Source organism: Odocoileus virginianus, chromosome 1 (genome assembly GCF_023699985.2).
Source record: "Odocoileus virginianus isolate 20LAN1187 ecotype Illinois chromosome 1, Ovbor_1.2, whole genome shotgun sequence".
Lineage (NCBI taxonomy): Eukaryota > Metazoa > Chordata > Mammalia > Artiodactyla > Cervidae > Odocoileus > Odocoileus virginianus.
The window spans coordinates 36,049,314-37,202,746 of NC_069674.1; the positions used below are offsets into that span (position 1 = coordinate 36,049,314).

Here is a 1,153,433-nt window from a genome sequence, read left to right on the forward strand (position 1 = left end):
CCCGCCTCCTTTGCCCCTGACACCACTCACCTTCGGCTTTCTCGGAGCGCGACGTGCGTGCGCGCCCCCGGCCTTGCGTCAGGGCCGAGGGGAAAGGCCGAAAGAGCGAGGGTAGAAGGAGGGGTTGCGGAGGTTAGGGCCCAACCAGCGAGTCCCGTCGTCCTCCCTCCTCCTGACGAAGAGCGGAGAGGGAAGGGGAGGAGCGAGCCGGTCCGGCCGCGCACTCCAGGAGCCTCCTCGTGGAGGGGGGGGAGCGGAGGAAAAGGGCAGCACTGCCACCGCTGCTCGCGGCGGCGGAGGAAGAAGAAAGTCAGGGCCCCTACCCACCGCATCAGACTCAGAAACGCTCCCCCCCGCCCCCATCTCCCCGGAAACAGCCCCCCGCCCAGCCCCGCACACTCGCTGCCCCAACCGTGAGCCGCAGCCGGGTCGCCCCCGCCTCGCCCCGCCCCGCCGCCCGTCCCTGCGGGCCGCAGAGTGCGCGAGGCCTTAGGCCGGGAGTTGTTGTCAGGCCCAGGCCACTTCCGAGGCGGCCGCCGTGTGTCGCCGCCACTACAGGAGGACGACGTCGACGCTGAGAAGGAGGAGGAGGCGGCGGAGGCGTGTTGTTGTCTCGCCCACTCCCCTCCCCTGAACTCGCACCCAACGTCAGGGCGCGATGAAGTGAAGCGGCGACGAAGGTGGTACTTCCGCGTTGCGCTACCGGAGCCGAGAGCGCAGCCGAGGCCGCTCCCCCCACCCCTGGGGGGCACTTGGAGGACTCCGGACTCCCCCGCAGGTCAGCGCCCGGCGCATCTGGTGTTTTTGCGGCTGAAGCTAGGACGACGAGAGCGATCTGGAGCTCCTCCGCCCGGATTCCTGCTGCCCTCGGGCCCGGAGGCCGCTACGTACCCCACTGTGATCTGGAACCCAGGGACCCAAGTCCCGATCCGGATTATCGTGGCGCTTCTCCCGGACGGCCCTGGTGCTCGGTGTCCCTCCGCCGTCGCTGCCGCCGTTCCCGTTTCCGGCGGGGGAGATGGCCAGGATCTGACCCGGGAGGAGGCCGCACCCGCGCCGCGCTCTGCGGCGGGCTCTAGGCGATGCCGAGCAGCTCGGACACGGCGCTGGGGGGAGGCGGGGGCTTGAGCTGGGCGGAGAAGAAGTTGGAGGAACGCCGCAAACGGAGGCGATTCCTGTCCCCTCAGCAGCCGCCGCTGCTGTTGCCGCTCCTGCAGCCGCAGCTCCTGCAACCGCCGCCGCCCCCGCCGCCTCTGCTCTTCCTGGCTGCTCCCGGCACGGCCGCCGCCGCAGCCGCCGCCGCCGCGGCCTCCTCCTCTTGCTTCAGCCCGGGCCCCCCTCTGGAGGTCAAGCGGCTGGCGAGAGGCAAGAGGCGCGCAGGAGGGCGGCAGAAGCGGCGCCGCGGGCCCCGCGCCGGGCAGGAGGCGGAGAAGCGTCGGGTCTTCTCGCTGCCCCAGCCGCAGCAGGACGGCGGTGGCGGTGCTAGTAGCGGCGGGGGTGTGACCCCGCTGGTGGAGTACGAGGATGTAAGCTCCCAGTCCGAGCAGGGGCTGCTGCTGGGGGGGGCCAGCGCGGCAACGGCGGCGACGGCTGCCGGGGGAACGGGGGGCAGCGGCGGGAGTCCGGCCTCCTCCTCCGGCACCCAGCGTCGCGGGGAGGGGTCGGAGCGCAGGCCCCGCCGGGACCGCCGCAGCAGCAGCGGCCGCAGCAAGGATCGCCACCGCGAGCACCGACGGCGGGACGGGCAGCGCAGCGGCGGCGAGGCCTCCAAGTCCCGCAGCCGCCACGGCCACGGCGGCGAGGAGCGGGCCGGGGCCGCCAAGAGCGGCAGCAGCAGCAGTAGCGGCGGCCGGCGGAAAAGCGCCTCGGCCACGTCCAGCAGCAGCAGCAGCCGTAAGGACCGAGACCCGAAGGCCCATCGGAGCCGGACTAAATCGTCCAAAGAACCGCCTTCGGCCTATAAGGAGCCGCCCAAGGCCTATCGGGAGGACAAGACCGAGCCCAAAGCCTACAGGCGGCGGCAGCGGTCCCTGAGCCCGCTGGGAGGCCGGGACGACAGCCCGGTGTCCCACCGGGCCTCGCAGAGCCTGCGGAGCCGCAAGTCTCCCAGTCCGGCGGGAGGTGGCAGCAGCCCCTACTCGCGGCGGCTGGCCCGCTCCCCGAGCCCCTACAGCCGCCGCCGCTCCCCCAGCTACAGCCGCCACAGCTCCTACGAGCGCGGCGGCGACGTGTCCCCCAGCCCCTACAGCAGCAGCAGCTGGCGCCGCTCCCGGAGCCCCTACAGCCCGGTGATCAGGTGAGTTTGGCGTCCCGAGCGTCCGTCAGGGGCTGGGCCGGCCAGAGCCCGGAGGCTGGGCTGGAGGTGATGAGACTCCGCAAAATTCGGATCCGCGGGCGGGGCGAAAAACCCCACCTCGATCGGGGCTTCCGGTGGGGAGGGGCGCTTTCGCGCGCCCGGGACCCCTGTTGGGGCGTTTGGAGGGGACAAAGCGACAGGTCCAGCAGACTCTCCTCGCCCTGGAAAGGAAGGGTTCTGGGGAAGAGTTCAAAGTTTTAAACTTGTTGCATTGATATATTAACAGGTTTCTCTAAACTGCTCTTAGCTTTCCCCATACCAGTTGGTTTGGGTAAACCGAGAGGTGGTTGGATTTGTCACAATTAGAAAGCTCTCAGAAGAGGTTTCATTGCTGGAGACGTAGGACTGGGTTGCGGCTTAGGGAGTAAATATTGGAGAGTGGGCACCAGGTGCTGATGTCAAAGTTAGGTGTGGGTTGCGTATGTTGCATATGAGGAGTACAGCGATGGAAAAAGCAGCCTTTCTGTCAAGTTCGTTGTTTCAGTATGTGAAACAGCTGAAGTGAAGTCTCGTGGTTATAAATTTTGAAGATGCTTATTTTATATTCTTGTGTGAAATATTTTTTTTTCACCCGACCTTCCAGTTCTGGTTTTAGAAAGAAAAAAATGGCGAGATTGTGGTTTCATTGTTTGTTTGTGTGACACTCAGTTGCTGATAACGTCATTTAAATACAGTCTAGTTGCTGTGATCCTGTATAGTGACCCAGTGAATGACTTAGTACTGAACGTTTCTTACACTATTACACTATCTGCTATTTAAATTATTTACATTAAGGTTAACTAGACCTTTGAGTATCAGGATTTTTGTTCAAGTATCAGTGAAAAGTATAATTTGATCTAGTGAAATTGGAGTAATTCTTTTATGCATCTGTTATGCCTTACCTGTTACATAATACTATTTTCCAAAAAAAGTGTGTGCCTTGATATAAATTTATATCTTTTAAGCAAAATAAATTGTAAGTAACTTGAGGATATTTCATGTTCTTAGATTCCCTTAAATGTGTAGGAATTCTGGACTCTATAGTTTAGGGTATTAGAAAATGTTTGTCGGTTTTTTTTTTTTCTATTGGTCTTTTCAATAATGCCAAGCAGCTGCTGAGCGTGGTTATGTTGAATACAATATGTGTACCTGTAAAATTAGATCTTCTTGAAGCGTCAGCCTAGTGTTTGTAAAGATGTGATTCCAGCAGAGATTTGTGTTTGCCTTTAAACCAAAACAGCTGTATAAATCTCTTCATTCTTGAAGGGTTGCAGCACACTTAATAGTGCTAGTTGATGTGTTAAGCAGAGAATATCAAGATTGAACACTCAATTTCGCCATATCTAGCTTCTACATCTTGTATGAGTTTATATTTTTCTTTAAATGAAATATGTTAGGTTTGCCAAAATGTTTGTATTTTTTGCAGGTAAATTTGTTTTTGACTGATTAGGTCTAAGTTTCAGTGCTTTATATAGATACTAAGTGTATGATGCAGTTTTAAGAATGAATTTTGTGTTCATCAGACTTTTTAGTTGCTAGGTACTTCAGTGAGGTCCTTTATTATCTAATAGTGCTGTGTATTTTCTGTTTATTACAGAGCAGCGTTATGTGTGGTTAGGGGTGTTATTTTATATTTAGCAAATATTTATTGAGCATGTATTATATGCCAGATAACTGTTTTAGGGACTGAAATATAGCAGTGAAGAAAGACAAGGTCCTTCCCTTTATAAGCCTGGCATTCTAGAGGATCATTCATACAGAATCTTTTCATGGTGTCTGTACTGATCACCCATGTTTATAAATGGTTGGATTTTGAAGAAGCTTTAGAGTAGATTGGCCGACATTCCTGACAGCTAGCCTTTTGACTGTGTGCATGTATACATCTAATAGAGGTGGGAAGATGTTATATTACTTTGCGACAGCCTATTCTGTTAGATTTGGAACTTCTACTGCTGGTTTGCCCAGTTTCTTAGCAAGTCCTTGGGAGATTCCATTTCCTAAACTTTAACAGGGAAATACTTGTTTTTTTTGGATTATTTCAAGGATTAAATGAAAAATTTGTGTTTTGTGTGTATTTAAAATTGGTAAATTTTGCTGTTACAGCTCAATAAAACTGATATTTTTAAAGGGAAAAAGTTTGTGTTTTGTGAGGTATAGAAATATTATAGACTATTACAGAAACATAACATTGTAGAATATTTATTGAATAGCTTGAATTGCTGGAATTTTTCATATTGAAACCAGAAATCTGCCTCCACATAACTTTTGCTCAGTGCTTTGAGTTTAGCTTTTTGGAATACTTCAGAGCAAACATGTATGCTGCCTCTTCAAAATGTAGACAGCTGTGTCTTCTGAGTCGTTTTTTTGTCTGGGTCAAAAACCTAATTTTTCATAAAGTTTTTAGATTTCACATTGTATTATGCCTAGTTTGTCAAATGTCCTACTTGAAAATAGGACTCAGAATATATAGTTAAAATATTGATTGAAAAACTTGATTTTTAAATATAGCAAATGTGTTGTTACTGTTTTGGAACAACTAATTGATCTCTCTTGTTCACATTAATGCAGAAAGTTTTAAGTAATTATGGTAGATGGCCCACATTGTTTAATGAATAGACTGTTGGATTGTGAGCTCCATGAAGGCAATTAGCCTGTCTTGCCTACCATTGTATTCCTAGTGCTCAGCGTAATATCTGGCACCAGTAGACTTATTAATTGTTGAATGGGGACAGAAAGGGATGATGGAGTTTACTGAGCATATGAAATGCTGTGGGCCTGGATACTTAAGAGTTTAATAGCAACTGTGTGTTTTGCTATAGGAAATAGCAGAGTGATATTTTGTAGCACTCAGGGAGCTTATATAATAATGAATTGTCAGTGTAGATATTTTAAGGAAATGCATGCATGTTTAAAATGGTATTGAAACATGAAATGAAAGTTTTTCTCTGTATTCCTAGAATAAATCCTCTATTCCATTGACTTCTACTTCATCGCTTCTACTTCCATTGACAACCTGCTCTTTGCCTCCATCTGAATCTTTAGCCCCCTGCTGCTCATGCTTTTCATGAAGTCCTTTTTTACTTTTTCTCTTTTAAAACCAGGTTACCATATTTTCTTTGCTAGTTGACAGTTGGGGTGGTAGAAGTCACATAATTCTGCTGATTGGCCTTACAATAAATGTGCAAGTGAACTTAAGAGGGGCTGTGTAGAATGAGAGAGAGTGGTACTGACATTTAGATTTTACTGAGTGCCAGGCATTGACTGATACTTAACATACATTCACCTCCAAAGCCATGTTGTGGTTGGAACGTTCTTGTTGATAGACTGGGAAATGGATCCTCTAAAAAGTTCAGTGATTTGTTCCAAGGTCAGCTTGAATTCAAATGCTGAGCTGATCCTGAAGTATAAACTCTTGATAGCTATTGTGCTGTAGGGGTTCAGGGGAGCTGACCACCTCACTTGGCGATCTGTTTTGCTAAAATTTACCCCGTTTGGTTACTTGTGTGTTAATTTCTGTTTTCTGACCATCTCCACAGCATTTTGAAGATTTAAAAAAATTTTCAAAAAAACCCAAATTCTTCTAAAGGTCCTTTTAGATCACTTTGTCTTTTAATTTGTAGGTTTTATGAATAGGAGGCTAAAAACATTTCTTGGAGGCACTAGTAATACTTAGTTATTGCAATGGCATGTCTTGCTCTGAAGTCACTCAAGTCAGACCAGTTGCGATCAGTATAATAAATTGCTATATGTAACTGATTCCTTTTCTGAACGTGTGGAAGTTCTTTTCCACCAAGAAGCAGCAGAATCCTCAATTATGGAATAATGAGACCCTGAGGATCTAAAGACAGGCATAAATTTAAATGAATTGACTAGTATTCACTTGCATATGTTGTAGGGTACCTCTGTTGTAGATTATTTAGTGTTTTGTCCTAAAAACCAGTGCTCAAAAATAAATGAAGACATTCCAGAATTTTTAAAACAGTATTACTCATAAAATACTGATTTGATATGTACTTACTAGAAATATCATGAATACCCATAGATGAATTGAGTTCTTAAAATGCTTTTCAAAAGTGTTAGAAAGATAGATTAGTTGAATAAATGCAGAAACACTCAGAAGCGATGGAAATTCAGGTGAACTGTCTTAAATCTCTAAACCAGTAATCACCCCTTTCATTCCCAAGATGGCCTTGTGTTTTGCTACTTCTCTGACCAAACCTTACCTGTCATTTACGTCTGCTCATTCTGTATCACATTTTTATTTTAACACTGATACTGCCTTAGTTCAGGCCCTCATTTGTGATCAGACTTCCTGTTATTCTTTTCTTTCCTGTTCATCCATTCTTTTCTTCCCAGTTCATTCTTTATCCAGGAGAGTTTTCTGAAAATTTTGGTTAGGTTGTGTCACTTCCGTTAATTAACTCCACATTTTCTAGTGCATTGTCAGGTAAGGCCTTTTATTATCTGGCCCTGTTCTATCAGAGTTCTACTTTTAGAGTCACTTCTATTTCTCTACATTTTTACTTTTGCTGTTCCTTTAGCTTGAAATCTCTTTCTCTTCTTTGCCTCCACCTTTGCAGCTCAAAATCCAGCTCAAATTCCATCATCCTGAGACCTTTCTCCATTCATCCAGAAAAAGTTAATTCCTTTTTTTATATCCTTATAGCACTTTGCTGTAGCTTTAATGTAGAGCTTTTAAAACTTTGTTTGTCTGACTACATTTCCCTACTAGATTGCAAGCTCTTAGAAGACAAATTCCAAAGTGTATTTATTAGTGGTTGAATTAATTTAAATATTTTTCTCCACAGATTAATGCAAACCAACTTTTGCACAGATGCCAGTTGTATCTCTAAACTTACCTACTGTTTTGGTTCACGTATACTCCAGGATGGGGGAAGTAATTGTTTTGGTTTTTAAGTGAAGAATTTAAGAACCTCCCTCTTTTAGATTCTACTTAATTGGAGTGAGTCAAGAATACTGAGAGTCACTTTTAATGTGAGTAGAATGAATTCAGGGACTTCCCTGACAGTTCAGTGGTTAGGACTCTGTGCTTGGGGCCAGTGTTCAGATCCCTGGTTGGGGAACTAAGATTTCACATGCTCGGATGTGTGGGAGCCCTCCCCTATCTCCCCACAAAAGAATAAGTTCAGACTTAGTGTTTATATTTGCACTCTGTTGTGTGATCAAGATAATGATCTGTTTTTCTTGGTGAAAATTTTGAGTAAACTTTATGTCAAACTTTCATTTCCTAACTCTGAAAAATTAATAGCTATTTCTGAAAAACCAGTTGAAAGTTAATGTTGTGTAATATTAATGTTTAAGGTCATTTAAATTTTTTATTCTGTATGCTTTCTATGAATGTCATTTAAGTTTTTGCTGTTATTTTTGTTTTTGGTTGACTTTGTTTCATATGTAGATATTTGTAAACTTTAAACTGGATGTTGGAAGCAAAAGTGTTTGCTAGAAAAATCAGTTCTTGTTTAGTTGCTCAGTCATGTCCGTCTCTTTGCTACCTGCCATGGACTGCTGCACGCCACGCTTCCCTGTCCTTCACCATGTACTGGAGCTTGCTCAAACTCATGTCCATTGAGTCTGTGATGCCACCCAACCATCTCATCCTCTGTTGTCCCCTTCTCTGCCTGCCTTCAATCTTTCCTAGCAACAGGGTCTTTTCCAGTGCGTCAGCTCTTTGCATCAGGTGGTCAAAGTATTGGAGCTTCAGCCTCAGTCCTTCCAATGAATATTTAGGACTGATTTCCTTTAGGATTGACTGGTTTGATCTTGCAGTCCAAAGGACTCTCAAGAGTCTTCTCCAGCATCACAGTTCAAAGGCATCAATTCTTCGGCATTCGGCCTTTTTTATTGTCCATCTCTCACATCTGTACATGACCACTGGAAAAACCATAGGTTTGACTAGACGGACCTTTGTTGGCAAAGTAATGTCTCTGCTTTTTAATATGCTGTCTAGATTTGTCACTGTTTTTCTTTCAAGGAGCAAGTGTCTTTTAATTTCATGGCTGCAGTCACTGTCCATAGTGATTTTGGAGCCAAGAAAATAAAATCTGTCACTGTTTCCATTGTTTCCCCATCTATTTGCCACAAAGTGATGGGACCAGGTGCCGTGATCTTCATTTTTTGAGTGCTGAGTTTTAAGCCAGCTTTATCACTCTCCTCTTTCACCTTCATCAAGAAGCTCTTTAATTGCTCTACTGGAAGAGGTCAGTTCTCATTCCAGTCCGAAAGAAGGCAGGTCCAGAGAGTGTTCAGACTACTGCACAGTTGCCCTCATGTCACATGCTAGCAAAGTATTGTTGAAACTCCTTCAAGGTAGGCTTCAACAGTATATGAACCGAGAACTTCCAGATGTAGAAGCTGAATTTAGAAAAGGCGGAGGGACCAGAAATCAAATTGCCAACATCTGTTGGATCATAGAAAAAGCTAGAAAAATCAGAGGTATTATTCACAGTGATTTTGGTTTCTTGAATTTCTACACATGCAAATTATGTTAGAATCTAGTGTTAATGTGTTTAAAAAATAAATGTAGGTTAGAGGATCAAAATCTAGGCTAAAAATTGGAATTTACATAAATGGAAATGAAAAAGGTAGTCAGAGGAACTGGAAACTGAAAGTAGTTAATGGGCTGCATGCCTCCCCTTTTCTGTTTCTGCATTTTCAGTTGCATAGGGATACTTTCACTGACACTTCAAACTTAATTTGTCCACCTTTTAATTGATTATTTCACTTCTGGAGTCATTTCTTTTTCTGATATTGCTCTTCATTATTTTTTATATATTCTCAAAGAATAATAGAGGCTTACATAGACATTTTGGTAGTACAGAGAAGTATAAGAGATTAAAAGTCCCTTTGAATCCACCTACCTGAGATGATCACCCTGTGTCATTTTGATGAACATTCTACTAGACTTCTGTGCATATATTTGCAAGGACATAGGCTTTTACATAACATGCTATAATTCTATTTTGTACCCTGTACTCCATAGTGTATTTTTTATATTGACCCCTAGTATTGTGTTATGTGAATAGATTGTAACTTGTTTGGCCAAGTCTGTTTTGCTAGATTCTTAGTTTTTTGTTTTTTTCCCTATGATCATGTATGCATCACAAAATTTTTGTGTGCATTTGTTCATAATCTCTCCTAGATTGGATTTCCTAGGGATAAAATTGCTGGGGTCAATTTATAGGCTTATAAGCTTGATACACTATCATATTGCCCTTTAGAAGACTTTTATCAATTTGTATTTCCCTCTGATGTGAGAGTGCCTGTTTCTTTGGTCTCACCATCACTTGGAATTGTCAGATGTCCCACTGATTTTTTTTTTTTTTTTTAATTTGTGTTTCTAGTAAAGATGCCTTTATTTTCATTCATATATTGAATGTTCTAATTTCTTGACTCATTATTTTATTTGTTTTTCTAATTTATAAGAGCTCTTTGTATTAGATACTAAGTGTTTTTTGTGGTACTAATATTTTTGTGAGTCTTTTAACCTTCTTTATATAGCTTTTAGTTTTAATAAGTTTTTGATTTGTGTGTGCATACATGTTTTAAGTGGCATTAGTTTCTCTCAGACATCCAGTGGGAAAACCTTAGTAGTATTTAACTCTTCTCCTTCCTGAGTTCTGATGAATTGCTGGTTCTGATTGGTTTTTCTGTAATGCTCTTTGTGTGGTGTGCTCAGTCACCTCAGCTGTGTCTACCTCTGTGACCTTGTGGGCTGTCGCCTGCCAGTCTCCTCTGTCCATGGGATTCTCTAGGCAGCAATACTGGAGTGGGTTGCTATGTCCTTCTCCAGGGGATCTTACGGACCTGGGGATTGAACCTGTATCTGCCTGCATCTCCTGCATTGCAGGTGGATTCTTTACCCACTGAGCCACCTGGGAAGCCACCTGGGAAGTAATGGTCTTTAGTGGGCTCTTGCTTGGTTTGGAACTCTCTAGCTGATGTCTCTCGGAGAAGGCAGTGGCTCCCCACTCCAGTCCTCTTGGCTGGAAAATCCCGTGGACGGAGGAGCCTGGTAGGCTGCAGTCCATGGAGTCGTGAAGAGTCAGACATGACTGAGCGACTTCACTTTCACTTTTCACTTTTATGTATTGGAGAAGGAAATCGCAACCCACTCCAGTGTTCTTGCCTGGAGAATCCCAGGGACGGGGTTGCACAGAGTTGGACACGACTGAAGTGACTTAGCAGCAGCAGTAGCAGCTCATGTCTCTATTGTTGATTCTGCTTGCTTTTGGGCTTCACAGTTTTGAGTCCCTCCTGTTCTCTGCATTCAAATTAATCTTAAAATACCACTTTGAACCTGTCATTTATCAAACATGTTTACAGAGTCAAAGTCGTGAGTTGGGTATTTAAGATTCTCCATTGTAGACAGATCTAAAATAACCTTATTTCTTACTGTATATGCTGATGACAATAAAACTGGACTCCTTACTATTCTAAAAATATGGAGTTGTAAGCTCCTGTACCTTGATTTATGTTGTACCTTTCTTTGGCCAGTTCTGCTTGTCCATTCTTTCAACCATAGTTTGGGTGTCATCTTATCTATGAAGCCGTCATTAATCTCATTCCAAAGTGCTTTGTCTTAATGCTTTTTTCTCTGAGATCACTTTTATCTATACTTACTACGTCCAGGCTTACATTAAATAGAATTCTCCTGCCTAACCCCAGGTATGTTGGACATGCTTTATTTATTCATTTTTTAAAATTCAGTTTTATTGAAATAACTTTATATATAGTGTAATTCACCAGTTTTAAGTGTATAGTTAAATGGGTTTTGGCAAATACACACACACACACACACACACACACACACACACACACACACACACACACAGAGCTGTGTAACAGTCATCACAATCATGATAGCTGGAACAGTTTTGTTGCCTCCGAAAGTTCCCTATGCCTCTTTGTGGTCCATTCTCTGCTTCTACCTGTGGTCCTTGACAACCATGAATTTACTTTCTGTCACATTAGTTTTACTTTTCTTGATGTCATATAAATGGAATTATATGGTATGTAATTTTTGATGTCTACCTTTTACTTAGCACGCCTTTGAGATTCACTGATGTTATTGTATGTTCTAGTGGTTTGTTCCTTTTTATTGCTGAGTAATATTCCACTTATGAATATACCACAGTTTGCTTATCCTGCTACGCAGTTGATAAACAATTGAATTGTTTCCAGTTTGGGGCTGTTGTGAACAAAGCTTCTGTGAACATTTGAATATACTTTTTTTTTTTTTTGATGAGCAAATTAGGGGTGGAATTGCTGTGTTGTATGGTTAAGTGAATGTTTGACTTTATAAGAAAATGCCAGCCTGTTTTCCAAAATGGCTGTGCCATTTTGCATTCTAGTTGGCCATGTTTGAGCATTCCAGTTACTTTGCATTCTTACTGAGATTTCAGCTTTTGTCTTTGATTTTAGCTGTTCTAGTTGATACATAGTGGTATATCATTGCGGTTTTATTTACAGTTTCCTAATGTGGGCCTTAGAAAGCATCACTATGAAAAAAGCTAGTGGAGGTGATGGAATTCCAGTTGAGCTATTTCAAATCCAGAAAGATGATGCTCTGAAAGACCTGCACTCAATATGCCAGCAAATTTGGAAAACTCAGCAGTGGCCACAGGACTGGAAAAGGTCAGTTTTCATTCCAATCCCTAAGAAAGGCAGTGCCAAAGAATGCTCAAACTACCGCGCAATTGCACTCATCTCACATGCTAGTAAAGTAATGCTCAAAATTCTCCAAGCAAGACTTCAGCAATACGTGAATCGTGAACTTCCAGATGTTCAGCTGGTTTTAGAAAGGGCAGAGGAACCAGAGATCAAATTGCCAACATCCGCTGGATCATCGAAAAAGCAAGAGAATTCCAGAAAAACATCTATTTCTGCTTTATTGACTGTGCCAAAGCCTTTGACTGTGTGGATCACAATAAACTATGGGAACTTCTGAAAGAGATGGGAATACCAGATCACCTGACCCACCTCTTGAGAAACCTATATGCAGGTCAGGAAGCAACAGTTAGAACTGGACATGGAACAACAGACTGGCTCCAAATAGGACAAGGAGTACGTCAAGGCTGTATATTGTCACCCTGTTTATTTAATTTATGTGCAGAGTACATTATGAGAAATGCTGGGCTGGATGAAGCACAAGCTGGAATCAAGCCAGGAGAAATATCAATAACCTCAGATATGCAGATGACACCACCCTTACGGCAGAAAGTGAAGAGGAACTAAAGAGCCACTTGATGAAAGTGAAAGAGGAGAGTGAAAAAGTTGGCTTAAAGCTCAACATTCAGAAAACTAAGATCATGGCATCTGGTCCCATCACTTCATGGCAGATAGATGGGGAAACAGTGGAAGCAGTGTCAGACTTTTTTTGGGCTCCAAAATCACTGCAGATGGGGACTGCAGCCATGAAATGAAAAGACGCTTATTCCTTGGAAGGACATTTATGACCAACCTAGATAGCATATTAAAAAGCAGAGACATGACTTTGCCAACAAAGGTCCGTCTGGTCAAGGCTATGGTTTTTCCAGTGGTCATGTATGGATGTGAGAGCTGGACTGTGAAGAAAGCTGAGCACTGAAAAATTGATGCTTTTGAACTGTGGTGTTGGACAAGACCCTTGAGAGTCCCTTGGACTGCAAGGAGATCCAACCAGTCCATCCTAAAGGAGATCAGTCCTGGGTGTTCATTGAAGGACTGATGCTGAAGCTGAAACTCCAGTACTTTGGCCACCTCATGCAAAGAGTTGGCTCATTGGAAAAGACCCTGATGCTGGGAGGGATTGGGGGCAGGAGGAGAAGGGAATGACAGAGGATGAGATGGCTGGATAGCATCACCAACTCGATGGACCTGAGTTTGAGTAAACTCCAGGAGTTGGTGATGGACAGGGAGGCCTAGCGTGCTGCGATTCATGGGGTCACAAAGAGTCGGACACGACTGAGCAACTGAGCTGAAAGACTAGTACTGTTGAGCTTCTTTCTAGTTGCTCTTCGTGTCTTCAATGAAGTATCTTAAAATGTTTTGTCCATATTCTTTGTGAATTGAATTGCTTGTCTTATTGAGTTGTATGAGTTCTGTACATATCCTGGGTACAAACTCTTTATCAAATAACATATTTTGTAAAGATGAGCCAGTCTGTGGCTTACCTTTTCTTAACAGTAATTTCAGAGAGCAGAAATTTTAAATTTTCATGGAATCCCACTTGGCAGTCATTTTATTTTATGATTTCTGTTCTTTGTCCTACCATCCTGCCCTCAAACTGCCCAATTCATGTTCAGAGGTTTTCTCCTTGAGTGTTTTGTTTTTTTTTAATTGAAATATAGTTGATTTATGGTGTTGTGTTAGTTTCTGGTGTATAGCAAAGTGATTCAGTTATTTTTATGTATATATATATCCTTCATTATTGATTATTATGAGATGTTGAATATATATATCCTTGGCTTTGTAATATATATTTTTAATTTGTCACAGTCTACCTTCATGTATCATATAACATTACAGGAGCATATCTCCATTTTCTTCTTGTCTTTTACACTGTTCTTGTCATGTTTTATTTCTACGTGTGTATAACCTATGTTATACGTAGACATGAAATGTAAAATGAGAAAAGTTACTTACCTACCTTATGTATCTTTTCTTCTTAAAAAATGTCTCTTTACTTTTGGCTGTGCTGTATCTTCATTGCTGTGTAGGTTTTTCTCTAGTTGAGATGAGCAGGGGCTTCTCTCTGGTTGTGGTGTGTGGGCTTCTCTCTGCAGTGGCCTCTCTTACTGTGGCTCCCAGGCGCTAGAGCACAGGCTCAGTCGTTGTAGCACATGGGCTTAGTAGTTGCTCTGTGGCGTGTGTGATCCTCCCAGATTAGAGGTTGGACCTGTGTTCATTGCATTCTCATGCCTTGGCAGGCAGATTCTTTACCACTGAGCCACCAGAGAAGCCCTTATATATACTTTTTCAAACAGTTCTCTTTCCTTTGTATAGACCCAAATTTAATATGATATTTTTTTCTGTAGCCAGAGGGATGGTTTTGAACGTTTCTTTTAATGTAGGTCTGCTGCTTTATCTGTTTGAAAAAGTCTCCATTGTGAAAGATATTTTTGCTATGTATAAAATTCTGTATATACTTTTTCCCCCCCCCAGGTACTTATTTCATTTCTAGCTTGTGCAGTTTGATGAGAATTTTCGTAATTGTTTTTACTTCAGCCACTGGATTTTAAGTTCCATGAAGTTCTTTTTTAATCTTAGTGTCTCTTAAGCATTTGTCACCTGTGTGTATCTATAGGTGATAGATACTTGACAAATAATTTTAGATTGATTTGAATTACAAAATATCCCACATTTCAAAATTGAATAACACTTCATAGGGATTGCATTGAGTCCAGAGATTAATTTGAGAGTATTCCTGTCTTTATCCATTGCTTGTATTGTTGGTGTTCTGTTGCTCAGTTGTGTCTGACTTTGTGACCCCATGGGCTGCAGCATGCCAGACCTTCCTGTCCTTCACCTTCTCACGGAGTTTGCTGAAACTCATTACCAAACTTGAGTTGATGATGCCATCCAACCCTCTCATCCTGATTGAGACCTGATGCTGGGAAAGACTGAGGGCAGGAGAAGAAGGGGGTGACAGAAGTTGAAATTGCTTGTATATAAAGCTATTAATACATTTTGCTATTAACGGGGTCTCATATTGGCCTTGAAATAAATTCATGATGACCAGAGCTAGACTAATCAAAACTGTGTGCCTCTGTGCAAGTCAGGTATCAAGCCCTTTCTGTGTTCTCCTGTCTTCTTTCTCTCTTTAGAAATACATTTGAAGACGTGATTCAGTGAAACATGAAGACAGGGTTATGCTCAGTGGATTAGAACTTGTTTGCCTGAGCAAATCAGCAAAAGTCAGCCGTGTATTTTCTATTTTTTTTTTTTTAACTTTTAGTGTTGTGTTAGGAACATAAGGAAAGAAGATATACTTTTAAAATAAACATGAAGCAATTCGGTATTATTTATTTTTTCTAGTTTTAAAGTATTGTACAGTTTACTCTGACTTTAAATGGTGCAGTCAGTGGTTTTTAGTATATTCACAAAATGAATAATTCCTGCATAATAAAAAAAACTGAAACAACTTAAGTACTCTGAATAGGGGAGCAGTTAAATAATTTATGGCACAGATATGTGATTTGCAAATATTTTTCTCCCTTTGTATCGCTTTGCTGATGTCTGTTAAACACAAAAAGTTTTAAATTTTGATGAAGTCTAGTTAATTTTTCCTTTTGTTGCTTGTGCTTTGGTGTCATATCTAAGAAGGCATTTCCTAATTGAAAGTCACAAAAATTTTCTCCTATATTTTCTTCAAAGGGTTTTTATACTTTCAGGTTTTTTTTTTTTTTATACTTTCAGTTCTTACATGTTGGTCTTTTATCTAGTTTGAGTTACTTTCCTGAAATCTCAGGTCCATTCTGTTGATTTACTTGTCCATCCTTGTACTAGTATGACACTCTGGATTATCCTAACTTTGTAGTAATTTTTGAAATCAGAAAGTATGATTGTGTTTTTATGGGATTGGGGAGGATGGTGGAGAGATCCTTTGCATTTCCACATGAATTTTAGGATCAGCTTGTCAATTTGTACAGAAAAGAAAGTTAAGGATTTTCATAGGAATTGCACTGAACCTGAAGATTAGTTTGGGAATATTACCAATATTCTTAATAATGTTAAGTCAACTAATACCTGAACATGGAATGTCTTTCCATTTATATTTTCCTTAATATTTTCAATGGTGTTTTAAGTTTTTAGGTACAATCCTGGCACCTTTTTGCCAAATTTATTCCTAGATTTTTCTTTTAAGGCTATTGTAATGGGAATTGATTTTGTAAGTTAATTTTTTTTTGTAAATTTAAAAAACATATTGAAGTATAATTGATCTGCAATGCCATGTTAATTTTTGCTGTACAGCAGAGTGACTTGGGTTTATATGTAATATGCTTTTTCATATTTTCATTATGATTTATTGTAGAGTATTGAGTATAGTTCCCTTTGCTATACATTAGGATCTTATTTCTTAAGTAGATTTTGATTGTCCATTGCTGCCGAGTAAAACTAATGTAGATTTTGGGGGGGGGGGCTACTCCATGAATTGAGGGATCTTGGTTCCTCAACCAGGGATTGAATTTTGGGTCTTGGCAGTGAAAGTGCTGAATCCTAACCACTGGACTTCTAGGGAATTCCTTACAGTAGATTTTTCTGTATTGACCATGTATCGTACATCTTGCCGACTTGTCTGTCTGTTCTAATAATTTTTTAGTGGTTTCCTTAGGGTATTTTATATACAAGGTGTGTTATCCTATCTGCAAATAGAGAATGCTTTACTTCTTTTTTACCTCTACTCTAGTTTTTTTTCTTGTCTAGTTGTAGTGGCTAGAAGTTCAGGTCCAGTGTTTATTAGAAGTGGTGAAATTGGACTTTCTTACTTTGTTCCTGATCATTTAGGGAAAGCATGCAGTCTTTCTCCACAAAATGATTTTAGCACTGAATTTTTCATAAATGCCTTGTTTTATTTTTTGATTGCAGTTGTTTCTCTCAGAGTCTCATTTTTGGTGTCAAAAACATTCCAAAGGCTTTGATTGTCCCATATACCCAAGCCTGTATAACTATCACTATTGTCCCATGGGCTGGAAGAAGAGGAAACTCTCCTACTTTGTGTGTAATGATTGGTCACATCGGTTTCTTCATATACAGTGCCCAAAAAACATTTGAAAAATGTTTGTTATGGAAGATACATGCATTGATAATAGTATTTCCTTTAGTTAGTGTTACTTGAAACTGGAAGTGGAAGTTGCTCAGTCATGTCCAACTCGTTGCGACCCTGTGGACTATACAGTCCATGGAATTCTGTAGGCAAGATACTAGAGTGGGTAGACATTCCCTTCTCCAGGGAGTCTTCCCAACCCAGGGATTGGACCCAGGTCTCCACCATTGCAGGTGGATTCTTTACCAGCTGAGCCACCACGGAAGCCCTAGTGTTACTTAAGCACACATAATTTTATGAATTTCAGTCTGTAAAGTTAAGCAGTTGGTGTACTGGAATAAATGGCACAACTTCTTTCGTTTTTATTGAGGAAAGTGACAATGTAAAAAACAATGTAAAATACCATACATTTTGGTTTGTAGTAATTTCTAGTAGTGTTCATCTTTAAACTTTTCTGTTGGTGTTTATCCTTAAATTTTTCTGTAATTTTCAGTTTTCTACGGTGAAGTGGTGTGACTTTTTTTTAACCTACACTTTTTTTTTGTATTTGCAATGTAATACTTGAAAACAATACGGAGGTATAGCAAGATGTGAAAGCTGCCCTTTATGCCCTTTTCATTTCCATTTCCTTCCAAATATATAACAATGTAAATAGATTGGTGTACATCCTTTTTTTGCATACATGCTTACATATAAACATGTGTTCATAAACATTAAAGATGTTTTATGCCATAAATGTTCTTTACTGTTTTTTAAACAGTATTATGTGAAGATGTTTCTAAAACTACATAGAATTCCATAATGAAATTTATCAAGCTTTATTTAACCATCAACTGTTGGGCACTAAGCTATTTTTTTTTTCATTATTTTTGATTTACAAATGGTCCTTTTAAGTATATGCTAGGGATAACTTTCAACAGCATATGATTTTGTAGCATATGTTCTTGTAGCATATGTTCTTAACAGTGGAATTACAACTCCAAAGCGTTTGATAGATACTACCAAATTGCTTTTAAAAAAGACAGAAATTTTATATTTTCTCTGATAATTTATGTGAGTGACTTTCTTTTTATTCTCGTGACTACTTGATATTTTCAGAATTTCTCTTTTTGCCATCCTGTTGGATGTAAATTTATTATCAACGTTTTATTTTGCTTTTTTCTGGTTACCAGAGAAGAGGGAGCATTTAAATTTCTTAAATGACCATTTGTATTTCTTCTGTGACTGAATTATTTTTCTAATTAAGAAGACCCTCTAGTTATTAAAAAGAAGGAGCAAACACAGTTTTACATTAGGAAAAGTAGTTTTGTTCACTAAATCCCCATGGGGTAATTAATGTAAAATGTTTGGTTAATAAAGAATAAATTCATTTCAGTGTTTACCTGAATAAGCTAATTAACTAAATGTGATTCTGTTTTGACTAGCTGGATATCTGTTACTCAAAGCATTCTTTAGTATTAATATTTGCAGACAGTCAGAGAAGTAGATAACTTGTTCTTAACTTTTATTCATCAATTCAGTAAGTATCTTTTGATCTCTTACTATATGCCAGACATAGATTTAGGCATTGGGGCTATAGTGGTAAACGAGACATTGGTTGAGGAGAGGGGTGTATATATACTAATTTATCTTTCTGATGAGGGGAAGCCTTACTATAAAGTTGACAGTTAAATGGAGACATAGGCAATGGCAACCCACTCCAGTACTCTTGCCTGGAACATCCCGTGGACGGAGGAGCCTGGTAGGCTGCAGACCATGGGGTCACGAAGAGTCAGACACGACTTGAGTGACTTCACTTTTCCCTTTCATGCGCTGGAGAAGGAAATGGCAACCCACTCCAGTGTTCTTGCCTGGAGGATCCCAGGGACGGGGGAGCCTGGTGGGCTGCCGTCTATGGGGTCGCACAGAGTCGGACACGACTGAAGTGACTTAGCAGCAGCAGCAGATGACAAGAGTCAGCTATGTGATGATCTAAGCATCCCAGGAAGATAAAAAATAATATTTTAAGATATGACGTCAAGAAGAAGCATGGCCTTTTTTTTCTTTCTTCATGTTAAAAAAAATTACAGTTTATTTACCATGTGTTAATTTCAGGTGTGCGGTAAAATGACTCATACATCTATATCCTGTATAACTCTTCTTTTTCAGATTCTTTTTCATTGTAGCTTATATAAGATATTGAAGACAGTTCCCTGTGAAACGTCTTACTATTGTAGGTCCTTCCTGTCCATCTGTTGTAAATACAGTCGTGTGCGTCTGTTAATCCTGAACTCTGGTTTATCCCCCCCCTCCTTTTTCCCTTTGGTAGCCATAAGTTTGTTTTTAGTGTCTGTGAATCTGTTTTGTAAATAAGTTAGTTTGTATTGTTTCTTTTTAGATTCCTCATGTAAGTGATATCATATGGTATTTGTCTTTCTCTGACTTATTAGTATGATCATCTCTAGGTCCATCCATGTCGCTGCAGATGGCATTATTTCATTCTTTTTTATGGCTGAGTAATCTGTTGTAGATACCTTATCTTCTTTATCAGTTCATCTTTTGATGGACATTAGGTTGCACAGTGTGACCTTTTGAAGACTTGGGAAAGAGGCTTGTGTGGCTGGACCCATAAAGACATGTAAGAAATAAATGGAGGAGAAGGATGTAGTATGGTGTGGTAGCAATAAATGATGCCTGCCTTTGAACTGGAAGACTTGCTCTTGAGTATTGACTCTACCTTTTTATAGATCCTGGCCTCTGAATTTATAAACCCTCTTCATCTTAGTTCTTCCATCTGTTTTCTCTATGCCTTGGTTGATATAAAGAGCATGTCAAATGAAAAATGCCCATAAAGGTGTTTTGTAAACTGGTTCAGTGTGGTGTGCTTGTTTATTTAATAAAAGGCCCTATCTGTGTGTTTTGCTAAGGGCTCTGGAGCGACACGGAAATGAATTACATTTCGTGTTTGCTCCTTAAAAGAGGATATAGTCTAGTAGTAATATAGTAATATCTGAAATACAATGTTGAGAATGATGGAGATCTTAAGGATGCAGATAAGGTGCTATAGGGACTCAAGGGAGAGCTTTCTTTTTTCTTGGAGTTGGTGGTATGGCTTTATGAAGAACACAGGACTCTTGAACTAGCCATTGAAAGATGGGTATGGTTTCAATAGAAGATGGAGGGGAAGAGGATAATCTCAGTAGGTCAACCTGTGGGAATAAAGGCATGGAGCATTAGGCAAATTCAGAAGGAAAGGTTAGGACTAGACAGATTACACAACATTTTAATACTAGGTTAAGGAAAGTGAATTCCATGCAATAGGAATACTACCAGCGAATATTTGTTGAGCGTCTGCCTTTGTCAGGTCTATGTTGGTTAGGACTGTGAAAATTCAGTGATCTCACTTTAATTGGAGAATACAGATTAATTATTAAAATTTTAATGAAATGTGAATAAAGTGTTGCAGGATCATAGTTCAAGGAACATCTCCAGCTGCCTGGCATAATAAGGGAAGGCTTCATAGAGGTAGATATTAGTGTTTGGACATAAAGTATCCCTTTTCATAGCAGATAAAATTGATAAAGAGAGGCATATGAAGAAACATTCTAGACCTGGCACTTTATGTGTTTTGGGATGGCTGGATGAGGTTTTGTGTGCAGTACAAGGCTGTAAAGAGTTATGTCAGAGAGAAACTGAAAGATTCAGGTGGTGGCGTGAACAGTAAATTAGAAAATGTAGAGATTTGAGGTGGGGAACCTGTTAAGACTATTACTATGCTGGACCAAGTAAAAGATGATGTAGGACCTCTTCATGTGAAATAGTAGCTAAGGAAATAGAGAACCTGGAAAACTGGAGACCTGCTTAAGATGTAGAGTTGGCAGGACTTGAAAATCAGTTGGTTATGGGAGAAGGGAGGAAAGGATCAGGTGGAATATGGAATGACTTCCAGGTTTCTGCTACTTCAGTGGATACCAGTGCATGAGGATAGAGTATATTTAAGGGGAAAGTGGATGGATTTGGAGAGGTAGGCAAATAGTTTCAGCTGTATTGTGTCAGAGGTGCATATAGGATAATTGGGAGGGGCAAAGGATGACTTGGGGGGTGATCAACATTTAGATGATGATTTAAGCCTTACATAGTGAATAAGGAAAATCGCTCAGTCTTGTCTGACTCTTTGCAACCTCATGGACTATATATAGTCCATGGAATTCTCCACGCCAGAATACTGGAGCGGGTAGCTATTACCTTCTCCCAGGGATCTTCCCAACCCGGGGATCGAACCCAGGTCTTCCATGTTGCAGGTGGATTCTTTACCAGCTGAGCCACAAGGGAAGCCATATATAAGTATAAATTAAATAATCATGGGAGAATAGGTAAGTGAAGAGGAACCTTAAGGAGCATTGAGAAACAGCCATAGAAGTAAAAAAACAATCAGGGAAAAAAAGTATTAAAAGTGGTTAGAAGTTTTTTTTTAAGTGTGTAATCAGTGTTGTCATCATAGACGTTGATATTTCTCTTTATTTTTCCCTTTACTTTTCCTCCAGAAGTAGGTCATTGGTCACCTCAATAGTTTCAGTGAGGATATATAAGTGAGATTATAGTGACTTGAGTATAAGGGAGCAGATTAGAATTTGGCTATAATTGGAAGGAGAGATAAACAATATCAAGATACTATTGCTTGCTTATTTTTTCTTGCCTGTTTTTAAAGATCAGAGAGTCGTGAGTTTCTTATTTCCTGAGAGGAAGTAGTGAGTAGACAGTCAAGGGTGAAGTCGCAGGGAACGGAGCAGCCACTGAGGGGCCTCGCACAGCGCGTCTCGGGCTGCAGTGGGATTCTGTTGGGATGCAGGTTCTGAATCCGGAGGTCTGGGTTGGAGTCGGAGCCACAGCGTTTCTGGTGAGCTTCCCGGATCAGGATCTGCTGCTTTTGTTTATGGGCCATACTCTTTGAAGTGATATTTAGAGAGTATGGGATTGGTAGTATTACAGTAAATTAGCCTTAATAGAAAGAGGAACACCTGCTCTGAGATCAGGTGGAATATAAGGTGGATGGGATACCAGTTAGGTTTGTAGGTAGGAAACATGCTCGGTAACCTTAATTTGTTTTTTCTGTGCAATAGAAGGAAAGTGGCTTTAAAAAAAAGACTTTGAGAATGGTGTTGTGAGCTTAAAAAAGTTGTGAAGGTTTGTAATAGTTACTAAAAGGAGAAGGGAAGTGAGTGAGTATGAGACATGTAATAATCACTGAAAAGTGAGAATTATTAATAGTTTGGTTATGGTATCTGTAGAAATAGTTGGGACAAGGAGAGACTAGATTTGAGGAAGTCAGTCCTTTTTAAGATGATAGGGTAATCTAGAGGAGAGTAATGAGGTCTGAGATGAACAGTGACCTTGAGGGTAGAAAAGGAAGATGTGAATAATGGCCCCCTCCAAGATGACCTGGTGGCTCAGACGGTAAAGAATCTACCCGCAATGCAGGAGACCCAGGTTCCCTCCCTGGGTTGGGAAGATCCCCTGGAGAAGGGGATGGCAACCCATTCCAGTATTGCCTGGGGAATTCCATGGACAGAGGAGGCTGGTGAGCTACAGTCCATGGGGACACAAAGAGTCGGACACGATTGAGCAAATAAACACACACACACACACACAAAGACGTCCACGTGAACTTGTGGTACATTACTTTATGTGACAAAAGGGATTTTGTAGATGAAAATAGGAATTTTGAGATAGATTATTCTGGCAGTAGGTCCTGGGTAAACACAAGGATCTTTGTAAAAGGAAGCAGGAAAGTCAGAGTCAGAAAAGACTATGTAATGATAGAAACAGAGAGAGGAAATGTGATGATGAAAGCAGAGGTCAGATGATGTGGGACCATGAGCCAAGGAATGGAGAGCCTTTAGAAGCTGGAAAAGACAAGGAAACAGATATTCTAAAGAGACTATAGAAGGAACAGAGCCCTGGTGACATGTTGATTTTAGCCCAGTGAGACTTTTTGGACTTCCAGAAACTGTAAGATAAATCATTTGTGTTGTTTAAGCCACTAAATGTGTGGATTAATTTGTTACAGCAGCAATAGGCAACATGCAGGGAGTTGTGGATGTGTGGGAATGTTGAGTTAGAATCATAAAATCAGGCAACTGATGGCATGTGAAATGGGCAGCAGAAAACTGGAAAGGTTTTTAAGCTGGGTAAATGGGTGGAGGATTGTGGTGAAATTAAAAATAGAGAATGACAGCAGATTTTATAGAAAGGTGTTCATTTTGCATGTAAGTATGGGTTAGATATGGATTAGTTTTGAAACAAGGAGATCAATTTAAGCGGCTGCTATTTTATAGTTTTATTTAATGGTACTATTAAAGTTAATAGAGCTGTTGCAATAAAATGCATGGCAAATTTTATAGGAATATTTAGAGTTTAGAGTTTTGACTGAGTGACCAAAGGGGTGAGTGAGAGAGACTGGCTTTCTAAAAAATAATGCCACATTATGTTTATATAGTGCTTTTCTTCATTTTGGGAAGTGTTTTCCCCCAGGCCCCCACCCCCTGGTTTATTGAGGTATAATTGACAAATAAACATAAAATTATAATATATTCAGGGTATCAACAGTGATGGTTTTGATATATGTACACATTGTGAGAGGCTTTCCACAATTGAGTTAACACATTCATGACTTTGCATATTTACCTTTTTTTTTACCTTTTTTTTTATTTTTTTTTTTATTTTTTGTTGTTTAGTCGCTAAGTCATGTCCGACTCTTTGTGATAAGTGATATCATGCAGTTATTTGTGTTTCTCTGGCTGGCTTCATGTAGCATAACACCCTCCAGATTCATCAGTGTTGTCACAAATGGGAGAATTTCTGTCTTTTTTTTTAAGGCTACATAATATTAAACACATGCCCCCATTTTCTTTATCTGTAGAACTGTTCATAAACACTTAGGTTGTTTTCATATCTTGGCTAGTATGAATAGTACTGCAGTGAACATGGGAGTATAGGAGTATTTTGTTTTATTGCGCTTTGTAGGCTCTTTGTGTTTTTTGTATACAAACTGAACTGAAAGTTTGTAGCACCTCTGTATTGAGTTAAGTCTATTGGTGCTGTTTTCCCAGCAGCATTCTTTTTTAAAATATTGTTTGTTTTTAATTGGAGGATAATTGCTTTGCAGTGTTGTGCTGGTGTCTGCGGTATAACAGCATGAATCAGCCATGAGTATACATATACCTCTTCCCTCTTGAACCTTCCCCTCTGCCCCCATCCTACCTGTCTCGGTCCTCACAGAGCACCGGGCTGGGCTCCCTGTGTTACACAGCAGCTTCCCACTAGCTGTCTGTTTTACACGTGGTAGTGTATATATGTCAGTGCTTTAGTGCTTTTCTCTCAGTTCATCTCACCTTCTCCTTCCCCTGTTGTGTCTACAAGTCTGTTCTCTATGTCTGTGTCTCTATTTACCTTGCGAATAGGTTCATCAGTACCATTTTTCTAGATTCCATATATATGTTAATATACAATATTTGTTTTTCCCTTTCTGCCTTAACTTCACTCTGTATAACAGGCTTTAGGTTCATCCACCTCAGTTCAGCTGACTCACAGTTGTTCCTTTTCCTGGCCCAGTAATACTACACTGTATTTATGTACCACAGCTGCTTTGTCCATTCATCCGTCAGTGGACATCTAGGTGCTTCCGTATCCTGTCTCTTATAAGTAGTGCTGCAGTAAACACTGGGGGTACATGTGTCCTTTTGAATTGTGTTTTTTTCAGGGTACATGACCAGTAGTGGGATTTCTGGGTCACATAGTAGTTTCATTCTTAGTTTTTTAAGGAATCTCCATGCTCTTCTCCATAGTGGCTGTATCATTTTACTTTTCCCAGCAGTGCAGGAGGGTTCCCTTTTCTCCACATCCTCTCCAGCGTATATTGTTTGTAGATTTTTTGATGATGGCCATTCTGACGCATGTGAGGTGGCTCCTCATTGTAGTTTTGATTTACATATCTAATAATTAGCAATGTTGAGGATTTTTTCATGTGTTTATTGGCCGCCTGTATGTTGTCTTTGGAGAAATGTCTGTTGAGGTCTTTTCTTTCATTGGGTGGGTTGTTTTTCTGATTTTGAATTGCAAGAGTGAGTGAGTGAGTGAAGTTGCTCAGTTGTGTCTGACTCTTTGCGACCCCATGGACCGTAGCCCACCAGGCTCCTCAGTCCATGGAATTTTCCAGGCAAGAGTACTGGAGTGGGTTGCCATTTCCTTCTCCAGGGGATCTTCCCAACCCAGGGATTGAACCTGGGTCTTCTGCACTGCAGGCAGACACTTTACCGTCTGAGCCACCAGGGAAGCCAGTCACGTGCATAATTTGGAGATTAATCCTTTGTTAATTGTTTCATTTGAAGTTTTTTTCTCCCATTCTGAGAGTTGTCATTTCATCTTGTTTATAGTTTCCTTTGCTGTGCAAAAAGCTCTTAAGTTTACTGGTAAGTCACTTCAGTCGTGTCTGACTCTGTGCAACCCTAGACCGCAGCCCATCAGGCTCCTCTGCTGCTGGGATTCTCCAGGCAAGAACACTGGAGTGGGTTGCCATTTCCTTCTCCAGCTCTTAAGTTTAGTTAGGCCTTCTTTGTTTGTTTTTGTTTCTGTTTCCATTACTATAGAAGGTGGGTCAGAGGATCTTGCTGTGATTTATGTCAGAGTGTTCTGCCTGTGTTTTCCTCTACACATTTTATAGTTTCTGGCCTTACATTTAGGTCTTTAATCCATTTTGAATTAATTTTTGTGTATGGTGTTAGGAAGTGTTCTAATTTCATGTTTTTACACATAGCTGTCCAGTTTTCCCAGCACCACTTACTGAAGAGCTGTTTTTTTTTCTCCACCACTTACTGAAGAGCCTCTTTTGTCAAGGATAAGTTGCCCATAGATGTGTTGGTTCATCTCTGGGCTTGCTTTCTTGTTACATTGATCTGTATTTCTGTTTTTGTGCCAGTACCATACTGTCTTGATGTCTGTAGCTTTGTAGTATAGTGGGAAGTGAGGACGGTTGGTTCTTCCAGCTCTGTTTTTCTTTGTCAAAATTGCTTTGGCTATTCAGGGTCTTTGTGTTTCCATACAGATTATAAAAGTTTTTTGTTCTAGTTCTATGGAAATGCCATTGGTAATTTTATAGGGATTGCATTGAATCTGTAGATTGCTTTGGGTAGTATAGTCATTTTCACAATGTTGATTCTTCCAATTCAAGAACATGGTATATCCCTCCATTTGTTTTTGTCATCTTTGATTTCTTTTATCATCAGTGTCTTACAGTTTTTTGCATACAGGTCTTTTGTCTGCTTACATAGGTTTATTCCTAGGTATTTTATCCTTTTTGTTTGCAGTAGTGAATGGGATTGTTTCCTTAATTTCTCTTTTTGCTTTTTCATTGTTAGTATATAGGAATGCAAGGGATTTCTGTGTATTAGTTTTGTGTCCTGTACCTTTACTAAATTCATTGATTCAGTTCAGTTCAGTCGCTTAGTCGTGTCCGACTTTTTGTGACCCCATGAATCGCAGCACGCTAGGCCTCCCTATCCATCACCAACTCCTGGAGTTTACTCAAACTCATGCCCATCGAGTCGGTGATGCCATCCAGCCATCTCATCCTCTGTCTTCCCCTTCTCCTCCTGCCCCCAATCCCTCCCAGCATCAGGGTCTTTTCAGATGAGTCAACTCTTCTCATCAGGTGGTCAAAGTAGTGGAGTTTCAGCTTCAGCATCAGTCCTTCAATGAACACCCAGGACTGATCTCCTTTAGGATGGACTGGTTGGATCTCCTTGCAGTCCAAGGGACTCTCAAGAGTGTTCTCCAACACCACAGTTCAAAAGCCTCAATTTTTCAGCGCTCAGCTTTCTTCTCAGTCCAGCTCTCACATCCATACATGACCACTGGAAAAACCATAGCCTTGAGCTCTTAGTAATTTTCTGGTGGTATCTTTAGGGCTTTCTATGTATAGTATCATGTTATCTGCAGACAGTGAGAGTTTTACTTCTTCTTTTCCAATCTGGGTGCCTTTTATTCCTTTTTCTTCTCTAATTGCTTGGGTAGGACTTCCAAAACTGTTGAATAATATTGGAGAGAGTGGCCACCCTTGTGTTGTTCCTCATCTTAGAGGGAATGCTTTCAGTTTTTCACCATTGAGAAGAATGTTTGCTTGGGTTTGTTGTATATGGCCTTTATTATGTTGAGGTACCAACAACAGTACTTTTTAAAATTGAGGTATATATTTCTTTTAGAAATAATGCTATTGCACACTTAATAGCCAACAGTATAGTGTAATGTAGGTTTTATATGTGCTGGGAAACCAAAGCATTTGTGTGACTTGGTTTATTGTAGATTGGCTTTTTGTGGTGCTTTGGGTATGTCTGTACAGATACCTCTTTTGATGTAGTGATTTCATTTCCTTTGAATACATACAGAAGTGGATTGCTGGTAGTTGTATTTTTGACTTCTAGATGTGCTTCTGTATGATTTCCGTGGTGGTTGTATCAGTTTGCATTCCTACCATCAGTGTACTGAGGTTCCCTTTTCTCTGCATTCTCACCCGCATTCAGTGTTTTTCATCTTTCTGATTATAGACATTCAAGCAGATGTGTATGCCTTCTCACTGTGGTTTTGAATTGTGTTTCCCTGATGATTAGTGATACTCAGCACCTTTTTGGGTACCTGTTAGCCATTTGGATGTGTTGCAAAATCTCTTCAAGTCCTTTGCCCACATTTTTTTAAACAAATACTTTTTAAAATTAATCATTTGGCTGCGCGGAGGGAGTGGTGTGTGGGATCTTAGTTCCCTGACCAGGGATCAAGTCTGTACTCCCTATTATGGAAGCATGGAGACTTAACCACTGGACTGACTGGACTGCCAGGAAGTCCATTTTGCCCACTTTTTAATTGGATTATTTGATTTTTTTGCTTTCTGAGTTGTATGAGTTCCTTATGTATTTTGTAGATAAACCCCTTATCAAGAACACTTTTTCCCGTGCTGTATAGGTTGACTTTTTGTTTTGTTGGTGGTCTCCTTTGCTTTGCATATGTTTTGTTATGCGTAACAAACATGTCTGTTACACCTAAGTTGTGCTATGCATAATTTTGATGTAGTCCCACGTGTTTGTTTTTGCTTTTGATAAACCATTGCCAAGACCAATATCAAGCAGTTTATCCCCTATTTTTTCTTCTAGGAATTTTATGGTTTCAGATCTTCTCTTCAAGTCTCTATCCATTTTGAGTTGATTTTTGTATGTGGTATAAAATAAAGGTCCAGTTTTATTTTTTTGCGTATGGTCATCTAGTTTTCCCACACCATTTATTGAAGAGATCATTCTTTCTTTGTTGTGTATTCTCGACTCCTTTGTAGAAAGTTAATTTGCCGCATATACGCAAGGGTTTGTTTTTGGACTCTGCATTTTGTGCTGTTAGTCTGACTCTGTTTTTATGTCAGCACAATTACCAATACAGTAATCAATCATTTTGATTACTGTAACTCTGTAATATAGTTTGAAATCAGAAAGTTGATGCCTCCAGCCCTGTTCTTTTTCAAGAATGTTTGTGCTATTCAGGGTCTTTTGTGGTTCCATATTAATTTTAGTATTTTTTTCCCAATTTTTGTGGAAAATGCCATTGGAATTTTAATGGGGATTGCATTGAATTTGTAGACTACTTTGAGGAGTATGGATGATTTAATAATTCTTCCAGTCCATGAGCACAGATGTTTCCATTTATTTCTTTTTCAATTTCTTCATCTCCTTGGTTAAATTAATTCCTGATTGGTTTATTCTTTTTGGTGCTATTATAAAAGGGATTGTTTTCTTACTTTGTCTTTCTAATAGTTCATTGTTAGTGTATAGAAGGAGAAGGCAATGGCAGCCCACTCCAGTACTCTTGCCTGGAAAATCCCATGGATGGAGTAGCCTGGTAGGCTGCAGACCACGGGGTCGCTAGGAGTTGGACACGACTGAGCGACTTTACTTTCACTTTTCACTTTCATGCATTGGAGAAGGAAATGGCAGCCCACTCCAGTATTCTTGCCTGGAGAATCCCAGGGACTGGGGAGCCTGGTGGGCTGCCGTCTATGGGGTCGCACAGAGTCGGACACGACTGAAGCGACTAGCAGCAGCAGCAGTGTATAGAAGGACAACTGATTTTTTTTAATACTGACTTTGTATCCTGCAACTTTGTTGTTGTTGTTCAGTCACTAAGTTGTGTCCAACTCCTTGCAACCCCATGGACTGCAGCACATTAGGGCTCCCTGTCCCTCACTATTTCCTGGAGTTTGCCCAAGTTCATCTCCATTGAATTGGTGATGGTATGTTGATGTTTATTCTTATCATTTCCTGCTTGACCACGTCCAATTTATCTTGATTCATGGACCTAACCTTTAAGGTTCCGATGCAGTATTGTTCTTTACAGCATCAGATTTTACTTTCACCACCAGACACATTCACAGCTGAGGGTCATTTCTGCTTTCCTCCAGCCACTTCATTCTTTCTGGAGCAATTAGTAATTGCCCTCCACTCTTCCCCAGTAGCATATTGGACACCTTCCAACATGGGGGGGAGGGCATGGTTCATCTTTTGGTGTCATATCTTTTTGCCTTTTTGTACTGTTCATGGAGTTCTCACGGCAAGAATACTGGAGTGGTTTGCCATTCCCTTGTACAGTGGATCATGTTTTGTCAGATTTCTCGCTGTGACCCATCTACCCTGCATTGCATGGCTCATAGCTTCATTGAGTTATGCAAGCCCCTTTGCCACAACAAGGCAGTGATCCATGATGGGATCCTGCAACTTCCCTGAACTTAATATTCTGACAGGTTTTTGGTGGGGTCTTTAAAGATTTTTCTGTCTATAAGATAATGTCATCTGCAAACATGACAGTTTTACTTTTTCCTTTCTTATTTTGATGCCTTTTATTTCTTTGTCTTGCCCAGTTGCTCAGACTAGGACTTCCAATTACTATGTTGGTTGAAAGTGGTAAGGATGGGTATCTTTATTTTGTTCCTGATTTTAGAGGAAAAGTTCCAGCTTTTCACTGTTGAGTATAATGTAATCTGTGGGTTTGTCATATATGGCCTTTATTGTGTTGAGGTATGTCCTTCTGTGTCCAGTCTCTTTAGTTTCTATTTGGTTTTTAAAAGTTTTTATTGGAGTATAGTTGATTTACACTGCTGTGTTACTCTCTGCTGTACAACAAAATCAGTTAGTTATATATATATGTATATCTACTCTTTTTAGATTCTTTTCCCATATAGGTCATTGTAGAATATTAAGTTTTCTGTGCTATATAGTCCTTATTTGTTATATATTTTATATGTAGTAGCATGTATGTGTGAATCCCAGGCTCCCAATTTAATCTATCCCTCCTCCCTTTCACCCAGCAATCATAATGTTTAATTTTTATAATAAAGGGATATTGAATTTTATCAAACACATAACTTTTATCCTTTATTTTATTAATGTGATGTATCACATTTATTAATTCACATATATGTTGAACCATTCTTGCATGGGAAGCATTTCAGAAATATCTTTTTAGGGGCTTAGCAACAAGTTTTCAAATGGACATAGCTACTAGAATGTAAAATAAGCTACTGGCATGTAAAATTAGGCCAAAATAATATTGTGAATGGGTTCTTCCCTGGTAGCTCAGCTGGTAAAGAATCCGCCTGCAATTCAGGAGATGCCGGTTCAATTCCTGGGTCAGGAAGATCCGCTGGAGAAGGTGTGGGCTACCCACTCCAGTATTCTTGGACTTTCCTGGTGGCTTAGCCAGCTGGTAAAGAATCCCCTGCAATGCGGGAGACCTGGGTTTGATCCCTGGGTTGGGAAGATCCCCTGGAGAACGGAACAGCTACCCACTCCAGTATTCTGGCTTGGAGAATTCCATTAACTATTCCATGGGGTTGCAAAGAATTGGACATGACTGAATGGCTTTCACTTTCAATATTGTGAATAGTTACTACTCTAATAGACATCAAATGTATAGACCATTTACACCATCCCAGAAAGTTCTTTTGGATACTGCTGTTTTGTATTATTTTATGTAATGAGAGATTGAATATCATTACAGTAAAAGTTTTAAGAATCACTCTTTGCTAATTACATACAATTTCAGAAGGCCTAGAGTCTTGGAAAGATTGGGTGAACAGTGAAGTGAACAGTACACCATGCTCTTTAAGAAACACTAATCTAATTAACAGTGAGCACTAACCAGTTTTTTTTTTTTTTTTTAAATCCTAGTTCTGCTTTGTGTTGTATGAATTTGGGAAACCTAAAGAGATTCTGTAAGCTCTTACAAAACATTAAAAGCAAACAAGAAACAGCTAATGTGTGTTCACTGTAAATTTTACAGTGTAAAAAATTAGAAAAACCATTTTTTAAAAAGAAAAATCATATTTGTAAAACATGGACTCGCTATCATCCATTTAAGTTCTTTTCGTAACATGATATAATTCATTATATCATCTTACTTCTCTAATTTGATCCACTTTATATTGAGCCACTTCTCTCTTAGCCTCATAACTTTGTTTGACTGAAGTATTAGATCATCAGTAAAAAAAAAAAGACCTAAACTTGAGTTTTGTGTTTTTATTTAATTTTAGATTCCCCAAATGTGTTTGTTATAAACAGTAAGGATTTCCCTCGGTGGTTCAACGATAAAGAATCTGCCTGCAGTGCAGGAGACGCAGGTTCCATTCCTGGGTCGGGAAAATCCCCTGGAGGAGGGCATGGCAACCCACTCCAGTATTCTTGTCTGGAGAATCCCATGGCCAGAGGTGCCCGGTGGGCTACAGTCCACGGGATCGCAAAAGGTCAGACACAACCGAAGAGACTTAGCATGTATGCACATAAACAGTAAATACATACTTGAAATTTATCACCAAATATGAAACATCTTAGAGGATACAAGTTTACTAGGATAGAAAATTTGAAAAGTTAAGAAAACTTTGAAGTGAAATAGAATTGGATACGAAGGGAGAGTGTGTCAAGAATAATTTCATTTGGTACAGAGATCAAATACCATAAAAACGTCTTTTCTGAAATAGGATTTTTATAAATCAAACATTTTTTTGTCTTTCTGATAATTTCATTATACAGATTCTTGGCAGAAGAGAATAATCAATACGCTAGAGGAGTTACTTGTGTTGGGATTTTATCTTTGTTTTCTTAAGTAAAGTTTACTGATTATAAATTTCTTACATATAATTTCTATCTTGTATGGAACTGGCAACAAGTATAGGAAAGTTGATTTAAGAAGAGTTTTGTGCTATTACCTCTGGTGAGATGACAGTTTCTTTGCTGTCTCCTGCTGTGTGCCTTTCTTCTGCTGCTTGGTATCTGATCAGGGCATAGAAACACGGCAGAGCAGACTTACTTTGAGGTCCAAGATTCTGAAGGCAGAGGAAATTAAAAGTGTGGCTGTATGTTTCATAATATGACTTTTGGCTCCTATATTAAAGTTATCCAAGATAGTTTATAACCAGCTTATTACTTTATATTTAACCAAACATTTCCCTCATTTCCATAAATAGTTAATAAACTTGTTGATGATTTTAATGATCGATGTGTATGAGTATTTAACCATAACCAAGTGTTAAAGTGTTTTCTAAACCAATATCCCCTTTTACCTGAAATAATGTTACATAAAAACTTTATGCATAGAGTTTGAAACACTAGCTCAGCACTGAACAGTAATTGGCCCTCTGTACATTTTGAAATGTTTCTGAGAGAATGAGGAAGAGGTTGAATTTGTATTTGAGTTTATCCTAAATCTAACCATTATTTGTCTTCATACTAGAATTGTAAAATGTATTGCATAATATATATTATATATTATGTAATACATGAATGCCAGATATAAACAAAACTTTCCAGTTCTTCTCTTTCTCTTCCCATTTTGATACAGGTTCTTAGGAGTTTCTTTGCTTATTTACCGAATCCCAATATTTTGATTTCAGTAAGAACTGTTTCCATCAGTTCAGTTCAGTTGCTCAGTCATGTCTGACTCTTTGCGACTACATGAACGGCAGGCAGCATGCCAGGCCTCCCTGTCCATCACCAACTCCTGGAGTCCACCCAAACCCATGTCCATTGAGTCGGTGATGTCATCCAACCATCTCATCCTCTGTCATCCCCTTCTCCTCCTGCCCTCAATCTTTCCCAGCATCAGGGTCTTTTCAGATGAGTCAGTTCTTCACATCAGGAGGCCAAAGTATTGGAGTTTCAGTTTCAGCATCAGTCCTTCCAATGAATATTCAGGACTGATTTCCTTTAGGATGGACTGGTTGGATCTCCTTGCAGTCCAAGGGACTCTCAAGAGTCTTCTCCAACACCACAGTTCAAAAGCATCAGTTTTTCTGCACTCAGCTTTCTTTTAGTCCAGCTCTCACATCCATACATGACCACTGGAAAAACCATAGCCTTGACTAGACAGATCTTTGCTGACAAAGTAATGTCTCTGCTTTTTAATATGCTGTGTAGGTTGGCCATAACTGTCCTTCCAAGGAGTAAGCGTCTTTTAATCTCATGGCTGCAATCACCATCTGCAGTGATTTTGGAGCCCCCAAAAATAAAGTCAGCCACTGTTTCTACTGTTCCCCATCTAGTTGCCATGAAGTGATGGGACCAGATGCCATGATCTTAGTTTTCTGAATGTTGAGCTTTAATAGTAGTGTATTAATGTGTTGAATGTGACTTGACCTACTTCAGAATCAAAAGGTCTGGTTTTAAGACCTGGCATGCAGTTAGGTTCTAGAAGATGACAGAATCCAACTCAGATGATTCAGGAGGAGTACAGGGATAGGGATGGAGTAAGAAAACTGACAAAGGATGTGTTTTCGCTGGTTACAGAGGGAAGCTTGAAAGGACAAGGAAAGCTTAGTGTCATTAGAGCCTAGTGAGAGCTGTGGAGAAGTGGGTACCTGACGGGAGCCATGGGTGATAAAGGGACACAGCGTCTGTCACAAAATATGACCAGGAGGAAGGAGGGAATTGGAAGGAAATAGTCCAGCTTTTCTCTGTCAGGGATGGACAGTACTGGAACCGGGAGATGCTGTTCAGGTCTGCTTCCTTTTGGGCACAGAGTAGGGCAGAAGAATATTGGAGGGACGGGGTAATGGCAGTAAGGTAATAACCAGAACAGCTACTAATAAGAGTGGGACTGACTTAAGGTAATATTTTAGATTCAATTTCTTATCTCTAAACTGCAGATACTTTACTGGGGTTGATGTGGTCATTAAGTGAGCCATATCAAAGTACTCCAATAGTGCCTTGGTCGTGTATTTCTTAGAAGTTTTGATAAGGTGTGGATTTGAAAAGCTCAGCTTTATTTCTCTTGGTGCTGTGCTGCATTTGTTTCATAAGAATTTTGATTGCCACCATACTTTTGAATGTATGTTAGTATATGTGTTTCCCAGTGATTTGGGGGGCTTCCCTGTTAGCTCAGTTGTAAAGAATCCACCTGCAATGCAGGAGACCCCCTGGTACTATTCCTGGGTTGGGAAGATCTGCTGGAGAAGGGATAGGCTACCCACTCCAGTATTCTTGGGCTTCCCTGTGATTCAGTTGGTAAAGAATCCGCCTGCAATGTGGAAGACCTGGGTTTGATCCGTGGGTTGGGAAGAACCCCTGGAGAAGGGAAAGGCTACCTACTCCAGTAATCTGGCTTGGAGAATTCCATGGACTGTGTAGTCCATGGTATAGCAAAGAGTTGGACACGACTGAGCGACTTTCTCTTTACTTCAGTGATTTTTGAGAAGTGAACAGTCAATTGTTCAGTAGTTCCCAGAATTTAGACTTTTTTGATTTACTGCCAAATGAGAGGTTTCACTCTTTTCATTCTTGGTGTAGACAGAGCACTGCTTGCTTCTGAACTTATGGATGAAGTGCTTTTAAGATGCAGAAATTATCTGCCTGGTAAAAGATTGGTCAGACTTCGCTCTCCCACGTCTAACCATTGATGTATCCTTAGTGACTGCTTCTATTTTCTTGAGACAGCAGTGATTTTATTTTCATATTTTTTTCCTCCTAATTCTTACTGTATTTCTTCTCACAGAGATGTGCTTTCTTCTAGCTTTACCTTTGAGCGTTCGTAGGCCAGACCAGAATCAAGCATTCACTGTGTTTTCAGGAAATGTATAGCTACTAGATGATATTTTACTTAAAAGCACTTTTTGTTTTTTAAAAAATTCTCTCACAAAAACTATATTGTGATTTTGAAATTAAATACTTTCTATTTAATTTACAGGCTCAAGTTAGCAGTTTTGTACATTGCAAATTGAACTTTTCTGAATTACTGACTAAATCTTAATTATTTTCCACCAGACGGTCTGCCAAATCACGAAGCAGAAGCCCATATTCATCTAGGCATTCAAGATCTCGTAGCAGGCATAGATTGTCTAGATCCAGAAGTCGTCATTCTAGCATTTCTCCTAGCACACTAACTCTGAAGAGCAGCCTGGCAGCTGAATTGAACAAGAATAAAAAAGCGCGAGCTGCAGAGGCCGCGCGAGCTGCGGAGGCCGCTAAGGCCGCAGAGGCAGCGAAGGCTGCTGAGGCTGCTGCCAAGGCCGCCAAAGCTGCCAGCACCGCTACACCTACCAAGGGGAACCCAGAAGCTGGTGCCAGCGCGTCACAAACCAACCATGTGAAGGACGTGAAGAAACTGAAAATCGAGCATGCACCTTCTCCCTCAAGCGGCGGGACTTTAAAAAATGACAAGGCAAAGACAAAGCCACCTCTTCAGGTAACAAAAGTGGAGAATAATTTGATTGTAGATAAAGCCGCCAAGAAAGCAGCTGTCGTTGGAAAAGAGAGTAAATCTGCTGCTACAAAGGAGGAACCAGTATCTCTTAAAGAGAAAACGAAACCACTTACACCAAGCATAGGAGCCAAGGAGAAGGAGCAACATGTGGCTTTAGTGACCTCTACCTTACCACCTTTACCTTTGCCTCCCATGCTGCCTGAAGATAAGGATGCCGATAGGTAAGTGCAAAAGATTTTGTTGTGGCTGGTTAAAGAGAAGGAAATCTCAGTTTGAAATGAGAGATTATTTGACCCTCTCCCCCAAAAAACTTTATGAAAGACTGTTTAGTAAGTGAATTTTTTTTATGGTATACAACTTAAAATGAAGCACACTGCTTGTAGGATGAAAAAATGATAGCTTATGCTAAGAATTCCAGGTAAAAATTGCCATTGTTATGTGATATAATGTATGTTTCAGTTTGGAATTTAGAAATGTCAGTATTTTCTTTGGCTGAATATTCTTTGATGTTATCAGAGACAGGACATTTTATAATAGAATCTGTCCTGGGCGATAATATCATATTATCTTGCTTTTTTCTAAGTGTTTTCACTGACCTTATAAATTTATCACTTTAGGTCTCTTTATGAATACATCTTTTTTTAGTTTTTTATTGACTTAATTTTTTGCAACTAGAGATTAATTACATGTTACAGAAACTTCATAATGTGTTAGTGCTTTCCTTTAAATTATTTATCAATTTCTGCTGTTGGGATTATAGCTAGTACTTTATTTTGAAACATTTTAAAGAGGATAAAGGTAAGAATGACTAAGTATAAAGGCAGTTCTAAGAATGTTTCTCAAATTGTTCTTGGATGGAAACTTTATGCTCTGTGTGATTTGCCTATTGACTTGACCTTTTTCATTTTTATTTTTATGAAGAAATTATAACTCCCTCTCCCCTTTTTGTTAAAAAACAACTATATGGGCAATTTTTCTAGCTGGCATCTTTAGGGAATTTGAAAACAAGTTGATAAAAATGCCATGTGGGCAGGTCTTCCAAGCCCTCACTTTGGCTAGCTTTATGAAAATTTTGTAATTTAAACAAAAATAAATTATAATTTCATGCCCTCTGAAGCATCTTTTCTCTTGTGTATTTTCAGTACAATCAGAAATGTTGCTGAAGGGACCCCATCCAATTTAATCAGGTGTTATCTAGTTATATTATTCTAATTGTGATTGATATTTGCAGGTTTGACTGTTTTTGTTAGGAACACTGAAGGGACATAACAGTAGTGATTTATGTTTTGATGAGTCCTGGAATAGGTTGTTCAGCACAGAGAGGCATGAGTGCAGAACTGAGTCACTTTATCAGTAAGAGAATAAGCCTGTTGCTTGTTGCTGAGAATCTAGTGATTCTGGACCAGTGAGACTAGTTATTCTCCACTTTACTCTTCATATGTGCTGTAGGGGTAAATTTTACTGGTAAGGCTTCAGGATGTGTGCCCAGATGGTGACTGCTTATTAAGAAGGGTATTCTTTTTTTTTTTTTTTTTTTTTAATTTTTATTAGTTGGAGGCTAATTACTTTACATCATTACAGTAGTTTTTGTTATACATTGATATGAATTAGCCATGGATTTACATGTATTCCCCATCCCAGTCCCCCCCCCCCCACCTCCCTCTCCACCCGATCCCTCTGGGTCTTCCCAGTGCACCAGGCCCGAGCACTTGTCTCATGTACCCAACCTGAGCTGGTTATCCGTTTCACCCTAGATAATACACATGTTTCAATGCTGTTCTCCTGAAACATCCCACCCTCGCCTTCTCCCAGAGTCCACAAGTCTGTTCCATACATCTGAGTCTCTTTTTCTGTTTTGCATATAGGGAAGAAGGGTATTCTTTGTGCATCTGTTTTTAATAAGATGGTGGCACATTCCATACTTGGTCATTGAAATTTTTTTTGACTCACCTTCTTTGCTATCGTCTTTTTTTATTGTGTCTCTGCTCGTTTTTGCTGTGAATGTTTTTGTATGTTTCAGGGATATAGAAATTTTTTAAGACTCTTGAGTACTACTGTTGACATACATGGCCTAAGATTGATTTAACACTAGTTAACAGCCACTCTTCTTTTTGATGTTCCAAATTTGATTGTCTGAAATTTGGCCAGTGGGAGCTCCTTTAAGCCAACTCCTTTGTCCGTTTGATATGACCCCTTTTATTTTGGAGTTCATTCTTGCTTCCCATCCAAACAATCTTTTAGACTCACTTTGAACTTTGCTTCTCTCCCAGCCCTGGAATCTATTTCTCTCTGAAGATCATAAGATAGACTGTTAACTATACTTTTACATCTAATCATCTTTTAAAAAAAATGAAGATCATACCATTTATAGTATTCTTCCTTTCTTCTTTTAAAAGTTAATGTATTGGAGATCTTTCCACGTTGGCAGAGATAGATTCAGTATTCCGACACATGGAAGTGGATGTATCACTTTCTTATTAATTTTTCTGCTGTTGATTAATGGATATTTAGATTCATAATTGTTTGCTGTTAAATGCTCCTTATACATTAATATTTTATGTACATGTGGAACAATTTATATTGGATAGTTATGTGGTCAAACATCCACATTTAAAAATTTGATAGAAACTGCCAAATTGTGTCTTAATAGGATTGTGTGTCAATTTATGTAGCCAAATGTATAAAATTGCTTCAGTATCACTAAATATTGCCAATTTTGAAATATTGAAAATCTTTAAAATATGTGATTAATTTTGTATTTTTCTGATTATTGAGATATAGCATCTTTCTGAACATTTGTTGGCTATATATTTTTTCCAGTGAATTGCTTGTTCAGGTCTTCTGCTGACTTTTCCTTAAGATTATTATTATTTTTTAAATTGATTTATAGGTACCCCTTATGTTAGAATCTTCATCTGTGCCTGTCAGAGTGTGTTGCTTGTCTTTGAAACTTAACTTATTTTGACTGTGTGAATGTTTTCCATTTTGAATGTATTTGGATCTGTCATTTTTCCATTAAAACTTACGGTTTAAAGAGTTTTTAAAGGTTGATTCACATCTCACAGAAATTTGTTTTTCTTTATTATATGTAGAAGAAAGACATGGTCTGATTATCCACTCTCATCCACCACCTTGTGGACTAATAGATCAGTTGCTGCTACCATCATCTATTGAATACTCTATCTCACTGAATTCTGGTGTTATATATAAAAATTAGATGCAGGCAGGTAATGTAAAAGTGAAGGGATGGAGTAAATAACTGCTTAGTGAACAACCCAACCCTTCAGCCTCAACTTCAATGCTGCTGTGAATGAATTTGGGCCCAGTGTTGGCATTTTTTCCTTTATTATTAGATAAATTTTAAATCATTTGGTTTCTCTTGCTTGATTTTTTGTTTGGGACTTGATTAAATGCAGTGATAAATTTGGAGACTGACAGCTGTACAGAATTAGAACTTCCCATATGAAAACATCGTTTCTTTTGTTTCATTCTTGTCTAGTTTTATGTTTATCAATCATGTTTTAATTTTCTTCTCTTGATCTTATGCATTTCTTGTTAAGGCATTTTATTGTTTTTTGTTACTGTAGTATATGGAAACAAAAAATCATTACATATCCTATTTGGTTATTGCAAGTATTCAGTGTGAATATATTTTAAATTATATAGTGTTATTCTTGGGAAGTGATATTTCATTTCTCCTAAGTCTCGGAGCCTTGTTGAATTTAATAGTTCATATAATGATGTATTTGAATATAGGCAGTCTTTTACATGCTAAATTGTAAGTAAAATAAGACTTCTACTCTGCTCCCCCCATGTTGAATTGTTTTTATTCTAGCAAAGTTTTGACTAAAGTCTAATTACGAGTTGGAGACTACAGTTTTCTAAATAAATTATTTTAAATAGATTTATTTTCAGACAGTTCAAGTGGTACCTTTTCTAGAAAAAAGCTTTTGCTGTCTTGCAGTCTTGAGTTGGCTACCCTTTAGTACCATATTACTCTGGAAATTAGTGTGTTTAGTACTGTATCCTGCTGCTTACTGATGTCTTCCAAAGGACTGAAAATTTCTTTCTGAGAAGAACTGAATCTTAATGTTTTTGTGAATTTTTCCTGTTGTTAAACTATAGTGTTTTCTGTAGCATCTACCACATGAACATGGACGGTGAATATTTGTTAAATGGTGGGACATTAAAATTGGAAAGTAGGTTGCACGACACCATTACTATAGAAATAAAACTGCAATCCAATTTCCTTTTGAGCTTGTTTTCCCTATTAGAGGTTACCTTCTAGTAAGTAACCTGGGGTTGTGAAGAAAAGTCATAATTTTATTGATAGTTTTTATCAGATGGTATTTAAAAATCCATATATTTATTGTATAATAATATTAACGTTCAGTGTAAGTAGGAGTGAAAGTTAAGTGAAATGACTTATATTGTTAATGTCAGTAGTAATTTCTGACCACAGCAGTGTAGTTTCATTAAATTTTTTAAATTCTGGGACTTATAACTGTTAGGAAAGTATATGAAGTAAGGCTTCTCTCCTGGCTCAGTGGTAAAGAACCCACCTGCCAGTGCAGGAGACAGGGTTCAGTCCCTGACGGGGAAAGGCCCGCAAGCTCCAGAGCAGCTGAGCCTGTGCGCCGGCACGATGGAGCCTGTGCTCCGGAGCCTGGGAGCTGCAGCTGCCGAGCTGAGCACTGTGGAGTCTGGGCCCTGCAGGAAGGGGAGCCACTGCAGGGAGAAGCCTGTGGGCCACGACAGCAGAGCGGCCCCCGCCTGCCGCAAGGAGAGAAAACCACAAAAGCAGCAAAGACCCAGCACAGCCAGAAATAAATAGATAAAGTCACATATGAAAAAGGAAAGGGTGTGAAGTCCAGATTTTATTATCGTTTTAAGATTCTCTTTCAACATGTTATATTTGTAATGTCTGGAAGGTTTAAAATAATTACCAGGTTAAGATATACTTAAAAAAATCAGAGCCCTTAATATATTCATAAAAAGTATAAAACTGAGCTTAATTTTCAACTGTAATTCTGATAAACTAGAGTCTTAAAAAAACTTTAAAAAAAAGAATCATTGTCCAATTCAAGAAAAATTTATTCGGAAAAGGGTTGAAGCTAAATCAGTTCTTTGTGTGCGTGCTCAGTCCTGTCTGATTCTTTGCCACCCTATGGACTGTAGCCCTCCAGGTTCCTTTGTGTACGGAATTTTCCAGGCAGGAATTCTGGAGTGGGTTGCCATTTATTATTCCAGGGGATCTTCCTGACCCATTGATCAAACCTAGGTCTCTTGCATCTTCAGCATTGGCAGGTGGATTCTTTTCCACTGACCTACCTGGGAAGCCCTAAATTAGTTCCCTGTGGTTATTTAAGTAGGCAAGATAAATAATAGCATGTGATTTATTTCTTATAACAAAATAGCTTTTTGTCTCTCTACCAGAATCAAACCAAGTGCTTTAAAACTAATGAATTTTCCTGTAAAGCATGATTGCTTTAAGTTTTAATTTGTAGTTTTGTAGTAAGTCTGTATCATTAAAAAGAAACATTTTTTAAGAACAGTTTTAGTATTTACAAAAAAATTAGTGATATTACAGAGGGTTACCATATAGGTTGCACTTGGTTTCATTATTAACATCTAAGAGTGTTAGTATGGTACATTTGTTGCAATTAATGAACATAATTATTCATACATTATTAGTAACTGAATTCCATATTTCTCTTAGTTTTCCATTGTTTTTTAATCTAATTCTGTATCATTTTTACTCCCAAATTTTGTATTTTGCAGTTGAATATAGCTGGAAAGTAAACTAGTCTTTTGCCATTGCATATTTCATAGATGTATTTTTATTTCTCAGTGAAATAAATTTTGTGTTTATTCGTAATTCCTTTTTAGCTTGCGAGGAAATATTTCAGTGAAAGCGGTTAAAAAAGAAGTAGAAAAGAAACTGCGATGTCTACTTGCTGATTTACCACTGCCCCCTGAGTTACCGGGAGGAGATGATCTCTCAAAGAGTCCAGAGGAAAAGAAAACAGCAACACAGTTACATAATAAAAGGAGGCCTAAGTATGTGCTTGCTTTCTACCTGCTCTTAAATTGACCAGAGATGATTCTGTATCATCAGAGAAAAAATCATAAAATACAAAATTAAGATTTTTAAAAAGTGTATTTATTTTTTCAGCTTAAGTATATGAATAAATTTTATTGGAGCTTTGGAAATTTTTTTCATACTTGCCTGAGTACTTACTCAAAGTGACTAATAAAACCACAATTGTTTTCTCAGTTTGTAATGTATTGATTTCTTGGGATATTATATGTGTTGAAGAAAACTTCGATAATTAACATATTTAAATGACAGAAATATTGAAATTGGGCACGGTGGAAGTCAGTATTCAGTGAGCCCAGACAAAATTAGAAATGGGCAAGCTGCTATGTTTTCCTTTCCTTTTAGCTCCATTTGCTCCCATAACTAATGCATTCTTCATTTTGCAAGAGGTGGAGTGGAAGAAGGTTTGAAATCTGTATCCTAAATTAGCTTCAAGTAAGTGCCTAGAGATAACTCTTTCCCTTGAAACCTGTTCATCAGTTAAGAAGAGAATGACGATTCCCTTTTTTTTTTTTTTTTTTAAAACTTAACCAAAGAAAAGTGTGAGGAAGCCTTTGAGTTAGATCTGATTTTAGAATTGCTGTTTCAGGTAGTGTCTAGTATAAGAATATGAAGTGATTTTCTAGTATAGAGTAGAAAGCTAGAAAACTTAAAATAGTCTCTCCTTGAGTATTGTAGCTTAATTAACTTAAATTCTATTACCTGCCAGAATATTAAAAAACTATCGAGTTACATATCTTCTTGATGAGTGTCAAATATTTGTTGTATATATAATGCACACTTTTTAAAAAGTGTGGATTCCTAAGGGATGATTATATTAGTATTTCTATATTCTCTTGACTGAAAGTCTTTCTGGTGCTTCTGTTTTTAAGATAGTTTTATTGAGCCATAGTCTAAACTTGTTAATATGCTTTGTAGTTAGATCTTTGGTAATTTTCATATTTTTAAACTTTTGACTTTTGAAAGCAAATACATATAGATTTGTTGTCAGTGAATGAAAAAGAAAACACTCTGGTGGCTGGTTAGAGGGCTTTGACTCTGGACTGGTGTTGCTTTGGTCCACTCACTGAAAAGTTACGCTGTGTTTCTGAAAGTCCTTCATAAACACTTCACTTCTCTTTCATATTCTGTTAGTCTACAGAAGGAAAGTCAGTATTCAGAAATAATAACTTGACTTTCATGATGATTTATAGTACCAACTCACAGTGTTACTTGTTTTAGATGATCACAAATATACAAGGGTGAGGGGAAAGAAAAGATTGAAGATTGGGTGGAGGGTGGATGCTGAGTATTAAATAGTTTATTCAGTTTGCTTGATTGTATATAAAAACTTCAGAACTATATTTGATAGAATATGTGGGCCTCGCTATGGTGAAATCAAAGAGAAAGATATTGACTGGGGAAAACGCTGCGTGGATAAATTTGATATCATCGGAATTATTGGAGAAGGTACCTATGGACAAGTTTACAAGGCCAGGGATAAAGACACTGGTAAGAATGCCAAGTATTTTGAATCTTTGGGTCTATGGAATGTATTTAACTCATGTTTCTCTTCTAATGTATAACTTGAGGAAGTTTCCGGAAAAAGTTAAACTTGAATTTATCATGCTCTTGTTTCATCTTATTTTTGGTCTCATTTTATATATAGACTAATATTAAGATATGAGTTCAGGTAACAAGGTATATACATATATATGTTAAAAAAATTTTTTTTTAAGTATTTCTGTTGTGTAATATGGGGGGATTTAGATTTTTTCGGTCAGTAAAATTTTATGTTGTTGGTAATCAAGGTGGAAAGTACCTTGACCTTAATTAGTAAATTTTGTTCTGTTAAGACTTACGTGACACCTATATTTTGCTGCCCTCCCCCAAGTTTTTTTTCTGTAGAAGTTATCCTTTATTTGGAGGCCAGATTTAGCAGTGTAGTCTTTCAGATTATAATGAGTCACCTGAGAGAAAGTTTTAAAAAGCCTTGGAGTAGAGGAAAAAGTATGTTAGAGGTCATATATTTTACTAATAAATAGTGCTTAGAGCCAGTATTTAATTATTTACAGTTCCTTGTTGATACAAACCAATACATAAAATAGCATAGATGTTTGAGGCCACCTAGTATAAGGGAGACTACCTTATGCATAGAAACTTTGAAGTCAGTTATAGCTTGCAGCAATAAACTAATATTTATAAATATGATTCTGCATTATCAAAAGAGATTGAATTTTAAAGCAGGAATCATACTGTATTTTAGAGTTCTGTTAAGAAGAATCAACTAAGTTTTAATGATTAAAAGTAAAAATGTCCTTCCTTTGGAAAATTTGTAAGTACTGAATTCTTCTTTTTTCCTACAAAGAAGTGGAATGAACAAACTTATTGTAGTGAATTTTCTCTTAAAATAGGATTTCTGTGTGTGTGTTTCAGTACACACACCTGGCTTCTTTGGTAGCTCAGATAGTAAAGAATCCATTTGCTAGCGGGAGACCTGGAATTCAGTCCCTACTGGGAAGATCCCCTGGCGAAAGAAATGGCTGCCCACTCTGGTATTCTTGCCTGGAGAATCCCATGGACAAAGGAGCCTGGCAGACTACAGTCTATGGGGTTGCAAAGAGTCGGACATGACTGAGTGACTAACACTTCAATACTTAGATTATCTGTTACAAAACTCAGTTGTATGAAATCATTTAGTGTTGAGGGAAGAGCACATAGTTTGGAGAGAGCTAAACCAGATTTTAAATCCCAGTTTCACTACTAGATAACTCTGCATCTTTGGACAAGTTAATATGTATGAGCATGTCTTCATATCTGTTTAATGTCCAGAGTTTTCACATCTGTTTAGAGAGATTTTTATACGTGTATCAGCAAATTAGGTGTATATTTAGTGTTCCCTCTTCATTTAAAAAAAAATGCAGTGTAATGTATCAACGCTCATTATCTTGCTTTTTTCATTTAATGCATCTTATCATAAAATAACAATATATTTGGACCTACTGTATCCTTTTTAACAGTTATATAATATTCCATAGTTTGGTAAATACCCCATAATTTATTTAACCAGAGACTTTTTGAACCATAAATTTATAATTTGGCATATTGGAAACCAAAATATATTTTATGGGTTGTAATTTCAAGGGTAGGGGCTGAAATTATGAATTAAAAATTTGGGGAATTCCCTGGTGGTCCAGTGGTTAAGACTGCAAGATTCCTCTTCAGGGGCATGGGTTCGATCCCTGGTTGGGGAACTAAGATTCCCATGAACTGCCTGGTGCAGCCAAAAAGAAAAAATAAAAGTTTAAAATATTATTTGGTTTTGTTAGTTGGTAACCTGATTTTATTTACTTTTCTAATAGGAGAAATGGTAGCCTTAAAAAAAGTACGCCTGGATAATGAAAAGGAAGGGTTTCCTATTACAGCAATTCGAGAAATTAAAATTCTCCGGCAGCTTACCCACCAGAGTATTATCAATATGAAGGAAATAGTGACTGATAAAGAAGATGCTTTGGACTTTAAGAAGGATAAAGGTATGTGTGCATATTTATATAATCAGCTCTGTATATTCATGATGTTGCTAATTTATATATTTTGGTATTGATTAAGTATTTATTAGGTACAGTAAAGCCATTGCCTTAATATCAAACTTATTAAATTTTTTTCTAAAAATTTATTGAATTATAGTTTATTTACAGTGTTGTAATAATTTGTGCTGTATAGCAAAGTGATTCAGTTTTATATTTATATACATTCTTTTCCATATTCTGATATGAATTTCATGTGATGATAAACAGAATATTGACTATAGTTGTTTGTGATATACAGTAGGACCTTGTTGCTTATCCATTATATTTATAATAGTTTGCATCTGATAATCCCAAATTCCCAATCTTTCTGTCCCCCATCTCCCCTCCTCCTCGGCAACCACAAGTCTATTTTCTGTGTCTGTGAGTCTGTTTTGTTTTGTAGGTAAGTTTACTGTGTCACATGTTAGATTCCACATGTAAATGATACCATATGGTGTTTGTCTTTGTATGACTTCACTTAGTATGATCATCTCTGGGTCCGTCTGTGTTGCTATAAATGGTATTATTTCATTCTCTTCTGTGTCTTCATAGTATGTGTATATACCACATCTTCTTTTCTAGTCATCTGTCAGTGGACATTTGTGTTGTTTCCATGTCTTGGCTGTTGTAAATAGTGCTGCTGTAAACACTGGGGTGCACGTATCTTTCTGAATTAATAGTTTTGTCTGGATATATACCCAGGAATCAGATTGCTGGATCATAGGGTAACTCTGTTTTACTTTTCTGAGGAACCTCCATACTATTTTCCATAGTGGCTATACCAGAATTCCCACCAACAGTGCAAGAGGGTTCCGTTTTCTCCATATCCTCTCTAGCAAGTGATTTGTAGACTTTTTAGTGGTGGTCATTTTGAACTGGTATGAGGTAGGTACCTCACGGTAGTTTTGATTTGCTCTTCTCTAGTAATTAGTGATGTTGAGCATCTTTTCAAGTGACTGTTGGCCACTTGTATGTCGTCTTTGGAGAAATGTTTATTTAGGTCTTCTGCCATTTTTCAGTTTGGTTGTCAAACTCTATTTTAAAAATAGCTGTGTTGAATTATTTTACATGTATTACCTTACTGGTTTTTGAGTCACCTAAGTAAATGTCAAAGCATACTTATTAGTATTACACGAAAAGCATTCACTAGTAATGTTTGTTTTGGGGGGCTCAATATATAATTTTTAGTCTTTGTTTTTTAGTGATTGAGAAGCAGTTTATAGTAGTAGTGTTAGAATATATTTATCTTACATTTTTAACGTTATAATGCCTCAACTTACAAGTAAACTTTATGGCAGGATATATTTCTAAAAGTGTGGAGGCAAAAATTTTAACCTGAAATTGCCTTTTGATAAACTATAGTAGTATTTGGTTGACTTTTAGCAAAAAGAGCTGAAAAGACATTAGCGTGCTTTTTGAGGTAGTTAAAAAGTAGTTATTATAGGGTATATGTCGGGTAAAAGAAATGCTCTACCTCCAATAGGTTTTAGATGTTCAGAGTAAGACCAAGGTTGGAGCCCTGATAATTGGTTTTCAAAGAGCAGAATTCGTTTTCAAACTAAATCTGATGTAAAATAGGTTAAAGTAGGTTTGATTGAGCATGATCAAAGGTTTGATTGAGATTGATCATTGAACTCAATCATGATTGAGCATGATTCTTAGCCTTCTCCCATCCACAGCTATACACATCCACCATCTTATTCTTCTAGGGACCAAAGTATAAAAATGATTGATGTTATATATAGTAACCATTTCTTATGACGGAACCTATGTTTGAAAGTATTCTGTATTTCTTATGGAGATCATGAGAATCATCTTTTTAATTGACATCACTTTCATTTGTTTTTTCCCCATAATCAAGCTAATTTCTTTGCCTGACTTTCAACCCCGTTTGCCTTTTTCATGTTTTCATTATTTCTTACAGTGAAGTAGAAAGGAGACCTGTTTGACTTCGGTTGGAATGTCTGAGATTAGAGACTTAGCTTTTAAATAAGGTCTTTAGCCCTTCTGAGCCTGTTATTTCTTCACCCTTTAAAGGGAAATATTTCTCTTACTGTGTAGTGAGAATTAAGATTTTATGAATGAGGGTGTTGACAGATTCTGTTTTTTATTAATCTTGTACTATAGCCAAGTTAATGTAGTACTTTTCCTGTAACATATTCTGGACTTCCTATTTTTTCTGATCTGTGGATCGCATCCTTGTTTATTTTCCCAAACCCAGCCCAAGTCAGTTTTTCTGATTGCTCACCGAAGTCAAGTCACATTGCTTGTTTGGTCAGATAGGCCAGTGCACTTCTTTGCCCTGCAGCCTTTCTTTACACTGGAATATACCTCTCCAACCCCAACACAAACACATTTGCTCACATTTGCGTGTGCATGCGTGTGCACCCACACACACACGGTTTGAAAGCTAGTTTCTCATTCTCTAGGTCTCTACCTGAGTGTTGTTTAGTGAGGCCTTACCTGACCTTATGATAGAAAGCAAAGGGTAGCTGAAGAGCCTCTTGATGAAAATGAAAGGGGAATGTGAACAAGCTGGCTTAAAACTCAACATTCAGAAATATGAAGATTCTGACATCCAGTCCCATCACTTCATGGCAGATACTTGGGGAAACAATGGAAGCAGTGACAGACTGTTTTCTTGGGCTCCGAAATCACTGCAGATGGTGACTGCAGCCATGAAATTAAAAGATGCTGGTTCCTTGGAAGAAAAGCTGTGACCAGCCTAGATAGCGTATTTAAAAGCAGAGATGTTACTTTGCAGATAAAGGTTCATCTAGTCAAAGCTATGGTTTTTCCAGTAGTCATGTATAGATGTTGAGAGTTGGACAATAAAGATAGCTGAGTGCCGAAGAATTGATGCTTTTAAATTGTGATGTTAAAGACTCTTGAGAGTCTTTTGGACTGCAGGGAGATGCAACCAGTCCATCCTAAAGAAAATCAGGCCTGATATTCTTTGGAAGGACTGATGTTGAAACTGAAGCTCCAGTGCTTTGGCCACCTGATGCAAAGAGCTGACTCATTAGGAGAGACCCTGATGCTGGGAAGGATTGAAGGTGGGAGGAGAAGGGGACGACAGAGGATGAGATTGTTGGATGGCATCAACGACTCAGTGGACATGAGTTTGAGCAGTCTCTAGGAGTTGGTGATGGACAGGGAAGCCTGGTGTGCTACAATCCATCGGGTTGCAAAATGTCGGGCACAGCTGAGCGACTGAACTACGTGGCTGGTCTTCCCATTTTCCACCACAATGTCCTTAAGAAAACAACATTAAGTGGTTTCACTGTGGGTATATTTTTGTGCAGGATCACGTAGAGGCTGAAAGAGCTTTTTCTGAATTAACTGAGGGAATGCAGGAGAGACTTAACTAATTCTGAATTTTTTTCCTAATTCTTTTTTCATCTTTAAGCAATTCCATTTCTTTTTAATTATCTTTGAGGGAATCTTTGAACTTTTTGTCTTTTATAGTCTTTTTATTTATAATGTGAGGTATAAGAAAACATTTCCTGTACCTCTAGACCTTTAGTTTCTGTGGTGGGATGCAATTACTTGTTTTTATTTTAGTACTCTTGTGTGCATACTTCCCTGTTCATAAAGTCAACTAAGGTATGAATTATTTTGCAGCAGAAGCTTTGCTTTGTTATTTCCTTCTTTCAGCTGAGGATTATGAATTTACAGAATATTTTCTGAATGAATTTAATAATGTTCAATTAAAATTTTTAATGCAGTTTATAATTCTCTGAGTAGAGGAAACTTTTTGCTTTACAGTTACATGAAGTATAAAATAAAGATGTCAGTTATTCTTCTCCATGTGCTGTGCTTGGTCATTCAGTTGTATCTGACTCTCTGAGACCCCATGGACTGTAGCCCGCCAGGCTACTCTGTCCATGGAGATTCTCTAGGCAAGAATACTGGAGTGGGTTGCTATGCCTTCCTCCCAGGGATCTTCCCAACCCAGGGATCGACCTAGGTCTCCCACAATGTAGGCAGATTCTTTACCATCTGAGCCACCAAAGGGAAACCCAGGATTTGCTCTCCATATCAAAATGTAAACATTTATTATTCAGGTTAAAAACAAAGACTGAAATAATGGTATCAATATCGCAAAATAGTATTTTCGTATTTAAAATTAGCATAATATCCTGGATAACCAAACCAGTATTAAAATTACTTTGTGTAAATTGTTAGCTATATTACTTTTAATACTAGTATTTGTTTAATGAGAGAATTGAATACTTTTTTATTTTGGAATTTTCCTAAAGATCGAGAAAGCAGTTTAGTAATGCTTATGGCAAAATGTCACCTGGAGTATGAAGTCAAGTGGGCCTTAGGAAGCATTACAATGAACAAAGCTAGTGGAGGTGGTGGAATTCCAGCTGAGCTATTTCAAATCCTAAAAGATGATACTGTCGAAGTGCTGCCCTCAGTATGCCAGCAAACTTGGAAGATTCAGCAGCGGCCACAGGACTGGAAAGATGAGTTGTCGTTCCAGCGCCAAAGGAGGGTGATGCCAGAGAACATTCACACTGCCGGCTGTGCGGTTGCGCTCATTTCACGTGTTAGTAAGGTAGTGCTCAGAATCCTTCAAGCTCGGCTTTAATCGTTCGCAAATGGAGAACTTACATATTTACAAGCTAGGTTTAGAAAAGGCAGAGAAATCAGAGGTCAAATGGCCAATATCCTTTGGATCATAGGGAAAGCAAGAGAGTTCAGAAAAACGTCTCCTTCTACGTCATTGACTACACTGAAACCTTTGAATGTGTGGATCATAATCTCTATGGACAGAGGAGCCTGGTGGGCTACAGTCCATAGGATCACAAGGAGTCGGACATGACTGAAGTGACTGAGCACGCACACATACTGATATTTCATCAGGTTTGTGGTGAATTATTGATTATTGATTGATTTGGTCATTTTTTCATTCCACAGACTGTACCAGCTCAAGGCTTGGGCTGACCAGTACAGGATCCATTAGGCAATGTGGTTATTTGAATTTAAACTAATTAAAGTTAAATAAAATTAAAAGTTGACTTCCTTGGTTGCATTAGCGACATTTCAAGTGCTCTATAGTTGTATGTGACTACTGGCTGCAATTTGGATAGTGAAGCTATAGATTGAAAGAAAGTGAAAGTCGCTCAGTTGTGTCTGACTCTTTGTGACCCCATGGACTTACAGGCCAGAATTCTCCAGGCCAGAATATTGGAGTGGGTAGCCTTTCCCTTCTCCAGGGGATCTTCCCAACCCAGGGATCGAACCCAGGTCTCCCACATTGCAGGTGGATTATTTACCAGCTGAGTCACAAGGGAAGCCCAAGAATACTGGAGTGGATAGCCTATCCCTTCCCCAGTGGATCTTCCTGACTATAGAATATTTCCATCAAATCAGCAAGTTCTAATGAACAGTGCTTGAGATATACACGGGAAAGAAAAACATCTGATCTGTGAATCCGCTGAGCTTCTGGGAACCAGACAGATCAATGGTTGCTAGAACTAGATCAAACTAATACATGAATGTCAAGCTTATTTCTGCCCAGAAGTTTTCCTCTGTTAATTTGTAATTGCTGAAATTTCAGTTGTAAGTGGTGAGTTTTCAAGAGAAGTGAAAAAATTTAAATACAGGCTGTGGAATCTTACCTAATAAGCAGGAGAAACTTTGTTAAGGAGTCTGCACCTACCAACTCTATACTATATCGTCTTTTTTCCAAACTTAAAAGAGTAATGAACTTGGTTGTTGTATTAAAAATACAATTTTCCTGTAATGGTGTGGTCTCCAGCAGGTTATTGACACAGGATTGAAAGTCATTTGTAAGTTTAACTTTTTTATATACTGCTGTGTATGTGCTCAGTAGTATTTTGACTCTTTGTGACCCTATAGACTTTAGTGCACCAGGACACTCTGTCCGTGGGATTTTCCAGGGAAGCATACTGGAGTGGGTTGCTATTTCCTGCTCCAGACAATCTTTGCAACCCAGAGATTGAATCCGTATCTCTTGTGTCTCCTACATTGGAGGACTGCCTGTATTATGGTATTAATTTTGTCATATAAAAGATAAAGCTTGTCTCAGACGTTCAATTTATTTGTATCTGATAGTTTATGTGAAATTTCCAATTAAGGTGTCTAGACCAGGGATGCAGTTTTAAGATCTTATACCCTCTTTTTGTGTAGCACTACTACTATTTAGAATCAGTAACTTTTTTTTTTAAATCATGAGAAATGCCGAGCTGGATAACTCAAGCTGGAATCAAGATTGTCAGGAGAAATAACAATCTCAGATATGCAGATGATGCGACTCTAATGATAGAAAGTGAAGAGGAACTAAAGAGCCTCTTGATGAAGGTGAAAGAGGAGAGTGAACAAGCTGGCTTAAAACTCAGCATTCAAAAAACTAAGATCATGGCATCTAGCCCATCACTTCATGGCAAATAGATGGGGAAAAAATGCAAACTGTGACAGACTATTTTTTTGGGCTCCAAAAATCACTATGGACGGTGACTGCAGCCATGAAATTAAAAGATTCTTGCTACTTCGAAGAAAAGCTATGACAAACCTAAATACCATATTAAAAAGTGGAGATAACAGTTTGCTGACCAAAGATCTGTATAGTCAAAGCTATGGTTTTTCCAGTAATTGTGTATGGGTGTGAGTTGGACCATAAAGAAGGCTGGGGGCTGAAGAATTGATGCTTTTGAACTGTGGTGCTGGAGAAGACTTTTGAGAGTCCTTTCAACTGCAAGGAGATCAAACTAGTCAGTCCTAAAGCAAATCAACTTTGAATACTCATTGGAAGGCCTGATGCCACAGCACCAATACTTTGGCCACCTCATGCAAAGGGTTGACTCGTTGGAGGAGACCCTGATGCTGGGAAAGATTGAAGGCACAAGGAAAAGGGGACAACAGAGGATGAGATGGTTGGATGGCATCACCGACTTAATGGACATGAGTTTGAGCAAACTTGAGGAGTAGTGAAGGACAGGGAAGCGTGGTGTGCTGCATGCAATCCATGGTGTTGCAAAGTTGGACACAACTTAGGGACTGAACAACAATAGCAACTTTTTTAAGTGAGGCAGAGGAGGAGAAAGTAAAATATTAGACTTTCTTTACTTGATTAAGAAAGTGATGTTTACTGGTTTAAATTTGGGAGATAACACATAAAGTATAAAATGACCCAGATATTATCACTGTTGAAATTTTCTGTAGTTTTCCTAATGTCTCTCTTTCTATACATGTGATTATTTATTCCCAAACTGAAGTTCTGCTTCTGTCATTAATAACTTGCTTTTTTATTGGCATAGTGTCACTTGGATAGACTATATTTCATTCCTCCATTGTTGCACATTTTATTTCTTTCAGGCATTTCAACTACTGTTTCCTATACTGAAGTGTTATATTGGAAAATTCTAGTAGTTATTGTAGCTTTTCATATACCTTTAACCAAACATAGGAATTTATCTGCTAGAAAAAGTCCTAACAAGTTCTGAATTATAGGTTTGATGAGAAATGAAGTAGTGAGTGATAAAAGATTCTGTATAATCACGTATAATTATAGTAGTCAGTGAGTCCATATATCTTTTTGTATAAAACTTATTTACATCTGATTATTCCCTTAACTTGATTATAGAAATGGGGTTTCTAGGTTAAAGGATTTGAACTTTTGAAATTTCTTGACACATTACCACGTTGTTTTCCAGACAGTTTGTGTCCATTTACACTCTGAAAAGTAGGGCAGCAATAGAAACAGAAAAGGAAAAAAAGGGAACTGCCTCTACTTGTTAAAGGGCATCTGTGAAAAATAAGGATGTCTGCTCTTGCCACTTCTATTCAACATTACCAGGGCAATTAGGTAAAAAAATGAAATAAAAAGTAACCAGTTGGAAAGGAGGAAGTAAAACCAACTCTAATCTGTGTGTGTGTGTGTGTGTTTGCATATATACACAGTACAGAAAATTCTGTGTAATCCACTAAAAATCTGTTAGAACTAATAAATGTGGTCAGCAGGTGGCAGAAGATCAATATACAGAACTCTGTTTTTCTTTACACTAGTAATGAACAGTCTAAAGTGAAATTAAGAAAACTTTAATTTACATTAGCATTAAAAAGAATAAAATATCTAGGAGTAAATTGACCAAAAAATTGTAAGCCTTTGTACCCTGAAAACTGCAAAATATCATTGAAAAAATATTAAGACCTAAATAAATGGCAAGAGGTTGGATCTGTTTCATAGTACTCCCCAATTTGATGTATGTGTTCTGTTCAGTCTCTTTCAGAATCCCAGCTGGCTTCCTTATAGAAACTGACATGTTGATCATAAGATTCATATGAAGATTCAAAAGGTGAACTAGTAAAACAAACAAAAAAAAATTAGAAAAAATTGGAGGGTTTATACAAAGAGATCTCAAATATTACTACAAAACTAGAATGATCAGGACTGTGTGGTACTGACTTTAAGATAACCATAGAGATTAGTGAGATACAATTGAGAGTCTAGAAACAGACCCTCATAGTTACGGTCAGTTGATTTTTTTTATGAGGATAACAGGACAAGTCTGTGGAAAAGAATGAGTGTTTTTAGCAATTAGTGCTGGGTCAAGTGGGTATCTATCTACATGTAAAAGAATGAAATTGGACCCCTTTCTCACATTATACACAGTAATTAACTGAAACTGGATCAAGAACCTAAATATAAGAGCTAAAACCATATAAAACTCTTAGAAGAAAATCTAGGAGTAAACTTCATGGCTTTGGATTGGCCAGAGCCACCTTAGTTATGACACTGAAAGGAGAAACCAAAGGAAAAAAATAATTTATTGGACTTGATGAAAATTTAAAACTTTTTTGGTAGACACCATTGGAAAAGTGAAAAGACAACTCACAATGGGAGAAATTTATAAATCATATATCTGATAAGAGGCTTGTATCTAGCCTATATAAAGAACTCTTAGAACTAAATGCAAAGGATTTCGGTGGACATTTCTCTGAAGAAGATATGCAAATAGCCTATAAGCATATGAAGAGATGTTCAACATCATAGTCATTAGGGAAATACTGATCAAAACTACAATGAGATACCACCTTATTCACACTATCAGTTGACCATAATTAAAAGAATAAGTAATAACAAGTGTAGGGGGAGATGTGGAGAAATTGGAAGACTCATACATTATTGGTCGAAAGTAAAATGGTACAATGTACTACTTTGAGAAGCAGCCTGCAATTTCCTCAAATTATTATATGTGACCCAGACAGCTTCTACTCCTAAGGATATATCCAGTAGAAATAAAAACATACATCTACACAAAAACTTGTATGCCAATGTTCATAGCAGGATAATTCTCAGTAGCTCCAAAGTGTAAAGAACCCAGATGTGAATCAGTTGATGAATAGATAAACAAAGTCTGTTTTATTTATACAGTTGAGTATTACTCTGCCATTAAAAGGATTGAAGTACTTACACCAACATATTGGGTAACTTAGATGAAATACACTCATTCATAAAAGCACAGAACCGACCAATAATCATGAGGAAGTAGAAAATCTAAACAGACATAAAACTATTAAAGAGATGAATCTGTACTGGAAAAAAAAAAAAACCTCCAAACTTCTGGTTCAGTCACAACTAAGGGTTGAACAGCCATCAACAGGAGGACACTGGAACCCACCAAAAAAAGATATCCCATGCCCAAAGACAAAAAAGAAGCTACAGTAAGATGGTAGGAGGGACACAATAACGATAAAATAAAATCCCGTACCTGCTGGATGAGCAAGCATGTTCTCCACAAACTGGAGAACAGTAATACCAAAGAACTTCTCTCGTTGTGAAGGTTCAGAGCTCCATGTCAAGCTTCCCAGCCTGGGGATCCAGCAAAGAGACTGGGAATCCCCAAGGAATCTGAGCTTGAAGACCAGTGGGATTTGATTACAGATAGGTCTTCCATAGGACTGGGGGAACAAACTTCACTCTTGGAAGGCACAGACAAAATCTTGTGTACACCAAGACCCAGGGGAAAGGAGCAGGGACCCTTGAGGAGACTGAACCAGACCTACCTGCTAGTGTTGGAGGGTCTCCTGTATTGGTGTGGTTCAGCAGTGGCTTGCTGTGGGGATGGGGGCACTGGAAGCAGCAGTCCTGGAATGTGCGCTGGGAAGTAATTCCTCTTGGAGTTTGCCATTAACCCTACCTTAGAGCCCAGGGCTCTGTCACCTCAGGCCAAACAGCTAACAGAGAGGAAGGGAAACCCCCCACCCGTATGCAGATAATTGGATTAAAGCTTTATTGATCTAAGCTCTGCCCACCAGAGCAAGACCCAGTTTTTCCCATCCAGTCCCTCCTATCAGGAAGCTTACACAAGCCTGTTAGCCTCATCTCATGTTAAACAGAAGCAAGAAGAACCACATTCCCATAACTGCTAGTATGAAAACCACATTACAGAAAGTTAACCAGGAGGAAAAAGCAGAGAGTTATGTCCCAGATGAAGGGACAAGGTAAAAACTCCAGAAAAACAACTAAATGAAGTGAAGATAGGCAGCATTCTAGAAAAAGAGTTCAGAATAATGATAGTGAAGATGATCAAGAATGGAGAACATGCAAGAAATGTTTTCCAAAGACCTGGAAAAACTAAAGAACAAACAGAGGTGAATGTTACACTGTAAGGGATCAATAGCTGAATGACTGAGGCAGAAGAACAGATAAGTAACCTGGAAGAAGAATGATGGAAATCACTACCACAGAACAGAATTTAGGAAAAAAAAAAAAAAAAATGAAGATAGCTTAAGAGACCTCTGGGACAACATTCGCATTATTGGGGAAGGAGAAGAGAGAGAGAGAGGACCCAAGAAAATATTTTAAGAGATAATAGCTGAAAACTACCCTATCATGGGAAAGGAAATAGACAATCAAGTCCAGGAAGTGCCCAGAGTCCCAGGCAGGATAAATCCAAGGAGGAGCACACTGAGACACATAGTAATCAAACTGAAAAAAAATTAAAGACAAAGATAAAATATTAAAAGCAACAAGGGAAAAGCAAAAAGTAACATACAAGGGACTTTCCATACTGTTATCAACTGATTTCTCTACAAACCAGAAGGGAATGGCATGATGTAATTAAAGTAATGAAAGGGAAGAACCTACAACAAGAATACTCTACCTAGCAAGGCTCTAGTTCAGATTTGATGGAGAAATCTGAAGCTTTTCAGACAAGCAAAAGTTAGGAGAATTCAACACTACCAAACCAGCTATATACAACAAATGCTAAAGGAACTCTTCTAGCCAGGAAACAAGAGAAGGAGAAGACCTACAGAAAATAACCCCACAACAATTAAGAAAATGGTAATAGGATGATAGATATTGATCATTATCTTAAATGTAAATGGATTCAATGTACCGATCAAAAGACATAGATTGGCTGTGTGGATGAAAACGTGCATGTATGCACCTCCACTTACCACATCACTCTACTTAACCCCTTAAATTGTATGTAATTATTTTCTCTTGTTAGGTTAGTCATGTTTTCATTGTGGCTTGCAATTATAGTTATCTTTTGGTTTTTGCCTGGCCATTGATTATGAAAATTGATAAAATCTTTTCTTATTTTGATTATATAACTATTCGCTTAGTACCATTGTGTTATGATTGGTCAATAGAAAATCATTGAATTCTTTATCACTAAAACTAGCATTTAATAGAAAAACCTGTAATTACTTTTTAAAATCCAGATGCATATCAGGATTATCTTGGATAACTTTGAAAAATACAAATGCCCAAGTATTGCTTTTTTCTCCAAGGTTCCAGATGTGTTTCTAATGAGCAGTGATGTTTAAAAAGAATTGGACTGTATGACTTTACTTTTATCTAGTTTGTTTCACTTTTTCTATTTCATATTCGGTGTTCCTGTTTCATTTAGTTTTTGTTTTCCAGGTTCTCCATCTCTTTTTTTTATGTTATTTCTCAACCTTTTATCAAGAAAGTAGAAAAGATTTTGCATAAATATATATGTATATAAATAGTATGTATAATATATCTGTTTCAGAAAACAGGAATTTTTGCCTAGCCAGAATGTTTATGACATTTTGATACCACTTGTTTGAGTTAGTATGAATAGTTTGCTAGATTTCTGTTCACTCAAAACTTCGATATAATTCCATGGATTTAGTCATTTAGTATTACTGCTAAAAATCTAGGAAGTTTATTATGTTAATTATCTTTAAATAAAAAGTTTGAATGAGGCTTGAAACTTCTAATCCAATTCTGAGAATATAAAGAGATACTATGTTGCTGGGGAAAAAAAATAGGAAATTAACGTGATACAGTGTTTAAGTACAGATTTTGTTCATATTTCACAACACATAAAAAAATTTTCAACAAAAAATGCCCAGGTCCAGATGGTCTTGCTGATGATTTCTGTCAAAAACTTAATGAAGAATTAACACCAGTCCTCTCCAGACTCTTCCAAAAAATTTAACAAGAGAAATACTTCAAACTCATTCTCTAAGCCTAGCATTACTCTGTTACCAAACCTCAGCAAAGACTACAAGAAAACTGTAGACTAATACTTCTGATGAATATTCAACAAACTAAATTGAGCAATGTTTTGGATGGATTATACACTATGATCAAGTGAGATTTATTTCTGGATTGCAAAGATGATTCAGTGTATTAAAATCAATGTAATATATTACATTATTACAATGAAGGGGAAAAAAAATCACATGATAATCTCAGTTGAGACTAAACATTTATATTAGTCTCTTAGTCTCTATTTCTCAAAAGAGAAAAAGCATTTGGCCATTTAATGCACTTTTATAATAAAAACAGCCAACAAACTGGAAATAGAAGGCAACTGTCAACATATTAAAGAGCATATCTGAAAATTCCACAGCTCACATGCTTGGTGATGAAAGACTGAAAGCTTTTCTCAAATCACGTAGGAGACAAGACGATAGTTTCCCCATGCTGTCTGAAAACGGAGTGGTCTTGTGAAGCCTTCTGTAAGCCAAATGGTGTAAAGGGAAGAAACAATTACTTTAGGACACATCTTGCTAATAAAATAAAAAAATAAATTGAGATAAAGCCCAGTTATCTGTGCTGATGCTAAGCAGCCTGATGCTAAGACTGTGAGTATAGTTGCCAGGGAAGGAGCTTGGTAATGCCACTCTCATTGCTCAGAGTGTATTCTGCCTCTGTAATGGATCAGTGCAAAATCAATACTGAATGCTGTTTTTGCTCTTTACCTTTTTTGATAACAGCAAAATTCCTCTTTGAGTTAGCGAAAACAGATACTAATGTAGGTCTTCTATAAAAAGCAAAGTGGTGTAAAATGAACTTTCTAAAAATGGGATATACCTGTACCTGCTTTTGATGCAGGTGATAGAAGTCCCAGTCAGAGCAAGAAAAAGAAATAGATGCCCAAATAGGAAAAGAAGAAATAAAATTATGTCTGTTGATAGACAGCTTGGTTTTATGTATAGAAAACTCTAAATGTTTCACACACACACACATACACAAAGTTAGAATTAATGAATGAATGCAGCAAAGTAGCAGGGAACAAAATCAACATCCAAAGATCAATTGCATTTCTATACTCTTAACAGTGAAAATTATGAATTAAAAAATGTAGAAAACAATTCTATTTACAATAGCATCATAAAGAATTAAGAGGAATAAATTAGTCAAGGAGAGGAAAATGTTTTACACTCAAAATTACAAGACAGGAAGTTAAGGGCACCAATAAATTACAGATATTTGTGTTTATGGATTCGAAGACTTAATAGTTTTAAGGTAGTAATACTACCAAGGTAGTCCGCAAATCCAGGGCAACTCTTATGAAAATTCCAACATTGATTTTTGCAGAAAAAGGTTTATTTGTTTTATTTAAAAAGTATAATGTATAATATCAAACCTATGCATAAATTTAAAAATAGTATAATGAAATAACACTCCATGTACCCATGGCCCACCTTTACCAATTATCAACTCATGGCCAATCTTGTTTGTATATGATCCATATCACAGTGATCTAAACTGCAATCTCAGGAATCTAGAAAAAGAACAAATTAAACTCCAAGTAAATAAAAACAAGAAAATCAAGAGTGGAAATCAGTGAAATAGAAAACAAATATAATAATAGATTAAAAAGCAATAAAACCAATATGTGATTCTTCAAAAGTGGGAATATCACTTCCGACCCTATAGGTGTTAAAATGATACAAGAATTAAGACAGCTTTATATTCATAATTTCAACAATTTAGAGGAAATGAACACATTCCTCAAAGGGGAGAAAAAGGCAGAGCAATGGTATATCTGAGTAACCTTTGTGAAAGGGTTGTTGGACCCAGTTTGTGTGTGTGTGTGTGTGTGTGTGTGTGTGTGTGTGTGTGTGTAGGGCTCCCCATTTTAATAGTCAATTCTTAAAGCACGCTGCTGGTGTCTCAGTTCTGATGCTGTCTACTGGAAGGTAGAAGCAGATTCCGAAGGTGTAGGACTCAAGTCCCGCAAAACTGCACTCTACTTCAGATGCTGGTCACAATCCCAGGATGTTACCAGCACTTCTGACCAACCAGCTATAAATCCGAAGTTTCCCCAACCCCCTCCTTGGGCTCATTTAACTTGCTATAATGGCTCAAAGACTTAAGGAAAATTCATTTATTCAGTGGATTACAGATTTATTACAACTTGACATTAAGTGATATGAATCAACAATCATATGAACAGATACACAGGGTCCAAAAGGGGGAGTTTCTGTCTTTGAAGCTTAGGGTCTGGCATGGTACACAGGGAAGCATACTGCTTTCCTAAATGGGAAAACTGTTGAAAACCCTAGGCCTCCGTTTTTTGGGTGGCTGTTGTTTTGTTTTTATGCAGGCTTCGTTACATAGCCAAAATTGATTATTAACTTATTGGCCATTGGTGATTGATACTACCTCCGGCCCCTTCCTCCATAGTGGTTGCATCAGTTTACATTCCTAACAGCAGTGGAGAAGGGTTCGCTTTCCTCCACACCCTCTCCAGCATTTGTAATTTGTAAACTTTTTAATGATGGCCATCTTGACTGTTCATCTTTTTAGTGATTTATATGAAAAGTATCCTGCGATCTGGTTTTCTTGCTCATGGTGTGTTTCTTGTGTTATTGCTTAGTGTTTGTTGAGTTGAATTGAGGAGAAAAATATTTATGAAACAAATACTGTATTGTTTTTTGTTCCAGAATAACTAAACGAACCTTTCATGATTGTGAATTTTGTATGATCAGTAAAAGTTAAAGGAAGATGCTTTTAGTTATTACATCAATAAAACAGAAATAGTGCTTTTAAAGGAAAAAAAGTCAAAATCTTAACTAATAATGACTTCCTTCTTTGAGTTACAGGAAATAAAGAGTTAGCCTCATGTGTTGAAATTTAGAGGTAATGTACATAGATCAGAATGTGTAGGTACCTATTAGGTGATGTATGGCAAGAGGAATGTCAGTTGTTTAAAAGGAATCTGTAGGAAAGTGGGTAAGGGGTAGGTGGACGTGGAAGGGGTGTGGGGATTCCGTTTCCCTGCCATTATTTCCTGAATAGCTGAATAAAAAATAGGTTATTTTGAGGCAGATGTTATAAGGTAATAGTAATGGGAGCTTTGTGTAATGGTTGAGAGCATCGTTGCAATCTGTGCTTCTTGCACTGTTATGTCCTCTCTGTTTTCCTCACCTGGAAAATGATATAATATCTAACTCATGGGTTTGTTGTATCAAATGAGACAAACTGTGTGAAGTGCTAAATCTAGACATTTGCACATAGTAAGCACACAGTAGTTTGCTGTTATCATAGCTTGGTTGATTGTGAGGGCAGAAATAGATCAATATACAATAATTGTTTTTAACCAAGCACAGAGGGTAGATGTTTGGGAGAAATGAATATTTTAGTTTTAGTCTTCAGTGAAACTTGACCCTGTGGAGATCACATATCAGGAATGGTGCTGACCCAGAAGTTGAAGTAAAGAAACTTTCCTGAAAGCTTAAAAATAGTCTCTAATTATTAAAGTTGTTAAGAAGAGTAAAGAACTTGTCACCTCTGACCAGCTGTGATTGACTGGTTAATTCACCAGAAGTTAAAAAGTGAATTTTTTGTGCGCAGTCACTTCAGTCGTGTCTGACTTTTTGCGACCCCATGGACTGTAGCTCACCAGGCTCCTGTGCCCATGAGATTCTCCAGGCAAGATTACTGGAGTGGGTTTCCATTTCCTTTTCCAGGGAATCTTCCTGACCCAGGGATTGAACCCATGTCTCTTAAGTCTCCTGCATTGGCAGATGGGTTCTTTACCACTAGCACCACCTGGGAAGCAAGCCCCAGAGTTCTTCGGTTGTATCACACCCAGGCAGCCGAAAGGAAGTCAAAAGCCTGAAAACTCAGTAGCAGGCAGTAGGACAGATGCCAGTTGCAGAAGCCATAGAATGCTATGGCTGTCAGTAAGCTGAAAGAATTCTGCACTTAAATTCTGTGGTGGGGAAAGGGAGTGAACTAAAAGACAGCTGTTAGATTGCTCTGTGGTTTTTTCCCTCACTGAGAAAGCAAATAACCCATTTTGCTTCATGATGAAAAGGGGATGGATGGGGCACTCAGGCTGAGGGAATGTTTTACTCTTGCCATTTAGTAGGTGTGTGATAATGGGCAAATTATTTAGTGTCCTTGAGCCCCTGTGTTACAAGGAGATAATAGTTTTTGAGTAATTGTGAAGCTTAAATGAGATAATATGTGAAGTATTTTCACCTCTAGTAGTTTACCATTTTTTATGCTTACTGTAGCGTCAGCCTACATACTAGTATGTCACTCTTAAAGTGAATGTTATAGAAGAGACTTAATATAATAGTTGATAATCATGCAATTACTACATAAGACTTTCAGATTTCTTATTTCTTTTCATTTGTGTGGAGAATTTTGTTGAAAGTCATTTGTTAGTATTTGGAAGGTACTATGTCATGTGTCATATTTTTAGAGGTGTATCTCTTGTTTAAAAGAAATATCTGCAGCATCAGTGTTCTTTTTAACATATAGGCACAGTTTTCCTTTATAGCTCAGAAAAGGTTTACTAGAAGACGACATAAACCAGAAACAAAACCCCAATAATTTCTAGTAAATATTAGCAAAAATATTTAGCTTCCAATGCAGGAGACGTGGACTTGATCCCTGGGTTGGGAAGATCCCCTGCAATAGGAAATGGCAACTCTCTCCAGTATTCTTGCCCTATAAAATCCCACGGACACAGAGTCTTGGCAGACAACACTCCATGGGGTCGACGAGTCAGATGTGACTGAGCTACTGAGCACACACATACATAAAGGAAACGTAATTTTAGTACAACATATTTTTTTTTATCTGTCAAAAACTGGTAAATTTAATTATAAAAATTAAATTTTTATAATTCTTCATAGAATTACAAAAAAATAACATATCTGGTGAATTAAAATCCTGGAAATGTAGAAATAAAGAACATAAATGAGTAGAATAGAGACATGGACATAGATGCTCTGACATTTGGCCAATAATAAAGGCTTTCCTGGTGGCTCAGACGGTAAAGAATCCACCAGCAATGTGTGGGAAACCTGGGTTTGATCCCCTGGTTGGGAAGATGCCCTGGAGGAGGGCATGACAACCCACTACAGTGTTCTTGCTTGGAGAATCCCATGGATAGAGGGGTCTGGTGTGTGCTACAGTCCGTGAAGTTACAGGGTTGGACATGATTGAGTGGCTGGCACAGCACAGCAAAGAGATGCCAAGTGGCTCCCTCATTTTAGTTTGCGGGCATTTTTGTGTGTGTGAAAAAGTGTACACCTTATTTAATCATTAAGTTGACATAGTCAATATTCTGTGAAATAGACATTTTTCCTATATCATAGAGCCATTTTTGTTCTGTAGTTTTGTAATTTGGATGTATTTTATTAGACTTTCCTCTGTAAATAGGCATTGAGGCTATTGGTTTTTAGCTTCTATTAGTAATGCTTTATCAAATACCATTAAATGTAAATCTATGTATATTTCTTAAGTCTTTCTATAGATACATTCTTAAAAGTGGAATTGTTAGGTTAAATGATACAGCTTTTTAATGTTACTAATTACAGCCAAATTAACATATAAGAAAGCTTATACCAGTCTACATATTTGTTATAATTTTGTGTGATTGCCTTGTTTAATGAGTCACAGTTCATTATTGATTTTACATTTTTTGTCCAACTCAGAAGAGAAAATAATACTTTTTTGTTACTCGTGAGGTTAAATATGTTTTTCATGTTTTTTGCCATTTCTTCTCTGAATTGCTTGTTCCTTTGACATTTTCGTACCGTCTGGGGAGATTTATTAAAATATAGATGTTAATGCTTCATGTGTTTCACATATCCTAGTTAATTTTTCCCATTCTGTTGCTTGCCTTTAACTTTTTCTATGTTATTTGTTAATTTATATTTTATATATGGTCATTCTGTCAGTTTGGGGCTTTTTGTGGGAGAGTGATTTGTCTTATGCCTACCCTTCTAGAAAATTATGAGAATGTTTTTATGAAGTTTTTTCAACTTCTGTTTTAGTTTCAAATTTTTAGGTATTTAAATCAGTTTTATTTGATTCTCTTCTGCTATCTTTAATCAAGTTCCCTTATGTTCTGGGCTCTCCTGTTTTATTGACCCTTTTGCATGTTCTGCTACCATACCACATTGTTTCAATTATTGCAACCTTATATTACCTTTCAATTTCTGTAAATAAAGGTTTCTTCTCCTTTCTCCCTTACAAGAAGGTCTTATGTATTTTTATGCATTTGGGTGGAGATGAGATGTGAAAACTTACCAGTATGGAGATTTGACTGGAATTACATTGAGCTTCATTTGGGGAAGGGCAGAAATTTTTTAAGAACTTATTGATAGGATCATAGATGAGTATGTTTATGTAATACTTGAGAGTGAAAATTGGTATAAGTTTCAGAGCATAGTTAAGGGTGTGGTAGAGTATGTGACACATACTAAATGATGTGTAAATATTTGATGTTGATATTATAATAATTATTTCTTAAAAGATAATGTGTCCTATAAATCAGCTATTCTATTTTTAGAACCATATAAGGGGACTTGCCTGGTGGAACAGTGGGTAGGAATCTGCCTGCCCCTGCAGGGACCCCAGGTTCAGTCCCTCGTCTGCGAGGATCCCACATGCCTCGGAACAACTAGGCCCCTGTGCCACAACTACTAAGCCAGCCTTCTAGCGCCTGTGAGCCACAACTACTTTAGTCCATGTGCTGCACCTACTGAAGTCCGTGTGCCTAGAGCCTGTGCTCTGCCACAAGAGAAGCCACCACAATGAGAAGCCCATGCACCGCAACGAAGAGTAGACCCCACTCAGTGCAGCTAGAGAAAGCCTGTGCACAGCAAGGAAGACCCAGCGTCACCAATAAATAAATAACTTTTTTCAAAAGAAGCATATAAGGAAGTAATCATGACTTTATATAGATTAAGCTGTGAAACTGTTCTTTGTGGCATTGCTTATAGTAGCAAAATGTTAGAAACAGTTATCTAACAAGGAAGGATTCTTAAACAGAACTAGGGCATATTATTACTGTGGAATACCATATAGCTCTTAAAATTATGGAAAGATTAAATGATAATGAGAAAAATTGTTTACCCTCTATATTATGAACTGGAGAAAGTTCACAAAGGAAGGTATTAAGTTGAATCCAATTTTTGTTTTAAAAATGTATCCTGGGATTACTGGGAAACCTGTGGGGGTGATAGATATATTCATTATCTTAATTGTAGCCGTAGTCTCACAAGTGTATAATACCTATGTGAAAACTACTTAAATTTTACCTTCTGAATATATACAGTTTATTAATGTTAACTAATAATATCAAATCTATTAAAACAACTTTGTTCTTTAAATGTAATAAATGTAAGGAAAACTGTTGAGCTTATTGCTTCAACAAATAAAATCTTTAGTACCTATATATATATATATATATATATATATATAGAGAGAGAGAGAGAGAGAGAGAGAGAGAGAGAGAGAGAGAGATTGATTTTAAGGAACTGGGTCACATGTTTGTAGAAGCCAGCAGGTCTGTCATTTTGTAAGGCCTTCTGGCAAGCTGGAAATTCTGGCAGGAATAGTTGTTGCAGTCTTGAGTTCAGAGGCAGTCTGGAACAGAATTCTTTCTTCTTTAAGGGACCTCAGTCCGTTCTCTTAAGACTTCATATAAGGTCTCTCCTCAAAGTCTACTGATACAAAAGTTAATTAAATCTAAAATACCTGTACACAACAATATCTAGATTGGTTTATGAGCAAGCATCTGGGTACTATAGTGTAGCTGAGTTTACACATAGAATTAGCCATCTCACTTGTGTTAGAGTGATTTCAGCCGAGTAACAGAAAATCCAGTTGGAATGGTTTAAACTGTGTGGAAATCTTTCGTAAGAAGAGGTCCAGAGGTTGAGCAGGGTTTAAGGTAAGTTGATTTAGTGGCTTCAGGATGTCGTCAAGACCCTAGTTACACTATCCATTCTATTTCATTCTCACTGTAGTGTGGCTTGGAGAGGCAGTTGTTCATATCTAGAGAGGCATCCTGGTTTCCCATGGCTCTTTGCAAATGTACTTGTGCCTGCACATCTGTAAACCAGTCACTAGGAGGAGGTTTGCCAAGAACCTACTTAACATAAAATGTGCCCAAATTTAGAATATCATAAAAAGGAAAGAAACTAAGAAAAGTACCACTTTCAGAACTTAGGAGCTTACTTGGAGAGTAGATAGCTAAGTTATACAGAGGTCAGTTCATTGGCTTTATGTGAAATCCAAAGATACACACTAGAGTGTAACATAAGAAGATTGAGAAATAACCTGTTTTGGTAAGCATTGTAAAGGTTATGCACTGGTTTTGTCCTTTTTCTTTTTTTTCCCCATTTAAATTAGTAACCTCTATCTCTAGGACAGGTAGGAACTGGCAGCCAAACATACTGAGTCATAAAGATAATGGAGTTACTGACCATTTTTAATATAAAATGTGGCAAGTTGCATTGATATCTTTTTTTAAAAAAATTTTTTGGTTGTGCTGAGTCTTTGCTGTGTGCAGGCTTTTTCTAGTTGTAGTGAGAGGGCTCTGTTGTGGTGTGTGGGCTTCTCATTGCAGTGTCTTCTCTTATGGCATAGCACAGGCTCTAGGCACGTGGGCCTCAGTGGTTGTGGTGTGCAGGCTTAGTTGCACTGTGCCTTGTGAAATCATCTCAGACCAGGGATTAAACCCATGTCCCCTGTATTAGTAGGCAGGTTCTTATCTACCTGGCAGGAACTTACCACTAGGAAATTCCAGTATCCTCTTTTTTTAATGCTGTGACTTTAATATTTTATTTTAGTGAATGTAGTAATTGTTTACTGACTCATCTTCCATCACTGGGCTTGTTCATAAGGTTTAAGTTTATTTCACTCTGGGGTTTTCAGTTACCAAATTTCTGATTTGGGGATTTTAGGTCATTTTAGTGTATAATGGGATTTTCTAACAACTGTTACATACTCATAAGATTTGTCTATTTTTATAGATACTTGGGGTAACAGGAATTGAATGAATTTTGTACTTCACAAAGTTTTTTTGTTATTTGTCTCTGGCTTTACATGAGTTTCTTGAAAGTTAATTGGATTTGTACATTATTTTCTAGATTTATTATAGTTTGATAAGCTCTCAACTTTCATGAATATAGCTTGACATTGGCCCTTCTTTGGAGTAAGTAGTTATTGTATTGGACATATTTTGGCATCTCCTACCAGTTTACCCTACTTCCTACTTATTTACTTCCTAATAGCCTTGAGTTTTTTTGTTTGTTTTTGAGGTTCCAGCTTTTATCTCTGCCTTGTCCGTGAACCTGTGGAGCTGACTTCACTTCTGGCTCCCTAGATAATGTGTCACTCAGGTTTGGCTAGTTAGAGCCTTACAGTCTTTCTGTCCATGGATTTGAGACTTTTCCTAAGGTTCCATGTTGTAAAGAATCAGCTTGCAATGCAGGAGACCCTGGTTTGATTCCTGGGTTGGGAAGATCCACTGGAGAGGGGATAGGCTACCCACTCCAGTATTCCTGGGCTTCCCTTGTGGCTCAGCTGGTAAAGAATCTACCTGCAATGTGGAAGACCTGGGTTTGATCCCTGGGTTGGGAAGATCTCCTGGAGAAAGGAAAGGCTACCCTCTCCAATCCCCTGCCCTAGAGAATGCTATGGACTGTATAATCCATGGGGTTGCAGAGAGTTGGACATGACTGAGCAGCTTTCACTGCAACAGCTGCACGTGTATTGAGTGAGGTCTCTTACCTGTAAGCTGCGCACCTGAGAGCAGGAAGGGGCTATTACTATAGCAATCACCTGGAGACAGTGTGGGGTCTGAGGATAGAGCCAGCGCAGAGAAGTGCAGAGGGAACCTTGCCATAGGATTTTGAAAGCTGTTTTGCTCCATACTCAAAACAAAATAGAATGTTTAGGAGATTGATAAATTACCTTTTTTGATCAATGTGCTTTGAATTGTAGTAGTAGTCCAAGTTTAACTGAAACTTGGATGAGAGGTTTGGATGAAGGAGGTCCCTCTTAAATATCTTGTGGTCCTAGAATGCCCCAGTAGCACAGGGAGGTTCTGGGGTTGATGGAAGGGCTTCCACTGGTTTTCCAATTGTGATTCCCAGGCCTCAAGTGCTTGAGTTGTCTTCTGTCAAGTGTCGTTCTGGACCTTTTGGAGAAGTAGACATTTAAGGATTCAACCTAATTACAGTGAAAAATGATGACTCTACTTTTTACTCAGTGAAGGTTATCAGAACTGCAAGGAACAATATAATTTATTCCCCCTAGGGTGCTTTCATTGCATTTTATTGCTTTAACTATGATTGTAGAATGTCATCAACTTTTACTGAATTTAGAAATTTTGTATTTTAAGGACTGTTAACTGTAAATTCTTTAGTATTTTCCTTTTGAAAATGAAGTTCTTTTGTAAGAAGTAGAAAGATAAAATGATTTTTTTATAATCATTGAAATAATATATATAAAGAAAAAACTAATTTCCCTTCTCTTGCTACTTTGCCCAGCTCAGGGTTAATAGCCTGTTAATATATCCTTCAAGACCTTTGCCTATGCACAGAAATGGAAATAGAAATAATAAGAAAAACTATATTTAAATAATAATAAACTATATTTAAGTATACGAACAGAGCAAGAGAGCCAGGCAGTTAGTCAAGCAGAGACACAGAATCCAACAAAAGCACAGTTTGATAGAGCCACAGAAAGGGACACAGAGGAAGAGATAAAGATAAAGGGACAGAAAGCCCCACAGAGAATCTAACAAGAGCGCATGTGTGCACACACACACACTCTATAGTTTCACTGTCTTAAAAATCCTGATGTCCACCGTTCATTGCCCATCTCCACCACTATCCCTAACAAACACTTGTTTTATTTTATTTTTTTACTGTCTGCATAGTTTTACCTCTTCCAGACTATCATCAAAGTTGGAAATACACAGTACGTAGCCTTTACAGGTTGGGCTTCCTTCACTTAGTAATATAGATTTAAGTTTGCTGCATGAATTTTCATAGCTTTGTACCTCATTTGTTTTTAGTGCTGATCAGTGTTCTATTGTCTGAATGTATTTACCCGTTCACCTACTAAGAGATATCTTGGTCGCTTCCAAGTTTTTACAGTTAGGAATAAAGCAGCTATAAACATTCATGTGAGAGTTTCTTTGTAAATAAAAGTTTTAAACCTCTTTAGGTAGATATCAAGGGGTGCAGTTACTGGATTGTATGTAAGAGTATGTTTGCTTTTGTAAGAAATTTCCAGATTGTCTTCAAAAGTGGCTGCATTTGCATTTCCACAAGCAGTGAGTGAGTTTGTTGCTCCATGTCCTCACCAGCATTTGGCATTGTTAGCATTATGGATTTTTGTCGTTCTAAGTATGTATGACATTGTTGTTTCAATTTGCCTTTCTCTGTTGAAAAATGATATTCGTGCACTTATTTGCCATCTGTGTTTTTTCTTTGGTGAGGTATCTGTTCAGATCTTTCACTCATTTTTAAATTAAGCTTTTTGTTTTTTTGTTGTTTTTCAGTCCCTAAGTTGTGTCTGACTCTTTGTGATGACATGAACTTCAGCACCCCGGGCTTCCCTGTCTTTCACTGTCTCCTGGAGTTTGCTAAAATTCATATCCATTGAATTGGTGATGCTATCTAACCATCTCATCCTCTGTCATCCTCTTCTCCTGCCCTCAATCTTTCCCAGCCTCAGGGTCTTTTCCAGTGAGTCAGCTCATCACATCAGGTGGCCAAATTATTGGAGCTTCAGCATCAGTCCTTCCAATGAATATCCAGGATTGATTTCCTTTAGGATCAACTGGTTTGATCTCCTTGCAGTCCAAGGGACTCTCAAGGGTCTTCTCCAGCACCACAGTTCTAAAGCATCAGTTCCTCGGTGCTCAGCCTTCTTTATGATCCAACTCTCACATCCATACGTGACTACTGGAAAAACCATAGCTTTCGCTATCCGACCTTTGTCAGCAAGCTGATGTCTTTTTTTAATATACTGTTTAGGTTTGTCATAGCTTTTCTTGCAAGGAGCAAGTGTCTTTTAATTTCCTGGCTGTAGTCCCCATCCGCAGTGATTTTGGAGCCCAAGAAAATAAAGTCTGTCACTGTTCCTACTTTTCTCCATCTATTTGCCATGAAGTGATGGGACCGGATACCATGATCTTTTGATTTTTGGATGTTGAGTTTTAAGCCAGTTTTTTCATTCTTCTCTTTGACCCTCATCAAGAGGCTCTTTAGTTCCTCTTTGCTTTCTGCCATTAGATTCTAACTCTTGCTTCTTGTCTTGCATACAGCTTTCTCAGGAGACAGGTAAGATGGTCTGGTATTCCCCTTTATCTAAAAATTTTCCATAGTTTGTTGTGATACACACAGTCCAAGTCTTTTCCATTGTTGGTGAGGCATAAGTAGATGTTTTTCTGGAGTTCCCTTGCTTTTTCTGTGATCCAGCTGATTTTGGCAGTTTGATCTTTGGTTCCTCTGGCTTTTCTAAATCCAACTTGTACATTTAGAAGTTCTTAATTCAGGTACTTCTGAAGCCTAACTTGATGAAGCCTAACTTGAAGGATTTTGAGCATCACCTTGCTAGCATGTGAAATGAATACAACTGTATAGTAGTTTGTACGTTGTTTGGCATTGCCTTTCTTTGGGAGTGAAATGAAAATTGACCTTTTCCAATCCTGTGGCTACGCTGAGTTTTCCAAATTTCCTGACACATTGAGTGCAGCACTTCAACAGCCTCATCTTTTAGGCTTTGAAATACGCCAGCTGGAATTCCATCACCTCCACGAGCTTTGTTTCGCTTCCTAAGGCCCACTTTACTTCACACTTCAAGATGTCTGGCTCTAGGTGAGTAACCACACCTTCATGGTTATCCGGGTTATTAAGGCCTTTTCTGTATAGTTCTTCTTTGTATTCTTGCCACGTCTTTTTAGCATCTTCGCTTCTGTTAGGCCCTTGCCGTTTCTGTGCTTCATTGTGGTCATCTTTGCATGAAATTTTCTCTTGGTATCTCTGATTTTCTTGAAGAGATCTCTTTCCCATTCTATTTTCCTCTGTTTGCATTGTTCACTTAAGGGCTTCTTGTCTGTCATTGCTACTGTTGTTTTCTTATTACTGAGTTTTTACATTTCTTTGTATGTGTCGTTTGTGCTGTGCTGTGCTTAGTCACTTGGTTGTGTCAGACTCTTTGCGACCCCACGGACTGTATAGCCCACCAGGCTCCTTTGTCCATGAGGATTCTCTGGGCAAGGCTTGCCATGCCCTTCTCTAGGGGATTTTCCCACCCCAGGGGTCAAACCCAGGTCTCCCACATTGCAGGCAGATTCTTTACCATTTGAGCCACCAGGAAAACACATGTGTTGTATACCAGACCTTATCAGATACATTTTAAAAAGATTTTCCCCAGTCTGGCTTGTCTTTTTATTCTCTTGTGTCTTTTGTAGAGCTGAAGTTTTTAGTTTTAATCAAATCCTGCTTCCTTCACAAGAACCCCATTTCTTTTCCCCTGGTTGCAATTTTGGTGTCATTGTCAAGGGTTTTCTGTTATCTTCTAGGAGTTTTTTGGGAGAAGGAAATGGCAACCCACTCCAGTATTCTTGCCTAGAGAATCCTGTGGACAGAGGAGCCGGGTGGGCTGCTGTCCATAGGGTCACACAAGAGTCGTACATGACTGAAGTGACTTAGCATGCATACATGCATTGGAGGAGGAAAGGAAATGGCAACCCACTCCAGTATTCTTGCCTGGAGAATCCCAGGGACAGAGGAGCCTGGTGGGCTGCCGTCTATGGGGTCGCAGAGTCGGACTTGACTGAAGTGATGTAGCAGCAGCAGGAGTTTTTTAGTTTTGCATTTTTCCCTTAGGTCTATGATCCATCTTGAGTTAATTTTTGTGAAATGTTTAAGGTCTATATCCAGATTCTTTTGTTCTTTTTTGTTCTTGGCATGTGTATGTCCACTTGTTAAGCAGCCTTTATTGAAGACTCCATTTTTCCACCAAAACGCCTTTGCTCTGTTGTTGAAGATCAGTTGTCTGGTTTTGGAATTAGAGTAATGCTGGCCTTTTGGAATGAGTTAGGAAGTAGTATTTCGTAGCTCTTCTTGTATTTTCTGGAAGAGATTGTAGAGAACTGATATAATGTCTCCCTTAAATGTTTGGTGGAATTCGCCAGTCAAGCTGTTTGGTCTATGCTTTCTGTTTTGAAAGGCTATTAATTATTGATTCATTTTCTGTAATAGATTTGAACCTGTTAAGATGATCTGTTTCTCACTATGTGAGTTTTGGTAGGTTGTGTCTTTCTAGTTGTTGTTTCATTTCATCTAGTATATAAAATTTGTGGTCATAGAGTTGTTCATATATTCCTTTGCTGTGCTTTTAATGTTTGAGGGAACAATAGTGATGTGTCCCTTCTTTCATTTTTGATATTAGTAATTTGTACTTTTTCTCTTTCTTTCCTTAGTTAACCTGGTTAGAGCCTTATTATTCTTTTCAGAGGATCAGTTTTCAGTTTCACTGATTTTTCTTTTTGTATTGATTTTCCATTTTCAGTATCACTGATTTCTGTTCCAATTTTTATTATTTGTCTTCTGCTTACTTAGCTCTTTTTCTAGTTCCTTGGGTGGATGCAGAGGTAATTGATTTTAGATATTCTTTTCTAATACATATATTCAGTGCTGTAATTTTCCCCTAAGCAACAGCTTTGCTGTATCCCAAGTGTTTTGGTAAAGTGTGTTTTATTTACTTCAAAATATTTAAAAATTAACTTTTAGATTTCTCCTTTAACCCACTTATTTAGAAAAAAAATTTAATGTATTTTGCAGTTTTCCAGCTATCTTTCTGTTACTGATTTCTAGTTTAATTCCATTGTGATCTGATGGCATACTTTGTATGATTTCTATTCTTTTAAGTTTGCTTAAGTGTACTTTATGTGTGTAACTGGGCCTGTCTTGGTGAATGTTTCATGGGGAATTGAGAAGATGTATTTATTCTGCTGTTGTTGAAGTATTATACAGACATAAATTAGATCCAGCTGACTGATAGTGGTGTTCAAATATGTTCTCACTAACTTCTTTGTATTGAATTTGCCAGTTAATCTTAGAGGGGTCTTGACGTGTCCAACTGCAGTGGAGAGTTTTGACACTGTTGCTGGGATTATGCACATTAGGTTGTTATGTTTTGGAAAATTGATTCGTTTAAGTAATGAGCATTCCTTATGTAATGCTCCACTTTATTCTGTTGACTTCTTTTGCTCTTAACTCAGCTCCATCTGAAGTTTAATATGGTTTCTCCTGCTTTTCTTTTGCTTAGTATTACTCTGTCGGTCTTTACATTTAAAGTGGATTTTTTTGTAGACAACATAAAATTGGGTTGGGCCTTTTCAAAAATTCAGTGCAACATTCTGCTCTGAATAACTGGTGTATTTTAGACCATTGGCATTTAAAGTACTTGTTGATGTAGCTGAATTATTATCGACTGTAATTTGTTTTGTTTTCTATTAGTTACCCTTGCTTGTTTTTCTTCTGTTCTTTTGCTGCCTTCTCTTGTCTTTGTCTTTTTATATGACTCTGTTTTTTCTCTTTTCTGAGCATATAAATCCTTTAAAAATTTTTTTTAGCTGAGCTTGTGTTTGCAATATACATTTACAATTGGTCCAAGTTCTCTTTAAAATATCATTATGTGACTTTAGGTTGTATGCATTCGTTCATGCTTCACTTCTATCTGACAGTCTGTGACCCTGTGGACCATAGTCCACCAGGTTCCTCTGTCCATGAGATTTTCCAGGCATGAATACTGGATTGGGTTGCCATGCCCTCCTCCAAAGGATCTTTAGGTACCTCATAATAGAGGATTCCTGTTTCCTCCCTCCTATCCCTTATAACATTATTGTTATTCATTTTACTTATCCATAAGCTGTAATCACTCAACTCATTTTTGCTATTATTTCTTTAAACAGACTCTTAACTGGTCAGTGAATAATAAGGAAAATATTTTATTCTACCTTCATTTAAGTTGGTCAGTTTTTTTCATTAAACACTTTATAAATAGTTCATTTCACTCTCTTCTTGCTTGTATAGCTTCTGAGGAGAAATCCAATATGCATTTTATCTTTCCTACTGTATAGGTAAGTTGTTTTTTTTTTTTCCTGGCTTCTATCAAGATTTTCTTTTTGTCTTTGATTCTCTGCAGGTTGCATGTGATAGACCTAGGTGTCGATGTTTTGTTATTTATCCTCCTTTATATTTAAGCTTCCTGGATTTGTGGTTGGATATTTATCATTTGGGGAAATTTCAATCATTATTAGTTTTAGGTTTTTTTCTGTCCTTCCCCCATCCCCTTCGTCCTTTCTTCCTTCCTTCCTCATTCCCTTATTTGTTTCTGGTATTACTATTTATATCTATGTTGTTATTGTTCCATGTTTTTTTTGGACTTTCTTTTTCACTTTCTTTTTTTCCTTGGCATTTCAGCCTTTGGAAGTTCCTTTTGACATATCTTTAAGCTCACTGATTCTTTGCTTGCTTAAATCTGGTGTGTTGATGAACCCAACAAAGGCATTCTTTGTTTCTCTTAACAGTATTTTTTATTTCCATCATTTCCTTTTGGTTGTTTCTTAGAAATTTCCATTTTTCTGCTTACAGTACCCATGTGTTCTTGCATGTTGTTTATTTTTTCCATAAGAGCCCTTAGAATATTAATCACTGTTACTTTCAAATTCTTGGTGTGATAATTCCATTATGCTTGGTTTTCCATATTCAGACAGTGTTTTAGCATGCCTTGTAATTTTCTGTTGAAAGGGATATATAATGTATTTAGTAAAAGAAAATGAGATAAATTGACTTTCAGTGTAAGGTATTATATTTATCTGGCTAGCAGTTAGGTTGTGTTTGGTGTTTGCTGAAGCTGTATCAGAGGCTAAAATTTCCTTCCCTGTTGTCTTTTGGCTTCCCTGGAGACTACTTCTTAAATAAGGTCAGAGATGCATAGTTATTTTGTAGTACCCTGTTATTATTTATGATGGTAAGTTATAGGGGGAAGGGAAGTGTTCTGTAGTCCTATGATTTGGCCTCAGTTTTTTTAGTCTCTATCCTCAAGACATATTTACCTGTTTTCTTGTTTTTGTTCCCTCTTAAGTGAGACAGGAATGCTAAAAGGCACTGGAGTTTAGTGTTTCTTTACCCTAAGTCAAATATTAGAGTGTTCTGGAATTGGATATTTCCTTTTTGCTAGGTTGATGAGGCTCTTATTGAACCCCAGTTGGTTAGGTTCTGGTAGAATAGTTTCTGTTGAGGACAGACCTTGTTAAAGAACAGAACGCTTTAGGGATATTTCATCATGACTGTTTTTCCCCTCACTTTCCTGGAAGAACAACTTGATTTTCAGTGTGATAGATAACCTGGTGGGGTTCCTGGTGATAAAATTCACAAAAGTGGTGGGGGGGCTTCCCTAAGCCTGGAACCCCTGGAGTTTTAACTGAAATTTGTTCATGCTGAGTCTTCAGTAATTTGTCCATCATAATTTAGGCTTTCCTATGCTGGTAATGGTGGTTTTGTGGCATTTTCTGCTTCTGAGCTTTGCTGAATTGACTATTCTCTGTATCTGCCTGTCTCACCTGCCAGTTTTGGGGCAGTGGTTTGCTCTGTGACCCCAATTCTCTGATAACCTAAGAACTGTTGAATTTTAGTTTGTTTTGTTATTTTAGTTTGTTTTGCTATTTGCTATGAGGATGGGTATGGGAACTTCCAAACTCCTTACTGTTGCATCAGACACCATAAGCCCCCTGTGGTAATGACTTTTATTTATTCTATATTTTACTTTTCTTACTAAAGAATATAACATATCTCAAGATGATAAAGCTTTCTTTTTCTAGTTGCATGGTATGCATAAACTGGGCTGATTCAATCATTCTTCTTGATGGGCACTCAGGTTTCCCCATCTTTTCCCATTATTAACAGTACTGCTAGAAATGTGTTTATACATGTATCCTTGCATGCTGGCTATGTCATTTCCTTAGGTTACTTCCAAAAGTGTGATATCCACGTCAAATGATATTTTCTTTTGTTAGCCTACTTTGTCAAAAAATTGTAGCAGTGTATGAATTTCCTTTCATTTGGACATCACTGGATATTGTCACCCTGATAGGTAAAAATGGTTTCCCATTGTTTTTTTGATTAGTACTTTCCCAATTAGAGTGAGGTCTGAAGCATCTTTGTCTACCATTTTAGCTTCCTGAGTGCATCTTTATTTGTGATATTGCCATTTCTATCATTTGGATTATTTGCTTATTCCTTATAAATTTGTATTCTAGGCCCAGTTGTTAATATATTTTAAACTTATTATTTGTGTTCCTTATAGAAAAGTCAGAAAATGGCAGCATAAGAAGAAAATAAAAATCACCCATCTGCTCACAGAGATAAACTGCTCTTAGAATTTTGATATTGGACATTTTTCTAAGCATATGTATGTATATAAATTCCTACCAAAATGAAATTTTACTTGGCATGCTATATAAAAATATTATTACATGCGATTTTATGTTTAACTACAAAATAAAAAATATCAAGCAAGAGAAAAAAGCTTTTGAAACGTAGATCATGACCTACTAAATTGATTTCATGACACACAGTTTGAAAACATTGCCTGAAACTATGTAAATATGCAACCTTGATAAAAGAAAAATAAAAATATGGGAACAATAAATATATCCCTTAATTCAAGATAACTTGAATGTCTTCTATGCTTTTCATTTATTTAGCTTTTTTCAGACATTTAAAAAATTCAGTATTACTGAAAGGCTCAAACATAATTAAAAGTAGACAAAGTAGTATGATGAATCCCACTGTCCCCATCCCTTACATTTAGCAGTTATCACATTTTGCTAATCTTGTTTTACCAAACAATCCATATTTAAATTTACCTAGTTGGCTCAAAAAATAGTTTTCATAATTGGCTTTCTTTGAATCTGGATGCAAGCAAGAGATCTGCGCACTGTGTGGTTAATAATGTCTTAAGTCGCTTGTGATCTATAGTATCTACTCTTGCCTTTTAAAATTTTTGCTCTACTTATTGCTCCCCTGGTGACTCAGATGGTAAAGAATCTGCCCACAATGCAGGAGATTGGAGTTTGATCCCTGGGTTGGGAAGATCCCCTGGAGGAGGAAATGACAACCCACACCAGTATTCTTGCCTGGAGAATTCCATGGACAGAGGAACCTGTGGGCTGTAGTCCATGGGGTCACAAAGAGTGGGACATGACTGATCACCGAATGTTGATTGATTGAAGGATAGACCATGCTTTGGGTTTGACAGATGCTTTCTTTGGTGGTGGTAAAGGACAGAAATGGTATGCCACCTAACAGAAGCAGAAGATATTAAGAAGAGGTGGCAAGACTACACAGAAGAATTACACGAAAAAGATCTACATGACCCAGATATCAACAATGGTGTGCTCACTCAATTAGAACTAGACGTTCTGTAATGCAAAGTCAAGTGGGCCTTAGGAAGCATCACTATGAACAAAGCTAGTGGAGGTGAAGAAAGTCCAGCTGAGTCATTGAAGATCCTAAAAGATGATGCTGTGAAAGTGTTGCACTCAATATGCCAGCAAATTTGGAAAACTCAGCAATGGCCACAGGACTGGAAAAGGTCAGTTTTCATTCCAGTCCCAAAGAAGGGCAGTGTCAAAGAATGTTCAAACTACCACACAATTGTACACATCTCACATGCCAACAAAGGAATGCTCAAAGTTCTCCAAGCCAGGCTTCAACAATAAATGAACCGAGAACTTTCAGATGTTCAAGCTGGATTTAGAAAAGGCAGAGAAACCAGAGATCAAATTACCAACATCCATTGTATCATAGAAAAAGCAAGAGAGTTCCAGAATAAAAATCTACTTTATTGACTACACCAAAGCCTTTGACTGTGTGGATCACAACAAACTATGGAAAATTCTTAAACAGAAGGGAATACCAGACCACCTTAACTACCGCCTGAGAAATCTGTATGCAGGTCAAGAAGCACCAGTTAGAACCAGACATGCAACAAAAGACTGGTTGTAAATTGGGAAAGGAATAGGTCACTGCTGTATATTTTCACATGTTTATTTAACTTATATGTAGAGTCTATCATGTGAAATGCCTGGCTGGATGAAGCAAAAAGGTAGAATCAAGATTGCCAGGAGAAACATCAATAACCTCAGATATGCAGATGACACCACCCTTATGGCCGAAAGCAAAGAGGAACTAAAGAGCCTCTTGATGACAGTAAAAGAGGAGAGTGAAAAAGCTGCCTTAAAACTCCATATTCAGAAAACTAAGATCATGGCATCCGGTTGCATCACTTCATGGCAAATAGATGGAGAAACAGTGGAAACCGTGAGAGACTTTATTTTCTTGGGCTGCAAAATCACTGCAGATGGGGACTGTAGCCATGAAATTAAAAGACGCTTACTCCTTGGAAGAAAAGTTATGACCAACCTAGACAGCATATTAAAAAGCAGAGACATTACTTTGCCAACAAAAGTCTGTCTAGTCAAGGCTATGGTTTTTCCAGTAATCATGTATGGATGTGAGTTGGACCATAAAGAAAGCTGAGCGCAGAGAATTGATGCTTTTGAACTGTGGTTTTGGAGAAGACTCTTAAGAGTCCTTTGGACTGCAAGGAGATCTAACTGGTTAATCATAAGGAAATTAATTCTGAATATTCATTGGAAGGGCTGATGCTGAGTCTCCAATACTTTGGTCACCTGATGCAAAGAACTGACTCATTGGAGAAGACCCTGAGGCTGGGAAAGATTGAAGGCAGAAGGAGAGGGGACGACAGAGGTTGAGATAGTTGGATGGCATCACCGACTCGATGGACATGAGTTTGAGCAAGCTCCAGGAGTTGGTGAGAGATAGGGAAGCCTGGCATGCTGCAGTTCATGGGATCGCAAAGGGTCAGACATGAGTGAGCGACTGAGCTTGTTCTTCTAATCGTATTATTTCCTGTAAATGGAAGTTGGCTATAGATGATTATTGAGATGTAAGTTCACATTTTTGGCAAGTGTACTTCAAAAGTGATCCTGGAAACTTATTTTTTTGCAGTTTCTGTGGGCAGGAATTTGGGAAGCTTAGCTAGGCAGTTTTAACTTGAATTCTTTCATAAAATTGCAGTGGAATGTTGACTGGGGCATCATCAGTAGAAGGTGTAACCAGGGTTGGAGAATCTATTCCAGGTTGGCTCTCTCACATGGCTGGCAAATTGTAATTCACTGTTGAGGGAAGGTCTCAGTTGTTAGTGTGGACCTTTCAAAAGTGTTAGTTGATTATTTGACAGCCTGGAGGCTGGCTTCTTGGGTCAAATGATCCAAGAAAGTTTTTAATAATTTTTTTTATATTGAATGTGTATGTCTTTTCAGAGAACAAAAGTTCATGTCATCTACAAGTGGGGATAGTTTTAGCACTCATATTTTACTTCTTATTCTTAATTCAGTATGGGCTTCCCTGGTGGCTGAGATGGTACAGAATCTGCCTGCATTGCAGGAGACCTGGGTTCAATCCCTGGGTTGGGAAGATCCCTGGAGGAGGACATGGCAACCTACTCTAGTGTTCTTGCCTGCGGCATCCCCATGGACAGAGGAGTCTGGTGGGCTATAGTCCAGAGGGTCACAAAGAGTTGGACAAGTAGAAATAGAATGCAAGACATTATGTTTTACTTAACACAATCTGTTAGTTTTATTTTTTTAAATTTTATTTATTTTTTAATTTTAATTTTTTAATTTTTATTTTTTAAAACTGTTAGTTTTAATAATATTTTTATTTAACCCAATATGTCAATAAATTATTTGGAAACAATTTAACAAATTATCAAGATATGAATTTTTTTACTTGTGACTTTTTGAAATCAATGTATGTTTTATACTTCAGGAACGTTTAGACCATCCACATTTCAAGTGAGCGGTAGCCACATGTAGCTAGTAATTACTGTATTGGGCTGTTCAACTCTGGATATTCTTTGTATAATTAACTGTGTTATGTATACCATCAAAGATAGTGAGATAGAGGTATCAACTGCATAATCTTTGATAACCTACTTTAACTCATTATCATCAGTATATTTCCATATCAGCAACATACTTCTGCAATATTTTTCAGAGTGCACAATATGGTATAGATGTACCATAATACCTGTTTGTGGGGTGTTTTTTTTTTTTTTTTGGCTTAATGTTTTTAGGTGTTGTTATATTGCTTTTAGTGAACATGCTTATAGAGAAAACTTTTATGTCTTTATTTCCTTGTGATAAATATCTATAAAAGCCCTTGCTATGTTAAAGGGCACAGGATTTTCAAAGCTTTGGGGGTGCCTTTGCCAAATTATATTTTGTAAATATGCCGGTTTACTACTGGCAGCATATAACAGTGTAAGTTTACGTCATACCTACGTTAATACTGTGTAATTTTCCTTTGGAAATATTTTCCTCTTAGTTAAAAGTGGTATATGATTTGTATATTTTGATTAATGGTGAGATTAAATACATAGGCATCTGCATATTGACAGTTCATTAATTTTTCATTTTCTATTGTTGTCCTGGTCTTTTCTTGGTTCAGTTCAGTTGCTCAGTCGTGTCCCCATGGACTCTTTGCGACCCCGTGGACTGAAGCATGCCAGGCCTCCCTGTCCATCACCAACTCCCGGAGTTTACTCAAAGTCATGTCCATCGAGTCGGTGATGCCATCCAACCATCTCATCCTCTGTTTTCCCTTCTCCTCCCGCCTTCAGTCTTTCCCAGCATCAGAGTCTTTTCAAATGAGTCAGCTCTTTGCATGAAGTGGCCAAAGTATTGTAGTTTCAGCTTCAGCATCAGTTCTTCCAATGAATACTCAGGACTGATTTCCTTTAGGATGGACTGGTTTGATCTCCTTGCAGTCCAAGGGACTCTCAAGAGTCTTCTCCAACACCATAGTTCAAAAGCATCAATTCTTCTGTGCTCAGCTTTCTTTATAGTTCGACTCTCACATCCATACATGACTACTGGAAAAACCATGGGTTTGACTAGATGGACCTTTGTTGGCAAAGTAATGTCTCTGCTTTCTAATATGCTGTCTCGGTTGCTCATAACTTTTATTCCAAGGAGCGAACGTCTTTTAATTTCATGGCTACAGTCCCCATCTGCAGTGATTTTGGAGCCTCCCAAAATAAAGCCTGTCACTGTTTCCATTGTTTCCCCATCTATTTGTCATGAAGTGATGGGACCAGATGCCATGATCTTAGTTTTCTGAATGTTGTGTTTTAAGTCAGCTTTTTCACTCTCCTCTTTTACTTTGATCAAGAGGCTGTTTAGTTTTTCTTTGCTTTCTGCCTTAAGGGTGGGGTCATCTGCATATCTGAGGTTATTGATGTTTCTCCTGGCAATCTTGATTCCAGCTTGTGCTTCATCCAGCCCAGCGTTTCCCATGATGTACTTTGCATTTAAGTTAAATAAGCAGGGTGACAATATACAGGCTTCACGTACCCCTTTCCCTATTTGGATCTGGTCCATTCATTATTCCTTGTCCAGTTCTAACTGTTGCTTCCTGACCTGCAACCAGGTTTCTTAAGAGGCAGGTCGCATGGTCTGGTATTCCCATTTCCTTCAGAATTTTCCAGTTTTTTGTGATCCATACAGTCAAAGGCTTTGGCATAATCAATAAAGCAGAAATAGGTGTGTTTCTGGAACTCTTTCTTTTTCAGTGATCGAGCGGACGTTGGCAATTTGATCTCTGGTTTCTTTGCCTTTTCTAAAACCAGCTTGAACATCTGTAAGCTCATGGTTCACGTGCTGTTAAAGCCTGGCTTGGAGAATTTTGGGCATTACTTTACTAGCATGTGAGAGAAGTGCAGTTGTGCGGTAGTTTGAGCATTCTTTGGCATTGCCTTTCTTTGGGATTGGAATGAAAACTGACCTTTTCCAGTCCTGTGGCCACTGCTGTTGTCCAAATTTGGTGAAATAGTGAGCGCAGCACTTTCACAGCATCAGCTTTTAGGATTTGAAATAGCTTCACTGGAATTCCATCTCCTCCACTAGCTTTGTTCGTGTTGATGCTTCCGAAGGCCCACTTGACTTCACATTCCAGGATGTCTGTCTCTAGGTGGGTGATCACACCATCATGATTATCTGGGTCATGAAGATCTTTTCTGTATAGTTCTTCTGTGTATTCTTGCCACCTATTCTTAATATCTTGTGCTTCTGTTAGGTCCATACAATTTCTGTCCTTTATTGTGCCCTTCTTTGCAAGAAATGTTCCCTTGGTATCTCTAATTTTCTTGAAGAGATCTCTAGTGTTTCCCATTCTGTTGTTTTCCTGTCTTTGCATTGATCGATGAGGATGGCTTTCTTATCTCTCCTTGCTATTCTTTGGAACTCTACATTGAAATGGGAATATCTTTCCTTTTCTCCTTTGCTTTTCGCTTCTCTTCTTTTCACAGCTATTTATAAGTCCTCAGATAGCCAGTTTGCTTTTTCGCATTTCTTTTTCTTGGGGATGGTCTTGATTCCTGTCTTCTGTACAATGTCACGAACCTCTGTCCATAGTTCATCAGGCACTCTGTCTATCAGATCTGGTCCCTTAAATCTATTTCTCACTTCCCCTGTATAGTCATAAGGGATTTGATTTGGGTCATACCTGAATGGTCTAGTGGTTTTCCCCACTTTCTTCAATTTTATTCTGAATTTGGCAATAAGGAGTTCATGATCTGAGCCATAGTCAGCTCCTGGTCTTGTTTTTGCTGACACTATAGAGCTTCTTCATCTTTGGCTGCAAAGAATATGATCAGTCTGATTTTGGTGTTGACCATCTGTTGATGTCCATGTGTCATTTTTAGTATTTCTTCTTCTATTGTGGAGTCATTTAAATTGTACTTTCTAATTGTTTCCGATTTTAAGTTCTAATTGTTGCTGGCATGTAAGAAGTCTTTTTTTTGTGTGAAAGTGAGTCGTTCAGTCCTGTCCGACTCTTTGCAACTCCATAGACTATATAGTCCATGGAATTCTCCAGGCCAGAATACTGGAGTGGGTAGCCTTTCCCTTCTCCAGGGGATCTTCTCAACCCATGGAACGAACCCAGGTCTCCCGCATTGCAGGCAGATTCTTTAGCAGCTGAGCCACAAGGGAAGCCCCTGGACTAACCTTTTTTGTATACAAATTTTCTGATGTGTCTTTTTCTTTTTTAAAAATTCTTTTGGATCTGCAGAGGTTGTCATCTCTTCTACCAGTAATCTTGTTTTTGTCACTTTCAATGTTTGTTTCTAGTTTTACTTACCAAGTTCTAGAACAGTTAGTAATAATGAACATTCTTGTCTTGTGTACAACACCTGGCATCTTACTGTTAAATATGACACTAATTGTTTGTTTCAGGGAAATACTGTTGTAAAGAAAATATCCTATTGCAAGGTTACTATGAAATCTTTGCTTTAGTTGTTTTTTTATTTTTGGTTTTTTGCCTTGCCGTGTGACTTGCAGGACCCCCAGAGCACGGCTTAAACCTCGGCCCTGCTGTGAAGTTGCCCAGTGCAGTGCTGACCACTGGGCTGACAGGGGGTTCCCTTTGCTCTGTTTTTCTTCAGGAACTGATTATGAGTATATTTTGATGTCTATTTGGTGTATTGATGGCTTTTTTACTTTGAAAGATAGATGTATGGAATTTTATTAGCTTTTTCAGTCTTGAATTGGTAAATTAAACTGCTTGAGTGAGATATGTATAGATAATAGCTTTGGATTCAGTTTGTGCAAGTTTTGTTTAAGAATTTTGAATTTATCATTTGTATCATGTGTATGTGCTATGTGCTGTTGTATGTTTTAGTAGTAGGATTAATAAGTTGGTTTTACAAAATTAAGCTGTAATTTGTATGCTTTCACATACTCTGGAGCTGTATAAAAGAATTAAATTTTACATTTATTAAAGACTTACTAGAAGCCCATATAAAGCCCAACTGGACCCAGACTATTTTTTTTATTAAAAGTAATTCTTGTAACATCTTTAAATTTTCTTTGATGAACTATACTGATTGTTTTCGGCTTTTGCCAAGAAACAGTTCGTTCAGTAAGTAAAACAGCTAAGAATTGATTTTATATTAATCATACCCAGAAACTATGCAGTGTGGAAATTAGCTGTGTTGATTTTATATCATAGCAATTTTCTTTAGGGGAAGAAAGTTGGTTAGATATCTCCTTGGGATGTTATTGATACTAGATTCAGAGAGAAGAGAGTAAACATTATTAAATGACAAAAATATCAGTTCTTTTAAAGGATTAGTTTTCTTCCCAGCTCTTTATTTTTTAAAAATTTTGAACCTGTGGTAAAGTTATATGAGTAAAATCTTTAATGTATTAATTATTGTTGTTCTTAGGTGCATTTTATCTGGTGTTTGAATATATGGACCATGATCTGATGGGACTGTTGGAATCAGGCTTGGTTCATTTTAATGAAAATCACATAAAGTCATTTATGAGACAGCTCATGGAAGGTCTGGATTATTGTCATAAGAAGAACTTTTTGCATCGAGATATCAAATGTTCAAATATTCTTCTAAACAATAGGTATGATAAAAGTTTGACATATATGTTTAAAATGAATCATATATTGTCTACCTTGATGAGATTTAAAAATTAGTTTTTTATTGCTTAAAATATTTTTAACATAATCAGTATTACAGTTTGGACTACATCTGAAGTTGTGTTAAATATACTTCAGTTAATTAAATTCCAGTAATAGTTTGTAATGTATGTAAGGTAAACTTTGTTGACTTGTTGACATTCCATCTCCTCAATCTAAGCAATTTAATAAAATTAAGTGGATCAGACCTCTAAAGCTCTCTTTAGAGTTTGTTTAACCTTACAGGGATTTAGGAGTCATAAAGGCCTGGGTTTGAATCCACGGAGTAGTTTGAAGCTGTATACTAGTATCTGTAAACTATATACCAGTTTTAGTGAACTTGGGGAAACTATTTAACCCCTCCTTTTGTTGTTGCTGAACAGCAGCTGTCATACCTCAGTGGAGGAGAGAAAGGGACAGGAAGACTACTGAGCGTTATAAGCACCTCCCGGCTCCCAGCACTTAGTTGACCTTCTTGTGTGATAGTCTTCCAAATCATATGAATGATTCTTCTAATAATAATGTGATTTTAGTTTTAGATTAAAAATGAATTTTAGAGTCTTTCTTAATTTGGATTATTTTTAAAAAGTCATCACACTTTTTAAGTGAACTATTTTTGAAGTGTTATACACATGTACGTAGGTACCTACGTATATATTCAGAGTTTCTGTTAAATATTTTACTGGAAGCAGAACCTGAACTCTGATAATTCTGTTGTAATTGCTGCTGTTTGTTAAAGTGAGGCATGCCTGATCCTGATTTTAATTAATAGGAAGTATTCTGTAGAGCCCCTAGTCACTCTTAAGAACTGGAAAACTAAACATACATTTAAAATGATATGGTTTGGTTTTGTGCATTTTTGGCTGGAATTGAGCAGGTAATCTGTATTATTACTGAAGTAATACAAATTACTTCACTTTGTTAATTTTCATTGAAGTATACTTTTCTAAATAGGAACTGGATAATACTGAGAAACTTGTTATATTAGTACTTTTATGTATAATAAGATATATAATAATAGTACTGGTGTAATAGTAGCTGAAATTATCCAAAGAAAAGTACTGATTTTTTTGCCTTATATTGTTGTGAGCTTATCTATTTGTCTTTTCCTATAGAGCCTTGGGTCTGCAATGTAACCAGAGTTACTAGTTAGTTCTAGAAATAGAAGAGAATGTGTACCATCAATTCAGAGTAAACTAATACTTTTTGTTCATTTTATCTTACTACCATCAGAGGACAGATAAAGCTTGCAGATTTTGGACTTGCTCGATTATATAGCTCAGAAGAAAGGTAAGAATATTTTCAAATGAATATTGTAGACATTAGTGACCAGTTTTAGAAGCTATATTAAGAATACCTTATTGATAGTTTATTTTTTTAACAAAAGGGTTAACATGAAATGGTTAAATACATGAAATAATGAAGTTTTATATCATGTTGGATTGACTTTTATTTATAAGAATTTGTACATTAAATCAATGTAAAAATAAAAGATATTTTTAATATCTAGAGGTAAATATAATTTTCTTTTAAAAGTTTCTTAAATGAGCTTAGGAATTTTTTAAAAAGAATTAATACTTAAATTTCTAATGCACATCTAGATGTTAAGATGTTTGTGACTTTGTGTTTAATGAAAAATCTTAGTAAATGCTCTTTATGTTACACATTTAAGCTTATTTTTTTGTTTTAATTATTATTTTGAACTTCCTTAAACATATTTTTAACAATAGTTATATATGTAGTTGTGTCTGTTTCTTTTAAATTCCTTAGAACCTTTAACCTACTTCTTTATGTGGAGTCTCTCTGGCTAAGGTTGGTATTTGTATCCCATTTAGCTCCAAGAGATGATAGTACTGAAATATGACTTGTCTTACTGGGATTATTCTCAGAAGAATAATATGGAATTTCAAAATAAAATATTTTTCTGAAATAGTGCAGCTTATGGAGATAAACAATGAATTTAACTGGGTTCAATATCTCCAGTTTAGCCCATTCTTTTCTTCTCAGTGTTGTTTCTTTATATTATTTTTATTATATGCTGATATGTTATTATATATAATATGCATATATTATACATAATATATAAATTATATGCAACAATTATAATTATATATTATATAATTATTATTTATATTGATATATGTTATATATGTAAATTCTTTATGGCAATTCTGTAATTTACTTGGTGTAATCATAATTGGATATAGTAAAGTGTCAGTTAATTTGGAATTCTTAACAATAGGTGTTTATGTTCACTGAATGTTTGCCAGTTTCTGGTTACTTGAAAAAAATTCTTTTTAAAAATCCTTTTTTTCGAATTAAAAATTGGTTTATATTTTAATCTTGTAGTGCCGGTAACATAATTCTGAAAATTATTTTTAGAATTTAGAGGTTTTTAAATGGTTTGTTTGGGATACGTTAGAGTTCTTTTTAACCTCAGACCATGGTATGGACAGGTTGTAATGGACAGTGTTCCAGTCCCCTATTTGTACTTTAGCCCTAGCTTTTCTGCCTTTATTTGTTTTACCTAATTAATATTTAAAGGAAAGGTTGTATGCTTTTGCTTGTTTGCTTAAGTTGTTTTAGAGCTTAACAGCTTCATTTCCATTTGAGAAAACAGACCCAGAAAGGATTAAGTGACTTGAAATATTCAAAAGTATTTGTTAATATCATCTAGAGTATGAAGCTTGAAGTTCCCAACTTCCAGTTGTTTATTCTTTCCATCATATATAATAATGCATCTTGATAGAATTTGAAGGAAAAAAATATATAGGTTCATAAGTGTATTTAATCAAAAACTTCACTTGCATAGCTGGTTCACTGAGATTTCATTGTAGTTTGGTTTTCCTTTCTTAATACAAGTATATGTCTCTCATACTTTGACTATAAATCCTGTTCCTCTTGTTTTCATGTTAGGTTTCAGTGGAGATGGAGAACAGCTAAATTACCATTTTCCATCTGATGATTCTTTTTATGCAGATATTTGTCCTAATTGGAATAAGTATGTTCTAGAAAACCTATAGAGCCAAATTTTATGTCTGAATCCACTCTCCCATTGAATTTTTTTTTTAATGGAATGTTGGGTTTCAGTGGAGTGTCAGGGTTTGCTGTGTTAACTGAGGTTTGGTCCTCATTGTCTTGCTAAATTGAAAATTTAAAATCCCATAACTTTGCATCTTCAGGTAATGTATACTGAAAATTTCTGCTTATTCAAATGTTAAAAATTTGGTGTATCATTTTGTTTTACAAGCATTTATCCTATACTTCAGGGTTATGTAGTTTTAAAAAAATAGTTTTTTCAGATTCAAATAATTCCAATTTCTTTAAAATCAGTAAAGAAGTAGGCTTAACTTAATGGAATGACTTTAAACGTATTATTCTAGTAAATTTTAATAATACTGAAATTCACTGCCTTTAGCAGATTCACTGTATTTTCCCAAATTCTCTAGCTATTTTTTGAAATATACAGCAAATGATTTTCATCCGTATTTCTTTGTTATTAGAAACAGAAAGAAACCATAATACCCCAATCTAAATGTTAAGATAATTTTGAAAAACTTTCTGCGTGTAATTAGCCACAGATAGAATGAAGTATTCAAGAAATTATCCTAGGGTTTTTTGTTTTAAAATAGAGCAAATTTCAGCTTATCATTGTAATTTGATTTGGTATGTCTTTTTTTGAGTGAGAAAAACCAGACAGAGCTACAGCTAGTGTGTAGGAATTGAACATGAAGTAGAGGGCGACCAATATGAATCTCTTCTGTCCTGTGTGCTGCAGTAGAAAAAAGGTGAACCACTGGGCTAAAACTCTTGGGAAATGAATTCCTTTAAAATTGAAGAATCATTTTCTCATTTTGAACATCAGTATTAATGCTTTGCCTTATTTGGCCTTGGGGAAAAAAACGAACTTGAGAATGGGAGTTTTTGCCCCATTTTTTTGTATCCATTCAGTTTTTTAGTAGCTTATTTAGGTCTAACTTTTCCCAAAACTTTCAGCCACAATGATAAACCCTCTTTCTGAGTGTTTATTTTACTAGGTCTTGACCCCAGTGCTTTCCCAAGTAATGGGGTATCTTTTTCTCTTTGTGTGATTGACTCATATGAATAAAAAAATACAGTTTGTATATAAGTTGAAATTAATTTCACTTTTAGAGAAGAATCTATAGCTTAGAACATTTACTTCTTTAATGCTAAGAACTCAAAATCCTTAGGCCTAAATCAGGAAACTTTGGCTCTAGGCCTGGCATTGCCATTTTACCAGTTATGGAATATTGAACAAGTCAGTTAATCTCTCTGTATTTCTTTATTCTCAACTTTTAAGATAAAGTATTTCAAATATCTAAGATATTTCTAGTTTATTGAAAAACATGTATTATTTCTTGGTTCTGAAAGTTAACATGAAAGATTTTTAAACATTTGAAGACAACATCGCCATCTAGAGGCGTTTCATAAGATTGCCATTAAAGCCAAAACTAAATTTTCCCAAAGCTATGTAGAGTATGGGAGAAGGCAGTGGCACCCCCTCCAGTACTCTTGCCTGGAAAATCCCATGGACGGAGGAGCCTGGTGGGCTGCAGCCACGGGGTCTAAGAGTCGGATGTGACTGAGTGACTTCATTTTCACTTTTCATTTTCATGCACTGGAGAAGGAAATGGCAACCCACTCCAGTCTTCTTGCCTGGAGAATCCCAGGGACAGAGGAGCCTGGTGTGCTGCCGTCTTTGGGGTCGCACAGAGTCAGACACGACTGACATGACTCAGCAGCAGCAGCATGTAGGGTATGAGTGGGAGAGTCACCTGTTGCTGGTTGTCCACGTTCTAGATGAAATTATATTCAGAATTAAAATTGCCTCCTCAGGGCTGGTCTTTTTGTGTTCTTGTCTTTTCACTAGAGCTAGAATTGTAGTTATTTAAAGACAAGTATCATTATTTTAAACTTTTGTGTTTTATATGCCTTAAAACATAAAAAACTTTAATGATAACTGCTTGATTAATTCTGATCATTGAATATGTTGTATTAATTATATTAAGATTAGTTGTTGACCTTTCAAATATTATATTTTACTTTTGCCAAATAAAATATACTCAGTCTTCCAGCAAGTTGTGTGATACTTCCATTTCTGAATCTCCCTTAAAACACCTTATCTATCTAATAATATTTTGATAGCATCAAATATTTAAAATTACCCTTGATTTCACATGAAGATTACTTATAAGTCTGGTGACTTTACAGTTTATTATCTTATTAACCACATTAAAGTATAAGCTTTGAAAAATAAGTGGTGGTGGTGTTACTTCCCTAGTGGACTAAAAAAATAGTGTCTGCTCTTTTTTTTCAAAAACTGTTAATGAGACTTACTTGCAGAAGATATTCAGTAGAAGTTGAAAATCAGAATATTCAACGTTGAGACCATTATTTCTGGATTTTTACAAAGTTAGTTTCTAGCCATCTGAGAGCAACAGCTTGTTAGAGTTACTGTTTTTTGTTTTCTGATTTAATGTCTGAGGGACTTTATGTGTGTCTGTCTGCTAGATTATGGAATTTAATGCTTGGAATTTAATTGTGGGAATAAATTAAAATAAAAAAATTCTTTATTTTTAGGAGTGTTTTAAAGTATTAGTTTATTCTGTAACACTAAGAACCTCCCTGTATGTTTTTCAATCATGTTCTTTTTCAGTAGAGGTGAATTTGTTTTTTTGTGTGTGTGTGTGAAAAGACTGGGTAGACATGTCAATACCACAGGTTTTTTAGTCCATGAAGCAAAAAAAAAATCGTCAGATGTATGGTGTCACTTCAGTTTGTGTTTTCTCTTTGTGATCTCAACAAAACCATCTTTAGGATGTTGACTGTGAGTAGCCAAACCAGTAGACCAAGTTCTAAATGTTTAGTTTTGAGGACTCTGGATTTTCATTTATTTGTCTAACTTTGGATGATCTATTTTCATTTTTACATCAGTACTTTAGCTTTCTTGGAATTTAAATGTCCTAGTTTCAAAACAGTTTCAGTGTCTTACACTTTTGTTTTTACATTTGTAAACACAATATCCTAATCATACCATGACATATTCTCTTGATAACACTATAAATGATTATTAAATTGGGTAATTCAAGATTGGTCTTATTCTCTGCTAATTCCACCTACCTTTGAGTTTTCTTTTATATTAGAGTTCTGTTTGCATACTTTCTTTATGTTTGCTTTTTCCTCATTAAGCACTAAGGTAAAACTGAGGCATGACACAATTTTGTGAAAGTTCTGTGTAAATTATCATGAGTTTTTCTTTGACTTTAATAAAACAATTGTTTTCGTTGTCTCTGGTCAGTATTAACTTTAAAAATATATTAAAAAGCTTACTTACAATGTTTATTAAAACATTTAAAATGTAATTAAAACACCCCTGTCTTTTTTACAGTTCTTTTGCCATTTCTCTTCTCCCAGGCTTTATCTCCTAGCTCCAGAAATGAGCATTTGCTCAGCCTTCTCAGGCAAATGATAGTCGAGTGTAGCCAGAGCAAGAACCAAGTAATTTTATAGGTCTCGTGTGGATATTCTCCTGGAGACAGCAGTGTGTATTGAAGGTGTAAACATTGACATTTTATTTTATATTATCACTTTGGCTGCACTTTGGAAAGTAGATTGACTTTGTAAGCCTGCAAGGAAGGGCAATCAGTTATAAAGCTGTTGAATAAACCTCGGTAGGATAATCATAGCTAAACAAGGCAGTGGTCATAGCTGTTGTAAAGATGGAGATGAATTTCATCATCAGATACAGAATTATTAGAATTTGATGGTTGACATATTGGTAGACATATTCCTGCCTTCACCCCTATGGTAAGATTTCTGCTTAAGGAACTGAATAAATGACTTATTAATTAGGATAAATTAAATTTATAACAAAGAGAACTTCAAAATTCAGTGGCTTAAAGAATAAGAAGTTTGTATTTCTCCCTCAGTAATCTGGAATAGTTGTTACTTTACCTTGATGCAAAATTGAGAGTATTTTACCATATTATTAGATTAAGTGTTTGCTTCACACAGTCATTTAAGGATTCAGATTGGAAGATTTGCTGTCTTTCTTCACATGCCTTCCAAGTCGGTCACCATGTCTGTCAGCTTGAAGCTAGAAAAGAGAAAGGAGTGGTGTTGTGAGCCAAGCTAGAAATGGTACTTGTGTTCACTTTCCTTTGGCAAGAACTTGGGCACATAGCCATACTTAACTGCAGTGAGGATGGGAGATGCAGTGTAGGTGGGCAGCTCCCATCAAAGAAAGGAAGAACAGATTTTAGGAAACAGCTTTGCAGTCTCTGCCATAAGTGATGCTATTTGCTGAGACAGGAAATGGGAAGCAGGTTTGCAAGATAATAAATTTCCTTTTATGTTAAGACATAGGTATTTATAGGACTTCTAAATTTGCATGTGTAATAATGTATAAGTGATCCTAAGATGACAGCAATTGGAAAAAAAATTATATTTTTCTGTAGCAATCTTATAATACAGAAATTTATTTTTCTAAGAAAATATCAAAAGGAGGAAAGTGGGATAAAATTAGAAGGGAATGGTAAAAGGGCATGAAGAAAAGATTGTGTTTATTGTTATATATTGATAGTTATGGCATAAATCAGTTGGTTAAGAATATTAAGTACTTACTATATGCCAAACACTGACCCAGGTAATACCTGTTGGCTGCGTATTAAGTGATATAGAAGATTGACCAAGTCCTTGGTCTCAAACCTATTGGGTAGAAGAAAGAATTTAAAGTACTAAATACTAAAAGGCAAATAAAATAGTTTCTGAAGGGTCAGTGTGAGCGTGGGGTGGGGCTGCTAGGGTAATTTTAGCTAAAACAGTAGGATAGACCTCTTTGTGAAGTAAAAATGAGCTAAGACCTGAGTGATGAGAAGAGAATAACTTAATGAAGATCTAGGCAGATAACATTCCAAATAGAAGGAACTCAGCAACTGCAAGGCCTGGGAACAGACTTGCAAAGTTAAAGGGCCAAGATGTTTTCCCAGTGTAATAGGTACTCCAGGTTACAGTCTTATCACCGGAGGTAAATTTTAAATTTTATTTAATTACTGTGGGAAATCACTGGACAGTTTAAGCAGCTGACTGATATGACCTGGTTTTATGCTTAAAAACCATAAAAATGGGGGAAGAAGGCTAGAAATGGAGGCAGGGAAACTAGTTAAGAGACTGTTGTAGGAGTACTAGAGAAAAGATAATAGTGGCTCATACTCAAAGTGAGCAGTGACTCAGATTTCCTTGAAATTGTGGGAAATGGTTGGATTTAGGATCTATTTGGTTGTAAAGTTGACAGAGTTGTTGATAGATTAGATATGAGATTTGAAGGAAAAGGGAATCAAAGATGACTCCTGGGTTTTTGACTTTAGAAGCTGGGTTGGTATTAGAAATAGATCCCAGATTTCTTTTGTAATTTTGGTAGGTGTTTATGTAGTAGATTCTGAAGGATGCATGACATTTCGTCATACTTAGCTGAACTCTATCCATGTTTTCCTCATATAAGTTATGCTCTAAAAGAATTAAGTGTAGACTTTATGTATTGTTGGAAAAGTCAAGTATTCTAGAGCTTATTTAGTTATTTCCCTTTATGTGATTCATGTTTCATTTCTTAAGAGGATCTTTAACAAAGTTATCAACTATGGTTTGTGAATTTTACTTTGGATTATCCAGAATCTCTTAATACATCAAGGGCCTAAAATCTTGCTCTGATCATCTGCCTTGCCTTTTACCTGTTTAGACCAGACAGGCGACCGAGCTGCCTGCCAGGCTGGGGATGCACCATTGAGGCAGTGCTTGCTTTGTTAGAAGTTCAGTGCTGCTTGTGGGGCAGCAGGGTAAGGAAGACCATAACCACATCACAAGGTCCCTAAGGTCCCCAGTCTTAAGGGCAGTGTTGGAATCTACTACTGATAATCTTTGATCTCTGTTCTGTTGATACTTAATTGAATGTAAAGAGAAATGCTGGAATGGTACTTTGTTTTATAAAATGTGTACATCAGTTTGAATATGGAAGGAATTTTCCATATATAAGGAATTTTCACAATATAGATTATACTAGTGTTTTAAATAGGGCTTCCCTGGTGGCTCAGAGGTTAAAGCCTCTGCCTGCAATGCGGGAGACCCAAGTTCGATCCCTGGGTCGGGAAGATCCCCTGGAGAAGGAAATGGCAACCCACTCCAGTATTCTCGCCTGGAGAACCCATGGACGGAGAGGCCTGGTGGGCTACAATCCATGGGGTCGCAGAGTCGGAAAATTGAACTTTCTCTGTCAGATTTTACAGTTAAATGTTTCCAGTATTTACATAGTTTTAATTTTTCTTCTGACCGAAACTAAGCATTTAGATATATTTGGAAAAGCTGCTAATTGGTATACATTAAATTCTTTTGCTGTATACCTGGAAGTATATTCCACTAGTCTCTATTAATCATTTTTGAAAAGGTATTAAATATTTTCACTTCTGAATTTGATGAGTTAATAAAAAAGTGAACTATTAATTTTAACTGCTAAAGATGACTGTTTCTGAATGTTGCTAGTTTCTAGAACTTGTTATTTAGTATTGTTACTTTCCTGGTGGCTCAGACAGTAAAGCATCTGTCTACAATGCGGGAGACCTGGGTTCCATCCCTGGGTTGGAAAGATTCCCTGGAGAAGGAAATGGCAACCTGCTCCAGTACTCTTGCCTAGAAAATCCCATGGACGGAGGAGCCTGGTGCAGGCTACTGTCCATGGGGTTGCAAAGAGTCGGACACGACTAAGTGACTTCACTTTCTTTCACTTTCTTTCTTATTGTTAAAAAACAAAATTCAACTGAGTAAATTTGAGGATCTGGTTGGCTTATTAAGCACTTTATGAATCAGGCATCTTCCCATCTAGCAAGTAGAAAGGAGCTCCAAAGATCTGTACAAAATGGAAGACTTAAAGGCAGAGGGGGCAGGGACAAGGAAGTTACACTAGCAGAAGGCAGATTGGTTGTAGCAAGATTGTTTTCCTTTAAGGGGTGGTGGAGGTGTCTGTGTGACAGATTACCTCACTAGTGCTGCCCAGGAAATTCCAGACTGATTGATTAAGGTGAAGTTTCTGGGATGGCTTGAATCTGCAATTAGGTTAGATATTAAGTCTTGGTTATTTGGTGTGGGGCTTACACAAATAACAGATCCATTTTGGATCTGTTGTTTCTTTTTAAACTATGTAAAATAATCTTTCATTTAAATACGAACTTTACTAACCTTAATTTGTATAATCTTTCCACATATTTCACCCGTTTATTTTTTTAATACATTTAAAAACATTTCTAAACATAAAAAGATTAAAAGTTAACTATTTACTTGACCATGTAAATTAATTTAAACATTTTTCTTGAGACTAGTTGTACCTTGATAATAAGACCACAGGTTTCATATGCTCACAGACCCTTGAAATGTTTTAGAAAATTACTTGTCATGTTTTTCTAATACTTTGCCTGCCGTCTGCCACCAGCTAATTCTCGTATGTCACCTAAAGTTGGGGCCATATACATTAAAAGTTCTTCCCTATGTCCAGCACTGTTCTGGGCTTAAGTTTGTGGGGTTCATAATAAAGAATGGCCTCTGAGGCCTTTTGACTTTCTTGGAACATAGAGAAAACAAAATAGTTCAATACAATGGTAAGTATGGTGTAAATTTAAGAATATGAAAATAAATCTCTCTTTAAAAACAAATCCGTTGTTAAAAAGAGATTAGACCTTATGTAGATGGATCTTTCACTATGTTTTAAAGGAGGTATAGGTTTTTTTTTTTTTTTAAGGAGGTATAGGTTTGAGTGAGAGTAAAATGGGAAGGAACTTCAAATTTAAAAGGACGTAGGTCATCAAGAGGTGAACTTATTTTTAAATGGTTAAATTCAGCTTAATTAGAATAGCTAGAGTTTAAGAGACTTCCTCATTGTGCAAAGTGATGCTAGTAAAAACAAGCAAAAATCACTAAGGAAAGTAATTTAGTAATGTTAGAAAAATCTAATGCTCCTTAGCTATTGAAAACAGACTATTTTCTCTGTTTTAACAAGGACAAGTATTCTTTTTTCCTGGCTTTGGCACATTGTTACTATAATCCTAACTGTGAGTAATGCTGTGATGTTTAGATCAATGCCGTATAGTATAAATGTTTAAATTATTTGGAGAAATCTGGCTGTGTGGAAGCAGGCTGCTTGGAACTCAGACCTACAGTCAGCAAGAGGGAATTGCTTGTAAAGCATACGCTCCTTTTTTTCCTTGCCCAGACGGGTCCAAGTTTAAGCTGACTCAGGTGGCTTGGCTTGGAATACAGCCGTTCTGGGGAATTTCCTGATACAGCTTTTGTGTCCTTGTGATTTGGAGGATATCTGGAAAGAAGGAGACATTTAGAATTGATCTAAAGACGTATGTCATATATGTGTGTGTGTGTGTGTGAAGGCACATATATATGTCTTCATTGTTAGAAGATGGTAAAGTGTCTTACCTATTGCCAGTGGTTCTTTACAGAATAAACCTGAATGGGAGAGAGAACACAGCCCCGCCTATCAACAGAAAATTGGATTAAATATTTACTGAGTATGGCCCCAGGCATCAGAACAAGACCCAGTTTCCCCTGAAGTCAGTCTCTCCCATCAGGAAGCTTCCATAAGCCTCTTATCCTTATCTATCAGAGGGCAGACAACGAAAATCAAAACCATAGAAAACTAACCAAACTGATCTTATGGAGCCTTGTCTAACTCAGTGAAACTATGTGACATGCTGTGTAGGGCCACCCAAGACGGATGGGTCATAGCGGAGACTTCTGATAAAACATGGTCCACTGGAGAAGGGAATGGCACACCACTTCAGTATTCTTGCCTTGAGAACCCTGTGAACAGTATGAAAAGGCAAAGAGATATGACACTGGAAGATGAAGAGCCCTGGGTCAGTAGGTGCCCAGTAAGTCATTGGAGAAGAGTGGAGAAATGACTCCAGAAAGAATGAAGAAGTAGAGCCAAAGCAGAAACAACATTGTGGATATGACTGGTGATGGGAGTAAAGTCTGATGCTGTAAAGAACAGTATTGCATAGGAACCTGGAATGTTAGGTCCATGAAAATTGGGAAGTGGTCAGACGGAGATGGCAAGAGTGAATATCTACATTTTAGCAATCAGTGAATTAAAATGGACCGGAGTGGGCAAATTTAATTCAGATAACCATTATATCTACTACTGTGGGTAAGAATCCCTTAGAATAAATGGAGTAGCGCTCATAGTCAACAAGAGTCTGAAATGCAGTACTTGGTTGCAGCCTCAAAAATGACAGAATGATTTATTTCCAAGACAAGCCATTCAGTGTCACAGTAATCCAAGTGTATGCCCCAACCACTAATGCTGAAGAAGCTGAACAGTTTATGAAGACCTACAAGACCTTCTAGAACTAACATCCAAAAAAGGTGTTCTTTTCATCATAGGGGACTGGAATGCAAAAGTAGGAAGTCAAGAGATACCTGGAGTAACAGGCAGGTTTAGCCTTGAAGTACAAAATGAAACAAGGCAAAGGCTAACAGAGTTTTGCCAAGAGAACACACTGGTCATAGGAAAACACTCTTTACCAACAATACAAGAGACGACTCTACACATGGACATCACCAGATGTCAATACCGAAATCAGATTGATTATATTCTTTGCAGCTGAAGATGGAGAAGCTTTGTACCATCAGCAAAAACAAGACGAGGAGCTAACTGTGGCTGAGATCATGAGCTCCTTATTGCAAAATTAATACATAAATTGAAGAAAGTAGGGAAAACCACTAGACCATTCAGGTATGACCTAAATCAAATCCCTTACATTTTTACAGTGGAAGTGACAGATAGATTCAAGGGATCAGATTTGATAGACAGAGTGCTTGAAGAACTAAGGATGGAGGTTTGTGACACTATGTAGGAGGCAGTGATCAAGACCATCCCCAAGAAAAAGAAATGCAAAAAGGCAAAACGGTTGTCTGAGGAGGCCTTACAAATAGCTGTGAAGAGAAGAGAAGCTAAAGGCAAAGGAGAAAAGGAAAGACATACCCATCTGAATGCAGAGTTCCAAAGAATAGCATGGAGAGATAAGAAAGCCTTCCTCAGTGATCAGTGCAAATAAATAGAGGAAGATAATCGAATGCGAAAGACTAGAGATCTCTTCAAGAAAATCAGAGATCCCAAGGGAACATTTCTTGCAAAGAAGGCATAGTAAAGGACAGAAATTGTATGGACCTAACAGAAGCAGAAGAGATTTAAGAAGAGGTGGCAGGAATACACAGAAATGACCCAGATAACCACGATGGTGTGATCACTCACCTAGAACCGGATATCCTGGAGTGTGAAGTCAAGTGGGCCTTAGGAAGCATCACTACAAACAAAACTAGTGGAAGTGATGGAATTCCAGTTCAGCTATTTCAAATACTAAAAGTTGATGCTATGAAAGTGCTGCACTCAATATGCCAGCAAATTTGGAAAACTCAGCAGTGGCTGCAGGACTGGAAAAGATCAGTTTTCATTCCAATCCCAAAGAAGGGCAGTGCCAAAGAATGTTCAAACTACTGCACAGACACTCATTTCACACACTAGCAAAGTAATGCTCAAAATTCTCCAAAGCAGGCTTCAACAGTATGTGAACTGTGAACTTCCAGTTGTTCAAGCTGGATTTAGAAAAGGCAGAGGAACCAGAGATCAAATTGCCAACATCCATTGGATCATCGAAAAACCAAGAGAGTTCCAGAAAAACATCGACTTCTGCTTTATTTGACTATGCCAAAGCCTTTCAGTGTGTAAATTACAACAAACTATGGAAAATTCTTAAAGAGTTGGGACTACCAGAACACCTTACCTACCTTGTGAGAAATGTGTATGCAGGTCAAGAAGCATCGGTTAGAACCAGACATGGAACAACGGACTGGTTGCAAATTGGGAAAGAAGTATGTCAAGGCTGTATATTGTCTGTTGTTTATTTAACTTATATGCAGAGTACATCATGTGAAATGCTGGGCTAGATGAAGCAACAATCTGGAATCAAGATTGCCGGGAGAAATAATAACCTCAGATATGTAGATGACACCACCCTTATGGCAGAAAGCGAAGAGGAACTAAAGAGGCTCTTGATGAAAGAGAGGGAGAAAGTTGGCTTAAAACTCCACATTCAAAAAACTAAGAGTGTGGCATCTGGTCCCATCGCTTCATGGCAAATAGATGGAGAAACAATGGATGCAGTGAGAGACTTTGTTTTCTTGGGTCCAAAATCACTGCAGATGGGAACTGCAGCCATGAAATTTTAAAAGATGCTTGTTCCTTGGTAGAAAATCTATGAGAAACTTAGATAGCATGTTATAAAGCAGAGACATTGCTTTGCCAACAATGGTCCATCCAGTCAAAACTGTGGTTTTACTAGTAGTCATGTATAGATGTATGAGTTGGATCATAAATAAAGCTGAGTTCTGAAGAACTGATGCTTTTGAATTGTGGTGTTGGAGAAGGCTCTTGAGAGTCCCTTGGACTGCAAGGAGATCCAACCAGTCCATCCTAAAGGAAATCAGTCCTGGATATTCATTGGAAGGACTGATGCTGAAGCTGAAACTCCAGTACTTTGGCCACTTGATGAGAAGTACTGACTTACTGGAAAAGACCCTGATGCTGGGAAAGATTAAAGGCAGGAGGAGAAGGGGACGACAGAGGATGAGATGGTTGGATGGCATCACTGACTCAGTGGACATGAGTTTGAGCAAGCTCCAGGAGTTGGTGACGGACAGGGAAGCTTGGCGTGCTGTGACTACAGCACGTGGGGTCACAGAGTCGGACACGACTGACCGACTGAACTGAACTGAACTTCTGTTCACATACCAAAATGGGTTAAAATAAAATATTGTCAATGGAAGATAGGCCCAGTTGAAAACTTTCGTTAGGTGGTTACAGTTTGAACTGTATCTTGCCACACATTAGTAATTTGCCAGATTTGGTGAAGATCAATCTGCTAACAGTTATGTTGATATATAGATCTTTCTTTGTCCATATTACAGTTAAAACAAGATGACTTTTAAAAAATACATCGATGGAATTTTTCAGTTAATTACATTGCCTTCAGATCTATTTTATGATCCTGTGTTAGATGTCATAGCATGTATGAAGGCAGATGAAGGTGGTTTTAGTTACGATTGTAGGATGGTTTTGATTGGCCAAATTATATTTCTTAAGAGAATTTCGGGGGCTTCTCTGGTGGTTCAATGGTAAAGAATCCACCTGTTAATGTAGGAGTTGCAGGCTCGATCCCTGGGAAGCAGTTGAGAAGATTCCCTGGAGAAGGAAATGGCAATTCCTGTATTCTTGCCTGGAGAATTCCATGGACAGAGGTGCCTGGCCTCTGTCTACAGTCCATGGGGTTTGCAAGAGCTGGACACAACTTAATGAGTAAACAGCAGCACCAACAAAGAGAATTTCTCTTATTCTAACACATATTAACTCTAAAGAGTGCTTTCTCTGTTTTTTAGTCGGCCATATACAAACAAAGTCATCACTTTGTGGTACCGTCCACCTGAACTGCTGCTGGGAGAAGAAAGGTATACACCAGCTATCGATGTGTGGAGCTGTGGGTAAGATAGGTTTCCTGAATAGTTTATTTGAAACTTTTGATAAATTAAGTGAAATCTTACCTTTTGGTAATCACGGTTGTTTCTTCCTGTTAGATGTATCCTTGGTGAACTCTTCACTAAAAAACCTATATTTCAAGCAAATCAGGAGCTTGCACAACTAGAATTAATAAGGTAAGCTTGTGATTGTAGTATCTGTAGGAAATTAAAAAAATTTCAGGCTTGTGTTTCTAGGTGAACATCACGTTTCTGTTTAAAGATAAATGAGTGCTGAAAGAAAGAGAAACTATGCTATAGGCACTCTGATGATTGTTCTAGTAAAATTAAGGATCTTAAAGTCCATACGTATTTTGTGATTAAATTAACATGTTCGAGGCCCTAAAAATAAGACTGGGAAGGAGGAGTAAATATGAAGGAGGAGAGAATGAATGGTAGATTCTGTTTTTCAGAGTGTGGAGTATGGAAGAATTAATCTTTGGGGATATTAGAAAGAAATACTCTTTTATATACATATATGCATACATGTTTATATGTATCTGTATGTGTATGCACACACAAATACATCCATGTACTCACTAGCATGTGTCTTCATTATTTGAAGCCTATTGTAGGACCTTGGTCATAGGGTAATCATCTTTCTCTTCATCTAGTATTTTAAATAAATTAAAAAAAACAGCTTTGGTTTTCTTATTTATAGTAATATTCGTTCGCAAGTTGTAAGATTTGCATGAGTATTTGAAAATAAGGCTGAAAATTTTTAGGAAAGATTGGTATAAGACACAAAAATACCCATATACTGTCAACTTCCCCTTTAGCAGACTTATTGCACTAATTGGTGCTCTCCGTTCCATCTGTAAATACTACTAGCTTGATAACATAGCACACTGAATATTTGCAGTTAGTAGATTATCACTCTCTACTCTACTTAAGACTATGTATTTATTCCAGCAGTTGAAGAGTACAATGACCAAGAGGGAGTTGTTTCCAATTTTGTATATAAATATTCTATTATTGTACATATGTTCAATTATGGACAGATGTGCTTTGTAAAGACTTAACATTGCTATTAAATTATTTAGGTGTGTGCAGGGTACTATAAGAAAGAAAAGGCATACAAATTTAGAATAATTAATAATCAGATTGCTTGGAATCCTTGATGGTATGTTATGGCTGTGGTTTGTGCAAGAAAGCTAATGTAGAACCCCATTCTGAATCCTCTCTTGAAAGAGAAGGCCATGGCTCTGTGTCAGAACATTGGGAAATATACATTTATATGTTTTTAGTTAAAATAAAATGTTTAAATCATGTATCTGTGTACCTTTCTTTTTCTTTTGGTAATGATTTCTTCTAACCCATTTTTTTCTATTAGCCAAATATTGTTCCTAATTGGATTGGATACTGGGGCTTCTGTCAATGATGTTGTTATTTATTTAGTTTATACATGATGCAAATATTGTTCTAAGAATTCACCTGAGTTACTTCAGTTGTGTCTTGTCTTTATAGTTAATAAAACTGAACTTTATAGAGGTGAAGAATTTGTTCCAAGTCGTACAACTAAATTAGCAAGTGGCAAAATTGAGATTTGAATCTAAGTACTTTTATCTTAGAAACTGTTCATTCTCTATACTATGTGGGAAACAAAACTTCCCGGAGCTTTAGTTACTATGCCACAAACACCAAAAATTAATGAAGAAAGCCTGAGAAATTTCTACAGGACATTAATATAAAAATTCTAAAAGAACTGATTAGCCTGTGGTATCTAATGTTTTATTAAAAATTACAAAGTCAAGTAGGATAATCCTAAAAATACAAGAATGTTTTAGCTTTAGGTATTCCTTTATTATAATTCATCATTTTAATAGACAAAAAACAGTATGTTTATCTTGATAGCTGTTGAATAGGCATTTGCTGAAATTATAAACTCCTAATTAAGTAAGTGTGGAGGCATATTTCCTTACTATGATAAAAATATGTATCACAAACTGACTAAGTCATGTTTATTGGTAAAATACTAGAAACAAAGGTAAGAAAGAGAAAAAGTTAACTTGTGGTATCATCATTTTAAGAGTGTTTTAGAGATACTGATAATTAATAGTATTAGAAAAGTGAACCCAATAGAGGTATATATACTAATACATATATTCTGAAGGAAATAGCTTAAAAAAATAGCTTTTAAAGATTATTTATGAATATTAACCAGTTTCACCTACAATGGTAAAGAAGATTTGAGTTAAGTGTTGGAGAGGCATATCTTTTATTTTGACTAGGAAGCCTTTTTTTTTTTTTTACAATGGCAGTTCATCCTCTAGTAGTTGTTACAGTCCTAATGAGAATTTCAGAGGATATTTTTTGAACACTGATTGATTTTAATGTTTATCTGGAGGGCTAAACAAGTAATATGCTTAGGATTGTAAAAATTAAATAAATGTAAGTTTGCTAATATATACTCTTCCCCTTATCTTACTTGCAGTAATGTTGGAATGTTTCCCCAGTCTGAAGCCTCAGGAATGATGAGTTCTAGGGTCTGCATTGAACAAATACATATAAATGTATTAAGGATGATAATACTAATCAGAATCTGTCTTAAAAAGCTTTACACTGTAGTGGTCACTTTACACTGTAGTGAAGTATTTGTACTTCACCTGATTCCAGAAAATGCTTTAGGCATATTACAGAAATTCTATGATAAGTGGCTTAAATTGAAAAGTAATGGCAAGGAGAGTGAAAAACATAGGTGGGGACAAAAAAGGGATAAATGCGGGCAAAAATGTTTCTACATGAGAGTCACACTTTGAAGTGTTCGGGCAGCCAGTGAAAGAAGCTTCTATCACACAATGTATACTGCTTAGGGAACAAAAAACTAATCATGGAAGAAAGTAGATTTGGAATGAGAAGAATCTACCCTCTCTCCTGCCCTTCACATACACAAAGCCTCAGGTCACACAGGTAAAGTTTTTAAAACTTTAAAGGCATAGGCTTTGGTTGTTCCAGAATATTGGAAATGAAGGAACGTTCGTATATTTTAAAAAGTGAAGCATGTATCCTTTTATAAAATCAGTAGCATAAAAATTGGTAGCATAAAAAATTCTGTAGACTTGTACTTCTTAATCTTTTTGGTCTCAGAACTTCTTTACACTGCTAGACATTGTGAAAAATCCCAGAGGCTTGTTTATGTTGATGATATGTATTGAAATTTAAACTGAGAATTAAAAATATTTATTAATTCATTTTAAAACAATATGTTAGCATAACATTTTAATTGTAAAAAGTTTATATTTTTCCAAACTAAAATAAATGGTGAAATGAATAAGATTGTTTTCACATTTTTAAAAATTTTGCATGTCTGGCTTAATAAACATATGGATAAACATCTGTGATATGATGTTTTCAGTAGTCTTTTCAGATAATTGTGCATATTCTTCATTGAAACTGCAGTGAGTGGCAGGTTTTTTTTTTTTTTTTTTTAAAAACAGGTTATTTGTAATATTCAGTCTGTAACCACTGATTTTGTACTCTAATATATTGAAACCCATTGGTGTATCTTACACTCTGAATGGGTCTTTTATCCCTGATGATTTTGTAACATTATGTGTGGGTCACTTAATCTATATTGGATCACTGAATTGAGCAGATCTTGTAAATGTAACATTTCATTTTATAGTTCTTGTTATGACACTAATCTCATGAGAAAAGCCTTTAGGTATTTATTTTGAAGCTTTTAGGTTTACAGTGCAGACATAAGTCTTTTAGTATTCTAGACTTTGTCCTGACAGCTTGAATTTTATAATTGACAACACTTCAGTTGTCTTCCTTGAAGTAGCAAGCTGAATTCATTCCTATATAAGAAAATGTCTGGCAGATACCCAAGTCATTGACCATAGTTTGATAGTTCTTTTTGTAGGTAAAAATGGTGGCTCATGAGAAAAGCAGCAGCTTGCAACTCAATTATTGTACAAGTGCTTCTGAAGATAACTGTCACTTTTTTTTTTGTGCAGCAGAAGTGCTTTATGTATCTTCTCTTTCATTACTAAGAATATTAAAAAGATACACACTCAAGTGTTAGAATTTAATGACAATAATTTTTACTTTTCAACGAAAAGTGCATTCTTGAGTGAAAACCTTCCCTACCCCATCAAGGGGTGTTGAAGAGTATGTACTGCTAATAGTCTGGCATCTCTGCCTCAAGTCATGCTAAGGTGCCAGTGTTTTCTACCGTTGGCTTAATACTGTCAGTGCAAAGCCAACACATTGAAAAGTGTAAAAGATGTTTTAAAAGTATCTTTGATCTACCAGACCCCTGAAGGGTCTAGGGGACCCCATTTTTTGCAAACTGCTGATGTAGACCAATTAAAAAGTAGAATACAGCATTATGCTAAAAACTTGTACTTTGATTAGGCCCAGGAACTGTTCCTCTTTTGAATGTATGGATGACTAAGTATTAGAAAATCTCTTAATATAATTCATGATATTAGTAACCCAAGTAAAAAAATGCAGATGATGGCTACATTAAAGTTTCTAAAAATCAAACTGATAGAACTAAAGAAGCATTCTTTTGAAATTTGAAAGTCACAACAATTAAACCCAAAGTAAAAAGAAAGAAATTAATGCTTGCTTGGCAGGAGGTATGTGTGAATTTGTATCTGTCTGTTACTATCTTTACCATATGTTGTGTTTCTCAAACCAGAAGTTACCATTCTTCCCACTGGTAAACAATGAAAGTAAAATCAGAAGCCAAAAAACCCATTAATCAGAAACCAAAATATTACCAAATATTGTGTAGCATCGTTAGCATTTTAACATTGTTTGGAAATTACCACATAATGTAGCATACCATAATGATAAAGAAGAATACATGTTTGAAAAAATAACAGATGTATTCTGATTATAGATTATGATAATAGACCTGGAAAGCCTCAAACAAACAACTATTTAAAAAAACTATTAGGAACCATAGGATCTCAGATGGCATTCTAAAAAATTTTTTGCCACATTTTGACCATTTCCATTAACAAAACTCTTCTAATTATTGCTTAGGAAATACAGTAGGGATAGGAACACATTCAAAAAATGACACTAAACCCCATAAAAAGAAACACAAATCTAATTGAAGAACTTGATACAAGTAAACTTTGGAGCTATTGCAGGTTTGGTTATAAACTACCATGATAAAGTGAGTATCAAAGTAAAGTGACTCACAAAATTATTTGGTTTCCCAATGCATATGAAGTTATATTTGCACTATACTGTAGTCTGTTAGATATGCAATAGTATTATGTGTATATGTCCTAATTTAAAAATACTATATTGCTAAAAGTACCTACCATCGTTTGAGCCTTGAGCAAGTTGTAAACTTCTTGTGAAGGAGGATTTGAGATAACTGTGAGAATTAACAGAATGTGATGCAGAGACATGAAGTGAGTAAATGCTGTTGAAAAGATGGTGTCAGTAGACTTGCTGACGCAAGCTTACCACAAACTTGAAATCTGTTTAAATTAAAAAATGAGAAGTGTAGTAAAATGAGAGATGCTTGTATAAAACCAAAGGAAATATAAAAATTGAAACATTAAGCTTTGTAAAGATCACAGTTCTTTAATCCAGAGCAGCTGTGTTGAATCCCAACAAGGATTCTCTTACTTTTGGAATGTGACAGTACTGATTCTACAATTCATCTGTAAGGAAATCCTGAAAAGGATAATTAGAGAAATGAGTACATAGTGGGGTTTGTCTTGTCTTAAGAAAAATGTAAAGCGAATTTCGTATGATATTGACATCAGAATAGATAAATCAGATCAAAATAGATTCCCATAAATGATCTCAGATATTTAGAGATTTAGCGTATGATGCATTTCAGAACGTCTTCAAAAATGATTTAGGGATAGCTAATTGATTATCAGGCACTGATTTTGCTAAAATGCAGTTATCAATTGCTGTCATGTCTGCTTCCCTAATTTCTAAAATTTTTCCCTGTCTTAGAATGTGTGTTCCATCCTGTATGCTGCTCCCAGTTAGATAACTTTCCCAGTCAACTATCTTCCCAGAATACATAAAAGTCTTTGGCTATGAGATAATGAAGCTGATTTCTATTATAAGGCTATTAATGAGCCAGATGCTGGATCATTTACTTTCACAGCTCTGAAATAAAATGAATCTCCATTTTACAAAAGAGCAACAGATTCTAAGCAGCACAATTATACCAATACCACACAGATAGCGTTTAGGTCTAAAGTTTGTTTTCAGAGTCTGTCTTCATTGTAGTTAGGAGTCTGCCTCATAAGACTATTGTGTGACCCCTGTCTGTGTTTCCAAATAAGCCTCTGTAGCCCCAAATTCCACCTGTACCACTTTCCTTGATTTGCCTCCCGAATGTTTATACTTTGCTATTTTCATGACTTTGCCTGTGCACTAATCTTTGCCAGTAACATATTTCTCTTATTCCCTTTCCCACCTGTTTATTGTTTACTTATCCTTTGAGTTGTAGGCAAAATTCTGTATCTCTTCTCTAACTCAGGTACATTTTCTTATATTTTTGTAGTTTAAAGTGTCCTTAATTTTCTTTATTCCAGTGTATTTTATACTTCTGTTATGGTGCACATCAATCTGCGAGGGATTGATTATTTATATTTATGTGGTATATGAAAGTGCAAGAGTGATTCTGTTACCATAATTTAGTAAGATAAAGTCATGTAAACAACTAAAATGTAAAGCAGGATGAAATAGTGTCAAAAGAAATCAGGAGCATGTAGAAAGTGACTATTCTGGACAGTGAGGATACAGAAAACATTGTACGTAGATTATTTTTGATGTGCATCTTCAGGAATGAAAAGGATTCAGCTAGGTAGAATCTAGGAAAAAGGAGTATGAACAAAGACATGCAGGAGTGGTTGGCCTGTGGAGAGATGAATTGGAAGATGAGAATGAGGAAGACAGTTTGGGACCTGATCATAGAGAGCCATGCTCCTTTTTGGCCTTCTCTCCTTTTGAGGAACTTGTGAGAATGAGATTGAAAGGAAGAAGAGAGAGGCATATTGAAGAGTAAGATCTTAAAAGCTTGGATTTACAAAAATCCTAAACTGTATTGAAACAAAATACAATTTCAGTGACACAGCTTTAAAAATGCTCCCATCATCTGGTATAAATGTTTCTAATGTATTAGTGATCTTAAGGTCTGCTGAAGAATGGCAACTTTGGTTGTCACTTGCTTCTGTACCTTAGTACGTGTATTTATGTATGTGTAGAATATTTTTACTTTTGAGTCAGTGATGCATGGACCTTTTCTTTTTATATATGAAGGTCAGCTGGTAATTTTACATAAGATACACATTTATTCCTGAGATTCAATATACTTGAGTTAAGCATATTTAACCAGTTTTTCATCTACATACTACCAAAGCATTTTAAAATGTTTATCAGCTAGAGTTATCTGTTACAGCATTTCTTTAGTTCATGAAGGACTTACTATAAGAATAGTGAGGGATTTCAAGATACAGAGAGTAAAGCAGTTAAACATTCTAAATACCTTGAAATCAGAGGCACTACTGAAATTGAAGAACTGTGTTTCGGGAATGTGACTTTTAGGGTTCTCTAGTTGATCAAATTCAGCAGCAGTCTATACTGTTTAGTTAGTGTCTTCAAGGTAGGAAATGTTTTCTGCTGTTATTGCAGACTTCATTATATTCATGAGAAGTGGTAATGATAGGTGCCTGCAAAACCAGAGAATACATATACTAAACTCTAGTTCCTCAATTGGTATAAAAATTTAAAATTTTGGTTCCAAATATGCTCAACCTTTTGAATATTACCTGTGTCTTTAAGATTTGATTTTGCAAATATGAAGGTTTTCTTGCTAGAAATTGGGATGTTTATAGAGTGCTAGAAGCATTCACTGAAAAGAAATTCTTAAAACAGTTTATTCGGGATGACTAAAATATTTAATGAAACTTTTATACATTATATCAGAACTTCAGCTTTTGTATATTTAAAAAGGAGTTGTTTTGTATAGCAGTTGTATGTATTATTTTTTCCATGTAGTTTATATTGATGTACTTCTTTTTGTGTGTTGTTTAGCCGTATATGTGGGAGTCCATGTCCTGCTGTGTGGCCTGATGTAATCAAACTACCATATTTCAACACCATGAAACCAAAGAAGCAATATCGTCGAAAGTTAAGAGAAGAATTTGTTTTGTAAGAAGGGGATGCTTAAACATCTATATTGCATTGATTTTTACAAAGTTACTTCTTTAGAATTCTAAATGTCACTCTAGCCTCTGTTGACCTAAGGTAGACCTATCACAATTCTACTATATCATTTAATTTTGAATGTCCCTTTGCTACATGCAAATAAGCATTTCACCATCATTATGAAATCAGTTATTTGGGGTTGTGTGTTTGATTTAGTGTTTACCTGAGAGAAGTTTAACAATATCATTTAAAATTTTAATGAAACAGTTTTCAAGATACTTGAATTCAGTTTTTTATTTTGTTGTAGGAAACTATTCTGTTCAGTTTTTAGTTAATGTTAAAACAGCAAATTGCCCACAGAGTAGTAAATATGCTATTGTTTGCCAGTTTTCAAATTATTTAGAATAATTTACAAAATTATGTAAAAAAATACGCATTTCTTCAAAGGAAGATTTGTAACTTATTGGAATAAACTGTTGCAAACATGTTACAAAATGCTAATGTTTAAGCTCCTACAGAAACATTAAACTTGAGTCAAAGAACTCGCGTGACTTGTAATCCTCTCATGCCAGTATTCCTGCAGCCGCACTAGACTTATTTGATTACATGCTCGCCTTGGATCCTAGTAAGCGCTGCACTGCAGAGCAGGCTCTTCAGTGTGAGTTCCTGCGGGATGTGGAACCCTCAAAAATGCCTCCACCAGAGTAAGTAACTTTTTATCATATGCAAAATTTGGACAATGTTAATAATATCTGTATGTTACGATCAAGCTATTCTGTGGTTAGTTAAGTCAAAAGAAAAATAAATAGAATAGCACTAGTACATATAATTTGCACATCAAATGTTCAACTAAACATCAGACCAGTAAAAGCAGCTTTCCTGTAGCTAATTTTATTAATATAGTTCAACGCTTAAAAACAAGTCACTGCTGCTGCTATTGTAGTACTGCTTCTATCAATATTACTTGCTGTAGCTAAAATCTTGAGTGCTGTGCTAAGCATTTCTCAGTGTATAGTGCATTAATCTTTATAATCTTAGGAAGTGCGTATTATTATCGCCATTTTACAGAGATGCAAACAGGTTCAGAGAGGTTAAGAAACTTGCCCAAGAATACAAATCTAGTAAAGGGTGAAGCCAGCTATCAAATTCGAGTTAGTTCTATAACAAAAAGAGGTTCTGAAATACTCCTTAGCAGACTATACAATAGATAATCCTTATCACTGCATGAAAGAATATTAGCATCAAAAACCTGTATAGAATGAGTTTACTGTCTGTTGTTGGGGTTGGGAGGCAGGCAATGCATAGAGTATGGGAGTCAGAATGGCTGAGTTCTTGACTCTTTCACTCCTTTGTGGTTCCTGTAATTTCTCTAGGATTGATTTGGGGAAGGGGATAAAGCAGTCCATTTCATTCTTCTTGATAGAACCTGGAAAGTTTGTAGAGATTTTGTTAGTAATTTTGAAAATGATGAGTGTCATGAAAGCAAACCTGTTCCTATAACAACAAAGTGTGTCTATGTAATAACAGCTAGCATATTGTGAATGAACAAACATGGGCTTTGGTGTTCAAATCCTGACTCTTCTGCTTAATTAATGAAACTGGTCTTACTACAGTTCTGTGAGATCCATCATACTTGGCTTTACTTTTTATTGAACTGTATATGAATAGCCTTTGTGAGATGTTTTGAAAGGCATCATCTGACATGCTGAGGAACCTGAATCACTCACTGTTGAATTGTTTCATGGATTTTTTTTTTTGCTTATAGTATATGTCAGCAGTCTTGAAATTTTGGCTTTAGTACAACCCTTTTAACTTTTGATTTTGAAAATTTTCAACTCTATACAGAAAATAGAATAATACAATGAGCATTCATATATCCTTCATCTAGATTCAACACTTAAGTGATATTTGGACATATTTAGCACTCTGTATCTTTTTCCCCGAACTATTTGATTATTGTGGAAATAACATTTCACTTTCACCATGTTATGTATAAGAACTAGGAGTTTATTCTGTATAACTACAATATCATTATGAAACACAGGAAATTTAACATTTAAATATCTAATAGTTTATATTCAAATTTATCTAGTTGGCCCAATAATTGCCTTTATACTCTGTTTTTTGTTTGTTTTGTTTTGGTGTGGTTTTTTGGGTGAAGAATTTATTCCAAGCTCACACATTTCATTTAGTTGTCATGTCTCTTCGGTCTCCAGGGAAGACTTTTATGACATTGACATTTTTGATGAGCTAGCTATTTTGTAAAGCATTCTACAGTCTGGCTTTAATTACTTCCTCATGATCAGAACTAGTGTAACCAGTAATTGGAGTGTAGTTTTGGTTTTTTTTTAGCAAGAATACTACTTAGGGTGATGATATGTATTTCTTGCTATATAATATCAAGAGGAATGTAATGTAATTTTTCTCCCATTGGTAGTACTGAATTGATTTCTTGGTTTAAGTGGTCCACACAAAAAAAATTCTGGTAAAACTGGATTGAGCACATTTTAAACTGCCATCTAAACTTTTAAAATCAAGGGTTTAAATAGTTGCAAAAGATACAACTTTCAGTATGTAATTGTAGATACTTTTAAATACAGCAGTTATCTTGTAAATGTATCTAGTGGAATCAAAATACCTTAGCATTTGATATTAATCAATATTCACTTAGAAATGTATGAACAGACTTTTCAACAGTTGGACATCATTGGGTTTTTGTGTGTGTATGTATGAACTTACATTGCTTTTGCAGGTTTTTAATGTAGCATATATTTATGCTTGAAAATATTTTATTGATTACCCTGTTGTACTTCTTTAAAATAAGTATATATATATGAGTGGGAATTTAATTTAAAAATTTCCTCTAACTACAAAGCTTTTTCTTCTTAATTAATCAGTAGTGCATATTTTAGTAAAAAAAAAAACTAATAATAGATTTTATCAGAGATACAACCTTAATGAAATAGAGTTGAGTTTTTTTTCAAGTGATTTGCATATCTGTTAATGTTACATATTCTAGAATGAGACGTAGTTCCACATTAATGGTAATTTTAAAAATTTTCTAAGTACCCTTTTAAAATAAGCATTTGAGACTGGATGGAGTTTTGTCATAGTTAAATCACTGAGTTTTTTGAACTTCTTAGATATTATGTCCCGAAGATCACAGTGCTCCGTCATCAAAAATTATTTTAATGACCTTTCAGATGTCAACTTAAGAGTCTTTTTCTAATTTTCTTGACAGCAAAGAATTAGAAACCACATGACTTGGAAAAGATTTCTTAACCAGTCATTAATCATTTATTTTTTTCAAATTTTGAGAGAATAAACCAAAGAACTTTACCAATATTTATTACATGACTTCTTATACTTGTTACTTTTTCTTTTATTTGCACTTAGGAAGTCAGCATGTAATTTCAGTGCTACTTAACCAATTAATGCATTTGTTAAATTGCATTTCTTATTACATATTAAAAATATATGCTTTTGTCAGAATCTGGAAACTGTAGATGCATCCCATTTGATTTATGGAAAATATTTGCCACATAACCTTGTAGGAAACTCTGTTCATACTGTCAAACACATAACCTAAATTGATTTAATTTTTATCAGAACACACTGGACTATATTTTTCCATTAAAAATAAACATGTTAGTACACATTTTGGTGAAAATTCTATTCAACCAGTAATAAATTATGGGATTTATCTTTATCAGTTACATCACTAAAGCAGTCGGGTTGAAATTATGATGATATTGATGTGATATTTAAATAAAAGGCTATATACATAGTATAACATATCTCTTTATTATTTTCTTATGTAATGGTAGTTAAAATTGTAAAATGTGAAGGTGAGAACTATAAAGAAAGGCATTGGTATTGCTTTGGGAAATGGCATATGTATTAAACTCTTGTTAACAGTTTTTTAGGAATAATCAAATGAGTATAGTATTAAAAATAAATTTCATTAATTTTACTAGATATCCTGTCAAACTTTTTTAATGTATGTAATGAAATAGTGCACTTTGCTAAAAAGTGGATTAGGCTAGCAACTAGTCTATAATGTTATTTTTCCTTAAAAGCCAGTAAAAGGCTTTAAACAATTCATAAGATAAATATGATCAACTGTAAATGGAATAAATATGTTGTGATTTGATTAAATACAAAATACTTTCAAACTACCTTTCTGAATGATGAAATATGAATATAATGCTTGCTGTGTGAAAGGCACTGTCCAGGTGCTTACATATGTTAACATACATTTACTTCTACTCCACACGGTAGATTGTCTTGTTAACTCCGTTTTTAAAGATAAGGAAAGTGAGGCACAGAGGTCAAGTTACTTGCCTATGAGACACAATAAGTGCCTGAGCCTGTATTTGAACGTTTAGAAAAAAGCACATTAAAAGTTTGGTTGTCCTGGAAACATTCCCAGTACATCTAATAGCATCACTAACCTATTACTATTTGTTGGGTAATGTTTATCTTTCCTAGTGTTGAGATCATCCATAACAAGTCTCTTACCTTTAAATTGTGGAAGGGAACAAAATCCCTCTTTAGTGGGTTTCTTTGCTGTATTCTCATGGGACTCTCCCACAAGAGCAATGCATTCTCTGAACATCAACATGGAAAAAATAAAATCACTCTAGCCCCCTTACTACAGTACTGCGGTATGTCTGAATTCAGAATAACCCCAACAGTGGCTAAGGTTACATACCTTATAACACATGTATGTAGAGACACACACAGACACACATACACACACAGATACAGAAAGGAAAGTCTTTGGCAGGTTTATGATGCCTTAAAGCTTCCCAATATCAATATTTCAAATTGTCCCTTTGTTTGTTACTCCAGGAGGTTTTTACACGCTGAGGCAATGCATCATAGTAAGATGACTGAGAGGTATGCCTTTGTTTTGTTTTTGGACCTCAGGTGCATAGACTTGGTTTAATCATAATTCTTGTGTCACTCATCATTGGTCCATGCATGGCTCTCTTTTATTCTTTTAGTCACTTAGTTATTTTAAATGATGTTAATAAGCAGCCATGAACTTACCGAATAAAAGCTCGAACCTTGACAATAACTTATGTTACTCATATCCTATCCTCTCCGCCCATGACCTATCCCCCTTGCGTTCCTCCACTGGAGGTAACCATCATCCCTGTTTTCTTTTGTATATACTTTTTGTTGCCATCTAAATGTACTCATAACAAGTTACATTTTACAATTTTAGTTGCTTTTAATTTTATGAAAGTGTCATGCTGTTTGTAATCTTTTGGGAATGACTTTTTTAAAAAATTTAATATTATATTGCTAAGATTCGACAATATTGTTGCATATGCCTTTATTTTATAACATGAGATAAAACTGTGAAAGAGGACGTGTGAAAGAACTTTCTGAACATGCAGGCCCTTCTCAAAGATCAGTTTTAGGAAAGCGGACACATGGATATGGAACTTTTAGAACAATTTCAGGTATACCCCATCAGAAAATCTTCTTGTATCCCTAGAGGTAAACATATCCAGGTTGAAGATTAGGTTGGGGCTGCTTAAGGGAATTTATAGATATTCTGGGCAAGTTTATTAACCTTTCCAAGCCTCAATTTTCTTATCTTTAAAATAGATATCATTGTAACTTCCCATTGGATTTTTTATTAGGGTAAGAAGAAAATATTTATAAATCAAATATTTAAGTCTTTCTTAAGCAAAAGTTATTCTTCAGTGTTGTGAATTCTGTGAAATTACACAAAAAATTGTTTGAGAATTGTGGATAACTTTGATAGTTGCTAGTTATTCAAAACTCTCAATGATAAGTATCAGTGATAAGCCTGGATTACAATCTGTTTTTGAAACTCCTCTTTAGCATCAGTTTAATTCTAGAGCATTTGATTATAGAAGCAAATAAGAGGATATCAAAAAGTAAAAAGCTCATACTAGAAAGTTTTTCACAAACGTTATGTCCTAGCCTCTGCTACTTATTAATTCTGTGTCTATTTTCTGCAAGTGGCATATTTTTCACCTTTTTTTCATGTCCTATTCAGTGTATAATGTACAGTGTGAGAATTGGCTTTAAAAGATTGCACCAAAGATAATAGTAACCTACTTTTATGAACATTTACTCTTCATTCATAGTTTTAATAAGTTTTTATTCATTGATTATACAGAAGCCACAGAAAAACAGTTTGTCTGTATAGGTGAAATCTGTACAGACATGTGGATGATTTGTGTTGGAGGATTTATAAGACCTGTGTGTGAAATCTTCAAGAAAACTTGCAGGGGAGTCGGGGTGGCAGCTTTGGTGCTGTATATTAGCATTTTGCTATATATTTGCTGTATATTAGCATACGCTAAGTATTAGCATTTTGTTGTTGTTGTTAAGAGATGCTGTTGACAAACAATTTAATACTTTTTGCCCCCAGCCTTCCATTATGGCAAGATTGTCATGAATTATGGAGTAAAAAGCGAAGACGACAGAAGCAGATGGGCATGACTGATGATGTTTCCACAATTAAAGCCCCCAGAAAGGACTTGTCTCTGGGCATGGATGACAGCAGAACTAGCACACCTCAGAGTGTGCTGCCGTCTTCACAGCTGAAATCTCAGGGCAACTCGAATGTAGCACCTGGTCAGTAATACTTCATGGGTTGGTTTGCTTCACATTGTTTTGTGGTTGCCATTAACTATATTGCTGTAGTGTTAAAGCTCTTGTGGATAAAAGATGAGGACTGAATTTAACATTTCCTTATTATTTGGTTGTGCTAGTACAGATGTTTCACTGCTATAGCAACATAATATTAAGCACTCTCAAGGTAAGATTAATTTATTAACTATCAAATTACATATGATTAGTGATTGGTCGGAATTCTCTAGTTTTTCCCTTGGTGCAAGAGTCAGTAAATCTTTTACTAACACTGTTTTTTGAGGCTCTGCATTCAGTGTCTGTGGATGCTCTTGAGGAGGAGGACGAAAGATACAAGAAAACAGTCAGAAATCATACTAGAAGCTCTTTCATACCGTTTATAATGTCCTCAGATCACTTTTAAAATATTTCCCACTCTGTTACAGAATTTCAGACTGAAATCTGACATTGTGTCCAAAATGATTTGAAGTATGATAAAGAAGGGTATTTTGAGGAAACTTAAATTTTTCCTCTGATTCAATCTGTTACAAGAGTAAGCTTTTTTATGAGAAACCAATCTCTTCAGTGTTATTAGAAGTGTCTTCAATTAACAAAAAAATAGAGTCCACTCCCTCATTTTGCCTCAAGAATCCAGAAAACTTTCACTTTAATTTTTTTATGAAGACAGATATGATAAAAATAAATACACGTGTGTGTGGTGTTTTATTAAACATGAAAAATAGTCCTAAACTTATTAAGAGATGAGTAAATATTGACTGATGAGTTAGTTGATTAAAACACATCTGTGGATCAGATTGAACTTTTGGTGGTTAAGTATAATATAGAGTAGACTAGCTGAGAAAGCTTGAGGAAGATTACCTTTAATACTTTCTCATATGATCTACAAGCTTAGACTTGACTGACCTTGGTCAGACTACATAAAGTGTTAATGTTACTTTAAAAATGAAAATTAGTGACTTGTTTTTCAGAAGTATTCTTTAGAGTTTCTTGAAATAGTGAATTCCCCTTGTACATGAAAATACTTGATATTCGTAGCTTAGGAATATCACACCTTTGTGTGAATATTACACCTTTGTTGTACAAAGTGAGGGCTATCTATATCGAGTTTAATATCATTTCTCTTCATGTTTAAAATAGTAAAACTTGGAGAAAGACAAAAGAGAAGCAACAGAAGTTTTCTTGGTTTGTGTTTGTGTCACTTGTTTTATACCATCAACTAGTGAAAAAAGCTTTGAGATGATTATAAGTAATTTGGATGGTGGTCACTTGTCCCAGGTAACAGTTGTCATATTCCTTAAGAAAAATACCAGGTCTTTATTTCTACTTCTCTTCATGGAACTGATGTCCTTATTCCACTGGCAAGACTAGTGGAATAGAAGATAGTTATTGTACTCTTATTTTAGCTGATTAAAAATGAAATCTGGGCTCATTTTATATTATTTCTTAGCTCTACATGTTTATAACTCTGTTAATGGTAGAGTTTCATTTTTTTCTTCTTCTCTTTCTTCTCTATTCAAACTGTCGCTGTTATTCTAGTTTTTTGAAATAGGAATGAATCTTCTTAGCTCCATTTTTTTCACATCACCAGTAAGTGTCATGAACTAAAAATATCCTTTCTGTAGATGAGACACCATAATTAAAGTGTACTCTGAGCTCACATGGAGACTGCATCTGCTAATAGAGAAGTGAAAGGGAAAATGAGGAAAACTGGCTCTTAACAGGGTAGCAAATAAGCACAATTCCTTACTAATAACTACAGATCATAAGAACTCTCAAGAATTTGTTTTCAATTAATCTAAAAAAATACTAAGAAACAATGAATATCTAAAATATGTAAATAGAATATATTAAAAATAGAATTAATCATCACTTTTTCATCTTAGAATTCTATTAGTCTGTCATCTGTGGTTATAGAAATTGCTTATCAGTATCTGTATTATCACTTAATGTATATGGTATTACGTACAGGGCCTTTGTGTTACGTATGACTCAGGTAAGTTTGCTGCATAAGAACCTATATAAACCATCACAAGTCTAAATAGAAAATTAGAAAAAGAAAGAAAACCTGTTTTATAGGTGATGAGTTAATGCCATGTTATATGTAAATAGCCTTCCCTGATGTCTTGGGTAAAGAATCTGCCTGCAATGCAGGAGACGCAGGAGATACGGGTTTGATCCCTAGGTAGGGAAGATCCCCTGGAGTCAGAAATGGTAACTTACTCCAGTGTTCTTGCCTGAAAAATTCTATGGACAGAGGAACCCAGTGGGCAACAGTCCAAAGGGTTGCAAAAAGTTGGACCGACCGAGTGACTATAAACACACACACACATATATGTACATGACACTCATGATTCTGTAGAAGTTCCTAATTTACCCAGAGGGCTTAACTTTAAATAAAAGCAATTTGAATAAAAGACATTATATCAGTCAGTCTATAAAATCCAGTTTGAATTTACTGCAAAGATAAGCTTAGGTTCTTAAAAAAGAAGCATTATTTTAGACGAGCAGTATAGAAAATGGTTTAAAGTTCAGACTCTGGAATCAGAATATCTGGGTTCAAGTCTCATTTCTGCCACTTAGAGAGTTTGTGACCTTAAGCAAGTTATTTAGTCTCTCTGGATACCAGTTTCTTCTTCAGTTTTTTTTGTTTTGTTTTTTTTTAAAAGTGGGGCCAGTAATTAAGCATGCCTTATACGGTTGTTGTGAGGAATAAAGGATATGCTCAGAGAGTAACCTGAAATTGTAGCTGTCATCATCACCAGTGCCCATTCACAGGTGCGATTTCCTGGTCATGTCTATAGTATGGGCTTCTAATGCTGGTCTTGATTTTCCGTTTGAAGTATTTACCCGTAAAGATAATTTATTCAAAATGGGCTGCAGTTCTTTTTCATCTTTGTTTTAACTTATGTGCACTTAACATCTTAAATGTACATGAAATTGAACTAGAATAAGATTCCCTTTTCACAATATTTCTTAAACACTGTCCCACACATGTACATTTTAATATGGTAATACAGAGGCATTTTGTGGGGTGGGGGAGCTATGAATTATGGCAATTCTAACCAATACAAATTTTGTCTTTAGTAAAAACAGGCCCTGGACAGCAGTTAAACCACAGTGAATTGGCAATTCTGCTAAACCTACTACAGTCTAAAACAAGTGTTAATATGGCTGATTTTGTCCAAGTGTTGAACATTAAGGTAAACTCTGAGACTCAGCAGCAGCTAAATAAAATAAACCTTCCTGCTGGAATTTTGGCAACAGGTGAAAAACAGACAGATCCATCAACACCACAACAGGAGTCTTCGAAACCATTGGGAGGAAGTCAGCCTTCTTCTCAGAACATGCAGCCTAAAGTGGAGCCTGATGCGGCCCAGGCGGCTGTGCAGAGTGCATTTGCGGTTCTCTTGACTCAGTTAATAAAGGCTCAGCAGTCAAAGCAGAAAGACGTGCTGCTGGAAGAGAGGGAAAATGGGTCGGGACATGAAGCACCATTACAGCTCCGGCCGCCTCCAGAACCCAGCACGCCAGCGTCGGGTGAGTGTGCAGACAGCAGACCACGGACCTGGCTGCTCTCAGTCTCTTTTCTTGCTGTTGATGATTATCTGTAATGTGTATTGTTTAGCTTTGCTAGCTGATGTCCTGAAAATACTCAGGTTACTGGTTATAGGTTGGTTTCTTAGTCTGTATACTCCTAGGAATTGATTCTTTGTCTGTGGGTAGTAGAACTCATATGAATGCTGTAGATGTTTCTCTTGTAATCTATGCTAAAAAAGTAATCTTTTACTCCAGTTATAACTGGATGATTGACCAAAGCAGAAGCTTCACATATGTAGTAGCTTTTGTTCAAGCCATAGATAGGTACATTTGAGATGACTTTTAAAAGTCAAATACAGTACAGTTTTTCTGTCACCATAAACTCAAATGGTAGCAGGCAATGTTAGTACTTACATATACCTTTTAATTTTTCATTTGACTTTTGGGTGGTTTTTGTTTGAGTTTTTGGTTGGTTGGTTGTTTTTTTGCCAGAGATGGAACTTCTTATGCCATTTAGGAAACATTGAGTATTTTGAAAATTTTGTTTTCCATGGTAACTTTCAACTCTCTTTTTCGTTTTGTTTCACTTAGGGCAAGATGACCTGATCCAGCACCAAGATATGAGGCTATTGGAGCTCACACCAGAACCGGACCGGCCTCGTATTCTGCCTCCTGATCAGCGACCTCCTGAACCTCCAGAACCACCGCCAGTCACTGAAGAAGATCTAGATTACCGGACAGAAAACCAGCACGTACCCACCACTAGTTCTTCGTTAACTGACCCTCATGCCGGAGTAAAAGCAGCCCTGTTACAGCTCCTTGCTCAGCATCAGCCCCAGGATGACCCCAAAAGAGAAAGTGGTATTGATTACCAAGCAGGAGATACTTATGTACCTTCTTCAGACTACAAGGACAATTTTGGATCCTCTTCTTTCTCTTCTGCTCCTTATGTTAGCAATGACGGTCTTGGAAGCGCCTCTGCTCCACCACTGGAACGACGTAGTTTCATGGGAAACTCAGATATTCAGTCCTTGGATAACTACAGTACTACTTCATCTCATTCTAGTGGTCCACCTCAGCCTTCTGCCTTTTCCGAGTCATTTCGCAGTTCGGTAGCTGGATACGGAGACATTTACCTCAATACAGGCCCCATGTTGTTTAGTGGAGACAAGGACCATAGATTTGAATATAGCCATGGCCCCATTGCAGTGCTGGCTAACAGCAGTGACCCTTCCACAGGGCCGGAGAGTACTCATCCTCTGCCAGCAAAGATGCACAACTATAACTATGGTGGTAACTTACAGGAAAACCCAGGTGGCCATGGCCTCATGCATGGACAGACCTGGACTTCTCCTGCCCAAGGACCTGGCTATTCACAAGGATACAGGGGACACATTAGCACATCAGCTGGCAGAGGTCGAGGCAGAGGGTTACCATACTGAGTATCTGTTTTTCCTCAGGCACATCATTTTTATCTGGAAAGACTTTTCTAGCTGCAATTTAAAGCAGCAATCCAAGAGACTTGAATAATATTAATTCAACAACAGCTTTATTTTTATGTGGAAAAGGGTCTTGCATACAATAGTTAAAAAAAAAAGACAAAAAAAAAAAACCTTTGCTTAAATTCATGCTGTTCTAAAACCTAGATCTATTGATTGTACATCTTCACAAATTCTAGTTAACGATTTTATTTTGTATTCTTGCAGTTTTAAGTGGATGCTAATCTTAGGGACATAAAAAGTCTTTTATGGCCCTCTTGCAGATCTTCTGAACTATGCACATTTGTGCTTTTTTGTAAGTTTGGACCAACTTTTATGTAACAAGCACCCAGTCCCCCCCCGTCCTCCTCCCCCCCCCAGTTTTACAGCAATCAGAAAGGGCACTGATTTATTTGGTATTTTCTTTTTACAAAGCTCCTTTAGTCAGAGGTCACTGTCAGTCTTCGCACCTGCTTTCAGTGTTATTGTGAAAGGTGTACTTGTGCTCATTTCAGAAAATAAAACACAGCCTTTCTCTTGATGCAACAGTTTTATATAAAGAATGGTCAGCGTTATTTTTGGTTTATTTTGCAGATTATCATAGCCTAGCAAAATGCATTCAAATGAAATAGTGGGTTTTATATGAAAAATATGGGTGGGGTGGGGAGGGTAAGTAAGTGCCTTAACAGGTAAGCTTAAGGTCTGAAAAAGTAGTAAACCTTTACACCCATCTGTCTTCTAAAGGGAATCAGTGTATTGTATTGAAGAGGCAGAGAGCTCTCAAGCATCCAGGGGCTGCCTGTTCAGTTCCTGTCAGGTCCATTCCCTCTGCCTGTCACACTTTCTCCTTTTCTTTGGGCTGTGTTACCTTCCAACACCACCTTCTCTTGACAGGGGAGTGAGAGCAGAGAATAAAAGTCCAGCTCCCATCAGCACCTTCTGTTACTTCTGAGAAAAAGTTCTAAAAAGTTCTGTCATTTAAACGGTGGAAAGTAATAGCTAAGTGAGCATTTTAGAGTATTGTTTTCTTTCAGGCTGCCACATTGTCCCTGTTTCCTTTTGTCATGGGTAATTGGAGGGCAGTAGCAAAGAAACAAGGCTTAATAACAATTTGCATAATTCAGTTAAAGTTCATGGGGGGAGGGGTGGCAAACACCACTGTTCAAATTATATAATTGCCATTTAACACAAAGTTAACTCTGTTCACTTTACTGGTTAACTAGAAACATTGCCTAGATTGAATTTATTGATGTAAAAAGAAAAAGTAGTGCGAAAGCCCCTCATTCTCTCTCTCACTTTCTGTAAGGTTTACCACTCCGTCTGCCACGCCTAGAGTACCTATTTTAGTTCACTTAGAATGATGGGCTAACCCTTGTTTAAACTGTAATGGTGTCAAGTCTCTGTGCACACTCAAACACATGTTCCATTATAGTACCGTTACAGTAATCCTAGAAAGGAACCAAAGGTGAATAACCAGTGTTTTCATTAGCACTAAATGCCAATTAACCATTTTGTTTAAATCGTTCTCCTGGTAACTTATTTTTTGATTGAAATCTTAAATTGGAACAACTGTTATTGAATGAATATTGCTCCAGTTCCAAAGTCAGTCTTTTAATCTTGTGCCCTCTGACTTGTGAACGTTCATTTCAAAACAGTATATGGAAAGCATTATAGTTTGGTGACAATAGGATTATCTTAAGGTGAATAGTTTACCATTTTACTGCTATAAAATGAGTTTATGTCAGTTGACCATTTTATCTTTTGATGGAATTTTTTTGTTGAGAAGCGAATGAAAGAAAATTATTATGCTTTTATTTGAATATTGAATACTAACAACTTATACTAAAACTACATTGCAGGAAGTGAAGAAATATTTTGAAATTTAGCAAAATAGCTACAGTATTCAAGTATCCAGAATTTTAATATGGTGAGTCTTAGAGCTTTAGACTTTCCTATAAGTGACAGTATCTAAGTTATTCTTAATAGTCACACTTGATAATTCTGCTGACCATAGCAGCTAACCTAAAATTGAAGTTATTTATGTGACATGAATAGCCTGTGTTTTAAAAATTAAATATTTTATATAAAATTGAATTGTGTTTGGATAGTTTTTCCTAACATTTCAGTTATATATTTATATTGGGAGAGTGGCTGGGAGGACAAGGAAATTGTTGCTTGAGGTCGAAAATTTGAACTACAGCTCCTGATACTACCCTAAGACAGCATTGATTGTAAGATACACTAGTTAGGAAAAATGTTGCCAGTTAAACACAACTCAAGGCTAAGACAGTTCCCAAGTTCGGAGATGTTATATGGAAGGCAGCTTCTTAAAATTGATGAAATATGGTAAAAATCTTGATGCCTTCTTCTGTATCATCTAATACTAAAGTAAATTTGGATTAATGAAAAGAGCAGGGCTATGAAATCAATAATTCTGTATGTTATAACTGCAGTAATCAGTATTCTTGAGTGAAATTGAAGGAGCATAAAATATTTTTGGGAAGAAACAGGTAAGTCAGATTGCAAATGAGATGAAAATACAAAAAATTGACCTATTAAAAGAAGAAAATATTTATTATTTCCCATGTGAAATTCCCTTATGTATTTCTTGATACAGCAGCTTTTTCTGCATGTATAACTCAGTATGTTTCCCAAGTCTTCAATCCATTATTTTTTGGAGAGTCCCAGTCATCCATGAAATTTTAAAAGACTCATGTTAAGGGTTTATTGATTAATAGTTTGTGGAATGTGAATTAGGATAGGGCTTTAGCTATGATTCAGAGCTTAACTCTATGTAAATATTCAGTGCCTACCAAGTGCCAGGTACTATTCTAGTACTTGGGGTACATCAATCAACATGAAAGGCTTTAAGTAATACTTCCAGTGGACTGATAGTGAGCAGGAATATTTAAAAAGCAAAGTAGTATTTGCAACTCTTCAGCTGTATCTAAATTACTCATACATGAAAGTAAGAAAAATGTGTCTATGTAAAATTTTGAAGTCAAATTTGAATAGAGACAAAGTTCTGGAAAAATAGAACAATTGGAAATTCAGTGATGAAAGCAAACTTTAAATTGGATCTGACTAGTTTGCAACTCAACTGGTAAGAAGTATCAAGATTTCTTAAGAAAAATAGAAGATAAATGGCCTAAATGCTTCCAAACTAATCTTTCTAGTATTTCCGAGTTAAGGTTTTTTTGTATTTGGTATGAACTTAGTCTAATTTTAGATTTTCCCTTACCTGGCCCCTGCCTTTCTTTTTAGGTAAAGCTGACATACGAGATTTGAATAAAGATTCAGTGATTCCCTAGGTTAATGATTTTGATATTTTAAAAGTCTGAGTAGGATGTCCCCAAAGTCTAAAATCTGGTCCATCTCTTTACAGCTAAGAAAAATAAGATTTGGATTACCAGGGTTGTTCTTAGGTATATCTGAATTCTGTAGTAAATGCTTCTAAATGAGAAAATTAACTGTTAAAGTACTTTTGTTAAAATAATTACATTTAAAATACCGAACAACTAGTTTTAACAGATGACTTTTAAAAGTCAACTTAAAAAAAGGCCTCAGAAAAAATAGGCAAATAAAATTTTGGAAAACTTAGGAGCCTATAGAGACAGTTGTTTTCATATATGGATAGCCTTTAGAAGGGAAGTTCCTCATTTTCTTTTTTAAGACAATAGTTAACTAACAATTAGAGAGTAAGACTGAATCTTTAAACTTATTTTCTGTTTGGAGGAGGAAGATCGGTATCAGCAGGCCTGCAAACATTGCTTTTAAATTCTTTCACGTTTGTAATTCTTAAACTTTTTAGTATAATTAAAAATAAGAGCTATTAAGAGAAAAGCTGTCGGGGATCCAGTTGAAGGTGGGGAAAACAAAATTTTGATCATATTGGAAAAAACTTGCTCTTTGAATTATGTAGAAGAACATTTGTGGGTCTTATTCTTTCACCATATCAAATGTCCCATTAAAAAAGAATTTTCTAATTGAAAATGCCACATTGAAAATGAGGCTCTGTAGTGAATCACTTTATATTTTTTTCACAGTTAATTTGTTGTCAAGGTGTGGTTTTTTTTGCAAGAATTTTTAGTAAAGTCTCGTAACTCCTAAATCAGATGTGTTTATTATAAGCCATTTGTCTAACAAAAGAAAAAAGACTGTATTTGATAGTCTGTAAATAAACTGCCCTAAAAATCCAGGCTATTTTTATCCTTGTTTTCTTCTTGCCTCATACACAGAGTAGACTCAGAAATAAGCTCATCTGGTGTGAGGAATATACCACTTGTTACAACTGTTGTGTTTTACAGACAGTACTTTAAACCTGGAACCCTTATTTTTTTTTCTTCTTATATATTTACATATTTAAAAATGTAGGAACACATACAGAAATGACCACTATTAATATTTTACCTTTGATGGATATCTTTTAAAACAATGGGATTATACTTCCCATAGCTTTGTAACTAGTTTTCATTGAATATTTTGTGAAAATTCATCTTTGTCAGTAATTCAAGTCTGCTCTCTTTTTGGTGATTATAAATTACTACTTTATAGAATAACCATAACTTAACAATTCCTCATTGCTAGACACAAAATATTTCTAACTGTTACAAACAACAGTGTGAGGGAAATGTACCTAAGTAGAAGCATACAAATGTACATAATTTCCTTGGAGTTGCTGGTGTGAATTGTACCCATCTAAACTTTTGCTATGTCCACGTTGCCCTCAGGAAAGGTTTGTAAGTTTTACATTCCTATTACTTTCCTTTTTCATTTAGCTATGCTGGGTATTTAAAATTTTTGAGTCATTGACAGTTTGACAGGTGAGAAGTCATTTTCATTTGTATTTCTTTGATTACTAGTGAAATTCAAATTCATGCTACCCAGGTGTCTTTTATTAACTATTCATATGTTTAGTTATTAAGCATTTCTCCCAGTAGCTTGGAAGAACTTTTATATAAAGAGGGTTGCCCTTTGTAAACTGTAACCTTAAAAATACTGTGTGATGTATTTTGATAAAGAAAAATTTATTATATGTTGTCAAGTCTATTCATCTTTTCCTTTTGGTTTCTTCTTAGAAAAGTTTACCCTAGTCCAGGGTTATTTTACTTTTTACACAATTTTATTTTACTCTCTGGCTTTCTGCTTTTACACTTAATTCTAAACTGTTTTTGTTAAATAGTTAAATCTTGTGAGGTAAAGGGTCCAACTTTATACTTTATCTGAATGGCTGTACTAATCATGCCAACAGCATTTGTTAGACAGTTTCATCCTATCCCTAGTTTTAAAATATCATGTCTTATTTGGGCCTGTTTCTGAGCTTTCAGCTATGTTCCACCCCTGATCTTTCTTTTCTGGTAGAAGTACCTTTGTATTTTTTCTTCATAAGCTGTGTGTAGCACATATAGCAGGAAATAGTATTTGTTTTGAGACAGAAGATCATTTAATCGTCCCTTTTCCCAAAGCTTTCTTGTCTATTTCTGCCGATTTTTTCTTGTTACTTTCAGAATCACTTGACTCTCTTTCATAAGGCATCCTTTTAGGATTTTAACTGGAAACATATCAGTTGTTTAAACTAGGGGTTTTGTTTGTTTGTTTGCTTTTCGCATGTTCCTCAAATTTCTGAAAGTTTACTATGGTTCTGACATGTTGGTTTTTTGAGTTTCCAAAATTTGTTATTGCTTCTAGAAATGGGCTCTTCATATTGTTATGAACAATGTATTTTAAGCTAGTGTGCTTGTATGTGCTGTGCTCAGTCATGTCTGACTCTTTGCTGCCCCATGGACTGTTAGCCTGCAAGGCTCCTCCATCCATGAAATTTTCCAGGCAGGGATACTGAAGGAAGTTGCCATTTCCTGCTCCAGGAGATCTTCCCAACCCAGGAATCAAACCTACATCTCTTGCATTGGCAGGCAGATTCTTTACCACTAGCACTAACTGGGAAGTCACCTGCTTATATAGGAAAGCAGTCATTAAAAAAAAAACAACTGGCCACATTAATTTTTTCTAGTTGATTCAATATGTTAATTGGCATTCTTATTTCTGATTTTACTCATGTATAATTTTTAGTATTTTACTCATGTATAATTTAAACTATAGATTAGAAATAAAATATTATGTTAATATTTATGAAACCCATTTATCAGGATCAGATGTTCATTTTTTTTTAATGCTTTTTCATTGTAAAATATTTTCTCCTTTATCTGTTGATGAGAGGCCACTTAGTAGAATCTAATACTGAGCCATTCATTAGAAATACTGCTGTTTTCTGTTGACTAACCCTGTACTTATTATAAGAGGTAGGTCTGGTTTTAATTAATAGGTTTTGATAGTGTTACAGAATAAACTAGAAACTCATGTTTTATTTGATTTAGAAAGGTTTATGTATACTGAAAATGATTTTTTTTTAAGTTGATGCTCTTTTATTTATATCCAGACACACCTGACTTTTTTCTTGAAGCTAATTGTTTCACTGTATCTCTATTTCCTCATGTGTCCTTCATCTTTTCAGGGTTCTGTTTCTTGGGTAGACATTGGTAATTTTCTTTTTTCTGGAATTCATCATACAGTCCATCTTATATTTAAAATTCTTTTAGCATATAGTTGCACTTAATAATCTCAGTGTTTTAAAAACATTGTCTATTATTCCATTTCCTTTGTTTTTTCTCTTTTCTTGTTAGACTAGTTAGGATTTGCCCCATTCCACTTCTGTCCTCTCAGCACCAGGGAATAAAAATCTAATCATTTACCTTTTCATTTATTTTAGCATTGTGACTTTGATTCCTTTCTAATTCCCTTATTTATTACTACCTCTTCAGTTGAATAATTGACCATTTGTTTGTCTTCATTCCAATTCTAAAAAAAAAAGAAAAAATTTTAATTGTACAAATTCCCTGATTATTTCTTTACTTCCATCCCATAGGTTAAGAATGTTGTGTTTTCATTGTTTTCTTAATATTTGATAGCTGCAAATGTGATTGCTTTTTTGATCCAAGGATTATTCTGAATAGTGCATTTCAATTTCCAGGTCATTGGAGATATTTATATATATATATATATATATATATATATATATATATATTTTGTTAATAACATTTTCTAATATTACATATAGTCAGTATATGTAGTCTGCATTGGGGAGGTTATTAAGGATATCTTTTTAGCCTGCAAATTTAGCAAGCAAATATTGTAAATATTTCTTTAGAAAGTATGTCATTTGGTACAGTTTGTCACATAAGAATTAATATCATTAAACACTGGTGAGATTCTCAACATCTTGTTTCTCAAAGAGTGAGAAATGTAAAGTTCTTATACTGCTATAGTGTATTTTCCTTATATGTCTAATGCTTTTTGCTTTATATGTTCAGTGCTATATTCAGCACTGTATATTCAGCACATACATGTTCATAACTACTTAAACTTTATTCCATTTATTCAAGCTTCTAAAACATTTTGAAAGCTACTAGGTCCAGTTAATTGGTCTGCTTGTACTTTTTTTTTAATGCTACCTTGCTGTCATTGTTTTTAATCTTTTGCTAAAACTGTGTTATTTTGTTAGAAATTTGTATTTTGAACCTTCTGTTGATTTGTAGTGTATACAGACTTTTCTTCTCCGCTTTAAGTATTTAAAAGACATAAACATATTCCTTGAATGAAGAATTTCAGGAATTATATAAGAGTTGTTATAGACTGTCTCTTATCAAAAGGTTGCTCAAAAGATGAATTACCATGACTGCCTTAGACCAGGATTGAAACAATGTTGGAGAGTCACCTGTATTTAATTGTTTTTTAAAAAGGTTGACAGAAATAAGAATCAGTGTTCTTGGATGTTAAAAACATGATCGTAAACAAAATGTATGGGCTGTAAAATAGAGTATCCACAATTGAAGATCAAATTAGTGAGCCGGAATATCAACTGAGTGAGTTGAAAATGACCTTCTTTAAAATTCACTACTAAAGTTTAAAAGGAAAATTGAGAAATGGAGACTAAATCTAGATATCCCACTATTCATCTGGTAGCAGTTCCAAAAGTAGAGAATAGGGAAAATGGAGAGAAATAGAAAAAAATGTTCCAGAGTTGAAAAAGACATGAATCTTCTATTAAAAGTCCACAAAATGCAAAGCACAGTATATGATGAGTCATACTTGAAAACATCAAAGTAATAGCTCAGGATTTTAAATTTTATTAGAACTTCACATTTATTTATATTGAGAAAATAACAATTGTTTGTAAAAGAAGCGGAATCAGACTGGGCTCTCACCGCCAGCACTGGATGCTAAGGCAAACACCTTTGATGGAATTCCATCCTCAGTGTAGTGGTGTTCCCTCAGCCTTCTTGCTTGATTGAAATCCAGCTATTCCCTGGGGGACTGATTGCCCTGTAGCCTTCTCAAGTGATGGCTGTTCTTTCTCCCTTGGACTCCTGGGCTTCGAGTTTAATTAACTGTCCTTTTTGATGCTCATTTTCACTTTCAGAATGTTCTTGTTGCTCCTTAGAACTATGGAGCTTTGATGCTTGTGTCATCAGACCGCTCCACTTTTGCCTCCCAGCTGCAGTTACACTGACTTCTGAGTTGTTCTCCTTCCACTCTCCCCACCATACCCGACCCTTGATACCTCACCATTCTTTGAAGATTTTGTTTCATTGTCACTCCTATTTCTACCTTGATTTCAACATCCATGTGGATGATCCTTCAAATCTTAGCTTCTTTCTCTGCCATTCCTGTTGATCTTATCTTCCCCCTCATCTCAGCCACTCCTGTCCTAGTCATCCTCTCGACTTTGTGGCTACCAGTAAAGTTACCCCGACAAGTCTCAATCTCTGATACTCCTCTTCGAACCCCTCCCACAAGTTTGCAGCCCACTTCCTCCACTACTGACTCCAACTGCCTTTCTTATTAAAATCACTCACTCACTAATACACATCTTCAACTGCCTTGTCACCCTCTTGCTTTCCTGTATTCACATGAAAAAGCCAAAACTGTTCAAACTCCGTCTCTACAATGTTTAAATCCATTCTATGTCTGCACCTGTGCAGCTGGACATTGCTAGAAAAAAACTCAACCATGACTACTAGTTTCACTTTACTTCATGATACTAACCTCATGTGGGCCCTTAAGGCTATCCAACAATTACACTGCAATTAAATGGTTCATCAGTTCTAAAAACATGACATTTTCATAGTATCTGTGAAATGAGGATGTCTTATATATGCCACTAGGGTATGTCATACTTTAATTGGTAGGTTTTCCCTTTAAATTTTAGTGTTACTGAAAATAATGGGGTATCTTAAAATCAAGGGTATCTTTGATAAAGTACAGCATAATTCTCTACTTCTTTTCATTCTCTTGTTTCTCCACATGATCAGGTAATACTTTTCCTCTGCTCTACTCAGATTTTCAGTATTTCATTCATTTATTTGCTGGAGCTGCCAAGACAGCATTCCTGCTTTGTTCTCACGTAGTCTTTCCTCTGCGTGCCAAAGTTTGAGAAGAAATCTGTCACTGCTTTAAATTCAAGATTTGTAATACAACCATATCCTTCTACAGGAATTTCATCTCATTCTATAGACTCATGTCATGGTGTTAATTAATAAAAAAAATCACATTCATTCCCAATAAACTGTTGAATTTCAAAATGGCCCTAATATGTAGAATGTTAACCAACAATGAGAATTCCTTTATATCTACATATTATGGGAATATTTACAGTTACTCAATTGATTATAATCCCAATTTAAAAAATAACTCCCCGCCCGCCCAACACACACACAGATCCCTGGTCTAACAAGTATATAAAAAGCATTTACTGAAAATATGTACATTTTCCTGTTAATCACTCAGAACAAAGGTTCAAATGAACTGGTGATCCAGGGTTGGAATTCAGCTTATAGGTGGTTTTGTTTGACTCAGTGCTTAAACATTTAAAAAATTAGTTTAAAACTGGGAGGGTTTGTGTTAAAGTCCAGATTTCTGCCGGTTGCAAATTGTTTAAAAAATGGGAAAATCTGGCAACACTGCACTTCTGTACTGGGCATTAAGTTAGTACATCCTTAAAAAGTGACTGATTTCTGAGCTGCTCTCACATGTAACAAGAGCTAGGAAGGAGATGGCAAGAGTAGTTTCCTCCTCTTGCCCTTTGTCTCTGGTAGCTGAATCTTGAGGGATTAGGGATTATGACTTTCAAAGGATTAATAACAATTTTAAAGACTAAAGGAAAAGGTAAAATGCAATATTTATTTCAGTGTTGCTTTTGCATTATCAAATTATAGATATGCATAAGAGTCACCTGGTAAAACCAAAAGCATGTTGATACTTTATGATGAAAGTTAACCCTAATTATAAAGTAAAAAAGGAAATGAAATTTGAGGGCTGGAGTCATAAAACCCAACCAAATGCATTTATCCTAGACAATATACTCACCTAAAAAAAAAGAAAAAATAGAACTCTTGACAGTTTCCTTGAAGACTTCTATTATTCTAGCCTCATAAGCTAGAGGCTTTGATGTTTAGTTACTTTCTTATTTATTTATATTACTTTATTTCTTAAGTGTCACAAAGTTAGTGACCTAGTAGCATTTGGTTGGTGTATGTGGCCCAGGCATTCACTGATGTTGTACACTAATGTAATGAAGTGTGTGAAAATCGCTGAGTCGTATCTGACTCTGTGACCCCAAGGACTACACAGTCCATGGGATTCTCCAGGCCAGAATACTGGAGTGGGTAGCCTGTCCCTTCTCCAGGGGATCTTCCCAACCCAGGGTTCAAACTGGGGTCCCCTGCATTGTAGGTGGATTCTTTATCAACTGAGCTATCAAACTAAAAGTGAAAGTCGCTCAGTAGTGTCCGACTCTTTGCGACCCCATGGACCATACGGTTAGTGAAATTCTCCAGGCCAGAATACTGGAGTGGATAGCCTTTCCCTTCTCCAGGGGATCTTCCCAACCCAGGGTCGAACCCAGGTCTCCAACCCAGGTCTCCCACATAGCAGGTAGGTTCTTTACCAGCTGAGCCACAAGGGAAGCCCTAACAACCTCACCATCACAGGACATCCTGTGTTTTTTCTTCCCATTTCTCATTCCAAAAACAGAGGGATTTCCAGATAACAGCTAAATTTTACATTTTAAAATCTCTATGGATTATATGGGACCTAAGTTTGATCCCTGATAAAGGAACTAGATCCTACATGCCACAACTAAGATTTGGGCTTCCCCTGTGGCTCAGAGGGTAAAGTGTATGGATTATATATTTAACCAATCAAGAGCAAAGGCATAAAACAAAATTCATTATTAAGTGGGAAGGGTTTAATACAAACATTTAAGTTTTTATAAAACCATCGGAGGACTTCCCTACTGGTTCAGAAGACTGTGCTCCCATTGCAGGGGGTGCAGGCTTAATCCCTGGGAAGTTCTGCATGCCCTGCAATGTGGCCAAAACAAAACAAAACATTGGACAACCTGAAGGAGCAGGATCTAAGTTGGGCCTCCTGGAATGCTCTCTGAAAATACAGGGAAAAAAAAAAAAATATAGAAAGTAGTCCACTAGGAAGGATACTGCATCTAAGGCCAGGTTAGAACTCGTAAGACACCACCACCAGCAACAGCATCTAGACAACAGGAAGACAAGGGAAGCTCCACCTAGGAACCAGGGAGATTAGAACAAGGAGCTGCAAACCCTTAGGAACCTGGCAAATGAACACTGGAATCTCAAAAAACTGCAGCCTTCCTAACCACTGGTGACAACCAGAAGCCAACTGAAGATGGCCTCTGATTCACTTTTGTTTCCTAAAGCTTAAGCAGGTGCCTCTAACTGGCAACCCTTAATTTATATTCAGAACCCTGTGGGTGCAAGAGAGTCGGGGCATTGAAAAAATTTTTTTCTAACCTTTCCAAATGGAAGGTGATATGAAAAGTTGAGGACCAATTTATTTACTATTTTTAAATGACTTGTATTGGAGAATTTTTATAAATGTCAACTTAAAAGTAAACAGGCTTATAGTGACAGTTCAATTTGTGGCACTGGCATACATTGATACAAATATTTAACATAGATTATACATGAGGAACTAGAGAAAAGGAATTAATTTCCCTTTACACAGAGACAAAAGAATCGGCCCGTGAGGCAGGAGGCCAGGGTTGGGAAGTTCCTCTGGAAACGGGAATGACAACCCACTCCAGTATTCTTGCCTGGAGAATTCCATGGACAGAGAAGCCTGGCAGGCTACAGTCCGTGGGGTCACAAAGAGGCGGACATGACTGAGCGACTAACACACATCACACAGCGACAAACTGTGAGATTGATAATCTCAGTTTCTTATGCCCGGAACCGTGCATTTCCATCCAGGTCTGCTATCAGGGCCATCTCTAACCCTGTCTATTTCAGTGGCTTACTAAATGGTTGTTGGGAATCATTTCAGTTTGCTAGTCCTCTAGTCTGTTTTCCACACAGAAGCCGGAGTAAAACAGATCTTTAAAAATCAACAGATTTTATTTTATTTTTTAGTTTGTGTTTACAGAAAAATGAGCAGGAAATACAGAGTTCCCCCACACCCTCTCATCCCCCTCCCATGTGCAGTTTCCTCTATTATTGACATCTTGCATTAGTGGTACATTTATTACAATTGATGAACCATTATTGACACATTATTAACTAAAATCAGAGTAGATTCTTTGTGTTGTCCATTCTATGGGTCTGGGCAAATGTATAACAACATGTATCCACCATTACAGTAACAGGATAGTTTCAAAGGCCTAAAAATCCCATGCTCTACGTGTTCATTCCTCCTTCCACTTAATCCACCTCTCCCAACTCCTGGCAATATGATCTTTTTACTGTCTCCCTAGTTTTGCCTTTTCCAACATGTGACAACATATTGGCATTATATAGTATGTAGCCTTTTCAGATTGGCTTCTTTCACTTAAGTGTTACACTTTCAAGGGCCTTCCATGATTCTTTGTGACTTGATAACTTGTTTCATTTTATTGCCAAATAACAATCCATTGTGTGGATGTACCAGTTTGTTTATCCATTTACCTATTGAAGGACTTTTCTGAATAAAGCTGTTGTAAACATTGGTGTGCTAGTTTTTGTGTGGACGTAAGTTTTTGACTCATTGAATTGCTGGACTGTTTGCTAAGGGTATGTTTAGTTTTCTAAGAAATTGCCACTGTCTTCCAAATTGGCCCTACCATCTTGCATTCCCACTAGCAATGAAAGTTCATGCTGCTCCACATCCAGCCAGCATTTGGTGTCGGCAGTGTTCTGGATTTTTGCCACTGGATTTAATCATTGTAACACTGGTATTTCATTGTTTTGCAAATATTTTCTCCCGATTTGTGGCTTATCTTTTCATTCAACATCTTTTGGATAGCAGAAATTTTTTTTAATGCAGTCCAACTTGTTTTTTCTTTTATGGATCATGTGTTTAGCTATGTATCTAAAAAAGTCATGGCTAAACGGAAGTTCACCTAAATTTTCTATGTATTTTCTTTATAGGTTTGCATTTTACATTTAGGTTATTATTTTGAGTTTAGTTTGTGAAAGATGTAAGTAAGGTCTATGTCCAGATTCACTTTTTTTTTTTTAAAATGTGGATTCCCAGTTGTTCCATTCCAACACCATTTGTTGAAGACTATCCTTTCTCCATTGAATTGCCTTGATCCTTTGTCAAAGATCAATTGACTATATTTGTGGGGTCTATTTCTGGTCTCTGTTTTCTGTTCCATTGACTAGCTGTTTATTCTTTCACCATCACCACATCGTCTTGGTTACTGAAGCTTTCTAGTAGTCGACGGCTGGCTGTGTCAGTCATGCCACTATGTTCTTCTCAGTGCTACATCAGCTATTTTGGGTCTTCTGCCTTTACAATTAAACTTTAGAATAAATTTGTCAATATCCATAAAATAACTTTATGCAGTTTTAATTGAAATTGTGTTGAATCTACAAAGCAAGCAGGGAGGAACTGATACATTGGCAATATTGAGTCTTCCTGTCCATGTACATGGAATATTTCCATTTATTTTTTAAAAAATTGCTTTCACCAGTTTATTTGTTGTCCTTGTATAGATGTTGTGGATGTTTGAGATTTATACCTAAGGTTTTTTTTTTATTGTTTGTTTTTGTTTGGTATTGGGTTTTAAGTTTCAAATTTAAATTGTTCATTACTGGCATATAAGCAGTTGACTTTGTATATATTAACTTTGTATACCGAAACTGCTATAACTGCTTAATCCTGCTTCCAGGGTTTTTGTTTTGTTTTTGGTGATTTTCTATGTAGATACTCATATCATCTGAAAATATTTCTTCCTTCTCAATCTATAATCGTTGTCCCTCCCCCGCTTTATATATGTGAAAGATGTCTTAAAATGTGAAAAGCAGTGTTAAGAGGGGACATCCTTGCCTTATTCCTGATCTTGGTGGAAAAGCATTTCATTTCTCACCATTCAGTATATTAGCTGTAGGTTTTTGTAGATGTTCTTTATCAAGTTAAGGAAGGTCTGTTCCTAGGTTGCTGAGAGTTTTAATCATGAATGGGTGCTAGATTTTGTCAAATTCTTTTCCTACATGTATTGATAATATAATTTTTTTTTCTTTTTTAGTCTGTTGATATGAGAGACTACCTTAATTGAGTTTTGAATGTTGACCTAGCCTTGCACACCTGAAGTCCCACTTGTTCATGGTATATAATTCTTTTTTTGTTGGATTTAAGTATAAAAATGAGGTCATGGCCAGCAGGTTATTATACAAAGTTCATGAGCAAATCCAATCTACTATCACAATGCTAAGTAAATAAACATAAGTTTTATGCACAAATTAGAATTTTCTTTTCTATACTCTGTTGATAGTTAACAATACTTGGAGAACAATATTAAACACAAATCTAAGAATGTTACAGGAATAGTCTTTGTCTTTCTGAGTAAATACTTAAAAGTATATTTAACCTAGATTTTTTGGTAACTGCTATGTATTCTCTGACCTTAAAAAAAAAAACAACTCTGTAAACATATTTGCATTTCTCAAGTACTTCTGATAGTCTTACAAAGAACTTTCTCATTGCATTCTATTCTGACTTAAGTTTCAGTTGCATTAATTGGGGTTTGTAATTTTCATAATTACAAAAAATTGACCTATTACTAATTATCTGTCCTTTCCCCCACTGATTTGTAGTGCTATCTCAACCAAGTATCAAGTTTTTATATGCGTGTGGATTTGTTTCTGAGTTCTCCATTTTTGTTTCTTTAGTCTCTTTACTCTCAGAGTACACCAATCATTTGTTTTACAAGTTTCTTTATCTGGTAGAGCAAGCCTGCTTACATTTTTATTCTTCAACATTTTTATGACTAACCTTGACACTTTCCTCTTCCATTTAAACACTGGAACCATTTTGCAGGGTCCACCAAAATTATTTTGATTCAACTGGAGGTGAATTTGTAGATTAATTTAGGGAGAATGACATGTGTACAACACTGTTATCTTTCCACGCCTGAATATCTGCCCCTGCATTTAGTCATGCTTTTAAAGGTCTTCTGTGGTCTCCTCAAACCCTCTTCCTACCTAGATTCACAGCAGCTTGCTGTATGGAGTGTGGGGCACATTATTGGATTTTCTGACTGATTTGTAGGAATGCTGTAATTGTATATTGTTCTTGGATCCAGAAAAATAGTTCCAAAAAATTTGCCTCCCTTGGAGTTATAGCAACCCACTCCAGTATTCTTGCCTGAAGAATCCCATGGACAGAACAGTCCATGGGTCCCAAGAGTTGGACAAGACTTAATGACTAAACCATGGAGTTGTACACAGACAGTAACATTATCTGCAAATAAGATCAGTTTCATCTCTTTTGTTCTTTCATACTTGATAAAAAAATTTGGGGGGTGGGGGCTGTGCTGGATCGTCATTGCTACGCTCAGGCTTTCTCTAGTTGTGCTGAGTGGGCTTCTCATTTCTATTACTTCTGTTGTTGCAGAGCAGAGCTTCAGTAGTTGCAGCTCATATAAAGTGTGGTCTCAGTAGTTGTGGGTGTACTGGCCTAGTTGCCCCAAAGCATGTGGAAACTTCCTGGACCAAGGATTGAACCTGTGTCCCCTGCATTGGCAGGCAAATTCTTAACCACTGGACTACCAGGGAAAGCCCAAACAATGCATTTTCTTCGTCCACTGAGTTACTAGTATAGATCTTTTCCTTTAAGCAATTAATAAGCTGTATTCTAGAAATAAATTTTTAGATGTTGAGGCATCACTGCAATCCTGAGATACACCCTATTAGTTGTTTTTTGGTTGGTTTGTGAGCAACTGTTGAATTGTCTTGTTTAGGATTTTTAGCAACAATGTCCGTAAGTGAAATGATCTATAATTTCCATTTGTATTTTCCTTGGCCTGGTTTGAGATCAGTTAATACCATATGTGTGCTGGATCCCTTTTTTTAACTAAAGTTTTTATAGTACAGGAGTTAAGTATTTCTTGAAGGCTCAGTATGTCTGATATCATTTGTGGGGAGAATACTCATGATTATCAGCTCAGTATCTCTGATGGTTATTGGTTTATTCTGAGTTTCTATTCGAGTCAATATTAATGATGTATTTTTGTAAAATATACATTTCACCTATGGTTTCAAATACTTTAGTGTAAAGTTAGTCATCTTTGTTTGGGTGACTTTTAAAGCCTTTATTGGTTCTAGAATGATTTCTTCAGTTAATCATCAGTATACCAGAAAAAATTAGTCATCATTTGTTATCTGGGTCCAATGATTCTTTTCATTTTAAAAAACATTTTTAAGTTATTTAGCAAAAATGTAGAGAATAAGGAGTTAGTGACAACTTTATTAGACATCTTAATAAGAATGGAAACATAGGAAACCCAAAATTTTATTCAGTATTTTTGTGGTTTTGAAAGTATTTAATATACAAGATGGGTAGCATCACATGAACATAAGTATGTGTTCATCAACTGTCATGAACCTAGACTATAATCATTTCATGAACCTTGACTCGAGTTTAAATGCATCTCTAACGTATTTCACAGGAGTGTTTATTAACACTTCTTGTTCTTTTCACATTTGCACCTTCATAATGCAGTGCATTTAAGAACTTTGATGTCATATTTTTGTGAAGAAAAGGATTCTTTTTTTTTTTTTGCCTCATAATTGCAAAACACTTTCAGATTTATAAACAGCAATTAGAATGGTAACTCCAACTGATTTTTCACTTTTACATCATTTATTGCCTTTCAATACATTCTGAATATACATCTGCCTTCAGTATTTGTCTACCTACAATTTTGAGTAATAAACATAAAAGATATTCTTGTCACAAAGTACAGTGGTGATGACATCTTTCCTTCTGGATAACTGAGTAAATGAGAGTATTTTATTTCTTTTGTCCTTAGAAATATTGTTCATTCATTGATTCTTGAGTTTGAGAAGTTTTCTAGGATACTGTCATATGAAAATTTATAGTCTGAGTTTGCTTTTAAGAGTCCAGAGTGCTGATTCATTTAATAATCATGAAAAACCTATTTTCTTTTCCTTGCCATTATGGATGAAAAATGAAAAATGCTAAGTTTCTGCTGCTGTGGCTAAGTCGCTTCAGTTGTGTCTGACTCTTTGTGACCCCATGGACTGACCATGGGATCTTCCAGGCAAGATTACTGGAGTGGGTTGCCATTTCCTTCTCCAGAGGATCTCCCCAACCCAGGGGTGAAACCTGCATCTTTTGTGTCTCCTGCACTGGCAGGCAGGTTCGTTACCACTAGCACTACCTGGGAATCCCTTAATTTTCTTTTCCTTACCATTATGGATGAAAAATGAAAAACGCCAAGTTTCTAATTGTGCCCAAGTAAAAGCTTAATAAACGTTTACAGAGATTGTGTCTCTAGACCTCTTTTACCCTCTTAAAAGGTGATGCAGGATTTAGTAAGGCAATGCGAAGAAATCAGAAGGATGGTGCAACTGATGATTCATTTCATTATTCTTCTAGGTGATTCCATCACTCTTGTTTTCCTACTGTAGTCCTTTTTCAAGCATAATTCCTAATGTTACAGCAAAGCTTAATATTTATATCATCACTATTTTTTTTGGTGCACAGTGAAGCTTGAAGGTTCTCAATTCCCCAACCAGGAATTGAGCCCAGGCCATGGCAGTGAAAGCCTAGAATTCTAACCAACAGGCCACCAGGGAAATTCCTTTTCATCAGTTTCTATTGACTTCAGTTAATCCAATGAACAGGTTTGTTTTTGTTGACATTCTCCATAATTTTGTCTTCTGTTTTACTAATTTTTTGAGGGAGGATATTTTTGTTTTTAAATTTACTGAACACTTTTGGTCAGGAAATATGATCTATCAAATCCTTGAAATGTGCAGACTGTGATTTAGAACATTTATAAAAAATTTGTTAAAATACTTGAAAAAATATGTATATATTACATATAATTTCTATTTTATATACCAGTTCTTTTTCTCTCTGCAAATTCTATATCTGCTTGTTATTTCCATGTCTGGTGCATGCTCAGTCGCTTCAGTTGTGTCTGCCTCTGCAACCCTATGGACCATGCAGAGGTGTGCTAAAATGCCCCCTGTGATTTGAATCTTTTTATAGCTTTTTATTTTAGATGTATCTTTTCTTAATCAACAAATAGATTCCATTATCTCTAATCTTATCTGAAAATATGCCTTTTAAAAGATTTTACTTTTTTAAGATTCAGTGTTATTATTGGAATATATGGATTTACTCTTGTCATTTACTTCTTTTCCTCCTTTCCTGACATCTCTTGGATTTACGGTTTACCATATTCCTCTTTCTCCCTCCTCTGATGGTTTGAGAGCTTTAAATTAGTTATATATTTTCTAAAGTAATTTTGAAAAGTGATGTACCCTTTTTATACTTCAACATAAAAACCTTTTTAAGTTTCAAAAACTGTAAAGAAAGTCATTTCAGTAACACTGATGTTTTAAGCTAATTGTCATAGTAATTTTCTATCTAAAAACACTCCTTAACATAGTAGGAAATTTTACACTACCTTATTCCCAATTCATGTTTCTATTTTATTTCCCCACGTAACTTTTATCTCATTGTAATGAAAGTGTAATGTTTAGAAGTCCTTTACTGATATCCTGTCATACATCTGTTTCTCAAAAATGTGTGAAAAATATATTTACTGAAATTAAAAAAATCTATTTCAAATGGCTATAAACCTTCAAGTTTGAAGACTGTTATCTGGATTATCATTACTATTCAAACAATTAATTAAGATGCCATAAATATTACTAATTGCTAGAATGAGACAATTATATTACTATTTTTAAACTATAGATAAAAACTATAAAACTATAGATAAACTATAGAAAAAATGCTGAGAAAACTCATTTATGCCTATAAGTGAAAAGGGACAGAATTTTGTTGTAGTGATGTCACTTTTTAAGTTATATGCCAGAAATAATAAATTGATCATCTAATTATTTTTAATGATCTTTAATTGATAATCTGATTAAGCTTTTTCCAATTTTGTTGAAAACAAAGAATTGAAGAACCACCCTCACTGAAGTCTTTTACTGGTCAGGCCATTTTCTTTCTCAATTCCTTGGAAACGTAACTAAAAATTAAGACATCAAGATGTCTTTACCAAGATGTCACTTACTCACTGAGCATCATCTTGCTTATGGAGCTTAAAATTAAGACAATCCTGAGTATAAATATCCCCATAAAACTGGAAATTGCACATATTTATTGAGGATAACTCTACATAGGTTAGAAGCATTATTTTAATTTGAGAAGTATGCCTTTTACAGAATTAGAACAGAATATAAATATCTGAGAAAAATTAATTGTAAGAAAGTAAAGCTGGATTTCTAATGTTACATGCACTTTCCTAGACTGTTTTGTAAAACATTTATACCTATACCTATACATGAATAGATGTTCTGCTTTTTAAAAGTATTGTTTAAGGTGTTTTATCAAACTAAGATGCACATTTTAACATCTCTGAAATTGAGATGCAACCTATATATATATGTGTGTGTATGTATGTATGTATGTGTATATATATATATATATATAGAGCATATTATAGTTTAGTTGGTAGTATTTTTACTAAGTGGTACATAAGGGATTATATATAATCATGTAATAACAGTTTCTTAGATGTATATTAGAATAAAAATTAAGAGTAAATCAGCAAAGATATTGGGGCAGTACTAAGTTTAGGGTTTATACAACACATACTTATGACTACAATGTTTTATTTATAGTAAAATCCACAATATGTTTCGGTTAATTTAAATGTAAACACAAAGTAGAAATGAAAAAAAGAGAGAAATGTCTCAAAGACAGTAAGTAGGTGACTTGGGACAGGTAAGAAATTAATATGGATTTACAGAATCTAATAATGAACTGGCAAATGATAATAATGTTTTTCATAAGAATCTGAAAAATGCTCTAGAAAATATAAAAACCACAAACTTACCTCTGAAACAAGATGTTTTAACTTGAAGATCTAAGGTTAATATGTCAGAAATAAACATGGAAATTTTAACTTCTCTTTGAAATCATGCAAATTATACTATTAAGACAGGTTTGAGACATATTCATCAGGCTCTCTATCATTATTGAAAGTGGGGAAAAGACAGTTTGCCTGACAGCAGATTCACCAAAACCCATCAAGCTTTTATACCAATATTGAATAGATGAGATAGATAAGGCAAGCAACTTTATCATTTGTTTCCCAAAAATAAGGTGCCTTTCTCTTCATGTTATGTTCATGCTCTCTTTGCTTTACTTTCACATGATTCACACACAGGAAAAATCATTTTTTGAATAGTCAATAGACAAAAAAGGAAAGGCAAGGTCATTAAATAAAAACTGTCATTGCTCTATCTTTGTATCCCCACATTGACCAATTTAACTTATTTCTAAGACCACACTTCACCCATAATGAAAATAAATTAACTTTCACTATACTTCCTTAGGCAGTCAGAACAGTCTGCTCAAGTTGAAAGTCCAGGGACATACCTTTACATCTTGATGAGGTACAGGAAAGGTTCTGGGAGTCTGAGGGACCTGAAATATTGTTGGTATCATTTTTGAAAAACAAAACCTGCCATAGGTATCTTTTGTCAAGTGGTAGAAGGGTAATTATGAAAAGGCAGAAGGGAAAATAGAGAACTAGCATCATCCACTGATGATAAAATGTTCTTTAAACACATCATTTTACCAAAGAGTACATTTGGGATTTGAGGATCTGGATCTGAATCCCTTAAAGCTATCCTTGTCTTTAAGACCCAGCTAGAGATTATACTTCTGTTCTTCAATTACAGGAATATTTAAGAAGCATGCTTAACTATAAATTTCCCTAAAAAGGTTATTTAACATTTCTATGGAGGTAAAAATGTGCCTTCTGGAACAATTAAAAGTTATTTTTCATTTAAAAGAATGATCAATTTCTTCACTCAGCTAAACAAAATAGGCTAGTAACATAAACAAATCAATATCAATGTTTAAAGACCTTTGATAACTATGTACACTAATAACCAGAGCAAAAAAGCAATGTACATTTACTGAGGACAAAAATATTTCTTTTAAAATCAGAAAGGTCAGATATCTGGAAGCAGATGTTGGTAACTTGGCAAAAAAGAAATTCTGCATTTAGTTGTTGAAGATTACACTTATAAACTAGTAAAAATATACATAAGCCATTAGAAAATTATAATTTGAATGTTACAAATATGTTAGTATGTATTAGCATAAAACATCTTTTTTATTTTTGTCAATAATCCAGTGATCTCTAAGCAATGGCTTAATAATTATTTCTAAATGCCATTTCTCAGAGATTTTCTTACCTACAAAGTTCAATAAAAGTATTCTACTTGCTCTAATTTTCATCACATATCATGACCTTAAATCATCTAGAAAGACATTAAGTAGGACATTCCCTTTAGAATATTGGGGGGAAAATTACTATGTTCTTTGTATACAGCAGATAAAAGCAGAGCAATATAGTAGTTATAATCAGAATGTCAGCATCCATTCGCCAAATATTTATTAAGCACCTACTATTTTCCAGGCATCATTCTCAAAAAGCTGAGGATACAGGGGTGAGTGAGAAAGGAACAGCTGCCATCTAGAGTGCTTACTATGTGCCAGGCTCTGGCATAACAGTTTTCACACATGTAAACCCATTTAATCCTCAAACACAACACCTCTATGACATGGGTACTGTTAATCTTTTCATTTTACACATAAGAAAATTGAGGCACAGAGAAGTTAAATAACTCACCTAACTAGTCTGCCTCTGAATTACTCTATTCCACATCTTTCTGTATAGTAATAGTATTAGAATATAGTAACAGTAGTAGTCCTGAGTCTCATGAAGCTTTTATTAATCTAAGTCCTTCCTTATTTCCTGTTCTGCCTCTGTGAAAGACCTAACATACAAATAGAACTGGTCATGGCTCAAATAACTGGTGTGACCATCTCACTTTTAGAAGTTTCTTTCTGGGAATGTTTAAACAAAATTTTAATGAGCTATACTTTCATCATATATTGACCCCAAAATACCTAAAAAGCCTGAATGTTCTAAGACTTGGTTTTGTTTAAATAGTTGGGGAAAATGAAAATCCCTTTATATTTTTCTCATAATCATAGGCATATGTACACAGCATTCTGTGTGTACTAAACCTTGATTTAGTTCAGGTAGGCCTAGTGGTTCTAAGATTATGGGACTCTGCCTCATTCTAGGGATGGGTCCATGTTCAAATTTATTATGCCACACCGTCTTGGTCATAGTTATTGGATCAAGACTACAAAAAAAGACTAAGCATGACTGATCTGTCTTCACTGGGACTGACAAGAATTGAGAAATATTCTCTTCACAATGGAAGTGATTTGAGACTGCTGATAGCCATCTTCCTAAACTCAAGAGAAAATGATTCCACAATACTGGGAGATATGGAGTAGAGAAATTCAGACACAGAATTCTTTAATTTAGCTATGGAAGAAATAGGTCCATCCTTGTCTTTTTCAGTTAAATGAGTATAAAGGCTACAAATAGTGTTAAATTTAAGCTTAAGCGGGTTTCTCTAACTTTCTACCACATTTCAAAGCATTTTTACAAAAGCATTACATAAAATATGGACACAGAACAATGGTTATAATATGGATAGAAATCTTTTTTTATTCTCTTCCTTTATTTCCTTTCCCTGTGAACAAACATATAGACCTGTCTACAGCACAAAGTATGGTCTATCTATTTTCAAAAGCAGTATCCAAAATATATATTGATGAATTCTATCTATGTGATTACAAAGCATTATTTTAATAATTCTTTTTTTAGCATATGACAAAAGCACAATATAGCTAGAAAGACAAACTGCTTTATTTTAAAACATTAGAAAAAAACATTAAAAGGCAAATGTCCATTATATAACCAAGAATGTTAAGCATTTGGAAAATGTCAATCTTCTAAACTGTGGTAGGCACTTCCAGAGAGCTAAATATTGCAAATTATCCTACCATATGTCTTCTCTAATACCAAAAATACTTGATATGATGAAACACACAACTAAAATTACCCAATCAAAGTCACCATGTTAGGTTTCAATTTAATTACAAGTAAAAGTTTTGTCCGAGATGTTCCTGACACATGAAGCGTCCAGTTGAATTTCAGAAATGTTAACAAAAGTATCTTCCTTTTTTGCCTGTGAATGTTTGAGTATTGCTGTATTGTTGGCTTATATCCACTACAGATACTGGTTCTAGGCCAGCCCAAGGGTCTTCAAGCATTGAAGGCTTGAAATAACTCTCCAACTCATTAGACATTCTCTTTTCTCTACCACGCCCTGATCCAAATGGTGTAGATGTCCTTGGAGAACCCTTTAGGAAAAAAATCATTAGTTAAAGACATTTAGCAGAGGTAAGAGTGGAACTTTCTCTAGCGGCTAGTGGGGGTCACACTGCTAGTTAAAAGTTATGTCTTGAACCCAATTATGTTCAATTTCAAAGTCCATGCTTCTTTTAATCTAGTGTTTTAAAGAATTATTTAAACCAATCTGATATACTTATTAATAATTTTATGCCCACTGTCAGTTCAAATCCTTTTGGATTTCTAATGTGATAACTTTGCCAAATGAAAAAATGATGATGAAATAAGAATTGTAGTTTTCTCTCAGTTATTTCCCTATTTTTTCTGGAGGCAAATTAAAACTTTTTTTACCCTACAGCTTCAATATTTCTAAACCTTCCCGTCTCATTAGCTCCACACTCAAAGAGGTGTTTTGGTTTAGCATAAAGTTGGAAAACTACTAAGCACACTGAAGTTATAAACCACAGAATTCTACAAACACTACAAAGACTTGGAGCAGAAGCCAGTGTGTTCGGAAAACCAAGGTAAAAAAAAAAAGAAGAAGAAAAGAAAAAGGTGCCAACAGTAGGAAGATGGCACTAGCCTATAACTCTAGAGAGATTAGCTCTACGCTAGGGATTCATTCGCTATTTTTCCCCCTCGGAGAGCGGGGACTCAGCATAGTCTACTGCAACCAACGGGCCATGCCCCTGACAAAGAAGAGGGAATTAGGGAAATCTGTGTACAAGCGGCACTGTACTGGTGAAAAAGCAGGAGGGCTCCAGAAACAAGTCGGGCTCTGCCACTTTGTAGAGCATTCCAAAGAAAGCTACACTTCTCTGAGCCTCAGTTTATCCATCGGCAACACATGGCTAACGACAGTATCCCACCTCATAGAGGAGTCAAAATAATCCACGTAAAGGGTGTACCATGCCTGCCATACAGTAAGAGCTCGGCAAACGCTGGCTATTATTACCTGGGGGTGGGTCTGCTGCTGCCCTGGGGAGTAGCCGAATTGCTGCTGGGACCCCGCGGGGGACTTGGAGTAGTTGCCAGGGTAGCCGCCTGGGGACGGAGACCCGAACCGGCCCCCAGGGAAGCTGCCGCCGTGTCTCGGAGAGAGGCTGCTCCCGTAGGGCCTAGATCGGGGCCCGTACGGCGGCGTGTGGTGTGGACTCCCGTACCCGTCCCGCGGGGATGGCGGCCGCGGTCCGCCTCCGCTCGGGGTACCCCGGAAGCTGCTCCCGCTACCCCAACCTCCTACACCCGGGCCGGGGTAAGGAGGAGTCGGGGGTCGAAAATTCTGTCGCTGCATCTCAGTGGACGACGACAAGGATCTCACTGGCGCGTTCTCCTGCCGGAACTGTCGCGAGCAGCCCCTCACTTATACTTGGTGGTCCATCACGAAAACACTCCTCCGTCCTCCAGCATTATATAGCACATTGGTTCCGGCCTCACAAAGGTTCCGCTAGGGCGGCGGGATAAGTAGGTTATCGAACTGGGTACAGATTGAGTTAAGTGAAGGAAGAAGGGGGGAAAATGGATAAAGGAAAGGCCAAACACCGGCCTTTGAAGTCTCGCGGGCTTTGGTTGGGACTGACCCACCGACTAGGCGCCTGCCCAGAGCTGGGTGGGTGGTTCGGAGCGCTCTGCTGGGCCGACCCGGCCCCTCCCACCTGGTGCCGGCGGAGGGCTGAGTTGTCCGCGGGCGCCCCCAGTGGCTGCGCGAGCGCGGAGTTCTCCACTCGGGGAGCCAGAATTTGTGAGCGGCGCGCAATGCTGGCATCGCTGGCGAGGGTCTCGGCTCTGCGGAGAACCGGCCTTTTCTCCCTCCGGGGCGGCGGGACGGGGCTGTGGACCGGCCGCCCGCAGTCAGGTACCCTCCGAAACTCGGTGCAGGCGGCGAAAGAGACCCCAGTCCCAGCCTTCCCACTCAGGCGGCAATCTGAGTAGAACGCTGCGCTTTCCTTAGTATCCTTTGACCCCGCCGCCCGCCCTCTGACCTTTCGCGTCTCCCCAGCGCCCTGGCTCCACGGTCGCCGGGTGGTCACCCTGCCCGACGTCCGGGTCCCGATCCGGGCCCCGCGCGGTCCTACGGGGCGGACCCGCCTTTCTCTCTTATTCATCCCTCCTCGTCTCCTATGTTTAAATAACTTGAAAAATGTACCCCCCACCCCCGCAACCAGCTGCATTTCAGAAAGGATTTCAGACTGCGTCTTTAAATAACTCGGGGGTAAGGCTGTGTTCGCAGATGCCGGACTTTATTCCCTTCCTTGTTCTTGTTAAATGCAGTCGGGTAAGGGAGGTGGTTAGGAAGCAGAGATCCTGATTTTCAAAAAGAACATTTGTCCAGAGATCTTAAAGTAATGGCCATTTCACAGACCTTTGGTTATATAGAAAAATGTGATCATTCAAGAAATGACCCCTAAGGTATTCAACACACCTTTGAACCGAGGACCTGGCTCAGAAGTTTATTTAGAAGATGAAATTTGGATTTATTGCAGTTTTCTGAAACTGTCTTGACTCCCTTCGAATTTGGGGATGAAAGTCTACGGTGAGCCTTGAAATCAGCTTGTAGGAAAAAGAATCTTCGAGAATTTTAGGACTCATCTAATCATGGGTAGCGTGGACCTGTGCCTTTCAGCCTGTGAACATTCTTGCAGCTTCCTCTTCTCACCGTCCGTTTGACATATTCTGTGGCATGTGGCAAGCTGAAGAATGTGTTGTTTTCTCAGCTACTATCCTTGATGAATGGAGAAACAGTTTTTCGCCATTGTTTGAGAGAATTTGGTTCTTAAGATTTCTTGTTTAGACACAAGTTGTAGAATCAATCAAGGCAGGGTAATCTCATCGAGGCTTTGTGATGCAATTAAGGCCTGAGGATCCCAGATTACCCTCTTTAAACATATTTCTGTCCTGTCTAGAAATTCAACTTCCTGGACTTTGTCTTTGGCGCTTAGTTTAATGCCTGGTAATTGGGCTCTCAGGTATTTATTGAATGAATGAGTGGGTCACATCATAACCCACATGAGTAGGTTAGTGAGTCTCACTTGTAATACCACCTTTAATGTCATCAACCAGTCTACCTCTTGGTGGGAGGGAGCAGAGAAATGAGGGTGGCAGGGACCAAAATTACCTTTGTTAATATTTAAATAATTAGCAAATGATTTGTTGAATTGAGTGAAGTACTATAAGTTGTCTTTTTACTTGGCTTGCACTTCTGGAATGTTCTTCCCTGTAGTGATATCTTGCTATCTTCCACACATATGAACTTGTATTAGAAACAAGAAGTAAAGTGTGAAATTTTTGACCAGTAGATTATGTGTGACATTGTGTTCTTCATTATGTTTTCAGGTATTTATATATAGGAGGAGTGAGGGAGAGCACATTCTTAATAATTGTATGAAAACTGCAGATTCCACTTGGATCACTTCTGAGTATAGGCAATTTGCCTTTTTACAGATGAGAAATTGTCCAAGAGAAATTAAGTGACTGAAACGGGAATCTAACTTCTTGTTCACAGAGTTGAAGAATGGAATCCATGAACATGCAGACACTCATGGTAGCAAGCAAATAGGATTTATCAGAAAGGAGGAAAATACAAAGCTCTCAGCATAGACACTGGGGGTAGGGGGTAGTAAAGAGTCCCTAAAAAGGTGGGGATTACAGCAGTCTTATGTCTTTACCAGTATTAATCTGTGCATTTTTGGTTGACTCCTGTCCTTAAAGTATCATTTTTGACCAATCAATTTAAAGGTCAAAGTGTTTAATTTAACATCTTTATGGCTTCATAATATGTACTTCATAGCAAATTTTTTTTTAGATATTTATAGATTAGTAGATTTTAATTTTGAACATTTGTAAATGTAGCTAGAGTTTTCACAGGTCCTGGGGATTGCAGTCTGACTGCTTGAGCTGATGGGTCTGAGGTCCCAAGACGCATATTTCAATTTATTTATATGCTGGTGAGTTCAGGGGAAGAGGAGTGTAGGAAGTTTTATGTTGCATTACCTGGAAATAGAAAAGTGAAGTGGGATGGTGTATGTGAGAGTATGGTGACTGCCCCAAGAATGAAGTCGGAGTCCTGTGAGGAGAAAAGGGCACTTTAAAATTTGTGTGAGTAACATGAGTATTGTTCTGACAAAAAAAGAATTGTAGAACTGTTTAGGGAGGACCACCTTTAGAAAACAGGATCCCAAATAGGATAGTGCATTTATTGAAGACACTATTAATGGCTAGGTGATGTCTTCAAGTGACATTGTACTCAGAGGACATCAACAGGCAAAGCGTTAAGGAACTTTCTCAATACCTATGAAGTATATGGGGATCCCCAAAATAATTGGTTAACTTTCTGATGATGCATGTTTTACAAGTTTTACATTAATGCAAGTAAGAGTACCACAAATTTAAGTGTAAGTGAAAATGGGAACTTGTCCATTTTTGTAAGACAGAGAATCTTTATTGGCGTTACCAAAGACTTTTTTTACTGTTTCTTTTTTTCAGTAGATTGAAAACAATTTTTTTTTTGGTAGAGCCTTTTTGAGAGCATATGGCTTCGTGTTTGAAGGAGGAATTGGGATTCCCAGAGCTGCTCACTCTGACCCCTACTTTATCTGCCTCCTTTAAAAGACACTTCTGAGGCACCTCTGAGGAATTTCTAGGGCTCTCCAGAAAGGATTTGAAAGCCAATATGTTTGGTAGGCATCAGGTCTTAACGAGTGCTGAAAACGTAAATACTTGGGGTAGTTTTTACTACTTATTAACAAGGAGTGAATATTTTCGTTTCTGCATGGTCAGGGCTTTCTACGCCAAGAAAACTAGAACTTGGGTTAAAGGGCAAGCCTTGGAAGTTAAAAGATGACTGAAATGATTGTTAGAGAGCTTCCAGGAAATTTATGTTTATATTTCAAAGGGGTATAAAACTCAGAGCCTTGGATACATTCCCAAGATTGAGGTTGTTAACCCAGTGACGTTTATCTTTCCTCCTGGAGACATTTATTTACATTCCAGAGAGTCAGAACCCAGGGAGCATCCCCCTTTCTTCCTGAGCAGAATTTGCTTACTTTTGGGCGATTAGCTGTCTCTGCTTTTTTGGGGGAAGGTGCAGTACCGAGCAGCTGTTCCATACAAACTGATTGGTTTATAATTTGGGGGACCTTTCCTAGGGTTCAGTCCTTGTATGTGCAGGTGAAGTCCACCAGTCTCATTATGACTCCTGTAACTTATTAGTTGGGGAGAAAATGGTGCATTTCTTGATGTAAGAAATAATAACTCTGATCTCTTCTTCAGAAACCACATTTTTGAATGAGTATGGGTATTAAAGACCATGTATTTTTAATGAAAGCACTTCTTAGGACAGGAGAGGGTATTTAATAGCGTTTATGTTGGAAATGTTTGTTCCAATTTTAGTAAATGTGCTCCTGAAACTAGTCCTGGAAATGTTTGTTCAGGTATCTCGGGATCTGCAGAGGATTGATTCCAGGATTCCCGCCCCCTTGGATACCAACATCCAAGGATGCTCAAGTTCCTTACTATATAAAATGGTTTGGTATTTGCATATAACCATGTGTCCTGTGTGTACCTTATAATACCTAATACAATGTAAATAATATGTAAATAGTTGTAAATACAGTGTAACTGCTATATAAATAGTTGTGGGAGGTGTGGCATATTCAAGCTTTGCTCTTTGGAATTTTTTTCTCCCCAATATTTTCATTCCACCATTGGTTGAATCTGTAGTTGAGGAACCCATGGATGGGGTGGTGGGGGTGGAGCTACTGTGATATACTTAAGAGCATAAGCTACCATAGTATTCCCTGAGCCTTTTAGATTATCTCTGTTTTCCTCTTCTCTTGTTAGCTGTTTAGCTGTTCCATGTTAAAGACTGTCAATAGTAGAAAAGTAAATACATCTCTAGGATATGATTAGCTCATTCACTGATAGGGTGAGGTCTGCATTGAACACAGTACATCACTTAACTATCACTTATGTAATGTTCTCATTGATTAAGCAGGTGTTGGAAGCAACTTGTTCTTGTCTCTGAGAGCCAAACTACTGTTAATGATCTTCTTTTCAATTCTAAGCATGTTTCCATTGTCCATAGTAGTCAAGCACAGGTGAAATGTTTTATACATATGTATTTTTTTTTGATTAATAGTCTTCACCCATGTGTAATATGTGTTAATGCATTAAGTCACTTATAAAAATTTTTATTGAATATAATAAAATTATTGACAGAATACTTTGACATGAAGAATAAGAATGTAATTATTCTTTTCCAAATACAATTTTTTGTTTTAAAATGAGTGAATAAAATTTTAATGTCACTAGAATTTGTATCTTTGTGTTTTATACTCATAAAAGGTTAATATTCTTACTACACGAAGAGTCCATACAGACCAATAAGGAAAAGATAAATGTGCATGTAGACATATGGGCCAACAAGAAGAATACATTATTTACAAGAGAAGATATAAAAAAAGAGAAAGTATGAAAAGCAGTGTTAATTTCTGGTCATTAAGTAAATGAAAATTAAAATGATAGTAACATGCATATTTTTAACTGTTGAATTTAAAACAAACAAATAACCAAAATGCTCCCAAAACTAAGCCGTCGTGGGTTATGGGAGATAGTGGAGAACATTGTTTTCCACGGCTGACGCATATATATATTAGTACTGCTTTTCTGGTGGACAGTTTGATAGTATGTATGAAAAGTTTGAATGAATTTGCAACATGAACATGCCTAGGCCAGCTTAAGACCTGCCTCTGTCCTTGGAAACATGCTCCTCACTGTGCCTTAATCCCCCCAAACTCTAAAAGGCTTAGAGAATAATTTTTATCTTTACTACTTAAAGAGACATCCCTGGGAGGGTTCCACAGCACTTCACAGAGAGTATCCTAAGTTCTTCTAGACATCTCCTGCTCTTCAGAATGACCTATTGGAAGCAGTTGAAAACAAATCAAATCATAAAACATTTTTTTCTGACTTATGTATCTGTCTACTCACTTCTCCCAGGCTGTCCCTTCCCTTTCCATCTATTCCTCCTGTTTTATTTGCAGTTGGTCTGTAAAATAGGGTTCTGTTCCCTTTGTGTGTTCAAAATAGGCTCATTGCATTCACCATCTAACACTGCCCCCCCCCCCCCCCCGCCCCGTTCCCACCCTCCTACACTTCTCACACACACATTTTCTTCTTTTCTGTGATAATTATAATGCCCCTCAAGTACCTGTGATGGTGTTTTGCTGGCTGTCCCCTGGAATGGATGACTTTCCCTGATTTGCACAAAGGTCTTCCCTTTGGTCAGTCTTCTTCCAGAAGAAAGCCATGTCACCTACACGGTGAAGTTTCAGGGGTCTCTTGGGTTTGTGGGCATTCATATTCTGTAGTTTACAACTATCATTTGCTCCACGAGTTCCTGGTTCAGCCACTTGTTATCCCTGAGTTATTCTCTTCAGGCCCATTAAAGAGGCCTCGACCCTGAAGCTTTTTTCTCTGACTTCCTGACTTTTGGTTGTGAATCCTACAACTATAAATTGATTATTTATAAAGTCTCTAAGTTGGTGCTGTTTTCCACGCTTCTATGTTCCAGTCTATACTAGTGGTCTTTCTCCTAAATGACTTTTGAAAAGCAGCACATTGCATATTATAAGTTCATATTTGAAATTTTTTTTAATCACAAATAAATTCTATAGTAAGAACTAAGGTGAGGGTGAGATCTGTAATGTGTGAGGAATATGCTTTACCCAGTGTAAGAAGCCGTGTCATGAAAGAAGGCTCATTTGTAGATCTTATTTGATCAGTTTTGGGGAAAAATATGTATGGAAGTTTAAGATCTGGAAATTGATTTCTTTAAAATGATTCATTGATTTCTTACGAAAGTCTTAATGTATCTCAGTTTGATGACTGCTGCTAGCAGTGACGCAACCTACCCCTGAAATGGACTTCCAACTTGTTGGCGTGGATGCTCGACATTCGCTTAGAGGATACTACCATTTTTCTTCCACCCATGCCTGGTTTCTTCATTGGTCAGGAAAGGCTAGATGGGGCTGTGGTACAAATTAGCCCACAGTCAACTGCAGTAGGACTATAGAAGCCTGGAGGACCTAATGGGATGTTTTTAAGGATTAGGGCTGGAATTAACTTATATTGCTTCTCTTTATGTGTTATTGGCTAGACTCCAGGCATTTGGCCCCAATCTAATTGCAAGAGAAGCTGGGAAGTGAGAAGAGCAGAGGAATTAGGGATTAGCACCCGTTGGTACTTTGGTTGTGTAATGCTTTACCTGTCATTTGGTAGCCCTTTATTTCTAGTCTTTTTGCATTTTTGTTCAAGTTTTCATTAAAATAGTAGCATCCAGCAGTTTTAAAACCTCTTTGATTGCAAATCCCACAGTAATAGCCAAGTCCTTGCAAGGGAAGGGCAGTTCTGAAGAAACAGTGTCAATGAAGCATGAATTATAAACTATTATATGTTATTATCCATCTTGCTATTGTTTTCTGTGTGCTCAGTCACCTAGTTGTGTCTGACTCCTTGTGACCCCATGGACTGCCTGCCAGGCTCCTCTATCCATAGGATTTTCCAAGCAAAAATTCTGGAATGGGTTGCCATTTCCTCCTCCAGGGGGTCTTCCCAACCCAGGAATTGAACCCATGTCTCCTGTGGCTCCTGCATTGCAGGTGGAGTCTTTACTGCTCAACTGAGTTGTCTCTAAATGCCTCATAACTTGAGTGTCACTTCCATACTATCTTTTCACAACTCAAAAATGTTAGTTTCCCTGAAATGTTTTCCAGTGGATTCTGATTTTCCAAGTACTCTAAACCCCTAAAATTTCCTGCCAGATTATACTATTAGGAACAGAGAATTCCTTCAAGACTCAACCTGTGCTAGAAAGAAAATATCCTGCTAACTTTTCTAAATAAAGCTTGGAAGAGATATCCATCTACTGGCTCACTCCTAAGTTCTGGTAATTAAGTTCTCTGTAAAAATATCAAATCAAGAAAGCCTTCCGATGTATATCACATGTTGTATTTGATAGTGATATTTGATCAGTTTGTTTTAGGACTTGACTTTTTTGTTTAATGTCTCAGTAGTTGGCTAGTACAGTGGGAGAGGGATGTCATGGTTGCTGCCACACAAATGAGCCACTTGTGTGGGCATCTGTCAATTATATCCGCGCTGGTGTTCAAATTTATTTGTGTCATGGAAACCTAGGGCCAAATACCAGAGGAGTCCTGGAAGCAACTCTGGCAAGCATAAATTTGATGGCAGCTTCATTATAATTACATTTCTTTGCATGGTTACTCAGCTGTATCAACATAATAGCTTTCCATCCTAGAGGCCAAATAAGATAGAGTGATATACAAGCTGCTCACTATAGCTCAACAAATTACATTATAATGGATGCTCTTTTCAACTGTTTTTCACCCTGTAATCAGTCCATTCTGGTCTTTCATAAGGAGGCAAAATATGGCTGTAGATATCTTTTTAAAGTATAGAGTATTGAGAATAATACTTTCTGTTCCTTAAAATAATCATGAGTCATGTGATTGCTTTCAAATCTGGGTTATCTACTTTAATAGGTATTGGGACTGTGTGTTACATGGGCGATGATAACAACAATCGTTGGTATTTAGTGAGCATTTACTATATGCCAGGAAGTGGGCTTTGTGTGTGCCTGTGTGCTAAGTCGGTTCAGTCGTATCTGACTCTTTGCAGCCCCATGGACTGTAGCCTTCCAGGCCCTTCTGTCCATGAGAGATTCTCCAGGCAAGAATATCAGAAGGTTGCCATGCCCTCCTCCAGGAGATCTTCCCGACCCAGATATCAAACCCACGTCTCTTATGTCTCCTGCATTGGCAGGCGGGTTCTTTGCCACTAGCACCACTGGGAAGCCTACATGTAACTTTTCCCTTAATCTTTGCAAACTCTATGATGTAGGTGTTTCAACTGAGGAAATTGAAACAGAGAAATGTTTACCTTGGTCAAGGTCACTAGGATAGTAAATAGTGAAACAGAGAATTAAATTCATTCTCTAAGGTTTATGCTCTTAACTGTTTAAAACTCATTAATTGAGTGTGACTTAAATATGTTTTAGAAGTCCTTTTTGGTTATATTCACAGATCATAAAAGTAAAATGCTATTGGCTGATGGTAAATGAATTCATTTAAAAGTTTTTGCATCATTACATAGAATTTTACTAATTTATTATGGTTGTGAGTTGACATTGGTAGTGAAATATAGACTTCTCTTTATAGATTTATGATGAGATGAGATTTATGAATTGAAGAGATCTCTAAATATATTTCCTGCATCACTTGACATAAAACAGGGGCCCCCAAAGAGATGAGTACAGAAGACTCATATTTCTGGAGTCTTATGGACAATAATTGCTTGTCAGTTCATTCCTAATGATATCAAAATATCTTCTCATATTTAAGATCTTTTTCTATGTTTTACTTTCTCTAAAATATCTTGTTTCTCTCTCAATTTGTTCTTTATGTTTTCACTTTGTCTTTTTTTCCCCCATGATTTAAGAATTAAGGAAAATTACAGAAATAAATAACTTAGCTAGTGAAAGTGTTGCATGAATTCGTACCCCAAGATTTAGCCAAGAGTAGAACTTTATGAATGCTCCAGTTACCAACATTATTATTAATTATTATTATGTATGTTTACAAACATAGGCTCATATTATACATTCTGTTCTACAGCTTGGATTTTTAAAGTTATTTATTTATTTGGTTGTGGCACTGGGAGTCTCTAGTTGTGGCATTGTTGCTTCACATCATATGGGATCTTAGTTCCCTGATCAGGAATTGAACCTGGTTCCCCTGCATTGCAAGGTGAATTCTTAACCAGTGGACCACTAGGGAAGTCCCTGATTTATTTTTTAACTTAGGAATATATCTTGGTCGACTTTATATGTCAGGGTATGTAGATCTATCTCATTTTTTCTTAACATCGGCATGGTGCTTTGTTATATGGATGTGCCAGTGCTTATTTCATGTTTCACATGTTGGTGGATTTTTGCATTGTTTTGAATATTTTGCTTCAGTATTAAAAAAGACAGTGAGACCATTCACAATAGAAGATATATGAATGGCCTATTGTTACATGGAAAGATTTTGAATAGCATTAATCATCAAAGGAATGCAAATTAAAGCCTCAGAGAAACATCATATACCCATTAGAATGGCTACTATTAAAAAGATTAACAAGGGACTTCTGTGGTAGTCCAGTGGTTAAGAATCAGGTCCCAATGCAAGGGACCCAGGTTTGATTCCTGATCAGGGAACTAGATCCTGCATGCTGCAAGGAAGATTGAAGAGCCCACGTGCTGCAACTGAGACCCAGTGCAGCCAAGTAAATAAATGTAAAAAAGATTAACAATACTTAGTGTTTCGAGGATGTGGAGCTTGTAGAACTCACACGTATTATTGTACAGTCACTTTGGAAATCTGTTTGGCAGTTTCTTAGAAAGTTAAGCATAACCTTACCATATCACCCAGCCATTCCACTAGGTATTTACTCAAGAGAAGTGAAAACATGTCCAACAAAGACTTGTACATGAATGTTCATAGCAGCTTGATCCACTGGAACCTAAAACTGGAGCCTGCTCAGTAGGTTAGAAAGGATAAAGAAAAATGTATATGCATAGAACAGGATATTACCTATACAAATTCAACAACATGGATGAGTCTCAGTATCATTATGCTGACTGGAAGAAGCCAGACAGAAAAGGGTACATGCTGTATTATTTTAGTTAGATAAGATTTTAGAAAATGCAGATTAAACTGTAGTGACAGAAAGCAGGTCAGTGGTTGCCTGAGGTTGGGAATGGAGGGAAGGGTAGTCTGCAAAGGGCAGGTGGAAACTGTCAGGTGATGGAAAGTTCTATTTGTGAGTTTGGAAAATGTGTAATGACATGTATCTATCATTATGGTATCATACAGAGTATTTTCAGTGTGCTAAAAGTCCTCTGTGCTCAGTCTCTGCAACCCTCTCTTCTCCAACTTTTCATTTTTCATTAGACAAACTATTTTACATGTAGCTTTGGACTTTATTAAATGGGGAATAATCTGGTGTTAGAGGCTTTAAAATTTTTACTGATTGATAAATTGGATTAGTCACGGGTTCTGTGTTATACACAGTTCCCTTTAGTAAGGAAACTTACTAAAGTTTCTGAAGGAAAATTTATTTATTTATTTGGTAGTAATAGAGAGTACTTTCAGAATATGAAGAATTCTGCATTCAGTTCAGTTCAGTTGCTCAGTTGTGTCTGACTCAACCCCGTGAGCTGCAGCACGCCAGGCCCCCCTGTCCAACACCAACTCCCGGAGTTCACCCAAACTCATGTCCATTGAGTCGGTGATGCCATCCGACCGTCTCATCCTCTGTCGTCCCCTTCTCCTTCTGCCCTCAATCTTTCCCAGCATCAGGGTCTTTTCAAATGAGTCAGCTCTTCGCATCAGGTGGCCAAATTATGCATTATTCCTCCCTAAAATTAGTAATCAATTATTTTCAAGTATTTTCTCTGTTTTGCCAGATACTGACAATGTGAAGCCATTGGAGGGTGTAAAGATTCTGGATCTAACGAGGTGCGTATTTGTTTATCTATGTTTCGGTGATTGAGTTTTCCCCTTCTCTAAAAAAGCATTTGTTTTTTGGATTATAAGAGGGTACTTGTAAGCTTATCATTGAAATTTTGGAAAGACAAATCAAGGAAATTGCCTATAATTTCATTATTCTAAGGACAATTCATATAATATTTATACATTTTTTTCTAATCTGTGTATCTATGTATACTTTAAAAAAATGAAACTGTATTGAAATTATAGGTTTATTCACATTTTAAGCATGTGTTATATTTTGGCTATTTTTCCCATGTCATTCAAAATTCAACAAAGATATACAATAATATTTTATTATATAGTTGTCACATAATTACTTAATCTACTATAAACTAGACTCCCTTGTACATAAATCTTGGCCTTAGAAAATCTTTCAATTTCTTTTTTAGGGTAGAAGTATGGAACTAGAATTACTGCATCAAAGGGAATATACTTTTTAAAGCTCTTGATACATATGGCCAAATCACTTTTATAATAGTTTTAATTCTTACTAACATTATATGAGCTTGTCTGTGTTGATGGACCATTAAGAAACAAATAAATATAAAAATCTTAAAGATGGTAATGAATTTGTTTATCACTGTTAACATTGTAGAGTACTGGCGGGACCTTTTGCTACTATGAATTTAGGAGATCTTGGAGCAGAAGTTATAAAAGTGGAAAGACCAGGTAAAACTACTGTTCTCTTTAAAGCATAGAAACAAGCTAATAAATATTTTTAATGGTTCTTTAAATATCCATGTACCTGTATGTGGGACGAGGAAAGAATTGAAATGAAATGATTACTTTTCTTCTCCATTCTTTATTTTCCTCTGAACCTATACTAAAGTTAGATCTCTTTCTACTCTTTACATGCCAAGGGTTGAGGCCTAAGCCAGTTTCTGGAAGCCTCTGGTAGAAACACTGGGGCTTCCCTGCTGGCTCAGATGGTTAAGAATCCGCTTGTAATGTGGGAGACCTGGGTTCGATCCCTGGGTTGGAAAAATCCCCAGGAGGAGGGCATGGCAACCCACTCCAGTGTTCTTGCCTGGAGAATCCCCATGGACAGAGGAGCCTGGTGGGTTACAGTCCATGGGGTCCCAAAGAGTTGGACACGAATGAGCGACTAAGCACACTGGTAGGAACTGACATGAGTGTGATACCAGCGATGTTAATGACATTTGGTGCTGGGCACAGTTCTAAGCACTTTGCCTATTTTAATTTATTCAATCTTTACAACAACCTGTCACCTGTTATTATTCCTAGATTATAAATAAGAACACAGAGACCTAGAGAGATCAAAGGGCTTGTCCATGGTCACACAGCTAGTAAGGAATATTGGGACATTCATCTCTGATCCTGGTCCTCCTGAGCCCCACACAAGAATTGCTGCTGAAACTGAGGTTAGAGTGGGCCCGGCCACTTTCCCTCACTGTGGGATGAAGGGGAGCCGGGGCCCAGGGGAAGGAAAGAGGGGAGAAATAGGTTGTAGAAGAAGGAGGAAGGAAAGGAATCAAAGTCCTTCCAAAAGGAACCCAAATACCCCAACCTCAGTCATTCTTTTCTATTTCTAATAAAAGAAACATTTTCCCATTTCGTACTTTTAAATATTTTAAGGGAAAAACACTGGAGCTAAGATGAATTCTTTGCTTTTATGATTTTCATCTGACAACTTTCCTTTCTTCTCTTCCCTTTGTCCACCAAATAAATCTATACTGGGTGCATAATTCTCACTCTTATTTGGTGCCTTCTCAACTCTTGGATGTTTAATTCATGTTACTATTGATGAAGCTACTTAGAGAAGTGTCATATTACGTTCCTTTTCTCTCTAATAAGCACTTAAACCAGGAGTCCACGTTCTCTGCATCGTCTCATAAACAGCTTGTTTATGAAGGTTTCAAACCTTGTTTGGAAGGTTTCAAAAGTCAGTGTTCTTATTTATCCTTCAAGATCTGATGCTGGGACTTCCCTGGTGGTCTGATAGTCAGAATTCTGTGCTTCTACTGCAGGAGGCACTGGTTTGATCCCCGGTCCAGGAACTAAGATTCCACATCCCATATGCCATGTACCATGGCAAAAAAAAAAAAAAAAAAATTCTGATGCTTATGGATCTGGAACAGAATTCTCAAATCAATGAAAATGGTCCAGCCTTCTTGAATAGTGTGCATGTTTCTATCAGACCCATAAGAAACTAGATTGCAATTACATCAACATATGAATTCACCATAAGTGATTAAACACTATAAAGTTGAATACCTGATCTGGAAGATTCAACTTTCTGCTAAATCTTCTTAGGAGGCCCAAGCAGTTAGCAAAAGATTCTCTGACCAGCACGAGGGATATTATATATTTTATATTACATTTTTCTGACCCTGTCTTTGTCAGGCTCCAGGTGATAGAAGAGCCTGGTGAATCCTGCTTTCCAGAGATAGTGCTTCACTTATCCAGTCCATGATATTTACTGCTTTTGGTCATTGCTGGATACACGCTGAATAATGTTCACTTTCTAACTGAACATGTTTTTTTCTTTCTTTGTTTAACAGTTGCCACAAAACTTCTAATTACCACCTTGCCATTCAGTTTCAATGCCACACACTTTCTAATTTCAACCATGGGGTCTTTCCGTTTACAGGCAGAATAGTCAATCTAATTCCTCTTGCTATTTCCCTTGGTCTCTAGGTTAAAGATTTGTACAGTTGGCCCTTTGTGTCTGGTTGGTTGAGTCTGTGGACTTGTGAACTTTAATGATCTGTGGTTGGTAGAATTGGGGGTGCTGTACCTGTGGGTATAGAGGGCCAGTTGTAGGACTTGAGCATCCGCCAATTTTGGAGTCCTGGTTGGTGCTGGAACCCTTGAGGATAATGAAGGAATGACAGTATTTTTATTAATTTTAGAAATCACTCTTCCCTATTTGCTTAAACCTGTTTCTCCATTGTTATTTTTTCCCTTTCCACCCTAGGGGACCCTTTCCTTATATAGAACTTTATTAAGTCCCATAGCTATACACTAGGCATCAAACTTTTTTCCTAGCAGGGTTTATTGCTCTTTTCCTAACTGATTTCTCTCTTTCCTTTAACCCTTCTGCTCAGTACATTTTAATGTTCATATATTTTGTTTTTTTCTGAGATAATTATTCAACAGATATGAGGAAAAGTGACTTGGCAGTATTTTCAAATTTTAGTGGAGAGCTAGTCTTTTTTAGTACCCACTTCTCCAGTTCTTAAATTAAATTTAGTTGGTGGCTCAGATAGTAAAGAATCTGCCTGCAGTGCAGGAGATCCGGGTTCGATCCCTGGGTGGGGAAGATCCCCTGGATGAGGGAATGGCTACACATGCCAGTGTTCTTGCTGGAGAATTCCATGGACAGAGGATCCAGGCAGGCTACAGTCCGTGGGGTCGCAAAGAGTCGGACACCACTGAGCAACTAGCACTTTCCCACTTCCACTTTCTCAGTTCTTGAATTAAATTTGGTTGTAGTTTTCTGACTTGGGACTTAGATTATTCTTATTTGAGTAATCAAAGAACATATCAAGCTTAAGTATATTTTTTTCCCCTTTTTTTTGAGTTGGTTGGTGAGTGTAAACTGTATGCTGACAGGGCCAGGGAGGTAACCTAAATGAATGAAGTGGTCTGGGCATCAAATGATGCTGCTGTTACTTCAAAGTTGTCCCCAGGAGGCAGGGATATGAGGACAGGGATGCTGGTCTTTATTTACTGCTGTGTCTGCTCTGCAGAGAGTGGTGCTTATGACCTAGTAGGCACCCAGTAAATCTTTGCTGAATGAATGAATATTTTGAAATATCATTTAAAAAAAGAAGTCTGAATTTTTATCTACTGCTTCTGGATTTTGAAATCATGGCAGATGGTTAAAAACTTTAAATAGTGTGTGGGTCAAATAAAACACGTTTCTCAAATTGCTAGTTTTACAAGCTTGTGACTGTTAACCTTTGATGTGCCATCAGCACTCCCTTTCTGCTTCTCTTAAACCCTGGTTTGTATACTGGGGATTATATACTGGGGATGGGCTTCCCTGGTGTCTCAATGGTAAAGAGTCTACCTGTAATGCAGGAGATGTGGGTTTGATCCCTGGGTTGGGAAGATCCCCTGGAGAAGGAAATGGTAACCCACTTCAATATTCTTGCCTGGGAAATCCCACGGATAGAGGAGCCTGGTGGGCTGCGGTCCATGGGGTTGCAAAAGAGTTGGATAAGACTTAGCAACTAAACAACAACAACAACAACAACAACAACATACACGAGGCACAGGCCTGGTAGGGAAGCCATGTGGATGTGCACGCTTGATTGCTTCAGTTGTGCTTGACTCTGTGCAACCCGGTGGACTATAGACTGCCAGACTCCTCTGTCCATGGGATTGTCCAGACAAAAATACTGGAGTGGCTAGCTGTGCCCTCCTACAGGGGATCTTCCTGACGTAGGTATCAAACCTGCATCTCCTCCCTTGCAGGCAGATTTTTTTTTTACTGATAAGCCACTGGGAGAGCCCCAGGAAAGCCATGTGGGCCTCCAATTTAGATTTCTGACATTATCTCCACCCGAGAGATGAATGTGATCAGGGATGAATGTGATCATTTAAATTAAGCTAATTTTAACCTTATCTTGATGTTGCTTCCTTAAAATTTTTTTTTTTTTTTAATGTATTGAGACCTTCAGAAAAATAGAAGTGGCTGGACTGTCTCCTGACTCTGGGAGGTCTTGGCTGGTTTTGGAGATTCATATTCACACATACATTTTCCTTGAAGACTCTAACTGGTCTATTACTGGGAGGTTGTTTTTGTGGACTCTTGCACTTTTCTTTTTCCCTGATGTTTTGAACATGTGTTCAGTTTGATACTTAGCATTTATTGCTTTGTGTTGTTTACAGTTCATCCCCATTAGAACTAATGCTTCTTTTGTCCTCTTGTTCTCTTCCCTTCTCTTGTGAGGTTTTTTTTCTTTTTGTTTTTCTTTTTAAATCAAGGAGTCTATTGTTTAGCTTCTGTTTTGTTTTCTAAAAGGCTGTGTCTGTTTTTCTTTATCAGTTTCAGTGGGTAAAGTTTAATGGCCTAATAAATTAACTATGTCATTTAAATGAGATTAGAATTTAAACTTTAACCCATACTTACAAATTATCTCTTATTCGAGGGGCTAGTAATACTTAGGTAGTGTTTAGTTTCTAGTATCTATATTTAATTGAACTTATAAAATTTTCAATTTGTTATACTAATTTGTGCCTATTAATTGTTAATTCACCTTCTGTGTTCCATCTACATTGTTTGCTTTTTGTGCAAAGAAAAATTTTTTTTGTAACTCTGTAGTGTTGTCTTTGAATCAAACACAAGTACTTTTCAGGTCATTTGAAGTAGATGTCTCAAAGAAAATACCCTATTTTTGATGGTTTTAAACATTTTACTTTGAAGCAAGACCCTGATGACTAAAATTTTATTCTAAGCTAGTATTTTAAATTATTTACATTTGCTCCGCAGTTGCTTATTTTGCTTTTTCTGGTTTATTACTGCAGGATTAAAAAAATGGATTTATTTATTTATCATTATTTTATACCTAGCCTCAAATACCAGTTTATAAAGACTTACTTGTCATCTTTCTGATTTACATTATATATAACAAATTCTTTCCAGACCTAACACTTTGCACGTTTAGTGCCAAAAACACTGAACGAGCTGACTTGAATTAGGAGATTAAGTTTTTCCCTTCAAACTGGCATTTGGATTTTCTGTTCTGGATTTTTACTTTCAGGTTAGATTTTAGTGAAAGAAGATATGGGAGGATTTAGTGATTTACATGAACAGGCAAAGAATTTGGGTAGTTCTAACAAGCTCCCATGGCTCCTTTAGGTTGCTAATTCCACTGAACTAAGCTGATCTTCCTAGTCATCTGTGAACTTATGAATGAGTAAATTTGTTGGCTTGAAATATCTCTTGATGTTCCAAGGTTAAATAGCTCATACTGTTATTTTCAGGAGCTGGTGATGATACACGAACTTGGGGTCCACCTTTTGTGGGGACAGAAAGTACTTATTTTCTCAGTGTTAACCGAAATAAAAAAGTAAGAATATTACCCTCTTTTTGCTTTCTTTCTATAATCCTCTTGTAGTAACAAAACTTTGATATCATTGTGGCTTGTTTATTTCTACCCTTTTTTTGTAGATATAAGTAATATTTTCAAGAAGTGACATTTTATTCTATTCATTTGCCAGTTACAAAATAGAAACAGTAGACCTTTTTATTTTCCTTTTCTACTAACTTAAAACATATTGTGAGAATTTATAATGATTTTTGAATGGAAATAATTTTATTAAGGAGAGAAATCACTTGATTCTTTTATGTTTGTTATTCTTTTGGAGATTGCTTATTGTCTACATTTGGGATCATTATTTGAAATCATTTTACTGTAATCCTTGCTATCATTTTGACATATCCAAATTGCAAATAAAATCAGTAAAAATGAATTAAATGTTTCTTTCTAAGGACAATGCATTTACTTTAAGAGGAGAATCGATGATATGAATGGCTCTCTTAGTGAACTGTCAGTAATTTTTCTTTATCATAAAGAAAACTCTTTATGATATTATTTTAATATGCTTATTTTTAATTTTTAGAGTATAGCTGTTAATATCAAGGATCCAAAAGGGGTGAAAATCGTCAAAGAGGTACAGTATGCTCTGTAGAATGCATCTTACCCCCTGGGTTGTAATTAGGGATTTGAATATCAGAGTAAAAGTGTTTAAAACATGATTTTGTTGGCAGTCTGAAAGTTCGTGAACTGTGAACTTTGAAACTGCTGAAATTTGAAACCTGGGTCTACATCACTGTAGAGCCCAATGTTTTTCTAACATTTATTCAGATGGTTAATGCATCCAGACCTGATCTTGGCATCTTTCCTTGAGGGGACAGAGCAGCACAGTGGTTAGGGGCATACCTTAGTGTTCTCTTCTGGGATTTAAATCCTGCCTTCTTTAATTGCTAGTCAGGTGACTTCAACAGGTTACTTAACTTCTTTATGTATCAGTTCCCTTATTTGTAAAATGAGGGCAATAATAATAACTACTTTTTAAAGTTTTTATTTTATATTTATATGGCTGAGTGGGATGTGGGATCTTAGTTCCCTCATCAGGGATCAAACCTGTGACCCATGCAGTGGAAGTGTAGAGTCTTAATCACTGGTTCTCCAGAGAAGTCCAATAATACCCACTTCTTAGGGTTGTTAGAATTGAATGAATATGTGTAAAATGTATAGAAGGGTGCCTGCCATAGTTAGCACTCATTAAGCATTAGCTTTTCATTCTAATCCCAAAGAAAGGCAATGCCAAAGAATGCTCAAACTACCAAACAATTGCACTCATCTCACATGCTAGCAAAGTAATGCTCAAAATTCTCCAAGCCAGGCTTCAACAGTACGTGAACTGTGAACTTCAAATGTTCAAGCTAGATTCAGAAAGGCAGAGGAACCAGAGATCAAATTGCCAACATCCATTGGATCATTGAATAAGCAAGAGAGTTCCAAAAAAAAATCTACTTCTGCTTTATTGACTATGCTAAGGCTTTTGACTGTGTGGATCACAGCAAACTGTGGAAAATTCTTAAAGAGATGGGATTATCAGATCACCTTACCTGCCTCCTGAGAAATCTGTATGCAGGTCAGAAAGCAACAGTTAGAACTGGACATGGAACAGCAGACTGGTTTCTAATCGGGAAAGGAGTATGTCGAGGCTGTATATTGTCACCCTGCTTATTTAACTTCTATACAGAGTACATCATGAGAAACGCTGGGCTGGATGATGCACAAACTGGAATCAAGATTGCCGGGAGAAATATCAATAACCTCAGATATGTAGATGACACCACCCTTATGGCAGAAAGCAAAGAACTAAAGAGTCTTCTGATGAAAGTGAAAGAGGAGGGTGAAAAAGTTGACTTAAAACTCAACATTCAGAAAACTAAGATCATGGCATCTTGTCCTATCACTTCATGACAAATAGATGGGGAAATAATGGAAACAGTCACAGTCTTTATTTTTTGGGGTTCCAAAATTACTGCAGATGGTGATTGCAGCCAAGAAATTAAAAAACGCTTACTCCTTGGAAGAAAAGTTATGACCAACCTAGACAAAGCTATGGTGTTTTGTGTAGTCATGTATGGATGTGAGAGTTGGACTATGGACTATAAAGAAAGCTGAGCACCAAAGAATTGATGCTTTTGAACTGTGGTGTTGGAGAAGACTCTTGAGAGTCCCTTGGACTGCAAGGAGATCCAACCAGTCTATCCTAAAGGAAATCAGTACTGAATATTCATTGGAATGACTGATGCTGAACCTGAAACTCCAATACTTTGGCCTCCTTATGCGAAGAGCTGATTCACTGGGAAAGACCCTGTTGCTGGGAAAGAGTGAAGGTGGGAGGAGAAGGGGACGACAGAGGATGAGATGGTTGGATGGCATCACGGACTCAATGGACATGAGTTTGAGTAAACTCTGGGAGTTGGTGATGGATAGGGAGGCCTGGCGGGCTGCAGTCCATGGGGTCTTAAAGAGTCAGACATGACTAAGCAACTGAACTGGACTAAACTGAAGCATTAGCTATTATTATTATTCCCAATGCATGTGAAGTTGAATTCATCATATGAAATAAAACTTGTTTGTCATCTTTGTTAAAGCTTGAAATCTAATGTAATGGTTGTTAATCTACCTGATCAGAGAAACAAATCTACTTATTTTCTACCAAAGTATCAACTTTAGCTTAATTGTTCTGATGTTACTTTCCTCATTTTCCTAATTGAAGGATAATGTCTTCTAATTATTAAGATCAGAATCATTGACCATCCACTTTGGTTCTGTTGGATCAATCCAATAAATTTAGAATTTTACTAGATATGTGTTGAACTGAAGCTTGATAATTTTCCTAATCTTACTGCCCTGTTTCCTATATCTTTTCTAAAGTATACCTTAGGTTTGTTTACTTGTTGTTTTTTCTTTTTCACTTGAAATCATGTATGATTTTTCTAAATTGTTCTATATTATTGTTGCTCTGCCTTGTTATTCTATGACAGCTACCTTCACCTTGGATCCAACTCCCATGTCTTCATTCTCAGGCCCTTCTTTTTGTCTTTTCAGTAGTTGTCATTGTGATGATGATGTTGTGATGATGGTGATGAATCACCAAGGATATTGTTCTTAATTCTTCTCTTTCTGGTTTAGGTTTCTCAGTTCCACCTTCAGTGTTCATAGTTCCTGCTCCTTTGCTTCCATTTTAGAATATTTTGATATTTTATTTCTGACAAAATGTGGTCCATTGGAGAAGAGAATGGCGAGCCACTTCAGTGTTCTTGCCTTGAGCACCCCATGAAAGACGAAAAGGTCTCACACTGAACGATGAACTCCCCAGGTTGGTAGGTGCCCAATATGCTACTGGAGAAGAGTGGAGAAATAACTCCAGAAAGAATGAAGAGATGGAGCCAAAGCAAAAACTGCTCAGTTGTGGATGTGACTGGTGATGGAAGTAAAGTCCGATGCTGTAAAGGACCATATTTCATAGGAACCTGGAATGTTAGGTTCATGAATCAAGGTAAATTGAGAAGTGGTCAAAAGGAAATGGCAAGAGTGAACATCGACGTTTAGGAATCAGTGAACTAAAATGGACTGGAATGCGCGAATTTAGCTCAGAAGACCATTATATCTACTACTGTGGGCAAGAATCCTTTAGAAGAAATGGAGTAGCCCTCATAGTCAACAAAAGAGTCCAAAATACAGTACTTGGGTACAATCTCAAAAATGACAGAATGATCTCTGTTTTTTTCCAAGGCAAACCATTCAACATCACAGTAATCCAAGTCTATGCCCTAATATTTAATGTTGAAGAAGCTGAAGTTGAATGGTTTATGAAGACCGACAAGACCTTCTAAAACTAACACCCAAAGAAGATGTCCTTTTCATTATAGGGGACTGGAATGCAAAAGTAGGAAGTCAAGAGTTACCTGGAGTAGCAGGCAGATTTGGTCTTAGAGTGCAAGATGAAGCAGGGCAACTGCTAATAGAGTTCTGCCAAGAGAACACACTGGTCACAGCAAACACCCTCTTCCAGCAACACAAGAGAAGACCCTACACATGGACACCACCAGATGGTCAACACCGAAATCAGATTGATGATATTCTTTGCAGTCAAAGATGGAGAAGCTCTATACAGTCAGCAAAAACAAGACCAGGAGCTGACTGTGGCTCAGATCATGAACTCCCTATTGCCAAAATCAGACTTAACTTGAAGAAAGTAGGGAAAACCACTCGACCATTCAGGTATGACCTAAATCAAATCCCTTACAGTTATATAGTGAAAGTGGCAAATAGATTCAAGGGATTAGATCTGATAGACAAAGTGCCTAATGAACTAAGGACGGAGGTTTGTGACATTGTACAGGAGGCAGTGATCAAGACCATCCCCAAGAAAAAGAAATGCAAAAAGGCAAAGCAGTTGTCTGAGGAGGCCTTAAAAATCACTGTGAAAAGAAGAGAAGCGAAAGGGAAAGGAGAAAAGGAAAGACATACCCATTTGAATGCAGAGTTCCAAAGAATAGCAAGGAGAGATAAGAAAGCCTTCCTCGGCGATGAATGCAAAGAAATAGAGGAAAACAATCCAATGGAAAGACTAGAGATCTCTTCAAGAAAGTTAGAGATACAAGGGAAGATTTCATGCAAAGATAGGCACAATGAAAGATAGAAATGGTATGGACCTAACAGACACCGAAGACGTTAAGTAGAGGTGGCAGGAATACCCAGAATACACAAAAGACCTTCATGACCCAAATAACCATGATGGTATGATCACTCATCTAGAGCCATATATCCTGGAATGTAAAGTGAAGAGGGCCTTAGGAAGCATCACTATGAACAAAGCTAATGGAGGCAGTGGAATTCCAGTTGAGCTATTTCAAATCTGAAAAGATGATGCTGTGAAAGTGCTGCACTCAATATGTCAGCAAATTTGGAAAATTCAACAATGGCCACAGGACTAGAACAGGTCAGTTTTCATTCCAATCCCAAAGAAAGGCAATGCCAAAGAATGCTCAAAATATCACACAGTTGCACTCATGTCACACGCTGGCAAAGTAATGCTCAAAATTCTCCAAGCCAGGCTTGAACCATACTTGAATTGTGATATTCCAGGTATTCAAGCTGGATTTAGAAAAGGCAGGGAAGCCAGAGATCAAATTGCCAACATCCATTGGATCATCAAAAAAAGCAAGAGAGTTCCAGAAAAACATCTACTTCTGTTTTGTTGACCATGCCAAAGCCTTTGACGGTGTGAATCACAGCAAACTGTGGAAAATTCTTAAAGAGATGGAAGTATCAGATCACCTTACCTGCCTCCCGAGAAATCTGTATGCAGGTCAAGAGGCAACAGTTAGAATTGGACATGCAACAACAAACTGGTTGCAAATTGGGGAAGGAGTCCGTTAAGGCTGTATATCATTACCCTGCTTATTTAAATTGTATTCAGAGTACATGACGCAAAATTGCAGGCTGGATGATGCACAAGCTGGAATCAAGATTGCCGGGAGAGATATCAATAACCTCAGATACACAGATGACACCACCCTATGGCAGAGAGTGAAGAAGAACTAAAGAGCTTCTTGATGAAAGTGAAAGAGGAGAGTGAAAAAGTTGACTTAAAACTCAACATTTAGAAAACTAAGATCATGGCATCTGGTCTCATCGTCTTGGCAAATAAATGGGGAAACAATGGAAACAGTCACAGGCTTTATTTTTTTGGCCTCCAAAATCACTGCAGATGGTGACTGCAGCCGTGAAATAAAAAGATACTTGCTCCTTGGAAGAAAAGCTATGACCAACCTAGACAGCATATTAAAAAGCAGAGACATTATTTTGCCAACAAAGGTCTGTCTAGTCAAAGCTACGGTGTTTCTAGTAGTCATGTATGGATGTGAGAGTTGGACTATAAAGAAAGCACTGAAGAATTGATGCTTTTGAACTGAGGTGTTGGAGAAGTCTCTTGAGAGTCCCTTGGACTGCAGGGAGATCAAACCTGTCAATTTTAAAGGAAATCAGTCCTGAATATTCATTGGAAGGACTGATGCTGAAGCTGAAACTCCAAAACTGTGGGCACCTGATGCAAAGAGCAGAGTCATTGGGAAAGACCCTGATGCTGGGAAAGATTGAAGGCAGGAGGAGAAGGGGACGACAGAGGATGAGATGGTTGGCTGGCATCACCGACTCAATGGGCATGAGTTTGAGCAAGCTCCAGGCGTTGGCGAAGGACATGGTAGCCTCGTGTGCTGCAGTCCATGGGGTTGTAAAGAGTTGGACACGACTGAGCGACTGAAGTGACTTGGTGACAGAATATTCTGGTGTTTTATGCTGAATAGTGAAGGTTTCAGATTTGATTTAACAAATGCTTTACCAGTTCATTAAAGTTTTTCATCTAAAGTGTTAGATGTGCTTTTTCCATCTAAGGTGTTAGATGGAATTCATAGTTCTTGCTCACAAGACATCAGTGTACATTAGAGTATTTTAGGCCTACCTGTATGATTCTGACCAAAATAAATGAATTTGCTGAGGTGTCTTTCTCACTCTCTTTGGGTACTGCCTATGTCTTCCACCATACTGTGATAGGTTTAAATTGTAACTTTATGGGCAGGGTTTCTCTTCAGATCTGATTGATAATAATGAAGTACATTTCAAGTAATTAAACTTAAATAGATTTTCTGGGGTCTTAAATCTATTGCTTTCAGCTAGTTATACTGTTCATAAGTTATATATCCGTGTTGTGAGTATGGATCATGGCCAGCAGAGCAGTGTCATGGGTCTTATTTTCCCCCAAAATCTTATCAGGAAATATTCAAATATACAGAAAAATTGCAGGAATAGCATAATGAATTCTTAAAATTTTTTTTTCAGTCAGTGAATGACAGCTTTTAGTTTTTTTCTCTCCTCTTTAATCCACATTCCTTTTAAAAATTATTTATTTTTAATTGGAGGATAATTGAAGAAGAGATGGTTGGAAAGCATCACCAACTCAATGGACATGAACTTGTGCAAACTCTGGGAGACAGTGAGGGACAGGGAGGCCTGGTGTGGTATAGTCTATGGGGTTGCAAAGAGTCAGATATGTCTTATGGACTGAACAAACACAACAAACGATTGCTTTATAATGTGTTGGTTTCTGCCATATAGCAACATGAATCAGCTGTAAGTATACATATGTCCCCTCCCCCCCCTCTAAGTTGTCACAGAGCACCGAGTGGAGTTCCGTTTATTATGCAGCAGCTTCCCACTAGCTCTCATATGTGAAACATTACCATATGTTTTACATATGGATATATATATGTTTCAGTGCTACTCTTTCAAGTCATCCCATCCTCTCCTTCTTGTGGACTCTGTGTCCACAAATCTATTCTCCATCTCTGTCTCTATTCCTGCCCTGCAAGTAGGTTCATCAGTACCATTTTTCTAGATTCCATATATATTCATTATGGAATTTTTATTCAGTATTTGTTTTTCTCTTTCTGACGTATTTCACTGTGTATAACAGGCTTTAGGTTCATCTACCTCATTAGAACTGACTCAAATTCATTCCTTTTAATGGCTGAGTAATATGCCATTATATGTATGTACCAAACTTGTTTATTCATTCATCTGTTGATGGACATCTAGGTTGCTTCCAAGTCTTATATATGTAAATAATGCTGCAGTGAATATTGGGATACGTGTGTCTTTCTCAATTATAATTTTCTCAGGGTATATGCCCAGTAGTGGGATTGCTGGGCCGTATGGTAGTTTTATTCCTAGTTTTTTAAAGGAATCTCCGTACTGTATCAGGTTACATTTCACCAACAGTGCAAGAGGGTTCTCTTTTCTCCACATCCTTTCCAGCATTTATTGTTTGTAGCTTTTTTTGGTGATGGCCATTCTGACTGGTGTGAGGTGATACCTCATTGTAGTTTGGATTTGCATTTCAAAGTAAGTAGAACACATCATGAAACTTTGCCTTTAAATCCTTCGGAAGATATCTCCTGGGGGTAGAGCTCAGAGATAGAGCATTTGATTGCAGAATACATCTCATATGAGTAAGAACATCCTTGGACGTACATTTAGAATTTATTTTATAATTTTTTTAACAGATAAATGTAGTTAAATTATTATCATTATTCCCCTCTATTCCTTGTCTTGCTCCTCCAATGTGTTCCTAAATTATATCTAATGAAAACAACTCAGAATTAAGTATCTGGTATTTCAATTGATTTTAATTTTTTTGTTTTACTGTGAGTGGAAATATTTTTTTTTTTCCCCCAGAAGAAAAGAAAAAGATGATGGCTTCTCCAACATGTAAAATTGTGCTTTTTTTTATTGTGGGCAAAATTCTAAAATAGGTTATTAGTTGATTTGTGAACACCTCAGTGAGGAAGAGGTGATCACCAGTAAAACTAGGACTAAGTTGTTTTTCCCTCTCACTTTATTTCATAGTAAATTCTTATGTCAGGGAAATGTGATAAATGTTTGGTCTCCACTGAAGCAATTGACTTGTATAAACCTTGTAGATAGTGTAGAGATCCGTAAAACTCAGGGTGATTTCTGATGTGTCTGATTTCAGCACTGCACTGGTTAGAATTTTAACAAACGCTTTAACTAATACTTTAGGGAACATACCTGTTCTTGAAATGAGGTCTCTAAAAACAGAGAGAGGAGAATATGTCATATGGCAGACTCACCAAGAATCAGTATCTAGAAAATAGCTAGTATACATTTATTTAAAAGAAATGTTTATAAAATGGAGAAAAGAATAACTTATGTGCTGTGTACTTTTCCAGGGATATTTTATCATTAAATATCATAATGCACACGTATTGAATTCTTGGGTAATAATAAAAGCTACTGGGGGACTTCCCTGGGGGCCCAGTGGCTAAGATTCTGCACTCCCAGTGCAGGGGGGCCTGACTTAGGGAACGAGATCCCACATGCCGCAACTAAGAGTTTGGATGCCACAACTAAAAAAAGCCCACAGGTTGCAACAAAGATAGAAGTTCCCATGTGCCGCAACTAAGATCTGGCACAACCGAATAAACAAATATTTTTGAAAAGTTACTGGGCATGTTTATCAGTAGAACTCTTTAGCTCCTAAACTCAACTTTTCTGTATTTTTTAAATAACTTTATAGAGTCAGACTATGTGGTACTCTGAGCACAGCTCTTTTTAGCTTAACATTTTTTTTTTCTATTGTTACACAAGTAATGTCTGTTCATGGGCAAAAAGATTACTATTTTAGCATATAATATAAAAATCTATGTCCTTGTATGCTTTCTTTTGATAAACATAATAATATGTATATTGGTTTTTTAAAATGTTTTTTGTTTACTTTATCCATTCTGAATACTTTTCTATTAGCATAGCTTATTCATTACGTTTATTTTCTTGTCTTACTGAAAGTTGGTCAAATCAAATTGAAAGTTGATGAATCATCTGAATGCACCAAATTCAGATGAATTTGTGATTCATCTGACTATTTTATGTGATTTGAAGTATAATTTATGATCCTATAGAAATCTAAAAATACAAATACCCTACAAAAATTTAAATCTAAAAATGCAAATACCCTACAAAAATAATTCTTATTGTGATATAACATATATAATGTAAAAATGTTGTTTAACCATTTGTACCACACAATTCAGTAGCACTAGTTACACTCATAATGTAGTGCAACTGTCACTGCTATGTATTTCCCATGTGTTTCATTACCCCAAGCAAACTCTGTATCCATTAAACAATAATTCTTCACTTCCCTCTCCCTCAGTTTCTGATAACCTCTAATTTACTTTCTGTCTTTATGAACTTGCCTATTTTAGATATTTCATGTAAGTGAAGTCATACAATATGTGTACTTTTGTGTCTGGTTAATTTTACTTAGCATTATGTTTTCAAGTTTCATCCATGTTGCAGCATATATTAGAAGTTTGTTCCTCTGTTTGACTGAAAAATATTCTACTTTATGGATGGGTGCATTTGTCTATTGATGAATCTTAGGTTGTTTCCACCTTTTGGCTATTGTGAATAATGCTGCTATGAACATTTGGATATAAGTACCTGTTCAAGTCCCTGCTTTCAATTATTTGTGGTATTTACTTAGGAATGGCATCTTTAGATCATATGGTAATTCAATGTTTAATTTTTTGAGGAACACACAGTTTTTAAAATTAAATAATTTATCAAATGTCATTTGCATAAGGTACTGTACTATACTGTTAGTATGTACCATTCAAGTTATGCAGCCAGGAGATGACTGGTATAGAAGCCTAGGTGTATTTGATGTCATTTGTTTTCTTTAGTGCCCACAGGAATGCTTTGTAAGCAGTAGACAGAAATTCAGAAAAGTATGTGGAACAAATTGAAGTGTAACTGTAGCCTTGTGTTTTACTTATACTAACACCCACTCTCCTTCCATATTTCCCAAGCAATACTTGGTAGAATTTTTAGAATCACTAATAGTAAATAAACACATCTCAACTTGGGCTCTCCCTGGAGCATTTTGCCCATGTGAGAAGCATCTCGAAAGTTAATTGGCACCGGAAATTTGGAAAGGATGTCTATATGGCTTGAGATTTGGAGTGCATACCTGAAATCTATTCTTCTCTGTCCTGTATCTTAATGTATTTATCATTCCTTTTCTGACAGGTGGTCACCTGTGTCTCCAGTACCTCTGTTTCAGGAGCTCTGGAGGATGACAGCTTATTTCCTTGTGATGCCTCTTAAGATCCTCTCTCCCTAAGTTTTGTTAAGTCAAAGAGTTCCATGTATCCACTCCAGATTTGTTGACAGCATAACAAACAGGCACATAGTTTATTTATATTTCCATCTAAAGTTTATGTAAATTCAATTATTTTCCACCTAGAGCAGAGGTTGGCAGACTATGGACCAAGTCCAGTTTGTTTTTGCATAGCGCATGGACTAAGCATGAATTTTACATTGTTAAAGATCATTAAAGAAAAATAAAAATGTGACACAGAATGTATGTGGTCTGGAAAGGCTAAAGTATTTGTTGTTTGACATTTTGTGGAAAAAAGTTTGTCTATCCCTGGCCCAGACTTATTCTATTTCATTAGCTTGTGTGTGTGAGAATGTATCTATGTTAACATGGCAGTTAAAAAATTATTGAATAGTTATTAGTCACTTGGATATGGTTAAGAATTATGTCATGAATTTTTCTTTGCGATGTCATATAATTTTTGTGATATTTTCAGAAAATACGTAGTCACAATTGAGATTTTGAAAAGAAGTTTAAGATTGAGGTTTCAATGGTTTGTTCTCTATTTCTTATAGTAGTAATCTGGGAATCAAAATTGGGGCCTTGTTTCTGACAGTTACTGATTTACTGAGTTATATCTTAGCATTCTTTTTTTTAGTCGTTCATTAAATGCATTTAAAACTCTTTGGAAAGGAAGCATCTGGAAAGTGTGAAAGCAATTGACAAGAGTTTACAAATATTAAGTGCCAATATGTACATGTTGTAATGAGGAATATTACATGATAAGGATAGGGTTGTAAAGATGTGTTTAGTTTTAAAGGGTTAAAAGATAATTTTCATGTATTTTATGTCTTTATAGTCAAATTTTTTAAATTTCTGAGAATATACTTGGATAGACCACACAGCCTAGATATTTCTTACATTTAATGTAAGCAGAATCCACTTAACACTATGGTATTAACTGAACATTTTAATAGCCATTGTTTAATTGACTGTCTTGGTTGTTCATCCGTCCTGGGTGTTCATTGGAAGGATTGATGCTGAAGCTGAAACTCCAGTACTTTGGCCACCTCATGCCAAGAGTTGACTCATTGGAAAAGACCCTAATTCTGGGAAGGATTGGGGGCAGGAGAAGAAGGGGATGACAGAGGATGAGATGGCTGGATGGCATTACTGACTCGAAGGACATGGGTTTGGGTAGACTCCGGGAGCTGGTGATGGACAGGGAGGCCTGGCGTATTGTGATTCATGGGGTCACAAAGAGTCGGACACAACTGAGCGACTGAACTGAACTGAACTGAATTGGCAGTCATACCTCAAGTAGTTGATTAGAGCCTTCATGTCTATCTAATTACACCTTGTGATTCTACTTTTCCTGTGATTTTTCTGAGCTTTTAGAAAGTGAGGATGATTGTGTTTACTGAAATCAGAATTCATGTGGGGATTCGTTGAAAGTTAGAGAGTCCCTTAAGTCTGACTTGTCTTCATCTCTTCCTTCAGCTTGCGGCCGTTTGTGATGTATTTGTAGAGAACTACGTCCCTGGCAAACTGTCTGCGATGGGGCTGGGCTATGAAGATATCAACAAGATTGCACCTCACGTGGTCTACTGTTCCATCACAGGTATTTCAACCCCACGCCCTTGTCGGTGAGTAGGTTTTCCAGGTTCTGCGTCTCTGTACGTAAGAAACCTCTCACTTGCACTGGTTTTCTCAAAGTGGTTATGCTCACCTTCCCTGCCAAGCCATTTTAGCTTGTTGAAAATTAAACATTAAAGAACATTAATGTAAATGAACATTTTTCATATATTTATTGGCTGTTTGTATTTCTTCTGTGGATTTGTCTGCCTGTGAAAGTGGAAGTGTTAGTTGCTCAGTTGTGTCTGACTCTGCAACCCCATGGACAACCCACCAGGCTTCTCTGCCCATGGGGTTTTCTAAGCAAGAATACTGGAGTGGGTTGGCATTCCCTTCTCCAGGGAATCTTCCAGACCCAGGGATTGAACCCTGGTCTTCTGCATTGCAGACAGATCCTTTACCGGAAATTTTTCTATAGAAATTTGGCAAATACCAACAGAGTACTATTATTAACTCATATGTAGAATTACAGGTGAAATATTCATTGGCTCTAAGATAACACAGGAACTCAACATATCACTTCAATATATTCAAAGGAAGTAAGCCAAGTAAAGGAAAAGAATGCTATAAAGTATTCTAGGTTGTTCAGCCCTTGGTGGTGAACTGTGTGTGTGTGTTTATGTCTTTAGGCTAAAGGGAAAAAAGTTGTATTAGGTATCTTTACATAGTTTATAAGCACTTAACTATTAATTAGGGATACAATATTAAAAATTATTCTTTTTTTTTCCATTTATTTTTATTAGTTGGAGGCTAATTACTTTACATCATTGCAGTGGTTTTTGTCATACATTGAAATGAATTAGCCATGGATTTACATGTATTCCCCATCCCAGTCCCCCCTCCCACCTCCCTCTCCACCCGATCCCTCTGGGTCTTCCCAGTGCACCAGGCCCGAGCACTTGTCTCATGCACCCAACCTGGGCTGGTGATCTGATTCACCCTAGATAATATATTCATGTTTCGATGCTGTTCTCTTGAAACATCCCACCCTTGCAAAAATTATTCTTAAAATAGAAAGTTACAGTAGTAACATTTATGAGAATAATTGATAATGTTTTCAGCTTTTATTAATTTATCCACCAAATATAATATTTACTGCAAGTCTATGATCTGCCAGGTAGTATTCTAAGGTTCTGAGATATAGCAGTGAGTAACACATATTCATGCTCTGCAGCAGATTTACATTCTAGGTTAGGGAGATAGTAAATAATTAAACAGACTCTCTCTTGTGTTTTGTTTTTTGAGTCTAGAGACAAATAGGACAAGGGAAATGAGGGGAGGATAGTCTGTTTTGTACTGGGAGTTGAGACAAGGCTTCATTGATAATGGGAACATTTAAGCAGAGACGTGAATGAAATAAAGGAGTGAATCATATAGATGTTGGCAGTGAAGGTTTCAGGCGAAGGGAACAGCAAGTTCAAAGGACCTTAGGTGAGACTGCATTGGGCATATCTGAGGGCCTGCAAGGATGGCTGAAACAGAGTAAATGAAGGGAAATGTAATAGGAAGAAAATCAGATGATGGCTAGTAAAGCCTTGTGGACTGCTCTTAAAGAATTAGGCTTTTACTTCAAATAAGTTTGTCAGATAATAGAGAGTTTTAAGCAGAGGAATTGGTACAATCTGATGTATTTTTAAAAGGATCACTCTAGCTACTCTGTTGAGAATAGACTGTTGAGTGCAGGGTAGAAGTGGAAGAACAGTTATGAAACTATTGAAATAGTCCAGACTAAAGATAATGGGAATTTGAATTAGGAATTAGGGTGATAGCAAACTAGTTTGAAAGTAATAGAATTCTGAAGGTTTTTGACAAAAGTAGATAAGGTTCTCAGATGTATGGGATGTATCAGAGAAAGACTGGAGTTAAGGATGACTCTAAGGTTTTGGCCTGAGCAATCAGAAAATTGCTGTTTACAGAGTTGAGTGAGACTGTGGAAAGATGTTTTTGGTGGGGAGAATGTCAAGAGTTTGGATTTGGAATGTCAATAGTCTAGCTTGAGATCGCTATAGATATCTAAGAGGAGATGTACAGTAATTGCTTGGATCTAATTGTCAGAAGATGTAAAATTTTATAGTTAAGAACAAATATGTGGTATTTGAAACCTGTGTTTGATCATTTATAGAGTGAGCGTAGACAGAAAAAGGAGAGTGTGGGTGTCTGAGCCTGATGCATTCCAAGTAGTAGATGTTTAGGAGATAATGATGAAACAGTGAAGGAGGCTGTAAAGGAGTGTTCAGTGAGCTAGGAGGAGAACCTCCAGAGGTGAAGGGAGGAAAGCATTTATTTTCATAGATGGTTTAGGCAGAAAAGCATAAAGAATACATGAACCTGAATTACTTGCATCTTCTGAATTCACCATGCTCGCCCTGACGGCAAAGCCTTTACACGTGATGTTCACGTTGCTTGAAACCCTGATCCTCTGCCACCCCCAGTGACTCTTTGCCCTTTAGATCTCACCTTGGATGTAACTGCTTCTGTGCAGACATTTTTTCTTGATCCCTGAAGGTTGGGTTGACTGTTGTTGATCATATTTTGTATTTCCCACTTTACTTGTCTGTCTCATCCACTGTCCTGCAGGCTTTTGTTCTTTTCTTTTATTAAAAAAATTATTTATTTATTGGACTACACCAGGTCTTCGCTGTGGCTTGCAGGATCTTCGATCTCTGTTGCGGCATGCAGGATCATAGCTGCGATATGTGGGATCTAGTTCCATGACCAGAGTCCCCTGGGCCTGGGCCCCCTGCACTGGGAGTGCAGAGTCTTAGCCATTGGACCATCAGAGACGTTCCTGTAGGCTCTTGTTCTATTCCCAGTTCCACACACAGTGCAGAGCACATGGTAGGGAGTTTCTTAAACCAATGAATGAGTAATCAGAACTTGACTGAAGAGTTTTTAATAGTTGCAATTTTATTAGAGTACCACTTTTCAGAGAAAGGGGTAAGTGGTAAATGTTATGTTTACATTTTCCAAAGATGCTTTCAGAGGATAGCCTGGGCTTAGGGTATTGTTGGCCTAGTCTGTTATTTCTTATATAGTTTGTCCTTAGCACTATATAATGATCATTAATTTAAAGTACCTAAAGAGTATAACCCCAGAGGAGGAAACGGCAACCCGCTCCAGTATTCTTGCCTGTAAGATCTCATGGACAGAGGAGCCTGGTGGGCTACAGACTGTAGTGTTGCAAAGAGTCAGACAAGACTGTGCGACTGAGCACACACATACAGTCTATACCATGAAGTAGATATTCAGTTGTTGTTAGGTCACTATGCCTTAGATTTTTTTTCCTAAGACAGAAAAGTGAAAGTGAAAGTCGCTCCGTTATGGTCGACTCTTTGTGACACCATGGACTGTATAGTCCATGGAATTCTCCAGGCCAGAATACTGGAGGGGTAGCCTTTCCCTTCTCCAGGGGATCTTCCCAACCCAGGGATTGAACCCAGATCTCCTGCATTGCAGGCAGATGCTTTACCAGCTGAGCCACAAGAGGAAACCAAGAATACTTAAGTGGGTAGCCTATCCCTTCTCCAGCAGATCTTCCCAACCCAGGAATCGAACTGGCGTCTCCTGCATTGCAGGCAGATTTTTTACCAACTGAGCTATCAAAGAAAACTAGTATATTAAAAACACATTTAAAAAAGGAGCCAAGCAAACATGTCACTTCTTATATTTCAGTAAGTTTATCTTAAAATGAATACCTATCTGAAAATTTTGTTTCACTGCAAAAATGTTATCTTAAAAATATTTATTACTTGTAAAATTATAATAACTGAAATACCCCTATTTCTCTTCATTCAGGTTAATTGAGATATTATAATACTTTGACTAGGACATATTACTTCAGTATGAAGTATGCTTTTCATGGTAAATTATCTTATGTGGTGGTATTTTTATATAAAATAAACATAATTGCAACATTTGGCTGACTGTTATTTTAGATAGGATGAAGAGCCCAGTGCCATTAACTTCTCTTCTGACTCAGCAGTAGGGATAGGTTCTGTTCATAGCAGATCTTTGCCACTACATCTGACTCTTTTTCAGATGTATTATTATAGAGATGTGTAATCACACTTTTGTTTTTTGTATATCAATACTTATATGAGTGACAGAGAGGGTGAGATTTTTCCTTAGACTCTCAATACAATGGAAAGATTGAGGTCTAAAATATTAAATAGGTGAGCTATTATCCTAATTACCCTACTGCTATAAAAATTCTGCATAACCACCAAATGCAAAATCTCACATGACAGTAAGTGTGTATTTCTCCTTCTTGTGAATGTGGGTTGGCTGGAATTCAGTTCATCTAGACTTGTTAGGTTGGGTTCCAAGTTGCAGGTCTGCTCCGCACATGTCTTAGGCTACCAAGTGCAAGTTCTCCTCGCGGGGAAAGTAGGAGCACAAGAGAACAAAATCTTACAAGCACATTTAAGGCCTATGTGTTCATGTCACTCCTGCTAATATTCCTTTGATCAAGGCAAGTCATCTGGCCAAACCTAACACCAACAGGTGGTTCAGTGTACTATTCCAGTGACAGGAACTACAAAGTCACGTTGAAAAGGGCCTGAAATCTGGGAAGGGTGAAGATTGAGAATAATAAAATATTTCATCACATCACCCAGCTTAATAAAATGCTAATCCCTTTGGGAAGCCTCACACCTCCCCAAAGTTTCACAGCTGTATCTTAACTATGGTTAGAATAAAAAGTTCTTCTGGGCTTTGTTTTGTGACTGGGGAATTTCTGAATTTTCTTCCAGTTCTCAGATCCTGTATTAACATTTTAGTATGGCAAAGGGCCTTGGAGATAGATGATATAATCCAGTGCATGCTAAGTCACTTCAGTCATGTCTGACTCTTTGTGACCCCATGGGCTGTAGCCCACCAGGTTCTTCTGTCCATGAGATTTTCCAGGCAAGAGTACTGGAGTGGGTTGCCATTTCCTCCTTCATGGGTCTTCCCAACCCAGGGATTGAACCATGTCTCCTGCGGCTCCTGCATTGCAGACGGGTTCTTTACTACTGAGCCACCAGGGAAACATGATACAGTCTAGTAGTTCTCAGCTAAGGGGAGAATGGGAGTATCATGCTTTTTGCTAACAGGGGTGGGGCGTGAAGGGGTGGTGTGGAGAGGCAGGTGTGGTCTGAGAAAGCAGCTATCCTGATTCTATAATCCTCTCCCCACCTCCTGACAGTCATTAGAAAAGCGTTCACATAGCTCATGCTCTTTTATTTCCTGATAAGGAAGCAGATCCAGAACACCTAAGGGACCTAAGGTCACACAGCTATTTAAAGGAAAATGGGTTTAAAACTCAGGCTCCTTGACTTTGCATTAAGTGCTTCTGTGCTTTTTCTGTTCAGACATACATCATTGTTAAGTGATGACATGGACTTTGTGACTACAAGACACTGAGCAGCTCTACTTGAGAATATATATTTTTGTTATTCTCTTTCATGTGTTGTTGATCATATTTGCAGTCGTGGAAGTCATGAACAAATCTGCTCATCAGGGAGTCAAGATTTCAACAGATTCTCTTGGAAGCAACCTTCCTTTGTGAGTCATGAGTTTGTGTGTATATAAAGCAAGGGCCATTTCTCTCTTTTTTTTAGAAGATTGATATTCTTGGTAATAAATGTTTGTTTTTTATTTTTTAATAAGACTGATTAGATCAGTCTAGAGTTGCACATGTTATTGTTGGGATCCTAGACTTGCCTGATGTTTCCCAGCAGTATTGATGTCTTGTCAGTGCTCTCCAAGCACAAATAGTCTGTTCTCTCTCACATGTTGGCCTTCTTACTGATGAGAGTAATCTTAGAATGGTCGGGAGATTTACTGTAATGCATTCTGACAGTTGTGTGGTTGAGACTGCCTCAGTCTGTGAAATCTGGTCTGCAGGACAAAAATGCTGGACTAATCACAGGGGAGGAAGGACCTGATTATTTTTATTAGCACGATCCTCTTAACATTTCAGAAGAAACTGCATGTGAACATTAGGGGGCAGTGTTTAAAAAGCTATAATTCACTAGAAATCCCTCTTTGAGAACACTGTAGTGTTGCCTGTGTACCACTGGGTAGAGAATCACTGAAAGGACATATCTGTATATTTTCAGAAGTATTTTTTTTCAAGGTGACCATTCTCCATCTCTCTATACATTTATAAGTATAATGATATTTTCCTTAGCAATTTAATCTTGAGTTTACCTTCTTTTCTTTGTGTCTTCTGAGCATGTTATTAGTTACAGAAATTTAGCAATAAGAATGCTCTCTACCACATTTTAAAGTATTTATTTTTCCTTCATGTTAACTTCATTGCTCTTTCTTTCTAAAAGGATAAACATTACTTTATATTATTGACTAGACTAATTTGTAGAAGGAACATTGTGTATACCCTTTAAATAAAATTTTCATTTTTCTTTTAAGAAAAGTAGTTTGCAAGGTACCTTTTTGATTTTTGAAAACAAGTGGCAACACATGATAAACAGAATAATGTTATTCATATAGAGTTAAAATCATATAAAATATATCTTTCTTAGTATTTTACTCATATGTGATTAGAAGTATAAAGATATGCATGGTAATGAAAAATTGTTTCAGAGAATGATTACCCCTGAGGGAGGGAGAGATAGGGCACCAGGAAGGGATGCACTCAGGACTTGACAAACTACATTTGTCAAATAAGCCAACTGGCAGTGCGTGAGTGCTTGTTATGTTATTTTATACCCTTTTATGTTTGAAATAGCAACAGCCAATGATTCAGAAATGCCCAAATAATTTCCTCCCTCCCCCCTCCCTCCCTTCCTTTCTCATTCATTTCCTTTGTCTCCTCCCCACCCCCACCACTTCATATATATTTCTTGAGTTTCTGTAGATTCCTGGCTGTGTTGAGTGTCCAGGGCAAACAATGTAAGCACGGTTCATGCCTTTAAGGAGCTTACAGCCTAGTGTCAGAGACACTTGATAAGCAAGTGAAAAAGGCAGTATATGTACCAGCCAATTATGGTATTATGAAAGACTCAAACAGGGTACTGTGGTGGAAAGTAATAGAGAAGGGGGGCGTAAGTAAATGGTTGGTCAAGGAAAGCCTCTTTGGGGAGGTACCATTTAATAGACTTAAAGTATCAGATGGAGCTAGCCATGCAGAGAGCCAGGGGATGAGCAATACAGGTAGAGAGAACTCCATATGCAGAGATAGAAAAGATCTAGCTATATTTAAAGGCCTGAGAGAAAGCCAATGTGCCTAGAATACCAATAATTGGGAACAGCATGCTTGAGAAGGTACTGCATAGAGGTGTGCAAGTGCCATGCAGACTGGAAGGGGTTTGCACAGTAGAGGGATATGATTCAAATTCCATCAAAAATCATCTTCAAAAGAGGTAGGAATCACATACTGATGGGCTCATGGAAGAACTTTATTATAAACATTGGTCTTGAAATAATGTTCATGTTTGAGAGAGTAGCGATTAAGATAAAATTTTCCTTAGATTACTAAAGGCTCCCATGGTGTTTCAGAATCAATAACAGAGGATGATGAGCCCAAATGGATATGGCAAACCATCTAGCAACTGTATCCAACATTCATATCATGGCAACGATAATGCAAAACAAAACACTGCTGCTCTTGGATTCTTACGGAGTGAATTAGTCTGTGTGTCTATGTATATTTTCCTCTTTTGCTACATAGTCACCACATAGCCATGTCTTTTAAAAAAGAATAATTAGAAGTCTGCCTGCACTCTAAACCCATAAAAGTTTTGTAGGGGAGAAAAACAAGAAGGAAAGGGAGGGAAGCCGGGAGTGAGGACAAAAACAGGGAAGGAGAAAAGATGGGAAGGAAGGAGGAAAGGAAGGAGGTAGGGAGGAAGGAATGGAGGAAGGAGAGAAGAGACAGAATCAGAACTAAGTTTGATGGAGTAACAGTGGGCAAGTTTTTTTAACCTCTAAAAATAATAGTCCAGTTTAGTTCATTAAGCATCTTTCTAGATTGAATAAACAATATAGAGATGCCATAAAAAGGAGTTCTCACAGTCAAAGTAATTGGAAACTACTGGTCTAAATTATGAGTGTCTCTGCTGTTCCCCTTCTAACAGGACATTTTTTTCCCCCCAGAATTTTAGAGTGTCGTGATCATCTGTCCAACTTTATAGTTAGTGATCCCTAGCAAAAGTGTGATTTAACATATTTACCATTTCATACCAAACTCATTGTTTAAACAAACAATGACACCATCTCTGCAGGGGAAGAGAAACTTAGCACATAAATACAAGATTTCAAAACACAGCCTATAAAGTTAGGGACAGAGATTATATTTTGTCTGTAGACATGGACAGATTCCAGAAAGTGACTTTATGCCTTCACTGTATCCTCTAAGGGTGTAACCTTTTTATCTTGAAATACTTCTTTCTAGCTTTACACATATAACAGATGTATCATACAAGTTGGACTCAGTGGCATGTAAGCAGGAACTTTATTCTTTCCCACCCTACCTCTGCAAACCTGCGCTTCTAACTCATTTTCCTTGCTCATGGCTGAAATCCAGGAAAGTCCTACACATTTTTTTCTGGTTATTTTATTTCAAGTATTAAAAGGTCCAGTCCAATCTAAAATCAAAGCTTCAGACTTATGACTTTTCCCTTTCCCCAAGTTGGGCCTGACTTCCTGGAAACCTGAAGTGTGTGTGTGTACGTGCGCGTGCGTGTTTTGTTGGAAGAGCATAGTCAGTTTCTTCATTCATCCATGATTCTTCTTTCCCTGTTTCTAGCTGCTGTTTGTGATTCTTTCTGTGTCACGCCTCCGTAGGGAGAGTGAGTTAATGGGTACGAAAGAGCTAGTGCTTGGTGGGGGTGGTTGAACCCTGCGTTGGGGCCGACTGTGTACCTGAAGCTCCGGTGGTGGCTGTTTGTTCTGTGGGGAGCTTTGCAGGCTTCTCTTCAGTCCCTGACTTCCTGTGGTCTTCTGTATATAGAGTCTACCCGTTCAGGTCACTTTGTCCTATAGGCAGCCCTCATGGGTAGAATTCCTTTTTTAATTTTTAAATTGAAGTATAATTGATTTATGATGTTGTTAGTTTTAGGTGTACAGCAGAGTGATTTGATTAAATATATATGATCGGTATACATATTCAGATTCTTCTCCATTATAGGTTAGTACAAGGTTTTGAGTATGGTTCCCAGTGTTGTGTGGTAGGACTTGGTTGTTTATCCATTCTGTATATGAGTTTGCATCTGCAAACCCCAAATTCCCAACCCCTTTCTCCCTTATTCTCTCTGTCCCTAAGCAGCCACAGGTCTGTTCTCATGTGAGTCCCTCTGTATTTTAGATAGGTGCATTTGTGTCCTGTTTTAGATTCCGCATGTAAGTGGTATCATATGGCATTTGTCTCTCTCTTTCTGGCTTACTTCATTGAGTATGATAATCTCTAGGTCCACCTACACAGTTGCAGATGGCCTTATTTCATTCTTTTTCACGGCTGAGTAGTATTCCAGTATATGTGTGTATCACATCGTCTTTATCCATTCATCTGTCAGTGGACGTAATGTTGTTTCCATGTCTTGACTATTGTAAATAGTGCTGCTGAGAACATAGGGGTGCATGTATCTTTTTGAATTATAGCTTTTTCTGGACATATGCCCAAGAGTGGAATCACTGGATCACATGGCAATTCTATTTTTAGTTTTTTGAGGAACCTCCATACTGTTCTCCTGATTGCGTGAATTTACATTTCCATCAATAGCATAGAAGGGCTCCCTTTTCTCCATGCCCTTTCTAGCATTTGTTATTTGCAGATTTTTTAATGATGGCCATTCTGACTGGTGAGGTGATACCTCATTGTAGTTTTGATTTACATTTTTAAAATAGTGATGTTGAGCATCTTTTCATGTGCCTGTTGGTTATCTGTATGATTGACAACTCTTTCCAAGAAAATTCTTGCTCAAGGTCTTATTTACCTTTTCACCTTTTCCTCACATAGCCTGAAGTGGATGATAAGCTAAGAATGGAAAAACTGGTTTCATAGTTTTTTAGCTTGACCTGTGTTGGTGTTCTGGAACTTATGGCATTCTTTTTGGAATGGAAGCCTTAACTAAACTGAAGCAAGAGAGTTCTGTTTGAACATTCTTTAACTCAAAGTTTGTTGAAGAAATATGTTTTTCAAGTAGTAAAAATAACAGCAAGTAGAAAAAAACCCGAGATATCTGTCTTCAAACTTTTTAAGTATGAAAAGATAATATTCAGTAAGCTAAGAGTGTTTGGACTAATTTTACATATATTTTAAATTATTTAGACCCAAATGAAAATGTTAATCATTTCCATATTCATAATGTCTAAATAAATATCTTTCCCAATAGCAAATCGCAACTTAAAGCTGATACTGAATTGTTACTGGGTATAGGGAACATTATGATAATTTTCCTTGAGAATTCTTTGTGAAACCTTGGGATTAAGAAAATCTACTGAACTGGAACATAGATAAAATGATTCCCCATTATGCTAAAGAGACAAAATCACTTTTCTTAAAAGATTTCTGCTGGGTGTAATTAGGGATGTGCAGTGAACACCATCTCATGACAGTTTTATATATAAATAGGTGTTTGAACTTCTCCAGTTCTCAGACACTTCCATTTTCCTTGAACGGTTGATTGATAAAAGAGAAACCCATGATTTGAAAAGAAACTTGGACTGTTTTCTCAATGGTTTAAAATTCCAAAAGCAAAGAGATAGCCTGGACCTAGAGATATGGTATAAATCTAGGATCAGTGTTTTACCTTTCCTCTGTGATTTCTAATGCGGATCTATTGGTTCCCAATTTAAAGAACTACTTGATGCCAGAGACTGACAGAAGGGAAGATGATGACACTGTTAGTATCAAAGCAGTAGTTATTTAAAAAAAAAAGCTTCATAGATCAAATGCTTCATAGATCGTGCCAGATAAACATGCCAAGACTTAGCCACAGTCTAGAAATCCTGTCATCAAAACTAAATTGTTTCCCCTTATGGTAATAGGTCTGGGATATAAACCCACAAATTAAATGAGCAATGCTAGATAGGAAGAAATGTTATACTTAAAAGGATGAAAAAAATGAATGTTAGATAAAATTTAGATAGCATTTATTTCATGAATGCTAATGATTTTTTTCATTCTTTGCATGGCCTTCCAAGCCAGCATTAGTGCAGTACTACAACTTTCAGTCCTTATTTGAACCAGATTAACTTCACAAAGGTCAAAGTATGTTGAGTAAGTAACAGTCATGCACCCTGAAAGAAAAGGGATGTTGATATTAATAGAATATCAGATTGTGGAATTAGTGAATCTGTTTTACAAAGAATATAAAATTCATAAAAGTTTTATCAAGTGAAAAATACTGAAGTTTAAAAAAAATTGGTAAATATTTGGTTATAAGAAAGACTGTCTGACAGTCTGATTAAAAAATGGGTCAAGGATGTGAACAGACATTTCTACAGAGAGAATATAAACATTGCCAATGAGCACACGAAATGGTACTCAGCACTGCTAATTATTAGGGAAATACAGATCAGAACCACAGTGAGATACCACCTCACACCCACTGGGGTGACTGCTGTCACTACTAACACTGCTGGTCAGGAAGTGGAGAAATTGGAACCCTTGTGCACTGTTAGTGGTAATGTGAAAGGTGTAAACCACATTGGATGTGCCTCAAAAAATCAAACATAGACTTACTGTGTAATCTAGTGATTCCATTTTTGGTTATGTATCCAAAACAGTAGAAAGCAGGTACTTGAACAGATATTTGCATCATGTTCTTAGTTGCGTTATTCAAAAATAGTCAAAAGTGCAAACAACCTGTGTCCCTCAGTGGATGAATGGATAAGTAAAATGTGGTATATGTTCATTGCGATATTACTTAGCCTTAAAAAGGAAAGAAATTTTGACAAATGCTACAACATAGAAGAACCTTGAAGACGTTATGCTAAGTGAAATAAGCCAGTCACAAGAGGACAAATACTGTGTGACTCAACTTACATGAGGTTTCTAGAGTAGTCAAATTCATAGAGAAAGAAAGTAGATGATGATTGTTAGGGGATTGGGGGAAGGGAAAATGGGGAGTTACTATTCAATAGATGCAGAGCATCAGTTTAGGAAGATGGAAGAAATTTTAGAGATGAATAGTAGTGATAGTTACACAACAATGTGAATGCCACTGTACCATACGCTTAAAAATGGTTAAATTGGTAAATTTTATGTTATGTGTACTTTATCATGATTAAAAAATTTAAATGAAATAATGCATAAAAATAATGTGAAGAAATAGAGGGAAAAAATAGAATGGAAAAGACTAGAGATCTTTCAAGAAAATTGGAGACACCAAGGGAACATTTCATGCAAAGATGGGCACGATAAAGGACAGAAACAGTATGGACCTAACATAAGCAGAAGAGATTAAGACGAGGAGGCTAGAATACATCTGTTGGATCATAGAGAAAGCAAGGGAATTCCAGAAAAACATCTGCTGCTGCTTCATTGACTGTGTTAAAGCTTTTGACTGTGTGGACCACAACAAACTGGAAAATTCTTCAAGAGATGGGAGTACCAGACCATCTTACCAGTCTCCTGAGAAACCTGTATGCAGGTCAAGAAGCAACAGTTAGAACTAGACATGGAACAACAGACCGGTTCAAAACTGGGAAAAAGAGTACATCATGACTGTATATTGTCACCCTGCTTACTTACATATTCAGAGTACATGGTAAATGCTGGGCTGGATGAATCCCAAGCTGGAATCAAGATTGCCAGGAGAAATATTAACAACCTCAGATAAGCAGATGATGTCACCCAAATGGCAGAAAGCAAAGAGGAACTAAAGAGCCTCTTGATGGGAATGAAAAAGGAGAGTTGAAAAAACAGACTTAAACTCAGCATTCAAAAAACGAAGATCATAGCATCTGGTCCCATCACTTCATGGCAAATAGATGGGGAAACAATGGAAACAGTGGCAGATTTTATTTTCTTGGGCTCCATAATCACTGTGGATTGTGACTGTAGCTGTGAAATGAAAAGACGCTTACCCCTTGGAAGAAAAGCTATGACAAACCTAGATATCATATTAAAAAGCAGAGATGTCACTTTGCCAATAGAGGTCCATATAGGCAAAGCTATGGTTTTTCTGGTAGTCATGTACAGATGTGAGAGTTGGAACATAAAGAAGGCTGAGCTCTGAAAAGTTGATGCTTTCGAATTGTGGTCCTGGAGAAGACTCTTGAGAGTCTTTTGGACAGCAAGGAGATTAAACTAGTCGATCCTAAAGGAAATCAACTGTGAATATTCATTGGAAGGGCTGATGCTGAAACTGAAGCTCCAATACTTTGGCCATGTGATGTGAATAGCCGGCTCATTGGAAAAGACTCTGATTTTGGGAAAGATTGAGGGCGGGAGGAGACAGGGGCCACAGAGAATGGTTAGATGGCATCACCAACTCAATAAACATGAGTTTGAACAAACTCTGGGAGATCATGAAGGACAGAAAAGCTTGGCGTGCTTCTGTCCATGAGGATGCAATGAGTGGGACATGACTTAGCGACTGAAAAACGGAATATATGGGAAAAAACCAAACCCTTTTCTTTCTTCTGCATTTGAAGTTGGACTGTATGATTCTGGTTTAGAACAGGGACACATATAATTTGTTATTCAGATATGTGCTTCTAAATCCTATGCATCAGTGAGGCTTTTAGTGGAAATTCTCCACTAAACAAGGTATGTGATGTTATCTTCCCTTTAAAGGTACCCCCTCCCCATTTTTTCCTCCAGTTTTGATATTTATTCTATCTCTTCATAGGTATTTTGATGGAATATTGAGAGAAAGCATACTGGCATGGCTGTCTGCTCTCATGTTAACACAGAAGTTAGAAGAACCACTTTTGATATATTCCCTTCTACTTCATCTGGCTCTAATGATATCTCCAGAGTGTTCCAGATATTTATTTACATCTGGTGTGAAGTTAGTGTTAATTAAAAACATATTGCTGGCTTTGGAACTTGACTATATCAGGAGGAAACTTAGTGTTGGTTCATGGCTTTGTGATAAGTCTGTTACCAAGTACTTTCAGGCTATCAGACCATCAGGCCAAGTGATAGTCCCTGAGTGATGATGGAGGAGCATGCTGCTTAATCTAAGTTGCATGTGGAGATGACAAAATCTGAGTCTTTAATCACTTCTGAGTCAAATCACTTTAAGCCCGTTTAATTTAGGGCTGCAACAGTTACTATTTCTGCAATAGCATCTCATGTTATTTTGTTCAGTCGCTCAGTCATGTCCTACTCTTTGCAACCCCATGGACTGCAGCATGCCAGGCTTCCCTGTCCTTCATCATCTCCTGGAGCTTGCTTAAACTCATGTCCATTGAGTCGGTGATGCGATCCAACCATCTCATCCTCTGTCATCCCATTCTCCTCCTGCCTTCAATCTTTCCCCAAATTAGGGTCTTTTCGAATGAGTCTAATCTTTGCATCAGTTGGCCAAAGTATTGCAGCTTCAGCTTCAACATCAGTCCTTCCAATGAATATTCAGAACTGCTTTCCTTTAGTATTGACTGATTGTATCTCCTTGCAGTTCCAGGGACTCTCAAGAGTCTTTTCCAACACCACAGTTCAAAAGCACCAATTCTTCGGCGCTCAGCTTTCTTTGTAGTCCAACTCTCACATCCATACATGACCACTGGAAAAACCAGAGCTTTGACTAGACAGACCTTTTCGGCAAAGTAATCTGGGTTTGTCATAGCTTTTCTTCCAAGGAGTAAGCATCTTTTAATTTCATGGCTACAGTCTCCATCTGCAGTGATTTTAGAGCCCCCCAAAATAAAGTCTGTTACTGTTTCCTTTGTTTCCCCATCTGTTTGCCGTGAAATGATGGGACTGGATGCCATGTTCTTTGTTTTTTACTGTCCTCTTTCACTTTCATTAAGAGGCTCTTTAATTCTTCTTCGCTTTCTGCCATTAGGGTGGTGTCATCTGCATATCTGAGGTTATTGATATTTCTTCTGGCAATTTGATTCCAGCTTGTGCTTCATCCAGCCTGGCATTTCACATGATGTACTCTGCATATAAGTTAAATAAACAGGACAATATAAAGCTTTGATGTACTCCTTTCCCAATTTTGAATCAGTCCATTGTTCCATGTCTGGTTCTAATTGTAGCTTCTTGACCTGCATACAGATTTCTCAGGAGGCAGGTAAGGTGGGTTGGTATTTCCATCTCTTTAAGAATTTTCCACAGTTTGCTGTGATCCACAGTCAAAGGCTTTGGCATAGTCAATAAAGCAGAAGTAGATGTTTTTCTGGAATTCTTTTGCTTTTTCTGTGATCTAACAGATGTTGGCAATTTGATCTCTGGATGCTAGCAATTTGACAACATCAAGAATCAGCCATAAATATATATATATATATATATATATATATATATATATATATATATATACCCTTCCTCTTGAACCTCCCCCCCGACCTCCACTCCCCATTCCATCCCCCACTCTAGGTTGTCACAGAGTTCTGCGTTGAGCCCTTTGTGCTAGATAGCAACCTCCAATTATCTATCCACTTTACATATGGTAATATGTATGTTTCAATTTCTACTCTCTCAATTTGTCCCACCCTCATCTTCCCCTGCTGTGTCCAAAGTCTATTTTGTATATCTGCATCTCTATTTCCAATGTACAAATAGGTTCATCAGTACCATTTTTCTAGATTCCATATATATGTGTTAATTTATATTTATTTTTCTCTTTTTGACTTACTTTGAATTTGTTATAATATCACTTATAATATTGCTTCTGTTTTTATGTTTTGTTTTTTGGTTGTAAGGCATGTGAAATCTTAGCTCCCTGACCAGGGATCAAACCTGCACCCCCCTACATTGGAAGGCAAAGTCCTAACCACTGGACCACTGGGGAATTCCTTCCATAGTCATTTTTAAATTAATAATTTTTATCAGACATTTATAGTTTCCAAAGAAATAGTTCTATAAAATTTATAATCTCAAGTCAGAGGATTTGTTCCCAAGAGCTTGGTAGATAAGTGGATTGATACGTGATTCATGCCTGAGATGTTTAGACAGCCAGTGGATGTCTGGAGCACTGTGGTTTGGAAAGTCACTGCTGTCCTGTGGATCAGGGTGAGAAGGAGGAAAACAGTGTGTGATTGTTTAAGATCCTGTCCAAGAGGCAGAAGGAAGCTGGTGGTGCTGACGACACCTGGGCCAGAGGAAGTACTCACAAATGATCACCTGGAAAAAAGATAGATTCAAATGCAAAATGATCCCCACTGATGGGATAGGGGAGGTCTTTGAAGAACCCAGTAAAGTCCCCCATGTGACAAGAAGACTTTCAACCTCTGCCAAGCCCAGAGAGGGACAAAAAAAGCTCACCATGATGGGACCAATTGAGACCTTTCTTGCTGATCAGACGTCTTCTCCTCACGCCCCTCTAGTTCTGGCCAACTATGGAGGCATTAGAAGCTGTGCTGAGCAAATGGAGGAGCTACAGAGATTTGGATTCTGTCCCTATTGGACATTGATGATTTTTTCCCAAGTGCTACTGATTTTCTTGAAAGTACTGTTGCCACATAGTAGAATTTACCAAATCAATATTAGTGGAATACTGTGTTATCCTTATTTAATTTTAATTACAAAAATTATTAAAAATGAAATGACTCTCCAGGTTCCAACTTTGGACTTGAGCACAGTGGTGAGTGTTCTTTTCATTCCTCGAGTTGAGTGTTAAGGCACTCTTTGAGCAACTTTAATTAGCTTTCCTGACCTCTTTAGAACCTTAGTCTTGTGTGTAAGGGGGGCTGTCAGTGTGGCCAGGAACATGGTGAAGGATCATAGTGTAATCTAGTGTTCAAAGATTATCAAGCTTTTTCTTCAAATAGCTTACCTGAGTGGCCCAACAAAGATAAAGGTGGAACTGCTGAGATTCAGATAGGGCAAAGAGAGGAGGAAGGAGCATTGCCCCCTATAGACTAGTTGAAATACTGGCTCTGCCATTTGTAACTTAGATGACTTTGGATAAGTTACTGAAGCTCCCAGGTGCAGCTGCCTCATCTGCAAATCCTAGTGTTTATTGTAAGGATTAAATGAGATCGTATATATGACTCGATGGGCATTTATGAATTACTGAGGCTGTGTCGGCTGTTCCTCCTCGGCTGCTGCGGTTTCCTCCTGCTCCTCTTCCTTTCTTTTCGCAAGTATGGGGGAGAGTTGGTTTTCAGGTTCCTGTTAAAACTTATTACTATAGTCCATTATTCTATGGTTGTGGATATACAGATAGGTTCACTTCATCCTTCTTTCTGCCTCTGTGTATCTATCTGTGTTTCTATGTATTCGTCTACCTACCTTCCTATCATCTCTCGATAATCTGTATCATCAGTCTAATCTACTTACATTTTTTATGAACCATATAAAAATAAGACAGGCATGTGATGTGTCTTTACCCCTGCATTTTTCAGTTTGTATTTTACAAAAACATGTAATTCTATTATGTAACCAGAGTCTAATTAACCAAAATCAGGAAATTAACATTGAAGCAATATTACTATATAATACACAGACCTTATTGATAATTTGTCAGTTATTTCAATAATGTCCTTTATAGCAAAAGAAAACCCAAACTACTCTGCATTGTATCCGATTGTCATGTCACATAAAAAGAATATGTTGTTGGTGAGGGGTGGGGGGTGGGGGGCGCTATACTTTGAGACTGTGTAAATATTCTCATTTGCCCAGCCTATCATCCACTATTTTTGTCACACGTTGATGATTCTTGCCTGAGCTTACTATTGTTAGGATGTTGTTAAATAGTGATTTTCTAATTCCATCATTTCTTTGTATTTATGAATTTCTTCACATTTATGACTTTCTACTGTGAGGGTAGTTCTCCATTTCCTTTATTGATTTGTATCAATGTGGACTTTTATATTCATATTTTATTCAATAAGTTACAGTCCTTTATTATCATGATTTATTTCTGATGTTCAAATTATCCATATTTGCTGGTGGGAACAGTTTCAAAATATCCCCTGTTTATTTTTTGATATGTCCTCATCACACTTTGAGCACTTTCTTAATTTTTAGCACAAGATAATCAACATTTATTTATGTTCTCCCCCTGCCATCAACCCCCCCCATCTCACCCCTCCCCCACCACTGCACCTGCACCACCCCTGACCACAGGCCTGATTTTAACTATTTTTCCAAGGAGCTCTGGTTCCATTGAGTGGAGAATGATATTTAAGAACCAGGATCTGAGCACTGGATTGTGGTCATAATTGCAGACTTTTAAAACCCATTAGTTTATTCTGCAAGTGATTATTTTAACCAGCGTTGTTACATGTTATACTGTTTTTCCCTGACTTCATGTTATTTATTTCTCTGCTTTTGGCCTTGGTGTTAACTATGTGTATTTGCTCATGACAAGTCTGCATTTTTGGGAAGACTTTAATTGTTCCCAACTTTGGGGAGTTCAAAGATAACTGGGTTTTGTTTGATATCTTTTTTACTTGGATTCCTTTTATTTTTTTTGTTTCATTGATCTCTATTAAATAAAGATGTAGATTGTACTTAACTGAGTATTTTTCTCTTGGCAGTGAAACAAGGCTAAAGGTGATTCTTGTTAATTTGTTACTCACTTGAGTTATCCATTTATCTGGGTTTGATTTGAGTTGATGTTTAGTCTCTGTAAAGAGGTCAGTACTGGACATTTTTGTGTTCTTTGCCTAAAATGTCCCTTCTCAGGCTGACGTAGTGCTGCTATTTGGAGTGTGGGAATCTAGCTATAGGGAATTGGTTTTATGTGAGAGCCTGGCTGGGCTTTTATTTTCTTTTCTCCTCATGTTTTATATACTCATGTTTTATGTTTCAGTCATTTAAAATTTGATTTTTCTCCTGAAAGTGAAAAATATATAAAAATGGTTAATTCTCTTTATTCTTTAGTAATTTTATGGGGCATCTGTCAGAAAGTGAGCTGCCTTCCTCTTGTACAAAGTATTGAGTCTTGGGATATAGATGTAACTTTTGGTAGTTTCTTTCGAATAGATTCCATGAAAATATATTTGAATTCTTAATCTGAGGGCAGATTCTGCAATTTATTTTCATTATATCAGTGATCCTTAATAGTTTTTTCCCCTCCCTATTTGAATAAGTCTTCTGAGATTTAGGATAATCTGTGTGCGTGTGTGTGTGTGTGTATAACTTGCATGATTATGGGTGTAAAGTCACTTTTAACAGGATGTATTTGCATGATCATCAAAGCTTTTGCAATTGTAGACTTTATTTGGATGATGAAAGTTTGAAGACTTTTTACTTCTTTTCCATTAAAAACACACTCTAACCAGATCTGAAAGAGACACATGTACCCCAATGTTCATCACAGCACTGTTTATAATAGCCAGGACATGGAAGCAACCTAAATGCCCATCAGCAGACGAATGGATAAGGAAGCTGTGGTACATATACACCATGGAATATTACTCAGCCATTAAAAAGAATTCATTTGAATCAGTTCTAATGAGATGGATGAAACTGGAGCCCATTATACAGAGTGAAGTAAGCCAGAAAGATAAAGATCATTACAGCATACTAACACATATATATGGAATTTAGAAAGATGGTAATGATAACCCTATATGCAAAACAGTAAAAGAGACACAGATGTACAGAACAGACTTTTGGACTCTGTGGCAGAAGGCGAGGGTGGGATGTTTCGAGATAACAGCATCGAAACGTGTATTATCTATAGTGAAACAGATCACCAGCCCAGGTTGGATGCATGAAACAAGTGCTCAGGCGTGGTGCACTAGGAAGACGCAGAGGGATCGGGTAGAGAGGGAGGTGGGAGGGGAGATCAGGATGGGAAACACATGTAAATCCATGACTGATTTATGTCAATGTATGACAAGACCCACTGCGGTATTGTAAAGTGATTAGCCTCCAACTAATAAAAATAAATGAAAAAAATAAAAATAAAAACACAGTCTATATTGTGTATAATATCTTGACACCCGGTTACCCCTAACTCTGTCTGTCCTATAAAAAACATTTGTTTTGATAGTTTATGTGAAGAATATCATAGACATGCATGAAATAGTATAAAATACAAAAGTATGTATCAGTCAAGTGAGGGTTTATTGTTTCTACTGTCCGCTTAGTGTTATATTAACTAGTTGGGGAAAATGAAATCTATGTATAAGAAGCAATCATCAAAATATATTTATATATATTAGTATCATCAAATTGACTATCATGAAAGTGGTAATTCTATAGTAAAGACAGCCATCACTATCATCAGTGAAAACTTTTTTGCTTAGTGTGCTTTTTTCCTGCATTATAGTAATGCTGCTTAATTTACAAATTTATTTGCCTTTTCTGACTAGGAACATATACTTATTAGTATTTCAGATGTTTTAGTTGCTATAAAATTAATCAACCAATTTTTCTACCTTTTAGTGGTAGATATTAAGGGATCTAAATTTCATAGGTTATTTGAAATTGAGGTAACAAACTGTATTAGTCGAATTTTTTGTCTTTGAAAATGTATGAGCTGTTAATATTCATGGAAATATTTTGTAAAAGTGGTTACATAGTAGTGAGTGTCAAGACTTCAATACCTATAGAATCATAGCAAGGACCTCTGTGCCCTTGGGTAAGGTACTTAATCTCTCAAAACCTCATTTTTCTAGATAGTAATTCAAATAGGATAATACAATTTACCGTATATAATTCTTCGAAGACTTAAATCAGATGACACATACAAAGCACCCACACAACTCCTGGAACATGGAAAGTATTCTGTACATGTTAACTATTATTATTATTGTCACCACCCTAAATTACCACTGTTGCTTTATGGAGTCCTTGGTTAAGTATTAGTTTTGATTGGTTGGCATATTTGCAGGGAAGTCTCTTGCTCTATTGAGATTGACAGGAATCTCAGTGAAATCCTGCTGAGGTTAGTTTTGTAATCTTGCATGTATAAAGGTACATATCTTACAGTCAAAAATGCTGTATCATGACCTGAGGGAAAAGGAAAAAAAAAATCCACCAAAATGGTGTAACTGTGAGAATCTAAATTGTTATGCATGTGACAGAAGGACAAACCCTATTAAGTGGATGGTATAATTGTGGAAAATCTGTCAAATTCATAGGAAGATTTTTAAATTTTATTTTATTTTTCCTTTTCCATTTATTTTTATTCGTTGGAGGCTAATTACTTTACAATATTGTAGTGGTTTTTGCCATACATTGACATGAATCAGCCATGGATTTACATATGTTCCCCATCCTGATCCCCCCTCCCGCCTCCCTCTTCATCCCATCCCTCTGGGTCTTCCCAGTGCACCAGCCCTGAGCACCTGTCTCATGCATCCAGCCTGGGCTGGTGATCTGTTTCACCCTTGATAGTATACTTGTTTCAGGGCTGTTCTCTCTGAACATCCCACCCTCGCCTTCTCCCACAGAGTCTAAAAGTCTGTTCTGTACATCTGTGTCTCTTTTTGTAATATTACTCAGCCATTAAAAAGAATTCATTTGAATCAGTTCTAATGAGATGGATGAAACTGGAGCCCATTATGCAGAGTGAAGTAAGCCAGAAAGATAAAGACCAATACAGTATACTAACACATATATATGGAATTTAAAAAGATGGTAACGATAACCCTATATGCAAAACGGGAAGATTTTTTTAAAATGCTAATAGAAAAGTTGAGTGAAATCCATAAGAATGTAAAACTTTGGCCCATTTACTAAATGTCTCATTTAATTCTCACAGTGGAGGAAAAATGATGATAAGGAAGATGTACAAAAAGCAAAGCACACAAATTATTAAACAAAAACAAAACATTGAGACTGGCTCTGGAGTTTTTTCTGAATTAATCCTATGAAGTTGAATTTAGAAAGTGGCCAAGTAGAGTCTTCAGGCGTCCTGTTTAGATGAAAGACCACCAGATGGGGCAGGTGTGGAGGTGGTGCAGCTGCTTGGGTCATAACTAGATCATGGAAACAAACTAGATGTCCATTGACAGATGAATGGATAAAGAAGTTGTGGACATGTACACAATAGAATATTACTCAGCCATAAAAAGGAATGCATTTGAATCAGATCTAAATGAGGTGGATGAATCTAAGGCTATTATACAGAGTGAAGTAAGTCAGAAAGAAAAGATAAATATCATATCAGTTCCGTTCAGTCGCTCAGTCATGTCTGACTCTCTGTGACCCCATGGAATGCAGCACGCCAGGCCTCCCTATCCGTTGCCAACTCCCAGAGTTTACTTGAACTCGTGTCCATTGAGTTGGTGGTGCCATCAAACTATCTCATCCTCTGTCGTCGCCTTTTCCTCCTGTCTTCAATCTTTCCCAGCCTCACAGTCTTTTCTAATGAGTCAGCTCTTTGCATCAGGTGGCCAAAGTATTGGAGTTTCAGCTTCAGCATCAGTCCTTCCAATGAACACCTAGGACTTATCTCCTTCAGGATGGACTGGTTGGATCTCCTTGCAGTCCAAGGGACTCTCAAGAGTCTTCTCCAACAAACAGTTCAAAAGCATCAATTCTTCGGTGCTCAGCTTTCTTTGTAGTCTGACTGTTACATCCATACATGACTACTGGAAAAACCATAGCCTTGATCTCCAATAGCATATTAGGCACCTACCAACCTGGGGAGTTCATCTTTCAGTGTCCTATCTTTTCACCTTTTCATATTGTTCTTGGGGTTCTCAAGGCAATAATACTGAAGTGGTTTGCCATTCCCTTTCTAGATAGTAAATATCGCATACTAACACATATATATGGAATCTGGAAAAATGGTACTGAAGAATTTATTTACAGAGCAGCAGTGGAGAAGCAGACTTGGAGAATAGACTTATGGACATGGGGGGACGGGAGGAGAGGGTGAGATGTATGGAGAGAGTAACACGGAAACTTGCACTATCATATGTAAAATGGATAGGCCATGGGAATTTGCTGTATGTCTCAGGAAACTCAAACAGGGGCTCTATCAACCTAGAGGGGTGGGATGGGGAAGGAGATGGGAGGGAGATTAATAAGGGAGGGGATATATGTATACCTATGGCTGATTCGTGTTGAGGTTTGACAGAAAGCAACAAAATTCTGTAAAGCATTTATCCTTCAATTTAAAAGTTAATAAATTTAAAAAAAAAACTTGATAGGGAAACTGAAAACCTGAGTGTTAGTTCTTGTGTGCTGTTGGTTGGCTTTATGACTTTAGATAAGTCACTTAACCTTTCAGAGCCTTGGTTTTCTTATTGATAAAGCAAGAGTTTTTGCCCATTTCATTCAACTCTAATATACCTTGGTGTACTTTTATGAAATGAAATTTGCATGTAATTCTTAAACTTATTTCTTTTTGGCATTTTATTGTGGAAAATCTTAAAGTTATGTAAAAGTAGAGAGACTATTATAATAGCTCTTGAAGTGCACATTACCCAGGTTAATAGTGATCAAGGCATAGCCAATCTTATTTTGTCTACAATCCTACCTATTCTCCCTCCCCCGATCACTTAAAAGCAAATCTCAGACATTAAATTATTTTATTTCTAAATATTTCAAAATATGCCTAAAGTAAAAGGACTGTTTTTAAAGCATAAACGCCCAATGTCATCACAGGTAAATTAAACCAACCCTGTAATTACTTAATGGGCTTCTCTGGTGGCTCAGACGGTAAAGAATCTGCCTACAGTGTGGAAAACCTGGGTTCATTTCCCAGTTCTGTCTCTCTGTTCTACTGTTTGCTAATTTGAATTGGGATACAAATAAAGTCTAACCATTGCGGTTTATTGATATGTCCCCTGCTGCTGCTGCTGTCGCTTCAGTCGTGTCCGACTCTGTGCGACCCCATAGACGGCAGCCCACCAGGCTCCCCCAATGTCCCCTGCATCTCCTTTAATTTATAGTTCTTTTGCAGTCTCTTGTTTCTTACAGTTTATTTGTTTTAAAAAACCCAGTTTATTTGTTCTATTGGTAGGTTAAATTTTGCTGATTGCAATCCTATGTTGTTTAATTTTTCTTGTTATTATTTCCAAATTGACACATCTATAGGTTTGCTCAAATTTTGGTTTGATTTGTTTTTTTTTTTTTTTTTGATTGCAATATGTCATAGAAGGTGGTGTGTAGTTCCACTCGGAGGGACGCATGGGTTGGCCCTTGCTTTTTTGTGGTATCAGCCACCACTGATGATGATTGCCTAGGTCTGTTAATCCATTGCGTGCCTTTGTGTGTGTCTGACTCTTTGTGACTCCATGGACTGTAGCCCACCAGGCTTGTCTGTCCATGGAATTTCCCAGACAAGAATACTGGAGTAGGTTGCCAGTTCCTACACCAGGGTATCTTCCCAACCCAAGGATGGAACCTGCGTCTCTTGAATCTGTAGGCAGATTCTTTACCATTTTGCCACATGGAAAGCCCCTTGGGAGTTACAAAATGATGATATCCTAATCCTGCTGTTCCTTCTTTGTATATTGATGGAGTACTTCCATAAAAATAATGTTGCCCTCATCAACTATTTGATTATCCTGAGATAGAGATCACTAAGTAAAGGCAGGATGGCTGTAAATTCTATTTACCAGTTATCATAATAATGAATTTATTCCTTAGTATCTTCCAAGAGTGACTGATGATTAAAAAAATATCATTATGAACTCACAGAATTTAACATATTTGATGTGTTTCAGTCCACTGCAGCTCTTATCCTTATTGATTCTCAAAATGATCTCATCTTTGGTCAGTGGGGGCTTTTTAAGCTGGCTGTGCATACTTTTGACATGACTAATAGTCTGATAGCTTCTTTGATTTCTAGTATAATAAGATATGAGCTTCCCTGGTGGCACAGTGGTAAAGACTCTGACTGCCAGTGCAGAAGATACAGGTTCGATCCCTGGATTGGGGAGATCCCCTGGAGGAGGAAATGGCAGGCTACTCCAATATTCTTGCCTGGGAAATCCCATGGATAGAGGAGCCAGATGGTCTACAGTCCACATGGTCTCAAAAGAGTCAGACACGACTTAGTGACTAAACAACAACATAAGATATTCCAGGTGAACTTTGTACTTTTCCTGCTCTGTCTTGGAATCAACCATTTCCCTGAGAATCTTAATTTCTTCTAGTGGAAAATGACATTTAGAGACCACAGTCTAGATACTAGGGATGCTCTTTGCTGCTGGGTTAGTCTTTGCTTCTAGGCCTTTTCAGTGTTTCAGTGCACAGATAAGAAAATAAATATTTTTTTTTTAAATAAAATGCATTGAGTGTATAATCTTTTAATTCAGAAATAATTTGCACACCGGAAAATGAGCAGAGAAAGGGAGTCTAGACATTTGTACACATTTTGAAGGATTCCCTTATTTGTTGTAGAAGATGTTATTGCTTCTGTTATTTCAAGTAAGCAACCTGAAATGATACTGACTTTAAACATACTCCTATTTTGGTTAAGGAGAAAAGGGAAACAAAAAGTTAAGGCACGATTAAGAAGAAAAATGAGTATTCAGGGCAAATAGTAAAAGATAGGAAGGAAATCTTTTCCCTCTAGTTCCCTTCCCTTGCATTTTTACTTACGTCTGAAAGTGCATTTTGCTTTATAGTCAGTCTTCATAAAAGCCACAAGATGGCAACATTGCTCCATAAAATGAATGTAAGTCAGTAAAGGCTCTGGGGAGTAAAGAGCAGAGGAAAAGATGTTTCTCTCTGATTTTTCGTAACTGCCTTAATTTTCCTTACTTCCTTTACTTGAATATAAAATATAAGTAACATGCTTAAATTTTTCCTCTTTATTTTGGATTTGATCATGATCATTTTTGGAATTGTAAAGCTAAAAATAAAATTTAAAAAGAACTATCTGGATCCCATGCTTACCATTTTTTCAGCTTTGTTAAATTATTAATTAATAACTCAATCTTCACATTGCCCACAGAGTAATCTTTGCAAAATACCATTTTGATAATATCAGTTTCCTGTGGTCAAATTTTTTATTTATTGTCATAAGTATTTGTTGATGTTACTAGTTGTCAGTATTTTAGTAGTTAAGGCAAGTATAAGGTAAAAGGTAGAATAAATTTTGATTCATTACAACAAAAATATATTTTGTTGTTGTCAAGTTTCTTTTCTAAAATGGCCATGTGCTAGTTTCCAAGTACATAAACTTTCAAGTTTAATGGGTTCTTAAACAACATAATTGCAATGCCTAGAATATTTATTCTCATCATTTCAACATGCCTCATGGCAGTTCTTGTTATTCTGAATATCTTGTGGAAAGGGAGAACTACTATATTATTAGTATATTAATCAATGCATATTTATTAACTAAATACATTTAGCTATCAATGTAAAAGGTACTTAGCTTCTGACGTTTTAGCAAATTGAATCCTCATGATTCTATCTATGGGGCTTCCCAGGGGGCGCTAGTGGTAAAGAACCTGCCTGCCAATGCAGGAGATGTAAGAAATGTGGGTTCGATCTCTGGGTTCGGAAGATCCCCCGAGGAGAGCATGGCAACCCACTCTCGTATTCTTGCCTGGAATAATCTCTTGCCTGGAGAATCCCATGGACAGAGGTGCCTGGTGGGCTGCAGTCCATGGGGTCACAGAGAGTCAGATATGACTGAAGTCACTTAGCATGTCCACTACACAATATATCTATGAGATAAATGTGAATACTGTGGAAACTGAAACTCAGGGAGATTACATGAATTGTTGAGGGTTCAGTACTTCGCAGAGCCTTGATTTGAATCCAGACTTTTTTCAGTCTTGGAACATCCTCTTATTCACTATGCCATGCTGCTTCTGTGAGAGTAACTATTTATATTTCTCTTTAATAGAAATGTCTGGAAGTTGTAATTTAAAGTAATTAGGATATTTGTGCCTCCTCCTTGTTGTAAGCTGAACAAGAGAATTTGTATCACAAGGCAAGTATTATGGTACCTTTTACTTAGCAAACTGTTTCTCTGAGCATATTTTCCTACAGGCCTTATTTAGAAGACTTCATTTAGAGTTGTGCTGATGATGAGAGCCTTCTTTTTGTCCCATTTGAGGCACTGGGGTTCCTGGCTCCTGATATTCCCTGCCTAGAGTGGACTGAAACCAATTCCTTCTCTTGACTTCCTGTTGAGATAACAGGTGATTCACCAGCACATCATGTTCCTGCCTTAGGTGAAGCTTCTCTCTGCTCCTGGAGGCCTGCTCTATGCTGAGGATACTGGTGGTTGAAAAACCACTGTGTCCAGGTCTGGTCCAGGATGCCCTTTACAGCTGTCAACCAGCTGCCCTGAAATATCAATTCTTTAAACATTTGGTAGAATTCACCACTGAAACCTCTAGTCTTGGACATTTGTTTGTTGGAGGTTTTGGATTACTGATTTCATCTCCTTGCCACAGTAATTGGTCTATTCAGATTTTCTGTTTCTTCATGATTCAGTCCTGAAATTTCTAGAAATCTAGCCTTTCCCCTAGGTTGTCCAATTTGTTCGTATACCCCTTTCCATAGTAGTCTCTTATGACTCTTTGTATTTCTGTGGTGTCAGCTGTAACATCTCCTCTCTCCTTTCTGATTTTATCTATTTGAATTCTTATTCTCTTTTTTTGGTGAGTCTAAAAGTTTGTCAATTTTGTTTATCTTTTCAAAGAACCAGCTCTTAGTTTCACTGATCTTTTCTATTGTCTTTTTTAGTCCCTCTTAGATTTATTTCTTCACTGTTCATTGATATTTTCTTCCTTCTTCTAACTTTGAGCTTCATTTGGTCCTGTTTTTCTGGTTACTTGATGTTTGAAGTTAGGTTGTTTATTTGAGATCATTCTTATTTCTTTTTGAGATCATTTTTGTTTCTTTATGTAGGAATTTACCAGGTGAACTTTACCCTTAAAACTATATTTGCTGCATCCCATAATTTTGGTTGATTGTATTCCCATTTTTATTTGTCTCAAAGAATTTTTTGATTTATTCTTTGACACATTGCTTGTGTAGTAATAGGTTTAATCTATATCTATTTGTGAATTTTCTATTTTTCTTCTTGTAATTGATTTCTAGTTTCCTGTCACTGTGGTCAGAAAATATGTTTTATATGACTTCAGTCTTAAAGTTTAAGCCTTGTTTTGTGGCCCACATATGATTTATTCTGAGAACGTTCCCTGTGTTGCTTGAGAAGAATGTGTATTTTCCTGCTGATGGATGAATATTATGTAAATGTCTGTTAAACCCATTAGGATTAATATGTAGTTTAAATTCAATATTTTCTGTTTAGATGATCAAGCTGTTGTTGAAAGTGGGATTTTAAAGTATCCTGCTGTTACCGTGGGGCTTCCCAGGTGGCGCTAGTGGTAAAGAATCTGCCTGACAATGCAGGAGACCTAAGAGACCCCAGTTTGCTCCCTGGGTCGGGAAGATCCCCTGGAAGAGACCACAGCAACCCACTCCAGTGTTCGTGGCTGGAGAAGCCCATGGACAGAGGAGCCTGGAGGGCTACAGTCGATGGGGTCGCAAAGAGTCAGACACGACTGAAGCAACTTAGCATGCCTGCACGCACTGTTACTGTTGTTCAGTTGCTCACTCGTGTCCGACTCTGCGATCCCGTGGATTGCAGCACATCAGGCTTCCCTGTCTTCTCTCAGAGTTTGCTCAAACTCACGTCCATTGAGTCGGTGATGCTATCCACCATCTTGTCCTCTGTCGTCCTCTTCTCCTCCTGCCTTCAGTCCCGGCATCCGGGTCTCTTCCAACGAGTCGCTCTTCACATCAGATGGCCAAAGTACTGGAACTTCAGTTTCAGCATGAGTCCTTGCAGTGAATATTTGGGACTGACTTCCTTTCAGATTTACTGGTTGGATCTCCTTGCTGTCCAAGGGACTCTCGAGAGTCTTCTCCAGCACCACAGTTTGAAGGCAGCAGGTTCTTTGGCACTAAGCCTTTTTTGTTGTCCAGCTCTCACCTCCATACATGACTACTGGAAAAACCACAGCTTTGACTAGATGGACTTCTGTGGGCAAAGTGATGTCTCTGCTTTTTAACATGCTGTCTAGGTTTGTCATTGCTTTTTTTCCAAGCAGCAAGTGTCTTTTAATTTCATGGCTGGAGTCACTGTCCACAGTGATTTTGGAGCCCAAGAAAATAAAGTTTGTCACTGTTTCCATTTTTCCCTCATCTATTTGCCATGAAGTGATGGGAACAGATGTCATGATATCCATTTCTTGAATATTGAGTTTAAGCCAGGTTTTCACTCTCCTTTTTCACCCTCATCAAGAGACTCTTTTGTTCCTCCTTGCTTTCTGTCGTAAGGGTAGTGTCATCTGCATATCTGATGTTATAGATATTTCTCCCCACAATCTTGATTCCAGCTTGTAGTTTATCAGCCTGGCATTTTGCATGATGTACTCTGCATATAAGTTAAAAAGGGTGACAGTGTACAGCCTTGATGTACTCCTTTCCCAATTTGGAACTGGTCCATTGTTCCATGTCTGGTTCTAATTGTTGTTTCTTGACCTGCATACAGATTTCTCAAGAGGCAGGTAAGTTGGTCTGGTATTCCCATCTCTTGAAGAATTTTCCAGTTTGTTGTGATCTACATAGTCAAAAGCTCTAGTGTAGTCAATGGAGCAGTAGATGTTTTTTGAAATTCTCTAGTTTGTTCTGTGATCCAACGGATGTTGACAATTTGATTTCTGGTTCCTCTGCCTTTTCTAAATCTAGCTTGTATATCTGGAATTTCTCAGTTTATGTACTGTTGAAGCCTAGCTTGAAGGATTTTGGAGCATCACCTTGCTAGCATGTGCAATGAGTGCAATTGTGCAGTAGTTTGAACATTCTTTGGCATTGCCTTTCTTTGGGATTGGAATGAAAACTGACCTTTCCAGTCCTGTGGCCACTGCTGAGTTTTCCAAATTTGCTGGCATATTGAATGCAGCACTTAACTTTCACAGGATGATCTTTTAGGATTTTCAATAGCTCAACTGGAATTCCAACACCTCCACTAGCTTTGTTTGTAGTGATACTTCCTAAGACCGACTTGACTTCACACTCCAGGATGTCTGGCTCTAGGTGAGTGATCATACCATCATGGTTATCTGGGTCTTTAAGATCTTTTTTGTATAGTTCTGTGTATTCTTGCCACCTCTTCTTAATATCTTCTGCTTCTGTTAGGTCCATACCATTTCTGTCCTTTATTGTGCCTATCTTTGCATGAAAAGTTACCTTGATATCTCTAATTTTCTTGAACAGATCTCTGATCTTTCCCATTCTACTGTTTTCCTCTATTTCTTTGCATGTTCACTTAAAAAAGCTTCCTTATCTCTCCTTACTATTCTCTGGAACTCTGCATTCAGATAGGTAGATCTTTCCTTTTCTTCTTTGCTTTTCGCTTCTCTTCTTTTCTCAGCTATTTGTAAGGCCTCCTCAGACAACCATTTTATCTTTTTGCATTTCTTTGCTGTCTATTTCTCCCTTCAGGTCTGTTAATATTTGCTTTATATGTCTAGGTGCTTGTATGTTGGGTGCATAAATATTTGCATATATTATATCCTCTTGTTGGACTGACCCTCTATCACTATCAAATAACCTTCTTTTTCTCTTGTCTTTGTCCTAAAGCCTACCTTAGCTGATAAGTATAGATAAGTTTACTTTCTTCTAGTTTTTATTTGCATAGAGTGCCTTTTTCCATGCCTTCACTTTCAGTCTGTGTCCTTAAGCTGTATTGTAAGCAGCATATTTGAGTCTTGTTCATTTTATCCATTCAACCACTCTTGTGTTTTTTGACTGGAAAATTTAGCCCATGTACATTTAAAGTAATTTTTGATAGTTATGGCTTCCATTGGGAAGCCCTGGGGACTCAGAGGTAAAGAATCTGCCTTCAGTGCAGGAAATGCAGGTTTGATCTCTGGGTTGTAAAGATTCCCTGGAGAAGGAAATGGCAATCCACTCCAGTGTTCTTGCCTGGGAAGTACCAGAGATAGAGGAGCCAGGCAGGCTACAGTCCATGGGGTTGCAAAAGAGTCAGACACAATTTAGTGACTAAACAACAATGGCCTTACTATTGCCATTTTATTAATTGTTTTCCAGTTGTTTTATAATTTCTTTGTTCCTTTCATTCACTCTTGTTTCCTTCCTTTGTGATTTGATGATTTTCTGTAGTGATATGCTTAGACTACTCTTTTGTGTATCTGCTTCTCTTTTGTGTATCTACAGTGAAATTTTGCATGAGGCTTACAGAAAACATCTGAAAGCTATAATAATTATTTTAAGCTGATAGAAACTTGACTTCAAATGTATAAAAAGGTTTTACATTTTTACTCGTCTCCAGCATTTAATGTTTTGATGTCACGATTTACATCTTTTTATTATTATGTATCATTAACAAATTCTTGTAGCTATAGGTGGGCTTAATACTTTTAATTTTAATCTTTATACCAGTTTTAAGTATTTACTCACCATTATTATAATATTAGAGCACTCTGAATTTAACCATATATTTACTTTTATCAGTGAGTTTTATACTTTCATGTTTTAATGTTGCTAATTAGCATCCTTTTGTTTCAACTTGAAGAAATCCCTTTAACATACCTTGTAAGAACAGTCTAGTGGTGATAAATTCCTTCAGCTTTTATTTGTCTGGAAATTCTTTATCTCTCTCTCATTTCTGAAGGACTTTTTTTTGAGTAGAGTATTCTTGTTTGGCAATCTTTTTTTTTTTTTTTTCCTTTCAGTACTTTGAATATCTCATCCCACTGCCTTCTGACCTGCAAGGTAGAATCCACTGATAGTCATATGAGGGTTCCCTTGTAAGTAACAAGTTGCTTTTCTGTTGTTTTTATGGTTCTTTGTCTTCAACTTTTGACAATTTAATTATACTTGGTACTCCTTGGACTGCTTAGATTTGGATGTTTGGCTTTTCCCCCCAAGGTTAGGGAAGTTTTCAGTCATTATCATTGTTCAGTTGCTAAGTAATGTCCAACTCTTTGTGACCCCTTGAACTGCAGCATGCCAGGCTTCCATGTCCTTCACTGTCTCCCAGAGTTTGCTCAAACTCATGTCCATTGAGTCAATGATACCATCTAAGCATCTCATCCTCTGTCTCTGCCTTCTCATCTTACCCTCAATTCTTTCCTATTATTTCTTTGAATAGAGCCCTCCTCTCCTACACTTTTCTTTGAATAAAGCCCTCCTCTTCTCCTAGGGGACGACAGAGGATGAGATGGTTGGATAGCATCACTGACTTGATGGACAGGAGTTTTAGCAAGCTCTGGGAGTTGGTGATGGACAGGGAGGCCTGGAGTGCTGCAGTTCGTGGGGTTGAAAAGAGTCAGACACGACTGCGTGACTGAACTGACTCCCCTTCTAGGATTCTTATAATGTGTATATTGACCCATTTTCAGTGCCTTATAAGTCTCTTAAGCTATCTTCACTTCTTTTTTAGTCTTTTTTTTTTCTTTTTGCTTCATTGCTTTGTTGTATTCCACTACTCTGTCTCCTAATTCACTGGTATTTTCAGTTGAGCTGGTCTGCTGTTGGACCTTTCTATTGAATTTTTCAGTTTAGTTATTTTATCCTTTATTCTCTACTGTCTTTTGGTACTTTTTAATATTGTCAATCTCTGTTGAAAAATCTTTCTTTGCTTATGCATTGCTTTCCTGACCTCTGTGAACATCCTTCTGAGCATTATTTTGAACTCTTTGCCAGATAAATGACTTTTGTATGTTTCATTAAGATTGGTTTCTGGAGGCTTTACTTGTTCTCTTGTTTGGAACATTTTCCCATATTTCTTCATTTTCCTTGAATGCTTGTATTGGTTTTCATGCATTAGTTAAAACAGCGCCTCTTTCAGTCTTGGCAGATTAGTCTTGTGTAGGAGATGAATCCTGTGTATTAACTCAGCCTGAATTCGTGGTTGCCTTGCAAACCTTTGTGATTGTTCAAGCCACTGTCTTTTTATTTCATGCCTTTTAGTAGTTAAGGTTATGAGAAGACCCGTCAGCATTCCAAAGGGAATGACTGTTGTGAGGCCTCGATACAGGCTGATTAGAAGCCAGACCCTCAGGCAACAACCGGGAACGTATGCTGTCAAGCAGTTTCTGGGGAGAAACTGGGAGATTGGTGTATCTGTCTTCTCCCTTTGTACTGAATCTGGGTAGATAGCTGTGGTTGGGGGGGAGGGTATTCCTGAGCCCATTAGAAAGCTGCTTATTTCTTTGCTATAGTCCAGTTTGATTTATTAACTGCAGGTGCTGTTGGTAGTCAGAACCAGGTGATCTGGGGGCCCATCTCCCAGGCAGTATCTGCAAAAGTTGGGGCACAAGAAATGTGCCCCATCTCTCTAGAAACTCCTTCTAGAGAGATGATGGTGACCTGATTTTATTGTGGGAGTGAGCTGCATGGAGAAGGTGGGTGAGTGCCCACTGATTCCTTCAGCTTCCAGTTAGATGTCAGTTAGGTAGGATCACTTAGACTTTAGTTAGTGTCAGGATCCTTAAGCAGCAGCTTGTAAAGTATGCAGTTAAAGCCTTTCTATGATTTGTTGGTTATTCAGAAGCGTGTTATTTAGCCTCCATATGTTTGAATATTTAATAGTTTTTTTCCTGCAATTGAGAACAGTGTGGAGATTCCTTAAAAAACTGGAAATAGAACTGCCATATGACCCAGCAATCCCACTCCTGGGCATACACACCGAGGAAACCAGATCTGAAAGAGACACGTGTACCCCAATGTTCATCGCAGCACTGTTTATAATAGCCAGGACATGGAAGCAACCTAGATGCCCATCAGCAGACGAATGGATAAGGAAGCTGTGGTACATATACACTATGGAATATTACTCAGCCATTAAAAAGAATGCATTTGAATTAGTTCTAATGAGATGGATGAAACTGGAGCCCATTATACAGAGTGAAGTAAGCCAGAAAGATAAAGACCAATACAGTATACTAACACATATATATGGGATTTAAAAGGATGGTAACGATAACCCTATATGCAGGACAGAAAAAGAGACACAGATATACATAACAGACTTTTAGACTCTGTGGGAGAAGGCGAGGGTGGGATGCTCTGAGAGAACAGCATTGAAACAAGTATACTATCAAGGGTGAAACAGATCACCAGCCCAGGTTGGAATGCATGAGACAAGTGCTCAGGGCTGGTGCACTGGGAAGACCCAGAGGGATCGGGTGGGGAGGGAGGCGGGAGGGGGGATCGGGATGGGGAACACATGTAAATCCATGGCTGATTCATGTCAATGTATGGCAAACCCCCCCCGCCAAAAAAAAAATTCCTTGGAATTTCAAAATGAATAAATAAATAAATAAACAAAAACCAAGGGGAAAAAAAAAAACCTTTCTAGGGGAGGACTGGGAGATGGCCATTTTTGCTGCCTCTCCAGTCTTGAGACCTGTGGGGCGTAGCTGTGCTTAACGTTCACGAGCCTGTAATTAGCTTTGTTTGCGGTAGTCCTGTAGGACTCATGATTTCGCTGTCAGAGACAGGAGTTTTAGGGAACCGTTCCTCAGGAGGAGCCTTACAAGCTGGGACACTTGATGTGCTGCCTGTGTTTGCTCCTTAGGGGGACACTCGGAGTCTGGAGTTTCCGCCTAATTGTATGGTGCTGTGCCTGGAGCGAGGTTAATGGTGAGAGTGTCTCAGCCTTTTATGGATATTTTCTGTGTTACCCCATGTGTAGGAGTCATTCTAGTAGATTGCTCTAGTTTCTCAATTCCCAAATTCCTCTCAGAGAGAAAATGTTCTGTGTGTAACTACATTCACTGTGTACACGGGAGGAGGAAAATGGCCTCCTATGTCATCATTTTGGTCCAAAACCAAACAGAGGAAAAAGCCTCTTTAGTTTCTATAGTAATTAATTTGTTTCTTTCTTAAAAGATAACTTTTTTTATAACCAGTACTCATTCATTTATTCATTTGGTAACCATTATTGAATTCTATTCTAGATGTTGGCAATACTGCAGTGAATTAAATAGGAAAAAAAAAAAATCTCTTGAGCATACCTTTGAGTAGGGAGGATACAGAAAATACAGAAAATAAATAACTAAACTTTATTATGTATCTTGTGGTGATGAAAAGTATAAGGTCAAATACAGTCATGAAAGGGGGATTAAGAGTGAGAAGTGAGAGTGATCTCTCATAAAAGTTCTCCAGAGAAGACCTCTGGTAAGGACACATTTCCGTTTAGAGTTGGAGGATGTGAGTTATGTAGATATATAGAATAAAATAGAGGGAGGGTGTTCCAGGTTGCTGGAGGAGCAAGCAAAATATATGGAATTTGGATACAGATTCATGTAGCTCCTCATATTATCCAACAGTGAGCCCAGGACTGAGGAGAGCAGGATAAAATATGTTTTCTGTTCTTCTAATATTTGCTAATGGCAGAGAAAAGATGATAGCTTTCCCTTCTGTTTGTAATCCTAAAAAGCACTGTCAGGAGATATATTAATTCTCTTATTGTTCAAATTTTGGGCATGGCAACCCACCTCCAGGGGATCTTCCTAAGCCAGGGATTGAACCCAGGTTTCCCACATTACAAGCAGTGGCTCAGACAGTAAAGAATCTGCCTGCAGTGTGAGAGACCTGGATTCGATCCCTGTGTCGGGAAGATCCCCTGGAGAAGGGAATGGCTACTACTCCAGTAGTCTGGCCTGGAGAATTCCATGGACAGAGGAGCCTGGTGGGCTACAGTCTACATGATTGCAAAGAGTTGGACACTACTAAGCAACTAATACTTACTTACTTAAACTTAAAATTTTCATTTATATTTTCTTTGAATACTTGAGAAAACTTGTAAATAAAACCTAAGGAGATACCCTTTTGTTTTATTTTGCATATTGTTTGGTACAGAAAAAGAGTAGCAAATACCTATTGGTTAATGACTGAATCAGACTAAACCATAAAGGATTAAGGAGGGGTGGAAATTGGGGCAAATTGGAGAATTTATGCCCTGTGCAAAGGGAAGAACGTGGCTTATTGGTTATTGCCATGTGAGGATCTGAGCCTAGGTTTGAGCATATTTTCTGTTTTTTTTTTCAGGTAAAGCCAGAAATTTGTATTTTATGTGCTATTTCCTAATGTTTAAACGTTGGAAACTAAGTAAAAACTTTTCAAAACACTCATCAGGCCAGACAAAACATTCATACAAGGAGAATCTGGCCCACAGGTTACAAGTTTGCAACCGTCTGTGGTGTAACACCGTAATTAAATTTTTACTGCCTCCTTCAAAGGATAGTGTATGTTTAATACAACAAAATGCTGCAGAATTTCTGGATACAAATACTTTTAACACCCTATAATACTATTGGACTTCCAGGTGGTGCTAGTGGCAAACAACTTGCTTCCCAATGCAGGAGACGTAAGAGATGCGTGTTTGATCCCTGGGTTGGCAAGATCCCCTGGAGGAGAGCATGAAAACCCACTCCAGTATTCTTGCCTGGAGAATCCCATGGACAGAGGAGCCTGGAGGGCTACAGTCCTTAGGATCGCAGAGTCGGACACGACTGAAGTGACTTAGCACAGAATACATTATAGTATTGCTCTCCCTGGGTGGTGTTGAATATATTTATTCTTGTTGTCTTAGGATATGGTCAGACAGGTCCACTGTCTCAGCGAGCTGGTTATGATGCTATTGCCTCTGCTGTTTCTGGTCTAATGCATATCACAGGACCCGAGGTAAGTATCTTTCTTTAGAATAGTCATAATTTTTCACCTATTTATTCCAAAGGATTTTTCATCTTTACTGACCCCTAGGCTTAAACATGAGTCAGTTTTAGAAAGAAACCATGGGAAGTGAATGCCTTTAAAAATGGAAGTGTTGAATGTACTTGGTGATAAATGTCAATATGGCCCCTTGGAAAATAACAGTCTTATTAGCAAGAAGCAATAGATCAAGTGGTGAACACATTTTCCATATGCATTGTATTACTCAAGCTTAGTAAAGGTACTTTTGTGTGACCTTGGGATATCCTGTGTGAAGCAGAATGGCTGACTGGATTAGTCTGCGGACGTCCAAGGGGACAGAGGACCCTGGTGCTCTACACTCCCTGGGGTCGCAAAGAGTTGGACATGACTGAGTGACTGGAAAACAACTTTCATTTGACCTATATGCATAGCAGAGGGTTTCTTTTTCCCTCTGGAATATTGTAAATGGTTGTTTATTTTCCAATTTGTTGCTTAACGCTTTGGGTGTAGTTGTGTCTGTTATATGCATTGATTCTGATGGGAAAGGATTATTTGACTTTTTTTTTTTTCATTTGTTTGAAGTGTCTTTATTTCAATTTTATTTATTTTTATTTTTATTTTTTTTCCATGTATTTTTATTAGTTGATTATTTGACTTTATAACACTCTTCTCCATGATGATGGGCTGGGAAGTTCCCCTAAAGTATATAGATGACCAAAATGTGGATAGTTTGATCAAAGAAAATGGGACTCCTGGGAGAAACTAAACATGCCATTAAATAAAGTAAAAAAAAAAAAGTGTGAACACACTGAATAAAAATACCAAAGACATAGGTAGTACATGTTCACTGGTGGCTTAGACGTAAAGAATCCGCCTGCAGGAGACCTGGGTTTGACCCCTGGGTTGGAAAGATGCCCTGGAGAAGGGATGGCTACCCACTCCAGTATTCTGGCCTGGAGAATTCCATGGACAGAGAACCCCTGGCAGTCCATGGGGTCACAAAGAGTCGAACATGACTGAGTAACTTTCACACAATACATTTTCTAAGTAATAATTCACCTATATATTATGATACATTTAAACATCAAGAAGTACATCAATCAGTGAAAAAGATGTATTGACCATCTGTGTGTAGTGTTGTTTTAGATACCAGAAATAATTTATTGTTACTCTGTAAGTAACAGTTTGGTTGACTAGATTAGATATATACTCATGGAAAAGTTAAAAAACGATAGAAAATTACATAAAATTAAGCTTGGAGGATCCCCTGCAGAAGGAATGTTTACCCACTCCAGTATTGTTGCCTAGAGAATTCCATGGACAGAGGAGCCTGGCAGGCTGCAGTCCATGGGGTCGCAAGCATTCGGGCATGACTGTGTCACAAATACTTTCACTTTCAAGTGGAACACTATGTAGCATTGTGACTTGTCTTTGTCACTGTATCTGAGTCTACAATGTAAATCTCCTTCCCTCTGTCCTCAATTCACCTGCTTCTCCTCAGAGAGAATCAACGTTATCGCTTTTCTTTTGCATGCTTTCAGAGGTGTTCTATTCAAAAACAAACACAATAGTCTTCTCCCATCTTTTGAAAAACACAGTTGGTAGTATACTTTTTCAAATTTTCTCTCAGGTTTTGGAGATATAATTAACATACAGCAGCGTTTAAGGTGTACGGCATAATGATTTGACTTAAATACATGATGAAATGATGACCACAATGGGTTTAATGAGCTATTGTCTCATACAGATCCAGCATTAAAGAAATAGAAAACTTTTTTTTCTGTGGTATGAGTACTTTTAGAATTTGCTGTCTTAACAACATTCATATATATTGTACAACAGTGTTAATTATCTCTATCATGTTGTATGCTACATCCCTAGTACATATGTACCTTATAACTGAAAGTTTCTACCGTTAGACTGCCTTCATCCAGCTCCCACTCGTCACAGCCACTGCCTGTGGTGTCTACAATCCGATCTCTTTTTCTATGACTTTGTTTTTGAAGTATGATTGACTTACAATGCTGTTAGTTTCTGGGGTGCACCATAATGATTCAGTATTTGTATACATTTCAAAATGATCCCCTTGTTAAATCTAGTTGTTATCTGTTACAAAACAGCAGTATTATATAATTATTAACTTTATTCCCCACACGGTACATTTCATGCCTATGACTCATTTATTTTGTAACTTGAAGTTTGTACCTCTTAATCTCCCTCATCTATTTCTCTCTTCTACCCAGCCTCCTTCTCTCTGGCAATCACTTGTTTGTTCCCTATATCTATAACTGTTTCTATTTAACTGTGTTTGTTCATTTGTTTTGTTTTTTAGTTTCCACAATTAAGTGGTCATACAGTATTTGTCTTTTTCTATCTGACTTATTTCATTTAGCATAATACTGTCTAGGTGTAAAAGCACTGTTGAATCATTTAAAATTTTACCATTTAAAAAATTGAAGTATAGTTAATTTCCAATGTTGTGTTAATTTCAGCTGTATAGTAAAGTGACAAATGAAAGTGTTAGTCACTCAGTTGTGTCCGACTCTTTTTGACCCCATGGACTGTAGCCCGCCAGGGTTCTCTGCCATGAAATTCTTCAGGCAAGACTACAGGTTGCCAGTTCCTTCTCCAGGGGATGTTCCCACCCCAGGGATTGGACCTGGGTCTCCTGCCTTGCAGGCGAATTCTTTACTGTCTAAGCTGTATATATATATATATATATATGTATATATATATATATATATATATTATTTTTTTGGTTCTTTTCCATTGTAGGTTATTACAAGATATTGAATATAGTTCCCTGTACTATAATGATAATAACTTGTTTACCTATTATATATATATATATTAGTGTGTGTATGTTTATTCCAGTCTTCTAATTTATCTTCCCCCAGTTATCTTCTTTCATAACCATAACTTTGTTTTCTATGTCTTTGAGTCTATTTCTGTTTTGTAAATAAGTTCATTTGTATCATTTTTCTTTTTTTAGATTCTATATATAGGTGATATCATATGATATTTGTCTTCCTCTGTCTTACTTAATATGATAATCTCTGGGTCCATCCATATTGCTGCAAATGGCATTTCATTCTTTTTGTGGCCAAGTAGTTGCCCATCTTTAATGGTTTTTAAAGCTCATAAAAAGTAAAGTATACCTTATATATAACAAAATGAAAAATCTTATAGGTGTGGTTCAGTGATGTTTTACAAATACATACACCAGGATAAATACCACCCAGTTCAAGATACAGCATATTTCCATCACTCCAGAGAGTTCCCTCATATCTCTTCCCAAACAATACCACCTCCTCCTAGAGGTAACCATTATTTTGACTTCTACTGCTGTAGACTAGTTTTACCTATTTTGGACTTGTGCAGATAGAATTCTGTAGTATATGCTTTTTAGTGTCTGGCTTATTTTGTCCAACACAAATTTTTTGAGGTTCACTAGATTGTTGTGTGTATCAGTGATGGTATAGTATTCTGTTGTATGATTGTACCACAATGTATCCATTGTTCTGAAAATGAATATTTGAGCTGTTTCCAGTTTTTGTCTATTTTTAATACACACTCATTTCCCTTGGGTATATATGCCTCATAGTGGAACAGATGGGTTACGGGTTAGGTGTATATTTAACTTTAGTAATACTGCCAATTTTCCAAAAATGTACCAGTTTTCTAAAATGGAAAAGAAACTCAATTCCAGTGACTGATATTAATACTGCTGATATTTATTGTTGAAGCTTATTTGAATGTTCAGCTATTATTCCATAGAACTTATATCGCAGTGTAATTCTACTTTGCTTTTCTCACATTTGGCCCCTAAATGGAAGGAAACCCAGAGAAAGAAATTTCTCTGTGAAATTTATATAAGAATGCAAAAATCCTCAAATTTCTCTAAAACTTATTTTCTAAAGCAGTGTCCTAGTAAGAGATTTCACACACATGTCTTCCTGCCCCCATACTAACAATACCAGTTTTTCAAGAAATAACCTACATTTCTTGTGAGAGGAGAAGCCTCCCCTATTTAGTTTAAGTTTTTTTTTTTCTTTCAGAGAAAGCATACATTTTAGAAGTATTATATCTTTTTCTGAATTATCTAATGTTTGCTAAAAATTTATTCTGTAAGGGGTCATGTAATCTCATATCATTTAAGATGTCAGTTTTATTCTCTATCTCTGTCTCTTTTTTTGTAATTCAAATGACCTAGAAAAATTTATCTTCTCTTTTTTCTAGAAAGTTCTTCAGAAATTTAACACATGTTTAGTGATTGATGAGCTTTGATATGATAAAAATCAACTGTTACTTTAAAGTCTGAAAGAGATTAGCAATAGAGATGTCCTTCAGTTTGAATTCGTCTACAAATTGAAAAGAACAATAGAGGGAGGATTAGGTAAGAAGCAATTTATTTTTGCTTGACTCCATGAAACAGTTAAAAAATAGGAGGCTGAATTATCTGTTTACAATCTGTAGGTTTGTGCATTTTTTCTTTTTTGCAATCTCATTTTGCTCTGATGTTTTCTTTTGATCATGACAGTCTGGGAAGGTTTTATCATCTAGAAAATTTCTTGTTGGGATTACAGGGACTAAGGAATGAGGAGGCAGGTGTCTTCCCTTTATCAGGGTAAGGAAGCTCAGCACTTATGTCTGGTTGGGAATGAGGATTCTTAATGGTCAATAGTCCTTGTTATAGAGGCTGTTATTATTCCTATCTTTTTAAACTGCCCAGTAAATGCAATCAAAATAGGAATAAATTATTTTTGCTTAACATTTTATTTAAAATCAACTTGTTTCTTTCTGTTCATTCTCTCGATGTTGTCAGTATCATGTTGAACTGGGTCCCTTCTTGTTTCACATGGAAGAGCAAGAAGTTTATTATAGCTCATCTATATATAGCACTGGTATGCTTGGAACTATAATACTGAGTTGGTTTATAAGCACCAAAGATGCCTTAGAAATGTCAACAAATTGGAAACATTCCAGAGAAATGTGAAAAAAAATCTTTATTTTTAAAAAAATAGAAAGAGAAAAGTAAATATAAACAGTTTATTTAAATGTTGTAGGACAGAAAGGACATTTATGTATACATGAATACCAACATAGAAAGGGAGTATAGATTGGGATCTTTGCTTTGAAATATTGTCCATGGATAATATTTGCTTCTTTCAAATTTTCTCAGCTGGAAGATGCTTACTGTTAGCATCTTTCTTGATGGTCCTATGTAATTTTCATTCTGTTGCTAATTGTATATCTGTCTGTCTGTCTGACTTTAGAATGTAAGTGCCTTAATTCAGGGAGAGAGTCTTTGGGATACTTACTTTTGTATCCCTGGGGCAAACACAGATCCACTACGCAGTTGCTGCTTATTGATTTATTCTTTTGGTTTGGTTTCGTTTGGTTGGTGCTGAGAGATATTTCTTTGTATCCCTAGGGTATAACACAGATCACTACAGAGTTGGTGCTTATTGATTATTTGTTATATATGAATTTGGAATCTTTAAAGATTCAACTTCAGTTTGATAGTAAGAGGTTGATAACGTGTAGCAACAATCATGGCATTCTGGATCCCTTTTGGAGTCCTTTAAGGGATATTGTCACCCTGCTTATTTAACTTATATGCAGAGTACATCATAAGAAACGCCAGGCTGGAAGAAGCACAAGCTGGAATCAAGAATGCTGGGAGAAATATCAATAACCTCAGATATGCAGATGACACCACCCTTATGGCAGAAAGCAAAGAAGAACTAAAGAGCCTCTTGATGAAAGTAAAAGAGGAGAGTGAGAAAGTTGGCTTAAAGCTCAACATTCAGAAAACTAAGATCATGGCATCCGGTCCCATCACTTCATGGCAAATAGATGGGGAAACAGTGGAAACAGTGGCTGACTTTGTTTTTTGGGGCTCCAAAATCATTGTAGGTGGTGACTGCAGCCATGAAATTAAAAGATGCTTACTCCTTGGATGGAAAGTTATGACCAACCTAGACAGCATATTAAAAAGCAGAGACATTACTTTGCCAACAAAGGTCCATCTAGTCAAGGCTATGGTTTTTCCAGTGGTCATGTATGGATGTGAGAGTTGGACTATAAAGAAAACTGAGTGCAGAACAATTGATGCTTTTGAACTGTGGTGTTGGAGAAGACTCTTGAGAGTTCCTTGGACTGCAAGGAGATCCAACCAGTCCATCCTAAAGGAGATCAGTCCTGGGTGTTCGTTGGAAGGACTGATGTTGAACTGAAATTCTAATACTTTGGCCACCTGATGCAAAGAGCTGACTATTTGAAAAGACCCTGATGTTGGGAAAGATTGAAGGCGGGAGAAGGGGACAACAGAGGATGAGATGGTTAGATGGCATCACTGACTCAATGGACATGAGTTTGGGTAAACTCTGGGAGTTGGTGATGGACAGGGAGGCCTGACGTGCTGCGGTTCATGGGGTCGCAAAAAGTCGGACACGGGTGAGTGACTGAACTGAACTGAAGGGACATACTTAAATGAAAAAGGAGTCTTTTCTATCAAGTAGAACACTTCATACAAGCCTCATACTAAAAAAAATATGAATAGAGAACTTTTGGGTTGTGACTGGAAAAATGTGAAAATACTTGGAAAACTCCTCAGCTTGCCATGATTAAAAAGCATTTAAACAAGTTTCTTTCTAATGTTTTTGCTTTCTGAATCTTATGAAAGAAAAAAACATTTTTCTAAAATCTCAGTAAGTGGTTACTTTTGAGAGCATTGTGTTCATTTTGAGTCATCATGCTTTGAAAAAGTGTTACAATCAGAGAAAATCCTAAAAAGAATGGCCCAAATTATCCCAGGAGTACAAAATAATTCTTCGGGGAGAATGTCTGTAGAACTGGATTTGTTTGCTATAGATAAGGCAAAGGAATGATTTGAGTATTGTTTTCTCTATTGATATTTTGGAGGATGTGGAATAATTATTACTTACAGAACAAGGAATAAGAGACAATGAGCTCATATTAGAGAAGACATTTCAGTTAGCTGAAGAAGAGCTTTATGACCATTAGGGTATTGAACATTGTCATGTGTAAGGAAACTGGTTATGCAATTTCTGTTAGCACGGCGGAACAGAAAGATGTTCTCCTGGCTTGAAATCCTAGTTCCATTTAACATTTCTGAGCCTTGTTTTTTTCATTTGTAAAAATGAGACTACTAACACACATCCTGGAAAATGTACTCAGATTAAATGGGATAATGTGTAGGCAAACACCTGGGAAATAATGCTAACTCCTTTTCCCTGTCTGGTGCATGCCTGGCATGTATTAGATACTCAGTAACTGCTCTGTTTTCTCTGGAGATCTTTAAGTGAGAGGGATAAGCATCTTCCTGGATGATTTAGTAATTTACCTGCCTAAAGGCAGGAAGTTGGACCAAATGCTCCGTTGAGAATTTTTCAGCTTTTGGGGTCTTTATGTACTTTTATTTTGGAGACTAATACAGTAGAATTTTTTCCTTCTTTTTCTAAAGTTCTTTTGTAGGAAAGATTGGGTAGTCAAGGATATAGTGTTTGATTAATACTGTAATTTTTACATAGCGAAAAGAAAGATGCAGAGTGTCTTGAATGACTATTTGTATTATAGAGAGTTTTGACGGGAAGTTATTGGGCTTAAATTCTGAGTTAGTATCTTTCCTGGGAGATTGGACTGCATGACAAATCACAGTGTATACTCTGCACTCAAGCAATTTTATCTAAGTAAAATTAGGGTAAAGTGACTATGAGCTGACTGTGACTCAGATCATGAACTCCTTATTGCCAAATTCAGACTTAAAGAAAGTAGGGAAAACCACTAGACCATTCAGGTATGACCTAAATCAAATCTCTTATGATTATACAGTGGAAGTGAGAAATAGATCCAAGGGATTAGATCTGATAGACTGAGTGCCTGAAGATCTATGGACGGAGGTTCATGACATTGTACAGGAGGCAGGGCTCAAGACCATCCCCAAGAAAAAGAAATGCAAAAAGGAAAAATGGTTGTCTGAGTAGGCCTTACAAATAGCTGTGAAAAGAAGAGAAATGAAAGGCAAAGGAGAAAAGGAAAGATATACCCATCTGAATGCTGAGTTCCAAAGAATAGCAAAGAGAGATAAGAAAGCCTTCCTCAGTGATCAATGCAAATAAATAGAGGAAGGCAATAGAATGGGAAAGACTAGAGATCTCTTCAAGAAAATTAGATATACCAAGGGAACATTTCATGCAAAGATGGACACAATAAAGAACAGAAATGGTATGGACCTAACAGAAGCAGAAGATATTAAGAAGAGGTGGCAAGAATACACAGAAGAACTATACCAAAAAGATCTTCATGACCCAGATAATCACGATGATCTGATCACTCACTTAGAGCCAGGCATCATGGAATGCGAAGTCAAGTGGGCCTTAGGAAGCATCACTACGAACAAAGCTAGTGGAGGTGATGGAATTCCAGTTGAGCTATTTCGAATCCTAAAAGATTTGAAAATCTTTTTGTGAAAGTGCTGCATTCAATATGCCAGCGAATTTGGAAAGCTCAGCAGTGGCCACAGGACTGGAAAAGGTCAGTTTTCATTCTAATCCCAAGAAAGGCAATGCCAAAGAATGCTCAAACTACTGCACAGTTGCACTCATCTCACATGCTAGAAAAGTAATGCCCAAAATTCTCCAAGGCAGGCTTCAATAGTATGTGAACCGTGAACTTCCAGATGTACAAGCTGGATTTAGAAAAGGCAGAGGAACCAGAGATTAAGTTGCCAACATCTGCTGGATCATCGAAAAAGCAAGAGAGTTCCAGAAAAACATCTACTTCTGCTTTATTGACTATGCCAAAGCCTTTGACTGTGTGGATCACAACAAACTGTGGAAAATTCTGAAAGAGATGGGAATACCAGACCACCTGACCTGCCTCCTGAGAAATTTGTATGCAGGTCAGGAAGCAACAGTTAGAACTGGACATGGAACAACAGACTGGTTCCAAATCGAAAAAGGAGTACGTCAAGGCTGTATATTGTCACCCTGGTTATTTAATTTATATGCAGAGTACATCATGAGAAATGCTGGGCTGGATGAAGCACCAGCTGGAATCAAGATTGCTGCGAGAAATATCAATAACCTCAGATATGCAGATGATACCACCCTTATGGCAGAAAGCAAAGAAGAACTAAAGAGCCTCTTGATGAAAGTGAAAGAGGAGAGTGAAAAAGTTGGCTTAAAGCTCAATATTCAGAAAACTAAGATTATGGCATCCAGTCCCATCACTTCATGACAAATAGATGGGGAAACAATAGAAACAGTGAGAGACTTTATTTTTGGGGGCTCCAAAATCACTGCAGATAGTGATTGCAGTCATGCAATTAAAAGATGCTTGTTCCTTGGAATAAAAATTATGACCAACTTAGAAAGCATGTTTTTTTTTTTAATGAATCATATGGTTTATTTTTTAATTATTCATTAAAATGGTTTATAAAGTCAGATCAGGATATTGGTCTATTCCTTCACACGATCTCACAAATAAAGAGTGATGGGATTATATCAGATGTTAAAACATTCCTTTTTCAACTTCTTCATGACAGTATACAATGAAAGTGGAAGGCAGATCCTTGCATGTTAGAGAAGTTGTGTTAATGTTCCTATTAACATTCTGGTTTAAGTGGAACACCACGGTAAGTTGTTCTAGGTACCACTCATGGCTTCCACCTATTTCCCCATTCTGTATGCCATTTCCACCAATCAACTCTTAGATATCTCATACCAAATGGCTCCCATTCAACTGTGTACAGAAGACAAGAAACCAAGCCCTGTCACCCTTGGGAAAATTTATAGTCTGGAGAAGGACAGATGAACCATGATCAAAAAACCGAGTGAGGATTTTTAAGGAAGCTTTGACAGAAATATTGAGGAAAACATCTAATTCAACTCCAGAGAAAAGTCATACCGAGGGAAAATAAAGTCTTAACTGATGTTCTGAAACTGGCCATAAGAGAGGGTGGGAGAATGATCCTCTAGGCATGAAATCTTAGGAGCTCTGAACACAACCAGAGCTTCACCTGATCCAGAGCTGGGCTGAACCAGATGACCTGAGTGAGGGCCACCCGGCAAGCACACTTCAGTCTGCCTGGCTCCGTCAACAGTGAGAGGCCTTCAGCTCCATCACCGTACTCTCCAGTGTGTTATAGTTGTCCTTAAAGCTCTTCAATTTGAGGAAGTGCTTGGCACGTTTACTCTTCTGACTGGAGGGGAGCTATGTCACCTGGATGGTTGCTGGGGAGACTTCAGGAGACTGGGTTAGGTCTTTGGCTGCTGACTGGTGCTGTTGCCGAGAGCTCCCACTTCGTGCTTTGACCACTGTGGCCAGCTCACTCAGGGCCTCCTGATAGCGCAGGTACTCAGGCCAAAGACCCCTGTCCCATAGCGGGCTGTCTCATAGCATCAAGCAGGGTATCAGTGAGGGCCTTGCATACACCCTTGAAAGGAGTACTAGTGTTTCAAAGATCTAGCAGGTAGGAGCAGAAATTCTTGCCCATTAAGGAATGGGGATGCTGGCCTTCAGCATAAAATGGGATCTCAGAGGCACGGATAGCATCCAGAGCTTTCATCCTGTATAGGTAGTTGTAGCAATTTTGATTTCCCTGGGTTTCCAGCTGTAGCAGTCTTGCATCATCATCTGCGAGAAGCTGAGGTTCATACTTGATATCCTGAACCTTGGACAGTCGGATATCAGTCTCCTCTTTTAAGTCCTTGGGGGCATTGTGTCCCACAGGGACATGAGGTCCCCTTCGGCATTTCATTGCAAAGTGCATGATTTGCCTCTTCACAAAAATAAATAGCAGTATGAACACCAGGCTCCCGTAGGCCATCACCAGCACGACATTCACGTCAGACAGCCAGTTACTGCTGGACGCCATGGCCTCCCCACCCCAAGCGGAACTGCTCTGGTTTAACCTGCTGCCCTGCCTCGTCAGCCTGGGTTCCAGTGAGGCAACGGCGCCTGGGTTTCCTGAAACTCCCCGGCCATTTCCCTGGCTGATTCCTGTGGAGAAAACAAGAAGCTAGAAAGCATGTTAAATAGTAGAGACATTACTTTGGCAACAAATGTCCACCTAGTCAAAGCTATGGTGTTTCCAGTAGTCATTTATAGATGTGAGAGTTGGACTCTAAAGAAAGCTGAGTGCTGAAGAATTGATGCTTTTGTACTGTGGTTTTGGAGCAGACTCTTCAGAGTCCCTTGGACTGCAAGGAGATCCAAACAGTGCATCCTAAACGAATCAGTCCTGAATATTCATTGGAAGGACTGATGCTGAAGCTGAAACTCCAGTGCTTTGGCCACCTGATGTGAAGAACTGACCAATTTGAGAAGACTCTGATGCTGGGAAAGATTGCGGGAGGGAGGAGAAGGGGACGGCAGAGGATGAGATGGTTGGATGGCATCACTTACTCAATGGACATGAGTTTGAGTAATCTCTTGGAGTTGGTGATGGACAGGGAGGCTTGGGGTGCTGCAGTCCATGGGGTCGCAAAGAGTTGGAAATGACTGAGCAACTGAACTGAACTGAACTGCCTATAAAGGAGGAACATAAAGAGATCCCTAAATGGCAACGTGCAGCTTTGAGGAAATAAAGGGAAATAAGTTTAGCTCAGTCAGTCTTTGTTCTGAAGCACCTTCTTCTCACTCATGTTACCCCTTGGACTGGCAGTCTAGAAACATAACCCTGTTTAGTTGTAACTGAAGAATAGTTTCCACATTGACTTTTGAGAAAAAAATGTTTAATTTCTGTCTTTAACTGCATAGTTAAAGAGAAGACATCTGAACATAAATCATGAAGAGTTCTGAACTATTACAAGGATTAATACTTAAGTCTGTGTAAAAACAATACCTTTAGGTAGAGTCAAATGTACTTTTAGTCCTCTTTAGACATTCCTTTTATATATTGAGGATTTGAAAGTGAAAAGTGTTAGTCACTCAGTCGTGTCCAACTCTTTGCAAACCCATGGACTGTAGCCCTCCAGACTACTCTGTCCATGAAATTTTCCAGGTAAGAATACTAACGTGGGTAGCCTTTCCCTTCTCCAGAGGATCTTCCTGGTTCAGGGACTGAATCCACATCTCCTGTATTGCAGGCAGATTCTTTACCATCTGAGCCACCAGGGGAACGCATTTATTGAGAATAAGCAAGTGCAAAAATAATAAATACTACAGTCTATGGCCTACAGTCATAGTCACTGGAAAAGAACTTTGAACTTGTAATAAAGTTTATACTTATGCTAGTAAATCATAATTCTTGTCCTGAAGGGTAAGAGATGTTGAGAAACTTTTCATGACAGTTCTATGGGATGCAATTCTACAAGACTTACAGAGCCTGATTGAATTAAGGATTTTCAGATTTGGGTCTACTGATACTTATTTTTCTGTACACTTGAAGTCTTTAGAATTGCTTAGAGAACTCTAATACATATATTCCCATGTCTTAGACCTAATGAAACAGAAACCTGGGGTGGTGTTACTTGTATATTTGTATTCTTAAAAAGCCTTCTGAGTGGTTCTGATGATCTACTTGGTTTTGGAATCACTCATTTAAGTAATGAGAGATACTATTTGTTTCTTTCCTCCATCTGTTGAATTCGGGTCTCCTTAGGCACCTCACCAATGAAATTGCACTGGGGAAGGTTACCAGTGACCTCTTTTTAAAAAATTAATTGACTTATTTTAATTGGAGGCTAATTAGTTTATAATATTGTTGTGGCTTTTGCCATACATTGACATGAATCAGCCATAGGTGTACACGTGTCCCCCATCCTGAACCCCCCTCCCACCTCCCTCCACATCCCATCCCTCTGGGTTGTCCCAGCGCACCGGCTTTGAGAGCCCTGCTTCATGCATTGAACTTGCATTGGTCATCTATTTCACATATAGTAATGTACATGTTTCAATGCTATTCTCTCAAATCATCCCACCCTCACCTTCTCCCACAGATTCCAAAAGTCTGTTCTTTATATCTGTGTCTCTTTTGCTGTCTCACATGTAGGGTCATTGGCCCCATCTTTCGAAATTCCATATATATATGTGTTAATATACTGTATTGGTGTTTTCCTTTCTGACTTACTTCACTCGGTATAACAGGCTCCAGTTTCAAGAACTGATTCAAATGCGTTCTTTTTAATAGGTGAATAGTATTCTATTGTGTATATGTACCACAACTTTCTAATCCATTCTTCTGCCGATAGACATCTAGGTTGCTTCCATGTCCTAGCTATTGTGAGCAGTGCTGTGTTGTTTGGGGTACACGGGGTACGCATGTCTTTTTCATGTCTGGTTTCCTTGGTGTGTATGCCCAGCAGTGGGATTGCTGGGTCGTATGGCAGTTCTATTTTCAGTTTTTTAAGGAATCTCCACACTGTTCTCCATAGTGGCTGTCCTAGTATCCATTCCCACCAACAGTGGAAGAGGGTTCCCCTTCTCCAGTGACCTCTTAATTCAAAACTACAGTGGATACTTTTATTTTTTTTGTGTATGTGTATATCTATCTATCTATCTATCTATAGAGAGAGTCTTCCCACATGGCACTAGTGGTAAAGAACCTGCTTGCCAGTGCAGGAGACATAAGAATGTTGGTTCAGTCCCTGGGTCAGGAAGATCCCCTGGAGGAAGGCATGGCAACCCCCTCCAGTATTCTTGCCTGGCCAATCGCATGGACAGAGGAGCCTGGCAGGCTACAGCACATAGGGTCGTAAAAGAGTTGGACACAACTGAAGTGACACAACATGTGTATATATATGAATTTACAGTAAGTTTTTCTTGGTTATCTATTTTTAAAGAATATTTAAAATATTTATTTATTTGGTTGCACTGGGTCTTAGTTGCAGCATGTGAACTCTTAGTTGCAGCATGTGGGATCTAGTTTCTTGCCCAGGGATCAAACCTGGGCTCCCTGCATTGGGAATGTGGAGTCTTAGCCACTTGACCACCAGGGAAGTCCCTGTCTATTATATTTAATTTATTTAATTTATTTTTTTATTTATACTTATTTTTATTTTTTTATATTTAATTTATTTTTTTTAATTTTTTTTTTTTTTTGATGTGGACCATTTTAAAAGTCTCTTTTGAATTTGCTGCAACATTGCCTGTGTTTATGTTTTGTTTATTTAACTATGAGGCTTTTGGGATCCCAGCTTCCCGACCAGGGATTGAACCTGCACCCCCTGAGTTCAGTTCAGTTCAGTAGCTCAGTCGTGTCCAACTCCTTGCGACACCATGGACTACAGCATGCCAGGCCTCCCTGTCCATCACCAACTCCCGGAGTTTACTCAAACTCATGTCCATTGAGTCGGTGATGCTATCCAACCATCTCATCCTCTGTTGTCCCCTTCTCCCGCCTTCAATCTTTCCCAGCATCAGGGTCTTTTCAGATGAGTCAGCTCTTTGCATCAGATGGCCAAAGTATTGGAGTTTCAGCTTCAACATCAGTCCTTCCAATGAACACTCAGGACTGATTTCCTTTAGGATGGACTGGTTGGATCTCCTTGCAGTCCAAGGGACTCTCAAGAGTCTTCTCCAACACCACCATTCAAAAACATCAATTCTTCTGCGTTCAGCTTTCTTTAGAGTCTAACTCTTACATCCATACATGACTATTGGAAAAACCAAAGCTTTGACTAGATGGACCTTTGTTGGCAAAGTAATGTCTGCTTTTTAATATGCTGTCTAGGTTGATCATAGCTTTCTTCCAAGGAGTAAGCGTCTATTAATTTCATGGCTGCAGTCACCATCAGCAGTGATTTTGGAGCCCTAGAAAATAAAATCTGCCACTGTGTTCACTGTCTCCCCATCTATTTCCCATGAAGTGATGGGACGGGATACCATGATCTTAGTTTTTTGAATGTTGAGCTTTGAGCCAGCTTTTTCACTCTCCTCTTTCACTTTCATCAAGAGGCTCTTTAGTTCTTCTTCACTTTCTGCCATAAGGGTGGTGTCATCTGCATATCTGAGGTTATTGATATTTCTCCTGGCAATCTTGATTTCAGCTTGTGCTTCATCCAGCCCGGCGTTTCTCATGATGTACTCTGCATATAAGTTAAGTAAGCGGGGTGACAATGCACCCCCTGAATTGAAAGGCAATGTCCCAACCACTGGACCAAAAGGAAAGCCCCAGTTATCTATTTTAAATATAGTAGTATGTACATGTCAATCCCAAGCTCCCAATCTATTCTCCCTCCCCTCCCTGCCGGTAACCATAAATTCATTCTCTAAATCTGTGAGTCTTTTAGATTCCATACATAAGCAATATCATATATTTGTCTTTCTCTGTCTGACTTATTTCACTTTTCTTATTTCACTTCAGTGGCAGTAGACAGTTGTTGGCTACCTACCCCTCCTTAATGCTCTTTTTCCTCCTTGTCGCCCATGATATCAATCTTTCCTGGTTTTCCTTCCACATGTCTGTTCTCTCCTCAGTTTTCTGCATGGCCTCCTCTTCCTCAGCCTGCTTTTGAAATGATTGCACCCAGAATTCTGTACTTTGGCCTCATCTATTCTTTTCACTCTTTTATACTCTCTAATACTGCAGTCGTCAGCCGCATGGGACTGTTAAGCATTTGAAATGTGGTGAGTTTGAATTGAGATGTGCTGTTAAGTGTAAAAAGTACATTTCAAAGACATAACAACAAAACCATGTAAAATTTCTCATTAGTAATTAAAAAAATGGATTGCATTTGGAAATGATAGTATTTCAGATATATTAAGTTAAATGAAATACATTATTAAAGTTAATTATACTGATTTCCTTTTATTTTTTTCATGTGACTAATACAATTTTGAAAATTACATATGTAATTTTTATTTGCTCATGTTATGTTTCTACTAGGGTTTGATATGTTCTTCTTAGATAATGTCTCATACCTACCATGATTTCACCTACCATATATAATGTTTGGGTCCCAAATTTGTATCTTCCACTCAGTTCTTTTTCCCTTGGGTTTTAGGCATATTCAACTCTTGATTGAATATATTACTTAAACTGAATAAGCAAAAGATTCATCAAACTTCTCTTTCCTTTTATCTTATTTTAATCGAAGTACTAACCCAAACCCAGAAGCTTAAACTTCTGTCCAAACATGTACTAAGTCTGATTGGTTCTGTGTTTTAACTCTTGTGACTATTTGTTCTGTCATTTTATTCCTACTGCTGTTGACTTAGTTTGGTCCCTGATCTTTTTCATGAAGAACTGCAGTAATTTCCAGCTTGGTTCCCTGCCTCAGATCTCAAACTTTATGATTATTACTCCTGTCTAATCTACACAGTGATGCCAGTGTTTATGTTAATTTGTATCAGAACAACTGACTTGGCATTTTTTTAGGGAAACAAATAAATAAACCTAACCTTGTTACATGTGTGATATCAGGCCTCCATAATTTGTCTGGTTGCTGTCCAGCTTCATTTCTTATCATGCCCTCACATTCATTCTTTGCTTCAGTCATCCAAACTACTTGCAAACTCTTCTCCAAAATTATAAATAAATTTTTAATATGTTTCAAAAGAGTCCTGGTCCTAGACTTCTCTGAGAATTTGATGAAGGTTATTGAACCTTTTCTAGAAAATTAACATACAGAATTTTTGCATATGGTTTCAGAGGGATCTTGGAACACCTAAAACTGGGACAAGCACTATTAACCCAAATATGGAAACTCAAACTTCTGTTTATGTCCTTTTGTTTCCCAGGCATTCTTTCTACATTATATGCCAATTTTCTTCTTGATTATTTGGAAGCCTTGATCTCTGTTCTGCTGACAATTATTGTGTAACAAATCACCTTGAAACTTAATGACTTAAAATAAGAGCAATCATTTTTTTAACTTTCATAGCTTCCATGGGTCAGGAGTTTGGGAAGGGCTCAGCTGGGTGGTTCTTGGGGTTTTGCAAGCAGTGGCCCTGGGGCAGCTTGGGGCTTCCAGTCATCTCTCCATGCAGTCTCAGGGCTTTTCCATGTGGTGTCTATGCGTGGGTTACTTTGGGTTTCCTAACAGTAGGTGACCTGAGAGCAGTCAGACTGTTCATATGGGGCTCAAGGCTCTTCTAAGACAAGTGTTCCAGTAAAAAAGGCAAAGTCACTGATATACATGTTCTATGACACATCTGTGAAAGTCATACTGTAACCCTTATGCAAAATTTTATTGGTTACAAGCATGTCACAAGACCACCCAGATTCAAGGAGAAAGGAATTAGCCTCCTTCTGTTGCTGGAGTGGGGAGTTTCAAGGTACTAAAAGGACATGTGGAATGGGAGATATTATAGCCATCTCTGGAAAATGCAATCTGTCACAGTCTCTCAACATGCTACAGAGAGCAGGTAGGATTTAGGAACAATCCTTCCACTTTGTGGAGAAATCAGTGGGCTTTTGTAGCTTTAGTTACCCTTTTCTTGGCTTTGCCTATGGCAAAAATTGGTAATGGATTAAACTTTATGATCTCAGTATAAACATATTATTAGTGTCTGAAACTAATTGTCAAAGATAGAACCAGAGTGAATGAAACAGAACAGCTATCTCTTGATATATTAGATAGCAATTCAGAGCAAATAAAAAAGGATACTTTCACTATTTATTCCCACCTTTTTTTTTAAAGATTTTTCTTTTGATGTGAATCATTTTGAAAATCTTTATATAACTCATTACAATAATGTTTCTGTCTTATGTTTTGGTTTTTTGTCCATAAGTCATGTGGGATCTTAACTTCCAGATCAGAGGTCAAACTTGCACCCCCTGCACTGGAAGCTGAAGTTTTAAACACTGGACCACCAGGGGAGCACCCTATTCCTACCTTTTAAAACGTGTGTCTTAATGACTTGATAATCCATGTAGATTAAATGAATACACTGCCATAGACAGCAGAATGTTAAATGTTCTCCTGCATGCTGATGGTTTGTTATCATGTTCAAAGACTGGTCTTAATAGGCCACTGGTTCCATCTAATATTTGTCATAATTCAATAAGGCTAAAATAATTTTTTGAACCAAATTGTCTGTTGAATTTGTTTGGCTTATTCTGGCAATGCCATGCATGTGGTCACAACTGCATAAAATGTTTGTAACCAGTTTATCTTGGAGGTTTCAGGAAGAATTGCATTGGATAACCTAGAGTCCTTGTGTGGACAGATTTTTCATTCACAAGTAATTGCATTCAAAGTCCATAGTGTAGTTCTTTGAGACATCATTTATTGATGAGAAATGAAAGTTAAATGAAGTAGTTAAACTTATAGGATAGAGAAAGTCCTCACGAGTTCCTGTTTTGTTGTTTCTAGGTATGACTTACCTAAGTCATTCCAGATATAGACAACTCTTGACTGAGTTCTGGAGTTAAGGAACTTAACTTAGTGGATGTGAAAGATGTTTCATCTCAGAAATTAGAGTCACTGATGTTTCATTTAGATTTGTTTCTCTGATCCATTAGCACAGAAGTTATAGAGGAGAAACTATAACTAGGAAACTTTTTCTTGAAGAACAACATGAAGCAAAATAACTTTTCAAATTGTTTCTTAGGCCATTCCTTAAAATATCCCAATTCCCCAACCATCCATTCCATTTTCTCCCAGTCTAACCCTGTTTAAACTCAAGAGGATAGCCAGGCCAGATGATATTTTGGGCATCTCACTGTGGGAGCCAACTCAGAATGATTTAGATGGTATTTAATCACTAGACAAGAAAATAGTATGTTTGGTGTGTTAAGGTATCTTTGAAGACTTGTAGTTTTGTCTACTGTTTAATTTAGCAGGCTCTCAGTGAATGGATTCTTCCAGTTATTTTCTGAAGACGTTTTGGTTTACATTTTTCAGAGTGGTTAAAGTATGTTTCTCTGTAGATACATTCGATTACTTGCCATTCACTTACATTTTGTAGAACAACCTCTCCTACATCAGAACTGATTATTTCTTAGTAACAATGTAGTAGAAATGACAAATCAACTCACACACTTTAAAATTTTGCTTTTGGACTTTCCTGGTGGTCTAGTGGTTGAGACTCTGCATTTCTAATGCAAGGGGTGCAGATTTGATCCCTGGTTAGGGAACTAAGATCCCCCATGCTGTGCAGAATGGACAAGAAATATAAACAAAAAAAAAAAATTTTGCTTTCTAGGGATTGTCTGAAGAGAAGTGATGATGAACATTGGAGTTACGATAATATATGGAGGCAAGATGGTAGTGAAAAGAACAGAAGCTTTGGGGTCAAAATTCCTGAGTTCTAGTTCTAGTTGTACCTTTTGCTCTCTATGACTTTGACAAGTTAATTTATCCACTAAAATGGGGATACTATTGGTACTTGTGAAAGTAAAAGTCACTCAGTCACATCCAGTTCTTTGTGACCCCATGGACTATACTGTCCATGGAATTCTCCAGGTCAGAATACTGGAGTGGGTAGCCTTTCCCTTCTCCAGGGGATCTTCCCAACCAAGGGATTGAACCCAGATCTCCTGCATTGCAGGGAGATTCTTTACCAGCTGAGCCACAAAGAAAGCCCAAGAATACTGGAGTGGGTAGCCTATCCATTCTCCAGCGGATCTTCCTGACCCAAGAATCACACTAGCGTCTCCTGCATTGCAGGCAGATTCTTTACCAACTGAGCTATCAGGGAATCCCTTATAGCACTGATCGGTACTTACAGAATTATTACTGAGAGTTAAATGTAGCCACGTACGTTCAGGCACTTTGAAGAGTGTGAAGTTGTACGTACATGACATTATGCACATCCAGGAGACCTGAAGGTAGTTTCTTACTGGTTTACTAAATACAAAATAGTTAAAAATCCAAACCTGGTCATGAAGGCTTAAGAAAGGCAGTTGAATCCACTAATGTGCTAGAGGCAGTGGATTCAAGGGTCAGTTGATTTGGAGTCTCCTCCCAACCTAGCTTCTAAATGCTTATTACATCTTATACTATTTACTTAACCTAGCTGTTCCTTAGTTTCTCATCTATAACAAGGATTGCGTCCTCCTAAGGGTTGTGCAAAGTTAGTTAGATACTGATTTTAAAGTGTAGTATATAGGATGTTGTGTTCTGTAAGTCTGATATCTCTAAGTTGTTACCTTTAAAGTTTGGAAGGGCAGAAAGCTTTATTATTAGAAAGAAATTCTTAGTGTTAGGTAAGAAAGCATCCATCCATATGGAATCCAGAGAGTGGCACAAGTCAGTTTGTTACATTTTCCCATAAGTTGCCTGATGTGCAGGTGAATTAGGAGAATGGACTCTTTTCTCCCTCATCTTAAATCTTTCTTTACTTCCCTCCTTCTGGCATTCCACTTTATTATGTTTTTGGCTTCTGATTTGTGCTTTGTTGGTGTTGAGAAGGAAGTGTGTGAGTAAGAGATAGGTTAGAACTTTGAGCCTTTTAGGATGTGATTAATAAAAATGTTCCAGGCTCTAGATGAAATATCTAAAAACTTTCTCTTGTTGCTGTAGTGCGTCACAATGCTAACTGTCTTTTCTCTGTCTCGCCAGGGATCTCTTTGCCAATAAGTAGCAGAGGCTGATCTTTTAACACCCGCATGCTTTGCTGCTTCTCTGCCTCCACTGATAAGAGGAATTAACTATAGAATCTTTTCAAATTCTTAAAAGAGGTGATTTTGGTTGGAGGACTCAGTAGAGTCACTAAGTCACACAGGTGATGGATTTTTTGTGTGCCCATTTGTAGGTGAAAAAATGAAGGTGCCTACAGGTAAATCTACAGCTTTGAGTTTCATGTTTCGGCCATTAAACAGAATTTTCTTCGTGTAGAAGAAGTGTTACTCTGTGAAAATTTTTGATTGTCGTTATAAGCATTTTTTTTAGCGTCAGTGAATGGTTCGAGTGGATTACTTATTTGGAACAGGAGGTTCAGACACTGTGTAGTTCCAGACTGTACTCATGAAGTGTGAAGGCAGGGACCGTGGTGACCATGTTCTTCCTATTCATTAAAACCCTTGTGTGATCTGAATATACCATTTTATGTTCTCTGTACTGCTCTGTTTCTACTTAAAGATTCTTTTCCTAACTAGGGCTACAAGACATACTTACAGTTGCTTTCGTAAACAAAATATTACCATCATATTAAGAAATTTAATTTCCTGTTGATTTTTCCCCAAATTGATTTAATTTTAATCCCTCCTTTACCAATCAGTAATCAAAGTCTATGAACTCAAATTTCTAAGGATCTTTTGAATACATACATTCCCTCTTTCCTCTGTCTTGATTGAGGTTCCCATATTGTCTCTCTCCCCTGAGCCATTTCAAATCTTCCTGGAGGGTCTTCTATCACCACCCCAAGTATCTTTAAAAAGTCACATTTATACAGTGTTTTATATTCATAAAGTGCTTTTTTATACAACTTTTCTTCTTTAATCATCATGCCAACTGATGAAGTATAGTTTATTACCAACATTTTACAATTGAGAAAAAATTAACAGAGGCTAAGAACTTTCCAAAGTTTATGCATTTAGTAAATGGTCAAATTCATATTTCAGGAAATAGATCACTGAAAAAACTCATGTGCCCTAGAGTAACAGCAAAATTTTCTGTAGATTACATTTGTATAATGAATGACTCATTGTGAAATAAAAAATATGACATAGAGACATGGATGTATTTAAGAATAACTTTTTATTTTGGAAATGAAACCAATTTCTTTTAAGAAGTTTTAATGTTTTTGTTGTTTTATGAAGTAATTAGGTTGAGTAATATGACTAAGGAGAAAAATGCTTGGTGATCTTTCAAATTTATTGAGTATCTGCCAGCACTGATTTAGAGTTTCTTATGTACTTTTTAACCAGACAAAGTTTTAACAAGTAACTTAGAAAAACAGCATTTTTCCTTTTCCCCTCTCTCCTTTCCTTCTTTTAAAAAATCTATTTCATTTGGCAAACTCTGAAAGTAGTGAGAATAGATATGGGGAAATGAACAAAATGTTCAACACTCTTAAATTGTGTCTGGGAAATAATCTTTTATATTCTTTATTTTTTAATTAAAGAGATTGTGATGTAAAGGAAACAAATGAACACCTTTACAGGTGAATACTTTTTTTTACTGCCTTCTTCTCTAGATTGAATAGTTTTCTAAAAATAGCAGTAAAAATCACAAACATTTCTTCCATTTTGAAACTTTCAAATTTTAGTTTTTAAGGGAATAATTCAGATTTTATGTTTCAAGTTTAAAATTTAAAGACAATTTTATACGTAGAGAAAAGTTGCAAGCATAGCATAGAAAGTTCTATACCCTTCATCTCATTTCCTCTAATGTTAATGCTTTACAAAATCATAGTATTGGGTTGGCCAGAAAAGTTTGTTCAGGTTTTCTGTACTATTTTATGGAAAAATCTGAACATTTTGGTGAACCGAATACAATGATCAAAACTAAAAATTAACAGTGGTATGATACTATTAGGGTTTCCCTGGTGTCTCAGAGGTAAAAAGTATCCACCTGCTAATATAGGAGTTGTTCAGTCACTAAGTTGTATCCAACTCTTTGCAACCCTATGAACTGCAGCACACTAGGCTTCCCTTTCCTTCAGTGTCTTCCTGAGCTTGCTCAAATTCATGTTCATTGAGTCACTGATGCCATCCAACCAACTCATCCTCTGTTGCCCCTCTTCTTCTCTGGCCCTGAATCGTTCCCAGCATCAAAATCTTTTCCAATGAGTTGTCTGTTTGCATCAGGTGGCCAGAGTACTGAAGCTTCAGCTTCAGCATCAGTCCTTCTAATGAATATTCAGGGTTGATTTCATTAAGGATCTACTGGTTTGATCTCCTTGCTGTCCAAGGGACACTCAAGAGTCTTCTCCAGCACCACAGTTTGAAACATCAATTCTTTGGTGCTCAGCTTTCTTTATGGTCCAGCTCTCATATCCATACATGACTACTAGAGCTTTGACTAATGGAAAAACTAGAGCTTTGACTAAAAGAACCTTTATCGGCAAAGTGATATCTCTGGATTTTAATACACTGTGTAGGTTTGTCATCGCTTTTCTTCCAAGGAGCAAGCCTCTTAATTTTCTGTCTGGAGTCACCATCCTCAGTAATTTTGGAGCCCAAGAAAATGAAATCTGTCATTGTTTCTATAGTTTCCCCATCTATTTGCCATGAAGTGATAGGACTGTATGCCATGATCTTTGTTTTTTGAATGTTGATTTTTAAGCCAGCATTTTCACTCTCCTCTTTCACCCTCATCAAGAGACTCTTTAGTTCGTCTTCACTTTCTGCCATTAAAGTTGTATCATCTGCATATCTGAGGTTGTTGGTATTTCTGCTGGCAATCTTGATTCTAGCTGTGAGTCTTCCAGCCCGGCATTTCACATGATGTACTCTGCATATAGGGGCTTCCCAGGTGGCACTAATGGTAAAGAACCCGCCTGCCAATACCGGACACATAGAGATGCAAATTCAATCCCTGGGTCAGAAGGAGCCCCTGGAAGAGGGCATGGCAACCCACTCCAGTATTCTTGCCTGGAAAATCCCATGGGCAGAGGAGACTGGTGGGCTACAGTCCATAGGGTCGCATAAAGTTGAACATGACTGAAGTGATTGAACACACATGCATGCACTCTGCTTGTAAATTAAATAAGCGGGGTGACAATATACAGCCTTGACGGACTCCTCACAGTTCAATTCCTGGGTTGGGAAAATCTCTTTGAGAAGGAAATGGCAACCCACTCCAGTGTTCTTGCTGGGAAATCCCATGGACATAGGAGCCTGGCAGAGTGCAATCTGTGGGGTGGCAAAAGAGTTGGCCACAACTTAGCGATCAAATAACAACAATAACCATGATACTGTTAGCTAAACTGCACATTTCATTCGGATTTACTAGTTTTTCCACTAGTAATTACTAGTAATTCACTAGGATTTACCTAGTTTTTCCACTAATGTTCAGGTTTTACTTGTAATGAGTTTTTAATACATGTGGTAAGAGATAGTATAAGAAAATAACATTGAAACAGTGAGAATGGAGAAATACACAAATGAATATATAAAGTGAGTAACTGGGAGGACTCTTAATATTTTTATATTGTACTTTGTCCTCTAACTATAACTATATGTCTTAACTCTTAAGTAGAATCTTCTTCTTATACCTTTGTTGATGATAGGCATACTTGTTTTAGTTATGTAGGAAGATCATCACAAATCATTCTTAAAAAAGGCTACATTAACTTAATATACTTAAAGCAGTTTCTAAGTGACCATGAAAAAAATCATTCTACCATTGATTGTTAGAATTAAAATTTAGTAAAATAAAAATATTGACTTTCCAAAAGTCTACATATCAGTTTAAACCCACTTCTTCCAATAAATTATAATGAGATTCTAGGACATACTGCTTAACAAGGTCAGTAATGACCCATTTTTTTATGTTGTATTTCTACTTTTTAAATTAAAAAGCACACAAGTTAAATAGACTTGTGTCTATTTATAGATACAAGACAACATATATAGACAAAATATTTTGATGCATATACAACCCTTGTAGTAACAGTGGCTGTGCCTGAATTACCCATTTATCCTCAAATACATTTATTAAGGATTGTGAGTGATGAATTCCTATACCCATTGTCATAAAAAGTTGTTCAATCACTAAATCGTGTCTGACTCTTTGTGACCCCATGGACTGCAGCAATACAGGCTTCCTGTCCTTCATATCTCCCAGAGTTTGCTCAAATTCATAGTTCATTGAGTCAATGAAGCCATACAAGCATCTCATTCTCTGTTGCCCCTTTCTCCTCCTGTCCTCAATCTTTCCCAGCATCAGGGTGTTTTCCAGTGAGTCAGCTCTTTGCATCAGGTGGCCAACGTACCACCCCATTTTTCTTAGATTTGAGAAGAAGAGATGCATTGGCTTGCACTGTCACAGCATTAGGGTTTCAATGGGGCTCTAGATTTGGAGCTCCATTTCAAGCATATACACAGCTCCTTCTCTATTTCTGCCTGATTGCACCTGGGAATACTTAGTCATTTGACAGCCGCAGTGTGGTTCTCTGTGGGGTTTCCTGCCTGCTAAATGGTGATTTATTTTTACTTCCTTATTCCTCTGGCATGCTGACAATTCTTAGATGACAGGAATGTGATTATGAAGCATTTCCAGTGTATGAGCATAGTCATCTCTGAATTACACTGAATATGAATGAGTATGTCTTCTTTAATTATTGTTACCAAACAGCCTTGGATGAAATATAACTTCTAGAGTTCCACTAAGTACATATTCTTTTGTTGTTGTTGTTCAGTTGCCCAGTCATGTCTGACTCCTTGTGACCCCATGGACTGTAGCACACCAGTGCTCCCTGTCCCTCACCATCTCCCGAAGTTTGCCCAAGTTCATGTCCATTGCATCGGTGATGCCATCCAATCTCATCCTCTGATGCCCTCTTTTTCTTCAATGCAAGAGACATGTTCTTCAGCAGGCCTTTAAAAAGATTTTTAAAATTAATTTGATTTTTATTTATGTTTATTTTTCTGCTTTAATTACCAGCATCATGATGGTATTAATATTTAAACAATGAAACAGCTTTATGGAGACATAATTCATGTACCATACAATGTATCTATTTAAAGTGTACAATCCAGTGTTTTGTAGTATATTCACAGAGTTGTGCAATCAATTTTAGGACATTTTTATCATCCCCAGAAGAAACTCTAGGCCCATTAACAGTACTCCCTATTCCTTCTTGCTCACAGCCCCGGGTTCTACTTTTTCTCTCTATGGATTTGCCTATTATGGCTGTTTCATAAAAATGATATATAATGTGTGACATTTTGTGACTGGTTTCTTTCTCTTAGCTTAATGTTTTCAAAATTCTTCCATGTTGTAGTATGTATTAGTTCTTCATTTCTTTTTATTGCCTAAAGTATCCTATCATATAGCTATACCACACTTTATTTACCCATTTTTCAGTTGATGGACATTTGCGTTACTTCCACTCTTAGGTTACTATGAACAATGCTGCTGTGAAAATTTGTGCACATGTTTCTTGGGAGAACATATGTCTTCGTTTGTGTGTGTTAGTTGCTTAGTCGTGTCTGACTCTTTGAGATCCCATGGACTGTAGCCCTCAAAGCTTCTCTGTCCATGGGATTTTCCAGGCAAGAATACTGGAGTGGGTTGCCATTTCCTTCTCCAGGGGGTCTTCCAAAGCGAGGAATCGAACCCAGGTCTCCTGCATTGCAGGCAGATTCTTTACTCTCTGAGCCACTGGGGAAGCCCCATATGTCTTCATTCTGTGGGTTAAATACCTAAAAGTGAAATTGCTGGGTCATGTGTTAACTTGCCAGTCTTTTTTTTCACAGTGACTACACCATTTTGGGCTTCCCAGGTGGTGCTAGTGGTAAAGAACTCACCTGCCAATGCAGGAGATGTAAGAGATGCGGATTTGATCCCTGGGTTGGGAAAATCCACTTGAGAAGGGCATGGCAATCCACTCCAGTATTTTGCCTGGAGAATCCCTATGGACAGAGGAGCCTCGTGGGCTACAGTCTGTGGGGTGGCAAAGAGTTGGACATGACCGAAGCAGCTGAGCACGCATGCAGCATGCGCACCATTTTACAACCCCACCTGCTGACACTTTTATTATTTCTCTTTTTCATGATACCCACTCTTAGTGGGTATGATACGGTATCTCATTATGTTTGTTTGTTTGTTTGTTTGTTTAATGTTTATTTGGCTGCTTTGGGTCTTAGTTGCAGCATGCAGGATCTTTTTAGTTTTGGCATGCAAACTCTTAGTTGTGGCATGTGGGATTTAGTTCCCTGACTTAGGGGTCAAACCTGGCCCCCCTGCACTGGGAGGGCAGAGTCTTAGCCAGTGGACCACCAGGGAAGTCCCTCTCATTGTGGTTCTGATTTGCATTTCTCTGGTGGCTAATGATATTGAGCATCTTTCAATGTGCTTATTAGTCATTGGTATATCTTCTTTGGAGAAATGTGCATTTAAACCCTCCGCTTATTTTTTAATTGGGTTGTCTCTTTATTGTTGAGTTGTAAGCTCATTGTGGTTTTCATTTGCATTTCCCTGATGGCTAATGATGCTGAACATCTTTTCATATGCTTTGTGACCATTTGTATATCTTCTTTGGAGAAATGTCTATTCAATTCTTTTCCCATTTGAAAAATGGTTGTCTTCGTATTGGGGCTTCCCTGGTGGCTCAGATGGTAAAGAATCTGCCTGCAATGCAGGAGACTTGGGTTTGATCCTTGGATCAAGAAGATTCCCTGGAGAAGGGAGTAGCATCCCATTTCAGTATTCTTGCTTGGAGAATTCTACAGACAGAGGAGCCTGACAGGCTACAATCCATGGGGTCACAGAGAGCTGGACATCACTGAGCTACTAACGCTTCCACTTTGTCTTCTTACTGAGTTGTAAATATTCTTTATAAATTCTGTTTATAAGTTTCTTACCAGATATGTGAGTTGCAAAAACCTTCCTCCATTTTTTAATCTATTCATTTCTTTGTTTACTTTGAAACACATGTGACTCTTATTTTCATCTTGTACGGTTTATCTTTTTTTCTTTTGTTGCCATTGAGTGAGTGAAAGTTGCTTAGTCGTGTCAGACTCTTTGTGAACCCGTGGGCTATACAGTCCATGGAATTCTCCAGGCTAGAATAAAGCAGTGGGTACCCTTTCCCTTCTCCAGGGCGTCTTCCCAACCCAGGGATCAAACCCAGGTCTCCCGCATTGCAGGCGGGTTCTTTACCAGCTGAACCAAATAGGTGTCGTATCTAAGAAATCAGTGCCAAATTGAAGATCATGGGGATTTACTCCTATATTCTTTTTTTAAAAAAATAGGTTTTAGCTTATATGTTTAAATCTATTGTCCATTTAGAATTAATTTTGTATATAGTGGGGCTTTCCTAATAGCTCAGTTGGTAAACAATTTGCCTGCACTGCAGGAGACCTGGGTTCGATCCCTGGGTTGGGAAGATCCCCTGGAGAAGGGAAAGGCTACCCACTCTGGTATTCTGGCCTGGAGAATTCCAAGGACTGTCTAGTTCATGGGGTCGCAAAGAGTTGGACAGGACTGAGCAGCTTTCACTTTCACTTTATGCGTCGTGTGAGGAGGGAGTCCGGCTTCATTCTTTTCACCATTTCTTGAGGACAGTTTCTGAATTATACCTGGTATGCTTGTCAGAGTTGAAGGTGAGAGTCTCCATCGTCTGTGTTTCTGCCTGTGCCATCCATGCTGTCTTGCTTACAATAGCTTTGCAGTAAGTTTTAAAATGGGAAGTGTGTGTCCTCCAACTCTGTTCTTCTTTTTCTAGATTGTTTTGGCTATTCTTTGTCCCTGAGATTTCCATATTAATTACTTTCAGCAGAAAAAGACACCTAGGATTTTGATAGGTGAAATTGCACTAAATCTGTAGATCAATTTGGGGAGTATTGCAATATTAACAATTTTGAATCTTTTGAATCATGACAGTGAGGTGTCTTTCCATTTATTTAGATCTTTAATTTCTTTCAACCATATTTTGTAGCTTTCAGAATATGTTTGTATTTTTTTATTAAATGTATTCATATTTTATTTTTCTTGATGCTATTGTAAATGAAATTGCTTCTTAATTTCATTTTTGGTTTATTTATTCTTTACTGTGTAGAAAAAAGATTAATTTCTCTATGGTGCCTTATATCTTGCAAACTTGCTAAACTCACTTATTTGTTCTAAGAATTTTCTTAGTGGCTTCCTTTGGATTTTCTGTGTAAATAAGTATGTCACCTGCAAATAAAGTTAGTTTTATTTCTTTCTTTCCAGTCTTTTCTTTTTTTTTTCTTTTTCTTCCCTAACTGCGCTGGTTAAAACCTACAGCATAATGTTTAATTGAAGTGATGAGAGCAGACATCCTCATCTTGTTACTAATTTGGTCTTTCACCTTTAACTATGACTTAACCTTTTCTTCACATTTACCCTTTAAGGGCTTGAAGAATCTTCTTCTATTCCTAGTGTTTTGGTGTTGCATATTTTATCATGAAGGGTTTTGAGTTTTATCTTATGCTTATGTTGACTGTTGTAGTTCAGTCGCTAAGTTGTGTCCACCTCTTTGTGACCCCATTGACTGCAAACATGCCAGGCTTCCCTGTCCTTCACCATATCCCTGAGTTTGCTCAGATTCATGTCCATTGAGTCAGTGATACTATCTAACCATCTCATCCACTGCTGCCTCCTTCTCCTTTTGCCTTCAGTTTTTCCCAGCATCAAGATCTTTTCCCATGAGTCGGCTCTTCACATCAGGTGGCCAAAGTATTGGGGCTGCAGCTTCACCATCAGTCCTTCCATTGAGTATTCAGGATTGATTTCCTTTTTTCCTATTTATTCTTTAGTCAGTTTCAGTAGTTTATATCTTTTTAGAAGTTTGTCCATTTCATCTAGTCTATCAAAATTGTCAGTGTATAATTTTTCATTTTATTTCCATATAATACTTTTTATTTCTGCAAGTTGTTAGTGATGTCCTTCTTTCATTCCTGATGTTAGTAATTTGAATAGTCTCCTTTTTTCTTGGACGATTCAGCTAAAAGTTCATCAGTTTTACTGATCTTTTTAAAGAGCCAACTGTTTGTTTTGTTGATTTTCTCTATTGGGATTCTATTCTGCATTTCATTATTTTTGTTCTAATGTGTATTATTTCCTTCCTTTTGCTTGCTTTAGTTTAGTTTGCTCTTTTTCTGATGTGTTAAGGTATAAAACTAGGTAACTGATTTGAGATCTTTCTTTTTTTTTATATTGGTATTTACAATTCTAAATTTCCTTCAAATATTGCTTAAGCTGCATCCATAAATACTGGTATGTTGTGCCTTTATTTTCATTCATCTTGAAGTATTTTCTAATTTCTTATATGATTTCGTCTGTTACTGGTATTTTGGGAGTACATTGTTTACTGTCCACATAGTTTTGAGTTTCTCAAATATGCCTGTTATTGACTCTAAATTCATTTCATTGTGATCTGAGAGCATATTTTGTATGAACTCACTCACTTAAAGTTTATTTTAGCTTGTCTTATGGTCTAGGATATGGTCTGTCCTAGAGAATATTCCATGTGCACTTGAGAATGTGCATTTTATATCTATTAGATATACCTGGTTTATAGTATTGTTTAAATTTTTTATTTCTCTTTCTAATCCTCTGTCTAGTTGCATTGTTCACTATTCACATTTCAGTTTTGACATCCCTACTAGTGTTCCTGAAGGGTTTATTTCTCTCTTCCAATCTTTAACTTTTGCTTTTTGTATTTTGGTGGTTCAATTTTTGGGTGCATGTATGCTTTTGTTATACTTCTTCATGCATTGATCCTTTTTTAACTATAAAATCTCTCTGTTTTTCTCTGGTAGCTTTCTTTTTGTTTCTTTTAAAGCCCATTTAGTCTGATATTCATATAGTCACTCCAGCATTCTTATGTGTGTTTGCATGATATATCCATTCCCATGCTTTTATTTTCAGCCTATTCATACCTTTGAATCTAAAAAGTGTCTGCAAGTTTCTTCACTTAAAAACAAAACTCTTTTATTTTATTTTATTTTATTTTTTTGTTTTCTGGTTGCTGAGATGATTCAGCACGTCATTTCCAAGTGGCAAAATTCAGGACAATCTGAGGACTCAAAAGTGGCAGCTACATTCACCAGCAGGTTCATGTGAGACACACATACATACAACCCCATTTTTCAGTGTATATACAGCAAGGGGCCAAGACCCCCAATCAGCACAGTAGCTTATTTTGTACGTTACAGTGCACAGAACAACGGAGGGAAAAGACACTTTCTTGGAGAGGTTCGTCTGGTCTCTGAAGGCGGCTGGAGCCCAGTGCCCCGGCCATCATTAGCTCGATGCGCTGCCTCTTTGGTTGCACTGGCCTCGGAGGCAGCTGCTTCCTGTAAGGGATCTGCTGGCTTCTCCTCCTCCTCCTTCTCCTCCTCTTCCTGGGGGTAGAGGTCTGGGTACTTCTGCATGCACTCCTGCATGGCCCGGAACTGGTCCACACAGTCTGACCCCTTGACATCCTCCTTGCTGTAGTGGAAGCAGGAGAAGGCCGCTTTGAACTGTTCCCTGCACCAGCCACTGGCCATCCCCCCAAGGCATGGGCAGTTCCAGTTGATGTCTCCGTTTGGCAGGATCAGTCCATGCTCCGCGTACGGATCATTGGGGTCGTCGGCCACCAGCTCTGCGTTGCTTGGAGTCTCGTGGTCTTCTTTGGTCACAAATATGATTCGATCCTTCCCTTCCTGCCCGCAGTAGGCCATGATGCAGCCCGGCACTCCGACCTCGCCGCGATCGCGGTGGCGGCCTCACGCCGTGACCTCTCCGCTGGGGGGCAACAAAACTCTTAAAAAAAAATTGGGTTATAATTGCTTTACAATGTTGTGTTAGTTTCCGCTGTACGACAGTGTGAATCAGCTGTGTGCACACACATACCCCTCCCTCTGGAACCTCTCTCCCCTCCATCCACCACCCTAGGTCTTCACAGAGAGCAAGCCTCTTTAAATTAGTATTTCATTAAATTTATTTGGCACAAATTGTCATTTTTCAACAGTGGCAATTTTGTTTCTAATATATGGATGACAATGGTCAAACATCTCACCATTATGCTGGATAATGCAATGATGTTTTTAGAATATGAGGTATAACCTCTGCTTCTCAGGAAATTTAAAATATAATATAAAGGATTTATTATCTTTTTTGTCCCTATTTGTCTGAGAAGTATGGCAGAGAAAATGTGATCGTATGATAGTGAGAAAGCAGGTGATGTCTGTAAACTTAAGTTTGAACTCACCTCTCACTTTTAATATATTAAAGTCTTAAATCCAAATAATGGTATTAATTTTAAATTTATGGATTCATGCCATTACAAGTTTTGCCAGTAATAATAGAAGATTCCCAGAAATTTCCAATTTTTGTAGCACTATCTTCCTTGAAATTGTGTTGGGAAGCAGGGGAAAAAACCTTGTTGTTTCTTCATTAAGTTGTGTCTGACTCTTTTGCAACCTCACAGACTGTAGCCCATCAGGCTACAGTCCATGGGATTTCCCAGGCAAGAATACTGGAGTGGGTTGCCATTTAGTCTCACTTACTTGCTTTTGACCTATTCAGCTGTCTTGTAAGATGATTAGCACAGTTTGTGTATAGACTTCAGAAAAGGAAAAATTAACTTCTGAAAATGACTGAACAACAGCTGTAATTAATGAATAAGAAGGTGAATGAATGAATGTGTCAACCAGGTGAACTGTGAAATGTAGGTTTTACAGGCATTATGTACAATGAAAGACTTAGCATAATTCAAGGTACTAAAAAATAGAAACTGATTCAACAATGATTAATAATAGTGTTGTGAAAACTTTGATAGTTAATTTTTATGGGTGCTTCTTGTTTGCCTTGTTGTTGTTCAGTTACTCAGACATGTCCAACTCTTTGAGACCCTATGGACTGTAGCATGCTAGGCTTCCCTGTGCTTCACCATCTCCCAGCATTTGCTCAAACTTCTGTCCATTGAGTCAGTGATGCCATCCAATCATCTCATCCTCTGTCATCCCCTTCTCCTCCTGCCTTCAATCTTTCCCAGCATCAGGGTCCTTTCTGATGGGTCAGGTCTTTGCATCAGGTGGCCAAAGTGTTGGAGCTTCAGCTTCAGCATCAGTCTTTCCAATGAACACCCAGGACTGATCTCCTTCAGGATGGACTGGTTGGATCTCCTTGCTGTCCAAGGGACTCTCAAGAGTCTTCTCCAACACCACAGCTCAAGAGCATCAATTTTTTGGCGTTCAGCCTTCTTTATTGTCCAGCACTTACATTCATGGACTGAATAGTCCATGGGGTTGCAAAGGGTCGGATACGACTGAGCCAGTTTCACTTTCACTTTTATCACACCCATACAGGACTACTGGAAAAACCATAGCTTTGACTAGATGGACCTTTGTTGGCAAAGTAGTGTCTGCTTTTTAATATGCTGTGTAGGGCTTCCCTGTTTGCTCAGCTGGTAAAGAATCCACCTGCAATTCAGGAGACCTGGGTTTGATCCCTGTGTTGGGAAGATCCCCTGGAGAGGGGAATAGCTACCCATTCCAGTATTCTGGCCTGGAGAATTCCCTGGACTGTATAGTCCATGGGGTGGCAAAGAGTTGGACACAACTGAGTGACTTTCACTTTCATGATTATCATAGCTTTTCTTCCAAGGAGCAAGTGTCTTTTGCCTGGTACTATTCTGATATCTTTACATATGGATCAAGGATTGGATTGTCAACTAAGACGGACATAAATTGAAGATGTTAATTAGTATTAAAACCTTACTTAAATATTTTGTCATTGTGAGGGCTTCTCTCAATGTCTAGAAGCTCCTTCTGCTTCTCCTGTGCCTTTTGATTGCTTGAATCCTTGAAATTATAAGTAATATATTTACAGTATATTTATCATATTTCTCAATCCACCCTCTACCAACCAAACTAAACAAAACCAAATGTAATAAAATATTTTTTAAAACATGTCTGAAGTTCCCTCTTAATATCTTTTACAGTGGGAAGCTTTTATTTCATTTGGTTTTGTTTAGTTTGGTTAGTAGGGGGTGGGTTGAGAAATATGATAAATTTACAGTAAATATAAATACATTCTTGCCACCAACAGATATCCACAATAGCAGTTTGTTGTATTTCTTTTGTGTGTATGTGCACATGATATACAATTCCTTCTTTTATTTGACCTTAGAATATTTGTGAACTTATATGATGGTTTTAATTTTCAATTTGTGTTTTCCTTAACCCAACTCTCAAATCAGGATGGAGATCCAGTTCGTCCAGGAGTGGCCATGACTGATCTTGCCACTGGCCTTTATGCCTATGGAGCCATTATGACTGGATTGATACACAGATATAAAACCGGAAAAGGACTGTTCATTGATTGTAACCTACTGTCATCACAGGTACCAATCCAAATAACATTTCAGATAATGGAGTAAAAACATGTATCTGTGTTATACGTTTTCATATCAAATCCTGTGGTCATGTGCAAAAACAAAAAACAAAACAGGAGAAACTGCTCCTCCCTCCCAAAAAAACCAACAACAGGAAAAGCTGTTCTGTTTTTGTGTCCTTGATGTTGTAATATTAAAATAAGTGGACCACAAAAAGTTTGTTGTAATGTAGATATTGCTGTTGAACTAGAATTCTAGATGGTTTTTATTTTGAGAAATAGGTCTGTTACCTATTTTATTAGGTCTGTTACTATTTTGAACTAGAATTCTAAAGACTGTTTTTGTTAGGTCTGTTACTATTTTTGTACCATAGACCATTTGGGTAGTCTGGTGAAGTCTGTAGACCTTTCCTCAGAATTATGTTTTTGAATGCATAGAATGAGATATTTAGAATTACAAAGGAAGCCAATTATATTGAAATACAGTTATTTCAATGTAAAAGCCAAATTGTGTTATAATAGTACATATGATTTTTCATTAATACATTAAAATAGAATATCTATTAGAGGATTCAATAACCATTGCAATTTTAAAGTAGTGACTGAAGTAACTATAATATGATAAGAAAATGTGCTTAATATTTACTGGTAATCAAGTCATACTTAGGCACTGCTCATACTCCTGTGGTTTGTTGCCTATTTTCATGGTGGAATAAAATGCTAAATTTACCAACAAAGGTTCATGCAGTCAAAGCTGTGGTTTTTCCAGTTGTCATGTATGGATGTGAAAGTTGGACCCTAAAGAAGGCTGAGTGCTGAAGAATTGATGCTTTTGAAATGTGGTGTTAGAGAAGACTCTTGAGAGTCCCTTGCACTGCAAGATCAAACCAGTCCATCCTAAAGGAAATCAGTCCTGAATATTCATTGGAAGGACTGATGCTGAAGCTGAAGCTCCAGCACTTTGGCCACCTGATGTGAAGACCTGACCCATTAGAAAGACCCTGATGCTGGGAAAGCATGAAGGCAGGAGGAGAAGGGGACGACAGAGGATGAGTTGGTTGGATGGCATCACTGACTCAATGGACATGAGTTTGAGCAAGCTCCAGGAGATGGTGAAGGATAGGAAAGCCTGGCGTGCTGCAGTCCATAGGGTTGCAAGGAGTCGGACATGACTGAGCGACTGAACAACAGCAACATACTCCTGTGGTTTGATGCTTAACGTTCATAATGGAATAAAACGCTAAATTTAAGTTAGAGGTTAATGAAAATAAAGGTGCAATTTTTTCCATTCAAGTTAATTACTTCCCAAAATTCTTTCCATAAGCTCCAGATTAAGAGCACTTGGTTTGTATTGCTGTCAGTTATGTTATGCTAAGCGCTAAGCACTAAGCAGGTGGAATAAAAGGGTTATTTAACTCTCTCTCAAATTGACATTTTGCCTACTTTTCACTGGATGAGACCTAGATGTTGTACCGTAAGTGGAGGTTGCTTCTGAATAATTTTTAAGGGAGAGGAAAAAAAGAAAATATCTAATTTGTGCAAGGAGACATTTTAGTGAGGGAAAAAATGCTTCATAGAAACCTCTGTTGGGAATTTCAGATTTAAATGGCATACATGGGAAAATAGTAAACTTGGAACTCTGGTTTGGAGACTTTTTGTTTTCTTTTAGACAAAATTAAGGTGGTATATAGAGGCAAGAAATATTAATATGGTTGAAGATAAATACTATAAATGGGTTTTCATTACTAGCTTTGAGTCACAGTCAGAGTTTTAATGGTTATATAAAAGGATGAAAGAACTCTCTCCAAATGAATGATCTATCTCCTTAACAGAGAGGCAGAGGTTAGGTATGGAATGAAGTTGAAAGTCTTGTCTTCCCTCCCTTAATTTTATAGCTGCAAGGAACCTGACATAGGTTAAGTCCCTGCATAAAAGTTGCACACCCAGTAAATATGGAATCCATGCAGGTTTCATGGGTTTGTGACCTTTGTAGTCACAGAAGGCACTGGGCTTAATTTAAATGCTCTGCTGTGACTGCCTTGAAATTCTTAATAATTTTAAAAATTGGAATATAATTGCTTCATAATGTTGTGTTAATTTCTGGTATACAACAAAGTGAATCAGCTATATGTGTGTGTGTGTATGTGTGTGTATATGTATATATATCCTCTCCCTCTTGGGCCTCCCCTCACCAACCTGCAGCTTAGGCCATCACTGAGCACTGAACTGGGCTCCCTGTGCTTTAGAGCAGCTTCCCACTAGCTATCTGTCATAGTTTTTGAATGAGAGGCCCTGCATTTTTCATTTTGCCTCAGTACTGACAAATTATGCCGCTGGTTCTGTATTTGAGGTTCTACTTAGGTTTCCTGATCTCTACCTGGACTGCTTTTCTTATAGTATGTCAACTCTTAACTTGGGGAAAAAAATTTCTTGTAGAGTGTTATAGAGTTAAATTCTCTTCTGACACCTAACACAGTGATTCTCAGTCTGGAGGTGTGTGCTTCCCTGGGGGTGGGAATGAAGGTGAAGTCACTGGTGGGGCTGTTTCAAAGTGAGAGTACAGTAAGTGTAGACTAACGCATACTTAGAGTGTGTGTCTAAATTTGTTGTTTGCGTTGCTCCTTGAGGCTGTAAGTTCCAAGTGTGCAGGAATAATGTTCGTTTTTATTTATGTTTGTGGCCTCTTCAAAGCCCAAGTATTTGTCAAATAGCAGGTCTACCAATCTTTGGAGATATGTCAGAGAACCAGTTACCAGTGGGCATGCCTCATATACCTTCCATTTTCTAGGGAAAATTAGAAAAAAGTAGTGAATGATTGACTTAGGATAAGTACTTGATAAACAGCTAATGATGAAATGATTTGCTTTTGGCAAACACAGTAGCAGTGATTTAGCCTAATGTGTTACAGGTAACCCAGTCAAAGGTTGCTAAAATCACTAGTGTATTTAAGACTCATTAGCTATCTTTTTATAACTGACATAGAACATATATTAGTTTCAGTGTAAACATAATGATCTGGTATTTGTATATATTGTGAAAAGGTCATCATAATAAGTCTAGTTAGCTTCCATCACTATATAAAGTTACAAATACATTTTTCTTGTGATAACTTTTAAGATATACTCTTTTAGCAACTATCAAATGTGCAATAGAGTCACCATGCTGTACTTTATATCTCCTTAACTTTTAATTTTTATTATTGCGAGTTTATGCCTTTTGACCCCTTTCACCCATTTTGCACACCCCCTGCCCCTCAATTCATCCATCAATCTATATATATAAGCTTGGTATTTTTTTAAATTAAAAAAATAATTTAGATTCCACATATAAGTGAGATTCATTGATGGACACTTATTTTGTTTTCATATCTTGGCCAATGTCATTAACTACCCTTTAACAATAAAAATCTTTTATGCCTTATTTTCAGCTTTGCACTTGCACACCTACTATTTTATTGAACCCTCATAATCATCATTTGAGGGAGATAGGTAGATGAGGAATTTCTGTTTTCATTTCACTTATAAGAAAACTGAGGCTAAGAGAGGTTGACCCGCTTGAACAGCTGAGTCACAGCAAGACCTCTGGTTTCTGACATCCTGGCTGGTTCTCTTTTCCCTGCTTAATGAAGGAAAAGCTTTGGCATTGAGAGACAGGCAAGCTTCAGCTTTCCTTTGCTGAAGCTAAAGAGGAGAAGGCAAATTGAGTAAGAGGCAGGGGAAGCAGAAGAACACTCAGTAATAAGGGAACAGATAGTGAGACTGCCCCTACTTTCCCAAAGCCTGCCAAGAGCTGAAGTAAGACAGTGCAACCAAGTAGGCCCTTCTGGATCAATATCTAATCATGTTTAGATCCCGTGAGTGAAAACTGTCATGGAATTTAACATTATGGATAAGTGCTTTTGTTGAAATATGAGAATTTTGAGAAAAATAGCATTTAGAGTCATGGGGTGATGGGGTTTTTTTTGTTTCAGCTCTAGTTGACTGAGCAGTCACTATGTCCCAGCCTCTGTGCTCCAGAGGTTGGAGCGGAAGGCAGCGCTGCTATTTACCAGAAGAGGCAACCAAGTTGGATGGAAAAGTTGGAGGTGGAGATAGTTCGCTGTGGTGCCCCGACAGGGTTACAGAAGGTGGTTGCACCTCATATGTCATGCTTCAGAATTTGGATTTTAACTATTTAAGACTTCTCTTTCTCCATCTGTAAATTCTGTTAGGTCTTTTCAACCTATGACCATGTTTCCTTGAATCCTTGCTGCTGTAGCCACTTCAGAATAACCTCTGAGCTGTGAGCAGTATCAGAGAGTTTCTGAAGGCGGTGATGTGCAGGTAATAATTTGTGCTGAAGCCCTCCGGAAGTGTAGTGCAGTGGGTGATGACAGCCTGTTCATTCTCTGAACCCACTACAGGCTAAGCTCTGGTGGTATTTGTTTTTTTTGATGCTGTGCCTCTACCCTAGCTCTTTGGCTCTGGACTCTCTCTTTCCTTCTGACAAGGACTTCTTCTCCTGACTTAGGCATCTCTTTTCTCTGTTTTTTTCTTGTCTTTCTTCACTTTCCTGCTTTCATTCTGTGCTCTCAGCCTTTCTCCTTTTCCCTCCCTTTTTCTCTATCCTTCATTGTGTGGCACTAAAGTTGTTAGCAATTGTCAGGACTTCCCTGGTGGTTCAGTGGTTAAGACCTTGCCTTAGAATGTAGGGGGTGCAGGTTGGACGCTGGTCGGGGAGCTAAGATTCCTCGTGTCTCACGACCAAGAAAGCAAAACATAAAACAGAAGCACCATTGTAACAAGTTCAATGAAGGCTTTAAAAATGGTCCAGGTCTTTGAAAAAAAATTGTTAGCTGTTCTGGTTCCAGATCGTACATCCTTCCACTGTACCACTCAGGAAAGTTTCAGAATCTTTCATTAGTTCCCACAGAACAAAAAAAAGTGCCCTTGCCTAGAAGTCCTAGACCACAAGACAGTGACAGTTACGTCACTGAGTTAAGTGACTATTCCTGAACCAATAAATGAGACCTGAAAGATAAAGAATACTAATTGGCTTAAGCCATTTCTGGTACAAGGGATGGGGTTAACTCCACCCAAACCATACTGCTGTGACTGGGGAGAGGTGATTTCCTTAAAGAATAGTGGGGTTATTTTTTGGCCAGAGGAAGAGGAAAGGATGCTGGGCAGCTCATCAAAAACTATTCACCATGCTAACATACTGCATTGTTTTGAGGTTCTAATGCAACAAAGGATATGAAAAATTCTTTGTACATTAGAAAGTATTCTGCTGCTGAGTAATAATAATTTTGTTAGGCTATTTAAAAAGTATTTCCAGTGTTAAAAATATGCTGAGATTAAAAGGATGGCTATTGACATTATTTTATCATAATTATTATATCTTTTCATAATAGAGAAATCTTGACTAACTTCGCTTAGTCTTACAATTTAAGATAACATTTATTTATTTTAGATCCCCAAACCAAACCACAAAATGATTAAAATCTGCTTTGTGTAAATGGGAAGTGCTAGTTCTAGATACTTTTCAAAGTAACATAATAGGAAAGCACATTTAAAAGAAGTATTCATTTTATCTTTTTATATAAATGCTCACTGTCATTAAGCAGATAACATTTGAACTTAATTTCAGCTGCCTGAAAAATGACTGCCATTTCATGCAGTGGTAAAAAACATAGTTTTCTACTCGTTTTGATTGCATTGCATAGGATGACAAATGAATGATTATAACATTCAGTATCAGTTGCTAAAAATGAAATTTTGTACCCCTCTCTTAAAAGTGATCTACAGAGTTACAAAAAGATGAAGAAAGACCAAATCTAAATAAAACACTTCATCATTTTCAAAAAAAAAAAAAAAAAGTGATCTAATGTACAATAGACAAATTACACTTGATTTGAATAGTAGCTAATAATTAACTCAGAGATGATTGCCTCAACCACAACAAAACCATTTCACTGTAAAGACATGACAGTTGCCGGGATGTGGTTTGTAGTGGGCACCAATTTTTTTGTAGTTTCAAGGCTATAAACTTTTAACCCGTGTCATAAAATTCTTTGATTTTTTTTTTTTTAGTTTTAATGTGATTTAAAGTTGTCAACTGAAGATTGTCTAATGCCAGCATCTAGACAGTATTCTTTAGATGATATTGGTAAATAACAAGGAAGTGGGTTTGGATGTGGTTCCAATTATTCTGTTGCTCTTATTCTTCTGTTGTGGCTTAGAGAAATATCTTTTGGAAGTTTTAATATCCTTCCTGTACTTAATTACAACCAGGCTCCCCTAATTACTACTACAATGAGTTTGGTTTTTTAGCACCAAATTTCTGTAATTATTTTCACATATAGAATGTTTTGGCATTTTTGATTCACTTTTTCATCTTTGTTTGCATATTGTACATTCTGTTGTTTATTCGCTAAGTCGTGTCCAACTCTTTGTGACCCCATGGACCACAGCATTCCAGGCTTCCTTGTCCTTCACTATCTCCCAGAGTTTGCTCAGACTCATGTCCATTGAATCAGTGATGTCATCCAACCATCTCATTCTCTGTTGTCCCCTTCTCCTCTTGCCTTCAGTCTTTCCCAGTATCAGGGTCTTTTCCAGTGAGTTGGCTCCTCGATCAGGTGGCCACAGTATTGGAGCTTCAGTTCCAGCATCAGCCCTTCCAATGAATATTCAGGGTTGATTTCCTTTAGGATTGACTAGTTTAATCTTCTTGCTGTCAGAGGGACTCTCAAGACTCTTCTCCAGCACCATAATTTGAATGTATCAGTTCTTCAGCGCTCAGCTTTCTTCAAGGTCCAACTCTCACATCTGTGCATGATGACTGGAAAAACCGTAGCTTTGACTATATGGACCTTTGTTGGAAAAGTGATGTCTCTGCTTTTGAATATGCTGTCTAGGTTTATCGTAGCTTTTCTTCCAAGGAGCAAGAATCTGTTAATCTTGTGGCTGCAGTCACCGTCTGCAATGATTTTGGAGCCCAAGAAAATAAAATCTGCCACTATTTCCACTTTTTCCTGATCTATTTGCCATGAGGAGATGGGACAAGATGCCATGATCTTTGTTATTTGAATGTTTCGTTTTAAGCCAGCTGTTTCACTTTCCTCTTTTACCCTCATTAAGAGGCTCTTTTGTTCCTCTTCATTTCTGCCATTAGAGTGCTATCATCTGCATATATGAGGTTGTTGATATTTTTCCTGGCAGTCTTGATTTCAGCTTGTGATTTATCCAGCCTGGCATTTCACATGATGTACTCTGCATATTAGTTAAATAAGCAGGGTGACAATATACAGCCTGATGCACTCCTTTCCCAATGTGGAACCAGTCCATTTTTCAGTGATTCTAACTGTTGCTTGTTGTCCTGCATACAAGTTTCTCAGGAGGCATTTAAGGTGGTATGGTATTCCCATCTCTGTAAGATTTCCATGGTTTGTTGTGAACCACACAGTCAAAGGCTTTAGCTTAGTCAATGAAGTAAAAGTAGATGTTTTTTGGAATTCCCTTGCTTTTTCTGTGATTCAACAGATGTTGGCAGTTTGATCTCTAGTTCCTCTGCCTTTTCTAAATCTAGCTTGTACATCTGGAAATTCTTGGTTCATGTTCTGTTGAAGCCTGACTTGGAGAATTTTGAGCATTACTTTGCTAGCATGTGAAATGAGTGCAGTCATGTGGTAGTTTGAACATTCTTTGGCATTGCCTTTCTTTGGTATTGGAATAAAAACTGGCCTTTTCCAGTCCTATGGTCACTGCTGAGTTTTCCAAATTTGCTGACATATTGAGTGCAGTACTTTCACAGCATCATCTTTTAAGACGTTCATATTTAAGACAGATAAGATTTTAACTCTCCTTATTGTAGCACATTTTTATGGATAAACTTTTGAATTCAAATAAGCATAATAATCTGAAATTCATCTTTTTGTACCTCTAGATACACTTGTATTTCTACTTTTCCTATTTAATCTATATTTTTAAATTTTTTAATTGAGGTATATTTTACATATCATAAAATTGATCCTATATTAAGGGTGACCATTTAATAGTTTTTAGTAGATTTAGTGAGTTATGCAACTATCACCATAAATCACATTTGGAATAAATAGTCTATAGTCACCTCTGGTCTGGGTGTTACCTATCCAGCTAGAATGGACAAGTTCTGATGGAGGAGGATGTAGTGTTGTGCTGACTCAGAAGAATTCAAGGACTTTTATGACTTCTGTGGGCCCAAGAAAATTTTGCCTTTATGCATCCTTTCTTCCATAAATATATTTGAATTATATATTTATAATTGCATTGGTGTAAAGATGAATGTAATTAGTTATTATGTCCATTTTTTCTTCTGATTTTAAAAGAATTAAAATTAAAGCATTTATGTGTACCCCTAAAACATTGTTGGTCTTAGGCACTATCAGTTCAGTTCATTTGCTCAGTCGTGTCCGACTCTTTGGGACCCCATGGACTGCAGCACGCCAGGCCTCCCTGTCCATCCCCAACTCCTGGAATTTGTTTAAACTCACGTCCATTGAGTCAGTGATGCCATCCAACCATCTCATCCTCTGTCATCCCCTTCTCCTCCTGCCTTCAATCTTTCCCAACATCAGGGTCTTTTCAAATGAGTCAGCTCTTTGCATCAGGTGGCCACAGTATTGAAGTTTGAGCTTCAGCATCAGTCCTTCCAATGAATATTCAGGACTGATTTCCTTTAGGATGGACTGGTTGTATCTTCTTGCATTCCAAGGGACTTTCAAGAGTCTTCTCCAACACCCCAGTTCAAAAGCATCAGTTCTTTAGTACTCAGCTTTCTTTATAGTCCAACTCTCACATTCATGCATGACTACTGGAAAAACCATAGCTTTGACTAGATGGACCTTTGTTGACAAAGTAATATCTCTGCTTTTTAATATGCTGTCTAGGTTGGTCATAGCTTTTCTTCCAAGGAACAAATGTCTTTTAATTTCTTGGCTGCAGTCACCATCTGCAGTGATTTTGGAGCCCCCCAAATAAAGTCTCTCTCTGTTTCCATTGTTTCCCCATCTATTTGCCATGAAGTGATGGGACCAGATGCCATGATCTTAGTTTTCTGAATGTTGACTTTTAAGCCAGCCTTTCCACTCTCCTCTTTCACTTTCATCAAGAGGCCTTTTAGTTCTTCTTCGCTTTCTGCCATAAGGGTGGTGTCATCTATGTATCTGAGATTATTGATATTTCTCCTGGTGATCTTGACTCCATCTTGTACTTCATCCAGTCCAGCATTTCTCATGATGTACTCTGCATATAAGTTAAACAACCAGGGTGATAATATACAGCCTTGACGTCCTCCCTTCCCGATTTGGAATCAGTCTGTTGCATGTCCAGTTCTAACTGTTGCTTCTTGACCTGCATACAAATTTCTCAGGAGGCAGGTAAGGTGATCTGATATTCCTATCTCTTTAAGAATTTTCCAGTTTGTTATGATCCACGCAGTCAAAGGCTTTGGCATAGTCAGTAAAGCAGAAGTAGATGTTTCTCTTGCTTTTTCTATGATCCAACAGATGTTGGCAATTTTTACCTAATTAATAAGTCAGCTCTGGAAGAATTTCCTTGAGAACAGCCTAAAATGTGCCAAATCTGTGAAGAAAGACTATCCTGCATCCAGGAAGGAAGTGGAAGCTGAAAGTTGAGATGATGCTGAAGGGTGAATAGAGGGTGGAAAGATGGAGAAACAGCAGTTTGTGACTAAATAAGTTGAGAGACTGGAGTCAGAAGAGAGAGAGAGAGAGAGAGAGAGAGAGAGAGAGAGAGAGAGAGAGAGAGAAAGTATATTATCACAAAGTTCAAGTATTTGGGAACTATAAGTTTGCATTTGAATCTCCCCAAGAAGCCTAATGCATTCCAGCCTTGAAGGCTTTTGCCAGCCTGCCAGTCCTTGGTTGTTCATATGTGCGCACTCAGTCACTTCAGTCATGTCTGACTCTTTGCGACCCCATGGACCATAGCCTGCCAGGCTCCTCCGTCCATGGGATTCTCCAGGCAAGAATACTGGAGTGGGTTGTCATGCCCTCCTCCACGGGATCTTCCCAACCCAGAGATCGAAACTGCATCTCTTGTGTCTCCTTGATTCTTGTGGCCAATTTTTAATCCCCATCTAATTTTTGTTCTGTAACTTCCTAAGGGCTCACATTTCCCTCTCAGTTTAAATTTAGGGGATAAATGAATATCAACATTTAACTAATATTAGGATGAGTAAGTAATAAGATAAAGACACACCAAAAAATGAGAAATCAGATGATTTCCAAAGGAAACTATGAAGAATTTTATATAATTATTTTGTGTTATTATTTTATACTATTGGTTCAATTAAATGCAAGTTGACTGCATTAAAGAACATCGTTCACTATTTTTTTTAAAAGAAGGTTTGGCAAGATGCAAGTGTATGATGGAGGATGTTCTGGTTTTGTGCAGATGAAATCTTTACTTATATTCATGGACATGTCATATTTTTATATGACGTGGGCCATAGTGAGGGAAACCAGGGCTTTTAACTTGTGGTGATTAGTAATTGGGAGAATGTCTCAAAGGAGAAAAGAGTAAAACAGGAGGACGGATTTCATTGTGATATAATTTAATTCTCTCATTAGATACTTTAAAACAATTTGGTGCTTTCAAAATGTTCTGAAAATTAGCAAGATAGTTAAGATTAAAATATAAAGAAATAGGAGAAAGAGTCATTGGTCTTGACAGATATTCCCTGAATTTAAATTTTGTCTTTGCAGGATCTTGTAGAATAGTGAACCTAATCAATTATTCATAAAGGTCACTTCTATTCTGTTACTAGAGTTAGAAAAACTTGTTTTTTCTTGTGAAGTTAATCAGTTCCACCTTCATCTTTGTGCTTTCTAGGGTCAGAAAACTTTATGCACTGGTAGAATAAAATATAGTGTTACATCCTTATGTATTGTCTCATTGATGGTGGCTCTTTACCTACTCTAAGTTATGGTCCAACTGATTCCTGGTGGAACATAGCTATTTTGTCCCAAGTCTTATGTCATCATTGTAGCTAATAGATAAAACATTTAATTTCTAGGAAAATCACTTTAGTTCTTCACAGAACATATATATGAGGTATAAGGATGAATACTTTTTTCAGTTTTTTTGTAGCTTAGAGTTGTTATATACCAGCAATTACCAGCAGTTGATTAGCTAAAGTGCTTAGAAATTTTGATTATCTGGTTATTTTTATTTTCTAGATAATTGAGAGCAAAAAGGAAACTTTTGTGTTCAGCCATTTTTATAGAAAAATCTTCTAAAATGCTTAGTTTACTTTTCTGTTATATTAAATGCTGTATACTAAATATATTTTCACTTTAAAGGTTATAATTTTGATCTTTATTTTTTAAACCTATTGATACTCATTTTAGGTACTAAGAAATTAAGTTGAATCTGAACTAACAAAATTCATCCATCCATTATTCATCTTTCCATTTATCCACACTTTTTTTCTTATGCCAGATTATACAAGTTATAAATAAACCAGCCATTTTCCTGCCCCCATGGAATTTACATTGTAGTTGGATATATAGACAATAAACAAATGACAAGTCATAAATTTGCATAAGGAAATAAACAGTTTGATAAAGATAACGGTGATAGTTCTATTAGTCAGGGCAAGGTCATTCCAGATGGAGGGAACAATACAAAAGCCTGAAACAGGACAAAACTTGGCATGTCCTAGGAACTGACAAATGGTCCAATGAAAGACATCCCTTAGAAGTTGACATTAACACTAAATCTGGCCAAATAGTCATCTAAATAAATGGGAGGTGACATTTAATCTAAATAATAATCCAATATTCTGTGGTTAGTAGGCCCATTAGAAGTTAGAAGTGAGTAACAGACTGTTCTTTTTTGTGGGGAGAGAATTTATTGGCAGGGTACTAGATCAAGCCTGTAGAGCAAATGTTGCATTCTGGTGCTGTTTTTGTAGAATGACAGTGAAATCACCACAGCATTGCAAACAGTGTTAATTTTTTTCTCCTATTTGGCCTTACTGGAGACTGGTATTGAGAAGGTCAAGACAGGTTCTGGAAAAGGAGTGCTGTGATTCTTAACATAATTATATAAGGTGCAACATTGCAAGAAGTGCTATACACTTGCTGACTTTAGAGTAGACGGTGTATTGTATAGGCTGTTTACATTTTCCAAAGTTGAACTAATAACATAATAAAAGTTATATTTACTTTATGCTAAACATTGTTCTAAGCACATTGTATATATTAACTAATATATTTCCCCAATAATTCTGTTATACTTATTTTACTGAGGGGGTAGCAGAAACATAGAATAGCATTGTAACTTTCCCTGTGTCACATAGACAAGTAAATAGCAGAGTTGGGACCTGACCTCAATCTGCACAGAGACTGTGCTATACTTTACTCTCCTTGAGAGTATAAGGCCCACCCAGTATTCATTCATTCATTCATTTATTTACTTAAATGTTTATTGAGTTCTTAGTGCCAAGCATGTTGTTATTCCTGGCAATGTTACAATGAATAAGTTGACTGGGGAATATATTTTAGCTTTTAAGAGAGGTATACAGATATAAGAAATCTTGACCTATCTTTCGGGAGAGTAATTTTGGTAAGTAATACGGTTAGCACTGAGCTGTAGAACCTAACATAATGATTGTGCATTGATCTTGTATCTTGCAGTGTTGCTGTGTGTTAGTCACTAAGTCATATCTGACTCTTTGTAACCCCATGAACTGTAGCTCGCCAGGCTCCTTAGTCCATGAAATTCCCTAGGCAAGAATACTGGAGTGGGTTGCCATTTCCTCCTCAAGGGGATCTTCCCAACTCAGGGATCAACCCGTATCTCCTGCATTGTAGGTGGATTCTTTACCATCTGAGCCACCAGGGAAGCCTTGCTGGGCTTGTGTTTTTAGTTCTAACAGTTATTTTAGTGGATAGTAAGATTTTCTGTATACAGAGTGATGTCATCTATTAATATAGGTAGTTTTACTTCTGCTATAGATGCTTTTTATTTCCTTTGCTTGCTTATTGCCCTAGGTAGAAAGAACAATGTTGAATGTACAATAGAAAGTACAATGAAAAGTACAATAGAATAGAAAGTACAATGTTGAATAGAAAGTACAATAGAAAGTACAATGTTGAATAGAAGTGCCAAGAATAGACATTCTTCTTTTTTTTCATGATTTCAGGGGCAAAAATCCAGTTTTTCACCAGTATGTGTGTTATTAGCTGTGGCTTTTTTCACTGATGCTCTTTATCAGATTGAGGAAATTTCCTTTATTTTTTGTTTGCTGAATATTTTTATCGTGAAAGAGTGTTGGATTTTGGCAAATGCTATTTCTGTGACTGTTGAGATCATTAACTAGTTTGTATCACTTATCCTGTTAATATGTTATTTGATTATTGATTGATTAACAACTGACATTGATTTTTGTGTATTGAATCAATTTTGCAGTTCTGGGGGAAAATCTCAGTTGATCTTGTTGTGTGAATCTTGGTATAATGGCTATATTTAGTTTGCTAGTATGTTGCTAAGGATTTTAAGGTCTATATTCAAAAAGGAGAATTGCCCTGTAGTTTTCTTCTTACTTTGACTTTTTTTTTTTTTTTTACCAGTTTTAGTATCAGGGTGATATTTCACAGAATGAGTTGTTTTCTCTGCTTCTAGTTTTTGGAAGAATTTGTGAAGAATTGGTACTTTTTATTTGTTAGAACTCATCAGTGAAGCTAAAAAAGCCTGAGCTGCTGCTTTTTTGGGATGAATTTTATGACTGTTAATCTGGTTGTTGTATGTCTATTCAGTTTTTCTATTTATTTAGTCAGTTTCAGTAATTTGATTCTTTGTAAAATTTTTTTTCTATTTCATTTAGCTTATTTAATTTATTGGCAAGTAATTATTAATAGTAGTCTTATATAATGCTTTTTTTCCTATAAATTCAGTACAAATGTTCCCTCTTTTATTCATGATTTTAATAACTTGAGTCTTCTTTCTTTTTTCTTGGTCAGTCTAGTTTAAGGTTTGTTAATTTTGTTGATCTTTTTCAGTAAACCAACTTTGGATTTCATTGATTTTCTCTACTGGTTTCCTATATTCTATATTTCATTAATTTTACTACTTTTGGGTTTAGTTTGCTTTTCCTTTTGAAGTGTCTTAAGGCACAATGTTAGGTTATTGATTTGAAGTCTTTTTCTTTTTTAATATAGGTGTTTTCAGTTATACATTTCCCCCTAAGAACTGTTTTAGCCTCATATCATACATTATGGTGTGTTGTGTTTTGTTTTCAGTCATCTCAAGTTACTTTCTAATCTCCTTTGAGCTTTCTTCTTTGATTCGTTAGTTTTTAAGAATGTTTTGTTTAACTTCCACCTGTTTGTAAATTTCCAAATACCTTTCTGTTACTGATTTCTTGCTTCATTCCATTATAGTTGGAGAACATTCATTATGGAGTTTTAAGCCTTTTAAATTTGCTGGGGCTTGTTTTTTGATGTATCTTGGAAGATGTTCGGTGGCTCAGTGGTAAAGAATCCCCCGGCCAATGCAGGAGACAAGAGACATGAGTTCAATCCCTGGGTCAGGAAGATCTCCTGGAGGAGGAAATGGCAACCCACTCCAGTACTTCTTGCCTGGGAAATCCTAGGGGCAGAGGAAACTGGCAGGCTATAGTCCATTGGGTTGGAAAGTCGGACACAACTGAGCCTACATGCACAAACACATGTTTCAGGTGTGCCTGAGAAGAATGTGTATTCTGCTGTTGTTATGGAGTGTTGTATAGATGTTTGTTAGGTCTAATTGGTATATATGGGAAAGTTTCGTGTAACACTTGAAGGGCTATTAAATTTTTTTTTCTGAAACAGTTGTATTATTTTTGTATTCTCACCAGCAGTTTATGAGGTTTATAGTTTTTCCACATTCCTGTCAACACTTGCCATTCTCCATAATTTTTACTTTAGCTTTTGAAATGGGTGTGAAGTGGTTTTGATTTGCATTTTTGCATTTCAAGTCTTCTATTTCTGTGTTGATTTCTGCGTAGTTGTTATATTAATATCTATTATTGAAAGTGGTATTTTTAAGTCTATATCTATTACTGTCCCATTGTCTTTTGCTTCCTTCAATTTTGTCAGTTTTTGCTTCATGTTTTGGAGGTTCTCTTGTTAATAAATGTATGTTTATAATTGTTACCTCTTATTGGTAAATTGACCATTTTATCATTATAAAATGCAGTTTCTTTTGCCTCTAGTAACAATTTTTGTATCAAAGTCTATTTGTCTGATGTTCTTATGTACTCAGTCTGTTTTTGGTTATCCTTTTCATGATGTATTATTTAATAGGGCTGCCGTAACAAAGTTCCATAAACTGGTGTCTTAAGCAACCAAATATTTGTTTTCTCACAGTTCTGGAGGATTGAACTCTATGGTCAAGATGTTGTCAGGGTTAATTTCTTCTGAGGGCTGTGAGGGAAGGATCTATTCCAGGCCTCTCTCCTTAGCTTGTCAATGGCTATCATTCCCTGTGTTTTCACATCATTTTCCTTCTGCACATGTATGTCTGTGTCCAAATTTTCTCTTCTTATAAAGACATCAGTCATATTGGATTAGGGTACATCCAAGTGACCTCATTTTAACTTAGTTACATCTTAAAAGGCCTTATGTCCGAATATGGCCACTTTCTGAGGTGCTAGGGTTAGGACTTCAGCCCAGAGATGTTGACACATGAAATTAACAGTCTCAAGTGCTACCTCCCTACATATGTAATTTAAGTTTTTCTAATGGCCACATTGTGTGTGTGTGTGCACGTGCTCAGTCACTGTGATGTCTAACTCTCTGTGACTCTTCGTAGCCTGCCAGGCTCCTCTGTCCATGGGATTTCCCAGGCAAGAATACTGGAGTGGGTTGCCATTTCTTACTCCAGGGATCTTCCTGACCCAGAAATCGGACCCAGCTCTTCTGCATCTTCTGCAGTGGCAAGTGGATTCTTTACCACTCACTGTGCCACCTGGGAGGCCAATGACCACATTAGAGAAAGTAAAAGCAAATTGTAATTAATTTTAATTACCTATTTCATTTAATAGGCCCAAAATTTTTTATTTCAAAATGGAAAATTGTTATAAAACTAATGAGAAGATAGTTTACATTTTTCTGTACTGTCTTTCACATTTGAAATGTACGTTATACTTATGGCTCATCTTAATTTGAAATATCCTCATCAAAGGCTTAATAGCCACATATAGTTAGTTAATGGCTATAGCAATGGCCAGAACAATCTCAGAACACAGAAGAATGGGAACATGCATAGAGAGTCCAGTATTTCTTTTATTCCTTTCCCACTTGTTTGAAAGTAAAAAGTGGTATTTAACTATAACCTTTGTCCACTATCTACTCTTTCCTTATTATTACCTGTGGTAGACCAAACAATGGCCAAGAAAGATGTCCATGTCCTTATCCCTGGAATCTGTGATTATGTTACCTTACATGATTAAAAGAACATCATAGATATGATTAAGTGAAGACTTCTGAAGCACTTCCCTGGTGTTCCTGTGGTGAAGACTTTGCCTTCCAATGCGGGGGGTGTGGGTTTGATCCCTGGTTTGGGAACTAAGATCCCAAATGCATTGAGGCCAAAAAACCAAAACCTAAAGCAGAAGCAATATTGTAACAAATTCAATCAAGACTTTAAGAATGGTCCACATCAAAAAAAAAAAAAAATCTTAAAAAAAAATGACTTTTGAGATGGGGAGATTATCTTGGATTCTTTCTCTGGGCCCAATGTAATTACAAGGTTTTTTTATTTTTTTTTTTTTCCTTTTTTTTTTTTTTTTTAAATTTTTATTAGTTGGAGGCTAATTACTTTACATCATTACAGTAGTTTTTGTTATACATTGATATGAATTAGCCATGGATTTACATGTATTCCCCATCCCAGTCCCCCCTCCCACCTCCCTCTCCACCCGATCCCTCTGGGTCTTCCCAGTGCACCAGGCCCGAGCACTTGTCTCATGTACCCAGCCTGAGCTGGTTATCCGTTTCACCCTAGATAATATACATGTTTCAATGCTGTTCTCCTGAAACATCCCACCCTCTCCTTCTCCCAGAGTCCACAAGTCTGTTCCATACATCTGAGTCTCTTTTTCTGTTTTGCATATAGGGTTATCGTTACCATCTTTCTAAAGTCCATATATATGTGTTAGTATACTGTAATGGTCTTTATCTTTCTGGCTTACTTCGCTCTGTATAATGGGCTCCAGTTTCATCCATCTCATTAGAACTGATTCAAATGAATTCTTTTTAATGGCTGAGTAGTATTCCATGGTGTATATGTACCACAGCTTCCTCATCCATTCGTCTGCTGATGGGCATCTGGGTTGCTTCCATGTCCTGGCTATTATAAACAGTGCTGCGATGAACATTGGGGTGCATGTGGCTCTTTCAGATCTGGTTTCCTTGGTGTGTATGCCCAGAAGTGGGATTGCTGGGTCATATGGCAGTTCTATTTCCAGCTTTTTAAGAAATCTCCACACTGTTCTCCATAGCGGCTGTACTAGTTTGCATTCCCACCAACAGTGTAAGAGGGTTCCCTTTTCTCCACACCCTCTCCAGCATTTATTGCTTGTAGACTTTTGGATAGCAGCCATCCTGACTGGCGTGTAATGGTACCTCATTGTGGTTTTGATTTGCATTTCTCTGATAATGAGTGATGTTGAGCATCTTTTCATGTGTTTTTTAGCCATCTGTATGTCTTCCTTGGAGAAATGTCTGTTGAGTTCTTTGGCCCATTTTTTGATTGGGTCATTTATTTTTCTGGAGTTGAGCTGGAGGAGTTGCTTGTATATTTTTGAGATTAATCCTTTGTCTGTTGCTTCATTTGCTATTATTTTCTCCCAATCTGAGGGCTGTCTTTTCACCTTGCTTATAGTTTCCTTTGTTGTGCAAAAGCTTTTAAGTTTCATTAGGTCCCATTTGTTTATTTTTGCTTTTATTTCTAAAATTCTGGGATGTGGGTCATAGAGGATCCTGCTGTGATTTATGTCGGAGAGTGTTTTGCCTATGTTCTCCTCTAGGAGTCTTATAGTTTCTGGTCTTACATTTAGATCTTTAATCCATTTTGAGTTTATTTTTGTGTATGGTGTTAGAAAGTGTTCTAGTTTCATTCTTTTACAGGTGGTTGACCAGTTTTCCCAGCACCACTTGTTAAAGAGGTTATCTTTTTTCCATTGTATATCCTTGCCTCCTTTGTCGAAGATAAGGTGACCATAGGTTCGTGGACTTATCTCTGGGCTTTCTATTCTGTTCCATTGATCTATATTTCTGTCTTTGTGCCAGTACCATACTGTCTTGATGACTGGATTTGTAGTAGAGTCTGAAGTCAGGCAGATTGATTCCTCCAGTTCCATTCTTCTTTCTCAGGATTACTTTGGCTATTCGAGGTTTTTTGTATTTCCATACAAATTGTGAAATTATTTGTTCTAGTTCTGTGAAAAATACTGTTGGTAGTTTGATAGGGATTGCATTGAATCTATAGATTACTTTGGGTAGTATAGCCATTTTGACAATATTGATTCTTCCAATCCAATGTAATTGGGCCCAATGTAATTACAAGGTTTTTTTAATAAGAGAGAGGTAGGAAGATCAGAGTTGGTAGTTTAAGATCTGACAATGGCAGTAAGTGGTGGAATGTTGCGTGGAGTCATTTATAACAGTAGCAGTAGGAAACCCGTTCACCGCTTTAGCAGGTAGATGTGGCTACAGAAAGTTTTTGTTTTTACATATAAATTTTAGTTAATATTAAAAAAATCTTGAGTTATGTATGAGTGAAGGGCCATATTAATTCTGATTCAAGTTTTATATCAGCAATTAATTCAGCAATTTTAGTTTTTTGGTAGATTTTCATAGGGGCAGAGGATTAAAACATTGCTGAGAGACAACTCCCGGAAATTTTGGGGTTGCGCTAGAATCCATATATTTATCTCTAAAATTACAAGAATACTCTTCTTCTTGGTGGGACAGTTTGTTTTCAGTTCAGTCCATTCCTCCTGAAGCTGAACCACACTTACAGGGTGGGTGATAAAACAGATACATTCTGAGGTTTTATCTAAAGGAAGCTGCAGAAACAAAGCAGGGTTTGAAATCATGTAAACCATTGAATCTTTTCTGAAATGATGACTTCCTTTCCACTAAATTGCTCTGTAATTCTTTTATAGTTTTGATTCTATTGACCTCAAGCCAGGCTGCAATAGTAAAATGAGTGCATTTTCCTTTGGCCTTTTGTGCACTCTGTAAGTTTAGTTTGAGTCTGAAGTTTGTAATTCTTTGAGTAAATACATGCTTTTAAAATTCTGTAACTGTAGTTTCAAGTCCACTGTACTAAGATATGTTACTATCTTGTAAGCCACTGAGGGAAAACAAAGTGCATCTTTCAGTCTTTTAACTACAAAAGGCCTTGACTTGAGAAAGCAGCTTGCTGAATCATTTTACTTCTCTGACATTGATACCTTATTGAAAATCTCCTTCTTATCTTCTAAATATCCTTAAATTGTTGCAGATTGATTTGTAATAGTATGAAATAGTTGCACAATATTGGTCACTGCCTCCATCATATTATGTAATAAAACTGATTTGTAATATTTAGAGCATAAATTTTCTGTCAGTGAAGCCTGGACTTAATAAGTATCCTTGTTTGACTCAAACTAATTATTGAAAAACTTCCTCCTCTTTTTAATCTATTTTCATATTGATAATGAGGATTTTCTGTCTTAACATTATTTTTTATGGCAGCTTATGAAGTCTTTTTTGTTGCCACAATAACTAACTGGGTATTAAACATTTTTGCTGTTTTTGTTCTTATTCTTGTTAAAAATTTCAACTTGAGTGGTGTTTGACTGAATTCAGTCAAAAAGTCATTCAGTCATAAAGACTGAATTTGAAAATCCCACAGACAGAGAAGCCTGGCAGGCTACAGTCCATGGGGTCACAAGAGTCAGACACAACTCAGCGACTAAACCACCACCACTACCGAGCTGCATGTTGAGGCTTTAGTTTATAACACTGATGCTTCGACTTGGCTGTACACTGGAATCATCTGGAAAGTTTCAAAAACTACTGTCTTTGTCCACCCTAAGAGATTCTGGTTTAATTAGTATGAGGCATGGCCTGGGCACTGGGATTTTTAAAAGCTCTCCAGATGATGCTAGTGTACAGAAGAGTCTGAGAATCGCTGTTCCATAAAATGATTTCCAAACTTATGGTGTAGGAAAGTCACCAGGCAGCTTTTTTTAAAATGTATTTTTTAGAGCAGTTTTAGGTTTACAACAGCATTGAGAGGAACGTACAGAGATTTGTCATATATCCCCTGCCCCACACATGAGGAGCCTACACTCACAGGAGTGTATCAACATCATTTACCAGAATGGTATTTTTTTTAAACCACGAGTTAACCCACATTGCCACATCATAATCCCCCATAGTTTACCTTAGGGTTCACTCTTTGTGTTGTGCCTTCTATGGGTTCGCATAAAAATGTAATGACATATATCCATCATTATAGAATCATGCAGAATATTTTCAATGCGCTAAAAATTCTCTGTGCATATCAGTTAATTTCCTGTCTCCCCCACCCTGGCAATCAGTGATCTTTTTATTGTCACCAAAGTTTTGCCTTTTCCAGAATGTCACATAATTAGAATCATACACTATGTAGCTTTTTAAAATTGACTTCTTTCACTTATTGACATGCATTTAAATTTCCTCCATGTCTTTTCATGACTTGATAACACATTGCTTTTTAGTGCTGTATAATATTCCATTGCCTGTATGTACCAAGTTTTCGCAACTATGAAAAAAAAGCTACATAAATGTCCATGTGTAGGTTTTTGAATGGCCTAGATTTCAACTCCTTTTGGGTAAATACCAATAGTGCAATTGCCAGATGATATGGTAAGATTATATTTAGTATTGTAATAAACCACTGAACTGTCTTCCAAATGGTTGTACCATTTTGTATTCTAGCCAGCAATGAATTAGAGTTCCTATTGTTCCACATGATCACAAGCACTTGGAATTGTCTGTGTTCTGTTTTTTGGCAATTCTAATAGGTGTGTTAGTGTCCAGGGAGCTTTGGAAAAAAAAAAAAAACAGATTTCTGGGACTCATATTCAGTTGTTAGATCCAGCGGGTCTGGGGCAGGATTCAAGAGCCTGCCAGTTTGAAGCAGCACCCCAAGTGACTCTGATATAGTGGAACCTGTGGGTCACAGTTTGAAAAGAAGGTGTGTTTTACAGTAAACCTGTATCTCTGTCACATGTCATCCTGATACTCTTAAAGTTAAATGTCTAAAGTTCCCCCCAAATTTTTTTTCAAGTCATATTTGAAGCAACTTTCTTGGATGGTTCCTGTGGGTTTAGTTATGGATGTCATTGTACTTGAGGTTTTAGCTCTACGAACTCTCAAGGGGCCTTTAGCTTGTCTGGAAACTAACGGAGCAAAGAATGGTTTAGAAAGAAACTTAGAGCCTTAAATGACTATATGGCCTATTGAACACAGCTTTAGCAGTGATGATATGGACTAACTGCAAATCAGCAGCTGATTTGTCAGTGGGCTTGCAGTCCCTAAGACTGTGTGAACTCACCATCCTGAATCTTGGAAGGGAAACAGCTGCAAAAGAGGGATATTTCAAAGGGCCACAGACATGAACCTCAAGACTCCATTCATTTCTCACATACTGGTGATCAGAGTTAACATAGTTGTCTTTTTAATCATGCTCACTCCCATAGACATGTTGTTAATCATGGCATTTTAAAAATGAAAGAATTTAAAAGTTGGCTTAGCTGCTAATTGGAAAATATACTTTACAAAACAATTAGATTTGTAAGTAGTTCTGTGAAGGTATTTATTAATTTAAGCAAAAGCTGTGTTTTCTTAGTGTGTATAAAAATATCAACCACAAAACGATTGAAATATATATAGAAAGTAGAGACAAATGTCTTATTGTTCATTGTTTCTTCCTGATGATTATAGTGGAGTGGAGCACTGGACTTTTCTATACTTTTAACAAAAGAAATGCATGACTGGGGGAAAAAAATGCCAAAGATACACAAATGTGTAACTTTTAACTAAAACTTTTTTTGTCATTCCACTCCTTAGCAATAACTGCAATTCAATGTTTGGTGAATATTTCAGAAAAGAATAGAAGAACTCACATGATGTGTCAGTGTAGGTTCATCAGTTGTAACAAATGTACTGCTCTGGTAGGGGAAGTTTTTTGTTGGGGAGGCTGTATATAATGTGGGGTAGGAGATATATGGGAAGTCTCTGTACCCTCTGCTCAGTATTCCTGTGAACCTCAGACTGCTCCAAAAAATAAAGTCTAGTAAAAACAAAAAACAACCCCCCTGCATACAAACAGTAGCAGTGACAACAAACAACTCACTGATGAGACTTTTGTCTTAATGGTATGATCAACATAATATGGTTTTGGATGAAAACTAAACTTAAGAAATCAGTTTTCATAGTGTAAACATTGTGCTTACTTGACTTCCCTCCTCTCACCCTCACTTTCCTTCTCCACCATGTGCCTCATTGCTGCATCTTGTTTCTTTTTGGAGGTTCCATAGTGCAGGTACTGCTGGTAAGGGATCTGCCTGCTATTTCCTTTGCTGTTTGGAGTGGATGTTTTCAGACCTCCTCACTGACTACCCCCTGAACAGATTGAGGGTCCAGAAATAAATCCTTATATTTATAGTCAACAAAAGTAGCGAGGCAATTCATTAAGGGAAGAATTGTTCAACAAATAATGGTGGGAAAGTGATGTCCGCGTGCAGAAAGGGTGAACTGAGGTGCTTACCTCCCATCATACACAAAAATTCAGTATAAGTGGATCAAACAAATTTAAAAAGAAACACAGAACTCCTTTGAGACTGTGGGTTAGGCCAAGATTTTGTAAATAATACCAGAAGAATGGTACATAAAATTTTAAAGTTGATTAACTGGACTTCATTAGATTTCAAAGCTTTCGTGCTTCAAAGGACAAAATTAAATGAAAAGAGATAGGCTAGAAGATTGCATCACATATATAATAAGGGACTTGTATCCAGATTTTAAAACTCTTACCATTCAGTTAGAACATGGGCAGAAGATGTAAATGGATATTTCACTAAAGAAGATACACAAATAGCTAATAAGTACGTGAAAAGATCAACATCATTAGTCATTAGGGATAAAAACAATTGAGATATCACTTCACACTCATCAGAAAAAGTACAATGAAGACTTCCTAATTTATTCACAAATAACAAATATTGGTGAGAATATGGAGAAATTTGAGCCCTCATACACTGATATCAATTAATGTATAAAGGTTCAGACACTTTGGAATACTTGACAACTTTGTAAAAATAAATTAACTATGCCCCAGCATTTCCATCCGTTCATCTCTTCCCAAGAGAAAATGCATGTTCACACCAAAACATGCACGCAAATGTTCATTAATTATAGCCCCAAACTGGAAACATTCTAAATGTCTGTTAACTGCTTAGTGGATAGACAAAAATGTTATAGAGTGGTAAACCACCACTGATAAAAAAAAAAGTGAACTGAAACATACAACATGGAGGAACTTCAAAACATGTTAATGAAAGAAGCCAGACATGAGACACTACACATATTTCATTTCTAGGAGATGCCTACAAAAGGCAAGTTTATGATGACAGAAGTAGATTAATAGTTGTCTGGCCAGTGGGAATGCAAATTAACTGTAAATGGTCACAAAGGTACCTGTTAGAATGAAGAAAATGTTCTAAAACTGGTTTATGGTCAGAATTGCTCCTTTTGGTAAATTTACCAAAAATCTTTACCCTTGAAATGGGAAAATTACATATGTAAAATATACCTCAATGATGCTGTTGGCAAAAATAAAACTTGTGCAATGCAAACAAACCAGGCTTTATGGGAAAATTTATAACTAAATTCTTGTAATAGAGGAACAGCTAAAAATTAATTGACCTGCACTTACTATTCCATAAAAGTTAGAAGATTAAGAGCAAATATCAAAAGGCTCAAAATATCAACAGAATGAAAGTCAGTACTTCAAAAGATAAATAAAATGAAGGAAAGCATTAAGGGAGCACACAAAAAAAGCATGAATTTGCAAAAAGAAGTGATTAAAAACGTTTAGACGGTAGTATGAATAATACTTGCCAATAACTTGGTTGGGTGGCATCACTGACTCAGTGGACATGAACTTGAGGAAACTTGGAGATAGTGATGGACAGAGAAGCCTGGCGTGTTGCAATTCATGGGGTCGCAAAGAGTCGGACACAACTGAGCGACTGAACAACGCTGGCTACTTTTGAACTCCGTACTCCACTAACTGAAAGGTTATATTAGGAAGCACTGGAGTACCCTATATGGCGCCAATGTTATGTCCTCACTGGGTGAATTAAATGGCATTCACAAAATATTTTGAATGATTGCTTGGGGAAAATGAAATACTCTACTAAATTTTCAGCAAGCGAGCTTTCTTACCCTCAAGTTAATAGTTTGGGATTATCTTTTCTAAGTCATATGTTTCATTAAGAAATAATGGAGAGGAAATTTAAATGTAAGGGTAATTTGGGAAAAGTTATAGTACAAGTAAAAGATTATTACTAATCTAAGTTTCCTTTTTTATGTGAAAATTCTGTATTTGTTATAGAAAAGATTATGAAAACTTGCAGAAGAGAACATAACACGTGGTTCACCTCTCCTATCACTGGATGGCACTATGGGCTCATGAGATGCACTAAAAGCAGGACGTCTTGGGTGGTTAAAATATTGTGCTCACGTATTTCCGAAGGAGGCTTTTTATATTCATCCTAATGTTTGTAATTGCATTTGTTATCTGTTGCCAAGTACACATTAAAATTTATATTGTGTTTACTAGGTAGGACATTTTAATCTGCATGCAACATATATTTTTTTCTCTATAAGATAGAACCCCAGTTTTTTTTTTTAAACTTAATTTTAACCTTATTGTTGAATTAATTTCTTTCCATTTGGTAACCTTCCTTTTCAGGCCTCTGGAGTGGTGGTTAGGAACATAGGCTTGAGCCAGACTCCTGGGTTTAAGTCCTCAATATGCCACTAAGTAGCTGAGGTCTTTGAGCAAGTCTTGAAACAGGGTCTCGCCTTAGTTCCCTTCTTCATTAAATGGGGACAACAGCAGTGTTTACCTCCGGAATTGCTACGGAGATTAAAATGTGTTTATGTATATTCAGTGTTGACAGCAGTCCTCACTACATAGTCAGCACTAGTAAGTGTTAGCTTTTATTATTATTACCATTGTCTCCATGCATGCTGAGTCACTTCAGTCATGTCCGACTCTGTGTGACCTTATAGGCTGGAGCCTCCAGGCTTCTCTGTCCATGGGATTCTTTAGGCAAGAATACTGGAGTGGATTGCCATGCCCTCCTCCAGGGGATCTTCCTGACCCAGGGATCGAACCCGAGTCTCTTACATCTCCTGCATTGGCAGGTGGGTTCTTTACCACAAGGGCCACCTGGGAAGTCCAGTTTCTTCAGCACACTCTTACTTAATTATCAAAACTACATCCCTTAACCCTTTATATGCTGACAGAAGTATATTGGTTGCCTCAAGACTGATATTTTTTTGCCCAAAGTCTTTACTTTTGATGACCTCTTGCAGTTATTTAGAATGTAAACATTAAGAAATAAAAGTCTTACTTAGCTACTGCTTTTCTTGATGTTTTTAATTTTTATTTTATATTAGAATATAGTTGATTTACAATGTTGTGTTAGTTTCAGGTATATAGCAAAGTGATTCAGTTATACCTATACCCATATTCATTCTTTTTCAGATTCTAAGTTGAAAGAATGTGCATGTTAAAGTGCCTCGACCAAAATTAAGATAAAAGTACTGATGACATTGTGAGTGCATGTTCAGTCACTTCAGTTGTGTTCAACTCTTTGTGATTCCATGGACTGTGTGGCCTGTCGGGCTCCTCTGTCTGTGGGATTCTTCTAGCAAGAATACTGGAGTGGATTGCCATGCCTTCCTCTAGGGAATCTTCCTGACCCAGGGATCGAAACAGCATCTCCTGTGTCTCCTGCATTGTTGGTGGATTCTTTACCCACTGAGCCACCTAGGAAGCCCCACTTATGACATTATATTGTGTGTTCAGTCACTCAATTGTGTCCAGCTCTTTGCGACCCTATGGATTGTGGCCTGCCAGTCTCCTTTGTTCATCAGATTTTCCAGGCAAGAATGCTGGAGTGGGTTGCTATTTCCTCCTTCAGGGGATCTTCCCAGCCCAAGGATCGAACCTGCATCTCCCGCGTCTCCTGCATTGCAGGTGGATTCTTTTACCATTGAGCCTAAACATGGGAGTAAGGCTCTAGGATGCTGGTTGGTGCTTTAGACTAGGAGAAGAACTGACATAGCTTGTTATAAGTATGGGAAATTTACTTCTTTGCTAGTCAACTGTATTACAAACCTGAGAATTTCAGTTCTCCCAAAAGAACTCAGTTTTTTTGTGAGGTAGATGAGGTAGAGGCTTTTAGCTTTAAATCGGTAAAAATTAATACATTGAAACAAAGCTCGACATAAATCAATGAAGCTGGTGCTTTACTAAATGAAGGTAAAACTCTTGTTCTTTTTGCTGTTGCTGTCCTTTGTTTTTTGGTACTACTACAAACTCTTCTTTATTTGGATCTTTGGATCAACTCTTCTTGACTTTATTTGGATCATTGTGTCTCATGTATATCAGAGTGTATGGAGGCAAAGTTTTATCAAGAGGATCAATAGTAATAGTATTTGGATTCTACCCACAAAATGTATATGAAGAGCAATCTAAAAGGACATGGGACAGTTGCTTTCCTTGTTCTCTTTTAAAAACTTCATTCCTTTCTCTGATGTTACCTCAAAACATGCTTTATGTCCTTTTAGTTTTTCTCCTTCCTTTCTCCCTCCCTCCCTTCCTTCTTTCTATTTTTTCTATTTATTTAATTTCCTTGTTTTCTTGCTGCTATAAAAATGATCTTATTGTAATTTCGGGGCTAGCATAGAAGGCCAAACACTTGTTCATTTTGAGCATCTTGAAAAAAAGGCAAGATCAGTAAGCAAGCTAAAGTAGGTCTGGGTCTGAGACTGAAAACAAATTTAGTGGTAGGTAGGAGAGGAAAGAGAATTTTAGAGGCAGTGTGTTGAGATGGAGACTCCTGACAAGTGCTCACATTGCCCCTTTCTCCTGGTGGTGATTACTGTTAGGAGACTGTCCAGAAATACAAAAGCAGTTGATGGGAACTGTTTCAGGAACTTCCATTGGTCTGCGTTCTTTCCCTGATTTTGTCTTTTATTTTTTTTTCTTGAGACCTTGGAAAGTGGTTTTGAGAAAATGCTTTTTTTCGAGCGGATAGGACTGTCATACTTATGCCCCAAGGGAAGGGAGTGATAAATGAAAGCGTAATTGTCTTTGGAAGCACAGACCTACATATTAGGGCAGGCTAAGTAACAGTCATCTGTGTATGAACCCACGTAATGTGACATGAAAGGGAATTTTCGTGACCGCTATTATATCTGGTTTCATGTTCAGACATTCTTATTGATAGAGTCATTTAATCAGTGGTTTGTCTTGTGTAAGAATTTTTCTGCCCAGATTTTCAAGATTTCCATCAAATATCCATATAAGGTCTTCAGACAAATCAAAAAGCCTTCATACTTTTGCGAATGATGATTTTTACCTCTAGAAATAAAAATTCTCAGTTTTTCGTATTTTGTTTCTTGAGAATATGCAATTAAATAATATTCTTATCTTTTAAAAATATTCATTTTGCTAACTGCTCAATTTATGACTTGAAATCTGTTACAGTGTTCTTTTTTACTTAAATAACACAATTGTTAGAAAAGGGAATAAAAGGAACCTAAAGATGGTATTTCAGTTTGTTCAACAGTGTTCAATTTATGCCTGCTCTTTGTTTTTAATTATCAAGCGAGCACAGTGGCTTGGCTTTTTTTTCTTTGTTATCCTAAGAGTTTCTTTTTTTTTATGAGAAGAGTATGACCGTAAACCAAGAGTTGCAAAATCAAATGCTGAAATATGCCAGCCAGATAATTAAAATAAGTGAACTAAGCCAAACAAAAGACAATAGGGAATAGTGGTAGATATGGACTAAAGAGCCCACATCCTATCTGAGGGCATAATCACTGCTCAGTCCAGCCAATTGCTATCATGTGAGATTGTGGTCCCAAGTATAGAGTGTGCTTGTAATGTTTAACTGGATTTCTCAGCTCTGTGATGACCTAGAGGGATGGAATTTTCGGGGAGGGTGGGCACATGGGTGGTGGGCAGCAGGGCCTTAAGAGGGAAGATATATGTATGCCTGATTCACACTGCTGTACAGCAGAAACACAACACTGTAAAGCAACTATACTCCAACTAGAAAAATTTTAAAAAGCTGTGATCTATAGAATTTGCCAATTCTCATAGTGTAAATATTCCTACATAGCTCATTTGAAGTCTCTAATGTGATTATTACTGAACATGTTTGAAAGATAGCTCTCATGAGCCGGGATAAGCCTTCTCTATCACACGGCTAGCCCAGAGTAGCCAAATTTGCATTTTTTTGAAGCAAGAAATCTGAAATTTTATATACAACTTTCAATTTTTGAAATATTGGGTTGGCCTAAAAGTTCCCAAATGAACTTTTAGGCCAACCCAATACTATGTAAGCCAAGCAAAACACATTAATGCAAAGAATCATGCTCATTGAACTGCCAACCTACAACCTCTGGAGGTAAACTGATAATACTTGTCTTAGAAATCTTATTAGAAATTTTGCTACTCTAGAGTCAAACCACAGATGCTTTTTTGGTATTCTAAACCAACAGAGTTTTCATGTGTGTTTAAAATTTGTAGAAAGGTGAAAAATTTGCAGTTTAGAAATTATTCTGTGACTAATAAAAACAATAAATATACTTGGAGTTTCTAAAGCTGACTGACCTGGTTTGCCATCTGTGGGAGCTGCTTTTCCTAGACAGATTATTTATATCAGTAAAAGATGAAAAACATTAATTAATTGAAATTACTAAATTGTGTCATAAAACCCCAAGTTTGCTGTTTAGCCTATATTTTCATGGATATAATATGTTTCTTTAAATGATAATTTTCATTATTCCTACCTTTGAGTATTTTCAGAGCACTTTCACAATATTGTTCTGAAGTCACAAACAGGGCTATGAGGAGGTTAGTGATGTCTCGCAAACTTGACTGAGAGCTTTGCAGTAAGGGGCTAAGCTGAGACTGAGACTCAGGCCTGTTGACTCAAGATCCAAATTTCTTTCTACCAGACTGCTGAGGATGTCAAAAAGATCCAAAGAGTATGCCCTCTTCACAACTGTCTAGCCCTCCAATTGTGGTTAAGGAGTAGGTGGAGGATGTGGCTAGTAGAATGATCACTGTCTGATGAATATGAGAATATGAGAATTGACACAACAAAGCAGAGTGACTCCTTAAAGGCTTGATCATATTACAGTCTTCTAGCATATAAAAACGTATTTGTGGACATGTTAGAATGCAGATCATATGCAAATGTGCTGAATTAGGGACATATGAGAACATGGATACATGATACAGTGTATCATCAAAGGCTGCTTATGTCGGTATACCTTTGAGGTCTTTTAGAGGTGATGTTGAAAAGCCCAAACTCGTCTACAGTTTGCAGCTTAGATCTTAAAAGCCATCCAGCCTATGCCATGTGCCACATTGTTGATAAGTTTTGACTGTGATTTAAACTAGTGAGGTTCTGAAATCGGTTGGCTTGATTTTACTCTCTGGTGAGATGTATTAGAACAGTGGAGAAATTGGCCAAGTGTTTGTGTAAATATAGTGAAATATTCTCATTGTTTCTGTTCCTGTGAAGTGACTACCAAATTAGTAAAGATGACTGTTATGTTTGCCAAAACATTTGTGTGTGTTGGTGGGAGGAGGGGGCGAGAAAGTGTGAAAAGAATGTGCTTGTCATGCAAACTCCACTTTGAGCTAAGTCCCCTAGGCCTGCTTCTAATCACATTGCTGCCCCTAAACTCCTCGCATCACTGGGAAGTGTGTTCACCTTGTGTGGGTCTTCTCACTAGGCCCTGTTCCATGAAGGCAGAGAATCCATCTCTTTTCACCACTATATTCCCAGCACCTTGCACACTGCCTAAACAAAGTAATCACTCAATAAATATTTGCTGGATGAAAAAATAAAATGTAAATACAAACTTTCAAATAAAACAGAATTAGTATATAAAGCCTAGAATGTGTTTTCTTTATTTGGCTATTCTTAGAGTTTTTTTTTCCATCACTGAATTGGTTTTTGTTAATGAACATGGCAGTCTTTGGCACTGTGTACCTGTATTCATTGCCTGAATTTTTTGCTTGAAGTGCAGTGACATAATACATATTTTACCTGCTGAATCATCTGATCACTGACATGATTTCTTGTCCTAATCCACACCTGGCTTTGCGCCTTTCCCCAGAACTCCCATGAGGTCACTTTCAGACGAGTCACCAGTAAAGAACTTAATTATGTACTGCATTCTAGAGAGTCCCCCCTCCCCTGTTATTCTGGGAACCATTCCACAGGAGCTCAGGAAAGCAATGTAATATGACATGGCCAGACAGAAATCATCATCACATTCACCTTTACAGGCTTGGATTTTAGTCACTTAGAATGATCAGATGTAGGCAGTGTGTGTAACTTAGTTAATTTTGTTCTCATGCTGGGGCTTGGTTTATAAGCTGTTGTTATATTCAGGGTTGTTTTATGTAGTTCTGTGACTTAAAGTTTCTAGGAAAATGCCTCCCTTGATTATAAAATCTTTCTCCCATGAACTTTGGAAAATGCCTGAAATTCCACCAAGAGAGGTTCATTCTTTAGCGCCAAGGCTTTTGGTCCTTCATTCATTTTCTATAAAAGTCAATATACCCCAGAAAAGGTAGCATCATAAACAGTCTTCATTTGACACCATTTTTGGTGATTTGGCTATGCATTCCAGCTATTGTTCATCTCTTTCCTTTTTTTCACTGCCAAACAATGTATTATTTGTACTTAAGGTTTCTGCTTCCTACCTAATTTTCTTAACCCTTTGCATTTCATTGTCCTCTCCACTTCCTCTACTGATACTGCCTTTAATGGCTCATTTCCTTTTTTTTTTTACTTTTAAAATTAAGTTCTGTATGACAAAAGCCATTGCAATGATGTAAAGTAATTAGCCTCCAACTAATAAAAATAAATGAAAAAAAAATAAAACATTTGATGGCATGGGCATAAAAAAAAATTAAGTTCTAAGGAATATATAAAAATATGAGAAAATTCTTGTTAAGTGTGAAAATTGGGATATAAAAGTAAGTATAGTCCCAAGGGTATGTAGTCCTTTCCATTTGCTGGATATGAGAAAATCTCTTATTTAGAAGAAAATGCATAAGATTTGTCTTTTAATATTGAGATGAGGAAGGATTTTTAAAAAATTGAGGTGTAGTTTATTTACAATATTAGTTTCAGGTGTATGGCGTAGTGATTCAAAATTTTTATAGATTATATTCCATTTATAGTTATCATAAAATATTGCGGTACAATATATCCTATAGCTTATTTATTTTATACTTAGTAGTTTGTTCTTCCTTATCTCCACACTTATCTTGCCTGTCACCCGTTCCCTCTCCTCACTGGTAACCACTAATTTGTTCTCTATATATCTGTATGTTTCTTTTTTGTTATATGCACTAGTTTGTTTTTTTCTTAGATTCCACATATAAGTAATAACATATAGTATTTTCCTTTCTCTGTCTGACTTATTTCACTAAGCGTCCCATCACTTCATGGGAAATAGATGGGGAAACAGTGGCAACAGTGTTGGACTTTATTTTTGGGGGCTCCAAAATCACTGCAGATGGTGACTGCAGCCATGAAATTAAAAGACGCTTACTCCTTGGAAGGAAAGTTATGACCAACCTAGATAGCATATTAAAAAGCAGAGACATTATTTTGCCAACAAAGGTCTGTCTAGTCAAGGCTGTGGTCTTTCCAGTGGTCATGTATGGATGTGAGAGTTGGACTGTGAAGAAAGCTGAGTGCCGAAGAATTGATGCTTTTGAACCATTTGTTGGAGAAGACTCTTGAGAGTCCCTTGGACTGCAAGAAGATCCAACCAGTCCATCCTGAAGGAGATCAGTCCTGGGTGTTCATTGGAAGGACTGACGCTGAAGCTGAAACTCCAACACTTTGGCTACCTCACTCGAAGAGTTGACTCATTGGAAAAGACCCTGATGCTGGGAGGGATTGGGGGAAGGAGGAGAAAGGGACGACAGAGGATGAGATGGCTGAATGGCATCACTGACTCGATGGACATGAGTTTGAGTAAACTCCGGGAGTTGGTGATGGACAGGGAGGCCTGGCATGCTGCGATTCATGGGGTCGCAGAATTGGACTCAACTGAGCGACTGAACTGAATTGAATACCCTCCAGGTTCCAGGGACAAAAGATCACCAGGACGTAAAAGCAGAGGTTATCAGAACTAGAGGATAAAAGTGACAAAACAAAATTGGAGAAGGGGAGTGTGTGTGCTCAGTCATGTCTGACTCTTTGAGACCCCATGGGTTGTAGCCTGCCTGGCCCCTCTGTCCATGGAAGTTTTCTGGCAAGAATACTGGTGTGGATTGCCATTTCTTCCTTCAGGGGATCTTCCCAACCCAGGAACTGAACCTGGTTCTCTTGCATCTCCTGCCCTGGCAGGCAGATTCTTTACCACTGTGCCACCTGGGAGACCCAGCTGGAGAAGGTACCCTGAACTAACAGAACTAAATAAAGTGTATGGAGCTCTTCCCAAATAAGCCACCACATTCTGGAGAGGAAACCTCCTGGGCTCTAGGGAACAATGAAGGATATCTACAGGGTCAGTAGGAGTCAACCTTTCTTCAACATTTTAACTTCTGAACTGAACTGCCTAGTATCCCTCTTAGAACTTATTGGCTCCACTACACCCCCCGCCCCCCCCATTACAAACTCACCCTATACCCATTCCTAGGTCAATTCTGACTTAAGGGAGAAGTTATTTTGTGTCTCTACCCATCCGTAGATCTTTTGCATAATCATATACTCATTTTTAGCTCAATATGGTCTTGACCCCTGAAGCCTCCATTGTTACTAAGCCACCTTTGTTGCTTTCCTCACCCTGAACATGAGGCCTCAGGCCTTGACATTGCTATCTAACTCAGCCTCTGTGTTTATCCACCTGATGAATGGTAAATAGGGGTGCAAAGAGTCAGACACGACTGAAGCTACTGAGAAGTCATGCATGCATGCATGCACGAATGCATGCACACAAAAGGATGTGTGCTCTGTGTGACTTTAGTATGCAGAAGCAGGATTTAGAGGAAGCAGCAAACATCAGCCTGTCCTCCTCATCCTATGAAGATGCCTTCTATTGTTCTGCTTCTTCGGGGAGGTTGCATCCAGCTTTCCTCTTTTTCACTTAAAGATTTTTTCTTCTTTATTAAGATTCTCCTCCCAAATTAGAGGAAAACTTCCTTTATTTACCAATTTAACTATTAATGACTGAGTGTCTATAGTATGTCTCAGATGATGTTCCTGCTCCGAGAGAGAGCACTGAACAAGTCGGACAAGTTCTTTCCTTCCACAACCTTCCATTCTACTAATGGACAGAGAGATAGAGGGGAAATGACCTCTGAGTGAGTTAGGGAAGACTTCACTGAGAGATGGAATTTTAAACCATAACCCCTTAACTTGTATTTTCTTTCTTGTCCTCTTACGTCTTGCTTAAGACTTCACACTTCCAATTATTTTTTTCTTGCATATTTGAATGAATTTCATTCCTGCTCACCTGCTTGAGCTACTGTTGAGTCTCCTTCACCTTTATGCAAGCTTCGAAAATATTCTTTCACCTTCCACATTCTTTTCATTCATTCCTTAGCCCTTTTAATCCGGCTTTTCCCCCACTGCTTTATTGATACTGCATTTTAATGAGAATGTATGATTTCCTTGTCATCAAATTTAATACCTTGTTTCATTTTTTATTTCCATTAATTAATTAATTAAAAAATCCCAGTACTTTTCTATCTAGGGTGTGACTTTGCAAACAATATTTCTTTCATATGGAATGTCCTTTTCCTTGTGTTTGCATAGCTAAATTGTTGAAGGGTCAGCTCAAACATCACCTTTTATCCCTACTTGATTTTTTAAAAATAAAGTCTCTTGTAGAACAGATTATTTCTCTTGTGAATTATAGATTTTAACCTTCTTGAGAGATAAAACTGTTAATTGACTTCGGGGTCTTCCACTGCACCTGAAAGTGCTTTGCATGTAGTAAGTGCTTGTTAGATATTTGCTACAAGCCTGAAAGAAGCAAAAATCAAAAGTAATTTCATTCATTCTTAGAACTTCTTTTAAAAACTAGTGTTGCAGAATAATGTATTATTTTATTCTAAAGACAGACATATTTTAAAGAACTAAGTCATTTAAAATGTGGACTCATGTTTGAAGAAGATGTTTGAAACTGAAGACGTGCCATCACAGGGATAAATAGGTAAATCATGTCACTAAATGTTACTTTTCTACATTTTCACTTACTCATCACATTTTTTTAGAGGTTCATAACCACTTTTTGAGTCAAATGATTGACTGGGTCAGTGGTTCATGGTAAGAAATATGTTTGATGTATTATCCTAAACATGCTTTTGAAATTCTGCCTCTCTTTGCTGTCTGGTCTTACCTTCTGGCACTCAATATCCAGTTTCCTCATATATCTGATTTTCATTCAGATGGATTGGCAAAATTATTCTGAGTATAATGCAAATATGTTTTTCTTTTGAGTTCAGAATATAAAGTAAACATCAATATGATTTGACTATCGTTAGTGATAATTCAGAGGAATGTGAAATGTGTGTGTTCCTTTCATTAAGTTAGATAGTTGCCATGAAGAGAAGGATATGATAATATGTTTTTCTTTGCTAAGTAAATAAAAGTAGAGATTTAAAATTTATATATCAGCTCCACTGGTTTTTGGTGTTTACAGGTAAAATGTATATAGGTCGAAGTTTATTTCTAATTACATTGGAATAGAAGCCAGGACATAATTTCAGCAGGGCAGTAAACTTTGAATGAGTACTACTTCAAGTATTCTATAATAATGAAGTTTAGACTTAGCTGTAGGTGTTTACTTAATTGAAAAGGATGTTTAATCATTGTTTTTTTCTTTTTTTTAGACAGGTAAGACAGTAAGATAAAAGTTTTTAGGATCAAGGCCTCTCAGAAATCTTAAGGAGCCTGATTCTGTATGTAATTTAGTATAGAAGGCCAGAAACCAGAGCAGTTGAGTTCAGGTCCTGGCTTATGTGTTTATTAAGCACACAACCTAGGGAAGATTATTAACCTACTCCATGCTTCAGTTTTCTCATTTGTAAAATGGGTTCATCAGAACATCTCACACATAAGAGTTCCCTGGTGGCCTAATTGTTAGGATTCCAGGCTTTCACTGCCATGACTTGGGTTCAGTCCTTGGCTGGGGAACTGATCCTGCAAGCCACTTGGTGTGGCCAAAAATAAATAAAAAACCAAACAAAACATCTCACTTATATTGTTGCTGTGAGGATAAAATGAGATATTTCATATAAAATGCTTAGAACAGTGCACAATTAGTGCTCAATAAGTATCAGCTTTTATTATGAATAAATACTAGAAATGTAAAATGATAAATGTAGTATGAATAAGTAGAATTCTTCTTCTTCTTTCAACATGAGATAGTCAAAATACTTTCTCTACTTCCAAATGTTTTTCTCCTTGGTCCTTAGTGGTCCTGAAGAAATTAGTCTTCTTAAAATATGAGGGACAAAGCAAAGTAGGTTAAATTGCATAGGAATTTTGTCATGCAAGGGAATGGCATTAGGATGAAAAAGAGGGATGTCAGGATCTCTTTCTGATGAGGGCTTTTTTTTGAAGAAGTTTTCTTCCTGAATGTAAGCTTCTTAATTTCTCTTTTAACATATTTCTCCCAGATACTCTTTTATAGTTATTTAATGAGTGAGGCTGAGCAGAAGAACATGAAGAAAATTAATCAGTTCAGTTAAGGATGTGCAACCTTAGCAAATGCAGGGGACAGCAGAGTGATTGTGGGGCTTCTAGTCTACTCCAGCGATTTGGGGAGCTTTGCAGGGAATATTCGGAGAAGGCAATGGCAACCCACTCCAGTGTTCTTGCCTGGAGAATCCCAGGGACGGCGGAGCCTGGTGGGCTGCCGTCTATGGGGTCGCACAGAATTGGACATGACTGCAGCTCTTAGCAGCAGCAGCAGCAGGAAATATTACATGGGAAACCAAGGATATATATGCAGGACAGAGACCTAACACTAAGGCCTGCAAGAGTAGGAGGGGTTGGGAGCAGAGAGGTTAAACAGAGAGGAGGCGGTGGTCTAGGGATGGCTTAGAGACTAGGGAATTTGAGTGCGAGTTGTAGTTTTGCTCTTCACCAACTGTGAGATCTAGACAACATACTTAAGTGCCCTAGGCTTAGTTTTTTGATCTGTAAAAATGGACGTTGTAAATAAATTCAAAATGGATTAAAGATCTAAACGTAAGACCAGAAACTATAAAACTCCTAGAGGAGAACATAGGCAAAACACTCTCCTACATAAATCACAGCAGAATCCTCTATGACCCACCTCCCAGAATATTGGAAATGAAAGCAAAAATAAACAAATGGGACCTAATTAACTTAAAAGCTTTTGCACAGTGAAGGAAACTATAAGCAAGGTGAAAAGGCAGCCCTCAGAATGGGAGAAAATAATAACAAATGAAGCAACAGACAAAGGATTAACCTCAAAAATAAACAAGCAACTCCTGCAGTTCAATTCCAGAAAAATAAATGACCCAATCAAAAAATGGGCCAAAGACCTAAACAGACATTTCTCCAAAGAAGACATACAGATGGCTAACAAACACATGAAAAGATGCTCAACCTCACTCATTATCAGAGAAATGCAAATCAAAACCACAATGAGGTACCATTACACGCCAGTCAGAATGGCTGCTATCCAAAAGTCTACAAGCAATAAATGCTGGAGAGGGTGTGGAGAAAAGGGAACCCTCTTACACTGTTGGTGGGAATGCAAACTAGTACAGCCACTATGGAGAACAGTGTGGAGATTTCTTAAAAAACTGGAAATAGAATTGCCATATGACCCAGCAATTCCACTCCTGGGCATACACACCAAGGAAACTAGATCTGAAAGAGACGCGTGCACCACAATGTTCATCGCAGCACTGTTTATAATAGCCAGGACATGGAAGCAACCTAGATGCCCATCAGCAGACTAATGGATAAGGAAGCTGTGGTACATATACACTATGGAATATTACTCAGCCATTAAAAAGAATTCATTTGAATCAGTTCTAATGAGATGGATGAAACTGGAGCTCATTATACAGAGTGAAGTAAGCCAGAAAGATAAAGACCAATACAGTATACTAATGCATATATATGGAATTTAAAAAGATCGTAACGATAGCCCTATATGCAAGACAGAAAAAGAGACACAGATGTACAGAACAGACTTTTAGACTCTGGGAGAAGGCGAGGGTGGGATGTTCTGAGAGAATAGTATTGAAACAAGTATACTATCAAGGGTGAAACAGATCACCAGCCCAGGTTGGATGCATGAGACAAATGCTCAGGGCTGGTGCACTGGGAAGACCCAGAGGGATGGGATGGAGAGGGAGGCAGGAGGGGGGATTGGGATGGGGATCACATGTAAATCCATGGCTGATTCATGTCAATGTAGGGCAAAAATCACTACAATAAATGGATGTTGTAATACCTACCTCATGTGAGATCATTTGGTTTCACTGATTGCCTCTGTATGCTCCACATAAGAACCGGATTATCTAATTCTATAAATCAATAGCTTCCCATACCCTTAGGATACTACCGCAGATCCTTACCAGGCCTGTAAGGACCCTTATGACCTGACCCTGGCATACCTCCCTGACCTCACCTTCCACTATTGCCTCTTTTACTTACCATGTTCCAGCTCCAGAGCCTTTAGCAATAGGGGAGCTGGTTGTGTTGTGTATCAAAATTCTTCTGCTATCTTGGTATTTTTTCTATAAATCTAAAACTGTTCTAGAATAGTTTAAAAAATTTGTGAACATTTTTTTACATGGTGTTATATTCTTCTGTTTCATCATTTTAAGTGCCTACTTGGTGTTCCATCACATATGGATAGCATAGTTTATTAAACCTATCTCTGATTTGGCAGTGTTTCGATTGTAGCTAGTAGTTTGTACCCACATCTTCGACCATACCTGTGATTAGAGGAAGGGTTCTTTTGATTTGGAGGCTTGTCTTCTTTTATTTTATTTATGATTTCTTCTCTAATTTTTTCTCTGTATTTTATACTCTTGGGGAATGACTTTAATTTATTTTTATTAATTTTTATTGAAATATTTGTTGTTTTAATCACTCAATCATGTCCAACTCTATATGACCCCATGGACTGTAGCCTGTCAGGCTCCTCTATCCATGGGATTCCACAGGCAAGAATACTGTGGTGGGTTGCCATTACCATGTTGTATTTTTTTCTACTGTATAGCAAAGTGAATCAGTTTACATATATGGGGAGGGGGTATGACTTTAAATACTATCTATGTGCTGGTGATTCTAGCCCAAGTGATTGTCTCACAGGAATCTCCAATTAAACATATTTAAAGGCAGACTTTTATTTTCTTTGCTTTCAACTTGTTCATCTCTCCAACTTTTATTTCTGTGAATGCCTTCAGAGCCTACCTAGATATTCAGCCAGAAATCTGGGAGTTACAGCTGGCTTCTACCTTACCATTCTATCTGCTATCCCCTCCCCATACAATTTTTCACATGTTCTGTCCCTTCAGATCCTAAAACATGTCTTAAATTCACTGTTTTCCATTTCTGTTGCCACCAACCCTGTCTGAGCTATCAACAACTCATGCTAGACCCCTGCATTAACTGGTCCCCTTTCTTTCCTTTTTTCACGTCATTCTTTGGATTTAATTACAGATGCAGTGGGAAGCCTGATGAGTTTTAAGAAGAAGGATGGCATGATATGATTTGTGATTTTAAAATGATCGTCTGAGAGATCTGGAAATAACAGCTCCTTACCCTGATCTGCAAGGACTGGCTGGCATTGTCTGGCTTCTCTAAACCTCTTCAATTTCATTTATTTTCTCTTTCTTTTCATGCTTTGGTTATAGTGCTCACCTTCAGTTTTTGTTTTCTTCCTGTATGTCAGTCTCTTTCCTACCTTAGGGCTTTCACATGTTATTTTCTTTGTTTTTAAAACTCTCCTCCATCTTCTCTCCCCACAGCAGTTCCTATGACTGTTTGTTTAGTTGTCTTCTTCGTTATTCTCAAGTCCAAAGAGGGCAGGACAATGTCTTTTTCATTTCCTTATGTATAACCAGTACCTAGCATAATGACTCACACAAAGCAACACTCAGTATGTGTTGAATAAATAAACAGTAATTATTGTTTTCATTCATGCTTTAAAAATATTAGTGTGCAAGTTCTATTTTAGGTGCTATGAGTACATACAAAAGGTTTATAATACATAATTCTTACCCTGAAATAGTTTCCAGTTTAAAAGAAGTGATTGAATAATGTTTTAGCATGGAGAAGGGTGCTATCATTGGAGAAAAGTTCTACCACTCACCTACGTGACCTCAGATAAATCATTTACCTTCTCTGTTCCTTTATCTATCTATAATATGCAGAGGTTTGATTAGAGTTTCTTAAGGCTTTGGATCTCAGATATGTGTACAGTTAATGATAGGTTGGTTGAATCTTTTCTTCCTGGCTCCATTTTGGTTCTTTAAGTCTGGCTGGAGTTGTGAAGTTCCCCAGGTGATTGTGATGTACCACCAGGTTTAGGGACTACTGATTTAGGTCTGTCTAGCTTTATCATCTCATAGTTTTAATTGTAATATGTGGCAGACCATGAAAGCACAGCAGGAGTCAGGCAAATTAAGGTGTTGTATTTGTTCAGAGGCTTTCTTTTTTGGCTTGGGTGATGTGGGAACTTAGGGCTTTCCATGTGGCACTAGTGGTAAAGAACTTACCTGCCAATGCAGGAGATGTAAGAGATCTCCTGAATTCCTGAGTCAGGAAGATCTCGTGGAAGAGGGCATGGCAACCCACTCCAGTATTCTTGCCCAGAGAATCCCACGGACTGGGGAGCCTGGCGGGCTATAGTCCATAGGGTCAAAAAGAATCAGACACGACTGAAGTGTCTTAGCATGCACGCAGCACATGGGAACTTAATGAAATGGCATTGTTGAAATGGACTTTGAAGAGTGAATGCAGATTTCAGTAGATGCAGAAGTGATTCATGATTGGTGTGTAGTCTAGCTTAGAGGCCAGAATATATGCAAGGAAGCAGTGTAACAGGGAAGAGTCAATTTTGACTCCATGTTGGACCTGTTTATTTGACTTTAACCATTGCTTTTCATTGCTTTTGTTACTATCATCCCACATGATTGCGTGCCTCAGGGGACCCTGCACCTCTGCCTGAATGTTAAACTGAAATGGCTTTGTTCAGCTCACAGGGAGGCAATATGATTCTTTGTTGTTGTTGTTTAGTTGCTAAGTCATGTCCCACTCTTTTGCGACCCCATGGATGGTAGATTGCAAGGCTCCTTCTGTCCATGGAATTTTCCAGGCAGGAATACTGAAGTGGGTTGCCATTTCCTTCTCCTTACCTACCTATGAATGGCTGAAGAAAAGAAGAAATGAACACATTCCCTCCTATTTTGCAAGATTAATGACCTTTTAACTTTATTTTCTCACCCTCTTCTATAAAAGAAACGGGCATCCAGACCCCAATAAGATGCTTATTTTGAGAAATTAGTCTGCCATTTTCTCAACTCGCCAGCTTTCCAGATAGAGTTCAAATTACTTGTCTCAACACGTCATCTGTAGACTTGTTGGCCTGCCATGCAATTAACAGAGTGAGCTTGGTACCAGCAGAAGGAAAAATATTATCCATTTTGATGCAGTGGAGGTATGCTTCTAATCTTGTTTTTCCTCTTTTACTTGCGATACTTGGTTGTCCTTTTGGAGATGAAAGATTATATTGTTGCATTTTATCTTCATTTTGGTAGAAGTAAAACAAAGTGATGGACATCACAGGGCTGCTTTGGGAAATGGACATATTCTTCCTCAAACCTTCTGGGGTTGTGCCCTTTGAGATTCACATTGACCACCCCATTAGTTTTCTGGTTAAATGCAAAGAATATCAGGACCCATTTTTTTATCTAAAATAATAATTTTGCTGTCAGAATAATTATTATTAAGCCAAAGTTGGCTGTTTTGTTTAGATGAAACCATATAAAGGCAACATTCTGAGTAAATTATATGGCATCCACATGATGAAATAATGAGCCTAAGTTTAGGGGATGAAAATAATGATCTAACGCAATATTTAGAATGGGTATACAGTATGTAGTTATTAACCTAAAAGTCACATCCTGTATTCTTTTGATCTGTGGAAAATTTGTCATTAATTGCCAGGAAGCCTTTGATTTTTTCATACATAATCACGTCATAGCTGTTGACTCTCTCCCCTTTCTCCTGCTTTAAAATACATCTTTGTAAATAGTAGATTACTTTCAGATCTGGAATGCCCCTTTTAAACATTGGGTTGCTAAGTTTAGCCCTGTTGCTCTCTTTTTAAAAATAGAGTTCCACCCCCCCAACCCAGACTTCACCTCTGAGTTGTCACTGACGAATCATACTTTGTTTTTTGATGGTAGCTTGTGTAAAATCTTATTTAACCTTCCTCCCTGGTGGGAACCTGCCAGTTTTGAAATGCTTCTTGTTTTCATGAGCTACTATTGTGTGAAGAAAATGGATATGATCTTCCACTCGGAAACAGTCTGTGAGATGAAGTCTGACCCTTCATTCGAACTCACTCTACTTGATGCGATTCTTATAAAACAGTTGTCAAAGACAGAAACATAGAAGTCAAAATTGAGAAGAAAGAATGAGTTAGTAAGGCAAGAAATGAGGAAGCTAGGCTGACCTCTAGCCTGGCATCCAGCCCATGGTTATCCCTGGTAACTGTCTCAGAACAGTCTAAGAGCTTCACATTAACCTGTGACCAGTGGTACTGATGAACCTATTTTCTGGTCAGGAATAGAGAGGCAGACGTAGAGAATGGACTTGTGGACACAGCAGGGGAAGGAGGGGGTAGGATGAATTGGGAAAGTGGCACTGACAATTATACACTGTCAGGTGTAAAATAGCTAGCTAGTGTGAGCTGCTGTGTAGCACGGGAGCTCAGCTTGCTGCTCTGTGATGACCTAAATGAAGGGGATGGGGGTGGATGGGAGGAAGGCTCCAGAAGGAGGGGATTTGTGTATACTTATAGCTGATTCACGTTGTTGTATAGCAGAAACTAACACAACATTGTAAAGCAATTATCCTCCAATTAAAAAGAATAACAACAGCAGCAATAACAAACAAACAAACAAAACCCTGTGACCATCCAGTCAGCCCGCAGGTTGATGCAGTCCTTTCTGTTGTTGGCCTATTGACTATCCCTTGACTTTGAAATTGGAAAAGTGAAACTAGCAAGTCCCATATGACTTTTTGCTTGCAGGGAATCACCTTTATTAATGTGAATTCTTGACCTACAGTAGCACCAGAGCTCCTTAGAGAGTGACTTTCACTAGACCTTTTGAAAGGAACAACAACTCCACTCCCCAACATAGCTATTATCAAAGAGGCACCTTTCTTACAGTAAAACTTCAAACTTGAGAAAATATCCCCAATTTCAGGAAGAGCCTTCATGGGAAAATGACTTCTGTTGCATCCCAGGTATCTTTTCTTCTGCTACATTGTTAAGAAATATAATATAGTCAGAGGTATAGACCTTGGAAACAAATTTAGACCATTTACTAATTTGCAAATTGTGTTCTATGTTCACATTTCCTAGGGTGGCATTGTAAGGTCGCCTGTACTTCAGCCAGTCTGTGGGGGAGGGGGGTTATTAGCTGCTTATGTTTTATTTATACATTATTTGGTTTGATACAGGAATTATGCCCTTTTTTTTAATAAAAAAAGTTTGAAACTAATTAGTTTAGGTCAAATGCCCAAGATTTTATAGAGAAAGTGTCTAAAGGTCAATGAGGTTAAATTATATACCTATAGTTGACAGAAATTAGGAACCATGAATCTGGACTTCCCATCCAGTACATTTTTTACTACAAAATGTTGATTTGATTTTCCATTTTGAAAGACACAGAAGTGATCTGTGAAATGGTGATTAGCACCAGGCAGCCCCGGGCAGCCCTGGAATGCTCCATGGTTCAAATGCCCAAGACCAGATGGAGGTCCAGAAGTGGATGACTCAAAGTTTATTAGTTTTGCCACCTGGGCAGTACAGCCAAACCAGCTGCCACAAGGCAGTTCCAATTTCAGCAGAGCAGTAAACATAAAAGTGAGTGTAAATCCCAAGAAAAAAGTAAAGTAAAGGAGAATGACTGCTGCTGTTGCAAGGAGAGTCATCCAGGCTGAGCCCCATTTATAACTCTTGTAGGAGACACAGCTCCCAAGCCAGGTAGAGGGCAAGGACAGGTTGCAGAATCAAGCCCTGAAAAAAAACCATCCTTTGAGTTGCTCCACAAGCCACTCTCAATTTGGGATGTTTCTTTTGCTGGCTTGGTAGATTCCTGATCACATCTGATGATAATAGAATAAGAAAAGCCAGCCCATGCAATATCATGATAGTGCTATGAGGCCAGAAGCTTTTCTTCCTGCAAACTATGGAAAGTTGTTATTTGGTCGCCTCCTTTTCATAGTTCTGGGCCCTTGGAGGCATGGATAAAATCATTGGAACATAAGTGCTTTGTGGCAGATCACCAGGAATCAAGTCATTATCTTCATATGGAATTCAATAATTACATGTTTTCAATTTCTGTATATCAAATACTGCAGGAGTCAGAGGTTGGCCCTACAGTTTTAGATGACCCTTTAATAGATCTGTAGTTCTTGAAAGCTGAAACAAGTATAACAATGAGGATATGGGCCTAGGGCCATGTTGAAAGAAGTCCAGTAGTTTTTATTTGAGAATGATTAATTAATTAATTTAAAAAGCTAAATAATCTTGATCCTCGGTGCCAGGAAGAATGCTTTGGGCAAAAGGAACAGAAAACTTGACTGAACTGACTTAACAAAATAGAGGTTTGTGTGTTATTTTTTCATGTTATGAGAAGTTTAGAGGAATGTGGCACCTGGTCATTTCATTTGCTCAATGACGATGCAGGCTCTTTGGGTGTCATCTTGATGGAAAGTAAAAGGGGAAAGTAATATACTAGTTGCTGATGTATTTTGCAATGACTTTGATGCTAAAGGCTGGACCAGGGTTCCATCCACTGGGTCAACTTCTGCCTTCAGATGATCTTTTCAGGAGCGGGTGTTTCTGTGTTTATACTTCTCAATTGGCCATTACTCAGGACTTAGTCTCACGCAGTAATGTAATACTGCTCTGTTTTTCTTTGTGTGATGAAAGTGTGGTTGCCTGCATATTTTCTAACCAAGCAGAACAGTTTTTTTTTTTTTTCCCCAAGCTGTTTTTGTTTTATTTTATTTTTTTTCATTTATTTTTTTTTATTAGTTGGAGGCTAATTACTTTACAATATGCAGAACAGTTTTATCTTTCTCTTTTTTTCCTTTTACAATGACATGAAGTAAAGTCAAATGAGAATGTTTCTATTATGACCTTTTATTTATGGGTAGAGATAAACAAGCTTCTTTTTCTTTCTTTTTTTTTTTTCTTTCTGGTAGGTGGCGTGTTTGACCCAGGTAGCTGCTAATTATCTTATTAGCCAAAAGGAAGCGAAAAGGTGGGGCACAGCTCATGGCAGTATTGTTCCTTACCAGGTAAGAAGACAACAATATAGGATCAGGCTACTAGAATCTGCAGTTTTGTAATTCATGAGTTTGAGAAATGATTCCCTCTTTAAAAAAAAAAAAAACTTTCAGTGTATTCTGTCATATATCTTTGACTCTAACAAGGTTCTGTTGTTCACTTCAAATTCTGTGTTTTGCACATTTCTTCATCAGAAGATTAGTAACAGAACACTTAAATGGATCAAAAGAACTTGCTGAAAGTGAGTGACTTTTGGATTCATATGATGGTTTGCTTTTGTTTTTCACCGAAAAGAGGCACTGATTATAGCCATTTTATAAAGCCTGGTCTGTTCGTCATGTCAATTAAAAACCAAATGTTACCTACCCCAGCTGACAATAATATTCTCACAGGCATGGAGAAAAATGAAAATTTGCGGGTGACAGATCTTCGGTTTTTGAGCAAAGCAGATGGTCCGGGAACTGCTGTTCTTTATTAAGTGTCTAAACTTGTCCTCAGAAATTCTTGACTTTGGCTAGTGTGAATGGATATGTGAAGAAACTATGATCTTTCAAAAATAAAAACAAAAACTTGTCTTCAGCCTCTTCAACAGAGGACAGTGTTGGAAACCAGGGTAATTCATTTCAAATGATGGACATTCAGGCTGCAGTTTTTGATATGTATGGAAAAAGTATCTTTGAGTTGCAAGGTTTTCCAGTAAAATTCAAAATCACAGCATATAAGGAGGTATATTCAAGTTTAAGGTGTAATAGTCTATTTTTTGCTTATTTTAAAAGTTAGAATGTCTTTAAAAAATGCTTTATGTACACCTCAGTATCCCTCCTGGGTGTTTATATTGAGAGCTCTGGTTCTTTGGTATGCTTCTCAATTATTTCACTTTGAGGTGAAAAAAAATTTAGAATCCTCAGCTTTTATTATTATAGGTAAGAGATATGGAAGACTCTGTGTTTGTTTGTGTATTTCTATTTTTGGAAGACAGAACATGTACTTTTCCTTCTTGAATTGTCCCAGTCACATAAAATGGGATACTGTGCTTATTTGATCAGTTGATTGCAGCCTTATAATCTATAAGAAATAAGAGAAGATTGACTAGAGTCTTTCCTCAGAAGCCCAGAATTAATTTGTTTCCTCTTGGTGGAGAGCGAGTTCAGCACTGTGATTAAGGAATAAATGCAAATTTAGCTTGAATGAAACTAGCCTACCAAGATGGATCCTTGATATGCTTGTAGAAACTGGTCTGTTTTCAATTTTTAAAATAGATTTGGGAAATATTTTTATGGGTGAATTACAGGATAATTATAATTCAGTTTTCTATAATAATTACAGCTTTGCATCTCATTTGTGTTTTCTGAGTTTTGAGCTGAAAGTCTATAGTGGAAGATTCTGATGGTCTCAGGAATAGGTTAGGAATCCACTTCATTCCCCTCACTTTTGATTGAACCCTATCTAAGGGATCAGGGACCTCAAATGCATGAAATAGAGATTTTTGAAAAGTAATGCTCTTTGATTTGTGTATTATTTTGTATACATGTAATTCTTAACACCTTAGGTTGATCATCCACTTGAGCTCTTTCCTCCCTGTTTTTTGTCTGCCACCTTGTTGAAAATGGGGCTTCCTTGGTGTCTCAGTTGGTAAAGAATCTGCCTGCACTGTGGGAGACCTGGGTTCTATCCCTAGGCTGGGAAGATCTGCTGGAGAAGGCAAAGGCTACCCACTCCAGTATTCTGGCCTGAAGAATTCCATGGACTGTGTAGTCCACAGGGTCACGAAGAGTAGGACACAGCTGAGTGACTTTCACTTTTTGTTGAATATGAGTAGATTAGACAAGGCTTCCCAGGTGGCTCAGTGGTAAAGAATCTACCTGCCAATGCAGGAGACGCAGGTTCAGTCCCTGGCTGGGGAAGATCCTCTGGAGAAGGAGATGGCAACCTTCTCCAATATTGTTACCTGGAAAATTCCATGGACAGAGGACCCTAGCGGGCTACATAGTCCATGTGGTCACAAAGAATCAGACAACTTAGCAACTAAATAACAATAGCACAGTTATCAATCGGGCCACTCCTTATTTGATATATGACTACCGTGATTGTTGTTGTTGTTCAGTCACTAAGTTGTGTTGGACTCTTTGTGACCCGATGGACTGCAGCATGCCAGACTTCCTTGTCCTTCACCATCTCCCAGAGCTTGCTCAGACTCATGTCCATTGAATCACTATGCATTCCAACCATCTCATCCTCTGTCATCCCCTTCTTCTCCTGCCTTCAGTCTTTCCCAACATCAGGGTCTTTTCTAATGAATTGGCTCTACACATCAGGTGGCTAAAGTTTTGGAGCTTCAACTTCACCATCAGTCCTTCTAATGAACATTCAGGACTGATTTCCTTTAGGACTGACTGGTTTGATCTCCTTTCAGTCCAAGGGACTACCATGATAATCCCTTAATTTAATAGCACATATATATCCCAAACTATCTCCCAGAGCTCTTCAATATCCTGGGATCCTCTGTTTGCATATTCTCCTCTGTTTTCTGGGCTCATGATCCATATTGATCTCCAATATCTATAATTATCCTCTCCAGTATTATAGAAGATCCATTCACAAGTATGCTAAAAGCATAGGAGATCATACTGAATATTTTGAAGAAAAATGGAATTCTTTTATAGGTGAAACTTACACAATCTCCATTAGTACCCTCACCTCTAATGGAAGTATACCGAACCATCTCTGTATTCCTGAGAAGACTCTCTCACCCCCAGTCCATATCACCTGCTGCAGGACTTGAGGGAGCTCACCGAATTACATGTGTTCTTTCAGCTACGCTTGCCTCCACGATCAGTATAAACTGCCCAAGAGACCAATCTGGAGAATGAGACCACAGCCACAATATCCTTCCCTTACAAGACTGCCAGAGTGAATTCTGTTTTCCTTACGCACTTGCCTCTGTCATTACCAGGACTCAGCCTTCCAGGCCATCTGTTATCACCTGGGCAATGTCTCCCAAATGGCTCTGTTCACCTCTTCCCTTGACCCAGTCATTTCTTCTCTCATCGGTCTTGGTGGTCTAGGATCCACGTAGCAAGCCAAAGCAACAGCCTGGCTTCTCATAGCCTCCTGTTGCTCTTAATGATCTTTACCTGTTGATTGGTGTGGATCCCAGCCACTTATTTCTCTTAAAGGTGAACACGAATCATTTGGCAGTCCTTTTAAGATGGTGATTCTGTTTCCAGGCAGTGTTGATGTTGCCCATCACAATGATAAGATTGTAGATCTAGACTTGCCTATTATTGATGACTACACCATCTCATTTATTTTCCACTGGCAAATCCCAATGCTAATTGGATGTAATAGTCCATCTTTTCTGTGCCTGTGTCAAAGTGGTGAATATGGCTAGAAAAAACATAACTACCATGTTACATTCTCACTCTCAATTCATGGCTATCTCTCTGTCTTACTTAGCAATCTAGCTATATTCACCTACATATTTATCATCTCTCCCATGTTACATTCTCACTCTCAATTCATGGCTATCTCTCTGTCTTACTTAGCAATCTAGCTATATTCACCTACATATTTATCATCTCTCTCGGAGGTAACTATTTCACATTTCTCTCTTGACATTTTCCTCTTCTCTCCTCATCCTTAGCCAAAGACTTTGTCTCATATGACACTAAAAATTGATGTGACCGTAAGATAACTGCTTCCTTTTTGTTTTCAAAACATCATTGCCTCCTATCACAGTGGATGAACCCCCTTTTCACGTTTTACCTCCCTAAAGGCATTGCCCATGCACTTGAAATCTTCCATTACCTGTGTTATCCATCAGTAGAGAAATATATGATTACATCCTTTACCTTAAAAAGAACCCAGCCTTGGACACCACCTTCCGCTAAACCCTCACCCCTGAGCTCCAGGGCATGTCTTACTCCATTTGCTGTCACATTTCTTCATTCTCTTACTTCTATTACACAGCTCTTCAAAAGTGTTGGGTGGTGTCCATGGAAGGAGCACTGCACCTTGTGTTCTATAGTGGTTTGTGCCTCACAGGTAAAGAGATCTTACAGCACCCTGAAACCTCAGGAGTCTGGGTGCTGTGGACTAGCTAGGGGAAGCCAACTTTCTGGATAGTTCATTCATAAGAATAGTCTTATGCTTTATCCTGAACTTTTCAAATGTAGGGCCTTCAAAGAGAATTTTTCCTTTAAATGGCCTGTTAATTCACATGATGATTTCTTTTAAATATAGCCCCCCCCCCCAAACTTCCAATTCATGAGAGTGAAGAAAACACTTGATTCAGGTAATTAAATACAATCATGTCTCCCGTTCTTTAGTATGGGTTCATTCAGCCAAGGAGTAGAGCAAGAAGCAGTGCTGTGTTGTTTCTGGTAGGGACATTATACTGTATATTTAATTTGGCATAAGCAGAAACTTAGACAGGCAGTAAATTCCAAGTTTGAAGAGATACAGCACTTTACTATCATTCCTTAGAAAAATGTCAAAATGATGTTAAATCATAGCAGATTAGGTAACCTTGGGAATCTTTTTTTTTAACCCATGTTTAAGAGTTTTTAAAAAGCCAAAATGTGAATGATACACATCTGTTTCTTCTTGTATGATTTTTTTTTTTTGTACCATAGTTGCACTAAAACATTCATTCACTGAAGTTTGAAAGTACAGTTGAAGCAAGCAGATGATTGTAGTGTGTATCTTATTTAACTGATAGATTGATAGTGACGGTAGTAATAATAATCATGCTGGCTTTCACTGAACACATACCATGTAACTGGGATATATATATGTGTGTATTTTTTTCTTTCTCATTTTACAAGGATGAAATGGACATTTAGAGAGATAAAGCTGTAGCTGGGAAAGTGAAAGGGCCTGGGTTGGAACTATGATTTTCAGTTTTCAGAACTTGTTTCCTTTCTCACTGTATCAAAACTGTGGTTCTTTTGATGCTCCTCGAAGTGTGGCTACCTGTCTTAGGTTCTGCAGATAGAATTCTTCTGAGCTGTTTCCATCGTCTCTTTGACAAGGTGCATGTGAGCATGCTCAGTCGTGTCTGACTCTTTGCGACCCCATGAACTATAGCCCACCAGTCTCCTCTGCCCATGGAATTCTCCAGGCAAGAATACTGGAGTGGGTTGCCATTTCCTTCTCTAGGGGATCTTCTCGACTGACCCAGGGGTTGAACCCACATCTCAGGTTCAGCCTCAGTTGCAGGTGGATTCTTTACCACTTCAGCCATCTGTGAAGCCCCTCTTTGACAAACACCCTGTTTGTTATGAGTTTAGAGGGTTTCAAACCTAATTAGTGACCTGGCTCTAGAAGGATATTTGAATTCTGAGCCATATGCCTCTGAGCTATGTGCTAGTTGTAGGCTGGGCCTCTCTGAACTATGTGCCAGTTGTAGGCTCCCATCTATGCTTTCATTCATACTTTCAAATGACTCCTGATAAACAAACCACAGTTTATTGAGCCCCCTATGGAATAGGTGCTGCTTTATTAATAGTTCAGGAAGCCTTCCAAATAAGGAAGGACCAGGACCTTGATTTCAAAGAACTCAGAGACAATATAGCAAGTGTAGCTGAGAGGATTTGAGCTTTGGAGTCAGATAGACATGGGCTCCTAACTTGGCTTTGCCACTTAATGGCTGTGAAATCTTGGACAAGTCTTTTATATCCCTGGTGTTAGCTGCTCCTATGCAAAAAAGGTGATGGTGATAGTTGTTTCCATTTTCATTGATGTATTTAAATGAGATATACTGCATGCTCAGAGTTTTGTGTAGTACTTGACTCTAATAAGTATTTGATGAAAGGTGGCCTGTTACTATTTCTGTTGGTGAAATGATAATTATACCTTTGTAAAACAGTTTCTAGGAAACTATGAAATAGTTCCCTATGAATATGACCCATGACAGCTTAGGGGCAGAGTAAATAAACATACATAGCTTATTTTCTTTCTTAATGGAATTTCCACTTTAATTTCTTCTTCTTCTTTTTTCTTTTGAAAATAAAAAGGATGACGAGGTTCTGTGGTACTTTTCTGTTAAAAGAAAGCTATCCTCAGATCTTTTTTAGAAATTGTGGTATCGAGCCATTGCCCAAATGTACCATTATTGAAAGAATGGCAGTTTGAAGAGAATCATATACAGCACCACCATTCAAATGTTGAAGGGAATAGGGCTTCTAGTTTACTGGAGTGTTTAGTTAATTAAGATTTAGTATAAATTCATACTTAATGATGGAGAAGGCAATGGCAAGCCACTCCAGTACTCTTTTCTTGCCTAGAAAATCCCATGGACAGAGGAGTCTGGTAGGCTGCAGTCCATGGGGTCGCTAAGAGTCAGAAACGACTGAGCAACTTCACTTTCACTTTTCACTTTCATGCATTGGAGAAGGAAATGGCAACTCACTCCAGTGTTCTTGCCTGGAGAATCCCCAGGGACGGCGGAGCCTGGTGGGCTGCCGTCTATGGGGTCGCACAGAGTTGGATACGACTGAAGTGACTTAGCAGCAGCAGCAGCTTACTTGATGAAATGAAACATGACAAAAATGATTTTCAAAAATAATCTCTGAGGAGCCTATTTCTATAAAAGATACATACCTACCTCTTTGAGAACCAAAAATTGTGGAGATTTCTCCTTCTGTTTTAAAAAGCGAGAGGACAGAATATTCTGAACGTTTGTTCTTGTAACTTTAAGATTGCAGTGAATTTTGATCATCTCTACCCAGTAAAAAATGCCAGAAGATTTTCTATTGGGAACAAAGGTGCAAGTGATAGCAAATGGGTTATGTTTCAGAGGTTTCTGCAAACTTTTGGAACTTAGCACTGACAAGTTACAATATTCAGAAGTTTTTTTTTTTTTTTTTTTAAATTTAAGGCACGAATTGTCTGAATTTCCCCTATCCCCTTTGTTCTAAAGGTTTTCTCCAGCTAGCTTTTGATTATTTACTTTAAAGTTTATTTTTGTCTTAATCCTAATGAACTTGGGATTCTTCTTAAAACAAAACAAAATCATTTATTTGAAGATCTTGGTTACTTTGAAACCACTTGGCTAGGATTCTGCCACAGTCTTAAGAACATAATTGACTGGGCAGTCCAACAGGCAGATAAAATTAGGGCAGACGATTCAGCTACCGGCAAGATGGCTGCCACCCTTTCAGCTTCTCCTTAGAAAATCTTCAGCTTTCTCTGATTTAAAGTAAAATCCCTAAATTTAAAACATTAATAAATTAGGCAACATGATGTTTAAGGAGAGCATGTTGCACAAATAATAAACATATATGACTGTTCAAAAACTATTGTCATTTAAAAAAATCAGTATTGCCTTTAACTGATAAATATGGTCTCTTTAATACAACACTAAGAGGTAAAATAGAAAGTTGGACCATAAAGAAGGCTGAACGCTGAAGAGTTAATGCTTTTGAATCGTGGTGCTGGAGAAGACTCTTGAGAGTCCTTTGGACTGCAAGAAGATAAAACCAGTCAATCCTAAAGGAAATCAACCCTGAATATTCATTGGAAGGACTGATGCTCAAACTGAAGCTCTGATACTTTGGCTACCTGATATGAAGAGCTGACTCATTGGAAAAGACCCTGATGTTGGGAAAGATTGAAGACAAAAGAAGAAGGGGCAGCAGAGGATGAGATGGTTAGATAACATTACTGACTCAATGGACATGAATTCGAGCAAACCACAGGAGACAGTGGAGGACAGAGGAACCTGGCATGCTGCAGTCCATAGGGTCACAAAGAGTCAGACACGACTTAATAACTGAACAACAATAAAAGTAGAAAGAGGCACAAGGAAAGGCGTTGTTTCACAAGGAATAAATCTGAAATTCATTTAGGATCTTACCAGTTTCTCTTGCATTCTCAATATTCTTCTCAATATATGTGCAGAATTGATGGGACTGTATGTTGTCTTATGCTTATCAAATTTGGCTAAAATGATTCTAAATAATCAAATGCCTTTTTGAATATTCAGCTAAGTAATAATATTGTTGACTAAATGATATTGTATTATAATAATCAGCATAATCACCATCAGTAACATTTATTAAATGATTGCTGTGTCTGTTATTAAGTATCAATACTTTATATATAGTAATTCTATCATCACAGCAGCACTGTGGATTAGATATAGCTACCATCCTCACTGTCAGATGAGGAAACTGAGGCATGAGAGGTTAGGTAACTTGCCCAAGGTCACACGTAAGTGTGTAGCTGGGATTCAAACCAAGGTAGATGGTTTAGTCGCTAAGTCATGTCCGACTTTTGTGACCCTTTGGACTGTAGCCTGCCAGGCCCCTCTGTCCATGGGATTCTCCAGGCAAGCACACTGGAGTGGGTTGCCATTTCCTTCTCTAGCTGATATACAGGCAGATGATGTGATGCTACTTACTTCAACTGACATGTGTAGTTTGATTTTCTATCTTCATCCCACTTTTGAGGAAGAATTATGTGACATTTTCTTCTACATAATTTCGCCTTTAGGACTGCCAAGAGCAATTGAAGAGGTATCAATAATTCTGTTGTTTACTCCTTACCGGGATCCTTAATTATGCCTTAATAGCAAATTTCATTTGGGAAATCAGGTTGTACATCTTTTGAAGAAATCCTCTGATTGCCTATGCTAAAATTGTAGTAGACTTAAAATCAAGTTATAGTGGAACAGCCATCTCTGCTTTGTCTGTGTCATGGGAATAGTTCTGTCCTTGAGCAGCAGAGGAGCTTGAGATGGCCTTAGCTATTGTGAGGCTTATAGTTTCTGGTTGTCAAGTGGCATTTCTGTGAGTTTTGGAGGCTTTGGCAGGAATTGGGGTGGGAATAAGTGAACATGGGGAGGAGAGAAGGGGCATGGGGTAGGGCAGAAGCCAGGTAGGTAGATCTACAAGTGCTCCAACCCCATTTCAATCAGAGCAGCTCCACTTTTTGTTTATTTAAAAAACAGGGTCCATCACTTAACAATGATTATTTGTCATAGAACAATCGACCTGTACTGAAGGTCCCACAGGACCAAAAAGTGGGTTTTTTACACATCTGTGTGTGTTTCCTCCTTGTTGGTGGCTCCTAGAATCAGTAAAGGGGCTAATCCAGCTGAGATGGAGGTCTTGGCAGGAGTTTGTGTGAGGCCTCGCAGAGCCCCTCTGTGAAGGAGCACACACGTTACCTCCCAGCTGAGAGGCAAGCCCGGTGTCTCTGTGCAGAGGTCAAGGCTCTTTGCTTTCAAGTTGTGGTGCTGGAGAAGACTCTTGAGATTCCCTTGGAATACAAGGAGCTCAAACCACTCAGTCCTAAAGGAAATCAACCCAGAATATTTGTTTGAAGGACTGATGCTGAAGCTCCAATAATTTGGCCACCTGATGCGAACAGCTGACTCATTGGAAAAGGGCCTGGTGCTGGGAAAGATTGAGGGCAAGAGGAGAAGGGGGCAGCAGAGGATGAGATGGTTGGATGGCATCACCGACTCAATGGACATGAGTTTGAGCAAACTCCAGGAGATAATGAAGGTCAGGGAAGCCTGGTGGGCTGCAGTCCATGGGGTCACAAGGAGTCGGACACGACTTAGTGACCGAAAAGCAAGGCTCTTTGACTCAGGTAAATCATGTGAGACTGGATTCTAGAAACATTTGGACCTGGGGATGTCCAGGGCAAATGCTGTTGAAATCCTCATAGGTGTGCTTAGCACTGATACAATACCCTGATGGCTCCCTGCTCAGGTGCAGTTTACCTGGGGGGAAAGAACTGAGTTCTGATGTGGTACAAATTACTCTTATAATATAATTCAGTATTGGGCCCCAAAGCATACAATGAAAGAAAAGCTATATGATGTTAAGTTCTGAAGTGAGTGTATGCTGGAGACTCGAGCACTTCATGTCCACATATATAAATGTGGCTGTGAAGTATGCTATTTCCTCTCCTAGTTCTGTTTCTGGCATTTAGGGGAAGGGGTTCTGCTGCAGGGACTCTGCTCAGACAGAGGAGTTGCTATGTGTGCAAGCTGAGTGGAGCTAGGTTTTTAAAAAATCATGTTAATAATTCATTTGACCTGATTTTATTTTATTATTATTTAAAAAATTTTTTATCGGAGTATAGTTGACTTATGTGGTGTTAGTTTTAGGTATACAGTAAAGTGAATCAGTTATACATACACACTTATGGACTCTTCTTTTAGATTCTTTTCCCATATAAGCCATTCCAGAGCACTGAGTAAGGTCCCCTGTGCTACACAGCAGGTCCTTATTAGTTTTCTGTTTTATACACACGCATGCTCAGTAACTTCAGTTGTGTCCGACTCTGCGACCCTGTGCACTGTAGCATGCCAGGTTCCTCTGCCCATGGGATTCTCCAGGCAAGAATACTGGAGGGGGTTGCCGTGCCCTTCTCCAGGGGATCTTCCCGACCCAGCGATTGAAGCTGCATTTCCTATGTCTCCTGCACCGTAGGTGGATTCTTTATCCGTTGATTCACCTGGGAAGTCCACTTTATACATATTAGCATGTATATGTCAATCCTAGTCTTCATTCTCCTCATTTTAACTGGGAAATTATTCTCAGGTGTGTCTTGCCTCTTCTCTTTCCTGAGTGTGAAAGCAGGTGTGAAATGCCAGGTCTTTGTCACTTCATGGAGGAGTGGCATTGGAATTACCTGGAAGCTTGTTGGAAATGTTAGATTCTTGCTTATTCTACTGAACTAGAATCTGAGCTTTAACAAGATCTCCAGGTGATGTATTTTCATGTTAGATTTTAAGAAGTTAGCTCTCAAGTGTATGAGATATCCTTTTGGTCATTGCACTATGAGTCCACTAGATGTCATTCTTGTAACCTGGTAATGGGAAGGGCGCCCCCCCCCCCCCCAAAGTGGGAACTTGGAAGAATCCATGAATATGAACATGTTATTAGGTGATTTCCTCCCCATCCATAGAGCTACTGATACTCATGTTGATTATGTAAGGTAAAACTACTCTTCTTGCTGGTTCACAGTCCTGGAGAGAGATTCCTAGGAATGATTTTCATTTTGTGGAATTAGCACTCGTGCCTTCCATTTTTCCCTCCTTTAAGCCTCCTGTTGCTTGGGTGAGTGCTGTCATTATATAACCTTAGCATAAACTATGCTGCCAGTTGCTGTGACTGACTGGTTCACTTAGAGAACGGCATCTTGGCCTCCCTAACACAGCGACACAGACTAAATGGACAGGTTTGATCTCTGTAGAAATGATTGAGCGCAGAAAGAAAGCAAGGCTGTATTCTGCTATTATCATCCACTTCTGTGGGATTGTTGGAGGAAGGGCAGACCTTTCTGAATTCTTGGGGGTATCTCAGAGGTGGTTTTACAAAGAAATCTACTTCTGCTTAGAAAGAAGTGTCCCAAGTGTAATCTTGGAGGGTGTTAGTTAGTTTCAGTCATGAAGATGAATATAAAGGACATTTACAGGTATAGTAAGACCCAGAGGGAAATGCTCTACTTTCAGAGACGTATGAGGCCCCTGGGACAGGTCCTGCTAACAGCTGTTTAGGTCTGAATATTAGGAATGAGGGGTGAAGAGGCTAAGGACTATGCTTTAGAGGATCCAATTTTTTGCCGGATGCCCAGTTTGAGAAAAGTTAGTTCTTGAAATAAATCAATCCTTGAAAAATTCTTCTCCCTTTGAGTCTGATGTGTGTGTGTGTGTTGTATCTGTTTCAATTAGCAAGGGTAGCAGACAAGTAGTAGAGTAGCAGTGTGTGTGTGTGTGTGTGTGTGTGTGTGTGTGTGTGTGTGGACTTGTGTTTTTGTGTGTGCTGCCTCTTCTTGGTGTGTGGGAGGGGCATTTATAATCTATAATATCACTAAATGAATAAAAATACACCATGTTTAACTTGATTTCAGCCTAGCAAACATTGATGTGAAAACAGCTTGGTTTTAGCTTAAATGTAACTTCGTTTTGTTCAAAATAATTAAGGTGGCCATAGTATTTACTTTGACTCTTTAGAGTCCTTTTGCAATGTTTTGTTATTATGTGATTCCTGATGACCCGGTGCAGAATTAACTTTTAAGAATATTACCAAGAATCAGTTTCATTTTTAAAAATGGTACCTAAATTATGGAAAACGAGCCTAAGAGGCTCATTCCCCATCCCTAGCCAGGGTCTAAGTTTCTACTTCTGCAGTTGATAGGATTTTACACCACCATCCCCATCACTGTTAAATTTCCTTTTTAATTGTTGCTGCTAAAGTTGCAGATGCTACCAGAGATAGCAGCATGTTTTTGATGTATGATTTAAAAGCATGGGCCTTGGATTCAGACAGACCTCGGGCAAATTGCTTCATTTCACCAAGCCTCAGTTTCTTCATTTATAATCTTAGCTGCCTCATGGGTGGTGCTGATGATTTAAGCAGCCAGTACAGATAAAGTGTGTAGCCTAGAGTCAGACACATGCTGTGTGTTCAGCAGAACATACACCATAGGTGTATATTATCCCAGTTATTATTCCTACACCTCTAGCTCTCGTCCTCATCTTTCAGTTGTTAGAATACAGTCCACCAACTGCGGCAGGAGCCCTTGTTCATACACTCTTTCTCCACCAGATGACAGCTCCACGTCAAGGAGCTCATCTCCCTCCACCTGGCAAGTGTGTGTGTGTGTTTGTCTGTGTGTGCAGATGGGTGGCCGGGGAGCAGATCAGTTCAGTGCCCAGTGGTAGGGAGGCTATTGATCCTAGCATTGCAACAAGGAGAGAAGTTCTCTTTACAACCCATACTGAAATCCTCAAGGAGAATTCCCCTCAGTGTCACACAATGGTGGTCAAGTTCAGCAGGATGGAGACTAGTTAGCACAGTTAATGTGTTTGGTACAGCCATATCACAGGCTGACCCAGGGTCCTATTCACCTATTTCTCAAGAGAAACAGATTTGGAGATGCAAAACTGAAATCTCAAATGAATTTTTGCAGTATAAATTCTGGATCGCCTGCTCTTTACAATCTTTACTGCTTTGGAATGACCTTTTTGATTCGGAGAGGACCTCTAGGCTTTGAATAGTTGTAACTTCTATCTCAGGGTTCCCTGGAACATCACCTAGTTAGCAGTAGCATCAGCAAGCTACTGTGAAGAAGTTCGAAGAGATCTTTTATCCTGAAAGCACCCTTGTAGAAATCTTTGCAGTTCCAATATGAGTTACCTTATGGTTTGACGTGACAATATTCTGTTGATGAAGAACAATGGAGATTTTGGTGTAATAGCAATTGTATTAGTGTGCTGCCTTAAGGGATATAACATATTAAACAATTAATTAAGCTTTTTTTTTTGCTACACTTTTGGAGTCTGCGTTGGAATTATTTTTTGTTTTTGCACAGTTTATGTATATGTATATATACACACACACACACACATATATATGTATGTATGTATATATTTGATAATTGTTTGAAAGGCTCTCCAAAAAAACCTTAAAAGGGGTATGGATTGTTCTTTTTTCCTTACCATGTAATTCTTGTTTCCATTGCAAGGAGTCAAATCAGTAAGGTCAGTCCCAGTTCAAAGAAGCTGGCAGAGGGGAGGGTGGTTAGGGAACAAAACTTATAATGGTGTTACTGTGTAGATTGCCAAATAATCTGAGGTTTGTTCAGCAAATATAATGGTGCATTGAGGTGTTGTGTTAGTGTGGGGGTCCAGAAAATGAGCTCTGTGTGTAGTGAATCTGTTAAGCGGCAGTTTACGGTTTAACCGAAAAATTGGGAGAAAGTTGCTAAGTGCCGAGGAAGCATGAGACCCAATCTGACACAGACTGGGAGGGTGACAGTGGTGGTGAGTGGAAAGAGGGGAGTGAGAAGGGGATTCTGTGGAGTACTGGGTGAAGGTGTGGATGGCAAAATTCTCCATCTGTATACACAGAAAATTAACAGTCTTTATAAAAAAGCAAAGCCCCAAGTATTTAAATGCATGTAAACTCTAGGGCTTTGCAGGTGGCGCTACTGGTAAAGAACCCACCTGCCCCTGGCTTGGGAAGATCCCCTGGAGGAGGGTACGGCAACCCACTTCAGTAATTTGCCTGTAGAATCCCATGGACAGAGGAGCCTGGCAGGTTACAGTCCATAGGGTTGTGAAGAGTCGGACATGATTGAAGCAACTTAGCATGCGTGCATGCAAGGATCCCAATTCCATTTTCTTTTCATAGGCTCAATAGAAAGATAAAATGTAGATGCTAGTGAAAGCTGGTACCACAACATTAGGAAGCTTTCCTGGTAGCTCAGACTGTAAAGAATCTGCCTGCAATGTGGGAGACCTGGATTCGATCCCTGGGTTGGGAAGATCCCCTGGGAGAGGGCATGGCAACTCACTCCAGTATTCTTGCCTGGAGAAATCCCATGGACAGAGGAGCCTGGCGGGCTACAGTCCATAGCGTTGCAAAGAGTCGGACATGACTGAGTGACTGTGCACACACATAGGAATCTTAAGGATGGATGAGCTGTTGAGATTATAACATTTTACATATAAAAATGATGAAAACTGAATGAATATAATAAAAACAGTAAATGAAAAGATTCTGGACAAATAAATTCTCTGTGGATGAGAAATTCATGCTCACTAATAAGATTAAATTTAGGGACACTATGGACAGTGGTTCTGAAGTATTTTTTTTCTTTCTTTCTTTTGGCTCATAATTACTTTGAGAGGCTGACGAAAGCTTGGAATCCTTTCTGAGAAAAGTTCACATACCCAATACATGCATGATTTGCCTATAATTTTGGGAGCTTCTCAGACCTCTTGAGATTCGTCCCTGTATTCCCAATGAAGACCAGCTGAATAGGGTTAGGCTATTGAAATTGTATTGATGACACCGGAAAACTAGACCAAATAGTAATTAGGAGGGAAATCACACCCTGAGACTGGAAGATCTCACACAAATGTCTGCTTCATAGGGTTTGAAGTTTTTAGAATTAAGGATAGAATGGAATTATCCTGAATTTGGGCCTAGGATTAGACAGGGATTGGTTCAGGAAGTTATCTGTGACTATTGTAATAATGCTCACAACTCAGTTACATTCAATCTTCTAAAGGGGCGTGAAAGAAACAAAATTCCATCAAATTGTTACTCAGTTTTAGAAAATGGAACTCTGATCAGATCAACATGTGCATGAAGTTAAAATTGAAAGTAATATTTTAAAAAGTTTGTAACTTGTAGGAAGCCTGGAAATGCTTTAAACAGGTTCATGGAAGGGCAGGAAAATATGTCACATAACAGAGACAAAAAACTTTTGCATCCGTCTCATAAAGTAAAAGAAGCAAATATAAGGGGAAAAAGTAGGCAAAAGATTATTCAAGTGAGAACAGGGAAAGCCTCAAAGTGTGACAGGTCAGGTGTAAATAAGAAGTCAGTCAGACTGTAAAGGAATTCAAGAAACAGCACAAAAGGACTGCAATCCAGAAATAAAAGCTTTTTTATACATGAAAGGCAGAATGTCACTTGGAAACTCAACAGGACTGCTTGATGATCAGGGTGCAAAAGACGTGCTCACAAGGAAGAAAGGAGATCTAGAGGCTCAATGAAATCTTTGCTTTGCTCTTTGTTGAAACATAGAAATTTCCTCTGTCATCATGTCTTTTGAAGCAAAGAGGTGAGAGATGTAGTATTAGATCAAATAGTGGTTGGGGAACATGATGTTCTACTTGATTGACATGCTGGATATAAGTAAATTGCTGAAACATTCTGTCATCCATTAGAAGAGTCTAAAGAAACTCAAGGGAATAAATTGACCAAAATGCAAAACAACTCACTGTACTTACTCTTTAGTGTGAGTGAATTCCATTCTGGCTTTCGTTCTAATGAGGGCACCGAACAATCTATCAGTGAATCTCAATTCATATGGGTGGACTTCAAAAGTTGTAGGATGGTTGATTACTTAGTATAGTGATGGAGGAAAATAGCCTGTTTTCTTTTAGGACAGGGTGGATTGTCTGAAGAGGTAAATAAGCACCAGGAAAAAATCAAAACAAAGCAAATGTAATTTGTTTAGACTTTTAAGGAATCAGTGACAAAGTTTCACAAGAAAGCTATTCTGAATTGTGTTACCATGGTATTAGGAGGAACATTTTTATCACATGTAGGTATTAATAAAGGAAACAAAAAGTAGGGTGTATGAGCCTGCTGTTGATGGAGATGTGTAAACAGTGAGGCCCTTCCAGAAATTTCTGCTGGACCTTTTTATTCAACATAGATAACCTAGAAGAGTAAGTACACTATGACATTTCCCAAGGTGGAGGACTAAGCTTTTTTGGCTAGTGAAATTATGAATCAACAGGAATAAGCTTTTGAAAAATCGTTTAAGTGGACAGGAAAGTAGCAGGAAGGCTTGGTACTGCGAGAAGTGCTACCCATTTAGGGAAAAAGAAATCAGACTAAACGTGTAAAATTGTGGGCTCTGAATTACTTAGAAACCTGCTTTCATTTAGGGACCAGGAAAGGAATTTAGAGGCATTGTAGTTGCATCCTTCTGAATAGGCCATTGAATTTCAAAAGGTTCAGAAACCAAAGGCCCACGTGAAGCAAAACCGTTGTGCCTGTGCATTCTTTCAGGTTGTTGTTGTCGTTTTTTTTTTTTTTTTTCGTATTTCGAAGAGAGGTAGGAGAAAGATCTGGTTTTAAATCCTGACTTAGTCTTCAAAGGATAGTTATGAGGACCAAATTAAATATATGTGAAATTGCCTAGTACGGTGGTTCATGGCAATCTTTGAAAGTAGTATCAGAGGGGACATGATGAAATTAGGCTCTCCTGACTGGAACAAATCATTCAAGCTCTTACCAGGTGTAGGAAGATGCTGATCTAATTTCTTTCTAACTCAGCAACGGGTAGCTTACTTCTTACAAGGGAGACAATTTCATTTTTGCACAGCTCTGATTGGCACTAAGACTTTATTCTTAGCTGAAAGCTACCTTTCTTGTGATTTATAGGCAACAGAGTAACAGAGAAGAAAGGGGACTTGAGAGATCATGCAGACAAAATCTTTTATTTTATGAAGGAATATAAGGTGAAATCATTTCTCAGGAAAGCAAATGGGGGTGAATTGCCAATTTGTGAACTCTGAGCTTTCTGTTAACAGGGTACTCAGCCATAAAGTTCTGTACACGAACGTACACACCTCTGTTTAGTTCATAGTTACTAGATGTTTAACTTAAGGGCAGGCTCTTTGCAGAGTGTGGGGGGTACTTGGCATTCCATTTCTGAGAGTCTTTAAAAAAATTCCTGAGAGACTTGTCACCCATATCGACACTTTCCAATCCCAGCATATTGGAAGTCAATAGAAGGTCCCAAGAATTTAATAGTCAGTCTTCCTAAACCTTGAAAGAATCTAGTCTTAAATATCTTCTGTTTTATTTTTCTCACATTTATATTTTATTGACATGTAATTGACATGTAGGGGCTTCCTGGGTGGCTCAGATGATAAAGAATCTGCTTACAATGCAGGAGACCCGGGTTCTATCCCTGGGTTGGAAAGATCCCCTGGAGAAGGGATTGACAACCCATTCCAGTATCCTTGCCTGGAGAATCCCCATGGACAGAGGAGCCTGTCAGGCTACAGTCCATGGGGTCACAAAGAATCGGACATGAGTGAGTGACTACCACTTTCAGTTTTAATTGACATATAACACTATATTAGTTTTCAGTGTAAAACATAATTTTGATATATGTTTATATTGTGAAATGATCACCACATTAAGTTTAGTTAGTATTGATCACCTCATATTGTTACAAATTTTTTTCCTGTGATGAGAACTTTTAAGATCTACTCTCTTAGCAAATTTCAAATATTGAAATATGTGTGACATATAGGAAACTTTCTATGTGACGTAAGTACTGTTGATAAACATCTTTGCTTTATTGATTATTTATAAATAAGTAAATAATATTTATTTAATTATGTATGTATTTGATAAATCTCAAGGCTAAGTTAAGAAGTAAGATCCATGGTTATACTCCAATGTATTTATCTACATCCATCTGCCACTCTCAGGTTTATCTCAAAATTTGATCCTAGTTCATCTTTTCATTCCCTAAGATGATTATGATTATAGCTGTTAGAAATGAATATTGTCTCATTAACTTAGAGCTACTGTAATTACTTGTGTGATGTACATTACTATTAATTCATGTTATTTTATTCATCTATATACTAATTACCAGCATACCATATCACAGAATGTGCCAGCCACACTCACAGAGTAAATTAGACAGACTTGGGACTTGAATCCAGAACTTTACAAAGTCAGGGAATCAGAAACCAACCCTTTCGTAGCTATGCCAGGTTTTCAGACATGGACTCTGTCTGAAAAAAAGGAAAAGGGAACATAGACACCTATGTAGTTGACATTTCACAAACTCTATCAAAAGAGTGGAATTTGTTGGGCTGATCCTCCAACTTGAAATTTTGTTTTTCCTCCCCACCACCTCTGGCCCCTTCCTTCCCCAAACATTTCTGTTAGCAGAAAGTCTTATCTCCTTTTCCTTCCCACCTTTCATGTAAATCCCAGGGCCAGGTGACCAAGTGGTGAATACCCAGTGTGTTTGTATTAGCCCCATGGTATGGTAGCTCCTCAGGTGAGGCACACTCTGGTTCAATGATGGCTTTTTATTTTCTTTCTTCCTAAAACTTGAGAGATTATAAATTTAAATTGCCAGCTTGGGATGTGTTTCCATGCACATGAATTCATAAAACTTTGCCTCATTGATATTTCTGTTTGCATTACTTATTAGTGTGTTTATTTTACTTGGATATTTAGAAGGCCCTTACTATGCAGACCTATCTTGAGCTCCCCTTGTTTAGCATTCATTACCAGTTTTTAATATGTATCCCCCCCTCAAGCTGATTTATTTCATTTTCTGTATTGTAGCTGTTAGGGCAAATCACGTACCATGGTCCAGATCCCTTTGGTGCCTGATATTTTGGTGGCTCATGAGGTGAGAATAGTTTTTACATTTTGAGAAGTGGTAAGAGAAATCAAATGAAGAATAATATTTTGTAATGCATGAAAATTATATGAAGCTTAAATTTTAGTGTTCATAAGTGAAGTTTTATTGACTCTTAGTCATGTTCATTTGATTATGTATTATTTGCATCTGCTGTTGACAACAGAAGAGCCTGGGCAGAGACTATGGCCTACAAAGCTGAAAATATTTACAACGAGCCCTTTACAGAAAAAGTTGGCTGACCCTTGTTATAAAGTATCTGCAAAGACCCAGTCAGCAGCACTCCATGTTCCCCATGGATCTTTTCCTTTCTTAGAGTTCCAGCTTGGATTCCACTTCCTTCATGACCCAATTAAGCATTTGATTGATTGCATAGTTCTCTCATATCAATAGTTTTATGTATATTGTTTTTTCTTTTTTCTCCTTCTTTTTTTGTAAATGTGATCTTTTTGAAGACAGGAACCATATACGGTGTTTAGCAACATATTACTAAGCCAAGAATTAGGCATGAGGTACTTGGCTCCAATGAAGTGTTTGCTGACTTTAATTGGAATTCTTTAAGTTGGGTCTTCTAGATTTCATTTAAGGAGCCACAGTGGAGAAGGCAAGATTTTGATATACAAATAATTATATGATCACTGTTTTAATTGTGGTTTGTATAGTGAACTGTGGAAGCACAGAAGAGCAAGTAACCAGAGGAGTCAGAAAAGGCTCCCCATAGGAAGTGAAACTTGATGTAAATCTTGTGTACAAGGCATGGATGGAAGAGTGCAGCCAAGTGAACTTTCATTCTCTTGCATTTGCCAGGAGAGGGATGAAAACCATCCTAAGTCTGGTGTTATCAATTTCATGAATACTTTTATCCTTGCATTATATTATATCCTTGTATATATCTTTTGTGATTATATGCTAAGTTGCTCAGTCATGTCTGACTCTATGCAACCCTTTTGACTGTATCCCTCCAGGCTCCTCTGTCCATGAGATTCTCCAGGCAAGAATACTGGAGTGGTTGCCATGCCCTCCTCCAGGGGATTTCTCCAACCCAGGGAGAGAACCCCCATCTCTTAAGTCTTCTGCATTGTCAGGCACATTCTTTACCACTAGCACCACCCGGGAAGCCCCATATATCTTTTAAAAATATTTATTCATTTAGCTGCACCAGGTCTTAGTTGCAGCCCTTGGGGTCTATCTTTGTTGCGGCATGCAGGATTTTTTTAAATTTTTTTTTTCAGTTGTGGCCTGCGGGATCTTTAGTCACATCATGTAAGATCTAGTTCCCTGACCAGGGATGGATCCCCACACCCTGTATTGGGAACACGGAGTCTCAGCCACTGGATGACCAGGGAAGTCCCCTGCACATGATCCATTCTGTTAGTGGTTGGGAATAGGGTAGAGCTGGTACAAAGCTTTGGTCTCAGAGGTCTCATCTTTATTTTGTCTAGTCAATTGTTGCCCAAAGATACCAAAAAGCTGAAAACCTGAATAATAGTTCTTTTTCCAGCTAACTCTTCCTGGAATCACCTTTCTAGTTTGGTGGGTATTTTTTACAGAGCAATGAAGTTTCCTAAAATGGAGTCTTTCTCTGGGCTGTTTGGCTCTCAGTAAGGTAGGCCCATACCTTTTCCCTTCTTCTGTAGAAACGGCAATATGAATTAAGCTAAAATGAGAAAGTGAGAAAGGGATTAGAAATCAGAAGTGAGAAAAAGATTAGACTTCTGCTTCAGAGCTATAGAGTTATCTGGAATGTTTTGCAAATGGTTGCTACATCATCAACAGCAAAAAAGATAATTACAAAATGTATACATCACAACATGCTTTTGTAGACACTTTGCATTGTGCTCTGCTCAGTTCAGTTCAGTTCAGTCGCTCAGTCATGTCCAACTCTTTGCGACCCCATGGACTGCAGCACGCCAGGCTTCCCTGTCCATCACCAACTCCTGGAGCTTGCTCAGCTCATGCCCATCAAGTCGGTGATGCTGTCAAAACATCTCATCCTCTGTTGTCCCCTACTCCTCTTGCCTTCGATCTTTCCAAGCATCAGGGTCTTTTCCAATGAGTCAGTTCTTTGCATCAGGTGGCCAAAGTATTGGGAGCTTCAGCTTCAACATCTGTCCTTCTAATGAATATTCAGGACTGATTTCCTTTGGGATTGCCTGGTTTGATTTCTGAAAGGAAACCACTTCAGCATTCTTGCCTTGAGAACCCCATGAACAGTATGAAAAGGTATCGTGCTCACATTCCTTTAAACGTTGTTCCCAAAGGTGCTCGGCCTCTAGCCCAACTGGACTTCTGGGCCAAGGCAGTTTGGTAAAGATACAGGAGTGGGGTTGGGAGAGGTGAAAGCAGCCTTCCAATTACAGATCAGTCCTCACTTTAAGATCCGCTTCGGGCAGACTGTTTCCAGGTGGAGTCAGAGTCAGAGGCAGGAGCAGCAGCAGGGCGGGACTAGGGTGCTCTGCATCTCATTCAGGTCAGGCAGAGTCTGGTCCAGTGTCCTTCGGTGCATCTCACTGTCTTCCAAAGCATCAATTGTCTTTCGCAGCTTGACTGTCGATCTCTCAGCAAACACAGCATGGATATCCGCCTCTTTAGATTATCACTAAGAATCTTTATCTCTTTCTCATATTTGTCTTCTTTTTCAGAGTACTTCTCAGCAGCACTCAGACATTTCATGTTCTGGTCCATCAGCCTGATTTGCCCATCCATCTCTTGACAACGGGACTCTGCCAGTTCAGCTTGCTCCTCTGCATTCTAAGTCTCCTTGTCATCACCAACCTATGAGCCACCTGTCTCTTCAAACTTCTGATATACCTCTTCTGCAATGTGCTTATCTTCTTCGAGTTGGATTTCCCAGAGTTCCATTTTTATCTTCAACTTTTAAGGTTTGGTTTTCAGTATCCCTCATACCTCTCTTGTTCTCATCAGCAACTTTCTGGGCTTCATCTAGCTTTTGCAGAGCAGTGGCCAGGCGCTCTAAAGCATGGTCCAGCTCCTCTTCATCCAGCTGGAATCTGTGGTTCAAGGGGGGCACCTCAGCCCATTATATTTGTAATTTTGTTTTCCCATGTTTTGAATTTAAAACTCATCTATAGTTTATTTTCATATGTAGTATAAAGTAGGTTTTAACAATTTTCCCCTTCTGCATGCATGCATGGTATGTCGCTTCAGTCGTGTTCGACTCTTGCGACCCTCTGGACTGTAGTCCACCAGGCTCCTCTGTCCATTGGATTCTCCAGGCAAGAATACTGGAGTGGGTTGTCATGCCCTCCTCCAGGGGATCCCAACCCAGGGTTTGAACCTGAGCCTCTTATGTCTCCTGCATCGGCAGGTGGGTTCTTTATTATGAGCACCAGCTGGTTTTCCCTCTAGGGCTTCTGCTAAGTCGTGTCAGTCGTGTCTGACTCTGCACAACCCCATAGATGGCAGCCCACTGGGCTCCCCCGTCCCTGGGATTCTCCAGGCAAGAACACTGGAGTGGGTTGCCGTTTCCTTCTCCAGTGGATGAAAGTGAAAAGGGAAAGCAAAGTCGCTCAGTCGGGTCCGACTCTTCATGACCCCATGGACTGCAGCCTACCAGGCTCCTCCGTCCATAGGATTTTCCAGGCAAGAGTACTGGAGTGGGTTGCCATTTCCTTCTCCTTCTCTCTTAGTATTAACAGATTATTCTAGAATATTGAATTAAAGTTTATTTTTTGTCAATCGTTTAAAATGTTAATATTATCATGTATTAAATTTACAGGTGTTGGACATTTTCTGACCCCTGTCTTCTCTTTACTCATGTGTGCTCAGTTGCTTAGTCATGTCCAACTCTTTGTGACCCATGGACTCTAGCCTGCCAGGCTGCTCTGTCCATGGGATTATCCTGACAAGAACACTGGAGTGAGTTGCCATTTCTTCCTCCAAGCGATCTCCTGACCCAGGGATTGAACCTGTGTCTCCTGCGAATCCTGAATTGGCAGGTCGACTCTTTACCACTGAGCTACTTGGGAAGCCCTCTCTTTACGTATATCTCCTCTCAAATTTGTGTCACTCTCTATAATGTGCTCTGATATTCTGTGGTGAACATTTACTCCTTGTTTTTCCTTTTGACTATTGACTTAGGTATTTTTGTTGGTGATTTCTTTCCAAACAGGTAGAATCATTTTTTTTTTCAAGTGAAAAAAATCCCTTTGAGGTTTTATTAGGAGTTGCATCAAATATATAAATTGTTTGGCAAGAATTTTCCCTTTCACCTACTGATTAATGCATTAGTATAATAGAGTTCTTAATACTGAGTTAATCAAATATTTCTGGAAACTGTTGTCTTCAATCACTTTTTTTTTTTCTTTTTTAATGCTGCTTATCTAATTTGGTAGTGTTGTACTTAAAATTTTTACATCTATTTTTCTAACAGTCATTAGTTTTTCTTTATTGTTTTCTCAGTTGTAGTATGAAGGCAATGCTAGATTTGGGGATCAAATTTGGCACTTTTCCATTCTTATTAGTCTTTGAATTTCTTTTTCATTTTTAAAATGATTGGGATATAATTTACATGTAGTATTGTGTAAGTTCAAAGTGTACAACATGTTGATTTGATGAGTTTATATATTGCAATGTGACTGCCATCTTAGTGTTAGCTAACACTTACTCTATCACAGCACATAATTATCATTCTTTTTTGGTAGTGAGTATATTAAGAGCTAGTCTCTTAGCAGCGTTAAAGTTGCACTTCTTTATGTAATAGAAGAAATATATTTTCTTTAAATATTTGATAAAAAACTTTTCTAAAAACTATCTGGTTCCAGTGCCCCTTCTTAGGGGTAAGTTTTAGTTTGTAATATTTATTAATTTAGCTCTTTGGTTTAAGTAATGATCATTGCTTTAAATACATAATATTTTCTATTTTTTAATTAATCACCTCTGTTTGTCATCAGGCCTCTCTAATTTTGTGTGTTTGATGATTGATCCTCTTTTTTACTTCAATTTAAGTCAGGATAAATTAAATTGAGCTATTTAAAATCCTAAAGGATGATGCTGTTGAAATGCTGCACTCAATATGTCAGCAAATTTGGAAAACTCAACAGTAGCCACAGGACTGGAAAAGAACAGTTTTCATTCTAGTCTCAAAGAAAGACAATGCCAAAGAATATTCAGACTACCATAAAATTGAGCTAATTTCACATCCTAGCAAGGTCGTGCTCGAAATCCTTCAAGCTAGACTTCAGCAGTACGTGAACCAAGAACTTCCAGATGTACAAGCTGGATTTAGAAAAGGCAAAGGAACCAGAGACCAAACTGTCAACATCCGTTAGATCATAGAACAAGCAAGGAAATTCCAAATAGATATCTACTTCTGCTTTGTTGACTCAGCTGAAGCCTTTGACTTTGTGGATCACAACAAACTGGATAGTTCTTACAGAGATGGGAAAACCAGACCACATTACTGACTCTTGAGGAACCTATGTGCAGGTCAAGGAAGCAACAGTAAAACTGGACATGGAACAATGGGCTGTTGTTTATTTCCTCCTTTCAGAATGGGGAAAGGACTACATCAAGGTTGTATATAGTCACTCTGCTTACTTAACTTAAATGACGAGTACATCATGAGAAGTGCTGGGCTGGGTGAATCCCAAGCTAGAATCAAGATTGCCAGCAGAAATATCAACAATGTCAGATATGCAGATATACCACTCATGGCATAAAGCAAAGAGGAACTAAAGAACCTCTTGATGAGAGTGAAAGAGGAGAGTGAAAAAGATGTCTTAAAACTCAACTTTCAAAAAACGAAGATCATGGCATCTGGTCCCATCACTTCATGGCAAATAGATGGGGAAAAAGTGCAAACAGTGACAGATTTTTTTTCCTTGGGCTCCAAAACCACTGTGGATGGTGATTGCTGCCATGAAATTAAAAGATGCTTGCTCCTTGGATGAAAAGCTATGACAAGCCTAGAAAGTGTATTAAAAAGCAGAGACATTACTTGGCCAACAAAGGTCTGTCTAGTCAAACCTATGATTTTTCCAATAATCATACATGGATGTAAGAGTTGAACCATAAAGAAGGTTGAGCATTGAAGAATTGATGCTTTTGAATTGTGGTGCTGGAGGACTCTTGAGGGTCTCTTGGACAGCAGGGGTATCAAACCAGTCAGTTTAAGCTCCAATACTTTGGCCATCTGATGGGAGAGCCGACTCATTGGAAAAGACCCAGATGCTGGGAAAGATTGAAGGCAGAAGGAGGCAACCTAGGATGAGATGATTGGATGCTATCTCTGACTCAATGAACATGAGTTTTAGAAAGCCCTGGGAGATAGTGAAGGACAGGGAACCCTGGTGTGCTATAAGTCCATGGGGTTACAAAGAGTCAGGGTTACAGCTTAGTGACTGAACAACAACAATAACTCAGATTCTTCTTTTTTTAAAGACTCTTGTCTTTATCAAAACAGTGACTTCTTCTTTAAAATTTTTATTTTTCAGTAAATTTTAAAATTCTGATTAAAGTCATATAATATAAAACATACTATTTGACCATATTTAACCATACAGTTCAGTGGCACTGAAAATGGTGTTATCTTTTTCATGAAATTTGCAGCAGGATATTTTTAGGCTGATCTTCATTTAGTAATCTTTCTGGTTTTTTAAATTGACAAATACCTTTTTTTAATCAGGAAGGTGAACTTCCATTATCTTTTTATCTATTTTAAGAAATATCAGATTATGTTTATTTTGTGTCTGTATCTGTCTTCCATATTTATTACGTCTCCTTTATTTTTGCTCCTTTTCTGCTTTCTGTGTGATGGTGTCTGCGCACAAATTCTGGGTCTTCTTCCTCAAGCCCTGCTTTCATACATTGCTTATTTTCAGTTGCAGAATGAAAACTGTGTCCCTTGCTCCCCACCTGTTGTATCGTTATCCCATTTCTCTAAAGAAAAATCTATTGTATTTTGTCAATGTTGCTGTTAAGTTATGAATTATCAGTGGACCTCTGGTGATTTCATTTATCTTGGTTCTCTTAGAATATACTTGGCTGAAAATCTTTAACATTTCTCTTTCAGTGTTTTTGATTTCAGGCGTCCAAGGTGGTGCTAGTGTTAAGTAACCTACCTGCCGATGCAAGTAGACATAAGAGATGCTGTTTCAATCCCCGGGTTGAGATAAGAGTAAGATCTTACTACCAGGGTAAGATCCCCTGGAGGAGGTCATGGCAGCGCACTCCAATATTCTTGCCTGGAGAATCCCATGGACAGAGAAGCCTGGCAAACTACAGTTCCTAGGGTTGTACAGAGCTGGAGACAACTGAAGCGACTTAGCACGCATGCATGCATGTATTGTTTCCAGTACTGTCCTCATTCTTCTTTTGAAGATAATTTCTAATACCTAAACATTAATGGCTAAATACATGAGTGAAAGTGAAAGTCTCTCAGTTGTGTCCAACTCTTTGTGACTCCATGGAATATACAGGCTATGGAATTCTCCAGGCCAGAATACTGGAGTGGGTAGCCTTTTCCTTCTCCAGGGCGTCTTCCCAACCCAGGGATCAAACCCAGGTCTCCCGCATAAATAAATCCATAAACATGGGGATCTAGGAAGAGTAACAGATAATACTTTGCACTTTAACTTCTTACAAGTTACACATTGTTTAAAAAAGTCCTCACCTGTCTGATAAGTGAATCATACTCATTATTGTTTTATTTCTATTTGTGATTTTGAATGTTTTTTTCCTTATTTATTTAGTGTGTAATGAATTTTATATTATTATATATTTATGTTCTTTGTCTTTTGTGGTATGTCTTCTTATGAGTTTTTTGCAGATTGATGCTATTATGCCTGTCTGACAGTTGTTGTATCTACTCTTTTCTAGGCTATTTTCAAGTTTTATTTATGTTTTTAATGTACAAAACATTATATTTAGGTATTAAATTATAATTTCTTTTGTGACCTCTTCTATTGTTTTTATACTTAAAATATTTTATATCTTGAAATATAATGATAATTTATCTCATTTGGTCAGTTTTATGATTTTACAAAAAAAAATCTATGTATGTTTATTTACCTCCTTTTAAGAAATAATCACAAGAAGTAAACAAATTAGGTTCCTATTTCCTTGAATGGATTATTAGATTTATTTTGGGATTCAGCATAATTGTACTAATAATAGTGTGATTGTATTTTTTTTCACTATACTTTCAGGATTCTCCAAACCTTTATGATTATTATCATATTAATTTACATAACACCCTTGTGAATTATGTAATAACTGTGATCAGAGTTCCACATGGTGTTTTTAGAACATCTCTAGGATAAATAAGGTTTAATTTTGTTAACAAAACATTTGTAAGCAGTCTTTATGACTAGTTGACATCACATTTAGAGTTTGGGATAAAAACATAGTTCTATTTAAAGGCAGCTTTGCCAACTCATCTTTTATTTTCTGTCTTCATTTTTAACCTATGGAACATTTGCTACACTTTCACCTCTTCAAACATGGATTATGATTGAAGAGATGGAGATTTGAATTTTTAGCTTAGTGATTCTCAGTCTTAGCTTCACACTGGAATCAACCCAGAAGCCTTTTAAGAAACATTAATACTCAAATTTCATGGCCAGAAAGTACTTTTTCATTGTTCTGTGATGGGACCGAGCATTAAGAGTGTTTAAAAAGCTTCCCAGGTGATTCTAATGTGCAGCCAGAGAAGAAAACGACTATTTCAGCGCTCCCCAATGTTTTTGGCACCAGGGACTGGTTTCTTGGAAGACAGTTTTTCCATAAAGCAGGGTTGTGGGGGTGATTTTGGGATGATTCAAGCACATTACATTTTTTTAAAAAAAATTTAACTTTTTCTTTTTATTTTATATTGCTCACATAGCTAATTAACAATGTTGTGATAGTTTCAGGTGGACAGCAACGTGCCTCAGCCATACATATACATGTGTGTCCATTCTCCCCCAAACTCCCCTCCCGTCCAGGCTGCCATGTAACATTGAGGAGAGTTCCCGTGCTGTACAGTAGGCCCCTGTTGGTTACCCATTTTAGATACAGCAGTGTGTACATCTTGAGCCCACACTCCCTAACTGTCCCTTTCCCCACTCCTCCCCCTACTTGCACATCTATAAAGTTCATTCTCCAAGTGTGTGAGTTTGTTTCTGTTTTGTAAATAAGTTTATTTTGTATTGGCTTTTTTTTAATTGATAGATTCCACATATAAGGGATGTCACAAGATATTTCTCCTTTTCTGACTTATTTCACTCAGTATGACAGTCTCTAGGTCCATCCATGTTGCTGCAAATAGCATTATTTCATTCTTTACAGTGACTGAGTGATATTCCATTGTACATGTATCACAACTTCTTTATCCATTCATTGAGGTTGCTTCCATATCCTGGCCATTGTAAATAGTGCTGCAATGAACATTGAGGTGCATGAGTCTTTTGAGTCATGGTTTTCTCAGGGTATATGCCCAGAAAACTGGTACAGATGAACCTATTTGCAGGGCAGGAATAGAGATGGAGATGTAAAGAACAAATGTGTGAAAATGGGAGGGAGGGAAAGGGGGTAGGTTGAATATGGAGATTGATATTGACGTGTATATACTTATATATTTTTACATGTGTGTAAAATAGATAGCTAGTGGGAAGCTGCTGTGTAGCAAAGGGAACTCAACTTGGTGCTCTGTGCTGATGTAGATGGGTGGGATGGAGGTGTGGGAGGGAGGTTCGAGAGGAAGGGGATATATGTATACATGTGACTGATTCACTCCATTATACTATAGAAACTAACACAATATTGTAAGGCAGTTCTCCTGCCCACACAAGTCAGCTGGCGTGGGAACTGGGACAGTCCATTGGGTCGGTGTCCAGAGGACTGAGCAGGGCAGAGCAGGCTGGAAAAGGATGGAGGTTGAAGGATAAAGTAAAATAACCGGGAGATTAAAAAAGAAGTGGTAATCCCAGGGAGAAGGACCATTCTGTACTATTGCACAGAAATGTGACAGATGCTTGGCGATTCTGGGGCATAACAGGGAGCACATAAGGTAGGAATGTGAAAGGAGAATGTGAAAGATGAGGCTGGAGAAATATTAATAATAGCTAAGACTTTTGGTGATGGGTGCTTGGTTAAATACTTTACATAATTTATTCCATTCAATCATCATGTAGTTATGAAGTTGCCCATATCAGGTGGCAGATATGACTCTTGTCCACAAATATGTATGTAATTTTTTTTAAGTTAACCCAGATTTGACTGTGAACCTTTACTGCATCTTGGTAAATTGTATTTCAGTCACTATTTTGGTGCCTGCCCTCTCCATGGAGTTGCATATAAATCCAGGAGATTAGCATGGTGCCACGTAAATGGGGAGGACCCTAATTTCCAGGCCTCTAGATTCTGCTTACCTTCTCTTTGTTTCTTGGAATCTCTGGATTTTCAGCCATGAGTGGGATCCTGGAGTCTTTGTGGAGGCTGTCAGCCCTGTTGAACTCTCCTAATGGGGGCTTTCTTTATCCTTCCTAGAGTCATAATCTATGTCAGAATGGAAGCTTTTGGTGAGAATCATAGGAGATATTGTCTCTTGTTCCCCTTTTAGACAAGGTTATACTTAGAGTTTTTAATTTTTATTGGAGTATTGTCCGTTTTCAATGTTGTGTTAGTTTCTGTTGTACAGCAAAGTGCATCAGGCACACACACACACACACACACACACACATCCCCTCTCTTTTTGGATTTCTTTCCCATTTCGGTCACCACAGAACACTGAGTAGAGATTCCTGTGCTATACAATCTGTTTTCATTAGTTGTCTGCTTTAGACATAGCAGTGTATATATGTCAATCGCAATCTCCCAATTCATCCCACTCCCCTTTTCTCCTTTGGTGTCCGTATGTTTGTTCTCTGAGTCTTTCTCTATTTTTGCTTTGCAAATAGGTTCATCTGTATCATTTTTATAGATTTTCCCATATGTATGCATTGATATGTGATACTTGTTTTTCTCTTTCTGACTTACTTCACTCTATATGACAATCTCTGGGTCCATCTACTTCTCTGCAAATGGCACAGTGTCTTTCATTTTTATGGCTAAGTAATATTCCATTGTATATATATGCCACATCTTCCTTATTCATTCCTCTGTTGGTGGACATTTAGATTGCTTGCATGTCCTGGCTATTATAATCTGTGACAATTTTTTAATTTACATTTTTGTAATCTATTTTACTTTTGGAAAACATAAACCATTCCTTAGAGATTGTGAGATGCCCCATTTTACCACCAACTCTTTTGAGCAAGGGTTGTTTCCCTTCTTTTGATAAGGGGAAAATTTAGGCTTTGGAGGTCAGAAGGTGAAGTTGAAGATATTACATAAGTACTTATATGATAAGAGAAAAAACACATTTCCATAAATTTTTGATTGATTACAATAATAATAATTGTGAACAATTTTTTGGTAATATAGATTTGCTAATGAGAAGAATGGAAGTATTTTGGGGGAGGATAAAAAATGTCTTTTCATCCAATAGTTCAGTTCAGTTCAGTCACTCAGTCACGTCTGACTCTTTGCAACCCCATGGACTGCAGCACACCGGGCTTCCCTGTCCATCGCCAACTCCCGGAGCTTGCTCAGATTCATGTTCACCGAGTCGGTGGTCGTTCAACCATCTCATCCTCTGTTGTCCCCTTTTCCTGCCTTCAATCTTTCCTGGTATGATACTGCCAAATAGTAGTATCAGTCCACAAGTATCTGATTTTAATTGAGCATATTCATAGCCTAGAAGGCATTTATAGAATTTATTAGATTTTTCTCCTGATTATTTTCCTTTTACATGTCATTATATTTTAGATTAATCACTTATAATAGAAAGTTAGGCGGAAGCTCCCTAATTGCACCCAGTTAAAAGGATTTTGAAATTTTGAAATTTCCTTTTCACTTGCATTGAAGTCTGAAAAACATTGCTGTAGTTTGAGCTCACAAAATATATAGCCTGTCAATCTGTGTGGGAATGAAATCCTACTTTTTATTTTAACCTTTGTGAGCATGGGAAGTATGTAAAACAGCCTGACATCATTTGTGATTCAGATGTTAGTCGTTGAAATGACTTTATCGTTATAAAATTTTGGCATTTATGTGCTGTTTTGTCTTGGAATTTTAGGTAGAATTCATTGAAAAACATTCTTAAATTCATAAGAAAAGCTGATTTCCAAAGCTATTCAGTGTTCAGTGTTAGTGACCGGGGGTGGGTTTTTTAAAATTTTTTTTTCCAGAAAAGACTTGTTTCTGACCCTGAGTTTATTTTTTTATTTTTATTTTTATTTTTTCAGTATAGGGCAGCCATTTTTGTTTTTGTTTTTTCATTTATTTTTATTAGTTGGAGGCTAATTACTTTACAATATTGTAGTGGTTTTTGCCATACATTGACATGAATCAGCCATGGATTTACATGTGTTCCCCATTCTGATCCCCCCTCCTGCCTCCCTCTCCACCCCATCCCTCTGGGTCTTCCCAGTGCACCAGCCCTGAGCACATGTCTCATGCATCCAACCTGGGCTGGTGATCTGTTTCACCCTTGATAGTATACTTGTTTCAATGCTATTCTCTCAGAACATCCCACCCTCGCCTTCTCCCACAGAGTCCAAAAGTCTGTTCTGTACATCTGTGTCTCTTCTTCTGTTTTGCTTATAGGGTTATTGTTACCATCTTTTTAAATTCCATATATATGCATTAGTATACTGTATTGGTGTTTATCTTTCTGGCTTACTTCACTCTGTATAATGGGCTCCAGTTTCATCCATCTCATTAGAACTGATTCAAATGAATTCTTTTTAATGGCTGAGTAATATTTCATGGTGTATCTGTACCACAGCTTCCTTATCCATTCGTCTGCTGATGGGCATCGAGGTTGCTTCCATGTCCTGGCTATTATAAACAGTACTGCGATGAACATTGGGGTGCACGTGTCTCTTTCAGATCTAGCTTCCTCGGTGTGTATGCCCAGGAGTGGGATTGCTGTGACCCTGATTTAAAAAAAAAAAAATCACAGTAAAACTTCACACTGTTAATCCATAAAACCTTTGTGTGGTGGAATGAGTCAGGATATTCAGCCTATACTTTCTGAGAAAGCTTCATGGGATTAACAATGGTTAAGCCACTAGAGCAAAAGAAGATCACTATTAACACTACTAGTTTAACATCCACAATATAAAATTCAAATATTTTCCTCAGTATTCCTCCTGATGAATAATAAAATGAATAATCATACATTTTTACAAGCTCTTTATTTTTGTTCAACCGTCTCTTTTTGCTCCACATATAATTTTTAACCACCCTAAGTTGTTACACATGTTAGCAGATTCCACTTAAGTTGTATTGGATTATTACTTTTTCCTACTCATGTGAATATTTTTGTTTGTAGTGGTTTCAGGCAGCCTCTACAGGCTAATTCTTCAGTCACTTCAAGATCGACATTGACTCTTGGTATGCAGAACAACTGAGTAGTATCCATGACATCTGTCAACTCATTAAAACCAAGGAAAACCACTCAAAATAATTAGCCTCATTTTTGAATTGACCATATTGATACTGCTCCCAATGTCTTTACTGTTCTTACCAAGACTAATACATAGTCCTACACAAGTTTATTTTCTCTGGACACATTGTTTCAGCTGCTGCAATCAAACACAACTTAATTAAGTTAGCATTGGTAAATGACTTCCCTTGCTCGGCTTACAAATGAACCACTTACAAACTCACTTTGGTTGCAGGCTCATTTTCATTTTTTTTTTTTTTTTACATCTGTGAAGAAATTCTTCTATGATGAGATAGTCTGTTTTCATTTTGTAATATTTCCTGACCATTGAATTTTCTGTGAGTTTGGAATACTGTGATGAGTGCTTAATCTGGAATTAAATATATTCTTTTAGCCCAGATACAATGTCATTGACTTATATACAAAGTGCTTTGTCATCTAATTCAGTAACAACATGGTCCATCTTCCAGTGTGTACTGAAAGTTCGGCACACTTCTCTTCTTATTTTAGCATGAAGGGTATCCACTGGTAATAAAAAAGATTATGGTAAGGTAATTCACATGACATTTGAAATGCCATTAAGTTATGACTGAGCCACTGTGATTCATAGTACACCATGCAGGTGTGCAAAGCAATGAGAGTGTGGCTTCTATCACACCAATAAACTTTTTTTATTTTTTATTTTTAATATTTTTATTGAAGTATAGTTGATTTACAATTTTGCATTAGTTTCTGAGGTACAGCAAAGTGATTCAGATACATGTATATATCTGAATATCAGCAATATCAATATAGTCTTTATATATATATAAGATATATATATATGTTATATATATAACATATATATATATATATGTTATATATATATATGTTATTTTCCATAATGGCTTATTACAAGTTATTGAATATATTTCCCTCTGCTATACAGTAGGACCATATTGTTTATTTTTAGACATAGTAATTTCCATCTGCTAATCCGAAACTCCTGATTTATCTTTCTTCATACCCTTTCCTCTTTGGTAACCATAAATTTGTTTCCTATGATTGTGAGTCTATTTATGTTTTGTAAATAAGTAGATTTGTGTCATATTTTAGATTCCACATATAAGTGATATCACATGGTATTTGTCTTTGACTGACTTCACTTAGCATGACAATTTCTAGGTCCATCCATTTGCTGCAAATGGCATTGTTTCATTCTTTTTCATGGGTGAATAATATTCCATTATATATTTTATATATATATATATATATATATATAATATACATACCACATCTTCTTTATCCATTCATCTGTTGATGGACATTTAGACAACCACTAAATTTTTGTAGTGAAAAAGTAGACATAGATGTAATCAGATGAACTTGGCTGTGTTCTAATAAAACTTCATTTATATACACTGAAATCTGAATTTCATATGATTTTCATCTATTAGAAATATTATTTTTCTTTTGATGTTAAGAACCATTTAAATATGTAAAGATAATGCTTCTTTGTGGTCATATGAAAATGGGGAGCAGGTTGGATTTGGCTTTCAGGCTAATGTGTATGATCTATGGTAATTAGTATGATTCTCAGTTGCTTAGTCATGACTGACTGTTTGCAACTCCATGGACTGTAGCCTTCCAGGCTCCTCTGTCCATGGAATTCTCCAGGCAAGAATACAAGAGTGAGTTGCCATTCCCTTCTCCAGGGAATCTTTCTGACCAAGGGATCTAACCTGCATCTCCTGTGTCTCCTGTATTGGGTGGCAGATTCTTTACCACTGGGCGTCCTGGGAAGTCCCTGGTAATTAGTATTGCGTTGGCCAAAAAGTTCCATAACAGCTTATGGAAAAACCCAAATGAACTTTTTGGCCAACCCAGTAGTGTATCAGAGACACTGAAAAATACAGATATTTAGGTCCTGCCTTAAGAATGGGCAAATAAAGTTCAGAAACCCTGGTTATAGAGTTTACCATCAAATCCCCAGCACATAGATGCTCAGTAAGATTTTTTTTTTATTAAGTACGTGATAGACAATTTCTGGCCTATAATAAGCCTATGAAGGTCTATCAGATGAGTGAAATTAATCAATGATTACTGTATATCTTATGTGGATCCTAAAGATAGTGAGATTAAAATGAATTGTTTAATCTTAGAGACGTTAAAATAGAGAGAGGCCAGCCCCAAGGAGCATGAAGTGTTTAGTAGCTGGGGATCATTTTGGTTAGGTTACTAATTTATGTAATAATAACTGAAGAGATTATTATTTTGGTTAATTCAGGCGTGAGGGAGGAATTAAATTCTTTAAAAAAGTTATGTAGAAAAAAATGAAAAAGTTTTTGACAAGGCAAGAATTTGAGCCAAGAAGCTAGTAGCTATTGCATTTTTCAGGAGAGTGAACTCGCTGCATTTTAGTTATTTTAATATGCTAGACTATTTAACTAAAGTTCCGCCTCCCCAATTAATATGTACTTCCAAGAATCTGGTTTGTATCTGTGTGCGTGTGTGCTAAGTTGCTTCAGTTGTGTCTGACTCTTTGTGACCCTGTGGACTGTAGCCCGCCAGGCTCCTCTGTCAATGGGATTTTCCAGGCAAGAATCCTGGAGAGGGTTGCCATTTCCTCCTCCAGGGAATCTTCCTGACCCAGGGATTGAACACCCGTCTCCTGTGTCTTTTACATTGCAGACTGATTCTTTACCAGTGGGCTACCTGAGAAGACCCCTGGTTTGTCTCTAGGGACAGTGGGACATATGATTGTTAAGCAGAGGTACATTTTATACTACATTTTTGAACTCATTTAGTTTGCACTCAGATAAAGAACTCGGTAAGATTTTAAGCATCGTCTTTGGCATGGGCTATGTTCTATGAATATGCACCATTTTATCGACTTGAAGGCATTTCTCACTCCAGCAGCCTTAACCTTGTATTCTGTCACTTACTAGGGCAAGATTGAATGTGACATGGCAATATTAAGTATAAGTTTTGTGTTTGGTTTATTTTTCTGCTATAAAGGTGGAAACCTGTCTTTTTCACATCCTAACTGTACTATCGTAGTCTATGTGCTTACCCTTCCCTAGCCTTGGTTTCTTCCTCTGAGAAGTTGTAATATGATCTGTTTGAGAGCTTGATTGTGGAGATTAAATGAGACAATATGTGTCAACTGCTGAGCACAGTGCTTGGAGGATGGTAATAGTGGCTACTACTTATATTAAATGACAAATTTCATACTTTAATATTTTTTAATTTAAGATGACTAGGTGACTGTTGACACTTCATAATCCAAGTTCATTGTGGACAGAGTGAACAGTAACTACTTACAAATGTTGGCTGAAATGAACTCCAGCCCTTTCATACCCACAGGGTAGCCCATGGGTCTGCTGTGCATGTGTGTGCAAGATTTCTTTTTAATAACTATTTTTCTTGTATCCTAACTTTGCTTAAAGAGGGTTAAAGCAAGTTTCGTTAATGAGATTTGCAAGGACTACAAGGGCTATTTTTCATTCATCATTCATTGTTTATTTCTACAAATACTGAACACTTACATGTGACAAGCATGGGCAATCATGAAGAATTGTCTCTGCTCCTGAGGCACTCAGTTGTAGCGGGGAATAGTCAAGTTAGTGACTGATGCAGTAAGTAGAGTAAGTGTGTGGTGTTATGGCCATGAATGGAAGGGACACCTGGTTGGGAGACTAGAGAATATATTTCCAAAGAAAGAAATTTCTGCTAAAGTGAGATGAAGGAATGATGAGGGGATTGGACCAGCCTCAGGGGAAGCAGTGAAAGCATCTGGAGAGGCTTGTAAGGGCCTTATAAACCAAATGCAAACACTATCCTCAGGGCAGTAAGGAGCCTCTGAAAGATTTTAAGTACACACAGAACATTTGTGTTTAGAAATGTAGTTTTGGTGGTGCAGACCAAGTAAGGATTTGTGGGCAAGGAGACCAGTTAAGAGGCTGCCATGGTACTCCAAGCAAGAGACATGGTGGCCATGGGGACGAAGAGAAAGTAAACAGATTCATGACCTCTTGAAGGGTTAGAATTGATGTTAGTTGGCCAATCATGAGGATGAGGATGTGAAAGATGGAAAATTAAATCATAACCCCCCAGTTTCTTAATTTAGCCACTGGGTGGGTGTTAGGGCCATTTAGTGAGAGGAAGAGCAGATTTTGTCCGGGTACATGGGGAAATGATGAATTCTTTAGCAGGCATATTGATTTTTTTTTTTTTTTTTTTAGTGCTTGTGAGACCTTAAACTGTGCGACCGCCCCCCCCCCCCCCCCCCAGCCAATACCCAGTGTCTACAATTTAGAAAAGACATGCTTACATATGTTCCGTTTCCCAGGAGGCAGTCTTATCAGTTTTTTGGGATATGAACAAGCATAGGTTCTTCACTCCTCAAAAAAGAGAAAGAAAATTAGAAAAATCTAGGAAGAAATGATTTAAACTTTAACATATTTTAAAATTTTGTGTCAATTAAATAAAAGTTTATCTTGTGGTTTAGTGGTTGTTTTATCTCTAGCTCCCAAAGGTGGTGGGAACTAGAGACACAGATTTGTGAGTTGCTGGAATAAGGATGATAATTAAAATGACTGAGTGAATGAGATTATTGAGAGGGTGGTGGGATGAAGAGCATAGTTTTATTTCCCAACTGCACATTGGAATTTGGAGAACATTAAAAAAAATCCTAATGCTTAAGAACTACCACCAGAAATTCTGACTGAATTTCTATAGGTTGACACTGGCTTAGAGTGAGAAGAGATCTCAGTAAATATGGAAGACCACAACATTTAAGGATCAGGCCAGAGAGGAAAGTTAAGACAGCTGGGCTGCCATGGAGTTCAAGGAAACTGCTCTCCAGGCGCGCTGGGTCTACCTGTATCATGTATGCTTGTTTCAGATAACAGAGGTTCAGGAACCAACCAACCAACCAACCAGTCATCGTAGATCTCCAAAGTCTCCATCACTACCAACCAAAGTGCTCCTTCTGGGATGTATAAGGATAAAAATGACTGCTATGGTTAAAGATTCTGGTACTCAATTTGCATGCCAGAGAAGGTAGCTTGGGAAAGATATTCATATATGTATCTGCTCTCTCTCTCTCCATCCATAAATATATTCATCTTTATTATAGTATAGTAGCTGTAGTAGAGTGTATAGTATATATAGCTATTAGTATTAACAATGATCATATTAAACATAGGAGGAATGCTGAAAGTAGAAACTTAAGCCTGGAAGCAACAATGTAGTTTTTAAAAATTCATATAAAATTCATATGCCATAAAATCCATCCTTTTAAAATGTATAATTCAGTGGTTTTTAGTGTATTTACAGGTTATATAATTATCGGTACTAGCTAATTCCAGAAAAAATTGTAATTTTGACTTGTGTGGTAGGATGAGAATTTGCTTTTAGTCATTCTATTTGTAAAATATAATTTAGCCTAATAATATATGAAAACTGTCCCAGTTTTTAAAAATAAGAAGCAAAAATGTAAAAAGAAACCCTAGACTATAAAAAAAAAACCTCTGGCACTGAGATATTTACTAATAGTAAATAAACCCACTAAATAACATAAAAAAACTCACCACTCTTATTTAAAAAATGTTATTTTGTTCTCTAGTGGTCCAGTGGCTAAGACCTTGCTCCTAGTGCAGGGGGCTTGGGGAACAGAGATCCCACACGTGGCAACTAATACCTGGTGCAGCCAAATAAATAAGTTAATTAAATATTTAAAGAATTACATTTAAAAATGTTATTTAACTTCCATACAGTGAGAACCAACGTCATTTGCCATTAATAGTAGGTAAGAATCAAAACAAATATAATGGAAATTAATAATGTAAATTTAAGTAAGGCAAAGATATTTCTCCTTAATACCTCTCAAATCTCCCCTCTTATGTTCACTTGCCTCCAACACTGCTGTTGCCCTCTGGTCCATTACCTGTCAGAAAATTGCAGTTTCTCATCTCCCTTCTTCCTTTCCTGCATCCCAAGCATCAAAGACCTGATCTTGAACTTGGCTTTCCTGTCTTGCATGACCTATCTTTGCTTCCTTGCCCATCCTCATCTCCTATTATTCTTTTCCTTCTTATTGCACTTCAGATAAGTTTCTTTCAGCCTCTAAGTCTTTGTTCCTGCCTTTTCCTCACCTCCCTGGAACACACTCTGCCGCCTCTCTTCATCTAGTAAACTCCTACTTGCCCTTCAGACTATATCTTTAATGTCACCTCCTCAGGAAGTCTTCCCTGACCTCAATTCCCTGCTTCCTGCTCTTCCCTACTGAGTAAAATCTTCCATTATACAACTTCAGTCTATATTTATGTGTTTATTTTTGAGATTATTTGTTTAATGTTCACAATCTGTGTCAATAGATTATAAATTAACAAGAACAAGATCTGGACCTGTTTTGTTTATTCTTGTATCCTCCACATATAGTACAGAGTCTGGTATACAGTGGGTTCTTGGTACGTATTTTCTTGAAAAAAATAAATGAATGGATAAGCAAATGGACCCATTGTCCTTGATTGGTTGCATTCTTAGTTTCATATTCCTTCTTGTCCTATCTGATTGGACTGTTAATCTTATACTGGGACCAATATGATGATTATCTGCAGTTGCCTCAAGTTCAGACCTTCTCCTCACTGGCCACGTATCAATAGCTGAAGCTAGTATCGATTACCACTACTCAAAACTAGGCAACCATAAAATTGAAGTTTATTTTTCTAATTTGGCTGATTTTCAAAATCATCTGGAGACCTTTTTAAAATGAAAATTCCTGGGTTTTAGGCTTACTGAATTAGAATTTTTGGTTAGTGTCTGTATTCTTAATGAGTTCTCCAGGTAGTTTATATTCTGTATTAACACTGCACTGCAGAGTGATATTTGGGAATCAATTCCTTGGAAAACTCAGCAAAATGCTTTTGGTAAGTGTTTTTGCTCTTTGTTTTGGAGATGGGGTGGAGGATGAGGAGCGTGTGTAACAGAGCATGGCTGAGTGCAGACCTTGGGGGGTCTGCTGTTGCTGTGCCCCATTAAAGCCCCCTTCGCACCCCTGTTACTAGGCAGTGGTTACTACAGGACTGTTACTGGTCCTCCTTGGCCATCAGTGAGCCCCTCCCCCAAGCGACCAACTGTCAAGGAACAGCCGTTAATGGTCCTGCTTAGCCATTGGTCAGGGCTGCAGTGGGCCCCGCCCACAAGCAGCCAACTGTCAGTGAGCAACCGTTAGTCGGAGATTCAACCGATGGTTAGTGGAGTGGTGGCTGTCAGGCGGAGCGTAAGGTAAGAGTTGGATCCCGGCCTTCTGCCTGGGGTCCTCCAGCTTGTCTGGCCTTGGACCAGTGGGTGAGCTGAGGGAGGGGCCCAGGGAACAGGCTGGGGGCTGTGTCCTGCAGAGCTCCAGAGCCCTCACCAAGGCTGTCCACTGACTGGGCCCAGGCCTTGAGGCAACGGTAAACCTCTACCCTATCCCTACCTCTGCGACCTAATGGAAGGGACAACCTGGCTGAGTCACAGCCTAAAGGACTTGGCCCAAGCTGTTCGGGCGGCCTGACGAGCCTGAGGGCTAGATGGGTCCTGGGCAACTGGCTCCCTCAGTGATGACAGCTGGGCAGGGTCTGGGGACCTGGCTCTGAAGGAGCTGCCAACTGAGACCTGCCTCCTCTTAGCCAGAACCTGGATCTCAGAGGGTGGAAGTGAGCTTGGGGACCTTGCCCTTTCTTGTCAGAACAGAGAGTAGCATTTGTTTGGTGGAGATTTATAGAAACATCATTACCTGACCGTGACCTGACCTCAAGTACGAAGAAGTGTGCAACAACTCACCATGCCCCGCCCTCACCTTTTCTAGAAAAGGGCTTTGCCTAAAGCTTTCAAGGAGTTTGAGGCTTTTAAGGTGTGAGTCACCTGTCTCCTTGTATGAGCCTGAATAAACCTTTCTCTGCTCCAAACTCTGACACTTTGGTATTGTTTGGCCTCATTCTGTGTCCGGCACATGAACTTGCATTTCGGTAATAGACTATTATATTTCTTTGGCTTTTGTGGAAAGAAAACAGCTTCTCAGTTGAGTTCTTCCTGAAGAAACTAACTCCCATTTACGCCTGTAACAATCTATCACTTCTTCCCTATTTTACACTGTCAGTCTATTCTAGTCCTGACTTCATATATCCATACTGCAACAGTTTGGCCTGAATTGTCTTACTATTTTATATACATTTGCATCTGGCCACTCATGGAATGCTACACTCAGCCACAGAGAGAAGGAAGTTGAGATGAGGTAGGGCTGTTCCAAGAAATGGTTCTGCAGGAGTTCTGGTCTCTCAGAAGGGGGATGGACAGACATCAGCCTCCATCATATTATTTAAGAGAGATAGAAAAGTTAAATCCAATTTAAGTTTAATATCTCTCCAGTTATAGTGGGCAGGAAGTGGCAGTAGATGGAGGAGGAGTATTGGATGGAGGTCAGCAGGGACTCAAGTGGTCCTAAGGATTATGACCCCAAGGATCAGTTGCAATAGACCCTTGTTATTGTTGTTTAGTTACTCTGTTCAGTTGTGTCTGACCCTTTGTGACCTTATGGGCTGCAGCATGCCAGGCTTCCCTGTCCATCACTATCTCCCGGAGTTTGCTCAAACTCATGTCCATTGAGTCGATGCCATCCAACCATCTCATCCTGTCGCCTCCTTCTTCTCCAGCCCTTAGTCTTTCCTAGCATCAGGGCTTTTTCTAATTAGTCAGCTCTTTGCAGTAGACCCCTAGGCTCCTATGAATTGTGAGAGTATTTATGTTGGGAACTGGTGAAGTTTGTTGAAAGGACGAAAGAAACTGGAGATATCTAGTAGTATTTCAGCTTGATGGCTGGTTTAAGATGGTTCATAGCCAGGCTATATGTCACAGTGGGGCACTGGACTGTGATATTTTGGACAGGTGACAGAAATTCAGTTCAGGGACACGTGGTTCCTGCAACATGTGACATTGTTTGTGCAAACACAGGATACTGCAGCTAAACTGGGAGCAGGGAAGGTAACACTGTCTGGGTACCTTGGATCCTGAATTTAGGCAGTCTGTAAATACCGAGCTCTGCCCATTAGTGGGAATGGAGCTTCTGATCTTTTGATCAACTGATCTTCTGACCAACTTCTGGTGTTGATTCTCACAGGCACACCAGAGCTGAATAGTAGAAAGCTGTCCCATCACACTTGCCTCCTTCCCCCTCAGCTTAATTAGAAAAGGGCACCTAGAAGAGGTAGCTAGGAAGGGAAGTCAGGGAAGGATCAGTTTTAAAGATCCAGTTTCCTTTTGGTACTCTCTCTGAATATTTTTACTTTGTTTACTGAGTTGCCCCAGCCAGAAACATTGTGGTCAGTCTAGAATTCTTTTCCTCTACTTCCCCTATCCTTACCAGGTATTGATTGTACCACTGAAATTCTGTGAAATCTCTCTCTTCTCTCCTGCACTTAGCTGTTCTCTGCCTCCTCTGGCTCCTCAAAGTTTTCCTTCTATACCAAAAATATGAGTGTCACCATCCAGCTCAGAAGGCTTCAGCATTTCCTTCTGACAAATAAGATAAATATTTATGGACTATTTCTTAGTGTTTCTATATGCAGCCAACCCTCATTATTCATGGACTCTGTACTGTGAATTTGCCTACTTGCTAAAATGTGTTTGTAATTCTTCAGTCAACACTCTCTTGCTTTCATGGTCACTTGTGCACAGAGCAGAAGTGTCACCTACCAGGCATGTTCCCAGCTGAGGTCAAACCCAGTGACGCTCTGCCTTCTTGTGTTAGCTCTCATCCTGTAACCTAGTGTTCGTCCAGTGGTCTATTTATTACTGTGGTTTTCACATTTGTGTTCTTGTGACTTTGCTGTTTAAAAACAAGGACCCCAAGTATAGTGCTGAAGTGCTGTGTGGTGTTACTGTGTTCCAAAGTACAAGAAGCTTGTGACTTACAGAGAAAATACATGTGTTAGATAAGCTTCATTCATGCATGATTGATAGCACTGTTGACCCTGAGTTCAATACTAATGATTTGGTAATGCATTTTAAATAAGGTGTCTTTACAAAAATAAACTCAAAATGGATTAAAGATCTAAATGTAAGACCAGAAACTATAAAACTCCTGGAGGAGAACATAGGCAAAACACTCTCCGACATAAATCACAGCAGGATCCTCTATGACCCACATCCCAGAATTTTAGAAACAAAAGCAAAAATAAACAAATGGGACCTAATGAAACTTAAAAGCTTTTGTACAACAAAGGAAACTATAAGCAAGGTGAAAAGACAGCCCTCAGATTGGGAGAAAATAATAGCAAACGAAGCAACAGACAAAGAATTAATCTCAAAAATATACAAGCAACTCCTCCAGCTCAACTCCAGAAAAATAAATGACCCAATCAAAAAATGGGCCAAAGAACTAAACAGACATTTCTCCAAGGAAGACATACGGATGGCTAAAAAACACATGAAAAGATGCTCAACATCACTCATTATCAGAGAAATGCAAATCAAAACCACAATGAGGTACCATTACACGCCAGTCAGGATGGCTGCTATCCAAAAGTCTACAAGCAATAAATGCTGGAGAGGGTGTGGAGAAAAGGGAACCCTCTTACACTGTTGGTGGGAATGCAAACTAGTACAGCCGCTATGGAAAACAGTGTGGAGATTTCTTAAAAAACTGGAAATAGATCTGCCATATGACCCAGCAATACCACTTCTAGGCATATACACCAAGGAAACCAGATCTGAAAGAGACACGTGCACCCCAATGTTCATCGCAGCACTGTTTATAATTGCCAGGACATGGAAGCAACCTAGATGCCCATCAGCAGATGAATGGATGAGGAAGCTGTGGTACATATACACCATGGAATATTACTCAGCCGTTAAAAAGAATTCATTTGAATCAGTTCTAATGAGATGGGTGAAACTGGAGCCCATTATACAGAGCGAAGTAAGCCAGAAAGATAAAGACCATTACAGTATACTAACACATATATATGGAATTTAGAAAGATGGTAACGATAACCAAAAGAGACACAGATGTATAGAACAGACTTGTGGACTCTATGGGAGAACCCGGGGGTGGGATGTTTCAAGAGAACAGCATCGAAACATATATATCTAGGGTGAAACAGATCACCAGCCCAGGTTGGATGCATGAGACAAGTGCTCAGGCCTGGTGCACTGGGAGGACCCAGAGGGATCGGGTGGAGAGGGAGGTGGGAGGGGGGACCGGGATGGGGAATACATGTAAATCCATGGCTTATTCAATGTATGACAAAAACCACTGCAATGCTGTAAAGTAATTAGCCTCCAACTAATAAAAATAAATGGGAAGAAAAAAAAATAAATAAATAAGGTGTCTTTAAACAGAAACACACATATAATAAGGCTATGTATCAATGTAGTGATAAAAATATTGTGACCAGAAGCTCTTAGGAACCTAGCCCTGTATTTCACCCAGGAGAACAGTTATTTTGTAATTTAGTGCTTGCTGTAACTTTATAGAATATAACTACTGCAAATAAGAATTGACTGTTTAGTGATGAAATTCTTTTATACATGCTATCATCCCTGTTTAACAAATATGGTAAACTAAAACTTAAGCAGGTTAAGTGATTTTCCCAAGGTCCAGTTAGTGATGTACCTGGAACTAGAACTCAGCTCAATTTGGTGCCAGAGTTCATGCCCCTGACCAACAGATTATGAGGTCTAAAAGCCTCAGCATGGCAGATGAATTCTTCTACTACCTGTCCCTGCCTCCTTTCTAGGCTCCCTTTTCCCCTGACCCATTCTCTGTAGCAGAGGAGCCATATAGGACAAATTTAATGTCCTGAAAATACCATCTTCTCTCCGGCCTCTCTGCTTTCGGCAGTGCTATTTTCTTTGCATATCTTACTTTCTTCTTATTTTATGTAAATTCATTCTTTTTTTTTTGCATTTCAGTGCTAACTTTGAAGAGCACGTCACATTGAAACACATAAAGCAAGTTGCAAAAGTGTGTACAGAATGATGCCCCTGGAATCTGTAGTGCTGATAATTGTGAGAAATCCCTGAGGGTGGAATGAGTCTTCAGGGGAGATTTGTGGGACTCTGAGAAGTGCTCCTCTCTGTACACATATTCTTAGCTTCTTGAGATTTTCTAAATATTTCAACAATTTAAGTATAATAGTTTTTAATAAGAAAAATATTTTTATACAGTACCTCAGCTATAATTTGCACTCGTAAAAAATATGAGCTCTACATGCTTTAAACTAACAATAACAAGCTTAGTGTTAATTTACTGCACATAGTGTGTTAAACAATTTATCTTAATGAACTTTCAGTCACATTGTGCAAGATGTATTATTGTTACTTTACAGGGTGAGAAACTGATGTTCAGAGAAGTTCCATGACTTGCTCAGGGACTAATGGAACAAATGGCTGGAAACTAGACAGTCCCAACTCAAAAGACCATGAACTTTTATTTTATGCTAATTATTTTCATTGTTATGAACATTTAGAAAAAAATTACCAGAAAAGAAGATTCCATTTGACCAGTTCTCAGCTGTGACTTATTCAGTCTGCATTCTCTCTATGTCTTCGTGACTCTGTCACTCTCTTTTTATTACTTGAACAAGGTTTATTGCTGCAAATCATATAACTACTCGGTAAATGTTGATTGGTTACTTTTATTGACTACAGAAGTTAAATACACAGGAAGAGACAGGAACTCTCTCTCTTTTTTATTAATGCATTGCATTCAGTGCTTTGATTTGTTATTTTGATTTCTCCTACAGCTGGTGAGCGCATAGATAGTGGTGATGCCAGGTGAGGGAAGAGTTGGAAAAGTTACTACATAAAAGAAAATCAGTAATGGATTTTAAGGAATGCAGCTGTGAAGTCAGATGAAGGCAAAGCATGATTTCCCGTACACTTTAACTTCCGAAGAGTTATTTAAAATATAGAGAAGACAAATTTGTTACATTTTGTTTTCTCTACTCCAGCTAAATTAATGGCTTTGGGAACTTGCCAAAACATTACACATTGTTTAAAAGTATTACAAAGAAATCTCAGCTATGCACCAGAGATTCATTAAATTTAATATTTTTAGAAGATGTTTTCAGTCGTTAAAGGCTGTTGGTATTGTTTCCTTAGTATTTTACTTGTCACTGCTTAGAGAGCGCATTCAATATTGTGCTGATATTTGAAAAGATTATTTTAAAAAGTCCATTTTATTTCCTGAGGTATAAGAAGAAGAAAATCTGATCTCCTCCCTAATTTAAAAATCATGTTCACAGGAAATTCTTCATAACTCTTTTAAGTAAATAGGAAACAATTATTTGCTTGAGGATGTGTATATATATATATATATATATATATATATATATATATATATGTTAAAATTAGTATAGTTAAGAAGTACAATGTGCTTTTTTTAAAAAAAATCAAGATTATGCAACACATCCTTCAAATAAGACCCGAGGCTGTGTGTATGTTTTTGACGTGGTCTTACTGACTTGAGGTTTTTATGTACGGTTTTATTTTGGGGTTTTATTTTTTTGATGCTCTTCCTGTTTTCTTACAAGTCCCGTAATGAACCAAGAGTTAAAGAGCTGACAGAGTCACATGGAGACAGTCTTTGTAACATCATCTGTCAGGTGTCTGTCTCTTATTAGTCATCTGAAATTTTGAAGACAGTCGAGGCCATTACAAAACATCCTGCACATTTTAGACACTACATCTTTAATTCATTAATGTTCAGAAAGCACTTTGCAATTGATGAGTAAAACTGGCTGTTGAAACATACTGAATAATGAATGCCTTTTGTATTTTTCTCTTATTTCCACACTAAGTACGTTAATCTGATTTTTAAAATTCTGCCATGGCTGGTCTTAAGCACTTTTTTCTTGTGAGCTCTTTTTTTTAAAGCTTTTTTATTGGAGTGTAGTTGCTTTACAATGTTGTCTTAGTGTCTGTTGTACAGTAATATGAATAAGCTCTACATGTACATGTATCTTTGTACATTATTTACCATGTGTATAGAGATATCCTCCATAGTTTTGCTTCTTCTGTTTTCCTGGGACATAAATATTTCTCAGCTGGAAAACACCCTTTTAATGTTATTTTAATTCTTAATAGAATTAATTTTTTAATTCAGTGGAAAAATCTGTAAAATTATTTGGACAAATAAACCATACATCTATATAAGACTTTAAAGAAAAACATAAAGATCACAGAGAATGCTGTCTAAGAGAAGGGACTATTCTATGAAAAAACTCTTATTTACAAGAAAAGTTAATATTTGGCTAAAACACAAGAACAAATGTGTCTGTGAGGAACAGATATGTACTTGATCAAATAACCTTAACAGTTTCAATGCAGGTAATCTAGATATACTGTGCTCTAAGAATTTATAATCTCAAATCCACATCGATTTTTCATAAAAGAAGTCAGAGCATAGTACACACAGAGGATTATTAGTTTGCAAAAGCAAAATCTAGGAATCAAGTTTTATACTGCATGTAAACAACATATCATGTGGCTTAATTGTGTATCATAGTAATAATTATTGCTATTAATAAATAATTTCAGAGAATTCATAAGTAAAAATTAGTACCAGTCAAGACCAAAGGAGTAAAACTGTGATACTATAAATTCCTAGATGGTGTGATTTAAAGTTAGAAAGCTTTTTTTCTTCTTTTACTTTGTGTGGAGAAATTGAAGATTCTAGAAATACAGATATTTAATTCTATAGTTTTCCACTTTGCTATAATAGAATAAGATTTGTATTAAATTTAGATCGGTGAAAAATAATCCTAAAGCTTTATAGCTTTTATCCCTGAAGAGAATTATGAGATTTAAAAATTACTTTTAAGTTAATAATACCCTCATACTTTGAGGATACTCATTTTGATATATGAGAATTTTCAGTGGGAGAGTGTGTATTCCTAAAGAAGGGATATAATACAAGAAAGTCCTTTAATTCAAATTTGGAAGATACTGAGGACTTCCTTTTGTCTATATGTGTGTATTTCTGATTGTCCTTGATTTGGAAGTTGAGTGCCAGTTTATTTTTGTAAATGAGAGCAGAGATAGCAGGTGATTTGTCTTTGACTCATTCTGTTTGTAGCACATTACTTTTGGAAAGTATTATCAGAGGTTTTGTCAAGATAACTCGGTTTTTCATAGAAATGACTCAGTGACAGGAGTAATAGAAATCTGTGAGGATGTGTCACACATTCTGTAGATAAAAAGTGTTTGCAAGTTCAATTAATTATCATAAGGAGTTCATACAAGTAGGTGCAAGATACTTATATAAATCGTTTTATATCTGCAGTTTATTGGCATATAAAACTAGGACCTCTTCTGTACTGGTCAAATACAAAGATTTTCTGGCTAATATATGTATATATTTTTTTTGCTGTGAGGTAAGACTTGAAATTCTTAGTGAAGCAACCAAGTTACACGGCACTATACTTAGGGATATATAAACTCATAAGGCAAAATATTAATAAAGTGTATTAGGCACTTTGCTGGGCAAGTGCTCATATAAAGGACTGAGAAAAGAGGAATATTAATTTAGCTCATGAGCAAGAGCCACTTTCTGGAATGAGGATTAGGAAAATCAACACTCATATAGTCTGAATTAATATTTGTATGATTCTTTTTACTTGTAGTTTCTGAGTCAGCATTCAAAATGACCTTGTGAAGTAGGTGTTTTCTTCATTTTATAGATGATGCTAAGGTCCAGAGATATTAATTTCCTTAAATCATAGATGAACAAATGGATTTATCCCAAAGCTTCTGGTTCCATGTTCTTATCTTTCCATCAAGTGGAGACAGAGGCACAGATCAGCACAATTTTAATGGGAGAAATAGACTTGAAAGCCTTAAAGGAAAGGCAAAATCTAGATGTGCAGAACCAGGGATGTCTCAAACCAAATGAGTGTTCCATGGACTGAATTCAGCCTGCGGATGAGTATGGCGTAAGTACGGTATTTTTTAAAAAGCCTGAATTTGAACAATTTGGTTGAAGAAGCATTTTCTAAACATATGGCTTTTGTTAAATAGGTATTTTCTAGTGTTCCGTTTTAATTCCTTAAAAAAAGTTATATTCTTTTGGGTTATTTTCTAGGTGGTTACCCTGGGGACTGCAATTAGTATTTTAACTTATAAAAATCTAGTTCATATTACTCTGTTTAATGCACTGTAGTGACCTGAATGGGAAGGAAATTCGAAAGGGAGGGGACATGTGTATTAACATACATGTAACATTTATTTTGCTGTACAGTAGAAGCTAACACAATATTGTAAAGCAACTATACTCCAATAAAAAGTTAATTTAAAAATCTACTTCATGTTAGTACTAACTTAATTTCAATATTGAGGCTTTCCAGGTGATGCAGAGGTAAAGAATTCGCCTGGCAATGCAGGAGACACAGGATATGTGGGTTCAGTCCCTGGGTGGAGAAGGGTCCCTGGAGAAGGAAATGGCAACCCACTGCAGTATTCTCGCCTGGAAAAGCTCATGGACAGAGGATTCTGATGGGCAACAGTCCATGGGGTTGCAAAGAGTCAAGCATGACTGAGTGACTGAGCACACAACTTCAATATTATACAAAACTTTGTTTCTGCAACTTCCATTTTCTCCCTCTTTCTTTTTTGACTCTCTCCTTTTTGCATTTATTTTATTGGGTTTGGAGGGGTAGAGTTTTTATGACCTCACTTCTTTCTTTTTACTGTCTTCTCCTAAAATGTCATAGAATTATTTACTTTAAAATAAATAATAAATGTCCATGAAATGAAAATTTTGACTTTGGAGAAATCAGTGTATAGCCTTTCTTTTCTGGCTTACAATTAGTAAGGCCAGTTGCTTACTGTGATCACACTTAGTTTGTGCTACTGAAACAATTCTATCTGCACGAAAGATGTATTAATATCTATTCTCAATAGGTAGAGTATGGTAGAATGCATTGAGAAGAATGAGAGATAGAATCCATTTTCTTTTACCTCTTTCGGTTCATTGACTCCTTTGGTTCTAAAAGAGTCAGTTGACTTTTATGATAGTATTATGCTATAGGTCTCTGTGCACCTGAATGTAGCTGGCTAGAATAGGAGTAACAGTAGTGGTAATAGTAGTAAGAAGAAACTTTTGATACTATGTAATTGTATTTTTAGCTCATGCAGGATAAGAGAGTTGTATTATTTATACTTTTTCCCCCAGGTCTTATAGTATTTTGACCTTTGGTCATATTGGTAAAATATTAAAATATGATTATGAAACCTTTACAGCTTTGTTTTTCAAAGCTCCAATTATTTAAAAAATGGTCCGTAAAACTTTGCCATTTTTGCTTTTGTAAAAAAAGAAAAAAACCCTACATTTGTTGACTGGTTGTTCAGAAAAAATACAAAATTCAGTAATTTCCAAATCAGTGTAGATGAGATTGTTTCTATGTCTCAGGAGACACTCTAGACCCATCCTAGCTAGTATGGATGTAGTAAAATTTAATACCTTGATAAGGAATATATTGAAAAGTCCATGTCATATCACCCACCCCCGTCTCTCCCACTGTACTAAAAATTCTAATCATTAAAAATCAGAAGCAAGTGGACATACAACAATCCCATCAAACCAAATAACTACATCTGTAAAAATGTCAGGCTTAGTTAAGTAACCAAATGACGAGTAGTCTTTTTTCATGTCAATCATTTGTGCTCTATATGTATTTTATATTTGTTTCATTGGACACTTATTTTAGAAGGAGTTTATGAACTTATAACACATCATGCCAAGTGTTGCTGATTACACAGAACTGCTGTAATTACAGTTTCTACCATCAAGGTGGGAGGGATGTCTATATATAACTCTAAAAATTTCTTGTGTGATAATTCTTATTTAATAGTTTATCTATTCTTATGTAATACTGCTGTTTTTACTTTTCAAAAAATTCCTAAGATATTTGAAAAAGTAAGTACTGGTCTTTAGTGTGTTTTTTTTTTTTTCCTTGTATCTCTATGTATCCTGTTTCAGGATGAGGTGGCTTTTTGGATAGAATGAATATGTTTTTTTCAGAATCCTGCATGATCTAGTGGCTTTCAGAATTATGTTGTCAGAAGTTGAATTTTATTGCCTATAGGTTTACTCTTCACATGTTTATACATGTGATTAAAAAAGTGAAAAGCTATTTTAAGGTGAAAGTGAGCTTAGCTTATACTGTGTCATCCCGTGAGAGAACATCACTTTCAAGGATTTGGCACTCTCCTTTATTGGATTGGAAGAGGTCATGGGTCACTAGTTTCAGTCAGTTTCTCCTTTTTATGGAAAGGAATACTCCCCAAGTGTACAGAAAGGAGCACATGAAAGAAGATAGAAAGCTTTGGCTTTGCATCTAAGATCATACCTTTAACTCATAATTATGAGTTACTATAATGGTTTATGTGGACTTAGACAGTTATAAAATGTTTTAGCTTATTAAATCAAACATATTTGTATAAATTTAAGATATTCATAGGATAAAGAAAAAGAAACCAGTAAGTTTGAAAAGTTTACGTCAAGTGAAGCATTTCAGATTTTATTTCCTCTTGCTTGGATTAGTTCTATCATGAAGATAAGTTTTAGGCTTTTTTTTTATTATTCACATTGAATATTTGCAATAATAAAAGATGATGTCATTGATATTTAATTCTTAAACCTTTTAAATTTCTGTTTGTTGATTAAAAAATCAAATACTAAATTATGTCTGTTTACAAAGAAACATTCTTGTTTTTCCTGCTCATACTAAGGTATTTGCGTTCTACATCATAGAAAGAATCTCTAAATAGATCTTTTTACCTAACTAATGATCCAAGAAAACACATGTGTTGAGTTGTTTAGTAGGTAAATTTCTTTAGAATGGAGAAAAAAAGTACAGATAAAAATAAGAAAGAGCTGAAATAAAAGAGATTTCATATTTAGAAATAAGTCTGTCAGAGGGATTTCCCTGGTGGTTCAGTGGTTAAAACTGAACTCCCAATGCAGGAGATGTGAGTTCAATCCCTGGTTAGGAAACTAAGAATTCCACGTGCTGCTTGGCATGACCAAAAAAAAAAAGTCTATCAGAGACCATATTCTTTGAACATATAAACTGATTCAAATGACACCTAGGTTCTTTGAGAACTGTTTTACCTCTTTGAAGTTGTGATCACCCAGCTTTGTCCATCATCTTTAGAAAATATTTAAGTGCTGAAACATATGTGATTACATAACAACAAAGAGAACTGCTGAAAAAAAAATCATTTTGCTTTGTAAAACCATATATTCTAAGATTACACTCATTCATTCATTTTATTGACTATTCATGGAATAAGTAGGAATAGACTTTAATTAAATAATCAAAGAAACAAATAAGTACGGTAAATCCTGCAAAGTGGAGGTTTATGGTGCTGTAAGAGCATTATGTGGAGGGATTTGATGTAGCCCTGGTCATCAGGGAAATTTCTCTGTGAAAGTGATGATGAGTTGAGCTCTGAAGAAAGACTGAAAGTTACTAGACATAGGTAAGGGGAATTGTGTTTCCTCTTTCTGGAATTACCCACATATTTTATACTATGTCATGTTTTTACATTTTTGTAATGACCTGAGAGATCAGCTGTAGTTCATCTTTTTTTCACATGAGGAAACTTGAACCCATGGAGTAACTTGCCTGAATTTCATAGCTAGCTTATGAGAAAAACTGAATTAGGATTTATGATGTATGGATGAGTAATGCAATTTTCATTAAGCCAGATTCAAGAATAAGAATTATCAAATAAAAAATTCTTCTCACTTTTTTATTCATTCATTTATTCACTTAACTTATAAAGCAGACACTATGTAGAAGGCCCTGTGCTATCTGACATAGAAGATAAAGAAATAAATGATGTGTGGGCTTTGCTTTTAGGGAGCTTACCGTCTAATTGGGAATATAAAACAATAACTGAATTTACAGTCAGGTTGTGTCTGTCAAAAAACTATAGATCAAATGAGAGAGTTGAGATAAGGAAAGGGTTATGTCCATTTCCAATGAATTTGTGAAGCCTTCCTGGTAGATAAGATAATTGAACTGAACTCACGTGTGAAAATGAAGGGTATCTGGTGCAAAATGTACTGTGTGAGCAAAGGCAAGAAAGTTGTCAGGGCATCAGCAGGTTGTTCTCTTTAGATGACACCAAAATGGGTGGAGAGAGGGATAGTGGGAAATACATTTGGAATATGAGTTGCAGCTTGATTGTGGATAAATACTATGGATACAGAAAAGCCATTATAAAAAGAAGCATAAACTCACAGTGGCCATAGGTCAATGCTAAGTGCATTGGGTAGAAGATAAAGGTTGAATGTGTAGGTGCTTTATGGTACGCTGGTGACACAAAGATAAATATGTGCATCCTAGAGATGGGAGTAAGTGTGATGTTCAGAACATGGAGAAAGTCAAGTGTGAGAGTTTCATGCCTTGGTTGGGGGATAACCATTGGGGAAGAATTTGCAAAGGCTTTGCAGGGCAGTGGAGCTTTACCTACTATTGCTCTCTGCTCTTGATTTCCTTTGACCATAGGTTCTCTACAAGTAATCATGATCCAGCAGTTGACAATGAAGTGTGACTTAGCCAGGTGCCACCTGTTTGCCATTCTTCCCTTAGCTCATAAGGCTGCCATGGCCCCTTCAATCGTTCCTTCAACCAAGTTTTATTGAGAGCCTACTATGTGCCAGACATTGTGCTTAGGTGTTGAGACTAGTGGTAAATGAAGATAGATCCTTTTTCTGTCCTCAAGAGTCTTATAGTCTGGCAGGAAAGACATGTTTAAAAAGTAATACCTTCAAATAAGGTAAGATTAGTGTTAATATTAATGATAGGGGAAGAGTATGAGTAGCTTGGAAGATAAAGCCAGGATTCTTTTCCATGATCATAACATTTCAAGTGAATTGGAAATAGTCCTATCAGTTCATACTTTGTCACTGCCAGAGTCCTTGATGGCTACCAGGAATGATCCTTATTAATTCTGAAATGCATACCATCTTTTCACTGTGTGTAAGGGGATACGGAGATAAAGAGGACTTATGGCTGGAAGCATGGGCTTTGAGTCCAACAGCACTCCTTGTTAGAAGTCAGTCGGTACTTATTTGCTGGGTGCTCTTGTATAAGCTTCTTGATGCCACTGCTCTTAGTTTTTTCAATTGTACAATGAGGAAAATTACATCTACCTCTTTGGGTTGTGGCAAGATTTAAGTAAGAAGAGTATTTAAAGCATAGTGCTTTGTACACACTTTTCAATGAGTGATATCTTTTAAAATGGCGTAGTGCTTGTAAGAGACTAGGCTTTAACAAGTGTCTTATTCTTTATGTAGGACTTTAACCCCATCTCCACCAATCACTGCCTGAGGCAAGTGATCTGAATTTGTGCTGCTTCTCCCAAAAGGGATCATGTTGCCCCTTCTTTCTTTTTAACAAACAGGTGTCAAGATTAATTACATCCTGTAAAGGTTTTCTTTGCTTTCAGAGTAGGTGCTACATAAGTGATGTTTTATTCCTTTCCTCCAACTAATTTTTCTACAAAAATTGAAAATGCTTCACATCTCTATTTTTTAAAAGATGCATGTGGTTGTTTACTTCACTTTTAAGGTGATGTGTGGACATTTCTCCTGAAGTAATATTATGTGTCACTTTATATAGCATTGCCAAAGTCCTTCCTTTCAAATCTTCTTCTGACATGTAACAATTGTGAGGTGGGAAGGATGTGTATACAGATGCTTAACCATATTTTCTTGATTATAAATAAAATAGTTTAAAAATAAAAATTTAAAAATATAATTACTGCTGCCATTTTCATAAAAAAGTCAGAATGAAGAAATATGGGTGTTCTCTTAGGGACAGAAGGATGGTTTGGACTTTTCTTCATTGCACTAGGACACAGATGCAGCCTGGAGAGTCACCTTCAGAGCCGTTACAGTACAAGATGCAGCGCATCTTCAGGAGTACACATCCCTGAAGGAGACAGGGTGAGTGAGATCCTAGTATGCTTTCAGGAAGCCCTTCCACTGTGTTCTTAAAAGTGAAGCATACATAGGGCATATCCATCTACTGAATAAGCCCCAGTGTGTAAGACAGGCCATGTTACTTCTTTTTTGTTGTTGTTTTTCGATCAACTTAAATCCAACTCTGAGCTTTCATCCCACCTCTTGAAGGGGAGTTCAGCCTCAGTATTAAGGGGAGTCCCTCTCTTATTCACAAAGCTGTAGGGGTGAGATCATGGGGGTGTTACACAGAACAGTGTTTGAGGGCAATCCTTGCTCTTTTATTTTATGTTTTAAATTAATTAATTTATTTTTTGTCTGCACCTTGTGGGATGTGGGATCTTAGTTCCCTGACCAGGAATTGAACCTGCACACCCTACATTGGGAGTATAGAGTCTTAACCACTGAACTGCTAGGGCAATCCCTTTAAAAGAAAAAATAGCCTCTCCTTAGTATTGTGTTCTGTTGTTTAGTTGTTGGTCTTTTAGTCCAATTAATTTCCTCTTTGGTGCCCATCATTTACTGGTTTTTGTTGGCAGAGTGTAGGGCATCTGGTTAGGACAGTTTTTGTGGTGCAGGACTGTCCTTTACATTGCAGTGTTTTTATCATCCCTGATTCTCACTCATTATGACACCGAAGGAAGCTTCTCCTGCCTTTCCAAAGCCCCTTTAGTTAGCCCCATAATGGATCTACTTTTATCTTCCCAGCCAGTTTTCCTTGAAATCTGATGGTGTCGGGCTGATCACGTCACCTAGTATGTGGGGGCCTAGGTTGGCTCAGTGCTTTGAACAGCGCCTTGCTTGTAAGACCACTTGGCTGTTGTTTTCTGTGGAGACAAAAACCTCCTGAAGTCTGCAAGGGGGAAGCTGTGGGTCCCTTTTCTGGAGGTTCCACCGACCTCAATGCTCCCTAAGCTGAGGGCAGTCTTTTCCTTCTCTGGCGACTCTGCACGCCTGTCTGCACCTTCATCCTCGTCTCACATCGAACTCAGCGCCTTCTCTTATGCTTCCTCCAGGGAGCATAAGACTTCTGGAAAACTCTGGCCAGGAAGAGAGGTTCTCTTCTGACCACTTCTGGCTTAGCCTTGCATCCTTCCCTGTGGCGAGGGAGTGAAGAAGCTCTGGCCATCTTCTTAGAAGGTAGGGGTGGAGTGAAAGGAGAAACAGAAAATACAAACCACTCAGTGTTGTTTCCCTCTTGGGTTAGCAGCAAAATAAAAAAGCTAATTACATCTCAACCTTACTTGTCTCCTGAGAAACCTGTATGCAGGTCAAGAAGCAACAGTTAGAACCAGACATGGAACAATGGACTGGTTCCAAATTGGGAAAGGAGTACGTCAAGGCTGTATATTGTCACTCTCCTCATTTAACTGATATGCAGAGTAAATCATGTAAAATGCAAGGCTAGATGAAGCACAGCTGGAATCAAGATTGCTGGGAGAAATATCAATAACATCAGATATACAGATGACACCACCCTTATGGCAGAAGGCATAGAGGAACTAAAGAGCCTCTTGATGAAAGTGAAAGAGGAGAGTGAAAAAGTTGGCTTAAAACTCAACATTCAGAAAACTAAGGTCATGGCATCCGGTCTCATTACTTCATGACAAATAGATGGGGAAACAATGAAAACAGTGACAGATTTAATTTTCTTGGGCTCCAAAATCACTGCAGATGGTGACTGCAGCCATGAAATTAAAAGACGCTTGCTCCTTGGAAGAAAAGCTATGACCAACCTAGACAGCATATTAAAAAGCAGAGACATTACTTTGCTGACAAATGTCCATCTAGTCAAAGCTGTGGTTTTTCCAGTAGTCATATATGGATGTGAAAGCTGGACCATAAGGAAGGCTGAGTGCCAAAGAACTGATGCTTTCAAACTGTGATTTGAAAGCCCCTTGGACATCAAGGAGATCCAACCAGTCAATCCTAAAGGAAATCAGTCCTGAATATTCATTGGAAGGACTGATGCTGAAGCTGAACCTCCAATACTTTGGCCACCTGATGCAGAGAGCTGACTCAGTAGAAAAGACCAGATGCTGGGAAAGAGAGAAGGCAAGAGGAGAAGGGAAGGACAGAGGACAGATGGTTGGATGGCATTACCGACTCAACGGGCACAAGTTTGAGCAGGCTCTGGGAGATCATGAAGGCCAGGAAATCCTGGCATGCTGCAGTCCTCGGGGTTGCAAAGAGTTGGATACAACTGAGTGACTGAACAACAACAACACATCAACAAAATATCTTACCGTGACCCTAAACAGATTTTTCATCACATTTCCTTCAAAATAAATGTTCCCACCCTACTTCTGAGGTTCTGATTTCTTTTTCCACAGGAAATCACAGCTCTTTAATTTGGGCAAATAGGTTAGATGGCTAGTGGTAACATTGAGGCAAAGGCAGGGAATAATTTGACAGGGTCAAGGGTTGTACTGCTTTTTTTTCTATCAAAGTTCCTCAACTAAACAACAGAACACAAAAAACTTTGAGTTACTAGTTTTCTCAATTCTCCTGTGGATAGTACTTTCCAGTTTGATAGAAATGTGAAAATCATTCAGTCATCTCCAACTCTTTGTGACCCCATGGACTATACAGTTCATGGAACTCTCCAGGCCAGAATACTGGACTGGGTAGCCTTTCCCTTCTCCAGGGGATCTTCCCAACCCAGGAATTGAACCCAGGTCGCCCGTATGCAGGCAGATTCTTTACCAGCTGAGCCACAAGGGAAGTTCAGTTTGGTAGAAGGGAAGTTAATTCATTCCATGCAGTGGATGTCGTAGGGCATTAGGTTTTATTTTCCTTACTGAACCCCCTGGAGTGGTTTGTGCTAATCCCTGTTTATTTGGTCCTGTTGTCTTGTGAAATCATCAGAACTATGATTTACAGATGGCTTCTTCTCTTCTCCAGGAGCATGATAATAGGACTATATCACATGGGGCTATTAAAGGATTAGAGGAATTAACGTATGCACAGTGCTTAGAATGCTGCTTGCAAAAGTGCTTTGCAAGGGGATCATGATAATGTGTCCAGGCACTATCAATATATCTTTGTGCATTCTCATTTATGCTTACCTCATGCGAAGAGTTGACTCATTGGAAAAGACCCTAATGCTGGGAAGGATTGGGGGCAGGAGGAGAAGGGGACGACAAAGGATGAGATGGTTGGATGGCATCACTGACTTGATGCACATGGGTTTGGGTAGACTCCGGGAGTTGGTGATGGATAGGGAGGCCTGGCATGCTGTGATTCATGGGGTCGCAAAGAGTCAGACACAACTGAGCAACTGAACTGAACTGAATTGAACTAAACCTTTCTGTGATAGATATTATCATCCCCATTTCACAGAAGAGAAATATGAGACTTAAAGAGTGTTGTTGTTGTTTTTTAATTGCCTAAGGAAACACATCATGTCAGTGGATGAACTGGAATTGGTAGCAGGTACGGAAAGAAGAGGCTTCCCAGGTGGTGATAGTGGTAAAGAACCTGCCTGTCAATGCAGGAGATGTAAGAGATGCAGGTTCAATTCCTGATTCAGGACAATCCTCTTGGGGAGGGTACTCCCTGAGAGGGGAACCCACTCCAGTATTCTTGCCTAGAGAATCCCATGGACAAAGGAACTGGGCGGGCTACAGTCCATGGGGTCACAAAGAATTAGACAGACTGAAGTGATTTCACACATGCACACGTAGAAAGATTCCTCTTCCCAAATGTAGGGCAGAGAGGGGTTTGGGCTCATCTTATTGTAAAAATCTCAGTCAGTATTGTGCTGAGTTTTGTGCCCTCCATGCCTGCACACTGCTTTTGATTGAAAGTAGAAAAATGAAGTAGAAATCTAATAAAAATTACAAAAAGACTGGAATAAAAATGAATCTGGTTGCTTGTTGAATACAGAGACCACACCTGGAATACATTTGTTGGGTTCGCCTTACACAAACTCCTGTAAAATATACGGCAATTATAGGAATTATTTAATGAAGCAGGCAGGTGGGCACTTTGGTAATAGATTGCATTTTATTTTCCTTAGGGTAATGAACAGGCTTATGATATAATGAAAAAAATTTGGTTTTCCAATTGAACTTTGTTTTAATACAAATCACTGGAAAAACCAAATTCAGAGCATTTTAACATTTTTAAATTAACAGATGTTTTTCTAGAACTTCACGTTTTATATTTTCGCATTATCATACTCCGAAATAAATTAAAAGCAGGATCTCCTATTTCATGTGTGGATAACTCATAGTAATTTAGTAAGAGGAATCATTTTTTTCCCAGAAGAAAGGCATCCATAGTTCCTAATATTTGTGTTTTTACTAAGTAAGAACTTTACAATGTTTAGAATTCATTTATTATGAGAAATACTACTCCCCTATCTTTTCACTGGCAAGTCATTGCCAGACTTTTCTTCTTGTTATTGTTTTAATATGTGTCAAGATTATTTCCTTTTATAAGGAAGAGATATTTGTAAGGAATAAGAAGACTAACTTAAATTAACAAAATATCAAAATATTTTGCAAAGATTCTTTTGCAAAAGTAAGACTTTGGTAGAATTACTGAATACATACATCATGGTTTCATATTCTGACTTTAAAATCAACAAAGAACATTGCTAATAACAACTAAAATTCTAATTTATTGGATTCTTCCTTTGTGCCAGTTTATATCCTAAGCATTTTATCTCACTAATTCTTAATGACAAAGCAGTAAGGTGAATATTTTACACATGAAGGAAATGAGGTATTAAAGAAGTTATATGATTTTCTCAGGTACGAATGTTGGCAAATGGTGGAGCAGTGGTTTGAATCCAGATCACCGTCACTACGCCGTTCTTGTAGCTGCTGCATTATGATGTGAATAATATAGAAATGCATAGGCTATTGTGGCCACTTAGTCAAACCTGGAATACTTGAGTGTTTAAGTGTATAAATCAGCTAAAAGTGTTTGTGAAGGGGGTAAGGAGTGTAGGAGAGGAGAAGAAATGAATACATTTCATTTCAGTTCAGTGACTCAGTCATGTCTGACTCTTCGTGACCCCATGAACCGCAGCACGCCAGGCCTGTCTGTCCATCACCAACTCCCAGAGTTCACCCAAACTCATGTCCATTGAGTCGGTGATGTCATCCGACCACCTCATGCTCTGTCGTCCCCTTCTCCTCCTGCCCTCAATCTTTCCCAGCATCAGGGTCTTTTCAAATGAGTCAGCTCTTTGCATAAGGTGGCCTAAGTATTGGAGTTTCAGCTTCAACATCAGTCCTTCCAATGAACACCCAGGACTGATCTCCTTTAGGATGGACTGGTTGGATTTCCTTGCAGTCCAAGGGACTCTCAAGAGTCTTCTCCAACACCGCAGTTCAAAAGCATCAATTCTTCGCCACTCAGCTTTCTTTATAATCCAACTCTCATATCCATACATGACTACTGGAAAAACCATAGCCTTGACTAGATGGACCTTTGTTGACCAAGTAATGTCTCTGCTTTTTAATATGCTGTCTAGGTTGGTCATAACTTTCCTTCCAAGGAGTAAGCGTCTTTTAATTTCATGGCTGCAGTCCCTATCTGCAGTGATTTAGGAGCCCAAAAAAATAAAGTCTGCCACTGTTTCCACTGTTTCCCCATCTAGTTGCAATGAAGTGATGGGACTGGATGCATGATGTTAGTTTTCTGAGTGTTGAGCTTTAAGCCAACTTTTTTCCCCTCCTCTTTCACTTTCATCAAGAGGCTCTTTAGTTACTCTTCATTTTCTGCCATAAGGGTGGTATCATCTGCATATCTGAAGTTATTGATATTTCTCCCAGCAATCTTCATTCCAGCTTGTGCTTCTTGCAGCCCAGTGTTTCTCATGATGTACTCTGCATATCAGTTAAATAAGGAGAGTGACAACATACAGCCTTGATGTACTCCTTTTCCTATTTGGAACCAGTCTCTTGTTCCATGTCCAGTTCTAACTGTTGCTCTTGACCTGCATACAGGTTTCTCAAGAGGCAGATCAGGTGGTCTGGTATTCCCATCTCTTTCAGAATTTTCCACAGTTTGTTGTGATCCACACAGTCAAAAGCTTTGGCATAGTCAGTAAAGCAGAAATAAATGTTTTTCTGGAATTCTCTTGCTTTTTCGATGATCCAGCAGATGTTGGCAATTTGATCTCTGGTTCCTCTGCCTTTTCTAAAACCAGCTTGAACATCTAGAACTTTACAGTTCACGTATTGCTGAAGCCTGGCTTGGAGAATTCTGAGCATTACTTTACTAGAGTGTGAGATGAGTGCAATTGTGCGGTAGTTCGAGCATTCTTTGAGATTGGAATGAAAACTGACCTTTTCCAGTCCCGTGGCCACTGCTGAGTTTTCCAAATTTGCTGACATATTGAGTGCAGCACTTTCATGACATCATCTTTTAGGATTTGTAGTAGCTCAACTGGAATTCCATCACCTCCACTAGCTTTGTTCATAGTGATGCTTCCTAAGGCCCACTTGACTTCACATTTCAGGGTGTCTGGCTCTAGGTGAGAGCCACTGTAATTTTCTGGGCATGAAGATTTTTTTGTATAGTTCTGTGTATTCTTGCCACCTCTTCTTAATATCTTCTTCTCCTGTTAGGTCCATACCATTTCTGTCCTTTATTGAGCCCATCTTTGCATGAAATGTTTCCTTGGTATCTCTAATTTTCTTGAAGAGATCTCTAGTCTTGTTTTCCTCTATTTCTTTGCCTTCATCACTGAGGAAAGCTTTCTATCTCTCCTTGCTATTCTTTGGAACTCTTCATTCAGATGTTTATATCTTTCTGTTTCTCCTTTGCTTTCGCTTCTCTTCTTTTCACAGATATTTGTAAGGCCTCCTCACACAGCCATTTTGCCTTTTTGCATTTCTTTTTGTTGGGGATGGTCTTGATCCATCTCCTGTGCAATGTCGCGAACCTCTGTCCATAGTTCATCAGGCTCTCTATCAGAGCTAGTCCCTTAAATCTGTTTCTCACTTCCACTGTGTAGTCATAAGGGATTTGATTTAGGCCATATCTGGATGGTCTAGTGGTTTTCCCTACTTTCTTCAATTTAAGTCTGAGTTTGGCAATAAGGAGTTCATGATCTGAGCCACAGTCAGCTCCTGGTCTTGTTTTTGCTGACTGTATAGAGCTTCTCTGTCTTTGGCTGCAAAGAATATAATTAATCTGATTTCGGTGTTGACCATCTGGTGATGTCCATGTGTAGAGTCTTCTCTTGTGTTGTTGGAACAGGGTGTTTGCTATGACCAGTGTGTTCTCTTGGCAAAACTCTATTAGCCTTTGCCCTGCTTCATTCCATACTCCAAGACCAAATTTGCCTGTTACTCCAGGTGTTTCTTGACTTCCTACTTTTGCATTCCAGTCCCCTATAATGAAAAGGATATCTTTTTTGGGTGTTAGTTCCAAAAGTTCTTGTAGGTCTTCACAGAACCGTTCAACTTCAGCTTCTTCAGCTTTACTGGTTGGGGCATAGACTTGAATTACCATGATATTGAATGGTTTGCCTTGGAAATGAACAGAGATCATTCTGTTGTTTTTGAGATTACATGCAAGTACTGCATTTCGGACTCTTTTGTTGACCGTAATGGCTACTCCATTTCTTCTAAGGGATTCCTGCCCACAGTAGTAGATATAATGGTCATCTGAGTTAAATTCACCCATTCCAGTCCATTTTAGTTTGCTGATTCCTAGAATGTTGATATTCCCTCTTGCTGTCTCCTGTTTGACCAGTTCCAATTTGCCTTCATTCACGGACCTACATTCCAGGTTCCTATGCAATATTGTTCTTTACAGCATTGGACCTTCTATAACCAGTCACATCCACAACTGGGTGTTGCTTTTGCTTTGGCTCCACCCCTTCATTCTTTCTGGAGTTATTTCTCCACTGATCTCCAGTAGCATATTGGGCACCTACTGACCTGGTGAGTTCATCTTTCAGTGTCCTATCTTTTTACCTTTTCATATTATTCATAGGGTTCTTGGAGAAGGCAATGACAACCCACTCCAGTACTCTTGCCTGGAGAATCCCAGGGACCGAGGAGCCTGGTGGGCTGCCCTGTCTGGGGTCGCACAGAGTGGGACACGACTGACGCGACTTAGCAGCAGCAGCAACAGCAGCGATATGGGTTCTCAAGGCAAGAGTACTGAAGTGGTTTGCTATTCCCTTCTCCTGTGGACCACATTCTGTCAGACTTCACCACCACAACCTGTCCATTTTGGGTGGCCCCACAGGGCATGGCTTAGTTTCATTGAGTTCGACAAGGCTGTGGTCCATGTGGTCCTAGTTGTCTGTGATTGTGATTTCAGTCTGTCTGCCTGCTGATGCTTTCTCTAAGCGCCTACCGTCTTACTTGGGTTTCTCTTACCTTGAATGTGGGGTATCTCTTCACGGCTGCTCCAGCAAAGCTCAACCGATGCTCCTTACCTTGGACGTTGGATATTTCCTCATAGCCGCTGCTTCTGACCTTGGATGTGAGGTAACTCCTCTTGGCCGCTGCCCCTGACCTTGGACAGGGGGTAGCTCTTCTAGGCTGCTCTTGCACTGCACAGCTGCTGCTCCTGCATGGAATAGAGGTTCTGCAAGTAGGGGATTCTATTGCTGTTACTTGCAAGGTACTAAGAGTACTAAGTGTGATGCGCATGATGCCATCGTGGTAAGGTCCAAATCTTGGAGAATCTATGTTGAAGAGCTTAAGCATGATTTTATGTGGTAGAGACACTATAGGTCTCAGCCATATAACTGACATAGTTCTATTTGTGCTGAATATAAATTCCTTTTGAATGAGTAAGGAGATGGTTTTTGGAGATAAGACTGGTGATGGGGGGGCCAGTTTTAGTCTTTTATGTGAAAGATGAAGACTTTAGATTAGGTCCATGACAGTAGGGGACCCATCTAAGTGTAGTTAAGAAATAAATTTGCAGGATCTAATGATGCTTAGCTCTGGGTGATGAGGAGATGGAGGGGTAAGCAGTAAGTATCAGATTTTCAGCCGGTATAACTGGGTAGATTGTAGATTCAGCAACTAAGAGAAATATAGAAAGAGGGGCAGGCAGGGAATAAAATGAGTTTAGTCTGGGGGCACCTTGGGTTTGGTACAGTCAGTGGTGATGCTGTGCTGTGCTGTGCTTAGTCACTCAGTTATATCCAACTCTTTGTGACCCCATGGACTGTAGCCTGCCAGGCTCCCCTGTCCATGGGGATTCTCCAGCAAGAATACTGGAGTGGGTTGCCATGCCCTCCTCCAGGGGATCTTCCTAACCCAGGGTTTGAACCCAGGTCTCTCGCATTGCAGGTGGATTCTTTACCAGTTGAGTCACAGGGAAGCCCAAGAATGCTGGAGTGGGTACTATATCCTTTCTCCAGGGGATCATCCTGACCCAGGAATTGAACTGGAGTCTTCTGCATTGCAGGTGAATTGTTTACCAGCTGAACTACCAGGGAAGCCCCAAGTGGTGATTGTCAGTAGAAACTGATGATATGAATCTGACATTCTTTCTGCAGGGAATTGAGGTGGAGTCAGGCTTAGGAATCATAAGCCTTTTGTGGTAGGTGCAACTTTTAGAGTGACTGAAATCATGTTGCAAGTGAGCATAGTGGGCTATGCATGGGCCACTGGGGTCGCTGGGTTGGGTGAAGAAAGGGGAGCCTACCAAGGAGATAGAACAAAAGTGATCAGAGATAGAGTGAACCAACAGTATGTAGTATCAGAGACACAGAGCATTTCGGGAAAATGATAACCAAGTTGTGGTGCTGTTGTTGTTCAGTCGCTCAGATATGTCCAACTTTTTGTGACCCCATGAGATAAGGGTCAAAAAATGTCCACTAAATTAAGCCACATGGATAACTTGATTTTTGCAAGAAGAGATCTAGTAGAATGCTGTTGACAGAAACCATGATCCATTGGGTTTGAAAGTAAATGTTAGGCTGGGAATTGAGATGGCAGGTAAGGAATTCTCTGTCGAGTATTTTGGCTGATAAAGGGAAAAGATTGAGTAGTAGTTAAAGGTGAGTATTTGTGTGTTTGTGTGTGTGTTGAGGGGGTGGCCTGTCAATGGACATGGGTTTGGGTAGACTCTGGCAGTTGGTGATGGACAGGGAGGCCTGGTGTGCCTGTCCATGGTTCATGGGGTCACAAAGAGTCAGACATGACTGAGTGACTGAACTGACTGAACTGAGGGGGTGACAATAGAATTATCAGGCTTCTAGGATGTGGGAAAAGAGGTCACTGAGAGGGGAGGTTGAAGATATAGGAGAAGTTATGGCCTCTGTGCAGGTCCCGGAGAGGCCTTAGGCCCTAAAGAGACATGGACACACATGAACTTAGAGAGTCATTCCTTTACAGAAAGAAAGGAATCATGATGAGTATGCTTGTAATAGATCACTTGTATTGGACAGTGTAGGTCACATGTATTAAACAGTCCAGTGATAACCCTGCTGGTTTCAGCCATGCAGAGGAGGAAGGAGGCAAATAAATGTGATGAGCGATGAAGAGAATAGTCAAGGTTCTTACTAGCTTTGAAGTGCTGAAGTTAAGAGTAATTAAAAATCCCTGAAGAGTCCATCAACAGAGGAATGGATAAAGAAGATGTGGTCCATATACACAGTGGAGATTACTCAGCCATAAAAAAGAATGAAATTGTGTCATTTACAGAGATGTGGATGGATGGTCATACAGAGTGCAGTCAGTCAGAAAAAGAAGAACAAATATCATATATTAATGCATACATGTGGAATCTAAAAATATGATATAGATGATCTTATTTGCAAAACAGAAATAGGGACACAGACGTAGACAAGAAATCAATGGACTCCTGGGGGCAGGGGGTCTTAGGGATGGGTGGGGTGAATTGGTAGATTGGGATTGACATATATACACTATTGACACTATGTATAAAATAGATAACTAATGAGAACCTACTGTATAATTCAGGGAACTCTACTCAATGCACTATGGTTACCTAAATGGGAAGGAAATCCAAAAAAGAGGGGATATGTGTCTGTATAGGTGACTCACTTTACTGTATAGTAGAAACTAACAACATCGTAAGGCAACTATGCTCGAATAAAAATTAATTAAAAAATCCCCAAAGAATTTGTGCTAGGGATTGGATCTTAGTTCATAGGAATTGGGCAGGAAGAAGCTGGGACTAGTTGAGGATTTGGACTTTAAATTTTGACTTTGGTGACTTTGTCTATAGGTGCTGAGAGGTAGGCAGGTAGACTGGATATTTCCTTTAGACTGGTGGTTTTCAAACATGACTGCTTATAGGAGACACTTGGAGAGCTTTTAAAAAATGATGCCAAGGTCACCCTGTGGGCTTTTAAATTGCTGATTTCATGTGGTAGAAGGTCATAAATATTTTTTAAAGCTCTTGGGTAAGGTTAGACTGTACAGCCAGAGTTAAGAACCATTGCTCTAGACCAATGGTCAGAAAATGTTTTCATAAAGGGTGACATAGGAAATATTTTAGGCTTTGTGGGCTATCTTGTCTCTATTAGAATGACTCATCTCTGCCATAATTCAAAAGCAGGAGCCTAGATAATACATAATTAGAGCATGGGTACGTACCAATAAAACTTTATTTGTGGACACTGAAATGTGAATTCCATGTCTTTTTCACATGTCATAGAAGATTATTTTTCTTTTTCTTTTTTCCCTAACAATTAAAAAAATGTGAAGACCATTAGCTCTTGGGTCATATAGGTGTAGGTTGCAGTTTGCAGATGCCCACGTTAGACATTTGCTGCTCAGGGTGTAGATCCTGAACCAACCAATTCCTCAAAGGGAGTTAGAAATGCAGAATTCTGAGCCTTGAGTGAGTTCTGCTGAGGCAGAATCTGCATTTTAATAACATTCTAGAGTAAATGATTTGCAGCTTCCAGTTTGAGAATCATTAATCTGCTCTAGCCTGTACTGTCTCATTCCCATTCAGCTCAGGAAACAGGGCAGCCTCTTCATCCCTCTAGTTGTTTCAGTGACCTTTTAATGGAGGTTAGAAAGCATTTAAGGAGAACTCTGTGGTAAGAAGCTGTCATCCAGGTGTTCTGAATTGTTTAACAATTCAGATAGAATGGTTTTAGGTCTTATAGACACAAGTGGAAAGTTGACATTCTGTTATTAAAAGGAAGGGTTTAATTTATGTTCTAGTGCATATACAGAGAATCTGTCTTCATACAGAACAGCAAAATTGTGGTTCTTAGAGGCAGGACCAAACTTTTCTAAGAAACATCTTGAATTTATTCAACAGCCTCTAATGAGGACTTTTTTGAGACATTAGAGAATTACAACCAAGACTGTGTGAGAGGTCACCTTAGCTTAGCTTTGTGGGAGAAAAGTCATGGAAACCGTGAAAGAATATTAAACATCTAAAAACTAACTCATACATTCACAGTGAGCCCATTACTAAAAGAAGTGACCCCTACCATTTTTGCATTGCACAGATTAGAAAAGTGAGTTACTTAGCAAATACTTACTTCTAAAACTCAGGTAAGTTGGAAAGAATATTAAAGTGGGACTCAACGCACCATATTACAACTTGGATATGAGGAAGCCAGTTAACTTTTTTGAAACCTTGCTTTTTTAATCAAAATGAGGATCAGGTTTTTTAGACCAATTTTCTTCCCAGAATTATTCTATATGGTAGTGTGCCCTGAGAAGTACTAATTGTTATTGTGATGTACATTAACCCAGGCTATTGTGTGTTCATAAAGAGCTAGACTTAGACGTCTGTTTATGGGTTGACAAAACAACTCTTAGGACTGTTTACAAGAATTCTCAAGCTGAACCAAAGTATTTATTCTGTAAGAAAGAAAGAATTTCCCTTTAGCTTCAGTTACTACACTTAAACAGATTTACTTCCCATTTGACTCTGGTAAGAATAAGATTAATAATGGAACTGTAGCAACTCTGAAACGTTAATTCCCTCAGGATGTGGAGAAAAACCACATGCATATAAATGTGTTTAACATTGATTTCCCATGTTATTTACTTTGGCTAATTTCCTTTTAAACTCACGTATGTGTGTAGATTTAGGCACCTGTTGAAGAGAACATTAAACACTGACTTATTTTATTCATCTTTTTTTTTATTACCTCATTTCACCGCTTTTGTAAAATATAAGCTATATCACTTTGTCCTTTAAACAGTATTTGGACAAAGACAACAAAGATCATAATCTCTTAAACTTTAATGCTATCCTTATATGACCATAAGGGAATGATCCCCTTCTGACTTCCTACATTCCCTTTCAACAAGTTTGACCTTGCAGAAATTTTAAAATATGAACTGTAACCTGGTATTAAAAGATACTATGCAGCTGATAGACCTTACCACCAGAGGTATTAATGTCATGCCACTTTTAGGAGTTGAAAGCTCTGATGATAGCTTCCTGAAAGGGTTAAAAATACATGCAGAGTAGACTTTTCCAGCCATATCTCTCGGTACACTTCTGTGATGTATACATTATGTTTCAGCCAAAACCAGACTGTTTCTCAAAGGAGCATGCATTTTTCTGTGGTTGGAACTTTGCTTATAATGTTCTCTATATTTAGAAAGCCCCATAGCCACCTTTTGCTGACAAAATCCCATCCATCCTTCAGAGCTCAGCTCACAAGCCCTCTCATTCACATATCCTTCCTGATCCTGCCAACTGAATATGATATTTATCTCCGCTGAGCCCTCAAAGCACTTTGTATGTACCTCTCTTATGGCACTTAGCTCATTCTGCCTTATGTTTTAGTTATTTGTGACCTTGACTTCTTTCCTTTGCAAGGCAGCTGGAGAGCAGGGACTATGTCTTCTTTATTCTTGAAACTCTTGAAAGTTAAAGCTCCTATTTCCTCAAGATTTCTTGCAAAGACTAAAGGTAGGTTAAAAAAGGGACAGCTTAGACCAAGTAGTTTCTTTTATTTTTGCAGAATATTGATCAAAGGGGAATATATCCTATTTAATAAGGAAATTGTTTGTGAGTTAACAGTAGAAATATAATATGTTAGGTAGGTGAATGAAGAGGTGTGTAGAGATTATAGAGAAGTCGACAAGATAAAAGGAGGAGGAGACAGAAGAATGTTGGATTTTTGTGGTCACAAGGATGAAGTCTCTTGAAAGCCCACTTGGACTGTTAACTGATGCTGTTGACATCCCATTCTTCCATCTACTCCTGAGTTCTGTGTCATCACTGACAGCTTCCCACATCAAACATCTTTGTGTCTGAATTTTTGCCTTAGGCATTACTTCCATGACATAGACGTTTGGTCAACTTACACAATGCAACTTAAGATGTTTGCTTAACTTACAAGAAATAGCAGGGAGTTCAGGAGCCTGTGGGCAGCCCTCAACAATGAAGGATGACAGTCAGTGGTTAAATATTCCACCTTCTTGGTTCCTCATTAAGGTAATTCTGAGGTATACTGTACGTGATTTGTCAGAAAGTCCCTGGTGGGATTGAGTCTCAGTTGGCCACAGTAGTAACCTGTTCAGTGACACATTATTTATTTGCTTTTCTCCCTCCCCAATCTTACTTTTATTTCTCCCTAATTTGTGCTTTCTCGGGTCATGTATCAAATAGGGTCTTCCTTTGGGCTAGTCCATCCTAAGACAGTCTTATCAAGCAGAGTTAAGGTCTTAGCAAAGAATAACTTACCTCAATTATGAAGTTCAGTCTTCACATTTGTAGTTTTATAATAAGAGTCATTGTTCAGTCGCTAAGTCTTGTCTGACTCTTTGCAACCCCATAGACTATGGCACACTCCTCTGTCCTTCCCTATCTCTTGGAGTTTGCTCAAATTCATGTCCATTGAGTTGGTGATGTTATCTAACCATCTCATCCTCTGCTGCTTCTCTTTTTGCCTTCAATCATAGATAAAACAAGCATAGTGTAATCACAGTGGGAAAAGTGTAATTTAGTTAGTATCATTTTGGAGGAGGATTTTTGGAGGGGTCCAGGAAGAATTTGTGCGATGAACAAGGAATGGACTTATAAAGAGATAATCTTGAGTTGTAGATAAAAGTAATTATCTTGAGCTTGCATGCTTGAAATGTAATATGTACTGTTCTGCATGCTTCTCATATTTCTTGATGAATTTGGCCATAATAAGTATAAATAAAACATATGTCTTATATATCTACATTGCATAAGTTGCCATGTCCAGTTGTCATTCTGCTTCTATTGCAATATGGAAAGTGAATCTAGAAGCAGTATAACTGATGAATCTACATTGTCACTCTTTTACATTGGTGAAGAATTTTACAGAGGACTGATTTTGATTTAAATTTTTTTTTTACCAATTACATTTATTTATCACACAAGTGTCAGAATAATATTTATATATACTATTTTCTTAGATTTACAGTCAACTTTCAGGAAAGAAAAAAAAATAGCAGCAAGAGAATTCAAAAGTCCACCCCCTGAAGGGATTTAAGGTATGAAAGAAGATAGGAGGAAAATTAGGGCTCTTAGGTGATAACTCACATTGGCTTAAGCCAAAAAGAGAATTTATTATTTCACATAACAGAATAGCCCAGTGATAGAACTGCTCTCGGACCAGCTTGATTCATGGCTTCAAAATCCCTCGGATCCTTTTTCGGCCCTGCACTTAATGGGGTAGTTCTAGTCTTATACTGTATCATGGGCTCCAGAAGTTTGAGGGTCTCTTCACCTCAGTAAAAGACAGCACAGCAGAAAGAGATCAGTTGGACCTCATTCACCTGGTTTGGGTCACATATCCATTTCCAAACATAAGTACGCACATTAGCTTATTTTACTTTCTGCTTTCTAGTCTGTATGTGATTAGTTTCTTTTTCTTGACTTGCTGCACTGACAAGGTCCTATAGGACAATGCTGAATATAAATGGTAAGAGCAGGTATCCCAGCATTTTCCTGATGACTGAGAAAAACTCTTTAATGTCTCACCATAAAGTGTGGTGTTAGCTGTAAGTTTTTCATAGATTTCATCTATCAGATTGAGGAAGTCCCCTTCTTTTTTTTTTTTTCCGATTTTTTTTTTATAGGCTAATTACTTTACATCATTACAGTAGTTTTTGTCATACATTGAAATGAATCAGCCATGGATTTACATGTATTCCCCATCCCAGTCCCCCCTCCCACCTCCCTCTCCACCCGATCCTTCTGGGTCTTCCCAGTGCACCAGGCCCGAGCACCTGTCTCATGCACCCAATCTGGGCTGGTGATCTGTTTCACCCTAGATAATATACATGTTTCGATGCTGTTCTCTTGAAACATCCCACCCTTGCCTTCTCCCAGAGTCCACAAGTCTGTTCTATATATCTGAGTCTCTTTTTCTGTTTTGCATATAGGGTTATCATTATCATCTTTCTAAATTCCATATATATGTGTTAGTATACTGTAATGGTCTTTATCTTTCTGGCTTACTTCGCTCTGTATAATGGGCTCCAGTTTCATCCATCTCATTAGAACTGATTCAAATGAATTCTTTTTAATGGCTGAGTAATATTCCATGGTGTATATGTACCACAGCTTCCTCATCCATTTGTCTGCTGATGGGCATCTGGGTTGCTTCCATGTCCTGGCTATTATAAACAGTGCTGCGATGAACATTGGGGTGCACGTGTCTCTTTCAGATCTGGTTTCCTTGGTGTGTATGCCCAGAAGTGGGATTGCTGGGTCATATGGCAGTTCTATTTCCAGCTTTTTAAGAAATCTCCACACTGTTTTCCATAGTGGCTGTACTAATTTGCATTCCCACCAACAGTGTAAGAGGGTTCCCTTTTCTCCACACCCTCTCCAGCATTTATTGCTTGTAGACTTTTGGATAGCAGCCATCCTGACTGGCGTATAATGGTACCTCATTGTGGTTTTGATTTGCATTTCTCTGATAATGAGTGATGTTGAGCATCTTTTCATGTGTTTGTTAGCCATCTGTATGTCTTCCTTGGAGAAATGTCTGTTGAGTTCTTTGGCCCATTTTTGATTGGGTCATTTATTTTTCTGGAGTTGAGCTGGAGGAGTTGCTTGTATATTTTTGAGATTAATCCTTTGTCTGTTGCTTCGTTTGCTATTATTTTCTCCCAATCTGAGGGCTGTCTTTTCACCTTGCTTATAGTTTCCTTTGTTGTGCAAAAGCTTTTAAGTTTAATTAGGTCCCATTTGTTTATTTTTGCTTTTATTTCTAAAATTCTGGGATGTGGGTCATAGAGGATCCTGCTGTGATTTATGTCAGAGAGTGTTTTGCCTATGTTCTCCTCTAGGAGTTTGATAGTTTCTGGTCTTACATTGAGATCTTTAATCCATTTTGAGTTTATTTTTGTGTATGGTGTTAGAAAGTGTTCTAGTTTCATTCTTTTACAGGTGGTTGACCAGTTTTCCCAGCACCACTTGCTAAAGAGGTTATCTTTTTTCCATTGTATATCCTTGCCTCCTTTGTCGAAGATAAGGTGACCATAGGTTCGTGGATTTATCTCTGGGCTTTCTATTCTGTTCCATTGATCTATATTTCTGTCTTTGTGCCAGTACCATACTGTCTTGATGACTGTGGCTTTGTAGTATAGTCTGAAGTCAGGCAGATTGATTCCTCCAGTTCCATTCTTCTTTCTCAGGATTACTTTGGCTATTCGAGGTTTTTTGTATTTCCATACAAATTGTGAAATTATTTGTTCTAGTTCTGTGAAAAATACCGTTGGTAGTTTGATAGGGATTGCATTGAATCTATAGATTGCTTTGGGTAGTATAGCCATTTTGACAATATTGATTCTTCCAATCCATGAACACGGTACATTTCTCCATCTGTTTGTGTCCTCTTTGATTTCTGTCATCAGTGTTTTATAGTTTTCTATGTATAGGTCTTTTGTTTCTTTAGGTAGATATACTCCTAAGTATTTTATTCTTTTTGTTGCAATGGTGAATGGTATTGTTTCCTTAATTTCTCTTTCTGTTTTCTCATTGTTAGTGTATAGGAATGCAAGAGATTTCTGTGTGTTAATTTTATATCCTGCAACTTTACTGTATTCATTGATTAGCTCTAGTAATTTTCTGGTGGAGTTTTTAGGGTTTTCTATGTAGAGGATCATGTCATCTGCAAACAGAGAGAGTTTCACTTCTTCTTTTCCTATCTGGATTCCTTTTACTTCTTTTTCTGCCCTGATTGCTGTGGCCAAAACTTCCAAAACTATGTTGAATAGTAGTGGTGAGAGTGGGCACCCTTGTCTTGTTCCTGATTTCAGGGGAAATGCTTTCAATTTTTCACCATTGAGGGTGATGCTTGCTGTGGGTTTGTCATATATAGCTTTTATTATGTTGAGGTATGTTCCTTCTATTCCTGCTTTCTGGAGAGTTTTAATCATAAATGGATGTTGAATTTTGTCAAAGGCTTTTTCTGCATCTATTGAGATAATCATATGGTTTTTATCTTTCAATTTGTTAATGTGGTGTATTACATTGATTGGGAAGTCCCCTTCTATTCCTGAGAATTTTTTAAAAAATCATGATTTGGTGTTGAATTTTCTTTCTTTCTTTTTTTTCATTTATTTTTATTAGTTGGAGGCTAGTTACTTTACATCATTGCAGTGGTTTTTGTCATACATTGACATGAATTAGCCATGGATTTACATATATTCCCCATCCCGATACCCGCTCCCACCTCCCTCTCCACCCGATCCCTCTGGGTCTTCCCAGTGCACCAGGTCCAAGCACTTGTCTCATGCATCCAACCTGGGCTGGTGATCTGTTTCACCCTAGATAATATACATGTTTCGATGCTGTTCTCTTGAAACATCCCACCCTCGCCTTCTCCCAGAGTCCACAAGTCTGTTCTATACATCTGTGTCTCTTTTTCTGTTTTGCATATAGGGTTATCGTTACCATCTTTCTAAATTCCATATATATGTGTTAGTATACTGTAATGGTCTTTATCTTTCTGGCTTACTTCGCTCTGTATAATGGGCTCCAGTTTCATCCATCTCATTAGAACTGACTCAAATGAATTCTTTTTAATGGCTGAGTAATATTGCATGGTGTATATGTACCACAGCTTCCTCATCCATTCGTCTGCTGATGGGCATCTAGGTTGCTTCCATGTCCTGGCTATTATAAACAGTGCTGCGATGAACATTGGGGTGCACGTGTCTCTTTCAGATCTGGTTTCCTTGGTGTGTATGCCCAGAAGTGGGATTGCTGGGTCATATGACAGTTCTATTTCCAGCTTTTTAAGAAATCTCCACACTGTTTTCCATAGCGGCTGTACTAGTTTGCATTCCCACCAACAGTGTAAGAGGGTTCCCTTTTCTCCACATCCTCTCCAGCATTTATTGCTTGTAGACTTTTGCATAGCAGGCATCCTGACTGGCGTGTAATGGTACCTCATTTTGGTTTTGATTTGCATTTCTCTGATAATGAGTGATGTTGAGCATCTTTTCATGTGTTTGTTAGCCATCTGTATGTCTTCCTTGGAGAAATGTCTGTTTAGGTCTTTGGCTCATTTTTTGATTGGGTCATTTATTTTTCTGGAGTTGAGCTGGAGGAGTTGCTTGTATATTTTTGAGATTAATCCTTTGTTGCTTTGTTTCCTATTATTTTCTCCCAATCTGAGGGCTGTCTTTTCACCTTGCTTAGTTTCCTTTGTTGTGCAAAAGCTTTTAAGTTTCATTAGGTCCCATTTGTTTATTTTATATTAGAAAAATATTATTTTTCTAATATTCTGGGATGTGGGTCATAGAGGATCCTGCTATGATTTATGTCGGAGAGTGTTTTGCCTATGTTCTCCTCTAGGAGTTTTATATTTTCTGGTCTTACGTTTAGATCTTTAATCCATTTTGCGTTTATTTTTGTGTATGGTGTTAGAAAGTGTTCTCGTTTCATTCTTTTACAGGTGGTTTTTTTTTTTTTTTTTACTTTTATTTGCATTTATTTTCTGCAGCATTTATTCCCAGGCCATAAGTTTTTGTTTCTTCAGTTTCTTCTGGGATATCTTTTTCTTCTGTGCAACCTCCTCTTCTGGTTTAGGAACAATCTGTTCTTTTTCAGTAAGGATCATCTCAATGTGGCAGGGAGAGCTCTTGTAGGTGTTGATCTGACCGTGATCTCTGTAAGATCACTTACAGATCTCTGTAAGTCCTGAGCTGCATCTTGGGGGCTTTCACTTGGATGTGCTCAATGACCAAAGAATCTACATCTAAGCCCTTAAGTTCAGCATTACTCTCTGCATTTTTGAGCATGTGTAGTAAAAATTCAGCACTCTTTTTGGGCCACCGACCCAGCGTCCAGCCCCACTGTTTGGCCTGTGCACACCTACCAACTCCACCATTTTAACGACGGAATGGCACACGTTGCTTCTTTAAAGTGACATCCTTCAGATACTTGGTGGCTTTTCGGATATACATACCCTTTATGGCCTGGGCAGTCTCACGAGTGTTCTTAAAGTGAACACGAAGATTTGAACCTCTTGATTTGCATGATTTTGTGGGGTTTTCTGGGTCAAGTGAATAGTACACCATTTTTAAGGTTCAGCTCAGGCCACTTACCGGAAAAGCGGTGTTGAATTTTCATAAATGATTTTTTGTGCATCAGTGAAGATATTATGTGGATTTTGTTCTTTATTCTATTCGTATGGTGAATTATATTAGTGAACTTCACTGGCATAAACACTATAAGGTCATGATGTATTAGATATGTTTTATAAGTTTCTGAATTTAATGTGTGTGATTAATTTTGATGTCCATTTTCTTGAGTGATATTGGTTGTTTCCATATTTCATGTAATAACTTTATCTGGTTTTGGTATCAGGGTAAAGTTGGTCTCATAAAATTAGTTGGGAAATAGTCCCTCTTCCTCTATTTTTTTGAAAAGAGTTTGTATAGGAGATGAACTTATTTTAATTCATGATCTTGCTTTAATTCTCAAAGAATAGAATCACTTTTACCCAAGTGCATGAATTGACAGTGGGAGATTGGTTCCCCTTAAAAAATTGAGGTACTGTTGCTGCAAGAACGAAGCTTGGAAGAATGGAAGCTAGAACAAGATTTCTTATCACTAAGAGTAGATAAGATTCCCTGAGTTGGTGGGAGAAATGGAGACGGGTGGAATGAGGAGATAGAGCTCTAAATGAGGGGTCAAAAACAGGAGCAAAAGAACTGCCATATGACCCAGCAATCCCACTTCTGGGCATACACACCAAGGAAACCAGATCTGAAAGAGACACGTGCACCCCAATGTTCATCGCAGCACTGTTTATAATAGCCAGGACATGGAAGCAACCCAGATGCCCATCAGCAGACAAATGGATGAGGAAGCTGTGGTACATATACACCATGGAATATTACTCAGCCATTAAAAAGAATTCATTTGAATCAGTTCTAATGAGATGGATGAAACTGGAGCCCATTATACAGAGCGAAGTAAGCCAGAAAGATAAAGACCATTACAGTATACTAACACATATATATGGAATTTAGAAAGATGGTAACGATAACCCTATATGCAAAACAGAAAAAGAGACACAGATGTATAGAACAGACTTGTGGACTCTGGGAGAAGGCGAGGGTGGGATGTTTCAAGAGAACAGCATCGAAACATGTATATTATCTAGGGTGAAACAGATCACCAGCCCAGGTTGGATGCATGAGACAAGTGCTTGGACCTGGTGCACTGGGAAGACCCAGAGGGATCGGGTGGAGAGGGAGGTGGGAGGGGGGACCGGGATGGGGAATACATGTAAATCCATGGCTAATTCATGTCAATGTGTGACAAAAACCACTGCAATGATGTAAAGTAATTAGCCTCCAACTAATAAAAATAAATGGAAAAAAAAAAAAAAAAACCAGGAGCAAACTTTATATCTATAGGCTGTCTAGCACCCATCCTCATGGAAATCTGTTGGGAGCCAATTTGAGTCTCTATGTGAACAGAATTTATTAACGTGTTGGCTGTGACAAGAACTTTGCATGAATTGCTCTTCGAATTGGCATTTGGTGAGGACTTAACCTCCTGCCAGCTTGCTGACTTTCAGCTGGTGTCATGTGATGCATTTCTTATTGTTGTTTTTTTAATAGATTTTTGGCCACACTGCATAGCATGAGGGATTGTAGTTCTCTGACCAGAGATGGAATCCATGCTCCTTGTATTGGAAGTTCAGAGTCTTAACCAATGGACCACCAGGGAAGTCCCCATATGATACATTTCTGTGCCTCCATATTTTGTTTACTTCCTACTCTACTTGCCTAAGTGGCAACTCACTTTTCAGTGTCCTTTGCTCTCATACCACATATCAACACAATCCCCAGAGATGAAAGGTATGAACCTGTACCCCCGGGCAGTGGTTGGGTGAAGAGGTAGTTGGATGGATTTGAACAGAGTCAAATGGAACTCTCCAATTCAGATATGCATCAAAAAAGTAGGCTAGGGAATTCCCTGGCAGTCCTAGTGACTCAGGTAAAGAATCCGCCTGCAATGCAGGAGACGTGGGTCTAATCTCTGGGTCAGGAAGATCCCCTGGAGAAGGGAATAGCAACCCACTCCAGTATTTTTGCCTGGAGAATTCCACGAACAGAGGAGTCTGGCAGGCTACAATCCATTATCACAAAGATCAGACACAACTAAGTGACTAACACTCATACACACCAGTAGTTAGGACTTGGTACTTTCACCTCCAGGTCCTGGGTTCAATCCCTCATTGGGGAACTAGATCCCACAAGCTGTGTGGCATGGTTAAAAAAAAGGAAAGAAAACAACAGACTAATTCATCTCTTTGAAGTTGCTAAAGTATTTTTGCTCTACATCCTTCATCTTAATGTTAATCTTTAACCATGATTTACTCTTGTCAATCTTGAATTATTTTTATTAAATTTTGAGATTAAGGGAAGATAACTGGCTGATTTTTTTCCCCTTCTGGACTAGCCAGTATCCTTAGAAATATTTTTTAAAAATTACAATGTCTGATCATACAAAGGAGATCTTTTTGTTTCCTCATTACCAGCTGGTCAAAAAACCTACTTGGACTTTTATTGCTCTTAATCTAAGAAATCATTGTATATCAGTATAGGATACAATAGTATCTTGGTCAGTTTGCTTCAGCATTTTTAGAGTCTGCTATGCACTATGTAGCAAGAAGGCTAGACCATGAGATGCTCTAGATGAGGGCTCTCCCTTCTGGGTGCTCTACAACGCTGTAAAAGAAAGTGGTAGGCAGTGTGGACCAGACAGGAAACATGGAAGTGTAATTGAATGTGAGAAGCTGTTAACTTAAGCAGGACATGGTTAGGGCCGGAGCAAAGAATGAATGGTCAATTGAACATGTGAGAGTTCTGGAAAGGTAGGTTAAGGATTCTTTATTCTCTGGGGTTTTTTCTCCAATCTTGCAGTTTGGGAGTTGGCCATTCAGTTAATCTAAGGAGTGATTAAGCCCTTGGGAAAGTGGACTGATGGTGACTCAATTCTGATTTTAGCTAGAAACTAGTTTAATATCCTAAAATAGCAAATCCTTCTTCCTAGAAGGAAGTTTACTTAAGACAAGAAATAACAAGAGCTATAAATCAAGACCAGAAAGCAACTTGGTTAATATATAGTATTTGAATAGAGTAGTATTCCTAGGGACAAGCCTACCCCAACTGTTAGAGTACTCTAATTTAGTGAGGGTGCCTCGCTCCTTAACCATGAACCTGTTCTTTCTACTGCTTCTTCAAAAATGTTCCAAGTTGCTCCCTTTAACATTTTTAGCTGCAACAGCTTTTTTTTTTTAAATAGAATATTCCAAATTGCTTCATAAAAATACATTTAGTAAGCACTCATAACAATAATAGCTAATTTTAATTGAGCATTTACTATGTGCTAGGTACTATTTTAAATGTTTCATGTGGATTATCCTCTTTGCTCCTTACACTCATGGTATGAAATAAATATTATTATCCCATCCTTTCTTTTCTTCAAATAAAGAAAATGAAGCATGTGGAAGTTAACGTCTTACTCATGGTCACATGGTTAGGAAGGCTGGGTCTAGAGCCTGTGCTGTGAAGCTTTCTGTGATTCTGCCTCAGTCTTTCATTTGAGGTGGTTGAGCCATTAGAGATGATTTGGTGTAATCTGTTTTTTGTTTTTAAGATAAGTTAAGAGAGAGCTCAGTTCAGGACTGACCTAGTAAATCAAGCGGCTAGCTCTTATTGTGCTTTTTGACTCACTATGGCCTGGAAACCAACTGCTTCAATTAAGACCAGCAACTTTTGTTATGAGAAGCAAAATTTTCTTTCTTCTTTTTTTTCTTTATTGGAATATAATTGCTTTACTGTGTTGTGTTAGTCTCTGCAGTACAATGAAGTGAATCAGCCTTATGTATACATATAACCCCTCCCTCTTAGACTCCTCCTCCCATCCTACCCATCTAGGTCGTCACAGAGCGCTGAGCTGATCTCCCTGTGATCTTCAGCAGGTTTCCACTGTTTTACACATGGCAGTGTATATATGTCAATCCCAATCTCCCAATTCATCCCACTCCCCTCTCCCTCCACCTGTGTCTACACATCTGTTCTCTATATCTGCGTCTCTGTTCCTGCCCTGAAAATAGGTCCATCTGTACCGTTTTTCTAGATTCCACATATACAAGTTAACATATATTTGTTTTGCTCTTTCTGACTTACTTTTTTCTTTTTATAAACTTCCCTTCAGTAAAACTGATGATAAGGTAGAAAAATAAAGGCCCGTGAGAATATACTAATACAAAGACAGTGAAATTTTCCTGTTTTCTAGATATTAACATCTACTTTATGTTTTCTCCTAAAAGTCTTCTTTTGCAAATGTATGTAGCTTTTCTATATTTGGCCTAAATTCATTGCGTTGGGAATCCATATACACATTTCATGAAGAGCTACTTTAAATGGTTCTGATGTAAAATGTCTATTTGTCTCTGGCTTCTAAGCTTTTTGGTTTTTTTGCTTATTAATTTTGATTGAAGTAGAGTTGATTTACAATGATGTGTTAGTTTCTGCTGGACAGCAAAGTGAGTCAATTATACATATACATATATCTGCTGTTTTTAAAATTCTGTTCCCATATAGGTCATTACAGAATATTGAGTAGAGTTCCCTATACTGCACACTAGGTTCTTATTCGTTATCCATTTTATATATAGTAGTGTGTTTATGTCAATCCTAATCTCCCAATTTATCCCTTCCACCCTGTTCTCCTGGTATGTCTCTGTTGTTTAAGCTTTTAAAAAGTTTTCTTTCATTGCTTCATCCTAATTGGGTGGGGTCCACCCTCCTTAGGGTGAGAGGGAGTTCAGTCTCCAAACAGCCTGAGCTTCATCCTCTCCAGACTGAATACTGCCAACTTGCTGATTTATGTGTGGTTTAAGTGAAGCCTTCCATGGATTTAGATGGGAACACCGAGACTTTTCACTGGAAAATTCACTTTGCATTTCACTTCAATTCCTAGAGGTTAGAGGTATGACTGTATGTATAGAGAAATTATCTGGTCTCTATATCTGTTTGCTTTTTATATTTTAAACTGTAACCTATTTCCTCATATCCTATGTTCATTCTTACATGTATTTTTCCACTTTCCTTTATTTTTTTCCTTTGGGAAGTAGATGACTGTAAACTATATGTTAAACATAACAGTTTTCTTCTTACTGTTATTGTCCATATTTTATTAGGTTTTACACAAAAATGACAAGTGCATTTGCTGCTGACCTGGCATCAAAAGAAGGAAGTAAATAAGCCAAATAACGTAAAAATCCTTCTGTGAATAAATAGAGTCCTACACAAGTCTCATTCACTAATAAATAAGACAAGACTTGTCATACTGAATGAAAATAGATAGTGTTTTGTCCACCAAATATTTGAATATGGTACAATTTATTTATCTCATTGTATTAAAAACAGTGATAACACTTTCAAGAACATTGACTTTTGCCAGAGGTCCTGCAAACCTAAAGGGACAGAGTAACAACATTTGCAAAGAAGGAACATTAACTGTATTTCAAACTGTTAGTATGTTGGGCAAAAAGGGAAAAGTTACACAGTCATAAAAATGGAGGAGCCATTCTAAAATTCAGGATCAGTGTGTAAACAAAACAAGTAGATCATTATGTCCCGAACACAGCTCAGAGTGGCTAAAGTGTTTAATCTCTATTTGAGTCTTGCTCTCGCCTCTGGTTTTGATGTGCTTAGATGATTCATAAGTTATTTCTACTCAGTTTCTTCATAGGGGAATGGAACTCATTTGACGCAGTTTGACGTGAAGCATGTTTTCATGTTTTCTTTGTCTATATGTCAAACAGGTTGAGTTTGCAGTGTGAGCATGCCCTTTTAATCTGTTTAAAGATTAATTTTGGAAGCAGCATCTGCTCCTGGAGATTATTTTTGACTAGCTTTCTGACTGATGAAGGGTAATCAATCTAGATGGAAATCATGTATACTGGTCTTGGCTACTTATTTCTCTTTCGTGAGTTGTCTTTTTCAGGTTTAGCAACACATGAAAAGGAGATAAGGCAGGGATCAGGAGAGGAACTACACTGGCTTCATTCATGCACAATGCCAAGTGCATGAGTCCAGGTCACTTCGGAGCTGAGACTGACAAAGGATCACTGCTCTGTGCAGTGGGTGCGCCCCTGCCTCAGTCCCAGGAAGCTCTACCTCTGACTCAATGACCTTGGTCAAGTTGCTGAACTTCACCAGCATTGAGTTTTCTCATCCAAGAAATGAAGAATTAGAGTCAATGAATTTATTTACAGAGCTATTATTCTGTGATTCTAAGTAAAAGAGGGAAAGTCACGTTGGTCTGACTTTAGGAGCCAGGCAAGGCTTGGCACGTTGTACAGGAGTGGATATAGTGACCTTTGTTGTTGTTTGTCCTCCTTGCTCTGAAAAAGACATTCCTTTGGGAGAGGCCTCTAGTTGCATTTGCAGCTCTGTCTTTGCATGTAAAGGAGATTCTAATGTGCTGGTGTCTTGATAATATAGCTTCTTGGGGAGAAAAATACTTTCTGCACAAACAGAGGCTCTTCAGCTTATCCCATGCTCTGCCAGATCTGTCCTGCTGACAGATGAATGTTCCTGAGCAGTGTGGGGACTAAGTGGAACCTATTCCTAATTCTGGTATCTTTATAGATTGGCTGGGCTTGAGTCTAAAACACCACAGCAGAGCTCTCTGATATGCTGAACTGGGCTATGTAGTTTAATATCTAAGCTTCTTTATCTCCTAAAACCCCAAACTAAACCTCATCCTCTTCCTATAATCTGTGTAGGAAGTCAGAGAGATTAGAGTTCTCCCCAGCAGATCAGCACCCCTTACTCCCCATCCCCAGCAACAGAAGAGCTGAAATAGAAGCGTCTCCTCCTGGGCTGTTTAGACGAGGCTAGGCATCAGTCTGTGATACCAATCACAGGGTGGTAAGGAGTAAGAGAGTCCCAATTGTGAAGATGCAGTGACTGCATCTCTAGGTACACACAGCACTTTCAGTGTCTTACGCTGGTTTTAAAGTGATATAAGGATGATAGGAGATGTGTTATATGAATTGGGACCACAGTTTCTCCATTTCTATAAAGAGGATAATGTCTTTTCCTTTTTCATTGCCATTAAGATAATATGTTTCCTGCTTTAAAATTACGATTTGGATACGCAATGTTTTAAGTATTACAGAGCACTTTTACGTCTCCTCTTATAGTACTGATGTGTCTTATTCTAGAAAATATTTTATAAAATTAGCATTTTAACAACCAGAAACTATCTTTTATAATTTATGAAATCCTGTTATGCTCTCCTAGCAAATTTTAATTGGGATGGCATTAGTAAAGTGGTTTATTTGGGTTCACTAGAGCACTAATCTTATTAGGGTATGTTCAATTCTGAGTTAATTTATATGAATATCTTTTATATTCATATATGGTCATAAAAATGTAACTCAGGGATAAATATGCCAAAAATATGTCCTAGTCTTTTGAGAACTTTTTAAAACAGTAAATAATATAGCAAAATGTACTGATTTTTAGGTACTCATTCATATTCAATGACAGAGAATTCTGGATTTTTACAATGATCATTTGGCTTGAGAGTAGAAACAAAGGATCCCTCTCTTTTTCATTTGCTATTTTTGCTGAGCTTTAAATTATACATATGGACAGAAAACTTGGAAATGTAGTGATAGTCTAGGTTCTTGGTTTAAAACAAATGTTGAAATAAAGTCTACCTCACAAAAATAAAAACTTACATTTTTTTGAAAAAAGAACAAAAGGAGCTTTAAAATCTTCTTTTAAAAGATGACAACAAAGAAGACAGAAAATATGAATGAAAATGAGGATTCAAATGCAAAAGCTTATAGAAAAGTACTTACAATTTACCTTATTGTCATAAAATGACATTTTGTTGTCAACATCTCTTTGTTGACTCAAGTCAGATTTTTTCCTGACTTACTTGGCTCTGAATAAAAATATAATAAATGTAGCTATTTCAAGAGCTGGATGAAGTGGCTTTTAAAGTTTAAAAAGTATTCCAGTTATTTTGTTTTATTAAAACAATAAAAGTCAGAAACTATTTGTCAGTGTAATATCTGCAATTAAGGTAAACAATTCTTTTAATCGTATATCTTTTAGGTTGATGAAGATATAAAATTTTGTGTGTCCTGAAACCATGGCAAAAATTAAAAAAACAAAATAAATCATTATTTTCTGATATGTATTTTAAAAGTGGTTCAATTTAAGTCATAAAAGGATAGAAACAACTTCAGAACTTAAGAAGATCATGCCCAAAAAAAGGAATTAAAAAGTTATATCGATCTCAGTCTCTAAGTAATGAAGAATGAAAAACATTGACAATATTTTGATCTTTCCTCATTCAATTTTGGCAGTCCTTAGCAAAAGAATTTAGTAGGTCTGAGCTTTCAGAAGGCTTTTAAAGGAATATAGGTAAATAGGAATACTCTTTTTTTCACTCCTCCTCCTCTACCATCCCCAGTTTATTTCTCAGTGCGCACAGAAGAATTGGCAACAGAGAATAGAAGAACATTTTCATTTATATTTCTTCCAAACTAGACTGTATTACCTTGAAGAGGGCACTTTCTCTGAAATAAGAGCCATCTGATTGATTCCCTAGTGAAACTGGGATAGTTTTCTATTACCATTAACTTACTAACCTACCCCTGAGTTCAGATTTTTCTTTAGTCCTGTTTTACCTATTTTCCTTGGAAGGATACTAATGGTTTGTTGATTTCGATGGCAAGAAGCTTTTAAATCATTCACGCCAAATGTACTTTTCTGTTATATTTTGGTAGTCATTATGTAAAAAAAATTTAGGAGGTAAATCAAAGGTGATGTCTTTCTTTTTTAAAACAATATTTCTAGAGCAGTCCTGTGATTTGAAAGTAGCTTTCCCATTACAGTTTCTTTTAAATACAGTTCAGTTCAGTCAATCAGTAATGTACGACTATTTGTAATCCCATGGACTGCACCATGCCAGGCTTCCATGTCCATCACCAACTCCCGGAGCCTGCTCAAATTCATGTCCATTGAGTCGGTGATGCCATCTAACCATTGTCCCCTTCTGTTGTCCCCTTCTCCTCCTGCCTTCAATCTTTCCCAGCATCGGGATTTTTTTTAATGAGTCAGTTCTTCGCATCAGGTAGCCAAAGTACTGAAACGTCAGCATCAGTCCTTCCAATGAATATTCAGGACTGATTTCCTTTAGGATTGTCTAGTTTCATCTCTTTGCAGTCCAAGGGACTCTCAGGAGTCTTCTCCAATACCACAGTTAAAAGCATCAATTCTTTGGTGCTTAGCCTTCCTTATGGTCCAGTTCTCACATCCATACATGACTATGGGAAAAAAACATCGCTTTGATCATACAGGCCTTTGTTGGCAAAGTAATGTCTCTGCTTCTTAATATATTGTCTAGGTTGGTCATAGCTTTTCTTCCAAGGAACAAGCATCTTTTAATTTCATGGCTGCACCATCTGCAGTGATTTTGGAGCCCAAGAAAATAAAGCCTGTCACTGTTTCCATTGTTTCTTCATCTATTTGCCATGAAGTGATGGGACCAGATGCCATGATCTTAGTTTTCTGAACATTGAGCTTTAAGCCAACTTTTTCCCTCTTCTCTTTCACTTTAATCAAGAGGCTCTTCAGTTCCTCTTCACTTTCTGCCATAAGGGTGGTATCATCTGCATATCTGAGGTTATTGATATTTCTCCTGGCAATCTTGATTCCAGCTTATGCTTCATCCAGCCTGGCATTTCACATGATGTATTCTGCATATCAGTTAAATAAGCATGGTAATAATATACAGCCTTGACATACTCCTTTTCCAATTTGCAACCAGTCCATTGTTCCATGTCCAGTTCTAACTGTTGCTTCTTGACCTTCATACAGGTTTCTCAGGAGGAAGGTTAGGTGGTCTCTTATTCCTTTCTCCTTAAGAATATTCCACTGTTTGTTGTGATCCATACAAAGACTTTGGAGTAGTCAATGAGGCAAAAGTAGCTGTTTTTCTGGAATTCTCTTGCTTTTTCTATGATCCAACAGATATTGGCAACTTGATCTCTGGTTCCTCTGTCTTTTCTAAGTCCAGCTTGAACATCTGTAAGTTCATGGTTCACGTACTGTTGAAGCCTCATTTGGAGAATTTTGAGCATTACTTTGCTAGTGTGTGAGATGAGTGCAATTGTGTGGTAGTTTGAACATTTTTTGGCATTGCTTTTCTTTGGACTGGAATGAAAATGGACCTTTTCCAGTCCTGTGGTCACTGCTGAGTTTTCCAAATTTGCTGGCATATTGAGTGCAGCACTTTCACAGCATCATAGGATTTTTAAATAGCTCAACTGGAATTCCATCACATCCACTAGCTTTGTTGGTAGTGATGCTTCCTAAGGCCTGCTTGACTTCCCACTCCAGGATGTCTGGCTCTAGGTGGATGATAACACCATTGTGATTATCTGGGTCATGAAGATCTTTTTTGTGTAGTTCTTCTGTGTTTTCTTGCCTCCTCTTCTTATCTTCTGCTTCTGTTAGGTAGGTCCATACCATTTGTGTCCTTTATTGTGTCCATCTTTGCATGAAATGTTCCCTTTGCATCTCTAATTTTCTTGAAGAGATCTCTAGTCTTTCCAATTCTGTTGTTTTCTTCTGTTTCTTTGTATTGATCACTGAGCAAGGCTTTCTTATCTCTCCTTGCTCTCCTTTATTTTTGTCCTTTGCCTTTAGCACCTCTTCTTTCCTCAGCTATTTGTAAGGCTTCCTCAGACAAACTTTTTGCCTTTTTCAATTTCTTTTAAATACAGTTATTTTAAATAATTTTAATACTCTCTTCTAAGTGACATATGCTCCTGTTTATCAATGTATAATGCATGTACTTGCAAAGTCTGTATATCATAGATGTTGGAGCTATTACTGACAGTATTTTCTCTAGTGATTTTTCTAGAGATGATCATCTAAATTAGTAGTCATTTAGAAAACTATTCACTTTTATTTGAATATTTTTGCTCTAGAAACCATACTAGAAACAGGCTTATATTAACAGAGAAGGTTGAATTTCTTTGATTAGTCCTGTCCCTCTTAGGATGCCTTCCTTTCCTACCTGTGAAAGGTAACTTTGAATAACATCTTTCTGACTGATTTCCCCACTGTATACTTTTACCAAGTTCTCTTCTTGCAAGGCAGAACCCAAGTCTCTAATATGATTTTTTCACCCCTTTTTTTTTTCACCCCTATAGTTTACCTGGGTTATAGTTTGTTACAAAAGCAATTTTTTCTCAGTTTCCTTTTGCTGTGGAAGGAATCTCAAGTTTATAGAATTGAAATGACATATCTTTTTTTTTTTCTAATTACAACTTTAATTGAACCCATGTTATTAAAATAACATTTTTGAGCTTTTTCTAATTATAACAATAAAACTTTCTCAGTGTTGGGCATTTGGAGATCAGGAAAATACCACAAGCCTAAGGAAAGACGAAACAAACTGAAAGAAAATAAAATAAAAATTATTTGCAATTTTACTACATAAGTATCCTATATTGGGGTAGGTCCTTCAAATAATTATACCATTAAATTATAACTACTTATTAATAATCCCTCAATGATATGAACTTATTTTAGAAACATATATACACAGGTCCAGATGGCTCTGGATTTTATATTCTGTTCTGTGGTCTCTTGTCCTCTCAGCTACATCTGTTACCATTATTTTAGCTCTATAACAAGTTTGCTGCTCAGGTGCTTCAGTTGTGTCTGACTCTTGTGACACCGTGAACTGTAGCCTGCCAGGCTCCTCAGTCCGTAGGATTCTCCAGACAAGAATGCTGGAGTGGGTTGCCATGGCCTCCTCTGGGGCACCTACCAGACACAGGGATTGAATCCCTGTCTCCTCTGACTCCTGTGTTGAAGGTGGTTTCCTTACTGCTAAGCCACCTGGGAAGCCTGCATAACAAGTTTTGACTTTGATTTTTATAAGCTCTCTAACATTCTTCTCTTTCAATATTTTCTTGTCTATTATCTGTGTATATGTAAGAGAAATTTTTGATTGAAAAATATCAACTTAAATATGTATGGCTGAGTTCACCCCTTCACCTGAAACTATCACAGTGCTGCTAATCGGCTATATCCCAATACAAAATAAAAAGTTTTAAAAAATGCTACAAAAAGAATCTCAAGTTAAAAATATCCTTTCAGATTTTGATTGGAATTGCTTTAAATGTAAAAATTAATTGGTTAGCATTTACCTGTTAACCATAATTGAGTCTTCTTATCCAGGTAAATGACACCAGTGAACTCTTATATCCCTGAACTAAGTTTTGTAGATTTCTTCATAGATATCATATACTTTATTTCTCATCTATTCCTAGATGTTTTACATGTTTCGGGAGCTGTGGTATATAGGATCATTTCCCATTATGTTTTCCCAATGGTAACTCCTTATGTTTTATATGGCTCATAATTGGCTATGTCACCGAAATGCTTCATTATTTCTAGTTAGTTCTAATTCGTTTCTTGGGCTATATTATGGTATTCTCCAATGTTTTCTTTTTCTTTTTTAAATTATTCTTTTAAATTCAATTTAATAATTTTTTCCTGAATTTTAAAATATTTTTTGTTTCCCTTACATGACTTTGTCTGGTACATCTTTGTCCAAACATGAAGACAACAGATAAATATGATAGATCTTCAGGTGCTAAGAAAATGTATCACCCCTGCCTGAGAAGCAGTCTAATCAAATGTACATGTTTAGACATCATATATGGGCTGGACTTGATCATGATGGTGGCACTTAATACCTGTATAACCTTAGGCAAGTTGGTTAACTGATTTATGCCTCAGTTTTGTAATCTATAAAATGGGGATGTTTTGAGGATTTAAATGAATAACAATATAAAATGCCTTTGATAGTGCCTAGAGCATGCTAAGGGCTTCCCTGATAGCTCAGTTGTTAAAGAATCCACCTGCAATGCAGGACACTTGGGTTCGATTCCTGAGTTGGGAAGATTCGCTGGAGAAGGGATAGACTACCCACTTCAGTATTCTTGGACTTCCCTTGTGGCTCAGCTGGTCAAGAATCTGCCTGCAATTCCAGAGTCCTGGGTTCGATCCCTGGGTTGGGAAGATCCCCTGGAGAAGGGAAAGGCTTCCCACTCCAGTATTCTGGCCTAGAGAATTCCATGGACTGTATAGTCCATGGGGTCGCAAAGAGTCGGACATGACTGAGCTACTTTCACTTTCACTTCAGAGCGTACTAAGCACTAAACAAGTATTTTCTGTTATTGTTGTTATTTTTATTTCAAAATTTGGGGAATAATTTTAATTTCAGTTAGTTCAGTTCAGTCGCTCATTCATGTCTGACTCTTTGTGACCCCGTGGACTGCAGCATGCCAGGCCTCCCTGTCCATCACCAACTCCCAGAGTTTATTCAAACTCATGTCCATTGTGTCGGTGATACCATCCAACCATTTCATCCTCTGTCATCCCCTTCTCCTCCTGCCTTCAATCTTTCCCAGCATCAGGATCTTTTCAAATGAGTCAGTTCTTTGCAATATTATCTAAATTTTAATTTAGATGTGTCTTTTAAAATGTATTTTTTCCCCTTTGAACACTTATTTGCATATTTTTGATACATTTTGTACTAACATACCTGATTGGACTTTATGAAAATCTTTTCTTCTGTTCCTTTTCCTTTTTGTATTTTGAAACCTTGTCTTTTTGTAATATGATATAAATGATTTCTTGTGCAAAAGTGGAAGACAGAGGTCATCAGAAGGGTTTCATGTCTGATCATCCCTTTTATAGTGTTCTCAGCCCACAAAATCTTGTCCATTAGTCCAGAATCCTCATGACTATCAAATCAGAAACCACCCCTCTCTCACTGACATTTTTTCCTCCTAAGTTTGATTAGTAATAGAGTGCTTAATTCTTATTTGTTATCTGTTTTATCTTGGTAAGAAGACAAAGTTTAAGTAGGAACTAAAACCATTTAGCAGCCTAATGTGCTGATCAAGGCAAAATTCTTGTTACTGATCAGAGTATTAGTTTGTAAAATTAGCTGATGCTTGTTCTCCTTTCATCATTCTTCTAAGATAAGATTAAAAAAAATAACTCTTCTTTTATGAGGTACCATTACACACCAGTCAGAATGGCTGCTATCCAAAAATCTACAAGCAATAAATACTGGATAGGGTGTGGAGAAAAGGGAACCCTCTTACACTGTTGGTGGGAATGCAAACTAGTACAACCACTATGGAGAACAGTGTGGAGATTCCTTAAAAAACTGGAAATAGAACTGCCATATGACCCAGCAATCCCACTCCTGGGCGTACACACCGAGGAAACCAGATCTGAAAGAGACACGTGCACCCCAATGTTCATCGAAGCACTGTTTATAATAGCCAGGACATGGAAGCAACCTAGATGCCCATCAGCAGACAGATGGATAAGAAAGCTGTGGTATATACACACAATGGACTGTTACTCAGCCATTAAAAAGAACACATCTGAATCAGTTCTTAATGAGATGGATGAAACTGGAGCCCATTATACAGAGTGAAGTAAGCCAGAAAGATAAAGACATTACAGTATACTAACACATATATATGGAATTTAGAAATATGGTAACGATAACCCTATATGCAAGACAGAAAAAGAGACACAGATGTATAGAACAGACTTTTGGACTCTATGGGAGAAGGCAAGGGTGGGATGTTCTGAGAGAACAGCATCGAAACATGTATATTATCAAGTGTGAAACAGGTCGCCAGTCCAGGTTGGATGCATGAAACAAGTGCTCGGGGCTGGTGCACTGGGAAGACCCAGAGGGGTGGGATAGGGAGGGAGGTGGGAGGGGGGTTCAGGATGGGGAACACATGTAAATCCATGGCTGATTCATGTCAATGTATGGCAAAAACCACTACAATATTGTAAAGTAATTAGCCTCCAACTAATAAAAGGAAAAAAAAACCCTCTTCTTTTAAGGGAAGCTTTTCATACAGTAGTAGATGCTTTCATATAATTTGTTTAGATTTCTTTAATAAAATTTATTATCTGTATATTGTATCTTCCATACTTGTATCATTTTGACCATTTTAATATTTTTATCTCTTTCTTCTTTGGTCTTGGCTAGGTTTATAAGTTTGTCTTTTGCATGACTTACCAGATTTTCTGCAGTTTAGGGTCTGACAGTTATAAATTTTAGTGCAATTTTAAATTCTATTGTCATTCTTTATTTCCTCCCTACATTCTGTTAGTGAGCCCATCAATTATCTTTTTTTTTTAGTGTAATTTTTTTATCTTAGTTCATCTTTACCCATTTTGTTCAGAGAGTGCAAAGTGTTTTATTTAATTTCCTTGAGAACATAGATTAATGTTTTCTAAAATTTACTTATGTTTCTTGCCATAGTAACATTAAAATATTCTCTTTACCTCTTACATGCTGTATTTATTTCCCTGTGTAGGATATAATATCTTCATGGGTATCATTTCATCTTTATTATTGTACATTTTTTTATGCTTATACATTCTTAAATGAAAAAGATTTATTTTGATCTTGTATGTGGCAGTAAATAGCTTTTTGGATTTTTTTAATATTCTTTTAAGATGTTAGGATCCTTTTCTAAAAGCTATAGTTGAATGGTGGGTAGGGTAAATTTATATCAGTGACCCAGCAATTTGGAAGAAGTTGGAGGAATGGGACACCTAAAGCCAGGAAGTTTCCTCTGCATGGTTTATTCTCTGTTCATGGGGAAACTGCTATGCTATGGACCAACTTACTGTAACTAGTTTCTTTACTTCCTGGCTTCCCCTCAAAAATACTGTTGGCTCTGTCAGACCTCCTTCCTGTAGCTCTTGCCTGCTGTTTCAGGCAAAACCCCTACTTCAATGGGAGAGTCAAATTCCTAATTTGTTTCATCTACCAAAATAAACTCCATATGGATTAAAGATTTACATGTAAAAAATTATAAAACTTTATTATTACTTGAAAAAATATGGTAAAATATTTATGTACACTTTGGGTATCAGTGTACATTTTAAGTCCAATGCAAGGGCAAATTAAATTACTGATAGATTTAACTATTTAGCAATGTATAACATCTATATGTGAGGAAACTTGCTCCATATACACTATTTATGGCAAATAAAAATATTTATAACATGATTTGATTGTCAAAGCATGAATCCTTATGTATGAAGAATTTTTTGCAATTTTTTTTCAAAAGAATAATTTGGAAATTAGTAAGAAAAATGTGAAAATTCTAATAGAAAACTGTGCAACATTAAAACAGTTTTGGGCTTCCCTTGTGGCTCAGCTGGTAAAGAATCTGCCTGCAATGCTGGAAACCTGGGTTCTATCCCTGGGTTGGGAAAATCCCCTGGAGAAGTAAAAGGATACCCACTCCAGTATTCTGGCCTAGAGAATCCCATGGACTGTTTAGCCCATGGGATCACAAAGAGTCAGACACGACTGAGTGACTTTCACTTTTACTTCAAAGTTCAGTTCAGTTCAGTCGCTCAGTCTTGTCTGACTCTTTGCGACCGAATGGACTGCTGCACGACAGGCCTCCCTGTCCATCACCAACTCCCGGAGTTTACTCAAACTCATATCCATTGAGTTGGTGATGCCATCCAACTGTCTCATCCTCTTTCCTCCCCTTCTCCTCCTGCCCTCAATCTTTCCCAGCATCAGGGTCTTTTCAAATGAGTCAGCTCTTCGCATCAGATGGCCAAAGTATTGGAGTTTCAGCTTCAACATCAGTCCTTCCAATGAACACCCAGGACTGATCTGCTTTAGGATGGACTGGTTGGATTTCCTTGCAGTCCAAGGGATTCTCAAGAGTCTTCTCCAACACCACAGTTCAAAAACATCAATTCTTCGGCTCTCAGCTTTCTTTATAGTCCAACTCTCACATCCATACATGACTACTGGAAAAACCATAGCCTTGAGTAGACAGAATTTTGTTGGCAAAATAATGTCTCTGCTTTTTAATACACTGTCTTGGTTGGTCATAACTTTTCTTCCAAGGAGTAAGCGTCTTTTAATTTCATGGCTGCAGTCACAATCTGCAGTGATTTTGGAGCCCAAAAAAATAAAGTCTGCCACTGTTTCCACTGTTTCTCCATCTATTTCCCATGAAGTGATGGTACCAGATGCAATGATCTTTGTTTTTTGAATGTTGAGCTTTAAGCCAACATTTTCACTCTTCTCTTTCACTTTCATCAAGAGGCTCTTTAGTTCTTCTTCACTTTCTATCATAAGGGTGGTGTCATCTGCATATCTGAGGTTATTGATATTTCTCCCAGCAATCTTCATTCCAGCTTGTCTTGTGCTTCATCCAGCTCAGCGTTTCTCATGATGTACTCTGCATGTAAGTTAAATAAGCAGAGTGACAATATACAGCCTTGATGTACTCCTTTTCCTATTTGGAACCAGTCTATTGTTCCATGTCCAATTCTAGCTGTTGCTTCCTGACCTGCATACAGATTTCTCAAGAGGCAGGTCGGGGGGTCTGGTATGTCCATCTCTTCCAGAATTTTCCACAGTTTATTGTGATCCACACAGTCAAAGGCTTTGGCATAGTCAGTAAAGCAGAAATAGATGTTTTTCTGGAATTCTCTTGCTTTCTCGAGGATCCAGTGGATGTTGGCAATTTGATCTCTGGTTCCTCTGCCTTTTCTAAAACCAGCTTGAACATCTGAAAGTTCATGGTTCATGTATTGCTAAAGCCTGGCTTGGAGAATTCTGAGCATTACTTTACTAGCGTGTGAGATGAGTGCAATTGTGCGGCAGTTTGAGCATTCTTTGGCATTGCCTTTCTTAGGGATTGGAATGAAAACTGACCATTTCCAGTCCTGTGGCCACTGCTGAGTTTTCCAAATTTGCTGACATATTGAGTGCAGCACTTTTACAGTATCATCTTAGGGTTTGAAATAGCTCAACTGGAATTCCATCACCTCCACTAGCTTTGTTCATAGTGATGCTTCCTAAGGCCCATCTGACTTCACATTCCAGGATGAGTGGCTCTAGGTGAGTGATCACACCATCGTGATTATCTGGGTTGTGAAGATCTTTTTTGTATAGTTCTTCTGTATTTTCTTGCCACCTCTTCTCAATATCTTCAAAAGACAGTTCATAAAGAAGAAAGTACAAATAGCTAAGAACATGAAAGAGACATTCAATGTCATTAATAATCAAATAAATGTAATTCACAGCAACATATTATAATTTTCTTTATTATATTGATAAATGTAAATAAAATATATTTATATTGATTCAGTACATTATGGAAATTTCTCTTTCAAATACATTCTTTTTAATCATTGCATAATACTTCATGGTTTGGATTTAACCTGGTTTATCTCCCTGTTCATGGATAGTATATTGTTTCATTTTTTTGGCACTCTAATAAATGCTGCCACAAACATTCTTTTATATGTGAATAAACTGTGGCTATTATATCTACAGGATGTGAAAATGAAATGTGAAAGGGACAGTTGCTGAGTCATGTATGACCCTTTGCGACCCCGTGGACTATACAGTCCATGGAATTCTCCAGGCCAGAAAACTGGAGTGGGTAGCCTTTCCCTTCTTGGGGGCATCTTCCCAACCCAGGAACTGAACCCAGGTCTCTTTCATTGCATGCAGATTCTTTACCAGCTGAGCCACAAGAGAAGCCCAAGAATACTAGAGTGGGTAGCCTATTCCTCCTCCAGGGGATCTTCCCAACCCAGGAATTGAACTGGGGTCTCCTGCATTGCAGGCGGATTCTTTACCAACTGAGCTACCAGGGAAGCTTCAGTTTTGCTGTAGCTAACAGTGTTGTGACCATTCCAGGTGAAGAGCCACTGGATTGAGTCATATGTATACATGTATCCATTCTCCCCCAAACTCGCCTCCAACTAGGCTGCCACATAACATTGAGCAGAGTTTCTTTGCTATACAGTAGGTCCTTCTTGGTTATCCATTAAAAAATTTTTTTTAACTGGAAATAATTGCTTTACAACTGTGTTGGTTTCTGCCATATATCAACATAAACCAGATATAAGTATACATATGTCCCCTCCCTCTTGAACATCTCAGCCACCCCATCCTATGGCTGATTCTCATCCCACCCCTCTAGGTTGTCACAGAGCACTGTGTTTCAGTTTCCTATGTCATACAGCAAATTCCCGCTGTATCCATTTTAAATTTAGCAGTTTGTACATGTCCATTCCAAATTCCCTAACTATCCCTTCCCCCCATTCTTCCCCCTAGAAACCATAAGTTTGTTCTCTAAGTCTTTGAGTCTCTTTCTGTTTTGTAAGTGAGCTCATTTGTATAATTTCTTTTTAGATTTCACATTTAATGGATGTCATACAATATTTCTCCTTCTCTGTCTGACTTCCTTCACTCAGTATGACAATCTCTGGGTCCATCCATATTGCCTCAAATGTCATTATTTTATTCTTTTTATTTTATTTTATTTTTTTTCATTTATTTTTATTAGTTGGAGGCTAATTACTTTACAATATTGTAGTGGTTTTTGCCATACATTGACACAAATCAGCCATGGATTTACATGTGTTCCCCATCCCCATCCCCCCTCCCACCTCCCTCCCCATCCCACCCCTCTGGGTCTTCCCAGTGCACCAGCCCTGAGCTCTTGTCTCATGCGTCCATCCTGCACTGGCAATCTGTTTCATACTTGATAATATACATGTTTCGATGCTGTTCTCTCAGATCATCCCACCCTTGCCTTCTCCCATAGAGTCCAAAAGTCTGTTCTATACATCTGTGTCTCTTTTTCTGTCTTGCATATAGGGTTATCATTACCATATTTCTAAATTCCATATATATGTGTTAGTATACTGTATTGGTGTTTATCTTTCTGGCTTACTTCACTCTGTATAATGGGCTCCAGTTTCATCCATCTCATTAGAACTGATTCAAATGTATTCTTTTTAATGGCTGAGTAATAGTCCATTGTGTATATGTCCCACAGCTTTCTTATCCATCTGTCTGCTGATGGGCATCTAGGTTGCTTCCATGTCCTGGCTATTATAAACAGTGCTGTGATGAACATTTGGGTACACATCAGAATGGCTGCTATCCAAAAGTCTACAAGCAATAAATGCTGGAGAGGGTGTGGAGAAAAGGGAACCCTCTTACACTGTTGGTGGGAATGCAAACTAGTACAGCCACTATGGAGAACAGTGTGTAGATTTCTTAAAAAAATGGAAATAGAACTGCCATATGACCCAGCAATCCCACTCCTGGGCATGCACACCGAGGAAACCAGAACTGAGAGACATGTGCACCCCTTTGTTCATCGAAGCAGTATTTCATTCTTTTTAAAGGCTGAGTAACATTCCAAGAAATGCTATTTTAAAAGCCCTCTCACACTTAGAGTTTGACTCTTTTTTTATGTGTTTCTTGGATATTTTCTTTTACTATGCATACACTTTTTTATTAGCCCCTATGTTTTCTTTATCAATATATAAAACTTCTGAAGTTTTATATATTCACTTCTTAAGTGAATAATATTTTTACAATCCATTTTTCATCTTTAACTATGTTTTTATTTTTTATACAGTCAAGTGTGTCTGATATTCTTTTAGACTTTTTGAGTTTTCTACCTTTGATTAAAAAGGCCCTGATTAAAAGGTCTCCCTAACATTTATTTTCCTAAATTTTATTCTATTTTTATTTCCACAATTCTACCTTTTGTCTATATGAAATATGTTTCTCTATATGATGGGAACTAATGTCCAACTTAATTTGGTTAGAAATAGATAGTTTTGACAACATTTTGAATAGGTTTTTTTTACTAAATAAAATTCTGTGTTATCAGCTTCTTATATATGTTGGAAACTACCACTGACTCTCTTTCATTACACTAAATTATTTGTGTATTTTTTGTTTAATTAAAATGATGTTTTAGTACATTTGAATAGATGGTTAGGTAAGTCCTGAGCATATAACTGTTTTTGTATTTTTTCTCTTCTTATACATTTATTTTCCATATGAATATCAAAACATTCAATCTAATTTGAAATTATTGTAATTCAAACAGATTGTTTTCAAAGTGTATACTTTTATAGTATTTGGATTTTATAGATTTTATTATAGTATAGTAAAATCTTTCTAAGGATATCATTTGCCTATCTATTTGTTCAAATCTTATTTTGTATTTAAGAGAAAAATTTATAAATACATAGTTTTTTTCCTTTTGTGAATAACATTTTTTTCTGTTTTAATATCTGAATGGTGCTTTTTAGATATAAAATGTTGGTTCTGTATATAGCATATCTAGTCATCTTATTAAATTAACCTATGAGTTGTAGTAGCTTTATTTTTAGAGTCTTTTGAATTTTTTGGGTATAAAATATATGATTAAATATCATTTTGTAGTATCTATTATTTATGATATTTACTTTTTAATCTCATTTTGTCATTTCAATAATTTTATTTTTAAAATTTTTGTTGTTTGGAATATTATTGCTTTATAGTGCTGTGTTAGAAGAATTTCATGTAAATGAATCATATAGTATGTAGCTTCCAGAATTGCCTTTTTCATTATACATAATTTCTTTGTGATTGATTCAAGTTATTGTATATATCTATACTTTATTCCTTTTTATTTATGAGTAGTATTCCATGGTGTGAGTACACCACAATTCTTTTTAAACCATTCACCCATTGAAGGACATTTGTGTTGCTTCTATTTTTTGGCTATTATCAGTAAAGCTGATAAGAAGCATTCATACAGATTTCTTTGTGAACTTGAGTGTTGTTTCTCAGGGATAAATATTCAGAAGTTCAGTTGTTAGGTTGTTTTGCAATGGTATGCCTGGTTTTGTAAGAAATGGCCAAACTATTTTCCAGAGTGACTGTATCATTTTACATTCCTACAAATAATGGCATGAGTGACCTAGAATCCCTGCCTTCTTCCTAGCATTTGGTGTTAGCACCAATTTAAAAATTTTAGCTTTTCTGATAGATATTTAGAGATATCTCATTGTCGTTTTAAGTATCACTTCTGTAGTCACTAATGATGTTGCACATCTTTTCATATGCTTGTTTGCCACATGTAGACCTCCTTTAATGTCCTTTGCTCATTTTCTTGTTGGATTGTGTGAATTAACTTTTTTTTTTCTTTTTTACTTTTTACTTTTGAGAGTTCTTTATATATGCTGGATACTAAGCCTTTGCCAGATATGTAATTTGCAAATGTTTTCTCACACTTTGTAGTTTGCCTTTTTATTCTTTAAGCAGGTCTTCTTAAAGCAAAAGCTTTTAATTTTGAGGTAATTTTATCAATATTTTATAGATTCTAATTTTGGTGTCAAGCCTAAGAACTCTTTGCCAAGTCCTAGATCTGAAAGGTTTATGTTCTGCTATTTTTTATAAGTTTTACTTTTATATTTTAGTCCATGATCCATTTTGAGTTAATTTTTATATAAAGTGTGAGTTTCTTTCTTTCTTTTTTTTTTTGACCTATGGATATCTAATTATACTTTTGTTAAACGAGCTACTATTATTCCACTATTGAATTGCTCTTGTACTTTTTCCCAAAAGTCATTTGAATGTTACCAGCTACTCAATATTGTTTTAGCCCCATTCTTATTTCGGGGTGCATGTACTATTGCCTTGCCATGTCCCTGACTCACTTTCATAGCATGTTTTTACTACTAGCTTCTTAAGTGGTACATTCTCTTCTTTTCTCAGTATCATGTGTTTGGGAGATTAATGAGATTGGAACAGTTGAAAGTTTTGGTCAGGCATAGGCCACTAGCTGGCTTCTGGATGATCTGTTCTGGTCAAGTGTCACTGTCTTACCTCCCACCAACTATGGTTAAGAGGAGGACCGTGTCCTAGATGACTAGAACACTTAAGGGAAGGGGTTATAAGCAAGCAGATTGTAGTAAGTGAGCTGTGATCTAGTTAGGAAGTGACAGTATTACTTAAATATTATCTGTCAATATCCAAGAGGTTCTTTAAATGAAAAGTATCATCTTTTTTCATTTTCCCATTTGTGAAACAGAGGAAGTGACATTTTTACATTTGCTCTCTGAGTGTTGGATAACTTAACCCTGAGATAGTGAAAAGAAATTACAATGCCTTATTATGCATTGGAACCCATAAAGTGTAGTACTTTTCTAACCAGAATGTTAATATTCACCAGGGTCTTGAAATAATGCTTTATTCTTTGTCTTGCTCCCTGCCTACAGTAGAGTGCTAGAAACATATTTGGAAGTTATTATGACAAGAGATGTAATTTTAAGAAGAACATCACTGTAAAGTATGTTAACTAAGTTTTTTGGTGTAATGAGATGCAGCAGAATCATAAAGGAATGTGTTCATTTTTGCAGCAGTGAGTTTCTGTTACATGGAACAGAAGGCAAAGTTCATGTTTACTATTGCAAATGGATATCATAAATGGATAGTTCTTCATGAATTTTGTTGATTGAATTTCTTTGGCTGATGACAAAGGTACTAAAAACTAATGCAAAGAGAGATCTGATAGCAGGAATTTAATTTTTTTTGTTTACTTAATTATCCACTTTTGTATATTGCTAGCCAACTCTAAGCCTGTAGACAGAATCCCCAATATACTTATGAATCCCCTGATTTATTACAGAAAGGGAAAATATAATTTTGGATTGAATTCGAAAGGAAGTGAGGTGAGTTATAATTTTTAGTCAGTAAAGATCTACTTTACCCCTGATTTTTTTCTGGCCTCAAAGATATACTAAGTTCAGTTTGATTTGGGGTAGTTAATAAATGAAGAGGGTAGGGAAAGCGTATTCTGTTGACAAGTAATAGTGTTCTGTGAAGTTATGTGGGTAGGTAACTAGATGGGGTGAATTGCTTTTCCTAACTGTGATGAAGGTTTCTTGAGACTGATGATGGAAAATGAAGGAATAAAAGTCAACAGATTATGTCAACTGCTTTTTCCAAAGATTGCGTCTTATATACATTGCTATGTATAAAACAGATAAATAATGAAAACCTACTGTCGAGTGCAGGGAAAGAAAAGGTGCAGTCTGTAGGACATCCATTACGCTAACCTTAGAAACATAATCCGATGTATACTTTAGGTGCAGAAAAATACTGTTTGATCCCTTTTATGCAAGATAGCTAGAATAGACAAATTCATAGATTTAGAAAGTGCATTGGTGGATGCCCGGGGTCAGGGGGTGGTGGGGGAGGGAGGAATGGGACTTAGTGTTTCATGGGGACAGAGTTTCAGTTTAGGAAGGTGAAAAATTCGGGAGATAGATGATGGTGAGTGTTGTACAGCAATGTGAATGTGTTTAGTGCACAGCTAAATATGGGTAAAATAGTATGTTTTATATTATGTGACTTTTACCACAATAAAAAATTAAAAAAAAAAAAAAGGCAATTAAGACAGACAGATACCCACAGTAACTGATTTTGAAACTAAGGTCAGTGTTTCACTTTCCCGGTTGAGAACGGATAGGTTAGTTGAAATGCATTCTAGGAGAGGGATAGATTAGGATCTTGGGATTAGTATACACACACACACACACACACACACACACACACACACACACACAACCATATATAAAATAGATAACCAAGAAGGACCTACTGTATAGCACAGGGAGCTCTACTCAGTATTCTGTAATAATTTATGGGAAAATAATCTGAAAAATAATGAATTCATGTTATCTATATAACTGAATCACTATGCTGTATACCTGAAACACACAACATTGGAAATCAACTATACTCCAGTTAATTTAAAACGAAAAAAAAGATCATATCTGTATGTTTCATCTGTAGTCTCAACAGTGGGGGAAATTCTTTTACTGGCTGTTTGTGCTGCTGTGATTTGCATCACCACTTCCATGGACACAACCCAACTTTGTTATCTTATTTTCACTTGCCTCGACCATTATACAAGCCACACCCTTTCCTCTTCCCGGTCCCCCCACTCCAGTATATACTCTCTTCAACCTCGAAGAAGAGGTTTGATCAGGTCTCTCTCCTGCTCATGAATTTACACAAGCTCTGTAAAGTTTATTGATTCAAACCCAGCTTCCTTAACCTGGAAGCTGTTAAAGGATTAAAGCCATTTTTTTTTTCCTGACTGTAGTTTGAGTATTTCCTTTATTTAACCTGTGTTCTTATCAATCCATTTATTTTATCTGATCCATTTTTATTCAGTTCCCACTCTGCTCTCTCATGGATCCTTTTTTTTAACCTTCCTACATCTTTGCATCTGCAAAGACTGTCTTATCCAGCCAGCCAGATGCTTATCAACTCATTTGAGACCTCTGATACCCTTCAAAGATCTTGAGGAGCTATTCTTTGTAGGTCTGGGGATTTTCCCAGTGTTTACCTTCTTATTTCCACTTTCATCTAATTATCTGAGTCTCCATTTTATTGTCAAATTCCTGGAGATCTGTTGTCTGCCTTTTTTTTCTCTCCAATACCTCACTTCTAATGTCACCAATATTTGTATTGCATGCCCTAAGGCAAGTGACAGCTTATCTCTGGTCTTGACCAGATCAGGTGCCTGGACACTTTACCAGAATTCAGACTCACCATTCCTCTGCCTCCAGTCTGGAAGGATGATTGACCCTAATGCCTTGTGCCCACTGATCTGCTTTGTCATCTGTTCTCCAACAAATATTTACTGATTACCTACTCTCTGCTGGGCACTGGAGACTTAGTGCTGGGCCAAACAGTAGATATGACTCTGCTTTCTAAGGAGGTCAGAAAATGCTTTCTTGAGAATTCTCCAAGGCATGTCACCATCCCTAAGACTGTGTACTAGCTCTGAATTGCGACTAATTCACAGAATGTGGCAGATCTTTCTGAATAGTTGTTAGAGAAAGGTTTTTCTTCTAGCCTTGGGCCTTTAGTCTTGCCCCAGGTCTTTTCCTTAGATATTAAAATATTGACCAGGTTTTGGTGATCTAGTGTCTAATATTTGAATTCTAATATCTAACACTTGTGCTGGGCTTCCCTGGTGGCTCAGAGGTTAAAGTGTCTGCCTGCAATGCAGGAGACCTGGGTTCAATCCCTGGGTTGGGAATATCCCCTGGAGAAGAAAATGGCAACTCATTGCAGTATTCTTGCCTGGAGAATCCCATGGATGGAGGAGCCTGGCGGGCTACAGTCCACAGGATCGCAAAGAGTCGGACATGACTGAGCAACTTAACTAACTAACTAACTAACCACTTGTGTTATTTGTTCCTTTATCAAGACCAAGTCTAGGTGACCTGAGGAACTCGGAACTCTTTGTATGTTTTGTTTTGATCCCTAGACGTCAGTGAATACAATTAAAATGTATTCAAAAGCATCTAACTTAGTCTTAAATTTATAATGTACACAAAATATGGTAGGGGCAAGTAGGAGTGGTAGAAATATGTTGCATGGTTTATGTGGTAGTGTTTTGTTATTATTAAGAATGGTATGTAATTAAAATTTTAAGAAATAAATTATTTATTTGCTGGTATTTTTTTAGTAGTTAGTATGTGGCAAGCACCATGCTAAAAGTTACCATATGTATTACCTCATTTAATAATTTAAACCTTTGGAAAAACTGTGAACACACCTTTCACTGATCATGTATAACACTTGCTTGGGCTCTTCACAATTTGACCTATGGTTTCTTATTCAGACTTACTTTCCACTCTCTTTGAATCCTTGTGACAAACATATTCCTGGCTATTTTGTGTACTGTATTAGTATATTTTTTTCCCTTTCTCTAGAATTCATTCTTTTCAAAATCCTTCACTTGTGATTGTTATCTCTTCAAGATACTAGAGTCAGTCTACACTGAATATGATTTTTGGCCCTGTTCTTAAATAAAGTAGATGTTCAGCAAATATTAGTTAAACATCAGATGCTTTGGGTGGATTTGCTAACATCTCATTTATGCTAAGACATTCTGTAACAGCCAAATAATCAATGAGATTTAAGATGGTTCATTGCTCTTCATCCTGCCGTCTTAAAGAACTAACCAGAGTGAAACAAGCATCCTCTCTAAATCATATGATCATTAAGAATCACTAGTACTTATTCTGAGAACTTTCCATGATTTAAGAAGATTTTAAATTGTGTTGAATAAAGTAGGTTCCAAGAAGTCTAGTATATAGCTGTTTGCATCACTAGGTACTCAATTTTTTGAATGAATGGATCCTGTAAGATAGACACTACTATTATGATTTTAAAAATGGGATGCCTGAGACACCAAGAAGTTAGATACCTTGCCTGGGTGGCACAAAATAGCAAGCAACAGAGCTGACACCTTAACTGATATGTCCTTGAGGCCTGGCGATGTTTCCAACTCTGTCAGTAGTTAATCCAGATAAAATTGTAAATGGAGTATCATTTCATATTTAATTTCATTACTCTTTTGCATGTTACACATCTAGGAATACCTAGACTCCTAAATATTGTGATTAGTGAGTGTAAAAAAATATTAATGTCATATTTGACATGCTGGTGCACGTATCTGGTAAAAAAGTACATGTTAAATGCCTAAAATCACAGGTTGTTTTGTAGAAAAAATAGGACTAAATTTATTTAGAAGCAAACTTTCAAAATATGTTTATAAATCTAATTGCTAAAAGCTTTGCTTGAACTTTACAGTACCTTCTCCTCAGAATAATTGAAAAAAAAGAAAAAAACACTTCTTCCAAATGGTCAGCAGTGGCTTTTTTTTTTTTTTCACTTTTTAAAATGTTACTAAGAACACACATGCCAGATTTCATTTAACTGCATTTTTATGGTTCAGTCATTAACCTACTGAAAAAAAGTAGCTTAAATGGAAACACTGACATAAACCTTATTACACTGGCTCCAATGTGTTGCTATCATAAAGTATCCATCTTCTATATGTGTATGTTTTCATAGGATACTATTGAAAAGGTAATGGAAAATTAATGTTGCAATGGAGAATTTGATTCTTTGTATATATATTTAAACACTCTAGCACAGTGCATGTTTACAACATCAAGCAGTTTATTTGGAATTAAGGTTTATCATAAATTTTATGAAATTTAATACATATTTTACAACTGGCCATATATTATTTCTGCTCCCTAGTTTGAAGTTTATCTCATTTTTTTGACAAAATATTTGTTATATGTCTCTCCTTGGACTGGTACCGTACTATTTTTAATAGGTCTAAAATAAGAAAAATAAGTCTTAGGTGATCAATGACACTATCCCTCACAGATCATTTTTCTGATTAAATTTGAAAATGTACTCTGCCATGGTGGGATAGTGTGTCAAATGGTAGAAATAACTGAGCATGAAATAATTTAAAAATATCATCATCAAAAGGCAGCCTTCTTACTGCTTATGGAAATGTAAATTGATGCTAAAGCTGAAGCTCCAATACTTTGGCCACCTGATGTGAAGAGCTGACTCAGTGGAAAAGACCCTGATGCTGGGAAAGATTGAAGGCAGGAGGAGAAGGTGACGACAGAGGATGAGATGGTTGGGTGGCATCACCAACTCAATGGACATGAGTTTGAGCAAGCTCTGGCATATGGTGAAGGATGGGGAAGGCTGGCGTGCTGCAGTTCATGGAGTCACAAAGAGTTGGACAAGACTGTGCAACTGAACAAATAGCAGCAGACACTACAGAGAATAGTATGGAGGTTTCTTAAAAAGCTAAAATAGAGTTACCATAGGATCCAGCAACCCCACTCCTGGGTATGTGGCTCTAATTTGAAAAGATAAATGCACCCCAATGTTCATAGCACCACTGTTTATAATAGCCAAGACATGAAAGTAAACTAAATGTCCATCAGTAGATGAATGAATAAAGATGTTGTGTATATATACAATGGAATATTACTCAACCATAAAAGAATGAAATAATGTTATTTGAAGCAAGACAGATGGACCTAGAGGTTATTATTACTAAGTGAAGTAAGTCAGATAGAGAAAAATATCATGATATCACTTATATGTATATATCACTTACATTTATATATATGTGTGTATGTTCTTTTTCATGTTCTTTTCCATTAAGGTTAGTATTATAAGATATTGAATAAAGTTCCCTGTGTTATATAGTAAGTCCTTGTTGTTCATATTTTATATATAGTAGTATGAAATGTTAATCCCAAATCCAAATTTAACCCTCTCACCCTTTCCCCTTTGGTAACCATAAATTTGTTCTTTATGTCTATTTCTGTTTTGTAAAAAAAGTTCATTTGTATCATTATTTTAGAGAACAGTGAAAAAGCCAGCGTAAAACTCAACATTCAAAAACGAAGATCATGGCATCTGGTCCCATCATTTTCTGGCAAATAGATGGAAAAACAATGGAAACAGTGACGGACTTTATTTTCTTGGGCTCCAGAATCACTATGGATGGTCACTGCAGCCATGAAATTAAAAGATTCTTGCTCCTTGGAAGAAAAGCTATGACAAACCTAGACAGCATATTAAAAAACAGAGACAGTACTTTGCCAACAAAAGTCTGTATAGTCAAATCTATGGTTTTTCCAGTAGTCATATACAGATGTGAGAGTTGGACCATAAAGAATGCTGAGCGCTGAAGAATTGATGCTTTTGAACTGTAGTGTTGGAGAAGACTCTCGAGAGTCCCTTGAACTGCAAGGAGATCAAACCAGTCAAACCTAAAGGAAATCAACCCTGAATATTCATTGGAAGGACCGATGCTGAAGCTGAAGCTCTAGTACTTTGGCCACCTGATGCAAAGAACCGACTCATTGGAAAAGACTCTGATCCTGGGAAAGATGGAAGGCAGGAGGAGAAGGGGACAACAGAGGACAAGATGGTTGGATGGCATCACCGACTCAATGGACATGAGTTTGAGCAAACTCTGGAAGATGGAGAAGGACAAGGAAGCCTGCGATTCTGCAGTCCACAGGGTCACAAAGAGTTGGACACGGTTGAGTGATTGAACAACAAAACAACATATATGTGTGTGTGTGTCCCTGTGGCTCAGCTGGTAAAGAATCTACCTGCAACATGGGAGACCTGAGTTTGATTTCTGGGTTGGGAAGATCCTCTGGAGAAGGGAAAGGCTACCCACTCCAGTATTCTGGCCTGGAGAATTCCATGGACTCTATAGTCCATGGGGTTGCAAAGAGTTAGACATGACTGAGTGACTTTCACATTCATATATATATGAATCACTTTATTGTATACCTGAAACATTGTATATCAACTATACTTCAATAAAAGGTCAAACACACATTAAAAATAGATATCATCATCCTCCTTCTCCTTGTCCTTATGGCATGGTCAGAGAAACTTGCCTATGTAGTTTTCATAGAGAAGGGAATCAAAGTGTAGGGAATTGAATCAGTAGAGATGGCAATAGAAGTGTGGGAACATAGGCAAGTCTGTGAGGTAATTTCTTTTTATACATACTTGATAGAGGTGTAGATGTGTGGAACAGTAGTAAATATGGAAGAATTTTGTGACTTGAGACTATAATAACTGTCTTATTAATCTAATCATCTTATCAATTTGTGAATCTTGAGAAGAAATGAGTACTTTTCCTTTAGACCTAGAGCTTCTACCACATTGTAGGCAGTTTTCAAGAAGGGGGTTGAGAGCATTGATGTTTTGAAGCTGTGTACCTGTTGACAGATTACCTATCTGTGCTTCAGTTTTCATGCTGGTAAAATGGAGATAATATAATAATAGTGTCTAGCTAAAAAGGTTGCTGGGAGGCTTACAAGAGTCATTACATAATAAGAATTCAAAAAATTTTACTATTATTATTATTTAAATAGCCAGAAGATTTAAGTCACTTTGAGAAGAGTGGCAAAGCAGAGCCAAATAGTCTTGGGTTCTTGTCTTGGTTTCTTATTTGTGTTCAGCAAAGCTGTTGTACTCTCTAAGACCTGATTTTTCTTACAAGTAAAGTGGGAATAGTCATACATATTTTGCAGGCTTGTTGAAAGAATATTATGAATGTAAATTACCAAGCAAAGAGTCAGACCCAATATTGAGTGCTTGATGAATGAGACCATTATAATTATTTACCAAAAAAAAAAGAAAAAACCACAGTTATAATCAGATTGAGTGCCTAAGGACACTATGTCTTTACAAAGTAGCATTACTTTACTCAGGAACATAAAGAACAAAGGTTAGTGTTCTCCAGAATTCATGTAGTTGACATTACATCTCAGCCAAAAGAAATATATTGCAGAGAAAGTGGTTGTAAATGCTCTGTTCTGTTTATACATGACGAGGGTGTTGTGAACTCTGGAGCCACATTTTAAATATCTTGTGTGTGAGGGCTTTCTTGTTTCTTACCTTATAAAATGTTCTTGTTTTAAATGTCTCAAAGTGCATGTAAACATATATAAGCTAGCCCCAAACACTCATAATAAAATAAGCAGAATCTTCTAGACCAGACCATTTTCTTTCTTTTTCACTGTTTTATTGTAATCCTCCTATCAGGATTTCATGTTTGATCTTAAAATCACAGAATTTAATAGCTGGAAGGGATCAGTCTAACACTCTAAATTTGTTTGTCAGGGGTCTGTGAGCTGACAAGTTGAAGTGATTGCCTTAGGCCATAGAGTAAGTTAGTAGTAGACTCCTTGTCTCTTGTCTAGAAGACAACATTCAGGGGTGAGAAATCACACTGGATCAGGACAGAATTGAAGCTTTTATTATTTAGGAGTGGTGCTGTTGGGGCCCTACAAAGTGTAGTCCGCATATGTGTGTGACATTCAGCAGAGAAAGAAAGATGGCTGAAAGAAAAGATTGGATAAGGCTGGTGCTGGGGACCCTTATCTGGTGGCAGAGGCTGACCCATGCATTCTAAGGCATCTTATGATCTCAGTTATGGTCTGGTAATATTATCTAAGGGCTTCCCATGTGGTACTAGTGGTAAAGAAATAACCTGCCAATGCAGGAAACATAAGATACATGGGTTTGATCCCAGTGTTGGGAAGATCCCCTCGAGGAGGGCATGGCAACCCACTCCAGCATTCTTGCCTGGAAAATTCCATGGTCAGAGAAGCCTGGGGGGCTATAGTCCATGAGGTCAAAAAGACTCGGACCCTACTCAAGTGACTTAGCACACATGTACCATGCAATGTTATCTAAGGATGTCAGGTTGAAACAGGAAGGCAAGCATCAGGTAAATATCTCAGCAGTGGGCTGTGAAAAGAAGAGAAGCAAATAGAAAGGAGAAAAGCAAAGATATACCCATTTGAATGCAGAGTTCCAAAGAAGAATAGCAAGGAGAGATAAGGAAGCCTTCCTCAGGGATCAATGCAAAGAAACAGAGGAAGACAACAGAATGGGAAAGACTAGAGATTTCTTTAAGAAAATGAGAGATACCAAGGGAACGTTTCATGCAAAGATGGGCTCAATAAAGGACAGAAATGGTATGGAAGCATACATTTAGTATGCTTCTGCATACTAACAGAAGCAGAAGATATTAAGAAGAGGTGGCAAGAAGACACAGAAGAACTATACAAAAAAGATCTTCACAACTCAGATAATCATGATGGTGTTATCATTCACACTCACCTAGAGCAAGACATCCTGGAATGTGAAGTCAAGTGGGTCTTAGAAAGCATCACTACAAGCAAAGCTAGTGAAGGTGATGGAATTCCAGTTGAGCTATTTCAAATCCTAAAAGATGATGCTGTGAAAGTGTTGTATTCAATATGTCAGCAAATTTGGAAAATTCAGCAATGGGCCACAGGACTGGAAAAGGTCAGTTTTCATTCCAGTCCCTAAGAAAGGCAATGCCAAAGAATGCTCAAACTAATGCACAATTGCACTCATCTCACATGCTAGTAAAGTAATGCTCAAAATTCTCCAAGCCAGGCTTTAGCAATACGTGAACCATGAACTTCCAGATGTTCAAGCTGGTTTTAGAAAAGGCAGAGGAACCAGAGATCAAATTGTCAACATCCGCTGGATCATCAAAAAAGCAAGAGAGTTCCAGAAAAACATCTATTTCTGCTTTATTGACTATGCCAAAGCCTTTGACTGTGTGGATCACAACAACATGTGGAAAATTCTGAAGGAAATGGGAATACCAGACCACCTGACCTGTCTCTTGAGAAACCTATATGCAGGTCAGGAAGCAACAGTTAGAACTTGACATGGAACAACAGACTGGTTCCAAATAGGAAAAGGAGTACGTCAAGTCTGTATATTGTCACCCTGCTTATTTAACTTACATGCAGAGTACATCATGAGAAATGCTGGGCTGGAGGAGGCACAAGCTGTAATGAAGATTGCTGGGAGAAATATCAAGAACCTCAGATATGCAGATGACACCACTCTTAATGGCAGAAAGTGAAGAGGAACTAAAGAGCCTCTTGATGAAAGTGAAAGAGGACAGTGAAAAAGTTGGCTTGAAAGCTCAACATTCAGAAAACTAAGATCATGGTATCTGGTTCCATCACTTCATGGCAAATAGATAGGGAAACAATGGAAACAGAGAGAGACTTTATTTTCTTGGGCTCCAAAATCACTGCAGATGTGATTACAGCCATGAAATTAAAAGACGCTTAGTCCTTGGAAGGAAAGTTATGACCAACCTAGACAGCATATTAAAAAGCAGAGACATTACTTTGCCAACAAAAGTCTGTCTAGTCAAAGCTATGGTTTTTCCAGTAGTCATGTATGGGTGTGAGAGTTGGACTATAAAGAAAGCTGAGTGCCAAAGAATTGATGCTTTTGAACTGTGGTGTTGGAGAAGACTCTTGAGAGTCCCTTGGACTGCAGGGAGATCCAACCAGTCCATCCTAAAAGAGATCAGTTGGGTGTTCATTGGAAGGACTGATGTTGAAGCTGAAACTCCAATACTTTGGCCACCTATGCAAAGAGTTGACTCATTTGAAAAGACCGTGATGATGGGAAAGATTGAGGGCAGGAGGAGAAGGGGACGACAGAGGATGAGATGGTTGGATGGCATCACCGACTCAATGAAATGAATGTAGCATAGAGTCTGTCATGAGTAGTAATCAGTTAGGAAAGAGTAGTCATCACTATAATCCCAAGTGATCAAGCTCTTTTATCGTGGTATCTGTTATAGGGAGAAAATTCTATCCCTTGTGAAAGTGCTTAGAAGACGTACTAGGTTAGTAGGTTCTCAGAGTCCTATCAAAGTCAACTCTCAATTTAGGATAACATTCTAGTCTGAACAGATAAAAGGGGTACTTAGTAGAGAAATTGAGGCAGAAACAGATTCCTTTAGCAGGACAACAAGGTGGGTATTTAGTATTTTTAAGGAATGCAGTGTAGGGAATATTGTGTTTTCCTGTGTTTGCAAGTGAGCTGGGTACATCTCAGACTCAAGAGATTCAGAGTGTAAGACAAATTTCACTGACTGTCCTGACTAGATTCAAAGATCGTTGGTGGCCTTCCCTCCTGGTTAGCATCTATTGTTATTAGCTACTTTAAAACTTACTCATGGTTAGGAAACATCTTCTTTTAGATATGGCATTTTCTGAAGACTTTTTGTTGTTGTTTTTTTTGTCTTTGCTGCTCCAAAATGCATTTTTAATTGATATGATGAGTGCCTACAGCTTTATTCACAGTTTAGTTTTAAAATGCTGCTCCACGTGTCAATAGGACCATTTAAAAATCCATTTGAACTCCAGAAAGACAGAAGACATTTCATTTCTATTAGCCCTCTCTTTTCTCCCTTTATCCACAAAATCATAAGATTTTATGTTGGACTTTTGAAAGTATATTATTCATATTTGTTTCCCCATGCCTAATATATTACTCAGAAGTCATGATAGGTGAATGTTAGACATGTACTGAATGAATGAATGTTGGTGGCTTGAATAAATATTCTGGGACAAGCAATAACTTATTGACCTTTGGATGTTTTGTGGCATGTGCTGAATGCTCTTTTAGTTTTCTTCGTAAGAGCACCTATTTGAGCAAATAAAATAACATCTGTGAAATTCTTTATAAATTATAATATGCTCTGCTAAAAGAAGGCCTTGTCACTAATTTTATTATTATCTTGGGAACCTGGAAAGAGCACACCCTCTGAGTAAGGACCCAAGTCTAAGAGTAAGGACAGTACTGAAATAGACCAACCTTAACAAAGCCAATTCTTGATGAAATCAAGGTGAGCTTTCAAGTAATTCAGCGTGCCTGTCAAAACTCAACAGAAACTGCGGATTTTATAGGAAATTAACATAATCGAGAGCTTTTGAAATGTAAGCTTTATAATGTTTAGTAGATACATTTGTAGATACGTGACAAAGCTGGAAGAAATGACTGATAAGAAAGATAAAAAATAATCTACTGAATCAGACACAGAGATGATCCGAAAACTGTAATTAATAGACAGGGACTTCTGTTTGCTGTCCTGTGGATCTTGTGGAATAGTGTTGGGTTAACCAAAAAGTTCATTTAGGTTTTTCTGTAACATCTTGTTGAAAAACCGGACAAACTTTTTGGCTAACCCACATAGCACACCAGCCAGCTCTCTCTCTCTCTCTCTCTCTCTCTCTTTTTCCCCCCGCCTCAACGTCCCTCAGAGTATACCGTGTCCTGTAAGTTCTCTGAGACAACTGAGATGGAAACCTTGTCCCTTAGGCAGACTTTTGAAAATCCTGCACATTGGATGTACATTTTGGTCTTCTTTTTTGCTCTCTGGTAGGAAGCCAGCAGCTGGGGAGATTTTTCCCAATAATGATGCAATGGAGGGAGGGGTATAGAAAATGAGTGCCACAAATTTTCTTATTGGCTCTGATGTGGCTGGTTTCACACTCACCTGGGGACCCTGGGATTCAGGAACCTCTTAACCATTTTCTGGATTTCTTACAAAAGGAATTGGTCTATACATTGTTGTTGGGGGAAGAGGGTCTGGGGCTTCCTATTCTGCCATCTTGTTGATGTCATCCTACATCCCACCTGATGAGATCTTAGTGATTCATCCCTATTACTGCTTTATTAATTATTATTATTAATAATAGTGTTTTATAATTAATAATAGTGTTTTAGACTCACTCATATAAATAGTGTTAATAGTGTTTTATAATAGTGTTTTAGATCACTCATATATTTTTTTTGTCTCACTATTCCCTTTTGTATCTCATTCTTTCTAGGTTTTAATTTTCTTCTTTATAAAGCATATTTTTAAAGAAATTGCTTTGGTGAGGATCTGGTGGTGATAAACTCTGACTTTATTAGTCTGAAAATGACATTATTTCAAGATTATTCTTTAAGAATATTTCATTTTAGTTATGAAATCCTATGTTGACATAGTTTCTATTTCTCAGCACTACCTGACTTCTCAGCACTATCCCCTGACTTCTATTATTGCTCTAGAGGTTTCTGCTACCAGTATAAATGACATTGTTAAAAAATGACAGATAACCTCTTGGATGATTTTAATATCCTTACTTTTTTTTTATATCCTTCAGTTTTATTGTGGTTTATTTAAATGTACATTTCTTCTTATTTATCCCATTTGGGATCCATTGAGCTTACAGAATTAATTCTGGATATTTCTCAGACATTATTTTTTTCATATATAGCTTTTCCCACATTTTCTCTATTCTCTCTATCTATAACTCCATGATGTTTATCTATAACTAGATGTTTTAATTTTAACCTCCTTGTCTCTTTCTATCACTTTTATATTTTTGATCTCTTCTCTATATGCTGAATTCTAGCTAGTTTTTAAAAACCTCTATTCCAGGCAACAATTCTCCTTTCAGATTTCAGATAAGCTCTGTAACCTGCCCATACATACTAAGTTACCTTAGTTGTGTCTGACTGTTTGCAACCATATGGACTATAGCCTTTGTCCCTGAGATTCTCTGGCAAGATAACTGGAGTAAGTTGCCGTCCCCTCCTCTAGGAGATCTTTCTGACCTAGGGATTGAACCCACATCTCTTACTTTTCCAGCATTGGCAAGTAGATTCTTTACCACTAGCACCACCTGGGGAGCCTGTAGTCTCTTCATTGAGCTTTGAATTTTAATAACATTTTTATTTTTAAAAACCCTTTCCTGTTCTTTAAAAGGTGTACCCTTTGTTGAGAGTAAGTTATATACATTTTTTCACGTTTGAACCTATCCCTCATTCACAACTTATTTTAGCCATGGTTATTTTATATATATATATATTTTTTTTTTTCATTTATTTTTATTAGTTGGAGGCTAATTACTTTACAATATTGTAGTGGCTTTTGTCATACATTGACATGAATCAGCCATGGATTTACATGTATTCCCCATCCTGATCCCCCCTCCCACCTCCCTCTCTACCCAATCCCTCTGGATCTTCCCAGTATCTAGAAACACCATTAGTTGACTATCTTGTGATTCTGATTCAAGTCTTTATTGTTTCTGCCAACTCCTGCTCATGAAAACTTATATTCTTGTGTATTGTGTATGTTGAATTGTAGATTCAAAGATAATTGGGCTATCTCAGTGTAAATCCCTTTCAGTTTAGCTTGAGGAAGTCCTTCTAAGTTGGGTTTGTATTTACTTCTTGTATAGCATCCTAAGGGGCCATTTTTTGACTTTTGCTCTTCAGACTCTACCCATAGATTTGAACCCTCTTTAGGGAAAAACTGGGAGAAGGAAATGGCAACCCACTCCAGTATTCTTGCCTGGGGAATCCCATGAACAGAGGGGCCCGGGAGGCAGTGGTCCATGGGGTCGCTAAGAGTTGGACATGACTGAACGACTTCACTTTCATGCATTGGCGAGGGAAATGGCAACCCACTCCAGTGTTCTTGCCAGGAGAATCCCAGGGACAGAGGAGATTGGTGGGCCGTCTATGAATTCGCACAGAGTCGGACACGACTAAGGTGACTTAGCAGCAGCATGGAAAAACTATGATCCACATTATTCAGAAAAGTCTTTTTTCCTCCCACCTTTTCTCATAAAATAGATCTTTCTTATTTACACTTTTACTGATAGAGTAGCCTTTTATGTTTTCCAACTTTATGATGGTTTTACCAACTTTGAAAAATTTAGGACGAGTTTGGAAGTGGGTCAGTGTTACAGAGAGGATTCATGTAGAAGTCATGGTTGAATATCTGGGAGTGAGTGAGGTCACAGAGTTGAAGGAGAAGGAGAGGGTAACTGAGGAGAAAGGCACAGGAATCCTACAGAATAAGAGGAATTGGGATTGGAAGGAAATAAGACTGTATAGTTTCTCTCCAGGGTAAAACAGGAGAGTGTGGTTGGGGGTGAGGCAAGGAGATAAAAAAAAAAGTGAGGACTTTGAGGGGACTTCCCTAGGGTCCAGTGGTTAAGACTCTCCTTCCACTGCAGGGGACACTGGTTCCATTCCTGGTTGGGGAACATTTTTCAGAACTAGGATCCTACATGCTGAACAGTATGGCAAAAATGTACAAATTTTTTAAAAAGTGAAGACTTTAGAAAAAAATGTTGTGATTAAGATGTCATTTGAGAGTAGTTTTGATGAAGTGCTGAATGGGAGTCATCCGGGCATAAAAGGGAGAAATGAATGAATGGTAGGGAATGGAAGCAGAGAGGAACAACTATCTGAGAGCAAAATAGTTTGTCATATACAGTTAGGTAATTAAAAACTGATTATTACTTTAACAGTGTGTGGAGAGAAGTTCCTGAAGAACTTAAATTATTTGGTCTTTGCAAATGTCATTCTTTGCTCAGAACACCTGATAAATAAGATTTCATGATCATTTTTTTAAAAAACCACCCTATCTGAATGATTCAGTTCAGTTCAGTCACTCAGTTGTGTCCCACTCTTTGCGACCCCATGGACTGCAGCACGCCAGGCTTCCCTGTCCATCACCAACTCCTGGAGTTTACTTAAACTCATGTCCATTGAGTTGGTGATGCCATCCAACCATCTCATCCTCTGTCGTCACCTTCTCCTCCTGCCCTCAATCTTTCCCAGCATCAGGGTCTTTTCCAATGAGTCAGCTCTTCGCATCAGGTGGCTAAAGTATTGGAGTTTCAGCATCAGTCCTCATGAATATTCATGACTGATTTCCTTGAGGATTGACTGGTTTGATTAGCTATCATATTAAAAAAAATGGAACTTTGTTATATGGAAAATACAGATTAAGGTAAAATAAATCAGCATTCTCTTGGTGTTTAGCCAAAGCCTTCATTTAGAGCCTTGTATAAAATTGGAAACATAGTTTATTTTTGAGGGGGTAATATTAAATCAGGTTTTAAATAAAGCAGTGTTAGTGATACTAACACTGGAGAAAATGAAAGATCACATTCTATAGGTTCTTCTAGATGTCAGCAGGGTCCTTGCTCCTATATAGGTCAATCAGTTTGTCCTGCCTTCTTCAAACTTTTCTGTGTAACAGTCTTCTGGGAGGAGTTAATTGGTGTTCTTACCAAAAAATATTTCATCATCAAAGTGATTTGGGAAACTCTTTTTTTTTTTTTTTTTTAATTCCAGGTCCCTTTTGGAGTTTCATAAATTTTCTAGTACTTTAAGGATTTTGAAAAGTAGGATACAAAAACTGTTGAACTTGCATTTCCCAAACTTATTTGAATGAAGAGAAATTTTGTGTGTGTGGTGCGGAGAGAGAAAAAGAGAGGGAAGATTGTTATCAACATACTATGGAACAGGGTTTTGTGAAACTAATTTGGGAAATGCTAGGTTAAAATCTTCAGTTTTAAGAAAAAATGTTTTTCAACTAAATATAAGGTTCTCCTAATATGTCAGGCCTTGTGCAAAGCAGATAGATCATAAGTCTATAAGATACAGACCCAGCCTTCTTCTTTTTTTTTTAAAAGTCTTTATTGAATTTGTTACAATATTGTTCTGTTTTATGTTTTGGTTTTTTGGCCTCAGGGCATGTGGAATTTTAGGTCCCTGACTAGGGACCGAACCTGAACCCTCTGCATTGGAAGGCGAACTCCCAACCACTGGACCTCCAGGGAAATCCCTTGACCGGGCCTTCTTGCTCATTTCTTCCCTCATACTCCACTATGCAAGAAAACTCTAGTCATATACTGACCCTGAACTTGCATCATATAGCACAGTTTAAGAGATCTAGGATTAAATCTTTTGGGTTCTATAGAGCAGAAATGCAGTCAAACTAACTGATAAACAGGGATAGGTGTTTTGATGATGGTCATTCTAACTGGTGTGAGGTAATGTAGCTCATTGTAGTTTTGATTTGCATTTCTCTAATAATGAGTGATGTTGAGCATCTTTTCATGTGTTTATTAGCCACCTGTATGTCTTTTTTTTTTTGAAAAATGCCTGTTTAGATCTTCTCCCCATTTATTGATTGTGTTGTTTGTTTTTCTGGTATTGAGTTGAATGAGCTGTTTTTATATTTTGGAAATTAATCTTTTTTCAGTTGTTTCATTTGCTATTATCTTCTCCCATTTTGAGGGTTGTTTTTTCACCTTCATTATAGTTTCCTTGGCTATGCAAAAGCTTTTAAGTTTAATTAGCTTGCACTTGTTTATTACTGTTTTTATTTCCAGTACTCTAGGAGGTGGGTCATAAAGGATCTTTCTGTGATTTATGTTATAGAGTGTTCTGCCTATGTTTTCCTCTAAGAGTTTTATTTAGTTTCTGGTCTTACATATGACCCAACAATTCCACTATTGGGCATATACTCTGAGAGAACCGTAATTGAAAAACACACATGTACTCCATTGTTCACTGCAGCACTATTTACAATAGCTAGGACATGAAAGCAACCCGGATGTCCATGGAGAGATGAATGGATAAAGAAGCTGTAGTACATATATAAAAGGAATATCACTCAGCCATAAAAAGGAATGCATTTGAATCAGTTCTAATGATGTGGATGTCCCTAGAGCCTATTATACAGATTGAAGTAAGTCATAAAGAGAAAAACAAATATTATATGTATGTATATATGTACATATATATATGAAATCTAGAAAGATGATACTGAAGAACCTATTTGCAGGGCAGCAATGGAGATGCAGACACAGAGAACAGACTTGTGGACATGGGGGTGGGGTGAAGGGAGGGTGGGATGAATGGAGAGAGTAGCATGGAAACATACACTATCATATGTAGAATTGATAGCCAGTGGGAATTTGCCATATGACTCAGCTCACACCAGGGCTCTGTGACAACCTGGAGGGGTGGGATGTGGTGGGAGACTCAAGAGGGAGGGGACATATGTATATGGCTGATTCATGTTGATGGATGGCAGCAACCAACACAATATTGTAAAACAATTATCCTTCAATTCAAAATAAAGGGAAAAAAAAGGATGGGGGTGGATAAGGGGAGGCTGCTTTAAAGCTACAGAAATTTTGCAGAAACACAAGTGTAGTCTCATTTCCTGAGAATCAAGATGCTATCAGGCACATGGCAGTTGCTTGGTCCCTGTCTGTTTCTTTTGTATCAGTTCAGTTGCTCAGTTAGATCCAACTCTTCGCGACCCCGTGGACTGCAGCACACCAGGCTTCCCTGTCCATCACCAACTCCTGGAGTTTACTTAAACTCATGTCCATTGAGTTGGTGATGCCATCCAACCATCTCATCCTCTGTCATCCCCTTCTCTTCCTGCCTTCAATCTTTTTCAGCATCAGGGTCTTTTCCAGTGAGTCAGTTCTTTGCATCAGGTAGTCAAAGTATTGGAGTTTCAGCTTCAGCATCAGTCCTTCCAATGAATATTCAGGACTGATTTCCTTTAGGATGGACTGGTTGGATCTCCTTGTAGTCCAAGGGACACTCAAGAGTCTTCTCCAACACCATAGTTCAAAAGCATCAATTCTTTGGCGCTCAGCCTTCTTTATAGTCCAACTCTCACATCCATACATGACTACTGGAAAACCCATAGCTTTGACTCGACAGACCTTTGTTGGCAAAATAATGAATAGTCTAGTCTTTTGTCTAGGTTTTAGTCTTTCTGAGGCTTTCTTACTTAACTTAAGCCTAATATGGTCGTTCCAGCTGCATTTCCACATGGCTTTTGAATTTTTAAGCTGATGTAATTGATTCCTGCTTGGTGAATCTATTGGCGGGCTTGTGTGTGATATCTGCATAATTCTAGTCAACTAGGCAGGGATGAGGAATGGTCAGTCACACCATGTATGGAGCCACTTCTTCAGGAGGGTTTGGGGTGGGGTGGAAATTAAACATATTTAATGTCACTGGGATGAAGAATTTTAGTGTTTGAAAACACAGGCAGTAATAAATTATTTCTAGCATATTCAATTATGCCTAAAAATTCTTAACTAGCTTCCACCTTTATTTGCAGAGCATGAATCCAAGAGGAGCTAAAATAAATTAATTATTCAAACAAAAATAAACTCTAAAATAAAACAGAATCTCCTGTTACCCTTGACCTTTTAGCTAATATGACCTGTTGGCAGAGGTCATAGAAATTTCAAGAATCTTTTCTTAAGTGGTTATGGATTTGAGAAAAGAATTATTGCTTTCTTCACCTGTTGACCTACTGGAAGGGCTACTGAGATTTTTTTCAGGTTGTTTTGGAAGAATGCTCCTGATGGCGCTTGTGTTAGATTACTTTGGAAGGGACAACTTCCTCGCTGGTTTAAATTTTGATGCAAAAGAACCTTGCATAATGCTCCCATGATCTCAGTTGTGGTGTATGTGCCCATGTGAGTGAATCCAACTCTTTTGGGTCACCAACGATTGAAACAAGAATGTGCAGAATAATATTCAGAGTGCTTTTTTTTTTCTTCTGAGTATGTCATGCAATGGAAATAGTTGAAGTATTGAGACTTCAATTCTCTTGCAATTCAGCATGACTCTCTCTGTTGAACAAGGCTAAGGCTCATTTTCTCTGCTTCTTATATCCACATGCAGACAGTGTCTACTGACCTTTCCATCTGTCAATGGAAAGATGGAAAGATTCAGGCTTCATTTCAAGATTCATGAGGACTGTAATTAATCCATGCTCAGTTCTGAATTTTGCCTTCTGATTTTTAGTTTCCCAGGGAGAGAATTCATTGATCATTTATTCTTCAAGGATTCCAGCCTCTGATATAGTTATTTCTTACTGTATAGTAGCAATTCATCATTCTGGTCTCTACCTTAATCTCATAGGCATGATTGGTGGCCTGAGTTAGGCTCCCAGGTCCTGATCACCCAAGAGAAGGAAGGAGTCCATTAAAGAATGGGTTCAGACCCTGGAAGGTAACCATCTCACCAGGGTCTTATCAGGTCCTTGCAGCCTACTGCCTTTTCCATCACTTGCCTTAGAGATGTCTGTAAATACATAAGATGGAGCCTTCCCTAAAGCTTTTTCTGACCCTGCAGTTGATTTAGATACTTGCTTATCCCATGAGGACTACGTATCACTTGCTCCTGTGAGTCAGCCGGGCCTTACCGTAAGTGCTTACTCTTCACTGAATAAATTGAGTAGTCATTAATTCTTCCCATAATCTTTGAGCCAAGCCCAAAGATGTTTTGAGAATCTGTATTCTTTAGAATCTAGAACACATTTTATATTTGGATGGAAAATAAATTTTACTTCCAGTTAATATTCAACTATTAGGTAGTAGCTATCTGGGATATTTGCTGAAAAGAACACTAAGGTTTATCCTTTATGCTTAAAGACAGACTGCCAGAGTTATATAGCAACATCTGCCATAGGTACCAGATTAGAGTGATGATGATAACTTGATGGTTGGAGAAAGTAGAAGTGTGAGTGAATCCTGAATGGCCCCGCCCTATGGAGAGATGCTGGGAGTTTTCTCTGCATCATCCTACAGGACAACAACTTCCTCGCCTCCAAATACCACAATGGGTTAAGAAGCCCTTGGCTTTGAGCATTAGGGAGATAAAGGAAGACATCTTTCAGACAAATAAATGGCCCCTGATAATGGAAGGACTGTCTTGTGAATGGGCTAAATTTTGACCATAGTAAAATGAGTAAGTAATTAATTAGTAGGACTAAATCTTTCATTGTTCCAACTACAGGATATATACGGAATTCTTATTGGAATTATATTCTCCATCTCCCCTTAAACTTATCTTCACCCATAAATTTAGGCAGTAATCTGTGAAGAAGGAAGTTTGTTTTAGGAACCAATTCTTAGTATGTTTGCCATTCTCAGTGAGTTCTCATCTTTGGGTCACTGACACTTTCTCATCTTTCCTACCTCATGCTTCCCAGTTTTGCCAGCAAGCCTTCTGTATAGCTTCTAGTATTTGTTGAATTGCTTACTTTGCTCTGATCCAACATAATACATCAGCCTTTTTTTTTTAGAAACTTTGTTTTTTATCAGAGTATAGTTGATTACCAATGTTGTTATAGTTTCAGGAGGACAGTAAAGTGATTCAGTTATACATATACATGTATCTATTCTTTTTCAAATTCTTTTCCCATTTAAGTTGTTACATAACACTGAGCCAAGTTCCCTGTGTAATACAGTAGGTCTTTGTTGGTTATCTATTTAAAATATTGCACTGGGTACATGTCAATCACAAACTCTCTTAACTATCCATTCCCCCTAACTCCGTTCTTCCAGTAACATGTTTGTTCTAAGTCCCTGAGTCTGTTTCTGTTTTGTTATTAAGTTCATTTGCATCATTTCTTTTTAGATTCCACATATAAGTGATATTGTACAGTATTTCCTACATCATAGTATGACAATCAGTGCATCAGCCTTGATTTGACAAAATTTTTAAGCTCCTGTTATGCCATATGTTGTCCGAGGTGTGTGGGGTAACTGCAGCAGGTTCTAAGTTCTTATCTGCCAGCCAGACTCCTATGCTCACTTAGAGGTCACTCTCATTGCTTCACGTGTCTTTGTTCAAAGGCTTGGGCTTCTGCTTTTGCCTGTGTTCTCTGAGGATTTTATCTGGTTAACTACCAGGGTGCTATCCCTCCATGCTGTGACTTGCTTTCACAACTTGTCATGTGGGAATTTGGAGGCAAATCTCTGAGCCTCATTCCCATAAATGCAGCCTCTGCCTATAAATCTCAGGAACTGACTACCTACTGAAGGACTTTCAAGAATTCAGTTCAGTTCATTCACTAGTAGTGCTTGGCTCTTTGCAACCCCATGGACTGCAGCACACCAGCTTCTGTTTCGATCATCAACTCCTGGAGCTTCCTCAAACTCATGTCCATCGAGTTGCGATGCCATCTAACCATCTGTTGTCTCATCCTCTGTTTCAAGAATTTGTCCAAATTTCTTACTCCATTTCCTACCTATACCCCAATACTTCATCTGGCTGAATGTTTCCCTGAGCCATGCTTATACAAACTTTCTATATTCTAGGCTGAAATTCCACTGTTAACTAGATCTGTACCCTCTCTTCAGGTCTAGTGGGCAGGTCTAATATTGGTCTTTCCAGTAATGCCAACTTTCTGTGTACCCTGTTTTGTCATTGATAAATCTTGAGATATGATGGAGTTAAAGTATGTTTGGAAAATCTTATTGATAATCTACTCTGTTATCTACTTTACAATAATATTCTTATTGAGATTTAGTTAATATTCTACTCTAGCTTTATTTTTTTGCTTGAAGGTGAATGTCATAATGACAGCCTGAATAAAGTTCTAGTCTACGATAAGTGTCTATGATAAGACTTTTAACTTGTCTTAAATAAGTGTGGGCTCATTGTTAGAGATGGGATTTTCAAGGATGGTACTTAACTAGTACAAAACTTTATTTATTGTAACATGTTTGGGGTGAAACAGTGAGTACTTGAAAAAGGCTCAACATAGTCAAGGAATTTTTTACCTTGAAGTGTTCCTGAAAAATCAATATGGATTCTTGTCCAGAATTTTTTGCCACTTTCTATTAAATAAGAGGTGCTTTTGGCAACTCAGTCCAAACAGTCTAGCTTGAGATTCTTTATAACACAGGCAATTCAGAATTGTCAGTTTTTCACACATAGCTTCCAGGAAAAATAACACCATGTGCCATTGTACATTATGTCCAGGATACATGATGGCTGCCTTCTTGAAGAACAGCAAGTCCTTATAAAGGACTTCTAAGAAAAATAATATCTACTGATAATTTGTAAAGATAAAAAACACGACAGTTTCCATTTCCTTTCTTGCCCCTGACTCCATATCTAGTATCAGAAACTGAGTGATTGAAAATCCTAAATTTATTTAAAATACATTTAATTGATTTGAAGGACCTCAAGGAACATTCAGACTTCCTATGGAATTGGAAAATCCTGACCTGGATTGGGGTTGCAGGAAATCAGTATGTAGTATTGCTTTCAAAGTGGTTCTAGAATTCAAGACAATGTAGAAATGAGTGTGTTCAAAATGGCTTATGCCCCATGAAAAAAATGTGTAAACAAATAGATAATAGGTGAAATTAGGGGCTTCTGGCCTCCTTTATCACTTGTTGCAGAGTTCCATCCCATAGGACATTGTTCTTGAGCTGTAAGCATTTGAGGCCTCCTTGCCATCTGGCTGAGCCAGCTCCAGTGCCATAAGGTGAGCTGAACTGTTAGTGGTAGGAAATAGTGCTCTATATTTGTCACAGTGTACTAGCACAGACCCAAATCAGTAACTGCTTGACATTCCAGAAAACATTCTCATGGCAATGAGTTCAACTCCATGGAATGTCTTTTTCCAGTGGACGATGAAGTCATTTTGCAATGGTTACCTTTTTGGGAAGAAAATCTTGTAAAAAATTAAGTAGCTCCAGGAGGGTTTGAAGTTTGTGTTCTTGTTTTTGAAGTAGACACACCACTAACTGTATGTACCTTTTTTAGATCAGAGAAAATACTGACACATCAGTACGGTAGTTTGAGGCTTCAATTCTTTACAAGAGAAACATCCCAGCCATGAATGTTTGCAGCACAGTCTGCTGCTCTTATTTAGTTCACCCTGTGATGGAAAATCTGCTAGAGGTGTGTGTACATAGTATGTGGTCATTTATCTTGCCTGGTATAGAGAGTGAGGCAACCAAGGGGATGAAAGAGAGTTTGCAGAGTAGGTAAGAGTCCAGAAATCAAGATCCAAAGGCTTAGAATATACAGGGGGTTCTTTTTATGTGCCAACCAGCATTATTAGTAGATATTTAATAATAATGATATTTATTAAGTCCTTACCTTTTATCAGAAATTATTCTATGCCCCTCACACTGTGACTCTAACCTCACACTGAAACTCTTTTTCTCCAGTAATCACTAACTAAAGCATTTTATATTTTGACCATCCATAGTGTCCTGTCTTCCACCTTGCATTCAACTACTCACCACATTATGGCCAGTCTTCAACTTAATCAGGATTTCTTATCCACTGACACCTCTCATATGCCCTATTCATAACTTCCTCCCATCTTCACCATTTTTAGGTATTTGTTACAGCAGTATCCCTCTTCTCAGTGCCAATTTCTTAGTCCATTTGGGATACTGTAACAGAATAGACTAGGTGGCTGAATCATCAGGCATTTCTTTATTACAATTCTCAAGGCTAGGAAATCCAAGATCAAGATGCTGTCATATTAGATGTCTTGTGAGGGCCTACTTCCTGTTTCAGAAATGGCTGTGTTCTTATTACTAACACCATCACACTGGGGGGTTAGGATTTCAACAACTGAATTTGAGGAGGATACTGGAGTGGGTTGCCATTTCCTTCTCCAGAAAACATTCATTTTACAGCAAAATATATTCCTCTAAAAGTTCTTAGTTAAAATATATTTATTAAATACTGTAGAAATAATAACATGGGACAAATAATTATTTAAAGAACTAATAATCTTCTTGCTGTTGTTGTTCAGTCACTAAGTCATGTCCGACTTATTTGCAACCCCATGGACTGCAGCATGCCAGGCTTCCCTGTCCTTTATTATCCCCCAGAGTTTGCTCAAACTCATGTCCATTGAGTTGGTGGTGCCAACTCAACCATCTCATCCTCTGTTGCCCCCTTCTTCTCCTAACTTCAGTCTTCCCAGCATCAGGATCTTTTCCAATGAGTCAACTCTTTGCATCAGGTAGCCAAAGTTTTGGAGCCTTAGCTTCAGCATCAGTCCTTCCGATGAATATTCAGGACTGATTTCCTTTAGGACTGACTGGTTTGATCTCCTTGCTGTCCAAACGACTCTCAAGAGTCTTCACCAGCACCACAGTTTGAAAGCAACAATTCTTCAGTGTTCAGCCTTCTTTATGGTCCAACTCTCACATCTGTATGGTCAAAGCTATGCTTTCGACTATATGGACCTTTGTAGGCAAACTGATGTCTCTGCTTTTTATTAAGTTGTCTACTTTTGTCATAACTTTTCTTCTAAGGAGCAAGCATTTTTTAAATTTCATGACTGCGGTCACCATATGCAGTGGTTTTGGAGCCCAAGAAAGTAAAATTTTTAACTGTTTCCACTTTACCCCATCTATTTGCCATGAAGTGATGGACCGGATGCCATGATCTTAGGATTTTGAATGTTGAGTTATAAGCCAGCTTTTTTACTCTCTTCTTTCATCCTCATCAAAAGGCTCTTTGGTTCCTTTTCTCTTTTCGTCTTTAGAGTGGTATCATCTGCATATCTGAGGTTGTTGACGCTTCTCCTGGCAGTCTTGATTCCAGCTTGTGATTTATCCAGCCTGGGATTTCACATGATGTTCGAAGTTAAATAAGCAGGTTCGCAATGTACAGCCTTGATGTACTCATTTCCCACTCTTCATCCTAATAAATCTACTTGCTGAGCCTTAGTCTAATTATATCCTGGTGGCTAAGCTGCTAGGGCTTCCCAGGTAGTGTTAGTGCTCAAGAACCCACCTGCCAATGAGGGAGACATGAAACGTGGGTTTGATCCCTGGGTTGGGAAGATCCCCTGGAGGGTTCCCTGGAGGAGGGCACAGCCACCTACTCCAGTATTCTTGTCTGGAGAATCCCATGGGCAGAGGAGCCTGGAAGGCTGCAGTCCATGGTGCTGCGAAGAGTGGGACATGACTGAAGAGATTTAGCAGGCAAGCACACATGCACAGCTGAGCTGGTACTTGGTGTTTACTTTCCAGTGATTATTAACTAGTTATCACTGCTTAAAATTTAAAATATATGTATTGGTAAAAATATGTTTCATGTTATGGTTCAGAATTAAGGAAGAAACAGTCATTTATTAATTGAAAGAAAATGAACCCTCTCCAATATATAAACTTGAACATGTCACTGATCCAAAATTTTGAAAACCTTACTTCCCATTATACTTGTTAACACACATTGTTACTTCATATTACTTATCTACTTCCCAACTCACTTTTCCCTCATAATAAAAGCAAGCAAGCAAACAAACTGTATAACTTCATAATTATGAATGGTTTGTTAAGACATCTCTGCTCAAAATCCTCGTCCCCCTCTCATAGCTCTATTGCAGACTTCCTTTCTGTAGTTTAAGAAACACTAATGCATTAGGTATGGCACTAATTTTGCTTTTGCTTGGTGGATAAGGGAATATAAACATTTAAAATAGTTCATGTAATATCTTGATGGCATTGATTTACAAATCAAGCAAAAATGTAAACAGGAAAAAAACTCGATTATAGTGTTCTGAGGTTCCTTTTAGCCACAACCCTATTATATGGAAGCAATCATTTGAGTGATTTATTAACATTTTATAACCTTTTATTAATTGCTTCATATTCTTCAGATACCATGAAGTAGGAAGAATAAAAGAAAAAAAAAATACAGTCTGCCAACTCCAATCTACTTATACTGTGCAACAGAACTTTCTGTGATGATAGAAATGTTCTCTATCTGGACTGTCTCCCATAGTAGCCACTAGCCACATGTGGCTATTGAATGCTTGACGTGTAGCTAGAATGCTGGTAGAAGTGAACTATTAATTCTTCTTAAAAACAGCTTTATTGATATATAATATACATACAGTATAATTCACCACTGAAACTGTACAATTTAGTGGTTTTTAGTACATTCATAGAGTTGTAGAGCCTTTACCATAATCAATTTTAGAATATTTTCATTGCCCCAATAAGAAAGCTGGTACTTGTATAGTCACTTTCCATATTTCCCAAACTTCTTCAGCCCCAGACAGCCACTAATCTTTCTAGTCTCCATGGATTTGCTGATTTTGGTCATTTCCTATAAGTGGAATCACAATTTGTATTCTTTTGTGACTGGCTGATTTAATTTTAGTTTATTTAAATTTAATACTTACATGTGGCTAGTGGCCACTGTAAGAAACAAGTAATACAGATACTTAAGTAATGATGATGCTTAAGTAACACTGAGGTTTAGAAGGTAATCTTGTAAAGGGGGCATATGAAAAACATCAGAGAGATTAGAGATGAATGCAGACAGAGCCTAGAGACGAGAGTTTCCTGAAGGAGGGGATGGTACCAACTAATACAGAGGTATAAGAAAGAATTGTTTCAATACATGTAAATCCATGGCTAATTCATTTCAATGTATGACAAAAACCACTGCAATGTTGTAAAGTAATTAGCCTCCAACTAATGAAAATAAATGGAAAAAAAAAGAAAGAATTGTTTCAGTGATAGGATAGGAATCCTGATGACAAAGGCCATTGCAATGTGGTGGTTGGTGAAGAAGTAGCATTTTTATATTATTTAGAGATGGAGGAAGGGAACAATTTCAAGAAAGCTTGACAGGTATGTCAGGACTGGTACAAATTTTATTTTGTTTCTAATATTTTAAGTATTAGCATGAGCTTCTATGTAGGCATAAGAAAAAGGTCCAGTGGAAATGAAGACATAAAAGATGATTGAGCAGGGTTCTGAAGGATGTGAGTGAGTACAGGTAGCACTCATTAGGTCATTAGCCTAGGAATAAGCCCTGACAGGAAAGACAGATGTTATCTTTCTCAGAGGTGGGTGTAAGTGAGGAAAAAGTAGGTGAAGGTGCAGAACAGTTTTTACATAGAGAGAGAGGAAACTAAAGAAACTCATTTACTCAAAGAAAATGGGAATAAGGCCTTCTAAGGGTAAAGTTTGGTTCCCCTGACCATCACTGTGATCCAGTGTGTAGAATTGAGTTCTGATAAGTACTTCAGAGGGGCTTGAACTATGAGAAGTATCAATTATTTACATATATCTGGCTTCCCAAATGAACATGTCTCTTAAAAGGAAGAGACTTTCTCAGGTACATAAAGCCACATGGGGCCTAGTGATCTAGATGTGTCGTTTTTCACTTACTAGAAAGTGAAAATTACCCAGAAGTTTGTATCTGAGATTTTTGAAGACAAACTACAGCTCCATTACTCATCTTCCTTACACTCCACTCTCCTTTCTTTTCTTCTCCTTTCCCTCATTTCCTTCCTTTTTCCCTTCTATTCTTCTTAGACTTTGTAGAAAACAGGGTGCTATGTCATTCTCTTTGCCCTACACGAAAAATTGGAAATAAAACAAAAAGCTGGGAATATCTAACATTAATCCAAACTATAATGAATATAGAATTTAGTATTATTAATTATAATAAACCTCCAGTATTTTCTTTACTATTCTAAGTTACTCATTTTTCCTCCCTCCTCCAATGTTATAACACTTGGTTGATGAGACAGGAAGTGCTTTGAGAACCTCAAATAACAGCTATACAAATATAATAGAAAAATATACTAATTAGTTGATATTGATTTAATTAATATTGCTACTTTAGAACAAGGTTTATATATAAATTTGAGTAATTAAAGCTATATAAAATTATATATTTATGTATGTATTTATTTATTTTAGGCTTTTAAAACCAAGGATGGATATCTTGTAGTTGGAGCAGGAAATAACCAACAGTTTGCAGCTGTGTGCAAGGTAATCTGTAATATTTGGACTATTTGGAATGGGTAGATAATATATACAACAATTCATTTTGCACAAAGCCAGGAAAATTCAATTTTGCCTGGAGGAGTGTTGCTAAATCTATGCTAAACTCAAGACTCCCTGTGTTAGCACCTTAAAGCGTGCCCTTTTTATGCTTACAATGTTATGGACAGAGTCCAACTTAACACTTTTTTTTTTTTCGTAAAATTTAAGTATATGACTTTTTAAGTGACAAATCATAGTAGTTTAAATTATGTTAAAACCTAACCTGTCTACCAGTCCAAACAAAAAGGGAAAAAAGTCATTGAAAAGGGTTTTTTAACACCAGGATTTTTTTTTTCTGAGAAGAAGAAAGGAACAGAAGAACTAGGAAACAACCCGAAAACAATTAACAAAATGGCAATAAGTACATACCTATCAATAATTACTTTAAATGTAAATGGACTAAGTTTACCATCAAAAGACGTGGACTAAATAAGTTGACTAAAAACACAAGGCCTGCAAGAGTCTCACTTCAGGTATAAGGACACACACAGACTGAAAGTGGAGAGATGTAAAAAAAAAATTTAATGTAAATAGAAGCCAGAACAAAGCTGTGGTAGCAATACTTACATCCAACAAAAGAGACTTTAAAACAAAAACTGTGATAAGAGACAAAGAAGGGCATTGCATACTGATAAAAGGATCAATTCAACAAGAGAATGTAATATTTGTATACTTATGCACCCAACATGAAAAAGTGAAAGTGAAAGTCTCTCAGTTGTGTCCAACTCTTTGCAACCCCATGGACTATACAGTCCATGGAATTCTCCAGGACAACAGGGGAACACCTAAATATATAAAGCAAATATTTACAGACCTACAGGGAGAACCTGACAGCATACAGTAGTAGTAGGGGACTTTACTACTCTGCTTACCTCAATGGACAGATCATCCAGACAGATAATCAATAAGGAAACACTGGTCTAAAATTAGACCAGAGACTAAACAGATTTATAGAGAACAGTCTATCCAAAAGCAATAGAATACACATTTTTTCTCAATTGCCCATGGAACATACTCCAGAACAAATCATGTGTTAGGTTACAAAACAAGTCTTAATACATTTAAAAATATTGAAATCATATTAGGTATCTCTTCTGACCACAATATTATGAAACTAGAAACCAATTACAAGAAGACACCTGGAAAATCACAGATATGTGGAGATTAAACAACATGCTACTATAAAAATGACTGGTATCAATGAAGAAATAAAAAAAGAAAAACAAATACCTTGAGGGCTTCCTTGGTGGCTCAGTGGTAAAGAATCTGCAATGCAGGAGACACAGTTCAATCCCTGATCCAGGAAGATCCCACATGCTGTGGAGCAACTAAGCCTGTGTGTGTAACTATTGAGCCTGTGCTTTAGAGCCCGGGAGCCACAACTGCTGAGCTCATGTGCAGCAGCTACTGAAGCCTGCATGCCCTAGAGCCATGCTCTGCAGCAAGAGAAGCCCCTGCGATGAGAAGCCTGCACTCTGCAACTGGAGAGTAGCCCCCACTCCCCACAGCTAGATAAAAGCTCATGCAGCAACAAAGACCCAGCACAGCCAAAAATAAATACATGCCAAGACACTTCAGTTGTGTCCCAACTCTTTGTGATCCTATGGACTATAGCCTGACAGGCTCCTTTGTTCATGGGATTCTCCAAGAATACTGGAGTGGGTTGCCATTTCCTCCTGCAGGGGATCTTCCTGACCCAGGGATTGAATGCATGTCTCTTGCATCTCCTGCATTGGCAGGCAGGTTCTTTACCACTAATGCAGCCTAGGAAGCCCAAAATAAATACCCCAAATTATAAAAAATACCTTGAGACAAATGAAAATGGAAATACAACATACCAAAACTTATAGAGTGCAGCAAAAGCAATTCTAAGAGGAAGTTCATAGTGATAAATGACTACCTCAAGAAAAGAGAAAATACTTGAAGAACCAACCTATATTTACAACTCAAGGAATTAGAAAAAGAATAAGCAAAGCTCAAAATTTGTCAAAGGAAGGGAAGAACAAAAGCAGAGTAGAAATAGAGTAAGAAGACAATAGAAAAGATCAGTGAAACCAAGCAAAGGCAACAAAAGCAACAATAAACAAGTGGAAGTCTATCAACATAAAGAGAGTCTGAACAGCAAGGGAAATCATTAATGAAATGAAAATGCAATCTACTGAATGGGAGAAAATATTTGTAAATCGTATATCTGATAAGAGGCTAATATCCAAAATAGGTAAGAATTTATATAACTCAATAGGAAAAAATATCACACAATCCAATTAAAAAATGGGCAGAAGTTCTCAATAGACCATTTTCCAAAGAAGACATAGAGATGGCTAATAGGTACATGTAAAGATGCTCAGTGGGAGAGAGACAATAAATAAAACTCCAAAATGATCCATGGTTACATGTCATGCAGAAAATTAAAATAGACTACTGTGTTAAAATAGTGACTGGATTGTCAGGGGAAAGCCTCTTTTGAAGAAATAACCTTAAGATGAGATCTGAGTGATACTCATAATGCAATAGTGATAAGATTTTTCAATATAAATATTAACATAAAATGTTTGCAATACTAATATAAACATAGTACTCAAAATTCACAAAAAAGCCTGGAAGTATTCCGTAGTGCTATACAGACTATATGGCTTAGTGGTAAAGGATCCACCTGCCAGTGCAGGAGACAGGGTTTGATCCCTGGGTTGGAAAGATCCTCTGGAGTAGGAAATGGCAACGACTCTAGTATTCTTGCCTGGAAAATTCCATGGACAGAGCAGCCTGATGGGCTACAGTCCATGGGGCCGCAATGAGTTGAACACAACTGAGCATGCTTGCATGTATGCCAGGATAAAAGTGGGCTTTTCTTTTTTCTTCCTACTTCTATGAAGTGGTAAAATACAAAAATATGTTTAGCTGTTGTCCCCAATTCCTTACACAGAATTCCTAAAAAGTTCCCGAGTTTTCAAAGTGTCCCTTGTTTTTCATAGTAAGCCCCTTTCAAATCACATCTGAGGTAACCTCACATTGTGCTCAGGTAACTTAGGATGGGGCCCCTAGATAGCCTCAGGATGGGTTGGTCACCAGATAGACCAACTGATCAGAGGGTTGGAACCTTCAGCCCCAACTACCAACCTCCAGTAAGAGGGGAGAGGACTGGAGACTGAGCTCTGTGTAACCCTTGAACTGTAAGATTCAGACAGCTTCTGGTGAAGACATCAAGGTGGTGGGAGGGTGGTGGAGCATGGAAGCTCTGCACTCTCCTACCTCTGTGCATCTCTTCCATTTGGCCTTTGTAATAAACCAGTAGTGGTAAGTTAAAAAAAAAAGATTCTCAGTGTCAACTCATCAGGGAAATGCCAATTAAAACCATGGGATCTTACCTCACACTTGTCCAGAATGGCTATTATTAAAAAAAAAAAAAAAAAAAAAAACAAGAAAAAACAAATGTTGGTGAGGATGTGGAGAAAAGGGAATCCTTGTGCACTGTGGATGGGATTGTAAATTGGTGTCGCCCCTATGGAAAATATTTAAAAATAGAACTACCACATCATCCAGCAATTTCACTTATAGGTGTATATCTGAAGAAAATGACAACACTAACTTGAAAAGATACATGCACTCCTGTGTTCATTGCAGCATTATTTATGATAGCTAGGATATGGAAGGAAGAAGAACTTTTTAATACCAGGATTTTTTTCTCTCTTTTTCTGTTTTAATCCCCAAAAGATCTAATTAGCCCCGAATATAATTGATCTACTATCAAGGTATTTACCACTAGAAAATTTTTTCTTCAAAGTAGCCTTTGTTTAGTAAGTACCTTTCTACAAAATTGATGTTTTAACTTTTTAGCTATTGTCATGTTAAAAATGTTGCTCTTGCATAGATGTACATAAAGGTCTTGGAATCAGTAAAGTTGAAAATATTCTCAATTTTTGGCATTGCTTAGATAATGTTTTTATTTGATGTTTTTACTATTTATCCAATCTCTGTTTTTTTTGTTTTTATTTAAGGCTTTAGTTTTCAGTTCATTTTTTAGAGTTCTAATCCCAGGCAATAATCTAGTTTTAAAATTATATATATATATATATATATATATATATATATGTAAATTTTAATTTTTCTTACATGTAGGGAAAGGCCTTACCTGTTGATTTCTTTTTCTGGTTGGGAAAGATTTTTTTTTTTTTTTTTTGTATTAACCATACTACTGGTGAGCTTTTAGCTTTATTAAGGATGGTTGTGAATTCCTTAGAGGAGTCTTATTTATTGCAGTTAACTTATTATGTACAAAAATTATTTATTACTGTGCCTCTTTCATATGAGTGGTTAACGAGCACAGCTAAAAACCACAGCAAAGTGGTGGGAAGTATCACAGAGAAGGTGACAAATGGAGATAGTTCCTATTGCAGGAAGGGTTGGAGGTGGGAAAGAGGAGAGCTTTTATAATGGTGACTCTGAGTAAGTGTAGAGAAAATTGATTCAAACATTTGATCTGGGATCAAAGAACCTTTGTTATGAACGGTCAATGTTAAAAATATAAAACATACGGAAGCTGTTGCCTGTGAAGTCATTTGCGTACTCTGGCTGCAGAGATGTAAAAGCCAGTTCATCACTATAAACGAGGACAGATTTTTTTCCTGGGCCATATGTTTTGGAGTTTTCTCTTTCCAGAATCAGGATGGGGAGGGGGTAGAAATTACTGGTTGACATATTTTTCACTGTTGAAAATAACTGCACTGAATTCTTTTTATTTTTGATTCATTACTGCTGATCAGTTTGAAACTTTTGAACTTCCTCATAAATATCCATAAGAACTTTTTTTTTGGAAGAAGATTTTTATTTCAAAGCAGAATATTTACCATAAGTTTTAGTACTAAAATATGACTTATTGTTATGGTGTGTTATGACACATTTTTTAAAAAAGAGAATAGCAGAGAGGGCCTTGGAGAATGGCATACTTGACCTTGTTTTTACCATATGTGAGTAGGAATGATAATCCCTGTTATGAGCCATTAAGGCAGCATCTATAAAACTCTTTGAGATCCTCAGAAGAAAAGTCTTATATGTATGGCATTTTAATGTTATCTATATCATTTACTAGGGATCTTGAGCAAACATTGCAATCTGATTGACTTTTTCACCTTTATAATTATATACTTACATGCAAACTTGTCCTAAAAACCTTTTCTGTTAAGGGGAAAAAAAAAATCACCTTTCTTTATTTGATTCAAGATTCTCCCCCATCCCATTTATACTGAATGAGTTTTTCTAAGTTTTTTTTTTTTAATTCAACTATTTTTATTACTGAGGGTGTTATAATTCAGTCTGGCCTTATAGAATTTGAGGATCCCATGTGATGACAATTTTGATCCCTATCAAAATTATTCTTTTGCCAAGTAAGGTTCATCATGAAAGACAGGGCAGTTCTACCTCCTGGGGAGAAATGTGGCAGTATTGTTTGCAATGAACAAGTAGAATTTACTTATGCTGGATCTCTTTTGAAAAGAGAATTTGATATACTGGTTGGTTAATACTTCTTGGGGAGTGTCCTATTAGAATGCTGTTATTGTCAGGGATTAGAGGGGAGTAAGAGCCTTGGGTTCAGGGGCTTGGGGTTCAGAAAATTTCCTGTATATAAACTGAACCTTGGCTCATAACAAATCCTATTTTATGTCCCTTAACGTGATACAGAAGAGCAGGGAATGTGAGCATATGTAAGCTATTTTAAGCTGATTGATGCCAACACTAATGGGTATTCCTATTTGAAATACACTGACATCCTTTTAAAAGTCACATAGACTGAAGGTTTCTTTTATTGGAGGCAATAATCATTGGTTCTCAACTTTTGCATGCATAGGAAATCTCCTTGAGCCCCTTCCCCAAAGATTTTGACAAAGTATGTGAGGTGGGGTGCAGGAAACTTGAATTTTAATAAGCACTATAGTTGATTTTTTAGCAGGTGGTCTGAGGATATTATAATTCTAGGGCATTCTATGAGTCTTGAAGCCAGTCAGGTGATCTCTGGCAAGGTCATTTTTGCTAAGCATCTGTGTCCTTGTGATGAAATGAAGATTATGACATATAACTGTACTAATATATAACTTTTGGGGTTCTAGAAGAGATTAGGTAAGTCAGACAGTACAGTCCCTTGCTCAAAGTATGAACTTAATAAATGACCTTTCTAGTATGACCTAATTAGTATGCAGATTCTGGTTGTGGGTAAAATGGAGTTAGCACATTTCTCCCTGTCTTATTCACTTGACACAGTGAGAAAACCTGTACAGAATGCATGGAATATCTATAGGAGGACTTTGAAAAGTAATCAGTAGCAAGAAACTTAGTAGAGAACACCAGAAGTTTGAAATAGCTCTAAACTGGAAGTAGGTTTACCAGTTTTCCCCTCTGATTATTCCTTTACATGAACACAGCCTGAAATCTGGATGTGGGAATGGGGGGACAGAGCTGACTTCCTGGAGATGCCCTTCTTCCTGGTGTGACAAGCATGAAAGTGAGCTCTAGTGTCAGGGAGACAGTTTTTCCCTCTTCCTCATTTCCTCACACCCCAGCCTCCAAGCAGTCCTGTAGTGGCAGCAGCAGATGCGCAGGAGCCAGAACTCTGAGGAAGGGGACCTTTCCTATTTATTGCTGGGCTGTGATTCCAAAAGAGAGGGGTGAATCCTTGATGCATTTTTCCTCTGTCCTCCCACTGATTGACCTCTGCCCTGGAACTATGCTGAGGAGTGGGGTAACTAGAGGGAAGCCCTGGGGAACTGGAAAGAGGTTGCCAAGGTGGAAGAGCTTTAGAAAGTGATCTGTGAAGTTGCTTGTGAACTCCTGTGCTCACTGCTGAGTTGCATATGCATTGATCTGATCCTAATCAGTACACCAGAGATGCTGAGAACTGTGTTAACAAATAGACAGCTTCTCAGGTGGCAATATGAGCCTTTAGTGGGTCACAGGTGGGACTGATTCAAAAGCCGGCAAAGGCTTTGAAAACTGAACTGACACTAGAACCAAAGTAAGTAGAAGGTAAGTTGGGACTTGTGGTCTGGATCTAACCAGGAGAATTTCTTGCTAAAAACAATAAAACAAATGTTTTCTTTAGGATTTAAACAAGACCCAGAGGCTTGTAACATAATATTCAACATATCCAGGATACAACTCCGGATTACTCAGATTATGAAGATCCAGAACCTGCATGAGAAAAGACAATGGCAGTTCCAAGATAACACAGATGTGGGAATGCATTCATGAAAATTTTAAAACACCATTTATAAAAATACTCCAATAAGCATTGCAGACACTATTGAAATACATATTTAGAAAAGTAGAAATGTCTGGCACAGAAATGGAAGATAAGAAGAAGAACCAAGCGGATATTTTAGAACTGAAAAATACAACCACCAAATACAGGAAGAAACACCTCAGTAAGTGAGTGCAGCAGCACAAAGGAGGTAACAGAGGAGACAGTCAAGGGACTTCAAGATGGATAAATATTGGGTTGGCCAAAAAGTTCATTTGGGTTTTTCCATACCATTAATGGAAACCTGAACAGACTTTCTGGTCAACTCAATAGAAATTATTCAGTCTGATCAACAGAGAGGAAAAAGTTCCTCCCCCAAAAGGAAAGAAAGAACACATATCCAGGACCTAACAAAAACAATAACAAAAAAGGACAATAACAATAAAAGTCTAACATTTATGTCATTGTAGTTCCAGGAGGAGAGAAGAAAAAAACATACTGAAAAAACAGTTGAAAAGATAATGGATGGAAACTTCCCAAATTTAGTGAATGATAGAAACCTACAGATTTAATAATTTCAGCAAGTCCCAAATAAGATAAATCCACATAAATCCATGCCTAAGCATATAAAAATATTACTGCTGAAAACTAAAGAAACATTTGAAAGCACCTAGAGAAACTGACCTATTACCTTTGGGGGAACGTGACTTGAGTAATTGCAGATTTCTTGTCAGAAACTCTTGTCAGATTTCTTGTCTTGACAAGATTTCTTGTCAGAACCTAGAGAGAAGTTGCACAGAATGTTTAAAGAGCTGAAAGGAAAGAGCTGTCAATGCAGAATTCTATATCTAATGGGAATATCTTTGAGAAATCTAAGTTAAGTAGATAACCTCCCCTACCTTCCCCCTTTTTTCCCATCCTTCTTTTCAAAAATATTTTTTAATTGGATTTAAAAAAATACTTATTTATTTTTGCTCATACATGTGGCATGTGGAATGTTAGTTCCCCAAACAGGGATTGAACCCACAGACCCTGCCTTGGAAGCACAGAACTTTAACCACTGGACCACCAGGAAAGCCCCCATCCTTCTTTTTTGAACAAACACATTTTATTATTTCTTTGGGGAGAAACAGTACCTACTTGGAGTTGTTCACATTTATTTAATGCTACTGTGTCAAGTACTTTCACTTGCATTGTTTCATTTTGTCCCAGGCAGCATTCTATTTCAAGCTCCTAAAGAAGCACAGTTATGACTGCAGCAATTGAAGCAGTCTCTCTAGAAAGTTCTGAATGCTAGCAAAGTGGGACAGAAGGATCATTACTTTACCCACTATTTAACATCAACTATCAAAGAGAAAGGAAGTCTAATAAGTCAAATTTTAAGAAGGATACATGAATGCATCCCAGTTACCATTGAGGGCAAGCACTGAATAGTTTTTTTATGACACTTACAGTATATTCTGAGTGAGAACACATTTATAAATTTAACATGAGGGCTAGTGAAGACACTTGCTTTTTCTTGAAATGACTTATTCAGTCTTAGCAAAAGAGGGTGGGTCTCAATTCCTGGATAAGCCTTGAGGCCAATTCTGGGATCAGGTGTGGAGACGGAGATTTTTAGAAAGGGCACTGTATGTAGCGTCACTTTTTAAAATCCAGGAGAGTAATGCTGTATTTATTATTCCTCAAGGAAATGAATAAGTGGAACATGTGAAAGAGAAATTGTACCGTTGAGATGTTCTCTTACCTTCAGGGAATCTTCTTCACTTCTCTCTCCTTTGTAAGATGATTAATGACTTGATTTTATTTAAACTGTGGGAAACAAATGAAACCATTAAGTGTTTATATTTAAACCAAATACATTAATAGAGGTAGTGAAACTTTCTGTAGGCCACATGGCCTGCCCCAGCCCATAAATGCTCCTTTGGACTTTCCAACACAACTGCCAAACACTGCCTCCACACATTCTTTTTAAAACTTCTTTTCCATTCCAAATCCACTTGGTACTTTCATTATGGTCTTGTTAAAATTGCAAGATGTCCACTGGGACTTAGAAGATAGATTTTCCCTTTATTGAGGAGGAGCAAAAGAGGAAGTATATAAAAGCATTTCTATTTGTTATTCCTTCAGGGAGTCATATTAAAGAAAAATAGTGACAATTCTATAGGAAGAATATCTTTTAATTTGACATTGTTTTAATGGCGAGCATTTGAGGTCAGTGTGCTTGCCTCCCCTTGATTTTAGCACCTTGTACAACATCCTGGATAGGACTACTGGGACAGATAATATTATTTTATTTACATGTGGAACAAATAAGGGAATGTACCTAAAAGATATATCTTGATTATAGGCTTGATGTAAGTGCAAACATGCACTTATGATATTTGTTCTTGGAATTAGGTCTGTTTTACCCAATTTTGTACCCATAGCCCAGTTTCCTCTAGACAAGACTTACTATGAGAATCTAATAACTCCTTTCCTATCTTCTCATAAATAGGTACAAGATATTATGGAGGTCTGAGAACTTTTCCTGTGTTCCTATATGTAGATACCTGTTTAAATGTAGTTAAAAACTTCTTAAAGATGACAAACTCAGTCACCAGTATGACCCATCCTAGTTGCATGATCCTCCCCTATAAATATATCCATGTTAAGAGGTATAAAGCCTAGCAAGGAATGGTCTTGGGAATGGAGTGGTAGGCCCTGAACTCTAGTACCCAGAGGCAAGTACACAAAAATTTTGTGGGTTACACTTTATTTTGTTTTTATTTATTTTTTATTTATTATTTTTCCCTTTTAGATTTTTATTTATTATTTTATTTATTATTTTTCCCTTTCAGATCTTGAATTTGCCTGAACTGATCAATGATTCCAAGTACAGAACTAACCACCTTCGGGTACAGAATAGAAAAGAACTTACTAAAATATTATCAACACGGTAAGCTTGTCTCTACTCTGTGCCTTTAAGAATTAATATGTTATTAGCATTTATCTGGTATTTTTTGGTGTTCTCTTCAGCTTATTTAGATTAGCTTAAAAGTATCTTTCATTTCACAGAATTGGTTAGTGGAAATATGTTTTACTTTGTCTGAAGGCATTTTACATGTCTTATAAAGTACTGTATCATAACAATGATATAAATAAGAGTCACAATAACTTGAATAAAGTTGCTTCTCCATGGTATGTGTTTGGCTTTAGTTGATCATAAATAGGAACAATAATAATTCAACATCATTTTTTACATTTACTGTATGAAATGCTCTCATATATAAGCTCATTTAAACCTTATAATAATTCTGTGAGAGAAGTTCTATCATTCTTACTTTACAGATAAGGAAACTGAGACAAGGGAGGTGTAGTCAAGAGTTTGTTGGCTTTTCTGAGCCTCTTCTGTGTAGTTTGTCATGATGATGTTTTAGAAATGGCAGATCGAGTTATGGCTCATAAAGGATTAATGCTAATCAGAGTATTTGATTTCTAAATTATTTCATTCATGTCAGGTTATGCTTTTGTTAAAACCTATACCAGTGTTTCAAGTTTGCCCCAGAAAAAGTTAATAATTCATACTTTTTCCTATCAGTTTCACTTTTGTTTGCATCTAAACTTCTCAATCTAAAGGAATAGAATGTGTTTTTTGTGGGACTAAATACCCATATGTACTGTTCTTCAGTATGGAATGTTTGCTCTCATCACAACAGTAAACTAAGAACTTTTGTTCAAATAACCATGTCCTGTCTTTTGAAAAAGGCCCTTGTGTTTCCATGTAGCATAGATATATCAAACCTCTTAGGCTCACATATGCATAGAACAAACTAATGATTACCACTGAGGATGTGAGGGAGGGGCAGTATAGGAGTTGGAGGCTGGGAGGTGTAGCCTATTGAGTACAAGATAGGCTAAATGGATGTATTGAACAACATGGGGAATATAGCCAATACTTCGTAATAACTAAATGGAATGCAAGTTATTTAAAATAGATAATCAACCAGGACCTACTTTAAAAAAAGAAAGACAAACAAGGGGACTTGCCTGGCAATCCAGTGATTAAGACTTCACCTTCCAATGCAGGGAGTGCAGGTTCGATTCCTGGTCAGGGAGCTAAGATCCCACATGCTTTGTGGTCAAAAAACGAAAACATAAAATAGAAGCAACACTGTAACAAATTCAATAAAGACTTTAAAAATAATCCACATTTTTATTAAAACAAACACACAAACAACTAAAACTTCTTAGAAAAAAACTTCTAATGTTACATTTATTTCTGTTCCCTTATCTGGGGATTTCTACACGAGTCAGCATTCATTACCTACTTGGTCTTTCCTGGATTTTAAGCACTTCTCTACACTGCCTGTATCTCTTCCTTCAATCAATGAGGCCTCTGTGTATGGGACTGATATGCACAGAAGAGGGGAATGAGAATTGGGCTCCCCTTATTTGGTCATTAGTTAAATAAAACTCAGATTCTGCAAAGCCAGAGAGCCCTCAGTCATTAACCTTTCACCCAATGAGAATCAGCCAGTTAGCTCTGCTTTTTGCCTCTATGCCTCTCATGCAGTTTTTAATTCGTTAATATGACTTTCTCCTTTCACACAACGGTTACCAAGTTTCAATAATAGACACTTGTGAGAACCTTATCAAAAGCTCTTTGATAGTCTAAATAAATCATATCCATGCTGTGAGAAGAGTGGACCCAAGAAAAATACAAAACCTAGGCAGATGCAAGTATCCTCTTGTTTCTGAATTGTCAGCCCTTTTATAACTTTAAGAACTACAAATTTATTGGTTTCCTATGTCCTAAAACTTAATTTCTTTGCTAAATTCTGTTATAGACTTCTGCTCTGTACAGACTTTTAACATCATCTGTAACAGTTTAATTTCTAATTTCTCTCTTTGGGGTAAATTAAATAACCTGACACCTTCTTCTTTCTACTCTTGTATACCCAGAAGTGGGAGTTTCAGCATTTTAGATCCCATAGGTTCTTGTGTCTTTATTCAGACTTTAGGAATCAAACTTGTAAAGAAGAGGCTAAAGGGTAGTCTTAAGAGAGGAAACTTGATCGAGGAGGTCCCATCATCATACAACCTGCAGTTAAAACACAGACTACTACTACAAAGCCTTTGGTTGCCTGGGGGCCAGAGTCCCTGCTCTCTTTAATTGTATGGATGTATTTTGGTGGTGCTTTGTGGGATGCAGTTCTTCAGTCTCTTCTCAAGTCTCCTCTTCTTCATGGTGGATCAAATAGTAATGACCAGGGAAGATTAGCATATTGGTTTAGTCCCTTTGATAACCTTTTCATTTGTTTTTCTGAACAAATATCCATGGGTTCATTAGTACCATTCATTACTGGGATTTCATAAGTATGTGTTGGTCGCTCAGTCAAGTCCAACTCTTTGCAACCCCATGGACTATAGCCTGCCAGGCTCCTCTGTCCATGGACTTCTCCAGGTGAGAATACTGGAGTGGATTGCCATTTTTTCCTCCATGGGATCTTCCTGACGCAGGGCTTGAATCTACTGTGTTGCAGTCAGATTCTTTACCAGCTGAGCCACCAGGGAAGCCCTGGCTTTCAGAAGTCTCTGTGAAAAATATCTCATTTTCATGATTTTATGTTTTTCTAATATTCAAAATATTAGTGGTTCTATATTAATTAGAGGATTAAATCTGGCTGTTTTAGTTTGACATATGGCCTTCCACAATCTGACATGACCTTTCCTTTCCACCTTTTCTCACTATAACGATTAGTATAGAGAAGTGAGTTCAGAGAGAGAGAGTGGGGGCGGGGGATGGCAGGAACATCATGCTGTAAAAGTTCCAATAGACTTTATGATAAAGGAGTTCCTTAAACTTGAGAAACAAAGGAAAGTATTTGACCATAAAATGAGATAGCTTATCAACAACTTCTATTTTCTGTCTAAACTGATGATAGATCTTTTTTCTGTCTTGAGATATAATTGACATATAATGTTGTATTCGTTTTAGTCATACTGATACTAGTTTGATATGTGTATATATTCGGAAATGATGACATAATCAGTTTTAGTTAACATCTAACATATCAGAGTTACAAATCTTTTTTTCCCCTCGTGATGAGAACTTTTAAGATCTGCTCTCTTAGCAACCATCAAATACAATACAGTATTATTACCTATAGTCACCATTGTTGTTGTTGTTTAGTAGCTAAGTCACATCTGACTCTTTGTGGCCCCATGAACTGTAGCCCACCAGGCTTCTCTGTCCATGGGATTTCCCTGGCAAGTATACTGGAGTGGGTTGCCATTTCCTTCCCCAGGGAATCTTCCTGATCCAGGGATAGAACCCACGTCTCCTGCATTGCAGGTAGATTCTTTACCGCTGAGCCACCAGGAAGCCCAAAGTCACCATGCTGTGTATTATATCCTCAGGAGTTATTTATCTTGTACCCAGAAGTTTGTACCTTTTGACCACCTTCACCTATTTTCCTGATCCTGAAGAGATGTCTTGAAGGGAATACTCTAGCTGGTAGAGTTCAAAATTTTTGAGCAACTTAGATTCAGCAAGAATTCTCATCACATGAAGAGACTTGAGGGACTCAAGAGTTTCAGTGGAACATGCTTCTCCATTGTTCATTCTCTTACTCATCTATTTAGCCCATTTATTGACTGTCTGCTATGTCCCAGTAACTGTTTTGAGCCCTAGGAAAATGGCATTAAAAAACCAGCATAAAAATTCCTATATTCCTGGGTTTTCATTAAAATAAACCTTGCAGACTTTCTATAAGACTTGTAGGGCCTCTTCCATAAAAACACTTGTTTTGATACACCTCAGAAGTTAGTTGTTCATATTTTTCATATAAGCTTTTTGTAAATTTTGCTTCATAAAAGTATTGCAGCTACAGGCTGTTAATTATTAATTGTTAATTATTTATTTTTTTATATAATTGTTAATTTTGTACAGAAGAACTGTACAAAAAAGATCTTCACGACCCAGATAATCACAATGGTGTGATCACTCACCTACAGCCAGACATCCTGGAATGTGAAGTCAAGTGGGCCTTAGGAAGCATCACTATGAACAAAGCTAGTGCAGGTGATGGAATTCCAGTTGAGCTATTTCAAATCCTGAAAGATGATGCTGTGAAAGTGCTGAACTCAATATGTCAGCAAATTTGGAAAACTCAGCAGTGGCCACAGGATTGGAAAAGGTCAGTTTTCATTCCAATCCCTAAGAAAGGCAATGCCAAAGAATGCTCAAACTATAGCACAATTGCACTCATCTCACACACTAGTAAAGTAATGCTCAAAATTCTCCAAGTCGGGCTTCAGCAATACGTGAACCGTGAACTTCCAGATGTTCAAGCTGGTTTTAGAAAAGGCAGAGGAACCAGAGGTCAAGTTGCCAACATCTGCTGGATCATCAAAAAAGCAAGAGAGTTCCAGAAAAACATCTATTTCTGCTTTATTGACTATGCCAAAGCCTTTGACTGTGTGGATCACAACAACATGTGGAAAATTCTGAAAGAGATGGACACACCAGACCACCTGACCTGTCTCTTGAGAAACCTGTATGCAGGTCAGGAAGCAACAGTTAGAACTGGACATGGAACAACAGACTGGTTCCAAATAGGAAAAGGAGTACATCAAGGCTGTATATTGTCACCATGCTTATTTAACTTATATGCAGATTACATCATGAGAAATGCCCAGCTGGAGGAAGTACAAGCTGGAATGAAGATTGCTGGGAGAAATATCAATAACCTCAGATATGCATATGACACCACCCTTATGGCAGAAAGTGAAGAAGAACTAAAGAGCCTCTTGAAAGTGAAAGAGGAGAGTGAAAAAGTTGGCTTAAAGCTCAACATTCAGAAAACTAAGATCATGGCATCTGGTTCCATCACTTCATGGCAAATAGACGGGGAAAATTGTGGGCAAAATGGCTGACTTTATTTTTCTGGGCTCCAAAATCACTGCAGATGTGACTGCAGCCATGAAATTAAAAGACGCTTACTCCTTGGAAGGAAAGTTATGACCAACCTAGACAGCATACTAAGAAGCATAGACATTACTTTGCCAACAAAGGTCCATCTAGTCAAGGGTATGGTTTTTCCAGCGGTCATGTATGGATGTGAGAGTTGGACTATACAGAAAGCTGAGCACCGAAGAATTGATGCTTTTGAACTGTGGTGTTGGAGAAGACTCTTGAGAGTCCCTTGGACTGCAAGGAGATCCAACCAGTCCATCCTAAAGGAGATCAGTCCTGGGTGTTCATTGAAGGGACTGATGTTGAAGCTGAAACTCCAGTACTTTGGCCACTTGATGCAAAGAGCTGACTCATTTGAAAAGACCCTGATGTTGGGAAAGATTGAGGGCAGGAGGAGAAGGGGACAGAGGATGAGATGGTTGGATGGCATCACTGAATCAATGGACAGGGGTTTGGGTAGACTCTGGGTGTTGGTGATGGAGAGGGAGGCCTGGCGGGCTGCAGTTCATGGGGTTGCTGAGTCGAACACGACTGAGCAACTGAACTGAACTGAATTATTCATTGTCCTTTTTTTGGAACATGTTATAGTGCACATGCTACAAGTTTTGTATGTGTGGTTTTCCTATCATTTCTATAGAAGAGCATATTTTTTTGGCTAACATTAGCTACACTGCCATGTGAATATGCCATGCTTTTTCTAGTCTGCTATTAAATATTATGTCATAAAACTTTCCCTTGATGCTCATAGACACTTTTTTCTGCCTGTATTTTGTTTTAGAAAATCTTCAAAATATATAAAAATGTAGAGGCTTTGTTAGAATGAATTTGCACTTTAGGCAACTTAAAAAAAACTCTACTATGATGGACTCACAGTGTTTATTAAAAAAAGAAAAAAGAAAACAAGAAACTTCTTACAACCCTTTCATCTAACTTGATATCCAAAAGTGGAAACAAAAGCACTTATGGATTTTTACAAACCCTGATCTCCTAAATACACATGAAGTTTCCCTCTTGGGTTTCAAAATCTTCCATCCAAAGCATTTTTACCGAGTTTCAATTAATTTCCTGAGTAATTTCCCAAAGTAACTTTCCTGCCAATGGCAAGCGTTCATTTAAATGTTTTAGAATCTGGTAATTCTCTTTGAGTTCTCTGAAATTTATAAATTCTTTAGAAAGTGCCTACCAGAAATGTCAGTCACTTACCTCACTTTTCTGTTATTCTTGCTAAATTCAGTTTAACGCTACTCTCTGAGCGTGGTCCGGCCCATTCAGGAAGGCAGCTGCATGTTTTTGTCATCAGCTGGGTTTTCCACAGCCAGCACACACACAATCCCCCTCAAGTGCTCTCAGGTGTTACTATTCCCCAACTGTCGCCATGAGCACTTTTTTTTTTTTTAATTTAAAGGTGGAAGGCTTTCCCCTTGAGCTTGCCATTTTATCCAGGGTGTTGCAGAAAGTCTATTTACCCAGCTGCTAAGACCAAAAACAAGATGAAGCTAAAGCATGTTTAAAGTCAGTCCCCAGCTAAAATAGAGAAGAAAAGATATAATGGAGATTCATCCTGTTACAACAAGTCCCTTCTTTGCAAAGCTAAGTTGCAACAAACTCCTCTCCTGTGCCACCTACATGCAGGACCAGCATTTTTGCAATAGTTCAGACCTTGTAGGAGAGACTGACAATCACGATGTGTATTGATGCTAAGAAGACAAGATTAAGATGATGTATTAGTAGCTGGGGAGAAATAGTAGGAAGGCATGAAATGAAGATGAAGTAAAGGAGAAATGAAGGGGAAAATAGAAATACAATTCCCTTTATTCCTCCCCCTTCCTCTCTTCATTTCTAGTGGCTACTGACTATATGCCCTTGTCCTGTAGATGCAGAGATGATAGAAGTGGTGGGCTCTTGGTCTAAGTAGGAAAACAAACAAGTAAAGCAATGGACTAAGTAGTGTGTGTGAAGTGCCACTGTGCACATACACCCAGGGTGCTAGGAGCTCAGAGAAGGGGCAGTTCCCTCAATTTGGGTAAATCAGGGAAGGCTTCCTGTAGGCGGTGTCACCTGAAATTAGTCTTAAAGGACAAATAGAAATAGGCAGGTAAAGAAAAAATTAGTTCAAAAGATAAATATCAAACTGAGTGTAATTTTATACAGAGAAAAAAATAATCATAGGAGAAGAAAAGAAAGTAGCTTGGAAAAAAACTGATAACTTTTAAATTGCTTTTTGAAAAAATGCCACGCATATTAAGGAAGTGTATATCAGTACAGTCCTAGTGAAGGCACTCCTAAAATATTGGTTGTACTAGGTTGTCATAAATAAAATGGCAGTGTCAGATAAATTACCTTTTATTTTTAAAGTACTGTGGCAATTCCTTCAGTAAAATCATTATTTTTGGTTTAGAATGATCTGAGTTTTAAGTCAAGTAACTGAATATCTACTTATTTTTAGACTTTTCTATATTAATATATTGTGAAATTAAATGCCTTCATTCAGAGCCTTCAGAAGTACTAAACAAATATTTGTTGAACTGCATCCAGAACTTATCAGAGAGCTTCATCTCTTTAAATTTGATGTCAGGTCAATTTTAATAGACTTGTTCAGAATATTGGAGAGTTGAACCTGGAACATTTTGAGGGTTGTTGATGGAAGGCTTGTGACTTCAAAGATGCCTAAATATAATGTTAATTTTTAAAACCTGACATCTTGGCTCCATTAGGCAAATTTGGTCATTTCACTGCCCTGACTAGATCTTTCATGGAGTCCCCACAGCTTTAAGGATAGTTTAAACTATTTATCTTAACATATGTAATTGCATCTCCCACTTTTGCCTTAGAACCATCTTATAATTTAGCCTGGTCTTTTAATCTGCTGTGTCTTCGCATATACTCATTTCTTTTCACTAAAATGAAGTTTCTTTGTCCTTTAAAATAAGCACAAATTTTGGGAGCTTTTCCTGTCATTTGACTGTTTTAAGTGGCTCCTCCTATGTTGCTATGTGAAAGCATCTATTACACTCAACTGTCATTCATCCTCCTCCTTGACAGCACAGTAAATTTCTTAAGGCAGAGACTAGCTTTTGATTTTCAAAGATTTTTTTTTAGAGCAGCTTTAGGTTATAGCAAAACTGAGAGGGAGGCACAAAGAGTTCCCATATACCCTCTGCTCTCCTGTTTCCTGCCTCCCCCCGGCCTCTCCACTATCGACATTCCTCACCAGATGGTACATTTGTTATAATTGATTCACCTACATTGACACGTCATAAGAGACTATGTCGTTTTACAATGTTTTATTTCTAGTGCACATTTAGGTTCCTGACACTAGGTGTTCTTTGAGTTAGTGAACACATGAATTAACAAGGGGCAGGCAAAGTCATCCAAATTTGGCACACCGGCTAAAGGAAAAAGACCCATTGTCAGGTGAAGTAAAAAGGGGAGAGCGGTGGTAGCTAGAAATGACAGCTTTTTCTAAATGCATCTAGGAGGCCTGTGTTATGATCACAGAATGTCAAAAGACCTGAAAACCAGAGTCTTCCACTAACTCTGTGGACTGGAGCGAATCCTCTGATTTCTCTGAGCCTCAGGTTCTCTTGTATGCAGTGTGTTTAACAATACCTACATCATTCAGTTCAGTTCAGTTCAGTCACTCAGTCGTGTCCGACTCTTTGAGGCCCCATGAACCACAGCACGCCAGGCCTCCCTGTCCATCACCAACTCCCGGAGTCCACCCAAACCCATGTCCATCGAGTCAGTGATGGCATCCAACCATCTCATCCTCTGTTGTCCCCTTCTCCTCCCGCCTTCAATCTTTCCCAGCATCAGGGTCTTTTCTTTTTTTTTTTCTAGATCAGAAAATAAAATTTTATTTATTTATTTTTTTCCGTTTATTTTTATTAGTTGGAGGCTAATTACTTTACATCATTGCAGTAGTTTTTGTCATACATTGAAATGAATTAGCCATGGATTTATATGTATTCCCCATCCCGGTCCCCCCTCCCACCTCCCTCTCCACCCCATCCCTCTGGGTCTTCCCAGTGCACCAGGCCCAAGCACTTGTCTCATGCACCCAACCTGGGCTGGTGATCTGTTTCACCCTAGATAATATACATGTTTCAATGCTGTTCTCCTGAAACATCCCACCCTCGCCTTCTCCCAGAGTCCACAAGTCTGTTCTGAACCTAAATCCATCAGGGTCTTTTCAAATGAGTCAGCTCTTCGCATGAGGGGGCCAAAGTACTGGAGTTTAAGCTTCAGCATCAGTCCTTCCAATGAACACCCAGGACTGATCTCCTTTAGGATGGACTGGTTGGATCTCCTTGCAGTCCAAGGGACTCTCAAGAGTCTTCTCCAACACCACAGTTCAAAAGCATCAATTCTTCGGCGCTCAGCTTTCTTTATAGTCCAACTCTCACATCCATACATGACCACTGTAAAAACCATGGTGAGAATTAAAAAACAGAACAGGCATGAAAGCTGCCAGCACGGCCCTTGGCATATGACGGTGTTCAGTGTATTGTAGGAGAATCTCAATTCTCAAGAATCATAAAATCCTAATTTTTTTGCCATCAGAGTTCTCCTGTATCTTTTTTTTTTATTCATAGATGCCATGTTTTGAGAGATTTTTCTCTTCCAAACTGTAATTATTATATGAATTACCTTTCACAATTTTTATTTAATAAAGTTTCTTTTAACTGCCAATCAGATTCTGATTAGGATGATATAACTAGTGTTACTGTACTGATATGATTTAATTTTAGCAGAAATAAAGGATGACATTCTACTTGGCCTGTATAACCCCGTTGCAGCTAAATAAATTATTTCTGTTCAATTTAAAAAAATTAAAAATAGCTCACAAGATTCAGGAATACATTTAATTTTGTACAATGATCTTAATAATGCTTTTTTTTTCTTTTTTTTCAAATCCAAAGTGGGCCTTAGTAGCTCATATACTATTCCCTTTCAAGAAATAATGTTTTTCAGTGTAGGCAATGAATTTGGAAGTTGTGAACATTCCACTTAAATTATTCCATGCATTTGTGGTTGTACCTTCATAAATAACGAAACACTTTAGTGTGTTTCTGAGTTGCTATGCTGTGTTAACAGCCTCTATGAAGAGCTTCAGTCAGGGGCTTTGAACTCTGAAATAAAATGTATCCATGAGTTTTCCTTTGTCATCTTTATGGTTAAGTTTTCAAAGTTTTAATGGGTGTCTCTGGCCTTCCTGAGAGCTGTTGACTTTACCTTCTGTTAAATAACATCTATTGTGCTCATGTCTGACTCTTTGCTACCCCATGGACTGTAGCCCCCCAGGCTCCTCTATCCATGGGAATCCTGCAGGCAAGAATACTGGAGTGAGTTGCCATGCCCTTCTCCAGGGGATCTTCCCAACCCAGGGATCGGACCCAGGTCTCCGCGTTGCAGGTGGATTCTTTACTGCCTGAGCCACCAGGGAAGCTCAGGTATCCTTAATTTTAATTTCCAGTAAAAAAATAAAACCATCACATATTTTTATCTCTTGCCTCTTCCCCTACCCCTGTCTTAAATCCCCATTTCAGTCCTCCCTCCTGCCTGCCTTCCATGGCCCCATCTTCCTGTCCTTATCCTGTCTTCCACAATTTGGACTCTTTTACTATTAAATAATGGGTAGATATCATGTATCACCTTTCTAGATGGGTTTTGCCTTTTTTCAGGAAGGCTTCATTGAACAGGATAGGGTTTTATCAGTGACTGCCTACATGATATAATTTAGAAGAGCTGGAAGGAACCTCTGTTCCATGGAATATAACTGTTCCTGACACATAGTTTGCTGGTTTCAGAAATTCTACAATTATAGATTTGAGGGACTTAAAATTTGGTTCACTCTGAAGCTTCAAACAGCACAGGAGGAGTTAAAGCATGAAGTCTTATTCCTTAGAGTAAATAAAATTTCCCAGGCCTTTTCTTCAGACTAGATTTTTATATGGGAAAAGTGGAGAATTCACCAAAGCCCTGGCTGCCTAAGGTGGGTGAAAAGCAGAATGAAGGCTGAGAGCAGTCGGGGACCTCAGAGATTAAGTTTCCTCACCGACACTTTTGCCAGGGCTGGGAGGCTCTGGGAAGTCTCTTTCAACCCTGATTAATTCCTCCCCTTTCTAAACCTGGCAATCATTGACTCTCCCATGTCTACATGTTTTCAATGTAACATAGAGAAACTTATTGTTTTCTCCCACGGCAACTTTTATGTTGGTCTAATATTCTCTTTCCCATGTGATCCCACTTTAAAATCTCTTCTGCCAGCCTTTCCCCCCTCCCTGACTTCTATTAGTATCTTATGAGGCTGAAGTTTATGTGATTTATATATATCCTCAACCTACATATTTAGTTTATTGTAACCTCCCCCCCAACCTTGCATAAAGCTTCAAATTGTATCATTGAAGGTTTATCTGGCATGCACTGCAGAGGGCTGATTTGGATAAATGGATCTGACGTTTGCTGAGGGTCACATTTGTTTTCGTATGCATTCCATGGCAGCTCTGCCATTATCAGCTAATAGATGGTCCCTTGTAAAATATCTATATTTTATGTGGTACATTTCTGAATGTTGGTTATTTGGAGATAGATGTAAGTGGCTATGTGTTGTTACTATAAAATCAGCCTGGAGGGAGAAAGAATGAAAGAAACCCAGTCCTGGAATGCATCCTTTTGGCTTACAGAGTGCAAAAGGACCCACTGCAACTCCAAACAAGCTCCTCGTGACCAGGGCTCTTTCCACCCTGTTAAGAGAATTCTTTGTGACTGAGAATCAAATGATGTCTTTAAGTGAGTCAGGGTGGAATGGAATGTCATCCCACTCCTACTTTCCTCCTCTTTTTTTCCAGAAGGGCTATAAACCATTCCACACTGCCTTTTAGTAGAAAGAATTAGGTGGTAGGGGTGGGATATTTATTTGTATGTGCAGGGGTGGGGGGAGTGTGGATGATGGTGGAGGGAGGGTGTCCAGTAAACTCTGTTTCCCTGGATAAAACATTTAATACCCTCATCTCTCCACTGGAACTTAATGTATATTTTTAGATTTATAGAATGTTAGAGTCCTAAACACTTGGAGAGCTGGATAGAACTTGGGATATCATAGAACTTAACCCCTTCCTATGTGTAAGAACTTGGAATTTAACAGCATCATGACCAGAGACCCCTTGAAATCTGGTGGGAGATTCCACAAAGCTTGAAAGGCTTTCCTTTTAGAAGGATGTAGGCACAGCTCTCCAGACTTTGTTGGCTGACCTTCTTTTGCTCTTGACTTTTGAATTGGATAGAGAATCTGGAGTTTGACTCGGTCTCCTGACACTCAGACTCCCAGACTCATTCCTGCCCTGCCCAATTTCCTGCCTGCCTTTGGCTCAGACTGAGTTCTGTTCTGCAATAACTTTGCCCCCCACTTGGGTCCTATGCTTATCTTTTCTTAGCTTCAGCTTTGCAGCATAGGCCTTCCTTGGTCCTTTGATCTTATACCAACTGATGTTTCTAGGAAGAGCTGACTCCACCTCTATCCCAATGCTGACAGCTGACATGCCTGCTGAGCTCTGATTCCCACCAGCTGTCCAGCATCCTGGAACATTCCCTAGTGACCAGCTGCTCCTGGCCATCTTCACCTGGACAATCCACGGTAGTTTTGGCAAGCTGCTCACTGCTTCCAAAGCCAGACTAGACCTACCTTAGTTCTAGTTTAATATGTTTTTCCCAATATCACACAGCTTACTGGTGAGGCTCAAATTGGAATCTCCTGATTATCAATGCCTTTTCCATAGTATTCACAGGGCAATCATTTTCTCTTTTTTATAACTAGGAATTTTGTGTTTAGAATAATCTTGGCTAGGAAAAGAAACTCAGGGAACATTCTGCATGCCCCCCCACCAGGCGCGTGCGCGCGCGCGCACACACACACACACACACACACACAAACTTTTAATCTTTAAATTTATATAAATTTGTGTTTTTCTTAATGATTTTTCTTCCCTCTATTGTGAATTGTTTTTCTTTTCTCATTTGCTAACTTTGGAAAAAGAAAAATCCAGACATTGGAATGTCTGAGTTTATTTAAGTCTCAGTACTCTGTTCAATTTAATGAAGGGAAACAAAAAAGGAAAATCAGAATGCTGGCCTGGATCTTTGTGGCTCTGGGATTGGCCCTTTTTGGTGGTCACTGATAATATACTGTATTTGGAAAATAAGAGTAATTTGTGGTTCCAAGCTATTTTTAAACACATTAAAATACAGAAATATGTTCTAAAATATAGACATTTAGAACTGTTAAATACAGAAATTGTGAGAAACATAATCATTTTGTAATAATTTAAAATACATTTTCTAAAATAAAAAAATAAAAAGAAAATTTATTTAGTATATTTCATGAGGTAGAAGTAGTAGACGCAGGTCACATTGCACAACCTGCTAACAGAGAGCACATATTTGTTTTTAGTGTCTATCTATGCAGCATTTATAAACACTGATTACAGACTAGGTTACAAAGAAGATATTATTAATAGTCAACTTCAAGAAAGATAGTTAAAAAACTAACCATAATGAAATATTCTAAAAATTAATAACAAATTTCAATAGGCAAAACACAGCATGTAAGCAAAAAGTATTTAACATGGGGTGAAAATTTTAAAATCATATTTAACTATTTATGGTAGAGCAAACCACCCTAAAATTTGCTGTTTTAAAATGTATCTGAAAACTTTTTCTATGGAATTAGGTAGAAAATACTTTAGGCTCTGTGGACTTTGTAGTCTATATCATAGTTACTTTACTATTGCAGTGAGATGGCAACCATAGAGAATACTTTAATGAATGAACGTGACTGTATTCCAAAAAAACTTTATCTATGGACACTGAAAATTGAATATCATACATTTTTCATGTATAATGAAATATTCTTTTGATTTCTTTCAATCATTTTATTTTTTTAATTTTTATTAGTTGGAAGCTAATTACTTTACAATATTGTAGTGGTTTTTGCCATACATTGACATGAATCAGCCATGGATTTACATGTGTTCACCTTCCATTTTAAATGTATCCATTTTTTATTGAGAACAAAGAATTTACTGTCAACAATTTTCCTCCATATCATATAGCAGCATTAGCTATAGTCAACATGTTATATATTACATCCCTAGTACTTATTTACTTTATAGCTGGAAGTTTATAACTTTTGAACACCTTCTTCCAGTTTCCTTTCCTTTTATTCTTTGCTTCTGTTTACCACAAGTCTGGTCTCTTCTTCTGAGTTTTTTTTTTTTTAAGTACTACATTTAAGTGAAATCGTATAGTATTTGTCTTTCTCTGTCCGACTTATTTCACTTAGCATAAGATTTTCTCACTTTTTATGTCTGAATAATATTCCGTTGTCTATATTTACCACAATTTCTTTATCCATTTATCTATTTGTGGACAGTTTGTTTCCATTCATTGGCTATAGCAGATAATGCTGCTGGGCATGTTGGGATGTAAATATCTTCTCAAGTTAGTGTTCATTTCCTTTGGATGAAACCCCAGACATGGAATTGCTGGATTATGTGATAGTTCTATTTTTTTGAGGATCCTCCATAGCATTTTCCATAGTGCTTACCAATTTACAAGCCCACCAACAGTCCAAAAGAGTTCCCTTTTCTTCACAGCTATGACAACACTTGTCATTTCTTTCTTTTTGATGATTCCATTCTAACAAGCATAAGTTGATGTCTTATTGTGGCTTTAATTTGCATTTGCTTGGTGACTAGTGATGTTAAGTATCTTTTCATGTGCCTTTTGGCTCCGTATGAATTCTTTAGAGACATATCTATTCAGATCCTCTGCCTATTTTTTTAAATTGGGTTATATGGATTTTGCCATATAATGAATTATTTATATATTTTGAATATTAACCCATTTTCATGTATATAGTTTGCAAATTTTGTTTTCCTATTCCACAGGTTGTCTTTTCACTTTGTTGATGGTTTCTTTCACTGTGCAGAAGCACTTCAATATAGTCCCACTTATTTATTTCAATATTGTTTCTTGTAGTTTAGGTGTCATATCCAAAAAATCATTGCCAGCACCAGTGTCAAGGAGCTTTATTTCTCTGTGTTTTCATCTCGAAGTTTCATGGTTTCAGATCTTAACATTTAAGTCTTTGATTCATTTAAACTAATATTTGTGAGTGGTGTAAGATACAGGCACACTTTCATTCCTTTACATGTGAATATTCAGTTACTCCAGTTTCATTTATTTAAAATTGTCTCTTTTTCATTGAGTATTCTTGGCTTGCTTTTGAAATATTAGTTGACCGTATACACTCGGGTGTATTTCTGAGCTCTCCATTCTATTCCACTGGTCTATTTGTCTGTTTTTAATGCCAGTACCATACTGTTTTGATGACTACAGCTTTATAGCATTGCTTGAAATCAAGAAGTGTGATACCTCCTGTTTTGATCTTTCTCGGGATTTCTTTGGCTACTCAGGGTCTTTTATAGTTTCATATAAATTTCAGAAGTGTTTTTCTACTTCCATAACAAAATGTCATTGGGGTGTTGATAGAATTAGAGTTGAATTTATAGATGGCTTTTGACAGTATTGACATTTTAACTATTAATTCTTCTAATCCATGAACATGAAATACTTCTTTGTTTATGTTTTTATTATTTTCTTTCATCAGTACCTTGTAATTTTCATAGTGGAGATCTTTCTTCTCTTCATGCAAATTTATTCCTACGTATTTTATTGTTTTTGATTCTGTTGTAAGTGAGATTAATTTACTTGTTTCTATTCTCCTTCATTTATTTCTGTTCTAATCTTTATTGTTTTCTTTCTTCTTCTAACTTTGGGCTCAGTTTGTCCTTCTTTTCCTAGTTCCATAAGATATTCATTTTAGCTCAAGGGTTGTACAAGAAGAGGTGGACTAAATGTGCTCCATTGGCCATAGTTTTCAAGCTCTTGTTTTGAAACATCAATGGTTTATTATTATTACTATTGCAATTCTGAGGGTTGACTGGGTTGTTCTGCCGGACTTGGAGGAGCCCGTTTATGTGGTTGTTTTTAGTTAGATGGTTCTCTGGGCTAGAAAGCCCAGGATGGCCTCACTCACTTGACTGATTGGAGTTGGCTGCTGGCTGCAAGGAGTGACTTGGATCTCTTCTTCATCTTTTTCACCTGTCAAGCTAGAGAGGCTTTCTTTCCTATATGGTGATCTTTAAACACTAGTTAAAAGGGCAAAAGCAGAAGCAACAAAGCCTCTTGAGGTGTTGGCTCTAGAACTTGTATAGTATCTCTTCCATCACATTTAATTATTCAAAATGAGTCATGAGGCCAGTTCATATTCAAGCTGAAGACAAATAATTTACTAATGTGTATTATGAATCTTTTTGGAGAAATGTAGCAAGCAGTGATTTCCAAACTTACGTGGCCAGAAAAGGTTTCTTTCACCTTCTTACTCCACTAATCCCAATTCCTATTAACACATCAAGTGATTCTAGTGTACCTTGGAATACAGCTTGAAATCAGATAATCTAATCTAATCTAATTTAGAGAAATAGGTACTAAAATGGTATCAGATATAATTTTATGTTGAAAGATACATACTATATTACACTACCCTACAATTAAGTAGAGCTTATCTTGGGTATTAAAGTTAGAAAATCTAGGACTTGAACTTATGTAGGAGTTCTAAATTTTACTGTTGTATTACACTAGAGTGGAAATTATGTATTTCTTGGACTGGATTGTTTATTTTAATACTGGAACAAAAAATTACGTGTTCATTACCTAAGACAGATTGGTAAGGCTGTGGGACCTTCCCAGATTTTATCTAGGGTTTGGTAAATACTAAATTTAGAGAATGAGTTGGAAATTGGGAGAGAAAATAAAGTTGGTCTCTGAATATGTACAACCAACTATAGGTTGTTTACTAAAATGATTTATGAAGAAAGTATTAAAAATAATACTACATATTATATTAAAGGAATAATTTTCAAAAATTTATTTATTTATTTTAATTGGAGGCTAATTGCTTTACAATATCATGGTGGTTTTTACCATACACTGACATGAATCAGCCATGGGTGTACATGTGTCCCCCATTCCCAACCCCCCTCCCACCTTCCTCCCCATCCCATTCCTCTGGGTAGTCCCAGTGCATTGGCTTTGAGTGCCCTGTTTCAGGTATCAAACTGGGCTGGTCATCTATTTCACATATGGTAATATACATGTTTCAATGCCATTGTCTCAAATCATCCCACCCTTGCCTTCTCCCACAGAGTCCAAAAGTCTGTTCTTATATCTGTGTCTCTTTTGCTGTCTTGCATATAGCGTTGTTGCTACCATCTTTCTAAATTCCATATATATGCATTAATATACTGTATTGATGTTTTTCTTTCTGACTTACTTTACTCTGTATAATAGGCTCCAGTTTCATCCTCCTCATTAGAACTGATTTAAATGCATTCTTCTTAATAGCTGAGTAATATTCCATTGTGTATATGTACCACAGCTTTCTTATCCATTTGTCTGCTGATGGACATCTAGGTTGCTTCCAGTCCTGGAAACAGTGCTGCGATGAACATTGGGGTGCATGTGTCTCTTTCAGATCTGGTTTCCTTGGTGTGTATGCCCAGCAGTGGAATTGTTGAGTCGTATGGCAGTTCTCTTTCCAGTTTTTTAAGGAATCTCCACACTGTTCTCCATAGTGGCTATACTAGTTTGCATTCCCACCAACAGTATAAGAGTTCCCTTTTCTCCACACCCTCTCCAGCATTTATTGTTTGTAGACTTTTTGATGGCAGCCATTCTGACCAGCATGAGATGGTACCTCATTGTGGTTTTGATTTGCATTTCTCTGATAATGAGTGAAGTTGAGCATCTTTTCATATGTTTGTTAGTCATCTGTATATCTTCTTTGGAGAAATGTCTGTTTAGTTCTTTGGCCCATTTTTTGACTGGGTCATTTATTTTTCTGGTATTGAGCTGCATGAGCTGCTTTTATATTTTTGAGATTGATTCTTTGTCTATTGCTTCATTTGCTATTATTTTCTCCCATTCTGAAGGCTGTCTTTTCACCTTGCTTATACTTTCCTTCGTTGTGCAAAAGCTTTTAAGTTTAATTAGGTCCCATTTGCTTATTTTTGCTTTTATTTCCATTACTCTGGGAGGTGTGTCATAGATGATCTTGCTGTGGTTTATGTCAGAGAGTGTTTTGCCTATGTTTTTCTCTAGGAGTTTTATAGTTTCTGGTCTTACATTTAGATCTTTAATCCATTTTGAGTTTATCGTTGTGTATGGTGTTAAAAAGTGTTCTAGTTTCATTCTTTTACAAGTGGTTGACCAGTTTTCCCAGCACCAGTTGTTAAAGAGATTGTCTTTTCTCTGTTATATATTTTTGCCTCCTTTGTCAAAGATAAGGTGTCCATAGGTGCATGGATTTATCTCTGGGCTTTCTAGTTTGTTCCATTGATCTATATTTCTGTTATATTAAAGGAATAATATTTTTAAGGAAAATTTACAACTAGCAGAGTTAACCATGTGATGAAAAACAAAGTCAATGTATAGAAAATAGTACTTTCCTTTTTAATCCAAAGATGTAATGAAGGAGAGATTCCTTACATGGTTAATAGCAGCAACATCAAATACAAAACACCTGGAAAAAATAGTAATAAGATACATGAGATTACCTGAAAAAAACTATAAAAATTTCTTGCCTAGGAAGACTAAATGTTGTAAATTTGTCAGTTTTCCCCATTACTGATAGTTGGACAAATTTCCAAATACCATTTCAAGAGGGTTATTTTTGGAATTTAATACAGTCTAAAGTTTATGTTGAGAATAAGTTTACTAGATAGATTATTACAAAGTTACTGGAGAGGAAAATCACTAATATATATTAGAACAACTCTAAGTGTTAAAATGGTATAAATAAATTTTTAAAAAAAGCAAAGTAGGGAAAATGTTTCCAATAATAACTGCAGATAATGGTAATTATTTTTATAAGGAATATAGACAGATCAGTAAAAAACCTACAATAGTTTAACTTGAAGAAATAATTCATAAAAACTGAAATCCTCACATGAAATTAATATATAAAAAGTATTTGGCCCTACTAGTAATTAAATATATACAAATAAGGTCTTCTCTGTTGGTCCACTGGTTAAGACTTCACCTTCCAATTCAGGGAGTACCGGTTCAGTCCCTGGGCAGGAAGCTAAGATCCCACATGCCTTGTGGTCAAAACACTAAAACATTAAACAGAAGCAATATTGTAAAAAATTGACCTAGTTGGTAGACATACAAGTGATTTATTTTAAGCTTTAAGTCATTAAGGACCAAGAACAGCACAGACCTGTAGTTCAGTTCAGTTCAGTTCAGTCACTCAGTCGTGTCTGACTCTTTACGACCCCATGAATTACAGGATGCCAGGCCTCCCTGTCTATCACCAACTCCCGGAGTTTACCGAAACTCGTGTCCATTCAGTCGGTGATGCCATCCAACCATCTCATCCTCTGTCGTCCCCATCTCCTCCTTCCCTCAATCCTTCCCATCATCAGGGTCTTTTCCAATGAGTCAACTCTTTTCGTGAGGTGGCCAAAGTATTGGAGCTTTAGCTTCAGCATCAGTCCTTCCAATGAACACCCAGGACTGATCTTTAGGATGGACTGGTTGGATCTCCTTGCAGTCCAAGGGACTCTCAAGAGTCTTCTCCAACACCAAAGTTCAAAAGCATCAATTCAACGTTCAGCTTTCTTCACAGTCCAACTCTCACATCCATACATGACCACTGGAAAAACCATAGCCTTGACTATAGATGGACCTTTGTTGGTGAAGTAATGTCTCTGCTTTTTAATATGTTATCTAGGTTGGTCATAACTTTCCTTCAAAGGAGTAAGCATCTTTTAATTTCATGGCTGCAATCACCATCTGCAGTGATTTTAGAGCCCCCCAAAATAAAGTCTGACACTTTTTTCCCATCTATTTGCCATGAAGTGATGGGACTGGAAGCCATGATCTTAGTTTTCTGAATGTTGAGCTTTAAGCCAACTTTTTCACTCTCCTCTTTCACTTTCATCAAGAGGCTTTTTAGTTCCTCTTCACTTTCTGCCATAAGGGTGGTGTCATCTGCATATCTGAGGTTATTGATATTTCTCCCGACAGACCTGTAGAGGTCAAATTAAATGTAAGAAGTTTATGCTATTTAATTAAAATCTTCCTGTCCATTAGTTTCTGTTCTTAATTTCATTTTGTGTGATATCAAAATTAAAGGTATTTCTGATACTTTGTCAGCTTGTATGTTACTGTGGATAAATTAATAGATTTTTATAATGTCTTATGCATTTTACTTTTTTCAGTTGTAGGGTTCTCCTTTATACATTCTTTGAAAAAGTTGTGTATTTTCCTTGCTTTTACTTATGGAGATGGGAAGTATAAACTTGGTAAGAAGAAAAGGAACCATGTATTTTGTTTGTGTGCTACAAAACTTCATTTTTCAGTGGGAAAGAGAATGTTTTGATAAAGCACAGTCTACCAATGACTTCTGTCATAAGTAGCAGAATCTACTAACAATTTATGCATGCCTTTTGAAGTTGTTTACTGTATTGTTCAATAAAACTTACATACTTATTTTAATTATAACCATATAAAGCAGCTTAAAGCAACATGTACATACAAGAGCTGTGCATTTGAGAAATGTCAATAATATGATAATTGGTGGGGGGAGAGAGCAAATTAGCCAAGATGGTGTGTCCAGGCTCTCTTGTCCCACATTGGTAAATGATGACTATGTTAACAGCTGAGATCATCTGTAGCACTGCACATGTGTATTTGAGGTTTATGTAACAGCCGAGATCACTTATAGCACTGTGAATGTGCTACACAAGGTACTTTCTTGGTCATGGGTTGTGTGCAGTATGCCTGTATGAGCTCCATCCGTAAAGCGGCAGGACTTACTGCTGCCTCAGGACAGTGACCATTGGGTTAGCCACGAGAGGAGAAGATACAGCGTGAGTATTGCTATGGCTGCTGCTTCAGCCTGGAGAGAAGACTGTTATGGCTGCTGTGTCAGCCAGGAGAGAGGCTGTGTGTGGTTATGTTGTGCTATGTTATGTCTACTGCTACAGCTGCTGTGCCAGCCTGAAGAGAATAAATGTGTCTGCAATTCCTATGACTCCTCGCATCTTCTTGTGGCCTCTTAGCTCACACCTTGCCTACCCTGGGTTCAGCAAACAGTGTGGACAGTGTGAATAGCAATACAACTGGCGCTGTGAACAGGATGAAGAGCAGTACAATTGGTTACCTCATGTTTCTCATGCAATAATAGCAGTTGAATGTGACATTTGATTATCAAAATAACTATTTTGCAGTGCGATAAGACTGCTAAAAAGATTGCATACTTAAGGATACCTCCTTAACTAGCCTTTGTTTTCCCCATTTTCAAAGTGTTTCTAAGTCTAAATTGTTCATGCTCTAAGATAGCAGCACCCTAGCATTACTGACTTATCAATGGCCCTTTTTACCACCTCCTGAAAACACTCTTCATATTAGAAGACTATGAGTATGATATCCAAATTTAGAAAAAAAAGCCTTACAAATAGCTGTGAAAAGAAGAGAAGCGAAAAGCAAAGGAGAAAAGGAAAGATTTATGCATTTGAATGCAGAGTTCCAAAGAATAGCAAGGAGAGATGAGAAAGCCTTCCTCGGCGATCAATGCAAAGAAATAGAGGAAAACAATAGAATAGGAAAACTAGAGATCTCTTCAAGAAAATTAGAGACACCAAGGGAACATTTTATTCAAAGATGGGCTCAATAAAGGACAGAAATGCTATGGACCTAACAGAAGCAGAAGATATTAAGAAGAAGTGGCAAGAATACACAGAAGAACTGTACAAAAAAGATCTTCATGACCCAGATAATCACAATGGTGTGATCACTCACACTCACCTAGAGCTAGACATCCTGGAATGCAAAGTCAAGTGGGCCTTAGGAAGCATCACTATGAACATGGAGGTGATGAAATTCCAGTTGAGCTATTTCAAATCCTAAAAGATGATGCTGTGAAAGTGCTTCACTTAATATGTCAGCAAATTTGGAAAACTTAGCAGTGGCCACAGGACTGGAAAAGATCAGTTTTCATTCCAGTTCCAAAGAAAGGCAATGCCAAAGAATACTTAAACTATCGCACAATTGCACTCATTTCACATGCTAGTAAAGTAGTTCTCAAAATTCTTCAAGTCAGGCTTCAGTAATAGGTGAACTTCCAGATGTTCAAGCTTGTTTTAGAAAAGGCAGAGGAAGCAGAGATCAAATTGCCAACATCTGCTGGATCATCGAAAAAGAAAGAGTTCCCGAAAAACATCTATTTCTGCTTTATTGATTATGCCAAAGCCTTTGACTGTGTGGATCACAATAAACTGTGGAGAATTCTGAAAGAGATGGGAATACCAGACCACCTGACCTGTCTCTTGAGAAACCTGTATGCAGGTCAGGAAGCAACAGTTAGAACTGGTCATGGAACAACAGACTGGTTCCAAATAGGAAAAGGAGTACGTCAAGGCTGTATATTGTCACCCTGCTTATTTAACTTACATGCAGAATACATCATGAGAAACACTGGTCTGGAAGAAGCACAAGCTGGAATGAAGATTGCTGGGAGAAATATCAATAACCTCAGATATGCAGATGACACCACCCTTATGGCAGAAAGTGAAGAAGAACTAAAGAGCCTCTTGATGAAAGTGATAGAGGAGAGTGAAAAAGTTGGCTTAAAGCTCAACATTCAGAAAACTAAGATCATGGTATCTGGTTCCATCACTCCATGGCAAATAGATGGGGAAACAGTGTCAGATTTTATTTTTTTGAGCTCCAAAATCACTGCAGATGGTGATTGCAGCCATGAAATTAAAAGACACTTACTCCTTGGAAGGAAAGTTATGACCAAGCTAGATAGCATATTAAAAAGCAGAGACATTACTTGGTCAACAAAGGTCCATCTAGTCAAGGGTATGGTTTTTCCAGTGGTCATGTATGGCTGTGAGAGTTGGATTATAAAGAAAGCTGAGCACCAAAGAATTGATGCTTTTGAACTGTGGTGTTAGAGAAGACTCTTGAGAGTCCCTTGGACTGCAAGGAGATCCAACCAGTCCATCCTAAAGGAGATCAGTCCTGAGTGTTCATTCGAAGGACTAGTGTTGAAGCTGAAACTCCAGTACTTTGGCCACCTCATGCAAAGAGTTAACTCATTGGAAAAGACCCTGATGCTGTGAAAGATTGAGGGCAGGAGGAGAAGGGGACGACAGAGGATGGGATGGTTGGATGGCATCACCGACTCAATGGACGTGAGTTTGGGTAAACTCCGGCAGTTGGTGATGGACAGGGAGGCCTGGCATGCTGCGACTTATGGGGTTGCAAAGAGCTGGACCTGACTCAGTGACTGAACTGAACTGAATTGGTAGCATGATTTAAGCAAGAACTGGGAAATGGTATTCTAGTTTGCCAGCCTAGTTTGATTTACATTTCTAGCTGTCAATAACTTCCTGTGAGTATATCAAAAAAGAAAATAAGGAATTTCCCTTTCAGAAGCATTCTTGAGAATGAGCCAGATTTATAATTTTGCACTAGGGAGTCTATGGGTGAGTGATGGGGTAGAATAAGATCTAAATTTTACTTGAGCTATAATGGTTAAATTAAAAATTCCTGTCTCCTTCATATTCTTCTTCCAGTATTTTGTTCTTTTCCCTTTCTTTTCTATCTCAGCTACATCTAGGTTTGGTTTGTGGCCTAGAGGAAAGTCATGCCAGCACCTTTTATTTTCCTCCAAGTCATGCTCCAGTATAGCTCGTAACATGGAACAAGGAATATATAATTAATGCCAGAGATATCTATAGTATGCTTTAAAATATAAACCATTTAAATTTGTACAGCAATTAAATGAAGTAAATAATTGCTTAAAGTTAGCGGATTCACTAACCATTTATTCAAGCTATCTGGTATCTTAGGTTCAGATTCAGTTCAGTTCAGTGGCTCAGTCATGTCCGACTCTTTGTGACCCCATGGACTATAGCACGCCAGGCATCCCTGTCCATCACCAACTCCTGAGGCTTGCTCAAACTCATGTCCATTGAGTTGGTGATGCCATCCAACCATCTCATCCTCTGTCATCCCCTTCTCCTCCTGCCTTCAATCTTTCCCAGGATCAGGATCTTTTCCAATGAGTCAGTTCTTCTCATCAGGTGGCCAAAGTATTGCAGATTCATCTTCAGCATCAGTCCTTTCAATGAATATTCAGGACTGATTTCCTTTAGGATAGATTGGTTCGATCTCCTTGCAGTTCAAGGGACTCTCAAGAGTCTTCAGTACCATAGTTCAAAAGCATCAGTTCTTTGGCCCTCAGCATTCCTTATAGTCCAACTATCACATCCATACACTACTACGGGAAAAATCATGGCTTTGACTAGATGGACCTTTGTTGGCAAAGTAATGTCTCTACTTTTTAATATGCTGTCTAGGTTGGTCATAGCTTTTCTTCCAAGAAGCAAGCGTGTTTTAATTTCATGGCTCCAGTGACCATCTGCAGTGATTTTGGAGCCCCCCCAAATAAAATCTGATACTGTTTCCTTTGTTTCCCCATCTATTTGCCATGAAGTGATGGGACCGGATACCATGATCTTAGTTTTCTGAATGTTGAATTTTAAGCTAACTTTTTCACTCTCCTCTTTCACTTTCATCAAGAGACTCTTTTGTCCTTCTTCACTTTCTGCCATAAGGGTGGTGTCATCTGCATATCTGAGGTTATTGATATTTCTCCCAGCAATCTTCATTCCAGCTTGTGCTTCATCTAGCTGGCATTTCACATGGTATACTCTGCATAGAAGTTAAATAAGCAGAGTGACAATATACAGTCTTGATATACTCCTTTTCCTGTTTGGAACTAGTCTGTTGTTCCATGTCCAGTTCTCACTGTTGCTTCTTGACCTGCATACAGATTTTTCAGGAGGCAGGTCAGGTGGTCTGGTATTCCCATTTCTTGAAAAATTTTCCACAGTTTGCTGTGACATACACAGTCAAAGGCTTTGGCGTAGGCAATAAACCAGAAATAGCTGTTTCTCTGAAACTCTCTTTCTTTCTCGATGATTCAGTGGATGTTGGCAATTTGATTTCTGGTTTGTCTGTCTCTTCTAAATCCAACTTGGACATCTGGAAGTTCACGATTCATGTACTGTTGAAACCTGGCTTGGAGAATATTGAGCATTATTTTACTAGAGTGTGAGATGAGTGCAATTGTGCAGTAGTTTGAAAATTCTTTGGCATTGCCTTTCTTTGGGATTGGAATGAAAACTGACCTTTTCCAGTCCTGTGGCCACTGCTTAATTTTCCAAATTTGCTGGCATATTGAGTGCAGCACTTTCACGGCATCATCTTTTAGGATTTATACAAATCCAGAGCGGGCCTTTCCTAAGGCCCGTTTGATTTCACATTCCAGGATGTTTGGCTTTAGGTGAGTGGCACACCATCATGCTTAGCTGGATTATGAAGATCTTTTTTGTATAGTTCTGTATATTCTTGCCACCTCTTCTTTATATCTTCTGCTTACCCTTTCTGTCCTTTTTTTGTGCCCATCTTTGCATGAAATATTCCCTTGATAACACTAATTTTCTTGAAGAGATCTCTAGTCTTTCCCATTCTATTGTTTTCTCTATTTCTTTGCATTGATCACTGAGAAAAGCTTTCTTATCTCTCCTTGGTATTCTTTGGAACTCTGCATTCAGATGGGTATATATTTCCTTTTCTTATCGCCTTTCACTTCTCTTCTTTTCACAGCTATTTGTAAGGCCTCCTCAGACAACCATTTTGCCTTTTCGGACTTCCTTTTCTTGGGAATGGTCTTGATCACTGCCTCCTGTGGAATGTCAGGAACCTCTGTGCATAGTTTTTCAGGTACTCTGTCTATCAGATATAATCCCTTGAATCTATTTGTCACTTCCACTGTATAATTGTAAGGGATTTGATTTAGGTCATACCTGAATGATCTAGTGATTTTCCCTACTTTCTTCAATTTAAGTCTGAATTTGTCAATAAGCAGTTTATGCTCTGAGCCATAATCAGCTCCCAGTCTTGTTTTTGCTGACTGTATAGAGCTTCTTCATCTTTGGCTGCAAAGAATGTCATCAGTCTAATGTTGGTATTGACCATCTGGTGATGTCCATGTGTAGAGTCTTCTCTTGTGTTTTTTGAAGAGGGTATTTCCTGTGACCAGTACATTCTCTTGGCAAAACTCTGTTAGCCTTTGCCCTGCTTCATTTTGTACTACAAGGCGAAAGTTGCCTGTTACTCCAGGTATCTTTCGACTTCCTACTTTTGCATTCCAGTCCCCTGTATTGAAAAGGACATGCTTTTTGGGGATTAGTTCTAGAAGATCTTGTAGGACTTCACAGAACTGTTCAAATTCAGCCTCTTTTGCATTATTGGTTGTGGCATAAACTTGGATTACTGTGATATTTAATGGTTTGCCTTGGAAATGAGCAGAGAACATTATGGTTTTTTTTTGAGGTTGCACCCACGTACTACATTTTCAACTCTTGTTGACTGTGAGGGCTACTCCATTTCTTCTAAGGGATTCTTGCCCACAGTAGTACATATGATGGTTATCTGAGTTACATTCACCCATTCCAGTCCATTTTAGCTCGCTGATTCCTAAAATGTCATTCTTCACTCTTTCTCCAAAATCAGACCTTAATCCAGGGACTTGGGTACAAGTAATTTATTAGGGAAATGATCTCAAGAAATACAATCACTAGGGAGGAAAGTGAGGCAGAGCACAGTGCAGCCCAGAAAACTCACATGGTGGTGGTGGTGTTCAGTTTCTCAGTTATGTCCAACTGTGTGACCTCATGATCTGTAGCCAGGCTTCCCTGTGCTTCACCATTTCCCCAGTTTGCTCAAACTTATATCTTTTCCAGCATCAGGATCTTTTCCATTGAGTTGGATCTTTGCATCAGGTGGCTAAAGCTTCAGCATCAGTTCTTCTGGTGAATATTCAGGGTTGATTTCTTTTAGGATTGACTGGTTTGATCTCCTTGCTGTCCAGCACCACAGTTTGAAGACGTCAGTTCTTTGGCACTCAGCCTTTTTCATTGTCTAGCTTCCACATCCATCAGTGACTAGTGGAAAAAGCATAGCTTTGACTATATGAACCTCTGTTGGCAAAGTAATGTCTCTGCTTTATAGTATGCTGTCTAGATTTGTCATTGCTTTTCTTCCAAGGAGCAAATATCTGTTAATTTCATGGGTGCAGTTACCATCCACAGTGATTTTGGAGCCCAAGAATATAAAGACTGTCACTGTTTCCATTGTTTCCCCATCTATTTGTTGTGAAGTGGTGAGACCAGATGCCATGATCTTCATATTTTGAATGTTGAATTTTAAGCCAGCTTTTTCACTCTCCTCTTATACATTCATCAAGAGACTCTTAATTCCTCTTTGCTTTCTTTCATGGTGTTGGAAAAGCCCACATGTGAAGAAGAGGTACAAGCATTTGGGGAAGGCAACTGTCAGCAGGCTGGGACTGTCCTTAGCTGCTTTAGAACTCATGTTGGTTAAGGGCATGTTGACTGGGTGTCTACAGCCTCTGCAAGTGTAGGTGTCAGAGGGTTAAGAAAGACTGAATAGAATCATGGCTAAGATAAGTTGAAACACCAATTAGACTGCTCATCTTTCAATACTTGCCCCATCCTATTAGTTGTGAGATATTAGGCAAATGTGTGGCTTTCATGTTTCATTTTTCTTTCACTTGTAAATTGGGGTTAATAATAATCCTTACCTCTGTGATTGTTGAGAGACTTAAATGAGCAAATGTAGGTAGGGCCCATAGCAGTTGCCTGGCATATGGCAAACACTTGTTAAATATTCAGTTCAATTCAGTTGCTCAGTCATGTCCAACTCTTTGTTGACCCCATGGACTGCAGGACGCCAAGCTTCCATGTCTATCCCCAACTCTCGGAGCCTACTCAAACTCATGTCCATCGCATCAGTGATGCCATCCAACCATCTCCTCTCCTGTCATCCCCTTCCCCTCCTGCCTTCCATCTTTCCCAGCATCAGGATCTTTTTTAACATATCCGTTCTTTGCATCAGGAGGCCAAAGTATTGGAGTTTCAGCTTTAGCATCAGTCCTTTCAATGAACATTCAGGACTGATTTCCTTCAGGATTAACTGGTTGGATCTCCTTGCAGTCCAAGGGACTCTCAAGAGTCTACTCCAATACCACAGTTCAAAAGCATCAGTTATTTAGTGCTTAGCTTTCTTTATAGTCCAACTCTCACATCCATACATGACTGCTAGAAAAACCATAGCTTTGACTGGATGGACTTTTGTTGGCAAAGTAATGTGTTTGCTTTTTAACATGCTCTCTAGGTTGGTCATGACTTTTCTTCCAAGGAGCAAGCGTCTTTTAATTTCATGGCTGCTATCACCTACTGCAGTGATTTTGGAGCCCAGAAAAATAAAGTCTCTCACTGTTTCCATTGTTTCCCCATCTATTTGCCACGAGGTAATGGGACTGGATGCCATGATTTTAGTTTTCTGAATGTTGAGTTTTACATCATCGTTTTCACTCACCTCTTTCAATTTCATCAAGAGGATCTTTAGTTCTTCACTTTCTGCCATAAGGGTGGTGTTATCTGCATATCTGAGGCTATTGATATTTCTCCTGGTAATCTTGATTCCAGCTTGTGCTGCATTTTAGAAATCTTGCCAGGTAGCAGTTAGTGAGATGGTAGTTAATTTGTTTTGAGTAATAGAGTTCTGTTGATGAAGTCTTAAGTGTTCACTCTTATTTGGCAGCAATGTGTCCTATTGACATGTTATAAGTAACCACCTATATTAAGTAACCACAGAAAGACCTTTAAAAAAATCTTGGTTGCTACTAAACCTTGTTTCTTTTTGTGCATTTATTATTTTAGGACATAAATTTTTAAGAGTTTTGTTTAAAATAAAATTGGTTCCATTTAAACCAACTTGATTACTGTCATTAGGAGTTTCCACAAATCTGATAATGATAGTATCCAGTTATTCACAAATCTGATCAATGACATCCTCTGAGCCCTCATTTAAATTCAACAAGAGGAACTACCTTTAACTCCCCAAGATTGAAACTGAACTTTTTTGTCATATCTTTACTGGCTTCCAGTTCACACAATTATTTCATTATGTGAACTACTATGTTCCCCGTCTTTTCCAGAAAGATATTTTGAATGACCTTGTTAGAAGCTTTTTTGAAATCCAGGAATACTTTGCCCATTTTATTTCCCTCATAACGCTGTTTAGAACCCGATCAAAAAAGAAAATCAGGTTGGTTTGGGATGATTTTCCTCTAAGAAAACTATATTAGCTATCTAACACTCATGACTTCCTCCTGTAAGTATTAAAAAATGTACTTTAAAGTCCTTCATTCAACAAATATATATGGAGCTCCCATTCTTCCAAGTAACATTTTGTGTCCCAGGGTTACTTTTCCAAGATTCAACATCAAATGAACCAAACCCAATTTCCTCATATTCAAAAATAGGCAATAATCATACATCCTTGCAAAGTTATTACTATGATTTAGTGAGTTAAGTTATGGAAGCACCTAGTACATGCCAAAGTGAAGAAGGTACTCAATATATCAGTTTCCTTTCCCAGGTTCCAAAAGAGTCATTTAACTCTCTGTTTGAAATGGGTTTAAAATAACTCATTTATCCATTGATCTATATCAATCCATCCATCCATTCATCCAGATAGGTGTATATTCAGTCAGCTTTTATTACTCACAGCCTTATTTATTAAGGTGATAGAGTGTTGGAGGAAGATGGAAAGAGCTTGGATTTTGGAATTCATAGTATTTATGTTCTAATCGTGGCTGTAACTCTTACTAATGGTATGATCTTGGCAAGTCACTAAAACTGTCTGTGCTTCAGGCTCCTCATCTATCAGATGGGAACGATGATAGTATTTATGGTGTAGGATTGCTGTATTAAATGTGTAATCTGTGTTAAGTGCTTAAAACAGTGTCTGGCACATAGTATATGACATATAAATGTCAACTATCAAATGTCAGACTCTGTCCTGGAAAAAGCTACAACAGAAAGTAAGCCAGACTCACTTCCTGTCCCATAGTACTTAAAGTTAGTGGAGATCCCCATATGCTCTATGAAACCATGAAAATGCTTTAATCAAATCTGCTTGTTTCTTTTTGTTGTTGTTATTGTTGGTAAGGGTTTGAAAATCTTGAAAAAGAATACGTTGAACATTTAGTTCTATTTATATCTTGCCAAATTGTCTCAGCAGTTTTGTTAATGTATATACACAATTAGATATAATTATATGCACATATAATTGTGAGTTCTGTTTTTGCATTTGCTTAAGTATTTTTGTGTATATTGTATAAAGTGTTTAGTGTGTATTGGCTATATATTTACTTTAATTTGCTCATGTGCTAATCTGTTATATAAATATTCTGCAGTATATGAAGGTATTTTGCAATTTTCTAGACATTTAAGATATATATGTGTTTTGCTGCTTTTGAAGTCTTTGATTTGGTTATTACTATACAAATGGAGTCATTCAAACTGAATGAACAGATTTATAGTTTTTATTATTTCTTAACCATTGTTTTCAAGAAAATTTAAATTAATTTATAATACAACAGTAGTATGTAACCATTAATTTTTGCTGCTTCTTAGAGTAGCTAGTGATACCTAAAATATTTTAGCTTGTATTTCTTAAATTTTAAGGGGGTTGAGCATGCTATTCTCTGTTTACTTATTTTCATCTTTCCCCTTTGAATGAAATATTTCTTCTGTTGATGTGTGGACTATGGATTGTTTAAGTTCTTTGCATATACCATACTGAGGGATAGGTTAAAGGATGTAGGTGTATATAGCTTTTATAAGAAGACTTTCTGGAAAAGTATGACTGTTCTTTTAAAACACTGAAGGACTGTTATCGGGAAGAACATTGCATGAGGCTCCCCAGGATTTGACAAGGATCAATAGGAGGAAGTTTCCAGGGGCAAATTCTAGGATGTATCTGAACATTTGCTTTAAAATTTATAGTACTGGTTCTCACCTGGAAAGAATCAGAGAAAGTAGATTCGTGTGACTGGAACCAGGGAGAATGAGAAATAATAGAAAGACTGGAAGACTGGAATTTTTATTAAGAGATTTCCAAATGTGAGGTGAGTTGCTTCTGAAAATACTGTCTTCCCTGGCTAACCATCTTCTCTACTGTATACCTGCCAAATCAGGTTAAATGACCACTTTCCTGGGTTTTAAGAGTTGGAGGAAATTGCCAGTAAAACTCATCCCACCTCTGAGATCCTTTGAAATAAAAAATAGCATTTTATAGCCTATAACTTTTTCTTTATGTTATTGTCATGTTAGTGTATTATGTACAGTAAAAATATTGTTCCTTTTCCTAAGGCTATTTATGGAAAAAATCAGATGAGAAAATGGGTAGATTTGTGAATCAGTAGATTTTCATACTTCATTTGAAAATTTCCTTTGTTTAATAAGTTTAAATTAAATTCAGTGTAGACATATTAAAAACAGGGTTTTGAAATAGGAAAATGAGCAGGACATGGATAAGAGAGGGGCTTTCCTGGTGGCTCAGACTGTAAAGAAACCTCCTGCAATGCAGGAGACACAGGTTTGATCCCTTGGTCAAGAAGACCCCTTGAAGAAAGGAATGGCAACCCACTCCAGTATTCATGCCTGGAGAATTCCATGGACAGAGGAGCCTGGTGGGCTACAGAGTTGGACATGACTGAGTGACTCACACTAACTATGGATAAGAGAGATAAGGACAGAGAAGATAGAGGTCAAAGTGACAGAGAAGAATAGAGTCAGGAAATTTGGGAAAGCAAACTACCACATATTTCTTTCACACACACACAGACACACACACACACAAACGTAGGAGAGATTTCTATGATGTTAGAAAGGATATTTGAAATAAGTTGCCTTCTAAAAGTTCAGGAAAACTTATTTTACCTTAAAAAGAAGTTGAGAAAAGTACTGAAATCAAATCCTATGCAAAGTTATTATAAGATTAAAACATGGAATAAGAAGAAAAATGTTTCTATAGGTAGTGAAAACATGCCATAGAGATATGCCTATACAACAGATAAAAATTAAAAAAAAAAACCATTACAATTGGCTATTTAGGGTGTCTTGAGATTGCATATTAATTTTATGGTGGGTTTTCTATTTCTGCAAAAAACATTGCTGGAATTTTAGTAGAGATTGCATTGAATCTGTAGGTTGCTTTGAGTAAATTGACATTTTAAAAATATTAAATCTTCAAATCCATGAACATGGGATGTTTCCATTTATTTGTGTCTAATTTCTTTCAGCAATGTTTTGTAATTTTTATTCAATCTTGACAAGGAAGGAAATATGCTACAGTGTGAATGAATCTTGAAGACATTATAAGGCAATTACTGTATGATTCCACTTATAAGAGGTACTTAAGAGCAGTCAAAATGATAGAGACCAAAAGTATAGTAATGGTTGCCAGGAGATTAGGAGAGAGGGAAGAATGGGGATTTATAATTTAATAGGTATAGAGCTTCAGTTTTACAAGATGAAAAGAATTTGGGGGACAGATGGCTGTGATGGCCCCACAAAAATGTGAATGTATTTAATGTCACTGAACTGTACACTTAAAATGGTTAAGATGGTAAATTTTATGTTATGTGTAATTTAAAAAGTAAAAAGGGAAAAAAATTGTGATTCCTTAAAATTTTAAAAATATGTTCATATAAAATGCTAAATGATATGCATAAATCAAAATTATTTCTGTATAACATGGTTATAGTTGATTTTGTTTCTTCTTTTGTGTCTATTGACATTTAAATATTTTCTACAGCAGTTATATATTGCTTTATTAGTAGCTTTTTACAAAGAGATCTTGATTTTAAGAGGCTTATTTTTTGATATCAGCAACCCTGGTGTGAGCAACTGGACACTGGCAACATGGGCAGCTTTCCCATATCATGTTTGTAATGGTGTTGCTGAGGCTGTAGGGACAGTCATAGCAATGCTGGTCAGTCCAAACCGCTATAATATATGACTTACTCTTTACTTAAAATGTGTGCAAAGCAGAACATGTTTTGGAACTGTGATCATTAGTATGGATAGGAATTATTAATGTGGCAATAATTAATCTGACTTGTAAGACATAGTGGCTGAGCAGCTTAGTAAGTGACCTGATGTATTTAAGAGCAAGCTCTATGAAAAGTCTATCATGACCCTGCACTAGAAGGCAGTAATAGGAGTCCCTGGATGGATGCTTTCACCATCTTTTGTGTGGCTTGTGGATTGACAATTGACATGCAGACAAAGAAGAGAGTTAGTGAATGCTAGCAGGACAAAAAAAAGGATCTTAAACCATAATTTATCAGTAATATGTAGAGATAAATTCCTAAGAGGAAATAAGGTCTAAGGAAATTACAGGAAATATTAAATCTGTGATTCTGTTTACGGTAGAAACACAACCAACAAATTCCAGCTGTTTCTCTGTGGGTTATAGAAGTGTCACAGGCCTGTTTATAGTTACTGCATTGCAGACTGCAGCCTGGTTCTTATGGAATCCCACTGGTTTGGTTTTGGTTTACTCAGATTTGTCCAAAGAGGTATTTCCTATAGGCAATACATTTATGAAATGTAGCCCTGTACCAAATTTTCGTTCCTATAATATCTATTCTAGTTTCCTCCTCTTCCTGCCAACAGTTTGCCTCCCCAGAAATGTTAGTATATTTTTTTTTTATTTAGCAATTAGGTAGCACTTGTACCATTACAGTGTTCTAAATACCTTCAAAGTATTAATTCTTCTAACTCTTCATGACAAATTTATGAGCTAAATAATACTTCTTAAACCAATGTAGAAAGCAAAAACCTTGAAGGACAAGAATTATGATTTGTCCACGTTAAAGTTAATAGTTCCTGTATGAAAAAATAAATACTGAGAAGCCAAAAGACAAGCTACAGTTTAGGAGAAGAAATTTGCAATGTGTGTAACTAGTAAAAGATTTGTATGTAGACTATGCAGATATTCATAAAAGTCAATAAGGAAAGAAAAATGGTTTGTCTGAAAAAGGACAAAGGAAATGAAGAGGAAAGAACCAAAAGAAAAAAAAAAAGTCTATGAAAAGATGCTTAGTTTCTCCAGTTGGGAAAAAATACAACTTAAAGTAACCATGAGATTCCATTCTACCTCTATCTGGCAAAAGTTGCTTCTGACAGTAACAAAAATTGGTGAGGATATGGTAGAAGCAGAAATTGACATCAACCACATTGAAGAGCAATTTGGCAAAATCTAAGGCAGCTGACAATGTTCCTCCTTTAAGACTCAGCAGTTCTTGTGCCTACCTTATGACTCAGCGGTTCTATCTCTGTATATATATTGTAGGTAATCCATCCCATATGAACAGAGAAATGTGTAGGGTTCTATTGAAGCATTGTGTACAATAGTAAGAAATTGGATACAATGGATCATTAATATGAGAAAACATAAATTGTGGAATATTCATACAGGCATGTACCCAGTGGATAAAATGAATGAGCCAAGTCTATATGCACACATGTGTATAGATCTTGAAATTAAAATGTTCAATCAAGTTGCAGTATACAGGTGAAAAATGCACACAACATGGTACTTTATAATGCCTGTGGTGAATTGTTCAAACAGACATATACATGTGTAATATGAGTGCAGTAACATGAGCAGAGAAATGCACAAGATCTAGGATGGTGGTTACTTCTGATGTAAATAAAAAGGGGAATAAAGTCAAGGAGAGATACAAAAGAGGCTTTGTAAGATTTTGTTTCATGAAAATATGAAGCAAATATGCTAAGATGTTATGAAAAATGTGAGTGGATGAGGGCACATAAATATTTATGTTATTTTATTTTCTATACTTTTCTACTCCTGTACTTTTGGGCATATTTGAAATATTTCACAACAGTAAAATACAAAAACTAAATTTAATAATTTAAAAACTAACTATAGTGGATAATACTCCTAAATTTCTTTTTAAGAATCTTTGGTGGTGTTGAGGGGAATTCCTTGGTCCAGTGGTTAGGACTCTGTGTTTCCACTGCAGGGAGCCTGGGTTCGATTCCTGTTTGAGAACTAAGATCCTGTATGCCACACGGTGTGGCACCCCCCCCCCCAAAAAAAAAGGACATTGAGGAAAATAGTACTTGGAGAAGAATACTTCAGAAGCAACCATAATTTTAAAACATCTTTGGGAAGCTTTGCTATGATATTGAGATAAACTCATTCAAAAACTTTTATGTTATATGGATGCTTGGTGCATGCGTGCTAAGTCTCTTCAGTCGTGTCTGACTCTCTGTGACCCTATGGACTGTAGCCCTCCAGGCTCCTCTGCACATGGCACCAGGCAAGAATACTGGAGTGGGTTGCCATGCCCTCCTCCAGGGAATCTTCCCCACCTAGGGATCCAAACACTTGTCTCTTATGTCTATTGCATTGGCAGGTGGGTTCTTTACCATTAGCGCCACCGGGGAAGCTTTGTATTCAGTTTTCACCAGCTTACAAAATAATGCATTTTGTAATTCTCCAATGTTTTTGTTGTCTCTGCAAGATATTTATTTAGCTTTCTAGGTTTTTCCCCAAACTATTTTGAATTTAAAAGCACAGTTTTCTGGGTCTAGTCGTCTGTGTATCACGAAGATGGTGTGCTAAGAGAGCTGTCCACTATTCTGGAGAGCCACCTTCATGGTCTAATAGGGAAATCCACCAATGTGTGTGTGTGTGTGTGTGTGTGTGTGTGTGTGTGTGTGTGTGTGTAAGGGGATGGAACTAACATGTGAAAATTTAAAAAGATTAATGGATTTTGGGTTTCGGATGCATAAACATCTAAATTTATATTTAGAAGTCTGTAGTTGGTAAGTCCATGTTTCTACCATAGAGATAGTATAGCAACAAGACAGGTATACATTTCTACTTATGCGTATATATACAAAACTTTTTAGTAAGTTGATTCATATTTCCAATTATATGAAGAAATCATTGCATGACTTAAAGAATGCTTTTATAGCATAAAGCCATATTCTAATATGTTCATATCTTACATTTGAATCTTGTGGTTCTCTGGATAACATAGAAAGTCCCTAAGTCGAAACTTTACAAGCTAATGTGACTGAGGTGAAACCTAGGGTAGTTGTCAGTTAACCTTAGATAAATGGTGAATTGTGACCTGCCCTTACTGGTTAACCTTGCTTTGATTGTTTTATATAAAAGCTTCCATGTCCTCCAAGAGTCACATAACCAGAGCAATAGGATGTTTGCCCGAGTTGTTTTTTAGGAACTTGGAGTCAGCTGTGTCCACTTCCAGCTTGAGATCACTGAGATGGGTTAAGACCTCCGATCCTCTGTCTGGGCATGTGCAAGTATTGACTCTGTGACCTTTTGATGTCAGAGGGCCAAAATCTTCACCCTCATAGCAGGCTAGTGCTGCTGTTTTCTGAGTACGTCTCCGGCAAAGAAGCCTGTGGCTTGGTTCTATCTGCTCAGAACAACAACTGCCTCCCCTTTTTCGTATCTGCAATTACCTTTCCCCATGCTGCTCCCCATGCCTCAGTTTTTACCCCTTAAATATCCCCAGCCCCTTGCCTTCAGGGAAACAGATCTGAGACTTTTCCCCTGTCTCCTGACTTGGCTGCTTTGGGAAGAAGCCCTTCCTCTGCTGCAAACCTCATTGTCTCAGTGTTTGACTTGCTGTGCACCAGGCAAATAAACAAACTCTTATTATTCCCAAAGAGTCATATATTCATTCATTCAGCAAATGTTGAGTGCCGACTATATTTTAAGTGATGGGGATATAACAGTCAAGAAGCAGTCTGTTTTTCTAGTATGCCAGGAGGTAAGAAAGCAGTTGGATGGATTTGAGACATCTAAAATTTGTGATTTATAGAAAGGAGGAAATTGGAGGCAATAAGTTTTATTGTTTAATTAGTTAATGAACTGACTGTACTGCCTCTTCCTTGAGGTACATGAGCTTTTCATTGTGGCATGTGGGGTCTTCTCTCTAGTTGCAATGTACAGGCTTCTCATTGCAGTGCTTAGGTTTCTCTGGTTGTGGTACATGGACTCTAGTTGTGGTGCATAGGCTCAGTAGCCCTGAGGCATGTAGGATCTTAGTTCCCCTACCAAGGATTGAACCTGTGTCCCCTGCACTGGAAGGCAGATTCTTAACCACTGGACCACCAGGGAAGTTCCTGGAGGCAGTAAGTTTTTAATCAATTATTGCCATAGACCATGTGTGATGAATCAAAGGCCTGGATAGTGATAGTAATAGTGGGAATAGAGGAATAAAGCTTAACTTTTGAAACGTTGATTCTTCAGTACAATTATATATAAATTATAAGAAACGATGAGAAGACAAAGTTCCAGATTTAGCCAAGGATTTGAGTTCAGGCAAAGTGGAATATTAGGTTTATGGGGAAAATGGAGGTTGAATCATCCATGGGCAAGTTGTGTTTACAGGGGTAATACTGCAGCTGAGTGGAAATATTCTGTGGTAACCAGAAAAGGAGAACTGAAGCAAGATTAGGACTAGAAATATGAATTTGGGTATCATCTGCATAGCAATAACAAGATTCCTTAAGTGCATAAAAGAAAATGAAGACTATTGGGACTAGAAGGAAAAAGTTAAAGAATTAATAAAAGAAACAGAAATGGCAAAAGAGATATTAAAAATCCAAGAAGGTGTTGTATCATAGGAGTTAAATAAAGGATAGATCCACAGCATCAAGTACTACCCAGAAAGCAAGTAGGATGAGGGCTGTAGAAAGAATATTGGGTCTGTCAAGTGGTCACTGTAGACCCTTGAGACTGGGTAGCAAAAGGTGTTGATGACCAAGTCAGATTTCAGAGGCTCAAGCAGTAATGATAGATTGGAAACAGATAAATAGCATAGTAACAAAAAGGTGTAAGGATGTCTGGAAAACTTAGTTTTTCAATTGAAAACTTGCTTCCAGTTGACAATAATAGGGAAGATATTGATGAGGCAGATTTAAGAAGCATCAGGGGTAGACAGCATGGTGCCTCCTGTCAAGTTTCTTTTTCTCTAAACTCATCAGTCTCCTGTTCTCAGTATCAGTGTTGATTTTGTCAGTCCCCTAATGAAAGACCTCTCTGGGTTCCTCATTGCCAATGGAAATGCAATATTCTTAGCAGAGCTCATGAGGTGCCTCATCCTTTGGTTCTAACCTCCCTTTTCCATTTCATCTTTTGCTACTCAAGACACAGATTTCAGATTCTTTCCAGACTGGGTCTTTGTACACCTTGATCTTTCTGCCTGGAAGATCCTTCTTCCCATCTTTCACATGGAAAATTCTGACTCATCCTTCAACACCGGGCTCAAGTGTCACCTCATTTTTGAACCCTTTGTGACTCCCCAGGCCCTGTGTAGGTCTCCCTCTTTGGTGCTTCAGCTGGAAGTTATTCATTCATATTTTTGTCTCAGCATCCTGCACTGTAATTCATAAATTTCCGTAACTGTGTTCTCCATTAGACAATGTGGTCTCTGAATACAATGACTTTCTTTTTTATTGTTGTAATCCCCATGACTGGCATACAACAAACTCTTGTTAAAAGCACAGGGATGAATGAGTATTCATGTAAAGAGATTTGCCTTGAGGTATATTGGATGAAAGTGAAGAAGCATCTTAGTGCTAAGTGAAATAAGCCAGACATAGGAATACAGATACTGTGTGATCTCACTTATGTGTGGAATCTAAAAAAAGTTGAACCCATAGAACTGCAGTGTAGAATGCTGGTTGCCAGGGGATATGGTGTGGGAGAAATGAGGAGATACTGGTCAAAGGGAATAAACTGTCAGCTAAAAGATGAAAAATTATGAGCTCTAATGTACAATATGGTAGTTATAGGTAATAATACTATATCAAATACTCAAAACAAGTGTTCTAACCACATACACAGAAATGATAACTGTGAGGTGATAGAGCCATTGATTGACTTGATTTTGGTAATCATTTCATAATGCATATGTATTTTAAAATCATCACATTGTTCTCCTTAAAAAATTCTATTATACAAACTAAATATATGTGATTTTTATTTGTTAGTTATATCTCAAAAACATTGGGAGGGGGGAAGCTATATGAATTTGAGCAGGTTAATTTTTCTGAATCTGAGTTTCCTTTTGATCAAAGGAGAATAATACTTACCTTATAATGTGCTTGTGAAGATAAAATCTATAAGATATAGATCAAACCATTAATGACCAGCATTTATTAATAGTTTCCTTAATGATTAATAATTAAAACTTTATTAATTAATGAAATAATTACCATTTATTATAACAATTATTAATAATTATGTATTGATTATTTCCAAATCTTACCTTCATGGCATGGATCTCTTACTGGTTACTCTGTGGTCTTGAATTTGGCTGCAACTTTAGTCTAGTCTCTAAAGAGAATTCAGGTTGTTTTATAGGTTAAATTTTGATGTTAAGAAATTTAAACTCAAGTCTTCCTAAATGGTGTAATCTGATTAACAGTAACCATTTGCCATCAAGCGAATTCAACAGAAATGTAGGATTAAATATATGGGTTGGTTTATTAAGTTCACAATTAAGTCTGAATTGTTTTATGAGTTCCCAGAGGAGGCCCCTAGCTTCGGGGCCAGATCCAAGGACACCCTTCTTGTCTTAGCTCAGGATTGTGTTGCCCTGAGTGACTTAAATCAGCTCTTTCCATTTTTTTTTAGCAAAATTTTTGTGGTTCATAAAAACATATGCTTACAGGTTTTTTTTTTTTTCTTTTTGCATAGATAAAGGAAAGGATACTACATCAGATTTAGATCAAGAGATAGATTTTCAAAAGAAAATGATGGGTATGTCCTCTGGGAGTAGTGGAATGCAGTGATGTTTGGTCTCTGACTGATTGAGTTTAAGGCATTTGTGAACACGTCCACGCCCACACCCACACAAATACACAAACAGTGGTCACACTTCAGCTCCAGACACTGCATTTCTCTCCAGTCTCACATCCAGAGTGCATCCGATGTTTTCCGTAAAGTGAAATAAATCCCTCTCTTTTGCTCAGTGGTGAAAAGCTTATATAAATACTAGAACTTCAAATATTCCCCTGAGTTTTTGTTGGCAAGTCTGCAGCTACGGGTTTGTTTAGATATTGACATGCATTTTCTGTGCATATCTTTCAGGCCACTTGGGTGAGCTCAGTGGTGATAAATTCATTTGTCTTGAAAATGTACCCTACTAACCATTATAACACTCTGTTTATTAACACTTAAATAATTGATACCCTGATTGGAAAGGTTCCAGGTTCAAAATACCACTTCTGTTCTTTCAACATATATCATTTTGGTGATATCTATCTATCTATATATCTTAGGAAATCATGGCCAGGATATGACTTTAATAGTCATTGAGCAGAAAACAAGGGTGTGAAGAATCCTCTAATTCAAGACATTTAATCTTGGGTTGTGGTGTTCCCATGACAGAATATCTTTCAGTACTTAGACGTGAGAAGTTTTATTGTATATTAAATAGGGATAGTTAACATTATTGGGCCATAATTAATGTGTGTAGTGAAAAGTCTTTATCATAATGGAGAAGAAAAGGAAGGCAATATTTTTAGAGGCAGTAATCAATGCCTGGGCTTTCCAGGTCGCTCAGTACTAAGAATCTGCCTGCAAGTTCAGGAGATGCAGGTTTGATACCTAGGTCAGAAGATCCCCTGGAGAAGAAAATGGCAGCCTACTCCAGTATTCTTGCCTAGGAAAACCCATGGACAGAGGAGCCTGGTGGGCTACAGTCCATGAGGTCACAAAAAGTCCAACAAAGAGTCAGATTTAGTGATTAAAACAACAGCAACAACAACAACAATCGATGCCTGGTGTACGGTAGGCACTCCTTAGATGGTTGTGAAACAAGTGGATGTATAAATAGGATTAACTACATTCCTAGTGAAATGTAATCCTACCTTCATTAAAAAATTCTATTAGATCCTTATATAAAAATTTATGATTGAACACAACTGTTCATATGTAGTCTTTCAGAGACTTCATTAATTCAGTCTTTTTCTTTTTATCTGTTAGATGGCAATGAAAGAAGTATGGTTAAAATATTGATACTATATTTATCCTTTTTTTAAAATAGTGGAAGAAATCCATCTTTGACAAATTCCCATAGAATCTACTGATCTGAGATTAACTCTAGCTATGTCTAAAAGAGCTGAATAGAAGCCCATGAATATTAAATATTTCTACATTTCCAGTAGTTCTTCCATATTGATGAAGCATTAATACTTTAATACTTCAATACATGCTGCTTATAATTCACTATAATTAACTCTTTTTAAAAAAACCCTTTTAACCTATATTATTACTTAACTAAAAAAGATTTGCTATTTTAACAGCTAACAGTTCTAAAATTCTTCATATATTATGAGTGTTGAGTTGTCTTTGAGGATCCAAGATTTTTTTTCCTGTGTTCACTGTCTTAACAGAAAGCCAAAGACAGTATATTTCATTAATGAAGTGGGTCCCCTTCCCTTAAGACCTAATAGAGGAAAAAGGACATCAAATAAGCTTTGGGGTCTGAGAAGTCCAATTCTAAGTTATAGTGAAACAAAACAGAGGTAAAGTACTTGGATGAATTTAGATACTAGTCTTTGTATGTCTCCATTTGCTCTGATTAGTAAGCCACAGTGCAAGTAACTAAATAGTTAAGGTTTCTTTTTTTAGACCAGTGGTTGTGCCTATTAATTCTGATGTGCCTTAAATATAATGGAGATAAAACATATAGCTTTCTTTTAAAATAGATTCACTAGTTTATTTTTTGTTTCAAGGGATAATTTAGCATATCTGTGTCTATCTTAACCTCATATACTATTCCTGAGATTTAAAAAACCACTTTGTAAAAGACATTATGCTCAAAACTGCAGTAATATTATATTGTCACTATTAAATTTGTCAAGTGCTCAGTACCACATTTGAAGCTCGGTTAATGCAAGAGCTCATTTTATACCTAATCTTTCTTCTCTGAGGGACTCTCTGTGAAAAAGTTCATAGGGGAAGAAACAGGAGGAATTTCAGCTCTATGGTGGGTTTTTAAGCAAGGGGACCTGAGTGACTATTACTGCTTACAGGGCAACTCAGGCTGTTTCACGTTGGCAACATCCTGTCAAAACTAGGCACAAGGAAAGTTAAAGAAACATATTTTTGTCATTGTCAGTTGCTTTCAAAGAGGGCTATATGAGAAAAAATATTGTGTTCTTTAAGTATAAATGTGCATCTGTTTTTTTGTTTGTTCCTAGGTTTGAGGAAGAAATGACCAGCAAGTGGTTACAGCTCTTTGAAGGAAGTGGAGTCCCGTATGGCCCAATTAACAACATGAAGAATCTGTTTGCAGAGCCCCAGGTTTGTTTTTTAAATTTTTAGTATGTTTTGGTTAAAAACACAAGAATTTATGTCTTTTTTTCTATCCAGACTGATTCATATAAATGTACATTAGCCATTGATCTTGAAAAGTCATATCACATTATTTTTTACTGTGTTCATTGGAAGGACTGATGCTGAGGCTGAAACTCCAATACTTTGGCCACCTCATGTGAGGAGTTGACTCATTGGAAAAGACCCTGATGCTGGGAGGGATTGGGGGCAGGAGGAGAAGGGGATGACAGAAGATGAGATGGCTGGATGGCATCACCAACTCGATGGCCATGAGTTTGAGTAAAGTCTGGGAGTTGGTGATGGACAGGGAGCCCTGGCATGCTGCGATTCATGGGGTTACAAAGAGTCGGACACGACTGAGTGACTGAACTAGGTTAAATTATGCATCTGAAATAAAAAAAATAATCAGAATTTGGAACTGGCTGTCTACAATTATACCTTTATATCAATTAGATCTAACATATTTCTCCAGCAGTCACTGCATGACATTTTCAAGGTCAGGGCACTTGTTTTTTCCTAAAAAATGGAATAAAAACAATTGAGAGTTGGGATCAGGCACTCAGAGATCATTCTCTGCAGGAAGAGGTAGGAGTAAGAAATGTGTACTTTTCACAGTTACAGTCCCCCCCTCACCATATGGCTATTTAAAAAAAAATTTTTTTTTCATATGGCTATTTTAAAATGGACAGAGAAGTCATCATTAATTTTGCTGGTTAGAGACATCTATATGCTTTGAGTAATGTGCAAAATTCATGAAGAATAAATTAATTGAATAGAGATTCATACTGTACATTGTTTACAGACTCCTTGAGTTTCAGAAATTGGGATCATCTGAAAAAATATTTCTTCTATAACACGGTTCAAATGATTAGATTGAGATAAGGTCAGAATAATAAGTTTTGATCTTATTTAATCAGCCTCACTACAAGCAATTTACCATTGCTCAAATTCACATATTAATCCCATAATGTAGAGGAGCTCCTTTTTTCTGTGAAACTTTCACTGTGATTATTCATGTATCTTGTCAGCTTCCAACATTTCAAAATGATAGTCTTTCTCTTCATTTTTTTCATTTTTATAATGGTAGATTTTTCTTTGAAATAAATTGCTGAAAATGGAATACACTTTTTAAGGGAGAAAACTGACCTAACTAACTTTGATACCTTTATCTTACACAAATATCTGTTTAAAGGAAAATTGAAATGTATTCAAATCAATGATTTCAGTATTTACTGGAGTAAAAAAAACAAAGGTGATTAATGCAGGAATTCTGCTCTGTGCTATTTTTTTGGCCAGATGATGATTATGGAAAGGCTTTGTTCCTAGTGAAAGAGTGGTCAATAAGAATTGGAAGAAAGGGGGTCCTCTTGATATGGACTGAGTCTTTGTGAAGGGGTCCCCACTACACTACATCGGTGGTGAATGCTGGTGATTCCTTGTGATGAAATAACAGTGTGTATACCCTGAATGTAAGAGACCAGAGGGCCAGTTATCTCACTTCATAAGTTTGAATGAGGCCAAGCTTTGGCTTTAAGCTGTTTTAGGGGAATGGGTGGGTTTTACCATTATTCCCCTGCTTACAAGTAGAACTGAGGTGTGTAGGACTTCCTGTTTAACTCAATTTGAGGGCACATTTTTCTAGAGATAATCCCTGAGAGTTCTTCCACCAGCATTTCTGTTGGTTCCACCTGTGTTTCATTAGGAATAAAGGCACCAAAGCAGGCATGTTATTTTAAAAAATATTAGATATATTCAAGGGTTACTTATTTTTTAGCCTTTGATAAATAAGGATCTAAGATCCCACACTTAAAATTGTTCACTTTGTGGGCTGGCTCAAATTGATTATTGGGTAAATAGAATTTTCATTCTCAATTTTCCATTGTAGATCAGTTTGATTACTTTCAATTTTGGATCAGAACTCCTTTGGACCTACAGGAAGTTTCTAGTATTGGTCTGTGGCTTATTTTTAGCACTGAAACAAAATTTCAATAGAAAATATAATATATCCTAAGCCAGGATACCAATTTTTTCTGCTCCCTCAAAAGTCTCTGAAAAATACCTTCTTATCCACCAAAACCAAATTCTAATTGTTACAGCTCTAGCATGAAAAATTCTTCATCATTCAGTTATGGTTATTGATGGTTGTACTCTAGTTGCAAGAATAGAGTTGGTTTCTCTTATACATGATTTCATTCTTCTTTGGAATTTAAATACCAAAATCTACGTATAAAAGTATCTGGATTTTTAGAAAGACTAGAGAACAGTGTAGTATTAATGCATTTTAAATATGAGCAAAGATTACTATGACAATTGTATGTAGGACTGTTCGGCACAAGAAATAAGTGTATCATCTTTTCCCATGCCTGGAAGTGTTTGGCTATTTTAGAAGGATTCTCTATCGTTGGGTATTTTGATAGGACTGTAGAAAGTGAAAAAAACAGGGAGTTAAAAATTTTTGTATATCCAGTTTTTTAAGAAATCTCCATACTGTTCTCCATAGTGGCTGTACTAGTTTGCATTCCCACCAACAGTGTAAGAGGGTTCCCTTTTCTCCACACCCTCTCCAGCATTTATTGTTTGTAGACTTTTAGATAGCAGCCATTCTGACTGGTGTGAGATGGTACCTCATTTTGGTTTTGATTTGCATTTCTCTGATAATGAGTGACTGATGGTGGGAATGCAAACTAGTACAGCCACTATGGAGAACAGTGTGGAGATTCCTTAAAAAACTGGAAATATAACTGCCATATGACCCAGCAATCCCACTGCTGGGCTTACACACCAAGGAAACCGGAGTTGAAAGAGACATGTGTATCCCAGTGTTCACTGCAGCACTGTTTACAATAGCCAAGACATGGAAGCAACTTAGATGTCCATCAGCAGACAAATGGATAAGAAAGCTATGGGACATATACACAATGGAATATTACTCAGCTATTGAAAAGAATGCATTTGAATCAGTTCTAATGAGGTGGATGAAACTGGAGCCTATTATACAGAGTGAAGTAAGTCAGAAAGAAAAACACCAATACAGTATATTAATGCATATATATGGAATTTAGAAAGATGGTAACAATGACGCAATATGGGAGACAGCAAAAGAGACACAGATATAAAGAATAGACTTTTGGACTCTGTGGGAGAAGGCGAGGATGGGATGATTTGAGAGAATAGCATTGAAACATGTATATTCAGTTCAGTTCAGTTCAGTCGCTCAGTATATATATTACCATATGTGAAATAGATTGCCAGTCCAGGTTCATTGTATGAGACAGGGTGCTCAGGGCTGGTGCACTGGGATGATCCTGAGGGATGGGATGGGGAGGGAGGTGGAAGGGGGGTTCAGGATGGGGAACACATGAACACCCATGGCTGATTCATGTCAATGTATGGCAAAAACCACTACAATATTGTAAAGTAATTAGCCTCCAATTAAAATAAATAAATTAATTTAGAAAATTTTGTATGAAATAAATTATTAAACAAAACATACCTTAAGATAATATCTAAAAGGGAACTACTCTGAAAGTTCATTTAACACACCTTTTATTGTATTCAACATTTATTATGTACCAGATGCTAGGGATTTAGCATTAATTTAGTAATTCTTTTACTTTCTGAAAAATAAATTATAAGTTGACTTAAGTAGCAAGTACCCAGTAAAATTTCACTGATGCATGAATCAGGGGATGAGTGAGTTGGTTAACTCTGTAAAGTATAGGTTTCCAAATAATCAAGTGGCTACTATCCCCCCTATGTGGGACTGACTAACTCTTATATGTGGAGCTGGCTGAGAAGCCTTTGGGAAACTCCAGGGACTAAGCATAATACAATAGCTAAGACCATGGAATCAGAAGTGTTGGGAAGTTTTATAAGATTTCTAGGCTTCAGTTTCTTCAACACTAAAGTAATGAAATAGAACCTTTTCTCTATACTGTAAAGTTAAATGGGATAATGTTTATCAAAGGCACATAGTAGGGATTGTTAAATGTAAATTTTCAGTAAAAATAATAGCTTTGGTTATGGTGCCCTTCACAGTTATACTTTACTAAAAGATATCTTTTACTTATCATCATGTAGTAGATAAAGGCAAATCCAGTGTAGCTGTGAGGATGGGGATCATCAGCTTGACATCAAGCTCTAACTAATATCCTTTTAAGGAAATGCATCCGCAAACTTCATGCCAAAAAGTGCTCAGCCCGTCATTTTTCTGATTACTGAAAATCTTTTTGTTTCCCATTTTCTATAAAAGCATGATTTCCGTTCAAGGTGTCCTCCCTTGTTTTTCCCCTGATGAGCTGTGGAGTTTCTTGGCCCCCGGTACATGGAACTGGCCACTTCTGTTCGGATGTGGGACTGCACCACTGGCGCCCGGGGCCCAGCTCTCCATGTGCGCCTGGCCAGCACAGCTGCTAGTTCAAGTGAAAATTGATTTGGGTGAAGTACAAGGCCTGGAACATGGCGCAGGAAGTGAAACTTTGATGAAGTGAAAAGGGGTATATCTAACAACAACAACAAAAAAATTAGAAGAATCAAAGAGCAGGAGAGAATTTTCTGTGAACCTACTTATCAAGTGGACCATTTATATTTCATCTCTGGTTTGAACATGGTAGACAAGTTTACTTGATGGTTGAAACTATTCCTAACCAAAATAGTGTCTTCATAGTCTCATGATCTGAGAAAACTTGCCTTTTGACTCAATTGAAACTACAAATGATTTTTTTCTTGGATAGATGCAAGGTTGTCTACCTTTTATCCTCTGATTATATGCTGCAGCCCTTTGCACAGTTAAAATGATCCTGCAGGCATCCACTGTTAAGTCAATCAAGAATACTACAGGGGGTTTTGGTCTGCATTTACTGATAGCTCTGAGAAGTTTTGATCCAAAACCCTTTTAGTGGGAGTTTTATTGTTTTTTTCTCCCTCAGCAATACATTATCTGTGGAAAACTCTGTGCATTATAGAAGTATAATATAGATTATCTGCATATAGATTTTAATAGTCAGTCATGTTTCCAAGTGCTTTCTTAAAATATCTTCTTTTAATCAGGCCAAGATTGTGCAGTACATTAAAAGAATTCTTAAAAAGCTTAAAAATCTTACTAGATGACCTCAGTATGGTCCTATTTAACATACCCTTGGGAACATGTGCATGAAATACATTGTGGTTTGAGGTTTTCCAACCCAAATAAACTTAAAAGAAAATGTAGCTTTTAATAGAAACTATTCAAATTCCTGCAAAAATAGGTATGGATCTCACCACTGAGAGGGTTTAAAAGCATTATTATCTACTACTAGAGAATGTGTTATCCTGCTTTTTCTATTTTGCTCAAGACCGTATATTTGGCGGTTCTAGTGTATGACCATTTTTGAATGAACTGCTCAATTAAAAAAAAATATATATATATATATATGAATAATTGAACCTCTGATGAATATTTTTATTTCTCCTTGATGCCATGGCCTGTGGGTGGGAAAGAAAGGGCAAAGGGTGTCGCAAAACTGGTGTTATTTAACAGAGTCTTCATATTTGTACCACACAAGTTGAAGACATCAGGTGTAAGACATCACCCTAAAGCATCACTTCTGAGAACTATTGGGAGGGAAATATCAGAACTGAAATATCACAGCTGGCCCTGATTTTAACTGGTGCCAAACACCTGCAGGCCCTAAAAGGATACCAAAACAAAACCCCACCCTGTGGCAGCAAGCCAGCCCTTAACAACCCTTCCTTAACTTTGCATCACCATCAAAATTAATTTAACATTTTCTACAGAAACCTTATTCTTCCTGTCCCAGAAGGCCATTACAGCTCCTTTAGCCAATCTTTCATATGGGATAAATATGTCATAGAAACAAACACAGTGAAGTCTTGAAATATTTGATCACTTAAAAATTATCTGTTGTTTTCATATCATTTGTGGAAGCCTGTGAAGTTGGAGGGTTTATTAATCTCTAGGTTAGCTCATAGTCTCTAAGTGATTTTGTTTTAGCACATTTTGGCAAATTATCTGAGCATCTGGGGGGGGAAAACCTTCAGTATTCATACAGTAAGTGTCAGATGCTCCCCGAAATATAAAGCTATTTTTGAAGCCCATATACACACAGGCATGCATGTGCACACATGAACACACATACACACATGCACCATTGGTGTATTTCAAAGATTGCTTTTTGAATGACATTCATTAATATTTATTGAGATTCAGTTGCATAGCCCTGAGAGGGTTATACAAATCAAGCAAAATTATATCCTTGTTTCTAATACTGCTGGGAAATATGTACATACCATGCTCCCTGAAACTGGAAAACAGTTGATGAAGATCTGAGGTAAAACAGTTTGTCTGGATATCATTCTTAGTAGACAAGAGATTAAAAAGTAGAATTGATGTTTATCTTTGAGTGTGTATGACACATTTCAGATGATGAACAAATTCAGACGTATTATGTGTGTGAATATTCAGCCCTGAATATTCACTGGAAGGACTGATACTGAAGCTGAAACTCCAAGACTTTGGCCACCTGATGTGAAGAACTGACTCATTTGAAAAGACCCTGGTTCTGGGAAAGATTGAAGGGCGGAGAAGAAGGGGAAGACAGGATGAGATGGTTAGATGACAACACTGACTCAATGGACATGAGTTTGAGTAAACTCCGAGAGTTGGTGATGGACAGGGAAGACTGGTGTGCTGCAGTTCATGGGGTCACAAAGGGTTGGATATGACTGAGTGACTGAACTGATCTGAACCACTCTAATGGCAGAAAGTGAAGAGGAACTAAAGAGCCTCTTGATGAGGGTGAAGGAGGACAGTGAAAGAGCTGGCTTAAAACTAAATGTTAAAAATACCAAGATCATGACTGTGTGTGTGCTTAGTCAGTCAGTCGTGTCTGACTCTTTTCAACCCCGTGACTGTAGCCCTCCGGGCTCCTGTGTCATGGTGATTCTCCGGGCAAGAATACCGGAGTGGGTTGCCATGCCCCCCTCTAGGAGATATTTGCAACCCAGGGATCGAACCTAGGTCTTCTGAATTGCAGGCGAATTCTTTACCATTTGAGCCAGGGAAACCCCAGATCATGGCGTCTGGCCCCATTACTGCATGGCAAATAGAAGGGGGAAAGGTGGAAGTGGTGACGGATTTCCTCTTCTTGGGCTCTAAAATCACTGTGGATGGTGACTACAGCCATGAAATCAGAAGAAATTTGCTTCTTGGCAGGAAGGCTATGACAAACCTAGACAGTGTCTTGAAAAGCAGAGACATTACTCTGCCAACAAAGGTCTGTATAGTCAAGTCTGTGGTCTTCCCAATGGTCATGTATTGTTGTGAGCGCTGGACTATATAAAGAATTGGAGTGCTGAATAATTGACGCCTTTGGACTGTGGTGCTGGAGAAGACTCCTGAGAGTCCCATGGATAGCAAGGAGATCAAACCAGTCAATTTTAAGGGAAAATCACCCTTGAATACTTTTTGGAAGGACTGATGCTGAACCTGAAACTCCAATATTTTGGTCATCTGATGTGAACAGCTGACTCACTGGAATAGTCCCTCATGCTGAGAAAAATTGAGGGCAGAAGGAGAAGAAGGGTGTAAGAGGATGAGATGGCTGGATGGCATCACCGACGCAATGGACATGAACTTGGGCTAACTTCGGGAGATGGTGAGGGACAGAGAAGCATGGCATGCTGCAGTCTACAGGGTCCAAAGAGTCAGACATGATTGGGTGACTGAACAACAACAATAATCTATATTTATAGAATTTTTATTATTAATATTAATTTTACTTATGCTATTTTGTTTTCTTATGGATTTGAGTTATAGATTTGAGTTAGATTTGCTGTCCTTTCCTTATTCCAACAGAGATTTTTTTTGCCCTTATTCACCTCCTTTGTACTATTTTGTCAAATATATTATATTTCTGTATGCTATAGGTCAACAATACATTTATTTACATATTGTTTATTGAAATATCATTTTAAATATGTCAAGAGATGAAAGGAGGAGAAATATGCAGTTATCTTGCTTTTTATAAATGGCTAAGTGATTATCTTACTGGTATTCTCTATGTGTGTCTGTGTGTGAGTTCATAGTGCTATATGGTATCATTTAGTATCAGCCTAAAGAATTTTCTTTGGTATTCACTATAGTGTATTATGTACCAACAAATTCTCTTAGCTTTTGTTTATATGGGTTTATCTTTAGTTTGCCTTCATTTGTGGAAGGTAGTTTTGCTGGATACAATATTCTTGTTTGACAATCTTTACTTTCAGCACTTTGAGTATGTTGTTTCACTGCCTTCTGATTCCCATGGTGTCTGATGAGATGCTATGTGTTAATTTTCTTAGGTTCCTTTTATGTGATGTCATTTTTCTTTTACTCTTTTCAGAATTTTCTCTTTGTCTTTGAACTTTATGAGTATGCTGTGTCTGGGTGTGTATTGATCTCTTTACATTTATCCCAGTTAGAGTTCATTGAGCTTCTTGGATGTATAGATTAATGTTTTCCATAAAATTTGTAAAGTTTTAAGCCATTATTTTTTGATATTCTTCATCTTTTTCTTCTTCTAGTACTCCAGTTATGTGTATGTTGGTCATTAAATAGTGTTTCACATTTGTCTGAGACTTTGTTCAGTTTTCTTAATTTGTTTTTCTTTCTGAAATTCAGATTGAATAATTCCTATTAGTTTATCTCTAAGTTTGTTGATTCTTTCTTTTGACAATTCAAATATATAATTGAGTCCCTTGAGTGAATTTTTCATTTCCGTTATTCCACTTTTCAACTCAAGGATTTCCATTTGGTTTCTTTTAATAATTTGAATATTTCTTTTTATTGATATTGTCTCTTTGATGAGACATTGTCCTCACATCTTCCTGTAATCCTTTAAGCATGATTTCCTTTTGTACTTCAAACATATTTATAATAGCTGCTTTGAAGTTTTTTTTCTGCTAAGTCCACTGTCTGGGCCTCTTCAAAGGCAGTTTCTATTGCCAGCTCTTTCTTTCTGTGTATTGGATGCACTTTACTGTTTATTTGTATGTTTTGTAATTTAGATCCCCCTACCCCAGTTGTTGCTTTGTTTGTTGCTTACTAGGCCGAACAACGTCGTGTGAAATGCTGGACTGGATGAAGCACAAGCTGGGATGAAGATTGCTGGGAGAAATATCAATAACCTCAGATATGCAGATGACACCACCCTTATGGCAAAAAGTGAAGAGGAACTAAAGAACCTCTTGATAAAAGTGAAAGAGGAGAGTAAGAAAACTGGCTTAAACAGAAAGATAAATTAAGGAAACAATACCATTCACCATTGCAACAAAAAGAATAAAATACTTAGGAGTATATCTACCTAAAGAAACAAAAGACTTATACATAGAAAACTATAAATCACTGATGAAAGAAATCAAGGAGGACACAAACAGATGGAGAAATATACCGTGTTCATGGATTGGAAGAATCAATATTGTCAAAATGGCTATACTACCCAAAGCAATCTATAGATTCAATGCATTCCCTATCAAGCTACCAACGGTATTTTTCACAGAACTAGAACAAATAATTTCACAATTTGTATGGAAATACAAAAAACCTCGAATAGCCAAAGTAATCTTGAGAAAGAAGAATGGAACTGGAGGAATCAACCTGCCTGACTTCAGACTATACTACAAAGCCACAGTCATCAAGACAGTATGGTACTGGCACAAAGACAGAAATATAGATCAATGGAACAGAATAGAAAGCCCAGAGATAAATCCACGAACCTATGGTCACCTTATCTTTGACAAAGGAGGCAAGGATATACAATGGAAAAAAGACAACCTCTTTAACAAGTGATGCTGGGAAAACTGGTCAACCACCTGTAAAAGAATGAAACTAGAACACTTTCTAACACCATACACAAAAATAAACTCAAAATGGATTAAAGATCTAAATGTAAGACCAGAAGCTATAAAACTCCTAGAGGGGAACATAGGCAAAACACTCTCTGACATAAATCACAGCAGGATCCTCTATGACCCACATCCCAGAATATTAGAAACAAAAGCAAAAATAAACAAATGGGACCTAATGAAACTTAAAAGCTTTTGCACAACAAAGGAAACTATAAGCAAGGTGAAAAGACAGCCCTCAGATTGGGAGAAAATAATAGCAAACAAAGCAATAGACAAAGGATTAATCTCAAAAATATACAAGCAACTCCTCCAGCTCAACTCCAGAAAAATAAATGACCCAATCAAAAAATGGGCCAAAGAACTAAACAGACATTTCTCCAAGGAAGACATACAGATGGCTAACAAACACATGAAAAGATGCTCAACATCACTCATTATCAGAGAAATGCAAATCAAAACCACAATGAGGTACCATTACATGCCAGTCAGGATGCCTGCTATCCAAAAGTCTACAAGCAACAAATGCTGGAGAGGGTATGGAGAAAAGGGAACCCTCTTACATTGTTGGTGGGAATGCAAATTAGTACAGCCACTATGGAAAACAGTGTGGAGATTTCTTAAAAAGCTGGAAATAGAACTGCCATATGACCCAGCAATCCCACTTCTGGGCATACACACCGAGGAAACCAGATCTGAAAGAGACACGTGCACCCCAATGTTCATCACAGCACTGTTTATAATAGCCAGGACATGGAAGCAACCTAGATGCCCATCAGCAGACGAATGGATAAGGAAGCTGTGGTACATATACACCATGGAATATTACTCAGCCATTAAAAAGAATGCATTTGAATCAGTTCTAATGAGATGGATGAAACTGGAGCCCATTATACAGAACGAAGTGAGCCAGAAAGATAAAGACCATTACAGTATACTAACACATATATATGGAATTTAGAAAGATGGTAACGATAACCCTATATGCAAAACAGAAAAAGAGACATAGATATATAGAACAGACTTGTGGACTCTGTGGGAGAAGGCGAGGGTGGGATGTTTCAAGAGAACAGCATTGAAACATGTATATTATCTAGGGTGAAACAGATCACCAGCCCAGACTGGATGCATGAGACAAGTGCTTGGACCTGGTGCACTGGGAAGAGCCAAAGGGATCGGGTGGAGAGGGAGGTGGGAGGGGGTATCAGGATGGGGAATACATGTATATCCATGGCTAATTCATGTCAATGCATGACAAAAACCACTATAATATTGTAAAGTAATTAGCCTCCAACTAATAAAAATAAATGGAGAACTAAATAAATAAAATAATGAAAAAAACAAGAAAAGAAAACTGGCTTAAAACTCAGAATTCAAAAAACAAAGATCATGGCATCCAGTCCCATCACTTAATGGCAAATAGATGGGGAAACAATGGAAAGAGTGACAAGACTTTATATTCTTGTGCTCCCAAATCACTGCAGATGGTGACTGCAGCCATGAAATTACAAGACACTTCCTTCTTGGAAGAAAAGCTGTGAAGAACCTAGACAGCGTATTAAAAAGCAGCGAGATTGCTTTGCCATCAAGGGTCCATCTAGTCAAAGCTTTGGTGTTTCCAGTAGTCATGTATGATGTGAGAATTGAACCATAAGGAAAGCTGAGAGCCAAAGAATTGATGCTTTTGAACTGTGGTGTTGGAGAAGACTCTTGAGAGTCCCTTGGACTGCAAGGAGATCCAACCAGCCCATCCTAAAGGAGATCAGTCCTGGGTGTTCATTGGAAAGACTGATGTTGAAGCTGAAACTCCAATACTTTGGCCACCTGATGTGAAGAACTAACACATTTGAAAAGATCCTGATTCTGGGAAAGATTGAAGACAAGGGGAGAAGGGGATGACAAAGGATGAGATGGTTGGCTGGCATCACCAACTCAATGGACATGAGTTTGAGCAAGCTCTGGGAGATGGTGAAGGACAGGGAAGCCTGGTGTGCTGCAGTCTATGGGATCACAAAGAGTTGGACATGACTGAGTGACTGAACTGAGGTCAAACAACATGATTTGACTGCATTAATATTGTGAAGTCTTTTTTGCACAGCTTCTAACATTCCAGCTCAGATTGGTTCTGCTTGTTTTTGTCTTTTACATAGTGGTCACTCCTGGGTAGACATAATCCAGTTAGTGGTCAAAGATTGTTCTCAGCCAGTTAGGTTTTTATCCTTTACACTTGTATGTGTATATGGCTTAGAGCCTGTTATAACAGTTCAGAGAGTTTACCTTATTTTGCCCTACTTTTAGCCAGGGACTAGTCACTTGGGCACTCTCTCTGGGACAGGTTTTGCTTTCTCAGAAGCAATTGCTCAGGCTTCTAGGGATAAATGTGATTTTAGTTTTAAACATAGCTTCCTAGACATTGCCCCTGTGTCAGAGTAGCTAAATACCCAGTCAATGTTTGGTCAGAAGTTGTTTGAACCCTCATGCCAGTGAGACTTCTGCGGTGTTAATGGATCAGACTGCACTGTGGTGAATGGTTGGGTTTGTTTAATTTGTTTGGGTGTCTCACAGAACTCAAGAAATTTGCTCACATGCTACATTACTGTTGTATTATAAAGGATATTAAAGGATATAAATCAACAATGAGATGAAAGATACATAGAGAAAGGTCCTAAATGAAGGATCTTCTGTCCTTGTGGAGTTTGAGGAATGGCGTGGTGGCACATGGAAGCATTCTGGTTCCCAAACCTGGAAGCTATCTGAACCCCTTTCCTTTGGGGTTTTATAGTGATTTCATTACAAGGCATGATTGATAAAATAACTGGCTGTTGGTGATTGGGTCAACCTCCAGCCCTTCTCCCCTCCTCAGAAATCAGGAAATGGAGCGAAAGTTCCAGCCTTCTATTTAATGTTTGTTTCCCCTGGCAGTTAGATTTCATCTTTAGGTGTTTCCTAAAAGTCACCTCATTAACGTAAACTCAGATGTGGTGTAAAGGGGCTTGTTATGAATAACAAGGTACCTATTTCACCTTCATGACTCTTTCAGGAACTGAGGATGAGAGACCAAATACAGCAAGAGATTCTCCTGTTGCTTTTATTGCTCAGGAAATTCCAACAGTTTGGGGAACTATGAGAGAGAAATACATGAGAAATATTGTGACTGAATGTGTGTTTCAGATGACCAAATGCATTTTAATATGGCTTGTTAGTCAGAGTATCACGCTTGGTGGTTTCAAGATGATGGGACTCAGGCTACAAGTTCTGCTTAGCTTTCTGTGGGTTGTGGTTCTAATGTCAGTTCAGTTTTCCAGACTTTTGCAGAGGTATCCAAATCTGTGCTGTGTATGCACCACCTAATAGATCTGGGTGGTGTTGTATCTGTTAGTTCAGTTCTCAAAATGTGGTTTGTTGAATTCGACCCTTGCATATGTATGCCCAAGAATTCATAAACAACCTTATGCAGTCATATTCCCAAGTTTCTCTCTTATTATCTCCTTGGTAACTTCCAGTAGGGAACCTCTTTCTGGTCTTGTGGCCAGAATGCTGTGACTGTAGTTACTGTGTTCTCCTGTGCACTTCCATAACTGCGCTTGTCTTTGGGACCAGGTAGCAGCAAGACAGAGAGAGAAAAAGAGCAGTGGATTTGACTCCACTTTTTTTTTGAAATGCAGTTCCATCAAACTTAAAGGAATGTTCCCCTTTCTTCAAATTTTGGCTTTTGCTGGCTCCCATCATTGCCTCTTCTAGCCAAAGCTGATGCTCCCACTGTCTCCTCAGCCGTGGCTGAGAGCTGGGGCAGGGGGATGGATAAAAGAAAACAGAAACCAGATTTCTACACTCTCTGAGTTATGCATTCGCTTTTCCTATTATTCCTTGAACTAAAACAATAGGCTTCTCCTGGAGTTTTCTTTGTTTGCACCTGTGTTCATTTGAGCTGCTATAACAAAAACACCATTGATGGGGTTACAAATAAACAATAGAAATTTATTTGTCCCATTTCTGTGAGCTGGGGAGTCCAAGATCAAGGCACTAGCATAGTCAGTATTTGATTGTGCTTAGTCACTCTGTTGTGTCCGACTCTTTGTGATCCCATGGACTATATCCCTCCATGCTCGTCTGTCCATGGGGATTCTCCAGGCAAGAGTATTGGAGTGGGTTGAAATGCCCTCCTCCAGGGAGTCTTCCCAACCCAGGGATTGAACCCAGGTCTTCCACATTGCAGGAGGATTCTTTACCATCTGAGACACCAGGAAACTCAAACGGTATCCAATTAGAACCAACTTTTTGTTTCATAGATAGTTGTTTTTTTCAGTTGATCTTCTCATGGTGGAAGGGGTGACACGGGAGCTCCCTGAAGTCTCTTTTATCATTTATTATTATTTTTAATAAGAATCGATGATCTTTCACTATAGGTGACAATATGCACAAACACCATGAAGAAATAAAGAATTACAGGCACCCCAGCAGCCTCCCCGAGGTCTCTTTGGTATGGATGTTAATCCCATTCCTGAGGGCTCCATTCTCTTGACTTAATCTCCTCCCTAGGACTCCCTCTCCAAATACTGTCCCACTGGGGGACTAGAGTTCAAAGTATGAATTTGGTAGGGAGTGCACAAACATTTATCTATTGCAGCATCTCAGTGCTCATTTTGTTTCCTGGGGATGCAACACTAAAAAAACTGAGGAATTTACCACTTGTATGATGGAGTTTGAATTCTATTCTTCCCCTATCCATCTGCTGCTGTTGACTTTTGAGTCCTCTGAAAGCTCCTCCACTCATTCTGTCCAGGTTTGATAGCTACATTCAAGAGGAGGCAGTGTAGAGTATACTTACTGCTTCATAGCATCTGGAACCTGAATGTTTCAATTTAAAAGCAAGTATTTCTTAATATTTTAAAAAACAGTTTCCAGATCATTTTTCTCCAAAAGAATCTTAACAGAGTTGTTAGTTTATAGTACTCAAAAAGTTCATATACTTTGCAACTACTTTTTCATGCAAATTAGAATTTTCAGGAAGTGTCTAATCAAACCAAAATATAGAAATGAATGAAGAGATTAATAAATAAATGGAACTACAATATACTCCAACTTCTATACTGATTGTCAGGCAAGTAAATGTTGTAGTTTCAAACATTTATAAAAATGTATTTAGATGAATACAATGTTGGGGATTTGTTTTTTTTTTTTTTTTAATTAAAGAAAGAGTTCCCTGTTAAAAGGAAAGAAAGAAAGTCTTTTGACCTATGGGAATGAGTGGTTAGGTTGTCCTTAAATGACTTTCCTTAAATGCCAGTTTTCTATGTTGATCATTTGACAATTACCTAGCACTTATCTAGCATTCTCTGGCAAATGTGGTATTTTAGAATATGAAGGAAAACAAAATTCTCAGAATGAGGAGAAAGGTATGGTCAGGGGGACTGAGCAAAAATAAATAAATAAAAAGAGTCCATTTTCTTGTTTCTGAGCAGTACTAAATCATTCATCTAATTTTTCTTGGCAAATACAATATAAGCCTGGAACATCTTGTGTACTGCCAGGAAGTGAAGAAGTGCCCACAAAATGATGGGAACATGGCAAAAGCACAAAGCCGGCAACTTCAAAGAGTTCCCAATAGTCACATTAGGGCAATTTGAGTAACAAGATAAATATAATTATAGTAATGGATTATAATCCATAGAATAAAGTAAGTATCCATGACTCCATACTAATATAAATAAATAGTTGAATCAATCAGTGAATGTAGAGGAATGGAAAGAGCTCTTTAGATTGTAGAATTTCAACTAATAAACATAAAAGAATGAAGGAAATTGAAAATTATCTTCAGGTAAACATACTAAAATTATGACAAAAAAGAGGATATTTGTATAATCACAATGTATCTCTTTACCCTCTCTGTTACAAAGGCAAAACTTTTGACTTCACTGCAGGGACATTGGCTTAACCAAGTGATTCAAGTTAGTATCACCAGTAATAAGATTTGACAGCATCATGGATCTTTTGTTATGATGCATAATCACTTTCTTGTCCCAAATGTATAACTTGAATCTAATCATGGGAAAATATCTGACCAACTCAGATTGAGAAATTCTGTAAATTGCCTGACCAGTGTTTTTCAAAAATGTCAAGATTATGCAAGACAAAAACTAAGATTGGAGATTATGACAGTTATCTGCAGTGTGGGATCCTAGATAGTATCCTGTTTTGGAGAAAAGTACATTAGCATGACACTTGTCAAATTTCCAAGTCTCTAGTTAAGTTAGTGACATTGTATCAATTTTAATTTTTTGGTTTTAATAATCTTACTCTGGGTAGATAAGATGTTAATAGCAAAAGCTGGGTGATGAATATTTGAAAACTGTGCTTTGCAACTGTTTTGTCCTTCAAAATAAAAAGTAAGAAACCCAGAAATTTTATTTCAAATACCTCACATTATATAAATACAAAGGCAAAGAGCCTTGCATTAAGATAATTAAAGCGTGAAGTGGCAAAGGGAAGTCCTCTATGTATGTATGCATGCTCAGCTGCTTCAGTTGTGCCCTATAGAACCTGCATAATAAAATTTTATTGCTTCTCAGGTTTCCATCATTTGAAAATAACACTTATCAAAATATCAGAGGACTCTTATGTGCCATTTCATTTGTTTTCTCACATTTCAAATTAATTATGTCTTTCTTTGCTGTTCCAGGGACATGAGACCCTGAGTAGTATGAAGCCTGAACTATTATTGATATTTCTGCATCTTAGTTGAGATTTTATTTCTAATGCCTGAGGACCACTGAGATAGCCACACACTCAATCAAATTTTCAGATCTTTCCCACACAACTGTAGTTGATCCCTTGTCAAGAATTTAAATGAAAGCTAATTTAAATTCATTTTTCTTTAGAAAACAGATTTTTGCTAATTTATAAAATGTAATTAAAATGTTACCAGAATGCAGTTACTCTTGGAAATACTTCTCCACAGATTCTCATTTTTGCAAAATAGATATGTCTCATTTAACTTTTATGAAAAATGGTTAAATTTTCAAAATTCATTTCAGAAGCTATCCAATTTCTTAGTAGTACACTAAGTGTCAATAATTGTTGTAAGCCCTTTTATGTCATCAGACAGTGGTTCTCAAACAGGTTGTATATTAGAGTCACCCAGAGAACTCTTCCAAAATCTAGATCCTGGAGCTCTAGAAACATGATATCTGATAATACAGGTCAGTATGGAGTTAAGGATATCTGAATATTTAGAAAATTCATCAAGGATTCTACTATAGAGTCACAAAATGGTTTGGAGAGGGGATAATTTTGTAGTTATGAACAGTCTTTCTAATTGGGACAAACCTGACTTTTATTTGGTCTCTGCCACTTGCTCACTGGATGACTCTGAGTATTACTTAACTTTCATATGCCTTAGCCTCCTCTTCTGTAAAATAGAGGTTTTAATGATTTTTACCTCATTAATTAAAAAAAATTCAATGCGATAAGATAGAGCCTATAAAGTATTTAAAATGAGGGCACTTTTTTATTGATTAATTTCTTAAGATGATCAGGTGTTTTCTGGAAAATGCCATAGTGGAAGGGAAGGAACATCAGGCAAAAGTAGCAACCAAGCCAAGAAAGTGATGCTTTCAAATTGTGGTGTTGGAGAAGACTCTTGAGAGTTCCTTGGACTGCAAGGAGATCAAACCAGTCAATCCTAAAGGAAATCAACCTTGAATATTCATTGGAAGGATTGATGCTAAAGCTGAAACTCCAACACTTTGGGCACCTGATGCAAAGTGCTGATTCACTGAAAAAGCCCCTGATGCTGGGAAAGATTGAAGGCAGGAGGAGAAGTGGACAGCAGAGGACGAGATGGTTAGATGGCATCACTGACTCAATGGACATGAGTTTGAGCAAACTATGAAAGTTGGTGAAGGACAGGGAAGCCTGGTGTGCTGCAGTTCACGGGGTTGCAAAGAGTTTAACATGATTGACAGCAAATAACAACAACAACAACAAGCAAAGAAATGGGAGACATGAAAATGCCTGGGTAGATGTGAGGAGATCAGGTGGTGTGTTATGGCTGGACTAGAGTGTGGATGAGATAGGCTAGGAAGTGAAGATGGAGAACCCAAAAGTCATTTCATGGAATATGGTAAGATATGCTGATAAGTTTGATCTGTATCCAAATTGTTTGTCAGAACATGTGGTCTGATGCCAGCTACTGGAAGTGTAGCAGATGTACTCATACCAGCAGCAATTTATTCTGATGATCTCGGGTAGCTATGAAGCCTAGGAGAATGCAGGATGAAAGTATGCCTGTGTACATCTGTATATAACATATGTAGTGTCTATTAGTCCCATGGTAAAGATTCAGTGTAGGAAATACAAGTCCTAAGGTCCAAGTTGTATTTGACCCATCCTACCAAAAATCATGTATTGTCAGAGTTATTGGGAACTTAATCATCATAGCTATTCATTCTTTGTTTTATACTTTGTCAGCCAGAAATTTGAGAGTGAACCTCTCATAAACTCAAATTCTGGTATTAATCAAGATATATATGGTACGTGATGACCTGCTATGGTTTTTACAGTAGTCACATATGGATGTGAGAGTTGGACTGTAAAGAAAGCTGAGTGCCAAAGAATTGATGCCTTGAACTATGGTTTGGAGAAGACTCTTGAGAGTACCTTGGACTGCAAGGAGGTCAAACCAGTCAATCCTAAAAGAAGTCAGTCCTGAATGGTCTTTGGAAAGACTGATGCTGAAGCTGAAACTCCAATACATTGGCTACAGGATGTGAAGAACTGACTCACTGGAAAAGACCCTGATGCTGGGAAAGATTCAAGGCAGGAGGAGAAGGGGATGACAGAGGATGAGATGGTTGGCTGGCATCACTGACTCGATGGTCACGAGTTTGAGCAACTTCTGGAAGTTGGTGATGGACAGGGAAGCCTGGCATGCTGCAGTCCATGGGGTTGCAAATAAGCAGACATGACTGAGTGACTGAACTGAACTGATGGCACATGAATGAGCACTGTGAAGAACTACAGGAAATCAGCTAATTTAATGTATAGATGTGTGTCGGCATGTTGGGGAATAGTGTTTATTGAACTGCAGCTGAACTCACACGTGCCATTGTAAACCCGACTCCTAGCCATCTTCGATTGTGAAATCACTTTTAAAGAGCTTCCTCCAGGATAAAATTCAACTCCTAATCCCATGGAGGTCCATATTACTTATCCTTAAATTGTAACTAAAGTAGGGAAAGCCAGGATCTGATTCTTTGGGGACACCCATATGAGTGGGCAGACACAAGCTAAGCATGATGCTGTTCTGAATTCTGGGGTCCTCTGACACAACACACACAATGATATCATGTCATTGAAAAAGTTTCTCTTATCCCCCAAAGGTTTATGAGTACAACTAGTGTTTATTTAAACTAGAAATAGTGGTGATTGCATAGCATAGAGACTCAAAGAAGTATCTTTATACAAACTTTAGAAGTACAATTAGATAAGAAATATATTTTTTCAGAGTATGAGAAACTTGGACTTTGGACAAGAAGATGACTTAGGTAAGATGTTGATGTGTCATTGTCACTTCTTCAGTTGTAGCAGTGCGACTGGTGGCAAATGTTGATAATGGAGAAGAGAATGCATGTGTGAGGGTATATGGGAACTCTATTTTCCTCTCAATTTTGCTATAAACCTAAAACTAAGAAATGAAAAAAAGATGCTCTAAACTGTATTGATACTGCCTTTAGACTAGACTTTGCAGTATTGGAATGGAGCTCAGTTTGTTGTCTGAGACCCAAAGATTCAGAATTCATTCATAATCAGATATTTCACGAGTACCCACTGTGTACAAAGCAGTATGCTAAACACTGAAGAGAATGAATAGCAGTATTTGGTTGATTCCAAACAAATACTGAACTAATAAACATGAAAGTGAAGTCACTCAGTCATATCCGACTCTTCACGACCCCATGGACTGAAGCCTACCAGCCTCCTCCGTCCATGGGATTTTCCAGGCAAGTGTACTGGAGTGGCGTGCCATTATTTGTTTGCAGTGAAAAACATATTTGCTTCAAAGTCTATAATATGTTATATCTATTTGTTAGGGTATAATTTTGGGGTATTAAGATCCTCATAGGGAGCTATGTTAATAATTAGGATATTGTTGGTTAAGATGAAATTTGAAGATCATTGGAGTTAAATTTTTTTCTCACTTTTTATTTTTAAATAGTTAGATTCACAGGGAGCTGCAAAGATGGTACAGAGAAGTTCTATGGACCACTAACTTAGTTTCTCCCAATGATTGCCTTTTACATAATTATAGTACAGTGACAAAGTCAGGAGTCTGACTTTAGTAGTGTATGTGTATAGTTCTATGCCATTTTAATACACAAATGTGTAGAGTTATGTAATCACAAACACATTCAAGACACTGAACTGTTCCATAACCACAAAGATCTCTGTTATGCTACCCTTTTATAGTCACATCTACCACTGCCTCATTCCTAATTTGTCTTCTGTCACTATGATTTTTTCTTTTCAATAGTGTTATATAAATGGAATCATACTACAGTATGTGACTTTGAAAAAATGACAGCTTTATTGAGATATTGTTCACATACCATAAAATTACTCTTTTAATGTATATACTCCTTCATTTTTTAGCCGATTCACAGAATTGTGCAACCATCACTACTAATTTCAGAACATTTTTGTAATCCTTAGTAGAAACAACATTAGCATTCAGTCCCTGTTTTTCCTTCCCCTAGCACCTAGAAACCACTAATTTATTTTATTTTCTGTTTCTATGGATTGTTCTGTTCTGTATGTTTCATGTAAATGGAATCATTTGATGTGTCCTTTTATGAGTGGTTTTTTTACTCAGCATGAGGTTTTCAATGTTCCTCCATGTTGTACTGTGTGTCAGTGTTTCATTGCTTTATGTGGCTGAATAGTATTCCGTTGAATAGATATACTACATTTTACTTATCCATTCATCAATTGAAGGACATTTGGATTATATCCACATTTGGCTATTATGAATAGTGCTTTTATTGTAAATTCATATATAAGCTTTGTGAAGATATACTTTTTTTTTTTTGGATGAGCAAAAGTGAAAATTTTTTATTGAAGTATAGTTGAGGTGCACTATTATATAAGTTATGGGTATATAATATAGTGGTTCACAGTCTAAAAGTTATACCTCATTTATAGTTATTATAAAATATTGGCTAATTTCCCTGTCTTGTACAATATATCCTTGTAGTTTATTTTATGCATGATAGACATTTTTATATCTATTGGGTAATGGAACTTCTGGATCATATGGTAATTCTATGTTTGGCTTTTTGAGGAATGGCTAAACTTTTTTCCAAAGTGACTGCCCTTTGTTATAATCCCACAAGCAATGTATGAACATTACAACTTCTCTACATCCTTGCCAACACTTATAATCTATCTTTCCTTATTTATTTCTACCTTCTTTTCTTCCCCTTCTCCCTGCTTCCCAAGTGCCCTTCTTTTTTCCCTTCCCCCTTCCTGTCTTCCTTCCTTCCTCTCTTCCTTTCTTTCTTTGTTCTATTTATAGCCGTATTACTGGATATGAAGTAGTATCTCATTGTAGTTTTGATTTGCATCTCATCAAGGATTATGATACTCAAAATATTCTAAAATGATTATTGGCCATTTTTATGTCTATTCTGCATAAATATCTATCCAAATATTTTGCTATTTTAGGAATTGATTTATCTGTCTATTATTATTGAGTTCTAAGAGTTCTTTAGATCTTTGGGTGCAAGTTCTTAATCAAATATATGAATTAAAAATATTTCCTTCCATTCTGTCAATTGTCTTTTTACTTTCTTAATGGTGTTCTTTGAAGCACAAATATTTTTAATTTGGGTGAAGTTTCATTTATCTATTTTTGGTGTCACATCCAAGAAACTATTGCCTAATTCAAGGACCTAAAAATGTATGATTGTATTTTCTTCTAACAGTCTTATAGATGTACCTTTTATATTTAATTCTCTGATCTATTTTGAGTTGAGTTTTGCATATAGGGTGAGGTGGGAGTCTAACTCTTTTCCTATGCATATGGATAACCAGTGGTACAGCACAAACTGCTGAAAGATTATTCTTTCCCTCATTGAATTTTCTGGCATCTTTGTTGAGAATTATTTCACAGTAAATATGAGGGTTTGTTTCTGTTCTATTGGTCTGTATATCTATCCTTTTGCCATTACCACACTGTATTGAACTGTAGTTTTGTCATTGTTTTGAAATGAAGAAGTGTGAGTACTCCAACTATCTTTTTCTTTTTCAAAATTGTTTTGTTTTTCCAGGTCTCTTGCATTTTCATATGAATTTTAGGAATAACTTGCCAATTTCTGCTAAGTCAGTTGGGATTGTGAAAGTAATTGTGTTGAATTTGCAGATCAGTTTGGCAGTATTGCCATTGACCAATATTAAATCTTCTGATTCATGAAAATATGTCTTTCCATTTAGTCTTCTTTATTTCAAAAATACTTTTTAATTTTTATTGTACAAGTTTTGTATTTTTTGTTAAATTTTACCTGATTATTTTATTCTTATTGATGATGTGGAATGGAATTGGTAAATGGAAATTAGTTTGTTAATTTTACTTTATATTATTAATTACTATCACATGGAAGTAAAATGCACTTTTGCATTTTTGTATCCTTCAGTCTTACTGAACTCATTTATTAGTTTTAATAGCACTTCTATTGGGAAGAAAGGGGGGTCTTTGGGATTTTTATATACATAAGATCATGTCATCTTCCTATCTAATCTGAGTGGCTTTCTTCTCAATTTTTACCAGAATTCCGTAGATAGAACATCCAGTACAATGTTGGATAGAAGTAGCAAGAGCAGACATCCTTGTCTGCTGATCTGATCGAGAGACAAAGCATTCAATCTTTCACCGTTAGTATTACATTTGCTGTGGTCTCATAGATACCTTTTTATCAGGATGAGGCAGTTACTTTGAATTTGTTGTTGAATAACTTAGATAGCATATTAAAAAGCAGAGACATTACTTTGCCAACAAAGGTCCGTCTAGTCAAGGCTATGGTTTTTCCAGTGGTCATGTATGGATGTGAGAGTTGGACTGTGAAGAAAGCTGAGCACCGAAAAATTGATGCTTTTGAACTGTGGTGTTGTAGAAGACTTGTGAGAGTCCCTTGGACTGCAAGGAGATCCAGCCATCCTAAAGGAGATCAGTCCTGGGTGTTCATTGGAAGGACTGATGCTGAAGCTGAAACTCCCAATATTTGGCCACCTCATGCGAAGAGTTGACTCATTGGAAAAGACCCGGATGCTGGGAGGGATCAGGGGCAAGAGGAGAAGGGGAAGACAGAGGATGCGATGGTTGGATGGCATTAACGACTTGATGGACATGAGTTTGAATAAACTCCAGGAGTTGGTGATGGATAGGGAGGCTGCTGTGATTCATGGGGTCGCAAAGAGTCAGACACAACTGAGCGACTGAATTGACTGACAGACTTGTATCATAAAGAGGTATTGGTTTTCTGTGTCTGTTCAGTTGATCACTTTTTATTGATATATTGTATCACATAAATTGATTTTTCAGCTTTCAAGTCAAACTTGTACTTAGTCATGGTATATAATCCTTTTTATGTGTTGTTGTGTGTTTGGTTTGCTAGTATTTTGTTGAGAATTTGTTTTGTCTATATTCTTAAGAGATATTTGTGTGTAGTTTTCCTGTTATGTGTTGCCTGGTATTGGTTTCAGGGTAATACTGGCCTCATGTAATGAGCTAAAAATTCGTGAGTTGCCCTCACATATGTATAGGTATAATTGTCTTTTTTAATTAGTTAAGAGAAGAAATAAGTATATATTTGTTATGTCTTTTATATTTTCCCATTTGTCTTTACTGGTGCTCTTTGTTTGTTTTTCATATGGGCTTAAAGAACTTTTAATATATATTATAAAGCAGGTGTGTTAGCAAGACATTCTCTCAGTTTTTGTTTATCTGGGAATATCTTCAATTCATCTGCACTTTTTAAAGATAATTTTTCTGTATACAAAATTCTTGAGTCACGATTTTTTTCTTTTAAAAGTTTTTAAAACTTTCAATATAGCATCCTCTGGCAATCTAGCATATAGTTGTTTCTGGTGATAAGTCAGCTGCCAGTCTTATTGGTGTTTCCTTTGTGTTTCAGTTTGTTTTCTCCCAGTTTCAAGAGTTTTTGTTTATTTTGGGCTTTAAATATTTTGATTAAGATGTGTCTGGGGTGGATCTCTTTAAATTTATTCTACATAGAACTCTGAGCTTCCTGGGTGTGTAGATTAATGCTTTTGTCAAATTTGGGGGATTTTAGCCAGTATTTAAATATTTTTGTGCTTGTTATTTTCTCTTCTTTCTGCTGATACTCTCATTATGCCTAAGATGGTGAACTTAATAGTATCACACTTTTTGCTTTTTTGAAAAAATTATTTTTAAATTTTGTTTCTCAGATTGCATAATTTCTAACAATCTATCTTCAAGTTTGCTGATTCTTTCTTCTCCCAGTTCAAATTTACTCTTTTTAGTCCCTCTAGTGAATATTTTGTTTTAATTATTTTACTTTTCGTCTCCAGAATTTTATTTAGTCCTTTTAAAATAACTTTTCTCTTTATTGATATTCTCTATTTTCCAAGACATTTTCATCATTTTTTCCTGTAATTCATTAAGGATGGTTTCCTTTAGTTTTTTCAATATTCCTATAAGGCTGTTTTGAAGTCTTTATCTATTAAGTCTGACAATTGGATACTCTCACAAGCAGTTTCTGTTACCTAGTCATTTTCTTGTGTATAAATCCCATTTTCATGTTTCTTTGTATGTCTCATCATTTTTGTTAAAAACTAGACATTTTCATTTTCAATGCTTCTTGTTATTTTGTGTTTAATGACTTTTATGGACTGATTTATTGAGATCTTCCTCCTCCCCACCCCCAGAAGGTATAGCCTCAGCCATGTGTAGAGTCACCCTGAGATTACAGTGGTTTTAGCAGAGCTCTCTTTGTCTCTGCTTGTGTGTGTGTGTGTGTGTGTGTGTGTGTGTGTTAGTCACTCAGTTGTGTCCAACTCTTTGTGACCCCATGGACTATAATTCGTCAGGCTCCTTTGTCCATGGAATTCTCCAGGCAAGAATGCTGGAGTGGGTTGCCATTCCCTTCTCCAGGTGATCTTCCCAACCCAGGGATCAAACCTGGTTCTCTTGCATTGTAGGCAGATTGTTTACCATTTGAGCCACTCAGGAAGTCCTTGTCTTTCCTTTATCTCTTCTAAATTGCTTCTGTTGATATCACATCCCTATCCCGCTGTTAAGCTCCATTAATGTCCAGCTTGTTCCTGTTTTGTTTTTAGCAGTGCCCTTGAGCTTAAATAGCTCCATAGTCTGATTGAACTAAATTGACCCCCTTTTGCTGGGATAGTTTTTGAGTCCAGTCTTTGTGTATTGTTGTGATCCTGGGGGTGGGTCTACTTAGCTTTCTTTTTTCCTGGTCCTCAATGGTAAGTAAGCTGTGAGTTTCCTTTTTTTTCCCCTTTTCTTTCTAGCCTTGTGTTAGCCTACCAGCAAATCTCTATTGATTTGAGAGCATCCTTAGTCATGAACTTCTCCATGCTCTTTCCAAATATAGTCAGTTCCTTTGGGAGAGCCCTTGAACTTTCTTTTATTATTGTCTTCTCTCTTTGGATGAAATCTCTGAGGCACTGCCCTGAAGTTGGAGGCAGAGACAGTGGCCACTTTTCTCAGAGTGATACTGCTGCTTTGTGAACAGGATCTTGGCGGGGAGTGGTGTTGACTAAAAAAAGATGTAGAGCTTGAGAGTTGTGAGTTAGGTTTTATTTGGGGCAAAATGAGGACTGCAGCCCAGGAGGCAGCATCTCAGATAGCTCTGAGAGATGCTCCAAAGCAGCAGTGGGGGAAAGTGAATATATAAGGTTTTAGTGAAAGGGAAGTTCAATACCATGAAGCACTCATTTTACAAAAGGGCTTTTGTCAGTCATGAGGATCTGATGTCTCCTTGAAGGGATTTAGTTATTCTCTAGAAATGAGGAGATGCAACAATGAGATCATAAAATCTGTTCCTAAAAACATCCAACTATCTAAAGACCTGTCCCGCCAGCTTCCCTGGGGCACAGAGCGCATCACTGCACCCTGACCTCCCTCAAGGGTTGCTGGAGGTCGACAGCTGGAGCAGCGCGGGGTTCAGTCTCTGCAGAAGCAGGCGGCAAACGCCTTTGCTCTTCAGCCATTGACAGTGCTCTTGGTAAGTGCCAGCTTGTAGTTGCCAGTGGTAACTTCTGTTCTTCATTTGCCTTTCCCAGTATGGAAACTCTGCCTGTGATCAAGCTATGGAAAGAGTAACTAGGATCTCAATATCCTTGGCTTGTGATACTTGGGAGAGAGTCTGTGTTCTATGGATCTTTGCTGAGTGAAAGAAGACAGCCCTGGACCTCTATAAAGTTCTTGCCTGAAGTAGGGACTCTGTAATACTGAATGAGGGGATGGAGTAGGGGGTGAAAAATGCTGTTGGCATGCATTTTCTATTTTTTTAAAACTGGCTATGGCCTGTGGGATGTCAGTTCTGCGGCCAGGGATCGAGTTGTGCCCCCTGTATTGGGAGCATGGAATCTTAACCACTGGAACACCAACGAAGTCTCAGCATGCATTTTCTGAAGAGACACCTTAGCCCTTGGTTGGGAGCTGGTTGTGTGGGTAAGGAACCCCTTGGTCGTGGATGCACCCATGAAGAGTAGAACTTCTGATCTCAGGAGCCACTAAGAGATTGGAGTTGCTGGAGTTGTGGTTCAAGTGCCAAAGAATTTTTCTGTTCTTACTGAGATTTAGCAGATTTTGTAGAATAAATATTTCTTCCTTTGCTGTATGCTATAAGATAATTTGTAGAAACTTGAAATGGTTGTTTTTAATAATGATTTTCACCAGTGATGGCTATTTAACTGAGGAGTGGATCTGTGGAGCTTGTCATATCATCATTCTGGAAGTCACCAAACACCATTCTCCCCATCACACCTGGTAAAGTTTGTGTGTTGCTATGTGAAGGGAGCCAGGCACAAAAGGCTGCATATTATATAATTCTATTTACATAACATACCAGGAAAGGCAAAAGTATAGATATGGGAAACAGATCAGTGGCAAAGAGGAGGGGTAGAAATTGATTACAATGGAGCAGCACAAGGGAACTGGGAGGGGTTATTGAACTGTTCTGCGTGACACTGTGGTGGTAGCACTTTATGCATTCAAAATCCATGCAGCTCTATACTGGAAAGAGTATGTGTGTCAATGAAAAATCAACCAGCATGTCAAGAAAACCCAAGGTGCAATCTAGAGTATGACAAATGAATGACATAACTGTACTGAAAGAGACAGGGAGGAAAGGAGCTGACCTAAGCAACTGTGGAAAGAGACTTGCTACTGTAAGCATAGAGACAAAAATTACAACATGCAAACAAATGTACCCTGTGTAGCTGGCAGATTTGTTTTTCAAATGGGCATGGGTTAGCAATTCTGCAACTACTTTACATGTATGTTAGGGTGGAAAAAATATGTGAATGTATTGTAGATAATGGAAGCCAGTTTTTTTTTCTTCTATGTTGTAAAAGAATTTATCACTAATTATAGAAGGAATAATAGAATGAACCATGTGGTGCTGGGTTGAAATACCATTATTAACCCTTGTGTTCTCAATATAAACAGAGACACAGAAGTACATATATATGTATGTATGTGTGTGTGTATGTATGTGTGTGTATATATATATATATATACACACACACACACACACACATATATATATGCATGACTTGGTTAATATGCATACACATGATGTCCGAGAAGCAGTGAGTCTCTAGTAGTCATGAACATATTTTGCCTCCAGGTCTTGCTTTTTAAATATCATTCTCCTATTAAAAAGTATCAGAACTTATTGGAGTAGTAGTTGATTCCAAGGTGGAGCAGAAAAATCCAAGATAAACTTGGACATCTGGTGATGCCAGAAAATAAGGAAATACTAAAAAATAAAAGAAAAAAAAAGTATGGGGACATTGAAAAGATCTAGGAACTAAACCGAAAGAATTCCCAGTGACCAAAGTTAGAACAAATTAAAAAACAAATGATCCAAACCACAATAAAAAAAAAAAAAAAAAAAAAACTTCAGAATTATTTGAGTTACAACTCAAATAATAAAATAAATATCTGTTTTTTTCATATTGGCATAATAGGTGATAAAATAAATAAATGGAAGTTGAAGGACAAGTCTTCTTTACAGATGTATTTTGTTAATAAATGTAGAAGGAATGAAGGAAATAGAAAGAACCATTAGAACATCACCATAAGATTGCTATAGTAAAAATCCACTAGTGAATGTTTAAGTTAGCAGATAAATGTTATGGAAAAACATAATTGCAATACATCACCATTCTCCCCCCCAAAAAATATTTGTTAATGTGTGTGTGTTCATTTTTAGTTTCCCCATGGCTCAGATGGTAAAGCATCTGCCTTCAATGTGGGAGACCTGGGTTCATTTGCTTCAGTCATGTCCTATTTTTTGTGACCCCATGGACTGTGGCCCATCAGGCTCCTCTGTCCATTTGATTCTCCAGGCAAGAAATACTGGAATGGATTGCCATTTCCTTCTCCAGGGGATCTTCCTAATCCAGGGATTGAACCTATGTCTCCTGTGGCTCCTGCATTGGCAGGTGGATTCTTTACCACTTGTGCCACCTGGGAAACAACTACAATAGAAAGAGTAATAACTTTAAAGCAGAGAAAACTCAAAGACATACTTGAACTCTGTAGTCTGAGCAACATCAGATCGCTGATAATAATAAGTATAAATAGTAGTAATTAATAGTAAGTCAGTAATTTGGAATTGGATTCTAATATAGGAAAGGACATTGGTGGAAAAGCTAGTGAAATCCGAATAAAGTCTATAGTTCATTTCATTTTATTGTTTAGTCACTAAGCTGTGTCTGACTCTTTTGCGATCCCATGGATTGTAGCCTGTCAGACTCCTCTGTCCATGGAATTTCCTAGGCTAGAATATTGGAGTGGGTTGTCGTTTCCTTCTCCAGGGGATCTTAATATTATTTTCTTAGGTTTAATACTTGTACCATGGATGTGTAAAGTGTCAATATTAAAAGAGCTACATAAAGTGTACATAGGAACTCTGTATCTATTTTTTCAACTTTTCTGTTTGAAGTTATTTCAGAGTGGATAACTTAAATAAACAAAAATAAAATGAGTAAAATAAATATTTAAAATTAAATAATTTAAGCAAACAAATAAAATAAATAGAATAAACAAAGACAAAAATAAAATGACACTGTATAGGAGATGTCATAAGATGCTATTTGTACAGCAGATACAAAAAAGTTCTTTGAGCTGAAAGTAAGAAAATATTGCAAAAATCCTAGCAGCATATATCTGAATTAAGTCTCTGAAATAAATTGTTAGAAAAATAGAATTTATAATAAAAAGTGTTGTAATGGGATAATAATCATAAATGATAGGACAGGCTATTGGTAAGTTTCATTAGCTTTAATAACAAACAAAGATTATTTTTCTTAATAATACAAATGAATTTTCCTTCAGTAGGGCAGACTTCCATTGCCAAGACAGAGGCAGTGTAAATTTGCTGAAACTCTAGTGCAGAACTATGATGACTTGCAAAGATGTCCAACAAAGTTCAACTTTGTTGAAAAACTCATTCAACTGCTCATTCAATCCAGGTACTAAATAAATGACACAGTTACCGATAGTATGTGAATATGATGCTTTAGAGTTAGACTAATTTTTTGAAAGCCTTTTGATTTTAAAGTGTGGAAATAAACAATAGACATAAAGAATAATTAAAAGGAGATAATGTGGAAGTTTTTATTGCGGTAGAAGAAAAAGAAAAGTCCTAATAAGGATCGTTACTCAATTCCTATTTAGAGGATACTAATAGCAAGTTTCCTAGATGTGTGGAATAAAGACCCATAATATTCTTACAACACTAAAATGCCTATAATTGTCAGTATATAGTGGTGAACATAATTAGAAGGACCAGAAATGAGACAGGTTGAAGAAATTCTGGTGTCGATTAAAGTTAAACTTTTTAGGAGCTTTCATGGTTTGAAAGAAATTTGGGTGAGAAAATCTGGGTTTCCGTCCTGCAATCTTGAGTAACTTTACCCCTGTAAACCTCAGCTTTGTGATATGTGTGTGAAATAGCGATTATATTGATTTCCCAAGGTTATCATGAGAGCAAGTGAAATAATGGTTAGGCAAGGAATTTGATAAAATATAGACCATTATATTTTTTAAAAAAGGTTACAAAATTTAAGCAACTAGCACTCCTTCAAGTCGTTTGGCCAGTAGGAAGGAGAACAGAACAAATTCTTGGTCTGGACAAACCAGATTCGAGACGAGGGATTTGCCACCCTGTCTGTGCTCTCGCTTCTGCGGTACTTCTTGTGTGTGAACAAAAGCAGGTAAAACAAATTGAATCAGGGGTCTTGTTTTGCCCTTAGATGTTGACAGTTCACTCCTGTGCCACTGCCGAGTCACCGAAGGAGGTGTTACTACAATTCAGATGGCAGGAGAAAGGATGGAAAAGTACAAAACTGAACACCAAGGGGGAAAGGTTGGGGGTGGGATGAATTAGGAGATTGGGATTGATGTGTATACACTATGGATACTGTCTACAAAATGGATAACTAATGAGCATCTACTGTGTAGCACGGGGACCTCAACTCAGCGCTCTGTGGGGAGCTAAATGGGAAAGAAATCCACAGCACGGGGGATGTGTGTGTACGTGTGGCTGACTCACTGCTCTGCAGCGGAAACTCACACAGCATTATAAAGAATTATACTACAGTAAAAATTAGTTACGATTTAAAAAAGTATAAAAGGGACACACTCACTTATAGTTATCCTTCAGGTTGGCAGGAATAATTGCCACTATTTTGGTTTTACAGCAAGATTTCAACCCAGAGGTAGTAAACAATTTTGTTGGAAGAGTAGCTGAAGGATTTTAAATATCTGAAATCATCATGCCCTGAAGAATCCTAGTGAAAATTACTACTAGATTATGAAAAATAAAAGTAAAACTGGAAGTGGTCAAGATAGAAGCAGTGCTGTCTTTTTCACTTGTCTACAATTAAATGGGAGGGGATCCATGTGAATTTATTGTTACAGAGTCTTTAAGTTCAAAAGTATTGCATTACTAACTGAGCAATTAAACAATTTAATTTCAAGGACTTCCTTCCCTTGTTTTCACCCTCCTTTCCGCTCCTTCGCCCTCCCTCCCTTGCTCCTTTCTCTTTCCTTACTAATCAAGCACATGGCTTTTGGAATTGGAGCCATTTCAGCTGTCTCTGTCACTAGTTATGTCATCTGGAACAAGTCACTTTTCTCTAAACCTTGGTTTCCTCCTTTGTAAAATGGTGACTATAATATTGGCAATTGGAGGGTTATTGTGAGGATTAAATGAGATAATGTAAATATTGCTGAGTCCAGTATTTGGTACATACTATGGCCACCTGATGCAAAGAGCTGACTCATTTGAAAAGACCCTGATGCTGGGAAAGATTGAGGGCAGGAGGAGAAGGAGACGACAGAGGATGAGATGGTTGGATGGCATCACTGACTCAATGGACATGGGTTTGGGTGGACTCTGTGAGTTGGTGGTGGACAGGGAGGCCTGGTGAGCTGTGGTTCATGGGGTCGCAAAGAGTCAGACATGATTGAGCTACTAAACTGAACTGAAGGCCCAATAAATGTAAGCTCTTATTAAAGTTACTAGTATTGTCATTGCTTCCCTTGTGGCTCAGCTGGTAAAGAATTCTGCTATGTGGGAGACCTGGTTCAATCCCTGGGTTGGGAAGATCCCCGGAGAAGGGAAAGGCTACCCACTCCAGTATTCTGGCCTAGAGAACTCCATGGACTGTATAGTACATAGGGTCGCAAAGAGTTGGACACGACTGACTTTCATTTTCACTATTGTCATTACTAGTTCTCCCTAGTGCTCAGTGGTATCCAACTCTTTGTGACCCCATGGACTGTAGCCTGCCAGGCTCCTTTGTCCATAGAATTTCCCAGGCAAAAATACTGGAGCAGGTTGCCATTTGCTGCTCCAGGGGATCTTCCCGATCCAGGGATCAAACTTGCATCTCTTGTGTCTCCTGAATTGGCAGACACATTATTTACCACTAGTGTCACCTGGGAATTTGTTGAGTGCCTCCAGTGTACTACTCACTGTTGCTGAGTGAGTTCACATATCGTTTAATAATCCATGCAGTTCTGTAAGTAGATATCACTACCTAATGATCTACATTATCAGAATATTTTCTTTTTTCTCTCCAACTGTAAGCTCTGCTAGTTTGGGGGTCTTGTTTGCTAAGGAAAGTACCCCTACCAGGTGATACATAATAATTCACTGACTGGAAGATGAGACTGCCACCTGACTATATGGGGATTCTCTGAATGCCGCTGAAACAACAGGCTTCACTGAACCAAGGCTGTTACTGCTGGCTAGTAACTGACCCTGATTACTAAGGGGAAATAGGGTTAATACTGCACAACAGGCTCCCCTGGTGGCTCAGTGGAAAGAATCCACCTGCCAATGCAGGAGACCTAAGAGACACTGGTTTGATCCTTGACTCCTGAAGATCCCCGGAAGAAAGAAATGTAAACCCCCTCTATTATTCTTGCCTGGGAAATCTCATGGACAGAGGAGCCTGGAGGGCTGCAGTCTATAGGGTCACAAAAGAGTCAGACATGACTTAGTGACTAGATAATAACAACTATGTAATGAGGACAGGGAAAACCATGTCTGAAACTCGGGGCATTCTTTTGGGAGCTTCTTAGTAGTCCCAGGTCCAATAGACAGTGACAGAAGAAAGTTAGATCCATCAGTGACAGGCGTGACCAGTTACATAAAGACTGTAGCAGCTATATATTTTTTCCTCTTGTTTTTCATGTTTGTATGAATATACATATATATTTATATATGTTAACTTTCTTATATCTCCTCTTTTTTAATTTACAGCTTTTGAGAGATTATTTTTTGTTTACTGCTGCTACTGCTAAGTCGCTTCAGTCGTGTCCGACTCTGCGACTCCATAGACGGCAGCCCACCAGGCTCCCCCGTCCCTGGGATTCTCCAGGCAAGAATACTGGTGTGGGTTGCCATTTCCTTCTCCAACGCACGAAAGTGAAAAATGAAAGTGAAGTTGCTCAGTCATGTCTGACTCTTAGCGACCCCATGGACTGCAGCCTACCAGGCTCCCCTGTCCATGGGATTTTCCAGGCAAGAGTACTAGAGTGGGGTGCCATTGCCTTCTCCGTCCGTTTACTGCTAGGTAACAGAAAATTCAATAGGACTGACTAAATTTGGGAAATAATGTAGCACAGGGATGCATACCATGACTTTTGAGATTTTTGTCTGTACTGTTTGGTGAAATGATGTCTTTATTTGCACTAAGAATGGCTGCAGCTTGTTAAGTGGAAACACTGAGTTGTGTTGTTGTTGTTTATGGAAGGGTACACATGGATAGGAGTTGCCAAACCAGTAGACAAGTTACTAAGTGGTTTCTCAGCTGCATTTCCTCCCTTCTATATTATGCTTGGTGAGGCTGGGGTTGGGATGCTAAACCATATTTCTACTTTGCCACCTGACTTCTTGTTTCAGTCTGAGAGGAGACATGAGAGGGAGTCAGCAAGGTAGGAAGTGGAGGGAAAGTCTTTCTCTTTCATGTTTTTCTCTGCTTTCTTCCCATGGACTCCAGTTCATTTCTGGCTCCCATGATCATCACCCCAATAGCACTCCCTTCACTGTGACAGTGGCAGTTCTTATGTGGCAGCAGCAGAATCAAGCTTGTGGTTTTCCCAACATTTGAAGAATTAACTTCAGAATGTCTTGTCTCAGGTAAACAGCTGTATTTCACCAGCACTTCTCAGAAATCTGAATTTTAGCTTCAGGACCCCTTCCTCTCAGGTTCTAAGTTTGATTATTCTAGCTGTCTCTAACTGTTGCCTCCCTTGCTCCTGGAAGTGGTAACTGCTTCCTGTAGTTGCTACCTTTGAAACACCTTTGATTCCCTTTTTATCTCTTCAGTTACCCAGCTAACAACTTCATTGTTAATTCCTTTAATTAGATTGTCCCTGAAAAGAGAAATGGTATGATTTCTGTCCCCCAGTTCCACCCTGAGTGATACTAAAAGTTTTCTAAAAACAATTTAACTTGGAAAAAACTTTGTATAGTAAATATTAAATGTACCATGAAGCAAAACATCTCATAAATATTTGAAATTTTCTATCAAGGGAATATCTAGACTGAGCTGTCCTATTCTCTCTTAGTTTTGGTTGATTACTTAGGTCAACTTATAGGCATTGTGGGTTTTCCTGGTGGCTAAGCCAGTGAAGAATCTGCCTGCAATGAAGGAGACCAGGGTTCAGTACCTGGGTCAGGAAGATCCCTTGGAGAAGGGAATGGTTACCCATGCCAGTATTCTTGCCTGTAGAATTCCATGGATAGAGGACCCTGGCGGACGACAGTCCATGGGGTCACTTAGAATCAGACAAGACTGAGACACTAACATTTTCACTTTTACTATAGGCGTTGTAGGAATAACCTCCAAATTGCAAGCTAAAGTTCTTCTTACTTGCATATTTACAAGTCATTTTCTGTCTCTGCTGCCTAGGGGTTCACACTACTATTATAAGGCTCTAAAAACTCATGGGCAATGCCAGCAATTCTCTTCCTTCATAGTAAATTCCCATGTTGTTTGTTTATTAAATCCCAGTAAGAAATTTCAACTGACACAAGCATTCCGGTTAATTTCTAAAATATTCAGGATTCAAAATCTTTTACATAAACTATTTTATGCATAAATACTCAATGATGTGTCATAATTAATGTCTGCCAAACTGTTAAGTGAAGCTGACAATGAAATATTGAAAGTAAATGTCCCTTTTATCCTTCTTTTAATAATAAATCATTTATAATAACATTATCTATAGAATTCAGAAAGACATGAAGAATGTTCTAATAGCAATGACTGAGGTATTGAGAGCAAAGTTGCAATTTTTACTTCTTTCAGTCAATAATATCAAACCTCCAAAATCAATTTTAACATGCAGACATCTAGAACATCTACAGATTTCTAGGGTGAGACTATCAGCAGATATAATGAAATTTCACATAATTTAAAGGAAGCAGAAAGTCTTACACCTTGACATTTAATATCTATCTTAAGAATTATAATTTGTGTCTCTTTCTTCCACTGGAAGAACTGTGATTTCAAAGACAAAAAGATACCTTAGATTTTTTTTTAGCGTATTACAGTGTCTGATTGTATTAGTTTTCTGTTATTGTTAAACAAACTTTCACATAGTGGCTTAAAACAATACAAATATATTTTCTTATAATCCTGGAGGTGTGAAGTCTGAAATAGGTCTTACTGGGCTAAAATCAGTTGGCGGCTCTAGAGGATTCATTTCTTTCCCTTTTCCAGTTTCTATAACTGCCCATACTTCTCATGACTTCCTTGTATCTTTAAAGCCAGAAATGGCCAGTTGGGTTTCCTCATATTATATCACTTTGATTCTTGCCTCCCTTTTTCTCTTATAAGGACCCTTGTGATCATACCCAGATTATCCAGGTTAATCTCCTTGACCTCATCACACTTGGAAAGTCCTTTGCTGTGTGAAATAACACATTCACAGGTTCTGGGGATTAGGATGTGGACATCTTTGAGGGGTTATTATTCTGTCTGCTGTGCTGGCCTATAGTACAGAACAAATACTATTGACTCAGTGGACACAGTACGTTGTACTTTGGACCTAAAAGTAGGGACAAAAATTTTCCATGTAAATATTGATTATGCAGTGGCTAAGGGTATTGTGCAGTGGTAGGCAATGCTGTGGTCAGCAATTCTTATTTTTAGAGAATGGCTTCTAATTGTTGTGTGAAAGTGAAGTTGCTCAGTCATGTCTGATAATCATTAATTAATTATTATATGTTATAATGTTTTTATTACTTATTTAAATATCTATTATTTTCAAAGATTGCACATTGGTATATGGGAATGGAGATTTATTTAGATGGTATTTGTCTGACTTGAAACATTTGACTGAAAGCACATAGTAAGACAATGAACATGTTCATATTTATCTTGCTTTACTTGGGTATTTCTTGAATAAATTCTTTGAAGCATTATTTCTGGCTGAGTTGATAAGCTTGATTTAAATTTTAGTAGAACTACCAAAATGTTTCTCAAAAGGCTGTGCTTATTTACACACCAATCAAAACTGAATTGTGAGTACTTGTTTTCCCTTACCATTACCAGTACTAGATATTATCAGCCTTTGCAGCTTTCACTAATCTGCTTGGCAAAAAGAGGTGGCATTTGCATTTTATAAACACTGGCACTAACACTTTCATTTTCTAGAGTAAAAATAAGAAGGGGAATTATTTAATGTGTATTTGTTTTAACTGCTAAAATCTTTGCCTACTTTTCAATTGGATTTTAATTTTTAATGTTTGTATATTATGGATTTGGGGGCTTCCCTGGTAGCTCAGCTGGTAAAGAATCCACCTGCAATAAGGAGACCCCGGTTCGATTCCTGGGTCAGGAAGGTCCCCTGGAGAAGGGATAGGCTACCCACTCCAGTATTCTTGGTCTTCTCTGGTGGTCACCTGGTAAAGAATCTGCCTACAGTGCGGGAGACCTGGGTTTGATCCCTGGGTTGGGAAGATCCCCTGGGGAAGGGAACAGCTACCCACTCCAGTTTTCTGGCCTGGAGGATTCCATGGACTGTATAGTCCGTGGGGTCACAAAGAGCCAGACATGACTGGATGACTTTCATGTCACTTCGCTTCATTATGGATTTTAACCCCTTTTCTATTTGTAAACAGTAAAATTTTCCACTAGTGTTGCTTGCCTTATAACTTTATTTATACTTTTTTTTGTTGATTGGCAAACAGAACATTTTGGTTTTTAATGTAGTCATATAAGTCAGTTTTTTCTTGTCTTTGTTTAAGAAGACCTTTTGTCTCAAAGTTATTAAAATAGTCATATTTGTTTTTTCTTTGACATTTTTATAGCTTCATCTCTCGCTCTTTATTACATTAAGAATTTTTGTCTACATTGTGAGATCAAAGTATAACTTAGTTTTTTTCTTTTGTTTTTCATTCAGGTGAAAAAACAAATATCCCTGTGCCATTTACAGTTGTAGTCTTCCTTTTCCTGCTGGTTTGAAATATTACCGTTATTATGACAAATTTCACATAGTCATGGATATTTTTCTGGATTTTTAATTCTGTTTACTGTTCAGTCTATATATATATGGATTAGTTTCTTGCTAGCTTTTAATTACCATATTTACATAGTATTTAGGTCAAATTTTCGTTTTAAAATATATTCTTGCTCATCTCAATCTATTTTATGTAGAATTTAGAATGACATGAGAGACTTTCTTTAATGTATAGATTAATTTGGGGACAAATTTACACTTTTACAATATTAAATCTTCCCATCCAGCAGCATGGTGCAGCATGGTGTTTCTCTCAGATTTAAGCCTTATTATATGTCCTTGGTAAGACTGACAATTCCTCTACATATATGTTTTGTTTATTTACTTTATCATTACTTTTAGTTATGAGTATTTGAATTCTGAATGGAATCTTTATGGGTTTCATCTTCTAATTTGTGCTAGCATATAAGATAGCTGCTGATCTTATGTATTATTTTCTCCATCTAGATTATGAAACTCATTTATTTTAATAATTTTCTAAATATTTCACTGGACATTACATTGTTGGTGAAGAATGCTAATATTGTTTCTTATACTATATGCTGATTCCTTAGATCTTGTTCTTATATTTAATGTATTTGCTAGTACCTAATTTTTATCCTTTTTACTACACTCTGAAAGAATTCTTATGATATTCCAGATCACTAATTGAATCTTTATCCCTACCCATATCTATCTTACTATTTACTCATCTATCAATTTGTTTTATTTCAGTCACAATGCTTTTAATTTCCCAAAATTCTCATTATTTCTTTTCCTCCTTTTCTTCCTCTTCTTTCTATTCCTGCTTCTGAACAGTTTTTTTTTTTTAAGAATGCAATTTTTCTTTAGTGTTATTGCTTTTAATTATAGTACTTTTAAAAGTTCTTCCTGTTTCAGAAATTCTTATTTTTTAGAGATTAGTTCTGCTTGAAACATTTTTTGATCACTCTGTTGGTTTTCTTTAAATGTTTGAGATTCTTGTTAGTTTTTTAGTAGTTGTATTTGAAGGACTCAGTTGAATGTTTTTGGTAGTTGGAGGGTTATTTCCCAAGGACAAAAGGAATTCCTATTCCTTCAACAGTGAATTTGGTCAAATCTTAGGATCTGTGGCTCTAGTAGTTTTATGGAGAGAGAAAGGTGAGTGCTTTTAGGAGCCTCAGGAGCTGAAGCTCTGTTCCTTTATAAAGGTGTTTATCCTTGGCATCTGGAATAGCACTTGCTTAATATTTAATCCAAATGCTATTTTATAGATTAACCAAAGACCTATGTTAAAGTTTTTATTTTTTATATTAAACTTTTAGACACATGTATTTTCTCCTAGTATTTCTAAATATCATATAGCAGAATAATCAAATTGGAAGCATTGATCTAAATTAAATCCTGCCTAGTAAATAGACTATTCTCTGCTTTAATACCTGTTTTCACTTTGGCATTTTCCATCTTTTATCTTTTGTCCAAAGCTGGGGCTGGAGAAGAGTTGCTGGAATTCTCATGACGTATTTTAGAGACAGGGACCATACAACTGTGATTTGAGTTTAGGATTCACATAAGGAAACAGTTGGAGATAAAGCTGGAGTCAGGCTGTGAAGATGTTTATATTTATGTTTAAGGAGTTTAGACTTTATCCTGTCAGCAGTGGAGTATTTCTGATGGGTTCTGAGCAAGGAAGCATCATGATAAAAGCAGCTTTATTTGACAGTGGTCTCCATAATAAATATAAGGGAGAAAGGGATTATGAGAACATTGTGGTAATCTAGGATGAGATGATAAGGGTTTGAGGTAAATTTGGGGAAGCTGGAATGGAAAGACAGTGACATATAGAAGAGTCTGAATAAAATGATGTTAGGTTTTAGTGATTTCTTGGATGAGACAGTGAAGAAAGGGGAGTGCTCAAGGCGACATGCAAAGTTCAAGCCTGGGTTGCTGGAAGAGGTAATATAGAACGAAATAAGGAAATAAAAAAAGAGGCAGCTGTTTACTTCCTGACTTTAGCTGTCATTTGAACACTTAGACACAATTGTGTTTTTTATCTTGAGCTTCTTTATATTTCCTGTCCACTGAAGCTGACAATATCCATTGATTAGATAAGGCTGAGAGGATGAGAGCAGGGATGTAAAAGATGGTGTTTGAACTTTGTGCTGGTTAGATCTGAGGACAATCTGGTTGTAATATCTTCCATCTTACTTGTGACCAAACTATTCAGTGCATCTGGCTAGCTGGACTCAGTCCAGTTCCCATTCTGGACCATAATGAAGGATATCAGACTGGAATCATTTCAAGAAGTTGATTCATGAAAAAACTAGACCTCGACCTGTTCATCTATCAAGAGAAATTGCAAAATTTTATGAAGATTGTTACCAGTAAAAGTTGCTTTAAAGGTACATAAAAATTTTTTTTCAGGCCTCCTAGTGTTTATACTTCTGTTGTTGTTGGTGAATGTACATTCAAGAAATTCATTCTTCTCATAATAGCCGTGTCTTTTCTCAGTAACTTAGTTTTACTGTGCCTGTCTATCTAATGAGTTGCATGGGCATAGTAGTTACAGGGTTGCATAAAGATTAAATGAGCAAATAGAAGTAATGTGTCATGAAGTGTACTTTGCTCATAGTAAGCTCCCAGTAATTGTTCATTTTTTTTTACTCTTAGGAGTCACAGGCCAAAGAAGGGCATCTCTCCTTTTTACTGATCAGGTTGTGATATTTAAGGCAGTGGTCTCAAACTTCAGTGTACTTTAAGATAATCTCTACAGTTCATTAAAACACAGATTACTGGGCCTCCTTCCAGAGTTTTTGATTCGGTTCGTCTAAGGTGGGGCCTGAGAACTCTGACATGTTCCCAGATGATGTTGATGCTGCTGGTTGGGGACTGAATTTTGAGAACCAGTGGTTTTGGGGGCTGGAAGGGGGCAATGAGATGTGGATTTGTAATGGAGTCAGTTTCTTTGCAGTTAGGAATTCCATACTCTTCTGGCTGTACATCCTGAACTCCAGTCTGCTATGCTTTTTGTTTTCTGAGCAGCAGAACCAGTCAGCAGGTGACAAATTTCATTACTCCACTTTCTTTGAATTTTCCCAGGGATTACTAAGTATACAACTGTTAGTGCTGGCACTTTTCTGTTATTTTAAGGATTTGTTGGTTTTTCCAAGGTGGTTTTTCCCTTGATGCCAGAAGATGTGAATAAGAACATGCTGAGGATGTTCGGTCTGTCTTGGTATGTGATGTACTGTAGAATTTATCTTTTTCATTTAATATTAATTTTAATCTGTGCTTTTTTTCTCATCCCTTTTAATTCTCATTTAATTATTCAGAGTTACAAATGGCATCACTTATAAACATACTTGTAAGCCCAGCAATGTGGCTTTCAGCATTTCTGTAATGAAAGTTTAAACTACTTGGAACTCTAGCTTACATTCTTTTAAGTCTTTATGATCTAAATATTCTTTTCCATGATGCCAAAAAGGTTCTGTGTGATCATCTAAAGTTTGAAATTCTTTTCAAATCAAAGGCACTGCCAAATGCAGAAGCAACTGTGTGTGAAGAAAATGTGTGGAAACACCAGTCATTACAGGTTGGTTTATAAAAAGAGTTGCAGATTGATAGGTCTTTGAAAAATGTTTGGTGACACAAAACTCTTTCAATCAGTTCCAAATCTGGCAACTCTCTTGTTTCGTTAGATTTTCTTTCCTTCACTTTTCTCCTCTCTCTAACAGAGACAGACACATCCCTTTTCCTGCGTCCCATTTTAGATGACTGATGGAAAAGTAAACACCAAATATGAGCATGTGGGGATGGTTTATTTCTTTTTACATTGACTAGAAGGCAGTGTTGAAAGGGAGACACTGCTGTCATTTCACAATGTAGGAAATTTAGAAAAGGTGTTAGAGCTGTTTTAAATAATTTCTTTTTTTGGATTATGCCATTCATGAGGGTATGTAGTCTTTCCTTTATAGCAGGAATTTGTTTAAAGTATATCTGAGATCTCTTGGTGACAAATAAACAATGTGTTCAAAAGAAAGCCCTGTAATTTTTTCATTAGATGATTCATGCTTAAAAATGTCAAATGATCAGGAATGAAAGACCCAATGATTGGGTCATTTGAAACATATGGTTCTGGGGTTATTTTGCATGGCAACTCTAAATATGGAATCTTAGTCCCCTCTTTTACCCTTGCAAAGAGAGCAGAGTCTGTTGTGCCTAGTTCTTTCAGTTTTACATCTTAAATTCAATACCCTCTTGACCTGTGAAGCAGCACAGAATAGTGGTTAGATGTAAAGACTAGAGGTGAGTATTTATTCATTGAGCAAAGTTGAGAAAACTACAAAGCGTTTTATGCATCAATTTCTTAATTTGTAAAACAAGATAATGAGTATACTTACCTTGAAAGAGATGAAATGATGCACATAAGGCCCTTAGAACAGTTTCTGGCATATAATAAGCACAATCAGTCTTAGCTTTTGTTACTGACCTCGAGTGGACTTCTTTAGTTTGATCAACTATTTCCCCCAAAGAGAGAAGATTATGACAACTTCAGTGTAAATTGCCACTTAGAATATCATCTGGGAATGGTTCAGACTTAAAGTGGCTTAAATGCTATAAAATCAGGCCCATGTTTATGAAAACTAAATATGTGATATTTTGGTCATGGGTTATATTTCTACATACGAGAAATGCATTCCATTACAGTAATTTCCCCATATTTTAACAACAGGAAATTCTTTTAGGCCAGTAGATTTTGGATTCTTTTGCTTAGTGAGAAAGGACCTGTGAGTTTTACTTTTGTGCTCTTTTCTCTTTGTACAAAAAAGGATGATTTTTAAATTATATTGAAACTTAAGAATGGCTCAAGTTAAATATAACTTCACATAAAGTAATTCCTCTGAACTGGATATTTAGACTTGAGATGCACATTGAAGATATTTTGGAGATATTAAAATAATGTATCTAGATTATCTATAATACCAAACTTCTGTTTGTTCTGTGAATCTTCTGACTCATTAAATCAATAATATTCTTTACTTTTGGGGGAAGAGATTAACCTGGCTGAAAGCAAGAGTCATCATTTGCCTTTGGCCTTTCAAATAGAATTGATCATGTCTATAGTAAGATGATAGTCTTGAAATAAGTACTTTTTGTTTGAAAATGCATTCTTTTTTGAGAAAGAAAAAAAAAGGGATGTATGTTATGATTTTCTTATAAATAAAAATCTGGAGTGGATATCATGGAACAGAGCACAGGTCAGAACAGAACACAGCTCAGAACATATGGGAAGTTCCTACAACATGGTTGGGGGTGGGGTGAAGCAAATCTACCAGAACTGGAGAGAGTTGTTGAAAGGGAATAAGGTCAAGAAAGCTGACAGAATACCTTCCCTTCTGCATCCTACTCCCTTCAGGTGAGATCTTGAAAGTGGGAGGGAGCAGCAAAATATTAATAGATTTGTCTGAATTGAAGAACATTGAAAGTTGATGCTCCCAGTCACTTGGGAAAACCCTGGAGGTTGCAGGATCTCTGTCATAGCAAAATGTGCAACACGATGTTGGAATGATAGAGGATCAATGGCTGATAGGAAGAGCTGAAGGTGTGTGAGGTGGGGTCTTGCATACTGCTTAACGCAGCAGAGAAAACTGAAGGCTTCTTCGTCCCTGTTCCCACTCCACTATCCCACTGCCAGGAGGATCAGTGGACCAAAAAGCAGAATACAGAATGTGGAGACCTCACCACCAGGCACAATGGAAAACTCCATGGTCATCAACAGTGGGTGCCAAACTGACACCATAATAGTGGGCCAGAGAAATCAGTGTCAATAGCAGAGGATTCCCTGTGGACTAGGCAGAATGCAGGACATCTCAACAGAAGCCAGAAAGAACTGGTTGCTCCTCTTCACACAGACAATACCATCTTGGGAAGAAGGAGGAGGAAAAACAAAATTTTTCTTTTGTCAAGTTATATTAAAAAAACCAAAAACCTTTTCTTTGTTTTGCCATCAGTAAAAATGAGGCTTATAAAGAAAATATAATCAGTGATAGAAAGTAAAGTGAGTTGAAGAATGTAAGTTTCATCCCTACTACAGAAAGTATTAATTGATAATCATTCTGTGTTCTAAAGTACATGAAAAGTTGTGTTTTCCAACTAGAAATGGGGCAGGATATACACAGTTTGTTCAGCTTCAGTGTGAACCACATGCCCCTAGAGTTCTAGTGTGTGGAGATTTTTAACCTAATTGCTCACCTGACTTCAATTTCTCCCTTTTAAATCCTATCCTGCATATTTCTGCCCACATAATCATCTGCCTGTAGAGTCTGCCTCTTTTGTCAACTGTTGCCTTAATTCAAGAACCTCAATGATATATTTGTTTATGCCTCGAAGTACTGTGATTCACTCTGAAGGTTTGTTTGTTTCTTGCTTTCTTGCTATATTTCATTCCTTTTGAACAGTTCTAATTATAGCATAGCAAGTTGGGAGTAGTTCTGTAACTTTTAGCTGCAGAAGATGACTATTTGGAATTAGTTTTCTTCCTATGCCTTTATTGGTATTCGAAGTGTAGTATGTATTTTTTGGCATGAAGATACAATTGTTTTAATAAAGAATCAAGCTAACCAAAGCAGGAAGTATATATAACCCTTCAAACACTACTGCTAAGCAACCGAATTCAGTGACCACACTGAAAGTTGAGAAAAGCTAGCTTACAATGTAACTTTGTGGTGTATTGAGCTCTTATTTTCAATTTGCCTGTTTCATAGGATTTGTAAGCTGAAAGTCCTTGATGCTAATAATACAAACAAGACAAAATATTCTTAACAGAGTGTGCTAACCATATGCAGGGTTCATTTGATGATGTTTTTCATTTTCTTTATAAAATATATCTTAGAACCACTAGTGATTTTTGTTCAGAAGTTTAAATCACAAAAATGAAGTGATAGCATGGTAAAGCATAGGATCCATCATCTCTAAGGGTTTAAATATCAAATTCAGCTGACATAAGCTGAATTCCTACTATATCACAAATAGCTTAAGTTCAATGCTTTTGTATTATGTCATGCATTCATTTAATCAACAAACAGGTTTTTTTTTTTTCCCCCACCATGGGTTACATGTGCTAGGTACACATGATGAGATGGAAGGCATAGTTTAGCAATTCAAGCAGGGTATAGTGTAGTCAGTGAATTGGACCAATAAACAGGTAACTGTTAGGATAAAGATTTGTATAGGTTGCTCTTGGAGACTAGAGAAGGAGCTGATTTAATTTGGAGGTAGTCAGGGAAGGGTTTCTTGAGTGTTAGTCTGTGTTATCCAAATAGACAAAGAAGGCATTCAAAACAAAGGGGAAGGGTGAATGTGACACCGTTACAGAACCTCACAGACTTTGATATGACCAGAACATAAGACTCATGTTGAGAAAGTGGTAAGATACAAGTATTGAAAAGTGGGGTGGCAGCCAGATTGTAAGCTATCTGATTTTAACCTCACAAGAACTCTGTTGGGTGGGTGGTGTCATGCCTGTTTTGTAGATGAGGAAACAGACTTGGGGAGCTTAAACATCTTGCTTATGGCCACACAGTAAGCAGCAGAGTTGGATCTCCTGACTGCAAATCCAGCGTTTTTCTCACTACTGCTGTAGAGGAGTTATTGGACTTGTTTCTTAATGGCCACTTTTGTTTTAATAGTGCAATTAGTCATAAAATATGATCAGTCAGAAAATGTGAGCAAGTATTGAATTGAGGCTTTCCTGATAGTTCTGCTTGGAAAGAATCCACCTGCAACACAGGAGACCTAGTTTGATTCTTTGGTCAGGAAGATACCCTGGAGGATGACATGGCAATCCACTCCAGTATTCTTGCCTGGAGAATCTCCATGGACAGAGGAGCCTGGTGGGCTAAGGTTGTGCCAGGGGTCACGAAGAGTTGGACACGACTAAACGATTAAGCACACACAAGTATTGAATTAGAATTGCATTGTGGTTGTGAACAATGTTATTTAGGTAACTACTAAAAAATGTTTTAATAATAGTAATAATTCTTGCTCTTGTAACAGGTGGGAAGTCCCTATCCACCTCTACATCTATATGTTTATAGTTTGTATTGAACATGAGATATCTTATTTATTTATTTGAACATTAGGTATTTTAAAAATATGTTTCTACCACATGTATGGAACAGTATTAAGTTTAGTCTTTCTGAATGCCCACTTGTCCAGAAGCCTGGGAGGAAAGACCAAATAGCTGAGGGAACAGGCCTCTAAGGAGTGGGTCAGACTGGAAGGGTGGCCTCGTGTGGATTTTTATATGAGATTGGTCAAAATCGTTGCTTAATTTGTTCAGTAATAAGGATCCAACAGTACTGGATGATTTAATGTCTTAGAGTAACTTTACAACAGCAGAAGCATAAAAGAATTTATTTTAGAACTCTTAAAACAAAATTTAGCCATGTCTTATGTTCCTTTGGGAATCACAGATGGAAAAAAATGTCTTTTTTAAGGGAAAATTGGTTAACTGAGGGCTTGCTCTCCTTAGGAGAGGTCCATGTTAGCCAGGTGTATGGGTGTATGTAATTTACCTGGAATGGAAGAAGGGAACCTGTAGGATTCCTTATATTCTTTTCTATTTTTAAAAAATTTGTTGGCTGTGCCATGTGACTTGTCGAATCTTGATCCCCTGACCAGGGATGGAACCCGGACCATTGACTGTGAAAGTATGGACCCCTAACCATTGGACAACCAGGGAATTCCCTCCTTATATTCTTAAAGAGATCCAATAAAGCATGAAAAAAAAAAAAAAAAAGGAAATATTTTAAGTGTGGCACCACAAACTGAATGTGAGAGTGTGTGTGTATATTTATGTGTTTGTGGGTGGCCGCAGATTACTTTTAATCTGTAGTGTTGAATTCTCCAAAGTTCATCTTAAGTAAGCGTGCAAGAGGTTTTAAAAGACATTTCATATTAACATTTGACAATTTTTTTTTAATGTTAAGGTAACATACTGATTCCATCAAGTCATCCAAACAATAGTATCAGCATTAAGTTCCAGAATAGTAAAGCTTTCAGAACTACAATGTTTAACATGTGAATTTTAAACACAGTATTTTAATTATGATGAAATTAAATCAATACTACATCATTATTCTCTCTGCTCATGTAAATGAGAAAACTGTGGTCTTTAAGTGCAGTTTGGTTGGTTAAGGTTAACAATTTCTGCCTTTTAAAATTCGTGATAGGCTACTAAGCCTCCTGATAGACCCTTCCTTCCACTCCAAAAATGTTTTGGGGTAATTCAAAGTAGAATGTTAGTTACTAAATAACTGTAGGTGCTGAAGTGATATAGTTTAATAGTTATGAAATGCAAGGAGCATCATTATGAAGTTTGTATTAAATGAAGAGCCAGAGTGTAGAAAGGTGATTCAACCATAAAAAATTGATTAATAGTATGTTGAACAACAAAATTCAAATCTGGGAATCATGTTTGCATAATCTAAAAATTTTCTACATCCTCAATTGTTCTTTTAAGTTTTTATTCTTTTTAAAGAGTGTCTCTGAAGCTTCTTTCACTTTGCACAAATTGTTGGCCTCAAAATGTATATTTAATAGTATTGCATCTAATCTAAGTAATAAGTTTTTTAGAACAGTAATTAAATATCGATATTCTTCTTTGAAAACTTATCTATGAAAGCTACAGAAAAATATAAATAAAAAATCCAGAATTTTATTCTCTCAGATAGTTTTATTGATTTTTATGCTATCAGAAAATATTCTTTGATATATTTTATACTCTTAAAAATCTGTTTTGAAATTTAGCTGAAGAATCACTTCTACTGTTGAGGATAAGAAAATTCTATGATTCTATGTTCAATCTCTTTAGAAAGAGTTCTTATCTCTTTGTTGTTATTGTTGTTCAGTCACTAAGTCATGTCTGACTCTTTGTGACCCTGTGGACTGAAGCACACCAGGCTCCTTTGTCCTTCACTATCTCCCAGAGTTTGCTCAAACTCATGTCTGTTGAGTTGATGATGCTTTCTAACCATCTAATCCTCTGCTGCCCCGTTCTCCTTTTGCCTTCAAGCTTTCCCAGCATCAGGGTCTTTTCTAATGAGTGGGCTCTTCACATCAGGTGGCCGGAGTATTGGGGCTTTAGCTTCAGCATCAGTCCTTCCAGTGAATATTCAGGGTTGATTTCCTCTGGGACTGACTGGTTTTATCTCCTTGCAGTCCAAAGGACTCCCCAGAGTGTTCTCCAGCACCACAATGTGAAAGCATCTGTTCTTTAGTCCTCAGCCTTCGTTATGATCCAGCTCTCACATCAGTACATGACTGCTGGAAAACCGTGTGCTGTGCTTCATCTCTCAGTCACGTCCAGCTCTTTGTGACTATGGACTGCAGCCCGCCAGGTTCCCCTGTCCTTGGGATTTTCCAGGAGAAACCGTCACTTTGACTATATGGACCTTTGTCAACAGTGATGTCTTTGCTTTTAAGTATGCTCTCTAGATTTGTCATAGCTTTCCTTCCAAGGGATTCTCATAGCTCAGTTGGTAAAGAATCCGCCTGCAATGCAGGAGACCCTGGTTCGATTTCTGGGTCAGGAAGATTCACTGGAGAAGGGATAGACTACCTATTCCGGTATTCTTGGGCTTCCCTTGTGGCTCAGCTGGTAAAGAATCTACCTGCAATGTAGGAGACCTGGGTTCGATCCCTGGGTTGGGAAGATCCCCTGGAGAAGGGAAAGGCTACCCACTCCAGTGTTCTGGCCTGGAGAATTTCATGAATTATACAGTCCATGGGGTCGCAAAGAGTCGGACACGACTGAGCGACTTTCACTCACACTTTTCTTCCAAGGAGCAAGCATCTTTGAATTTCACAGCTGAAGTCACTATCCACAGTGACTTTGGAGCTCTAGAAAATAAAATCTGAAACCACAATGAGGTACCATTACACACCAGTCAGGATGGCTGTCATCCAAAAGTCTACAAGCAATAAATGCTGGAGAGGGTGTGGAGAAAAGGGAACCCTCTTACACTGTTGGTGGGAATGCAAACTAGTACAGCCGTTATGGAGAACAGTGTGGAGATTCCTTAAAAAAATGGAAATAGGACTGCCATATGACCCAGCAATCCCACTCCTGGGCGTACACACCGAGGAAACCAGATCTGAAAGAGACACGTGCACCCCAATGTTCATCGCAGCACTGTTTATAATAGCCAGGACATGGAAGCAACCTAGAATGCCCATCAGCCAACGAATGGATAAGGAACCTATGGTACATATACACTATGGAATATTACTCAGTCATTAAAAAGAATTCATTTGAATCAGTTCTAATGAGATGGATGAAACTGGAGCCCATTATACAGAGTGAAGTAAGCCAGAAAGATAAACACCAATACAGTATACTAAGGCATATATATGGAATTTAAAATGATGGTAACAATAGCCCTATATATAGGACAGAAAAAGAGACACAGATGTATAGAACAGACTTTTGGACTCTGTGGGAGAAGGTGAGGGTGGGATGTTCTGAGAGAACAGCATTGAAACAAGTATACTATCAAGGGTGAAACAGATCACCAGCCCAAGTTGGATGCATGAGACATGTGCTCAGGTCTGGTGCACTGGGAAGACCCAGAGGGATGGGGTGGAGAGGGAGGCAGGAGGGGGGATGGGGATGGGGAGCACATGTAAATCCATGGCTGATTCATGTCAATGTATGGCAAAAACCACTACAATATAGTAAAGTAATTAGCCTCCAACTAATAAATGAAAAAAAAAAAAAAGAAAATCTGTCACTGTTTCCACTTTTTGGAAAGTGGCTTCTATTTGCCATGAAGTGATGGGACTAGATAGCATGATCTTAGTTTTTTTTGAATGTTGAATTTCCCACCAGCTTTTTCACTCTCCTTTTTCACCCCTTTTAGTTCCTCTTCAGTTTCTGCCACTAGAGTAGTGGTATAATCTGCATATCTGAGGTTGTTGATATTTCTCCCAGCAATCTTGATTCCAGCTTGTATTCTATTCAGCCCAGCATTCCGCAAGATGTACTCTGCATAGATATTAAATAAGCAGAGTGATAATATACAGCCTTGTCATCCTTTCCCAATTTTGAACCAGTCAGTTATTCTATGTCTGGTTCCAACTGTTCCTTCTTGACCCCCATGCAGGTTTCTCAGGAGACAGGTAAAGCAGTCTGGCACTCCCATCTCTTTAAGAATTTTCCATTGTTTGCTGTGATCCACACAGTCAAAGGCTTTAACATAGTCAATGAAGCAGAAGTAGATGTTATTCTGGAATTCTCTTGCTTTCTCCATGATGCAATGAATGTTGGCAATTTGATCTCTGGTTCTTCTGCCTCTTCAAAACCGAACTTGTACATCTGGGTACATGAATTCTTGGTTCATGTAGTACTGAAGCCTAGCTTGAAGGATTTTGATTATAACCTTTCTGGCATGTGAAATGAGCTCAATTGTATGGTAGTCTGAACATTCATTGGCATTGCCCTTCTTGTATCTTAGCATATGATAAAGAAATTTTAAACCAAATGTAAATTCAGATTTGTAAAACTATTGTCAGATCCTGTAATTTACCAGCCATCTATATATTTCATTGAAAAATCATTTTCTACAACATACAGTGTTTCAATAACCTTTTGAAGCATTTCAATTACACCTATAATGCACTGTAGTACAAGTCTAACATGTTTTTAAAATTATGTAGCTTCTTGTGCATTATTAATCTCTAATTTTTGATATTTTGAAAATAGCTAATCTTTTTCTGCAGATTCATACAAATAATTGATAGTTTTGGGGGCAGTTAACTGTCATGTATGGATATGAGAGTTGGACTATACAGAAAGCTGAGCACCAAAGAATTGATGCTTTGGAACTGTGGTGTTGGAGAAGACTGTTGAGAGGCCCTTGGACTGCAAGGAGATCCAACAAGTCCATCCTAAAGGAGATCAGTCCTGGGTGTTCATTGAAGGAACTGATGTTGAAGCTGAAACTCCAATACTTTGGCCACCTCATGCAAAGAGTTGACTCATTGGAAAAGACCCTGATGCTGGGAGGGATTGAGGGCCAGAGGAGAAGGGGACGGCAGAGGATGAGATGGTTGGATGGCATCACTGACACAATGGATATGGGCTTGGGTGGACTCTGGGAGTTGGTGATGTACAGGGAGGCCTGCTGTGCTGCGGTCCATGGGGTTGCAGTCAGACACGACTGAGCGACTGAACTGAACTGAACTGAAGCTGTTATTTAATTACCATTTCCTCTGAATACTTTATCACTTTTAAATCCAAAAACATGTATGACAGGTAATATACTTAAATTGGTAGCAAAATGGCTATATGTGTTAATGGTATGATATTAAGCTTGGTTTAAATTTTAGAAAAGTAGTTTTGAATCAATGCAATTAAAAACAAAATCCTATGTAAGACAATTTCATTCTTCTCAGTTGCTCTTTAAAATGGCTGCTGATGTTATCTACACACATCTTACCCAAGCAGATTCTGTTTTTGTAGTAGACTACCTTGGCTTCCCTTGTGGCTCAGCTGGTAAAGAATCCGCCTGCAATGTGGGAGACCTGGGTTTGATCCCTGTGTTGGGAAGATCCCTTGGAGAAGGGAATGGCTACCCACTCCAGTATTCTGGCCTGGAGAATTCCATGGACCATATAGTCCATGGGGTCAGAAAGAGTTGGACACAGCTAAGCAACTGTCACTTCACCTGTTGTCACAACTGATATTGAATAAACTGAAGGACATTAACCTCATTAACAGTATTCAGTAAGAATCTGTTATACCAATGATTCCATATTGAAACTGGAAATATTTGTAAGAATCAAACTACTAATTCTTAATTTAAAATGATTTTCTTTATCTTTCATTCTAGTAATTTCTGAAACCTTTAGTCACAGTTGAAAAGTTATTTATGCCATCTTAATGATAAACACATTTTCAAAATATAAGATTTTTCAAACCATAAGTTTTCCCCACTGTCTGTTTTTCTTAGCATATTTTTATTATCTATTGGTGACAGTTGATCACAAAAGAATTCACTCCAAAACTAAAACTGTTTTAAATATACTTAACTGTGTATTATGTTTTCTGAGGGATGCTCCTCTGTAGAATGAATTTTTGGAGGCCTGACACATTTGTATACAGTTAAGTGTGATATTCCAATTATCATTTATCTGAATGTTAAGATGCTTTAAAATATATTTTGTCTTAAAATTTTTACAATTTAGAGGTAAATTCTTACACATAATATCATTTATTTTTATGAATTTCATACTGTATGCAGAATCCAGACTTAAAGCAGCACTGTTCTCTATGAGTACCTTGATGCCAGATCTACATGAACAAAATGCTCAGTTCTTTCACTCTATTGCCATTAGCACTATGGCTTCACTTCCCCATTTTTGTGAAGCATTATTGCACAGACTTTATTTTAACATTATTGCCAAGTAACTAAAGTTCATCAGAATCCCAAATCATTGGCTGAAGACTGAATTCAGGAAGGAGATAAGTTTGCAAAATTTTACAAGTGCTGAAAAATGTTTTGTGTGGATTCCTGTGGAATGGGAGAGGCAGAGTCCTAGTGGAATGGGGTTAAGAACTCATAGAAATGAGGAAACCAGTTGTCTTGATCTTTCCAGAAGCTTGGTTGTGAATGAAAAGTCAATGGGATAATTAAAGGGGGATGTTGGACTACCGATGGGGAGTATTTCAGAGAAGGTACTGACTACGAGGAAGAAGAGGTTTCATAATCTAGAAAAAGGAGTCTAACAAATTGAGTAAGAGCTTGAACATGACAGAAATGGGAAAAACTTGTAAGAAAGGGTACCTCATGCTCTGAGACTGCCAGGAAGACGTGGGAGAGGAGCATGGTGGCTTAAAGGTGAAGGGACAGAAAGTAGAGGAAATTCCTGCTTTGTTCGTCTTCTCAATTAAGTAGTAGGCAAAATTATTTGTGAATGATCAGCTTAGAAGCAAGGCAATCATGAGGGATGTGAGGATGGGAAGTTTTGGAATGATTACTCTTAGAATTGGATGTGAACTTACCAACTAAGGCCAGGCAAGTAGTTAGATGTGTGATACTGAGATCCATTACTTTACTAAGCATTTCCTGAAGGCATGCTACATGTTAAGTATTTGGTTAGGCTCTGGGGATACAGATATTAAAGACCTGGTCCTGGTCCCCTGGGCCAGGAAGATCCCCTGGAGAAGGAAATGGCAGCCCACATCAGTATTCTTGCCTGGAAAATCCATGGAAAGGGGAGCCTGGTGGGCTGTAGTCCATGGGGTCACAGAGTTGGCATGACTTAGTCATTGAGCACACAAATTACTAGTTACCATGTGGATGCTGCTCTGGGAGCTGAGAGTAGAGACATTTTTCTCAGCCTGGGGAAAAGAGAGAAGTTGATAATTTTTCTTAAAGGAGAGTTTCTTAGACCCTTTTATGTAGCTAATTAGCTTTACTATCATCAACACAATGGCCATGAGTTTGAGCAAACTCCGGGAGACAGTGAAGGACAGGAAAGCCTGGCATGTTGCAGTTCTAGGGGTCACAAAGAGTCGGACCTGACTTAGCAACTGAACAAGCTTTACTTTATGCATTTAAGATGATACAGTTTTCAAGTAAATTAAAGTCAGAATATTCTAAAAAGGTAAGTTATTCATTAAATTATATCTGACAGAAAAATATAAAATAAACCACAAAATCTTTAAAAGAAAAAAAGCATTCATACTTTTTCAGTTGTTAGTGACCAAAACCCAATTTAAAGTAAAGACAAACAAAAAAAATGAAGTTATAGATTCATACCATTGCTAATATGTGGGAGTCACTCCTGGTTTCAAGAATGGCTGTCTTAAGGGGTTCAAATAATATCATCAGGGTTTTTGTTTTACTATATTTTTGAGAAAGGAGTCTCCTTTTAAAATTTTTAAATTTTCAGCCTCACCCTGTGGCATGTGGAATCTTAGTTCCCCCACCAGGGATTGAACCCACACCCCCTGCAGTGGAAGGTGAAGTCTTAACCGCTGGACCACCGGGGAAGTCTGAGGAAGGAACCTCTTTACTCCAGCAGTTTGTTATCACACTCCCTATATGCCTGTATTCCCTTTGAGAATAAAAATTTTCTTTTGCCATGGTAGTGTGGCAGACTCCTGAGCCCCAGGTGCAGGAAAGCCACATTCCCTATCAAATCTGGCCACTGAATGTGATGAGAAATATTTGCCTTATCATTGTAAAATAAAACATCCTATTCTTTATATTTTTATTAAAATTTGGGATAAAACTATAAAGTCTATAATGCTTATCAACTGAGTACTTTTAAGGCTTTAATTAATAGATTAATTATGAAAGCTTTACCTTTATTAAACCAAGTAGTCACCAATTATTTCATTATAATTTTGAATAGACACCATGAACAACTCTAGTGTTTAGATTGAGTAAACAATAGAAAACAAATGTACATTATATCTTAGATGTTGATGTAGCCTAAATTTATGTGTTTGAGAAGTAATTTTTGTGGTTATACAGCTCTGAACAGATAAAGCTTTATAAATCCTTCATTATGGGTTCTCCTTAACATTCAAATGTACTGGCCCTTAACAGAGATTTTGAAGATTTTGAATTTAGTACAATCCATAGGACCATTAAACACTTTTTATAATAATGTTTAATATAAATAGGAAACTATTAGGTAGTGCAAATTTAGTATCCTTAAAGAGACTTTTTAAAAAGTCAAAACACAGTAGCATAAAGGTAATTTTAGACTAACTCCACTATGAGCAAGGAAATTCCTATTTGGGGAAGTTTAGAAAATAATTTACATATTTTATGGGACTAATCATTATGAATCATTTAATGTGGCCTATTGCATATATTTGAATTTCTTTTTTTCTATTGTTAGACTAATGAGTGAGAATACCTACAAAATATATTGTTTCCTTTACTTTATTTAACTTTACAAGCTTAATGGCATTAATCTGTAGTCAGTCAATTTAATTTTATTATTGATGTTGCTCTTATATTAAGTCAAGTAAGAAAATACCTCCATGGTGAAGCACATCATGTCGTATTTTGGTAGTTCAAATTTATTACTATGATTAATGGCAGTGATAACTATTATTATTTTTGCATCATTAAGCATTGACATTTTTGACATAGGAAACCACCACCACAGTCAAGGTAATGAACATATTCATCCATTTAGTATTAATTTTTAATGCTTGGATTTTGAAACTATGTTTGAAAACAGTTTGAAGGATGAATGTATTAGGGTTATTACTGATTACCAGATAAATGATCTGGTATGAAAGATGTAAAACAATATAAAAAGTTTAAAGTTTGTGCATAGGCTACTATAGAAAATGAAGGCTTATGACTCGATTTTCATCATCAAAATATTCTCTTTCCACCCTCTTAAAATAACCAGATAAGTTTACAGTTATGGTCACCAAGTTTTTTTGTTTGCTTGTTTCTCCCCCCCCCCCCCCCCCCCCCTTTTCTTTAACAGCAGGGCATTCTGCCCTTTAAGTTTCTAGTCAGAGTTTGATGCTCTGTAAAACAGAATAAGAACCATTGTTATATAAGCACCACATGTAGGCAAGGTATGTTTGGCTTTAGTTCAGAATTTTAAAGATTAGAATACAAAAGCTAATAAGCTGGGTAATGTTTTCAAGAAATACTTCTCAACAAAAACCAAAGCAAAGATTAAATCTGGGTGCTGATGACACAAAGGAATGATAAGAAGTAAGCATTTAGATTTCACCAGGGACATTTTCTTGGGTAAAGACTAAATACATAAGAGCCCTGTCTCTGTATAGTGGGTATGCAGATGAAGAAAGATTGATTGAGATGCTTTGGTGCTGTCCAAGGACAGGAGAAGACACACAGATAAAAGATGGCTCTCCTTTAGAAGGCTCCAAAGTGAAGTTCAGACTAACTTCTCCCTAGGCATTGAGATTATTCTGTTTATTTATTTTCAACTTCCTCGCTCAAGAAGATAAAACAGCAAGTTGGACAATCTGGGCAAAGAAGAATATGTGTTAGAATAGTAAAATACATCTGAGAAGAGGTAAGAACACAAAATATAACATGCTGTGTAGTCCAGCACATTCAGAAGTGACCTCCAGTTTCATTCCAAGATTTCTAGCAGGCAGCAAAAAGAAGGAACTGAATTGCTTATATAAGTATTAGGGTTTTCATAAGATTAAAATGAACAGTTGTTCTCAAGAAGCAAAATCCTTCTACTAAAGAGACACGTTTCTCTTGTTAATGCTTATAGAGTTAGGGAAATGGTGTTTTCTTTCATTTTGTCTCAAATGTTGTCTAGAATCTTCTGATTTCCAAAATACTAAATGAAAGTTGGGCATATAAAGTGAAGTAAAAATTTTTACCAACATTACTTAATCCCTAGAAAAATGCTTCTGACACTTTGAATCATGGAGTAGATTATTGTTTTGAGCACCAACTAAATGCCAGTAATAACTAAGGTGCTGTCAGACTTTGGAAACCAGTAATATTGAACATATTTTATGCATGCTATTTTGCAGGTTCCAAAGTACTCTCCCATTTATTATCATGTCACATTTTTACAGTGTGTCTGAGGATTACATAGTATTATCCCTATTGACAGCAGTCTGCATATTGGTTTGAGGCCAAGGTACTTGCTTAAGCTCACACTGCATTGAAGTGGTATAGCTGGAACTCAAAACCAAATCTTTCTTTCTTAAAATAATGTATTTTCCCCACTACAGCAAATAAAATTCAATTTTTCAAGGAAAACCTCTCACTTAATCATATATCATTTCTTTCTAAGACTTAATTCACATGTTAGTAGCGTACTTCCATGTATTGTTTCACCTTGATAATGTGGAATAGGTTGGGGAAAGGACAGGCATAATAAAATCGCTACCATTTATCAAGTACTATACCATTGTTTCATTTGGTTATTAGTGATACAATAGTCCTATAAAGCCAGTCTCATTGTTCATATTTTGCAGATGCAAAAACTGATGGCAGAAGAAATAAAAAGTAACAGAGCTGGTATGTGACAGAGTCAGAATTCTAACCATGTCAGTTTGACTCCAAAGACCTTGTTCTTGATCATCATACTGTGTGACTTGGCAACTTTCATGATATTAATCAAGCAAGTGTTCATGATGTTCTCACACATAATTAAGTGTGAGACCACTGTTGCTCTGTCTTTATCAGGAAAGTTACAGAAAGGATAGCTATCTGCATAGGCTACTAGATAAATACCCACCTACCCTCTGGGGAAAATTAATGTTGGCCAGAAGTAGAATGTCCTTTACCAGTTTTTGTATCTGTATATAAGAGCAGGGCTTTAGGGTTTCCCAAGATGAAGCTGCCAGCATAATGCCCATTAGGTCCTTTAAGTGAGTAGTGAAGAAATTCACTTGCGCATCTAATCAAGGGGGACTATTTGTAGATGTCACAGTGAAATCTGTACTTTAGAATCAGCACATTAGCAACTTCTTCCTAACCGTCAATGTGGAGTTTGAGGTGGTGAATGGGTGCTGTCGTTTTTAGTTCAGCTGGCCGAGGGAAATCGTAGTTTTACAAATCAGAGGTCGAACCTTATCTCACTTATTTTAGATTTCAAAGCACTCATTTTTCTCTGTCAGTATCCACACATACTCTCATGCTTTTAGTTTATTTTGGTGTATATATTAATATTTTATGTCTTTCTTCAGGTACTATAGTAGGCTTTGTAGTGAGTACAAAAATGAGAAAAATAAATATGCCTCTACCTTAAAGTAATTTGTAATCCTGCAGAAGGTGAAGAGAAAAGAGAAGCATTTCAGATGAAAGATTTCCAGGCTGTATAAGCTAAAGGCCCAAAAAAACACAGAACCATGAAGAGTCAATGCATTAGTAAGTAGAGAGATGCAAGTGAAAACAATGATGAGATATCAGTTTACACTGAATAAAGTAGCAAGACGTGGCTGGATAGAGCCATGTGTTGACTCAGATGTGGAATATAGAGGCCAGCGTGCACCTCTGTTGAGATTCCTGCCAGTGAAGACCTTTTGGAAAATGATTTGCCATTGCTTGGTCGATAGGCTTACTTATTCCTGTGATCCTGCGATTCTGCTCTTTGGCATATATCCCAAGAAAAATTCCCAAACAGGTCCATGAGGGGGAATGTATGAATATATTCATTTCTGGTGGCCAGGAGTTCAATGTTAAAACTGCAGGTACGGGACTTCCGTGGTGGTCCCATGGTTAAGAATCCACCTTCCAATGCAGGGGATGTGGATTTAATTCTTGTCAGGGAACTAAGATCCCTGTGTGCCTCAAGGAAGAGCCTGTGGGCCATGATGAAAGATCCAACATGTCACCACTGAGACCTGATGCAGCCAAGAAAACCAAACCAAAACTTTAGGTAAAATGTAAGCAATGCACAGAAGGATCACAAAAGAGCATGGAGAAATAAAAGAAGCAGACTGACATCTATCACTGTTCATTTAAGTAAATTAATGTGTGTGCATAAAAATAATACATATTTTCCAAGAATAGTTATGAATAAAAGGATACAAATGTATATTAGAAAGTGTTCCTGTGAGAGAAGGAGTCTAGGAATGAGGATTGGGAATAAAAGCGAAAATAAATTTTAACTTAAGGACTATTCACGAACCAATGACGATAATCTGTGAGAGTAAGCAAGTAGAATGTTCAACTCTCTACAGCAGGAAAGACAAAAACCATGAGGATTCAAGGAAGTAAAAGTTCACAACTTGAAGAGTTCTGGAAATATTTCATGAGGAAGTGGCATTTGATCTGTGTCTCAAAGGTTGGGTAAATTTGGAGAGAGAATACAAAGGATGAGATGTATGTACTATTGGTAGTACATACAGAGATATGTGAAGAGGGCCTTCCAAAGAAAAGGATCAGGATCTGCAAGTGCTTGGTAATACAGCGGCAGGGGTAAGGGTTCAGTGAGGAGAGAGGTGTCCACTTTAGTTGGAATATATGGTATAGATGCTGCAATACAATAATAGCTAACATTTAGTACTAAGTGTCAGGCAGTTGGCTGAGTTATTTATGTACCTTTCCTATTAATTCTCACAATAATTCTGTCACACCTATAATCTACTCATAACCATCATTATCATCATCTTCTTTACAAACAGGAAACCGTGACCTAAAGAGTTCAGTAACTTTCTAGCCACACATCCTCTAAGTGCTGGTCACGATGAAAAGCCAGGTATATTTGACTCCAAAGTCTGGGCTCTTAACCTCCATGCTAGATTCCTTTTCAAGGCCATGCTCTGTATTTTTCTGTCAGTGTATATGCAGAGGGGTTGGGTAGTGAAGTGGTTAAAGTAGTCAAAACTCGGCCCTGTGTTATGTATGGCTTTAATTATCCCTTACTACTGATTAGTTTGATAGCAAAAGGATATTCGAGAAGGAAGCTGCCCATATTATAAAGCCCTGCCTATATTATAAAGGCCTTTCTGCTCATGTGTCTCTCATTGAAATGATGGAGGGGCCCTGCCAACATCAAACTAAATAAGGAGAAAACATTTATAAGCACCCTTTTAACCCTGTTAGAGCTATACATTCTGAAATCCCTTCAAATAACAAATGGGTAAGAACAAAAGGGAGCAAAACTGGCCTTTCAACTACAAAGACTGAGGTTTAAGCTACAGAGAACCCCATTTATCATGCTGCCTTGATACTGTTAAACTCCAAACTTCAATGTGGTTTAGGTTCGGAGAAATGGCCACATCTATAAGATAGGGTTCTGTGCCTTAGCTTATTGAACTGGAATGTAGCACATCTCATTCTGGTCAATATGGGGATAGAATTTGGTTCCTTGGAAATGAATAGCCAGGCCCATGACTATGCCTGTTCCCACATTTTGGAAAGTAATATTTGCAACATGAGAAACCATTAAGTATAGAAGCCCACCAATGGAAAACAAAAGTTGAAATGTTTAGAAAGGGCTTTCAGTGATAGGTCATATGACCTGAAGTTTCAAAAAACGTCTGTTTTTTATTTATGCCTTCCACTTTCTTGCATTTCTACCCATTTCTCAAATTCTTCAGTGGCTATTTACACATCACGACATCTGGGATTGGGCTTCCAGCACCTGCTATAAGAAACAGAGATTTTTCCTGCTAACACATGCCTTTAAATGGAAAAATTTAAATGAATATTTCTTATTTAGTTCAAAAAGAGTATGGTTTAAAATCTTGTTCTAAACAAATTTGCAGCTTAAGAAACTGTAACAGCAACATAATTTTAACAGAAGAAATACCCAAACATGAAGATCTTGATAAAGGAATAAAACAAATGAAGGACTCAACACACAGACTAAAAACAGACTCTTCATAGTTTAGACCTGGAAGACTCTACAGTACATCTGTTTAACATCTTGCAGTTTGAAGAACTCTGCCTTGAAAAACCTTCTGTACCAATGACACACAGAATAAAAGGTTATGTTATGACTTTCAGATGGAAACCTACGAAAGTTTATCTGCTGGACTAAACCATTAACTCTTACTATTTCTGATTCTGTTAGAAAGATTTCTCATGTGTGAATTATAATTAATGTTTTAAGTTTACATCAGAAAAGCATAAAGAATTTTTAGTTGGAAAGAGAGAACATCCTGTGGAATGAATAGAATGTTTGAGTTGTGATGTCTAAATGGAACTAAAAATCCCCCCAATCGGGATTTTATAGAGTGAATTGTAATAATAAGCATATATGCCTATATACTGAGTTGGGACCAAAAGCACTCTATTTGAAATGTGAGGATGTTACAAAACCTCCATCACTGGCAACATTCATTGAAAGTTTTGTCAAGACAACAGGATTCTATTTGCTTCCAAGTATGGGTGCAGACTGCAGTCATGAAATTAAAAGATGCTTACTCTGTGGAAGGAAAATTATGACCAACCTGGATAGCATATTAAAAAGCAGAGACATTACTTTGCCAACAAAGGTCTGTCTGATCAAGGCTATAGTTTTTCCATTGGTCATGTATGGATGTGAGAGTTGGACGGTGAAGAAAGCTGAGCGCTGAAAAATTGATGCTTTTGAACTATGGTGTTGGAGAAGACTCTTGAGAGCCCCTTGGACTGCAAGGAGGTCCAACCAGTCCATCCTAAAGGAGATCAGTCCTGGGTGTTCATTGGAAGGACTGATGCTGAAGCAGAAACTCCAGTACTTTGGACACCTCATGCAAAGAGTTGATTCATTGGAAAAGACCCTGATGCTGGGAGGGCTTGGGGGCAGGAAGAGAAGGGGACAACAGAGGATGAAATGGCTGGATGGCATCACTGACTCGATGGACATGAGTTTGAGTAATGCCGGGAGTTGGTGATGAACAGGGAGGCCTGGCGTGCTGCGATTCATGGGGTTGCAAAGAGTCGGACACGACAGAGCTACTGAACTGAACTGAACTGATGGGTGCAGAAAAATGCCCTTACACTGATGTGGCAAAAATCATACTGGGTAAGGAAGTAGTATCATTTGGAATAAAGTAGTAAAAAAAAAAAAATGTAAATCCCTTTTGTAGTTGGTTTGCTACCAGAATTACATTGTGTTTGCTTGCAATTTACTTGGCTCTCAGGGGTAAAAATAAAGAGAGCAGTTCTTTCATACACTGGGCTCTCCAGTGTTTAGCTGTCATGTGGATGTGCGTTTCCTTGATCTGCAGGAAGAAGATAGTTGCTTTTTGTCTAATCACAGAGGAGGCTCACTACCAGCCTTTTGCCTCTGTGTCCTCAGCATCCAGCAGACATCTCCGAAATGCTATTGTGCAGCAAGTGTGTGTGTGTGTGTGTGTGTGTGTGTGCGCGCGCGTGCACGTGTGTGTGAGTGAGCAAAGGAGAGATACCATTTTCTTCAGAGACATACACACCCTTGAACCCAGATGAAGCAAGAATCTGCTATGCAAGGGGCTTGCTGCAAGGGATTTTTCCATGTGCATTTTATTACGCTGAGGCTGACTGTGGTGACAAGTTATGCATTAAATAGCTATCTGTCTTTTGTGAAATTTCACATTCTCTTCTCTTTGTAGGGAAAGTGATGTAATACTCTATTCCTTGTATAAACAATATCTTTTCATTAGAGGGTGTCATTTCCCCTCACATACCATGAAAGCAGCATGCATCGCTTAGATGCATCATGGACTTGGTCACAGAATGATTACCTGTGCTCTTGGGGACAGTGAGGTGCATATACTGACACTGTTAGTATCCAGAAGTTTTCACTGGGGAAATAAGTTTAGTATACTGTTATTAATTTGGTTTAGAAAATTGCTGCAGAGTGCTCAGACAAATAAGATGTAGCAGAACACATGGTCTTCGTTATTCAATAACTATCCCTCTGCAAAGGAAACATGGTCTATTTCCCATTTGAGAAGGAGCTTACAACAAACTAGTAAATATGGAGAGAGGGCTACATATGTACTATAATTTTATGGAATTGTTGCTCCTCATGCACTTATAAAGCCCTGCCCCACTTCACAGACTCACACGGCAGGTCCACATCGATGTAGTCCCAGCTGGAATTAGCATAATCATTACCACATTATAAACAAGCGGTGGAAAAATAGCCTGAGAGATTTAGATGGCTTGTTTTATAAATGAAGGCAGGTGGGGATGGAGAACTAGATAGTTTTGGAAGAAATCCTTCTTTTTTTCCCTCTTTAGAAATAATAGGTTAGAGCTCATAAACCTCAATTAATAGCATGGAATGAGACAGAGTTGAAAGGAGTCATGACATATTCAGTATTCCTGGAGAAAAGTCAGGGAAAGACAGAGCCCCTCCAATGGAAGAAATCCTCATTCGATGATGGAAATGTTGAGCCTTTCTTTTTTCTTTTCTATTGGATCACAAGTGGAAAACCTTTCTTCTGGTTTAATATAGTTCCTGTTGGTCAGGGTCTCTGGCTCTTTCCTCCTTTCTCTATTGTACTTTTTCCTGGAGTTGACTAGATGAGAAATCCGGACTTAATAGCTAATTCCACATTTACTGCCAAAACCAGAAATAAAATATGATGTAAAATATGTCCTTACCTGAAAGCTTCAGGACATTAAATGCTGTTAGATCCAGGTCGAGTTGAAAAAAAAAGAACCCAAGGCAAAGGAAGGAAAAGGACTTTATGAAAGTAAGAGATGGTACATGTGTCCAGGTTCTAAGAGATCAGACAACAGGATGAAAAGAGATTTAGTGTGCTGTCCTTTTTTCTTCTTTCTTTTTTTTTCTGTTGATTTTTCCAGGCAGACAGAGAATAACTAAGTAATATGCTAGTCACTGAAGAATCATGGGTGTGTGCATTTAAACTTCTGACTCAGGAAATACCCAGAGAACTATATTGTTCTCAGGAAGATGGTGTTGGTGAATGTGGGTGAGGCAGTGCACTCTGTGTGTTTATTACATCTTCTGTGGCCTTGTGATTTGTTTGTAAGATGGTTGAATTTGATCAGATGGGCTTAACCATGAGGATCTATAAAAGAGATTCACATTTATATATAATAATAACCATCATATGTAATAACCATGAGGATCTATAATAGAGATCCACGTTCATATATAATGTGGATCACATGAATTTGAACATCTGAGGGAGTTAATCTTTAGATATAGTATTCAGGTGCTTCTCAGCTTTGATGTGAGATTTCTGTTTGGAATAAAGGTAAGGTTTTTTTCTTCCTAGACTAACTTAGACTCAGATCTGGAAGACTGTTAAGTCTAGTAGACCTGTGGGAAGGGAATGCATATATATCAAACTGGTATCGCTGTCTGATCTGCTGAAAGTTCACTGAACCCTTGCACAATAACTTTAAATTTCATCAAGTCCTGAAGTGACTTAATGTTTCATTATAAATAAATTATCAGATATGGAATGTTTTATTCTTATAAATTGGCTTTTTCCATGATTAAGAAAGAGGATTGGATTAAAACAGGCCTATTTCAAAGTAATATGCCTATTTTTCCATTATATGTTTGCAAAGTTAATAAAGTAATTGATATTGCAGAGACTTTGCCAAAAGGCAGGGCATTTCTAGGCCTTTCAGTTAAACCATGATGTCCAAAAGAGCTTGCTTAATGTATTATTTATTGAGCACCAATGGAATATTCAGATAGTATAAGAACAAAGTTAAGCCAGTGTATTCATGGTTTGAATAAAAGCATCTAAATATTGTTTCCTATCATAATAGAATCTTAGATTTATAGAACAGAAAAGGACCCTGGAGGATTTCTGGTCTAAACAAATCGTTTTATACGTGAAGAGTCAGAGGCTTAGAGAGGGGAAGTGATTGACTTACTCTAGGGCCCAGCTAGAATTAGAACTCGGTCCTATTGATTCTCTGAGCACCAGAAGCTTCTCTTTTCCATTGGCTTCATCCCTAGCCATCTTTCATCCTCTCATTATTTTTGCCCACTTTCTGCAGCATCTTTTCAGCTGAATTCTTAGCCTTTGGACTTCCCCAACTCTAGTCCATCTTGCACACAACTATAAGATTAACTTCTTTAAAGCTATTTTAGGATTAAGGATTCCTTCTCTGCAATATTCAGGATTCTCCAGAAATACAGAAATGGTAGGAGATAGATAAATAGATATAAATAAATGCATTAATAAAATAAGAAATTGGTTCACATGATGATGGAGACTAAGACATCCCAAGAGCTGCAGTTGGCCAGCTGGAGAGCAAAGAAAGCCAATCATGTAGTTCCAGCCTGGGTCTGAAGGACTGAGAATCAGGAGAGATAATAGTGTAAGTATAGTCTGAGGGCAAGAGAAGACCAGTGTCTCAGCTCAGACCATCAGGCAGAAGAATTTCCCACCTACTTATCCTTTTTGTTTTATTCAGGTCTCAGCTGATTGGATGAGGCTCACCCACATTTTGGAGAGCAGTCTGTTTTATTCACTCTTTGGATTCAAATGTTAGTATCATCCAAAAACCTCCTCATAGACATGCTCAGATTAATGTTTGAACAAATATTTGGGCACCACGTGGTCCAGTCACATCAATACATAAGGTAAACTAAAATACCTTCCTTAAGAAGTTAAAAAGTTATATCTTCCTTTTTTTCTTTTTAGTAGAGCACTTTATTCATTTCAAAACTCTTTCATGGGCTCAATCTTACTAGATCTTCTCTTGGACACAGAAAGAGGAGGGAATGCTGACTTTGAATGCCAGATTGCTCCGAGGTACTAGGAAACCCCAATAGTGTTTGTTTTTCTTATTATAAAAGAAATACATGTTTACCATAAAAATGCAGATAATAAAGATAAATAAAAGGAGGAAATAAATATTTTCCTTAGCTCAGGGGTCAGAGGAAACCTCTTTTATAGTGTTTTAGGTTTTTGATGTATATAATTAGTTTTACAAAATATTATACATAATGCTCATTCTGATATTTTGTCATTTTCTATTCACATATACATATACCTATGAAAGGATTATTTAAAATCATTTCATAATACAGTTGATTCTTGAATAACAGGTTTGAACTACACAAGTCAACATGTGTAAATTTTTTCAAAAAATATGTACTGTGGTACTACACAATCCATAGTTGGTTGAACCTATGGATGTGGAACCCCAAGTATGGAGGGCCAATTGAAATGTTATTATATGTGGAGTTCACACTATGGGTGGGTAGCAGCCCAACGCTGAGTTGCTTAAGGTTCATTCTATATGTCTTATGGATGTCTGATAATTTGTTAGCTAATTCAGTCCTGGATATCAAGATTATTTCCATTTTATGCTGAGATAAAACTTTAACCATGCAGCTTTGCACACATGGGTAGTAATTCTTTTGGAAAAAAACTCTTACAGGTCAATTTTTACTTTCTCTATTACATTAACTCTAAACTATTTTGCCTTATTTTCATCTTCTAATCCTAGTTATGATTTCTGCACCTTTCTAAAACAAATGTAATTTAGTGATCTCAGTTTTGTGTTGTATTGTATTCTTTTCTTTTTCACATATGTGAATTTTAATTCTCCGAGTTAGCTGTCAGCTACTTGGGGGGAAGGATCACATTTTATGTTTTTGAGTATATATGTATAAACAAATATATAGTAGTTGATTTGAGCTATTAGTACATTTATTGTGGGTTGTTTGACTACTTTCAGTTCAATAGTCTAAAACCTAAAGAAATTATCTTGTATAGTTTCTATTAGCTTTGAAAATTTGATGATCTCAAAACAATTTAAATAGTAGGTACTCAATCTTTCTATCAGTTGATACATGTTTTTGAACACTTCCTTTGTGTAGATTATTGCAATGGTTATGTTGGAAAGTGTCATGAAACACAAGAGACACTATTTCTGTCATGTAAACATATAGCTACAATCCAGATCATATATGATAGATACAAAAGTTGGGAGGTACTCTTTTGTTTGGCCTGGTATGACATTCTGTGAGGAAATTGTTCCTTTTAATTAATGCCATGAATTCTGCCCTTTGTAAATATGATATTCCCTGTCTCTCTATTGTTTGGGCTTTTACTGGATACTGGCCTGTTCTAGGCTTTCTGTAGACTTGATTAATGAATTGTGGAAAGAAAATATTGCATTCTAAAAACTAGAACTCTTTTTTGCAACAACTAAGGATGCAGCCTAATAAGACTTGGAATGATTGCTAAATTTAAATTGAGTATGAAAGTATAGCAAGCATTAAAGAAATGCAAGCATCTGGCTGAAACTAATTTAGGAGGAAACTGTAAAGGTTATCATCAGTGTATTTCTGCCTAAAGAGTTTATAGTCCAGTTGGAAATTTAGACACACACAACTTTCTAGTAAGTCAATTTCCTATGGTGATGTATTTAGACATTAACATAATGTGATTCAAAGATATCATTTCAGTTCAGTCACTCAGTCATGATCGACTCTTTGCAATCCCATGGACTGCAGCATGCCAGGCTTCCCTATCCATCACCAACTCCTGGAGCTTGCTCAAACTCATGTCCATCGAGTCGGTGATGCCATCCAACCATCTCATCCTCTGTCAGAGAATTCAAAGATATAGGCAAGAACAATTATTGTGACTAAGAAAACTGAGTAAAAGACATTTAAGCAGGCCCTTGAAAGGTAGGATTTTGGTGGTGTGTGTAGGATTTCAGTTCAGCTCAATTCAGTTGCTCAGTCATGTCTGACTCTTTGTGACCCCATGAACTGCAGCATGCCAGGCCTCCCTGTCCATCACCACTTCTGGAGTCCACCCAAACCCATGTCCATTGAGTTGGTGATGCCATTTAACCATCTCATCCTCTGTCATCCCCTTCTCCTCCTACCCTCAATCTTTCCCAGCATGAGGGTCTTTTCAAATGAGTCAGCTCTTCGCATCAGGTGGCCAAAGTATTGGAGTTTCAGCTTCAACATCAGTCCTTCCAATGAACACTCAGGACTGATCTCCTTTAGGATGGACTGGTTGGATCTCCTTGCAGTCCAAGGGACTCTCAAGAGTCTTCTCCAACACCACAGTTCAAAAGCATCAATTCTTTGGCGCTCAGCTTTCCTTATAGTCCAACTCTCACATCCATACATGACCCTGGAAAAACCATAGCCTTGACTAGATGGACCTTTGTTGACAAAGTAATGTCTCTGCTTTTTAATACGCTGTCTCGGTTGGTCATAACTTTCCTTCCAAGGAGTAAGCGTCTTTTAATTTCATGGCTGCAATCACCATCTGCAGTGATTTTGGAGCCCCCCCAAAATAAAGTCAGCCACTGTTTCCACTGTTTCCCATCTATTTGCCAAGAAGTGATGGGACCGGAAGCCATGATCTTAGTTTTCTGAATGTTGAGCTTTAAACCAACTTTCTCACTCTCCCCTTTCACTTTCATCAAGAGGCTCTTTAGTTCTTCACTTTCTGCCACAATGGTGGTGTCATCTGCATATCTGAGGTTATTTATATATCTCCTGGCAATCTTGATTCCAGCTTGTGCTTCATCTAACTCAGCGTTTCTCATGATGTACTCTGCAGCATTGTAACTGTGGGGATAGGATGAAGGGGCAGTATGAATATCTGAAAATCCCTGTTTATTCCTGGAATGTTGAAGAGTCTACTTGGCATAAAAAGAAAAGGATGAGGGAGGAAGAAAGTGGTAGAAGATAAAACTGGAAAAGTAGCTTGCAGTCTGATTCTGAGAAATGTTCTGTGCCATCCTGAATAGCTCAGAATTCATTCTATTGGGTATTGGCAGGGAATGAGGAGAGGGTTTTAAGTAGAGGATGGCACAATTGGCTTTATCTCTTAGGATAATTACTCTGACTTTGTCACAGAAGCTAGATTGCAAGAACTAGACACTTGAGGTGAGAAAACAACTGAGAGTCTTTACAAACAATCATTTAGGATGGCTACCCATAATCATAAGTTTAAAAAACCTACAGAATGGGAAAAATATTTGCCAACCACCTATTTGGTAAGGGGAAAATCCTGTGGACAGAGGAGCCTGATGGTCCATAGAGTCACAAAGAGTCAGTCACAACTGAAGTGACTTAGCGCACAATATCCAAAATAAAGAACTCATGCAACTCAATAGCAAAAAATAATCTAATTAAAATGGACCTGAATAGACATTTTTTCAGAGAATACATACGAATGACCAACAGGTACATGAAAATATGCTCAACATCACTACTCATTAAGGAAATGCAGCTTAAAACCACAATGAGATATGACTTCACACCTGTCAGGATAGTCATCCTCAAAATCACAAGAGATAACAAATGCTGGTGTGAATGTGGAGAAAGAGGAACCCTTGTCCACTGTTGGTAGGTTTGTAAATTGGTACAGCCACTATGAAAAACAGTATGGAGTTTCCTTAAAAAATTAAAAATAGAGCCATCATATGATGTGGCAGTTCCACTTATGGGAATATATACATAGGAAGCAAAAATACAAACTTAAATGGATATATGCACCCCCCATATTCATAGAGGCATTATTTACAATAGTCAAGACATGGAGACAACTTAAGTGTCCATTGATGGTTAAATGGATAAAGAAGTTTAGATTATTTATCTCTCTATCTGTCTATTCAATTGAATGTTACTCCGTCATAGAAATAAGGAACTCCTACAATTTGTAACATGGATGGATCTTGAAGGCATTATGATAAGTGAAATAAGTCAGACAGAGATAAATACTATATGATCTCATTTATATGTGGAACCTAGAAGAAAACAATGACACCAAACTCACTTAAAAAGAGATCAGATTTGCAGTTACCAGAGGCAGAGCATGGAGGGAGGGAGCATTGGTTAAAGGTACAAACTTACAGTTATAAGATAAATAAGTACTAGAGATGAAATGTACAACTTGATGACTATAGTTAGCATTGCTTAATGATATATAAGAAAGTTGTGAAGAGAGTATATCCTAAGAGTTCTTGTCACGAGGAAGAATTTTTTCTTCTTACTGTACCTATATGAGATGGTGGTTGTTTACTAAATCTATTGTGGCAATCATTTCACAATAGACTTAAATCAAACCCTGTTGTATACCTTAATCATGCAGTAATATATGTCTATTATTTCTCAGTAAAACTGGAAAAAAATTTTATTAATAACAGTGTCTCTATTGTCTGATGAAGAGACACTGTAATTGAACTTAAACTCTCCTGGATTGTGTCTGTGACTTTGGATCATCCAGTGCTTTTATGGGATATCAGCGCCTTATATTCTCTCTTCTGATGTTGGTTGCATCTCTTCGTATAAGATGGGAAGGTTTGTACTGTAGGTATAGCTGTGCTGTGCTTAGTCACTCAGTCATGTCTGACTCACGCAACCCTGTATGTAGCCTGCCAGTCTCCTCTGTCCATGGGGATTCTTCAGGCAAGAATGCTGGAGTCAGTTGCCATACCCTCCGCCAGGGGATCTAGTTATAGCTAGTGATACTAAGTTTTCCTGATATGTGAGAGCCTGGATTTCATCTTCTTTTCAATCACTAGTCTTTTATGAGGTTGCATTTGCTTTGGGGAACAAACTGCTCCATTCCACCCCTCCTCTTGGGTAGGAAGGCCCGGAGCAGAGGCAGATCCAGTCAAGAACTGTTTCTTCCTGCCTGAATGGAGGATGGCTATTGTTGCCCTCACAGTGAGGCATTTGTTATAACAATATCTTGGGACTTACAACCAATAAAGATTCATCTGAGAACCATGTAAACTTTCCCTCTGGAGAAAACATTAAATTTGCTAAAGTGACTATTTGAACATTACCAAAAAAACCCACAAAACATATATACTAACATACTTCTCTTTGGCCCCCAATTTCATTTCACTCAGCAAGTTCTCTCTGTTAAAGAACTACTACCACTAGAGTTACAGTTCTTTTCCCTTTCCCTGTTATCCTCATGGGCTCTTCTGCTATCCTGTCAGATGTCTATAGACATTTTGCCAGGTTCTCATACATTTCACCTTTTTTCCTCAGGACCTATTTACTACGTGACTAGAGTTCTCCTGATTCTCCTAGAATGGCTCACTGAAGCATTTCCCTGCCTCTTGCTTTCTCCTTTACACATTTGGCCTGTTTCCTTTTATTGCCTCTTGGCGCGCTTTTTTCCTTCTGTGGCAGCCTGCTCCCTTCTTTCAGGCTGCAGCGTCCCTTGTCTTTGCAGTGACTGGTTGCCTGAAGGCCCTCACTCTGCTGTCTCAGATCCTCTGCCTTCAAGTGGGCATGCTCTCTGATTGATATGCACTCCTGGGACCCCTCCTGATTATCTGCTTGGGCCACTTTTTATAAGTTACAACTTTCTTGCTCTCCCATTCCCCACAGTTTCTGCTGAATTTCCTATTTATTTTTTCTCTAAATATCCCTTCTCTTGGGAGGGAAAGAATTGACTTCCAGGCTGAATGCTACCGGGAATGCTATCACCTCTATAAACATATGTAACCGATACTCACATATAACTTTAAAACATATTTAAGCTCTCTCTCACAAGCTTTGTAAATAGAAAAAAATGGTTTAGTTAAATCACAAGGAAGAATACAATCTAAAACAGACAGAAAGAGAAATAAATGTATGCTGTGCTAGGTCGTAATAAATACTGACAATTCAGACTGATGTATATTCATTCATTCACTGAACATTCGTGAATGGGATACTGTATGTGCTAGGTGCTGTGGATTTGAGGCAGTAGAAGACATACTTTCTATCCACAAGAAATAACAGTCTAGGGATTCCCCTGGCAAAATAGTGGTGAAAATTCCATGTTTCCACTGCAGCAGGTGTGGATTTGATCCCTGGTCCAGGAGCTAAGATCCCAAATGCCATGTGGCATGGCCAAAAAAAAAAAAAAAAAAAATATATATATATATATATATATATATATATATACACACACATATATGTATACATACATACATACATAGAATAATAAAAGAGGTAATGGTCTACTTGGAAACACAAACATAAATATGGGTGATTACAATAGAACAGGATGAGTGCCATAATATAGGTACATACAGATAATCTTGAGAACACACATGAGAGAGAGAATAGTTATGAGCCAGCCCAGGAAGATGCTGCACTGTGGTAGTGCTCGGTTAGCTGGCCTGAGAATGTTAGAAAGACTGCTATTTCGTAGGTCAGTGTCACCTCCTGGTCTGCCAGCTGTGAGAGGCCACTTTCAGCTCAGAGAAATGCTTTATTCCAATAAATACTTTATCGGAATCATTAAGCAAGCTTCAGGCTCTTGGAGGGCTTTATCAAACTTTTAGAGTGCAGACTATCTAAAGGACAAAGGCATCTTTGAGGTGCTTGAGAATTGTTCTGGAGAGGTCATAGATTGGCTTTTCCCCATGTCTCAGCGACACTTTCCCTTCACAGCATGAGAGCAAAGCAGTAACATCTGTTTCTGTGTGACTATCCTGTGAGTCCATTCAAGGGGACAGGCAGTGGTTTAGCGTAGCATGTAACTTGTAAGGAATTTCATATGGAGAGAATTCTACTATGTGGTTCTGAAATGAGGGAAGAGAGGAAGTTGCTTTTATTACTGTGGCATATGAGGCCCCTCTGTCCTGAATTCCTCTTTTTCTAATTTGTAACCATTTCCTGACTGACGTTCAGGTTGTATGCTTTCTCATAAGTTCCCTGATGCTTACTTACATGGGTTCACAGCCAGGGCTGTGCTAGGCGAGCCTGGAGTCTGGTCCCCACACCTGGGCTTATACTGGATTGATCACATGGCAGGGCCTGGTGCTGGCCTGCCAGGGCAGATGGAACAGTTCAACCCCGTGTTCATCTGGCGCGATTATCAGGCATTGAAGGGTTTGTCTGACTTGTTCCACTCATTTTCTTTGTCAGCATAACTGAGATCAAAGTCCAAGCAGGATTCATAAATGATAACCTAGAACTTTGCCCAAACACAGAGGCTACTATCTGGGCAATGTCTTCCATTATGCTTTCCCCAAAGGCAGGGAAGGAAAAGGGCAAATTTTGCTTAAGTACAGCCTTTATTATGCTGAACCATTCCCATCCCCCACCACCGCATTGTCATATTAATCAATTAGTTCAGGGATTTGAGATTTCCTGACCTAATCACAGGACTTAGGAAAGACTGATTTCTGTTTATATGAAGCTGTGGCTGTGATTACAAACTTGGTACCTGCCTGAGCTCACGTCTGTCATTCTGTACACATTCAGGATTTGAGATGGTTCTGGCTTTTCTGGGAGTAAGGATGAGTGATCTCTGTTTGTGTTGGCAAGCAAAGATAATTTACTTCCGAAATGCATTTTGTCCAAAACAATATTGACAAACAGTGTTTAGAATGGCAACATAGTCCATGGAAGTAATTGGGTGGTAATACCTTTGGACTTGCATTCCAGACTTTAAAGAATGGGTTGTGGTGTTCTGAGTTTACTTTTGTCATATTACATCCGCTTCAAAAATGAGTATTAGTGCCTTAAAGAAAGAAAGGGAGACATGAATTTGTTGGTATGGCCTTGAGTTAGGGAATAACTAGGAATTCACTAAGAGCAACGATTCTCTTAGAAAATAACATTCAGATAACACAAAAGATTTTTATTTAGTTAGAAAAATTTATATGATTCTTCTCTAGATTGGTGTTTTCTTTTAGAGAAAAAGACCAGGAAAGTCAAAGTCTAATGATACAGCCCTTGGTGAAAGCCATTGTACATGCTTAATGTTTTCTTTATTAAGATAATTGTTTTATGATAATAAATGATAATCCCTCAATGGATTTTCAGAAATCACAGCTTGTCCATGTGACTTCTCATTGTTTTCTGAAACTAGGTATCTATATATTTACCTATGTATATGTAGACATATAGCTATTTATATTTACACAGACTAATGTATCATTCATGGTAGTAGAATGCTAAAGTGTAGATTCCTCCCCCACCATCATTACCTTTATTCAGTTGCCGTGTTACCTGTGTGTGTCCATACCCATCTTCAGGGCTCTCAGCTATGCTGTGTTTCAAATGTTCTACTTTTTCTCAGAAAATGTTGATATGTTTTAGAAATACTGAATATGCCTCCAATCAGAGAGAGTAACTCCCATCCCAGGAAGTGGAGCAGAAGGCGCTTGGAGTAGATAACTCTGATTAGGCCTTCCCGGTGGACTCTTGTTGAACTTGACACTTGACTTCTTTGGGTCTCCTCTTCCTTACCGGTAAAATGGTGATAATAATGACTATCGTAAAGGGTTTTTAAGAAAAGATTAAATTAAAAGACATCATGTATAAAGAGACATTGTTTAATGTTTTGAACTCTGGCTCTGGAGTCAAGCAGATGTGGTTTTGAATCCTGACTCTTCTATGTAAGAGCTGTGTGTGTGTGTGTGTGTGTGTGTGTTCGGTCGCTCAGTTGTGTCTGACCCTTTGTAACCCCATTAAATGTAGTCTGCCAGGTTCCTCTGTCCATGAGATTTCCCAGGCAAGAATACTAGAGTGGTTTGCCATTTCCTCCTCCAGGGGATCTTTCTGACCCGGGGATCAAAACTGCGTCTCCTGCGTCTTCTTTTATTGGCAGGAGGATTCTTTACCACTGAGCCCCCTGGGAAGCCCAAAAGCTGTGTAACCTTGGGCAATGCATTCAATTTTCTGTGCTTCAGTAGTAAATTAGGTAAGGCATGTAAAGAGCATAGAGCCTGGTACATAGTAAGTACTCAATAAATACTATTATTATTAAATGCTAAAACTATGTAGTTGTTAACTTCTTTTTTGATGAACCAGCAAGAAGACCATGTCTAAGTCTGCTGTTATGCTGTGCTTAGTCCTGTCTGGCTCTTTGTGACCTCATGGACTGTAGCCTGCCAGGCTTTTCTGTCCATGGAGATTCTCCGGGCAAGAATACCAGAGTGGGTTGCCATGTTCTCCTCTAGGAGATCTTTCCAACCCAGGGAATGAACGCAGGTCTTCTGTATCACAGGCAGATTCTTTACCATCTGAGCTACCAGGGAAATCCAAGAATTTTGGAATGGGTAGCCTATCCTTCTTCAGGGGATCTTCCTGATCTAGGAATCAAACCAGGGTCAAGAATCAGGGTCTGCCACATTGCAAGCAGATTCTTTACCAGCTGAGCTACAAAGGAAGCCCATGGCTAACTCTGAGGGTGAATGATTCTCTAAACTTACTCTAACAACAGATCTGAAGAGTCTGATGGCATGTAAAGTAGCATCTGTCTTGATTTATAACATGCCAACTTTTGGAGGGAATGAGTATATTTGTAGGTGTAAGCTAGAAGTGTGATTACATGTATTTGTCTTAAAGACACTTGGAATCTTTTAGCTTGTCCATGTTTCATAACTCTTCTATAATAAATATGAGAGCTAATCAGCATTTTTAGGGTTACAACTTCTCTATTACTGTGTTTTGTTGTGTGGATGATTTTAATGACCATTGTTTTAAGGGTAAAAATGAATTTTCTATTTCAGCTAAAAAAAAAAATCAGACTTTTGTAGAAGAGATGTATCACATTTGTTGATAACTGCAGTCTGCAGAAAACTGTGTCCTTTCATTTCCCAAATGTTTGTCAGTTTCTCACCTTCCTATAGTTCTGCTTCTGTGCCTCCTAAGGGATTTTCCTTCTTCCAGAATTTCTTTAATTCATTTTGCCTACCTTCCAGATACACTTACCTAAAAACTTAGTGTTTGTTTATTTCACTCTCAGGACTAATGGTTCCTCATCTTGACCTACCCAAATCATATTTCCATGACTTCTTTCTGTATGTCCTATCCCACTAGATTGTGCTCTTCTTTCAGAAAGCGTATTTTTATATATTACATAATTACGGTCACTTCAAATGAATCGCTTCCTCATGTCTGTAGGAATGACCTGGTCTCCTAAATGATATCTGATAGATGACTTCAAACTTTGGTGGTGCTACCTATACTCCTCCTCCTTTGGCATAAACCATTAGCTTATCATTTTCTGAAGTAGAATGGGTATTCATGAGCCCCTGGAGCTGGCCTAGTCCTAATATCCTACATACCTCATGGCCAAAAAAACAAAGCATAAAACAGAAGCAATATTGTAACAAATTCAATAAAAAATTTTTTAAAAATGGTCCACATAAAAAGATCATTAAATGAAAAGACTGATGGACCCCATCCCTGTCTGATAAAATATTTCTGTGGTAGGACCAGAGATTTTGCATTTCTAACATTGTTTTGAGAATGCATTATATTTGAAAGTACATTATATCTGAGCACTATCTGATTGTAAAAGTGCTCTGTACTTTCATATCTCTGTGTGGCTTCACATGTAGTGTGATTGATCTTGTAGGATTTTCCCAAATCTTGTAATTCTTGTAATTCTCTTCCCAGATTTCCAGGTCAAATGCAATCTCTTCAATGATCTTTTATGATTGCCTTAGTCAGGGCATGCCCATAGAACAGTTGTTTTACGGTCTGTTCTCTCCAATTTCTTAGCAATTTATTTGCCCTCTTATAGTACTTACCACTGCCAATTCTATATAAAGGGTGCATGTCTTGGCTTTGCTACCAACATATAAACTCTTTGAAGGCCAAGGTTTTGTTGGTACCCTACCCAGATTCCCTTGGAATTCACTTTACTAGCTCTGTATATCCATCCTCCTGTACACTTTGCTCCTACCAACGTGAACTTGTAACTTTCTTCAGAGGACCAAACTTGAACTACTAGGGCTATTTCCCTCAGCCATGTAGAGAGCTGGAATTGTCTGAAGTTTGCATCCTCATCAGAGTGACCTGCAGCTAAGTGACTGAGGCAACAATATGAAAGCCCAGCTCCCCTGCCTTGGACGCTCCACAGCAGTCACAAGATTGGGCTGAGGCAGGGGCCTCATTGGAAATCAAGTCCATGTTTGACTCCTTCCCCTTCCCTGCCCTGCTTTTCTTACTCCCCTAGTGGATTTCTCCTGAGAGCACCTTCTTGATAAATCACTTGAAAGGTGTTGTGTAAGTGCTTGTTGAATGAATGAGTGCTAGAAAAGATACCGATTGTCGTAGTTAGAAACATGAACCCTGGAGCCAGACTGCCAGGTTTGAGTCAGAGTTCTACCACTTACTGGCTCTGAGAGCTTGGGCAAGTTATTTGACCTCTTTGTACTTCAGTTTCTTTATCCATAAAGTGGAATGGTACTTCATCAGGTTGTTATGAGGATTAAATAAATGAATGTTTGTAAAGCACTTAGAGTGTTTCCTGGCTTAGAGTAAATGTTAAGTGTTTGTAAAAGACAAATTAAATAAACAGTGCTTTGAAAGAAAGTAAAGAAAACATAAATAAGTGGAAAGACACTGTGTTCATTGACAGGAAGACAATATTGTTAAGACGACAATACTACCCAAAGTGATCTACAGATTCAATGTAATCCCTATCAAAATCCTACTGGCAATTTTTTTCCCAGAAATAGAAAACTCATCCTAAAGTGACTTTGAATAGCCAAAATAATCTTAAAAAGAAGAAACTTGGAGAATTCACACTTCCCAATCTCAAAATTCACTACCAAACTATAGTTATCAAAACAGTGTGGTACTGGCGTAAGGACAGACACAGACCAATGGAATAAAATAGAGAGCCAAGAAATAAACTCTTACATATGTGATCAGGTGACAAGTGTGCCAAGACCATTCAACAGAGAAAGGATAATCTTTTCAACAGAAATTCTGGATATCCACATGCAAAAGCATTAAGTTGGGCCCTTACCTAATGCCTTATAAAATTAACTCAAAATGGATCACAAAATTAATGTGTGACCACAGAATATAAAACTCTTAGAAGAAAACATAGGGGAAACCTTCAGACTTTGAATTTGATGGTGATTCCTCGGTTATGATACCAAAGGCATAGGCAGCAGAAGAAAAAATAGATAAATGGATTTCATTGAAATGAAAAACTTATACATCAAAAAGTACTATCAAGTGACAGACAACCTGAAGAATTGGAGAATATATTTGAAAATCATATGGCTGATAAAGGATTAATATCCCGAATACATAAAGAACTCCTACAATTCAACCACAGAGAAACAACTCAATTAAAAAAAAATGGATGAAGGATTTGAATACACATTTCTCTGAAAAAGATAATACAAATGATCAAAAAACAGATGAAAAGATGTTTCACATTATTAGGCATTAGAGAAAAGTAATCAAACCTGTATATTGTCACCCTGCTTATTAAACTTATATGCAGAGTACATCATGAGAAATGCTGGGCTGGATGAAGCACAAGCTGGAATCAAGATTGCCGGGAGAAATATCAATAACCTCAGATATGCGGATGACACCATGCTTATGGCAGAAAGTGAAGAAGAACTAAAGAGCCTCTTGATGAAAGTGAAAAACGAGAGTGAAAAAGTTGGCTTAAAGCTCAGCATTCAGAAAACTAAGATCATGGCTTCTGGTCCCATCACTTCATGGCAAATAGATGGGGAAACAGTGGAAACAGTGACTGACTTTACTTTGGGGGGCTCCCAAATCACTGCAGATGGTGATTGCAGCCACGAAATTAAAAGACACTTACTCCTTGGAAGGAGTTATGACCAACCTAGATAGCATATTAAAAAGCAGAGACATTACTTTGCCAACAAGGGTCCGTCTTGTCAAGGCTATAGTTTTTCCAGTGGTCATGTATGGATGTGAGAGTTGGACTGTAAAGAAAAGCTGAGTGCCAAAGAATTGATGCTTTTAAACTGTGATGTTGTAGAAGACTCTTGAGAGTCCCTTGGACTGCAAGGAGATCCAACCAGTCCATCCTAAAGGAGATCAGTCCTGAGTGTTCATTGGAAGGACTGATGTTGAAGCTGAAACTCCAATACTTTGGCCACCTCGTGTGAAGAGCTGACTCATTTGAAAAGACCCTGATGCTGGGAGGGATTGGGGGCAGGAGGAGAAGGGGACGACAGAGGATGAGATGGCTGGATGGCATCACCTACTCAGTGGACATGTCTGAGTAAACTCTGGGAGCTGGTGATGAACAGGGAGGCCTGGTGTGCTGCAGTTCATGGGGTTGCAGAGTTGGACGTGACTGAGCGACTGAACTGAACTGAACTGAATGCTACTTCATATCCATCAGGATGGCTATTGTTAACAAACAAATAAACAAATAAAATAGAAAATAACAACTATTGGTGAACATGTGGAGAAATTGGAACTCTGATGCTAAGTGGTGGAATGTAAAATGCTACACCTACTGAAAAAAACATAGCCGTTTTTTCAAAAGACCAAACATAGAATTATGATCTGCTCCAATAGTCCCTCTCCTAATTATATATCCCAAGGAATTGAAAACACTCAGACAGATATTTGCACACCACTGAGGACAGCAGCATTATTCACATTAACCACAAATTGGAAACAACCCAAGGGTCCATCAGCAGATGAACAAAATGTTGTATATGATAGAATATTATTCAGCCATTAAAGGGAATGAAATTGTAATACATGCTAAAGCATGAATGAACTTTGGAAACACTGTGTTCAATGAAATGTCAGACACCAGAGGGCAAATGTTGTATGATTCCACTTATGATGGACCTAAGATAGGCAAATTCAGAGACAGAAAGTAGAGTAGAGGTTAGGAGGGGAAGAAGAGGTGGGGAATAGTGTTTAATGGATACAAAGTTTCTGTTTAGAGTGTTAAAAAAAAACTTTTAAAAATATTTAATGGTGATGTTTATACAATATTGTGCATCTATTTAATGCAGTTGTATACTTAGAAGTGGCTAAAATGGTAAATTTTATGTTATATCTATTTTACCAGAGTGAAAAAAAAATGCATTAACTCTTGCCTTCCATTTTGCTGTTCCTGTTCTGTCTCTGGGACTTTGATGTCTGTCACACTAATGTTTCTTTCCTTTCTTATGAAAGAAGTCCATGTAAGTTGTCTGTGAGCCTTTAAACAAAGTTTCTGAAGAGCTGTAAAGTTTTAAACCTTCAATTAAAATCAGAGAAACAAAAGATCACTGTGGATAAACATGAATAAATAAGGGAATAATTAGATTATTGGAAAATTCTTTAGGTTTAGTCAGAATTTGCAATAACCCCATGAGTGCAGTGAGTCCAGTTTAATTATTGATGTCATAAAGCAGTCCGCGCCTAGAGTTTTCTTCAGCTTTACTGTTTATGATTTTATAAAAGCTGTCCATATGGGTCCACTTGGTTTGGGCTCATAGGCAAATTGGTCTCCAGCCAGATACTCCATCTTCTTATGCATCACACCTCTCCATAGAGCTGAAATGTTCCCCTGAAGAGAAACTTTTAAAAACCCCACAAACTCTAATTTAGATTTGGCAATCACTAGGCTGTGGTGTTTGAGTGTTTTAGACTTAGCAATAAATAGTGTTTTAGAGCTTCCAATGTCTGTGTCTTAGTTGCTGTGCTTTCTGTATCTACAGTCAAAAGCCCTAGATGCAAGAATAATTAAATCACACAAGAATAAAATCACTCATTGGTTAAGATGGTCCTTCCCACCTCATAGCCTGGAGGAGGGCATAGCAACCCACTTCAGTATTCTTTCCTGGAGAATCTCTGTAGATATAGGAGCCTGGCAGACTTCAGTCCATGGAGTTGCAGAGTCAGACATGACTGAGCGACTAAGCACAGTGAAGTGAAATGAAAGAAGGAAGGAGAGGAGGAGGTGCATTTGTGTGTGAGATAGTGTTCCTCAAGGAAATCAGTTTATATTTGACAAATCTCCATAACACTTATTCTGACATATTTTTGCCTTTTCCTCTCATACTTTTACATCTTTACCTTAAGACTTTAATCTTCATTTGAGCAGTGCAGTGTTGAGGGATCTGTGGGACAGTGGACTGACTCATATGACATTTTACATCAAATTTCTTTAAAAAGAATATAATGGTGGTAAAAGACCAAATTCCATATAGCAGCTTTTCAAACTTCAGCCAGTCTCACATTTATTTCATACAAAACTCCTTTAATTCCTTTCTGGAATAAGATATGGTATGAAAGAGACAGAACAATAATCTGTCAAATTGTTTAATACAAAACATTTTAGGCCTTGGGCATGTCATATTATATTTGCTACTTAGATTCACATCACCTTTTCTACTGTTGTTGGTGTAGGGTTCTTAGGTGAAAGGGCAGTTGTTATAAATGACAGTGTTAAAAACATGTTGATGTTACTGGTAGATCTGTTCTTGTAGAGTGTGAATATAATATATTTGCTCATCCCTTGTAAATGGAGTTAACAGTGACAAGACGAGTGGTAAGTATAGCTAGACTGACCATGTGAACACTTAGTCAATACCCACTGGTTAAAATCTGAGCATTTGGAAAGGGTACACACACACATACACACACACACATGATATGTATATTTATGCATACATTTCCCCCACTTTTTGGGTGGAGGACCTTACAAACAATGACATGGCCACTGGACAGAGAGACAGGAAAAAGCATGGCCACATGGCAAAGGCAGCATCTCAGTAGAAATTGTAAAACTGATTTGTTAGGTTTTCTTGGTCTTTTCACAGGAGCAGAGAATCATTCTCACAAACAGTTAACAGTATCAGAGCATCCTCCCTTCTGGCAGGCACAGAACTCCTGGAGTCTCTTAGGAGTGATATATCTTACGTTAAGTGGAAATCCTATACCCCAAGGATCTTAGATTCTTGATTAGAGATTATACTGAGAGAGACAAATTAGTTATTTCCACCCAGCTCTCCAAAGCTCACTGGTTGTCTTTGTATTGACAATTCAAAGTAAACCTTATATTTATTTACCTTCATTGAAGAACTTGCACAGTGGAAGTTTGTTGATGTGCGGTGAAATCCCTAGTGGGAAATTACTAGAACTCACAAGATGAGGAATATTTGTTTTCAAATGGAGTTTTAAATTGACCTTGATAGTTTTCAATGTTTCTTAATTAGTGTTTGCAAATCTGCTGATTTTACGAAAAATCTGTTTCTTGCTGTATTAGAGTATAGCATCACAACAAAATTAGCATTCCATATGTTGTTTTGTTAAACATACTTGGTGACTTTCTTTAAAATCCCTTGGGAAATGTTTTGAAATTTGTTGAAACAAACATGCAACACTTGAAATTAAATGGTGATTATCACCACATTGTCCTTTCTTTAAAGCATTGCTGGTATTTGGACTCAGTGAGGAATGCTATCATTGAACACATTTTCTGCAGAAATTACTCACAAATGGGTAAGACATAGATACAAGCCTTTTTGCCTAAGTAAGTGTAGCTTGCTATAGAATTCTAGTAATGCCGTGATACTGTGATGAAGCACATTTATTTTGCTAAAGGCTGGAGTGGCATAAACCATCTATAAAAACCTTCATAAGGGTATTCTCTTCTCTAAATGCAAAGAGAAAGTTCAGTTCCCTTTTCTTAAAATCTCCTTCAGAACATCTAAGTAGAAACAGAAGAATATATTTCATCTGATGTTAGAGAACTGAATTGCCTCTCATTGGTAGTACTAATCATTAACAGTTACTCATTTATTGAATGTGAGATGTGGAAAGAGTTGTCGTGTGTCTGTCTTCACTTTAAGCTTACCATTTAGTCAACTTAGATTTAGTAGTGAACTTACAGTTTAGTAGTGAACATCTACTATATGCCAGTAATTGTGCAAGGAGCTAAAGTTACTGACAGGATAAGATACGATGGCATGAAAGTTTCTGCTCTGTGAACATCATAGCTGAGCTGAGGAGATAACGGTTACCACACGAGAGTTGGGGGGAGGGGTTCAGGGACGAGTTCAAAGAGGAGTAGGTGCTTAAAATTAAAAGGTGAATGTCAGGTTATCAGGTTGGAAAAGCAGGAAAGAACATTCCAGGATGAGTGACTGACCCATTGAGTTTTCCAATGTTACAGAAAAGCCCCAAAGAAATGTTTGGCCAACCCAATACTTTCTATGAGAGAAGGGTCCAGGGAAGTGGGTGGGATTTAATGCTTGTCTCCACTTGCATTATCCACATGGCATTGAAGAAGCTCTTGTCCTTATCTGTGGCTTCCATCCTGTGCTCACATAAGGATTTGTTAAAATTGTAGCTGTTTTCTTCCTAGCTGCTGTCATTCACCTCTTCCTCCTCTGCTTTGCCAAAGGAAAAATAGTTTCTTTGACCCATTTCTCCTCAGAAGGGCTTTTCAATTCTTTGGAAATTGGTTCTAGTTGCTTTGATACTTCAGTTCTAAGATATGCTAAGAAAAATCATTGTAAACTTTTTTGGCTCTTTATCCTTATGAGGGTAAGGGCCTCTTGTGCTTTTTTATATTCTAAGTGAACTGACAATTACTTTAGAACATGATCTGGAAAACAGAGCTATGGACTGCTGCTGGCAGGTAATTAGAGCAATTAAAAAGTAGTCTTTCTATGATGCTAAAGAGATAAACTTGAAAATTCACAGTAGAAATCTGGCTGCACTTGATAGGCTCTTCTCAATTATTCCTCAGATCAGAACTATTTCTGTTAAGCTGTAGGTACCTACTGTCTCTCGTACCTATAATACCTTGAAGACACCTTGCAACTGAGGGTAAATAAAGCCAAATGCAAAACAAAACAAAGTTGTGGTGTTTTCCTAAACCATTAATAATTTAAGGTGGACTCATTGGTTTGGAAACTCGTATTATGACAATTCAAAACCTATTCGAGCCAAGAGAAAGGTAGACGAAGAGGTAGTTTGACACATACCTAGTATTTTTCTCTGCAAATTAGATTGGAGGGGGGATATGGTCAGCAATTTTTTTCTGTTAAGAGTCAGCCAGATTATAAATATTTTAGGCTTTGCAGGCAGTATGGTCTCTATTTTAGTTATTCTGTTGCAAATTAACTTTGCTGTTTTAGAACATAGCATCTATAGACAGTAAAAATGAATGGATATGGCAGGTTCCAATAAAACTTTCTTTACAGAAGCAGGCAGTAGCTGGATTTGATGTAAGGACTTCAGTTTGTTGGCCCCTGAGCTATAGAATTGATACAGATAATAGGGTGTACTACATTTCCACTCTGGCAATGGCAGTCAATCTACATCACAGATTTTTACAAAGAAACTCATTGAACCCAAGACTAATCTATGTAATGAATCTGAATATTTGCCTATGAGACATAGATCCTATTCTTTGCTATAAATGACACTTAAAAGCAATAACAAATGTCCACTGCATGGTCACTCCTTTATGAAACAAGGCAGGGAATCAATTATTACTTAAGTAGGGTGAGTGGTTAAGTAGTGTAAGTGTATATACAGTATGTATATATAAATATGCCACTTTTAAAATATGTATGGTAGGAGAAGGGATTGTACTTGAAATTGTTTTATATGAGAATTCATTTCAATTTATTTCATTTACTCATCTTAAGTTATGAATCAAAATCTTGGTATCTTTTCCTGTTAGAGCTATGTCCTTTTCCTTAGACTACCATTTGACATCTTAAGAATGAAGATAATTGCATGATGTGAAAAAGGCTTAATATTACTAAGCCCTGGGCTCGTATAGGATGGCCTCCTATAGGAGGGACTGGGGCTAACTTTCTGTACCCAAGGATGGATTGACTCAGATATTCCTAAAGGTTAATTTTCCTTTCTGCTAGTGAACCAGACACTGCAAGAGACATATTTATTAATTCAGACCAGAATTTTTGTGTACTGACAAGGAAGATAATTTTCCAACCTCCAAAAGGCCCAATGTTATTCTGGTCTAAATAAAAGGTACTTGCTGACTATGTTCTCTTAGAAGTCAAACCATACCTAATTTCCTGTTCCCTAGGAAGAATGGTGACCCAGAATGGATGACCAAGCCCTTCAACTAGGAAAAAACTGGATTCTGCAGAAGTAGGATGAACACTGGAAATATGTTGTAGATGTAAGCAGGGAATATTTTCAGGGCTGCTTTGGGAGCAGTTGAAGAACAGTCATAATTCGCTATAATCATCTTCCCATATCCCCTTTTAGCAGTATTCTCCCAAATCTTTATTTTAGTCATCCACTCTTAAAATTCTAATACACAGTTCTTGTCCCTCAGATCTTTTTTTATCTAAACACTTTCAATACCTAGTCTCTGCTCATAGTCACATTGGGCAGAATCTGTTAGTGAATTAGTTCACAAAACACATTGATGACTCAAAGTGACTAAATTGTGATGTTGCTTAGGTGTATGCTGCAATGTAAAAAGGGAATGCTTTTTAAATTAAAGATTAAAGGTCTAATGGCAGAAAAATTTTTATTGGGATATAGACTATCACCATCATATCTTATATTGGTTCATTTTTTCTTTCATTCAATAGATCTTTATTGAACATCTGTTATATTCGAGGTACTCTTTGAGTACTGTACTGGTTCTGCTTTAGGTGGAAGCTGAGGTGACCTGCCCTACACTTTGCATAAGAGGATCATCACACCCCCGCTCTGCTCAGATCCTCCCCCACTGCAATCAGCAGAGTTTCCAAGGTTGAACATGAACTCCCCCAAGTTACTTCTCTCAGCTTATTTCATACCTCTATCCAGCATCTTCCCTCTGTTGTAGCCCCATTGACCCGCTTGATGTTCTTCAAGCCAACTAAGCAAGCTCATGTTTAGGAATCTTGTATTTGCTGTTCTGTTTGGAATACTCTTTCTGGAGATATCCATGGGGCTTATTCCCGTATTTTATTCAGGACTCTGCTCAAATGTCACCTCAACAGAAAGGCTTTATTTGATATGGTGTTACTTCTTAATTCTTTGTTCCCTTTTCTTGTTTCATTTTTTTCATAGCACTCATCATCACCTGGCATTATATATATTTATACTGAGTGTGGCTTTTCTCTTTGCTAGCATAGAAATGTAAACTTCATAAAGTCAGGCATTTTATTTTGTTCCCTGTATTATTAGCACCTAAAAGAGCCTGGGCATAATATATATTCAATCAATTTGTTGATTGTTCAATGACTCTGCTTCCCTTGGAGCATTTATAATCCAGTCTTCTTAATCTTCGGTTTGTATCTTTTGTCCAAATAAACAAGGAATAGCATTACTATACCACAAGTTATCTGTTCAGGGAATTTAATCATAAGAAGTCTCTGTTACTTACCAAAGACACAACTAATATTAGATCCGTGAAGTTCCTTTACTGGAGCCCTGTTTTTAGGATATTTGGCCATTGTGACTTTGGTTCAGCTCTGTTGTTATTTTTACATGGTGCTAATGTGTTCCTGACATATTTCAGAGACCAGGCTTGTCATTTACTTTGAGGGGTCCCATGAATTTCTCTCTTACACTTTTGAAATGAAATTTCAGAATTGAATCAAATTTATTGTTTCAATCAAAATGGATTTGATTTACAGATGTCTGATCCCTTAAAAACAGATCTAAAAAAAGAAAGCTTCCATCAACTTCAGTTCTTGTTTTCTTGTCTCCTCCAAACAAGAACTAAGGACTTTCTACAAGACATTTTTCATAAGACTTTTTGGGTTAAAAACATTGGTGCATGTTAAACTTAGTACATTATACTTGCAAGGTTTGTTTCATCAGGGAAGTAGTATAATCCACAAGTAAGTTGTGTATGCCTTTCAGAATGTGATTATTGCTCATAAAAATGGTTTTAATTGAAAATTTTATGTCATAGATAGCCTATAGCAATCTTAGATGCACATACCTATATTTATGTGTCTATAATTTATTTTTTAAGATTCCCTATACAACACTATTTTGAAATTACTAAAGGGGTTTTCTTTCTTTTTTTGCTATTCATCTGGGTAACTTAAAAAAATATTGCTGTTAAATTCAACTGTTGGCACTGTTGCAGGCAACTAAAAGCTTAAGAAAATTATTCCCCATATGTCCCCCCCAAAAGCCACATCTTAAAAGGTCACAAAAGGAAACACACAATTCAAATAATCTCCATGCTGTATCTGAGATTAACTTGGACACAGATGTTTTAACTTACAGTTTGATCTGGCGTAATATATACATTTAACAAAATCCTGTTTTGTATTGCTTCTATAAACACTGAAGTCTGATAAAAGTGTATTGATTTTTCTGCTATTTTAAGAGCTTTTGAACCAGTGCTTAAAGCAAGTTGTCTCCAAGGCCTAAATTAACTCTTTCAGCTTTTGACGATGGTTTCCGTGTAGGGGTATGTGTGTATACATGCAAGTATGTGTTTGTTTATGCTTGAAATGGATTAGGATGGCAAACCGTTTTGTGGTCTGCAATATTTTACTTGCTGGGGATAATCATTAGACTTTGTTCTTGATTTCTTTCTTAGAAGATGAAATGATTCAACACTGTTCATTACTGCTCATTTCCTAACCACACTGTAATCATTACAGGCCTAGATATTATCTGAACAGTTACTGAAAATATTAATGCAACATGAATAGGGTTTTCCTCTCTCACTCTGAGTATTTAAATATGGACATCATACTTCCTCCTGTTAGTCCTTAGGCTTTTTGTCTGACTTAATATGAGAACCTTGAAGGAAGCAACTCAGGGAACATGAATCCAGTTTGTCTGTCTTGCTTTCAAAGTTATTCTTGCATTGTCTTCCTTCTTGGCCAACAGTCTAATACAGTATAGAGTGAGTTCCATTCCGAGAGCAAGTTCATAAGTCCAGTTTATTCTTAAGTCCAACAAAGTTAGCCTAGGTACCCAGCTTTTATAGAAAACTCCAGATGCATGAAGTGACTTACATGATTGGACATACAATGCACGCTTACATCTTTGACAGTTCTCAACTTGAAGGTTCCTATGTAGCAGATTTACTTTACATCACAAGGTAGCTTTTCACCCTTGAACAGCAGCATGGAAACCACCACAACTGCAAATAGGCTTCTCCAAATCATGTGCGTCTTCAAATCAGAATTGTGATAACTCCTGGGGAAAAAGGTGTCCCCAAATTGAAAATATAAAAAGAAATATAAAATTCAACAGCAACACAGCCTTTTGAAAGTACAGAGACTTTTGCTAAGAGGAATCTCTTAGGATAGTTTCAAAAGATAGGTTTTGAACTAGATAAGACACTTTCTCATATGAGGGCCTATTGGACTTTGTCATTTACCAAAGGTCTTCACACAAATGATTTCATTTGAGCCTGGATATATATAACCTTCTGAAGTAGATGTTTTAGAGATTCCCACATCGCAAATGATGATGACGCAGTCTCTGAGAGAGGCTACATGGTGAGGCAAGACCTTAAAATCTGCATTTATTCTTTTTCACTATGCCGAAAGCTCACATCTCTCTGGATATAATGGATAGACAAGCATTTAATTTAGTGGAAAGTTAATGAAATGGCTATTTTGTGGTGTTGGACCACATTTCTTTATTTTTAAATTAATCATCTGGGTGCACAATAAGCATACAGGTAATAAGACTACTTATCTATCAGTAAATATATTTATTTATCTTATCAGTCTTATACGCACATACACACATGCCCAAACACCTCCAGACCAGGGACGAAAGCAAAAGCAAAACTCCGAACTAGAAATCTATAAAGTTTCTTAGAAAGTATTCTCTCTACCTTAAAAATCTCTTGAGACTTCTGGTGGTCCAGTGGCTAAGACTCTGTGCTCCTAATGCAGGGGGCTCAGGTTACATGCCTGGTCAGGGAACTAGATCTTAAATTCCACAACTAAAGTTCCTGCATATAGCAACTAAAGACCTGACACAGCCAAGTAAATAAATAAATATTAAAAAGAAAAGGATTACAAAAGTGTTTTATATACATATATGGAGATTTTCTTTCATTTACATTTTGTAAAATGAAAGTGTCTTCCTTTAGCAGAAAACCCTTAAATTCCTCAGTGAGGGAATTCTATCAGCAGCAGTAGAAGGGAAGATAGTATTGTAATTCTGAAGGATGTGGGTTTAAATCCTGGCTCTGTCACTTACTAGCTGTGTGATCTTGAGTAAGTTAACTTTTCTCTATGATCCTTAGTTCTTATCTGCTCAACATAAATAATAGCATCTATCTTGAAGGTTGTTTAAAAGATTGTTGGGAATATATATATTGGCCAAGATGACTTTTAAAAAATCAAGTGTTTACTGTAGGGAGGGAATAGGACTTTGGATCCTAAAAATCATCGTGGAACATTTATACTACCAGGGACCTGTCACTCCATTACCTGAAATGCCAAGTAAGGGAGATGAGATGTAGAGGGCAGGAAGTTTACACTGACAGGAGCTGCAGAATCCTAAAGTGAAAGTGAAAGTGAAGTTGCTCAGTCGTGTCTGACTCTTTGCGACCCATGGACTTACCTTCTAGGCTCCTCTGTCCATGGGATTTTCCAAGCAAGAGTACTGGAGTGGGTTGCCATTTCCTTCTCCAGGGGATCTTCCCGACTCAGGGATCGAACCCAGGTCTCCTGCATTGTAGGCAGCCGCTTACCATCTGAACCACCAGGAAGTTAACAGAATCCTAAGGGGATATCTATCCCTCATTTTGCTCCAGTGGTTGAAGAACCTTTGGCAAAGTCACCATTCACCTGATCAGTAATGTGTGAAAAAGTCAGCCTTTGGCTCAATATCTCTTCCCATGTGTCTTTGACTTACATTTGTTCATTTTACCCACTAAACTTGCTTTTATTATCTTCAGCTCCTTAGAGCCAGCACATCTCTGCAGGAATGAGCTGGATCTGATTTGGATTCTCACATCTCTGACAGAACTGTCAGCTTCATTTCCATCACAAAATCTTGGTTGCCTGTAAGGGTGTCAGAACTCAATGTTTCCCATTCTGGGTTGAATTGGCACAGCTGGGGCAGGGAAGAATCTTCCTTACACTTTTGAACTGAGCAACTTGGACTGACAGGTCACTGAGAAGATACAAATGTGGGTTTGAATCTCTTGTAAGACCTCAATTATCTGAACGTGAAAGGGTCATAGAAAAGTAAACCTTGAATTAACTCATTGATAGTTCAGAGTTATAATATTAAAAGCAATCAGAACTTTTGACCTGTGATCTGTTCCAAACAGAAAGTGGCATTAAAGTTTTTAATCTTAGTAAACCTTTAATCACAACCTAAATGATAAGGTTAGTATTGTTTTTCATTGAATTATTTGGAAAAGCTAATAGGCAGAAATGTATGTAGTTATTCTCCAATGGAAATGTGAAGTATGATATCCAGAGTTGATGACATGTAGCTTGCCTCCAGCAGCAGCTTGCCCCCATAAAAATGAAAGCTTCATCACTACATTGTTACCAAACCTGGCTTGTATAGTAAGGAAAGTGTAGGTCTTAAGAGAAATGGCTACACTGAAATATGGTAAGTCCTCTACATACAAACCTCCAAGTTACAATTGCAAACTTTCAAAGATGCAAATGTACGTGCCATCAGCATCATGTTTGAGTGAAATTGCAGCTTGCTCTCCATCTCCAGTTGCTGATGATCCTTCAGCTCTATCATTTCCCGCCTCGTCTCCCTCCTCCAGCCAGTAACCCTTCTTGCCTGTTCACTCGATTTCAGCCCCTGTATGCCAGCTGTTGTACTGTGCTACTGTACTTTTCAAGGTTCTGTAAGATTAATGTAAAAATTTTTTTGTTTGTGTGTTCTTTATGTATTATTTGTGTGTAAAGCATTATAAACCTGTTACAGTACAGTACTATATAGCTGATTGTGTTATTTGGATACCTAGGCTAACTTTGAGACTTACAAACAAAATTGGACTTGAACCCGCTCTCAGAGCAGAGCTCTTTTGTATGTAGGGGGCTTACTATAGTGGCTCAGTGGTGATTATATTACATTTCATAAAATAAGAATTTTCTTAGCTACCTGAAGTTGCTACTGCTTTTATCTGTAAGACTGATTCATTGTAAACATTTTTGGTGGACATACTGTATTTATTTCACTGTTTTTTAAATGGAATATACAAAAGATAGTTTTTTCTGAAAAGCATGGGGTTAATAAGATTGATACTTATTTTTTCATCTGTTTATTCAACAAATATTTTCTGTGACAGTTATTGTCACAGAAACTCAGGCTTTAAGAAAAAGATGTAACCATGTGAATAATGGGGCAAAAAAATTTCTAAGCAGAGAGAACAGCATGAGTGAAGCCCTTGGGTGGGAAAGACCTTGGCAAGTTTGCAAAATGATTGGAACTTAGTGAAGGACAGGGCGAATGAAATGAGAGACTGAAAGTGATAAAGTAATAAACTTGAGGGGCTCTTAATGTTCATGTAGCTGTTGTCCTTAATTTGATGTCACGAGGCTGCTGTACATTTTTTGATGTGTGTGATGTCTTTATTTTGTGATGTTCTGAAGTCATTTCCTCGTCTTTCTTCATTATTGTTGTTGCTTCTTTGACTTTGCAGCAGTTATTGCTCTCATTCTGGTAACTTGATCTTCTTTTCTTTCTAATGTGCTTTCTGTTGGTTGAAGAATCAGATAACCAGACTAATTAGAATTATGTTGAATTTAAGGGTTAAAAAAACAAACAAACTATGAATTTGGAGCATAAACCATCTCCTCTGGGAAAACTCTATACATTTTTATACATGGACCTGTTTCCTTCTGGACCTCAGTTTCCTCCTGTATAAAAGCTGGCTAGTGACCAAAACATCATATCAGTGCCCTTTTAGTCAGTAATTTGATTTACAATGGTTTTCTAAAAGATCTTTAAAAATTAATTGCATTTGTTGTGCTTTCCATAATTAAGCTTGCCACGTCTTAACTATCTTGAAGTGTTAACTACGTCTTTAAATAATAGTACTCTCAATGCATGAATATTGACTAAAAGAAACTAAACAAAGTGCTGAGGATCTTTGTCTAAAAGAGGATCAATATTTAATTATAAATCATCTATTACATTTTTCTTCTGCTGAGTATAAAATACATTGTATGAAAATGTGAATTCAAATGAAAATTACAGTTTTGATCTCCATGCCTAATGATTTCTGCATTTTCTAAATGCATGTACTTATTTTCCTGTTCCAAAAATCTGTACTCTAAACTTGCTGCACACAGGAGTGTCCAGTTGTACATGGACACACAGCTGTTAACTGTGAGGGGAGAAGCTGTTTCTTCTGTTCTGATATCAACTGCTGCACGTGCCACAGTACTTTGAGTAAATCAGATGATCAGAAAGATGTTTATTGAATGAATGTGTAAGTTAATAAAATCCACTGGCTTGAATCTGGATTTGAGTCTTTGCTAACCGCCCCAGAAGTCATCATCTAGCTGCTTTTCTGTCTTCAGAAAAGCTTTTGTCAGGCCTGTTTCTTAAAAATAAAGTGTGAATTTGTGGTACTCTAGAATGCTCTGGGATTTTGTAGGAATGTGTAAAATGGTCTTCAACTGTCTTAGGAGAAAAGGGTTAGTAAGCAACACTTAGGTAGAAATAAAATAGTCAGACAGTGGTCAACCTCAGCAAGGTATTTGCAAAACAGCCATCAAGTGACTTTCTTCCTTGTTTGGGGATCAGAAGTTGTCCACTTACCTCCAAACCTCCCTCCTGGCTAATTGCAGGGGAGATATGAGTGGAAGGCCAGGTGCTGGACAAGTGCTGACAGCTGTCCTGAATGTGGCATCTTATTTCCTGCAGGCCCAGGTCTGCTTAGCATTACACAGTACTTAGCTTTGGTTAGGATGTGGTCAGTGTTTGTTATGTGTGTATGAGAAATTGGCTTTCCAGGAGGAAAGCTTCCGAAAATTTACACTGTGTGTGTAAATTTTAGTTTAGAAAATTGCCTCTAAAAATTCAGGTGTGTGTCAGGGTTACAGAAAATTTATTGGTTGGACAGCAGCAAAAATATTTCTTTTGTCAACCCAAGGGAAAAATCCATAAGGTTTATAGTCTATATTTGAAAATAAGTAAATTCATTCCTAGAAATATTTGGAGATCTCTGGCTCTCAGATGGTTCGGGGTCCATTCATCCATCAGTGGTCAGATGATTCTGAAGAGTTTTGTGGGGGTCAGTGAAGGAAAGATGAGGATTTGGGGTGAAGGGCTTGTAAGGATCACAGATACATTTGTGTTACTACAATCCTTGAAGATCATGAGGAAGTAGCGTAAATTATATATTGAATTAATCTGTGCTTAAACTTAATGGGGATTATCTTTAAAGAGTAGCAGTGGAAAAAAAGGCATCTGGGAAAAAATCTTAACACTTCTGGAAGAAATTTATGATTTTATTCTCATTATATTACTATAGTGTTTAAACTATTAACTCTTTCTTAAGAATACTGATGATGTGTGAGGTCCCTAATGGCTTTAGATTTCAGTGATGCTGTGATTAATGAAGAACAAAGGGTGTGTCTGAGAAAGACCTGGCATGTCCCCTTATTTCTAAATCAAAGGTGTCATTAGCAGCATCCGTTATGGCATCAAACTTCTGTGAAACAAGAGGAGACAGAATTTAAACCATGTGGATAAGTGATTCATCTTGATGCATTGTTTGGAGAGTTGGCTAAGAAACCCCTGGACTGAGGGAGGAGATTCGACTCACAAAAATGCATGTCAATGTGTGAGCACAAATGTTCACTTTCTTTATTTTAACTTGAGCTGTGACCTCTCAAAACTGCTTGCTCAGCCTTTCTTAATACCAGAGCAACTTAAAAACAAATCATATCTTTTACCAAAATTGCATAAAAGCAGGTCCTCTGGGCCCAGGGCTTTGACAGGATTCATTCTGAAATGATCCTGTGTCATGCAACCTACACAGCAAATTTGTTACTTTTATTATAGAAAAATCACACAAGTTTTTCCAGAGTCCAGCTGTGGATCTTACATTGTCTTCATGTTCCTTGGAACAGAACAACTGTTTGAATCAAAGCCAAAGATGTCCTTGAATCATTTGGTATCAGGGCACTAATGAGCTCTGCAGACATTTCAAATTCCTTTCCTTCCCTGTCTCCCACCCCTTCCACCTTAACCAGGTGTGATTTAATCCAGTCTATTTCCCCCCTAAGTAATAAGCTGTAACGCACACACATAAAATTTATGTATATGTAATTTTTCTGTACTGTAAAGTGAGTTTTCAAAATAGTGTTTTTTTTTTTTTAATAAGAGCTAAATATTTTACTGATCTGTTTTATTAATAGGTATGTAAAAATGGAGCTTCAATTTTCATTGTATGCTAGGGTTTATAGAGATGACAGATAACTTTCATGGTCTGTTAAGCCAACCCTTGGTTTTCAGAGATGAGAGCCCTGAGGCTCAGAATTTGAAGAGATTTACTCCAGATCACACAGGTAATAGCTGGTAGGGCTTGACTAGAACCAGGCCCTTGAATTCCTGGTGCTTTTTTCCCTGGAGAGTGTGATCTGAGATCTTTATAATTCTTATTTTTCCTACTTTTCTCCACTTAAAATTGCATGTTACAAATGGGTGTGTGTTATCCACCTATGAGACTTCCTTCTTGTTTTTCATGGTGAATTTATGAAATTATGTAATTCTGAAATCATGTGAACATATGATTTCTATGTGGTATGCTCACTGCTCCTAGCCACCACCCCTGCCCCCTCCCCCCACTCCTCTTACCACGTCTGTCTGATGAACTCACACTGAAAACCAAGGCTCAAGTCCTCTGTGCATCTCTGTGCCAAGTAGAGCCTTCTCTAGACGGGTGAGCCTCCCCTCAACCCCAGCAGCTGGTCCTCTACGTGCACCCTACAACTCTTTGTTCATGTGTGGCTGTGAGCACTCTTTACATTGTGTTATATTTAGTTATTCATTTATCTTTCTTTATCCTTAGTTCTGTAATATAGAAAATAAAATTCTTTATAGGATGAACTTCTGAATAGTTTAAAACCCCTTTAACTTTTATTCCTAATTATGTTTCTGAACCAGTATGTCATCTTGAAAGAGGTCCTATTTGTTCAATCTCCCCACAGATTATGGGTGAATCAGTTTTTACTTTCAATTAACTGACACTTATTGAGCACCTAGTATTACAAATAACTCCCAGAGTTGCTCATGTAGACACCATGCCACTGAATCCTCACAACAGTCTTGGGGAATTAGGTTGTCCTACTCTATGGATAGATATAGAAACTGAAACACAGAGTCTATATCTTGCCCGAGGTTTATTAAGTGGCTGAATCTGAAATTGAAACCCAATCATTGGAATCAATATTCAAGGTCCCCCATTATATTCATCCTTATCTCATTAAGCACTTTTTTTTTCCAGTAGGTCTTATACTTCAACAAGACAGGGGAGTGGTTGGTAGTTATGAGTTGGGGGGAGAGTTGGGAAAAATTTCAGAAGTTCGAGAGTAATTCTTTGGATTGTGTGCCTCACATGTTTTGTTCAAATTCACAGCCACCAATGTGAAAAATGTTTTAATTGTTATACTTTTGAAAGAAGGGGACTAAATCACCCTCAGTTTTTGTTACTGTTACCTCTTATTTCTGTTTATAACTTGTCTGAGTTAACTTCTTACCATCAATATTTTTAAAATGGGAATGAGTTGCATCTATATAGAATGGTAAAGCAGAAGAGAAATTAAAAATCTCTTAATTGTTTTCAAACCAACAAAATTCTATAAAGCAATTATCTTTCAATTAAAAAAAATAAATTGATTTAAAAAAAAGATTTAGCACCCAGGAAGCTACTCCTTTTTAAGTAAAGTTTTTCAAATTAAAAAAAAAATCTCTTAGGCTTCTTCAGATTTAATCACCTGTACTCAAATAATTACCTCATGGGTAATGCTTGTCCTGGGTTGTGAAAATTAGTATTGCTGAACAATCAGTCTTTTATAATTCGCAGTTGCTCGTATCGGGCATTTTGTCAGTTAGTACTGAATGGTAAGAGATGGGCCCTTTTATTTGCATAAAGATAAAAAATAAGGATCATGAAGTTCATTTAGCTTTTTGAGCAATTCAGCTCTAATGGCAGAGCAGGAATGTGTTTTTAAAAAAGTGAAATTAATGAGAAGTGTTCATCTGTTGGTAGAGCAGCAGTTTGAAGATTGAATGTTAGCAGCTTTGCAGCTTTTGGTTATTAACTCTATTTTGTCTTCTGTCTTGCAGCTGTCAAATAAGAGTGGCAGGTTTTGAAAAGGCAAGAGAGAAAGAAGTTAGAAAAGGGGGTATGCCCTCACCAGAGGAAAATGCTTCTCAGATATGGTTTAAAAGCTTTTGAGATAGCTACTTCCAATCCACTGAGAGCAGAAAACATGTGGATCAGGAAAATCAGAAGGCTGTCAGAGGCCTGAGTATTATTGCAGACCTAGAACGTGACTGTTAGAATCAGGTCATCCTTTCAGTTTGTTGCTCAGTCTGGTCTGACTCTTTGCAACCCCATGGACTGCAGCATGCCAGGCTTCCCTGTCCATCACCAACTCCTGGAGTCTGCTCAGACTCATATCCATTGAATTGGTGATACCATCCAACCATCTCATCCTCTGTCATCCTCTTCTCCTCCTGCCTTTAATCTTTCCCAGCATCAGGTCCTTTTCTAATGAGTCAGTTCTTCGCATCAGGCGCCCAAAGTATTGGAGCTTCAGCTTCAGCATCAGTCCTTCCAATGATAATTCAGGACTGATTTCCTTTAGGACTGACTGGTTGGATCTCCTTGCAGTCCAAGGGACTCTCAAGAGTCTTCTCCAACACCACAGTTCAAAAGCATCAATTCTTCGATGCTCAACTTTCTTTATAGTCCAACTCTCACATCCGTACATGACCACTGGAAAAACCATAGTTTTGACTAGATGGACTTTTGTTAGCAAAGTAATGTCTCTGCTTTTTAATATGCTGTCTAGGTTGGTCATAGCTTTTCTTCCAAGGAGCAAGCTTCTTTTAATTTCTTGGCTGCAGTCACCATGTGCATTGATTTTGCAGCCCTCAAAAATAAAGTCTCTGTTTCCATTGTTTCCCCATCTATTTGTCATGAAGTGATAGGGCTGGACGGCATTATCTTAGTTTTTTGAATGCTGAGTTTTAAGCCAACTTTTTCACTCTCCTCTTTCACTTTCATCAAGAAGCTCTTCAGTTCCTCTTTGCTTTCTGCCATAAGGGTGGTGTCATCTGCATATCTGACGTTATTGGTATTTCTCCCGGCAATCTTGATTCCAGCTTGTGCTTCGTAGGAGGAAGCTGTTCAAAATAGCTACTGGGGAGTGTTGTCCAGGTATTCAGCTAGACCAGGAGGAGGGAGATGTCAGTGTTTTCCTCATTTTAAATGCAAAGGCTTGGTTGAGTTTAGTTAGAACCATTGTTTTCAGATATATTTCTCATTCTTTTACTCTTATCAAATGAAATATCAATACAGAAAACTGATTTTATGAGTTGATTTGGTTGATGTAGGGGAGAGAGCTAGACCCCGGCCTCTTAAGTTTCATCTTTCCTCTTATAGCAGATTCTGAAACATCAGATTTCTTCCAGACCCAGTTTGGAAACCATACAATCACATTTGGAAATATGGTTGGTGAGCTTTCTGATCATCTCATTGCCCTGGGGCCAAGGAGAGTGAAACTCAGTCTAGTGATTCTCAAAGTGTGACCCAGTAGCATCAAACTTATTGGACAGGCAAATTCAATATCAAAATGTCTTGGGTGGGGCCTAGCAGTCTACATTCTATTAATAACTACAGTTGTCAAGACCATCAAATTTTGAGAATCATTACTAGGACATTGTTTCAGATGTTTATATTTCTCAAACCAGTTGTATTGCTGGGTCCCCAGAGAAGCAGACACCAAAATAAGATTGAATTTACAAGAATTCTAGCAGAGGAAACACCTGTGAGAGAATAAAGCTGGGAGGGCTTTCTAAACTCATGCACATCTACTCTGAATGAAGGAGAGAGGAAAGAAGATTGAGTGGAAACATCTCAGAATGTTAGTTCTACTATCTGGGATATTTTCATTGCTTGTTTTTTCTCTTAAAAAATGTTATATTTTCCTGAGTGGGGGAAAAATTTGTGGGAGGAGGAGGTGTATACTGAGTAACTTTGGATTGTTTTCTGGTCATTGTCAACTAATCTGTTGAGACTCTCTATCTTGGTATACTCTTCTGAAGAGTTCAGTTCAGTTCAGTTCAGTTGCTCAGTTGTGTCTGACTCTTTGTGACTCCATGGACTGCAGCTTGCCAGGCCTCCCTGTCCATCACCAACTCCCAGAGATTGCTCAAACTCATATCCATTGAGTCGGTGATGACATCCAACCATCTCATCATCTGTCATCCCCTTCTGCTCCTGCCTTCAATCTTTACCAGCATCAGGGTCTTTTCAAATGAATCAGTTCTTTGCATCAGGTGGCCAAAGTTTTGGAGTTTCAGCTTCAACATCGGTCCTTCCAATGAACACCCAGGACTGATCTCCTTTAGGATGAACTGGTTGGATCTCCTTGCAATCCAAGGGACTCTCAAGAGTCTTCTCCAACACCACAGTTCAAAAGCGTCAATTCTTTGACGCTCAGCTTTCTTTATAATCCGACTCTCACATCCATACATGACCATGGGAAAAACCACAGCATTGACTAGACAGACCTTTGTTGGCAAAGTAATGTCTCTGATTTTTAATATGCTGTCTAGGTTGGCCATAACTTTCCTTCCGAGGAGTAAGTGTTTTTAATTTCATGGCTGCAATCACCAGCTGTAGTGTTTTTGAAGACCGCCCCCCCCCCCCCAAAAAAAAAGTCAGCCACAGTTTCCACTGTCTCTCTCATCTATTTGCCATGAAATGAAGGGACCAGATGCCATGATTTTTGTTTTCTGAATGTTGAGCTTAAGGCCAATTTTTTCACTCTCCTCTTTCACTTTCATCAAGAGGCCCTTTAGTTCTTCTTCACTTTCTGCCATAAGGGTGGTGTCATCTGCATATATGAGGTTCTTGATATTTCTGCCAACAATCTTGATTCCAGGTTGTGCTTCATCCAGCCCAGCATTTCTCATGATGTACTCTGCATATAAGTTAAATAAGCATAGTGACAATTTACAACCCTGACATACTCCTTTCCCTATTTGGAACTAGTCTGTTGTTCCATGTCCAGTTCTAACTGTTGCTTCCTGACCTGCATACAGGTTTCTCAAGAGGCAGGTCAGGTGGTCTGGTATTCCCATCTCTTTCAGAATTTTCCACAGTTTATTGTGATCCACAGAGTCAAAGGCTTTGGCATAGTCAATAAAGCAGAAATGGATGTTTTTCTGGAACTCTCTTGCTTTTTCAAAGATCCAATGGATGTTGGCAATTTGATCTCTGGTTCCTCTGCCTTTTCTAAATCCAGCTTGAACATCTGAAGGTCATGGTTCATGTATTGTTGAAGCCTGACTTGGAGAATTTTAAACATTACTTCACTAGCATGTGAAATAAGTGCAATTATCAGGTAGTTTGAACATTCTTTGGCATTGCCTTTCTTAGGGATTGGAATGAAAACTGCCCTTTTCCAGTCCTGTGGCCACTGCTGAGTTTTCCAAATTTGCGGGCATATTGAGTGTAGCACTTTCACAGCAGCATCATTTAGGATTTGGAATAGCTCAACTGGATTTCTATCACCTAACTAGCTTTGTAATGATGCTTCTTAAGGCCCACTTGACTTCACATCCCAGGATGTCTGGCTCTAGGTAAGTGATCACACCATCGTGATTATCTTGGTCATGAAGACTTTTTTTGTACAGTTCTTCTGTGTATTCTTGCCACTTCTTCTTAGTATCTTCTGCTTCTGTTAGGTCCATACCATTTCTGTCCTTTATTGAGCCCAACTTTGCTTGAAATATTCCCTTGGTTTCTAATTTTCTTGAAGAGATCGCTAGTCTTTCCCATTCTACTGTTTCCTCTGAAGAGTGCTGGTTTTCAAAAACAGGCACTGAATTTTGCTGTATTCAAAGTGCAAACTTTGTCTCCTTTGCGCCTGAAATCTTGGCTCAGTTCTTATTAGCCTCAGCTGTTAGGGTTATATGCACAGTTCAGGGGTCTTCATAGATGAGGCCAGGTTTATGGGCTCCCTCTTTCTGATTCTCTCCTTACTCGGGTCTCCCTTCTCTTTACAGCAGCTGTATTTCCCTTGTGTTTTGTCCTCCTGCTCCTAAGGCCAGTAAGACTGAGACTAGATGTTCCGTATGGGAGTTTAGTCCTCCTCTCATGGATCTGACCATTTTTTACTTGTTTCTGATTTTGTTTTTGTTTGTTTCTGATTTTTTGCTTTAAATATTTAGTTGTGTTTTGGTTTCATATATCCAGATTCATGAATGTATTTTTAAAACTTAATTATGCATTTGTCATTATTTATCTCCCTAACCTTTTAGTGCTTTGTCCTCAAATTTCAACACATTTTTTATATTGATATTGGCACATCTACCTTCTTTTTATTTGAATTTGTCTACCTTTTTATTCATTTATTTGCTTTAAATTTTTATTACTTTGTTTTAACTAAAAAAATCCAATCTTTCAGTCTTTTTTAAATGGGGAGAATCATGACCATTCACATTTATTTTACTACTGATATATTTAATAGTTTCTTTCTAGTTGCATGAGGAGTGCATGCTAAGTTGCTTCAGTTGTGTCTGACTGTGACCTCGTCGACTGTAGCCCACCAGCTGCCTCTGTCCATGGGAGTCTCTAGCCAAGAATACTGGAGTGATTACCATGCCTTCCTCCAGGGGATCTTCCTGACCTGGGGGTTGAACCCACATCTCCTGTGTCTCCTGTATTGCAGGCAGATTCTTTACCTCTGAGCCATTGGGGAAGCCCCTTTTCCAATATTACTTTATTTTTAATATTTATTTATTTTCCCTTTTGAAAAAATTATATTAATTTTTTGATGTGGTAATTTATTTACTTTATTCTCCTTGTAAACCACTTGTCTTACTATAGTAATCAACCATCCTGGTTTACCAGGCATAAATTCATCTTAAGCGCTAAAATCTCACATTCCTGGAAATCTCTCTGTCCTGCGAAAACCAGGATGACTAGTCACCCTCACTCAGACACACTTAGCTGTATACTGGATTCTCATGAGAAGTTTTCCAAGACACTGATGCTTGGCCCTCCCTACTCTAGAGCCTTTATTTAATGGGTTTAGGGTGTGGTAATGGCATCTGGCTATGGTTTTTCCAGTTGTCATGTATGGATGTGAGAGTTGGACTGTGAAGAAAGTTGAGCGCTGAAAAATTGATGCTTTTGAGCTATGGTATTGGAGAAGACTCTTGAGAATCCCTTGGACTGCAAGGAGATCCAGCCAGTCCATCCTGAAGGAGATCAGTCCTGGGTGTTCATTGGAAGGACTGATGCTGAAGCTGAAACTCCAATACTTTGGCCACCTCATGCGAAGAGTTGATTCATTGGAAAAGACCCTGATGCTTGAAGGGATAGGGGGCAGGAGAAGGGGACGGCAGAGGATGACATGCCTGGATGGCATCACTGACTCTATGGGCATGAATTTGAGTAAACTCCGGGAGTTTGTGATGGACAGGGAGGCCTGGCATGCTGCGATTCATGGGGTCGCAAAGAGTCGGACATGACTGAGCAACTGAACTGAACTGAACTGACTGAATGGCATATGAATGTTTAAAAGCTCTTTAGGTGATTACTATCAGGGGTTTATTAATCATTGTTCTGACCACAAGCCTAACTCCTATGGGAAAGCTTTTGTACTAGCTATTTCTTTGTTGGAATGTACTTCCCTCTTCAGTGGTTCTCATTCGTGGCTAACCATTCAGAGTTGTGGGTTAGTTGCTCAGTTGTGTCCGACTTTGTGATTCCAAGGACTGTAGTCCACCAGAGTCCTCTGTCCGTAGGATTTCCCAGTCTAGAATACCTGAGTGGTTTGCCCTTTCCTCCTCCAGGGAATCTTCCTGACCCACGGATCGAACATGGGTCTCTTATATTGCAAGCAGATTCTTTACCATCTGAGCCACCAGGAAAGCATTGAGTTGGCTGGGAACATTTAAGCAATCCCAATGCCCAGGCTCCACCATCTAAGCCCAGTGAAATCTGTCTCTGATTCCTTAACTACTCAAATGATTTTCATGGGTGGAAAAGTTGAGAAGTACTGTGATGTTTTCTCATGGGTGTTATTTAGGAGAAAAGATCCGGCCTATCCATTCAAACTAAATTAGCTCCTCTAACACTTTCTAATAGCACATATTACTTTCTGATGGTTTATTCTTGATTTAATTCTCTATTTGTTTTGTACTTTCTACCACCAAACAGAATATAAACTTCATTAAAGCAAAGTTTTGTCTTGTTTATCACTTAGCCCGAGATCTCAGAATGGATTCTAGAACTTGTAAGCACTTGATTAATATTAATTTATACTTTTCATGTACCAAGCACTGTGTTAGGACCCAGGGATTGTATAATAATGAATAACTATAGAATACCCCTACAGATAGAGGGGTATATATATATATATATATACAGATATATAACTACAGATACCCCTCCCTCCGCCAAATGTCTTCATGTCTTCTCTGTCTTCATGAAGCTCACAATCTAGTGAACTACTTTTTTTTTCTAACATTTTATTCTATTCTGTTAAGACCTCGGAAAAGTAGTTAAAAAGGAAATATTTTATCACATAAAGATGCCACTGGCATCTCTTCATTGTAGTTATCTGGCATCTCTTCTTTTCATTATAGTTATCAGCGACACATTTACATGGTTAAATAGACTCAGTGATTTATAGAAACTGAAATGACATTTCAACCCTGCCTTATAACAGTCTGAGCTGTGGTTTCAGAGCTCTGCGATTTCTTCAGTCTTCCCTTGCTGCATAGTGCTACCAAGGAACCCTGAGACAGTCAGCTTCCTCCCCCACACAGCAGGTCCTCAGTGGGATCCTCCTGGTGGTCTAAGACCAGAGCCGAATCTTCCTGCTGTGGTTGGGCTGCAGGAAGTACTCTGCAGTCCCTCAGTTCAGCCAGACAGACACATGAAAGAGCCCAAGAACACACACAGAGTAGACGCATAAACAAGTGTACACTCATCCATTTTTATGGAAACAGACATAAATGATGTGGGGGTGCCTTAGCACATGGAGTGTCTAGATTCTAGAGGGTTTAGTCAAGAGACAGTGGCTAAATCTTGACAGCAGAAATTACAATGAAGGAAAAGCTCAGCTGGGAGATCAGACTAGGGCCTTGCAGGCCAAATGATGATCCATGTGCAAAGTCTAATAGGCTTTAGCTAGCACAAGGTCAAGGCAAGTAGTCACTTTTTTCTGATCTTGCTCCTGTACTGGAGCAAGATGGCTTGGGGATTAGGTGGAGTCAGTGTTTCTTCATATTATCTTTCCTCCTGAGAGAATTCACCTATCTGGGTTAAGATAAGAGGGTAACTTTTATATAAAACTTAAATAGAACAGTAACTTGTCCTGTCATAGTGATTGTCTCCATAATCTCAACTTTGACTAGCTTATGTGGATTTATTTCTTTAATCATTAAGCTATTAGAAAATCTTCATCTAGAGCTTTGGTTTTGTAATATCGACTTATAGAGAGAAATTTGTTAGTTGATTGAAACCTGAGTGTGAACAAGATGTATTTTTCCAACATTTAGTGTATATAGTCTGTTGGTTTGTCTGTATAAATGAGATGACAAACTCTTGGTTTGCCAAAGTTAGTGCCGTTCTACTTAAAAAATACAGCCCTCTAGGGACTTCCGCGGGGTCCAGTGGTTAAGACTTTGCACCTCCACTGCAGGGGCCCTGGATTAAATCCCTGGTCAGGGAGCTAAAATCCCACATACTACATGGTGCAGCCAAAAAACCCCCCAAAGAATAAAAAAACAAAAAAAAAAGCATTCAAAATGTTAATGCTTTAGTGAAAAAACTTTAGTGAAAATACTATAACACTGTAGCTTCTCCAGGTATAACATCTACCTCATCATATTGTCTTTTAAATTGTTGTGTAAATACCCAAGTCACTGTTAAAGGCTAGGCTGGAATCCCAAAACATCCTAGGTGGTATATCCACACCTGCCTTGCACTTAGTTTAGAGCTTAAGTAAGAAATCAACTCACTGTGACTCCACAAAGAAAAAAGCAAAGGCATTCAAATGTGATGGATCAGGAGCAGGCACATTTCTTAATTAATTTATAATTGTAGATTTGTGTGAAAATGTACTTGCACTAGCATAGAATAGTGCAATTAGTTTTGCTCTTTTTTCTTTAACCAGCTTCATTAAAAAAATTAAAAAACACCTGTTGTTAATTTTACTGTTTATTTAATCATGAATTTAATATATGTTTATTATATGTCAGGTACTATGATGGGCACTGAGTATATAATGGTTAAACTTTTTTTTAAAGTTTACAATTAAATGGAGGAGACAGGGCATTAAAAACTTCATAATTACAGGTATGGCCTTGCTTGATTGATAAGGGTGGTAGGAGAGACTGATGTGGGGATATAATTTAAATGGGGGATGGGGCAGCTAAGTGACATTTTAGCCTAGAGGGAGTTAGCCATCTGCAGGATACTTTACATTTCAGAGTCCAGAAAATCGGCAAACCTCTTATACTTCATGTTTTATCTTTAAATCTAGGAAAAGAAAATAGACAGTAACTTCTTTTAGTTTTATTGGATTCTTGGAGAAAGATTTAGAAATTAACTTTTCTGGGACTTCCCTGGTGGTCCAGTGGTCAAGACTCCATGTTTCCAATGCAGGCAGTGTGGGCTCCATCCCTGGTTGGTGAACTGGGATCCCACATTCCGTGCAGAGTGGCCAAAAAAAAAATTATTTTTTCTCCTAAAATATGGTGATTGTGGGAGAATCCTAAATAAAGGGGAATACTTTATTTTTGTTTCAAAATTGTGATTTTATCCCACACTTGTTCCCCTGCTTCCCAAATGATGTGTGTGTGTATAATCTGTGTATATGTGTGTGTGTATAATCTGTTTCCTGATGAATATCAGGTAAAGACTGTATGTGCACAGGAAATAAGAAATAAGAACTCCCACAGGCTAGAATATTTGAATAATTTCTGCAAGATTTAATTAAAATAGGACCTGATTTAGAGAGGGTCTGCTCAATCTGCCATTTATAGCAGGGGAAGGAAATATCCACTTGGAAAGTAAGCAGAGAGAATCTTGAAGTGCCCTAGGTCACCTCCGTGTTTGTAAAGACCAGTCCATGAAACTAAAGACAAGAAATCATAAGGCACAGAAGTGAATGTTCCTCCTCCTGCATATCTAATCTGGGAAAATTTCAGGAAACATAATCTTTCTTCTTTATGTTTTGATACTGAAAGTATTGAACAAGAGCACACGTGTACTCTCTCATGGAACTTATTGTAAATTCCAATCCTGGACAAACATACACTGTTCTTTATAAGCATAAAAGGGAAAAGTCACTCTTCACTGACTTTATTGAGATTGCTTCCAGAAACAGTAAGCAAACATAAAAACATCCCTATCTTCCTTACATGGAAAATAGATCATCACAGACTGTAAACCTTCACCTATATTCTGGTCTGAAAATGGAATCATCCTTGTCAAAACAGCCACAACTGGCAGGATCATGAAGTATACACTTCACTGATAGAATCTAAAAGTTATTTCTTGATTGAGGACATATTAACAAAGTGTGTAATGGTTTTAGTCTCTCTCAACATATTGTATTTGAATTCCATTATTACAGCTCACAACCAGAACTAAAATTGAGTTACTATCTGCCACTAAACAATATAATCAAGTCACAGAGTCTTAAGAGTGTTTTTCATTAATAAAAGTGCTGCAAACATAATTCATAGTTTGAGTATTTAATAGTCCTCTTTTGGGGGATGCTAGTTTTTCATCTGTCCTGAAGATCCTCCTGAGAAATCTATATGTGGGTCAAGAAGCAACAGTAAGAACTGGACATGGAACAACAGATTGGTTCCAAATTGGGAAAGGAGTACGTCAAGGCTTTATGTTGTTACACTGCTTATTTAACTTATATGCAGAGTACATCATGTGAAATGCTAGGCTGGATGAAGCACAAGCTGGAATCAAGATTGCCGGGAGAAATATCAGTAACTTCAGATACCCAGATGACACCACCCTTATAGCAGAAAGTGAAGAAGAACTAAAAGAGCCTCTTGATGAAAGTGAAAAAAGAGAGTGAAAAAGTTGGTTTAAAATTCAACATTCAAAAAACAAAGATAATGGCATCTGGTCTCGTCACTTCATGGCAGATAGATGGGGAAACAATGGAAACAGTGACAGATTTAATTTTGGGGGGCTCCCAAATCACTGCAGATGGTGACTGCAGCCATGAAATTGAAAGACACTTACTCCTTGAAGAAAAGCTATGGCCAACCTAGACAACATATTAAAAAGCAGAGACATTACTCTGCCAACAAAAGTCTGTCTAGTCAAAGCTATGGTTTTTCCAGTAGTCATGTATGGGTGTGAGAGTTGGACTATAAAGAAAGGTGAGCACTGAAAGATGGATGCTTTTAAACTGTGGTGTTGGAGAAGATTTTTGAGAGTCCCTTGGATTGCAAGGAGATCCAACCAGTCCATCCTAAAGGAAATCAGTCCTGAGTGTTCATTGGAAGGACTGATGTTGAAGCTAAAACTCCAATACTTTGGCCACCTGATGCGAAGAACTGACTCATTTGAAAAGACCCTCATGCTGGAAAAGGTTGAAGGTGGGAAGAGAAGGGGACGACAGAGGATGAGATGGTTGGACAGCATCACTGACTTGATGGACATGAGTTTGAGTAAGCTCCTGGAGTTGGTGGTGGACAGGGAAGCCTGGCATGCTGCAGTCCATGGGGTTGCAAAGAATCAGACATGACTAAGTGACTGAATTGAACTGAAAGATCCACTCTGGCCCAAATGTTGGGATAGAATTCACTTGTACTGCTACAGCAGAGCCTTTTATGGAAGGCCTGTTTTTCTCCTGCCAGTTGTTGCTTCAAACACAAAATTAGGTGACTGGGTAAGACCAAATGCTCTGGAGTTAGGTTACTCCAGCTTTCTCTAACCCTTTTGCCTGAGTTTCCTCATCTCCATATTGGGAGGCTGACAGCAAATAGCTCTTGCGTTGGGCGCACTGTTACTGCTATGCCTGTCACATAGCACGTGCGCAGTATATATTAGTTCTCTATCCAAAAGGGTTAGGAGAACGGTGATTTAATGTTGTCAGTATGTGGCATTTTCTGTAATAGTAATTATTCTGATATTATTAATCTTTCTTAGATATTGTCATTTTTCCCCCACAAAGTACCTCAGGTTGCTGCTGCTGCTGCTGCTAAGCCGCTTCAGTCGTGTCCGACTCTGTGGGACCCCACAGACGGCAGCCCACCAGGCTCCCCCATCCCTGGGATTCTCCAGGCAAGAACACTGGAGTGGGTGGCCATTTCCTCCTCCAACTTTAGGTTAGCTCTATCTTATTTTTACTGAAGTGTAGTTGATTTACAATGTGTTAAATTCTGCTGTGCAGCAAAGTGACTCAATTATACACATATACAGGTACTTTTTCAGATTCTTCTCCATTATGGTTTATTCTAGGATACTGACTCTAGTTCCCTGTGCTGTAGGTAGGGCCTTGCTCTTTATTCAGTCTGCAGGTAATGTGTGTGTGTGCTTAGTCATTAAGCCCTGTCTGACTCTTTGTGACCCAGGGACTGTAGCCTGCCAGGCTCCTCTGTCCATGGGGTTCCTTGGCAAGAATACTAGAGTGGATTGCCATGTCCTCCTCCAGAAGATCTTCCTGACCCAGGGATCGAACCTGAGCCTCCTGCATGGCAGGCAGATCCTTTACAGTCTGAGCCGCCAGGGACGCCCTCTCTATGTAGTAGTTTGCATCTGGTAACCCCAAATCCCCAATCCTTCCTTTGCCTGTGCCTTCCCCCTTGGCAGCCACAAGTCTGTTCTCTATGTCTGTGAATTTGTTTCAGTTTTGTAGATAGATTCATTTGTATCATATTTTAGGTTCCACATACAAGTGATATCATGGAGAAGCAAATGGCAACCCACTCTAGTATTTTTGCCTGGGAAATCCTATGGACAGAGGAGCCTTGTGTGCTATGGTCCATGGGATTGCAAGAATTGGACACAACTAATTTAGTGACTAAACTACCACCACCGTAAGTGATATTACACGGTATTTATCTTTCTCTTTCTGACTTATTTCACTGAGTATGATCATCTCTAGTTGCGTCCATGTTGGTGCAAATGGCATTATTTCATTCTTCTTTATGGTTGAGTCATATTCCATTATGTATATATATGTACCACATGTTCATCATCCATTCTTTGTCAATGAACATTCAGGTTGTTTCCCTGTCTCGACTACTGTGAATTGTGTTGCTATGAGCATAGTGGTGCATGTGTCTTTTTGAATTATGGTTTTGTCCAGATATATGCTCAGGAGTGGGATTGCTGAATGATATGTTAATTCTATTTTTAGTTTTCTGAGGAACCTCCATACTGTTTTCCATAGTACCTATGCCAACTTACAGCTCTATTTCATATATAGATATGACTTACTGAAAAACTAAACCAATGCAAAAAACAAAACTCTGATTTGTTAGGAAAATACAATTTTTTGAATACAAAAATTCGCAGCCTGATAATTTACTTTATAACATACTATCCTTAAATAACGGTTAACTGGTTACCTGAAACTTTTGAAAACAGATTCATTAAATGAGAAGGTAGGTATGTCAGTGAAGATAGATATACTTTGAAATATTCAAAGCTAAGTCAAGAGAAAAAAGGTGAATAAATAGCCTGCATATTTCTGTCTTAAGACAATATAAAAGTTTGAACTTTTATAGTTAATTTAAAGTAAAAGTATATGTAAAATAGATAGCCAGTGGGAATTTGCTGTATTATCAGGGAGCTCAAACTGGTGCTCTGTGACAACCTAGAGGAGTGGGGTGGGGTGGGAAGTGGGAGGGAGGTTCTAGAGGGAGGGGACATTTGTATACCTATGGCTGATTCATGTTGATGTATGGAGAAACCAACTCAATATTGTAAAGCAATTATCCTTCAGTTAAAAATAAATAAATTAAAAAAATAAACTAAAAGAATTTTTTTTTCTTGACAACAGAAGGAGATAGACTTTTCTTGGGCTCTAAAACTATTCTGTCCTACATGAATAGATCATTCTTTAATTCTTCTAATAAATACATTCTAGTATTATATATTTATCTTAAAGTCATCATTTAAAAACCAAACTTCCTTGCCATTGATAATTCAAAATATATCATCCCTTGATTTTCTAATGCCTTTAGTGATACTGAACCAATGATTTTACTTAAACTTTCAGACAATTAAGCTTAAAATCAGTTCTTAAATATACAAAATCAAAAATAATGTTTCTAAATTAAACCAATGGCTCTTTTTGTATCTGCAGCATGCTTTAATTTCTACCACATATGTGTAAATTGGCAAAGTACCTAAAAGGCTATAATAATCCTGATGGCTTGGAACCAGTTTTTTACCATCATTGAACAAGTCCATCTACTCTGAATCTTTGGATTAAGACAAAAACTCCATCCTGCCATGCACCTGGTCAGTTGTGCAATCCTGACCAATGAACAGCTGCTAACAATAAGGGTATTGTGCTTATGTAACACAGTTCAGGACCTGATGGTTAGTCTCTTGATAAATGGTGAAACACTAGGGAATATTCTCTTGCCAGGATGCCTGCTTCATGGAAAATACTATGTCTATGTTGACCTGCACCCTTAAATCTTCTCTCTATATGACTTGGTGAACTTGGCTTCTGGAAGATCACATTAGCCTTCCCACTTGGCTTTGAGGGAGTTAAGGATATTTGAGGGAGTTAAGAAATGGCCATACAGTGTTGCAGCAAATGTAATTTTAGGAACTGTTTTCTGTAGACTTGTTTCACCACGTTAACAAAAATCTGTATTATGTTTCTTCCCATCGATGTGGGTGTGTCCTTGTGTGTGTATTCAAGAGAGGCTTCCGTTTGTTGAGTGATCTTCATGCAAACATCTTGGAGTGCTTTACAAAAGAATTTTAAAAATTAAACCAAACAGGATATGAAACTGTGCTGCCAAACAAGTAAGTCTTTAGGCATGATTTAAATTTAGTTAATGACATAAAGAGCTAAATCTGTGAAAGGAAGCAAGTTCCTTGGATCAGAGAAAAAAGCAGCAGAAAACAGATACTCATATTTTGTAAGTCTTCATTTGAGTAGCTCCAAAAATGTTCTTTTAGAAGTGTAGTTGGAAAACCCCAGGCTAAGTGAGTTCCAAGGAACAGTATTTTAGGGAAAAAGACCAGATAATGGCTCCCGTGTACATAGCAATCTACAGATTACAAAGTGTTTTCCCAGCTTTGATGACAGTCTTACTTGTCACAAAACCCCACCAAAGCTAAGGAATACGTTATTCCATTTTACAGATGAGTAAGCTGATAACAGGAGAAATTAAGGAATTATACTAAGGTCACTCAGCCAAGAAGTGATTGAGATAGGATCTGAATACGGATTTTGATCTAAATCTGGTGTTCTACTTACAGTACCATGAGTCGAGTCTGTGGCATGTCCTTTATGCTGGATACATTTCTCATGCCACTATAGATCTCTGTCTCTGATATAACAGCAGTGACTAGCTTCCTGGGATAACATAGTATTATTCTCTCTCTTAGGAAGGACTGCTGATATTCCTAAGTGAGAAATTTGAAAACCAGGGTCTTCTAATGCCAAGTACATAGCAATTGATAATATTGTGGCTTAATCCTTTCAAAACATTTAAGCTGACTTTTATGGTTTGCTTTTCAAATTACCCTCTAAGCAGTTGCCAGAATCCTCCCTGAATCAATGTGATTTGATTCAGGCATCAGTCTCAATGTTGCAGGTATCTTCTCTTAGCTGTGGATTGTAGTAGGGAAATTGGGGAATTCTTAATGAGCTTCCTGTCCTCTGCTGACTTGGACCAAGTGTGGTTATTCTAGAACCTCTTAAGATTCCACGAGCATTGTGGTTTTAGACAGTGAGTCATGGCCTTGTGCCTGAGGAGTGGGTGATACAGTCTGTGGACTGATTCTCAAGATACACAGTGTTCAGGGTCATTCAGAACTGACTGTGCTACAGCTGCCTAGTTTTGTTGTTGTTGTCTTATTGCCTTTTCCTTTAAAAACACATTGGATTTCTCATCCAAGTTTTAGACATTTATAAGTTTACGTTTTCTCTGGTACTCCTTTAACTTTAGACAAATCCAGGAAGAACTCTGCTTTGTGACTCTGTCAATTGTTTGGCAAAACACATGTGGTAGAAACCAACAGCAAGCAATGGAAACCTTGTCTCTGTAATCAGCTCCTTGAGCAGGTCACTCAAGCCAAATATAAGCCCAACTAAGGCAATGGAAAAATGGAGGAACACTATTAGGGCATTCAGGGCCTTGCAACAAGCCAATAACCTAAGCATGTTACTTTTTACCTTACATTTCAGTACACTTTTTGCAGATTTTTACCTTTATGCTTAATTGTGAAACATTGACATAAAGACTTAGCTATTTTGCCTTCAGCCAATAAGCACAGCCTATCCAAAAGATTTATATGACCTCCATATGTCATTTAAGCATTTGAGACAGGATGACAATCCATCCCATGTGGAACCATCAGGGATAAAAGATAGTTGGAACTGTGTTTCCAAATTGGCTGCATTTCCCAGTCTGGCCTCTTATATGGCACTTGCTCTCTCATCCTTCATTCTTTCTGGTGATCAGTTATCTCTGACTGCATTGTTCTAACCTTTGGGCACAGCCTTCCTCCTTGAGCCTGAGTTTGTCCCAGTTTCACTTTTATTGCCTATTTTCTATTCATTTCTTTCAACTTGACTTTAGCTCCTTAGCTCCTGCCTCTGGACTTGCTTTTTTACCTACCTTTGCCAATCTGCCCTTAGTTTGATCTGCTCTGAGCCTCTATTTTTTGATTCCTTATCACATGACTGTCCATCATGTGTTACCCTCAGTAACTTGACTAACTGAATATATTCCTGCTCCTTATCATCTGGTTCTTCTGCATCTCAGTGTGTTAGTTGTGTTTCTCTGTATCTAGCACTGTGCTTCATGCTCTGGAAAGAATATGAAATAATAGAAGATAGGGTTCTGCTCACTCTCCTATCTTCCTGGACTATTCCTTTTCATATATGTCCTGAACTTTCAATGATCCACGTCTCTACCAGCCAGCCAGACTTTGGTAATCATTTCTTCTTTTAAATTCCTTTAGCGTTTGCTGTCCAGGTGGCTCAGGATCACCTGAAAGATGACTCATTGTTGCCTAATGTTAGTATTATAGTAAGCTCTTGGAAGACAGGTCTTCAGATCCTCAGTCCTTGGCAGTGTGTCTTGCATAGGATAGATGCTCAATGACTGCTAACTAGTTTTCTGTGGAATATGTGCACAGAAAAACTGAGAATACAGCTGTATCATATAACCTAGTTCTAAATGGAACCATATAGTTTTAAGTGTTGAGTAATGTTGTCCAATAGAAATTTATGTGAGGATTGAAATATTCCTTATCTTCCTTGTCCAGTATAGCAGCCATTCACTACATTTTTCTGTTAAGCACTTGAAATATAACTACTGTGACTAAGGAGCTGGGTTTAAATGTAAAAAGCTGGAGAAATATCATGTGATATCCCTTATATGTGGAATTTAAAAGGAAATGATACAAATGAATTTACAAAACAGAAAGAGACTCACAGACTTAGAGAATGAACATATATGGTTGCCGCGAGGAAGGATGGGGGGAAGAGATAGGGAGTTTGGGAAGGACATGTACACACTGCTATGTTTAAATGGATAACCAACAAGGACCTACTGTATAGCACATGGAACTCTGCTCAATGTTATGTGGCAGTCTGGAAAGGAGGGGAGTTTGGGGGAGGATGGATACATGTATGTGTATGGCTGAATTCCTTCTCTGTTCCTCTGAGATTATCTCAGCATCGTTAATTGACTATACCCCAATATAAAATAAAAAGCTTTTAAAAATTATTTAACTGTAATTAATTTAAGATTTAAAAAAAGCTGTAGTGTGTGGAGTGACTACCAGACTGAATAATGCATGCTACAGTAATGTGGAGAATGGAATGGTAAATGTGAACTGTGAATTGGGAAAGTTCTCATTGAAGGAAGATGCATTTGGCTCATAAAGATGGGAAGCAGAGAGAAGGGGAGGTATATTTTAAGTGAAGTGATATAGCAGGAGCTCTGAGGTGATTAAAGATGTTATGTTTGGAATCAGTTTGAAGACCTGAAGTAAAGCAGAGTTTGAGAACCAGAGATCATAATAGCAATAATAGCTGCCACTTATTATACTACAGTGAAAGTGAAAGTCTCTCAGTCGTGTCTGACTCTTTGTGACCCCATAGACTATATATATAGTACATGGAATTGTCCAGGCCAGAATACTTGAGTGGGTAGCCTATCCTTTCTCTAGGGGATCTTCCCTAACCCAGGGATTGAACCTAAGTCTTCTGAACTGCAGGCGGATTCTTACCAACTGAGCTATCAGGGAAGCCCAACAAGCCACCTGTTAATTTAATCTTCACAATACTATGACTCAGAAAATATAATTTGCCCAAGGGTACAAATTAATATATGGTAGACCTGGGATTTGTACTAAAGTCTGTCTAGCTTAAAAACTTAAACTCTTAACATACTATACTGTCTCATTCTCTGACATGTTAAGAAAAACTTAAAAGTAGAAAGTTGCCCAAATGTCCCCTCATCTGCGAAATGTGTTAACAATGGAATACATGCAATCAATGGAATACTGCTAAGCAATATAACAAGTAACAGAACTAGAAATAAATGTAACAGTATGGATGAATTTCAAGTGCATAATACTAAGCGAAAGAAATCAGATATAAAGGCTGCATACTGTATGATTCTATTTATATGACATTCTAAAAAGGTAAAATTTATAGGGACAGAAGGCAGATCAGTGGATGTCATGAGCTGGTGGTGAAGGCAGGGAATGACTACAGCTGAACAAGAGAATTTGGGGGGCAGGTGATGAATATATTCTGTACTTTGATTGCAGTGTTGATTACATGATTCTGCATTTGTCAAAACTCACAGAACTGTGACCTATAGAGGGTAAATTTTCCTATATGTAAATAGCACTTCAGTAAAGTTGACTGAAAAAGAAAGGCTTACAAGTAGTTCCAAGTTTATTTTCACAAAGGCAGGTGGGAATATGGTTGGTTATTCTCACTCAGGCTATTTTGAAAAAATAAATAATTCTAAATTTTTTGTGTCGAAACATGTCTTCATATTTATGATATGTATATATACACATACAACCACATATAACAGAAAAATTATGTAGAAATTGAAGACTCTTAAATGTGTGTGTGTGTTTGTGTTTGTCTAAAGCAGTTAAATTTGTATTTGACATGAGTTGATATAGTACGTGTTTATTCAACTTGGTGTTTATTTGCCATCAGCATGGGAAAGAGGGTGGAGGTGAAAGAGGAAGATATATTTTAATTAAACCTGAATGGTAAGATGTCATATAATTTATCCCATTTTCCTTTTAAGTGAAAAATAACTACCATATGAAGTCATTGGCCCTTTTGAAAACTTACTTTAAAATTTCCCAATGCATAATGTAATTCTTGTTTGTACAATAAAACCATTTGTATGAGACAATAATAGTACAATGGATATCTTTTTGCACATACTAATGTTCTTCTTTAATATTTCCAAGAAAACTGTCACACAATTAATCATCTAAAAGGCTTACGTGACTTTGTCTTCACTCGTTTTGTTGTATGTTCATAAAATCATAGATACGTCTAATTTTTAGGCAGAGTGGACGTCAAAATATTTTACATGCTGCTCTGTTGTCTATGAGCAGATAAGGGGTTATCTCTGTTTTACAACTGAAGAGGCAACATGCAGAGTAGTTTTATAACTTTCCCATGGTCACATTTCTAATGCTCAAAGAGTGATTAATCTTAATAAAGAACTATAAACAAGATTGATGAATGATTATGATTTAAGCATTTTTCTTGGTGTTCTGCCTTTAGCATTTCTCCAGGTTCAAGCTTTATTAGCATCATGTATAATCATACATAAATAATCCTAGTTAATCTTAAAATAGTCTTATTAGGGAAAACATAAATTAAAGGATATATTATTTTTTTAAATAGACTGCATTTACTTTTTTAGATAAATACTTTTTAAATTTAATTTCTTTTTTTTTAACATAGGATAAATAGTTAAAAAATTTTTTTTTACTTTATGGGAGTATAGTTGATTAGCTATGCTGCATTAGTTTCAGGTGTATAGCAAAGTGATTCTGTTTACATATACATATATCTATTCTTTTTCAAATTCTTTTCCCATTTAGGTTATTACAGAATATTGAGCCAAGTTCCCTGTATTACCCAGTAGGCCCTTGTTGGTTATTTATTTTAAATATAGTAGTGTGTATATGCCAGTCCCAAGCTCCCAATTTGTCCTTTCCTCCACCTTTCTCCTTTGGTGACCATAAGTTTGCTTCTCAAGAATAGACTGCATTTACCAGTGTGGAATCTGAAGTGATGAATATGAATATGTTTAGTGCTGGCCTTAAAGCACTGAACAAATGTTACTATAGTCTACTTGATTTTATCTTTCTGTCATTTATTTGCCATTTTTTCCAAGAATCCTGAGTGGTACAATGCATACATTTGCAGAGAAAATTGATGTCTGACATTTTTGCTAGTTAGAAAATAATTCTGTTGTACTACAAATAAATATATAATTTAATATCAACATCTACATATAACAGTTTCAGAGAGTGATCTAATTAAAATGATAGAAATGAAACTGCTTTTGAACTGATTCCAAATCAGTATTTGGTGTCAGTGTGACTTGTCACTCTGTTCAGTAATCTCGTAGCATTATTTAAGTGTGTGTGCTTGTGTGTGTGTATCCTCAAGACTGTTTCTCGGCAACATTTTTTATTTATCCCCTTTAGTTTTCTGTTTGTCTCGCTCAGACTTTTCAAGTCCCCAAATGGCTGCCTCAGGAGAACATGCTGCTCGATATCTTCTCCCACTGATAATGACGACCCCATGCTTTAGTGTTCAAAAAAGTTCATTGTACTGCTTTTCTCCAAATGTAGTCACAAGTCCTTAGCTTAATCACCCCAAATCATCAGAGCTTACACTGTCACTTGTACAAGACATATGAAACATTTGGAGATAACAAAGAGAGAACACTGCACAGCAAAATAACTCTCAGTAGTAACACAAATCCATATACAGCACAGACTCTTTTCAGACCAGCTGCTGACCTCTCTCAGCCGCCCCCACACAGCACAGGTAGCCTGCTCCTCACCACCAAAACCACTCAGGCCTCCAGGCTGGGAATCTGGGCCAAACCTTGGCCCTAGATTTACTTGTCCTACTGTGAAACTTTCCCAGGCTTATTCATACTGAGAACAACTATCCCTTCTGGGAAACCCCTTCTCTCTTCACAGGATTATGGTCAGGTCCTGTGTGGCACCAACAAGAAAATCTTAAGTAGGCCATCGTTGGTACACTTCCTAAATCCAGTGTTCACATGTGGCCAGTATGAGATAGAATGAAGTACAGTGGTGTTGGTTAAAGTAGGGTCAGAAACCCAAAGTCTCATGGGCTTGGGCTTCCCCAAGTTCACCTCAAACACTCCCCAGGCTACTCTGCTAGGTTTAGAATGAAGATCTCATCTTTTAAAAAATTTTTAGTTGGAGTATAGTTGGTTTACAATGTTGTGTTAGTTTCCACTGTACAGCAAGGTATACAGATATCCACCCCCTGTTTTTGAACTTACTTCCCATTAGGTCAAAACAGAGCATTGGGTAGAGTTCCCTTTGCTAGGTTCTATTAGTTATTTATTTTATACATGGTATCATCAATAGTGTGTATACGTGAGTCCCAATCTCTCAATTCATCCCATCCAAGATCACATTTTTAAAGTATCTTTTCTCCTAGGAGTAGTTTATTGACAGCCTCCTTTTTCTGTCTTCTGGAATCACTTTTGCTTTAGAGAAACCATTGGCACTGGCACTGATAATTAAAGAAAGGAAGGAATTTTTTAAATCAGATATAAGGAAAAAAACTGTTCTCATATACTTACTAGTCTAAGAAAGAAACCCATAATTTTAAGACTTACAATGAGCTAGACAGGTGCTTTTACACATATATTTTCTGCCTCAGCTCTTTGATGAAACTGTTAGTCTCCATATTATAGTTGATGCAAATTGGTGCCTAAAAAAGGTGAAGTTATTTGGCTTAGGTCATGATGTTTTGAGGTAATGAACTGTGTGATGCTAAAAGCTGCATTCTTTCCATTCCCCTTTTGTGTGTGGAAGCTTCAGGAAATGTATTGTACTTCTTTAACTTCTAATAATTAATTTCTTTAATTATTGTGCTGTGCATGCTAAGTCACTTCAGTTGTGTCTCTTTGTGACCCTGTGGACCGTAGTCCACTAGGTTCCTTTGTCCATGGGTTCTACAATCCATAGGGTCACAAAAAATATAGTATTATGATCTCTTAATGCCTTGAGCAGAGAAATAAGTGGAGTAGAGCCTGTGAGCCTTGAAAAGCACTTTTTAGAAAGAGGGGAGTAGTTAATGAGCAAGTTGGTATTGGTAAGATTGACAGTGTTTAAGAGGCAGAAGACATATACAGACTGTATTGGCCTGTGCTGTGCTATGCTTAGTCGTTTCAGCCATGTCCAATTCTTTGCGACCCCATGGACTGTAGCCCACCAGGCTCCTCTGTCCATGGGATTCTCCAGGCAAGAATACTGGAGTGGGTTGCCATGCCCTCCTGCATGGGAGCTTCCTGACAGGGATAGATCCTGAGTCTCTTACATTTCCTGCACTGGCAGGCAGGTTCTTTACTACTAGCACCGCCTGGGAAGCCCTCCATATGCACACTACTGTGTGTAAAACAGATGACTAATAAGGGCCTACTTTATAGCACAGAGAACTCTTCTCAGTACTCTGTAATGACCAATATAGGGAAAGAATCTTAAAAAGAGTGGAGATATATATATATATGTGCCTGATTCACTTTGCTGTACACTTGAAACTAACACAACATTGTAAACCAACTACAGTCCAATAGAAATTAAAAAGAGTCAGAGGCCAAGCCTTCACAGAACTTCTTGGACAGGGGCATGGGAATAGAGACACTTTGGAAACTTTCAGCAACTCCATGCTGTGTATCTCAGTGGGCTACTAGATACACCCTCTACTTTTTCTTTTTTGCCATAAAAAGAATACAATAAATTTTCAACTTAATGTTGAAAATGTTGAACTAGCTACAGCTGTATCACCACCCTCTTCTTCCGAATCACTCAGCTACCATAACTTATTAAGCATGAAATGTGGAAGCCAGGATGTAGAGACAGTTGTTACTAACAAAAGTGAGTGAGTGAAGTCGCTCTGTTGTGTCTGATTCTTTGCGACCCCATGGACGGTAGCCTGTCAGGCTCCTCCATCCATGGAATTTTCCAGGCAAAAATACTAACAAAGTTTGAAACATTTTAATATTTATACTTACTTATACCTGTGAATGTTTATACTTGTGAGCTGGGTAGGATCTGACTTTGTTTCAATGGTTGATAACCTATCATCTTAAATTTAGTAGCTTAAAGCCTCTTCATGAGAGTGAAAGAGGAGAGTGAAAAAGTTGGCTTAAAGCTCAACATTCAGAAAACTAAGATCATGGCATCTGGTTCCATCACTTCGTGGCAAATAGATGGGGAAACAGTGGAAACAGTGTCAGACTTTATTTTTGGGGGCTCCAAAATCACTGCAGATGGTGACTGCAGCCATGAAATAAAAAGACGCTTACTTCTTGGAAGGAAAGTTATGACCAACCTAGACAGCATGTTAAAAAGCAGAGACATTACTTTGCCAACAAGGTCCGTCTAGTCAAGGCTATGGTTTTTCCAGTGGTCATGTATGGATGTGAGAGTTGGACTATAAAGAAAGCTGAGCGCCAAAGAATTGATGCTTTTGAACTGTGGTGTTAGAGAAGACTCGTGAGAGTCCCTTGGACTGAAAGGAGATCCAACCAGTCCATCCTAAAGCAGATCAGTCCTGGGTGTTCATTGGAAGGACTGATGCTGAAGCTGAAACTCCAATACTTCGGCTACCTGATGGAAAGAGCTGACTCATTTGAAAAAACCCTGATGCTGGGAGGGAATGGGGGCAGGAGGAGAAGGGAACGACAGAGGATAAGATGGCTGAATGGCATCACCAACTCGATGGACATGAGTTTGAGTAAACTCCAGGAGTTTGTGATGGACAGGGAGGCCTGGCGTGCTGCGCTTCACAGGGTCGCCAAGAGTCAGACACGACTGAGCGACTGAACCGAACTGAACTGAACTGAAACAATTTATATTCAACAAAAGCAGTTACTGGTACCTTTCCCCTGCCTAAAGTTGGTGGGAAAATGTCCTAAATAGGACCCATAATTGGAAGAAAAATAGCTTAAAATAACACTAAATCCTGGACATGTTTAAGGGCTAATAGTCACATTTGCATGTAGTGTGAAATCTTCCTTTTATTCACAACATGACTGACATGTTTATAAGATGGAGTTCTTTTTCAGACCAGAGAATCCCACAGATGTCTCATCTGGGAGGACTTACAAACTATGTGACTTACTTGTTATTGTTAATAAAACAAACTGTTCAATTTAGAAATCATTTCTTATTCTTTTCATGGCTTTTTGCACATTTCCTTTGTAGCTTTAAAGGGATCCTTTGTATTTTTAATAGTTTACTCACTCTTTCCAATAAAAATAGCTAAAAAATAAAACTACAGTAGGCATTGTGAGTCTACCATATCCTTGGAAGCCACGTTGAAATCTTACTGACGTTAAAAGGGCCACAGAGGCACAGATGAAGTTCGCCAACTGCTTTTGTGAATATATAAAGAGCATTTTGGTCATGTTGCATGTTGTAGCTGCCAATGTAAGTTTTCATAGTTGTTTAGGAAATTGGATTATTTAAATATGTACAAAGTATTCTAAGTCAAATACTTAGGAAGTCAAAGGAGAATTTTTAAGGTCATATGGGCTAGTTAGGAAAACATAAAGCTTCACTTCTGTGAATGGACTCTATGCTGACAGCTTTGATTTTACCTGTTTTTTCATACTTGAACATATATTTCATTGCCTGATTGAGGTCCAGTATTCAAGGATGGGTGAGATCTTCTCTCAGTCTATTATATTTAGGTATTAAAGTGTTCATTTAGTTCTCCTCTTCCTTTCCTCCCTAATATAGGGGCTTATATATCAGTGCATTGAACAGGTTAGTGAAAGTCTTAGTAATTTTCACATGATGTTTATCCATATCTATATTACCATGTTCCATTATAGAATAAATTTTTATCACTAGTGATAAATAGGTTATAAAATTCATGAGGTCAAGGATCATGCAGTTTTTCCTTTTAATCTCTATATTACCACTGTGGCCAAGTGCCATATTCAATGGATGTTAAATGAATATTTGATAGTTGGATGAATTAATGCCACCCATTTCTGGATAGAAAAACTGAAGCATATGACCTTTGAGACTGTTTTAAGTTAAACAGCAGGTAGGTAGAAGGTGAGGAAATATCTCATATCTTTTTATGATTCTAATCGACCTTTATTTTTCATCAGACTTGTTTCAGTAAAAAAACTGTTTTTCATCAGATCTGTTTCAGTAAGATATAATTCAATTTATTATAACAAGTGTGATCTACTTTATAAGCTTGGGGTGCAAATAAGGTCATGTGGTAGTCAGCAGTGCTGTTTACCCAATATTCTCAGCTTCCTGCCTCCTGGTAACATGATAGAATTGTACTTCCTGGCTTTCTTATAGTGGGAATGGGACCATGTGACTTGATCTGGGCAATATGTGAACAGAGGGTATGCCATTCTTAGGACAAAGTGTTTAATATGCAGTCGGAGACCCTACAGAGTACTCACCTCTTTGCGCAGTGGACTGGTACATGCTTGCGATGATGCTTCTCTGTCAGCTTGAGTCTCTGAGTGATTAAACAGAGCAGAGTCCACTATGGACCCAAAGTTGTCGTTTGGCTTGGGAAAGAAATGAATCTTGGTTGTTTTAAGCCATTTACATTTGGATTTGTTTCTGTTCCCTGATGCTGGGAAAGATTGAAGGCAGGAGGAGAAGGAGAAAACAGGATAAAATGTTTGGATGGCATCACCAACTCGATGGACTTAGTTTGAGTAGGCTCTGAGAGTTGGTGATGGACAAGGAAGCCTGGCATGCTGCAGTCCTTGGGGTTGCAAAGAGTCAGACATGACTGAGTGACTGAACTGACTGTAGCATAATCTAGCTTATCCTAACTGATGAAAATACTTTCCTTATTTTTCCAATTAATCTTTGGGATAAGGATAATCATCTCTCTTCTCCATCAACTAGTCCTCCAAAATTCTGTGCTTTATTTTATCCAAAAAGCTCAGAAAAAAACGACTGAAGTCTTACCAGTCCATGACTGCCTTTTCTCTATCTCTGCCATGGTTTCTCACAGACAGGTGGTTTTTTGTCCACTAGAGTGAAACTGCCCTTGCTGATCCAGATCTCTGCATAGGTCTAAATAGTGCTACATGTCAAGATATCGGCTATTTAAATTCACACTCATATCCTCAGCTGTTGCTCAAAGTGTGACAGGGTAGCTGAACTGCAGAACTCACAGTTGACCTTGAACAACATGAGTGTTAGGGGTGTGAATATCCCATGAGGTCCAAAATCTACCTGTAACTTTTGACCCTGCCCCCCAAAATTTAACTACTAATGGCCTTTTGTTGAATGGAAGCCTTACTGATAACAAACTAGCTAATTAACATATTTTATATATCTATTATATACTGTATTTTAAAATAAAGTAAGTTAGAGAAAATAAAATGGTATTAAGAAAATCACAAGGAAGAGCAAATACATTTACACTACTTAACTGTATTGATACTGTAGGTTTATGTCAGCTGAGTTTTTTGAGTTTGGAGGAGAGAAATGTTTATTATTGCAGGACCATTGAGCCATGCAGCGGCTCATGCCCTGAAAAGCCTCATGCTCATCGAAGGATTTCTGGAACGCATTTTTAAAGGGCAGGTGAGGGAAGATGATTTGCAGGATATGTGATGGGCTTGTGTGCAATTCTGTGGCTGATGGTGAGGCAGCAGGGTGGTGTCACAGGTTAACAGGCATCAGGATTGTGTCCCTGCAGTTAACATGATCAGTCCTTAGGCTCCAGGAGGCCTGGGGCTGTGTGCTCTTGGTCATCAGGTAGTTCTTCCATTTGTTTCAGGGTTTGCACATATGCAAAATGATAGGAAAATTTACATTAAATACTGTTATCTCGGTACTTCAGAGAGGAGCTAAAGCAGATATGAGGGATGGCCTGTCCTGGAAAGGCCTCACAGGGTCCTGCTTGGTTACAATTCCTCTCCTTTTTTTGGTACTCTTCCATCCTGAGGAGAACAAGTTTTGAACAAGAAAAGGAATAAAGGTTGAAACAGAGAAGTTAATCAGTATTTTGGTGGAGGTCTCCACAGGATCCTGCTTGGTTATAATTACTCCGGCAGACACTGCTTCGACAATGGCTCCTGAGTCTGACAAGCTACTCCCCTTTTACTTACAGGTACATTTCTCTCCTCAATGGCCAAAGCAGACGTCACCATTAGTGATTCTGATGCTGTTCAACGTGTATTTTAAGCTTGAGACACATTTCAGTTTGGACTAGCTGTATTTCAGGTACTTCACAGCTAGTAATTCCTTATACACAATGCGGCTGTAGGCTTTCGGTTCTTCACTTACTGAATGATACAATTTGTAAAGATTATTTTAGCCCTCAGTTTTAAAATTCTAATTCTGGTTAAAGCTCACCAATGATGATATACAAAGTTCTTCCTCATCTCATAAATATGCACAAACAAAAGAAATCATTATTAAATATCATCCAACAAGTAAAATGGCAGATTAACTAAAGGGAAATTTTACTTACACTTATTAAATGATATCATAATTATGTTTATATTATGACAAAGTTAATAAAAATTTTAAAAAGTTAGAAATAAAATGCTCAATAGAATTGTATATAGGAAAAATGATAAATCTCATGAACAAATCTCTGATCAGTGTTTTGGGACTGTCCTTATAGACATGAAAGTGTTAGGGAAATAGTGAACCCAGAGTGGCCAGAGCAGGTGGGAATCTAATGAGACATCTATTTGGAAAGGAGCTTATTGGGATGTGCAGAAAGTAAGAAATACATATGATATTATTTGGAAAAGAAGGTGGTAAAAAAAAAAGGTGATGTAAGATGGTAACTTTGTCCAGTAGATGATAACCACCATGCCAAACCCAGCATTATTGTATATAGGGTACCAGTTTCCAAAACTTTCACATGTGATCCCTGACTTCTATTGGGTTGGCCAAAAAATTTGTTTGAGTTTTTCCACTCCATGAGATAGTTGCAGAAAAGCCTAAGTGAACTTTTTGGCCAACCCAATAGAACTGAAAGTATTTCCTTTAATCTGAGTTGGAGGGAGGGAGAATACTGGACTTTCAAAATACTAGCAAAGGAGTAGTGATTTCTAAAGAGATCATCATCTCTATTATCTCTAAGATTTTATCCTTTCCCAACCACAATTCTAAACATGATGGTGGCTGTAGAGATGGAATCATAAGAGACACCTAACTGGCTCACCTTCCTCCTCACTTCCTTCTGGACAAAATGCTGTCTCTGTTTCCTGCTCCCCATTTCAGATGCCACAGGAAGCTGCCCTGGTTTGTGGTCAGATGCAAGAAAAGGAGGTTGAAACCAGCACTTTCAGGGAAGCCTCAGAAGCTGGTGCTTAAGAGTTGCCTGCCACCCCTTGTTATCCTCATTACAGGATGCCACAGCGTCGGGGGAATTTTCTGAGAAGTTTGTGGGTAGCTTGTGCATTCTCATTAATTAGGAAATTAGATTGTTGACTATAAATTGGAGATTTAGGAATGTCTTTATTTAAAGTTGAGGAAATGAAGCGTGGGAGGTTAGATGATAGCTATGCTGTTTACACCAAATTGCAGTGGTTTACTTGCTTTTGCTTTGGGGGTCATATTAACTTCAGCACCAAAGCCAGTCCCCTCAGAAGGCTCAGTTCCCTGCCAGATGGGTTTGTTTTACAAGATTTCCTGTATAAGCATGATTCTAAGTAATACAAGTAATCTTATTGATTGCAAGTCTTTTTCTCTTTCCCCCAAACTCTCCATCTGATTTTTTTTCAAGATTGTCTTGTCCCTTCTAGAAACAAAACCCAATTGTTTTTCACTTCTAAAGTCAAGTTTCCCTAGGCTTACCAGCTTGTGGATAATACATGATAGATTATAATGTCTCTGTTCACTAGTATAATTCCAGATTTCTAGAGTCCCATTCTTAAGCAGTCCTTTTTTCCCCCTTTCTTTTCTTTTAAATTGAAGTATAGTTGATTTATAATGTTTTAATTTCTGATATACAGCAAAGTGATTCTGTTATATATATATATATATATATATATATATATATATATATATATCTTTTTTGTATTCTTTCCCATTATGGTTTATTACAGGATATTAAATATAATCCCCTGTGCTATCTATTAGGACTTTGTTGTTTATCTGTTTTATATACAGTAGTTTGTATCTGCTAACGTCAAACTGCTAATTTTTTCTTCCCTCACTTTCCCCCTTCATTTTCACTTTTTACTTTCATGCATTGAAGAAGAAATGGAAACCCACTCCAGTGTTCTCGCCTTGAGAATCCCAGGGATGGGGGAGCCTGGTGGGCTGCCCTCTATGGGGTTGCACAGAGTCAGACACGACTGAAGCGATTTAGCAGTAACAGCAGCAGTTTCCCCTTTGGTCACCATAATTTTGTTTTCTATGTCTGTGAGTCTGTTTCTGTTTTGTAAATAAGTTCACTTTTCTTTTCTTTGTCAAGAGACATACACATTCAGAATTTCTAAAGAATAAAGGTATAGATGTTTTTCCTCCTAAGTTTTGTGGATTAGGTTCAAATTAAATAAGTGTTCGTATGTTTAAAGGTATGCCCATGGAGTGAGGATGGAACTCAAAATTCTCTGATTAAAGACAGATTAAAAGGTTGAATTAAGTGCTGTCTTGACCTGGAAAAAAAAGATCCATCTTTACTTTGATATACATAGTATTTAAGTACATTTTTTTTAGGACTTAGGTTCAATACTCTGTTCCAGTATTTCTTAGTTGAAACAGCATGTATCACTGTCATTTTAGTATAGCAACATACATGAAATTCTGTGAATCTGAAGCCAATTCTAGTATAGAAGAGGAGAAAGGGGCTGTGTTTTTTAGGTGACATATTTACATGAAATTCAGAACTGCTCATGATAGTAGAGGAACAAACAAATCCAAGCCCATATTAAGGATCCTGACCTTGGATGATATGAAAAGAAGCAAATAGCGTTCAGGGTAATAATTGCAGAAACTGGAAATATGCAGTGTGTTACCTCTGGAGGTGCACTCTAAAATTTCCTTGTTATTCAAGTTTATCTTCTACGTTGTGCTGACTGAAGCTCCTAACTCATTTGGTTAGGAATCGCAGGGAGAAACTGTGGGCCGGTGGACACCGGGCTGCCCTTGTGGACTGACACCACCGAGGACATATGTCTTTGCCACAAATCTATGTGGTGTTAGTACAGTGGATTTCTGAGTGACAAAATTATACTGCTTTGAAGCATTTTTCTGTAGGGTTTGAGTCTGTTTTGGAAATAATGATGTTAACCACACAACACCTTGGCTTCACACTGTGGTTCATTAACACAAAATTCCATGATGTGGAGGATCACAGTAACTTCACTCTTTTCCCTTCCAGTATTGAATGGCGGCCCCTCTGCCAAAGAAAGCCCAAACCTGTAAAATATCCTTCAAGATAAGATATAAGCATTCAAATGGCCAAATTCAAAGTGTATTTAAAAATCCAAAATTGCCCTTTGCCCAAAAGTTTTCATTTAAAACATCTAGCATATTAAATTAGAAATACATCCTTCAGCCTTTTATAAACAAACTATTTCAATTTTGCACTGGAACTAAAAATGTTAATTTATTTCATAGACCTCTTCATACAGCAATACTGAGGATTTTAAGCCTGGGTTCACCTTTAGATAATCGCAGCTCAACTTCATTGAGTGAAGTAGTGTTCCTTTCTCCCCCAGTCTTGTCTGTTATAATACAGGATTTAATTATAGGTCTACCCTTAAGCTATGGGTATATATTTACTCAGAAAGTGTGAAAGTATTACTCACTCAGTTGTGCCCACATCTCAGTTGTGACCCATGGACTATAGCCTGCCAGATTCCTCTGTCCCTGGAATTTGCCAGGCAAGAATACTGGAGTGGGTTGCCATTTTCTTCTTTAGGGGATCTCCCCACCCCAGGGATAGAACCCACGTCACTTAGGTCTCCTGCATTGGCAGGCAGTTTCTTTACCACTACACCATCCAAATACATAATTTAAAAAGTACTTTTGTTATTATTTTTATTTGTCCAATATAACCCATTAGAAAAGAAGTATTTTCCTTTTTACTCTATTTGAGTTAGTCTATGAGTTTCTAGAAGACAGAGATTGCATTTTATTCATTTCAGAATTCCTAGCAGAATCTTGTGTGGTGGTTTCAACAAGTAGCTCATCCAAAAATATTTGTGAGATTAAATTAAGTTCCTGTATAACAAATGATACTTCTATATTGAAAAGTAGGATTGCAAGTCAGTTCACGTGAGATTTTATTCTGAGTTTACATGGTTCTAGGACTTGCAGTCTGTATAAATGATGGCCCTTAAGCCTGTGCAAGGCATGGGAACTTGGGTCTAGGGCAAGATAAGTAGGCTAGAAATGGAAGAAACATCCCAGTCTCATTTAGTATGTCCTATTTTTCAAAATTCAACTCATGGTCTTGCTATGCCTTATGCTAATTAATAAGCATGACATCTGATCTAACATTTCACATTTGATATGTATAAGCTTGTCCACTGTCTGCTGTTTCTAGAGTGATCATCCCAACATGCAAACCTAATCATGTCACTTCCTGTTTAAAATTCTTCAATGGCTTCTTAAGATATCAAGATAAAACCATACTGCTTAGCATGATTTACAGTGAGTTACACCAGGCTTTTATACTGAAAAGTAGAATTGCAAGTTGGTTCACTTGAGGTTTTATTCTTTTTTTTTTTTTTTTTTGAGGTTTTATTCTGAGTTCAGATGGTTCTAAGACTTGCAGTTTGTATAAATGGTGGTCCTTCACCACTCCCCAGATCTCTACTCTCTTCTCCAGGGAACTAGAAGCACCCACAGACTTCTATCAGTCAGTCACCATTCTGCTTTCTAGAGCCTTGCACAGGAGAGAACAGGGCCTCCTCGATGCAGCGACAAGATTCCATGAAGATGTCTCCTGTCTTCCTGAGGTGTATTTTGAAGGGATAAGACAATACTCTGTGTGCCCTTTCTGGGTGTGAACAAGTTGCTTTTTCTATCTGCCTCCTCTCAACAGGTTTTTGGGTTAAGAGACAAACGAGCTCCCCATAAGGACTGTGATGTTTCTCTGTTCTCCTCAAACAAAGCACAGAGGGGATGGTTGTGGCTTCCTTGAGAGTGACTTGAATCTGGTTTATTATTAATTTTCAGTTTGTCTTCCCAGATCACTGGCCCTTACTCTGAAGCTGGACACTAGAAGCATCTGTCTTTAGAATGTGAGAGGATGGCATTTTTTCCCCCTCTTTTACCACTAGTTACCCCTCATAAAATGTAAATATATATTCAAGGGAAGGAGTTTACCCCCATTCATCTTTTTAATAGCTTGATGACCTTAGTGTAACCCTCTGAAGCCTAAAATATCTATGCTAAATCATTAAGGGCAGAAAATCATTTTTCTTCCAGTTGAGGGAGGGGCATTTTGAATACCCTATCCACTTTCAAAGGAAAGGAATCAGATTGTACGATAGAACCAGTTTGGGATGCTTTCTGTAAGCCATGATGCTCAGTAGGAGTGAGTTAAAGTTTCCTTTTCCGAGAAATTATCACACCCCTCAGTGAACAGCCTCCCCTTTGCCCTCTTCCCATTTGCTGCAAAACTGGTGTTCTTGAGATCTGGAAGTTCACTAACACCTCATTGTGAGTGGGAAGAATAGAACAGAGTGCCGGGGAGCAGGCGAGGACAGGAGGTCAGTGCGTTGACCCGGATTTGGAGGCTGTGGTTCCTTGAACAACTTCACCCCCGCCCCGCGGTCTTCCTTGACCCGCCTTACTCGGTGTTGGGGGCTCTGCGCCCTCTGCTGGGAAGAGCAACACCTGCAGCCACCACATTAACGCATTTCAAGCTTTTGAAATGCGTTTTCAGGGGCAAGAATTTCAGGGGCAGATTTTCTTCTCAGGAGCAATGCTGTGCTGGTGCAAGATGGTGGTCACGAATACAGAGAGTTAGGTTGTTGAGCATAATTTCAAGTCTGATCTGAGAAAACAAACAAGAACTCATTTTACGTTCCACCCGGGTCAATTCCGTACCCACCTGTTTCCTCTCTCTGCCTTAGATTTTTGACGTATTTGAACACTTTCCCTGTGTGTAGCCTAGTTGTTTTTGTTTTTTTTTTTTTTTAATATTAATATCCCAATTTAAGGGCTTAAAACTTCTTTTGAATTTCATGTGCTTATTTAGTTTTTTTGTGATTCAACAAACATTATATATACCAGGCACCGTGCAGGGTTGTGCAAGGGCGGTAGGCGACGGAGGATGAAAGAGATGTCTGGATAATTGAGAAGCTCAGTCCAGAGGGAGACCTCATATAAAAGGGCATTAATGGGATTTCCCTGGCGGTCCAGTGGATAAGACTGCACCCCCACTGTAGGTGGCACAGGGTTCAATCCCTGATCAGGGTAAAACCCTGCATGCCATGCAGCACAGTCAGAAATCGAGGGAAAAGAGCATGAATTTTAATAAGAAAAGGGACAAGTTGTTTGGAAAGCACTGAGGTTGGGATAACAACGCTGCCAAGGTACAGAAGTTAAGGTATACTTCATAGGATAGAGAGGTAAATACTGAGAGATGTTTGTGTGTTTGCCTGTCAGGCATAGTGGCCAGTAGCAGATAGGTGGCGGAGTGAAGGAGCGGTCCTGTGTGTGACTCAGGAAAGCAGAGCCTGTGAAGAGGCTGAAGTCCATTTAGTGGAGAGTGGAGCAAGCCTAGAGTGGTGGCTTAGAGCCAGCTTATGAAGGGCCTTAACCAACATGCTAAGCAGATTGGATTTTATTCAGCTGGAGATGGGAAGTCATGGGAGCACTGTAACCAGGAGAATATAATGACTGCTTTCCACTTGGCTGCATTGGGTCTTAGTTGCATCATACAGGATCTTTCACTGGGGAGTGTGGGCTTAGTTGCCTCAAAGCATGTGGGATCTTAGTTTCCCTGTCAGATATTGAACCTGTGTCCCCTGCATTGGCAGGAGAATTCTTAGCCACTGAACCAGGGATGTCCTTACCTTTCAGTTTAGAAATATCTCCAGACGGTAGAAAATGGATAAAGAGTAAGGGAATGTCAAAATACCAACAGGAGGCTATTTAACAAACTGTTGCAGTAGAAAAGAAAAAGGAATGAGGGTGGGGATCCAGGGGAAGGGATTAATTGGAAAACTGATGGTAGAAACCCATTGGGTACAGAGAATGAAAAAGATGGATGAAAGGAGGAAGCCTTGACTAGTAAATTCAACAATGATACCAGAGTGAGCAGAAAATGACTCGTAGCCATGAATTTCACTTTGAATTTGAGATGACTGTATGTAAGGATACTCACTGTATATGGGTATGGAAAAATGAGTCTTGAGCTCAAAGAGAGGCAGTGGCTAATGGGGAGGATTTGGGACTCACCAGCTTGAGTCTGAGGAACCAGTGAGAATGCCATGAAGAGTCTTTGTAGAGATGGGGATAGAGGCAAACTTGGAACATTTCATGTTCTATTCTACTTAGCTGAGTAAGGTGACTATTTTAATACCTCCTTTTAAAATATCAAATGTTGTAAAGGATGTGGGTTTTGGCTCTTAATGAGAAACCTATTCAGAAGTAACTTTTTATTTTATTTTTAAATGTAGTTCTACATGATAGAGTCTCGAGTCTTCTTTGTGAAGTTCATTAGCTTTAGCATCTTGGATTTTATGCCAATGTATGTTTTCAAAAAATCATATTAAATCAGAAATGACTTAAATATAAATTCTGCATGAACTTGGTCTACACAGGTTAAGCCTAGATTAAGCTATAAATGTGATAAAGTGTCAAAGATTGGGTTCACATTGTGCATTTCCATTAAAAAAAGATTGGGTTCATTTTAGGTGGCCTTTGGGATGGGAAAATGGAAAAAGATCTAATTTCTTCTGATCTTGAGGGAATCAGCTTTTATTTTCTTAAAATCAATGGATTTATTTTTTATTTAATAAAATATTTATTTATTTTTATTTATGTGCCTGCAGCAGGTCTTAGTTGTGTCATGTGGGGTCTAATTCCCAGACCAGGGATTGAACCCAGGCCCTTTGCATTACGAATGTGGAATCTTAGCCACTGGACCACCAGGGAAGTCCCTTCATTTTAAAATTGTATTTTCATAGGCATAACTAGTTCTAAAAAAATGACTAGAATTCGAATCTCTTAATGAGGAGGGAGGAATTTACAGATTATGCTGTAAAATCTTATGTTTTATGGATGAGGAAACTGCCCAGTAAATTTAAGAAGCACTACAGGCTGTATCTTATGCCTCTTTAGGGGATTCATAACTCACATTGTCACATTAAATGGTCAGAGGAGTTCTGCAGGAAAGAAAGTACTGATTTTGTTGAACTTAGATTTCCCAGTCTTATATGATGACTAACTCAGTATTTCTGAGTTTGAATAATGGTGTTTTAAAAGTTTGCTTTGTAATTAAGTGGAGTAGTGTAAAATTTCAAACTATTAGCCATAAAACTAAGCTTAGTTAGCGAACATTATTGATTCCTTTATATTTATGGGCATTGTGTTAGGTACCTAAGAACATAAGGATTACTCACAAGATATCAATAATAATCATAGTAGTAGTAGTAGCTAAAACTTGCTGACTGCTCACTCGCTGCTAAGAAACTTGCTAAGTATTTTACATATGCCATCTCTTTTAATCCTCCCAACCCTGCCAAGGAAGTGAGTAGTATTTGCGTACTGCATATGTAAGAAAAGAGAAAATTAAGGCTCAGAGGGGTGAAGTTATTTTCTTAAGGTCATAGACCTTGTGAATTACAGAACTGGGATTCAAATGTATCATGAAATGTTATGGAAAAAGTAATGAATTTGAGTCAGTTCTACTGAGGTGGGCCAACCAAGAGCCTGTTATAGAGAGTGAAGTAAGTCAGAAAGAGAAAAACAAATATATATTAGCACATATATATGGAAACTAGAAAAATGGTACTGATGAACCTGTTTTCAGGGTAAGAATAGAGAGGCATAGAGAACAGACTTGTGGACACAGTAGGGGAAGGAGAAGGTGGGAGGAATTGAGAAAGTAGCATTGAAACATACACATTATCATATGTAAATAAATGGCTAGTGAGAAGTTGTATAATGCAGGGAGCTCAGCCCAGTGCTCTGTGACAACGTAGAGGGTTAGGATGTGATGGGGGGGGATGGGAAGGAGGTTCAAGAGGGAGGGGACATATGTATACTTATGGCTGACTATGCTGTTGTATGGCAGAAACCAACACAGCATTGTAAGGCAATTATCTTCTAATTAAAAATAAATTTAAAAAAAGATGTTATGGAAACATACCTGAATGAAATTTTTGGCCAACCCAATAGTTTCTGTCTGATCCCATCATTCACATTCTTAACACAACAGCACTGTCCTTAGAGAATATACAGTCTAAATAATGTCCACAAACATTCTCAAGATGGTCTTCAGGTATCTTGACTTCAGAATCTCAAACTGTCATGTCTAATGTTAATCCTTGATATTACTTTGACAAGTCTTCCATATTTAGCAGACAGCATAACCCCTTTCTCTCTAAATCTGAAGCTCTTGGTCTCAAGCTGTTCTTTGTTGGGATATAGTATCTCGTTTCTTCCATATTACATAATGCAACATATATGAAGTAGATGAGGATATAGCTAATTTACAACTTTCCTGTATGGTTCCTGAATATTCTTAAAAAAATTTTTTTTAAGTGGGGAAACTGGGCACTGTATTTTAAATCTTCTTTATACACTCTAGGCAATACTTAAACATTTAACTCTTAGCAATTTGTGTTTTTAATGGAATAGGGTTTTGCTTTTGGGTCATTTTCATAGAGTAACTTGGGTTGTCCAAACATACTCTGAAATACGTTGGGGATTATGGTTTCAACACATGTAAGCCTAAGGCCAAAGTATGAGTAACACATGATATTTTGTTACATTTCATGAACAAACCACTGTTTTGTGGTATAATGCAAAACATAGCTAAGTAGTTTAGATCACTATCAGGCATTACAGGGTTAGGTTTTCAATTTATGTGATTACTGAAAGCTCATTAGAAGTATATTCTCTAGCTCTAGGGAATGCAGCCTAGAAAACTGTGGTTTCCCTTGTGAAAATGATATATTTTTAGTTCATTTATTATGTTTTTAGTTTATCTCAATTATATCCCTTTGTACTTTTAGGACAATAGTTGAATTTACAAATAAAATAAACTTACAAAATCTATTTACCAATGAGCCAAAAAGGTTAAAAAAAAAAAAGAAAGAAAAGGAAGAAAACACATTATTTTTATTAACTTAAGCTCAGTCTTTGGAATATCACGGATTTTCTATCAGTGAAAACACTATTACAAATTTTTCTCTTTAGGCCGTATCAACTGTGATGTGGTAGAAAACTCTAAATTCAAGTTCTGGCTCTAGTATACACTAGAAAAGCATTTTGATTCTTTGATTTTTGGTTTCCTCACTTAGAAAATTGGCCTACCATCATGTGCTCTGCTATATGAGAGCCCTTCTGAGAATGCTAGGAATAAGATGAGCTTCACAATTACACATACATGGGGTCATTTTCTCTTTCTGACTCTGTGATCTTGATTGAGTTACCTAATCTCTGAGCATTGGTTTCCTTATTTGTTAAAAAAATGGTAATGATAGTGTCTACATGATTGACTCATAGGCACATCTCCTTTCATTGCACTAGACTCTGTTGTGCTTCAGGATATTGTGTTCTTCACAAATTGAAGATTTATGGCAACTTGTGCATGCTAAGTCACTTCAGTCATGTCCAACTCTTTGTGACCCTATGGACTGTAGTCTGCCAGGCTCCTCTGTCCATGGGATTCTCCAGGCAAGAATACTGAAGTGGGTTGCCATGCCCTCCTCCAGGGGATCTTCCTGACCCATGGATTAAAACTGCATCTCATGTCTCCTGCATTGCAGGCAAGTTTGCAGCAATTGTATAGTGAACAATTCTATTGGCACCAGTTTTCCAACAGAATTTGTTCTCTTGGTGTTGCTGTGTCCTATTTTGATGATTCTCACAATATTTTAAACCTTTACAGTATTACTGTATTTGTTGTGCTGGTCCTTGATCAGTGATCTTTGTTGTTACTGTTATAACGTTCCTGCGTGCCAGGAACAGCACCCATATAGGATGGTGAACTTAATAGATAAATATGTGTGTTTGACTGCTTCACCAAATTGGCCAGTACTCTGTCACTCTCCCTCTTCTCTGGCCTTTCTATTCCCCAGGACACAAAAATGTTGAAATTAGGTCAATTAATAACCCTACAGTGACCACCAAGTGTTCAGATGTTCAAAAGAAGAGTTGCATGTCTCTCATTTTAAATCAAAAGCTAGAAATGATTAAGCTTAGTGAGGAAGGCACATTGAAAGCTTAGATAGGCTGAAAGTTGTGACCCCATGGACTGTAACCTGTCAGTCCTCTGTCCATGGGTGTTCTTCAGACAAGAATACTGGAGTGGGTTGCCGTGCTCTCCTCGGGATTTTCCCAACCCAGGGATGGAACCCAGGTCTCCACCCATTGCAGGCAGATTCTTTACTATCTGAGCCACTAGGGAAACTCAGAAATACTGGAGTGGGTAGCTATCCCTTCTCCAGCAGATCTTCCTGACCCAGGAATCAAACCAGGATCTCCTGCATTGCAGGCGGATTCTTTACCACCCGAGCTACAAGGGAAGCCCAACTAAGCACAGATAGCTGATCAAACAGCCACAACATTCCCTTAACCCAAAGTCTAATCCAGAGCAAGGTCCAACTCCCCTCAACTCTATGACAGCTGAGAGAGGTGAAGAAGTTGCAGTAGAAAAGTTTGAAGCAGCAGAGATTGGTTCATTAGGTTTAAGGAAAGCAACTGTGTCCATAACATAAAAATGCAAGGTGAAGCAGCAAGTGCAGATATAGAAACTACAGCAAGTTATCCAGAAGGCCTACCTGCGATAATCAATGACAGTGGCCACACTAAACAACTGATTTTCAATGTAGAAAAAAATGTTTTCTTATTGGAAGAAGATGCCATCTAGGACTCTCTTGGCTAGATTGGAGAAGTCAATGACTAGCTTCAAATCTTCAAAGGACAGGCTGACTCTATTAGGGGCTAATGCAGCTAGTGACTTTAATTTGAAGCCAATGCTCATTTACCATCTGCAAATCCTAAGGTCCTTAAGAATTATGTTAAATCTACGTTCTGCTCTATAAACAGAACAGCAAACCCTGGATGACAGCTCATTTGTTTATGGCATGTTTTACTGAATATTTTAAGCCCTCTGTTGAGACCTATGGCTCATAAAAAGAAGATTCATGTCAAAATATTACTGCTTACTGATAACACATCTGGTCACTCAAGAGCTGTGCTGGAGATGGATAATGAGATTATTGTTGTTTTTATGCCTACTTTAACACACAATAACCAACCTATGAACCATAGAGTAATTTCAACTTTCAAGTCTTATTATTATTATTTAAGGAATACATTTCATTAGGCTGTAGCTTCCATAGAGAGTTATTCCTCTGATGGATCCAGGCAAAGTCAATTGAAAACCTGCTGAAAAGGATTCACCGTTCTACCTGCCATTAAGAACATTCGTGATTCATGGAAAAGGTCATAATATTAACATTAACAGGAGTTTGGAAGAAATTGATTCCAACCTTCAGAGACGACTTTGAGGAGTTCAGGACTTTACCGGAGGATGTAACTGCAAATGTGGTGGAAATAGCAAGAAAACTAGAATTAGAAGTGAAGCCTGAAGATGCATATGAATTTCTTTGATCTCATGATAAAATTTCAGTGGATGAGGAGTTGCTTCTTTTGGATGAGCAAAGAAGCAGTTTCTTGAGATGTAATCTATGCCAGATGAGCATGTTGTGAAGATGGTTTAAATTATAATTGTGTGTGTGCACTCAGTTGTGTATGACTCTTTGCAGCCCCACAGACTGTAGCCTGCCAGGCTCCCCTGTCCATGGAATTTTCCAGGCAAGAATACTGGAGCAGGTCACCATTTCCTACTCTAGGGGATCTTTCTGACACAGGGATTGAACCTGCATCTTTTGTGTCTCCTGCCTTAGCAGGCAGGTTCTTTACCACTAGTGCCATGTGGGAAGCTGAAATGACAATTAGAGATTTAGGATATTATATCAACTTAGTTGATAAGGTAGAGGCAGGGTTTTAGAGGATAGGTTCCAATTTTTAAAGTAGTTCGCTGTGAGTAAACTAGTATCAAACAGCATTGCATGTACAGAGAAATCTTTCATGAAATGAAGAGTCAACTGATGGGGCCAACTTCCCTGTTATTTTAAGAAGTTGCCACAGGCACCCCAACCACTTCTTTCAACAACCACCTCTTCGATCTGCCATCAACATTGAAGCAAGACCCTCCACCAGGAAAAAGATAATGCCTCATTAAAGGCTCAGATGATGGTTAGCATTTTTTAGCAATAAAGTATTTTAAAATTAAGCTATGCACATTTTAAAAGACATAATGCTATTGCATATTGAATAGACTACATGCATGTGCGTGCATGCTCAGTTGTGTCCTACTCTTTGTAACCCTAAGGACTGTTGCCTGCCAGGTAAAAATTCTGGAGTGGGTTGCCATTTCCTTCTCCAGGGATCAAACCCCCATCTCCTGCTTGGCAGGGGTATTCTTTACCACTGAGCCACCAGGAAAACAAATAGACTACAGTATAGGGCAAACATAAAAAGCTTTGTAAATCACTTTATTGCAATATTCACTTTATTGTAGTGGTCTGGAACTGAACCCATAATATCTCCAAGGTATGCCTGTATTGTGGGGGTTAAATTAGATAACATATGTAAGTATCATAGACCAGAATGGGATGCAGGGTAGTTTTGCACTCCATGTTAAATTCTTTTCCTTCTTCCTTACAAAATATGTGTTATAATAATTCTGTTCTTTTATATACTTTATTTTATATAAATATGAATACTTCTAAAATTACACTTAAAACTCTTAATAAATAACATGAAAATAACAGCTGTGGCTTATATAATAATATACCTGATACCTGAAGAACTGGGCCTAATTTGATTGTGCCTAATTTCAGCACATTTACTGAATTTTTGCTATGCAAATACATTGGACTAACTAATGAGAACTGATTTCTTTCTGAAATCTTGATAAGTCTGCATTACAGAATAGGGAGTTTTTGGTTTTGTTTGTTTTTTGTTTCATTTTTTGCAAAGTAAGATTTCATCATTGGCAACATAGAAGCCATTACTTGGTAATAATCTATGTCCTTGGTTTAAAATAAAAACATTGACCTATTTTAAGAACTGAAATATTGTAGAGGCCATCCTTCTGTGTAATCTAGAGGTCTTTCTATATGAGGGCAAGAGGATGATGCTCTGAAAAAGATGTGTGTGAAGGAAACAATGTAGCATCCATCTGTGAGTCTTAAGTAGATGCACATTTGCTGAAATAGTCTGACTTGTGATTTTGTAATAATCATTTAAATTGGGCTGTTTATCTGCAGTGCCTTTAACTTAATTCTCTGAGATGTTTTCTCTCCTTGCATTGACCATCAGGAAGCTTAAAACTGAATCTATCATCCAGTTATAGTCACCTTGTGATATTTTAGCTGGTCTCTCATTCTTCTTGGCCCTGATTTTTAAATGTGTCTTTTATTAGTGATCTCATAAGTTTATTGAGTAAAGGGGAGTATTCATATAATAAATAAATAGTTCTAGTTAAACTTTTTGTTAGAAGAGACCAAGTTCCCAAATGAGCCAGACATTTGACTGTTAATGGGTAAGAAAAACCTGGGTCAATTTATATCTCATCTGCTCTCTCTTGGAAAATGCAATTTTTTAGGCAATCCCCAAACTGAGTGTTTGTAAATGGGGTATTCTTAGAAGAAACCAGCAGATTCCCACAATTTCTGAACTGCCCTTGGAATCAGAGTGCTAGTTTGAACAACAATCCCGATTTTTAACAGTTTGTTATGTGTGGCTCCACCTTGCGCCAGGGGGATTTATTCGTGCTTATGGTGTCAAATTCCATCATGAGCCTCTGTGTTACTCCATGTCAGTTTAAGATTAATTATGGTAATTCTCAAAGCAACTGAGTACCTGTCAGAGTTTCCGTCTGGATCGACACTCCTCCCCTGATCCAGAACTGGGAAGGGTGTGGAAAGAAGTAGATTTGGGGGAAGGACAAGCCTTTTTGACATTTCCCCTAAGCAAGATTGGTTCCCCACAAGGCTTTGATGTCCCACTGTTAGCAGTGCACACAGACACTTTCATGTATACTTGCTGTATGTTTTCTTTCTCTCATACTTTTATATTTAATCAAGATATATCAGATTTAGTAATGAAACACCAGAATGACCATATGCTTTGAGGTATAATTCCTTTTCCAACACTGAAAATGAAAAAGCTATTAGACTGTGAATCTGTAAATAATTATTCTCTCATTCAAGTTACCATAATTTATCAGTAGATTCAATTGTCTTTAGTATGCCACTAATATCCTTTTGCTGTCTCATGGTAGTTAGTAATGACTTATTAAGGATAATACCCTAGGAAGTTTTCCATTTTAGATCACTGATGGTGAGATGTGATTGAAAGAGGGCTGAAACATATTTGATGTCTTTTTCAAACTTCAGGAAATAGAGTTATTGGATCTTCATTCAGAGTGTTGGTCTTATTTTAAATCATATGTTATTCCTATGTCATGTGTGCTCCATTGAGTCTCTTGGTGCAATAATCCTGTGAGGAAAATAGTCACAAGATATACTGCATTATGTAGTAGTACTACTACTATTATCACTACTAGGTAACTGTATTTTCAGTATCTGCCAAATTTTTAATAAATATGTTATATATGTTATCTTACTTGAACTTCATAATCCTAGAAAGCAAATATTGTTATTATCCTCATTTTGCAACCCTTTAAGGGCAGGCATTTTTATTATTTTCACTTTACAGGTGAATAAACAGACACAGACAGGGTAAGCCACTTGTCCAGGGTCACAGCCATTGAGCAGCAAAGCTATCTTCCGACCTGGGCAGCTTGTATGCAGCGGTGTTCTTTAACCATTATCATAGAGCCACCTTCTTAGTCATTTTTTAATGTTATTATTTTATAAATTTATAGTGTACTGAAGCATTGTTGGAAGCTAGATTACACCCTGATTTGGTGCAGCCTCCCAATGAGACTGTTATGATGATGGTTATGATTATAAAAATGTGTTATGATGATTCAGTGTATGTGTGATATATCTGATGGCTAGCATTTATTGATTATGGCATGTCAGTCATCATTCAGAGTTTTTTACCTGTGTTAAGCCACTCCTCCAGTGACCTGACAACTGGACCCTCCCCTAGGCTCAAACCATATAAGGAACTGGCTTCCCCACCCCATGAAGCAAACAAGAGAATCTGTTACTTGCTTCACTCCCCTGTGCTATACCACAAACTCCAGTAAAGCCTTATCTGGAAAAAAAAGGAACTCCCCCCCAAAAAAACCTCACATTTTTTACATGCATTAAAACATTTAGCTCTACTATTACTTAAGTATCATTAAGGACAATAACAAATAAATGGGGAAAAAGTGGAAACAGTGACAGATGTTATTTTCTTGGGCTCCAAAATCACTGTGGAGGGTGCCTGCAGCCATACAATTAAAAGACACTTACTCTTTGGAAGAAAAGCTGTGACAAACTTAGTGTATTAAAAAAACAGAGATATCACTTTGGCCACCAAGGTCCATTTAGTCAAAGCTGTGATCTTTCCATATACGGATGTGTATTTTTCACATATATGGATGCGAGAGTTGGACCATAAAGAAGACTGAATGCTAAAGAATTGATGCTTTTGAACTGTGGTGCTGGAGAAGATTCTGGAGTGTCCCTCGGACTGCATGGAGATCAAACGTTGTTGTTCAGTCACTCAGTTGTGTCTGACTCTTCACCACCCCTTGAACTGCGGCACGCCAGGCTTCTCTGTCCTCCACCATCTCCCAGAGCTTGCTCAAACTCTTGTCCATTGAGTTGGTGATGCCATCCAAACATCTCGTCCTCTGTCACCCACTTCTCCTTCTGCCTTCAATCTTTTCCAGCATCAGGGTCTTTTGTAATCTGTCAGGTCTTCGCATTAAGTGGTCAAAGTATTGGACTTCAGCTTCAGCATCAGTCCTTCCAGTGAATATTCAGGATTGATTTCCTTTAGGATTGAAGCTGAAGCTCCAACACTGGCCACCGAGATGAAGAGCTGACTCACTGGAAAAGAACTTGATGCTGGGAAAAATTGAGGGCAGGAGGAGAAGGGGGTGACAGAGGATGAGATGGTTAGATGGCATCACTGACTCAATGAACATAAGTTTGAGCAAACTCAGGGAGATGGTGAAGGATAGAGAAGCCTGACATGCTGCAGTCCATGGGGTCACAAAGAGTCAGACACAACTTAGTGACAACAACAACAACAACAAGGATAATAACAGTTACTTTGTTGTTATTCAGTCACTCGGTTACTAATTCATAGAATTAAATATATCCATATATGGTGTTGGAGAAGATTCTTGAGAGTCCCTTGGACTGCAAGGAGATCCAACCAGTCCATCCTAAAGCAGATCAGTCCTGGGTGTTCACTGGAAGGACTGATGTTGAAGCTGAAACTCCAATACTTGGGCCACCTGATGCGAAGAGCTGACTCATTTGAAAAGACCCTGATTCTGGGAAAGATGGAGGGCAGGAGGAGAAGGGGATGACAGAGGATAAGATGGTTGGATGGCATCACTGACTCAATGGACATGGGTTTGGGTAGACTCTGGCAGTTGGTGATGGACAGGGAGGCCTGGTGTGCTGCGATTCATTGGGTTGCAGAGAGTCGGACATGACTGACTGACTGAACTGAACTGATATATGCAAAGTACATGGAATGCATAGTGTTCTGTAAATGCTAGTTGTTATCCATATGTTACAGGCGAGGAGACTGAGACTTTACTGAGGTTAAATGCTTGCTCACAGGCAAATAGCTGGTTAGAGGCAGAGCTGAGACAGTCATGTTCCAGAGCACATATTCACATACCACACCAGCAAGAAAAATCAGGACCTTTATGAATTATTTCTTTGCTTTTACTTGTGCCATTTCCCAATAATTGAGGTTTTTGGTTTACTTATGATAAGAAGTTTAGTATCAGGGTTTAGAGGAAATGATTTGGAGTTAGCCTGCCTAGATTGGCACACCATCTCTGTCCCTTGATAGCTGTGCAATCTTGGGAAATTTACCTAAATTCTCTCTGCTTTGGGTTTCTCTTCATACAATGGAGATGATTATATATTGTATATTTGGTTGTTATGAAGATTAAAGGGGAAAAACCTATATAAAGCTATTTGTATAGTTCTGGGCATATGGTAGCATTCAAATAAGATTAACTGATGTTATTATGAATAGTAGAAATAAAATTACATTTATAATTCACAAGTATACTTTGAAATTTATAGTCACAGATTAAATCCTGGGGGCCAAATTCAGTGAATACTTCTAGAAGCTATACCAGACTCTCTGAAAGTGAGTGAGTATGATTGTCTTACGTTGAAAGTCAGAGTGTGGGCTATTATCACAGGGGTTTAAGGGGAACACTAGCTGGAGTAGAGACTAGGGGCATCAGCTGAAAATGCCAGAATGTTTGCTGTGTTTATTTGGGGCCCTTATAAATATTGTTTAGGCAGTTCATTCCCATCAAGAGTTCACTTAGCTTCACCATGACTATTTTCTAGACCTGGGGTAGATGGAGAAGAGAGAGCGAGACCAAGAGCACACAGAGTGACAAAGAGCACACCCAGAGATTGTCATAGTGAGTGAGATGCTCATAGTCAGTAAAGTCAGTCAGACAGAGAAAGACAAATATATGATATCATTTATATGTGAAATCTAAAAAAAAATGGTACAAAGGGACTTATTTACAAAAAAAAGAAATAGACTTGCAGACATGGAAAACTGAGTTAAAAGAGGATAAGGAGGGAGGAGTAAATTGGGAGATTGGGATTAACACATACACACTACTATATATAAAATAGATAGCTAATAAAGACCTACTGTATAACACAGGGAACTCTGTAGTTTGTAATGAACTATATAGAAAAAGAATCTCAAAAACAGTGGATATGTATGAAACTGATTCACTTTGCTGTTGTACAGCAGAGACTAACACAACACTGTAAATAGTTATACTCCTATAAAAGTTAATTAAAGAAAGGCCTACACACACAATGATATTTTGGCATTATGTCTTTCTCATTTCTGGCTCTTTTTTTAAAAAAAATTCATTTTTATTGGAGTATAGTTGCTTTATAATGCTGTGTTAGTTTTTAGTGTACAGCAAAGGGAATTAGCTATATGTATACATATATCCCTTCTTTTTTAGAATTTGTTTAATTTTTATTGAAAGATAATTGCTTTATAGAATTTTTCTGTTTTCTGCCAAACCTCAACACGAATCAGCCATATGTATATATAAATTCCCTCCCTTTTGAAACTCCCTCCCATCTCCCTCTGCATCCCACTCCTCTAAGTTGATAGAGAGCCTCTGTTTGAGTTTCCTGAGCCACACAGCAAATTCCCATTGGCTGTCTATTTTACATATGGTAATATAAGTTTCCATGTTACTCTTTCCATACATCTCACCCTCTCCTCTCCTCTCCCCATGTCCATAAGTCTATTCTCTATGGCTGTTTCTCCACTGTTGCCCTGTAAATAAATTCTTCAGTACCATTTTTCTAGATTCCACATATATGCATTAGAATATGGTATTTATCTTTCTCTTTCTGACTCACTTCACTCTGTACAATAGGTTCTAGGTTTATCCACCTCATAAGAACTGACTCAAATGTGTTCCTTTTTATGGCTGAGTAATATTCCATTATGTGTACCACAGCTTCTTTATCCATTCATCTGTTGATGGACATCTAGGTTGCTTCCATGTTCTAGTTATTGTAAATAGTGATGCAATGAACAATGGGATACATGGGTCTCTTTCAGTTTTGGTTTCCTTGGGATATATGCCTAGGAGTGGGATTGCTGGGTCATATGGTGGTTTTATTCCTAACTTTTTAAGGAATCTCCATACCATCTTCCATAGTGGCTATATCGATTTACATTCCCACCAACAATGCAAGAGCATTCCCTTTTCTCCACCATTTATTGTTTGTAGATTTTTTTCATGAGGGTCATTCTGACCGGTGTGAGGTGATATCTCATTGTAGTTTGATTTGCATTTCTCTAATAATGAGCGATGTTGGGCATCTTTCCATGTGTTTGTTAGTCATCTATATGTCTTCTTTGGAGAAATGTCTGTTTAAGTCTTTTCCCCACTTTTTGTTTGTTTTTCTGGCATTGAGTTGTATAAGCTGCTTGTATATTTTGGAAATCAATCCTTTGTCAGTTGTTTCATTTGCTATCATTTTCTTCCACTCTGAGGGTTGACTTTTCATCTTGCTTATAGTTTCCTTTGCTGTGCAAAAGCTTTTAAGTTTAATCAGGTCCCACTTGTTTACTTTTGTTTTTATTTCCATTACTCTAGGAGGTGGGTCATAGAGGTTCTTGCTTTGATTTATGTCATCGAGTGTTCTGCTTATGTTTTCCTCTAAAAGTCTTATAGAGGTCTGGTCTTACATTTAGGTCTTTAATCCATTTTGAGTTTAACTTTGTGTATGGTGTTAGTGAGTGTTCTAATTTCATTCTTTTACATGTATCTGTCCAATTTTCCCAGCACCATTTATTGAAGAGGCTGTCTTTGCTCCATTGTATATTCTTGTCTCCTTTGTCAAAAATAAAGTACCCATAGGCTCATGGGTTTATTTATGGGCTTTCTATCTTTTTTCATTGGTCTATATTTCTGTTTTTGTGTCAGTACCATGCTGTGTTGATGACTGTAGCTTCGTAGTATAATCTGAAGTCAAGAAGGTTGATTCCTCCAGCTCCATTCTTCTTTCGCAAGACTGCTTCAGTTATTTGGGATCTTTTATGTTTCCATAAGAACTGTGAAGTGTTTTGTTCTAGTTCTGTGAAAAATGCATTTGTAATTTGATAGGGATTGCATTAAATCTCTAGATTGCGTTTGGTAGTATAGTCATTTTCACAAAATGGAGTCTTCCTACCCAGGAACATGGAATCTCTCCATCTGTTTATGTCATCGTTGATTTCTTTCATTAGTGTCTTATACTTTTCTGTGTACAGTTCTTTGTCTTCTTAGGCAGATTTAGTCCTAGATATTTAATTCTTTTTGTTGCAGTGGTGAATTGGATTGATCTTAATTTCTCTTTCTGATTTTTCATTGTTCAGTTCAGATAAGTTCAGGTGCTCAGTCGTGTCCAACTCTTTGCAACCACATGAACCGCAGCACACCAGGCCTCCCTGTCCATCACCAGATCCCAGAGTCCACCCAAACCCATGTCCATCTAGTCAGTGATGCCATCCAACCATCTTATCCTCTGTCATCCCCTTCTCCTCTTGCCCTCAGTCTTTCCCAGCATCAGGGTCTTTTCAAATGAGTCAGCTCTTTGCATCAGGTGGCCCAAATATTGGAGTTTCAGCTTCAACATCAGTCCTTCCAATGAACACCCAGGACTGATCTGCTTTAGGATGGACTGGTTGGATCTCCTTTCAGTCCAAGGGACTCTCAAGAGTCTTCTCCAACACCACAGTTCAAAAGCATCAAGTCTTCAGTGCTCAGCTTTCTTTATAGTCCAATTCTCACATCCATACATGACCACTGGAAAAACCATAGCCTTGACTAGATGGACCTTTGTTGGCAAAGTGATGTCTCTGCTTTTTAATATGCTCTCTAGGTTGGTCATAACTTTCCTTCCAAGGAGTAAGCATCTTTTAATTTCATGGCTGTAGTCACCATCACCATCAGTGATTTTAGAGCTCAAAAAAATAAAGTCAGCCACTATTTCCACTGTTTCCCCATCTATCTTCCATGAAGTGGTGGGACCAGATGTCATGATCTTAGTTTTCTGAATGTTGAGCTTTAAGCCAATGTTTTCACTCTCCTCTTTCACTTTCATCAAGAGGCTCTTTAGTTCCTCTTCACTTTCTGCCATAAGGGTGGTGTCATCTGAACATCTGAGCTTATTGATATTTCTCCCGGCAATCTTGATTCCAGCCTGTGCTTCTTCCAGCCCAGCGTTTCTCATGATGTACTCTGCATATATGTTAAATAAGCAGGGTGACAACATACAGCCTTGACATACTTCTTTTCCTATTTGGAACCAGTCTGTTGTTACATGTCCAGTTCTAACTGTTGCTTCCTGACCTGCATACAGGTTTCTCAAGAGGCAGGTCAGGTGGTCTGGTATTCCCATCTCTTTCAGAATTTTCCACAGTTTGTTGTGATCCACACAGTCAAAGGCTTTGGCATAGTCAATAAAGCAGAAATAGACTTTTTTCTGGAACTCTCTAGCTCTTTTGATGATCCAGTGGATGTTGGCAATTTGATCTCTGGTTCCTCTGCCTTTTCTAAAACCAGCTTGAACATCTGGAAGTTCTCGGTTCACGTATTGCTGAAGCCTGGCTTGGAGAATTTTGAGTATTACTTTACTAGCGTGTGAGATGAGTGCAATTGTGCAGTGGTTTGAGCATTCTTTGACATTGCCTTTGTTTGGGATTGGAATGAAAACTGACCTTTTCTGGTCCTGTGGCCACTGCTGAGTTTTCCAAATTTGCTGGCATATTGAGTGCAGCACTTTCAAAGCACCATCTTTCAGGATTTGAAATAGCTCAACTGGAATTCCATCACCTCCACTAGTTTTGTTCGTAGTGATGCTCCTCATGCCCACTTGGCTTCACATTCCAGGATATCTGCCTCTAAGTGAGTGATCACACCATTGTGATTATTTGGGTCATGAATATCTTTTTTGTACAGTTCTTCTGTGTATTCTTTCCACTTCTTCTTGATATCTTCTGCTTCTGTTAGGTCCATAGCATTTCTGTCCTTGTGTATTCCTTTTCCTATTTGGAACCAGTCTGTTGTTCCATGTCCAGTTCTAACTGTTGCACCTGACCTGCACACAGGTTTCTCAAGAGGCAGGTCAGGTGGTCTGGTATGCCCATTTCCAAATAGGAAAAGGAGTACACAAGAAATGCAAGTGACTTCTTTTTTTTTTTTTTTGCAAGTGATTTCTGTGTATTGATTTTGTATCCTGAAACTTTCCTTATTCGCTGATTAGCTCTAGTAATTTTCTGATAGTGTCTTTAGGGTTTGTCTATGTACAGTATTATGTCATCTGCAAACAGTGAGAGTCTTACTTCTTCTTTTCCAATCTGGATTCCTTTTATTTCTTTTTCTTCTGATTGCTGTAGCTAGGACTTCCATAACTCCGTTGAATAATAGTGGTGAAAGTGGACACTCTTGTCTTGTTCCTGATCTTAGGGGGAATGCTTTCAGTTTTTCACCATTAAGAATGATGTTTGCTGTGGGCTTATCATATATGTCCTTTACTATGTTGAGGTAGGTTTCTTCTATGCCCATTTTTTGAAGAGTTTTAATCATAAATGGGTGCTGAATTCTGTCAAAGGCTTTTTCTGCATCTATTGAGATTATGATATGATTTTTATCTTTCAATTTGTTAATGTGGTGTATCACATTGATTCATTTGCATATATTGAAAAATCCTGCATTCTTGGACTAAGCCCAACTTGATCATGGTGTATGAGCTTTTTGATGTGTTGCTGAATTCTGTTAGCTAAAATTTTGTTGAGGATTTTTGCATTTACGTTCATCAGTGATATTGGCCTGTAGTTTTCTTTTTTGTGTTGTCTTTGTCTCGTTTCGGCATCAGGGTGATGGTGGCCTCATAGAATGTGTTTGGAAGTGTTCTTTCCTCTGCAAATTTTTGAAAGAGTTTTAGAAAAATAGGCATTATCTCTTCTCTAAATGCTTGATAGAATTCTCCTGTGAAGCCTTCTGGTCCTGGGCTTTTGTTTTTTGGGAGATTTTTGATCACAGCTTCAATTTCAGTGCTTGTAATTGGGTTGTTCATAACTTCTATTTCTTCCTGGTTCAGTCTTGGAAGACTGAACTTTTCTAAGAATCTATCCATTACTTCCAGGTTATCTATTTTATTGCCATATAGTTGTTCATAATAGTGTCTTGTAATCCTTTGTATTTCTGCATTGTCTGTTGTAAACTTTTCTTTTTCATTTCTAATTTTGTTGATTTGATTCTTCTCTCTTTTTTTCTTGATGAGTCTGGCTAAAGGTTTGTCAATTCTGTTTATTTTCTCAAAGAGCCAGCTTTTAGTTTTATTAATCTTTAATATTGTTTCTTTTATTTCTCTTTCATTTATTTTTGCTCATATCTTTATGATTTCTTTCCTTCTACTAATTTTTTTTTTTTGTTGTTGTTGTTCTTCTTTTTCCAATTGCAATAGGTGTAACATTAGGTTGTCTATTTGATGTCTTTCTTGCTTCTTGAGGTAGGATTGTATTGCTATCAACTTCAGTCTTAGAACTGCTTTTGCTGCATCCCATAGGTTTTGAGTTGTCATGTTTTCATTGTAATTTGTTTCTAGAAATTTTTTGATTTCCCTTTTAATTTCTTTAATAACCTGTCAGTTATTTAGAAACATGTTGTTTAATCTCCATGTATTTGTGTTTTTTTACACTTTTTTTCTTGTAATTGATATCTAGTCTCATAGCATTGTGGTCAGAGAAGATGCTTGACACAATTTCAATTTTCTTAAAGTTACTGAGGTTTAATTTGTGACCCAAGATGTGGTCCATTCTGGAGAATGTTCCATGTGCACTTGGGAAGACAGTGTATTCTTCTGCATTTGGATGGAATGTCCTAACGCTATCAGTGAGATCCATCTCATCTAATGTATTATTTCCTTATTGATTTTGTGTTTTGATGCTCTATTCATTGGTGTAAGTGGGGTGTTAAAGTCTCCTACTATTATTGTTTTACTGTCAATTTTGCCTTTTATGTCTGTTAGTGTTTATCTTATGTATTGAGGTGCTCCTATGTTGGGTGCATAGATATTTACAATTGTTATATTTTCCTCTTGGGTTGATCCCTTGATCATTATGCAGTGTCCTTCCTTATCTCTTGTAATCTTCTTTATTTTAAGGTCTGTTTTGTCTGATATGAGGATTGCTACTCCAGCTTTCTTTTGCTTCCCATTTGCATGGGATATATTTTTCGATCCTCTCACTTTCAGTCTATTTGTTTTTTGAGGTCTGAAGTGGGTTTCTTGTAGACAGCATATATATGGGTCTTGTTTTTGTATCCATTCAGCCAGTCTGTGTCTTTTGGTTGGAGCATTTAATCCATTTATATTTAAAGTAATTATTGATATATATGTTCCTATTGCCATTTTCTTAATTGTTTGGGGTTGATTTTGTAGATATTTTTTCTTCTGTTGTATTTCTTGACTATATAATTCCCTTTAACATTTGTTGTAAAGCCGCTTTGGTGGTACTGAATTCTCTTAACTTTTGCTTGTCTGAAAAGCTTTTTATTTCTCCATCAATTTTGAATGAGATTCTTCCTGGGTAGATTTTTCCCTTTCAGTACTTTAAATATATCTTGCCATTCCCTTCTGGCCTGCAGAGTTTCTGCTGAAAGATCAGCTGTTAAGCGTATGGGGTCTCCCTTGTATGTTACTCATTGTTTCTCCCTTGCTGCTTTTAATATTCTTTCTTTGTGTTTAATCTTTCTTAGTTTGATTAGTATGTGTCTTGGCATGTTTCTTCTTGGGTTTATCCTGTATGGGAGTCATTCTCCCTCTTGGACTTCAATGCCTGTTTCCTTTTCCATGTTGGGGAAATTTTCAACTATAATCTCTTCAAAAATTTTCTCATACCCTTTCTTTTCCTCTTCTTCTTCTGGGATCCCTATAATTCTAATGTTGGTGCATCTGATATGGTCCCAGATGTCTCTGAGACTGTCCTCAGCTCTTTTCATTCTTTTTATTTTATACTGCTTTTCAGAAGTTATTTCCACCATTTTATCTTCCAGCTCACTGATTCGTTCTGCTTCAGATATTCTGCTATTGATTCTTTCTAGAGTATTTTTAATTTCAGTAATTGTGTTGTTTGTCTCTGTATGTTTATTCCTTAATTCTTATAGATCTTTGTTAACTGATTCTTACATTTTGTCCATTTTGTTTTCAACGTTCTTGATCATCTTTACTATCATTATTTTGAATTACTTTTCAGGTAGTTTGCCTATTTCCTCTTCATTTATTTATACTTCTGTGTTTCTAACTTGTTCCTTCATTTGTGCAGTATTTCTCTGCCTTTTTTTTTTTTTTAAAGTTATTGTGTTTGAGGTCTCCTTTTCCAGGTTTCAAGGAAAGTTGAATTCTTTCCTTGAAGAAGATTGAATTCTTTCTTCCTTTTGGCGTCTTCCTTCCTAAGATTGGTCCAGTGGTTTGTGTGAGCTTCCTATAGGGTGAGATTTGTGCTGAGTATTTGTTTGTTTGTTTGTTTTTCCTCTGATGGGGAAGGATGAGTGAGGTGGTAATCCTGTCTGCTGATGATTTGGTTTGTATTTTTGTTTTGTTTGTTGTTTAGATGAGGCATCCTGCACAGGGTGCTACTGGTGGTTCAGTGGGTCTTGTATTCAAGTGGTTTTCTTTGTGTGTGTTCTCACTATTTGATTCTCCTTAGGGTTAGTTCTCTGGTAGTCTAGGGTGTTGGAGTCAGTGCTCCTACGCCAAAGGCTCAGGGCTTGATCTCTTGTCAGGAACAAAGATTCCACAAGTGGTTTGTTATGGCATTAAGTGAGATTAAAACAAATATCCAACAATGAGAAACCAAAGATGAACCACAGACAAATGGCAGTTACAAAAATCAGGCAAATAATAATTAAAATAATGGAATATACACATATATATACACACCAATGAACAAAGTGAAAACAGTTCAACAAAAATAAAGTACAAGAGATTGACCCAGTGAAGAAAGGAGATCAAAAATTGTATTTACCAGTTAAGAACAAAACTAACTTAAGCACAAACTGGAAAACAAAACTAAAGCAAGGTGCCAAGTGGGGAATAAAGCAATGAAAACAAAACTAACAAATATGTTGAGAGGAAAGGAAAGAAAGAAAAAAGAAAGAATAGATATGCAAAGTTAAATAGAGGTAGATGAAGAAGATTTATATACATTAAAGATTAACTGCAAGGGGAGAAGAACAGTAGGAAAGGCAAACAAAGGAATAAATGTAGAAAAAATAATAGGTTTAAAAAATTAAAAATATAAAAAAGAGGAAAAAAATGGAAGAAGAAAGAAAAAATAAAAAAGGAAAAACTCCACAGAACTGCACAAGCCCAACGTAGAGGCAGAGGTTTATAATAACAATAGAAAGCGTGAATATACATATATATGGGTACACCCATAATCAAAATCAAGACAGTCCAACAAAAATAAAGTACAATAAACTGACCAGGCAAACAAAGGAAACCAAAAATTATATCTACCATAACACAACTAATTAAAGCACAAAATGGAAAAGAAAACTAAAGCAAGGTGCCAGTTGGTGAATAAAGCAATGAAAATAAAACTAACAAATATGTTGAGAGGAAAGGAGAGAAAGGAAAGAGAGAAAGACTAGATATGCAAAGTTAAACAGAGGTAGATAAAGAAGATTTGTATACATTAAAGATTAACTACAAGGGGAAAAGAACCGTAGGAAAGGCAAACAAAGGAATAAATGCAGAAAAAAGAATAATAGGCTTAAAAAATTAAAAATAAAGAAAAAGAGAAAAGAAAAAAAGAGAGAAACTCCACAGGACTGCAAAAGCCCAATGTAGAGGCAGAAGTTTATGACAAGAATAAAACATGTGAATGAGAGAAGAAAAAAAGCTCAAAGCTTGATTGGATTTCTTAGTGCCAATACAATCGACAACTGAGGGAGAAAAGAGAAAAAAAAAGAAAAAAGTTCAAAAGAATCTATAGAACAAGTAAAAAAATAAGAATAATAATGTTTTTCTTGAGTCACTGCTGTCAGAGTCCTTTCTCTTGCTGGGAGTCACAGTCCGCGGTCCACCTTACCTCCCTAGGATGCCCTACAGCACTGTGCTGACCTCTGGATCTGCTGTGGGGGCAGCTCAGATTCTAATCTGGTTCTACTGCTGTGTGTTCTTGCCTCCAATGTCCACAGCTATCAGATAAAGTGTGTTTTCTTTTGTGGGAGCTTTCAATGATCTTTTATATATTCCATAAACACAGATCTGTGTAGTTGATTATGTGGATTTAATCTGCAGCTTGTACAGCTGGTGGGAAGGTTTTGGGTCTTCTTCCTTAGCCACACTGCCCCTGGGTTTCAATTGTGGTTTTATTTCCACCTCTCCATGTGGTTTGTCCACTGGGGTTTAGCTCCTGAGGCTGCCCTGGAGGGTTTGAGTTTGCCTCTGTGAGGGCCGGTGTGGAGGTGGTGCAGCTGCTTGCTTGGGTTGCAGGGGTTCTAGCAACACCAGTTACTCAGAGGGGTTGGCAGCTAGGGTAGCAGGAAATATAGTGCTCTAGAAGGATATGGCAACCAGTATTGGCCAATATGCTTCAGTATTCTTGCCTGGAGAACCCCGTTTCTGACAAAGAAACCTGGCAGGCCACAGTCTACAGAGTCGGAAAAAGTTGGACACCACCGAAGCAACCCTACATGCATAGATGCAAGACTTTTTTTTGCCTGTGGCATCTGTGCCTGAGTGAGAGTTAAGCGTGAAGGTGGCACAGCTGCTTGGCCTGCAGGGACCCTGGTGGCGCCTAGTGTGCAGGGACACGGACTGCCTCCGCTGCAGGAGTTATGGCCCTATCAGAGTCTTTTTTTCAAGCCTCTTGTAACTGGCGATCAGAAGGCCTCTGGTCAGTCTTTCTCCCTTAGCTCCACCAGTTCAGTTACTTAGAGGGCTCCCTTGCCTGGGGTCCTTCTCTGTTGCTCCACGCGTCAGACATAAAAGGACACCCCTGGTTGGGGTCCTGCTCTGTAGATCGGCGGTCAGGCACTTAAAGGGGCACCCTGGGTGGGGTCCTGCTCTGTAGATCGGCGGTCAGGCACTTAAAGGGGCACCCTGGATGGGGTCCTGCTCTGTAGATCGGCGGTCAGGCACTTAAAGGGGCACCTGGGTGGGGTCCTGCTCTGTAGATCGGCGGTCAGGCACTTAAAGGGGCACCTGGGTGGGGTCCTGCTCTGCAGTTCAGTGCCTTAGTCGCTTGATGGGCCAGCCGCTCTTGTTCAGCTGCCGATGCTGGCGTGTTGGGAGAGAGAGGCTATGGTGATGGCCTCATCCCCTGCACGTGACTCAGCAGTATCACCTTGCCTCCGTGGCTGCCTGGCTTTCCCCCACTGGCATTTCCCACCATGACCCCCTCCCTCCCATCCCCTCAGTCCGTCTTTCTGCAGTCAACAGCAGCCCTTGCCTTAGGATTGCTGCACAATCCCTAAGCTCCAGCTCCCAGCCGTGTGCCTTCCAGGAGACCAGTGATCCTGTCTGGGGTATGTATGGCTGTGGCAAGGACGGTTTGATTTTCATTCCATTTAGGTGGCCACAGATCAGCAATTTCACTGCCAGCCTTAAGTGTTTCTCTGACTCAGACAGCTGCCCCGCTGTGGTGATCAGGTCCCTGCTTTGGTTCCCCCACCTGGTGAGGGCAGGTCCAGTTCTACGAACACTCCTGTTTTTCACCCTAGTTCCTTCATCCTACAGAGTTTTGCGTGGTTCTATATATTCTTTTCCACTGGTCAGGTACTCCTGTCCACTCTCAGATGGTGATTTGCATGCACTTCTGTGTCTGAAGGTGTATTCCTGATGTATCGGTGGAGAGACATGTACCCTACATCCACTTATTCCTCCTCCATCTTGTTCTCCTCCATTTCTTCTTTGATTTTTTTGTTCTTGGAAGATAAGCCAAGTGATGTAGGCTTCTTGCAACAGCTGACATTCACAGTTGTTGTTCTCTCCCAGTATTATCATGTACCCAGTATTTCTAAATAGCACAATAGTGAATGCTATGGATTATAGTCTTGATTTAATTAATTTTAACTTATTTCTCTTGGGTTTTGAATATCTTATCTATGCTTGTTCATATGCCTAGGATTTTTACAGTCGATGCTCTCTGAAAGCCTGTAGTTTCCTTCAGAAACTAACCCTGGGAAGGAAGGAAAGAGAGAAACAAAAACCATAAGTAAACACAAGACAATGTTTGTTTCAAAACCCACTCCATTATCCAGATGACTTTAAGGGACATTGCTTTATTTTTCTTGCTTTCCCTTTATTTTGTTGAGTTCAACATTCAAGAAGACAAGTTTCCACATGACTACAGCCTAATTTCTCAGTCTGTTTTGTATGATGGCAGTTTAGAGGGTATTAATATTTGCTCTGCTAAAAACCTTTACTGTTTTATATTAGTTTGGGAAACACTGACATATGCAACATAACCACACTGCTTTTTTGCCATTAATAACCCAATGAACATGTCAGTCTCCAAGAGGAGATGATCATGTGTTTATTGGACTGGCATCCTTCTTTCTTGCAACATCTTAAGTCACTGTTTAATGGCATGCTTTGGAACACAGTTTATACAGTAGTCATTTTTATAGAGGAAAATAAGAAAAGGTGCCACAACTTCATGGTAATTGTGCTGTTATTTTTCAAAGATTAACTAAGTATCATCCCACATCTTATTAAAAATAAAATCTTAAATTCAAAACTTACTAGACTGTTTTTCCTCTGTATTGAACTTAAAAAAAAGAGGAAAATGACAAAAAGAGAAAAAAATAGAATTAACTTAAAAAGACATGCTCTAATTCTATACTGAATTCTGCATCTATCACAAATCTAATCTAACAGTTTATATCCCTATCTTCAGTCAGGTTGTTGAAGGTGCTATAAACTTCTCAATCCTCAAAGATGTTCTCTTCCTCCCTTCCCCACCCACGTCTCCTCCTCTTCCTTCTCTTCCTTCTCCTTCTTTTTACACATGCAAGGCAGAACAATATAGATGAATAAATTACTGATAATTTTTTTCTAATAGAGATTAAGACAAAATATTTCTGGGCATCTTTATCTACCCAGAGAATCGTTTTCCTAGAATCTTTCAATCCTGGTATAGTAAGCAGGATGATATATTGTGGTGTTTGAATTTGTATCCTTTAATTCTAAGGTGAGAATAAATTTACCTTTGCTCTCAAGATATGAGTACTCTAGAAAAATACTGGACAGGAAATCAGAAGGTCTCAGTGACATTGTTAAGTTCAGACCTAGATGGGCACCCTGCCTGAAACAGAGCAGCTACCCAACACATACTTGTGGAATGAACTTCATCTGCTTGTGCTTTGCCTTCTCATCTGCTCAAAGAAGATGTTGGACAGAATATGTGACTTATGTTTCTTAGAGCATGAAAATGGGGTTCTATGGTGTTCTATAGTTCCTTCTTAAAAAAAATTAAGTTGATATATTTTCACTTTTATTTGGTTCAAGAAATTTTTTTTTCTTTTTTCGTTCTTTTGTTTTGTTTGCATGGCACGTGGGATCTTAGTTCCCCAACCAGGGATCAAATCCATATCCCTTGCAGTGGAAGCTTGGAGTCTTAACCACTAGACTGCCAGGGAAGTTCCAGTTTTCTGTAGTTCTTGATTGTTTAGATAATAAGTAAAGATCATTTGGGAGAAAATATAACTTTTAGATGGCTGTGTATAATAATAGGGCCTAGTACAAATTTTATTTTAAAAATCAAGCCTTCCTCCCCACTTATGCTTTGTTCTATTGATTGTATGTGATATGCTTGCTTTTACATTTAAGGAGTAAGGCCCTTCTCTGCACAGAAAGTGAAGCAAATAATTGTTGCTGGAGGTATATAAGACTTTGCTCTCTTGAAAGTCACCCAGACCATTTAAACTGTTTAATATCATTAGAGTTTAATTGATGCCCTTAATTAACTCTTGGAAACTGGAGCAATTTCTTGTCCTGTTAAGGTATTTGTATACTTTTGATTTCAGGATTACTATCTAATATGTCAAAAATATATGATTTCAGAATGCAGTTGATGTTTATTAAATGTCTACATTTATATAGTTACATATGCTGTCTTCTTTATTCTTTAAAGAAACCTAAAAATTAGATGTGATAAATTAGTTTTGAGAAAATGAAGACTAAAATTCAAGTGACATGGGCAAGATCTAAAAGCTGATAAATAATGGAATAGGAATGCAAACTTAGTCATCCTCAGAAAAGAAGAAAAATATTTCAGGAATAAAAGAATGCATTTCTAACATGTGGTAGACTATGTCACTGTGCAATTAACAGAAAGAACTAAGGCCATGCAGGTAGTGAGCTGAGGGCTCTTACGCTCCTTGTTATAGGTTTTCAGTAGAAGTGGGGTGTGGCCCCCCTTTCCACCTTTCACCTTGAGAGGAGCTGAAAGCTTCAGGTGACAATCCATTCTGAATGGTATGAGCTTGGGAACAACACATTTTTATTTGATTCATGTTGGTTATCATGGCAAACTTTTTCCATTTGTATATAAATAAACCCAGATAGTCGAGTATGAAAAGCCTATCTTTAGGTGGACTAAAGGTCAGGAAGAGTTATGACTTTTTAAAAACCATGCTTCAAGGCAAATGATTATTATGTCTTTTTTTTTTTTTAAACTCAGACTTTAGTTTTCAACTTTTTAAAAACTTCTTGCTTAATATTTGAAAAAAAAAAAAAAATCCAAAGGTATTACCTCTGCTTCTTACTATTTTGAAGGAATCATTCCTAAAGACTGGATTTCTGTCTTTAAAAGATGGATGAACACCATTTTAAGGTCTAGAACACCTTTGTCATGTAGGTAGTAATGAAAACTCTTAGATGATCAAGGTTAGATGAAAGCATTGAGAGGTCATCTAGTCCTGGGCTTTGAATAAGGTGTCTTCCAAGGTTTCTATCAAGCTTGAAGCTTTATACTTTTGTACTATCTGAAGTTTGCCCCTGAAAATGTATGCTTTTGACATATTTTTTAAAGAAGTTTTGATTCTCTTGGCAAAAGAGCTCAGATGTCCAGTAAAATTCAGATATAAATTTAACTGCTTAGATTTCTCTTTTTTTAAAAAAAGAAATTATTAACTAACTCTTCAAGGAAAAAAAGAAACAACTACTTAAAAAAATTAACCGTAGATCCTTCCTAAGGATATCAGGTATAAAAATCTTAGTGGTATTAATTAAAGAGTTAAGTTTTAAAATCTCAGAAGACTTCAGTCAAAACATCTCAGAAATTTCATAACCTTTAGATCTTCGCCTGTAAATTGATTCTAAATGTTGAAAATCAATTACTACATACATATTTTTCAGCGGAGAACTATGATTGTATGTGTGTTTTTGTGGGTTTCACTGACATCCCCTGTGTGCCATTCAAAAATGCCAAATAAGTGATTATTTCTTACATTATACCATTTGTTTAAAATCGTGTCTTACTTCAGGTTTTTCATATTTACTCCGTCAGACTATTTCAGATCATATTTTTCTTCCCGATTTTAGTTGCCTTTTATGTACTTGAGAGAAAAAAAAATTTCTACATTTTATAATGCTGCTCCTTAATTTAAATGTGTATTTCTTGTAATCTGTTTAATTCTTTTTTTCTAGAAGGCATTGTTCTTGGAGATTTCCACTGATTTCCTATTTTAATTTTGACCAGTTATTTGCTAGGGCTGTTGCAAAGCTAACATCTCAAAAATTATTTTCAAAGAACACTTGAACTGGCTTTGACATTATATACCATTTTCACTTTCATTTTTTCTTTGTGGTCTTTTCATTCCTATTTTGTTGGAGTAGTACTTGACATCACTTTGTAGTTGTCTAACTTCTCAAATTTAAATAATCTTTCCCACTAGACTTGCTTTATTCACAGTCTTTCTTCCTCATCTTCGTTAAGTGACAACTCTGTGTTCCCGGTTGCTTAGGTCAGAAATCTTAAAATCATACTTGACTCTTTCTCCCACACTCCACTCTACCCAACGGAAAATGCTTTAATTGCCAAAATATATCAGAATGTAACCAGACCTCCACTGCAACTATGTGTATCACTCAAGTGGTAGTCATACTTCTGTCTTAGAAGTGTACAAGACCAAATGACTTTGTCATCATTAACAAACTGGAACACTCAAGAGGTGACAGCTAGGCTGGTAGCATGTTTTGATATATTCTGATTTGTATATGAAATTGTTTTCCATTGCATATCCTTGGTGGTATATGGTAGTTATTTTCAAATAATTTAGAGACTGTCAAATAGATGGAAATAGAAGTAATGTAGGAGTTCACATGATCTATCATTTACACAGCAACTTACAGTTGATAAAATAGTTTTCATAACTATCTCATTTGATTGTCATCATCTTTCTAGGTAGCTATTTATGTCACTGTTTTGCAGGTGAAGAAACCAAGGCTCAGCATCTAAATGATTTGACCTAACCTTGATGATGGTGATGACATCAGAATTTGAATCTGATTTTTCTGTTTCTGAATCTTATATTATTTTCATTGCTTTTCTTCTGTCCTCTATGGGACATAATTAAGACTAACATTCTGAACTTATAGATTCTCGCTAAACAGAGATGGACACTCTCATAATTTGTGCTTGATGTTAGAATGTGTTACAGAGATGACAGGTTTTCTATCAGGGCTGCTGTTGGGATAGATGTAAGTTTCCTCCCACTTCCCCCAAGTCCCTACCCTCTCTCACCCTGGCCAGGGATACTGTGTAAATTCCACATTGATGAGGTTACTCTTTGGGATGCCTTCCACCTATCCTTTCAGAGATGAAATTGTGTCATTTATAAAGGCCCATGGGCATGTTTGCTTCTATAAGAACCCATACGTCAAAGATACTGCTGGGTCTTCTTGCAATCTCATTTCAATAGAGTTACTTCTTATTAAATTATTGAAACTACTAAATTTTTATTAAATTATTGAAATGGCTAAATTATTAGTCATAACTCCTTCTGTCTTGTCTATTTCTTTCATCCTATAGTAGGCCAATATATTTAAAAGGAAAGAACTTTCCTGACAGTTAACAAATTCTGTTTTTCACATTTCCAACTGATATATGTTAATTTTCCTTATTTTTTTCTTCATTCAGAGTACTTAAACATTTTATATTAAAATCTCAAAGGAAATAATTTCTGACAATTTTATGATTTATTATTTCTGTGTTTGCCAATCTTTATACATTCATAAGTGGTTCCATCAGGTTTATGATTTTTGTTTTGAAATTTTTAACATATAAGAGAACATATTTTCATAATATGATTTTTAGAATCTAATATAGAAGGAAAATTTTAGTTTTATAATCAAAGTAATTCTTACCTTTTATCTCATAGATTTTGTCAGCCAAGAAAAGCCTTTTAAAAATTCCCTTCTCCCAAATTCATTTGTGATGTATCACCGGAGTAATGATTAGTTTTAAAGTACAGTGCATCCCCTGCATAAGAGCCTTCAAGTTTCAAGCTTTTCAAAGATGCGAATATTCATTCCATTAACGTCAGTTGTGAGTGAAATTGCAGCTTGCCCTCCATCTCCTATTGCTGAAGATCCTTCAGCTTTACCATCTTCCACCTCCTATTTTTCCTCCAGTCAGTAACTCTTCTTGTCTGTACACTTCATGCCAGCCCCTGTATGCCAGCTGTCATAGTGTACTACTGTATTTTTCAAGATACTGTACTATAAGATTAAAAAATTGCTTTATTTTTTTGTTTTTTATGTATTTGTATATTTTGTTATGTGTTTGTTTTTCATGTATTATTTGTGTGAAAAGTATTTTAAATCTGTTACAATACAGTGCTATGTAGTCGATTGTGTTGGTTGGATACCTAGGCCAACTTTGTTGAACTTACAAACAAACTGGACTTACAAACATGCTCTTGGAATGGAACTCATTCATATGTAGGGAACTTACAGTAAATATTGGAGACTTGCCTTTTCATGTATCTCTCTTTTTACTTAAGTCACTTCATGATGACTCAGACTCATTTTTTAAATGTAGATATGCCTTCTCCTTTCTCTTCATTAGTATTAATAGTTGTGAGTTAGAGATTGGGCTTCCGCAATGACTCAAGCAGGTAAAGAGTCTGTGTGTAATGAAGGAAATGTAGGATACTTGGGTTCAATTCCTGGGTGGGGAAGATCCCCTGGAGAAGGGAATGGCAACCCACGCCAGTATTCTTGCCTGGAGAATCCATGGACAGAGGAGCCTGGTGGGCTTCAGTCTATGGAGTTGCAAAGAGTTGGACACAGCTGAGTGACTAACACTTTTCATTTTCAGACAGAGACTGTAGACACTGACTTGATTTATAACTTTTGCCCTAGAAGATGAATCTTAGGGTATTTTTGAAAGTAACCAGTAAAAGACATGTGAATGATTTTAGCACAATATGTTATGCAGATGAAAGAAAAAACAAAAACAAACAAAAAACCCCTGGGTGTTACAGTTGAGGACTGGGTAGTATGACTTTTCTCTATTGGATTATAACATTTGATTTAGAAAAAAATACAAGGAATGCTGATACTTCCCATTAGGAGACTTATCATACTTTATATGATGTTTGTTTGCTATACTGCTTCCCTTGTGTCTCAGATGGTAAAGAATCCACCTGTAGTGTGGAACCCAGGGAGACCTGGGTTCGATTCCTGGGTTGGGAAGTTTCCTCTGGAGAAGGGAAAGGCTACCCACTCCAATATTCTGGCCTGGAGAATTTCATGGACTGTATAGTCCATGGGGTTGCAAAAAGTCGGACATGACTGAGTGACTTTCACTTCACTTCACTTCTTTGCTCTACTACTTCCAATACAGCTTTCAAAGCTGTCCACAGAGTCTTCACTTTTGATTCTGACTTTCTGCAGTAACAACAGGATAATTCGGTGGCTTTCTTCTATATTTTACCTTTTCAATGAATGAAATCTTCTACACATTGTTTAATACTGCCAGGATAGAGACATGGCCAGTGTCCAATTTCCAAAATCATGTCTGATCACAGGAGTGATGCAGTGGATGACTATAGCACTTTTTGAACAAGGATGGTCTGGATTTAAGCCATAGTGTGATGAGGTGAAGTTGTAGCTGACAAGGTGGGACCCACGTGTATCTTTTCCCAACTCTGGGCTCGGTGACATCACCTTGGCAGCTTGAAATACATTGGTGGGAATATTTACACCATGGGAATCAGCAAATTTTTCAAACCAGATTCTTCCCTTGACCCCAAAGAGCTGGTTGGTTAACATTTACCAACACAACACTGGTTTGAGCACACTTAATTTGTATGACTTTGCTCAACATACTTAACCTATCTGGGCCTCATTTTCTGTTTCTGTAAAATGTGGGAAGCTACTACCTACTTGACAATCTTTTTGAAAAAAAATTACATGAGATAGCTTAGATTACAATATTTAGCATAGTATTGGGTTGGCCAAAAAGTTCATTCGGGTATTTGGGTAAAATCTTTTCTTTTTTTTTTTTTTTTTGGGGGGTAAAATCTTATGGAAAAACTGGAATGAATATTTTGGCCAACCCAATAAATGGCTATAATAATGATAATGATAAAATAATCAGTTCAAACTCAAATAGATTGTTTAGGTTAATTTATAGAACTCCTTTACTCACTGTTAGCTAAGTAGTAAGAGGAACAAGGTTATAAAACGCTGGCAGAAACTTCCATTTTAAGTGGGCATAATCGTAGTGAGCTCTTTCTCTTATTAGACTTTAAACTTCTTTGGTTTAAGTTAGCATCTATTTTCAGTGTATACCATATGGCAAACCGCCATAGTGAGTATAGTGAGGAGTGTGTTTTGTATTTTGCAGTCCATTTCCTTTTGCTGCTTCTGAAACAGAGAGAAAAACAATTATATAACTTTTCCCCGTGGTAAAGAAAACACCTGCCAATGTGGGAGATGTGGGTTTGGTCCCTGGGTTGGGAATATCCCCTGAAGAAGGAAATGGCAGCCCATTCCAGTATTCTTGTTTGGGAGATCCAATGGACAGAGGAACCTGGCAGGCTACAGTCCATGGGATTGTAAAAGAGTTATACATGACTTAGTGACTAAACAACAATAGTAAAATATGCACTGACAGTTTATCTTGTATTTTTATTTATTCTATCTTCTAAGATATTTTTATTATATTTACTTATTTAAGATATTATATATTATATAATTATAATTTTTATTATTATGGCAAGTTGAGAAATAAATGGGAAGGAAGAAATTGAAGATACACAATGAAGTCAGCAATTAGAGCCCGGTGAATACAATAGGAAGATCACTGTAAACTAGGGAGCTTTTCCATGTTTGTGATTTTTACTTTTCCTGACTTCCTCCTTGTAACATTCATTGATTAAAATGAACTGGTGTGAAGGCACAGTGTTAACTGTTATTCATTCTTTTGCTCCTATCTTGAGAGGACAGGGTGTCAAGGGACGACTGGGTGGAAGTAGCTACCTAAGGAGAAGGAACTAGGTTAAGTCTCTGAGGCTTTTGCTTATACAGCAAAGGAGATCACCACGGGAGGCTGATCTTGAGCAGTGAGTCAGCCCTGAGGCCAACACATGGAGCAGTTGGAGAAATCTGGTGCTAAAAGTAAGAGGGTGCTTCACTAGCTTGAGGAGAAGGTAACAGGCAAGGGAAAATCAGAGATGCAGGATGTGAAATCAAATGATGGAACTTTCTGTCTTAATGTAGACCATCTGGTCATCTTATCTTTAAAGCAGTGATTTCTCAGACATTTTTCATGTTATATCATGATGACCATATGTCTCAGATTTCCTAGGATGGGCCGGATTTCAAATATTTTTGCCATTGTTAAACCGTAGGACCCAAATTAGGATTGGAAAAATATGATTACTATTCTTACACCCTCCTCTTCCAACTTTTGTTACCTTTATCTCATTCAGTTTCCAAGTTATTAGCAGCATCGTTAAGCAACAATCCAAAGTGTGGTTCTCAGGTCTGACTGTGTATCAGAATCACCTGGAACATTTGTTAGAATACTGGTTCCTGGGCACCTGCTCCACCCCCGTAAGCCCCCCTCCCCTCACCACAAAATCAGATTCAGGAGGCTCTGGAAGATATTCAGATATCTGTATTTTTCACAGATATTTCCCATGTGATTACAAGGCAGCTGGCTGGCAGACAGGTTTTTGGAAACCAGTGGGCCAATCAATGCCATGCACATCTTCCTCAGCATTGGAAAGCCTCTTACAACAGGGTTTCTCGTATCGGGGCTCTTTGACTTATGGAATCTTTGAACTCCTGAAATTTTTTCTTAAACTTTTTATCTTTTTTGGGCTATAGCCGATTAACAATGCTGTGACAGTTTCAGGTGAACTGCAAAGGGACTCAGCCATACATACACACGTATCCATTCTCCCTCAAACTCCCCTCCCAACCAGGCTGCCACATCAGTTCAGTTCAGTTGCTCAGTCCATGTCCAACTCTTTGTGACCCCGTGGCCTGCTGCCACATAACATTGCGCAGAGATCCCTTTGCTATACAGTAGGTTCTTGTTGGCTGGTTATTAATATTAAACTTATGAGTGTGGATCCAAAAATGATTCCCTGGGAGAAGACCATAGCTTTAATCAAATTCTCAGTGGAGTTAATGGCTGAGAAAGGAGGCAAACCCAAGACTTGGCATCTAGAGGTCAAGGATACAAGGAAATCATCCAGATGGTGAAAGGTACTTTTTCCAATGGTTTCAGACTTTACTATTCTCATATTTTATTTCAATTTGTTTGTTTTCATCTTCTAAAATCAGAACTAATTATTGATCTAATAGTCTCTTTTCTGGGTTTAAGGAAAACACACACACACACACACACACCCACGCACACTCCTACAGACATACCAATGACTTATTCTAAAGCAATGATTCTTCTCTCAGATGAGTATTTTCAATTTTGTCAACCAGCAATGTGTGTGTGTTTGAAGGGTGATGGTTTGCTGACGTGGGATGATCTTATCATCTTCTTTCAGTCAGTTCAGTCCCTCAGTCGTGTCCGACTCTTTGCGACCCCATGGACTGTAGCATGCCAGGCCTTCCTGTCCATCACCAACTCCTGGAGTTTACTCAAACTCATATCCATTGAGTCGGTGATGCCATCCAACCGTCTCATCCTCTGTCATCCGCTTCTCCTCCTGCTTCCCTGTTTTCTCAGCCGTTCTCAGCCGTACCCCCACCACCCCCACCCCCACCCCCTTGCCCTCTCGCTTCCCCCGTGTATCCACCAAAGGAGGTTATGGATCTGTGATCCAGTGAAATCCTGTCTGTTTTAAACTTTGGGGTTAATATTCTCCAGCTGTGTTGCCTTAGCTCTAGGGAGACTTTTTTCCTTGACAAGCATTTGTGGTTGAGAGAGCCAAGCAATAGATTGGAAACTTGAGGGCTGTGAGTTCTAACTCTGAGTCTGCCCTGACACAGTGTGGGACCTTGGGCAATTCATTTGATCTCTGTCCAAACTCTCTGATGCTTGATAACAGGATTTTCTAGAAATCTCCCTGCCAATAAAGACATATGGAACCACTCCTTGGTTCCACAAGGGAAGGCTACACTTCATTATCCTTCAGGCTTTAAACTCTCTTTCTCCACTTGCCCACCTCCCCATACCAGGGACTGCACAAGTCTTTTTCCAAGTCTCGGTACTACTTTCTTGCTTTTCTTTCCAAAAACACAGCAGTTCTATTCTATCTTAGCCCTCCCCAGGATTCAAAACTTTGTCCCCAAACACATACTCCATAGAATCAAATTGCCCAGGCAGTATGAATTGTTCAGACCTGGATTCTGCCCTGGACTTCACATGGCTACTGTAAACAGAAGAGAGTTAAATTTCTATCTCATTTTCTGCATTCTACAAAGTACAATTTATTGTTTTATGAGCCTGCACAAATCATTTTTATACTCCCTCTACTTTTTAACATCTCCTTTTATAGAAAATGATTAAGTTAATAAATTTTATTAAAAGCAATACAATTCCAAGATTTTTTTTTTTTGTAGAAAATATGCACTATTTCAGCTTTTGGACTTTGTTAGATTATTTACTCAGATAATATGTGCCTTTTAAGTTTTGGGAATGCACACACATGCACACATCCTAGTATGTAATAAAAAATTTGGTGGGGTGGCATAGAAGAAAATTATGTTTGGTAAGGAACTTTTAAATTCCTGATAATTACCATTTCCTCATTTTAGAATGAGGCTGGAACAGTAGAGCCATAAATATTTCTTCTTACTGATATTTTGTTCTGCCTTCAGTCTCAAGATACCATGTCCCACTGAACACTGGATTTTTTTTATTTTAGTCAGTTTGTTTCTGCTAATGGTAATTAAAAGTCCTTTAACATGCTCAGAAGAGTCAGCCTGTGGTTCGTAGTAAACCAATCCAGTGGACTTGAGTTGACCAGTTTGTGGAGTAACTTAGATTGGGTGTTGTGAGTCAGACACCCTCTGGCTTGGAGAGGTGTTGGTGGTAACTCTTCTGGGATGGAGAACCTTCCTTCCCCTTGGGGCCTCCCTCACTCTCCCCTTGGTCCGAGCCTGCCCCAGAACTCTCCACTCCTGTCATGTCTCCCAAGTAGCTTCCTTTTGCTGTGGAGCATCCTCCCCTCTCTCCACCAAGATCTCTTTGGGGTAATTGCCAACCTGGAAATTGCTTAATAAACTATCTGCTTATTATTCCTGTGCAAAGGAATGCTATTACAGTAACAGTAATGGGTTAAGAATATGTATAATTTTGCATTTAATTATCATCCTGGGAGGTCTTTTAAATACCCAGTCTTAAGATGAAGAGCAAGAGTGGAAAGGTAATTTGTGTAGACTCACACAGGGAGTCAAGGCAATGAGTTGAGACCTATGTGCTTACCTAATGTGCTTCTTCTTTTAAAAATAGCCAGATGTACCTTTATATTGTATGTGGTTTTAAAACCATGACGGTTAGACCCCAACCACAAGAAGAACTGCTGTATGTGTGAGAACAAAGTGGAGAGAGGAGGAAGCAAGTGGAGATGGCTCTGTCTCTCCACACTTTCTTCTTTGTCTCTGTCACACACACACACACACACACACACATACACACACACACCCCAAATGCATGTACACACACACCACCAAACTGAACAGATCATCTTTTCCTTGTTTTCACACTGGACTTCCAAATATTTCATCTGAAGGAAAAGTGTCTCCATAAAATACAAACAAGCTGTGAAAATCACTGCTCTCTAGAATCCCACTTATCATTGTGCTTTCTTATCTCTTCCTCCTCCTGATCTGGAAATGCTAATGTGACTCAGATGTTAGCTGAGGTCACCCTTGTCTCTGAGGTCACCCTGTCCTTTGAGATTTAACTAACATGGTCTCAGTCCCCCGTTTCATATCTCCTGGAAGGTTCCAATGCCATCCCCCAGATTTCTGCCCAACTTCGACCTGACTCTCATGGATGGTTTTTCCTGGTAGACTCTTGACCTCCCTCATCTTTCTGCCAGCTGTCTTGTTCTTTGTTCTCCATGCTGACCCTGAGGGGGAGCTCAATCCTTTTTTCTGAACTAGCATCCCCAAGTCATCCCTGTTCACTACTGCATGGCACCATTCCATAATGAAGAACTGTAGGAGGCAGGAGAGTGTTTATATCCCAGTAAAATGCTTAAGAAGAATAGGAGGCACCCTTGTTCTTAAACATTATTAAACCACTTTGCCACCAGGAAGTTCCTCTTGACTGCATTCCTCTACCACCTCAGGTCTCTCTCACTGACAGTTCCTTCTCCTCTCCCATCTCCCCGCCTCCCTTCCTTCTCATCATCCCTCCATTCAGAATCCCTCAGCTATTCATCTAAGGCTGTGTTTGCTGCCTGCTTCTTAACTATGTCTCCCAGGATCTCACCTTTTCTACCCAAATCACTTATTAGGATATTCTTCTAAATAGAAACAGTTTTCTCTCCAGGAGGAGCTCTGCTACAAGCTCTTGCAATGAATTCCCTCCAGTTAGTGGAGTAGGTTAGGTTATGTGTTATAAGTCAGACACACATGAACACAGTAGAGCTCTAGTGGAGGGGGAGAACCAGGCTGAATAGCAGGTTCAAACCAGAAGCTAACTTTTATTCATGTTGAAGAAGTGTCAGGGGCCTATGTAAAGCATAGGTAAACAATTTGTCTTTTTTTAATGAACATTTACTATTAAGAGTGATGAAACACCATTTACTGAGTACTTCACTTTTTTTTTAATTGAATTTATTTCCAAAACAGAAAAAGAGTCACAGTTATAAAGAAAAAACTTATAGTTACCAAGGGGGAAAGGAGTGAGGGATAAATTGGGAGCTTGGGAACGGACTGACATATACATGCTCAGTCACTTTGGGTGTGTCCAACACTTTCTCACCCTATGGACCGCAACTCACCAGGCTCCTCTGTCCATGGGATTCTCCAGGTAAGAATACTGGAGTGGGTTGCCATGCCCTCCTCCAGGGTATCTTCTGACCCAAGGATTGAACCTGCATCTTCTGCGTCATACACGCTACTATATACAAAATAGATAACTGATAAGGACCTACTGTATGCGTGTGTGTGTGCTCAGTCGCTTCAGTCATGGCCGACTCTGCGATCCTATGGACTGAGAGCGAGAGCCCGCCAGTCTCCTCTGTCCATGGGAATCTCCAGGCAAGAATACTGGAGTAGGTTGCCATGTCCTCCTCCAGGGGATCTTCCTGACCCAGGAATCAAACGCACATCTTCTGTGGCTCCTGCAGTGCAGGCAGATTCTTTACCACTGACTCACGGGGAAGCCCCAAGGACCTACTGTATAGCACAGGGAATTCTGCTCTTTATTCTTTAATGGCCTATATGGGAAAAGAATCTAAAAGGTAGTGGGTATTATGTGTATGTGTAACTGATTCACTCTGCTGTACAGAGTGACACTGTGCAGTGTGACACTGTAAGTCAACTACACTCCAAAAGTTCACAGTCTGTAATGTACACATCAGTATCTTTTTTTAAATAATAAAATAAGTAAAGCAACTTGTCCAAAGGGCACAGAATTAAAAGCATGGGGGGCTACTTGGGCCTGGCTCTGATACTTTCAGACTCTTCTCTGCACCCCTGTGTCACTCAACCACCTAGTGGTCAAAATAATACTTCTCTTCCTAAATGTTCTGGTCCACTTTCTGGCATCCTTGCTCCATTGGGGCAGTTCCTTAGACTCTGTGTCATTTTCCTGCCTCCCAGGACACTCTTAAAATTTGAGGGATGCAGCTATTTTCAGCTCCCTTCTGGGAATATGTTGTTTTCCCCTAATATTCAATAAAGAACAGGTACTGATGAACCTATTTGCAGGGCAGAAATGGAGACATTGGAGGCAATGGAGGCAGCAATGGAGACATTTAAGACAGCAGTGGAGCTGGCTTAAAACTCAGCTTTCAAAAAACTAAGATCATGGCATCCAGTCCCATCACTTCATGGTAAATAGATGGGGAAACAATGGAAACAGTGACAGACTTTATTTTCTTGGGCTTCAAAATCTCTGCAGATGGTGATTGCAGCCATGAAGTGAAAAGATGCTTACTCCTTGGAAGAAAGCTACAACCAACCTAGACAACATATTAAAAAGCAGAGATATTACTTTGCTGACAAAGGTTCATCTAGTCAAAGCTATGGTTTTTCCCATAGTCATGTATGGATGTGAGAGTTGGACCATAAAGAAAGCTGAGCAGTGAAGAATTGATGCTTTTGAACTGTGGTGTTGGAGAAGACTCTTGAGGGTCTCTTGGACTGCAAGGAGATCAAACCAGTCAATCCTCAAGGAAATCAGTCCTGAATATTCATTGGAAGGATTGATGCTGAAGATGAAGCTCCAATACTTTGGTTACCTCATGCGAAGAACTGACACATTGGAAAAGACTCTGGTGCTGGGAAAGATTGAAGGCAGGAGGAGAACGGGATGACAGAGGATGAGATGAGATGAGATGATTGGATGGTATCACTAACTTGATGGACATGAGTTTGAGCAAGTTCCAGAAGTTGGTGATGGACAAGGAAGCCTGGCATGCTGTAGTCCATGGAGTCACAGAGAATTGGACACTACTGAGTGACTAAACTGAACTGAATGGAGACTCAGATGTAGAAAACAGGCTTGTGGACACATTGCGGGAGGGAGAGGGTGAGATTAATTGAAAGGGTAGCATGGGAACATATACACTACCATATGTAGAATAGGTAGCCAGTGGGAATTTGCTATATGACTCAGGGAGCTCAAACTGGTGCTCTGTGACAACCTAGAGGGCTGGGATGGGGTGAGATGGGGTGGGAGGTTGAGAGGGAGGAGACATATGTATATCTACGGCTGATTCATGTTGATGTATGGCAGAAACCAACACAATATTATAAATCAATTATCCTCCAATTAAAAATAAGTAAATTTAAAAAAAAGAACAGATCTAATTTGCATGTATTCTTTTTTCTTATGTTTTTAAAATTAATTTTTGCTGGAGTATAGTTGCTTAACAGTGCTGTGTAGGTATCTACTGTACAGCAAAGTGAATCAGCGGTATATATATATATTCCCTCTTTCTTGGATTTTCTTCCCATTTAGGTCATCACAGAAAACCAAGTAGTTTCCTCATACAGTAGGAAACCTAATATAGTAGGTTCTCATTAATTATTTATTTCATACATAGCAGTGTATATATGTCAATCCCAATCTCCCAGTTCATCCCACCCTTCTTTGCCCCCTGGGGTCCACATGTTTATTCTCTGTGTCTGTGTCTCCAATTCTGCTTTGCAAATAAGATCATCTATACCATCTTCCCAGGTCCCACATATATACATTGATATACAATATTTATTTTTCTCTTTTGTACTTATTTCACTCTGTGTGACAGTCTCTGGGTGCATAATTCAAAAAAATACATGCACCCCAATATTCATTGCAGCACTATTTACAGTAGTCAGAACATAGAAACAACCTAAATATCCATCAACGGAGGAATGGATAAAGAAGGTTGGTATATATATTCAGTGGAATATTGCTTAGCCATAAAAAGGAATGAAATTGAGTCATTTAAAGATATGTGAGTGGACCTGGGTATCTGTATTTCTAAATGAAGTATGCTAAATAAACATTTCTTTATTTTTTTCTTTAAACAATAATCAGCAAGTTTGTGGGGAAAGGGTCCAGAGAGGCATGGCCCTAATCCTAATTTGACATCTTATGTGCCCCGTGGCAAGTTGTTTGTCTTCCCTTAGATTCTGTTCTGTGTGATATGTATAATTCCCTACCATAGTGCATGGCATTCAGAAAAAGCTCAAAACATATCACTTTCTTTCCCTTTATATTACTAGTTGAAATTATCCCATCAGCCTATTTTCTTAGTATTCGTTCAAAATAGCAAATGGTTTCAACACTGGAAGTGGGAGGAAGGTAATATGATGAGTATATTCTACTTTTCCAGTTTTCCTTAGCTTTTGACATACGTTTCTCTTATAAGAAGAAAAGAAAGGATCATATGGTTTTTATTCTTCAGTTTGTTAATGTAGTGTATCACATTGATTGATAAATGTATATTGAAGAATCTTGCATCCCTGGAATAAGTCCCATTTGATCATGGTATGTTTTGATGTGTTGTTGGATTTTGTTTGCTAGTATTTTGTTAAGGATTTTTGTGTCTATGTTCATCAGTGATACTGGCTTGTAATTTTCTTTTTTCTGTGATATTTTTGTGAGGTTTTGGTATCAGGGTGATAGCAGCCTTGCATAATGAACTTGAGAATGTTCCTTCCTCTGCAATTTTTTTGGAATAGTTTAGGAAGGATAGGTGTTAGCTCTTCTCTAAGTATTTGATAGAATTTGCCTGTGAAACCATCTAATCCTGGACTTCTGTTTCTTGGAAGTTCTTAAATCGCAGCTTCAGTTTCAGTACTTGTGATTGATCTGGTCATATTTTCTATTTCTTCCTGGTTCAGTCTTAGAACTTTGTACCGTCCTAAGAACTTGTCCACTTCTAGCTTGTCCAGTTTTTCGGTGTATTGTTGCTTGGACCGACTGGATAGCACAGGGAATTCTACTCAACACTTTGTAATGACCTACAGGGGAAATAATCTCAAAAAGAGTGGATTCAGGTATATGTATAACTGAGTCACTTTATTATACACCTGAAACTAGCACAACATTGCAAATCAGCTGTACTCCAATACATTAAAAAGCAATCATACTTAGGAAGGCCCATTTTGAGTTGGAAAAAAATTGGGGAGTACTTTAATGAAATAAAGGTTTATTTATACATTTAAAAAAGGACATGGAAACAGAGGTCTTTCTTTTTTTTTTTTTCCATTTATTTTTACAGAGGTCTTTCTAAATGCCAAAAGGAAGAGGCCTGTTATCCAGCTCCTGCTTTTAATGAAGATTGAAAAGCATATAGACAAGAAAGTGGAGGTAACTTCAAGCCCCAGGTGGTGAAGTCCTCTGTGGGGTTTGGTGGCAGGTCAGCTCTTGAAATGTTTGAAGGGTTGAGCACAGTTCTCACATCCACAAAGGGAAAACATGTAGCTTGTATTCATTTGAATATAGCAATTTGCTGACTTTTAGATTTTTGATTTTTATGTTATCAGTGTTGACTATATTGAGTGATTATATACCCACATTTACTGTGCTTTGTTGTTTAAATGGGCTAATTCAAAGCCAGTGCTCAGCACAGTGTGCCTAGGTGGTTAGCACCAATTCAACAACTTGGAAAATATCTTTCCTCAATAACCATAAATGCAAAACATCCCCATGGTGCTTATCTGGAACCACTGATCAGGCAGAGAGGGTTGAATCATCAGAGGATGCTGTTTAATTTCTCCTTAAGTCAGTGGTTCCTATCAGGTGAGACATCCACAGCCCTCAGGCTGTCCAGCACACACTAGGGTTTCTGTCACCTTGAATGGGGAGCTGTCACCTGACAGCAAGCCCTGCTCCTTCTAACATCAGTAACTCTAAGCCAAAAGGAAATATCTGTCCAAGATAAAGTGATCTTTCTCCTTCCAGGTTCTAAATTATTTCTGAAAGTGAATATTGCAAAAACTTTGACACTGACTCTGTTAACATGCTTGTGATATGGTATTGATTCCTAAACGTCACTCCCCATCACTGTTGCCAGGTTCCTAGGTGTCACCTCGCATAGGTTCTGATTGAGTTAATTTGGGGTAGAATCCAAAAAGCTTGGCTTTTCCAAAGTGGTTTCTTAAATATTTCCATTACAGGTAGTGCCTATCTTTCAAATAGCTTCATTACTTGCAACCAATACATACAACTGAGATTCCTTGGTGGCTCAGACAGTAAAGAATTTGTTTGCAATGTGGCAGACCCATGTTCAATTCTTGGGTTGGGAAGATCCCCTGGAGGAGGAAATGGCAACCCACTCCAATATTCTTGCCAGGAAAATCCTATGGACAGAGGACCCTGGCGGGCTACAGTCCATGGGGTTGCAAAGAGTCAGACATGACTGAGAAACTAACACACAGTACTTAAAACTACCTCTTTTTCTATCTCTGGAATATCTCTGTTTTTCCACCTTCTCCTCCATTCCTCCACCCTAACCCCATGTGTGGTTTTTTATGCAAATATCCTTGATTTCTATTGGTTCTTAAGTGAAGAGAGTTCAGCAATGGGAATCAGCACAGGTAACTCTAATGCAGGGATCTCAGCAAGTCTGATTTGCATGAAAGTGCCTGAACCCTGGTCCAAAGCTGCATTTGCGTTGCTCATCTCTCTTGTTCAAGGAGGGTTCCACTGAAGACAGAAACATCAATTATAGCTGGTTTAAGTAGATGAAGAACTTTTAAAAAAATTGGGCTGTAGTTGCTTTATGATGTGTCACTCTCTGCTGTACAATGAAGTGAATCAGCTACATGTATACATATAGCCACTCCCTGTAAGGCCTCTCTCCCACCTCCTCCCCCTGCCCATCCCACTCACCTAGGTCACCACAGATCACTGACCTGAACTCCCTGCAGTATATGGCAGGTTCCCACTAGCTGTCTGTTTTACACATGGCACTGCGCATATGTCAACTCCCTTCTCCCAATTCACCACCCTCCCGTGTCTACCTGTCCATTCTCTACATCTGCCTCTCTATTCCTGCCCTGCAATAGGTTCATCGGTAGCATTTCTCTAGATTCTACATCTGTAGATACAGATTTTATTTAGGGGTTTAGGTGCTTCAAAACTTGGAAGAGCTTGACTAGAAGGCTGACCTAGACACAAGCTTCCAGAGCGCATCTGCTGTACTCAGTCAAAGAAGCCAGCATCCCCTCTGTAGGAAGCCAATAAAAAGGAAGCCATTGCTCCCGGAAGGCTGTTTCTGCTGCCGCCCTCAGCCCTCAGGAACGCAATAGTGCACACTGAGCCAGGAAGGACCAAGTTCAGGGGCCACTAGAAAGTGGGATGCTCTGCATTCTGCTTCTCTCCCCATGTAACTCAGTATTCAAACTAAAAATTTTCTGTTAAGTTCATCTTATTGGTGGAAACAAAGAACTAAGTCTTGCCTGGAACCCTAATTACAAGAGTGTCTTGGATTACCCCTCCCCCTCCATAAATTTCAGCTCTCCAGTCTCTTGCTAAATAGGAGGGAACTAGAATAGATCTTGGACCAGTAATTTCTCAGTATCCACTTATTCCCCTGAAGCTTCACTTCACTATATTAAATTTTTCTAAGTATCATCATTTATAAAGTTAATTTGGGTCCTAGAATTCTGTGAATATTTTTATTATAGTCAGTGTTTCTGTGAGGGGGAAACATTTCTAGGATCAAAGAACATTCTTATCAATATATTTTTAGATTGAAGCTCTTTATAATGTGGAGACTGCCTTTTTGGAGGCACATATGTATATGCATATGTATAGGTGTTTATGTTATATGTGTTCTGTGAATGCCAATGATCTTGAATAGTACATATTCTATAATTAGTATGGAGGTCCATAATGATCCACTGGAGGCCCAGCCAGATTCTAAAGTTCCATAATAATTAGTGTGTGCATGCTCAGTCGCTTCAGTAGTGTCTGACTCTTTGCAACCCTGTGGCCTGTAACCCACCAGGCTCTTCTGTCCATGGGATTTTCCAGGCAAGAATACTAGAGTAGGATGCCATACCCTCCTCCAGGGGATCTTCCCAACTCAGGGATCACACCTGCATCTCCTGCATTGCTGGTGGTTTCTTTGCCCACTGAGCCACCTGGGAAGCCCATAGTAATTAGAGTAGATAACATTTATTGAGCCTTTACTTTGCACCAGGAGTTGTTCTATGTGTATGTGTTCTTATACTGAATTCTTACAATTCTATGAGTTAGGTGTCATTATCAGCCCATTTCACCAAAAAGGAAGCTGAAACTAAGAGAGATTAAGTGACTTGCCCAAGATCTGTAGCTGGTCAGTAGCACAGCTGGGACTTGAATCTAGGACTCCAATCATCCAACAAAATTAATACTAGTATAACTTTACTGTAGGTATTTTATTTTAATCTAATACCAGATGGTGTGATTTGTTCTTTCTCTGGCTCTTTCTGTCTCTTTGCTGGTGCATGTGTGTGTGTTCAGTTTTGAATATGTTGAGTTTGATGTCCCATAAACCCTTCTTTTATCTTCTCATCTTTGTTTAGAAGGAAACTTAGGATAAAAAAGTTTATTCATCTACAGCTCTGAAAGAAACACTAACCCACATTTGTCCAAATGGTGAGCAGGAAAGGAGAATGTCTAGGTTCACAGCTCATCAAAAACTAGAACACTCTTGTGATACTTCACCATCTGGTGGTCAGAAACTCAAGTGAGCCATCTGGGCGCTAACTAAGCAAAGACTCTGTTATCGAGGTACCCTCTAACTCAGCTAAGAATTCTGTTATAACTTGGCCATTAGCCAGTTCCAAGGACTGGTGGCTAGCTGTCATGTAAAATTGGAATTCTCAGTTCAGGCTATAACCCATGCAGATCTTGCATATATAAGAATCGTGTGCATTCCTATATGCCACCGTCAGAGGTTCTGGTCCTTTACTCCACTGAAAACCATTGTCACTGAAGCCACTTATGATCCCCGGTTGTTACATCCAATTGCATTTTACACTCTTGACTGCTTGTCCTTTCTAAATTCTACCCTTCCATCATTTCTAGAAATGTGCTCTCCTACTTTTCCTTCTTTTTGAGGCACCTCCTTAAAAGTTCATCTTTGTTTTGTCAGTCCCTAAAATTTAGATATTTATCAAGGTCCTTTGTTTGGCCTTTAGGGTTCAATGTGAGCTCTTGGCAAGTCTTAGTAACTTCTGACTCCTAACTTCATCCCCAAGGAAGAGGGATGATTAAGTGGGATCAAGGGCAGTGACATTTATTAGAACCAGGTGCAGGAGATTCTTTCACTGTCTATCTATCTCCTGATTATTACCCTGAGTCAATCCCTCTCTTCCTCCCATGAAACTGGGAACAATATGGGTTTGGAGCATTACTGCTGGGGAAATACCGTAGTCCTGTGAATACCTTGGGGTCTGGATTAAGCAGTCTCCATTCTAGGCCACTGCAAAACCCCTTGCTTTGTCTTCTTTTTGGCCTCAGTCTGCCTTTCCTTTGACACAGTTTCCCTTGATGCCAGAGTGGTCAGATGACCTGTGTTTCAGTATAGGGCAAATGGCCTGAGCAGCCTACTAGCTTACTATATGTGTTGTAGGTCCTTTGCATCTGCCTCTGATTTTAGAGCATGGATGGTCCAGTCTTGCTCACCCCAGGGCTTTCTACACTGGTGAAGGCACAGTGGTAGAGGGTTACAGTGAGAAAGAATACATGTTAGCCTGGTTCTTGATCCTTAAGCTTGTCTTTCCTTGAGGAATTCATCATAGGAGTTTGAAGGTAAAGAGTAGAGCTTGGGAATAAGTGGCACATCAAAGTTTAGGATTCCTGCTTCTGATCATCTTGTAATAGATTTCCAATGTAGTCATAATGTATACTATCGACTTCTTATTCTATATATCCTTCTTTTGCTTGTAAACAACACTCAGCAGCCCCATACATGACAACATTTCCCGTCTTCTCGTCTTCAGTCCCATAGTCCCTACTATATGCCAGATATCTATAGTCATGTGTCATTGGGAAATTCTTCCTTGGGTGCTCCACAAGACCGCAAACATGTCCCAAACTAAACTCATCATCTTTCCCTCTCTCACCCCCTGAATCCACCCTTCTTTCTCTATCTCAATAGTAACAAGTATTTAGGTCAGAAACAAAGAGGTCACCCTTGACTCGGGTCTCTCTTAGTCTCCACATTCAACCTGTCATTAAGTTATACAGAGAGGAGACTTCCCTGGTGGTCCAGTGGTTAAGGTTCTGTACTTCTACTGCAAGAGGCACAGGTTCAATTCCTAGCCAGGGAACTAGGGTCCACATGTTGTGCATCCAAAAAAAAAGAGAGAGAGAGAACTATTATGACCTTTGTTGTTGTTGTTATTCTTTGGCCACACTGTGTGGCTTACATGATCTTAGTTACCTGACCAGGAACCAGGGATTGAACCCAGAACCACGGCAGCAAAAGCAGAGTCCTAACTACTGGACTGCCAGGGAAATCCCCAGAGGGAACTTAAAACAGTTTCCTTGAATCCACCCTCCCTTCTTCAGTGTCACTGCTTCATTCAGGCTTTCCTCATTTCTCACATGTTTTATAACAGCATCCTGCTAAGAGGTCTCTGCTTCTAACCACCCCAGATAATCTCCAGTTGTACATGGAATAGAGTTCAGTTTTTCAGAACAAAACTGAAAACCCTCATCTTGCTCCTTTTACCACCTGTGCTATGTTCTCATGGAAAAGCATCTGGTCCCAGAGCACATGTTCTCTCTCTGTGCCCCAGGGGTTGCCACCCCCCTGCTCCTTCTGCCCCAGGGGTCCTCACCCTGAAGATACTGCTCCAGAGCCCCTCCCTCCTTTCCTCCTGACCTCTCTGCTGGGGCTTGTTCCTTCCATGTCATTTCTCAACACCCTTGGCTTTTCTCTACCATAGTACTCGCCCCCATTTGCTCCTCTGTTTTCTCATCTTCTACTAAATGATGATCTCAGTAAGATCAGGAATTAGGTCTTCTTTATCTCTGTGTGAGTCCAGTCAAGTACAACCTCGTGCTTACTGAGCATAGTTTATGGGGTTTAAATCAGTGAACGATGTATTTATGCAGAAAGAAAGAACCCGTGGGCCACACTTCAGGACATGCGAGATTGAAATAATTCACCCAATCATTTGTAATCAGTGTCCCTCCTATAGAGGGCAAGTGATAAACCAAGGCAGAGAGAAGATTCTCTGTTCTTGCCTTCCTGAAGGTTCTTAGGGTGCTCAGAGTAAGACCTTTGAGGATAGCCTTGAAGGTGCACTCAATTTGTCCAGAGGTATAGGGACTCTGAAACTACAGCTAAGAATATGATTTTGGGGACCTCCAGGAATCATATGTTGCTGTACCAGGGGATGGGAGTGTGGCAGGAGGAGGGGGTCAATTTTGAAGGACCTTGAGAAGGTTGTTATTAACCTTGACCTTGACTGTGTTGTCCACAGTCACATAGTCAGTAGTAAACTGAGTGGGGAATCAACTTTATTTGAAAATAAACTGGAAATTGTTTAGCATTGGTGATCAGAGTTCAAGACTGCCTCATCTATCAGATTATGTACATATCATGAGATATCAATCTTGTGAATTTGGATTATATATTTTATGCAAATATAAATTGACATTACATGCAAAATATCGAGAGGAAAATATTATGACCCTTTAAAAGATGCCAATCCATAAGTGGAGCTCCATTTTGTGAACTGCAGACTTAGAATGAGAAGCTGCAGAGTTTGAGAAAAACCATATCTAAATTTTTGAGGCCCATTTCAGTGAGGCAAATAAAATCCCAGCACTTCAGAGGAGACAGATGTCAGGGGTAGCCTTTCTATGCCCCCCCGCCCCTGACTTCTGGCTTCCGGTTCTCCATTTAAACCTACACTTAGGCACAGATCGGCCCTTACCTCCCCCTCAGTCAGTCAGTTCAGTCCTACTTCCTACTACTCCTTCTACCCCTTCTCTGCCTGCACCCCTTCACTTCGCCCGTTCTTCCCCTTTGCTCCTCCCGTGGCCTTCGCCCAAACCTGGAGTTCTCCGATGCCAGCTGTGTGTCAGGTCATGCTGAAGAAGGAAGCCCCTTGTCGTGCTCCATGCTGGGTCTCAGGAAATGGGGGAGAACTTCTTCCTCTTTATCTCTTGTTTCTTCAGTTCACACATAGAATCCTTATTCTCTGTTCACAGTGGCTCACTCAGTATCTGAGAACCAAGATGCTATTTCTTAGGAAGGAAGGCATAACCACAAAACAAGGATAAGTAGAAACTAGAAATAGCAGGTCTCTTATAGTAACATCATTTGTGGTGAAACGATCTTGCATGTGCACAATTGTAATGCTGGGGCTTAGGTGATGTGTCTCTCTTGTTCTCATTTTCTATCTTAAATGGAGACGAGGGCTCTTGTGACATGAACACAGGGAATGTAAGAAAATCAAAGTCAAAAACAAATTTTATTTTTGACTGCCTTCTCTATGCTAAAACTTTTCTGAAACTTCATGACCGAAAGATAATGAGATATATGCTCTGTCCCCGAAGAACCCTCAGTTTACTCAAGAAGGTAAATGTGTAAAAAATATTTAAAAACTTACATAATACAGTACACATAAGATTCTGAGCTAACAGAATGGGAGTTGATTAATTGCTTGGGGGGTGTGTGTGGATATTTGGGTGCATGTGGGTGTGTGTGTCAGAGAGAGAGGGAAAATCTCATTTGTTTCGTATGAAATATCTGTGAGACAGTCATTAATCTCTCTCTTTTATAGATTAGAAAACTGAGGTTCAGAGTGGCTGTTTAATTTGACCTAGGTTATCTAGTAAATGTTTAACTTGACCTTCATACCCAAATCTGTCTGACTGCAGAGTCCAGAGTTGTTTTATTTCACCCCACTGCCTCTGATCTTCATAATCCCATGGTCCCGGATGGTGGGAAAGAACCACAGTGTGAAAACAGGAAACAGTATTTGCTATCATGAGCACGGATGGGAACATAGGTATATCATGTAGCTTTTCTCTGGTTGATTCTCTGTTTCTCTCAGCACTATTTCTATGTAACAAGAAACCATATAGCCTTCAACAGGCACTCCTGATTTATATTTAATAACACCTTTTCTTCCTAACTTTGTCTGTTTGTGCACGTTATGGATTTTGAACATAATTTGCATTCTGGAAGAAAGTTCAGATTACCATGGGACATTTGTCCTTGTCACCAGCTGTTGTGATTTAATTTTACAGACTGAACATTCAAGAGGTTGTTTTTACTCATCAAAGAACCTGATCAGCAGTTGGTCTACATGTTGGCAAAAGAGCCCTTTTTGTGATAGGATCCATGACCTGAATTGGATCTGGGTAACTATGTGAAGGATGAAGTGATTCGGTTTTTTTCTTTTTGTAATCAGGAAGGTAATACCATGGATTTCTTGGATGAGATACTTCCTATAGCTCTTCATCATTTCTAAGACCTAAGTCCTGTCTCATCTCAAAATCCCGGATAGAGTGTGAGTTGAGATCCCCTTGCTCATGGACAGGGCTCTCTCTTTTTTTCTAGGAAAATAGAGGTCTGCCTTATTGCTACGTGGATTTGAACCTTTTTTTTCTTGAATTTTTCCCAGTTTATATAATGAAATGATTGCCACAAGTTTAGTTAACATCCATCACCTCACATAAATACAATTCTTTCTTTGTGATAAGAACAATTAAGACCTTGTGCTATGCTTAGTCACTCAGTCATGTCAGACTCTTTGTGACCCCATGGACTGTAGCCCACCAGGCTCCTCTGTCCATGGGGATTCTCCAGGCAAGAATACTGGAGTGGGTTGCCACCCCTCCTCCATGGGATCTTCCCAACCCAGCTATCGAAACCAGGTCTCCCACATTGCAGGCGGATTCTTTACCATCTGAGCCACCAGGGAAGACACAAATCTTAGCAACATTCAAATATATACTCTTTTCAATGGACATTTGTACCTTTGGCCACCTTCATCCTATTTCCCCATCCACCACCTTCCACTTATGACAACCACTACTCTGATCTCTTTTGTTTTTTAAATTCCACGTATAAGTGGGATCACACAGTGTTTGTGTTTCTCTGATTTATTTCACTTAGCGTAATGTTCTCAAGGTCCATCTATATTGTCACATATGGTAGAACTTCTTGCTTTTTGTGACTGGATAGTATTCAGTTTCTTTATTCATTGTTTCATTGGTGGACTCAGGTTGTTTCCATGTCTTGGCTGTGTAAATAATACTGCAATGAATGTGGAGGTGCAGCTATCTTTGGGATAGTGATTTTGTTACTTTTGGATATACACCCAAAGTGGAATTTCCAGATGATATGGTAGTTATAGTTTTAATTTTCTGAGGAAACTCCTCTTGCATGTAGGTTTGTAAAATCATATTAATTCATTCAAAAAACATTTAGTGTTGACTTTATGTCACATACAAATTTTTGAAAAAACAACTTGTGTTTCTTTGCCTCTTCCTAAAAGAGGTTTAGAATCTTAGAATCTCTCACTTAAAAATATTAAACAACAATGACTATTTTATGAGTTCTCTTGGAATTTAAGGGCAATAGCACTTCTAAATTTCACTAAAATAACTGTTAGTAACCTGCACATTTTGTAAGTCTAGATACAGACTGCATTGTCATGGGAGTTTTCTTCAGTCAAGGAAATTTTTTAAAGTATCTCTAGGAGAATATCTTCAAAAACCATGAAAGAGAGATGGAAAGAGAATCAGAGAGAGACAGATTTATACAGGTTTCTTCACATGTTATAAAATAACTATATTAAGAATATTATAAAATTAGCTAGAGGAAGAATTATGAGTGTCTTATACATTCTTTGAATTACCTGGAAAATGTACTCAGTAATGTTGTCTCTGAGTGCCTGTAAAGACATATTTTAATAAAACCGAAATCTGCATTCTTTTGAAAAGTATCTGTTTTACTTTTTCTTTTAAATCTATTTATTTATTTATTTTTAAATCTATTTAATCTTAATATTAAGGATTAAAAGATAATATCTCATTTTTAAAAATTATAAACTTTCTATATATGATACATCCGATTTGCAGAATCTGACCTCTTTGCAGAAAGGCAGGCCTACACTGAAATAGACAGACTCAGCTCAATGTTTTTGAACATATTAACGTTTGTCCTCAATGAACTGACATGCATACAAGTGTTTATATGGAGTCTGTTGTCAGTGTATATGTTGAGGTCATATGCACCTTCAGCCAGGAAAATGATACCCTTATAAAATTAATTTTTATTGGGGTATAGTTGCTTCTCAATGTTGCATTAGTTTCTATTGTACAGCAAAGTGAATCAATTATACATATACATATATCCCCACATTTTTGGATTTCCTTCCCATTTTTATCACCACAGAGCATTGAGTAGAGTTCCCTGTGCTATACAGTAGGTTCTCATTAGTTATCTGTTTTATGTATGTGTGTGTATACTTAGTTACTCAGTCATGTCTGACTGTTTGCAACCCTATAGCCCACCAGACTCCTTTGTTCATGGGATTCTCCAGGCAAGAATATTGGAGACGGTAGCCATTCCCTTCTCCAGGGAATCTTCCCGACCCAGGGATGAAACCTGCGTCTCCAGCACTGCAGGGAGATTCTTTACCATCTGAACCTCCAGGGAAGCACATTTATTTTATACATAATATTGGTAGTGTATATATGTCAATCCCAATATCCCAATTCATCCCACTTCCCCTTTCCTCCTTGGTATCCATGTATTTGTTCTCTATGTCTGTGTCTCTGTTTCTGCTTTGTAAATAAGATCTATACCAATTTCTTCAGATTCCACATATATGTGTTAATATGCAATATTTGTTTTTCTCTTTCTGACTTGAGTCTGTATAACAGTCTCTAGGTCCATCCAGGCCTCTACAAATGACCCAGTTTTGTTCCTTTTTAATGACTGAGTAGCATTCCATTGTATATATGTACCACATCTTCTTTATCCATTCCTCTCCCATTGGACTTTTAGGTTGCTTCTATGTCCTGGCTATTGTACATAGTGCTGCTGTGAATAGTTGGGTGCTTGTACCTTTTTGAATTATGGTCTTCTCAAGGCCATTTTAAACTCATTCTATTATTTGGAAATGAGTCACTAAGACAGACTCATATTTAAGAGAAGAGAAATTAGACTCACCTTTTGATGAGCAGGAGTATGGAATAATTACAGATGTTAAAACCCTATAGTCCTTATATGAAGTAAATAGAGTAGGCGAATTCATAGAGGCAGGCATAAAATAAAGTAGAGATTACTAGGAGTTGGGGTGGGGGAGAAAGAGGAGTTTTTTGTTTTTTGTTTTTCCATTTATTTTTATTAGTTGGAGGCTAATTACTTTACATCATTGCAGTGGTTTTTGTCATACATTGAAATGAATTAGCCATGGATTTACATGTGTTCCCCATCCCGGTCCCCCCTCCCACCTCCCTATCCACCCTTTTTTTGTTTAATGGCTACAGAGTTTCTTTGGGAGGTGCTGAAACAGTTCTGGAATTGATGATAGTGACGGTTACACAAAACTGTGACTGTACTTAATGCCACGGAATCTCACACTTAAAATGGTTAAAAGGGTCAATCTTGCATTATGTATATTTTACCACCACAGTAATATAGTCTGCACTCATTCTAATTAGTCAGAGCCTGACTTTTGGTCCTAATGTAGTAATGGCCACATGGATGCCTCCAAAGTATTCATGAAGGATATATAAATCTAATTCCTCCTTGTCCTGGCAGGGATTTCACAAAGGTAGATACTGATAATGAAAGGAGTGCTGACTTGTTAGCACTGGCCTATAAGATCCAGCAAAGTTTGAAATAAGCTATTTCCAATTTTATTTGGTGAGCAACCCAACAGGGGAGCTACTTATTACATGTAAGGATACCTGATGAAGCACACATTTTCCATTTATGTTTGATGAATGAAATTCTGTTTCACTCCAGAGAAAAGTCACTAAAAGGGAAGTTATAATGGATATTTTTAACTTCTAAACCCAGTTTCCTCTTTCTATTCATCAAGAGCAGGAAAAGCCAAATAGCCTCCGTGACTCACACAGTTGCACTGGGACTCAGTGAGAAGCTGACCACCTAGTGAGCGGCAGGCCAGAACCTTTATAGTCTTGTCACGTCCGGCACCTCCAGTGAAGCATTTGAACGTAGTATCTGGCATCCAAAAGTGTGGCTGAGCCATAGGAACCAGCATCTCTGAAAGGTAATAGAAAAATAAGTGTTTAATAGTGAATGGGGGATACTCAGCCCTGGGATAATTTTATATGGCTCCAGACTCTGGGCCATTCCCAGAAATAGAAATTCTGGTATATTTGTTGTTAATTCTTTAATGTCAGACCTTAGTAAACTACTGTAGCCCATGGCTCACTAACCTTAGAAAAGTGGTTGTCCCCATTTCAGTGTGATGGTCCTTTATTAGGAATGCCAGAGCTTGGCTTCTTTCTGTTTGCCACTGTTTGAGGACCCCAACAAATGTTCTAATCCATTTATCTCTGTGATTTCTTAGTTTTACAACAGTGGTAACATCTCCCTGCTAACTGATTCTTATGCTAACAGCATGAAAGATACTTCCTACCTGGGGCTTAGTATCATGGTGTTTCTCCTTCTGACTTTTGGGGAATGTTTGGAAGTATTTGATAGCATTATTGTTACTTGTGGTGATGCTGCTTGAATTTTTCAGAAAATGGTGTGGAGTAAATACTTGCACATGTGCATTACATATTATCAAACCTACTCATACTTTCCGATAATGTGCCACAGCAAAAGCTCAAGTGGGTCCCTATTTCAGTAATTTACCTCTATCAAATAGTAAATTTCCTTAAAAGTAAGAGTCAGTTGCTTTTAGAAGGCAAGGTGAGTAGCCCTTGCCTTCAAATATCTTGCAGTAATTTTTGGTAGCAGGTTTGTAAACATGATGCCTTAGATGTAAGGTGGTTTATAAGCATAGATAATTGTTAACTACTAGTTAGGTAAAGAATATAATCAACCTGCTTTCAGTATTGACCATCTGGTGATGTCCATGTGTAGAGTCGTCTCTTGTTTTGCTGAAAGAGGACGTTTGCTATGGCCAATGTGTTCTCTTAACAAAACTCTGTTAGCCTTTGCCCTGCTTAATTTTGTACTCCAAGGCCAAGCTTACGTGTTACTCCAAGTATCTCTTGACTTCCTTGTTTGCATTCCAATCCCCTGTGATGAAAAGGATGTCTTTTTTTGGTGTAATTTCTAGAAGGTCTTCTAGGTCTTCATAGAATTGGTCAACTTCAGCTTCTTCAAGCATCAGTGGTTGGGGCATTCACTTTACTGTGATGCTGAATGGCTTGCCTTGAAAACGAACTGAGAACATTCTGTTGTTTTTGAGACTGCACCCAAGTACTGCATATTGGACTCTTTTGTTGAGTATGAGGGCTACTCCATTTCTTCCAAGGGATTCTTTCCCACAGTAGTAGACAATACAGTCATCTGAATTAAATTCACCCATTCCCAGCCATTTTAGCTCACTGGTTGCTAAGATACCGATGTTCATTCTTGCCATCTCCTGCTGGACTAGTCAGTTTACCTTGATTCATGGACTCCCCTGGTGGCTCAGGCAGTAAGAGTGTCTGCCTACAGTGCAGGGGACCCAGGTTTGATCCCTGGGTCGAGAAGATCCCCTGGAGAAGGAAATGGCAACCCACTCCAGTACTCTTGCCTGGAAAATCCCATGGACGGAGGAGTCTGGTAGGCTTCAGTCTAGGGTCACAAAGAATCGGACATGACTGAGCGACTTCGTTTTCACTATGGACCTGATGTTCCAGATTCCTATGCTGTGTTTTTCTTTACAGCATTGGACTTTACTTTTACCACCAGACATATCCACAACTGAGCATTGTTTCCACTTTGGTCCAGCTGCTTCATTCTTTCTGGAGATACTAGTAATTGCCTTCTGCTCTTCCAAGAAGTTCTATACAGCAAAAACAGGACCTGGAGCTCACTGTGGCCTAGCCCATCATCCTTATTGCAAAAATCAGACTTAAATTGAAGATAGTAGGGAAAACCACTAGGCCATTTATATATGACCTAAATCAAATCCCCTATGATTATACATTGGAGGTGACAAATAGATTCAAGGGATTAGATCTGGTAGACAGAGTGCCTGAAGAACTATGGGCAAAGATTCATAACATTGCATAGGAGGCAATGACCAAAACCATCCCAAAGAAAAAGAAATGCAAGAAGGCAAAGTGGTTGTCTGAGGAGGCTTTGCAAATAGCCGAGGAAAGAAGAGAAGCTAAAAGCAAGAGGGAAAGGGAAAGATATACCCAACTGAATGCAGAGTTCCAGAGAATAGCAAGGAGAGATAAGAAGGCCTTTTTCAATGAACAGTGCAAATAAGAGGAGGAAAGCAATAAAATGGGAAAGAGTAAAGATCTCTTCTAGAAAACTGAGATATCAAGGGAATATTTCATGCAAGGATTGGCATGATAAGGGACAGAAATGGTAAGGATCTAACAGAGGTAGACGACATTAAGAAGAGGTGGCAAGAATACATAGAAAAACTATACATAAAAGGTCTTAATGACCCAGACAACCACAATGGTGTGGTCATTCACCTATAGCCAGACATTCTGAAGTGTGAATTCAAGTGGGCCTTAGGAAGCATCACTACAAACAAAGCTCGTGGAGGTGATGGAATTCTGGCTGAACTATGTCAAATCCTAAAAGATGATGCTGTTTAAGTGCTGCACCCAATATGTCAACAAATTTGGAAAACTCAGCAGTGGCCACAGAACTGGAAAAAGTCAGTTTTCATTTCAATCCCAAAGAAGGGCAGTGCCAAAGAATGTTCAAACTCCCAGACAGCTGTGCTCATTTCACATGCTAGTAAAGTGGTGCTCAAAATCCTTCAAGCTAGACTTTAGCAGTATGTGAACTGAGAACTTCCAGATGTACAAGCTGGGTTTAGAAAAGGCAGAGGAACCAAAGATCAAATTGTCATGCTTCTCTGGATTGTATGGAAATCAAGGGAATTCCAGAAAAACATCTACTTCTGCTTTATTGACTATATGGAAGCCTTTGACTCTGTGGGTTACAACAAATTGTGGATTGTTCGTAAATAGATGGTAATACCAGACCATCTTACCTGTCTCCTGAGAAACTTGTATGGGAGTCAAGAAGCAACAGTTAAAACTGTACATGAAACAACTAATTGGTTGAAAATAGGAAAAGAAGTACGACCCTGTGTATTGTCACCCTATTTGTTTAATTTATATGCAGTGTGCATCATGTGAAATGCCATGCTGGATGAATCACAAGCTGAAATCAAGACTTCTGGGAGAAATATCAAGAAGCTCAGATGATACCACTCTAATGGCAGAAAGCATAATAAAGAGCCTTTTGATGAGGGTGAAAGAGGAAAGTGAAAAAGTTGACTTAAAAATTAACATTAAAAAAACATTCAAGAAACTAACATCATGGCGTCCAGTCCCATCACTTCATGGCAAATAGAAGGGGGAAAACTAGAAGCAGTGATAGATTTTATTTTATTTTCTTAAGCTCCAAAATCACTATAGATGATGACTGGAGCCACGAAGTTAAAAGACGCTTGTTTCTTGGAAGGAAAGCTATGACAAACCTAGACAGCATTAAAAAAGCAGAGACATCACTTTGCCAACAAAGGTCCATCTAGTCAAAGCTATGGTTTTCCCAGTAGTCATGTAAGAATTTGAGAGTTGGACTGTAAAGAAGGTTGAGCACTGAAGAATTGATGCTTTTGAACTGTGTTGCTGGAGAAGACTCTTGCAAGTCTCTTGGACACCAAGGAGACCAATCCTAAAGGAAATCGACCCTGAATATTCACTGGAAGGACTGATGCTAAAGCTCCAATACTTTGGCCATTTGATGGAAAGAGCTGACTCATCGGAAAAGACCCCAATGCTGGGAAAGATTGACAGCAAAAGGAGAAGAGGGTGACAGAAGTTGAGATGGTTAGATAGCATCACCAACTCAATGAACATAAATCTGAGCAAACTCTGGGAGATAATGAAGGACGGAAAGGTTGGCGTGCTCAGTCCATGGTGTTGCAAAGAGTTGGACAGAACTTAGTGACTGAACAACAACAAGTTAAATGAAATTTTTGTAGAATGATTTATTTTAAAAATTAAAGTAGATTCAAGGTTTTCCCTTGAGCAATATGACTCACACTTGGATTCTGAAATACCTCTTGATGGAAGAAAGTAAGAGAAGCTATGACTGAATCACTCTTATTTGATAACCCGTCATGTGTGTATCAAAAAATTCTGGTTAATTTGGCACTTTGTGTTAATTTTGGCACTTTGCTGGTGCCTGCTTTTGAAAAACCTCAAGACCAAAATAATCGATTGGGTACATTCATGTCCCAATGTGATGAAAGCTTCATTTAACTGCTTCGAGAAAAGCAGTTCTTTTCTGCTTCGAGTGAGAAAAGGACCTAGTGTCAGAGAATTATGTGAATTTAACCTTTCTGCCTTGAGGAGTCGTTAAATCCTACTGTGTAAAGGTCTTCCAGAGATCAGTAAGGGAGAAGGGGAAATGGGGCACACATCAGGAAGAGAATGGAGTAGGGATGCAGTGCCTGGGGTGTAAATTGGAGAACGGTGATGGAGATAAACATGTCATAGTTGGGTGAAGGAAAAGGGAGTGATTTGCTTTCGAGATAGATAGGACATGTGCACCACAACTAGAGAATAGCCCTCAATTGCCACTACTAGAGAATAAGCCAAAAATAAATTTAAAAAATTATTTTAAAAAATAAATATCAAGATATAAAGATTGAATTGAGTGAACAGTGGGCTGACTTAAAGTTTTGGGGATGAATGTGATTACTCAGAAACTATTTTTCTGCATCTTCTGATGCCATCTTCAGAATTTGTACCATTTGTCTGAGTCTAGCTTGCATTCCCTAGCATACTCAGTTGCTCAGTAATAGCCCCAATTTCACTTGATAGTACTTGTCAACTTAAAAAATATTTGCAACCTTAAAGTTGAGAGTTATCTCTTATTCAGCAGAAATTTTTAGTACTTCAAACACAGGACACAATGTCTCAAGTAACCCTGAGAAAGCTGCTCTGAGGAGGTGAGGAGAGGGAAATTTTGCAACAAATGGCAGGTAGTCTGAACATGAAAATATTGTTAATTAAAGGAAACCATATATCCCAAGTTAAGGAATTTAGTTCTTTTCTATGTGTGGGAAGATTCAAGAGTCTGAGCTCACTGGAATCATTCCTTTGATATGAACCTCCACTCTCTGGGGCCAGAATTCTGTGTTTTCAAATTCTGAATTTCCGTAGGGCTCACCATAGCAGGTGGCTGCAGTCTGATGGCTGCTAGATGGCAGGTATTCTTTCCTGAGTGCCTTCAGGGCTCACCAGCTCACCATTAGTGATGCCTGCCATTGCTGATGACTGTAACTTTCTTTGTTTACTGATATGGCAGGAAATATTCCATTTCTCACACTCTTGTTATATGTGTCTTCCTGACTAGATTGTACACTGTGAGGGCAGTACCACATCTACTCTCCTAACTACATCCTCTCCAGTGCAATACCTGGCAAAATGCCAGTGCTAGCTGGTGACAAAAGAAGTTGCCTGATATAGATGCTGTAAGAATTAAAGACAATGTTTATAAAGGACTTTATTCCATTTCTGGCTCTTAGTAGGTATTTTTATTATTTGTAATAATAATATGAAAATCCTCTTTCTCTGATTCTTGCTTGATTGGTTATAAGGGACCACTGCAGTGAAAAAGCTATAACGATTCAACACTGTGTTTAAACAAGTATGTGAGAATGTATAAACTCTCCTTAAGATGCTTGCTAAAAAGACTTCAATTCAGGAGAATTTAAAGCAATGCTTGGACCTTCTTAACGAACCCTTCTTCCAACTTCCGGTGGATGTCTTTTTCCATTAAACCTAGTAAGTCAGAAAATCAAACAGTGAGACCAAAAGAGCTAAAGCTAACCATGGGAAGTGAAATAAATATTTACACATGGCTTCCATAAGCATGATATATGTTTATACCTTTAGTATGTTTTGATTTGTGTATCCTACCACCTCAAGATGTAAGCTTCTAGCAGCTGGGATCCTTATCCCGGACGTATTTTGTATGTTCTTTATTGTATTTAATGACTATCAGAGTTCACCAATAAATATACCAGACTCAGTGGAGATGCATGCATGGTTAATTCAGCAAGCATTCTTATCTACAGTTTTGTGTTTTTGCTTGGCTGCCGTATCGGTAGACCCGAAGACTCAGCTACAGCTGTCCTGAGAGGCGAGGTATAAAAGTGCAGGTGTTCAGCATTAGCAAATAGTCCTTATTATATGGATCGACTTTTGGCAGCTAGTAACGATGTTTCCTGAGATTGAAAAATGATTTTCTACCTTAAACAGTGGTTTCACATTACTGGAATGTTGAATTAAAAAAAAAAAAAACCACACAAAATTCCTCTCATCAAGTAGTACTGAGACTGTTTTTGTTAGTTGTATACATTTCATGATTTGTATATTTTATAGTAGAATGTAAGCCTTTATTTTTAACTGTTGTGGTTAGGTTTAGGTCCTTTGCCAAATGAAGCAGACTATGAAGAAGTAGGAAGAGTAATGCATCCTGGAGTTCTGTTCCTGGTAAAGGGGACCAGGGCCTGGCCGGAAGCCAAGGAAAGACCTGGGGCTGGAGATGTTTTCAAGGTTTTAAACATATTTGGGCATTTTTGTATTTTACTGTTGTTTTGCATCATCATGTATTAGCCGATCGCCTTTCATCCCTGTTTAAAAGGAGTTCAAATGCTTTTTGTGATATAATTCTTAACCCTTCCTATACCTTAATCTGAAGGTCATGACTGGGCAGAATTTAAGATCGTGTTTAAAATGATTTATAGGAAGTTAGGATATCCTCTGTTTGTAGTTTCTCTGTTTGCTATATATCTACCTATTGATTAGACCAGAGTATGAGCCATATAGCTTGGTATCTGTTAGGCTCTAGGTTAAAAAATGCAAACATTTTAAGTACAAGGCAAAGACTCTTTCCTTTTGGAATATTGTAGAAAAAATTACAGAAATCATTGGCAGAGGGTTAGTGAAGCTCGCATCTAATATATGAGCCCTTCACTGCTTGCTGGGGTGTTTGTTGAGGCAATAGAGAAATCAGGTTAGCTAAAGAAGTAAATGACAAGATAGTACTATTGCATGGGGTGGCACTTGGGGACTATCACTGAATTGATCTTAAGGAGGGTTGATTCTGTTAAATAATTTTCCTTGCTTTGGCAACACATCACTGACTTTTTGGAATCTTTACAAGGCAGGTGAGCCTTGATATCGAGGAAAACCAAACAAACCAATGTCAATTATCCGAACTAAGCTCCACATTAGCAGACTTGATGCGGCCCATGGCAGGAGAATTCAGAAAAGTTTCATGTGTAAAGGTTTCCGCTTTATCATCTTACCTTCTCCCTCCTTCAGGTCTTTGCAGCAGAGTGCATTTCAGGTTTTTGTTAGACATATGAAAGGCTCAGTTTCAAAGGCTTGGGTTTTCACATCCATGTCAATATCACAAATTGAAATGTGACCTGGGTACCTGGCTGCATACTTTCTTTAAACCTGAGCCAATAATACTGCAAAATGTGAGGGGAGGCCCTCTTTCATCTCACACTTTAAAGTGAAAGGTTTGTTGATGTAACCCAATTTCCAGTCTGCAGAGGTCACCCTGTAATGTAGTGCAACAGTGATAAGCCCATCAATTCTGTTTGATGTTTGAAATTTCCTTCCCCTGGATTTCACTCCCACTTTGTTTTGTGAAGTAAGTTTAGTAATAGTGATATTCTGGCTTGCCAACATGTGATGATATGATTTCCCTTGATGCTCACTGAGTGGCCTTTTAAACTGTGCAGGTATTTTGCAGGGATTATATCCTGGATATAATTAAGAGGGGATAATAGAAATAAACATGTTTTTGCATACTTTAGATAATGTTCTTGGGAAGGGTAAGTGATCAAATGCAGAGATACAAACTCTGGCTTTCCTGTGACCTCTGACAGTAGTGAAAGTTGTTCTGCATTGTAATCATTAACTGGTCAGTATGAAATCACTTGATGGTCTCTGTATGATGTAGCTGTGTGGGTATGAACTGAGGGTTGGGGGAAGGAGGAGAATGAACAGGAACCATTGTTGGGAAGCAGGACGGCATGAGATAATGCCTCTGACACACACAGTTGTCCTTGGTGAAACACACTCAACTTAACATCAAAGGCCACATTGTTGTTTCTGGCCCTGGCCCTAAGTTAAGAAGTATTAATGGATTCAGGGATGAGCATGGACCAGAGTCCACTCCCTGGAATACTGGAAGGTCCAAGTTGGTTGGGGATCAGGCCAGTGAAATAGAGTTTGAAATATATAAAAGAGCCAATGTTTAGCCATTTGTGATTTATAAAAACATATGATTCAGTGTTTTCATTTCACTTTATTTTATGATTCAACCTAATTCTGTCTTCGTTAGCCACACAGTTTTTATCCTTCTGGATTAGAAATACCCCCACACCACCCCTTTCTCATGGAAGTCCAGGGTTATAGTGGGGACCAGCAGCTCCCTATTGTGACAAACATCTGTTTTCTTTGTTGAATGCTCCCTTCTGGAAAGGAGAGACAGACAGAAAGACAGATTCAAACTATAGTGCTGGAGGTCACCTCGGAAGCTCCATTTATGCTTTTTCCTCCCATTGAATCATCCTGATGATAATTATTTACCCTTTGGTCATGCTCTCTGTCAGCAGCAATAGCAGCATTCATTGTGAACCCTCTGCTAAGTACAGCTTCTGCTAAGAACAGTGGATATTACTAGATGGGGTGCCTGGTAGTAGAACAAGAAGTGAGACCAGTACTCAGAAAAATGCCTTTCAAGTGAGTCGAAAGTCTCTGTGTTGTTTTCAAGCCCTTATGATGAAGGATGCCACGGTGGATTCTAGTAGCTCCATCTCACCCATTGACTCAACTGTTCAATTTTGGGCAGTCACGTAACTTCTCTAGTTAGCATTTCCCACACAGTAGACCATTTCAGAGGTTTAGAAACTATAGTATGAAGTCCTAGGGTTCCTCTGAGTTACCTTAGAGTGGCTGCTGAGGAAGGATGGAATGTCCTCATGGGTTCAGCCTGTGCTTTCCACACCTCTTACTTTTCAGCCAAAGTAGCTCTATCTTTTGTGTTTTATATTTGAAGAAAGCGTTCAGCAACTGAAGTAAAAAAAAAAAAAAATGTGAAGACTCCTGGACCAAATGACCTTTAGGCCTACTGCTAGCTCATTGAGGAATTAGAATTTTTCCTCTAAATATCACAGTGTACAATCTGACAGTAAATGCCGTATAATGCAAGGAGAATAATTTTCTTCCTTTTCCAAGCATATCTACTGAGAGCCATAAAATAGAAACATCTGTCCTGCTGGAAATACTGGGAGAGGAGGGAACTCTCAGCCTTCCTTCCAGCCCCCTCCCAGAGGAAAGGGGGGCTTATTTGACTGCCTAATTGGGTAGGGGGGGAGTCACTGACTTCGTGTGGCTCAGGCCCCCTGGGTTTTCTTGCTGTCAGCCCAGTCTGCTATTAGCTGGGTTTGTTCTTTGCCACTTAGGGCAACTGAAAAGGGCATGCTGTTCCTCTGCCTTGGGGTGAAACCTGCAGTTTGGGATGGGTGTGGGGAAGTCGGGTGCCTGGTTGTGACCTTAGGTACCAGCCACAGTTTCCGATCCAGCTTTATTGGTAATGAGGTTGATGGACTGATCCTGATGTGCCCCTGTATCCATTTCTCTGAAACTGCTGGAGTGACAGAGAGGGGGGAGTTTTCTTGGAGAAACTCTTACAAACTCAGCCCTTATGCATGCATGTATGTGCTCAGTTGTGTCTGACACTCTGGGACCGCACGGACTATAGCCCTCCAGGCTCCTCCATACGTGAAATTTCCCAGGCAAGAATACTGGAGTGGGTTATCATTTCCTTCTGCAGGGGATCTTCCCGACCCAGGGATTGAACCCATGACTCCCGCATCTCCTGCACTGTCAGGTAGATTCTTTACCACTGCGCCGCCTGGGAAGCCCAGCTCAATCTTTATTCCTTTTCTACTGATTCTAGATTTCCCCAGTAGAGAAAACATCTTCCCCCTGCCCCAGTCTCTTGACCTGTATAGCAGTGGCTTCCATGACTAGATCAAGAACCTCCTCTACTATATGCCTCTTCCCTCCTCACCGCCCCTCTTACTCTGGGCTGTCCTGCAGTTGGTGCACAATGATTACACCCTGGTTTTATGAGCCGATCTCCTTGCTGACTGCACTCTTCTGTCCTGGTACCTGGCTTGTCCTCACGTTGCCTCACGCTTCAGTTTAATTCCCAGCCTGGTGAACTGCCGTAGGTGGATCATGGTCTCCACCAGAAAGCAGGGAGTTTAGTCCTGGTTGACAAGAGCAATTGGCTGAACCACAGTGTCCCATGCTCAGACACGCCTGACACGTTCATCTCAGGATCCCTTTCTCTGTTTCATCATGGGCAGCTGTGCCTGCCAGTTGCAAGCTGTCAGGGAACTGTGTGTCAGGGAACTGGTGTGAAATTCGCACATCCAGGATGAAGCCCCTGCCGTCCCTTTGTCTCGTTTCATTTCTAGTATTTGAACTTGTCTGTTCCTTTCCCATTCAGGACCCTCACCCAGTATCCACTCATCTCTCCCCCAGCACACTTCACCTGGCCTTTTCCTTTTATCAGTGAGTTTTTTCAATTCATTGTCACTTCTTCCAAGAGGCCTTCCATCTTCCCCAATCTAACTGGGTCACCTTTTTCTCTTCTTCTCCTTCTTTGCACCCTATTATTCCTTCCTGCTGTTATCACAAAGCATGACTCTATTTATTTAGCGCTTTCATTCACTAAGCTCCAGGTGGGCAGGTGCTACTGTGTTCAGTATCTGGTACAGGTCCTTGGAGTCAATGAATATTTGTTACATGATTGAGCTATTTAACCCAGTGTGGGTCAGGGTGAGGAAGAAGGTGATGCTGACTCAGAAACTGAATATCTCTGAAAGGTGATGTGTGCAGTAGGCAAACGCCGGACTGACCTGCTCTTGGGGTGGGGGAGGGGAGTGCTCTGCACACACTGCTCAGGGGTCGGAGGGTCTGGTGGGATCAGGGATCAGGTGGGGCTGAGTGCACCTGAAGACCACCGGCCTTCAGTACCTGCCATGTAACAGGGCAAGGCAGGAACAGATGGAACTGGTAACATCAGGGCTTTCAAGCACCTTCTGTGGCCTATTTCACTGGGGGCTGGGCAAGAAGCTGGAAGTCTTAACTTTAAATCCTAAGATCAAGGTGCTTGAAGAGTATTAAATAATACTGGGAAATGTATCTGACTTAATCTGTGTGTTTGGCAGGGGAGGGGCAGGAGGAACTATCCAGTCACTTTAGGACCTCTGTGCCTTGGGTATCAATGAAGTCATCCTACTGCATTTTAGGGAAATACACTCAATGAGAATCCACATGTAGAATTGTAAGATGGTACAATATGACTGCCACCACTTTTATTCCTACTAATACTATCAGATACACCTTACAAAATTGTTGACCAAATTGTAGATAGAAAGCAACTGACCTGTCATTTTTGTCAAATACACTAGCAAAACCTTTGCTAAAATGATGTTCTGGTGTCCTAAATAATGTCATATTATATTTCCAGCTTACAGATTAGAACTCTGAAACACAGAGAGATTAGTTTATTTGACCAAGTTCATACTGCCCCAAAGTACCATTTTCTACTTTAAATCTAGGTTATTTGGTGTGTGATCTTAACATTACATGTAAATATACAAGCACCTCACACCCCATGCAATCCTGGGAGTTAATTCAATTCCTTCAAAAAAATACACAAAATTATCCACAACTATCTGAAGAGGGGTATGAAAAATACACTTTACTTTTCCTGTTAAAAAGAAAAACATTAAGAAAGTCTGAACAAATTACTATTAACTATAAGAAAATATTAGCAAATTATGAAGATAAAATTTCCCTGCCATCCTACCAACCAGTGTTAATCACTATTAATATTTTTGTGTATTTCCTCTTAAGATCTTTTTATGTGTATATATGTGCATAAATGATTTGAAGTTATATCTTTTTACTTAATTCCCTATTTGTATTTTAATATCCTTTATATCACTAACATTTTCTCACGTAGTATTCTTCCATAATCTGATTTTTAGTAGGTTTCTAAATTTTATATTGGAGTATAGTTGATGTTTTATTTTATATTGGAGTATGGTGGCTTGCTGGTAAAGAATTCATCTGCCAGTGCAGGAGATGCAGGTTGAATCCCTGGGTTGGGATGATCCTCTGGAGAAGGGAATGTCAACCCACTCCAGAATTCTTGCTTAGGAAATCCCATACACAGAGGAACCTGGTGGGCTACAGTCTATAGGGTCACAAAGAGTCAGGCATGACTTAGCAACTGAACAACATGGTTGATTCAGTCAACAACCAACATGTTGTGTTGGTTTCGGACGTACAACAAAGTGATTTAGTTATGCATATAACGTGTATCTATTCTTTTAAAATTCTTTTCCAATTTTGATTTTTGCATAAAACTGAGCAGAATTCCCCGTGCTATGCAGTAGGTCCTTGCTGGTTATCCATTTTAAATATAGTAGTGTGTATATGTGTATCTCAAGCTCCCTAACTACCCCTCCCCCTCCCCCACACCCCCTTGTATCCATAAGTTCATTCTCTAAGTCTCTTGAGTCTGTTTCTGTTTTGCAAATAAAATGACCCACAGAATGGGAGAAAATATTTGCATGTTTAGTAGGTTTTATACATTTCATTATGTGAATATATTCTCATTTGACTGTCCCCTTATTGTCACATGTTTTAATTGTTTATAATTGATTTTAGATGTGCCTTTTGTAAATAGTATATAGCTGCTTGGGCTTGCACTGTGTCCTCTAAAAGGTATCTTGAAGCCCTATCTCCCAGTACCTGTGATGTGACCTCCTTTGGAAATAAGATCTTTAGAGACAGACCAGAGTTAAGGTAGGGCTTCCCAGATGGCTCAGTGGTAAAGAATCTGCCTGCCAAAGCAGAAGACACAGGAGATGCAGGTTCAATCCCGAGGTTGGTAATATATCCTGGAGGGGAAAATGGCAAACCACTCAAGTATTCTTGCCTACAAAATCTCATAGACAGAGGAGCCTGGTGGGCTGGCAGTACGTGGGGTTGCAAAGAAATATTCATTGGAAAGACCTATGCTGAAGTTGAAACTTCAATACTTTGGCCACGTGATGCAAAGAGCCAACTCACTGGAAAAGACCCTGATGTTGGGAAAGATTGAAGGCAAGAGGAGAAGGGGGCAACAAAGGATGAAATTGTTAGATAGCATCACCGACTCAGTGGACATAAATCTGGGCAAACTGTGGGAGATAGTGCAAGATAGGGAAGCCTGGAGCGCTGCAGTCCCTGGGGTCACAGAGTCAGACACAATTTAACAATGGAACAACAACAAATGCTTGAGATTAGGAGTTGAGCAAATTTACTTTTTCTCTCTTTTCCATTGTTAGCCCTTAAAATATTGATAACATCTCACATTTACTGGATAAGTTCCATACTATAGTGCTTATGTTTACATGTAATAGCATCTCTATTCTTTACAGGTGATGAGACTGAAGATTTGAGAGAGTATGGCATTTCCCAAGGTTACTAGGTATCCTTTCTGGAGCCATCACTCAAATAAGAGTTTTCTATTCCTGGAGCCATGTTCTCTATCACAGTACTATCAGAACTTCCAAATAAATTCCAAATAAATTTTAGACCTAATTAGGTTTAGACCTAGATTAGACTTAGATTATGAAGTTCTACAGTAATTGTATCTTCTATTTTAGTACCTTATTGTACATTTTATTTTAGTATCAAAGATAGATTGATTGATGTAGTCACTGATTGATTAGCTGATTTCTAAGTCTGTGTAGCCCATGGTCAAAGACCTCATGGGCTTGTATTAAGTGTTTGCTCGGATCAGAGGTGACTTCTGTCTCAAGAGCAAGACTAATTTTCAGTTACTTAAAACTAAGGAATTTCAGGGACCCAAGTGATCAGTCACACATTTACTTTCTATCTCCTTGTTCTTTACTCAGTGCTAACACTATATATTGGTTATCTACTGCTGCATAGCAAATTATCCCAACACTTTATGACTTAAAACTAAAAGCATTTCTCTTTTCAGTTCTTGTGTCAGGAATCTGAGCATGGTTTGATTGGTGTCTCTAGCTCAAGGACCTCTACAAGTCTATAGGCAATGTGTCGGTCAGGGCTGCATTCTAAACTGAAGACTACTGGAGGGCAAGATTTGTGGTTAGGTTTGATTTACTCATAAATTGTTGGACTGAGAGTCTCAGTTCTTTATGGACTCTTGGCTGGTGACCTCTCAGTTCCTTTCCAGTGGTCCTCTCAAGTGGGAAGGTGACAAAATGAAAGCAGGAGTCCTTGGGGGAGGAGAAAACATGAGTGCCCAAGACAGAAGTCAAGTCTTTTTGTAGTCTAATCTTGGCGGTGTTGTTCTGTTACCTCTGCCAGTACTTTTCTTCTATTTCACCATTTTTTTTTTTTTTTAGGAATACCTTTCAGCCTCAACTTGGCTTTATTATTATTTTAATAATCCGTAGCTTCCCCTTTCCTCTTTCTGCTTGCTTTTTTTTATTGTTGTTCTAAGAAAACTTTAATGTCCACTGCCACATAATTTATTTGAGTTTTTGTGTCATTGCTTCTGCCCTACTACTTTCAATGGAAATTTAATTTTAATAATGTGATTTTAGTGTCACTGTAATTTTTTTCATTTTTATTGTTACCCTTTTAAGTTTGTCCTTTTATCTTTTCACTTCAGCCAGTTGTTTCCATAAAATCATTTTTGCCCATTCATGGTTATCTTCTTATCTTTCATTGAGGAAATCAAACATCTTCTTGAAATTTCTTCTAAGTGCTGAAATAGATGTTACAAAGCATTTTATCCTTCTTTATCTCCTGAATATTATTTTTTTCTGCAAACTATTTTCTCCATATTGGTTTTCCTCTTACTTATTTTCCAACAAGGGTCCTGAATCAGTATTTTTTCAATCAACAAGACAACTAGAATTTCCTTTATATACTGTGAGACTGAATTGCTTTCTTAGTTGTGCACATAAAGGGCAAATTTATATATTTGTCTACCATTTCATAACAGGCTTAAAAATTATAATGTACCCTCTATTCTATGGGACAGTTGTCTTGTTCCCTGCCTTCTTCCCGGCAATCTTGATTCCAGCTTGTGCTTCGTCCAGCCCAGGATTTCGCATGATGTACTCTGCGTATAAAGTTAAATAAGCAGGGTGATAATATACAGCCTTGATGTACTCCTTTGCCAATTTCAAACCAGTCTATTGTTTCATGTCCAGTTCTAACTGTTGCTTCTTAACCAGCATACAGATTTCTCAAAAGGCAGGTAAGGTGGTCTGATATTCCCATCTCTTGAAGAATTTTCCACAGTTTGCTGTGATCCACACAGTCAAGGCTTTGGGAGAAATATCAATAACCTCAGATATGCAGATGACACCACCCTTAAGGTAGAAAGTGAAGAAAAACTAAAGAGCCTCTTGATGAAAGTGAAAGACGAGAGTGAAAAAGTTGGCTTAAAACTCAACATTCAGAAAACTAAGATCATGGCATCTGGTCCCATCACTTCGTGGCAAATAGATGGGGGAACAATGGAAATAGTAAGATATTTTATTTTGGGGGGCTCCAAAATCACTGCAGATGGTGACTGCAGCCATGAAACTTAAAGACACTTCTTGGAAGAAAAGCTATGACCAACCTAGACAGCATATTAAAAAGCAGAGACATTACTTCGCCAACAAAGGTCTGTTTAGTCAAAGCTATGGTTTTTCCAGTAGTCACGTGTAGATGTGAGAGTTGGAGTATAAAAAAAAAAATTAGTGCTGAAGAATTGATGTTTTGGAACTGTGATGTTGGATAAGACTTTTGAGAGTCCCTTGTGGCTGCGGGGTGCAGGAGGGCCGAGAGGAGCTACTCCACATTCAAGGTCAGGAGGGGCAGCCATGAGAAGATACCCCTCCTCCAAGGTAAGGAGCAGCGGCTGCGCTTTGCTGGAGCAGCCGTGAAGAGATACCCCATGTCCAAGGTAAGAGAAACCCAAGTAAGATGGTAGGTGTTGTGAGAGGGCATCAGAGGGCAGACACACTAAAACCATAATCACAGAAAACTAGCCAATCTGATCACAGGACCACAGCCTTGTCTAACTCAATGAAACTAAGCCATGCTGTGTGGGACCACCCAAGATGGTAGGGTCATGGTGGAGAGGTCTGACAGAATGTGGTCCACTGGAGAAGGGAATGGCAAACCACTTCAGTATTCTTGCTTTGAGAACCCCATGAACAGTATGAAAAGGCAAAATGATAGGATACTGAAAGAGAAACTCCCCAGGTTGGTAGGTATCCAATATGCGGCTGGAGATCAGTGGAGAAATAACTCCAGAAAGAATGAAGGGATGGAGCCAAAGCAAAAACAATACCCAGTTGTGTATGGGACTGGTGATAGAAGCAAGGTCCGAAGCTATAAAGAGCAATATTGTGTAGGAACCTGGAATGTTAGGTCCATGAATCAAGGCAAATTGGAAGTGGTCAAACAGGAGATGGCAAGAGTGAATGTTGGCATTCTAGGAATCAGCGAACTAAAATGGACTGGAATGGGTGAATTTAACTCAGACGACCATTATATAAACTACTGTGGGCAGGAATCCCTTAGACGAAATGGAGTAGCCATCATAGTCAACAAAAGAGTCTGAAATGCAGTACTTTTGTGCAACCTCAAAAACGACAGAATGATCTGTTCATTTCCAAGGCAAACCATTCAATATCATGGTAATCCAAGTCTATGCCCTGACCAGTAATGCTGAAGAAGCTGAAGTTGAACGGTTCTATGAAGACCTACAAGACCTTTTAAAACTAACACCCAAAAAAGATATCCTTTTCATTATAGGGGACTGGAATGCAAAAGTAGAAAGTCAAGAAACACCTGGAGTAAGAGACAAATTTGGCCTTGGAGTTCGGAATGAAGCAGGGCAAAGGCTAATAGAGAATGCACTGGTCACAGCAAACACCCTCTTCCAACAACACAAGAGAAGACTCTACACATGGACATCACCAGATGGTCAACACCGAAATCAGATTGATTATATTCTTTGCAGCCAAAGATGGAGACGCTCTATACAGCCGGCAAAAACAAGACCTGGAGCTGACTGTGGCTCAGATAATGAACTCCTTATTGCCAAATTCAGACTTAAACTGAAGAGAGTATGGATAACCACTAGACCATTCAGGTATGCCCTAAATCAAATCTCTTATGAATATACAGTGGAAGTGAGGGCCTAGATCTGATAGACAGAGAGCCTGATGAACTATGGATGGAGGTTCATGACATTGTACAGGAGACAGGGATCAAGACCATCCCTGTGGAAAAGAAACACAAACAGGCAAAATGGTTGTCTGAGAAGGCCTTACAAATAGCTGTGAAAAGAAGAGAAGCAAAAAGGAAAGGAGAAAAGGAAAGATATTCCCATGTGAATGCAGAGTTACAAAGAATAGCCAGGAGAGATAAGAAAGCCTTCCTCAGCGATCAATGCAAAGAAATAGAGGAAAACAACAGAATGGGAAAGACTAGAGATCTCTTCAAGAAAATTAGAGATACCAAGGGAACATTTCATGCAAAAATGGGCTCAATAAAGGACAGAAATGGTATGGACCTAACATAAGCAGAAGATATTAAGAAGAGGTGGTAAGAATACACAAGAACTGTACAAAAAAGATCTTCACGACCCAGATAATCACAATGGTGTGATTATTACCTAGAGCCAGACATCCTGGAATGTGAAGTCAACTGGGCCTTAGAAAGCATCACTACAAACAAAGCTAGTGGATGTGATGGAATTCCAGTTGAGCTGTTTCAAATCCTGAAAGATGATGCCGTGAAAGTACTACACTCAATATGCCAGCAAGTTTGGAAAACTCAGCAGTGGCCACAGGACTGGAAAAGGGCAGTTTTCATTCCAATCCCTAAGAAAGGCAATCCCAAAGAATGCTCAAACTACCGCACAATTGCACTCATCTCACACACTAGTAAAGTAATGCTCAAAATTCTCCAAGCCAGGCTTCAGCAATACGTGAACCGAGAACTTCTAGATGTTCAAGCTGGTTTTAGAAAAGGCAGAGGAACCAGAGATCAAATTGCCAACATCCACTGGATCATCAAAAGAGCTAGAGAGTTCCAGAAAAACATCTATTTCTGCTTTATTGACTATGCCAAAGCCTTTGACTGTGGGGATCATAATAAACTGTGGAAATCATAATAAACTGTGGAAAATTCTGAAAGAGGTGGGACTACCAGACCACCTGACCTGCCTCTTAAGAAACCTGTATGCAGGTCAGGAAGCAACAGTTAGAACTGGACATGGAGCAACAGACTGGTTCCAAATAGGAAAAGGAGTATGTCAAGGCTGCATATTGTCACCCTACTTATTTAACTTATATGCAGAGTACATCATGAGAAACACTGGTCTGGAAGAAGCAAAAGCTGGATATAAGATTGTCGGGAGAAATATCAAGAACCTCAGATATGCAGATGACACCACCCTTATGGCAGAAAGTGAAGAGGAACTGAAAAGCTTCTTGATGAAAGTGAAAGAGGAGAGTGAAAAAGTTGGCTTAAAGCTCAACATTCAGAAAACTAAGATCATGGCATCTGGTCCCATCACCTCATGGGAAATAGATGGGGAGACAGTGGAAACAGTGTCAGATTTTATTTTTTTGGCTCCAAAATCACTGCAGATGGTGACTGCAGCCATGAAATTAAAAGATGCTTACTCCTTGGAAGGAAAGTTTTGACCAACCTAGATAGCATATTAAAAAGCAGCCATGTTACTTTGCCAACAAAGTTCCATCTGGTCAAGGCTATGGTTTTTCCAGTGGTCATGTATGGATGTGAGAGTTGGACTGTGAAGAAAGCTGAGCACCAAAAAATTGATGCTTTTGAACTGTGGTGTTGGAGACAACTCTTGAGAGGCCCTTGGACTGCAAGGAGATCCAACCAGTCCATCCTGAAGGAGATCAGTCCTGGGTGTTCATTGGAAGGACTGATGCTGAACCTGAAAGTCCAATACTTTGGCCACCTCATGCAAAGAGTTGACTCATTGGAAAAGACCCTGATGCTGGGAGGGATTGGGGGCAGGAGGAGAAGGGGACGGCAGAGGATGAGATGGCTGGATGGCATCACCAACTTGATGGACTTGAGTTTGAGCAGGCTCTGGGAGTTGATGATAGACAGAGAAGCCTGGCTTGCTGCAGTCCACAAGGTCACAAAGATTCAGACACAACTGAGCGACTGAACTGAACTGAACTGAACTGTCTTCTTCCTCTGGTTTTAAGAATTGATTAAATACAGGAAATCCTGTAGCATTTGTGATCCCGGAGTTGTATCTATACCCATGTTCTGAAATTCACTGTTCTACCTCTAGACCTTCTTCTGCTATGTTTACTACCATGGCTTTCTGATTTTCAGTCTCTGGCTATGATAAAATTTGGGATGTTAGGGATAGATGTTGGGGATATAGATGTATCTCACTCTAGCTCGACTATCATTTAATTATTGCCAATTTTCTTAGATTTAGATTGTCTCTTAATATTTATTTTAGTTGTATTTTTACTTTTTATGTGTTTCCATGGAAAGAAGTTAGGGAGATTGCACTAGTGGCTGTTACCAAACATTGTTTTGAAAGAAAAGTATGTATTGATATAATAATACTAGCCTCTTCAATCTGTTTGCTACTGTGCTGCCTTAAGCTCTTTACAAAAGGCATAGATCATGTCATCTCCTTCTTAAAGTTCCTCAGTGTTCTTTCTATCCAAACTCCTTAATATGGAACATTTGATCTGCTTCAGAATCTCATTTCTGTCCAAGTCTCCAGCCTCACTCCTCACACTACTTCAACCCTGTATGCCTTGATTGGTGGTATTCCCTTGCTTATTATTTCCCTTCATTCAAGTTTGTCTTAGAAATGCCTGTTCAAGACTCAGCTCCAGCTGTCTAAAGAGGAGACTTGATAATTTCATCTTTGTGCATGAGTTGTTTTCAGCACCTCTGTCTCCTCATTATACTTTTACTTGACCATGGCTGGGCAGAGGAGGTTTCTAGGTACCTCTGTAATCCCAGAAATTGGTACAGTGCCCAATTAAAAGCTTTAAAATAAAACTGCTGATTCAAAACAATCTTGGATATGTAAGTAAATTTCCTCTTGCTCTCCCTGGTGACACAGATCCACCTCCAGTGTAGGAGACCTGGGTTTGATTCCTGGGTTGGGAAGATCCCCTGGAGAAGGGAATGGCTACCAGCTCCAGTATTCTGACCTGGAGAGTTACATGGACTGTAAAGTCTATGGGGTTGCAAAGAGCCGGACGCAACTGAGTGACTTTCACTTTCACATAGCACCTGGGATCTTAGGTCCCTGAGCAGGGATCAAGCCCATGCCTCCTGTATTGGAAGCACAGAGTTTTAACCACTGGACCACCAGTGAAGGAAAGGAAATAAGGGAAGTCCCTTATTTTCGACGGAAACGGAAATCTCTTATGCTGTAGAAACAACTCATAATCTGCATTGTGACTTTATTGCCCACTACCTACTCTCTATGACAGTTGGCTACATCAGTCTTCCTACTGGGATCAGTCCCTTAATATGGTAACTAACTCTTGAATGGACATTCCTTGAGCATCTGTAAGAGGCTGGATTCAACCACTTATCTCCTTCCCCTCTCCTTCAGTCCATGTTCCACTCCCTTCCTGGATTGTTTATGGTTTCAACAACCAGAGTAAGCTGGGACTCACCTGATCAGTTGCATGGGTTCCTAACATTTGCCCAGACAGGCTGTAAAGCTCTGAGCAAACTCTCCACCTCTCTGGGTGTCTCACTTTTACCCTCTGAAAATGAAGTTGACCTGGTTCAGTTGCTTGTTTCACATGAAATCTGACTATTAAGTGGCAGGAAAGTAATGCTATTTTTTCCTTCCAGAATGCTATAATTAGTTTCTGTGGAAATGATTTTTTTGTCACCAACAGTATTACGGACTCCTGTGTGACACAGTAGCAAGTACACATCAGCTGTTAAGAAACAAAGATCTTGCTTTCCTACTGGAGACATATGGTTAAAACCACAACAACAACAATTACAAAAAGTACCAAAAGGATATTTTGCACCCACAGAAAAAAAAAAAATTCAAGGAAATTACTTTTAAGTCATATATCCCTGACTTTTCCTTGAAGTAGCAACATCTCATAAACACCAAAGAGCCCTGATTTAATTTTTTAAAATTTGATGTTACGCTACCAGTCACTGCAGCCACAGGGAAATGGATAGAGTTCATTAAGGAGTGAGAAGTAGTCTTTTGCTGTTGTCACTTAGAAGGATGAAAAGTATATGAAGAGCTCAGGCAAAGAAAAAAATTTCATTTCTAATTGTAGTGCAGCCCACAAGCTTGCACGTCCTATAACGAGAAACCTCCTTGTTAGCTGCCAAAATCTGCCATCCAATCTGTCTGGTAGTTGATTTCGTTATTACATTTTGATGTGCCCTTGACAAGCTTTCGCACACAAAAACTCAACACCTCCTCCAGAGCTCCTTCAGTACCAGAAAGATCATGGAGGAATGACAAAGGCTTGGGCTTGGCTCTTTATTATTCACATAGCTGGAATGTTTATAAACAGAACAGAGTGTAACGAGAGCAAATGCTCAACCACATCAAGCGGCTCCCTTCTCTCGCATGTCATTTAAGTATCGACTCCATCTCATCCTGCACTCTGCGCATCACACACACAAAGACCTTATCTAAGTGCCTGAGAACCGTCCTTAGGAGTTTAAAAATGTGGACAAACAACTCTCTTTTCTTTTGATAATTCAGATGCATTCTTTCACCCCTTTGGGTCTGTAGCATTTGGAGTTTTTGAAATCATCTTGACATGAGGCCCTGTTCTTGGTCACAGCAATAGCACTGGGCCACTCTGTCTCCCCAGCTCATCCTCATGCCTCCTACACCCGGGCTGCATTCAGGAAAAATAGAAGGGATTCAAATTACTATTAGTTTCATGAAATGTGTTTATTATCAACCTCAGTAAAACTTAAGAGAAAGGCAAGAAAAACGGCCCGTGCCACAGTGCCTTCGCCAATCTGGTTTTATCCTCACCCCTTCTCTTTTCCATTCAGTGGTGTTAATGTGATATAAGTGCTCTGGCTGAGCTTCAGTGGAAAGGTCATAACCCACTCCTCAAGTGTTAAACATTCCATTTCAGCATCACTCTTAGATACACTTCTTCATTGCAAAGCACAATTCTGTCCTACACACTGAGCAAAGTATTCCTTTGCAGACTTGTCCATTGCTAACCCCAAATGTTAGAAAGAGATGAATTACAAAGGCAGTTCCAAGATGTACTTTAACCCCAGGACCCTGTGATTGTCTTGATTTTGGTGACTCAAAGTGATTATGGTGAATCAAAATGATTATGATATGCCAGTCTTGACAGATTTTGGCAGGGTTGTGGGGAGGCAGTGGAGAAAGTGTAACGGTATAATTTGCTACAGTCATAAAAACACATGTCAGGAGATACATTTCATGAAATGCCTTTAACTACAGTGATCAACTTTTCTGAGATATCCAAAGGAAAATATTTTCCAATCCATGTGTACGTTTCATTTCTTGTATTCTCTTGTGCTATGCTACTGACAGTTTAAGTTGTAGGGTACATGGAGCCTCCTGTCTCATTGTGTTTGCCAAAACTGTATTGCTTTTAGAAAAATAAGTTAATGAAGGATAGGGGGAAGAGAGAAAGGGAGAGCCAAAAAAAGGTACGTTTGTGGAAAAACTTTTATAGCTACATAGTCTCAGGATCATTAGGTGTTTTACATATGCTATATGATTTAATATAATAACCAGAACACAGATCTCTTCAAGATAGGAATTATTCCCATTTCCCAGATAAGGAAAAGATAAAGAAAGATTAAGTAACATTCCCAAAGTCACACAGCTAGTAAATTAAAATCTAGGTCAGTCTGATGCCAAAACCATGCTTCTTCTCACAGCAGCGTTTCTTTTCTAAAAGAGACACGATGTTGATATTTGAGCACCTAAATTTGACCCTAATACACAAAAACTCCCAGACAAAATGTGCACCTCAAAGTGACATTTGAAAATTTACCTTAGTCAATCAACAACTGGTAGCAGCCTCATGGATACAGTACTAATGATTCTAGTTGAATTGAGAAACAAATATATTCACTAGCTCGAGGGGATCTGTTTGCATGTGAGATGAGTTGGGATTCCTAGGTTATTATTCTTTCTTGTTTTAAAAATATAATTGAACTCACTGTCCTAAGAAAATTCTTCCTTCTGTTCCACATGTAACTTATTCCAGATGTGAGACCACTTTCCTCCGATAATTGGTGTTTTACTTTGACTGGTTTGACCTTTCTTAAAACCCTCTCCTCTCTCAAACTATTTAGATGCTCATTTCCAGACTGAAATAAAATTTGGACCCTAAAGTGAGGAATGTCTACAAACTGAAAATTCCATTTCAATTCACACACTGCCCTCGAAACATTAGAACCTGAAGGGAAGGAAGGACTGATGATCTCCCAAAGACCAAAGATCCAGTCCCACTCTGGTGTGTTCCCATGGCTTAGCCCCTCTTCCAGGCCAGACCCTCGGCTGGGGCTTTCTTGGCTTGGAGTCATTTTGCTGCAGTTAACATTTAGTTCACACATCATTAGGTGAAGCCCCGGTTACAAAGATACACTGCTCTTGTCATTGCAGAAGTATGCTGAATGCACCTGCAGTTTGAAGTTTTTGTTGAGGGAATAGACTCAAATGAATGAAAAGATTGAAACCACTTACTTTTTTGTGACTCCACCTGCTGTGGTATATTTTTGTTGGACGGGATAACCAGAGGTGTGTTTATGGCTTTAGGGAAAGGATACATTAGGGGTTACATGGTTTTAAGGCTATTTTTTTTTCTTTAAAACTATAAATCAAATTTCCATGAAAATAGTTATATACATATAACTATTATAGACTCTGTGTGTGTGTGTGTGTGTGTGTGTGTGTGGAGATACTTTTTTCCCCTTTGCTGAGTCAGGAAGGGATCATTTCTTTTGTTGTTGTCAGTGCAGAAATAATTTGGTCATGGCAGTACTATGTCAGTACAATATCTGTGCTCTATTTGACAATAACAACAAGGTCAGAATCAAAACTAGCTTACCACTTATATGGGGTTCCCAGGTGGCACAGTGGTAAAGAAAAGAATCTGCCTTCCCAGACAGGAGACATAAAAGATGCAGGTTCAATCCCTGGGTTGGAAAGATCCCCTGGAGCGGGCATGGCAACCCACTCCAGTATTCTTGCCTGAAGAATTCAATGAACAGAGGAGCCTACTGAGTTACAGTCCATGGGGTCCCAAAGAGTCAGACATGACTGAACACACACACACACATACACACACCCCATCTATATAAAATTCTAGTTATCAGATTCTGCTCTAAGTGTCTTTCAGGAGAGCATATTCTATATCAAGTGTTCAGTGATACATTTTGATTAGTAATTAGTAATCTCATTTAATAATCTCATGAAGTAAAATTTTTAATCCCTATTTTACAGAGGGAGGACCTAAGATTAAATAAGATATGTGACTTGTGAAGCTCCTGTGGCTCTTAAGTGATAGAGCTGAGATCCTTGGTCTGTTGACACCAAATCTAATGACCTACTACACAAACACTATTAAAAACTTCAAAGCCCAAATAGCAATCAAAAACATTGTCCCTCTGTTAGTATGTATCAGGTTTTCAGTTAACCTGTTCATTTCTACTATTCCTTCTATATGGCACTTCTGTTACTAACCCCTGCAGAGTTACAAGTCAGAATGATTATATGATGGGATCACCTCTATACTGAAGAATTTCAACTCATTGAGATGGAAGTAGAAAATTGTTTTGATTTTTACCAACTGTTATATTGGACTACTCTCCTGGTTTTCCTTCTCTTAACATCCTGTTGGAATGACTCCAAACATTTCCAGTTTTTTAAAATGTTGGTCTAACCTCATACTCAATTTAAAGCCTTCTCTTTCTCCCACCAAAGCCTAAACTTCTCCTTTAGAGTGGAGAGGGTTGTGATTTACTTGGCTCAGACTTACCTTCTTCCCATCCTCTCCTAGAACTAGATCCTTATCTATTGGGGTCAGGAAGGAGGAAGAGCAGAGACAGATTTCTTTTCTTTATTTTCAGCTTTAATTGACAAAAAATTTTAATATGTTTAAAGTGTACAATGTGATGATTTGCTATATGCATGCATTGTGGAAGGATTCCCATCCCTGAATTAATTTACACATCTGTCACCTCCCATATTTATCATTTTTCTCACTTGGCTTTGGGTGAGGTGGATACCTCTCTCTCCTTCTCCCTAGATACCCCGTGCTACTCATGAAGCCAACACTCACCTCTCACCTCTTCTTAGTCCTCTCCTTCCATGAGCTTGGGAAGGGACATAGGGTCATTGTTGGTGCACAGTAGGTGCACAGATGTTGGGACTCCACATCTTAGTAAGATTTTGAAGAGGTCTCTGTGTTCAGTTATGAGGCCCATGATAGATATACAGTGGTTAAAGTACCATTGTGTGTTAGTAGCCCAGTCATGTGGAACTCTTTGTGACCCCACGGACTGTAGCCCACCAGGCTCCTTTGTCCATGGGATTTTCCAGGCAGGGATACTGGCATGGGTTGCCATTTCCTTCTCCAGGGGATCTTCCTGACCCAGGGGTCGAACCCTGGTCTCCTGTATTGCAGTCACATGCTTTACTGTTTGAGCTACTAGGGAAGCCCAAAAGTACCATTAGCTGCTGTAATAAATAAACCCTGCAATAATGTTTATATAGTTTTCACATAAAGTCTTCTGATTGGAAGAGTTGCTGTGTATAGTCCTGCAGGCTGAGAAAGGCTCTGCCACATTTAACATGAACCTGTAGGGTCACCCTCACCTTTCTCTTCATCCAGTGGAAGGGATGAGACTGAAGGCATAGGAATGAAGGATTTTGGAGTCAGGCCTGAAGTGACATGCATCCTTCTTGTTACATTTCATTGGCCAGAATTTAGTCATACCTGATTTATGCTTTCATGAATTCCACAGGCTGGGTGTGAGGGGAGGTGAATGGGAAACATAGTCCCAGGTTGGGAAGCTATTTCTCATTTTGCAATAAGAAAGGAGAGTATGAACCTTGGCTAGACAGCTAATCATTGTTGTCACAGGACAGCATTCACAAATTGAACATGGCACAGGTGTGAAGTGGGACACACATGAGTAGACACAGCCAAGTGCTCTCGGAGTGAGCTCCTCCCTGCAGATATTGGATGATATTTCCTGGGCTTTAGTTTCTAGCAACCACAGGGCGTCCTCAGCTTGCCTATCACTGAGTGCACACACCCAGACCTGAGCTCATCAGCCCTCAAGTCCTTAGTCTCCTTGAGAACTCCCCACTTCCCACTGCACCTGCTGCTCTATAACCATCTCCATCATGTCCCACTTGCCATACCCTGCTCCCTCACTCTCCAGACTCCTCATCATGATCTCTCATCCTTGACTTCCCTATAGCCTCCACCTTTTCTTGGAAAATTTCCTTCACTTTCTTGCTCTAACTGTAATCCAACGTGGCTTTCCCCTGAGCACACTGAGCTCTCCAATGATAACTCTGATTTCTGCCTCCTCCACATAGATCAGGGCTAGAAGTCCAGCTAGGTATCTCTCTTCTCTCTTTTCTGCTTCTGACTTTTCTTTCCTTGTTCTGTCTTTGACATACCTGTCATCAGACTTCGATACCCTCATTGTTTCCTGTTGTCATTTGTTAACCTCCTGGTCTCTCTTATCTATTGAAGAAGTCAGAATTTGGGTCACCGTCTCAGCCATGACCACTTTTCCTTTTACTTCTAGCAATTTCTACATCCAAGCAGATAATTCAAACACCCAAGGTTCTGTGTTCTTTGACCTCTTTGACTACCATGATCTCTACCACTGCCTGTTGGCAACAGTGATATCCTAGAGGTTGTGACATTTCAGAAAAGTTGATTTCCTGAAACAACCCAGAATGACCATCATCTCCTGTGTTTCTAACTCACTCACTCAATTCTACCTTTATAAGAACTCTTCCATTAGGCAGACACACCCCTGCTGTCTCTTTCCAGCTATTTACCATGTTACCGTGTTCCTTGTACCTTCACTTCTCTGCCTGCTGTCTGGGATTCCTTTGCCCAGCAGTATGACATTTCTTGTGACCGTATGTTCTTACTCCTCTCTTATTTTTTTGTACTCAACTGGTAAAATCCCACATGTCTACCTATGTCCCACCTGTATCTGTGAAACTGAACATTGCTAGGAAAAAAACATACATCACTGACTGGACTCACTTCAAATTTATGACCAAAAATCTCAAATGAGCTGTAGTCTTGGTTTCCATATATAGATAGGAAGGAAGATCCTAGTACTTTAAGTTATAAAATTAAAATTTCATCATCATGTCCAAAAACTGGCAAATCGTTAGCGTACTAGTGTATCTCCAGTACTATAGCAAAGAATCGTGGCCCTTTTTCATAAAGACATGGAATTGGTCAATGTTATTGCTTTTGTTTGTTTAATTTTTAATTAAGGATAATTCTTTTTAAAATAACATCCTTTTACTTATTTATGTGATATATAAATACTTTAAAAATTTCTGAAAAAAAGTAATATAAAAGTATTTTTAAAGCCATCAAGAGAAAATTATTTCTCACCTTTTGGTGTAATGAATTTATAAGTGTTTGATTACTTAAAGGTCCTCCCTCCAACTAGTCTATCCTAGGGAAAATCCTCTGTGAGTAGGGTGATTTCTTGTACATGTGTTCTGAAATTAATCCATACCACAGTAATCCATTTTTAGCATTCTGTCCACCAGCTGGTTGTGCCTCATGTAGGTGCAAGGCCATTCATCTTGGAACCGGAGGGTTTCAATTCTGCCCTCTTAAGCAGTCTTAAGCAGAAGAAACATACCAGAAAGATCCTTGCTATTCAAAGTGTAATCCATGGGCCAGCAGGATGGATATCACTTGGAGGTTTTTTAGAAATGCAAATTATCAATCCCTACCCATTTTGGATTACCATTGTGTCTCACCAAAATTCATGCATGAAGTCCTAACCCCCAGAACTTTGGACTATGACCTTATTTGGAATAGGGTCTTTACAGAAGTAATAAAGTCCAAATGAGGTAATTAAGGTAGATCCTAATTTAACTGGTGTCCTAATAAGGGGAGAGATTTGGATCCAGAGAGACATGCATAGAGGGATGATGCCAACTACAAGCCCCAAGTAGAGCAGTCTGGAACAGATCTTTCCCTCAGAGACCTTAGAAGGAACCATCCTTGCCAACACTTTGATTTTTAACTTCTAGATGCCAGAATTTGTTAGGACTACTATAACAAAGCACAGCAAGTTGAGTGGCTTTAAAAAAATTTATTCAAATTCTGAATTGAATTGAATTTATTCAAATTCTGAATTGAATATATTTTTTTTAAAGCCACTCAACTTGCTGTGCTTTGTTATAGTAGCCCTAACAAACTTGTACTCACTGTAGAGCCATGAATCAGAATCTGCATTTTAACAAAATCATCAAGTGATTTTTTATGCATTGAAACTTTGGAAAGATGGAGTTAGAATGCTTTTAAGAGTAAGTAAGGGAAAACCTAACTCAGTCGACAATAAAGACGATTGATTGCAGTGGTTCTCAGCCTTGAAGGAGTGTTAGAGTCAACTGGGGAGTTTTTAAAAAATACAAACGCCAGGGGCTTAGCTCAGAACACTTAAATGGGATGGGTCCCAGGTATCAGTAAGCTTCCCAGAGGAATCTGATGGAAAGCCAAGGATGAGAACTACTGATTTATTGACTCAAGTAACTGAAAATCCTGCATAGTGTGGGCCCTGGCTGTGGTGAATCAGAGCTTGGACTTTGAGTCTATGTTCTCCATATGTTTGTTTTGTCCTCTGATGACTTTCTTCAAGATCACAGAGCTGCTGCTGGCAGCAATTGTGACTGCACACTTCCTTACTTACCTTAGGAGAAGAGGGAGGGTGCTTTGCTTTAGTGACTGGGCCAACATATAACATTGCTAATGAACTGGAACTAACGCCTGAGGGTCACTATGCGCTGAAGAGTTTCAGCCTGGCTTATGTGCCCATCCTCAAATCGTTAATGCTGATGATGGCGAAGGGCAACTGAAAACGGCTCAGGCTAAAGGAGGCTAATCTCTGAAGCTAAAGGTGAGTCTCTTCCCCTCCGGACTGCTGGGCTTTTACAGAGTGGGAGTGGACTATGTGACATTCATGGACCTAATTCAATCCACTTTAATGTTCCCTGTGGCACTAAATACAGTAAATAGAAAAGAAGAAAGGAAGGAATGAAAGAAGGAAGAGAGGGCAGAAGGAAGGAAGGGAGAAAGAGAGGGAGGGAGGGAGGAAGGGGCTCTGCTAAAACAGAGTAAATAAAGCCAGTTAACACAGAAGGTTTAAATAAGATCCAGAATTTCATAATACTCAAGTTGTGCAGGTTTTAATTGCTCTTCATACCAAGAACTAGGGATATATCAAATCAGTAGATGCCAAAACTGAGATAACAGAGATATTAGAATTATCTGACACATATTTTAAAGCAGCCATAATTAAAATGCTTAAACTAGCTATTAGGAAATGCTTGAAACAAATGAAAACAATAGAAAGTCTAAGCGAAGAAATGGAAACTCTGAGCACAGATACAGAAGATATATAAAAAAAAATCCAATGGACATTTTGGAACTAAAAATAATTTTAAAAAATTAAAAAGAAACTCAATAGTTGGATTCAACAACAGAGTGGAGAGGTGAGAGAAAAAAATCAATAAATATTAAGGTAGAATGATAGAAATCACCTCATATGGACAACAAAGAAAGTAGACTGGGAAAAAAAGCAACAGAGCCTCAGGGACCTGTGGGATTTAACACTCCTGTTATTGGGATCCTGGAAGGACAGAGTAAAAAGGGTGGGGCTGAAAAAGTACTGGAAGAAATAACAACTAAAAACTTCCCAAATTTGAAAAGAGACATAAATATATAGGGGTTTAAGAAGTTGAGCAGATCTAAAAAAAAAAAACAAAAACAAAACCCCAAAGAATTCCATGCCAAAACACATCATAATTCTGGAAACTTTTGGAAAACTAAAGACATAAAAAAATCTTTAAAGCAACCATTAAAAATGACACCTTACCTACAGAGAAAAAACCAATTCAAATGTCAGAATAAGTCTCGTCAGTTATCATAGATGTCAAGAAAGAACTGGCATAATAATTTTCAGTTGCTGAAATAAAAAAATTGTCTTCCCAGAACTGCCTATAAATCCTTCTGGAATGAAGGAAAAGAAAGACAGACAGATGAAAAAAATTTAAGAGAATTTGTCACTGACAGACCTACCCTCAAATAATGGCTAAAGGAAATTCTCTAAATAAAAATGAAAGTTGGGGTAGGGGAGGGATCTTGGAACATAAAGAAGGAAGAAAGAACATGGTAAGTAAAAATATGGGTAAATATACTAAACATCTCTTGAATTTTCTAAATTATGTTTGAATGTTAAAGTAAAAATTCAGACTGTCTGATGTAGTTCTAAATTCATGTAGAGGAACTATTTAAAGCAATGATAAACAAGAATGGATAAAGAGATGCAAAGGGTAGTTAGGTTTTAAACTGTCAAAATGACAATACCTATGGACAGTTAAAAGTACATATAAATAATATCTAGTGCAACCACTGAAAAGCCTGTATAAGGAGATGCAGTTCAGAAACACTACAACTAAGCTATACAAAGATATGCAATAAAAAGCGCTATATCTACACTAAAATAGAATTTTAAAAAATATATACAAGTAACACACAAAGGCAGGAAAAAAGAGAAAAACAGGAAACACAAATAAAATGGTAGACTCAAGTCCTAAAATAAAAAAAAAAACCTACATTATAGGTAAATGGTTGATAATGAAGTGTTAGTCGCTTAGTTGTGTCCGACTCTTTGCAATCCCAGGGACTGTATCTACCAGGCTCCTCTGTCCATGGAATTCTCCAGGCAAAAATACTGGAGTGGGTTTCTATTTCCTCCTCCAGGGGATCTTCCTGATCCAGAGATTGAACCTGGGTCTCCTGCATTGCAGTCAAATTCTTTACCAGCTGAGTCACCAGGGCAGCCCAGGTAAATGGTTAAAATAAACCAATTAAAAAATAAAGACTAGCAGAGTGGATTAAAAATATGACTATAAGAAACTCACTTCAAATATGATAAAAGTGGTAGATTGAAATTTAAAAGATGGAAAAAGGTATTTTGAAAACATTAATCAAAAATGGCAAGAGTGACTATATTAACATACAAATAAAGTCAACTTCAGAGCAAAACAAATTATCAGGGCAGACAAGATATTATATAATGAGAAAAGGGTACATGCATTAAGAAGAGATAGAAAATTTTAAGTGGGTAATTTAAAATTACCCTACAGTAGGAGATTCCAACACTCCTTTCTTAGTAACCAGTGAAACGACTGGATAGAGAATCTGCAAGGAAATAGAAGACCGCAGTAGCACCATCACCAGTAGGATGTAACTACCTCCAACAATAGCAGAATACGTATTTTTTCCAAGTGCTCACAGAACATATACCAATATAAACTATTCCTTGGACCACAAGAAAAACCTTAACAAATTTAAAAGAATTGAAATCACAGAGTGTACCCTCTGACCACAATGGAGTTAAACTAAAAATCAATAGCAGGAAAAAAATAAACTCTCCCAAATCTTGAAGGCTAAACAACACACTTGTAAATAAATGAATAATCCATGGATAAATGAGGAAATCTCAAGAAAGGTAAAAAACAAAAAACTGAATACATGAAAATTAAAATGCAATATATCAAGATTTGCAGGATGAAGCTAAAGCATCACCGAGAGGGAAATTTTTAGCACTAAAAGCAAACATCAGAAAGCATGAAAGTCTTTCAACAATAAGCTAAGCTCCCAACTCAAGCAGCTAGGAAAAAGCAAAATAAAACAGATGCAAAAAGAAGGAATTAATAAATATAAGAACAGAAAACAATGAAATTAAAAATAGAAAAGTCAATAGAGAAAAATCATTGAAACAAAGAGCTGGCTCTTTATTTTTTAAAAGGACTACATTTTTATTATTTATTTGTTTATTTGACTGTCCTGCGTCTTCAATGCTGTGTGGGCTTTTCTCTAATTGCAATGGGTGGGGGCTATTCTTTAGTTGTGGTGTGCAGTCTTCTTATTGCTGTGGCTTCTCTTGTTGTGGAGCGCAGGCTCTAGCATATACAGGCTTCAGAAGTTGTGGTGCGTGGGCTCAGCCGTTGCAGTTACCAGGCTCTAGAGTACGGGCTTGATTGCTCTACAGCATACAGGATCCTCCTGGTCCAAGGATGGAATCCGTGTCTCCTGCATTGGCAGGCAGATTCTTTACCAGTGAGCCACCAGGGAAGCCCAAGAACTGGTTCTTTAAGAGATTAATAAAATTGGCATACCTCTACAAAACAAAGATGAAAGAAGTCATAAATGAGAAATAAAAATTGGCAGGCATAAGAGCTCATGAAACATATTTCACTTTTATAATAAAATAACAAATATTAGAAAAATAATAGTAACCATTTATCAATCCTGTACTAAGTTTTAAAGCACATTATATGTGTTATTTTATTCAATCTTCACAGCTCTTTAAGTTTTAACAGTCCTTTTGCCAAATGAGAAAACTGAGGATGCTGACAAAATAAGCCCAACTTCGTGTGGCTGCAGACTTTGCTCACATCATTGTGCTCTAATGCCTTCTAATGCTTCCGTTACAGTTATATCTGTAGCATGAATATTTCTCACTGTTGTCTCCTTCTCTGATGTGACTGGACTCCACCTCCTCACTGGTCTCCCTGGCTCCCCTCCAATCTGACTGCAGCCACAGATGTCTTTCTCAAGTCTATACTTGTTCATATTTACACATTGTCATTTCAAGAAATTAAGTCAAAATTCCTTGACAGGACACGCCTGAATTCCTGAATTCACTCACCTTTTCCTTGCACCCTGGCCTGTACTCTCAGCATTGCTCCCTGTTTTAACACCTTTTTTTTTTTTTTTTAATCTCCTTTTACTGTGCATTCCATGTCCTATCCATATTGGATTTCTCCCACTTACCTATGCTTTGTCAGGCCCAGACTTTTGCAGCCAATGCCTGCCTCTGCCTGGAGCACTTTTTCTGACTCTTCTGGTCTGAACTCTCGCTGACTTTTCATCTTAGACATCACTTCTGAAACACTTTGTGCGTCTATAAATTTCAGTCCTCATTGGTTTGTGTCTCTTTGACTTTAACGTATTATATAAATCATGTTCACCACTGCGCTCCCAGTTGTTCAGTAAAAGTTCAAGTCATTCATTCTTAAAAAAAAAAGGCTTGTGTACGCCTCCGTTCCCATGTATAAAATAGATAACTCATGAGAACCTACTGTGCGGCACATGAAACTCTGCTCAGTGGTCTATGGTGACCTAAATGGGAAGGAAATTGAAAAAAGAGGGGGCATATTTATACATGTAGCTAATTCACTTTGCTATACAGTAGACACTAGTGCAACACTGTAAGTCAACTATGTGCTGTGCCAAGTTGCTTCAGTCATGCCCGACTCTTTGAGACACTGTGGACTGCGGCCCACCAGACGGCTCTATCCATGAGATTCTCCAGGCAAGAATACTGGAATGGGTTGCCATGTCCTCCTCCAAGGGGATCTTCCCAAATCAAGGGGTCGAAACCGTGTCTCTTGCATCTTGTGCCTTATCAGGCAGATTCTTTACCACTGTGCCACCTGGGAAGCCCACACTGTGTGCTGCCCACACGTATAGACAACATTATTATAGACAATTACAGAAACATTCTGCTAGCGTCACAGATACATCAAAGAACCCAGGTGCCTGACCTAACTAAACTTGCATGTTTAACTACTCATTCTCCACATAAAATACACCAGATTTTCAATACACAAGAATGTATGTGTATGTAGTCAATGTGTGTTTTATACATATGCTATGAGACATTGTAAAGATACAAGAGAATATTCTATATATAAATATATAATTAAATATAATTATTGAACCGAATGGATTCCCTTTCAACTTTAAGTTATGCCAGCCTAATTCATGTCCTCTATCACCTTCCTTAACTCTCTGAGTAGACCAGATTCAATCAAAATTTATTTTCTTAACATTTAGCACCCCATCCCCATTCTCTACTCTGTGGGTGAGAGACCATCTCTTCGTTGTCTAATAAGTCATTGATATGATTTTCTCTCTGTCTTACTATCACCAATACGGATTCTAATACCGTTTGGTATTTTGAAGACCATCCCTGTATCAACTGCCTTCCCCTCAAAAAATTAACCTGAATCTCCCTTAATCTGTTTTTAAACTAGTCATTTTTTAAAAAAAATTTCCTTGTTTATTTTTAAATTTGATTTTTAATTTCCCATTGGAGAAAGCTGTTCTCTTTCAGAAGTTAAAGCATGTCCACAGAGGCCACAATCTTGGATCTCCATCCACTTCTACTGTGGTTGATGGACATTTCTGTGGCTGTCCAGTGGTTCACTGTTATCTTTGATTTTCATAACTGTTTGTCTTTTCTTATATCCTCATGAGTATTTGAGTTAGGAAGGTCACATCATGGAAAGTGAATATGACACCATTTTGAACCAAAAGGCCTTGTCTGTCCTTCAAAGCACTTCTCCTTCTGCCTTAGTTCACACTCTTCTGTGTGTGGCTTAGTCACTCAGTTGAGTCCGGCTCTTTGTGAGTCCATGGACTAGAGCCTGTCAGGCTCCTCTGTTCCTGGGGATTCTCCAGGTAAGAATACTGGAGTGGGTTGCCACGCCCTCCTCCAGGGGAATCTTCCCAGCCCAGGGATCAAACCCAGGTCTCCTGCACTGCAGGCAGATTCTTTACCATCTGAGCGACAAGAGAAATCCAGGAATACTGCGGTGGGTAGCCTATCGCTTCTCTAGGGGAACTTCCGGACCCAGGAATTGAACTGGGGTCTCCTGCTTTGCAGGCAGATTCTTTACCAGCTGAGCTACTCAGGAAGTCCTAAGTGGCACTAAGCAGCTGTAATTCTTGGAAGAAAAGTGACAGATTAAGCAACAGAGAACTTGCTGGACAAGGTAAATGAAGTTTCCATAGATTATCTCTTGTGGTCAGAGTTTCCATTTCACGCAGTCACTCCTAATAGAAAATATACTCCTAGGAAGAAATAGCATTTAGTACTTTAGTAACAAATTGGTTCTTGCAAAAGGAGAAAGAACAGTCTCACATTTTAGCCTTTTACATTTCTTCCCTTGATAATATAGTTTAATTTTAAACTACACTTCCTTTCCAAACTGATTTTGGTAGAAATTTTGAATGTTTAAAATCTGTGACTGATTTTCATTGTTGTTACTGTTGTGGTTGTTTGTTGTTTTAAGTGACCTTGGCAGGAAATAACTTTGGGAAGCAGAAGAAATACCTAGAAAGATAGCTATAGTATTGTCTAAGGTAGCAAAAACTTCTGCAAAATTGAAAGAGGAATTATTTATCTCCAGTAGGATTAATAAAATCACAATACATAAAATTTTTGGCACTGAAACATAAAATTTGCTCCAAATCACAGGTAATTTTGTTTCAAAGACTGGCTATTGTTACTAATATTGCAATGAATCTGTGTTTTCAAATATCTTATTGGAATAACTGTTTTCAGTTATTTTGAATATATACCCAGAAGTGGTATTGCTGGGTAATATTCTATTTTTAATATTTTAAGGCACTGCCATACTTTTTTCCATAACTGTTACACCATTTTACATTCCCACCAACAGTGCATGAAGGATCTAATTTCTTCAAATTCTTACTAAAACTAGCTATTTAATTTTTTTTTTAATAATAGCCATTCTACTGGATATGAGGTGATACCTGATTGTGGGTTTGATTTGCATTTCCCAGCTTATTAGTGATGTTGAGCATCTTTCATATGAGTGTTGACATCTGTGTGTCCTCTTTGGAGAAATGTCTTTTCAAGTTGTTTGCCTATTATTTGGTTATTAAATTATTAAAATTTTGGTTTTTGAGTTGTGGGAGCTAAACTTTTCCATGTTATTTTATATCATTTTAGATGAAATATTGTTCATGTCTTTTGCTCATATTCTAATAAGATTTCTTTTACTATGGTATTGAGGTTTTTCTTTTTTTCCTTTTCTTTTTATTGTTTGCTTGTTAGTAGGAATACTAGTCCTTTGTCAGTTATGTGAATTTCAAACATTTTCTCCCATCCTATAGCCTGTTTTTTACCCTTTTTAACATGGGTACTTTGCAAAGTTCTTAATTTTGATGCTTTCTGAAAGTCTTATAGTTTTATATTTTGCATTTAGATCTATGAAACATTCTGAGTTAAATTGCTGTATAAGGTGGATAGGTATATTTTGTTTGCTTTGTGTATTTGCCTATGGATGTCCAGTTCTCCAGAACCATTTGCTGAAAAGGCCCATCTTCCTTCTATGAAGTGATTTTGTACCTTCATCAAAAATTAATTGGGCATATTTGTGGGGGTCTATTTCTTGATTCTTTCTTCTGTTCCATTGATGTATATGTTGTCCCTCTTCCAATTTCACACAGACTTGGTTACTGTAAGCCATATAAGTCTTGAAATTGAGTAGACTAATTCCCCTCACTGTATTATTCTTTTTCAAAACTGCTTTAGCTACTGTATCTTTCAACTTAAAATTTAGGAGAAGTTTGTCTCTATCTTGCTGGGATTTTGATAAGAATTGCATTAAGCCTATTCATTCATCCCTTGATATCTGTGAGGGATTGGTTTTAGGACCCCTTGCAGACATCAAAATCCAAGGATGCTTGAATCCCTTTTATAAAATGGCACAGTACAACTGGCCCTCCATATCCATGGATATGGAACCCACAGATAAAAATGGTCGACTTTATATCAATATTGAGATAAGTGACATCTTTTCTATGTTGAGTCTTCCAATCTGTGGACATGGTGTGTCTCTCCGTCTAGTTAAATCTTCTTTGAATTCCTTCATCAGCAATTTGTAGTTTTAGCATACAAGTCCTATGCATGCTTTGTTAGATTTACACTTAAGTATTGCATTTTTATCTTTGAGAAGTTATAAATGGTACCATGTTTTAAATTTTGGTATCAAAATGTTCATTGTCAGTGTATAGACCTACAATTGATTTTGGTGTAGTTAACTGCCCTTATTTGGGTGACTGAAGGTAGAGGACACTTTGGCATAGACAATAGAAGATAACCAGTAATATAATAACAATAGCATTGAAAAACTTATGATAAAAATCCCAGATATCAAGATAGAGTCCTGAGTCCTAGCTCAAACCCATCATGAATTAAAATTTAATTTTTCCCTCCTTTTCCCAAATCTCATTTGCTACCCTGTGATTGATTCCTTCTTACTCATGACAGTATTCTCCCATGTTGGGGATTTCATAGTGGTCTAGATAATGCCTTTACTTAAAGCCACTTGCTATACCTTAGCATTTTGTGCCATTATAGAAAGATATATTATTTCATTTTTAAGCCAGTATTGCTAATATGTGCCCCTCCATCCTAAATTAAAGGGTTAGTAAAATGAAATGTAATGTCACATTTTGGACCTTTTGGCTTTTTAAGAAGTAAGTCCACATGAGCTCATGTCTTAATCTTCATGGAAAGTTTATTTTTACAGAGAAATGCAATCATTTTCTTAGGACAAAATAAAGAGGAAGTATTTACTGTCAAAATAACCTAAATAAATAGAGCTAATTTTTTTTAGGTTTGATAATAGATGGATTTGGTTCTTTAAAAAATTAGAGTCAGCTGTTTAACACCTGAAAAAGATTCAGGATGTATTATGTTCAAAAAGTGTTAACTTTTTAAAAGGGAGAAAGATCAGTAAACAGAAAAAAAAAATTCTTATACAGTAAATGTTAGCATCTGAGGCTCTCTCTTTGGCTCATTCATGAGTGTTACTTAAAGGTCTGTCTGAGGCTCATTAGGCCATTTAAAAGCACAGGCCTATCCATATGTAGACCAAATGTTTCAGAAAGGATTGCACGTTCACAGAAAAAGTAAAAGAAAAGAAAGGGCGTAACAGTATTGCTTTGAAAGTTCCAGGCTACACCCTATTGTCAAAGGTAATTATATTCCCCACCTCCAACAAAGGATGTTTCATGAGATTTTATAGGGAAAAAATTCCATATTTCACATAGGTAAACTCCTGATCTGGAGGGTGTTTTGATATCAGATATACTTTCTTTGGTTATGATGGCCATAGTTCCCAGATGCAAATCTTGGATGCATGGCAGGGTAGCCAAGGTCATTTTACTTGGGAATGACCGTCTTGCACTCAAGTCGTATTCCGGTAAGAGAGGCTCTAGAGATAGTCATGACTAATGGGATGAAGTACTACATCCAGTTTACTACTATGATCCATTCAAAATGAGGTAACATTCATATTTACATTAGGAAAGTTCTTGCATCTTTTTAAAGTAAAACTTTGTGTGTGCATCTTTCCACTAACAAAGACAACTGAAGACTTCTTCTGAGACATGAACCTCAGAACACCCTCATCCCTCTCTATATAGTTCACCCTACATACTGGGGACCATGAGGAAGTTACATAGAAAACTGAGGGGAAAAAAATCCCTTTCCTCTCCCTGGAAGGAGGAAGGGGAATTAAGCATTTTTGTTTGTTTTTTATCTAGCTTGAAATATTTTTATTCCTTGTTAATTTTGTGAAATATAGACCTAAATTATACTGATATTATTTCATTCTAGTTTTTTGATGTTTCTAAAAGGAAAGGATTTGGAAATTAGAAGTCAATATGTAGCATGAAAATCAAAAGGATCAGTTCCATTTTATTATTGCTATTATTTCAATAGATCTTAAGAGTTTGTAACATGTCAGGAGTGGAAACAGGATTCTTTTTCATTTTGTAGTTTGTCAGTTTACTTTCCTTGCTTTATATCAATAGTTTATTGTTTAAAAATATACTGTAGATGACTTTTCTGTTTGATAAAAATCCTGGACTTTTTCAGTTATTAGCAATTTTAATAAAAGCTACTTCCCAGTTATTCTGTGTAAATTCCAAAAGATTTTGATGTTCTGGTTAGGAAAATGAAAGTGAAAGTCGCTCAGTTATGTCCGACTCTTTGCGACCCCATGGACTGTATAGTCCGTGGAATTCTCCAGGCAACAGTACTAGAGTGGGTAGCCTTTCCCTTCTCCAGGGGATCTTCCCAACCCAGGGATAGAACCCAGGTCTCCCGCATTGCAGGCAGATTCTTTACCAGCTGAGCCACAAGGTAAGCCCAAGAATACTGGAGTGGGCAGCCTATCCCTTCTCTAGTGGATATTTCTGACCTAGCAATTGAACCAGGGTCTCCTGCATTCCAGGCGGATTCTTTACCATCTGAGCTATGAGGGAATGAAACAATGCTCAATATCACTAATCATCAGGGAACTGTATATCAAAACCATGATGAAATATCACCCCTCACCCCTTAGAATGGCTATCATCAAGAATACAAGAGATAACTAGTGTTGGCAAGGATGTGAAGAAAAGGAAACACTTGTACACTGTTGTTGGAATGTAAATAGGTGAAGCTACTATGGAAAACAGTATTGAAGCTCCTCAAAAAAATAAAAATAGCACTACTATATGATCCAACAATTTTACTTCTGGGCATATATCTAAAGAAAATGAAAGAGGATATTAAAAAGATATATGCATTCCTAATTTTTTTCAGTGCTTTATTTATTTTAATTGATGTATAGTTGATTTACAATATTGTATTAGTTGCAGATGTATAGCACAGTGATTCAGAATTTTTATAAATTATATTCCACTTAACATTATTATAAAACAATGGCTATATTTCCCCATGGTATGCAATATAGCCCTGTTTCTTATCCATTATAAAAATAGTAATTTGTATCTCCTCATCCCACACCCCTATCTGCCCCTCTGCACATCCTTCTTTTACTAGTTTGTTCTCTATATCTGTGAGTCTGTTTCTGTTTTGTTAAATATATATATTCATTTGTTTCATTTTTAAAGTTCCACAAAAATGGATGACAGAGTACTTTTCTCTCTCTGACTTAGTTCACTAACTTAATATTCTCCATGTCCATCCACATTGGTGCCAATGGCAGAATTTCATATTTTTATGACTGAGTAATATTCCATTGTATATGTACCACATCTTCTTAATCCAGATACCTGTTGATGGACACTTAGGTTGTTCCTGTATTTTGGATATTATAAATAGTGCTGCAGTGATATATGGAAACAGTGGCAGCCTTTATTTTGGGGGGGGCTCCAAAATCACTGCAGATAGTGACTTCAGCCATGAAATTAAAAGATGCTTGCTCCTTGGAAGGAAAGTTATGACCAGCCTAGACAGCATTTTAAAAAGCAGACATTACTTTACCAACAAAGGTCAGTCTAGTCAAAGGTATGGTTTTTCCAGTAGTCATGTATGGATGTGAGAGTTGGACTATAAAAAAAGGTGAGCACCGAAGAATTGATGCTTTTGAACTGTAGTGTTGAAGACTCTTGAGAGTGCCTTGGACTGCAAGGAGATCCAACCAGTTCATCCTAAAGGAAATCAGTCCTGAATATTCATTGGAAGGACTGATATTGAAGTTGAAACTCCAATACTTTAGCCACCTGATGCGAAGAGCTGACTCATTTGAAAAGACCCTGATGCTGGGAAAGACTGAAGGTGGGAGGAGAAGGGGATGACAGAGGATGAGATGATTGGATGGCATCACTGACTCAATGGACATGAATTTGAGTAAACTCTGAGAGTTGGTGATGGACAGGGAGGCCTGGCTTGCTGCAGTCCATGGGGTCGCAAAGAATCGGACACGACTGAGCGACTGAACTGAACTGATATATGTGTTCCAGCTTGAATGAGTTCATGAATATCTAAGTAGCATAATGAATGATAAAGGATACATATATCTTTCTGAGTTAATGTTTTTATCTTCTTCAGCTATATACTCAGAAGTGGAATTGCTAGATTATACGATCGTTCTCTTTAGTTTTCTGAGGAAACTCTAAACTGTTTTCTATAGTGGTTACACCAATTTACATTCCCAACTACAGTGTACTAGAGTCCCCTTTTCTCCACATCCTCTCCAACATTTGCTATTTGCTGACATTTGGATAATAGCCATTCTGACAAGTATGAGATATATCTCATTGTGGTTTTGATTTGCATTTCTTTGATGATTAGCAATGTTGAGTATCTTTTCATGTGCCTGTTGCCCACTTGTATATCTTCTTTGGAAAAATGTCTATTCATGTCTTCTGCTCATTTTTAAATCAAGTTCTTTTTTCTTTGATAATGAGTTATAAGAGCTGTTTATATATTTTGGATATTAACCCCTTATCAATCATATCATTTGCAAGTATTTTTTCCTGTTTAGTAGGTTGTCTTGTTAGTGATACATCTTAATGTGAATACTTTATCATTCATTATGCAAGTTGAATATTCATGAACTAATTCAATTTAGAAGCTTTCTTATATTATTTCTTTGATAATTTCATCATCACAGTTCTTCTTTTCTAGATAGATTGTTTTAGCTTCCCCTCCTGCTTTCCATCTTTGTCTTTTAGCTTTTCAATTCATTTTATAACTCATCAATTGAGTCTATTGATCCCATATTTTCTTCTTCATTGAATGAGAGAGCACATGTTTTTGGGGGGTTTGTTTTCTTTTGTTTTTTAATGGATACAATGAGTAAATTGAGTAAATGTGTTGTAGTTGATTTATATTTTTTCTTCTGCTCCCTTATTTCCTGTTTCCATTGTTTCCCAGTTTTCTTTTTTGCTTGATTTTGTCTTTACTTTCATTTTGAGACAGTATGTTGTAGAGATTTAGAAGCATGGGCCTTGGATCTGAATTGAAAATTTGTGAAACTGGCCTTAGAACCTTGTAGCTTATAACAGGGCAAGTTACTCTAGTCTTTTTTTTTTTAACCAAAATTTTAACTGGATCTGCTTGTCTCTATGGTCAGAGATCTAAAGTGAAATGCTCTAAGGCCTACTGGCCATTTTACTTCTGAGTTCTGGTTTGTCCCAATAAATAAAAAAACAGATATTGTTCCCAATCACTAGAATAGTTGCTATGGTGCTTTTATTTGTCTTGAAATTATGTTTGCCTCCAAGATACCATTAATAATAAAAAAAATTTAAATAGATCCCAACTCCCCCAGAAGTTGTATTAAATAATAGATAATTATCAAACTATTAAATTATACAATATTTAAGAAGAGATAGTAAGATACAAAATTGCTAGCACATTTTGACCACAATTACAGTAAAATCAATATGCAAAAAAAAAACTTTGTAAGGAAATACACTCAAATGTTAACACTCTTTGTGTTTGGGAAAGAGATTATTGAGTAATTTTTCCCCCTTTTAAAAAAATTTATGTATTTTCCAAATCTCCTATAAAGAAATTTTATAATTTTTGAGTTAAAAACAATTTCTATATAAATAATTAACATATATAATATATATTATATTGTATAATAATCTGTAAAATAGAAATAAAATAGCATATTTGTGGATGGGATTAAGTATTTTAATTCTCTATTAATATTTTAAAGGAGCTTTGGAGGGAGTAAACATTCTGAAGTTTCACTATGAAATTCTGAAATGGAATAGATTTATTTCAAGGCTAACTTGTAAGGCTGTTAGGCCTGAGTACATAGTTTGCCAAATGAATAAAGAAAAGGAAGAAACTTACATAATTCCATAAGGCATAGACCCAATTTGGTATTTCTCTGAAAACTTATCATAAGCAAGACTTGTTCAGAAAGCCACAGATCAATCAACATTTGTTCCGATTTCTACTGCTCTGCATTTTTCCATCTATGTTTACTCATTTTAAGCCTATTAAGTAATTAAAAAGAAGCCTTTGTTGGAGCAGACATCTCATTTGTTCTAGAGAAGATTGAACTATCCAATTAATGGTGAGTGATGAGTCTCCAAGTTCTGGGGAAAATGAAAATAATGGGAAGGCAGTATTTTATTTTTTACATTTGAACTTTTTTTTCAAATCATAGATTGCCAAGCAAAGAGAGAACAGCATAGTTTTTTTTTTTTTTTCATAGTTTGTTTAGAATGTAACTCTCAAAGGATAAAGAATATTATTATGAGTGATTGCCTAATGAGATACTTTAACAAACTTAAGTGGAATAGCTGTCTTCTCAGATTTCAGATGGAGCCTTTCTGCTATTGACCTGCTGACTTTCATAAAGACAAACATTTCCCTTGATCCATAGCTCCTTCCTTCTCACCATGTGAAGGGCATCATATAGCAAAGGCAGGGATCTTTCTTTGAATATTGGTATGAATGAGGCGAGATCTTGGCAGACGGCTCATTTCTTACAAACAGGAGTCTGTTTGTGCAACTCAGATTCTTGTGGCAAACTTCACTGGGCGTTTCTCATTTAATTGGGTAGTTGGGAAGTTGGATGGATAGACTGGAAGGTGAAGAAGTAGGTGGGGAATTGGATGGGGGAGAATGGTAAAGAATGAATGATGAGGATTAGCTGTGCATATTATTTTACTCTGGGTATTCTCTTCCTTAATTCCCATGATCTACCCCATGGATTTTCCACATTTAAGCAATAAGTAGCCACTGTAAATTACCACTTAATAGGATCAGTTCCTCATGTCAGAAACCTCAAGTGTTCCAACAGAAAGAGAAATTAATATTTGGCTTTTTATTTTCTAAGGATTGGTGCATATGGCCACCATATTCCAAAGAGTTTCAAATTCGTGTTTAGGTAAATGAATTTGTTCCCTCATGCATTTGGAATAGCAACAAAAGCTTCATATTTGAACTTTTATTGTTAAGTCAAAAAAAATGCAAAAAACATGTGGGGCTTGGGACTTAGGCCAACATGGTAAACATAATGGTTACAACTTGGTTGTCTGCGACTATTGCCTTAAAGCTCTTTTTAAAACTTGTATTTACAGTATCATTATGTGTATGAACAAGAACATTTTTGTGACATGAGTTGACTTCTGTTCAAAAGGGGTTTAAAATAAGGAAATAGTTTAGACTTTCTACTCAGTCACCTTTATCTATCCTCTATAAATAAAATGTTATCTTTCTTAAGTGTGACTTATCCTCATGGTCATTAGGTTTTATATATTAATTGTTAGAAACCTACATTTTCATAGGTCTTGCATAAGTCACATTAATGAACTAGTAAGAGAAATTTTGAACTATGGTGTTGGAGAAGACTCTTGAGAGTCCCTTGGACTGCAAGAAGATCCATCCTAAAGGAGATCAGTCCTGGGTGTTCATTGGAAGGACTGATGCTGAAGCTGAAACTCCAGTACTTTGGCCACCTCATGCGAAGAGTTGACTCGTTGGAAAAGACCCTGATGATGGGAGGGATTGGGGGCAGGAGGAGAAGGGGACGACAGAGGATGAGATGGCTGGATGGCATCATCGACTCGATGGACATGAGTTTCAGTAAACTCTGGGAGTTGGTGATAGACAGGGAGGCCTGGCGTGCTGCGATTCATGGTGTCGCAAAGAGTCGGACACAACTGAGTGACTGAACTGAACTGAAGAGAAATTCATTCATATAAACATTTAAGTTAGAATCTTTAGGAGGACCTAAAGATCATGACCTAAAGTCACTGACAAGGTCTGTTTCTCCTTCAGTGGCAGAGTCCATAAAGACCAAATATACTTGGGTCTTTTGAATTTGGCTCTCCGACTTTTCTTCTTGAGGGCAGAATATGACAATCTGGGGAAAACAGGGGTTCAGGCTGTCTACTGTTGGAGAACTCAGGATGTCAAAGAGTACAGATGGAGTTCGTAGAAACAGGGGAAATAAAACAAAGCTTAATGAAGTCCTAGAGTGACCTGGACTCTCCTTGAACATGTAAGAAGTCATTTTTGTGTTTAAGGTCAATCAGTATTTTCTCATGCTAAGATTCATTGTGTGTGACACTGTGGTAGCTTCCAAAAAAGTGATTAATTTATGTGAAAGACTTTTTTTTTTTTTTTGGTCTCTAGGATTGACATAGGACCAGAGGTTTCCTCCTCACAGCCAGATCATAATCAAAAGCCATGCTGTTTTCTGATTATGAAATATCATAGCCACAGGGGTCTGGAAAGAGTCAAGGTCAGCATGATCCATAATTCTCCCCAGAAGGCAGGTCCAGATTTTTGGTGAATGTGGAGTCAGAAAAACCATGTTGGATGCATTAAACAGTCAATGGAGTGCCAAACCAAGATATCCTGCTATGTCTACTCCATAATGATGATGACTTTGATTTTGTCAGTGGGGCCAGAAATCATTAAAGTCCATTGGCTTAAGAATACTATATTTATCTTCATACTAGGGCCATCCTAAGATACCAGACTTATGGTATGGTATTCATGTCAAATGGATCTTTCCATCTTTTAGACTCTGCTTAGAGGAACTCTTCTATAATAATGCTATTATTATATGTATAATAATGCTATTACTATATGTTCTATATATATATAATATTATATACTCTTCTATAATAATGCTATAATATGCTATTATAATTCCCCTTTCTCCAAACTTTCAACAACCAAATTCCTCTTTTCTATGAAGAAATGGTGTAGGGCAGGGAATGGAGGTAGGAATATGAAAAGAAGAAAATGTGTGCAAAAGTCAAGAGAGAATGAATGACAAGTTCATTTGTTGACACAAAAAATTTTTAAGTGTGCACCATGCAGCAAAAATGCTTATATCCCTTTTTTCTTTAATTCTCATAACAATACTCTGTTTCATAGATGAAGAAACAGAGGTTCATAATTGTCTTGCCATTACATAGCCAGGAGATGGGAGAACCTACATCTCTCTGGTATCAAAAATTATAGTTTCCACTATACCACCACTCTACCTCAGTCTACCTTAGTCACACTTTAATGGTCTTTTCCAATAAACCCTCTTGAGTATCTATTATATCTCAAGACTATATGAGGTGCTAAACAATGGAAGGTTATGAAATGGTGTATTAAATGCTACAAAATTAAGAGAAATTGAAGAATACAAAGAAGGTAACAATTTTCCCTGCAGTTGACACAAATGGTCATGTGGTCTAAGAAAACTACAGTGAAGGCACAACATTTGTCTTCCTCTTAGAGTAGGAGTAGGAGCTTGCCAGGTTAAGAAAGCAAATAGGTGGAGGCTGCAGTAGTAAAAAGACGGTATTTCAGGTCTAGGAAGTAAGAACTACAAAAGTAAAAAATTTGAAAACTTGAAGCTCCTGATTTATGAACTTCCATGATGCAGTCTCTGAAAATGAACAAAGTCTCTTTTAATGTGTACTAAGAATGGAAGCTTTCGCTGAGGGGAAACTGGATGAGAGATACCGAGCTGAACAGTTTGTTAATGATGTGAATGTGCCACCAAAATGGACATTTTCCTTAACCCAAGGAAAACTCACAGAGCTGTATTGGGGGTGGTGTCAGAGCAGAGTGGAGGTGGGGAAGGGAGAGTGGTATAGGAGAGAGGGTTCCAGAAGTAGGGCAGGTACAAATAGAACTCACTCAGCAACACAAACCTTCATTTAAAAACTCTGCTAGAGGGGGGCTTTTCTGGTGGTCCCATGGTTAAGAATTTTTTAAAAAATTCTGCTAGAGCCTGGTATGTCTTGTAGCCTTCACCCAGAAGTCAGCCAAAATTGACTCAGTTGGCAGAATTCTACCAACAACAGACTTAATTGTGGTGAGGGATGTTTGTTGGGGAAGGGGAGGAGAATGGTGTTCAGATATTCATGCTATATGCTGAGTGTTAAGAAATGACCTGGTTAAACTGAGGGAAGAGGAGTTTTGAGATGGTTCATCTTTATAAGAACACATTTTCACTCTTATTATTAGGGCTTTGGAGAGAGGAAAGGAGTTGTAGATACTCCTGGAGGATTATGGAGAGCTCCTTCCTGAACTAAGAACTATCCTAATCTCTACTCTCAGTTCAGTTCAGTTCAGTCACTTAGTCATGTCTGACTCTTTGTGACCCCATGGACTGCAGCACTCCAGGCTTCCCTGTCCATCACCAACTCCTGGAGCATACTCACTCTCATGTCGATCGAGTCGGTGATGCCATCCAGCCATCTCATCCTCTGTCGTCCCCTTCTCCTCCCACCTTCAATCTTTCCCAGCCTCAGGGTCTTTTCCAACGAGTCAGCTCTTCGCATGAGGTGGCCAAAGTATTGGAGTTTCAGCTTCAGCATCAGTCCTTCCAAATGAACACCCAGGACTGATCTCCTTTAGGATGGACAGGTCGGATCTCCTTGCAGTCCAAGGGACTCTCAAGAGTCTTCTCCAACACCATAGTTCAAAAACATCAATTTTTCGGCACTCAGCTTTCTTCACAGTCCAACTCTCACATCCATACATGACCACTGGAAAAACCATAGCCTTGACCAGACGGACCTTTGTTGGCAAAGTAATGTCTCTGCTTTTTAATATGCTACCTAGGTTGGTCAAAACTTTCCTTCCAAGGAGTAAGCATCTTTTAATTTCATGGCTGCAATCACCATCCACAGTGATTTTGGAGCCCAAAAAGATAAAGTCTGACACTGTTTCCACTGTCTCCCCATCTATTTCCCATGAGGGGATGAGACCAGATGCCATGATCTTAGTTTTCTGAATGTTAAGCTTTAAGCCAACTTTTTCACTCTCCTCTTTCACTTTCATTAAGAGGCTCTTTAGTTCCTCTTCACTCTCTGCCATAAGGGTGGTGTCATCTGCATATCTGAGGTTATTGATATTTCTCCCAGCAATCTTGATTCTAGCTTGTGCTTCTTCCAGCCCAGCGTTTCTCATGATGTACTCTGCATATAAGTTAAATAAGCAGGATGACAATATACAGCCTTGATGTACTCCTTTTCCTATTTGGAGCCAGTCTGTTGTTCCATGTCCAGTTCTAACTGTTGCTTCCTGACCTGCATACAGGTTTCTCAAGAGGCAGGTCAGGAAAAAGCATAGCTTTGACTAGACTGACCTTTGTTGGTAAAGTAATGTCTCTGCTTTTTAATGTGTTGTCTAGATTGGTCATAGCTTTTCTTACAAGAAGCAAGCATCTTTAATTCTGTGGCTACAGTCACCATCTGCAGTGATTTTGGAGCCCTCCAAAATAAAGTCTCTCACTGTTTCCCTTGTTTCCCCATCTATTTGCCCTGAAGTGATTGGACCAGATGCCATGATCTTCGTTTTCTGAATGTTGAGTTTTAAGCCAACTTTTTCACTCTCTTCTTTCACTTTTATCAAGAGGCTCTTTAATTCTTCTTTGATTTCTGCCATAAGGGTGGTATCATCTGCATATCTGAAGTTATTGATATTTCTCCCGGCAATCTTGATTCCAGCTTGTGCTTCATCTAGCCTGGCATTTTGCATGATGTACTCTGCATGAAATTTAAATAAGCAAATTGACAATATGCAGCCTTGATGTACTACTTTCCTGATTTACAGCCTTGACGTGCTCTTTTCCCAATCTCTACCCTAGCAACTATTATTTCCTTTAGTAGGGAAGACCAACCCTTTTCTTCACATTTGTTTTCCCAAATACATTATAGAGCGAGTGCTTATGAGCTTGAGCTTTGGGAGAAAGTTTGCAAGAACTGACTCTACCACTTATGAGTTATCTGATCTTGAGCAGCTTAATTTACTTATCAAATTCTCACCTTCCTTATCTGTGAAATGAGAGTGATGGATAGTACTTAGTCATGAGGTCTGTGTGAAGATGAAATTAGATAATGAGGACTAGAATTTATGTAGCTCTTGAAATATATCAGGTGTTGCTCTTTCAAAATGTTTTACATGCATTCTACCATTTAATTTTTTAAAATCGTGTCCATATCATGGAGCTATCATTATGAACACCATTTGAGAGGTGAAATAAGTTTCCCAAATTTGCACAAGTATCAGAGCTTGGATTTGAACATAGATTTATGGACTTTAGTGGTCATACTCATTGGTTACCAGGGAGGGTAGAGCATTTAGGGACATTTGCTAGGAGATATAATCTTGGAATAAAGTTTAGCTAGCTAGAGACTTCCTGGTGGGCTAGTGGTTGAGAGTTGGCCTTCCAAAGCAAGTGTTGTGGGTTCCATCCCTGGTCAGGGAGCCAAGAGCCCATATGCCTCATGGTTAAAAAAAAAAAACCAAAAAACAAAAAAAAAAAACACACCAAAACATAAAGGGAGCAATATTGTAACAAATTCACTAAAGACTTTCAAAAGGATCCGCACAAAAGCAAAACAAAACAAAGAAAGATTAACCTCTTAGAGAAGCCTAAGTTTTTTTTAAATTCAAATCCAATGTTCAACATATTCCTCAATATTTGACTTTTGAAGCCTTCATCTTACTTTAACTTTACAGCCACTTTAACTGATTTTCAGTTCTTCACAAATCTCATTTACATGAAGACAGTTAAAATATTTGCTCTTTTCATGACCTGGCAAGTTGAGGAGTGGTACTTCTTTCAGTTACTGTTTTAAAATGATTTCATTCCAACTTGTGGAAAATAGAAGTCAGCATATCAAACCCTCACAAAAACATCATCCCACCATGTCCTTACTGTGTTTTTGGAAAACATTCCCACAGCTCCAACAAATTAGAGGTGTAAATATCCATTGTATAATCAACACAGATCTGGATTTTTCTTGGGGTGCATTTTCATATAAGTTCAATTCCATTCTGCTTGTATTAGCCATTGCCCTCAAAAGGGATCCCCAGATGTTGTAAGCATTAAGGTCTAGAATTTAACAGGCTGCCTTTTTTTTTTTTTCTCTTCATTTTGAAAGTTTCTGTCAGAGGCCTCGAGTGTGAATGAGGAAGACTGCCTTTCGTCCAAAACCTACCAACTTGTTTCCATGCTATAAAGAGCTGACATGGGGAAAGTTCAGTGAGGGTGTCAGGGCTGCTCTGACATATCTATCATGGTTTGCAAAGTGTGCGATCAGGCTCTTGGCAAAACCCTGAGGAGGGGAACTTCTCCAGCTCTGGCTCTAGCCTGCCATCCCTCTTTTGAGCTTGGCACTTAATGAATCGGTCTTTGGCTTGCTTGCATCTCAGAGTCAGACTGGAATAAGCTTCATTCTCAATGTAGGGCTTTTTAGTTTTGTCTCTAGTATTTCCTTTGCAATAGAAATTTTATTAACATTCATAAATAAAGTTTTCCACATACTGTCATCTATCTCTTTTTCACCTAACTTATCCCAGATTTTCTGGGAATTGTCTGAAAATGATTCACATTGTGAGTGAACAATTTCCACATTGTTCTTGCTGGTCTCTAACTAGAACCTTGCCCTTGGTTAAGTCAGTGAGAAAGATGTGAATTTGTTCTTTTTGGTCTTGTTAAACAAACAAACCAAAGAATACATAAAACAATTCTTGGCATCAGTGGCAAGATTTCTTCTTTTTAGAAGATATCACTGTGTGGGAAATGGTGCGGTACTTTCCATGATAAAATTAACACCTTATCTCAAGAAATAGTGGGAAGAATCTGGACCATATGCCTAGAGAAATTTGAGGGGTTTAGTCCAACACTAGTAAGTCACCTGGTCATGCTGATGACCTTTGTGTTTTATGATCTGAGTTTTGGTTTCAGGAAAGATTATGATCAACATTGACCTTAAGATGAGTACTTACAAGGTATTACTGAAGGAGGTTGAAGTTGCCATTAGTCCTCAAATGACCCCCACAGAATTGCCCCCAGAGATGGTTAGATAGCATCACTGACTCAATGGACATGAATTTTAGCAATCTCTGGGAGACAATGAAGGACAGGGAAGCCTAGCATGCTGCAGTCCATGGGGTCACAAAGAGTCGGATATGACTTAGTGACTGAACAACAACAACAAAAAGCACTGCATTAAGAAATTGATGAAACTAAGGCCTGGAGAGGTTGAGTAGGTTTCCCAAGGTCACCTAGCTAGTAAGTGGCAGATTTAGGACGACAAATCTTTTCTGAGTACAAAATGTTTATCTACTACTCTATTCTACTGCTATTCTATCAAACAATTTCCCCTGTCTAACATCATATGTCTAATGCACTTCTACTTAGTACACTGTGTGTGTACACCTGTATGTACCACATTCAACAAATATCTGTTAATATTTCAAAACACTTGTTTAAAAAAAACTCAATTTTTTTTATTGGAGTGTAATTTCTTTACAATGTTGTGTTAGTTTCTGCTGTATAACAGCGTGGATCAGCTGTATATATACATATGTCCCTCCTTCTTAGGCCTCCCTCCCACACCACCCCCCATCCTGCCCTCCAGGTCATCACAGAGCCCCGAGCTTCCTGTGGTATATAGCAGATTCTCACCAGTTATCTGTTTTACATGTGGTAGTGTGTATATATCAATGCTACCCTCTCAATTTGTCCCACTCTCCCCTTCCCTCAACGTGTCCACATGTCCATTTTCTATGTCTGTGTCTCTATTTCTGCACTGCAAATAGGTTCATCTATACCATTTTCCTAGATTCTACACATATGTGTTAATATATAATATTAGCTTTTTTCTTTCTGGCTTACTTCACTCTGTATAATAAGACTCTAGGTTCATGCACAGCACTGCAGTATTTCAAAGTACTCATAAATGCATTCTGCATTAATCGTCACATACCATCAGACGGGAATCACAGAAACAGAAACTTACACTTGTGTCATCATAGTCTCTGAGCCAGCAGGAACCTTTGAATGAAGGTCTAAAGTCAGAGGTATGGGCCTGAGTTCAAACTAGGGGGCCCCATTGCAGGCAACCCCTCATTTCCTAGGAAGACTCAAGTTATCCCTGCTCAGACTATATCTTATGTTTCAGGTAAGTGGACCATCCCAGTCTCCAAAGGATAAATTAATGTGGAAAAGCTTCTTACCCATGTGCTATTGTGAAGTAGAAATGACATGCAAAGCCAATTATAGCTCTTATTTTTTCTCCCCATCCTGTGGTCTTTATCAGAACCTCCAAACTCCATGTTTTAACCTCTTCTCTGAAGCAGTTGAGCCTCTAAGAAGGTGTGAGAATGCTAATCAGTCTAATGTCATGTTTCATTTGCTCCTGAAAACATTAACTCTTCATTTCTTCATACTTTGTAAATATGTGAATATTTATTACTATGGGGGAAACACTACTGTCTACAATGACTGCAGCTGAAAAAATGATAATAAACATGAGAGATTAACAGGGCTCATGAGAGGAAGCAGATCAGGGATGGTGAACCAGGGTCTGTGGAATGTAAAACAACTGTCATCCCAAGAACAGCTAAAATGTTAGACATGCTAAAGGACATTGTGTTGGCAGAAAATAATGAAAGGGAGTTTCAGATTATAGTATGTAATTAACATTTGCATAAATATTCATACCAGGGTACTTTGTGGATAGTAGCAGATATTCAAAATATATACACTCAGACACACACATGCACAGCTAAGAGGCTCAGAAAAATGTATATTTATGAGCTCATCATTTAAGATCTGCTTCAAAACTCATTTCTGGAGCTAAATCTTCCTTTATTTCCCCTACAAAGAGCACTTGCATTTCATTTCAAACTCTATAACTTCTCTATTTATGAATCTATATTCCTCTAGAACCTTGCCTTACCTGGCTGTTACTTCCATATTTCCTAGCAGGTAGGTAGTAAATGATCAGCTCTTATTGTTCAGTCACTAAGTCGTGTCCAACTCTTTGTGATCCCATGGACTGCAGCATGCCAGGGTTCCCTGTCCTTCACTATCTTCCAGAGCTTTCTCAAACTCATGTCCATTGATTTGGTGATGCCATCCAACCATCTCATCCTCTCGCCCCCTTTTCCTTCTGCCCTCAATGTTTCCCAGCATCGGGGTCTTTTCCAGTGAGTCGGCCCTTCACATCAGGTGGCCAAAGTATTGGAGCTTCAGCTTCAGCATCAGTTCTTCCAATGAATACTCAGGGTTGATTTTCTTTAGGATTGACTGGTTTGATCTCCTTGATGTCCAAGGGATGCCCAAGAGTCTTCTCTAGCATCACAGTTTGAAAGCATCAATTCTTCAGTGCTCAGCTTTCTTAATGGTTCAACTCTCACATCTTTACATGACTACTGGAAAAACTATAGCTTTGACTAGATGGACCTTTGTTGGCATATGATCAATAATGATGGTCAAATGAATAAAGATTGGTCAAGGAGAGAATTAAGTGGTTCAGTTTCATTTAACTAACAGATACTGTGCACCAGAGACAGTGTCAGTCACTGAGGAACAGGAAATATCTCAGAGAACTTTCAGCCATTTCTTATCAGTGGTCCCAGGTGGTGGCTGGGACTGCATCTTGTTGCTGTCACTTCATTTGATGAGTCGGCCAATGAGTTTTTTCCTTGGTTCTTACAACATGTCTGACACTTTCAGGATTTCTGAGGACACAAGGTAGAGAAGTTTGAAGGAAGTACTAGTCTGTGTCATAAATGCTGTGCTTGGCGCATGTCCAGAATTTCTGGAAAACGGAGAGGAAGAGATTCCAGCTCAGCCTGGAAGACTCAGTAAAGACTTCCAGGTTGTGTGAGCTCAGCCTTGAAGGAGTAGGAGTTACTGGGGTGGGTTTTGGAGGCAAGGTGAGCCTGAGCACATTCTGAGATGGAGAGAGAGATGTGAGGAGAAGGCTGCCAGCAGTCAGCATGGCTGTGGCCGGGGTTCCTGTGCTTAGCAGCTTGTGTGGAGGGAAAGGCGGTCCTGCAGGTTCAGAAGGCCAGAACCAGAACTGTTAGAGGGGCCAGGGAGGAGGCAAGAGGAGGTGAACAGATCAGATCTCTTTAAAGTGGAGCGCAGATCAAAGAGCGGAAGAGATCAACTCAAAGTGTAAACTGGAAAGGCTGAGGCTAGAGGCTGGGCTTGCCTTGATCCAAGTCTTGGGAATCCTCTGAAATGGAATACAGGCTCCTTGGCGTCTCTCTAGAGACATTGCCCATCTCTAACTGTCCCAAGTTCAGGACTAGGGAGGAGCTGAGGATGCTGCCTCCTTCAGAGCTAGGCCTGCTCACATGGTCTCCATCAAAGAGGAAAAAGCAATTACACCCTGTGATTTGTGTGGAACATTCACAGACGCTTTAAGTTATGCATTTCTGGGTATCAACTCTTAAATAGCCCTTTGTCGCTTGGACTTTTACTTTGATTTCAAAGTCAGCTTTATCTAAGTGGTGGCTAAGATCAGCCTTAGCCTTCAGTTAGGGTTGAAGTATTACATTTTACTCTCCAAATAATTGGTGAGTTAAAAATGCTTCCAACAGTTTATGACTCATACTTTTCAACTGATAGATGAAAAAAACCAAGGTGGGTGACTGTAGATGCCTGATTTAGGGACAGGCTAAAGTGCCACTGTATTCTCAATGCGATTTTTGGCCTGATACTCTCAAGTCATCCCAGGCTTTCAGCCTACGCCTGAAGTTAAGAGAGCCACATCCATTTAGATTCAAGTTCATTATCTACATGATGTACAGCATTTTAAGTTCTCAATCATACGGTATTTTTATGTGTTGGAAAGATCTGAGAGTAGGTTTTGTTTTGTTTTGTTTTGTTTGAGAGTAGGTTTTGATAGACATGGATCGAGGTTGAAAGCAAAAGGTTACTGGATAGAGAATACACAAAATTTACTTCTTTTGAAGTTTTATCAGATTGGTTAAATTTGGTTCAATTTGTCAAATATTTATGGAGCACTTTACTACATACAAAATGTGGTACCATAGCCTCTGACCATCAAAGATGGGCCTCACAGGCCCCTTATCCAACTTTGAACAACACAAGGTAAGTACATAGATAACTAAGATGACAGTGCATGGGGTAGTGAGACCAGCTTCTGCGGGGGGAAGGTGTTGAGTGAGTAGGTTTGTGTGTGCTAGTGAGAGAAATAGTGACTTGGGGAGACGGGGAGCTCAGGTCACACAGGAAGGACACCAAACAAGAAGGCTGTGTGTGAAAATAGCTCTGCCTATCTAGAAAAAGGACCTTAGGTAAGTTATCCAGACCCTAGAGGTGGCTTGCTCATCTCTCAGATAGGGATGACAAAGACTTCCCTTCTCACTCAGAGATCTTTTATGAAATCCAAATATGTCACTTAATCTTGTAGAACTAAAAATATCAATATATCAAGTGCTTACATGCTCTTCTTGATGCAAAGAACTGACTCATTTGAAAAGACCCTAATGCTGGGAAAGATTGAAGGTGGGAGGAGAAGGGGACAAAAGAGGATGAGATGGTTGGATGGCATCACTGACTCAATGGATATGAGTTTGAGTAAACATTAGGAGTTGGTGATTGACAGGGAGGCCTGGCATGCTGCAGTCCATGGGGTCACAAAGAGTCGGACATAACTGAGTGACTGCATCGAACTTAACTGAACTGAACTACATGTTCTTCATTGTTTAGCAGAATCAGAATTGGAACCCAGGCTATTTGATTTATCCCATGAACTACTAAATTCTGAGAGCCTTTCTGAGTTTTTTTCTTTCTTTTTTGCTGGGATTTGCTTTATTAGAAAAATCTTTGTGATAGCTGTAGGCAGATGCATGTGTCTCTTGATTCACAGGGAAGGGTGGAATAAGGACGAGGAAAAAGATGACACTGTGGGTGGATGATTCTAAATTCTGTGAGTCAAATACAATTCCTGGGATTCTGAAGGTGCTTGGAACCTCTTGAAAGATTGCCTTTCACACTGCATTTTAACTTACACAGTGTACGTATGTTAGCTAAGTGGGCCTGCACTCACATATCCAGTCCCATCCAAGAGCTGGAGGCTCTTAAAGTGTTCAAGAGAACTTGACTTTTTCTTAACCAATGGGTTTTTTCCAGCCTTACTTGAATGGAATCTTATAGGAGTTAAGTGATCTTAAAATGGGAAACTAACCATTGAATCTAATCAGGGTATTCATCACAGGAAACCTTCCCAACAGACTAGTGTTTGAGCAAGTTGCAATGTTGAAGGAAATAAGCGGATCACTCTGTCTGAGTATTCTGGACAGCTTTCCAGTTCTTCAAATCAATTATTCATATTTTTGTTGTGACTGAAAATGGACAGATCTCAGAGGAAATGCTCCAGGGCTTCCCCTGGTCCTGGAAATCAAATGAGAGAAATGTATTCATTGTCTATATTTATGGTTTTATGTCTAAGTTATAGCCCCTGTTTGAATCAATTCTTTTCCTCAATTCTTCCTTTTTTTGGTCATGTGACATGTGGATCTTAGTTCCCTGACAGGGATTGGACTCATACCCCCTGCACTGAAAGTGAAGAATCTTAACACTGGACTGGCAGGGAAGTCACCTTTTCCTCAATTCAGATAGCAAGGGAGACTTGCTGAGCAGGCAAGACATTTCGTTAGAATCTCCAGGAGGTGTGTGATGCAAAAAGAAGTCATTGATTCTTATGGAGCTTCTTAAATGGATCTGTAGTGGGAGTCCAAGACCAGATACCACTCTAGTCACTTATTAAGGAAAAGAAGCATCCCAGATACCAAACCAAACCTCACATTCCTTCTAAAGAGCTTCCGGTAGCAGACCCAGTCTGAAAATTATAAGTAAGGGTTGGAATTTTAGAGAAACCTCTTCCTCCTCTTTGGTTTGATTGGTAGCAGTCCTGCTAAAAGCATGGTTGTTTTTATCATTCTTTTCTTTTATAGTTTCTTCAGGAAAGCCCCAGGCTTCTGAGGCCAGATTCTGCTTCCCTTGGAGATTTTTTTTTTTTTAAATATGAGGACAGGAAACATTCATTTGGCTTCTTCACTTCTGTGACACAGTTGCCCACTCCCCCACCCACGCACCCTCATTTGATACCTCCTGAAAAGTCGTGCCAACATTAAGCAACCACCTTTTAATGTGGCTTTGGCTGAATTTGTCCTAGGAAGTAAGTGTGGCAGAGCACTCCTATCTCAATGACTGCAGCCACTTCTAAAAGCTGAGCTCACCCACTGCTCACTCCAGGGTTCAGAGGTGTAGGCGACTGTGTGCAGTGCTGGGCAGCCTGAGGGTGCAAGGTGCTTCAGTCAGGCAGGTAGGCTACTCCTAAGACTAACACTGCACTTTTCAGAGAGGATCTGCTACCTGCTGTTTTTTATAATCATCTGGAAAAATTAAAGAATTTATTTAGGGAAATAGAGAAATACATAGCAGTCAAGGGAACTGTTCAAAGTCCACAAGCTATTACAGCACTGGTAGAAGGTGAATTTCCAGATTTCTTTTCTAACACATTTAATGTCCTAAACTGCATTTAGTGGCTGTTTATTTTCAACTGTTGTGAGGCTTTAGAGCAATTCTAAACGTATAACATGCTCTGCCACCTCGATTTGTTAAATCTCCACTGAGAAGCTCTGTGGGGTAAGGAAGCTTACTTACTCTGAAAGAAGTGGGGGCTTCCCCCTACGTTGCAGTAGAGAAAACTGACTTGTAAAAGAGTTTATGTATAGCCTGCAGCCAAACAGTGAGTTAGTGGGAGATGTATTCTAGAAAGTCAGCCTCAGGTTCAGAGCCCCTTATATACCTCTGGGCCGTGGTTCTGACCATTAACTGACACAAGCTTGCCAAGGTAAAGCAGTAGACATGCAGAAGAAAAGCAAAAATTGTCATGAGATTCACTTGGGTTACATTGTCACAGGATGCCACTCTCTCTGTCATCAGCCCTTTCTATAAACATAGCCAAGGACTAGTCTCCCCAGATAACCCTCAGTTCAGTTCAGTTCAGTCGCTCAGTCGTGTCTGATGCTTTGCGACCCCATGGACTGCAGCAAGCCAGGCCTTCCTGTCCATCACCAACTCCCAGAGTTTACTCAAACTCATGTCCGTTAAGTCGGTGATGCCATCCAATCATCTCATCCTCTGTCGTCCCCTTCTCCTCCCACCTTCAATCTTTCCCAGCGTCAGGGTCTTTTCAAATGGGTCAGTTCTTCGCATCAGGTGGCCAAAGTATTACCACCTCCAAAAGCCTGAGGACTCTGCAGGACTCAGGGCAATGTGAAGGCAGCCAGGTCTTCCTGATTGCCTAGGTGGCGATAAAGAGATACTTGTCAGTGACCACATAGGTCTCTTTTTCATCTTACTCTTTGTACTGGATGGGCAGGCAGACTGTTAGAACAAGTTAGGAGAAATTTAAAATCAAATTTCTAACCTTTCATTCTGTTGAGATATTTTTTTCTAATGTGAAAGGAACTTGGCACTATTTCAGAAAAGGAAAATAATCCAGTGGAAAATACGTTTTCCTGCAACCTTTTCTGTAAAAACATCAAAGTCAAGAAAACCAAGTGAAATCATTATTCATTACCTCTAAGAGCCTCAAATTACCTTTTCAGCTTCTTGGTCGCCGGGCATTCATCTACCTTTTCCTCCCCTGTGTGAGCAGCAGTGTTGTCTGGAGCATGTGGTATTGGTGCAGTAGATTTATGTGTATTGTAAAGGCACTGAGTCCACCTCACTTTAACCTTCTACTTTAAGGGTCAACCTACTGTAAAGCTACTTTCAGTTTCATAGTAATTTATCAAGTTGAGTCTGCTCCATGCTTTCAGGATTGAGAGAACTGCGGGGTAAGGTGTTCTTACTAATACCCTGTGAGTGCCAGTGAGGGATTTCCAGCTGGGTGAAAGATTCCTGAAGTGCACTTTTCTGGGCTGCTTTCTCATCCTGTGGAGCACTCACCTATAAGCCAGAGCCAAACATGGAATCCTTTTACAGTCAAAAACCATGCCACTCTTAACTCAGCCCACATGCTGTGCAAGAAGATTTTGACTAAAGATTGGTTCTGTTCTGTGCACATAGCCATTCTACCATTCCTGTCCCCACTTTTTTTTTCCCAAGTGTCAACAAGAACAACAAAAAGATACACAATCTACAAGTTGAGAGTAGGTTTTATTTGGTGGCTGTGTTAGGACTCGAGCTGAGAGACAGTAGCTCTGGTGACCCCTAGAGAGCTGACTCCAAGGAGGTAGGGGAGGAACCAGGCTATATACAAGTCTGCAGCAGGGGCAGATAACCTGAATATTAAAAGATTATTGTTAATTAAGAGAAAACTAAATCTATCTCACATGAAGAGATTTAGCAGTCTTCTGTGTATGGGAAGATGCAAGTGTCTGGGCTTGCTGAAACCATTTCTTTCATATGCATGTAGCTATCTGGGACCAATCCTGCTTTCTTTTATTGTTCACACTTGTTGCTCAGTTGAGTCTGACTCTTTGCAACCCCATGGACTGCAGCACGCCAGGCTTCCCTGTCCTTCACCACCTCCCAGGGTTTGTTCAAACTGTGTCCATTGAATCAGACATGTTAACATACCAATTCCTTGTTTACTGTAAGAGATGGCTGATTTGGCAGATGGCCACCTCTCACATCCCCCCTAGCTCCTCAGCACTGGGGAGGAAGTAACTGATGGTTTCCAAATAGCTGGCTTTGTTTCACCTGGGCTTAGAAATTTACATTTGGAAAAGGCTTATTTACTGGTAGAATGTAGAGCAGAAAGTATTTCTGCCTCTAACTGATATCCACTTCAAGTTTTATAACAAGAGAAATATGTATATATATATACCCTGTGTGTGTGTGTGTGTGTGTGTGAGAGAGAGAGAGAGAGAGAGAGAGAGAGAGAGAGAGAGTAGGAGAGAGAAAGAGACAGGATATGTGTATGTATACCTGTGTTGGCCTGTCTTCTCTATGACTGGTGGTTGTTTCCTGGGTCCAATTGAAATGGTTTTTCAAATAATTTTGCCTTGGAGAGCTCAGCACAGGTGAAGTTCTCCACTGGTCCATAGCATTCCCTCAGGTGTTTTTTGAGCCCTCTTCTTCTCCCTTTCTCTGTACAGATACTCAAATTTCTTTGGCGATTGGAAGGAATGGCAGTACCCTTTTATAGCTTTCCTGGAAATTGATAGATTCATTTTATGTTATAGAAAAAGAGAGCCGGTAAAGTTTATCCACTTGCTCAAGGTCACACTGAGTGATTTTATGAAACTTGTTCTTGACTCCAAGAGCTGGCAATAAAGCAAATACTCTTTCTCTTTCTTGGTATCAGACTAACTGATACTCAGACTTCTATAATCATAATTGCAGGTGGTCATTCATATACTCAAGAGCTTCTCAAACAGAAACATCATCTTTTTCAAGCACTGTTCCAGATTTGGGGGCCAGTGATCTGAAGTTATAGGTGATGGTAATAATGGTTTTGAGGGAGTATCAGATAATGTCAACACGTGGTCCCTGTATTCTCTGAACCTCCAGTCTATCTGGGGAGACAGAACTCTAAAACATCTTAAGAGCATAGAAAACAATGTGTGTTCCCACATAGAGTGTGACCCAACTAAAGGAGCAGCTGACTTGTCCAGACAATACTTGTATAGCATGTACTACTTTCTGGAGCACTGACAAGAATCAAGAAGAAAAAAGCAAAACCCATCATAAATCAACAGGTTGTCTAAAAGCCCATGCTCAAAAAACATGGGCCCTGTAGATCCTTATTTATCATCTTTGTTTAGATACAGTGTTTACCAAGTGGACTAGAGGGTTTTCCACCAACCCTGGAAACTTTCAGAATTTTGATACAGAATAACTGGTTTATGTTTGTTTGCTTGCTTGCTTGTTTTGTTTTTGGCCATGCTGCATGGCTTAGTTCTCCCACCAGGGATTGAACCCTGGCCCTTGGCAGTTAAAGTGCAGAATCCTAACCATCGGACCACCATGAAATTCCCAAGAAGAACTGGTTTTGAGATGAAGTGTTACTACTTGCTGACTGTGTGATCCTTGGGCAAGTCAGTGACTTCTCTGAGTATCATTTTTTCTATAAATGGTGATAGTAGTATCTATTGACAAGGACACTGTGAGGGTTAACAGAGGTAATGTTTGGGAATATGCAGTTGATGACACTGGTTATTGACACAAAGGGCCTCTTACAGTTATCCTGTTATACTTAATTACAGTGGACTAGAAGCACAGCACTGGAAGGGAAGTAGGTGTATACCCACACAGGAAGATACACCGAAGAGAAAACGGTTCCAGCTCTCAGGCAGCCGCAGGGGACAGGTCACTTAACAGATCATCAGCTCTCATGATCAGTGTCCAGACCTGACTCAGCATGAAGATATCATTATATCAGGACAGTACTTCCAGGCTTATTCAGAATAAGTTTACCCAGCCAGATCCTAAATAGCAGAGAGCTTGAAAGAAGGATTTATCTAAAAGAAGGATTTGTCTTTTTTTTTTCTTTTGGTTTGAATTTTAGCTATTATAACAACAACTCAATCAGCTAGTACTTCATGTGTTACTGTGTTCTAGATACTATCCTGAGGACTTTATATTGTCTTAACTCATTTAACCCTCAGCAACATCTCATGGAGGATGATACTAGGATTATATCTATTTCACAAATGGTGAAGTTAAAGCTCAGTGAAGGTAACTTTCCTAAAGTCACATAGCTATCAAGTGACAGAGTAATGATTTTAACCAAAGCAGTCTGGCTTAAAAGCCCACACTTTTAGCCATTGTATAAATGATATTAAGTTGATACTTTTAAACCCTTGTTTGTCAGTTCTGGAGAAAATATCTGAATATTTGCCTTTCAAGTTTGAGTTTTTGGACATTCAGAAATTTCCAATTTTTACATGGTTAAATTTATGAATTCAAAATGAATTCATCCTTGCCCACATGAAGCTTAGCTACTCAGGTTTACCTTATTCTGTATCTTTTATGTGTACTTTTAATTTTTATTTTGAGATAATTAGAGTTTCACAGGAAGTTTCAAGAATAGTATATAGCAGTCCTGTGCACCCTTTATTCAGCTTCCCCTAATGGTCACATTTTACATAATTATAGCTCACTATCGGAATCAGGAAGTGGAATGGCATGTGTGCATAATTTGATGCCATTTATCACATATGTAGATTCATGTTGCAATCTCTGCAAGAACTATTCCATCATCACAAAGCTTTTTACTCTTTCATTTTTATTCAAAATGTTTTGCTTCATCTGAAATGTATTTTGGTGTTATTGAGAAGTAGGGAATCTATTTTCAAATTTCTAATTTTCTCATAATGATTTATTTTAACCAGATTATCATTTGACACTAATTAGAAATTTTGCCATTCTAGCACTGCACAATGACCAGCGCCAGATCTTTCAGAGGTTAGGGTGGTCATTCTTCCAATTTACTGCCTTACCTCCTAAAATTTGGGTCATGGAAGAAGTGGGGTTTGACTTTTATGCCATCGGAAATAACAGAGCTTACGTCAGGGTCTTGGACCACCTAACTGTACTGCTGTGAAATTAGTGGCTTCTGTTTCCTTGACTTTGTCTGTAAGTCTCTTTGGGGCAGCCTGGAGGGCTGGGACCACCTGCTGCACTCACTGGTACCTCCTTTTCAGGGCAGCACGTCTCAGAAACTCAGAAGGGAGTGGTCATGAGTTCAGAGTCACAAAACTCAAAGTCTCATCACTTTTAAAATTTCCTTAATTTTCCTTCAGCCTCAGCTTTCTCATCTGTAAAATGAGGAAAATAGTATCTGCCTCAGGGTTATAATTTTTATGAAGATTAATTGAGGCAATATATTTTATTTATTTACATGTAATTCATTTTATTCTCTTTTATTGAATATAAATGACATAAAGCATTGTATTAGTTTTAGGTATACATCATAATGATTCGATAATTGTATATATTGTGAGATGATCACCATTGTAAGTCTTGTTAACATCTGCCCTGGTGGCTCAGATGCTAAAGAATCTGTCTGCAATGTGGGAGACTCAGTTTCAATCTCTGGGTCAGGAAGAGCCCCTAGAGAAGGTAGTGGCAACCCATTCCAGTGTTCTTGCCTGGAGAATCCCTTGGACAGAGGAGCCTGGCAGGCTACAGTCCATGGGAATGCAAAATGTTGGACATGACTGAGCAACTAACATTCACTATGATAAAAAATCTTTTAAGATTTACTCTCTTAGCAACTGCCAAATATGCAATAGAGTTAGCTATAGTCACCATGCTGTACATTAAATTCCCATGACTTATTTATTTTATAACTTTTGACTCCCTTCACCCATTCTTCCCAGCCCACAACCACCTCTAGCAACCACCAGTCTGTTCTCTGTACCTATGAGCTTGTTTTTGTTTGGTTTTTAAGATTCCACATGTAAGACAGGTCTTATGGTATTTGTCTTGTCTGACTTCCTGCACTTAGCATAGTATCCTCAAAGTCCACCGATTTTGTCACAAATGGCAGAATTCCCTTTTTATGGCTAAATAATATTCTATTGGTGCTTCCCTAGTGGCTCAGGTGGTAAAGAATCTGACTGCAATGCAGGAGAGCCAGGTTCAATCATTGGGTCAGGAAGATTCCCTGGAGGAGGAAATGGCAACCCACTCCAGTATTCTTGCCTGGAGAATTCCATGGACAGAGGAGCCTAGCAGGCTACCATCCATGGGGTTACAAAGAGTCAGACATGACTGAGTGGTTAACACAGTATTCCATGTATTCCATTGTACATATATACCACAATTTTTTTATCCATTTATCCATCAATGGACACTTAGGTTGTTTCCATGTCTTAGCTATTGTAAATAATGCTACAACAAACTTGGGGGTGCACATACCTTTTCAAGTTAGTTTTCATTTTCTTTGGGTAAATGCCCAGAAATGAAATTGGTGGATCATATGGTAGTTCTATTTTTAAAATTTTAAGGAACTTTCATACTGTTTTCCATAGTGGCTGCAGCAACTTACATTCTCCCCAACAGTGTACAAGGGTTCCCTTTTCTCCACATCCTTGCCAACACTTGTTATTTCTTATCTTTTTGATAATAGCTATTTTAAGAGGTATGAAGTGATATCTTACTGTGGTTTTGATTTGCATTTCCCTGGTGATTAGTGATGTTGAGCATCTTTCCAGGTACCTATTGGCCATCTGTATGTCTTCTTTGAAAAATTATCTATTCAGATCTTGTGCTTATCTTTTAATTAAATTCTGTTTTGCTATTGAGTTGTATGGGCTCTTTATACTTTTGGATGTTAACCTCTTATCAGATACATGATTTGCAAATATTTTCTCCCATTGTATAGATTGCCTTTTCATTTTGTTGATGGTTCCCTTTATGTGCAGAAGCTTTTTAGTTTGATGTAGTCCTATTTGTTTATTTTTTCTTTCATTGCCTTTAAATATATAGCCTAGGAGGGCCTCAACATAGTCTAGTGTTTTTGTGATCATTATAATTTCTAATAATATAACATTTCCTTTATTTATGACATATATTTTTATTTATATATATCAGTTTTGTCTTCGATCATGATGGTGTTTCTTATTCCCTCTTAAAAGGTCAGTGTAATAGAGTCTTAGAACTGAGGAAAATAAGGTCATTGTAAGATTTGAGTTTGAAGTTGATGATCAATGTCTTAGTTCATGTAGGCTGCTGTAACAAAAATATAAACTGGGTATCTTATAAATAACAGAAATTGTTTCTCATAGTTCTGGAAGCTAGGAAGTCCAAGATCAAGGTACCAAGAGATTCAGTGTGTGGTGAGGGTCCACTTCTCGGTTCATAGATTACCATGGTTCCACCATGTCCTCAAAGAACAAAAGGGGAGAGGGAACTCTCTAGGCCCTCTTTTATAAGGGCACTAATCCCATTCCTGAAGGCTCTGCCCCCATGAGCTAATCATCTTCCAAAGGCCCCACTTTTAAACACCATTCCCTTGGGAATTAGGTTTTGACATATGAATCTGGAAGAACACAAGCATTCAGTCTATGGCAATTAAAAGCAGAAACATTTTCTTTCCTCCCTGGATGATGTTCTCATGGCAGTAGCTTCTTCTGTTAGTAGCAGTATCCATTCAGTGGCTTTCCAGGTGGCACAGCGGTAAAGAATCCGCCTGCTAATGCAGGAGATGCAAGAGATGTGGGTTCCATCCCTGGGTCAGGAAGATCCCCTGGAGTAGAAAAAGGCAACCCACTGCAGTATTCTTGCCTGGAAAATTCCATCGACAGAGGAGCTTTGTGGGCTACAGACCATGGGGTCACAAAAAGTCAGACATGACTAAGCAACAGGGACTACTCTGGCTTACGAAAAAATTAGCCTTGCTCCAAAGCTGGCTACCTCCAGTGGGCAACTGTCTTTTGGGACCTTGCTAAGCTTAATTTGAAGGAAATCACAACATTGTCAAGGGTATACAAGATAGCTTTGTATGAAAGCTTTGTGTTCAGAAAGCTCGGCTGTGTAACCCTCCTGCCCTCTCTTCTCCCTTTTGTGTTTACAGCCCCACTGGGGTCAGATGAGCAGTCCTATTCCTTAAAGAAGTCCTTACAAAGATTGTGGGTTTTCACACAACTCTCACAACTAGACAACTACTCACCTTCACTGTCCATCTTCAACTTGGAACACACCAGCATTTGTCCCAGGAGTAGCCCTAGGTATTCTATAATTGCCCAAGGTAGAGCTTCTTTAAGCCTCTAACACTAACTCAGATTATATGAATCTATATCTCACACTAAAGGAAAAATCTGCCTTAAATGAGAAGTATACAGTGAAGTACGTCAGAAAGAGAAAGATATCATATATTAACACATTTATATAGAATCTAGAAAAAAGGTACAGGTGAACCTATTTCCAGGGCAGAAATAAAGAAAGAGACCTAGAGAATGGGCATATGGACACAGCAAGGGAAGGGGAGGGTGGGGTGAATTGAGAGAGCAGCACTGACATTTATACAATGCCATGTGGAAAATAGGGAGCTCGTGGGAACCTGCTATGTAGCACAGGGAGCTCAGCTCGGTGCTCTGTGATGACCTAGAGGGCTGGAATGGGGGTGGGGGTGGGAGGGAGGCTCCAGAGGGAGCGTATATATGTATACTTGTAGCTGACTTACACTTTTGTATAGCAGAAACCAGCACAGTATTGAAAACAATTATACTCCAGTTTTTTAAAGTGGCTGTAATAAAAAGATATGCAGTTGAAAAAAATAAATGAAGGATATAGATCTGAAACCCCAGCATAAGCTATGAAACTACTGCAATAGCTCTTCTTTATAAAAAAAAAGAGAGAGAAAGAGAGGGGGCAATTTTGGAAAAGAAGAGAATTTCTTTCCTTTCTTCTCTGCTTCATCCTCATTTTGTTTTGGGAGGTGTTTTGTTTATGTGCACAGGAGTGTTTTGCTTCTGAGTTGTGACTATAAAATCCAGGAATGATGCTGTGATGTTCATTTCCTAAAGAGGCACTCCTACAGGAAATTGGGCTTCAAGAAAGGAAAAGTGTGTGTTTTCCTGAAGGAAGTGCTTGTAGAAAGCTAAATTTGGGAAACAAATCATGGAGAAGGTATAAATAAACTTCTGGCGCTTTGCATTTGAATGGTGAGATAGTACCTTTGGTCCCAAGGAAAGCAATTTCTTTTTGGACACGATCCTTAAGGCATGTGAGAGATTCAGGTTTAATTTTAAAACCAGCACCTTTATTCTTCTCATTTTCCCTAAACCACCTGACCACAGGCACATACTCTGCAACCACCAACACCAGGATACTTACAAATGGGAAAATTGAATTCCACTTAGAAAAGAAGTATTAGAAATCTCCACGGATGTAAGCCTTAAATATTGTTTCTAAGTAAGCTCTGGTGGGTTTTTGTTCCTTTCGAAAGAATTGACTTCCTATGTTAAAACTTGCTGGGTTATAAATTGTAAATGAAATCTTTTTTCCATGCCCTTAAAAACTTACTGACAGCAGAATTTTAGCAAAGAGTAGATTTTATTAGAAACAAAAACTGAAGTAGAAAATTTTAATATTTAGCATACATGATATCAAATGTCTTTTTTCATGAAATTGCTTAATAATATTTGTATACTTTGAATAAAATGAGATGGAAATAAATTATTCCTTACACTGTGGGTTTAGAGAATAGGACTTGGTCTTGGTAAATCTTCCCAGATCATCACAATATCCACACAACAACAAGAAACAGGGAGCTGTTTCATGAAATATAACAGAGATGACCTCAACATGGGGTGGGGTGGGGGTGGGGGGTGGATGGTTTTCCAGCCATCTCTCCTCATTCTGTCAGTCACTACTAGGTCCCTGGAAAAGGTCACGGGGGTAAACCCTTGGCTTTATTACTGAAAGGAGTCAAAGGATCGGTGCACTGGCTGGCCAAGCAGCTCTGTATGGTGGACGCCAACAACTTCTACTACAGATGCTTCCTCCATAATGGCAAACTGCTATAGGTGACAATATTAGTTTTCAATGTCAGCATACATCAGAATCACTTGTAAGACTACTTAACATACATATTGCTGGACCTCATTCCCAGAATTTCTTACAGATCTGGGGTGGGGCTCAAAGCTTTACTTTTAGAAGTTCCAAGGTTTTGCTGATATAAGTCAGGGATGAGGGAACAGCTTTGAGAATGTATCATATTGAAGATTTCCTTGAAATCATCTCAGATGAAAGAAACACAAATCTTACTCCAAAAACACTGGAAGTCATAGGATCATTACTGAAATTTTCTGGGAGAAGGGGCAGGGGTATAGGGGTATACGTCCACTATACCATGTTCAGCAAACTTTCTACAAAAGAATTTTTAGATATTTGTTCCTGTCTTCAAAAGTTTTCAGTTCAGTTCAGTCGCTCAGTCGTGTCCGACTCTTTGCCACCCCATGAATTGCAGCACGCCAGGCCTCCCTGTCCATCACAAACTCCCGGAGTTTACTCAAACTCATGTCCATCGAGTCGGTGATGCCATCCAGCCATCTCATTCTCTGTCATCCCCTTCTCCTCCTGCTCCCAACCCCTCCCAGCATCAGGATCTTTTCCAATGAGTCAACTCTTTGCATGAGGTGGCCAAAGTATTGGAGTTTCAGCTTCAGCATCAGTCCTTCCAATGAACACCCAGGACTGATCTCCTTTAGGATGGACAGATCGGATCTCCTTGCAGTCCAAGGGGCTCTCAAGAGTCTTCTCCAACACCATAGTTCAAAAGCATCAATTCTTTGGTGCTCAGCTTTCTTCACAGTCCAACTCTCACATCCATACATGACCACTGGAAAAACCATAGCCTTGACCAGATGGACCTTTGTTGGCAAAGTAATGTCTCTGCTTTTTAATATGCTATCTAGATTGGTCATAACTTTCCTTCCAAGGAGTAAGCATCTTTTAATGTCATGGCTGCAACCACCATCTGCAGTGATTTTGGAGCCCCAAAAAATAAAGTCTGACCCTGTTTCCACTGTCCCCATCCATTTCCCATGAAGTGATGGGACCAGATGCCATGATCTTAGTTTTCTGAATGTTGAGCTTTAAGCCAGCTTTTTCACTCTCCTCTTTAACTTTCATCAAGAGGCTTTTTAGTTCCTCTTCACTTTCTTCCATGAGGGTGGTGTCATCTGCATATCTGAGGTTATTGATATTTCTCCCGGCAATCCTAATTCCAGCTTGTGCTTCAAAAGTTTTACTTCTCACTAAAACTCCCAACTTTCTCTGGGTTATAAAACACTCTCTAAGTGTTAGCTGTATGGTGGGCTACCTATTTCTCATTCCAGAAAGTGTGGTGGCATGCCAAATGGAAATATGTTGCTACATAGATAATCTTAAATTTGCTTTTGTTTAGTTACATAGAAATAAGTTGTTAGAAAATTTTTCTTCCACAGTTAAAAACAAATTACTTGTGATCCATTTCACAAAACAAATTACTTGTGATCCATTTCACAGTTTATAGAAAGAGTAAGATACAGTCCCAGACTCTATTTTATATTAATAGATGAGTAAAAGGCACTGAAGGGGATAAGGCTTTAATGTTTTATTCCAGAGCCGTTATCTTTGGAGGTTTTCTTCTATCCCATTCTTCCTCCATCTTCCTTTCTATAGATCTCCATAAGAAGGATGGTTTTAGGGATGTGCCTCTGTGTGTGTGAGAAAGAGACAGAGACATGGAGAAAGAGATGGAGAGAGAGATTAGGAGAGATTTCTAAAATCATGCTTGAAGACAAAGAGATGAGACAAGCTTTCTAGTCATATTTAGACCTGCTGTTGTTGCTAAGTTGCTTCAATCATGTCCGACTCTGTGTGACCCCATAGACGGCAGCCCACCAGGCTCCCCGTCCCTGGGATTCTCCAGGCAAGAACACTGGCATGGGTTGCCATTTCCTTCTCCAATGTGTGAAAATGAAGACGCTCAGTCGTGTCCGACTCTTAGAGACCCCATGGACTACAGCCTACCAGGCTCCTCTGCCCATGGGATTTTCCAGGCAAGAGTACTGGAGTGGGTCGCCGTTGCCTTCTCCTTGTTTAGACCTAGTCCAGGGGAAAAAAAGATGCTAAAGCCAGATCCCTTTATTTGAGTGGAGAAACTAGACAATCATCATCAATTTATTGAAAATTTAGCCCTAGTCCTTATCAGAGGTTTTATCATCATTTGATTCTCTTTTTCCCTGGGATCTTAATTTAAGAACATGTCCTTTAAGAATTTTTATTGGCAAAGATGCCACCTAAAATAAATTTAAGCTTTACCTGTAGCTTCTCTATGTTTGGAGGGTGGAATGCAGCCCTCATGGTTTTAGATGAGTTCCTGCTAGTGAAAGGGAGTCCAGAAAGAAACAGGAAGTAGCTTGTGGTTGCATGGGTTGGTTGATGTCCACTCAAGTTAGGATCACCATTTAACAAGTTTGGTGACACTTCTAGCTCAGAGTACAGCAGTATCAGGCACCGAGGAGGGCCAGTCAGGGACCATTGGTCAGGGAAGGTGGAAGGGTGGAGGAAGCTCACACTGAAGCCCTCTGTGGTGAACAAGGGTGGGTGAGTGAACCTCCTCTTCTAGGGGTAACTCAAACTCAGGGTGTGTGTATTTACAGTACAATCTCAAAATCAGAATTTTTCCTCTTTGTCTATTCAACCCCCTCCCCAAGCTCTGCCTCCCCATCATTTAGAAACCTGAATACTGCTGCTCATGTCTTACAGGGAATCAGAATTTCAACATTCACCCTCCAAAGGTGCCTCATTCACAAGATGGAGCGTCCGACCTGAGGAGGCAGATCCCCAGTAGAGCGGTTGGCATTTGCAGGCTTCACATTTCCCTGGAGTTAAACTTAAGAGCAGACATCACATCTTTTTCTTTAAATCCTTGTGTTTTCCTGCCATTGGATCTTGGGAAGATCCCATCACCTTTTCCCAGTGATATGACAACAAAAGTCTCTCATATAACTTTCAGTCACAAGATTCATCTAAAATGTAATTCCTGTGTCAATTACAGTGGAATCATAAAACCTATGAACTTATTTTAAAATGACAGCTCCTATCTTTCCCAAACCCTGGCCCACATATGATTCAGAAGTCTACTGGTGGGACTTCCCTGGTGGTCTAGCCGAGGACGTCACACTACCAGTGCAGGGATTCAGGGAACGCTGTTTTGATTCCTGGTGGCGGAACTAAGATCCCACATTCTGTGTGGCAAAAAAAAAAAAAAATCCAGAAGTCTGCTGTTGTGGAGGACAGAAGAGGGGTACATGGCTGGCTTCAGTTGCAATTTGTCACCTGTCTTTTATCCCTTAACCCTTATTCCTGCCAGGAGAGGAACCCAAAGGAGAGAGTAGGACAGAAAAAGCCTCACCTGACTGGTGTTGGGTGATCTGGTGTAGACCTTCTGTACTTGGAGACAGCTCAAAGCTACACTCTTTTTTTAATGATTTTTTTATTCATTTATTTAAAAAATAACTAAACCTCCCATGTGCTCATTGCCACTTTGCACACATTATCTCCTTTACCTCTCATAACAGCACTATGAGAAGAGAGATTATAAGGCTTGATTACACAGCTAGTAAAAGGCAGGAAAGCCCACGCGCTATCCCTTCTAACCCATTATACTCACAGCTACGCTCTCCTGATGTGCTTTTATGAATTTCCTCTGAGAGTCTCCCACCCGCAAATCAGACCTCAGGTCCCTAGCTCAGGCAGTGCCTCACCTGCACCCGGCCTAATGTTAGTATTTCCTTAGTCCCAGCCTCTGAACCCAGGAGGTATGATAAACGTTTCCTCTTTTCTTAGTTGTCTTATTTAAGCTTCTTGTATTAAGCCTGAGGGAAAGAAGATTTTTACATGATCAGACAGTGTTGCTATAATAAATGTGATCATTTGCCGTTTCATAGGTGGATATTGAGTTAAGAGTTGCAAAGCCAGTTTTTGCTACCTCCCTGAACATCCTGCAAAGGTGGTCTAGAACCACAGCAACCTGTTATTTTGTGTGTAATCTTTGTTTGGCCTAAACCAGGACAGAGGTGGAAGGCATTTTGTTTTAATATCCTGTAGCACGTGTGACTCCTGCTCTGGTGCTAGGTATCCAGAGGTGGTCAGTTTGAGTCTTTTCTTGGGAAGTATCAATTGAGTACAGAACTGTTTGAATTATTCTTTCAAACACTTATTCTCTCAAATTCCAGCGGCTCACCTTCTCCAACCCTTGCCTCTCTCTCAGCCCTCTCATGTTAAGTTTTGTGTTTTCCTTCACAGTCTCTTTCCTTTTTTGGGAGGGAGGCATTTTGACCACATAAGGGGGTGTAATTTGGCATCTACCTCCATTTTTCCAGTAGAAAACTATCCAAAGTTATTAAACTAAAAACTATTTTAAACTTTATTTCACTTCCCGTAGTGATGCTATTTAGCTAACCTTAATTATTGAAAACAAAACAAAAAAGAAATATAACTACTCACTCTCCTCCTACTCCAAAGAGTCAAATGATTTCCTGAGATTTGTCATAGAGCGAGTTAAGTGTCTCTAAAAACTGAGCACCATAGTTCTGCTGTAGTTTCTGTTTAATCTCCCAGTTTTGCCCAAAGCCATGAAGTCGACCTCAGAGCTGAGCCTCTCTCCAGCCCTGACTCCCCAAATGAAAACCATGTGCCTGTGTGGTTTCCTCTGTTTTTCTTTTTAAAGTTCTTCTCCATTATTTAATGAAACTATTTAATAATGCATAGGTCTTAAATAATGGGGTTCACAATGGCTGTTATCAATTAAGTGATATTAACACAACACTTGTTCTCAGAAGCAAATTTAAGTCCGGACCTGCTTAAAGCTGATGGTAGCACCCTGGAGGAAGCTAGGAACTCTTTGAATTTTTACAAGTCAGACTACACAGGATAATCTATAAAAATAATATATATGTGAACTACTTAATACTTGCACAGCTCCCATCCATCCTTTCCTCCTTTCATGAAGGCAATTTATCAATTGAAACTCCCACCCTGGATAGTGTTACTTCTGACTCTGGTTTAATGGGAGAAAAGATCAAATTCACACAGGAGTTATATCATATTCCAGCAATTGGGTCACAAATCAAAGTCTCTACACCTACTGAGCGGTGAAGATGGCTCCTCCTTCCACCTGTCAGGAGCTGAGATTGTCTCAAGAAAGAATTGCAGGGGTATGACTTGGATTATGAAAGTCACACTTTTAATACTATTGAATCAGTATTTTTTTTAAAGCTCTCTTTTGTTTTTCAAACAGACTAACCTAGTACAGATAGGTCATTCTTGAGCATTTATTCATTTCAGTTGTACAGCAGAGAATGAGTAGTTTATGGCCACAGCGGCAAATACAACAGAGGTGATGACATGAGGCGTAAGATGGGGAAATTTTGCAACTATGACCTAATTTGCAAAGTTGCAAAGAACCTTTGACCTACTTTTGCTGCCTTCTTAAAGCCCCTTCTCGCATTTTCTGACATCCCCACTTCTGCCTTTTGGGACCCCAATGTCTACTCCACCTGTGAACTCTCCTTATTTCTCACAAAACAAAGACACAAAAAAGCTCAATTCATGCGACTTCCTTGACAGCCCAGTGGTGAAGACTCTATGCTTTTAATGTAGGGAGTTCAGGTTCTAATCCTGGTTGGGGAGTTAAGATCCAAAGTGTCGCATGATGTGGCAATAAATAAATAAACAAACTCTCACTGTAGTCCTATAAAGACTTCCCTGGTGGCTCAGATGGTGAAGCGTCTGCCTACCATGTGGGAGACCTGGGTTCAATCCCTGGGTTGGGGAGATCTCCTGGAGAAGGAAATGGTGACTCATTCCACTATTCTTGCCTGGAAGATCCCATGGATGGAGGAGCCTGGTAGGCTACAGTCCGTGGGGTCACAAAGAGTTGGACACGACTGAGTGACCTCTGGTTCCTGGTTGGTAGTCCTATAAAGTATGTCATTTTTTGTTTTGAAAGCTCAATTTTCATTTCTTGAGGGTGTTCTCTCTAAGAAAGCAGGTGAGATAAAGTAATTTACAGCTGGATGTGATTGACTCTGTCCTGAGCTCTAGATACCCAACTGTGAGCTGGACATAGATTCTAGGATGTATCCACTTACAGTATCTCAAACTCAACATGTCTAAAACCGAGTTTATCTTTGCTCCTCCTCCTGTGTTTTCTATCTCAGTGAATAGGTACAAGCATGTTCTCAAACATACAAGCTACTAAATGGATAATCTGCCCAGACTTCTCCCTGTCCCTTCCTCTTGTTATTCAATCAGTTGTCAGGTCCTCACTTTACCTCTTCACTGTATCTTCTTTATGATTCTTTCTCAGCTTCCCCAGACAACCCTAATTCTAACCCTCACTGTCATTTCAGTGCCCAAGCCCACAGGTCTGCTTGCAGTCCCCCCAACCAAACAGCCCGTTGATACATAGTAAGCTGTTCCCAGCTCTCATACCCCCACCTCCACATCATCAGATTTCTCTGATTCTTCTGATACTTCTTCATGTGGTTTTTCCATCCTTCCCCCTTCCTCCTGGACCACTGTTTACTCCTTTGTTCTCCTACCATTCTCCCATCGTACATTAGTAAACTAAGGATTGGATTTTATAGCACTCTGCTGGCTGGTTCTCTGAGGGCAGAAACATTTTCCGACCCGTCCACCTAGTGTGTGGTTAGTGTGAGGCATAGACTAGCTGCTCGTCAAGGGCAGCTGCTCACTGAGGGCCCTGCTTGGATACAGGCGTTATAAAAGATGAGCTTGTGAATGCACCTGCTGATGGGGTGAGGGGTGTGTTCTGACTTCAGCGTGTTGCCCTGGTGGGCGCTCAATACATTGATGTGGAGTTTTGTTGAGGACTGAAAGTAGAGACTTTCCAGCCTGGCACAGTGAGCCCTTCTCCCCAATCCCAGTGGGCCAGAAGAATGGGCACCAGCAAGGAGGAGCATTAGTCCTCAGCTTGCTGGGTCCTATTACATATTATGTACTATAACATTACATAATATTAATGACTGAAGCAGTGGTAAGTCAGGCAGGCAAGATGGAAGATTGGTGTTTCACCCCTCAAGCCAGAATCCCTCCGGGAGCTCTAACCTGTGACTTTTAAACCTTAACCTAGAGCAACTTCTACAAATTATTTCTATAAATTTCGTTAATCAACCAATAACAATCTATTAAGTGGTTCTTGTGTTTGAAACACTGAAATAATAGGAATTACTAACAGTCAGAAAAAGCTCAGTGATACATGAGCAAAAATGACTTAGTTAATAAATATTAGTAAAATTGGCTAATTCATTTGTGAAAAAGTAATTTGCAAGTTTATTAAAGATTTAAATGCAAAATATAATAATAGGAGGAAACACAGGTGACTACTACATGCATTAGAGAAATCATGAGCATGGCAGCTAAAGAAGACACTATTAGATTATATAAAAACTGTGTATCTATTAATCATAGTCACACGTATAAAGGCAAATACTAAATTTTGTGGCACTTAAGACATTGATAATATGATGCAGCACTATAAGTATCACTAGAAAGGAAAAGTAAAAAAAAAAAATAGGTATGCAATCAACTGTAAATGTGACTTATTTTTAAGGATGTAAAAATGTGCCTCTTTGAGTCAACAAAGTATGGTAGAAAGCTAGATGAAAACAACATGACAGAAAAATGTCATCTACTCACCTCTAGTGGGAAGATAACTTAGTACAGTCTTTCTGGCTGCAATATTGTAGTTATGTACCAAAGATTTTAAAACATGCATCCTTTTGACCCACAGATTTTACTTCTTGGAATTTATGCTGAGGAAATAATCAAGAATGTGTAGAAAGATTAAGCTACATATTTGTTCGTTGCCATAATATTTATAAAACCAAAACATTGGAATGATTTAAGTGTTCAGAAATCAGTGATTAGTTAAACAAACTATAGTGTATCTACACCAGGGCACTGTTTTAGTCATTAAAAATGATGCTGAAGATGAAGATTAATCAGCATAGAAAGATCTTCACTGTTTTGATTCCATTTCTCCAAGAAAAAAAAGTGTATATATACACACACAGAAAAAAACCTAAAACTAGAGTGATATTTTATGGGGTTACTGAGTTTGGTGCCATAATGAGAATTCTATTTTTCTCTTTTCTATTTATATATTTTTATTTAAAAATATATAATCTGTACAATAATGAAAAGCTATTTTGTATTTAAAATGAGAGTCATGTCTTTAATAGATTTTTAAAATTATTTGAAATATTAGGGAAGAACACAAATGAAAATTATCAAAATAAAAATATAAACTATGTCCTTGACTGTGTTGATTTGTATAAAATTGTAGTGTGTGCAAAGTAGTGAATATTCTAGCATAAAAACTAGTTTCTCCCTGTTTTATTGCTACTTGATTAATAACAAGTCAAGTTCCTGTTTCTGTCTTATGAATGTATTAAGACTCTAACCCCTGCAACCAAATCCAACAAAATCTTGTGAAAAATTTGAGAAACAAAAATTCTTGGGAAGTAACCAGGCACTTAAAAATTAACAAGTATTCAGTGTAACCTGACCTCAAGTGTCACATTTTAACATCTGTTTTTCATGTTACTATACTTATTTGTGATCTGGTATTATTAAGTAATGAGGAAAATATCTAACTGTTACCATAGGTAACAGAGCGGTAACTTGAGGCCAATGGGTCGGCATGCTTTTGTCTATATAATGTAATTCAAATAAAGTCATAACGTTATGGCCATAGCCTTCATCTGTCAAGCATTTATACACTTTTTTTTTCTCTGATAAATGAACTGCTAGGCTTTCTGGCTGGTTAATAATAGTATAGCTTTTGGTCTTCCATTTAAAATTGCTATCAGTCATTTGGAGATTTAGGTATATACATAAACATTTTTAAGTGATTCTGCAGTGGCTTTTTTTTTTTTTGGTGAAAGAACTTGGAATATTTTAAATAATACTTATTGAAATGGATTCCACATACTTGTATTTGAGCCAGTGTCCACACTATTGCCACAAACTCTGGGAACAAGTTCTTATAATATTAGAGACTACAAAAATATTTATTTATAGGCTTCTTCTCAAAGACTATATAATATAAAATTTTAAGAAACAGATTTCAAAGAGACCACTTTGAAAAGGTGATTGAATATGATTCCCTCAGCTTTTAAGGTTGATTTGGAGAATTTCTAGGCAGCACTCCTAAAATACAAATTTCATTATTCTACTGTATGTTTAAATTAAAGCTTTCAATATCTTTCATCACCCTTAGGATAAAGTCCAACTTCCCTAACATAACTTGCAAAATCATGCATGATCTGGCACTTGCCGGTCTTCTAAGATCACCTTCCCTCACCAACCCATCCCATTCTACCTTCTACCACACAGAGTTTCCATTAAGGCACTGGCTATACTCGTCTGGCATCTGGGCCTTTGCTTATGCTATTTTTCCTGAAGTTGTCTGGTCATTCTTTCCCTTCTCTGTTCTCCAGTCATCTATATCCCAGTCTATTTCCCAGTCTATTCCATGCTCTTTGCTTTATCCATCATCACGATCATGATTATGAAAGTTTTTCAGTCTTGTCCGACTCTTTGTGACCCCATGGACTAAATAGTCCATGGAATTCTCTAGGCCAGAATACTAGAGTGAGTAGCCTTTCCCATCTGCAGGGGATCTTCCCAACCCAGGGATCGAACCCAGGTCTCCCTCATTGCAGGTGGATTCTTTACCAGCTGAGCCACAAGGGAAACCCAAGAATACTAGAGTAGATAGCCTGTCCCTTCTCCAGTGGATCTTCCCTACCCAGGAATTGAACTGGGGCCTCCTGCATTGCAGACAGATTGTTTACCAACTGAGCTACCAGGGATGATCATCATCATAATGGTCATCATGAACTCTCCTGCTGCTCTAGCCGTCTGGTGTTGACATCCAGTCAGTTTCTCCACTTCTAATCTCCCTTGGGAGATTTTGGTTCCCCTTGTTCTTCCCTCTTTGGGCTCTTTGGTAACATACCAGCTGGAGTCAGCCCTGGAGAGCCATACATCAAGGGGTCTTGAGATATTTGGGACCTCTACCAGCCACTGACTTGAGAACAGCAGAGTGAAAAACCAGGTCAGGTAGAGTCACCAAAGCCTCCAACAGAAAACTCGCAAGCAGAATGAGGTTGAAAATTGGGTGAACACAGAGGGAGGACTGGGATGAAGAAGAAAACCTGATGAGCAGGATAAGGCAAGAGATAGTCAACTGCTGAAATAGGAAGACAGGGAGTTTTAGTGCAAGGACATGCAAGCTCAGGTGAAACGTCTGAGGCAGCCTTCAGTTACCACACAAGGCACATGCAGTGCTGGTATGCTGGTCATAAATCCAGATTCCAGTCTCTTTCCTGCTGTATGTGACCTTAGGCGAATCACTTAATTATATATGGTTTTAGTCATATGATCTGGTTAAGTCACAAATTCTTGGGGACTGAGTATTCTCTCCTAACTGAGCAACTTGGATTGGATTGTAATTGCCCGAGTTTGGCACAAAAAAATCCAGAGGGTCAAGGGGATATGGCAGGGGTTCACAAAGATATAGGGTAAAAATATCACAACTGCTCCACGTATTGATTTTATATAGTGGGGCAGTGTTAAATATTATTTTTTTAATCCATAGAGAAATGGATATACTGCAGAGTCAAATCCAAAACTTGAATACAGATTTAGGGTACAGTGTGAGATTACAAATAAATGTTATCCATGGTCAGGCCTCTGTAAGCTTTTCATCCAAATCTTTGGGTGGGGGTGGGGGGGGGCTGTTTATTCCTGTCTAGTATTTGGGGCCTTTCAGTGGACACATGTGAAAAGCAGAGACTATAGTATTTATTACTCAGGCTCCTTCCAGCTAAACAAGATTTTTTTTAAGATAAAAATTAGGGTAATGGTTAAATATGAACCTTGTTAATAAAAGTATTTACTTTTTTTGAAACAAGTAAAACAGCCTTAATGTAACCAATACACTTACCTATGTTACATTTTTGCTTGCTGACTGCATATGTCTTATATTAAAGCTCATCTTTTACCTATCACTTTTTAAATAGAACAAATACATGGTGTTTGACAACACAACAGAAGCTCTATGACATGTTACATAAAAGATTTTAAAACAGACCTATATCTTCTCTATGTCTTCTTAGGTTCTACCTGGATTTATAACAATAGAATCCCCCTCCCCTAGTCTTTATGAATTCAAGCTACCAAAAGCACAGATAAGGTTCATTTTTCCAAATACTCCAACAATGAGTCTGGTGACAGTAACTGGGGCTTTTGATGTATCCACTTGAGTGACTGTTTCTGCAAGCGTCCTAAATAGACAGGTTCTGGAGCCAGTCTGCAGCGGCTTTCTGCACTCTAAGGATGTGTTGATAGGTTAAAGCAGGACCTAAACAGTCACTACCTGTCAGTTGCTGTGTAAATGAGAACCTCTTGATTTAAAAAAAAAAAAATTGAGGGGTAAATCTCAGTGTTTGGGGCTAACAAACCAGATTAGCACAGAGCTGTGCTTTCATTTATCCTATGCCTCACTCAAGTGGCACTCATTCAAGCTGCATTTTTTTCTTCCATCTCTTGAGAGGTATTATGGACTTTCTTTACTGAGTGTTACATGGAAGCCATTTGAATAGTTTGCTGTCTGCACCAGGGATGGCAGATAAAGGATGCTATCAGTGCATCTCACTGTGAGACATAATGGTGAAATGCTGCAATGCAGGGAATTTTATTTGGGACTGCAATTTAATAAATGATAGACTATCTCTAGGTCAGATCTAGTCCAGATCAGTCACTACCATCTGTCACCAAGCTACAGCCAACTGGCAGCTGGTTGGTGGCCATTATGAAATCCATTAGTAATTTCAGTTCATTCCTTAATTAATGGACATACTTACGCACAGAACATTCCATAATTGACCATTTTCTTCAGCTTCATTCCATTCCTATAACCTGGACATTCTTGGCCTTGGAGGAGTGTCTTCTGGTTTTCAGTTGCTACAATGGGGATCAAGTTTCTTCTATCACTGTTTCTGCATATATGTACAATCTGTGAAGGGGTGGAAGGTTTGGAAAATTTTGCTTTGTGCAGCTTGAAGTAGAAAATATGATTCCCAATGAGACTTCTGGAGTTGGAAGCATGTCAAAACTGCCCTTTCGTGAGAGATTTTAGGACTGCATATATAATTCAGTTCCAGGATGAAAGCAGGCCTTGTAGAAGCCTATGACCAAGAAAATATCCATTTAAATACGAAGAAAGCTGGCCTGTGTTTGGGGCCCTTTTCCCAGTCAGTTTTTATTTTATCTGAACGATTCCATCCATCACAGATCGACAGAGTAGAGGACTTCCTCTTTTGGATTGCCAACAAGCACATTTTGCTACCAGTAAATTCACCATGATGAGTAACACCAATTGGGGGAAAAAATTTAACAAAGAAGCCCGACAGCCGTGAAAACAAAACAAGCATGCAGCTTTTCAACTTAAGGAAATTCTAGCTCACTCTCATACTATAATGTAGGAGAGTCTCTTGGCAGAATCATATTTTTGCTCTATTTTTGTATAATAAATACACATATAATCAAGTGAAAATAGACCTTGGTGCAGTGCTCAGCCATTCCCGTGCTGTGATGACACAGCTCATGTAAATGCTCCTTGGGAATTTTGGCTCATTCAATGAGAAAGCAGTCAGCTTTAGACCAAATATAGTCAATTCCAACAAACAGTCAAACCAGTTGCATGAAAATAAATTTTTCACTTCTCTACTGGTTGTTTTGGAATCACATTGACAGACAGAAGATGGACTGATCATTCTAAAACCGCATGTTTCTCCACTCCAGGCATAGGGGACCTGAAGGATCCTGATGAATCTGCATTGTGTTTAGATGCTTGTGGTCCTCTAAACAGGACCTTCTGGAGGTAGGATCAGAGAGGGTGCTCTCTTGAATCTGATCAGTTGGAATGGGATGCTGAGGAGGTCCTGGGCTGGAGTGGTGGCAGAGGGCCAGAGAGTTTTCTGTTCACCACCCAACCTGTACGCACAGCTTTCACCCTTCGTTTAGTTGATGAATCTGGAACGCAGGCTATGTGCAGCTGTCCTGCCAAGGCAAGCGTTTCTACTTACAAGGAATTAACTACAGGAAAGTAAATTACATTTAGATGGACCTAATCCTTTATTTTGTACATAAACCCTGATGATGGCTTCATTTCAGCATGTGGCATTAGAGGAAAGATACCTGGGTTCACTATATCACACTTAGTATCTAACCATCAAGAACTGCTTCTTCCTGAATTGACAGTCAGTGAATGATGAGCGAGACTTCATGATTTATCCCTTCATTTCTTCATCCAATGAATGAGACAAATGGAAGTTAAGGAAAAATTGAATCCAAGCCTTCATGAGGTTTTCAGTCCACTAGAATTCATGGGCCAGGCGTGAGGACAACGTACCAGAGGACAAGTGGGAATCAAATGTGTAAGATTTCTGGCAGATGAGTGCAGATGCAGACAGCTAGTGTCTGTTCCTGAGGGGCTCTTGTTAACTTGACTTAAACCAGTGGCGATTAGGTTAGCCTTGTTAAAACCAGCTGTGATTAGGTTGGCACTCAACACACAAAGCAAAGCAAAACAACCCCAAATCCTCTTAGCATTTTAAAACCCTCCTCAAGCCACCTAAAACAAATCACAAATCCCCGAAAGGTACTACTTTACATCTATCACTTGGGAAACTCAGTCCAAACAGATAATTTAATCCTCTTCCCTAGAAAGTCTACATTTTGAAATTTCTTGGCTCATTAAAGAAACTACAAAAATCATAAGAATATGCATTTTAATAGTTTTGTACACTTTATAAAACTGGTGCCCTCTGATCTACAATGCCAATGAAGACAGAGAAAGGTAGGGGTTCCTAAAAGATGCTTGGCGAAAAAGCTCACATGTGGAAGTCTACATTTGTTGGATTGTGTTCCTTTGGACCAATAATATAGTAACTGATTTTATTTTTATGGAAGATAATTTTGATTTTTACCAAAATTCAAGTCTGCTGAGTTCCTGGTATTTGAGTATAGCCTGACATTAGAGAGATTATAGGGAATAAGTGAAGAAGTACCACTAAATTACTTTATAATGTAAATCTTGCCCAAGGGTAGTTTTTGAAGGGGGGATAGGCAAATATTATATTTTACAAGTTGTGTTCTTAAGGGTTTGAACATCCTAGAAGGATATGGGATATAAATAAACAAATCAGTAGGTTTAGAAACACATTACTAGGAAATATGAGTTGGTAAAGCCACATCAGGGGCACATACAAAAGAGATGGCTGATACATTGTTAAACATCATGCATGTGTAAGAGAGATTTTCTTTTGGTTTGAACATGGAAGGAATCAATACATTTCTATAAAGTTTTTAGAGGATTATTGAAACTAATAGCTAACTACATAATAAAATGCTCCTGAAGTACTGTGAGAAAATTGGGGGTCACACCACACTTCATAAACCTATCAGGTATGTTTCCATGAATCTGAATGTTGAGTGCTCAGGTAGCTCTTGGGTACAACAAGATCTCCAAATCTAGTGGGAGATAGACGGGCTGGAATCTTGCCGTTTCTCCTTTCCCCAGCTGGCATGGGAGCTGCTGCTTCTTTTGCTTTTGCTTCTAGCAATATTTGCAGATATCTCAACTGATCATTGGGTAGATGATCATTTGCCCTCTGGAATGTCTTGTTTCCTTGAAGTCACAGTTCTCAGAGGATGAGGTTGGCTTTGATTTGACAGAGACAGTTTCTGATACTAATTCCTAGTTATAGACTCCTACTTCTGATTTTGGCTTTCACTTGTGTGTGTGTGTTGTTTGGTTGTTTGTGTTTATTTTTGGCTTCCCTGGGTCTTTGTTGCTGCACAGAGGCTTTCTCTAGTAGCAGCGCGTGGGATTTTCATTGCACTGGTTTCTCTTGTGGGGCATGGGCTCTAGAGTGAAGGCTCAGAAGTTGAGATACATGGGCTTAGTTGCCCCACGGCATGTGGCATCCTAGTTCCTGGACCCGGGATCAAACTTGTGTCCACTCCAGGTGGTTTCTTAACAAGTGAACCTAGGGAAGTCTCTGATTTTTATTTTCAATTAAATCACAAAACCACAGGAAATCTCTACCTAGCTTAGTTTTTTAGAAATAACTTTTTGTTGGGGAAAAAAAAAAAGAAACCCGACTTTCCAGGAAACAGAGTTGCTAACCTTATGTACTATACCCTGTTACTTAAGGCACAGATTGAGGATACTGAGCCCTTAACTGCTACACATTGCAATTGTCTATTTGCTCTTTGCTTTTTTAAGGTAGGAAACCTTCACCTGCTTCATCCTCAGTACTATTACTTTATAGACCCTTGGCAGCTGTTGGTGAATCAACAAATGCATCCATATTTATATATTTCCTGTCTATTTCCTTAAAGGATTCAAGGCAGTTTGTAACAAAACACATGGGATACAGAACAAAATTAAGATAAAAAAAAAGACCAGACACCGTGTGAAGAAAATGAAAATATATTTATTCCAAGGGCAAGGGCCTGGGATGAGATCTCTTGAGTACTAGACTAAATTCTCAATTGAGGCAAAAAATGAACACATGATTTCCTATGTTACTTTCTTAATCTGAGAAAACAAAACATACAAAGAGGATTTGTTCTTGTAGGAGTGCTAGCAAGTGGGAGGGCCTGACACTCCCATTGTTGACTGTTGCCACATCTGACCCTATTTGTACCTATCTGGTGTACTTGTCCCCTGGAGAACGTACTCCAGTATTCTTGCCTAGAGAATCCATGGACAGAGGAACCTGGTGGGCTACAGTCCCTAGGGTTGCAAACAGTGAGACAAAACTGAAGCAACTTAGCATACACATGTGGTATACTTGGTCCTCTGTTTATCCTATTAAGAAGAAGAACTGATACTATGTATAGAGTAGAAAACTAATGAAAACCTACTGCATAGCTCAGGGAACTCCCCTCAGTCTCTGCAGTGACCTAAATAGGAAGGAAATAAAAAAAAGAGGGTGTATATGTATATGTAGAGCTGATTCACTTTAATATAGTGGAAACTAACAGAACATTGTAAAGCAAATACTCCCTATTAGAAAATTATTTAATATATATGGAATTTAGAAAGATGGTAACGATAACCCTATATGCAAAACAGAAAAAGAGACTCAGATGTATAGAACAGACTTGTGGACTCTGGGAGAAGGCGAGTGTGGGATGTTTCAAGAGAACAGCATCGAAACATGTATATTATCTAGGCTGAAACAGATCACCAGCCCAGGTTGGGTGCATGAGACAAGTGCCCAGGCCTGGTGCACTGGGAACACCCAGAGGGATCAGGTGGAGAGAGAGGTGGGAGGGGGGACCAGGATGGGGAATACATGTAAATCCATGGCTAATTCATTTCAATGTATGATAAAAACCACTGCAATGATGTAAAGTAATTAGCCTCCAACTAATAAAAATAAAGAAAAAATAAATAAATAAAAAATTATTTAAAACAACAAAGTATAAAAAAATAAGATCTGGAGTTGGCTGAATGCAAGGGCCTGGACTCTGAAATCCAAGTATAGCAAATGGTTTATTAATCTCTTCTCTGAAGTCGGTACAGTTCAATTTGAATATATAGTATATGTGTAATATTTGTTTATTGTGCATTTGACATGTTATACCAAGTGTATATATATATATATATGTATGTGTGTGTGTATATATATATATATATATATATATATATATATATATAAATTTATACATATCAAACATATGTATGTTTCTGTCATATGCATGAAAGCCAAACTTCTATTGGAATCAACTCTATATCCTTTATTTACAAAAAACACAAATTGGAAACAGATAAAACATGAATAAACTAATTTTATTTAAGGTTTGAGGAAACCAAAGGAAAATCCTTTTAAACATCTATTTTGCCATCATAAACGGGGCCTTTGACTGCATTTGCCAGTAGCCCATTTCTATAGCCCTGTTAAAACTCTAGAAGGACACAACGTGGTTGAGAGAAGTGCTTGCCCAGAGCAGTGCCTTCTCAGATGGGAGCTATTCTGGGCTCCTTCCAGGTCCAGTTTCCCACTGGTCACTGCAGCTTGGTCTTGTTTCCCCTCCCAGGATGTGCGCATCCGCTGGTCTTCTCATGCAGTTGTACAGAGTCTTGCTACTCAAGGTGTATTCTGGCAGCATCAGCATCATCTGGGAGCTTGTTAAGAAGGCAGTCTTGAAAATGAGAATTTTCTAACCCAGCTCTCCAGGGGGTTTTATGCATGCTAGGTTTTGAAGCATTGACCAAGAGCACATGTCAACTTAAATGAAGGAGTGAGTGGATAAGTGATTGAATGGGTACTCTATAAAGAATAAAGACAAATATGTATTATCTAAAACTCTCTTCTTAGAATCCTAATATCTAAATGTTACAGTGCATTTTCTGTCCTGGTAGAGAGGGACCAGCTTAGAATTCTTACCCATTATTAATTGTTTAATTATAAACAATTGAGTTTTGAGTTCCTGACTGCTCGCTTTTTTCTTTTCTTTTTTAAAAAAAATGATCTTATTTTTAAATTTTATTTTCATTTTTAATTGAAATATACTTGACATATAGCATTTGTTTAAGGTGTGCAACATGTGGATTTGATGCATTTATATATTACGCTCTGATTTCCGTTGTAGTGTTAGCTAACATCTTTAAAAATCATGTAATTACCACTTCATTTTTTGTGATGAGAATAATTGAGTGAATCTCTTAGATGTTCTGTTATAAAAGTATTCTCTTCCAGATAAAACCCTACCTATTAAGTACACGACCCCCATGGCACACCAAGAGTTGTGGAACATGCTGGACAGTAGAGACCTGTCCTTTCCCACAGCCTTTCCAAACCTTGCATTTGTTTCTTTCTGTCTTGTAACTCTTGGAATTTATTAGAACTTTGTCTCCTTGCACTTGGCTCATGTGATTCCTCCTAGAGATAACCTCTTGAATCCTGTAATTAATCGTTTATACCTACCTACAGTCCTGTTTCGCAGTAGACTTAATCCAGGTCTCCAGTTCTCAGAATTGCTGTGCTCATGATGGAAGTTCCAGGCTCCTTCCATGGAGAAATTGGATTTTCTCCCATTTCTACTGCCTCAAACCCTTCAACAGCCTTGATTTGTGAGGATAAGTTTTTTTAGACAAGGAACTTGCCAGAGGGAGTAAGGGAAGTTTAGGACTTTATAGCAAGGCAACTCCTGGTAACAAATAATGGTAACTCTATAGTAATAGATATAGGGTCCCTGGTGACTTAGTGGTAAAGAATCTGCCTGCCAATGCAAGAGATTCTGGTTTGCTCCCTGGGTCGGGAAGAACCCCTGAAGAAGGGAATGGCAACCCACTCCAGTATTTTTGCCTGGAGAATTCCATGGACAGAGGACCCTGGCAGGCTACAGTCAGTCCATGGGGTCCCAAAGAGTCGGACAAGACTTAGTGACTGAGCATGAATGCACGTATGTGTAATAGATACAGGTATAATGGATACCTTTATGATCAGGAAGGCAATAGGTAGAAGATAATGCTGAAGTGTTGGCAGCTTTGGTTGCTTTGGCTCTGGCACTCCGGTCTCGATTGATAGCCTAGCTCCTCCATTTAAAATGACTGGGTGGCCTTCACCTATTACATAGACTCTGTACCTCAGTTTCTTTGTAAAATGGGGCTAATCAACAGTTAAAGGAAATAATCCATGCAAAATATATGGTACACAGTAAGCAGTCATTAAATACTGGCAATTGTTAACTAATATGTGCTAAGCTTCACGCCTCAGTTACTAAACTTTTTCTTAGACGGCTTAAAGGTCAACATCTTATATTCCAGCATAATATGTTCATGGAGTGAAATTACCTTGAGAATAGGATAAAAGAGAAGCTGAGGCTCCATGACACTTTCCTTATGGTTAAGGTTCCACTCTTCCAATGTAGAGGTGCAGGGAACTAGATCCCACATGCTGCATGGTATGGCCAAAAAAAAAAAGTTAAAATTAAAAAAATAAAAAGAAGCTTAGGCTGTGTGTTCTGGAAGACCTTGTCCTTGGGTTGGTTCCCCACCTCCATGACGGTGCACACTATAATGGAATACACAGGTGCTGCTTGGAACAGGCATTTCCATGCAAGAAACAAGTTTGATCATCAGGGGAGGGGTTTGTGCTTACAGCCAAAAGCCTGTGCACTAGGAAAACGAAGAATGATATATAAACAAGGTGCAACACTTGCATGGCAGGTGAAAGATGAATGAGGCACTTAAGCAAGGCTCTTGAGACAGAGCACTGTGTGTGATTGAGAGGCTGCACTGACTGTGTATATTGTGTTTGGACAAACAGGTGAGGACCCTGTGGGCTGTCAAATACTGAATAATATATTAGTAGGATGGTATCATATTATTGTTAGTGACTCCTTTGCTCACTGTTAGCTAAGGCAGTAACTTTCTCTCCATATAAGGACTTCATGACCTTTGAGATTTTCTATTTTGCCTTTTTCAAGTATAGTTTTCCATGCTATCTACAAAGATGTGTCATGATTTCTTTTAGTAGGAAATTTATTATTATTGTCCCCTGGAAGTTATTCTTTAGCTTATCCAAGAGATATGAATTCATTTGTGAATCCAAAAGCTGGTTCCCAGAATGCAAAGTCTCAGTGGATATAAAGCTGCAACATTTTGGAAACTACTTTGCAGACAGCCTTCTTCATCTTCAGGAACAGAATCCGGCCCACTGGACCATTCTCTTTCATAAGCATTTTTCATTTAGTTGAGTCCCCATGGCCTTTAGAGGTCCTTTTCATCCTACACTTATACTTTGACAAATGTAGACTGTTCCATTGAAAGCATTCAGTTATACCCTTCATGTCTGATAGCTGTGCTGGGGTTCAGCAAGAAAAACCATATTCTTCCATATAAGAGTGTGTGTGTGTGTGTGTGTGTGTGTGTGTGTGAGTAACTCAGTTGTGTCTGACTCTTGTGACCCCATGGACTATAGCCTGCCAGGCTTCACTATCTATGGGATTCTCCAGGCAAGAATACTGGAGTGGGTTGCCATATCCTTCTCCAGGAGATCTTCCCAGCCCAGGGATTGAACCCAGGTCTCTTGCATTGCAGGCAGATTCACTTCCATCTGAGCCACCAGGAAGCACTAATGTCACTATAAATTTAATATAATCTTTTTCTCTAGCTCTGCATGAGGCATAAGGGTGAAATATTTAATTACAATAGTCAGAGAACTTTGCATACCCTAGGAATGTTGTGGTTCTAGAAACTTATGTACAAAATCAGTCAGGCGTAATTCCTTTCATTGTTCATTTTCCTTTAATATTTGGGGCTCTCTTATTCATAGAAATTTGTATCCTGCATTTTTAACTTTCCTGTTTCATTAAATAATTTTGTGAACATAATTTTAATAGCTCCTCATATATTTGTATTATTATTTATTATTCTGTATTTGAAGATTTAGGTTATTACCAATTTGATAATACTACAAATGTGTTGAGGTGAACATTTTTTTGTGTGGATAAGGCTTTTCCTTTTCTTTATTTATTTAAAAAAATTTTTTTAAAAAATTAGTTGGAGGCTAATTACTTCACAATATTGTAGTGGTTTTTGTCATACACGGACATGAATTAGCCATGGATTTACATGTATTCCCCATCCCGTTCCCCCCTCCCACCTCCCTCTCCACCCTATCCCTCTGGGTCTTCCCAGTGCACCAGGCCCGAGCACTTGTCTCATGCATCCAACCTGGGCTGGTGATCTGTTTCACCCTAGATAATATACATGTTTCGATGCTGTTCTCTTGAAACATCCCACCCTCGCCTTCTCCCACAGAGTCCACAAGTCTGTTCTATACATCTGAGTCTCTTTTTCTGTTTTGCATATAGGGTTATTGTTACCATCTTTCTAAATTCCATATATATGTGTTAGTATACTGTAATGGTCTTTATCTTTCTGGCTTACTTCACTCTGTATAATGGGCTCCAGTTTCATCCATCTCATTAGAACTGATTCAAATGAATTCTTTTTAATGGCTGAGTAATATTCCATGGTGTATATGTACCACAGCTTCCTTATCCATTTGTCTGCTGATGGGCATCTAGGTTGCTTCCATGTCCTGGCTATTATAAACAGTGCTGCGATGAACATTGGGGTGCACGTGTCTCTTTCAGATCTGGTTTCCTCAGTGTGTTGAGGTGAACATTTTTTTGTGTGGATAAGGCTTTTCCTTTTTTTTTAAAAAAAAAAACCAAACTGTTTCTTGGGCTTTCCTGGTGGCTTGGTGGGAAAGACTCTGCCTACCAATGCAGGAGACATGGGTTTTAATCCTGGTCCAGGAAAATCCCACATGCTGTGGAGCAACTAAGCTTGTGCACCACAACTATTGAGCCTCTGCTCTAGAGCTTGGGAGCTGCAGCTGGTTAAGTCTGCATGCCATTGAGCCCGTGCTCCACAAAAAGAGAAGCAAATGCAACGAGAGCTTGAGTGCCACAGCTAGAGAAAAGTCCATGCAACAGTGAAGATCCAGCACAGCCAAAACTAAATAAATAAATAAGGTTAAACTGTTTCTTTAGAGCAGAAGCACAGAATTAGGATTATTTGGTCAAATGGTACATTTTTGCCTTCATAAATTATATATATAAATATTGACTAAATCCTTCTCAAAAAGATATATACATTTAGATCTTTACCTTCAAGGTAAAAATTGTGTGTCTTCTTTCACCCTTGAAAGGTACCTCCTTGTTTAAGACTGTAGTGAAGTGAAAATTGCTCAGTCGTGTCTGACTCTTTGCAACCCCATAGACTATGGAGTCCATGGAATTCTCCAGGCCAGAATACTGCAGTGGGTGGCCTTTCCCTTCTCTAGGGGACCTTCCCAACCCAGGGATCAAACTCAGGTCTCCCACATTGCAGTCAGATTCTTTAAGAGCTGAGCCACAAGGGAAGCCCAAGAATACTGGAGTGGTTAGCCTATATCTTCTCCAGCAGGAATTGAACTGGGGTCTGCTGCATTGCAAGCAGATTCTTTCTTTACCAACTGAGCTATCAGGGAAGCTGATTAAGAATATACAAATTTACAAAGGTTGCAAGTAAAATATGGTTTTTCATTGTTGCTCTGGGCACATAGTGTCTTACTGCTTGACTATGTTTAACTGCCATGGCTTTTCTCAATTAAATATATTTGTTTACGGCTAAATGGAGCTTAAAGAAAAGAGGAGTTTCCTAAGGTTCTCACCTATGGGAAAAAAAGGGGGCTTTACAAATTCTGTGAATATATGTGTATATTACCTTATGTAAGTAAAATCTGACACCTCAGAATGTAGCTGCCTCTCTAGAATGCTGTTCTATAGATCCAATGCATGAGTTTGTTACACAAGAGAGACATCTTCATTAAAAAGCTTTACTTAGTAGTTAGCCGAGCAGCTCCCTCACTGCTATCTACTGAACTCTCAACACAAGGGTTTGTAAAAAAAGAAAAAGAAAAAGGCTTTACATAACAAAATGATAACAATAGTAATAATTACAGCCAAATATATTTAATGCTTATGTGTGCCAAAAGCTGTCTAAGACTTCATGAAAGTGAAAGTGTTAGGCCCTTAGTCGTGTCCAACTCTGCAACCCCATTAACTGTAGCCCGCCAGACTCCTCTGTCTGTAGAATTCTCCAGGCACAAATACTGGAGTGGTTAGCCATCCCTTCTCCAGGGGATCTTCCTGACCCAGGGATCAAACCTATGTCTCCCACATTGCAGACAGATTCTTTATCATCTGAACCACCAGGCATAAATATCTTATATAATCATCTCAAATCATGACTTCATCCATTAAGGAAAAACTTGAGAAAGTCAATATTTAGGAGTTACCAGCAAATAACTGAATCCTACAAATGAACCAGAATAGTGAGGATAACATGCATCTTTGTTTATATGGTGAACATCACCCACAAAGTACCAGCCTGTACCTGTGCGAAGTCACTTCAGTCGAGTTCGACTCTGCAATCCTATGGACCATAGCCCACTGGACTCCTCTGCTCATTGGATTCTCCAGGGAAGATTACTGGAGTAATTTCCTTCTCCAAGAAAAACCCATTTCCTTCTCCAGGAGATCTTCCCCACCCAGGGATCAAACCTGTATCTCTTAAGTCTCCTACATTGGCAGGCAGGTTCTTTAGCACTAGTACCATCTGGGAAGCCAGTTGGAGCAAACAAATCGCTAAAGTGGAAGAAAGGAAAAATTGATGAGGAAAAAGTATTTGGTTTTCACTTTCTACCAGGTTATTGAAAATGACAAAGCTCGGTGCTGGGTGCTCTGTGATGACAGAGAGAGGTGGAATTGGGAGGAGGTGGGAGGGACGCTCGAGAGGGAAGGGGTATATACATATGCATAGCCGATTTGCATTACTGTGGAGCAGAAACTGCAACATTGTAAAGCAATTATACTGCAGTGGTAATCAGCTAAGTTAAGCAAACCAGAGGCAAGAACCACGTTTCTTGCTGCTCCATTGAGATACGACAGTGCTATGAATATTTAGGCTGAAAAACATGCCTGTAAGTCATTTTGATAACATGTGATTGAAATTATGAGTCACTGGATGCAGAAAATCAGCTGGAAAAACAAATGTATCTGAAAGAGGCCTAGGCCTAACTCTCAAACAAGTCCATGTCTCTTCTGTTTTAGTTTCTCTGTATGACCATCCCTATTGCTCTACCCCATGCTCTAGCTAATTCAGGCCAAAATTATATATTTGTATATATGACTCAGCCCTTTATGACCAATAAAATCTTAGTGTATCCAAAGGATCAGTTAACTACAAAGTTATCAGTGACCCTGCTCACACTGATCTGTATCATCTCCCCAACCCTTCATCATCCAGGCTCCTTCCTAAAATAGTTCTTATCGCTTGCCCTAGAGCAGCACACATCTGCCTGCAAGCAAGATATTTCCTCACCAATACAGGTTCCTGTGGAAACCAAACCAAAATGTAAAATGAAAGCACAAAATTTAATGAATTTTAAAACGGCCACCTTAGTGCTTCTTTTGTGGAAATACCCCAGTTGTTGTAATGGTCGTTTTCTGAATCTGAGTGGACTGCGTCAGTGAGGAGCCATGTGGAAGGAGGCTATGATATGCAGTGTCCCTGGTCTTTCTGGGGCAAGGACTGTCGCTTGCTTGCCATTTGGGTGGCTCTGGTTCTCTGGAATGGCTGCCGTAAAGTAAACATATGCTCTTGCTTTCTCATTCAGGCAGAGGACTGAATAATTACATTTATCAACGGGTGTTCTGCTTTGCGGCTGTTTAGATATCGTGTGTGCCCACATCATTTCCTCTGTGGTTTCCGGATGCTGAAACTCTTTCCCGGTTAAACTTCTATCATACTGTGTCAAGAGCGTTAACCAGTCTTAAACATATTTGGCATGCATGACTTTATTAAAGAAGACATGGTTAGGGAAGCAGATGCTGGTTCTTTGTTATACCCCGCTGGCCTTCATATTCCTGTGGATGTATGAAGGGAAAGCTTTACAACTCCAAATAAGGAGATGTCTTACTGTTGTTTGATCCTGAGTTGATTTTACATTGCCATCAAGGAGGGCGACGAAGCCCTCAACAAAATACTACTTGCATCTTACCATACCCAAGCTTCTAGGCAGCACTCAAGCCAACAGAAGAAATGACAAATTTCTGAATCATGTGGGCTATTTGGTGTCCCCAGTATTCTTTCCCCTTGTGTCTGTGTTGAACCTAGGTCAGGAACACTAGAATAAAAAGACAGCATATGGTGATGGAGTGTAGGCTCTGTCATCTGCGAGAAGGATCTGCCACTTTTCCCCTCTATTTGTGATCTTAGTTGAGTTATTTTAGCTCCCCAAGTCTGTGTCTTCATCTATGAGATATTTATGAGATAATAACAACTATGTCACTCGACTTTTGTATGGATAAAATGAGACAGGGCATGCAAATTGCCCCATGTGTGGTGGGCAGTGCTCATTTCACACTCATCTCTGTCTTTTCTTTACATTCATCCTAGTTAGACTGTCTGATTTTGACACATCACTTAGGAAACTCGGCCCTCTCACAGAGTCCACATAATTTTTTATGGTCATGCTCTATTTTCATCCAACTGACTTTTTTCTTTCTCACTGCTTTTGTTCAGTTGTTCCCCGAAAGAGTAGACTGGTTGGCAGTGATTCACACTGAAGTGATGATTTCTTGAACAACAAATGGACATGAGTAAGAAAAGTGTTTACTTCCATGACACTGAATAGGATCAAGAATTATTTCATTAAATAAAGTAGATCGGGTTATACATCTTCGATTGGACACCTGGGCCTTGCCTTAGAATCTCCAGAGCATCAGGGGAGCAGACAACTAAATCCAGTAAGAAAGATGAGACAGTCACAACCTCCTGACCTGTTCTTAGACTAATCAAAACTCAGTTTCCCCAGGGGACAGTTGGATAATTCCTAAAAATGAGGGAATGATTTGGTTCTTTCTAAGTGAAGACAGCAAACACAATCATCCTACCGACCACTTCTTGGAATGGTTCCTTCCACATGGCTTTGCAAGCTGCTGTCCTGAAGGAAAAAGAATACTGTCTCAGCTTTCACCAAAGTTTATAGCAACTGGTTCTGGAATAATTTCAGTAAAGGTCTCAATGCCAAGGATGATTGAGTTAAATATATTAAGTCTGGACTTGTAATATTCTGACTTTAAAATTCATAAATCACCTTTATATTTCACTGGATTCTATTATATTTTCTCATTGTTGTTGTTGTTCAGTCACTAGCTTGTGTCTATCTCTTTGCAACGCCATAGATTGTAGCACATCAGGTTTCCCTGTCCATCATTATCTCCTGCAGTTCGCTCAAATTCATGTCCATTGAGTTGATGATGCCATCCAACCATCTCATCTTTTGTCACCCCATCTCCTGTTTCCCTCAATCTTTTCTGGCATCAGAGTCTTTTCCAATGAGTTGGCTCTTCATATCAGGTGGCCAAAATATTAGAGCTTAAGCTTAAGCATCATTCCTTCCAATGAATATTCAGGGTTGATTTCTTTTAGGATTAACTGGTTTGATCTCCTTGAAGTCCACTCTGGGATGGGGAATACATGTAAATCCATGGCTAATTCATTTCAATGTATGACAAAAACCACTGCAATGTTGCAAAGTAATTAGCCTCCAACTAATAAAAATAAATGGGGAAAAAAAAAAAAAAAGAGTCTTCTCTAGCACCACAATTCAAAAGCATCAATTCTTCCTTGCTCAGCCTTCTTTATGGCCCAACTGTCACATCGATACATGACTACTGGAAAAATCATAGTTTTGACTACATGGACCTTTGTTGGGAAAGTAAAGTCTCTGCTTCTTAATATGCTGTCTAGGTTTGTCATAACTTTTTTTTTTTTCCAAGGAGCAAGCATCTTTTAATTTCATGGCTGTGGTCACTGTCTGCAGTCATTTTTGAAGCCCAAGAAAATAAAATCTTCTCTTTATTAATAGTTGCTAATTTTCTTATTCCCTGGGATAATTAATATTGGGAAAGTTTGGAGTACCAAATTAAGCCTGAAAAGTATAGCTTAGAAGAGGACATGATAACATTGGAAGGACCTTTGTTCTGTCACTATGGGGGACTATGTGAGCAGAGAAAGCCTACTGCTAGAAAACATGGATGCACGAAACTGTACACTGGATAACACCTAGGGGCTTAGAACTTTAACTCCTTGGGCCACAAGAAGTGGGGATGGGGCAGAAATCCTGAATCACACACTAGGTGGAAGGTTCAACTTCAGAATAAAACCTGAACATCTGAAGGTTAGCATTTTCCATGGGTGAACTAAGTAAAAGGCAAAACAAACAGTAAATTTAAGACCTATACTGAAGACTGAAACAGTAGGGATTCTGGCCTTAACTTTGGCTTCTGCAGGAGAGAGAGAACAAAATTCTCTCATGAGATATCTTAGCCACATACCTACCATCATGCAGATAAGGCAGAAATTAATTCCATTATAGGACTTCTAAATCTACAAGAATGCCGAAGACTGTTCAAACTACCCGCACAATTGCACTCATCACATGCTAGAAGCGTAATGCTCAAAATTCTCCAAGCCAGGCTACAACAATACATGAACCGAGAACTTCCAGATGTTCAAGCTGGATTTAGAAAAGGCAAAGGAACCAGAGATCAAATTGCCAGCATCCGCTGGATCAAAGAAAAAGCAAGAGAGTTCAAGAAACATCTACCTCTGCTCTATTGACTATGCCTAAGCCTTTGACTGTGTGGATCACAACAAACTGTGGAAAATTCTCAAAGTCATGGGAGTACCAGACCACCTGACCTGCCTCCTGAGAAATCTGTATGCTGGTCAAGAAGCAACAGTTAGAACTGGACATGGAACAACAGACTAGTTCCAAATCCAGAAAGGAGTATGTCAAGGCTGCATATTGTCACCCTGCTTATTTAACATGTATTCAGAGTACATCATGCGAAATGCCGGGTTGGATGAAGCACAAACTGGAATCAAGATTGCTGGGAGAAATATCAGTAACCTCAGATACCCAGATGACACCACCCTTATGGCAGAAAGCAAAGAGGAGCTGAAGAACCTCTTGATGAAAGTGAAAGAGGAGAGTGAAAAAGATGGCTTAAAACTCAGCTTTCAAAAAACGAAGATCATGGTGTCTGGGCCCATCACTTCATGGCAAATAGATGGGGAAACAATGGAAACAGTGAGAGATTTTATTTTCTTGGGCTGCAAAATCACTGCAGATGGTGACTGCAGCCATGAAACTAAAAGATGCTTGATCCTTGGAAGAAAAGCTATGACCAACCTATACAGCATATTAAAAAGCAGAGAAATATATTGCCAACAAAGGTCCATTTAGGCAAAGCTGTGGTTTTTCCATTAGTCATGTATGGATGTGAGAGTTGGACTATGAAGAAAGCTGAGCAACAAAGAATTCATGCTTTTGAACTGTAGTGTTGGAGAAGACTCTTGAAGAGTTCCTTGGACTGCAAGGAGATCAAACCAGTCAATCCTAAAGGAAATCAGTCCTGAATATTCATTGGAAGGACTGATGCTGAAGCTGAAGCTCCAATACTTTGGCCACTCTGATGCGAAGAACTGACTCATTCAAAAAGACTCTGATGCTGGGAAAGATTGAAGGCAGTAGGAGAAGGGGATGACAAAGAATGATATGGTTAGATGGCATCACTACCTCAATGGACATGAGTTTGAGCACGCTCCAGGATTTGGTGATGGACAGGGAAGCCTGGCGTGCTGCAGTCCATGGAGTAGCAAAGAGTCAGACACGACTGAGTTACTGAACTGAACTGAAATCTACAAGCATGAAATTTAATTTAACATAGTCCTGTTTTGCTGGTGCGTCACTTGGATGAAGCAAATGCAAATCATCTCTGGATAAAGCACAACTGTACAACAGACAAATTTAACAGTATATTAGACATAGAATAAGAATTCATGATCTGGTACACTACATATGAATGAGGTAATTAGAACTCCAGCCCAGAGAGACAAAGACAGCAAGTGTAAGAGATGCAGAGGGGTGTAAAATGATCACATCTGATATCTAGCTAATATATATTTACTTGGTCTTCCAGGGGAAGACAGAGAGTATATAGCTAGAGGCAGTATTTGATTATGGTTGAGGATTTTCCAGGACTTTTGAATACCTAATTCCTCACATTCATGAAGTATTAAAGACAAAATTGGTTACATAAAACTAAGATTAAATAAAAAAGCAATTGAGACCTAGAATGATGATAGAAAACCAAAAACATAGAGAAGATTTTTCAATCAGCTAGAGAGAGGGAATAAAACCAAATTACAGACTTGTGCTCAGCTTATTTGACTTAATATTTTTCAGTATATGGTGATGTGAAAACAGAATGTATGTATTCAACAGAAAACATATTTTGAATTTTTCCTGGACCAGTAATATGCAGTACACTCTCTCATGATGCTAGGGCAGCATCAGCAAATGCAGCTCCCAGTCAGCCATGTGGTCATGAGGATAAGCAACAGATACATTTGTAACCTCTCTGTACATAGACAATCACTCTGTATTTAACTTTTGGAGTTCAATAATTTACATGACATATTCAGTGCTGTATTATAAAATAGGCATCACATTAGATGATTTGGCCCAACTGTAGGCTGACATAAGTGTTCTGAGCAGGTTTGAGGTACATTAGGTTCAACTATAATGATTGGCAGGTTAGGTGTATTAAATGCATTTTCAAACTATGATGACTTTTATCAGGACATAACTGTGTCATAAGTGGAAGACAATCTGTACATATAAAGGAATAGCAATTAGACCAGTTGATGACTTCGTAAAACAACAGTGAAAACCACATGGCTGTGAAATAATATCATCAACGTGCCAACAGAAAATAACTGTCAACTTAGAAATGTGTAACCAGTACCATACAACTATCTTTCAGAATGAGGGCAAAATAACATAACTTATACAAAGATAAAAACCAAGGGAATTTACTATGAATAGATAACTATGGATATTCTAACAGATATTCTACATGAAGAGGGAATGCAGCCATGGAAGGAAGTCCTATGATTTAAAAAAAAAAAAAAATAAGCAAAAATCTGATAGACATGAAGGAAACTAAAAACATTGACTTTGAAAACAATATTCAGTTCAGTTCAGTCACTCAGTCGTGTCCGACTCTTTGCAACCCCATGAATCGCAGCACGCCAGGCCTCCCTGTTCATCACCAACTCCCGGCATTACTCAAACTCATGTCCATCGAGTCAGTGATGCCATCCAGCTTCTCATCCTCTGTCGCCCCCTTCTCCTCCTGCCCCCAATCCCTCCCAGCATCAGGGTCTTTTCCAATGAGTCAACTCTTCGCATGAGGTGGTCAAAGTTCTGGAGTTTAAGCTTCAGTATCAATCCTTCCAAATGAACACCCACAACTGATCTCCTTTAGGATGGACTGGTTGGCTCTCCTTGCAGTCCAAGGGACTCTCAAGAGTCTTCTCCAACACCACAGTTCAAAAGCATCAATTTTTTGGCGCTCAGCTCAGTCCAACTCTCACATCCTTACATGACCACTGGAAAAACAAAAGCCTTCACTAAACGGACCTTTGTTGGCACAGTAGTGTCTCTGCTTTTTAATATGCTTTCTAGGTTGGTCATAACTTTCCTTCCAAGGAGTAAGCATCTTTTAATTTCATGGTTGCAGTCACCATCCGCAGAAACCAAGATCATGGCATGTGGTCCCATCACTTCATGGGAAATAGATGGGGAGACAGTGCAAACAGTGTCAGACTTTATTTTTGCGGGCTCCAAGATCACTGCAGATGGTGACTGCAGCCATGAAATTAAAAGATGCTTACTCCGTGGAAGGAAAGTTATGACCAACCTAGGTAGCATATTAAAAAGCAGAGACATTACTTTGCCAACAAAGGTCCGTCTCGTCAAGGCTATGGTTTTTCCAGTGGTCATGTATGGATGTGAAAGTTGGACTGTGAAGAAAGCTGAGCGCCAAAGAATTGATGCTTTTGAACTGTGGTGTTGGAGGAGACTCGAGAGTCCCTTGGACTGCAAGGAGATCCAACCAGTCCATCCTAAAGGAGATCAGTCCTGGGTGTTCATTTGGAAGGACTGATGCTGAAGCTGAAACTCCAATATTTTAGCCACCTCATGCAAAGAGTTGACTCATTGGAAAAGACCCTGATGCTGGGAGGGATTGGGGGCAGGAGGAGAAGGGGATGACAGAGAATGAGATGGCTGGATGGCATCACCGACTCGATGGACATGAGTTTGAGTAAATGCCAGGAGTTGGTGATGGACAGGGAGGCCTGGCGTGCTGCGATTCGTGGGGTTGCAAAGAGTCGGACATGACTGAGCGACTGAACTGAACTGAACTGAATGGCTAATGATATTGAACAACTTTCCTTGTGCTTATTTGCCATCAGTATATCTTTTTCAATGAAATGTCTGTGCATGTCTTTTGCCTATCTTCTAATTAGATTTTTCTTTTACTGTTAAGTTGCAAGAGTTCTTTTTGTATATACCAGATACTAGTTTCTTTGTCAGATATTTGCTTGCAAATATTTCTCCTAGTCTTAGCTTTTTCGTCCCCTTAATGTGATCCTTTTTAGAGCAATGCCAAATATTTATTTCTAAGATTTTATAGTTTTAAATTATATATTGAAGTCCGTGATCCATTTTGAGTTAATTTTTGTTTGAGTTATGAGATGAAATTTAGGTTGTGGTTCTTTTTTTTTCCCTTTTCCCGAATTGCTCCAATATAATTTGTTGAAGAGTCTAGCCCTCTTCCACTGCATTTACACCTTTGCCAGATATTATTGGGGAACATCTGTGTGGATATGTGTCTTGAGCTTTCTATTTTGTCAATTTATGTGTTTATCCCTCTGCCAATACCATACTCTCTTAGCAGTGATGTAGTATAGAGCAATTATATGATATAACTTTATGTCATATAGACTTATTCCCTTTCGCTTAATTCTTATTAAGTCATTCTGGGGCTTTTGTCTTTCCAAATAAATTTTAGAATAAGCTTTTTATAGATTCAAACAACTTTGCTAGGGTTTTAGTAAGAGTTACATTGAACCTCCTCAAATTAAGTTTGAGGAGAAATGACATCTTTACAATGTTGATCCTCCCTATCCAAGAACATAATATGCTTCCCCATTCATATAAGTCCCCTTTTATTTCTTTCATTAGTAAGTGAGTGAAAAAATAAAACCATAATATTTTCAATTTATGTTTCAATAAAGGACTTAAAGCCAGATTATATAAATAACTCTATGAGTCAGAAAAAATAATTAAGCCAATAGAAAAACATGCACATCACTTGAACAAGCATTTCACTGAAGAAATATAAATACCTACTGAGCAGAGGAAGTATATTCAACCTTATTGTTAATAGGATGCATCACTAGGAACACAGCTAATGGAGGTGATGGAATTCTAGTTGAGCTATTTCAAATCCTAAAAGATAATGCTGTGAAAGTGCTGCACTCAATATGCCAGCAAATTTGGAAAACTCAGCAGTGGCCACAGGACTGAAAAAGATCAGTTTCGTTCCAATTCCAAAGAAAGGTAATGCCAAAGAATGCTCAAACTACCACACAACTGCACTCATCACACCCACTAGTAAAGTAATGCTCAAAATTCTCTAAGCCATACTTCAACAATATGTGAACCGTGAACTTCCAGATGTTCAAGCTGGTTTTAGAAAAGGCAGAGGAACCAGAGATCAAATTGCCAACATCCACTGGATCAGAGAAAAAGCAAGAGTTCCAGAAAAACATCTATTTCTGCTTTATTGACTACATCAAAGCCTTTGACTGTGTGGATCACAATAAACTGTGGAAAATTCTGAAAGGGATGTGAATACTGGACCACCTGACCTGCAAGAAGCAAGTCCAGAAGCAAGTATGCAGGTCCAGTTAGAACTGGTTCTAAATCGGGAAAGGAGTATGTCAAGGATGCATATTGTCACCCTGCTTGTTTAACTTATATTCAGAGTACATCAGACAAAATGCCAGTTTGGATGAAGCACAAGCTGGAATCAAGATTGCTGGGAGAAATATCAGTAACTTCAGATGCCCAGATGACACCAACCCTTATGGCAGAAAGCAAAGAGGAGCTGAAGAGCCTCTTGATGAAAGTGAAAGAGGAGAGTGAAAAAGATGGCTTAAAATTCAGCTTTCAAAAAACAAAAATCATGGTGTCTGGTCCCATCACTTCATGGCAAATAGGTGGGGAAATGATGGAAACAGTGAGAGATTTTATTTTCTTGGGCTGCAAAATCACTGCAGATGGTGACTGCAGCCATGAAACTAAAAGATGCTTACTCCTTGGAAGGAAAGCCATAGCCAATCTTGGCAGCATATTAAAAAGCAGAGACATTACTTTACCAACAAAGATCCATCTAGTCCAAGCTATGATTTTTTTCAGTAATCTTGTATGGATGAGAGAGTTGGACTATAAAGAAAACTGAGCACCGAAGAATTGATGCTTTTGAACTGTGGTGCTGGAGAAGACTCTTGAGAGTTCCTTGGACTGCAAGGAGATCAAACCAGTCAATCCTAAAGGAAATCAGTCCTGAATATTCATTGGAAGGACTGATGCTGAAGCTGAAGCTCCAAAACTTCGGCCACCTGATGTGAAGAACTGACTCAATTTGAAAAGATCCTAATGCTGGGAAAGATTGAAGGTAGAAGGAGAAGGGGACGACCGAGGATGAGTTGGTTGGATGGCATCACCGACTCAATGGACATGAGTTTGAGTAGGCTCTGGGAGTTGGTGATTTACAGGGAGGCCTGGTGTGCTGCAGTCCATAGGGTCACAAAGAGTCGGACAGGACTAAGAGACTAAATTGAACAGAACTGATTGGTAGTGCAACCAATCAAGGAAATAAAGTCTAAAGCCTCAATTAGATAACATCACACAAGGATTAGATTGGCAAAACCTAAAAACTCTGAGGACATCAAGTTTTGCTAAGGATATAAAGCAACTGAAAATAATATTCACTGCTGGTGAGAATGGTTGATAAATCATTTAGAAAAATAAGCTGAAATGTATTTTGCACAAAGAGATGGGTTAAGAGCAGCATTACTTATCATGGTGAAATAACTGGAAACAACAAAAGAGTAGAATGAATTAATAAATTATGATAAGTTTATGTAATGGCATACTTTACATGAATGATGATGATTGGGCCATGGCCAGAAGCTTCAAAATTACATGAATCTCACTAACAATGCTGAGAGAAAAAGCAAGTCGGAGAAGGATGCAGACTCATGACTTCACTGATATAAATAGGTGAAAGCAAGGACTAAATTGTCAAGAGATATGTGAATATGAAGTACAGATTTTTAAAAAAGGAAATGATAAAAATTTTCAGGGAAATGATGATTTGGGGATGGAGAAGGGAGGGATTCAGGCAAATTTAGGACTGTAAACATTTTGTTAATGTTTGGTTTCTTAAGCTGGGTGCATGGGTGGTCATTTGATTAAAACTCAAACTATGATATATATTATAATACCTCTTTGGATGATTAATATTAATATTTTTAATTAGAAAAAAGAAGGGAAAGTCTATGTCACGTGCATTGTTAGCATCAGGAAAAAGTTAGGTTAAAGTAATTGTTTCAAAAGAAACAAGAAAACCAAAAATGTCAGCATTTAAATCTTATTTCCATTGTGTAAGTAAAGTTAGGCAATTACATGTCAAGTTTTTATGAATTTATACGTTATCTTTGCTCTTTTTTGTGGTCATGGTTTTCAGGAACAGTTGAATTAACTTTTGACTTGTTAATTTTAAGTTATGCCTTCAGTTATGTAACTTTTCAAATATTTTTTATTGAGCCAAAGTAAAGACTACACTGATAAAATGTACAGTACAATAAATCAGATTACTCCAGTGCTTTTTTTTTTTTAAATTTCCTATGTGAATATTGCATGTTTTGGAAATGGTTTTCTAAGTTTTCTCAAGAATGTTATGATTATTTTCTTCAAGTGTAGCTAGATCCGCTTTACATGTAAATGTGATGCCCATTGTTTTGCTGAATTCCTAGATTTACCCTTTTTGGGTTTTTTGCATGGTTAATGGCTATGATCTTTGCAGAGCTTCTCAGCATGGCCTCTGGAATGTGCAGTATCTAGGAAAGAGTCAAGATCACCTGGAAAACTTGAAGAAACTGAGGGAATTACAACAGAACAATGGAACCTGATAATGACATTCTTAAAAATGAGTATATTTTGGAAACCCAGTAAAACAGTTCTGGGTCAAGAGAACTTTAGTGATTTATTAAAAGCTTCAAACAAGAGTACTCCTTCCATCTCCCCTACCCGTACAAAAATGAAACCAAAAGGAGCCACTTACTACTTAAATAAGCAAATATTAAAAACTTATACATTTAACTAAATAAAGCCTATAAATACTGTTGAACATCTACCAAATAGTGCCAGATAAAGTTCAAAGTACTAAAAATGTAGCAAAAAAATAAACAGATTGTGTAATAATAAGAGACCAGTGCAACCCACTCCAGTATTCTTACCTGGAAAATTCCATGGACAGAGGAGCCTGGCGGCTACGGTCCTTGGAGATGCAGAGTCGGACAGGACTGAGCACATACACACATGCTTCTTGAGGGCAGGACTTGCCTTTTATTCTGTGACCTGGTTTCCCTTCAGTTCAGTTCAGTTCAGTCGCTCAGTCATGTCCGACTCTTTGCAACCCCATGAATCGCAGCATGCCAGGCCTCCCTATCCATCACCAACTCCCAGAGTTTACTCAAACTCATGCCCATCGAGTCGGTGATGCCATCCTGCCATCTCCTCCTCTGGCGTCCCCTTCTCCTCCTGCCCCCAATTCGTCCCAGCATCAGGGTCTTTTCCAACAAGTCAGCTCTTTGCATGAGGTGGCCAAAGTATTGGAGTTTCAGCTTCAGCATCAGTCCGTCCAATGAACACCCAGGACTGATCTCCTTTAGGATGGACTGGTTGGATCTCCTTGCAGTCTAAGGGACTCTCGAGCCTTCTCCAACACCACAGTTCAAAAGCATCAATTTTTCGGCACTCAGCTTTCTTCACAGTCCAACTCTCACATCCATACATGACCACTGGAAAAACCATAGCCTTGACCAGATGGACCTTTGTTGGCAAAGTAATGTCTCTGCTTTTTAATATGCTGTCTAGATTGGTCATAACTTTCCTTCCAAGGAGTAAGCGTCTTTTAATTTCATGGCTGCAATCACCATCCTCAGTGATTTTGAAGCCCAAAAAGATAAAGTCTGACACTGTTTCCACTGTCTCCCCGTCTATTTCCCATGAGGTGATGGGACCAGATGCCATGATCTTAGTTTTCTGAATGTTAAGCTTTAAGCCAACTTTTTTACTCTCCTCTTTCACTTTCATCAAGAGGTTATTCAGTTCCTCTTCACTCTCTGCCATAAGGGTGGTGTCATCTGCATATCTGAGGTTATTGATATTTCTTCTGGCAATCTTGATTCCAGCTTGTGCTTCTTCCAGCCCAGTGTTTCTCATGATGTACTCTGCGTATAAGTTAAATGAGCAGGATGACAATATACAGCCTTGATGGACTCCTTATCCTATTTGGAGCCAGTCTGTTGTTCCATGTCCAGTTCTAACTGTTGCTTCCTGACCTGCATACAGGTTTCTCAAGAGGCAGGTCAGGTGGTCTGGTATGTCCATCTCTTTCAGAATTTCCACAGTTTATTGTGATCCCCACAGTCGAAGGCTTTGGCATAGTCAATAAAGCAGAAATAGATGTTTTTCTGGAACTCCCTTGCTTTTTCGATGATCCAGCGGATATTGGCAATTTGATCTCTGGTTCCTCTGCCTTTTCTAAAACCAGCTTGAACATCTGGAAGTTCTCGGTTCACGTATTGCTGAAGCCTGGCTTGGAGAATTTTGAGCATTACTTTACTAGTGTGTGAGATGAGTGCAATTGTGCAGTAGTTTGAGCATTCTTTGGGATTGCCTTTCTTAGGGGTTGGAATGAAAACTGCCCTTTTCCAGTCCTGTGGCCACTGCTGAGTTTTCCAAATTTGCTGGCATATTGAGTGCAACACTTTCACAGCATCATCTTTCAGGATTTGAAATAGCTCAACTAGAATTCCATCACATCCACTAGCTTTGTTCCTAGTGATGCTTTCTAAGGCCCACTTGACTTCACATTCCAGGATGTCTGGCTCTAGGTGAGTGATCACACCATTGTGATTATCTGGCTCATGAAGATCTTTTTTGTATGGTTCTTCTGTGTATTCTTGCCACCTCTTCTTAATATCTTCTGCTTCTGTTAGGTCCATACCATTTCTGTCCTTTACTGAGCCCATCTTTGCATGAAATGTTCCCTTGGTATCTCTAATTTTCTTGAAGAGATCTCTAGTTTTTCCCATTCTGTTGTTTTCCTCTATTTCTTTGCATTGATCGCTGAGGAAGGCTTTCTTATCTCTCCTTGCTATTCTTTGGAACTCTGCATTCAAATGGGAATATCTTTCCTTTTCTCCTTTGCTTTTCACTTCTCTTCTTTTCACAGCTATTTCACAGCATATTAGTATGCATTTAATACTTATTTTTAATCATTACCATTAATACATTTAACATTTGTTTGTTGTGTGAACAAATGTTCCTCAGAGCCATAGAGCTGGTCCTTGATGGAACTAGAGTTTGAACCTAGTCTATCAATAATGAAAAACAGCCATTTATTCTCATCTTGGGCTTCCCTTGTGGCTTAGCTGGTAAAGAATCTTCCTGCAATGTGAGAGACCTGGGTTCAATCCATGGGTTGGGAAAATACCCTGGAGAAGGGAAAGGCTACCAGTATTCTGGCCTGTAGAATTCCATGGACTGTACTGTTCATAAGGTCACAAAAAGTTGGACACGTATAAGCGATTTTCACTTCACTTCACTTCATTCTGAGCTTACTCTGTCCAAGGCAGCATGCTCACTGCTTTACATTTTTAATCTCACTTAATCCTCTCAAACTCCTGAGAAATAGGTATCATTGTCCTGTTTTGACTCCTGAGGGTTCTGAGCTTCAGAGTACTTACATGCCTTGCCCAAGATCACCCTCTAGATCACTTCAGTTCAGTCGCTCAGCTGTGTCTGACTCTTTGTGACCCCATGGACTTTAACACGCCAGGCTTCCCTGTCCATCATCAACTCCCGAAGCCTACTCAAACTCATCATCCGTCAAGGTGGTGATGCCATCTAACAATCTCATCCTCTATCATCCCCTTCTCTTCCCGCCTTCAATCCTTCTCAGCATCAGGGTCTTTTCCAGTGAGTCGGTTCTTTGCATCAGGTGGCCAAACTATTGAAGTTTCAGCTTTAGCATCAGTCCTTCTCATGAATATTCAGAACTGATTTCCTTTAAGATTGACAGGTTGGATCTCCTTGCAGTCCAAGGGACTCTCAAGAGTTTTCTCCAACACCACAGTTCAAAAGCATCAATTCTTAGGCGCTCAGTTTTCTTTATAGTCCAACTCTCACATCCATACATGACTACTGGATAAACCATAGCTTTGACTAGACAGGGCTTTGTTGGTAAAGTAGTGTCTTTGCTTTTTAATATGCTGTATAGGTTAGTCATAGCTTTTCTTCCAAGGAGCAAGCATCTTTTAATTTCATGGGTGGAGTTACTATCTGCAGTAATTTTAGAACCCTCCCTCCAAAAAAAAAAAAAAAAAAAAAAATCTCTGACTGTTTCCTTTGTTTCCCCATCTATTTTCCAAGAAGGGATGGAACTGGGTGCCATGATCTTAGTTTTCTGAATGTTGAGTTTTAAGCCAACTTTTTCACTCTCTTCTTTCACTTTCATCAAGAGGCTCTTTAGTTCTTCTTTGCTTTCTGCCGTAAGGGTGGTGTCATCTGAACATCTGAGTTTATTGATATTTCTCCCAGCAATCTTGATTCCAACCTGTGCTTCATTTAGCCTGGCATTTCACATGATGTATTCTGCATGTAAGTTAAATAAGCAGGGTGACAATATGCAGCCTTGATGTACTCCTTTCCCTATTTGAAACCAGTCTGTTGTTCCATGTCCATTTCTAACTGTTGCTTCTTGACCTGCATACAGATTTCTCAGGAGGCAGGTCAGGTGGTCTGGTATTCACATCTGTTTCAGAATTTTCCACAGTTTTTTGTGATCCACACAGTCAAAGGCTTTAGCATAGTCAATAAAGCAGAAGTAGATGTTTTTCTGGAACTCTCTGGCATTTTTGATGAACTGGTAGATGTTGGCGATTTGACCTCTGGTTCCTCTGCCTTTTCTAAATCCAGCTTGAACATCTGGAAGTTCATGGTTCATGTATTGTTGAAGCCTGGCTTGGAGAATTTTGAGCATTACTTTAGTAGGCATGTGAGATGAGTGCAATTGTGTGGTAGTTTGAACATTCTTTGGCATTGTCTCTCTTTGGGATTGGAATGAAAACTGCCCTTTTCCAGTCCTGTGGCCACTGCTGAGTTTTTCAAATTTGCTGGCATATTGAGTGCAGCACTTTTGCAGCATCATCTTTTAGGATTTGAAATAGTCAATCAGAATTCCATCACCTCCACTAACTTTGTTTGTAATGATACTTTTTAAGGCACACTTGACTTCACATTCCAGGATGTCTGGCTCTAGTAAGTGATCACACCATCGTGGTTATATGGGTCATGAAGATCTTTTTTGTATGGTTCTTCTGTGTGTTCTTGACACCTCTTCTTAATATCTTCTACTTCTGTTAAAGTGAAAGTGAAGTGAAGTCGCTCAGTCGTGTCCAACTCTTTGTGACCCCATGCACTTTAGCCCACCAGGCTCCTCCATCCATGGGATTATCCAGGCAAGAATACTGGAGTGTTGCCATTTCCTTCTCCAGGGGATCTTCCTGACCCAGGGATCAAACCTGGGTCTCCCACATTGCAGTCAGACAGGTGCTTTAACCTCTGAGCCACCAGGGAAGCCCCTTACGGCCATACCATTTCTGTCCTTTATTGTGCCCATCTTTGCATGAAATAGGCCCTTGGTATCTCTAATTTTCTTGATGAGATCTCTAGTTTTTCCCATTCTATTGTTTTCCTCTGCTTCTTTGCACTGATGGCTGAGGAAGGCTTTCTTATCTCTGCTTGCTATTCTTTGGAACTCTGCATTCAAATGGGTATATCTTTCCTTTTCTCCTTTTCCTTTAGCTTCTCTTCTTTTCTCAGATATTTTAAGGTCTCCTCAGACAACCACTGTGTCTTTTACATTTCTTTTTCTTGCAGATGTTCTTGATCACTGCCTTCTGTACAATGTCTGGAACCTCTGTCCATAGTTCTTCAGGCACTCTGTCTGTCAGATCTAATCCCTTGTATCTATTTGTCACTTCCACTGTATAATCGTAAGGGATTTGATTTAGGTCATACCTGAATAATCTAGTGGTTTTCCCTACTTTCTTCAACTTAAGTCTGAATTTAGTAATAAGGAGTTCATGATCTGAGCCACAGTTAGCTACTGGTCTTGTTCTTGCTGACTGTATAGAACTTCTCCATCTTTGACTGCAAAGAATATAATCCATCTGATTTCAGTATTGACCATCTGGTGATGTTCATATATAGAGTCTTCTCTTGTGTTTTTGGAAAAGGGTGTATGCTATGACCAGTGTGTTCTCTTGGCAAAACTCTGCTAACCTTTAACCAGCTTTGTTTTGTACTCCAAGGCCAAATTTGCCCGTTACTCCAGAGAGCTCTTAACTTCCTACTTTTGCATTCCTGTCCCCTATAATGAAAAGGACATATTTTTTGCGTGTTAGTTCTAGAAGGTCTTGTAGGTCTTCATAGGGTGTTCAACTTCAGCTTCTTCAGCATTATTGGTCAGGGCATAGACTTCAATTACTGTGATATCGAATGGTTTGCCTTGGAAATGAGCAGAGATAATTCTGTCATTTTTGAGATTGCATCCAAGTACTGCATTTCAGAGTCTTTTGTTGACTATTATAGCTACTCTATTTCTTCTAAGGGATTCTTGCCCGCAGTAGTAGATATAATGGTCATCTGAGTTAAATTCACCCATTCCAGTCCGTTTTAGTTCACTGGCTCCTGAAATGTCGCTGTTCACTCTTGCCGTCTCCTGTTTGATCACTTCCAATTTGCCTTGATTCATGGATCTAACATTCCAGGTTCCTATGCAACATTGCTCTTTAGAGCATTGGACTTTACTTCCATCACCCATCACATCCACAGCTGGGTATTGCTTTTGCTTTGGTTCCATCTCTTTACTCTTTATGGAGTTATTTCTCCACTCTCCTCCAGTAGCATATTGGGCACCTACCAACCTGCAGAGGGAGTTCATCTTTCAGTGTCCTATCTTTTTGCCTTTTCACACTGTTCATGGGTTTCTCAAGGCAAGAATACTGGTTTGCCATTTACTTCTCCAGTGGATGATATTTTGTCAGAACTCTCCACCATGACCCGTCTGTCTTGGGGGGCCCTACATGATATGGCTCATAGTTTCATTGAGCTAGACAAGGCTGTGGTCCATGTGATCAGTTTGGTTAGTGATCCCCCTCAAAATCTCAGCCCAGACCAGAATGCTTCCTCTTTCCACAACCTTTGTTTCTGTGGGAGCCAGAATATCCTTGGCTTCCTAGAAGGGAGCAGTTCAGTGTATTCATTAATTGGGCTGCATGGTGTCAGGCAATCCATTTGGCTGATCCCCGGCCCCCCCCCCAATAAATTGACTAATTTATTTTACAGAATTGACCATATCAGGTAGTTATTCTAATGTTAAATCAAATGATGCTTTTCTACTTTTTCTTTTAGTAAGTCTCCCAACTGATTAAGAGTTTAGGGTCAGACATACCTAAATTATAATCCAAGGTCAGCTACTTATTAATTTACAAAATCTTGGGAGCATTTTATTTAACTACTTTAGGCTTTCATCATATTAGTAGAAATGCAGGCAATAGCAATTCTTATCTAGTTAATTAATCCTCTCACTAGGAGGATTAAATGGAAGTAACTCTTTAGTTCCTGACACAATGTCTGACCCCTGAGTTTTGTTGAGCAAAAGCTGCTGTTATTATATGTATCATTGTAATTAACCTTATGCTTTATTTCAATATCATCTTTGTTCTGTGACTTTTTCTGACCTCCTTGACCTACATCTTTTCCATTCCTTCCAAGGTATACACAGTTCCTTACTTTTGCTCATTGGATATTACTCCTTCATTATGGAATGGAAACTGTGTTGTAAAAAATTGGCTCAGGTCTCTTTTTGCCTACCTTCTAAATATAGGCACTTTGAAAGCCAGTTCATTAATCCTTTTACTCTCAGCTCTTTCATCAATGGATAGATTGTTTCTCTCTTGTGCATCTTTGTTAATGTCATTGATGGTATTACATTGATTTTTGATAAGGTCTTTTACACATACCCTTTGTGTCCATCCTTTGATGCTTCTGAACTGTGGTGTTAGAGAAAACTCTTGAGAGTCCCTTGGACTACAAGGAGATCCTACCAGTCCATCCTAAAGGAAATCAGTCCTGAGTATTCATTGGAAGGACTGATGCTGAAGCTGAAACTCCGATACTTTGGCCACCTGATGTGAAGAACTGACTCATTTGAAAAGACCCGATGTTGGGAAAGATTGAAGATGAGAGGAGAAGGAGATGACAGAGGATGAGATAGTTGGATGGCATCACTGACTCAATGGACATAAGTTTGAGTAAACTCCAGGAGTTGGTGAGGGACAGGGAGGCCTGCCGTGCTGCAGTCCATGGGGTTGCAAAGAGTCGGACACGACTGAGCGACTGAACTGAACTTCGTGTTCATTACTTAATGCCAATCCTCTCTCTCTCTCTTTTATTTTTTTTGTATATGGCTTGCTCATTCTACTCTTGACTCAGATCCCTTGCTTTTCCTAAGATTTTAACTGCTTTTATGTGTGTGTGTCAGGGTCACTCATTCGTGTCCGACTCTTGCGATTCCATGGACTACAGCCTTTTAGGCTCCTCTTTTCCTGGCATTCTCCAGGCAAGAATACTGGAGTGAGTTGCCATTCCCTTCTCCACACTGCTTATATAGTGGGTATTGATTTTTGTGTTTTTGTTTTTGTTTTTTTTCCCTACATATTTTTTCCTTGCTACTACTATATTACAGACTTTTTTCTGCCGTTCCTACCATAGGGCTTTATAAAAAGACTTTCTCACTTAAACTTTTATTTCCCACATGGCTTTAAGGTATACATTTACTCTTTCCCCCCATCATTAATACATCACCATTTGACTCTATCATTAGGCTGTCAATCTGTAAAACTCTTGAGGAAGAATGAGAGACCTTATTTTAAATAGGCCTGATACTTTGCTAGAGAGATTGGTGCACTGTCTACAATTCTATTCTTATCAAGAAGAGGCTTTTGAAATTTCAAGAAGAAACTCAATTTTGAAGAGCTACCAAACCATGAAAGATTGAAGGAAGATAAAATAAGTTAAAGGAAGGACAAAGTACAACATCAGAATTCTCAGGAAGGTCCTTCACCTTAGTTTAAAATAACTCATTATGCATCAAAGAATATCCTGAGTGGCCAGACTGAGGTTCCAGGCATGAAATTTCCTTCAAGGAAAATGGCAATTGAAGTTCCCTAAGGCTGAGGCCCCCATTACGTTGTTAGTGGTCAGAAAAGAAAACACTTTACTTTTGCGTTTCTTGGTTAAGGTAATAGAGATCAGAGTGTTGCACTTGGATGAGAGAAGGAAAAGGAGATATTTAGTAAGGATTACAAGAGAAATGTTATACAAAAGGTAGCAAGTGGCAGTTCCTGCATTTCTGGTGAAGTTAGACTGGGACCTAGGCCTAAAGTGCTGCAGGAGAGAGTTCTGTTAAAATCTAGACAGACTGCCTGGATCCTGAGGTTCTCGAATATGTTATTGAACAGAGCGGGACTTGCCTTACAAACAAGGCTGGAGAGTTTCCTAACATTCCGAGTCATCAGGCAGGGTTTCTAGGGACAGCACTGCCACAGTCTCAGTTGTTCTGAGATTATCTGACCTGATTCACAAAGAAAGCCTATGGAATTTGCTGGACCTCTGATTTCACATTTTATGGGGAGGTGGCCACCAAGCAGGGGAATAAGTCAATTCTTTCTGAAGATGGGGGCTTGGAGTAGCCCATTTACCTCATAATTGTATAAACACTCCAGCAAATTAGAAATGGTATTACCTCGCTTTGCAAACACAAGAAGAATTTGTATTTCTGCTTTAAATCTTACAATTTTCAATGCAAAGGAATTGATCCAATTTGATAAGAAATGTTCATCTTGGGAAGGTCTCATATAGGCATCAGTGGGGGAAGAACTCAAGGGAGCACAGTCCTTAAGCTGCTTTCATGCAAAACTTCAGTCAGCTGCTAGCTTCTGCTTTGCAAAACTTTGACATCTGTCCCTTGACCTTTACCAGCTACCCTTTCACGTTTGACACTTCACGTTTGCTACATGATTAAAATTCAGCGTTAATTAATTTTAACACTATCAGTTAAGTTATATTTAGCTAAGAACACTCACTTTTGTCTTTTGTGAGTAGCACTGCAGTATTATTACAAAGAGGCAGTCAGGAGGGCAACAGAGATACGAGAAGAGAAGAATGATTCAGTGTGCAGATAATTGTTTCAAGTGAAATTTAGCGTGGTATTTTTGTTCCTGTCCTCAGTAGAACTGAGATTTAGCACCTCGAGTTGGCATTTAGCCCCCACCCCCACAAAGGAGGAGGCTGTGCTGGGCGGGTGCTGAGAATGAAATTATAGCGCAGTTCTAACACTGGCAAGAATTTTCTCTGGCCAGCTCTCGGCTGCAAAGCTGGTGATTCCAAAAGAAAGGCAAGGCATTCCTAGAAAGGATCTCCTTCTGGCATTGGCTTCACCCTTAATGAGGAGGTTTGACATGGTCATTTAAAAAGCATCATTCCCAAAGTGGCAACCATTCCCAAAGAAAACACTGGAAGCCAGAATATTTAGCCACAGAAGGGTTATAGTTCTCACCCTAAAAAGTCACCCAGGAGGTTATCTTCTTGATGGCTTATTCCATAATGCGACCAATAAGCTCACTGAAAATGGATAAAACTAAGGAAATTTGTCCTCTCTCCCTGAGTTTTCCAAGTGAGAAAACTTTTTTTTTTTTAGCTTTGTTGGGTCTTTGTTGCATTGCAGGGTTTTCTCTAGTTCCAGGGCGTGGGGGCGTCTCTCCAGGTGCAGCGTGCAGCTTCTCTAGCTGTAGTGTGTAGCGCAAGGGCTATTGCAGTGTGTGGGCTTCTCTAGTTGTGGCACTCAGGCTTGGTTGCCTCTCAGTCTGTGGGATCTTTGTTCCCCAACCAGGGATTGAACCTGAATCCCTTGCATTGGAAGGTGGACCACTGGTCCACTGGTCCACTAGGTAGGTCCCAAAATACATGTTTATTAGTGTATTTCATGTTTTTTTGCTCTGTGGAAAGATTATAATAAAGATAGGGATAGGCAAATCTTGCTTTAACCCAAAGCTCAAAATGCTGTAGAACTATTACAACTACTACTCTTTAGGATATTAGTGTGAAATTGTGGTCCATAAGTTCACTGGGCCACTGCAACACTTCTGCCCTTTTTGCTGTTGTTCAGTTGCCTAGTCGTGTCTGACTCTTTGCGATCCCATGGACTGCAGCACTCCAGGCTTCCCTGTCCTTCACCATCTCCTGGAGCTTGCTCAAACTCATGTCCACTGAGTCGGTGATTCCATCCAACCATCTTGTCCTCTGTCGTCCCTTTCTCCTCCTTGACCTCAATCTTTCCCAGCATCAGGGTCTTTTCTAATGAGTTGGCTCTTCGCATCAGGTGGTCAGAGTATCAGAGCTGCAGCTTCAGCATCAGTCCTTATAATGAATAGTCATGATTGTTTTCTTCTAGGATTGACTAGTTTGATCTCCTTGCAGTCCAAGGGACTCTCGAGAGTCTACTCCAGCACCACAGTTCAAAGCATCTGCCCTTTAGATCCATGTACAGAATAGCACAAGAGAAGCTCTGCTTTTGGTAGACGGTGCAGGTACTCCGTATGTAGTTTACCCATATACGTCTCAATAAGATGCAGTCATAGCAATAATAAACTGAATTTGGGGGTTCTTTGATGCAGTATACACAGGTTGCCTCCAACTGGTAAAGACCTAACTTACAAAAACAACTTTGTAGCGTTTTCATTTGTGTGTGACACAATATGTTTCCTCCAGTAATTCAAATTTTGTGTTCTAGAATCTAGTTCCATGCCCTCATCACATCTTCTACCTACAACTGGAGGGCACTTGATCTCTGACAGCTTTTGTTTTCCTGCCCACCCAGGGGGAAAAAAACGACAGCCTCTCTGTGCCAAGGATTTAAATAGCTCTGTTTTAGTAGCCAAGTGTGGTTGTTTTTGTTCAGTCACTAAGTTGTGTCTGACTCTTTGCAACTCCAGGGACTGCAGCACGCCAGGCTCCTCTGTACTCTACTATGTCTCAGAGTTCATTCAAATTCAAGTCCATTGAGTTGGTGATGCTATCTAACCATCTCATCCTCTGTTGTTCCCTTCTCCTTCTGACTTCAATCTTTTCTAGCATCAGTACCTTTTCAAGTGAGTTGGCTCTTCATGTCAGGTGGCCAAAGTATTGGAGATTCAACTTTAGCATCAGTCCTTCCAATGAATATTCAGAGTTCATTTCCTTTAGGATTGACTGGTTTGATCACCATGCTCTCCAAGGGACTCTCAAAAGTCTTTTTCAGCACCACAATTTGAAAGCATCAATTCTTCAGCACTCAGTCTTCTATATGGTCCAACTCTCACATCTATATATGTCCTGGAAAAATGATAGCTTTGACTGTATGCTCCTTTGTCATCAATGTGATATCTCTGAATTTTAATACACTATATAGGTTTGTCATAGCTTTCCTGACAAGGAGCAAGTGTCAGTTATATTCATGCCTGCAGTCACCATCTGCAGTGATTTTGGAGCCCAAGAAAATAAAACTTGTCACTGCTTCCACTTTTCCCCCTTCTATTTGCCATGAAATGGTGTGAGTGGATGCTGTGATGTCAGGTTTTTCTAATTTTAAGTTTAAAGCCGGTTTTTTCACTCTTCTCCTTCACTCTGATTGAGATTCTCATTAGTTCCTCCTCACTTTCTGCCATTAGAGTAGTGTCATCTGCATATCTGAGGTTGTTGATATTTCTCCTGGAAATCTTGATTCCAGCTTGTGATTCATCCAGCCCAGTGTTTCGCATGCTGTACTCTGCCTATAAGTTAAGTAAGCAGGGTGGCAATATACAGACTTGTCTTCCTCCTTTCCCAATTTTGAAGCAGTCTGTTGTTCCATGTAAGGTTCTAACTGTTGCTTCTTGACCTGCATACAGGTTTCGCAGGAGACAGGTGAGGTAGTCTGGCATTCTATGTCTTTAAGAATTTTCCACATTTGTTGTGATCCACAGAGTCAAAGGCTTTAGTGTAGTCAATGGAGCCAAATTAGATGTTTCTCTGGAATTCTCTTGCTTTCTCCATGATCCAACGAATGTTGGCAATTTGATTTCTGGTTCCTCTGCCTTTCTAAACTCAACTTGCACATCTGGAAGTTTTTGATTCAAGTACTGCTGAAGCCAAGCTTGAAGGATTTTGAGCATAATCTTGCTAGCATGTGAAATGAATGTAATTACCTGGTAGTTTGAACATTCTTTGGCATTGCCCTTCTTTGAGATTGGAAAACTGACCTTTTCCAGTCCTGTAGCCACTGATGTTTTCCAAAATTTGCTGACTTATTGAATGCAGTGCTTTTATAGCATCATCTTTTAGGATTTGAAATAGCTCAGCTGGAATTCTGTCACCTTCACTAGCTTTGTTTGTAGTAAAGCTTCCTAAGGCCCACTTGACTTTACCCTCCAGAATGCAGTTAGTTAACCACACCATCGTTATTGTCTGGGTCATTGAGACCTTTTGGTATATTTCTTTTGTGTTTTCTTGCCACTTCTTCTTTATCTCTTCTGCTTCTGCTGGGTTCTTTCCATTCCTGTCCTTTATCATGCCCATCCTTGCATGAAATGTTCCCTTGATAGCTCTACTTTTCTTGAAGAGATCTCTAGTCTTTCCCATTCTGTTTTTTCCATATTGTTCATTCAAGAAGGCTTTATCTCTCTTTGCTATTCCCTGGAACTCTACTTTCAGTTGAGTATATCTTTCCCTTTCTCCTTTGCCTTTCACTTTTCTTTGTCCTTCAGCTATTTTTGAAGCCTCCTCAGAAAACCATTTTGTCTTCTTGCATTCCTTTTTCTTTGGGTTGGTTTTGGTCACTGCCTCTTGTACAATGTTACGAACTTCTGTCGGTAGTTTTTCAAACACTCTGTCTAGCAGATCTAATCCCTTGAATCTATTTGTCTCTTTCACTGTATAGTCATAATAGGTTTGATCTAGCTCATACCTGAATGGCTTAGTGGTTTTCCCTATTTCCTTAAATTTAAACCTGAATTTTGCAGTAAGGAGCTGATGACCTGAGTCATGGTCAGCTCCAGCTCTTGTTTTTGCTAACTGTATAGAGCTTTTCCATCTTTGGTTGTAAAGAACATAATCAGTCTGATTTTGGTTTTGACCATCTGGTGATATCCATGTGTAGAGTCATTTCTTGGATTGTTGGGAAAGGGTGTTTGCTATGACCAGTGTGTTCCCTTGACAAAACTGTTAGCTTTTCCCCTGCTTCATTTTGTACTCCAAAGTCAAACTTGCATATGATTCAGGATGTCTCTTGACTTCCTTCTTTTGCATTCCAATTCCCTATGATGAAAAAGATATCTTTTTTTTTTTTTTAATTTTGGTGTTAGTTCTAGAAGGTGTTGTAGGTCTTCATAGAACCAGTCAACTTCAGCTTCTTTGGCATCAGTGGTTGTGGCATAGACTTGGATTACTGTGATGCTGAATGGTTTGCCTTGGAAACAAACTGAGATCATTCTATTGTTTTTGAAACTGTACCTGAGTACTGCATTTCAGACTCTTTTGTTGACTATGAGGGCTACTCCATTTCTTCTAAGTAATTCTTGACCACAGTAGTAGATATAACTGTCATCTGAATTAAAGTAGCCCATTCCTGTCCATTTTAGTTCACTGATTCCTAAGTTGTGGATGTTCAATTTTGCCATCTCCTGCTTGACTATGTCCAATTTACCTTGATTTGTGGACCTAACATTCCAGGTTCCTATGCAATACTATTCTTTACAGCACCGAACCTTACTTTCACCACAGACACTTCCACAATTGAGTGCTATTTCCACTTTGGTCCAGCTGTTTCATTCTTTCTGGAACTATAAGTAATTGCCTTTTGCTGTTCCCTGGTAGCATATTGGACACCTTCCAACCCAAGGGACTCATCTGGTGTCATACCTTTCTGCCTTTTCATAGTGTTCATAGGGTTTCATGGCAAGAATACTTGCAATTTCCTCCTCCAGTGGGCCAGGTTTTGTCAGAACTCTTCACAATGATCTGACCTGTCTGTCCTGGATGACCCTGCAGGGCATGGCTCATAGCTTCACTGAATTATGCAAGTCCCTTCGCCACAATAAGGCTGTGATCCATGAAGGGGAGTAGCCAAATGATTCAGCATCAAGCCACCTTTCTGCTGGTCGGGCTCTGATAGAATACCCCTGTCTTAGTAACTGCCTTGACTCTTAACCCTGGGGTCAAGTCTACCTTGTATTCTGGATGTGTGCTGTGCTAAGTCACTTCAATCGTGTCTGACTCTTTGCAACCCTATGAACTGTAGTCCACCAGGCTCTGTCCTTGGGATTCTCTAGTTAAGAATACTGGAGTCGATTGCCATGCCCTTCTCCAGGGGCTCTTCCCTACCCAGGGGTTGACCCTGCTTCTCCTATGTCTCCTGCATTGACAGATAGGTGTTTTACCACTAGTGCCATCTGGGAAGACCCACTTTTTTGATGAGACACCAAATACCTGTCTTGGTCCAGTGCATGAGATTGAATCAGTCCTCCACGATGGGATTTCTGCCTTTTTTTCTCAGTTGTCCTAGTTTTCTGAGTTTGTCCTAGTTATAAAACTTGGTCTTATGAGTAAGGTCTTGTGACCACTGAGAACATCTTTGGTTTCAGTCTCCTGCTCAGGCCTCTGACTAGGATCTATTCTAACCTGGGCTCCCTGTCAGCTGGCTCTGCTCATGGCTTGTCACAGTGTCTTTGATTTGTCCACTTTCTGTAGTTCCTGGGCCTCCTAGATACCGTGATTCACCTTTCAAACTGGACTAACTCCCCACACCTTCCACTGAAGAAGTTGCTATGAGCACATATGTACTACAGTGGGCTCCTCTGTTCCAGGTCCTGTTTCCTCTCATATTCTGTCCTTCTGCAGTTGACCTTGGTCCAATCCTGCTTGAGGTCATGGAGGAAGAGGCTGAGCTTTAATTTAGAGGATCAAAAATAAATGAAAGGGGGGGAATCACACCCTGTACTTAAGAGCAAATAGCATTTTTAAGACTAAGAAGACAATAAAAATGAAGTTGGCTAGCCCTTGAGTCTTCTAATTCTTTTTGGCTTCACTTGGTTTAATATAAAATGAAAACATTTTAACCTCAAATAATTTCAAATTAATATCTAAAAAATCTCTATGTTTTGTAATCACTTTTTTCAATGGATTGAATAGGTAGCTTTTCACATCCCTGGAGATTGAATTTACTTTGTAAGTAATTTTTCTCTCTTTTTTTACATTTTAGGTGTTACACAATGACCTCATTATGGAGATGAAACATCCAACTGTGGGGAAGATATCAGTCCCAGGTTTGAAAATCTTTATTTTTCTTAACTCCTTTCTTCGTAAATTTATTCCATGTGCTGATATCTGCACGTAACTGATGAGCCTCCAAACCGCTTGTAAAGACATTATCCAAATTTTTTATTCTGGATAAAAGGGGAATCCTAGAATCATACCCACAAGCATGTTTGCTAAGGCTATAGACTTGTGTTTTCACTCTGATTGTCTGGGTGACAAAAAGTACTTGTATTATGTAACTCCATTCTGTGGAATCATGGACTCACATAAGTGCTGTATGTTACTGCCAACAGATAGATGGCGATAGATGTGGAAAATATTATGAAATTGCACTTGTCTCATATGATGATGAGAAAGCAAGCCAGGCACCATAGAGGTGGTGTCCAAGCAAGGCTGTTGACTTCTCAGGCCAGGGCATTTTTTTTTTTTTTCTTCCCATACTATGGTTTAGGGTATGGATCTTAGCTTTGTTGAGATAAAAAAAACCAAATGCTTTCAGTAAGTCCAGAATATATTGAATTTGTAGAAGTTGACTTATACCCAACAGACTCACTGAAGACATTTTGGCCTTAAGGTAAATTGACAAGTTTTTCAGGTCCAGGGAGAGTTCTCTTTCCAGTAGCCGGAAGCCTCAGGCCTAACTCTCAAAGTATCCAAATTGTAGTGACAGCTTGCAATCAATCCATTGGCCCGCATAGACCATACTTCTCTAGTAATCATGAAATTACTATTCCTCAGATCTGCTGTATCTGTTCTGGTGACTGCTGGAAAGCCCCTCCATGTACTTGTCCTCCGAGTCCCTTTCTTTCCAAACTATATGCAAATCATTCCCTTATTTTTTCTTTAATTCTAACAGAGAATAATAAAATTAGTTTATAACTTTGGTTATTGTTTTCTTGAAACTATATCCTGTTTGCCTTGCTTGAAATTTGAGTATTTCTCAAATCCCTCAGTCACCTCAGTCAAATGGCATAAGTGTTTACTTCTATAGGTATCAGATCTCATTTCTTGAATAACTGATGATATTAAGTTGTTTTGGGGTATAATCTAATTATAAGATTTGGGAGCAGCTGGATAAAAATGTCCCAGAACAGATTAGACATGGCTATTGGCCAAACGAAAAGAATGAGAGGAGGGAAGTATGATGAATAAAGCATATTGGAGGAAATTCTGATATTTAGTATACAGAACATTATATTGAATTAAGGGAGGTAAGTAAGAGAGAGTAGGTATATCAGAGATTGGGATCACATATTAACAGGGAAATGCTATAGGGTATGGGACTTCCCTGGTGGCTCAGTGGTAAAGAATACGCCTGCAGTGCAGGGGATGTGGGTTAGATTGCTGGGTCAGGAAGATTCTCTGGAGAAGGAAATGGCAACCCACTATGGTATTCTTGCCTGGGAAATCCCATGGACAGAGGAGCCTGGAGGGCTACTGTCCGTGGGGTCGCAAGAGTCAGACATGACTTAGCAACTAAACCACCAACACAGCTTTGGGCTATAGAAAAGTAGTGAAAAAAAACAGCATGTTGATAAAAGCTAAGAAAATTATTTATTCATTTATATTATTGCACATATATTATATACTGATAAAATTCTAAGATGTACAGCAATCTCTTTTAAATATCCTTTTGGAAAATTTTATTTTTGTTCCTTTAATTTTGATAGGACCTAGGCATCATTTTGCTATGTCTATCTTATTTACTAACCTTATATTCTCTCTGTAGAATTATCAACAAAAGAAGTCTCAGATTTGAGGTGACATGCATGTGTTTAGATTATTTTTGGAACGAGTATCTGAGTGTCTTTTGAGGGCAGCACATCTGGACTCCCCATGAAGGGAAGAGGCAATTCCACTCAGAGACATCAGATAAAAAGTTACTATGCAGTGTGTCTCAGCAGCAGGCTACTCAGATAGGACAAGAGATACTAAATGCAAAGAGCATTTATCAGTAAATAATTAAATTTTTTCTGTGGATTGTCATTTTCATTGATTTTATTTATCAATGATAGTTCTGCATTTCTTTGTAAGGGATGTCCTCATTGGAGACCTCATGAATGCCATAGAAATAGCTCAGATTTTCCCATAATGCCTCAATGAGTTGAATTTACCAAACAGGCAAGGTGAGTAGAGGTAAAAATGATTTTATGCCACACTGTTTTCTAGTTAGCCAGTGGAGACACATTTTTGAATTCATTAAATGTAGCTCTATAGTTTCACATATATAACTGCATCTTTATATTTACAGTGACAATCATAATTAAAACTATTTATTTATACATTGTTTGTTATTAGTGAACCTCTTGTGAACAGTACTGAATTTTCTATATATTGCACTTATTTGCCTGAAGGACTGTCTGTCTTAGTCATTACTAGAAACTTGTTTCTTGGAGAATAATATTTATGGCACCTTTTAAAGAGAGGTATAAATCCACAGCATTCCCTCAGATTCTCATATTAGAGGTCCTCTATAGGAGATGCTAATTGATTAAAACCTTAAAACTACTAGTCCACCAATGTTGAATACACTTTTAACAGGGATGGGAAATTATTTACCTCTTCAAAATTTCTTTTTCCTGCTTAAATAATTATTGTCAGCACTAAATACATTGTTCCAATATTTATAAGCATTATCCATATTAAAATAAACCAAGTAGTATAGTCCAAACTGTCTCCTTTATTAATTTATATCTATTGTAACATGCTATCTTTTCATGTCATTTCCCACTACCTTCAATCTCTAGTAAACAGTTATGAAATTTAGTTTGTGTTTATGCATGTCGGAGTTAAAGCTTGCTAACTAGTTAATGCTCATGAATTATCTGTAAATGTGAGTTGTAGTTTTGCTCATACTGGTGTTCTTTCTCCATACATTGTTTGTTAAACTACTGTCTCATTTGACCTTTATAGTCTATTTTACAGTTAAAGGTAGAGAAAAAAAACTGATTATTAATTGGAGTAGAGTTGAGAAAAAGCATCATGTCTCTCTTTGCCCAACTTGAGTCATCCAGTGTTCTGTAAGTCCCCAGTGAGTGGAGCAGCCATTAGTTTTAGCTCACCATTAGTTTAGTGACAGACATGTCATCACATTGGGCACAAGTTACTAATTTGCTCACAGTTAACTAAGGTGACCTGGTTGAGTGATAACCTTAAACACACCCACATTCACACACATAACTCAAGTCACCAAGCCTACCATGTTCCACACACTCTATGATATTCTGGTAGTAAAGTTGTAGCCAGGACAGGCCCAGTCACTCATGGAACTTACAGTTTGCCAGAGATTCTTTTTTTTGAATAATAAATTCAGAAAAATGAGATGGGCATTTCCATGGAGAACAAGAGGCAACAGCAGAATGATCTGAAAGCTCAGATGAGAAAGACCTCGCCTAGAGTGCAGGTCAGGAAAGCTATCCCTGAGAATGAAGTGTAGACAGACATATGACTGATGACCAGTTGCCAGCTGGGCCAAACTGCTGTGGGCTGAGGGAGGGGTGTGGAGATGCTGGGCAAGGTGCTGGAGGAACTGAGAAAGGGCTGGAATAGAGATGACCCTGGAGAGGTAGGCAGAGGCCAGGACAATAAGACCTCAAGAGGAGCTAATGATCACGTTAGAGACAAATCAAAATGTAAAGGAGATCTAGGCTGAGGTCTCAGATCTCAACTACCTGAGCCATGAGTGGAGGCGGGGGGTGGATGGGAATGAGACCTGGAGGAAGAGTTTGGGAAGAATCTCAACCCTATTTTTGGCAGATGCTCTCATTGACTGCTTTTAGGTATGATTTCTAAAATGGTTCTAACTTCATGGAAATTTTTCTTTTTCTTTCTTTTTTTAAAAATTTTTGACCATACTGCCTGATATCTGGGATCTTAATTCCCTGACCAAAGATTGAACCTGTGCCCCATGCAGTGAAGCAAGGAGTCTCAACCACTAGACCACCAAAATTTTTTGTAAAACTTCTAATGTCCTGAATTTTAAGCTTTGAAATTGAAAAACTTTCATTTATTAATTAGTGAAATGAAAAAAAGGACATTAAATTTCAGACCACATTTCCTCAGTAAAAGGCCATCATATAAACATCATCTTATTTGTGACTTTACTGGGAAGATCTTACACTAGTTATCACATACGGAAGGAGTGCCACTTTCCACTGAGCACATTCTCCATTTTCATCTTCTTGTGATTACCACTGGCTACTGGCCTTTTAGCCAAAAAGGAACACATTGTCCTTCCATGTACTGTGTCGGTGCCAAAACAGTCTTGGTGCTGAGTTCCAAACTTCAAAGGATGTCACTGAAATAGAATTTGACGCATAACTCTAAAGTTTCTCACCATAACTTGTTCCTGATACCTCCTGGTGAATGTGCGTGGTCGTTATTTGATTCTAGTAGCACTTCTGGGAAGTATTTGAGTGGTGAGTGTGTCAGGGTTGTGAGAAGGCAGCAGTGTTCTATCCTACAAAATGATTTTAAATTGAATTACCTTTGTCTGCTGGTCCCCTGATCTGTTTTCAGAAAGCAGCTTCAAGTTCTTTTAAATAAAATTTTTTAAAGTTTTTTTTTCCTCATTATATTTTAATATTCATAATAGTTTTTAGCTAGGGAGCGTTGGGTTCAAGAAGAACAGTCATTGCTATGAATTAATATTGTTGTTGTTTAGTCACTAAGTCGTGTCCGACTCTCTGTGACCCCATGGACTGCAGCACCCCAGGCTTCCCTGTCCTTCACCATCTCTTGGAGTTATGAATTAATGTAGCTCAAACCAAATTATTGGAATATTGACATTTGGATTTTATGGCTACTTTTTTAGAATTTGAATGTACTTCTTTATTTGATGATCTAACATACTGTATTTCTGAATGTTTTGCAAGACTTTTTTTTAATAAGTGATGATCTGAAACATCTTTCTTTTGTAAGCTCCTGAAGGGCAAAAGACACTGTCATTTTAACTCTAACCAACACCCTTTATACCAAGGTAGTACTTAACAGGTGTTTTCTGGATGATGATTAGGATAAACAACTATTAGATGAAAAACAACTGAAATGACTTTTTGACAATTTAAAGCAGTATGCATTTTTTTATGAACCGACTGGCTACCTATGCAAGCTATCTGAAAGAGATTTATTTTATGTCTTTAGTTTGTTTCCAGTTTGAAGTACATATATTAATTGCAGTGACCACCTAGTATCTTGCAGAGTTACAAATCTTCCTCTTCTGTGCTATACAAGGCTTCAGCTTGCTTTTTAAAAAGTTACTTTTAGCTTTCTTTCTTCCCTTTACATAGAAAATTAGGTGATGTTTCAGAAATCACAAGTCCTCAAAGTTTAGTTAAATTACTATAATGGATAACAGCCATAGGGAAAAGTTGTCACAAATCTTACTAGGAAAAAAGACAAATCAGAGAGGAACAAAAGTCTCAGCTTATATTCCTCCATAAAGTTTAAATATGTTGGTTCTTATAAGGAATTCTAAGTAAAACCAATCTGAGAGTGAAAGGTGAGGTAAGTTATTTCTTCCAGGTAGGAAGATCTTTTAGATGACAACAGGAAGAGTGTGTAAAGTTTTCATATTGTGTATAGTGTATAATCTATCTTCTAGAAAGAACATACTCCTTCAGGGACCAGGGCTAAGCTGTAAGAAAAGAGGACAGAGATGAGAAGAAGGTTCTACAGAGTGTTAACAGAATGAGAGAAAGCTGGCAGGGAAGTGGGTTTTCAAATAGACTAGCCATGGTACTTCCCAAAGCCCTCAATTAGTTTTAACTTGATTAAACTCTTAACCCATGGCAATGCCCTGAGAGCTAAATAAATCAGCGTATTCTCAGATGATTTGACATTGAGTGCCTGCAGCCTTCTCTGGAAGTCCCGTTACAGTGAGACAGGGTCGTAGACATTATTACCATTCAGTGAGAAATGAATAGCTAGAGTGACTCCTTCCTACGAGAGCAGGGAGGAAACAGGAGGAGTGAATAGCATCCCCAGGAATGTCTTTCCATCAGGAACTGGAGAAGCCCTCAGAGCCAAGTTACTGTCGCTGATATAACTAAGGGATCTCCATCAACGATGCTTATCTGTGCTGTGAGGAAGAAATATTTCGTGAGAGCTGGACTTTCCTGCTCAGGGAATTTACGTTCTTGTTATTCTGAACCGGGAAAGGGGCCAAGATCTCAGTTGTTACTCTTCAACCATCCTCATCAACCCTGACACTAAGATAAGTGAATCTGTCTAAAGGACCAGAAATTCATGTTACAAATCAGTCCTAAGTTATCAATGAAGTTCTGGGGTGCATAGTTATTTTCACTATTAGAAATTCATATTTCCAAATATGGCTAAAGAATTTTCCTGGATACCTACTTAATTGGACTTCTACATTGTTTGGGGTGTTTTCTCAAGTTTCACTGTATGGAATGATCCTTGAGGTTAGAGGTGTATTTGACATCATCTGAGTCGACCACTGATTATTGAAACAAATCTAGAAATCAAAGCAAAATAAAATAAATACATAAATTAAAAACCGCAGGGAAAGTGGAAGTTTCACTGATAGTACAGCAAGTTTTGTTATTTTTGTCTTGAAAGTTGGATCAGACATTTTCGGGGATCAATTCTTGAGTCCTTGCTGTAATTGCTACTTCCAACTTTCATTGGGTACCCAGAGAAGTCTTTTTCTGGATCAAATTTAAATACTGAATTTATGATAGATTTTTCAAGAATAAATTAATTAAATGTAATTAGGCATGGGGTCTCAAAGAATCAGACAGGACTGAGCGAATGAACTGAACTGAATTGAGGCGTGTAAATTGCGCTTCCCTGGTGACTGAGATGGTAAAGAATCCACCTGCAATGCAGGAGACCTGGCTTCCATCCATGGATCGGGAAGATACCCTGGAGAAGGGGATGCCTACCCAGCCCAGTATTCTTGCGTGGGAAATCCCGTGGACAGAGGAGCCTTGTGGGCTACAGTCCATGGGGTCACTAAGAGTCAGGCACGACTGAATGACTAAGCACAGGACATGCACGTGACGCATGTACATTGGCTGGAGGAGTAAAATCAGACACTAAGTAATAACTAAATGCACAAGACTTGAAATTATCTTTCAGTTTGGACTTCCATGTTGTGGAATTAAATTGGATAATTAAGAAGTGACATTAACTTTGCCTCTAAGTGGGCTTCAGGCTAGAGGAGTTGCTTGACCTGGTTGCTGGGTTTATTCCCGACTGGAGAAGGTGACTTTAGTCCTCTGCGGAAGAGGAAAGCCTTGGTGCTCCTTTAGCATCGCCAGGCAGGAGCTCTATGGCTCATGCAGAGATGGCAGTTGGGCTGAATGCCGTGGGAAAACTGTTCTCCTTAAATCCGTTTCCTTAAGATGTCAAGATTAATTCTGTTAAGAAGACTTAAACATAAAAAACAATCAGTAGAGTAAACCACCCTTTGATTTAAAAGGATTATAGTTGAATTTTGACTAGGCATACACAGTACTGTAAATACTAATAAGAAGTGTTGGTGGAGGCAAAGAAATGGTAGTGAAAGGGTTAAATAAGGACTTTGAGGGGATTTGCCTGGAGGTCCTGGTGGTTAAGACTTTTTGCCTTCCAGCGCAGGAGATGCAAATTCAATTCCTGGTCCAGAGCTAAGATCCCACATGCCTGGTGCCCCAAGAAACAAAACATAGAAGCACTGTTGTAACAAATTCAGTTAACACTTTAAAAATGGTCCACATCAAAATAAAAAACAAAACACCTCAGATAAACCCTTCAGATAGTTAAACCTAACCAATGGGTCACTTGCGATATCCCACTCACGCGATCACCTTGCAACTTTATGGGTTTGTTTGGCATTGAACTGGTCTGTGAGATTCACTGCTGGTCTCCTTTTCAGCAGGAGTGAATGCTGTCTTCTGTGTGAACTGTGTACTGACTTTTATGGAACCCTATCTCCCAGCAGTCATATCTTTCTCTGGCATGGCATGAGCCATCACTGTGTCCCTGGGCTCATCCTTTGACTGAGATTAGGGCAGTGCCTAGAGGAGGAGGCATGAGGGACCTTGCAGTGCTTCCCAGCTTGTCCTTCATCAGAACATCATGTAAGTCATGGTGGCGATGTAACACTCGGAGTGGATGACCTGTTAGACCTCAGAACCCTGTGTCTGTTGAAGCTGTTCCTATAAACTCTATATTCCACCTTATTGCTAGAAATCATGCTTTTCAAACAATGAAGCCAAAAAAAATAAATAAACCACCTAGTTTTAATTAACTTAAAAATTCAGAAAAAATACAAGACATCTGGGGAGATTTCAGAAGAGTATATGGTGAAATAAAAGCACCAAGATGCTTTAGCCACAGAAAGAGAAATACAGCCCTACATAGATTTAAAAAAATATCCTCAACGGTTTATGTCCCATAAATTTGTAATGAACTGCTTTCTCTTTGTTGCTGGGCCTTCACGTTAATATGTGACCTTAAGTAACTGACTTTACCTTTTAGTGCCTTTTCTTGCTTTCATGGGATTGATCTTTGCATTCTTTTAGTTTGAAAGAAAAATATAATTTACATTGCTGCATATAAATGCCTTTTGTGAATAGATTTTAATAACATCATTGCATGTGGAACATTCAGATTTGAAACAGAGGAATGTATGCCTTGTCTATATGTGCTATATATATGAGTTGTTTATGCATATGATTTATTAAAGCTCTAGAAAAATTCTGTAATCCATACATTATTATGTCCATTTTATGCGATGAGAAAATTGAGATTTACTAAGTGTTACAGCACCAATTGGAATCCAGGTCTGAACATCTCTGAAATCTGTCCTCTTTTTTTTCCCATTTCCTACTGTCTCCTAAAGTTGAGCCAAAAAACAAAGTTGAACCAGTTATTGAATTTTTTTATCTTACAACTTTAGTCTCTAGTCTAAAGACTGATTAATATATTTTAAAAGTTTCATTTAAAGATGAGCTTTTAAATGTATTTAAGAATGTTTAAATTTCAATAATTTAAACTTAGATTGAGCTTCCCTCCTTTAGGGATTAAGTTTGTTTTTTAGTCTATTATTATGTTTCTATGAAAAAAGGTCCACCAGAAAATATATTGTTAGGCCATTTCAGTATTCTCAAGAGCATATAAGTGTAAATGCACCAAAACATGTGGATTACATTTCCCTCAAGTTGTACTGTTTTCACACATTAACAGAAAAGCAGTTTGAAAGGGGGGGAAAAGGAGAAATGTTTGGGAAATATATCCACATTTCAGTCATCAAAAGACCCACAGTGCTAAGCTGCCACCTTGACTTACCCAGATTTCTCATCTTTGCAGTGATCTGTCCTTGCTACATGGGCAGATTTCTTCTTGCTCACTGGGGGCTGGTTTTGTTTCCAAGTTCAAGCCGATTCCCTTCGAGAAACTTTAATTAACCTGCAAACAGTGTTGTGTTGATATAAAAACGTTACTGTGATTTTTTTCTGAGTGGTTGATTCTATGGCCAGAGCAAGAAATTAAAAATTAGGGACTTCCCTGCTGATTCTGCCTGCAATGCAGGAGACTGGGGTTCGATCCCTGGGTCAGGAAGACCCCCTGGAGAAGGAAATGGCAACCTACTCCAGTATGGACAGTGGAGCCTGGCTGGCTACAGTCCATGGGGTCTCAAGAGTCAGACACAACTTAGCGACCCGCCCCCCCCGCCGGTGGTCCAGTGGATAAGACTGCATGCTTCCACTGCATGAGGCGCAGGTGCAGTCTCTGGTTGGGGAACCAAGATCCCACATGCCACAGGGTGAGGCCAAAAAATTAGTGACAAATTCTGTATGATTCCATGTATATGAGGGACTTAGAGTAGTTAAATTCATAGAGACAGAAAGGAGAAAGGTGGTTGCCCAGGACTGGGTGGGGAGGAATGGAGAGTTAGGGTTTAATGGATAAAGAATCTCAGTTGGGGAAGATGGGAAAGTTCTGGGGATGGATAGTGGTGATGGTTACAACAGTGTGAATGTACTTAATGCCATGGAATTGTACACATATGAAAAAAGGTAGAAATGATACATTTTACGTTACATATATTATTGCAATAAAATACATGATTGCTAGAAAAAATTAGCTAACTTCTAGGCTGTTTTCCCATTCGCATGTGTTGTACATGTGTGGTATAGAGTGGAGTATGTTTGGACTTCATCAGGGGAATCTGAGTACAAACCCAGCTCTATAAGAAACGGTTGGAGACACTAGACAGCCTTCCTAATCTGTCTCAATGACATCTGCCTTCTCTGTAATATGAAGATCAAACACTTCCTTCACTTACGATAATTAAATAATAACACATGCCAAGGGCTCAGTGAGTAGGAGTCAGTGGAAGCGAATCATAGATAATTAATAAACTCAGAGCAGTATCTACAGTAGCCATGACTCTTGGGGGAAGATGAAACCATCCACATGATTAGTTATTTTTCAAACATGGAACATTGGAAGAATCATTCATATCTCTCTAAAGAGAGTAAAACAAATCATTTTTTAATTTGTTTTTTGATTTGTTCAACTTTTGTTGAACAAACATTTCTCTACCATCTACTCTGCCGAGTGCTGACTGACAAGGAGCTTGTCTAATGGGGCCTTTGACAGTGACCAATCAGGTGAGTCACAGTGGCAATATGGAAGCCTTGGGACTCTCACTGCCAGATGTGTGTTGGGCCAAACCAGCCCCTTTATCTTCCAGCTTTGGAGCTCTTGGATAAATATGTTGTCTGTAGAGTAAGTAGATACCACAGTCATGTGAGTGCATCCTCCAAAAACAGCATTGTGCTAGACAGATCACTCAGGTGAAAACAGTGATTCAGAGATCACAGACAATAACAGCTTGTTTAGGGAAAATGAGAGGAAAACCACAGTATGGTGCAGCATTTCCAAAATATACTCTGCAGAAACTACTTTCTTGAAGTCCTCATGGTTGTCCCACCAAGAAATGACTCTGTTGTCCCAACAAGTTTGGGAAGCTGCCTTAAACAAAGGTCTGTGGATTTTCTTTACTTAGATGTTTCTCAGATCCATTAATGTTCTACGATAGCTTTGAGTCTTTAAGAGGGAGATGTCAAGTTTCCTTAACTTATTTGACAATGGAGCCCTTTTCTTTCCAGAACTTTTATTAAGATCCCATGGAAAAGCATGTTGTAGGTCACCGCACTGAGAACATCTGTACCTTGGAGCCACGTGGAACAGATTGTAATGGTCATTCACTAGAAAAATTAACTAGTTGACACTAACAAAGGGTGAGACAGCCAAAATAGAAAGCTGCCCATCTTCTGGTGATAAGAATTTTTCTTGTTTCTTAGCTCAAGGGACCAAGGAAGGTGTGAGGAATACCAGGAGGGGTTTCTTTTCCCTATGAGGTCTGAACAGCTATGAACACTGGGCAGAAGAGAACCAACCAGGAGTGTGGGTGTCTGGGTGGCCCAGTGGCTGTACTTGGGGAGGGAGTGCTCCACTCCAAGTTGGCTCAGCTCCCACACGTGAGTGCCTCTTTCCAAGGCATAATAATGGAAATGGATTGAGGGCAACACCGCAGTGCAGATCAAGAACAGCTCCCATGGTGATGCTCTTGCACTAGAAGCAGAAACTATCCTGGGATCTAAGGAAATCGCTTAAGAAGAAAATACTTTATCTTCATTGAGCCTCAGGAAAGCTACATTAGTAGAATCCTGCACAATGGTTCATACTCTCACTTAGAAAATGGAGTTGATTAAGTGGAAGGAAAATTTTAAAATGTGACAAAGATGATGAGGTGATTAAGGGGTAGGGTTTAAGTACAAGATGTGGAGAATTTAAGATGTATGACTGAGTAGCGATGACAGCAGGGTATATGATAGCTGCCTATAAATACCCAATTAATTGCCTAATGTGGCAAATGAGAAGAAACAGGCTTTAAGCACCAAAAGGAAAGCTGGATTTGAACTCTACTAGGGAAACAGTATTTACCACTAAGGGTGATTTGACTGCCATCAAAAGGAAGTCAGTGGAGTTATTTGGATAAAGATTCAGGATGAAACTTTTCTTTCCTATATCCTGGTGTCAACCAAACTTTTCTTTTTCCTTTAAAAAGGATGCACACATTTTCATGTTTCTTAGGAGCAGAAATCGAAGAATAGAGCACAATATTTAATTTGCTCCAGGATGTTGTGAGCTGGTCACAACATTTAGGATTGCTTCAAGACTCTACACGTGTTTTCCCTTAAACTGAATTATAGCAATATCCTTGCTGGTTAGAATCACAGAAAATCTATGCATTATGTTACACTGTGTGTGGAGATATACTTTGTGATGTAAAATGTAATAAGGATTGTTGTTCTGTTGCTAAGTAGTGTCCAACTCTCTTCAACCCCATGGAGTGCCGCACTCCAGGCTTCCCTGTCCTTCACTATCCTCTGGAGTTTGCTCAAACTCATGTCCATTGAGTCAGTGATGCCATCCAACCATTTTCTCCTCTGTTGTCTTCTTCTGCCCTCAATCTTTCCCAGCAGCAGGGTCTTTTCCAATGAGTAAAAAGAATAGTTACTATCAAGAGCAGGTGATGAAACTTGCTAACACTTTTGACTCTGTATTAGGTGCTTTTCATAAAACAGATTCTAATCTTTCTATTGCCACTCAGAGAGATGTTGGTATCCCCATTTTACAGATGAGCAAACTGAGCCTCAGAGAAATTAAATAACATGACCGAGGTCACACAACCAGTACGTGGCAGTGAGTTTGCATTCAATTGTGAGTGACTCAAAAATCCATGCCCTCTTATTGCGATGCTATGCTGCCTCCTGAAGGCATTTTTGATCATCACTCTTATAAACTTGCAACCAACGGCTTAGTATATAGGAAGCACCCCTGAGCATGAGACAGTTTGCTTGTGTTTGAGAGCATTATCCATGCTTAATCCAGGCAGGGCCGTGGCTCAGCTTCAGCAAACAGCTTGGCCGGGGCTACGCAGGGGATGGAGCAGACAGGGCTGGAAGGTAGGTAGTTGGTCCTAGCTCCCGGCATATGCAGCGCTGGTGTACGGAGGAGCTCCATCAGTTCTCAGAAACAGCATCCAGATTTGATTATAACTTCTCTGTGTTGTCTTTGAAGCTTTTTTATTATTTCTTCCCTTGCCTTGCAGAGTTCAGATCTATTTTCACATAAACAGAAATGATTCCTCTCTGAGCACTTCATTGTTGGTGGCATTGTGGAATGTCCCAGGAAAGGGGAAACGGGGCCAATTAGAAAGGAGAAATTTCTCTTGGGCTTGCATGTTTATACGAAAATGCCAAAGCCACCAGCTGTTACAATAGCAGGCCTCGTGTAACTGCCCTGCTGCACACATACAGCAGGGGGAGATAAGTCCAGTAGATTTCTCTGCTCCCCCCACCAAAGAGTCATCCTGCATTCGGGAGTTTTACCGGAAATATGCACCTTGGTATCCTGTTTGCTTCAGTTAAGAAGTTCCCAAATTACAAGCCTGGAAATGACAATGCAGATGTTAATTTTTCTCTATTAAACACCTTACCTCAGCTTACTGCAAGAGTATTTTCCTTCAATAGAGAGAATGTAGGCTGAAAAAAAATTAATTTCACATTCCTATTTATAGGACATTTGAGACAAACAGCCATCAGTGTTACCTCATTCTCCTTTTTTAGCCATCAGGACTGACTGCTTATGTCTTTTACATTCATGGAACGCATTTCAAACTTAAGGAATTCCGTTCCATAGCAGGACCTTAGCAGAGATGATATATATCATCTTGTTTGGCTATCTTTATAATGCTTTCTTCTTTTCTTAAAAAAATATAAATGGTGTATTAGGACTGATGGAAAAACCAGCTCTGACAGGAAGGTTTTAAGAAAGTAAGTTACCTAAATAATTCTTCTGGAATCATTCAAGAGAGTAGGGTGGAGTAGGCTTTAAAAGCAAAACAGTATAATCCTGAAGATTGTATTTTTAAATGAAATTTAATTGGAGTCGTTTCACTGAATTGAATCTGTTCAGGCATCTACCCTGTCAGTGCTTCCCGTGAAGGCAGCCCCAGGTCTGTTTCCTTCCTGTGTGGCCTGGAGTCCAAGGTGAGCTGCCAGTTTCATGGACAGGAGCATGGCTACTGCCCGGACTCTTGCCCACCTCTCCAGAGCAGACCGCAGGCTGTGGCAGCAGGCTCTTTCAGAGGAGGGAACTTCTCCTTGGTGGTGCTACAGGCTCATCTTTCTCTACTGTTCCACTTTTATTTGTTTTTAAATTTCTGTTGCAGTGTAGTTGATTCACAGCGCTGTTAGTTTCAGGTGTATTGTGTGCTGTGTGCTAAGTTGTGTCAGTCGTGTCTGACTCTTCGTGACCCCCTGGACCGTAGCCCGCCAGGCTCCTCTGTCCTTGGGATTTTCCAGGCAAGAACACTGCAGTGGGTTGCCGTTCCCTCCTCCCGGGGATCTTTCCAACCCAGGGATCAAACTGCATCTTTTGCGTCTCCTGCTTTGACAGGCAGGCTCTGTCAACCACCAACCACTGGTGGCACCTGTACAGTAAAATGGATCATATGTGTACATATATGCAGTCTTTTTAAGATTCTTTTCCCAGGTGGATCGTTACAGAACATTGAGAAGACTTCCCTGTGCTCTACAGTAGGTCCTTATTGGTTACCTATGTTTTATATCCAGTAGTGTGTTTATATGTCATTCTCACAATTATCTCACAGTTATTCTCACAATTCTCCTTCCCCCCTCCCCCCTTGGTAAACATAAGTTTGTTTTCTACATGTATGACTCCATTTCTGTTTTGTAAATATATTATTCAAATTTTAGAAGTTCTTTGTTCTCATAATAGCTCAAATTATAATCAAAATGGCACCAAGGTGTTTCTCAGTCTTCTTTTGCCTGCATATAGCAGTGGGATCTCTGAGTCTTCAGAAAGTATGACAGCTTATTCCATATTTGGCAGTGGAGATCCAATGAGTTTTAATAATGAATGCCTCTTCATTTGCACTGAATGACAAACAGTATTCTTCCTGGTCTATTTTCCTGCATCTTGAATTGTGAAATTATCTAGTAAGACCAAAAAAAAAAAAAAAAAAAAGGTGTTATTTAAAACACATTAGTCTTAAAGCTATAGGAACTCCAAACCAAAGATAGTTATTCTAGTTGAAATAACAAGATATTTTCTATGACACTGGATTCTTTTCACAAAACAAAACAAAACACTGAACCAAACTTTGCTTGAAGATAATTCTTGGGCTCTTTGCATTCAGTCATTCCCTAAACCCTCTGCCTGGGATCCAGATGCTTTTGAGCGCAGGATGTTTTTATAAAAAAAAAACTAACCCCTAAAACTGTGTGTTTCCCTTGAAATAAAAAGTAACCAACTTACTTTTAGGCTTTCACATTATCTATTTAAATATTTGAGACCAAAGAAAAATGAACTTTAGAATCAGAAGCTTCTGAACTGATAGAAAAAGCAAATTTAACTTCTCTTAATCATTAGCTTCCATTGTCTTTATTTAAAGGGATATGGGGATAATAACAAAGAAAACTAAAGGAAGGCAAATAAAGAGGGAAAAACTGGAATTTGTGGTGAAAAAATAGAATAAATGCATTTATTTGAATAGTTTCTGAAATGATTTAAATCTTCCGCTTCTGTCAACCAATGCACCTTCTCTTATACGCAGGGAAATGCTCTGACAACTCAGCTTCTTCCTGTGCTTTTCTTGAATATCAAGCAGCACCCTCTAAGTTTTCAGCCATGTATTTTCTTTGGACCACTCTTCTTTGCGCTTATTAAATACTTCACATATATGAAAGGAAATGTCAACATTTAAACTTTCCTGTGAGGTGGGAGAAAGAAAAAAGTTTATTTCCATGCTCTTCTACTTAAACATGTGGAACTCTGTTACAACATCATTTTTTACTTCTGCAATGGTTGACATCTAAAATGTGGTTGAAAACATGACCTGCTCCCCTCCCCCCCAAAAAAGTAGAAAAAGCCATCTCTACTGTCCACAGGCAAAGCCTGGTGCCAATCTTGCTGTTACGACAAAATTCAATTTTGTCTGTTTATATTATAGGTGTTACGCCTGTTATCACACCCACCCAAATCTATGTTCCTGCAAATTCTAATGTCAATTTATTTTTGTTTTCTAATAAGAATGTCAATTTCAGTATGTTAGTGAGAATTAAGCCTTTGAAATATACTTTTTTCTTCTACAACACTCTGTTAATACTGCTGGATTATTTGAAAATATGTCAGCTTTTTTATCTCTTCAAAATTTTTAAAAATTTTTTAAATTTTATATTGGAGTATATTTGATTTATAATGTGTTAGTTTCAGGTGTACCGCAGAGTGAGTTAGTTATACATATACACATGTATAACTTTTCCCATATAGGTTATTGCAGAATATTGAATAAAGTTTCCCATACTATACAATAGGTCCTTGCTGATTATATTAAATATATAGCAGTGTATATGTTAATCCCAAACTCCTAATTTTTTCTTCCTTCCGCCTTTTCCGTTTGGTAACCATAGTTAGTTTCAAAGTCTGTGAGTCTGTTTCTGTTTTGTAAATAAATTCCTTTGTATCATTTTCTTAGATTCCATATATAAGTAATATCATATGATATTTTTCTTTCTCTGCCTGGAAAATCTGTCAGTTTTAGACTTTAGCAGATACATATATTTTGAGCGGATGTACAAAAATACATATACATATTTTTATTAACATAAGTAATCCAATCCTATACTTATGGCTTATATATCCCATTTGAAGTGTGTGAGCATTTATGTGACCCATTTTAAAATGTTGTGTCAAATATTTTAAGTATTATACAAATGTCAGCTATGTTTGTTATGTATGTGAGGTCTACTTTGTGCTGGGGGAAATTCAGTGATATTGGATGGAGGCAAGAGACTGAATAAAGTAGTATAGGCTGAGAACTGGATTCCATACTTAAGGGAAACCTTATTTTAATTATGATGATTCTATAATAGCACTAGCAATATCTCTACCTCTAAGTGAGAAATGTTTTAATATGTATTATCTACCTTATTTACTTATTAAATGCTTTTGAAAATGTTTCAGTGACTTAAGACTTTTAAGTCTGTATTTCACAAACAGAACAACTCACCTAAACTGTAAGACTAAAAACAGTTTAGTAGAAATTAACCTAACTTTTTTCTCTTTAATAACATAGATGGTCTCTTCATATAATTCACTAATAAAAAGTATAGTATTAATTCCTGTACTTGGAAAAAAAACCCTCCTTATATACTTCCATGCACACAAGCTATGTCTATAGAATGTAAATTGTGTGATAAGAAAAAGAAAACTATGCTATTCCTAAACCTTAGCACCCCAAAAACTATCTTAATGGTGTATTTTGAAAAATGCCATTAGTCCAAAAGATCTTTCATTGATCCCTGGATCTTACATCAAACCACAGAGCAGACTAGCAGGATTGGTTGCTGTAGCAGGATGGAGCATCCCAGTGATGTGAGAACTTGGACCTTGACCCATCATACATGGGTGTGGATCAGAGGAATGGCAGGGGACAGCCTGGGCATGGGCTGTGGAGAGGATGCCAACCCACCAAGATGGGCATGATGACTGGTAAATACAGTGTGATTCAGCAGTTAAGAATCTGCCTGCCAATGCAGGAGACGTGGGGTCAGTCCCTGGGTTGGGAAGATCCCAAGGAGGAGGAAATGGCAATCCACTTCAGTATTCTTGCCTGGGAAGTCCTATGGACAGAGGAACCTGATGGACTGCGGTCTATGTTTGTGTTAGTTGCTCAGTCATATCCTTCTCTTTGCAACCCCGTGGACTGCAACCCACCAGGCTCCTCTGTCCATGGAATTCTCTAAACAAGAGTACTGGAGTGGCTAGCCATTCCCTTCTCCAGATGATCTTCTCCACCCAGGAATTGAACCCAGATCTCCTGCATTGACGGCAGATTCTTTACCATCTGAGCCCCCAGGGAAGCCATATCTTGAGAGCCCCAAATCCTGCGGGCAGAGGAACCTGGTGGACTATAGTCTCTGGGGTTGCAAAAGAGTAGGATATGGCTTAGTGACTAAACAACAGCAACAATATTTACCAAGAGATGGCAAGGGGTCCTGAAAGAAAATGCAAATAGAAATGGTAGGTTCAAGGAACATCACAGAACCCTAACAAAAAGTATGCAGTGGATCCCATGTACATCCTGCTTGGCAAGGCCTCAGTCACAGGGTTGGTATTCAGAAACAGAACTTAGATCCTGGCATAGGAAAGAAGGAGGCAAGAACAAGATGGAATCATCGATTTTTCCCATATTCTGTGAGAACCAGTTTGTCAGCATGGTTTTACGGACAGAACAAAGCTCCCAGGGAGAAGACAGAAACTACTCTTCAAAACTTGGCCAAAAGGTGAGACTTGGCTTCAGGAAAAAGTCAGCTTTACTCTGGTGAGGCTCATTTCAGACTTCTGACCTCCAGAAATGTAATAAAATAAATTTGGGTTGTTTTAAGTCACTAACTTTGAGATCATTTGTTACAGTGGCAACAGGAAACTAAACCTTTCTCTAGACTTTGTCTGGAATTATGTTTGACTCCCAAACAAGCTAGGCCAGGTCCAGAATGAACAAGTCAATGAAAGAAATACAGCGGTCCACTCCCTTCCCCCAGTACCAGCTGTAGATTCTTGGATTGAGCATTATGTAAAGTTGCTCCTTTATAATGGAATTTTTCCTTTTTAATTTACACATGTTTTGGAATGATGTTTATGTATGCATGTCTGCATGCTAAGTCCCTTCAGTCGTGTCTGACTCTGTGTGACCCCATGGACTGTAGCCCACCAGGCTCCTCTGTCCATGGGGTTCTCCAGGCAAGAATACTGGGGTGAGTAGCCACTCTCTCCTCCAGGGGTCTTCCCGACCCTGGGATCAAACCTGCATCTCCAGCATTGCAGGTGGATTCCTTACTGCTGAGCCACCAAGGAAGCCCTTCTGCTTGGGTAATTAAATCCAAACTTCTTAGCATGCTGATCAAGCCTGCTACTTGCCCATCTACATCCTTCCTGAACCCCTGTCATGCTGAATTTAGCAAGTTTCCTTAAAGCATCATTCTACTTTGCTTCTATTATTTTGCATGTGTTGTTTCCTCTGGAGTGAACAGCTTTTATTTTCTGTCTTTCCTGGATAACTTCTACTCAGCTGCATCAGGATTATGTTTAGCTGTATCAGAGACCCCAAATAACAAAGTTCTTAAATAGAAGTTTAATTCTTTTTCCTGTGACAATTCAGAAGTTGACAGTTTGGCACTGCTGTGGTATATCATCTCTGGTATACCACAGGAAAGCAGGTTTCTTTCAGCTCACTGCCCTGCCTCCCCTGGGGTATGTCTTTGTCTTCATAGTACAAGATAGTGTTTAGAGCTCCAGCCATCACATCTGTGTTCCAGACAGAAAAATGGAGGGAAGCACAAACAGGAAAAGGAACACATCTCAGTTTATCTTCTAGGGGGAGGTTCCTGAAATGTATCAAATTATACCTCTGCTCACATATATGAACAAGTACTTAGTCACTTGGAAAGAGACTAGGTAATGTAGCTTTCATCTTGCAGTGAGGGCTGGCATTGGCTTTACTAAATATCAGATGTTATTAATTCTGTGGAAGAATTAATGGACAATGAGCCATATCCATCACACTATCACTTAAAATTCAAATTATAGTGTTTCTGTTCTGGGAAGACATTCCTAACCCCGACTGTGATAGCTGTCCCTGCTCTGTGCTCGCAGACATCCTGTGAATACCTTACCTAACTCTGTCAAATGCCTTTATTACCCTGACTCGCTCTCACTCAGGAATGTGAACCATTTGAGGCAGGAACTCTGTTTTTATCACTGTATTGCCTAGCAAAGTAGCTATAAAAACTTATTTATATTGAATGAATAGATAAGTTAACTCAAAAATTTTCAGATGGCTGCATCCCCAAAATTTTGAGATTCGAGGAGATATTTTAATGTCAGCTGTACTGTATTTTGTGTTGTTAAAAATAGTTTCGTTTCTAGGCAATTCCTAGGCAATTAATACAGTGTACATCCAAATATATAGCCCATGTAGTTGTGTGTGTATGTGCATATTTTATGGTTCTAAAAGTTAGAATTCTGTGTATGACAAGACATACAGGAATCCTCCTTTATCTGTGGTTTCATTTTCCACAGTTTTAGTTACCGGCAGTCAACTGAAGTACGAAAATGCTAAATAAGAAAGTCTAGAAATAAACAATTCATAACTTTTAAACTGTGTGCTATTCTGAGTGGCATGATGAAATCTTGTTCCATCCTGCTCCATCCTGCCTGGGATGCGCCTTACCCCTTTGTCCAGCATATCCTGCCCCATACTTGGAAGCCATCTTTGTTATCGGATCCACTGTTCTTGCGTGATAGTGCTTCTGTTCAGGTGATCCTTATTTTAACTTAATAATGACCCCAAAACACAAAAGTAGTGATGCTGACAATTTGGATATGCCTACGATAAACTCTAAAGTGCTTCTGTTAAGTGAAAAGTTGAAAGTTCTGGCATTAATAAGAAAAGTTTGTTGAGGTTGCTGAGATCTACAGTAAGAATGAATGTTTTATCAATGAAATTGTGAAGGTAGAAAAATAAATTTGTGCTAGTTTTACTGTCCTCTCGCAGACTGCAAAAGTTATGGCTGCAGTGGATGATAAGTGAGTAGTTAAGGTGGAAAAGTTACTAAATGTGTACAATAAAATATTTTGAGAACATTCACATAACTTTTATTACAGTATATCATAATACTTGTTCTATTTTATTATTGTCGTTAATATCTTATTGTGCCCAGTTTATAAATTAAACTTTATCATTGGTATGTATGCATAGAAAAAACATAGTATACACAGGATTTGGTACTATCCAAGGTTTCAGGCATCCACTGGGTTCTTAGAACTCATCCCTCACAGATAAAGGAATGCTTGGTACTTCGATTTCCTTCATGTTCTCCCTCCACTTTTCCCTCTAAAGACAGTTTAGAAAAATTGTGACCAAGGGAGGTTTATGTCAGTTTATTCCATTGAAATGCAGCAGATTGCATGTGGCCCCTAATCTGTATTAATGCAACTGACTTATGTAAGTAATTATAACACTATACAGTTAAATAAACTAATAAATCTATTGAGTAATAAAAAATACATAATTTTGTTTCTAGCAACTTTTGTTCTGATATGCCTCTTTTATGAAATGTGTTTTAACAGTGCCGTGATACTACAAATATTAGAAAAATAAGTACTATGGTGTGGAGAAATCCAAACTCTTATAGCATTCTTTTAGTTTAAGCAACTAGTTTGACCCTAGTAAGATTAATTTAAGATTGGATGGGACAATAAAAGTGTCATTATTGTTTTCAATATGTAGGTCTTTTTTTCTTAAGGACACTCTGGTGGTCATTAACAGATATTTATCATCTACTAAAGGAATAAAATACACAAGACATAAAAATTAATGTAACAACAATAATAATAAAAAGACTTGATACCTCCTCTTAAAAACTTATAATCGAGGAGGGCACAATTTTTTTTTTTAATTAAAAATGGTAATGTGTTACAGGAGCTGTCACCTGAGGTTAACTAAAGAAATGAATCACTGATGATAAGAATTAGGGAGACCATTTCTTGTGGATCTTCTATGGGATTCTTCTCTGAATTACCTGGTGGCATCCTCTAGCTCAAGAATTGTTAGAGAACAATTAATTAGCAGCGTATTTTTCAACTTGCTTCTTAAAAGTAGGGTGACTGTATGTTCTAGTTCACCCAGGACTGCCTCAGTCTATGCCTGTTGTCCTAGTATAATTATTAATAGTGTTCAGCTGCTTCCCTAGAGTCAGCCGTGTGCAGTGTGCTCCTTCGTCCTCAGCAGGATGCATTCATTTCTCCCTTCCTCCTCACTTTGCACACCAAAGGCATGCAAGTCTACGAAAGAGGGCAACTTAGTCTTCTTGAAAGCTTGGTTTCTGGCTGTGGTTCCCATTTTCCTGTTACCACCTGCTGAGTGCCAGCCCATTCTCAAACCTTGCAGATTGTTTCAAGTTCCTGTGGTTTGTAGATAAAAGCCTTTATTCTTGGAGGAAATGTACTTTTCTTTTTTTTAGGATTCCCATGTTTGAGTTCACAAAAATCATTTCTTTAAATTACTGTTAGATCATCCAGCACAGGATAGATATGCTTTCTCAAATTCAGTCATTCAATCTATCTTTAGCTTTTGGCCTTTAAAAATCTTTTTTTTTTTCCTGAGGGAATGAGTTATTCTACAGAAGTGGATATCTTGTGTATATTTTTGAATCAATCTATAGATGATAGGTGAATCACCAGAGCTTATCATTTTTGATAATCCTTTTGAAGTGTTTGTCTTATTTGATGAAATTTTATAAATTGACTTAAATACATTTTGGCTTTCTTAATATGGTTGGAATGAAACAAAACCTTTTCTGTTTTTATAATCATTAAGATTGCTAATTCTCTTTTTTAAATTAGTGATGTCTTCATGGATTTATGAGACATAGGAGATTGTGTGTCCTTTTAATGTGATCTTTGAAATAGTGTCTTTTTTTATAGCATTTTGTCCTTACTTTATTGCTTCAAGTGCTCCCTCTTTTGCCCTTGTGCATGCATGCATGCGTGCTAAGTCGCTTTCAGTTCAGTTCAGTTCAGTCGCTCAGTCGTGTCCGACTCTTTGCGACCCCATGAATCACAGCACGCCAGGCCTCCCTGTCCATCACCAACTCCTGGAGTTTACTCAAACTCATGTCCATTGAGTCGGTGATGCCATCCAGCCATCTCATCCTCTGTCGTCCCCTTCTCCTCCTGCCCCCAATCCCTCCCAGCATCAGGGTCTTTTCCAGTGAGTCAACTCTTTGCATGAGGTGGCCAAAGTATTGGAGTTTCAGCTTCAGCATCAGTCCTTCCAATGAACACCCAGGACTGATTTCCTTTAGGATAGACTGGTTGAATCTCCTTGCAGTCCAAGGGACTCTCAAGAGTCTTCTCCAACACCACAGTTCAAAAGCATCAATTCTTCGGCGCTCAGTCATGTCCAGTTCTGTGCAATGCTATGGACTGTAGCCTGCCAGGCTCCTCTGTCCATAGAATTCTCCAGGTAAGAACACTGGAATGGGTTGCCATTTCCTCCTCCAGGGAATCTCCCCAACCCAGGGATAGAACCCTCATCTTTTACATCTCCTACATTGGCAGGTGGGTTCTTTACCACTAAAGCCACCTGGGAAGCCCCTTTTGCCCTTATGAATTATTTATTTTTATCTGCTGTAGGTTCAAAAACAATATCAATATAATGATCAGAATTGTTAATAAAATCAAGGTAAACTTGCTCTAAATGATTAGCAACTCTGATGGGGAAAATCTATGGGTTTTTATGACATCACATTTGGCTGCACAGATAATTTTTTGCTTGCTTTTTGCTTGTGTTCCAAGTAGTTGGGTTTGTAGAATAGTTGACCTCTTGGTAAGTAAAGTGTTTTTGTAATTCCATTTGAAAATGAGTGTAGAAAATTGAAGTGTGCACCCCTATGGAGAAAGTTGAGGTCAAGTAATTCATTCCTGAAGCTGTGTGGTCATAAAGATTCACATACCGGGCTCAGAACTAGTATTAACCAATCAAACTGCTCCCCAAGGGGTGCTCACTTCCTAGGTCAACTCTTAAAACACTCCACATAGCCATTGAGGCTTTCACATACTTGCTTGGTGAATGGACAGAGAAACAGGAAATCAGAGTGAAAATGGATGCTATAAATCTGTTTTGTACAGAAATGTGTTGAACAACTTTTAGTGAGGGCAAATGCACTGCGTTAGATTTTAGGATTTCACAATACTGCCTAATTCATCTGGGAAACTGAATTTTTCTTTTGTTACACTTCTGTTTTTCCCCCCTAATTTAAGACTCACCAAAATTGTTAACACTTGTAATTATTTCAGAGTTTTGGAAATCAGTTTTCCTTCTGTTTTATCAAAGGTTACAAAACAATCATTCTACAAGTCACAGGGAAGATAAGCAATTCTACAAAGTAATTTTAATAACTTATCTAGTGAAAGACCAAGCATTCTTAGTGCCAAAAGAATGCCTTCAAAATAGTAGGCAAAATAAAAACTGATAGATTTGCTCTAATTTATTTAAAAGAGAGCCCAATAAGTTACAGAAACATATTATTATTATATATTTTATATAACATATAAAGTTATAAGTATATAACATATAAAGTAAAAAGTATTATATGAAGTAAAATGATTCACAAATATTATATAATTATACTATATACATATATATAGTATATACACATATATATACACACATATATACATGTATATAGTATAATAATATATGTACACATGTGTTTGTTGTTCTTCAGGAATAGAAGTTACACATTAACCCTAAAAGGTTCCCGGTTATCAGTGTTTCAGGAAATTGTCATTTTCTCATCTTAGAGATCAAGAGACAGCTGATCATGTGGATGTTTGCTACATTTTGGATTTTAGATGCTCACATGGAACCTGTAGGTCAAAGACACTCTCTTGCCCAAATGCAATTACATTTCCTGACAAAATTGCTTCTAGTGCTGATGGAATTTAAATACAGATTGTAAAACCTTGAATAAACTTCTGGGTTTTCATTTTATGTTGGTTTTTCCCACAAATTTCAGACTTTCAAGCTACCCCAAATACTGCAACTGTGAAATATAATGACTAAGGCACTTTGGCAAAAAAAAACAAATTAAAACAAAACATAGATTTATCCTGATCTTCAAGATCTAAAGTATCTCGAATTTTCATGGTCATTAAGTGTTCTCCCACTAGTAATATATAGGAAAGAAGGGAGGAAAAAGTTAAATGAAACGGCTCACTTCTTTTTAATTGCAAATCAACATTAAAACCCTTTAAATGGACCAAATGCTTGTTTTGGAAAATGCATATTTCACAGTAATATTTGATACTTATTTTTGGTAACTGCTTACCATACCATGCAATTTCAACTGTGGTATTACTGGGATTTGTTTCTGCACAGAAGAGATAGCAAAAACAAACAAATTTAAAAAACAAAAACAAAAAAACAGATTTATTTGAGAGCCATTAGATTACCTCAATACCTCTGAAGATTTTGAAAACAGCCCTAATTTACCAAGTGTAACCATTAATGTAACTTGTACTGAAAGGAGGTGGTCTTAAGGGCCAGCACATTCTAATGAGCTCTGCTGTTAGTGAGTGTCCTTGGTCCAGTTACATACGCTGACCCACCATAGATGTATTTTATTTCTGGACTCAACCACTGACTATACCTGAGGTCTTTGGCAGGACGTGATGCCCGCACTTTGTCTACCAGCAAAGCAAACATCCAGAGCATTCTCAGTTAACAGTACTAAGAGGTATACATGCTAAGTCATTTCAGTCGTGTCTGACTCTTTGCAACCCTGTGGACTACAGCCTACCAGGCTCCTCTGTCCATTGTATTCTCTAGGCAAGAATACTGGAGTGGGTTGCCATGCCCTGCTCCAGGGGATCTTCCTGACCCAGGGATCGAACCTGTGTCTCTTACATCTCCTGCATTGCCAGGCAGGTTCTTTACCACTAGTGCCACCTGGGACGCCCTCTAGGAGGTAAATCTATATGCTAATAGTTACTATGCATTGAGTATTCTCTGCCAGACCCTGGATCAGGTGCCTAACATAGACTATTTAAAAATTTTCTTCCATCTCACAAGGTGGATACTATTTTCTTTGCTTTAGGGATTTGGAAACCAGGGTTCAGATTAAGGATGTGTTTAAGGGCACAAAGCAGGTGAGATGCAAGTCCGGTGTTCCAACTGATGTGAGTCTGATTCTACAGTCACTGCACTGTATCCCCTTTTTGCTTTCCTTCTCCAGTGGAGAGAATCTGGTCTGATTTTAGACAGATGCACTTTATTCCTTTAGAGGGAAAGCCCAAAATATTAAACTGTCTCTGGCTTAAGTGTAAAGTGAGTGGATTATTTCTGTACTTCATCCCTTCTCATGAAAGTATAAATAAGTCAATATAGGTACAGTCTTCCCAATTCCTTTAAAGAAGCAGCAACATAGAATCAAATCATCATATAATGTCAGAGGTGGGTATAGGATATGTATTTTTAAAAATTTTGTGTATTTATAAATTCTTTGGCCATGGGAGATGTGGGATTTTAGCTCCCTGACCAGGGATAGAAACTGTGCCTCCTGAATTGGAAGCACGGAGTCTTAACCACTGGACCACCAGGGAATTCCTTGATACATGCTTTGAACACAGATGAGGCTTTTAGAAATGGATCATGTTTTGGAACTGTCATGTTTTGGATCACTTTTTCTCCTGTTTGTAAAGTTTCTGTTTAAAAGACTATTCGGTGGAGCTATATTGTCCTTCAGTGTCAGCTAATCTCCTGATCTCACCTGTGCTCTGCCCATCATGAACCTTTGCCAGTCTCCTGCTGAGCCACACTGCAGTTTGCAAGGAGGTGCCCAGCGGTAGCCTTCATCCTGTGCTATGAGAGTCATCCAGGTGTCTGTGAGCTAGAAAAAGTCAGCTCCAAATCGAGTCATATTCTATGCTTAGAATCTGCTACTGATTCACAAAGGGGCCTTTGAATCGGTTTTTCTTTTTCACTACGCCTCAGTTTCTCAATTATCAAAATAAGGAAATAAGACAGGGGGAGCACATATATTTTGAAGGGAGAGCTTCACCTTAGTGTGAAAGCATTTTTGTGTTTTTTTAGGACTTCAGTCAGTTCAGTTGCCCAGTCATGTCCGACTCTTTGTTACTCCGTGGACTGCAGCACGCCAGGCCTCCCTGTCCATCACCAACTCCCGGAGTTTACTCAAACTCATGTCCATTGAGTTGGTGATGCCATCCAACCATCTCCTCCTGCCCTCAATCTTTCCCAGCATCAGGGTCTTTTCAAATGAGTCAGCTCTTCACATCAGGTGTCTAAACTATTGGAGTTTCAGCTCCAACATCAGTCCTTCCAATGAACACCTAGGACTGATCTCCTTTAGGATGGACTGGTTGGATCTCCTTGCAGTCCGAGGGACTCTCAAGAGTCTTTTCCAACACCACAGTTCAAAAGCATAAATTCTTCTGCACTCAGATTTTTTTATAGTCCAACTCTCACATCCTTACATGACCACTGGAAAAACCATAGCCTTGACTAGACGCCTGACCTTTATTGGCAAAGTAATGTCTCTGCTTTTTAATATGCTGTCTAGATTGGTCTAGACAATCTAGATTGTCTAGATTGTCTAGATTTCCTTCCAAGGAGTAAGTGTCTTTTAATTTCATGGCTGCAATCACCATCTGCAGTGATTTTGGAGCCCAGAAAAATAAAGTCAGCCGCTGCTTCCACTGTTACCCCATCTGTTTGCCATGAAGTGATGGGACCAGATGCCGTGATCTTAGTTTTCTGAATGTTGAGCTTTAAGCCAACTTTTTCACTTTCCTCTTTCACTTTCATTAAGAGGCTCTTTAGTTCTTCACTTTCTGCCATAAGGGTGGTGTCATCTGCATATCTGAGGTTGTTGATGCTTCTCCCGGCAATCTTGATTCCAGCTTGTGCTTCATCCAGTCCAGCGTTTCTCATGATGTACTCTGCATAAAAGTTAAATAAACAGGGTGACAATATGCAGCCTTGACGTACTCCTTTTCCTATTTGGAGCCAGTCTGTTGTTCCATGTCCAGTTCTAACTGTTGCTTCCTGACCTGCATACAGGTTTCTCAAGAGGCTGGTCAGATGGTCTGATATTCCCATCTATTTCAGAATTTTCCACAGTTTATTGTGATCCACACAGTCAAAAGCTTTGGCATAGTAAGCCCAAGTGTATTACATCATTACTTTTTATTTTTCTCATTTGTATGATTATTTCTCTTTAACTGGCATATGGACCTTGCAAATCATGAGAAAACCTTACTACCTAGGTTTGAGTTTTAATATTCTTCTGGAAGTTTCAGTTGTTAACTAGTTACTGTTACTTTTTTAGAACTTAGAAGCAACATTTTATATCGGTGTTGTTTTCTGTGTATTATTTTAATTTGGAATGTCAGCACTTCTCTCTGGAAGGGATATTTGAAGCAGAAAATTTTTGCGCTTAGCTCAGAAATGCAATGTGCTAAATCAAACACTTGCCAATACACTAAAGGTATAAACTAAAGCTGACCAGTCGCTAGTAGGCTGGCTCTTTTTAGTCCCATGCCTGTGTCAGACATTGCTGATCGACCCTGGGTTCTTTCTTACCAAGCATATGGGTCATTTGACTTTAAAGAACCCTTCCTGACTCAGAGTTCAAACCATCATTTGGAATGGCATGCAGGATAAAATCAATTTGTCATTCATGAAACAATGCCCTGTGTAATAAACACCAAAACAAAAATAGATTTTTTTATCCTCAGGGAGCACTCTGCAACCTTAATGAAAAGATACTTTGTAGTAGAGTGGAGACCTATAGAGAAGATCCTAAAATTCTTACAGATTCTGTAATGAGGATCTCATCTATGGAAACTACTTTGTAAAGAAATGAAGCTTTGTGTTAAAAAAAAAATCTCACTAGCAGAGGCAAGGATGAGAGAATTAGCTTTTCCACTGTAGGTGGCTTTTTGTAACAGTTCATCTGGAGAGGTTGCCTGGATTCATGCTCACCAAACACTAGCAGAGCTCATATCCTTGTGCCTGGACCCAGATATGAGTCTCAGGATAGGTCCTACTTATTTTTTTCTCCTTAGCTTGGACACAAAGGCACATATGGAGGTAGCCTCGGATGGGACACTGTTATCTTTGTCCATGAACCTTAGAATTACTCCTCAGAAAGCGGTAAGGTAATATAAATTTTTTTAAAGGTTAGAGTAAAAAGACTTCAGATCCAAACTGAATAGCTCTACCCCTACTGGTGTTCCCTGTGTTCCCTTGGTGGGGTTTCTTTTTGTATTGGTTGGCTTTGTTTTTGTCATCTTTTTTCTGTTTAATTTTGTTTTTGTCATCTTTTAATCAAAATATGAGTGACATATTTTAGTGATGTGTGCTGTGCTGTGCTTAGTCGCTCTATTGTGTCCAACTCTGCGAACCCATGGACTGTAGCCCACTAGGCTAAAATCCTTGGGGATTCTCCAGGCAAGAACACTAGAGTGAATTGCCTTGCCCTCCTCCAAAGGATCTTCCCAACCCAGGGATCGAACCCAGGTCTTCCACATTGTGGGCAGATTCTTTACCAGCTGACCTAACAGGGAAGCCCAGTTTTGGTGATGCTTGATGTGAACTTGAGAGGAAGAATCAAGTGGCTTGCAGTATGCTAAGTGACCAGAAGCTGCACTAGGGGGTGCCCTCCTCCAGGAGTCCTGACGTTGCCAGGGGTCTGGAGAGAGTTGTGTGTGTGTGCGTGGCGCTGGATACACTAGTTGGACTATCCAAGAAGGTCTTTAATCATTTCCTTGGGGGCCTTTGTTCTTCTCAAGGCTCTTTGGGTTACAAGAAACAGACATGCACTTAAGTTGCCTCGCGGGAAGCAGGATTTATTGAACGTTCGTGCATGGGAGAAGCTGAATGACCAGCTTCAGCAAGGACAGAAGCTCAGTGTCACTGCCCTGGCATCTTGGTCTCTCTGAACTATCCTGCACTGCCTCACTCTCCTCTTCCTTCCCACCTGGCTTCCTCTGTGGATCCGTAAGTCACTCCCTGCTCATAAATCCAGCAGGTGTTTGACCTACTCTGGGTATCCCAGCTCTGCCTACCACTCCTTGTTAGCTGCAAGCCCCAGCTAACTAGCTCAGTGGCTTAACTTCCCACTTCTTGAGTCCACCCAGAGGATTTGGGCGCTGCTTATCTTTCCAAGCCAACCCATTAATCATAATGTCACACAGACCGAGATCCAGGGGTTGGGTGCCCTTGAGTCAGGACTTTCTTGGTTTAATCAGCTATGGCCAGAGGTTGCAGAATCAGACTGTATACATTGTGGCTGCCTTGGCAGTCTTCCGTAGACCTGTTCTCCCAGTGCCCTTACAGGTATGAGGATACAGTGACCCAGCCTGGAATTAGAATTGTAAGAATAAGCTGGATTTGCCTAGGGAAGAGTGTGGCAGTGCAGGATCCACTTCCAAAACTGGCTCCAGAGAGTCTCAAGTTGTGTTTAGAAATTGAGATCATGTGAAATTTGCATCCATCTTCACTATTTTTTTCCTCTGAGATAGAATCATTTCAGAGCATTCATTTTTCCTCTAAGTATCATCATTGGCTTATGTCATAACTTAATGATCTAGGATTGCTCTCTGTCACCCACAGGGAAGCAAACACCACAAAGAAAGGACTCTACAGGATCAGAGTGGATCGGAGGCATGGAGGTGTGCATGGAGGCGAGGAATATTAATTATGGTTGTACACCTGCTTGGTATCGAGCTTATGCTTTTCTTACCCTGACCTTCCAAATTAATGACATACGGTGTTAGTAGTAGCTAGGGATCAGACCTAAGAGCTGTGAAGTAATTTTTTTTGTAGAAATGTACTTCTGTGGTAGGTAATGTGAGGCTGAGAGTCTTGGATAAGGAGGAGATTTTCCACTCCATTGTTATTTTCTGGATGGCTTTTACCAAGTACAAGTCAAGCCTTTGGCCTCCTTCCAGCCTCCTAAGAAATGTTAACATGTACACTGACCAACGCTTCCACCCCCACCTTGAGAAGAGGTGGTAAGTATCACTGTGAACAGCACCCTTGGAGAAACAGATCAGGCAGGATAGCTCAGGGGTCTGAGATCCTGTCAGCTGTTCCTGCTTGTCTGTCTCTGTTTCTCTCCTTGCCTTTGAAAAAAGTCACCCAACCTCTTTCCGCGTCTCAATTTTCTCATCTGCAAAATGGGAATCCATTCCTCTCAATGACCTCTAAGGACCTTTGTGAAGTTTGCTTATTCATGATGTTAAGAATGCTTGGAACTTGTAAATACTTCCTGAGAAGAGCTGGTATCTTTCCTCTTGCTGTAAGACGGGAGGAAGCATGCAGCATCTTTTCTGTTCATCTGTAATTTAGTCAGCTTGTGTACAGACTGCATTGAATCAAACGCTGAACTCCAATCCTAGTGTTTAAACATATTAAATACAAAATATGAGTAGTATAAATTGTGTGAAACACTTTGGTCTCCTACTTGGAGGCCTAACAAGATTTTGATGCAGGGTCACCGCAAACATTATACAGATGCTGCTGAGAGTAAGTGGAAGTCTTTTAGTTGGTGGCTGGAAAATAGTCTAACAGCAAAAGTACTGGAAGCCCATCACTGGGGGATTTATAAGTGGGCCAGGGAAAATTGAGGGGAACCAGTCTGCACTGCTCATGGGTGGGCAAGGCCTGGAGGTATTTGTTTATTTTATTTGCACATTAACTTTTATAATGCTATTTCTCTAAAGAGCACACAAAAGCTTTACAGATAACAGACTCCAAACTTTAAACTCTTCATCTCCCAGCAGCTTTGTAGGGGTTTGCTGCCATAATTAATCAAAAAGAACATCCACCTATTTCTCCGTTTAGAAAAATAAAACTTTAAGACAAGGAGATTTTCCATCAGTGTTTAGGGATAGAGGAAACACTCCATGTCTCTTTTTCCTGAGCTCTCAGTTCAGGATTTTCATTAATAAAAATACAATGGGTTTCACATGATGGAGGAGTAAAGAGAAACAGACATCTGTGGGGGAATTATGGACAAAACCACGAGGTGAGTGTCATCTTCCATGTGGAATTGTAACTCTCGTGGTTCTTGTTATCCACAGGTTCTTTAAATTATGCATTTTCCTTTCTTCCTTTTTTCCAGAAGAAGTGGTCCTTTTTGGCCCTTCTTTGCTCTGATGTTTGAATAGTGACTTGTAATCTCTACATCACCATGATTGTATTTCTCCAAAGTTACATGCGATATGAATAGGGCACCTAGTGAATATTTATGGCCTAAGAGAAATTTGGGGACAGAGTGAGTACACATACATGTATGGCTGAATCCGTCTGCTGTCTACCTGAAACTATCAACTGACTATACTCCAATGTAAAATAAAATGTTTAAAAAAATAAAAAGAAGGAAATGTGAAACTCTTTGACCTTTTCCTTTTTATATCATGCTGTTTTCTGTTTCATCCTGGCCTGTATTTTTAATTTTACTATAAAAACCTAAAGTCTTTCATATTTTTCTCTGGGGCAAAGCTCAAGAAGAAAAGAAACTCTGAAGTGTGATAGAAACTGTTGACCAGGAAAGTTTGAAAATGATCATGTTTTGTTTCAGTTTTCAGAAACTGTAAGCTGACACAGAGAAACCTCGGCAATTACACATATCAGCAAACTCCTCTGTCTGAGAAGAAGGGAGAGATTTATGGAATCCACAGGGGCTGGGGCCACATAACCCAGTTTGAGCTTAGAAGGCTCTAGCTCCTTAATGCCAAGTCAATTTTGGAAATGATTCTCTTTTGCTGACAGTACCCTCATTACTGATTGTGTAGAGTAATTTATCAGGCATTTCTTAAAATAAACCCTTCATTTATACTAATAGGACTTGGCAGGAAGGAAAAATTGGCAGGACTTGGAGTTCTTAGGGTGGGTTTTTTCTTTTCTTTTTAAAATTTTTTCTGTCTTTAAAAAATTTAAAAACACCAACGTGGAAGAGTTTTAAACATTTTGAGGAAACAGTTTTAGGGGCCAGCTTGAAGTTCATTAAAGCATAAAGAATTACATTATAAATCTTCAAAATGGAAGAAGGGACATATTTCCAAGGATGAAGTTCACGAAAAGAGGAAAATAAGTACAATGTCACTGATTTTATCTTTCTGCATTCTTGGGGCATTGGGTTCCTCATGTTGAAGACTTTGTTACTTATTTTTGGTGTCACATGGGGTTTTGAAGGAGCTCATGTCAGTTTTTCTTCTCCGTGTATAGTTATAGTCTCCTTCTCCTTGAAGTTGGTATCAGCTAGCAGTTTCTCTTTAGTTATGCACATAATGTAGCAGTGTTGTTTATATATACCAAGATAGTTATTCTCAAGGCTTTCTGATTATCTGCATATTCTTAGCCTTGGGCTTCCAACAGTACATTTCCATTTTACATTCCCTTGGAATTAAATGGACGTCACCAGAATTGATAACCTTGCCTCCAGAATAAAATGATAGCCATGTTATCATAATAATACTTATGTAACAACTGAATTTTCAGGCTAAGAAAAAATGCTTCTGCCCTGCTTCAGCACTCGGGATGATTAAGAACTAAGAAACAAACTCTGGCAAATATTCTAGTACAAGGGATACACACACACACACACACACACACACACACACACACACCACTGTACCTAGACATGTATACCTACTACATGTACGTAGATGTATTACATGTACATATAACATATATACTCATACGCACATTGGTACACACATATTTGTGTGTGGTATATACAGATATATATTATAATGGAGTGTAAAGTTACAGCATGGGTTGAGGCTTTGACATACCAGTAGTTACTTAAGTTCAGACCAAAACAAAAAAATAAATATTTTCTGAGAATAAATGGAATTCTTTAAAATTTCAGGGGTAATGTGGGTCAAGTGGAACTTACAATAATGGGTTAACAATTGTTTTCCTGCCATTGAATTAGCAACTCTACCAGCTTCTCAGGCAAGACAACTTCCTTAGCTGACTTTTCAACATTGGATGGGAATTAATCACTTTATTTTTATCTTCTTTCCTATGAAGACGTTAGAGCTTATTTGTCGAAAGCTTTAAATTGTTATGTAATATTCAAGCTTTGGCGTAATTGATATAATGAGGTTTATGCATGCCTCCTCCCCAAAAGTGTCTAGAAGAAAATATATCAAAATATTGATAATAATAATGTTATGATGTTAAGGATAACAATTCTTTATGGGTAGCAAGAGTATGGATAATTTTTAACTTCTCAATTTTATTTCATATTTTTTCTAAATATTATAAATATTTTCATATTTATAAAAAATATTTCCATGAAACAAGGTAAAAAGGCATATACCTTATCTTTTAGAAGTATAGTATAGATAAACAGAACATTGTTTTTCATAGAAAGTTTAAAGTATTATTTTTTCTCAATAAACATTATCAGGGTTTTACATAGTTATAGTGTATCCTTGATATCCTTATTTTTATTTTTTTATATCTATGTTTTTTAAATGTGCTTCACTTCTACTTCACTTGTCTACTTCTTTACTTTTCTCATACTTTAATTGCCAATGTTAATATTTTCACTTTGTTTCCTTTCTTTTCACTTTCAGACTGTCCAGTATGATAAGAATACGCAAAATTTTCAGGTATCATCACCAGTTTATTTGGTTATTGTCTGTGGCCTATGAAGAAGACATGTAGTAAATATATGATACTTTTAGGTTTCCTTTTTTTCCTAACCAAAGGTTTCAAACAAAATCTTTATCAGAACTGCTTCTAGAGCCTCCAGATTTTGATCATTGCCTTTAATTTCAAGCTAAGGGACTAGAAAAGGTCTAGAAAAGTTCGAGGGAAGCATGTATGTGAATTGGCACACAAGCTCATTGTGCCTGAAAATAAGAAGGAGAATCCAGAAAGAAATTTCATTTTTGTTAAGGTTTAAAGCAGGGCTATAGGTCTAATGCTTTGCCCCTTTCCTGATTAAATCCACCTCATGAAATTGCCACGTTCTTGTTGAGCAAAAGCAACAGGAGACTGGAAGAATACAGTTATTTCATGATGAAGATTCTTTTCATCCTAGTAGCCTAGGATACCCAAAAACTCAGGAACGTTCACTACACTCCTTTAATTAATCTTTCTGACACCCAGTTGCCTTTTCCTTTCCTACCACACCTTTGTGGAAAAGGGAAACGGTGAATAGGAACGCGTGAGGGGACAACTTCCTACGTGCAGTTCTTCCTGTATTGAGTGCTGTGTGGTTACAGAGTTGTGGTAGGATATTGGGGTTTGGTTGATTATGCCCTGAGGATATTTCATCTGGACCATGCTATCACTGATGAGTTAGACTTTCAGTCAGAAACTGGAATGGAAATTGGGACTTTTATTAAAACTCTGCATAGTGACAACATTCTGAAGCTTGTCTTGTGGAGGCCAGCTGGTGCTAGGAAGGGGACATATTTTACTCCTTGTGGTTTCACAGTCAAGTCACCACTTTTTGGGGAATCCCACTTAGAAGGAGACAAAACTTTCAGGCCCTATAGGCCAACTGACTTTAACAGGGTCAGAAAGCTTTTCCTAATTAGCTTGCCTGCATGTATCAACTGTACTTCAGTTTAAAAAAAAGAAAAAGAGAAAGCTGAAAATAATAAAAACAAAAAAAAAATGAAAAATAAAATATTTTCCAAGGAACTTGGTAAGAAGTTTGGGATGTTTAATATTCTTATTTCTCCTTTGTTTTTCTTTATTATTGAGGAAGGAAACTTTTCAGACAGGTTCAGTCAATTTCGTCTGAAACTAATGAGCAAAACTAATTGCTTCATGTTAACTTTAAGGCAGGAAAGAGGCAGTAGGGGTTGCCCAGGAGGGGGAGAAAGACTCCACTTCTGTGTGGTAGAGTCTCAGTCCAGTGCTAATCTCTGAAGGCCTCTCGCGGAAGTGGCCCTTGCTAAGTTATTGAGAAAACATACTGATGCTGAGGTAGATATGACTGAATGTTGGTGTAGTTAGACTGGGATGCTGGATTTGCTCTGAACTTCTCAGTTTTCTCAATTATCTTACCTGGATCACAATGATTTACTCACCCAGGAGGTTTTGGGTCCAGAGAAAATTAAGTCATGCCTTTTAAAATCATATACAACTAATTTGCACCAAAAAGCCAGTTAGAGGTTAAGCTTGTAAAGGACAGTGTCATCTGAATTATTTTTGATGCCTCAGTGCTGAGCATGGGAGTGTGATTCAATCTGTGCTTGCTAAATGAATAGGTATTAAATTGTTGAGTGGGAAAGGCCTTTGACAATGCCTAGATGTATCTATCCATGTCTTTAGCACCTTCTTCTTAGTCTAAAAACCTAGCATGACAAGGGACTTCCCTGGTGGTCCTCTGGTTACGATTCTGCACTTCCACTGGAGAGAGGGCAAGTTCAGTCCCTTGTCGGGGAACTAAGTTCCCTCAATGCCCCTGTGGCCCAAAACGATTAAATAAATAAATAAAGCCTAGTATGCAAGTTGATATTGGCAGGATGGTTTGAGCCTGATTTTCAAACAAATAGAACCAGGTAGTTTAGAGCAGTCATGGAAGATGAGTGATCTCAGAAGCTTGTGAAGGATTATTTCTGTTCCACTCATCGGCATATCTTTGTAGTTATCTGAGACTTAAGCTCCCCTGCTGCTGTCCCCCTGAGACAGAGCTAAGAGCATTCTTATCATTCTCATTTTCAGTGTTTCAAGTGGACCATTCAGAGCTGCTTAGGTCATCCTCTTGTCACAGCTATTTTCTAACACTTTTATATCATTAAAATCCTACAATACTGAAGATTAAATTCAGAGGACCAGAGTCACTTGCTTTGGGGAGGAACTCTCGTAGACTAATCCCTTATTAATACCCTGGGAATTCCTGATCGCTTGGGCCAGAGGGTGCCCCTTCTTTGACCTCTGTCTAGTTCACCTTTTCTGTAAAAAGGACTGAGGAAAAAAAAGTTTAAAACCATTATGAATATAATGCTAACATGACTTAAAATTTCCTTGTTAATTATTGGCATGGCATTATTAGACTTGATTAGAATATATGCAGGTTTTACTCAGACTATGGTCAGATAGAAAGGGCACTGAACTAGGAGTTAGAATCTGGCTTTCCTACTTATGTGTTTGATTCCCTTGAGCCAGTCACTAATTATGCTGAGCCTCCATTTCCTCAAATAAACTTCCAGTTCATCCCACCCACCCTTTCCCCTGTGGTGTCCATACATTTGTTCTCTACATCTATGTCTCTATTTCTGTTTTGCAAATAAGATCATTTATACCATTTTTCCAGATTCCATATATATGAGTTAATATACGATATTTGTTTTTCTCTTTCTGTCTTACTTCACTCTATATAAGTCTTTAAAGCAAAAACAAAAAATTAGTTAAAAAATAAAAATAAAATGAGACTTTACTTACTGTCAGAAATCAATAATATTAACATATGTCCATCTATAGGACCTATAAAGGCAAGTAATATTGCATATTACATCTTGGTAGAAAAGTATTCTTGCAGAGACCAATTAGAAGAGAACATTCACATTCTAATCATGGCCAACAGCTAGTTGGTTTTAGTCTGATGACCTTGCCATCACCATGCTGATAACTGATAAATTTTTCATTTTCTACATACATTTTATCAACTGAAAACTGCCTCTCAAAGTGAGTCAGAATGTGTACAGAATTGATATGAACTGTTTTGTCTATAAGGAAATATAAACTGCTGCTTTGTCCATGGACAAGAGGGCTGTCCTTGGATTAACTTGGTCTGACTACCTATTTTTCACTAATTCTTTAAAGATAGGAAGCATGACTAAGTTAGCTCAATGATATGAATTCCGACCAGGTAATAGTCCTCCTACAGCTAGTAACCCAATCCTCACAGTAGCTTCAGATTTGTCAGTTGCAAAGAAGTTTAGTTCTAGTTAGACAGGATAAATTTGATATTGAGATTTCTCTGCACCCAGTTAGTAACCAGGAAGATGCAAGAAAAGCCTCCAAGGCTTTTTACACAAGAGCTGGGCACTAGTAGTACACATGTAAGCACCTTGCATCTTACTTGAAGTGCATGGCACCGTTTCCAAAGTCACATATGAAGAAAAATAAAAAGTTGCACTAGGTTCTACTGTACAACCAAGTGAATCAGCTGTATGTTTACATAAATCCCCTCTTGTTTGGATGCTCTTTCCACTTAGGTCACCACAGAACACTGAGTAGAGTTCCCCAGTGCCATACAGTTGGTTCTCATTTGTTATCTGTTTTATATGTAGTATCAATAATGTGATATGTCAATCCCGGTCTCCCAATTCATCCCATACCCTCCTCTTCTCCTTGGTGTCCATACATTTATTCTCTACATTTGTGTGTCTATTTCTGCTTTGCAAATTAAACCGTCAACATTGTAAAGGAAGTATACGCCAATAAAAATTAATTTAAAAAAAGTTAAAGCATTAAAAAATTGCATGTAATAGCCTCTAAATTGGTCAATTTCAGAGAGAAAAATAGGAGGGAGCAGAGATTTTGCCACTGCATTACAATTTAGCAAAATCATTACTTTGGCTTCTGCTTGCATTTTAGTTAAAAGAAAAACAATTTAGCATAATGAATGGCTTGATTTGCCCTATAGAAAGTTAATAAGTAGAATATTGATTAAGGCTGGGAGGAAACACAATACAAAATTCTCATACGTTCTTGTAAAACTTGAGCACATTATCTCAGAAGCATAATGACAATAATGCACCAAGAGCACAGTCTGAGAAGTAAGTAATTACAGTGAATTACAGAAAAATAAAGGTGGCAGCTATTCATGAATTTGCAATGATTATTGTCTGAAATACGTGTTATAGAGTATTCTTATTTTCATGTGTTCAGCATAACATTTTTGATTAACAAGAAAAAAAAATATTGTCTCAGCTGTGAGGTTGGCCTTATCAGAAGTTATTTGGCTTAACCTGGCAATTGTGTTAGTTATTAAAATATATTCATAGACTAGAAATAAAGAGAGTTCATTTTCAGAAACAATTCTGAATATTTTGGCAATTATATTGTTGCATATTATTCAAATAAATGAAAAAGTCATGCCAAACAATTCTGTGTGGAAATAACCAAGAGGAAAATAGAATTAATCCCTATAATAAGAGAAAAAAACAATCTGAGATATACATGGCTCATGTGGACACAGGAATGGTATTTAAGATACTTAACAACAGCTAAGCCTGGGCCCTCACCAAAAATGGTGGCATGCTGGTCCTTGACATTGGAGTGGTACTGTTGAAGGTACATCCTAACCTGGTGTCAGATCTTTATATTTTGGATCATTAGAAATTTCAGTGGGATCCCAAGGATGGCATAGAGTATAGAGAGCGGCAATTATTAAGTAATTAATATATTGAGATTTTAGTAACCAGTATTGATGTCCAGTGCATACAAGCTTAGTGTCAGCCATAGGAAATACCTACTAGCCCAACAGTAAACATCTTATTAATTTCTCAGTAAACTTTCCAAATAGAATCTGTCCTGATCATGGCCTTCACCATCAGTAATAATCTATAAGCCCAGGACAGGTGTGAACAAAGAAGATATCAGGTACATTGCTATATATACCCTTTGGAGATACCTGAGTTCCATTTCTGGTTATGAGAAGACTAGCTTGTAGCTTCCCAACCCTCCATTGAATAATAAAAACAATGAAAAATCTTTTGTTAATTAAAAAAAATAATCTATCTGAAGTACCGAGGAACTACCAAGAAAACTAGAACTTCAAGGGTCAACATCCGAAAGGGAAGGAGAATGTATTAAACTGAGAGCTATATGTACTCCACTTTCCTCACCTAAGAACAATAGCATTTTTAATGCATAGTATAGGGCATTGATGCTTTTGAACTGCAGTGTTGGAGAAGATTTTTGAGAGTCCCTTGGATTGCAAGGAGATCCAACCAGTTAATCCTAAAGGAAATCAACCCTGACTATTCATTAGAAGGACTGATGCTGAAGCTGACACTCCAATACTTTGGCCACCTGATTCGAAGAGCCAACTTACTGGAAAAGACCCTGATGCTGGGAAGGAGTGAAGGTGAAAGGAGAAGGGAACAACAGAGGATAAGATGATTGGATGACATCACTGACTCAATGGACACGAGTTTGAGCAGACTCTGGGAGATAGTGAAGGAAAGGGAAGCCTGGCTTGCTGTAATCCATGGGGTCATGAAGAGTCAGACACAGCTTAGCAACTGAACAACATAGAGGTCCACAAGCAAGTGATGGCTTAGAGCTTTCACCAGGTTTACTGGGTTTGAGTTTAGAGATATTTAAGGTGATCTGTATTAAGGGGCCAAAATCTCAGAGAAAAGTGAATATTAGAGATAACATAAGAAGACTCAAGGTGGAAAGTAGCTAGGGATCTAGGGACTCAAGGATGGACACAGCAGTGAGTTTCCTTGGATTTCAGTTTACCTCATATATCCCCAACTGGCTGTTGAAGAAGCTGGCAACCCAAAACTTCTGAGACTAAAAAAAAAGCCCCAAGAAATACCTATTTTCTAGTACAGAAGAACTAAAAAGTTGCAGATTAGAATGACAGAAGATATTTTAGACTTTTCGATAATATTCTCTGTACTTCACTCAAACACTGCTCACACACACACACACACACACACACACACACATCCTACCCTCACCTGCCAGCAAAGATGGAGTAGGGGCTCTAGAGTTCTGCCTTACCCAACTGAAATGAGACCCTTTCCAAAACGCACACCCATAATAGGGTGGTGTCAGAAAAGCCCAGGTTGGGAATTGAGTTAGGTTTTGTGTTTAGTCATTGTGTCTTAAAGTGGGTGAAGTGAAAGTTGCTCAGTCATGTCCAGCTCTTTGCAACCCCATGGAATAGTACATGGAGTTCTCCAGGCCAGAATACTGGAATAGGTGGCCTTTCCTTTCTCCAGGGGCTCTTCCCAACCCAGGGATCGAACCCAGGTCTCCTTCATTGCAGACGGATTCTTTACCAGTTGAGCCACCAGGGAAGCCCAGTGTCTTAAAAGCCCCCCCCCCCCAAATAGAGAATTTGAAAGAGAAAAAAGTCTTTTATATTATAATTCTATTGATTAAAATATAGTAATAGAAACTGATTTTTATCATGTACCTTTTCTTTCAAAACATTGCATTAGGTTTTATACTGATCAGCTCATCTAATCACCATAAAATTCAACGTAGTAGATGTGGTTTCCAAATTTAACAAATGAGTAAAGAACAAGTCAGTTCTTCCCTGGTGGCTCAGTAGTAAAGAATCTGCCTGCTAATGCTGGAGATGCAGGTTCAATCCCTGGGTCAAGAAGATCCTCTGAAGAAGGAAATGGCAACCCTCCCAGTATTCTTGCCAGGGAATTCCCATGGAGAAAGGAGCCTGGCAGGCTACAGTCTATGGGGTCACAAAAGAGTTGGACATGACTTGGAAACAAAACAACAACAACAAAGAACAAGGCTCAGAAAGGTTAGGAAAGTGTTCAAGTTTCTTTGATTACTAAATGCCAGGGGTAAAATTCAAGATCAGAAATGGTTGATCCCACAGACTGCCTTCAAATAATGTTTATCTGTATGTATATATGTGTTAATGTACTACAAATGGTTTCTCCATCACTGAATTTTCATTACTGTTGGGTTATTTTTAGGTATATACTAGTATAAAAAACTAAATGCTTAATTTTAAGCTGACATATAAAGAGGAGAGTTTTATTAAAATATCTTTTCTCTGAAGTTCTGATTCAGATTTAAAGAACAATTCCAGTGGATAATAAAACAAAAGGACAAACAGTCTAAATTATTTTCAGACAAAGAAAAGTATTAATAAATTCAGTGCAATAATGAAAGAATCAAAGAATATTATGTCATTGAATCTTTACTTATGTGCACAACTCTGATCACTTTACCTTAGAAAAATATAAATTTGAGATATTATTGGTGATTTTTTTAGGAACACTCTTTAAATTATAGGGTGCTGAATAAATATTTGAGTATGATCTATTTTAGATAGAGTATTCTATTCTGTCCTTAGACGATGACTGATGGTCATTACATCCATCTCTAAGCAATGAGTTAAACTGCTTATTTGATGCTGTCCTTTTATTTGCTAGTCAAAGGATATTACGAATGATTGAAAGGATTTATAAAATGAGGTGGCTAAGATTTGTTCTTATTTGTTTCCAGCTGAAAGCCTAATATACTTAATGTTTCCAGGATATGGAGGAGCTAACAGATGTCAAAAGAGCAGAGAAAGCTATTTTGCAAAGATCATTCAAAAGCCAAACAAAAGTCTTTTCTCTTACAAAATTCATAAACTTTATTTATAAGACATTAATTATATTTGACAGAAAATGCATTTGCTGTTTACATAAAATGTATCCTTTTCCTTTTCAATTAAGAAAATAAAAGTTGTTATGATAAAGGTAAGACCACTGGATTAAAATCAGTGTAACATAAGTTTGTCTTCATCAAATAACCATTACTGTAAACTATTTGTGTAACTCTTTACTGTCTATAAGTAAAGTATTTTGCTTAAAGATGGAAACAAAATAATTAAAAATCAAAGAATGTTTTTACTCGCTAGTTTGCTTAACCATATTCTAACTGATCTGAGCTTCCAAGAACTAACATTTCGTGCTAGATGTTTCATGCCATAAATATAGAGACTGTGGATTTACTTTAGTGATCAGCAGTCTGTAAGGCTTGCTAACTGGGTCAACTTGGTATGCTCGAAAGAATAACCATAATGTTGCACATTAGAATTTTAAGAACAAGATGGTAGTTGGAAGGAATAAATTTCTTAATACTGTTTCCATAGGTCCCATATAAACAAATAGTAGAATGTTGGCAATTTTTTGCAGTCAAGGCCAATGTTTAATAAAGGCAGGAAAGCATAAAAAATGGAAATATTATTCCTGGATTTACATTTTATCTTACCTCTATCCAAATTCTTACTGTTAAAACAATCTAAAAATACATTTAAGATCTCACCTAGCTGCCACCCTGCTCTTATAAACATGCTACTTTAATGAATTGGTTTGTTTCTGACAGCTACTCCCTTTGGAATTAATAAAAAATACTATGAATACAGCACCTAATTGGCCTTACATGCTTCTATATTACTTACCTCTTTTGTTGGTCTAATCTCTCATTTTTCTGGGAAAATTCCTCCCACACACTTGGAGATTGAAAAAAACCAATCTGATCCTGCCCCTCTGGCCACACTTGATTGGCTAAGGGTTGACCTAAGATGGATAAGTATGAGGTATTACCACAGAAATTTTGCAAATATAATGGAATAAACAGTTCCTATCAGGTGACCAAAATGGCATTGATTTAATTTTTTAAGTCATATTAAATCTATATATCTATCTTAAGACACATCACGACTAGAAATATTTACATGTGCTCATGCCTTAGGATAGAAAGGAGTAATGTATATTAAAGAAGTTTTAATCTGGAACAAGGCAAGAGTGGTTAGCTAAAGAGTTTTACAGAGGCATTATCATCTATGCATTTTCCAATCCTGTCCATCTCTGTCAACCTCATCATCAGGAGGCTCTGAGGCCAATGACCTTGTCCTCAACACTGGTCATTGTCACTAGACTTGTATATTATGAGTTTGTATTGAAAACCATCCCTTCGGTGAGAAGAATGCTTCAAGAAAAATCTTCAACTGACCTAACTCCCCTTGTTCCAATTCCACATTCACTGGCAACCTGTCAATTCACCCAAAGAAAATATGCTGATAGAATGTATTGGATTTAAGGTAGCCATTTGGTCCATGTGACTGTGGTTACCGATGCAAACTGATAAATCCTCTTCTTGTAATTATGTTTCCATGTAGTTGGCTATGGGCTTCCCCACTGGCTCGGTGGTAAAGAAATCTGCCTGCAATGAGAGGAGCCTGGCAGGCTACAGCCCATAGGGTTGCAAAGAGTCGGACACCATGAAGCAACTGAGCACACACGCACATAGTTTTCGATTATGAAAACATGAATATTTGTGCCCCATCTGACAGCTATATACATTAAGGAGTGGCAGCCTGGTGTCTATTTCAGCCCTATAGGCAGTTTTATTTTGAGTATATCTGCTTTCTTGGGACAGAGAGAAAAGAACCACATGTATGGAACCTCAGGTCTTTTTCTGGGTCTTTGAAGCACAAGGCTGGGTCTAGCTGGAATTCCCTTAGACCAGTGATTTTCAAACCTTTCTGTATAAAGATCACGTAGAGTTTGTTGAAAGTATGCTTCCTGTACTTAGGATTCTGATTCAGCAGCTCAGGTACAGTACAGCTAGCCATATTTTAAAAAAACACTTCCAGGATGGTTCTGCTGTATAGCCATGTTTGGGAATGACCACCTTAAACTTTATCTTTCTATGATATTCAAATGTGCTTCTTTTTACTGATTTTTAAAAAACAATAATTAGATTTACTGAGTTACCACAACTGTGGGTCAGTAAGCATTGGTAAATGTTCTTGGGGCAGCAGCTGGCTTCCGAATTTACTTTTTATGATTTTCCTTGTTTGTTGGGTCCTCCTCCCTCCCTCCATCTCTCCCTACCCCTCTGCCAAAGGATTTCTTTTACTTTCTTGTAAACTCAACCATGAGGCTTCCCTGGTGGCTCAGGCAGTAAAGAATCTGCCTGCAATACAGTGAGATCCAGGTTTGATCTCTGATTCAGGATGATACCCTGGAGAAGGGAATGGCTACCCACTCCAGTAGTCTTACCTGGAAAATCCCATGGATAGAGGAGCTTAGTGGGCTACAGTCATTGGGGTTGCAAGGAGTTGGACATGAATGAGCACACACAAACACAAATTCAGCCACACATGTAAACTATTTTAAAAAGACAGCCAAAAATATCTTTTATCGAGATGGTTTTACATGATAGTTAATCCATCTGATTTCCATAAACAGAAGTTCCAGTTCTTAAAATTTAATTAAAACCTTTTTTTTCATTCTCCAATTTTATGCTACAGACATTCAAGAAATACAAAAGTTTACAGCAATCTTAATATATGGGCATACATTGGAGATACTGCAGGTTTTGTTCCAGACTCCTCCAATAAAGCAAATCTCACAGTAAATCAAGTCATATGGATTTTTTTTTGTTTATTAGCACATGTTAAAATTATGTTTATACTGTATAGTAGCTTATTAAAGGTGCAATAGCTTTATATCTAAAAAACAATATAAATAGTTTAATTAAAAATACTTTATTGCTAAAAATTGCTACCCATTATCTGATAATGCAGGGTTGCCATAAACTTCCATTTCTTTCTTTTTCTTTTTTTAATTTATTTATTTTTAATTTTTTTTATTTTTTCCATTTATTTTTATTAGTTGGAGGCTAATTACTTTACATCATTACAGTAGTTTTTGTCATACATTGAAATGAATTAGCCATGGATTTACATGTATTCCCCATCCCGGTCCCCCCTCCCACCTCCCTCTCCACCCGATCCCTCTGGGTCTTCCCAGTGCACCAGGCCCGAGCACTTGTCTCATGCACCCAACCTGAGCTGGTGATCTGTTTCACCCTAGATAATATACATGTTTCGATGCTGTTCTCTTGAAACATCCCACCCTCGCCTTCTCCCATAGAACAGACTTGTGGAAACTTCCATTTCTGAAAAATGCATTATCTTCAAAGTGCAGCAGAGCAGAAAGCAATAAAAAGAGGTATGCCTGTATATCTTTTCCAATACCATTATTATTATTTATTTTTACTGGCGAGTAAATATATACCTTGTTATTTAGTCACTAAGTTGTGTCTGACCCTTTTGTGACTCAATGGACTGTAGCCTGCCAACCTTCTCTGTCCATGGGATTTCCCGAGCAAGAATACTGAAGTGGGTTGCCATGTCCTTCTCCAGAGAATCTTCCTGATTCAGATATTGAACCCACATCTCCTGCATTGGCAGGCAGATTCTTTACCACTGAGCCAGCAGGGAAGCCCAAATATATATCTATAATAATACTTTCCAAAGTGAGTTCTATAGAACACTAATTTGTAGTATATGGTCAAATAAGCCTGGGAAGCACTGAGTTAAGCAAAATCACAGATTTACTTGGTGAAGAAATTGTGTGGCATGTAATATGCTTGTGCATCTTTGAGAATAGGCTAATTCATAGGATGGGTGTAGTTCCTGAGCCACTTGATGAAAGCTGGCCTGAAGTGAAAATGACCTCCATAGGACCGAAGAAGTAGTTGATAGCAGAATCAAGATCAGAACCCAGTTCTTCCAATCCCTTCCTCTTTCTTGTGACAGTGGGACATTCTGTAAGTAGCTGCTTGTGAAACAATTTTCAGTAGTGCCCCATCCTCAAGCTGAAATGCTTTTAGAGCCTGTCTTCTTTCACTAAGTGAAAGAAACATTGGCTTGCCTCCCAACACCAGCTAAACAGTAATGCTCCAGAAGTTCTTTAAGGAAAATAAAATCTGAAGTAGAAAAGCAGGGTTCAAGATCTTGAGCTGAAGTAGAAAATCGTTATTTCCGTAGTATTTCCATTCAAATCAGTGAAGAGACATTGTTATCTTGTCTGATTTTTAAGAGAGTTTCTGCTTTCTGAAAAATCATAGTTTTTAGTTGGCAGGGGACAAACTCCCAAGAACAAGTTGTGACAGAAAACTTTTTTAAAAACTGCTTTTGGACTTCAACCAGTAGAATGTGCACAGTTTCTTTCTTGACTGTTAGTGTAGCCTTCCTTCTATTACCCAGAAAATGGACTGTGGGAACTAGGGAAGGTGAAGTGCAATATTATTTACATTTTTGTGCCAAAACATTATGAAATGAAATGGTCAAGCATTCTGAGTGAGTGCAGCCTATGAAAATTAATAGGAACACTTTGAATATGTGATCTTTTACTTGAAGCAGTAGAAATGAAAAGAGCCTTGTCGAGGTAATTTTTTGTCCTCTTTTAAATGTTTCTTCTTCTTCTTCCTTTTTTTTTTTTTTTTTTAACACTCTCAGTTGTTTATAATAACCCCTTTGGATCTTAGACCTCAAAGTTCTTTCCTTTCAGAATTTCCTTTTCTCTGTTTGTCTGTGTACCAAAAATATTTTCAGGGAAAAAAAAAGACGATGACTTGAGTCCAGTAAATACTAAATGATGTCTAATGGCATTGAAATAGGACAATGAGGGTGAGTATTGGGTTTGGAATCCATTGGTTGGTGTCCCAGTTAGTCATAAATCCATGAAAACAAGGTGATATATAAAAGATATTCCAATGGAATGAGCACATTCTAGATATTTTAAGGAGAGAACGTCTAGTTGAAAGGTAAGAATGACATCAGTATTTCTGAGAAGGCATTTTGTAAGGTGGAAACTTGGTAGATTTCTGCCTTAACAGGAAGCATATTCTGGAGAATTCATAATACTGAGAAAACAGAAGAAGAAGACAAAAAGAAATATTGAACTTTTATTCTCTGTTAGGTTCCAAGTTAAGCACTGGGCATGTATCATTCATTGTATTTGTACCTCAAAAGCTTAGAGACTGCTTCTGTCCTATTTCATAAATGATGCTGAGAGAGCTAACAAGCTTGAGTAACATGTTCAAATTTTATACCCTAAATGCAGGTATATGCATTCTTTTTTCTGACACCACAGCCCTGGTCTTCATCACAAAGCTGTATTGACTTGTACATCAGGTGTGACTACACGTTATATTTTTTTTATATCTTTGCCATCTGGGGGGAAGGGTTTGACTTTATACAGTGAAACAAAACCAGTGAACCAATGAAAGTCTGGAGCAACTAGAAACCCTCTGTAGTTTGAGCATGAAGAAGGTCCTAAGATAAAGGATGGCAGCAAAGGATGAGCCCATGACCAGTCCCTGGGGATGAGCTTGGGTCTTCCTGGAAGTTGAACCTCCAAAGAGCAAGTCAGGGTAGATCCAGGGTGGACTGGGATAGGAGCAAAATCATAAGTGAATCAGGACATTTCTGAAAAAGCTTTTTCTACTGGTCATAACTAAGTTTCCTCAATTTGTAGGCCAAACTGAGGGGGTCTCCCTTAAGTCCTGTGATAACTTTTCCTATGTCTGATAGGATAGAGAACAGAGTTGGTGATACACAATTTAATTCTATGCATTTTAGGCTAGTTTTATGAAATAACACAACATAAACTGATTTTGTAAACTCTAAAACTGATCTTTGCTTATCAGTATTTAAAGTACATAGCAGTGGGTTATCATAACAGCCCAAGTTGAAATGTATACCTGTCCTATTTTCTCACACACAAAAAAGCCCTGCATCCTGGGTAAGTTCTAATAAACCAATTTTTCATTTGGAAAATATGACCACTCTCTTCATAATACACAACTCAGTTATTTCAGTTTCCTAACTCAGGATCTCTCAGATTACACTGGTTATCTATCCTCTGAAGTCTTTTCCTCTTTTTATACTTATTCTCTGAATTACTGACTGCATCAATCGCCAAACTGCTTCTTCACCCTCATGCCCTACATCCATCTGGTCAACAGGATACTCAGTTCCAAGTCCTATACAGCTCTCAAATTTATCCCTTCAACTGCATCCCTAAATTTCCCATCCTATCTACCTGGTAGGCTAATAGACTTTCTCATGTCCACTGTTTGGGTTAGGTGCTGATTCCCAGCCCAGTTTATTGTTTTTAAGCTTCCAGCATTGCATGATAAAAAGCATGGATCCCAGAAGAAATGGCCAGGGGTTGCTTTGCTTAGAAGAGGTGATACAAGTAAATGGGAAGTACTTTTAGGATCCTCTGCCTTTCAGTATTAGACTGGTTCCCTGTATACCCTTTACCTACTGAACAGAATTCAAATCCTATAGCCTGGAATGTGAAGATTTCATAAGCGAGACCCCACCTACCCTCCCTGCCTGTCTTGCCCCACACTCAAACTCTTGCTGCATGCATTAGCCCCTCAGACATATTTGTTATTATTGTACAGATGTCTGATTTCATGTTATCTCATCTGCTCAGAGTCCCTACTTCAAAATACAAGCATCAGCAACTTTGGTGGAATCCCCAGGCACACACAGATTCTCCACGCTACCTTATACCCATTATACTTCCTCACACTTATCAAATTGTGTTGTAATAATAACATGCTATTATGTCTTCCTCTCTATCCAGTGACTTTCTTGAGTCACTAGACATGAATCCCATGTTCTTTTTATCTTTTATCCCAAGTTCTTTGCATAAAGCTTGGATCAATAAATGCATATGTTGAATGAATGATTTGCTAATATTAATGAATTACAATGAATGACTCTGGCCCCTTTGATACAAGTTCTATTGTTTTTATGTGGTGTCCTCCTTCAGCAAAATATTTCGAGATCTCTACAAGTGATTAAATAAAAGAAAGCAATCTATTTAGGATTGCTAAGGTGGAATATTAAGATACTGAGAAGATATAGGGGAAAAAAATTAAGTTAACCATAATAAAAGGTAAAGGCAAAATTCACTGCTTGTTGACAAAGCTTTAATTAAAACAAGAAGTGAATCCTAATCTGTGTTAGCAAATATTACCTCCTAGTACTAAAGGGTAGCATTTCAAAGTGTTTTGGTGTCTTGGATTTTAGACAAAAATACATTATTTCCTCTAAAGCTATAAGGTTATAATCTCATCATTTATTTTCTCTTTATCTTACATGCCTTGTGAATGCTACTTAATCTATCTGGGCATCCTAATTCTTACCTTAAAGTGAGAGAAATGAAACCTACCTCATAGAATTATCATAATTATCATATGTAGATCCAAGGAGGTAAAATGTCTCAGTTCCTCAAATCCTGGCTGCCATAGTTAGCACTTATTAGTAAATGATGCTACTTTCTTTTGTTTAAAAAAAAAATTATTACATGGAATCTATCCCCAGGGTATTAGGTTCATATATGGATAATAGCTTACCATTCCTTATTACAAAGTACCTAGCAAATTTTGCAAATCTCTAGCACCCTTGCAAATCTCGAGCACCCTTGCAAATCTCGGCAGATCTTTGCTGTAGGAAGATGACTGTTAACTCTGTGGATGTCAGAGTGTCCACTCTAGTGGAGTGGTTTTGTTCCACTAGATGCCAAGACTGTGGGCTGAAGAAACCCATAGCCACTTTGGACAAAGGGACTTCTATGAGCCAAAGTGGATCCTAGACCCAAACAAATCTTTAATCACATCTCCAGAATCCTAAAAGATTGCCAGAACTGCCTCTCCATGCAGGGAGTAAGGAGCCAACTCCGACCTTCTCTTTGTGCACCGTAAAGCCCTCTGGATCTCCTAGAACTGGTCTTCTGACTTATCTTCACACTCAAACCAAAATGTTTGCATCATAACCGGCATCAAGTCTATTGCCACATTTTGATAGATATGCTTAGGAATAGCATGCTACTTTTCAAAACTTCTAAAGAAAGGGTATGAAAAATATCCTGTGTGCTTTGTTTGAAATATTGACAGAAGCATGTTTTCTTAAAGAAAATTATCTAAACAACCAGAAGAAAAGATAGGGGAAAGGGACAGACAAGGGTGGATTGTCTGATGGTTGACATGTGAAACCCTTTACCATTCATAAAATATTTAGGTTATTTGAGCTAAGGAGGAAATTGCAAAGGATTAGGTTTATAGCACTTGACCACATCTCAGAAGTGCTACTCTGTAAAACTTGTCAAAGACCAAAAAAAAAAAAAGAAAAGAAAAGAAAAGAAAGCAATCCCATTAGGAAACCTGGGTTTTGTATACTGTCGTTTATTACATTTGTCAGTTGAAGCAGTAAGGATTATGGCAGTAGATTTATTAATTTTTCAGAAAACCTGGCATGGAGAAGCTTCACCCTTGGCACTAGCCCGGGAAATGTGGTGAAGGTAGTTTGTGAAACAAGCAGAATACTGAGTACCCGCCGCGAAAAAGTCATTACCACTGCAAACCTGTCAGAGGCAAAGCCAGGTAACAAATTTAGAAAGGGCTCTCTTCCTGAAAATCAGCAAGATTTTATTCAGAATCTTTTTGGTCTCAAGGAACATTCTTTCTTAGCACATGTGTGAAGGTGGCTGTAGTCACTGTGGCCCCAGAAAATGACATTGTGCTCCAGGAAAATATTGGTTTTCATTTCTAACATTCAAGAATCCCTGTCATGAGTGTTCAAACATTCATTCTTGGACTTACTCCTTTCCTTTACATGATGGTGGGGGCTGAGCTCTCTGACAACCTGACAACCTCTTGCTAATGTCCCCTGTCCTGATCAGTAGGGGTGGCTTTGTCAGGGTGTCTGTGGTCTGGGGGCATTACACTCACGGCTTTTAAGATCTTTGCTGCTCCTGCTGGATTCCACAGAGACCAGGGTTTCTCCTTTTTTCTGCCTCTGCTCACCATAGGTCTAATTTTCTCTATTTCTTCATTTTCTACCCAAGAACATGCACAGGGTATACAGAGGGTGCCATACTGTGCACAGAAGTTGTGACTACAGTGTCCTAAATTTACAGAATCTGCAGTTATAGAATATTCTTTACTGTATTTCAGACATTGTTTTAAGCCCTTTACAAATATTAATTAAGTGACTCATATAGTCTCTACACTTTATGAGGTAGATGCCATTATCACTACAACTTAAAGAGATGAGGAAACCGCGACAGAGGTAGGTAGACAGCTTGGCTAAGGTAGCACAGCCTGTAAGTGGAAGCTGGCTTCAGGTTCAATGAGTGGCAGCTGGCTTTGTGTTCCGGACTCCCCTGCTACCTTATCTAGAGCAGTCCCAAGGTGCTGGTCATATGTGTTTCAGATGAACCAGACCTACTGTCCACATGGAGGATGTTTATGTTGTGAGTATAAACAGGTGAAAAGGGGAAGACAGCACATCTAAGGAAGTGCACAAATATCAAAAATTTCTAAACACTCTCTTGGATGGAGTAAAAAAGATTTAAACATTTGGTCCTTATACTTGGGCATGCATACACATCAGTCTTTGTACTTGGACATGTATAAACAAATTTACTAATTTTGCCCCCACTTGCAGAAGTTTCTTATTCAGCATGTCTTGGATCCTGGGGTCATCTACATTAATGTAAGCACTCTCAAACAATTCAGAGCATCTTGAGGGTGTTTGAGATATATTTCATTTCAGACCTGTGCCTTGTACTCACAGGCTTGGTTTAACTCAAGGAGGATGGAAAGAAATTAAATTTCATCCTAAACATCTCCCATGTCTTGTTGGAGTGTCCTAGATAAGAAACTCTATAGAACACAAATTCATCTTCCTAGGCAGGTTTTCCGTGGACAGTGAAGAAGGGGTTTGGAGAAGCTGGCAACAGTGAGATAGTCTGAAATCTTAACCATGAGAATGAAGACTTTTTTCAGCAGAGACTGCCCCTTCTTCTGGGAGGCACAGCAGAGGGCAGTGTGCTCCTCTCAGGAAGTGAGTTTAGAAAGGAAAGCTTGTGGGCCTTTCAAATTGGGCCGAACTTTCAAATCTTTTTTATTGTATATGCCCTGGACATAGGCATGTGCTAAGTCACTTCAGTCGTGTCCGACTCTTTGCGACCCCATGGACTGGAAGCCCGCCAGGCTCCTCTGTCCATGGAATTCTCCAGGCAAGAATACTGGACTGGGTTGCCATTCCTTCTTCAGGACATAGGAATAGGGGGAAAAAAAATAACCCCAAGGATGTTATGTAACGTATAGTTTATCAGATTCCTTTAAGCCGCTGTGATCCAGGATAGATATAGTGAAAAATGCCCTCACAGTTGAACTCGATAAGGGTTTGACCTCACACATGAGCCAATATAGCTCATTTGCACAAGAATCAACTTATAGTCTTGTATCCCTTCTAGCAAATGTAGACATAGTCTCAGAGAAACCCAATCATTAAAGTGAAAAGAAAGCAGAAACTATTTCCTATGACATGAATTTAAAGAACAAGCTTACTCCTGCCACCCTGCCTGACCCCTTGAATAGAAACAGTGAATTGAAGTGGAGTAAAATTAAGCTAAATAAGAGGAAACAGTGAAATTTTGTAGACTGTGGAATAGTCTCTCTGGGAACATTTTGGAAGCCCCATCACTTAGTCATTTCAAACTAGACCAGACAAATGACTTGAAGATATACTGTGAGAGGCAGTGTTGTAGGGAATGGATGAATAAATTTTTTTCTCTATCCCCTGTGGAAATTTCCTCTGGTGTCAGCACTCGCTCCCTCTCTCTCTCTCTCTCTCTCTCACACACACACACACACACACCCCACCACTCACTTTCAGATTGTCTCCTTTCTGCCTTTTCAATTTGATCATCACCAAAATAGCATTTTAAAACCCCAAAAGCCTCTTTCTATTTCTGACTCTATGTTTACTGTCTATTCGAATCCCCCTTTTCTTCATCAAGGATCAGGTTTTCTGTTCAGACTGTAAAATCTTTCCAAGTTTCCTATTGTCGTCTTGGTGTAAACACCTTCCCCCAATATGTCCTAGTGATTCCAAGGAGCAAGCAGTTGGGCTTCCTTTCTGAGACCCATTGGGGAATCAAGAAGATGACCCAAGTCCTGTCAAGTATGGATATGCATAAGCTGTACATTTCATCAGACTCATTTAAAATACCCACCAAAAAATCACTGAGCCTCCCTGGCATCCCTTGAGTAGCATATGCTTTCATGGCTAGGTGGTCTAGGAAGCACAGTATTGAAGAGCCAGCTTCTTGCAAATTCAGAGCTCAAAGTAGGGTATTCAGTGTAATCATTTCCCCTATTTCTATTCAGAGTTCAGCCCACTTTGTACCAAAAAGTATATAAATGACTGGATTTTATTTACTTTTTTGTTCCATTTTGTGTTTGCTACAATAAGAAATTTGAATAAACGTAAAAGATTACTGATGGCTTTCCATTTAAACACGTGAACTTGCACTCCCTGATTCTGGGAGGGTAGAAATTGGTTCATGTTTCTTAAAAAAAGATATTTAGTCCAGGTTGTTGATCACAATGAAACAGAATTAAAAATGTCAGTTTTATATTTTCAATGGTAATTTTTTTTGGAAGGCAAAACTTTTCTGTTCTACTTCATTCTTTTCCTTTTTCTTCTTCTTGCTGCTTGTGGTCAAGGTTAAGCAAGACTCTCCACTTGATCTTCTGACATATAATAGGAAAATAAAATAATTATAATTATAATCATGGTAGTAATAACAAAAAGCAAGTACATATAAGGTAGTTATAGACATGCCAAATATTGCTGTAAGTCCTTCATTGGTATTATTCCATTTTATCCTCACAATGATTCTATAATGGAAAATATTCTCATTTTACCCATGGGAAGATTGATCTTAGAGAGTTTCAACTGCTTAAAATTATACAACTAGTATAGCAGGAATCAAGCCAATTTTTTCTGACTCCAGAGCCTGTGTCTTTAACTACCTGCCATATGCCTCAGAAAGACACATTTTCATTTAAATCTTAATGAAATCATTATATTTCCTGTGGTCCCCTCTTCCTTAATGTAGTATCTTCCTATTCCATCCTCAAGCAGGAAACAAGAATGTCTTCCAAAATAATATTTTTGAACTTTTAAAAATAGTAGACACTTCTTATGACTTTTGGCCAGATGTTAAAATTGTCACACACATAATATAATCATGCAAATAGGGATGGAGTTTAGGTGGCCTAAGGAAATCAAGCGGTAGTTCTAAAGAAAATCATGTGGTATATTGAAAGCCATTTTTAGTATATTCATGCTATTGCATTTGATATTTAAAAAAATTGCTAAAACATAGTTGGTTTACAGTGTTGTGTTAGTTTCAGGTGTTCAGCAAAGCATTTGATATTTGTTAAATACTAGTTTTATTCGAGAGTATAAAGCATACCATTACAATCCATAGAGAGAAAGATAGTACACTGATTACATTTGTTTTTAGAAGATGAAGAAAAGAGTGATTTTTATGACTTTTTATACCTGGTCATTTAGAAAGATCAACTTCACTGTGTGAAATATATTCACTTTCCATGTGAAAAGTCCATATAGTAGAGTATATGAGATTTTGAGACAATAGTATTTTATTCATTGTTTCAAATTTGCTGATCATAATCATTTAGGAATTGATGATTGTCTGGGAAAGAAAGGCACCTTAAACCTCATCTTGCTTCGAAAAGGTTACACATTTTGACAGCAGTGCACACCTTGTGCAGAAATATAACATTGGACTTAAAATTAGAAAAGAGGTGCTGAGCAAAAATTTAAGCAAATGTTGAACAATCAAGTATTGATGTATTTGTTTTTTTCTGCTTGCCAAATAGAATGTAGACTCCATGAGAGCAGACACTGATGATTTTTAATTACTTGCTATCTTTCTCTGGAGAAGGAATTGGCAACCCACTCCAGTACTCTTGCCTAGAGAATCCCATGGACAGAGTCCATGGGGTCACACAGAGTCGGACATGACTGAAGCGACTTAGCATGCATGCATGCACTGGAGAAGGAAGTGGCAACCCACTTCAGTATTCTTGCCTGGAGAATTCCAGGGATAGAGGAGCCTAGTGGGCTGCCGTCTGTGGGGTCGCACAGTCAGACACGACTGAAGCGACTTAGCAGCAGCAGCAGCAGCAGAAAAGTACATGGCACATAAAAGATCCTTAATAACTATTTCTTAGATAATGTGAACTTTAAGATAAGGAATTCAGGTGATTCTGCACCTTTCCTTGCATCTATTTCTTATTTATGAGGGGTAAGAGCAGGGTTGTCTACCTTATTCAGCTTAAGGATATCACTGTCCAGGCAGTTGCCCTTCTCAAACAAAAAAAGAAAAAGAAAAAAAAAAACACTTTCATGAAATCAACATTGTGGGTAATTCAAGGACTGAATATCTTAAGTGAAAGCATCTGTTAGAAAACATGATAAGGTATTCAGGAACTAAGTCCTTGTCGTTTATATGTTCTGAATAATGCCCAGCTTCCCATGGGTAAACACCAAGTCCTAAATTGCCATAATAAAAGCTCAGTGCCTTTGTCATGCAAGTGCAGTGTTTCTCCTAGCTTGAGTGCAGAAAACAAATGTTGGCACCAGGGAACTGATTCTGCACCCATGTGGAATAATTTAATTCCATTAATAATGCTACAAATGTTAAGAAAACTGTTTTAGGGGAAAAAAGGCAAAATATGGGGGCATACAGAATGAATCTTTTTATCTAAAGTCCAAGATCCATTTGTTTTCCATTGTTTGCTGTACTTACTCTGGATCTGTTTTCACTTTTATTTGTGGTCAGCTTCAATATGTCTACACGAAAGCACACATCAGAAGTAAAATGACTCTGTCTTTTTATAGTATGACTTCAGACAGTTGGACAGTTTTAGGGTTCACTGGCTCCTGGATCAGTTTTCCCGTGCCTGCATGAAGCATGCTAGTTAATAGACTGCAAAGAAAAATGACATTTTCTTTAAAGGTACATGCATCCAACCCATTGAGCTAAGGTCTGGGCTCAAACCCTGTCTGTCCGTGGATCCTCATGCATAGCTTTCCAGCTGCTCTGCCCCTCAGAAATTCTCATGTACTTTTCACTGGCCACAGTGGAACTCATGCTGGTGTGTCAACGGGTAGAAAACAGCTGGCTGCATATAATATACTGTTTGGGTAGGGGCACAAAGCCAAAAAGACATTGTTTACTATTTATATGGGCCTTTACCAATTTCTGGACGTCAAAAGACATGAACTCACTGCTTCTAAATAACTCATTCATCAAAACAGACATGAACATTTTTCTTTCTTGGGTTTAGTTGGGGAAAAAAAAACATTTTCTGGTTTCCTCTCTGGAGGCCAAAGTATGTTTGGGATTCTCCACTTTGGCCCAAGCTGACCACACCTTAAAACAATGTGACTTGTTTTTATGTAGAGAGGAGTATATGCAAGTTCCTGTGGCCATGAGGGTATGACAGAGACACTGAGACTGGCTTGAGCCTTCTCGAAGATTTCCTTACAAACTTCAGGTTCTTGGAAACCATTTGGCGTGCAATCGCTTTGGTATCCTCCAAATGCGAATCCAGTCTAGGAAACTGTTAATGCCTCCACTGTCAGGAGTCAATAGTTTTTCTGTGCAGTTGACTTAATGGCAGTTGTCATTTGTTTTATGGCCTTGTGAAAAGAGCACATATTCCTTTGGGGTTGTTTTTAATATAAAAACCCTAGTGCTTTGCTTTTGAACATATTAAATGGTTCCATGTGTATTATCAAGCTGTTGTAGTAGCGTAAAACGAGGGTGTTGGTCTGACTTGGTCTGAAATCATAGTGTGTGTGTGTCTGTGTGTCTGTGTGAAATGTCATCTAAGGAGACTCAGAGACAAATACCAGAAGTGTAGAGCAGTGAGAGAAGGCTCCTTGAGACAGTGCGTGCATCATGGAAAGCACTTGGGGAAACTTCTGAGGAACAGTGGGTATATATACTTCCAAATCCTCAAAAATATCAAGTATCCTAGCAAAAACCATTAGGTTTAATGAGATCTTTTATCTATAAAATAAAGCTAAAAGCTTAAAGAAACTTTAAGTTTACAAGTATCTAGGGCTAGAGATTTTGGACTCAATTTCACCTTTTAAGAAGAAGGATGTCTAAACCTTACAGTATTGACAGGGTTTGGTTCTCAAAGGATTCCAGGTGGTCCTGAAGAGTCATTTTCAGGGTTTCATTAGACTTGTGGTCAGGACTTACTGATGTTCACCCCAAAGTCTACCCTGTTTTAAATCTACTTTATTCTGTCCATTCTTCTGTGAATGTTGAAAGTAATTTCCTCTGAGAAACTCTTTGAGCACTGAGATTCTATTCATGACAGGTTTAGCATTCTCTTTTCAACCATTGTCATTGTAACCTCCCTCTTCAACCTCATTTTCCTGTCATTTCCGGCCTTTGTCAGTCTTTTCTTTCAATTTTACAAAATTACTGAGACTGTGGTGATTCTGATTAATCTTGCTTTCTTATATCCATCCCAGGGGTATTATATACTCCTGGTTTTGTTAATCTGTCTTCTTCTGTTTGTTTTGCTAGGACTAAATTCATTATGAATGTTGGTTTTGAGCTCATGTTCTAACTCCCACAGATTTGAATTCAGATTGGCTCTACCACTTAACCAAGTTGCTTAAGCTAGGACTTCACAACATTTTTAATGTCATGGAATACATTTAAAAATGATAATATTTGTACAAATGCTGGGATAAAAACCCTGGAGTAAATGAATGGGGATGCTTGAGGCAGAGGCCTGAAAATCTGGCCCAGCTGCCTTAAGGGATAAGACGATGAATAGCTCAGAAAAATCCTAACCTGTTCTCTGTGAAGAACCACTTGAACATTCTATATGTCAGTTTCCTGATCTATCAAATGGAAATAAGAGGGACATCTACTACCAGCCTCTTAAAGTTATAAAGATTAAATGAGATCATACCTATAAAGCACTTAGTACAATGCCCATCACCCAGAGGATGCTAATTAGTAATGGGAGTAGTAGAAGTCATGGGAGCTTAGTTGTAGTAACTCAGTTTATAATCTCACAAATTAGAATCATTGACAACCCACAGGCCGTTCTATTTGCATTTTCACAGAACAAGTCTATTATTTGAGGCTTAATGTTATAAATTTAGTAAATCTTAATGTGAGGCCTCACATGGTAGATTTTCAATAAATCAAGACCACTGTAAAGGAGGACTCTGTGGAAAGAATGATGTCAAGGCAGGTAGAGTCTGGAGGAAATTATTCATTTTCTCAGCAGAAATAAGCAGACTACCCAAGGACTAGGTCATGAAACTAAAACTTAGTCAGTGAGCTGAGATTTAGGAAAGGATGGTAGCCATTGAGAAGGGGTCTATGGAAGGAAGCTGGTCAGCCAGACAGAAGCTCAGTACCATGAATAGGCTAACTTAGGGGGCAGCTTGAGTTTTGAGCGAAGGGCTATATACCTATATGGAACATGTCCCTGGGTCACCTTTTCCTTACCCTGTTTGCCAGCAAGGGGAAGCACTGGAGTATGCTTAGCAGTGGATTCCAAACCCAGGAGAACCACTTAATTCCTGGGAGCATTTGAAGGACTCTTTTCTTAAAGAGGGTGAGTTGGTTGGATGGCATCATTGACTCAATGGACATGAGTTTGAGCAAACTCTGGGTGATAGTGAAGGACTGGGAATTCTGGCATGCTGCAGGTCATGCGGTCGCAAAGAGTTGGGCACGACTGAGTGACTGAACAACAACAGCCATTGCTTAAAGGCCAGCCTCCAGCCTCATCTGCAGATGGAGGGCATCAGATAGCTGGTAACAGAAGCCTGGGCCTCTTGACAAGTGGGAGGGGCCATCTGAAAAGCTAAGAAGCCTTAGATTTGCAAGGATTTTATTCAGCCACATCCGAATACAGATGCATCCATGTGCTTGGGCACTGTCTCCTCCCTACTGCCCAAACTCTCTACTTCCAGCCATGCTCCCTGGGGACATTGCCTCCATTCCCCAAGTCTTACTCTTCTGCAGCTTTACAAAGCCTAGTTGGTTTAAATTCTTTGCCCTTCCATTGTCCAAGCCTAATAAGGAAGTCAGTCAGCTGTGTTTTGGGATAAGGAGTTGGTGGTGAGGAAGAACATTCTTGCAAGGGCCTTTTGATCTTTAAGAGGCTGTAAGTGGCCCAATTTCCTGCTTTTATGTAAAAATTTCTCTTGTATGTGTCATTCAAACAGACTGTTTTCCTTCACGAGTATAATTGTTGTCTCTTGGAGATTTTATAGGAAACAGAATGCAGGCCATCCCAAAGTTAGGCAGAAGAGGAAAGCATATGACTGTCTTTTGCTCACCTCCCAGACTTTTCTTTCTTATTCACTGATATCTGTCTTCAGGAATTGCGTATTTCAATGGCAAGGCAAGCAGCTCCTAGGTAGTTCATGCCTAATTCTGACTGTCCCTGACGAACTATGTGACCTTGGGCAAGCTGCTTCACACCTTTGGACCTCAGTTTTGTTATTTGGGAACTTAGCAAGTTGGACTTGATAAGGTAAATTTGATCAGTAGTGTATTATAGATGGTGAAACATGATTTGAAGATGATGAATCCACCTTATTTTAAATCTTTGTTCTGATACTTTGCTAAGTGACTCCATTACATCAAAGCCTCGGTATTCTTACCTTTAAGCAAGGATCTTATACGGATTTTTAAAAATAATCCTTTTAAAGTTCTTAACAGTGCCTGAGTATTGCAAGGGCTAAATAAATTTCAGCTCATATTATTTTTCCCACCTATAGTTTTCCACATATAATTTTATATAAACCTATTATTCTCTACCATATATTCTAATAACCTATTGCATTGAAGTGAAGAAGTGAAGTGAAGTGAAGTCACTCAATCGTGTCCGACTCTTTGCGACCCCATGGACTGTAGCCCGCCAGGCTCCTCGGTCCATGGGATTTTCCAGGCATGAATACTGGAGTGGGTTGCCGTTTCCTTCTCCAGGGGATCTTCCTGACCCAGGGATCGAACTCTGGTCTCCCACACTGGAGGCAGACGCTTTACCGTCTGAACTACCAGGGAAGCCCAACCTATTGCATTAGTGTGGGCAAATCAAAATGGGCAATAGTGACACTGTATTTTATTCTACACATATAAGTACACTTGTGTATATACATGTATTCTATCTCCATTCTTTTCATTAATTCTTTCTCTCTTTCTTTCTCTTTCTTTTCCTCTCTCTTTTGCTGTCTCTCTCAAGCATACACATAGAAATACACACAGATGCATACACACACACACACACACACACACTCTAAAAAGGTAGCTGAGTTTCTCACCATCAACTGGACCTAGGATTAACTCAGGTAAAGAGATATTATACCAGTATTTGGTTTCATGAGCTCTTTCACAAATCCTTCCTTTTGAACCAATGGCCCATGAAAACAACAGGTCAAATTTTAAGGCTAAGGAGGTTGTTAAGGCCATTCCTCAACAACTCCACTGTGTGCAAAAGTAAAGGTCCTCCCTACAGAGGAATGAGCAGAAGCTTGATGAGTGAGGGCATCACAGCTCCACTGCATTAGTTATGGCCATTGCTCTCAGAGCCACGTCTTGTTTGGTTGTTGTTTTTGTGGTTCAGTCATCAAGTCACGTCTGACTTTCTGTGACCCCCGTGGACCGCAGCATGCCAGGCCTCTCTGTCCCTCACCATCTCCTGGAGTTTGCCCAATTTCATATCCATTGAATTGGTGATGCCATCCAACCATCTCATTCTCTGTTGCCCTCTTCTCCTTCTGCCTTCAATCTTTCCCAGCATCAGGGTCTTTTCCAGTGAGTTGGTAGGGGTTTCCAGACAAGTAAAAGAAGGAGCCTGAGAAAAGGTGAGACTGGAATCAGAGATAAATGTTTGTCTCTAGCATCTTTTGTGAAGAGAGGCTCTTTTGATAGAGGTTTGGAGATTACGAACTGCAGATGAATTGTTATCTACCATACAAGCCCTCAGTCACTAAGCCACCCACAGTGATGGCCTGAGGGGACACAGAATGGGAAGGGACAGGATACTGGCTCTAGATAGTTAAGGTTAATGTCAAAGGAATGATTTCAGTGATCCCAGACTTGCATCTTCCCATACATAGAAAAACATTAAAGTCCTTGAGATAGCTGTTTATCTTTAACAGTAATCGTGTGATGTTCTGACTACCTGGGCTTTGTTTCAAAACCTCCCATATATCCTGGCTCCTCCAGAGTAACCCCTCAGAGCAGTCCTGGAGGCTGCCTCACCTTCTCGAAGTCCTCAGGAAGTCCACCAAATAAAACAGAATTCTCAACTTTTAGGCTGTGCCTTTTTTTTTTTCCAGTCAACAGACCAACTCCTCTGTTCAATATTATACTTCCCAGTTGTACTTGAGTGAGCTGTTCTTGTTTTTGTTGAGTGGATTTTGATGCAATTAGAAGTTGGGACTTTTTTTTTGTTTTTCTGCAGAGTGTAGGTAACTCTGACCTTTCATTTGTTTATTCACTTATTTATTATCTACTCAAAAACCATTAACGTGTTTCAACAAACTGTGGAAAATTCTTAAAGAGATGGGAATACCAGACCACCTGACCTGCCTCCTGAGAAATCTGTATGCAGGTCAAGAAGCAATAGTTAGAACTGGATATGGAACAACAGACTAGTTCCAAATCGAGAAAGGAGTATGTCAAGGCTGCACATCATCACCCTGCTTGTTTAACTTATATTCAGAGTACACCATGTGAAATGCCAGGTGGGATGAAGCACAAGCTGGAATCAAGATTGCTGGGAGAAATATCAGTAACCTCAGATACCCAGATGACACCACCCTTATGGCAGAAAGCAAAGAGGAGCTGAAGAGCCTCTTGATGAAAGTGAACGAGGAGAGTGAAAAAGATGGCTTAAAACTCAGCATTCAAAAAATGAAGATCATGGTGTCTGGGCCCCTCACTTTATGGCAAATAGATGGGGAAACAATGGAAATAGTGAGAGATTTTATTTTCTTGGGTTGCAAAATCACTTTAGATGATCACTGTAGCCATAAAATTAAAAGACGCTTACTCCTTGGAAGGAAAGCTATGGTCAATCTAGACAGCATATTAAAAAGCAGAGACATTACTTTGTCAACAAAGATCTGCCTAGTCCAAGTCATGATTTTTTTCAGTAGTCTTTTATGGACATGAGAGTTGGACCATAAAGAAAGCTGAGTGCCGAAGAATTGATACTTTTGAACTGTGGTGTTGGAGAAGACTCTTGAGAGTCCCTTGGACTGTGGGGAGATCCAACCAGTCTATCCTAAAGGAAATCAGTTCTGAATATTCATCGGAAGGACTGATGCTGAAACTGAAACTCCAACATTTTGGCCACCTGATTCAAAGAGCTGACTCATTTGTAAAGACCCTGATGCTGGAGAAGATTGAAGGTGGGAGGAGAAGGGGATGACAGAGGATGAGATGATTGGATGGCATCTCTGACTCAATGGACATGAGTTTGAGTAAGCTCTGGGAGTTGGTGATGGACAGGGAGGCCTGGCTTGCTGCAGTCCATGGGGTTGCAAAGAGTGGGACACGACTGAGCGACTGAAGTGAACTGAACTGTACTTTATTAGCATTGTGGTAGGTGAAAGTGAAGGTCGCTCAGTCATGTCCAATTCTTTGTGATGCCATGGACTATACAGTCTATGGAATTCTCCAGGTCAGAATACTGGAGTGGGTAACTTTTCCCTTCTCCAGGGGATCTTCCCAACCCTGGGATCGAACCCAGGTCTCCCTTATTGAAGGCAGATTCTTTACCAGCTGAGCCACAGGGGAAGCCTAAAAATACTGGAGTGGGTAGCCTATCCCTTCTCCAGTGAATCTTCCTGACCCAGGAATCAAACTGGGGTCACCTGCATTACTGGCAGATTCTTTACCAACTGAGCTATGAGGGAAGCTCTCATTGTGTTAGGTGGTAGACATACAAATGTAACTAAACCTAGATTTCTACCTACAAGCAACTTGCAGTCTTAATAGAGGCAGATGAGAAAGCCAGCAGCTGTCAGGATTGCAGTTAGATGCTGTGGAAGGTATCTTTGGAAGGTATCTTCCAAAGAAGGCACAGTGGGAACACAAAGGAGAAATGTTGACCCCAAGGGGCTCATGGGAAGAGAACTGGAATAAGTTAGCAATGGAGGAGGGCAAGGGTAAAGATCTATTGAAAAGAAATTAACACACCGAGTAACTGAGTGTAAAGAGCCTGTATTTGGAATTGTGTTAGTGGCTAGGGCTCTTTGGATAACAATGATATCATTTGTTAATGGAAGGAATATAAGACAAGGAGCTATTTTGTGCAAAACCATGGTGGCTTTGGTTTTCTCCATGCAAAATTTGAAGATCTGTGTTATGCCATGAAAATAAGTTTTCCAGGAAACCACTGTCATTTGGATTTAAATGGAAGCTGAAGCCATGAGTGTGTATGTATGCACTCTTTTTTCAAGTTTTACTTAATCTTTTTAATTGAACTATAATTTACATTGTTGTGCTAGTTTCAAATGTATAGCAAAATGATTTAGTTATACATACACACATATGTGTGTGAATATATATGTATATATATTCTTTTTCAGATTCTTTTCCATTATAGATTATTATAAGAAATTAAATATAGTTCCCTGTGCTATAGAGTAGGTCCTTGTTGTTTATTTTATATATAGTAATGTGTGTATGATAATCCCAAACACCTAATTTATCTCCTCTCCTTCAGCTAACACTTTGGTAACCGTAAATTTGTTTCCTACATGAGTTTATTTCTGTTTTGTAAATAAGTTCATTTGTGTCATATTTTCATTCCCACATATACGTGATATCATGTGGTATTTGTCTTTCTCTATCTGACTTACTTCATTTAGTATAATAATCTCTAGGTCCATCCATACAAATGGCATTATGTCATTCTTTTTTATGGCTGAATAATGTGTGTGCTTATTTAGAGAGATAGTCTATAGATTTGAGAAAAGTATATCACAGCATGCCTGAGGAATAACCATTTTTAAGGGTTGAAATGAAAGAAGTAGAGATAGTGAAGAAAGAAAAAACAGAACTATATAATTCGAATACCAAGAAGAATTGTATCATATAAGCTAAGAGAAAAAGAACTTCTAGAATGAGGTAGTGATCAATGGAGTCAAATACCACAGATATAAGATAATGTCTGCTGGGTGTCTCTATTTACTTATTTGGGCTTTTTGCTACCAAAGACTGTTCGTTCATGTTTCATGAAGTAATAATGGCTTGGTTGTAACACACTCAGAAAATAAAGTAGATAAGAACCCTAGTTATGTAATCAGGTTTGTGGAGAATAGGAACTATAGCAAAGTCAGGCCTCATAGAGTATGGAATACAGTTCAGAAACTAGAAGTTCATTCAAGATACAACAAAATCATGCATGCAGGATATCTTGTGGCCTCCTGAAGGAACTATGGGAACAGGGAGGATGTCCCATGACCCCTCTGTATAGGAGATGCTCTGTGATCTGTCTTTAGTCTGCCAAGTCTTTGGTTCTCTATAGAGATCTGTATGCTTTGGCTTCACTGCCATATTGCCATTTCTAGACCATGCTTTCAAGGACAGAATCTAATTGGGCTAGTTATCCCCCATGTTTCTAATTAGAGAGGGACCTCTTAGTCTATAAATTGGTAGTCTTTTGGTCATTGTATACGCCCACCCTCTGGGGTCATCTGTAGCCAGTAGGCAAGGTAATATGTATGTGCCTACATCTTCATAAAGAGCCACCAAGAATTGCTTCCTTCCACAAAAGGTAGTGGGTCTGAAAGATACTTCCTGTTTTAAGCATCTTCCTCTTCTTTAGTATCATGGACATTGGTAATGTGGAAATATTGGTTTACCATGAGCTGATGCTGAAGCTGAAACTCTAATACTTTGGCCACCTCATGTGAAGAGTTAACTCATTGGAAAAGACCCTGATGCTGGGAGGGAAAGTGGGCAGGAGGAGAAGGGGACGACAGAGGATGAGATGGCTGGATGGCATCACCGACTCAATGGACATGAGTTTGAGTAAACTCCGGGAGTTGGTGATGGCCAGGGAGGCCTGGTGTGCTGCGATTCATGGGGTCGCAAAGAGTCAGACACGACTGGGTGACTGAACTGAACTGAACTGATGAGCCATAGTATTGGTCTATCGTTCCATTTCAATTAAATAGTGGAGACAGAAGCCAGATTTTGGATTTTAGTAGATTGAGGAGTTAGTATGAACCAGTCTTTGTGGGGAAAAAAGGTAGAAAGATATAGGCCCAGAGCTAATAGACCATATCCTTCCAATACAAGATTGTCTTTTAAGATAAAAATTCTTGTAATAGGAAAAATAGAGAGAAGTAAAGGGTGCACATGTAGAGGAGGAAATGATTGATAGACTGGGTCCCTAAAGAGCTGGAAGGGAATCTGACAAAGCACCATTGTTCACTTGATCCATATTTACAGGCCCCATTGGGCAGTCAGATATTACTGGGTGTGGAGAAATTCTGAGAGCGATATGGAGAAGGACTGAAATAAAAGTGAGAGTCTTAAAGAAATGGAGAAATACCATACCAGTGGGCAGCCAGAAAGACTAAAGGGAATAGGAAAAGAAGAAAAATAGGAAACTGAAGAATCTGTAGGCAGGAATTTGACCAAATATCCCCAAGGGACAGCTTATGAATCCCTGTGGATGTTCTGATGACTCTCAGGGTTGTGCTTATTTCTCTGGCTGCAAGAAGAAAAACAAAAGCAGGCCTTGGTTGTGATATCTCTCATAACTCACTACTAAAGCAGGCAAGTCCCCAGGTAGTCCAGAGCTTCTTATTTTGCATCAATAAATATTTACTATTGTCGTATCACCTTAGTGATGATTTTTACCATACATCCTGTCTGAATTTCTTGGAATCGTCTCTTTTTAAAAATTTTGATACCAGAAATAGTCCCTGTGGATAAGTCAATTAGGTCTTAAAAATAGAACCTTTGTTAAAAAGCCATGACAATTTCTCTTCTGGTGTTGGGCTCTGTCATTGATAAATTGCCCCCAGGCTCCTCTCTTAATGTCTTAGGTTAAGACTGTCTCTAGTACGTACATATACCAGAAGCACTAAGATTTTTTTCATTTAAAAATAGATCCAAAGGCAAACATATTTCAAGTGAATTTCCTACTACGGAGATTTCAAAAGCGTAACACTGGAGAATGAAGGTGTAAACTGGACTTTTGCATTTGTGCTCAGCAAACGCAGTTTCTATTGCTGTAGTTTTTCATTTCTTCCACCTAGCTCTATTGCACTGCTAACCATAAATGTGAGTTGAAAGTGGTAGATTTTGTGAGCATTTGAGACCTCCATTTTCTGCTTGGAGAAGAATATGAGCTTCTTCGAAGTTTCCTCCTTTCTTTCTTTTCTTCCTCTTCCCCCTCTTTCTCTTTGTCTTTCTCCTTATCTTCTTCCTCCTCCTTCTCTTTCTTATGAAAGAAGAGGAAAAGAAAGAGAAGTTATTTGAAGGTAAATTAAAAAGTTATATTGAAGGACTTGACAGTCCAGTGGTTAGGACTCCACACGTCCACTGCAGGGGGTATGGGTTTAATTCCTGGTCAGGGAACTAACATCCTGCATGCCATGCAGCCAAAAAAAATTGGTATTTATAATTAAATTTTCATTTCCTTTAAGTTTCGGGTCTGAGATTCAAATAACTCTGGAGTATGAGAAGAGCCAGACAGCTGTCTTAGTCCCATGAAGTTGTCTCAGTTCCTCCTGATAGACTTAAAACTGATTTGTTTCTTGGTTTATAATCTGATCACTAAATAATAACCATCATTTATTGAGCATATAGTAGGTGGCTCAGAGAGTAAAGAATCTGCTTCCAATGCAGGAAACCTGGCTTTCTTCCCTGGGTCAGGAGAATCTGCTGGAGAAGGAAATGGCTACCCACTCCAGAATTCTTGCCTGGAGAATTCCATGGACAGAGGAGCCTGGTGGGCTATAGTCCATGCGGTCGCAAAGAGTTGGACATGACTGAGCAACTAGCAGTTTCGCTTTTCACATTTTCACTGAGGATAAAAGGGGAGTAAACATTGGTCCCTTTCCTAAAAGACTTCACTATCCAGTAGTGACCATTGGGTAATTGTGAAATTAATCAACAGTTCTGGGGAAGTGGAAACTAGAAATAACAAATGACGGTAATCCATGGATAGAACATTTCTCCCTTATTCAGGGTCATAACAAGTAGTTAACTACATCTTTAACTTTGCTCTGACTGAAGAAAGCAAAATATATTCCTTGCTTTAAAACAGTATTCCCTAAGGAAAGAACTTTGCCTATAGCCATGAAGCTGATTGATGTTCTTAAAGCCCAAGGAGTCTTTGCTGACAAACCTGATTGCCAATTCAAAACTGAAAAGTGTGCATGTGTGTGTTTAGAGGTAAGGACTAATGAAAAGGAAAGAGAAAAAACTTCAGGTAGGGAGAAGCACTTGTGTGGATGAAATAATTTTGCTATTTTTTTTTTAATCTTAAAATGACAACTATGGGAGAGGATGGAATAAACAACACAGAGAACATACATGATGGAATATGGTATACATTAGTTGGGTAATGATACTAGCCACTATAACAAACAACTCCTCATCTTGAATTATTTCTTGTTTGCCCCTGTTATAGTCCAGTGTAATCATGAGGGAAAAGGACATCATCACATGCAGTCTTTTAGGAATCCAGGCTCTTCCTACCTGGTAATGCCTCCATATTCAATAGGTAGTCTCCAGGTTACTGCAAAATGAGCAGAGAGGAAGAAGGGTGGTAGCCAAGTCTGGAAATAGGTGTACAAAACCCTCAGCTGGGTCCCATTGGATAGAATTCAGACTCATGGCCCAAAGCTAAATGCAAAAGAAACTGAGGAATGTAGTTTTCTTTTATGTCTAGGAGGAAAATACCTTTTGGTGAACATATGGCATTGTCTCTAACTTGTGGACATATTTGTGTGTGTGTGCACATGCTCATGCATGTGTGGGCATGTTCAGTCATGTCTGACTCTTTGCGACCCCATGAATTGTAGCCCACGAGGCTCCTCTGTCCATGGAATTCTCCAGGCAAGAATACTGGAGTGGGTTGCCATTTCTTTCTTAGTCAAACTGGACAGTGATAAGAATCATGGACTGACTGGTTTGTTTTTAGTATTACTTAGAAGAGTCCCTTGTGACTATACAGTGGAAGTGAGAAATAGATTTAAGGGACTAGATCTGATAGACAGAGTGCCTGGTGTACTACGGATGGAGGTTCATGACATTGTACAGGAGATAGGAATCAAGACCATCTCCAAGAAAAAGAAATGCAAAAAAGCAAAAGGCTGTCTGAGGAGGCCTTACAAATAGCTGTGAAAAGGAGAGAAGCAAAAAGCAAAGGAGAAAAGGAAAGATACCCATTTGAATGCAGAGTTCCAAAGAATAGCAAGGAGAGATAAGAAAGCCTTCCTTTAGTGATCAATGCAAAGAAATAGAGGAAAGCAATAGAATGGGAAAGACTAGAGATCTCTTCAAGAAAATTAGAGATACCAAGGGAACATTTCATGCAAAGATGGGCTCAGTAAAGGACAGAAATGGTATGGACCTAACAGAAGCAGAAGATATTTAGAAGAGGTGGCAAGAATACACAGAAGAACTGTATAAAAAAGATCTTCATGACCCAGATAATCACAATGATGTGATCACTCACCTAGAGCCAGACATCCTGGAATGTGAAGTCAAGTGGGCCTTAGGAAGCATCACTACGAACAAAGCTAGTGAGGTGATGGAATTCCAGTTGAGCTATTTCAAATCCTGAAAGATGATGCTGTGAAAGTGCTGCACTCAATATGCCAGCAAATATGGAAAACTCAGCAGTGGCCATAGGACTGGAAAAGGTCAGTTTTCATTCCAATCCCAAAGAAAGGCAATGCCAAGAATGCTCAAATTACCACACAATTGCACTCATCTCACATGCTAGTAAAGTAATGCTCAAAATTCTCCAAGCCAGGCTTCAGCAATACGTGAACTTCCAGATGTTCAAGCTGGTTTCAGAAACGGCTGAGGAACCAGAGATCAAATTGCCAACATCTGCTGGATCACTGAAAAAGCAAGGGAGTTCCAGAAAAACATCTATTTCTGCTTTATTGACTATGCCAAAGCCTTCGACTGCATGTGGATCACAAGAAACTGTGGAAAATTCTGAAAGAGATAGACATACCAGACCACCTGACCTGCCTCTTGAGAAACCTGTATGCAGGTCAGGAAGCAACAGTTAGAACTGGACATGGGACAACAGACTGGTTCCAAATAGGAAAAGGAGTATGTCAAGGCTCTATATTGTCGCCCTGTTTATTTAAATTATATGCAGAGTACATCATGAGAAACGCTGGGCTGGACGAAGCACAAGCTGGAATCAAGACTGCCAGGAGAAATATCAATAACCTCAGATATGCAGATGACACCACTCTTATAGCAGAAAGTGAAGAACTAAAGAGCCTCTTAATGAAAGTGAAAGAGGAGAGTGAAAAAGTTGGATTAAAGCTCAACATTCAGAAAACTAAGATCACGGCATCTGGTCCCATCACTTCATGGAAGATAGACAGGGAAACAGTGGAAACAGTTTGACTGACTGACTGACTATTTTTCTGGGCTCCCAAATCACTGCAGATGGTGACTGCAGCCATGAAATTAAAAGACACTTACTCCTTGGAAGGAAAGTTATGACCAACCTAGATAGCATATTAAAAAGCAGAGATATTACTTTGTCAACAAAGTTCTGTCTAGTCACGGCTATGGTTTTTCCAGTGGTAATGTATGGATGTGAAAGTTGGACTATAAAGAAAGCTGAGCACCAAAGAATTGATGCTTTTTGAACTGTGGTGTTGGAGAAGACTCTTGAGAGTCCCTTGGACTACAAGGAGATCCAACCAGTCCATCCTAAAGGAGACCAGTCCTGGGTTTTCATTGGAAAGACTGATGCTGAAGCTGAAACTCCAATACTTTGGCCACCTGATGTGAAGAGTGACTCATTGGAAAAGACCCTGATGCTGGGAAAGATTGAGGGCAGGAGGAGAAGGGGACGACAGAGGATGAGAAGGTTGGATGGCATTATCAACTTAATGGACATGGGTTTGGGTGGACTCCTGGAGTTGGTGATGGACAGGGAGGCCTGGTGTGCTGCGATTCATGGGGTCGCAAAGAGTCGGACACGACTGAGTGACTGAACTGAACTGAAAAGCGTTTGAATCTATATACTTATTATTTATATCTCTCTACACCTTGAGTGAAAAAAATATTTTTAAAGTTTCAGATCTGAGGATACCTAATTTGAACTGAATAACAAGCTGAAGATTCCTTCTTTCTTGCCTCCCCCCATCTTTCTTTATCTTCCTTCCTTTCCTCCCTCCCTCTTTGTTTCTTTCATGTTACATATATTCAGCATGCCAATTACATCCAATTAATAAAGGAAAATAGTGTGTGAAATTTAATGTGTGTTCACTTCGAAGGAGATATCTCCTCCCAGATCTGACTGTCAGAGTTGACGGCTCACTGAGTAAGCTACGATGGTACCCCAGATAGTCAGTCCTTCAGTCCTATCAGATGGTCCTTCCCAGCTATCTGATGGTCAGAACAGACACTCTTCCAGTCCAAAGGAGCTGTCTCCTTGGATTAGGACTACAAGGGTACTTACGTTGCCAGTTAGAACTTACAGCAAACTCCCATGGCAGAGAAACCAGCCTTTCAATTTTAGCATAGCTGTAGAGATAAATCATTGAGTGTGGTAGAAAAACTAAGGAAAAATAAACTACTCACAAGTTCCAATATTTTGTATATGTATTTCCTTCTTTTCCATAAAAGTTCATTTATTAAGTGCTCTGAACCATATAATTAAGAAGGAAACTTATGCTCAAAATGTAAAACCATACTAAGTAATCCAAATACTGTGTATTCTTAAATCCTCAGATTGCTCAACTAACTGTCTCTAAGTTTTAAATGGTAGTTGCTAAAGCATACCACCAAAGATTACTTTTAGCAACAATAGCAGCTGGCTTTGAAATTAATTTGAAAATGAATATAATTTATAACAGGTCCATGGACACAAGGTGAAGTCATTCCTGGCATCCTTCAACTGATACACTTTCTTAAAGTTTAGGGCAAAGCACTTAGTAGTCAGGAAAATTACACATAAGATTGTATTTTATGATTTTTTTTTTCCCTGGGAGTGTATGAACAAGTATTACAAACATGCTGTACACCTGTAAGACCTAGTATTACGGGTAGGTAACTAGGGAATATCCACTACACTAGGAAGAAATCTGCACAATGAATCAGGCAGAGAACAGCTGGCGGAGAAATCAGACGAAGAATCAGAGTAATCTATGGAAGGTATTTGAGTTTGCTATAAACATTTTGCAAGCCTTGGGTGAAGAAGTTAGACCTCTGGGCCCCACAACCAAAGCCTGGGCCTGCTGTGGGCCAGAGAAATGGTTTTCAGAAATCACACAGCTCAAGAGAAAGAATTATCCTTTGAACAGTATGTGGGGAATGCAGTTGGTTTGGACTTGGGTTGTTTTTGAATCACTCACAAGGCGTCCATCTTCAGAAGAATCATCCCTAGGTTTCTAGAGTTTGCCTCTTGGGTACCCTGACTTTGCACTGCTGGCAGCAAGTGTATCACCAGACAAGGGAAGGGTATTTCTTTAAGCATTAAGTACGTGCTGAGCAGGAAGGAGTCTTTGCCTATCCCTCAAGGCACATCTCAGTGGTGAGGAACTGAGAATGTGGCCAAGAAAAGAAATATGTTTTAGGTTTAGGAAAGTGGGATGAAAGTTTGCTTTCCTTCACACCCTAACCCAAATCCACTAGACTGTCCTGTCTTAGTTTTCTTATTTTTCTTTTGGACACATCTTTGTGTCATACATAATTATAAAACACAATAAGTGGCTTAAAGGAACTCCCGCTTCATACAAACAAAGGAAGAAGCTGCATGAGCTTGGGCCACAGTAAACAGGAGCATTGGGGAGGGAAAGAAAAGCATAGAAAAGAAAAACACAAAGACACAGACTCTGGAGCAAAGTCAGGGTGCAAGGTCAGATGAAAGCCTCAAGAGCAAATGGAAGAGGACCAAAGGTGATAAGGTGCGTAGGAGGAAGGTGCTTCTCGGCTCTGAGAAATTCTGCCTGGGAAGATCCCACTGGAAACAGGCACCTGTTGTTTTAAGATTGGAGCCTCAAGAAAGCAAACCAATATTGTAAAGCAATTATCCTTCAATTAAAAATAAATAAATTAAAAAAATTAAAACTAAGATTGGAACCTCAGGAAACAGGTAGAAGTCTTAAGTGGCTTAGGGAAGAAGGAGGGAGCGAAGAGGCTGAGACAACCAGAAGCGAGGGGCCCATGGAGCTGCCCACATTTAGAGGCCAAAGTGCCGATTCTCTGCTCACCAGCTTCGACCTGATTCTGACTGGTGGCCCCCAGGTTCTTGTCTAGTCAACTGTAATGTGAAAAACTCTCACGTCAATGAACTTTGGACAGAGGGAGCTTGGGCCTGATACTGACCCGAGGGCATTCCTCCACCAGGGTGTTTTCCAAGCCTGAACCTTCAGGCCTGACCCTTCCTCCTCACTGTGCCCAGTACACTTGAACTGTAAGGCCCTTGACCACCCTCAGGGGAGTCTTTACCATCAAACTCTCCTTGGGTTCTAAGCTGAGATCTCCAAAGGGAAAAAGCCACAAGAACTTCAACTTCGCAAGAGCAACAGCAACAGAACTCCCTGACACCATCAATACCATCCAGTCACAGAGGGGCCTACTGTCTCTTGGTGTGGCTTTGATCCCCCCAACATGGAGGTTGCCATTTCAACACACGCTGGCAGCAAGGTCTTGGAAACCTCTCCTGTCCTCCAGTTTAAACTCCATGATGACAGGGGTCAAATGGCCACTTGGAAATTCATGCCTGGATCCTTATGTGGAATGTGCCTTCTGTCTCACACGCCCATCTCTTTGGAGCTGAGATCCAAACATTGCCTGTTTCTGTTAGGACTCCAAAATAAAAAATAAAACAGATAATTGGAATATGAGAGAACAGGAAAATAGCAGTAACCAGAAAGGATAGCATCTATGTTCAGGTTTATTTTGCTGGTAAAAGTAAGTGTGTTCATCAATTCATGAATAAAATGAAGCTCCCCGAGAGCTAGAAACTTCTTGGGGTGAAGACTCTTTCATCCACTATATGTCTCGTTGTTGGGGCTCAAGCAGTGAAGTGGGGTGAGGATTATGGACCACGTGGTCTTTAGGGTTCCTTCCTGGCTTGAGTGCCTGTGAAGCTAGCATTTGATATGTTTTCAACATTGAGTGAGATCCCCTTCCCCTGAAATACCTGCACAGTTGAGGAGAGACGAAAAGGATGAAGGCATGGACAGAGGTGCCAGCAGCTGGTGCATACATCAGGATTTCCAAAGCTCCCTCACGTTGCGCTCTGCAGTTTGTTTCCTCCTCTTCCTGCTCTTAGTTCCTGTGTCTGACTCAGTAGATTTAATGTGTATTTGATGTGTGTGACTCAGTAGACTAGTACTCAGATTTAGCAGTCTTGGGACTTCCCTGTGGTCCAGTGGCTAAGATTCTGTGCTTCCATTGCAACAGGCATGGGTTTGACTCCTAGTCTGGGAACTAAGATCTCTCATGTTGCAGCGCACAAACAGAAAAGACAGCTCAAGAACACAATATTGAGTGAAAAGAGGCAGGGACCAAAGAATATAGTGCAAAAATCAGCCACTTATGTTCATTTCAAAAATGCACCAAACTGTACTGTACCTTGTCATGAAGCTATATTTAGGTAATAAAAGCTAGAAAGCACATGAGAAGCATACACATCAGTATCATTATAAGGGAAACAACCAGGTCACCTTCCACCAGCATCACTGTACCTAACCTTCATTAATGAGAACTTTTCATCCTCCAAACTCATTGGCTCACTGAAGCCTCCGGAAAGGAAAGGAGGGGGTTGGGCTGGAGGGGACCCTGACTTTTGCTGTATTTGAAATGAATATAGCAATAGGCTTCCCAGATGGCACAGTGGTAAAGAATCCCCCTGCCAATGCAGAAGACTCGAGAGAGATGAGATCGATCACTAGGTTAGGAAGATTCCCTGAGGAGGAAATGGCAGCTCACTTCAGTATTCTTGCCTGGAGAATCCCACGGACAGAGGACCCTGGGGGCTACAGTCCATGGGGTTGCAGAGTTGGACACAACTGAGCAGACACGCACACACAAATAGCAAAGTGGCACAACGTTGACAAATTACAAATTGGGGTGTAGTGTCAGTCATTGTATTTTTGGTATTCAGTGTGTTTGAAATGCTTCAAATAATTTTTTTTTTTTTTGGTTGAAAGAAGAAAACAAAAGCAATAACCAAAATAAACATGCAGACCTTTAGTTATAAATGGTCCCTTCTGCTGATTTCCACTGATGAAGTGTATTCTCCCCAGACCTTTACTGGTGCCGCTGGATGGCTCAGTCCTCTTCCCTTTTCTCTATTTCCAATCCCCAGACAACCTTGTCTGGCCCCTGCCTGTCAGACCACCCACCAGCTGAGGCCTCCACATCCTCTATTCCAGACTCCCCACCCTCCAGAGCCTGCCTTAGCTCCCCACAGAGATCCCCAAAGGGTACGTCATACCCAACCTGCTTAAAATAGGACACCAATCCCCCAAACTATGTCTCCCCATCACAGTAAATAGCATCTATTTACTGTTTATTTACTATATACTATTATAGTATATAGTAATATTACTATATACTATTTATTTATAGTATATATTCTATATCTATTTACTATATACTATTGAAAACAACTATTTAATTCTGTCTTCTTTCTGTCACTCTCAAAACCAACTCATTAGCAAGTCTTACTGGCTCTGATTTTAAAATCCACATTCAACCCAGAGCACATCTGGGCCTCCTGCTTCCACCCTGCTCCAGCACCGCTATCTCTGACCTTCAGTACTGACGGCCATCACCTCCCAGTTCTAGGCCACACCATCTTGTCTTCAGATGGCTTCTTTGAAATCTTCCCAGGGCTCCCTTGTGATTGGAACTAAGTAAAGTCCTTTCTGTGTCGGCAGAGTGCACATCCCTGGGCCACCAGGGCCTCCAACGCCCATCTTTCCCCGCTCCCTCCCCTACAGTCACCATGACCTTCTGAGGCCTTCTGGCTGATTCTCTCTCTCTCTCTCTTTTTTGGATTTTTTTTTAACTTTTTATTTTGTATTAAGGTATAGCCAATTAACAACATTATGATAGTTTCAAGTGAACAAGGAAGGGACTCGGCCAAACATATACATGTATCCATTCTCCCCTAAACTCTTCTCCCATCTAGGCTGCCCTGTAACACTGAGCAGACTTCCATGTGCTATGCAGTAAGTCCTTGTTCGTTATCCATTTCAAATATAGTAGAGTGTACATGACCATCCCATACTCCTTAACTATCCTGCCCTCCCAGCAACCATAAGTTCATTTTTTGTCTATGAGTCTCTGTTTTGTAAGTAAGTTCATTTGTATAATTTCTTTTTAAATTCCACACAAAGGGGATGTCATATGATATTTATCATTCTCTGTCTGTTTACTTCATTCAGCATGACATTCTCTAGGTCCATCCATGTTGCTGCAAATGGCATTATTTCATTATTTTTAATGGCTGAGTAGTATTCCATTGTATATATGTACCACATTTTATTTATCCATTCCTTGGACTTTTCGGGTGCCACTATTGGTAAAGAATCCACCTGCCAATGCAGGAGATGCAAGAGACACAGATTCAGTCCCTGGGTAGAGAAGATCCCCTGGAGGAGGGAATGGTAATCTTCTCACTGTTTCTCAAACAGGCCCATGCATGTCCAAGGGACTGGACCTGTAGCTTGCTCATCTCTCTGCCTGGATACCTCTTTACCTAGAGTTTTAAAAAAAATCTAATTTTTTTCCTTTCTTTCTTTCCTGGCTGCATTGCCTGGCATGTGGGATCTTAGTTCCTCAACCACAGATTGAACACTTGTCTGCAGAATTGGAAGCATGGAGTCTTAACCACCGGGCCCTCAGGGAAGTCCCTTTATCTAGATATTTTTATGGTTGTCTCTCCTTCTTTTTATCTCTCTCTCACTCTCCATTCAGGTCGCTGCTCAAAACTCATCTATTCAAAGAAACTTACCAAACCACCCATCCAACATAACAGGTTGTGGCTTTCTTTCCCCTTGCCTGGAGTCATTTTTCTAGAGCACTCTCTGGCCCATAATTTGACACACAGTTCTTGAAATATTGAACTAATACTATTGCTCAAGCACCAGCTGGTGGCAGGCGTCCACACATTCATTAACTCACTAGCCGCCATAGCTCTATCTAAGCAAGTCCTGTCCGAGCAGAACAGAGGACTGACACTCAGAGGATGTCCACAGGCTCTCATGGTGCCAACTCCACGATCAGAAGTTACAAAGTTATTTTGATCTTCAGAGAAACAAACATTATCTCCATTTTAGAGATGAGAAAACTGAACCTCCTGAGAGGTTAAATGTGTAGCTTCTAGTGACCATTCTCCTCAGTGACAGAACATACCCGGGGCCTGCCTCATCCACAGCCTTTGCTTCCCTGATGACATCCATCCTACTTGCTGAAAAGTCCCATTTGAATTCCCATAAGAGGCCCTCCCTGCATCCTGTCGACATCCCAGGCTGGCCAGTCGATGGTTGCTGTCTTGTGAAAGCGTCCAGCTCTCTCTTCTCCCCTTTCCTCACATCCTCCCCCTGCTGCGGAGATCTCTCCCCAGAACTTTCACCTTCTACTCATTGCTTATGCCTGCTGTGGCCTCGAAGGAGCAATAGTTTCCGTGGGCCACCCAGGAGTTGGACATGAGAACACAGGTTAGGTCGAGGGGAGCAAGGAGGAGAACAGCCCGTGCTGGAAGACAGACGGTGCCCGACTTGCAAATGGGTTTATTTGCTAGAACTTCTTTGGAGCGGCGTCATGTGAAACTCGAAACACTATCAATGATGGATAGGGTCGTGGGGTCATCCATGAACTCTGTGTAATGTAAATGTCCAATCAAGATACCACCAGATCCTCCCAGAATTATTGAAGCTCGTTAGCCTGTTAGCATCCATCACACCAGTTCTGTGGGGAAATAGGCTTTTGAGTTCCAAATGGGGACACCAAGCATGCTTCTCTGCACATCACTCGGCTCGTGCTCCTGTCTCTGGGTGAGATTCTCCTTACCGCTGCCCCCTACCCCCGCTGGAATTCAACAATGGCTGCTGGTCTGTTGGCTTCGGGGGGTGGGTGGAAGGTCTGGGCATTTGAAGTGGCCAGGGGGCAGTAAAGGGCTCCGAGAGCAAAGGAGGCTTCCCAGAGCAGGCTCCTCTGGTAGGCTGGTGGGCTGTGCTTAGCACCTGTGTAGAGTAGTGGCTCCAATTTCAGGGCCAGGGCATGTTGAGCACTCTTCTGTGAGGTGGTACAGTGACCTGAGACAGAATGTGAACAGTGAGTAGGGAGGCGCCCACCACATGGGCAGCACATGCTGATGTGGGGCTGTTCCCTTTGCGTGTCCTAACATCTCTGGAGAATTCCGATGAGAGGGGGTGGTGATGCAGAGTCATAAAAAGTACTCAGAACAGTAATCTGAAGGTCCCAGTCATTGCTCTGCTTCCTTAATTGAGGACTCTAGGCAACGCATAGCCTCTCAGACCCTTATTTTCCTTTTATGTTAAGCGGGAAAAGTAATAATCCCTTTAACTCCACAGGGTCATTGTAAGCATCTTTTGTTTTGATATGTATGTGAAAACACTTTCTATCCCATTCAATACTATCTTAGTGTCACATCTGGTATGACACAATAGGCCACATGGTCTTGTAATAGGCCATGTAAATCCTCTACTTACAAACAAGTTCCATTCCAAGAGCACGTTTGTTAAGTCCAACTTGTTTGTAAGTCCAACAAAGTTGGCCTAGGTACCCGACTAACACAATAGGCTATGCAGTGGGCTTAGCTGCTCGGTCGTGTCTGACTCTTTGAGGCCCCATGAACTGTAGCCTGGCAGGCTCCTCTGTCCGTGGAATTTTCTAGGCAAGAATACTGGCATGGATAGCCATTTCCTCCTCCAGGGGATCTTTCTGATCCAGAGATCAATCCCATGTCTCTTACATCTACTGCATTGGCAGGTAGGTCATTTACCACTCGCACCACGTGGGAAGTATAGTACTGTACTATAATAGGTTTAAATAATACATAAAAAACAAACACAACAAATAAAGAAAACATTTTTAATATTACAGTACAGTACCTTGAAGTGTAAAGTTGCACAAGTTACATCACCACTGCTTTTACACTTGTTTCCGGACATCGTAGGCTTGAAATAAAGATTCTGTTCTGCAGTACTGAAATGTACTCTATGCATACTGTGCAGTAAAGTACACAAAGGCGTGACCACTTGTAGAGGGTGCATGCCTGTGATTTGACATGTTAGCATCTTTGAAAGTTTGCAACTTGAAGGTTTATATGTAGGGGACTAACTGTACTCCAATATTCTTTGGTGTTCTGTCACGAAACATCTAAGGGAGGGACATTTACAAACTTGCATCTATTCACTATTTTTTTTAAGCACTCCGAGTAATAGAGAATTATCTGATGAGGAAGATTTTGGCCTTGACACACATTTTGTTCCAAACCATCTCCATTTCCAGCCACTCCTACCTCCAAGTCCTCCATATCTGTTTGCAGTTGCTGCAGATCATGCAACATTGTGCTCTGTTGGCTGCATGTTCTCCTTTTATCAGAATCTATGTTTCCAGAAATGCATTTTTTCTCTTTTGTCCTGCTAGAGGAGAATCTAACACATAGTCCTTTTTGTTTTTAATCCTCCAAATAATTATCAAATAGATCATATTTTAGTTGCAGATTCTTGGAGGAAGAACAAATCTTTATCCAAACTCCAAATGTAGGAATGTTAAATTGAAATAGTTTGTATTTCAAGACTCTGGACATAGCTCAACGCACAACTCAAGGAAGTTTCCTATTTGGAAGGCATTTTTTTTTTTCCTACCTGTGGAATTATTCCTCTCTTAGTTTGTGACACAAAGTTCTGTGTGGAAAGTGAACATTGACCTGATTAACTTCTTTTAAAAATGACTATTCTCTGTAGGAGAAGTCAACCTAGTTAGAGCTTTGCCCTTTCAACATGTGTTCATAAACTTATTAGTTACTTAGCCACATTCTGTTTTAAAGTCCCACGCTGCATTATATCTTTTGAAATTGAAGTTGTGGACACAAACCATTTTCACATTGGAGAGATAAAAATAACGGTGTCCTACAATATTTCTCTAGAACCTTGCTTTTAGGAGCTTGGCACAGGCTCCATCATTACTGTACAGTCACCTACTTTGAGATCAGCTGCTACAAGTTTTCTTCTATTTGTTTCTAGACTGAATGAGTCAATAAGAGGGTTGATTCTAAAACATCCCAGCTGGACACTGGTGAAGGTAGAATTTAAAATACTGAGTTCTCTGCCAAAGCCAATTCAGATAGTTTTCTCCAAGAGGTGAGTTTGTGGAGAATTGTGGCAAATATTGAACTCCTTAGAATTCAGTTAAGCAGGACCTCACCTTTATTAATGTTTGAAAATCAGTAGAAATTGATAGAAATTGTTAGAAATTGTTCTCGAAATTTTTGGAACATAAAATGCCCACTGTGAAGTGCCAAGACTCTGAGTGCATCCTTTGTTCCCCAGGGTTGATGAGTTGTCTTTTGGGCTGTAAAAGCCTCCCTATTTATCTTAAATTAAGCTTCACTTTTGGCTCAACTGGTAAGGAATCTGCCTGCAACATGGGAGACTTGGGTTCGATTCCTGGGTTGGGAAGATTGCCTGGAGAAGGGAAAAGCTACACACTCCAGTATTCTGGCCTAGAGAATTCCATGGACCCCATAGTCCATGGGGTCACAAAGAGTCAGACACGACTGAGTGACTTTCACTTTCATTCATCTTAAATTAAAAAAAGAAAAATTCAACATCTGCTTTTAGCTTTCTTGGAAAGGTAAGGGATGTTGTATGAAGTCCAATAAAAAGTCTAGATTACCAGGAATGTCTTTGTGGATTAAACAGAGAAGCATGGGTTTGGACACTACTCCATTCCAGCTGAGTTGAGGATAGTTGGATCCAAACTGTGATGATTTCGGGGCTGGGGGTGGGTGATGGTGACCCACCATCAGTTTTCCAAGGATGTATCTATCATTGGTACCTGTTGTCAACATTTTTATCAGTCATGCCAGGAAAGATGTAGGAGGCCATACATTTGCATCTGTTACAAAACCAATGACATTAATTGAATTAGCCACATTAAATATTAAAAGCAGGCCGGTGGTTCACTTCATGGGGATGTTATTAGAATTAGAATACCAAAAAGTTTCAGTTAGTGAAAGCAATGGCCATATTAATCCTATTGCAGGGTTTTCTTTGACTGAAAACTCATTGCAAATATACTGATTGATGATGTGTGTGTGTGTGTGAAAGTCACTTAGTCTTGCAGACTCTTTGCGACCCCATGGACTATACACTCCATGGAATTCTCCAGGCTAGAATACTGGTAGCCATTCCCTTCTCCAGGGGATCTTCCCAACCCAGGGCTTGAACCCAGGTCTCCTGCATTGCAGGCAGATGCTTTACCAGCTGAGCCATCAGGGAAGCCCAAACTGATTGATGGGGTTACTAAAAGGTACCATATGATTTTCATCTGTAAAAATAAAGGTATAGTATCTAGAATAAGGAAAAAGACATGTTTTTTATATTCTGAGCATCTAAAACATGTATTTAATTTTGATATAAAGTGTCTGATTAGTGGTGATGGTTTAGTTGCTAGGTCGTGTCTGACTCTTGTGATCCCCATGGACTGTAGCCCACCATGCTTCTATGTCCATGGATTTTCCCAGGCAAGAATACTGGAGGGGGTTGCCATTTCCTTCTCCAGGTGATCTTCCCAACCCAGAGCTGGAACCCGGGTCTCCTGCATTGCAGCCAGATTCTTTACCGACTGAGCCACCAGAAGATGCAGCTAAATTGGAATTCAGGTTGGAATCCAGCAGTGAAGAGCCAGGATGATGAAAGATTTAAAGCCATAGAATAATTTTAAAGGACAGGAATGTTTCTTTTAATTTAAAGAAGAAAGAATAAAATAATAATTATTTACTATAGAAAAAGATGTTGGAATATAAACTGAACAGCCAGAAAGATTTAAGCATATAACAGGTGTTTTGACATGGTATTGTATTAAGGTCCTTTCTAATCTCCCTCTTCTTGGAAGTCATGTATATGCTTTTGGGGGTGTAATTTTATAAAATGGTGTCTTTTTAACTTTTTAAAAAAATTTGGAACTTCGTAGTATTTTCTTTAATAACCTAAATTGCGACTGTTTGATAATTTATTGAGAAGATGAAAAAGTTTAGTATACTGTCCAGTATGTTAGCTACCAGCCACATGTAACTACTGAGCCCTAGAAATCTGCCATTCCAATAGCAGAACTGAAGTTTAATTTCATTTTATTTTAAATTTAATTTAAATACTCACATGGAGCTGCTGGTTATGATACTGGGCAGTATTGGTTAAAATATTGTCCTTTTCTTCCATTTCTCCTTGCTGACAGCTTTAGGATTTGGTCCTTTGTCTCCTCCAGATTCACTGAGAAATTTAAAAGCAAATGTGTAATATAATTAATCTCTAATTTTCAGATTACTAAATGTGGAATATTATTTTGTAGATTACTTCTGGATATTTCCTGAGTTCCTCATGTTTCTTTTTATCTTCTGCTTCAAAACACATTCACCCATTTCTTACATGTTGAAATATTGATTGTAGAAATTAAGCTCTTTCAGTACTTTCCTTCTGACAGCACCCACATTCTCCTGCCAGAGCTCTACAAACAGTGTTTCCAAAAAAGGACCTGTGTTAATTGCCCCCAACCGGGAGTGAACAGGTTTGTATGACATGGTAGGCAGTCCCCCAAGGCTTGCCAGTGACTTGGCAGAAGAACATATTTGATAGTTTTATTGTATATTCTCATTTGGTTTCAAAATTTTCAAAAAGATAAACATCTTTTTGGGTTCAAAGTAAAGTTTATTCTTGGTTTGATATAAATCTTCATTAATCTATTATTAAGCCTTCTGGTCCAGAAAAATTACTTCTGTATGCCCCAAGTTCGTGATTCATCCAGTTAAGTTAGAGAAATATTTAATATCTTTTATTGAGAAAAAAATCATTAGTATCTTCCATATTCTTGAGATGAGATGTTATATAGGAAATGATTTGTAGCGAACAAAATGAAAATCACTAATCAAATGTAAGTTACTGCTTTTTTTTGTTTCCCTTTTATTTTTATTTTATTTAGTTATTTATTTTGGTCATGTCAGATCTTAGTTGTGGCACATCGGGTCTTTTGCTGCAGTACACAGACTCTTTAGCTGTGAGAGTCAGGCTTAGTAGCTCTGTGACATGCAGGATTTTCACAACCCGTGCATTGCATTGCAAGGAGGACTCCCTGGACCACCAGGGAAGACTCTTTATAGCTTTTTAAAAATTTTTTATTTTGAGATAATTATCTATTTATATGAAGTTGCAAGAAATAATTTCTTCACCCAGTTTCCCTCAATAGTAACACCTTACATAACTATAGTGCAAAATCGTAGAAGGAAACTAACACTGATAGAATCCACTGATCTTATTCAGATTTCACTAGCTTACACGACTCATTAGTATGTGCGTGTATTCAGTTCTATGCAGATTTATCACACATGTAGATTTGTGCTAACACAACCATGCCTCAAAGAACAGTTTAATCGCCAGGATCCCTCATGCTACTCCTTACAGGCATTACTACTGTCCACCCTCTTCACTTCTGTACTCCTTATCAACCACTGGTAGTTCTCCATCTATATAAGTTTGTCTTTTCAAGAATGTTCTATAAATGGAGGCATACAGAATATAACTTTTGGATTTTGGCTTTTTTTTTTACTCAGCATAAATTCCTTGAGATCCATCCAAGTTCATTTTATTGCTGAATAGTAGTCCATGATATGAATGTAACAAAGTTTAACTCTTCACCTGTTGAAGGATATTTGGGTTGTTTCCAGCTTTTGCTATTACAAATAAAGCTGTGTTGAACATTTGCGAACAGATTTCTGGGTGAACATCAATTGTAATTTTTCTGGGATAAACGTCCAGGAGTACAATAGTACAATAGCTAGATCATATGGTAAAGTGAATATAGTTTTGAAATATAGTTTTGAAAGAAACTGTCATACTTTTTTCCAGAGTGATTGTAACACTTTACATTCAGCCAGCAGTGTATGAATGATTCAATTTTTTTGTTGTTGCATCATCACCAGGATTTGGTGCTATCACTATTCTTTATTTTAGTCATTTAGAGGCAGTTTTAATTTATATCTCCATGATAGCTGGTTATATTGAACATCTTTGCATGTGCTTATTAGCCACCTGTGTATTTTCTTCTGTGAAAAATGTCTGTTTCAGTTTTGCTCATTTTCTGATTGAATTGTTTGATATTTCTTGTTTTTGACTTTGTCAGTATTTGATTCACAACTGTTTTCTTCAAGTTCATCATTTGTCTCTTCATCCTCTTAATGTAGTATTTCATAGAAAAAAAAATAATGAGGTCCAATTTATTAGTTTTTCCTTTTGTGGATTTTGCTTTTGGTGTCAAGTTGAAGAACTATTCACCTATTTCTAGCTTCAAAAGATTTTTTTACAAGTGTTTATTCTGAGTTTTGTAGTTTTACATTTATTTCTATGATCTGTCTTAATTTTTTTATAAGTGTGGGACTTAGGTTGAGGTTAGGCTGCCTAAAATGGCCAGTTACTCTAGAATCATTTGTTGAAAAGGCCTTCTTTTTCCTATTTAATTGACTTTTCACCCTTTTCAAACATCGATTGGTCATATTTATATGGATCTATTTCCAGATTCTGTTTCCATTGACTCGTGCTTCTATCTGCCCACTAACACCACACTGTCTTAATTATTACAGCTATTTGTAGTACTTAAGAATAGATAGGTTCCTCTCACTTCATTCTTTTTCATAATTAATTTTAGCTATTCTAGATATTTTACTTTTCCTTATGAAAGTTGACTGTGTTTATAAAAAAGATGTCTTTCTTGGATTTTGATAGCAATTGCATGAGACATGGATCAGTTTAAGGAGAGCTGACACATCTTTGCTGTTGATTTTAAAAACATGCACAACATAAGAGCTGCAAAGTTAAGTTTTGTTTGGGGCAAAATGAGGACTGCAGCCTGGGAGACAGCACCTCGGAGAGTTCCGAGAAACTGCTCCCAGAGGCAGAGGGAAAGATGAGTAAGCACGTGATTTCAGTAAACGTGTATTTGCATGCTACATATTTTTCCAAAATTTTACTTTCAGCTCCTGTTATTAAATTTGAAATGAGTTTCTAGTAGTCAATTACTTTTAATCCTTTCTGCCAATCTCTGTCTTTTAAGTGGTGAGTTCAGATCATCTACATTTCAGTAATTGGGAAATGATATGGCTTAAGAATTTTCCCTCTGTTTTTGCTGTTTGTCTCCTCTTGCCTTTCTATGAGTTGTTGAAACATTTCAGAATTCCACTTTCATTGATTTAGAGTGTTTATTTTTGTTTACAATTTTTAAACTGGTTGCTTCGGTTGTTATGTGTGTATGTGTGTGTGTGTGTGTGTGTGTATACACATGCATAACTTATGACAGTCTACCGGTATTGACATTTTTCCAGTTCAAGTGAAATATAGAGACCTTAACTCCGCTTAGGTTCTTTTACTGATTCATCATATAATTTTCCTAAATATTTGCCCTACATACCTTGAGCACCACGTCAGATGCTCAGGTATTATAATTTTGCTTCAATCATTAAATACAACTTTTAGAACTCATGACAAGAATGATAGTCTTACAGATCTTCCTCAACTTATGACAGGGTTAGTTCTCAATAAACTCATCATAAATTGAAAATATCATAACTCGAAAATATGTTTAATACACTTAACCTACCTTAAACACACCCAGAACACTTAAATTAGCCTACAGTTGGGCAGAGTCATTTATCATAATACTTACTTTATAATGAAGGTTGAATATTTCATGTAATTTACTGAATACTGTACTGAAAGTGAAAGTCAGAATGGTTGTATGGTTACAGAATGATTGTATGTATCTTGATTGTTCACCTTCATGATTGTGTGATTGACTGGGAGCTGTGACTTGCTGCCACTACCCAGCATCACAAATGAGAATTGTATCATGTATTTCTAGCCATGAAAAAGATCAGAATTCACAGTACAGTTTAACTGAATATGTTTCACTTTAACACCATTGTAAAGTTGAAAAATCATAGGTTACTCCATGGTAAGTTGGTGACTGTGTGTGTATTTACCCCTATTTTTACCCATTTTGATATTCTTCCTTTTTGAAGCTTGAAATCCTCGTTCATTATTATTTCCTTTCTGTTAAAGGAATTTCCTTTAACCATTTTTGAAGAATAGGTTTGTCTTGATTTTCCCTTTATTTCTAAAGGCTATTTTTTTTCTTTTTTTTTGGTGCCAGATATAGAATCCATAGTTGACAGTTCTTTTCTTTCAGTAATTTTTAAAAGTGCCACTTTCTCCTGTCCTCCATGGTTTCTGATGATACATCTCCTGTCTTTCTAATTGTTTTCCCCTTGTAGGTAATCTGCTTTTTTTCTTTTTTTTTTTTTTTCTGATTGCTTTCAAGATTTTTTCTTTGCCTTTTGTTTTCAGAAGTTTAATTATGATTTGTCTTGGCATGAGTTTCTATGAGTTTGTCCTATTTGGAGTTTGTTCAAATTCTTACAGCTATAAATTTGTATCTTTCACCAAATTTGGAAAGTTTTGTCCATTATTTGTTCAAATACTTTTTCAAAAAGTTCCACACTTTCCCTCTCTTCTTCTGAGACTTCAGTGATAGAAATGTGAACTCTTTTATTATTGTCCTCATTGTCTCTTCATTTTTTTTCTTTTTTGGTCAAATACATTCTCTCTCTGTTGTTAGATTGATAAATTCTATTGATCTGGTTTCCAGTTCACTGATTCTGTCCTCTCAGCTCCACTCTGCTATTAAGCCCATCAGTAAGTTTTTATTTTGATTATTATTTCTTCCAGTTCTACAATCTGCATTGGGTTCTCTTCAAAGATTTCTACTTTTGCTGAGTTTTGTATTTTTCATTTGTTTCAAGAGAATCCATGACTATTTATGAAGCACTTTTATGATGTCTACTTTATGACCCTTGTCTGATAATTTCAACAGCTAGTTTATCTTGTCATTAGCACCTGGTGGTTACCTTCTTTCATTCAAGTTATCATTTTGCTGGCTGTCATTATGATGCAAGATTTTTGTTGGTATCCAGGACATTTTGAACATTATATCATGAGATTTTTGCATCCTATTCATTCTTCTCTTTCTTAAGCAGGCTATCCTTCTGTTGAGGTGTAGCATGAAGGCCAAGTTAGTGTGTATGGTCAGTTTCCCACTTCTCTCTCTGACCCCACTCAGCTCACTTCCAGATTTCCATGTCACTCTCCTGGAGGAGAAATTAGATCGTCATCTGTCCCACTGGGTGAGGAATAAAAATCTCTTGGTCTTAGCGACATTACACAGCTGGAAAATCAGCCACTGCCTGCTTCTGTGGAATTGGGGTGAAGGTGGTAGGATAGATCAGTTCTCAGCCTGGCCCCAGGCATGGTGGTATTACAAGGCAGGGTGATAGAAGGGTCTCTGTCATTGCTGTAGGCCAGAATACCACCTATATTGACAATAATATTTAGGGTTCATTCAGTTCAGTCACTCAGTTGTGTCCAACTCTTTGTGACCCCGTGAATTGCAGCACGCCAGACCTTCCTGTCTATCACCAACTCTTGGGGTTTACTCAAACTCATGCCCATCGAATTGGTGATGCCATCCAGCCATCTCATCCTCTGTTGCCCGCTTCTCCTCCTGTCCCCAACCCCTCCCAGCCTCAGGGTTTTTTCCAATGAGTCAACTCTTCACATGAGGTGGCCAAAGTACTGGAGTTTCAGTTTCAGCATCAGTCCTTCCAAATGAACACCCAGGACTGATTTCCTTTAGGATGGACTGGTTGGATCTCCTTGCAGTCCAAGGGACTCTTGAGAGTCTTCTCCAACACCACAGTTCAAAAGCATCAATTTTTCGGTGCTTAGCTTTCTTCACAGTCCAACTCTCACATCCATACATGACCACTGGAAAAACCATAGCCTTGACCAGATGGACCTTTGTTGGCAAAGTAATGTCTCTGCTTTTTAATATGCTATCTAGGTTGGTCATAACTTTCCTTCCAAGGAGTAAGCATCTTTTAATTTCATGGCTGCAGTCACCATCTGCAGTGATTTGGGAGCCCAAAAAATAAAGTCTGACACTGTTTCCACTGTCTCCCCATCTATTTCCCATGAGGTGATGGGACCAGATGCCATGATCTTAGTTTTCTGAATGTTAAGCTTTAAGCCAACTTTTTCACTCTCCTCTTTCACTTTCATCAAGAGGCTCTTCAGTTCCTCTTCACTCTCTGCCATAAGGATGGTGTCATCTGCATATATGAGGTTATTGATATTTCTTCTGGCAATCTTGATTCCAGCTTGTGCTTCTTCCAGCCCAGTATTTCTCATGATATACTCTGCATATAAGTTAAATAAGCAGGGTGACAATATACAGCCTTGACATACTCCTTTTCCTATTTGGAACCAGTCTGTTGTTCCAGGTCCAGTTCTAACTGTTGCTTCCTGACCTGCATACAGGTTTCTCAAGAGGCAGGTCAGGTGGTCTGGTATGTCTATCTCTTTCAGAATTTTCCACAGTTTATTGTGATCCACACAGTCGAAGGCTTTGGCATAGTCAATAAAGCAGAAATAGATGTTTTTCTGGAACTCCCTTGCTTTTTCGATGATCCAGCGGATATTGGCAATTTGATCTCTGATTCCTCTGCCTTTTCTAAAACCATCTTGAACATCTGGAAGTTCACGTTTCATGTATTGCTGAAGCCTGGCTTAGACAATTTTGAGCATTACTTTATTAGCGTGTGAGATGAGTGCAATTGTGCGGTAGTTTAAGCATTCTTTGGGATTGCCTTTCTTAGGGATTGGAATGAAAACTGACCTTTTCCAGTCCTGTGGCCACTAGGGTTCATTAGGCTACCCTTTTCCTAGTCTTTTGGCTAGGAGGAATAGACTTTTTCTTGGCTTTTCTTTTGTCTGTGTTTGTTAGTGGTTTGGGACTGATGGCATCTGTAGTGTCCTGTCCAGAATGCATAGGAGGCTACAGGGAAAATCAGAAGAATCTCCTTGGTGTTGTTCTTCAAGTCTCAAGGTCTTTGCAGTCATCTGCTTGTTTCCACTGATCAGAATTTTTCTGTACTTTTTGTTGCTTATGTCGAGAGATTTTAGTTGCCAGAGGAAAGACTTGGGAGGAAAGTGATCAGAAATGGAAATCTAAGGTATTATTTTTTATGTAATGAGTTCTTAAGGTTTCACTGTCCATTTCCTTAAGGGTAAAATAAACAATCTCCCTTCAGAAAGTTTTTTTGTACTAGATTTCAGACTAGATCCTAAACATGAGTTTGAATCCCTGTTGGCCATCATGAAGCAGAAGCTCAATTCTCATTGCCCCTGCACCTGAGACCCTGAAGAACTAACAATTTGCAAGGGTTAATTAGTGCCAGGTCTTGGGCTAAGTGCTTGGCAAGCATTTTCTCATTTAATTTTCCAGACTAACTTATGAACTAGATACTATTATCATTCTCAGTGCTATGGATGAGGACACTGATGCTAAAAGAGGTTAAGTTTAAGTAATTTGCCCAAATTCACAAAGCTAGGAAGTAATAAGACTTTTCTAATTTAGTGATTCAAGTTTAATGCTTATTCAAATTTAGATAGCAAGCCCTATTCCCAAAGATTCTGATGTAGTAGTATAAGGCCAGGCCCAGCAATATACATTGTGACTTGTTAAGCTGGAAAATTGGCATAGAAAGACCTTTATTCACATTTTGACAAATATCCAAGGCACAGAGGCACCTGTCTTGTCTTTGACCAAATGGCTCTGACCAGCAAAGGGTGGTGTAAACAAGCACACCTCTTCTTTCTAAAGAAAACAGGGGTTTGGAGATGTTTCTTTCTCCTGGATTTTGCCCAAAAAGATGCCCAGAACTTTCTCAAACATGCTCTGTGGGGTTTACTGCACATTCATTGTCATACCACTGGGCTGGGCAATCAGATTCACTTTATTCATTTATTTAAAAAAATATTTATTTGTTTATTTGGCTGCATCAGATCTTAGTTGTGATGTGTTGGGATCTAGTTCCCTGACCAGGAATCAAACCCAGGCCTCTTGCATTGGGAACATGGAATCTTAGCCATTGGACCACCAGGGAAGTTTTAGGGTGGTCACTTCAATGTTTCCTGAATGTTCTGTTTCATAGAAAACAAGATTATGGTTATCTTTAGAATATGTATTATGTATTTGCATGTTTTCAACTCTGTAACATTTTTTACATAGAGTGTCAACCACCCAATCCTTTTCTAGTGAAGAAAAGGAGTCTCTTTCCTTACATAAACAGTTTTATACTTCTTCATGTAATTTTAAAGTATAAAAATGTTCAGAGAAATTTTAATCCAGGAAGGATTCTTATACTTATTATTCCTTAGACTTTTTCTTTCATGGGAATCAAGGAAGGGTCATGTATAGGAACCTTTTCATTGGAGTATTTCTTACTTTTTTAAAGGATACAGAAGATAAATTATCTCTGTATCACCACTCAGCAAGGACTTTCTTACTCATGATAATCTACGAATCATTATCTGGGACCAGGTCTGGTTTTATGAACCTTGTGAACTTAGAGACTTAAGAACAGAAATGTTTTAAATTTGTTTCTCATTAATTTGGGATCTATGGCCACTGAGATATTTAGATGATCAGTTTGAGGTCTATCTTTGTGCTATCTTTAAAAAAAAATCCATGAATGAATTGTTGGCTTAATTATGATTACACAGGAAATGTTTTCAACTGCTTCTAAAAATAAGCACACTGACACACAGGAGAACTACTTTTTGTGGGCAAGAATTGATTTACTAATTATAATCCACTTGTGTGTATTATTAAGGCACTTTTACTATAGATTTACAAGACATCTCTGGCCTAGTTTAATTTATTTGTAAGAACTGATATGTTTCATATTTTTCATTTACTTAAGGTGGATTGTTACTCAGGCAAAATTAATGAAGTTCCGATGTGGTAAGAACATCTTCTCATTCAGCATCTCCTGAGGATGTCGTAACATATTTCACAGACATTAGCCAACCCCACCCTTAGCGGAAAAAGAGAACCAAGTTTCTGTTCTTGGAAACTGCAAAGAGTTCCATGAGGAGAAAAAATATTACTTGTGCATTTAATTAATATATAAAGTAGTATGGGACTTGCCTGGTGGGCCAGTAGTTAAGAATCCACGTTGCAATGCAGGGGACATAGGTTCTATCCCTGGTCCAGGAAATGAAATCCCTCATGCCAGGGAGCAACTACAGAGCCACAACTCGAGAGTCAGCACACTGCAATGAAAGATCCTGCAAGCTTGAAACATCCCACCCTCGCCTTCTCCCAGAGTCCACAAGTCTGTTCTATACATCTGAGTCTCTTTTTCTGTTTTGCATATAGGGTTATTGTTACCATCTTTCTATATTCCATATATATGTGTTAGTATACTGTAATGGTCTTTATCTTTCTGGCTTACTTCGCTCTGTATAATGGGCTCCAGTTTCATCCATCTCATTAGAACTGATTCAAATGAATTCTTTTTAATGGCTGAGTAATATTCCATGGTGTATATGTACAACAGCTTCCTCATCCATTCATCTGCTGATGGGTATCTGGGTTACTTCCATGTCCTGGCTATTATAAACAGTGCTGCGATGAAACATGTATATTATCTAGGGTGAAACAGATCACCAGCCCAGGTTGGGTGCATGAGACAAGTGCTCGGGCCTGGTGCACTGGGAAGACCCAGAGGGATCGGGTGGAGAGGGAGGTGGGAGGGGGGACCGGGATGGGGAATACATGTAAATCCATGGCTAATTCATTTCAATCTATGACAAAAACTACTGTAATGATGTAAAGTAATTAGCCTCCAACTAATAAAAATAAATGGAAAAAAAAAAATAATAAATAAATAATAAAAAAAAAAGATCCTACAAGCTATAACTAAGACCTGACACCACCAAATAAAGAAATACATATTTAAAAAGGTAATATAACTGTCTTCACATTTACAATGACACTATAAAAAAGCAAAACAACATTTTAGATATTCAGTAGTTATTCCTTTTTATTATGTATATTAAATACTTTAATTCAGAAGATTCTAGGAAAGCATAACCACAGATTTCATTTGTAAGAGTCAGCATGGCATTTTGTAAGTAGAAATCTAAAGAGTTAATATGGAGAATGTGGGGAAGGGGAAACAATCAATAGGAAAGTCTTTGTACACCACAGTAGAGCTGTGCTATTATTATGTGAAATTCGCAACACCCACTAGCAAAGAGAAACATGGAAAACAAAATTATATTAATGTGCAATTGTAAAAATTATAGGTGAGTGAGTGAAGTCACTCAGTCATGTCTGACTCTTTGAGACCCCATAGATTGTAGCCTACCAGGCTCTTCTGTCCATGGTATTTCCCAGGCAAGAATACTGGAGTGGGTTGCCAAAAAGTATAGTCTTATATAAATAAAAACCAAGACTTGTTTTCCAAATAGAAAAGTAGTCATTAAAATCCAAAAGAAGTTATGTCCTTCCAAAAAGGAGTAAGAAACAATTTTTTAAAGTCTGACCATGTTTTTACTAAGCTATTTTACACGGTTCATAGAGTCCCACATATTATTGTCATAATGAAAAATTAACTTCTAAACAAATTAAATTAAGGTAAAATTTGGCATCATTGTATCAACATCCAGGTAGTAAAACCTTCCTTTGTGTGAATAAAAAAATTACTTTTTATTGCCTTATTTATTTCTGAAAGTAATAGAAATCCTTTCTCTTCCATCCTATATTCATATAACAAATATGTTTTGAGCATCCCAATTTACTGGCTTCTAGACAGCTCAAGGGGCTTCCCTGGTTGTTCAGTGGTAAAGAAACTGCCTGCTGATGAAGGAGATGTAGGTTCAATCCCCGGATTGGGAAGATCCTCTGGAGAAGGAAATGGCAACCCACTCCAGTATTCTTTCCTGGGAAATCCCAAGGACAGAGGAGCCTGGTGGGCTACAGTTCAAGAGGTTCATGGACCCTGACACAACTGAAGCAACTAAACAACAAGAAAGTGCAAACAAAATGGATATGATTCCTGCCCTCATTGAGCTTAAAAATACTCCTGAACACCTGTTTTCATGTGCTCTATGAGTCTCTGTACTCAAAAATGACACACAGCTCCTGGAACTTTTCATCTTCAGAACATTGCAGGTGTTTGTCCTCATGAGTAGCATAAGTGGTTTCATAGTAATACTGCTTCAACTTGCTTTTGGCTCCATTTGACAAGATTTATTTTTCTAGAGTCTTGAGGTCTGAGTGTACAAACACTTTGAGTTTGATTCTTTTAGAAACTTGAGAACTGAATTCAAAGCCCTATTACACTACATCACAGATTTATACACACATTCATATTCAACAAATATTTGTTGAGGAAAACAGACACAGTTCCCTGCCTCTGTGAAGCTTACATTCTAGCAGAGGGAGTGAAAGAATGGGAGACATATTTGATAAGTACAATGGAAGAAAGAGAAAGTTGAACAGAGTAAGAGGAACTGGAAGTGGCAAGGTCAGAATGGCAGGTTGAAATGTTAAAGGTGCTTAGGGTAGACTTCATTGAGAAAGACTTGAAGGATTTGAGGAAATGATCTATGTAAATATCAGAGAGAAGAATGTTCCATGCAGAAAGAAGAGCTGGAGTGAAGTCCCCTAAGGATGCGCCTGCCTGGTAAAGAAAACCATGCAGTGGAGCAGAGTAAGGGGAGGAGGGCAGGACGAGAGGTCACAGGGGTCCCCTCATAGTGGGGAGGTTAGTGGATTATATGGAATCTAAGAGCCCATTGTCAATACTCAAACAGGGGAAGCTTTGCAGAGTGCAGAGTTTTTCTTTTTCTTTTTTTATGTTTGTACACCGAAGTTCCCTTGAAATGGTACATGAGTAGACAAGTCCTAAAGTCTGATGTGTATCCAAAAGTGCTTACAAGGAAATAGGTGATGCAGAAATGAAAAAGTCAATTGGATTCATTATTCCATTTGAGATTGAAAAGTAGGATGAAAATATTTTTTTGCTATTAGGGAGCTGGAGATGGCTATCCTTCAACAAAATTATGAGCCATCAAAAATTGCAAAGGTATAGCTTTGAAGAATTTTGAGCAGAGGAGTGGCTTGATCTGAATCATGTTTTAAAAGGGTGACTCTGGCTGCCTTGTTTGAGAAAATATTGCAGGTAAGCTTTGCAGGCAGGGAGAGCTGATAGGAGCCCTCACAGAAATCCAAGCAAGACATGATGGTGGCCAAGGCTAAGCTGGTTGTAAAAAGTGATTGCATTCTGTATGTATTTTGAGGGTAGAACCAAAAGGATTTGTTGATGGGTTGGACATGGGATGTCAGTGGAAGAGAAGAGTCAAGATGACTCCATTTAGATAGCTATGGCAAAATATATTAATTTGCATGTCTCTTTCATAATGTATTTCATGTTTCTAGTATTCTTGTTTTCTAATCTAAGAATATATTAGGTCTTTTTTTGTCTAATACTTCCTGTTGTATTGTATTTTTTTATACTTGCAACTTGGGTTGCTGTATTAGTTGCTCAGTCATGTCTGACTCTTTGCAACCCCATGGACTATATGGCCCACCAGGTGCTTCAGTCTACGGAATTCTCTAGGCAAGAATACTGGAATGGGTTGTCATTCCCTTCTCCAGGGGATCTTTCTGACCCAGGGATTGAACCCAGGTCTCCTGCATTGCAGGCAGATTCTTTACCATCTAAGCCATATTAGGTTTTTTTTTTTTTTTGGTCTAATACTTCTAGTAGCTATTTATTGAACACTTAGTGTGGTAGGTGCAGTGTGGAGTTGAAGATGAGCAAAACATTGATTCTGGTCTCAAAAAGGATGCCAAGAGGCAACACTATTAGACATGGAGATAAACTATAAAGGAGAAGTAGATCAAATGTTATGGAGAGTCAGAGAGATGTTCCTTTGCACTGTGAAAAAAAGAAGGAAAGCTCAACATCAAGTTAACCTGAACAGAATTTTCAGAATAATGTGGGTTTGAAGGTCACCAAACCGATATGCATTCTAGGTGGGCACAAGGACCCACACAGCAGCCAGTCCAGGGCAGGGTGCCTGGAGGGAACAGCTGGGGGAAAAGATTGTACAAGTGGTCCTTCTATTTCAGAGTGCTTTGGACCAAGCAGGTGGCAGAAAAGATCAAAAGTGTGGGGAGGTGTGAGGGATAGTTCAGAGACAGGACTGCTGGTATAGCAATGTCTCAAAGGCAAGACTGAGGACTGGGATATTGGGAGGCTGTTGTTTAGTCGCTAAGTTGTATCCCACTCTTTGTGATCTCATGGGCTATAGCCCACCAGGCTCCTCTGTCCAGGGGACTTCTCAGGCAAGAATACAGTCCCTTCTCCAGGGCATCTTCCTCACCCAGGGTATGAACCCATGTCTCCTGCATTGGCAGGCAGGATCTTTACCACTGAGCCACCTGAGAGACTGGTGATACCAAAATGGAAATAGGGACATAGAGGGAAAGGATCTTTGCCTAAAATCTTCCCATCTGGACTACAGAGGGAAAGTGAATGAGAAAAGCTAAGATCAAGTCTTGCAATAAATCCTGAGCAACCTGTTTTCTCAGCAGCAGATTTGAGGACCTAATTTTCTTGATCCATTATTTGCTTGGACTGTGATTGTGATTTGTGTGCTCTCAGAGACCTGGATAAGACAAGAATATTGTTGATATGACTGATTCCTTTAAGATAAAAGGTTAAAAAGCGCAAGCAATTTTTATTAAATTACAAGACTTTCCAAGGTTTACAGGAGAACTTTTCAAAGCTCATTTGAGGGAAGAGCCACAAATAACCACCTGCTTCAGCTCTGTTCAGTTCCTCCTCTCAAAATTGAACCGAAATGCAATCTGGCTGCTCTGCCTGGAAACTTCTTCCGGTATTTTCCTTAATGGAGCGCAGAAGCAGTGGAGGTGAGGAGGAGGTCACCACTTTGAAGGTCTATGAAGCTTAAAATGTTCTGGCTACAGACTTCAGCTGAACCAATTTTGTTTTCCATGGTGAAGTCGAACCAAACAAAATCTTGGGAATGTGCCCAAAGAGCTTGTATTGAATATTAGAATTTTAGAAGGCGAGAGAAGCTGGAGGATTGATTATTTTGGCAAAGAGCACATTGTCAGCAAGGTGTTTCTTCACCCTCCCTAGCGTTTTCAGAAGTGTTGAAAATAATTAGAAGCAAACACAAATGTTGGAAAAAAATCATTCCGGGGGGAGTTTCTTCAAGCCTGACGTTTTTCTGAGACCTTAGCTGAAAGTTTGGGTAGCTCACTTTGAGGGGAGATGGGTGTTTGCTAATGAATATGAATAGCATTTCCTTATGGGCCATATATTTTTTCCAGCAGGAAATGGATAATCTACTATGACATTTCAGTGGGTTGGAACAAGATAGATAAATCAAATACAAGTTGCCCTGTTTCTTTTTCAAATGAAAGATAAATGCCTTAATGGATTAGCAATCATGAAATATATAAGTATTTATAATACTGTACTGCTTTATAACACCATCTGCCAAAGAATGGTATTTATTCAGCCACTGATATGAGAACAGATTTTCTCCCACATTATGCAGAGAGGAAATATATCCTAGTGTTAACGAGCATGCACTTTGTATTTAGCCAGCCTAAATTCTAACAGAATTCTTTAGTTGACTGGCTGTGTCATTTTGATAACGTTACTTAACCCCTCTTTCCTTTGTTGATAAAATGGTATAATAAGCATCCTACTTTTTAAAGTCATTCAGTCTATCAAACAAGGTAATATATGAAAAGCATTCCACCAAATGCCTAACACATGTAAGTACTCAATAAATAATAGCTGTTCTCATCATTTCACTGGTCAAAATTGACTCCACACAAAATGAGAGTTTAGAAGTGTTTGGAACATCTGAACTGAATACTTTTGAAAGGAGTGCTGAAGGACTAGATGAATGAGTCTCTGCTCTGGTCCAGGCAAATAAGTCTCTGTATTAAAATTGAGACATAGAATAAGTCTCCATAGGCTATGTCATATAAAATTGTCATATAGTATAGTGACAATTCCTGAATAACACCAGTTTAAAATAATGCAAGTAGATTCCCTGCTAATATCCCATGTTCATCATGGTTTACAAGGGCTGGTGGGCAGTCACTAGCTCACACATTGCCGTGCTGTTATACCAGAGAGACCAGGATAGCCTTATGTCAGCAACTGAGTTTTATGACCTGGAGCTGGGACATACATATCCCTCCTTGTCACAATTTGTTGGCCAACACATGACCTCACTCAGCATCAAAGAGATCAGGACATCTCACACTTTCATGGTCCTAGAACAAGGAAGCTGGACATCTGAACAATGATGACAACCACAGAACCACAGAGAGTTGAAAACATAATCTTACCTCATAGGTAATGGGACTTTAGGTATCTTTATAGAGTCCCAAAATGAATTCTGTTACAGCAGTAGTGATCCATGGTGCCTCTAAACTCTGGGGAAGACGGGTGACTCGTCTTAGTTGGTGGTACACACCACATGTTGCCTGGAGTTTCTGGGATGCCTGACCACATAAGCAGTGTCATCGATTGAGTCCTTCTGTTCAAGATATCCAGAGCCATTTTTATTCTCTATGGCCTTTTTCCACCATTCCATGCTAGTTGAAATGGCTTTATCTGTTTTTATCTCACATCTAATGGGTTTAATGTGTTCTAACTGTATGGTTCCATTTGGCGCCTTGGATGCTATGGCTGAGAGGCGCCATATAAAAAATATTGTTATTGTTATGATGATGAGTTCAAGCAGTGGAGGGGAAATTGTGAAATAACTTGGTACTGGAGCTATCATTATTTTCAGAAAAATGAAATTTGGCTTCTTATTGCGCTAGTAAGCCTTGAAGATTAAATGATATCTACAGCATGTATCTTAGAAATGGGCCAAAGAAGTCAAAATAAAAACTTTTGATATAGCATTTCATATATTATAAAACAGATGTTTGCTTTTAAGTATTCTTGATTTTTTTAAAAAAAAGTTGACACCCATATCAGACATTAAAGAAGCTCAACAGATGAAAAGACCCACACAGTTAGTTTTAATTGTATTCATTTTTGCTTCCATCATGAGTGGACTGGCCAGCTATGTTAATGAATTTAACCCTTAGTGTTGATCCTTGGCCAGTTTGCTGTGAAGTTGAGCAATATGTTGTTTCATTGCTTTAGAAATACATCATGGAGATGTGAGGTGCATCGAGTTCTAGGAAAAAAAAAGGAATGTTGAGGTCCCTTCCCTCATGATGATGTGATATTATGTTCCCATTACTTGAATATTCATTATGGTTTCCCACATGTTTTTGGCTACCTCTGTTTCCTGCAACTGTTTACATTATTAAGTTGGTCTGGATTATAGAAATGTAGCTCAAATGCTGTGTGTAGTTAAAGTAGCTTGTGATGTATGCATGGAATGGGTAGATTCCGTTTTTAGCCTCAGAGAGTCGTGGAAGGTTTCTAAGAGGAGATGAAATGAAATAGTCAGGGTCTTATTACTGAAGGGCCTCAAACCACAGACAGAAAACACGACGCAGGGCTCGTCAGAGGAATTTTCTGGCACAGCAGGAGCTGGGCCTTCCCGGTGCCTTCAACCAGATATCTTTCCACAGAGAACGCAGTGAAGGCTTCATTCCTTTCTGGCTGGGTAGGGAAGAGAGATTTGGAGAGCACTGCCTGGCTCAGAGACATGAGGAATCAGAATATATCCGTGGGTCTGTTTCCAGGACCTCCTACAAGGAAATAGGCGGTCTATGACAAAGTCATGTGAAAAGATGAGGTAGTAATGAGTACATATTGCATAAGAAATCTGATAGCACTGTGATCTAGAAAGACAGAGGGCACAGACTGTCAGAAGATGAAATCTGAAACTGTCCTTGGCATGTTCTACTCCAAGACCCGTGAGTTTATTTTTCAACTTAGATAATTCTCTTTTTTGCTTTTTTCTTTTTACTGGGAAACAGCATGGCCCATTGGCAAAGGTTCAGGATTTGGAGCAAGTCTCTCTGGCTTTAAATCCTGGCTTCTTTTAGCTCTGTGACCCATTTAGCTCAGTGACTTCCCTGCTGTGTCGCTCAGTTTTCCCCACTTGTAAAATGGGGACCATGACCTTCTGACCGTGTCCTAAGGGCTGAATGAATCAAATGTGCAAAGCACATATGACAGTGTTTGGCACATAGGAAGTGTTTGTTGAGTAAGTAAATAAGTCTCATGTTTCCAAAGTTCCTTTTAACATATCTAGTAAGAAGTTAGTTTCTGGTGTACATTATGATGCTGTCAGATATAGTGAGTATGTACTTATCTGGTGACTTGGTAATCATTCAAACTCCCTTAGCCTCCCTTCTGCTATTTGTAGGAAAAGGAAAACATATTTATCTCCCTACCTATTTATTTGAAAAGTGCTTGCTATGTCCCATGTGCTTAAAAAAAGTTTCCTTCCGTATAGCACAGGGAACTCTGCTCAGTGTTCTATGATAACCTAAATGGGAAATGAATTTGAAAAAGAATAGCTACGTGTACATGTATGACTAATTCACCTTGTTGTACACCTGAAACTGACATAATATTGTTAATCAATTATGCTCCGATATAAAATAAAAATTACAAAAAGAATTAGTATTTAAAAAAAAAACTCTCCTTAATTAAAATGAAGACTAGAATTTATTTGTTTTAAAAAAGAGTTCCTCCCTTTTCCTTTTCCTTTAAATAATCTTATCCTTGATTGATAAAGAGTTTTAAAAGTTAAGACTTTTGTCCCCAGCTTGCTGTCATGAATCTAAAATGAAGTTCATTTGTTCATGTTCTGGGAAGTTTGGGTTGGAAATGAACTGGTGACAATCTACCTGAGGAATCTGGGTTGCTGAGGTCAGCACTGCAGCAAAGAAGGAAAGGTAACAGCAGTAGGTGGTATGTACTGAGAGCTTACTCTGTGCCTGTTTCTGTTCTAAGAAGTTTTAAAATCCTCACAACTTTAGATGATAGGGACGATTATCACCCCCATTTCACAGAGAAACATTGAGACGCAGGTGATGAAGTAAATCACCCAAGGAAATCAACTCAGTTCATGACAGAACAAGGATGTCAACCTAGACCCTCTGGCTCCCTAGCTTCCCTCTTAACCTCCTTACTGTGTCACTCCTCGAAAACAATGATTTGAAGCCAGCACATCTATAAGTGTGTCTGCTGTGTCCTTTACACATTTCATAACCTCTCTGAGCTCCATGCACCTCTTCTGTGATATAAGGATAAAAGGCAGTAATAAATGCAACAAAACAAAACAAAAATACAACCAAAAACCCTGTCTCAGGTTATTGTGAGGATGCCATGTAGATAGCCCCAAGCCTGGCATACAGTAAGTTCTCACTAAGTAGGGGTTGTGGGTGTCAGATGTCATCATGTATGATTAGAGCCTGGGGCAGATTCCTCCTCTTCTAGCTCTGCGTTTTGTCAACCTCTGGCTGGTTTATCAGTTCAGCCTCTCAGGAAGGGGCAGAAGTTGAGGTCAAAGGCATTGTCACTTGCCTAGAATCAGATATGCTGTCCATGAGGGGACCAAGGTCAGCTCACACACAGTCCTCATGGAGAGGTGGGCCTAACCCACAAGCTGTGCCATCCAGTCCCCTTCCTGGTAAGGGCTTTGACCTCCAATTGTTAGAGTAAGTAGGCTCCTCACAAGGACAGCACTTGGGGTTCCAGGTTTGGTACCACTGATGTTTTGGAGACTGCTGTGTTGTGCATTTTTCCTGAGCATTTTTCAGTTTGATTCCTTTATAAATGCAGAGGAAAAACATGCACACCTTCATTAATCCCTCCATGGCTATGACTCAGTCTCAGAGGGCTCTGCATTTCTATCTCTGCCTCTTTCTGTGGGGCACAGAGTCCACTGCCCTAATTCCTACTCTCAGGTCAATGGAGATGTGTTTGTTTAAGGCCAAGAATTCCTCATTGCAAGCAATGCATTTATCTCCAAACTTATGAGCTATACAGGTTAATTTCTCATTCATTTAATTTGTTTCCTTTGGACATAAAACATTTTGATGCAATAGATTTTTGATATAGAACTTAGATAATAGAAAAGCCTGCCTAAGCAACTGATTGAAACCCTCAGCATCAGAGAGGTTGAAATGAATATAACTGCCTTGGAAATATATTGCTTTGAAATGAAGACACTTAGATGGAAATGACCTCTAAATTTACATATCCTGGCCCAAATTCTTCCCTGAATTCCAGACTTCCTTAGCTAAAGGCTTCTCTCCTTGGATACCTCATTGGCATCTCAATCAGCTTTTTCAATGGGCTTCCCTGGTGGCTCAGTGAGTAAAGCATCCTCCTGTAATGCAAGAGATGCAGGCAAAGCAGGTGCTATCCCTGGTCAGGAAGATCCCCTGGAGTAGGCAATGGACTTGCATAGCTAAAGGCTTCTCTCCTTCGATATCTCATTGGCATCTCAAACAGCATTTTCAAAAACGAATTTGACTTCTGGGACTTCCTTGACTGCCTGGTCCAGTTGTTAAGACTCTGCCTTCTAATGCAGTGGGCGCAGGTTCAATCCCTGCTCAGGGAACTAAGATCCCACATGCCTCAGGGGGCAGTCAAAAAAAAAGTGAAGAAAAGAAAAAAAGAATTTGACTTCTGCTTCTAACCAGGTTTGTCCATGAATCCATTCAGCCTTTCTCATCAGGTAAATGGCCCACCAGTTATTCAATTCAGAAACAGGAGTTTTCCTTTGATCTTTCTCCCTCCCCAGCTACGTTGGGTCTTACACTCCATCAGCAAGCCCTCTCATTCTATCAGGAGAAAAGCTCTCAAATACATCCACTTTTCTCAAATTCTGTAGGCACCATCCTAGTGTAGGCCACCACCATCTCCTCCAATATCCTCCAAACACAGCCTCCAAGCTCATCTTATTGCACTCTCTGCCCAGCTATGGGAATACTGAAGTCTTGTCACTGCTCAGCTTAAGGCCCCAGCGGCTTCCCAGTGAACTCAGAAATAGATGCGCTTTACTACCATAGCCTGTAAATCCCTGTGCCTCTCCTTCCAGTTTCATCTAAAAACTACCAAATATTCTAGCCACACTGCAACTTTTTTCAGTTCTTGGACATGAGGCCTGTTCTCACTGCCTGGAGTCTTCTTTCTTTTAAAGTTAATAGCTTTTGTTTTAATACTAATAGCTCAGCTTTGGGACTTCCCTGGTGGTACAGTTGTTAAGACTCTGCCTTCCAATGTAGGGGATGTAGGTTCAGTCCCTGGTCTGGAAACTAAGGGCAACATGCCACAGAACAACTAAGCCCATGTGCTGCAAGTAAGACCCAGCACAGCCAAATAGATAAATAAAATAAATATATATTTAAAAAAAGAAGAAACATACTTAGTAAACTTAATCATTGGCAGTTTGAAAATACCTTCATATTTGATTAATCATTTGACTAGGTATACAATTCTAGGTTTGGGGCTTCCCGGGTGGTGCTCATGGTAGAGAAACCGCCTGCCAATGCAGGAGACTAAGAGACACTGGTTCGATCCCTGGGTTGGGAAGATCCCCTGGAGGAGGGCATGGCAACCCACTCCAGTATTCTTGCCTGGAGAATCCCATGGGCAGAGGGGTCTGGTGGGCTGTGGTTCACAAAGACCATGACCAGTCAGACCACGACTGAAGTAACTTAGCATGTGCACACACACAATTCTAGGTTTAACATCATTCCAATTTAGAAATTTGAAAGCAAGCTTCACTTTCTTCTAGTTTTTAGTAGAAATTAGTGAGACTAGTATATATTGCAACATTTGATCTTTCAGCTTTTGTCCTACGTCTATTCTAAGATCTGTCTCTTAACCATTGATTTTTAAGAAAAGAGGCTTGGAAATTCGATGGTTGTCAAGTGGTTAAGACTTGGCACTTTCATTGCCAAGGGTTTCAGTTTGGTCCCTGGTTGAGGAACTAAGATGCCACAAGCTGCCTATAGTGTGCTCGAAAATTTAAAAAAAAATAAATTAATTTAAAAAATTTTAAATAGTCTTCAAAAAGACTCTTGGGGAGGTGAAATGGACCCATTGGCATCCACTTCCTCTCAGTGTCTTTGTAGAATATCCTGTGCTTCAGCTTTCTTGACCTCTTTCCCCATCAACACGATCCCATTGGTGTCATTCTTAAATTTGTTGAAATATCTCATGCACTAGTGATGCTCCCTCCCGTCCTTTTCACTCATATAAAGTTTTCTGTTTGTTTGCTTAACTTCTATACCTTTACTTCAGTGGCTTATCAGGGGATAGTGAAGGCAACATATATATTCAAAGTCCCAAAATACACCACTTGAAATTATAGTCATTTGCCATCATTTAGATGTGCTGAAATTTATTTGACCAGCACAAAAGGAAATGGCAACCTACTCCAGTATTCTTGCCTGGAGAATCACATGGACAGAGGAGTCTGGCAGGCTGAAGTTCATAGGGTCACACAGAGTCAGACACTACTGAAGCGACTTAGCATGCACACATGCCCAAGTTTGGAACATATTTTCCTAATTTTATCAATATTACAACTATTTGACCTCTTTATCTGGAAGGAAGGGGTTTTGGATAGACCTATGAGGACAGTGCATGAGAGAATGATTGCTAAACACCTTCTCCTAATAAGGTACACTGTGGAAGCTAAGAACAGATGAAAAAGTTTCTTTCTTTTTTTTAAAATACAGAATCCCACACCAAAGGGTTTATTGAGTATTAGAATTAGAAATTTCTATAGATCCTTGCCTACCACATTTGTTGATATTGTTGATTACATTCATAGGGAAAATTTTTGTTTTATTAAAGCAGAATTTCTCCATTCAAATATGTGAACACTTAAAACTCTTGATATCAAGTTGAAAATTTTCCTTCCAGGAGGATTGTACCATTTTCCACTCCCTCTGGTCACAGACTTCTTAAACACATACTGTGATATCTGTAAGATTCACTAGTTTTGTAAACAAAGTTGTATCGCATCATCTCCATACTCTCTGATTATTACTGATGTTGAGTATTACCCACATTATATTCCCCAAATGCTCAAACCAATCCTACATAGGTATTGCCAACCTCATTTTAGAAATCTATGGACTGAGACTCAAGGACTTTTAAGAATTCTCAGGATCACACAGCTTTCAAGTGTTTGAAAGCATATGCGAATGTAGATGTTGCTTTGCCAAAAAGTAATTTAAGAACATGTGACTTATCTGCTCATCTTTTTTTTAAATGGAAAATCAGATTATTCATTCTTTCTGGACCTTGGATATAAATAATTATGTCAAACATGTTCTACTTCTTGAAACAAATACATTTGAGGAATATATTTTGTGCAAAGCCTATACTGAGGAATGTCCCAGGTATATAGGATCATTGCACAGGGTTTCAAGAACAGATTTCAATTGACTCAGGGAAATTTTGCTTTCTCTGGGATCTGGATATATCACTTTATTTGTCCTGTTTCTCATAGAGATGTATATTTTAAGGGGTTGTAAATTTTTGTTTTTTCATAACCTACATGGCCAAGCAAAACAGTAGCACCTCTGTCCCCCTTATCCATGGGTTCACTTTCCAAGGTTCAGTTATGTGTGGTCAACCATAGTCTGAAAATATTAGAAAATTCTAGAAATAAATAATTCATACATTTTCAATTGTGTGCTGTTCTGAGAAGAGTGATAAAATCTCCTGTCATCCCCTTCTGTCTCTTGAATTATCTCTTTGTCCAGCATATTCATTTGTTAACCACTTAGTAGCCATCTAGTTTATCAGACTGATTGTCCGTCAGTGTCAAAGTGACTCTTCTTTTACTTTGTAATGGCACCAAAGCACAAGAGTAGTGATGCTGGCCATTTAGGTATGCCAGAAAGAAGTCGTAAAGAACTTCTTTTGAGTGAGAAGGTGGAAGTTCCCAGCTTATTAAGGAAAGAAGAATTAACTGTATGCTGAGTTTGCTGAAACCTATAGTAAGAGCAAATCTTCTATCCGTGAAACTGTGAAGAAGGAAAAAGAAATTCTTACTAGTTTTGCTGTCACACTTCAGTCCACAAAAGTTAAGGCCACTGTGTATCTTAGATGCTTAGTTAAGTTGGAAAAGACATCAAATATGCATAGTAAGATATTTCAAGAGAGACCACTTTCATGTCACTTTTATTACAGTATATTGTTGTCATGTCATGTTCTATGTTAGTAGTAGTTATAGTGGTTCACTTACTGTGCTTCATTTATGAATTAAACTTTGTCATACGGATGTATGGATAAGAAAATAGGGTTCAGCATCATCTGTGGTTTTAAGGATCCAAGTGGGGTCTTGGAAAGTATCCCCCACAGATAAGGGGGCACTGCTGTGTTTAAGGAACTTTTAAGAAATTGCAATTTGAAAACTGCCAGTACAGTTCAGTTAACTATACCATACTTTGATATTATTACATGGACAATCTCAGCTTCAGAATCTTTCTTAAATCAATCATATGCAAAATACCTGGTTTCTGAAGGGGCATATGGAAAAGTATATACAATTTCGTCAACTGCGATATGGCTTACTTAGTAACATATATTTGTTTAAAGAAGCCTAAGCTTTCCAAATATATCATATCCTCCAGGTGTCTTTATCCTAGCAAGTCTAAAAATTACCAAGTAATACCATTCCACCAACCTAAATTCTTTAAGATATTTTTGTGCAAGGTGTTACATGCCCTTCATCCTAAACTGGTAGCATAGTATTCAGTGTGGATCTGGAAGCGCCCAGGAAAGGATAGGAGTGATACAACCTCACCTGCCCTTTCCTATGGCTGGACCTGAAGAATTCCCTCATAGCATCCTAGCTGGGAGTTAGAAATCCAAGTTCTATGTGCCAATAGCACAATACTCCAAAGTAGATGAGTCTCAAAAACATAATAAGTGAAGGATGCCAGACAGTAAAGGCCACATATTGTATGGTTTTATTGATATGGAATATCCAGAAAAATCCATAGAGATGGAAAGAAGTTAGAGGTTGCCAGGGGATGGGGAAAGGGGAGAACTGAGAGAAACTACTTAAAGGATGAGGGTTTTAGTGGGAGCAATGGAAATATTTTGGAACTAGATAGAGGTGGTAGTTGCACAGCATTGCAAATGTACTAAATGTCACAGGACAGTTCACTTGAAAATAGTGGATCTTATGTGAATTTCACCTCAATTAATTCTTTTTTTTTTTAAACAAAAGTCCAAGTTCCTGAACCTAACATACCTGGACTTGGAAACTGATACTTCCTAGCTGTGTGATGTTTGGCAAGTTATTCTCATAGCCTAACTTGGATCCTAACTTTAACCCTTTTACCTTAAATCTCCATCAGTATCCATACAGGATTGCCGTGAGGCTATAAAGGAGCTGATGTGTGGCCTTTGGTATAGTGGCCAGCACAGCCTAGGTTCTTAGGAAACGGTAGTTACCACTGCTAATGCTCCTGGCACTGGGATCAGTAGTGATAAATGGTAACCCTGTTTTATCCCAGATTCTTCAAGAGTCAAATGACTATTTCCCAGTTGATTGGTTTACTTCAGGTCATCTAGTTAGGAAAAAAGCCACGTGACTTTGACTTCAGCCTGTATTTTTTGGCAGAGTCCTTCTTTTGAAAGACAAATTTTAGATGAAAACTATGGTTAATGTCAAAATGGCACACATCCCTAAAACACTGGATTATCAGCTTTCTCGGGAGCATAGGTACACTACCTCACAATGTGTATAGTTCTTTCTTGAAAAGGGATCAATCCATGAAAGAATATGGTCATGTACTGGAGCATTTGAAAGGAAGTGTGACTCTCTGACATAAATCACAGCAGGATCCTCTATGACCCACATCCCAGAATTTTAGAAACAAAAGCAAAAATAAACAAATGGGACCTAATGAAACTTAAAAGCTTTTGCACAACAAAGGAAACTATAAGCAAGGTGAAAAGACAGCCCTCAGATTGGGAGAAAATAGCAAATGAAGCAACAGACAAAGGATTAATCTCAAAAATATACAAGCAACTCCTCCAGCTCAACTCCAGAAAAATAAATGACCCAATCAAAAAATGGGCCAAAGAACTCAACAGACATTTCTCCAAGGAAGACATACAGATGGCTAACAAACACATGAAAAGACGCTCAACATCACTCATTATCAGAGAAATGCAAATCAAAACCACAATGAGGTACCATTATATGCCAGTCAGGATGGCTGCTATCCAAAAGTCTACAAGCAATAAATGCTGGAGAGGGTGTGGAGAAAAGGGAACCCTCTTACACTGTTGGTGGGAATGCAAATTAGTACAGCCACTATGGAAAACAGTGTGGAGATTTCTTAAAAAGCTGGAAATAGAACTGCCATATGACCCAGCAATCCCACTTCTGGGCATACACACCAAGGAAACCAGATATGAAAGAGACACGTGCACCCCAATGTTCATCGTAGCACTGTTTATAATAGCCAGGACATGGAAGCAACCCAGATGCCCATCAGCAGACGAATGGATGAGGAAGCTGTGGTACATATACACCATGGAATATTACTCAGCCATTAAAAAGAATTCATTTGAATCAGTTCTAATGAGATGGATGAAACTGGAGCCCATTATACAGAGCGAAGTAAGCCAGAAAGATAAAGACCATTACAGTATACTAACACATATATATGGACTTTAGAAAGATGGTAACGATAACCATGCAAAACAGAAAAAGAGACTCAGATGTATAGAACAGACTTGTGGACTCTGGGAGAAGGCGAGGGTGGGATATTTCAAGAGAACAGCATCAAAACATGTATATTATCTAGGGTGAAACAGATCACCAGCCCAGGCTGGATGCATGAGACAAGTGCTCGGGCCTGGTGCACTGGAAAGACCCAGAGGGATCGGGTGGAGAGGGAGGTGGGAGGGGGGACTGGGATGGGGAATACATGTAAATCCATGGCTAATTCATGTCAATGTATGACAAAAACCACTGCAATGATGTAAAGTAATTAGCCTCCAACTAATAAAAATAAATGGAAAAAAAAAATGAAAGGAAGTGTGAGAAGGAAAAAAGAAAAAAGAATTTCCCTGAGCTTCTGAGAAGGAAAACTTTGGACATCAGTTGGAAATTGCCATTTATCTGGTGTGGATGGTATGTGTGACCCAAATGTGCCATGTGACGGTTTTAGGAGGTCTGTGTCCTCACCATTATCTTTTCTGAATGGAATTCTCCTAGATCCTCAGGCACGTTACAGCTTTATTGACTGACATTCTGTTACCCACATGTGCTTGGGTTTTATCTGTTCTTCCTATGGGCTCCCCAAATCCAGAGGAGACTGGAAAAATCTTTATGAGATGGAAACATACTGTTCTGTAGTCTTCCTGTGACTCTAATTTGTTTTCCCGAAGGCTCATCAAGTGAGATGTAAAGGACAGCCAACATAAATATCATTTATTGAATGAGGCAGCAAAGGTAAAATCTGTTGAAACAGCATGTTCCTCGGTGTCCATCAAGCCTGTGCATGGCAGAGTGAGAAGATGAGGCTGCTAAGGTTCTGGAAAGTACGTGACCGTCAATGTGAGATGGTTCAGGTGGATGAGGATTTGCATCCTGTTGCTATTAGTTATTAGCCGTGTGTGCGTGCTGTGATCAGTCATGTCTACTTCTTTGTGATGTCATGGACTATAGTCCACCAGGCTCCTCTGTCCATGGAATTTTCCAGGCAAGAATATTGGAGTGGGTTGCCATTTCCCTTTCCAGGGGATCCTCTTGACCCAGGGATCAAACCTCATCTCTTGTATTTCCTGCATTGGCAAGCTGGTTCTTTACCAGCTGAGCCACTGGTGAAGTCCATGACCTTGAACAAAACTTTAGCATTTGGGACTTTAGTGTCATTATGTGAAGAGTTAGGATGAGGGACTTCGCTGGTAGTCCAGTGGTTAAGTCTCCAAGCTCCCACTGCAGAGGGCATGGGTTTGATCCCTGGTCAGGGAACTAAGATCCCACATCCTGCATGGTGGAGCCAAAAAGTTGGGGGGGGGGGGATGAATGAGGATGATGAAATCCATTCCCAGCAGTTGTTGAAATCCTTGCTTTAGTTACCTTGTTCGTGGTGGCTCAGTGCTCAGCAAAGAGCTGGCAGTACATATCCATCTCCCATCGCACTGCAGGTGTCAAAGAAGGTGATGGGGTGGCTTTTGTCATCATAGTGGCTGGCAGGTTTTGTGCATTATGTGGATTAAGGGATGCTTACTTCTTGCTTTCTGTTCATTACATCATGTAAACCCTTTCATCAAGATTGTATGGTAAACATCATACCCAGTTTAGTTGTGGAACACGAGGCTCACAGGAGTTATACAATTTGTCCAAGATAGCTCTTCTTGAAAGTGAAAGAGCTGAGTCTCCCAAACAGAAGTCTCTCTGACAGTGAAGCTTGTACCAATAACCTCTTCTTCCACCCAGAATCTGGCTGAGGTTTAGTTGATCTGCAGTCTGTTGAACTAAATCTTGGAACTTTACACTGGATGCTGAGTAGTAAACACGTGGGTTACCTTCACCTGGGGTCAGATTTCCAGAGAGACACTATGTACCTGTGCCACTGTTCTCTGGGACCCAGAGGGTCAGCTCAGCTGAGTGACTTACCCCTGCGAGTCTTCGTGACGGGCCTGGCACACACCAGGCACATCCATGCAGCCCCCAGCATGGTGGACGACCACTGCACAGTCGTCTGAAGCAAAGTCAAGGAAAGCCACATGTGCAAATACATTTCTTTCCAAAACGATGGTCCATCTGCAAGGGTGTAACGGGCAGTGATATTCTTGGCATTCATTGCAAACACCCCAGGCTGCTTGGGTAATGAATTTCCGAGGGTTAGTCATTAACAGGCTTCCTGCTTTCCTCCCGCTCTGACAGGCCCAGCTGTGAGATACAGTAAGTTCAAGATGTCAGAGGCCAGGCCGCCTCCCCTTCTCGGGCAGCACACGACGCACATCCTGAAGGAGGTCCTCCGATACGATGACAGGGCCATCAGGGAGCTGCTCAACACTGGAGTGGTGACCCAACATGAGGTTGAGTGACAAAGGAAAAATGCTTTGCTGCAAAATCACATCTGAATGCATTTTGCCAGTGAAGATAAAACAGCCTTTCTGGACCCTTCTCCCCAAATCTGGTGCCTGCCACTGAAGAGTTAGAGGAATTCCAGATTTCCTGCCTGGCGTCTCCAGAATGGCTCTGGTATCAGTGAATCTAGTGCTTTCTAAATGTACCCCACCTTTCATTCCTCACTGTTTTCCCCCAGATAATAGATTAATTGCAGATTTTTCTTTTTTTTTTTTTTGGTGAAGATTTTTTTTTCTGGAAAAATGCATTCCTCATTCTAATTACGTTAATAGCCTAAACGTTTGCCCCTCCAGCCCACGCAGGTCTGAAAAAGAGCAGATCTCTTGATGTTCTTTACTTGCACATAAAGTCCTCATTTAAACCTTTGTTAGGAAGTCAAAGCAATAAGCAGAATGACAGTCTCGGTGATTGATTTTAAACAGAATAACTTAATTTGAGCTCATGAACCCTTTGTTAATCTGTAATTTAAACCGTGGAATTTGTTAATGTCCCTTATAAAACTGAACTTCATTCTCCCCTGTGGGGGTAAATATTTGCTTTATGTTGTGTTTCTTTGACTATTTCCTGAGACATGCAGAAAATCAACCCCCACCAATGAATTTGGGGATGTGTAGGTATCTGCATGACAGTGTGAAGAGTGGTTCTTTAATTGGTACCTTATTTTGAGCCAAGTGCAAATGCAACACATTTTTAAATGAATGTCAGATGAGTATCTAGGTATTAAATAATGTCTGTGTGTGTGTGCTCAGTCAGATCCTACTCTTTGCAAACCCATGGACTGTAGCCCGCCAGGCCCCTCTGTCCATGGGATTTTCCAGGTAAGAAAACTGGAGTGGACTGCCATTTCCTTCTCCAGGGGATCTTCCTGACATGGGGATTGAACTAGCATCTCTTATGTATCCTGCATTGGCAAGCAGATTCTTTACCAACTGTACCACCTGGGAAGCCCCAAATAATGTCAAAATAATGACAAATAGGAAAATGAAAGGAAAATATTTCTTTATATTCTGAGTATCCACTGAGTAGAAGAATATAGCATGTCTTAGTATTAACTATTTGCATTTAAGTATTTGTCGGTGAATTAGAAGTATAGAAACATCTTCTGTCCAGAAGGTGGTAACTGATTTGCATGTGTGTTCCAAGATGAATTGTCACTCAGATTGCCAGTTATCAAGCCCGGGGACAGACCAAGAAATTAGATGACTCGTGATCTATATCCTGATATGATGACAATTCACTCTGTTAGGCACATATATACAGCCATGTCATTACATGCCAAGTGGTCATTGAAAGTTAAATTACAGATGTTCATTTTTCAAATTGTGATTTAGAGCTAGTTTCCTTATTGTGTTCTTTTTCATTGGAAGGATTCGAGCCATTTATCCATGCTGTAAGCCTCAGTGTGTTTCTAGAATTAAGGATTCCAAATAACTAGGACATTTGTCTGCTCACAAACCCTTATGGGATTTTATAGAATAATGCCTACTAATTCTAGAAACAGTTATTGTCTTCTCTGCTTTCCTCTTTGTAGACATCTTGTTCTGAAGAACTCCTGCTGTTATCCTACTAGTTAGAATTCCATCATGCAAGGGTAATTTGATACCTTCTGCAGTACTTTTCCCCCAATGGCTAATTCATAGATAGATATTTGGAGACGTTCACTTCAGGCCAGACATTTAAATGAAATTCCTCCATGTATATACAATTAGTAATGAAAATGGTAAAAGGCTGGATGACAGAGATTTGGCAAAACCACGTATCCTGAAAGATGTTTCTCCACCATTATTCCCCCAGTGATCCAAGTTGATGTCTTGAAATGCAAATTACTTGGTTCCTAAGCAGTAATCCTAAAGATCTGGGTCATCATATGTAGCAGGACATTGATCATTCAGAGAGGATCACAAAATGCTTCAGAAACCTTGAAATCAATCAAAACTGTAGTCTTGGTCCATAGCAGAGTCACCATTGGAGACTATCTCCAGTGTAAATGTGTATGTAGCTGTTCAGATTTCTGCCTACACAACTCAAAATGATCCAGAAGAACTTTGAACCTGTTCATCCCTCAACAGATATCATTTACTCTACTGATTTAGTGAGAGAAATAATTTAGGATATATCTCAAATTTAGGTAGAGAATTAGTCCTGGAAGAAACATTGTGTTTGCTGAAATTTGTAACATGCCCCAGATCAAGTTATGCCTTTAGACAATGTGTTGTTTTAACAACCAGGATGTATTATACACTTCCAAAGCTGTACATATTGTTACATTACCATATGCTCCCAGTTCACTTTGTGTCAAGGCCTGCCTTTTGACAGGTTGATGTCTGAAGTCGTTCTTCAAATTTCTTAGCAACTTCCAGGTTTAATCATTATGGAATTGAGAGAGTATCCACGAGCAACTAAGTTTCCTTTCCTTGGTTTTTTTGCTTAAACTTTCTGCTGCCATGGTTTTCTGGTTAACAGAGCTAATTTTCCAGCTTGTGGTCTCATATGCTAAATGTTTCCCCAGAAGAGAAATAAGCATTGTTTTGTGGGACTCCTCTGGTTACTTGGTGTTCTTTCCATGTTCAGTCCATCTACTAGGAGTTAGAAGCACAATCATGATTTTAAAACAAATAAACAAACCAAAAAAAACCACAGCTAAGGATTTTCACACAGCCGATTTCATACTAATTCCTAGCTTCCCACAGAGGGGGGCTTTTGCATAAGACTTCAACACCCCTGTTTTCTGCCTTTTTCAGGGAAATTCACACCCACTAGTATCTATTTCACCTGAGTTTGAAGTCTCACCACCAGCTCTTTGTGATGTTGGTGTGTTGTCCACTTTTATGGATGTGAGTGTTGCTTGTTACTCTCCCAGCTGGCTCAAGGCTGCCTTCATGCACAGAAAATGTTCTCCAGGTCCTGGACCAGCAGGCACCGAGGAAGGACATCACCAGAACTGAACAGATTGGCCAGACCAGCTGCCCCTGCTATGACGGCTCATGTGGCAAAGGTGGGGAAAAAGGCACATTCCCAACCTCCATTCCCTGACCCTGGGCTATTCGTTTTCAAACACATCCTCCAGGATTAAGAGAGTCTTCTGGCATTTGCTTCTATTCGTGGGAGAATATCCACTGCCATGAGTCCCTAAATTCTTGAGTTTCTTCAGACACAATGTGCTGAGAAAAGTGGTTATTCATTTTGACAATAGTATCCAATGAGCCTTAGAAGGTGAGACTGTCAAGCTCATTTCTTTTCCCTCTCAATTTTGGAGTACAGTCATTATTTTGATAAAGAGGATGAGAAAGTTTGGGGAAAAAAGGTACATAATTCTATTTCAAACATCTGTTGGAGAAAAGAACAGCAACAGAACATTTATTTATTTATTTTTGCAGCAGTGACTTTTTGTTGTATATTTGGGAGTGACACTGAGCTGGAAAAAATGAAACTAGTTCTGAGCTACTTCTGAGAACCTAGCTTTTGCTAGTCTTACTACTTTTTTATTGGAATATAACTGCTTTACAAAGTTGTGTTGGTTTCTGCTATAAAACAGCATGAAGCAGCCATATGTATACATACATCCCCTCCCTCTTGAGTGTCCCTCCCACCCCTGCTCCCATTCCACCCTTCTAGGTCATCACAGAGCTCTGAGCTGAGCTCTCTGTGTTATATAGCAGCTTCCTGCCAGCTATCTATTTTCCACATGGTAGTGTATATATGTCAATGCTACTCTCTCAATTCACTGCCCCCCATGTGTCCATAAGTATCTATTTTAAATATAGCAGTGTGCACATGTCAATCCCAAACTCCCAATCTATCCCTCCCAGCCACTCTTCACTCCTGGTAACCATAAATTTATTCTCTGTGTGTCTGTTTCTATTTAGTAAATAAGTTCATTTGTATCTTTTTTTTTTCTTTTTCTTTTAAATAAGAGGCTGTGGTGGGCAGGATAATGGCTCATGTCCTAATCAAAGAGGCCCATGTCCTAATCCCGAGAACCTGTGGCTATGTTACATTCCATGGCAAGAGGGAATTAAGATTGCTGATCATCTGACTTTAGAATAAGGAGCTTATCCTGGATTGCCCTGGTGGGCCCAACATAATCACCAGGCCTTTAAGTGTGGAAGAGTCAGTGTCAGAGTGATGGGATGTGAGAAAGACTTTCCTGATTATTGTGGGATTTGAAAATGAAAATGAATGAGGGGTGTAGGCATTTTCTAGAAGATGAAGAATGCAGGAAAATTGGACTCTCCCTTAGAGCCCCTGGAAAGAATGTAGTCTTGCTTGACTTTAGCCCAGTGAGACCTATTTTGGACTCATTTTGGACTTCCGATCTCCAGAACTGTAAGGTAATAAATTTGTGTTGTTTTAAGCCACGGCATCTGTGATATATTGTTATGGCACCAGTAGAACATGAATACAGAGGCTGTTCTTCCTTCGTTTAAAAGTCTAAAGCAACAGGAAAATCACTGGCTTGCAAAGTGACTAATTGCTACCTCCCTGTTGTTCCATTTTTTTCTTCTTTCTCTTTTTTATCCCTACTTCCTTTTCAACTTTTCATTTTTTCCCCTGTCCTTTCTCTGTGGCCATATTTATTTTCTCCCTCGACTTTTATCTCCCTTCCTTTCTTCCTCTTCTTTCTTTTTGTCCATGTTACATAAGTGTGGACTCCAAAAGCTGTCACTGACCTCAAGAAAAATAGGACTTGCTCAGTGATCTGGAAGCTAACTAGTAGTAATTCTGGCCATGACTTCAGCTTCACATGCAATTTTGGCTTAATCTCTGGGTGGGGTGAGCCCTAAATAACTGGCTGCCTCTTCTTCTCCCTCAGCACTCAGGGAAAGAAATGAGGGGGTGTTCCAGGTGTCATCCCAGGCTGGGGCAGAGCCTTCAGGCCTACCTGTCACATGCCCTCACTGCTAAGAAAAGCATAAATAAAGTGGAATACAGAGCAGAGACGAGACTCTGTGACAGTGGGGTCTTGCCATTGTGATGGGCCTTCCATCGGAGAAAGATGAGGGAGGGCTTAATGGCCAATAGTTTTGTTCCAGCACCTGGCCTTGCCCTTTGTTTCTTGCTTTTTCTTGGAGAAGTCAAGGCTACCAGCCTTCATAGGAGACTGGTATTTTGCTCTTAGTCACTGCAGTCAAAGGGCCTCCAGAAGAGTGGCACCTTGGGACATTCCTAATGGTCCAGTGGCTAAGATTTTGTGCTCCCAATGTCGGGGGCCCAGGTTCAATCCCTGGCCAGAGAACTAGATCCCACAGACTGTGACTAAAGATCTTGCATGCAGTGAAGGCCATGGGCAGCCAAATAAATAAGTGAAAGAGAAAAAAGGAGAGTGGTGCCTTCTCCTCTGCCTTGGTTTTGCCATCTGTCAAACAGAGCGCAAAGATCCTCACAACCCCCTTTGCTTTCTCCTTTCAAGAAGAATATTCAGACACATCGGGTCTCTTCTCTCCCTATCCCTTTCTTTGCAAATGAAGCCCACGTCAGTCTGTTCAGTTCACATTGGTTTCTTCGTCTCCTGACCACTTCCTGCGGCTCGTCTGCATCTGCATCCTTTCCTCTGCCCAGAACTTACGCACAAATGCTCTGCCCATGAAGCAAGACCCTCAGCTTCAGAACACACAGCCGAGATGCTGAGAGGAGAGAAACTAATGTTAAATGACCACAGGGAAATATCTTTCTTTCTACCCCTTTACCTCTTTGAGAACGCTAAAGAAAAATTTGGAATTCCAAAGCATCTCTTGATAGGAGACATGGCAACACACATTCATCCCAATAGATTTGGATTTATGCTTTTAGACTTTACACAGAACTTCCTAGCTGTTCTTGACTGAAGCTTTGAGATACACTACGAATGAACATCAATGTGTTCTTTCTTTGCAGAGGGTCAAGAAAATCATAGCACCCATTTTAGGGGGACTGTTAAAGATTTACTATTTCAGGGAATAGAAAATAAACTATTTTCAGTATTGTTATAGATAGCCAAACACACTTGCAATGTCATTGACACAGATGAGGAGGCAGAACAGAAATACAGTGACCTACAGGTCCCCTCTGGAAGAAGTGTCCAGTGAACAGGCCCCTGAATCTTCTCAGCCTGATTTGCTGAACTGTGCAGATGGAAAAATATGACAGAGTTAGAAATATCCAGTTACTAGAATTTCCTTCTCCGGGCCCATGTTTCCCATCTTTTTTTTTTAAAATTTTCACTGGAGTATAGTTGCTTTGCAATGTGGTGCTAGTTTCTGTTGCACAGGTGAGTGAATCAGCTTTATGTATACATACATCCCCTCTCTGTTGGATTTCCCTCCCATTTAGATCACCACGAAGCATTGAGTAGAGTTCCCTGTGCTATACAGTAGATTCTCATTAGCTATCTATTTTAGACCTAGTATCAATGGTGTATATATGTCAGTCCTGATCTCCCAATTCATCCCACCACTGCCTCCCCACCTTGATGTCCATACCTTTGTTCTCTATGTCTGTGCCTCTGTTTCCCATCTTCTGAATCCCAAACATGTGTTTGGTTCTCCAAATTTGCTTTGAGTGAAAACCTAAGTGAAAGGGTATGGGCCCAGCATGCAAGCAGAGGTGGTGCTCAGGCCTTGATAAGTGATTCACCGGCAAAACCCTGCAGGGATGACAGTGATCAAAACTCTTCCTTTTGTGTAGCTATACTCATACGACCCAGGTGACATGAGGTGAAATGAGTAGCTTGGTGAGCCTCTGTGTGGGTACATTTCTGGGGGAAGGTTTTTTTAACTTGGGAGAATGAACAGTCAGAGCTAGAATAGGCCTGGCTGGGGGAGGAAGAAGATTCTGCTGGTAGTCAGAGTTAGTACCTTTCATTTCCTGAGCACAGTGGAAGTAGATTTTCTCTACTCATCCCATGAAATAAGAGCTCTTATGTTCCCTCTCCCTTTCTCTCAGGATGCATAATAGATATAGTTCAACAATAGTGGAAGATCTTCTCATGAGTTTTATGTAATGACTTATAATAATAATAACACCAGCAACAGTATCTGTTAAAGTCTTATGTAAAAAGCACTGGGACTGGTCGTCCAGTGGCTTAGACTCCATGTTTCCACTGTAGGGAGCACAGGTTCAACCCATGGTTAGGAAACTAAGATCCCACATACCTCACAGCATGATCAAAAGGGGAAAATAAATAAATAAATAAAGCACTGTCCTAATTGATATACGTGTACTAATGCAACGTGCCTAGGAAAGCCTTAAGGCTACTGCCTGAAGAGAATAGCAGTGGACACACACTCACTTCGTGTCACAATGGACACACTCAGGTCCTCTGCTCCACCAGTGTAAGTGACACCCCCGCCTCCCTTATCATAGACACTACCTTCAGATCATGTCCCTAGAACTCATGCACCCTAGGACACTTTGGGATGTTCAGAGGGATAAAGGGCAAGACATGTCAGGAGCAGAAAGACTGTAATCCATTCATTTCAGCCTTTGCAAATGCTCTAGAAACAACAGGATTCATAAGAGGATCAGCTTAACTCAAACACTGTCAGCAAGACCCTCAAGAAAGTCTCTTCCAGCTCCCACCTCAGGGAGATAGCAGTTTTTCAACTGTTGAAAGTCCTAAGAGGACCTTAAAATGTTCACCCCACTCCAGAAGATTTTTCTGTGTATGAATTTATAGATACAGCCTATCATTTGTGATTCTTTTTAAAGGTTGAGTGGAGCCATAACATTGCTGATGAAATAGGTTAAAAGTAGCTCTCCCAAAGACCACTGCTGGGAAAAATGAGAGAGGCTGAACACTTGGACTTAACCACTTAGGGAGGCACCGTTTATTGTCCTAGAGAACAACCAGCACACTGCTGAAATCGAGATGTGGAGAGAGAAAGACATCCAGTGGAAACAAATGCTGGCTTATCAGAGATACTGAACAACATCAGGAAATGAGGGCCACCCATTTCCAGTGAAATTTCAGCTACTCCTTGGAGAGAGAAAAGAAGTATAACAGATATCTAGGATGATATATATGACTCTCGCAGGAGTTGCAATTTTTATTAGTAGGAAAATATTCATATAAAAATCTACCCTATAAGTAAATTCAATGGAACATGAAAGCCCCTCAAATAGAAAATACAGTAGTAAACCATGCAGATAACTTCTTCCAATTTGCGGGAGCAATTGCAAAGCATTGGAGTGGAAGGGAGAAGGGAATACTTGATGTTTGTCTGGTAACCCACGAACAATGCATTTTCTGACCTCCACAAATGGAAGTGATTTCTACATCTCATTTGCTATCTCAGTCCTCTGTATTTATCTGGCCATAACACTTATCACACCCTGAGTTGTAATTACTGGTCACCAATTGCTGTCTCCCATTAAGCTATAATATTGTGGGTATCTTAGGCATGCTTGCATCTCCTGTGATTACCATGATGTCTACTCTGTAGGAGACACAGTAAATATCAGTCCAATAGACATTCTGTCACTCACCAGATTACATGTTCGATGAGAGAACTGATTATGTTCATTTTTTTTTAACTCATAGAGCCTGTGATAAATGGTTTTCAAAGATGGCCACCATCAGTACCTCCCCCCCGTTATACACATGTCTCTCTTTCCATTGTTTTCCTTGCCTTGGAACCTGGACTTGGTCTGGTATCTTGCTTTTTTTTTTTTTTTTAAGCTTTTTATTTTAAATAATTTTACATTTACAAACATTATTAAAATAATATTTTAGAATTCCCATATATTGGTTTCCCTGAATGTTGACATTTTGCATAACCAATGTACAGTTACCTATGCCATAAAATTAACATTGATACAATATTATCAGTTAATATACAAAAAATTCTACCAGTTGTCTCACATTGGTAGGCAGAATTCTGTAGTCCCCAAGATTTCCAGCCCTTCATGTACCACTCACTTTCTCCTAGTTATTCAATCAAACACTAATCTAAGTGCTGCTATGGAAGGATTTTGCAGCTGTAATTAAGGTCCAAAATCAGGTGACTTTAAGACAGGAAGAATTTCCCTGATGGCTCAGGTGGTAAAGAATCTGACTGCAATGCAGGAGACCTAGGTTCAGTCCCTGGGTCAGGAAAATCCCCTGGAGAAGGAAACGGCAACCCACTCCAGTATTCTTGCCTGGAGAATCCCATGGACAGAGAAGCCTGGAGGGCTACAGTCCACAGGGTCGCAAAGAGTAGGACACTACTGAGCAACTTCACTTTCACTTTTCACTTTCAATCTTAAAATAGGAAGATTAACACTTAAGATAGGAAGATTAGAATCTGGGTGGGGCTGACCTGATCACAAGGTCAGAGACATTAGGCCAAAGATTTTAAGCACAAAGAGGGTTTGATATGAGAGAGCTTTTCGAAAGTGACTCACTTGGACCAAGAGAAAGGGGTAGACGTGATACTATGCCAATTCATTGCCAAGCCTTGAAGAAGCTTAGCATCTTCTTTTGCTTTTGGAAATTAACCATTGTGGATGACATCTGACTGGTATCCATTGAGGAATCCTGTGATATTTCATGCCTACTATTTTCAGAGAGAGAGAGAGAAGAACCACTTGGAGAAGCACAAAAACCTTACACATGTGAATGAATCTTCCTGAATCTCTAACCCACCTCTGCAACCTTGTGAGTATGACTAAGTGACACCAGCCCCTGCCCAGCGGAGCAGAATGGCCCAGCTGAGACTTACCCCCATTTCTTACCCACATAAACTAAGATTGTTTTATTCCACTGTTGTGAGGTGGTTCATTATCAGCAAAGGTCTAACTTAGAAAGAAAGTGCAATATTAAATATAGTTTGATGAAGAGTTCACAGCATCTTGGCTGACTGAAACAGTGAATGATATATGCTATGGCTTATTAATTATTTTTTCCTATTGAAAAATGCCAATCAAAGACCTGCTTTTGTTGAAAATTCTTCTGTAATGACCTGGCCTCCTATTGTCACCTAAGAAATGGAACAGGTGCCATTGGACAACGTAGTGCCCAGGGACATCACTGACCAGATGTTTATTCCTTCCCACCCTAATGAAATTGAGGACACTTGGGATCAGAAATTGTCATGTTCTCAATACAGAAAGAGGTTAAATTCAGGAAGGTTCGAGTTATTGAGGGGTTTTCAGGGTAGGCAGCCTCTAAACTGGCACCCCAATGAGCCTCACCCTTGCTTCACACTTTTTTAGTCTTCCTTCCCAAAGCTGGTCTGTGGACACAACAGCATGGAGCAGAGTGGCTGGTACATCACTTCCCACATCAAGTTATAAAAAATCTAGAGTCTGTTTTTTCTGTCTCTGTCTCTCTCTGCCACTCACTCTGGGAGAAGCCAATTGCCATGAATGAGACATCCCTACATAGGAGCCCACATGACAAAGAACTAAAGCTCTAGCCAACAACCAATGATGATGTGAATCCAAGAATCACAGAAGTGACTCTGGAAGCAGATTCTCCAGCCTCAGGACTGCCTGGCAATGACTGTAGCCCCAGCCAACAGCTTACTGACCTCTCAAAACTGTGCAGCTTACCCAGACTCCTGACCTTCAGAAACTTTGTGAAATAATACATATTTGATATTTTAGCTTTATGTTTAATGGATTAAGTTAGCTTTATTTTGAAGCAATTTATGACACAGCAATAGATCACAAATATATTTCCCCATTAGATTATGGCAAAAAGTCATTTTCAATAGGTGACTTTCAATTTCAACCTCAACGTTATGATTTTCGTCAGTCATGCCCACTGTTAAGTGTGATACAACCCTGGGTGGAGGCATTATGAAGAGAAAGGGACAGAGTTGCTTGCTGCATGTTGGCCTCTGCGCAGGAGTCTAGGGTGGAAATGATGGCAGTGATGTCAGAGTTGGTGGGTGGGAGCCTGTGGAACAAAAATACTGATAAGAAACTTCTGAAAGATCCCCTCAGAATAATCTCTGCATTCACAGGATGTTCTAGACCCAGTGGTTCTCAGGAAGGATGGGAGCAGTCTTTCCCCCAAGGGACATTTGGCAATATCCAGAGACATATTAGCAAAGGTTAATAGAGTTTTGCCAAGAGAACACACTGGTCATAATAAACATCCTCTTCCAACAACACAAGAGAAGACTCTACACGTGGGCTTCGCCAGATGGTCAATACCGAAATCAGATTGATTATATTTTTTGCAGCCAAACAAGGTGAAGCTCTACACAGTCAGCAAAAACAAGCCAGGGTACTGATTGTTGCTCAGATCATGAGCTTCTTATTGCCAAATTTAGACTTAAATTGAAGAAAGTGGGGAAAACCACTAGACCATTCAAGTATGACCTAAATCAAATCCCTTATGATTATACAGTAGAAGTGAGAAATAGATTCAATGGATTAGATCTGATAGACAGAATGCCTGAACAACTATGGACAGAGGTTCCTGACATTGTACGGGAGGCAGGGATCAAGATCATTTGCAAGAAAAAGAAATGCAAAAAGGCAAAATGGTTGTCTGAGGAGGCCTTACAAATAGCTGTGAAAAGAGAAATGAAAGCAAAAGAGAATAGGAAAGATATATCCACTTGCATGCAGAGTTCCAAAGAATAGCAAGGAGAGATAAGAAAGCCTTCCTCAGTGATCAGTGCAAAGAAATAGAGGAAGACAACAGAATGGGAAAGACTAGAGATCTCTTCAAGAAAATTAGAGACACCAAAGAAACATTTCATGCAAAGATGTGCACAATAAAGGACAGAAATGGTATGGACCTAACAGAAGCAGAAGATATTAAGAAGAGCTGGCAAAAATACACAGAAGAACTATACAAAAAAGATCTTCATGACCCAGATAATCACGATGGTATGATCACTCATGTAGAGCCACACATCCTGGAATGTGAAGTCAAGTGGGCATCAGGAAGCATCACTATGAACAAAGCTAGTGGAGGTGATGGAATTCTAGTGGAGCTATTTCGGATCCTAAAAGATGATGGTGTGAAAGTGCTGCACTCAATATGCCAACAAATTTGGAAAACTCAGCAGTGGCCACAGGACTGAGAAATGTCAGTTTTCATTCCAATCCCAAAGAATGTTCAAACTACTGCACAATCGCACTCATCTCACAAGCTAGCAAAGTAATGCTCAAAATTCTTCAAGCCAGGCTTCAGCAGTTCAAGCTGGATTTAGAAAAGGCAGAAGAACCAGAGATCCATCCATTGGATCATCGAAAAAGCAAGAGAGTTCCAGAAACACATCTACTTCTGTTTTACTGACTATGCCAAAGCCTTTGACTGTGTGCATCACAACAAATTGGAAAATTCTGAAAAAGATGGGAATACCAGACCACCTGACCTGCCTCTTGAGATATCTGTATGCAGATCAGGAAGCAAGGGTTAGAACTGGATATGGAACAACAGACTGGTTCCAAATAGTGAAAGGAGTACGTCAAGGCTGTATATTGTCACCCTGCTTATTTAACTTATATGCAGAGTACATCATGAGAAATGCTGGGCTGGATGAAGCACAAGCTGGAATCAAGATTGCTGGGAGAAATATCAATAACCTCAGATACGAAGATGACACCACTCTTATGGCAGAAAGTGAAGAAGTAAAGAGCCTCTTGATGAAAGTGAAAGAGGAGAGTGGAAAAATTGGCTTAAAATTCAACATTCAGAAAACTAAGATCATGGCATCTGGTCCCATTACTTCATGGAAAATAGACAGGGAAACAGTGGAAACAGAGACAGACTTAATTTTTTGGTCTCCAAAATCACTGCAGATGGCGACTGTAGCCATGAAATTAAAAGATACTTGTTCCTTGGAAGAAAAGTTATGACCAACCTAGATAACATATTAAAAAGCAGAGATGTTACTTTGCCGACAAAGGTCCATCTAGTCAAAGCTATGGTTTTTCCAGCAGTAATGTATGGATGTGAGAGTTGGACTATAAAGAAAGCTGAGCACAGAAGAATTGATGTTTTTGAACTGTGGTGTTGGAGAAGACTCTTGAGAGTCCCTTGGACAGCAAGGAGATCCAGCCAGTCCATCCTCAAGGAAATTGGTCCTGAATATTCATTGGAAGGACTGATACTGAAGCTCAACTCCAATACTTTGGCCACCCGATGCAAAGGATTGACTCATTTAAAAAAGACCTTGATGGTGGGAAAGATTGAGGGCAGGATAAGGGGATGACAGAGGATGAGATGATTTGATGGCATCACCAACTCAATGGACATGAGTTTGAGCAAGCTCTGGGAGTTGGTGATGGACAGGGAGGCCTGGCATGGTGCAGTCCATTGGGTTGCAAAGAGTTGGACACTACTGAGCGACTGAACTGAACTGAACAGGGGCAGCAAGGGGGACTGTGTGCTTCTGGCAAGGAAATGAGTAGAGGCCAGAGTGGTGATAAACATGAGCACAGGACAGCTCCCAACAAAGAACAGTTCTCCTAAAATACCAATAGCAATGCTGTTGAGAAACGTTCTAGAGGAAGCTGATCCTTGACAGATGAGCAGGTACCTGACTCATCACCTCTGCGTCCTTTTAGAAAGTTTTTTTTTACATTATGTAAGTTTTAGGGAGGAGGGAAGTGGGTTCATCGAGCTATAATATGATCTCCAGGTAAAACCTACACGTGTAGTTTTTATCTTTTTTTTTTTTTTAATGTGATATGTGAAATCCTTATTTTGACTTCTTGCAGTAAGTGTGTTTCTAAAGTAGAGGGAACTGGAAGTTTCCTAACAGCCCAGTCGTTAAGAATCTACCTTCCAATGCAAGATACATGGGTTTGATCCATGGTCAGGGAAATAAGATCCCACATGCCACAGGGCAACTAAGTCTGCTCACCACAACTAGAGAAAGCCTGTATACCACAACAAAGACTCAGTGAAGCCAAAAATAAAAATAAAGTGAAGGGATACAAAACATTTTCATTAATGGAGGGAGCTCAGTTTTCCTTCCCAATAGCAGTTACATTAAGGACACAAGTCAAATTGCAGGGGAAAAAATCTTAGTTCTTAATAGTATCAGAGAACTGTAATACATTTAGATAGCAATGGCCAGGCCACATTCCCCTCCTGGGCCATAGATAACTCTGAAGAGTATGGGGCTTTGATGAAATGATTTCTGAGATCCTTATGAGATTTCAAGTTCTTTTATTCAATGATTCTTTTATTTAGGGTCATACTATGGATGCTCAGAGAATGCCATATGTATAGACAAAACTAATGGACATGTTTGAACAATAATGCTTAAAGAAGAAAAGACACTTTAAATGAGGAATTAAGAGTTGCCCTTTTGGGTATCTGGTGATCCAGAACTGTAGAGAAGTAGAAAGTTAGCAAAGTTAACAAATAAGAAGTGGGATGATCCACACATCACTTGGCATATCTTCCTAACTCTTTGCTGGATGGACCCAGTAGATAGCTTACTCTGGGAAGAGTCGAGGTGTGATTGAGGCTGAAGCATCCTGCATGGGAAGGGTCTAAGGTTAGAGCTTGGAGACTGGATCTCAACTGCAGCTTCAGCAGAACTCAGCTGACCTCTTGCTCAGCACACACCTCATGATATTCCCCCCAGTACCCCTGAAAACCTACAGATATGGATGTCACAGAATCTCTGCCATAATGTGGAGTTTTTGAAGGGGACCTGTGGATATGAAAACCAGGGTAAGTACTTGTGTAAAACATTAATCTACATTTGCAATTCAGGCCAATTGTTCTGACAAGGTAAAAATGAGGGCCAAACAACTCACCAACGAGCTTCCCATTGGAAAAAGTTACCTCGCCCAAGGAAATAATATTTCAAAGAATTAAATGGAAGAAGCACATTTAAAGGTCATGCGATAGAATTTAAGTCTAGATGATGACTTTTCCTTGGCCCTAATTGTCAACTCCATGGAGCTAAACAAGTTACACCTAGAAGATATGCAAAGGGAAGGACATTTGGCCACCAGACTTCCGTACCAATCTGTTGATTTTATTCAACTATCAGAACATGGTCAGGTTCCCAGATCCACCCATTACTTCCCATGTCTACCATCTTCATTTTAACCCACGCACTTCTTGCTAGCCCTTCTGCCATTCCTGTACTTTCCTCCAAACCCAGTTTAAAAAGTCACCAGCTTAGTAAACCTTTGTAAAGTTAATTCTAGTCCATTCTGATTGTATCTGATTACTCCTTTGCTCCATAGTCAATGACTGGCTTTATTTTTCCATCAACAGCATTCCTGAAGATCACTTTAGAGGTGTTTGTTAAGTTTTAGACAGATAGAATTGAAATACAGTGCTCAACATTCAGGAACTGCAAATCAAGATGGGAAAACAAGGGACTTCTCAGGTGGTTCAGTGGTTAAGACTTCGCTTTCCAATGCAGGGGGTGCAGGTTCGATCCCCAGTCAAGGAGCTAAGAACCCACATGCCTTGTGGCCAAAAAAAAAAAACAAAACATAAAACAGAAACAATACAGTAACAAATTCAATAAGAATATGATGGGGAGGCAAGGCCTTTATATAACATTTATGCAGAATGACTCACTGTGCTTCTTAAGAAATACCAGTGGTATTGGAGTTCAGGGGAGGGAATGATCTCTGTAATCTGGTGTGTTTAGGAAAGTAATTATGTAGGAAACACATGTTCCTCTTCAAAGAAGAATGAGATTTAAATAAGCAGAGGCAGGAAGAGTATTACAGGCACAGGTGAGCAAGCTGGGGAGGCTGGACAGCCATGACCAATTTGGAAACAGAGCTTTTGAGTAAACAGATTTAGTGAAAGAGGGCTGCTCTGTTGGAAACAGGTCAGAAGACTAGAGAGGGACAGATTTTAGAGGGTACTTGAAGGTAAAGAGGGTAATTTTTTGTTGGGCACTGGGTGCCGCATAAATATTCCAGCAAGGAAGTGATTCACTCAGTGCTATACTTTGGAAAGATGGCCCTAGTGAATGCAATAGAGCACATGGGATTATAGAAGGAGTGGTTCCAATGCAGCTGTGAGTCAATATGGGGCTGGACCAGAGATGGTCATCTTATATGTTACTTCGTACATATTGTGCCATGTATCGAAGTCATATCAGCTTTACTAGATTATGAATTTCTTGTAAACCAGAAATACATTTCCCTCAATTTAGAGCATGTCCCTTCTTGTCTATCCAGTGCTCAGAATTCATTGTCTGTTGATGAGTCAATGTTGGGGCTTCCCAGGTGGTGCTAGTGGTAAAGAACACACCTGTCAATGCAGGAAACATGAGTTGTGGGTTTGATCCCTGGGTCAAGAAGATCCCCCGGAGGAGGGCATGGCAACCCACTCCAGGATTCTTGCCTGGAGAATCCCATGGACAGAAGAGCCTGACAGCTTACAGTCCATAGGGCTGCACAAGTCAGACACGACTGATGCAACTTAGGGTGCATGCATGAGTCAATGTTATTATAATTATTCTGTACATTTTTATCAGACTTACCTGCTCCAAATAGGTTATAAACACAGCATTGGAATGGGCAATCGTAAGAATTTGGACTCTCCAATATATTCTCTACATAATATATTCTCTAGGGCCAAGGGTACAAAGCCATTAAATTAGATCAGTCATATTCAAGCTGTCAATCCTGAGGGCTTGTTAGAAGATGGAGCCTTGAAAAACCACAGCCACACTTTCAGAGCTCTAGAAACTTACTACCTCCTCAAGCTTCACGATTCAGCCTTCTCTGGAAGAAGATTTATTTATAGAGAGTCATGGTTTTGGTTAGTTAGTGCACGGGAGACATTGACACAAAGTCTGAAAAACTCTGAGGCCATCTGTCTGCCTGCTCTGTGGAAAGTACCAGTCCCTATTACAGACTGAGGCCGAGCCCATGTACCAACTTGCAAAATGGCACTGCAGTTCATTATGGAATTCTCCCTGGTCAGTTTAGTCATGGCCAATTAAAATGGCTCTAGCAGTCTCCTTGGACCCTAAATTCTAGGCTGCCTTGTTCTACTGTTTAACACTTGACTGTCCACACGCTTTCTTTCCCAAGAGAGACTGGACATTTCTTAAGGACAGAGTTTGTGTCTTGTACCTCTTTTGGATTCTGGCCCAAAATAGCAAGATGAATTAGTGTTCAGTAAGTAGTAGTTGAATTGGTCTGTAGAGAAAGCTCATGCTCTCAGAAATCTGAAAGACCAGCTATTCTGTCAAACTCATTCTTCAGTGGTAGAGATGCACTCCTGGTTTTAGTCTGAAAGACTTGAAAACATAGTCCTATGTGTTCTAAAAGTTCAAAAGTGGCACAGAGGAAGAGTGCAAATGGACATGCCCAGCTGTTCAGTTCTACCCTTGGCATTGATGAAGCCATAGCTTGCACCCTTGGCTGATTCCTATAACTGACTTTTTTACTTCCCTTCCCTGGCATAGGTGAAGCCCCAGAATCTTTCTTAAGTACCACTTTAGACAACCACTGGAAATAAACCTGAAGTGACACAAAAAATAAAATCCATTTGCCACTTTAAGACCACTGAAGCAACAGCCAGTTGCATCTTTGGAAAAATTTCCTGTAGGGGCAACATAATGTGGACAAAAATGTTAGCAGGAGGTAAACTTTACTGGGTATTTAAGTGATCTTTCCCTATATCCATTTCTCCTCCAAAGATAACTTTATTCCAGTCATGGTGACCCTATTCTACTTACAAGGATAATTTTAGGATGAACTTGTGATGCAGTTCTCACTAATGAGAAAGAAAGAAATCTACTGGAAGCTTCTGGAAGGTTAACCTCATCCTTTCTTACTGAATATGAACAAGAAATAATGTAGTCCTGGTTGCCATAGGAAGCCAAAATGTGACCAGGAGAGGAAGCAGCTTTGGGATGAACCATTGCCAAGAATAGCATACGGCAGAGGGAAAGAACCTAGGTTTTTGACAATCCATCAAGTTGTCAATCATTCTGTGCTGGAAGCCTGCTCTTCTGGATTCCAGCCTACATGAAACACACATTTAGTTATTGTTTTAGCCAGTTTGAGTTACTATTTCCGTTGTTTGCAGCCATAATACCTCTGGGCAGGGGAATTTTTAAACTTGATGAAGTTTTTCTCAATTAATCCTCATAGTAATTCTTTAAGGTTGGTACGACCTTCATCCCCATTTCTCGGGGGAGGAAACTGAGAATTAGATTCCTGAAGCAAATTTCCAAAAGTCATGGACCATTTATGCATTGGAGCTGTCATTCGTACTCAGGAACCCACTCTCTTAAACATTATGCTAGAGTCAAGCTGTCTGTCAATTTATTCCACAGGGGAAAAAGAAAAAAAAAAATGAAAAATGTAAAGACTGGGCATGTTTGAATTTCTAGGAAGTCTTTTTTAACACATTAAAGGGAAAGAGATCATGTGTCTGTACCAAGTTGAAGACATAACGAAGCACCCAATGCCACCTGTGACTTAGAAGTCTGCATACAGAAAGTGTTTTATTTGGCTTCTTTCCTCCCAGCAGCCTGGAGTTCTATTTGAGAAGGAAGGAAAGCTTCACCACCATAAATCAGAGGTTCCTCTGCAAACTCCACATAGTGTGTCTCAGGCCTGTGGAAGGTGGAGTTCACTTGTGGGGATAGTCAAGTCCTTTGGGTTGGGTCATCGAATCATTGGGAGGGATGAATTTGTGAGCATGCGTCTCTCCCAGGGCTGCCACTCTTGACAAATGCTGCAGTCAGCACTCTGGTCCCCACTGTGAGTAGACACTGTCTGTGCCACTCCTGGAGGGGCCTGTGCAGCCTGGGGCTGTCCCAGTAGTCCACATCGTCAGCCTTCTAACTTCCCCGGGGTCAGCCATTCCTTTTTGGACAGTACCCTTTTCCAGAATTCATACATACAAAACCTTTCTCTTCTTCAATATATTATGTGTTCTTCCCTCAGCCTCCTACTCTACCCATTCCTTTTAATTAGACCCTGGATGGAGTTCCAAAACATTTAAAATCATGGGCTACTTGTGATTTTTTTTTTCAAGGAATATCTTTTTTTTTTTTTTTTTTTTTAGGAATATCTTTCTTTTGTGTTATCGATCACTTTAACCAGCTTGAAGCCTCTTTTGGCCAGAGGATGGTCTCAGATGAACGAAGTTTCTCTTGTGTTATGGCTTGTCATCAAAACTTGAAAGAGTCTTTGGATAAAATGGAATAAACAATTAAACAAAACTTCCAGAAAATATCTTTTGTGTCATATCCATGTGTACATGTGTTGACTAGAAATCATGTTCAGTCTCAAGGTTCCTTATTGGATCTTATCTCCCCAAACATTACCAAAAGTGTTCTAACACTTTGATAAGCATTTTTAGACAAAGCCTGTGTGGAAGCAATTTTGACATGTTCTGTGGATTTTCAATAACATCCTGCAGGCACGAATGTATATACTCCATGGTGGGGGGTGGTGGTGTGAGTCAAGTTTTCCTCAATATATATAACCTTTTTCTTTTTACAAAAATTTCAAGCATAACTCTTATCCAAAAATGGCAACCTTTAAAAACTAAGGTCATAGAAATTTTTCTAGCAAATTGGCTTCACTGTAAGAGAATTTTAGGTTTTTTTGAAAACTTAACCTTTCTACACCAAGTGCTGACTATTAACATAGAGACTAGACTTTGAGATTTTGGGGTCTGGAAATAAAAGCCTGGCTGAATTATTAGATGCTTGAGGATTCACTTTTTATGATACTGACTTTTGTTTGATTTAACATTTCTGCAATACGCTCATCATGTTAAATTGTTTCTGCACATGTGTATGCCATACATTCTGAAAATGCACGGTGACAAACCAGACGTGATAAAAACGCTGAAGAGCTAAACAAAGCTCTGGTGTCCTTTGTTCTCTCAGATAAATGGCTATTCCACCCTTCTCTGTTTGTTTAGTTTTATTCCTCTTTTTCTGTGTGTCTCTATACTTCCTTCACCTTCCCAGTGATGGAGAGTATCCTATTTCTCTATTTTTTTTTTTTCTGGTAAAGCCTACATTATCTTCCTTTATCTTTTCTTCTTTGCTCAGATTGGACAGAGTGAGGGGTAGAATAGAATTTTAATTTCTAACAGTACTTTCTTGGTCTCTGATTTTCCCTTTTTCATTCAAACCTCTTCTTGTTTCCTGGATGTCATTTTTTTTCATATCTCTGAGACTGTTCACCAAAAGTGTTTCCTTCATTTAAAATAATTGTCTTCTGTTTCCTGATTTAGGTGCCTACTTCCTGTCACACTACCTCTGAAGCCACAATACAGTTGATAACCACTTCTACTAAGGGTGAATTTGACCAGTGGCTCATTGGTGTCAGCCTGACCCTTCTGTTGAAAAGTTCCCCATCAACCTTCCCTCTTACATTTTCAGCATTCATTTCCAATTATTGCCAAATCCATTGTTTCATTGGTGACTGTAAAATGGTGATTTTTTTCCCTAATTAAATCCATTTTTATTTGGTAAGAATTTTTTAAAAGTTATGATCAAGCTTCCATGTTGAATTATAGCTTCTATATTTATTTTATAGTTCCAAGTGTAAGTAAAATTTCATTTGAAAAATTTTTTTTTTACTAAAAGCAATTTAGAAATCATTGAACCAGGATCCCTTGGGTACCTTCTAGCTCTAAAGGCTTATGATTCTTCAACTTAGTGCTGAACCAATGTTTCATGACAAGACAAAGAAGTCCAGCTAATAGAGGTTCAGTTGTGATGGCACACAGGTAGCCGGCTAGATTCTCCTTCTGCTCTGGAGGAGACTGGATTTTGATGAAGCCATGGACAGTTCCTTTGGACAACAGCCGCTTGTTGGCTCAAGGGAGAATGACCTTCCTGCCTTCAGTTCTTAGAAGTCATGCAGAATGATTTTCATGTCAAGTTGTACAAGTATATAAGATATAAAACTGGGATTAAAAAGCATAACAAATGTACCTTTTTCTTCCCTCATCATTCACTATGGGATCTTTAGTTTCTTCTAAAACTGTCCTGCAACTGCCCCTATGGTTTATGGGATTACAGGCTCTCCAGTGCTCTTAGAAAATGGCAGCATCCATCATCAACCTCTTCTCATGACCTATCACCCAATGCCTTGGCTGCTCTGAAACCATAACCTGCAAGAACCACTCCTGAAGAACACAGCTCTGCTATATTCTCTGAACTGGCTGCTCTGATCTCCTTCAAAGAGGGGAGAATTCCCTTCCTCCACACTGATGCTCCATTTCATTACCTGAGTAGAAAGGCTATTCTCTTGTGCGCCCGATGATTTACGGAGAGTTGAACGAACAGCCCTCTCCGACTGAAGCCACCGCCTCCTCTCTGGTGGCTCAGGCACCTGTTTACGGTGCTTAGGAGACGGGGTCATCTGAGTGACAGCCGGCTTTATTGCCTGTCAAGTGCTCCTTCTCTTGCTTTAGCTTGGACATGCAGGTGGCCCTGTGTCCTAAGATGAGAGAGGATATTATTGTTCCCTTTTTCAACATGAGAGTCGCAATGACTCCAGCCATGCCAAGTAAAGCAACAGGCTGGAAGATAACGTCAGACATCTTTTCCAGACATCCTTTTCCATGTGGAAGTTGACACTGGCTTCTCCCACATAGGGTGGTCCTGGAGAGAACTGAGATGAAACCTTGTTGTTAAAAGGATTGTGTTTATTCTGAGGTCCTTGCTCTCACTTCAGGGAAAACTGACTGCAGAAGGAACAACAGGAAAAACTGAATTGGGAAGCCTTGGGAAGTGTCACATCTAAGAAGATATTTAAGAGCTAATATAGAAAAAATGTACATGCAAAATCCAACAAAGAAAGTGAGTCACTTGGTTTGCCAAGTAAACCAATGTTAGTTCTTAATTATTGTCTAAATCTCTGAGGAAAGTTATTTTTCTCACACCTTTGCTTGATTCCAAGTTTTCTTTTAGACAGCATCTTGGAGCTATGAGACATCCTTGTAGAGATTAAAGCAGCTGACTAGACCTGCCACCAATAGAAATTTCTCCTGTTACCTTCCAGGCATCAGGGGATGATCCATCAGGTTGAAATTGTGGGGAAGTAGAACTCATTAATTTATGAAGATTATGAAATGTCAAACACTAAACTTTAAGTTCTTAAAGTCTGGTTAATAGAAACAATTTTACGTAAAATTCTATTTACTCCTAATCCAAAGTAGTCAAAAAGACCCACTTGTTCTGTGGAGTAGGGGACCCTGTATCTATCATCAGGAGATGGGATTTCTTTATGGTTGTATTATAGAGAGAACCATCTTAACTCCTTAACCACTTCCTCCAGTTCAAATTGATTCTCTTTTTTCCTATGGAAGGCAATATCCAGTGTCAATGCAGAATGTCTATTATTTGTAGCGCACATCAGGGATGTGTGTGTGTGTGTGTGTGTGTGTGTGTGTGTGAGCTCTCAAGATCTCCAGTGCCATTAACAGAAGAAGAACATAGATGTGCTCAGTATTAGAACAAACAACAAGGCTCTTAGAGGGATGGTCACACCAAAATCTGCTTCCCGATGAATTTGGGTTAACATTAATTTAAAGATAATAAAGATGTTACAAGGGAACATTGGCCTTTTTGAAAGTTGTGTCCATTTAGCTGTATAAACAGAACAATAAAGTCACTGATTTCTTGGCCTAATTTTAATGAGGAGAAAAAGGAGTTATCAGAATTAGTATTTTAGCATAACCAGTTTCATCTTATTTCATTTATTCTAGAAGCACTCACTTGCCCTCGTCTATTTCTTAGAAAGATTCCCCACAGTTTAGGGCTGCGTGTCCCTGGCTATTTTCCACTCTCCTAGGTTATGTGGATCATTTGATTTCTCCTACTTAGCCGAGCTTTTTTACTGCCTAGTCCTTGGCTCTGACAACAGAGTACCCAGTGAAAATTATCTTCACGGTTCACTCTCCAAGTCCCCTCCTCATGGCTCAGCTGTCCTGTCTAACTGCAAGCAAGAGATTACACCAAGGCAATCAGAACTTGGCATCCCCAACTGGAGTTTGTGTGGTCAGTTCACTACCCTTTGTATGTTTGCTTGTTAATAGCACAGGCTTGTTAATTAGGTATCCATCCAGCTCATGAGATGCAAGAGGTGAAGACCTTTCCCATGTATATTTGGAATCAAAGCAGTGTGCCTTGGTGGTTTGGGACTTTGGACCCAATCACTCAGCTGCTTTTTATTCCTCGAATCACCCCCATGTGTGACTTGAGGACCTTGAGGATGTGGGAGCAGCAATTCCACTGAATCAGTTTCTTTTATTTGATTCATAGGTAACATTGTTTGTTGTTTAGTTGCTTGTTCACATCTGACTCTTTGCGACCACATGGACTGTAGCCCACCAGGCTCCTCTGCCCATGGGATTTTCCAGGTAAGAATACTGGTGTGGGTAGCCATTTGCTTTTCCAGGGGATCTTTCCAACCCAAGGACTGAACCTGTGTCCCCTGTTTGGCAGACAGATTCCTTACCTGAGTTACCTAGGAAGCCCGTAGGTAACATTCACATGGAAGTTAATCACATAAGCCCTGAAGTCCAGCTGCCTTAAGGGCATATCTTTGTTCTGACATATATTCTGTGTGATCTTAGAAAAGTTTCTTAACCTCTCTGTGCCAGTTTTGTCTATAAAAGAGAAATAATATGTCTGTTTACCTCATAGGATTGTCATGAGGTTTCAGTGAGATAATAGTGTAAATGCCTAGGACAGAGTAAAGTGAAAATGAAGTCGCTTAGTCGTGTCTGACTCTTTGCGACCCCATGGACTGTAGCCCACCAGGCTCCTCAGTCCATGGAATTTTCCAGGCAAGAGTACTGGAGTGGGTTGCCATTTCCTTCTCCAGGGGATCTTCCCAACCCAGGGATCGAAGCCGGGTCTCCCGCATTGCAGGCAGACGCTTTACCACCTGAGCTACCAGGGAAGCCCAGGACAGAGTAAGGTATTCTTAAAAGTTAATTGCAATAATTATTATAAACAATCTAAGACTGACTTTCTAGACGTTAAGGATGGGGCTTCCCAGATGTACTTTACTTGTTTCAGTGTTTCAGAATGCTGGAAATGTGAAAGTGTTAGTTGCACCAGTCAGTTCAGTTCAGTCGCTCAGTCGTGTCCGACTCTTGGCGACCCCATGAATTGCAGCACGCCAGGCCTCCCTGTCCATCACCAACTCCCGGAGTTGACTCAAACTCATGTCCATCGAGTCGGTGATGCCATCCAGCCAACTCATCCTCTGTCATCCCCTTCTCCTCCTGCCCCCAGTTCCTCCCAGCATCAGGGTCTTTTCCAATGAGTCAACTCTTCGCATGAGGTGGCCAAAGTATTGGAGTTTCAGCTTCAGCATCAGTCTTTCCAATGAACACCCAGGACTGATCTCTTTTAGGATGGACTGGCTGGATCTTGCAGTCCAAGGGACTCTCAAGAGTCTTCTCTAACACCACAGTTCAAAAGCATCAATTTTTTGGCGCTCAGCTTTCTTCACAGTCCAACTCTCACATCCATACATGACAACTGAAAAACCATAGCCTTGACCAGACAGACCTTTGTTGGCAAAGTAATGTCTCTGCTTTTTAATATGCTATCTAGGTTGGTCAAAACTTTCCTTCCAAAGAGTAAGCGTCTTTTAATTTCATGGCTGCAGTCACCATCTGCAGTGATTTGGGAGCCCAAAAAAATAAAGCTGGACACTGTTTCCACTGTCTCTCCATCTATTTCCCATGAGGTGATGGGACCAGATGCCATGATCTTAGTTTTATGAATGTTAAGCTTTAAGCCAACTTTTTCACTCTCTTTAACTTTCATCAAGAGGCTTTTTAGTTCCTCTTCACTTTCTGCTGTTGTGTCCAACTGTGAGACCCCATAGACTGTAGCCTGCCAGGTTCCTCCGTCCATGGGATTCTCCAGGCAAGAATACTGGAGTGGGTTGCCATTCCCTTCTCCAGAGGATCTTCCTGACCCAGTGATTGAACCTAGGTCTCCTGCATTGCGGGCAGATGCTTTACCATCTGAGCCACTAGGGGGTCATAATACAAAGTACGGCTTAATTTCCTGTTTCTTTTCCTATAAGGCAGTTGATATATCAATAGCTTGTCCTCAGTCCTGGAGGTACTGAAAAACCTTGCTTGCCTACTCCAGGGAGGGTCCTACTGATCCAGCACCCTACTGGGGGAGCAGGACACACACACAACCACGGACATGGTCTCCAATCTGTTCAGTGTCCAGGAGCTTCAGTCACAAAAAACTTGTGTGTTCCAGAAAGAGGAATACTATGATTATGGCTCATCAAATCAGACTGGATTTTCTTTCACTTTGTCTCTCTTCTAACCCTAGTGAAAAAAAAAAAAAAAACAGGTGACACACAGCTAACCTGCAGGGTAGTAAGTCAGAAAGGCAAGTGAAGGGACACGATGTTTGTCCAAGTTACACTAGGAAATCAAACTGAGTGTCCAGCAGCCAAGTCATTTGGTGGCATTAAAGGGTAGCTGGGCTTCCCTGGTGGCTCAGTGGTAAAGAATCCTCCTGCAAAGAATCCGAGGAGACTCGGGTTCAATCCCTGGGTCAGGAAGATCTCCTAGAGGAGGGCTTGGCAACACCCACTCCAATATTCTGCCTAGAAAATCCCATAGACAGAGGAGCCTGGTGGACTGTATAGTCCTTGGGGTCACAAAGAGTCAGACACGACTGAAGGAACTGAATGCACAACACACAGCAGCATAGGTCAGCTAGTGGTAGTGATGGTGGTGCTGGTGGTGATGAGGTGTTGAGGTGGTGGTGATGGCGACAGTGGAAGAAGCAGCAGTAATATGAGTAAGCTCTAGATTTTTCTTCAAGGGTGCCATAGCAGATATACTGGCTCGGAGAAGAACCAAAGTTTGTTGGACTCACTCCTCTACGGTCTTCTCCAAAGTATGCTTTTCCACCACTTCTGCTTGCTTTTTTTTTCATGGAACCATACCTACACATGGCAAAATAATAAGAAGGATCAATATTCCCACACCTGTCTCACCTGAGTTCCTTGGAGACCTGGCAGTGAAGGTTTCCTCAGAACCCTGTCTAAACACTTGCCTTTGAGTTTTCCTCTCTGGGGATTCCTGTTTCCCTTCCTGGATCCCCAGCCAGACAAGGCCAGGTGGTTTTCCATGCCATCACACTGAGGTCAAATTTAACCTCAGTCCTCCAAGGGAAAGGTACCATTTCCTTTCTTCAATCCCCTGGAACCAGCCTTCCTCCTGTGATGATTGGCCTTCTCCCAGGGTGACTCATCAGCCCAGAGCCTGGCCTGGTGCTGACCCCTGACGTCTTCCTGAGACAGGGTGAGAGCTTCTGGGAGGGAAGGCGATCATTATATCATTCCCGCGACGAGGCTACATAAACACTTCCCTCCTCTAATGAATGGGCTCCAAAGGGCAGGCTGACTAGTCTTGGCGTGGCCCACCTCAGCCAAGGGTGTGGATGAGAACTTAAACTAATGTCGGCATTGGGAACATTTAGATATCAATTTCCCAACTTTTTCTCATTACCACAAAATGTTAATACTGGTGTGGAAGGATCTTCACCTTTTATTTTTTTCCTTTTAAAAGACTTTATGGAAGCACAATAAGAAACCACCCATTAACAGTGCACTGTCCAGAAAGTGTCAGTGTATCATATGGCTTGGAGCCTAGGATATGTGAAGATGAGTCTTAAAGGACACAGCAGAGACAGGCATGCTTGTAAATGAGGCAAAATAATGCAACAGCTAAGACAGTATGTGATAGCTTTGAGCAGAGTTAGGCTTGAATTGTGACCTTGAGGTGGGAAAGAGGACCATGGGAGATCAGGCATAATCAGTGGTGGGAAGAGTGGTTTAGGGGTGAAGTTCAAGGGCAAAGAAAAGATTGGATGCTATGGAGCATCACGAGTCCTGCAGAGTAATTTGAAATGAATTCCATGCAAAATGAGGAAGTGATCAGGGGACCGATGTGGTTGAATGACATGATCTGACTCTTGAGTTGGAAAGACCACATGTATTTGGAAGATGAGTGGGGTGGAAGCAGAACCAGAAGCTAGAAACCTGCTGAGAAGGTATTGTGATGGTTGGAACTAGAGGTGATGATCAGCTCAATTGCTGGGAGGGGTGTTGGGGCGGGGTAATAGGGACAGGATGTGGAGTCTAGATTCAAATTTATTTTAGGTATAGAACCACAGAGTTCAGTAATGGATTAGAAGAGTGGTGAAAACAGAGAGTCAAGACAATCTGTTAAGTTTCCAGCTGTAGCCATCAGGCTCTGAGGATTAAGACTGACTGAAGTGGAATATACAGGCATGAGGATCTGCTTTGGCAGGAGAATCATGAGTTCTGTTTTTGAGACATTCCAACGGAGTCTCAAGGAGGCATTTTTTTATCCATGACCTTTTGGTGTCTCGTGAGCCTGTGGGCTGGAGACACAAAAGTAGGAAGGCTGAGCTTCCACAGGGAGAGAAAAAGGACAGGACTAACTCTTAGAATCTCCATTATTTTGTGTTTCAGAGGAGGAGGCAAAGGACACTGAAAAGAAGTATCCAGAGAGTTTTGATGAAAAGCAGCAGTGTGGTACCCAGAAGTGGGAGGGGCCACATGGGAGGTCAGCTCCCTGGGCCAGGTGCCCTAAAGGCTCACTGTGGCAAGCATAGCACTAAGCACTTGGTGCCAAGCATCTTATTTGATCCCTGACGTGGCAGAGCTGGACTTGAAACCAGGGCTTCCCCTTTCCCAACCCATGTGTACTGGCCCATGGCAGCCGTCCTCCCCTACTCTGCCCCCAGTGTAGACTCAGAGACTCCAGGAAGAGATGGACATGGCTACCCATGAAGACTGAACTGCAAAGCAGAGAGAGGCCTAATGTGAGGGTTGAAGCAGAAAAGCTTGATTTTCATAGGAAGCAATAATGAATGACATTCTCAGCCTTGTGCTTTATAGCAGGGACAGGTTTTTTGAAAAGCCGATCACAGAATGTTGAAGGCCAGGTCCCCTTTGGGGATGGCAGCCAGGGACATCCAAGCAGGGACCCGATAGATGGATGGATTGGGTGACCTGTGCATTCTCAGACCTCAGAGGGGAGAAGGTACAGCCAGCACCACCGGGCCTGCTCACTGCCGGGGTCGGGAAGGTTCAGGTGGGGGAAGGTACCTGGAGGAAGCTAGAGCAGAGCCTGGGTGGCCAGCCTGTGTGTGTGTCCAGCTGGGGCAGGGTGGTGGCCCTCTGCTCCCAGACCCCGAGCCTCGGTGCTGCTCTGAGGGACGCTCTGCTGCTTTCCTCCCAGAGCTGTCAGAGTCAGTTAGGCTGAGACAAACAGCCTGTGGCCTGATGCCGTGTGATTGTGTTTTATTTGACTGATTTTATTTTGGCACAAAGGCTCCAGGAAAATGCAGACACGTTGGAGCTTGACTGTGACGGATGGAGCCGGGGGGAATCGGGATTTAAGCTGTGCCCTGAGGTAGGTCCACAGGCCTGGTTGGCAGTACAGAGCCCCGCAGGCGAGGATGTGGGCCCTGCCTGACCTATAGGTGGGTTGACCGGCTGCCGTGGCTCCCGGGAGACTTCTGGAAAGCAGGGGACATCGACCTGTGGCTTCTGGCTGGGCTTGGTGGTCTGGAAGCACATGGTCTGCAGGGCTCCCTGGGAGAACAGCTAGTTTGAGACTTGAGGTCTGTGTCCTCAGTGGGGCCACTGAGGGGAGTGGGCTGGGAAATGGGCCGTGGAGTGTTCATGCCTCATGTCTCATCTCTAAACACCCTCATCCCAGCAAGGGGGTCCCCCAGGGGTCCTCACGCTGTCTGACTATGAGCCTTCGCTGTCTGCAGAAGCAGAAACATAGTGATGGCCAGGCCTCACATCCCCCTCCTCACACTCCCTGGGGGTGGGGAGTGAACTCTGTGCTCATAGATTCAGACCCCTCACCGTGGAAGCCCACATGTCACACAGTAAATCCCATCATCACCAACATCTCCTGCAACCATGAAACAAGTGAATGGGCCTCCTTTGACTCTCTGTTTGCCTGCTAGCCATAGTCTTAGTTCCCTGGGCCTTTTTTCAGCAAAACTTCAGAAAAGGTCTGTCTTCTCATTCTTACTTCCCATTCATTTCTGAGTCCAAGCTCCTCTCTTCTGAAATCACCAGTGGGCAGAGGTAGAAAGAAAGGTGGGCTCTGGAGGACCTTCCCCATGTCACCTCCTGGGAGATGGCAGTTCCTTCCCCTGGGTACACAGACCTCAAACTGGGACTCGAGAGCCCCTCCCCCATCCTCCTCTATCACCACAATCTACACAGCATCTGGGTGCAGGGAGGAGGGTATCTCTAAAAAATGACAATTAGGTCATACTCTCCACTTGTTTCCAAAGCTCCCATTGTTGTTCAGTCACTAAGTTGTGTCTGACTCTTTGCAACCCCATGGCCTGTGGCATGCCAGGCTTCCCTGTCCTTCACTATCTCCCAGTTTGCTCAAATTAATGTTCACTGAGTTGATGGTGTCATCCAACCATCTTATCCTCTGCTGCCCCCTTCTCCTCTTGCCCTGAGTCTTTCCCAGCATCAGGGTCTTTTCGAATGAGTTGGCTCTTTGCATCAGGTGGCCAAAGTATTGGAGCTCCAGCTTTAGCATCAGTCCTTCCAATGAATATTCAGGGTTGACTTTCTTCAGGATTGACTGGTTTGATCTCCTTGCTGTCCAAGGGATTCTCAAGCATCTTCTCCAGCACCGCAGTTTGAATGCAGTATCTCCCATAGTTTCCTTTTACAATCAGACAAAATCCTAACTGTCATCCTGGTTCTGATCCTGCCTACCTTTCTGGCTTCATCTCCTGCTTCTGGGCCCCCAGAACACCACCTCCTCCGACCCTGTCCTAGCTGCTCACCTGTCAGGTCTCTGCTCACAGGTTACCTGCCCAGAGTCCTATTCTCACAACCTGTACAAAGTGGCCCCACTTTTCTCCTTGAGCTTGCTTTCTGTGAAATACCTGCCAACTGTATCATTTGTGTGGTTACATTTCTACCCATTCTCTCCTGTGGAAGCCCAGTTTCATGAGGGCAGGCATTTTTGCATTTCTCATTAAGCATAGACAGCATGCTCGGCATGTCATGAGAATTGCTCAGTATATACTTATCAATCACTGAGTCAATAAAGGGTCTGTGTGGTTGCCATAAGAGGGGTGATGGGGAGGCAGGAGAGTTGCTGGAGAGGTGAGCAACTCAGAGAGCACAGGCCCTTGGGTCTGTGTTGAATATGATTGATCTTGACCTTCTAGGAAGTGAGTGAGCCACGGAAATGCTTTACCCAGTTTAGATCAAAGTTAGGTTGTCTGATGATGACTCCAATCACTGGTGAGAGTGCCTTGTGTCTCCTAGAAACAGAAATCCCATGTGAAACATTGCAGTGGGTCACCCAGAGCCTTCAGTGAGGGACAAAGCCTGGAGGAGGTCAAGTATGCGAAGGGTCAGAGAGCAACCTTGGCCATAAGAGATGGTTCGTGTGTTAGGAGAGGAGAGTTCCCACAGATGAGGGACAGACTTTTTAGGTAAATGAAGAAGGCATATGTGTACTGCCGTGCTGCCATGTGTAAAATAGATAGCTGACAGGAAGCTGCTATATAGCGCAGGGAGCTCAGCTTGGTGCTCTGTGATGACTTAGACGGGTGGGATGGGAGGGAGGAACAAGAGGGAAGAGACATATGTATACACATGGCTGATCCACATTGTTGCACAGCAGAAGTTCAGACACCATTGTAAAGCTACTATACCCCAATTTAAAGGGAAAAAAAAAGCTCTCTTCAAACTCATATTCAGAACTCCCACAAAGAATCAATAGAAGTGGAGTGGCTCTCCTGGGCCCTGCCCCTCCACTCGGCCTCCCTTCTGCTCCTCCCCAGCGGTGATGTTCCAGTTACTCTGACACCACCCCAGGCCCCAAGGGGCTGGGCAGGAGAACTGGATGTTGTACCTCATTGCTCTTCCCTCTGCAGACAGACTGGTGCCCTCCCAGCCTGATGGACAAGATAGGGGTTCTGTGCGGGCCCCTCCCTACCAGTCCTGGAGGCAGGCCCTCCAGGCCCTCCACCCCTGCTTTGGCACCTTGACTGCTATAAATACACCCTGTGAAGGTAATGACGTGATGGAACAAAAGTGGCTCCAAAGCCTGCTGGCTCGGGGCTATTGTGTCACAGCACACCTCGGAGAAGCACATAAAAAGACAAGCGACTCGGGAGGTAACTCACGCACAGACCGAAAAGGAGAGAAAAAAATAAAGGCAGAAAATGCAACAACAAACAAAACTCTTTAAGACTCCAATATGAATGTTCCCGAGAGAATGAACAGGCTCCAAAGAGGTAACCTCAGTCCCTGGAGCACAGAACATGGTTTTTATAAACTTCCACAATTCCCTGCTCCATTTCTTTTTTTTTTTTTTTCCATTTCACCCCACAATACACTTTTTTCTTAAGGAAATTAAACACAAAACACCTACTGTACATTTAATTTAAAGAGGGAGGGGAAAAAAAAAAACAAAACAGAAACTCTCTCAATGTTGAAATGTCATTAAACAGGGTGACGCAAAGTGGAGAAGCCAGGAAATTGAGTCTTTAACCTGCCACCCCGTCCCTGAGCCTGGCTGTGTACACCTTCATTATACATTGCTCTGCCCCAAAGCAGAAATGAAGCTTGATTCTGAAGACAAAGAGCAGAGAGCCAAGGAGGACCTTCCACTACAGCGGGGCAGGGCCTGAAGCTGCCCTCCAGGGCTGGGGATACAGGTAGCCTGGGGATACAGGTAGCCTGAGGACACAGCCTCTGTCACACGGGAGCTGCTGCTGGGCCTCCATGAGGAGGAAAGAGCCCACACAGGACAGTCTGTGCTTTTGAGGTCTACAAACTGGGCTGTGCATCTCCGTAAACCTCTTCCGCTTTTTCTGCTCATCTCAAATCTTTCTGTCCTACAAGGCCCAGGGCAGGCACCATGGGCACCATGGTCTCTGTGAAGCCATCTCCAAGCTCCCAGCCTTTTTCTTTTTTTCAGGCCCCTCTCTGCCCATGTGCAAAGCAGTAGTTCACACTTTGAAGTCTGAGTTCACGGCCACGATCCACAAGGTCAGACAAATTACTAGGCTTCTTTATGTGTCCTTGTCTGTGTAGACTTAAAGAATATTCACAATGGAAAAGTTGAGAGTTATGTAATTTTTAGGACTTTGAGTCCAGGAGGCAATATCTCAAATAACAATTAGAGAACTACTCTAAGGAGACAAGGGGAGTAAGAGGTTATTTATAAATTTTGTAGGGGATGTAGTCTGAACTTCAAAAGATTATTGTTAATTAAAGAAAAACCAAGTATCCCAAGTAAAGGAATTTAGCACTTTTCTGTGTAGGGGAAGATAACAAGAGTCTGGGCTCACTGAAATCATTCCTTTGATATCTATCTTGGCTAGCTGTGGCTAGCATCCTGTGTTCTCACACCCTGAGTTTCCTCAGGGCTCACCATGGGGAGTGGCTGCAGTCTGATGGCTGCTAGATGGCAGGTATTCCTTCCCTCCTGAGTGCCCTCGGGGCTCACCAGCTCGGTGGATACAATTGCTGATGATGGTGATATCCTTGTTCACTGATATGGCAGGACATATTTCACTTCTCATCTGTAAGGTGAGCTAGTTGTGTGATGAGTGAGATTGTGCCCATGAAGCACTGAGACTGGGGTGTGGCCCATGGGAGGTTCTAAGCCAGTGCCATCTGCCTGGGTCCCTTCCTTGCCAGGCATCCGTTCAAGCACCCAGGGACAGAAATACACACGATAGTCAGGGACCTGGATTTCATGGGCCCCCAGCTCGTGGGAGAGCTCATCACATATTTGCATTTCTTTCTTGGTACCCATCACCTCTCTTTGTTATACTGGGATTGTATCTCTTCTCTCCTGCCAAGAGGGTTGCCTTCATTTTTCCCATTTGGCAGGTGAGAAAATCAAGGCCCCTGAGAGGTGAACTTCTCAAGATTCCTGCACTGAGGACAAGGGTAGTCTGTGTTCACCCCAAGTCCATCGGTCGCCAAAGCCTCAGCCTCTGCTACCCAGTCTTAGTGATTTGCAGACAGAATTTGGATCCTGAAAACATCAGGTGGTACAGGGCTATTGAGCGTGCATTTGGTTAGCATCTTATCTGAAATTAGAGCAAGTAATGCTAGTTTGTATTTTCATCTTTCCCTGGTTTCAGTAATGTGTTTTCACAGTAAAGGGAAGATTTGGGGTTTCATGAAGAAATTATTCAGTAAGTTGTTCTCCATGTCTGGGTATATGTGTGCCCTGCTGGGGATGAATGTGGACAGCTGCTTTGTTCATTGAAAAACTGTGAAGAGGAAGTGAGGGACCCAAGCTCATCTGGGCAATGGTCATGGAGTTGATTAGAGCATCTGCCTCCTACTCAGCTCTGAGGGCGTTGGGCTTGGGGTGGAGATGTGATCTTCCTGGGAGGGCAGGACATTCCAGGCTTCTCTTTCTTTCACCAGTGTTGCTGGGAAAACCTGGCTTAGAATCAGGCAGGGGACTTGCAAATCCTGCAGACTGCTGAACCCAGCAAGGGCCTTCTGCATCAGGCCCTGAGGGAAGCTGGGAATTCCCATACGTAATGAGTCCCTTGGTGGCCCAGGACATTGCAAAGAACACTTTTCTCTGGGGAGAAGGTGGCCTTTGTGAAGCAGGCTGCCTAAACTGTTGCTAGTGTCTGTCACTCATCACCACCTTCTTCAAAGACACTCACTTAGTCACTCAATGACTATTACTTAGACCAAGACCATGAGCCTAGTAGATATGAAAGAAATCTAATTTTTGCTGCTATTAATTTCCAGAGGTCAGTCTACAAAGCTAGGTGGCTAAAACAACAGCTCTTGTTTGTTATCAAAGGAATATTCCTGACCCAGGCCTGGGCTGGATGTGTGCCAATGGACACTGAGAAAAATGGAAGAAATACATACAAGGAGTTTCACCCAGGAAGAGCAGGGAGTCCTCTCAGGAAACCACCTGTGTGCATGAAATGACGGGCAACAGAGAAGCTGTGCTTCTAGAGGGAGCTGAAAGAACTCAGAACAGGGTGAGAAACACTGAGAGGGGTGAGAGTGGGCTTCATCATAAAAATGGCACCTCATTGGTTTTCATTTCTGAAGTGACTGATCTGTGCATGATTTTTTCTCAAAGAATTTTAGGTGGTTTACAAAAGCACATGCAATTCAACATATAAGATAAATGAGAGCAAATATACATATAATAATAAGTCCAGAGATTATATTTGGCCCATTGGGCTTAAAGAAATAAATATATTTGGCAGGGTGTGTGTATGTGTTTGTGTGTGTGTGTGTGTGTTGGAGTGAAGAGGGTGTCTGACTCTGAGCTTCCTGTTTTAGGTGTTTCATCTTGTGATTCATACTCTATTTGGCTTTGGGAAGCTTGAAGTACATTATACAGTAGGTATTCCAAATGACTTCCAGCTCTGACATGAATTATAAGCAAAACTTGGTTACAAAGAATTGGGAAAGTCACCCAGAGACCTTAGTGACCAATGACTGGGAAGGTCACTAGTGAGAAATGGCTAGTGAGGGAGAAGGTGATGGCTTGGCTCGTTCTGAGTCTCCTGCTTCCTCGCCAAGATCCTCTGGTCCCCTCTGGCCAGCAAAGCTCCCCTTCCTGTTTGTTTCATCTTATTGGTAGTTCTCCACAAGCCCGGCCCCTGAATCTCTGTCTCAAGTTGCTGTAACTCTTTAATTCCGTGAATCTCCACAATCCACACTATTTAGAATTAAAAATGCTTTAGAATCCTAGACAGAAAAGTTGGTGTGCTTCTGTTTAGAAGTCATCCTTGATGTGTCCTGGAAGTTTAGGGCTTGCTGAATGGGGCTTCCAATTCCTGTGCCCTATTCTTCTCCGGCCTCATCTTCCTGAAAGGGTAGCAAACCAGAGGTGGCTTAAAAATCAACTGTAAGAGCTAGAAAAGACCTCAGAAAAATGCATATAATACCCTTGTGTTACTAAGGGAGAGCAAAGCCCAGACAGGTAAAATTATTTTCCAAAGTTCAGAGCTCCTGACTCTAAATCAAGGTCCTTTCTGTCATCCTAGGGACTGGACCACTCGCTGGCAAAGCCAGGGTGAGGCAGCTTCTTTCTCTGGTCAAACTCTCCTCCTCTGAAGTGCTGTGCAGCTGTGTCTGGGGTGAGAAGTAAATCTATCTGGGCCTCAGTCAGAACGAGGTCACCTGAAGAACAGCTCCCAATGCAGGGGACCCAAGTCCACACTGTCTTCTGGATAAAGACTCATAGAAAGTGAGAGAGAGAGAGAGTTCTCGGGGAAAGAAGAGAGGCGGGTGGTCTTGATGAGACTGTAGCTCTGATCAGACTCTTGTCTGTTGAGCCAGATGTTCCACATGAGAATTTTCTTGGACATCAGTTCCCCAAGGCAGATACAGTCCTACTGTGACCAGGTCACTCTGGTCCGCAAGTATCTTCTGAAACAACCCATACTTTGGTTATATGCCTCACTCCCTACCTCAGAATGAATATAAATAACCTCCTTTCTTGGCTAAACCTTCCTCTATCAACCCCTGGAGAAAGGAAAAGAGCTCTTTCATCACACACAAAGTGAAGGATGACATCTAGACTTCCAACCAGAGCTGTTTGGGGGCGTGAAATGGCCTCCATCTCTAGCCTTCATTTCCAGATGTTGCTCCTCATCCCTTTGTCAAAAAGAGAAAGATCAGCATTGTTCAAAGGACTTGAGGGTCTTGAAGGGAGCCTCTGTCCACCCAATAGGGCTGGTGCTGTTGACTCATCTGGCCAATGACCTTCAACTCTTCTGCACTTGATGTGTTTGGACATTGAAGATCACGGGAAAGGTGAACCTCTCTAAGGGCAATACTTGGTTTCTGTCACCCACGATTCCAGCAGGCATAGCATGCTTCTTGGCCAGCCAACCATCCAGGGCCTCTCTGATGGTGCTTGCACCAGCAATCATTATGACTTTATTATAGCTCCTTTCAGCAAGTCGTGAATTTTTACAGCCAAATTACAAGTCTGTTTACAGTTAAGTGGCAGCAAGTACTTTTAAAGCAAGTACTGTAGATATTTTTTACGACTGAGTTTGCACATCAGAAACACAAAGTGTATAGGCAGAACCCAGAACGCCAGTCAGACTGCTTAGGGTTCAACTAAATAGGGTAAATAAAGGGGCTTTGTGTTTGGCTGATGGAGGCAGGTCCCCATCAGATCAAGGCTTAGATTCCATTGCCAAACCGTGAGGTCTTTGTATGTACACCAAAGATGGGCTGATCCTATAGTTTAAAGCACAGAATTTGCTTGATTAACTGCACTAAAATTAAGATAATTACACTGCAACTTAAAACATTGTTTGCTATTGTATGATTCCACTTGAACAAGGTACATATAATACTCAAATTCATAGAAACAGGGGTAGATGGTGTTTGCTAGGATAAAGCAGAAGGATGAATGGGGAGTTACTGTTTAAAGGGTACAATGTTTCAGTTTGAAAAGATAAAAAAGTTTGGATATGGTGGTGATGGTTGCATGACAATGTGAATACTGCTAAACTTAAAAATGGTTTAAATGATGGGATTTCCGTAGTAGTTCAGTGGTTAAGACTGCACTTCCAACACAAGGAGCATGGCTTTGATTCCTGATTCAGTTCACTTCAGTTGCTCAGACGTGTTCAACTCTTTGTGACCCCATGGACTGAACACACCAGGCTTCTCTGTCCATCACCAACTCCCGGAGCTTACTCAAACTCATGCCCATTGAGAAGGTGATGCCATCCAACCATCTCATCCCCTGTCATCCCCTCCTCCTCCCGCTTTCAATCTTTCCTAGCATCAGGATCTTTTCCAATGAGTCAGTTCATCGCATGTGGTGGCCATAGTATTGGAGTTTGAGCTTCAGCATCAGTATTTCCAATAAATATTCAGGATTGATTTCCTTTTTTTTTTTATTGTGATGCACACAGTCAAAGGCTTTGGCATACTCAATAAAGCAGAAATAGATGTTTTTCTGGAACTCTCTTGCTTTTTCCATGATCCAGCGAATGTTGGCAATTTGGTCTCTGGTTCCTCTGCCTTTTCTAAAACCAGCTTGAACATCTGGAAGCTCATGGTTCACATATTGCTGAAGCCTGGCTTGGAGAATTTTGAGCATTACTTTACTTGCATGTGAGATGAATGCAATTGTGAGGTAGTTTGAGCATTCTTTGGCATTGCCTTTCTTTGGGATTGGAATGAAAACTGACCTTTTTCAGTCCTGTGGCCACTGCTGAGTTTTTCAAATTTGCTGATATATTGAGTGCAGCACTTTCACACCATCATCTTTCAGGATTTGAAATAGCTCCACTGGAATTCTATCACCTCCACTAGCTTTGCTCATAGTGATACTTCCTAAGGCCCACTTGACTTCACATTCCAGGATGTGTGGCTTTACATGAGTGATCATACCATCGTGATTATCTGGGTCATGAAGATCTTTTTTGTTCTTCTGTGTATTCTTGCCACCTCTTAATATCTTCTGCTTCTGTTGGTTCCATACCATTTCTGTCCATTATTGAGCCCATCTTTGCATGAAATGTTCCCTTGGTATCTCTAATTTTCTTGAAGAGATTTCTAGTCTTTCCCATTCTATTGTTTTCCTAGATTTCTTTGCATTGATCACTGAGGAAGGCTTTCTTATCTCTCCTTGCTATTCTTTGGAACTCTGCATTCAAGTGGATATATCTTTCCTATTCTCCTTTGTTCTTCGCTTCTCTTCTTTTCAGTTATTTGTAAGGTCTCCTCAGCCAGCCATTTTGCTCTTTTGCTTTGCTTTTTCTTGGTGATGGTCTTCATCCCTGTCTCCTGTACAATGTCAGGAACCTCCGTCCATAGTTCATCAGGCACTCTGTCTATCAGATCTAGTCCCTTAAATCTATTTCTCACTTCCACTGTATAATCATAATGGATTTGATTTAGGTCATACTTGAATGGTCTAGTGGTTTTCCCTACTTTCTTCAATTTAAGTCTGAATTTGGCAATAAGGAATTCATGATCTGAGCAACAATCAGTACCCTGGCTTATTTTTGCTGACAGTATAGAACTTCTCCATGTTTGGCTGCAAAGAATATAATCAATCTGATTTCAGTGTTGACCATCTGATGATGTCCATGTGTAGAGTCTTCTCTTATGCTGTTGAAAGAGGGTGTTTGCTATGACCAGTGTATTCTCTTGGCAAAACTCTATAAGCCTTTGCCCTGCTTCGTTCTGTACTGCAAGGCCAAATTTGCCTGTTGCTCCAAATATCTCTTGACATCCTACTTTTGCATTCCAGTCCCCTATAATGAAAAGACATCTTTTTTGGGTGTTAGTTTTAAAAGGTCTTGTAGGTCTTCATAGAACCGTTCAACTTCAGCTTCTTCAGCATTACTGGTTAGGGCATAAACTTGGATCACTGTGATATTGAATGGTTTGCCTTGGAAATGAACAGAGATCATTCTGTCATTTTGAGATTGCATCCAAGTACTGCATTTCAGACTCTTTTGTTCACTATGATGGCTACTCCATTTCTTCTAAGGGATTCCTGCCCATAGTAGTAGATATAATGTTCATCTGAGTTAAATTTACCCATTCCAGTCCATCTTAGTTCACTGATTCCTAGAATGTTGATGTTCAGTCTTGCTATCTCTTGTTTGACCACTTCCAATTTGCCTTGATTCATGGACCTAGTGTTCCAGGTTCCTATGCAATATTGCTCTTTATAGCGTCTGACCTTGCTTCTATCACCAGCCATATCCACAACTGGGTGTTGTTTTTGCTTTGGCTCATCCCTTCATTCTTTCTGGAATTATTTCTCCTCCACTGATCTCCAGTAGTGTATTGGGCACCTACCAACCTGGGGAGTTCATCTTTCAGTGTACTATCCTTTTGCCTTTGCATGCTGTTCATGGGGTTCTCAAGGCAAGAATACTAAAGTGGTTTGCCATTCCCTTATCCAGTGGACCACATTCTGTCAAACCTCTCCACCCTGACCCATCCATCTTGAAAGAAAGCTGAGCACAGAAGAATTGATGCTTTTGAACTATGGTGTTGGAGAAGACTCTTGAGAGTCCCTTGGACTGCAAGAAATCCAACCAGTCCATCCTAAAGGATATCAGTCCTGGGTGTTCATTGCAAGGACTGATGCTGAAGCTGAAACTCCAATACTTTGGCCACCTGATGTGGAGAGTTGACTCATTTGAAAAGACCCTGTTTCTGGGAAAGTTTGAAGGCAGGAGGAGAAGGGAACGACAGAGGATGAGATGGTTAAATGGCATCACTGACTCAGTGAATGTCAGTTTGGGTAAACTCTGGAACTGGTAAGCTCTGGTAAACCCTGGAAGCTGGACAGGGAGGCCTGGTGTGCTGTGGTTCATGGAGTCGCAAAGAGTCGGACACGACTGAGTGACTGAAATGAACTGAACTGAACTGATTTCCTTTAGGATGGACTGGTTGGATCTCCTTACAGTCCAAGGGACTCTCAAGGTCTTCTTAAACACCATAGTTCAAAAGCACCAATTCTTCGGTGCTCAGTTTTCTTTATAGTCCAACTCTCACATCCATACATGACTACTAGAAAAACCATAGCCTTGAGTTGACGGACCTTTGTTGGCAAAGTAATGTCTCTGCTTTTTAACAAGTTGTCTAGGTTGGTCATAGCTTTTCTTCCAAGGAGTAAGCGTCTTTTAATTTCATGGATGCAGTCACCATCTGCAGTGATTTTGGAGCCCCCCCAAAATAAAGTCTCTCATTGTTTCCATTGCTTCCTCATCTATTTGCCATGAAATGATAGGACCAGATGCTACGAACTTAGTTTTCTGAATGCTGAGTTTTAAGCCACTTTTTTCCCTCTCCTCTTTCACTTTCATCAAGAGGCTCTTTAGTTCTTCACTTTCTATCCTAAGGATGGTGTCATCTGCATATCTGAGGCTATTGATATTTCTCCCGACAATCTTGATTCCAGCTGTGCTTCCTCCAGCCCAGCACTTCTCATGATGTACTCTGCATATAAGTTAAATAAGCAGGGTGACCATATACAGCCTTGATGTGCTCCTTTCCCAATTTAAAACCAGTCTGTTGTTCCATGTCCAGTTGTAACTGTTCCTTCTTGACATGCATACAGAGTTCTCAGGAGGCAGGTAAGGTGGTCTGGTACTCCTATCTCTTTAAGAATTTTCCCACAGTTTATTGTGATCCATACAGTCAGAGGGTTTGGCATAAGCAATAAAGCAGAAGTAGATGTTTTTCTGGTATTCTCTTGCTTTTTAGATGATCCAGTGGATGTTGGCAATTTGACCTCTGGTTCCTCTGTCTTTTTTCACAGTTTATGTACTGTTGAAACCTAACTTGAATAATTTTGAGCATTACTTCGCTAGTGTGTGAGATGAGTGCTACTGTGCAATAGTTTGAACATTCTTTGGCCTCATCTTTCTTTGGCATTGGAATGAAAACTAACCTTTTCCAGTCCTGTGGCCACTGATGAGTTTTCCAAATTTGCTGGCATATTGAATGCAGCACTTTCACAACAACTTCTTTTAGGATTTGAAATAGCTCAACTGGAATTCCATCACCCCCACTAGCTCTGCTCATAGTGATGCTTCCTAAGGCCCATTTGACTTCACGTTCTAGGATGTCTGGCTCTAGGTGAGTGATCACACCATCATGATTATCTGGGTCGTGAAGATCTTTTTTGTATAGTTCTTCTGTGTATTCTTGCCACCTCTTCTTAATAACTTCTGCTTCTGTTAGATCCATACCATTTCTATGCTTTATTGAGCCAATCTTTGCATGAAATGTTCCCTTGGTATTTTTAATTTTCTTGAAGAGATCTCTAGTCTTTCTCATTCTATTGTCTTCCTCTATTTCTTTGCATTGCTCACTGAGGAAGGCTTTCTTTCCTTGCTACTCTTTGGAACCAGGCATTTTCAAATGGGTATATCTTTCCTTTTCTTCTTTGCCTTTCACTTGTCTTCTTTTCTCATCTATTTGTAAGACCTCCTCAGACAATCATTTTGCCCTCTTGCTTTTCTTTTTCTTGGGGATGATTTTGATCACTGCCTCCTGCAAAATGTCACAAACCTGTCCATAGTTCCTCAGGCACTCTGTCAGATCTAATCCCTTGAATCTATGTGTCATTTCCACTGTAATATCATAAGGGATTTTATTTAGGTCATACCTGAATGGTCTAGTGGTTTTCCTCACTTTCTTCAATTTAAGCCTGCATTTGGCAATAAGGAATTCATGATCTGAGCCACAGTCAGCTCTTGGTCTAGTTTTTGCTGACTGTATAGAGCATCTCCATCTTTGGTTGCAAAAAATATAATCAATCTGACTTTGGTATTGACCATCTGGTGATGTCCATGTGTAGAGTTCTCTCTTGTGTTGTTGGAAGAAGGTGTTTCCTATGACCAGTGTGTTCTCTGGAAAAGTTCTAGTAGCCTTTTTCCTGCTTCATTTTATACCCCAAAGCCAAATTTGCCTGTTAATCCAGATATCTCTTGACATCCTACTTTTGCATTCCACTCCCCTATAATGAAAAAGACATCTTTTTTGGGTGTTAGTTCTAGAATGTCTTATAGGTCTTCATAGAACCATTCAATTTCAGTTTCTTCAGTTGGTTGGGGCATAGATTTGGATTACTGTGACACTGAATGGTTTGCCTTGGAAACAAGTAGAGACTGTTCTGTCATTTTTGCAATTGCATCCAGGTACTGCATTTTGGACTCTTTTGTTGACTATCAGGGCTACTCCATTTCTTCTAAGGGATTTTTGCCCACAGTAATACATATAGTGTTCATCTGAGTAAAATTCACCCATTCTAGTCCATTTTAGTTCACTGATTTCTAAAATGTTGACGTTCACTCTTGCCATCTCCTGTTTGACCACTTGCAATTTGCCTTAATTCATGGACCTATGTGATATTCCAGGTTCCTATGTGATATTGTTCTTTACAGTATTGGACTTCCATCACCCATCACACCCACAACAGGGTGTTGTTTTTGCTTTGGTTCCATCGTCATTCTTTCTGGAGTTATTGCTCTACTCTTTTCCAGTAGCATATTGGGCACCTGCTGACCTGGGGAGTTCATCTTTCTGTGTCCTATCTTTTTGCCCTTTAATATTGTTCATTGAGTTCTCAAGGCAGGAATACTGAACTGGTTTGCCATTCGCTTCTCCAGTGGACCACGTTTTGTCAGAACTATCCATCATGACCCGTCCATCTTGGGTGGTCTTACATGGCATAGCTCATGGTTTCATTGAGTTAGACAAGGCTGTGGTCCATGTGATCAGTTTCATTAGTTTTCTGTGATTGTGGTTTTCATTCTGTCTGCCCTCTGATGGCTAAGGATAAAAGGCTTATGGAAGATTCCTTATTGAGGAACTATTAATAAGATTCCACATGCTGTATGGCATGGCAGGGAAAAAAAAAGGGAAAATGATCAATTTCATGTTACATGTATTCTACCACAATAAAATATTATTTGGAAGCTGAAGACATATATTATTGCCTTCAGGTACAAGATAGGTATTTTGGATTGTAAATATATATATATATATATATATATATATATATATATATATATCAATCCCTTTCTTAAAACAAATATTTAGCTTCATATTCTAGTCTTGGATAGCACTGATATCCAGGGTTAGTATTGCTATTGTCATGTCCGACTCTTTGCAAACCCGTGGACTGCAACATGCCAGTCTTCCCTATCCTTCACCATCTCCCAGAATTTGCTCACATTCTTGCCCATTGAGTTGAGGATGCCATCCAACCATCTCATCCTCTGTCATCCCTTTTTCCTCCTGCCTTCAATCTTTCCCTGCATCAGGGTCTTTTCTAGTGAGTCTGCTCTTTGCATCAGGTGACCAAAGTATCGGAGCTTCAGCTTCAGCATTAGTCCTTCCAAAGAATATTCAAGGTTGATTTCAAAAATTTAATCATGATTATTATTTTTTTTTAGTAATAAACATTGTTAAATGCTTATTATTTAACATACTAATCTTACAATTAATATAAGATATTAAAATATTTTAGGTTTATCATTTCAGCCAGATTTGCCTGAGTAACAATGGAAGATGGTATTTTTATTTTATATTGCAACCTTTAATAATGCTTGAAAATGAAAGTGAAAGTCAGTCAGTTGTGCCCGACTCTTTGCAACCCCATGGACCATACAGTCCATGGAATTCTCCAGACCAGAATACTGGAGTGGGTAGCCTTTCCCTTCTCCAGGGGATCTTCCCAACCCAGGGAAGGTTCGATCGAACCCAGGTGTCCCATAGTGCAGGCAGATTCTTTACCAGCTGAGCCACAAGGGAAGCCCATAATAATGGTTATTATTAAACAGACAAACAAAAAACCCTGTAACTAAATTTTAACTTTGTTTTAAAATTTATAATTAAATAAATGTAATTAAGTAGAATTGATGAATGTTAAATGATATAGGTAGATAGATAATTGTTTAATATAAAATGGAATAAAAGTAGAATCACTAAACTTAAAAGTTTTTAAGATTTTTTTTTTTTCCAGGGATCTTATTCAGAAGAGAAAGATGAAAACAAACATACATATTTAGGAGTACTAAACATTTTGACTATAAATAAAAACAATTTTACATGCTGTATTCCAAAGCCAGATAAGTGCTCAGATATTTCCTCTTAGGGACTTGGCCAGATATTTAGATACTATGGTTTGTTGGCTTTTTATTATTTTTTTTTTTTTGGCTTCTAGCAAGAAAGGAGTAAGTTTCAGTCTAAGTTTATTCATTTGAAAGCAAAAATGAGACTTTGCTTTTTTTAAGGGAGTCCTTTCTGCCCATGGATTGCTATCTAAGAACAAAAATTTCAAAATAAAATTAATTAAACAAAACTTCCTGCCAGGTGTTAAAAATAAAGCTCAACATAATAGAAAGGAAGAAAAAGGGTAGAAACAAATTTTAGATCTGTATGAGTTAGCTTTATTTTGGTGTTTTCTAGCTTTATTAAGATATAATGGACATATAACATTCTGTAAGTTTAAGGTGTATAACTTGATTTGTTGCACATATAAATTTTGAAATGATTGCCATATTGTTTAGTTGGCACATCCATCAGTTCATGTAATTACAATTTTTTGTGTGGTTAGAACATTTAAGATCTACTCTCTTAGCATCTTCCAAGCATATGATACAAATATTAACTGTAGTCACCTTGCTAGATATCAGATCCCCAAAACTTACTTGTCTTATAACTGGAAGTTTTTATTCTTTGACCAACCTCTCCCCATTCTCTCTATGCCCCAGCCCCTGGCAATCTACTAATTTTCTATGAGCTTTTTAAAAAAAATATTCCACATAGAAATGAGATCATACAATATTTGTTTTTCTATACCTAACTTATTTCACTGAGCATTCTGTGCTTCAAATCTTAGATCAGAGGCTTTTTCTGTGTGATAATTTCATCATTTTCAACTTCAGTCCTTTAAAATGGTAAATTCAGAAGTTCAGTTATAAAAGGAACTTCTAATAGGAATACAATTATTAAATAGTCTCTTTGTTGGAAGTAAGGATTTATTCATCAGGAGAAATATTTGATGTAAGTGTGTGTGTGTGTGTGTGTGTGTGTGTGTGTGCATGTGTATGTGTAGACTTGTGAGAGGGGGACTTGGGTTTTCTGGTGTGATCGTGAACTTTCCTGGCTTCTGCGCTCCTTCCTGAGAACCCTGATGATTAGATTCTTTCTCAGCTCAGAACTGCAGTCCCTGCACCCTGGCCTGGTCTCCTACTAGCATGTTCTGTGTTGTGCTCCCAAACAGAAATCAACATCACTGAGATGAAGTTTTATAGCAGGTGGTGCTTAAAATCTATCCCTTACCTCCCTGGGCTCAGAATTTCTCATTCTAATTGTTACAGCCTGTGAAGAACAGGTGTAATAATCCTAATGTAATATAGCCACCACTTATTAAGTTGTCATTCCATGTCAGGAGTTATGCCTGTAAAACAGTGCCTAAATGAAGCTGTCATGTAGCTTTTATTATTTTTATGTGTGTTGCCTCATCTAATGCTTGCAAAAGACCCTGTGAAGTTGGCGTTATTACTCTTCCCATTTCACAGCTGAAACAACTGAAACTGAGATGAAGCACATTATATTGCCAATGTAACAATTGGTTGCCCAAAGAGCTTGAATCCAGATTTGTTTAACATCACAGCCCATTCACTTCACCACAGTGTTATTTCTGGATGGGATCTTTGACTCTGAATTGTGTAGAGATGAGAGGGTGTGTGGACAATACCTGAGACACTCTGCATTTTATAGCTATAATCTGAGACAAAAATCTAGCATTATCCTCACCATAAGTGAAGCAGTAAAGCAATGAAAGTTTGCTAATTGATTTATCTTAGTTTTATTTATTTATCTTACTTATCTTACTTTTAATTCCTAACACTAATAAATAGAAATCTAGTTTCATTACTTTATATTTTCAAAATGCTCAAAAGTAACTTTATTTATTTATTTTTTGGTACGGTAAATATATAAATCAATAAGAAAAAAAAATCACACACAGCCTCAATCTAATAGAAAAATGGAAAAGTCATTTTAAAAATATGGACCAGAAGTTGGTTAGGTAAATTTTGGAAGATCCTTACAATTAAATACCAAGTGACTGCTAAAACCCAGTGAATTATTTGTAGCTGCAGAAACCACAATGAATTACTAAAAAAGGGAGAATTTACAAGATAATAGTGATTTTATTGAGGAGTACGCTTTTCTGTAGATATGTTCTATTTCACTTCAGTCACTCAGTGGTGTCTGACTCTTTGCAACCCCATGAACCGCAGCACTCCAGGCCTCCCTGTCCATCACCAACTCCTGGAGTCCACCCAAACCCATGTCCATTGAGTCGGTGATGCCATCCAACCATCTCATCCTCTGTCATCCCCTTCTCCTCCTGCCCTCAATCTTTCCCAGCATCAGGGACTTTTCAAATGAGTTAGCTCTTCTCATCAGGTGGCCAAAGTATTGGAGTTTCAGCTTCAACATCAGTCCTTCCAATGAACACCCAGGACTGATCTCCTTTAAAAAACGACCCTGGATATTATGGTTCCACTTTTGGAGAATATACACTGGTATATCATATGCAGAAGAAAATCTTTGGAATGAGATGGCCTAAAATACCCAAAAACTATCTCTGGGTGGTCACTTATTTTTTAATTTTTCTTTATTCTCAGGTGCTTTTTCTAAACTGAACATATACTGCAAGCAGAGTAATAAAATTTTTATTAAGTAAAAGAGAGTGGAGACCCAATCTTTTGTTCTGGCAGATATATAGCCTCAGCCTTTTCCAAAATCAACAGTTCCTCCTCAGGTCACCTGGGCCAGAGCTCTGCCAAGGGTGGGCTGAGGTCTGGAAAGCCATAGATCACTTGGGAGAAAGGCCACTGGACACTCGGCTTGGTTTCCAAGTGTGACTTGGACAAACAGGGTGTCCCTCCACCTGCCTGTCTGACTTACTACCCCACAGGGCAGCTGCGTGTCACCCCAGGTTCACTCACTTCTGCTCACGGGCCATGGGCCAATGTGCACTTGCTGAGTGCTGTTTATTTTATGACAGTCAGAGCCGGTCACTAGGTGCAGTGAAACATGAAGACAGCAGGGGTGTGAGCTGCTGATCTCTCCCACCATACCCCAGGGAGGGGAGCACAGGAGGGAGACTTCTCCTGAAGCATCCAGTCCTCTGGCACACGGTTGCCTTTGCCTGGCTTGACTTTCCGCGTAACTTCATCTGGAATTCTGCTTTCTCCTTTTTACCTGCTTCCAGATATTTCATGAAAGATTTTGATGGGCCCACTTGTCTGGTTATTTTGGCACCTTCCAGACAGGCTGGCTCCAAGGTTATGAGGTAGTTTGGACTCATCTAGTGCCTTTATCAGGGAGGTTTTCAGAAGAGCGACTTCATCTGTATGAAATTCCTATGGAGTGGCGGCTTTTAGAGCCAACGTGTCTGAGTCTAAAAACAGCAACCTGGTTAGACAGGGGTCCACCCCAGAGTGTCTTCCGGGGACACGCTAACAATACCAACTGCCTCTTTAAGTCAGGTTTCAAGGGCCTAACTCACTTTTCAGTTTCCTTGTTGGAAGTTGGTGACAGGAGGGGGAGCCTCCAGAGTTGGAAAATTTCAACCTATTCCATCTGCTCCCGTATTAGCCTGGATTTAAGGTGCTTTGATTTTTGTTGGTTGTTGTTTTGGGGTTTTTGTGTATAGTCAACATGGAATGTGCTTTTCCAAGGCCTGTGAAGAGCCCATTGAGTAGATGAAGTGTCTGAGACAGGAAGTAATCATAGGCTTAACCAGAAATATATCTCAAGCTGTAGACAGAAGATTAAGACCAAGGATGATGGATGTTAGGTCAAAATATGAGAAAGATGGCAAAATGCCCAGTCTGAGAAGAATGAACTTTTACAGGAGGGTAGCAAGAATTGTAAATTTAGGTTGGTATTTTCTATCTACGGGAAAAGAGTTAACTTATCATGTGTTGGGTTTAACACTGAGATGCCTGCCTATAGATGCCTGTAAAAATATGGACCATTGTTATAATGAGATATGAACTTGACAGTTGATTCATGTTTTTAAAGTGTTGTTGGAATGCAAACTAAGAGGGAATATAAGGGTATTTAGAAGGGATGGGAAGTAAGAATGCCTATCTGTGTGCCTAATGGTGATCAAGAGTTTTAGTGTTCTGTTTGACGAATGTCATTCTTTTGGTGAATTTGACCAATCTGATCATCCTGTGCTGTATCTATCACCTTGTAATTTGCTCATTTGCTCTTACAAATGTGGGTCAGTGCTTCATTATTTATGGTAATCCATGTTTCCCTTCACAAGAAGCATCCTTTATCTTTCTGGGTCCAGTACCCAGTAGAGCAGATGGTACACAAAATACATTCACTACTTTAGCCTTTATTTTATGATTGACTTTTACACATAGAAACTGTGGCAGACCCTGAACAAAGTCAAAATGGCTTTACAGAGAAACTTGTAGGCTTTTGTTTATTAGTCTTTGGTTGTTTTCTTGTAACAGAGACCACGCTGACACAGGATTGTGGTTTAGGGAAAGAAGATAGAAAAAATTATGGTAATAGGTGTTAAAATAAGCCCGGGGTTTATTAATATATATCATATATTAATAAGGGCCTCCTTGCCCTTTCCAGCCCCTTCCCTGTGACCATGGCTGGCAGGCATTACTTTCCATCTTTCCTGTAGACATCCAGCAAAGTAGCCAGAGCAATGCTATTGCCCTAAGATATTGCTTAGGGCTGGGGAGAGACCAGAAAACCGAAGAAGATAACCAACAAACAAAGGGAAACAATGCAAAGCAACCTGCTAAGAACTTGAACGAAGTCCTAGGTTTTTTATTGCTCTTTTGAAAATAATCTAAAATATGAATACTGTTGAAAGTCAGTATAAATATTTAAAAATCTGATTTGTGAGTTGCTACAAGAACCGGGATGGAAAAGAAATGCAAAAAAGCAAAATGGCTGTCTGAGGAGGCCTTACAAATAGCTGTGAAAAGAAGAGAAGTGAAAAGCAAAGGAGAAAAGGAAAGATATACCCATTTGAATGCAGAGTTCCAAAGAATAGCCAGGAGAGATAAGAAAGCCTACCTCAGTGATCAATGCAAAAAAATAGAGGAAAACAACAGAATGGGAAAGACTAGAGATCTCTTCAAGAAAATTAGAGACACCAAAGAAACATTTCACGCAAAGATGTGCACAATAAAGGACAGAAATGGTATAGACCTAACAGAAGCAGAAGATACTAAGAAGAGATGGCAAGAATACACAGAAGAACTGTACAAAAAAGATCTTCATGACCCAGATAATCACAATGGTGTGATCACTCACCTAGAGCCAGACATCTTGGAACGTGAAGTCAAGTGGGCCTTAGGAAGCATCACTACGAACAAAGCTAGTGAGATGATGGAATTCCAGTTGAGCTATTTCAAATCCTGAAAGATGATGGTGTGAAAGTGCTGCATTCAATATGCCAGCAAATTTGGAAAACTCATCAGTGGCCACAGGACTGGAAAAGGTCAGTTTTCATTCCAATCCCAAAGAAAGGCAATCCCAAAGAATGCTCAAACTACTGCACAATTGCACTCATCTCACATGCAAGTAAAGTAATGCTCAAAATTCTCCAAGCCAGGCTTCAGCAATATGTGAACCATGAACTCCCAGATGTTCAAGCTGGTTTCAAAAAAGGCAGAGGAACCAGAGATCAAATTGTCAACATCCGCTGGATCATTGAAAAAGCAAGAGAGTTCCAGAAAAACATCTATTTCTGCTTTATTGACTATGCCAAAGCCTTTGACTGCGTGGATCACAATGAACTGTGGAAAATTCTGAAATAGATGGGAATACCAGACCACCTGACCTGCCTCTTAAGAAACTTGTATGTAGGTCAGGAAGCAACAGTTAGAACTGGACATGGAACAACAGACTGGTTCCAAATAGGAAAAGGAGTACGTCAAGGCAGTATATTGTCACCCTGCTTATTTAACTTATATGCAGAGTACATCATGAGAAACGCTGGGCTGGAGGAAGCACAAGCTGGAACGAAGATTGCTGAGAGGAATATCAATAACTTCAGATATGCAGATGACACCACCCTTATGGCAGAAAGTGAATAACTAAAGAGCCTCTTGATGAAAGTGAAAGAGGAGAGTGAAAAAAGTTGGCTTAAAGCTCAACATTCAGAAAACTAAGATCATGGCATCTGGTCCCATCACTTCATGGGAAATAGATGGGGAAACAGTGGAAACAGTGGAAACAGTGGCTGACTTTATTTTTCTGGGCTCCAAAATCACTGCAGATGGTGATTGCAGCCGTTAAATTAAAAGACACTAACTCCTTGGAAGGAAAGTTATGACCAACCTAGACAGCATATTAAAAAGCAGAGACATTACTTGGTCAACAAAGGTCCATCTAGTCAAGGCTATGGTTTTTCCAGTGGTCATGTATGGATGTGAGAGTTGGACTGTGAAGAAAGCTGAATGCTGAAGAATTGATGCTTTTGAACTGTGGTGTTGGAGAAGACTCTTGAGAGTCCCTTGGACTGCAAGGAGATCCAACCAGTCCATCCTGAAGGAGATCAGTCCTGGGTGTTCATTGGAAGGACTGATGCTGAAGCTGAAACTCCAGTACTTTGGCCACCTCGTGCGAAAAGTTGACTCATTGGAAAAGACTTTGATGCTGAGAGGGATTGTGGGCAGGAGGAGAAGGAGACAACAGAGGATGAGCTGGCTGGGTGGCATCACCGACTAAATGGACATGAGTTTGAGTAAACTCCAGGAGCTGGTGATGGACAGGGAGGTCTGGTGTGCTACGATTCATGGGGTCGCAAAGAGTCGAACACGACTGAGTGACTGAACTGAAACTGAACAAGAACAAGTGGTTTCTTGGTGCCTCAGCGGTAAAGAATTCGCCTGCCAGTGCTGAAGACGAATTCGATCCCTGGGTCAGGAAGATGCCCTGGAGAAGGAAATGACAATCCACTCCAGTATTCTTGCCTGAGAAATTCCATGGACAGAGGGGACTGGCAGGCTTCAGTCCATGGGATCACAAAGAGTCAGACACGACTTAACAAGTAAACAACAGCAATAAAAACGAGTGTATAGTGATTGTCAATTACAGATCTTTTATGAATATTAACACAATCAGTTGAATACAATAAGCTACAGTGGCAGTAATTAATAAACAATAAATATTAGATTAACCTGTGCCTACTGATTTTCTGGAAGACAGTAAAGGAAAAGGAAGCAAGTTCACCAAAATCAAGCCAACTTTGGCCCTAACACCATCCACTTCCTTTTTTCCCCATTCTTCCTTTCTTCTCTGTCCATTTACTCCTTTACTTAACAAGTATTCATTAAACCACCTTAATGTGCCAATCTGAGATCACTAAGATGAACAAGATAATCAAATTTCCTGCTTTCTTTGCAGATTTACTGTGAAAAGGCTACTGATGAGTGGCACTGAGCAATAAGATAGACAGTCATGACTTATCCATGAAAGCTGACTGGCTGAATCTACTTGTTTTCTACAATATGAATATTTGTAAAGCAGGGTCTTTCAACTTTGGCTACACTGACATTTAGAGCCAGGTAAGTCCTTGTTGTAGGGGACTGCCCGTGTGTGGTGGGATATTTGGCAGTGTCCCTGGTCTCTACCAACTAGACACCCATAGAACCATCCAGTTTTGCCAACCAAAAATGTGTCCAGATATGGTCAACATCAAGAGAATTCATGTTAACTAAGAACTGCTAGTGTAAAGGAACCATGAAAATGAGCTTTCTTGATGTTGTTTCTCACATTTCAGTGTTTAGAGATGGACACTAAAGGAATTATGGAGGATGGAGGCTGTGTGTATGTGTTTGTGTGATGGGTGTGGGGAGGGTACACATGCATATGCACACACTCATGCACCCAGGAATCAGCTAATTTTATATGGAGATAGATGGACATATCAACAATTTAAATTTAAGATCTGTTGGTGTTTTGTCCTAAACAGTCTTCTCCAAGGTCTTGCATTTCAAGAAACAATATTGGCTTTTATTTGACATATTTACAGCAGCAGAATTTACTGAGGAATAAAGAATGCATCAATTAAACTTGCTGTGACAGATTGCTTTTGTTTCCTAGAAGACCCAGGCCATATACATTATCCTACAAAAGTCTTAATTCAATGTTTACAATAGCTATCTTTCTATTAGTTTCACATTGGCCAAATTTATGACACATTAGGCCTGCATTTTATGTTATTTGTAAATTCCTGCCCATTTTATGTGTCTGAGATCATAATTTTACTAATTCAAATGATTCTGAAGGTTTCTGGTTGTTATATCTTGCTCGTATGACATATTGTTGGTCATATCTATGATTTATTTGCTGATGAGTCCTTGGTCAGGAACACAACTTCCAATTATCCAACTAATTATAACATTATTCTGTGGGAAAACTTCAGCAGCTGAAACTGTTGACTTAGCTAGAATCAAAAAGAGCAGCTTAATAGCAGATAAACTAAAATGAAAATTGTGTTTCGGTTGACAATCTCCAATGTTCAAGAGACAAGAACTAAGTAACTCCATCTATCATGGATTGATACAGTGCAGTTTCCCATGGTGGATGGGGCCACACTTGTAGCTTTTACTGTCAAGATGGCCAATTGGGAAGAATTGTTCTGAAAATTTTCCAAATTGAAATATAATTGCAGTAACCGGGTTCTGAAAGACTACACACTCAGGCCATTAAGCATATACAAAAAAAGCTGACTTCACCATGCTTCAGTGTGGGCTTTCGTTCTCACAACAGAATACTCCTTGACTTTCAGGTAACTTGTCCTCTATGCAAGGTCCTACTGTATTGCACAGGGAGCTTGGCCCAATATTCTGTAATAACCTAAATGGGAAAAGAACTTGAAAAAGAACAAACACATGTATATGCATAATTGAATCACCTTGCTGTCCACTTGAAACAAGCACAACACTGTTAATCAACTATACTCCAATATATAAAATAAACATTGAAAGAAGTTGAGAACTGGATAGCCTGGATCTTTGTGGGGTTAGTAAAGTTTATTCTCTGCCTGGATCAAAAGGTAGTGCAAAGTAAATCAGAAAAGTAGAAAAGCCATATCAAAAGTTATTAGAATATGGGGCAAAGTTATTTTTATATTATTGCCAAGCCCTTCCTGTTATATGCTTCCTACATAACAAAGAGGATGATTACTCATATTGTGTGGTTGCTATCTGGTGCCAGAGGAGCCTTCTTCCCTTGTCATTTTTTCAAATTGTTCTGGGGCAGTGCAAAGATGAAGATCACTAAAGGAGGACTTCAGGGGTGGAAAGCATACCTGTCCTACTTCCTGAGAGACAGAAATTCTTTAGCAGGGAACTTCCCTGGTGATTCAGTGATTAAGACTCCACGCTTCCAATGCAGGCGTCTTGGGTTCAATCTCTGATTGGAGAACTAAGGTCCCACACGCTGCATGGTGTGGCCACAGAAAAAGAAAGAAAGAGAAAGAAATCCTTCTGCAGGATTCCAATGTAAAGGAATGACCCAATAAGATTTCTGACTTTGAATACTAGCCTACACAGTTGTATTTGTATAAAACATAAAACATTTCTAAAGGAGGAGCTAGAACAATTGTTTATGAATATTTAGTTTCTAAGAAAGCCCTCAGACCTGAGAAATATCAACAAAAAAGTGGGCTAATTTGGGGGCATTTTCATTAATGCCATTCCAAAATACGGCCACAGAGGGCAATAGAGCAGGCAGATTCTATCCAAGAACAGAGAATTGGCCACAAAAGCAGTCGGTCAGAGTGATTCTCAGAAAGAACAGGGGCAGCTTGACTCGCTGAGCAAGTCCTCACTCCACTACTCGCTGTTCCTGTTCAGTTGCACATTCATTCATTTATTTAATCATTCATTCAACAAACACTGTTACTTACAGTGTCCCAATGTTACAAAATTACACGAGTGAATAAAACCAAAGTTTATATGTGCAATGATGTAGTGATTACTAATGCTTCCCACCCACTCTGCTTTTCTGTTCTTTCTCCCCTATCGGATTGTGTATGTCGGGTGTGTGGCTGTGAGGCATGCCCATCGCCTCTTAACCCCAAACCTGAATCGGGGTTCAACCTTCAAATGAGATTTTAGTTTCTCTTGCTGGGGACTGAGTGAGTATGTTCATGTAGACATCAAAGAAGGGAAGAAACATATACTCATATTAGTACTAAGACCCCATCTTCATGATGCGGTCTGAGTGGCATCCATGCCCGGGCTCTGCCTGTAGGGGGAAGGGGCAGGGCAGAAGAAGCCTGTCCACAGCCTAGGTGGTCTGCATGCAGGAGTGGCAGGCAGTCTTCACTGGAAAGAAACTAGTCAGATGATCATTGCCCGGGGAAGTGGAAAGTGTTGCTTAACCACAGCCTAAAGAGAAGAGAATGAAATTGGATGAAAAATAATAGCCTCTGCCACATAACCCCACTCTCCTGAAATCTTTAGTAAGAAAGAGAAAAATATAGGAACTGTATTAGCTTATTTTAGCAACAAGGCTGTGCTTACCAGAGGAGACCCAAATTAGCACAGGAATAATTTGCTTGTGTTAAAGACACTTCCCACTGATAGACCTTGCCGCCATTCTTCAGGGTGAAATGTGTAGCACCCACTGAATAAGACCAGAACCCCAGAAGAAGATGGTTGGAATAAAAGGATGGGGCAAGAATTGGAGAGGAGAGGGAATGTACCCCTTGCTGCCCATCTTGGCTTCAAAAATCTCTGTTTAAACCTGACATTTTATTCTTGGTGGTTCATTCCATGGTGTTAAAATACTCGACAATCCATAGTCCATTAGAGGCTAAATGTCACAAGGAGGGTTAATGCTTTTAATCTCTTACACCATTGATGCAAAAATATTTTTGCATTGTCAGAAAGATCTGGTGCCTGGGGAGTTCTGAACAGATGAAAAAATCCCACTAAAATTGGTGATGGGAGAAAAGTGGCCCTGAACATTCTGTTTGATGCCAGAGGAATGGAGAGCCATCTACTTCACTGAGGAGGTTTTCCAGAGATTCTTCTTTCCCCTCTCCTCATTCCTGTGTGAGTCATCGAATTGCATGCCCTTATTTATCCCCCTCTTAGGTATAGATGACTCACACATTTATTTTTGTAACTATGACCTCCCTTCAAGCCCCACACTCATATCCCTGTGCTACTAGTCATGTCCACTGGGATGTTCCCTGGGAAATTCCAACACAATCTTATTTCCCTCAAAATCAGCTTCCATCTACCTTCTCTATGTTATTTCTTGGGCCATCATACACTCAGTCACTCACCCAGGAGTTCCTTTTGTGTCCTCCGTCTCTTCCATTTTCCATTTAATCACTTAAAAAGTCCTATTTATTTTACCTCATAAATAACCCCACCCCTAGGGGTTCTTAAATCACTTTTAATTCCCTCTTAGCCATAAATACTGTAATAACTGATTGACAGGTCTCCTTGTCCCAGTGTTCTTGACCACCAGCTGAACCCCCAGATTTATTTTCCAGATTCCTGCTATAAGGATCTATTTGACCATCTCACTTCCTCATGCAAAACCTCTCAGTGACTCCTCGTGACCAAACTCACAAAACTCTATTCTTCCAGAATCCTCTCCACAGCCTGGCTTTCCTTGAGTCTTTGAATTCGTCTCCCTCAGTTCCTCTACCAGCCCCTCTGCCCCTTCTGTTCACCTCTAATTCCCTTGAACACACCTTGCTGACCAATTGTCTCTGTTCCTGCTTTTCTCTTCTCCCATGGTTTTCCTTACGATGTTCCTACTTGTGCTGTACAGCTCAGCCTAGGAGCTTCTCTGGTGCTTGACTTTGCTCTTTTCTCTTGACTCCCCTTCTGGGTTAAGGGTCCTTCTATGTGACCCTACAGTCTCCTAGGCATTCCAGAGTTCAGCAACGTATGGTTTGGCGTTGAAATGATGTGTGTGTCCTGCTTACCTGGTAGACTACTTTTTTCAGGGAAAGGAACTATGTCTTGGTCACTCTTCATTCAGAGGTGTCTGGACCTGGCACATCCCCTGCTGTGACAAATGCTTCTTTCTTTGATGTGGCCTCACCTGTGAGGAAAGCATGTCATGGGCAGGACAAAGGGTGACTGTGAATGAGACAAGAAGATCATGAGAAGCCTTAGAAAGTTCAACATTGGATGCCACTTGCCTTCAACCTGTTGATATTGTCCAAAGGAAAGGGCTGATAAACTTCCCTGGTTGGTCCAGTGGTTAAAACTTCACTTTCCAGTGCAGGGGATGTGGGTTTGATCCCTGATTTGGGGAAATATGATTCCAAGTGCCTTGTGGCCAAAAAATAAAAAAGAGAAGCAATATTATAATGAATCCAATAAAGACTTTAAATATGGTCTACATTAAAATTTAAAAAATAAAAAAAAAATCTTAAGAAAGAGAGAGTTGGCAACTTTCTGATAACAGTGGGTAGTTGACTTTGCAGCAAAATGAACACGTGTGTGCTCAGTTTGGCCTGACTCTCTGCTACCCCATGGGCTATAACCCACCAGGCTCCTCTCACCATGGAGTCTCCCAGGCAAGAAATACTGGGGTTGGTTGCCATTTCCTTCTCCGGGGATCTTCTCGACTCAGGGTTCGAACCCACATCTCTTGGGTCTCCTGAACTGCCAGGAAGATTCTTTACCACTTGCACTTAATCCAAAGAGGAAGAAAATATTTGTTATAATTTCTAGCTTGAGAAAAAAGTCCAAAGGCTCCTCAATCTGCCCTTTTCCTAGATGTGAGCACTGACCAGCCAAGATTCTTCTTTGGGACCATAAATGTCTTCTGTAAATCCACAATTTTCTCTGGTCCAACACTGTTACCTACATCCTTGACAACTTTTGCATTTTTTTTTTCATTTATCTCAGCAGTATTTTCTAATTTCCCATGTGGTGTCTTCTTTGCCCCATTGGATGTTTAAGATGCTGCTATTTTATGTCCACATATTTATATATTTTTCAAATGTATTTCTATTATTGAGTTCTAATTTTATTTCATTGCATGGGATGTTATGTTTTATTTGATTTCAATCCTTTTACATTTTCTATGACTCCTTTCATTGCCTAACATGATCTATCCTACAGAATTTGCTATGTACTCTTGAGTATAATATGTGTTCTGCTCATGTTGAGTGACATCTAGAGTTGTGTGTTAGATTTAGGTTCTAGTGCTTTTGAAATCTTCTATATCCTTATTATTCTTTGCAATTGTTTTAACCATTATTGAAAGTGTGTATCAAAGTCTCCAACCATTATTGATGAATGGTATATTCCTCCCTTTCATTATGTTAGTGTTTGTTTTATGTATTCTCAGGCTCTGATTGTATGTGCACATGTGTTTATAACTGCTATGTCTTCTTGCTTGTGTAGAGCAACATGTTCTACAGCAGATTCTTGCTGGAATAAAGAATAGCAGCAGGAATGTGAACTTTTATCCTAACCATTACGCAGCAGGACAGCCTCTTGTCCTTTAGCCAGTGAAGCCGCCATTGCCATTTTGAAGACCACAAAGAAATGACTAATGTTCTATTCTGTGTTTGGCAAACTGCAGACATACCCTTAGGCTGGTTTGCTTCTACAAAGCAACCCCAAGGATGTCTTGGAGGTCCTGTGACATTGCACAAGTCTGAATGCCAAACAGAAAATAATTTTAACAGTTTATTTGTTATAGTCATGCCATTCCTTCTACACAGGAAATTACCCATGTGGCTATATCATAAAAAAATTGCCACCCATGATCGTGTTCCAAGTAGTTGCAAGCTGGATCACTAATGCAATATTTAGCAGATAACTTTCTCCCTCAGTCTATGATTCATGTCACTCACACTGGAATGTACCCCGCAAACAGATTTAGTGTCAAATCTGGCAGTCAGTCACTCTGCTCCCCCAGAGACCTTTGATGTGCCGTTGCCCAATCGCTAGTGATGACCACTAGGTTCTAAGCCATTAGATTCGTGAGGTGGAAGAAAACAACTACCCACAAAAGGGCATAGCACCTCATCTGCACTCCCTGCTTCAAAGGTTGCTTCTCATAGTGATCTTGGCTATTTCTTTGGAAGCTGAGACTTGAGGTATGTAGATTTTGTGTTCATGTCAGTCCTTTGTTCCTGTATGAATTTATTCTTGCAGCAGTCATTGTACATAATGGCATCAGTATTCGCAAGGAGGATCCCATTAGTGCCATCAAAAGGATGCTCCATTTTGCTTCCAGGTCCAGACAATAATGTTTGAAACAAAAGAAAGTCTTGCACAATACACAAGCATTCCAGATACTGCAAATATTTTTCAAGTACCCATGAATCTAAGAGATGTTGGAAATTCAGAGGACTGAACTTTAATGGCACTAAAAAAAATTTTTTTAAGAGAAACATTGCAAATACATGGTGCATCAACTTGAAGAAATTTGGAGTGTCTTTCTCCGCTTGTTCTTCTTCTAATCTTCCTCATGCCTCTAGATATTTTCTCTTTTTTATTTTATCTTAATTTGGAGGGCCATGCTTCATGGGCTGTGGGATCTTAGTTCCAAGTCTAGGTTTCAAACCCGTACCCTCTGCAGTGGAAGCATGGAGTCCTAACCCCTAGACCACCAAGGCATTTCCTTATTTTTTCTTAAAAGAAATTTTCAGTATTGCGTTTCATTCTGTATGTATATATATTCGTCCTACCATACTAGCACATTGTTTCTCCCCCAGAGCTTTAATGCATCAGTTCACAAACACATATATGTATTTGAGTGAGTATTCACCAGTCATATATATATCAATGGCGATATGACAAGTCATCTGAGCTGGCAGATCAAAAAGTACTAACTTACCCTAAGGATTTTTGAAGTTGAATGTTTATTCTTGGAAGATTGGGATATTTTCTTAAGAAGGGAAAAATACTATGCACTCAGATGATACAAGGAAATAGCAATCTCATGGTTTACTGTAACTGAATATGAACTCTCCTCACACCCCCCATACTCAGGTCACTTTCAATTACCTAGTGAAGAAACATTTAGAAATACTTGAAAAATCTTGAATTGCAGAAGTTCCCTGGTGGACTAGTGGTTAGGATTTTAGGCTTTTACTGCTGTGGCCAGTATTCAATCCCTGGGGTGAACTGAGATCCAATAAGCCATGTGGAGTGCTCCCCCCACCCTCACAAAAAAAAAGTTTCAAATGGCTTCAAACTAGAGTAAAGTTGACCAAGTCTGAGCTGACTTTCTTCAAAGGCTAAACTTTTTGTCTATGAATTGACCATGGACTCCCTCACTGAGGACTCCATTATTCCTGCAGAGCCTTGTCATCTGTCTCTTGCTTTTCTCCCTTGTTGTGTCATCCCATTTCTTGGCTTTGTCTTCTGCTATGATAACCTTCGTTTCCACATTTTATTGCTGAAGAGGCAGTGGGGGGTGTCAGAAAGCCTGGCCCTTCTACATTTGCTTCAAATGCAATCAAATCTAAGATAGAACTGAGCTGGGGGCTTGCTGTCCCCTTTCCTCCAGTGGACAGTTGGTGTCTCCAGATCTTTCAAGTTGAGTGACACCCAGTTCAATAGCCTCCTGCTCAAGAATTCCCAGCCTGTACCCTGTGGACCCCTTCAAAGACATATCATACACATATACCCACATACAGATATACACATGCACACATGCAGATATACACAGACACACAGCAACGCTAACAAACGAACTCAAGAAAATAGCAAGTTTTGCCTGGGTGGCAGCAACTTGCATGGCTGCTGAGGAGTTCCAAGTTGAAAAGTCCATCATCAGCGTCATGAAAACAGTATGCTCTTCAATGGGAAATAGGTGGGTGACTTGGCCCTTCCTGGGCAGATCACACAATGGCTCCAGGTTGACTTTTGATAAGGAACATGGCAGAGTTCAGTGTGCTTGTTAGATAGAAATGCCACAGATCAGCTCCTGGAAACTTTTCTACCCTAATCAGCCTCAGTCTGTTTATTTTCAAATCTACGTGTCGCTCTTTTAGGCAGGTTTCCAGAGGGATCATCTGGAGGTAAGTGTATTTCCAGCTTCCTCCCCTCCTAATAATGGCCAAGAAGAAACTGACCTAACCAAAGGAGTTGTACTTTAAGCCTCCATGGCACCTTTGCTGGAATTTTCCACAAGTACCTTATTCTAAGTTATACTATTTCAAATTGTACCTAATTCTTAATTATTTGAATGATTTCCACATGTATGCATCACACTTGTTTCATTTTCAAGTATTTTGGTTTGTGCACCCAGAAGTAAGAGGTGTTTTTAGCAGATATATATATAAATATATTGTTGGCTGCCCAAGTGCAGGCTGTCACCAGGCTGCTCAGCCCACTGAGCACAAATGCGTCCTTTCAGAAATCAGCTTCTGATATGTGAGATGGAGATGTTCCTCATTGATTTTTACTTTTGCAAATGCAAGTAATGCATGGTCTACTCCAATATTAGGCTCTAATCAGATAGCTTTTTGACATCAATTTTTTTCTCCACTTTTAGGGATATGTCTCTGGAATATGTCTCCAGAAACCTGAACAGCAGGATACACTTTCATGCTTTACCTGGAGCCAATTTGTGCTGGGGAAAATTGTGTTGTTCTCCTTAAAGGAGGGCTGTGTTAAATTAAATGGAACAATCTTTTCCAAATGTATTTATATACACAATTTAATAATGTTAAATGGCACTCTACAGGATAAATATGGGGAGGTATTACTTGCATATATTGATAGCCTAGTAGAGCTTCTGGTTCTGTGTGATCCTTGGTGTATACTGGCTCTTTTCATTCTGATAGGACATATGCATCCAGGTTATCTAGAAGGTGTTCCAAATCATCAGGATAGCAGTTTAAAATAAGTGAGGTCAAACCCAACAGCATTTTATGGTGTTCAATATTTTGGCCCTTTGAAGAGATGTACAAGTATAAATTTAGTTCACAATTATATGAAACTGACTTACTCACCTATCCTGAGTAGCACCAGGAGAGATTTCCTGAACTTGTTGAGAGCAACCCTGAAGCGATGTCTCCCAGCCCATTGAATGACAAATTGAACAAGGAGTGTTAGGAATTCTGAGCAAGGTTTTCATACTCTATGTAGTATTTCTCATTGTGAAGATATTAAAAAGTCTTTTTAACTTTCCTATTTACTTCCTATCAGTGAACCATCGAAAAATTGAAAAATATTTGACTCACTATGTTTGAATGACTATGGATCATTTTTGGTTGGGAAGGTCTTTGAGGGTGAAAAGAAAGTTCCATTTAGGTCAAAAGAATAGTGAGTGAAGGGAAACAGAAAGAAACTTGCTAAAATTTAAACTTAATCTTAAGCATTGTATTATATCCTAAAATCAGGTATATAGCCAATCTTTGTAGGGACTTCTAGGTTGACTGTGCTGACCAGTGAGAGGGCAGGCTCTGAGACACAGATTCTGGAGAGGGGTTGAGAAAGTCACCCTTTATCATAGGCACTACTCTTCCTCTGCTTGGGACCCAGCCATCCCACATGACAAAACTCGCATTGTAAAACGTCATCAACAGTGAGCAGCACTGGGTGAACATGCTTTTTCCTCCAGGGATATCCCAATCCTAGTCTCTGCAAATTCACAGAGACGATCCCAACTCATAGGCCCCAAGAATATGCTCTTCTGTGATTGCAGAAGGTGCAAACTTCAACCTTTATATACTGGAAATAACTTCCAATGAGAAGTTGTATACAATTTACCCCTAGGGCCTAACTCCATGGGTAGTGGGAGAGTCCATGGTCTAGAAAACAAATCTGCTTTCAACTATTTCATCACACTGCTGGTCCTCCACGGCCCCCAATGAAAAGGCTACAGCAAACCACCTGTGATCTAGTCTCAACGAGAGTGTCTAAAGGGTAAGCATTCTATGTGTGCTTCCACTCAAGCTGGGAAGACAGAAAGCTTCACACCTGAGTTTAAAAATATCCTAAGTTAGATTGTGTTTTAATGCTGTGCCCTTAATTTTTAAGGGGACTCTGTGTGGCATCTTTCCCCGTAGGTCCCATCACTCAGTGTTCCCCAGAAGAGACCCTACCAGCAGGATTGCCTTGAGAAACTAATACAAGAAAAATACATTTGCTTCCCTGTAGAACTAGTGCCTTTCTTCTTTGTTGTTCAGCCTCTCAGTCATGTTCAACCTTTGCAACCCCATGGACATGCCAAGCTTCTCTGTCCTTCACCATCTTCCAGAGCTTGCTTAAACTCATGCCCATTGAGTCGGTGATGCCATCCAACCATCTTGTCCTCTGTCATCCCCTTCTCCTCCAGCCTTCAATCTTTCCCAGCAACAGGGTCTTTTCTAATGAGTCAGTTCTTTGCATCAGGTGTCCAAAGTGTTGGAATTTCAGCTTCAGCATCAGTCCTTCCAATGAATAATCAGGACTGATTTTCTTTAGGATTGACTGGTTTGATCTCCTTGTAGTCCAAGGGATTCTCAAGAGTCTTCTCCAACACCACAGTTCAAAAGTATTAAGTCTTTGGCACTCAGCCTTCTCAATGGTCCAACTCTCACATCCATGCATGACTACTGGAAAAATGATAGCTTTGACTAGACAGACCTTTGTTGGCAAAGTACTGTCTCTGCTTTTTAATAAGCTGTCTAGGTTGGTCATAGCTTTTCTTCCAAGGAGCAAGCATCTTTCATGGCTGCAGTCACCATCTGCAGTGATTTTGGAGCCCAAGAAAACAAAATCTCTCACTGTTTCCTTTGTCTCCCCATCTATTTGCTAAGAAGTGATGGGACTGGATGCCATGATCTTAGCTTTTAGAATGTTGAGTTTTAAGCCAACTTTTTCACTCCCCTCTTTCACTTTCATCAAGAGGCTCTCTAGTTCCTCTTCACTTTCTGCCATAAGGGTGGTGTCATCTGCATATTTGAGGTTATTGATATTTCTTCCGGCAATCTTGATTCCAGCTTGTGCTTCATCCACCCTGGCATTTCACATGATGTTACTCTGCATATAAGTTAAATAAGCAGGGTGACAATATACAGCCTTGACATACTCGTTTCCCAATTTGGATCTAATCTGTTGTTCCATTTCTGGTTCTAACTGTTGCTTCTTGACCTGCATACAGATTTTTCAGGAGGCAGGTAAGGTGGTCTGGTATTTCTATCTCTTTTAAGAATTTCCCACACTTTGTTGTGATCTACACAGTCAAAGGCTTTGGTGTAATCAGCAAAGCATAAGTTGATTATCTGCATATCTAAGGTTATTGACATTTCTCCTGGCAATCTTGATTCCAGCTTCTGATTCATCCAGCCTTTCTTCGTATGGAATGATAAAGCTGTCCCTCCCACTTTTTGCTCTGGCTGCCTTGGGACTTGGAGCCTAATTTTTATGTGTGTAGCTGTATGAGTCCGTAAAGCCCGTGTATTTACATTTTTGTCATCTTTCCCTCTTTCCTTTCTCTTTTTCTTTCATGAAATTGTTTTAGTCCTACTCTCATCAATTACTCTGAGAAAGAGATGGAGGGACATCAATAATGATTAAAACGTAGAACAGTGTTCAGCAATTTTCAAAGTAAAGATTGTTTCACCTCAGCATGACTATTGGCCAATTTCTAATGACAACACTATAAATCATAGTCATTGGTTATTGAATTTATATATATATATATATATATATATATGTATATATATATACATATATATATATATATATACATACGTATATATATATACGTATATATATATATATATACATACACTTTAAAACACAGAAAACAAATTCAAAAATACTTTTGTGATTTGATTTGTTTCAGGAATTTGTCAATTCTACTTCTTAAAGACAGATTAGACCCTTTTGAAAGAACTGATGTTGGAAAGAGATCCATGGTTTGGTGAAAGAGTTTCTGAAAGAAACAATGGAGAGAAAACATATGAAACCATTCTAGAAACAGTTTCAGTCAGTCTAGAGGTGTTTATTGTAGCTGCTTATCTATAATCCAGAAAGATGAACTTGTGCATCCAGCAGATCTGGTAGTTCTTCCCTTCTGCCATCTTTTGGAAAGTTTGATGTTTACCATCCCATGATCCTGGACATGACCAAACACTTCCTTCTCCAAGTGCAGTGTCTATGAAGCACAACTTAGGAGTTGCTCAGACAATCTGTGTGTTGCCCAAATGGGGTGAGAATGGTTGTGCCTTGGGCAGTCTCTCCTGTGACTGCCCGGTCCTGCGCTCCTTTTCCCGTAACCACCGCTTCTGCGCAGGTCAGAGCACAGCCTCCTTGGCAGGAAGATGTGCTGCCAGGCCTCCCGGGGGTGGGGATGTTATCCTTGTCACAGCTGGAAAAGAGCAAGTTGAGGTTGGATCACAAAGTGTTATTGTAAGTCACCAAGTTCGTGTGTAAGAAATGAGAGAATTGCAGAATCTCCACTGAGTGACTAAGACAAGCACAGAACCCGAGTGCAGAGTGCATCTCATAAGAAACTGATAACCAGATCTGCCCACACCCACGTAATTAAAATAAAATCACCTCTTCCCCGCTTCCCAATCTCATATTAGTACAATCCCAGCCTCAATCAAAATGAAGTCAATGATATACATGTATAAATTCTGGCTTTGCAGCTTTGACTATCTTTTCCCAGATGATGAGAATTGCTGGAAATAACAGCAATTTCTCAACTAGAAATACACTAAGTAAATACAAAATGTCACTCCCCCACTATTTCTTCCCTAATATAGAGGCAAAGACTGAAATCAAATGAAGAAAAATAAATATGATGCTTATTTCTAATCTGTGGGGTGCAGTTTTAATAATTTCAGTAGATTTCTATATAGCCTACCCATTTTTTTTTCTCTTTCATTAACCTAATGAAATTTCCAAGTGAAACACACACTATTCTGTGAACAATGGATATGATAAGGGCTGGAACAAATTATTCTTTCTGTCCATATCTTTGAGTCTTATTTACCTATTTCTGTGAAACTAGAATGAATGAAATAGGATAAAATAGATATCTCTGACATTTATGAAATAAACCCTTCTACAACAAACCATTTATAATACTCATAGACTAGGTCACAAACTGATCCATCCTCTTTATTGTCTCACAACTTTGGATCAAACAATGAAACTGAGTTTGCTGAGTCAGCTGTGAGAAGTGCTTCAAGGTCAGTCTCCTGCTGTTGTCATGGCTGAGCTCAAACCCGGATGGCAGTTAGTCACCATCAGTTAACTATGCTCCTTCCATATGTGTGATCCAGCCAGTGGTTCTGGCTCAGGGTAGCTGAGGAACTGACCCTTGAGTGGAGTCAAGACTTATTAGTTTCCAACCTTGACGAGGCCACCTCAGAGGTGACGGGCAGATCCTGAGGCCAAAAGAGACATCAAGTAACAGAACAAAGTCCTCCAGGGCTTGTGAAGAGAAAAGTAGTGCTGATCATAAGACAAAAGGCTGGGCTGGCTAAATGTAGCAAGAGGATGCATGATTCAAAGTTTGATAAATCAAGATGAAGGAATATAAAGCAAGGTGAGCAAAAATGTTCTCAGAAGCAAAACCTCAAGTAACAAGAAGGCTGCCGCTGCTCCATCTGGGAGGGCTGTCTGCCATAGACCCGCGGCAGCACGTGGGAAGATTCCCGCTTTGAGAGCCGCCAATATCTGAAAGGGCTAAGAGAGTTTAAAGCCCTCCTTGTGAGCCTCTCTGGTGGCCTGCTGGTGGCCTGTGGGTTCTGAGTGACCCCTAGAGGCCCAGTCCCTTCCAGCAGCACCCCTGTTACGTCTTCCTTCCTGCTCTAACCAGTGGAGAGGCCAGCTCAGGGCAATGCCGGTCTCAAGATGGCTTGTTCTGCTTCTGACTTAAGAGAAAGCCCTGTAAATACCACTGGTGCTGGGCTGTTGCTGAGCCTTTCTTGGCAAAAATCCTTGTGCTAGAAATGGTTCATCAAGTCTTATCACAGGATCTGTCTCAATGTTTTAACATATGTATACCTATGGCTGAATCATGTTGATGTTTGGCAGAAAATAACAAAATTCTATAAAGCAATTATTCCTCAAGTAAAAAATTAAAAACATACATAGCAACAAAAAACCTTAAAAAACAGAAAACAACTTATTGGGAAACACTGTTATGCAATGCCCTGCTTCAGATAAGGGATCATCCCAAAGAAATAAAAGTGCAAAGCATTAGTCACTCAGTCATGTCCAACTCTTTGGGACTCTATGGACTGTAGCCCACCAGGCTCCTCTGTCCATGGAATTTTCCAGGCAAGAATACAGGAGTGGTTTGCCATTCCATTCTCCAGGGGATCTTCCCTACTTAGGAATCGAACCTGGGTCTCCCGCACTGCAGACAGATTCTTTACCGCCTGAGCCACCAGGGAAGTCCCTTTAGAATCCAATCCCAAGTAATAAATCTTCAGTAGAATCTAGAAACCTGTTGCCCGGTTTCAGGTCCACATCTTATTGGCTCAGTCATTCTGTCTAAAGGTTTTTGTTTGCTCCATTTTCAGCATCTGCTTTGATTTGCCTGAGTTAACACTGATTTCTGTCTTTGATTGTTTTCAGTAATATTACTGAAAAGGCTTAAAGCACTTTAGTATGCCCAGTTCCTAAGATAATATTATAAAGCACAGTTATGCTGTTACAGGGTTACTTATTCCCGATGGCTTTTGTCCCAGGGATATGGACTTAAAGGCTTTCTCCCTCCAATGGTGGCAGAGGGGTGCAGCTCTGTGTCAGACAGAAACAAGTATTTCCAGAGCACCATCCTTTTAGGTAAGAATCACCTGGTTCATTCCTTTCTGGGCAACAAAATGTTGATGGCAACACACTGAGTCTGTCAGGTGGGGTTCTTAATTTAGAACTTTTCAGAATTAAGATTTGACAGTGGGATCTTCCCTGGTGGCTCAGTGGTAAAGAATCCACTTGCCAGTGCAGGAGACATAGGTTCAATCCCTGATCTGGGAAGATCCCCCATGCTGCTGAGCAGCTAAGCCCGTGGGCCACAATGACTGAGCCTGCGCTCCAGAGCCTGGCTGCTGCAATTCCTGAAGACCCTGCACCCTAGAGCCCATGCTCTGCAACAAGAGACGTCACCTCAATGAGAAGGCATAACACTGCGACTAGAGAAAGCCCACTCAGCAAGGACAACCCAGCATAGCCCCAAATAATTACATTTTTAAAATTATTAAAAAAAAAAAAAGATTTGATAGTATGAGTGAACTCAGGCACTGAAGTTTTAACTGTATTTTTTTTCCTTTATGTATAGGTACTCTTTTTGTGCCCAGTGTAGACTAGTTGTGGATGATACAATTATGAAATGTGGTTTCTGACCTCAGGGAACTCACAAGCTACTAGTGGAGAAAGTCTCAGATAAAAGCACAGGATGATAAGTATTTTGATGAATTTGCCTACGATGGCATTGGACTCTGAGGAAGCGGTTCTGACACACTTCCTGGAGGAGCTGAATCTTGAAATAAGCATTCACCTGATGGATTTAAGGTAGTGGATTCCATAAAGAAGGGCAAGGAATCAAAAGGAACAAATCAGGAGGGCTGGTTGAGGGGGACAACATCAAAGAAGCTTGGTGACGCTGCAGGAGCTGATGATGCTGCCTTTTGTCAGTATTTGAGAGGCTCTAAAGTATTTGAAGCAAAGGAGTGACATGCTCTGATCTGCGGGCTTTAAAAAAATTTTTTTTTAAGAAAAAATAATGTGGCAGCAGAGATATAGATGGGTTCAGAGATGTGGAAGGGAGACAGAGACCAGTCTAAAGATCAGTGCAATCTCCAGAAAGATGCTGGGGAGGACCAAGATCAGGCCAAAGCAGGGAAACAAGCTGGAAGGGAGGCTTCGGAGAGATTTAAAAAGGTTTCATGTAGACATGAGTCAGCAAGACTGAAGGCTAACTCTCAGACTTTGTGGATGAATTATGATATAACTCATAGTAGTGGCAGATCATCTTTTTAAATTTCAGCTTTATTGAGTTATAATTGACATATAAAATTATAAGATATTTAATGTGTACATTGTGATTTGAATCATGTATACATAGTGCAAGGGCTCCCCTCATCTAGTTAATGCACACACCCAAAACTTCTTTTTTTGTGTGAGAACATGGTACAGTGATATCCACCAGATATCCTCAGACCTTATTCATCTTATAGCTCAAGTCTTACCAGCCTCTCTCTATTTCTTGCAAACTCCTGGCTCCCGCAACCACTTTTATGCTGTCTGTTTCTATGAGTTTGACTTTATTTATTTTGAGTTTGACTTTTTAAAAAATCCACATACAGGTGATATCATGCAGCATTTGCTTTTTCCTGTCTGGATTATTTTACTTAGCATAATCTGCTGTGGAATTAGTACTTTCAAATTGTGGTGCTGGAGAAGACTCTTGAGAGTCTCTAGGACTGCAAGGAGATCAAACCTGTTAGTCCTAAAGGAAATCAACCCTGAATGTTCATTGGAAGGACTGATACTTTGGCCACTTGATGCAAAGAGCCGACTCATTGGAAAAGAACCTGTGCTGGGAAAGATTGAAAGCAAAAGGAGTAGGGGGCAGCAGATGGCTGGATGGCATCACTGACTCAATGGACATGAATCTGAGCAAACCCTGGGAAACAGTGAAGGACAGGGGAACCTGGTGTGCTGCAGTCCACGGGGTTGCAAAGAGATGGACATGACTTAGTGACTGAACAACAACAACGAATGCCCTCAAGTGCTCTTTTCACTCAAAAATATACTGTTATATTATTTTCATATCAATCAATATGCACCCTGAAGTCATTTAAAATGCCTGCACCGTTCTTTGGGTACATGTATACCATAATTAATCCAATCATTTCTACTTGGAGGTCATTTAGCTTCATAGCTTTTACTAAACAAAGTGTCAGGTTTGGAACTTGATTTTACTCACTTACCAGCTCAGAAGTAAACCTGTTGCTGTGTTGTGGATGCTGGCAGAAGACACAAGATACCTGAATCAGAGACAAGAGACTTTATCACCTATATCCACCAGAGACAGCAGGAGCATCAGCGTGCCACTTGTTCCGTTGGCCCCAGGAATGCTAAGAAAAGCAGTAATTCCATGGGCCCAGATGGATGCTATGAATGCAGTAGGTTGGCTTTGCAGCTGAGGAATATCGGGTTTGGGGAATCTACTTCTGCTGTGTAAGCAGTAGGCAAGCCCTCTCTGCCCCAGGAGGAGACATTACCTTATCCTTCAAGGTCACTTGGTGCTTTAAGCACCATTCTGAGAAAGGGACTGGGTAAAGAAATAGGATGCTGCATTCTTGGCATATCCAACAAGGTGTGTAGGAACATAAGAGAACCATGAAGCTCTATCTCTGAACAATAACTGTTCTTTCCTATACACTTGAAAATATCTTTAGGAGGAAATTCCCTGAAGCAAAGTGGTTATAACTGGGTGCTTTCACTGCTGAAGGCCCCAGGCTAAATCCTTCATTGGAGAACTAAGATCCCACAAGCCATATGGCCAAAAAGAAAAAAAAAAAAATCTTTAGGATAAATTCAAAGGACTGGAGTTACCCAACCAAAGAGTTTACACTGCTGTAGACCTTCTGTACCTGTTACTAGATGACTTTCTAGAAACTTCCTTTGGCAGGTTTGCTTTCTCAGTTATGTTCTAGAAAATGACTATTGTTGTTCCTTTGCTGGTTCGGGAGTGACATTTCTCATGTGATCTCGCAGGCCCATGGTGGTGGTCTCTGCTTTTCTGGGGATATGTCTTATTTGAGCCAACAGGGTATTTTAGCAGAGCCATTTCCTGGTTGGTGGCAGGCTGAAAACAGATCGCTTGCTCCAGGTTGGTGGGGACAGGAATGCTACGATAAGCAACAGCATGGCCTCCCCACCCACCCTCCCCGCCTACAGCAGGTCATGTCTCTTCCTTTTCTGGAGGCCCAGGTCCTTGTTTTCTCATTTGATCTCACACTACAGGCAGGTGGTATGTTGTGTCTGTGTGCTTGTAGGTGAATTTTAATGATATTTCAAGGCATCCTGGAAAAACAAAATACTTCTTTGGATTGCTTTTGTCAAATAATAAAATTATTTGACATAAGTCTCATTGAAACCAGATGTGGAAATATGCAATTCTTACTTTTTTACTATCCTTCCCTGGGGGCTCTTGGCTTATGCCAATCTGAATTTTGATGTTGAAAGCCTCAGGGCTCTCTTTTTTCCAGGTGTGTTGTCTTTTACATATAGGAAAACTCCGGGAGAGGACCCTTGAGCAGTAGCTAACACTGTTAAAAGCAAGACTGAACCATCAGAGATTTAAATCAGGAGGGGAGATTGGTTCTTGGATCAAGTCCTCTCCTGCACTAGGACTTGTGCAGGCATCCTGATAGTGGCAGGAAGCAGTGGTTCAGGGCTTGGGAAACTCTTTTTTTAAAAAAATAGATTTATTCATTTATTCATGGCTGTGCTGAGTCTTCTTTGCTATGTGAGGGCTTTCTCGAGTTGCAACAAGTAGGGGCTGTTTTTGGTTGAGGCGCAGGGGCTTCTTACTGCAGTGGCTCCTCTTGTGGAGCACGGGTGCTAGGGCATGTGGGCCTCAGTAGCTGTGGCCCATGGACTCAGTGACTGTGGGACACGGGCTTAGTTTCCCTGTGGCATGTGGGATCCTAGTTCCCGGGCCAGGGATTGAAACTGTGTCCCCGGCATTGGCAGTCCAATACTTTACCACTGGACCACCAGAGAAGTCCCTGAAACTCTGCTTTTATCACAGACTTTTCCTATGACTTTGGTGTATTCACTTCTTTTGGGTTTCCTCTTCTGTTAAACAATGCCCTGATGGTTCAGCAGGAAAAAATCCACCTGCAGTGCATGAGACATGGGTTCAATGCCTAGGTCAGGAAGATCCCCTGGAAGAGGAAATGGCAAACCCCTCCAGTATTCTTGCCTGGAAAATCCCACAGACAGAGGATTCTGGTGGGCTACATTCGATGGGGTCACAAAGAGTCGGATACGACTGAGCACTCACATCCTTCTGTTAAATGAGAATGCAAATCTCTGACGCTGACCTCAGTTAGAGAACCACCTGGAGAGCCCTGGCTTTTACTTGCATGTGTGAGACCCAGACACATCTACAAGTAGATCCCCAGGCACATTTTATATTCCACGGAAGCCTCTCTCCTTTACCCACACCCCTTACCCCAATCAGTGGCTCTCCATTTTTTTGCACACACATCCTGGTGTTGGGAGCACATTCTTTGAAATACGCATTGGCCAGATGTGAGATCTGCGTGATGTGGATAAGCTGGGTGCTCTGCAGGGGGAGACCCTGAGGGCTGTGCCCTCCAGGTGGTTTAATTTTGCTGCCTACCAGGGGAGCACATCCTTTTCTACTGGGATGTTTGAAGGAAAAGTCCGTATACCTAAAGAGCCATGTTTGAAGACGACTGGCCCTAATTTTCTTCCGATTTTGTGACGTCTGTGAGGAGTGTCCTGCAGGCAGGAAGATTCAGTCATTGTCATGGTCTCAGTGTTCATGTCTCCCAGCCCCCCAGTACCCATACGTGAAAGCCCCAACTCCCAATGTGACTGGATTTGGAAACGGGGCCTGAGAGGAGGTGACAAAGGTTAAATGAGTTCAAACAGCAGGGCCCTAATCTGACAAGGTTGGTGCCTTCATAAGAAGAAGAGGATATACCAGTTTTTTCTCTCTCCCACGTGAAGCCACGGCAGAAAGGCATCTGTCACAAAGTTCTCAGCAGGACTCTAAACTGCTGGACCTTGATCTTGGACTTCTAGCATTCAGAACTGTGAGAAAAGACATTTCCGTTGTTGAAGCCACACAGGCTGTGGTATTTTGTTATGGCAGCTGGAGCAGATAGACAAGGCTGTGTAAGCACTTCAGAAGCAGCCGCCATGACTGGGCAGGAGGGAATCCAGTCACCTTCCAAGACTGGCATTTCAGTCTGACTGGTTTCAAACCAGTCTTCTCAGATCTCTTCTTGGGAGAGCACAAATGCTAGGAGAACCCAAAAAAAAAGAAAAGAAAAAGAAAGCTGAAGATGTGGGCTTGGATTTTTTATTCTTGGCTGTGCTGAGGTATTTTTCCATCTTTCTATGAAATGTGTGCAGATCCCAACAATCCAAATGCTCATCACATTTTATAGGCAGCACTTGCTGCCTTGAGATCTCTACATTAAAGTTTTCTGAAAGCAGATAAATTATATTTACCATGAATCCATGCACCTGGCATGACTATTTGTGGCCAGTAAAAAGATGAGTTGCAAGATGAATAAATCCACAAATGAATGAACCAGTAGTAAATGGAATGTTTCTGTTGTCCAGTTGCTCAGTCATGTCTGACTCTTTGTGACCTCATGGACTGTACCAAACCAGGCTTACCTTTCCTTCGCTATCTCCCAGAGTCTGCTCAAACTCACATCTGTTGAGTCTGTGATGTCATCCTGCCATCTCATCCTGTCACTTCCTTCTCCTCTTGCCCTCAATCTTTTCCAGCATCAGGGTCTTTTCCAATGACTCTTGACTATAACATCTGGTCAGTTTTCCAGATCATTCCATGTTTCTTCTATGCTTGCAATAATCTTCTTCACCTTCTTCAAGGTTTTCTATATGTTTCTTTTCAAATAACCTAAAGAAGCTGACCGGGATACTTTTATTGAGTTCCAGTCTGTAAAGGAGTGAAAATTTAGAAGTAGCAACTCATGGATCATCCTTCTTAAATATAAAGTTTGTTCCTCTGGATATTTATACATAGATGGCTTCCTTGGGCTCCATGCCAAAGTTGAGATGTTCAGATCATTTAAATCTGTGTTCACAGGATTAAAAGAAGTCAAGTTCCCATTAGTTCTAAGCTCAAGAAGATGCTTCTTCTGTCTGTAAATATCAGAATACCCAACTCACAGGGTAGTGAACCAATAGTTGTATTTTCCTTTCTCTATATGTTACAGAGTCTAAGGTGGGATGTCCAGGGCTGATATCCTAATTCAATGATCTTTTAGCTCTGTAGCTTTTTTAAAAAATGTTTTCCAGATGGTTTCAGCCCCTCCAGGCATAACATCTGCTTTCCAGTCAGCGAGAAGTTGGAAGAGCACATCTTTGCCTCTTTATTTTGGATCCTGTAATCCAGCCCAGGGAGTGGTGCTTTCACCTCCTTGGCCAGAACTCCAGTGTATGGCTCCCCTTAGATGCCAGGATGAGAGGCAGGCAAGGAAGGACTTGGTAGAGGGAGTGTGTTGACTGAACCAACCTCCCCTGTATTCTACACCATCTCGAGGAAGAAGAGGGAGCTTTCCGAGAATCCCAGACAAGACTGAGAGATAGGGAAACAGGAGTGGCTTCTGAGTGTCATCAACCAAAGCTTCTGGGCATTCCCTTCTCAGCCTTAAATAAACTCCATGGAGGCCCAAGTCTGTGTCACCTTGTTCCAGTCTAAATAGCCAATCCAGGATGAGGCCTCCTTCCCAATGCAGGCCAATTGTCTGAAGGTCAGGTTTGAACAGTTCATTGGTGGGGGTGAGGAGTTATGCAATGAATTGATGGCTATTTTCAGAGATGGAAGGTCATGTTGAATCAGGAAGCCAGGAGGTCTACCTAACCTTGAAGGGTTGAATGGGAATGGCAAGCAGACTCTTCTAAGATTTCCTCCAGTCAGCCCCCATCATCCCCCTGAGATGGTTTTAGGGACCTTGAAGAACAGAGCTCTGGGCTTAGCACCACAAAACAAGCTCACATCCTAGCTCTGGCCAAAGACTTTGGGCAAATTATTCCTTAGACCTCTGTTACCTCCCCTGTGAAGTAAGTTATATCCTAGAAATAACAATGGATAGGAATGGCATAATCACACTCTGACAAGCCTAAAGCTTTGTGGGCAGAGAAAATGTTCTGATTTTTAGAACAGTACACTCCTCACCAGCCATGTCCTCTTTGAGGAATGGTTGGGGAGAGATACGTGTGTGTACAGAGCAGGCATCTGCTGGAACCAAGAGCCAGGTCTCATTGTTTGTAACATATGTGAATAGAGAAGGCAAAACCTCATGTGTCCTGGCTCACTGGAGCTCACACAGAACCCAAAGGGTTAAAGCAATTTTCCAAGGAGCTACACACAAAAGTCTCTAAGAGTCTGTCCAGTAAGATAGTCAGTCGACCACACTATATTCAATGAGGTCATGGTCCCACGTGCATCCTCTTCTCCTTGGGAGAAGGTATATAAAATATAAATAAATGATCAGGTTACAGAATGAACTCTGAATGACCAATTTTGGTTCAAGTAAAGGCCTTCTCCTGCCTCACCATTCTCCGACGATAAATCTTTCAGCAGCAGGTTGATCCCTCTCAGAAACAGACCGTCTAGCAATGTTTCCACCTCCTGCCCCTGTTAGGATGGAGTGAGTGCGAGGTGGGGGCCTGGACCCACACACAACCTGCCACAGACTCATGCCTGGAACAGCTTTCCTCTTTCAAGGGCTGACTGGTTGATACTCTGGCTGCTGCTGGGAGTGAGAGAAAAGAGAACAGGTTACAACATCACTGGTAACAGCAATTGCAAGAACCATCTGCAGAAGGGAGCCATGGATCTGACTTCCAGGGGATGAAGCTCTGAGGCTGGAGGGACCAGGCCAAGCTCCACTATCAGAAAGACTGGCAATGTCCTTGCTAAGGCTTCCATCCTCTTAGTTTTCCCTGGGGGTAGATGATTTAAAGGTTGTCCTGAGTCTTTGCAAATCCATAACACAAGGTGAATGTGTTCATTTCTCCCAGGTCCATCTGTGCCCACAGGAAAAGGAATATGAGGGAAGGAGGGCATCAGTGTTCTCAAGGGATGCTGTAGTGACAAGATGCTCAGGGTTGAAGGGGAGGGCAGAGGAGGACCCAAATTTTTGAAAGTGCTACTCTGACCAGACATAGAAGCCGCTCCTCCCAATGGGGATGCTGTTTTTGGTCAAAAACTAGGAAAAAGTTTTTTTCCTTTGTCTTGTCTCTCTGGATCCCTTGGTGTATGCCTTTCCCTCCAAGTTACATAGGGCCAGGTCATGGTAAAGTGACTGGTGCATCTCGACAAAGTGCCACTGACTCCCTCATTTGTGCAAGACTTCAGGGTTGGCTGATGCACTTCTGTGATACAGAGGCTGCCTCTGTGGCCTAATGAGCTGGCCACTTAAGCTTAAAACCTCAGCCATCCCGAGACTCAATTTCTTTCATGTCCCTGCCCCTGTCCCGCCATCCTTGGCTTGCTGGTCTGCACTCCTTTGCATTATTGACAAGGTCCTGGATGGCCCCTACTGTGTCTTTGTATGAATTACCAAAGGCTCCCAGCTCTTGGCAGACTAACTAGAAAGTATCCCTCTTCAGACTGAGGCAGTTGAGCCAGGGCACGCGGCGGGCACACGGCATGCAGACTGGTCCTCAGCCCCCAGGTGCATCCCTCCACTGCATGCGGATGCATGCCGTGACTCTGATTGGCAGCAACACCTTTCTGTTTGCCTCCAGCCAGAGTGTCACAGAGGGGGTGGCCACGGGGCAAGCCAGGCTGCGCTCACTCTCCAGGCTCCTTTGACTCCGGCCTCAGGGGACTGCCGGATACTGGCATGAACAGGGACAGCTCAGCTCTTGCCACAGAGATTTTCATCTCGTTTTATTCACTTAACAAATACTCAATGAACATCTTCTAAGAGCCAGACATGTGTAAGGTGCTGTGGGCATCAGGGAGACACCAGAACAAATGTGGTCCCTGTGCTCATGGACCTCAGAGTCTAGGTGGGTGACTCGCAATGTAATCTTACCATGCACCCATGCAGAGGAATTTATGGCTGCAGTGCTGAGAGGAGCAAGGAGTGAGACTCGGGTTGGGGTGTTCGCAGTGAGACCAGAAGGATACGACTAAACCAAGGTCCAGAGGAGGAGCCGTCCAATCTGGAAAAAAGAAAATTATATATATCAAGACTGTGAGGCAGGGTAGATACCCTCCAGGAACCAACAGGAGAGGGTGTGGAAGGAACAAAGCTAGAGAAGGAGAGGTCATGAGATGAGGGTGTTGAAATGCACATGAGACAGACATGGCCGGCAGGTAGAGGCTTTCCAGCCACAGTCTTCATGTAGAGGCAAGGACTGAAAGGCTTTAAGCAGGAAAATGAGGTGGCTCAGTTTGGGATTTATGAAGATGGTACGACAGACATCTCTTATTGCTGGAAGCCATGCTCCCTGCCTGGTTTGGCCCCGTGATAAACACCTGCCTCTTGACTGGTGGTGCACACCTCTCCTTTAATGCCCCTCACAACGCCACGCATTTTCCATTATGGTCCTTCACCCCTGTCTCCACCAAATACTAAACTCCACATCTGCATGGGCACCTTCTTGACTTGATTTCCCCCTCGGCACTTCCCATGTTCAACCTGTAAACATTCTTCCCTTTTTTCCTCTTGTAAGAAGTGTGGTTCCAGTCACACCATCTTGTAACCATATGCCAACTCCTTACCAAGATGCAAATCTGGCTGCCACAAACCTGTGGACCTGATCTATTGTACCTGTTAATCTAAAGACCAGGAATACTGTTGCAGACCCTTTACCTTACACATAAACATGTGTTTGTGTTTTCTCCAAGTGCTCCCTACTTAGCAGACCACAGAAGGTCAGAGTACGGTGGGCTGATGAGCTGCGTGGAGTGTGCGTCATCAATGGACCCTCCTGGATTCGCAGTAGCCATGTGGTCCCCTCGGGGGCCAGGCTGCATCTGGTGAAACCTCATTTCAGCATAGGTGTTGGTGACATGGTCGAGTCCTGTAGGGAGAGATTCAGTTGCTCCTTCTCTTGGTGGCCTGTCTACACTGCTTCATGCGGGGAAAGGTAGGGGAATTTCTGTCCAGCCACTTAGAGACAGAAGGAAAAATAAATTCCAGCATCTGGAACCTTCAATCAAGTCACACTTTTCTCTATCCCTTGGTATAAATGAAAAGTTAGAGACAGAAATATACTTTAAGAAAGGATCAGGTTTGCTTCCTAGAGATCTTTTGGCAAAAAGGGCTATTGAAAGTGTAGTGTAGTTGGTCAAGGGAAAAATCCTCCAATCAGACTTCTGGGTTCAAATTCCAACCTTATCATTTCCTAGGTATGTGTCTTAGTCTGCTGGGGCAGCCTTATCAAAATAGTATCGACCTGATAGTAATGTATGGTAAATAGCAACAATGTATTTCTCACAGTTCTGAGATCAGAGTGTCAGTGTGGACAGGTTTGGTGAAGGTCTTCTTCCTGGCTTTTAGGTGACTGCCTTCTCTTTGTGTCCTCACGAGAGAGATAGAGAGAGAGAGAGAGAGAGAGAGAGAGAGAGAGAGAACATGTGCTGTCATGTCTGTTCTTACAAGGGCACAAATTCCATCATAAGGGCCTTACCCTCATGACCTCATATAACCCTAACTGCCTACCAAAGACCCTATCTCCAAACAGCATCACATTGGGGTTAAGGCTTTAACATGTGAATTTTAGGGGGGCACAAACATTCAGTCTGTGATATTCTGTCCCAGCCCTTCAAAATAGCCACTTTCACCTGCAAAATACATTGTTTCCACCTCGATAGCCCCCTTAACTTTTTCCAGTGTCAACTTCAAAGTCTTATATCCAAAGTCTCATCTAAATGTCAGTTAAACCAGATACAGGTGAGATGCCAGGCTTGATTCATATTGACACAAAATTCTGCCGTGTGAACCTGTGAAACCAGACAAATTCTGTGCATCCACAATACAAGATGGGACAGAAAAAGCTAGACATTCCCATTTTAAAAGGAAGAAATTAGAATGAAGAAAGGGATGACAGGTCCCAAACAAGTTCAAATCCCAGCAAGGCCAATCCATCAGATCTTAAAGCTCAAGAATAATCCTCTTTGGTTTGGTGCTTCACTCCCCAGCCCACTGGAGAAGCAGCATCTACGTGGGTCAGGAGGGTAACCGCATTCATGCGGCAGTCTGTGAGGGCATGGGTGGGTAGCCATCCTGATCTTTGAAACTGACACAGAGCCAGCCTTTCTCCCCACAGGACAATATGGTGTGACATTGTACGTATTGAAATTAAGAAACCTCACTGGGCTCACCTGCAATGGAGCAAGTCATGCTACCTGCCTTAGAAGCACATTTGCAAACAGAAATAAAGAATTGGGATTGGCGTACACACACTGTTGATACCATGTATACAAGACATAACTAATGAGGACTTACTGTGTAGCTTAGGGAACACAACGCAATGCTCTGTGATGACCTAAATGGAAAGGAAATCCAAAAAAGAGGGGAGTTTTATATATGTGGACTTTCCAGGTGGCTCAGTGGTAAAGAATCTACCTACCAGTGGAGGAGACAGGAGACCCGGGTTTGATCCCTGGGTCAGGAAGATCCCTGGGAGAAGGAAATGGCAACCCACTCCAGCATCCTTGCCTGGAAAATCAGGTGGACAGAGGAGCCCGGAGGGCTGCAGTCCATTGGGTTGCAGAGTCTAACTTGATTGAGCGTGCACACACACACACACACACACACACACACACACACGTATGTATGTATGTATAGCTGATTCATTTTGCTGTACAACAGAAACTAACACAGTATTGTAAAGCAACTCTACCCCAATACAAATTTCTTTTAGAGGAAAAAAATACATATTCCAGGCCCCTGCAAAAAGCACCAGAGCAGCTCCAATTGGGCAAGAGGCCCAGGGATCTGCATTTTTAACTAGAGCTTCAGATCCTTCTGATGTACCCTGGATGCTGAGAATCACTGCCACCAGGGAACTCAGCACATTGAGTCACACTGAGTCATTATTTCCCTCCCTTTGTTTCATTAAATTTATTTGTATGCGCTTTAATGTTATTACCCATTTGAGTTTCTGTTAGCATTTTATCCCTGGTGAGTTCCTCTGGTTGTATATCTTTTTCCTTCAGGGTGGGGTTCAGGGCAGTTTTCTGCTTTGGTTGGTGCTTGTGGTCCAAGACTTCCTCCCCCCCTCCAGCTTGTTTACTGCTACTGACCGCATCATCCCCTCGCTACCCTCAATCATAACAGACAGTCCTGCCCACTCCCTCCTGATTTATCCTGTATTGTGTTACCTTCTTACCCTCCCCCACCTCGCCCCCCCCCCCCCCCGCCCCGACCCCGCTTTTTGGCAATTTAAGGAGCTGTTTTTATTGTTTCTAGAGCCAGCACATCTGTCATATATTTCCCTCAAACTTAAAAACACTGGAAAATCACTGGTTACTTAGCACAAAGTGACGCCTGCGCTAGATAACCGTATCATCTGTTACTGGTTGTCCTGTGCTACACAGTAGGTCCTCATTAGTTACCTATCTTATATATAGCAGTGTATATATGTCAATCCCAGTCTCTCATTTGTGTAGACTAAGCTTTCTCCACAAACACGAAAAATTAAACTGTGATTATAATTGAGGAAACGGCGTAACACGAAGGGTGTTAAGGGCGGACGGTGAATAGATTAGAAAGAATTGGTCTGCTGCTATTGGAATTATAGTGATAATGAAAGTCTTACTATTTAGAAATAGAAATCAAGTTGATTTAACCTAAACAAATGAAGGATTTGCTGGAAAAAGTCAGAGAGCTCCCAGAAACATCAAACTCAGAGCACATGCAGGAACCAAGTGGCCTGGGCAGCCGAGCCTCCTGCAGAAAGTGGGTAGGGCAGGACCCTGGTCGGGGGCTGGGTGGTGTCCCTGCAACTGGCCACTTCCAGATTCAGAGCCTCAAGCAGGGGTTCTGATTGACTGAGTTCTATCCTGTGTCCCGTGTCCACTCCTCCCTTCCCCCAGCAGGGAGGGACCCTCCCTTAGAACCTCCATACTGGAAGGTGAGCCTTCCTCCTCTCCCCCATGGTTCCTCCAAAATACTAAGATGATTTGGATGTTATGTAGCTTTATGGTTCCTCCAAAATACTAAGATGATTTGGATGTTATGTAGCTTTATGACAAAAGTTCACTCCAAATATGATTCATATTCCCCTATTTCCACTGCAACAGTCCATCAGTTATTGAGGACATCTGTTTTTTTCAGGCACTGGTCTAGAGGCTCCAGTTGTAGAATCTCTAGTCCTTACCACAACCCTCTAAAGTATCTAGCAAGATGTACTTTTTCCCAGGTGGTGCAGTGGGAAAGACTCTGCCTGCCAATGCAGGAGACGCCAGAGAGGCGGGTTCAATCCCTAGGTTCCGGAAGATCCCCTGGAATAGGAAATGGCAACCCACTCAGTATTCTTGCCTGGAAAATTCCACCAGGCAGAGGAGCCTGGCAGGCTGCAGTCCATGAGCTCACAAACAGTTGGACATGACTGAGCATGCTTGCACTTCATACAGTTGAAAAAACCCAGCCTTGAAGATGCTAAGTAACTTTCTTATGGCCAGACAGGTGATAAAGGATGAACCTAGAATGGTCTGCCGCCAGAACTGGTGGCCTGTCCACTCCAATACCCTGCTGCCTCTATGTACTATTTTCACCTGAATTTTTTCTTTGTATCCCAAGTTGGTTATGCAAATCGAACTTGTTCTGTCTGAGCTATTATGTCCTCATTTGACTAATAAACGGTATTAGCAAGGTTCCTTCCATCTGTGTCATTCTATGTTTCTATAACTGTATTCTGAGGCTGCCATTTTGAAATGGCCCTGAGTGTTGAACTGAAGAACCGATTAGGATGAATTTGGTGAAACCAGTATCAAGTGCGACACCATTTTCTTTGGCCTTATGTAGCCATCCCTGGACGATTGTCCCCTCCCAAATCAGATCCCTGGAATCTGGCTGGAAATTAACCACAGGCCTGAATCCTTGTGGAAGTGGCTACTGAACATACAATCTCTGCCATAGGGCTGGAGATATGCTAATCACCTTTTATTCTTCGAATGAATATGTCTCAGCAGAGAATCAAAAGGGCTTTTTCAAAGGAGAAAGTGTATTTATTCACATCACTTTTATGTGGACAAAGTGAGGGGGGTTCTTACTTAAGTAACCACTCCCGATGCTATCTCAGGCCTATGTGGTTTTATCTAGATACTAAAGCTCCTTGGCCACTGTTCAGAGCCACACTCCCATTTGAAATTACAACTAGCATCAGGGCATTAAAAGGCATCCACTTTGGGTGTGTTCCTCCTTCATGAGGGATTGTTTGTGATTCATTCAATTGTGCTGTAAATGGACATTTATATAGCACCTGCTTGGGGCTAGGAATTGTATCTGCATTGAGCTCTTACTTACAAAACAGACAAATTCCTCAGCAAGGGGTGTGGAGGTGTGAGTGAGAGCAGGTAGACATTAAAACATAATGAAGATGCGTGCTTGCTAAGTCACTTCAGCTGTGTCTGATGCTTTGCAACCCTATGGACCGTAGCCTGCCAGGCTCCTCTGTCAATGGGGATTCTCCAGGCAACAATACTGGAGTGGGTTGCCATGCCCTCCTCCAGGGAATCTTCCCTAACCCAGGGGTTGAACCCATGTCTCTTGTGTCTCCTGCATTGGCAGACAGGTTCTTTACCACTGGAGCCACCAGGGAAGCCCAGGCTGATATAAATGTCATGTCTTGAATGCCTAGAGAGTATATTAGAGGAGCACAGAGAAGAGAATCACTAGATGTTTGGGGGTAAATTAAAAAAAAAAAAAATCATAGAAGTTGCATTTGAGTGTAGTTGTAATAAAAACAACTTAACCCTGAACATTAAGTGAGAGGTTATTTGTAGGCTGAAGGACAAAAGTCTGCAAGTTTTAGAACATATAAAGTACAGGATGACTGTGAATTATATAGGAGGGGAGTAATAACAGAATAAAAGGAGAATTTTAAAAGGAGCTAAAAGAGGCCATGATATGAATAGTCATATATGTACTGCAAAGGGGCTTGAATTTATGTTAACAGAAAACCATTGAATGTTTTCACCCAGAGAGGGGTATGATTAGATTGTATTTGTGTTTTATTGGAGTGTAATTGCTTTACAATGTTGTATTAGTTTTTGCCATACGATGGACTGAATAATCACTTATGCCATTGTTCAGTCACTCAGTCACGTCTGACTCTTTGAGACCCCATGGACTGCAGCATGCCAGGCTTCTCTGCCTTCACCATCTTCCAGAGCTTGCTCAGACTCATGTCTATTAAGCTGGTGTTGCCACCCAACCATCTGGTCCTCTGTCATCCCCTTCTCCTCCAGCCTTCAATCTTTCCCAGCATCAGGTTCTTTTCCAGTGAGTCTGTTCTTAGCATCAGGTGGCCAAAGTATTGGAGCTTCAGCTTCAGCATCAGTCCTTCCAATGAATATTCGGGACTGATTTTGTTTAGGATCGACTGGTTTGATCTCCTTGCAGTCCAAGGGACTCTCAAGAGTCTTCCCCTATAGCACAGTTCAAAAGCATCAGTTCTTTGGCACTCAGCCTTCTTTATGGTCCAACTCTCACATCCGTACATGACTACTGGAAAAATCATAGCTTTGACTATATCGACCTTTGTTGGCAAAGTAATGTCTCTGTTTTTTAATATGCTATCTAAGTTTATCATAGCTTTTCTTCCAAGGAGCAAGCATCTTTTAATTTCATGGCTATACGTATACATATGTCCACTCTCTTGAACCTCTCTCCTCCCCCACCCCACTGCTGATTGTATTTTAAAAGACCACTCTGTTGACAGAATGAATTAGAACAAGACAGGGATTAGGAGACTTTACAAGTCAGATTACAGGTATGATTTTACCATTTTGGTGAGGGCTTATGGAAGAATGAGAAGACTCATTGTCTTTCATAGTTTCTCTTAAAGTATAACAGCCAAAAGGATCTGATAAGAAAATGTGTAGCATTTTCAGTAGGAAATAATTGTGCTTATTTTCTTCTACTGGTCTGCAATCTTAAAAAAAAAAAAAAGACAGTAAGTCAGTATAGTATATCTTGACTTTTTAGAACATAAATTTTATATAACATGTGTCAAATTTTATCCTCTGACCCATAAAATGGAATCCTCGGTTAGGGATAATTAATAAGATGTGAAAGAATGCTATTTGTTAATTGAAACTTTCACACTAGCTGTTCACCCCCTGGAAGTACTTATTTCCCATTCATTGCTATACTTAAGGACCACTTTCAAACATCTATCATGTGTCATTGAACGAGATGGGAAGATGTGGACTGCTTTAAGACATGTCAAAATGAGTAAGAGTTTTAGTAAGCTGTTCTATTTCTAATAGAAGCCAGTGAAAAAAACAATGAGCTAGTCTCCAGTGTTAAGATGGGAAAATATGAAAACCATCCCAGCTTACTCCACTCATCACCATGGTTTCATCATCTATTACACAGTAAAACAAACATAGCCACTGACTATAACCCTTAATGAGCATATGTGACTCTGATAATATTTATCGGGTTTATTTGTTTGAGGCTAACTGAAATGAAAAGAAAACAGTGCAGCATTGGGTCATTAGTCTCTTCTGACGTGTGCTGTAGCTCTAAGGAAAACATTAGTAACCTATTTTTAGCAAGTACCTTCATCCACTGAAATGATAATGGCCCACGGAATAATCCTTGGGATGGAAAACAGAAATTCCCAGAATTAAACGTTCTTGCTCATCTGTTCTATGGTCACAGGAAATCTATCAGCACCGTCATTTCTCATCAACATTGAGAAGTGTTTTACATCAGACCATTATGCAATCTTCCCCAACTAGACTGCCTTTCACCTTCATCTATACTAAGCCAAGGTCCTCCCAGCCAAAAGAAATGAAAAGCACCACCTCCTCCAGGAAGACTTTCTTTCTTTGGTAAGCATTATCACTTGTACTTTACATTATTTTCACTTACATAATCTGTTTATTCTATGTTCTTTCCCTAACTCAAAAATGTTATTAAAAAAACTTATACAGAAATAATAGGAAAGAGACATTATTCTAGACACCACAGGTGTGTATGTGGGGGGTGGCAGACAGATGAAGAAGTTTCTTTCCTGCAGGGCTACAGACCCAGCAGGAGGGATAAGGCAGAGAAATAGGATCAAAAAGTAGCCTTCTGTGTTGTTTCAGTTCAGTGTCTAAGAAGGAGGTAGCCCCCTGCCACCAAACCCTGGTACTCACTGGTTGACAAGATTGTGTGAACATGGTGTGGTGGCTACAGTCCAGGCTCATGGGGTGGAAGGAGAGGAGGCCTGGGAGGGGTTTGGAAACTATCCAGAGGCATCGGTGATTCAAAGCAGGGCCTTCTGAATAAATCAAACAGATATGAATTAAACAGGGGACGTTCTCTCCGCACGATTTTGACAAGTTACATAATCACTTTGAAACATAGAAGAAGTTATAACTAAATGAGATACTGTGAAAAGACTTATTATATTACCCAGGCTATAAGTTCTCAATAAAGGGCATTTATTATCCTCATTGCTATAATTTTATGCTCCTCAGAGAGTGTGTTCCCCTTATTCTTCACCCAATGAAGAATCATAGTAATAAATTATGAAATGTCTCCCAAGACAAATGCCGTATATGGAACAGGAGTGGGGGATTCAGAAGAAACGAAACTCTATGATTTGTGAGGAAGAGATCAGAGAAGACTTCGTGGAAGAGAGGCCATTTCAGTTGGTTTGTAAGGGTCAGGTATAATTTGAGGAAGCAGAGATTCAGGAGACAGATTATCCAACTGTGAACCCAGTGACAAATGGAGAACATTTCTGCACCTCTTCCTTGGGACTCCAATATGAATTCCAGGCATTTGTTGGATATTCCACCGGAAATGGTAAGCTTCTTAGAGCAGGAACAATGATTTTACATTTTATTTACTTATCCCCGCAGAGAAGCCAATAAAAATAGAATGAAAACTTTTGTTGATCACCTGGGCTTATGTGGAAACCATTCTTATAACTGAAAGCTTAATCATACACTTAAAAAACAGAAAAGGAAGCTTGGTGAAATCTGGGGTGGATCCAAGGAGCGGGATGCAGCCCTGTTTTTCTAGATGGTTTAATTTGTGTGAGCTCCATCTCTACTCCCTAAAGAGCCTGGTATGTGTAATAGAATCATGGTGCTTTGGGTTTGTTCATTTTTTTGTAATTTCTCATTCATTGGTAAATTATTTTATTTGTAAAATTTCCAACATGTTTTCAGCTATGCAAAGAGGCAACCATGTGAAGTTGTTTAGTTTGAACATGAGCAGAAGTATTAAAATCCCAAGAGCACCATGGATCACATGGTTGGGCTTAGAGTAAGGGAGAGTCCCAGGGAAGGGAAGGGGGACTTACTGCCTCGTTACCCTTTCCCCTGAGAAGATTCTCCTTTTAGGGTTACCATGTTTAGGGGTTCATTTTGCTAAAAGAAGTTGTGCTTTCCTTGAGGGGATCTTTTGTAGAAGGGAATAAGCTACTAAGATAATAATATCACAAAAAGGTGTTTGAACAAAACCAATTTTATTTGTATAGCACCCCATTTTTCAGATTCCATATGTAAGCAACATGATATTTGTCTTTCTTTGTCTAACATACTTCATTCAGATGGACTCTCTAGGTCCATCCACGTTGTTGCAAATGGACCTAGCAGCAATAAGTTTGTTCTTTTTTATGACTGTATAATATTCCATTATATATATATATATATATATATATATATATATATATATAATGTACAGCATCTTCTTTATTCGTTCCTCTGTTGATGGACCTTTAGGTTGCTTTCATGTCCTGGCCATTGTAAATTGTGCTGCAATGAACATTGTGGTGCATGTATCTTTTTCAATTATGATTTTCTCTGAATGTATGTCTCAAAACAGACATAGAGTCACAAATGTAGAAAAGAAACTTATGGTAACTGTGGGAGGGATAAATTGGGAGATTGGGATTGACATATACACACTGCTATATACAGAATAGAGAACTGCTAAGGACCTACTGTTAGCACAGGGAACTTTACTCTGTACTCTGTAGTGGTCTGTATCAGAAAAGAACCTATAAAAGAGTGAAAGTGTGTGTATGTATAACTGATTCACTTTACTGTACAACTGAAACTTTGTTAGTCAACTATATTCCAATGAATAATTTTTTAAAAACTCAATAAATAAAATTATGCAACCTCCCCCAAACTAATTTTATACTATACTATATAACTAGATAGGATCAAAAATATAGATACTGAGGTTGAGGATAATAATGATGCTAAAGAAATAAATTTGTGTTTAAAAATATGCTTTAAATATGTATTCCACATGCTTTTTTTTTTTCCATTTATTTTTATTAGTTGGAGGCTAATTACTTTACAACATTGCAGTCATTTTTGTCATACATTGAAATGAATTAGCCATGGATTTACATGTATTCCCCATCCTGGTCCCCCCTCCCACCTCCCTCTCCACCCGATCCCTCTGGGTCTTCCCAGTGCACCAGGCCCGAGCACTTGTCTCATGCATCCAACCTGGACTGGTGATCTGTTTCACCCTAGATAATATACATGTTTTGATGCTGTTCTCTTGAAACATCCCACCCTCGCCTTCTCCCACAGAGTCCACAAGTCTGTTCTATACATCTGAGTCTCTTTTTCTGTTTTGCATATAGGGTATTAGTTACCATCTTTCTAAATTCCATATATATGTGTTAGTATACTGTAATGGTCTTTATCTTTCTGGCTTACTTTGCTCTGTATAAGGGGCTCCAGTTTCATCCATCTCATTAGAACTGATTCAAATGAATTCTTTTTAATGGCTGAGTAATATTCCATGGTGTATATGTACCACAGCTTCCTCATCCATTCGTCTGCTGATGGGCATATAGGTTGCTTCCATGTCCTGGCTATTATAAACAGTGCTGCGATGAACATTGGGGTGCACATGTCTCTTTCAGATCTGGTTTCCTCGGTGTGTATGCCCAGAAGTGGGATTGCTGGGTCATATGGCAGTTCTATTTCCAGTTTTTTAAGAAATCTCCACACTGTTCTCCATAGCGGCTGTACTAGTTTGCATTCCCACCAACAGTGTAAGAAGGTTCCCTTTTCTCCACACCCTCTCCAGCATTTATTGCTTGTAGACTTTTGGATAGCAGCCATCCTGATTGGCGTGTAATGGTACCTCATTGTGGTTTTGATTTGCATTTCTCTGATAATGAGTGATGTTGAGCATCTTTTCATGTGTTTTTTTGCCATCTGTATGTCTTCCTTGGAGAAATGTCTGTTTAGTTCTTTGGCCCATTTTTTGATTGGGTCATTTATTTTTCTGGAATTGAGCTGGAGGAGTTGCTTGTATATTTTTGAGATTAATCCTTTGTCTGTTGCTTCATTTGCTATTATTTTCTCCCAATCTGAGGGCTGTCTTTTCACCTTGCTTATAGTTTCCTTTGTTGTGCAAAAGCTTTCAAGTTTCATTAGGTCCCATTTGTTTATTTTTGCTTTTGTTTCTAAAATTCTGGGATGTGGGTCATAGAGGATCCTGCTGTGATTTATGTCGGAGAGTGTTTTGCCTATGTTCTCCTCTAGGAGTTTTATAGTTTCTGGCCTTACATTTAGATCTTTAATCCATTTTGAGTTTATTTTTGTGTATGGTGTTAGAAAGTGTTCTAGTTTCATTCTTTTACAGGTGGTTGACCAGTTTTCCCAGCACCACTTGTTAAAGAGGTTGTCTTTTTTCCATTGTATATCCTTGCCTCCTTTGTCGAAGATAAGGTGACCATAGGTTCGTGGATTTATCTCTGGGCTTTCTATTCTGTTCCACTGATCTATATTTCTGTCTTTGTGCCAGTACCATACTGTCTTGATGACTGTGGCTTTGTAGTATAGTCTGAAGTCAGGCAGGTTGATTCCTCCAGTTCCATTCTTCTTTCTCAAGGTTACTTTGGCTATTCGAGGTTTTTTGTATTTCCATACAAATTGTGAAATTATTTGTTCTAGTTCTTTGAAAAATACCGTTGGTAGTTTGATAGGGATTGCATTGAATCTATAGATTGCTTTGGGTAGTATAGCCATTTTGACAATATTGATTCTTCCAATCCGTGAACACGGTATATTTCTCCATCTGTTTGTGTCCTCTTTGATTTCTTTCATCAGTGTTTTATAGTTTTCTATGTATAGGTCTTTTGTTTCTTTAGGTAGGTATACTCCTAAGTATTTTATTCTTTTTGTTGCAATGGTGAATGGTATTGTTTCCTTAATTTCTCTTTCTGTTTTCTCATTGTTAGTGTATAGGAATGCAAGAGATTTCTGTGTGTTAATTTTATATCCTGCAACTTTACTGTATTCATTGATTAGCTCTAGTAATTTTCTGGTAGAGTCTTTAGGGTTTTCTATGTAGAGGATCATGTCATCTGCAAACAGAGAGAGTTTCACTTCTTCTTTTCCTATTTGGATTCCTTTTACTTCTTTTTCTGCCCTGATTGCTGTGGCCAACACTTCCAAAACTATGTTGAATAGTAGTGGTGAGAATGGGCACCCTTGTCTTTTTATAGAGAAAAGTGAAAGACTGAACTTTCCCTATAAAAGATTTTCTCTATTTATCAAGAATAAAATAGAAATCTCCTGTAAGTCTATCATTCTTAGCATTATTTTATATGCCCTTATTTTATAGATAGATAGTTTTAAAAAGCAGAAGAATTCTGAATATCCTGTTTTATAACTGGACTTTTTTTTTCCAGTTAATATGTGACCTTGTCCGTAAGTATGTATGTAGCACAGTTTTAAATTTTGTAGATTTTAAGTTTCCTCCTCAGTATACATTCTCACTTCACCTTCAGTATCTGATTGGCTTGGAGTGTGGACTGAGGTTGGTGGGTTTACTTCCACTTGTTGAGTCCTGAGATTGGGTGGAAAGAACCACTTACCCTGAATTGGTTTAAATCTGTCTGTGTTTCTACCTTCAGCCACATGATCAGTATAATAATGGGAATGAAATACTTTGGGCCAATAAGCAATAATGGATCCCAAGACAAGCAGATATCAAAAGGGCCTTGCTTTCTTTGGATGGGGAATAATGTGGTAAAGCCTGAAGCTCCCTCAGTCATTCCGTGACCATGGAGGGAAAGCCCTGGCCTGCTGGAGAAAGACTTCCTCCTGTGGGCTGATGGGATGGGCAACAGCTGCTGTTGGCCTGTTCTGAAGAAGCATCCCGAGAAAGAGTGGACCAGAGAGGCTTTGTATGGAAGAGTTCCAGTTATCATGGGAAGGGTTTTGGCTTTAGAGCCAGCCGCACAGGCATAATCACACTTATTGGTAGTTTTACCTAGTGAAGTGTTATCTGCCTATAAGAGGGGAAAGATATTATCCACAAGTTGCAAGAATTCCACAAGTGTATCCTAAGCAAGAGTGTTGTGAGATGTGGGTGTTGTGATATAAACAGACAGCAAGATAAAGAGGAGTCAGGGGGACAGAGAGAAAGTGAGGGAGACAGGGGACAGAAAGGGGAGTCAGAGTTTGGGGATATTGTTAAAATGCAGATTCTAATTCCAGGGGTCTCAGATGAGGCCTGAGTTTTGGCCTTCCTAGCCCCTACCTCCTGGTGATGTTGATGTGCTGGTTTGTGGACCACTTGGATAGCCAGGTTTTAGATCACAAATGAAGCGGGATCTCATCACCCTTACTTTCACTGCCTAGAAGCCCTCCCTACCACCCGTGACATGGCACTCTTGGATGTGTGCACTATTCTATGTGCTATGCTTGCTCACAGCATAGAGGACAAAACTGAACCATGAGAGGTGAAGGAGATGGCCTGTCACCTCTGCTTATCCTGTGTAGCTTAACTGGAAACTCCCTTGCCGCTGGAGCTGAGCTCCTGAATCAGAAAGCACTGGTGGAATCAGGGCCAAGGCTTCTGGCGAGGGGAGGTGGGGAATGAAAGGCTCTTGGTGTCACCACTTCTCATCCTTGTTGGATGTTCACGTCTCACTGCACGGGAAACAGCTTCATCTGCAGTTTCCTTCATGAGTTCAGGAGATCAAATCACTCCCCGGTAGAAGGCAGATAAGAAGGTGACTAGCTTCCCATTGGCAAGAATTTCACCTGTGGCCTGAATCCAATTGTAGGATTCTGCACATTAGAGATGCAGTTGAAGAGCAACAAATTTGGAGTCAGAAGAGCTAAATGTCACACAGTTTCCAAATGATCTGTTCATGTCCTTGAACTAGCAACCTAGCCTTCCTGAGACCAGAATTTTCATCTGTAAAAAAGAGATTATCAAATAGCACAAGCTTTCTAACAACCTCACTATGAAGAAGTGAAAAAATATGAGAGAACTTTGAAAAACAAAACATTATGAAGTTATAAAGGATTATAGAGACAAGGGTTCTAAGGCAGCTTAGCTACCCAGTTGCTGGACTATAGAATTATGTCCTAGACTCTAAAATCCTATTAAGTGGGACCTAAGTAAACCCAAGGAAGGACAAAGCAGAGAGAAAGATGCATAAGCTCTCAGGAAATCTGTCCTGTGCCTACCTCTTTCACATGGTGAAGTCACTCCTGCTGCCAAGCCTGGCTTGCTAGCCAGGCCAGGGACAGCCAAGGCCAGACTCCCAATGGTGTGAGTATGCATTTAGCTTAAAGGTAAAGACATCTACCTGCTTTAACAAGGCACATTCGAATAAGAGAATGGAGTCCTATTTCCTCCGTATCATTGATACTAAAATGAAACCACCCCCTCCTCCCAAATCCAAAGTAAGGAGGGAAAAGAACAAAGAAAGTATTCACGGCCCACTTCTCTCGAAGAGTCACACCCACTCTGGAAAGCTGCCAGCTTCCTACCATTATTCTTTTCAGCTCCTTGACTTGAATTAACAACCCCCATGCCCTTGTTTAGAAGAGATTGGTGCACAAGCTCTGTATAGGTTTCTTGATGTATTGGGAAGAAGCAGAAACAGCTCAGAAACTGTGGACCATACAGAGCAGATCAGGGAGGTGCCCGGAGGAGGGCGCAGAAGGTAGGCACTGGTTGTAAACGTTCCCTGTGCTTCAGTCCACCAGGTCCCTCCACCAGAAGACGTTCCTAGGAAACTGAGTATCCTGAGAGTGAAGGGTACACCCAATCAGCTGGGAAAAGAAGCCATGAGAAAGTCAAAGAATTAGCTCTGTTTGCTCAGAGAAAGACTCTTCCCTTTAGCCATTGAAATCTGCCCAAATGTTATCTTTCGGTGTTTCTTTCTTCAACACCCAATAAGCAAATTAACACCCTATACACATATTGCCTTCCTCTTACTTCCTCCTCCATCACTGCACTCGGCATTCTATGTTTTAGTTTGCTTTCTTCAGTTTTCTCTTTCATCATCATAGTGAAAGTTTCACGAAAGTCTGCTTTCTTTGTTTCTTATTATATTCCCTCCACCTAGCATGGCCTGAAAATAATAGATGCCCAATAAATACTCCTGAATGAATGATACCCTGGTACCAATGTCCATGAACACTGCCCTCACTTTATCATTTTAGGTTAGTCTTGTGCTTTTTTCTCATTATTCTTAACTGCTTCAATATTTTCTTTAGCCTGTTCAACCATCATCATCATCATCATCACAGTACGCATCACTTAAAATTGTATTTTTGTTTGTGGAAAATTTGAAGACCTGTGGCTCTCCATGGCAAAGCCTCCTGGCAATTATTCATCAGGCACAGGGTATTGAACTTGCACTTCAAGTTGAACATTTCCCAGCCTCCTTCAGGCAGGCTGCTTCCTTCACGACGCCCACTTTTCAGGGCATGTTTCTCTCCAGGGCTTTTATGAGAAGTGACTAGGTTAGTTAGGTACAAGAAAAAGTCATAAAATCACTTTCCTGGTGATGGCATAAATCAGAAGCAAATGGTATGCTGGTATTCTAACTCCCTGAATTACAGTGATTTCTAAGCGGCAAGAAACAAATTTCTTAGTATAAGCAATTTTGTCACAGGCAGGAAAGTATCTTTGGAAAATGTCTGACATATAGTAAACACTGCACATTTTTGGAATGAATGTGTGGATGAAATCCCCTGCCTGCTTCTTTTTTCCCTCCTATGTTGGTGGCTCGAACGTGGGGATTTGTGGTAGAGTTAACTACATGTCCATACTTTTTTTCTCCAAAGCCCAGCTGTCCCCGTATAGCCTCTGTCTTCCGGTACATAAAGCATTCCCTCTGCATCTGGAGACTCAAAGAAAGGACCCCGCCAGTCTGCACATGAAATTTGCAGTGCTACATGGCTGCACCTGTGGGCTGTGTGATCTGGAATATATTTGCGTTTCCCGGTCACACTTGGAGCAGTGAGATTTGACCTTTAGAAAGCAGTGGTTTGTTGAGAGCCTGTCCTTCGTTCTTTTTAAATCATGTACACATTGCAAGAGTCAGACACCTCTGCCTACTGAAAGCTGAAGGAATGTGCCTGAAAGCCAAGTCTAGACAGGATTCCAAGGCAGGGGAGTCAGTGGACAAGGAAATCACCACAGGGTCCATGCCAATTTTCTGTCCTGCAACTTTATACCATTTTCGTATTTCTGGGTTTGGGCCAATAGGGGAGGCCTCTGGTGCCAAGAATGACCAGAACAAGTGGGTTGGGGTTTCCACTGGAGGTTAATTTAAATGTTCTACCTTCCTTCAGCTCCTCTTTTAAAGTGCGTTATGTTTCCTGAGGCAACCCCAAGATTTTCCAGGCCTCTGGTTTGCTGAGGGAAGGAGCAAGGGGGAGGCCAAGCAATGCTCCATCATTTATGAGTTTATAGCCACCTGTAATCAATCATCAGATGAATGGGGATTTACAAAAACAATTGAATTAGGAAAAGACTAATCCCAACTGTCAGGGTGATGAGTAAACTACAGAACCAAAGTGAAGGAGACAGGCACAATCTTTCCACCTCACCCAGTGCAGATGCCTGATTCAGCGGAACCACTCAAGACTGCTCCAGCCTGAGCCACACGGCTGGCACCCCATTACAATCTGGCACCCCTAACCCTCATGTGGTTCAGAGCCTTTGTCTTAGACTGCCCATCTCCATCCATTTCAAAATCCATGTCCTGAAAGCAATGTTCTCCCAGTGTCTGACTCTTCTTATTTACAGTCTTCTTATTTACTCTCTCCCATTTTTCCCCTTAGCCCACATATCCAACCAGTCCTTCTGATTGGACTTAACTGCTCATTCACACCAACCTCCACTGCTAAAGCACTGGTCCAGTCCTGCTCTCACCACCCCTTACCTGGCCCATTGCATGGTCTTGTGCTCACCCGCTCACGATCACGTTTTCGACCCCAGCCCCACTCAACCCCACTCTCCACATTGCAATGTGTATATACCATGTGCATCTGGCCTTGCTCTTTTCAGCCTAACTTTCTAATATTTGATCACACCAGAGAGTACGGTTTATTGACTCTGCTGGATCATGATCTGCTTTGATCCTTGCTTTGTCCACTTCCTGAACATCCCTAACTTGTTTCACCATCATTTACTTCTCAATGATTGCACAAGGTTGCATGTTCTAGAAGTCTACTCACAGGCATCACTTTGGGCCAAATATCCTTTCTCGCTCTGCTCGTAACATCCCATGTAATTTTGAAATTGTTCGATGACATCTCCTCCTTACACTCGCAGCTCCTAGACAGTAGGATGGTACTTACAGTGCCTGGCCCAATATCTAAAACACAGCAGGTCCTCGAGAGTTCTTTATTGGGCTGAAATGATTATCCTCACTTTCAGCTCAGGCCCATTTTCTTGGCACTGATCCCACAACTTGTTTTATTTCCTGCCCTGACAAGGGTGCAGACTGTCTTCTGGTGATGCCACCGCTGGGGTCTGGTGTGTGACCCCTTCAATCCTGACTCCAAGGGGACCTCTAGTTGCCCTGAGATCCAGCCCTGAGCTCACAGTTGCCTTTCTGCAGTTCTAAGAAAGCTTTTCATTGAGGAATTAATTCCTGAAAGACTTTGAAACTAGGACTAGTGAGCTGAGTATATAATCACCTTAAATTAAAAAATCATACCAGAAACATGGAAGAGGTCACAGTTCCATAGATACAAAGGGCTGGGGCTCTAATCTGGAAATGTTAGTAGTCCTAGTGCTCACTTGGTATGAAACCAGTGGGTTTTTTATTCTTGCTTGTTTTTTCCCCCTGTGCTATAATACAGTAAGTCCTTATTAGCTATCTATTTTATATATAGCAGTGTATGTCAATGCAACCTCCCAATTTATTTCCTCCCCCTTTTCCCCCTTGGTAACCATAAGCTTGTTTTCTATGTCTATGACTCTATTTCTGTTTGGGGGCATATATCTGGAAAAAGTCATAATTCAAAAATATACATGCACCCCAATATTCATTGCAACACTATTTACAAAAGCCAGGACATGGAAGCAACCTAAATGCCCATTGACAGATGAATGGACAAAGAAGATGTGGTATACATACATACACATACACAAGGGAATGTTAGTTAGCCACAAAAAAATAAATAATGCCATTTGCAGCAATATGGATTGACTTAAAGATCACCATACTGAGTGAAGCAAATCAGAGGGAGAAAGACAAGTATCATGTGATATCACTTATATATGGAATACCGAAAAAAAAAAAAAAAAGTACAAATGAACTTATTTACAAAATGCATGTTTTCTGGCTGAATATCAGCATAACCTATGGAACTTTAAAAAAAACTGATACCCAGGTACAATTCCAAAGATTCTGATTTAGTTTATCCGGGTAGAACCTCAGTGTTAAGATCTTCTAGAAAGGCCCCTGGGTTTTTGAGTATCCACGATTGAGATGAGATGGTTTACAGAGAGTTTCTTCCCATCAGGATCTTTTGCCAGAGCAAAACTGGTCTATTGTGGATTTCACGAAATTTCAGGTGATCTCTTTTTAGCACAACTTCAACTGATACTTCAACTTGAAATTTCACTTAGTGAGGAATTCATTGAGAGGAAAACACTGCAAAAGGATCATATTTATGTTTTTGTAACATAATTTAAGCACTGATAGACACTGGCACATTTAAAGATATACCCGAAGCAAATATAACATGTTCTGTGCAGACCTCCACAGAATGCAGGCTGATAGGCATTATTGTGCTGTGACCTGCTGAAGTGACACCCCTTTAACTTTATTGCATATTTGGGGAAATCCTGGAGACTGGCCTTCATGAAGTTAGGTCAGAAGACATCTTCAAGGGTGAGGGGGCTGTCTGAAAGACACAGGACACTCTGTGATTGCTCACAGCCCACCCTTCCTTTCTCCCTCTGTCCCTCCCTCCTTTCTCCTCTCATTCTTTCTCTTTCTCCTTCTTTCTTTCTTTCTCCCTTCTTTTCTTTCATTTTTCTGAAGCAAGATGAACATCATGTATATCAACCCCTGGCACTAAAACTTAAACTTAAAAATTATTTTTCCTTGTTTTTTTTCAGCTATTTCAAGCCTGCTAAATTGCAGCTACAAGTTCAAAATTCTGTGCTGCATTCCTTTGGGTCCTAGAAGAACATCCACCCTGAGAAGGAAGTAGCCTAGCAGAGGTTAAGTGAAGGTGTTTGATACTCACTTGGTATTCACCTAGGAGATAGTAGATTACATGACTTGGTGGTTGCAAAGCAATTAGAATAGTGCCTTGAATCCAGTGAGCTTTAAATAAGTGTCTGTTAAACAGAAGCAAAATAAATGTAGTGGAAAGCTGGTATGTCACTCCATTTGGGTTTCATTTGGTCTTCCTTCCCCAATCAATGAAATTCAAGTGGGACCAGAAATCCTGAAGCCTCCTTCCCCAGTCTTTCCTGCAGAGAGCAAGGTTTCCAGGAACAGGGCTGTAGTAAGACCTTCATGGGGGCCTTTTCAGCAATTTTTTCTTCAGTGACCCCTTCCTCCAAAGAGGATGATAAAAATTAGTTTATGACTGCTTTTGTATAAGTGAGGTGAAAGTTGTTCATTTGTGTCTGACTCTTTGTGACCCCATCGACTATACAGTCCATGGAGTTCTCCAGGCCAGAATACTGGAGTGGGTAGCCATTCCCTTCTCCAGGGGATCTTCTCAACCCAGGGATCGAACCCAGGCCTCCCACATTGCAGGTGGATTCTTTACCAGCTGAGCCACGAGGGAAGTCATCAGGGAAGCTGTCAGGGAAGTTTTTGTATAAAGATGGATATAATACAAGTTGTATTCATTATTATCATATTATGTTTTTCTTCTGATTAAAAAAAAATGTAAAACACTTTTGTGGCTCCTAAAAGTATCAAGAGCCCTGAGCACTGTGCCTTGTAGATAAGTTGAACTTGTCCTCTGGTCTCATAGTAAAGACTTTTACTTTGACATTTCTTTTCCTCTCTAGGACAAGATGGGAATATTTTGTTTTGTTTTTGAGTTTTGGGAGAAGGCAGATTTCATGGAGAAATTATAAGTCAAATTCAAAGCAGCTCAAATTCTTAAGTATTATTATGTCTGTGTGTGCCTATGAATTTCTTATTATACTTCACACATACACACACAATTGGTCTCTGATGGAAGGAGTTTGCAATCCGGTTGATAGGTCCTTAACTTATCCACATCCCAAACATTTTCCTATGAAGATCCAGACAGTAAATGTCATTCTAGTCTTATGCTATATAATTATGGTCCTTTGACTGTAAGCAACTACCTTAAACTCTGCTTAACTTAGGCTTTAAAAAAAGGAGTTTGTTAGAAAGTTACTGGGGAATTCTCAGAATTAAGGAAAAACTTCATATCACTTTTCTGAAAGATGCTATGCCACAAGGTGTTTCAAAAGCCAGGGTGAGCAAACTGGGCTAAGTTAAAACGTGAAAGGAAGCCATTGGATGGTTGAAGGAGGGAAGTGGTGAAAGTGCTCTGAGTTACATTTTCATGCAACGTCTGCAGCCGCTGTGTGGTCAGTGGATTGTAGACGTGTGGGGTGAGATCAGGAAAGTTTAGGAGACACATTTTGGGGGTCATATAAAGAATGATGGGGTTGTGCAGTCATCAGTGGGAAACGTCCATGCAGAGAGCTAAGGATGGAGGCAGAGCAGATTTTCAAGACTGAGAAAGGAAAAGAGGTATCCAAATTCCTTCTGGAGGTTCCTATGCTTTTGGCATGACAAACTGGTCAATAGTTATGCTACCTACCAATAAAAAGGGCCAAAAAACAGATTAAAAAACAACAACAAAATAAAACTAGACAAGGACTGTGTTTGAGAATGGTATCAAAATTATTGTGGTGGCAATTTGAGGTACCAGTATATTCCCATATGGCAGTGACAAGTCAAGAGGAGGCATCTGAATCTGGAGTTTCAGGAAAAGTCCAGGGAGGTCTCTTTTCAACTTTTATGCAGATGATATTTAAGGTGATGGATCTGAATGAATTTTGTAAGTTAAAGATATAGATAGTAGGAGTAGGCCAAGATGGAGCTCTCAGGTAAGCCCATTCAGATGTAATGTTTCCTCAAGAGAGGCAGGTAGAGGGAAAGTTGAAGCAGGATAGCAGGCTTGGTGTCCCAGCAACTCAGGGAAAATGCATTTAACCTGCAGAGAAGTAAAGCCAGGAGAGAGAGAGAGGCTACCCACAGCCTCATCTGGGTGCCCTTGATTGAGGCAAACTGAGGAGCATGGTAGAAATAGAGGTCTTACTAGAATAAGTTGTTTCTTTCCTCATTCTACCTAGAACAATGGGGAGCAGAGAATGGGTGTTAACTGGAGGGCTGTTTGTATGCTAATGGCAGTGATCCAGGAGAAAGGGAAATTGTGATGATTTAGCAAGACTGGAACCAAGTCTTTGAAGAGACTAGAGGGCAGGAGATCCAAGTGTGTAATCGGAACAATTACCATTTAATGGGAAAGGGAACTTCATTCTTATCAGAGACTGAGGGTGGAGAATAGGTAGGTCAGCAGATACAGTTGGGAAGGGATGAAAAAGCTCCTGGCTAATTGTTTTCTCAATAATGAGGCAAGTTCATCAACCAAGGTCATGGTCATGATGTCAACGTATGAGGACAGAGGGGTAGGAAGAAGTTGTTTGGGGAAATTTAAAAAAGAGAAAAATGAACATGAAAAAGAAATACATGTAGGATGGCCTGGCACTATTGAGTGTCCATCTGATTTATCGACTAGTCATGTTGGTGGAGTTTTTGTCTAGCAATGTTTAGTTGCACTGAAGCAGTAGCTGTGGCTGCTATTATTATTAATAGTACTAGTTGGTATATATTGAATGCTTAATATGTGTCAGACACTTTTAAAAACACTTTACAAGTGCTTCCTATATGATGTATGTACTATTACTATAGGCACAGAAAGGTTAAGTAAATCGTTCAAAGTCACACAGCAAGTAGGGGCTAGAGTCCATTATAGATCCAAGGAATTAGACTCAAAAGACCACATAATTCACACATCATAAAGTTGTTACTAGGAAAAACCAGGCATGGTGTATAAAGCATCTAGCCCAGTCCCCTGCCCATAGGAAATTTTAGGTAACATGAATAACAGCATTTAGAGAATATTATCTATTCCATAGAATTTTGGTAGTTTTAATAAAGCTGAAATATGTGAATTCTGAGCCTAGCACCTGAAATATATAAATGCTGGGGCCCATCTGCTCTGCCCCCTCCCACCCCGGCTAATCTGACTAAATTCTGTCCTTTGATTCCTGAGACTGTGTTTCCATGGGAGGTCACTAGGTGGCGCCAGCAAAGAACAAGTCTTTGACTTGCCTTCAGATGCAGGTGGGCCCAGTTGCAGGTGGTTACCTTGATAACCAAAAGAAGTGTTGTTGTAAGTAAAGAAATAGAGAGAGAGAGAGAGAGAGAGAGAGAGAGAGAGTTACATATATTTGGGCCAGCAAATAAAACACAGTGTGTGTATCCACAGAAACTGTTATGGGATAGACAGGCAACAGGGCCAATGCAAATTTCTTGGGCTTGCAAGCTAAATAATGAGACAGAAATCTTGCCTATTTTTTCAAAGCCAAGCTACACTCCAAAACTGTTTAATCCACAGGTCAGACAAAATTCCAAACAGTGGCGTGGATGCGCCCTTATTTCCTTCACGTGCTGCCAGCACAGGTAACTGAGCTGCAGAGTTGTAACTCAGGAAGTCCTGCACTCCTGCCCCCGCCTTCAGTCCCGCCCAGCCTCTCATTTGATAGCCATCTCTGGAGCTGCCAATTCCATCCAGGGTCAACAAATGAAAACATCTAGTGTTCCAAGGAGTGTTGCCTCATCAGGAGATTATTCTGGGCATCTTCCTTTGTGCAGTACCTGCATTCCAGTCATTTCTCTCTGAATGGCGATAGCCAGCCACAAAAACAGCCCTGCATGCTTTTCTTATCTCTATTTCCCTCCGAACAGTGATGTAATGAGATTAAAATCTCTGCCTGTTTACTGTATCATCACCAATAGCTCAATGACTCTATGATGTTCTGGAAAAGGTATACATACAATTAAAATGTTAAGTAAAAAAAAAAAATTTTTTTAAACCCAAAAAACTCCCACCCTGCCACATTATCATGGTCTGTGGGTACATTTTCCAAGTTCACCCTCCCCCCAACCCTGGCCATCTTCATGCCTTTCTATTGTTTCCTGGATCACCCCACTAGGGCCATATGTATCTGCTTGTAGCCAGTGCAACTGAACTCCCCAAACACAGATTCCCATGAAAACTGAACAAAAGAGGAGGGAGAGGCAGAGCATGTTAAATGTCTCATTAGGCCTTCTGTCTGATTCTCATTAGATTCGCTGACTGCTTCTCATTAGGCCCATTGCCTCAACTTCTTTCAGGCTCTGAATATGTAGGCCAGTGCTTATTGTCATGGTTGGTCGAGAAGATCCATTTCATTTATTCATAAATTGAATGTGGCTTCTGAAAAGTCCCAGACAATGTCTTTTGGCAAATTTAAGACAGGCTTACTGTTCTTTGCTTTTTTTTTTTTTTTGAGCAATCCAAAGCAGGGTGGGCAGAAGAAATAATTTAAAAGACCCAGCACGAAAACTTCAAACCCTGCTGCAGAACTGGGGCACAGGGAGGTATTTCTTGCAGCCAAGAGGCTGGCCTGATGTGCAGACATCAGTAACGGGTGACATCATGGGCAAAGTCACAAATACCACTGGGTTCAGAAAGTAACCATTGCGGATATAACAAGATGTCCAGCGGGCAGGCTGTGAAAGAGGGTAGCTGTCAGAGCACATCGGTGAGTGGCAAGTTAGTCTTCCCTGCCCTCTGGGGATGTTTGCCCATTGTGTTGAGTTAAGAGCCAGATAATAACACAGAAAAGTCACCACGCAGTTGAGTATTTCACAAGTTATGTGTGTAGTGCATTGCCCTTGTGAAAAGAATCACTTACATCTCAATGCGCTTCTGAATATAAATCAAGTGCTTGATCTTGAAACTGAGCAGGACCCAGTAGGGGCTCCTGGACTTGGGGAACCTTTCTGCTCAGCCTCCATGACTTTCCTTGAGTTCCAAAAGGAGGATTAGAACAGTTGCTAATCCAGGAAGGGAAGACCATACAGAGTCTTGGGAGGAGGAGCAAAGAAATGATACTACAGCCCTGGGGCAGGGTCCTGGTTCCACCTCAAGGATTACTCAAAACAAGACCTTTAAGCCCTTTTATAGAATTAAAAAACCCAACAAATGGGACTTCTCCAGTGGCACAGTGGATAAGAATCCGCCTGCCAAGGCAGGAGACATGGGTTCAATTCCTGGTCGGGGAAGATTCCACATGCTGCAGAGTAACTAAGCCCGAGAACTGCAACTCCCAAAGCATAGCTTACCCAATCACCTTAACTAGAGAAAGCTCTTGAAAAATCAATGAAGACTCAGCAAAAAAAAAAAAAGAAGAAGAATCTGTCTTCCAGTGCAGGGGACACAGGTTCAATCCCTGGTTAGGGAACTAAGGAAAAAAATCAAACAAATGGAAGATGTAGCATTCTCCACACCGGAGAAGAACTCCTGAAGCCAGACTAAAGAAACGAGAGAAGCTCACCAGGAAGATTAGAGAAGGAAGATTAAAGGAGGGCAGGCCCTGCACACACGCTAATCTTATCAGCAACCCCACCTTGAACCTTGCCATAAAACTCCTCCTCAGACTCCACTGGGTTGGGACACAGAATTTTGGGGAGTAGGAGACTGCTGTGTCCCTCTTTGCCTGGCAAAGCAATAATAATTATTATTTTATAAAGAATAATATTAACTAATAATAAAATAGAGTTAATTTTATTGGAGTTCCCTGGTGGCTTAGATGGTAAAGAATCTGCCTGCAATTCAGGAGACCAGGGTTCAATCCCTGGGTCTGGAAGATTCCCTGGAGGAGGAAATGGCAACCCACTCGAGTATTCCTGCCTGGGAAATTCCACAGACAGAGAAGCCTGGTGTGCTACAGTCTGTGGAGTCACAGAGTCTGACACGAATGAGTGACTTTCATTTCACTTCAATAATAAAATGAATAATTATTCTTTTCTACTTCACCCAAAACTCTGTCTCCAAGATTCAGTTTGGCAACAGTGTACAGAGGCTGAACTATCTTCCACTGGAAAGAAAGCTCCCAAGATATGGCAGGCTGGGAATAGAACTTACAGATGACAAGATGTGTGTTGACATCAGTGGACTTGGCCTTGATGGTTCCATAAAACACAGATCTCCAGTGGGAGAAACAGAAATTGATGAACATTTTCTCCAAAAGTGGTAAACAAATGCGTTTGTCCTCTGTGTTCTCTCTGATCTTGTTTTCTGTCTTGATGTTTCAATTTCTCATTTGGTGAGCATGATATGGTCCCAAGATGGTTTTGAGTCATCTGGCACCTCAAATCAGAGAAATGATACTCCCAAGGAATTACTTAAAAAAAAAATTTTTTTTTTCTATTGGAGTAGAGTTGATTTACAATGCTGTGTTAGTTTCTGCTTATAGAGCAAAGTGGATCAGTCATACATATCCACATATCCACTCTTTTTAGATTCTTTTCCCACATGGGTCGTTACAGAGTACTGAGCGGGGTTCCCTGTGCTCCACGTAGTTTCTTATTATTCATCTATTTTATATACTGCAGGGTGTACATGTCAGTCCCATTCTCCCAACTTATTCTTCCCACTCTATATCCCCTGGTAACTGAAAGTTTATTTTCTACATCTGTAACTCTATTGACTCTATTTCTTTTCAAAGTTCATTTGTACCTTTTTTTTTTCAGTCCAGGAATTACCTTCCCCCCCTTCCCCAACAGTCAAGTTCAAAGGAGGTAACCTTTAGAAAGTAAATACTTCCCCCTCCACTGAATGTGTGATATGAATGTTAGCTAGAGGCCTCTAGAGGAAAATCAGACTACCCAAGAGAGACATTAATGACATTAGTTATCACCCTAAAATTGGACACCTTTTCCGTGCCCCGTGCCTCCACGCAGAGGGTAGAGCTGAGGGCAGAGAAGAGGTGCCTGTGCATGAAACCTTCTCCGGGTCAGGAAGTGGAGCGGGTATTCCCTGAGGAGGGAGGCGGGCGATGACTCAGCGAGGAGGCAGCGGGTGTGGTTCCTTCCAGACATGCTCCAGCTGCTCCATAAGCCGGAAAGACATGGTCACTTCTCCTTTGTGGGTTTTGCCCGAATTTGCAATGTCCCATTTTTGAGATAAAACTGGAATCCTGTTTTTATCCTGTGCCATATGAAGAATTTCCATCTCAGGACATGGCCGTATCAATGAAGTTACATAGTTTTAAGGTTATTTATCGCCTTTGTATCAGAGTATGTGGTCAATTGTAGAGGACCTACATGGAGTTTAGAGAATAGATATTTCTGCTATGAAAGGGCATGGTCATTCCAAAGATGCTTCTTTGAAAGTTTTTTTTTTTTCTTTTTTCCTCCTCCTCCAACATTGACTTCTAAATGAATATCAGCCTCCTCAGTGAGCCTCTTTCATCTTGCTGTAAGCACTCTTGCTTTGGAGGATTCGACTTCTGAGCATTTCAGGGAATCTGTATCCCAGACTGTGCTCATTCACAACATTCCCAAACAAAAAACTGTTTTTCTCCCAACTGGCTCAAGGAGTACAATGTTTCATGAAGTCCTTCTAAGATGGCAGGCCCCTGTGCATTAATGTCTGAAAGAGAGATGCTTATTGGTGTCATGATTGTGGGGATGACATAAAAATTTTGGCTCCAAAGCTCTTTAGCAAAAATCCCAGCTCAGAGACAGGCTAGAACAATGGGCTGAAAATGATCTTGGCCTTTCAAAGTGCTTTATCCTATCCAAAGTTCCAGTGTGAGAACTTGATCTCCCAGAAAGTATTTCTTTTATTGCCAACCACAGAGAATCACTGACAAAACTAATTAAAGAATTTGAACCTCATTCTGTCTTTCGTTAGCTGACCCTCAACCAGGGGCTGAACTCGAAACAAAGACACTCTGAACCAACAAGATAGAGAATGTGAGGCTCTCACCAGGGTAAAGGGGGCTGCACACTCTCATTCTCTGCTTAGAAAGAGCTACTTGAGTGCAAAATACCTCATCTTTCCACCCTGCCCACTTTTTTTTTTTTTTTTTTACAATGGAAAACGCATTGGGTTGCCATCAGAAACAATAAAGTTTGAAGTTCCTAAAAGTCATTCATTTATTGGACTGGACTTTCCACCGTTTTCTTGAATTCCAGGAGCCAGGTCAAGGCAGTGAGTTCTCATGGAAAATTAAGCACTTTTGCAAAGGTGCTTAAAGAAATACGCTTGTTTCGGGTTTCAGATTCTAGAGGGGATGATGGTGGGTCTTTGATTCCAAACTTAAGTCAATGAAATAGACTTCCAGATATGAATGGACTTATGTAGAGTCTGACCAGTCTACTGAAAATCTCCTGCTTCCAAATTTCTGGTCTTATCCTGGATATTTACCTTTCTTGCTCTTTATTTTTTTTCCCCCTAGATTTTAAGATTTCATAGTTTGGCAATCATAGGAATAATCACATGGAATGGCATTTATTGATTATCTTGGCTGTTTGAAGAATGACTATTTTAAGACTGTGGAATGATTTCTGAAAGTTATATAGTCATCCAATGAAGTGAAGGGATCCATTCTAACATGCAACTTTATTAATTTGTTAGACCGTTGCCATAAATTTAAAGAAGAGGGGCCTCAGGGAGGCTCCTTGAATAAAAAATTATTTTACTGATCTGGAAAAATATTAGGCTTAGAGATTCATAATTTAGGCTTAAAAAGCAGAAAAACAAATACTATTTCATTTTCAAACATATTGTCTTTTCCATTTTAACTTTGGTGACAATAAAACGAAGATTTTGGTGCAAGAGTCATCACATAAAAATAAAGGTGGGGAGGCTCCTGTCTCGAGTTGTGCACTAACCAGAGTTACTGTTATTATACCGATTGGTCTGCGCAATCTGGTTTGATCACTAGAGATTGCTCTCATTGAAAAAGGCTTTTCTAAGAGTATTTTACATCAAGTGAAGGCCTCCTTAATCCAGAATAAAGCTGAGTATATACAAGAGTGACTAAATATAAACAGAGGTCAACTCATGCTTGTGCTCAGAATGGAGGCTGTGCTGCTCTAAGTCTGGCGGAAGCATCCTTCCTGCTGTGTGCACGCCTCAGGCTGTCACCCAGGGAACCAGATGCAATGCTTTGGTGTGTCATCTAATCCCTTCACTCTGGAGATCTAGCCTTCACTGCCAGATAGATTCTCTTGCAAATGACCAAATACTTGACTTTGAACTTTTAGGGAAGGATTTAATATGGGGTGATCAATGAGTGAAACTACATTATGCAATCCCAGAAGTATGCAAAAAGTAAGGAAAAGAAAAGGGAAATTAACATTCTTGGATTATTTGACCATGAGAGCATGAAAATTGTTTTCAATAAAAACCTCTGTGACAAAGGGGTCTTGAAGGAACTACAGCTGAAAATCCAAAGAGAAATGAAATAGCCGTTATGTTTTTTTTTTTTTTTAAATCTCTGTGTTCAATTGTGTTATATAGAAGCCACTATTTTCTCCTCCCTTAACAAAATCTTGGGTGTATTCCATAACTTCCTGGTCACATTTGGTAATTAAAACTTAGTGTGGCTTAATTTAAACCCTTAATTGCATATCCAATTTACAGCTAGTGCTGTGACTCTGACTGTTTAGAAAGAGGATTGGGGCCAAGATCTGGCTCTGGATCAATGCTGTCCTGTTCCTCCTCTAGACCTCACTACTTGGGAGCCTGGAGGAGAGCTGGGGGACTTAAGAAGCCTTCCTTAACTGTCTACTTGCTTCTGGAAGGGAGGTGCCTCTGGACTTTGTTTTGATTTTTCCTGATTCCACCTATTTTTGGTGTTCCCCCACAGGTGTTCTATGGGGGCTTTAAGTTCCCCCACCCTCCCCAGTTCAGCCTCATCTGCCGTTAGTTCTCTGTGCACATCCCAGACCCTGACTTGGTGGCTCCTGAGGAATCCCCCGGCTCCAGCATCCAGCTCCTCCACGGGTGTCTGGGCTCCCATAGGTGGAGCCAGTGAAAGGCTGGGTCCTCTTTCACATCATTCAAGCATGGAGGAAAACTAGGTAGGCTAGGGATCGTCCTGCCCTTCCTAGATACTTCTATCATAGTCCCTCCAAGTTCTGATATTCATGCCTTCAGAAATTTCTAGACTGAATGAAGGTCATAGGTTGCATATTCCTACAAGCTTTGCCACACCTCAGGGCTAATGCATCAAGCTCTTCTAAGAACTCTGGCATTCACCCCTCTAGGGAAACATCCTAGGAAGAGTCTGACAGCTTTGGGAGTTCATGAGACCTCCAATTAAAGAACAAGATGCCGACTTCCCTTTAATGCAAGTACCCCAGTCATTACAAATTATTCCTCTGGAGCCCCGTCACTTTGTTTTGGAAGAGGAAACACACTCTTCTTGGCTCCTTGAGAGCAGACTAGTATCAGGGTACCAAATTTCCCACACGGCCCTGACTAAGCTCTTTTCTCTAGCAGGGGACGGAGGGCCTGGTAAGATAGTGCTTGATGGCAGTGGGACCATCCTGCTACTTCTTAGACATCCTAAAGGGTAGTGTCTGGTCTCATGTATGATGATGTCTTATGGGTCTTGTTAGAATAGAAAGATACCTCTGATTCCAATGGTATTAAATATCTTGTTATACTAGCAAAGTTGGACATGACTTAAAAGTGACTTTTCCGAGGGGAAATGCGGTTCCAAAAAATGCAAGTTCTGTGGTAAGCAAGGGGCAACTGAATGAAAGATTATGTTTCATACAGCCTGTTTTCCCCAGTCTTGAAATAACTTTATATGTAGGGCTTAAAGAATGAGCATTTTCTTCATGAAAATTAGAAGAAGGAGACCGAGTTGAGCTCAGTTTCCCAGATCACAGGCAATGAGCCACAGGACAGATCAAGACTGAGTCATGGAGTATCTGTTGTATCACACACCACTTGTTTAGAATCCTCTTGTGAATTCAGCTACTAACAGAGGCTAAAGACCTCTGGGTCATCTGTGCATCCATTCTCCCTCCATCCTTCTGCTCATCCTTTGGTCCATCTCAGTGTCTTGACAGTTATCAATTAAACTGTTATAGCACAATGTTTAATTATGTGGTCCTAAATGGTCAACAGCAGCAGAATTATCTGGAGTATTAACAAGTACCCAAGATAAATCCAATTAAAGTTTGGGAAACTAATGAGAAATTCAAGTTTGTGAAACTCTGGGCTACGCTGAAAACTATGGTATTCTCACCAATGAAATCAGTGGTTAGTCTTCTTAGTGACATTTCCCAGGCCTGAATAACCTCATGAAGAACCTTCCCTTGAGACCTAGTCCAACATGTTTTATTCACATACAAATTTTAATGTGTACATCTAAATAAAGTGAGCCTGCAAGTGTTTGCTCAGTATGTGAAAGACTTTTTTATTTTTTAAATTCAGAGAGGTCAAATCAAAAGTAAGCTGACTTCCTGTCTGATCTCCTTATATTGCCTAATAGCAAGGACTTTTCACCATCTGAAATTATTGTTTACTTACTTGTTTTCAGTTGAATCTCCACCTTTGCAAATTTGAAGGTAAATTCTTTGATATTAAGAATCTTGCCTGTTTGTTCACTATGATCCCAGTACCTGGATTCAGTTCAGTTCAGTTCAGTCGCTTAGTCGTGTCTGACTCTTTGCAAGCCCATGAACTGTAGCACACCAGGCCTCCCTGTCCATCACCAACTGCCGGAGTCCACCCAGACTCATGTCCATTGCAGTAATGCCATCCAACCATCTCATCCTCTGTTGTCCCCTTCTCCTCCTGCCCTCAATCTTTTCCAGCATCAGGGTCTTTTCAAATGAGTTAGCTCTTTGCATCAAGTGGCCAAAGTTTTGGAGTTTCAGCTTCAACATCAGTCCTTCCAATGAACACCCAGGACTGATCTCCTTTAGGATGAACTGGTTGGATCTCCTTGCAGCCCAAGGGACTCTCAAGGTCTTCTCCAACACCATAGTTCAAAAGCATCAATTCTTTGGTACTCAGCTTTCTTTATAGTCAACTCTTATATCCATATGTGACCACTGGAAAAACCATAGCCTTGACTAGATGGACCTTTGTTGACCAAGTAATGTCTCTGCTTTTTAATATACTGTCTAGGTTGGTCATAACTTTCCTTCCAAGGAGGAAGTGTCTTTTAATTTCATGGCTGCAATCACCATCTGCAGTGATTTTGGAGCCCAGAAAAATAAAGTCAGCCACTGTTTCCACTCTTTCCCCATCTATTTGCCATGAAGTGATGGGACCAGATGCCATGATCTTAGTTTTCTGAATGTTGAGCTTTAAGCCAACTTTTTCACTCTCCTCTTTCACTTTCATCAAGAAGCTCTTTAGTTCTTCACTTTCTGCCGTAAGGGTGGTGTCATCTGCATATCTGAGGTTATTGATATTTCTCCCCGCAATCTTGATTCCAGCTTGTGCTTCCTCCAGCCCAGCATTTCTCATGATGTACTCTGCATATAAGTTAAATAAGCAGGGTGACAGTATACAGCGTTGACACCCTCCTTTCCCGATTTGGAACCAGTCTGTTGTTCCATGTCCAATTCTAACTGTTGCTTCCTGACCTGCATACAGGTTTCTCAAGAGGCAGGTCAGGTGGTCTGGTATTCCCATCTCTCTCAGATTAGATTAGATTAGTACCTGGATTAGAACCCAGCATATTTGAAGCTTGCAGTTAACTTTTGTTACTGACTCAACAAGTCACATAAATATACATGAGTAAAAGTGGAAACAGTGGCTGACTTTATTTTTGGGGGCTCCAATATCACTGCAGATGGTGATTGCAGCCATGAAATGAAAAGACACTTCCTCCTTGGAAGGAAAGTTATGACCAACCTAGACAGTATATTAAAAAGCAGAGACATTACTTGGTCAACAAAGGTCCATCTAATCAAGGCTATGGTTTTTTCAGTAGTCACGTATGGATGTGAGAGTTGGACTATAAAGAAAGCTGAGTACCAAAGAATTGATGCTTTTGAACTGTGTGCTGGAGAAGACTCTTGAGAGTCCCTTGGACTGCAAGGAGATCCAACCAGTTCATCCTAAAGGAGATCAGTCCTGGGTGTTCATTGGAAGGACTGATGTTGAAGCTGAAACTCCAATACTTTGGCCACTTGATGCAAAGAGTTGACTCATTTGAAAAGACCCTGATGCTGGAAAAGATTGAGGACAGGAGGAGAAGGAGACAACAGAGGTTGAGATGGTTGGATGATATCACCCGACTCAGTGGACATGAGTCTGGGTGGACTCTGGGAGTTGGCGATGGACAGGGAGGCCTGGTGTGCTACAGTTCATGGGGTTGCAAAGAGTCGAACAGGACTGAGCGACTGAACTGACTGAAAACAGAAATTTTGCTAAAATAATCAGAATGCTCTGAAGTGGACTAGGAGGTCACAGAGGACTGAGTGGATGGGGTTAATTTTGGAAATATTCCTAGAGGTATCAACCTTGAGCTGAAATCTGAAAACATTTCTGAAAGGTGTCAAGAATGGAAAGTAGAAACTCTCTCCTCATCTGTGTTCAGGCAGAGGCCTTGAGGCAGAAATTGAGAAATGGGTTCTGAAAAATCAGAAGCCCAGCTTCACTGCAGCAGAGAAACCCTGGAGAGAAAGAATACATGAGATGGGCACAGAGGTGGGGCAGGTTGAGGGGAGTTGGAATCAATGGTCAGAAGTTTCTGTTTAGTCCAGATGGTAATAGAAGGCCACTGGAGGGCCATGTTTACACATTTTCAAAATCCAATTAGGATACCACATGTTTTTATGGTCTAATCACCCATTTTGGACCCATTAAATAAATTAGTTGAAAGAGAAAAACAAAGGGAAAAATAAAATGATGTGTCATTCAAGAGCATTAGGAAATCATGGGATAAAAGTGCGAAGTTGGAGTGTTTGACCTGGAACCAAATTAATCCAAATGTGGACTTGATGACTGAGTCTCCAACTGAACCAGGTGCATGCTGATGTTTGAAAATATGAATGGACAAGAAGAAGAGGAAAAAGAAAAAAAGATGGTGGTTTGGGGGTGAAAAATAGGCATCTCTCTCCCTTTGGATGGTTTAGACATCCCCCAGCTGAGGGTGGAAGGTTAGGCCCAGCTGATTTCTCATGCTCCATTCCAAGCTCTAGAGTCTAACTGTTCTGTAAGAGCACTGGTTGAGATGCAGGAGGAGGAAGCAGCTGCTGGAGAGGAATTCCCTCTGGAGACTAAGGAAAGCCAGCCATCCAGATGGGCTCAGACAGAGAGAGGAGGATGGAGAGAAAGCGGCCTCGGGAAGAGCCTAGGACTGTGATACCTACTGTCCATCCTTCCCTCTGCCTTTGCCACAAATTAGAACCTACAGAAAACAATGTGTAATGACCCAACAAGAGTGGGAAGACAGAGAGCAGGCTGTTTTCTTGAGACAGTTACCATCCTCGTTTTCCTGTGCTAAGATAACTTTAGGGTTTAGAACCCCATGATTCAAAGTGTGGTTCCCCTGTGGGGGCACCCACAACCCCCAGGGCCTTGTGAGAAATATGGAGACTTAGACCTCACCCCGGGGTTACTAAAGAAGAATCTGCACTTTCACAATCTTCCCCATGTGATTCATAAGCATGTTAAAGTTTGAAAAGCACTGTGTTTAGAGGATCTGGAGCAAACTAGATAAGATAAAATGAGAGGTGAGGAAAGTGAGTGAATTGTAATCCCATGGGACAGGAAGCAGCAGAGTAAGTGGTCCCACCCCCCCCATCCCAATTAAACTTGGACAGGTTACGGGAACTGCTCCAGACCCACCCACATATATCCAACCACGGAGACTAGGACTCACAGATGTACACTTGTGTACACAAATACAAGTCGCTGGGAATTGCATCGGTGGGAGAATTTCTGCTCTTTCCAACCTCAGATCAGCTAGTTTTGTTCTCTACAACGTGACTTCAGAGCTACTGTCTCTTCCCTGCATTACACCCGGCTCCTTTCATCAATTATATTTTATGTTCTTTCCCTGTTTTCCTTCAAACTTCACTCTGGTCTCTTTCTTGAGTGCAGCCCCAGGTCAACCAATAACCGGCGAGGCCAAATCAAGACAGTTAGAACCGTAGTTATTTGCCATTCAGCTGGAAAAATAATGATTCCCCAGCTTCTCAAGTGTGGAAATTTCCCGGAACCAGCCTCTTTCCAGGGCCTGGGGACCCTCCTGCATTAGCTCCAGTGAACTTTCCCTCACTCGTAAGTGTTTACTTACACTCCTCTTGAGGGTCCAGACTTGCTGAGTTCACACTCCACCGTGTTTCTTCCCATCACCTCAAAAGTTCCTTATTGCCTTTCCGTGTTGTTTTTTAGTCTCTGTAAAAGGGAGGGCATTAGCCTGGCTTAGGGCAGCAGTTGGACCCCGTTCCATGACTCTGTGGCCCTGGTCAAGCTCTTCAGTCTTCAGGAGCTGCGAATTCTTTACCTGTAGAATGGGAACGATAATATATGCACAGCTGCTATTATTATGTGAAATTTGTCATTATCAAAGAGGCAGTGTATCCTTAAGTTCTCAGCATGGCACCTGCATGTAGCAAGTACTTAAAAAATGATAAATGACATCAATCCGGGGACTTTGATGATAAATTCATTAGATAATCATGACTTGTAAGAAGCATGAGTCTATCCAAATGCCTCATTTACATTGTGATTACTTCAATTCTCTCTAGGCACGGTTATGCTAAGATTTATGCAGGTTTTAGGTAAGAAGATTGTCTATTCAATTACACTAATCTTATACCCAGAGAAATTAAATTAAAAATGAAATAAGGCAAAAGTATTCAAAATCAGGAAATGTATTCTGATCAAGCTATAGGTGTACTTTTGGACTCTCGGGATCTATGACAAAAATTCTAAATAAAAGGCAAAGGAACTGGACCTTGTTTAAGTATTTCCACATTCAGAAAGCTTGTACATATCTGTGTGAGTTACGTGGCTGCCAGCACACTAAGGCCATCTGCAAGCCACCATCGGTAGTCCAAGTAAAGAATGTCTGATACAATTTTATACTGGGATTTTTTTTTTTAACTAAAAAGTCACTTCTGTGATTGCAGAAAGTTTTGTCCCACGCAATCGACTGTGCTGTTTTAGAACAATGATAAACAAATGGCATTTCACTTCAGACTGCGGAAATACTGCATGATTTCTGCTCCTTTGGCTGACCAGCCATTTATCACAGGTCATTTACATAGGGCCGGACGGCTTGGTAAACTAATCACTCAGATCCTTCATGTGGTACTGTGTTCTTCTTAGTACATCATGTGAAATGAGTTTGATGATTTCAGTTCCTCCTCTTGGGATCCACAATCCCGTTCATAGACAAACCAAAAACAGTTTGGCTGAACCTACCAGTCTGGGCTTCCATCAGGGGATGCTAGTGTCTTGATGCTGGATTCATGCACAGTCAGTTAGTCAACTTTGACTTCTGAGAGGATGCTTTGGCTGAGGACAGAGATAAAAATACAGTAATTTATAAAGAAAAAAGTGATGTCTATGTGTGCATAGGTGTACATATGTATTATCTTAGAACTTTGAGACAATTTTTATTTTTTAATTTATTTTTAATTGTAGTATAATTGCTTTACTATATTGTGTTTGTTTCTGTTGTACAATAGCATGAGTCAGCTGTAAGCATACACGTCTCCTCCCTCTGGAAACTCCCTCCCACCGCCCCCGTCTCAGCCCTCCAGGTGATCGAAGTTTTTATTTTTGCTTTATATCTATCACAGTGTTTGAAACTTAAAGAAATGAATTTTCTCTTCAAATTTGGATGTGTATAAATATCATTTGTCTGGACTGAGCACAGTCAGTGCCGTGGCTTCTTGGTTTCTATCTGCTCTGAAATCACCGAACTTTGTCTGTCTGTACACATGTGCAGATGTGTGACTTCATGAGTGTATGTGTGTGTGGCTGTGGTGGTGTGCTAATGTAGGAGGGCAAATATTCTGACACAATTTCAAAGGGCTACTTAATAAAATTTTGATCATGATGTATTTTAGCGGCTTTGAATAAAAGAGAAACATTCCTTCAGTTTTTTTCCACTGGTTTATCTTCCTAATCTCTCACAGCAATATTTCTTGTTTCACACACTCTTCCCAAACTTTGCAACTTTTCCACAAAAGGTGGGGTTTAAATCCCCTGTCTTTGAAACTGTGCCTTTTGGTAACTATCCTGGTAAATAAAATATTGTGGACTTAAGGCCACATGCCTTCTGAGGCTGGGCCATAAAGAGCTTGTAGTGTCTCTCTCTCTCTCTTAGTCTCTCCCATATGTGTTGGGAGCTCTGAGCTGATAGGTAAGAAGTACGCCCTCCCTGAAACAGCCATGATGGAGGCAACCCAAGGAGACAGCACATCACAGAGGGAGTTGTGCCTGAGAAGCTCCGGGGTCCAACTCCCAGTTCTCTGAGTCTTTTTGGCTGAGGCCAAGGGAGCTTTCAGATGACCCCACACCCCACCCTCATGCTGCCCTTGCCTGAGCCAAGTACCCAGGTTTGAGCCTCCACAGCTGAAATGGAGTGATCCAGATGGGCAGTGATAAACTGTCCCCTCAAACCATATCCAAATCGCTGATCTGTGGGCAAAATAAATATGGTTAAGCTACTCCATTTGGAAGTGGTTTCTTACACAGCAGCAGATAACTGAAAACTATTAATACATCATGTGAAATTAGCTTGATGATTTTTTTTTCCCTTGGGGAATTTTTTAAATTTTGTGGAACCAAATTTTAAATAATTCAACTCAAAGACAAACCAAAACATTTGACTGAATCCACTAACCTGGGCTCAACACAGGAGGGCTGTTGTGACTTGATGTTGATTTGGTGAAAGTCAGTGGCTTCTGAGAAGGAGGCTTTGCCTAGAGAAGCAGATTTTTTTCTTTTTAAGTGTGCATAATAGCATTGTGCTAATGCAGTTTCCTGGTTTTAATACTGAAATAGAGTTACATAAAATGAAGACATTGAGGCAAACTGGATGAAGGGTACATGGGATGGTTCTGTGAATTTTTCCAACTGCATGTGAATCTAATTATTTTAAAAAAATTGTAAGTGGTAAATATGAGTACATTTGTGTGTTTGTGCTGGGGTGGGGTGGAGGATGTGGTGAATGGATTGATTTGGAATGGTAAACATTCTGGTGGAACTTCTGGTGACTCAATAAAAGTTTGATCATCATGTATAGTAGCTACTTGAAAACAAAAAAGAAACATCAAATTTAGATATTTTTATTAATTCATTCATCACCACCCCCTCAGTCTAATGTCAAATTTAAGAAGTGAGAAAGGGCATTTTACTTTTCAGTCAACTCATGTGATGTCCATACTGGAAAACCATTAAATGTGTTAATAAAATGGATCTGAAGACTGTAAAAGAATCCCCACCTCTCTGGGTGGGTTCCCGGTTCTTCCAGGCTACTGAGAGGACTTGGAGATGTGACTGCCAGGCTGGAGGTGATGACCTCTGAAGAGAAAAGCTACCAAACTTGGACTTCATCCCAGAAATCAGTTTGAATGGATGACTAAGGAGATGATTTTTTCAACAAGGGAAGAGGAAATAAGGCAGAGTTGCACAGCCACACAGCCTCCCTAAGAAAATCGCTACTCAACTTTCTGAATTCCCTTTCTGGTTTAATTATTAGATTGATTTTACTGGTAGTTGGAGGAAGGTGGCAGACATAATGCCTTAGAGGTCTGGCACAGAGTTCACAGGACCCATAGAGCAGGTGGGAGAAATTGGGAAAGACCAAATGAAAGTATATAGCATACAATTAGTCACTGTATGGAGTGTACTGGAAATCTATTCATTTCCCAATAACATACCTAAGAATTGTGCTTTTATAAAATTAAAACAAAAAATTGTTTTCATTTTTGGCCTCACAGTTTGCAGGATCTTTGTTGCATGACCAAGGACTGAACCAGTGCCTGCTGCAGTAGAAGCATGGAGTCCTAACCACTGGACTGTCAGGGAATTCCCAGAATTGTTACTTTAAAAAGCAAAAAACAAAAAGGCATCATTGTAGGCAGAGCCTTTTAATTGAAGAAGAGTGAATTACAGGCAGGAGATACTGCTGTGGATCCTAAACATTGAGAAGACTTTTTCTCCACAACAGTCCAATGGTCATTGAAGGAGTCAGGAGTGAAAAGATGAACTATAAATTCGAGATGAACCTCAAATAAGAGGCTCTTGTCTCAGAGAGAAGACCGATTAATTGATAGTGGCATGAATGGAGGCTTTTTAGATTGCATGGATTGATGGCATGTACACGCTGTGTGTGTGTGTGTGTGTGTGTGTGTGTACATGCTGATTTTAAGCAACTGATGCTGTGAAATAAATTAGTGTAGATTGCTGGAAATGGTTGTGACCAGACACTTTCAAACTTGGATGATCATTAGAGCCTGTAGTGTTTTTAAAGCATAGATTCCCAGGCCTGACTCCAGACCTCATGAGTCAGAATCTTTGAAAGCAGAGCCCTAAATTCTAGATTTTTAAGTTCTCCCCAGGTGATTCTTTATATCACTCAGCTTTGGAGAACTAGGTAGGAATGAATGGATGTTTCAGTTTCCCATCCTTCAGGTGACACTGGCATTTAGCCATTTCTATTCAGCCACGCTGAGGTAACAAGACTGTCCATGGGCAGTTCCTGATGGAGCCTTTCAGACAATGAACTCCGGAGACAACAGCAGACCCAGTGTGAACTCTCCACCGTGTGGGAAACGTAGTCACAGAGACTTTATTACCAGATTTGTCTATTTTAACCCAAGAATCCATTTACACATATCCCCCCAAATCTCTTTCCTGCTTCCTCCCTTGATACAAAAGGTCCCCAGGCTCTGTGTGGCAGTAGGAGTTGGGGTGTGCCAGGAGGGATGCCCTCAGGAAAGACCCCCTTCTCGAAGCATGATGTCTGCATTCAGTTAGATTGGCTTCAAAGACCTGGTGTTTTTAGGGAGTCCTCCAGACTGGGAGAACTTGTTGTTAAAAGGAATGGGTGCTCATAAAATTGGTTTTTTATGAAAACACTCTGTCTGGCCAGATTGACAAAGGGAAAAGGGCTTTACTCAAAAATGGATTCTTCTCAGTCTTGTGATCAGCATAGAGTTTTATCTTGATTGTCTCCATCTCATTCAGGGAGGGTTAACTTCTGTTCCTTATAAGCCCCAAACCTGAATAGATTGACAAGGTTAACTTATTCTTCCCATCTCAATGCACTGGAGGCCACTTGGGTTTGTGTTCTACAGGGTTACTCAGAGACCCAGCATCTTTCCTTCTTGTTGTTTTGCCACTTTCCAGGGTCTCAGACTACTCCACTCAAGTCTTTGCATTAGGCCAGCATGTGAGGAATGAGGAAATAATATGGAATATCCAAGGGAGGTTTGTTGTGATTACAGAATAGGGATTTTGTGAGCTAGAACTCAGGTTAAAGGCCTCAGGTTAACTGCAAGGGAGACTACAAAATGTAGGCTAGCTATATACTTAGGTAAAAGTAGAAACAGGCTTTGGTGAACACACAGTCTTTGCCACCATCTCTTTGACAGCTTAGAAAATATGATGTGATGAGAATATATTTATCTGTGTGGTTTCCCTCCCCCAAACCCATAACCCCCAGCTACTCATGAGAGAAATATCACACCAATCCCCACTGAGGGATAGTCTACAGAATGCCTGAGTACACTCCTCAAAGCTGCCGGAGTCAGTCATCAAAAACAAAGAAAGTCTGAGGAACTGTCACGACCTAGAAGAGCCCAAAGAAACCTGTAAGCAACATAATGTGGTGTGCTGGGTGGGATCCTGGGAGAGGAAAAAGGGTTTTAAATAGAAAGGCAGGGAATTTGAGTACACTGCTGCTGCTTCCAAGTCGCTTCAGTCGTGTCTGACTCTGTGCGACCCTATAGACGGCAGCCCACCAGGCTCTGCCGTCCCTGGGATTCTCCAGGCAAGAACACTGGAGTGGGTTGCCATTTCCTTCTCCAATGCATGAAAGTGAAAAGTGAAAGTGAAGTCGCTCAGTCGTGTCTGACTCTTTGTGACCCCATGGACTGCAGCCTACCAGGGTCCTCTGCCCACGGGATTTTCCAGGCAAGAGGACTGGAGTGGGGCGCCATTGCCTTCTCCGTTGAGTACACTAGGGACTCTGATTTGTAACAAGGTATCAATACCTGTCCATTAGTTGTGAAAAGTGTGTCATAGTAGTGCCAGATGATAATAATAGTGGAATCTGGGCTTGGGGTACATGGGGACTCTCTGTACCACTTCCATAACTTTTCTATAAAACTAAAAACTGTTTCAAACTTTTTGAAGGGTTAAAAATTTTTTAAAAGTGAAGTACCATGAAACCCTACTATAGCTGTTTTCCTGCCAGAGCCATGAAAAACCACTTTGTCTACTGAGAAATGAAAACTCTGGTCTCCCCGTTAAACTTGTTTATTTAACTTATACCTGTTCTTTCTGCCTTTCCTTACCTCCACGTGGTCATTTCTCAAGAACAATTCTAATACCATGCTTCATGCTCCTCTAAGACCATGGACCAAAACAATAAATAATGTAAAAAATTAAAAGCTCTTATGTTTCTGTTTTAAAACACACAAACACGTCCTTAGACACATTTGTGTACACACACACACACACACACACACACATACATGATTCAGGAAACCTCTCACCTGGTTTTCACTGGGATCACTACTTTTAGACTTTTCCTATCACAAACTCTGTTATTAACAATAACTTACACAGAAACTTATTTTCATCAATTTTTGCCCCTTTTTCATGTCATCTCAAAATGTTTTGTACAGAGTGTATCAAATATATTTAAAAATTTCACCAAAAGTTAGTAGAGTAGAACTTCAGAATAATATTAATACAGAAATAGTTTTCATTAAAAAAAGATTTCATATTTAAAAGTTCTCCCAGATTAATTTGGAAAATACAGTATTCTATTATACAATCCTAGATATCTACATAGGCATGTAGAAAAGTCTGAGAACTCCCACGATAAATAGATTTATCTTGTTTGGTTTAATCCAACATTTCTCAGACTGCTTTGACCTGGAAATTTGTTTTGTTTTCATTTTTCTTTTTCCCCGTGTTATCTATTATGCACTAACCTCTTATGGAACTAGTAATTCTTTAACTGCATTTAGATAATGTTACATTCAAAAGTGATGTTAAATAATTTTTTACTTCTTTCACACATAAGAGAGAAGGGAAAAGAAGCTGTCTTTTTACAGTCATAGGCTAATACTAAACCCTGTTTGGGGAGCTTATTGGGTGGATTAAAGGACAAACGTAGCCTACATAATTATCCTTCTTCTTGGCTGGTGAAGACCAGTGCAAAATGTCTGGGTGACCTGGCAGCTTAGTGTTGATGAAACAGGCAAAACCTGATGACTTTCATTAAGTCAAGAACTCCAATCTCAGACAAGAAGTAGGAAGACTGGTGCCTGGTTGTTAACAAGGGAGGCCCTAGGAAGGAAAGTCAGTTAGGAAGTGGGTGGGGGCCTTGACAGCCCAGCCACAAGCCTTAATACCTGTCCTTAGGGCTGACATCTATCAATCATTTATTGTGTGCTGAGCCCTGTGGTAAGCACTTTACCCAAGAAAGTTTATTTAATGTTCACAATAACCTCTGAGACAGGCTCCCAATGATCCTTACTTCACAAATTAGGATGGTTAAGAAACATGTTCTTGGTTAGTAAGTCGTGAGGTCATGACTCAGATTCAAACAATCAGGCTGTAGAACCCAAGCTTGTACCACTGTGTTAACTGGTGTCACTTCTATCAACTTTTTTTTTTTTAATTATTAGACTGAACTGATGATAGCTCTTCACTTTTCTCCTCCTGCCCTCTCTCTCTCTCTTTTCTTTTTCTCTCCATCTGTTAGTATACCCTACTTGTCTGACCCACAGCACTTTTCTGGAAGGAGTCAGGGTATGTCCCCTCCAAAGTCTATATTTCTGATAGAGGTGGAGCGTATGGCCTTTCCTCACACTGGGCACGATGTACCTCTTCTCTCCAAGTGTGGGTACTTGGTAATCACTCTTGTTGACAAGCAACACTAGCTTTGCAAACAACTCCATCCATTAGCACCTACAGCCTTGGCTACCAGCTGCCATGCTCATTAGAAGACCCACTCTCTAAGTAACCACCCTCCCCGACTGCCACTGTACCACTGAGGAAATGCTAGACACTTGAGGAAGATTCTGGGAAAATCAAAAAACAGTTGACAGGCTGGAACCTAAGGATAAGCCCCATCACGATGCCTAGTGTTGTTCTTAGGGGCCAAAATATTCCCACTTTCCCAACACCTACCAGGATATGTCTTAGGAAAGGTGGTATTTTGCTATCCAATGGCCCCATAAGGGAACATTTTCCTTACTGAAGTCACTATAGTTTGATGTTTGTTCCTTAGCTTTCTTGGCTCTTAAGGGAAATATATTTTTGAAAATTAATGTTTTCATTTTTTATTATTTGATCAGGGTGGATGCCTGTTACCTAATCTCAGAGAGCAATGCACATATCAAACAAAATAGAAATATACTGTTTCCCATTTAAAAGTGTAATGGCCTACAGGTCATTACATTGAGGATGGACTCGCCAACGTAGAGCCCATGGATTCCTGTCGCCTTGACTCACCTGGTTCTGATTCATATTTTTTCTTTCCTTTTCTTTGCCCTTTAAACTCCAATTTGCTTTTTTTCTAATTACAAAAACATGGTAGAAGAATCTAAGAAACATATATTAGTGGGGCAAAATGAAGAAGAAAATAATGATCTTTTATAATCCCACCATTCTGCAATAACCACGGTTAACATCTTCCAGACATTTTAATATGTATACTTGCATGCATAAGCCAGATGTCAACTGGGTCTCTCTGCTCTTTATTATCTAGATAAGATGCCTTGGTCCTTCATTTCATTGCTTTTCTCAGGATTTTGGCAACTTCCCAGGATCTCACATTCTAATGATCACCTGTGACTCTAACTTCCTGCTTCTTCTGAATTCCTTTCTCTACTCTTCAGCTTACAGCTGTTCCTTTATTTTGCTTTGGCCATAGACCCAAATGTGGAAATAAGGCTCTTTCCTTGATTGGATAGTAACAACAAATCATCCAAACAAGGAGTTTTTGATGCGTAGCCGACTTCAAGTTCAGGATGTGAAGGCCATTACACTTGAATATTAGACATATTTTTCCTTAGAGATCTTGGTCTTTAAGCTATGTTAGTCAGCCATGCACTTTCTCCCCTCTTTCCAATCTGTGTTTGCTTTCTCCCTCTCACAAGCAGAAATCATATTCTTCACTCCCCACCCCCGCCAACAAAGCATTCAGTTGTCTAAAGACCTTGCTCTCAAACTTAACTTTGGGAATTCCTTTTCTATACACAAAAGTCTCCCCCCAAACTTCTACACCGACATTATCAAGAGGGCTGGAGTTATTGGATAAGGACCGTTCACGCCCCCAGGTGTGGCATGAAGTTTCCACTGAGATACAGAGATGCAGAGCATGGCGAACTCAAGGGCGGGGGAACTAGACATTCCACATGGTGGGGATTTCAAAGGAAATGCTAAAAAACTGAGTTCCATAGTTCTTAGGCCCATCCCTCACATCATAAAAAGACAAGAATTAAGACTGAGAAAGGCTTTAGAAAAACTTCACTGGGACTTCCCTGGGGGTCCAGTGGTTAAGAATCCACCTACCAATACAGGGGACCAGGATTCGATCCCTGGTCAGGGAACTAAGAGGCCACGCACTGCAGGGCAACCAAGCCTGAGAGTCACAATTAGAATCCTGAGTCCACATGCCTCAGCTAAGGAAGCCCATGTGCCACAATGAAAGATTCCGCATGCTGCGATGAGGATCACATGTGCCACAACTAAGACTGATGCAGCCAAAGAAATAAGTAAAGATTTAAAAAAAAAAAAAAGGAAAGAAAGACTTTACTGAATAGAGCAGTTAGTGAGCTGTGAGAATTCCCATCTCAGTATGGGGACTGGATGCTTTCCATTCCACATCAAGTTCTTGGTTAAAAGAGCGAAGCTTCAAGGACCACTCAGAATTGATTTGATATGTGTTCTCCTCCATCAGGGAGATACAATAGGCTGATGTCTGACTTGTGCTTATAAAACTTCAAAGTGGAGCTGGGCTAGATGCACTAGGCTGAGACTACCTGCCCTCAGAGCAAAGGAAGATACAGATTTCTTATGGACCAGAGGTGGCCTCGCAGTTAGGGAGAGCTGATCAGACCACCTTAAATGCAGCCTGAGAGGATAAACTGGGGGCCTGGGGACTTAGAGAGTCCCTGTCTGATGGGCTTCTGTGAGGAGGGTGACTGGTTGGCAGGAACATATGACAAAGTCTTGGGAGATGCATTCAAACGAGTCCAGTGGAGTAGGGGGCTTGGGAGAGGTCGGCAGAGGGCTAACCAGATAAAGAGAGCTTCGGCCTCCAAACAAACTTCAAGATCAAGGCTCCTCTCATTACAGAACCAGTCAAAACTTTTCCTGCCCCCTCCCCTATACCTCACCCCCAAGAACCCTAATCAGGTCAGAAACCACAGTTCACAAAGCAGGAAAATGGGGGGAAAGTGAGGGAACAGAGTAGAGAATGAGGAAGAATCAATAACCTTTCCAGACATTTTGCCTGTAAAGGGTCTGAGTTAGAGAAGTTTTATTTTAAAACCAGGTTCTAAGATTTGAGAATTAAGTACTAAAATGAATGTGTGCATGTGTGCTAAGTTGCTTCAGTCATGTCTGACTCTTCGCAACCCCATGGACTGTAGCCTGCCAGGCTCCTCTGTCCGTGAGATTCTCCAGGCAAGAATACTGGAAAGGGTTGCCACACCCTCCACTGGGGGATTTTTTTCAACCCAGGGACTGAACCCACATCTCTTACATGCCTCCTGCATTTGCAGGTGGGTTCTTTACCACTAGTGCCACCTGGGAAGCCTGCTAAAATGGTTAAACAAAGCAAAACATGGGGCTCCCTAAGTTTCCATCTGGAGAATTCTCCCTGCCTAATAAAGTTGGAAGAAGTGGTGAAAAACAAAGATGCTAACTGAGGAATTTCCCTGGATTGTGTGAACTATATCATAACATGATTTTGAAATTATTAATAATTACAAATAATTGTTAGCAAGTATTAACAATTCTGTAACTGAACAATTTTGGTTATTTTGGGGAACTTCCTTGGTTATTCAGTGGTTAAGACTCTGTGCTTCCAATGCAGGTGTTGTGGGTTCAATCCCTGGTCAAGGAACTAAGATCCTACGTGCCTTGCTGCATAGCCAAAAAACAAAAACAAAAACACCCCAAAGCATTGGTCATTTCTTACTTTTCTCTATAAGCAAGACTGATATGATCACTTTGTGTAAGTTAAGAATCTACTTAGAACAACTTATAAGGTTGCTGGATCAAGGCTTAGACTATGATGAAAACAATCAATAAATCGCCAAATCACAATTTACATTTCATTCATGCATACACTTGTCATAGAATATTAGAACCTTTAAGTTTTGCCATCTTTAAAAATTTTTATTTATTAGTTAGTTGCAGCACACAGGATCTGTTAGTTGTGGCATGTGAGATCTGTTTCCTTGACCAGGGATTGAACTTAGGCCCTCTCACTGGGAGCACAGAGTCTCAGCTATTGGGCCACCAGGGAAGTTCCAAGTTCTGCCATCTTAAAGTGACTTTGTCCTGCTGACTCTGATCCCTTGTGGGTTGATTTATCATGTGACTGTCAAAGGACTAAATTGTTACCTCGGTTTTGAGCTGGTGTTTTCCTTCATTCTCGCTTCTATATTTATGAATGCATTTTAGAAATCCAGCATATTCATATATTAGAAGCTGCCTTAATATTGTTTTTGTAGTTCTTAGGATTACAATAGAGAACTATAAATGCACTGTTATTTGTATGTCTTGGATAAATCACCTATACTTAGGGTGGGGAAACAAATTCAGCAGATCAAAATTTCCAGCCTCATATTTTTCTTTCTTTAAATTTTTAAAGATGAATTAATTTATTTTAATTGGAGGATAATTACTTTATAATATTGTGTTGGTTTTTGCCATACATCAACATGAATTGGCCACAGGGATATATGTGTCCCCCCCATGTTGAACCCACCTCCCTTGTCCCAGAGCACTGACTTTGGATGCCCTGCTTCGTGCATCAAACTTGCACTGGTCATCTTTTTACATATGGTAATGTACACCTTTCAATGCTGTTCTGTCATATTTTTCTTCTGAGAAAGATGTGACTGCTTCTCTTGACCTCACAGCCTCAACTAATGCTGTAATTAGGGTTGATTCAGTAAATATAGCATCCGGCTGAGGGGGTATTGTTGGGAAATGTTCTGGTCTTGAACTGTGCAAAGAATACAAGTGCTGTGGGGTTTTGGGGGCCTTTGGCTACAGGAAAACAAACATATCTCTTAACCATCTTTAGAAATATTTGAAAATAGGATTTCAATGAGCAGCAATCCCCTCTGTCTATATTTGGCTATGAAGTACCTTCCCATGAAATATAATTCCTAGCTGGCTGTCACTTGTCATTCTCCCTGTGTTCAATATTCACCAACATAAAGGTCCTATTTTGCCAACTCCCAGCACTTAATTTTCATTCTCATTCATTTTACGTTTCTCTTAGAGGGAAAATAACACTCAATTGTCAAGGGGATTGAATGAATTGTAAATAACAAATGTTATCTTATTCCCTGGAACTTATCTCAGGCTATGTTATGGATTTACCAGGTCCCACAAGATATCAAAGATATGAGTCTTAAAGGGGAAAAGTCTCCATACTAGTATATGAAAAAATTCCTAAATTCCAGAAGGGTGAATGAACAGATGGATACTTCTGGGACATGTGTGTGTGTCATTTTTGTTTTACATTTCTTTGGCTCTGCAAGAGAACGCATTTTCTACAAAGTATGGTAGCTGAAGTGAAGGATAATATTAAACTAAACCTGGAAACAAGAAATGAGAAGTAAATAGTTTAGCAAAAGTGTGGTTCCATATGTTAATTTTGAAGAGTTTCGTTATCGAAACACAGATTTAAAACAATGTGGCCACGGACTAAGACACACAAAAAAGTAAATAGTGATTGATGTGATGGAGGACACTTTTCTTACCTAGAGGTGTAGATGCCATCTGACACACTCACATGTGTATTTCCAGGTTTTACTCATTACAAAAATCTAATGTTTTTATAAACTTCTATAAATGTAATGATAGGTTAGTGTTTTTTTTTTTTTTTTTCCTGAATGGTGATTTCTTACATAGAAAATAGAGCACCAAGTGGTTCTAGCAATGTGGAGCACTTAACTATTGCACCTCTTGCCACAACATAAGAATTCCAGATAATCCTGGTGGCTCAGAAGATAAAGAATCTGCCTGCAATGCAGGAGACTTAGGTTGGATCCCTGGGTCAGGAAGATCCCCTGGAGAAGGGAAGGCAGCTCACTCCAGTATTCTTGCCTGGAGAATTCCATAGATAGAGGAGCCTGGTGGGCTACAAGGGGTTGCAAAGAGTCAGACACAACTGAGCGACTAACACTATTACTGTTTATAACAACACAGCAGTTTCTAAAACCTACCAAAGGGAATAAATAAATAAAAGGAATCTCTAGTTGCCAAAAATGAAAAGAGAAGTCCCAGAGTTACCATAGAGGCAGCCTGATCTGAGGGTGGTAATTACATTTAGAAAGGTTTCCTACAATTCTTTGGGAGAAGTACTGACGCTCACATGTAGAGAGGAAATGTGGACTTTGACCCCATGAGGCATGGTGCTTGAATTGAGACTAGCATTGAACCTAGAAAGTTACTCACTCTGTGAACGACCTTCATAGACAAGCCTCCAGGACCAACTTGAAAAGCAGCACCACGCTTGCTCTGCCCAGGGCTCAGGGAAGAGCAGAAAAAGAAAGAAATGTCTCCAGCCTGCCACAGGGGCAGTGACAGTCAAATTAACACTTCTAGCTAGTGCAGAATCTCAGCTCAGAAATTAACACGAACATGGCTCTCACACAGGTGAAATGCTTGGGTATTTTAGAAAAACAAAACCATTAAGGATTTAGAGCAAAAGGGACTTACAGAGAATAAAAGAGAGACCCTTTATTCTTTCCTATAAGATAGATTTTTAAAACTGTGATGCTGTTATAGTTTATCCAACATGTTTGTTTGTTTGTAGTTGATGAGTCTGTGATACTTTTGGTCTACATATAGCTAGAATTGAACAATGAGTAACCTTCTATGTGAGAAATCACCATTTGGCAAAACAAAAAAAAAATGCTGATCTGAAAAATGTTAAGATGTACTTGCAAGAAAAGCATTGCACATATGATAAATAATTATTCACTACAGGAAAGTCAACAGGCACATTTAATAATGTACCCTCAATGTCTCCCCTCCCTGCAAGAACTAGAAGTGATAGAGCAATCTGAAAGATTCTAGAAAGCAAGATTATGATAATGATAATTAGGTATTCTATTTAAAAGAAATGTAAAACAGGATGGAAGACGTGGTGCTGTGTAATAGAATAATCTAATTAAACAAAAGAACTAAACTTAGTTTCTTTTTTTACAAATGAAAAAATTATAATTCAAAATTCAAAGGATAAAGATCACACTAAACATGTTAGAAGGGAGAATCAACAAACAAAAATATAACATCTGGGAAATTACCTGCAGTGTAGCACCTGGAATTACCTGAAAGGTAAAAGAGAATTTAATTAAGAAGCAGGATAGATTTAGGCAGTCTAAAATACATCAAAGTAAAATTTCAGAAAGGAAAAGTGGAGTGAAAAGAGGCAATATTAAAAGGATAATGGCAAAGGATTTGCCAGAATTGGTTATGCATGTTAATTCTCAGATGTAGGAATCCCAGTGATCCTACGTATATGTTAGTCACTTAGTCGTGTTCAACTCTTTGAGACCCCATGGACATGGTAGCCTGCTGGGCTCCTCTGTCCATTCGATTCTCCAGGCAAGAATAGTGGAATGGGTTGCAATTCCCTTCCCCAGGGGATCTTGCTTACCCAGGGACTGAACCTGGGTCTTCTCCATTGCAGGCGGTTCTTTACCATTTGAGCTAATAGGGAACCCATAGATTAAAACAGAATCCTCACTTAGAGACAGGACAGTGGAGTTATGGGACACCAAAGACAAGGAGAAGGTATTATTAATATTAGCCAGGAAATAAAAAAAGATATTTTAAATAAAAGAATGATAATTCGACTGATAATGAACTTCTTACCAAAAATAAAGATCTGAAGACCATGGGATAATATCTTCAAAGTGCTGGATCACTTTTTGTTGCAAGCAGCTGTCAGGGTGGGATTCTACAAGTAGCTAAACTTCTGTTCAAGAGAAAAGGCAAAGCAATTTTTATTTCTCTAATAGTAATGTTGAGCATCTTTTAATGTGCCTCTTGGCTATTGTATGTCTTTCTTGGAGAAATGACTGTTTAGGTCTTCCACCCATTTTTTCTTTTTTTTTTTGATTGGGTTTTACTTTTTTCCTGATATTGTACTACATGAATATTAGAATATTTTGGAGGTTAACCCCTTGTCAGTTGCTTCATTCCCAAATATTTTCTCCCATTCTGAGGGTTGTCTTTTGTCTTGTTTATGGTTTCTTTGAAACTAAAACAGTATTGTAAAGCAACTATACCCTAATAAACAAAAATGACATTTTCAGACAAACAGTGAGTGGGAGTTATTTCTTTAAAGTCTTTGATGAGGTAACTACCTAAGTGTGTGGTAAAATTAGAAGAAAATTAACCTTGGAGGGAGGAGTAGATACAAAAAGCTGTGGTGAGCAAATGATTGTTAATACAAGAGGAAAATCGAAAGAGTATTGACTATTAAAAATATTTTTTAAACTATTTTGAGAGAGGTTTAATAGCCAGATAGAACTAAAATGCTAGAAAACACCACAGAGGGTGGGAGATGCTCCATACAACTACTGTATTTTGAGTTCCTTATAATGTTTGGGACAAAAGTAAAAAATGAATTTGCATTAAATATACTTACTAAAATTTTAAGATAAATTTTTGAAAATGAAATAGAATATGTAGTTTTTTTATTCCAATAAATGAGAGGAAAGGAAATGTACAAAAAAAAAAAAATAAAGGAAAGGGAAATAAATAGAAAACAAAAATTAGCCCATATACTAGCATTCATAGTATCAATATAAATAAACTTATCAATGGAGAACAGTGTGGAGATTTCTTAAAAAACTGGAACTAGAACTGCCATATGACCCAGCAATCCCACTTCTGGGCATACACACCGAGGAAACCAGATCTGAAAGAGACACGTGCACCCCAATGTTCATCGCAACACTGTTTATAATAGCCAGGACATAGAAGCAACCTAGATGCCCATCAGCAGACGAATGGATAAGGAAGCTGTGGTACATATATACCATGGAATATTACTCAGCCATTAAAAAGAATTCATTTGAATCAGTTCTAATGAGATGGATGAAACTGGAGCTCATTATACAGAGTGAAGTAAGCCAGAAAGATAAAGACCATTACAGTATACTAACACATATATATGGAATTTAGAAAGATGGTAACGATAACCCTATATGCAAAACAGAAAAAGAGACACAGATGTACAGAACAGACTTTTGGACTCTGTGGGAGAAGGCAAGGGTGGATGTTTCGAGAGAACAGCATCGAAACATGTATATTATCTAGGGTGAAACAGATCACCAGCCCAGGTTGGATGCATGAGACAAGTTCTTGGGCCTGGTGCACTGGGAAGACCCAGAGGAATCGGGTAGAGAGGGAGGTGGGAGGGGGGATCGGGATGGGGATACATGTAAATCCATGGCTGATTCATGTCAACGTATGACAAAAACCACTGCAATATTGTAAAGTAATTAGCCTCCAACTAATAAAAATAAATGGAAAAAAAAAACTTATCAATGCATACAGTCTCTCACATTGAATTTTACTTTAAAGATTCTAATACTAGTTATGATAGTTATTATTGCTGTTCACTAAATATTTCTTTTTTATTTTTATTGATTTACATTGGATTGGCCATAAAGTTTGTTCTAATTTTTCCATAACATCTTATGGAAAAACCCAAGTGAACTTTTTGGCCAACCCAATAGAAACATATACATTGTATACATACATACATATGTAAATATAGAGAGATTGATTCCAGAATTCCAGATATAATATAAATTTAAAAGTGGATTTCACCTGTCTGTCCCCTAGGAATGAGAGGTAGCAGTTGGTTATGATTGGTAACTCATATGCTGGAGTAATGTGTTCCACACAGTGTTGGAAATCTTCACATTCAGGGGAAGATGTATCAACTCTCCCCCTTCTGCGGCTGCAGAGAGTGATTGCGCTAAACCACAGGGTAAGGACAAACTGGAACAGAGCTCCCCATGCTGCCTTGAGAGACTTGCAGCTTGAAACAGACAGAGAAATCTTCCTTGTTTTAAGCTGTTGAAATGTTAGAACTATTTATTATCACAGCATGACATAGCCCATCCTCTCTGATATATATGAGAGAAATATATGAAATGTAAAGTAAAAGAGATGAAAGTAGAGAGATGAGGAAAGAGATATAGGAAAACATTACTCAAAAGAAACCAGCGTATTAATATTAATGTTAGGTAAAATATTCTTTAAGACAATAATGAATTATTAAGGGAAAAGAAATGAAAAGAAAATATAAAATATATTGTTGTACCAGAATAAAAGGAAAAATCTGCCAGGAAGATAACCATCCTAAATCTTGAGACATCTAATGCCATAGCCTCAAGATATATGAAGTAAAAAAGGGCAACAGAATTATAAGGAGAGATGAACAAGTCCACAGTAATAAACCAATTCTTGCAGTCCTGTTTCCCTTTGCCAGGCAATGGTGGATGGCTCCCAACATCACCTAGAGCTGAGCAATGGCATGTAAAAAGCAATCCTCATTAGGGCTCCTAGGAAAGGATAACTTTTTTTCCTAATGAAAATCAAGGATGCCTTTTAAGCCTCCACCCCCTATTCTGTCTTTGAACAGGACTTCATGAGAAATTCATGGCTGGAAGTAGCACTAGCCTTCAGGCTCATTAATTATGCTTGTTGCTCTTGTTTAGTCACTAAGTCGTGTCTGACTCTTTGTGATCCCATGGACTCTAGTCCACCAGTCTCCTCTGTCCACGGGATTTCCCAGACAAGAATACTGGAGTGGGTTGCCATTTCCTCCTCCAGGGGATCTTCCTGACTCAGGGATCGAACTTGAGCTTCATGGTTGGCAGGCAGATTCTTTACCACTGAGCTACCTGAGAAATCTCCTCAAATGAAACTTGCTCAGTTGTGTCTGACTCTTTGCGACCCCATGAACTCTACAGTCCATGGAATTCTCCAGGCCAGAATACTGGAGTGGGTAGCTGTTCCCTTCTCTAGGGGATCTTCCCAACCCAGGGATTGAATCCAGGTCTCCCGCATTGCAGGTGGATTCTTTACCAGCTGAGCCACAAGGGAAGCCCAAGAATACTGGTGGGTAGCCAGCCTATCCCTTCTCCAGCGGATCTTCCTGACCCAGGAATCGAACTGGGGTCTTCTGCATTGCAGGCAGATTCTTTATTAACTGAGCTATCAGGGAAGCCCCACTATTATATGGTATTTTATAAAACTCCATTTCTTGGGCCAGTGTCAGTGCAGACCAAGGCATCCTAACAATACAAAGATGAACTTGCCTTATTTGCTATCAATAATTATGATCAAGTTATGATAATTAAAACAACAAGATATTAATGAAGAAACACAAGTTGACCAGTGAAAGACAATATACAGATATGTGCACTTGATATATGACAGAAGTAGCCTTACTAGTAAGTGAAGACAGAATGTGCTGTTAAATAGATAATCCTGAAATAACTCCATTTTGAAAAATAAATGTTAAAAATACTACCTCGGAAATATTACATCTTACCTAATAAAAAATATTATCTACTTCTGTAATACAGAAAATTACATTCCAGAAGGATTTTTAAAGATATAAATATGGAGAGCAAAATTTTTAAATATTTCAAAGAATATATTGGAGAGATGTTAAATTTTCTATTGTGTGTACTTTACAACAAGTTTTGAAAAAATATATGCTTATAGATAAAGACTTAATAACCCATATAAAATTATAAAGTTAAGTTTTAAAAAGGAATGCATTATATTCTTTATAAATATTCTTTATCTTTATAAATTTGAATTAGAAAAGAATTCCTGAAACAAGACACATAAACCACAAATGGTAAAAACAAAGAATGATAAATTTAGTGACATTAAAATTAAAATCTTTTGTATAACAAGGCAATTCAAAGTGAAAAAGCAAACCACAGACCAGGAAAAGATATTTGCTTATACTTGCAACCAACAAAGAATCCATATTCAGAATATATAAAGAACTTCCTCATAGTAATAAAAGAAAGAAGACAATGTACTTAAAAAAAAATGACAAAGGATATAAATAAGTGGTGAATAGAAGAGAAAACCCTAGTGACCAGTAAACATATGGAAATACATATTGATTCCAACAGTGACAGGGAAATGGAGATTCAGTCAGCAATGAAAAGTCTCTTCACACCCACCAGTTGGGCAAAAATAGTCTCTTCATAATCAGCGCAGATGAGGATGTGGGGTTTAGGGACTCTCAGATCTACTGTGGGGTGTAAATTGGAACAGCTCGGGGTTGGATATCACCAAGCTGATCCCAACTTGCACATGCTCAGACTCTACAACCAGGCACAGATCCTTGAGAAATGTACTTGCTTCCACAGGACCCAGAGAGCAAGACCTTCACTTCACCCTGTTTACAACAACAAAAGATCAGAAAGAAACAGAAAGCCTCATGTATGAGGCATGAGCAAATTATCCTTCTTACAGGGGCTTGTGTGCATGCTGGCTTAGTTGCTCAATCTTGTCTGATTCTTGTGACCCCATGGACTGTAGCTGGCCAGGCTCTTCTGTTCATGGGATTTTCCTGGCAAGAATACTGGAGTGTGTCGCCTTTGCCTCCAGGAGATCTTCCTGACCCAGAGATCAAACCTGTATCTCCTGCGTCTCCTGCATTGCTGGCAGAACCACTGGGGAAGCCCCTAAACAAACTTAATACAGTAGCTTACTAAGCAGCAGTTAAAGTGAATATTCCTTGATCAATGATATCAATATATATCTATGTTGAGGAAATAAAAAAACAAGTTTCAAGTGTATTAAATAATTTTGGTAAATTTAAAACAAAAAACAAATAATACTACATGTTTACTTAAGTGTCACAACATAAAATAATGGATGGGGAAGTTATAAAAACTTTAAGACTGGTGAATTCTGCATAAAAGAGAAAGAAGTATGTGCAGAATTTCAAACATATCTGCCAGATTTCTTTCTGTAAACGAAAAAATGGGTCTGAAAGGAATATGTTAAATACTGTGTGTGTGCTTGCTAAATTGCTTCAGTCATGTCTGACTCTTTTCCACCCTATGGACCATAACCAGCCAGGCTCCTCTGTCCATGGGGTTCTCCAGGCAAGAATACTGGAGTGGGTTGCCATGCCCTGCTCCAGGGAATCTTCTACACCCAGGGATCAAAACCATGTCTCCTGCGGCTCCTGCATTACAGGTGGATTCTTCACCGCTGACCCACTGGGGAAGCCCATCTTAAATGCTTACATTCATTAAATCTTAAGTATACTTTGATGTCTGTACAATCTATTTGAAATGTAATTAATTATTTTGCATGTTTAAAATAGAATCAGGGTACAAAAAGTTAAAAATGAAAAATAAGTAACAAATTATAAAGAAAAAGTTAAATAAAATTAGTTATAAAAAATGGTGACAAAATTTAATAATATAGTTGGAAGGAAGACATCCATTCTGTTTCAGAATGCAAGGGTGAGAAAGGAAGATGTGTTAGGTGTCTACCTTGCGTAGACCTTTGTGCTTGCAGCTTTTGAAAAAGCTCTGGGCCAGGTTATCAAGGACTCAGGTGCAGCTGAGCTCAGGAACTCTGAATGGATTTGAATCTGTAAGTCTGGAAGCAGGTGGAGATGGTGGAGGGGTGGACCCCAGGAAAGGAAACAGAAAGTGGGGTCCTTGAACCTTGACGCCTCAGCAGGACAGGCCACCTTCCACAACACCCCTGCTGGGCCTTGCTCTCGTTTAAAGGCCTCGAGAAGTGAGCATGCTCCGGTCTCTGTGCTGCTCTTGTCAAGCTGGCCTGACATCCTCTCCTGCCCGGGGCTGGTTTCGTGGGCCACTGACCCACATGGCCAGACACAGCTGCACACTCAGGAGGGCCCCGTGCTCGGTTCTGTGTTCCACTGTGGCTGTCTTGACAAAGGCCCTGCCTTTTCATCAGCCCCTGGGTCCTTCATATCATGTAGCCGGTCCTGCCTGTGGCACCCACAGTGGCCTCAGCCCTTGCTGAAAGACCTCCTGTCTCTCCTGGCCGATGCTGCTCCCGATGTGCTCGTGGCGTCTCCCATTTGCATTACTTGCAGGCCTCTGCAGGTGTCCGCCCTGGCTGCCTCTGGCTTACAGCTTTTGTCGTGTGGCTCCATTTCTGCAGCACTAGAGAATGTCCAAAGGGGGGCTGCCCTTCAGCCAAGGGGCTCTGGGAAACTTCAGTCTCTGAGGCCACAGGTCCCACTCAACTTGATTTTGACGTACAAATTCTATTTATTGTCAGTGAAACTAACGACAAGAATGTAAAGGAAAAGTGGAATAAGAAATGAAGTTATGTTATTGCAGAAGTGATCATTTGGGGTGTGTTTAGATTAACACAGTCCGATCGTACACGGCAGAGAGTCTTACATAGTCCATGTCCACGTCAAGTCATCTGCCTAATGCTGGCTCTCACAGATACTGATTATCTGATTCTTAGGTTGTATACTTCAAAAATGTGTTTGAAAATAAAAGATCAAAAGTATTTCCAAAACCCAGACAGAGATAATTAACTGAGACATCTACTTTTGGAATGGCACTTCTGGAAAAAGAAGTTCAGGCCCTCCACCTAGGACCTTAAGGGCTGGTCCTAAAATCTCCAGGCCTCATACTGAGCTGTTACCTTCCATAGACTCCTCAGGGAGTTTTAAGGTAAGAATCCCAGGGAAAGGAGGAAAGGATAGCTCTGAGCTCCATGAGTGGAGGAACCAGTTCTGGAAGGAAGACCTCTCCCAGGGCAGGGCTGGGGATGGGCCCAGCGCTGCGGTGCTCCTGTTCCTGGTGGCTCCGTCATGTTTGTGAGCAGAAAAATGTTAACCATGCCTTGTGGTTGACTAGGTTTGAAGCTTATATTATATTGGGGGAGGGGGAATTCCCTTCTGTAGACTCATTAATTCCTGGATCTGCATAACACTCTGTGGTATAAGAAGCATGCCTGGAATGGAGGGGACAAATATACAGGAAGTTTGTCGGTGCATTTTATACATACTGTGCTCTGTGGTTAGGAGCAACAGCACCCCCACTCATGACATGTCACTAGGCTCCTGCGGAACGTAAACCAGTTGTCTCCAGTGGCAAAGACTCAAGCTCTCACTGGGAAAACAGTAGAAGGAAATAGACATAACAGGGACATATTTGATTTTTTTAATGTCATGTGAAGATGACAGGGGCTTCCCTGGGAGCTCATCTGGTAAACAATCCGCCTGCAATGCAGGAGATCTGGGTTCGGTCCCTGGGTTGGGAAGATCCCCTGGAGGAGGGCATGGCAACCCACTCCAGTATTCTGGCCTGGAGAATCTCATGGACAGAGGAGCCTGGTGGGCTGCAGTCCATAGGTTAACAAAGAGTCGGACATGACTGAAGTGATTTAACATGCATGCACGAAGATGACAGAGTCTGTGATATGAAGACTGAAATTCCTCCTTGGTCTGCTTATGCTGAGCAGATAGATAGCATCATATCAGGTGGGTCTCAAGAGTCTGGAACAGAGCAGCTGTCATCTCATCCTGCCACAACTTGTGCCCCATGCAAGGCAATTCACCTCTGTAAGCCTCACTTTGCACACCTGAAAAATGGGGGTAATGTTGGGCTCTTCATCTTAAGGCTTTTGGGATTAGACAGGAGCCTGTATGAAAAAATGCTTAGTGTAGAATCCCACACGCAGGAAGCCTTTGGTGGATGATTACAAGCACAAGCTGCAAGGTAGTCAGGTGGGGCCTCCAGTGCCCAAACCCTATCTCCTGTCCTTAGATTCACTGTGGGGGTGCCCATGATACAGCAGTGGACCTAGAAGCCAAGAGAAAGGAGATATGCTTTGGTTCTTCTGAGGCTGGGAAACTAGCATGGGATGAAGGAGGCAGAGGAGGTCTGAGAAAGGCCTCCAGGAAAAGAAAAGCATTAGGATTTCCTGTTTCCACTGAACACTAAATGATCCCTTGGAGAGTTAGTCATCCCTAGCCACTCTGGGTTACTAATTTGCAAATCACTGCATCTAACCCACTCAGTTCTCCACCTCTAGAGACGGGCGCCTTCAGCAGGCTCTGGCTGGTGCTGGAGACTATCCCTTCGCTTCTGGGGGCCCAGGTGCGCGCCTCAGGCCTGTCCCTTCACCTCTCTGAGCCCAGGTTGGAAACTTGGACCTGTTCTTCACCTTTCTGAGCCCGGGTAGGTGTTTTAGGAATATTGCTTCACCTCTTGTAAGCCCAGGTCTCTTCACCTATAAAACTGGGTTATCACTCATGCCTTCTTGTGGGCTTAGTGAAGTGCTGAATGTTCAGTCCTCTGTAGGGTTAGCCTGTATTCTGTTTAATATGTCCCCAGAGAAGAGCTATGTTTAGAGGATGCAGTGACATCACAAATCACATTTTTTGGCATGTCTCTCAGATGATGGATCAAAGAGTTAGCTTTTCTGACTGTGTGCAGCCTGGCTCCATCAGCCTTTCCTCCTCCTCTCCTCCCCCGGCGTCCCCAGAGACCTGGGAGCCCTCGTGAGGACTCCTTAGCCAGCCAGCCTCCATGCTGTGTGATGACCTGAAAATCCAGTCATCTGAAGACTCTGACGTGAGCATGAGTCACCTCACTCAAAATGTTATACTTAGGAGGATAGTGCTACGTGTTTGCACAGACAATGGGATCATGTCTCCTTGAGACTTTCTAGTCACATGTTAGTCAGAAGAGTCCCAAGCAGAGGGAGAGCTTACCTCCAGATTCTGCAGAGGACTTACTGACCCTCCCGAGAAGGAGTGTTAGTAGCGTATATATGTCAATCCCAATCTCCCAGTTCATCCCACCATCCCTTCCCCCAGTGGTGTCCATACGTTTGTCTCTACATCTGTGTCTCTGTTTCCTTTTTGCACATAGGCTCACCTGTACCATTTTGTACAGTTTCCACATATAAATGTTAATATATGATATTTGTTTTTTCTCCCTTCATTTTTTCTCCTGCTGAGAAATTCAGAAAAGTAGTTTCCAGATGCTCTCTGCTTAAATTTTCATTCAGTATCTGAGGGTTTTCAAAGCCACCCCGATTTCCACCCTAGATCAATTACACATTACAACTTCTGAGTATCAGACCAACGTTTCTGTTTGGGCCCTGCATTTATGATGAAAAGGGAAGAATTTCAAGGTAAGTCTTCACTGGCCTGAAGTAACTAGTTGCCTATTGAAGGAGGGGCTTGGGAGTTGGGGGTGAGGGGACAGGAAGGCGGAGTGGGAGAGTGCTGCAGTGATGTCTTACAGGAGAGGATGTTTAGTAGGTTCTATGCCAACAGTTTATGCGAAGTCTTGATGGCTCAGTGATGTGGCCTTAGATGTCACAGGCCAGTGGGCACACTAGCAGTGTGATCTGGTCTGTCTGATTCACAAATTTTAGAAGCTGTGTCCACATAGACCTACCATAAAAGACTGAAAAATAAAGTAGCCTGTTCTCTACCCAGCTGCTTTACCAAATAAGAGGGAAACCATTTAGTATGGAGTTATCTGAACTGACTGATTAAAGGCAATGATAACAGTCCTTCCCAGACTGGCTATCAGAATTGACAGTGATTTCAGTGTGACCTTTTGTGACCATCTGTGACCTCTGCTTCAAGCCCTTCGTCAGATCTCTGGGCTGCCCTGACAAGGTCATCATGATCTGATCCTTGCCTACCTCTCCCCTGATTGCCTGCCCTTGTTTTTACAGGCTCTATTTCAGATGTTCTGAACTTGAAAACCTCCCAGAAAGCCAATATTCATCCCCCACATCCTTTAGAAGATGCTGGCTAGCCCACCTAGAATAATCCACCCTTTTGTCTCCATCACCCTCTATACTACTCTCTGAGCACTCCCTCACCTCCCATGGGCTGGATGCCCCGTGATATTGTGTGTCCTCACTGCATCGTTTACTTCCCTTGCCACGGTACCACTCTCTCTGTGTTGTACGCACCTGACCTTGTGTCTCCCTCCCTCTGATGCAATGTAAGCTCCATGAGAACAGAAGTCAGCTTCAGTCCATCATGCCCACATGGTGAGGCCTTAAGCCTGACACCAAGTAGGGTCTCAACAAAAGAACAAACCGAATGAACCTCAGATTAGACTAGAGAAGACTGGAGGCACACGTCAAAAGCTGGGAGACTCTGTAAAGAGGAAAAGAGTTTAATACCCCTGCCACTCAGGTCACAGCCATGAGGACAAGTAAGCACACATCCCAGGAGAATCATCTTCCCTAGATAAGCCATGTCTCTAGGCCTGAGGCACACACTGCTGCTTACCTACCCGGCACCCGGGGGTCTCTTCTTCCTTACGAAAGCATCCCAATGTTGTTCAAGGAGGCAGTATTCCAGATTTTTAAAATAAAAGCTGCCTTTATCACCTTCCCTCACAACCGAGATAGCTATTGCAGGCGGTTCTCATCAGTGAGAAGCAGAAATTCCTAGGGATTCAGGGAAAGTGCAGTTTTCCTGATCCAAGTGTCACCATTCCTCCTTGAGGCATCCATTTTCCTCTTTTGCCCAGAAAACAGAGGGGGAAGTGAGGGTGTAACCACTCTAAAGAAGATGCTGCAGTCTAAGGAAGGCAGGTCGGAAAGATAAGGAGCCTTGGACTTTCAAAATGTGGCAGTGCCTACTTGCAGCTGTATCATCCAACAAAGAAAAGAATCTGGTTAAGCCACAGCAGACTGATTTGTTTCATGAAGAACCTAATTTCTAAATGACTCAGGCCTTCTTCTCCAGGCTCCTGGAGTGAATGTATCTGAATAGAGGTGGGGAAAGGGGGAAGCCCTAGGTTTGAGCTCCTATTTTACAAGGCTTATTGCACAAGGGCAAAGGAAAGGGGGAGGGTCCCAAGGTTTGGACATTCAATGCTCAACCCTCAGGCCCCATTAGTCCCACCACGGTGGGGACATCCTATTAATACATGTTCAGGAGTTGTAGGAAATCAGATCAACAAGTACAAGCCTTTCCCCCCCTCACCCTTTCTGTGACATCTCCCTTGCCAGTGTCCCTTCCACCTCCCACTCTTACCGCACAAGCTGCCTTTTCTGGCCTTTGTGTGATGACGTACGGCCACTTGAACTTCTTCGCTCCTCTATTGACCTTCTGTGGAGAACCGGACGTGAGAAGCTCACGTACACAGCAGGATCTCTATTATCCAGGCATGTTTATATTATCCAGACATGTCTCCCAGCTGAAAGCAACTCTGAGAGTGTTGTCCTTGAACATCCAAGTCCCTTTAATGGTTTACAAACTTCTCCTATGGCCCTGGGAGGCCAAATACTATATCTTAGTGATTGTGAGTATGTGTGTGTGTGTCTGTGTGTATATGCTATAGAAATAACCTGGGGAACATTTAAAATACTTATTTCAATTTCCCCCTCCTGGAAATTATGATTCAGTGGGTGGAACTTAGGATTTGAACTGTTAAGAAGCACAGCGTGTTTCAGCGGCAGATGGTCCTGGATCAGACCTGAGGAAATTGTGACCCATGATGGGCCTAAGGTGGGTCTGTGTGGGTGAGCTCTCCCCACCTGAGAACAAGATTTGAGGAAGATAAAACTGAGATTGGGTAGGGGTGAAAGTGGGGGTTGGGGATAAGGGATAAGGGAATCGAAAACTGGCAGGAGGACAGGGAATGATACCAAATGAAAGGATGAAGTTGTCAGAAGACAAGTCCATCTCCACAGAGGTCTGGACCTGTCAATGCTTTCCTTGTCCCTTCCAGAGACAGGATGTTAGTACTGAATTGTTTGCTTGATTTAATAACTGCCAAATTCTTATTGTAGGTGTTAAACCAATAGAACACAGGAGGCATAGGCAATTTAATGATACTATTCACTTTGCTTAAAGCATTTAAATTCAGCTATGTTGACTTGGTCAAGCTTCTCACCAGAATTAGATTATTTGTACTCAGGAGACTGTATAAATGTGTGCAAGGGAGAGGGGAGTGTGGCGTGTCTTAATTCATGTCACATCTGTGCAGTCGAGAGAATTCTTATTTTAGAGAGAAATGAGACAGATTTAGAAAGAAAAGTTCATTACGTCTGGGCTATGGGCTTTTTTTTATTGGGCGGGGGGTGGGGTGGGGGGTCAAACCAGCAAGAGTTTTAAAGCCAAATGTGAATTTTGTGAGAAAACAAGGTTCACAGTGGGGCGTTTGGACCCAGGACCACAACCCGAGGTGGAGCTGGCCAGCCGGAGTGCTTAGAGCGCTGCCGAATTTGAGCTAATGAGGATTAATTGGGCCTTCCTGTGCACCAGGCAGAGGGTAATTGGGCCCCTGGACTCGCTGACCTTTTTCATTCACCCCGCATGTAGCAGGGGCTCTTGGTTACCATGTTTGGAACTTCAAGAGTGCCACATTTAAAGCAGCAGCCACATTCTTCTGCCTGTCCGTCCATGCTTCTTTGCTGCTATTCTTTCTTCCTTCTTCCTTCCATCTGTCCTTCTCGCCTTTTAAGGGGGGCAGAGTGGCCTGTGAGTGGACTTGTTCTGCCAGTGGAAGACAAACATCACTTGCTGTCTGTCTCTCTGGGGATGCTGAGGGCATCACTTAAGGAGGCTCTAGGCTCAGCAGTGGAGCTGAGGGTCTGAGTAGCAGGGCTCTGCTCCGGGTTGGTAGTGGCAGCAGCCCCCTCCCAACCTCTTAGCTCTGGCCAGCGAAGTCCCTACCTCCTGGCTTCCGCCTAGGGGCAGAGGCCCTGTCTCTGCACCCTGGTGACTTGCTGTTTGTTTTGCCCGTAGCTGCCTGCTGGGCTGACTCAGTCTTTGCTTCAGCCAGCAGAGGGCTGAAGTCCCCACGGACAGACCGAGGCTGACTTTGCACTTGGCCTGGACCTTCGTGGCTGCGGTTTTCCTGTTGCTGAGATGGCAAGGTTTCTGAAATGGTACCTCTGAGTGCAACCAGGTGCGTCCTGGGATCCAAATAAGATGAATGGCAGGTGGACTCACCTTTATTCCTGTAGGATTTAACATGAGCATTCACATTGCGTCCCGACTACTCCTATAGCAGGGCACCCTGTCCTCTCATCCAGGAACCTCTGCCCCCTTTTTTCTTTTTTTTTTTTTTAAGATTTTTTTTTTTTAATGTGGACCATTTTTTAAATTCTCTATTGAATTTGTTACAATATTGCTTCTGTTTTATGTTTTGGTTTCTTGGCTGTAAGGCACGTGGGATCTTAGTTCCCCATTAAGGGATTAAACCAGCACTGCCTGCATTGGAAGGCAGTCTTAACCACTGAGAGGCCAGGGAAGTGCCCCCAACCCCTGCCTCTTTCTTAGATAACACATAAAATACCACAAGTGAGGATGTGAGCCAGTACCCTCAGGGTTACCTAGAGAAGTTCCCTAGTTCCCATTACTCTCCAAATGCTGTCTGAGCCCTGAAAGTCTAAGACACCCCAATCTGGATTCTCACCTCTATGCTCTCAAAGGGGGTTCACACTTTGTTATGCATATGACAGATGATGTGTAAGATACCCCAATGGATATTTTTTATTTTCCTGTCTCAGGAAAAAATAACCACTGATCAAAACAGCAATTTTGTGGATTTTTAAATTGGAAGCTAGATGATTTTTAAATAGTTGGTACAGATAAATATATCCCTCAAATAATTGCACAGGTGCATGCTGGTATATTAAAAATCAGGAAGGAGGCAACCTCTTGATACTCCAGAACTCACTCTAGCCACCTGGGCTTTTTGTAGTTCCACATACAGCACTGTTCATGGCCTTGAGCCTCGCCTCCGGGACTGCCCCACCTGCCCTGCTCTCGGCCCCAGCCCCATCGGGAGCCCACACAATGCCCATTCACCTCCTAGATCCAGCTGCTTCCTGTTCGAATCTTTTATGACCATCAGGAGGAGCAAACCTTTGCCCTTGGTGCCCCTGGGTGTCCGCATGGTATTCCCTTGCACCGCCTTGCGCAGAGTAGTACAAGTCTTGTCAGTGAAGGTTTGTTCTGGGGCTAAAATGTCCTTCAGGGAGGAGTCAGGTCTCCTTCACATGGGGATCTTTGCTGACTTGTCTGCTGCCAGGCTCATTATAATGCTCAAAAAAATACATGTCTGTGGAATGAGTGAATGAACGAATGAGTGGATGAATGAACAAGTGATGGAGGAAGAGCTCCTGTCCATCTCATCAGAAGGGTAATCACAGTAAGGCCTCTTTCTAGAAAGTTTTTGTAAATATCAAAGCTTTGGGGACAATTTATGTCAGAAATCTCTCTACACCAGGAAAAGCATAATATTTAAGAGAATGCTGTAATAAGACAGACAGGCCTGCATTCTAAATCTGGTTCTGACAAACTAGATTGATGATCTCAGACAAGATTCTTAACTAATCGCCAGTTTCCTCATTTGTAAACTGGATGTAACACCAGCAACAATTCATATTGAGAAAATGAAAATAGCCCATATATACATAGATGGGCTTCCCTGAGGGGTCAGCAGGTAAAAATTTGCCTGCAATGCAGGAGACATAGGAAATGAGGGTTCAATCCCTAGGTTGGGAAGATCTGGAGTAGAACGTGGCAACTGACTCCAGTATTCTTGCCTGGAGAATTCCCATAGACAGAGAAGCCTGGTGGGTTACAGTCCTTGGGGTCTCAGAGTTAGACATGACTGTGCTTATGACTGAGTACACATATATACATACATAACTATTAGCATGATATGGGGCACATAGAAAGTGCTTGAAAAAATTATCTACTTAAATGTCTTCTTTTCTTAGCATGTATAGTCCTGTCTTCATCCACAGAGGACACTGGGTATAATGTAAAATATACTTAATTACTTGATATTTTCATTGGGAGCATCCCATACTGACAGGCACAGAAACTAACTTCTGTGTTGGAGTTCGCTGTCTTCCCCACTGCTATCAGAACACCAGATGTTATTCTTCCTAGGTCCCTTCTACCTCTGACAGCCTCTTACCACATTTCTTCACTCCTGTAAGTCCCCTTGTGCTGGTTTTCCATCTTCTTCTGTAGCTTCATGCCTCATGGATCCTATAAGACTCTTTACAGACTCCCAACACCTACTTCACAGAGGAAATGAAGGACAAAAAGCAGGGCGGCTCCCACGGCCCTGAGCGTTCCTTTGCACTTGCTTGTATCATCTCGTATCTCAATCTGACTTCTATGACGTTCTGTTTGGGTTCTGTTCCTTCTCTAACCTTCTGCCTCTATCTTATCCCAGAACCTTTTCTTCACTGATGTCCTCCCGTCTGCATGCCAACTTTCTTAAAAATCCTCCCCCTTGAAACAGACTCAAATAAAGCAGAGCCTTCCTTTCTTGGATCCCTTAAAAGTTCAAGGACTGGTAACTCCCTGCTTTCACCGTAAGCCTTCTGGACGAGTGCTGCTTTCTTGTCCCTAGTTTCCTCTTGCCAGGCCCTCACCTGTCATCTTCCCTCCCTTGGTAATCTACTGAAAGTCCTGCCTCTAAAGTTTTCGGGATTTCCCTGGTGGTCCAGTGCCTGAGACTCCGCACTTGCAATGCAGGGGCTGCAGGTTCAATCCCTGGTCAGAGAACTAGATCCCACGTGCCACAACTAAGACCTGACACAGTCAAATAAATAAATAAATAATAAATAAATATTTTTTAAAACATTAAAAAAATTAAGTCTCCAACAAACTTGCAATTGCCAAGTCAAACGGCTGCTCTTCTCTGGTATAAACTCTTGGCAGCATTTATGGCATTTACTGGCCCTGCTCATTCCTTAAGACTCTCCTTTGTCTTTGGTGTCCATGGCTTTGCCTCTCTTTTGACTGTTTCAGCCACTCCCCCACTTTGCCGGTTCATCCTCTGACTCTTCCTGTTACCCTAGGGTTCTATCTTCAGCTGCTTTTCTTACTGCATGCCTGTCCTGGACAATTTCCCCACTCTTGCACATACCCCAACTGTCACCAATTTTCCCAGGCCCCCAGTTTTTATCCCTACCTCTCTTCTAATCCCAGACCTTATTTCCGGCTAATCTACTCCCACATGTACCTAGAGCTTGACATATTCAGAGCATAATTCATTACTCTCAGTTCAGTTCACTTGCTCAGTCGTGTCCAACTCTTTGTGACCCCATTGACTGCAGCATGCCAGGCCTTCCTGTCCATCACCAACTCCTGGAGCTTGCTCAAACTCATGTCCATCAAGTCAGTGATGTCATCCAACCATCTCATCCTCTGTCATCCCCTTATCCTCCCACCTTCAATCTTTCCCAACATCAGGGTCTTTTCCAAAGAGTCAGCTCTTCTCATCAGGTGGCCAAAGTATTGGAGTTTCAGCTTCAGCTTCAGTCCTTCCAATGAATATTCAGACTGATTTCCTTTAGGATTGACTGATTTGATCTCCTTGCAGTGCAAGAGACTCCCAAGAATCTTCTCCAATATCACAGTTCAAAAGCATCAGTTCTTTGGTGGTCATTATTCTCAACCCTGACCAAAGCCCATTGGCCTCCATTTGGAGCACACTTTGATCTAACTCACAGACTGTGATTTGGATGCCTGACCAAGCCATGGTTTACCATTTTGTCATACTGGACAAGTAGCTTTGACTCTTGTTGCCTCAGTTTCCTCACTTGTAATATAGAAAGACTAATTCTGTAAGACCTGAAGCCCACCAGTAAGTATTTGAATGAATTGAAGTGAAGTATGTAAAACTGGGAGCACAAAGGAAGTCTTTGTGCTAAGACTTGCCTCCTTCCTCCTGCTAGTCATGGCCTTTCATCTTCATCCTTCTTCTCCAGTTACTCCTGACACTCTGAAGCAGACTCATTTTTTTTTCCCACATAGATGTCCCCTTCCTTGAAGCATGAATTTCATACCTCCACAGATCTCTATTTGCAGCCTGTTTTCCCCTCTCAATTGCAAGCTCCTGAATCTGCACTGAATTTCTGAATTTTCACATTAGGCAGCCAACAAACCAGGAACACTTTGACATTCGACAAACATTAGGTGAATTGCATTGAGTCGAACCAAGTTTTTTAAAAATGACACTATACAGGGACTTCCCTGGTGGTCCAGTGGTTAAGAATCTGTCTTCTAATGCAGGGGAAGTGGGTTCAAACATTGGTTGGGGAACTGAAAAACCGCATGCCTTGGGGCAATTAAGCCCATGTGCCACAACTAGAGAAACCTGTGCTGCAATGGACATCCAGCACATCCAAAAAAAAAAGGAAGTAAATAAAAATGACACAGTACATATTTTCAATAAGATTCTAGAAAGAAGAAAATAAAGTCCACAACCTTAGGTCTCTTTTTGCTGCAAAGTGTTGAAGTCCAGAAAATTGAGTTTACTGACAGGAGAACTGTGCAAACTCCTTAACCAACCTGGAAAAGTTCACTAATCAAATGGCTATTTCTACTGCAATCCCAGGAAACTTTCTGGAGTCGACTTCGGTGTTCTTGGCAAATCCCTAGTCAGGCCCTCCCATCCAACGCGTAATTGGTGGAAATGCCTTAGTTATCAGTTCATTGCCGTGTGTGCACTTTTTTTTTTTTTTTTTGGAAAGGTAGGTTGGAGTCTCCCTCCAACTTTTCTTGAGAAAAGCTGAAAAGATGGAAACTTCTTAAGTAATTGATTTAGCTTCCCTGAAGTTGCTGGTTCTTGGCAGGTCAGATATTGGAAACTGCAGTAAGATTCCTTTTTCTGTTGTGTTTTCAACATTTAATTCTTAATCCACACAAAAGTGCAGTTGCTATGAAAGAATGCTGTCGGGTCACTCAGAACACAGGAAAAGAAAAGGATGATCTTCTAAGATACACACACTCTGCAAAGGAGGTGGACAGTTCTCCTTATCCTTGCATTTTTCTTCCTGAGAAATCCTGAACTAGGGGCCCAGGGAAGGGCTGGAAGAAGACTTTGGGAATTATCCAACCCAGGTCACCAGGATGCCTGCCCGTTGCCGGGATAGGAAGAAAGAGAGGCGTCCCTCTTCTGTTCCTGCCTCCTCTTCTGTTGGTCTGGAGTGTAAGCAGAGGGATGTTACAGAACTGTGTGTGGCGTGTGTGTGTGTGTGTGTGTGTGTGTGTGTGTGTGTGTGTTGGAGGGAGACTCTCTACAGACTTCCCTTTGATGCCTCCTGGATGTTGCTTTTCCCTTTCTCTTCCTTTCCCTCCACCATGCTGCAGGGTCTCAGCAAACCCTGAGAAGTTAATGCTCAAAAATGACACTTTGGCCAAAAGCTTGGGTGAGGCTTTTTTCTCGGACCCCTCAGGGCACACCCTCATGCCTATTCGAACCTGGGATATGAATGACACCACTCTGAACAGACCAAGCTGGCACATTTTACTCCCTCGGTGTGGACCTACCCCTTCTGTGATCAGTGAAGGTTTCAGAAAGAGGAGGGTGAGGAGTCGCCTCTCTCAACAGTGGCGGAGCACTGTGGAGTATGACTGTGCATCATTAACCCGGGCTGAGCTCCCCCAAAGCTGGTTCTTTCCACAGAAGGAGAACAGGTTAATCAGAGGAGGTCAGATCTCACTGCCCCAACTTCAGAGTTTCCATAAAAGAGAGCTTATGGAACTCTCTCCTCTCTCTTCTCTTCAGTTTCATCTTTAACAAACTGAAGATGGTAGCATTTACCTTGCAGTGCAGATATCAGAATTAACCAACATAGCCCATGGGGCCCATGTGAGGAAGAGCCAGGGAAATACAAAGCATGCTTTCTTTTGCATATGTTTTATTATTTTGTTTTACCTCTATTGTTTTGCTCACTTCTCTGTTGGCCACTCTTTCTCTGCCAAAGACTCTTATTCTAATTCAAAGCCTCCTGCACTTCTCAGGCTTGTCCAAGTGAAGGCATCATGAGGCCACCTCTCTACCAAGTGTTTGCCATTGACAGCCAGTCTCTCAGCATCCTTGAGTGAGGGACAGCTGGGGAGCAGGTGCTTGTGAGACCCAGGCTCAAGGCAGGAAAAGAGGGTCCTGTGTGTGTGGTGTGTGTTTTTATATGTTATGTTTGGCACACACGCTAGGGTTTGTTAAGGGTTGAGGTACAGGGCTTCCCAGCTGGTGCTAGTGGTAAAGAACCAGTCTGCCAACACAGGAGACACAAGAGACATGAGACTCCAGTTCGATGCCTGGGTCAGGAGAAGATCCCCTGGAGGAGGAAATGGCGACCCGCTCCAGTGTTTTTCCTGGGAGAATCCCATGGACAGAGGAACCTGGTGGGCTACAGTCCATGGGGTTGCAAGAGTCAAAGAGTCGAACATGACCGAAGCGATTTAGCATGTACGAATGAGACATGGGCACTTAGGGTTGGACAGCGAGGGCTCATTTAGAAAATAAGGATATTTTGGAAGGAGAGACCACAGTGATGATGACCAGGAAATACTAGAGAAGGAGAGAGCTTCCTGGGGTGTGTGAGTTACAGAGAGGAGTGCGGGAAGAAGGACTCTGTTCCTCCCCCAATGCTGGCCTCAGACTGCCTTAGGAAGCCTGCTGGCGCCTCAGGACAGCCCTTTAGGGCTAGCTTGGGGACCTTGAAAACATCTCTGTAGGCACCACCTGGGTTTCTTTTATTCTCATCACCGCTGTGCTTGTCTTTTTGCTCATGTTTCCTCAGCTCTGGCCTTACGACTGGTCACCAGACTCCCCTGGAGCTCTCATCACTCTCTTCCAATACACTAACAATATTGTCTTTTCTATATTTCTTGTTGACTGTATTTCTTCTTTTCGAGGAATGAAAAAAGGTTTCCATCTCCTCTCCACATATCCAGCCACAATGCCTTGGGTAGAAAGAGCTATTTCCTATAGAATTTGGTGTTTTTGTTCTGTCAGGCTTTAACTCTTTGCCACTAAACTGAAAACTTGAGAGGGAACTCACTTTTTTGCATGACTTCAACCGTCTTCGGAGCTTCCATAAATCTCCTTCTGTTTACTACTGTTCTCCTTTGCCGCTACTGCTCTTGGACTCTTGATTTTGAGGCTGGGAATATAGTACAACTTTCTACCCAGAGAAGCTCAACTAACAGGACCCTTAGTGGCTCGGAGGGTGGGGATAAGACAGGGCGCAATACAGGGCAAATTCCACAATCAGTTGACCTGACTTATGAAGGAGGGCTCAAATCCATGCCCCCTGCAGGGGAAGCTCGGAGTCCTAACTCTGAGGAATTCCCCAAATTTTTAATTCTTAAAAAGTGTGGAAAACTGTTCTGGCATCTATATTCATTGTTGCTAAGCAACCCAAAAACTTTATATGTTTAAGAACTCCGTTTCTTTTCTGGACTTTTAAGTCATTATTATTATCTCTTTAAAATAGGTCTTTTGATAGACAAAGCAATCTTGACCTTGAACAAAATTGAAGGTCTCACACTTCCTGACTTCAAAACTTATTACAAAGTCACAGTGATCAAAATAGTGTGGTACTGGAATAAAGACAGACATGTTGACCAGTGGAATAGAATAGGGACCCTAGAAATAAATCCTTTCATATATGTCAAATAATTTTCTATATGAATGCCAAGACCATCCAATAGGGAAAGGACAGGAATTTCAACAACTTTTGCTAGGAAAATTGGATGGGCACATGAAAAAGAATGAAGCTGGGCCCTTTATGCCATATGTAAAAATTAACTGAAAAATGGATCAAAGACTTAAACATAAGACCTAAAACTATAAATTATAGGGGAAGAGCTGTATGACATTGGATTTGACAATGATTTCCTGGATGCAACTTTAAAAGCACAATAGGAGCAAAAAAATAGATAAAATGGACTACATAGATAAAAACATCAAAATTAAACATTTCTTTGCACCAAAGGACACAATCAACAGAGTGAAAATAGCCTATGGAATGAGAGAAAATATTTCCAAATCATATATTTGATAAGGGATTGATATCAAGAATATGTTTATATAAATAATTTCTACAATGAAACAACAAAAAAACACATAACCTGATTTATAAAATGGACAAGGGATTTGAATAGGCATTTATCCAAAGAATATGAAAAGATGTTTAGCATCACTACTTATTAGGGAAATGCAAATCAAAACCACAACCAGACAACACCTCATACCATTAGAAAATAGCAAGCATTGTCAAAAACATGGATAAATTGGAAACTTCTGCACTGTTTATGAGAATGTGAAATGTTGTAACCTCTATGAGAAGCATAGAGGTTTAGTTCCTTAGAAAAATTAAAAATAGAATCATCAAATGACCCAGAAATTCCACTTTTGGATATATATCCCAAACACATTTAGATCTGGATCTGGAAGAGCTTTTTGCTTGTAAATGTTTACAGTAGCTTTAATCATGATAGTCAAAAGAGGAAAGAAACATGAATGTCCATTGGTAGATTAATTGATAAATGTAATGTAATATGTACATATGATAGAACATCATTTAGCATTAAGAAGGAAAGAAATCCTGATACATGTTAACATGTGGATGAAATTTGTGGACATTATGCTAACTGGAATAAGCCTGTCACAAAAGACAATGATTATGTGATTTCACTTATAAAAAGTTCCTAGAGTAGTCAAAAATCACAGAGACAAAGAGTAGAATGGTGGATGCCAGGGCGTCAGGGAGGGAGAATGGGGAGTTGTTTATGGGAGGAAAGTTTCAGTTTCACAAGATGAAATAGTTCTGGAGATTGATTGCCAATCATGTAAATATATTTAATACTACTGAACACTTAAACATGGTAGAGATGGTAAATTTTATGTTCTATGTATTTTAATCACAATTTTAAAAAACAAATGGAAAATCAAGGCTTTGGCTGAAAGCAATGGTTTGGTGCCATTCTTCTATAGCAGGTCTGGGACTGAATCCTATCTATCACATCATTAATGTTAAGCAGGTGGCTGGGCCTTGGTTAAGCCTCTGTTTATTCATTTATGAACATAGGACACACATTTCCTCACAAGGCTGGAGTGAGAATTAAATAAGAAATCACTATGTGTAAGGTGCCTAACACAAAGTCTAGTACATAGAATATGCTTAATAAATACTGGTTCCTTTATCTAATATTCATAAACACATATCAGTGAGGGCCCATTGGAAATGCAATCTATGAGCACAGGTCAGGATCCATTGGAAATGAGGACAGTGGAGGAAATGTGGAAGGTCTCTTGCAGAGAGCGCCTCACAATTGTTCTACTTGAGAGAATGGATTGGTACATCTTTCACTCCAGATTCTAAGACCAATGATGTGTTGAAGCTGTGTTTCTAGTGTTTCTGTGGGGCTCTCCTAACTGCCTTGGCTCCTGACCAATGCTCATAAGGAAACAATGCCCCACACAGATATGCATATTTTCCACTGGAGATGAAGGTTGGGTGAAGAAGTGAAGTAAAGTGAAGTGAAATTCACTTGGTAGTGTCCGACTCTTTGTGGTCCTATGTACTGTAGCCCCCTCAGGCTCCTCTGTCCATGGAGATTCTCCAGGCAAGGATACTGGAATGGGTTGCCATGCCCTCCTCCAGGGGATTTTTCCAAACCTAGGGATTGAACCCAGGTGTCCCACACTGCAGGCAGATTCTTTACCAACTGAGCAACCAGGGAAGCCCAAGAATACTGAATGGGGAGCCTGTCCCTTCTCCAGATCTTCCTCACCCAGGAATAGAACTGGGGTCTCCTGCATTGCAGCCAGATTCTTTACCAACTAAGCTACAAGACTAATGAAGGTTGGGTGGGGGCAGGAAAGTATTTACATATACGGTCAGCATACATGGACTTCCCTGGTGGCTCCACTGGTAAAGAATCCACCTGCAATGTTGGAGACCTGGATTCAATCCCTGGGTTGGGAAGGTCCCCTGGAGAAGGGGACCACTACCTACTCCACTATTCTGGCCTGGAGAATTCCATGGACTGTATAGTCCATGGGGTTGCAAAGAGTTGGACACGACTGAGCAGCTTTCACTTTTACTTTTCATGGTCAACATACTGTCATTTTTTTTTCCATAACTGGTATTTCCCAGTTTTACTTGGAAGTTCTCACTATGCTGTGACTTTTGCTGGAACACTAAGTGGTTTCCCAGAAAAATCACTGCTTCTTTTCTAAACTTCCACTAGACAATCTCACCATCCTTGAGTGGCAGACTGGGGTTAGGGTTTTCTGTTCTTGAACCTTAGTATGTAGACCTTCAAGAGAAAGCCTCAGAGTTTGAAGAATGTGTTTGACCTACCATGAGTGCCAGCTAGTTCATCCTGGGTTGAATGTCATAATAACTGATACTTTGTCTATTGCAAAAATGTCAGTTGAAGCTGTTTCTGGGTACTCAGGGAAGCACTCTCTTAGGTAATAGGGTGGGGAGCAAGAAAGGAGAACAGATGAAAAAAGTACCTGAATTCTACGCTATTTATGGCCCAGTTGACGGCAGTGACCTTTTTGCTATGCAGGAGTCTAACTTCATTCTAACTCTTATTAGTCAAGAAATCCTCAGATGTCCAAAGTCACCTCACCTATAGGAGGGGTATAATTTCAAAAGCATTATCAACCCTTTCTTCATCCAAATCTTTTCCCCCTTCATGACCTAAAGTGTCTGAAATAATTTCTAAATTCCATTGGAATTTTCTCACTTACAGTAAGGAAAGAAAGTGTAAAAGTGTTAGTCACTTAGTCATATCCAACTCTTTGGTGGTGGTTGTTTAGTCACTAAGTCGTGTCCTACTGTTGTGATCCCAAGGTCTGCAGCCTGCTAGGCTCCTCTGTCCATGGGATTTTCCAGGCAAGAATACTGGAGTGGGTTGCCATTTTCTTCTCCAGGGGATCTTCCCAACCTAGGAATCAAACTTGGGTCCCTTGCACTGCAGGCAGATTCTTTACCATCTGAGCCACCAGGGAAGCTCATATATTAAGGAACAGCTAGTAAATTAATGGCTTGTCTAAAACTTTTCCTGGATGAGTTTATCAAGTCTGTCACTCTGAGTCTGAAGTTGCTGAGAAGTCCCTGGCAGGAGGGAAAAAAGGCTCAAAGTGTGTGTGTCATGTGACATAACATAGAAAGGCAGATTGGTCCAGTGAGGGGGCCCCACAGAGTGGTCCTTGAACCAGTAGCATCACCCAAGGATGCCAATGCCCTGACCCTCTCCAGACCTGTGGAATCAGAAACTCTGGATGTTGGCCTGCAACCTGTTTTAAGAAGCCTCCAGGTGAACCAGATGCACCAACAAAGTTCAAAACATTCCCTTACTGTCCACTGGAGAAGAAAGTGGCAATCCACTCCAGTATTCTTGCCTGGGAAAACCCATGCTCAGAGAAGCTTGTCAGGCTGCAGTTCTTGGGGTCACAAAGAGTCGGACCTGACAGGGTGACTAACACTTACTATCCACAATCCACAGTTCCTGTGCTCTGAGTACAGACTGGGCTCCTAGGTTTTGCACTTTATTTTATCATATATTTTACTCTACTAATCACAGCAGTCCTTTGAGATTGAGACGTCTGGTCTATACTCTTCCTGTCCAGGGATGGAAGGACAGCCTCATGCTGAGCCAGTAGTTAGGGCTTTTCTCCTAGGACCAAATAGATGTGTAATGAGGAAGCTCTTTTGGGCCATGATTCTCATAACCTCTGTTTCCTAAAAATGTACGGGATGAGGAGGGAGGCGGGAGGGGGGATCAGGATGGGGAACACATATAAATCCATGGCTGATTCATGTCTATGTATGGCAAAAACCACTACAATAATGTAGAGTAATTAACCTCCAACTAATAAAAATAAATGAAAAAAAATGTCACTTATTTTTCCTTAAGGCCTTAAAGGATGAAGATAGGAGCATACTGTCTGCTGAGTCTTCTACTGATTGACACCACATGTGATTAAGAGACCATTCAGTGAAAAATGCCCAGGATGCATTCAGCACAGAGCATATTCTGGACACTCTAAAATCTTCCTTCAAATTCCCCTCCCTTCAAGTTTTTATTTCTAGCCCTTTTTTATCAGGTTGCTTTTTCCTCCGTCATTTCTCTACAATTCCTTCCTCTGTAAATGTATCCCATGTGTTCAAGCACAGCTCAATTTTATACCCTCTGGAGCTGTCTTCCATGCTCATGTCAGAAGGCTCACACCCTTCCCTCTGAATTCCTGTTGTCCTTCATCCTCACACTCCACCAATCTCTCCTCACTCTCAGAGAACCCAGACAATCCAAATCATTTGTTCAATGGGGAAACGAACACCACACTGAAAAAAAGTACAGTCATTCTAGAACTATATGTCTCTTATTTCTGTCATCATATATGAGATGTGACCGACATGGAAACATTCTACCTCATGTTCTTTCTCCAGGTACATTCAAAGATGCTGTATGGAGAAAATATTCTCATCTCTAATATTTATTTATTTTACTCTTCACTATCAAGTCTCTAAATGCATTTTAGAGTGTCCAGAATATGCTCTGTGCTGAATGCATTTTTTAATAGCTTTTTAAGTTAGTTAATTTATTTATTCATTTTTAGCTGCCCTGGGTCTTTGTTGCTGTGTGCAGGCTTTCTCTTGTGGTTAAGAGAGTGGGGCAGGATGTGGGCTTCTCATTGGGGTGGTTTCTCCTGTTTTGAAGCATAAGCTCTAGGGTGCATGGGCTCAGAAGTTTTGGTTCATGGGCTTAGATGCCCGATGGCATGTGGGATCTTCCTGGACAAGTGATGGAACCCATGTCCCCTGCATTGGCAGGCAGATTCTTAACCACTGGACCACCAGGGACGTCCCCACTGTCAAGTTTCCCTTACGAATAGTCCACAAAGGTAAATGGCAAATAGGTTCGGTTTGAGTGTCCACCAAGCACTCTGCTGGGTAGAACTGAGCCTTTTGCCGTCTAAATGCGACTGGGAAACTTCTGTCCTCCTTGGTGTCCTTCATGGACAAGGACTCCAGGGATGGCTATTTACACACCATGTGTTCACTGGGCTGATCTTTAGTTGCCTCCACTTCCTTTGAGTTACTGCATCTTTCCCAGCTTCTTTCCTTTAACTACTCATTTTCATTAATTTATTCATAACTTCCTCAGTGGGCCTACAGTAGCTGCCTATTCTGTGCCAGAAGTTTCCTTGATGCGGGTTCGAGGATTCTAGGCAGAAAAAACAGGAGTAAAGGCAGAGGCACAAGACAGCTCCAAGGGCACCTGCTGCCTGCTTTGCCTTTGCTCACACAGGGGCCCAGAAATACCTGCTCATCCAGTCTTGGGAACCTCCCTGACGCCTGCAGGTGGCACTGACCATCTGCACTATGTCCCTGCCCTGTGTTTCAGAAGCCCTAGGTTGTGGTGCCAACATATTTGTGCATGTTTGCTTGCCCATCTCTCTCTACCACTTGGCCAGCCCATCAGCGCCTGGGACTGTCTTTTTCATGTCTGTGCCCTGGGTCTCACCATGTCCCGCAGAACTTGCACTTAACGTATCTTCGAATGAATGGACAGATTGTTGGAGAGAGTAGTAAAGACATCTTAGTTTTGGCCAATGAAGGCTAATATCACATCTATATAATTTCAACTTAATGTGCTCATTTACTTGAAAACAGTAGAGCTGAAGCATTATGAGTTGGTGAAAATACATGCTTTTCATTTGCTATAGATTTACTAATACTAAATCTATCTTATTTCAACAACAGACATTCTAAGGGTTATCAGGAACATGAGTGGCTGGGGAAGCTATTTCTGTCCACTGGTCATAGAGTCCAAGAATGGCCCAGAGTAGGGCCTTCCTGTGCCAGGTGGTTGGCACCGATGCAGCCAGAGGCAGGATTTGATTTCAAGTAGCAGCCGAACCTCAGCAATGGCCCCTGGCTCTCTGTGCCGGGAGGGAGTCTAAGGGCTTACAGAGAGCCATGGGCTCAGAGAGTGAGTCATTTCCTCCTTCTGGCCCTCTGCGGGGTTGGCCTGCAAGACTGATTTGGAATGGATTTGGAGTGACCCCCTGATGTATTCTTACCCCCCACCAAGTAGCCTTAAAAAATATCTTTGTGCCTAACCGGATGTGAGTTAAACTAAAAAATGACTCTGTGCTCGCCAGTATCGTAGGTCATCTAGCGGAGGGGTGGGGGTGCAGCTGGTGAGAGATGTTTGTGTTGTCTCACCAGAAGCGTCTCCTGGGGCAGAGGGGGATGTCGGGGGCGGGGGGGGACATCCTCGGAAGAGGGACAAGCTTAGCCTTTGGCCGGAGTTTCATAGAACAGCTACTGCACAAGGCCACGTCACTTCAACTCCTGCCCTAGCAGGACCCCCGGGAACAGTGGAATCTTGCAGGAGAGTGGGACACACAGGCACAAGCACATACACTCACACACTCGGACACCGTGGGCTGGGCGCATTCTGTGAAGGGATTCCTTCGCTGTCAGCACCTGACAAGTGCTGAACCTGAAGATTAGCAGGTCGGCAGGGCTGGAGTTGGGGGGGTGATGGGTAGAAAGCACCTGCCCCAACACATTTCCTTGGTGACAACAGGCCTTGGTGACAAGGCACAGGCTTCCTAATCAGCTGAGCATATCGATAGACACTGAGGGCACCCTGGGGAGAAAAGCCAGAGGAAGTGAGGGAGTCAGCTCCAGTTTGCTAAAAGAGAGATTAAATTTCAGCCTCTGGAGGAAAACGAAAAGTGAGAAATACTAAATGCTGGGTTGATTTTTCGTGCATATTTTGTCTTCTTAAATGCATCCCCATCTTCTGATTGCTCGTGAATGACAGGCATCCTATTTTCGACCAATGCTGCCAAGATGCTGCCTGGTGTGGCGGGCATCTCCCTGACTTCTCTTTTCTGGATGGTGTGGGGAAGGGAGAAGGAAGCCTGACCCTGCACCTTCTGTCTGATCCAGCGCAGCTGCATTGTCTCATTCCTGAGAACCGGACGAGCTCGCTGAGCCCTGGGCTGATATTCTGTACCATCTTTGGTGCAGCTGTGATTTTAACTGGGGGAGCCGACTTGAACCTCTCTAATCCTTACTCCAGACACCTCAAACCCCTGAGACTGGTGTGCATGCGTGCGTGAGTTTTTAAGGGTTTTTCAGCTGTGCTGCTGAGAAAGTAGTTCCAACCAAAGTTTAAAAAAAAAACAACAACACACACACACAGAAAAGAAAAGAAAAAGCTGGGTGGGGGTTAGTGACACAACTGTCTGATTCTGGTCACAAACTATTTCTGTCACTTTAACATTTACAATAGCAAAAATAATATTATCCTATGCTCACCTACATACGTCTTTGAATCCCTCTTTCCTTTTCAGTGCTTGAATGATGGATACCATGTGTCTCTGTCTTCTATGAACTGTGGAACAATTAACCCAGAATTAAAAGTATAAGACACTTGCAGGGTCAGGGGTAAGGCGGGGGTGAGGTTTCAAAATCAATTGCAACTAGTCTCAGAAATACACATCCAACTTTGATTTTTTTTTTTTTTCTCAAGACTTGAATTTGGGGAATGGAGGGAGTTGTTTTATGAATGGATATAGGCCTGACACATGAAACTCGTGGGATCTGTCTGAGGGCCTCCTTTGGGTCAGTTGTGACATCTGGCTCTGACGAATCTGGCATACTGTGACTCACCGATACGCAAATAGTAACTCTTGATAGTGACCACTTGTGATGCCGACAAACAATGTCAAATGCCAGGGAATCACTGTGGCTGCCCCAGCTGCCGTCAGAGTCACCAGGCTCCAGGGCTTGTGTCCCACTAGGACCTCAGACCCCACGTCATTGGCTAGACAGTTCACAAACTGGCAGACTCCGAGCTCTCCTCTTAGGAGAGCCGGGTTGAGGGCATGTGACTCTGATGGCAGATGGTCTGAATTTGAACCTGGCTCAGCCACACCTCAGCTGAGAATGTGACAAGTTATTTAACTTCTCTGGGTCTCAGTTTCTTCATCTATTTAAAAAAATAGATACAATTATGGTAAAACTTCTAGTTATTAAAGTAGTTAACGTGTATTGAAACTTTCTTTGGGGCAGGCACTGTTCTAAGCATGACACAGAAATTACTGCAGTAAATTTTGAAACACATTACATGGTGAGTACATTTGCGCATGAGGAAAACTAGCACACAGCCATAGAAATTGTAAGAGTTGGATCTAGAATTCTCTGTGCTTTTTCCGAAACTCTAGAGCAGTGATTCTCCACCAGTGGTAAATTTGCTCCCCAGGGGACCTTGGACAATGTCTAGAGACATTTTTGTTTGTCACGACTGGGACAGGGGAGGGTTGTTACTGGTATTTACAGGGTTGAGTAAGGGATATTGCTTAACATCCTACAGTGTGCAGGATGCCCCCCGCCCCCACCAAGAATTACCCAGCTCTAAATGTCAACAGTATTGAAGTTGAGAAATTCCTCCCTAGAACCTGTCTTCTTAGCTACCACACTAACTCGCTGGATAACATCCACCAGGAGGCGTTTAGGAGGATAAAGTGGAATGATGCATATAAAGCACTAAATGTAATGCCCGGCACATAGTAGGAGCTCAATAAATCAAGCAGTTTCATTCAAGAATGCGTAATGCCACTCGTTGGAGGGGTGAGGAAACTGGTTTCATAAATGAGAAAGTTTCATAAATGAAGACTCAAATGAAAGACACTGTCTTCTTCCTATGTGTCTTGCTCAATTCTAAAACATCTCTGAAATTTTTCCCCTGGAAGTTGAGTGGATCAGGAGATAGTAATTAAAAAAACTCAAAGGTCAGCCAGCAGTGGGAAGAATGATTTGAATTTTCTTTTCTTTTTACCTCCTTTCAGTCAGGAGAGCCATTCTCAGCCCCAAGCGAACATTTGTCTTTATTGAAAGTTGCCTGAGAACCTGTGGCTAAAAGTGTGTGTTGTCCTGTCGGGGATGTCAGAGAGGCCAGCTAATGCTCAGTCCCAGCCTCCTCAGAGCTTCTTCATTGGCCACTCCATGGGGTCAGAAATGGGGAACTGAAGATACTTAAGTCAGTAGGTAATAGCAATCATAACTCTACAACTAGTGCATCTCGTTACTGTCTGCCACAAGCTTGACACTCTTCCAGCCTCATGACAAAGATTAACTAATTTAATCTTCATAATAATGAGATGAAAGGTTCTGTTTTTAGCCCCACTTTATATCTGGGGAAATCAGGGCACAGAGAGGCTATACAAATTGCCAGAAGGACTAAGACAGAAAGTGGCAGAGCTAGGAAGCAACCCATGCAGTGCGGTGTCAGAGGCCACGTTCTTGTCCACTAAGATGAGCGGCCCCTGCCTAGAAGGGTTCAGAGGTCATCTTGGCAAAGGTAGGCAAAGGTTCCAAAGCTCAACAAATCAAGGTCAAGAGACATTAGTAACTGAAATACACAATTAAGTCACCTGTAGCTTTATCAGTTTTTAAATATTTCCTGTGAGGGGCAGAAATTAGTGAGTACTGCTAGTCATTGGCGGAGAGGTGATGGCACCCCACTCCAGTACTGTTGCCTGGAAAATCCCATGGATGGAGGAGCCTGGTAGGCTGCAGTCCATGGGGTCACGAAGAGTCGGACACGACTGAGCGGCTTCACTTTCACTTTTCACTTTCCTTCATTGGAGAAGGAAATGGCAACCCACTCGTGTCCTTGCCTGGATAATCCCAGGGACGGCAGAGCCTAGTGGGCTGTTGTCTATGGGGTCGCACAGAGTCGGACACGACTGAAGCGACTTAGCAGCAGCACCAGCTAGTTATTGGTGGGCTTCCCTGTCAGCTCAGATGGCAGAGTCTGCCTGCAGTGCAGGAGACCCAGGTTTGATCTCTAGGTCGGGAATATCCCCTGGAGAAGGAAATGGCAACCCACTCCAGTATTCTTGCCTGGAAAATCCCATGGACGGAGGAGCCCAGCAGGCTACAGTCCGTGGGGTCACAAGGAGTCAGACATGACTGAGCGACTTCACTTTCTTCTTTCTTCTAGTCATCGGCAGAGGAGACTTACACAGGTGTGATTTCAGGTGAGAGGAGAACTAATCAGAAGCTGTCATCCTGACCAGGGTGTGGAGAAGGAATCTGGGGTTACAGAGAAAGTCTGAAATATTGCTCTATAGCTGTGTAGATCTATCCCTCACCCTAGCCAGGGATTCACAAATGCACACTTTCCATGAACCACTAAACATATTTTCTCAGTGTCTGCCTTGTGTCCAGGGAACTGGCCAGTGCACGTGGGTATATCAACACAGAGGCATCACCACTGCTACAGGAAGAACTAACCATACACTCTCTGAATATAGTAAAGGTCAGCCTATTCAGAGAGATGCTTTTAAATACAGAGTTGCTCTATGATTCTGTCATATGTTAGAACTGTTTAGTCTACATTTGAAAGGATTCAAGGATCCAGAGGGACTGAGTTTGGTAGAGAAACTGAGTTGAATCCCTGAAAAGTCCCTTGCACACACATGAGGCTCTGGAGTTCTGCCATCTCTGAACATCATATGTGATGCCTCTTAACTGTAAATAACAGATATCTGACCATTCAGTTACATCATCTGTCAGCTGAAAATGCTGGCATTAATTATCTACCCACCTGCTACCCAATAGGCAGGAATGGTGGTGAGAAAGGTTTGTAAATGCATTGATGTTTGTAGGATCAATCATGTATATTGATCTTTAAAGTTCTCACCTTTTTATGTTGAAAAGAATCTGAGTTCTTTCGTGTTCTCGGGGCAGCACACATATCTGGCCATGTACGTGTGGCTTGGACTGAGACTTAGGATGAGACCAGAGACTAGAATGATGCTCGTACTCTGTGTACCTCCAAGGAATTCATATGGATTTGTCCCTACACAACCTCCCAAGCTTTTCTAATCCCCTTGTAACTAAAGGCCATGCAGTTGCAGAATAAATACCAGGATTACTGTGACAATCTGTGTGGCTACAGTCACTGCCATTTGCTTAACAGCCTTCTACCAACCCCCAAGCCCTCGTGTGCTGCCCCCTTCCCCAAAGGGTTGCTGCACCTGCCCGGTGAGAACCACCATTTTGCCAAATCTAGTGGCTGTGTCCCAATCCCTGTCTTTACCGGACACCCACGCTGGTCTGCATAGTCGTCCACTCACCTCCCTTCTTCCTCACTCTGAATTTGACTGGCGTGATTTTAGCCACCTCTCTGGTCATTCTTTTGCTTTCCAGCAGTGATTCCTTCTTTTGGTTTCAGACTAGATGGATCTGTATACTTGGAATTCTCAAAGTAATCTCAAATGTAATTTGTCCCACACTCCTTTCATTCTATTTCCATGCCATACCTGTTCCATTCCATGAGTTCTGTATCTCCATGAACATCAATACCATCTTCCTAACAATCCTGTCAGATAAAAGAGAGCGAATGGAGACTCAAAATTATCCTTATTCTCCCACAAATCTGCCTTTGAATATATCTTGCCTCCATTTCCTTCCACGGTCATTTTCTTGTTTAGCTCATTGTCATTTCACCCTTGCACGGCTGCAAATGTCCTTTGCTGCTCTTCCTGGCACCAGCATCTCTCCCTTTGGAAACTATCTGTGCCGTGGTCAGTTACATCTGGGCTACATATGGTCTTTAGGTCAAAGGCTCTTTCATTTTAGATTCCAAAAAATGTTGTTATTGTTGAAAGTAAAGCATGACTACAACATACACTGGTATTAGCATAGATCCCACAACAGTAGACACATAGATCGATGGAACAGAACAAGAGCCCAGAAATAAACCCATGAATATATGGCCAATGAATTTACAACAAATGAGCCAAGTATATAATGGGGAAAAGAAATTCTTTTCAATAAATAGTTTCCATGAGAAACTGGACAGTCACATACAAAAAAAAATAAAATGGGACTACTATCTTATACCATACTCCAAAATTAACTCTAAATATATTAAAGACTTGAATATAAGACTTAAAATCATTGAACTCCTAGAGAAAAAAGAGGCAATAAGCACCCTGACATAGGTCTTGGCAATGATTTTTTTAATATGACACCAGGAGGGAAAGCAACAAAAGCAAAAATAAATAAGTGGGCCGCATCATACTAAAAAGTTTCTACACAGCAAAGGAAACCATCAACAAAATGAAAATGCAGCATAATAAGTGGGAAAAAATGTTTTAAAATCATTTATATGTTAAGGGGCTAATATCCAATATACAAGAATTTGTATAACTCAGTAGCAAAAAGATGAAAAAAATCCAATAAAAAATAGAAGATATGAATAGATATTTTCTCCAAAGAAGACATACACAAGGCTAACAGGTACATGAAAAGATGCTCAACGAAAATCACAATGAGATGCTACCTTATACTGTCTAGAATGGGTATTATAAAAAAGACAAGAATTAACTAACGTTTGTTAGGATGTAGAGAAAAGGAAACCATTATGTACTGTTGGTGAGAATGTAAAACAGGACAATCATTATCAAAAAACAGTATAAAGGTGCCTCAAAAAATTGAAAATAGGTCTACTATATGATCTAGCAATTCCACTTTTGGGTATTTATCCAAAGAAAATGAAAACACTAAGTTGAAATGGTAATACACTCCCATGTTTATTGCAGCATTATTTACAATAGCTAAGATATAGAAACAGCCTAAGTATCCACTGATGAATGAATGGATAAACAAAATATGGTTTGTGTGTCTGTATACACATATACATATATTGCTGTTGTTCAGTCATTAAGTTGTCTCTGACTCTCTGTGACCCCCTGGACTGCAGCATGCCAGGCACCTCTGTCTTCCACTATCATCCAGTGAGTGAAGTTGCTCAGTCATGTTCGACTCTTTGCAATCCCTTGGACTGTAGCCTACCAGGCTCCTCTGTCCATGGAATTTTCCAGGCAAGAGTACTGGAGTGATTTGCCATTTCCTTCTTCAGGGGATCTTCCCAACCCCAGGATCGACCCTGGGTCTCCCGCATTATAGGCAGATGCTTTACCATCTGAGCCACGAGGGAAGCCTATCTTCCAGAGTTTGCTCAAATTCATGTCCATTGAGTCAGTGATGCTATCTAACCATCTCAGTTCTCTGCTGCACCCTTCTCTGTGCATGCATGCTAAGTTGCTTCAGTTGGGCTTTCTGTGTCTTTTCAACCCCATGGACTGTAGCCTGCCAGGTTCCTCCATCCATGGGGATTTTCCAGGCAAGAATACTGGAGTGGGTTGCCACCTCCTTCAGGTGATCTTCCCAACCCAGGGATAGAACCCATGTCTTTTATGTCTCCTGCTTTGGCAGGTGGGTTCTTTACCAGTAGTGCCACTTGGGAAGCCCCTGGAATCTTCTCTAGCACCACAGTTTGAAAGCATCAATTATTTATCACTCAGCCTTCCTTATGATCCAACTCACATAGCTGTATATGACTACTGGGAAAACCATAACTTTGATTATATGGACTTTTGTTGGCAAAGTGATATCTCTGCTTTTTGATATGCAGTCTAGATTTATCATAGCTTTCCTTCAAAGGAGCAAACATCTTATAATTTCAGGGCTGCAGTCACTGTCTATAGTAATATATATATATATATATATATATATGTGCAATAGAATATTATTCAACCATAAAAAAGAAAAAAATCTTGCCGTTTGTGATAGTGTGGATGGACTTGGTGTACATTATCCTAAGTGAAATAAGTCAGACAGAGAAAGACAAATACAATTTGATCTCTGTTATTTCTGGAATCTTAAAAAAAAACAACAAGCAAACCTTAAAAAACATAGACACAAAAAAAGCACACACACAAAAGTCAAGCTCATAGGTACAGAAAACAGTGGTTAGGGGTTTTCTCGGTGTGTGGTCAGAGAAATAGGAGAAGGGAGTATTAGAAAAAAAAAGAGACAACCTATTCATTCACTCAGTTAACTGCAAAGTACTATTTCAAGGAAAGTGCTGCTCAGCATTTCCTAGCTAAAAATTTTATGATTGCAACATAAAATCTGAGGTTATTTTGGATGTCTTTGTATCTTTTTTATGTGTGTGTTTGTGTGTGCACATAGACACATGTATTCCCCATATCAACTTCACGAGAGCTGAAGTGTCAGTTTGCAAGTTTCTAGAAACATTTGTTTTTTTTTTTTTTTTTGAGTGGGTAATCTACAGTAGAAATTGAGAAAATCAGACAGGCAGTTACATGGAAATTAAATTAAAGTTAAATTACATTAAATTAAAATGTAAGCTCCTTTAAGACAGCTGTTCATGATCCCCTGTTACGCCTGAGAACACTTAGCAAAGTACCCTGTATAATGTGATTGGGTTCAAACCCAGGAAAGAGGGAACTTGCATTAATCAAAAGCAGAGGAGGGCAGTCGAACCTCTACAGGTTAAAATATGCCAGTTGTTCAGAAGAAAATGGAATGGATGTCAGAAGCAAAATACTTGTGTGTGATGAGTTGGAGTTTGAGAGTTTTTATTTTCTGATTTTTTTTTTTTTGACTGGAAAGAAAGGAAGCTCAGAGAAGCCAAGAAGACACTCATGGATGAAATGCTTTGCACATATGGGATGGAAAATTGTGCTATATTAAGTCAAAAAGCAGCTTCTGAAGAATGTATTATGGCTGCAGCTTCACAGGTGCCTGGCCCGCTGGCCGCTCTGTATCACTGCGCCATGTGTGTGACCCTGGTCCTCCACTCCAGCCGCCGTGTGGGTAGATCACATTCAGGGAGGGAGAAGTTTCTAGAACTGCTGGAGCTACTGCTCAGGCCAAAGACGGTCCCCTCCTTCTCACCCTTTCATCCACACACAGGAGCACAAAGAACTAAATAGCTCTCATCTCAACTTCCTCCCAACCTCATTCTTTTGGCTCATCCTCCTCTTAGAAGCAGCTGTTTTTCAGCTGATGTCTAAGCTCACACACTCTGAGTGAAATAACGGGATTTCTTTATAAAGGAAAGCATTCCTTTGCTCTGGTTTGTTTTAATTTCTCCCAAATATCATTCCTACAGGGGTACCTCACTTTACACATTTTTAATTCTCCTCAGGAACATATGGTTTACTCACAGTTATATAAATCCAATATTTGCAAATTGAAGCAGGGTTGAAATTCACCAAGAAAGGATGCCATTTAAACAGACCATGTGGAGAATCCTTTTAAATTTTTTTTAGTGTGTTTTTTTTCTTTTTCTTTGTGGTTTCTTTTCCCCCTGAAGCAAAGGATCCTTTGATAATGCTAGTGATTGATTCTCTTCACTCCTTTCCCAGAAATCTATGCTCTGTTTTTTTTTACAGACTTAGTAGGTTTTGATCGATGTGCGCTGGGATTTCTCAGAACGGGACACCCCTTGTTCACAGGCGGGCAGTGACTCAGGCCTGGGGCTAGCTTTCTGGGTCTCTTTTCATTTTCTCAGCTTGTTCTTAACCCTTCAAAAAGTGGTGGCTGGGTAGGAATGTAATATTTAATAAAGATATTTGAGCAAGAGAGCTCCCCTGGTAGCTCAGACGGTAAAGAACCCACCTCCAAGGCAGGAGACCCACGTTCAAGCCCTGGGTCTGGAAGATCCTTTGGAGACAGAAATGGCACCCCACTCCAGTATTCCTGCCTGGGAAATCCCATGGACAGAGGAACCTGACAATCATGAGGCTGCAAAGAGTCAGACATGACTAAGTGACTAACAAACACACACACACACAAGTGCCACCTCCTTAAAGTCCTCACATTGAGATAGCCTAGAATTTTCTGGCACAGTACTTTGGAAGTTGTTCTTAGTTCAGGTTTGGAAATGACACTGGAAGGACAGCCTACCAAAGCTATAGTCATAGCTTGCCAGTTCCAGGGATAGCTGTGGTCCTGCTGTGCTCTCAGGCCTGGTCATCAGAAAAGCTGGTCTTCAGTGACAGGACCAGAGATGGACTCTTTCCTTGTCTCTGCCTTTCTTCTACTGTAGAAGTAGCAGCAGCTAAACTGAGATGGTACCTCTTAGATGCCAGGCACGATTATCACCACTTTACACGTACCAGCTCATCCCATCTGCCCAGTAACTCGGTTCAGAAGGTGCGTGATCAGCATCCGTCTTCGTTTTGCACGAAGGGAAGCTCAGGCACAGAGGGGTACAGGCCACACACTGGGAGCTGGGACTCCAAGGCTACACCAGCATACAACACGGACTGGGCTAGAAGGGGCCAGGTCTGACTCCACCCCCGACTGGGAGCAGCATCAGTTTGTCAGCATTATGCCACAGCGACAGTTGACTTTGCGCTCAGTAGATGGGAGGCTTTGCTGTCTTGTGTTATTTAATCCTTACACTACTTCTACAGTCCTTGCAATTATCCTTACTGACAAGTGAGGAAGCCCGGTATATAACCCACCCAAGGTCACAGAACCGTCTAATTGAGGGGCAAGTCCATCCACTGACTTCTCCCACTGTGGTGTGTATGGTTCAGTTTTCTTTCTAGGAAGTGTCAGGTCACCATGAAAGAGATTTCAGTGTAGCGGGATGGGTGAGGGGTGTTTGTGGGCAGGGTGAAGATTCTGAGACACCTTATCTTGCAAATTTGACTCCTTTTCCTGGTCCACTGCCTCCCCAAACTTAAAGGCACAAATACATGCATATGTGCTGATGCCCATACATACACACACATATTCTAGCTCATGCATGTCATGTACAGGCCCAGGCACGCATGCATACACATGTGCACATATACCATAATTATCTGCTTCATGAAATAAGACTTTCCATTATACAGTGCAGGACATTTACAGTGGGATAGAATAAGCTGAGCAAACTTCTGGCCCACAAAGTGCCTGCTGGGATTCCCTCCATCCGGGAGGCAGGGCTCGACTGGCTCTGTGGTTGTTCAGTTGCTCAGTCATGTCCGAAACTTTATGAACCCATGGACTGCAGCATGCCTGGCTTCCCTGTCCTTCACCATCTCCCAGAGCTTGTTCAAACTCATGTCCATAGAGTTGGTATGCCATCCAACCATATCATCCTCGGTCATCCATTTCTCCTTCTGCCTTCAATCTTTCCCAGCATCATGGTCTTTTCCAGTGAGTCAGTTCTTCGCATCAGGTAGCCAAATTATTGGAGCTTCAGCTTCAGGATCAGTCCTTCCAATGGATATTCAGGACAGATTTCCTTTAGGATGGACTGGTTGGATCTCCTTGCAGTCCAAGGGACTCTCAAGAGTCTTTTCCAACACCACAGTTCAAAAGAATCAATTATTTGGTGTTCAGCTTTCTTTATAGTTCAACTCTCACATCCATGCATGACTACTGGAAAAACCAAAGCATTGACTAGACGGACCTTTGTTGGCAAAGTAATATCTCTGATTTTTTATATGCTGTCTAAGTTGGTCATAGCTTTTCTTCCAAGGAGCAAGTGTCTTTTAATTTAACGGCTGCAGTCACCATCTGCAGTGATTTTGGAGCCCAAGGAATAATGTCTGTCACTGTTTCCATTGTTTCCCCATCTATTTGCCGTGAAGTGATGGGACCAGATGCCATGATCTTAGTTTTCTGAATGTTGAGTTTTAAGCCAACTTTTTCACTCTCCTCTTTCACCTTCATCAAGAGGCTCCTTTGTTCCTCTTCATTTTCTGCCATAAGAGTGGTGTCATCTGCATATCTGAGGTTATTGATATTTCTCCCAGCAATCTTGATTCCAACTTGTGCTTCATCCTACCCGGCATTTGCCATGATGTAACCTGCATATAAGTTAAATAAGCAGGGTGACAATATACAGCCTTGATGTACTCCTTTCCTGATTTGGAACCAGTCCATTGTTTCATGTCTGGTTCTGTTTCTTCTTGACCTGCATACATGTTTCTCAGGAGTCAGGTCAGGTGGTCTGGTATTCCCATCATGGTAGGTGAATGGAATCTCAGGTCTCATCCCTGTTGCTGGTGGGAGACATGGCTTGTTCAAGTACAGATAAAGGAAAGGCCCTGCTCCCTGCCTTGAGCTCCTCAGGAGTCCCTTACAGGGACCCTGAACCAGGTCAGCTCCCAGGGAAGTCCTACTGCTCCTCATCCTCCTGTGTCCCCTAAGCAAGCAGAGGGGTCTCCCTCCTCCCACGTGCCTAGACCCTGAACCTCACTTACGCTTCCCTTTGAACTTCTCGCTGACCCCTGCAGCCCTCTGATAATGGCCCAGTTTACTCATCTGCATTCTGTTGCCATGGGTCAGAACTTTGCCTCGACTTGCTGACAGGAGTTTTCCCATGCTTTTTGCCATTTCAATCTTCCAAACTGCCTGCTCCTATGGTTTTTAAAACTATGAATGTATTTAGGTTATTTTCTTAGAAACTTACCAAGGCTTCCCACTCCTTATAGAAACACATCCTCAATCTTCAGTTTATCAGTTCAGTTCAGTTTAGTCACCCAGTTGTGTTGACTCTTTGTGATCCCATGGACTGCAGAATGCCAGGTCTCCCTGTCCATCACCAATTACTGGAGCTTACTCAAACTCATGTCCATTGAGTTGGTGATGCCATCCAACCATCTCATCCTCCATCTCCCCCTTCTCCTCCTGCCTTCAGTCTTTCCCAGCATCATGGTCTTTTCCAAGGAGTCAGTTCATCAGGTAACCAAAGTATTGGAGTTTCAGCTTCTGCATCAGTCATTCCGATGAATATTTAGGACTGATTTCCTTCAAGACTGACTGGTTGGATCTCCTTGGCAGTCCAGGGGACTCTGAAGAGTCTTCTCCAACACCACAGTTCAAAAGCATCAATTCTTTGGTACTCAGCTTTCTTTATAGTCCAACTTTCACATTCATACATAACTACTGGAAAAACCATTGCCTTTTTTCGTTTTGTTTTTTTAAACCATCACTTTGACTAGAAGTATCTTTGTTGGCAAAGTAATGTCTCTCCTTTTTAATATGCTGCCTAGGTTGGTCATGGCTTTTCTTCCAAGGAGCAAGTATCTTTTCATGGCTGCAGTCACCATCTGCAGTGATTTTGGAACCCAAAACAGTAAAGTTTGACACTGTTTCTATTGTTTCCCCATCTATTTGCCATGAAGTGATGGGACTGGATGCCATGATCTTAGTTTTCTGAATGTTGAATTTTAAGCCAGCTTTTTCGCTCTCCTGTTTTACTTTCATCAATAGGCTTTTTAGCTCTTCTTTGCTTTCTGCCATAAGGATGGTGTCATCTGCATATCTAAGGTGATTGATATTTTGTCTTGCTCTCTATGCCTCAGTTTATCATTCAGGGCCTTTTCTAATCTGTTTCAAATGTAACTCCCCGGCTCAATCTAACCCCTTTCCTGCCATCATGTACACCGCCCTCTGTCCCCAGAGTGACTTTATTAACTTGGAATACATCAAGAACTCTTATTCCTTCATTAATTTTTCCTTGAGCTTTCTGTGGCCTCCAGCCTCTCTCCAACTCTTGAATTCCCTTGTCCGAGGCATAGCGTACCTATACATCTCTGGGGCCTTCCTTCCCTGGTATTCTACCCAGAGCTCATCACATGAAATCCCTTTCCGATAGAGGAGTAGAAAAATAGCAACATCAATATTTCACTTAGCATGGTCAGGGCCTGTTCTAAACACTTCACGCCCATCAGCTCCTTTAATTCTCTCATAGGTGCTATCCTCCTTTCGTAAATGAGGGAAACTGAGGCCCAAACAAGTCATGGACCTTGAGATCACGTGCATTGAAAGTGACAGGGCCAAGAACTGAAGCCAGATAGACCGATTCTGACTCAATCTCTTTTTTAAAGTGCTTCCCCCAGGATCAGGCAGCATGAAGTCTGAGGAGGGCAGGAAATGGTCCACATTAAATTTTGTATCTCAGAGCACCTCAGATGAGGTGCTTTGGTGCCTGCTTACAACTGAGGGAGCATGTGCTGATGCCTAATACAAATTTAGGAAAAAATGAAGAAAGCTTTCTTGATGAGTCAGATCATTCCAGCTCCTGCTGTCTCAGGATGGTAGTGAAAAACCAGAGATGGGAACATATTCTCAATGATAGCTTTTGTCTGACATTCACTTTAAACCAAAGAATGCTGATGGAAGAAATGATGTCTCTTAGAGTCTCTATTGAAGCAGATCTAAGAGTCATCCTGAGCTACATGGGGCATCTTTAAGCCTCATGACCTAACTTTAATGTAGACTTCACTCTCAAAGCCCTGCAGGACCCAAGTGACTTCTCAATTTTCCCTTACACACCATGTTCACCTTGGCATTTCCAGGTGGCCAGGGTCGCAGCCGGAGCTCTGAGATTCCCCCGGGCCTTCCTGGGAGGTTATGCACTCGGTTGCACTGCAGAGGTGAGCACCACGTGGGGCTGAAGTGACGGTGGGCCCCGAGGGGACTTCATCAGTCCTCAGCTCACTGCATAGAGATAATCAGGCCAGAATATTAATACTGTGGTAATTGCTTTCCCCTTTCGTGTTTACAGGGAGAGAGAAACAGCTGGGGTGGTTGACATCTGAAACAGGAGCGGCTGATTGTTCCTTGCGCAGCAGATGGGCTTGGGTTATGAATAAGCAGCAAATGTGAAAAAGAGATTCTCAGGGTTGAGCCAGGCTTGCTTCGTGCAAAGCCAGTTAACCCCTGATGCTTGCCACAGGTCCAAGGTCTGGGTTGCGAGGCTCTTTCTCACCATCAGAGATCTTATAGCACTGATGGTGATGAGTCCTCAAGCAAAACTGCCCTGGGGGAAGTGCATGAGAAGAGCCGGCGCACATCTGAAGAGTTAAGTGTGCTTTAAAGACACTTTCCCTGTAAGGGACATGGGTTTTGGTCCCTGGTTGAGGAACTAAGATCCCACATGCCTCGCAGCCAAATACACACACAAATGTCTTATTTTATAGTTCTATAAGTCATATCTGCAGACTCACTGAGTTAAAATCAAGGTGTTGGCAAGGCTGCGTTTCTTTCCAGAAGTTTTAGGGGTGGGCTCATTTCCTTGTTCATCCAGTTCTATGGCAGAGTTCAGCTCCATGCGTGGCTGGAAATGAAGCACACAGCCTGTATTCCAGTTCCAGCTCCTAGCAGGTGCGTAAACCAACACCTTTCAGGTGGGGTGACATCCTGAGGAATAGGGAGTTCATTAAATGGGGATCCTGGACATGATGTGATTTGACGGATGTCAGAATGCTCCCATTTTCTACCAATACCTCTTCCCTGGCCAAATTCTCACTGATGCCTCCAATTTTATATTTGGGAAAATATTCCTTCAAGTTATATAACTGAATGAAGCTCATTAAAATGCTGTCCTTGAGAGGGGTGACATGTTGAAATGGATCAGCATTGAATATTAGCATATGCAAATTAGTTTGTCAGATGCTCTCCAAGCTTCATCATTCCCAGCTTTCAGAGAGCAGCAGCTCCTTCTGGAACTGGACACATGCTGGGGAAGAGGAGGGCCCTTGAGCACTATGAACACCTTGAGGATCTGCTTTTCCTCGTCTCTGCCTCTTACTAGCCCCGTGCCCTTGGGCCAAGTCGTGACCTTGGGATGACATGTAACCTTCAAAATCTGCCTTTGAAGAAAGAGTAATAACAGGTACTATGAATAGGTCATAGGAAGTCATGCAGATCAAACAGGGTAAAGATCATGAAAGTACCTTGAAAACTGTGAAGTAGTATACAAGTGTAGTAGCAGGGTGTTATGATGATGGTTGGAGTGAGGTCTGTGGCCTTAGCCCTTTCATGGGAAGTATGGAACGTTTCACTAACTACATATAATATTGGGGGGATGAGTGGGTAGAAGAGCTTGGACCTCTTTATGGCTCAAATAACCAACATGTTCACCAAAGGTGACATAAAGCCGCTCAACAGAAACAATTCCTGAGTGGCAGTTATAGAGGGGATTCCTGCCAGCATTACACAGAAAGGTGCATCAAGTTCCTGTTTCTGTGTAGTATCAAAGGATGCTCTAACCTAACCCAAGGTGGAGAATTTAACTTCTTCCATGGCCACCAGGGCAAAGAATACAAAGCAGGGAACTCAGGGCTAATTTGTAACCACACAGGAAGAGGAAGAGCCAGAGGGGAAATGGAGTGAATGCCAATCCTTGGGCCCCAGGCAGAATAGATTGTCAATATTTCCAGATGGGATTGGCAGGAAGCAAAAAATTATTATGCCTGATGAAGACTCTTCTAACATTAACGTAGAGCAACTTCATCAGCAGGAACTGAGAAAAAGCCATGACACAATTAAACGGGTCTTGAGAAAAGATCTGCTTGTTCAGAGATGCACCACACAGGCGGAGGAAAGTCAGCAGAGCTTGACAGCAAGCCTGAGCTGTCCCCATCCCCAGCCTGAGCTCCCAACAGCTCCTAAATGAAGAAAAATGGCAAATTTGCAATAGTGCCATTAAAAAAAAAATTATTTGTAGTATATATTAATTGCGTTGACTTGTATATTACGATATGTTTTTCCACTTTCAATAAATCTCTTCTTTTATTGTCATAAGACCAAAAGTTAAGGACTCTTGGAGGTATATTTACAAGTACACACAACACCTGGTAGATAGGTTGGCTTGGGGATTATAATCAAGGTGTTAATATCTAGAGTGTACCATTGCAGGCCAGCAGCTTGTGAAACAGAATATGATTTCAGCTGGGCTGGCAACTTGGTTTGCTTGACAAGACACAAGATTTTAATCTGAGTTCTCTGCCAGTTCCAACTCTAAAACTCCATTTTTAACCCCAAGCCTTCACTTGATAGCACCTTCTTATAACTTCATGTACATTGTCTCCCCACTTGGCATGATATATATATGACCACTTGGGTCTCTTCACTGTTCTAAGAGTGACAGTAATTCCTCTTGGGCAGGGCTTTATTTTGGATCTCTTCCTAAACTCCTGAGTGAACCAAATCTCAGAATTGCCTGCTGATTCCTACACAGTACAAAGCTGAGATTCTGACCCTTAATTTGATTAATTTTTCTCTCTTTCTCTACTACTTTCCTCAGGACTTTTTCTGGTCCCTTTCTTTATCATAGCACATGGTTTAGTGGTTCCTCTCACATCTGCCAGTTTAGGGCTGCAGTCTTTTCCAAAAGGCCCCAGTCAAGTCTTAGGGTCATCACAGGGATTCCATTGTGTTCTCACAGTCCATTCACATGGAATCCCTATGATGACCTAAGACTTGACTGGGGCCTTTTGGAAAAGGCTGCAGCCCTAAACTGGCAGGTGTGATAGGAACCACTAAACGATGTCCATGTGTTCTCAGTCCACTCGGGCTTCCCTTCTGGCTCAGCTGGTAAAGCATCTGGCCGCAATGCAGGAGACCTGGGTTCGATCCCTGGGTTGGGAAGATCCCCTGGAGAAGGGAAAGGCTACCCGCTCCAGTATTCTGGCCTAGAGAATTCCATGGATTGTGTAGTCCCTGGGGTTGCAAAGAGTTGGACATGACTGAGCAACTTTCACTTTCACAGTCCATTCTCTTTGAGTTTCTTTTTTTTTTTTTCTCCCTTAACTTTTATTTTTTTATTTTTTTTCCTTTATTTATTTTTATTTTTTTTCCTTTTTTTAAATCTCTTTTTTCCATTTATTTTTATTAGTTGGAGGCTAATTACTTTACAATATTGTAGTGGTTTTTGTCATACATTGACATGAATCAGCCATGGATTTACATGTATTCCCCATCCCGATCCCCCCTCCCACCTCCCTCTCCACCCGATTCCTCTGGGTCTTCCCAGTGCACCAGGCCCGAGCACTTGTCTCATGCATCCAGCCTGGGCTGGTGATCTGTTTCACCCTAGATAATATACATGTTTCGATGCTGTTCTCTCGAAACATCCCACCCTTGCCTTTTCCCACAGAGTCCAAAAGTCTGTTCTGTACATCAGTGTCTCTTTTTCTGTTTTGCATATAGGGTTATCTTTACCATTCTTTCTAAATTCCATATATATGGGTTAGTATACTGCATTGGTCTTTATCTTTCTGGCTTACTTCACTCTGTATAATGGGCTCCAGTTTCATCCATCTCATTAGAACTGATTCAAATGAATTCTTTTTAATCTCTTTGAGTTTCAACCACTCAGTATGCTAGCCATCTCCTGCTTTGGCCCCTCCAGGGTTCCAACTTTCACTCTGTCTGATCCCTCATATGGGCCACATTCTTCTTGAGGTGCTGACATTCTTGAAGTTCTAAAGCACAGCTCTCAGGTAAATTCCCCATATGCCAAAGCTGCTAAGAGTCTCTCCCTGGAATTGAAAAAAAATGCTCTTCATCTTACATTTGAGTGAACATAAGAGAACCAAAACCAAACTTTTGGTGCCACAAATTATTCAGAGTATTTAGAATCAACCACCTTCACTGATAACTCTTACCCCAACTTTCCACCTCAAAAACTGCCCCTGCAGAACTGGGCAAAATATGATATGAGTGGCCACACCCATGGCCCCCATCCAAGGCCATAAGCCATGGAAATCCTTCATGCACAAATGAAGCATACCATGTGGTCCCATTAGCTGGTCACACCAGGGATGGGCACTGCGGCCAAAGGCAGCCATCTAGAAAGAGGTCAGCAAGCTGGCAGATTGAGGAGAAGCTCTGGTCAACAGGGCACTCTATATTAGATGATGACTAACCAGATCATTCCTTGCGGAGTTTGAACCCAAGCTACACAGTAACTTGAGGACTTGACTACAGAGATAGTGAGGCAACAGATCACCCCAGTGGCTGAGCCCTGGAGTAGAGAAAATCACAGGCAACAAGGTCTGTGTTTTGTCCTATACGGCATTTCAATCCTGGTAAAGAAAGGTCCCTTTCCACACCTTCTTTACTCATTCATCTGTTGATGGACATATATACCATGGAACATTACTCAGTCACGAAAAAGAATGAAATAATGTCATTTTCAGCAACACTGATGTGCCTAGAGATAATCATACAAAGTGAAGTAAGTCAGACAGAAAGATAAATATCCTGATATCACTTATATGTAGAATCTAAAAAATAGATACAAATGAACTTGTTTACAAAGCAGAAACAGATTCACAGACATAGAAAACAAACTTACGGTTACCAAACAGGACGGGGGTGGGGAGGGATAAATTGGGAGTTTGGGATTAGCAGATATATACTTCTATATATAAGTTAGACAACCAATAAGGACCTACTGTTTAGAAAAAGAAATTCTGCTCAATACTCTGTGATAACCTATAAGGGAAAAGAACTGAGGTCTTCCCAGGTGGCACTAGTGGTAAAGAACACGCCTGCCAATGCAGGAGACATAAGAGATGCAGGTTTGATTCCTGGTTTGGGAAGATCCCCTGGAGGAGGGCATGGCAATCCACTCCAGTATTCTTGTCTGGAGAATCCTGTAGACAGAGGAGCTTGACGGGCTACAGTCCATGGGGTCGCAAAGAGTCAGAAACAACTGAAGCAACTTAGCATGTAGGCACAAATATATAACTGAATCACTTTGCTATACACCTGAGACTAACATGATGTTGTAAGTCAACTGTGATCTAATATAAATACAATTATTTTTTAAAAAAATTAAAAAGGAAAAGAATTGTCCCTTCCTTTTGCATCCTTATAAGAAGTAGCTTCCAATCAAAAGAACTGGAGTACCTCTGCCCTCATCTGAAAGATTCAAAAGGCCTGCTTCTTATTCCATTATCATTGCTGATCAGTGTCCTCTTCCCCACCCTCCTGCTTGAGCAACATAGGATTTATGTGTCTTCAACTGGGCCACTCCTGGAAAAGAGAAGTTGCTTCCTTAATCCCTTTGATGCCAGAAATCAGTACTCATAGAGGAAAAAGAGCCTCAGACACACCTAACACAAAGCCAGTCCCTGCCAAGGTTCTGTCCCTATCCTCTATGTGGGCAAACTCCCCACCAAAGCCAGGGAACCAGGAACTGTGGGTTTAAGTAATGACAGCAGAATTGGGCCTGAGCTGAGTCAGCCGCAGCCCTTGGCAGGGCCCCAAGAGAAAGGAAGAGCAAGTTGAGGGTTACTTAAGATAGGGACTTTTTAAACAGTCTCCCACTGGGGATGCTTTGACAAGCCAGCCAAGGTGCCTCCTTTCCCCTGCCCCGCCTCATCCCAACAAACGACAAAGTGCAGGCTGTTGCCTCCAGGTGAGCGCAGTCTGGGGAAACAAGGAAAGCAAACAAACACTCGGTGTGGTTGATGAGTTCCCAGGCTCTGCTTCAAAGGCAGGCCCTTATGGCTTTGTTTGCTCCTGTTTTTCCCAGCATAGGTGTTTGATATCACACAGATCTATTCTGAGGTTTCCAAGGAGAGAAGTATTTAGTTTACAGCAGGTAGCCAAGAGTTTCCAAGTTTGAAAAAGGGAATAAGTTACCCATCCACCAGGTATAATTAACAGCCCCCAACTGTGCTGGTATCAAGACGTTCAGGGCACATGAGACAGTTCAAATCAGGTATCTTGCAAAAAAGCACTGATTGCAATGGCCTTTTCTTGGACAGCTTAGCAGCACTATCTGACCTTGGCTGAAGGGTAGCCTCCTCTCTGGGAAGTCACTCACCTTTCCCAGCCTCCCATGTGGTGGCAGAAGGTCAAGCCATGAGGTGATTGCCTAGGCAGGTAAGTTTGGAAAAGATTAAATTTTAGAGAAAATAGAAAGTGAAATAGAAGAAATAGACTATAATAACGGGACTTGCCAATGTTTGGAATTCATCAAACGCTTCTCTACTTTGCCTCTAACCCAGATGTGATGAAAGGGTCAGGGAGCTTTTATTTTGTTTCTTCAACTCTAGCTTGGGCAGGTACCAAAATATGCAAGTGTTAGCTTTATGAAGGAAATAAGAAAATGTCTTCAACCATGAGGAAGAACATACAAACATCCCTAGGGCTTGCTGTGGGTCATGAAGGGACAGAGGTGAAAAGGGCAGAGCCCCAGAGAGGGGGTGCAGGCAGAGGGGGCTACACCTGTGCTGCAAGATGTGGCCTGTGACAGCCGCAGGGAATGAAAGGCAAGGTCTTCAGTGTTCTCTCAATGTCCCTCACCAGTGGTGGGCTATATTCCTCTTGTCCAGAGACCAGAACTTCTCACCCTAGTAAGCCTGCCCTCAGAAATCATCTTTTGGTAGATGGGAACAATAGACAAGGTATAGTATGTCTTTTGATCTCTCCTTGTGTATTTGCATTTTAACAGAGGAAATGGTTTTATTTCTGACTTATTGAAAACAGTGCCTCTTTTGGAGATCTTAAAAAGGGACCTGAAAGAAAATAAACACAGAATGGGCAATGAAACCTGCCTAAAAGTTAGCTTAATACTGGCACTTCATTCCTGGAATATAAGGTGACATTGTTAGCAAAAGCTTTCTTTAAAATCTAATCAGTTATGTGGAATCTGGAAAAATTATATAGATTATCATATTTAAAAAGCAGAAATAGAGACATAGATGCAGAGAACAAAAGTAAGGATACCAAGGGGGAAAGGAGGGAGGATGAATTGGGAAACTGTGATTGTACATACACTCTGTTCTGTTCTGTTTAGTCGTTAGGTCATGTCCAACTCTTTGCAATGCTATGGACTGTAGCCCGCCAGGCTCCTCTGTCTATTGGGATTCCCCAAGCAAGAATACTGGAGTGGGTTGCCATTTCCATCTTCAGGGGTCTTCCTAACCCAGGGATTGAACTGATGTCTCCTGCTTGGCAGGCGAATTCTTTAGCACCGAGTCACCTGGGAAGCCCCATGTATAGATTATTATGTATAAAATAGGTAACTAATGAAAACCTACTGTGTAGCACAGGGAACTCCGCTCCGTGCTCTGTGGTGGCCTAAATGGGAAGGAAACCCAAAAAAGAGAGGATGTTTGTAAATATAGAGTTGATTCACTTTGCTGTAGAATAGAAATTAACACAACATGGTAAAGCAACTCTACTCCAATAAAAATAGTATTTTTATCACTTTAATGATAATTTAATATTAATAAAAAAGAGAAAAGAAGAAAGATCTAAGACAACAACAACAAAAGAAAAAAGAAAACGAATTTAAACTTAGTTTAGATTTTTCTAAACTTCAGGGATATTAAGAAGCAAGACTGACAAGGGCGACCAGGGTGTGAATTATCTTCACATACACTAGCCTTGTGTTTGAGTGACAGACAATACCTGAGCACCAAGCGTGGGAATTCCTTTCCTACTCCTGCTATCAGTGAATGGTTCACAAAAAAGAATACATTTCTAACCATAGGGCCAACCATCAGAGCCACTTGGACAGATGCCTCTGCCCTGGGCGTGTCCAGGTCATGTTCTCCTGAAATGAAACACAGCCTGGGCAGAAGGAGAAGATCTGGGACAGGGGCCCAGCCACAGAGTTGGCACCGTCTCCTTTATCCCTTTGACCTGTAGTGTGGCACCGCTGTTGGCCAGGGATGCCAGTGAGAGTCAACAGAGCTTACATCCACAGTGCTTGCTGTGAGCAGGCACTGTTAGATTGTATATCATCCCCATCATACAGATGGTGAAACTGAGGCTTAGAAAAGGTTAAAGCATTTGCGTAGCATACACCCACAGATTGACTGAATGAACACCCAATAGGGTACTGCTTCTTCTGAGAGAATTAAAAATTGAATGACACTTAATTTCAAAGTTTTAAATCTTTCATTTCCCTCCCCTGTAAGATATTGTCTAAGTATAGTTATCAGGAGATATGGGAGAAGAGTAATTCCTTCCCTCCTTCATAGTTCGTGTAACAGGAATCATCCACATAGACAATTCATGCATAACTGACCTTGGTGAGCCTAACTCAAATTATGTCTCTAAAAAAGATGCTTTTAATTTGAGGTTAACATTAAGTAAAATATATAAAAGTACAACTATCTATATGTTTAATAAATCCCATTTATTAAAAGCAAAAAAGTATTCCATAAAAATTCACACATTTTATGTATATTCAAAGTATAACTTGATTAAGGAAATAAAAAATTCTGACATTTTTAGGTTGTTATATTAATAGGAGATGATTTAAAATGACCAATTATAATTTTACATTTTATTTTCCTTCCTGACCTTCTTTTAGCAAAAAAAATCAAACTAAACTATTTTTAATTGAGTTATGATCAACACACAATATTACATTAATTTCAGGTATATGAAATAGTGATTTGATACTTTTATACATTATGAAATGATCACTCTAATAAAAACACTTATGATTGAAACTGAGTAGGACCCTGTGAGGTTCCTGGGCACAGAAGGCTTTAAAATAGTTTCTAATCAGGGAATGGAGGGAATTCAGAGATAATGGAGAAGCAGTCAAGACACAGTGGTGCAGCTTTGGGTTCTGTCCGGAGTAACACATATAGCAATATCTTTGGGCTTTTTACTGAACTAAAATCCCCAACAAATGGAAGATATCAGTATCCTTTATTCCAGATTAGAGGAACCAGAGTGCCTAAAGAACTATGGATGGAGGTTCGTGACATTGTACAGGAGACAAGAGTTCAAGACCATCCCCAAGAAAAAGAAATGAAAAAGGCAAAATGGTTGTCTGAGGCCTTACAAATAGCTGAGAAAAGAAGAGAAGCTAAAGGCAAAGGAGAAAAGGAAAGATATACCCATTTGAATGCAGAGTTCCAAAGAATAGCAAGGAGAGATAAGAAAGCCTTCCTCAGTGATCAGTGCAAAGAAATAGAGGAAAACAATAGAATGGGAAAGACTAGAGATCTCTTCAAGAAAATTAGAAATACCAAGGGAACATTTCATGTAAAATGGGCACAATAAAGGACAGAAATGGTATGGACCTAACAGAAGAAGAAGACATTAAGAAGAGGAGGCAAGAATATACAGAAGAACTATACAAAAAAGATTTTCATGACTCAGATAACTATGATGGTGATGTGATCACTCACCTAGAGCCGGACATCCTGGAATGCAAATTCAAGTGGGCCTTAGGAAGCTTTACTATGAACAAAACTAGTGGAGGTGATGGAATTCCACCTGAGATATTTCAAATCTAAAAGATGATGCTGTTAAAATGCTGCACTAAATATGCCAGCAAATTTGGAAAACTCAACAGTGGCCACAGAATTGGAAAATGTCAGTTTTCACTCCAATTCCAAAGAAGGGCAATGCCAAAGAATGTTCAAAGTACCGCACAATTGCACTCATGTCACACACTAGCAAAGTAATGCTCAAAATTCTCCAAGCCAGGCTTAAATACTAACTGAACCAAGAACTTCCAGATGTACAAGCTGGATTTAGAAAAGGCAGAGGAACCAGAGATCAAATTGCCAACATGTGTTGGATCACAGAAAAAGCAAGAGAATACCAGAAAAATATCTACTTCTGCTTTATTGATTATCGCAAAGCCTTTGACTATGTGGATCACAATAAACTGTGGAAAATTCTTAAGAGATGGGAATATCAAACCACCTGACCTGCCTCCTGAAAAATCTGGAAGCAGGTCAAGAAGCAACAGTTAGAACTGGACATGGACAACAGACTGGTTCCAAACCGGGAAAGGAGTACTTCAAGGCTGTATACTGTCACCCCACTTATTTAACTTCTATGCAGAGTACATCATGTGAAATGTCGGGCTGGTTGAAGCACAAGCTGGAATCAAGATTTCTGGGAGAAATATCAATAACCTCAGATATGCCGATGATATCACCCTTATGGCAGAAAATGAAGAAGAACTAAAGAGCCTTTGATGAAAGTAAAACAAGAGAGTGAAAAAGCTGGCTTAAAAATCAACATTCAGAAAACCAAGATCACGGCATCCAGTCCCATAATTTCATGGCAAGTAGATGGGGAAACAATTTCAACAGTGAGAAACTTTATTTTGGGGGGCTCCAAAATCACTGCAGATGGTGACTGCAGCCATGAAATTCAAAGATGCTTGCTCCTTGGAAGAAAAGCTATGACCAACCTAGACAGCAATTTAAAAAGCAGAGAGATTACTTTGCCAACAAAGATCCATCTAGTCCAAGCTATGGTTTTTCCACTAGCCATGTATGGTTGTGAGAGTTGGACTATAAGGACAGCTGAGCACTGAAGAATTGATGCTTTTGAACCGTGGTGTTGGAGAAGACTCTTGAGAGTCCCCTGGATTGCAAGAAGATCAAACCAGTCAATCCTAAAGGAAATCTGTCCTGAATATTCATTGTAAGGACTAATGCTGAAGCTGAAACTCCAATACTTTGGACACCTGATGTAAAGAACTGACTCCTTGGAAAAGACCCCAATGCTGGGAAAGATTGAAGGCAGGAGGAGAAGGGGAAGACAGAGGATGAGATGGTTGAATGGCATCACCAACTCGATGGATGTGAGTTTGAGCAAGCTCTGAGAGTTGGTGATGGACAGGGATGCCTGGCATGCTACAGTCCATGGGTTCACAAACAGTCGGACATGACTGAGCGACTGAACTGAGTGGCTGAACTGAAAGGAACCAGAGAAACTCTTCAAGAGACCACCTGATACTAGATTAAAGGCATTCAGGCTCTTTGCACAACCTAATCCTTATCAGCAACCCCACCCTTGAACCATTGCAATAAAAATCCTCACCAGATCCTCCTGGGTTGCAAAATACAGGTTTTTTTTTTTTTTAGGCAGGAGCCTGCATTGTCCTCCTTTGCCTGGCAAAGCAATAAAGCTATTCTTTTCTGCTTCACCTAAAACTCTGTCTCCAAGGTTCCATTTGGTACTGATGCACAAAGGCCGAGTTTTTGGCAACACTATCCATCATCATACAAAGTTTTTATCAACTATATTTCCTGTGTGTACATTACATCCCTGTGAATTATTTATTTTATAACTGGAAGTTTATACCTCTTAATCCTCTTCACCTATTTTGTCCATCCTCCCACCACCCCCTCCTCTGGCAAACATCTTTGTTCTTTGTATCCACGTGTCTCTTTCTGTCTTGTTTGTTCATTTGCACAGCAAAGAAAACCACCAACAAAATGAAAAGACATCCTATTGAACAGAAGAGGATATTTGCAAATATCTGATAAGAGATTGATATCCAAAATATACAAGGAACTCATACAACTCAATTACACTGCAAAAAAAGCTCCTAAAAACCCAGTTTAAAAATGGGCAGAGAAGGTGAGTAGACTTTTTTTTTCAATGAAGACACACAAATGGCCAACTGTTACTTGAAAAGGCACCCAGCATCATCAATAATCAGTGAAATGCAAATCAAAGCCACAATGAGATATGACTTCACACATGTTAGGATGGATATTATCAAAAAGACAGAAGAGAAAAATTGTTGGAAAGGATACTGAGAAAAGGAAACCCTGTGCTCTATTGGTGGAAATGTAAATTGGGGCATCCATTAGGGAAAACAGTATGGAGATTCCTCAAAAGATTAAAAATAGGTTTACTATATGATCCAGCAATCTCACTTATGAGTATCTATCCAAAGGAAGTGAAAAGAGGATATTGAATATATATCTACATCCCCATGTTCATTGCAGTAATATTCACAGTAAAAAACAACCTAGTGAATGGATAAAGAAGTGTGTGTGTGAGACAGAATATACATTAAACGGAATATTATTCAGCCATGAGAAGGGAGGAAATCCTGCCATTTGCCATACAGATAGAACTTGAGGACATTATGCTAAATGAAATAAGCCAAACAGAAAAAGACAAATACTGCACGCTATGACTTATATGTGAATTCTAAAAACAACAAGCAAAGAACTCAAACTTAAAAATAGAGAGTAGAAAAATAGTTACCAGGGGTGAGAGGTTGTGGAAATACAGAGAGGTTGGTAAAAATGTACAAATTCTCAGCTATAAAATGAATAAAGTCAGAGGATCAAGTGTTGGTGGAGATGTAGAGAAAAGGAAAGCCTCATGTACTGTTGGTGAGAATGTAAATTGATGCAGCCGCTATGGAAAACAGTATGGAGATTCTTCGAAAAATTAAAAATAGAACTAACGTATAAGATCTAGCAATTCCACTCCTGGGTTTTTATCCAAAGAAAAGAAAAAACACTAATTAGAAAAGAGATAGGCACCCTTACTTATGCTGCAGTGTTATTTTCAGTAGCCAAGATAAGGAAACAGCCTAGGTGACCATCAACAGGTGAACGGATAAAGAAGACAGGATGCGTATATATAGTGGAATATTCTGTGCCGTGCTTAGTCGATCAGCCATGTATGACTCTTTGTGACCCTATGGACTGTTCCTCTGTCCACCAGGCTCCTCTATCCGTGGGGATTCTACAGGCAGGAATACTGGAATGGTTGCCATGCCCACCTCCAAAGGAATTTCCGAACCCAGGGACAGAACCCAGGTCTCCTGCTTTGCAGCTGAATTCTTTGCTTTCTGAGCCACCAGGGAAGTCCATGAATATTGAAGTGGGTAGCCTATCCCTTCTCCAGGGGATCTTCCTGACCCAGGAATCGAACAGGTGTCTCCCACTTTGCAGGTGAATTCTTTACCAGCTGAGCTACCAGGGAAACCCACAATGAAATATTACTCAGCCATAAAAAAACATGAAACAATGCCATTTGCAGCAATACTGATGGACCTCAAGGGCATTATGCTAAGTAAATAAGACAGAGAAAAACAAATACCACATGATCCCACTTATGTGTGGAATCTGAAGAAAACTTTCATAAGTATTAAAAATAATGTATAATTATGCCATTTACATTGAATAAATAATCTTTACAATGTTCAAAATTATAGAACTTTCAATAATTGTTAGAAAACATCCTTGTGATTTTTTTAAAAAAACTTAAATATATATATTAAAAATTGAATCAGTTGGGTCTACTCTGGCTGTTTTACATGAAGGTATCCTGAACTATTTTGTTCCTATTGGTATGTTTAGACTTTTGATTGCATCCTCAGTCTGTATCCTAGAGAAGAATTGTTGGGTCAAAAAGGCTGACCTCTTTACAGTTCTTAACATTCAGGACTTAATTGCTTTTCAGGAAGGTTTAAACAGTTTTCTTTTCCATGAGCAGATTGCAGGAGTCCCTGTTTCCTGTGTTGATCATTTGCAATTTATCTCTTGCCCTGAGAATGATCAACTTTTCTCCTTTAGTTAAGGTTCTGTTAATAAATAAGTATTTTCTTTGCTGAATTAGGGAAAAATGTTTATATGTGAAAAACATTAAGCTTCAGATATTTGCCAATTTATTTTCCTGAGTTTGATGTTTATGTTTTCCTAGAATATTTTAAATATATACCAGGTAACTTAATAATCACTTCCTTTGCAATACCTTTTTATACCTTCTCATCTTTTCTGTTCCTTTGAACTATAGAAAGCTTGTACTCATTCCAAGCTCAGTCAAATATTAAATATTTAATAAATAAAAATCAATTTCCTGCCAAATCATCAATTTCATAAACCGCATTTATTGAACAATTCCACTGATTCATTGGTCAATTTTTATATGAGTAATATACCATTTGTATTGTTGTTGCACTAAAATATATTTTAATATCTTTTAGAGTAAGCCTTAACTGTTCTCATCTGCTTTTTCTTCCACGAACTTTAAAACCATCTGGTCAAGTTCCAAGGACAAAAGAAGAAAAATAATTATTTCAAGAATTTGTGAAGATATCAAATCTATAAATTGTTGGTCTATCTATCTATCTCATTTTGTGGCAAATTTTAATTAGATGACTTCGCTGTTTCATCACTAAGTATGATGTTTAAAATAGATGTCTCTGATTATGATAAGGAAGTAGCCATCCATTTCTACTTGTCTTTTGTTTAAAAAATATCACATATGGTGTTGGAGTCTGTCCAAGTCATTTTCAACATCTATTGAGATGATCATATGGTTTTCTCATTATTCTCCTATATGGACTCTCACTTTAGTTAAATTAATCTGCTTGCTCATTTTTTAATTTTATGCTTTTGTACTAGTGCCCCCTCCCCCCCTTTTTTAAACTTGATGCTATTCTGTATTAGTTAGTATCTCTAGGTACAAGCAATGGAAAGCCAAAGTGCACGCAACTGAAACAGAAAAGGAGCTATTTCAGATTACCTAACTGGAAAGGCCAGGAGTAGAGTCAATTCAGGAACCCCAAGGATTTCAGAAACCCTAAGGATGTCAGGAGGCTTCAGTTTTGCCTTGCCCTAGTCTCTGAAACTTCAGACTTTCAGCCTCACAAGGTAGAAGTCCAAGGGGAACAGAGCTTTTCTTTGCCAACAACTGACACAGTCTTAAGCGATTCTCTCTTTGATCACAAATTGCTCACATGCTCGAGCCTGTACCAGTCACGGTGGCCAAGCAGCATTAATTGGCTGAAGCTTAGGGTACCTGTCTACACTGAGACTGTGAGTAGGGTGGGCTGAGAACAGGGGATAGGTTCCACAGGGAAAATAAAGGTGCTATTACCATAAGATTATAAGGATGGATTCCAGATGGACATACACGTCAAGTGTCTGTATATATGCCTTTAAGGGCTTGAAACCTCCCAGGGCTGTTGAACTGAAATAATTTGTTTTTTCTGACCATGTTGTTTCTCCACATATCCCATCCCACTGGGCTTTTACCTCCTTTTGGTGTGAAAGCAACTCTGCACCAGCCACACTGTAAAACTAAGGGTTCTAGAATCTCACAGCTCAGTCTGCTTTTAGCCTGAGTTGCTTCTCTGGCTCAGGGCTGACTTAGCATTCCCCTTGGAAGTTGTCGGTTTGAGGAGAACCTTGGGGTGCTACTGCTAACCACAGGCCTGTGGGCTGGGGCATGGGCTCCCCATCCGCCTGACTTGGTGACGGGGTCTTCTGCAGGACAGAGACTCAACTGACGATCCTGATACGAACACAAGGGATGGAAAACCGAAGTTGCACTGGTTCCCAGGTTTTATAAAATCTTTCCCACTGTGCTTTCTGATTGACAGCACTATTTCCTTGTTGAGAGAGGATCTTGCAGCTCCCCTGTGTTTCCTGAGCAAAGAACTCCTCAGACCTTTCCCCTTCCGCCACTCCTTCTCCACCTCCACCATTCTCCACAAAGGTCCCTCTTCTTTGGTGAGCCTCAAAAAAGAACTAGAGCTGACATTAAATGTGGTGCCTCCCAGTTTAGAATGGTAATTGGCCTTAACAGGAGCCTCTTTCCGGGGACATTCCATCTCAGTGGAGAGGGAGATATTCCATCCTTCTTATCACTACTGGGGCATTTTGGAGGATTAAAAAGGGAAACCACGCAAGGTTGAGGGGAAACTACTTCTAATCACCTTTAAAATGTGAAAAATTCAATTAGAGGGAAATACTTTCAATCTCCCTACCACACAGAAATGTTGCAAAACTTAGAAAATTAAATTTTGAAAGCTGAAACTGCCCTTTGAAAGACATAGGTGTGTGATTGCCAACTGTGATAATACTGACGCACTACCAAAGGCTTACCAGGGACATGGTGATGCGGAGAAGGCTGCTTTGTGTGGCTTCAGGTATGGCTGAAGTCAGCTGCTCAGAAGCAGTTTAGTACCTGGAGGCTGTGGGTGGAGAAGGAGGTGGATAGGGCTGGTGAAGTAACCCAGGTAAGTTTGCCAAGATTCTGAGCAGGGTTTGATGGCACAGGCTAAGACTGCCTTAGTCCACTGCTCAGTACAATTCCTTCCTTGTGAATCTGTTTGTGTTGCATTGAAACCAGGAGAGGGATTTGGTGGCTCTCACCAGCTAAGAAACCAGTTCACATTCTTTATTTACTTGGTTTCCCTTCTCCCTTTCATCTTTTGTCTCTGCTTTAATTTTCCTGAAAGCTTGCTGCATGCGTGCCTGCTAAGTCTCTTCAGTCGTGTCCCACTCTTTGCGACCCTATGGACCACAACCCAGCAGGCTCCTCTGTCTATGAGATTCTCCAGGCAAGAACACTGGAATGGGTTGCAATGTCCTCCTCCAGGGAATCTTCCTCACACAGGGATTGAACCCACGTCTCTGGTGTCTCCTGCATTGGCAGGTGAGTTCTTTACCACTAGCTTGTTATACTTCGGCAAATTCCCACACCCACCAGGATGAATTGAGGGTTGTAGGCAAGGCATAATTTCCATGAAGGCCCACTGAAGATTCACTACTGGAGTTTCCAACTGTAAAAGTACACAGTGTGGGGAAAGGAGTGTCATTTGATAAAAGCCCCACCTGCAGAAAATGATCCTATGTTGTTTAGAAACCTGTGAGTCTTGCTCCATCATGAATGTAAAAAGATGTATAGAGTCCTTTCCTGTGAAAGGGGAAAAACACACTGTTGTTCTTGTGTACAAGTCAAGAATCTTCGGACATTTGGCCTAAGATGCTATGCATTTTAAAAGACAGTTATATAATATTTTACATTAATATCCGATTGCCCAATCTGATTATTATTCCTCTATGTCATCAGATTTTCTAATCAACAGACATCATAATTGTTGGTGCACTCTTGAAATGCTAGGGAATGTGGCCTATGATAACATTAATCTGGGCCAACTTGACTTGGCTCCACTGGGCTTTGTCCTTCATGGCACGACTGTCCATCCTCACTGAAAACTGAGAATTCAGCATCTATGAATCTGGGAATCCCATCTGACATATCACCCTGTGCTATTCTTTCCCCTTCCAGTTTCTATAATATGAGAATATGAAGATAAAAACCCTGCTGAGGCTTCTCTAATACCTGAAATGTATTTGGTTATTAGATGCCCTCAGATCCTTCGAGGTATTAGGTGCTATTGGTACAAGACATTTGAATGGATTTGTAAATAGGCCATGAATTCCCTTTCTTTATTTTTAAAAACTCCAAATACAGATGTTAAAACACAGAGAATATTAAAATCACATATTGCCCTGAAATATGGCTTTTGTTTAAAAGTACATAGAAGCTGGTCATCTTGAATCTATAACATTTTAATATTTAAGAAAAATGAAAGGGGAGGGACTATAATACTGTTCTAATATAATATTCTTCTCATTGAGCGTCTCTCCTCTGCAATATTCCAAGCAGTGAACACATGAGGATTCTTAACCTGTAGGGCACAGCCCCCTAGGAAGGCATAAATCATCTCAGAGAAGGGGAGATTTAGTTTGGAAAAAATAATATTCAATAATATAATATTGGGCTTCCCCAGTAGTCCATTGGCTGACTCCATGCTGCCAATGCTGGGGCCATAGTTTCAATCTGTAGTCAGGAAAGTTCTGCATGAAATGTGACCTGACTCTCCCCCAAAAAACTATTAAGAATTAATATAATTTCATTTTATATTGGGGAAAATGTTTCATAATACAAACTAAGAAAAATTGATCAAAATTATGTGACCAAATAGAATTACACAGACGGTAAAAGGATTCTCAGCCTGTGGCCTGGTGGGGTCCCAGTGTTATGCAATGACAGAGAAAGATACTGAAAGGAGAAGACAGATAGAAAAGAGTCTGCAAGGACTGAAAAAGCTGCTAAAATAGGTGGAACCCTCTATTTCCTTCTTAGAGTTGTTAACTTTTCTGGAACTGATGATCAGAAAGATAAGACCAGATGCTATGACATTTCTCTGGGAAAGGGCATATATTTATTGCATGTATTCTTGTATGTGTCCCATACAGTCCTAAGTAGTTTCTTTTACCATGACAGTGTTAGAGGGTAAATTACTCCTCTAAGATTATTTATAGATAGTGGTCTGAACCAGAGGATTTCTTTTCCTTGTTTGGGTGATGGACCCTTGGATATCAAATTTCCTCCGTCTGCACTGTTGTCCCATGAAACTACTTGATTCTGGTGAACATGGAGCTTGGCAGTACTTGGTGAAGCATATTTATGAGTTAAGTCCAAATGAATCCAAAACATATGGATTAAATTTCCCTTGAAATATCTAAATTAAAGGTGGAAAGCACTTCGAAGAATGCACTGGGGATCTGCTGTTCCTCAGGCCAATTTTAAAGTTGGAGTTATTTTTTCCCAATCAAGAGAGTTGCAGTTTTGCCCATGTGGCCCAGTACTTGAAGGTCTCCACTTTGGCTCTCCCATGCTACCGCTATCCCAGGGCAGAGGGCCCTTGATATTCTAACAGTGACCCCACCAAGATCCAGAGGGCCACGCATCAGGCTGAACAGAGAACGCTTGATTGAGTATACAGCTTAATGTCCCTTCTGGGTCCCTGCCTGATCCAAAACCTTAAGCACAATTAATGCCAAATGTATAGTAGTAAAGAGGGAGTTAGGAAGTCATCCAAAAAGCATTTTGAGGCAGAACAAGGATCACACTGGCTCTCCGTTCCATAAGCCAAAGTTATAGTGCATATAGCTCAGTAATGTTTTAAAAGAAAAATAAAACAAAACAAAACAAGAAAAGCTATACAGTCCTCACATTTCTTCCTTTATAGAGAAGCCAATCTCTCTTAATATTTGGGACAATTTTATAATTGATGAACTTTATGTTGAATTTATGTCTTTTGGCATTTGACATCTTGAATTGTAATAGTAATAACTTCAAATAAAGGTGCTTCAAACAGCTCCTGAAGTTTATTTCCTCCTTTCTTTTTTTCCTTTGTACATACTAAGGATCATCCAAGGATCTCCAACCAACATGAGTCTGAATACGGTTACTTCTAAACTCACCACACTTCTGCATATCTGTTTGCTTTTGTTTGTTATTTGCTATTTGTTTTCAAAAGATTTCCCTCTGGTCTTCAGCCTTAATAGAATGTTCTAATGAAGTTCAGGCCTCTCCACAAATAAGTTGAAATCTGGAAATCCATATCTGGTTATTTGCTCTATCAATGATCAAAGATATTGATTATATTTTCACTGGAAAGAGTCTGATTTTCTTCGGGTTAATGCCTCCTTCACCGAGGCTAGTGAATTATCAGAATTCAGTATTCTTAAAACGTGACCATTGTGCACATTTTATTAGAGCCTTGGGTTGTAATAGTCTTTGGAATCAAGTAGAATTAGGCATTTAGGGCACCAGAAGTGTTTTTCTGATCAGTGATTGGTCCATGAGATTGCAACTGGGTCAAAGCAAGTGGCGATTATTTTAACATAACTAAAGGAAAGTAGTTCTCTCCCTCTCACCTGAAGGAAATGAGAGAAAATGCCTGTATTTAACGACATTTTAAAACCCAAGTGAGTCTGAATTTTTTATTCTTTTATAGTTAGCACTCATTACAAGTAAATATCCTCATCAAAATAAACTTGTGCTGAATAAGTTCCAGTTGTCAAGAACTATAAAGCTGTCATTGTTTTACTCTTTTTCAAAATTCAATGTTATTATAAACCTACATAGATGAACTTGGAGGTGAATTTTTTATAACCTGACATTGTAGGGAAAACAAATTTAGAAAATTTCAATCAGAAGGCATGTTTGTTGAGAGAAATAACTGATACAGTTGTTTATATCCAACAAATGAGCAAGGGAATAGCTAACTTGTTCCCTTCTCTATGTGGTCATTACCTTTCTGTCTGGATTTTATCCTGGTCAGTCTTCCATAGGGGGGAAATTATGAAAACATTGGAACAGATGACACCCTTGTAATGTATTGGCAATGACCCTCAAGTAACAGTTCAGACTTTGGTCTAGAACAAAGTAATACCTCTCCTGAGTCTACGAGCTTCCCCTGAGAGCCTGAGTATTTTAATAAGAGATCATCCCAAATAGAGATTCTAAATGTATGATGACTGCTTTAGGGTGTATCTGTTCTGTGCAGATACTTCCTCCATCCTGTCATCATCCTCCAGGCTCCTTGGGCCAGACCTCCCTGTGCCTTGACCCCCTGGTTCTCTCCCACAGGCTTTAAATCTGGCTCAAACTTGCTCTCTGACTGGAGGGAACAGTGGGATTCTCCATTAAGTATTCAAGACTCCACATCTGGCTTTTCTTCCATGTTTCTCTAATCAAGTTATTGGAAGCCAACTTTTCATGGCAACCCACTCAAAGAGAGTACTGAAATTTCTGTTTCTCCTTGTTACAGACTGAGCATTCTCCTTTTAGAGAGAGGAGGCAAGATAAAAGTCAATTCACTTCCTACAAATTAAAGGAGATTTTACATGTAAAGGTGTACATGTAAAGGATTTTACATGTAGAGGTGATCCTGAAGAAGAGTGAAACTTCATTTTTACCTTGTGTCTTTTGTTCCAAGCACAATGGTAGGTGCACATATATTTGTTATGGACACAACTTTTATTTTTGTACCAATAGACCAAAATTACTTTAACTAGTCAAGTTAGTCAAATGTTAGTCAAACATTTGAATAATTCAGTTTTTTAATGCAGTAAATTTTATGAATAAGATCAATTATATCTAATGGAGAAAGTTCAGTTCAGTTCAGTTCAGTTGCTCCATCATGTCCGATTCTTTGGGACCCCATGGACTGCAGCACGCCAGGCTTCCCTGTCAATCATCAACTCCTGGAGTTTGCTCAAACTCATGTCCATTGAGTCGGTGATACCATCCAACCATCTCATCCTCTGTGGTCCTCTTCTCTTCCTGCCTTCAATCTTTTCCTGCATCAGGGTCTTTTCCAATGAGTCAGTTCTTCACATCAGGTGGCCAAAGTATGGAAGTTTCAGCTTCAGCATCAGTCCTCCCAATGGATATTCAGGATAGATTTCCTTTAGGATGGACTGGCTGGATTTCCTTGCAGTCCAAGGGACACTCAAGAGTCTTCTCCAACACCACAGTTCAAAAGCATCAATTCTTTGGCACTCAGCTTTCTTTATGGTCCAACTCTCACTTCCATACATGACTAGTGGAAAAACCATTGCTTTGACTAGACAGATCTTTGTCAGCAAAGTAATGTCTCTGCTTTTTAATATGCTGCCTAGGTTGATCATAGCTTTTCTTCCAAGGAGCAAGTGTCTTTTAATTTCTTGGATGTAGTCACCATCTGCAGTGATTTTGGAGCTCAAGGAATAAAGTCTGTCACTGTTTCCATTGTTTCCCCATCTATTTGCCATGAAGTGATGGGACCAGATGCCATGATCTTAGTTTTCTGAATGTTGAGTTTTAAGCCAGCTTTTTCACTCTCCTCTTTCACTTTCATCAAGAGACTCTTCAGTTCCTCTTCACTTTCTGCTGTCAGGGTGGTGTCATCTGCATATCTGAGGTTATTGATATTTCTCCCAGCAATCTTGATTCTAGCTTGTGCTTCATCCAACCCGGCATTTTGCATGATGTACTCTGCATAGAACTTAAATAAGCAGGATGACAATATACAGCCTTGACATACTCCTTTCCCAAATTGGAACCAGTCCATTCTTCCATGTCCATTTCTAACTGTTGCTTCTTGACCTGCATACAGACTTCTCAGGAGTCAGGTAAGGTGATCTGGTATTCCATTTTTTGAAGAATTTTCCATAGTTTGTTGTGATCTACACAGTGAAAGGTTTTGGTGTAGTCAATAAAGCTGAAGTAGATGTTTTTCTGGAACTCTTTTGCTTTTTCTATGTTCCAAGGATGCTGGCAATAAAATAACACAATAAAGGATTTTTAAAATTTTGTTTCTTTTCTTTTTACACCCACTTCTTCAGACTGGCACTTGACCTAAATATTCACATAGAATTCTTCTGGGAATTTCCATAACGTTAAGTGCATGGCAGAGAAGTAAGCATGCTTTAGGCATTGACAAATGATGCAAAGTTTCTCTTTTGGTTCATTCCGAGGCCTTTGTAAAGATTCTGTGAGTCTAGGAAAACAAGGTTATGAGGTCAATTATCCTTGTCCTTTGTCATTAAAATGAACAACTGCTAACTGCTTTTTATCCCCCTGATAGCTTCCAGATAGCATCTAAAGAACATGTTCCAACTATAGTGGCCTTAGGTCTGGCTATCTATGCCACATGGACAAGAACTAAGTAATTCACCCCCCTTTTTAAAAATAATCTTCACTCTTTATTTATTTATTTATTTTTGGCCACGCAGCATGCAGGATCTTAGTCCCACGACCAAGGATTGAATCCATGCCCCCTACAGTAGAAGCGCAGAGTATTAACCACTAGAGCATCAGAGAAGCCCCAAGTCATTCATTCTTTCTTTCTTAATTTGACTGTGCTGGGTCTTTGTTGCTGCATGGGCTTTTTTCCATTGCCACAAACGGGGGCTACTCTGCAGAGGCAGTGCGCAGGCTTTCCATTGTGGTGGCTTCTCTTGTTGCGGAGCACAGGCCCTAGAGCACTCAGGCTTCAGTAGTTGTGGCATGTGGGCTCAGTAGCTGTGGCTCTCGGGCTCTAGAGCACAGATCAGTAGTTGCGGTGCACAGGCTTAATTGTCCTGTGGCATGTGAGATCTTCCCAGATCAGGGATCAAACCAGTGACTCCTACTTTGGCAGGCAGATTCTTTAACACTGAGCCAACAAGGAAGCCCCCAAGTAATTCATTCTTGACAGTAATTGCAGTTTCCAAGGATGGAATATTCTTGACTGCTTGGGGGAGCATTATGCGACAACTGAAAGTGTTCAGATTTAGACCATCTGAATTTAGCCTCCATCCGTTGTTAGCCTCTGTGATCTATAGTAAGTTCCACCACTTCTCTGAGCCTCCATTTCCATACTTGTCAAGTGGGGATCATAAAACCTACATCTCAATGTTTTCATGATAATTAAATCTGATAAGGTATGTAGAGATTCACTGAAAGAAGGTCACAACATATCTTGACCACACTTCTCAGCATTGGTGGACTAATTTCAAATCTGATTGCTTATCGCTTTATTTTCTTCAAGTGTAAGACTTCAGTACAAAATTTCTGTTGTTGTAGAATTTGTTTGATCTGCCCAAGTTCACTAGGTACCAAGGATTATTCAGGGCAATGCTTACAGGTCTTGTCTGCCGTGATAGCAACAGGAACTAGCATCTTTAGGTTTTCTGTTCCTCAAAGAACTTGCAAATTGCTCAAGAGAAACAAAATAGAGAGAATTGCCGCAAGTGTTTACTTACATCTTGTAAATGCATAATTATGCTTTTGTCATATCAATAACCTTAGATAAGCGGGTAATTTTTTTTTTTTTTGCCACTCTAATGGCAAAAAGCTAAGAGGAACTAAACAGCCTCTTTTGGAGGGTGAAAGAGAAGAGTGAAAAAGCTGACTTAAAACTCAATATTCGAAAACTAAGATCGTGACATCCGGTCTCATCACTTCATGGCAAATAGAAGAGGGAAAAGTGGAAAGAGTGACAGATTTTCTTTCATAGCGCTCCAAAATCGCTGTGAACGGTGACTGCAGTCATGAAATTAAAAGATGCTTGCTCCTTCAAAAGAAAGCTGTGACAAACCTAGACAGCATATTAAAAAGCAGAGACATCACTTTGCTGACAAATCTGCTTAGTCAAAGCTATAGTTCTTCCAGTAGTCATGTATGAATGTGAGAGTTGGACCATTAAGAAAGCTGAGCAAAACAATATCGTAAAGTAATTAGCCTCCAACTAATAAAAATAAATGAAAAAAAAGAAAAAGAAGAAGGCTGAGCACTGAAGAATTGATGCTTTTGCATTCTGGTGCTGGGGAAGACTGAAGAGTACACTGGATAACAAGGAAATAAAATTAGTCAGTTCTAAAGGAAATCAACCCTGAGTAATCATTGAAAGGACTGATGCTGAAGCTCCAATACTTTGGCCACATGTTGTGAAGATCTGACTCATTGGAAAAGACCCTGATGGTGGGAACGATTGAAGGAAGGCAAGAGGAGAAGGGGGTGACAGGGGTGAGGTGGTTGGATAGCATCACTGACTGGATGGACTTGAGTTTGAGTAAACTCTGGGAGATAGTGAAGGGCAGCCTGGTGTGCTGCAGTCCATGGGGTCACAAAGAGTCAGACAGGATTTAGGGAATGAGCAACAATAAAAACAACTTTTGACAAAAATATCACTTGATGTATATATGCGCATTTCAAGGGTAGTAGATACTAGATCGATAGTTTTCCATGTTATATAAAATAACTGAATTCAATTCCTAATATCCTATCATACATTGTTAATGAACTATTGTTTCCTCCACTGAAAAATCCAATCCAACTTGAATTTCATAGTCACTTGAAAGGCTTTTTTGAACTAAAGCCAGTCAGTATGCATTTAACGAGAAGCCACATTTCTTCTTTCATTCAGATCAGTCCTATTTGAGTCTATAGAGAATAGTAAGAAAAATACTCATTCACTTCTATATTATATACCCAATAACATTTTTAATATCATATCTTATTTTTCTTTGACAAGTGTAATAAAAAATGGTGCCAGAAGGAGATTTCAGAAAACATGGAAAAGAGAAAAAAGATCATATGATATATATTTTCTAAAATGTAATACAATGAATGCTAAGTGGGTATACAGCATCAAACATACACAAAACCTTACAGAAAAAGGCACAACTTTAGATCATAATCCTTGCAAAGTTATGGATGAGGAAAGAGAAAAACAGACAATCAATTGTAGAAATTGATGTAACTCTTAATCATGATGCTCAGAGTTAGTCTGGGGAAAAGAATTGGAAAAATCCAGAATAAAACTTCATGAATACCTCCCAATTGAGGGAGACTTAAACAAAAGAGATTGTGTAGGATCTTGGGCAGATGATGAGAAATAGGGAAAGTCAAAACATTAGAAAACCGTCATTAGCAGTCCAAAACCTCACATGAGATCAAAAAGCAAAAGGCTGGGCAAGACTCCTCAATTTGCTCAGAGTGGGAAGGGGACAGTTGCTTGAGAGTTGTGGATAAAGCTGGGGAAGGGAACACGGGGAGTAGATTACATAACTTTCTAAGGATCTGTCCTGAATCGGTGTGGAAGAAGAGATTTCTGTACTGGAAGGTAGCCAAACAGGATGAAGAGATGCCCTGGGCCAGGTGACGTGAACCCCTTAACCAAGTTGTTGGAAGCACAACTATCAGGCCACCAGGCGCAATGCCTATTTGAGATAGAAAAGTACTGCTTTCCCTTATTCTATCCAAGCTCTTGGAGAAAAGAAATAAGGTTCAAGAAAACACACACTATCCCAAATCCAAACTGAAGCTCTAAAGATAAAGTCAAGAAAAGGTGGCAGAATATCCAGAAAAATTCATCTGCATGTTATCAGAACAAAGATCTAACAGACGTTATAGACTTACTCATGATAAATGAGGTGAAAAGAAATATGTTAACTGGTTACATGGAATTAATGTCTATCTTATGATAACTAGGATAATGTTGGTAAATTTTTTAATAATAGGCTTTCTGGGGGGAAGAATAAGCAATTTGTAACTTTTGCCAACTGCAATGGGGTAAATGTTCCCACTATAGTCAATTCAACCTGCCAAAGTGATATCACTGAATGTGGAGTTGAGAAGAGATGTAAAGATTTGACACTCATGAATCAGCTTCACATACCACTGATGGTAACTATGCAAAATTCCATTGCACTTAGAGTGGAGGAAAGGAAAAGCAAGCATAAACAGATACTGCTTTGCTTTCTGTAAAGAGATACCAGCCAGGAAATGGATGGAAATTCCCTCCAGTGAGTATATTTCCTTCAAGAACTTAAACAGAAATAAATTTTTTTCAAAAGAAAGACATCAAGAACAAAGCATTAGGGAATTCCCTGGTGGTCCAGTGATTAAGGCTTTGCCTTCCAAAGCAGGGGCTGTGGGTTTGATCCCTGGTTGGGGAGCTAAGAGACCACATGCCTGGCTACCAAAAAACCAAAACATAAAACAGAAGCAATATTTTAACAAATTTAATAAATACTTTAAAAATTGTCCACATCAAAAAGTATAAAAGAACAAAGCATTAAAACAATAAAGTACTGTTTCAAAACTAAGGAAACAAATTCAGGATCAGAATCAAATAATTACAGAGCAACTAAATAAATCAGAAATATCAAGAACTCAGTTGACACCATTGAAAACTAGTAAACAAGGAAAAAGTCTATATCAATGAAAGAGTGCAGAAAAAATGAAATTAAAACAACTTTAGAAATCAATACTATCTAATATAAAGATAAGTGATATGTTTGAAATCAAACACTCAACAAATGGTAGAGAAAGTATATTCTCTGGATCAATTTCATTTATAAATGTAAATTTAAGAATCTGAAAACATTGGCAAAAAGAAGTCAACAGCAACTTGAAAGAAAAATACTGCATAATCAAATATGTTTATCTTAAGAATAAATCATATAATTCACTATATAAATAAGTTAAAAGGTAAAAGCATATTTATTTCAAATATGTCAAAATATAATTAAATAAAATTCAACATTAATTGCTAGCAAAAAAGGAGTCTTGATGTAAAACTCAATGGATATTCATGTGACATTCTGTGTGTGTACATGTATATGGTATTTTTATATGTATATGTGTAAATACATGTAATAAAAAGCCATCACCAAGTTAAGGATGAAACACGAGAAGCATTCTCATTAACAATCAAGACAGGAATGCCCTCTATAACTACTGTATTAAACATTTTATGTAAATAATAGACAAAGCAATTAAGGAACATGTTTAAATCAGGTATAATAATTGCAATGCAGATGCAAAAAATTATCATTATCTGCATAATATACTATTGATATCTAGAAAATAAGAGAATCAATTGAAAATAATTAGAAAGAATGATATCATTCAATAAGGAGCTAGTTACAAAATTAAAACTTAAAAGGCCAGTAGCCTTTCTATATGCAAAATCTATCCAATTAAAAATAGTTTGGAAAAAGCATTTCCTTTACAATAGAAACATAGAAATTATATATTTTATGTAAATTATCTGTATATGAAGGACTTGAAAGAAAACTCAAGTGTTAAACCATATCATGGCTTGGATAGGGATGTTGAATTTTGAAAAGATTCATTCTTTATTCATTCACTTACTTAAAAAATATTTGTTGAGGACCTGGTACGTAGCAAGCACTGTTCTAGGGCTAGGGGAGTAACAAACAAAATAGATGAAAGTCCCTGACCTCATGGAGGGGGATATAGTGAAGGGAGACAGACAATATAACATAAGTGATATCTTATGAGTGCTGTAAAAGAAATGTAAAGCAGGGCAAAGAGATAGAGCGCTAAGATTTGCCTAAAAGTGTGTTCTTTCAAACAGCATGGCTGGAAGATCAGGGAGGGCCTCACTAACCGGTGCCATATTTAAAGCTGCAACCAAAGGAAGCAAGGATGCAAGTCATGTGCAAAGTCCTTAAAGTGAGAGAGGATTCAGGTGTTTAAATACAGCAAGCAGGCCCATGTGATTGGTGTGGAGTAAGAGAGAAAGTAACCAGAGATGAGTTGAGAGAGAAAGCCAGGACTGAGCCACATCAGGTCCCTTGGCCAAGTACAACTCTGGCTTCCACTGAGTGAGATGTGGATCCTAGAAGGGTTCCGATCAGAGACATGCTCAGGCTATATTTTATAAGGATCAGACGTGTCAGTAATCTTAATACCAAACCTATACAATCTGATTTATTTAAATGACTCACAGTTTGATGTGTGTTTCTTTTTCTGCTAGGGAAATTAAGAAAATGATATTAAGCTTCATCTGGAAAAATCCAATGTGTAAGAACAGTTACTAAAATTATGATGGAAAAGAAAAGGAAGGTAATATGCATCAAACCAGGTATGAATTATATCATGAGGCTGTTATAATTAATATACTTTGATACTGAAGATCTTATAAACATGTGGATTTCAGTATTTGATAATTCTAATTCTAATTAGGTTGAAATCCTAAACCAGTATTAAAAAGTAGTCAATGAATAATGTTAAGAACAGGCTGGACATATCAAACAAACAAAATACTTGTGAAGAAGGTTTGTGAGGCCTTACATAGTTGTTTGGTCGCTGAGTTGAGTCTAACTCTGTGACCCCATGGACTGCAGTGCACCAGTCTTCTTGTCCTTCACTAGCTCCCGGAGTTTGCTCAAACTCTATTCAACCATCTCATCCTCTGTTGCTCACTTCTCCTTTGACCTTCAATCTTTCTGAGCATCAGGGTCTTTTCCAATGACTTGCTGCTGCTGCTGCTAAGTCGCTTCAGTCCAACTCTGTGCGACCCCGTCGCACAGGCAGCCCACCAGGCTCCCCCGTCCCTGGGATTCTCCAGGCAAGAACACTGGAGTGGGTTGCCATTTTCTTCTCCAGTGCATGGAAGTGAAAAGTGAAAGTGAAGTCACTCAGTTGTGTCCGACTCTTTGCGACCCCATGGACTGCAGCCTCCCAGGCTCCTCCGTCCATGGGATTTTCCAGGCAAGAGTACTGGAGTGGGTTGCCATTGCCTTCTCAGTTCCAATGACTTAGCTCTTCACAATAGGTGGCCAAAGTATTGGAGCTTCATCTTCAACATCAATTCTTCCAATGAATCTTCAGAGTTGATTTCCTTTAGGATTGACTGGTTTGATCTCCTTGCAATCCAAGGGACTCTCAAGAGTCTTCCCCAGCACCACAATTTGAAAGCATCACTTCTTCAGGGCTCAGCCTTCTTTATGGTCCAACTCCCACATCCATACATGACTACAGGAAGAACCACAGCTTTGACTATATGGACCTTTGTTGGCAAATTGATGTCTCTGCTTTTTAATACATTGTCTATGTTTGTCATAGCCTTCCTTCCAAGGAGCAAGCATCTTTTAATTTCATGGCTGCTGTCACTGTCTGCAGTGATCTTGGAGCCCAAGAAAAGAATATCTGTCACTGTTTCCATTTTTTCCCCTTTCTATTTGCCATGAAGTAATGGGACCAGAAGCCATGATCTTCATTTTTTGAATATTGAGTTTTAAGTCCTTTTTCACTCTTCTCTTTCACCCTCATCAAGAGACTCTTTCATTCCTCTTTGCTTTCTGCCATTAGTGTAGTATCATCTGCATATTGGAGGTTGTTGATAGTCCTCCTGGGAATCTTGATTCCAGCTTGTGAGTCATCCAGTCTGGCTTTCACATGATGTACTCCACATAGAAGTTAAATAAGCAGGGTGACAATATACAGCTTTGACATACTCCTTTCCCAATTTTAAACCAGTCAGTGATTCCACTGTTGCTTCTTAACTTATATACAAGTTTCTCAGGAGACAGGAAAGGTGGTCTGGTATTCCCATTTCTTTAAGAATTTTCCACAGTTTGTTGTGATCTACACAGTCAAAGGCTTTGGCATAGTCAATGAAGGAGAAGTAGATTTTTTTTTTGGAATTCCCTTGCTTTCTTTATGATGCAGCACATGTTGCCAATTTGATCTCTGGTTCCTCTGCCTTTTCTAAACCCAGCTTGAACATCTGGAAGTTTTTGGTTCACATACTGCTGAAGCCTAACTTGAAGGATATTGAGCATTACCTTACTTGTATGTGAAATAAGCACAGTTGTGCAATAGTATGGCATTGCCTTTCTTTGGGATTGGAATGAAAACTGACCTATTCCAGTCCTGTGGCCACTGCTGAGTTTTCCAAATTTGCTGGTATATTGAGTGCAGCACTTTAACAGAATCTTCTTTTAGGATTTGAAATATCTCAGCTGGAATTCCATTGCCTCCACTAGCTTTGTTTGTAGTAACACATCCTAAGGCCAATTTGGCTTCACAGTCCTGGATGTCTGGCTCCAGGTGAGTGACCACATCATTTTGGTTATCTGGGTCATTAAGATATTTTATTTATTTATTTATAGTTTTGTATTGTTCTTCTGTATATTCTTGCCATGTCTTCTTAATCTCTTCTGCTTCTGTTATGTCTTTGCCATTTCTGTGCTTTATCATGCCCATCTTGCATGAAATTTTCCCTTGATATCTCTAGTTTTATTGAACCATCTCTAGTCTTTCCTATTCTATTGATTTCCTCTAGTTCTTTGCATTGTTCACTTAAGAATGTTTTCTTTTCTCTCCTTGCTATTCTCGGAACTCTGCATTCAGTTGAGTTTATCTTTCCCTTTCTTCCATTCCTTTTGTTTCTCCTCTTTTCTCAATTGTAAATTTTCCTCAGACAAGCACTTTATCTTCTTGGATTTCTTTTTCTTGGGGAAGTTTTGGTCACCTCCTCCTGTACAATATTATGAACCCCTGTCCATAGTTTTTCAGGCACTCTGTCTACCAGATCTAAACCCTTGAATCTATTCATCACCTCGACTGTATAATCATAAGGGATTTGGTTTAGGTCATACCTGAATGGTCTAGTGGTTTTCCCTCCTTTCTTCAGTTTAATCCTGGATTTTGCAATAAGGAGCTCATGATCTGAGCCAGAGTCAGCTCCAGGTCTTGTTTTTGCTGACTGTACAGAGCTTCTCCATCTTCAGCTGCAAAGGATATAATCACTCTGACTTCAGTATTGACCATCTGGTGATGTCCATGTGTAAAGTCGTCTCTTGTGTTGTTGGAAGAGGATGCTTCCTGTGACCAGTGCATTCTCTGGACAAAACTCTGTTAGCCTTTTCCCTGCTTAATTTTGTTCTCCAAAGCCAAATTTGACTGTTATGACAGGGATCTTTTTACATTGCAATTCTCTATGATGAAAAGAATACCAGAAGAAATTTCAGTTATTTAAAAATATGTCCTTACAACAATAAATTCACAAAAGGTTGAAAAGATAGTTTGGGGATATGTATATGTCCATACATATGTTATTTTGCCAACAAAGGTCCATGTAGTCAAAGCTGTGGTTTTTTCAATAGTCATTGGACTATTAGTCATTATCAAACAGCCACTGGAAAAGATCCAGATGCTGGGGAAGATTGAAGCCAATAGGAGAAGGGGGCAGCAGAGTATGAGATGCTTAGATAGCATCACCAACTCAATGGACATGAATCTTAGCAAACTCCAGGAGATAGTAAAGGACAAGGGAGCCTGGTGTACTATAGTCCATGGGGACACAAAGGGTCAGACACAACTTAGAGACTGAACAGCAACAATAATATGTGTCTATAATGTGTGTGTGTGTGTATTAGGGTGCCATTAATCTTTAGAAGCAGAAATCCAAATACTGACCCTATCAAGGAAAATAGTAAATAATATATAAAATACTAGTATAATACAGATACAAAAATTCAAACAAAAATAAAAATATAGAAAAGATAATTAAAAAAATATATTAAAACACACATTATTGAAGAAAGGCTAACTTACTGAAATAGAACAACCACCTTAAAGTAAATTTGAAAAATAGCAATCTGATAGAAACAAAGACACAAATATAAAATCTGTAAACATTTGTACAGGCTACTTTTGAGTTATTCAATTAAAAAAACAAGATAATATTTTCCAACTACTATATTCACAAAATTAATTAAAATTTGATTGATAATATCCAGACCTGGTCATGTATGTCAAAATGAAAGTTGTGCATTGATTCAGCATTTCCATATGTCAGCATAACTTATAAACATTTTAAATATAGTTACCATCTGATGAGAATCATGTATAAGAATAGCAATATAGATCATTGAACAATATAGATCTATATTGTTCAGGAATAAAGATAAAAATAGACCTAGATATTGATCATCACTAATTTTTAAGGAAATATAAGCCAGAACCACAATGATTTGCATCATCTAATATTGTTGGGATGACTATTATTGAAAAGACACAAAAATGTTGAAGAGGTTGTATAGAAAAGGGAACACTCATACACTGTTGGTGGGAGTGCAAATTGGTAAAACCACTATGAAAAACAGTATGGAAATTCCTCAGAAAGTTCATTGTATGACACTGTTATTAATATTTCACTTCTGCAAATTTATCCAAAGAACACAACACTGATTTGAAAAAGATAGATGCATCCCTATATTCATTGCAGCATTACATACAATAGTTAAACTGTGGAATCAGCCTAAGTGTCCACTGATGGATGAATGGGTAAAGAAGATATGGTATATATACAATAATGGAATACAACTCAACCATAAAAAAATAATGAGATGATGCCTTTTACAACTACATGGATAGACCTTGAAGGCGTCATGCTAAGTGAAATAAGTTAGAAGGGAAAAGACAAATAAATACTATATGATACCACTCATATATGGAATCTGAGACCCAAAACAAACAAACAAAATAAAATAAAAACAAACTTTACAGAAATCGGGTTAGTGAGGGAAAACGGTAGAGGTATGGGTGAAATAGGTGAGGGGGGTTAATTATATGGTGATAGATGGTAAGTATATTTGTGATAATGAGATTTGTAGTGTATACAGATGTCAAATTATAATGCTGTATAATGGTAAAGCATATAGCTTTTAAACATAATACAGAATTTAATACATAACAAAGAGGCTTTCAGTTCAGTGAGAAAGGGATGCTTTCTGTAATACAATTTGCATAATTGGTCATCAATCTGGAAGAAAATAAGTCTGAATCCCTACCTTACAGTTTATCAAAAATAAATTCCAAATAGATTAAAGTTTCAAATGCCAAAAGTGAGCAAGTCATTTTAAAAGTGCATTTATTCTCTGACCATATGATCCCACTGCTAGAAATTTACCAAGATACATTAATAATTTTCCAAACATTGTCTATTAAAAAAAAACACAACAGCAACCTGGAAACAGCATGTCAGTCAATAGAACTCTAATTAAATTTTTAAAATGTGCATTCATACAATAAAATGCCATGTAGCTATTTAAAAAGAATAAAGCAGATCTTTGTTTACATGGAAAGATCTTGTAGTTATTTCACTTGAGGAAAAAATAAAGCAAAGTTAAAAATTACTGTGTTTAGTATGTTTGTGTAAATTTTTAAAAGAAGTTCTACATAAATAATAATTATATTCATTACATCAATAATAAAAAATAATAATGCCCAGCACTTATTTAATTATGACTATGTGCCAGGTGCTATTTTAAGCACTTCACATGCTTAAACAACTCTAAAGGATATGCCATCTGTGAGTCAGAAAGCTAAGTCAATTACCCATGGTCTTAGCATGTCATGGAGACGGTATTAAAAAACCAGGCAGCACAAGCCCTACGTCTGCGCTGTTGGTTGTTAATCACAGTGCTGTAGACACACACATACACACACAGTTATTTCCTAGATACAAAGAATTATTAGTTTTAGTTACAAGGGGGTAGAAAAATAAAATTTGGGTATTGGAATAGGGACTATTTTCAGTCACTTTATAACTTTCTGTACTTGTTTGATTTCTTTAAAACCGTAAGCAGATTTTAATTTTTCTTGCTCAAACAAGGAAAAAAAAAGAAAAAGGGAGGGATCCCAAGTGTCCTGAGGAACTGGAGGGAAAATCAACCCCAGCTGGCTTAAGTCTCTCGCTCTGGCACACAGCAATGAAACTTGAAGTTACCGACCCCAAGAGCAGCGGGTCCTTAGCTTGCACCCCCATTCCTGAGCCTGGGCTGACTGGCTGGAGCAGAACATGGGCGCTGCTGTGTTACGCTTCCTATCAGCAGAGAGATCAGAGAAGGATGCTGCCCTCTCTATCATGTCTCTCCTATCGATTGATCGAATTCTCTCCTTTTTTGTGTGCCTGACACAGTGATACCCGGGAACCCAGAGAGGGCTGCTGGACGCGGAACAAACAACAGTGCCGGCGGGTGCTCACTTATCTTCCCCTGGGAAAGCAGGCCTGAGGAGCCCGCACTGGTTGGCTAAGTTCCTGGCACAGGGGCTTGTTTCTTTGGCAGCGGAGAAGTCACCATATGTCTCCGGGCACCAGCTAGTTGGCCACCTCCAAAGGAGGAGTCACTGTATCCATCACTAGGGGACTCAGGTGTCAAGCATGCTGGCAAGCTCCTAGCTGCTACCTGACACCTCCAGAATGCTATATTGTTCTCTCCCTGGTTCTGAGAGAGGGTAAGAGAAGCGACCAGGCCTTTATTGTTGGGCCACAGAGACAGAAAACCAGCCCTCCTGCAAATCCCCAGTTGGTGTGAACTGATAAACTGGAGAAAATGGCAAAAATGAAAGGACTTTGTAGTGCTCCAGATCTCTTCCTCTATGCACTGTTTTTATTTTTCCCCCATCAAATCTTGTCTTCTTTTCTCCAGTGGTATGTGGAAAGAGTGCACACCAAGTCCTAACAATGAACCTTTGACTCACAGAGCTGAGTGGTCAGAAAGCTGACAGGAGAAAAATACCCAATTATGTTTCTAAGGGTGTGGGTATGTGTGCAAAGAAATTTCTTTCTTCCAACAGTGAGGAATCACTTCCAACAGTGAGGAATGTGTATATTTACAAGGGTGGAGTTTAGGAAAGTGTGAAAGCAGTTTGCAGAATCTCAAGAGGAAGTATTTGGAAGGTGGGGGTGGGGACAGGAGTAGGTTTTCTGGATATTGCTGTTCTGGCTGCTTCATGAATAAGATTTATTTAAAAATAAAAAAAAAGGTTAATCAGACTCATATCAGGTTTTGGGCTTCTTCCTTAACAAGAACCTATTTACCTTGGTCTAAATCAGTGGTTCCTAAATTCTTTGGTCTCAGTTTGCACTCTTTAAAAGAGTTTTTGTTTATATGAATTATGTTTATCTGTAGTTAACATATTAGAAATTAAGCTAAATAAATTCAAAAAATTTTTTAAATTTATTAAAATGATAATAATAAACTTATATCATGTTAATATAAATAACATCCTATTTTAAAAAATAGACATTCCAAAATAAAAACAGAATTATTTACATTTTTCCTATCTCTTTAATGTCTTCCTTAATAGAAAACTGCTAGCAGCACTGTTTATAATAGCCAGGACATGGAAGCAACCCAGATGCCCATCAGCAGACAAATGGATGAGGAAGCTGTGGTACATATACACCATGGAATATTACTCAGCCATTAAAAAGAATTCATTTGAATCAGTTCTAATGAGATGGATGAAACTGGAGCCCATTATACAGAGCGAAGTAAGCCAGAAAGATAAAGACCATTACAGTATACTAACACATATATATGGACTTTAGAAAGATGGTAACGATAACCCTATATGCAAAACAGAAAAAGAGGCTCAGATGTATAGAACAGACTTGTGGACTCTGGGAGAAGGCGAGGGTGGGATGTTTCAAGAGAACAGCATTGAAACATGTATATTATCTAGGGTGAAACAGATCACCAGCCCAGGTTGGGTGCATGATACAAGTGCTCGGGCCTGGTGCACTGGGAAGACCCAGAGGGATCGGGTGGAGAGGGAGGTGGGAGGGGGGACTGGGATGGGGAATACATGTAAATCCATGGCTAATTCATTTCAATGTATGACAAAAACTACTGTAATGATGTAAAGTAATTAGCCTCCAACTAATAAAAATAAATGGAACCCCCCCCCCCAAAAAAAAGAAAACTGCTAGATTCTTGCATCTGCTTCCATATTCAATCTGTTTTGTTATTGGTGTTATAGGGTCTTAGAAAACTCCACTGTACACTCTTCAGAAAATAAGAATTTAAAGACAGATAATGCCTTAATACTACTAGGGTTATGAAAATAGTTTTGGTTGCAAAGATCTATAGAATCTCAGTGACCCACAGGTACCCCCGGGTCACACTTGGAGAACTGCTAGTCTGATTATCAAGCAGGCAGTTGAGTAACTTGTGGAGGTATGGAAAAATCACTGGGATGATTGGAGTGAATAAAGTATTACCAGCACTATTATTTCCACTGCTAGAAAAGCTACACATCAGAAGATGAGTGCTCTGGGTTCCAGTTCAGTTCATTTCAGTTCAGTTGCTCAGTCGTGTTTGACTCTTTGTGACTCCATGAGCCACAGCACGCCAGGCCTCCCTGTACATCACCAACTCCCAGAGTCCACCCAAACTCATGTCCATCGAGTCGGTGATGCCATCAAACCATCTCATCCTCTGTCGTCCACTTCTCCTCCTGCCTTCAATCTTTCCCAATATCAGGGTCTTTTCAAATGAGTCAGCTCTTCATATCAGGTGGCCAAAATATTGGAGTTTCAGCTTCAACATCAGTCCTTCCAATGAACACCCAGGACTGATTTCCTTTAGGATGGACTGGTTGGATCTCCTTGCAATCCAAGGGACTCTCAAGAGTCTTCTCCAACACTACAGTTCAAAAGCATCAATTCTTCTGTGCTCAGCTTTCTTTATAGTCTAACTGTCACATCCATACATGACTACTGGAAAAACCATAGCCTTGACTAGATGGACCTTTGAGGAAGGCCAATTATAATTTTGGAAATCAAGCCACATCAGATTGTGATTTGAGAAAAGCTTGTAGAAAAGACACATTCAGTTAAACAACAGCCCAGCTTCTCTCACACCAAAGGCCATGATTTCATGACTGGGTGATCTGGGGTTTCTGATGAATTCAGTAATTGAGAGTTTGGGAACTTTTAGAAATTAGAAACCCAGTGGCTTTTTCCCCCTTAAAATATCTTGTGTTTAGAACTCTGTGCCAAGTTTGTTTTGCATAAATGGCAACCTAATTGTAATTCAACTGCAGGTAAAAATGGACAGGGCATGTTTTTGTCTTTTGGTTGGGAACTCCTATGTATCTCTCAAGAATTTGTGGGGTGCCCATGACAAAATAGGTGGAAAAGCATTCTGAGAAGTTAGTGCAATAAAATATAAGATTTATTTGCTTGTTTCTATGTTTGTTCAATTTTTGGAAAGGTCTATGTGGGATAGCTGCCATGTTAAAGTCCAAGCTCTGACCATTGGGGAATATATGGACCACACAGAAATCTGACCTTCAGGGAATATATATTCACCACACAGACAGTTAAAAATGGGAATACACAGTAAGATGTTTAATACATTCAAATTCAATAATAATTACTCACAAGGTCATGAATCCTGAAAAACACAAATTGGCTCTTGGCAAATAGACTCAAATAAGCTTTCTGAAATACTAGATTACATGTAAAAAAAATTTCTTCCCCCAGTAACTAGGCAGACTAGTATATATTTAGAGAACTGTGGGTTTGCAGCCGAGAATCCCGAAGAACAAGAACACGCACCACACTTCTTGGGTTTGGGTGTTCTTGCTTTGTGGGTTTGTTCAACCCTAGTCTTTCTTCTAGATTCAGAATCCTGAGATAACATCATAAATATTTTATCTTTATGGATAAGCATATTCTCTCTAGCTGTAAAATCTTTGGCAAGTGAAGTAACTATAAAGGAATCATTTTATCATAAAATAGATATAATGATAGATTCTTTGCACAGTTGTGAGGATTCGGTGAGATAAAACATGCACTGTGCCTCATTCATTGCCTGCTACTTAGAAAACACTCAGAAAATTTGTTCTACTGCCACCCACCCCCACCTAGTTCAAAAAGACAGGGCAATGGATAATCTTAAGGACCTCAGAACTTTGTATTTTGGCCTGCTAGAGACATACCTTGTCAGGAGAAATGTGAAACTGTCCTATAGCTTAGAGATGGGTGTGTGTGTGTGCTAAGTCTCTTCAGTCATGTTTAACTCTTTACAACCCAATGGACTGTAGCCCACCAGGCTCCTCTGTCCATTTGATTCTCCAGGCAAGAATGCCGGAGTGGTTTCCTATGCCCACCTCCAGGGGATCTTCTTGACCCAGGGATCGAACTCGCATCTCAAGTCTCCTGCTTTGGCAGGTTGATTGTTTAACACTAGTGCCACCTGGGAGGCCCATAACTTAGGGATGGGTAGAATGCTGCAACTGTGCACAGCCATGTGTAATTGATGTGAAATGTAATAAGGTTAACTATGTGAAAGTAAACAGGACTAGAGTTATTATTCAGTGTAATCAGTTAAGCAAAAATCTGCTTTTCTGGGTCTTAATAGCCTGCAAAGAGAAGTGTGTAGAATCTAGAAAAATGGTACTGATGAACGTATTTGCAAGGCAGTAATAGAGATGCAGGCATACAGAACAAACTTGTGGATGGGGATGGAGTGGGGTGGGATGAATTGGGAGAATGGGGTTAACATATGTTCTGCCATGTGTAAAATAGTTAGCTAGTGGGAAGCTGCTGAGCTAGTTGCTCTTTTGGACCCTAGAAGGGTGGGATGGAGGTGGGTTGGAGGGAGAGGATATATGTATGCATACATATAGCTGATTCACTTCGTTGTTCAGCAGATACTAACACAACTTTGGAAAGCAACTATACCCCCAATAAAATAAATGAATAAAACCGGGGAGGTCAAGCCTCCTCAATTTAAGAGAAAATAAAAGACAAAATAAAAAGTTACTTAAGCTTGGGAAACATAAGCACAGGAGTCAATCAGGTAGATTCTGTCTCGGGATTACACAAGTTTACAAATAGCACCATCTCCAGTTGCATCAACCACAGCGGGATGACATTATCAGGTGTAGCAGGCCCTACACTGTACAGACTGCAGACCAGGCCCTCTGGGGTCAGTCAGCAAAGACTGCTTCCCATGGCTTAGCACAGTGCATGGGGAAGAGCAACAACAACAAAAAGTGATACAGCAACACTTTAACTTGAAGACCAGAAATGAAGACACTCCTGGTGACAAGGTAAAAATATTCTTATGCAATTTGCTGATGAATTTTCTCTTTGTGTACCATAGATTAATTTAAGCACAGACAATATTTATCATCCTTGACTAGCGAAGGTATGCATACTGCAAAAGGAATTTCCTTTTCTTTATTGAAGGTTGAGATTTCTTTCCTATGAGGGAAGGACGCACTGTCATTTGGATAAAACTGGTAGCTTTTGAGTCTGTTTAGTATTTGATGAGGAAACTGTGGGTGAAGAGCCAGACTTGACCTTTAGACTTGTTTTCCCTCCCATGGTCACCTCTGCTTCAGTGCAAACAAGGATGACTCTCCTGGGCGCTGTGGTGTTTATGTGGTTGTAGCAGGCAGAGTAGACACTCAAGGAGAGCAGTCTGACAACTGTGCCTAACCACTCATTAGTAGATGCTTCACACGGCCAAGGGTGTCATGGCCAGCACAGCACCAGGGTTGGGCTTCTAAAACTAATCTTAAATTCCCAGAGGTGCTCTTCTATCTCAGCTTCATCTTTCTCATTATTTAGTTTTCTCGATTCTAATAGAGTCTCTCCCTGCCTGTGTGCATGCGTGCTAAGTCACTTCAGTTGTGTCTGACTCTTTCGCGACCTTGTGGACTATAGCCCACCAGGCTCCTCTGACCATGGGATTCTCCAGGCAGGAATACTGGAGTGGGTTGCCCTGCCCTCCTGCAGTGGATCTTCCTGACCCAGGGACTGAACCCACATCTCTTATCTCTCTTGCATTGGCAGACGGGGTTTTTACCACTAACACACCTGGGAAGCCCATTTCTCTCTCTACTACTATCCAATTATTTCTTCATCTTTTTATCTTTCTCAGTATTTCCTGTGTCCTCTTCTCTTCCCCAATTTCTTTACTTTTTGCATTAACATCATAGCATGAACAAATATTTAAAATGGATCTATCTTAATAAGACAAATACGTCATTTTCCCTCAATCTAACTTGACACCAGTATGTTTGAATACAGCCTCTCTATAGCCTGTATATTTTCAACATTGTAGCTTTCTCTTCCTTGAACTTTGAGTACATATTCGTACATTTGAATATTCTGCCACTGCCATAAATTTCCTTCCTGACCTCTCTGCCTACTGATAAATTATCAGTATTTCACACCTCAGTTTAGATGTTGCTTCCTACATGAAGTTCATGCAATCTTCACAGGTTCCCTTCTTCAGATGGTCTTCATATTTCCTCATTTGGTGATCTGATTCAACCTCATAACTTTATTCACTACCTTTGATATGAATACCTTTGATATGATATGTAGAACGCCAATCTACAATCCTAGATCTAACTTTGATTCTGATATGTCTATCAATTACTCAATGGATATCTCTTCATGGGTGACCAGTTTATCCTGGAGGACAAGAAATTTCTAATAATATATTGTTATTTTCTGAGCTTTTCCTCATTCCTTGCCTTGTGTGAAGTAATTGCCCTCTGACTAAGGCATGGTCGCTCCACGGTGCCATCGTGTGACCATTCCCTGAGGTCCTTGTCCTCCTCAGCCTCTGAGGAACTTCTAGTGGACATCCCTGAGAGTCTTGCACTATATGCATCTTTTGAAGGATGCGAATCTCATAAGGGATCGTGAAGTGTGGGATGCTCTGGGATTCTTCTAACCCTCTAATCATCTGTCTGGAGAGAAGCCTGTAGCCCACTTTAAAAACGTTTCTCATAAGTCAAACTATTATAAGTACCACAGCCATAACACGTATGGGAGTTTGTTCCAAGCCCAACTATGCAGGATACTAAAGAAAGAGGTCAGACTGACGTGTATTCTAGTGCCTTCCAGATACAACAGAGAAAATGCATCTCTGCTGAAAATTGCCATGGTAGTCTCCACAAAGAGGGTTTGTGCATTCCTAAGTTGTCTGTCTGTCAGTAGGCTGTTTATGTTTTAAGAGGATTTAGAAGTCGAAAGGAAACTAAGGTACTCTGTTATGTACTTCTCCTTTGTCAAATAGACTAGAGTGAACTCTAAGTGGATTACATATTGACCATTTAACAAAGGCATTCAATTATGTAATTAAATTTGAAGCCCAAACAGAAGACTTGGATTTTCTATACTGTGTCCATGCTCTGTAAATTTAAAGTTAACTATGAGAAGGTTATTTTCTTTGATTTTATTAAAAATCAAGTAAACATACACATTCTGAGTGCCAATAACACATAACAATACAAAAGCAATTATTTACAGATTTGTTAATTGGACCAGTGAATATCAAACCTGTAAGACAACAACTTATTCAGAAGGAAGACAATTTTTAAGAAATAGCCCACCATGGATTTGCATTATTAAAATATATGGATAAAACAGCATCAGGGAAGTTCAGGATGAGAAGTTTCATCAATTCTTGTCGAAGGTCCTCACTACTACTTTCAAACTACTTTTCAGATTTCTGAAAGATCCATCTCTTTCTTTCACTAACTCCCTATGTAAACTAAACCCTGACCGAGACCCACTATATATAACTGATTATTCTTCTAAATGAAAATTTTAAAGCCACCAGTCTATGTAAAAATTTATAGCTACAGAATAAAATAATGGCTTTATTCTCAGTTTCCTTTCCTTTACAAAGTAGAGAAGCCAGTTTTATGAGTAACTCCTAGCAATGCCCAAGTTAAAATCTTCTGGTGTGTTGGAAGCTAAAACCACTGATGAATCATCATATTGATGAATGGCCACACAAATTCAGACCACACAAGACTTCAAACCAGGCCTAAAGTAAGTGAATCGTCAAGCATTTCAATTTCCTTGTGAAAAAAAATTGATTGTTGAATTAATATTTTAAACTTACAATCTGGGAAAATTGAGATGACATAAATGTCTCTTCATGATCCCTTTCCTCTCCTTGACTCGATTAATAGTTTCAGTTAAATGACTGGTATTAGTTACTACAGAGTTGCTTAAATTGCTATATAAATTTATTCAAGATTTTTTCCTCAAAGAACACTTGTTTAAAAATGTTGTTTGACTTTTGTATTTGTTTTAATTCATTTTTTCATTAAATGATTTACAGACTTTGAAAATCCTAAAATAAATTGTACATTAAAAACATCCATAATGCTGTAATGTATAAGAAGGATTTTAAAAATGAATGACCAAGCTATTGAGACCCAAATAGTCATTTCTTACAGACATGTTAGGGCCTTTATTATTGTTACTGTTGTGAACTATTGTTTGGATACTACTACTTCCAAACTGGAAAACACTATTTCCAAATTGTATTCTAATATGTTTAACTATAACTTATTTTTTTAAGGATTTGTGAGTCAGATTATTGATTCCAATAAATCATGTCGGTTGATTTCTATTGTCATTTACAGTTGTTCATGGTTCAATCAGAACTTGTTAGCTGCGGTTGGTTATTGCCTTCTCTATGGCATCGTTCTTCTGTAAACTTGACTCCAAATTTGACAGTAAGGCAAGTAGATACTTCCCAGAATTCAAGGGGGGATGAGAATGAATCTGATTTCTCCTGACTCATGTAAGTAACATATAACTTCTCTGAAACAGTCTTAACAGTCTTAATTTTTTAGAGCAGTTTTAGGTTTACAGAAGAATTGAACAGAAGATACAAATTTCCCATATGCTTCCTACCTCCACATATGCACAGCTTTAACCACCAACAGCATCCCACACTGGAATTCCACGTTTGTACAATCAATGAACCTATATTGCTACATCATTATTATGCAAAGTTTATAGTTTACATTAAGAGTCACTCTTGGTGGCCTACATTCTATGGGTTTCAACAAATGTAAAATGACATGTATACCCCATTATAATGCCCTACAGAATATTTTCATTGCACTAAACATCCTCTGTGCTCTGCCTATTCATTTCTCCCTCTGCCCTAACTCCTGGAAACCACTGATTCTTTTACTATCTCTATAATTTTGCCTTTTACAGAATATTGTACAGTTGGAATTGTACAATATATAGACTTTTCTGATTGACGTCTTTCACTTGGCAATATATATTTAAGGATCCTCCAGGTCTTCTAATGGTTTGATAAGTCATTTCCAAGTAGTGCTGACTAGTATTCCATTATCTGAATGTACTACACTTTACCCATTCACCTGCTGAAGGACATTTTGGTTGCTTCCAAGTATTGGCAATTATAAATAAAGCCACTATAAATATTCATGTGCAGGCTTTTCTGTGGATATAAATTTTCAAATCATTTGCATAAATACCAAAGGAACATGCTTGGTAAATCATATGGTAAGAGTATGTTTAGTTTTGTAATAGACTGCCAAAATGTCTTCAAAAGTGGCAGTGCATTTTGAATTCCCACTAGCAACGACCAAGAGCTCTTGTTGCTCCACATCCTTGTCAGCTTTTGGCATTTTCAGTGTTTTGGATTTTGGCCATTTTAATAGGTGTATAACAGGATCTTATTTTAATTTTAAATTCCCTGAGATATGATGTTGAGAATCTTACCATATTTTTATTTTCCATCTGTATATTTTCTATGATGAGGTGTCTGTTCAGATATTCTACCCATTTTAATTGGGTTGTTCGTATTCTTATTGTTGAGTTATAAGAATTTTTCTGTGTGTTTTGGATAAAGTCCTTTGCAAGATGTATCTCTTACAAATATTTTCTCGCAGTCTGTGGTTTGTCTTCATATTCTCTTTACTATGTATTTCACAATGTGAGATCTTTCATTAATAAAGTCTATCTTATCAACTATTTCTTTTATGAATTGTGCCTTTGGTGCATATTTTAAAAGTCCTCACCATCCTTATTGTCATCTGGATTTTCTTCTGTGATATCTTCTAGGAGTTTTATAGTTTTGCATTTTATGTTTGGGTCTGGGATCCGTTTTGAGTAAACTTTTGTGAGGGCTATGTGTTCGGATAATTTTTTTCTTCTCTTGTGTGTGGGTTGCCTTTGATCATTGACTGTATTTAACTGGGTCTATTTATGGACTCTATTCTGTTCCATTGACCTATTTACCCATTCTTTTGTGAATACCACACTATCTTGATTATTTTAGCTTTATATCGAGTCTTGGGCTTCCCTGGTGTCTCAGCAGTGAAGAATCTGCCTGCAGTGTAGGAGACATCAGTTCAGTTCAGCTCAGTCGCTCAGTCGTGTCTGACTCTTTGTGACCCCATGGACTGCAGCACGCCAGGCAGCCCTGTCCGTCACCAGCTCCCGGAGTCCACTCAAACTCATGTCCATTGAGTAGGAGACACAGTTTTGATCCCTGGGTCGGGAAGATCCCCTGGAGGAGGAAATGGCAACCCGCTCCAGTATTCTTGCCTGGGAAATCCCATGGACGGAGGAGACTGGTGAGCTACAGTCCATGGGGTCGCAAAGAGTCAGACAAGACTGAGCTACTGAGCATGCACACACACAGAGCAAGTCTTAAAGTCAGTGATGCCAGTTCTCCAGTTTTGCTCTTCTCCTTCTATATTGTATTGGCTGCTCTTGGTCTTTCACTTTTCCGTATAAAAGTTAAAATCAGATTGTCAATGTCTACAAAATACCTTGCTGGAATTTGGGGATTGCAGTGATTCTGTAGATTAATTTGGAAGTTCAGTTCAGTTTAGTCACTCAGTAGTGTTCGACTCTTTGTGACCCCATGGACTGCAGCATGCCAGGCTTTCCTGTCCATCACCAATTCCTGGAGCTTGCTCAAACTCATGTCGATCGAGTTGGAGATACCATCCAACCATCTCATCCTCTGTCATCCCCTTCTCTTCCTGTCTTCAATCTTTCCCAGAATCAGGGTCTTTTCCAAAGTGTCAGTTTTTCACATCAGGTGGCCAAAGTATTAGAGCTTCAGCTTCAGCATCAGTCCTTCCAAAGAATATATATATATATATATATATATATGTATATATATACATATATATATATACATATATATATATGTATATATATACATATATATATATATACATATATATATATGTTATATTTATACATAAATATTTCACATTGTGGGTGCTGTGTTTTAATTCCAAATTCCACTTTTTCATTAGTGGTATATTAGAAAGCAGTTGACTTTTATATATTAACCTTGTATCATACAAATTTGCTATAGTGGCTTGGTAATTTCAGGAGTTTTGTTTTTAACTCTTTCAGATTTTCTACATAGATTATCTCTCATATGAATAAGGACAGTTTTCTTTTTCTCAATATGTATATTTTTTATTTTCTTTCCTTGTCTTATTACATTAGATAGGACTTTGATTACAATGTTGAAAGAGTGGTAAGAAGGGGAATTCTTGCTTTGTTCCTGATCTTAACAGGAAAATTTCTAATTTCTCACCATTAAGTATGATGCTAGCTGTAAGTTTTTTATAGATATTCTTTATCAAGTTGAGGAAATTCCCTTCTATTCCTGGGTTTGTTGAAAGTTTTTGTTATGAATGGATGGTGGATTTTTGTCAAATTCTATTTCTGTGTCTACTGACATCATCGTGTGGCTTTTCTTCTTGTATAACATTGTGATAAGTGCTAATAGAAAGAACAGGGCAATCATTGAACATTCTTTAAGGAAGTAATATCTGAGTTAAGACCTGAAATATGAAAATGACTCATTCATTGGAAGATTTATAGGAAGAGTTTTCCAGGAAGGGGGGAATTACAGGAGAAGGGGGTTAAGAGGTATAAACTACTAGGTATAAAATAAATAAGAAACAAGAATGTAATGTACAGCACTGGGAATACAGTCAATATTTTATAATAACTTTAAATGGACTATAATTTGTAAAAATATTGAATCACTATATTGTACAACTAAAACTAATATAATATTATAAATTTACTGTACTTCAATAAAAAAATATGCATATACATATGTATGAAAAAGTGAAAATGTGAAAGTGTTAGTTGCTCAGTCATTTCTGACTCTTTGCAGTTCCATGGACTGTAGCTCACCAGGCTTCTCTGCCCATGGAATTCTCCATGTAAGAATACTTGAGTGGGTAGCCATTCCCTTTTCCAGGGGATCTTCCTAACCCAGGGATCAAACTCAGGTCTCTTGCATTGCAGGCAGATTCTTTATTGTCTAAGCTACTAGGGAAGCCCATACATATATACACATATATATGTTTGAAGCTCAGAGAAGCAATTCAGACATTAACTTGACAGTTACCATAAAATGGATGGTATCTAAAGCTATGAGATATGATGAAAGCATCAAAGGGAAAAAATGTGGGTAGAAAATTGGGTCCAGACCTAAGATCCGAGGACTTCTCATTCAAATTAAATAGAGAAGAAAGAACCATCAAGAGATAAGAAAGAGTGGTTGAAAGGTATGAGGACTAGTAGATGTCTCTGGTATTAAAGAAGTCAAGGCCAGTGCTCAATTGTGTCACATGTTGCTAAGGGTTTAGAGGGTATCAGAGCTTTAATTAATCAAAAAAGGAGATAATACTTGGATAAAAAGTAGGGGTACCTGTGAATGAATAAATTACTGAAAAGTTATAATAAAATATTCAAGGGAAAGAGACAATTTTTGATCACCCTTTTAAAAAATGCTATCTTCAAAGACACTCTTTTAAATTTTGCCCTTTAGGAGAATGATGCCTGGGAATAGCAAATACATCTAAGGAGCAATGTTTGCATTTGCACATAAATATATAGAATATGTTATTGTCTGTGGAGGAGGTTAATTTTCTGCTGACTTTTCTAAATATAGAGAGAAAGATGGAAAGTGATTGCTAGGAGGAACAAGAGCCTGTTTAAATGTGTTCTTTCCGAATAATTTTGTTCCCCCAAAGTTATTTGTAATAAGGTGATGAAAGTAAAGAATTAGATTCCGACAGAGGATGTAATGGTGAAATGGTACCAACAGACTAGTAGTAAAATTCAGGATGATGTGAAAAGACAAATAGAAACATATTCTGATAACTGGCTGATGAAATTCCAGGGAAGAAATGTCAAATAATGAAGACAAAGTCAAAGTTCCTGAAAAATAAACTATAATAAAGCCTAATGGTATTAGGAGGGAGAAAGTTCTGAGGGACTGGAAAAATAAATTCTAAAGTCTTCAGTACAGATTGAGAATAAATAGAGTAAATAGAAGACTGGGAACCAGAAAGAGAGAGTTTGAGTGAGTATAAACGGAAGGAAATTACTTGAGGCCTGTATAAGGGATTGATGGGGTTCCATATAAATTATGGTTAGCGCCTCTTGTCACATGATGATTAAAAGTTGTGTGAAGATGGCCAGGGATGAAAAAGGGGTATGGGGACTGTGAAGTATTTGGTTGGGTCAGAGAAAGTACAGCATTCTCCTGATAGGGCTAGATCACATTCCTTGCCCTGGGTAGTGTGCAAGTATAGTGAGCAATGCCAAGTGATGTCATCTACTGTGGAGCATTTCCACCGTCTTTTGGCAATTTCTATCTGGGGAGGGGTCAGAGGGCCATATAATTATGAAGCATGACATGGAGACCACAGGTGGTTGGTTTGGAAAATAACTGCCTGATCCTTTTAGAAATTTTGTGGTACTGTCTTACCTGCCTCCCTGTCACCCCACCCCACCTTGGAATTTAGCATAAAATGTCTTTCTTTGTAACTGTGTTCATCCAGACTGTGTTTACCCAACTCTATTGTTAAGTTCCTTGAGGACCAGAGAGTCTGTATTAGTCATCTTAATGTCCACACAGTTATAGCTTAGGATCTTAAGCTTAGAAGAAAATAAGCAAAATTTGTAGGCTTATCCTTCACCAAAATGTGAGTGGTTTTTCACTGACGAGGGTTTCAACAGCCTGGAAAAAGTCATTTGAGGTTTTGGATGTGCTGAATCTTCATTTTTTAGACACTAAAAAAGCACAAGGTCAGTCTATTTTAAGCACTACTCAAGATGTAGTCATTATTATGAGACATGTGTTTAAAAAGATATTTTCTAACATTTCTTTCTGAACATCCATTTCAGAGGTGTGTGTCATTGTGGCTAACCAGTATCAATGCAACTGACGATTACTGTTATTTTGTGTATGTCTGTCCTTATATGACTGTGGAGAGGAGTCTGTAGACTGCTTAACTGATGCATTTGAAAAGCTATTTCTCCAAAGACAAGAACAGACTTGTTGAAAATTACAAAAGAAATGATCTTCTGATATGAGTACCAGCATTCCTTCCTTGAGCTCACTTAAAGAATACATATCTAGGACTGTGTGCTATAAGTTCAGTTCAGTTCAGTTGCTCAGTCGTGTCCGACTCTTTGCGACCCCGTGAGCCGCAGCACGCCAGGCCTCCCTGTCCATCACCAACTCCCGGAGTCCACCCAAACCCGTGTCCATCAAGTCGGTGATGCCATTCAACCATCTCATCATCCCCTTTTCCTCCTGCCCTCAATCTTTCCCAGCATCAGGGTCTTTTTAAATGAGTCAGCTCTTCATATCAGGTGGCCAAAGAACTGGAGTTTTAGCTTCAGCATCAGTCCTTCCCATGAACCACAGGACCGATCTCATTTAGGATGGACTGGTTGGATCTCCTTGCAGTCCAAGGGACTCTCAAAAGTCTTCTCCAACACCAGAGTTCAAAAGCATCAATTCTTTGGCGCTCAGCTTTCTTTATAATCCAACTCTCACATCCATACATGACCACTGGATAAACCATAGCCTTAACTAGACGGACGTTTGTTGACAAAGTAATATCTCTGATTTTAATGTTAAAGTGACCATTTAATGTACTTTCCAAGTGCGAGAAAGTTATTAGTCTTTCCACTATCCCATTCAGGCCTCAAAATAATCTCAATTTATTTTCGTCAGTCAACAGATGAAGAAACTGAGGCTTAGAGAGGTCAGGTTCCTTGGGACAATACTGTGAGGTAGGTGAAAGTCTAGCATTTAATGGCAGGTTTTCTGGCCAGAAAGCACATACTATTTTTTTTTTAACTAAACAATATTAATTTTTCTTGTAGTAAGAGCTTAATAAATATTCACTGAATTAAATTTAACAATCCTAATATAATATATAAAAAGTCATGACCAAAATGCAACCAAAATTTAATCAAATGCAACTTTGCTTTGTCTCCCTTTCTTCTTTTAAAATTTATATGGGGGTTGGGGATTGTTTTTCCCACCACCAAGACTTTTCCAGTCAATCTTGGGTCACAGGCAGACTTAAAATCATTTCATTTTTTAAAAAATCATTTCATTTTTTTTAAGGTCTCTTACTTACCTCACTATGTTCTGCTCCCCAGAGGTAACCCTTAAAAAAAAAATATATATATATATATATATATATATATAATGTATATATATACATATATTTATATATATTTGGCTGTATATATATGTACATATATATATATATTAGTTGCAGCATGAGGGATCTCCTAGTTACAGGGAGCAGAATCTTTTTTAGGTGTGACATGTGGGATCTAGTTCTCTGACCATGGATCCAACATAAAATCATTTTAAATTGCAAACTGGCCAATTGAGAAATCAGAATGTCCAGGTTAAGATAACAATTATAATTTCAATTTCATTCTAAGGTTAGATGCCCCCATCCCATCCTCCTGTTGAAGCCTGTATTGAACAGTCACTCACAAACCTGGAAGGGGTATGTTTAGCCTTTCTTTCTTTTCCCCCCAATTTTTATTCAGCCAATGACTGGTAAGCTGGCTCCTTCCCACTCAGATGCTGGTTCTCAGGGGCTCCTTTCCATGCCCATTGTTTTCTGATGAACCTCCTTCCTTCCAAGTACCCTCTCAAGTAAGACTTAAATAGCTCCAGACCTTTTCTTCTCTGGGTGGCATAGGAGAAACTCTCACATCCTTTGCCCTGCCATGAATGAGAGATTAATTACTTCTCCAATGCAGTTCTCTATTCTCTCTTTTTCTTGCCATAAACCATTTTAAACCACTTGTTTCAGCAGCCTTCTCAGGCATGAATAAAGGCTGCAATCCAAGATGAACCCATATTCTGAGAACACACTTCAAGCTCTCCATCTGGCCCTAAACTTGAGGCAGAGAAAGTAGCAATTCACTCACAGACAGCCCTGCCCCCGCCCCCAAACCCCCTTGAGGTAGGAAATGGCTCAGCAACAAAACAATTCTCTTGAGAGATAAGGCCTTCCAACTCCTTCATTATACTTTCTGATTTCCCCTTTCTGGCACTAGTTTGATGAAGGTCTAGTGGGATTGGTTGTCCATCATTTATTTCCTTTGTGAAATCTGCATTTTGATTTAGTCCTTCATTTTGAGTTTCAAGATCAAAGCTTGCTACTTCAGAAGAAATCTTAATTTTAACATTCTATTCTACAAAGGATGTTTATATTTTATTCTGGAAATGAACTATATTAATAAGAAAAGGCTGTTTACCTGTTGATATTAAAGTAGAATTTAAATGAAAAGAAATGATTAATTATGTTTATGGGATCATCAGTTCTAAGAATTGAGGAAGAAATCAGTGGGCAATTGAATTGAACTGACATTTTATTTGGTCATTCATCCAAATCTACCCAATAATTTGTTGATTCATGTCCTGAATTTACAGATACAAACAGGGGTAATTTGGTTGACTTGATAAGCCATATCACTGAGCTTTTGTAAGTTGTAACCAATCTCTTAAGACAAAGTTCCTATGTTTTTTATTTACTTTTAAGTATTTATTTATTATTTGGCTCTGCTGTGTTGCAGAGTACAGGATCTTTTAGTTGCAGTATGTGGAATCTGGGCTTCCACTGGTGGGTCAGTGGTAAAGAGTCTGCTTGCAATGTAGGAGACATCAGTTTCGATCCCAGGGTCAGGAAGATCCCCTGGAGGAGGAAATGCAACCCATTCCAGTATTCTTGCCTGGAAAATCTCATGGACAGAAGAACCTGGTGTGGCTACACTCCATGGGGTCACAAGAGAGTCAGATACAACTTAGCAACTAAACAATAATATGTGGAATCTAGTTCCTTATCCAAGAATCAAATCTGGGCCCTCTGCATTGGGAGAACAGTCTTAGCCAGTGGACTACCAGGGAAGTCCCAAGACTTCTATGTTTTCATATTTTCTAAAGATATGCCATTTACTGGTATGGCAAGGTAGGATTGAAGGAAGGAAAGAGATACAATTTCTAGAAGAAGGTACAGAATTTTCTTCCTTACTTTAAAGTAAAGTGCAAGGGCATTTTGAAGAGTAAAACAGAAACATGTGCACTCCTGTTGCCTTTCATCAATTCTGAGGAAGTTGAAAGTTTAGACATTTCTTTTGTTAAAAGTATTCCATGGCAAAATAAGGTGTTTTCTTCTGTTTTAATGTTGTGGAATAAAAGCAAACCTCAGTTTCTGCAAATAATAAGCTAGTCTATTCTTATTGGGGGGAAAAAAGCTGTTTGATTGTTGTATGAATATGGGGCTAATTTGAAAAAACTAAAATCGAGATTCTCTTATTCCTCACACAGACCCCGAGATTGTATGTCTAGTTCTTTGTCAATGTATAGGTCAATGAAGACCCATCAATTTAGATTTTGGGGGTTTGAATAGTGCCTTAGGCCACCAACCCAATCAGCTTAGGTGCATTAAATCTAAATGATCATGAACTAGTCATTAAGATATTTTGAGAAAAGGGATAAAGTTAATTTTGGGAACAGTTGCATATGTAATATTTCCTCTATGGAAATGTGGACAGAGATATTTACTATGATTTATTCCAAATTATAATTTCCTAGAACACTAGAGACTTCCAAAGCTTTTAATGGAACCTACCCAGAGATGCCTAATCAGCTTTAAGCACATAATTCCAATTTTACTGTTTTATGTTTTGATTTCAAATGACAGTTTTTAAAGAAAGAGTTCCTCTGCTTTTTGAAAAATGTCCTGTCAAAACCACTTCTGTATTTGCCATGCATGCAAGTTGTTTCTGTATGTACACTTGGGAATCAAGCTCTTAGCTTGATTCTGAAATTTCAGTACAAGTGTCATATGTTTTCTCCATCAGAGGTGACCAAATGAGCTAATCATGGGTACCAAGTTCACAGGTAAGAGACCTAATGAAGTACTGTAACTCTCTTCCAACCTGATGTGCAGCAGAGTTTCATGGGCCAAGTTATTTCATTGGAGGTAGTGAACCACCTAACTCTGCTTATATGACTTCTGCTTCAGGTGCTATAAAAAGAGGCAAAAATTAATAGTATTCTTTTGGTTAGAGATTTACTTTTGATGAAGCTGACTTAGCTGGAAGTTTGCCGCTTGCAAGGATCTCCAAATATCTCTGGAACTCTTTTAAGAAGGAATTGTACTGCTCTGGTAGAAGGCTCTTTGAGCCCTTAGTATTCCTCTTGCTCTAGGATCCAATGGAAAGAAGATGAAAAAAGTATTTTCTTGACTTTCAAATATGGGTAAATTACATGGGAAATCCTGAAAGTCTCCTGCCATCCTTTGTAAGTTTCTGAGCTGTACTCAGACAAGCAAGATCTAACATGCATCAAGGTGGCAAGTAGAGGCATAGATTGTATCCAAAGAACTACATTTTGTTTGCCTAGTAACACAGTATAAGAAACATTTGTATAGTAGAAGGGCAAAGTGAAGGTCAGTGGTATGCCTAGCACTGACTAGGGAGGATATAAAAATTAGAATCAAGTGTAAAAGTTAAGTTCAGAAACTGCAAGAGGTCAGGGGAGCAGGAAGACTTTGCCGAACCCCGAGAGACAGTAATTTACTGGCATCTGACTATTTATAAAACAAAACAAAACAAAACACTCGCTTTCCTACCAGTACTAAAGGCTATATTATAAGTGCCACTTGGTGGCCAAAAGGATTAGGAATTATCAAAATGAACAAAGAAGAGAGATATTATGAAGTTAAAATTTACAAGACTTGGCAATAGATTGTTTGGGGACAATCTGTTTGGTGAGAGAACAGAATGAATGAAAATGGATGGTAACCTGAATGTTGGTGGACTGATTAATTTGAGTGGGGAGTTGTGGGGTCTTGGTGACTTAGGAAGGGAAATGTAGTTTGGGATGTGATAAATGACAGGACATATAGAGATAGAAATTAAATATTAGAAATCAGAAAAAAGGATAAATTTGAGGGTCCCTGTGTAAAGGTGAGACCTGAAGCTATAGCTTTGGTTGAAGAGACCACAGAAAAGGACACCGGGATTGGGTGGATGGAGAAAGAAAAAGATGGAAATTGAGAAGAAGTCAAGAAGCAGGCAAACTCCCAACTTTTTCTACCATTATGCAATACAACATAGTCCCTTTGTGTTGTATTAATTATAAAATAAAGTTAAATAGAAAGTAAAACATAAAATAATTAAACTTTCACAAATCCAAATATTTGATGCCATAATTTTTAGACAATCTTGAATGTGTTTATAAGTATGATTCAATTAAGCTTGTTTTGTGGGCAGACTTAACAGATTTTTATTGTTTTGCATATTTAGAAGAATATAATCCAGTTTTCAACTCAGTTTTACATGTTTCCATATAATTCCATTAAGAGTTCTAGTTATACAGTGGCCAGCAATCAGTTTTCCAGGGCTGTCCTAGTTTTATCAGTGAAATACATATTCTGAGAAATCTCTTGGTTACAAGCAAACCAAGATGATTGCTAACCATAGTTCTGGATACTAATATGTCCTATAGAAACTCTGGAGTAAAGGAAAGCAGAATAGTATTGTTATTGTTCTTGTTCAGTCTCTTAGGTTGTGTCTAACTCTTTGTGACTATTATTAGCTTTTCATTTTTAGAGATAAACTTTTCTTCTTTTCAAAGCATTCTTATGGTAGGAAACTTGCTAAGTAAATGATGAAACATATGAAAAAGCATGAAAGTCACTCATAATCCTACTGTTTAGACATAACTCCATCTATACATATTTTCTGTCTTTGTTTAGATCCTGTTATAATTTACACTGTTCTCTTCATATTAATTATAACGTAAGCATCTGTTTTGATGTTAACATTTCTTTGTAAACATAATAGTTGATGATTATATAGTATTTCACTGGAATTTTTTTAAAGTTCTTCTTAGTTGATTGACCACTGAGAACATAGACTTTGACAGTTTTTCAAAATGACTACACTGCAATGAACATAGTCATTGTTTAAGTTTTAATATGTCCTTTTTAGTTTTTCTAAAGGTTTATTTTGAAAATGGAAGTTGAGATGAAAAGATTTATGATCATGCATAAAACTGAAAGAATGTATGCTTTAAAAGAAATGTTCTATCCAACCAACCAAAAATAACTGTAGGAATATTAGCATACTTGGGTTTTCCAAAAGAAGTGAAGCTCAAAGTCAACATAATTCCACATACACTCTAAGAATGTAATTATTTTATTAGGTTTTCACTTTTATCACGAGCAAGAAACCCAAATACTATCAAACAACCGAGGAATCACTTACCACAAAGAATAAAAGCAACTTGGAAGAAACAGATGATACAGTGTGAAGCAAACTGTATTAATACACATGTATATATATATACATGTATATTATATATATAGTAGACTCTCATTGTTTTTAGTAGCTATATTCTGTAATGTCACTATAATATGAATTAGGGAATACTGAATCATTGTTCTTATGGGAAAATACAGGCTTAGATTCTTCTGAGCCTCTGGTGATATTTTCATCAACTGATCGATACATAAGCAACATAAAACAAACCAATGTGGAAAATGAAGCACTAAATTTACCATGAAAAGGATACTTGTTTACAGTATGAGAGCTAAAAAAAGAAGGCAGTGTATCACCTTGTTTGACCTTAGCTGGGAATGTGACATCACTTGACTCATTTTTTTTTTTTTTTGCAGTCTACATGTCTGTGAATGATCATGAAAGTGCCACCACAAAATCTGAGAATAAGTAAGATCATCCCTGTGTGTGTGTTGTTTGTGTATTCATAGAACAAAAAGTATTTCTTGAAAGTTAAAAACATTGGGAAAATCAGAAATGGAAAATCTCAATGGTTGGTTAGAAAATAAAGTTAAGGAACCCTTCCAGAAAACAAACAAACAACAATAACAAAAAGCAGCACGTTTAGAAACCTCCAGAGAGAAAAAAAAGCAAAATACATATAAAGGATCAATTATTAAGATGGAAACTGACTTTTCTAGGTCAGATAAAAGCAAGAAAGTGATGGAGTAATTTCTTTTAACATGTGAAGGAAAAGGAATTCCATGTTAGGATTCTATACCTAGCCAAACTATCAGTCAATTGTATGGATAAAAATGAAAGTCATTTTCAAACATTCAAGGTCTCAAAGGTGCAGATCTCCCTTGCACAGTTTTTCAGGAAGCTAATGGAAGAAGTTCTTCACCAGAAAAGGTAGTAATCTAGAAATAGGAAGAAAGAGCATTCAGACAGACACGTCAACACAGAAGAGAAGCAAGGAAACATTCATGATGATGAAGAAGGGAAATTCCAGGATGACAAAGGGTCCTCAGAGTTGAAAAAATCAGTACAAATGAGAACCTTGTGACTCAAAAGACAGGTATGTAAAGGGCATGTTATCATCATGATACCTGCTCTAACAGTATATATTTAATCTGACAGAATGGCTAAAAGAATTGCTTCTTCAAAACAAAGGAGCATGTCACTACAGAGGGAGTCATGAGACACAAGGAATAGGGAACCCAAATAAGGAGAAAAGCAAAGGGAATTCTAAGGATGAAGGACAAAGGGAAATCCCAGGATGACAGTTATTAAACAGACCTAGAGATGTATCAAAACAAAACAGAAACAAGGAATTGAAAGACAGCTGATATGATTTATCTAGTGAAAAATTAGTTCTCACAGATAGGTTTTTGTAAGATGTTTAAACAATTAACAGTACATACATACAAAGAAAATAAGTGGTATATTAAGGAAAAACAAAAGTATTGAATCATAGTACACCATATTTTCAAGGGCATAATAATACTAACATTGAATATTGATTTAACATCAAAAGTATGGGAGAGTAGGCCTAGAGGGATGTTAATGTTAGAGACTGAAACTTAATCTATCAATATGGGAAGTCAACAGGCAATATCTAAAAGGGATGGGTCAACGGAGTGTAGGATAGCATTATTAATAAATATGAAAATGTGTAAATACCAGAATGTAATAGATAAAACAGTTAAAAGTGTTTGCTTTGGGGCAGAGGACTAGAGCAAATGAAAAGGAATAAGACAAATAACCTCTATGTTTTAAAAATAAGCTTCTTAGAATGATTTAACTTTAAAGCTTGTACATTTGTTTTTAGATCAATTAATAATTCAGTTGAAAATATTGTACTGAATTCATACTTCTTCCAGCAGATAAATCATTTAAAATTAACTACTGATAACCGTAATCTGGACTGGGAGGATCATCCGCTCCCGCAATTTTGACCCAATTGATTACTTACTCTCCAGGTACTGCAATGGTGCTTATATGAAGGGTATAAAAGGAAATTCTGTGGAACTGGTCTCCAGCTACCCAGACCTCCCAGTATTTTGGCTAAGAATGTCTTTCGCTTAACAAAGAATTATGACCAGAATTGGACTGCAATAAGTTAACCTTTCATTTAATTTAGTTCCTAATGTTAGATTGGTACTAAAATCTATTTATGGACTTTTCCCTTTTCTATTTTCTTCCAGGAACATTATCTGGCATTCTAAACTTGGGGAAAGTCTGTATAAGAAACCTCTAAATCTTGGCAGAAAATTAAGTTGTTAGAGGTCTCATGAGTAAGACCAAGCTGTGGGATGTTTCAAGACTGACCTTCAAGATCATCTTTTCCAACCTCCCCATTTTACATGTTATAAGAAACTACAGCCAAAAAGGACTAAATGATTTAGCCAAGGCCATACAATTATTAATGGCATAAAAAAGATGAGAACTCAAGTTTCTTGACTTCCAGCTCAGTGGTTCTTTCATTATATTACATTACAGTCTGCTACAACAAACTACAGCACACAACATAAGGAAAACACTATGCTGCTCTACACTACATTACATCACATCACACCATATCACACCTCATTACTCTGTACTGTACTATCTTTCAATAAACTACACCACACAGCACAATACTACATCATACCGAACACTACTGTTCTACTCTGTCATCACTATTTTGTATACAGTGTACTACACTATACTTCCCTGGTGGCTCAGATGATAAAGAGTCTGTCTGCAATGCGGGAGACCTGGGTTCAATCCCAGGGTTGGGAAGATCCCTTGGAGGAGAGCATGGCAACCCCCTCCAGTATTCTTGCCTGGAGAATTCCATGGACAGAGGAGCCTGGTAGGCTACAGTCCATGGGGTTGCAAAGAGTCAGACACAACTGAGCAGCTAACATTCTACACTACAGTAAACTACACTAAATTGCACAACATTGTATTATTAAAGAAATAGCCTGAACAAATTTTAATGTTCAATCATTTAGATTTAATCCACAGGAGTCCACTAATATCCCCAAACTGCAAGCTCAGTTTAGCTCTAGTTCTTGAGCTGATACTGACCCTATTATTGCACACTTTTCCAGTGCCTCCTGCTCTGGGCATTAGGATTCATTTACCTTCCATACAGTGGGCTGCCCTTTGCTAATTTCCTTGATTGCATTGGATGATAATCCAGGGTCACTGCCCCAGTGTTGGTCCCTGGGCTCCTCCTTTGCTACCTGCCTACTTCCATGGAGTCCCATTTTGAAGACTTGTTTCTATTGATGGCTTCTAGTGCTCAAGTCTCTTCTGTGTGCTAAAGTATATAGGATTAAAGTTTGGTTTTTGGTGCCCTTTCCAACAATCTGAGCAGGACCCCAGCTCTTAACCCCCTGGATTAAGAAGAAGACCACAGCATTACTATCATTTTCCCCTCTTTCCCACACCAAAGAACTGGAGTTGTACAATAGGAACTTGGACTGGGAACATTGTCCCTATCCCCTACAGCAGTGATAGGGGAGTTAGATTTTTGAGAACATTTGGCTAAACTCTTGGTCCTTGAAGTCAAATCTGAATTTATCACTTACCAGCTGGTGACCTGAGTATTATTTCCCTCACATATGAGATGGAGACAATAGTGACATTTATCCCATAGATTTGCCATGGGGATTAAATGTAATTATGCATAGCAGGCTCCTTGCATACTACCTAACATACAGTTAGTGCTGAATAAGTATTAGATATTTTTATTACTTCATTTCACCCTTAAAAAAAAGGCTTAGTCACATTATTTGAAAATGAGGTAGAGAAAGTTTGTCCACAGTCACATAGTTAGAAGGGAGGCAAATGACACCAGGAGTCTGTGTTCTAACTCCTTCCATATCCTGTCTTTTTAATAATCAAGCCCCCGGCCAGTCTGAATTTCTGAGCAATGCTCTGCCCACCTGTTGGGTGGCTCCAGTTTGGAACCCCCTGGTGCCAGGCGTCTGTCTGAATCGTGACGGGAACATGTTGATCCCTGTTGGACCCGTGCCTAGCCCACCCAGCAGTAACTTCCCCGCCAGCCCCTGCTGCAAGGACAGCTCTCAGCTCCCGTTCCAGCCTACAGAGCAGGGCCGGTGCCAGCTCTGCTCCCTGCCCCGGGCCTGTCTGGCTGCAGGTAGGCTGCTCTGACTCACCGGAGAATCCTGAGCTCTGACTAATCCTTTGTCTAATGTCTTTTGCAGGGTCAACATGATAGCCACAAATGGAAGGGCAGCAGGGAAGAAAGGAAAGAGGAAAAGGAAGAAAGCTTGTTTTCCTTATAGGTTCCATGAAGTCAACAGGAAATGGCTCAGTGTAGATCAACCACCTTACTGTCCCGAGTAAAAGGCAAGAGTGATATCTTCCTGAGTGACTGAAGAGTTAATCACGACCTAGGTAAGACTTTATCACCTAGAGTCCCACGTTTGAAGTTTGGAGAATTCCCTTTGTCTCATGGCAGAGCATGCACTTCATTGCCTGTGTTCTATTTTAATAGCCTGGAATGTAATTCCTTTTGCCCAGTATTCTTTTTCACTATGGGCTTTTCCGCCCCTCGGGGTGGATTTATGCTTCTAGCTGAATGATTACTCAGTGAATCTTCGCCAAGGGATGTTCTGTTCCAAGAATGACACATCTCTTTGGGGATGCTGTCTACCTAACAGGGGTGGGTGGGAGGTCAGGGGAAGCCCCTACCCAGGATAAAATAGTTTCTTTGTGTGCTTGGAGAAAAACACTCAGATGATGAACAGCCTGACTTGGGGGCTGTGAGTGGGTGAACCACTCCAGTGAAGTCGTCCTCAACGCTCCCTCATAAGGAGAGATTATGAATTTAATGAGCAGAAGAATTCTGACAAGTCTTAAAGCCAAAGGCAATTAACAAAGGCTGAATTCCTTGCAGCTATGAAATGATTCAATCTTAAAGAAATTATACATCCATATATCTTTATATTTAAGACTGTATTGCTTTCTTTTATTTTCATATACGGGTATTTCTTACTATGCACGTCCCCCCATCCCCAGTCCCCAGGAGATGCTACATGAAAGAAAAGTGCTGTGGTCCAATCTGATTGGAAATGCTGCAGGCCAGAGTCCCCTCCCTCATTGCTATGAGGTAGCTCAGTCTTTAGAAATTGCCTTCCCTCAATCCTAACTCTGTTCAATGTGGTGACTGATTACACTGGGCCATTGTAAGTCAACAGCAAAATATCTTCATATGACTGAAAAAAAATTTAAATTTTGAGGTTTTCATTTCTTAACTATATTATTATACCAACTCTGGCCTAGATGCCCCAACTCTGCCTTTTTCCTGCTTTATTCCACATTACTACCAGACCGACTTTTCTAAGTCCAACAATAAGTGGTCACTCTCCTTAATCAAACAAGGGGTGGTACCCCAGGGTAAATCTTTTCTGAGTCACTTCATTTTAAAGATCTTCCAGAATTCCCATCTATCCAACCTTGTTTTCCTCCATTCTCCTAATCCCTGACATTGCCCACTAGTGTTCTTAAAATCTCATAATTTCAAATCTCTCTTGTTCTGTTTGACTGCCTGAAATAGTTGACTTTTGCCCTTGAACCATTTGAATTAATCAGTAATTCTTTAAGTCCCAATTTATTTCTTATCTCCCTTGAAGCATTTACTAAATGTGCACATATTCGTGAATGTAATTGTTCTATAGATGCTTTCAAGATTTCTAAGTTATATTAATGGTGATTATATTTTCTAATGTAAAAAATTAAAATGTTTAGCCTGATGAAATGGCACCTATGAAAGAATGAAATAAGATGTTAAAGATCATTATAATTCTGGAACATATGAGATATCCTGGAATACCTGAGATAGTTTCAAATATATACAACATGTTCTCATGTGACATAATTTATCAAATAATTATTTACCCCCATAAGATGTTCATATTGCTAATTCTCAACAGCATTTTAGGTCATTAGATGCCATGACTCATATGTTTTAGTTCTTCTGACTTCCCCTTTCATATAGTACATGTACGCTGCTGCTGCTGCGGTCGTGTCCGACTCTGTGCGACCCCATAGATGGCAGCCCACCAGGCTCTGCCGTCCCTGGGATTCTCCAGGCAAGAACACTGGAGTGGGTTGCCATTTCCTTCTCCAATACATGAAAGTGAAAAGTGAAAGCGAAGTCTCTCAGTCGTGTCTGACTCCTCGCGACCCCATGGACTGCAGCCCACCAGGCTCCTCTGTCCATGGGATTTTCCAGGCAAGAGTACTGGAGTGGGGCTGCCATTGCCTTCTCCAATAGTACATGTATACGGTTCCCCAAATCTTTTTTAGTATAAAAAAGAAAACAAAATAAATGTAAACACTTTCCAAAAATGTATTGATCATTTTATACTGAAGAGCTGAGATGGGAGCTAGGCAGTTTCTGCTTAGGTTAATTTTTTGATAATTTCTCCATTTGCACATTCTATCTTATCATGAACACTTTCTCATTTATAAATGCCATCCATTAGGAAGAGACATAGGATGTCTTGTGCAATTCAAGGGTCCACTTAAATAGAACTTTCCTTAAAATGATAATACAGGATGATGTAAAGAAATAGAGCCCTCATCCCTGTCTGGCTCCACACATGGCTATGTTGTTCCTATACATTCACAATATTGCTCTTAGGGTATAAGCCATGACTCCTACCTAGAAAATTCAGTATTGTGTAATGTGTGACTGAGACCCTGACAAATACCCTAGATTCAGAGTTAGATCAGTACTCTGTGGATCATGAAATGACAGCCACCTTTTCTGTCCATATTTCCATTGTAAACTTGTTAGTAAATTAACTCTTAATAATAATTACAAGATTCCTGTAGACTGCCATAGCATAATGGCAGACCCTGGATTTTTCCCAATTGCCTTACATATTCAGAAACATTTTAAAATGGGAACAGACTTGTCGATTGTCTCTTTATGAATCCCACATTTCCCATCAAAGACCAGAATATATAGAACTTGAGTAACTTCACCAGGACCAAATAAACAAACAAAAATCCCACAAAAATGAAGCAAACAAACAAAACTCTGGCGCTTATAACAGGCCAAAACCTACATGTGTGTTAAGATTAGAAATGAGCAAAATATTCACTAAAATAGAAGAAGGTCCTTAGCCCTACTGCATAGTCCTACATGAAAGAATACTTCTTATCATTATTGTTGGGATGTCCATGGGATCCTCATATGTTTCAGTGACCATAAAGCCTTTACTCTGAAAATGTTTCTTCAAAGATTTCTTATGTTTTGGAGGCATGCATGCAGAACTGGAAGTGAAGGAAGAAGAGGAAAGCCACCAGCTTATTCTCAGCAGTCGTCTATAATACAACAATCAGCAGAATACTAGAGGGCAAAGCCACATTGATCTCTTACCCTGGTGAAAAGTAAAAGATCACTTAGCTGGTCTTCCAAACTTGTAGAAATGCGAAGGAGGCTATATGATTTAAAATGTCATCTATTTGTATCCATCCATCACTAAATTCAGTAATATAAAAAAAAATGTAATCAGAAAAATAATGTACTGTGTTTTTTTTTTTTTTTTCCTGGACAGAGAATCTTTATACTTTGGGTCACAACAGAATTTATCTTCCATGTCAGGCCAATTTTAAAAGGGAAAGGGATCTTTGCTAATAGTTCTCTGGAAGAACACTTGTAAATTGGGACATAATGCTAAATTGGGATTCAGAATGTATCCTTAAAGGTTAAAATTCAGAGGGTGCTTAAAAAGATGCATGGATTATAATAAGAGATGCAAAATAAAATAACAAACACATCCCCCAAAGTGCAAAAGTGACCCCCATCTTTGAATCTCAAGATAGTAAAAATTTCCCAAATGCTTCTTGTTGGGAAGCAAAGTTGAGAAGGGCGGTCCTGGGACACAGGCCAGGTACCCACGAATCAGAGCTGCAGTGTTTCTCCCCAGTGGGGTGGAGGAGGACCCCAACTTTGACTACTCTAGGACCTTCTTTTCCTCCTCACTGGCGATTAGTCATGCTGTGGTGTTTAAAACTGAAACGTTCATTTTAAATACTACAAAAATGTGGCACAGAGCGCAGGCAAGGCATCTGTTCCAGCAAAATGTTATGTTTTGATCATTTTCAAAAATGATTTTTCTGTTTTTAAAGAAAGTGTGTGGACATGGAGATGAGTCAGTCAATCTGAGGGGTACTGTATGCTGGGTTATTTTGAAAGCTGTAAAATTTAAAAATACATGGAAAGAAAATAATTTTCCTTAAATATTATTTCAATTTTATTCTTTGACTTAGTATTTTTTTTTCTTTTTTAATCTTTCCATAGCATCACATTCTTTGCCAGGAGAAAAAAAAAGTCATCTTGAAGGCAGCTATAGAACCATCATCATATGGAAACCTAGATGCAGGCCTACAAAAATGGTTATACTCAAATTTGTAGATCTAGGTGATCTTAACTGAAAAGATGGTGATAGAAAGCAAAGGTAATTTACTTAGGTATATAATTGAATTTCTTTTTAAAACACTTCCTGATTATGTAAATTTTACCCCAAAATTAATCTATACCCTGACTAGGGCTTCTACCATTTTAATACTAGCCCTAGTATTACCCAAGTGAAATTGTATATAAATTGCATTGTAATCTCAATATTTTCTATTCTGACCTACATGACCCTTACTTTTCTAAATGAAATGCATTTAGTGTATTAACATTGATAGCCTGAAAAATGTAGGCTATTCCTCAGAATTAGAATATTTGGAAACTCCAACATAATATACTGTAAAACAGAATTTCAATATGCTTTCTCTTACTTCTCTATCTTTTTTTTAGTCTTGCAGTAATTCTATTCCTCAGAGCCTCAAAAGCCAACTGTAGTGTGCTGTCTGTGAATACTCATATGTAGTTTGGTCTCATTTGTACAGTTTGAGTCCCACAGAGAGAGGAACATACAAGTTCTAGTAGAGAATGAACACACTGACTTGTGTTTTTCCCAAAGAAAATCATGTTATTTTCTGTGCCACTTCTTTATCTGGAGAACTGGAGAGAAATGACAATTATCTACTTTCTGATAGATTATTGAATTCTGAGATGTCAGAAATCATTTGCATTTGTAAAGCAATTAGCTAGAGTTCGCAATATAAGTGTATCAATTGAAATAAATCAGAACAGCTACCTAACCATTTTTATCTTGATCTGTTCATTTTGGCCATGTAAAGCAGAACAATCAATTGGTCCAACCATTCTGAGATACAAAGTGGCTGCTAAGAAAGCCAAAACACCAGATTGGCTGCTTTTTTTAATTGGTGTTTTTCACGATATGAAAATATTGGGTGAAAATGAAAAAACTGAGTCAAAGATCCAGATGTTTGATCCTCCCATTGCCAAATAGCCACACATTTTGTAGCATTCGGATTTGCAACTGAATTTCTCAGCTTTCACCAGAAAGCCTGTCATCATATAGATATAGCCTCCTAAGGAGCTATAAACATGAAACTGATATGGTCCCAAGAAAAGCATCTCTTTTACCCAAGATAACAGTTGCTTGTGCATCTGCTGTTTTCTCCTCACTAGGCAGCTTCCTGGACAGGAAGGGCACAGGATCCATTGTTCAAAATCCTATAGTGTTCTTTTCTTTATTTAGGCCTGAATCTGCTTAGAAAGGAGAATACCTGTGTAAGCCAAGTAAGGACCATGACAAGAAAAACTTCTTTTCTAAATTGGTCCATTTAGTAATTCAGATATAGATGCAGGAGCTGTCGTGGCAGCATCAGGAGGGACATGAACTAGACCCATATTTTCTGGGTTGATTTGTCTTATTATGTCCTAACTAGGGCTTCTATTAGACAGCAAAATTGTATACATCAAACCATTCTACCTGTCCTAAATTCAGTCTGCTAACAACACTTACATGAAGGGAGCTTAGCAAAACTAAATAATAGTAGCCTTAAAGGTGTGTGTCGAGGAAGGTGGGGTGGAAAAGGTTACAAGTTAAATGTACTGTTTTTTTGCCTATTTTTAATGGCTGACATTTGTTTGCATTGCTTCTTCTGCACCCGGGCACATATTAATTCAAAGCCACAGCCACAGTATGCATTATCTGCAATTTTTCTTTTTTTTCCTCCTTGGATTCACTCCTCTTGAAATATCACATTTTAATTATGTGCATAGCAATGACTTCATTGCTTCTTAACTCAGCAGCAGCCAACTCATTTTCCCCTGATGGTGTGATGACCTGTCCTTGTGGGAGAAACCCATCTGTTTATATTCTTTAAGCTGTATCTACACAAGGAACAGGTTTTGTATGTTTTGAAACCATCTTTCCTCATTTCACTACTCACTGCTTGCCTAGAAAGGAGAAAACTAAGAAAATAGGAGGAAATCACTGGGTTCAATAAGTATTTCTAGCAAAACCAATAAACCATGAACATACTTGACATAAAGTACATGGCCTGAAAATTATTGAAGATCATGGATTTCAAATCATTTAAATATTTGATCTCAGTGTCAAATACAAGCATAAATCACTTAACACAGGCTCTGGTACATGGCATAAAAAATAATAGTTAAAATTTTCACTGGGATTATATTGAATATATGGATGGACTAGGAGATAAAATATTTGTCTCTTGGTAATGTGCAAATGCTAATGAAAACTCTTTTAGCAGCCTGCTTGTCTATTTGATGCTAATAATAGGTTTATAAAGGAAAATGATTCTACCTGTCTGGCATAAATTCCTGGCTTGACAGTAAACATTGGTTGAGATGTACTTAATAGAGTATCTTAAAAAGAAATTTTGTACTGTCAATTTACTTTTACAAGTAATTGGGGAAGATTGTTATCACCTGTCACAAGAAATCTTTCCATGAGAAGGGTTTATTCCAGGAAGAATGCAATGTTCATGTGTAGAGGTTTTTGCCCCTCTATATAGCTTCTAGATTCTACCATGAGGAGAATGGTCTTTGGTAATGATGGTTTGGTCCATAGTCAATTAGGGGGATTCCATATAAATGAGATACTATCTCAGATTTTATCCAGACCAAATTTAATTTCAATCCTGGAACAGAGCTGGTAAAAGCTTAGAAAAGTCTTCTCAATCCATAGGGAAGGCACATCTTCAAAGGAAAGGATGAATTACTTTGCACATAGTCACTTATTAAAGAGCTAGGTTAAGACTCATGAGGGTACAAAGCATTATCTAGTCTACCTGTGGTGGTTTAGTCACTAAGTCATGTCCAACTCTTTGCAACCCCATGGACAGTAGCCTGACAGGTTCCTCTGTCCATGGGATTCTCCAAGCAAGAATACTAGAGTGGGTTGCCATTTCCTTCTCCAGGGTATCTTCCCAACCCAGGAATTGAACCTGGGTCTCCTACATTGCAGGCAGATTCTTTACCAACTGAGCTATGAGGGAAGCCCTGAGGGTCTAGTCTAAGCAATGTCAAATTTAGCTCAGCTCCAGAAGCCCATAATACTCAAGCACAGGCTTAAATATAATCAGTCCTGGAATTAAAGCAAACTTAAATTGCCAGGATAGCCTTAGATCTTTCCTCCTGAACAGTTTGGAGCTAGAGATAGCTTATTAATGTCTTGAACTTAAGGTTCAAGAGCCTGGGGATAAACAGGCTGTTGGTACTAGTGAGAGTGGACTGCTTCAGCTTTACTTCCTAGTTCCACCACGGGATGCAGACTGCATAGTGCATCTGTCCAGGTCACAAGTTTTCCCACCAATTCCTTTACATTCCCTTCCAATTTTTTTTTCTATAGTTCAGAGAGATCTGAGCTTGGCTATGGACCCCAGCCACATTACAAAGCATATCACCATTACTTGGAAAAAGAAGGAAAAACATAGAAAACATACTAGGAACTAAGAGGGCAGAAAAATCACTTTAGGTTGGAAAATGTTCCCAAAGGGAAAAGAATATGTGTTGGGTTTAAAGATAGACAACAGCTGAAAAAGACATTCTATGAAGGCAAATGATGAAAGAGAAAGGCAAATCTGAATTGCAGGGAACAGACTGGAAGTGAATAATTACACAGCTAGAGTTTGGGGAGTGGCTCTACTGGTATCACATTGATCTAATGGAGACAAATGACTAGTGTTTCCAGGGGAGGAGCAAGACCTTGGCACCTCTAACATTGCCTCCAGCAGCCTCAGGAGGCACAATTTTCACTGGAAGAAGGGACACGACTTTTATTAAACAACTACTCCTTTTCAGGAAATGTTCTTCTAGGCAGATGTCAGTAATATGCCCCATATCCTGCTGACGTATATTTCATTATCTTTGCAATGAAATTATTATTTCATTATTATTATTAGCCAATAATTGAAAAGTGAAAGAGTGTCACTCAGTTGTGTCTGCCTTTGCAACTGCATGGACTGTATGTAGCCCACCAGGCTCCTCTGTCCATGGAATTCCCCAAGCAAGAACACTGAGGTGCGTTGCCATTCCCTTCTCCAGGGAGCCAACTATTATTATTAGCTAATTATTAATCTGTTGTCTCTCAGCTTCAAATCCATCTTTTGTTGTCAGCTTTATGTTCAGGGCCTGGGACCCTGAAATTACATTTCTGTCCATCAGTGGGTTCCATATGAGGCCCTGCTGAAAGAGGAAGCTAAAGTAGGACTGCAAGTCTGGAGGATTTTGTTTTTCCCTGTGAGTGTCACTGGAGCAAGGCTTCTTCCCCTCAGCAGTATAGTGCACTCGAGCAGCAGCTGAATGTCAGTTCAGTTCAGTCACTCAGTCGTGACTCTTTGCAACCCCATGAACCGCAGCATGCCAGGCCTCCCTGTCCATCACCAACTCCCAGAGTTTACCCAAACTGATGTTCATTGAGTTGGTGATGCCATCCAACCATCTCATCCTCTGTTGTCCCCTTCTCCTTTTGCCCTCAATCTTTCCCAGCATCAGGGTCTTTTCAAATGAGTCAGTTCTTCACATCAGGTGGCCAAAGTATTGGAGTTTCAGCTTCAACATCAGTCCTTCCAATGAACCCCAGGACCCATCTCCTTTAGGATGGGCTGGTTGGGTCTCCTTGCAGTCCAGGGGACTCTCACGAGTCTTCTCCAACACCACAGTTCAGAAGCATCGATTCTTCGGCGCTCAGCTTTCTTTATAGCAGCTGAATCTAGTCGGCAGTTTTTCCTACACTGACAGAGTGGTCTCAGGAAGCCCCTCAAAGGCACCAGCACTTGTGGAGTGACGCCTTCTCATTGGCCTGGTTCCTGGCCCTAACTAGGCTGTTCCTCCAAGCTTGGAAGTGCTAGCAGTCCCCTCCTCTTCCCTTGGTTCCCCCATAGTTGTGGGTGGTGGCTCTTTGCTGTGCTGGCCACCTCCACGATACCTTAGAATTCTTTTACTCTTCTGGTTCTTCCACACATAACTAACAACACTCCATACTGGAATCTCTCCATTAAAATAACTGGGATGGCTTCTATCTCCTGCCTGAACCTGAGGCTCACATAGATTAACTAATCTATTTGACTTTTTAAAGTTTCCACAACTAACTTGGAACTTATACACTAGTTTATCTGAAGAAACCTTTTATTCTTTCATCTCTCATCATGATAGCCTTCAGTTAGATACTTGCAGAGACAGAATTATTATTATTATTTTTTACTAAGTATAACTCACTTGAATTAGTAACAACTACTATGGTTTTGGGTGATAGAAATCCAAATAGAACTAGTTTAGGCCAAAGGGAGAATTCCTTGACTCACACCCACACAAGGTGAAAGGCAGAGGATTCAGTTGGGTGCAGAGCCAGGCTTCAGATGTACTATGCTTGGGATGAGGAAGTCTCGCTATCACTGCCCTGACCCCCAGCACCATGTACACACATGGCTACACCTTTGCTTCCTATTTCATTTTCTCAGATTGAAGGCCATCCACCTGCTGATTTATATGTTCTAATTTCAGCATCAGAGAGAGTTAAAACTTGCTTTTTCTCTCTCTTATCTCATGCCCAAAAGTTCCAGGAGAGGGCTTTATTGGTATGATATGGATTGGGAGTCCATATCTGTGCAGAAAAGCTGAGGGTGACAAGAATATTATTCCAGCTTGGATTATATGCTTTCTCCTGCAACAATAAACAGTTGGCAAAGGAGAAGGATTTATAAACCAAGGGATACTCATGTTTACACCCCAAAGTTAAAGTGGAAGAAAGATTTCCCAGCAGAAGGGTGCATACTAGCCTAGGCAAATGAAACAATAGACATCCCACTCTTACAATAGACTTTACATTCACATTTTGTGTTTCTACAGTGCATAATAGTTCACACCCCTATGCTTTGCAGAAATATGCAGTCAATCATTATTTAAAAAATTGGTCAGTTGTTTTGGTAAATGTTAGTCCTACCCAGGTCTGCCTCATTGCAGGCAGATTCTTGGTCATCTGAGCCAGCAGGGAAATCCAGTCCTATAAATACTAGATTTTGAAATGCCTTCCTTTAAAAAATAATATTGCCATAAAGTCTTTCCTAATAGTTTAAGTGTTAAAAAGTGAAATTTACAATCATAAATTTCAACCTTCAATGATCTTTCAGTCAGTACTTCTGGGGCTAACTGTGGCATTCTTTAGGATGCAAGAACTTCATTTTAAAACAAATTAAATTTTAAGCACCATGTCCCAGGCCCTAATTTAATTTTACAAACATTCTATTTAACCCCACAGTGACACCAAGAAGTGATCATTGTCATTCTTTTTTATAGGAGAAAGCTAGAACTTGGTGAGAGTAAACAGATTAGTCAAATTTGTGAAATTATGAAGTGGTAGATTCAGGATTACAACACCAATCTAAATGAATCATACTCCCCTCTTCCAGTCACTATGTTTGGAGTTTTCAGCTGAGCTCTGTGGAGTACCGGGTTTGGCAGAGCCCACTTGAAGCCATCTCCTGCCCCAGTCAGCTTATCATGCATCTGACTCCACCTTGTTCCCTCCTCTACGTTAGACGGAAGCTGTCTGTATACCGTGCTCATTCCAGGCTTCGCAAAACTCTCTTTAGAATAAATTACTTCATAACAACTTAACATTGGCAGCATCTTTAGTCTCTACTCATGAGATGCCAGTAGCATTCCCTTCCCCAGGTGCAACAGTCAGATATGTCTCTAGATATTGGCAAATGTCCCCTGGATGACAAAATCACCCCCAGTGGAGAAATACTGTTTGTTTGCTTTTTAACTTTTTATTTTATATCGAAGTGGGTTTCCCTGATGGCTCAGACAGTAAAAAATCCATCTGCAATTCAGGAGACCTGCGTTGGATCTCTGGGTTGGGAAGATCTCCTCCAGTATTCTTGTCTAAAGAATTCCATGGACAGAGGAGCTTGGTGAGTTACAGTCCATGGAATCACAAAGAGTTAAGACATGACTGAAGCGACTTAGCACACATGCATAGCTGATTAACAATGCTGAACTAGTTTCAGATGGACAGCAAAGGGACTCAGCCATACATATACAAGTATATATACATATACATATGTATATACATATATATATATACATATACATTCTCCCCTAAGCTCCCCTCCCCTCCAGACTGCCATATAACATTGAGCAGAGTTCCCTGTGCTATCCAGTAGGTCCTGCTGGTTATCCATTTTAAATACAGCAGTGTGTACATGTCGATCTTCAACTCCCTAACTAACCCTTCCCCCAGTCCTTCCCCACCAGCAACCATAAGTTCAGAGAACTATGTACCTCATTGGGACAGAGGCCAAGGATGCTGTTAATGAGTTCTAAATATTTCTTTTTAAAAAATGAATTTTACAAAATGGAACTGTGGTTTTACAACATGCTGTGACCTGTACCAACATGTACCTAAGTACAAGACGATGCTAAATGCTGGTGCTTTTATTGCAACTTTTATCTGGGTCATTACATTTTCAAGGTTAAATGAACTTTGACATATGAAGAGGAGTTCTTCTGGTAGAGAATGGAAAAGGTGAAGCCTTGCGGCACTGGGGATTGCAGTGGCAAAGGCATTAGACGAGCTTAATGATCTAAAGAGCGGTCCTCTTTGCAGGATTAGGGAATGAAGAACAGGAAGGGCATGAGGTTCTGAAAGCTGAGTTAAACTCAGGTTGCAAACTGGAAAATGAATATGTGAATAGATTAGTGAAATAGTGTTATAAGAGTTGGAACTATGACAACAGATAGAAAGTGTAGCGACTTTCTAATAATGGTTAGAAATTTCTTTCTAGCAATTCTGAAATGAAATTGAATTAAATTGAGATTCAGTCATTAGGACTTTATTTTTGATTGGATAGCTCAAGCATCAAAGAAAGTTCTTTGTTTCAGAGCTTGGCTAATTGGGTTTTGGTGATGTCATTGCTTTGTCTCAGCTTCAGCCCTCTATCCCCTCTGTCACTGCCGGGCTTCTCAGCTATATCCCCTTCACCATCTCCCACTCAACCTGCCCTACTGCTGACCTATATCTCCCTCCAGCCTGTATTCCTCCACATTTTCACTGAAACTTTTGCTGATACAACTGGAGACCTGCATGATGTCAGATTTCATGTCAAGAGATGTCTTGGCAGCACTGGATGCTACTGATCCCTCTTTTCTTTGTGAAACACTTCCTTCTCTTGATTTTTGTAACACAATCCACTTTCTTTTTTCTTCTGTCACCCACCCTTCTTACTCATCATTATATAACAAATATTTATTGAGTCTATACTCTACATTATATTCCAAGAGCTGTTATATAGTTGTAAACAAAACTGACAAAACACTCCAGCCTCATAGAGCTTATATTTCAGAGTGGGGAGTCAAGTGATAAAATAAACACAAAAATATGCAGTATATTAGATAAGGATAAATGTAAAGAAGAAAAAAACTAGGAAGAGGTATTAAGGGGTTCAACTTTGAGAAGGGAGATTAGGGAGGACTTCACTGAGGTGACATCTGAGCAAAAAAGTTGAAGGAGGGGCCACATGAATGAATGGTGGGAGATCTGTTCAAGCCAAGGGAATAGCCAGAGCAGATGCCTAAAGTCAGGAACATTCCACTTGTTAGAGGACCAGCAAAGAGAAGCTGAAGCTGAAGCTCCAATATTTTGGCCACCTGATGCAAAGAACTGACTCATTAGAAAAGACCCTGATGCTGGGAAAGATTGAAGACAAGAGGAGAAGGGGATGACAGAGGATGAGATGGATGAATGGCATCACCGACTTTGGACATAAGTTTGAGCAAGTTCTGAGAGTCAGTGATGGACTGGGAAGCCTGGCATGCTGCAGTCTCTGGGGTCACAAAGAATTGGACATGACTGAATGACTGAATGAACTGAAAGAGAAGAAGGCTGAGAAGGTAAAATCATGGATGAAGACTAGCTGGTGAGAAGAAACATTGCTTAGGGACTTGGTAGACTTTTTGTTAGGAGTTTGGCTTTGTAGCTGGATAAGTTTGAGAAAATTGACAAGGTTCAACTTGTTTGACAGAATTACTCTGGCTTTTGAATTAAGAAGAGTACCTGGGGACAAGGATAGGAGCAAGGAGGAGGATATCATTCAGTCTTTGAACCAGGGTGATCATTGCAGTTGTGCTAAGAAGCATCTGGATTCTGAAAATACCTAGAGGTACAGATGCTATTATTTTCTTGAGGGGTTTGATGTGGCTGTGAAAAAGAGAGAAAAAGAAGTTAAGGATGACTCCAAGCTTTTTGAACTGTACGAAAGCAGGATTGAGGTGTATTAACTGAAGTGAGAAAGATTACAAAACAAGTTTGGAGAGGATATTCAGAGCTTTGGTTGTAGGATGGTTTACCAATGTAACTGAATATTTGTGTTTAGCGAGATTTTCAAACTAGAGAGGTATATTTGAGAGAAGCTAGATACACAGGTGGGTTTGAAAGCGATAATATTGGATGAAATCACCAAGAAAATGGGTTTTGATGGAGAAGAAACTGAGTCTGAGCCCTGGGGCATTCCAAAATGAAGTAGTTTGGTTGATGAAAGAAACAATGTGGGAGACTGAGAACTGACAGTGAGGCAGGAAGAAAACTAGATGTGGTGCATTGAAAGCCAAGTAAGGTGCATGCATCAAGCTGGGAGTGAAAACCTGTGTCTACTGCTGCTGATAGTGAGGATGGCTACAGGCCATGGTTTTCCCAGCACCGTCTTCTATCACACCTGTTGTTTTAGCATAATTATTAACAGTACTACCTTTCATTTTCATAACTGAAGTGGTCAACCAACTGGGTAGGTCAAGTAATGTCAACTGAGGATTGATTCATATTAAGAAATGTAAAAGTTATTAAGGATTTTGACATAATCAGTTGTGGTGGAGATCCTAGGGGTCAGAGCCTGGGCAGAGAGAGCTCAGGATAGAATGTGAGTATAGGAATAAGATGTAGTGAGTACAGACAACAGAATAAAGAAGTTCTGCTAATAAGAAGGGATCAGGAAAGTCGATGGTGGCTAGAAGGCATTTTACTGTCAAGAGTGGAGGGTTTTTTTATTTGTTTTGGTAAGACAGGACTCTCCATCTCCTTTTCTATTCCTCCTCTTTTCTCTGTCCTCCAAATGATGGGCTTCATAGAGGTTAGTCCAAGCCATCTTTCTATTTTAAATTCTCTTCCTTGGTGACCTATTGATTTTCATAGCTGTAAATACAACCTAAATGTTAACAACTTCCAAACCAAAAGCTCTGGCTTCTTCTCTTTTGCTCAAGATATATAAATTCAACTTCCTGATTTAGACGGCTTCTTGAAAATACCTCTAATGGGCATCTTACACTTGATCCCTCCCAAAATGAATTTTTTATAGTCTTCCTTACCAAATCTACATTTATGTACATTTTCCTCATCCTGCACATGGTACCAGCTGCTCATGCCAAAAACCTAGTGATTATTCTTGACATTTATTTCCCCACTCATCTCCCTACTCCTTGTTATTGCTATTGTTCAGTCACTAAGTCACATTTAATCTTTGTGACCCCAAGAACTGCAGCATGTCAGGCTTCCTTGTTCTTTATTATCTCCCTGAGTTTGCTCAAACTCATGTCCACTGAGTCAGTGATGCCATCAAACCGTCTCATCCTCTATCACCCCCTTCTCCTCCTGCCCTCAGTCTTTTCCAGAATTGGGGTCTTTTCCAATGAGTCAGCTCTTCATATCATGGTGGCCAAAGTATTGGAGCTTCACCTTCAGCATCAGTCTTTCCAATGAATATTCAGGATTGATTTCCTTTAGGATTGACTGGTTTGATCTCCTTGGCATCCAATGGACTCTCAAGAGTCTTCTCCAGTACCCGTTACTCTTCACTAAGTCATGTCAATTCTACCTTAATATACAAATAGCATATTATACCATTCCTGGGTCTATTTTTATGCAGAGTCACTCTTTATCTTTTATCTTCTCTATTCTATAACAAAGGGGATTTATCCCTGAAAATTATGTTTACAGACACCCGTGGCAGATGGCTTCTGTCTTCCTTAAATGAAGGACATGGACAGGATCATGGAGAACAGGAGGAAAGGAGAGAAAAGAGCATTTCTTTTTCCACCCCATGATACGCGGCATCTATGCAATGGTTCCAGCTTTCGAGCAGGTAACTCTAGCCCAGGAGCTCCAGTGGTGCCTTTTTCTCTCCGAGTTCCTCCAGCTGAGAAGGATGAAAGTATCTGTTGTTTAAGGTCAAGGAGGTTTCACTCTCCTCTATTGGTTTAGCTCTTCCATTGCCTGAAGAGTAACTCCAGAGATTATATTTCTTTTAGTTTTCCTCTATTCTAAATAGAATTCTTTCTAGTTGCCTTTTCTAATTGGAGCCTCAGAAATACTCATAGTCATCCACTTTTCTCCTTTTCAAGAACAACTATTTTCTAAGCTATCATTATCTCTTCCCTAGACCACTGCCCTCTAACTGGTATTCTCCATCTCTAATCTTTTCTTCTTTTGATCCATTTACACAGTTGTCAGAATGATCTTTTAAAAACTTAGGGTCTCCTTTAATGGTTTTCAATTCCATGGAGAATAATTGACTATCTCCTTAAGCTGCCTACAAGTCCATGCCTACTTTGGTTCTCACTATTTCTCCAACATCATCTCACTCGTTTCCATCACACACCCTTCTCCCTCCACCTCCTACAACCTTACCCTTTTTATGAAACTCCTACTCACATATCATGTAAAACCAGTCCTCTCCCTCTACCCTGTTATTTTCTCTTTTGGTTTTCTGGTCTTTGCCTTCCTCTGATATATCCTGATTTACAATTATGTATTTACTTACATATTTACTCTTTTCCCTTTTCAATGAAAGTTTCAGGAAGTCACAAAACAGGATTGTAGTGTTCTTCATCATTTAACCAGTGTCAGGCACAGTGCTTGACCTATATAATGTGTTCTCAGAGTTTGTGTCTGAATATATGAATAGTAATTATTCACACTGGAGCTTCCCTGGTGGCTCAGTGGTAAAGAATCTGCCTTCCAGTACCTGCCAGTGCAGGAGACTTGGTTTCTATCCCTGAATCAGGAGGATCCCCTGGAGAAGGAAATGACAACCTACTCCAGTATTCTTGTTTGGAAAATCCCATGGGCAGAGGAGCCTGGTGGACTACAGTCCATTGGGTCTGTAAGAGTTGAACACAACTTAGCGACTCAACACCATCACCACCAATTATTCACATTAGCATTGTCTTCACTCTTTGGTTATAGTGGTCCTTCTCTGAAGCATAACTAATAACAAAATAAGCTGTGATTTATATTTAGAGTCAGTAATGTATCAACTCCCACTCTACAAGGTATTTATTGGCTGTATGCTTGGAGGGAAACTAAAGAAACTGTAGTTTGGGGAACCAGAACTTAAACACTCACTAATCCTTTCTCTGCCTATCTTCTCCTACCCTCTATTAAGTAAGCTTATCAGTTTATATTACCAACTCTTCCAAACGTGCTGTAATATGAAAGGAAAACCCAAGGTTCTCAGAATAACATGTGAGGCTGCTATGAGCCTGCTTCCTTATTCCTGGATGACCACTTCCGGCTCCCACAGCCTGATCTCAGGCAGTACCACTGTCTCAGAAATACCACTGTCTCACACACCAGGGGGTCTTCCAGCCCTTCAATCCATGCCATTGCCTTGTCACTGCCTTTGCTGAGAGTGTTCTCTTCTCCTTGTCGTCTGAGACACCCTGATCAATTTCATGATCTAGGACAAGGAAATTCTCTACTGTTGAGCTTCCTTCACCTGCCAAGTCACTCCTTCCTCTGTGTTTCTTTAGCACTTGATGTTTCTCCTTAGACACTTTATTGCACTATATTTCAATTCTCTTTTAAAGGTCTCACCTATGTAACAGACTCGGAGTAAGACCATGTCCAACACACAGTGCAAGGCAGAAAGGTGCTTCACAAGCTTTGAATGGATAATTGGGTGGATTGAAATTTGGCTTTTATAAATTTCATCATCTCAATTTCTTTTTTATGCCACAGAATCTTCTGTTTGTTTCCTCTTTCATATCAGTTCCCAAGTTGGTCTTCTTAGTGGGTTGTTCCCCTTTCCTAAAACTCTTCCCTTTGTAGCTTGAGCTCAGTTACCACCTACCCATCAGTTCCCCACGCCACCTGGCCTATTGACTCTGCCTCCTGTTCTCACTCTGCCTTCCTCCCTGCTTGGTGGAAAATCTGGTCCCAGTGCCTCTACTTTCCAAAGAAGGGGAAGGAAGAGGCTGTGTCAGGGCTGCGATCTTGCTTCTGAGGGTGGAAAGGCACAGAATGGCCCTGCCACCCACTGCCCTCCCCTCCACCTCATCTTCCTCATGGCTAGGAGCAGTCCCAGGGCTTGATGAGCTAATCCATTCTGCCTCAACGAGGAGGGTACAGTGGGAGGAGACATTCTGCAAATCAAAGAAATAATCAGAGGCTCATTTGCATGCACTATTGATTTTGGTTCCAGGACTTGTTATTAGCAGCAGAGAGTGAGACCTCATACCTGTTTATGCTGTGCAGCAACCTTTCTACTTTTTCCATTCCAGCAATATTAGGGAACGATTCTGGCATTTAACTAGTGAGAATCTGCAAGGCCAAGTTCCTCTTTGTGGATTAATCGTGGTGAACTCTAACCTTTCCTAATGAAACAGCCTTTTCGCTTCTTCAAAATCATTTCTTTTAAGAAGGCGGACAAAAAGCAGTGGTACTTCTGTATATGTATTGTTCTGTTTCTATGACTGGTACCAGAAATTGTTTGGTTTTCTTTCCCCAGTGTTCTTCCTCAGATGGAAAGACTAGGAGAAAGCCCTGCAACCCCACAAGTCCGCCCGTTTGTTGAAATCAGTTCAAGATCATCCAGGTCTGCAAAACTCGGCTGAAGCAGCTTGTTGCATAATTTACCAGAGAAAAGAGGGCCATCTGGAGAGCCAATCTGGAGAACTAAGCAAAGGCAGAGTCTTTTTTTTTTCCCTCTTAAGTTCTCCTGATTAACTCCCTGCCTATATTAGGCCTCAGAAATACTTGGCCTGTAGCCTGAAAGATGGTGGTCCAGGTCAAAAGTCTTGGCCTTCTGGCTTTGAACCCTAGCAAAGAACGACCTGGCCCACAACTACTAGTAGTCCCCACCCACCATCGCTGTGCAAGGTTCTCAGTCAACTCCCACCAGTCTTAGCCCATGACACTGTGGGGGCCTGTGTCATTATGAAGGACAGCTGGTTTACGCATATGCAGAGGAGGCAGCTACCCACGAGGGATGTGGGGAAGCTCTACCAAATTAAAAAAATAATAATAATAAAAGGAAAGAAAGAAAACTGCCTTAACCTCTAGTCAAGGAGTAACTCATTTCTTCCACAGAGATTAAATTCTTTGTGTTAAAGCAATCTATTTCCTTTGAATCTAGAGCCTGTGAATGATTCTATGGAACAGTTAACATAATAAACTATTATCAGAGGATGATATCTTCTCAATAATTTAGGTGATCTTTCAAGGAGTGCTCAGTGTTTATGTAGAACTGCCCCTCCATGGAGCCTGGGGACAAGGCTAGAGATCAGAGGCTCCATCAGTCAGCCCCTGACTATCTCCCTGAGAATCTCACCCTGCCCACTGCTCCTGGCAACCCTGGTGGTAGGTGTTACCTATGCACTAACTCCAGTTGGTCTCTAGTGATTTCCTTGAATATTTCATTGGGCAGGTTTCTGGGTTGGAAAGGAAAAAAAAAACAAAAAACCACAGTTGTTGATTCATGAGGTCTGCCTCAGGTGTGGGTTGAAAGGATGTGCCAGGAATTTTCCAGTGCTGTTTTCAATACTTTTCTCAGTCCGCATGTTCTAATATGATCATATATAGATGTAGTCAAAGTCCATAGTATAATTTAGCCAGTAAACAAAACATATATTTGAATCTGACATGGACAAGTTATATAACTAGGCCTAATTTCTCATCTATAGGATAGAAATAAAATTTATTTCATTAGAGCTTTAAAAAGTCTACTATCTAAGGACTACTTCATAAATCCTGCCACATGTTCAATTAAACATGTTTGTTTTCTTTTCCTTCCTTATGTGGTTCAAAATATATAGATTTAAACAAACTGATTTTGCAGGTCCAGCAGTGTAGAATTTCTTCCCTGTGTGCCTCAAGGGTCCTAAAGTTCAGACTTCAGGACTCGGTTTCTTGAATGGCAGCACACCTTTGGCTTCCTTTCCTGCCAAAACCTTGAATTTGGCCGTGTGGGGTAGTGGAGGGTTTGTGCAGTCTTGCATGAACCTCTACCGTGCCTCTGCTGAACAATGTTCTAATTATGGCCTTTCAGTTTCAACTGCACCTGCCCATTTCGCTATCAGAAAGAAAAATCTCTCTTTTCTTCCTCGCTTCACTGTTATACTTTAGAACCATGATTGTTTGGCTGTAATAGATATTGACTGGAGAAGAACAAACCTCAAAGGGTTTGGATTAAGTTCTCTCTCTGATAAACATGATGGAGTTCAAATGCTCCAGGGAATCCTATTCAAACTATCTTGACTTTGGGAGCCCGTGAAAACTAGAATAAAAATGCCTTTTTTGTCACTTTCTTTGGTTTGCTACTATCAGAGGAGACCAAATTGCAAGCCTGTGTTACTCCGAGTCTTTAGCTGCAATAGTCTCATAACGTGTTTTGAGATCCTAGGAAGACAATGTTTATGTACATGTAAAATATAAATAGCAGACTAGTCTTTGATGTATCAAGGATCCTTAACTTTTTTCCTTAAACTCCTCTGGACTATCTAAATGACAGTCTGGTGACATTTATAATCCCCTTTTCTAAGTAAATATATTTTAGCTGCATAGGTTAAAATACATAGGATTTAAAAGACACCAACAGTACTAAAATATAATTTTCTCTGTGAACAGATTAGTTTCTCTTGGGATGCAGAAAGGTCTTTAAAAGTAACATTTGTTGAGTTTTTATTATTAAAAATATCCATGTTCAATTTTCAGTAAAGACATAAAATTTGGAAGTTCTAATAAAAGTATTAAAAATTAAAAATCAGCTATAGCTTTGATTAAAAGAACTCTTTGAACATTGATTTATATCTGAGAGGTGTTTACATTACAAAAGAGAATAGCTTGCTCATTTTAAACATAAAACATAATAAAAGTACAGATGAAAAGTGAGCACAATCTTTGAGAATCTTCCAATCAATACTTAATCTTGGAGTTTTCCAGTTAAATGGGATACAGAAGTTCATCTAAGCCTGGAGTATGGAATCTGGCCTGAGGATCAGATTCACCTGGGAAGATTTTTTTTTTAAAATTTAGATTCTCAGGCTCTATCGTAGGCCTTCCAGCAAAGAATCTCCAGAGACAGGGCCAAGGAAACTGTACTTTTAAACGCTGCTTAGCGACATCTGATTATCAGCAAGAATGGGAAGCACTGATAACACAACAATCTCCACCCCTCAATGCAGCATGCTCTCTGATGAGATCTTTAAACGCTTCTTCTAAAGCATTTTTGGTTTGGAGATTCAGTTCTCATGCCCTAGTACAGACTTAAACTGGTAGCATCATGGCCTGTGACAGCTACCAAAAAAACAGGTTAACACTTCAGGTTCTAAAATCATGCTTTCTAGTGAGTTATGTCCTCATGGACAGCTTCTTTCTAGCCCCTGTGCTCAAGTGCCCAGCACAGGGGTGGGCTGGCCCTGGCACAGCACGTGCTGGCCAGTGTGAGAGTGACATCTGAGGGGCGACCAGCGTGGGGGGCTGATACTTGGAGTGCCTCTCTGGATCTGGATTGTAGGCTTTTTCATCCTCTTGAAGTCTACATGCTGCGTTTTATTCATTAGCACCTACGAGGGACTAATTGCCATCAGGCATGTAGGTGGAATTCCTGGCAGGGAGCAAGAAATGGAATAGGTTTGATGACAACCAATGATCTGCCAAAGCCCTGTCAGAAGGAGAACAGAGTCTTGCTGTCACTCATCCACCCCTTTAAATTCAAATGAAGATGCTTCTGGGTGGGGAGGGGGGAGGGGGTTGGCACCTGTCCAACTTTGCATTGAAGATACTGTACATTTTTACTGTATATGCGAACGTCCCTGCTCCTGGTGGTGCTGTTTCTAAAATGAGAGAGAGAAAGAAAGAAAGAAAAAGAAAATGTGAGGTCTTCAGTCTGGCCAGTTGCACTTGCTGCTTTCTGTAATGTCAGTGGCCTAAGGTGACTCAGACATTCACCAATGGGCTGAAATCCAGGGGTCTGTACACCTCCTGGAACTATCTGCCTAGTTTTCTGTGTACTATATACATACATAATAGTGTTCTTCATTTTCATGGGGAGGCTGTGCTCCAAAAAAAGACTATAAAATCTTGCATTACAGTATTGAGGCTGTCATGGGCCACTCAGAGGTCATGGTCACAGAAATGGAACCAAGATCTCCTTGTAGGAAGAATTTCAAGCTCTCAGTAAAGCCCCACTGATCCAAACTGCAGTTTTTAGTAATTTCACAAAATCATAAACAACAGGCATGAGCTGCTGGGGTATGGAACCACATCCCCCAATGACAGTGGGTAGTAGTAACAGTGGGTGGCAGTGCTCATATATTTAAATCAGATCAAGTGATCCCTGATAAATGCCACGCATTTTCTTAACTCTCCCAAGTAACAAACTTCAGCAGCTCAAGTCAAACTCAGCCTTTTCCACAGGTTTAGCCCCACCTCGCCTTCTCCTTCTTGCAGCTCATTCTCCTCCCTGCTATTTTCTGTGGCTGGGAGGGAGCAGACCGGTTCCAACCTCTGCAGTGCAGATCCACTGCTATTCACTCAAGTCAAGGAATGACTCAGCCACCTCACAATGTTTTACTAAAGGAAAACTGCAGAATCTCTGGTCTCAAATGTTTAGCAGAATGCTAGCAAACTAGCTATCTTGGGTACGTCTATGGGTGAAGAGGAGTTCAATTAGATGACCCCATAAAAGTCTTTTGGAAGCTTAGAAGTCAGCGATTGTTTAAAATTATGCCAGGTTATGACTAAATTCTATGTAACATTATGATATTTTTCAGCAAATGTGCCTTTAAGAATTTTATCATATTAAATTACTTTGTATTTAATTTTGCTTTTCCATGCTTGGAATGACTACATTTTGTTAAAGTGAAGTGAAGTGTTAGTCACTTCAGTCATGTCCAACTCTACAATCCCACAGACTGTAGTCCACTAAGCTCCTCTGTCCATGGAATTCTACAGGCAAGAGTATTGGAGTGGGTAGACATTCCCTTCTCCAAAGGGTCTTCCTGACCTGGGGATTGAACCCAGGTCTCCTGCATTGCAGGCAGATTCTTTACTGTCTGACTGCAAATGTTATGCCAGTGCAATTTGCAGGTGGGATTAAAACAGCATTAATTAGTTTTATTGAATTGTTCCCTGACTAAAGTCAGTAACAAAGACACCGTATATTTCCCTTGGCTCTTCTGGATAACTGGTCCTTCATGTCTCAACGTGATACCTTAAAGCATTCCTGCCTCAAACCAAAGGAACACACCAGTTACAGAGATACCATGTGGGTACATGCTTCTAAGAGAATTGGTGGTTAACAAGCCAGTTTATCCTTATTGTGGTGAATAATCATATTTTTAGCCAGTCCCAAAGTGGTATCCATGAGCTCTACTTTAATTATATTAATCAGTTAAAGTTTACGTATTAGTATTTTCAAGAAATATCAGATGTCAGTAAGCCTCCTGCTAAAGCCACAGGGTTACTATAAATGGCTAAAGGATAAAGAGGAACTCAGGGTGTGAGGCTAGGAGAGGGGCAAGTTTGAAAATAGAACTGTTTTGCTACATACCATCTTGTGCCCTGATATTTGGAAAGCACAGCTTCACATTGCTGTGCTGTCCAATAGGCACGATTGTGAAGCGAGAGGGAGATTGAGGGGAAAGAGAATGGGAATGAAAGGGCAGAGAGGAGAAGTGCAGATATAGGGTATCCCATAGACTCAGTGTGGGTTTATCTGCCAGACTGTAGAGAAAGGGCAATATCATGTAGGAATGATCCTTCAGAAACTCACTCTGAACTCTTTTAATCCATTTCCAACGAGTGGACGAACTAGTCCGCTTATTTTCAATCAGGTGAAAGGTAGATGGGGGTCCAAGCAGAGCCTCCCAGTCTCACATGGGCTGGCAGGAAGTGAGAGGGCCTTGACAAAATGTGATTTCCCCAGTGACTGTCTGTGGTTGCCCAATCCCACACTCCTCTCCTTTCAGCCCCTCCAGGTACAAGCTATATCCCAGGACTGAATAACATCCCATCAGAATTTGGACAATATCAGGGCATTCTCATGTCTTTAAATTGGATACAAAAATCTCTGATCAAATGCCAAATTGCTCATAAGTCAGAATTTACTAATTCAGGTTAAAAATTGGCCATTTCCACAAATCACTCAAGGACTAGATGGATGGACAGAAAGGAGTATGTATTTTTGGGTAGTCTTTAAGTATCTCAAGTGGAAATGGCAACCCACTCCAGTATTCTTGCCTGGGAAATCCCATGGATAGAGGAGTCTGGTGGGCTACAGTCAGTCCATGGGGTCGCAAAGAGTCAGACATGACTGAACAACTTTCACTTTACTTAAATATCTCAAAAGCTTTTAACAGATCCTCTCCCTTCTTGTGGGGTCAGTAAAAGCTTTCTCCAAGCAAAGTTGATCCCCTACTGCTATTGATGCTTCAAAGGACATCTACAGACTCGCTCTTTAATCCAACCCTTTCTGTCTTGTCTAGAATCTGTAGCCAGGATGATCACTCATTGAGCTTCAGCTTTGGATTTGTTCTTATGTTTTGCTTCCCAATGTAGACAAGATATTTCATTTACTTCATCTCTGTGTCCCAGTTGCCTAGTCTCGACTCTTCCTGACTGTGATTTCTGAAACTCCAACTTATTGGGATTGGGTGATTATAGAGCTAGGAGTTTATTCATCACTCTGCAAATTACATCATGTAGAAAGGGATTGATAGATCTGGAGGAGGAAACAATATTTAGCACCTACTAGGTGCTGTACATTTTGCATGAATCATTTCAGAATCTATACAACCACACCATCAGGGAGTTATTATTATCCCTATTTTGAACATGAAGAAACTAAAAGTTTAGATAAATAATTCCCAAAACTTACACAAATAAGAACTAACAGAGCTGGGATTCAAACCCAGATCTGATTTCAAAATATCTGCTATCTTTGAATACATTAACTGAAGACTTACTGAAGTCATCAGCCTACCTTCTTACCTAGAACCATGTATTAGAACCAATATATATTCCATTGTTATTAGATTAAGCAAATTCATTACAAACACCTGATATAAGTGTTCCACAGATATTATACAAGATCTAAAGAATCAGAAAGATGTAGTCCTGTCTCCGAAAATTCTCTCAGTCTGAGGAAAGTTAAATAAATACATAACTATGATATAATATAATATAATCATACTTGTTCATTAAAATACTAAGGGGCTAGGACATGGCTAAGAAAAGGTTTATTTTGAAAGTTAGGATGGGATTTGTTCAAGGAACATTTAAAAATGGCAGAAAACTCTTTTGATCTAGACCCAATGCTTTAGTAAGGATTCTCAAGGGAAATGAGATGGGGCAAGGATTCCAAACAGAAGGAGTTTCTGAGCAAAGGTACAGAGGCAGGCCAGCAACTGGAATGTTCTGGAATCTGTGAATAACCTGGTGTAGCTAACGAAGTACTTTTCAGATATCTGCTTCTAAATACCCCTAAAGAATAGAGTGAAAGTTTTTAATGTGAGATTAGGGTCAGGATGGAAATAATCTTACCAAAGTAGAATTTATTGGATATTTTTTGCTTTATTTTAAAAATTAGCAAAAATTACAATTTGGAATTCTAGTCCAAACTTTACCTGTATTTGCTTATAAATAATGTTTTAAAATTGCTTGCCGTGTGAATTAGCATTTTCATGGGGGAATATTTGAAGCTCTGGGAAGATGTATCAAGCATATCCCCTGGGCTTTATGTGTGTCCTGGGTACTTCATAAACTTTGTGTTGTCTTGGCTACCTCATAAACCTCAGAGTTTATGCCATTTTGTCTCATTTGAGAAGCATGGACTCAAATAAACATGTACAACTAAACTGTCCAGAAGTGAGGCTGAACATTGAAGCTGGGCTTAGTTTATGAAAAATTCAGATCAGTGAAGTAACAGGATCATATCCAGATTTTTATAAATTTATCAAAGTAATCTTTTCATGTAATATGTGCTTTAAGTTACAGTCTGATTACGCAAAGCAGTTGGTTGTATCAAGAAAAATAGATTATTTGACCAACATTTTCCTAAGGATGATGATATCATTTTCTCCTTCAGCCATTATTTTTTTCCTCACTGATCTCTGTTGCACACACATAGCCACACTTGTCTCAGGGATTTGTATAAACCCTCTCTGACCAGTGTTCTTACTACAGATATAGCCCAATGATGGGCAGGTGCATAGGATGGTAAATCTCACCTTGAAAACATAGAAATGCTGGGTGGTTTGCAAAATAATTTGCGTGAATCAAATTAATATCTGTAGCGGGAAAGAAATTAGCATCTGACTTGGAACCTGCCAATTTCGGTACAATAAATTCCATGAAAAAAAAATCCGTTCCACCAAACTCATTAGCATTTGATAAGGTTGGCTCAGATTTCTTTCTTTTTCATTTTTTTCCCCTTGGACTACCTGAGCTCCTGACATCAAGGCTGACCTTACCCCTAGGTCACTGGAGAAGGCCCTCTGCCCCCTCTTCCACCCTCAGTGATGCCTGAAATACTTTAAGTAGGAGACCAATCAATCAATTTTGCCTCCACAATATGAGTAACACCTAGACCTAAATTCATACAAAGAGATGAAAGCTGAAATCAGACGTTTCCTAAGGCAACAAGTATGGGTCGATAGAAGGAAGGACAGCACACAGGGGTGCTCGAGGCCAGAAGGAATACCAGCTGTACCAAGTTTCAGAGAAAGCAAAAAAACAAAATAAAATAAATAAAGATGAGATTATGAGTAACAGAGCCAAATGTCACCTATTCCAGTTTTACCCAAGGCTTGTACTAATGAAACTACAATCTACTCAGTGACCCTGTGATGTAAAAACATGCTTCTTATGCTGGCAGCTTGTACTGTTAAAGGTGAAAAACATTAGGATTATAATAAAATATGAAGTTTATAAAAATTCTAATGAGAAAGTATCATTTGGATTTCCTGCAATCAAATTTAAACCATCTCCAACAAATCAGTTGTAAATGCATAAAAAATCCTTAATTTTAATCCAAAACAATGAAAAGTCCCATAAGCAAGAAATATAACAGAGTAAGCAAAACACAAATAAAAATCATCTTTTAGAATGCAGGTGAATATGGTGAGACTATATGCCATAGTTTTCACAGTTTACATGATTTTTTGTGTTTTCTCCAAATACGTTCAAAATGGCAATAGGGAAATGATGTATGATTATCATGTTTGAACAAGTGTCAAAAGGTGAGCTTGATGAGTCTTGTGAAGGAGCAAGTAATTTGATGTAGGATAATATTAACAACCATAAATAAACTCAGTGATGAATCAAGTACTTTAAGTTATGTTCCTATATCGAGGTAAGAATAATTTAAAATTTTACCAAACAAAATGAGTTTATTCTATCTACTGAAGTTCATTTGTGCTCTTAAGGCCATAACTGACTCTAGGGAAGAAATACTACTTAGATGTAATAAGGATACTGATGAGAAGTTAGAACAATGATAAGGTGGACAGGATACTTGAATCCATAATTAATTTGCATTGTTTTGCTCCTGAACTTTTTGTCATGAAATTTGCAAAATGAACACAGGTGGAGGACATATGTATTACTTGTACTAGTTTGCGATAGGTTGGCAACTGAATTTCCAGAGTTTTCCTCAGCCATGCAAAAATTGGGCATCTTAGTACCTATCTATATTATTGAGGCATATATTTGAAATCTGTTTTCAGTTGGCAAATGTCCCACACTGTTATCATGTCATTCACATCATTCTTTCTGGCATATTCTAGGAATTGGATTCCTTTTCAGCGCCCATGCTTGTAGAGTTCTCTGAACTTAAGAGGCACATTTTAAAGTTTTTGTTCTATCAAGGTAAACCTGGAGGAAGAATGAAGTATACACAGAACCTCTCAAGTGCAGGTAGCCCTCTGGATGTGCAGGTTCCATATCCTTGAATTCAACTGACCAAGGAGAGAAAATTTTCAGAAAAAAATTTCCAGCAAGTTCAAAAAAGAAAACTTGAATTTTCTGTGCACCAGAAACTATTTACATAACATTTATACTGTGTTTACAACTGTTTACATAGCATTTATATTAAGCATTATATGTAATCTAGAAATTACTTAAAGTATATGGGAAGGTATGCATAGGCTGGGCTTCCCAGGTGGCTCAAATGGTAAAGTATCCACCTGCCAATGAAAGAGACAACAGAGATGCGGGTTCAACCCTTGGGTCAGGGAGATGTCCTGGAGGAGGAAATGGCAACCCACTGCAGTATTCTTGCTGGGAAAACTCATGGACACAGAAGCCTGGCGGGCTACAGTCCATGGGGTTGCAAAGAGTCGAACACGACTGAGTGAGCGCAAGCACATAAGCCTATGTGTAGGTTAAATGCAAACACTGTGCCATTTTTATATAAAGGATTGAGCACCCAAGGACTTTGGTTTCTGCAGAGTTCCTGGAAACAATCACCCAGGATACTGAGTGATGTCTATATGTATTAGTTGCAAAATGAATAAGGTGGTAGAGGAGGAAAAAGAAAGATCAACGTTCATCTTCTTGCTCTCTTTTGTGACACTGAAAACAGATAAAATTCTAGATAAACAAAGACTTTCTAAAATAACTGCATGAACTCTTAGACTAGAATTCAGCTTGTTCTACATGATATAGATCTTATTCCTAAATCTTTTGATTTAAGAATAAGGATAAAATACTAGGAAACATTAGATGATTATGTTTTATGGTGTTTCTTGGTTAGAGCTACAGATACATGATGGCCACAGAGAATGAGCTGTTGAATGTAAGTGGATTTTTCAGTTATAGGAGTTTGCCAATTTAACCATTCCCTCCACTCCACACACAATATTTTGAAATGAAAACTTCCTAAAATGTGTTAAAATAACCTATTTCTAATAACTCAAAATATTTGTTCAGTATTCTGTAGCATATTCTATAGTATTATTGAAGTATACATAGCTACTTACCCTTTAATTCAATAACCTCACACTTTTTTGTGAGATGATGAATCTATTTTATATGGTTTTCCTGCATTGCCAAAGTTAACCAGGTGATGACCTAACTACACTTATGTCTTCTGGCCTTATCTTCCTAAAATACACAAATTATAATCTACATAGGATGAAAAATCAGGCTCTCAAACTTGTAGGACCTGGATTCAAAGTAGAACTAAATGGGGACCTGAAAAAACCTTGTTAAGTCTGTGGTCATTATTGGTCACCTTTTTGTGCCATTTCATCTGTGATCATATTCCAAAAATCTAAACTGTTTAATAAATGACTTGTGGATAAGTGAGTTAAAAAATGTTTTAGCTATAATTTAGATGAAACATTCATATTTTGCAAAAAATAACATGTTATTTCATTTATGTTTCAAGTGTAAAATATATCCTGCTTGATTTTATAACAATGATCTGCTGAGAAGGATTACCAAATGCATAAATCCCATAATTTAAGTCTTTGGCTTTCCTACAGAGGCCAACCTTGTCTAGGGTACAATAGTTCTTCTAGTCTTTTGGGTCCCTGAAGCAATTAAAGGAAACAGTGTTTGAATTTGCTAATGCTGCTCATTTATTTCCTTGGTGTTGTCATCCCATCGTGGCTACTGGGAGGGATCAACAATGCAATTTTAAAAAATGCGAAGTAGTTTTTAGTTTTAGTGAAAGAGGATGATCAAATGTCTGACAGAATCTCTTGAGGTTAACAAAATGGGACGATGTCCAGTTTCAGGCCAGAAAACAATATAGAAGAATGAATGTGATATGCCATTTCTAATGGGGTAGGACTTTTGAAAACAGTCTACTGTTTTTTATCCTGGTGTTGATTATAAACAGAAACTGCAACTTGCCAGACTTATATATGTCTCAGTACTTGTACACATAAGCCCAGAGACTACAGCCTTATGTAACACTGTGAAAACATTTGCATTTACATTTGTACAATTAGCTTAAAACTATTATGGGAAAAATTGTTTGAATTGTCAGAGGATACTCAGTTATGTGTTTTTAAATAAAACATCACAGCTATATTGTATTTTAATTTGGAAAACAGGCATATACAAGGAAACGAAAATAAAATTATAGAAAAGCAATATATTATTTATTAGGTAACTAAGATGTTAGATATTTTAATCCCTATGAAACAAATCTAGTTTCTAGAGACAGGACAGTTCAACCACTGACATATTTGATCAAGGTTGATATGCCACTGGTTTCCTGAGATTTCATTTACAAACACTTAAATGGCACTTACTATGAACAATAGATTATTCTAAGCACTTTATAAATAATAAGTCACTCAATCCTCTTCAGAGTCTTAGAAAATATGCAATATTAGTATCCTCATATTACAGATCAATCAACTGAGGTATAGACAAGTAACTTGCCCGAAGTGGATTTTGAGGTCAGCAGTTTGGCTGAGGACTCTATGCACTTAATCACTACTATATGTTACCTCACTAATTTACATCTCATGGCACCTGGAGCTATGCCACAGCTACCAAACATACCCACATTGCCAGCATTGCTGGATCACAGGAGAAGTCAGGACTCAAACACATGCCACATTCAGACCAACTTCCTCACTCAACAGACAAGGTAGGTTATGGCTTTGAGCCCAGTCTTCTGTTCACACTCCTCTCCTTCCACCATAAGACCTCCTCTGGTCATTCTCTTAGATGGGGAAGGGGTGAGGCACATGGGAAAGAGATCATTTCCTGACAAGGAATTTTACTTGCATACACCAAAATCATTCAGAAAATATAGAAACTCAAAATATAAGGAGTTGCAGTCTCAATCCATTTGTTCCTGGGAGGTTCCTTGGTCCCTATACAAATTCACACCCACCTCATCCCAGTAACCGCTTGCATAAAAGGAGTATTGAGAAGGAAGCCATTTGTCAAGCTATGACATCTGTGTATTAAAGCAAGGCAAAACAACTTGCCTGAGGTTCTCTTAATTTAGAAAGGCCACTCAAGTGATGCTTCCAGACCTAGCATTAAGCGGCAAATTACATAATTTCAGTTTCAATTGTTCAATCAGTGACAGAAATTTTAAATCTGCTTAACCAGATAACTCTACCCACTCCAAAATACTCAAAATCCAACAAGCCCCAGGTACCACGGGATGTATCAGGACATCTTCAATTCCCACAGCTATTCATTCCTGGGCCACTAGAAAGCAAACAGCTCATGGGCTCACCGTCAAGTTATACCTACCTCTACTTCTAACGTGACTATCACTTATTAATCCTTAGAGGATTATTTTATGAGGATAAAAATAACAAAAATAATTAATTTGATTTGGGCCATCTTGATCTTATAGTGTTTGGAAGAGACATCCACGAAGAACAGCTCTAGGGCATTTGGAAATGTTGGTCTTGAACTCACAAGACGGAGTGGCTTAGGAATACACTGTAAGTGTTCTGAGTTATTTCATATATGTAAAATTTTTCATTGGCAAAAGTTAATTTGTGGCCAGACTGTAAAAGATTTTATATATTAATAGCAAAAAACTTGTAATTATTTTATAAGCAAGGACATGAGACATCCCCCTTCCCCCCCAAGGAGTCTATGAGTATATCTATACTTAAGAAACACATCTGGTCATATTCAGTTCAGTTCAGTCACTCAGCCATGTCCAGCTCTTTGCGACCCCATGAACTGCAGCACGCCAGGCCTCCCTGTCCATCACCAACTCCCAGAGTCCACCCAAACCCATGTCCATTGAGTTGGTGATGCCATCCAATCATCTTATCCTCTGTTGTCCCCTTCTCTTCCTGCCCTCAATCTTTTCCAGGATCAGAGTCTTTTCCAAGGAGTCAGCTGGTCATATTAAAAGACTGTAAATAAGAGATTATAGGAAAATCTTAAAAGAAATAATGGTCTAGAACCAGAACCATGTAAATGGAAATTCCTGTATAAGAAAAGTTAAGAACAAAGAGAAAATATAATGTTTATTAAAAAATGGAAACAAACTTGGTTTTCATGAGAGAAAGTTTTACTGTTCTATTTAATTTACTCTAGGTAGAGAGGCAGAAGAAAGAAATCTAGGCAGCAAATCAGGATGCTGGACTGAATTTGAAGAAACAGGAATTTTATGAGCATGGGGATATCTAATATTTACTGTTATGTGGTTCATTTTGCTGTTTGACAAAGGAAGAGCATATAGAGTATAGCAATGATAATTCCTAAATCCAAATGAATTAGCAAAATCCAAGCTTCCTCTGCATATAGATTAGGGTTTGAGTCCATTTCACCCTGCATCTCAAAGGGCAGGTTTCTTTGGAATACCTGGGTTGCTTGAGTTTGTGGGCAGCAGAACTGTGTGTGCTCTTGGCTTGACCAGGGACAAATATATATTCTCCATAGAGTCCTAGAGCTCTCCAGCTAAGTTTACCAAGCTGAGTACATAAACATCACTTAAGGGAAGACTTAGATTCCATCCCTGGGTCGAGAACATCCCCTGGAGAAGTAAACAGCTACCCACTCCAGTATTCTTGCCTGGAGAATTCCATGGACAGAAAAGCCTGGTAAGCTACAGACCGTGGGGTTGCAAAGAGTTGGATGTGACTGAGTAACTAAAACACAACAACAGAGAGAATGTACACTTGATACTAAACAGTAACCTTCTGCTAAATCTCCAAACACTGGCTGTTCTCAGTCCTGTGACAAGCCATGATTTCCTTCTACCAATCTTCAGGCTGTAGGCACAACACTGTCAAGGTACCAGGTGACTTCAAGCCAGATGGTGTTCAACAAGAGGATGTAGGGGTGAATAACACATGGTCCCTGTCCCTGTAAAACACATGGCCTAGTGAGAGGGGAGCTATTTCTCCATACAATTAAAAATCAGGACAAGAGTTTATAAACAGTGAAGATGAATGAGGCAGAACACTAGAGGACTCTTTGACTCTTTAGAGGGTCACTCATTTCCCTTCACACTTCCAAGGCTTCTCCTTCCACCTAGGGCACTCAAGAGATGAAGTTTCTGGCTCCCAAAATTTCAGATATCAAACATCTATGGAGGTTATTTTTGCAGACACTTCATACATATTAAGGCCAGCACCGTCCTAAAAGGAAAGGGGATTGTAGAATTCGGCTAGCCACACTAGAAATGCTATCTTAATGTAATTCTTCTAACAGCTATATGGGGCTGGTATTATTATTGTCACCTAAGAAATGAGGAAACAAGAACACAGAGGTCTATACAACTTGTCAGAATACAAACCCTTATCTGCCCAGTTCCAAAGTTCTCATTTTTTCCACAATATCACGCTCAGTCTCCCAAGGTGGGGATTATGAAATATTTTCTCATTGTGTAAAACAGTATGGGCATTGTAACCTGTATATATAACATCATTATACCTAGACACATACATGTATGAAGCATCATTAGTCATTAGGCAAATTTAATCAAAACCACAAAGAGATATAGCTACATAAACAGAATCATAAAGAAAAAACAAACAATGCCCCCCACTTTCCAAACATGACAATACCAAGCACTGGTGAAGACCTGGTGCAGTTGGAATGCTCATATCTTGCAGGGGTAATGCAATCACCAGCAAGGTTTAGCCACGGTGGAAAAGTTTGGACAGTCTATTATAATACTAAATATACAATTACACAATCTATCAACCCCACTTCTAGGTATTTTATAGAAGGCTCATGAAAACTTTTGGGCACACAGAAACCTGTATGTGAATGGTTAAAGTAATTTTTCTTCATAATAACCCAAAACTAGAAATAACTCAAAAGTTCATCTATTATTATAGTTACTAAATTGTAGTACATTCACATAAAAAATGTATGTATGTAAATATATATCCATAAAATGGAATGATATTCAAAAGAAATAAGTAACAAACTATTGACACATGAATCCCTTAGAAAAATGGAGTAACCCTCATAGTCAACAAAAGAGTCCAAAATGCAGTACTTGGGTGCAATCTCAAAAAGACAAATCATCTCTGCTCATTTCCAAGGCAAATCATTAAATATCACAGTAATCCAAGTCTATGCCCCAAACACTAATGCCAAAGAAGCTGAAGTTGAAAAGTTCATTGAAGACCTATAAGACCTTCTAAAACTAACCAAAAAATGATGTCCTTTTCATCATAGGGGACTGGAATGCAAAAGTAGGAAGTCAAGAGATACCTGGAATAATAGGAAAGTTTGGCCTTGGAGCACATAATGAAGCAGGGCAAAGACTCACAGAGTTTTGCCAGGAGAAGACACTGCTCATAGCAAACACCCTCTTCCAACAACACAAGAGACAACTCTACACATGGACATCACCAGATGGTCAATACCAAAATCAGATTGATTATATTCCTTGCAGCAAAAGATGGAGAAGCTCTATACATTAAGCAAAAACAAGACTGGGAGCTGACTGTGGCTCAAACCATCAGCTCCTTATTGCAAAATTCAGACTTAATTGAAGAAAGTAGGGAAAACCACTAGACCAGTCAGGTATGACCTAAATCAAATCCCTTATGATTATACAATGGAAGTAACAAATAGATTCAAGGGATTTGATCTGGCAGACAGAGTGCCTGAAGAACTATAGACAGAGGTTCATAACATTGTATTGGAGGCGGTGATCAAAACCATCCCCAAGAAAAAGAAATGCAAAAAGGCAAAATGATTGTCTGAGGAGGCCTTACAAATACCTGAGAAAAGAAGAAAAGTGAAAGGCAAAGGAGAAAAGGAAAGATATAACCATCTGAATGCAGAGTTCCAAAGAATAGCAAAGAGAGATTAAAAAAAAAAAAGCCTTCCTCAGTGATTAGTGCAAAGAAACAGAGGAAAACAACAGAATGAGAAAGACTTGAGATCTCTTCAAGAAAATTAGAGAGATCAAGGGAACTATTCATGCAAAGATGGGCTAGATAAAGGACAGAAATGATATGGACCTAACAGAAGCAGAAGATATTAAGAAGAGGTGGCAAGAATACACAGAAGAACTGTACAAAACAGATTGTAATGACCCAGATAACCACAGTGCTGATATGATCACTCATCTAGAGCCAGACATCCTGGAATGTAAAGTCAAGTGGGCCTTAGGAAGCATCATTATGAACAAAGCTAGTGGAGGTGATGGAATTCCAGTTGAGCTGTTTCAAATCCTGAAAGATGATGCTGTGAAAGTGCCACACTCAGTATGTCAGCAAATTTGGAAAAGTTGGCAGTGGCCACAGGACTGGAAAAGGACAATTTTTATTTCAATCCCAAAGAAAAGCAATGCCGAAGAAGGTTCATACTACTGCACAATTGCACTCATCTCACACACTAGCAAAGTGATGCTCAAAAGTCTTCAAGCCAGACTTCAACAGTACATGAATTGAGAACTTCCAAATGTTTAAGCTGGATTTAGAAAAGGGAGAAGAACCAGAGATCGAATTGCCAAAATCTGTTGGAGTATCTAAAAAGCAAGAGAATACCAGAAGAACATCTACTTCTGCTTCATTGACTATGCTAAAGCCTTTGACTGTGTGGATCACAACAAACTGTGGAAAATTCTTAAACAGATGGGAATATCAGACCACCTTACCTGCCTCCTGAGAAATCTGTATACAGGTCAAGAAGCAACAGATAGAAATGGACATGGAACAACAGACTGGTTCCAAATTGAGAAAGGAGTATGTCAAGGCTGTATACCGTCACCCCGTCTATTTAACTTCTATGCAGAGTACATCATACAAAATGCTGGGCTGGATAAAGCACAAGCTGGAATCAAGATTGCTGGGAGAAATATCAATAACCTCAGATATGCAGATGACACCACCCTTATGGCACAAAGTGAGGAGTCTCTTGAAAGTGAAAGAGGAGAGTGAAAAATCTGGCTTTAAATTCAATATTCAAAAAATGAAGATCATCCGGCTCCATTGCTTCATGGCAAATAGATGTGGACACAATGGAAGCAGTGACAGACTTTATTTTCTTGGCCTTCAAAATCACTGCAGATGGTGACTGCAGCCATGAAATTAAAAGACGCTTGTTCCTTGGAAGAAAAGCTATGACAAACCTAGACTGCATATTAAAAAGCAGAGACATTACTTTGCTGAGAAAGGTCCATATAGTCAAAGCTATGATTTTTCCAATAGTCATGTATAGATGTGAGAGTTGGACCGCAAAGAAAGCTAATCACTGAAGAATCAATGCTTTTGAACTGAGGTGCTAGAGAAGACTCTTGAGAGTCCCTTGTACTGCAAGGAGATCAAACCAGTTAATCATAAAGGAAATCAGTCCTGAAGATTCATTGGAAGGACTGATGCTGAAGCTGAAGCTCCAATACTTTGGCCAACTGATGCAATACTTTTCATTGGAAAGGACCCTGATGCTGGGAAAGACTGAAGGCAGGATGAGAAGGGGACAACAGAGGATGAGACGGTTAGATGGCATCACTGACTAGATGGACATGAGATTGAGCAAGCTCTGGGATTGGTGATGGACAGGGAAGCCTGGTGTGCTGCAGTCCATGGGGTTGCAAAGAGTCAGACACAACTGAGTGGCTGAACTGAACCGATTTACACATGAAAGGAACATGGAGGAATCTCAAAAGGATTATGCTAAGTGAAAGAAGCCAGACACGAAGGCTATATACATGTTGGATTCATTTATAGGACTTTCTGGAAAAGGCAAAACTGTGGGGGCAAAATCAGATCAGTGGTTGTTAGGGGCTAGGGTAAGTGAAGAGAATTTATTACAAAGGAGAATAAGAAAACTTTTTGGAGTTATAGAAATATTCTATAGTTTGATTTCAGAGGTGCTGCATGACTGTTCATGTTTGTAAAAACTTGTATATGCACTAGTCACTAAAATGGACTATTTTGCTCTACATAATGTTAACCTTATTCTAAAATGCCTAGAACTATATCCCAATAAAGGGTGAATGTCTCTAATCTAAATTAACTTCAATTATCCTTAGGTTAACACCTTACCCCCCCCCCCCACACACACACACATGCACAAAGATATTTCCAGAAAAATATATTTTAGAACAAAAATCTCTTTAAACCATTCTTATTTTGTTCTTTTTAATAAATCCCACCCACAAGGTGACATCTTTTATGGAATATTTTGTAATGAGCAAGGATACCAGAAAACAATAAGAATAATTTGTTCCATCCACCATCATCCTGCTGCAGATGCAGACAAAGTATGAGTGTGAAAGGATTTGAGCCTCTTACCAAGATTAATGGAAACCCAGATGGAGGAACTCCTAAGGAACTAACAGCTTCATCTGAAATCTAGTGGAAAACAATTGTCTTAGAGTCATGTGAAATGCTATAAAAGTTATAACCAAGTCCTACTGCCCTCCAGCACTGCTTGAGAGCCCTGTGGGGTCTGAAAGCAGAGGCCTGAGAACAGAGATTTATCCCACAAATTAAGCTCCTAATATCCCAGTGGAATATTTTGTTAGCCCCTTGGCCATATGTAAACATACTGCCATATGTAACTATACTGTAACTGTCACTGCAAGAGAACATTCTGAAAACGAGGTGGAAAGGGGTGCAGGACAGGGAGTATTTAATTGAAAAGAAAAACCCACCAAAACTTTGTACAAATAAAAATAAAAATTTAAGAGCTGATTTTGCAATTCCTTTAAACTTGCCTCATGTTCCAATGTCTAAACATGCTTGGGGCCATCTTTTAAATTATTTTTCTCAACCAGTGGGGCGTACTTTTTAAATTACTGAAGATGTCCAAAGATAGTCATGTTTTTAATCCATGAAAAATGCAGGACTTTTTCTGAGAATTTCTACTTGCCCTACCTATTACTCATTTTCTAAGTTTGCTAAGACCTTTGAGGGAAAGGGGTATAAACAACATAAATAATGACACATTGTTAAGTTTCCTTAACAATGGAGAATAAGACAGAACCAGAAATTTTGTCCCAAAAGTGTCTGAATAAAACCATATATGGTATTAAACATTATTGAACAGTTCATGCGTTTTCAATTCACTGTAATGCTCTCCTTTGTGTTCACCAGTTCTTCAAGCAAGGTTAAGTCAACCAGCAAGAGGAAACACTTATTTAGAGCCCATCTGAAGAGGAAGAATCATGAACAGTGAATAAACATGTGGAAGCAGGTACATTATCATCCTCTATGTATTTTGGAAGTCCATATCCTTCTCTCTCTAATCCAAGGGGCAGGATTTCAAAATATAGTCTTTACTGGAATATTTATCTAATTTCTCATCATCTGACTAAAGCCAAATGCTAACCACAATAAATAATTGTTTCATTAAAAAATTAGTTGTAACAGCTCCAGAAGATGAATCATTCAGCTATATGCACACACATGTATGCCCCTTCTGGCTACTCATAGGCAAAACAAACAAACAAAACAAAGGCTAATCAAAACACAGAGAAAGCAGAATGAGTCTAACAAATTCCTACTATAACTGGTCCCTAACTCTCCATCCTTAGTAAATACCGTAGAGTAAATTCTTACAGATTGCTGTGCAAATGTCCCCTGAACACACCCTGCAGAAAGGCTAGTATTTCCATTGGGGTGTAAGCAAAGAGCTGCAGAGGAAACCGGGAGAGGTACTTTTCTTTGTGCAATTTATTTCTTGGACTGGCAATACTGCTAACTTTTGCTTAACTGCTTCCTTAAACTTGAAGGATACTCTTTTCTTTCCAATCGTTTTCATTTCTTCTCCAATTTTTATATCCACATCTTCTCAGGTAGACTGGGGTGTTATGACCGAGAAGTACCAAGTGCTTTACAAGATAGATCACTAGTGTTTTCCAAAAGAGCTCATGCAGAGGATAGACATATGTACAGAGGCGGTGGAGCCAAGGCCTAGGTAACCGCACAGTCTGGGTGGTTCTTTTGTCACTGTTGCTCAGCTGACAATATCCTATGACTGATCAATTTTTCTTTCCCAAGCAGTGAAGCCAGTGTCATCCAAGGGCTTCCAGGAGAGACAGAAAACATTTCCTCCCAGGGACCATGGACCCAAGCAGGATATGGAGCAGCGCTTGTTCCAGGGTTCCGAGCAATTTGCTTTCAGCAGGGCTGATGAGAGCTTCGAGATCCCTGCAGTCAACTCCAGAAAGGACTCAGGGATACCCGCAGGAAACTGAGACCCAAGTGCCCAGGCATCAAAACTTCATTCCGCAGTGATCCACCACAGTGACGCTGCCGTCACGGTCCCCACCCAGGGCAGGGCTGCTCCTAACGCCAATGGACTCAGTGCTGCAGTGAAGATGCAAAGCTTCCCGCTCCCTGGACCCATACCTGGGCCGTTCCAGCTGACCTGGAGCAAAGGATTCTGGGCACTGATTCCCCAGGAAAGCCAACGGGTGGAGCTCATCCCAGCAGGCCTGCTCGCACCCTCACCTCTTTCCTGGCAGGATGCAGACATCTGCCCCGCCTCGCCCGCGGGGGCTGCTGGGTAGGGCCCCTGCTTCCCATGGACCGTGGTGCACTTCCCCGCGGCCTCTTCCGGTGTTGAGCGTTGGGCTTCGGTAGGGCGCTCAAGTCTTCCAAACGAAGGCCCCTCTAGCGTCTTGGAAGCTGCAAAATAAAGGTTTGTGTCTTTCTCCTCCTTGCCCAGCTCTGCCAGCTTGGCCTCCTTTCTTTCTTTCTTTAAAATTTTATTGTAGTATAGTTGCAATGTTGTATTAATTTCTGCTGTCCAGCAAAGTGATTCTGTTAAATACATTCTTTTTCATGTTCTTTCCCATTATGATTTAAAATAGAATATTGACTATTGTTCCCTGTGCTATATAGTAGGACCTTGTTGTTTATGCAGTTTGTGTCATATTGATAGTTTGTGTCTGCTAATGGCAAACTCTCAGTCCAGCCCTCCTCCCATGGTTTCTGTAGCTTTTTAAAAAATTTAGACCCTGGGTTACCTTGATTTAGACAGAATCTTAATTTAGAGTGCCAGTGATCTTACCTGATTGTTTCAAAATGATGCAGTTTGTGATCTGAATTAAAACAAGAATAAGACCTCAATTTTCCCCCACACGGGAGAAACAAGCCCCATTGTCTAGGACTGAATGCAGTGCCATTACATTCATTCCAATCTCATCCCGTTACTCTAACATAAGAAAGCAGGCCAGACTGTAAGTGAGCAAGAGCTCAATAGTGTATTTTATTCACATCTTTAAATATTTATAAATTGCTTGTGCTTTACTTGTGGAAGTATATGCAAAATGAGACTGAAAAATTCTGCTTAACAATGTCAAGCCTCTGTGGAATCACCATACCATCAATAAAAATCTCAATGTATTGTCATCTGTTGCATCAGTAATGGTTAATTCACAATGATTACACAAGAATAGTTTTACTTAGGTTAAAACAACTAAACATTTAAAGATTTTTCTCTTAAATTATTCCCCCACAAGAAATAAATGTATTTCTCTAGAGAGGGTAATAATATAAATGCATTTTATAAGACAGTGTGTCTTACCTTTGAAAGGGATTACAAATCCTAGGTGTTAAAATTTCTTATTCAGTGTGGGCTCTTTTTATGAAATTTTTGATATGTAGTTTCCTTTCTTCTACTTGAATGCCAGATGCCAATTGGAGGGGAGCAGTGACAGGGTTGATGTGTCAAACTTGGAAAAGACTGAGGGAAGGCTAATCATTTTGTCCCGGAGAGAGAAAATGTAGCCAGGAAGAAATACCCAAAACAAGGCAAAACAAGAATTAAAATGATCATTGAGAGTAAAGGTAATGAGGGTTGGTAACTAGGAATCAGAATGTCTATTTTTAGTGCAGCACCTGTCCTCTTTTGAAGGCATGTATAAGAATTTTAAGGAGTGATATTGAGCTGAAAGCTACATTGAGAATGCACATTATTTCAAGGGACCTTGCTTTGCTGGATAGATTTGATATCTGTATTGCTATGTAAGTCGCTAATCTCCTTTATTATAATGTTCATCCTTTCTTGCCCCATTCTAAAAATCTATTGTTTATATATATTCTAAAAATCTATTCTGTTAACATGTTAATATCCCAAATATTCTATTTGGAATAAATATGTTCTGTTAGCATGTGAATATTGCAAATATCAAGATCAGCTAGCATCTTTCCTTTTAGTATTTTCAGTAAAAACCAGGTCCATCAAACATTTCAATTATAAAATAATTTGGAATGTGGAAAAGAGATCTGATGTACAAAGAGGATTGGCATGAAAAGTACATTGATAAGTTAGACAATATTCTAAAGGAATACTGCAGACTTGAATTTGAACCTAGGTAATTTAACAGTAGACCTCACCATCTTACTTTTCACATTAAACCAAAATATAGTTACATGCTAACTTAGGAAGGCCAACGGAAAAAGTGGTGGGCTGATCTCACTCTAGACTTTGTCTCATTTTTCTTTTTCCTCTTGGCACCTAGAACTCTGATGAGACTTCTGGGCTGAACAAACATACTCTAATCTTATGCATACTGAAGTATTAAGGGTCTTTTGATAGATCTTCCCCCGATACTTGTATTTTCAGAAGAGAATTTCAAGGAGAGGGTGATGTCTAACACACAAAAGAGTCTTTAGTAATGAAAATCTAAGACATGAGAGAGAGTTTTGTGGAGTATAAAGTGTGTGGCTCATTCTCCTAGGAATAAAAATCAACTTTCCTACTTGAGAGTGGTCAGTAGAGTAGAAAAATTTTGTGTGTTGGGGAGGGGATATTTAAGAGATCCTGCTTTAAAAGATAAGCTTTGAAACAAGTCATGAAAGAAGCAATAGATTTGAATTCTTAGAAGAGGAGGGCTGGGAGTCATCATAACCACAGGGGGAGCAAGAACAAAGTGATCAGAGAGGAGGGTGTGTCTAACACAGACTTAGCTCTAATGAGCCCAAACAATCCTGGAGTCAGTGAGTACATTCTGAAATATATTTTCTGAAGGTACAATGGCTAAATACTTAGTTCTCTCCACTATCTTACCTTTTCTCTTTTTGACCAATTGATTAAAAAAAAAAAAATACTTATTTGGCTGCATGGGGTCTTAGTTGCTACTTAGTTGCTTTCTTGCTAGCATGTGGGATCTTAGTTACCTGACCAGAGATTGAATCCACATCCCTTGTATTGCAGGACAGATTCTTTACCATTGAACCACTAGGGAAGTCCCTCCACTAGCTTACCTTTTAAATACAAATCATAGTTAACACAGGGGTCACATAAAGTTTTTGAATATTTTTCCCTGGAAATTTAATTTTCTTTCAACTTTGACTCATATTTCATGTAGAAAATGTATACCAGACTGTATCCAAGGGAACTTTACCTTTAAAATCCCAAAATTTCTATCAGTTTAATTTATGATAAATTACTTTACATTAACATGACCAGTGACATTTTAATGTTATATATTTCTAGAATTTCATAGCCTCACAAAATAATTATAATGTATACTTGACTTGAAAAATGGCTTGGCTGATAAAGAATCCGCCTGCAATGCAGGAGAACTGGATTCAATCCCTGGATTGGGAAGATCCCCTGGAGAAGGGAAAGGCTACCCACTCCAGTATTCTGGCCTGGAGAATTCCATGGACTGTATAGTCCATGGGTCACAAAGAGTCTGACACAACTGAGTGACTTTGAGTTTCATACTTTCAACTTGAAAAATAGAACAGTCCATGAGAACTGTGCACATATACATAAGTTGCAGTGATTTTCCAAATACTTTATTCAATCTCCCTCTTAGTAAAAGGGTAAGACCCTCTTGTGACTCATTCTTTCTCCCTGTTTTTTAATTCTTTAACTTCCTAGAAGCTTCTTTGTTTTGGTGGTTGGATAGAGAAGCACTCACCCAGAAAATGAACTCAAAAGACTCTCCCATGAGTTCTGGGTTCACCGTTTTGTTTTTCCCATGTAGTTTGCCTTCCAAGAAAGGCTGGAATGAACAAGACGAGCAACAGATAAATGAAACTTAATTTTTCTCTGTTGTTTGTCTAGAACATAATAGACAAGAAGATTATTAAGTAAAATGATAGTGTTTTAAAATTTTTTCTAGAATTGTTCTTGAAGCATATGTATGCATATCATTCTAAATGTTTGTGGTAGATTTGGGAAAGAAGTAAGAATGCTCTTCCATTTAATCAAAGAAGTAATACCAGTATATCAGTGTTTTCTGCCAACAAAGTAAAAACTTGATTAGAGCTATAGGAAGTGTTCTAATATTCATGTGGATAAAAACATGAAATGTCTGTTTTCCTAGGTCAAAACTAGTTGGGTATTGGAAATTTCATATAGTCCGATCCATGGATGAATTAATTGGTTAATTCTTTCAGTATTCAAGGAATAGCTGTACGTGGTCATGGCTTTTATTCCTGGATGAACATGTAACAATTTATTTAAAAGAATATTCTATAATAAATATGAGAAAATAGAGATTGATTTCTCTCATAAAGGGTTTCCCTTATGGCTCAGATGGTAAAAGAATCTGCCTGAGATACAGGAGACCTGGGTTCAATTGCTGGGTCAGGAAGATCCCCTGGAGAAGGGAATGGCTATCCAGTCTGATATTCTTGCCTGGAGTATTCCATGGACAGAGGAGCTTGGCAGGCTATAGTCCATGGGGGTCACAAAGAGTCAGACACAACTGAACCAGTAACACTAAAACTTTTCAGTCGTAAAAGTAGATAAGACAAATGAAACATGTAAAAGTAAATAATGCAAAGAATTATCTACCATAATAAAATAAAACATACCCAGTAATGTTGATGTTTAGATATGAGACCCTCTCCATATAATAGAGTCTGCATAAAGTTAGCATAGATGCCTTGACAAGTTATATATACCTTCCTAAAAAAGAACATTGATTTCAGGTGATTACAAAAGCATGTTAATGCATTTTTAAATAAAAGAAACACTATCTTTTCTAAACTAATAGCCAAAATTATTTGTAGTGGACAAATATTAAAGATTTTTGACGTGGAGGGAAATACACCTATCAGAAATACTTGGGAATAGGTTTTAGTCTCTGGCAAAATAGCAAACAGATATAATCCTCTGATTCCCTTCTTGCCGATGCTGCAAATAATACTAATGCTGTAAAACCAAGAGCCATGTTGCTACATCCTGATAAATCCCTGGAGAGAGAAAATGGGACTGAGTAAAGGATGATACAGACACCCAGAAGGGGAAAGTCTAGGAGCCAAGGGCAGGGTAAGACCTTTTCATTGCATGTGTGTGTGTGTTTTCAAACCACCTTCTTACACATATCACTGGGCAAACACTGTCCTCTATGATTCTACTTTGAGACAGGGAACAGTCCATACTTCTTAAGGGCAGTCCAGGGATTGCTCCCTACACTGTTAGGATTGTCCCCTACACTGGATTATAACAATTAGCCCAGGCAATTCATGAGTATTCCTTCTTTTGTTTCTCCCCATCCACCCCAAAGTCTTACGTGATTACAAGCGAGGGGTGTGGCTTTGGGAAGGAAGCAGTTTCCAGATGGAGTTTTCTGTGGGGCAGAGCCATTTACCGAGGTTTGCTAAGGTCAGTAAAGAACGATGGACCCGCACTTTGGTGACAGAGGCTTCTTTCCATGAGCGCTGACACACACACACACACATACACACACACACACACACACACACCCACACCACACACACACACCCCTCTACACTTATTGGAAGGGGCACAAGTTAGGGTCTGGACTTCCATCCCTCCCTATGGGTGTATATTGCCTGGTACGGATGAGATCCTAGGGAATAATAGTAAAACTTCTGAGTAATATAACTCCTTTGAGAGACAAAAAGCTAAACAACCTATCCCCATGAAGAATTGTCTACAGAGAATAACTTTTTAAAGTCGGAGCAGTAGGTTTTTTTAAAGAGGTAAGAATGGATATTGATGAACAGAAATAGAAGTAAATAATTATCAAGAGGCAATTGGGAAAATTAAGTATGAAATGGCATAGCAGATTAAAAACTATAAAAAAGTATTGAACAGTAGATTGGATAGACCAACAGAATGAAGAAGTTTCTGTAAAATCAAATGAGTGAATTATGTAGGAAGGAGCCAAAAAGAAAGTAAAAAGTGGTGGAAATTTTTAAGTAAAATTTGAGAGATATGAAGGATAAAGGCAGAATTGTAAGCATCCATTTAATAGAAGTCTTAAAATGAGATAAAAATAAGCAGAAGGAAGGAAATAATTGTCAAACTAATTATAGAGATTTTACCATAAGTTAGGAAAAATTAAATGCCTCAGGTCAAAATGACTTAAGAGAGTAAAAGAGTATTTCTAAAGGGGGATGGGAAACAGTGTCCAGATCTATTAAAATGAAATTTAAAAATATCAAAAACAAAAATCAAAAGTACAAAAAAGTAAGCATAGGATAGAAAAATAGAATAATATATTTTAACTGATAAATATAAATATATGGGGAGATTTATGTTCAACAAACAGAGGTTTAATATTATTTTTGAACATACATGTAATACAGAAACTGTGATGTGTAATATCAACATCATACAGTTTTCTAATCTTAAGGCAATGAAATTATATGTCAATAATGAAATAATGGCTTAACAGCTAAAATTTATACCATTTAATAAAATTTTGTTGAAGGTATAATACCATTAAAAATGACAAAATTATTTTCCTGAATGAGAAGAAAACTCAAAATTTCCTAGATACAGCTGAAGAGGCACATAGGGGAAATTGAAAATTTTAAATACACTTCTCTAAAAGGAAGAAATATGGAAAGTAAATGAGCAAAGCTTTCAACTCAGTAGGAAGAAGTGTTTCAGAATTAACCCAAAGATATCAGAAATAATATTAAATATAATAGCAGAAATTAATGATACACAGAATTAAAACAATAGGAAAGAGTAGCTAAAGAAAAATCTGGAGTTTTTTAAAAGATAGATAAGATGGGAAAATCTGGCATTAAGGGGAAAAGGTAGATGGTAAAAATATAAAATAATTTGAAAAAGAAAAAATATAGTTGTAACATAAAAATTCTATGAACAGTTCTATGAAAATATATTTTATAATCTTGTTAAGCTTTTTCCTATCATAATATTGCCAACATGGCACAAGAAACAAGAGAAAAGCCATTAAATAAGCCAAAATACAGTTCAACATCCTTTGTTCCTAATGCAGAAGCTCAGATGTTATTTTATATATGTTGTTTCAAATTTCCAGGAAATAGATAATGTTTATTTTATGCAAGTGATTTTTAAAAAACACATAGGGAGAATTTATCAACTTATTTTATGTGATTTGTATTACTTTCATACCAACATAATACAGGGAAACAGATATAAAGTCCATTTCCCTTCTTAAAGTACATATAAAATCCTACATAATGTTAGTTTATTATATCTGTATTGTATTTTACACATTCTATATAATACATATCCCATATATTATGTATATAAATTGTAACATATTGTTATAACTATATACATATATAGTTATAATTATATATAATACTACAATATATCACCTTCAGGTTTATCCAAAGAAGGCAAGTATGTTTGGCCATCAAAAGTTAATCAACATGATTTGCCACACTAATGGTCTATGAAAGAACACATATTTGTCATAAAAATTAAGGAAAAAATATTTAATAAAATTTGAGTAAATAACTGATATTTATAATAAAAATTAGAGACAAAAAGCATCCTTTCTGTGGATGCTGATCACATCCAGTGGAAGTGATAAATAGATTTAAGGGACTAGATCTGATAGAGTGCCTGATGAACTATGGATGGAGGTTTGTGACTTTGTACAGGAGATAGGGATCAGGACCATCCCCAAGAAAAAGAAATGCAAAAAAGCAAAATGGCTGTCTGAGGAGGCCTTACAAATAGCTGTGGAAAGAAGGGAAGCAAAAAGCAAAGGAGAAAAGGAAAGATATACTCATCTGGATGTAGAGTTCCAAAGAATAGCAAGGAGAGATAAGAAAGCCTTCCTCAGTGATCAGTGCAAAGAAATAGGGGAAAACAATAGAATGGGAAAGACTAGAGATCTCTTCAAGAAAATTAGAGATGTCAAGGGCACATTTCATGCAAAGATGGGCTCAATAAAGAACAGAAATGGTATGGACCTAACAGAAGCAGAAGATATTAAGAAGAGGTGGCAAGAATACACAGAAGAACTGTACAAAAAAGATCTTCATGACCCAGATAATCATAAAGGTGTGATCACTCACCTAGAGCCAGACATCCTGGAATGTGAAGTCAAGTGGGCCTTAGGACGCATCACTATGAACAAAGCTAGTGGAGGTGATGGAATTCCAGTTGAGCTATTTCAAATCCTGAAAGATGATGCTGTGAAAGTACTGCACTCAATATGCTGACAAATTGGGAAAACTCAGCAGTGGCCACAGGACTGGAAAAGGTCAGTTTTCATCCCAATCCCAAAGAAAGGCAATGCCAAAGAATGCTCAAATTACCCCACAATTGCACTCATCTCACACGCTAGTAAAGTAATGCTCAAAATTCTCCAAGCCAGGCTTCAACAATACATGAACCGTGAACTTCCAGATGTTCAAGCTGGCTTTAGAAAAGGCAGAGCAACCAGAGATCAAATTGCCAACATCTGCTGGATCATCAAGAAAGCAAGAGAGTTCCAGAAAAACATCTATTTCTGCTTTATTGACTATGCCAAAGCCTTTGACTGTGTGGATCACAATAAACTGTGGAAAATTCTTAAACAGATAGGAATACCAGACCACCTGACCTGCCTCTTGAGATATCTGTGTTCAGGTCAGGAAGCAACAGTTAGAACTGGACATGGAACAACAGACTGGTTCCAAATCGGGAAAAGAGTATATCAAGGCTGTATGTTGTCACCCTGCTTATTTAACTTATATGCAGAATATATCATGAGAAACGCTGGGCTGGATGAAGCACAAGCTGGAATCAAGATTGCTGGGAGAAATATCAATAACTTCAGATATACAGATGACACCACCCTTATGGCAGAAAGTGAAGAAGAACTAAAGAGCCTCTTGATGAAAGTGAAAGAGGAGAGTGCAAAAGTAGGCTTAAAGCTCAACATTCAGAAAACTAAGATCATGGCATCCAGTCCCATCACTTCATGGCAAATAGATGGGGAAACAATGGTAACAGTGGCTGACTTTATTTTTTGGGGCTTCAAAATCACTGCAGATGGTGACTGCAGCCGTTAAATTAAAAGACGCTTACTCCTTGTAAGGAGAGTTATGACTGAATCTAGATAGCATATTAAAACGCAGAGACATTACTTTGTCAACAAAGGTCCGTCTAGTCAAGGCTGTGGTTTTTTCAGTAGTCATATGGATGTGAGAGTTGGACTATAAAGAAAGTTGAGTGTCAAAGAATTGATGCTTTTGAACTGTGGTGTTGGAGAAGACTCTTCAGAGTCCCCTGGACTGCCAAGGAGATCCAACCAGTTCATCCTAAAGGAGATCAGTTCTGAGTGTTCATTGGAAGGACTGATGTTGAAGCTGAAACTCCAAGACTTTGGCCACCGATGCAAAGAGCTGACTCATTGGAAAAGACCCTGATGCTGGGAAAGATTGAGGAGAAGTGGACGACAGAGGATGAGATGGTTGGATGGCATCACCAACTCAATGGACATTAGTTTGGGTAAACTCCTGGAGTTGTTGGTGGATAGGGAAGCCTGGTGTGCTGCAGTCCATGGGGTCACAAAGAGTCAGACACGACTGTGCAACTGAACTGAAGTTAATAAAAGCTTTTGTCAGAAGCTTGAGTCAGATGTTTAACTTCAGAAAGTTTTAATAAACTTATTTTATAATGTGAGACCAGATGAAGATACCCATGTAATCACTTTCACTCAGGACGTTTTCAAAAGTCCTGGACAAGGCAGTAAGATGAGAAAAAGGAACAAGAGGTAAATATCTGAAAGCATGATGCAAACTGTAACCATGCCTAGATTATTTGATCATTTACCAAAGAAAATTCCTCAAAACCAACAGACAACCTTTAGAAATAATAGGTCAGCAAAATAACCATATAAATGAGATTAATTTAGAAACACTGTGTTCCCCTACTCCAGCAATAGTATCATAATAAATGGAAAATATATCATATCATAACTCATGTGTAAAGCAAGTAAGGAATAAGCTTAAAAATACATTGAGCAATGGAAATAATAAATAAATGAAAAGGGATAACATGTTCATTTATGGAATGAATGAATACTGATTCATCTGTAAATTCATGTCAGTTCTGATAAAAATTAGGATAGAATGTTTTTAAGAATTCTACCAACTCACTGTAAAATTAATATAATGATACAAATCACAAATCTCTAGATCAGTTTTTAAAAGTAGTGTAGAGAAAGATCACTTGCACCACAAGGATTTAAGACACATTGTAAAGTCTCATTAATAAAATGTTGGCCAAGAAACACACAGCTCAATGATGAAATAGGTCTATGTACATGTGGAAACCTAGTATATGAAGTAGATAGTACAAAATTCAGTAGAGAAGGCAAGGCTTATTTAGTGTTGTTGAAACTACCTCACTTTATAGAGAGAAGGAATATAAGATCATTTCATTAAGCGGAATAAAAGGAAAAGGACCAGAGAAATAAATAAATATTTAAAGATGATGTATAAAAAATCTAAAGAATATAGTAAGCTAATGGCTTTATATCTTTATGTGAAGAAAGGCTTTTTAAACACCTCAGTGAACCCAAATGCATAAACAATATGGGAAGAAAAGGATGATTTTGTCACAATACTTAGAATTACTGTTTAATAAAGTCATTATAGGCAAAGCAAACAGAAATGGCATACTAAAATGGTATTTGCAACATCAAAAACTAACAGTTTCACATGTACAAAGAGATTTATTCTTTAAAATGTGATATATACATATAATAGAATATTATTTAGTCTTAAAAAAGGAAGTCCTGCCATTTCCAACATCATAGATGAACTCGGAGGTCATTCTGGTAAGTGAAATAAGCCAGATATAGGACAGATACTGCATGATACCGTTTACATGAGACATCTAAAATAGTTGAACTCATAGAAATAGAGAATAGCGTGGTGGTTGCCAGGGACTGGTTTGTATGTGGGGGGAATGGGTAGGTATTAATGAAAGGGTACAGTGTTTTAGTCATAGAAGATGAATAAATCCTAGAGATCTCCTGTATAGCATAGAACCTACAGTTAATAACACTACTGTATTATACACTTAAATTTTTGCTAAGAGGTAGATCTTATGTTAAATGTCCTTGTCAGAAAAATGGTAATAAATTAAAAGGGCAGAGAATATGTTTGGGTGTGGTAAATAAGTTTGTGGTATTGGTTTCATGTATATTTATCTCCAAATACATCAAGTTGTACATATTAAATATTACAGCTTGTTTGTATGTCAGTTATAACTTCAGTAAAATGGTTTAAAAAAATAAAATCAGAAAGACAAAGAGAAAAATACATGATTTAATAGAATAGTGGTCCACATATGTGGATAGGCAATTCATTAGAGGGGAGTCTTGAGTAACAAACAAGTCCATGAAGAAGTGCTCAACCTTACTTGCTAATAGGTATAGGAAGCTCATGCAGTCAGTAATTCGGCAGTTCTAGGAGAAACTGAGTAGGAAAATTTTCACAACTCAGCATATTACCCAGAGAAATGCTTGTTTCTATTTGTTTATGGTGGCAGGGCATTAGAAGCAGCCTAGATGTCATTCCATAGGGAAATGGACAAATGAAATGTGTTTGATACGAATACATCTGCACTCCAGACTTGCTAAGTTAGAATTACTGTGATTGGGAGACAGGAATCTGTATTGACTCATGGAATTTTTATGTCCTTAATTCTAGAGAAAGCAACTAGCTTATGCTCAGTGGCTGAGATTTAGTATAGCAGAAAGACCAAATAGATATTTTAAATTTATCTGGGGACATAGTATTCTTTGTGTGTGTGTGTGTGTGTATGAGGTGGTTGTTCTCTAGAAAAACAGAAATGCAGTGTCATTCTTGTGTGGTTGTGGCGGGGAAGATATTTTGTGAAGGGCTTATGGGATGGAAAACTGTTCCTTATGTCACTGTTGTTGATAATATGGTGTTGTTAGTTTAGTTTGCTTATGTATATGTTTGTGTGTGTGTGGTGGGAGCTGTCTCCTGGAGAAGTGTCTTAGCAGATGAGTTTGTATATGGGAGGTAAAACTGTGGAAATTTGAGCCTTCAGTTCTGTCATTTTGAGCCCTAAGAGGCAAAGACTGACTCAGAACAGTGAGTAGAAGGGCCCCCTCCCACTCTTCCGTCACGCTGAGCTCCATGGGGGCTGAGCAATGAGAATACCAGGACATAAACCCCTAGACACTCATCCTCTGGGAGCATAAGCAGTGAAAGGTTCAGAGAAGCTTTATGTGTGTGAGTGGAGGCCTAGAAATCTAGTGCCTAATATGTCAGAGAGGTCAGTTTTGATGTGACTAACCAGAGAGCCCCAACCAGACAAAAGGCATTACTGGTGGGGTCATTAAAATATGACTAAGCAGACAGCTCAGCAAAAGCAAATGGGTAATTCAGGAAATGGAGAAAAAGGTTGTGTGATCTATAATCAGCTCACCCTCAGAGAAAATAAGAATGTTTGAGATCCCAGAGGTGTTGGGTCAAGATCCACAGGATATGACTGGGCTTATTAGAAGCTGAGGCTGTTGGAATGGAAGGTCAAAAAAGTGGAGAAAGGTGAACAGCAGTGAGTCAGAATATCCACTGTAATATTTAAGTCACTAGTGATGACAAAAGAAAAGGGGCCAAAGGTGATGAATCAAGCGAAGAAATGCTTGAGGAAGGTGATACTGTGTTGCGCAGGATGATAAATGATGGTGAAGAGGCTGATAAAAATAAATCATGTGGACTTCCAGTGTAGAATTGATCAGTAATCAGGAAATTGCACTGGGAAGTGAGACCCAGACTTTTAGCAAGCAGAGTAGAGGAGTACAAGTAACCAGAAGAACATTGATGAGGTTACTAGGTCATCAAGGGAAAAGGCCAGGTTTTACAATGTAGCTGATGGTTTGAAGGGAGACAGTGAAAAAAAAT

The 1,153,433-nt window shown here is 38.8% G+C and overlaps 3 protein-coding genes, 4 long non-coding RNA genes, 1 other non-coding gene and 3 pseudogenes across 38 annotated transcripts; 6 read left to right on the forward strand and 5 right to left on the reverse strand.

The window, feature by feature from the left end:
• Positions 1-985: 985 nt before the first annotated feature.
• CDK13 (cyclin dependent kinase 13) lies at positions 986-120,640 on the forward strand. Of its 4 annotated transcripts, none has more exons than XM_070466705.1 (15): positions 986-2,296; positions 35,417-36,076; positions 41,745-41,915; positions 43,307-43,446; positions 45,297-45,467; positions 84,409-84,598; positions 85,887-85,943; positions 100,164-100,265; positions 100,359-100,436; positions 108,327-108,443; positions 109,013-109,144; positions 113,295-113,342; positions 114,859-115,064; positions 118,164-118,616; positions 119,208-120,640. In XM_070466705.1, the coding sequence occupies exons 1-15, from the start codon at positions 1,083-1,085 to the stop codon at positions 120,056-120,058; spliced, it is 4,590 nt and encodes a 1,529-aa protein (XP_070322806.1). In that variant the 5' UTR covers positions 986-1,082; the 3' UTR covers positions 120,059-120,640. The 4 variants fall into 4 exon arrangements, with proteins under 4 accessions (XP_070322806.1, XP_070322821.1, XP_070322815.1 ...); XM_070466720.1 differs by having other exon boundaries at positions 118,344-118,616; XM_070466714.1 differs by lacking the exon at positions 113,295-113,342.
• Positions 25,338-25,409, reverse strand: TRNAC-GCA (transfer RNA cysteine (anticodon GCA)). Its single transcript has one exon. It is a non-coding gene; the product is annotated as a tRNA-Cys (tRNA).
• A 21,461-nt stretch (positions 120,641-142,101) lies between the features above and the next one.
• MPLKIP (M-phase specific PLK1 interacting protein) lies at positions 142,102-145,245 on the reverse strand. Its single transcript, XM_020911585.2, has 2 exons — positions 144,895-145,245; positions 142,102-143,950 (listed from the first exon to the last, which is right to left on the reverse strand). Exons 1-2 carry the CDS (start codon positions 145,231-145,233, stop codon positions 143,750-143,752), a joined length of 540 nt encoding a protein of 179 aa, XP_020767244.1. The 5' UTR covers positions 145,234-145,245; the 3' UTR covers positions 142,102-143,749.
• Positions 145,246-145,442: 197 nt separating this feature from the next.
• SUGCT (succinyl-CoA:glutarate-CoA transferase) lies at positions 145,443-928,118 on the forward strand. Of its 28 annotated transcripts, none has more exons than XR_011487378.1 (16): positions 145,458-145,794; positions 156,466-156,517; positions 157,146-157,219; positions 162,506-162,591; positions 163,145-163,195; positions 174,791-174,911; positions 211,498-211,589; positions 245,337-245,480; positions 290,327-290,422; positions 416,818-416,889; positions 427,012-427,109; positions 469,493-469,595; positions 550,362-550,434; positions 767,463-767,526; positions 875,466-875,618; positions 876,970-877,051. XR_011487378.1 is itself a non-coding variant. In XM_070466768.1 (16 exons), the coding sequence occupies exons 1-16, from the start codon at positions 145,458-145,460 to the stop codon at positions 876,979-876,981; spliced, it is 1,497 nt and encodes a 498-aa protein (XP_070322869.1). In that variant the 3' UTR covers positions 876,982-877,083. The 28 variants fall into 28 exon arrangements, 18 of the variants coding, with proteins under 18 accessions (XP_070322831.1, XP_070322869.1, XP_070322860.1 ...); XM_070466768.1 differs by lacking the exons at positions 550,362-550,434; positions 875,466-875,618 and adding exons at positions 797,829-797,887; positions 801,809-801,844 and having other exon boundaries at positions 876,970-877,083; XM_070466759.1 differs by lacking the exons at positions 550,362-550,434; positions 875,466-875,618; positions 876,970-877,051 and adding exons at positions 797,829-797,887; positions 801,809-801,844; positions 809,415-809,657.
• Positions 221,758-222,602, reverse strand: LOC110132133 (protein C1orf43 homolog pseudogene; annotated as a pseudogene).
• On the reverse strand, positions 242,299-242,873 carry LOC110132136 (mitochondrial intermembrane space import and assembly protein 40 pseudogene; annotated as a pseudogene).
• LOC139034802 (uncharacterized) lies at positions 260,007-268,348 on the forward strand. Its single transcript, XR_011487354.1, has 2 exons — positions 260,007-262,248; positions 264,067-268,348. It is a non-coding gene; the product is annotated as an uncharacterized lncRNA (long non-coding RNA).
• Positions 311,773-319,765, reverse strand: LOC110132132 (tropomyosin alpha-3 chain pseudogene; annotated as a pseudogene).
• On the forward strand, positions 327,115-397,657 carry LOC139034830 (uncharacterized). Its single transcript, XR_011487407.1, has 2 exons — positions 327,115-330,117; positions 394,464-397,657. It is a non-coding gene; the product is annotated as an uncharacterized lncRNA (long non-coding RNA).
• LOC139034803 (uncharacterized) lies at positions 886,265-896,289 on the forward strand. The gene is made up of 2 exons (XR_011487355.1): positions 886,265-886,792; positions 896,120-896,289. It is a non-coding gene; the product is annotated as an uncharacterized lncRNA (long non-coding RNA).
• A 20,921-nt stretch (positions 928,119-949,039) lies between the features above and the next one.
• On the forward strand, positions 949,040-961,649 carry LOC110143175 (uncharacterized). Its single transcript, XR_002315524.2, has 3 exons — positions 949,040-949,373; positions 960,236-960,408; positions 961,042-961,649. It is a non-coding gene; the product is annotated as an uncharacterized lncRNA (long non-coding RNA).
• The last annotated feature ends 191,784 nt before the right edge of the window (positions 961,650-1,153,433 follow it).

Excerpts from the sequence above, each read along its gene's own strand:
- CDK13 (XM_070466705.1), top strand. The coding sequence starts at position 1,083 with ATGCCGAGCAGCTCGGACACGGCGCTGGGGGGAGGCGGGGGCTTGAGC. Across the intron at positions 100,437-108,326 it reads GCACAACTAGAATTAATAAG|CCGTATATGTGGGAGTCCAT; the intron begins GTAAGCTTGTGA and ends TGTGTTGTTTAG. Across the intron at positions 113,343-114,858 it reads CATAGTAAGATGACTGAGAG|CCTTCCATTATGGCAAGATT; the intron begins GTATGCCTTTGT and ends TTTTGCCCCCAG.
- MPLKIP (XM_020911585.2), bottom strand. The coding sequence starts at position 145,233 with ATGCAGCGACAGAATTTTCGACCCCCGACTCCTCCTTACCCCGGCCCG. Across the intron at positions 143,951-144,894 it reads AGCAGCAGACCCACCCCCAG|GGTTCTCCAAGGACATCTAC; the intron begins GTAATAATAGCC and ends TTTTTCCTAAAG.
- SUGCT (XM_070466730.1), top strand. The coding sequence starts at position 145,458 with ATGGATAAAGGAAAGGCCAAACACCGGCCTTTGAAGTCTCGCGGGCTT. Across the intron at positions 156,518-157,145 it reads AAGATTCTGGATCTAACGAG|AGTACTGGCGGGACCTTTTG; the intron begins GTGCGTATTTGT and ends TTAACATTGTAG. Across the intron at positions 163,196-174,790 it reads GGGTGAAAATCGTCAAAGAG|CTTGCGGCCGTTTGTGATGT; the intron begins GTACAGTATGCT and ends CTCTTCCTTCAG.